The sequence below is a fragment of the Scyliorhinus torazame genome, chromosome 5, assembly GCF_047496885.1.
Source record: "Scyliorhinus torazame isolate Kashiwa2021f chromosome 5, sScyTor2.1, whole genome shotgun sequence".
Taxonomy (NCBI): domain Eukaryota; kingdom Metazoa; phylum Chordata; class Chondrichthyes; order Carcharhiniformes; family Scyliorhinidae; genus Scyliorhinus; species Scyliorhinus torazame.
The window spans coordinates 75,252,127-76,316,204 of record NC_092711.1 but is presented as its reverse complement, the minus strand read 5'-3'; the positions used below and the strand labels follow the sequence as shown (position 1 = coordinate 76,316,204).

The window sequence follows — 1,064,078 nt, the reverse complement described above, 5'->3', positions numbered from 1 at the left end:
CTTGCCGATGCAGATTATTAGACCCTGGGGATTTATCAGCCTTCAATCCCATCATTTTCCCCAACACTATTTTTCTACTAATATTGATCTCCTTCAGTTCCTCCCTCTCACTAAATCCTGCATTCCCCAACATTTCTCACAGTGAATTTTGGCTAATCCAGCTTTTTATAAGCTCTGAGACTGTGTCTAATCAAATTATTCCTTTCCAGATGATTATACATCCTATCTCTTATAAACCTTTCCAAGATTTTGCCCACAACAGAAGTAAGGCTCACTGGTCTATAGTTACCGGGGTTGTCTCTGCTCCCCTTTTTGAACAAGGGGACATTTGCTATCCTCCAGTCTTCTGACACTATTCCTGTTGACAAAGATGACTTAAAGATCAAAGCCAAAGGCTCAGCAATCTCCTCCCTAGCTTCCCAGAGAATCCTAGGATAAATCCCATCCGGCCCAGGGGACTTATCTATTTTCACCCTTTCCAGAATTGTTAACACCTCCTCCTTATGAACCGCAAGCCCTTCTAGTCTAACTAATCACTAATGGTTAGTGATTTGGAGGGGAACCTGGAGGTGACGGTGTTCCCAGGTATCTGCTGCCATTCTGCTTCTAGATGGTGGTGATCCTGAGTTTAGAAGGTGCTGCCTAAGGAGCCTTGGTGAGTTACTGCAGTGCATCTTGTAGAAAGTACACACACCTGCCATTTTTCATATGTGGTAAAGGGAGTGAATGTTTGTGGATCGGTTGCCAATCAAGTGGGTTACTTTGTCCTTCTTGAGTGTTGTTGGATCTGCACCCATCCAGACAAGTGGGGAGTATTCCATTACATTCCTGATTTGTGTCTTTTAGATAGTGCACAGGTTTTAGGGAGTCAGGAGGTGAGTTACTCGCCGCAGGATTCTTGCCTTTGATCTGCTCTTGTAGCCACCATTTATGGCTAGTCCAGTTTGGTTTCTGGTCAATGGTAACCCCCAGGATGTTGACAGCGAGGGATTCAATGATGGTAATGCTATTGAATGTCAAGGGGCAATTGTTAGATCCTCTCTTGTTGGAGATGATCATAGTCTGGCACTTGTGTGGCACAAATGCAACTTACCACTTGTCTGTATAAACCTAGATAGTATCTCGCTGCATTTGGCCATGGACGCTTCAGTAACTGAGGAGTCGCAAATGGTGAACATTGTGCAGTCATTAGCAAGCATCCCCACTTCTGACCTTATCATGGGAGGCCGGTCATTGATGAAGCATCAGCTGAAACTAGTTTGGCCTAGGACACAGTTTGAGCATGTCTGGGATTCATTCTTCAGTGAATTACACAAAGCATTTCTGAATAAGTTATTTTACATTTGACAAATCACAGCTGCACACTCAGTGATATCCTCACATGAGGCTACAAGGGCTCCATCCAATGCAGACAATTCAGAGACTTTCAGGTGATCTCATATTAAAATATAGAATTATGTAAGTCTAATTGCAATCAACCAATCCACCAGTGTTTGTAAATAGTTTGCTCGATTGTTTTAGTTTGAACAAGACTGAACGATTAGGAAGGACAGGAATTTCAGATGGAAAATTGAAATTAATTTATTTAAAATAAAGATACATAGCGATACAGAAGGAAAAGGGTAAACTGATCGATACAAAACAGACTTTTACCATTTCTCTTGGTTGATCAGGCTGTAAAAACATAATCCCTCTTGTACCCCTTCTTTGACAACAGCTCTGGATGGGAATCTTGCTTTGGGGATTCCAGTACTTGGCTGGCAACAGACCTTCTCCTCGGGTTTTAAATCCCTCAGTCGCTCTTACCTCAGTTTGAATAAACTGATTAGAACTCAATGGTTGGTCAATTTCATACCTGAATCAATTTGATTGTTTTTTTAACCATTTGGGTAAATGTCTCAGATCAGGATACAATGGGAATGTTTAATGTATCCCTCCCATCATTGTGTGACCTTCCAGTTACAAATAAGGTTACCAAGTGTATGAAGACTTGTTGCTAACCATCATATCAGATCATACATTCCTTCTCACAGAAGCTGTAATATAGAATTTAAAACAGGCTTACAGTTTTAGGTACAACCAAGTCTTTTAACACAACCACTTCCAGATTATTAAATCTTCAATTAAAATCAACTGAGGCACACTACTTAATTAATAATTTGTTTCTGACTAGTGAATAATTAATACACATCATTGACTAATACAATAGATCAATTGCCGAATACAAAATGCCCTTTTCATTTAAATGTTAGTTTCAAAATGGCTTCCTTGATCTTATTAGCTTACTTCAGTAAATATAAAATGTAGCTCACCTGAAAATGAATCATTTCTACTGAAACTTACTGCCTAGTCCCACTTATATGTGTCTGTAAATATCTTTGCTCATCTCCCCCTGAATGCTTCAATGTCTCGGCAGTGGCCAGTTTATCAAATGCAATTCTCTTTGAACGTTTATCCACAACGATGCAAACATCTCCAAGAGAGCCATCAATTTATTAGTCTCATCTACACTTTGCTTTCATTAAAATATCCATCAATACCACATTGATATATTCCACTGAACTACACCCACAGTGAGGTATTCCAATTCCCATTTAGTGGAGTTATTTTTCCTTAACTTTATTCTGTGCTCAATCACTTCCTCTTATACAATTTTACATATCCCATTAGATATCTCATTCATGAGGCTGAAACATTACTGTCCAGTACTCCTACTACCTTTAAAACAGGAATCAGACTTTCCAATTTGATTCCAGGTATCAACAGTTTAGATGTTTTTATTTTCAAAATTATTTCAAATTCAATTTGCAGTATTGTGGGGCTGGCGGGTTTTCTTAATCTTCAATTTATTTCCCAAAAGGAAACCTTCTTTTCCGATTCCCGGGAACCACCCAGACCGTTTGTCATCAGGTTTTGTTCTGAATATTTGATAATCCCCCTCAGCTTCAGGTAAATCTCCCTTTCGAAGTTTGAAATAGCAAAGCTACAATTTTACTTTATCAATTTTGGCAACAATTACTCTGACTTGCTGGTTATAAATTGTATTTTTACATCAGAATCAGGAGTCTTGGCAATTTTTTGGTTTGGAGGCAAGTTCCATCTCTCCCATCTCAAGCTCTTTCTCTCAGAAAGTAGCAAATGGCCTGAATGGTTAAGGCCAAAGTCTCTGAAAGGCAAAGCCTTGAGTTCAAATTGTCACCATGTTGTGATACTTGATGCCAGTTCTTGAATTCAGAAATAAAAACCTTCTCGATCTCTTGCTGCAGCATCAGCACGAACCCGGGAAACCTGTTGAATCCACTTGGATTTGTCCGAGAGCCCAATGGATTAATGTGTTCAGGAGAGCAACCAAGGATGAGAGAGCGGAAATAATCTCGAGTTAACGATGAGGTGTCATTGTTCAGTGGTTATGTTCCCACCTGAGTCAGGATGATGTGGGTTCAATTTCAGCTCCAGAAACCTGACCATAAAATCCGGCTGGTATTCCGATGCTGTACAGAGGGAATACAGCACTGTACTGAGGGAATACAGCACTGTACTGAGGGAATACTGCACTGTACTGAGGGAATACAGCACTGTACTGAGGGAATACTGCACTGTACTGAGGGAATACTGCACTGTACTGAGGGAATACAGCACTGTACTGAGGGAATACAGCACTGTACTGAGGGAACACAGCACAGTACTGAGGGAATACAGCACTGTACTGAGGGAATACAGCACAGTACTGAGGGAATACAGCACTGTACTGAGGGAATACAGCACTGTACTGAGGGAATACTGCACTGTCTTTCAGAGGAAACCTTCCACTATAACCCCATCTGCTCTTGCAGCTAGATGTAAAAGTTCCCTTGATGATATTTCGAAGGAAGTTCTCTCGAATGAACTGCTCAATATAAAGCCCTCGGTGATGAGCACTGAACAGATAATCTGGTCATAATCATAGTTCTGTTTTGAACTCACTTTCTTGCTTCACAGATGCTGCCTGACCTGCTGAGTATTTCCAGCATCTTATTTGTGATTGTAGGAGCCTGTTGTACACAATCTGGCTGCTGCATTTCCTACATTACAACAGTGACTATACTTCAAAAGAACCTCAGTGTCTGTAAAGCACTTTGGGACATTCTGGAAGTTTTGAGCGGTGCTACATAAATCCAAGTGTTCCATTAACAAAGGAGAAAAGGCCCAACAATGGAACAGTCGGTAACAGGAGATCAATCAGTCTTCTCTTATCTTAGAGAAATCAAGGACTCCAACACTGTGTTTAATGCAATTCATGTCCATTCTGATAATCCCATTAACTGGGCTGGAGTTTAACATCAATGGAAATAAATCTGAACTGTCAGAATGAACATGGTTCATTCCTGAGTGTAGGAATCCAATCCCTGTAATCACATGTGAACTCTCTGGTGACTCAGACGAGCGGATGGCTGAGTGAATCCTCTGCCACACACAGGGCAGGTGAACGGCTTCTCCCCCGAATGGATTCGCTGGTGGTTCATCAACTCCCTTCTGCTTTTAAAGCTCTTCTCACAGTCAGAACATTGAAATGGTCTCTCATCAGTGTGAACAAGTGTATGTGTCCTAAGCTGCGATTTTGCAGCGAATCCCTTCCCACACTCAGCACAGGTAAAGGGTTTCTCTCCATTGTGAATTCGCTGGTGATTCTGAAAATTAGGTAAATTAGTGAAACTCTTCCCACACTCAGTGCAGGTGAAGGCTTTCTCTTCAGTGTGAACACGCTGGTGTCTAAGAAGATGTGATGATCTAATAAATCCCTTCCCACACACAGAGCAGACGTATGGCCTCTCACCAGTGTGGACACGCTTGTGTAGAATGAGGTGGGAAGAACAAGAGAATCTCTGCCCGCACTCAGAGCAGTGGAATGGTCTCTCCCCAGTGTGAACCCGTAGATGTTCAGTGAGGTGGGATGAACACCGGAAGCTCTTCCCACACTGAGAGCAATCGTATGGTTTCTTTCCAGTGTGAACTTGCTGGTGTGTCATTAGGCTGGATGACTGAGTGAATTCCTTTCCACAGTTGGAGCAAGTGAACAACTTCTCTCCAGTGTGACTGTGTTTATGAGTTTCCACTGCAGATGGGGAGCTGAAACCCTTCCCACAGTCCCCACATTTCCACGGTTTCACCATGGTGTCACTGGATTGGATAATCAGTTAAAGCCTCGCTGACACAAAGAATAATTGTACAGTGTCTCCCCGCTGTGAATGATGTGATGGTTTTTCAGGTTGTGTAATAGTTTCTCTCACTCGGGTGTGTGTCCGTGTGGGTCTCGGTGCTTTTCCAATCACACTGATGTTTCAGATCCTTTCCTACATCAAAGGCTGGTGATCTTCAACTCATCGTGAATGTGTGACATCCTCTCCTTCCAATCCCCTGTAAAAGGAGTTGACTGTGTCAGTATCACTGTCTGCCCAAGATAGAAATTCAGAACAAATAATTCTAATTTCAATGGAATATTCTTCTCTCTCTTATTTCCCCAAATATGTTGGCCAATCAAAGTAAAAGAAGGCAAAATCACAACAAAATCAAAGAAAACTTTTTAACTAAACCAGAATGTTGTTTTCAGTGTCTCAGAAGCACTCTGCACCCTGAGGTACCAACCGTTGTGGAAGGTGTCAAGTGTACTGGAGGACACCTCATGTTTCCGTTCCAGGGCCACCTGAACATGGACAAGACCACGGAAGAGAGGCGAGCAGCCAGAGGAAGCCCTACATTCTCCCCCCATAGGGATCTACAAATTGGTGTTTTAAACAGATCAGGAGCAGACCAGCCGCTCCAACTAGCCCAGACCCCTCTGTTCAGCAAAGCTGACCTTCCAAAAGAACATCCTGCCTAAGCCCACTCCCCTACCCTATCCCCATAACCCCACCTAACCTGCAGATCTTTGGGTTGTGGGAGGACAGCAGAGCACCGGAAGAAACCCAGGCAGACACGGGGAGAATGTGCAAACTTCACAACGACAGCCACCCAAGTTCGGATTCAAATCCGGGTCTCAGTCGCTGTGAGGCAGTTCCAATTAACAACTTTAAACTATACTGAATAATGTATCCGGGCACTAGGACCCAGTTGGAAAAGAGACCCTGAAGGTTCTGCCCATTCTCTCCTACGTCACCCAGAGACCATCGCATGCGCTCTTCCTTTCTCTGAACCATCATGGCGGCCGTTCACCTGGCCCTGATCCCAGGCTCAGGAACCGGAGCCACAAACTCGCTCCGGCAGCGTCTTATTTTGGGTTTACGGCGTTCACTGAGGAGTTGAGAAACTCTCTCCGTCCAGAGCTGGCTCCATCACTCCCCCTGGATTCCATATCCTGACCAGTTTACTGCAGCCCATCTGCACCTCCACTTCCCGGTCCTCTCCGACTCGGAACAGAGGAGCCATCCAGAATGCCCCGCGGCTGGCTGGGCCTGGAGCATGCGCACTCAGCACCTGCGCAATGAGTCAGTTGGATCAGCGGTTTCTGGGCCGCGGGGGATTGTGGGAACAATGGCCACCATTCATCAGCTCTAGTAGGGAAATTTTAATTTTAAAAAATAATCTTTACTGTCACAAGTAGGCGTATATTAACAATGCAATGAAGTTACTATGAAAAGCCCCTAGTCGCCACATTCCGGCGCCTGTTCGGGTCACAGAGGGAGAATTCAGAATAGGACAAAGAAAAGTACAGCACAGGAACAGGCCCTTCGGCCCTCCCAGCCCATGCCCACCATGCTACCCATCTAAACTAAAATCTATTACACTTCATGGGTCCGTATCCCTCTATTCCCATCCAATTCACCTAACAAGCACGTCTTTTGGGACTTATGGGAGGAAACATTAGTACCCGAAGAAACCCACGCATACATGGGGAGAACGTGCAGACTCCGCACAGACAGTGATCCAAGCCGGAAATTGAACCCGGGACCCTGTGAAGCAACAGTGCTAACAACTGTGCGACCGTTCATTAGGCTGCAAGTGATGTTTTTAGCCTCGATGAGTATTTGTTCAATGTGAAAGGTTGCAGCCCCTGTATAGTTACCTGAAGGGACGGCTCCTCAATATTTGGTTAATTTTGGTCCCGAAAGATGTGCTGTTAGGTAATTTGAACATTCTGAATTCTCCCTCTGTGTCCCCGAACAGGTGCCGGAGTGTGGTGATTGGGGGCTTTTCACAGTAACTTCATTACAATGTTAAGGTAAGCCTACTTGTGACAACAAAGATTATTATTATTAAATAGCCTGGCAAGGTGGGCGGGGGGTCTTGTGGAGCAGTGTGGTTGCCTCTGAGCCGGAATCTCTGGATTCAAGTTCTACCCCAGGACATGATGGGCAAGGAAAGTATGTTCATAACCCAGTCAAACAGGTTGAGTGTGTCAACCTGCAAATGCTTCTCAGCACACCAATGTCTGATGGTAAGAGTGAGAGAGAGTCCTGGTCAGCCACGTGTTGCGTGTGAGCCTCTCAAGTTATAAACCCTTGGTAACAGACTAGTGACCAGTTCCAGGAATTGCTCGCTATGGAAACAGATGAACATCTACCTTAGTTAACCACGAGTGAGAAAATAATTAAATTGATGTTTTTGTCAGGCGCTAGGACCCGGGTGGGAACAGGCGCTGAAGCCCCGCCCACCATATTTTACATCTCCAAAATCCGGCGCAAATGCTCTCGCCCCGTTAAATCAACAGTTAACCTTGCGCTTTTGGGGGGATAAAGCCCGGAGCTGCAAATGAGGGACCCGCAGGTTCATGTTCGGGGTTTGAGTCATTCACCAGGTGTTTAGAAACCCTCCATGTCCACCCACCGGCTCCATCGCTCCCTCCGCATTCCACATCTTCACCAATTTGGCGATATGACAGACAAGAGACTTACCATCGCTATCACTGCGCGTGCTCCAGACACCGGGCGGTACTGCGTTTGCACAGTACTCTCCTGTGGTGTGAATGGAGGACATTCCCCACCGCGGGGGATACTGGGTATAAGCACTGCCATTGAAAGTTAAAACCAGTGAACAGTGAATTGTTTTGATATCATGTGGCGAATGGGTACGCTGGGACGGGAATCAATAAAATTAAGAATCAAATTATACACCTACCTAAGGAAACCTTTCCTTTAGATAATTTGGATATTCTGAATTCTTCCTCCGTGTACCCGAACAGGTGCCACAGTTACTTCATTGCAGTGTAGTGTAAGCCTACTTGTGACAATAATAAAGATTATTATTGTGCATAAGCCAGTGGTTCTTTCTATCCAGGGGTCTTTTAATGCTCCTGAGTCAGGAATCTGACATGAACTCAATTGTGTAATAATAATAATGATTATTATTGTCACAGGTAGGCTCTGAGAGGTCTATGAAATGCAGGAGAGATTAAATGGTGAAAGGGATGCAAGGCAAAATGAAATGGCAATCGGGAATATAGAAAGATTGCTAACACTGATGGTGGCCATTCTGCAGGGTCGACTATTCAGTGAATCTAGAATGATTAGAGTGTGGTGCTAATAATGCCAGGGTTACAGGGTTGATCCCCGTGCTGGCTGTCCAAGTTCCCCTGGGTGCAGGTTGCTGCATTCGGTTATGATTCTTGGATTTGGATTTATTGTCACAGGTACCGAGGTACAGTGAAAAGTATTGTTCTGTGTACAGTCCAGACAGATCGTTCCAGACATGAAAACATAGTACATACTATGGATTACCTCCAGAGTTGACAGTTCTAATGTACTCCTGACGGCTCTGCCACATTCTCCTATCTATAAAATTGAGGTCATTCAAAATTCTGCAGACCAATGTCTCAACTTGCAGACAGCCATCTATTTACACAACCCCCCCCTCCTCGAATTGTGGCCCCTCTTGCCCCCCATTTCAATTGTGCACCATTGGTGGCCCTGCTCCTTCAGTTGCCTCGACACAAAGCTCTGGAATATGTTCTACCCACTCCCACACCTTGTCAGCATGCTGAGATTTGAACCCGTGCCCCCAGATCATTCGTCTGAGCCTCTGTATAACTAGTCCAGATGACATGACCACTACACCATATTCTCCCCTCAACTTGGGGTGAGAAAAGGGCAGCATGGTGGCGCAGTTATTAGCACTGCTGCCTCACAGTGCTGGGGAGGGGTTCGATCCCGGGTCACTGTACATTGGAGTTTGCACATTCGCCCCGTGTCTGTGTGGGTCTCACCCCAACAACACAAAAGATGTGCGGGATAGGTGGATTGGCCATGCTAACTAGCCCCTTAAGTGGAAAAATTAATAAAAATGAAATAGATTTGGGGTGGGAAAGCATATGAGCAGCAAGAGTTTTAGATGATTTCAGCTTTCCAGGTGCTGGGAAGCAGGATCAATGAGAGAGGCTGGTCAGGAATGCATTGGAATAGTCAAACCTCAAGTTGACGTGGGTTTGAATGAGGATTTCAGCAGCAGACAAGCTGGGGCAGGCTGGAGACAGGTAACGTTACAGAGGTGGAATTCCGTGGTGTTTGCGATGGTGTGGATATGTGATCAGAAACTCGTCGGATTTAAATCTGACATGGAGATTGTGCAGAGTGTGGTTCAGCCTCAGACAGTTCCCAGGGAGTGGGATAGACTCGGGAGTTAGGGAACGGAATTTCAAATGGTGACTGGAGATAACGGCTTTGATCTTCCCAAATTTTAATTGGAGGAAATTTCTGCTCATCCAGTGGATGTGGGATAAACAGTTTGATAATTTGCTATCAGTGGAGGAATGGAGAGGGATGGTGGTGAGGTAGGGCTTGGTGTTGTCAGTGTCCATGTGAAAACTAACACGGTCTCCATGTGAAAACTAACACGGTACTTTTGGACGGCGGGACAGTGGATAGCATTGCTGCCTCACAGCACCAGGGACCGGGTTTGAATCTGGCCTTGGATAACTGTCAGTATGGAGTTTGTGCATTCTCCCCAAATCTGTGTGGGTTTCCTCTGGGTGCTGCCTCAGTCCAGGTTAGGTGGTGTTATGGGGATAGGGTGAGGTTATGGGCCTAGCTAGCGCGCTCTTTCAGGCGTATTGTGCAATCCTGAGTGGCCGAATGGCTTCCTTCTGCACTTTAGGGATTCTATGGATTCTAGTGCCATCATGTCGATGGGAAATAGGAGGGGCCAAGGATAGATCCTTGGGGGACACCATGTTGGAGAGGAAAGGGAGTTTGGAGATGGGGTGGTACTTTGCAGGAAGTTAGGGTCAAAGGTTGTTTTCTCAGGAAAGGTGAAGATAGTGTATTTAAAAGTGAGAGGGACAAAGCCAGAAGAGAGAGAGAACTGTTAACGATATCAATTAATGTGGGGAAGTTGGATGGTCAGCGGTTTATTGAGAATTGGGTCAAGGGAGCAGAAGGCAGGTCTCGTAATCAAGATGAGATTGAACAGGACATGACAGGAGATCGGAGAGAAACCGGAGATAGATCCGAGTTCACACTCAGACAAGGGGGATTTTTAGAGACAGTTTGGCCCGGTGGAGCTAGTGGAAGGGAGGGAAGCAGCAGAGCAGCTGATCAGATTGTCCACTTACTGTAATTACTTGTGAATTCGCTTGTGTCTCATCAGGTTGGATGACTGTGTGAATCTCTTCCCACACGTGGGGCAGGTGTACGGTCTCTCCCTAGTGTGAACTCGCTGATGTGCCAGCAGGCTGGATGACTGAGTGAATGTCTTCCCACACTGGGAGCAGGTGAACGGTCTCTCCCCAGTGTGAGTTCGCTGGTGTACAGTGAGGTCAGATGATGTCTTGAACCCAGTTCCGCAGTAAGAGCACCTGAAAGGTTTCTCGTCAGTGTCAATACGTTGATGACGCATCAGTTCCCCGGAACTTTTAAAGCACTTCTCAGTCTTGGCATTTAAAAGGTTTCTCATCAGTGTGAACACGTTGATGGTGGAGCAGTTCCCGGGAACTTTTGTAGCACTTCCTGCAGTCTGGGCATTTAAATGGTCTCTCCTCATTGTGAAAACTCTGGTGATTCAGCATAGTGGATAACTGAGTGAATCCCTTCCCACACTCAGAGCAGGTGTAAGGTCTCTCCCCAGTGTGAGTGCGCTGGTGCATCCGCAGATTTGATGACCTACTGAACCCACTGCCGCACGCGGAGCAGGTGAAAGGTCTCTCCCCAGTGTGAGTGCGTTGGTGTTCACGGAGTTGAGATGACTGCTTGAACCCAGTCCCACAGTGAGAGCATCTGAACAGTCGCTCGTTGATGTGAGCTTGTTGATGGAGTATCAGGTCCCGGGAACTTTTATAGCACTTCCCACAGTCTGGACATTTAAATGGTCTCTCGTCCGTGTGAACCCGCTGGTGCGTCATCAAGTCAGATGACCGACTGAATCCCTTCCCACACTCTGAGCAGATGAATGGTCTCTTCCCAGTGTGAACTAGCTGGTGTCTCAGCAGGTTGGACGACTGAGCGAATCCCTTCCCACAGAGGGAGCAGTTGAATGGTTTCTCCCCGGTGTGCACTCGCTGGTGTTGCAGCAGGCTGGATGATCGAGAGAATCTCTTCCCACAATCAGAGCAAGTGAATGGCCTCTCCACAGAGTGTCTTGGATGATGAATTTCCAGTTGAGATGTGGATCTGAATCCCTCCTCACATTCCCATGGTTTCTCCTCACTGTTAACGGAGCTTTTGCCTTCCATGTTCAAAATTCACCGATATTCACGTTACAACAAATTGAGCGATTCTCAGATCCTGATGTGATGTTTGGCTTGAGTTTCCTGAATGCAAATCGTCCCCTTGTAACACTCTGTCAAATTGATTTAAAACAGAAATATGGAAGTGAGAGAGAACCCACAAAAACACAAACGCAGGTTGTGAAATTGAGCTGCATGAATCTGGTCATTTGTGGGGCCGGCACTGGGAAAAAGTGACCATGAAAACTGCTGGATTGTTATAAAACCCAACTGGTTCACTAATGTATTTCAGGGAAGGCAACCTGCCACCCAGTCTGAGCCCACACAAGACTTGGGCCTCTGCAAGAATACAAGAAACAGGAGCAGCAGTAGACCATTCGGCCCGTCAAACCTGCTCTGCCATTGAACACGATTGTGGCTGATCTTGGTCTTCCTTCCCCTTTCCCGCCAGCTCCCCGTCTCCTTGACTTCCTGAGAGACCAAAATTCTCACCATCTTAACCTTAAATATATTCAATGGTGGATCATCCACAATCCTCTGGGCGAGGGAATTCCATGTGACAAGAAAGACAGAAAGGGAAAGAAAAAGAGAGTGAGTCGTGGTGGAGAGACAGAGAGGGAGACACAGAAATGATGAGAGAAAGAGAGAGAGAGAAGGGAGTGACAGGAGCAATGGAGAGACATTTTCTCAACCGACAACTGAATCACAATTTGACAAAATCTCCTAAACCCTTACCCTCCACCACCTGGATGGACCAGGACAGCAGATGTATGAGAAAACCATCACCTGCAAGTTTCACTCCAAGACACACACCATCCAAACTTGTCTGACATCCAGTACTGGAGGAGCAGAAATTTCCACTATTTAAATATTGAGAAGACTAAACCCATTCTCTTTGTCCCCTCGACAAACTCCACTCCCTTGCCACCAACTCCATCCCTGTCAAATGTGTACGGCTGAAGCAGCCTGTTCACAACGCTGGTGAAATATGTGACACCTGATGAGGTTCCAAACACATATCCACATCACCACCAAGATCACCTATTTCCAGCTCAGTAACACAGCCTGACTCCGCCTTAGTGTCTTCTTATCTGCTGCAGAAATTATCATTCATTCCTTTGGTATCTCTCGGCCAAATTATTCTAACACACTCCCAGCCGGCCTCCAACAACCCCCCCCCCCCCCCCCCCATCCAAAACTCTGCTACCCATGTGCTTACTCACAACAAGTCTTGTTTATCCATCCCCTGTGCTCACTGATCTACAAACGATTCCCTTTAAGAAGCACCGAAAGTTGAAATTTCCCAGTCTTCTTTTCCTCTAATTGTGATCATCCTGATCTCTGTAATCTCCTCCACACCCCTTTGAGATCTCTGCACTCATTTAATTCCAGCCACTATAGCATTCCATATTTTAACCTCTCTCCCATTACTGGCCTTTTATCATTTGACTGCTGCGAGTACCCAATTAAAAAGGCTTGTGCGCATGCGGATTTCTGGGAATACGCAAACAAGATGGCGGCCGGTTAGTTCTGTCTGTGACAAAGCTGCAGCCACCGCGCAGGTCACCGGGTACCGGTAGGTTTTTTTTTCTGGTTTCCTGTTTCTATAACATGTTTTCGAACCGTGTCTAACGACCCGGCTGATCCCTCCGTCCCGCCATTCCCACCTTTACTGATTGCGAATCCGAGAAAGAACCTTCTTCACGTCGCCATTAATGACACTGCGCATGCTTCACTCAGACCAGTCCCGCCTCCTCATTCGCTCCGATTGGTTGGAGGACCAGCCGCTCCTGCTCGGTCCCCCGGTTCCGCCCCCTCTCTTCTCATTGGCCTGGAGCTGCCGTCAATCACCCCGCGCATTGTGAGGTGTCAGGTGAGGGGTCAGTGTCAGTGTCGGGGGCGGGGTTTACCAACCCCAGTGGGGCCCCAGAGCTGAATGTGAAACAAATGAACATTCTCCACTCTCACTGTCCGCCACTTCCGGCTTCTCTCCACAAACAACCTCACAGAGACCAGGAGGGAGACACTGACCCAGTGACAATGTCACTGCATTAGAGGAAAAGTCTAATGTAACCCCTCCGGGTCAAAAAGGCAGAAAGTAGGAGACCAGTAAGTTTAAAGCCTGTTGGGAATGGAATCCATTATTGAGGAAGTAGTAACTGGACATTTGGAAAGTCAAACCGCAATCCATCAGTGGTTTTGTGAAGGGTAAATCGTGTTTGACAAATTTGTTGTGAGCTCTTGGAAGATGTAACAAGCCAAGTGGATAATGGAGGTCCTGTAGATGTATTTGGACTTCCAGAATACATTTGATATGGTGTCATATAAAAGATAATAAACAAGGTAAGATCCCACGGTGTTGAGAGGTAATATATTAGTTTGGATTGAGGATTGGCTAAACAACAGACAGCAGAGAGGGCATGATATATTAGATTTATTGACACGTACTCGTGTATAGTGAAAAGAATTGTTCTGCGTACAGTTCCATACATGAAAGACATAGGACATAACGATAAATACACAATGTAAATGCATAGACATTGGATGAAGCATCTGGAGTGTAGTACTACATCTTCAGTACAGAAGATACGTGGAGAGGTCAGTTCAGTCCATGACCGGGTGGTTCAGGAGTCTGGTGACAACATGGAAGAAGCTGTTTTTGAATCTGTTTGTGCGTGTTCTCAGACTTTTATATTTTCTGCACGATGGAAGAGAGAATAGCAGGTGTGAGGGGACTTGGATTATGCTGATCTGTCTTTTTCTGGTTGGCAGGTTGTAACTAGTGGTGTGCCACAGGGTTCGGTCCTCGGGCCCCAACTATTTACAATCCAAGTTAATGACTATGGGACAGATAGAATGTACGAGAGCCAAATTTGCAGCTAACACTGAAATGGGTGGGAAAGCAAGTTGCAATGAGGAAATAAGAAATAAACAAATGGTTAGGTGAGTGGGCCAAAATGTGGCAAATGGAATTTAACGTGCATAAGTGGGAGGTTATTCATTTTGGTCAGAGGAATAAAAAGGCAACTTCTTATCTAAATGGAGAGAAACTTCATAATGCTTTTGTACAGCGGGATCTGGGTGCCCTCGTGCACGAATCACAGACAGTCTGCAGGTGCAGCAGGTAATAAGGAAGGCAAATGGAATTTTGGCTTTGATTGCGAATGAAATGAAAATCGCTTATTGTCACAAGTAGGCTTCAAATGAAGTTACTGTAAAAAGCCCCTAGTCGCCACATTCCAGCGCCTGTTCGGGGAGGCTGTTACGAGAATTGAACCATGCTGCTGGCCTGCCTTGGTCTGCTTTCAAAGCCAGCGATTTAGCCCTGTGCTAAACAGCCCCAGTCATGGAATAGAGTATAAAGTAGGGCAGTGCTGTTGTAACTGTGTCGCGCGTTGGTGAGACCACATCTGGAATACTACAGTTTTGGTCCCTTGGACAATGACATAAATGTATTTGAGGCGGTTCAGAGGCGGTCAAGTGGAGAGAGATTTGAGCAGTTTAGGCCAGTACTCACTGGTGTTTAGAAGAATGAGAGGAGATGTAACTGAGGTACATAAGATGCTAAAGAGGATTGATGGGGCAGACATAGAGCGGATGTTTTCCCTTGTTGGACATTCTAGAAGGAGAGGCCATAGTTTGAGCCTAGTTCTGCATGTTTTATTTCAAGGGGGCTGAAGTATAAAAGCGAAGAGGTGTTGCTGTAACTACAAGCTACCAGTGAGGCCACATTTACAACATTGTGTACAGTCTTGCTCCCGTTATTTAACAAAAGATATGTTATCATTGGAGGCAGTACAGAGGAGGCTAACTGGGATGCTTCTGGGTATGGAGGGACTGCCAAATGAGGAAAAAATTTATTTTACCCCAGGAAATGTGGAGGCCGAGTCCTTGATCAGTTGCAAGGCTGAGATCGATATGTTTTTAATCAGTAGGGGAATTAAGGGTAACACAGATAAGGTAGGAAAGTGGACTTAGTGAGTGTTAGATCATAGAACATACAGAGCAGAAGGAGGCCATTCGGCCCATCGCGTCAGCACTGGCCCACTTAAGCCCTCACTTCCACCCTATCCCCCTAGCCCAATAACCCCTCCTAACCTTTTTGGACACTAAGGGCAATTTAGCATGGCCAATCCACCTAAACTGCAAGGCTTTGGACTGTGGGAGGAAACCGGAGCACCCAGAGAAAACCCACGCAGACATGGGGAGAACGTGCAGACTCTGCACAGACAGTGACCCAGCAGGGAATGGAGCCTGAGATGCTGGCGCTGTGAAGCCACAGTGCTAACCATTGTGCTACTGTGCTGCCCAGCTGTGATCTCACTAAATGGTGGAGCAGCTCAAAGGGCAGGATGAGTGACTCCTGTTCCTATTTCTTCTGGCCTGTTTGTTGGTAAAGATTTCCGGAATCTGTGTGACTGGAGAAGCACTGAGATATATAAAATCCGGGTTAGACACCACCTGGACTGCTGTGATTTTAAACAAGAACGCAAATGCTGGAAATCTGCAGGATTTCGGACAGCATCTGTGGAGAGAAACAGAGTTAATGTTTCAGGTCAGCATGATCATTCATCAGATCAAGAATAGTGTTTCCGTTTGGGACCAAGGTGGAAATCTGTGAGTGGAGCCAGAGGATATTGGTCGGGTGTTGAATGAACACTTTACATCTGTCTTCACTGAAGGAATCTTTTAATATTATTGGACTGTGCCAAGTTGTTAGATTCCTACTATTATTTGACTCTGTAAAGTTGAAGGAAATTATAGTATTCCTACTATTCGGTTACCAGTAGCACTTTGCGATTACTGGAACTCCGCAGAAATTTGCAGTTAAAACGTCTCAGGTGCCAAAAGGAATTCTTTTATTTTTCTTCTATTGATTACAATTTGAAAGTAATTTAAAAGGCAATTCGTAGACAATTTGAAGCTTTCAGAGAATTACAGACATTATCTTTTTGTTTAGGCAGACAGTTCGAAAGTAACTTTTAAAAGGATCAAAGTCTGAATATGAAGAGAGAGAGAGCTAATCTTCAGCTAAACTCAAACTCAAAGTCAAAAACACTACATCACTACAAAGACAGACTGACTGGACAGACAGACTAACAGACAGATGGACGAACAGACAGACTAACAGACTGACAGACTAAAAATGGCGGGGGGAAACCTTTCAGTTATACCCTTTCATATCTGTCTTAAGTCATCTAATCACACCCCAATATAATCCTAATTGGTTTGGGTTATACTCAAACACATTTGATTTGACGGCAAGCCGTCCATCTTCAATGTGCAACATTAGCTTTTAATTGTTTCATGACTGCATGTTATGGAATGTGATATTCTGCTAATCTTTACCAGCAATAAACTGGTTTTAAGCTAGCTTGACTAATGTAACAATGGAGACTTCATGTCGAGAAAGCTGGAATCAAATATATATTCGATTCAATGTTTTATCCATTAAAATGTTTCGGCCTTATAAGCTATGGAATGTGGTTCACGCTGTAATCACAAATGGCCTGAAAAGAGAACAATAGAGCTTTAGTTACTGGACTCCTGCCACCTCGTTGCCATGGAATTCAGCCCTTGTCCTTGACAGCAGCACAAGCATAGTGTCAAACTGTCTTGCAACTGTGCTGTTTAAATCTATGATGGAATTATGCTGTTTCATGTATCCATTGAAGCTATATGTTTTGAGATGACCTGAGGTTATGGGTGCTGAAATTCTCATTTTTAAATGGGTATTTAAAACTGTGGCTAAATATTTATGCTTAAACCTATCTTTTATCTTTTACCTATACTAGTTGTATTAGAAATATCTGGCTTCTACATTCACCCAAGAGAATGAGGAGGTAGATATGGAACTTGGGCAGAGAGACTGAAGATCCTGAGCAAATTGACATAGGGAGTGACATGGTATTGGAGGTGCTGGCAGGTTTAAAACTGGACCGGATGAGTTGTGCCCTAGACTGCTGTGGGAGGTGAGGGAGGATATTGCAGGGGCTCTGACCCAAAATTTTAATTCCTCTCTGGCCATGGGGAAATTGCCAGAGGACTGGAGATCAGCTAATGTGGTCCTACTGTTTAAGAAAGGTTGTAGAGATAAGCCAGGGAACTGCAGACCAGTGAGTCTCACATCAGTGGCAGGGAAAATATTGGAGAGAATTCTGAAGGAGAGAATCTACTTGCCTCTCCAGGCAAGATTTGATCAGAAATAGCCAGCATGGCTTTGTTAGAGGGAGGTCATGCCTAACAAATTTGATTGAATTTTGTGAGCAGGTGACGAGTATAGATGAGGGAAGTGCAGTTGATGTAGTTTACATGGACTTCAGCAAGCCTTTGACTTGTCAGACCATAAAGACATAGGAGCAGAATTAGGCCATTCGGCCATCGAGCCTGTTTCACTATTCAATCATGGCTGATATGTTTCTCATCCTCATTCTCCTGTCTTCTCCCCATACACCGGATCCTGTTATTAATCAAGAACCTATCTATCTCTGTCTTAAAAACAGTGATTTGGAGAGCACCGTGGAGTAGTGGTTAGCGTTGCTGCCTCACGGCGCCATGGTTGCAGGTTCAATCCTGGCTCTAGGTCACTGTCCGTGTGGGGTTGTCCCCATGTTTGTGTGAGTTTCGCCCCCACAACCCAAAGATGTGCAGGGTAGGTGGATTGGCCATGCTACATTGCACCTTAATTGGAAAAATTGAATTGGGTACTCTGAATTTATTTTTAAAATTAAAAAATAATAATAACAGAGTGATTTGGCCTCCTCAACTGACCGTGAGGTTTCTGTAAATTTACAGAATACTGGAAGTGGAGGTTGAACAGACGGGAAACGCAAACCAAATGTCACATCGCGATATGACAGAGTCACTCGGTTCATTGGAAACTAAATTTCAGCAGCATCTGGGTGTGGAAGGTAAAAGGTTTGTCTGTTCTGTCTGTGAGGGAAGATTTCAGGTCTCAGTGTGACTGGAAAAGCCCCGAGATTCACAAACCCTGGTTAGGCCAAACCTGGAGAACTGTGTTCAGTTCAGGGCAACAAACCTGAGGAAGGATAGAATGGCCTCGGAGGGAGTGTAGCTCAGATTTTTTACCTGAATGATATCTGAACACCCCCCGGGGTTAAATTATAAAACTAGATCACACAAAAGAGTCAGAGACATGATGACACAGAGAATGGCATTCAGCCCATTGAATCCATGCTAGCTCTCTGGAGCAATCCAGTTAGTCCCATTCTCCTGCTCCCTGTATCCTCGCATGTTTATTTCCCTCAGATGTCTATTCAATTTCCTTTTGAAATCAAATCATTCATTGTGTCTATTTTCAAACTCCCTCATAAGCAGCGAGTATCAGGTCATTGCCGCTCGCTGTGTAAAAACATATCTCATATCACCTCATATCACCTCCATTTCACTTTAGTAATGGAGAGGGATAGGTGCGTGCAACAGGGCAAGGTTTACAATTGGGGGAAGGGTAAATACGATGTTGTCAGACAAGAATTGAAGTGCATACGTTGGGAACATAGGCTGTCAGGGAAGGACACAAGTGAAATGTGGAACTTGTTCAAGGAACAGGTACTACGTGTCCTTGATATGTATGTCCCTGTCAGGCAGAGAAGAGATGGTCGAGTGAGGGAACCATGGTTGACAAGAGAGGTTGAATGTCTTGTTAAGAGGAAAAAGGAGACTTATGTAAGGCTGAGGAAACAAGATTCAGACAGGGCGTTGGAGGGATACAAGATAGCCAGGAGGGAACTGAAGAAGGGGATTAGGAGAGCTAAGAGAGGGCATGAACAATCTTTGGCGGGTAGGATCAAGGAAAACACCAAGGCCTTTTACACATATGTGAGAAATATGAGAATGACTAGAGCGAGCGTAGGTCCGATCAAGGACAGTAGGGGGAGATTGTGTTTTGAGTCTGAAGAGATAGGAGAGGTCTTGAACGAGTACTTTTCTTCTGTATTTACAAATGAGAGGGGCCATATTGTTGGAGAGGACAGTGTGAAACAGACTGGTAAGCTCGAGGGAATACTTATTAGGAGGGAAGATGTGTTGGGCATTTTGAAAAATTTGAGGTTAGACAAGTCCCCGGGCCTGACGGGATATATCCAAGGATTCTATGGGAAGCAAGAGATGAAATTGCAGAGCCGTTGGCAATGATCTTTTCGTCCTCACTGTCAACAGGGGTGGTACCAGGGGATTGGAGTGTGGCGAATGTCGTGCCCCTGTTTAAAAAAGGGACTAGGGATAACCTAAGGCCAGTTCGTCTTACTTCGGTGGTAGGCAAAGTAATGGAAAGGGTACTGAAGGATAGGATTTCTGAGCATCTGGAAAGACACTGCTTGATTAGGGATAGTCAGCACGGATTTGTGAGGGGTAGGTCTTGCCTTACAAATCTTATTGAATTCTTTGAGGAGGTGACCAAGCATGTGGATGAAGGTAAAGCAGTGGATGTAGTGTACATGGATTTTAGTAAGGCATTTGATAAGGTTCCCCATGGTAGGCTTCTGCAGAAAGTAAGGAGGCATGGGATAGTGGGAAATTTGGCCAGTTGGATAACGAACTGGCTAACCGATAGAAGTCAGAGAGTGGTGGTGGATGGCAAATATTCAGCCTGGATCCCAGTGGGATCAATTCTGGGTCCTCTGCTGTTTGTGATTTTCATTAATGACTTGGATGAGGGAGTTGAAGGGTGGGTCAGTAAATTTGCAGACGATACGAAGATTGGTGGAGTTGTGGATAGTAAGGAGAGTTGTTGTCGGCTGCAAAGAGACATAGATAGAATGCAGAGCTGGGCTGAGAAGTGGCAGATGGAGTTTAAGCCTGAAAAGTGTGAGGTTGTCCATTTTGGAAGGACAAATATGAATGCGGAATACAGGGTTAACGGTAGAGTTCTTGGCAATGTGGAGGAGCAGAGAGATCTTGGGGTCTATGTTCATAGATCTTTGAAAGTTGCCACTCAAGTGGATAGAGCTGTGAAGAAGGCCTATGGTGTGCTAGCGTTCATTAACAGAGGGATTGAATTTAAGAGCCGTGAGGTGATGATGCAGCTGTACAAATCTTTGGTAAGGCCACATTTGGAGGACAGTGTACAGTTCTGGTCGCCTCATTTTAGGAAGGATGTGGAAGCTTTGGAAAAGGTGCGAAGAGATTTACCAGGATGTTGCCTGGAATGGAGAGTAGGTCTTACGAGGAAAGGTTGAGGGTGCTAGGCCTTTTGTCATTAGAACGGAGAAGGATGAGGGGCGACTTGATGGAGGTTTATAAGATGATCAGGGGAATAGATAGACAGTCAGAGACTTTTTCCCCGGGTGGAACAAACCATTACAAGGGGACATAAATTTAAGGTGAATGGTGGAAGATATAGGGGGGATGTCAGAGGTAGGTTCTTTACGCAGAGAGTAGTGGGGGCATGGAATGCACTGCCTGTGGAAGTAGTTGAGTCGGAAACATTAGGGACCTTCAAGCAGCTATTGGATAGGTACATGGATTACGGTAAAATGATATAGGCAGCATGGTAGCATTGTGGATAGCACAATTGCTTCGCAGCTCCAGGGTCCCAGGTTCGATTCCAGCTTGGGTCACTGTCTGTGCGGAGTCTGCACATCCTCCCTGTGTCTGCGTGGGTTTCCTCCGGGTGCTCCGGTTTCCTCCCACAGTCCAAAGATGTGCAGGTTAGGTGGATTGGCCATGATAAATTGCCCTTAGTGTCCAAAATTGCCCTTAGTGTTGGGTGGAGGTGTTGACCTTGGGTAGGGTGCTCTTTCCAAGAGCCGGTGCAGACTCAGTGGGCCGAATGGCCTCCTTCTGCACTGTAAATTCAATGATAATCTATGATTAATCTAGGACAAAGGTTCGGCACAACATCGTGGGCCAAAGGGCCTGTTCTGTGCTGTATTTTTCTATGTTCTATCTCCTGTAACTTTTACATACAAACTCTGAACAGGCCACTCGGCCCCTCGAGCCTGCTCCGCATTCAATACGATTGCGGCTGATCTCATTCTAACCTCAACTCCACATTCCTGCCTACCCCTGATGACCTTTCACCCCCTTGCTCATCAAGAATCTATCCAGCTCTGCCTTAAAAATATTCAAGGACTCTGCTTCCGCTGCCTTTTCCGGCAGGCGTTCCAAAGTTTTCCAACTCTCGAGAAAGAAATTCTCATCTCCATTTTAAATGGGTGACTCCTTATTTTGCAACAGTGATGCCCTCGTTCTAGATTCTCCCACAAGAGGAAACATCCTCGCCACATCCACCCTGTCAAGACCCCTCAGGATCTTGTATAATTCAATCCAGGCTTTACCCAAAACTTTAAATCTGTGTCCCGACTGCTTGTACAACCAGTGAATGGAAATAGAGTTTCTTTGTCCACCCGATGGAAACCTGGCGTAATCTTGTGTCCCTGAATCAAATCTCCCCTCAACCTCCTTTGCTGGAACCATTCTGGGAAATCTCCTCTGCACCTTCTCCAAGAACCTTCACATTCTTCCTGAAGAGTGGTGACCAGAGCTTTATAAAGATTCATAGCATAGAATTAGAACCATAGAATTCCTGCAGAGCATTCAGCCCATCAAGTCTGCACCTATTCACTGAAAGGTCGTGCTACCACTCCCACGTCGACGCTACCACCAAGAAAGCACAACAGCGCCTATACTTCCTCAGGAAACTAAGGAAATTCAGCATGTCCACATTGACCCTTACCAACTTTTACAGATGCACCATAGAAAGCATCCTATCGAGCTGCATCACAGCCTGGTATGGCAACTGCTCGGCCCAGGACCGCAAGAAACTTCAGAGAGTCGTGAACACCGCCCAGTCCATCTCACAAACCTGCCTCCCATCCATTGACTCCATCTACACCTCCCACTGCCTGAGGAAAGCGGGCAGCATAATCAAAGATCCCTCCCACCCGGCTTACTCACTGTTCCAACTTCTTCCATCGGGCAGGAGATACAGAAGTCTGAGAACACGCATGAACAGACTCATAAACAGCTTCTTCCCCACTGTCACCAGACTCCTAAATGACCCTCTTATGGACTGACCTCATTAACACTACACCCTGTATGCTTCATCCGATGCCAGTGCTTATGTAGTTACATCGTATATCTTGTGTTGTCCTATTATGTATTTTCTTTTATTCCCTTTTCTTCTCATGTACTTAATGATCTGTTGAGCTGCTCGCAGAAAAATACTTTTCTCTGTACCTCGGTACACGTGACAATAAACAAATCCAATCCAATCCAATCGAAAGGACACCCTGCCTGGGCCCACACCCCTACCCTGGCCCTATAACCCCATAGCCCCACCTAACCTGTACATCCCTGGACACTAAGGGGCAATTTATCAAGGCCAATCCATCAAAGCTGTCCTTCTTTAGACTGTTGGAGGAAACCTGAGCACTGGGTGGAAACCCACGCAGACACGGGGAGAAAGTGCAAACTCCACACAGACAGTCATCAAGGCCGGAATTGAACCCGGGTCCCAGGTGCTGTGAGGCAGCAGTGCTAATCACTGTGCCACCGGAAGCATCGTTTTGGTATCAATATTACTGTTCATGAAGCTCAAGGTCGAATAATTTGCTTTGCCAACTACTCTCTTGTAGATATACAAAATCCCTATTCGCCTCTTTCTCCTCCCGAAGAGGCCAGTTGGGTTTTTATGACAATCCAGCAGTTTTCATGGTCACTTTTTCTTAGTTCCGGCCCCACAAATGACCAGATTCGTTCAGCTCAATTTCACAACCTGTTTTTGTGGGTTCTCTCTCACTCCCTATTTTCTGTTTTCAATCAATTTCACAGGGTGTTCGAATTGGAGGCTTCAAAGTCCGGAAACTCAAACCAAACATCACATCAGGGTCTGACAGAGTCGTCAATTTATCATTGCTGAATATCATCGTACTTTGAACATGGAAGGAAAAAGCAGCATTCACAGTGGGGAGAAACCGTACACGTGTTGTGTGTGTGGACGAGGATTTGTTCGATCATCAGGCCTTACAAGCCACAAATGCAGTCACACTGGGGAGAAACTGTGGAAATGTGGGGACTGTGGGAAAGGATTCATTTCCCCATCCAAGCTGGAAACTCATCAACACAGCCACACTGGGGAGAGACCATTCACCTGCTCCAAGTGTGGGAAGGGATTCACTCAGTCATCCGACTTGCTGAGACACCGGCAAGTTCACACTAGGGAGAGACCATTCACCTGCTCAAAGTGTGGGAAGGGATTCACTCAGTCATCCGACCTGCTGAGTCACCAGCGAATTCACACTGGGGAGAGGCCATTCACCTGTTCAGAGTGTGGGAAGGGATTTGCTATTTCATCCAACCTGCAGAAGCATCAGCGAGTTCACACTGATGAGAGACAGTTTCAATGTCCAGAGTGCGGGAAGTGCTATAAAGGTTCTGGGGATCTGATGCGCCATCAACGTGTCCACAGTGACGAGAGACCGTTTAGGTGCTCTCACTGCGGGACTGGATTCAGACAATCATCTCACCTCACTGCACATCAGCGAATTCACACTGGGGAGAGACCATTCGCCTGCTCCTGGTGTGGGAAGAGATTCACTCGGTCATCGGCCCTGCTGGGACACCGGCGAGTTCACACTGGGGAGAGACCGTTCATCTGCTCCAAGTGTGGGAAGCGATTCACTCAGTCATCCGATTTGCAGAGACACCAGCCAGTTCACACTGGGGAGAGGCCATTCAGGTGCTCTCACTGCGGGACTGGGTTCAGACAATCATCTCACCTCACTGTACATCAGCGAATTCACACTGGAGAAAGGCCATTCACCTGCTCCAACTGTGGGAAGGGATTCACTGAGTCATCCGCACTGCGGAAGCACCAGCGAATTCACACTGGGGAGAGACCACTCACCTGCTCCGAGTGTGGGAAGGGATTCACTGACTCATCCCACCTGCTGAGACACCAACGAGGCCACAAGTAACCACAGTGATTGAAATTTGCTGTTCCTCACATTCAGGACTGAACCACGTTCATTTGAGTCTCTTTCTGCTGATAACAAACTCCAGCCCATTTACAGGGGCTAATATTCTGGCTAAAAGTCAAATAAATTAGATTTGTGTTACATACGCAGTGTTGATACTTTTTAATATCTGACACAAGTTAGTTCCTTTTGAAGTACTCTCGCTCTCCCCTGTCTCTTCCATCCTCACCTCCAACAAGAAGTGTGAGGAGCTTGTGGAGCTTCTTTGTGACTGAGATTGAGTAAATCCGATCAGCTGCCTCTGCTGCTTCCCTCCCTTCCACGAGCCCACCGGACCAAACTGTCTCTAAATTTCATCCTTTCCCGAGCACTGAACCCACATCTTTCTCTAGTTTCTCTCCCAACTCCCCTCATGCCCTCTCAGAGCTCATCTTGTCCATGAGACCCAGCTCCTGCTCCATCGACCCTTTTCCCACTGAACTACTGATCAGCTTTCTGTCTCTTCAGTCACTGTCCCTCTGTCCTTCAAATCTGCCATCATCACCCCCTCCTCAATAAAACAAACCCTTGACCCTGCCATCCTTACAAATTACTGCCGTATTTTCAACCTCCCTCTCCTCTCCAAACTCTTTAAACATGTTGCCAACTCCCAAATCCTTGCCCATCTTTCCCAGAACTCCCATGTTTGAATCCTTCAATCAGGTCTCTGCCCTGTCACAGTGAAGTACAAGAGACAAACAGAATCTTACCCGGAGAGAAAGACAGACAATCCAGGAGCTTGGATCCAACACGGATATGTTCATAAGACCAGGATAGCAGCACAGTCATTATCGAGAGACAACAATACCTGCTGGAGACAGACAGACAACTAAACAACACTAATCACAACACTAAATTACCTCGACCCATATACCCGAGAGAGGAAGGAGAATTGGAGATGGACTGGAAGAACTCAAAGACTCCAGACACATTAACCAAAAACAACCGGTAGAACCAAGGAAGTTCTACCTGTTCCCTAAAATACCCAAACACTAAACTGTACAAGGGAAATACCCCCAGACAGATCCATCGGATCAGACTGAGAGCGAAAGTCCAACAGAATCATAGAATTTACAGTGCAGAAGAAGGCTATTCGACCCATTAAGCCTGCACAGCTCTCGGAAAGAGCACCCTACTTAAGATCATGCCTCCACCCTATCCCTGTAACCCACCTAACCTTTTTTTGGGCACTGAGGGGCCATTTAGCATAGCCAATCCACCTAACCTGCACATCTTTGGATGGTGGGTAAAAACTGGAACACAACGGAGGGAACCCACGCAGACAGAGGGAGAATGTGCAAACTCCACACTGAATTGAACCCAGATCCCAAACACGAAATGCTGCCGGAAATCAGCAATTCAGTTTCAGTGTCTGTGTGAAGCTCAAACTTCATTCACACACAGCCCGCAGTCTGATTGGCTGGAGGACCAGAGTCCATCCGGTCCGCCAATCCTTCCCATTGGTCAACACATCTCAGGGATGAAATTAGGTTTTTGGAACCCGCTCCCACATGGCCAATGGGAAGAACTCAAAAGATGCAGAGTCTCAGCCAATGAGGGAGATCCAGATCAGCCCCGCCCCTCATTCACTCTGATTGGCTGGAGGATCAGCCGCTCGCGCTCTGTCCTCCAGACCCGCCCCCTGTTCCTATTGGTCTGGAGCTGCCGTCAATCACCCCCGGGCATTGTGATCCGGAGCACGCGCAGTGCGGCTGCTGGACATGGATTTCGCCACTTGTTTGTCCTGGAGAAGCGGAGTCAGCGTCAGGCGGTGGGTGGGAGGATTTGGAAACACTTTGTGGATCCGCAAACTCTTCACAATCATTGTCAGCTCCCTGGTTTGCAGCTGCGGGGCTTCTCCCTCCCTCCCGGGAACAGGCCCAGGTTAACGGGCACCATCCTGCTTCTGCCACTGGAGGATGGTTCATATCAGGATGGAGGAGGGGGACAAGAAATAAGAGTTTACACTTTGCACTCAAATCAAGGAGGACTCTGATCTCTGGAAAGGGAGGAAACCCTGTCAGGTGGTCAGGGAGGATTCACAAACACCCGCTGGAGGCCCCAAAACCCCAATAAGAACCTGCAGCCCCTGGATTTCCAGCTCCTGGGGATTGTTGGCTTCAAGGGCAGCCATCTTGGTGAAGGAACATCGAGTGGGCGGGGCTTCAGGGTCCCAATGACCAGGAGGCAAAATGATGATTGATTAATTGATTTTATTCTCACTTTGCACAGAGGGGTTTGAGAACTGAACCCAGTCAGAGGGGAGGGAGAGGGTGAGCTGTAAGGAAAAGAATTGTGAAGGTGGTGTGCAGGGTTTGCCGGGCTGACCAATTCTCATGGTGAAAATTAAGGCACAGCCTGCACTGAAAGGCTGGCATTCTGCCAGAGCTGGGACCAGTCCGCCTGGGGTAAGTGTCTGCCAGAGCTGTTGGTACACAGAAACAGTAAGGAACATGGTTCTGTGCATTGAGAAAGGTCCAATTTGTATGACAGACAACATCCAGGCAGCATGCAGCCTGGGACAGTGGACACAAATACATTCCAGTAAAATATGGGACTGTTAGTCACCCTGAGATTTGCATCCAGCAAGGGAGGTGAGAGAGTGCATGGGATTAGGATTTACTGCTTTACAGGTACAAATGAAGAAAATATCTTTCATGGAAAATAGAATTATATGTTCAAAATTTCTCAAGTTTTGTAAACTCCTTTTCCAGGGTAATAGATTTGGTGGATTTACAAACAGGAAGCTCGAACTGCATGGTCTGACAAAGTCACTGAGTCACAACGGCCTCAATATCAGAAATTGAATTCCGGAGGAGACATGTTTGTGTTCTGTCAGTGCGACACCATTTATAACATCTGTGACTGGAAAAGCATCAAGACACACACTGGAGTGAGTGTTCCAGTACACTGACTGTACAAAGAGCTTTAAACAGTTAAACCGCCTGTTAAAATCATCGCACGACTCGCAAAGGGAAAGAAGCGTACTCGTGCTGTGTGTGCGGACAAAGCTTCAACTGATTGTCCAAACTGGAGAGATACGAGGAAACAGGCGCCATGGAGAAACCGTGGAAATGTGAGGACTGGGGTAAAGGATTCAGTTCTTCATCCCGGCTGGAAATTCATTGACGCGTTCACACCGGGGAAAGGCCGTTCATCTGTTCTGTGTGTGAGAGGAGATTCACTCGGTCCCAACACCTGCTGAGACACCAGCGAGTTCACAAGTGAGTGCAGGGACTGGAATCTGCTGTTTTGCTGCTGCTAATCACATCCAGGATTGATAGTCTGACAATATCTGGTTTGATTCTGCTGATGTTAACAATCTCTTCAACTGGCTGCAGTTTAATATTCTGGAGATGTCACTGATTTTAAAAATGCCCCTTTTTAAAAGCAGCGCCTGTGTTTTTTCTCCTATATTCAAGAACTGTCAACAGGAGCACCTTTACAGTAAAATTATGAACTTGTACTTCAATCCTAAATTGATCTTTGATGCAAATCCGTGTCTGAACGGTTCCACTGATCAACATCTCCAATCAGCAGGTTAATCTTTCCTGACAATTCTTACTGACTTCTTCAGTGTTATGTCCATTAGGAAATTAAATTGTGAAGGAAGCAAAACAAAACAGTTAAATATTTTACAGGCACTGTGAAAATGTACATAATCACTGAACAGCAACATTGTTATTGATGAAGTTTGGAAGTCACGGAGTTGAATCATTTCTGACACAGCAGCAGCAACATTTGGTAACGGTGGAACAAAGAACAAAGAAAAGTACAGCACAGGAACAGGCCCTTCGGCCCTCCAAGCCTGTGCCGACCATGCTGCCCGACTAAACTACAATCTTCTACACTTCCTGGGTCCGTATCCCTCTATTCCCATCCTATTCATGTATTTGTCAAGATGCCCCTTAAATGTCACTATCGTCCCTGCTTCCACCACCTCCTCCGGTAGCGAGTTCCAGGCATCCCCTACCCTCTGTGTAAAAAAACTTGCCTCGTACATCTACTCTAAACCTTGCTCCTCGCACCTTAAACCTATGCACCCTAGTAATTGACCCCTCTACCCTGGGGAAAAGCCTCTGACTATCCACTCTGTCTGTGCCCCTCATAATTTTGTAAACCTCTATCAGGTTGCCCCTCAACCCCCGTCGTTCCAGTGAGAACAAACCAAGTTTATTCAACCGCTCCTCATAGCTAACGCCCTACATACCAGGCAACATTCTGGTAAATCTCTTCTGCGCCCTCTCTAAAGTCTCCACATCCTTCTGGTAGTGTGGTGACCAGAATTGAACACTATACTCCCAAGTGTGGCCTAACTAAGGTTCTATACAGCTGCAACATGACTTGCCAATTTTTATACTCAATGCCCCGGCCAATGAAGGCAAGCATGCCGTATGCCTTCTTGACTACCTTCTCCACCTATGTTGCCCCTTTCAGTGACCTGTTGACCTGTATACCTAGATCTCTCTGACTTTCAATACAGACTGGTTTGAGAGCCACTTAACAGAGATGACATCTGTCATTGAAGTAAAAAGTAAAGCTGACCTGATGTACAACTTAAACCTAACAGCCAGAACAGTGTTTTTCAAACTTTTTTTCCAGGGACCCATTTTTACCAACCGGCCAACCTTAGGGACCCACGCCGGCCGACCTTCGCGACCCACCATTTTTTCTTACCTTGTTTGCTGCTGACAAAATGGAGGACTCTCAACCGGGCCCAAAGCACGTGAGGTCGGCATTCGGGGGGCGTGACCTGCTCTCTACCTCCCTTCAGGCAGGAAGATTACATAGAATTTTTTTTTTTAAATCTTCTGTGACTCCGATTGCACAAATGCATGGGCAAAAGCCGCAGCAGCCGGCTTTTAACAATGTGGGCTGTGAGCGGCCTTCAAAAAGGCCGTGACCATATTTTAAAAAATGCAGGCGCACTGCATATGTGTGCCTGCTTATCGGTGCGCGTGAGCAAACTTCTCCGCTTGCGTACCGATGAGCGGGGACGCATGGGCAGTGACGCATGGGCAGTGTGGTCTCTTTTTTTATATGGTCGTGGCCTTTTTGAAGGCCGCTCGCAGCTGGCATTGTTGAAAGCCGGCTGCTGTGGCTGTTGCCCACAAATCTGCACAATCGGGAGTGCCGCGACGGACGGCTCCGTGACTCCCCCACCCGCGGGTCACGAAAATGCCTGAGCTAGAACACCATCTCGTGAAAGTAGCCAAGTTAGTTCTGTAAAAGACCGGGAGAATGTGTGAAATAATCGCTGGATCAGTCTACATCACAAAATGTGAATTGCCTCTGAAATCTACTGTGTTTGATGGGATCAAGACATCACTTGTTTCTGCTTTCACCAAGGTTGCCCACCTGAAATCAGCAGATGGTGAAGTTCTCACTGCCAGAAGTAAACAGATGTCCCGTTGGGTTGAACATGACTGTGAGCTGTACTCCTGTGAGACAGACACCTCCCAGTCTCTGTTTGACTCTCTTGCAGCTTCCTGTCCTGGTTGAGTTGGACAAGGAACCCTCATCACTTGAGCTGGAAAAGGCCCTTGGTTACGGAGCAAGCAGAAAGGCACCCGGCAAAGTTGGAATTCCAGCTGAACTGCTCACACACAGAAAGTTCCATCGAATATCACACCTTCCTTACCACAGCCGTCCCTTGGGAGGTAGAATCCATTTCATAGAAAATGTGTGACGCAAAAATCATCACATTTTCAAAAACAGCAGTGACAGTGGAGACTGCAACATCTGCAGGGCCATCTCACTCCTTAACAATGCTGAGAAGACCTTCACTAAAGTCATGTTTAAAAGATTCATCGACGTGCAGACTGAGTGTATCCAGAAGCACAGTGCAATTTCTGTGCTGACAGATCTACAGTGAACATGATCTTCTCCACACACCAGCTACAAGAGAAGAGAACAATTGGGATTTGATCTAAAGTGTCAGTGTTGAGAAAGTGAAATCTCAGCAGGGTGGATGACTGAGCGAATCCCTTGCCACACACACAGCAGGTGAATGGTCTCTCCCCAGTGTGAACCCGCTGATGATCCAACAGTTTGCATAACTGAGCGAATGTCACCCCACACTCAGGACAGGTGAATGGTTTCTCTCCAGTGTGCATTCTCTGGTGTATCAGAAGGCTGGATAACTGAGCAAATTCCTTCCCACACTCGGAGCAAGTGAACGGCCTCTCCCCAGTGTGAACTCGCTGGTGTGTCAGAAGATTAAATTTGTTTTTAAAGCTCTTCTCACAATCGGAACATTTGAAAGGTCTCCTGTCAGAGTGAACAAGTTGGTGTGCAGTTAGATGTGTTAGTCGAGTGAATCCCTTTCCACACTCGGAACAGGTGAATGGTCTCTCCCCAGTGTGACTGCGGTGATGAGTTTCCAGTTCAGAAGGGTAACTGAATCCCTTCCCACAAACCCCACATTTCCAGTTTCTCAATGGTGCTGGCGTCCTTGTGTCTCTCCATTTGGGACGATCAGTTGAAGCTTCTTCCACACACAGGACACGTGTACAGTTTATCCTCACTGTCAGGGTGTGATGTTTTTCAGGCTGAGTAACTGGTTAAAGCTCTTTCCACAGTCAGTTCACTGGAACACTCTCACTCGGGTGTGTGTGTCTTTGTGCTTTTCCAGTCACACTGATGGTTGAAATATTTTCCCACAGACAGAACAAACATTTATCCTTCCACATTCAAAAGTTGATGACATTCAGATCCTGATCAATTGAGTGAGTCAGATCTTGATGTGATGATTGATTTGAGCTTCCAGTCTGTCAATCCATTCCTTGTAACCCTGTAAAATCAGTTTACACAGGTCAGAAATTCAGAACAGATAATTCTCGTCCCTGGGGAGTAATTGTTTCTCTCATTTCCCAAAGCTGCAAATCCCAGTCCCACAGTTTCCCCTTTCCCACAAACTCACCACAATGGTTTCAAGGTCATTAATACGGAATGGAGTTTTGAATTTCAGATTATTCACTGAATTTAAATTCGACCATCTACGTTACATCAGTGAGAGTGCAGGATAGAAATTGCCCCCACTCTCTCCTCCTGCTCCAGGATCAGTAAAGTGAGTTAAAGATAATTTCTCCTGGAGAAATCCATTGCTGCATTTCCTTCCTGAAGCCACATTTGTCCACTGGGGCCCGGCACCGGGAGAAAGCGGCAGCTGCCGTTGTGATGGGTGTTGAGGCGGTGCCGCTAGTTTGTTAATGGGGGTGTTGAGGCCTCCACTGGGTGTTTGTGAAGCCTCCCCTCCCACTCACTGCTCTTAACGCTGCCTCCGCTTATCCGCCTGAAGATGAGACAAAGAAGAGTCTGTCCCTGGACATGAGCCTCACTGCGCATGCTCCACATCACAATGTCAGAGGTGTGGTTGATAAAGCTTTGGACCAATAGAAAGAGGGGGCGGGTCTGGAGGACCGAGCGGGAGAGGCTGGTCCTCCAACCAATCGGATTGAATGAGGGGGCGGGGCCGGGCTGTGAGTGACGCAGGTGCAGTTACGGTTATGGTGATGTGGTAATGTTGACGGTTTTTTCTTCGGTCCGCGACCGGTAAACGGAAAATTGCGGAAAGCAGTCACCGATTGATCTGCCAGGTGTGTGGAGTATTTTTGTATCCATGTTGTGCAAGCACAAACTTCGTAAAAAGTCTTCCTAGTCTCCCATTTGAACAAAGCTGGTCCTCACCTGCCCGGTTTAAAGACCGCCATCTTTAATAGGGTCAATCTGCAGGAGGACGCATGTGCAGTCACCATCTTTGTACGGGGCAATGTTTTCAATGAATGGGGAGTGTATTCTTATAGCGAAAGTGAGATCATTGTAATCACATTAAAGAATCCCGACAGTGCAGAAGGAGGCTATTCGGCCCATCGAGTCTGCACCGACTATCTGAAAGACCACTCTACCAAGGCCCACGTTACCTTTGGGTACTAAGGGTCAATTTAGCATGAAGCACATCCTGCTCTGTGACTCCCACTCCCTCTTCGGATGTCCTGCCCCATGTGTCCAAAAAACTGCAGGTCTGTGCAGTCACATGAAGACCCATGGCAAAAACACAGACCCTGAGTAGACATCATCCTCAAATCGAGAGACTGCTGATGACTACGGGAAATGTGCAACAGGGAGTATGAGCAGTCATCCTGGACCAGACAGCCAGAGGAAATATTGTGAATTTCTCTGCTTGACTGACCGCGGTAGTGGGAGACGACTATGAGTCAAAGAACAAAGAAATGTACAGCACAGGAACAGGCCCTTCGGCCCTCCAAGCCCGTGCCAACCATGCTGCCCGACTAAACTACAATCTTCTACACTTCCTGGGTCCGTATCCCTCTATTCCCATCCTATTCATGTATTTGTCAAGATGCCCCTTAAATGTCACTATCGTCCCTGCTTCCACCACCTCCTCCGGTAGCGAGTTCCAGGCACCCACTACCCTGATTATGGGGTAGTCATTAGGAGAGTTCAGTCCCGAGGTATCAGAAGAATGGATGACAATCTCAGCAGCAAATGAGCTGAGACTCAGATAGAGTTGAGCGATGTTACTGAGATGAAAATAGTGATAATGTAGATATGTGGCTGGTAGCTCAGTTTGGGTTGAAATATTTTGCCATGACTGAACAGTCTGGTTCAGACTCAGTTACCAGGGAGCGAAATGGAGTCATTGGTGAGGGTATGGACTTTGTAGATGGGTCTGATGACAATGGCTTTGGACTTCCCAATATTTATTTGGAGGAAATGTCTGCTCATCCAGTACTGGATATCACAGAATCAGGATGGTGTGTGAGTTGGAGAAAAACTAGAGGTGATGGTTTCCACATACACCTGATACCGTGATCCTCTGGGTGGTTAGATTGAGGGTTTGTCAAAATTCTCTCAAGAGATAAATAAAATCCCTCTCTTTTGCCCATTGGTTCTTACACACTGCCCCTTCTCTCTCTTGTCCTCTTCTCCCACATATTGGCCAGAATCCTGTGTGGGCCAAGACTGTGTGGCAGATTTTCTTCCCTGAAAGACATTAGTGAACCAGTTGGGTTTTTTATGATAATCCAGTTTTCATGGTCACTTTTTCCCACTGTCGGCCCCACAAATGACCAGATTCATTCAGCTCAATTTTACAACCTGCCTTTGTGTTTTTGTGGGTTCTCACTCACTCTTTCTGTTTTATATCAATTCCACAGGATATTAGAAGAGGAGATTTGCAGTTGGGAAACTGAACCCAAACATCACATCAGGATCAGACAGAGTTGCCCATTTTCTCGGGACCGGAATATTATCGGATTTTGAACATGGAAGGTAAAGGAATCATTCCCAGTGGAGAAGAACTGTACACGTGTTCCATGTGTGGACGAGGATTCAGACAATCATCTGACCTGTTGATACACAAGCGCAGTCACACTGGGAAGAAACTGTGGAAATGTGGAGTGTGTAGGAAGGGATTCCGATCTCCATCTCATCTTGAAAAGCATTGCCGCATTCACACGGGGAAGAAACCATTCACCTGCTCCGACTGTGGGAAAGGATTCACTCAGTCATCCAACATGCTGAGACACCAGCGAGTTCACACTGCGGAGAGGCCATCCACCTGCTCTGAGTCTGGGAACAGAATCCCTCACTCATCCAACCTGCTGAGACACCAGCGAGTTTACTCTGGGAAGAAGCCTTTCACCTGCTCCGAGTGTGGGAAGGGATTCTCAAGGTCATCTAACCTGCTGGCACACCAGCGGGTTCACACCGACGACAGACCCTTTAAATGTCCAGATTGCGGGAAGTGCTATAAAAGTTCTGGGGAACTGATGTCCCATCAACGTGTCCACACTGACGAGAGACCGTTCAGGTGCTCTCACTGTGAGAGTGGGTTCAAGACATCTTTCGCCCTCACCAAACACCAGCGCACTCACACTGATGAGAGACCGTTCAAGTGTTCTCACTGTGGGACAGCGTTCAGGCAATTGAGTGACCTCTCTGTACACCAGCGAACTCACACTGGGGAGAGGCCATTCACCTGCTCCCACTGTGGGAAGGGATTCTCTCACTCATCTAGCGTGCTGAGACACCAGCGAGTTCACACTAATGAGAGACCTTTCAACTGCTCCCAGTGTGGGAAGGGATTCAATCAGTCATCCATCCTGCTGAGACACCAGCAAGCTCACACCACTGAGAGACCATTTAAATGTCCAGACTGTGGGAAATGCTACAAAAGTTCTGGGGAACTGATGCGCCATCAACGTGTTCACACTGACGAGAGACCGTTCAGTTGCTCTCACTGTGGGAATAGGTTCAAGACATCGTCTACCCTCACTGCACACCAGCGCACTCACAGTGAGGAGAAACCTTTTAAATGCCAGGACTGTGAGAAATGCTATAAAAGTTCCAGTGAACTGATACGCCATCAACATGCGCACACTGAGGAAAGACCTTTTAAATGCTCAGACTGTGGGAGGTGCTTTAGAAGTTCCACCAATCTGATGTCCCATCAACGTGTTCACACTGACGAGAGACCGTTCAGGTGCTCTCACTGTGGGACTAGGTTCAGAGAATCAGCTCATCTCACCGTACACCAGCGTACTCACACGGGAGAGAGACCGTTCACCTGCTCCGATTGTGGGAAGGGATTCAGTCATTCATCCAACTTGCGGGCACACCAGCGAATTCACAAATGACGACAGTCATTGGATTTTGCTGTCAGTTACATCCAGACATGAACCATGTTCATTGTGCTCTGTTTTTGCTGATGTTAGCATGGTAATATCTGCTGATGGCAGCACGGTAATATCTGCTGATGTCAGCACGGTAGCACAAGTGATTAGCACTGTGACTTCATAGCACCTGGGTCCCAGGTTCGATTCGCTGCTGGGAATGTCTGCGTGGGTTTCCTCCAGATGCTCCGGTTTCCTCCCACAGTCCAAAGAAATGCAGGTTAGGTAGATTGGCCATGATAAATTGCCCTTAGTGACCAAAAAAGGTTAGGAGGGATTATTGGGTTACAGGGATAAGGTGGAAGTGAGGGTTTAAGTGGGTTGGTGCAGACTCAATGGGCCGAATGGCCTCCTTCTGCACTGTATGTTCTGTGTTAACAAACTTCAGCCGAGTTAATATTCTACATAAATGTGAAATTGGATTTGTGTTAAATGCACACTACGGTCCTTCCTTAAAGGTCTCTCCCTCTCCCCAGTCTCCTCCACCCTCACCTCCAACAACAAGTGTGAGGAGCTCATGGAGCATCTTTGTCAGTAAGAATGCGACAAACTGATCAGCTGCCTCTGCTGCTTTCCTCCCTTCCACTAGCCCACAGGTTAAAACTCTCTCTAGTTCCCCCTTGTCTGACTCTGTGAGCCCACTGCCCGTATCGTTAAAAGCTCAATAGAGTCAGGGATTGTTCCGAGATTGGAATATAGCTCACGTCGTTCCCGTTTTCCAAATCAGAGCCAGGGAACGACAGGTTCATCAGTGTGACCTCGATTACAGGGAAGGTGCTTGACGGGATGCTTGGAGATATTGTTTCTCATCATTGGGGAAGAGAAGGAACCATTAGAGATGTTCTAGTGTCCAATTCGCTGAGCAAGTCTTGAGACCTGTTCTTCAGCCCAGACTCACTATGCACATCCGCATGTTAGTTAATCCACGCCTAATAAATAAATCTGTCCACTCACACTGGTATCCCATTATCATGCACACGTTCCCTATGATTACAACCCATTCATAGACTTTCAGGTGATCTTGTCAAAAGTTCAAGGTGGTGTCTGTCTCGAGATCTTTGTTTATCTTAACGGGTTAGAGGGATATGAGGAACATGTCGACAGGTGGATTTGAAACCAGGAAGAGATCAGCCATGATCTGACTGAATGGTGGAGCAGGCTCGAAGTGCTGAATTGCCTGCCTCTGCTCCTAATTCCTATATTCTATCTCCCTCTGAATGGTCCCAGTCTCTTGGGCAGTGGCCAGGCTCACTGTAACAAATGCAGGATTTTAGATATATTAGATTATAAGTATTTGGCAATTTAAGGGATAACAGCTAGGGTTACAGTGTGTCTGACTGCTGTAGTCATGTTTTTAAAAAGAATCTTGTTTTGCAAGACCAGAAAGTTTTAGGAGCCGGAGGTGAAATTAACCAGTGGAATGTGTTTTCAGTCTGGGGTAATGCAATGTTGTTTGACTCGGGAGAAGCCCTGGGGAGTTAATGTGTTTTCAGCCTGGGGTAATGCAATGCTGTTTTACGAGGGGGAATCCCTGGGGACTTAATGTGTTTTCAGCTTGGGAGTTAATTTGTTTTTAGCTTGGGATATGATGTCATTGCTGGGTGGAGCTACGGTATTCAAGACATTTTGCGAAAGCATTTTGAGTTGAGGTCTGATCTGGCTACCATTTGGACCACAAGAAAGGTATTTTGCTCTCACTGTAAGATAGTTAAAGGAGAATAATAGTATTTAATGCAGAGCAGAATTGTATGAGGACAAGGGAAAACAAACCATTTGAAACAGCTTTTTGAAGAATTCCTGCCAGAAGACATCCAGCCAGGCTGACACGGTGGTTAGCACAGCTGTCTCACAGCGCCAGGGACTCGGGTTCAATTCTGACCTTGGGTGACTGTCTGCGTGGAGTTTTCACTTTCTCCCCGTGTCTGTGTGGGCTTCCACCGGGTACTACAGTTTCCTCCCACAGTCCAAAGATATGCAGGTTCAGTGGATTGGCCACGCAAAAATTGCCCCATGGTGTCCAGAGATGTTCAGGCCAGGTGGGGTTACAGGAATAGTGCAGGCAAGTGTGGCTAGGTAGGGTGCTCTTTCAGAGGGTTGGTGCAGACTCATTGGGCTGAATGGCCTCTTTCTGTACTGTGGGGATTATATAATAGAGTCTGCAGGGGTTCTAACAGGAGTCAAATCTGTTCTGGAAAAGTAATATTACTCTGTGCCATTGGCATGTGGGATGGATTGAGAGCTGTAGGGTTTTCCTTTCTTGTTATTTACTTGGGAATATAGATGGTAATTAAGGGTATTTATTGTGTTGAGTAATGTTGTTTACGGGGTCATTGGAAGCTATTTTTGGGTGTGATGTTAAAGTGTTTAATGTTGTGTTAATAATAAAGTTTTGTTTCAAAACACCAAATTTCTATTTCTTTGTGCAATCACTCCTGGTGCAAAGTATTCTTTTTGCACAGCCTTACAAAATAAACTAAAATATTGGGGTTTTGGTCCAGTACACTAGTGACTGCTGGGGTCTGGTCTGGGATTGTAATATAACAAATGTAGTTTCCTTTTAAAAATGATCAATGACAAAAGAATGCTGTCAATTTATTCATCTCATTTACACTTTCCTTTCACTAGAACGTACATTAATACCGGATTGAGATGTTACATTGAATTACGTTCATTTGCTGCTGTGATTTCCTGTCTCTTCCCCTATCCTCCCTCACTTCTTCTCAATCTGAGACATCTCATTAATTCCCACCCTCTCTCATTGATGAGCTCTGGATAAACATTCCTGTCCACAACAATATGCTCAGAAAACCTTGAGATCAGAGATCCAACATTCCCATTGATTCCAGGCATTAATATATTTTGTTTGTTTATTTTTCACTTTAACCCATTGTAAAAGCTCCTGATGTTTTATCATTTCAAAATGATTCCAAATTCAAACAGGATTTCTGCCGGACATCCTTCAAGGCTGAAGCTTATCCTTTGAGAATCAAACATAATCCTTTTCACAGTTGTAATTTTACTGTTTAATTTTTCTCAACACAAAAGCTGTCAGTATTTTAGATTAAATAACAATTGTTTCCAAACTTCTTCCTCAAATCAATTTATTTTTGAATTTTTGCTGTTTATGTACAACACACTTCTTTAACAATGGCCGAACGGTGTTTTGAGTGTCGTACTCTCAGCAGGGAGAGGGTCCTGTTTCATGGGACACTGTGTCGGTCCGCTTATATCTTTGAGTTTGGACACGTCTCCATAACCATGTTTATGGATTGTGAATACACCCGGCACAGACTCGAGAACTGCCGGGACCTCAGGATCATCAGAGGTGATTGGTCCACACTCTGCTGCAAAGCCTGGGAAAACCTGGACCTCAGGATCATCAGCGGTGACTGGTTCACACTCTGCTGCAAAGCCTGGGAAAACCTGGAGCTCAGAATCATCAGCGGTGACTGGTTCACACTCTGCTGCAAAGCCTGGGAAAACCTGTAGCTCAGGATCATCAGTGGTGACTGGTTCACACTCTGCTGCAAAGCCTGGGAAAACCTGGAGCTCAGGATCATCAGCGGTGACTGGTTCACACTCTGCTGCAAAGCCTGGGGAAACCTGGACCTCAGGATCATCAGTGGTGACTGGTTCACACTCTGCTGCAAAGCCTGGGAAAACCTGGACCTCAGGATCATCAGTGGTGACTGGTTCACAGTCTGCTGCAAAGCCTGGGGAAACCTGGAGCTCACCATGGGGTCAGGGTGAGGATCGTAGATGATGGTGGTGGGGGAGTAAGAGTCGACTAATATTAATTGCTGATGGCCGCCATTGTGGGAATGCTGAAGCAACTCATTCCAGGGCATCGTCATAATGTTATAAATGCTCAACATGCTACAGACTCATGGCTGGAGCCCTTTCAGAAAGAGAGTCTTGAAGCTCAGGGAGTGAGAATGGTTTACCAGTCCCAGAGGACAGACGGACAGATGCTGCAGAGTGAGAGCTGGTCTCTGTAGCTGGTGGCGGCCGTCTCCTCTGAATTTTTAACTGGCAGAAGCCAATGTGTTGGTGTTGGGCTGAAGCTCATCTTCCTGGCAAAGTGGTATTTTTCCTTGCGAAAGCCAGTTTTAACCTTTACAGAGTCAAACCACAGATAGTTGGTTTACTATGGGTCATGAGATCCAATTATATTCAGGTTAGAAATGACTTTTTCAGGGTCCGTGCGAGAGACATGTCCTTAGAATACAGACCTATCCTGTGTTTGTCGGCCAGCAAGCTACTCTGGAATCTGTCTTCATAAGACCATAAGACGTAGGAGCAGAATTAGACCATTTGGCCTGTCGAGTCTGCCCCATTCTCCTGCCTTCTCCCCATAACCCCTGATCCCCTTATTAACCAAGAACCTAGCAATCTCTGTCTTAAAGAGACTCAGTGATTTGGCCTCCACAGCCTTTTGCGGCAAAGAGTTCCACAGATTCACCACCCTCTGGCTGAAGAAACTCCTCCTAATCTCGAAGGATCATCCCTTCAGTCTGAGGCTGTGCCCTCACATTCTAGTTTTTCCTACCAGTGGAAACATCCTCTCCCCCTCCACTCTACCGAGGCCTCTCAGTATCCTGTAAGTTTCAATAGGATCCCGCTTCATCCTTCTAAACTTCAATGAGTAACACACAGAGTCCTCAGCCGCTCCTCATATGACAAGCTCTTCTGGAGAGTGAGAGAGAGAGAGCTATTTCAATAATATTCAATAACGTTCTGAAGATTTCATAAGATTATTAGACGGTGATTTCTTACAGTCCAGTACTTGAATTGAACGTGTCTCCATTCCTGTCCTCAGGGGTTTCTGTACCAGGCGGCATTTGGAGACTCTCGATTCTCCACCAATTCCCATTCTCCTTCTTCCTGCTGGATAATGGAGGTGTCACTGTGTGTAATGTACAAACCAGTAAGAATTGTCAGCAATGATCAATCAGCACTTTCTAATTGGAGATGTTCATCAGTATAATCTTCCAAATCTTGGATTATAAATGTGTCAAAGTTCAATTTTACAAATGAAGTAAAAGTTCATCTAAACCCATTTCTGATGAAAGTTCCTGAATTATAGGGAAGGTCACAGACAGCGGAACTGCAGCCCCAGGAACGCAACCAGCCCAGTTACTGAGAGTATTAAAACAGCAGAAACAAATATGAACTGTCACAATGAGCATCTTTCAGTGCTGGATGTGATTAAGAGAAGAATCCAATCTCTACAATCACTTGTGAATTTGTTGGTGCGCCAAAAGGTTGGACAAATCAATGAAACTCTTCCCACACTCTGAGCAGGTGAATGGTCTCTCTCCAGTGTGAACTCGCTGGTGTGTCAGCAGGTTAGATGACTTTGTGAATCCCTTCCCACACTCAGGACAGGTGAATGGTCGCTCTCCGGTATGAACACGTCAGTGTGAAATGAGGTGTGATGAACTCCTGAACCTCTTTCCACAGTATGTGCAGCTGAATGGTCTCCTCAGTGTGAGTTCGTTGGTGTGACAGGAGGCAGGATGAATCAGTAAATCCTTTTCCACACGCGGAACAGGTGAATGGTCTCTCCCCAGTGTGAACCCGCTGGTGTATCAGCAGGTGGGATGGCCGACTGATTCCCTTCTTACACACAGAGCAGGCGAACGGCCTCTCCCCAGTGTGAATTTGCTTGTGCGTCAGCAAGTTGGATGATTTTGTGAATCCCTTCCCACACAAGGAGCAGGTGAACGGCCTCCCCTGTGTGAACCCGGCGGTGTGTAATGAGGGTGCCTGACTGCCTGAAGCTCTTTCCACAGAAAGTGCAGCTGAATGGCTTCTCCTGAGTGTGAATGAGCTGGTGTGACTAGAGACTGGATAACTCGGTGAATCCCTTGCAACACACAGCAGGTGAATGGCCTCTCCCCAGTGTGACTGCGTCGGTGAGTTTCTAGCGTGGATGGGCATTTGAATCCCGTCACACAGTCCCGACATTTCCACGGTTTCTCCATGGTACAGGTGTCCTTGTGTCTGTCCAGGTTGGATGATCAGTTGTCCCATCCACACACAGAACACGTGTATGGTTTCTCCTCACTGTGAATGGTGTGATGTTTTGTCAGGCTGTGTAACTGGTTAAAGCTCTTTTCACAATATGTTCACTGGAACACTCTCACTCACGTGTGTGTGCGTCTCGATGCTTTTCCTGCCACATTGATGTTTTAAATATTTTTTTTAGATAGAACAATTGTTTCTCATTCCACATTGAAAAGCTGATAATATTCAGGTCCTGATGGAATCTCTTTCAGAGATTGTTTCGTTTTAGTTTCCTTGCTCAATCTATAAAAGGAATTTACAAAGGTCATCACTGTCAGTCCAGCATAGGATAGAAATTTTGAAGAGACAATTCTCGTTCCTCTGGAACATTTTTTCCTCTCTTGTTCCCCCAAAGCTGTAAATCCCCGTCTCACACACTCTCCCTCCTCCCTGGGCTGAAATCCAAACCCATCTCACCATCTGCACCATTTCTTTCCTCCACTCCCAGTTTTCTCCCTTCCTCTCCTCTGCCTGGGTTCAGTTCTCCAGCTCCTGTCTGCAGACTGACAATAAAATCAATGGGTTTTATTGGGGGTTTGGGGTCTCCAGCGGGTGTTTGTGAATCCTCCCCACCCACCTGCCAGGGTTTCCTTCCTTGCCAGAGATCAGAGTTCTCATTGATGATTTGAGCCCAGCCTGGAACCACGCTAAATTGCCCCTTTATTGGGGGAAAAATAATTACATGATTCGCGGCTCCACAAAGTGTTTCCAACTACTCCCACCGATCTCCTTAACAGGTTTACGCATTTCTTTGACTGACTAAAAGGATGGCACAGTGGTTAGCACTGCTGCCTCGTGGCGCTAAGGACCCGGGTTCGATCCCGGCCCCAGGTCACTGTCCATGTGGAGTTTGCACATTCTCCCGTGTCTGCGTGGGTGCCACCTCCGCCACCCAAAGATGTGCAAGGTAGGTCGATTGGCCTCGCTACATTGCACCTTAATTACAAAAAAAAAACAATTGGTTGCTCTAAATTTATTTCAAAAACGGCTTGTCTCTTTCCTAATGTTCACAATTAAAGGGTGGGTTCCCCAGGAGATGGCTGACATTTCAGGGCAATTCAATTAATAATGGACAGAGAAATGTCTAGTGTTGTTACGTGGTACAGATTAGATATATTATTTACCGTTCTGTAATAAAGTAAATGTATTATTATTTCTCGTCTTGTAATAAAAGACTGTAGCTACGTTATGGATTTCCAGTCATCTCTTCCTCAAAGGGTTGTGAGTCTTTGGATTTCTCTTCCACAGGGACCAGTTGTACCTGGGGGTCATTGAATATATTGAAGCACAAGTTTGACCGATATTTTATTGACAATGGAGTTAAGGGTTATGGGGAACAGGTAGGAAAATAGAGAGAAAGCTGAGATGAGGAGGGATTTCTTCACTCGAGGATGTGGTGAAGCTTTGGAATTCTCTACCCCAGGAAAATGTGGAGCCTCAGTCATCAGGTATGTTCAAGACAAATATTGATATGTTTCTAGATATTGAAGATATTAAGAGATATGGGGATCATGTGGGAAAATGGTGCTGAAGTAGAGTGACCAAGGATCGCATTGAATAGTGGAGCAGACTCGGTGGGCCGAATGGCCTACCCTTGCTCCCATTCTAATCTCTGTGTCCTGGTCAGGAAGCAGTGAGCTGAGCTTGGATCTGTCAATCAACATGAATCAGCACGCCGGTTGCGGTGATGCCTTGCTAGCCGCACGTTTCGGCGGCTCCAGTTCCGACGGACCTTCGGGCTCTTTTAAGAGACCCAACAGGAAATTTTTGGGCAACGCAACCCGGTGTGGGGTGAGTGAGAAGGGAGTCCCCCCCTAACGAAGGAGGAAAAAACCGGCGGCGGCGGCTGCAGCGTGAGGAATCGTCGACCAAAGAGACAGAAAGGGAGAAGCACAAGATGGCGGCAGAGAAAGCGCAGGCGACATGGGGGCCCGAGCAGGATGAATTTTTGAGAAGGTGCGTGGAGCTGCTGAAGAGGGAGGTGCTGACCCCGATGCTACAGGCAATTGAGGGGCTCAAGGAGACACAAAAGACCCAGGAGACAGAGCTCCACGTGGTGGAGCAGAAGGTGACGGATAATGAGGACGAGAGGTTAAGACACAGACGCACGAGGCACTTCATAAAAAGTGTACTGAAAGGATCGAGGCCCTAGAAAACGGAGCGCGAAGGAAGAACCTTCGGATACTGGGTCTCCCTGAGGGTGTGGAAGGAGTGGACTGTGGAGCTTATGCAAGTACGATGCTGAGCTCACTGATGGGTGCTGAGGCCCCTACGGGCCCCTTGGAGGTGGAGTGGGCACATCGGATCCCGGCGAGAAGACCAAAAGCGGGAGAACCACCCAGGGCGATAATCGTGCGATTTCACCGCCTTAAGGATAGAGAAGAGGTCCTGAGATGGGCTAAAAAGGTGCGGAGTAGCAGATGGGAGAATGCAGTGGTACGGATGTACCAGGATTGGAGTGCGGAGGTGGCGAGAAGGAGGGCGAGATTTAACCGAGCCAAGGAGGTGTTGCATAAAAAGAAGGTGAAGTTCGGGATGCTGCAGCCGGCAAGATTATGGGCCACGTATCAGGAGAGACACCATTATTTCGAGACGGCGGAGGAAGCATGGACCTTTATCAAAGAGGAGAAATTGGATTGGAACTGAGGGACTGATGCTGCAGGAAATGTTATTGTTAATGTTATGCTGGAAGTTAATTGAGAAGTAAATTGGGAAGGGGGGAGACATTGGGAAATGTGGGCGCCGGTGAGGAGGGAAAGACAGGACATAGATGGAGAATGAGGAAGGGGAGGGGGAGGGGAAAGGGAGCTGTGCCACAAGAGGCGGGTCAGGTAAAGGGATGTTCCCGCGCCAGAAAGAATATGGCGGGAAGATAGGCGCAAGGTGGATGGGAGTTCCCCACACGGGGGGGTCGAGGAGTGAGCAGGAGCAGCCGGGGTCAGTTGAAGTCAGCTGACTTACGGAAGTAATATGGGGGGAGCAATCATGCTAGAAAGAGATCTGGGGGGGGGGACAGCTGGGTTGCTGCTGCGGAAATCCAAAAGGAAATGGCTAAAGAGTGGGTGGACGGGGATGGTATGCGACGCTGGGGGAGCGAGTGGGAGCGCGGAGGCGGGATATGGGACTGGCCTAGAGAAGGTAATGGCTAGTCGACATGGGAGGGGGGCAGGTAGCCCCCGAGTGAGGCTGATCACGTGGAACGTGAGAGGCCTGAACGGACCGATAAAAAGGGCCCGAGTGCTCGCGCATTTGAAAGGACTAAGGGCAGACGTGGTTATGCTCCAAGAGACGCACCTAAAGGTGGCAGACCAAGTTAGGTTAAGGAAAGGATGGGTGGGACAGGTGTTCCACTCAGGACTAGACGCAAAGAACAGAGGGGTGGCCATTTTGGTGGGGAAACGGGTAGTATTTGAAGCAAAGAACATCGTAGCAGATAGCGGAGGTAGATATGTAATGGTGAGTGGCAGGCTGGAGGGAATGGAGGTCGTGTTGGTTAATGTATATGCCCCGAACTGGGACGATGCGGGATTTATGAGACGGATGCTGGGGCGTATACCGGACCTGGAGGTAGGAAACTTGATTTTAGGAGGGGAGTTTAATACTGTGCTGGACCCGGGGCTAGATAGATCCAGCTCAAGGACCGGAAGAAGGCCGGCAGCGGACAAGGTGCTTAAGGGGTTTATGGACCAAATGGGGGGAGTGGATCCATGGCGATTTCTCAGACCTAGGGCTAGGGAGTTCTCCTTCTTCTCCCATGTCCATAAAGTGTACTCCCGGATAGATTTTTTTGTTTTGGGAAGGTCGTTGATCTCTAGGGTGGAAGAAGCTGAGTATTCAGCGATAGCGGTTTCGGACCATGCCCCACATTGGGTGGACCTGGAATTAGGAGAGGAAAGGGAGCAGAGGGCACTCTGGCGATTAGATGTGGGATTGATGGCGGATGAGGGAGTGTGTGCAAGAGTGCGGGGGTGTATTGAGAGATACCTGGAGGTCAATGACGATGGCGAGGTCCCTGTGGGAGTGGTATGGGAAGCACTAAAAGCGGTGGTCATAGGAGAGCTGATCTCCATTGGGGCCCACAAAAGGAAAATAGAGGCCAAGGAAAGGGAAAGATTACTGGGGGAGATTTTAAGGGTGGATAGGGAATTTGCAGAGACCCCGGAGGAGGGACTGTACAGGGAGAGGAGACGACTCCAGACGGAGTTTGACCTTCTGACCACCAGAAAGGCGGAGGTGCTGTGGAGGAAGGCACAGGGGAGGAGGTATGAATATGGGGAAAAGGCTAGTCTCCTGCTGGCTCATCAATTGCGAAAGAGGACAGCAGCGAGGGAGATAGGAGGAATTAGAGATGAAAAGGGAGACACGGTGCGAAGAGCAGGAAAGATAAATGAGGTGTTCAAGACTTTTTATGAGGGACTGTATAGGTCTCAACCCCCAGAGGGAGAGGAGGGGATGCGGCAGTTCCTGGATCAATTGAGGTTCCCGAAAGTGGAGGAGCAGGAGGTGGTAGGCCTGGGGGCACCGATTGGGGTGGACGAGGTTATTAAGGTACTGGGAAGCATGCAAGCAGGGAAGGTTCCGGGACCAGACGGGTTCCCGGTGGAATTTTACAGAAAATATGTGGACTTGTTGGCCCCGTTGATGGTGAGGGCGTTCAACGAGGCTAGGGAAGGAGGGACTTTACCCCCGACAATGTCGGAGGCGACGATATCGCTAATTTTGAAGAGGGATAAAGATCCGTTGCAGTGCGGGCCCTATAGACCTATTTCATTATTGAACGTGGACGCCAAATTGCTGGCAAAGGTACTAGCATCGAGGATAGAGGACTGTGTCCCGGGGGTGGTGCACGAAGACCAGACAGGGTTCGTAAAAGGGAGACAACTGAATGTTAATGTGCAACGACTATTAGGGGTGATAATGATGCCCCCAGTGGAGGGGGAGGCAGAGATAGCGGCGGCAATGGATGCAGAGAAGGCATTTGATAGGGTGGAGTGGGAGTATTTATGGGAAGTGTTAAGGAGGTTTGGGTTCGGGAACGGGTTTATTAGCTGGGTCAAACTTCTTTATGGGGCTCCAACGGCAAGTGTAGTTACGGGTTGACAAAGATCGGAGTATTTCCGACTATATAGGGGAACAAGACAGGGATGCTGTCTCCATTGTTGTTCGCGTTGGCAATTGAACCTCTGGCCATGGCGTTGAGAGACTCCAGGAAATGGAGAGGGGTGATTAGAGGGGGAGAAGAACACCGAGTCTCGCTATACGCAGATGACCTATTGTTATACGTGTCGGACCCAGCGGGGGGAATGATAGAGGTTATGCGAATGTTGAGGGAGTTCGGGGATTTCTCGGGGTATAGGCTAAACATGGGGAAGAGTGAATTATTTGTGATACATCCAGGGGACCAGAGTAAAGAGATAGAAGGCCTGCCTCTAAGGAAAGTGCAAAGAAACTTCCGATACCTGGGGATTCAAATCGCTAGGAGCTGGGGAACCTTGCACAGACTTAATATGACATGGCTGGTAGAACAAATGGAGGAGGACTTCAAGAGGTGGGACATGCAGCCTCTGTCGCTGGCGGGCAGGGTGCAGGCAATTAAGATGATGGTCCTCCAGAGGTTCTTATTTGTATTTCAATGTCTCCCTATACTAATCACTAAGACCTTTTTCAATAAAATAGACAGGAGCATCACGAGCTTCGTGTGGGCAGGGAAAGTTCCGAGAGTGAGGAGGGGGTTCCTTCAGCGTAGCAGGGACAGAGGAGGATTGGCACTACCGAACTTGGGCGATTACTATTGGGCCGCCAATGTGGCAATGATACGTAAATGGGTGATGGAGGGCGAGGGAGCGGCGTGGAAAAGACTGGAGAGAAAGTCCTGTAAAGGGACGAGTTTAGAGGCGCTGGTGACGGCGCCGCTACCGTTCTCGCCAAAAAAGTTTACCATGAACCCGGTGGTGGCGGCAACATTGAATATCTGGCGAGAGTGGAGGCGACAGAGAGGGGTGCGGGGTGCCCTGGTGGGGTCCCCAATTAGGAACAACCATAGGTTCGCCCCAGGAAGAATGGATGGAGGATTTCAGAGCTGGTACCAGTTGGGAATTAGGAGGGTGGGAGATTTATTTATAGATGGGACTTTTGCGGGCTTGGGAGCATTGGAGGAAAAGTATAAGTTGCCCCGGGGAAACTTCCTGCGATATATGCAGGTGAGGGCGTTTACTAGACAACAGGTGAGGGAATTTCCGCTGCTCCCGACACAGGGGACTCAGGACAGAGTGCTTTCAGGGGTGTGGGTCGGAGAGGGCAAGGTGTCAGAGATATAACGAGAGATGAGGGAAGAGGGGGAGGAGTTGGTGGGCGAACTAAAAGGAAAGTGGGAAGAAGAACTAGGGGAGGAGATAGAGGAGGGTATGTGGGCTGATGCCCTAAGCAGGGTAAATTCCTCTTCCTCATGCGCCAGGCTTAGCCTGATTCAATTTAAGGTGCTACATAGAGCACACATAACGGGAGCAAGATTGAGCAGGTTCTTTGGAGTGGAGGAAAAATGTGGGAGGTGCGGCGGGAGCCCTGCAAACCACACACATATGCTTTGGGCGTGCCCAGCACTGGAGGGGTATTGGAAGGGAGTGACGGGAGTGATTTCAAAGGTGGTGAAGGCCCGGGTCAAACCAGGCTGGGGGCGAGCTCTATTTGGAGTTGCGGATGAGCCGGGAGTGCAGGAGACGAAAGAGGCCGACGTTGTGGCCTTTGCGTCCCTAGTAGCCCGGCGTAGGATCCTACCTATGTGGAAGGAGGCGAAACCCCCCGGACTGGAGGCCTGCGTAAACGATATGGCGGGGTTCATTAAACTGGAGCAGATAAAGTTTGCCCTGAGAGGATCGGCTCAAGGGTTCGCCAGGCGGTGGCAGCCATTTCTCGACTACCTAGGGGAACGTTAGAGGGAAGACAGATGACCAGCAGCAGCAACCCAGGGGGTGAGGGGGGGGGGGCGGGGGGGGGGAGGGGGAGGGGGGGGAGGGTTTTAGTTTAGTTTATGTTAAAAGATTATGGGGTTTAGTTATTTGTGTACTGTTTAAACATTTCTTTACTGTTATGTTTGCTTTGTAAGAGGGAAAAAATTGTTGTTTGGAAAAAAATTTCTATAAAATATATTTAAAAATAAAAAACATGAATCAGCACCTTCAGGAGAATTGGGAGGGTGAATATTAGATACAGCAGAGTGAGAATGGAGGGAGATTGTGTGGGACGAGATTTACAGCTTTTGGAGAATGAGAGAGGAAATAATGTTCCAGAGGAACTAGAATTGTCCGTTCTGAATTTCTATCCTGTGCTCACTCATGACTTTTGTAAATTGTTTTTAAAGGATATTGGAAGAGGAGGAATTATAGACAGAAATCTCAAACATCACGTCTCGATGTGACAAACTCACTCGATTCCTTCTGACCTGAATATCATTGGGCTCTGAATATCATTGGCGAGAAGGAGAAATGTTTGTCCAATCTGTCGGCTTCAAAGGATTTTTAAACGTGAGTGTGACTGGAAAAGCACCCAGACGCACACAACACACACCCGAGTGAGAGTGTTCCAGTGAACTGGTTGTGGAAAGAGCTTCAACCAGATACACAGCCTGAAACAACATCACACACCATTCACAGTGAGGAGAGACAATGCACATGTTCTGTGTTTAGAAAGGCTTCCACTAATTGTCCAATCTGGAGCGACACGAGGAGACCCAAAACATGGAGAAACCGTGGAAATGTGGCGACTGTGGGAAGGAATACAGATTCCCATCTGAGCTGGAGATTCACTGATGCAGTCACACTGGGGAGAGGCCATTCATCTGCTCCGAGTGTGAGAAGGGATTCACTCAGTTGTCCACCCTGTGGAAACACGAGCGAATTCACACCGGGAAGAGACCATTCACCTGCTCTCAGTGTTGGAAGGTATTCATTGATTTATTCAACCTGCAGACACACCAGCGAGTTCACACTGGGGAGAAGCCATTCACCTGCTCTTAGTGTGGGAAGGGATTACATAGAAATATCGAAAATAGGAGCAGGATGAGACCATTTGGCCCTTAGCACCTGCTTTGCCATTCATTATGATCATGGCTTATCATTCAACTTAATAGCCTATTGGTGTCTCCTTAAAGCCCTGATTAGCCTCAACATTTGAAATTGTATGAAAAAGGAATTGTACAAAATCAGATTAAGGAACTGTATGAAACAGTTCAATTGTATTCCTGTCTAAGGTTGTGTCAGGAATTGGAGATTCAAGTAAATTAAACTATTGCCCAATTGACCAATGGTCATGTTACAACAGGCCCAACTCTGACATGAGGTAATGGTCACTTTGGGGAGAAAGGTCGATGTTCCGAAAGTCTTCCTTGCTGGCCAAGTACTTAAGACTCGAGGCCGAGTTCCAAGGAAATTACTGTCAAAGATGAAGCCAGAGAGTGTTACACTCCACCGACTTGAAGTTGCAAATGCCACTGTCTTCAAGTTGTTCAGTAAACTTTTTCTTTTAATAAACTTTTTAAATTGACTATCCAGAGAATTCTGCCTTTTCTTTAATTGGTTAAAATTCTTATCCGAAGGCAGCACGGTGGCACAGTGGTTAGCACTGCCTCACGGTGCCGAGGTCCCAGGTTCGATCCCGGTTCTGGGTCACTGTCCATGTGGAGTTTGCACATTCTCCCCGTGTTTGCTTGGGTTTCACTCCCACAACCCAAAGATGTGCAGGGTAGGTGGATTGGCCACACTAAATTGCCCTTAATTGGAAAAAATGAATTGGGTACTCTAAATTTAAAAAAACAATTCTTGTCCGAAACAAAGCAAATTTATTAAATGGGAAGTTGGGGATCGCTGAAATAAATTTAGGATCAGAAAACATTAATCTTCAATTTAAAACTTTCAGTTCTGTAGTGCCTTTCATTACCACAACATGTCCCAAAGAGCTTCTGAAGTGTGGTCACTGTTGTCGGAAATGCAGCAGCCAATTTCAACAAAGCAAGATGCCACACACAGCAATGTGGCAATGAGCAGATGATCGGATTTTGGCAATGTTGATTGAGGGATAAATATTTGCCAGGACACCAGGGTTTATGAGCTGGTCTAGCTCAGTGGACTAGACAGCAGGTTTGTAATGCAGAACAAGGCCAGCAGCGTGGGTTCAATTCCCGTACCGACTTATCCGAAAAGGCGCCGGACTCTGGCGACGAGGGGCTTTTCACAATAACATCATACTTGTGACAATAAAAGATTAGGGCCGGTTTAGCTCAGTGGGCTAGACAGCTGGTTTGTAATGTAGAACAAGGCCAGCAGCACGGGTTCGATTCCTGTACCGGCCATTTCTGTATCCATCTTGTCAGCTCACCTCTGATCCTGTGCGACTTCATCTTCTGTAACAGTCTGCCATGAGGGACCTACCTTGTCAAAGCCCTTACTGAGGTCCATGTAGACAACATCCACTGCCCTACCCTCATCAATCATCTTGGTCACTGCCTCGAAAACTCGATCAAGTTCATGAGACACGACCTCCGCTTCACAAAACCATGTTGCCTCTCACTAATATGTCCACTTATTTCCAAGTGGGAGTAAATTGTGTCTCAAAGAATCCCCTCCAATAATTTCCCTACCATTGATGTAAGGCTCACCGGCCTGTAATTACATGGATTATCTTTGCTACCCTTCTTAAACAAAGGAACAACATTGGCTATTCTCCAATCCTCTGGGACCTCCCCTGTAGCCAGTAAAGATTTATCTCACGGCCCTAGTAATTTCCTCCCTTGCCTCTCACAGTATTCTGGGATATATCCCATCAGGCCCTGGGGACGTGTTTACCATCATATTTTTCAAGACCCCCAGTACCTCCTTTTTAATCTTAGCATGCCGCAAACTATTTACACACCCTTCCCCAGACTCATCATCCACCAAGTTGAGTCCGTAATTAAGAAAGCAAATGCAATGTTGTCATTCATCTCAAGAGGCTTGGAATATAAAAGCAGGGATGTACTTCTGAAGCTTTATAAAGCATTAGTTAGGCCCCATTTAGAATACTGTGAGCAATTTTGGGCCCCACACCTCAGGAAGGACATACTGGCACTGGAGCGGGTCCAGCGGAGATTCACACGGATGATCCCAGGAATGGTAGGCCTAACATACGATGAACGTCTGAGGATCATGGGATTATATTCATTGGAGTTTAGGAGGTTGAGGGGAGATCTAATAGAAACTTACAAGATAATGAATGGCTTAGATAGGGTGGATGTAGGGAAGTTGTTTCCATTAGCAGGGGAGACTAGGACCCGGAGGCACAGATTTAGAATAAAAGGGAGTCACTTTAGAACAGAGATGAGGAGAAATTTCTTCAGCCAGAGAGTGGTGGGTCTGTGGAATTCATTGCCACAGAGGGCGGTGGAGGCCGGGACGTTGAGTGTCTTTAAGACAGAAGTTGATAAATTCTTGATTTCTCGAGGAATTAAGGGCTATGGAGAGAGAGCGGGTAAATGGAGTTGAAATCAGCCATGATTGAATGGTGGAGTGGACTCGATGGGCCGAATGGCCTTACTTCCAGTCCTATGTCTTATGGTCTTAAGTTCTTCTCTTTGGTGAGCACTGATGCAAAGTACTCATTTAATAACTTGTACATTTCCTCTGGCTCCACGCATAGATTCCCTCCCCTGTCCTGGAGTGGGTCAACCTTCTCCCTGGCTAACCCCTTGCTCTTTATAGATGTTAATATATGAGCAGCACGGTAGCATAGTGGTTAGCACTATGGCTTCACAGCGCCAGGGTCCCAGGTTCGATTCCGGGCTTGGGACACTGTGCAGAGTCTGCAAGTTCTCTCTGTGTCTACATGGGTTTTCTCTGGATGCTCCGGTTTCCTCCCACAAGTCCCTAAAGGCATGCTGTTAGGTAATTTGGACATTCTGAATTCTCCCTCAGGCACCGGAATGTGGCGGCTAGGGACTTTTCACAGTAACTGCATTGCAGTGTTAATATAAACCTACTTGTGACAATAAAGATTATTAAAATTAAGACTTGGGACTTTCCTTAATCCTGCCGGCCAATTACTTTTTGTGACCCCTTTTAGCCCTCCAGACTCCTTTCTTAAGTTTTTTTCTACTTTCCTTGTACTCCACACTTGCTTTGTGTGTTCCCAGCAGTAGAGTGAGGGATTATGCCGGCCTATAGCAAATGTTGTCCCCTTGTTCAAGAAGGGGTGTAGAGACAACCCCGGTAACTTTAGACCAGTGAGCCTTACTTCTGTTGTGGGCAAAGTCTTGGAAAGGTTTATAAGAGATAGGATGTATAATCATCTGGAAAGGAATAATTTGATTAGAGATAGTCAACACGGTTTTGTGAAGGGTAGGTCGTGCCTCACAAACCTGATTGAGTTCTTTGAGAAGGTGACCAAACAGGTGGATGAGGGCAAAGCAGTTGATGTGGTGTATATGGATTTCAGTAAAGCGTTTGATAAGGTTCCCCATGGTAGGCTACTGCAGAAAATACGGAGGCATGGGATTCAGTGTGATTTAGCAGTTTGGATCAGAAATTGGCTAGCTGGAAGAAGACAGAGGGTGGTGGTTGATGGGAAATGTTCAGACTGGAGTCCAGTTACTAGTGGTGTACCACAAGGATCTGTTTTGGGGCCACTGCTGTTTGTCATTTTTATAAATGACCTGGAGGAGGGTGCAGAAGGATGGGTGAGTAAATTTGCAGATGACACTAAAGTCAGTGGAGTTGTGAACAGTGCGGAAGGATGTTACAAGTTACAGAGAGACATAGATAAGCTGCAGCGCTGGGCTGAGAGGTGGCAAATGGAGTTTAATGCAGAAAAATGTGAGGTGATTCATTTTGGAACGAATAACAGGAAGACAGGGTACTGGGCTAATGGTAAGATTCTTGGTAGTGTGGATGAGCAGAGAGATCTCGGTGTCCATGTACATAGATCCCTGAAAGTTTCCACCCAGGTTGAGAGGGTTGTTAAGAAGGCGTACGGTGTGTTAGCTTTTATTGGTAGAGGGATTGAGTTTCGGAGCCATGAGGTCATGTTGCAGCTGTACAGAACTCTGGTGCGGCCGCATTTGGAGTATTGCGTTCAATTCTGGTCGCCGCATTATAGGAAGGATGTGGAAGCATTGGAATGGGTGCAGAGGAGATTTACCAAAATGTTGCCTGGTATGGAGGGAAGATCTTATAAGGGAAGGCTGAGGGACTTGAAGTTGTTTTCGTTAGAGAGAAGAAGGTTAAGAGGTGACTTAATTGAGGCATACAAAATGATCAGAGGATTAGATGGGGTTGACAGTGAGAGCCTTTTTCCTCAGATGGTGATGTCTAGCACAAGGGGACATCGCTTTAAATTGAGGGGAGATAGATATAGGACAGATGTTAGAGGTAGGTTCTTTACTCAGAGAGTAGTAACGGTGTGGAATGTCCTGCCTGCAACAGTAGTGGACTTGCCAACACTAAGGGCATTCAAATGGTCATTGGATAGACATATGGACGATTAGGGAATAGTGTAGATGGGCTTTAGAGTGGTTTCACAGGTCGGCGCAACATCGAGGGCCGAAGGGCCTGTACTGCGCTGTAATGTTCTATGAGGTTTGATTGTAATTGAGTATTAGGCTGCTGATGGTCACAGCAGCTCTGAAAATGAAATGAAAATCGCTTATTGTCACAAGTAGGCTTCAAATGAAGTTACGGCGACTAGGGGCTTTTCACAGTAACTTCATTTGAAGCCTACTTGTGACAATAAGCGATTTTCATTTCATTTCCTTTTCATTTCTTGGATACCCTGTTTTTATCGAGATGTGTTCTGAATCTACCCCATTTAGCACAGTGATAGTGTCACACGGGACAATGGAGGGTATCCTCAGTGTGAAGATGGGATTTTGTCTCATAAGATCACAAGAATATTGTTTTTTCTATTCTTCCTGCCAAACTGGACAAGTGAAATACATCCCATGGCCTGAGGCCAGGACAAAGTTACACTTTAATGGTTTAATTACAGGGCAACTGCTCTGAATCCCATAAAGGTTGGATGAGCAAAGGTCTGGAACCGTTAAACTCTCCTGCCATTGAAAATTAACAGTTATACATCAGTTTGAGTGAAGAAAACTGTGAGGTTGTGTGAAGAAAACTGAGATTTCAAACCTTCAGCCTTGTATTTTAAATTAGTTTAACCTTTAACTTGTAGTTTCTGGAAAGAAGCAGTCACTTTCTGTCACACTATCTAACCACCTTTGGTTTGTGAACTTAAAGAATTTAAGTTCTCCAATCAGTTTTCATAGTTCTTTCGTCAGTTTAACACATATTACATACAAATATGTTTTATTTGAATATGTCATGCTGTAGTTTATAATATATTTTGCTCTCTCAACATTTACACACTGACACCTTTATGCACTGATTTTATGCACACTTGTTATAAATTTTATGATAACTTTGTAATTTCTGTATTAGTTTAAGGCTGTGTGTCACTTTGTATCCTTTTCATTAACTGTGTTCCAAGCTTTTGCAGCCACTATGAAAACATAAATCAGCAGTTTATTTTTCAAAACATATTGACAGGTGCCTGTCCCAGTGAGAACTCAGGATTTCTATACGTCAACTAAACATTTGGGAAAATGAGCCTTGTGATGAATGGAGGGATTTCAGATATATTGTATTATAAGTATTTGGTGCAGTCAGGGTTAAAGCCTGGGTTAGTGTGTGTATGACTGCTGCAGTGGTGTTTTTAAAGAATCCTGGTTTGAAAGATTTTGGCAGCCAGAGGTGTAATTATGGCATTGTAAAAAGTTTGGGCGAATGGAGTTTTATTTGTATTAAGGAGGTTCCCTGTGGAGTTAATTAAGTTTCATCTTGGTAAGATGATGTAATTAATGGGAGGAGCTATGGTACCAGGCATTTTGCAGAAAAACAGTTGAATTGCATTTTCGTTTGGAAGGTGAGCTGAAACGAGCTGAGAAGTAGCTTCTGAAGAAATACAGCCAGAGTTTCTGCATGGGTCTGACTGTCAGTAAATTGTGAGCCTGAAGTTCAGTTGCTGCCGTATGAGCCTCCCCCAGATTGTCCTTTCTGAGCTCGAGACACGTGATGTTAAATACTCAGATGGGAAACACAAAAATATACAACAGGTTTAAACAAAGCTGATTTATTTGACATTTATCCAGAATATTAAACTTCATTCCAGTTACTGGAATTATTATCAACAGAAACAAACTGCAACTGTCAGAATGAACATGGTTCAGTCCTGGATGTGATTAACAGCAGCAATAACAGCAGAATCCAACCCCTGTAATCACCATGAATTCACTGGTGACTCAGTGGGGGTGATGACCAAGTGAATCTCTCGCCACACACAGAGCGGGTGAACAGCCTCTTACTCGTGTGAATGTGTTTGTTTGTCAGCAGATCCGATTGATTTTAAATCTGCTCACAGTCAGAACTTTGGAAAGTGTGGACAAGTGGGTGTGTGTTGAGGTGGGATGACTGAGCGAATCTCTTCCCACACATGGAATAGATGCACAGTCTCTGCCCAGTATGAGTGCGCTGGCGGACACTGAGTCCACATGATCACCTGAACCCACAGTGAGATCCTGAATGGTCAGTGTGAACATGCTGATAGGACATCAGCTCCAGAGAAATTTTAAAACACATTTAAAATAGCTTCCGACAGTATGAACCCGCTGGTGTGTTAACAGGTTGAATGACTCAGTGAATCCCTCCCCCCACATGGAGCAGGTCATAGAATCATATAATTTACAGTGCTAAGGAGGCCATTCGGCCAATTGAGTCTGCACCGGCCCTTGGAAAGAGCACCCTACCCAAGCCCACACCTCCATCCTATCCCCGTAACCCACTAACCCCACTTAACCCAGTAACCCCACTTAACCTTTTTGGACACTAAGGCAATTTAGCATGTCCAATCCACCTCACCCGCACATCTTTGGACTGAATGACCTCTCCCCGGTGTGAACTCACTGGTGCTGCTGCAGGATGGACAATCGGCTGAACCTCTTCCTGCACTGAGAGCAGATGAATAGAGTGGAACCAGAGTGACTGCACTGGTGAACCATCAATGAATGTGGGTTTTACAACTCCTGTCACAGTCTCAGCATTTAAACCCTCTCTCTGCAGTATGAACTCACTGCTGTGTGTGTGGGGGCTGGATGGAGGAAGATGGGAGTTCAGGACTCAGACAAGGGGGAAATTAAGAGTCAGTTTGTCCCGGTGGGCTAGTGGGAGGGAGGGAAGCAGCAGAGGCAGCAGATCGGATTGTCACAATTTTAGTTACAAAGAAGCTCCAAGAGCCCCTCACACTTGTTGTTAGTGATGAAGATGGAGGAGACTGGGGAGGGGGAGAGCATTCAAAAGGAACTCATTTGTGTTAGAAACAGTAAAAACATTCACCAAACTGCTCAACACAAAGTTGTTTTTTTAAACTTTTATCCATAACATGTCCTACAACTGTGCTGGGGTCTATTAACCTCAGCAGAAACAGATGCCAATAAAAATGATTTGGTCCTGGATGTGATTAACAGCAAAATCCAATCACTGCAGTCACTGGTGAACCCGCTGGTGTTTCAGCAGGTGAGATGACTGAGTGAATCCCATCCCACATTTGGAGCAAGTGAATGGCCTCTCCCCAGTGTGAACTCGCTGGTGTTTCTGCAGGTTGGATGACTGTGTGAATCTTTTCCCACACTTGGAGCAAGTGAATGGCCTTTCCCCAGTGTGAACTCGCTGATGTCTCAGCAGGGTGGATGAATCAGTAAATCCCTTCCCACAACTGGAGCAGATGAATGGCCTCTCCCCAGTGTGAACACGCTGGTGTTTCAACAAGATGAATGACTGAGTGAATCCTTTCCAACACTCAGAGCAGGTGAACGGTCTCTCCGCGGTGTGACCTCGCTGGTGTTTTCGCAGGGTCTTTGACTGAGTAAATCCCTTCCCACACACAGAGCAGATGAATGGCCTCTCTCCGTTATGAATTCGCTGATGTTTCAGCAGGTCGGATGAATCAGTGAATCCCTTTCCACAATCCGAACAGGTGAATGGCCTCTCCCTTGTGTGAACTCGCTGGTGTTTCAGCAGGATAGACGAGGTAGGGAATCCCTTCCCACACTCGGAGCATGTGAATGGTTTCTCTCCAGTGTGAACCCGTTGGTGTGTCAGCAGGATGGATGAGGTAGTAAATCCTTTCCCACACTCCTGGCAGCTAAACGGTCTCTCCCCAGTGTGAACCCATTGGTGTTTCAATAGGTGGGATGAACAGATGAACCCCTTCCCACACTTGGTGCAGGTGAATGGTCTCTCCCCAGTGTGAACTCGCTGGTGTGTCAGCAAGATGGATGAGGTGGTGAATCCCTTCCCACAGTCGGAGCAGGTGAACGGTCTCTCTCCATTGTGATTGTGTTGATGAGTTTTCAGCTCAGATGGGTATCTGTACATCTTCCCACAGTCCCCACATTTCCATGGTTTCTCCCCAGCATGTTTGCATTTATGTCTCAAGAGGCCAGATGATCGGCTGAATCCTCGTCCACACACAGAACACGTGGACGGTTTCTCTCCATTGCTTTCTCCTTCCATGTTCAAGATTAAATGATATTCAGATTACAATAATTTAGGCAATCGCGTCAGATCCTGATGTGATGTTTGGTTTGAGTTTCCTGCCTTCATCTCCTGCTTTTCTAACATCCTGTGAACACAATGTCGAAGGTTAAAAATTCAACAGAGACAAAAAAATTTTTGGTTTGAGTTAGCGGTGTTACACCCTATAAAAGGAGTTCCAAAATCCATTGCTGTCAGTCCAGGATAGCAATTCAGAACATTTACATATATATTTCATAGAAACCCTACAGTGCAGGAGGCCATTCAGCCCAGAGTCTGTATTGACCCTCCAAAAGAACACCCGACAGGACCCACTCCCTCACGCTATTCCCATAACACCACTGGACCTTCAGACATGAAGGGGCAACTGAGGGATGCCAATCCACCGAACCTGCACACCTTTGGACTGTGGGACTAAACCAGAGCACCAGGAGGCAAGCCTGACACACAGACAATGGGAGAAGGTGCAAACTCCCCGCAGTCACCCAAAGTCGGAATCAAACCCGTGTTCCCAGTGTTGTGAGACTGCGGTGCTAACCACTGTGCCACCGCACAGTGTCAGTGATGACCCTGCACATGTCCTGCCCCCCGAGGAAGATGACTGTCATTAACCCAAGTCCATCAATTTTTCCTTTGTTATTTTATGGGATGTGGGTTTCATTGGATTTGTTTCTGACCCCTTATTGTCCTTGTCAGAGGGCTGTTGAGAGTCTGAATCTCATGTAGGCCAGACTAGGGAAGGACAGCAGGTTCCCATCAGTTTACAATTGATGATAGCTGTAATGGTCATTCCTACTGAAAGTGGATTTATGTTCCAGATTCCTCCCCCTTTATTAATTTAATTTAAACTTCCCCAACTCCAGGGTGGGATTTGAGCCCCTGTCCCCAGGCCATTGGCCTGGGTCTCTGATCCACTGGAATTACCCCCATCTCCCCAGTTACAGAGGTTCTGCAATTACCACCGGGGTCGGTGCAAATTGGGGACGGGGAGCTTCTTGTTCTGGGTTCGAGGCCTCCTCCACTGGGTGTTTCTGAAGCCTGTGCATCCACTCCGCCGCGTCCCTGCAGCTCCAGCACCCAAACTGCGCATGATCAGGCTGAACACGCACGGCGCATGCTCTATTCACCAACATCCGCTGCGCATGTGCACACATCTGCTATTGATGATAGGGCATATTCTCTTTCGCCAGGAATGCTGGGTACCACCCCCGCCATTGAAAGGTGATATTGTTTGACGAAAATTGTATTTCATGTCTGATTATGATCGCAGCTATAGGGTTAACATGTAAAATGATTAAACTAATTGATGCATCAACCAATTTCTCAGGAAGCATAGTCCTGTCCTCAGTGTAATTAACTGCAGAATAAACCCCAATAGTTCGATATGTACTCACTGGCGCCTCAGCAGGTGGGGTGAACAAGTGAATTTCCCCCATACACCGAATATTTAAACTCTGTCTTGCCAATAAGAATTCAGCAATTGTGGATCAGAGCCTTTCGAACCTTTAAAGCTGGAGTGTTAATGAGTAGGGAAACCGAGTAAATCCCTCTCATACACATTATGTATCTGAGTGGTCTCTCTCCAGTGTGACTGTGTGGCCAAGTTAGTAAATGGCATGACCGAGTGAACTCTTTTCCACTTTCAACTGGTGAACAATCTTTTTACAGTGAGATTTACACATGAGTTTCCAGCCCAGAGAGGGATTTCAAATCCCAAAATACACTTTCCAGATGACGCGGGACATACTTGTACTTCTTGCAATTTAGTTATGTTCACTTGCTGCTCACTATGTGATCTCCACACAGTTTAGGACAGTGGAATTACGGCCAGGATAATATCAGACATGATTGAATGGCGGAGCAGATTCGATTGGCCAAATGGCCTAATTCTGCTCCTATATCTTATGAACTTATCGACACAACCAGACCTCACTTCCCTTGGAACAACATGAAGTGTCTACTGCTTTCCAGATCCCTTCCTTTCAACTCACTTTTCAATTCGACTGCTTTGCATTATTCTGAAACTAAATTCAGATTTTGTGACTGCTTTGTGGAACATCACCATTCAGTCCATGAATGTGATTCTGAGCATTCATTTGAATTCTCTGCTCCACTCCTAGTCTGACCTCTGTACCCTGGATGTCCTGCACTGTTCCAATGAAGCTGAATGGTAGGTCAGATAACTCATCTGTTGATCAGGCACATTCATTTCAACAATTTCAGATCGTAACCATCATTCAATCTTTCAGACATTAGATGTTGATAGTGGTTCGTCTGGTATAATTTTAAATTCGGACCTGTCTTTTGGTTCTTTTCTTGGTCTATTAGTTTTTTTACTTCTCTCATTATTACAATATTGCCCGGTACCATCATCCTCTTTGTCATTTAATCACTCCATTTATCAATCCCATCATAAGATCATTTGTTCTTTCCTCCCCAGCCCCTCTCTTTTTCCTGACTCTCTGCTGGCACTGTTTAAATCTAAGTATTTTTTCCTTCTTTCTGTCTGTTAATCTAAGTTAGCAATTATATGGAATGGTGAAATGTATCTGCTGCTTTTAATGTCTACCCCATTCTGTCTCTCTTTGTTTCTATATTTGGCTCAGTCTCCTTCACTCTTACATTCTCCCTATCTGTGTCTCTAGTGCTTTTCCCCTTTCTGCTCTTTCTTCTCTCTATTCGCTCAATGCCAGTGAGGAGCTAAGTTTCACTGGATTGATTCCGGAGATCAGGCAGTTGTCCTTGGAGGAGAGGTTCTGTGGGATGAGTCTGTTCTCTCTGGAGTTGAGAATAATGCAAAGCAGTCGAATTGAAAAGTGAGTTGAAAGGAAGGGATCTGGAAAGCAGCAGACACTTCATGTTGTTCCAAGGGAAGTGTTTTTTAAAAAAAAATTTTTTTTAATTCTCCTCCATTTTCACATTTTCTCCCACATTTACATCCATCAACAATAAACAATAATGGACTTCCGGGTGCGGCGATGACCAGCTGAGGCGCACGTTTCGGCAGCTCCCGGTGAAACGGACTGTTGGGCTCTTGATAGGAGCCCCAACGGCAATTTTGACGGCTAAAAACACTGTGCGCTAAACCAGAAGGGAATCCCCCCTGGATACGGATGGAAAAAGGAGGAGAAAGTGGCCGGATTGCAGTGGATCCTTTAGAAGAGTGGCAAGGAAGGCAAGCAAAAACCAAGATGGCGTCGGAAGGTGGCAGTTTAACATGGGGCCCTGAACAACAAGAGTTCTTGAAATGCTGTGTGGAAGAGCTCAAAAAGGAAATGAAGAAAGAGCTGTTTGCCCCGATACTACAGGCGATCGAAGGGCTAAAGGAGGAACAAAAGACCCAGGAGCGGGAGCTTCGGGTCGTGAAGGCAAAGGCAGCCGAGAATGAGGACGACATACAGGGCCTGGTGGTGAAGACGGAGACGCATGAGGCACATCAGAAACGATGTGTGGAAAGGTTGGAGGCACTGGAGAACAACGCAAGGAGGAACAACCTGAGGATTCTTGGTCTTCCTGAAGGTGTGGAGGGAGCGGACGTCGGGGCATATGTGAGCACGATGCTGCACTCGTTAATGGGAGCGGAGGCCCCGGCGGGTCCGTTGGAGGTGGAGGGAGCATACCGAGTGATGGCGTGAGGACCGAGAGCAGGAGAAATTCCCAGAGCCATAGTAGTGAGATTCCTCCGTTTTAAGGATAGAGAAATGGTCCTTAGGTGGGCAAAGAAAACTCGGAGCAGTAAATGGGAGAACGCGGTGATCCGCGTTTATCAAGACTGGAGTGCAGAGGTGGCGAGAAGGAGGGCGAGCTTTAATCGGGCCAAAGCGGTGCTTCATAAAAAGAAGATAAAATTTGGAATGCTGCAACCGGCAAGACTGTGGGTCACATATCGAGGGAGGCACCACTACTTTGAGACGGCGGATGAAGCGTGGACTTTTATTGTGGAAGAAAAACTGGAATGAGCGGGTTATTAAAAAGAACGTTTGAACAGCGTGGTGGGGCGAATGTGGGGGGCAAAGAGGGGGGCTAAAAAGGGGGGAAAGAGGAGTTTTATGTACTAATCCTGCGATGTGGTAACTTTTCTCTCTCCCACAGGTGGTGATGGGGGGAGGAGGGGAGGTGGAGGAGATGGGGTGTTGGCCATTGGGAGCGGGGCCAAGGGAGAAGCGCGGGCTTGGTTCCGGCGCTATGATAATCATGGCGGGAATAGAGAAGCAGGAAGGAGGGGGCGTCGCACGGTGCGAGCCGAGGTCACGGGGGGAAGCCGAGGTCGGCCAGAGTTTGCTGAATTCTGGGAGCAACATGGGGGGAGTAATTACGCTAGCGGGGGATCTAGCGGGGGGGGGGTGGGAGGGGGGAATTACTGGGTTGCTGCTGCTGGGGAGAGGGGGGAGCTGGTATGGGAGGGGATGGGCGGGGGGGGCACCGCCTGGGGGAGATACAGCTGCGTGGGAACCGGGTGAGGAGCTGGAAAAAGGTGATGGCTAATCGACAAGGGGGGGTAGGAAGCCCCCCACCCCGGCTGATCACGTGGAACGTGAGAGGGCTGAACGGGCCGATAAAGAGGGCACGGGTACTCGCACACCTTAAGAAACTTAAGGCAGATGTGGTTATGTTACAGGAAACGCACCTGAAACTGATAGACCAGGTTAGGCTACACAAAGGATGGGTGGGGCAGGTGTTCCATTCGGGGCTAGATGCGAAAAACAGGGGGGTGGCTATATTAGTGGGGAAGCGGGTAATGTTCGAGGCAACGACTATAGTGGCGGATAACGGGGGCAGATACGTGATGGTGAGTGGCAAACTACAGGGGGAGACGGTGGTTTTGGTAAACGTATATGCCCCGAACTGGCATGATGCCAATTTTATGAGGCGGATGCTAGGACGCATTCTGGACCTAGAGATGGGAAAGTTGATAATGGGGGGAGATTTTAATACGGTGTTGGAACCAGGGCTGGATAGGTCGAAGTCCAGGACTGGAAGGAGGCCGGCAGCAGCCAAGGTACTTAAAGATTTTATGGAGCAGATGGGAGGTGTAGACCCGTGGAGATTTAGCAGACCTAGGAGTAAGGAGTTCTCATTTTTCTCCTATGTCCATAAAGTCTACTCGCGAATAGACTTTTTTGTGCTGGGAAGGGCGTTGATCCCGAAGGTGAGGGGAACGGAGTATACGGCTATAGCCATTTCGGATCACGCTCCACACTGGGTAGACTTGGAGATAGGGGAGGAAACAGGAGGGCGCCCACCCTGGAGAATGGACATGGGACTAATGGCAGATGAGGGGGTGTGCCTAAGGGTGAGGGGGTGCATTGAAAAGTACTTGGAACTCAATGATAATGGGGAGGTCCAGGTGGGAGTGGTCTGGGAGGCGTTGAAGGCGGTGGTTAGAGGGGAGCTGATATCAATAAGGGCACATAAAGGGAAGCAGGAGTGTAAGGAACGGGAGCGGTTGCTGCAAGAACTTTTGAGGGTGGACAGACAATATGCGGAAGCACCGGAGGAGGGACTGTACAGGGAAAGGCAAAGACTACATGTAGAATTTGACTTGCTGACTACGGGCACTGCAGAGGCACAATGGAGGAAGGCACAGGGTGTACAGTACAAATATGGGGAGAAGGCGAGCAGGTTGCTGGCACACCAATTGAGGAAAAGGGGAGCAGCGAGGGAAATAGGGGGAGTGAGGGATGAGGAAGGAGAGATGGAGCGGGGAGCGGAGAGAGTGAATGGAGTGTTCAAGACATTTTATAAAAAATTATATGAAGCTCAACCCCCGGATGGGAGGGAGAGAATGATGGGCTTCTTGGATCGGCTGGAATTTCCCAAGGTGGAAGAGCAGGAAAGGGTGGGACTGGGAGCACAGATCGAGGTAGAAGAAGTGGTGAAAGGAATTAGGAGCATGCAGGCGGGAAAGGCCCCGGGACTGGATGGATTCCCAGTCGAATTCTATAGAAAATATGTGGACTTGCTTGCCCCGGTATTGACGAGGTCCTTTAATGAGGCAAAGGAAAGGGGACAACTGCCCCCGACTATGTCTGAAGCAACGATATCGCTTCTCTTAAAGAGGGAAAAGGACCCGCTACAATGCGGGTCCTATAGACCTATTTCCCTCCTAAATGTAGATGCCAAGATCCTGGCCAAGGTAATGGCAATGAGAATAGAGGAATGTGTCCCGGGGGTGGTCCACGAGGACCAAACTGGGTTTGTGAAGGGGAGACAGCTGAACACGAATATACGGAGGCTGTTAGGGGTAATGATGATGGCCCCACCAGAGGGGGAAACGGAGATAGTAGTGGCGATGGATGCCGAGAAAGCATTTGATAGAGTGGAGTGGGATTATTTGTGGGAGGTGTTGAGGAGATTTGGTTTTGGAGAGGGGTATGTTAGATGGGTGCAGCTGTTGTATAGGGCCCCAATGGCGAGCGTGGTCACGAATGGACGGGGATCTGCATATTTTCGGCTCCATAGAGGGACAAGGCAGGGATGCCCTCTGTCCCCATTATTGTTTGCACTGGCGATTGAGCCCCTGGCAATAGCGTTGAGGGGTTCCAAGAAGTGGAGGGGAGTACTTAGAGGAGGAGAAGAACACCGGGTATCTTTGTATGCGGACGATTTGCTACTATACGTGGCAGACCCGGCGGAGGGGATGCCAGAAATAATGCGGATACTTGGGGAGTTTTCAGGGTATAAATTGAACATGGGGAAAAGTGAGTTGTTTGTGGTGCATCCAGGGGAGCAGAGTAGAGAAATAGAGGACCTACCGTTGAGGAAGGTAACAAGGGACTTTCGTTACCTGGGGATCCAGATAGCCAAGAATTGGGGCACATTGCATAGATTAAATTTAACGCGGTTGGTGGAACAAATGGAGGAAGATTTCAAGAGATGGGCTATGGTATCCCTGTCACTGGCAGGGAGGGTGCAGGCGGTTAAGATGGTGGTCCTCCCGAGATTCCTCTTTGTGTTTCAGTGCCTCCCGGTGGTGATCACAAAGGCTTTTTTTAAAAGGATTGAAAAGAGCATCATGGGTTTTGTGTGGGCCGGGAAGACCCCGAGAGTGAGGAAGGGATTCTTACAGCGTAGCAGGGATAGGGGGGGGCTGGCACTACCGAGCCTCAGTGAGTATTATTGGGCCGCTAATATTTCAATGGTGAGTAAGTGGATGGGAGAGGAGGAGGGAGCGGCGTGGAAGAGATTAGAGAGGGCGTCCTGTAGGGGGACTAGCCTACAGGCTATGGTGACAGCCCCATTGCCGTTCTCACCGAGGAACTACACCACAAGCCCGGTGGTGGTGGCTACACTGAAGATTTGGGGACAGTGGAGACGGCATAGGGGAAAGACTGGAGCCTTGGGGGGGTCCCCGATAAGAAACAACCATAGGTTTGCCCCGGGGGGAATGGATGGGGGATATGGAATGTGGCAAAGAGCAGGAATAACGCAACTGAAAGATCTGTTTGTGGATGGGAAGTTTGCGAGTCTGGGAGCGCTGACCGAGAAATATGGGTTGCCCCAAGGGAATGCATTCAGGTATATGCAACTGAGGGCTTTTGTGAGGCAACAGGTGAGGGAATTCCCGCAGCTCCCGACACAAGAGGTGCAGGACAGAGTGATCTCAAAGACATGGGTGGGGGATGGTAAGGTGTCAGATATATATAGGGAAATGAGGGACGAAGGGGAGACTATGGTAGATGAACTAAAAGGGAAATGGGAAGAAGAGCTGGGGGAGGAGATTGAGGAGGGGCTGTGGGCAGATGCCCTGAGCAGGGTAAACTCGTCGTCCTCGTGTGCCAGGCTAAGCCTGATTCAGTTTAAGGTATTACACAGGGCGCATATGACTGGAGCACGGCTCAGTAAATTTTTTGGGGTGGAGGATAGGTGTGCGAGGTGCTCGAGAAGCCCAGCGAATCATACCCATATGTTTTGGTCATGCCCGACACTACAGGGGTTTTGGATGGGGGTGACAAAGGTGCTTTCAAAAGTAGTAGGGGTCCGGGTCGAACCAAGCTGGGGGTTGGCTATATTTGGGGTTGCACAAGAGCCGGGAGTGCAGGAGGCGAGAGAGGCCGATGTTTTGGCCTTTGCGTCCCTAGTAGCCCGGCGCAGGATATTGCGAATCTGGAAAGAAGCCAAGCACCCAGGGGTGGAGACCTGGATAAATGACATGGCGGGGTTTATAAAGCTAGAGCGGATTAAGTTCGTCCTAAGGGGGTCGGCTCAAGGGTTCACCAGGCGGTGGCAACCGTTCGTCGAATACCTCGCAGAAAGATAGATGGAATGGAAAAAAGAAGGCAGCAGCAGCAGCCCAGGATCGGGCGGGGGGGGGGGGGGGGGGGGGCGGGGGGAGGAACCAGAAGGACTCTCAGGGTTGTTAATATATACTGTATAATAAGTATAGGTCGTTGCTACAGATAATTATATATTGGACTGTTAAATTATATTTTTGGAGAGTGTTACTTGTGATAAGGCAGTTGCCAATTAGGGTTAGTTTTCATTTTTGTTATTTATTATTGATTCATTCATTTTTTGTTTATAAAATAGGTCATTGTTAGTTGTGTTGTTATAATATTGTGTAAAGGATGCACAATGTACTGTGTTGGTTGACCAAAAATTTTCAATAAAATATTTACAAAAAAAAAACAATAAACAATAATCAGCAAGATATGTCAGTCCCCATAATAACAACAATGATCCCATCTACCCACCAACCCCCAAACCTCAACCCGCATGTTTACATAAACAAATGACAAAAATAAATCAGGGATTACCTGTAGCCACCCTTAATCTTACACTGCCCCCCACCCCCCCCCCCCCCCCCCCCCCCTCCCACCCCAGGTCTCCAGCTCCTCCCGTCCACTGCCTCTTGTAAAACTCCTCCCCCTACCCTCGGTTTCTTCCCCCCCAACTTTCCACCCCGGCTAGACCACTCGGACCCTGTTCTGCCAGGCTCCGATGGCCGCAGCCCCTCCCCCCACCTCACTCCCGTTCACTGGCCGGCACAAACCGGCCAGTGTGGAGGCCCCCGCCCGGGTCCATTTCCCACTTGCCCGGCCCCAGGAAAGCCCAAAGATCCCCTTTTAGCACACAAACCCCGCCTATCCACCTACACCCCAAAGAACTCTCATTTTGAGTGAAAGTCCCGTCCCTTCCCTTGTCCAAATATATACCACCTTGGCTCCTTTAATCTCTACACCCGCGCGCAGTGATACAAAAAAGAAGAAAATACAGTCATGAGGTTACATCGGCACATGGCCATCCCTCAATTTGTCAGTTCTGCCACAGTCCTTCTGCTTTCGCAAACTCCTCCGCTGCTTCCGCCGTTCCAAAATAAAAGTCCCTGAGCTTGTCAGTCACCCTCAGCTTCGCTGGATATACAATGCCGCACCGCACCTTGCTAATGTACAGTCCCTGTTCACCCGGTTGAAGACAGCCCGCCTCCTTGCCAGCTCCACCGTAAAGTCCTGGTATACACGTATACCAGCTCCAGCCCACTGCACCACCCGCTTCTGCTTGGCCCAGCTCAGGACCTTCTCCTTCACCCTTTACCTACGGAAGCACAGAGTCACTGCCCTTGGCGGCTCACTCGCCTTTGGTACAGGCCTCCACGACCGATGAGCCTGATCCAGTTCATATCGGGAGGGGTCCTCCCCCTCCCGCAGTAGTTTTGCCAGCATCGCGGCAAAATACTCAGTCGGCTTCGGTCCTTCAACTCCTTCGGGCAGCCCCACAATCCTCAAGTTCTGTCACCTGGATCTATTTTCCAGGTCTTCCATTTTTCCTCGCAGATCCTTGTTAGTATCCATCACCTTCCACATCTCTTTCCCCATCGAGGCAAGTTGATCACCGTGCTGCAAAAACGTCTCCTTCACTTCCTTCAGCACCTCCCCTTGCTCTCGCACCTCCGCCACTGCGCTCGCCACCTCCATCCTCACCGGGGAAACCGCCTCCTCCACCAGCACACACAAGACCTCCCTCATCTCCTTCCTCACCGTCTCCATGCATTTCGCAATCTGCGCCAACTGCTTTTCAAATTCCGCAGCCATCACCTTGGTTATTTCTTCAGCCATAAGCAGTGCGGCCTTCCCTGGTGCTCCAGCCTCCATTTTTCCTGGTGACCCCGCGGTGACCTTTCCACTCCCCGACGGACCTCCAGCTGTTTTTTTTTCGGCCGTTTTTTTGCTCACCCTCGACATTTTGCTTTGGGTTTTTTTTCCCTCCTGTGTCTTCTCGGTGCCTCCTCCGTGCCTTCTCCCTTCTTCTGCCGCCTCCGCGGACCCTGGGACCGGACTTAAAGCCCCGAAATTGCCGTTCCCGAGCGGGGGCTCTCCATTGTGCGGCTGCCTCCCGCCCGCCGTCACCAGAAGTCCTCCAAGGGAAGTGTTGTTAAGTTCATAAGATATAGGAGCAGAATTAGGCCATTTGGCCAATCGAATCTGCTCCGCCATTCAATCATGTCTAATCTTATCCTGGCCGTAATTCCACCATCCTTCCCATTCTCCCTAACCCTTCAACCCATTACCAATTAAAAATCTGTCTAACTCCTCTTGAAATTTACTCACTGTCCCAGCATCCACCGCACTCTGGGGCAGTGAAGTCCACAGATTCAGCCCTTTGGGAGAAATAGTTTCTCCTGAACTTTGCTACCTTCACTCAGTCATCCAGCCTGTTAAGACACCAACAAAGTCACACTAAGGAGAAGGTTCACAAAGGGCCGAGATCAACATCGACGCTGTGGGAAGGGATTCACTCAGTCATGGTATGAGCTGATACATCAGCAAGTTGTCAAGTGCCTGCAGGGATTGGATTTTGTTGTTTGTGCTGCTGTTAATCAAATCCAGGATTGATGGTCTGACAATATCTGCTGATGTTAACAAGCCCTATAACTGGCTACAGTTAAATACTTTCAGATGTCACTGATTTTCAGAGCTACAACGACCCATTTTAAAAGCACCATCTGTGATATTCTCCTTTAGTCACCAACTCTCTTTTTTAGGTTCATGAGTTTTATTTGTTGATGCTTTAAATCGGGTGGAGTATTGATCCCTCAACAAGTTTACAGATGTTACATTGCACACCATGAACGCCATCCTACTGCATTGGTTTAAAATAAAGATTATGATTTTACCAGTGACTTTGGTATCTTTTATAATTACACTTTGCAAAAGATTTTACAACTGCATAAATATAAAATCTTCCATGAAAATGGTTTAAAACATTTCTAGACACCACCATGTGATGGTTCCAGCAAACAACTTTAATAACTAATCACAATAGCTTGATAGCCAGACCCAGATCTCAACACGGATTGAAGATTAAACAGACCTAAAAGGAAGCGTAATAAAACCCATCACCCTACACTTAACATTGCCCCCCAAAAATGCAACTTTTCCTCCCTCCCCGACACAAACTTCAGAGTTCAGTATATTCATACACATGGGCATAACAGAAACAAAATCAAATACCATGGCAATTTTCAGAGTATTTACAACTGGGAAAGCAAAGTGTGCTTAAAAACAGCAACATAATTTGAAGGACCTGTGAATGCTCTACAGTAATGTACACTCAAACTCACACAAGGCACAAGGCAGCAATACCTAAGAACACAAACACTGCTACACATTAGTGGAATTATAATTTACAGTAATGGGCATACCCATAGCTCAAGTATTATCATTTACAGTGGAATAAATATGTACTACTATTACTTTTATGATACGTACCTAGGTAAATGCAGAAAGCTAGTGTAAAGCATATAGATTAAGTGTAAGTCCCATATATATATACGACAGTTTGTTCTAGACTAATTTGAAATAAAGGGGCAAATTGTATTATGCAGTTATCAGCTCGTGATCTCAAATTTTACTTCAAAACGTCCCGGAAATGAAAATCGTTTTTGTCACAAGTAGACTTCAAATGAAGTTACAGTGAAAAGCCCCTAGTCGCCACATTCCGGCGCCTGTTCGGGGAGGCTGGCACGGGAATTGAACCATGCTGCTGGCCTGCTTTCAAAGCCAGCGATTTAGCCCTGTGCTAAACCAGCCCCAAAGCGGTCCTTGTCACTATAGTTAATATTTTCACCATACACTTTACACTCAATGCGCACTTCCGTATTCTGTTTGACGTTTATAAACTGAATAGCAACAAAGAACTGAAGGTATTTTTCCTGCAGACGCTTGCCATGTATGGGTAGTACTGCAAAGGAAAGCCACTGAATCCTCCAAGTCCAAAGATGTGCAGGTTAGGTGGATTGGCCATGATAAATTGCCCGTAGTGTTGGGTGGGCTTACTGGGTTATGGGGATAGGGTGGAGGTGTGAACCTTGGGTAGGGTGCTCTTTCCAAGAGCTGGTGCAGACTCGATGGGCCGAATGGCCTCCTTCTGCACTGTAAATTCTATGAAAACTATTTCACAGGTCCAACTTTATCTCAGTCTTCTTTCTTTGCTGCACAATGAATGGGAATAATAAACGGATTATAATTGATTTGCAACTCTTCTGCAAGTTCGGTGGAATTCTTTGGAGGCCCGGGATAAAAGTTAAGAATCCTGTTGAGCTTCGGAACAATGCGGGGTTTTCAGCATAACCGTAATTAGGATCATTTAATCCAGAGCAAGTCTTAAACCACGTCCGGTAAAATCTGCACGCTCTCTTCTGTCCTTCTGAATCGTCCAGTGGGCCTGCATGAATGTAGGCTGGAGGAATCTCTTCACAGTTCTCAAAAGGAGTGTTGCCACCCTGACTGGAGTCATTGTAAAGATCCAAGAACGTGTTCAAACTTTTCGCAAAACTTTCGCAGGAGTTTGGGTCTGACATACTAAAGGAACTTTCTGTTTTGAACAAATACAGTGTTTGTGATAGTCCTGGGGGTGCAACTCTGTCTTGGTGTTTGGGTTCAAATGGACTAATCGTGAGCAGCAGCGCTTGAATGGTTCCAATGAAGATCCCAGCGAGGCAGCCAGAGAAGATCAAGAAGAACCAGAATATCTTGAGCCAACGACTGCCGGTCCTGCCTAAAAAGTGCTTTTTTATTTCGGAATCCCAGAGGAATTTCTTCCAGTCTCCACCTGCCTCCTTGCCCTTGGCCCGGGCCCGGGCCATGCTGTCTCGAGGAGGCTGAGCGGGGGATTGTGGGAGAGTTTGAGGAAAGCTTGGCCTCGCTGTTGAGCTGATGCTGGCCGGCGGCGCGCGCACTCCCTCGCGCGGCGGCTGTTGCTTTTCAAACAAGAAAGGGGCGGGGCGGGGAGGGGGGGGGGGTGCGGAGGAAGGGAGGGGGAGGGGCGCGGGCTTGGGCGGGGGGGGGGGGGCGGGAAGTGGAGTTGAGAAGCTCCAGGTGTCAGGAGTCCCGCGGAAGGTGAAGCTTCATTCAGGAACTCTGAACAGGAACAAGACAATTCTGAACTTTCACTTCAATCCTAAATTGATGTTTGATACAAAATCTACAATTCAGAGTTTGAAATGTTCCACTGATTAACATCTCCAATTAGAAAGTGCTGATTAATCATTGCTGACAATTGTTACTCACACATTCCTCACAGTAACATGTCCATTGTGAAATTACATTATCAAGGAACATTAAACTAAACTGTGAAATATTTCACAGGCACATCAATAAAAACTTCATCAATCAACATTGATATTGATGAAACTTGGAAGTCACTGAGTTCAATGATTTCTGACACAGCAGCAGCAGCCAGGGTTAGGGGGATAGAGCGGGGGAGTGGGCCGAGGTTGAGTGCTCTTTCACAGGGTCATTGCAGACTCGATGGGCCAAATGGCCTCCTTCTGCACTGGAAAGATCCGACAGGATTCTATGGGAAAGGTGGAACCCACAACACAGACTGGTTTGAGAGCCACTCAGCAGAGATGACATCTGTCATTGAAGCAAAAAGCAAAGCCGACCTGATGTACAACATAAACCCAACACCGGGAACACTGCATCATGTGAAAGTAGTCAAGACAGTTTTGTAAAAGATGGAGAGATTGTGAAAATAAACACTGGACAGCCAACGTCAGTAATTCCACACTGCCTGTGATAACAGAAATCTATGTGCTGTGTGTGATGGGAAGAAGAGGGCTCTGGGTCTGACCATCACCAAAGACGTTCCCTTGAAATCCCAGATGGTGACATCCTGACAGATGTAAACAGTCTGGGTGGGGTTAGTGTTGGGTGGGGTTACTGGGTTATGGGGATAGGGTGGCGGTGTTGACCTTGGGTAGGGTGCTCTTTCCAAGAGCCGGTGCAGACTCGATGGGCCGAATGGCCTCCTTCTGCACTGTAAATTCTATGATAATCTATGTCCCGCTCGGTTGAACATGACTGTCAGCTGTGCTCCATCAGACGGACATCTCCCAATCGCTGTCTGACTCTCCTGCAGCTTCCTGTCATGGTTCAGTTGGACAAGGTCATTGATTGCTCAACAAGCATAAAAGCGGCCAGCAAGGATGGAATTCCAGCTGAACTGCTCAAACACAAAGTCCCATCGACTGTCACACCTTCACGATCTCCTCCTTTGTTGGGAGGTCGGAACCATTCCATGTGCATGTTGCTAAAATCATCACAACTGATAAAAACAGCAGTGACAGAGGAGATTGTAGCAACTACAGGGATGTCTCACTCCTTAGCAGCACCGGGAAGACCTTCACTAGGGTCATGTTTAAAAGATTCATCTACTTGCAGACTGAATGGTTACAAACGCACAGTGCGGTTTCTGTGCTGACAGATCTACAGGAACGTGATCTTCTCCACACACCAGCTGATAATAATCTGTATTGTCACAAGTAGGCTTATATTAACACTGCAATGAAGTTACTGTGAAAGCCTCTTATCGCCACATTCCAGCGCCTGTTCGGGTACGTAGAGGGAGAATTGAGAATGCCCAAATTACCCAACAGCACCTCTTTCGGGACTTGTGGGAGGAAACACACGCAGACATGAATAGAACGTGCTGACTCTGCACATTCAGTCACCCAAGCCGGGAATCACACTTGGGACCCTGGCGCTGTGAAGCAACAGTGCAACCTGCCCACTGTGCTACCGTGCCACCCAAAGTGAACAATTGGTGTTTAATCTAAAGAGTCTGTGCTGAGAAAAGTGAAGTTCTAATTACTGAGTGAAAGTAAATCTTTAAGTATGAATTGCAATTTACTTGTACAATTGTAAAAGGCAGTGAAAAGTTGGATTCACTGAAGTTAATCTTCAGCCTTAATTTTGTGCATTGGATTTCACAATCTTTTGGAAGCTCCACCTCTTTAAGTCTTTTTGGTCTAAGAACGTTGAAGCTTTGGTTACCTGTGAAAGCTGATCGTTTTACTTTTATTTTTCTTTTGTTTTATTTGAGTCACTTGGAAAAGTGCCTGAAGAAAGAGGGGAAAAAACTAATTTGGGCAAAGCTGAAAAAGTTGACAAATGAATTGAGAAAACAAAGTTTAAAATGGTGTTTGATTCATTTCATATCTGAAAATAAAGTTACGTAAAGTCAACACAGTTGTGCGCATTTGAGCACGTTTGCTCCAACACCTTTGAGAGCAGAGAAGTTAACCCTTTCCACTGACAGCACGGTGATGATTTAAACTAAAGACTTTGCCTTTTCAAGATTTGGCTTCATCCCATTTGGTATCTTTCAAGACAAAATGTTTAAGAATGGAAAATATCGGAGTTATCTCCAAACTGATTGCAAATTCCTGTTCTTCTGTCTCTGATCTATAAATATATTATGTGAATATTAAATTGGACAGTAAAGTTCCTCAGTTGTGCTTGAAAGTCTGTGTTGTTCTGAATGATGACAGTATTAACCTTCTCCCTAACCTGTCCTAACCCTTCTGTCCATTCACCAACTGAAACCAGAGACTCCTTGACCTCAGGGTGACATTCCCTGTCTGCCTAGTTATTCCTTTAAATCAACCCCTGAATTGTTGGTGGATTGTTTCATCCTGCTGCCATATTTCAACAACAAATGTTGAAATGTTTGCTCCACACCCACAGGGTTTCATCTGTTTACAGCCACAAACAGAAAGGTCCAGTTTTCTCCTGGAGTTTGAGACATGATGCAGAGTTTCAGCCAATGTCGAGAGGCCGTTCACCTGCTCTGCCTGTGGAAAGGGATTCACTCAGTCATCACACCTCCTGACACACCAACTTGTTCATACTGATCAGAGACCTTCTAAATGTGAGAAGAACTAGAAAAGCAGAAAGGATTTACTGATATATCAACGCACTCACACTGGGGAGAGGCCATTCACCTGCTCCAACTGTGGGAAGAGATTCAACTTGTCCCTCCCACCTTCTGACTCACCAATTTGTTCACACTGATCTGAGACAAATTAATTGTTCTGATTGTGAGAAAACATTTAAAAGCAAAAAGGATCTTCTGAAACACCAGCGCAGACAAAATGGGGACAGGCCATTCACCTGCTCCAAGTTCGGGAAGGAATTCACCCGATCACCTCACCTTCTGAGACACCATTGAATTCACACTGGGGAGAGACCGTTCATCTGCCCTGTGTGTGGGCAGGAATTCATTGATTCATCCGACCATCTGATACACCAGCAGGTTCACACTGGGGAGAGACTATACACTTGCCCCGTGTGTAACAAGAAATTCACTCAGTCATCCCACCTTACAACACACCAACTTATTCACACTGATCAGAGGTCTTTCAATTCTCCGATTGCGAGAAGGGATTTAAAAGTAAATGGAATCTGCTGACACATAGTTCACAGTGGGGAGAGGCCGTACACCTGCTGTGTGTGTGGGAGGGGATTCGCTCAGTCAAACAACCTGCTGAGACAACAGCAAGTTCACAGGCGACAGCAGGGGATGGATTCTGCTGTTATTGCTGCTGTGAATCACATCCAGGACTGAATGATGTCTGGATGCCTGTTTCCAGTGGGGTTCCACAGTTCTCTGGTACATATGAATGATTATGAAATTTGCAGATGATACAACAATTCTGCATATGGTTGACATTGCGGGAGAAAGCCATGGACTGCAGGAAGATATCAGTGGACTGGTCAGATGGGGAGAACAATTGCAAATGGAATTCAATCTTTTTTAAACTCCAGCGCCTTTTCAGGTACACAGGGAGAATTCAGAATGTCCGATTCACCAAACAAGCACATCTTTCAGGACTTGAGGGAGGAAACTGGAGCACGCGGAGGAAATCCAGGCAGACACGGAGAGAACGTGCAGACTCCACACAGACATAATAATCTTTTATTGCCACAAGTATGAGGTTACTGTGAAAAGCCCCAAATCGTCACATTCCGGCACCTATTGGGGTAAGCTGGTACGGGAATTGAACCCGCGCTGCTGGCCTTGTTCTGCATTACAACCCAGTGACCGAAGCTGGGAATCAACCCTGGCGCTGTGAAGTAAAAGTGTTAACCACTGTGCTATAAACAGTGAGAGATAATGAATTTCAGAGTGAAAACAAGACAAGTGAATGAACTATAAATAGGATGAGACTTAGAACTGGTGAGCAACAGGGAGGCATTGGAGTCCCTATCCACAGGTAGCTGGATAGATTGATCAGGCAGCCAAGAATCCTTTCTTGGACATGGCCTGGAATATAAGAGCAAGGAGATTATGCTAGAACTTTATAAAACATGAAGAGTACAGCGAGAGGATGGAGAAGCATTATGGTCACTGTATTAATGAACTATAAGTCATGATTCATTAATTAGTATAAACCTGACATCAATTTGATCATTTATATAATTGCAGTCAGTGTTCAATTAATCAAATCTTGGGGATAAAGTTGAAGCTGAATGACAAGTGACTGTAACAGTGAAAAAGTCTGAATTCTTCAGTAAGTTAAAATCCAAACTGTTTATATAACAAAAATGAAGAAAATCATTTCAGTTAATTCCTGATAAAAATAACGTGACTTCAGGCAAATGGAACGAGCTGATTGGTGAGTGGCTGATGAATCTTTATTCATGAATCAGTAGCTAGTGGTGTCCCTCAGGGATCAGTGTTGGGCCCACAACTGTTCACAATTTACATAGATGATTTGGAGTTGGGGACCAAGGGCAATGTTTCCAAGTTTACAGACGACACTAAGATAAGTGGTAAAGCAAAAAGTGCAGAGGATACTGGAAGTCTGCAGAGGGATTTAGATAGGCTAAGTGAATGGGCTAGGGTCTGGCAGATGGAATACAATGTTGACAAATGTGAGGTTATCCATTTTGGTAGGAATAACAGCAAAAGGGATTATTATTTAAATGATAAAATATTAAAACATGCTGCTGTGCAGAGAGACCTGGGTGTGCTAGTGCATGAGTCGCAGAAAGTTGGTTTTCAGGTGCAACAGGTGATTAAGAAGGCAAATGGAATTTTGTCCTTCATTGCTAGAGGGATGGCGTTTAAGACTAGGGAGGTTATGCTGCAATTGTATAAGGTGTTAGTGAGGCCACACCTGGGGTATTGTGTTCAGTTTTGGTCTCCTTACTTGAGAAAGGACGTACTGGCACTGGAGAGTGTGCAGAGGAGATTCACTAGGTTAATCCCAGAGCTGAAGGGGTTGGATTACGAGGAGAGGTTGAGTAGACTGGGACTGTACTCGTTGGAATTTAGAAGGTTGAGGGGGGGATCTTATAGAAACATATAAGATTATGAAGGGAATAGACAGGATAGATGCGGGCAGGTTGTTTCCACTGGCGGGTGAAAGCAGATCGAGGGGGCATAGCCTCAAAATAAGGGGAAGTAGATTTAGGACTGAGTTTAGGAGGAACGCCTTCACCCAAAGGGTTGTGAATCTATGGAATTCCTTGCCCAGTGAAGCAGTAGAGGCTCCTTCATTAAATGTTTTTAAGATAAAGATAGATAGTTTTTTGAAGAATAAAGGGATTAAGGGTTATGGTGTTCAGGCCGGAAAGTGGAGCTGAGTCCACAAAAGATCAGCCATGATCTCATTGAATGGTGGAGCAGGCTCGAGGGGCCAGATGGCCTACTCCTGCTCCTAGTTCTTATGTTCTTATTTTAACCTGAAGTTTATTGTTGCTTCAGTCAGTTAATAATGGAATAAATAAAGGCAATGACAGGGCATCCCAGTCCTGTGGAGAGCACATCCTGGTCACTGCATTCATCAATGATAAAGTGAGATGATTCATTAATTATCACAAAACTAAAATCAATCTGATCATCGTTCATAGAATTACAGTACATGGTCCATTCATCAAATCTAGGGGATAAAGATGAAGTTGCGATTGTCAGAGTGAAGACACCTGAATTTTTCAGTCAATTAATCATTTGAGAGGTTTAGATATTAACAATCAACAAAAAAGGGTGGCATGGTGGCACACTGGTTAGCACTGCTGCCTGAAGGCGCTGAGGACCTGGTTTCGATCCCGGCCCCGGGTCACTGTCCGTGTGGGGTTTGCACATTCTCCCCGTGTCTGCCTGTGTTTTACCCCCACAACCAAAGATGTGCAGGGTAGGTGAATTGGCCACACTATATTGTCCCTTAATTGGGAAAAAAAAGAATTGGGTACTCTAAATTAATTTTTAAAAACAATTAACAAATACATTTCAGTGAATTCCTGATAAAAGTAAGGTGACTTCAGTTCAATGGAAGAAGCTGATTGGTGAGAAGCTGATGAATCTTTATTTATTTTAATCTTAAGTTTATTTTGTTTAAGTCAACTAATCAAATAACTAAAGACCTGGCTGGGGATTCCAGTCCTGTTCCACATGGGAAAACCAGGATACTTCTCATGTCCAGAACAATCACAAGTGCAGGAAGTGACATCAACTGGAGCAGCAGGAAGCAAAGGGCAGTGGTCGAGAGGTATGTTTGTGATTGGTGGAGTATTTCCAGTGGGATTCTAGATTTCTCAGGACATGATTCCATGCTTCTTGAGTTCTATATCAATGCTTTAGACTTTAACATGGGGACAGCATTAAGTCATTTACGGTCCTCTTTTTGACAGTGAGCAAGAAAGCTGCAGACTTTTATTATTCATTTATGGGATATGGGCTTCACTGGTTGAGGCAACATTTATTGCCCATCCCTCGATGCCCTTCAGAACGTGGTGGGAGTTTACTTCTTGAACCGCTGCAGTCCTTCAGGTGTAGGTACACCCACTGTGCTGTTAGGGAGAGAGTTCTAGGATTTTCTCCTAGCGACAGCGAAGGAACGGTGATATATTTCCCAGTCAGGGTGGTGAGTGACTTGGAGGGGAGTCTCCAGGTGGCGGGATTCCCAGTGATCTGCTGTTCTTGGCCTTCCAGGTGGTAATGGATTTGGAAGGTGCTGACTAAGGAACATTGGTGAGTTACTGCAGTGCATCTTGTAGATGGTACACATGGCTGCCACTGTTCGTCGGTGATGGATGGTTTGAATGTTTGTGGAGGAGCAATCAAGCGGGCTGCTTTGTCCTGGATGCTGTTGAGCTTCTTGAGTGTTGTTGGAGCTGAACTCATCCAGGCAAGTGGAGAGTATTCTATTACACTCCTGACTTGTGTTTTGCAGATGGTGGACAGGCTTTGTGGGGGGGGTGTCAGGACATGAGTTACCCATTGTAGAATTCCTCGTCTTTGACCTGCCCTGGTAGCCGCAGTGCGAATATGGCTCGTCCAGTTCAGTTTTTGATCAATGGCACCCCCCAGGATGTTGATTGTGGGGATTCAGCGATGGAATGTCATTGAATGTCAAGGGGCGATGGTTAGAACCTCTCTTGGAGGAGGTAGTCATTGCCTGACACTTGTGTGGCACGAATGTAACTTGCCACTTATCAGCCCAAGCCTGGATATTGTCCAGGTCTTGCTGCATTTGGACAAGGGCTACTTCATTATTTGAGGAGTCGCGAATGGTGCTGAACATTGTACAGTCATCCGCAAACATCCCCACTTCTGAACTTCTGATGAAGGCAGATCATTGATGAAGCAGCTGAAGATGGTTGGGCCGAGGACACTGCCCTGAGGAACTCCTGCAGTGATGTCCTGGAGCTGAAATGGTTGGCCTCCAACCACCAATACCATCTTCCTTTATACCAGGTACGACTCCAACCAGCGGAGAGTGTTCCCCCTGATTCCCATTGACTCCAGATGAGCTGGGGCTCCTTGATGCCATTCTCGGTCAAATGCTGTCTTGATGTCAAGGGCAGACAGTCTCACTTCACCTCTGGCATTCAGCACTTTTGTGCATGTTTGAACCAAGGCTGCAATGGCTGCAGGAAGACATCAATAGGCTGATCAGCCGGTCAGAAAAGTAGCAAATTGAGGTCAATCCAGAGAAGCGCGGGGTAACAAATACATTTGGGGAGGAAAAACACGACAAAGGGAAAGAATATGAATGGTATGATAGTGAGGTGTCGAGGGACAGAGGGGCATAAGAGTGCATGTCACAGATCCCCGAAGGTGACAGGAGAGGTAGATACAGTGATTGTAAAGGCAGAGAGATACTTTGTTATTCACGGGGACAAAGAGTACTAGAGCAGGGAATATTCCCAGCAATTTTTATTGGAGGAAAGACCTGAAACCCCTCTCTCCACAGATGCTGCCAGAGCTGCTGAGTATTTCCAGCATTTTCTGTTTTTATTATAAGATCAGGGAGGTTATACTGGAGCTGTCCAAAACACTAGTTAAACCACAGCTGCATTACGGAGTACAGTTCTGGTCACCACATTACAGGAAGGATGTATTCATACCAGAGAGGATGCAGAGGAGATTGACGAGGATGTTGACACAAATGGAGAATTTTAACAATGATGAAAGATTGGAGAGGCTGAGGTGGTTTTCTGTGGAACAGAGGACGCTGAGGAGAGATTAACTGAGGTGTTTAACATTATGAGGGGCCCGGATAGAATGGATAAGAAGGATCTATTTCATGAACAGATCAATAACCAAGGGGTTTAGATTTAAAGTAATTAGCAGAGGATTGGGAGTGGAAGGGGGATAATAGATCTCTGTGTCTAGTCAGAACCTTGGATATGCGTTATCCCTTCCCAGTTCCCAAATAACAGAGGTCAAGTCTGTGCTTTTTGGCAAAGTCCAGTTGAACTTCATTTGTCAGCTGTGCCACTGGAAAACTTGTTTTTGATACAAAATTTAGAAAGAACTAGCCCTGCGCAAGCTAGTCAGATTCATTTTCTTTTATGAACATAGAAGTTGAGTTTTCATTCAAATCATAATACACCAGATAAAATAACTGGGCAATTGCGATTAGCAAAGCGAGCAGCAAAGGTTTCAGAAATATAGGTGGAATGAGCAAGAAGAGAAACAGAACAGAGCAACAGAAGCACTTTTCCATTCCGGCAAGTGACTCTTAAGATAATTGTTATCTCAAAGTCTGGCCTTCTTTTTACTGCTGATTGGCTTGAACGAATTTATAATTTATCAATTCGACCAAAGTGTCTGTCCATCAATTTAAGAGATATAGGTATTTGAATATGTTGGTTTAATTTTCCCATTCCATCGCTTGCCAATTCTCCAAATTATCGACAACTGCATCTCAATATTAATTGAAAAAACACAGCCTTCAGGGCATTTTGACCTCAGACTGTCTATTACCTTGGAAACGGGACTGCTGTGCTGGAAAAGCAGCAGCATACAATGGGGTCTTTTAGCTAGTTGGCATCACTGACGTTGCTTGTCTCAAGCAATTTGCAAATGTTAAAATCTAGGTTTAATGAAAGAAAATTAAAGTGTATGATCTGGATTAACCCTTAATGGGTTTCCAGCTACTGTTGCACTCAAATAATGCTTAATATGATTAATGTGTTCTAATTTCACCCTTTTACCTTTATCATCTATAGCTGACTAGAAAAGCCAATTTCTATCAGTCCCCCCCTTTTGATTCTTCTAAAGATTAATAAGATTAATCAAAATAACACAAAGAGATTAAGAAATGCGACAGGATAGAAGTAAGCACGGGGAGGAACTCATTCACATTGTCGTGAATGGTTCACTTGTTTGAGAACAGCCTTCAACAGTGAAGCGGGCAAAGCTTTGTAAGCATTACAAGCATTCTGGAAGTATTTTATTCAAAAAAGTAATTATACAGTACAATAACAATTCAGTAATAATGGAAATTGATTGTAGTAATAATTGGGTAATAATGCTGTAATAAAAGTTCAATAGTAGGAGCCTTGTTCAATGTCTTGGGTTGGTTGTGCAGTTGGACCACTATGAACCACTTTGATTGATGGGGCATTATGGGTAGCCAGACATTGGCCAATGCATCTGATCAGCAAGACCACTATGTAAATGACAAGCCCAAAAATGAAAAATAAGAGAAATCCCTGAATGATGGAAATTCCTGTGCCACCCACCCATCCAGAGAGCCATCCCCAAAGAGTGGTGTCAGAGGGTTGGTAAAGTTTCCTAACTTCTTCTTGAATATGTGCTGACAAGCTTTTGATTTCTTCTGAATTACTGGGATGTAGGTGCAACACTGCACCAATCAAGGCACAGGTGCCACCTTTTTCGGCTAGCAAATAGTCAAGTGCCACCCGATTCTGTAAAGCCACAGTGCGAATGGCTAGCATCTCGGCTGAAATGCTACTTCGGGTTCGGGCAGTGTCATTGGCTATTTTCTTAATGCTGCGGCCAATTTACTGTATTCTCTGGTCAATACAATGACGCCATAGGCAGGGATGAGAGCAGAAGATAATTTCTCAGCCCCTGTGATCTCGCGTTTAGACCTCATGATGATAGTGGTAGGTTGATATTTCTCAAACTGTGGGATGAGGTCCATGTTTTGAGTCTGCGTTTATTGCATTGGCTAGGGAAAGGGAAAGGGAATGGCAGATGAAGGGGACAATGAATCCTAAATAGCACACTCCTCTCCAGCTCACTGGGAGCTAAGTGCCATTATAGGTAGAATATTGGGCAACCACTTGTGGGGACCAACGTTCTGTCAAATTTGTCCCATCGGTGTGATTAGGTAGCCCTTTAAATTCGATGGGATTCCCTTCATGTCCATAGACCTTTCTTGTGTCATGAGTGCACTGTGTACTGGCACTCACATCCAAATAATATTCACATTTACTGTGTCCCACATTCCAAGCTCGATGATTATAGCCGATTAAACATATGGTCCCAGTTGGGAAGGTTACTTGGGGCGGATTCAGTTTCCGATCACAGACATGTTGATACCATCCCTTGAAAGTGTTTAATGGGCGGCCTGCAGATCGCCATCTCTGAACCTCATCGTTTATCATTTTCTTTGGTTCTGGTATCTCCACATTGGGGAAGGGAAGAGTCGGGATTTTGGAAATGTCTATCCATGATTTCTTTCCTTGGAGTTTCACGGCTGACTGGTTTGTGAGTAATATCTGGTAGGGGCTTTCCCACTTGGCTCCTAACGGTTCGCGCTGAATTTGTTTTCTGTAAACGGATTCGCCGGGCACCAAGTTGTGGCCCCCCTCAGGAGGCTCGCCCCACGCCGCCAACACCTGACAGCATTTGTTAAGTTTTGACAATAACTAAGTAAAGCATCACACATCAGATGGCAGTCTGCCTTTCTTAAGTCAATAGTTCCTGGCAGGGACATGGGTCTGCCAGTGATGACCTCAAATGGGCTTAGGCCTGTGGTTCTGTTTGCACAAAACTAGTGGCAAGGCTTGAATCCAATTCATGCCTTCTTGGTTGTATCTGGACAACCGTTCTTTTAAAGTCAGGTTCATGCGTTCCACTTGTCCTGATGTTTCTGGATGATAAGGGCAGTGTAGATTCCAATCAATGTTCAGTAACCTGCACACCTCCTGGCAAACAGCACCTGTATAGTGGGTTCCATTGTCTGAATCAATGCTAGCTGGTACTCCCCATCTGGGAATATAGCCTTTGCATAGGACTTTGGCTGTATGGGTGGCTGTAGCCCTCCTGGCTGGAGCAGCCTCGACCCATCGAGAGAACATATCCACTATTACAAGGATGTCAGTGTATCTTTGACATGTAGGAAGGGTGATGTAATCGACCTGTATGTTCTGGAATGGTCCTGCAGGGGCAGCTTTTAGCTGAGGCATTGATGTTATAGGTCGTAGGTTGTTCTTTTGACATGTTACACAGTGGTTTGATACCAATTGTGCATGTTTTTTGAATCTTTCCCACACCAACTTTTCTGGAATCGAGCCATCATCTGTTGAGGGGCTAAATGTCCCCATGAACGGATCTGTTGGGCCAGAAATGGCATCAGTGCCTGTGGTGCAACTGGTTTATCAGTCTGAACTTGTCTCCAAATATCATCATACAACTGGATGCCTGAGTCTAATCATGACCATTTCTCTTCTTGTGTAGTCATGTTGCATTTCACGTAGATCTTGTAATAAATCGGTCACTCCCAATTTGTAGATGTGTCTTGGTTCTGCTGAAAAATCCCACTGGGAGGCAGCTTCCTTTGCTACTCGGTCTGCAAGGGCGTTTCCTTGTGCTTCTGTAGTGTTGTCTTGAATACGGACCTTACACTTTAGAATGGATACTTCTTTTGGCAAAGCTATGGCTTGTAGGAGGTCATCATTTCAGTGGTGGGCATCCAGAACTCACTGTCTGATAGGGTCATAGAAGCAGAAATCCTGATCACTTTAAAATAGATGTCTTGGATATCCAATTGAAGGACTGGGACATACAGGACAATCGACTGAGATCTGCAAAATGGGATGAAGCGGAATAGCTCCACTTCAGCCAGCATACATACAGTGGGCCAAATGGCCTCTCTCTTGACCAGAACTTGGAGGTTTTTACTCTGATAGTTGGAGTTTGTTTCTGATGATAATAGCCTCTCAGGGACTGGAGTTTAACATTCTCGATATTGGTAAAATAAATCAGCTGTTTTAAACATGTTGCAGATTTTTGTCTTTCCCGTCTGAGTGTTTAACATCACCTGGCTGGAGCTCAGAAAGGACAATCTCACCTCATAGAATCAGAGAATGTACAGCGCAGAAGGAGGCCATTCGGCCCATCGAGTCTGTACCAGCCCTGGGAAAGAGCATCCTACTTAAGCCCACACCTCCACCCTATCCCTGTAACCCAGTAGCCCCACCTAACCTTTTGGACACAAAGGGCAATTTAGCATGGCCAATCCACCTTACCTGCACATCTTTGGACTGTGGGAGGAAACCGGAGCACCCGGAGGAAACCTGCGCAGACACGGGGAGAACTTGCAGACTCCGCACAGACAGTGACTCAAGCCGGGAATCGAACCCGAGTCCCTGGTGCTGTGAATCGACAGTGCTACCCAATGTGCTACCTTGCCGCCCTTGCATCCAAGCTCCTGGATTGTCTGTCTTTCTCTCCGGGTACGATTCTGTTTGTCTCTTGTATTCACCGCTGTGACAGGGCAGAGAACTGATTGAAGTGATTCAAACATGGAAGTTCTGGGAAAGATGGGCAAGGATTTCGGAGATGACAACATGTTCAAAGAGTTTGCAGAGGAGAGGGAGGCTGAAGATGGGGCAGTAATTTGTAAGGATGGCAGGGTCAAGGGTTTGTTTTATTGAGGAGGGGTTGATGATGGCAGATTTGAAGGACAGAGGGATAGTACCTGAAGAGTGAGAAATGTTGACAATATCCATGGACACAGGGTAGTTGGTTGATCAGTAGCTCAGTGGGAATCGGGTCGATGGAGCAGGAGCTGGACCTCATGGACAAGATGAGCTCTGAGAGGGCATGAGGGGAGATGAGAGAGAAACTAGAGAAAGATGTGGGTTCAGGGCTCGGGAAAGGATGAAATTTAGAGGCACTTTGGTCCGGTGGGCTCGTGGAAGGGAGGGAAGCAGCAGAGGCAGCTGATCGGATTTACTCAATCTCAGTCACAAAGAAGCTCCACAAGCTCCTCACACTTCTTGTTGGAGATGAGGATGGAAGAGACAGGGGAGAGCGAGAGAACTTCAAAAGGAACTAACCTGTGTCAGAGATATTAAAAAGTTTCAACACTGCGCATTTAACACAAATCTGATTTATTTGACTTTTAGCCAGAATATTAGCCCCTGTAAATGGGCTGGAGTTTGTTATCAGCAGAAAGAGACCCAAATGAACATGGTTCAGTCCTGAATGTGAGGATCAGCAAAATCCAATCACTGTAGTTACTTGTGGCCTCGCTGGTGTGTCAGCAGGTGGGATGACTGAGTGAATCTCTTCCCACACTCTGAGCAGGTGAACGGTCTCTCCCCAGTGTGAATTCGCTGGTGACACAGCAGGGCTGATGACTGAGTGAATCTCTTCCCACACTCGGTGCAGGTGAATGGCCTCTCCCCAGTGTGAACCCGCTGATGTACAGTGAGGTCAGATGATCGCCTGAACCCAGTCCCGCAGTGAGAGCACCTAAACGGTTTCTCGTCTGTGTGAACACGTTGATGCTGCATCAGTTCGGCAGAACTTTTATAGCACTTCCCGCAGTCTGGACATTGAAACGGTCTCTCATCAGTGTGAACTCGCTGGTGGTTCTGCAGAGCGGATGCCTGAGTGAATCCCTTCCCACACTTGGCGCAGGCAAATGGCCTCTTCCCAGTGTGAATTCGCTGGTGTGTCTGCAGGGTGGATAACTGAGTGAATCCCTTCCCACATTTGGAGCAGGTGAATGGTCTCTCCCCACTGTGAACTCGCTGGTGACTCAGCAGGGCCGATGACTGAGTGAATCCCTTCCCACACTCGGCGCAGACGAATGGCTTCTCCCCAGTGTGAACTCGCTGATGTACAGTGAGGTGAGATGATCGTCTGAACCCAGTCCCGCAGTGAGAGCACCTGAACGGTCTGTCGTCAGTGTGAACACGTTGATGGCACATCAGATCCCCAGATCTTTTATAGCACTTCCCGCAGACTGGACATTGAAATGGTTTCTCCACAGTGTGAACTCGCTCGTGTGTGGACAGACTGGATGACTCAGTGAATCCCTTCCCACACTTGGAGCAGGTGAATGGTCTCTCCCCAGTGTGACTGCGTCGATGAGTTTCCAGCTGGGATGGGTAACTGAATCCTTTCCCACAGTCCGCACATTCCCACGGTTTCTCCTCAGTGTGACTACATTTGTGGCTTGTGAGGCCTGATGATCGACTGAATCCTCGTCCACACACACAAAACGTGTACGGGTTCTCCCCACTGTGAACGATGCTTTTTCCTTCCATGTTCAAAGTACAATGATATTCAGTTTGTGATAAATTGAGGACTCTGTCAGATCCTGATGTGATTCTTGGTTTCAGTTTCCAGACCTTGAGACTCCCCTTCGAACACCCCGTGAAACTGATTTAAAACAGAAAATAAGTAGTGAGAGAGAATCCACAAAAACACAAAGGCAGGTTGTGAAATTGAGGTGAATGAATCTGGTCATTTGTGGGGCCGGCACTGGGAAAAAGTGACCATGAAAACGGCTGGATTGTTATAAGAACATACGAAATAGGAGCAGGAGTAGGCCACCTGGCCCCTCGAGCCTGCTCTGCCATTCAATAAGTTCATGGCTGATCTTTTGTGGACTCAGCTCTACTTTCCAGCCCGAACACCTTAACCCTTAATCCCTGTATTCTTCAAAAAACTATCTTTATCTTAAAAACATTTAATGAAAGAGCCTCAACTGCTTCACTTGGCAAGGAATTCTATAGATTCACAACCCTTTGGGTGAAGAAGTTCCTCCTAAACTCAGTCCGAAATCTACTATCCCTTATTTTGAGGCTAGACGCCCGAGTTCTGCTTTCACCCGCCAATGGAAACAACCTGCCCACATCTATCCTATCTATTCCCTTCATAATTTTATATGTTTCTATAAAATCCCCCCTCATCCTTCTAAATTCCAACGAGTACAGTCCCAGTCTACTCAACCTCTCCTCGTAATCCAATCCCTTCAGCTCTGGGATTAACCTAGTGAATCTCCTCTGCACACCCTCCAGTGCCAGTGCGTCCTTTCTCAGATAAGGAGACCAAAACTGAACACAATATTCCAGGTGTGGCCTCACTAACACCTTATCCAATTGCAGCATAATCTCCCTAGTCTTAAACTCCATCGCTCTAGCAATGAAGGACAAACTTCCATTCGCCGCCTTAACCAACTTTTTGCGACTCATGCACTAGCACACCCAGGTCTCTCTGCACAGCAGCATGTTTTAATATTTTATCATTTAAATAATAATCCCTTTTGCTGTTATTCCTACCAAAATGGATAACCTCACATTTGTCAACATTGTATTCCATCTGCCAGATCCTAGCCCATTCACTTAACCTATCCAAATCCCTCTGGAGACTTCCAGTATCCTCTGCACTTTTTGCTTTACCACTCATCTTAGTGTCATCTGCAAACTTGGACACATTGCCCTTGGTCCCCAAGTCCAAATCATCTATGTAAATTGTGAACAATTGCGGGCCCAACACTGATCCCTGAGGGACACCACTAACTACTGATTGGCAACCAGAGAAACACCCATTAATCCCCACTCTTTGCTTTCTATTCATTAACCAATCCTCTATCCATGCTACTACTTTACCCATAATGCCATGCATCTTTATCTTATGCAGCAACCTTTTGTGTGGCACCTTGTCAAAGACTTTCTGGAAATCCAGATATACCACATCCATTACTGCACTGGTAATGTCCTCAAAAAATTCCACTAAATTAGTTAGGCACGACCTGCCCTTTATAAACCCATTCTGCGTCTGCCCAATGGGACAATTTCCATCCAAATGCCTCGCTATTTCTTCCTTGATGGTAGATTCCATCTTCCCTGCTACCGAAATTAGCTCACTGGCCTATAATTACCCGCTTTCTGCCTACCTCCTTTTTTAAACAGTGGTGTCACGTTTGCTAATTTCCAATCTGCCAGGTCCACCCCAGAGTCTAGTGAATTTTGGTAACTTATCACTAGTGTATTTGCAATTTCCCTAGCCATCTCTTTTAGCACTCTGGGCTGCATCCCATCAGGGCCGGGAGACTTGTCTACCTTTAGCCCCATTAGCTTGCCCATCACTACCTCCTTAGTGATAACAATCATCTCATGGTCCGAGCCTGTCATAGCCTCATTTCTATCAGTCACTGGCATGTTATTTGTGTCTTCCACTGTGAAGACTGACCCAAAAAACCTGTTCAGTTATTCAGCCATTTCCTCATCTCCCATTATTAAATCTCCCTTCTCATCCTCTAAAGGACCAGTATTTACATTAGCCACTCTTTTTTGTTTTATATATTTGCAGAAACTTTTACTATCTGTTTTTATATTCTGAGCAAATTTACTCTCATAATCTATCTTACTCTTCTTTATAGCTTTTTTAGTAGCTTTCTGTTGCCCCGTAAAGATTTCACAGTCCTCTAGTCTTCCACTAATCTTTGCCACTTTGTATGCTTTTTCCTTCAATTTGATACTCTCCCTTATTTCCTTAGATATCCACGGTCAATTTTTCCTCCTTCTACCATCCTTGCTTTTTGTTGGTATATACCTTTGCTGGGCACTGTGAAAAATTGCTTGGAAGGTTCTCCACTATTCCTCAACTGTTTCACAATAAAGTCTTTGTTCCCAGTCTACCTTAGCTAGTTCTTCTCTCATCCCATTGTAATCTCCTTTGTTTGAGCACAAAACACTAGTGTTTGATTTTACCTTCTCACCCTCCATCTGTATTTTAAATTCCACCATATTGTGATCGCTCCTTCCGAGAGGATTCCTAACTATGAGATCATGAATCAATCCTGTCTCATTACACGGGACCAGATCTAGGACCGCTTGTTCCCTCGTAGGTTCCATTACATACTGTTCTCGGAAACTATCGCGGATACATTCTATAAACTCCTCCTCAAGGCTGCCTTGACCAACCTGGTTAAACCAATCGACATGTAGATTAAAATCCCCCATGATAACTGCTGTACCATTTCTACATGCATCAGCTATTTCTTTGTTTATTGCCTGCCCCACCCTAATGTTACTATTTGGTGGCCGAAAGACTACTCCTGTCAGTGACAATTTCGCCTTACTATTCCTGATTTCCACCTAAACGGATTTAACCTTATCCTCCATAGCACCGATGTCATCCCTTACTATTGCCCGGATGTCTTCCTTAAATAACAGAGCTACACCACCTCCTTTACCACCCACTCTGTCCGTCCGAATAGTTTGATACCCTCAGATATTTAACTACCAGTCATGACCATCCTTTAACCATGTTTCAGTAATGGCCACTAAATCATAGTCATTCACGATGATTTGCGCCATTAACTCATTTACCTTATTCCGAATACTACGAGCATTCAGGTAAAGTACACTTATGTCGCCTTTTATACCTGTTTTGAATCTTAACACCTCGATCAGTAACCTCTCCTAAGTTATATTTCCTCTTAACCTTTCTCCTAATTTTCCTTGTCGTTGAACCCATATCTTCATGTAACAACCTGCCGCGTCGCTTACCATTTATGTTTTTACTTCCCGTTTTATTCCTTTTAGTATTACTGGGCCTATTCACTGAGCTCCCCTCAGTCACTGTACCTTGTACTGTCGCCCTTTTGTTTTTTGACTGGCTTCTCTGCCTTACACTTTCCCCCTTATTGCCTTTTGTTTCTGTCCCTGTTCTACTACCTTCCGACTTCCTGCATCGGTTCCCACTCCCCTGCCATATTAGTTTAAACCCTCCCCAACAGCTCTAACAAACACACCCCCGAGGAAATCAGTTCCAGTCCTGCCCAGGAGCGGACCATCCGGTTTGTACTGGTCCCACCTCCCCCAGAACCGGTACCAATACCCCAGGAATTTGAATTCCTCCCTCGTGCACCATCTCTCGAGCCACGCATTCATCCTATCTATCCTGACATTCCTACTCTGACTAGCTCGTGGGACTGGTAGCAATCCTGAGATTACTACCTTTGAGGTCCTACTTTTTAGTTTAACTCCTAACTCCCTGAATTCAGCTTGTAGGACCCCGTCCTGTTTTTTACCTATATCGTTGGTGCCTATGTGCACCACGAAAGCTGGCTGTTCCCCGCCCCCCCCCCCCTCCCCCCCCAGAATGTCTTGCAGCCGCTCCGAGGCATCAGTGACCCTTGCACCAGGGAGGCAACATAGCATCCTGGCGTCTCGATTGCGTCCGCAGAACCACCTGGTCCCCTTACAATTGAGTCCCTTATCACTATAGCCCTGCCATTCTTCTTCCTGCCCAGCTGCGCAGCAGAGCCAGCCACGGTGCCATGAACCTGGCTGCTGATGCCTTCCCCTGGTGAGCCATCTCCCCCAACAGTATCCAAAGCGGTATATCTGTGTTGCAGGGAGATGACCGCGGGGGACACCTGCACTACCTTCCTACTCTTGCTCTGTCTTTTGGTCACCCATTTTCTATCTCCCTCAGTACCAACTCACTAAACGTGCTATCCACGACATCCTCAGCATCGCGGATGCTCCAAAATGAGTCCATCTGCTGCTCCAGAGCTGTCATGCGGTCTAACAGGAGCTCTTTGGGAGGAGAATGAGGTGAAGAGGGATTTTATATATTGACAAGACATATTAAGAGAGTAGTTGGCAAAGTAACTTCGATCTTGAGCTTCATAAACAGTAATATTGATACCGCAACAGAAAAGCTATGCTTCTGGTGGCACGGTGGTTAGCACTGCTACCTCACAGCGCCAGAGACCCGGGTTCAATTCCGGCCTTGGTGACTGGGTGTGTGGAGTTTGCACTTTCTCCTTGCACCGTGTCTGCGTGGGTTCCAACCCGGTGCTCAGGTTTCCTCCAACAGTCCAAAGAAGAGACAGTTAGGTGGATTGGCCTTGATAAATTGCCCCTTAGTGTCCAGGGATGTGCAGGTTAGGTGGGGCTATGGGGTTACAGGGACAGGGTATGGATGTGGGCCTAGGCAGGGTGCCCTTTCAGAGAATCAGTGCCGACCTGATGGGCCGAATGGCCCCCTTCTGCACTGTAGGAATTCTATGGTTCTAATTCTATTCTATGAATCTTTATAAAGCGCTGGTCACCGCTCTTCAGGAAGGATCTGAAGGTTCTTGGAGAAGGTGCAGAGGAGATTTCCCAGAATGGTTCCAGCAGAGAAGGTTGAGGGGAGATTTGATTCAGGTACACAAGATTATGCCAGATTTCCATCGGGTGGACAAAGAAACTCTTGTTTCCACTCACTGGTCGTACAAGCAGTCGGGACACAGTTTTAAAGTTTTGGGTAAAACCTGGATTGAACTATATAAGATCCTGAGGGGTCTTGATAAGGTGGATGTCGAGAGCATGTTTCCTCTTGTGGGAGTATCTGGAACAAGGGGGTCAAGGTTGCAAAATAAGGGGGCACATATTTCAGATGGGGATAACAGTTTTTTTTCTCTTGAGGGATGGAAGACAGGGGGTGGCACAGTGGTTAGCACTGCTGCCTCACAGCACCAGGGACACAGGTTCACGTCCGACCCTGGGTGACTCTGTGGAGTTTGCACGTTCTCATCGTGTCTGTGTGGGTATCCTCGGGGTGCTCCGGTTTCCTCACACAGTTCAAAGATTTGCAGGTTAGGTGCTAAATTGCCCCTTCATCTCCAAGGATGTGCACGTTGGGTGGGATATGTGGATGGGGTAGGGTGGGATGGGTGGGGTGTTTTTTCAGAGGGTTAATGCTGACTTGGGCTCCTTCTGCATTGTAGGGATTCTGTGACTTAGAACTTGTGTCCTTAAAACGCAGTGGAAGTCAAGCTCTTGAATATATTTAAGGCAGAGATGGATAGCTTCTTGATAAGCAAAGGGGTGAAAGATTATCGGGGTCGGCAGGAATGTGGAGTTGAGGTTAAAATTATTGAATGATGGAGCAGGCTCAAGGGGCCGACTCCTAGTTTCTGTGTTAGGAGCAGGCTCAAGGGGCGACTCCTACTCTGTATGCAAGGAGCAGGTTCGAGAGACCGACTCCTGATGTTTATGTAAGGAGCAGGGTCGAGGGGCCAAGTGGCCTGCTCCTACTTTGTATGGAAGCATGCAGGTACAGCAGGCGGTAAAGAAGGCAAATGGTTTGTTGGCCTTCATAGCAAGAGGGTTTGAGTCGAAGAGCAGGGATGTCTTGCTGCAATTATACAGGGCCTTGGTGAGACCACACCTTGGTGTCCTTATCTGAGGAAAAATGATCGACTGTCACAAGTAGGCTTACATTAACACTGCAATAAAGTTCCTGTGAAAAGCCCCTAGTCGCCACACTCCAGCTTCTGTTCAGGTACACTGAGCGAGAATTCAGAACGTCCAATTCACCTCGCAAGCACATGTTTCGGGACTTGTGGGAGGAAACCGGAGCACCTGGAGGAAACCCACGCAGACACAGGAAGAATGTGCAGACTCCGCCCATTCAGTGACCCAAGCCGGGAAACAAACCCGGGTCTCTGGCGCTGTGAAACAATGGTGCTAACCACTGTGCTATCGTGCCGATTAGAGAGCTGGCATGGACTCAATGGACCTAATGCTTTTCTCTGTATGATTTGTTTGTGTAATCTAGTTTTGTAATTTAACTCCGGGGGTTCAGATATCACTCAGGTAAATCTGTGCTACACTCCCTCCGAGGCCATTCTATCCTTCCTCAGGTTTGTTGCGCAGAACTGAACACAGTTCTCCAGGTTTGGCCTAACCAGGGTTTGTGAATCTCGGGGCTTTTCCAGTCACACTGAGACCTGAAATCTTCCCTCACAGTCAGAACAGACAAACCCTTTACCTTCCACACCCAGATGCTGCTGATATTCAGTTTCTGATGAACCGAGTGACTGTCAGATCGCGATGTGACGTTTGGTTTGCGTTTCCCGTCTGTTAAACCTCCACTTCCAGTATCCTGTAAATTTACAGAAACCTCACTGTCAGTTTAGGATAGAAATTCAAAACGTTCTCTCCTCACCAAGTTTGATTAAATGTATTCCTGGAGCTTTGATCACATGACCTGCCCCCATCCTCCAGCCATTAATCGGTCAACACATCCATCCTTGTGACACACTGCCTTCCTCGGCCAATTGGGAAGCAAAAGGACTCATTACCTTACAGGGCAGTGATTGACTGTCAGTCAAACAACCTTTATCCCATTTTCAATATTTGTATATCTGCTTAAGAGAAATGTTAAAAGAAAAATACATTAAAATCTTCTTTAATGTCCTAATGATTTCCCAGACACGAATCTCACCAAGACAGAAGGTTAAATTTGAATTCATTTAAAGTCTTCTGAAGACCCTGAAACCATTGTCAATTGTTGCAAAGACCCACCTAGTTCACTGATGTCCTTCAGTGAAGGAAATCTTCTCTCCTTACCTGGTCTGGCCTACATGTGACTCCAGATCTACAGTCAGCTTGTTGACTCTTAAAATGCTCTCGGAGATGCCCTCAGTTCAAGGGCAATTAGGGATGGGCAGTGAATGCTGGCCCAGCCAGCGACACCCGCATCCCGTGAATGAACAGAAAAGAAAATCTGCCATCCTTACCTGGCCTGGCCAACACGATTCCAAACCACAGCAATGTGGTTGTCTCTTTAAATGCCCTCCGAGATGGCCGAGCAAACCGCTCGGTTACAGGAAAATTAGGAATGGGCAATAAATGTTGGCCCAGCCAGTGACTCCCACAAATGATTAAAATAAAATCCTGGAGACTCCAGTCAGTCAATCCGGGAGAGTTGGCATCCGGTCCAGGCTCGCAGCGCATGCGCCCTGCGGCACCTTGTCCTCTGTAAAGGTGGCGGCCGGTAACACGCGCCTGTTACCGCTCAGCTCTCACTCTGTTTGGTGCTGTTTAAGACGGGACCGTTAACATTTTCCTCGGGAGTTGAAGCCTCCACGGGGTATTTATGAAGCCTCCCGGCTCACTCCGCAGCTTCTATCGCTCCCCGGCCACCCACCGGCTCCAATCCTGAAAGTTGCTCGATTGTTTCTTCCCCGCTCCTCGCACCGTCAGCGACAATCTGAACTGTGTATGGGCCGTTCACAGCCCGAACTGCGCATGCTCCAGTCACAGCCGGACTCTGCACATGGGCGAGGAGCTTCTGTCATGTGGATAGAGCACATTCTCAGCTGCAACGCATGTTGGGTTATAAACCCGCCATTAAAATGGATATTTTTTGAAGGAAATTATGCTTTGCGAACTGATTACGATTAGTAACATTGGGCCAAGGGAACAAATGCATTAAATCAATTAATACAGCACCTAAATAGTATGGGCCCTCCACCACAGTTAAACTGCCCCTCGCCAATAACAATGAGCTGAAATTGGATCAAATAGTTTGAGCTTTTAAAGTTGGAGTGTTAACCAGTGGGAAAACTGAGGAAATCCCTTTGCACATAGAACATACAGTGTAGAAGGAGACCATTCGGCCCATCGAGTCTGCACCGACCCACTTAAGCCCTCACTTCCACCCTATCCCCATAGCCCAATAACCCCTCCTACCCTTTTTGGACATAAAGGGCAATTTAGTACAGCCAATCCACCTAACCTGCACTTCTTTGGACTGTGGGATGAAACTGGAGCACCTGGAGGAAACCCACGCAGACACAGGGAGAACGTGCAGACTCCTCACAGACAGTGACCCAGCGGGGAATCGAACCTGGGACCCTGGCGCTGTGAAGCCACAGTGCTAGCTACTTGTGCTACCCAGAAAGTGTGTGAGTGATCTCTCTCTGAACTGCTCCTGAACTGCACATTAGATCAATTAATGACTAACTCATATTTATTCTCATCCAGTGGAAACATCTTCCACTTGTCTCTCATATCAAACCTTTTCATAATCTTACAGGATCAGGTCATCCTTCATTCCCTTTTCCAGAGAAAAGGTTTACACCCTGTCCAACCTTTGTTGCTGGGTAAAACCTGCCAGTTCAGGCATAATTTAAATATATTTGCCTGCATCTTCTCCAGTCCTTCTAGATCCATTTTATGACTTTACCTAATCTGAGCAGCAAACTCACAATTGCCCCCAAATGCCTGTGTGTTGCAGTATTTTAATCATTTTCCATTAGCTAAATATAAGATGGGACAGAAGAAGCAGATCCAATGAGTCTGTAACGCTGTCGAGCATCTACAAACTTGCCTCTTCCTCTTACTGCTAAACAGTTGACTTTTTCACTCTTAACCTGTCAGTTATGGCATTAAGAATAATGTGTCAAAGAAAGACTGGATTTCAGCTCGGTGTCACTGGGCCAGACTAAATTAGTGCACAGGATTGTTGAGGCTAATGTCTCCATATCATAAGATGGGTCTGGAAGGACTGGGGTAGATACAGGAAAGTGTACCAGAATGATGCCTGATTGGGCAGGTTACACCCAGCAAGAAATGCAGAGGCTCGATGAGCCGTATGGTCTACACCCGTTCCCATTTCTTGTGTTCTTATAAACATCACTGTAAGTCATTTCCATGCAGACACAACAGATGCAACAACCACCAGTTCATCGCCATCCTTCCCATATTCCAGGATTACAAACACACTTTCCAGGTGACAGTGAATTACTTGTACTTCTTGCTATCCAGTATTGTGTATTCACTGCTCACGATTTGGTCTCCCCCACACTGAGGAGATTAAATCTGGATTGGTGACTGTGGAACATCACCATTCAGTCAGCAAGCATAATCCTGAGCTCCTGATCATTTAATATTTTAATTCCCCGCCCCATTCCCACTCTGTCCTCGGCCTCCTGCACTGCTCCAATAAAGCTCAAAGGAAACTCGAGGAACAGAACCTCATCCTTGATCAGGCAATTTCTGACCTTCCAGACACAACATTCATTTCAGTAATTTCAGATTATAATCATCACTCCGATATTTTTAGACAGTTGGTGCTGGTAACGGTTCTGCTGTTGCCATTTACCAGGACCTGTCTTTTATTTATTCTCTTGTCCTATTAATTTATTTACTTAGAACATGGACCATTACAGCGCAGTACAGGCCCTTCGGCCCTCGATGTTGCGCCGACCTGTGAAACCACTCTAAAGCCAATCTACACTATTCCCTTATCGTCCATATGTTATCTCATTGTCACCCAGTTTTGTCTTGCACCATTATCCCCTTTGTCATTTATTCACTTCAGCCTCACATCCTCCCAAACTGCCCCCTCTGAAATGGCCGAGCAAGCCACTCAGTTCAAGGGCAATTAGGGGTGGACAGCAAATGCCGGCTCAGCCAGCGACACCCACATCCCAAGAACACATAAAGGAAAGTCGGCAGTTAGAAAGGCAAATGCAATGTTCGCATTCATTTCAAGAGAGCTACAATACAGGATGAATGGGGATGAGAAACATATCAGCCATGATCGAATGGCAGAGCAAACTCGAAAACTCGATGGGCTGAATGGCTTAATTCTGCTTCTTTATCTTTTTTTTAAATGAGGGGATCTCATAGAAACATTTGTAAAAAAATTGTTGGAATCCATCCCAGACCTGGATACAGATCAATTGGTTCTTGGAGGAGACTTCAATTGTATTCTGGATCCTAAATGGACTGGTCCAAGCTGATTCAACCACTACAAAGGCATCACTGTCAGTCCAGAAATGAAATTCAGGAAAGATAAACATTTCTCCTGGTTTGAGTTTGCTGTGTGTAAATCCTCCCCTACTAATCCCCTGTAAAAGGAGTTTCCAAAATTAATCACTATCAGTCCAGGATAGAAATCCACAACATTCTCCCCTCCTGCTTCCTGGTCCAGGATGACCGCTCATGTCTCCCGCTGCACAGTGACCCTCTTGTCATCAGCAGTCCCCTAATTTGAGGGTGACATCTACTCAGGGTGATGAATTTCTACCCTGGGTCTTCATGTGGCTGAACAGAGCCGCAGAGCTTTGGACACATGGGACAGGATGTCTAATAAGATAGTGAAATTCGGAGAGCAGGATTTGCTTCCTTTTCTTTCCATCTCTGCCACCGCTTTGCATCATCAATAAGACATTGAGACTCAAGGACTAATCCAGGTTGATGGACAAGTTGTCTCCATTCTGAACAATGGGGAACAAACTCCTCCCACTCATTGAAACATCGTCCCTGACAAAGATGACAAACGCGCATGTACCCTGATGCACATCCAATAAAGATGGCGGCCGTTAACCCGAGCCAAACATGAGGAGCTGCAGCTCCGCTCGGTACAAATGGGGACCCGGAAACTCTTTTCCGAGGATTGCAGCTTACAACAGCTTTTCACAACGTTTTCGCCCACCCCTGCAATCTCTTGCTTCCTCCATACTGTTAAGCACCTCTTACCAATTTTGGAATTCACGAAGAACGGAGAATTTGGCACTCATCCAAAACTCCATTCACGGTAGCGATGTGAATGGAGAATTACGGCCGTTGTTTCTGTAAGGCTATTACTGGGGTAAAAGAAAAGAAAGAATTTGAATTGTACTTTTGTGTTTGTATTGAGATCTTTCCAACCTTCTTTCTCCAGTACAATATAGTTAATTTTTTTTTGATTCTTAGTATTAAAAGTTAGGGCAGCATGGGAGCACAGTGAGTAGCGCAGTTGCTTCACAGCTCCAGGGTTCCAGGTTCGATTCCCGGCTTGGGTCACTGTCTGTGCGGTGTTTGTACGTCCTCCCCTTGTCTCCGTGAGTTTCGTCCGGGTGCTCCCGTTTCCTCCCAGTCAAAAGATGTGCAGTTTAGGTTGATTGGTCATGATCAATTGCCCTGAGTGTCCAAGCTTCTGGGGTTAGGGTGGAGGCGTGGCCTTGAGTGGGGTTCTCTTTCTAAGGGCCGGTGGGCCGAATGGCCTCCTTCAGCACTGTAAATTCAATGAAGATGCCCTTCGACATCGCCATTACCCACACTGCGCATGCTTCAATCACAGCGTGTCCCGCCCCTCATTCACTCCGATTGTTTGGAGGACCAGCCGCCCTGACTCGGTCCTCCAGACCGCCACTCCTCTTCCTATTGGTCAAGAGCTGCCGTCAATCACTCGGGCATTGTGACAGTTTCAGATGGTGAATGCGGCCACAGGCTCAGGCTGACTCGCTGATTGTCCAATAATAAGTGAGAGTCACCGGGATCCTGAAGCACCTCCTCTGACACGTCATCAAGGTGGCCCCTCAGCTCCGCTAAACAAAGATGGCGGCCGTGGAACTGGGTCTGACACCCGATAAAAGCTCCGCAGCTGCAAACACTGGACTTGCAAGGTCTTATTCCGGCCTTCTGACCAGCAGGGAGAGTTTATGGCGCCTTCACTCCCTCCCCACCTCGACTCCCGGCTCCATTCCTCCCTCTGCCTTACCGCCCGAAACAGCCACTCCAGCACTCGCAGACCTCCGAGCAAAGTGACACTGCGCATGCTCGTTACACCCAACCAAGCGTCTGCGCACTGGGCTCCTGTGCAGTGAATAGGGCACATTCACAGCCGCAGTGAATGTTGGGTGATAGCCGCACCATTGTCACCACAAGTAGTAAATACAAAGTAACTTCGTTACCAATTGATAAAAATAATCAAACAAATTATTGTCAATAGGTAATCTGCTATTTTCCATTTCTCAAAATGATTAAATGCTTCTTTCCTGTGGAACAATACAGAACTTAAGGAGTTTTTTCCCCAATGGGTCCTTCCTCTCTCCTCCCCAGAGGATGCAAACTCTTGCTGGATTCAATCCCAGAATCAGTAATTCCTCTATCTTCTTCCCTATTGCTCGTGATACTGAATGTTCAATGTTTTCTAGAATGATCCAGCACAGATGTCACTCGGCACACCATGTCTGTCCTGACCCTGTACAAGAGCTGCCACTTTTCCTGGTTAAATTCCATTTGCCACTGTTCTGCCCATATGATCAGCCCACCTGTATCATCCTGTAATTTAAGGCTTTTCTCCTCGCTAGTTACCACACCAACAATTTTCCATCTGCAAGTTTATCGATCATACCTCCACATATTTCAAGACCTCGATTTTATATATTACTATTGGTGACTGAGGATGCACCAGGATCTCCATCAGCACCTGAACCTGTGCTTCCTTCATTCGAGAGCTTTAATAGCTCTGGAGAAACAATGCTGAAAAAGCTGGTGTTCTGGTTGGCTAATAAGTGGGTGCTGCCTTGCCTGTCTCTGAATTTACTCCACTCCTGTTCACTCCCCACTTATGTAATACGCATTGACCGTAATGACTGGGAAGAGTTTAGAACGTAGAACAGTACAGCAAAGTTCAGGCCCTTCGGCCCACGATGTTGTGCCGACCATTTATCCTAATCTCGGATCAACCTAACCTTCAATTTACTGCTGTCCATGTGCCAAACGTCCCGAATGTTTCTGACTCCACCACCTCTGCTGGCAGTGCATTCCACCCACCCACCACTTTCAGTGTAAAGAACCTACCTCTTACATCTCCCCTATACCTTCCTCCAATCACCTTAAAATTATGTCTCCTTGTGACAGCCATTTCTGTCCTGGGGAAAAGTCTCTGGCTATCCACTCTATCCATGCTTCCCATTATCTTGTACACCTCTATCAAGTCACCTCTTTTCCTTCTTCGCTCCAGTGAGGAAAGCCCTCGCTTACTAAACCTTTCTTCATAAGGAATGCCCTCCAGTCCAGGCAGCATCTTGGTAAATCTCCTCTGTACCCTCTCCACAGCATTCATATCCTTCCTGTCTTCTATTGGCCAGCCAATTCTGTATCCAGACAGCCACATTTCCCTGTGTCCCCATGCCCCCTAACTTTATGAATGAGCCTACCATGGGGAAACTGTCTCACTGAAATCCATATACACCATATCCACTGCCCGACCTTCATCAACGTGTCTCGTCACATCCTCAAAGAATTCAATGAGGCTTGTGAGGCATGACCTGCCCCTCACAAAGCCATGCTGACTATCTTTAATCAAACTATGGTTTTCTAAATAATCATAAACTCTATCTCTCAGAATCCACTGCAGTACTTTGCTCACCACAGACGTAAGACTGATGGGCCTGTAATTCCCAGGGATTTCCCTATTCCCTTTCTTGAACAGGGTAACAACATTTGCCTCCCTCCAATCATCTAGTACTACTGCAGTGGAGAGCGAGGACGCAAAGATCATCGCCAACGGTGCAGCAATCTCCTCCCTCACTTCCCGTAGTAACCTTGGGTAAATCCCGTCTGGCACAGGGGACTTATCTATCTTGATGCTTTTCAAAATTTTCAGCACATCCTCCTTCTTAATGTCAACCTGTTCGTGTCTATTAACCTGGTTCACACTGCTCTTATGAGCAAGAAGGTCCCTCTCTCTCGTGAATACTGAAGCAAAATATTTGCTAATAAGCAAAATTAGGGCCTCCCCATCTCCTCAGACTCTAGGCACAAGTTCCCTCCACTATCCTTGATCGGTCCTACTCTCACTCTGATCATCCTCTTATTTCTCACATAAGTGTAGAACGCCTTGGGGTTTTCCCTAATCCTTCCCACCAGGGCTTTTTCATGCCCCCTTCTCAGTCCATTTTTGAGTTGCTTCCTGGCTACCTTGTAACCCTCTAGAGCCGTGCTAGATCCTTGCTTCCTCAACCTTACATAAGCTTTGTTCTTCCTCTTGACTAGCAACTCCATTTCACTTGTCATCCAAGACTCATTCACCTTACCATTCCTTCCTCGTCTCAGTGGGACAAAACTATCCAGCATTCGCAGCATTTATGTGCTCCTTAAACAACCCCCACATTACTGTTGTGCATTTCCCAAGAACAATTGTTCCCACTTTATGCTCCTCAGCTCCTATCGAATAGCTGCCAATCAGTCACTATAGTGACAACATGCCCACCAAACTGCATCATTAGGGCACCATGGTAGCACAGTGGTTAGCACTGTTGCTTCAGAGTCCCAGGTTCCCATGTTCGATTCCCACTTGGGTCACTTTCTGTGCAGAGTCTGTGCATTCTCCCCAAAAGACCAGCTTGTTAGGTGAATTAGTCACCCGAACAGGCGCCAGAGTGTGGCGACTGGGGGATTTTCACAGTAACTTCATTACAGTGATAATGTAAGCCTACGTATGACAATAATAAAGATTATTATTATTACTTTTGAGTTCCAATGCCTCAATGAAGAGGCAGAGAGTAACAGAGTGGGATCTCTGCCAAAGATGTGCGGGTCGAGAAACACCTTCTCCAATCGCAAAAAGACCACAAGAGAAAACACATGACTCTGAGGAGATGTCATCCTCGAAATGAGGAACAGCCAACAACAGAGGAGGAGCAGGTCATGAAGGTGTGACAGTCGATGGGACTGTGTGTTTGAACAGTTCAGCTGGAATGCCATCCTTGCTAGGTGCCTTTCTGCTTGCTCAACAATCAATGGCCTTTCCCAGTTCAAGTGATGAGGAGTTCTTGTCCAACTCAACCATGACAGGAAGCTGCAGTCAAAGAGACTGGGAGGAGTCCTTCTCACAGGGGTACAGCTCACAGTCTTGTTCAACCCAGCGGGATATGTGTACATCTGTTGGTGAGAACTTCACCCAAATCCATAATCAGGGTAGCACGGCGGCGCAGTGGTTAGCACCGCTGCCTCACGGCGCCGGTCCCTGGTTCAATCCTGGCTCCGAGTCAATCTCCGTGTGGAGTTTGCACATTAGAACATAGAACATTACAGAACAGTACAGGCCCTTCAGCCCTCGATGTTGCGCCGACCTGTGAAGCCATTCTAAAGCCCATCTACACTATTCCCTTATCGTCCATATGTCTACCCAATGACCATTTGAATGCCCTTAGTGTTGGCGAGTCCACTACTGTTGCAGACAGGCATTCCACGCCCGTACTACTCTCTGAATAAAGAACCTAGCTCTGACATCTGTCTTATATCTATCTCCCCTCAATTTAAAGCTATGTCCCCTCGTGCAAGATATCATCATCAGAGGAAAAAGGCTCTCACTGTCCTCCCTATCCAATCCTCTGATCATCTTGTATGCCTCAATTAAGTCACCTTTTAACCTTCTTCTCTCTAACGAAAACAGCCTCAAGTCCCTCAGCCTTTCCTCATAAGATCTTCCCTCCATACCAGGCAACATTCTGGTAAATCCCCTCTGCACCCTTTCCAATGCTTCCACATCCTTCCTATAATGCGGCGACCAGAATTGCATGCAACACTCCAAATGCGGGCGCACCAGAGTTTTGTACGGCTGCAACATGACCTCATGGCTCCGAAACTCAATCCCTCTGCCAATCAAAGCTAACACACCGTACGCCTTCTTAACAACCCTCTCAACCTGAATGGCAACTTTCAGGGATCTATGTACATGGACACCTAGATCTCTCTGCTCATCCACACTGCCAAGAATCTTACCATTAGCCCAGTACTCTGTCTTCCTGTTATTCCTTCCAAAATGAATCACCTCACACTTTTCTGCATTAAACTCCATTTGCCACCTCTCAGCCCAGCGCTGCAGCTTATCTATGTCCCTCTGTAACTTGTAACATCCTTCCGCACTATCCACAACGCCAACGACTTTAGTGTCGTCTGCAAATTTACTCACCCATCCTTCTACGCTCTCCTCCAGGTCATTTATAAAAATGGCAAACAGCAGCGGCCCCAAAACAGATCCTTGTGGCACACCACTAGTAACTGGACTCCAGTCTGAACACTTCCCATCAACCACCACCCTTTGTCTTCTTCAAGCTAGCCAATTTCTGATCCAAACTGCTAAATCTCCCTGAATCCCATGCTTCCATATTTTCTGCAGTAGCCTACCGTGGGGAACCTTATCAAACGCTTTATTGAAATCCATATACACCACATCAACTGCTTTACCCTCATCCACCTGTTTGGTCACCTTCTCAAAGAACTCAACAAGGTTTGTGAGGCACGACCTACCCTTCACAAAACCGTGTTCACTATCTGTAATCAAATTATTCCTTTCCAGATGATTATACATCCTATCTCTTACAAACCTTTCCAAGATTTTGCCCACAACAGAAGTAAGGCTCACTGGTCTATAGTTACCGGGGTTGTCTCTACTCCCCTTCTTGAACAAGGGGACAACATTTGCTATCCTCCAGTCTTCTGGCACTATTCCTGTAGACAAAGATGACTTAAAGGTCAAAGCCAAAGGCTCAGCAATCTCCTCCCTAGCTTCCCAGAGAATCCTAGGATAAATCCCATCCGGCATTCTCCCCGTGTTTGCATGCGTTTCGCTCCCACAACCCCAAAACGTGCAGGGCAAATGGACTGGCTGTGCTAAATAGCCCTTAATTGGATAAAATTAATTGGGTGCTCTAAATTAAAAAAAAAAAATCCATAATCAAAGGCATTTCAGATTCCTTGATAAAAGCAAATTACTGCAGATGCTGGAATCTGAAACCAAAAGAAATATGAAACTATCTTTTGTTTCAGATTCCTTGACGTAGGCTGCTCCAGTGTTTATTTGCACAGCATCTCCATCTTTTACGGAAAGGTCTTGGCAATGTTCAAGTCCCAAGTGATGCACTGTTTTAGCTCTTGGGTTTATGTTGGGCATCAGGTCGGCTTTGCCTTTTGCTTCAATGACAGATGTAATCTCTGCTGAGTAGGTCTCAAACCAGTCTTTATTGTGGATTCCACCTTTACCAAATGTTGCTGCTGCTGTGTCAGAAATTATTCAACTCAGCAACTTCCAAACTTCATCAATAATAATGTTGATTGATTAAGTTTCTATTGATGAGCCTGTGAAATATTTTATGGGTTTATTTCATGTTGATAATTTAATTTCACAATGGTGGTGTCACAGTGAAGAATGTGTAAGTCAGAAAGAATTGTCAGCAAGGATTAATCAGCATTTTCCACTTGGAGATCAGTGGAATGTTTCAGAAACTGAATTATAGATTTTGCACAAAAAACTATTTAGGATTAAAGTAAAAGTTCATAACGCTATAGCAAGTGTGTTACTGAGAGAGACCTTGAATAAAGAGGAAAGATGTTTTTAAAAAGAGACCCTGCAGCCCCAAATTCAGTGACGAATCCAGAATATTAAACTGCAGCCAGTTATAGGGGTTGTTGACATCAGCAGAAATAAACCAAATATTGTAAGACTGTCGATCTTGTCTGTGATTAACAGCAGCAATAACAGCAGAATCCAGTCTCTTCAGTCACTCATGAAGCTGTTGACGTAGCAAGAGGTTAAATGACTGAGTGAATCACTTTCCACACACAGAGCAGATGAGCGGCTTCTCCCGTGTGAGTGTGTGTCTGTAACAAACAGCAGGCTGCAGGATTGAGAGCATCTCTTCCCACATACAGAGGAGATGAACGGTCTTTCCCCAGTGTGAATATGGTGGAGTGCAATGAGTGGATGACTGCCTGAAATTCTTCCTACACTGAGTACAAGTAAGTGGATTCTCCTCGGTGTGTATTTGCTTGTGTATCAGAAAGCTGGATGAATGAACGAATCCCTTCCCACACCGAGAGCAAGTGAACGGTCTTTCCACAGTCTGAACATGCTGGTATACATTGAAGTTAGATGACTGCCTGAACCTCTTTTCAGAGTGAGTGCAGCTGAATGGCCTCTCCTCAGTGGGAATTTGCTGGTGTGACATGAGGCTGGCTGACCTACTGAATCCCTTCCCACACACAGAACAGATGATTGGCTTCTCCCCAGTGTGACTGCGTTGATGATTTTCCAGCTGAGATGAACATTGAACCATTTTGCACATTTCCACACTTTCTCCATGGTGTTGGTGTCCTTGTGTCTCTCCAGGTTGGATGATCAGTTGAAGCCTCGTCCACATAGGACACGTGCACGGTGTCTCCCTGCTGTGAATGGTATGCTGATTTTTTCAGGCTGTGTGACTGGTTAAAGTTATGTCCACAGTCTGTTCACTGGATCAGACGGATGGGTGACTGCGAGAAAGGGCAGGCAGGCAGTGCAGGAATCCTCTATGGCTGTCTCCCTCTCCAACAGGTATACCGTTGTGGATACTGTTTGGGGAGATAGCCCAGTGGGGAAAACATCAACAGCAGCCTGAACAGTGGCACCACAACTGGCTCTGTTACTCAGCAGGGGAGGGCAAAATGCCCAGGAGATCAATAGTCATAGAGGACTTTATAGTAAGGGGCACAGATGGGCGCTTCTGTGGATGGGAAAGAGACTCCCGAATGGTATGTTGCCTCCCTGGTGCCACGGTCCAGGATGTCCCTGAACGAACACAGGACATCCTGAAGGGGGAGGGTGAACAGCCACTGGGATCTCTTCTGAGGCAGGTGTGACCTGTACAAGAAGGACGTGTTGCATCAAAACTGGAGGGGCACCAATTTGCAAGATTTGCCAGAGTCACTCGGGAGGATTTAAACTAGTATGGCAGGGGGGTGGGAACCAGAGCGCTGGGGTATAAGGTGTAATAACTGAAGGGGAATTGGAGAACAAAAGTAAGAGAACAACATCACCCTGTCTGCTCAAACACAGTGGATTGAAGTGTATTTGTTTCAACGCCAGAAGTGTAGCGGGAAGGCAGATGAACTTAGAACACTTAAGTACTTGGAATTACGATGTTGTGGCTACCACAGAAACATGTTTAAAGGAAGGGCAGGATTGGTAACTGAAATGAAAAATGAAAATCGCTTATTGTCACAAGTAGGCTTCTAATGAAGTTACTGTGAAAAGCCCCTAGTCGCCACATTCCGGCGCCTGTTCAGGGAGGCTGGTACGAGAATTGAACCGTGCTGCTGGCTTGCCTTGGTCTGCTTTAAAAGCCAGCGATTTAGCCCAGTGTGCTGAACCAGCCCCTAATAATCGCTTATTGTCACAAGTAGACTTCAATGAAGTTACTGTGAAAAGCCCCTAGTCGCCACATTCCGGCGCCTGTTCGGGGAGGCTAATACGGGAATTGAACCGTGCTGCTGGCCTGCTTTCAAAGCCAGCAATTTAGCCCAGTGTGCTAAACCAGCCCCATAACTTTGGAGGATATAGATGCTTCAGGAGAGATAGAGAGGAATGTAAAAGGGGTGGGGAGTAGCATTACTGGTTAAGGAGAATATTATATTATGATAGGAAATATACCGTAAATGGCAAAACTCCTGGGAATATAGAAAGTCAGAGAGATCTGTGTGTGCATGTGCACAGATGTTGGAAGTTCGCAGCACAAATGGACAAGGTACTCAAGAAAGCATACGGAATGCTTGCCTTCATTGGACGGGGCATCAAGTATAAAAACTGGCAAGTCATACTACAGTTGTATCAAACCTTGTTCAGGTGACACTTGGAATATTGTCCACAATTCTGGTCGCCACAGTACCAGAAGGACGTGGAGGCTTTGGAGAGGGTGCAGAGGAGGTTTATCAGGATATTGCCTAGTCTGGAGGGTGTTAGCTATGTGGAGAGGCTGAAGAGACTCGGACTGTTTTTTTTGAAAGACAGATGTTGAGGGGTGACCTGATAGAGGTCGACAAGATTGTGAGGGGCATGGAAAGAGTGCATGGGCAGGCACTCTTTCCCAGTGTGGAGGGGCCAGTCACCAGGGGGCATAGGTTTAAGGTCCGTGGGGCAAAGTTTAGAGATGTGCGAGCCAGGTCTTTTTTGTTTTGCAGAGGGTGGTGAGTGCCCGGAACGCATTGCCAGGGGAGGTTGTGGAAGTAGATACATTAACAGCGTTCAAAAGGCAACTTGACAAACACATGGATAGGATGGGTATAGAGGGATACGGCACAAAGAAGATCTAAGGGTTTTGGGAAAGGTTGGTATCATGACCGGTACAGGAGGGGGGGGGGTGGGGGGAAGGGAGGGAGAGGGGGGAGGAGGGGGAGGGGGGGAGGGGGGGAGGGAGGGGAGGGAGGGGGGGGGAGGGGGGAGGGAGGGGGAGGGGGGGAGGGGGGAGGGGGGGTGCAGTGGAGGAACTGGTGATGGTTTCTCTGATCTCTGAATGAAATGTTATTTTTAAAGTGAAGTGTATCTGTACTGGAAAATCTGAGTACCAAGTGCCAGCTTGAACCATTCTCCAATCAGTTACAGCACAGCTCCCTCTACATTGCCCCATGAAAGACTCCCAAGGCTAATAAAAAATGGTGTTAGATACAGAGTAAATCTCCCTCGATGCTGTCCCCATCAAACACCCCCACGATAGGTCTCGCATAAGATTAGATACAACGTATATCCTCCTCTGCACTGTCCCCATCAAACACTCCCACGACAGGTACAACACGGGGTTAGATACAGAGTAAAGCTCCAGTTACACTCTATCATCAAACACTGCCAGGGCAGATACACAGGCAGGTTCGCAAAACCATCCCTGGGTGCCAAGGCTAGGAGAGACAGAATGGAAGGTATGGGGAGCTGGGACTGTTAAAATTTGGTTTTGGGATTGCAGATTACCCACAAAGTGGAGGGGGAGGGTGGGGAGGGGGGAATGGGATTAGATAAAGCTTAAAGCACATCCAGTTAGATAAATCCCCAGGACCTGAAAAAATGTATTCTGGGACATTGTGGGAGGCGAGGGGGGAAATTGTGGGTCCCCTGGCAGAGATATTTGAATCATCGACAGCCACAGGTGAGGTGCTTGAAGATTGGAGGGTAGCAAATCTTGTGTCTTTTTTTAAGAAAGGCCAGAGGGAAAAGCCTGGGAACTACAGACCTGTGAGCCTTGCGTCTGTGGTGGATAAGTTGTCAGAAGGTATTCCTTCGCCGGGCTACTAGGGACGCAAAGGCCAAGACGTCGGCCTCTCTCGCCTCCTGCACTCCCGGTTCTTCTGCAACCCCAAATATAGCCAACCCCCAGGACCCGGACCCCCACCACCTTTAAGCTCACTCTTGCCACACCTTCCCAGAACTCATGCAGTGCCGGACACGACCAGAACATGTGAGTGTGGTTCGCCGAGCTTCCCGAGCACCTCCCACACCTGTCCTCCACCCCAAAAAATCTGCTCAGTCTTGCTCCCGTCATATGCGCTCTGTGTAGAACCTTAAATTGAATCAGGCTAAGCCTGGCACACGAGGACGAGGAATTTAGCCTACTTAGGGTATCTGCCCACAGCCCCTCCTCAATCTCTTCCCCCAGCTCCTCTTCCCATTTTCCCTTCAGCTCCTCTACCATCGCCTCCCACTCGTCTCTCATCTCCCTGTATATTTCAGACACTTTACATTCTCCAACCCATGCCCCCTTGATCCTGGACCCCTTGCGTCGGGAGCCGTGGAAATTCCCTTATCTGTTGCCTCATAAACACCCTCACTTGCATGTATCGGAAAGCATTCCCTGGTGGCAAGTTATATTTTTCTTCCAATGCTCACAAACTCGCAAACGTCCCGTCCACAAACAGGTCCTTCACCTTCCTAATTCCTGCTCGCTGCCAACATTGAAATCCCCCATCTATCCTCCCCGGGATGAACCTATGGTTATTCCTTATCGGGGACCACACCGAGGCACCCGTCACTCCCCTATGTCGTCTCCACTGCCCCCAGATCCTCAAGGTCGCCACCACCACTGGGTTTGTGGTGTACCTTTTCGGGGAGAACGGTAGCGGCGCCATCACCAGCGCTTTTAGGCTCGTTCCCTTACAGGACGCCATCTCCAGCCTACCTCCTTTTTTAAACAGTGGTGTCACATTTGCTCATTTCCAATCTGCTGGGACCACCCCAGAGTCTAGTGAATTTTGGTAAATTATCACTAGTGCATTTGCAATTTCCCTAGCCATCTCTTTTAGCACTCTGGGATGCATTCCATCAGGTCCAGGAGACTTGTCTACCTTTAGCCCCATTAGCTTGCCCATCATTACCTCCTTGGTGATAACAATCCTCTCAAGGTCCTCACCTGTCATAGCCTTATTTCCATCAGTCACCGGCATGTTATTTGTGTCTTCCACTGTGCAGACCGAACCAAAAAACCTGTTCAGTTCCTCAGCCATTTCCTCATCTCCCATTATTAAATCTCCCTTCTCATCCTCTAAAGGACCAATATTTACCTTAGCCACTCTTTTTTGTTTTATCTATTTGTAGAAACTTTTACTGTCTGTTTTTATATTCTGAGCAAGTTTACTCTCATAATCTATCTTACTCTTCTTTATAGCTTTTTTAGTAGCTTTCTGTTGCCCCCTAAAGTTTTCCCAGTCCTCTAGTCTCCCACTGATCTTTGCTGGAACATTGAATACAGGAGTTGGGCCGTCTTGCTGAAGTTGTATAAGACATTAGTAAGGCCACACTTGGAGTACTGTGTACAGTTCTGGTCAACCTATTTTCGAGAGGATATTATTAAACTAGAAATAGTGCAGAAAATATTTATTCGGATGCTACCGGGACTTGATGGTTTTAGTTATAAGGAGAAGCTGGGACTTTTTCCCTGGAGTGCAGGAGGCTTAGAAGTGATCTTATATAAGTCTGTACGTTTACGGTAAGAGGGGAGATACAAAAGGGCTCAAAGGGGCAATTGTTTCACACAGAGGGTGGCGTGTATCTGGAACGAGTTGCCAGTGGCAGTAGTAGAGACGGGTATAATGTTGTCTTTTAAAAAGCATTTAGACAGTTATATGGGAAAGCTGGGTATAGAGGGATATGGGCCAAATGCGGGCAATTGGGACTAGCTCAGTGGTAAAAACTGGGCAGCATGGACAAGTTGGGCCGAAGGGCCTGTTTTCATGCTGTAAACCTCTCTGACTCTATACAACTGCAGCAAAACATCCCTACATTTATATTAGATTTCCTTTGCAATAAACAATAATATTCCATTGACCTTCCTGTACTTGCTGTACCTGCAGACTAACTTGGGATCGGGCACCCCCGATCCCTCTGTAACTCAGAGTTCTGCATCTCTCTCCATTTAAATAATATTGTTTTATTTAATACTTCCTGACAAAGCAGACAATTCACATTTTCCCAAATTATGCTCCATCTGTCAGGTTTTTGCCCACTCACTTAACCTATTTGTAGTCCTTTGCAGACTCCTTAAATCCACTTCACAAATTACTTTCCTACCTGTTGTTGAGGCTTCAGAAAATTTAGCCGCCAGACATTCAATCCCACCATCCAACACATTCATACAGATTGTAAATGGGTGAGAGCCCAGCACTGATCCTGGTGACATTCCACTTGTCACATCTTACCCACCCAGAAATGACCCATTTACACCTACTGGCTGCTTCCTGTCAGTTAACCAATCCTCTATCCATGCTGATATGTTGCCCCCACACCATGAGCTCTTATTTTGTGCACTAACCTTTGATGTGGCACCTTGGGAAATACCTTCTGGAAATCCAGATAAAGCACATCTACAGGTTCCCCTTTATTGACATCCCTTGTCACTTCCTCGGAGAACCTTGACAAATTAGTCAGTCACGATTGATTCCCTGAACTCCATTTTCAAACACTGTGTCAAAAGAAAATTCAAATCTCCTCTACCCCTCTGGCTCCTTTGCCAATTACCTTAGAGGGACTCACTTTCTGTTAAAGAGCCTGTTAAACCCTCTCACCCACTTTCCCGAAAGTGAACAAATTTAATCAGGAAAAGTCCAACAAATTCAAATATTTTCCTGTTAAAAGTTTATTGACGAAACAGAACATCGTTAAAAACACTAACAGAAAATTACTTGAGGATCAAAGACAACCTGAGTAACAGGATGTTCACAATGTTCAGGTCCCAAATGGTTTCCCTTCGGCTCCTCTGTACCCTGCTCCCATGACTCCCCGCTTTGGACACAGGGGCACTGAACCCTGGGGGTCACATCACCATCAGCCCCGGTCACCCTCACCCCTGATTGGTTGGAGGTACAATTTGAAGCCAGGTATTACCTACAAAGCTCAAAGGGCATCAGCCCACTGGAGGCAAAGTGATGAGACTGGTCAGTCCAGCAGAAAGAAACCCTCCAACCATCCCCATTGACTACCTGTCAGAATGAACAAAACGTAGTCCTGGATGTAGAGCAGAAACAGTAACAGCAGAATCCAACCACTGTACTCAATTGTGAAATTGTTGGCATCACAGCAGGTGCGATGAAGTATGCAATCCCATCGCACATTGAGAAGTGAAGGACCTCTCCCCAGCGTGAACTCGCTGGTGTGTCCGCAAGTGAGATAACCGAGTGAGTCCCTTCCCACACTGAGGGCAGGTGAATGGCTTCTCTCCAGTGTGAACTCGCTGGTGTGAATGCAGGTTGGATAACTGAGTAAATCCCTTCCCACACTGAGAGCAGGTGAACGGTCTCTCCCCAGTGTGAACTCTCTGGTGTTTCTGCAGGGTGGATAACTGAGTGAATCCCTTCCCACACTGAGAGCAGGTGAATGGCCTCTCCCCAGTGTGAATTCGCTGATGGATCCGCAGGGTGGATGAATCAATGAATCCCTTCCCACACTGGGAGCAGGTGAATGGCCTCTCCCCAGTGTGAATTCGCTGGTGTCTCCGCAGGGCAGATAACTCAGTAAATCCTTTCCCACACTGAGAGCAGATGAATGGCCTCTCTCCAGTGTGAACTCGCTGGTGAGTGCGCAGGTGGGATAAGTGAGTGAATCTTTGCCCACACTGAGAACAGGTGAATGGCCTCTCCCCAGTGTGAACTCGCTGGTGTGCCTGAAGGTTAGATAATTGACTGAATCCCTTCCCACACTGAGAGCAGGTGAACGGCCTCTCCCCAGTGTGAACTCGCTGATGTTTCCGCAGGGTGGATGAATCAATGAATCCCTTCCCACACTGAGAGCAGGAGAATGGCCTCTCCCCAGTGTGACTGCGTCGATGAATCTCCAGCTGAGATGGGGCTTGGAATCCCTTCCCACAGTCCGCACATTTCCACGGATTCCCCATGATTTGGGTTGCCTCGTGTCTCTGCAGGTTGGATGATCAATTGAAGCCTCTTCCACAGACACAACACGTGTATGGTCTCTCCCTGCTGTGAATGTTATGTTTATTCAGGCTGTGTAACTGGTTTCCTCAGACAGTTCACTGGAACTGTCTGCACGTTCTCCCAGTGTCTGCGTGGGTTTGCTCCGGGTGCTCCGATTCCTCCCACAGTCCAAAGATGTGCGGGTTAGGTGGATTGGCCATGCTAAATTGCCCTTAGTGTTGAAAAAGGTTGGATGGGGTTATTCGGTTACGGTGATAGGATGGAGGTGTGGGCTTAGGCAGGGTGATCTTTCCAAGGGATGGTGCAGACTTGATGGGCCAAACGGTCTCCTTCTGCACTGAAAATTCTGGGAGTCTATGAACTCTCTCTCTCGGGTGTGTTGTGTGGGTCTCGGTGCTTTTCCAGTCACACTGATGTTTCCACGGTCAGTTCACTGGAACTCTCTCACTTGGATGTGTGTTGTGTGGGTCTCGGTGCTTTTCCAGTCACACTGATGTTTGAAATCTTTAGCTGACAGTTCGGGCAAACATTTCTCCTTCTAGATTCAAAGGCCGATGATATTCAGGTTCCAGGGAATCGAGTGACTGTCAGATCGAGACGTAATGTTTGAGATTTCTGTCTGTAATTCCTCCTCATGGACTATCCTGTAAAAACAATTTACAAAATTCATCACTGACAGTACAGGACAGAAACGTAGAACAACAATTCTCATTTCTATGGAACATTTTTTCCTCTCTTATTCCCCGAAAGCTGTAAATCTCCCTCCTATACACTCTCCCTCCATCCTCACTCTGCTGTATCCAATGACCCTCCTAATTCTCCTGATTGTGCTAATTCAGGCTGATTGACAGATTGTAGAAGCCAGGTATTTCGAATACAACTAGTATAGGTAAAAGATAGCTGTTTAAGCATAAATATTAGGCCCCAGTTTTAAATACCCATTTATACAGCATAATTCACTTTTACGGAAGTCCGTTGTTCTGGCAAATGCATAAAATTCCATTATAGATTATAACAGCACAGTTGCAAGACAATTTGACACTGCTTGTGCTAATTGTCAAGGACAAGGACTGAGTTCCATGGCAACGAGGTGGCAGGAGTCCAATGCAGTTTGTAAGAGCATTGAATCATATATATTTCACTCAATCTTTCTCGATATGAAGTCTCAATTGTTACATTAGCCAAGCCAGTTTACAACCAGTCTATTACTGGTAAAGATTAGCAGAATATCACATTCCATAACATGTAGACATGAAACAATTAAAAAGCTGATGTTGCACATTGAAGATGGACGGCTTGCCATCAAATCAAATGTGTTTGAGTCTAACCTAAACCAATTAGGATTATATTAGGGTGTGATTAGATGACTTAAGACAGATATGAAAGTGTATAACTGAAAAGTTTCCCCCCGCCATTTTTGGGTGTTGTCTTTTGGGTGTTGTCTGTCCTTAATTTCTGTCTTTGATTCTGTCAGTGTGTCTTTCTGTAGTGTCTTTGTGTTGTGTTGTCTTTCTGTTAGTTTAGTCAGTTTTGTCCTTAATAGTCTTTCTGTCTGTTAATGTGAGATGTCTTTTGGGGGGTTCTGTCAGTCTGTTAGTCTACTTTTGAGTTTGAGTTTAGCTGAAGATTAGCTCTCTCTCTCTTTTCATGTTTCATTGCCAGACTTTGACCGTTTAAAAGTTACTTTCGAGCTGTCTGCCTAAGCAAAAGAGATAATGCCTGTAATTCTCTGAAAGCTTCGAATTGTCTATGAATTGCCTTTTAAATGACTTTCAAATTGTAATCAAGCGACTACAAATAAAACAATTATTTTTGGCACCTGAGAAGTTTGACTGAAGTTTCTGCTGAGTCCCAGTATTCGCAAAGTGCTACTGGTAACCGAATAGCAGAGATAATATAAATTCCTTCAACTTTACACAGTCGAATAATACAAGGAATCGAACGACTTGGCATAGTCCAAAAATATTACAAATCTTACAACTTGTCGTATTGCGCCAGGACTTTGATTCATCAACTAAACTTCCCCCAAACTTGGCGTAGTTCGACAGGTTAAGATCCCATCAATTACAGATTCCTACACAGATCCAAGCTCAGCTCACAGCTTCCTATCCAGGAGATCACAACAAATATGAGCTGCAATCGGCCATTCGGACCATTGAGCCTGAACCATTCAATGGGATCATTGGCTGACCAAGTTCAGCACTGTTTTCCCACACTATCCCCCATATCACAGTGGTTAGCACTGTAGCTTCACAGCTCCAGGGTTGCAGGTTTGATTCCCGGCTTGGGTCACTGTCTGTGCAGAGTCTGCACGTTCTCTCTGTGTCTGCGTGGGTTTCCTCCGGGTGCTCCGGTTTGCTCCCATGGTCCAAAGATGTGCAGGTTAGGTGGATTGGCCATGCTAAATTGCCCTTAGTGTGAAAAAGGTTAGATGGGGTTATTGGGTTACGGGGATAGGTGGAGGTGTGGGCTTAAGTAGGGTGCTCTTTCCAAGGGTGGTGCAGAATCAATGGGCCAAATGGCCTCCTTCTGCACTGTAAATCCTCTGGGGTACAGAATTCCAAAGCTTCACCACATCCTCGAGTAAAGAAATCCCTCCTCATCTCAGCGTTCTCTCCATTTACCTGCCAGTTCCACATAACCCTCATCAATCAGAAGTCTGTCTGTGGGAGGGGATGTCGGGTTTGTGATATGGGTGCGGGAGTAGCTGTTTTTCCGCAGGTTCTGGCACCACTCACCTATAATCTGTCACTTACCTGATTGCCTGGCACTCATCTACCTAATCCTTGAATTAATATTGTGATCGTGTCCCTGGAAGACGCCAGGGTTCAGTTTGGTAGGATTATGCCAAAAAGAGTCAAGAAATGCGTCGATAAAACAGCGCAGGTGGATTCAGCGGAAAAGGAGCCGCCTTTTCAACATGGCGGCCTGACCCTCAGGTCTCTCGACCCCGCTCTCTGGGAGGCGGTGAAAATGATGACTGCCGACATTATCCGTGTTATTGACCAGAGGCGGAGTGTGCTGACTCAATATCTGTGTCCTCATGAGGACCAGCTACAAAACGCCATGAGAGGCTCGATGATCCGGAGGAGAGAATCCTGAACGTTCAGCAAGATGCCTCCTCGACGGAGACAAGGGGCGCGATTCTCCACTCCCACGCCGGTTGGGAGAATCGCCTGGGCCGCCAGAATTCCTCCCAAGCAGCAGGAATGGCCCGGTCGAATTTCGCGGGCCGCAGGCCGGAGAATCGCTGGAGACACCCAAAATGGCGATACTCCGGCACCCCCGCTATTCTGAGGCCCGGATGGGCCGGGCGGCCAGGCCAAAACGGCGGGTTCCCCCCGGCGCCGTCCACACCTGGTCGCTGCAGTCGTGGGCGGTGTGTGAACGCTGGGGGGGTCGGCCTGCGGGGGGGGCGAGGGGGGATCCTGCACCGGGGCGTACCTCAGATGTGGGGTGGCCCGCGATCGGTGCCCACCGATCTTCGGGCCGTCCTCTCTGAAGGAGGACCTCCTTCCTTCTGCGGCCCCGCAAGATCCGTCCGCCATCTTCTTGAGGGGCGGACTTAGAGAGGACGGCAACCACGCATGCACGGGTTGGCGCTGACCAACCCGCGCATGCGCGGATGACGTCCGTTATGCGACGCCGGCCGCGTCATCTATGCAGCGCCGCTTTTATGCGGGCGACAAGGCCTGGCGCGGGTAGATGACGCGGCCCCGATACTGGCCCATTGTCAGGGCCTGAATCGGTCGGGACCAGGGCCGTTCCGCACCGTCGTGAACCTCGACGGTGTTCACGACGGCGCAGCCACTTCGCCGTGGGGGTGGAGAATCCCGCCTAAGAATTCAATCCTTTGAAAACCAGCCGAGTGGCTGGCGGAGGTCCTGGAGGACTTGGAGAACTGAGGGTCACAGAAAGAACATCCGAGTCATTGGTCTGTCAGATGGTCATCATAGAATTTATAGTGCAGAAAGAGGCCACTCGGCCCATCGGGTCTGTGCCTTGGAAACAGCACCCCAGCCAAGCCCATACCTCCACCCCATCCCCGGAACCCAGTAACCTCACCTAACCTTTTATTTGGACACTAAGGGCAATTTATCCTGGCTAATCCACCTAACCTGCACATCTTTGGACTGTGGGAGGAAACTGGAGAGCCCGGAGTAAACCCACGCAGACAGGAGAGAACGTGCAGACTCTGCACAGATAGTGACCCAAGTTGAAAGAAGGTCCTGGAGACGGGTACGGTGAGGTGGCACCTGGCCCCAGGAGGGAGTGAGGATTCAAGACTTTTCGGCAGCAACACCGAAGCTTTGAGGCTTCGATGAAGTTCAAAGGCAGCTCAAGGCTGTGGGGAGTGAATTACGTCAGGCTTTATCCTGCTCCCGAAAAATGGTATCCAACAACTACGTCAAGTCTTTCAATAATCCAACTATTGCCTTGGCCTTCATTAAATCCATGAAGGGAAAGGATCTGGAGGAATGGTTTGCAGCTTGGACATCCACTGCACCAAACCTCTTTCCATTTAGAAAGTACTCTTTTCTATTCTTTTTTGGTCCAAAATGTATAACCTCACACTTGTTTACTTTGAATTCCATTTGCCACAAATTTGCCTATTCACCGAGTCTGTCAATATCTTCTTACAATTTTATGCCATTATCTAGTCTGTCTGCGATGCCACCGAACTTTGTATCATCAGCAACAGTGAAGAGGCCCTTCGGCCCATTGAGTCTGAATGGCCACCGACACGTGAAAAGGACCTGACCTACCTATCTATTCCCATTTGCCGGCACTTGGCCCATAGCCTTGAATGTTATGACGTGCCAAGTGTTTGAAGGATGTGCGGCAACCCACTTCTACCACCCTCCCAGGCAGTGGGTTCCAAACCATCACCACCCTCTGGGTAACAAGGCTTTTCCTCAAAACCCCCCTAAACCTTCTCCCCTCATCTTGAACTTGTGTCCCTCGTGACTGATCTTAACTGAGGGGAACAGCTGCTCCCTAGCCACCCTATCCAAGCCCCTAATAATCTTGTACACCTCAATCAGCAGCCCCCCCCCCCCAACCACTACCCCCCAACCCCCCCCACCACAACCCCCCCACACACACACATGCAACGGCCCCCTTCTCGGCTCCAATGAAAACAATCCAAGCCTAAGGATAACCCAGAAAATTAAAAGAAAAATGCAGGATAATCCAGAAAATTACAAGCCGGTGAACTTTACGTCAGTGGTAGGGAAATTATTGGAGAGGATTCTTCGATACAGGATTTGCTGCCATTTCGAAGCAAGTGGACGTATTAGTGATAGGCAGCATGGTTTTGTGAAGAGGAGGTAGTGTCTCATTAACTTGATAGAGTTTTTTGAGGGAGTGACGAAGATGATTGATGAAGGTAGTAAGCCCCTTGGCAGACTGGTACAGAAGGTGAAGTCACACAGGATCAGAGCTGAACTGGTAAGATAGATACAGGATTGGCTCGGTCATAGAAGACTGAGGGTAGCAGCGGAAGGCTGTGACTAGTGGTGTTTCGTGGGGATCACTGCTGTGACCTGTGCTGTTTGTAGGATATATGAGTGATTTGGAGGAAAATGTAACTGGTTTGATTGCTAAGTTTGCAGGCAACACAAAGGTTAGTGGAATTGCGGATAGTGATGTGGACCGTCAGAGGATGCTGCAAGATAGAAATCGGTCGGAGACTTGGGCAGAGAGATGGCAGATGGAGTTTAATCCAGCCAAATGTGAGGTAACGCATTCTGGAAGGTCTAATACAGTAGGGAAAGATACAGCAAATGGCAGAACCATTAAGAGGATGGCATCGCAAGTGGAGAAGGTAGTCAAGAAGACATACGGCATGCTTGCCTTCATCGGCCGGGGCATTGAGTTTAAAAATTGAAAAGTCATGTTGCAGCTTTACAGAACCTTAGTTCGGCCACACTTGGAATATAGTGTTCAATTCTGGTCGCCACACAACCAGAAAGATGTGGAGACTTTGGAGAGGAAACAGAAAAGATTTACCAGGATGTTGCCTGGTATGGAGGGCATTAGCTATGAGGAGAGGTTGGAGAAACTTAGTTTGATCTCACTGGAACGACGGAGATTGAGGGGTGACCTGACAGAAGTCGACACAATTATGAGGGGCATGGACAGAGAGGATGGTCAGAAACATTTTTCCAGGGTGGAAGAGTCAATTACTGGGGCACACAGGTTTAAGGTGAGAGGGGCAAAGTTTAGAGATGTACGAGGGAAATTCTTTTACACAGAGGGTAGTGCGTGCCTGGAACTCACTGCCAGAGGTGGTGGTGGAAGCAGGTATAAGTGGCATTTAAGGGACGCCTTGACAAATAGATGAATAGGATGGGGGACCCCAGAAGAGTAGAAGGTTTTAGATTAGACGGGCAGCATGATCAGTGCAGGTTTGAGAAGGCCGAAGGGCCTGTTCCTGTGCTGTAACTTTCTTTGTTCTTTGTTTGTTCTATCCAACCTCTCTTCATAAATGTTCCATCCCGTGCAACATCCTGGTGAATCTCCTCTGCACCCTCTCCAATCATATCCTTCCTATAATTGTCCCATTGGGCAGACGCAGCATGGGTTCATAAAGGGCAGGTCGTGCCTAACTAATTTAGCGTAGTTTTTTTGACTATATTACCAGTGCAGTAGATAACGGGGAGCCAATGGATGTGGTACATCTGGATTTCCAGAAAGCCTTTGACAAGGTGCCACACAAAAGTTTGCTGCATAAGATAAAGATGCATGGCATTATAGGGAAAGTAGTAGCATGGATAGAGGATTGGTTAATTAATAGAAAGCAAAGAGTGGGGATTAATGGGTGTTTCTCGGTTGGCAAATAGTAGCTAGTGGTGTCCTTCAGGGATCAGTGTTGGGCCCACAATTGTTCACAATTTACATAGATGATTTGGAGTTGGGGACCAAGGGCAATGTGTCCAAGTTTGCAGACGACACTAAGATACGTGGTAAAGCAAAAAGTGCAGAGGATACTGGAAATCTGTATAGGGATTTGGATAGGCTAAGTGAATGGGTTGGGGTCTGGCAGATGGAATACAATGTTGACAAATGTGAGGTTATCCATTTTGGTAGGAATAACAGCAAAAGGGATGATTATTTAAATGATAAAATATTAAAACATGCTGCTGTGCAGCGAGACCTGGGTGTGCTAGTGCATGAGTCGCAAAGAGTTGGTTTACAGGTGCAACAGGTGATTAAGAAGGCAAATGGAATTTTGTCCTTCATTGCTAGAGGGATGGAGTTTAAGACTAGGGAGGTTATGCTGCAATTGTATAAGGTGTTAGTGAGGCCACACTTGGAGTATTGTGTTAAGTTTTGGTCTCCTTACTTGAGAAAGGACGTATTGGCAGTGGAGGGTGTGCAGAGGAGATTCACTAGGTTAATCCCAGAGCTGAAGGGGTTGGATTACGAGGAGAGGTTGAGTAGACTGGGACTGTACTCGTTGGAATTTAGAAGGATGAGGGGGGATCTTATAGAAACATAAAAGATTGTGAAGGGAATAGATAGGATAGATGCGGGCAGGTTGTTTCCACTGGCGGGTGAAAGCAGAACTAGGGGGCATAGCCTCAAAATAAGGGGAAGTAGATTTAGGACTGAGTTTAGGAGGAACTTCTTCACCCAAAGGGTTGTGAGTCTATGGAATTCCTTGCCCAGTGAAGCAGTAGAGGTTCCTTCATTAAATGTGTTTAAGATAAAGATAGATAGTTTTTTGAAGAATAAAGGGATTAAGGGTTACGGTGTTCGGGCCGGAAAGTGGAGCTGAGTCCACAAAAGATCAGCCCATGATCTCATTGAATGGGGAAGCAGGTTCGAGGGGCCAGATGGCCTACTCCTGCTTCTAGTTCTTATAATGTGGCAACCAGAAATGCGAACAGTAATGTCCCATATGTCTTTTTCACCACCCTATTAACCTGCCCTTCCATGTTCAGAGATCTCTGGACAAACACGCCAAGGTCCCTTTGTTGCTCAGAACTTCCCAGTGTCATGCTGTTCATTGAATACTTCCTGGTCACATTACCCCTTCCAAAGTGTGTCACCTCACTTTTTCTGCCCATTTGACCATTCCGTCTATATCTTTCTGTAACCCAAGATACTCAACCTCACTGTTAACCATCTGGCCAATCTTTGAGTTATCCGCAAGTCTTCCATGTGGGATCTTGTCAAAAGTTTTATTGAAATCCATGTAAACTACATCAACTGCACAACCCCATCTACACACCTGGTCACATGCTCAAAAAATACAATCAAATTTGTTAGGCATGACCTCCCTCTGACAAAGTCATGCTGACTATTCCTGATCAAACCTCTCCAAGTGGAAATAGAGTCCATCAGAACTTTCTCCAATAGTTTCCCTACCACTGATGTAAGACTCACTGGACTGCAGTTCCCTGGCTTATCTCTACAACCTTTCTTAAATAATAGGACCACATTAGCTGTTCTCAAGTCACCTGGCAATTCCACTCGTGGCCAGAAATTAAAAGTTTGAGTCAGAGCCCCTGAAATCTCCTCCCTTGCCTACCACAGCATCCTGGGACACAATTCATGCAGACCTACTAATCTAATAATCTTATGGGCGGCACAGTAGTATCGTGGTTAGCACTGCTGCTTCACAGCACCGGGGACCTGGGTTTGATTCCTGGCTTGGGTCATTGTCTGTGCGGTGTCTGCACATTCTGCCCGTGTCTGCGTCGGTTTCCTCCCACAAGTACCGAAAGACGAGCTTCTTAGGTGAATTGGACATTCTGAATTATTCCTCAGTGCATCCGAACTGGTGTCGGAATGTGGCAACTCAGGGATTTTGATAGTAACTTCATTGCAGTATTAATGTAAGCCTTCTTGTGACAATAATAAAGATTATTGTGAATGGGCCGAAGGGGCCCTTTCCGTGCTGTAAAATTCTACGACTTTAAAGATAGAGGTAGAGGGAGGGAGGGAATGAATTTATAGAGAACGTGCCAAAGCCCCAACATTCACCAGCTCTGAGGACACACCTTAGCTCCCTTTCCAATCTGAAAGCAGCCTGAGCTGGATTTACATTCCCCTTAATTGATCATTGCTGGGTGATAATCCTGTACTTCCTCACCTCACACCACTGTGACAGCACCTTCACCACACAGACTGCAGCAACTGACCAAACATCACCTTCCCAGTTATTCCTGAAGGCACCGCCTTCCCAACCTGGCCCCTTGCCTGAGGTGTGGTGATCCTCAGGTCACATCACCGCCGGTCAGCTCTCTCCCGGGACCAGGCCCTGGTTCACAGCCGCCATCTTGGGGAAGCAGAGCGCATGCGCTGGCGTCTTGGTGATGCAACAGCGAGTGGGTGGGGCCTGAAAGTTTCTGTTCCCAGCCGGGTCCTAGTGCCCGGTGATCTGTTAAAATGCAACCGTTTTTTTAAATGTTTCACCCACTCCCAGGCTGAAGCTGATGTTTGTGGCCTGGAGGTGCCTATGGATCACGTAGACATTCAGTGTGAGAGGCTGCAGCCTCTATCTAGCTACCTGAAGAGGGTTACACAGCGTTTGATTACATTTAGTGGTCCTTTCCTGTTCATTATCAGGATGTTTATGTGATATTTTCTTACCCTCAGTGTGATATTTCTTTATTTAAAATACATTTCAGCAGCAGGCTGACTGGTGATTTTTAAAGGAATAAAGTTTATTTATTATCACACTATTTTCCTGGATGTTTGAACATCTCAGCTCCTCATCTCTTTCACACTCACTGACACATACACAGAAATTAGGTACAGATCAAGTTGAAGCTGTAATGATGAAAATGGAATGTAGACTGCAATCTTTATATTGCTGCAGGTCTGTTGTCTTCTTGTTGAACTAATCCTTTAGTTGGAGTGAAGCATTTTTAGAAAGGAATAATTCTCACGAGGCTCTGAAGCTTTCTGTAGATGAATCGCCAGGAGGTTGGTTCTCAGGTGGGCTTGGAAGCTGGAATATGTTCAGTACTGTGGCTGCACTGGAAAACATTCAGCTCTGCTGGTTCAGCTGGTTCCTGGTGCTTCAGATGCTTCTCACACACACATTTGCTTTGTTCAGGGTTTATTATACTGCATCCCTGACAATTAACTGCAGGGTTAAAACTCAGACCCAGAACACCCCGATACAATAGCAGTTTACGATGCTCACTCACGCTTATCTCTGCCCCAATTCGAGCTCATTCTCCTGTGTTCAACAGGACACTTGGAGACCAACAGTCCAGAGATTTCATATTCCTCAAATGCTGGTTCATCCTGACACAACGAGACATTTAAACTTCACATGTGGCTGCAAAGTTTCCTTATTTAGGTCCGTGTTTAACTAAATATTGGTCACAGAATCGAATGTTGCCCACAGTTTAATGTCCACAATAACATGTTAAGTTGCAGCCATCTTGGCAGAGTTTGTGGATCTTACAGTCTGTAATATCTAGTATCCTTGTGCCGAACGTGACATCTTGAATCTACTCTTGGGTCTGGATAAAACAGTGCATTGTCGCTGGGTGGGATGGGCGGCACGGTAGCACAGTGGATAGCACTGTTGCTTCACAGCTCCAGGGTCCCAGGTTCGATTCCCAGCTTGGGTCACTGTCTGTGTGGAGTCTGCACGTTCTCCCCGTGTCTGCGTCGGTTTTCCTCCGGGTGCTCCGGTTTCCTCCCACAAGTCCCGAAACGTGCGGTTAGGTAATATGGACTTTCTGAATTCTCCCTCTGTGTACCCAAACAGGCACCGGAATGTGGCGACTAGGGGTTTTTCACAGTAACTGGCACTGTTTTTTTTTTACATATTTGTTTTTATTCTCCTCCTTTTTCACATTTTCTCCCAAATTTACACCCACCAACAATAAACAATAATCTAACAAATATGTAAATCCCCATAGCAATAACAACAATCCCATCCTCCCACCAAACCATGTTCACACAAACAAATGACAAAAAGGAATTAGGGATCACCCACAGACGCCATTAACACACAGCCCCCTCCCCCCAACCCGCCCCAACTAATGTTCGATGTTATTCAGTTCTTGAAAGTGCATAATGAATAGTGCCCATGAATTGTAGAACCCCTCCATCCTTCCCCTCAGTTCAAACTTAACCTTCTCAAGAGTCAAGAATTCCAACAGGTCCCCCCCACCACGCCAAGGCACAGGGTGGAATGGTTGCTCTCCAACCTATCAGGATCCGCCTTTGGGCGATCAACAAGGCGAAGGCTACAACATCTGCCTCCGCACCCGTTTGCAACCCTGGCTGGTCCGTCACCCCGAATATGGCCTCCCGGGGACCTGGGTCCAGTTTCACGTGCACCATGTTAGAAACTATCCTAAAAACCTCCTTCCAGTAATCCTCTAGCTTTGGACAGGGCCAAAACATATGAATGTGATCCCCCCCACACCTCCTCCACAACGTTCCCACACATCCTCTACTCCTTCAAAGAATCGGATCATACTCGCCCTCGTGAGGTGTGCTCTGTATACCACCTTCAGCTGCATCAGCCCCAACCTCGTGCACGAGGTGGAGGCATTCACTCTCCGGAGCACCTCACACCAGAACCCCTCCTCCATATCCTCTCCCAACTCTTCCTCCCACTTTGCTTTGATCCCTTCCAGTGGTGCCTTCTCCTCTTCCAAAATAGCTCCTTACATCGCTGACACTACCTCCTCCAGTAATGTGGAGGCCGGCTCCACCGGGAAGCTCTGTATCTCCTTTCTGGCAAAATCTCGAACCTGCATGTATTTAAACATTTCCCCCTGCTCCATCCCATACTTCGCTTCCAGCTCCTTCAATCCTGCAAACCGACCCCTAAGAAACAAATCTTTTAGTGACTTAATCCCCTTCTCCTCCCATTTCTGAAAATTTCCATCCCACTTCGCTGGTTCAAAACTGTGGTTCCCCCGAATCAGCATTTCCCTTGACCCTGCCCCCAACCCGAAGTGTTGGCGAAACTGCCTCCAGATTTACAATGAAGCTATTATTACCGGACTCCCTGAGTATTTCCCCGGGGCCATCGGGAGCGGCGCTGTTGCTAGTGCTTTCAATCCTGACCCCCTGCACAAACGCTCCTCCATTCTGACCCACTGGGAATCAACCCCTCAGACCCAGCTCCGCACCTCCTCTACATTCGCTGCCCATTAATAATACATCATTTTCGGAAGACGCAAACCCCCTGCCTGCCTTCCCCTCTGTAGCAGCATCTTTCTAACTCTGGCCATCTTCCCTCCATTATAAATGAAGTAATCCTTCCCTCAATCTCTCTGAAAAAAGCCTTTGGTAGGAAAATCGGCAGGCATTGGAAAATAAACAGAAATCGTAGCAACACGTTCATTTTAACCGGCTGTACCCGACCCGCCAGTGACAGAGAGAGACCATCCCACCTTGCCAGATCAGCTTTCACTCTCTCCACCAAACTCGAAATGTTGTACTTGCGGAGCCCCCCTCCCCCGGGCAACCTGCACCCCCAGGTATCCAAAGTGAGTCCCTGCCCTACGGAATGGCAGCCCCGACACACCGGCCCCCACCCACCGCCAAGACACCACAAAATACTCACTCTTGTCTAGATTTAGTTTATACCATGAGAAAGACCCAAACCCCCGAAGCAGCTCCAATATTCCCCCTATCGACACACTCGGTTCCAACACGTGTAACAGCAAGTCATCGGCATATAAGGACACCCTATGCTCTATTCACCCCACCCCCCGCACTATTCCTTTCCGTACCCCAAAACCTCTTAATGTGATGTCCAACGGCTCAATCACAAGTGCAAACAGCAGGGGGGACATAGTACATCCCTGCCTAGTCCCACGGTGGAGAGAAATGTATCTCGAGCTGATGTTGTTTGTGCGGACACTCGCCCTCGGTTCCTTATATAGCAGCTTTACCCAGTCCACAAATTTTGGTCCAATCCCAAATCGGTGCAGAACTGCCATCAAGAACCCCCATTCTACTTGGTCAAACGCTTTCTCAGCGTCCAATGCCACAACCACCTCTGTTTCCTTCCCCTCTGCCGGCACCATAACGACGTTCAATACACTTCTAACATTTGAAAAGAGCTGCTTCCCTATCACGAGCCCCATCTGATCTTCACATATCACCTTCGGGAGGCACTCCCCCAGCCTACCTGCCAGTACCTTCGCGAATACTTTTGCATCCACATTCAGAAGCGATACGAGCCTGTACGACCCACACTCCATCGGATCCTTATCTTTTTTTAGCAACAGTGAAATCGATGCCATCCCCAAAGTTTGTGGCAACACCCCCTTCCCTATCGCCTCCTCAAACATCCCCACCATCAGGGTTACCAGCCTATCCTTAAATTTTTTATAATATTCCGCCGGAAACCCATCCGGCCCTGCATCCTCCCAATCGCATCCTTTATCTCCTGCTCCACTATCGCTCACTCTCATGTAGTCCTGTTCCCCTCCCCTAACCTCGGGTACTCCAACCCATCTAGAAATTCCTGCATCTCATGGTCTCCCCCAGGTGACTCTGACCTGGACAACCCCTCATAAAATTCCTCAAAAACCTTGTTAATCAGTTGCAAAGCTACTACCAACTTCCCCGCCCTATCCCTCACTTGAACTATTTCCCTTGCCGCTGCTTCCCTCCGGAGCTGACCTGCTAACATATGTTCGTAAACTGCATCCCTTGCTCGTCTCAGCTGGCGCACCGCCTTCCTGGTAGATAGTCGGTCAAAGCTCGCCTGTAGTTCCTTCCTCTTTTCCAGCTTTGCTTAGTCCCCATCTTCTGCATAACTCCTATCTACCTCCAACATCTCATCTATTACCCTCTGCCGCTCCAACATCTCCTCTTTGTCCACCCTGGCCTTAAACAAAATCACCTCCCCCCTCACCATCGCCTTTAGAGCCTCCCAGACAACTGCCTTCGACACCTCACCCGGACAGTTGAAATTTACATATTCCTTAATTACCTTTTCAATTTTGTCAAAGAAAAACACTTCATTCCCCAAAAGTCCCACATCTAATTTCCACCCCGGTCTCTGCGCTGCCCCCTTCTCCAGTACCATATTCATCCAATGTGGAGTGTGATCTGACACTGCAATTGCCGAGTATTCCAACCCCTTACCCCAGCCAGCAAAGCCTTTCCCACCACGAAAAAGTCGATCTGCGAGACCTTATGGACTGCTGAGAAAAACGAGTACTCCCATTCCCTCGGGTGCAGAAACCTCCAAGAGTCCACCCCTCCCATTTCCACCATTAGCCCAGCCAGCGCCTTTGCCCCCCCTCCCCCCCCCGGATGGGACCAGCAAGCGCGGCTGTGACCTGTCCAACCTAGGCTCCTGCACCAAGTTCCAGTCCCCCCCACCAACAGTTTGTGTGTGTCCATGTCGGGGATGGCCCTAAGCACCTTCTTTGCGAATCCCACATCGTCCCAATTGGGGCCATATACACTGAACAGCGCCACAAACCTCCTCTCCAGTTTCCCTGTCACAATCACATATCTACCCCCCTGATCTGCCACCACCTTCTCCATCTGGAAGCGTACTCTTTTGCTGACCAGCACCACTACCCCTCGAGCCCTTCCGTCAAATCCAGAGTGAAACCCCTGACTAACCCAGCCCTTTTTAAGTCTCACCTGCTCCTTCACCCTCAAGTGAGTCTTCTGCAGCATTGCTGCATCTTTTACATTGCTTTCAAACTTTTAAGATGCGCAAGCACCCTTGACCTCTTGACCGGACCTTCTAACCTCCTCACATTCCATATGACTATCCCAACTGGGGGTCTCTCACCCCACCCCACCCTTCTTATCCACCATCATCATACCACCGGGCCCTGCCCCATGAGCCTGACCCATATCCTATCCAGTAACATCAAACCCCTTCCCCCCCCCTCCCAAATCCCCCCCAACATTTCCTCTCAAAAAAACATCTCCCAGCATCAATCTCCACCCCCCCCTCCCCCCCGCTTGCCTCGTAGGCCCATCGAAACCTGCTAACCAGGCTCCAATGTCCGCAGCCCTCCTCGCACCTCACCTCCGTTCACTAGCTGACTTTAATTAGCGAGCGCAAGTGGCTCCCCCGCCAAGAAATACCGTCCTCTCCCACCCAGTCCCAGAGGAAGAAAAAGCAAGAACAACAATCCAACCCACACAATTCACTAAACTAAGATATAACCGTCGCAACACAGAATGCCAATCAACCCAACCAATAACCTGAACTCTGTAACAATGTGAAGAGAAGTAAATTACAATACACGTCAGTAAAAGGAAAATTATAGCATTGATACATTTTCCAGCTCCCCAATCACAGCCCAGTCCCTCTTCCAGCTCTGCTCCTCACGTCTGTCCCAAGCCTTCTGCCCGCACGAATGCCTCAGCCGCCTCCGCTGTCTCGAAATAAAAGTCTTTGGCATCATACGTCACCCTCAGCTTCGCACCGCCTTTTTGTACAGTGCCGCTTTCACTCGCCAGAACGCTGCTCGTCTTTTTGCCAACTCCACCGTCAAGTCCTGGTAGATCCGAACTCCAGCAGCATCCCACTGCACCTGGCGCTTCTCCTTCGCCCAGCTTAACACCTTCTCCTTCATGCAGTACTTATGGAAGCAGATAATTACTGCTCTTGGCGGCTCATTCACTTTGGGCTTCGGCCTTAATGACCTATGAGCTCGGTCCAGCTCGTACCGGGAGGGGTTCTCACCCACCCCCATCAACTCCGCCAGCTTCTTAGCGAAGTACTCTGTTGGCCTTGGACCCTCTGTCCCTTCGGGCAAGCCCACAATTCTCAGATTGTGCCGTCTCGAGCGGTTCTCCAAGTCCTCAAGCTTTGCTCGGAGTCCTCTGTTGACATCCACCACCCTCCGCAGCTCCTCCCCCATCGAGGTGAGCTGGTCGTTGTGCTGCGACACGGCCTCCTCCACTTCGTTCACCTTCTCGCCCTGCTCTCTCACCTCGGCCGGTGTCTTTGCCACAGCTACCCTCACCGGGGCGATTGCCTCCTCCACCAATGACTTCAATGCGATCGCCGTCTCCTTCCTCAACGCCTCCATGTGCCTCACAAACTGCTTTTCCAGCTCCACCACCATCACCTCGGTCATCTTCTCCACCGTAAGTAGTGCTGACCCACCACGCGGTCCGGCATCCGCCATCTTGTCAGCACTTTTGCTCGTCTTCTCATTCAACGGCGAGCCCGTGTTTCCAACCTTTCTCAACGCTGCTTTTCGCATCCTTTAACGGCTTATTATTTTTCCTTTTTTTTCCCACCTTCTTTCCTTCTTCAATCCTTTTTTTTCATAAATCGAAAAAACAAAAACATTTCTTCCTTCATAAAAAAAGGGAGAAAACATTTTTTTCAACCAAATTTCTTTAAAACATCTTTCTCTTCTTTTTTGTATTCCTCCAGAATTTCCCTGGGACCGGGCTTCAGTCCTCTTATTACATTCTAGGCGGGACATCCGATGTGGGACATCTCACCTACATCACGCCCTGGCTTTGGGCCTGCCGCCTCGGCCTGTTTGGCTCCGCCCCCGCTGCTCCTTTCAAATTTTCAGGTCCGGCTTTCAGGTTGTCCCGCTCCTCCTCCACGTGCAGCCGCTCCACCGAACCCACCGGGACCAGTCTCCCCCCCCCCCCCCACCCCCCACCCCCCCCCCCCACCCCCCACCCCCCCCCCCCCCCCCACCCCCCACCCCCCCCACCCCCCCCACCCCCCCACCCCCCCCACCCCCCACCACCCCCCCCCCCCCACCCCCCCCACCCCCCACCACCCCCCCCCCCACCACCCCCCCCCCCCCACCCCCCCCACCCCCCACCCCCCCCCCCCCCACCCCCCACCCCCCCCACCCCCCCCCCCCCACCCCCCACCCCCCCCCCCACCCCCCCCCCCCCCCACCCCCCCCACCCCCCCCCCCCCCACCCCCCCCACCCCCCCCCCACCCCCCCCTCACCCTTCCAACCCTCCGGCTCCCTGAAATGGAGCTTTGACGGGCGAGGGAGGCAGGGCCGACCCCGGAGAAGTTTCATTTTATTTTAAACAGCGGGGAGCCCCCCGAAAAAGACCGCGATATCGTGGACCAGCAGGAGCTTCTCATCGCGGCCGCTCCGCTCGCGAACGCCACCGTCTCTCCCTGTGTGAATTCGCTGGTGTTTCCGCAGGTTGGATGAATCACTGAATCCCTTCTCACACTCTGAGCAGGTGAATGGTCTCTCCCCAGTGTGAATTCGCTGGTGTGTGGACAGAGCGGATGACTGGTGAATCTCTTCCCACACTTGGGGCAGGTGAATGGTCTCTCCCCTGTGTGAACTCGCTGGTGTGTGGGCAGAGTAGATAACCGAGTGAATCCTTCCCACACTTGGAGCAGGTGAATGGTCTCTGCCCAGTGTGACTGCGTCGATGAGTTTCCAGCTGGGATGGAGAAATGGCTGATGAAATTCAACGTGGGCAAGTGTGAGGTCTTGCACTTTGGAAAAAAGAATAGAGGCATGGACTATTTTCTAAACGGTGACAAAATTCATAATGCTGAAGTGCAAAGGGACTTGGGAGTCCTAGTCCAGGATTCTCTAAAGGTAAACTTGCAGGTTGAGTCCGTAATTAAGAAAGCAAATGCAATGTTGTCATTTATCTCAAGAGGCTTGGAATATAAAAGCAGGGATGTACTTCTGAAGCTTTATAAAGCATTAGTTAGGCCCCATTTAGAATACTGTGAGCAATTTTGGGCCCCACATCTCCGAAGGACATACTGGCACTGGAGCGGGTACAGCAGAGATTCACACGGATGATCCCAGGAATGGTAGGCCTAACATACAATGAACGTCTGAGGATCCTGGGATTATATTCATTGGAGTTTAGGAGGTTGAGGGGAGATCTAATAGAAACTTACAAGATAATGAATGGCTTAGATAGGGTGGACGTAGGGAAGTTGTTTCCAATAGCAGGGGAGACTAGGACCCGGGGGCACAGCCTCAGAATAAAAGGGAGTCACTTTAGAACAGAGATGAGGAGAAATTTCTTCAGCCAGAGAGTGGTGGGGCTATGGAATTGATTGCCACAGAGGGCGGTGGAGGCCGGGACATTGAGCGTCTTTAAGACAGAAGTTGATAAATTCTTGATTTCTCAAGGAATTAAGGGCGATGGAGAGAGAGCGGGTAAATGGAGTTGAAATCAGCCATGATTGAATGGTGGAGTGGACTCGATGGGCCGAATGGCCTTACTTCCACTCCTATGTCTTATGGTCTTCAGTCAATTTATTTGACTTTATAAGCCAGAATATTAGCCCCTGTAAATGGGCCGGAGTTTGTCATCAGCAGAAAGAGACCCAAATGAATATGGTTCAGTCCTGAATGTGAGGATCAGCAAAATCCAATCACTATGGTTACTTGTGGCCTCGTTTGTGTTTCAGCAGGTTGGGTGAAGTAGTGAATCCCTTCCCACACTCGGAGCAGGTGAATGGTCTCTCCCCTGTGTGAACTCGCTGGTGTGTGGACAGAGCGGATGACCGAATGAATCCCTTCCCACACTCGGCGCAGGTGAATGGCCTCTCCTCAGTGTGAATTCGCTGATGTACAGTGAGGTCACATGATCGTCTAAACCCAGTCCCGCAGTGAGAGCACCTGAACGGTCTCTCGTCAGTGTGAACACGTTGATGGTACATCAGATCCCCAGAACTTTTACAGCGCTTCCCGCAGTCTGGACATTTAAACGGTCTCTCATCAGTGTGAACTCGCTGGTGTCTCAGCAAGTGGGCTGAAATAGCAAATCCCTTCCCACACTCTGAGCAGGTGAACGGCCTCTCCCCAGTGTGAACTCGCTGGTGATTCTGCAGGTTGGATGAATCACTGAATCCCTTCTCACACTCTGAGCAGGTGAATGGTCTCTCCCCAGTGTGAATTTGCTGGTGTCTGGACAGAGCGGATGACCGAGTGAATCCGTTCCCACACTTGGAGCAGGTGAATGGTCTCTCCCCAGTGTGAACTTGCTGGTGTGTGGACAGAGCGGATGACTGAGTGAATCTCTTCCCACATTTGGAGCAGGGGAATGGTCTCTCCCCAGTGTGACTGCGTCGATGAGTTTCCAGCTGGGATGGGGAAGTGAATCCTTTCCCACAGTCCGCACATTTCCACGGTTTCTCCTCAGTGTGATTGCATTTGTGGCTTGTGAGGCCTGATGATTGACTGAATCCTCGACAACACACACAACACGTGTACGGTTTCCCCGCAGTGTGAATGATGCTTTTTCCTTCCATGTTCAAAATCTGCTGATATTCAGGATATGATAAGTTGAGGATTCTGTCAGATCCTGATGTGATGCTTGGTTTGAGTTTCCGGACTTTGAAGTCTCCCCTTCGAACACCCTGTGAAACTGATTTAAAACAGAAAATAGGGAGTGAGAGAACCCACAAAAACACAAAGGCAGGTTGTGAAATTGAGCTGAATGATTGAGCTGGTCATTTGTGGGGCCGGCACTGGGAAAAAGTGACCATGAAAACTGCTGGATTGTCATAAAAACCCAACTGGCCTCTTTGGGAGGAGAGAGAAAGAGGTGAAGAGGGATTTAGTATATCTACAAGTCATACTAAAGAGAATAGTTGGCAATGCAAATTCGACCTTGAGCTTCACAAAGAGTAATATTGACACCAAAACTATGCTTCTGGTGGCATGGTGATTAGCACTGCTGCCTCTCAGCGCCAGGGACCCGGGTTCAATTCCGGCCTTGGTGACTGTCTGTGTGGGGTCTGCACTTCCTCCCAGTATCTGCGTGGGTTTCCACCCGGTGCTCAGGTTTCCTCTAACAGTCCAATGAAGGGAAAGTTAGGTGGATTGGCCTTGATAAATTGCCCCTTAGTGTCCAGGGATGTGCAGGTTAGGTGGGGCTATGGGTTTACAGGGACAGGGTAGGAGTGTGGGCCGAGGCAGGGTGCCCTTTCAGAGAATCAGTGCAGACTCGATGGGCCGAGTGGCCTCCTGCACTGTAGGAATTCTATGATTCCAATTCTATTCGATGAATCTTTATAAAGCTCTGGTCACCACTCTTCAGGAAGCATGTGAAGGTTCTTGGAGAAGGTGCAGAGGAGATTTACCAGAATAGTTCCAGCAAAGGAGGTTGAGGGGAGATTTGATTCAGGAACTCAAGATTATGCCAGATTTCTATCAGGTGTACAAAGAAACTCTGTTTCCATTCACTGATCGTCCAAGAACTAGGGACAAAGATGTAAAGTTTTGGGTAAAACCTGGATTGATCTATATAAGATCCTGAGGGGTTTTGACAGGGTGGATGTGGAGAGGATGTTTCCTCTTGTGGGGGAATCGAGAACGAGGGCATCACTGTTGCAAAATAAGGGGTCACCCATTTCAGATGGAGATGAGGATTTTGTATTCTCTTGAGGGCTGTAAGAATTTGGAACTCGCGTCCTCAAAAGGCAGTGGAAGCAGAGTCCTTGAATATTTTTAAGGCAGAGCTGGATAGATTCTTGATGAGCAAGGAGGTGAAAGGTCATCAGGGGTAGGCAGGAATGTGGAGTTAACGTTAGAATGAGATCAGCTGCAATCTTATTGAATACTGAGCAGGCTCGAGGGGCCGAGTGGCCTGTTCCGAGTTTGTATGTCAAAGGTACAGGAGATATGAGGTGATATGAGATTTATGTTTTTACACAGCGAGCGGCAATGACCTGAAACTTGCTGCCTATGAGGGAGTTTGAAAATAGACACAATGAATGATTTGATTTCAAAAGGAAATTGGATAGGCATCTGAGGGAAATAAACCTGCGAGGATACAGGGATAGAGCAGGAGAATGGCACTGACTGGATTGCCCCAGAGAGCTAGCATGGTCTCAATGGGCCGAATGCCCTTTGTGCCATCATGTCTCTGACTCCTTTGTGTAATCTAGTTTTGTAATTTAACCCCAGGGGGTTCAGATATCACTCAGGTAAATCTGTGCTACACTCCCTCCGAGGCCATTCTATCCTTCCTCAGGTTTATTGCCCAGGACTGAACACAGTTCTCCAGGTTTGGTCGAACCAGGGTTTGTGAATCTTGGGGCTTTTGCAGTCACACTGAGACCTGAAATCTTCCCTCACAGACAGAACAGACAAACCTTTTACCTTCCACACCCAGATGCTGCTGAAATTCAGTTTCTAATGAATCAAGTGACTCTGTCAGATCGCGATGTGACGTTTGGTTTGCAGTTCCCGTCTGTTAAACCTCTACTTCCAGTATCTTGGAAATTTACAGAAACCTCATTGTCAGTTTAGGATAGAAATTCAGAACATTCTCTCCTCGCCAACTTTGATTAAATGTATTCCTGGAGGTTTGATCACATGACCCAGCCCCCATCCTCCAGCCATTAATCGGTCAACACATCCATCCTTGTGACACACTGCCTTCCTCGGCCAATTAGGAAGCAAAATGACTCATTACCTAACAGGACAGTTACTGTCCTAATGATTTTCCAGACACCCAGGGATGAACCTCACCAACGCAGGGAGTGGAGTTGGTGCGAACTCAGGCAGGAGCAGCTTTGGAACAGTAAATATAAATAACTTACCTCAGGGATTCACGGCCTATTCAGCAGGGAGCGGATTTGGCCCGAATCCGGGGAGGAGAAGCTTTGAACAGTAAATATAAATAACTTACCTCAGAGTAAAGCTGATTGGCTGATTGGGAATCTGTTCTAAATTTGAGAAACTGGAGTAATTAACTAAATAGGGAGTAACTCGGAGATCAGTAACTAGGAGATTGCTGTTTATATCTATAATCAACGATTTGGATGAGAATGTACAAGACATGATCAGTAAGTTTGCAGATGACACTAAAATAGGTGGTCTTGGCGGCAGTGAGGAAGGTTATCAAAAATTGCAGCAGGCTCTTGATCAGCTGGGAAAGTGGGCCGAGAAATGGCAAATGGAATTCAATACAGATCAGTGTGAGGAGTTGCATTTCAGAAATCAAGGTAGAACTTTCACAGTGAATGGTAAGGCCTGAGGGTGTATCATGGAACAGAAGGATCTTGGAGTTCAGGTGCATGGTTCTCTAAAGGTGGAGTCACAGGTAGATAGGGCAGCACGGTAGCACAGTGGTTAGCACAGTTGCTTCACAGCTCCAGGGACCCCCGTTCGATTCCCAGCTGGGTCACTGTCTGTGCGGAGTATGCACGTTCTCCCCGTGTCTGCGTGTGTTCTCTAGTTTCCTCCCACAGTCTAAAGATGTGCGGGTTCGGTGGACTAGCCTTGCTAAATTGCCCTTAGTGTCCAAAAAAAAAGGTTAAGTGGGAGTTACTGGGTTACGGGGATAGGGTAGATAAGTGGGCTTGAGTAGGGTGCTTTTTGTAAGGGCCGGTGCAGGCACGATGGGCCGAATAGACTCCTTCTGCACTATAAATTCTCTGAAGAAGGCTTTTGGTGTGCTGACCTACATCAGTCAGGGCACTGAGTATAAAAGTTGGGAAGTTATGTTGCAGTTGTACAGGACGTCGGTGAGGTCGCACCTGGAGTATTGTGTTCAGTTTTGGCTGCTTTGCTATGGGAAAGATGTTATTAAACTGGAGTGAGTGCAGAAGAGATTTACAAGGATGTTGCCAGGACTCAAGAGACTGAGTGAAAGGGAGAGATTCGACAGGCCAGGACCTTTATCTTTGGAGCGTAGGAGACTGAGGGGTGATCTTATCGAGATGTATAAGATCATGAGAGGCGTGGACAGGGTGAATACACTCAGTCTTTTTCTCAGGGTTGGGGAATCGAGAACTAGAGGGCTTTGGTTTAAGTTCAGAGGGGAAAGAATTAATGGGAACCTAAGGAGCAATGGTTTTACACAGAGGATAGTACGGAATGAGCTGCCGGAGGAACTAGTTGAGGCAGGGACATTGACAAGATTGTAAAGGCATTTGGACAGATACATGGTTCGGAAAGGTTCAGAGGGATATGGGCCAAATGCAGGCAAATGGGATTGACCTAGATGAGCTTTTTGGTTGGCATGGACCGGTTTGGGCTGAAGGGCCGGTCTCCGTGCCATAGATTCTATGAACCCCAAGTCTCTTTGGACATCTAGTATACTTAACATCTTTCCATTTAGAAAGTACTCAGTTCTATCCTTTTTTGGTTCCAGATAACCTCACACATGTTTACATTACCACAATCTTGCCCATTGACCTTGTCTGTCAATATCTTCTTGCAATATAATGCAATCATCTATGCTGTCTGTGATGCCACCGAACTTTGTATCATCAGCAACACAGAGGGGCTGAGCAGGCCAGCAGCATGGTTCAATTTCCGTACCAGCCTCCCCGAACAAGCGCCAGAATGTGGCGACTAGGGGCTTTTCACAGTAACTTCATTTGAAGCCTACTTGTGACAATAAGCAATTTTCATTTCATTTATTTCACAGAGCAGGAGAGGCCCTTCGGTCCATCGAGTTTGCACTAACACATGATAAACTTGACCCACCTACCTAATCCCATTTGCCAGCACTTGGCTCATAGCCTTTAATGTTATGATGTGCCAGTCTTCATCCAGGTGCTTTTTTAGAGGATGTGAGACAACCGTCTCTACCACCCTCCTAGGTAGTGCATTACAGACCCTCACCACCCTCTGGGTAAAAACATTTTTCTTCAGTACATGTGTCAATAAATCTAACCCCACTCTCTGTTGTCTGTTGGTTAGCCAATCCTCTATCCAAGCTAATATCTCTCAACCCCGTGGGATTTTACCTTGATTATTACCTTTTATGTGACACTTTATCAAATGTATTCTGGGAGTCCAAATACATCGACAGGACCCCATTATCCACTTGAGCCAAGAACTGCAAGAAATGAGTCAAACACGATTTACCCTTCACAAAACCACGCTGACTCTGATGGATTGCAGTTTGACTTTCCAAATGTCCAGATACTGCTTCCTCAATAATAGATTCTAACAGTTTCCCAACAACAGGCTTTAAACTAACTAGTTTCCTACGTTCTGCCTTTTTGACCTAATCCAATGACATTGGAGATTTTCTCAGTCACCCTCACTGAAACGAACTTTAAATTCCAGATTTTATTAATTTAATGTCCCCAGAACATTCTCCTGTCTCTCTGGGTGACTAATGAAGTGACATGGTCAGTGTCTCCCCCCTGGTCTCTGTGAGGTTGTTTGTGGAGAAGCCGGAAGTGGCGGATAGTGAGAGTGGAGAATGTTCATTGTTCAGCTCTGGGGCCGCACTCGGGATTTGTAAACCCCGCCCCCAACACTGACCTCTCACCTGACACCTCATAATGCCCGGACAATGGTTGACAGCATTGCGCGACCAATAGAAGAGTGGACGGGTCCGGGGGGGCGGGGGGGGGGGGGTGGGGGGCGGAAGTGACTGGTCCTCCCGCCAATCGGAGTGAATCAGGGGCGGGACTGGGCCGAGTGAAGCATGCGCACTGTGATTAATGGCGACGCAGAAAACGTTATTTCTAGGATCCACAATCCGTGAAGGTGGGAATGGCGGGACGGAGGGAGAGCTGGATCATGCGGGTTGTTAGGCACGCTTCATAAACATGTTATATAAACTGAACATCTGACAAAATAAACCACCGGTACCTGGGGATCTGAGCGGAGGCTGCAGCTTTGTCACAGACGAGCCTGTGCACCCGCCATCTTTATTTGGTAAGGGCAGCGGTGCGCATGCGCCCTCGTTATTTGGCTCACTGGCAGTAGTGCGCACGCGCACCCACCATATTTATTGGGGCTCAGGCGCAGGCTCAGTCGCCATCATTGTTGGGGGCAACATTTTTGAAACGTGTCTTCATGACAGACTTTCCCTCTGAGTTACAAATTCTTATTTATGGGGCAGAATATATGCCGAGGGCAGTGACAATAACTCGAATTTATATTGTGACTTGAACAGAATATAACTTTTAAGACTTTCAGAGAAACGTTACAAAATAACAATTGACACTGAGCCGCATGAGGAGATATTAGATTTGAAGGAGAATCTTAATGGAAGAAATTGAGTCAGAGAGTCGAAGAGTTTTAAGGAGGAAATTCCTGAAATTGAGACCTTGGCAACTCAGTGATGGTGGAGAGATTAAAATCAGGAATTCTCAAGTGGCTGGAATTAAATGAGTGCAGCGATCTCAAAGGGGTGTGTGTGGAGGAGATTACAGTGATCAGGATAATCATTACCATGGAGGAAAAGAATGAGAAATGTAAACTTCTGTGTGCCTTTTAAAAGGAAGCATTTGCAGACCAGTGGGCACAGGGGCTGGTGTGAGTAAGCACATGGGTAGCAGAGTTTGGGATGGGATGGAGGGGGTTGTTTAATGTTGCAGTCCGGCTGCGAGTGCGTTGGAATAATTTGGTTAAGTGGTAACAGAAGAATGGATGATGGTTTCTGCAGCAGATGAACAGAGACTAAGGTGGAGTCGAGCTGTGTTCCTGAGGTGGAAATCGGCAATCTTGGTGATGGTGTGGATATGTGGTCAAGAACTCATCGAGGGGTGAAATATTTCACCATGGTTGTGAACAGTCAGCTTCAGCCTCAGACATTGGACAGGGATGGAATTGGTGGCAAGGGACTGGAGTTTGTAGCGGGGATGAAAGGGAATGGGTTCAGTCTTGTCAATATTTAAATGGAGGAAAGTTCTGCTCATCCGGCCCTGGATGTCAGACAAGTTCAACAGTGTGTGTCTTGGAAAGGAACTTGCAGGTGGTGATGTTCACATACATCTGCTGTCCTGCTCCATCCAGGTGGTGGAGGTTAAGGGTTCAGGAGATTCTGTCAAATTGTGATTCAGTTGTTGGTCCATTGCTTGCTGTTACCCTCACTCCTTTCTCACTCTCTCCCTTTCCATCAATCTTTTTGATTTTCTCTCTCCCCCACTACTTGCTCTCTTTCTCTCACTCTGTTTCTCATATTAAATTCTCTAGCCCAGAGGGTTGTGGATGTTAATAATAATCATTATTGTCACAAGTAAGTTTACATTAACATTGCAATGAAGTTACTGTGACCATCAGTGAATATATATAAGGCTGAGATGGTGAGATTTTTGGTCTCTCAGGAAGTCAAAGGACATAGAGAGCTAACGGGAAAGTGGAATTGAAGACTGAGATCAGCCACAAATGTGTTCAATGGCAGAGCAGGTTTGAAGGGCCAAATGGTCTACTTCTGCTCCTATTTCTTGTGTTCTTGCAGAGGCCCGAATCTTGTGTGGGCTCAGGCCGGGCGGCAGGTTCCCTTCCCTGAAGGACATTAACAAACTAGTTCACGTTTCACAAAAGGTTCAACAGTTTTCGTGGTCACTTTTTCCCAGTGCCGGCCCCACAAGTTACCAGATTGATTCAGCACAATTTCACAACCTGCCTTTGTGTTTTTGTGGGATCTCTCTCTCCCTTTTGTTTGTTTTAACTCAATTTCACAGGGTATCAGCAGGGAAGGATGTGCAATTGGGAAACTCCAACCAAGCACCACATCAAAATCTGACAGTCGTGTAACTGATCGTAACCTAAATATCATCAGATTTTGAACATGGAAGGAAAAAGCACAGTTCACAGTCGGGAGAAACCATGGAAATGTGGGGACTGTGGCAAAGCGTTCAATTACCCATCTGACCTGGCACCCCATCGACACATTCACACTGGGGAGAAGCCTTTCCCTGCCCCGAGTGTGGGCGTGGATTCACTCAGTCATACAGCCTGTTGATGCACCAGTGAGTTCAAACTGGGGAAAGGCCTTTCACTTGTCCAGAGTGTGGGCATGGATTCACTCAGTCATCCCAACTGCTGACACACCAGCCGATTCACAATGATGAGAGACCTTTTAAATGCAGAAAATGTGGGAAGTGCTTTAAAACCTCTCGGGAACTGGTGTCCCACCAGCATGTTCACACTGACGAGAAACTATTCAGGTGCTCTGACTGGGACTGGGTTCAGACGATTATCTCAACTCACTCTACACCAGCGGATTCACACTGGGGAGAGGCCATTCACCTGCTCACAGTGTGGAAAGGGATTCATTCACTCAGGCAACCTGCTGAGACACCAGTGGGTTCACAAGTAACTGATGTGATTGGATTTTGCTGTTAATCACATCCAGGACTGAAGCATGTTCATTGGACTCGGGTTGGACTCATATTTATAAACGCTAATCCAGTTATAAGGGATAATATTCTGGATAAAAGTCAATTATTTAACACAAGTGTGTCGAATCTTTTAACATCCCATCACAAGTTAGTTCTGTTTGAAGGTCTCCCTCGCCCCTGTCTCCTCCATCCTCACCTCAAGTGTGTGGAGTTCATGAAGCTTCTTTCTCACTGAGATTGACACAATTTGATGAGCTGCCTCTGCTGCTTTCCTCTCTACCAATGGGCCAAATTGTCTCGAAAATTCCACCTGGTCTGAGCTCTGAACTCCTCTTTCTCCAGTTTCTCTCCTACCTCCTATCTTCATCAGAGCTCATCTTCTCCATTAGACCTGCCTCCTGCGCCAGGGTCCTGGGTTCGATTCCCGGCTTGGGTCATTGTCGGTGCGGAGTCTGCACGTTCTCCCCGTGTCTGCTCCCAGGGTGTTCCTGTTTCCTCCCACAAGTCCCGAAAGACGTGTTTGTTAGGTGAATTGGACATTCTGAATTCTCCCTCTGTGTACCCGAACAGGCACTGGAGTGTGGTGACTAGGGGCTTTTCACAGTAACTTCATTGCAGTGTACATGTGAGCCTACTTGTGACACTAATAAAGGTGTTTGATTATTACTATTTCACCACATTCTCACAAAACTGCTGACCATTCACCTTCTCCATGTTGTGTGATATTGTTCATAGTTCTCTCTCTTCGTCCTGTCGCTCATCATTAAATGCACCATCATCACCCATCCTAAAACAATATTTAACCCCACCATCATTGCAACTACCACATCAAAACCTCCCTTTCCTCTCCAACTCCTTGTACTCGGTGTCCCCCAAGGATCTATCCTCGGCCCCTCCATTTTCTCATCAACACGCTTCCAGTAGGTGACATCATCCAAAAGCACCTTGTTAGTTTTCACATGTACACTGACGAGACCCAGCTCTACCTCACCCCCATCCCGATCCATTCCTCCACTGTCACTCAATTATCAAACTGCTTGTCCCACATCCAGTACTGGATGAGCAGAAATTTCCTCCAATTAAAAATTGGGAAGATCAAAGCCATTGTCTTCAGTCACCATTACAAATTCCGTTTCCTCACTCCCGAGTCCATCCCTCTCCCTGGGAACTGTCTGAGGCTGAACCACACTCTGCATAATCTCCGGGTCAGATCTGACCCCAAGTTGAGATTCTGACCCCATATCCACACCATGACAAATACCAGATATTTCAATCTCCATAATGTCACCTGTGTCCATCCCCACCCCAACTGCTGCTGAAACCTCATCCACGCCCCTGTTACCTTTTGACTTGATAACAGACAAACTCTGTCCTCTCCCCGATCCAATTAGTTTCCAATGAGTCGATTCTGTGGAATGGAATGTCTCATCAGCGTTTCCACGGTGACCTTTCTGCAGTGAAGCGCCTGCTTGAGTTTATAATTCAGACTAAACTTCTCTCTCCTAGAACACACATTATATCAGACATTGGATGTCAATGTATTTCAGCCATGTTATGTTAATATCTCCCAAACCCTAAAAGGAGTTTCAGATACACAAACTTTTAAATGTGGGAGGACAAGTTGATAAAGTGTTTAAAAAACACATGGGATCCAAGGTTTTGTAATTCTGGGTGTGGGGTTCAAAAGGACAGAGGTCATGTAAACCTGGACAAATCATTGGTTCGGCTGCAGTTGGAATATCAGATCAGGTTTTGGGGATCTTACACCAGGAAGGATGTCAAGGCCATGGAGAGGGTGTAGAAGAGATTCACTGAGATGATAGGTTTGCACTGAGTGCTGAATTTGGTGCTTTTTCAGTGCTATAGTAAGAGTTTGGTGACCGAGGGAGTTAGGTGAGGAGGGAGTAAGGTGCTCCTTTCATTTTGTTTCCGACATTTCCGCCAAGAGTGCGAAGAGAGCCAGGAGTTTACAGAAAGTGTAGCTGACTGGGAGCAGAGTCGGAGGGCGGAGATCTAGTTAGTCCACAGGGCAGCTATATTCTGTCAGGTAAGAAGGGATGGAGGCTAGGCCAGATGCATGCTCCTCCTGTAGGATGTGGGTGGTGAGGGATACCACCGGTGTCCCCGCTGACTATACCTGCGGGAAGTGCACCCAACTTCAGCTCCTCAAAGACCGTGTTAGGGAACTGGAGCTGAAGCTGGATGAACTTCGGATCATCCGGGAGGCAGAGGGGGTGATTGAGAAGAGTTACAAGGAGGTAACCACGCCCAAGGTACAGGACAAGAATAGCTGGGTTACAGTCAGGGGGAAAAAAACAAACAGGCAGACAGTGCAGGGATCCCTCGTGGCCGTTCCCCTTCAAAACAAGTATACCGTTTTGGATGCTGTTGGGGGGGATGACCTACCGGGGGAAGGCCCTAGCGGCCAGGTCTCTGGCACTGAGTCTGACTCTGGGGCTCAGAAGGGAAGGGGGGAGAATGGAAAAGCAATAGTAATAGGAGATTCAATGGTTAGGGGAATAGATAGGAGATTCTGTGGTCGCGAGCGAGACTCCCGGAAGGTATGTTGCCTCCCGGGTGCCAGGGCCAGGGATGTCTCGGATCGTGTCTTCAGGATCCTTAAGGGGGAGGGGGAGCAGCCAGAAGTCGTGGTGCACGTTGGTACCAACGACATAGGTAGGAAAAGGGGTGTGGAGGTAATAAACAAGTTTAGGGAGTTAGGCTGGAAGTTAAAAGCCAGGACAGACAGAGTTGTCATCTCTGGTTTGTTGCCGGTGCCACGTGATAGCGAGGCTAGGAATAGGGAGAGAGTGCAGTTGAACACGTGGCTGCAGGAATGGTGTAGGAGGGAGGGCTTCAGGTATTTGGATAATTGGAGCGCATTCTGGGGAAGGTGGGACCTGTACAAGCAGGACGGGTTGCATCTGAACCAGAGGGGCACCAATATCCTGGGAGAGAGGTTTTCTAGTACTCTTCGGGAGGGTTTAAACTAATTTGGCAGGGGAATGGGAACCGGATTTGTAGTCCAGCAACTAAGGTAGCCGATATTCAGGACGCCAAAGCATGTAGTGAGGCAGTGGGGAAGGGAACACTGACAAAGGAGAGTACTTGCAGGCACGGAGATGGGTTGAAGTGTGTATACTTCAACGCAAGAAACATCAGGAATAAGGTGGGTGAACCTAAGGCATGGATCGGTACTTGGGACTACGATGTGGTGGCCATCACGGAAACTTGGATAGAAGAGGGGCAGAAATGGTTGTTGGAGATCCCTGGTTATAGATGTTTCAATAAGATTAGGGAGGGTGGTAAAAGAGGTGGGGGGGGGGTGGCATTATTAATTAGAGATAGTATAACAGCTGCAGAAAGGCAGTTCGAGGAGTATCACCCTATTGAGGTAGTATGGGTTGAAGTCAGAAATAGGAAAGGAGCAGTCACCTTGTTAGGAGTTTTCTATAGGCCCCCCAATAGTAGCAGAGATGTGGAGGAACAGATTGGGAAACAGATTTTGGAAAGGTGCAGAAGTCATAGGGTAGTAGTCATGGGCGACTTTAACTTCCCAAATATTGAGTGGAAACTCTTTAGATCAAATAGTTTGGATGGGGTGGTGTTTGTGCAGTGTGTCCAGGAAGCTTTTCTAACACAGTATGTAGATTGTCCGACCAGAGGAGGGGCAATATTGGATTTAGTACTGGGTAATGAACCAGGGCAAGTGATAGATTTGTTAGTGGGGGAGCATTTTGGAGATAGTGACCACAATTCTGTGACTTTCACTTTAGTAATGGAGAGGGATAGGTACGTGCAACAGGGCAAGGTTTACAATTGGGGGAAGGGTAAATACGATGTTGTCAGACAAAAATTGAAGTGCATAAGTTGGGAACAGAGGCTGTCAGGGAAGGACACAAGTGAAATGTGGAACTTGTTCAAGGAACAGGTGCTACGTGTCCTTGATATGTATGTCCCTGTCAGGCAGGGAAGAGATGGTCGAGTGAGGGAACCATGGTTGACAAGAGAGGTTGAATGTCTTGTTAAGAGGAAAAAGGAGACTTATGTAAGGCTGAGGAAACAAGGTTCAGTCAGGGCATTGGAGGGATACAAGATAGCCAGGAGGGAACTGAAGAAAGGGATTAGGAGAGCTAAGAGATGGCAGGAACAATCTTTGGCGGTTAGGATCAAGTAAAACCCCAAGGCCTTTTACACATATGTGAGAAATATGAGAATGATTAGAGCGAGGGTAGGTCCGATCAAGGACAGTAGCGGGAGATTGTGTATTGAGTCTGAAGAGATAGGAGAGGTCTTGAACGAGTACTTTTCTTCTGTATTTACAAATGAGAGGGGCGATATTGTTGGAGAGGACAGTGTGAAACAGATTGGTAAGCTCGAGGAAATACTTGTTCGGAAGGAAGATGTGTTGGGCATTTTGAAAAACCTGAGGATAGACAAGTCCCCCGGGCCTGACAGGATATATCCAAGGATTCTATGGGAAGCAAGAGATGAAATTGCAGAGCCGTTGGCAATGATCTTTTCGTCCTCACTGTCAACAGAGGTGGTACCAGAGGATTGGAGAGTGGCGAATGTCGTGCCCCTGTTCAAAAAAGGGACTCGGGATAACCCTGGGAATTACAGGCCAGTTAGTCTTACTTCGGTGGTAGGCAAAGTAATGGAAAGGGTACTGAAGGATAGGATTTCTGAGCATCTGGAAAGACACCATTCATACTGTCCGATCAAGGACAGTAGCGGGAGATTGTGTATTGAGTCTGAAGAGATAGGAGAGGTCTTGAACGAGTACTTTTCTTCTGTATTTACAAATGAGAGGGGCGATATTGTTGGAGAGGACAGTGTGAAACAGATTGGTAAGCTCGAGGAAATACTTGTTAGGAAGGAAGATGTGTTGGGCATTTTGAAAAACTTGAGGATAGACAAGTCCCCCGGGTCTGACGGGATATATCCAAGGATTCTATGGGAAGCAAGAGATGAAATTGCAGAGCCGTTGGCAATGATCTTTTCGTCCTCACTGTCAACAGGGGTGGTACCAGGGGATTGGAGAGTGGCGAATGTCGTGCCCCTGTTCAAAAAAGGGACTAGGGATAACCCTGGGAATTACAGGCCAGTTAGTCTTACTTCGGTGGTAGGCAAAGTAATGGAAAGGGTACTGAAGGATAGGATTTCTGAGCATCTGGAAAGACACTGCTTGATTAGGGATAGTCAGCACGGATTTGTGAGGGGTAGGTCTTGCCTTACAAATCTTATTGAATTCTTTGAGGAGGTGACCAAGCATGTGGATGAAGGTAAAGCAGTGGATGTAGTGTACATGGATTTTAGTAAGGCATTTGATAAAGTTCCCCATGGTAGGCTTATGCAGAAAGTAAGGAGGCATGGGATAGTGGGAAATTTGGCCAGCTGGATAACGAACTGGCTAACCGATAGAAGTCAGAGAGTGGTGGTGGATGGCAAATATTCAGCCTGGATCCCAGTTACCAGTGGCGTACCGCAGGGATCAGTTCTGGGTCCTCTGCTGTTTGTGATTTTCATTAATGACTTGGATGAGGGAGTTGAAGGGTGGGTCAGTAAATTTTCAGATGATACGAAGATTGGTGGAGTTGTGGATAGTAAGGAGGGCTGTTGTCGGCTGCAAAGAGACATAGATAGGATGCAGAGCTGGGCTGAGAAGTGGCAGATGGAGTTTAACCCTGAAAAGTGTGAGGTTGTCCATTTTGGAAGGACAAATATGAATGCGGAATACAGGGTTAACGGTAGAGTTCTTGGCAATGTGGAGGAGCAGAGAGATCTTGGGGTCTATGTTCATACATCTTTGAAAGTTGCCACTCAAGTGGATAGAGCTGTGAAGAAGGCCTATGGTGTGCTCGCGTTCATTAACAGAGGGATTGAATTTAAGAGCCGTGAGGTGATGATGCAGCTGTACAAAACTTTGGTAAGGCCACATTTGGAGTACTGTGTACAGTTCTGGTCGCCTCATTTTAGGAAGGATGTGGAAGCTTTGGAAAAGGTGCAAAGAAGATTTACCAGGATGTTGCCTGGAATGGAGAGTAGGTCTTACGTGGAAAGGTTGAGGGTGCTAGGCCTTTTCTCATTAGAACGGAGAAGGATGAGGGGCGACTTGATAGAGGTTTATAAGATGATCAGGGGAATAGATAGAGTAGACAGTCAGAGACTTTTTCCCCGGGTGGAACAAACCATTACAAGGGGACATAAATTTAAGGTGAAAGGTGGAAGATATAGGAGGGATATCAGAGGTAGGTTCTTTACCCAGAGAGTAGTGGGGGCATGGAATGCACTGCCTGTGGAAGTAGTTGAGTCGGAAACATTAGGGACCTTCAAGCAGCTATTGGATAGGTACATGGATTACGGTTAAATGATATAGTGTAGATTTATTTGTTCTCAAGGGCAGCATGGTAGCATTGTGGATAGCACAATTGCTTCACAGCTCCAGGGTCCCAGGTTCGATTCCGGCTTGGGTCACTGACTGTGCGGAGTCTGCACGTCCTCCCCGTGTCTGCGTGGGTTTCCTCCGGGTGCTCCGGTTTCCTCCCACAATCCAAAGATGTGCAGGTTAGGTGAATTGGCCAATGATAAATTGCCCTTAATGTCCAAATTGCCCTTGGTGTTGGGTGAAGGTGTTGAGTTTGGGTAGGGTGCTCTTTCCAAGAGCCGGTGCAGACTCAAAGGGCCGAATGGCCTCCTTCTGCACTGTAAATTCAATGATAATCTATGATTAATCTAGGACAAAGGTTCGGCACAACATCGTGGGCCGAAGGGCCTGTTCTGTGCTGTATTTTCTATGTTCTATGTTCTATGACACTGCTTGATTAGGGATAGTCAGCACGGATTTGTGAGGGGTAGGTCTTGCCTTACAAGTCTTATTGAATTCTTTGAGGAGGTGACCAAGCATGTGGATGAAGGTAAAGCAGTGGATGTAGTGTACATGGATTTTAGTAAGGCATTTGATAAGGTTCCCCATGGTAGGCTTATGCAGAAAGTAAGGAGGCATGGGATAGTGGGAAGTTTGGCCAGTTGGATAACGAACTGGCTAACCGATAGAAGTCAGAGAGTGGTGGTGGATGGTAAATATTCAGCCTGGATCCCAGTTACCAGTGGCGTACCGCAGGGATCAGTTCTGGGTCCTCTGCTGTTTGTGATTTTCATTAATGATTTGGATGAGAGAGTTGAAGGGTGGGTCAGTAAATTTGCAGACGATACGAAGATTGGTGGAGTTGTGGATGGTGAGGAGGGCTGTTGTCGGCTGCAAAGAGACATAGATAGGATGCAGAGCTGGGCTGAGAAGTGGCAGATGCAGTTTAACCCTGAAAAGTGTGAGGTTGTCCATTTTGGAAGGACAAATATGAATGCGGAATACAGGGTTAACGGTAGAGTTCTTGGCAATGTGGAGGAGCAGAGAAATCTTGGGGTCTATGTTCATACATCTTTGAAAGTTGCCACTCAAGTGGATAGAGCTGTGAAGAAGGCCTATGGTGTGCTCGCGTTCATTAACAGAGGGATTGAATTTAAGAGCCGTGAGGTGATGATGCAGCTGTACAAAACTTTGGTAAGGCCACATTTGGAGTACTGTGTACAGTTCTGGTCGCCTCATTTTAGGAAGGATGTGGAAGCTTTGGAAAAGGTGCAAAGAAGATTTACCAGGATGTTGCCTGGAATGGAGAGTAGGTCTTACGAGGAAAGGTTGAGGGTGCTAGGCCTTTTCTCATTAGAACGGAGAAGGATGAGGGGCGACTTGATAGAGGTTTATAAGATGATCAGGGGAACAGATAGACAGTCAGAGACTTTTTCCCCGGGTGGAACAAACCATTACAAGGGGACATAAATTTAAGGTGAAAGGTGGAAGATATAGGAGGGATATCAGAGGTAGGTTCTTTACCCAGAGAGTAGTGGGGGCATGGAATGCACTGCCTGTGGAAGTAGTTGAGTCAGAAACATTAGGGACCTTCAAGCAGCTATTGGATAGGTACATGGATTACAGTAAAATGATATAGTTTAGATTTATTTGTTCTCAAGGGCAGCACGGTAGCATTGTGGATAGCACAATGCTTCACAGCTCCAGGGTCCCAGGTTCAATTCCGGCTTGGGTCACTGACTGTGCGGAGTCTGCACGTCCTCCCCGTGTCTGCGTGGGTTTCCTCCGGGTGCTCCGGTTTCCTCCCACAATCCAAAGATGTGCGGGTTAGGTGAATTGGCCAATGATAAATTGCCCTTAATGTCCAAAATTGCCCTTGGTGTTGGGTGGAGGTGTTGAGTTTGGGTAGGGTGCTCTTTCCAGGAGCCGGTGCAGACTCAAAGGGCCGAATGGCCTCCTCCTGCACTGTAAATTCAATGATAATCTATGATTAATCTAGGACAAAGGTTCGGCACAATATCGTGGGCCGAAGGGCCTGTTCTGTGCTGTATTTTCTAAGACTCTAAGATCCCAGGGAAGAGAGGCTTTAGTTACCAGGAGAGATTAGAGAAACTGGGGCTCTTTTCATTCGAACAAAGGCTGACTGTAGATCAGAGGGTGGGGGGTTCGATTCCAGCCTTGGGTGACTGTGTAAAGTTTACACTTCCTCCCTTGTCTGCGTGGGTTCCTTCCGGGTGCTCCGGTTTCCTCCCACAGTCCAACAATGCACAGGTTAGGTGGATTGGCCATTCTAAAAGATTTCCCCTGAGTGGCCAAAGGTTAGGTGAGGTTCTGGGAATAGGGTGGAGGAGTGGTCCCGAGTGGGGTGCCGCATTGGAGGGTTGGTGCAGACTTGATGGGCCAAATGGCCTCCTTCTGCACCATAGTTATTCTATGGAACTGAAAAAGTCTCATATGAAATATCAATCAGACTGTACAACAATGTTCAAGACCCTCACTGTCCCTCTGGGCCTGCGGGGTGTGTGTTTGTGGGAAGGGGGGACGGGGGACGGGACGGACGGACGGGGGGGGGGGTGGACGGACAGTGGACGCACCGGTGATGGTTTCTCTTAGCTCTGAATGAAATGTTATTTTTAAAGTGAAGGGTGTCTATACTGGAAAATCTGAGTACCAAGTGCCAGCTTGAACCATTCTCCAATCAGTTACAGCACAGCTCCCTCTACATTGCCCCATGAAACACTCCCAAGGCAGACACAAAATGGTGTTAGATACAGAGTAAATCTCCCTCGATGCTGTCCCCATCAAACACTCCCGCAATAGGTATAACACAAGGTTAGATACAATGTATATCCTCCTCTGCACTGTCCCCACCAAACACTCCCAGGACAGGTACAACACAGAGTTTGATACAGAGTCAAGCTCCAGTTACACTCTATCATCAAACACTCCCAGGCCAGGTGCAGCACGAGGTTAGATTCAGAAAAAATCTCCTTATAGACTGACCCCATCAAACACTCCCAGCATAGGTACAACACAAGAGTTAGATACAGAGTAAAGCTGCCTCTCCACTGACCCCCATCAACCACTCCCAGGACAGGTACAACACGGGGTTAGATACGGAGTAAAGCTCCAGTTCCCCTCTATCCTCAAACACTGCCAGGTGCAGATACACAGGCAGGTTAGCAAAACCAAGGGGCTGGTTTAGCACGCTGGGCTAAATCGCTGGCTTTTAAAGCAGACCAAGGCGGGCCAGCAGCAAGGCTCAATTACCGTACCAGCCTCCCCGAACAGGCGCCGGAATGTGGCGACTAGGGGCTTTTCACAGTAACTTCATTGAAGCCTACTCGTGACAATAAGCGATTTTCATTTTCATTTCATTTTCAAAACCATTCCTGGATGCCAAGTATAGGAGAGACAGTATGGAGGGTATGGCGAGCTGGGACTGTTAAAATTTGGTTTTGGGATCGCAGATTACCCACAAAGTGGAGTGGGGGAATGGGGTTAGATCAAGCTTAAAGCACATCCAGGTAGGTAAATCCCTGGAAACTGATGAAATGTATCCCAGGACGTTGTGGAAGGCTAGGGGGGGTGGGGGGGGGGGGGGGGGGGGGTGGGGGGGAATTGCGGGTCCCCGAGCAGAGATATTTGAATCGTCGACAGCCACAGGTGAGGTGCCTGAAGATTGGAGGGTAGCAAATGTTGTGCCTTTGTTTAAGAAAGGCCAGAGGGAAAAGCCTGGGAACTACAGACTGGTGAGCCTCACGTCTGTGGTGGGTAAGTTGTTGGAAGGTATTCTGAGAGACAGGATCTACCGGCATTTAGAGAGGCAAGGACTGATTAGGGACAGCCAGCATGGCTTTGTGAGTGGAAAATCATGCCTCACAAATTTGGTTGAGTTTTTTAAAGGGGTATCCAACAAGGTAGATGAGAGCAGTGCAGTTGACCTTGTCTACATGGACCTTAGCAAGGCCTTTGACAAGGTACTGCATGGTAGGTTGTTGCACAAGGTTAAATCTCACGGGATCCAGGATGAGGTAGTCAATTGGATACAAAATTGGCTTGGCGACAGAAGCCAAAGGGTAGTTGTAGAAGGTTGTTTTTCCAACTGGAGGCCTGTGACCAGCGATGTGCCTCAGGGATCAGTGCTGGGTCCAATGTTATTTGTTATTGAAATTAATGATTTGGAGGAGAATGTAGGAGGCATGGTTAGTAAGTTTGCAAATGACACCAAGATTCAGTGAAGAATGTTATTTAGGATTGCATCAGAACTTGATCAATTGGACCAGTGGGCCGATCAATGGCAGATGGGAATTAAATTTAGATAAATGTGAGGTGATACATTTTGTTTGATCGAATCGGGGCAGGACCTACTCAGTTAATGGGAGGGAGTTGGGGAGAGTGAAAGAACAAAGAGATCGAGGAGTACAGGTTCATAGCTCCTTGAAAGTGGAGTCAGACGTGGACAGGGTGATGAAGAAGGCATTCGGCATACTTGGTTTCATTGGTGAGAACATTGAATACAGGAGTTGGGACGTCTGGCTGAACTTGTACAAGACATTGGTATGGCCACACTTAGAGCACTGTGCACATTTCTGGTCCTATTATAGAAAGGATATTATTAAACTAGAAAGAGCGCGGAAAAGATTTACTCGGATGCGACCAGGACTTGATGGTTTGAGTTAGGAGAGGCTGGATAGACTAGGAATTTTTTCCCTGGAGAATAGAAGGCTTAAGGGTGATCTTACAGAGGTCTGCAAAATAATGAGGGGCATAGATAAGGTAGATAGTCAACATCTTTTCCCAAAGGTAGAGGCGTCCAGAACTAGAGGGCATAGGTTTAAGATGAGAGGGGAGAGATATAAAAGAGTACAGAGGGGAATTTTTTTCACACAGAGGCTTGCGAGTATCAGACAGTTCTATGGGAAAGCTGGGTATAGAGGGTTATGGGCCAAATGCGGGCAATTTGGACGAGCTCAGTGGTAAAAACTGGGCGGCATGGACAAGTTGGGCCGAAGGGCCAGTTTTCATGCTGTAAACCTCTCTGACTCTATACAACTGCAGCAAAACATCCCTACATTTATATTAGATTTTCTTTGCAATAAACAATATTCCACTGACCTTCCTAATCACTTGCTGTACCTGCAGACTAACTTGGGATCGGGCACCGGGATCCCTCTGTACCTCAGAGTTCTGCAATCTCCCTCCATTTAAATAATAGTTTTATTTAACACTTCCTGACAAGGTGGACAATTCACATTTTCCAAAGTTATGCTCCATTTGTCATTTGCCCACTCACTTAACCTATTTGTAGTCCTTTGCAGACTCCTTAAATCCACTTCACAAATTACTTTCCTACCCGTCTTTAAGCATCAGAAAATTTAGCCGCCATTCAATCCCGTCATCCAACACATTCATACAGATTGTAAATGGGTGAGAGCCCAGCACTGATCCTGGTGACATTCCGCTTGTCACATCTTACCAAACCAGAAATGACCCATTTATACCTACTGGCTGCTTCCTGTTCGCTAACCAATCCTCTATCTATGCTGATATGTTGCCCCCCACACCATGAGCTCATATTTTGTGTAATAATCTTTGATGTGGCTCCTTGGGAAATACCTTCTGCAAATCCAGACAAAGCACATCTACAGGTTCTCCTTTATTCACATCCCTTGTTACTTCCTCAGAGAACCTTGATAGATTAGTCAGTCACGATTGATTCCCTGAACCCATTTTCAAACAGTGTCAAAAGAAAATTCAAATCCCCTCTACCCCTCCAGCTCCTTTGCCAATTACCTTAGAGGGACTCATTTTCTGTTAACCTCTCACCCACTTTCCTGAAAGTGAGCAGATTTAATCAGGAAATGTCCAACAAATTCAAATATTTTCCTGTTAAAAGATTATTGACGAAACAGAACATGGTTAAAAAAAACTAACAGAAAATTACTTGAGGATCAAAGATAACCAGAGTAACAGAATGTTCACAATATTCTGGTCCCAAATGGTTTCCCTTCGGCTCCTCTGTACCCTGTTCCCATGACTCCCCGCTTTGGACAAGGGGGCACTGAACCCTGGGGGTAACATCACCATCAGCACCGGTCACCCTTGCCCCTGAACCCCGATTGGTTGGTGGTGCAGTTCCCACCCGATCCTCCAGCACCTTCCTGTCTCTATTAGCGACACCCATGGCAGTTTCCCAATGTGGCACAGGTCCCATTATTCTCAGCTAAATTCAGCCCTCAGCTCCATCAACTGGCTGTCAGTGACATGAGCAATAGAGACAGAAAGGTGCCAGAGGGTCAAATAGGAAGACAAAACTTGTGGATCTGGACCCCCATAAAGTTCAGCAACTTCTTATAAAAAATTCAAATCCCCAGTCAACAAATTAAAGGATCAAACGGCGGGACTTCAAGTTTTATGACTTTTAATACAACAAACAAACAAACTAGAAGCTACTTTAACTTGGAAACCTACACATAAACTATAAAATAGAACTTTCCCCTTTTACATAACCGACAATCACACTCCACGATTATAGTTACTCTGTCCTGGAAGTCAAAATTTAATTGTCTCAGAACCTGTCCAAAGTGATAATTCATTCCCGAGGATTTACTTCAGTTCTTCAACTGTAGATCCCCAAATTTCTTTCTCTGTCAGTCTGGCCTCAATAAAAGTTGAGACGGATTTGCACGTAAAAAGAAGTTATTTATTTAGCTTGCAAGCTTGAATCATCTTACAGAAACGTAAAAGACATCCAGCCTCTTACATCCCAGAAAACGACTGACTAAAAGACAAAGGGATCTCTGCAAAATCAATTCAAATGGTATCAAGTTTCACATACTCGACGGACATAGGTCAGCCTATGTCCCTCCTGACCTGTTCGATCTATTCTGATTGGCTCACTTCCAATCCCTTTCTCTGGCCCCTATCAATGCAGCATCACTCTCATAGACACACCTCTTCCTGCTTTTTCCATGCGGTCTCAAACCCCTTTGTCTCTAACTGCCAGAATCAAAGTGGCTTATTTCTACATTACATTAACTAGTAACTCTAAAGTAACTATTTTATATCACATTCGTCATTCCCTCCTTTTATCATTCCATGATAACCGAACTATCCAATCCATAGCTACGGTTCCTCATCTAAAAAGATCCGTCGCTGCATTTCCAATTCCTGTCTTAGCCCCCCTTCATCTGCCTCACCCTCATGCATTTTAACAGTTAAATTTTTTTTCTCGGTGATTGGGGCGGTGATCTGATCTAGTGCACCCCGCATTCTACCCATCACACATTTAAGGATGGCCAGGCCCACAAAGATGCAGCCGATAGCTACCACTAGATACATGGCCATATTTATCAACCAGTCCTTCCATCCTCCAAAACCACAGTTACCCCAAGAGTCAGGATCCTGCATCCCGTCCAAGTGATCCCGTATGCGATCCATAAATTTAGTAATGTTAGCGGTCAAGTCCTGAACACCCATGATACACTTGCTCTGTACTATGGCGCATACCCCACCCTCACGGGCCAGAAGATAGTCAAGAGCATACCGGTTCTGCATTGCAAACAACCGTAGCTGAGACTCCTTAGTTATTGCCCCGAGGGCTCCCAAGGTTTCATTTCCCAAGATGGTAAGGCCGCAAATAAAATAATTCCGATCACTAACAGCCAAGGAACCCCCCACACCTCCCAGTGTCAATACGCTCAGAATGCCCCACCCGGCTGAGTGGCCCCGGTTGGGTGCAAGAACCTGAGGTTTTTTCCAGTTCTCGCAAAATTCAGCAGAGACTGCCCGGCGTGCTAACTGATTATGCAGGTTCCACGCCGAAGGGCAGGGGACTGTGGTAGGGACTAGAGTCCCCATAGCAATTCGGCGGGGAAATGGGGTGACAAAACGTTGGTCGCCGTACCATTAAATAAAAAGTAGTATCCTTGTTCCGTGTGGAGACTAGCATCACAATCAGCATATCGGTTGCGTAAGGACCTCCCAGTAGCCCAGTTTATCCAATTTTGAAATGCCCATTCGGGCCGCCCAGCAATGCGGAAAGCCCTATTCCCAACAGTGATATGAGAGACATTCGCCCAGCCACAAAGGAGCTGGAGGCCAGCGTTCAATGGAACGCAAGTGGTGCTATAACAAACGCATTGGCCAGACGCCTGGGTGATATGGCACCTCCTGTCCGTACAGGTGGGAAACAGACATGTTATATTTGTGTCCACCTCTACCAGCAAACAGCCATATCCTTCACTGCTGAAGCAATTCTCGTACGATCGGGAATCCCTATTGGGAGTGAAGTGGCTAGGTATGTACGCCCTCCACCGTCGCAGCCTATCGTACTGTGAATGGGAATTATCCCGAGGGAGGGGAAGGCAAATAGCCGGTGGTGCTGAATCCGGATCGTAAGGAAGAGTGACGTGCTCGGGCAATGGCTCGGAACGCTGACAATGAACCACCGTTTGGGGAGTGCCCCAAAGCGGTGAAACAGAAAATAACCTAGACACCGCTGCGGGGTTTGGGTAGCAGACAACCCGTCCCTGGCCATACAGACGGTGGTAAATCTGGTAGAAGAGATTCATACTACCCGGGTTTTCCTCAGTTTGGCCTTTAATTAACTTAAGTGCATCTCCCGGTAACCTACGTTCTAGCTGTACTTCCCTTCTCACACGCCCCGTCCTCTCTCTAGTCCCTTTCTCTTTCTCATGGTCTCTTCCTACACTCTTCTGACAGCCTGATGTTACCTTTATTGTACCACTTTTAACACATCCAAAATCAAATTTACATGTATTCCAAAAACAAGGCAATGTCCATATAATGTTCCCTTCCCATCGCCGGGACCGGTGCAGCTGCTTCATGACTCCCGCATTCTCCTTAACTTTGATGACCTTCCATGAGTCGATACCATGTCCTCGTATATGGGGGCAGTGAAGAACATCACCTTTGCATAGGTGATGTATCCTTGTAGATTGGTTGGGGCTACACAGATACATAATATTCCCCTTTTCCATGTCCATCGCCAATAACACGCCAAGCGAAGTGAGGCCAAATATCAGACAGACGATGCGTAGCCACTCCATCATGCTCCACACCTGTAAAATAGCACTGGAGAAGGGAGGCAGGTTAATATCCGACCTTTTACAGTAGTGGAGATGGACTCAATTTACAGTGATGTAGGTGGACCCAAGCACTTCGCCCCTCCACTTTAACTGCTGTGGGGGTGGTAAGGAGAACTTGGAAGGGCCCGTCCCATCGCGGCTCCGACCCCTTCCTAGTCCAATTTTTTGACCATGACATAACTACCGGGCTGGACTGAAAGTGAGCTAGGTACTGGGGCAATGGCTGGTGAGCCGCACGGACTGGGCCATGGAGTTCCTTGAGCACTTGCGTAAGGGCTAGAACATAGGTGGTCATTTCTTCAGTCATCTGATGAAACTGAACCCGTCTGGGAACCTGCAGGCTCCAAGGAGTTCTAAGAGGCCTGCCATAAAGAATCTCGGCGGGAGAGAGCCGGGCTGGTCCCGCAGGTGTAACCCGCAGCTGGAAGAGGGCAACGGGGAGCAACTTAAGCCATGTCAGTCCCGTGTCTGCTCTTAATTTAGCCAATTTAGTTTTGAGGGTCTGATTGTGTCTCTCAACCACCCCGGCTGCCTGCGGTCTGTAAGCACAGTGTAACTGCTGGCGTATGCCCAACTGGGAGCAAAACTCCTTGTTAATTTGTCCAATAAAATGAGGCCCATTATCAGAACTTAACTGAGCTGGTATACTGTACCGGGGAATGATTTCCCTCATCAAGACTTTAACCACAGGAGCAGCTTTACTATAGATAGTCGGATACGCCTCGACCCATCTGCTGAACACATCCACAATGACCAAAACATATTTGTAACATTGACACCTTTCCAACTCAATGTAATCCATTTGGAGCGTCTCAAAGGGACCACTGGGCAACGGGGTTTGCCCCTTCCCACAAGGGATACCTTTTCCGGTGTTATATTGCTGACAAATCAAACACCGATCACTGATACTTTGGGCCAACCCCTGCATTTTAGGGTGCCACCAAGTGTCCAGCAACAAATCACTAGTCCCTCGAGCCCCACAATGAGTTGCAAAGTGTACACATTCGATGACCCATAAAGCCAGTACATCAGACATACAAGTCTGATGTGCAGGCGTGGTCCATAAAGAGGAAACAGAATCATATGTACAACCTAACCGTTTCCACATTTGTTTATCACTCTCAGGAGCGTCCTCCTGTAACCTTATGACGTCTTGGATGGTTGGCATTGGCTTGTCAGAAGCAGACACATTCATAGTAGATCGTTTAGTCTGACTTAACATTTTAGGCACCATCACTTGCTGAATTTGTGCGGCTGTGCGCGCTGCACAATCTGCTCGTTCATTACCAACGTCAACTGGGGTTGTACCATTCGTGTGGGCAGCGCATTTAATAACGGAAATCTGCGCTGGCAGAAGGAGGGCCTGCAGTAAGCCATTAGCTAAACCCCGGTGGGATATTTGACCACACATAATCATGTCAGGTTGTTCTGACGAAATGTCACTCAAATCGCCCCTTATTGTGGTAGTTTCCTGAATCAAGGCTAAACAGTCGTGGCCAGGTGCGTCTTCATGGACAGGGGGACCACTAAGAAAACAGGCTGGATTGATAGTGGTACAGTATTTAAATGTCAGACGTGGATTGTTCAAAAGGTATATCTCATACCTATTCTGACGAGCTGCGGTAAGATGCTGACCATTCGCCCCATATCCCTGGCATGGTACTGGTCATGGACCTGACGTGTAATATGAGGGCTTACCGAAGCTGACTGTGGCCATAAATGTGGTGATATTGTAACAAAATCGGCTGTACCTTCTTTTCCCGTGACTGTGGCTGTAACCTTGACTGGCCATTCGGTCTCAAGTAATGGCCGGTATTTGTCCTGCAACTCCCTGTTTCGTCCAGTTCTGTCATAGGCCAGGGTAACGTGATGCAGTGACTGTTCAATGTCTAACGTCCACCACTGGGGGGTGATAGAAATATAGCACTGTTGTCTCATCCTCCTCTTCGCTGATCCACCCACCCAAAGTCACTATATTGGAGCTCCTGCTGGTAAACTACCATTTCTGCCGCTTGTTGGGGTCGCAGATCATCCTTTTTCATTACATACTCAGTCTTAACCTTTGTAACTGAGCCTCCTTCTTGGCCTACACCCTCCTTCCAGTAAAATCTGACTGCCCTTGCCATCTGGGAAGGGTCGTTCTCTGTCCAATTCATGTTATTACATTTCACAGCAGTAACCACAGAAGGTGGTAGGCAATGCATTAACATAGCACAGTATTGAGGGGAATTCTGACCATTTAGATACAGCAAATCGCCTGACTGCCCCCGGTAGATTTCATTAAAACGCCCCAGAAATTCCTCTGGCTCGTCAATCTTCCTAGGTTTTAGGTCTAAGATAACAGAAAGATTTATGGGCCTTTGAAATGTGCTATTCAACGCATTCAAGATCTGTGTCCTTCTTTTCTCTATTTGCTCTCTTTTTTTTAAAACTTAAAAATGTTTGAAAATTCAAATTGAATTACTGCAACTTGCAAGCTTAGCTCTGATCTCAACTCAGAACTAAATTTACAATTTGCTTAACACAAACTTGTATAACATTTACAACTTAATTATTTCTTTATCTTAACAATTTTTCTTTTAACAAGTTTTTTTTCTTTTACATACACATAAGTATTAGCAAAATCAACTATCATAAGTATTAGCAAAATCAACTATCATCTCCAGATTGACACTTTTTAAAATGGTGTCCATGATCTTCTTTAAGTTTCTATTAATCTCCAGATAAAATGAGATAAACCTTATTTCAAGTAAGTAAAATTTAAGATTCTGGCAATTTCAATCAATTGCTTTCGAAAATAATAACTTTTATCAAAGAGGTGGAGAAACCCACTGGTTTCCTTTAATTAATTCAAAACGTAACTTTGCTGGTGTTCACTGACTCAAAGGAAAGGTATCCGATTACACTACGGCTGCTGCTGTTATCTCAAAGCCTGAGTGAGAAGCACTGTCTGTTTTCAACTCCGCCTGCTGCTGTTAACCCTTTGAGAGACTTCTGCTTCAACCAATATGCAGCATTCCTCACAATCTCAACTAGACCTCGGAACTTTACAGTCCAAGGAGACAATTTTAGCTTAATCAACTATATATTTAAAACACTCACACATAGAGTTGAACCATCTTCAGATTTAAAAACAGTTATACTGGACTGAACCTTCATTAATTAAGTCACATCAGCCTCTGAACCCTTATAATAGACTGAACCTTCATTAATTAAGTCACATCAGCCTCTGAACCCTTATAATAGACTGAACCTTCATTAATGAAGTCACATCAGCCCCTGAACCCTTATAATAGACTGAACCTTCATTAATGAAGTCACATCAGCCTCTGAACCCATATAATAGACTGAACCTTCATTATTAAAGTCCCATCAGCCGAAAACCCGAACCCAAGCCGAAACAACAATATGAAATCCCATCAATTAAAGTGCTAATCCCCAGACTGACCTGTGATTTCGTCAAGGCGGTCTTTCTGTGCCAACCGCGAGTGACCAGACTAATCAGACGATAAGAAGAGGGGAACAATCAATGCGCGGTCGTTTTCCAGTTCTACATTGAGGGCCCTTTGTTCCCCATCCTCCTGTTCATAATCAGTCTAATTCTGATTTCGCAGTTGGATCAGGATCGCCCAGAGAAATCCCGGTTTTCGGCACCAAATGTAGATCCCCAAATTTCTTTCTCTGTCAGTCTGGCCTCAATAAAAGTTGAGACGGATTTGCACGTAAAAAGAAGTTATTTATTTAGCTTGCAAGCTTGAATCATCTTACAGAAACGTAAAAGACATCCAGCCTCTTACATCCCAGAAAACGACTGACTAAAAGACAAAGGGATCTCTGCAAAATCAATTCAAATGGTATCAAGTTTCACATACTCGACGGACATAGGTCAGCCTATGTCCCTCCTGACCTGTTCGATCTATTCTGATTGGCTCACTTCCAATCCCTTTCTCTGGCCACTATCAATGCAGCATCACTCTCATAGACACACCTCTTCCTGCTTTTTCCATGCGGTCTCAAACCCCTTTGTCTCTAACTGCCAGAATCAAAGTGGCTTATTTCTACATTACATTAACTAGTAACTCTAAAGTAACTATTTTATATCACATTCGTCACAACCAAGACACTGAGAAACAAAGGGAGAATAGAATAGAATGTGAATTGGCAAAATACATAAAGATTGACTGTTAAAGCTTCTGTGGCTACGTAAAAAGGAAATGTTTGGCTCAAACAAAGGTTTGTCTGTTCCAGATAGAGTCAGGAGAATTTAGAATGAGGAATAGAGATCTCTACAGCCACCTCGTTCAACACTCTGGGGTGTGGATCATCAGCTTTTGGAGTTTTATTCACTTTCAACCCCATTCATTTCTCCAGTACGACTTCTTTATCAATACTAATCTCCACCAGTCCCTTGGTTCTCTGGTGTTTTGGGGACAATTTCTGTATCTTCCTCTGTGAAGACAGACACACATTGTTTAGTTTCTCTGCATTTCCTCATTCCCCATTCTAAACTCTCCTGTCTCTGCCTGGAATGGACCCACATTGGTCTTTGCTAATCTTTTCCTTTTCACATTCCTGCAGAAGCTTTTCCAGTCAGTTTTTATGTTTCTCGCCAGTTTGCTCTCATCAGTTTCTTGGTCCTCCTTTGCTGAATTCTAATGGATCTCATGGAATCTTTAACTTTTCTTGTTAGTCACGGTTGCATCACTTTTCCTGTTGGATTTTTGTTCCTGAAAGGAATCTATATTTGTTGTGTATATGTGAAATAAAAGTTGCAAAAGTCCCAGAGGACCATAGGCTGCTCTCCCTTTGACAGAGAGAGAGCCGATGGAGGTGATTTAACCTGAGGGTCAGCACACCTCAGGTGAGGGGCCTGGTTGAGAAGGCGGGGCCTTCATGAATAAACTCAGCCAGTACGGGAGTTGAATCCTCACTGTTGGCCTTGCTCTGCGTCACGAACCAGCCGTCCAGCCAACTGAGCTAACCGACCACTGATAAATACGTAATAATTCCTTAAATATTAGGTATTCCCTGTACCAATCAGTTTCCTAGTCCATCTCAGGCAACTTGACGCTGATAACCTGATAGTTTCCTTCTGTCAGGGACACCCAGATAACTTAAACAAAGTAACCATGTAACCACCAGGGCCCATCTCCATGGCAACGTGGCATGCTTTGGGGGGTTTGAAACAGAAATGGAAACTAAATATCTTCAAACTTCCAAACATCCTTTTACTCTGTGATCCTTGTGCAATTTTGAAGCCAGGTTTTAGCAACCAGGCTCAAAGAGAATCAGCCCACTGGAGGCAAGGTGGTGAGACCGGCCAGTCCAGCATAAAGAAACCCTCCGACCATCCCACTGACCACCTGTCAGAATTAACAAAATGCAGTCCTGGGTGTAGAGCAGAAACAATAACAGCAGAATCCAAGCCCTGTAATCGATTATGAAATTGTTGGTGTCACAGCAAGTCCAATGAAACATGCAATCACGTCTCACATTGAGAAGTGGATGGCCTCTCCCCAGTGTGAACTCGCTGGTGTCTCCGCAGGTTGGATAATAGAGTAAATCCTTTCCCACACTGAGAGCAGGTGAATGGCCTCTCCCCAGTGTGAACTCGCTGGTGTGTCTGCAGGTGAGATAACCGAGTGAATCCCTTCCCACACTGAGAGCAGGTGAATGGTTTCTCCCCAGTGTGAACTCGCTGGTGTGTCTGCAGGGTGGATAAATGTGCAAATCCTTTCCCACACTGAGAGCAGGTGAATGGCCTCTCCCCAGTGTGAACTCGCTGGTGTGTCTGCAGGTGAGATAACTGAGTGAATCCCTTCCTACACTGAGAGCAGGTGAATGGCCTCTCCCCAGTGTGAACTCGCTGGTGTGTCTGCAGGTGAGATAACTGAGTGAATCCCTTCCCACACTGAGAGCAGGTGAATGGCCTCTCCCCAGTGTGAATTTGCTGATGTCTCTGCAGGGTGGATGAATCATTGAATCCCTTCCCACACTTGGAGCAGGTGAATGGCCTCTCCCCAGTGTGACGTTGCTGGTGTGTCTGCAGGGTGGATAATTGAATGAATCCCTTCCCACACTTGGAGCAGGTGAATGGCCTCTCCCCAGTGTGACTGCGCCGATGAAGCTCCAGCAGAGATGGGGCTCTGAATCCCTTCCCACAGTCCCCACATTTCCACGGTTTCTCCATGTTTTGGGTCTCCTGACGTCTCTCCAGGCAGGACAATCAGTTGAAGCCTCATCCACAACACGAGTACGGTCCCTCCCCGCTCTGAATATTGTGATGTTTTTCAGATTGTGTCACTGGTTAAAGCTCTTTCCTCAGTCAGTTCACTGGAACACTCTCACTCGGGTGTGTGTTGTGTGGGTCTCGGTGCTTTTCCAGTCACACTGATGTTTCCACAGTCAGTTCACTGGAACACTCTCACTCGGGTGTGTGTTATGTGGGTCTCGGGGCTTTTCCAGTCACACTGATGTTTCCACAGTCAGTTCACTGGAACACTCTCACCCGGGTGTGTTTTGTGTGGGTCTCGGTCCTTTTCCAGTCACACTGATGGTTGAAATATTTATCTGACTGTTCGGGGAAACATTTCTCCTTCTAGATTCAAAGCCCAATGATATCCAGGTTCTAAGGAAAGAAGTGACTGTCAGATCGAGACGTAACGTTTGAGATTTCTGTCTGTAATTCCTCCTCGTCTAATATCCTGTAAAAACAATTTCCAAAATTCATCACTGTCAGTACAGGATAGAAACTCAGAACAGACAATTCTAGTTTCTATGTCACTTTGTTTCCTCTCTCTTATTCCCCGAAAGCTGTAAATGTCCATCCCACACATTCCCTCCATTCTCACTCTGCTGTATCTCATATTGACCCTCCTAATTCTCCTGAAGGTGCTGATTCAGGTTGATTGACAAATCCAAGCGCACAGCTTCCTGTCCAGGAGATCATAACAAATATGAGCTGCAGTCGGCCATTCGGCCCATCGAGCCTGATCCATTCAATGGGACCATTGGCTAATCTACCTCAGCACCGTTTTCCCACACTATCCCTCATATCCCTCGACATCTTCAATATCTAGAAACCGATCCGTCTGTGTCTTGAAAATATTTGATGACTGAAGCTCCAGAATCCTCGGGGATAGAGAATACCAAATCTTCACCACATCGTCGAGTAAAGAAATCCCTTCTCATCTCAGCTTTCTCTCCATTTACCTGCAAGTTCCGCATAACACTCAACATCCTCATCAATCAGATTTCTGACTGGGAGTGGGGTGGCGTCAGGCATGCGATACAGGTGCGGGAGTAGCTGCTTTTCCACAGGTTCTGGTGCCACTAACCTACAATCTAACACTTATCCTGATTGCCTGGCACTCATCTACCTAATCCTTGAATTCATATTTGTTATCGTGTCCCTGGAAGATTTCAGGGTTCGGATTGGTAGGATTATGCTGGAAAACGTGAAGAAATGCATAGATAAAACAGCACAGGTGGATTCAGCGGGAATGGAGCCGCCTTTTCAACATGGCGGCCTGACCCTCAGGAGGTCTCTCGACCGCTAGGAGGTCTCTCGACCCCACGCTCTCTGGGGCTCTCTGGGAGGCGGCAAAAATGATGACTGTCAACATTATCCGTGTTACTGACCAGAGGCGGAGTGTGCTGACTCAATATCTGTGAGCTCATGAGGCCCAGCTCCAAAACGCCATGGAGAGGCTCGATGGTCCGGAGGAGAGAATCCTGAACATTCAGCAAGATGCTTCCGTCGAATTCAATCCTTTGAAAACCAGTCAAGTGGCTGGCGGAGGTCCTGGAGAACTGAGGTTCGGAGAAAGAACATCTGAGTCATCGGCCTGTCAGATGGTCATCATAGAATTTACAGTGAAGGAGGCCACTCGGCCCATCGAGTCTGCGCCTTGGAAACAGCACCCCACCCAAGCCCATACCGCCACCCCATCCCCGTAACCCCACCTAACCTTTTATTTGGGCACGAAGGGCAATTTATCGTGGCCAATCCACCGAACCTGCACATCTTTGGACTGTGCGAGGAAACTTGAGCACCCGGCGGAAACCCATGCAGACACGGGGAGAATGTGCAGACTCCGCACAGATAGTGACCCAAGCTGGGAATCGAACCTGGGACCCTGGATCTACCACTGTGCTACTGTGCTGCCCATAAATTATGATATTTTCTGTCCATTTAGTGTGGAGAGTAAGACTCCCGTTAGGTTCTTAGAGGATCGACTGCCACGTTTTCTCGAGCTGGATGTGAAGCCTGGGCGTTCCAAATTAGAAAGGGAGCATCGGTCTTTGAGGCCGAGGGATAGTTTTCATCCCAGGCCTGTAATCATTCGCTTCCACAACTTGAGAGAATGTCCTGGAGAGGGAACAATGAGGTGGAACCTGGCTGCAGGAAGGAGTGAGGATTTACTTCTTCCAGGAATTTCGGCAGCAACACAAACGAAGCGTCGAGGCCTCGATGAGGTTCAAAGGCAACGCAAGGCTGTGCGGCGTGAATTACGTTGTGCGTTATCCTGAGACCCGAAAAATGGTATCCAACAACTCCGTCAAGTCTTTCAATAATCCAACTATTACCTTGGCCTTCATGAAATCCATGAAGGGCAAGGATCTGAAGGGATGGTTTGCAGCTCGAACTAACTCAGGTGCTAATCAGGACTCTTCGCCCTATCATGGTATCGTTGTCTGAATTTCAGAATCACAGAAATACACACAGGGACAGGAGTAGGCCATTCATCCCCTCGCATCTGTCCTGCCATTTAGTGAGATCATGGCTGATCTGTGACCTAACTCCATATCCCTGAATATCTTTGCTTAACAAAACTCTACCTCCGATTTAAACTTAACAACTGATCCAGCTTCACCTGCTGTGTGTGGGAGAGAGTTCCAAACCTCTCCCACCCTGTGTGTGAAGATGTTCTTCCGAACATCTCTCCTGAACGGTCTAGCCCTAATTTTTAGACAATGATCCCTAATTTTAGAATCTCCAAACAGTGGAAATAGTTGATCTTTATCTACCCTGTCTTTCCCTGTTAATATCTTAAATACATCAATTAGATCACACCTTAAATGTCTAAATTCCAGCAAAAACAGGCCTAATTTGTGGTTAAAACTTTGGGTCCGAGTCTCTGCAATCTCTCACTCGCCTCCCACAGCATCCTGGGACACAATTCATCCAGAGCTAGTAATCTAATAAACTTACTGGGCGGCACGGTAGCATAGTGGTTAGCACTGCTGCTTCACAGCACCAGGGATCCAGGTTCGATTCCGAGCTTGGTTCTCTGTCTGTGTGGAGTCTGCACATTCTCCCCGTGTCTGCATGGGTTTCCTCCAGTAAGTCCCGAACGATGAGCTTAGTAGGTGAATTGGACATTCTGAATTCTCCCTCTGTGTGCCCGAACAGGCGCCGGAGTGTGGCGACTGGGGGATTTTCACAGTAACTTCATTGCAGTGTTAATGTAAGCCTACTTGTGACAATAATAAAGATTATTATGAATGGGCCAAAGGGCCTCTATCCGTGCTGTAAAGAGAGGGACTTTATAGAGAAACTGCCAAAGCCTCAACACTCACCAGCTCTGAGGACACACCTCAGCTCCCTTTCCAATCTGAAAGCAGCCTGAGCTGGATTTACATTCCCCTTAATTGATCATTGCTGGGTGATAATCCTGTACTTCCTCACCTCACACCACTGTGACAGCACCTTCACTACACAGACTGCAGCAACTGACCAAACATCACCTTCCCAGTTATTCCTGAAGGCACCGCCTTCCCAACCTGGCCCCTTGCCTGAGGTGTGGTGATCCTCAGGGCACATCACCGCCGGTCAGCTCTCTCCCGGGACCAGGCCCTCGTTCACAGCCGCCATCTTGGGGAAACAGAGCGCATGCGCTGGCGTCTTGGCGATGCAACAGTTAGTAGGCGGGGCCTGAAGATTTCTGTTCTCCAGCCGGGTCCTAGCGCCCGCAGATTTCGACTTTGGTAAACAGGTTCCAAAAAATTTCACCCACTCCCAAACTGAAGTTGATATTTGTGGCCTGGAGGTGTCTGTGGATCGCGTATACATTCAGTGTGAGAGGCTGCAGCCTCTGTATAGTTACCTGAAGGCGGTTATACAGCGTTTGATTACATTTCATGATCCTTTCCAGTTCCAGGCTTTTCCCCAGGGTAGAGGGGTCAATTACTAGGGGGCATAGGTTTAAGGTGAGAGGGGCAAAGTTTAGAGTAGATGTACGAGGCAAGTTTTTTACGCAGAGGGTAGTGGGTGCCTGGAACTCACTACCGGAGGAGGTAGTGGAGGCAGGGACGATAGGGACATTTAAGGGGCATCTTGACAAATATATGAATAGGATGGGAATAGAAGGATACGGACCCAGGAAGTGTAGAAGATTGTAGTTTAGTCGGGCAGTATGGTCGGCACGGGCTTGGAGGGCCGAAGGGCCTGTTCCTGTGCTGTACATTTCTTTGTTCTTTGTTCTTTGTTCTTTGTTCATTATCGGGATGTTTGTGTGATATTTTCTTACCCTCAGAGTGATTTTACTTTATTTGAAATACATTTCAGCAGCAGGCTCACTGGTGATTTTTAAACCGAAGATGGTTATTTATTGTCACACAATTTCCCTGGATGTTTGAACATCTCAGTCTGTCTTATTCACACTCACTGACACATAAACAGAAATTAGATACAGATCAAGTTGAAGCTGGAATGATGAAAATGGAATGTAGACTGCAGTCTTTATATCGCTGCAGGCCTGTTGTCTTCTTGTTGAGCTAATCCTTTAGTTGGAGTGAAGCGTTTTTAGAAACAAATTATTCTCATGAGTCTCTGAAGCTTCTTGTAGATGAATAGCCAGGAGGTTGGTTCTCAGGTGGACTTGGAAGCTGGAATAAGTACAGTACTGTGGCTGCACTGGAAAACATTCAGCTCTGCTGGTTCAGCTGGTTCCTGGTGCTTCGGGTGCTTCTCACACACACATTTTCTTTGTTCAGGGTTTATTATACTGCATCCCTGACAATTAACTGCAGGGTTAAAACTCTGAGACCCAGAACACCCGATAGAATAGCAGTTTACGATGCTCACTCACGCTTATCTCTGTCCAAATTCGAGCTCATTCTCCGGTGTTCAATATGGCTCTTGGAGACCGACAGTCCAGAGATTTCATGCTCCTCAAATACTGGTTCATCCTGACACAACGAGACATTTAAACTTCGCAGGTGGCTGCAAAGTTTCCTTATTCGGGACCGTGTTTAATTAAATATTGGTCACAGAATCGAATATTACCCACAGTTTAATGTCCATAATAACCTGTTAAGTTGCAGCCGTCATGACAAAGTTTGTGGATCTTACAGTCTATAATATCTAGTATCCTTGTGCTGAGCGTGACATCCTGAATATACTCTTGGGTCTTATTAAAACAGTGCATTGTAGCTGGGTGGTGTGGGCGGCACGGTAGCACAGTAGTAATGAAATGAAATGAAAATCACTTATTGTCACAAGTAGGCTTCAAATGAAGTTACTGTGAAAAGCCCCTAGTCGCCACATTCCAGTACCTGTTCGGGGAGGCTGGTACTGGAATTGAACCGCGCTGCTGGCCTGCCTTGGTCTGCTTTCAAAGCCAGTGATTTAGCCCTGTGCTAAACAGCCCCTGCACTGTTAGCACTGTTGCTTCACAACTCCAAGGTCCCAGGTTCGATGCCAAGCTTGGATCACTGCCTGTGTGGAGTCTGCAAGTTCTCCCTGTGGGTTTCCTCCGGGTGCTCCGGTTTCCTTCCACAAGTCCCGAAAGACATGCTGTTGGGTGAATTGGACATTCTGAATTCCCCCTCTATGTACCCAAATATGCGCTGGAGTGTGGTGACTAGGGACCTTTCACAGTAACTTCATTGCAGTGTTAATGTAAGGCTACTTGTGACAATAAAGATTATTATTAATATTATTATGGAGGCGGGTGGGTGGTTACTCTGGCTGCCGACCGCTGTTCTATGGTCTTGTCTATTCCCAGTGGCCCTGCAGAGGGAGCATGCACTATCCACCAGAATGTTTGACACCTTCCACAACCAGTGGACACCTCAGCGGACAGAGTGTTTCACAGACACTGGGAACAATATTCTGGTTCAGTTAGGAAGGTTCCCAACACTTTTGTTGGGACTTCTAGCTGATTTTGGTCTTTTATTTTGACTGGGCCCCATGCTTGGGGAAAGCAAGAGAGGAAAGAAGGTTCTATAGAAACTAAAATTATCTGTTTTGAATTTCTATCCTATTCTTAAAATGATAATTTTTGTAAACTTCTTTTTCAGGCATTAGAACGGGAGGATTGGCATCTGGGCAACTTGAACCAAATATAGCATCGAGATCTGACAGTCACTCAATTCATTAGGATCTAAATATCACAAACTGTCAATGTGCTTGTCTGTTCTGACTGTGGGAAGTGATTTCAAACATCAGTGTGACTGGAAAAGCCCCGAGACACACACACACCTGAGTGGGAGTGTTCCAGTGAACTGACTGTGGAAAGAGCTTTAACCAGTTACACAACCTGAAAAATCATCTTGTTTCCTCTTGTGGGAGAGTCTAAGACCAAAGGGCATAATCTCAGAGCAAGGGATCTCAAATTTAGGACAGAGATGAGGAGACATTTCGTCCATCAGAGGGCAGTGAATCTGTGGAATTCTTCAGCTGGCATTCTGCCTCTGGAGTTTACCAAAATAAGGCAAAGGTGGAGTTGGCTTTACCCGGATGGGCCGCTTGGTGGCGCAGTGGCGTTTTCACTGAGGGGCCATGAGTTCAGTAACATCCCAGACAGGACTGGTGAGAAATATCTGTCTGGGAAAGGGGAGAAAACTATATAATCGGGGAAATGGAGCGCTCCCGAAGGACCTTAGAGAAAGGAGTTCGGCAAAGTCTTATTTTCTTCATTTTTCATTCAATGTTTATTACAATTTCAGAGAAAATATTAGAGAAAAGCTTATTTTGAATTAACAAAAGGGAACATAACGATTGAGGGTCACACTGAGAACAGAACACATGCCCTCTGAGCTGCCAAATGTATGTACAACTGTAACAGACATCAGAAAGAGAGAACAGGAGCTCAACATAAAGGGAAGGCAACTGTTGTAAATAAGGTACGAGATAAGTTACTTATTTAGACATGACATTGAGAGAAATTATTAGCTACAATTACATTACAGCCAAAATTATCTCGTACATTTCAAACTGAAAAACAGAAATACTGTCCATGATTGTCTCAGTTACAGATGCAGAATAATTAACTGAGAGGATTTTACTGTGAGAGTCACCAAGAGGAGATATTGTATTTCTGTCACACGCACATCACAATAAACAGTTGAGGAAAATCTACAGCGTCCGAAAGTCAACCGATCACTTGATCTGTAAAAGAGAGAGAAAATGACGAAGCAGATGTTTATGATCTGGGACATTGATGTTCGAGTTTTTAATCAATCAAACATTTAGAGATTTTTTAAACGGGCTTCTGTCAGTTTGAAGTGTGAGTGGATTGAATCTTCTCACCTTCACCAGAGTGACTGCAGCGCTGTAGGAAATGCTCAGGAAGAACAGGGTGATGAATGTGGAAGCGGTTGTCCAGATGTTCCCGTTATCATCCTCATCGTCTTCAGTCCAGGTGTGGTCTGTGGTATCTACGAGGATAGAGCAAATAAATATAATCAGATTGTTTATTAATCCAGGATATATTTTTAATATTCTCGCTTCATTTTCTCCCGCTGCTAATTCATTCTTTAATATATTTCCATTGCATATCTACTGTTGAGTTTGTGACACTCAGAAATCGATCTCTGTAACTTTTTTCTTCCAAGTAAGGGGCAAGTGAGCATGGCCAATCCACCTACCCTGCACATCTTTGCGTTGTGGGGTGAGACCCACGGGTCACGGGGAAACTCCACTGGGACAGAGACCCAGGAGCGGGATCAACCCCAGGTCCATGGTGGCGTGAGGCATCAGTGCTAACCACTATGCCACCGTGCCGCCATTGCCTGATGTTTGTGTTTGTTCTTTATCTTTTGTGTTTGTGTAGATGCGAAATTCGTGTTTTGCTTTAGTCTTTTGTGTGTCCCGATGTCTTTGTAAGTGTCATTGTGTGTGTTCATTTGCCAATGAGTATTGATCTGTGTATTTGTGTGTCAGCGCCTGTCTGTGAACTTTGTTTATCTTCTGTTAATCTGTATGTATGAGTGTTTGATTGTGTGTGTTTGTGTGTTGAAGTCTATGTTTATATATTAATGCCTGTGTTAATATAAGTTTATACTTCACTGCCCAGTAATGAAAGTGTTAATGTGTCTTTATACGTTCAACATGCATGTCAGTGTCTTAATGTTTGTGTCTGGATAAGTGCGTTTGTGTGTTTGTTGATGCGTGTATTTCATCATATAATCATTATCGTAAAATCCCTACTGTTCCGAACGAGGCCATTCGGCCCATTCAGTCTGCACCGACCCTCCGAAAGAGCACTCTACCTGGACGCATGCCCCTGACCTATCTCCAGAACCTCGTAACCCCACCTAACGTTGTGGGCACTAAGGGGTAATATAGCATGGCCAATCCACCTAACCTGCACATCCTTGGACTGTGGGAGGAAACCGGAGCACGCGGAGGAAACACGGACACGGGACAATGTGGAAACTCCACACCGACAATCCCCCAAGGCTGGAATTGAACCCGGGTTTCTGGCGCTGTGAGGCAGCAGTGCTATTTATGTGCTGATGGTTGTTTATAACTATCTATTGATGTGTATTGATGACTCTCTGTGTATTCGTGTGTGTTCGTGTTAATGAGTGTAAGTGTATGCTAATATGTGTCCACCTGATTAGTGTGCTAACGTGGATTATTGTCTCTGAATGGAAATATTTCTGTCATCGTGAAATTCTGCTAATGTATATGTTATTGGTTACATTTGTGTTTCATATTCTTCAGTCAATCTGCTTGTCTCGTTTCATATGTTTGTGTATCTGTGTGGACATGTGGTTGTATGTGTCTGTGTACATTTGTGTACCCGCTTGTGTGTGTGGATTTGTGTGTGTATGTTCACGTGTGTCTGTGTGTATAAACATGTGCTTTCTTGTGTTTAGGTGCAGGTTTGTGAATTTTTGCGTGTGTTTTTGTGACAAAATATGTGTGGTTCGTTATGCCTGGGTGTATGTTTATGCATGTGTTTCTATGTGTGTCTATGTATGTGTTTGTGTCTACGTGTGAGCGTGTGTGGGTCTGTGTGCATGTATGTTTAGTGTTTGTGTCTTAATCTGTCTGTGTATTTGTATCAGCTGCCTGTAGCGTTGCCATTTGTGGGTATTATTGGTACCTATGTAGAATATGTTGAACTTTCTGCTTATAAATGTGTTTTCTGTGAGGTGCACGCTGCCATCAGGTGACCGAATGCAAGAATACAAGGAGGTGCCTCAGGAGAGAACAGTGAAAACCCAGGGAGAATTCAATCACCAGTCTGGATTTGGATTATGGGGAATCGGGTTTAGCATACTGATAAGGCGAACAAGAGTGCTAAAACAATTATGTTGCACAAATAGATACTTTCAGACATCTTTATCATTATGGCCTTTGAAACCCTTCAGCCAGTAAGCTAAGTGCCGTCTTGTAATGTCAGTAACTGAATTCTTAGTCTAGAGAACCGTTTACTTCCAAACTCCCTGCTTGGGGACTGGGAAGATATTGAGTTAATAATCTCCCTCTCTCTGGTCAGCTCAGCAAATTGCCTTTGGGTTCTCCCTGCTGGAGGTGGAGATACAGAGAGTTCACTCATCACCTTCCTCATCTTTTGGTCGGGAATGTGGAGGTAAAATGGGTTAGTATTGCCCCTTTGCTGGGGAAGTGTGGGTACAGTGGATTAAATAATGCCCACCCACCTCTCTTTGTTGGGGAAGTGGGGAGACAGTGGATTAACAATTTCCCTTTCCCCTCTCTTTGACTAGGGATTATCGGTCTATGTTTCTGTGTGACCCTCAATTCAGTTCCCAGTGGGTGTGATGCAGCAACTTAAAGCTGACATTAATTTTAATGGGATGGACAATGAGAGAAGCAGGAACACCGAGATCTAAATATGATGTGTTTGTTTGTCTGAAATGGGAAAGTATCCGATTTCTCCTCAGCGGGAGGAAAGTCAATGAAGATATTTTGCTGAATCCTGGAATGAATGAGTTTTGCTCTGTCTCTAACCCAGGGTGTATCTGAGCTGGGAGCACTGGTTGTATGAGACTTGGGGACCAGACCTGTAGAAATCCGGGTCACATTGAACAGATCTGACCTTAGCAAAGTGGAAGCACCATTAATTAAGTGGCTGTGCATTTAAATCACAATTGGAGGAAAAAGCCTTTATTATTTTTATTTTAGTTGCAAATATAACTAATAGATACTCATTGACATGAATTAACGGTGTCCATCAGAGCGAGGGAAATGTTCACAAAACTGGGTTTACCGCTGGATTTATCAACCGTTCTGTTGATGATCTTCAAGGGGATGGCTTCATGTCCCACCACACAGGAGTAAGAAGCGCCGCTGGCCCACTCCTCCGCTGCAATGGATAACAGGCTGTACATGAAGAAGGAGCTATGCCGTTCTCCGCCATCACCTCGGTGTTCTTGTAGTTCCCGGGATTCACCGGCTTGTCATTGACGGTCCACTTGACGAAGATCTCTCGGGGGGAGAAACCTCTCACTAAGCAGCTGAGGGAGACGAATCTCTGAGCGGAGACGTCTTCAGCCGAGGGCAGGAGGACAGAGACGGACGGTTCCCGCGGATTGGGATCTGCAGAAAATGTACAATAAATGTCAATAAAATGGGGAATTCCGGAGACATTGGAACCGCGGGTTAGATGTGAGAGAATTGTGTTTTGTGTTGGATTTTAAAGGTTTCCATTTCCCAGTTTGGGATCTGTCCGGTTTCCCAGCTCGGAGCTGAGGTGGACACAAGCCTTTACCCTGAGAATTTACGGATAATGGATTCGAAAGTTTCAGAAAGTGTACAGCAGGGAAACAGGCCATTCGGCCCGCCTGTTCTGTGCTGGTGTATAAACTCCACTCCAGGCTCCTCCCACCTTACCCCAAGAGGATTGGGAAGAACACCCTTATTGAAAAGGGAGGGAATCAAAAACAAGTAACTATAGGCCAGGGACATTAATAGCTGAGCATTTAAGCATACAGAGTGTAATCAAGCTGGGTCTGCCCGGCTTCGTGAAGGGTAAATCATGCCTGACAAATTTATTGCAATTCTTTGAGGTAATAACGAGAAGGCTGGAGAGAGGGGGACCAGTAGATGTGATATACATGAATTTCAAAACTGTGTTTAATAAGCGAATGTACTATTGCCATGGCTGCAGATACAAAAATGGAAAGGTAAGTGGTGAGGTATACAGAATATCCACAGAGGGACAGAGACAGCGTAACTTACTGAGTAAAAACTTGGCAGATGAAACATAATGTAGGAAAATGTGAGGTTAGACACTTTAGTAGGAGGAAGAACATAACGGAATATTATTTAGATGGAGAAAGACTGTAGAAAGCTAAAGTAACGGGGGAATTGGGGGTCCTCGTGCAGAAACCACACAAAGCAAGTTCTGCAGGTAATATGGAGACAAATTGAATGTTGACATTTATTTCAAAGGGAATAGAATGTAAACATGGGGAAGTCGAGCTAAAACTATACAAGGCATTAGTTAGACTGCACCTGGTATACTTTGAATAGTTTTGGTGCCCTTATCTAAGGAAGACAATTGGTTTTGAAGGCAGTCCAGAGAAGGATCACGAGGTTGATCCCGAGCATGGAGGGAATTTCTTATGGGGAGAGGTTAAGTAGGCTGGGTTGTACTTATTGGAGTTTAGAGGAATGAAGGCAGCCGAATCGAGACATGAAAGATTCTCAGAGAGCTTCTTAGGAGGATGTTTTCCCTTGTGGGATTTCTGTTTATTTTTCAATGCCTGCCGATTTTCCTGCCAAAAGCTTTTTTCAAAGAGATTGAGGGAAGGATTACTTTGTTCATATGGGGAGGGAAGGTGGCCAGAGTTAGAAAGGTGCTGCTACAGAGGGGAAGGCAGGCAGGGGGTTTGGGTCTTCCGAATCTGATGTATTACTACTAGGCGGCGAATGTGGAGAAGGTGCGGAGCTGGGTCAGTGGGGTTGATTCCCAGTGGATCAGAACGGACGAATGGAGGACAGTTTGTGCAGGGAGTCCGGATTGAAAGCACTAGCATCAGCGCCGCTCCCGATGGCCCCGGGGAAATACTCAGGGTGTCCCGGAATAATAGCTTCATTGAGAATTTGGAAGCAGTTTTGCCAACACTTCGGGTTGGGGGCAGGGTCAAGGGAAATGCCGATTCAGGGAAACCACAGATTTGAGCCAGGGAAGTGGGATGGAAATTTTCGGAAATGGGAGGAGAAGGGGATTAATACACCAAAAGATTTGTTTCTTAGGGGTCGGTTTGCAAGTTTGAAGGAGCTGGAAGCGAAGTATGGGCTGGAGCAAGGGGAAATGTTTAGATACATGCATGTTCGGGATTTTGCCAGAAAGGAGAGACAGAGCCTCCCGGTGGAGCAGGTCTCCACATTGCTGGAGGAGGTGCCGATGACAGGGGGACTGGAGAAGGGGGTAGTGTCGGCGGTTTACAGAGCTATTTTGGATGAGGAGAAGGCACCACTGGAAAGGATCAAAGCAAAGTGGGGGGAAGAGTTGGGCGAGCATATGGAGGAGGGGTTCTGATGTGAGGTGCTCCTGAGAGTGAATGCCTCCACCTCATGCGCAAGTTTGGGGCTGGTACAGCTGAAGGTGGTATACAGAGCACACCTCACGAGGGCGAGGATGAGCCAATTCTTTGAAGGAGTAGAAGATGTGTGTGAACGTTGCGGGCGGGCGGGTGGGGGGGGGGGGGGTGCTGCTAATCATGTTCATATGTTTTGGTCCTGTCCAAAGCTAGAGGAGTATTGGAAGGAGGATTTTAGGATAATTTCTAAAGTGATGCACGTGAAACTGGCCCCTATTCGGGGTGTCGGACCACCCAGGGTTGGAAACGCGTGCGGAGGCAGATGTTGTAGCCTTCGCCTTGTTGATCGCCCGAAAGCGGATCCTGATAGGTTGGAGAGCAACCGCTCCACCCTGTGCCCTGGCGTGACGGGGGGACCTATTGGAATTCTTGACTCTTGAGTAGGTTAAGTTTGAAGTGAGGGGAAGGATGGAGGGGTTCTACAATTCATAGGCATTATTCATTATGCACTTTCAAGAAGCAGATAACATAGAACATTAGTTGAGGCGGGTGGGTGGGAGGGTTGGGGGGAGGGTGTGTGTGTGTGTTAATGGCGACTATGGGTGATCCCTAATTCCTTTTTGTCATTTGTTTGTGTGAACATGCGGGCTAATGTTTGGGGTTTGGTGGGAGGATGGGATCGTTGTTATTGGTATGGGGATTGACATATTTGTTACTGATTATTGTTTATTGTTGGTGGGTGTAAGTTTGGGAGAAAATGTGAAAAAGGAGGAGAATAAAAAAATTTTTTAAATTTTTTTAATAAACAGTGCCAGTGACTGTGAAAGACCCCTAGACGCTACATTCCGGTGCCTGTTTGGGTACGCAGAGGGAGAATTCAGAATGTCCATATTACCTAACAGCACGTTTCGGGACTTGTGGGAGGAAACCGGAGCACCCAGAGGAAAACCCACGCAGACACGGGGAGAACGTGCAGACTCCGCACAGACAGTGACCCAAGCTGGGAATCGAACCTGGGACCCTGGAGCTGTGAAGCAACAGTGCTATACACTGTGCTACCATGCCGCCCATCCCACCCAGCAACAATGCACTGTTTTAATCAGACCCAAGAGTAGATTCAAGATGTCACGCTCGGCACAAGGATACTAGATATTATAGACTGTAAGATCCACAAACTCTGCCAAGGTGTCTGCAACTTAACAGGTTATTATGGACATTAAACTGTGGGCAACATTCGATTCTGTGACCAATATTTAGTTAACACGGATCTGAGTAAGGAAACTTTGCAGCCACCTGTGAAGCTTAAATGTCTCGTTGTGTCAGGATGAACCAGCATTTGAGGAATATGAAATCTCGGGACTGTTGGTCTCCAAGTGTCATATTGAACACAGGAGAATGAGCTCGAATTGGGGCAGAGATAAGCGTGAGTGAGCATCGTAAACTGCTATTGTATCGCGGTGTTCTGGGTCTGAGTTTTAACCCTGCAGTTAATAGTCAGGGATACAGTATAATAAACCCTGAACAAAGCAAATGTGTGTGTGAGAAGCATCTGAAGCACCAGGAACCAGCTGAACCAGCAGAGCTGAATGTTTTCCAGTGCAGCCACAGTACTGAACATATTCCAGCTTCCAAGTCCACCTGAGAACCAACCTCCTGGCGATTCATCTACAGAAAGCTTCAGAGCCTCGTGAGAATTATTCGTTTCTAAAAATGCTTCACTCCAACTAAAGGATTAGTTCAACACGAAGACAACAGACCTGCAGCGATATAAAGATTGCAGTCTACATTCCATTTCCATCATTACAGCTTCAACTTGATCTGTACCTAATTTCTGTTTATGTGTCAGTGAGTGTGAAAGAGATGAGGAGCTGAGATGTTCAAACATCCAGGGAAATAGTGTGATAATAAATAAACTTTATTCCTTTAAAAATCACCAGTCAGCCTGCTGCTGAAATGTATTTTAAATAAAGGAATATCACTCTGAGGGGAAGAAAATATCACATAAACATCCTGATAATGAACTGGAAAGGACCACTAAGTGTAATCAAACACTGTATAACCCCCTTCAGGTAGCTGGATAGAGGCTGAACCCTCTCACACTGAATGTCTACGTGATCCACAGACACCTCCAGGCGAAAAAACATCAGCTTCAGCCTGGGAGTGGGTGAAACATTAAAAAAACCTGTTGCCCGTTTAACTGATCGCCGGGCACTAGGACCCGGCTGGGAACAGAAACCTCCAGGCCCCGCCCACTCGCTGTTGCATCACCAAGACGCCAGCGCATGCGCCCTGCTTCCCCAAGATGGTGGTTGTGAACCAGGGCCTGGTTCTGGGAGAGAGCTGACCGGCGGTGATGTGACCTGAGGATCACCACACCTCAGGCAAGGGGCCAGGTTGGGAAGGCGGTGCCTTCGGGAATAACTGGGAAGGTGATGTTTGGTCAGTTGCTGCAGTCTGTGTAGTGAAGGTGCTGTCACAGTGGTGTGAGGTGAGGAAGTACAGGATTATCACCCAGCAATGATCAATTAAGGGGAATGTAAATCCAGCTCAGGCTGCTTTCAGATTGGAAAGGGAGCGAAGGTGTGTCCGCAGAGCTGGTGAATGTTGGGGCTTTGGCACTTTCTCTATAAATTAATTCCCTCCCTCCCTCTACCTTTAAAGTCGTAGAATTTTACAGCACGGAAAGGGCCCCTTCGGCCCATTCACAATAATCTTTATTATTGTCACAAGAAGGCTTACATTAACACTGCAATGAAGTTACTATTAAAATCCCTGAATTGCCACACTCCGACGCCAGTTCGGATGCACTGAGGAATAATTCAGAATGTCCAATTCACCGAAGAAGCTGGTCTTTCGGTACTTGTGGGAGGAAACCCACGCAGACACGGGCAGAATGTGCAGACTCCGCACAGACAGTGACCCAAGCCAGGAATCGAACCCAGGTCACTGGCGCTGTGAAGCAGCAGTGCTAACCACTATACTACTGTGCCGCCCATAAGATTATTAGATTACTAGGTCTGCATGAATTGTGTCCCAGGATGCTGTGGGAGGCCAGGGAGGAGATTTCAGGGGCTCTGACCCAAACTTTTAATTTCTGGCCACGAGGGGAGTTGCCAGGTGACTTGAGAACAGCTAATGTGGTCCTATTATTTCAGAAAGGTTGTTGAGATAAGCCAGGGAACTGCAGTCCAGTGAGTCTTACATCAGTGGTAGGGAAACTATTGGAGAAAGTTCTGATGGACTCTATTTCCACTTGGAGAGGTTTGATCAGGAATAGTCAGCATGACTTTGTCAGAGGGAGGTCATGCCGAACAAATTTGATTGCATTTTTTGAGCATGTGACCAGGTGTGGAGATGGGGGTTGATGTAGTTTACATGGATTTCAATAAAGCTTTGGACAAGATCCCACATGGAAGACTTGCGGATAACTCAAAGATTGGCCAGATGGTTAACAGTGAGGTTGAGTGTCTTGGGTTACAGAAAGATATAGACGGAATGGGCAGAAAAGTGGCAAATGGAACTGGAACCCTAAAAAGTGAGGTGACACACTTTGGAAGGGGTAATGTGACAAGGAAGTATTCAATGAACAGCATGACACTGGGAAGTTCTGAGCAACAAAGGGACCTTGGCGTGTTTGTCCAGAGATCTCTGAACGTGGAAGGGCAGGTTAATAGGGTGGTGAAAAAGACATATGGGACATTACTGTGAGCATTTCTGGTTGCTACATTATAAGAACTAGAACTACAAGCAGGAGTAGGCCATCTGGCCCCTCGAGCCTGCTCCACCATTCAATGAGATCATGGCTGATCTTTTGTGGACTCCGCTCCACTTTCCAGCCCGAACACCATAACCCTTAATCCCTTTATTCTTCAAAAAACTATCTTTATCTTAAAACCATTTAATGAAGGAGCATCTACTGCTTCACTGGGTAAGGAATTCCATAGATTCACAACCCTTTGGGTGAAGACGTTCCTCCTAAACTCAGTCCTAAATCTACTTCCCCTTATTTTGAGGCTATGCCCCCTAGTTCTGCTTTCACCCACCAGTGGAAACAACCTGCCTGCATCTATCCTATCTATTCCCTTCATAATTTTATATGTTTCTATAAGAGCCCCCCTCATCCATTCCAACGAGTACAGTCCCAGTCTACGCAACCTCTCCTCATAATCCAACCCCTTCAGCTCTGGGATTAACCTCTTGAATCTCCTCTGCACACCCTCCAGTGCCAGTACGTCCTTTCTCAAGTAAGGAGACCACAACTGAACACAATACTCCAGCTGTGGCCTCACTCACACCTTGTACAATTGCAGCAGAACCTCCCTAGTCTTAAACTCCATCCGTCTAGCAATGAAGGACAAAATTCCATTTGCCTTCTTAATCACCTGTAAACCAACTTTTTGCGACTCATGCACTAGCACACCCAGGGCTCTTTGCACAGCAGCATGTTTTAATATTTTATCATTTAAATAATAATCCCTTTTGCTGTTATTCCTACCAAAATGGATAACCTCACATTTGTCAACATTGTATTCCATCTGCCAGACCCTAGCCCATTCACTTAGCCTATCCAAATTCCTATACAGACTTCCAGTATCCTCTGCACTTTTTGTTTTACCACTTATCTTAGTGTCGTCTGCAAACATGGACACATTGCCCTTAGTCCCCAACTCCAAATCATCTATGTAAATTGTGAACAGTTGTGGGCCCAACACTGATCCCTGAGGGACACCACTAGCTACCGATTGCCAACCAGAGAAACACCCATTAATCCCCACTCTTTGCTTTCTATTAATTAACCAATCCTCTATCCATGCTACTACTTTCCCTTTAATGCCATGCATCTTTATCTTATGCAGCAAACCTTTGTGTGGCACCTTGTCAAAGGCTTTCTGGAAATCCAGATATACCACATCCATTGGCTCCCCGTTATCTACGGCACTGGTCATGTCCTGAACAAATTCCACTAAATTAGTTCGGCACGACCTGCCCTTTATGAACCCATGCTGCGTCTGCCCAATGGGACAATTATAGGAAGGATATGATTGGAGACAGTGCAGAGGAGATTCACCAGGATGTTGCACGGGATGGAACATTTATGAAGAGAGGTTGGATAGAACAAACAAAGAACAAAGAAAGTTACAGCACAGGAACAGGCCCTTCGGCCTTCTCAAACCTGCACTGATCATGCTGCCCGTCTAATCTAAAACCTTCTACTCTTCTGGGGTCCCCCATTCTATTCATCTATTTGTCAAGGCGTCCTTAAATGCCACTATTATACCTGCTTCCACCACCACCTCTGGCAGTGAGTTCAAGGCACGCCCTACCCTCTGTGTTAAAGAATTTCCCTCGTACATCTCCTCTAAACTTTGCCCCTCTCATCTTAAACCTGTGTCCCCTAGTAATTGACTCTTCCACCCTGGAAAAATGTTTCTGACCATCCTCTCTGTCCATGCCCCTCATAATTTTGTCGACTTCTGTCAGGTCACCCCTCAACCTCCGTCGTTCCAGTGAGATCAAACCAAGTTTCTCCAACCTCTCTTCACAGCTAATGCCCTCCATACAAGGCAACATCCTGGTAAATCTTTTCTGTACTCTCTCCAAAGCCTCCACATCCTTCTGGTAGTGTGGCGACCAGAATTGAACACTATGTTCCAAGTGTGGCCGAACTAAGGTTCTGTAAAGCTGCAACATGACTTTTCAATTTTTAAACTCAATGCCCCGGCTGATGAAGGCAAGCATGCCGTATGCCTTCTTGACTACCTTCTCCACTTGTGATGCCATACTCTTAATGGTTCTGCCATTTGCTGTATATTTCCCCACTGTATTAGACCTTCCAGAATGCGTTACCTCACATTTGGCTGGATTAAACTCCATCTGCCATCTCTCTGCCCAAGTCTCCGACCGATTTCTATCTTGCAGCATCCTCTGACGGTCCACATCACTATCCGCAATTCCACTAACCTTTGTGTTGTCTGCAAACTTACCAATCAAACCAGTTACATTTTCCTCCAAATCACTTACATATACTACAAACAGCACAAGTCACAGCAGTGATCCCCACGAAACACCACTAGTCACAGCCTTCCATTGCTACCCTCAGTCTTCTATGACCGAGCCAATTCTGTATCTATCTTACCAGTTCAGCTCTGATCCTGTGTGACTTCACCTTCTGTACCAGTCTGCCAAGGGGCTTACGACCTTCATCAATCATCTCCGTCACTTCCTCAAAAAACACTATCAAGTTAGTGAGACACTATCTCCTCTTCACAAAACCATGCTGCCTATCACTAATACGTCCACTTGCTTCGAAATGGCAGCAAATCCTGTCTCGAAGAATCCTCTCCAACAATTTCCCTACCACTGACGTAAAGTTCACCGGCTTGTAATTTTCTGGATTATCCTGCATTTTCCTTTAAATTTTCTGGGTTATCCTTAGGTTTGGGTTGTTTTCATTGGAGCCGAGAAGGGGGCCGGTGCATGTGTGTGTGTGTGTGTGGGGGGGGGGGGGGGGGGGGGGTGTGACCTGATCGAGGTGTACAAGATTATTAGGGGCTTGGACAGGGTGGATAGGGAGCAGCTGTTCCCCTCAGTTGAAGGTCAGGCACGAGGGGCCACAAGTTCAAGATGAGGGGAGAAGGTTTAGGGGGGTTTTGAGGAAAAACCTTGTTACCCAGAGGGTGGTGACAGTTTGGAACCCACTGCCTGGGAGGGTGGGAGAAGCGGGTTGCCTCACATCCTTTAAACACTTGGCACGTCATAACATTCAAGGCAATGGGCCAAGAGCCAACAAATGGAATCAGGTAGGTCAGGTGCTTTTCACGTGTCGGTGGCCATTCAGACTCAATGGGCCGAAGGGCCTCTTCACTGTTGCTGTTGATACAAAGTTCGGTGGCATCGCAGACAGACTAGATGATAGCATAAAATTGCAAGAAGATATTGACAGACTCGGTGAATAGGCAAATTTGTGGCAAATGGAATTCAAAGTAAACAAGTGTGAGGTTATACATTTTGGACCAAAAAAGAATAGAAAAGAGTACTTTCTAAATGGAAAGAGGTTCGGTCCAGTGGATGTCCAAGCTGCAAACCATTTCTCCCAATCCTGGCCCTTCATGGATTTAATGAAGGCCAAGGCAATCATTGGATTATTGAAAGACTTGACGGAGTTGTTGGATACCATTTTTCGGGTTGCAGGATAAAGCATAACGTAATTCACTCCCCACAGCCTTGAGCTGCATTTAAACTTCAAAAAAGTCTCGAAGCTTTGTTTGTGTTGCTGCTGAAAAGTCCTGAATCCTCACTCCCTCCTGGGGCCAGGTGCCACCTCTCCGTACCCGTCTCCAGGACCTTCTTTCAAGTTGTGGAAATGAAAATGAAATGAAAATCGCTTATTGTCACAAGTAGGCTTCAATGAAGTTACTGTGAAAAGCCCCTAGTCGCCACATTCCGGCGCCTGTTCGGGGAGGCTGTTACGGGAAGCGAATGTTTACAGGCCTGGGATGAAAACTATCCCTCAGCCTCAGAGACAGGATACGATGAACCCTTTCTAATTTGAAATGCCCAGGCTTCAAATCCAGTTGCGAAAACGTGGCAGTCGGTCCTTAAAGAACCTCACAGGAGCCTTACCCTCCACACTAAATGGACAGAAAATAACAGAATTTATGGGCAGCATGGTAGCACAGTGGTTAGAACAGCTGCTTCACAGCACCAGGGTCCCAGGTTCGATTCCCGGCTTGGGTCAGTATCTGTGCGGAGTCTGCACATTCTCCCCGTGTCTGTGTGGGTTTCCTCTGGGCTCTCCAGTTTCCTCCCACAGTCCAAAGATGTGCAGGTTAGGTGGATTGGCTACGATAAATTGCCCTTAGTGTCCAAATAAAAGGTTAGGTGGGGTTACTGGGTTCCGGGGATGGGGGGGGAGGTATGGGCTTGGCTGGGGTGCTGTTTCCAAGGTGCAGACTCGATGGGCCGAGTGGACTCCTTCTGCCCTGTAAATTCTATGATGAGCATCTGACAGACCAATGACTCGGATGTTCTTTCTCTGACCCTCAGTTCTCCAAATCCTCCAGGACCTCCGCCACGCCACTCGGCTGGTTTTCAAAGGATTGAATTCTTGCCTCCGTTGAGGAGGCATCTTGCTGAACGTTCAGGATTCTCTCCTCCGGATCATCGAGCCTCTTCATGGAGCTTTGCAGGTGGTGCTCACAAGCTCACAGATATTGAGTCAGCACACTCCGCCTCTGGTCAGTAACACGGATAATGTCGGCAGCCATAATTTTCGCCGCCTCCCAGAGCCCCGGAGAGCGCGGGGTCGAGAGACCTCCTGAGGGTCAGGCCGCCATGTTGAAAAGGCGGCTCCATTCCCGCTGAATCCACCTGCGCTGTTTTATCGACGCATTTCTTGATTCCTTTTGGCAGAATCCTACCAAACTAAACCCTGACATCTTCCAGGGGCACGATCACAATATTAATTCAAGGATTAGGTAGATGGGAGCCGGGCAATCAGTTAAGTGACAGATTATAGGTGAGTGGTGCCAGAACCTGCGGAAAAATAGCTACTCCAGCTCCCATATCACAAACCCGACATCCCCCCCTCACACAGACTTCTAATTGATGAGGGTGTCGAGGGTTATGGGGAACTGGCAGGTAAATGGAGAGAAAGCTGAAATGAGGAGGGATCTCTTTACTCAAGGATGTGGTGAAGCTTTGGAAATCTGTACCCCAGAGGATTTACAGTGCAGAACGACACCATTAGGCCCATTGACTCTGCATCACCCTTGGAAAGAGCACCCTACTTAAGCCCACACCTCCACCTAGCCCTGTAACCCAATAACCCCATCTAACCTTTTTGGACACTAAGAGCAATTTAGCATGGCCAATCCACCTAACCTGCACATCTTTGGACCATGGGAGGAAACCGGAGCACCCGGAGGAAACCCATGCAGACACACCGAGAACGTGTAGACAGTGACCCAAGCCGGGAATCGAACCTGGGACCCTGGAGCTGTGAAGCAACAGTGCTAACCACTGTGCTGACCATTGTGATAGGGGGATAGTGCAGGAAAACAGTGCTGAGGTTGGTCAGCCAATGATCCCATTGAATGGTTCAGGTTCGATGGGCCGAATGGCCGCCTGCAGTTCATATTTGTTGTGATCTGGACAGGAAGCTGTGAGCTTAGATCTGTCAGTCAACATGAATCAGCACCTTCAGGAGAATTGGGAGGGTGAATATTAGATACAGCAGAGTGAGAATGGAGGGAGATTGTGTGGATTGGGAGATTTACAGCTTTCGCGGAATAAGAGAGAGGAAAAATGTTCCATAGAAACGAGAATTGTCTGTTCTAAGTTTCGATCCTGTACTAACAATGATGAATTTTGTAAATTGTTTTTACAGGATATTAGATGAGGAGGAATTACAGACAGAAAGCTCAAACATTACGTCTCGATCTGACAGTCACTCGATTCCTTGGAACCTGAACATCATCGGCCTTTGAATCTAGAAGGAGAAATGTTTACCCGAACTGTCAGCTAAAGATTTCAAACATCAGTGTGACTGGAAAAGCACCGAGACCCACACAACACACACCCGAGTGAGGGAGTTCATAGACTCCCAGAATTTACAGTGCAGCAGGAGGCCGTTTGGCCCATCGAGTCTGCACCGGCCCTTGGAAAGATCACCCTGCCTAAGCCCACACCTCCATCCTATCACCGTAACCGAATAACCCCACCCAAACTTTTTCGATACTCAGGGCAATTTAGCATGGTCAATCCACCTTACCTGCACATCTTTGGACTGTGGGAGGAAACCGGAGCACCCGGAGGAAACCCACACAGACACGGGAGAACGTGCAGATTCCGCACAGACAGTTCCAGCGAACTTACTGTGGAAAGAGCTTTAACCAGTTCCACAGCCTGAATAAACATAACATTCACAGCAGGGAGAGACCATACCCGTGTTGTGTCTGTGGAAGAGGCTTCAATAGATCATCCAACCTGGAGAGACACGAGGAGACCCATAACATGGAGAAACCGTGGAAATATGGGGACTGTGGGAAGGGAAACAGAGCCCCATCTAAGCTGGAGACTCTTCGACGCAGTCACACTGGGGTGAGGCCATTCACCTGCTCTCAGTGTGAGAAGGCATTCAGTCAGTTATCTAACCTTCAGGCACACCAGCGAGTTCACACTGGGGAGAGGCCATTTACCTGCTCTCAGTGTGGGAAAGGATTCTGTGATTCGTCCCGCCTATTGAGACACCAGCGAGTTCACACTGGGGAGAAGCCATTCACCTGCTCTCAGTGTGGGAAGGGATTCACTCAGTTACCCAACCTGCAGAGACACCAGCGAGTTCACACTGGGGAGAGGCCATTCACCTGCACTCTGTGTGGGAAGGGATTCACTCAGCCATCCAATCTGCAGACACACCAGCGAATTCACACTGGGGAGAGGCCATTCACCTGCACTCAGTGTGGGAAGGGATTCACTCAGTTATCCACCCTGAAGACACACCAGCAAATTCATACTGGGAAGACACTGTTCACCTGCTCTCAGTGTGGGAAGGGACTCACTCGGTTATCTTACCTGCGGAGACACCAGCGAGTTCACACTGGGGAGAGGCCGTTCACCTGCTCTCAGTGTGGGAAGGCATTCAGTCAGTTATCTCACCTGCGGTCACACCAGCGAGTTCACACTGGGGAGAGGCTGTTCACCTGCTCTCAGTGTGGGAAGGGATTCGCTCAGTTATCTCACCTGCAGAGACACCAGCGAGTTCACACTGGGGAGAGGCCATTCACCTGCTCTCAGTGTGGGAAGGGATTCAATCAGGTATCCACCCTGCAGTCACACCAGCGAGTTCACACTGGGGAGAGGCCATTCACCTGCTCTCAGTGTGGGAAGGGATTCACTCAGTTATCCACCCTACAGTCACACCAGCGAGTTCACACTGGGGAGAGGCCATTCACCTGCGCTCTCTGTGGGAAAGGATTTGCTGAAGTATCCACCCTGCGGAGACACAAGCGAGTTCACACTGGGGAGAGGCCATTCACCTGCTCTCTGTGTGGGAAGGGATTCACTCAGTTACCCAACCTGCAGAGACACCAGCGAGTTCACACTGGGCAGAGGCCATTCACCTGCTCTCAGTGTGGGAAGGGATTCACTCAGTTATCCCACCTGCGGAGACACCAGCGGGTTCACACTGCGGAGAGGCCGTCCACCTCTCAATGTGAGACAGGATTGCTTGCTTCAGTGCACCTGCTTTGACACCAACAGTTTCACAATTGATTACAGGGGTTGGATTCTGCTGTTATTGTTTCTGCTCTACACCCAGGACTGCATTTTGTTCATTCTGACAGGTGGTCAGTGGGGATGGTCGGAGGGTTTCTTTCTGCTGGACTGGCCAGTCTCACCACTTTGCCTCCAGTGGGCTGATGCTCTTTAAGCCTTGTTGCTAATACCTGGCTTCAAATTGCACAAGGATCACAGTGTGAAAGGGTGTTTGGAAGTTTGAAGATATTTAGTTCCTATTTCTGTTTGGAACCCTCCAAAGCATGCCACACTACCATGGAGATGAGCCCTGGTGGTTACATGATTCTTTTGTTTAATTTATCTGGGTGTTCCTCACAGAAGAAAACTATCATGGTATGAGGGGCAAGTTGTCTGAGGTGGACTGGGAATCTGATCGGTACAGGGAATACCTAATGTTTAAGGAATTATTATATATTTATCAGGGGGTCGGTTAGCTCAGTTGGCTGGATGACTGGTTTGTGATGCAGAGTAAGGCCAACAGTGAGGATTCAACTCCCGTCCTGGCTGAGTTTATTCATGAAGGCCCCGCCTTCTCAACCAAGCCCCTCGGCTGAGGTGTGCTGACCCTCAGGTTAAATCACCTCCAGTCAACTCTCTCTGTCAAAGGTGAGAGCAGCCTATGGTCCTCTGGGATTTTTGCAACTTTTATTTTGCATATATACAACAAATATAGATTCCTTTAAGGAACAAAAATCCAACAGGAAAAGTGATGTAACCGTGGTGAACAAGAAAAGTTAAAGATTCCACGAGATCCATTCAAATTCAGCAAATGAGGATCAAGAAACTGATGAGAGCAAACCGGCGAGAAACATAAAAACCGACTGGAAACCTCTCCAGGAATGTGAAAAGGAAAAGATTAGCAAAGACCAATGTGGGTCCATTCCAGGCAGAGACAGGAGAGTTTAGAATGGGGAATGAGGAAATGGCAGAGAAACTGAACAATGTGTGTCTGTCTTCACAGAGGAAGATACAGAAATTGTCCCCAAAACACCAGAGAACCAAGGGACTGGCAGAGATTAGTATTGGTGTAAAAGTAGTACTGGAAAAATTAATGACACTGAAAGTGAATAAATCCCCAAAAGCTGATGATCAACATCCCAGAGTGTTGAACGAGGAGGCTGTAGAGATCTCGATTCCTCATTCTAAATTCTCCTGACTCTATCTGGAATGGACAAAACTTTGTCTGAGCCAAATGTTTCCTTTTTACGTAGCCAGAAAAACCTTTACAGTCTATTTTTATGTATTTTGTCAGTTCACATTCTATTCTCCCTTTTCTTTTTCCTCGGTGCCTTGGTCGAAGAACGGAAGTAAATCCTCGAAAATGAATCCTCACTTGGACAAATTCTGAGACAATTAAGTTTCGACTTCCAGGACAGAGTAACTATAATCGTGGAGTGTGATTTTAGATTGTGTAACAGGACAAAGTTCTAGTTTATAGTTTACTGTGTAGGTTTCCAAGTTAAAGTAGCTTCTAGTTTGTTTGTTGTATTAAAAGTCATAAAACTTGAAGTGCTGTCGTGTGATCCTTTAATTTGTTGACTGGGAATTTGATTTTTTTCTAAGAGGTTGCTGACCTTTACGAAGATCCTAATCCACAAGTTTTGTCTTCCTATTTGAGCCTCGGGCACCTTTCTGTCTCTATTGCTCGTGTCAATGAGAGCCAGGTGATGGAGCTGAGGGCTGACTTTCGCTGAATTTAGCTGAGAATAACGGGGCCTGTTCCCCAATAGGGGAACTGCCATGGGCGTCGCTACTAGAGCCAGAAAGTTGCTGGAGGCCTGACTGAAATGAAATGAAATGGAAATCGCTTATTGTCACAAGTAGGCTTCAAATGAAGTTACTGTGAAAATCCCCTTGTCGTCACATTCCGGCGCCTGTTCGGGAGGCTTTTTCGGGAATTGAACTGTGATGCTGGCCTGCCTTGGTCTGCTTTAAAAGCCAGCGATTTATCCCTGTGCTAAACTGGGAACTGGACCTCCAACAATTCAGGTTTTGGGCGGGGGGGGGGTGGGGAGGTGACAGGAGTGACGATGATGTGACCCCCAAGGTTCAGTGCCCACGTGTCCCAAGCTGGAAGTCACAGGAACAGGGTACAGAGGAGCTGAAGGGAATCCATGTGTGACCAGAACATTGTGAACATCCTGTTACTCTGGTTGTCATTGATCCTCAAGTAATTTTCTGTTAGTTTTTTTAACCATGTTCTGTTTCATCAATAAACCTTTAACAGGAAAATATTTGAATTTGTTGGACTTTTCCTGATTAAATTTGTTCACTTTCGGTGAAGTGGGTGAGAGGTCTTGGCAGGCTCTTTAACAGAAAGTGAGTCCCTATGAGGCAATTGGCAAAGGAGCCAGAGGGGTAGAGCAGATTTGATTTTTCTTTTGATACAGTGTTTGAAAATGCAGTTCAGGGAATCAATCGTGATTGACAAATTTATCAAGGTTCTCTGAGAAGTAACAAGGGATGTCAATAAAGGGGAACCTGTAGATGTGCTTTATCTGGATTTCCAGAAGGTATTTCCCAAGGTGCCACATCAAAGGTTATTACGCAAAATAAGAGCTCAGGGAGTGGGGGCAACACATCAGCATAGATAGAGGATTGATTAGCGAACAGGAAGCAGCCAGTCGGTATAAATGGGTCATTTCTGGGTGGGTAAGATGTGACAAGTGGAATGTCACCAGGATCAGTGCTGGGCTCTCACCCATTTACAATCTGTATGAATGTGGTGGATGACGGGATTGAATGGCGGCTAAATTTTCTGATGCCTCAAAGACAGGTAGGAAAGTAATTTGTGAAGTGGATTGAAGGAGTCTGCAAGTCAACACCATAATCCCAGCCAAGCTCATATCAAAGCTCCAAAACCTAGGACTTGGCTCCCCACTCTGCAACTGGATCCTCGATTTTCTGACCAACAGACCACAGTCCGTAAGAATGAACAACAACACCTCTGCGCAGCACGGTAGCATTGTGGATAGCACAATTGCTTCACAGCTCCAGGGTCCCAGGTTCGATTCCGGCTTGGGTCACTGTCTGTGCGGAGTCTGCACATCCTCCCCGTGTGTGCGTGGGTTTCCTCCGGGTGATCTGGTTTCCTCCCACAGTCCAAAGATGTGCAGGTTAGGTGGATTGGCCATGATAAATTGCCCTTAGTGTTGGGTGGGGTTGCTGGGTTATGGGGATAGGGTAGAGGTGTTGACATTGGGTAGGGTGCTCGTTCCAAGAGTCGGTGCGGACTCGATGGGCCGAATGGCCTCCTTCTGTACTGTAAATTCTATGATTAACAATAGTCCTCAACACCGGCGCCCCGCAAGGCTGCGGACTTAGCCACCTACTCTACTCCCTGTACACACACAACTGCGTTGCAAAACCTGGTTCCAACTCCATCTACAGGTTTGCTGATGATACGACCATAGTGGGCCGGATCTCGAATAACGATGAGTCCGAATACAGGAGGGAGATAGAGAACATAGTGGAGTGGTGTAGCGACAACAATCTCTCCCTCAATGCCAGCAAAACTAAAGAACTGGTAATTGACTTCAGGAAGCAAAGTACTGTGCACACCCCTGTCAGCATCAATGGGGCCGAGGTGGAGATGGTTAGCAGTTTCAAATTCCTAGGGGTGCACATCTCCAAAAATCTGTCCTGGTCCACCCACGTCGACGCTACCACCAAGAAAGCACAACAGCGCCTATACTTCCTCAGGAAACTAAGGAAATTCGGCATGTCCACATTGACTCTTACCAACTTTTACAGGTGCACCATAGAAAGCATCCTATCAGGCTGCATCACAGCCTGGTATGGCAACTGCTCTGAAGCAAGAAACTTCAGAGAGTCGTGAACACCGCCCAGTCCATCACACAAAACTGCCTCCCGTCCATTGACTCCATCTACACCTCTCGCTGCCTGGGGAAAGCTGGCAGTATAATCAAAGATCACTCCCACCCAGCTTACTCACTCTTCCAACTTCTTCCATCGGGCAGGAGATACAGAAGTCTGAGAACACGCACGAACAGACTCAAAAACAGCTTCTTCCCCACTGTCACCAGACTCCTAAATGACCCTCTTATGGACTGATTTCATTAACACTACACCCTGTATGCTTCATCCGATGCCAGTGCTTTTGTAGTTACATTGTATATGTTGTGTTGCCCTATTATGTATTTTCTTTTATTCCCTTTTCTTCCCATGTACTTAATGATCTGTTGAGCTGCTCGCAGAAAAATACTTTTCACTGTACCGAGGTACAGTGACAATAAACAAATCCAATCCTATCCAAAGGACTACAAATAGGTTAAGTGACTGGGCAAAAAACTGACAGATGGAGCACAACTTGGGAAAAGGTGAATTGTCCACTTTGTCAGGAAGTATTAATAAAACAACATTATTTAAATGGAGAGAGATTGCAGAACTCTGAGGTACAGAGGGATTGGGGTACCCAATCCCAAGTTAGTCTGCAGGTACAGCAAGTGATTGGGAAGGTCCATGGAATATTATTGTTTATTGCAAAGGAAATCTAATATAAATGTAGGGATGTTTTGCTGCAGTTGTACAGTCATAGAGGTTTACAGCATGAAAACAGGCCCTCCGGCCCAACTTGTCCATGCCACCCAGTTTTTACCACTAAGCTCGTCCCAATTGCCTACATTTGGCCCATACCCCACTATACCAGCATTCCCACATAACTGTCTAAATGCTTGTACCCACCTCTACTACTGCCTCTGGCAGCTCGTTCCAGATACTCGCCACCCTCTGTGTGAAAAGAATTTCCCCTCTGGTCTCTTTTATATCTCTCTCCTCTCACCTTAAACCTATGCCCTCTAGTTTTAGACACCCCTACCTTTGGGAAAAGATGTTGACTATCTACCTCATCTATGCCCCTCATTATTTTACAGACCTCTATAAGATCACGCCTAAGCCCCCTATGCTCCAGGGCAATAAGTCCTGGTCGCATCCGAGTAAATCTCTTCTGCACTCTTTCTAGTTTAATAATATCCTTTCTATAATAGCACCAGAACTGTACACAGTACTCCAAGTGTGGTCTTATTAATGTCTTGGACAACTTCAGCAAGACGTTCCAACTCCTGTATTCAATGTTCTGACCAATGAAATCAAGTATGCCAAATACCTTCTTCTTCACCCTGTCCACCTGTGACTCCACTTTCAAGGAGCTATGAACCAGTAATCCTCGATCTCTTTGTTCTATAACTCTCCCCAACTCCCTAACATTCACTGAGTAGGTTCTGCCCTGATTCAATCTACCAAAATGCATCACACTCACAGTTATCTAAACTGGTACTAACAACATAGGCAGGGTGGGGCATGAGGTCCTGCAGCAGGAGTTCAGGCAGCTAGGCAGAAAGTTAAAAGACAGGACCTCTAGGGTTGTAATCTCACGATTACCCCCTGTGCCACGTGCCAGTGAGGCGAGAAATAGGAAGATAGAGCAGCAAAACATGTGGCTAAACAGCTGGTGTAGGAGGGAGGGTTTCCGTTATCTGGACCACTGGGAGCTCTTCTGGGGCAGGTGTGACCTATATAAGAAGGACGGGTTGTATCTAAACCGGAGAGGCATAAATATCCTGACGGCGAGGTTTGCTAGTGTCACACGGGAGGGTTTAAACTAGTATGGCAGGGGGGTGGGCACAGCAGCAAAAGGTCAGAAAGTGAGAGCATTGAGGGAGAACTAGGGAATAGGGACAGTGTGGCTCTGAGGCAGAGCAGACAGGGAGATGTTGCTGAACACAGTGGGTCTGGTGGCCTGAAGTGCATATGTTTTAATGAAGAAGTATTACGGGTAAGGCAGATGAACTTAGAGTTTGGATTAGTACTTGGAACTATGATGTTGTTGCCATTTCAGAGACCTGGTTGAGGGAAGGGCAGGATTGGCAGCTAAACGTTCCAGGATTTAGATGTTTCAGGCGGGATAGAGGGGGATGTAAAAGGGGTGGCGGAGTTGTGCTACTGGTTAGGGAGGATATCACAGCTGTACAAGGGGAGGACACCTCAGAGAGCAGTGAGGCTATATGGGTAGAGATCAGGAATAAGAAGGGTGCAGTCACAATGTTGGGGGTTTACTACAGGCCTCCCAACAGCCAGCGGGAGATAGAGGAGCAGATAGGTAGACAGATTTTGGAAAAGAGTAAAAACAACAGGGTTGTGGTGATGGGAGACTTCAACTTCCCCAATATTCACTGGGACTCACTTAGTGCCAGGGGCTTAGATGGGGCAGAGTTTGTAAGGAGCACCCAGGAGGGCTTCTTAAAACAATATGTAGACAGTCCAACTAGGGAAGGGGTGGTACTGGACCTGGTTTTGGGGAATGAGCCCGGCCAGGTGGTAGAAGTTTCAGTAGGGGAGCATTTCGGGAACAGTGACCACAATTCAGTAAGTTTTAAAGTGCTGGTGGACAAGGGTAAGAGTGGTCCTAGGGTGAATGTGCTAAATTGGGGGAAGGCTAATTATAACAATATTAGGCGGGAACTGAAGAACATAGATTGGGGGCGGATGATTGAGGGCAAATCAACATCTGACATGTGGGAGGCTTTCAAGTGTCAGTTGAAAGGAATTCCAGTTAGGAAGAAGGATAAATACGGCAATTTTCGGGAACCTTGGATAACGAGAGATATTGTAGGCCTCGTCAAAAAGAAAAAGGAGGCATTTGTCAGGGCTAAAGGGCTGGGAACAGACGAAGCCTGTGTGGAATATAAGGAAAGTAGGAAGGAACTTAAGCAAGGAGTCAGGACGGCTAGAAGGGATCACGAAAAGTCATTGGCAAATAGGGTTAAGGAAAATCCCAAGGCTTTTTACACATATATAAAAAGCAAGATGGTAGCCAGTGAAAGGGTTGGCCCACTGAAGGATAGGCAAGGGAATCTATAAGACCATAAGACATAGGGGCGGAAGTAAGGCCATTCGGCCCATCGAGTCCACTCCACCATTCAATCATGGCTGATTTCAACTCCATTTACCCGCTCTCTCTCCATAGCCCTTAATTCCTCGAGAAATCAAGAATTTATCAACTTCTGTCTTAAAGACACTCAACGTCCCAGCCTCCACCGCCCTCTGTGGCAATGAATTCCACAGACCCACCACTCGCTGGCTGAAGAAATTTCTCCTCATCTCTGTTCTAAAGTGACTCCCTTTTATTCTAAGGCTGTGCCCCCGGGTCCTAGTCTCCCCTGCTAATGGAAACAACTTCCCTACATCCACCCTATCTAAGCCATTCATTATCTTGTAAGTTTCTATTAGATCTCCCCTCAACCTCCTAAACTCCAATGAATATAATCCCAGGATCCTCAGATGTTCATCGTATGTTAGGCCTACCATTCCTGGGATCATCCGTGTGAATCTCCGCTGGACCCGCTCCAGTGCCAGTATGTCCTTCCTGAGGTGTGGGGCCCAAAATTGCTCACAGTATTCTAAATGGGGCCTAAGTAATGCTTTATAAAGCTTCAGAAGTACATCCCTGCTTTTATATTCCAAGCCTCTTGAGATGAATGACAACATTGCATTTGCTTTCTTAATTACGGACTCAACTTGCAAGTTTACCTTTAGAGAATCCTGAACTAGGACTCCCAAGTCCCTTTGCACTTCAGCATTATGAATTTTGTCACCGTTTAGAAAATAGTCCATGCCTCTATTCTTTTTTCCAAAGTGCAAGACCTCGCACTTGCCCACGTTGAATTTCATCAGCCATTTCTTGGACCACTCTCCTAAACTGTCTAAATCTTTCTGCAGCCTCCCCACCTCCTCCATACTACCTGCCCCTCCACCTATCTTTGTATCATCGGCAAACTTAGCCAGAATGCCCCCAGTCCCGTCATCTAGATCGTTAATATATAAAGAGAACAGCTGTGGCCCCAACACTGAACCCTGCGGGACACCACTCGTCACCGGTTGCCATTCCGAAAAAGAACCTTTTATACCCCTATCTCTGCCGTCTGCCTGACAGCCAATCGTCAATCCATGTTAGTACCTTGCCTCGAATACCATGGGCCCTTATTTTACTCAGCAGTCTTCCATGAGGCACCTTATCAAAGGCCTTTTGGAAGTCAAGATAGATAACATCCATTGGCTCTCCTTGGTCTAACCTATTTGTTATCTCTTCAAAGAACTCTAACCGGTTTGTCAGGCACGACCTCCCCTTACTAAATCCATGCTGACTTGTCCTAATCTGACCCTGCACTTCCAAGAATTTAGAAATCTCATCCTTAACAATGGATTCTAGAATCTTGCCAACAACCGAGGTTAGGCTAATTGGCCTATAATTTTCCATCTTTTTCCTTGTTCTTGAACAGCGGGGTTACAACAGCGATTTTCCAATCCTCTCGTACTTTCCCTGAATCCAGTGACTTTTGAAAGATCATCACCAACGCCTCCACTATTTCTTCAGCTAGCTCCTTTAGAGCTCTAGGATGTAGTCCATCTGGGCCCGGAGATTTATCAATTTTTAGACCTCTTAGTTTCTCTAGCACTTTCTCCTTTGTGATGGCTACCATATTCAACTCTGCCCCCTGACTCTCCGGAATTGTTGGGATATTACTCATGTCTTCTACTGTGAAGACTGACGCAAAAATACTTATTTAGATGCTCAGCTATTTCCTTGTCTCCCAACACAAACTTATCTGCATCATTTTGGAGCGGCCCAATGTCAACATTTGCCTCCCGTTTGTTTTTAATGTATTTAAAGAAACGTTTACTATCATTCCTAATGTTACTGACTAGCCTACCTTCATATTTGATCCTCTCTTTCCTTATTTCTCTTTTTGTTATCCTCTGTTTGTTTTTGTAGCCTTCCCAACCTTCTGACTTCCCACTACTCTTTGCCACATTATAGGCTTTCTCTTTTGCTTTGATGCATTCCCTAACTTCCTTTGTCAGCCATGGCTGCCTAATCCCCCCTCTGATAACCTTTCTTTTCTTTGGGATGAACCTCCGTACTGTGTCCTCAATTACTACCAGAAACTCCTGCCATTGCTGTTCTACTGTCTTTCCCACTAGGCTCTGCTCCCAGTCGATTTTCGTCAGTTCCTCCCTCATGCCCCTGTAGTTACCTTTATTTAACTGTAACACCTTTACATCTGATTCTACCTTCTTTCTTTCAAATTGGAGATTGAATTCGACCATATTATGATCACTGCCTCCTAAGTGCTCCCTTACTTTAAAATCTTTAATCAAGTCTGGCTCATTACATAACACTATGTCCAGAATGGCCTGCATCAGAGATTAGCGTGCACAATTAAAGCACATGGGATTAAGGGTAGTGTGTTGAGATAGGTAGAATATTGGTTGGCAGACAGGAAACAAAGAGTAGGAATTAATAGGTCTTTTTCAAATTGGCAGGCAGTGACTAGTGGGGTACCGCAGGGATCGGTGCTCGGGCCCCAGATATTCACAAGATATATTAATGATTGACAAAAGAAATTTAAAGTACCCAATTATTTTTTTCCAATTAAGGTGCAATTTAGCGTGGCCAATTCACTTACCCTGCACATCTTTGGGTTATGGGGGTGAGACTCACGCAGACACGGGGAGAACTTGTCTCCACACAGAGTGGCACGGATTGAACCCTAGTCCTCAGCTCTGTGAGGCAGCAGTGCTAACCACTGCACACCCAATATATTAACGATTTAGATGAGGGAACGACATGCAATATCTCCAAATTTGCAGATGCCAGCAAGTTGTGTGGGTGGGTGAGCTGTAAGGAGGATGCAGAGATCCTTCAGTGTGATTTGCACAAGTTGAGTGAGTGGGCAAATGAATGGCAGATACAGTATAATTTGGAGAAATGCGAGGTTATCCACTTTGGTAGCAAAAACAAGAAGGCAGACTATTAGCTGAATGGCCACAAATTAGGAGAGGGAATGTGCAACAAGACCTGGGTATCCTCGTACACCAGTCACTGAAGGTAAGCATGCAGCTATAGCAGGCGGTAAAGTAGGCAAATGATATGCTAGCCTTCATTGCGAGCGGATTAGAGTACATGAGCAGGGACATCTTGCTGCAATTATACAGGGCCGTGGTGAGGCCACATCTAGAATAGTGTGTGCAGTTTGTCTCCTTATCTGAGGAAGGATGCTCTTGCTCTAGAGGGAGTGCAGCGAAGGTTTACCAGACTGATTCCTGGGATGGTGGGACTGACATACGAGAGATTGAATCAGCTAGGATTGTATTCGCTGGAATTCAGGAGAATGGGGGATCTCATAGAAACCTATAATATTCCAACAGGACTTGACAGGGTAGATGCAGGAAAGGTATTCCCGATGGTGGGAGTATACAGAGATCGCAGTCTGAGGATACGGGGTAGACCATTTAGACAGAGATGAGTAATTTCTTCAACCAGAGAGTGGTGAGCCTGTGGAATTTGTTACCACAGGAAATAGTTGAGGCCAATACATTATTTGTTTTCAAGAAGCAGTTAGATATAGCACTTAGGGCGAAGGGGATCAAAGGATATGGAGAGGAAAGCGGGATTGGGCTATTGAGTTGGATGATAAGCCATGATCATAATGAATGGCAGAGCAGGCACGAAGGGCCAAATGGTCTCTTCCTGCTCCTATTTTCCATGTTTCTATGTAATCCCTTCTCATACTAAGAGCAGGTGAATGACCTCGCCCCAGTGTGAACTCGCTGGTGTGTCTGCAGACTGGATAACTGTGTGAATCCATTCCCACAGAGGGAGCAGGTAAATGGTTTCTCCCCAGTGTGAACTCGCTCGTGTTTCAGGAGGTTGGATGAATTAACAAATCCCTTCCCACACTGAGAGCAGGTGAACGGTCGCTCCCCAGAGTGAACTCGCTGGTGTGTCCGCAGGTTGGACGGATTACTGAATCCCTTCCCACACTGAGAGCAGGTGAATGGCCTCTCCTTGGTGTGAACTCGCTGGTGTGACAGCAGGGTGGATAACTGTGTGAATCCATTCCCACAGAGGGAGCAAGTGAACGGCTTCTCCCCAGTGTGAACTCGCTGGTGTGCCTGCAGGGTGGATAACCGAGTGAAACACTTCTCACAGTGAGAGCAGGTGAACGGCCTCTCTCCAGTGTGAATGCGACGATGAGTCTCCAGCTCAGATGGAAATCCATATCCCTTCCCACAGTCCCCACATTGCCACGGTTTCTCTATGTTTTGGGTCTCCTCGTGTCGCTCCAGATTGGACAATCAGTGGAAGCCTTGTCTACACACCGAACATGTGCACTGTCTCTCCTGACTGTGAATGGTATGACATTTTTTCAGGCTGTGTAATAGTTGAAGCTCTTTCCACAGTCAGTTCATTAGAACTCTCTCACGCGGGTGTATGTTGTGTGGATCTCGGTGCTTTTCCAGTCACACTGATGTTTCCACAGTCAGTTCACTGGAACAGTCTCACTTGGGTGTGTGCTGTGTAGGTTTTGGTGCTTTTCCAGTCACACTCACGTTTAAAATCTTTTGAAGCTGACAGATCGGACAAACATTTCTCCTTCTCGCCGATGATATTCAGAGCCCGATGATATTCAGAGCCCGATGATATCCAGATCAGAAGGAATCGTTTGAGTTTGTCATGAGTTTGATGTGATGTTTGAGACTTCTGTCTGCAATTCCTCCTCTTCCAATATCCTTTAAAAAGAATTTATAAAAATTATCATTGTTGGTACAGGACGGAAATTCGGAGCAGACAATTCTGAGGGGCTGTTTCGCACAGGGCTAAATTGCTGGCTTTTAAAGCAGACCAAGACAGTCCAGCAGCACGGTTCAATTCCCGTAACAGCCTCCCCGAACAGGCGTTGGAATGTGGCGACAAGGGGCTTTTCACAGTAACTTAATTTGAAGCCTACTTGTGACAATAAGCGATTTTGAGACCATAAGACACAGAACATAGAACATAGAAAATACAGCACAGAACAGGCCCTTCAGCCCACGATGTTGTACCGATCCTTTGTCCTAGATTAATCATAGATTATCATTAAATTTAAAGTGCAGAAGGAGGCCATTCGGCCCTTTGAGTCTGCACCAGCTCTTGGAAAGAGCACCCTACACAAGCTCAACACCTCCACCCAACACCAAGGGCAATTTGGACATTAAGGGCAATTTATCATTGGCCAATTCACCTAACCCGCACATCTTTGGACTGTGGGAGGAAACCGGAGCACCCGGAGGAAACCCACGCAGACACGGGGAGGACGTGCAGACTCCGCACAGACAATGACCCAAGCCGGAATCGAACCTGGGACCATGGATCTGTGAAGCAATTGTGCTATCCACAATGCTACCGTGCTGCCCTTAAGAACAAATAAATCTACACTATATCATTTTCCCGTAATCCATGTACCTATCCAACAGCTGCTTGAAGGTCCCTAATGTTTCCGACTCAACTACTTCCACAGGCAGTGCATTCCATGCCCCCACTACTCTCTGGGTAAAGAACCTACCTCTGATATCCCTCCTATATCTTCCACCTTTCACCTTAAATTTATGTCCCCTTGTAATGGTGTGTTCCACCCGGGGAAAAAGTCTCTGACTGTCTACTCTATCTATTCCCCTGATCACCTTATAAACCTCTATCAAGTCGCCCCTCATCCTTCTCCGCTCTAATGAGAAAAGGCCTAGCACCCTCAACCTTTCCTCGTAAGACCTACTCTCCATTCCAGGCAACATCCTGGTAAATCTTCTTTGCACCTTTTCCAGAGCTTCCACATCCTTCCTAAAATGAGGCGACCAGAACTGTACACAGTACTCCAAATGTGGCCTTACCAAAGTTTTGTACAGCTGCATCATCACCTCACGGCTCTTAAATTCAATCCCTCTGTTAATGAACGCGAGCACACCATAGGCCTTCTTCACAGCTCTATCCACTTGAGTGGCAACTTTCAAAGATGTATGAACATAGACCCCAAGGTCTCTCTGCTCCTCCACAATGCCAAGAACTCTACCGTTAACCCTGTATTCCGCATTCATATTTGTCCTTCCAAAATGGACAACCTCACACTTTTCAGGGTTAAACTCCATCTGCCACTTCTCAGCCCAGCTCTGCATCCTATCTATGTCTCTTTGCAGCCGACAACAGCCCTCCTTACTATCCACAACTCCACCAATCTTCGTATCGTCTGCAAATTTACTGACCCACCCTTCAACTCCCTCATCCAAGTCATTAATGAAAATCACAAACAGCAGAGGACCCAGAACTGATCCCTGCGGTACACCACTGGTAACGAGGATCCAGGCTGAATATTTGCCATCCACCACCACTCTCTGACTTCTATCAGTTAGCCAGTTCGTTATCCAACTGGCCAAATTTCCCACTATCCCATGCCTCCTTACTTTGTGCAGAAGCCTACCATGGGGAACTTTATCAAATGCCTTACGAAAATCCATGTACACTACATCCACTGCTTTACCTTCATCCACATGCTTGGTCACCTCCTCAAAGAATTCAATAAGATTTGTAAGGCAAGACCTACCCCTCACAAATCCGTGCTGACTATCCCGAATCAAGCAGTGTCTTTCCAGATGCTCAGAAATCCTATCCTTCAGTACCCTTTCCATTAATTTGCCTACCACCGAAGTAAGACTAACTGGCCTGTAATTCCCAGGGTTATCCCTAGTTCCTTTTTTGAACAGGGGCACGACATTCGCCACTCTCCAATCCCCTGGTACCACCCCTGTTGACAGTGAGGACGAAAAGATCATTGCCAACGGCTCTGCAATTTCATCTCTTGCTTCCCAGAGAATCCTTGGATATATCCCGTCAGGCCTGGGGGACTTGTCTATCCTCAAGTTTTTCAAAATGCCCAACACATCTTCCTTCCTAACAAGTATTTCCTCGAGCTTGCCAATCTGTTTCACACTGTCCTCTCCAACAATATCGCCCCTCTCATTTGTAAATACAGAAGAAAAGTACTCATTCAAGACGTCTCCTATCGCTTCAGACTCAATACACAATCTCCCGCTACTATCCTTGATCGGACCTACCCTCGCTCTAGTCATTCTCATATTTCTCACATATGTGTAAAAGGCCTTGGGGTTTTCCTTGATCCTACCCGCCAAAGATTGTTCATGTCCTCTCTTAGCTCTCCTAATCCCTTTCTTCAGTTCCCTCCTGGCTATCTTGTATCCCTCCAATGCCCTGTCTGAACCTTGTTTCTTCAGCCTTACATAAGTCACCTTTTTTCTCTTAACAAGATATTCAACCTCTCTTGTCAACCATGGTTCCCTCACTCGACCATCTCTTCCCTGCCTGACAGGGACATACATATCAAGGACACGTAGCACCTGTTCCTTGAACAAGTTCCACATTTCACTTGTGTCCTTCCCTGCCAGCCTATGTTCCCAACTTATGCACTTCAATTCTTGTCTGACAACATCGTATTTACCCTTCCCCCAATTGTAAACCTTGCCCTGTTGCACGTACCTATCCCTCTCCATTACTAAAGTGAAAGTCACAGAATTGTGGTCACTATCTCCAAAATGCTCCCCCACTAACAAATCTATCACTTGCCCTGGTTCATTACCCAGTACTAAATCCAATATTGCCCCTCCTCTGGTCGGACAATCTACATACTGTGTTAGAAAAGCTTCCTGGACACACTGCACAAACACCACCCCATCCAAACTATTTGATCTAAAGAGTTTCCACTCAATATTTGGGAAGTTAAAGTCGCCCATGACTACTACCCTATGACTTCTGCACCTTTCCAAAATCTGTTTCCCAATCTGTTCCTCCACATCTCTGCTACTATTGAGGGGCCTATAGAAAACCCCTAACAAGGTGACTGCTCCTTTCCTATTTCTGACTTCAACCCATACTACCTCAATAGGGTGATACTCCTCGAACTGCCTTTCTGCAGCTGTTATACTATCTCTAATTAATAATGCCCCCCCCCACCTCTTTTACCACCCTCCCTAATCTTATTGAAACATCTATAACCAGGGACCTCCAACAACCATTTCTGCCCCTCTTCTATCCAAGTTTCCGTGATCGCCACCACATCGTAGTCCCAAGTACCGATCCATGCCTTAAGTTCACCCACCTTATTCCTGATGCTTCTTGCGTTGAAGTATACACACTTCAACCCATCTCCGTGCCTGCAAATACTCTCCTTTGTCAGTGTTCCCTTCCCCACTGCCTCATTACATGCTTTGGCGTCCTGAATATCGGGTACCTTAGTTGCTGGACTACAAATCCGGTTCCCATTCCCCTGCCAAATTAGTTTAAACCCCCCCGAAGAGTACTAGCCAACCTCCCTCCCAGTATATTGGTGCCCCTCTGGTTCAGATGCAACCCGTCCTGCTTGTACAGGTCCCACCTTCCCCAGAATGCCTCCAATTATCCAAATACCTGAAGCCCTCCCTCCTGCACCATTCCTGCAGCCACGTGTTCAACTGCACTCTCTCCCTATTCCTAGCCTCGCTATCACGTGGCACCGGCAACAAACCAGAGATGACAACTCTGCCTGTCCTGGCTTTCAACTTCCAGCCTAACTCCCTAAACTTGTTTATTACCTCCACGCCCCTTTTCCTACCTATGTCGTTGGTACCAATGTGCACCACGACTTCTGGCTGCTCCCCCTCCCCCTTAAGGATCCTGAAGACACGATCCGCGACATCCCTGGCCCTGGCACCCGGGAGGCAACATACCTTCCGGGAGTCTCGCTCGCGACCACAGAATCTCCTATCTATTCCCCTAACCATTGAATCTCCTACAACTATTGCTTTTCTATTCTCCCCCCTTCCCTTCTGAGCCCCAGAGCCAGACTCAGTGCCAGAGACCTGGCCGCTAGGGCCTTCCCCCGGTAGGTCATCCCCCCCAACAGCATCCAAAATGGTATCCTTGTTTTGAAGGGGAACGGCCACGAGGGATCCCTGCACTGTCTGCCTGTTTGTTTTTTTCCCCCTGACTGTAACCCAGCTATTCTTGTCCTGTACCTTGGGTGTGGTTACCTCCCTGTAACTCTTCTCAATCACCCCCTCTGCCTCCCGGATGATCCGAAGTTCATCCAGCTTCAGCTCCAGTTCCCTAACACGGTCTTTGAGGAGCTGAAGTTGGGTGCACTTCCCGCAGGTATAGTCAGTGGGGACACCGGTGGTATCCCTCACCACCCACATCCTACAGGAGGAGCATGTAACTGGCCTAGCCTCCATCCCCTCTTACCTTACAGAATATAGCTGCTGTGTGGACTAACTAGATCTCCGCCCTCCGACTCTGCTCCCAGTCAGCTACACTTCCTGTAAACTCTTGGCTCTCTTCTCACTCTTTGCGGAAATGTCGGAAACAAAATGAAAGGAGCACCTTACTCCCTCCTCACCTAACTCCCTCGGTCACCAAACTCTCACTATCACACTCAAAAAGCACCAAATTCAGCACTCAGTGCAAAAACCAGTGGGTCTCACTGAAATGGAATTCAGTGAGTTCCATTTTCCTGTTCCATCCCGGTAAGTGTCTGTTCCATCCCGGTTAGTGTATTTTCCACCAGTGTCCTTTCTAAATTATTCCATCATCTCTGTTTCTCCCACACTCATGGGACGTGTATTCCAGGTCATTACCACTCACTTGAGAGGCAGACAAGACAAAGAGGTTAGGAGGTGGCCATTCTGCCCATCCTGATCATGCTGCCTGTTTGAAAGAGCTACCCAGTTAATCCCTTTTCCCTGCAATTTTCATTTCCTTTCTTTTGGAAAACAGTCTCGCAATGCAGGCAGCGGATTCCAAATCACAAAACATCACTGTGTTTTCAAACAAATAATGCAGGAGAAAGTGTGTTTGGATTTCAACATGGTGTCAAAGACATGGTCATTTTTATAAAATTAAAACATGAATCTTTATTAATGACTAAATGTACCATGTGCAAATTTGTGGCCAATTGAAAAAAATGCATTTCTATTACACCTCTCACGACCGCAGGACTTCCCAAAGCATTTTGCAGCCCATGGAGTACTTTTGAAGTGGAGTCACTGTTGCAATGTGGGAAAATGTAGGGAGGCCTGGGGAGTCATTTTTAGTTTTAAAAATCAATCTTGTTCATACTGTATTCATACTGTAATCATTGTTATAAGTAACAAGGTCAAGGAAGCCATTTTATCTCCAATTTCTTTCAGCTGTTTCACATTTAGTAACTCTTCTTTATTAACTATAGATTGAACTACATAAAGCCACTGATGATGAAGGTGATAATTAAGTTTTCACAGTAACTTCATTGCTGTGTTAAAAAGAAATTGAACTGGACCAGCCACATTAATACTGTGGCTACCAGGGCAGGTCAAAGGCTAGGAATCCTACGGCGAGTAACTCACCTCCTGACCCCTCAAAGGCTGTCTACCATCTACAAGGCACAAGTAAGTGTAATGGAATACTCTCCGCTTGCCTGGATGAGTGCAGCTCCAACAGCACGCAATAAGCTTGACACCAATAAGGACAAAGCATTCCGCTTGATTGCTCCACCTTCCTCAAAACTTCAAACCCTGCACCACCGACAAAAAGTAGCAACCTTGTGTACCTCGACAAGATCACTGCAGTAACTCACCAAGGTTCCTTCGGCAGCACCTTCCAAACCCACAACCACGACCATCTAGAAGTACAAGAGCAGCAGATACCTGGGAACCCCACCACCTGGAGGTTCCTTCCAAGTCACTCACCACCCTAAATTGGAAATATGTCCCCGTTCTTTCACTGTCGCTGAGCAAAATCCTGAAACTCCCTCCCTCACAGCACAGTGGGTGTACCTACACCTGAAGGACTGCAGCGATTCAAGAAGGCAGCTCATTACCACTCTCTGAAGGGCAACTAGGGATGGGTAATAAATGCTGACCTAACCAACGATGCCCACATCCCATAAAAATGAATTTTAAAAATGTAAGCCTATTTTTGACAATAAGAAAGATTACTAGATTATTATTAGTAATGAACCTTGATTCGGCGATGCTGAGTGCTGCAAAACCCCAAACCCATTGTGCTACATTAGATGTGATCCGCAATTGGATAATATTTGTTAAGCAATTCTGACTGTTGTAAGAATTACGCTGGCACCCAATTTAAGATTATCATTTGGGCTTTCAGAGTGGTGCACATCTGTGTTCCAGAAGTTACATCTGTGACTACACAGAGCCCTGATCGATGCAGACAGAAGAAGCTAGAAACTCATATGCTTGCTTGAACTGAACAAAATAGTGACAGGTGTGTTCCATTGGCTGGATTGCGGGTTTGGGATGTGGAGCAAGGACAGCAGCGCAGGTTCAATCCCATTACCGGATGAGGTTATTCAGGAAGGCCCCTCCTTCTCAACCTTGCCCCTCGTCTGGGATGTGGTGATCCTCAGGTTAAATCACCACGTCAGCTCTTCCCCCTCAAAGGGGAAAGCAGCCTATGGTCACCTGGGTCGATGGCAACTTTACATTTTACATGGTTCATTCCACAGGAAATGCCCTGATTCAATCAGAGTCAACCTGCCTGGTTTGAGTATAAACAAAGCTTGACTCATCAGTTAACTGGTACGCTCTCCATGGCAATGCCTCTCCACGGCAATGCCTCTCCATGGCAATGCCTCTCCACGGCAACGCCTCCCCATGGCAACACCTCTACCAATCAGAGTCCACTTATCAACAAATCAACACTCTCTTCTCATGAAGTTTAAATTGTTGTTCCCTTTAAATTTTCTATTCTTGCGAATGTCCTGATGAGTGGAAGATGAAAAGCTTCAACTCTTTTCTCGATGTTTTAATTACCTACCAGTCTGTAATGCTTGAGTAAGAAGTGAGCCTTCATTGAGTTACAATTACTTAATCAGTGGTTATAGTGAAAGGCTCAGTTTTATTTGTTGTAAAAATGTAAAAGCCTAATTGCTGTGTATATAAAGAATGTGCAATGAGGATAAATGTACCGGCAAGAGAGACCTTCCAACTCTGATTAGCCTCAACATTTGAAACGGTATGAAGAAGGAATTGTGCAGAATCAGATAAAGGGATATTATGAAACAGTTCAATTGTATTCCTATCCAAGATAATGAGAGATGGTGATATAAGTAATTACCATCCAGTCATAAATTAATCTAGTGATCAAATTGAACAATTTTCATGTTGCAACAGGCCCAACTCTTGCCTTTGACAATGTGCCGCAGAGGAGAATGTTAAATATGTTAAGAGCCCATGGTGTTAAGGGTAAGATCCTGGCATAGATAGGGGATTGGCTGACTGGCAGAAGGCAGAGAGTGGTGATAAAGGGGTCTTTTTCAGGATGGCCACCGGTGATTAGTGGTTTGCCTCGGGTCTGTGCTGGGACCACAAATTTTCACAAAGTACATTAATGATCTGGAAGAAGGAACTGAAGGCACTGTTTGCAGATGATAAAAAGATCTGTAGAGGGACAGGTTGTATTGAGGGGGGCTGCAGAAGGATTTGGATAGGCTAGGAGAGTAAGCGAAAAGTGGCAGTTGGAATACAATGTGGAAAAGTGTGAGGTTATGCACTTTGGAAGGAGGAATTTAGGCATAGACGATTTTCTAAATGGGAAAATGCTTATGAAATCAGAAGCCCAAAGGGACTTGGGAGTCCTTATTCAGGATTCTCTTAAGGTTAACGCGCAGGTTCAGTCGGCAGTTAGGGAGGCAAATGCAATGTTAGCATTCATGTCAAGAGGCAAGAATACAAGACCAAGGATGTACTTCTGAGTCTGTATAAGATCTGATCAGACCCCATTTTGAGTATTGTGAGCAGTTTTGGGCCCGTGTCTAAGGACGGATGTGCTGGCCTTGGAAAGGGTCCAGAGAAGGTTCACAAGAATGATCTCTGGAATGAAGAGCTTCTCGTATGAGGAACGGTTGAGGACTCTGGGTCTGTACTCGTTGGAGTTTAGAAGGATGAGGGGGGATCTTATTGAAACTTATAGGGTACAGCAAGGCCTGGATAGAATGGACATGGTGAGGATGTTTCCACTTGTAGGAAAAACTAGAACCAGTGGACACAATCTCAGACTAAAGGGACGATCCTTTAAAACAGAGATGAGGAGGAACTTCTTCAGCCAGAGGATGGTGAATCTGTGGAACTCAATGCCGCTGAAAGCTATGGAGGTCAAATCACTGAGTGTGTTTAAGACAGCGATAGATAGATTCTTTATTAACAAGGGGATCAGGGGTTATGGGGAGAAGGCAGGAGAATGGAGATGAGAAAAATATCAGACATGATTGAATGGTGGAGCAGACTCGATGGGCTGAGTTGCCTAATTCTGATCCTATGTCTTATGGTGAGCTCATGGTCACTTTGGAGGATAAAAAGAGGTTCCAAAGGTCTTGTTAGCCAAGTGCTAAAGACTACCGAGGCTACATTCCACAGAAATTGCAGTCAGAGAAGGAGCCTGAGAGGGTCTACAGATCTACAGATTGGTCACCTGCATGAAATTGTGAATGTCAATGTCTCAAAGTTGTTCAGTAAACCTTTATCTTTGAATAAACTTATTTATCTTGGGGATCACTGCACAATGTTCAGTGCCATTCACAACTCCTCAGATACTCAAGCAGTTCATTTCCAAATGCAACAAGACCTGGACAATATCCAGACGGGTTGATAAGTGGCAAGTAACATTCAAGCCAGTCAAGTGCCAGGCAATGGCCATTTCCAATAAGAGAGAATCTAACCAATGCCCCTTGACATTCAATGGCATTACCACCTCTGAACAGTGCTAACCACTGTGCCGCCCATAAATGTAATGGAATACTCTGCCTTTGCCTGAGTGGAGCTCCCAACAACAGGCAAGAAGCTTGACACCATCCAGGACAAAGCAGCCCACTTGATTGGCACCCCATCCACAAACATTCACTCCTTCCACTACTAACAAACAGTGTGCAATAGTGTGTAATATCTACAATATGCACTGGTGAAACTCACCAAAGCTCCTTACACCTTCCAAACCCCCAACCACGACCATCCAGTAGGACAAAGACAACAGATATATGAAAACACCATCACCTGGAAGTTCACCTCTAAATCACTCACCATCCTAACTTCGAAATATATTACCATTCCTTCACTGTCACTGGAACTCCCTCCCTAAGAGTACTGTGTGTGTACCAACACCTCAGGTACTTCAGGGGTTCAACAAGGAAGCTCACCACCACCGTCTTGAGGTCACGTAGGGATGAGCGATAAATGTTGGCCGAGCCCGTTAATGCACATCCCTTGAATGAATAAAAATTAAACAATAATGAACTTTATTAGTGTCATAAGTAGGCTTACATTAACACTGGAATGAAGTTACAGTGAAAATCCCCTAGTTACCACACTCCGGTGCCAGTTTGGGTACACTGAGGGAGAATTCATCTAACAAGCATCTATGGGACTTGTGGGAGAAAGCTGGAGCGCCCGGAGGAAGTCCACGCACACACGGGGAGAACGTGTAGACTCCGCACAGACAATGACCCAAGCCAGGAATCTAACCTGGGACCCTGGCGCTGTGAAGCAGCAGTGCTAACCACTGTGTTACCATGCCACCACGGTAGCATAGTGGTTAGCACAATTGCTTCACAGCTCCAGGGTCCCAGGTTCGATTCCCGGCTTGGGTCGCTGTCTGTGCGGAGTCTGCACATCCTCCCTGTGTGTGCGTGGGTTTCCTCCAGGTGCTCCGGTTTCCTCCCACAGTCCAAAGATGTGCGGGTTAGGTGGATTGGACATGCTAAAAAATTGCCCCTTAGTGTCCAAAATTGCCGTTGGGGTGGGGTTACTGGGTTATGGGGATAGGGTGAGGGGTATGGGCTTGGGTAGGGTGCTCTTTCCAAGAGCCGGTGCAGACTCGATGGGCCTAATGGCCTCCTTCTGCACTGTAAATTCTATGATTCTATGATTCACTTAAACTGTTTTGGGTATACACAAGGCAGCCATCTTGAATCCTACCCCTGCCATTTCACATTATCCAATTCATATCCAGGTTATAAATACCTACGATTACCTTTCTCACAAGTCCCTATTATTTCTGCAGCAATTATAAATCGACCAGGCTGCTACTGTTAGGTGACATTTAAACTACTAAGTACAACCGTGACTTACTACGCTTATTTTGCTTATCTCCAGACAAACTAATTCTACATCTGAGATATAATTCTACATCTAATCAAGGGCTGGTTTAGCACAGGGCTAAATCGCTGGCTTTGAAAGCAGACCAATGCAGGCCAGCAGCATGATTCAGTTCCCGTACCAGCCTCCCCGAACAGATGCCGGAATGTGGCGACTAGGGGCTTTTCACAGTAACTACATTGAAGCCCACTTATGACAATAAGTGATTTTCATTTCATTTCATTTTCACATCTTCATCTTCTGAGCCGAGATCATTTCTCACGACTGTGTTGATCTCAAATGTGATCAACAGAACTAACCCATACCCTTTCATCTCGTCCTATCCTAAACTAAAGAGCTGGTAATTGACTTTTACATAGAACATACAGTGCAGAAGGAGGCCATTCGGCCCATCGAGTCTGCACCGACCCACATTAATCCCTCACTTCCACCCTATCCCCGCAACCCAATAACCCCTCCCAACCCTTATGGACACTACGGGCAATTTTTAGCATGGCCAATCCACCTAACCTGCACGTCTTTGGACTGTGGGAGGAAACCGGAGCACCCGGAGGAAACCCACGCAGACACGGGGAGAACGTGCAGACTCCGCATAGACAGTGACCCAGCGGGGAATCGAACCTGGGACCCTGGCGCTGTGAAGCCACAGTGCTATCCACTTGTGCTACCGTGCTGGAAGCAAAGTACTGTACACAGCCCTGTCAGCATCAACGGGGCCGAGGTGATGATGGTTAGCAGTTTCAAATTCCTAGGGGTGCACATCTCCAAAAAATCTGTCCTGGTCCACCCACGTCGACGCTACCACCAAGAAAGCACAACAGCGTCTATACTTCCTCAGGAAACTAAGGAAATTCGGCATGTCCACATTGACTCTTACCAACTTTTACAGATGCGCCATAGAAAGCATCCTATCAGGCTGCATCACAGCCTGGTATGGCAACTGCTCGGCCCAGGACCGCAAGAAACTTCAGAGAGTCGTGAACACCGCCCAGTCCATCACACGAACCTGCCTCCCATCCATTGACTCCATCTACACCTCCCGCTGCCTGGGGTAAGCGGGCAGTATAATCAAAGATCCCTCCCACCTGGCTTACTCACTCTTCCAAATTCTTCCATCGGGCAGGAGATACAGAAGTCTGAGAACACACACGAACAGACTCAAAAACAGCTTCTTCCCCACTGTCACCAGACTCCTAAATGACCCTTTATGGACTGACTTCATTAACACTACACCCTGTATGCTTCATCCGATGCCAGTGCTTATGTAGTTACATTGTATATGTTGTGTTGCCCTATTATGTATTTTCTTTTATTCCTTTTTCTTTTCATGTACTTAATGATCTGTTGAGCTGCTCGCAGAAAAATACTTTTCCCTGTACCTCGGTACACGTGACAATAAACAAATCCAATCCAATCCTCTGTGAAGTCACCCACTCCGGAATATTCAGTTTCCAGCCTCAGCAACTTTGTAAACACATCCCTGTATTGGCTGCGATACCATGCACATTTATTTCTATCTTTGCTATTAGTTCATCTATCTTATTACAAATACTGGTGTATTCAGATGGAGAGCATTTAAATCTCTTTCTATCCTGTTTCCCTACTTTGACCCTCTGTTGCATCTATTTGTACATAAGAACATTATAACTAGGAACAGGAGTAGGCCATCTGGCCCCTCGAGCCTGCTCCGCCATTTAATGAGATCATGGCTGATCTTTGTGGACTCAGCTCCACTCTCCGGCCCGTACACCATATCCCCGAATCCCTTTATTCTTTAGAAAGGCATCTATCATTTTCTTAAAAACGTTTAAAGAAGGAAGCGTTTAAAGAAGGAGCCTCAACTGCTTCACATATCTGATAACTCTGGTTATCATTGCCTGTAATGCTACTTTGACTATTGCCTTGTCTTTGCTCGTTAAATTTGGAGGGTATTACTTTTTTGTTCGCTATTTAATTCAAATCTAAGATGCTCATGCTCCCAGAGGAGAACCTCTTGCTGTATGCTACCGATGTTGCTGGCAATAACATCTACCACAATCACTACGCCAACCCTCTCCTTCTCTGTATTCTATGGAGCAGATCCCCCACCATTCAGAATGCGGACTTAAGCGTTTTACATCTGTGGTTCAAATTATAATCGGACCACGAAAGGTGAATTTATATTCAACAATATCTCGTCGTAATGGCGATTCGATTACCCAGCATGCACCGAGAGGGTGAATATGCCCTAACTTCACTACGGGAGATCATTACGCGTGCGCACTACCGCTCATGCCGGAGCGTGCGCAGTGCGGGTGTTGGCAGTGGGCGGATGGATTGATGTTGGATTCGCAGGAAGAGCAGAAAGTGATTGGAGACAGCAGGTGAGTGAGGTTAAATGGAGGCGGTGGGCGAGAGGGGAGGCTTCATAAACACCCGGTGCAGGAAGGGAAACTTTAATAAAACCGGACGGAGGCCTTATACCACAAATGAAAAGCTCGAGGTCCCGTTTTTGCAGCCGCCATCTTGGACAATAGGCGACGCTGCAGCCATCTTTATGGGGGGCACTGGACAGCAGAGCGCATGCACGGCCGCCATCTTTATTGGGGGCAATAGGATCCGCCCATGAGACCAGGGTGGAGTCGGTCAGTCTTGCTATAGTGGGAATAGGCGGTCCTGTTGGTGATGTGAATGTGTGCTCAGAATCTCGGTTTGGGAATTAGTAAATAGTTTACTTCAGCCTCAGACAATCCCCAGGGAGAGGGCTGGAGTCAGTGGCTAAGGAGTTTGTACTGGGGACTGAAGGCAAAGATCTCGCTCTGCCCCATATTCAAATAGAGGCAATCCAATACAGTCAGGCAAGTCACGAAGATGACCCGGTCCATCTAGAAGGTGCAGTTTTAGGGTTTGGGAAATTGTAGTTCAGTTGTAGGTTTATAAAATACCTCTCCATTGCTCTGTGTCTCCCACACCTTTTCCTGTCCCTCTGCTCCCATTCTCGCTCTGTGTCTCTCACTTCCCCTCGCTGCTTCTCTTATCACACAATGCTCTACCCCATAGGGTTGTGGGTATACCATCATTGAATATATTTAAGGCTGAGATGCAGGGAATTGAGGGCGGCATGTTAGCACAGTGGTTAGCACTGTTGCTTCACAGCGCCATGGTCCCACGTTCTATTCACGCTTGTTCTCCCTGTGTTGGCGTGGGTTTCCTCCCACAAGTCCCAAATACGTGCTGTTCGGGGAAAATTGTGAATTCTCCCTCTCTGTATTCCAACAGGCACCGGAATGTGGCGACGAGGGACTTTTCACAGTAACATCATTGCAGTGTTAATGTAAGCCTACTTGTGACAATAGTACAGATTATTATTATTTTGGTCTCTTGGGAAGTCAAAAGGATCTGGGGAACTGATGGGAAAGTGGAGTTGAAGATTAAGATCAGCCATGATTGTGCTGGATGGCGGAACAGGCTCGACGGGCCAAATGTTCTACTTGTCCTATTATGTTGTTACAGAGGTCAGAGTCTTGTCTCGGTCCACAAAGGTGGCAAGTTCTCTTCCCTGAAAGACATTAATGAACCAGTTAGTTTTCTGCAAAAATCCAGCAGTTTTCATGGTCATTGTTTTCCTAGTGCCGGCCCCACAAATGACCAGATTCATTCAGCTCAATTTCAGAACCTGCCTTTGTGTTTTTGTGGTTTTTTTCTCACTCCCTATTTTCTGTTTCAAATCAATTTCACAGAATACTCGAAAGGGAGGATTTGCAATCAAGAAACACAAAGCAAACCACGTCATAATCGGACGCAGTTCCCCATTTAGTTGTAAACTGAATATCGATTAATTTTTAACATGGAAGAAAACGGCAACATTCACAGTGAGGAGAAACCCTGGAAATGTGGAGAATGTGAGGAGGGATTTAGATCCCCATCTGAGTTGGAATCTCATCGACGCAGTCACACTGGGGAGAGGCCGTTCACCTGTTTTGCGTGTGGGAAGGGATTCGCTCGATCTTCCAACCTGCTGCAACACCAGCGGGTTCACACTGTGGAGAGAGCATTCCCCTGTCCACAGTGTGGGAAGGGATTCACTCAATCCTCCCAGCTGCTGAGACACCAGCGAGTTCATAGTGGGGAGAAACCATTCATCTGCCCCGAGTGTGGGAAAGGATTCACTCGCACATCAGGGCTGCTGACGCACCAGCGAGTTCACACTGGGGAGAGGCCATTCACCTGCTCCAAGTGTGGGAAGGGATTCGCTCAGTCATCCAACCTGCTGAAACACCAGCGAATTCACACCGAGGAGAGACCTTTCAAATGCCCAGACTGTGGGCAGCCCTATAAAAGTTCCCTGGACCTAATGCGTCATCAAATTGTTCACACTGATGAGAGACCGTTCAAGTGCTCTCACTGTGCGTCTGGGTTCAGGCGATCAGAAGAACTCACTGTGCACCTACGAATTCACAATGGGGAAAGACCGTTCACCTGCTCAGAGTGTGGGAAGCGATTCACTCAGTCATCTGCACTGCTGACGCATCAGCGAGTCCACACTGGGGAGAGACCATTCTCTTGCTCAGAGTGTGGGAAGAGATTCACTGATTTATCCACCCTGCTGAAACACCAGAGTGTTCACACTGATGAGAGACCTTTTAAATGCTCGGACTGTGTAAAGTGCTATAAAAGTCCCCGGGAACTGATGTATCATCAACGTGTTCACACCACTGAGAGACCATTTAAATGTCTAGACTGCGAGAAGTGCTACAAAAGTTCTGGGGAACTGATCCGCCATCAACGCGTTCACACTGACGAGAGACCATTCAAGTGCTCTTACTGCGAGACAGGTTTCAGGGGACCAGAACAACTCACTGCGCACCAGAGAATTCACACTGGGGTGAGGCCATTCACCTGCTCCAAATGTGGGAGGGGATTCACTCAGTCATCCACACTGCTGCGACACCAGCGAGTTCACACTGGGGAGAGACCATTCGCCTGCCCAGAATGTGGGAAGGGATTTACTACCTTATCCACCCTGTGCAAACACCAGCATATTCACAATGAACAACAGTGATTGGATTTTGTGATTAATCATATCCACACTGAACCATGTTTATTAGGGTCTGTTTCTGCTGATGTTCGTAAACACCAGCCCATATATCTTCACGAATATTGTCGATAATGGTCAAATAAATCAGCTTTGTGCTAAACACAGTGTGTTGAGTCTCAAACACAGCTTAGTTCTTTTTGGAGTGTTCTCCCTCTCCCCTGTCTCCTCCATCCTCACCTCCAACAACAAGTGTGAGGAGCTCATGGAGTTTCTTTGTCACCAAGGTTGAGACAATCTGATCAGCTGCCTCTGCTGCTTCCCTCCCACTAACCCACCAGGCCAAACTATTTCTACATTTCCTCAAAGTCTGAGCCCTGAACTACATCTTTCTCCCGTTTCTCTATCTCCTTCCCTCTCAGAGCTCACCTTGTCCATGAGACCCACCTGCTCCCTTGACCCTATCCTCAGAAAAATGCTGACTATCCAACTTCTCCATGTGACTGATATCCTTAATGATTCTCTCTTAAATTCACTATCATCAATCATCCTTTTTTTTAAAAAAGTGTTCATCCCACCATCTTTGCAAACTAGCATCCCATCGCCAACCTGCCTTTCCAAAATTCTTTTAATCTGTGTCCCCCGAGGATCTGTCCTCGGCGCCTCCTATTTCTCATCTACAAGCTGCATGAGGTGACATCATCCAAAAGCACCGCGTTAGTTTTCACATGTACACTGACAACACCCAGCTCTACCTCACCACCATCCCTCTCCATTCCTCCACTGTCCCTAAATTATCAAACTGCTTATCCCACATCCAGGACTGAATGAGCAGAAAATTCTTCCAATTAAATATCGGGAAGATCAAAGCTATTGTCTTCAGTCACCATTAGAAATGCCGTTCCCTAACTCCCGAGTCCATCCCTCTCCCTGCGAACTGTCTGAGACTGAAGCACACTCTGCACAATCTCCGTGTCAGATTTGACCCCAAGATGAGTTTCTGACCCCATATCCACACCATCACTAATATCAGATATTTCAATCTCCATAATGTCACCTGTGTCCATCCCCACCCCCAGCTCATCTGCTGCTGAAACCCTCATCCATGCCCCTGTTACCTTTGACTTGATGATTCCAATACATTCCTATCCAGCCTCTCTCATTCACCCCACACGGAAACGTGAGATCATCCAAAACTCTGCTACCTGAGTGCTTTCTCACACCAAGTCCTGTTCACCATCAGCCCTGTGCTCACTGACTTTGCTCCTGGTCTGGTAATGCCTCAATTTAAAAATTCACATCCTTGTTTCAAATTTCTCCCTGGCTTCGTCCCTCCCTATGTCTGTAATCTCCAGTCGTGCTCTCTCTCAGATGTTTGCACTCTTCTCATTCTGGCCTCTTCACATCTCCGATTTTAAAAAAAATGTTTTTAATTGGATTTTTGTACAGAGTATATTTTGCCATTATGTACACAGGATATATGTATATACATGTAAGTAGGCATCCATTTGTGCTGGCGAGGCACTTCCGGAGGGCAATCCTCAAGTGGGCCTGGTGCCGGTGATGGCCCTCGCTTCTCCCGGTCGGATTTTGCCGCCGTTGTCTTTCGTGCACGCTGCCGCTGCAGCCGGCCCTCCCGTCCTCCGCCTGTATTCTCCTTTTTCTCTGTTCCTATGGATGTCAGGTTGGTTAACGTCCCCCCCCCCCCCCCCCACCTCCCTGGCTCGCCTCTATTGTTCACTATCCCTTCCCTCCTCCCACCCCACCCCCGCGGTTCGCCTTTCCTGCCTCTTAGAATGAGTTGTTCTCTCCCCCACCCCCCAATCTCTCGTTCTATCTCACCCTCTCATGCTTTGGCTGCTTTCCCCTGGTTCCTGGCTATTCTTCTCCTTGTTTGTTGGCCACAAACGAGTCCCGGAACAATCGGGTGAATGGCTCCCACGTTCTGTGGAAGCCGTCGTCTGACCCTCGGATGGCGTATTAAATTTTCTCCATTTGGAGAGATTCCGAGAGGTCGGACAGCCAGTCTGCTGCTTTCGGTGGTGCTGCTGACCGCCAGCCGAACAGGATTCTACGGCAGGCGATCAGCGAGGCAAAGGCAAGGGCGTCCGCCCTCCTCCCCAGGAATAGATCTGGCTGGTCTAAAACCCTGAAGACCGCCACTTTCGGGCATGGCTCCACCCTCACCCCCACCACTTTGGACATTGCCTCGAAGAAGACAGTCCAGTACTCCACAAGTCTGGGGCAAGACCAGAACATGTGGGCGTGGTTGGCCGGACCTTCTTGGCACCGTTCACATCTATCGTCCACTTCCGGGAAGAACCTACTCATACGGGTTCTTGTTAAGTGGGCTCCATGTACCATTTTTAGTTGCACCAGGCTGAGCCTTGAGCAGGTGGAGGTGGAGTTGACCCTATGCAGTGCTTCGCTCCAGAGACCCACCCTATCTCGATCCCCAGGTCCTCCTCCCATTTCCTTCTTGTTGCGTCCAGTATGGTGTCGGCCCCTTCTCCCAGTTGGTTGTACATGTCGCTGCAGTTTCCTCTCTCTAATATGCTTGTGTCCAGTAACTCTTCCAGTAATGTCTGTTGTGGCGGTTGTGGGTAAGTCCTTGTCTCCTTTCGTAGCAGGTTTCTCAGCTGCAGGTACCTTAAGCTCGCTCCCCCAGGTCATCTGGAATTTCTCCGTCAGTTCGTCCAGTGTCGCAACCCTGCCGTCGGTGTTTAGGTCCCTGACTGTCAGTGTCCCCTCGTACTGTCTCCACATTTTGAAGGTGGTGTCGGTCAGTGCTGGTGTGAACCTATGGTTGTTACAGATGGGAGCTTTGTCTGACATTTTGGTCAGGCCAAATTGCTGCCGTAGCTGGTTCCAGGACTGGAGGGTGGCTATCACCACTGGGCTGCTGGGGTGTTTTTTGGGTGGGGATGGGAGTGCCGCCGTGGCGAGGGCCCGGAGAGAGGTCCCCTTACTGGAGGCCTCCTCCATGCACACCCACGCGGCCTCTGGCTCCTTGATCCATCCCCTTATTCGCTCGGCTGTGGCTGCCCAGTGGTAAAATTGTAGGTTTGGGAGGGCTAGCCCTCCCCTTGATTTTGTTTTTTGTAAGACCTTCTTTGTGATCCTAGCATTCTTTCCCCCCCCCCTCCCCCCCATACGAACGCCATGATTACTTTGTCTACTGCTTGGAAAAAGGCCTTGGGGGTGTAGATCGGGATGGCCCTGAGTAGGAAGAGGTACCTCACATCTCTGATTTTAATAACTCCACCATTCATGGCAAGACTTGGGTATGAAACTCTGAAATTCACTCCCTAGAAGCTCCATCTCTCTCCTGATTAAAGGTGGTTGTTAAATCTGCCTCTCCAATCATGTGTTTGTCCATCTGTTCAAATATCTCCCGATGTGACTCAGTGCCAATGTTTTACTTCATGAGTTTCCCCTGAAACACATTGGGATGTTTTATTACATTAATCATGTTGTATAAATACAAGTTGTTGCTGTTTCATGACAGCCAGTTAAAGCAGAGTAAGATTCCACAAACAGCAGTCAGATGAGTAACTGATGTATTTTTGTGCTGTCAGTTAAAACAGGAATGTAGGTCCCACTGCAGCAGGAGAACTCCCCGGTGAACAGGATGTGTTGTTGAGCTCTCCTGAGCTGAGAGTGGAGCTGATTGAGCTGTCAGGCATGTTGTGTATCCGGTGTGCACAAGTTACAAACCTTATCTCATACTTTTAATGTTCTCAGTAAGTACACAGTCCATGCAAACCAATAGGTGAAATGTGGTCAGACAACCCACACTCTCAAACCAAGTGACCGACACCATCCAATACAACGTCTATGGATTTCTCTTCAATTCCCCAGACCTTTGTCACACTGTGAGCCACTTCAAAGCTCTTGCTCTCCCAATATAACTCTGGTTGCTAAGCAATAGTCTAGATTTTCTAAACCCGTAAATTTGCTTTACTTTCTGTATACTGTAAATGGCAGAACCCTAAGGAACATTAACATACAGAGGGATCTGGGTGTGCAGGTCCACAGTTCCCTAAAAGTGGTAACACAGGTGGCCAAGGTGATTAAGAAGGCTTATGGTCTGCTTGCCTTCATCGGCCGGGGCATTGATGTTTGAAACCTTTTGGAACAGGGAGCAAGGATTCCTATCTTGACTTTGGAATCGCTCATGCTAGTTGTGTCCGAATGAATCGAGATATTTCCGACTGCAAATCCTTCCATTCCAATCCATTGTAAACACATCAATCAAAGCCATCACTGCCAGGACAGGATAGTAATTTGAAACTGATATTCTAGTTATCACACAACATTCTCTCCTTCAATAATCTCTCCCTCAATGTTAACAAAACGAAGGAGATTGTCATCAACTTCAGGAAGCGTAGTGGAGAACATGCCCCTGTCTACATCAATGGGAATGAAGTAGAAAGGGTCGCGAGCTTCAAGTTTTTAGATGTCCAGATTACCAACAACCTGTCCTGCTCTCCCCACCCTCAATGCCGACACTCTAGTTAAGAAAGCCCACCAACGACTACTTTCTCAGAAGACTGAGGAAACTTGGTATGTCAGCTTACGGCTCTCACCAACTTTTAAAAATACACCATAGGAAAGCACTCTTTCGGGTTGTATCTTAGCTTGGTATGGTGTATGGTTCCTGCTCTGCTCAAGACTGCAGGAAAGTACAAACGGTTGTGAATGTAGCCCAATCCATCATGCAAACCAGCCTCCCATCCATTGACTCTGTCTACAATTCACGCTGCCTCGGAAAGGCAGCCAGCATAATTAAGGACCCCACACATCCGGGACATACTCTCTTCCACCATCTTCCATCAGGAAAAAGGATACAAAAGTTTGAGGTCAAGTATCAACCGACTCAAGAACAGCTTCTTCCCTGCTGCCATCAATCAGACTTTTGAATGGACCTACAACGTATTAAGTTGATCTTTTCTCTGCACCCTAGCTATGATTTGACATTACATTTTGTAGTCTCTCCTTCCTTCCCTATGTATGGTATGCATTGTCTGTATAGCAAGAAACAATACTTTTCACTGTATACTAATACATGACAATAATAACCCACATCTAATTCTCCTCTCTCTAAACTATCCACAGACTTCCTCCTATCAATTGTAGCCCTAATTCTTTTGGCCATCCTCCAAATTTTGCCCCGTTCTCCTCCCCAATGCTGCTGACTCTCGGATTCTATTTCACACTCAGCTATTACCTCCCTAATATGTCACTCTGATGTCTAAATCTTAACACCTGAATTTAACAATTTTTGCTGAACGGGAGTCATAATTAATTCCAGTGACGACCCACATGAATTTTCTGTCCGGGTGGGTTCACTGCGCCATCTCCCGACCACCTATCCCCCAGTGCCAGGAGTTCAGACACTGGCTTCCAAACGAGCAATGGCGGCTCCAGCTCCCACAAGCCTGGGAAATCGCCCCATTCACCGCGCGGATGTGCGCATGTTCACCGTAAGAAGGGCTGCGCATGTGCGGAGATTTGTGCTTTCTATTGGTCAACAGTTGGGTGTGATTTGGAGTCAAAGTGGCTCCAAGCGACATAACGTCCGCTTTCCCATTGTCTTTGTGCGGGGCATTGACCAATGGCAATTGTCGGGAGACCGGAAGAACTTTATTCCTCCAGCCAATCAGAGCACGGCTTTGGGTCAATATAGGACACATATGTCCAGTTTTGTAATATGGTACATATTAGATAGAGTATTTATGGTTAAGTAATAAAGTGCTAATTATTTCTAGTCTTGCGATATAATGCTGTAACTAAATTATACATTTCCAATCCTAGTGAGAATGCGGGAAGAATTTGTGGGATGGAGATAACCCGATTCAGGGGAAAGGGAGAGGAATATTTTACAGAAACTAGCATTGTCTGTTCTGAATTTCTGTCCTGTACTTAGTGAAGACTTTTGTAAACTCCTTTTACAGGATGTCAGAAGGGGAGGATTTGCAGCCAGAAATCTCAAAATGCAGCAAGACTTAACAGAGCCACTCGAATGACCAGAACCTGAATGCCATCAATCTTTGAATCTCGAAGGATAAATTGTCTGTTTTGGCCGTCACATCAGTATGACTGGAAAGGCACCAAGAAACACAGATCTGAGTGAGAGTGTCGAGTGCACTGACTGTGGAAAGGGCTTTCACCAATTATACAGACTGCAGAAATATCACACCATTTACAGCAGGGAAGAGACCGTGCACATGCTGTGTGTGTGGACCAGGCTTTAACTGATTGTCAAACTTGGAAAGACACAAGAACACCCGCAGCATGGAGAAACCACAGGAAGGTGAGGACTGTGGGAAGGATAGCCGTATCCCGTCTGCACTGGAAACTCATAAACCTGTTCACACTGGGGAGAGACCATTCGCCTGCTCCAAGTGTGGGGAAGGAGACTGCTCCCCATCTGCCCTCAAGATTCATCACTGCAGTCACACTGTGGAAAGGCCGTTCATCTGCTCAGAGTGTGAGAAGGGATTTCTCCAGTCATCTGACCTGTGGAATCACCAGCAAGTTCACACTAGGGAGAGGCCGTACACCTGCTTTGAGTGTGGGAAGGGATTCACTCAGTCATCCCACCTGCTGATACACCAGCAAGTTCACACCGGGGAGAAGCCGTTCACCTGCTCGAAGTGTGGGAAACAATTCAATCATTCATCTGACCTTCTGAATCACCAACAGGCTCACACAGGGGAGCGACCGTTCACCTGCCCCAAGTGTGGAAAGGGTTTCACTCAGTCATCCCACCTGCTGATACACCAGCGAGTCCACACTCTGGAGAGGCCGTTCCACTGCCCCGAGTGTGGGAAGTGTTTTATTCAATCTTCACACCTAGTGACACATCAGGGCATCCACACCAGGGAGAGGCCATTCACCTGCTCAGAGTGTGGGAAGCGTTTTATTCAATTATCGCACCTAGTGACACACCAGCGAGTCCACACAAGGGAGAGGCCATTCAACTGCCCCGAGTGTGGGAAACGTTTTATTCAATCATCCCACCTAACATCACATCAGGGGGTTCACAGCAGGGAGAGGCCTTTCACCTGCTCCGAGTGTGGGAAGCGTTTTATTCAATCATCTCACCTAGTGTCACACCAGGAGGTTCACATCAGGGAGAGGACATTCACCTGCCCTGAGTGTGGGAGGGGATTCATTCTGTTATCGGACCTGCAGAATCACCAGCAAGTTCACACTGGGGAGAGGCCATTCTCCTGCTCTGAATGTGGGAAGGGATTCACTCGTTCAGCCAACCTGCAGGCACACCAACGCATTCACACCAGGGAGAGACCATTCACCTGCTCTGAGTGTGGGAAGGGATTCGCTCTTTCATCTGATCTGCAGAGTCACCAGCAAGTTCACACTGAGGCAAGGCCATTCACCTGCTCTGAGTGTGGGAAAGGATTCATTCAGTCATCCCATCTGCAAACACACCAGCAAGTTCACAAGGATTCGCAAAGGGATTTACTCAGTCATTCCACTTGCTGAGACACCAGCAAGTCGCTAAGTGGTGACTGGGACTGGATTCTGCTGTTTTTGCTGCTGTGAATCACATCCAGGACTGAACCATGTTCATTCTGACACTTGGTGAAGTAGGAGAGTTGGAGGGTTTCTTTCTGCTGGACTGACTGGTGTCAGACTTTGCTTCCAGTGGGCTGATGCTGAGCCTGGGAGAGCACATTTCCACTGAAATGATCCACAAAAGCTGCTGAAGGACATTTATTTTATCCTGGACAGTAAATAGTGTTTTTAATAACACTACAGGTAGTCCTAAAATAAATACATTTGTCGCTGTTGCATTGAGTCTACAGCACAGGGCCAGGCCAGTCGGCTCACTTGGTCTGTGTCAGTATTTATGTGACACATGAGCCTCCATCCTCCCTCTTCACCTCCACCATCAGCATCTCCTTCTATTCCTTTCTCCCTCATGTATGTATCTAGCTTTACGTTCAATGTATTCATGCTGTTCATCTCAACCTCGTTTAAAAAATGTTTAGAGTAACCAATTCATTTTTCCCAATTAAGGGGTAATATGTGGCCAATCCTCCTACCCTGCACATCTTTGGGTTCTGGGGGTGAAACCTACGTAAACAAGGGGAGAATATGCAAACTCCACATGGATAGTGACCCAGAGCCAGGATCAAACCTGGGACCTCGGTGCCGTGAGGCAACAGTGCTAACCACTGCATCACCGTGCTGCCCGAGGCTAAAGAGGTTTCTACTGAAATTATTGAACGCCTGCATAATCTTAAAGACTCTCATCAGATCACCCGTCAGTCATCTCCTTTCTAGTGAAAGGCAGCCGCAACCTTTCCTGAGGGTTAAATATTATTCTTGTGAACACTTGTTGCACCTTCTCCAGTGTCTATTTCCTTTTTCTAAATAGTGATCACCAATGTTGACAGAGCTCCCAGTGTAGTCTAACCCTGGTTCTAAACCAGTTAAACAAAACCTCCCTGCTTTTCAATTCTATCCCTCTGTAATGGGACCCGATATATGGGCCCCACACTTTCGGAAAGATGTGACTTTCTCAGAGAGATTGCAGAGGAGATTTATGAGGACACCAGGAATGAGCAACTTCAGTTAGTTGGAGTGACTGGAGCAGCTGAAATTCCTCTCTTTCTATCACAGTCAGCAGAGATGGAGGGCACTCAGCCCATCCTGGCACAAAGGAAGATGGTTGTAGTTGTTGAGGTCAATTATCTCACCTCCTGAACATCACTGAAGGAGTTCCTCAGGGTAGTGTCCTTGGTCCCACCATCTTCAGCTACTTGATCAATTACCTTCCTTCCATCATAATGTCAGAAGTGGGGATGTTTGCAGATCACTGCACAATATTCAGCACCATTCACAGCTCCTCAGATACTGGCACAGTCCATGTCCAAATGCAGCAAGACCTGGACAATGTCCAGGCTTGGGCTGATGAGTGGGAAGGAACATGTGGGCCACACAATTGCCAGACAGACAATGACCAGACAAGGCCCAATACCATAAGAAACTACAGAGAATCATGAACACAACCCAGTCCATCTGGCGAAACCTCCTCCCATCCATTGACTCCATCTGCACCCCTGCTGGGAAAGTGGGAAGCATAATCAAAGACCCCTCCCACCCGGGTTATTCTCTCTTCCAACCTCTTCCATCGGCCAGGAGATATGATCGTCTGAGAACACGCACCAACAGGTTCAAAAAAAGCTTCTTCCCTGCTGTTACCAGACTCCTCAATAGCCCTCTTGTGGACTGAACTGATCGCTCCACACATCTTCTCTACTGAGTAGTACTCACTCCATATGCTTCACCTGGTGCCTGTGTCGATGTATTTACATTGTGTATTTATGTATGTCCTATGTTTTTTCCATCTTTTGAACATTCTGTCTGGACTGTACGCAGAACAATACTTTTCACTGTACCTCAGTACACGTGACAATAAATCCAATCCAATCTCCAACAAAAGAGTATCTGACCATTACCCCATGACATTCAATGGCTGAATCCCCACCACACCTTGGAGGTTATCATTGACCACAAACTGAATTGGACTAGCCACATACATATTATGGCTGCAAGAGCAGGTCACAGGCGAGCAATCCTGTGGTGACTATCTCACCTCCTGACTCCCCATCTCCAAGGACGAAGTCAGGAGTGTGATGGAATACTCTCCCCTTGCCTGGATGAGTGCAGCTCCAACTACACTCAAGAAGCTTGGCACAACGCAGAACAAATCAGCCCACTTGATTGGCATCTTTTCCTCATTCACTGCCCCCACCACTGATGTACAATATTGGCTGCGTGTACCATCTACAAGATGTGCTGCAGAAACCCACCAAGGCTCCTTCAGCAGCAATTTCCAAACTCACAACATCTGCCAATTAATGATAAAAATCTTGAATAGTGTCACAAGTAGGCTTACATTAACACTGCAATGAAGTTACTGTGAAAATCCCCTAGTTGCCACATTCCAGTGCCTGTTTGGGTACACTGAGGGAGAATTCAGAATGTCCAATTCATCTAACAGCACATCTTTCGGGACTTGTGGGAGGAAACCGGAGCACCCGGAGGAAACCCACGCAAACACGGGGAGAACGTGCAGACTCCGCACAGCCAGTGACCCAAACCGGGAATTCAAACAGGGAATTGAACCCGGGTCCCTGGCGCTGTGAAACAATAGTGCTAACCATTGTGCGACAGTATCACCCAATTAGAAGGTAGAAAGACGAGGACAGCAGATACATGAGAACACCTCCACCTAGGAATTCACCTCCAAGTCACTCATGTCAGGAAAACAGAGATAGTTTTAAGTGATCTGTATTTGTGTTGTTAAATATTAAAATCGAGTATAGATTTCAGTAGGTTTGATTCAGTATTTCTGTGCAGGAACAGAACAAAGAAAAATACAGCACAGGAACAGGCCCTTCGGCCCTCCAAGCCTGTGCCGACCATGCTGCCTGTCTAAACTAAAATCTTCAACACTTCCTGGGTCCGTATCCCTCTATTCCCATCCTATTCATGTATTTGTAAAGATGCCCCTTAAATGTCACAATCGTCCCTGCTTCCACCACCTCCTTCGGCAACGAGTTCCAGGCACCCACTACCCTCTTGTGTAAAAAAACTTGCCTCGTACATCCCCTCTAAACCTTGTCCTCGCACCTTAACCCTATGCCCCCTAGTAATTGATCTCTCTACCCTGGGGAAAAGCCTCTGACTATCCACTCTGTCTATGCCTCTCATAATTTTATACACCTCGATCAGGTCGCCCCTCAACCTCCGTCGTTCCAGTGAGAACAACCCGAGTTTATTCAACCGCTCCTCATAGCTAATGCCCTCCATACCAGGCAACATCCTGGTAAATCTCTTCTGCACCCTCTCTAAAGCCTCCACATCCTTCTGGTAGTGTGGCGACCAGAATTGAACACTATACTCCAAGTGTGGCCTAACTAAGGTCCTCTCCAGCTGCAACATGACTTACCAATTCCTATACTCAATGCCCCGGCCAATGAAAGCAAGCATGCCGTATGCCTTCTTGACTACCTTCACCACCTGTGTTGCCCCTTTCAGTGACCTGTGGACCTGTACATCTAGATCTCTCTGACTTTCAATACTCTTGAGGATTCTACCATTCACTGTATATTTCCTACCTGCATTAGACCTTGCAAAATGCATTACCTCACATTTGTCCGGATTAAACTCCATCTGCCATCTCTCCGCCCAAGTCTCCAAACAATCTAAATCCTGTTGTATCCTCTGAGTCCTCATCACTATCCACAATTTCACCAATCTTTGTGTCATCTGCAAACTTACTAATCAGACCAGTTATATTTTCCTCCAAATCATTTATATAAACTACGAACAGCAAAGGTCCCAGCACTGATCCCTGCGGAACACCACTAGTCACAGCCCTCCAATTAGAAAAGCATCCTTCCATTGCTACTCTTTGCCTTCTATGACCTAGCCAGTTCTGTATCCATCTTGCCAGCTCACCCCTGATCCTGTGTGACATCACCATTGGTATCAGTCTACCATGAGGGACCTTGTCAAAGGCCTTACTGAAGTCCATATAGACAACATCCACTGTCCTACCTGTATCAATCATCTTTGTGACCTCTTCGAAAAACTCTATCAAGTTAGTGAGAACCGGGGCAGCACGGTGGCGCAGTGGTAGCACTGCAGTCTCACAGCGCCGAGGTCCCAGGTTCGATCCCGGCTCTGGGTCACACTCCCTGTGTTTGCATGGGTTCCGCCGCCACAACCCAAAGATGTGCAGGATAGGTGGATTGAACATGCTAAATTTTCCCTTAGTTGGAAAAAATGAATTGGGTACTCTCAAGTTATTTTTTAAAAGTTAGTGAGATCCAACCTCCCCTTCACAAAACCATGCTGTCTCTCGCTAATACGTCCATTTGCTTCCAAATGGGAGTAGATCCTGTCTCGAAGAATTCTCTCCAGTAATTTCCCTACCACTGACATAAGGCTCACCGGTCTGTAGTTCCCTGGATTATCCTTCTTAAACAAAGGAACAACATTGGCTATTCTCCAGTCCTCCGGGACATGACCTGAAGACAGTGAGGATCCAAAGATTTCTGTCAAGGCCTCAGCATTTTCCTCTCTAGACTCCTTCAGTATTCTGGGGTAGATCCCATCAGGCCCTGGGGACTTATCTACCTTACTATCATTCAAGAAGCCTAACACCTCGTCTTTTTGGATCTCAATGTGATCTAGGCTATCTACACACCTTTCTCCAGACTCAACATCCACCAATTCCATCTCTTTGGTGAATACTGATGCAAAGTATTAATTTAATACCTCACCCTTTCCTCTGGCTCCACACATAGATTCCCTTGCCTATCCTTCAGTGGGCCAACCCTTTACCTGGCTACACTCTTGCTTTTTATGTACATGTAGAAAGCCTTGGGATTTTCCTTAACCCTATTTGCCAATTACTTTTCGTGACCCCTTCTAGCCGACCTGACTCCTTGCTTAAGTTCCTTCCTACTTTCCTTATATTCCACACAGGCTTAGTCTTTCCCAGCCTTCTAGCCCTGACAAATGCCTCATTTTTCTATTTGATGAGGCCTACAATATCTCTCATTATCCAAGGTTCCCGAAATTTACCGTATTTATCCTTCCAGACAGGAGCATGCCGGTCCTGAATTCCTTTCAACTGACATTTGAAAGCCTCCCACATGTCAGATGTTGATTTACCCTCAAACATCCGCCCCCAATCTAGGTTCTTCAGTTCCTGCCTAATATTGTTATAATTAGCCTTCCCCCAATTTAGCACATTCACCCTAGGACCACTTTTATCCTTGCCCATCAGCACTTTAGAACTTACTGAATTGTGGTCACTGTTCCCGAAATGCTCTCCTACTGAAACTTCTACCACCTGGCCGGGCTCATTCTCGAATACCAGGTCCAGTATAGCCCCTTCTGTAGTTGGACTATCTACATATTGTTTTAAGAAGCCCTCCTGGATGCTCCTTACAAACTCTGCCCCGTCTAAGCCCCTGGCACTAAGTGAGTCCCAGTCAATATTGGGGAAGTTGAAGTCTCCCATCACACCGACCCTGTTGTTTTTACTTCTTTTTGTTTCCAAAATCTGTCTACCTATCTGCTCCTCTATCTCCTGCTGGCTGTTGGGAGGCCTGCAGTAAACCACCAACATTGTGATTGCATCTCTACCCATATAGCCTCGCTGCCCTCTGAGGTGTCCTCCCGTAGTACAGCTGTGATATTCTCCCTAACCAGTAGCGCAACTCCGCCACCCCTTTTACATCCCCCTCTATCCCGCCTGAAACATCTAAATCCTGGAACGTTTAGCTGCCAATCCTGTCCTTCCCTCAACCGGGTCTCTGTAATGGCAAGAACATTATAGTTCCAAGTACTAATCCAAGCTCTAAGTTCATCTGCCTTACCTGGTATACTTCTTGCATTAAAACATATGCATTTCAGGCCACCAGACCAGCTGTTTTCAGCAACATCTTCCTGTCTGCTCTTCCTCAGAGCCATACTGGCCCTATTCCCTAGTACTCCCTCAATGCTTTCACCTTCTGACCTATTGCTCCCATGCCCACCCCCCTGCCATACTAGTTTAAACCCTCCCGTGTGACACTAGCACAGCGTGGGGGAGCGGTGGTTGTCTGTTCACGGATAACCTGTGCGTTCAAAGGCATGGTGTGTCCACTGAGAACATTATAGTAAAAGATATGTTGTAACCTGTGTTGTCCTTGAAAACTGTGCACGTTTGTGAAGAAAAGGAGGAGTGAAGGAGTATTGTATCATAGTGAGACCTTTCATGTTTAATGAATGTTTTTGTTGGTGAAAGCTATTTGGCAATCCGGTGCTCTGTTTATCCACATTTTCTAAACAAAGTTACAGTCTTTTTAGCCAGGGTTCCATTCTGGGATCTTCCCATCCAGTTATTACATCACTGGGATTGTAACACTCACCATCTTGCAGTGGAAATATATCACTGTTTCTTCACTGCCCCGGGTCAGAATCCTGGTACTTCCTCCCTAACCACACTGTGGATGACACCATAGGGACTGCAGCAGTTCAAGACGTCAGCTCACCACCACCTTCTCAAGGGCAATTAGGGATGGGCAATAAATGGTGACTTAGACAGAGGCACACACCTTTGTTTTATTCATTCAAGGGAATAAATGGGCTTTGCCCTCCATAAAGGAATAGAAAATATTAGGTAAGACCTGTTTTTAGCCCATTTCATTGGTTTTCAATGCCATCATTGCCTTCTCCCTTGTTCTCATGTCCTGCGCCTCTTACAAGGTGATGCCTGATGGAATCGAGTCAGCATGACTCCACTTTGTTACTTCTGACACTGTTATCAATCCCCAGATTGGCACAGAGACCTTTATCACCTCAAAACAAACACATCTTTCTCACAGTTTGGGGCGAGTTCTCCTGCACAATTCAACTCATTTTGCAGCCATTGCTAATTCTGGCAAGGCTGTGACTTGACTAAATTGTCCATCATGCTTTGCATTTTGAGCGCACAATGCAGTGTGGTCTAGTTTTTCAGATATCCGCGGTCTGGGTTTTTCTATCACCTCGATGTTCCATGTTACCACCATGAGACAAACTCCACACACAGGATTACACCACAGCCGGCCTACACTGATTAATATTAAAGAAATAAAGAGAGTTAAAAATTGAGTGCACATTAAAAAGGTGGATATTAATAATAATCTTTAGTGTCACAAGTCGACTTACATTAACACTGCAATGAAGTTACTGTGAAAATCCCCTCGTCGCCACACACCGGTGCCTGTTCGGGTACACTGAGGAAGAATTCAGAATGTCTAATTCACCTAAGAAGCACATCTTTCGGGACTTTGGAAAGAAATCTGAACACGTGGAGGAAATCCACGCAGACACGGATAACATGTAGCCTTCCAATAGAGCCATTGAGTTAAAAGCAGGTAAGGTGGGCAGCACGGTGGCACAGTGGTTAGCACTTCTGCCTCATGGCACCGAGGTCCCAGGTTCGATCCCGGCTCTGGGTCACTGTCCGTGTGGAGTTTGCACATTCTCCCCGTGTCTGCGTGGGTTCGCTCCCACAACTCAAAGATGTGCAGGATAGATGGATTGGCCACCCTAAATTGCCCCATAATTCGAAAAAATGAATTGGGTACTCTAAATTTATTTTTAAAAAGCAGATAAGTTATGCTGAACCTTTATCAATCACTATTAAATCACAATGGTACGCCGCGCCACGTATCGATGGCCTCAGAACTTTGCCTGAGGTCCGCCTCCTGATGCTCCGCCCCCGACCAGCCAAGTTCCTGATGGTGTGGGTCGCGTGTGGTCCCATCCTGTTGAGTACTCGGCATGGCGGCTGCGGACTCAGTCCAGCGCTGGCACAGTCAGGGGAGGGCTGATCCTTGGGCAGGGGGTTCTTTACTTGGGGCTGGGGGCACTATGGGGATGGTCCGGAGCGTGCGAGCCAGCCAAAGGGGGGGCATTATTTCGCAGGCCAGGTCCGCGAGTGGCCTCTGCCATGTAGCACGGCGCGGCCGCCGCTGTGCGCCTATGCGGCCACAGACCTGGCAAATCTCCAGGGCATATTGGCAGCTAGAGCCGGGTGCTCTACGCAGCCGACATGCTAGCCCCCAGCAAAACGGGGAATCGGTAGCCGTTTTACACCACCGTTCCCACGCCGGCGTGGGGATATAACCCCAGAATGGGAGAATCCAGCCCCATATGTTTCAATCAGATCCCCTCTCATTCTTCCAAACTCAAGTGGATACAGGCACAGCGTGTCCAAGTTGTCCTCCTATGATAACCCCCTCATCCAGTCAAGTGAACCTTCTCTGGCCAGTTTCGAATGAAATTATGTCCTTTCTTAAATAAGGAGACCAAAATCGTACAGAGGACTTTGCATGTGGTCTCACCAATACCCTGTACAACTGCAGTACTTTCCCCTTGCAATAAACAGCAACACTCCCTTTACCTTCCCAATCGTGTACTCTATCTGCAGAGTAACTGGTCCTGATTCATGCACCAATACACCTCGATCCCTCTGTACCTCGGAGCTGCAATCTCTGTGCATTTAAACAAGCAATGCAAGATGGTGCCGGAACGGGGCGACTCTCTGCGAGCTCTCTCACACAGATCCTCTTCTTACATCTCCGATAATCAGACTAATCTCTTAAAACTTAATTCTAACACTAACCTTTCTCTTTTACATTCCCTTCACACAGCTTTCTGAATGAGTAGTACTACACTCTGCATGCTTCACCCGATGTCTGTGTGATGATGTATTTACATTGTGTATTTTATGGTTGCCCTATGTATTTTCTTTTCATGTACAGAATGATCTGCCTGAGCTGTGCGCAGAACAATATTTTTCGCTGTATCTCGGTACACATGACAATAAACAAATTCAATCCAATATGTTGCTTTTTTATTCTTCCTGCCAAAGTGGACAAGTTCACATTTCCCCACATTATGCTCAATCTGCCAAATTGTTGCTCACTTAATTAGCCTATCTGCACCCTTTACAGACTCCTTATGGTCACTCACAACTTACCTTCCTCCATACCTTTGTAGCAACAGCAAATTCTGCAACCATACTTTTGATCCTGTCAACCAAGTCCTGAAAATAGTTGAGGCCCAGTCCTGACCCCTGTGGCACTCCACAGGTTACATCTTACCAGTCCAAAAATGACAATTTTTAAACTTCTCAATGTTTCCTGTTCGCTAACCAAGCCTCTGTTGATGCTGTTACCAACTACAGAATGAGCTTTTATTTTGTGGAGTGAACTTTTATGTGGCACCTTGTCAAGTGCCTGCTGGAAATCTAAATACACACATCCACAGGTCCCCCTTTATCCACATCGCTTGTTACTTCCTCAAATAACTTTACTAAATTGGTCAAACATGATTTCCCTTGCACAAAATCATGTTGATTCTGCCTGATTGCACTGAGATTATCTAAGTGCCCAATCTAGCCTCTCAATAACAGAATTAACATGGTTCAGTCCTGCATTGTATTAGCAGCAGCAGCAACAGCAGAATCTAACCTCTGCAGTGACTTGTGAACTCGCTGGTGTCTCAGCAGATTGGATGACCGAGCAAATCTCTTCCCACATATGGAGCAGGTGAATGACCTCTCTCCTGTGTGAACCTGCTGGTGTCTAAGCAGGTGGGATGACTGAACAAATCTCTTCCCACACATGGAACAGGTGAATGACCTCTCCCCAGTGTGACCTTGTTGGTGTCTCAGAAGGTCCTTAGTGCTCTTAAAGCTCTTCTCACAGTCAGAACATTTAAAAGGTCTCTGCTCAGTGTGAACAAGTTGATGTACAGTGAGCTGGGATGGCTGAGTGAATCCCTTTCCACACATGGAGCAAGTGAAAGGTCTTTCTCCAGTGTGAATTCGCTCATGTAGCAGAAGGTGGGGTGAATCAGCAAATCCCTTACCACACACAGAGCAAATGAACGGCCTCTCTCCAGTGTGAACGCGCTGGTGTCTCAGACGGTGGGATGAATGGGTGAATCCCTTCCCACACACAGAGCAGGTGAATGGCCTCTCTCCAGTGTGAACTCGCTGGTGCGTCACCAGATCCTGTTTGCTTTTAAAGCTCTTCTCACAATCAGAACATTGAAATGGTCTCTGATCAGAGTGAACTCGCTGGTGTGTCTGTAGCTGGGATAAACGTCCAAATCTCCTCTGACAGAGAGAGCAGGTGAATGGCTTCTCCCCAGTGTGAGTGCGTTGATGGGCTTGTAAATCATTTTTACTTTTAAAACACTTCTCACAGTGCGAGCATTGAAAAGGTCTCTTATCAGAGTGAACAAGTTGGTGTGTTAGAAGATGGGATGACTGAGTGAATCCCTTCCCGCACACTGAGCAGGCGAAAGGCCTCACCTCCATGTGAGTGCGCTGGTGTCTCAGCAGGTCCTTTGTGCTTTTAAAGCTTTTGTCACAATCAGAACATTGAAATGGTCTCTGATCAGAGTGAACTTGCTGGTGAATCAGGAGGCTTGATAAAGCATTACACCCCTTCCCACATTCAAGGCAATTGAATGGCCTCTCGCCAGTATGAACACGCTGATGTGTATACAGGCTGGATGAGTAAGCAAATCCTTTCCCACACACAGTGCAGGTGTAAGGCCTCTCTCCAGTGTGAATGCGTCGATGAATATCCAATCCAGATGGGTAATTATATCCCTTCCCACAGTCCCCACATTTCAATAATTTCTCCATGATGTGAGTGTCCTCGTGCGTCTCCAGGTTGTATAATGTTGAAGCCTCGTTTACACAGAATATGTACAGGGTGACTACTCACTGTGAATGCGGTGGTTTTTCTTTCAGGCTGGTGAAAGCTCTTTCCGTATCCAGCACATTGGAAACTCTCGGGTATTTGCGTATCTCGGTGCTTTCTCAGTCACACTGATGGCTCACATCTTTTTCCACAGACAGAATGGAACAAACGTTTCTCCTTCTGTATACAAAGGCTGATGATATTCTGATGAATCAAATCGCTGAAGCATCTTGATGTGAAGTTTGGTTTGAGTTTCATGTCTGCAAATTCTGCTAATATCCTGTAAAAATAATTTTACAAAATCCATCACTGACAGTCCAGGGGGTTTGGGGCCTCCAGCGGGTGTTTGTGAATCCTCCCCACCCACCTGCCAGTGTTTCCTTCCTTGTCAGAGATCAGAGTCCTCATTGATTTGAGTGCGAAGTGTAAGCTCTTATTTATTATCCCCCCCTCCCCCATACTCTGATGTGAACCAGTGGGCAGCACGGTAGCATTGTGGATAGCACAATTGCTTCACAGCTCCAGGGTACCATGTTCGATTCCGGCTTGGGTCACTGTCTGTGCGGAGTCTGCACGTCCTCCCCATGTGTGCATGGGTTTCCTCCGGGTGCTCCGGTTTCCTCCCACAGTCCAAAGATGTGCGGGTTAGGTGGATTGGCCATGATAAATTGCCTTTAGTGTCCAAAATTGCCCTTAGTGTTGGGTGGGGTTACTGGGTTATGGGGATAGGGTAGAGGTGTTGACCTTGGGTAGGGTGCTCTTTCCAAGAGCCGGTGCAGACTCGATGGGCCGAATGGCCTCCTTCTGCACTGTAAATTCTATGATCTATGAACCATCCTCCAGTGTCTGAAGCAGGATGGTGCCCGTTAACCTGGGCCTGTTCCCGGGAGAGAGAAGCCCCGCAGCTGCAAATTGTGAAGGGTTTGCGGATCCACAAAGTGTTTCCAAATCCTCCCACCCACCGCCTGACGCTGACTCCGCTTCTCCGGGACAAACAAGGGCCGAGGCATCAATCATAATGCGCATGCTCCAAACTCTTTGACACTACGCCTGCGCATTGGTGTCCAGCTCTGTGCATGCTCCGGATCCAATGCCCGGCTGATTGACAACAGTTCAGGACCAATTGGAAGATGTTGTGGGACTGGAGAACTGAGCACGAGCTACTCATTCTCCAACCAATCAGAATGAATGAGGGGCGGGGCTGAGCCCGGATCTCCCTCATTGGCTGAAACTGCATCATTTTGAAAGCTGATTTGTCTCAAACTCCAGGAGAAAACTGGACCTTTCTGTTTGTGGCTTTAAACAGATGAAACTCTGTGGGTGTGGAGCAAACATTTTAAATTTTTTTTTCTGAAATGTGAAACTCTGTTTACATAATTGAAGAGCTGACTTCACAGAAGAACAGGGAAGAGAGGGAATGTCCACAATTTGTATTTGGGTTACTGGGCATCAGTTTGCTCTCACTTACCGTTACTTGTTTAAAGGTGTAGAAGGAGCTTTTAATGAAATGAAATGAAAATTGCTTATTGTCACAATAGGCTTCAAATGAAGTTACTGTGAAAAGCCCTGAGTCGCCACATTCCGGCGCCTGTTCGGGGAGGCTGGTATGGGAATTGAACCGTGCTGCTGGCCTGCCTTGGTCTGCTTTAAAAGCCAGCGATTTAGCCCTGTGCTAAACCCACCCCATTGAGACACAGTGGGTGGGATGCTCCATTCCTGAGACGAAGTATTGATGTAGGGGCAGGATTCATGGACTTCCACGACAGCAAAACTGGCGCCGAGCGTGGACGGATTCAGTGACTTTAGAGGGGCTAGAACCGGCACCACATGGAACATGCAAGCGATGCCATTGAGAAACAGTGTGGGATTTGCCGGGTCCGTGATTGACACTCGGGAGGCTGACAAGCTGCAACCGCATATACACATTACACTCCCCACACACATTCATCCCAGCCAACAAGATGGCACTGGTTGCGCTGGAGCACGCCCATCCTGCTGAGGAGTCAGCTGAGGCCAGAGGGCTCCTCTGGTGGTGCCCCGGGGGGGGGGGTCTCATGTGACCTGTGGCCCTAAGTTCACAATGGACAGTCACCGGTATACACAGCTGTATGGTTACCTTGCAGATTGCGGTAATGACGCTTTCTGCCGGTCCACCCCACAGCTCAAATCCAGGTTATCCCGAGCTACTCCCCCGACCCTGGCAGAAGCCCCGACCCAGCGGCACAACTGTCAGCGAACTATGGCGATGTTGCACACGTTCCGTAACCCCTCTCCCTCATCAGCGACGGGACCTGTTTAATAATTTTTAAAAGCACAAGTGAACCTCGCCATCAGGAATTTGGCCCATCCTAGGCAGAGAATCACAGAGGCCCCGGAGAATACTCGGTCAGGCCCACTAATCATAGAATCCTAGAATTTACAGTGCATAAGGAGGCCATTTGGGCCATCGAGTCTGCAGCAGCCCTTGGAAAGAGCACGCTACCCAAGCCCATACCTCCACCTTATCTCTGTAACCCCAACCAAGATTTTGGATACTAAGGGCAATTTAGCATGGCCAATCCACCTAACCTGCACATTGTTTGACTGTGGGAGGAAACCGGAGCACTCGGAGGAAACAAACGCAGACAAGGGGAGAACATGCAGACTCCGCACAGGCAGTGACCCTCACCAGCAATTGAACCTGGGACACTGGAGCTGTGAAGCAACAACGCTAACCACTGTGCTACGGTGCCACCCTAATGATATGCAAATGGTATCTAACTGTATGTGCATTCTGAAATGCATTGACGCCACTGTCGAGGTCATGGATAATTGTGATTTGGCATGAAATCTGTGCCCCCCATGATTTTAAAGTCAGAATCGATTCTCCACCCAATCGCGTTTGGCGATTCCGGGGTCAGTCGATGGAGAATCTCACACAGGAACTGTCACGTTGCTCATAGTGAAATAAAACTAACTGTTTGTCTTTACAAAGGAGATAAATGCTACCCAAGCCATGCAGACAGACTAGGAAGCCCTGTCCCCAGATAGAATATAGAACATAGAACATTACAGCGCAGTACAGGCCCTTCAGCCCTCGATGTTGCGCCGACCTGTGAAACCACTCTAAAGCCCATCTACACGATTCCCTTATCATCCATATGTCTATCCAATGACCATTTGAATGCCCTTAGTGTTGGCGAGTCCACTACTGTTGCAGGCAGGGCATTGCACGCCCTTACTACTCTCTGAGGCAAGAACCTACCTCTGACATCTGTCTTATATCTATCTCCCCTCAATTTAAAGCTATGTCCCCTCGTGCTAGAAATCACCATCCGAGGAAAAAGGCTTTTACTGTCCACCCTATCCAATCCTCTGATCATCTTGTAACCTAGGTTCAAAATTGATAAGGAGTGAAGTGAAAATGTAAATTTCAGGGGTGCTGATCGCCCAGTCTTTCCTGGAGGTGCCAGACTTGAGAATTACAAATACAAAGAACAAAGAACAAAGAAAAGTACAGCACAGGAACAGGCCCTTCGGCCCTCCAAGCCCGTGCCGACCATGCTGCCCGACTAAACTACAATCTTCTACACTTCCTGGGTCCGTATCCCTCTATTCCCATCCTATTCATGCATTTGTCAAGATGCCCCTTAAATGTCACTATCGTCCCTGCTTCCACCACCTCCTTCGGCAGCGAGCTCCAGGCACCCACTACTCTCTGTGTAAAAAACTTGCCTCATACATCTACTCTAAACCTTGCCCCTCGCACCTTAAACCTATGCCCCCTAGTAATTGACCCCTCTACCCTGGGGAAAAGCCTCTGACTATCCACTCTGTCTATGCCTCTCATAATTTTGTAGCCCTCTATCAGGTCGCCCCTCAACCTCCGTCATTCCAATGAGAACAAACCGAGTTTATTCAACCGCTCCTCATAGCTAATGCCCTCCATTCCAGGCAACATTCTGGTAAATTTCTTCTGCACCCTCTCTAAAGCCTCCACATCCTTCTGGTAGTGTGGCGTCCAGAATTGAACACTATACTCCAAGTGTGGCCTAACTAAGGTTCTATACAGCTGCAACATGACTTGCCAATTCTTATACTTAATGCCCCGACCAATGAAAGCAAGCATGCAGTATGAGTTCTTGACTACCTTCTCCACCTGTGTTGCCTCTTTCAGTGACCTGTGGACCTGTACACCTAGATCTCTCTGACTTTCAATACTCTTGAGGGTTCTACCATTCACTGTATATTCCCTACCTGCATTCGACCTTCCAAAATGCATTACCTCACATTTGTCTAGATTAAACTCCATCTGCCATCTCTCCGCCCAAGTCCCCAAACAATCTAAATCCTGCTGTATCCTCTGACAGTCCTCATCACTATCCGCAATTCCACCAACCTTTGTGTCATCTGCAAACTTACTAATCAGACCAGTTACATTTTCCTCCAAATCATTTATATAAACTACAAACAGCAAAGGTCCCAGCAGTGATCCCTGCAGAACATCACTAGTCACAGCCCTCCAATTAGAAAAGCATCCTTCCATTGCTACTCCCTGCCTTCTATGACCTAGCCAGTTCTGTATCCACCTTGCCAGCTTCCCCCTGATCCCGTGTGAGTTCACCTTTTGTACTAGTCTACTGTGAGGGACCTTGTCAAAGGCCTTAGTGAAGTCACTATAGACAACATCCACTGCCCTACCTACATCAATCATCTTTGTGACCTCTTCGGAAAACTCTATCAAGTTAGTGAGACACGACCTCCCCTTCACAAAACCATGCTGTCTCTCACGAATACGTCCATTTGCTTCCAAATGGGAGTAGATTCTGTCTCGAAGAATTCTCTCCAGTAATTTCACTACCACCGATGTAAGGCTCACCGGCCTGTAGTTCCTGGATTATCCTTGCTACCCTTCTTAAACAGAGGAACAACATTGGCTATTCTCCAGTCCTCCGGGACATCACCTGAAGACAGTGAGGATCCAAATCTTATGCCTTTATTCAAAAAGTGTTGTAAGGATAGCCCCAGCAATTACAGACCAGATAGTTCAACACCAGTTGTTCGGCATGCTTCAAGAAAGTCATCTTTATTGTCACAAGTAGGCTTACATTCTCACTGCAATGAAGTTACTGTGAAAAGATCCTGTGAAGTTACTGTGAAAAGATAGAATTAATAGCCACATGGAAAAATGTTGGCTTATTTGTAAGGAGCAGCATGGATTTCTAAAGTGGAAATCATGTTTAATTAATTTGCTGCAGTTTTTTTATAGGATCGGTAAAGAGAGCATTTAAAGCATATAATATGAGCTAGCTTAATAAGGGCATAAACTACAGGAACAAGCTGGTTATACTAAACTTGTACAAGGCACTAGTTAGACCTCAGTTGGAATATTGTGTACAGTTCTGAGCGCATGCCTTCTTCCAACTAACCACAGGATACCCAGGAAAGGTAATAACAGTGTATTCATGATTCAGGCATGGAAGGAACTACCCAAGAGAAACCTCTGGCTCTGGGGTAGCACTTTCCCCCGATACAGCTCTTTGTCTTTCCCCCTTAATGTTTAATATCACCTGGCTGGAGCTCAGGAAGGATAATTAGAGGAGTGGGTGGGGCAGGGAGGGTGGTGATCATATGACAAGAACAGAATTTCAGCCTGGATACAGTCCACGAGCACGGTGACCATCCACTTCTTGTCCCTGTTGTTAAAATAAATCAAGCACAGTATTTATTTGCATTCTAGTTATCGGACTTTTTTCATTTGTTACCTGACACACTTATCTCCATGGTAACACAGCTACTATGTTTCCTTCTCTCATTTGTGAATAGCCAATAAAAGACGTGTTCATCATGTGCAACTTCACAATTAGTCTTCCTGTTGCACGGCCTGTTTAGTTTGGACACAGTTTCAGGTGTTGACGAACATCCTGGTGTTTCCTCAGCCACCAGTAGTAATTATGAACATATGGGGACATGAAAGAGAAACGCTCCCTAAATCTGATCCCGAAATAAAATTAATTATTTTGTAAGACATCAAGGTGTGATGCAAGTCAAATTAGAGCCACTTTGTGATAGAAACCCGCATCATGTAGGATGGGTGAGACCTTACTTGCTGAGGGAACACCTTTGCGATGGTGTACCACTGCTTTCCCATACTCACTCCAGGGTCCCGGTCCTGACAAGTTTTAAAATTCAGGTTTAACTGGAGTCTGTCATACCAGTGCCAATGATTGAGTTTTCTATTTTGGGTGGATCCCCTGAATCTCCTCTAGAGCAGCTTTCCGGGTGAGTCAGTCTGCCTGGTTATTACCATTACCCTCTTCACTAACTCCTGCTGCTAATGTACCTTCACCTTATAAATAGCAATTCTCTCTTATCAGCAACATCCCAAATTATTCAGAGTTTGGAGTGGAGGGTGAGTGGTTTCCTTTCTGCTATGGATAAGCTGTGTGTTTTATTTTTTGCCAGAGATGTATGTTTTCAGTAAGGGTCTAACAGTGAATGAAGCTTTCAGAATCGTTGGTAATTTTATCAGGAACGATTTCAAGGGCTGCGATTATGATGATGTCCTGAGATTTATGGGCTAAATACTGTGGTGGGTATTTATTGAGGATACTACAGTTGTTATTGGGAATCAAAGACACAGCAGCAGACTGACACGGACCCAGATTCATTCACAAACCTCAGTACAGTCGAACAGTGATGTGGCTTGAACAGGTCTATTGGACTTGGCCTGTTTCCTCTGACAGCAATGTGGGGCCCTTTCATACTGCAACATTCCAGCCAAGTGAGAGTTGTGAAATTGCAGGATATTAATGCCTTTACTTTGTAACCCCATAATTCATCCACTCTATCATATCAAGATACTCCCTTGACTTGACCATTTATGAATAATGTCACTGTGGTTTGTGCGGACTGTCAATTGTTGAATTAACTCCATTAGATGCTCTGTGTGCATAACTGACAGTGAGGACCTGATATCTGCTCAACAAAATAGGCAATCAATTTTTCCACAGGGGTGAATGTGACTGTGAACTATCCAACTGCAAATTAAGCACTGGATTACATCAGCAGATATACATTGTTCTGACTCTGCCAGCAAGGCAGGGTTTAATTGGACAGATCTTCCAAAGAGCGAGTACAGATAAGGCCAAATAACTTTTATTTGTGCAGTAATATTATGTAAAACAGTGAATATTCAGAATGAACGATGGAGAGGGGAAAACAGAGGAACCAGTGACTGTGATTGAACCCAGCCAGAGTCAGAAACATCAGAGGAGGGATGAGAGAGAGGAAATAACATAAACTCTTTAAAAACTCTGCATGGTCGCACAGGAGAATTTTGAGATATAGAGCTTAGCAGATCACCAATTCACAATTTGAGATTTTAAAAATTAATTTATCTCCAAGGGTAACAAAGTTATTTTGTATGAACTGATTGAGCTTTCAATGGTGTGGTTGTTACCCAACATTCCAAGCGGCTGTGAATGTGCCCTATTCCCGCCACAGGAGCCAGTGCACCGGCGCAGTGTCACTTTGCCTGCAGCCTGACGAATGTGGGAGCCGCTTTTTGGGCGGGTGAGTCGCTGGAGCGGAGAGAGGAATGGAGCCGGGAGTAAAGGTGGGGAGGGAGCAGAGTCTTTATAAACACCCGGTGAAGGCCACAGGGTCTGAATAAGAGCCTGCAGTTCCCGTGTTGGCAGCTGCGGGACTTTTATCCGGGGTCAGGCCCAGTTCCACCGCCGCCATCTTCGTTCAGCGGGCAGACTAGCGCATGCGCGGCCATCACCTTTGTGAGGTGGTGTCTCTGTGGGGGCGGTGTCTGCCTGCGGGGGCGGTAGTGGCACTGCCTGTTTGAGATTCTGGGAAGGTTTGGCCCGAAGTTTGTGCGTTTGTTGTATGTGGCCCCGGTGGCGAGTGGAGAGACAAATGAGATGAGTTCTCAGAGTTTTGGTTTGTACAGGGGAACAAGACGGGTATCCGCTATCACCATATTGGTTGTGCTGGTGATAGAGCCCTTCACGATGGCCCTTAAGGGGTCAGTGCAGTGGCAGAGCATTGTGGGTGGGGGTGTGTGTGGGGGTGGGGAGCAGGGAACACTGGGTGTCACTATATGCGGACAACCTTCTGCTGTTGGTGTCGGACTCATTGGAGAGTATGGGAAGAATTATGGACATATTAGTGAGGTCAGGGCCTTCTCGGGATATAAGTTGAATGTCGGGAGGAGCGAGGTCTTTCCAGTGAATGCGGCGGATCGGGGGCCAATCTGGGGGTGTTGCTATTTAAGGTAGCCAGAGAGAGGTTTGGGTATTTGGGAGTTCAGGTGACAAGGGAGTGGTCAATGATGTACAAGAGGAACCTGACAACGTTGGTGGAGGAGCTTAGGGGATTTTAGGAGATGGGATACACTACACCTGACATTGGTAGGAAGGGTCTAGGCTGTTAAAATGAATATTCTAGCAAGGTTCCTGTTTGTATTCCAGACCCTCCTGACCTTCATCCCGAAGGCCTTTTTTCGGAATTAGATGCAGCAATCTCAAGAGTGTATATGGGCGGGGAAGGTACCGAGGGTGAAGAGGGCCCTGTTGCAGAGGCAGAAAGGGGGGTTGGCACTACCAAACCTGCTGTATTGTGACTGGGTGGTGTATGCGGAAAAGGTGAGATGGTGCTGGGAAGGAGAGGGGTTAGAGTGGGTTAGGATGGAGGAGGAGTCCTGTAGAGGGTCCAGCCTGAAGGCCATGGTGACGGCGTCGCTTCTGCTGGCGCCGGGGTGGTACGTGGTGGGCCTGGTGGTGCAGTCCACGATTAGGGTGTGAAACCAGTTGAGGAGACACTTTAGGATGGAAAGGATGTAGGTGCTGACACCGCTGTGTGAGAACTGTGGGTTTAAGCCAGGTGAGGGCGACGGCCTGTATAGGAAGTGGAGGGAGGTGGGGCTGGTGAGGGATCTATACCTGGAGCAGAGGTTTGCAGGTCTGGCAGAGCTGTGGGAGAGGGTGGAGCCGCCGAAGGGAAGCAAGTTCAGGTATATGCAAGTGATCGGTTTTGCGCGGAACGAATGGAGAAGGTTTCCCAGGCTGCCGGAGAAGTCCCTGTTGGAGCAGCTGCTGCTCCCGGACGTAGAAGGAGATGGCAGAATTGGGAATATATATGCTTGGCTTGGGGAGCACGGGGGAGTGCAGGTGATGAGGATTAACAATAAATGGGAGGAGGAACTGGGAGGATGATAGGATGTGGAGTGAGGTGATGCGCGGAGTAAATTCAACCTCGTGTGGGAGGATAAGTTTGATTCAGTTTAAGGTGGTGCACAGGATGCATGTGACTCGGGCGAGGATGAGTGGGTTCTTCCAGGGGGTGGCAGACAAATGTGAGAGTGTGGGTGAGGACCGGCAAATCCCGCACATATGTTCTGGAGCTGTGAGAGGTTAGTGAGGGGGTATTCGCATGGGTAGAGGTCAGGCCGAACCCAATGGTGGCTATTTTTGAGGTATGGGAAATGCCGGAGCTGATGGAGGGGAGGACGGCCGATGTTGTGGGTCGCCTCTATGATTGCTCGGCAAAGGAACTCTGTTGGATTGCCGATCGGCAACGCCACCAGTGGTAGCGGCCTAGCTGGGGGATCCTGTACCATTTCCTCCGACTGGAAACAATCAAGTTGAAGTTGACAGGATCAGCGGAGGGCTTTGAGACACGGTGGACACTGTTCATGACGATGTTTGAGGAATTATTTGTTGCGGTGGGGAAGGGGGTGAATAGGGGAAAAACCTGCATGAACTGTGGGGTGTTGACAATGGTTTTTTGATTCATGCCGTTGTACTTTTTGAATAAAATACATTAAATATATATACATCCAAGGCTCAGTTAGATTTTTGATCTTCAAGGGAGTTGAGGGTTATGGGTGACAGGAAGAAAATAATCAGCCATGATATTAACTAGAAGAGCAGGCTTGATGGGCCGAATGGCCTGCTCTTATTTCTTATGATCTTATGATCTCTCGGTCGAGAACTGGAAATGCTGTGTGTTGATCTGTCGATCGGGAGAGTAGGGACGGTGTATATTAGATAATGGAGTGAGATTGGAGAGTGTGTGTTTGTACAGATGCGTGCGGTGAAATTTACAGCTTTTGGGGAACTAGGGAGGAAAGCATGTTCCACAGCGATTAGAATTGTCTGTTCTGAATTTCTGAGCTGTACTGACAGTGATGACATTTGTAAACCCCTTTAAACAGGATATTCAAAAGGGAGGATTTGCAGCAAGAAATCTCAAACCAAACTTCACATCCAAGATCTGACAGAGTCACTCGATGCATTAGGACGGGGAAAACCATCGGCTATTTTACCATCAGTGTGACTGGAAAAGCACCGAGTCACGGACACTGGCACCATGGGGAAACCGTGGCAATGTGGGGATTGTGGGAAAGGATTCACTTCCCCATCTGAGCTGGAAACTCATCGACGTACTCACACCGGGGAGAGACTGTTCATTTGCTCTCAGTGTGGAAAAGGATTTACCGCTTCATCCAACCTGCTGACACACCAGCGAGTTGGCACCGGGGAGACGCCATTCACCTGCTCAGTGTGTAGGCAAGGATTCATAAATTCATCCAGCCGACTGACACACCAGCGAATTCACACTGAGGAGAAACTGTTCACCTGCTCAGTGTGTGAGAAGGGTTTTACTAATTCATCCAACCTGCTGACACACCAGCGAGTTCACACCGCAGAGAGGCCATTCACCTGCAATGTGTGTGAGAAAGGATTTATTAATTCATCCAACTTGGTAACACACCAGCGAATTCACACTGGGGAAAGACCATTCACCTGCTCTGTGTGTGGGAAGGGATTTGTTAATTCATCCAACCTGCTGACACACCAGCGAGTTCACACCGCATTGAGGCCATTCACCTGTAAAGTGTGTGGGAAAGGATTCATTAATTCATCCAACTTGGTAACACACCAGCGACTTCACACTGGGGAGAGGCCATTCACCTGCTCTGTGTGTAGGAAGGGATTTATTAATTCATCTAACCTGCTGAGACACCAGCGAGTTCACACTAAGGAGAAGCCGTTTACCTGCTCCACGTGTGGGAAAGGATTCAGCAGTACATCCTACCTGCAGAAACACCAGCGAGTTCACAAGTAATTACAGGGGTTGGATCCTGCTGATATTTGCTGCTCTTGATCACATTCAGGACTGAACCACGGTCATTCTAACAGTGGGTGAAGTGGGCGATCAGAAGGTTTCTCTATGGGCTGGCCAGTCTTCCAATGTTCACTCCAGTGGGCTGATACTCTTTCAGCGAGAGCACTTTTCCACTGAAATGATCCACAGAAGCAGATGTGATACATTAATTTTATCCTGGATAGTACACAGGAACATAAGAATTAGGAGCAGAAGTGGACAATTCGGCCCTTCGAAAAAGATCAATTCTTCAACTGTCTTGAAGAGGCAAATGAATTCATTCAGAATCTCAATTTGAACTCTGTTTGATTCTCTTTCTTATTGGAGTTATTCTGCGTTGTGACGTTCGGGAGTTCTTACTGTGTTTGTCTGGATATATCAGAGTTACTCTGTGTTTGTCTGGATATATCAGAGTTACTCTGTCTGGATATATCAGAGTTATTGTGTTTTGAGGTTCATGAGTTTTATATCCTATAAAATTTAGGATATGAAGCTATTGTTGGGTTTTACACATGTTGTACTTTTTCTTCTTCGCACTCTGGTTGCATTGTGAATTATATCAGTGTAAGAGTTTTTTCTTTGAGCACCGGAAAAAACCCACGCAGACACGGGGAGAACGTGCAGACTCCGCACAGACAGTGACCCAGTGGGGAATCCAACCTAGGACCCTGGAGCTGTGAAACTACAGTGCTAGCCACTGTGCTGCCCACAATGTATGGGGAACGTCACGTCTCACCAATTTGATTGAGTTTTTTTAAAAGGGTGACAAAGAATATTGATGGAATGGCTGTGGATGTAGTTTATATGGACTTTAGTAAGGCATTTGGCAAGGCCACGTGGCAGATTGGTGCAAAAACTAAAATCACATGGGATTCGGGGTGGGCTAGTTAGATGGACTCAGAACTGGCTTGGTTATAGAAGACAGAGTAGCAGTGGAAGTGTGTTTTACAGAATGGAGCTCTGTAGCTAGTGTTCCGCAGGGATCAGTGCTGGGACCTCTGTTGTTTGTAGTACATATAAATGATCTGGAAGAAAATGTGGGTGGTCTGATTAGTAAGTTTGTGGATGACATGAAGATTGGCGGAGTTACTGATAGTGCAGAGGATTATCAGAGGATACAACAGGATACAGATAGATTGGAGACTTGGGCACCGAAATGGAAGATGGAGTTGAATCCAGACAAAAGCGAGGTGATGCGTTTTGGAAGATCAAATCTAGGTATGAATTATACTGTAAATGGCAGAACCCTCCGGAACATTAACATACAGAGGGATCTGGGTGTGCAGGTCCACAGTTACCTAAAAGTGGCAACACTAGTGGCCAAGGTGATTAAGAAGGCATATGGCATTCTTGCCCTCATCAGCCGGGGCATTGAGTCCGAGAGTTGGGAAATCATGTTGCAGCTATATAAAACCTTGGTTAGGCTGCATTTGGAGTATTATTATTTTTTCAAAAAATAATTTTTATTCACATTTTCACAAAATATCAACAACAAAATACAGAAAGAAAAGAACAACCGCCCCCGTATACATAAATAATAAATTAACAGCCATCATCAACACAAAAGCAAATATACACTGCCTCTTTCGCCTCCTGCACTCCCGGCTCCTCTGCCACCCCAAATATTGCGAGCCCCCAGCCCGGCTTGACCCTGGATCCTACCACCCTCGACACCGTCCTCGCTACACCCTTCCAAAAGTCCTCCAGCACTGGGCATGCCCAGAACATGTGGGTGTGGTTTGCTGGGCCCCCTGAGCACCTAACACACCTGTCCTCACCCCCCGAAAACCGGCTTATCCTTGCCCCGGTCATGTGAGCCCTATGCAGCACCTTAAATTGTATGAGGCTGAGCCTCGCGCAAGAGGAGGAAGAGTTCACTCTCCCCAGGGCATCCACCCACATCCCCTCGTCAATCTCCTCACCCAACTCCTCCTCCCACTTACCCTTTAGCTCCTCCACTGAGGCCTCCTCTTCCTCCTGCATCACCTGATACGTTGCCGAGATCCTCCCCTCTACAATGCACCCCCCCGACAGCACCCTGTCCTGGACCCTGCGTGGCGGCAACAGTGGGAACTCCACCACCTGCCGCCTAACAGATGCCCTAACCTGCATATATCTGACTGTGTTCCCCGGGGGGAGCCCAAACGTCTCCTCCAGCTCACCCAGGCTCGCGAACTTCCCGTCCACAAACAGGTTCCCCATCCTTCTAATACCTGCCCTGTGCCAACTCAGGAACCCTATGTCCATCCTCCCCGGGACAAACCGGTGGTTCCCCCGTATCGGGGACCACACCGAGGCCCCGACCTCCCCCCTCTAGAACATAGAACGATACAGCGCAGTACAGGCCCTTCGGCCCACGATGTTGCACCGAAACAAAAAGCCATCTAACCTACACTCTGCCATTATCATCCATATGCTTATCCAATAAACTTTTAAATGCCCTCAATGTTGGCGAGTTCACTACTGTTGCAGGTAGGGCATTCCACGGTCTCACCACTCTTTGCGTAAAGAACCTACCTCTGACCTCTGTCCTATATCTATTACCCCTCAGTTTAAAGCTATGTCCCCTCGTGCTAGCCATTTCCATCCGCGGGAGAAGACTCTCACTGTCCACCCTATCTAACCCCCTGATCATTTTGTATGCCTCTATTAAGTCTCCTCTTAACCTTCTTCTCTCCAACGAAAACAACCTCAAGTCCATCAGCCTTTCCTCATAAGATTTTCCCTCCATACCAGGCAACATCCTGGTAAATCTCTGCACCCGCCCCAAAGCTTCCACGTCCTTCCTATAATGCGGTGACCAGAACTGTACACAATACTCCAAATGCAGCTGTACCAGAGTTTTGTACAGCTGCAACATGACCTCATGACTCCGGAACTCAATCCCTCTACCAACAAAGGCCAACACTCCATAGGCACAACCCTATCAACCTGGGTGGCAACTTTCAGGGATCTATGTACATGGACACCTAGATCCCTCTGCTCATCCACACTTCCAAGAACTTTACCATTAGCCAAATATTCCGCATTCATGTTATTCCTTCCAAAGTGAATCACCTCACACTTCTCTACATTAAACTCCATTTGCCACCTCTCAGCCCAGCTCTGCAGATGATCTATGTCCCTCTGTAACCTGCTACATCCTTCCGCACTGTCGACAACACCACCGACTTTAGTGTCGTCTGCAAATTTACCCACCCACCCTTCTGCGCCCTCCTCTAGGTCATTGATAAAAATGACAAACAGACGTCTGACGTCTCCATTGCCCCCAAATTTTGACGGTAGCCGCCACCACTGGGCTCATGGTATACCTCGTTGGAGGAAGCAGCAGCGGTGCCGTTACTAGCGCCTCCAGGCTCGTGCCCACACAGGACGCCATCTCTAGCCTCTTCCATGCCGCCTCATCCCCCTCCATCACCCACTTACGCACCATCGCCACGTTGGCGGCAAAATAATACCCACAGAGGTTAGGCAGCACCAACCCCCCCCCCCCTTCCCAATCCCTGCACCGCTCCAGGATCACCCTTCTCACCCTCGAGGTCTTCTGCGCCCACACAAACCCCATGATGCTCCTGTTAACCCGCCTGAAGAAGGCCCTAGGGATCAGGATGGGCAGGCATTGGAACAGGAACAAAAACCTCGGGAGCACCGTCATTTTAACTGACTGCACCCTACCTGCCAGGGAGAGTGGCAGCACGTCCCACCTCGTTTTTATTTAAAATATATTTATTAAAGTTTTTACCACAATTTTTCTCCCTTACAAACAATAACCCCGCCCCCCCGTAACAAAAAAAAGAAACGAGAAATTGCGCGGAGCAAGATATATACATGGCAAAATAGTATATTTACATAGCTTTGTACACTGGCTCTCTCCCGTACGTGCCAGTTTCCCCGACTCTTCATGTTGTCTCTTGCTCATCCCCCCCCCCCCCCCCCCAGGTTGCTGCTGCTGCTGACCGACCATCCTCTAACGCCCCGCGAGATAGTCTAGGAACGGTTGCCACCGCCTGTAGAACCCCTGCACAGACACTCTCAAGGCGAACTTAATCCTCTCCAACTTTATGAACCCAGCCATATCATTTCTCCAGGCCTCCACGCTGGGGGGCTTCGCCTCCTTCCACATTAGCAAGATCCTTCGCCAGGCTACTAGGGACGCAAAGGCCAGAATGCCGGCCTCTTTCGCCTCCTGCACTCCCGGTTCATCCACTACTCCAAATATTGCTAGCCCCCAGCTTGGCTTGACCCGGACTTTCACCACCTGAGATATTGCTCCCGCTACTCCTCTCCAGAACCCCTCCAGTGCCGGGCATGACCAAAACATATGGACATGGTTCGCCGGGCGCACGTCCCACCTCTTAAACACCTCCTCCATCTGCTCCACAAGCCTCGTGAAGTTACGCTTATGTAGAGCCCCCCAGCTCCTAGCCACCTGGACCCCCAGGTACCTGAAACTCCTCTCTGCCCTTTTTAGCAGGAGCTCACCAATCCCCCTCTCCTGGTCCCCTGGGTGCACTACAAACAACTCGCTCTTCCCCATGTTGAGCTTGTACCTGGAGAAATCACCAAACTCCCTAAGGATCCTCATCACCTCCGGCATTCCCCCCACCGGGTCCGCCACATATAGCAGCAAATCATCCGCATAGAGTGACACCCGATGCTCTTCCCCCACCCCGCACCAGCCACCTCCAGTTCCTCGACTCCCTCAATGCCATGGCCAGGGGTTCAATCACCAGTGCAAAGAGCAGGGGGACAGGGGACACCCCTGCCCCGTCCCCCGGTGTAGTCGGAAATACTCTGACCTCCTTCTGTTCGTGGCCACACTCGCCACCGGGGCCTCATATAGCAGCCTCACATACCTGAAGAACCCCTCCCCGAACCTTTTCAACACCTCCCACAGGTACCCCCATTCCACCCTATCAAAGGCCTCCGCATCCATCGCCGCCACTATCTCTGCCTCCCCTTCCATCGCCGGCATCATTATAACATTCAAGAGCCTCCGTACATTAGTATTCAACTGCCTCCCTTTCACGACCCCCATCTGATCCTCGTGTATGACCTGCGGCACACAGTCCTCTATCCTTATGGCCAAAATCTTTGCCAGCAACTTTGCATCCACATTTAAGAGTGAGATCGGCCTATATGGCCCACACTGTAGGGGATTCTTGTCCCGCTTCAGGATCAGGGAAATCAGCGCCCTAGACATCGTCGGGGGCAGAGCCCCCATTCCCTTGCCTATTTGAAGGTCCTTACCAACAGCGGGCCCAGCAGGTCTGAATACTTCTTGTAAAATTCAACCGGGAACCCATCCGGCCCCGGTGCCTTCACCGCCTGCATGTTCCCTATCCCTTTGACCAACTCCTCCAACCCAACCGGCGCCCCCAACCCCGCCACCTGCCCCGCCTCCACCCTCGGAAACCTCAGCCGGTCCAGGAAGCGACCCATCCATCCCTCTTCCAGTGGGAGCTCAGACCGGTACAGTTCCTAGTAGAAGTCCCTGAAGACCCCATTGCTACCCACCGCACTTCGCACCGTGTTCCCCCCTCCATCCCTAACTCCCCCGATCTCCCTAGCTGCCTCTCACTTCCAAAGCTGGTGCGCCAGATTCCAGCTCGCCTTTTCTCCGTATTCATATACCGCCCCCTACGCCTTTCTCCAATGCGCCTCCACCTTCCTGGTGGTCAACAATTCAAACTGAGCCTGGAGGCTGCGCTGCTCCCTAAGCAATCCCTCCTCCGGGGCTTCCGCGTACCTCCTGTCCACCCTCACCATCTCCCCCACCAACCTCTCCCTCTCTCTCCTCTTCCCCCCTCTCCTTATGTGCCCTAATGGAGATCAGCTCTCTGACCACCGCCTTCAGCGTCTCCCAGACCTGACTTGCACCTCCCCATTGTCATTAGCCTCCAGGTACCTCTCTATACACCCCCAGACCTGCCCGCTGGCCTCCTCGTCCACCAGCAACCCAACCTCTAAGCGCCACAGTGGGCGCTGGTCCCTCTCCTCCCTCAGCTCGAGGTCCACCCAGTGCGGAGCATGATCAGAAATGGCTATCGCCGAGTACTCCGTATCCTCCACCCTCGGAATCAGCACCCTGCTCATGACAAAAAGTCAGTCCGGGAGTAGGTCTTGTGGACGTGGGAGAAGAATAAGAATTCCCTGGCCCCCGGCCTCGCAAACCTCCATGGGTTCACCCCTCCCATCTGGTCCACGAACCCCCTCAGCACCTTGGCCGCCGCCGGCCTCCTGCCCGTCCTCGACCTAGAGCGGCCTAGAGCGATCCAGTGCCGGGCCCAGCACCGTGTTCCCACAGCAGCAGACCACCGCCCCAACCTCTTCTACCAACTGCAGCTCCCCCTCGGCCATTCCAGCAGCAACCCCACCCCCCCCCAACCAGCTAGGTCCCCCCCTAAGCTGCATTGCACTCCTGTAAGTCAGCTGACTCCTGCTGACCCCGGCCACTCTCGCCGCTCCATCGACCCCCCCCCCCCAGTGTGGAACTTCCCCCCCCCCCCCGTCCACCAGCAGGCTCTCCTCCTCCCCCTTCCACTCCCAGCATGGGAAAAAGCCCACGCTTCCCAGCTCTGGCCCCGCCCCTTGAACCCTAAGCGCGGGAAAAAGCCCGCGCTTGCCACTCACCCGGCCTCGCCTCCTCTGGCGCAGCTCCCTTTCCAGGCCCAGTCCCACTACCCCCAACTCAGGTGCCTCACCCCCCCCCCCCCCCCCCCCTTGCGGTGACCCATTTCCCCTACCGGCCATCAAACCACCAAGCAGTTTACCTACACCCCCCCCCCCCCCCCCACGAGCCCACCCAGCGGACCTAATCAAAACAACGCCCAATTAACCCCCGAAAAACAAAGAAGCCCCCCTCGAAACACAACACAACAATCCCCGACCCTTAGTCCGAGTCTAGTTTTTCGGCCTGAACAAAGGCCCACTCCTCCTCCGGGGACTCAAAATAATGGTGTCAGTCCTCATAGGTGACCCACAGACGCGCCGGCTGCAGCATACCGAACTTCACCCCCTTCCTGTGCAGCACTGCCTTCGCTCGGTTGTAACCGGCCCTCTTCTTCGCCACCTCCGCGCTCTAATCCTGGTAGATCCGGACCTCCACGTTCTCCCACCTGCTGCTCCGCTCCTTCTTGGCCCACCTTAACACACACTCTCGATCAGCAAACCGGTGGAATCGCATCAGCACCGCGGCGGCTCGCTGGGCCTGAGCCTCCTCGCCAGCACTCGGTGGCCCCCTCCAGCTCCAAGGGCCCCTGAAAGGCCCCCGCTTCCATCAGCGAATTCAGCATGGTAGGCCCCCATGTCCGATCCCTCTAGGCCCTCCGGGAGACCCAGGATCCGCAGGTTCTTCCGCCTCGACCGGTTCTCCATCTCCTTGAACCTCGCCTGCCATTTCTTGTGAAGCACCTCGTGCGCCTCCACCTTCACCGCCAGGCCCAGGATCTCGTCCTCGTTCTCCGAGACCTTCTGCCGGACCTCCCAGATCGCCGCCCCTTGGGCCGGAAGAAGTACGTTTTAAGGAGCATCTTAATAAGGAAAGTGATGTGGAGAGGTTGTTCAGAGGAAATTCCACAGTTTAAGACCAACCTCGACTCTCCCTCACCCCCACCCCCACCCCCTCCCTCTCTTCACCCATAGAAACCAGTTTCCTGTGTCGGCACAGACCACGTGGTAGGTTCCGTTTCCTGAAGAACATTAACAAACCAGTTGGGTTTTTATGACAATCCAGCTGTTTTCACGGTCGCTTTTTCCCAGAGCCGGCCCCACAAATGACCAGATTCATTCAGCTCAATTTCACAACCTGCCTTTGTGTTTTTGTGGGTTCTCTCTCACCCCATATTTTCTGTTTTCAATCAGTTTCACAGGGTGTTTGAAGGATCGGATTTTCAGTCAGGAAATTAAAACTTCACATCAGGTACGGACAGAATTTCTCAACTTGCTGTAATGTGAATATCGGATTTTGAAGATGAAAGAGAACAGCCTCCATTCACAGTGGGGAGAAACCGTACACGTGTTCTGTGTGTGGATGAGGCTTCAGCCAATCATCTGGTCTGGCAAGACACAAGTGCAGCCACACCGGGGAGAAACCATGGAAATGAGGGTGGGACAGGATGCAGAACCCCATCAGCACAGTCACACGGGACAAACCATTCATCTGCCCAGAGTGTGGGAAAGGGTTCATTAACTCTTCAAACCTGCTGACACACCAGCGAGTTCACACAGGGGAGAGACTGTTTAACTGCTCCGAGTGTGGGAAGCACTTCACTTCTTCATCCTCATCCACATTGCTGACAATCCAGCGGCTTCACAATGGGGAAAGACCTTTTAAATGCTTGGAGTGTGGGAGGTGCTATAAATGTTCCTGGGAACACAGTGACAAGAGACCATTCAGATGCTCTCACTGTGGGTCTGGGTTCAAGACGTTATCTGACCTCACTGTCCATCAGTGAACTCGCACTGCAGACAGACTGTTTGCCTGTCCTGACTGTGGGAAGATATTCACCCGTTCATCCAACTTGCTGGAGCACCAACGGGTTCACGCTGGGGAGCGACTGTTCACCTGCTCCGAATGTGGGAAGGGATTCACTCAGTCATCTAGCCTTCTGAAGCACAAGCAAGTTCACACTGGGGAGAAGCCATTCATCTGCTCTAAGTATGGGAAGGGATTCACTCAGTTATGTACCTTGCTGAAACACCAGCAAGTTCACACTAGGGAGAGACCGTTCACTTATTCTGAGCAAGGGGAGGGATTCACTCAGTCCTCCAGCCTAATGATACACCAACAATTCCACACTGGGGAGAAGCCATTTATCTGCTCTGAGTATGGGAAGGGATTTACGCGGTCCTTCCATCTGCAGACACACCAGCGAGTTCACACTGGGGAGAGGCAGTTCAACTGCTCTCAGTGTGGGAAAGGGTTTACTCAGTTATCCAGCTTGCTGAGACACCAGCGAGTTCATCAAGATGAACGACCTTTCAAGTGCCCAGAAACCAATGTCTCATCAGCAAGCTCAAACTGACGAGACCATTTGGGTTGAGAAAACCATCTGAAATCATTGCAGATTTGAACTGGGGAAACGTTATACTGAGTGTGGAAATGGATTTACCCATTCATCTGCCATGCCCTCGCACCAGTGAATATGCACTGGTGAGAGAGGCTTCCATCTACTCTGAATAAGGGGAGGGATTTGCTTAATTATCCAACCTGCTGAGTCACCAGAGAGTTCGCAAGTAACAAATTTGATTAGGATTTTGCTGTTCCTCGCATCCAGCACTGAAGCATATTTATTGGCTGATATTAATCATTCAGCTCCCTTAAAGGTACTAATATTAAAGATAAATGTCAAATAAATCATCCTTGTGTTAAATGCAATGTGATGAGTGTTTTCAAAATCTCTAACACAAATGAGCTCCTGTTGCCAATTTCCTCATCCCTTGTTTCCTTGAGAGCTTCCGTCCAGCTGCCTCTGCTGTTTCCCTAGCACTGGCCTACTGTGCCACACTGCCTCTAAAGATTCCCCTTAACAGACATCTGACCCCTCTGGATCTCTCCTATATCCCCGCCTGCCATCTCACGTCTCATTATGACCATGAGACCCACCTCCTGTTCTAATTCCAGTAAACCCCTGATCTCCCAACTTCCCCATGTTTGCTGATATTGTTGATGGTTCGATCTCTCTCCCTCTTCATATATTGTCCCTCTTGACTTTAAATCATCATTATCACCCATCCTCAAAACGAATTCCTGATTACTACTGCCCTATTTCTAACCGATCTTTCCTCTCCAAAGTTTTGTCATCTCTGAAATCCATGCCCAGGAATTCTATATTTTGAATTCCCCAGTAAAATATCTGCCTACGCCACAGCATTGCAACAGCTCTTTATCAAAGTAACATTGAATCCAGTGTGAGTTTGACAAGGATTATCTGTTCTTTATTGTTCTTTTTGGCCTGTCTGCACCTTTGACACCATTGACCAAACCATCCTCCTGTAATCTCCTGCTGTCACGCTGGCTGCAATGTTCCTCTCCAATTTCTTTCTTCTCAATACAGTTGCAGCCAGAGACTCACCTGCAGTAGCTATGATTGAGTTACTGTCACAAACTCACTTAGTTTGTGAGGAAACACACATATTCCCGTACCAGCCTCCCCGAACAGGCGCCGGAATGTGGCGACTAGGGGCTTTTCACAGTAACTTCATTGAAGCCTACTTGTGACAATAAGCGATTTTCATTTCATTTCATATTCCATAATCACTCTCACTGTCACCGTATCTCGCAAAGTTCTCTTCACCAAGCAGCCCTGCTTGAGAAGATCAACATGAACAGAGTAGAGTGAAGAAGTTAAAATCCACAACCCAAGCTCACAGTGGTAAAAATATCTGATAATTCCCATTCAGGTATAAAGCGTAGCTGAATGGCTAGCTGGGCCAGTTTAGCTCAGTTGGCTGGACAGCTGGTTCATGATGCACAGCAAGGTCAACAGTGTGGATGGTAGCATGGTGGTTAGCACAGTTGCTTCACAGCTCCAGGTTCGATTCCCGGCTTAGGTCACTGTCTGTGCAGAGTCTGCAAGTTCTCCTCGTGTCTGGGTGGGTTTCCTCCAGTTTCCTCCCACAGTCCAATGATGTGTAGTAGGTTAGGTGGATTGACCATGCGAAATTGCCCTTGGTGCCCAAAAAGGTTGGGTGGGGTTACTGGGTTACAGGGAGAGGGCTGAGGTGTCGGCTTGGGGAGAGTGCTCTTTCCAAGGGTCGTGTTGACTCGATGGGCTGAATGGCCTCCTTCTGCACAGTAAATTCTATGATCTATAATTCGCGTACAGAAGGCCAGCCCTCTCAACCTTGCCCCTCGCCTGAGTTGTGGTGTTGCTCAGGTTACACCAGTCAGCTCTTCCCCTCAAAGTGGAGAGCAGCCGATGGTCATCTGGCACTCTGCTGACTTTATTTATAGCAGAACAACAGTGTATTACTACAGCAGAATTATAAAGTCTGCACTGAGACTCTGAAAGAGCAGGTAGGAGATGGATCTTGATGATGCTTATTTTACAATCACGGTCAGCCGAATCTCATCCTTACTTCTCCAGATTCAAAGATTAATTGAGAATTGGGTCTGAATTGGCAGCCAGATTACCCACTGTCCCACATGCCTCAGAAACCGCTGGTTAGCTCTGTTGCTTCACAGCACCAGTGTCCCAGGTTTGATACCCGGTTTGGGTCACTGTCTGCGCGGAGTCTGCACGTTCTCCCCGTGACTGCGTGGGTTTCCTCCGGGTGCTCCAGTTTCCTCCCACAAGTTGAAAGACACGTTGTTAGGTAATTTGGAAATTCTGAAATCTCCCTCTGTGTACCCGAACAGGTGCCGGAATGTGGCGACTAGGGGCTTTTCACAGGAACTTCATCGCAGTGTTAATGTAAGCCTACTTGTGACAGGGCCCTGCACAAACTCAATTTGACGCAGCTGGTGGAGCAGATGGATGAGGATTTCAAAAGATGGGATGTGCTGCCACTCTTGCTAGCGGGCAGGGTGCAGTCGGTTAAAATGATGGTCCTCCCGAGGTTTCTCTTTGTGTTCCAGTGCCTTCCCATTATGATACCCAAGGCCTTTTTCAAACGGGTAGGTAGGAGTATCATGGGTTTCGTGTGGGCAAATAAGACCCCGAGGGTAAAGGGTGTTTCTGGAGCGTGATAGGGACAGGGAGGGCTGGCTCTGCCGAATCTGTGCGACTATTTTTGGGCTGCCAATGTGGCGATGATCTTTAAGTGGGTAATGGAGGGAGAGGGGGCGGCATGGAAGAGGTTGGAGATGGCGTCATGCAGGGGCACGAGCCTGAGGACGCTGGTGACGGCACTGCTGCCGCTCTCGCCGACAAGGTACACCACAGGTCCGGTGGTGGCGGCGACGTTGAAGATCTGGGGGCAGTGGACACGACACAGGGGCAAGGTGGGAGCCTCGGTTTGGTCCCCGATTCGGGAGAACCATTGGTTCGTCCCGGGAAGGATGGATGGGGGATTTCGGAGCTGGCATCGGGCAGGGATTAGAAGAATGGGGGACCTGTTTATAGATGCGACGTTTGCGAGCCTAGGGGCGCTGGAGGAGGAGTTTGGGTTACCCCCGGGAAATGCTTTCAGGTATATGCAAGTGAGGGCGTTTGTGAGGTGGCAGGTGAGGGAATTCCAGCTGCTCCCGGCACAGGGGACTCAGGACAGGGTGATTTTGGGTGTACGGGTTATTAAGATGCTCTCTTTCCGGGGGTGAATTCGGGTGGGGGGGGGGGCTTCCCTACGGGTATCTTTGAATGTCATATGGGGGTGTTACTGTATATTGGGAAACCCAATGTAAAAGTTTTGTATAATTTTTGACTGTTGTGTTTGCGTTTCTTTTTGTTATGGGGGTGGGTTTGTTAAAAATTTTGTTGGAAAATTTGAATAAACACATTTTAAAAAAAAAGAAATTGAGGAAAGAAACCTTTCTTTGAGTTGGCACGTGCGCCTGCGCGGTTGCTTCTTCTGTGAAGATCCGGTACCCCGAGCCCCGCCCTTCAGTCACTGATTGGTTGGGGGACCACCCACTCCCTTTCGGTCCTCCAACTAATCCCCTTCTTCTCCTATTGTTCGGAGCTGCCATCAATCATTGCCCGGGCATTGTGAGGTGAGAGGTCAGTGCCGGGGGGCGGGGTTTACAAATCCCGAGTGCTCTGCAGAGCCCAATGTGAAACAATGTTATTATTGATCAATCAGCCGCTCTCGCCGTCTCCAACTGTCACAATGCCCGGATAATTGGCGGCAGCCCTGGTCCAATAGCAGGGGCGGGGCTGAAGTACCGAATGGGAGCGGCTGGTCTTCCAACCAATCGGAGTGAATGAGGGGCGGGTCCGCTGCGATTGAAGCATGCGCAGTGTGGGTAATGGCGGTGCAGAAGGGCGGCTTTTTCATTTTCGAAATCGGTAATAGGCATTTGAAACGATGGAGGAAGCAAGAAATCGCGGGAGTGGGCGGAAACGTTGTGTAAAGCTGTTGCAATCGTAAACCTCGGAATAGTTTACGGGACCGAGTTTGTACCGAGCGGGGTTGCAGCTCCTCATCTTCGGCTCGAGTTAACGGCCGCCATCTTTATTGGATGTGCATCAGGGCGCATGCGCGTTTGTCATCTTTGTCGGGGGCGATGTTTGAATGAGTGGGAGGAGCTTGTTCCCCATTGTTCAGAATGTGGAGATGGCGCGTTGGACTGGGCTGGGCTCCGGAAGTCTGACAACAACAGGTTTATTTGGTATCACGAGTTTTCAGAGGGCAGCTTCTTAATCAGGTGAATGAAGAGGAAGGTTACACACTTCCCTCAGAGGGTTGTTAGTCTTTGGATTTCTCTTCCACAGGGACCAGTTGTATCTGGGGGTCATTGAATATATTGAAGCACAAGTTTGACAGATATTTTATTGGCAATGGAGTGAAGGGTTATGGGGAAAATAGAGTGAAAGCTGAGATGAGGAGGGATTTCTTCACTCGAGGATGTGGTGAAGCTTTGGAATTATCTCCCCCAGAGGAATGTGCAGCCTCAGTCTCCAAGTATGTTCAAGACAAATATTGATAGGTTTCTAGATATTGAAGATATCGAGGGATAGATCGGCCAAGGATCGCATTGAATGGTTGAGCAGACGCAGTGGGCTGAATAGCCGACTTGCTCCTATTATAATCTCTGTGTCCTGGTCAGGAAGCATTGATATGAGCTTGGATCTGTCAATCAACATGAATCAGCCCTTCAGGAGAATTGGGAGGGTAAATATTAGGTGCAGCAGAGTGAGAATGGAGGGAGATTGTGTGGGATGGAAATTTACAGCTTTTGGAGAATGAGAGAGGAAATAATGTTTCATCGGAACGAGAATTGTCTGTTCTGAATTTCTATCCTGTACTAACCGATGACTTTTGTTAATTGTTTTTAAAGGATATTGGAAGTGGAGGAATTATAGACCGAAATCTCAAACATCACGTCTCGATGTGACAAACTCACTCGATTCCTTCTGAACTAGATATCATCGGGTTCTGAATATCATTGGCGAGAAGGAGAAATGTTTGTCCAATCTGTCGGCTTCAAAAGATTATAAACGTGAATGTGACTAGAAAAGCACCCAGACCCACACAACACACACCCGCGTGAGAGTGTTCCAGTGAACGGACTGTGGAAACATCAGTGTGACTGGAAAAGCACCAAGACCCACACAACACACACCCACGTGAGAGTGTTCCAGTGAACGGACTGGAAACATCAGTGTGACTGGAAAAGCACCAAGACCCACGCAACACACACCCGAGTGAGAGTGTTCCATTGAACTGACTGGAAAGAGCTTTAACCAGTTACACAGCCTGAAAAAACATCACACCACAGTGAGGAGAGACAGTGCACATGTCCTGTGTGTAGACAAGGCTTCCACTGATTGTTTAATCTGGAGAGACACGAGGAGACCAACAACATGGAGAAACCATGGAAATGTGCGGACTGTGGGAAGGGATACAGATGCCCATCTGAGCTGGAGATCCATCGACGCAGTCACACTGGGGAGAGGCCATTCACCTGCTCTCAGTGTGGGCAGGGATTCACTCGATTAGGCAACCTGCAGAGACACGAGCGAGTTCACACTGGTGAGATGCCTTTCACCTGCTCTCAGTGTGGGAAGGGATTAACTGATTTATCCAGCCTGCAGTCACACCAGCGAATTCATACTGGGGAGAAGCCATTCACCTGCTCTCAGTGTGGGGAGGGATTCATTGATTCATCCAACCTGCGGAAACATCAGCGAATTCACACTAGGGAGAGGCCGTTCACCTGTTCTGAGTGTGGGAAGGGATTTATTAATTCATCCACTCTGCGGAAACATCAGCGAATCCACACTGGGGAGAGGCCGTTCACCTGCTCTCAATGTGGGAAAGGATTCATTGATTCATCCGCACTGCGGCAACATCAGCGAATTCACACTGGGGAGAGGCCGTTCACCTGCTCTCAGTGTGGAAAGGGATTCATTGATTCATCCACCCTGCGGCAACACCAGCGAATTCACACTGGGGAGAGGCCGTTCACCTGCTCTCAGTGTGGGAAGGGATTCATTAATTCATCCACCCTGCGGAAACATCAGCGAGTTCACACTGGGGAGAGGCCGTTCACCTGCTCTCAGTGTGGGAAGGGATTCATTGATTCATCCGCCCTGTGGAAACATCAGCGCATTCACACTGGGGAGAGGCCGTTCACCTGCTCTCAGTGTGGGAAGGGATTCACTTGGTTATCCCACCTGCAGACACACCAGCGGGTTCACACTGGGGAGAGGCCATTCACCTGCTCCGTCTGTGGGAAGGGATTCACACAGTTATCCAGTCTGCAGACACACCAGCGAGTTCACACTGGAGAGAGGCCATTCATCTGCTCTCAGTGTGGGCAGAGATTCCGTGCTTTATCCAACCTGCGGAAACATCAGCAGGTTCACACTCGGGAGAGGCCATTCACCTGCTCTCAGTGTGGGGAGAGATTCAGTGATTTATCCAGTCTGCAAACACACCAGCGAGTTCACACCGGGGAGACGTCATTCATCTGCTCTCAATGTGGGGAGAGATTCAGTGATTTATCCAGTCTGCAGACACACCAGCGCGTTCACACTGGGGAGAGGCCATTCACCTGCTCTCAGTGTGGGAATGGATTCACTAGGTTATCCAGCCTCCGGAACCATGAGCGAGTTCACATTGGGGAGACATCATTCACCTGCTCTCAGTGTGGGGCGAGATTCGGTGATTTATCCAGCCTGCAGACACACCAGCGAATTCACACTGGGGAGAAGCCGTTCAGCTGCTCTCAGTGTGGGAAGGGATTTCTTGATTCAGCCATCCTGCGGAAACATCAGCGTCTTCACACTGGGGAGAAGCCATTCACCTGCTCCCTCTGTGGGAATGGATTCACACAATTATCCACTCTGCAGACACACCAGCAAGTTCACACTGGGGAGAGACCATTCACCTGCTCTTAGTGTGGGCAGGTATTACGTAGAAACTTAGAAAATAGGAGCAGGATGAGGCCATTTGGCCCTTCGATCTGCTTCACCATTCATTATGATCATGGCTTATCATCTAACTCCATAGCCTAATCCCGCTTTCATCTCCATATCCTTTGATCCCTTCGCCCTAAGGGCTATTTCTAAATTCCTCTTGAAAACATACCTAATGTATTGGCCTCAACTATTTCATGTGGAACAACTTCCACAGGCTCACCACTCTCTGGTTGAAGAAATTACTCTTCATCTCTGTCTAAATGGTCTACCTCGTATTCTCAGACTGCGACCTCTGGTTCTGTTTACTCCCACCATCGGGGAAATCGATCCTGCATCTCCCCGGTCAAGTCCTTTTAGAATATTACAGGTTTCTCTGAGATCCCTCATTCTTCTGAACTCCAGTGAATACAATCCTAACTGATTCAATCTCTTATACGTTAGTTCCACCATCCCAGGAACCAGTCTGGTAAACCTTTGCTGCGCGAATCTCACCCCCAGAACCCAAAGGTGCGCAGGGTAGGTGAATTGGCCACACTAAATTGCCCCTTAATTAGAAAAAAAAATTGGGTACTATAAATTAAAAAAGAAAAATCATTAATATATCTTGTGAATATCTGGGGTCCTAGCACCGACCCCTGCGGTACCCCAATAGTCACTGCCTGCCAATTTCAAAAAGACCCATTAATCTCTACTCTTTGTTTCCTGTCTGCCAACCAGTTTTTTATCCTTCTCAATACACTACCCCTAATGCCATGTTCTTTAATTTTACACACTAATCTCTTATGCGGGACTTAGTCAAAAGCCACCTGAAAGTCCAAATATACCACATCCACTGGCTCTCCCTCGTGTACTCTACCAGTTACACCCTCGAAGAATTCCAGTAGATTTGTCAAGCATGATTTCCCCTTCATAAATCCATGAATGTTCCCGACTGCCAATGTCAGGCTTACTGGTCTATTATTCCCTGTTTTCTTTCTATCTCCCTTTTTAAATAGTGGGGTTACATAAGCCACCCTCCAATCTGCGGGAACTTCAGAGTCGAAGCCCTCATTTGTGAAGACAGAACCAAATTATGTATTTATTTGCTTACCCATTTCTTTGTTCCCTGTTATACATTCCCCTGTTTCTGACTGTAAGGAATGTACATTAGTCTTCACCAATTTTTTCTCTTCACATACCTACAGATACTTTTCCAAGCAGCCTAATGTCCTGTTTTATGCCATTCCCAACATCACCACTGCAGTTTGGGGTCTATATACGATGCCCACTTATTTTTTTTGCCCCTTGGTGTTTCTCAGCTCTACCCATACAGATTCCACGTTGTCGGAGCTAATATCCTTCCTCACTATTGTATTAATTTCCTCTTTAACCAGCACTGCCACTCCACTGCCTTTTCCTTTTTGTCTGTCCTTCCTAAATACTGAATATATTAAATTCCCATCCCTGGTCATCCTGCAGCCATGTCGCCATAATCCCGATTATCTCAAACCCGCTTACGTTTATTTGCGCTATTCACTTGGTTATGCCGTCTGCAGTCACACCAGGGAGTTCATACTGGGGAGAGGCCGTTCACCTGCCCACAATGTGCGAAGGGATTTAGTAATTCATCGCACTCTGAGACACCAACAGGTTCACAACTGATTACAGGGATTGGATTCTGCTGTTATTGTTTCTGTTCTCAATTATGTTCTCAATTACATCCAGGACTGCATTTTGTTTATTCTGTTGGTAAATGGGGATGGTCAGAGGGTTTCTTTCTGCTGGACTGGCCGGTCTCACGACTTCGCCTCCAGTGGGCTGATTCTCTCTGAGCCTTCAAGCTAATATTTGGTTGCACATTCTATAAGGATCAGAGCGAAAGAGTGTTTGGAGGTTAGAAGATGTTTCATTACCATTTCTGTTTGGAAACCCCCAAAATCATGCCACATTGCCATGAAGATGGGCTGTGGTGGTTACATTGTTCTTTTGTTTAATTTATCTGGGTGCTTCTCACAGAAGAAAACTATCAGGGTATGAGGGGCAAGTTGTCTGAGATGCACTGGGAAACTACATTAAATAGTATGGTGGGAGACAGGCAATCACTAATATTTACGGAATTATTACAGATTTACATTGGGATCGGTTAGCTCAGTTGGCTGGATGGCTGGTTTGTGCTGAGTGACATCAACAGCACAGGTTAAATTCCCATAACGGCTGAGGGTAGCCATGGTCTGTGTCAGTGTTTATGCTCCACATGATCCTCCGCCCACCCCTCTACATCTCCCCCATCAGCATCTCCCTCTATTCCTTTCTCCCTCATGTATGTATCTAGCTTTCTGTTCAATGTATTCATGCTGTTCGCCTCAACCACTCGCTGTGGTAGCAAGTTGCACATTCTCACCACTCCTGGGTAAAAAGGTTTCTACTGAAAATCCTATTGGATTATTGAACTTCTTCATAATCTTAAAGATTTCCATCAATCTTCTCTTTTCCAGAAAAAAAGTCTCAGCCTTTCCTGAGTGTTAAATGCTCTCAGTTCTGTATATTATGAATCTTTGTTGCACCTTATCCAGTGCCTCTATTTCCTTTTTCTAAATGGAGATCACCAATGTTGACATTGCTCCCAGAATAGCCTCACCCTGGTTCTAAACAAGTTGAACATTTCCTCCATGCTTTTCAATTCTATCCCTTTAGAATGGAATCCTAGATGGGCCCCACACTAAAGGAAAGATGTGAAGTTCTGAGAGAGGGTGGAGAGGACATTTGCGAGAATTGCACCAGAGTTGAGGGACTCCAGTCAGTTTGAGAGACTGGAGCAGCTGAATTTCTCTCCTGAGATCACAGCATCTGGAGGGTGGGGAATGGGGCCATTCAGCCCTTTGGGACCATGTCGGCTCCCTGTGGAGGAAGCCAGTCTGTCCATTGCCCCGTTCTATCCCTGTAGGTTTATTTCTCTCAGTGCCTGTCTAATTTCCTATTGAAATCATTCCATCATCTCTGCATTTCCTACCCACATAGGCAGTAGGTTCTAGGTCGTTACCACTCATTTTACATGTACACAAGGCTCCTGGAGCATAGAGGAGTCTATTTGGCCCACTTTTGCCCTGCAAGCTCTTTGTACAGCGACCCATTTAATCCCATAGTTCGACGATTTTGTTTTCTTTTTCAGAATGCATCAAGTTACAGTCCAATGAGATTCCAGCACCATTTATGGACCGTGCATTCCAAATCACAACAACTCGCTGTGTTTTAAAACAAATAATTGTGCATATGGTGTGTCTGGAGTTTCACAGAGTATTCAAAATGGTGTCAATACCATGATTATTACACAAAATTAAGACTCAATCTTTATCAGTGATTCGGATGAGGACACCGAGTGTAATATATCCTAATTTGCGAACAATCAGAACAAGTGTACATTTCTATAAAACCTCACTCCCACTGGACCTCAAAGTGTTTTAAAGCCAATGAATCATAATCACTGTTGTAATGTAGGAAGTTGTAAGTACGCATGTGTGATCACATTTAGTTTTAAAATTGTTATTTTCGTAGTATATTCACTGCCATTAGTAACAAGGTCAAGGAAGCCCTTTTATACCTCGAACATGTGGCTTCCTGCAACCATTTCACCTTCTGTACTTTTTCTATATCAACTATGTATTGATTTCATAGCAAAAAATAATAATTAAATTAATGATTATTCAGTCGTGAACATTGATTATCATTGGTGAATTGGTGTATTTGGTAATAATATTATAAAGACTAGATCTTTATTTTTTTTTAAATAACATTATCAACCAAAATGTTTCCAGAAACTGCAGAGCTATCAGAATTTGTTTGAAAAAATAAGTTGCTTCATATTTTTGAGAAGTTACAAGACATCATATTCTGCCAAGAATATTTGGGCTAGTAATCCAGAGACCCAGGTTAATGCTCTGGGGATCTGGGATCGAATCTGGCTACGACAGATATTGAAATTGAATAAAAGTCTCAAATTAAAAGTCTAATGATGACATTGTGGATTGTTGTAAAAACCCATCTGGTTCACTAATATCCTTTAGGAAATCTGCTCTCCTTACGTGGCCTGGCCTACACGTGACTCCAGATCCACAGCAATGTTGTGGTTGACCTGAACATTTCCCCTGAAATAGCCTCACAAGACACGCAGTTCAAGGGCAATTGGAATGAGCAGTAAATGCTGGCCCAGCCAGTGACCCCCACCTCCCATTTTTAATTTTTTAGAAGGCTCATTGTTCAATCTGAAGACTAGTAAGAAACTGTCTCTGATTGGATTGGTTTATTGTCACGTGTCCTGAGGTACAGTGAAAAGTAGATCGTTCCATACATGAAAAAACAAAGTGCGGATCTTGGCAGTTTGCTCAGTTCACAAAAGAAGTTAATGACTTTGTAGACGCAGATTAACATTTTAATCACCACTCAAAACATATTGAATGGTGATGTGTGCTCATATAGACAGAACTGAATTGAAGGAAATAGCAGAGATTTAACTGAAACACCTTTTTGAAAAATTCGGTCTTCATGATGGAGAAACAGGAAAAGCCACTCAGGGTGATGAGGAAATCCAGGCTCAGTGTGGATTTGCTGTCACCCCTCCTTTCTTATTCATGAACGGGATTTAGGCTGCAGAATGTTTCACACCAAAACACAGAGGGGTCAAATATAAGCAACACATCATTCTCAAGTAACTTCCATTTAATTATATTTGACTTTGTTCAAAAGCTGTCTGTGGTCAAACTGAACAAAGATTCATGGGGTTTCTGTTACCCAGTGAAACGCTTTCTTTTCTTGGTCAGTCATGTTTGCAATTCAGTGGTGCATATTTCAAAGTTATTTAGGGTGAAGACTTGAGAGCTATTCAATTGAAAATGAAGGCATATATAACAAATAAATATACTGATGTTCAACATTGAATAATAAAACAAATATTTGGTAAAATTGGGGGAAATTTTCTGTAGGAAGATAAGAATGATGCATTAATGATTGAACAGAGAGCATTGTTCCATTAGATATTTGCTGAACAAATGCTAAAGTTCAATATAAGTTCTATATCTTATGGTCTTACAAGTTGAGACATCTGTTTTAAAGGAACAGCTGTCTTCATGTAACAAGTGACCTGGCCTCCCAGCCAAACCATTGAAAGCTGCAGCAAGACTGTGCAGTTGAACGTTGCACAGGGCCATTGGGTACTGTGCTGCCAGCTGTTTCTGTAGCGTAGAGGTTATCACATTCACCAAACGTGCGAAAGGTGCCTGGTTCAAAACTTGCAGAAGCATTAAATGCTTCTCTTTTATTTTGTTTTATTTGAAAAAAGATTTGGGGGGGGGACAGGGGGGGGACAATTTAGCGTGGCCAATCCACCTAACTTGCACATCTTTGGGTTGTGGGGGTGAAACGCATGCAGACACATGGAGAATGTGCAAACTCCACACGGACAGTGACCCAGGGCCGGGATTCGAACCCAGATCCTCAGCGCTGTGGTCTGCAATGCTAACCACTGAATCACGTGACGCCCTGAATGCTTCCCATTTATGATGTGACGTTGCCGGCATTGGACGGGGGTGAGCACGGTAAGAAGTCTTACAACGCCAGGTTAAAGTCCAACAGGTTTGTTTCGAATCACTAGCTTTCGGAGCGCAGCTCCTTTCACAGGTGAATGAAGAGGTGGGTTCCACAAACACAGATAGAGAAAAATTCAATGATGCGAGATGGAACTTTGAATGTGAGTCTTTGCAGGTAATTAAGTCTTTACAGGTCCAGGCGATGCGACTGAAGAGAGGGATAATCACAGGTTAAAGAGGTGTGAATTGTCTCAAGCCAGGACAGTTGGTAGGATTTTGTACGCCCAGGCCAGATGGGGGGCGAATGTAATGCAACATGAATCCAAGATCCCGGTTGAGGCCGTAGTCATGTGTGCGGAATTTGGCTATCAGTTTCTGCTCAGCGATTCTGTATTACCATGCGTCCTGAAGGCTGCCTTGAAGAATGCTTACCTGAAGATCAGAGGCTGATTGCCTTTGGCTGCAGAAATGTTCCCTGACTGGAAGGGAACATTCCTGCTTGGCGAATGTCACGTGATGGTTTTGCTCAGTGCGCTAGACAGCTAGTTTGTGATGCAGAACAAGGCCAGTAGCGCGGGTTCAATTCCTGTACCCGCTTACACAAACAGGTGCCAGAATGTGGCGACTAGGGCCTTTTCACAATAACTTCATCCAGTGTCTGCATGGTCTCGCCAATCTGCCACGCCTCGGGACATCCTTACCTGAAGTGTATGAGGTAGACAACGTTGGCCGAGTCGCACGAGTATGTACCGTGTACCTGGTGGGTGGCGTTCCTGCGTGTAATGGTGGTACCCATGTTGATGATCTGGCACGCCTTGCAGAGGTTGTTTGCTGCAAACAATGGTCTGTTTGAAGTTGCGCGGTTGTTTGAAAGCAAGTAGTTGGGGGGGGCCTTGGCAAGATGTTCGTCTTCATTGATGACGTGTTGAAGGCTGCGAAGATGATGTCACAGTTTTTCTGCTCATGAGAATTCATCAGACGAATGAGGTTCCGGGAGTTCTTCCACAGACCGCAAGAGGCGTACAGCGAATCCAATGAGACAATCAGTGAACCGGAACAGCAGACTGAGAGATCTGTGGGACTGGAAGATCCAGCCAGCAGGAAGTACTGGAACACCCCACCCATTGAAACAATCCGATCAGCTGATTCTGCTGCTCGTCTTCCACGAAACCACTCCGTAAAATTGCCTCGAAAGTCCTTTTTGTCCAAATTTTGAACTCACATCTTTCCCCTCTTTTCCTGCTATCTCCCATCATGCTCTCTCAGAGCTCATCTTGTCTCTGATACTTACCCTTTGCTCCTTTGGCTCGATTCTCATTGAACTGTTGAACATTCAACGTCCACAACCTCTATGTTTCCACGGTATCTCCATGGAGTCAGTGTCTTTGTGCAGTTCCTCTTTAGACAATCAAATGAAGCTTGGTCCTCACACAGAACACATGTATGGTTTCTCCCCTTAGTGAATGGTGTGTTTTTTCAGGCTGTAACTGGTTAAAACTCTTTCCACAGTCAGTTCACTGGAACACACTCATTCAGGTGCGTGTGTGTCTCGGTGTTTTTCCAGTCACACTGATGTTTGAAATATTTTCCCACAAATAGAACAAACATTTTTCATTCCACATTCATAGTCTGAGGATATTCAGGTCCTGATCAATTAAGTGACACTGTCGGATCTTAATGTGATATTTGGTTTGTTTCATGTCTGAAAATCCTCTCCTAATGCCCTGGAAAAGGAGTTTACAAACTATCAGTACAGGATGGAAATTCAGAACAGACAATTCCAGTTTCTGGGGAACATTTTTTTCTCACTTCTTTCCCCAAAGCTATAAATCCCCGTCCCACACACTCTCCCTGGGCTGAAATCCAAATAAAGTATTTGATCATTATTTCTGTATCCTTTTACCAAAGTTATATAATTAGAGATAAGAATATGATTCATAAGTCACTTCATTTATGACTTGTGACAGACATGAATCTGAATCACCCTGACTGAACAGACAGAATAACAGAGGTGAACCTTGTGTCCAGAACTGACCATGTGGAGATTTGATGAGTAATCGCGAAGCGCGTTTCTCTAAATCTTCCAGGGTTTGCTTCGTTCTTCCTCTTCCTCTCGAACTAAGTTGTACCGGATATCAGACTCAGGGCCCATTCTGGTTCTCTTCCTGTTTACTAAATAACTTCAATCACATATGGAGAAGACTGAATCCACTGTTCGGTCCCTGCTCCAATCTCCATTCCTGACATACCGGCTCTATCCCTCTCCCTGGCAACAGTCTGCGACTTAGCCAGTCTCTTTGTAAACTTGGTTTCACATTTGATCCCAATATGAGCTTCTGACCTCATTGAATTTACAGTACAGAAGGAGGCCATTCGGCCCATTGAGCTGCACCAGCTCTCGGAATGAGCACCCTACCTAAGCCCACACCTCCACCCTATCCCCGTAACCCCATCTAACCTTATTGGACACTAAGGCAATTTAGCATGGCCAATCCACCTAACTTGCACATCTCTGGACTCATGTCTGTGCTGTCACTAAGACTGCCTGTTTCCAAGACTTCCGGTTGCGGCTATGCCTAGGTAGGTTGCACGGTCGGCAGCTCCCGCCGATAATGGAAGTCTGGGCCCTTTTAAGAAGCTCCAGCGGCATTTGGACGACGATTCTCGGTGTGGGTAGGAAACAGTGAGGGTCCCCCAGCACTGTATGGAGTGGACCAGGAGTGGAGCGGTCAAAAAAGTGGCTTTAGAGAAGAGAGAACGGGCGTGAAAAAACAAGATGGCAGCAGGCCGTGATCAGGCAGTGTGGGCCCAGTGGTCTAGGGAGCAGCAGGAGTTTTTAAGAAGTAGATTTGCTGACTTGAAGGCGGAGACGTTGGCCCCGATGAAGGCGTCGATTGAAAGGCTGGTGGAGACCCAGAAGATGCAGGGGATGGCGATAAAGGAGGTGAAGCAGGAGGCCTCTGATAATGAGGACGAGATTCTGGGCCTGGTGGTCAGAGTGGAAGCTCACGAGGTGCTGCACAAAAAATGCCAGGAGAAGTTCGAGGACCTGGAGAATAGGTCGAGGAGGCAGAACCTGCGGATTCTGGATCTCCCTGAGGACGTGGAGGGGTCGGTAGCTGGGGCGTATGTGGCTACGATGCTGAGTACGCTGTTGGGCACGGGAGCCTTACTGAGGCCACTGGAGCTGGATGGGGCGCACAGGATCCTGGCGAGGAGGCCGAAGGCGGTGGTGGTGAGGTTCCACTGCTTCACCGACAGGGAGTGTGGCCTGCGATGGGCGAAGAAGGAGCGGAGCAACAGGTGGGAGAACACCGAGATCCGGATTTATCAGGACTGGAGTGCAGAGCTGGCCAAGAAGCGTGCAGGATTCAATCAGGCCAAGGCGGTCCTCGACGGGAAGGGGGTGAAGTTCGGGCTGCTACAGCCGGTGAGGCTGTGGGTCACATACCAGGACCGACACCATTATTTTGATACGCCGGATGAGGCGTGGACTTTCATCAAGAATGAGAAGTTGGACTCGAGTTAATGGATTGCAGTATGTTATGGGGGTTGTTGGTGAGGGGGATGGGGCGGTGTTTGGGTGGGGTTTCCCCACGTTTTCTTGTGTCTTTGTGGCCCCGTGCCCTCGGGGATTTGGGTGAAGTCGCAGTTGAGAGGAGCTGCGTCACAGGGGGTGGGGTCGGCCCAGGCAAGGAGCGCGGTTTTACCCGCAAAATGGTGGGGATGGTACCTGAAGCGGGGGACGGTTCTGTGTTCGATGTCCGCATTGGTTCATACGGGGTGTAGGGGGGGGCTTTCTCTACCCCACTTAGGTGGAGGGGGCTGGAGATTTGGATGGGGAATCCACAGGGGGATTGGAGGTAGAGGCGGGAGCGGCCGGGGTCAGCATGATTCAGCTGACTTACAGGAGTGCAATGTTGGGGCAGGGGGATTAAGCTGTTGCTTGGCTGGGGGAGGGGGATTTGGGGGGGGGGGCTGGGTTGCTGCTGTGCTGACTGAGAGGGAATTGATGGTAATAGGGAGAGTCAGAGCGGGGAGCCTTCGCCTAGGGGGCTGGAGGGTGCGGTTGGCGTGGGCACGTGGCTGGCCTAAAAAAGGAGATGGTTAGATGGCGGGGGAGGAGGGGGATGGGGGTTGGGTAGCCCCCCGATCCGGCTGATCACGTGGAACGTGAGAGGCCTGAATGGGCCGGTCAAGAGGTCCCGGGTGTTTTCGCACTTAAAGGGGCTAACGGCAGATGTAGCCATGCTACAGGAAACGCACCTGAAGATCGCGGATCAAACCAGGCTGAGGAAGGGATGGGTGGGACAGGTTTTTCACGCAGGACTGGATGAAAAAAGAAATGAAATGAAAATCGCTTCTTGTCACAAGTAGGCTTCAAATGAAGTTACTGTGAAAAGCCCCTAGTCGCCACATTCCGGCGCCTGTTCGGGGATGTGAAGAACAGGGGGTCGCAATCTTGGTGAGTGAGCGAGTGGCATTTGTGTCAGATAAGGGGCGTTGTTACGTTATGGTGAGTGGCAGGCTGCAGGGGGCCCGGGTGGTGCTAGTGAATGTGTATGCTCCGAACTGGGACGATGCAGGGTTCATGAAGCGGATGCTGAGCCGGATTACGGATCTGGAGTCATGTAGTTTGGTAATGTGGTGGGGGAACTTTAATACGGTCCTGGACACGACGCTGGACCGGTCTAGGTCGAGGTCGGGTAAGAGGCCGGCAGCGGCCAATGTCCTGAGGGGGTTCATGGACCAGATGGGGGGAGTGGATCCGTGGAGATTTGCCAGGCCAAGGGCGAAGGAGTTTTCCTTCTTCTCCCATGTACACAACGCTTACTCGCGGATAGATTTGTTCGTGATAAGCAGGGCGCTAATTCCGAGAGTGGAGGGGGCAGAGTACTCGGCCATTGCGATCTCGGACCATGCCCTGCACTGGGTGGAGTTGGGGATGGGGGAGGAGAGAGGCCAACGCCCACTGTGGCGAATGGATGTGGGACTACTGGCGACGAGGAAGTCTGTGGGCGGGTCCGGAGGTGCATCCAAAGATATGTGGAGGCCAATGATAATGGGGAGGTCTGGGAGGCGCTGAAGGCAGTGGTCAGGGTGGAGCTAATTTCAATTAGGGCCCACAGGGAGAAAAGGGAGAGGATGGAGAGGGAGAGGTTGGTGGGGGAGATACTGAGGGTGGATAGGAGGTATGCGGAATCCCCTGAGGAGGGGTTGTTGAAGGAGCGCCGGAGCCTTCAAACGGAGTCTGACTTGTTAACTATGGGGAAGGCTGAGGCCCAGTTGAGGAAGGTACAGGGAGCAGTGTATGAGTATGGGGAGAAGGCAAGTCGGATGCTGGCGCATCAGCTGCGGAAGAGGGAGGCAGCTAGGGAGATTGGGGGAATTAGAGATGGGGGGGGGGGGTGGGCGGGGGAACATGGTGCTGAGCTCAGCTAAGATAAATGAGGTCTTTAAGGACTTTTATGGTCAATTATACGAGTCAGAACCCCCGGAGGGAGGGGAGGGGATGAGGCAGTTCCTGGACCAACTGAGGTTTCCAAAGGTGGAGGAGGAAGGGCGGGTAGAGGGATTGGGGGCCCTGATTGAGATGGAGGAACTAATTAAGGGGTTGGGGAGTATGCAGGCGGGCAAGGCCCTGGGGCTGGATGGGTTTCCCGTAGAATTCTATAGGAAATTCTCGGAGCTTTTGGGCCCATTGCTGTTGAGAACTTTTAACGAGGCTAAGGAAAAGGGAATCCTTCCCCCGACGATGTTGCAGGCTCTGATCTCGCTTATCCTCAAGCGTGATAAGGACCTGCTGCAATGTGGCTCCTATAGGCCGTTTTTGCTCCTTAATGTGGATGCCAAGCTGTTGGCCAAGATCTTGGCCACTAGGATTGAGGACTGTATCCCGGGAGTGTTTCATGAGGATCAGATGGGGTTTGTGAAGGGCAGGCAGCTGAATACGAATGTGCGGAGGCTTCCGAATGTGACCATGATGCCCTTGGAGGGTGGGGATGCAGAAGTGGTAGCGGCAATGGACGCGGAGAAAGCTTTTGACAGGGTGGAGTGGGAAGTGTCAGGCAGATTTGGGTTTGGGGAGGAATTCATAGGGTGGGTCAAATTGTTGTATCAGGCCCCGGTGGTGAGTGTTTCGACGAACCGGCGGCGGTCGGGGTACTTTAGACTATATCGTGAACGAGGCCCTTGTCCCCCCTGCTGTTTGCCCTAGCGATTGAGCCGCTGGCTATGGCATTGAGAGAGTCCAGAAACTGGAGGGGGTTGGTTCAGGGGCGGGGGAGGAGCACCGTATTTCACTGTATGCGGATGACCTACTCCTGTACATTGCAGATCCGGTGGAGAGGATGAGGGAGGTCATGCGGATACTTAGGGATTTTGGAGACTTCTCGGGATACAAGCTAAATGTGGGAAAAAGCGAGCTTTTTGTGGTGCCTGCGAGGGGCCAGGAGAAGAGGTTGGGAGAGCTACCTCTCAAGATGGTGGAGAGGAGCTTTCGGTACTTGGGCATCCAGGTTGCCAAGAGTTTGGGGGTCCTGCATAAGCTCAACTTAGCGCGGCTGGTGGATCAGCTGGAGGAGGACTTTAGGAGGTGGGACATGCTGCCACTCTCCCTGGCGGGCAGGGTGCAGTCCGTAAAGATGACGGTCCTCCCTAGGTTCTTGTTCGTCTTCCAGTGCCTGCCCATTCTCATCCCGAGTCCTTTTTCAAGCGGGTAAATAGGAGTATTAGAGATTTGTGTGGGCAAATAAGACCCCGCGGGTTGAGACTGTTTTTGGAGTGCAGTCGGGTGGGAGGGGGTTGGCGCTGCCAAACGTGTGCAGCTATTACCGGGCAGCAAATGTGTCTATGATTCTGGAATAGGTAATGGAGGGAGAGGGGGCGGCGTGGAAGCACCGTCCTGTACAGATACTAGCCTGGGGGCACTGGTGACGGCACCATTGCCACTTCCGCCGAAACAGTATACCACGAGCCCGGTGGTGACGGCGACACTGAGGATTTGGGGGCAGTGGAGAGGGCATAGTGGGGAGGTAGGGGCCTCAGCCTGGACTCCGATATGGAGCAACCATGTCTAGGATAGACGGCGGGTTCCTAAGCTGGCACAGGGCGGGAATCAAAAGGATGGGTGATTTGTTTATCGATGGGACTTTTGCCAGTCTGAGGGCGCTGGAGGAGAAATTTGGGTTGCCCCCGGGGAACACTTTTAGGTACATGCGGGTTCGGGTGTTTGTGAAAAAGCAGGTGGGGGAATTCCCGCTGCTACCTGCCCGGAGGATGCAGGACAGGGTGGTCTCAGGCATGTGGGTGGGGGATGGCAAAGTATCGACATATACCAGGAGCTGCAGGAGGCGGAGGAGGCCTCGGTGGAAGAGCTGAAGGGCAAATGGGAGGAGGAGCTGGATGAGGGCCTGTGGGCTGACGCCCAGGGCAGGGTCAATTCCTCCTCATCTTGCGCCAGGCTAAGCCTGATTCAGTTTAAATTAGTGCACCGGGCGCATATGACAGGGGCGAGAATGAGTAAGTTCTTTGGGGTAGAGGACAAGTGTGTGAGATGTTCAGGGAGCCCAGCGAACCACGCCCATTTGTTTTGGACATGCCCAGCACTTGCCGAATTTTGGAAAGGCTTTGCAAAGACCATGTCCAAGTTCTTGGACACTCGGGTTAAACCGAGCTGGGGGAATAGTGATATTTGGGGTATCGGATGATCCGGGAGTGCAGGAGTCGAAAGAGGCTGGAGTTCTAGCCTTTGCCTCCTTGGTAGCCCGGAGAAGGCTCTTGTTAATGTGGAGGGACGCGAAGGCCCCAAGCATAGAGGCTTGTGTCAGTGACATGGCGGGGTTTCTCAGGTTGGAGAAGATGACGTTTGCCTTGCGAGGGTCCTTGCAGGGGTTCTCCAGGCGGTGACGAATGTGATATAAAATAGTTACTTTAAATATTAATGTAGATGTAGGCCAGTCTAATTCATGTTAGTTCACAGACAAAGGATTTCAGAGAGCATGGCAAGGGAAGAGGGATGGGGTGTTTAGAGTATGAGGAGAAAAGGATGCTGGGTAATAAGAGGCCAGAGGAAGGAATGAGAAGTGAGCCAATTAGGATGTATGGCCAGGTCAGGAGGTGTATAGGATGACCTATGGGAATCTTGCATGTGAAACTTGATGCCATTTGAATGTGTTGTTAGAGATTTCTTTGTTCTCTAGAAGCACTTGATTCTGGAGACCTAGGAGACTGCTTGTGTTCTGGGATTTTGTGAAACGAGTCAGACTTGCAAGTCGAATAAAAATAACTAATGCTATGCCTACAAATCCATCTCGAGTTTATTTGAGGCCAGACTGACGGGTAAAGATAAATATGTTTTATCAGCGGTGGCAACCGTTCCTTGACTTTCTCGCGGAACGTTAGATGGAGGTCAGCAGCAATCCAGGGGGGTTGGGGGGGAGGTTGATTTCATTTTATTTGTAAGGGGCAAATGCCCCACCTTGTTTTGTTTGTTAAACTGTTAATTTGTTAGAGGGTTAAATTGTTTTTGTTGGCTTATTGTTTTGTTCTCTTTGCATTATATTTTCTTTTGTAGTGGTTTGTAAAAATTATTGAAACATTTTGAATAAAAACATTTTTTTAAAAAGACTGCCTGTTTCCACATACATTACATGATCTGGCCTCTCTCCTGTGTCTGTGCGCCTGGGGCTGAAACCTCAGTCATGCCATTGTCACCTCCCGATTCGACAATTCCATTACACACCTGGCTGCTCTCCCACATTCTACCTCTGTAAACTTAAAGCCATCCAAAAGTCTGCTACCCATGTCTTAATTCACAGCAAGTTCCTTTCCCCTATGATCCCTGTGCTCCGAGACTTGCATTCGCTCCCAGTCAATTGAAAATGAAATGAAAATCGCTTATTGTCACAAGTAGGCTTCAAATGAAGTTACTGTGAAAAGCCCCTAGTCGCCACATTCCGGCGCCTGTTCGGGGAGGCTGGTACGGGAATTCTCACCCTTGTTTTCAAATCCCTCCATGGCCTCCTCTCTCCGTGTCTGCCATCTCCTCCAGCTCTAAACCCCCTGAGATATCTGCACAGCTCTGATCCTGGACTCTTGCACACGCTGGATTCCAATTACTACACCATGGTTTTAAGTTCCCTCGGCCCCAAGCACTGAATTCCCTCCCTAAACCTCCCCGTCTCCACCTCACTTACCTCCTTTAAGATTCTCTTTAAAACTCACCTCTTGGACCAAGTTTTTGGTCACCTGCCCTAAATCTCCTTTTGTGTCTGGGTGTCTCACTTTGTTTTATAATGTTCCTGTGAAGTTGACTGGGATGATTTATGATGTTAAAGGTGTTATATAAATAGAAGTTGTTGTTGTTGACTGTAACCCTGACCTCCTGTTTTACAAAATCCCATTGGTTTCACAACAAACTCTATCTCTGATGTCTTGCCCCCTGCGGGTTTGCAGCCTCTATAAAGACGGCGGCCGTTAACTCAGGCCTGTCACCGGGAGCAGGCCGCAGCTGTCCCCCCGCTCGATGCAAACCCGGACCCGGAAACTTCTTATTGGGGTTTGGGGTCCACACCGCGTTTCAGTGAAAACGCCCGGCCGAGACCAGCATCGACACTGCGCATGCTCCAGCTCACAATGATCGGGTAATTGACGGCAGCTCGGGACCAATAGAAAGAGAGGAGCGGGGCTGGAGTACCGAGGGAAGCAGCTGATCCTCCAACCAATCGGAGTGAATGGGGGGCGGGGCAGAGCCTCGATCACCAACGTGACTAAGAGCATGCGCAGTGCCGATGACAGGTTAGGATTCAGGCGGTCGGGTGAAAATCGTTTGCCGGTCAGATCCGCGTGGTGAGTCATGAGGGAGGGATGGAGGCGTCGGATAGGTTGGGAGGCTTTACAAACACTTCGTGTTGGCCACAGGTCTGGATACGAAGCTCGGATACAGCAATTGAACCGGCGAAAGCTGCTCGGGCTTTTCCCCGAGACAGGCCCGAGTGGCCGGGCGCACGCGAAGGGAACGAGAGCCCCGGGTTTGCTCCACCTCTCGTTCACTCTGATTGGTTGGAGGAGCAGCTGCTCTCGTTCCTCCAGATCCGCCCCTTCTTCCTATTGGTCCGAACCTGCCGTCAATCAGTCCCCGGGCATTGTGAGCTGGAGCAAACCCATCACCATCATTGTCAGCTCCCTGGTTTGCAGCTGCGGAGCTTCTCCCTCCCGGGAACAGGCCCAGGTTAACGGGCACCATCCTGCTTCAGACACTGGAGGGTGGTTCACATCAGATCAGAGGATGGGGGAGGGGGACAAGAAATAAGAGCTTACACTTTGCACTCAAATCAATGAGGACTCTGATCTCTGGCAAGAAAGGAAACCCTGGCAGGTGGGCGGGGAGGCTTCACAAATACCCGCTGGAGGCCCCAAACTCCCAATAAGACCCATTGATTTTATTGTCAGTCTGCAGACAGGAGCTGGAGAACTGAACCCAGGCAGAGGAGAGGGAGAAAACTGGGAGTGGAGGAAAGAAACGGTGAGATGGGTTTGGAGTTCAGCCCAGGGAGGAGGGAGCGTGTGTGGGACGGGGATTGACAGCTTTGGGGGAACAAGAGAGGAAAAAATGTTCCAGAGAAATTAGAATTGCCTGTTCAGAATTTCTATCCTGGACTGACAGTGATGGCTTTTGTAAACTCCTTTTACAGGGGGTTAGAATTGGAGAATTTGCACACAACAAACTGAACCCAACAGAAAGGTTTGTCTCTTTGCGAATTCTATCCTGCATTGACAGTGATGACTTTTGTAACATGAGAGATTACAGCTCTCAGGAAAGATTAAATGGAGAGGGGTGATGTGAGAGAGTGACCATCAATAAACAACAAGTCATAAATACAAGATAGTTATGGATAAATCCAAGGGGACAATACAGACAAATGTATTTCCTCACAGGTTCTGAATGTGCAACCCATTACCATGGAAAGGAGTTGAGGAAAGTGCTGAGATGTTTTCAAAAGGAAACGGGACAAGGACATGAGAGAAAATGGAATTGAAAATCAGCTGAAAGGCTGAGATTTGATAGATGGGACAGTCGGGAGATGTGTGCCGAGTATGGACAGCAGCAGAATCTGTGACAGAATGGCCTGTTTGTGTCTTATATATTCACAATATTACAATGTAATCTCCTTTCACATAATATTTGCAGATGCAAACAACATGTTGAGATCTGACCGAGTCACTTGATTCATCAGGACCGGCCTTTCAACGTGGAAGGAGAAATGTTTGTCTGTTTTGTCTTTTGGAAAAAATTTCAAAAATCAGTGTTTGGAAAAGCACCGAGACACGGACATCAAGTAATTTTCCACAGTTAGCTGGAACTGAGCTTTAACCAATCACACAGCATGAAATTAAATTGCAGCATTTACATCAGGGAGACACCGTACTCAGGGCTTCTCCAAGTTGGAGAGACATAAGGACATTCACACCAAAGGAATCAAGAAGCAGCAAAAGGACATTCAGCCCCGTGAGCCTGTTCCACCATTTAATAACATCATGGCTGATCTGACAGTGACCTCAAATCTGCATCCCACCTACACCTGATAACTTGCCGATAACCATGGAGAAACCGTGGCAATGTGGGGACTGTGGGATGGGATTCAATTACCCATCTGAATTGGAAACTCATCAACGTATTCACACTGGGGAAAGGCCGTTCACCTGCTCCGTGTGTGGAAAGGGATTCACTCGGTCATCATACCTCCTGACACACCAACTTGTTCATACTGATCAGAGACCATTTAAATGTGCTGACTGTGGAAAGAGCTTTAAGCGCAGAAAGGATTTACTGACACATCAACGCACTCACACTGGGGAGAGGCCATTCACCTGCTCTGTGTGTGGGAAGGGATTCACTCTGTCATCCCACCTCCTGACACACCAACTTGTTCATACTGATCAGAGACCTTTTAAATGTGCTGATTGTGAGAAGAGCTTTAAAAGCAGAAATAGTTTACTGTTACATCAACGCACTCACACTGGGGAGAGGCCATTCACCTGTTTGGAATGTGGGAAGGGATTTACTGATTTGTCAAACCTCCGTGCTCACCATCAGGTTCACTCTGACCAGAGACCTTTTAAATGTGCTGACTGTGAAAAGAGCTTTAAATCCAGAAAAGATCTACTGACACATCAACGCCATCACACTGGAGAGAAGCCATTCACCTGCTCCGTGTGTGGGAAGGGATTCACTCAGCCATCATTCCTCCTGAGACACCAACTTGTTCATACTGATCAGAGACCTTTTAAATGTGCTGACTGTGAGAAGAGCTTTAAAAGTAAAAAGGATTTACTGAGACACCAAAGCACTCACACTGGTGAGAGGCCATTCACCTGCTCCTTGTGTGGGACGGGATTCACTCAGTCATCAATCCTACTGAGACACCAACTTGTTCATACTGATCAGAGATGTTTTAAATGTGCTGACTGTGAGAAGAGCTTTAAAAGTAAAATGAATTTACTGAGACACCAACGCAATCACACTGCGGAGAGGCCGTTCTCCTGCTCCGTGTGTGGGAAGAGATTCACATGTTCATCCCAGCTTCTGCAACACCAGCGAGTTCATACTGGGCAGAGACCGTACTCTTGCCCCGTGTGTGACAAGAAATTTACTCAGTCATCCCACCTGACGAGACATCAACTTGTTCACATTGATCAGAAACCTTTTAAATGTTCTGACTGTGAAAAGAGATTTAAAAGTAAACCAAATCTGCTGAAACACCAGCGAGTTCACACGGAAACAGAATCATAGTATATACAGTGCAAAACGAGGGCATTCAGCTCATCGAGTGCACCAGCGCTTAGAAAGAGCACCCGACTTAAGCCCGTACCTCTGACCCAACCCTTAACCCCACCTAACCTTTTTGGACACTAAGGGCAATTTAGCATGGCCAGTGCACCTAATCTACACAATTTTGGACTGGGGGGGGGAAACCGGAGCACCCGGAGGAAACCCACGCACACACGGGGACAACGCGCAGACTCCGCACAGACAGTGACCCAAGCCGGGAATCAAACCTGGGTCCCTGGAGCTGTGAAGCAACGGTGCTAACCACTGTGCTACCATGTGGCCCACACGTGGGAGCGGTACTGGGAGAGGCTGTTTAACTGCTCCGTGTGTGGGAGGAGATTCACTCTGTCAAACAACCTGCACAGGCATCAGCAAGTTCGCAGGCAACAGCAGGGTTTGGATTCAGCTGTTGTTGCTGCTGTTAGTGACATTCAGGACTGAATGATGCCTGGATGTCCGTTCCAGTGGGGCTCCACAGTTTCCGGTACATATCAATGATTTAGACTGAAATGTATGCACCACGATTATATAAATGTTGTTCATGTGTTTTAGACAATGAGGGAGAAAGCCATGGACTGGGCCAGGTGGACAGAAAAGTGGTGAATGGAAATTTAGATAATGAGAGGTTAGGAAAACACTTCAGTTAACTCCCGATAAAAATAAGGTCACTTCAGGATAATGGAAAAAACTGATTGGTGAGTATCTGATGAATCTTTATTTGTTTCATTCTTTTTTTATATAAATTTAGAGTTCTCAATTCATTTTTTCCAATTCAGGGACAATTTAGCGTGGCCAATACACCTAGCCTGCGCATCTTTGGGTTGTGGGGGCGAAACCCACGCAAACACGGGGAGAATGTGCAAACTTCACACGGAGAGTGACCCAGAGCCAGCATCGAACCTGGGACTTCAACGCCGTGAGGCCGTAGTGCTAACTACTGCACCACCATACGGCCCTATTTGTTTTAATCTTCAGTTTATTTACTTAAGTCAGTGAATAATTAAATAAATAATGCACATCCAGTTCCATGTGGGGAAACCAGGACACTTCCATTACGCTGGAAATGTCATCAGCTGGAACAGCAGGAAGCAAAGGGGAATGGTCCAGAGGTATTTTTGTGACTGGAAGACTGTTTCCAGCAGAGTTCTGGATTGTTCAGGACAAGATTCCATGCTTTGTGTGGTATATATGAATGATTTAGATTTTAACACAGGGACATGGTTAAGACATTTGCAGTCTTGTGGTTTACAGTGAGGAATAAAGTTGTAGACTACAGGAAGATATCGGTAGACTGATCAGCTGGGCAGCAAAGAAGCAAATGGAGATCAATCTGGAGGAGTGTGAGGTAATAAATACATTTGTGGTTCGTGTACAAGGACACACAGATCTTTCTCTACTCTGGTATTCTGCAATCTCTCTATTTAAATTATTATTCTTCCCAACACAGGACAACTTCACTTTTTTCCCAAATTATACTTTATCTGCCATATATTTCCCACTGACTTACCCTATGTGTGATCTTTCTGCTGGCTGTGTAACTGGGTGAAGCTCTTTTCACGGTTCATTGGAACTCTCTCACTTGGGGGGGGCGGGGGGGGGGGGGGGGGGAGGTGTTGAGAATCGGCACGTTTCCAGTCACAATAATATTTGAAATCTTTTCCCACGGGCAGAATAGACTTAACATTGCTCCTTCCACATTCAATGGCCTGTGATATTCCAGTCCCAATGAATCGAATAACTGTTACCCTTCAATGTGATGTTTGGTTTGAGTTTCTCATCTGCAAATTTTCCTCTTTAATACTTTGTACAAAATTTGGGACAGACAATTCCGCTTTCAATGTTTTCTTTCAATTACCAAAGCTGTAAATTCTCATCTCACACACTCTCCCTTCTTTCTGTGATAAGAACCAAACCCATCTCACCATCTGCACCATTTCTTTCCTCCACTCCCAGTTTTCTTCCTCTCTCTCCTCTGCCTGGGTTCAGTTCTCCAGCTCCTGTCTGCAGACTGACAATAAAACCAATGGGTCTTATTGGGGGGTTTGGGGCCTCCAGCAGGTGTTTGTGAATCCTGCCGCCCACCTGCCAGGGTTTCCTTCCTTGCCAGAGATCAGACTCCTCATTGATTTGAATGCAAAGTGTAAGCTCTTATTTCTTGTCCCCCTCCCCCATCCTCTGATGTGAACCATCCTCCAGTGTCTGAAGCAGGATGGTGCCCGTTAACCTGGGCCTGTTCCCGGGAGGGAGGGAGAAGCTCCGCAGCTGCAAACCAGGGAGCTGTGAACCCTTGTGAAGGGTTTGCTCCAGCTCACAATGCCTGGGGACTGATTGATGGTAGGTATGGACCAATAGGCAGAGTTGCAGGCTGGAGGACCGAACAAGAACGGCTGGTCCTCCAACCAATCAGTGTGAATGGGAAGCGGGGCTGAGCCGGATGTCCCACATTGGCTGAAAGTCTGCATCATTTTGAAAGCTGATTTTTTAAATAATCTTTATTGTCACAAGTAGGCTTACAGAAACACTGCGATGAAGTTACTGTGAAAAGCCCCTAGTCACCACATTCCGGCACCTGTTCGGGTACACAGAGGGAGAATTTAGCATGTCCAATTCACCTCAGAAGCATGCCTTTCAGGACTTGTGGGAGAGAACCGGAGTGCCCAGAGGAAACCCACGCAGACACAGGGAGAACGTGCAGACTCCGCACAGACAGTGACCCAATCTGGGAATTGAACCTGGGACCCTGGCAAGCAACAGTGCTAACCACTGTGCTACCATGCCACCTTTTGTCTCAAATCACTGCTACAGTGATTTGTCTCAGACCCCAGGAGAAAACGGGACCTTTCTGTGGCTTTAGACAGATGAAACCCTGTGGGTGTGGAGCAAACATTTCAACATTTGTTGCTGAAATGTGGCAACGAGATGGTTCAATCTACAAACAATTCAAAGACTGACTTAAAGGGCTTGTTCAGCTCAGTGGGCTAGACAGCTGGTTTGTAATGCAGAATAAGGCCAGCAGTGCGGGTTCAATTTCCGTACCAGCTTACCCGAACAGGCGCCTGAATGTGGCGACTAGGAGCTTTTCGCAGTAACTTCATACTTGTGACAATAAAAGATTATTATTATCAAGGAATAACTGGCAGACAGGAAATGTCACCAATAGAACAAGTATTGTTTCTCATTCTAACAACTAGGACAGGATAGGGAGAAGGTTAATACTGTAACCATTCAAAGATGGCACGGTGGTGCAGTGGTTAGCACTGCTGCCTCACGGCGTCGAGATCCCAGGTTCGATCCAACTGAAATTATGTAGTTTTCAGGTTTCCCACCACACTTATACACATAAGCACCCACACACACTCACAGACACACAGAAGCACCCACACACTCACAGACACACACGGGGACACTTCCAGTCCAACCAGATGGAAATTTTTCCTCACACTAACCAACTTGACTATTACTGTGGTTATGTCCACAGTTTTGTCGAAATTCAAGTAAACCTATTCCTGCGGGACTGTGAGCAGTTTTAACCATCCAGTGTTTAAGCGTCCATTGATCAATGTGTGATTGTTTACAATACAGGGCACCATCCTTGAATAATTGCAACCTGCTATTACAGATGATGCTAATTTCCCTGAGCTTGATGGGGAGATGAAGAGGAATCTAAGACAGGTTACAAAGAGAAAAATGCAATGGGAATGTTTGCACTGAGCAAGAGAAAAGCTTTGAAGCAGCAAAAGGATTAAATGTTTTGCGCCCCGAGGTGGTGTGTGTGCGGGGGGAGGGGATGGGGGGGTGTAAATACAGGGAAGCCATGTGGGGACGGTACAAATGATTATTTATTTGAAAATATTTTATTCCGGCATATATAATTTTAAAGAGGAAAAACAACAAAGTAAACACTCAGCTAAACCCAGCCAACGTGGCTCACATACATAGTGCGGGATTCTCCACTCCCGCGCCGAAGTGCCCACACCGTGGTGAACGCCGTCGAGGTTCACGACGGCGCGAAACAGCCCCTATCCCGACCGATTCAGGGCCCGATAATGGGCTAGGATTGGGGCCGCGTCATCTACATGCGCCAGGCCTTGTCGCCACGTAAAGGCGGCGCCACATACATGATGCAGCCGGCACCGCATAACTGGCGTCACCCGCGCATGCGTGGTTGCCGTCCTCTCCGAGTCCGCCCCGCAAGAAGATGGCGGACGGATCTTGCGGGGCCGCGGAAGGAAGGAAGTCCTCCTTCAGAGAGGACGGCCCAATGATCGGTGGGCACCGATCGCGGGCCATCCCACATTTGAGGTACCCCCCGGCGCAGGATCCTCCCTGCCCACCCCCGCAGGCCGCCTTACCCCAGCGTTCCTGCGCTGTTCCCGACAGCAGCGACCAGGTGTGGACGGCGCCGGGGGGAACCCGCCATTTTGGCCTGGCCGCTCGGCCCATCCGGGCCTGAGAATAGAGGGGGTGCCGGAGAATCGCCATTTTGGGTGTCTCCGGCGATTCTCCGGCCTGCGGAACTCGACGGGGCCGTTCCCGCCGCTTGGGAGAATCGCGGGAGGGCGTCGGACCGGCGTCCCGGGAAATTTTGGCAGCCCAGGTGATTCTCCCAACCGGCGCGGGAGTGGAGAATCTCGCCCATAATTCCCCAATCCCCCTTTCCTACTAATTATTTCCCACCCCAACCAGCCCCCCACCCCCTTCTAAAAGCTTAATTATCCCCCAAAAAGTCGTTAACCGTTGGCACCTCTGGGCAAACCCTAACATCGATCCCCTCAGGGCGAATTTGATCATTTCAAGCCTGAGAAACCCGATCATGTCACTAAATCATACCCCCGATTTCAGAGACTCCGAGTCCCTCCACGCCAATAAGATCCGTCTCCCAGCTCCCAGGGAGGCAAAGGCCGAAACATCGGCCTCTCTCGCCCCCTGAACTCCCGGGTCTTCCGACACACCAAACATCGCAAACTCTGGTCTCGGAACCACCCGTACCATCAATATCTTCGACATGACATCGGCAAATCCCTGCCCAAATCCGCTAAACCTTGGACATGCCCAAAACATACGGACATGATTTGTGGGCTCACCCGCACCATCCACACCTGAACTCCACCCCTTCAAACTACAACTAATTCTCAAAACATTATTGAACAGTTCTCAAATGGAAAGGCACTTGACCACATTAAAACTAAGGATCTGCAATAGACGTTTGTTCTAGCAAGTTATATTTGGGGCAAGATTATAAACAGAGGGCATTGATTTAAGGTGATTATAAAAAGAAGCAATGCTGATGAGAAGAAAACATTCTGTGCTGCATGTGATAACATGAATGCACTGCTCGGAAATGTGGTGGAGGCAGATTCAATTGACGTTTTGAAAGAGAATTGGACAACTATCTTACTTTCAGATCAGCCATGACCTTATTAAATGGTGGAGCAGACTGGGCTGAATAGCCAACTCCAGCTCCTTGCTCATCTGTTCGTATCTTTTGAGGAAAAAATATCTAGAGTTCAGGGCCAATGACAGGGGATTGTGACTGTTGCAGAAAGTTGGCACAGATACAATTTGTCGAGTGCCTTCATTTTGTGCTGTCACCTTTCTATGCCACTGTGAGATTAGAGAAATGCAGTGCACCAATGCAAGCGAGGCAGATTGCTCCCTCCCAATATAATAGAAACCCTGTGCCCCAGTGCAGGAGAGGTTGGTTGTTGGGCAGTGTGAGCTGAACATACATGGCTGGATAACAACTAAAGCAGATGTCAAGATCCTTGGAGGGAAAGCAAATCTGGAGGGAGTGGGTCAAAAAACCAGGGGAGCTGCATTTTGCATGAATCGTGAGTGTGACCCAGTCACAATTATGAACAGTAAACAAACCTATCACTGGTAAATACTGTGCATACTGTAGATCAGCCTGCTGGCTGCCCATGTCCAAGTGATATCTTAGAAGAATAATGTGCTGGTCTTAAATAAAGTATCCAAACCTCTCATTGTGTTTCATGCCCAGCAGGTTGCCTGTCTGTGGTCTTCTGTTTTGCTAACTGGGAAAAAGAATCTTTCTGTTTACTAATTGCTCTCTACGGCGGCTGCTTTACCCAGAATCCCCCACGCTGCAGAAAGTCACCGATCAGTGAGTGTAGGAGGCCAGTGCACAGGTGCAGTGTGGGTGTGAGCTCTGAGCATGCTCAGTGTCAGTCATGGTGAGAGACTGAGGAGGAGCGGATGGTTCGGGAGGAGATTGTGAGCACAGGGTAGGAATGGAAGCCGCGGCTGCACTGGAAACTATCAACTTCTGGGGTCGGCCTGAGGCCACAAATAAAAGGCCACAGGCACCATGTTTACCTCAGATGGCTGCCTGCGGCGACAGGCCCGGGGGGAGCGGGCTCACTGGTCGCCATCTTGCGAGTGGGAGTCAGGGAGGCGGGGCTTCCTCCCCGGTGACAGGCCCGAGTTACCCAGGCAACCGGCCACCGCCATCTTGGACAGGGTTCAGGTCTTTCCCATGAGAGACAGAAACTGGGATTGACAGGTTTGGGGAAGGGATATTCCAGAGAAACTAGAATTGTCTATTCTGAATTTCTATCCTGTACTCACAGTGAGCACTCTTTTCAATTCACTTTCCAGGGGGTCAGGGGAGGATTTTCAGACAGAAAATCGAATCAAAAATCATGTCAAAGTCTTTACAGAGGTCCATCAGGAGCTAAATATCATCGCTCTCTGAATGTGGAAGGAGAAATTATTGTCTGTTCTGTTTGGTGGAGAAGATTTAAAACATTAGTGTGACTGGAAAAGCACCGAGACACACACACGACTCGCATGAGAGTGTTCCAGTGAACTGACTGTGGAAAGAGCTTTAACCAGTTACACAGTCTGAAAAAACATCACATCATTCACAGTGGGGAGAAACCATACACGTGTTCTGTGGACGAGGCTCCAACTGATTGTCCAACCTGGAGAATCACAAGGACACCAACTCCATGGGGAAACCGTGGAAATGTGAGGATTGTGGGAAGAGATTCAATTATCCATGCCAGCTGGAAATCCATCGACGCAGTCACACTGGAACCAACACGGTAGCATTGTGGATAGCACAATTGCTTCACAGCTCCAGGGTCCCAGGTTCGATTCCGGCTTGGGTCACTGTCTGTGCGGAGTCTGCACATCCTCCCCGTGTGTGCGTGGGTTTCCTCCGGGTGCTCCGGTTTCCTCCCACAGTCCAAAGATGTGCAGATTAGGTGGATTGGCCATGATAAATTGCCCTTAGTGTCCAAAATTGCCCTTAGTGTTGGGTGGGGTTACTGGTTTCTGGGGATAGGGTGGAGGTGTTGACCTTGGGTAGGGTGCTCTTTCCAAGAGCCGGTGCAGACTCGATGGGCCGAATGGCCTCCTTCTGCACTGTAAATTCTATGATAACCACCGCAGAAAGATCGTGGAAATGTGAGGATTGTGGTAAAGGATTCTATTATCCATGCCTGCTGGAAATCTATCAACGCAGTCACACTGGGGAGAAGCCATTCATCTGCTCCATATGTGGGAAAGGATTCACTCAGTCGTCTGGCCTTTCGTTACATCAGCGAGATCACACTGGGGAGAGGCCATTCAGCTGCTCTGTCTGTGGGAAGGGTTTTACTCAGTTATCAGCCCTGCTGACACACCAGAGAAATCACACTGGGGAGAGCCCATTCAGTTGCACTTCCTACGGAAAGAGGGTCAGGTCTTCATCCAACCTCAGCACCCACAAGTGTGTTCACACTGGGGAGAAACCATTCACCTGCTCCGAGTGTGGGATGGGATTCACTCAGTCAACCAACCTGGTGGGACACAGGAGAATTCACACTGAGGAGAAACCATTCACCTGCACTTCCTGTGGAAAGAGCTTCAGGCAGTTATCCACACTCACTGCACACCAACGCACTCACACTGGAGAGAGACCATTCGCCTGTTCCTTATCTGGGAAGGGATTCACACAATCAGCCAGCCTCATGTTACACCAGCGAATTCACACTGAGGAGAGGCCGTTTGGCTGCACTCACTGTGGAAAGAGATTCAGGCAGTCTTCCGACCTCACTGCACTCCATGTTCACACCGGGCAGAGACCGTTCATCTGCTCCGTCTGTGGAACGGGATTCAATCAGTCATCTGGCCTTTGGTCACACCGGCGAGTTCACACTGAGGTGAAGCCATTCAGCAGCACAGCCTGTGGAAAGAGTTTCAGATCTTCATCTGATCTCAACGTACACAAGCGCGTTCACACTGGGGTGAGGCCGTTCACCTGCTCTGTGTGTGGGAAGGGATTCAGTCGGTCACACAATCTGTGGACACACCAGAGAGTTCACAAGTGACTGCAGGAATTGGATTATGCTGTTATTGTTGCTGTTACACACATCCAGGATTGTTAGTCTGATAATATTTGGTTTGTTTCTGGTGAAATTAACAACCCAATAACAGACGGAACTGTAATGTTCTGGATATCACCCTGATTCTCGGGGCTGCAATGTCCCTGTTTAAAACACCATCTGGGATCTTTCCCCTTCAGTCAAGAACTCTCAACAGAAGCTACTTTACAATAAAATTATTAACTTCTACTTGAATCCTAAATTGCTCTTTGATGTAAAATCTACAATTCAGTGTCTGAAAGGTTCCACTGATGAACATCTCCAATTGTAACATGCTGATTAATCCTTGCTGACAATTCTCTCTGACATATACGTTCTTCACATTGGGAGCTCCATTATATTATCACGGCACATTGAACAAAACAGTAAAGTATTTCACAGACACAAATAAAATTTACATTGACATTGATGAACAGTCAACATTGATATTGATGAAGTTTGGAAGTCGCTGAGTTGAATCATTTCTGACACAGTAGCAGCATCATTTGGTAAAGGTGGAACCCACAACAAAGTCTGGTTTGAGAGCCACTCAGCAGAGATGACATCTGTCATTGAAGCAAAAAGCAAAGCCGACCTGATGTACAACATAAATCCAACACCGAGAACACTGCATCATGTGAAAGTAACCCAGAAAGTAGCAAAGGACAGTAGCAAATAAACACGGGATGAGCCGACATCAAGAATTCCAAACTGCCTATGACAATGGAAATATATCTGTAATGTATTTGATGGGATTAAGAGGACAATTAGTACTGCTTTCACCAAAGTAGGTGTCCTGAAATCATCAGACTCTAAAATCCTCACTGACAGAAATAAACAGATGTCCCGTTGGGTTGAACACGACCGTGAGGTGCACTCCTGTGAGACGGACAGCTCCTCATCTCTGTTTGACTCTCCTGCAGCTTCCTATCATGGTTGAATTGGACAAGAACCCTCATCATTTGAGCTGGACAAGGCCATTTGATTGCTGAACAAGCAACAAGGTGCCCGGCGAGGATGGAATTCCAGCTGAACTGCTCACACACAGAAAGTCCCATCAACTGTCCCACCTTCATAACCTCCTCCTTTGGGGTGTGCGACTGGTCCACGGAACATGTGAGATGCAATAAAAACAGCAGTGACAAAGGAGACAGCATAAACTACAGGGACATCTCACTCCTTAGAGTCAGGGGGAAGACCTTCACTCGGGTCATGTTTAAAGATTCATCTACTTGCAGACTGAGTGTATCCAGAAGCACAGTGCGGTTTCTGTGCTGACAGATCTACAGTGAACATGATCTTCTCCACACACCAGCTACAAGAGAAGTGAACAATTGGGATTTAATCTAAAGTATCAGTGCTGAGAAAGTGAAATGTTCTAATTAGTGAGTGAAAGTAAACCTTTAAGTGTGTATCATAATTTACTGGTACAATTGGAAAAGGCACCAAAACGTTTCAAACTCTGAAGATAAACTTCAGCCATGAAGTTATGTTTCGGAGCTCACAAGCTGTGGGAATCTTTGTGACTGTTTCCTCTTCCCTTTTGTAAACAAGCAGAGAAGTTAACTCTTTCCCCTGACAGCATGGCAATGATTTGAAATAAAGACTTGTCTTTTAAAGATTTGGTTTTATCCAATTTGTTGGGGTCATATTTCCGGTCGTGGGAATCATAGCGGGCGGAATGGAAAATTTAAAGGTCCATTGACCTTGGGAGGGAATTTCAGGGCTCCGGAATTAGATAGAATGATCCTTAATGGGATGTCCCACTGAGAATAAAAGAGAACGGTCACACCATCAAATTGGAATTATTCAGCCTGGGGTAGGCAAATGGTTTCTCCCCAGTGTGAACTCGCTGATGTAACAGAAAGCTGGATAACTGAGTGAATTCCCACACGCAGAGCAGGGGTATGGCCTCTCCCCGGTGTAAACTCGTTGGTGTGTCAGCAGATTTGCTTTTCTTTTGAAGCTCTTCTCACAGTCGGAACATTTCAAAGGTCTGGTATCAGAGTGAACAAGTTGATGTGTAGTGAGGTGGGTTAGTCGAGTGAACCTCTTCCCACACTTGGAGCAAGTGAATGGTCTTTCGCCGGTGTGACTGCGCCGATGAATATCCAGCACAGACAGATATGAATCCCTTACCATGGTCCCCACATTTCCACGGTTTGTCCATGTGTCTCTCCAGGTTGGACAATCGGTTGAAAACTGAATGGTGTGATTTATTTTCAGGCAGTGTCAAAGCTCTTTCCACAGTCAGTTCACTGGAACACTCTCACTCGGGTGTGTGTGTCTCTCGGTGCTTTCCCAGGCACACCGGTGTTTTGAAATCTTTTTCCACAGACAGCACAGCCAAGCATGTCTCCATCCACATTCAAAAGCCAATGATATTCAGGTCCTGATGAATTGAATGACTGTCAGATCTTGATGTGATGTTTGATTTGAGTTTCCTTTCTGTCAATCCACTCCTTGTAACCCTTTAAAACCAATTTGCACAGATTAGCCCAGGACAGAAACGTAGAACAGATAATTCTAGTTCCCGGGGTTTAATTATTGCTCTCTTCTCCCCAAAGCTGCAAATCCCAGTCCCACACACTCTCCCCTTCTTACAAACTCACCACAATGATTTCACGGTCACCAATACCGAGATGAACATTGAATTTCAGATTATTAATTGAATTTACATTCCACCAATTGCCATGATGGGATTTGAATCCTTGTCCCCAGAACACTAGCATGTGTCTGGATCGCTGGTATAGTGAACCCCCATGGAAAGTGGTACTGACCTGGAACTCAATGCTTACACTCAAAGACCAATAATATCCAGGTTCTGATTAATAAAGTGACTCTCGACTTCCGGGTGTGGCGATGACCAGCTAAGTCGCACGTTTCGGCAATTCCCGGTGGAACGGACTTTTGGGCTCTTAATAGGAGCCCCAACGGCAATTTTAACGGCTAAAAGCACTGTGCGGTAAACCAGAAGGGAATCCCCCCTGGATACGGATGGAAAAAGGAGAGGAAAGTGGCCGGATTGCGGTGGATCCTTTAGAGCAGCGGCAAGGAAGGCAAGCAAAAACCAAGATGGCGTCGGAAGGTGGCAGTTTAATATGGGGCCCTGAACAACACGAGTTTTTGAAACGCTGCGTGGAAGAGCTTAAAAAGGAGATGAAGAAGGAGCTGTTGGCCCCGATATTACAGGCGATTGAAGGGCTAAAAGATGAGCAAAAGACCCAGGAGCGGGAGCTTCGGGTCGTGAAGGCAAAGGCTGCCGAGAACGAGGACGATATACAGGGCCTGGTGGTGAAGACGGAGATGCACGAGGCACACCATAAACGATGTGTGGAAAGGCTGGAGGTGCTGGAGAATAATGCGAGGAGGAAGAATTTAAGGATTCTTGGTCTTCCTGAAGGTGCAGAAGGGGCGGACGTCAGGCATATGTGAGCACGATGCTGCACTCGTTGATGGGGTCGGAGGCCCCGGTGGGTCCGCTGGAGGTGGGGGGAGCCTATCGAGTTATGGCGCGAAGACCGAGGGCTGGAGAAATTCCTCGAGCCATAGTGGTGAGATTCCTCCGTTTTAAGGACAGAGAGATGGTCCTAAGATGGGCAAAGAAAACTCGGAGCAGCAGATGGGAGAACGCGGTGATCCGCGTATATCAAGACTGGAGTGCGGAGGTGGCGAGAAGGAGGGCGAGCTTTAATCGGGCCAAGGCGGTGCTTCATAAAAAGATCAAATTTGGAATGCTGCAGCCGGCAAGACTGTGGGTCACATATCAAGGGAAGCACCACTACTTTGAAACGGCGGATGAGGCGTGGACATTTATTGTTGAAGAGAAATTGGAATGAGTGGGTTATTAAAAAAGAACGTTTGAGACAAAGTGGTGGGGCGAATATGGGGGGCGAAGAGGGGGGGGATAAAGGGGGGAGAGATGATTTTTATGTTGTTAATCCTGCGACCCGGTAACTTTTCTCTCTTCCACAGGTTGTGGGGGAGGGAGGAAGGGAGGTGGAGGAGTTGGGGGCGTTGGCCATTGGGGGCGGGGCCAAAAGGGAAGCGCGGGCTTTGTTCCCGCGCTATGATAATTATGGCGGGAATAGGGAAACAGGAAGGAGGGGGCGTCGCACGGTGCGAGCCGAGGTCACGGGGGGAAGCCGAGGTCGGCCAGAGTTTGCTGACTTCTGGGAGCAACATGGGGGGTGTAACTACGCTAGTGGGGGATCTAGCGGGGGGGGGGTGGGAGGGGGGATTTACTGGGTTGCTGCTGCTGGGGAGAAGGGGGAGCTGGTATGGGGTGGGGGGGGCGGGGCGGGGGGGGCACCGCCTGGGGCGGACACAGCTGCGTGGGAACCGGGTGAGGAGCTGGGTAAAAGGGGATGGCTAATCGACAAGGGGGGGATAAAGAGCCCCCCAACCCGGCTGATCACGTGGAATGTGAGAGGGCTGAACGGGCCGATAAAGAGGGCACGGGTACTCGCACACCTAAAGAAACTTAAGGCAGATGTGGTTATGTTACAGGAGACGCATTTGAAACTGATAGACCAGGTTAGACTACGCAAAGGATGGGTGGGGCAGGTGTTTCATTCGGGGCTAGATGCGAAAAACAGGGGGGTGGCTATATTAGTGGGGAAGCGGGTAATGTTTGAGGCAAAGACCATAGTGGCGGATAGTGGGGGCAGATACGTGATGGTGAGTGGCAAATTACAGGGGGAGGCGGTGGTCTTAGTGAACGTATATGCCCCGAACTGGGATGATGCCAACTTTATGAGGCGCATGTTAGGACGTATCCCGGACCTAGAGGTGGGGAAGTTGGTAATGGGTGGAGATTTTAACACGGTGCTGGAATCAGGACTGGACAGATCGAGGTCCAGGACTGGAAGGAGGCCGGCAGCAGCCAAGGTGCTTAAAGACTTTATGGAGCAGATGGGAGGAGTAGACCCATGGAGATTTAGTAGACCTGGGAGTAAGGAGTTTTCGTTTTTCTCCTATGTCCACAAAGTTTATTCGCGAATAGACTTTTTTGTTTTGGGAAGGGCGTTGATCCCGAAGGTGAGGGGGACGGAGTATATGGCTATAGCTATCTCGGATCACGCTCCACATTGGGTGGACTTGGAGATAGGGGAGGAAAAAGAACGGCGTCCACCCTGGAGAATGGACATGGGACTAATGTCGGATGAGGGGGTGTGTCTAAGGGTGAGGGGGTGTATTGAAAAGTACTTGGAACTCAATGATAATGGGGAGGTCCAGGTGGGAGTGGTCTGGGAGGCGCTGAAGGCAGTGGTTAGAGGGGAACTGATATCAATCAGGGCACATAAAGGAAAGCAGGAGAGTAGGGAACGGGAGCGGTTGCTGCAAGAACTTCTGAGGGTGGACAGGCAATATGCGGAGGCACCGGAGGAGGGACTGTACAGGGAAAGGCAAAGGCTACACGTAGAATTTGATTTGCTGACTACGGGTACTACAGAGGCACAGTGGAGGAAGGCACAGGGTGTACAATATGAATATGGGGAGAAGGCGAGCAGGTTGCTGGCCCACCAACTGAGGAAAAGGGGAGCAGCGAGGGAAATAGGGGGAGTGAGGGATGAGGAGGGGGAGATGGAGCGGGGAGCGGAGAGAGTGAATGGAGTGTTCAAGGCATTCTATTAAACATTATATGAAGCTCAGCCCCCGGATGGGAAGGAGAGAATGATGTGTTTTCTGGACCAGCTGGAATTTCCTAAGGTGGAGGAGCAGGAGAGGGTGGGACTGGGAGCACAGATCGAAATGGAGGAAGTAGTGAAAGGAATTAGGAGCATGCAGGCGGGGAATGCTCCGGGACCGGATGGATTCCCTGTTGAATTTTACAGGAAATATGTGGACTTGCTCGCCCCGCTACTGATGAGAACCTTTAATGAGGCGAGGGAAAGGGGACAGCTGCCCCCGACTATGTCAGAGGCAACGATATCGCTTCTCCTAAAGAAAGAAAAAGACCCGCTGCAATGCGGGTCCGATAGGCCTATTTCCCTCCTGAATGTAGACGCTAAGATTCTGGCCAAGGTAATGGCAATGAGGATAGAGGATTGTGTCCCGGGGGTGGTCCATGAGGACCAAACTGGGTTTGTGAAGGGGAGACAGCTGAATACGAATATACGGAGGCTGCTAGGGGTAATGATGATGCCCCCACCAGAGGGGGAAGCGGAGATAGTGGTGGCGATGGATGCCGAGAAAGCATTTGATAGAGTGGAGTGGGATTATTTGTGGGAGGTGTTGAGGAGATTTGGCTTTGGAGATGAGTATATTAGATGGGTACAGCTGCTGTATAGGGCCCCGATGGCGAGCGTGGTCACGAATGGACGGGGGTCTGCATATTTTCGGCTCCATAGAGGGATGAGGCAGGGATGTCCTCTGTCCCCATTATTGTTTGCACTGGCGATTGAGCCCCTGGCAATAGCATTGAGGGGTTCCAGGAAGTGGAGGGGAGTACGCAGGGGAGGAGAAGAACACCGGGTATCTCTGTATGCGGACGATTTGTTGTTGTATGTGGCGGACCCGGCGGAGGGGATGCCAGAGATAATGCAGATACTTGGGGAGTTTGGAGAATTTTCAGGATATAAACTGAACATGGGGAAAAGTGAGTTGTTTGTGGTGCATCCAGGGGGGCAGGGCAGAGAAATAGAGGACTTACCGCTGAGGAAGGTAACAAGGGACTTTCGCCACTTGGGGATCCAGATAGCCATGAATTAGGGTACATTGCACAGGTTAAATTTAACGCGGTTGGTGGAACAGATGGAGGAGGACTTCAAGAGATGGGACATGGTATCCCTGTCACTGGCAGAGAGGGTGCAGGCTGTTAAAACGGTGGTCCTCCCGAGATTCCTTTTTGTGTTTCAGTGCCTCCCGGTGGTGATCACGAAGGCTTTTTTCAAAAGGATTGAGAAGAATATCATGAGTTTTGTGTGGGCCGGGAAGACCCCGAGAGTGAGGAGGGGATTTTTGCAGCGTAGTAGGGATAGGGGGGGACTGGCACTACCGAGCCTCAGTGAGTACTACTGGACCGCCAATATCTCAATGGTATGCAAGTGGATGGGAGAAGAGGAGGGAGCGGCGTGGAAGAGATTGGAGAGTGCGTCCTGCAGGGGGACTAGCCTACAAGCTATGGTGACGGCGCCGTTGCCGTTCTCACCGAAGAAATACACCACAAGCCCGGTGGTGGTGGCTACTCTGAAAATCTGGGGGCAGTGGAGACGGCATAGGGGTAAGACGGGAGCCTCGGGGTGGTCCCCGATAAGAAATAACCATAGGTTTGCTCCAGGGAGAATGGATGGGGGATTTGGAACATGGCAAAGAGCAGGAGTAACACAATTGAGAGATCTGTTTGTAGATGGGACGTTTGCAAGTCTGGGAGCGCTGACCGAAAAATATGGGTTGCCCCAAGGGAATGCATTCCGGTATATGCAACTCAGGGCTTTTGCTAGGCAACAGGTGAGGGGGTTCCCGCAGCTCCCGACGCAGGAGGTGCAGGACAGAGTGATCTCAAAGACATGGGTGGGGGACGGTAAGGTATCAGATATATATAGGGAAATGAGGGACGAGGGGGAGATTATGGTAGATGAGCTGAAAGGGAAATGGGAAGAGGAGCTGGGGGAGAAGATTGAGGAGGGGCTGTGGGCTGATGCCCTAAGTAGGGTAAACTCATCGTCCTCGTGTGCCAGGCTAAGCCTGATACAATTTAAGGTGTTACACAGGGCGCATATGACTGGAGCACGGCTCAGTAAATTTTTTGGAGTAGAGGATAGGTGTGCGAGATGCTCGAGAAGCCCAGCAAATCACACCCACATGTTCTGGTCATGTCCGGCACTACAGGGGTTTTGGGTGGGGGTGACAAAGGTGCTTTCGAAGGTGGTGGGGGTCCAGGTCGAACCAAGCTGGGGGTTGGCTATATTCGGGGTTGCAGAGGAGCCGGGAGTGCAGGAGGCGAAAGAGGCTGATGTTTTGGCCTTTGCATCCCTAGTAGCCCGGCGCAGGATACTGTTGATGTGGAAGGAAGCCAAGCCCCCGGGTGTGGAGACCTGGATAAATGACATGGCAGGGTTTATAAAGTTGGAACGGATTATGTTCGTCCTAAAGGGATCGGCTCAAGGGTTCACCAGGCGGTGGCAACCGTTCATCGAATACCTCACAGAAAGATAGAGGGAATGGAAAAGAAGAAGATCGCAGCAGCAACCCGGGGGGGGGGGGGTAGGGGAGGGGGGGTAGGGGAGGAGAGGGGGGGGTACGGGAGGGGGGGTACGGGAGGGGGGGGAGGGGAGGGGAGGGGAGGGGAGGGGAGGGGGGGGTAGGGGAGGGGGGGAGGGGAGGGGGGGGGGAGGAACCAGAAGGACTCTCAGGGATGTTAGTGTTCATGTATAATATGTATAGGTTGTTGTTATAGGTAATTGTATATTGGATTGCTGAATTGTATTTTTGGAGAGTATTTATTTGGGACAAGGCAGTTGCCATTTAGTTTTGTTTTTTAATTTTGATGTTGTTTATATATTATTTATTTATTGCTTAAAACTGGCCATTGTTATTTATATTGTTATATTACTGTGTAAAGGATACACAATGTACTGTCATGGTTGGCCAAAAATTTTGAATAAAATACATTAAAAAAAAAATAAAGTGACTCTCTCAGGTCTCAATGTCTTGTTTGATTTCACTTTGCTGTGTTTAAATCCTCCCCTTGTAACCCCCTGTAAAAGGAGTTTCCAGAATCCATCACTGTCAGTCCTGCTGAGTGGACAGAGCTCACCGCGCATGCGCCCTGCTGCACACTGCCCCCTTTGAGAATGGTGGTGGTTAACTGGGGAAAGGCTCTGCAGGAAAACCTTCCCGCTGGGTGCAAACACGGGAGCGGTATTTTTTTGTTTCAGCTTTGACGCCTGCACTGGGTGTTTGTGAAGCCTCCCCATCCATCCAACCACCCACCCACTGCCCCTAACGCTGCCTCCGCTTATCCGCCTCCTTCCCGCCTGAAGATGAAACAAACAAACGTCTGTCCCTGGGTACGAGCCGCACTGCGCATGCTCCACAGCACAATGCCCGGGGAGTGATTGACGGCAGGTGCAGACCAATAGGAAGAGGGGGCAGGGCTGGAGGACCAAGCGAAAGCTGCTGGTCCTCCAAGCAATCGGAGTCAATGAGGGGCGGGGCTGATCACGGATCTCCCTCATTGGCTGAGATTCTGCATTATTTGGAGTTCTTCCCAATGTCCACGTGGACGCGGGTACCAAACCTCATTTCCTGCCTTTGAGATGTTGACCATTGGGAAGATTTGGAGGACCGGATGAACTCTGGTCCTCCAGGCAATCAGGCTACTGGCTTTGTGTGAATGAAGATTGAGCTTCACACAGACTGAAACGTCTTCCTGTGTCAAACCTGAGTGAAATACTTTATTTCCACTTCTTTTCAAAGCGTTTAATTCATTGACCCTTCTACAGAACTGTTGCAACAAGGAACAACAAAGTTTAACTCTGTTTCTCTCGTCACAGATGTGGCAAGGTGGCACAGTGGTTAGCACCGCTGCATCACAGCGCCAGAAACCCAGGTCAATTCCGGCCTTGGGTGACTGTGGAGTTTGCACATTCTCCCCGTGTCTGTGTGAGTTCGCCCCGGGTGCTCCAGTTTTCTCCCACTGTCCAAAGATGTGCCGGTTTGGTGGATTGGCTATGCTAAATTGCCCCTTAGTGTCCAAAGGTGAAGTGGGGTTATGGGGAGAGGGCAAGGGAAGTGCACCTGGGTGGGGTGCTCCTTTGTAGGATTGGTGCAAACACGATGGGTCGAATGGCCTCCTTCTGCAGTATAGGGATTCAATGATGCTGCCCGACCAGTTGAGTTAATCTAGGATTTTCTGTTTTACTCTATATTACAGACATTTCTAATCCACTAATTATATTTATTGAGCCATCAACTACCAGGAGCATTGTGTTGATGTTTCAGCTATTCCGGCCTTGGGTGACTGTGTGAAGTTTGCACATTGTCCCCCGTGACTGTGTGGGTTCCCTCCGGGTGCACTAGTTTTCTCCCACCATCCAAAGATGGGCAGGTTAGGTGGATTGACTATTCTAAGTGTCCAAACAAAGGTTAGGTGAGGTGACTGGGTTACGGGGATAGGGTGGAGACATGGGCTTAAGTGGGGTGCTCTTTCTGAGGGCCGGTGCAGGCTCGATGGGCCAAATGGCCTCCTTCTGCACTGTAAATTGTTGTATTTTCTCTCCCACAGTCTGACCCGGTGGGCCTGTCTGGTGTTATTTCTTGGCACTGTCCATGTGTTTGGATGTTTGGGTATTTTAGGGAGCAGGTAGAACTTCCTTGGTTCTACCTGTTGTCCCCTGTTGTTTTTGGTTAATGTGTCTGGAGTCTTTTGCGTTCTTCCAGTCCATCTCCAATTCTCCTTACTGTCTCAGGTATATGGATCTAGGTAGCTTGGTGTTGTGATTCGTGTTGTTTAGTTGCTGTCTGTCTCCAGTAGGTATTGTTATCATATCATAGAATTTACAGTGCAGAAGGAGGCCATTCAGCCCATCGAGTCTGCACCGGCTCTTGGAAAGAGCATCCTACCCAAGGCTGCACCTCCACCCTATCCCCATAACCCAGTAACCCCACCCAACACTAAGGGCAATTTTGGACACTAAGGGCAATTTAGCATGGCCAATCCACCTAACCTGCACATCTTTGGACTATGGGAGGAAACCGGAGCACCCGGAGGAAACCCACGCACACATGGGGAGGATGTGCAGACTCCGCACAGACAGTGACCCAAGCCAGAATCGAACCTGGGACCCTGGAGCTGTGAAGCAATTGTGCTATCCACTATGCTACCATGTTGTCTCTCACTAATGACTGTGCTGCTATCCTTGTCTTCTGGTCATATGAACATATCCGTGTTGGATTCAAGCTCCCGAGTGTCTATCTTTCTCTCCTGGTACGATACGGTTTGTCTCTTCTATTTCACTACTGTGACTGGGCAGAGACCTGATTGAAGGATCCAAACATGGGAATTCTGGGAAAGATGGCCAAAGATTTGGGAGGTGACAACATGTTCAAAGAGTTTGGAGAGGAGAGGGAGGTTGAAGACGGGGCAGTAATTTGTATGGATGGCAGGGTCAAGGGTTTGTTTTATTTTTTATAAATTTTGAGTACCCAATTCATTTTTTTCAATTAAGGGGCAATTTAGCATGGCCAATCCACCAACCCTGCACAACTTTGTGTTGTGGGGGTGAAACCCACGCAAACACGGGGAGAATGTGTAAACTCCACACGGACAGTGACCCAGAGCCGGGATCGCACCTGGGACCTCGGCGCCGTGAGACAGCAGTGCTAACCGCTGCTTGCGGTGATTGTTTAACATAAACTGCCTGGAGCTCAGAAAGGACAATCTGGGGGAGGATCATACGGCAGGAACAGAGCTTCAGTCTCGACAGTCCTTCAGGGACACACTGAGGGAGTCAAACAGGCACTTTGGTCTTTCTCATCTCCCTTCACTGACACTGTGGGTTAATGTATAAGAAATGTGTCCCAGTTTCTCGCTCTTCCAGGCCTCAGAGTTCCTAATAATAATAATCGCTTATTGTCACAAATAGGCTTCAATGAAGTTACTGTGAAAAGCCCCTCGTCCCCACATTCCACCACCTGTTCGGGGAGACTGGTACGGGAATTGAACCTGCGCTGCTGGCCCCTAGACATGGAACTGAAGACTCCTTTACATCTGTGCTCAGAGCTAGGAAGAACAGTAAATGCCAGAGACATGCTGTCAAATCAGAGATTGGTGGAAAATGATTTGTTCCAGACTGAAAATAAACAGCAGGTTTAAGTTTGAAAGGTAGATTGATAACCAGGGTTTCACAATGCTTCAACAGATGCCAATCCACCTAACCTGCACATCTTTGGACTGTGGGAGGAAACCGGAGCACCTGGAGTAAACCCACGCAGACACGGGGAGAACGTGCAGACTCTGCACAGACAATGACCCAAGCGGGATTCGAACCAGCAGCCACAATAATTTGCTTTTATACAGAACTCGCTCCCTTAATTCTCTGACCTCTGAGTTCTCTTCCTGTTGGCTTCCAGGACAATCAATCACCACACTCCAACATTTTAAAAAATAAATTTAGAATACCCAATTAGTATTTTTCCAATTAAGGGGCAATTTAGCGTGTTCAATTCACCTACCCTGCACATCTTTGGGTTGTGGGGATGAAACCCACACAGGCACGGGGAGAATGTGCAAATTCCACACGAACAGTGACGCAGGGCCGGGATTCGAAACCGGGCGCTCAACGTTGCAGTCCCAGTGCTAACCACTGTGCCACCATGCGGCCCCTCCCATACGCCAACATTGCACTGTCTGATAAAGTTGACAGTCAAGGGCATTCAGCCTCTGATCTCCGGGTAAGCGTTCTCCAAGGCGGCCTTCAGGACCCGCGACAACGCAGAATCGCCGAGCAGAAACTTATAGCCAAGTTCCGCACACATGAGTGCGGCCTCAACCGGGACCTGGGATTCATGTCACATTACATTCATCCCCCACCATCTGGCCTGCGAAATCCTACCAACTGTCCTGGCTTGATACAATTCACACCTCTTTAACCTGGGATTACCCCATCTCTGGATCTGTAAAGATTTAATCACCTGCTAATGCTCGCATTCCTAGCATTGTTTGGCATCTCTGAATTTGTCTATATATGTGTTTCTGGATCAGACCTCTTCATTCACCTGAGGAAGGAGCAGCGCTCCGAAAGCTAGTGACATCGAAACAAACCTGTTGGACTTTAACCTGGTGTTGTAAGACTTCGTACTGATAAAGTTGAAGGTTTGGAGGAAGAAACAAAATGAGGCCATGAATCGAAATTGGGAAATGAATCAGATTACCATGATTATATTTTGAAACAATGTCATTTAAAATCATGATATTTAATAAATTAATTTTGCGCTTGATAGGTAAGGAGTGGGACTAGATAATGTTCACTACTTTACAACATTTTATTTTTCAATGACACATGGTGTTTTCCATATGGATGGGATGAATGAGTGAATCCAGCTCATCTTCAACGCACATGCGCAGGAAAGCTCAGCCCCCAGAGCCCGCTTCCCGGAGCATGCGCTGCACAACCTCAGCAACAGCGAATGCAAACGGACGGGGGGGACGGACCGTAATGGCGGAGACGTTACCCAGCCTTCCCCGCGGTGGGGAATACCCTCTGTCCTTTGCTGGAAATCGGAACGCATGCGCAGTTCCTCCAGTATTCCAAGCATGCGCAGGTTGAGTGATGGTGATGGAGAGACGTCTGTTTGTCGCTCGGCAGCCGGTAAGAGCCCGTAGAGCGGCGGGAGGGGATCCGGCGATTACGTGGGTGGGAAGAAGGTTTATTAATGGCCCGTGTAGGCCCTAAACCCCAAGAACAACCTGCAGATCTCGTGTTTGCAGCGTCGGTGCTTTCCCCAGGAACAGAGGAACAGGCCCAAGTTAACGGCCGCCATCTTTTTCCAGCGGGGAGCAGAGCGCAGGCGCGGGTATCATGGTGACCTCACAATGAAGGGCAGGACGCTGGGAAGTGGAGGGTCAGAGGGAGCTTGTCCACAGTCCCTGAGGCAGCAGCACAGGGACATCAGCTGCTTCAGAAGGCAGATAGGACATTTGTCTTTATTAGCCGAAGCATAGAATATAAGAGCAGGGATGATCTGTTGGAGCTGTATAAAACACTTGTCAGCTGGGGATCACTGTGTGCAATTGTGGTCGCCACACTATAGGAAGGGTATTATTGCACCCCAGAGAGTGTGGAGGAGATTCACCAGGATGTTGCCTGAACTAAACTGTTTCAGTTATGAAGAGAGGCTGGCTAAACTGGGGTTATTTTCCCCAGAGCAGGGAAAGCTGAGAGGCACATAATCGAGGTGTACAATATTATGACGGACATAGATAGGGAGGTACTTGTCCCTTTAGTAGAGAGATCAATAGCCAGGGGACATAGATTTAGGGTAGGGGATTTGAGGGAAAGCTTTTTCACCCAGAGGCTGGTGGGAATCTGGAAGTCACTACCTGAAAGGGTGGTAGAGGCAGGAACGTTCACAACATTTAAGAATCATTTAGATGAGCGCTTGAAATGGAATAGCATGCAAGGCTTTTGACCAAGTTCAGTAAAATGGGATTAGAATAGATGGGTATCTGATGGCTGGGCCTCTTTTTGTGCTGTAAAACTCTATGATTTTCGCCTAGGAAGGAGCAAAAATGTGCAGGATGGTGATTTACAATTTTTGTGCAACAAGTGAGGGAGAAATGTTCCATACAAACTAGAATTGTCCGTTCTGAATTTCTGTCTGTACTGACAGTGCTGACTTTTGTGAAATCCTAATTTGTCTCAGAAATAAAAGGATTTCTAACTTCTGTGTGACTGCCTGCTTCTGTGCAGTGACTTTGTCTCATTCTATTCTTTTATAACAGGATCTGGAAGCACTCACTCCGGAGTGATAGAGTCCAGTATACTGACTGGAAAGAGGTTTCTCTGGTTGCAAAGCCTGACAGCGGGGAGAAACCATACATGTGTTGTGTGTGTGAACGAGGCTTCAACTGATCATCCAACCTGGAGAGTCACAAGGACGTCTGTTTGTCGCTCGGCAGCCGGTAAGAGCCCGCAGAGCGGTGGGAGGGGATCCGGCGATTACGTGGGTGGGAAGAAGGTTTATTAATGGCCCGTGTAGGTCCCAAACCCCCAATAACAACCTGCAGCTCCCGTGTTTGCAGCTTGCGCCATGGAGAAACCGTGGAAATGTGAGGACTGTGGGAAAGAATTTGATTATCCATCCCGACTAGAAATCCATCGACGCCGTCACACTGGGGCTGGCATAATGGAGAAACCATGCAAATGTGAGGACTGTGGGAAGGGATTCAATTATCCATCCTTGCTGGAACTTCACCGACGCAGTCACACGGGAGAGAGACCATGGAAATGTGAGGAATGTGGGAAAGGATTCAATTATCCATCCCTGTTGGAAAACCATCGACGCAGTCACACTGGGGAGACAATATGGAAATGTGAGAAATGTGGGAAAGGATTCAATTATCCATCCCTGCTGGAATACCATCGACGCAGTCACACTGGGGCAGGGACCATGGAGAAACCATGGAAATGTGAGGACTGTGGCAAAGGATTTAATTTCCCATGCCTGTTGGAAATCCATCGACGCAGCCACACTGGGGAGAAGCCGTTCACCTGTTGTGTGTGTGGGAAGGGATTTACTAAGTCAACCAACCTGCTGAGACATCAGCGAAATCACACCGAAGAAAAGCCCTTCAGCTGTACTGACTGTGGAAAGAGTTTTGGGCAGTTATCCAATCTCACTGCACACCAACGGGTTCACACTGGGGAGAGGCCATTCAACTGCCTTGTGTGTGGGAAGGGATTCACTCAGTCAGCCAGCCTCATGTTACACCAAAGAATTCACACTGATCAGAGGCCGTTCAGCTGCACTTACTGTGGAAAGAGGTTCAGACAGTCCTCTGACCTCACTGCACACCAACGCACTCACACTGGGGAGAAACCGTTCATTTGTTCTGTGTGTGGGAAGGGATTCACTCATTCATCTGGCCTTTGGTCACACCGGCGAACTCACACCGAGGAGAAACCATTCAGCTGCATTGCCTGTGAAAAGAGGTTTAGACATTCTTCCGCCCTCACTGCACACCAACGCAGTCACACTGGGGAGAGACCATTCACCTGCTCCCAGTGTGGGAAGGGATTCACTCAATGCTCTCACCTGCTGACACACCAGAGAGTTCATACTGGGGAACCTGCTCTGTGAGTGGGAAGGGATTCACTCAGCCACAACACCCACTGTCACATCAGCAAGTTTACAAGCGACAGCAGTTGTTGAATTCTGCTGTAACTGCTGCTGTTAATTATATCAAGAATCGATCATCTGAATATATATATATTTTTCTGCTGATATTAAGAATAACAGGCTGAGGGCAGTGGCGCAGTGGTTAGCACTGCTGCCTCACGGCACTGAGGTCCCAGGATCGATCCCGGCTCTGGGTCACTGTCCGTGTGGAGTTTGCACATTCTCCTCATGTTTGCGTGGGTTTCACCCACACAACACAAAGACGTGCAGGGTAGGTGGATTGACCATGCTAAATTGCCCCTTAATTGGAAAAAATGAATTGGGTACTCTAAATTTTTTTTAAAAATACATTTACAGTACCCGATTCTTTAAAAAAAACATTTTTTAAAAAAGAACAGCTGGCTGGAGTTTAATACTCTGGAGAAGTCACTGATTTTGAGGACCGCAGTCTCCCTTTTTAAAAGCACCATCTGTGAACTTTCCGCTTATTTCATGATCCCATGACAGATACTCCAGTCCAATAAAATTATTAACTTTTACTGCAATCCGAAATTGCTCTTTGGTGCAAAATGTACAATTCTGTATCTGAAAGGTTCCACTGTTGACATCTCCAGTTAGAAAGTGCTGATTAATCCTTGCTGACAATTCTCACTGACTTGCACATTCTTCACAGTGACCCCTCCATTAAGAATATAAATTATCCAGACACATCTGCCAAAACAATAAAATATTTTATAGATACAAATAATAAAAGAATGTGATGTGAATTGGACCATTAAGGGATAGACAGCACAATACCACAATTAATGAGGGAGAGATGATTGAAATATTCAAACATTCTTTTTCCCAGGGATAGAGAACAGGTAAACATAACATTGAATAATAAGACAAGTTATGAGATAAATTAATTTAAAATCAGGAAAAGATGTGTTGACTAAACTCATATAACTTAGAGGATGGACTAAATTCACATATTTTAAAAGAATGCAGAGAAGTGATAGCACAGGCAGTATGGCTCATAATTCATTCACTAAAGGTGTAGTGTCAGAGGACTGGTGGATCATTAATGTAATTTCTATATTTAAGAAGGGGACAGATCATGCCCAGGGATGGTACACCAGTCAGCTTCACATCAGCAAATAATACAATCCTGACTAAAGTAGAGAATATAAGAACATATTAAAAATATATATATATCAATGAACAGTCCGTGTGGATTTCAAAAGGAAAAATCTTGCCTGACCAGCCTTATCGACTGTTTTGATGTGATAACAGAGAGCATATACAATGGTAATGCAGCCAATGGCATTTATCTGGATTTTCGAAAGGCCATTGATAAGATTCCCTACGGGAGAATAATGGACACGGTCGGAGAATGTGGAGTTGGGACAAATGATAGACTGGATTGTCAGCTGGTTTCAAGACAGAAAGTAGAGAGTGGGAGTAAAGGGGAGTTATTCAGAGTGACAGAAGGTGGGAAGTGATGTTCCACAAGGATCAGTACTGGGACCCCGACTGTTCACAATTTCCATTCACGACGTGGACTTTGGAATCCAATACACAGTCTCTAAACTGGGGAGATAGAATTGAGAATTACAACAAATTACAGGAGGATATTTCTAAACTTGCTGAATAGACAAATAATTGATGAATGATGTACAACGGATAACTGTAAAGTAGTACATTTTGATGCAAAGAATGGGGGGGGGTCACTTCTTACTTGGAAGTTGTGAGTGTAGATGGTGGAGAGAAATAGAGGTCTCAGAGCAATAGAGAAAATAAACAAAACATGGGGCCAGAGGGGTACAAGTGAGAAGAAAGTCATGATAATCCTTTGGGACTTTGGTTGCACCATACGTAGAGTACAGTATGTGGTTCTGTTCAGCTTACATCTTTGACTACCTTCCATCTTGTGAGATGATAGTGTGCACCTTAAGGTTTCAGCTCTGATTTAAACATTGCCTGGGATAGTTCAGGAGCCTTTCTGTGGCAAGACATATCTGACACATTTTCTGCAAATGAAGACATTGGGCTGAGAAGGTGCTGGATTCGCTGTTTTCTCTGGATCCTCTCCTCAGCAAACTGAACTTTCCATTTCTCTGGTCCCCACATTATAAAATGGAGGTGGAGCCACTGGAGTGGGAGCAGAGAAGGTTCATAAGGATCAGACCAAAAATGTGCGAGTTTAGGATTGAGAGGCTCTTTACTCTTGGTAAATGAAGGGGGTGACCAAATGGAGATGTTCAAAATGATGAAAGGTTTTGATAGGATTCAGAGAGAATGTTTCCTCTTATGCGGAAGAGCAAAACTAGATATAACAATATAAGATAGTCACCAAGAAACCCAATGGGGAATTCAGAAAACACTTTCACCCAGAGAATGGTGAAACTGAGCTCTAACTGGAGGCCTGTGACCTGCGGTGTATCTCAGGGATCAGTGCTGGGACCTCTGCTTATTGTAGTATATATAAATGATCTGGAAGAAAATGTGGGTGGTCTGATTAGTAAGTTTGTGGATGACACGAAGATTGGTGGAGTTGCTGATAATGCTGAGGATCGTCAGAGGATACAACAAGATATAGAGAGATTGGAGACTTGAGCACAGGAATGGCAGATAAAGTTTAATCTGGACAAATGCGAGGTGATGCATTGTGGAGGATCAAATCTAGGTGTGAATTATACTGTAAATGACAGACCCACGGAACATTAACATACACGGGGTCTGGGCGTGCAGGTCCACAGTTTCCTAAAAGTGGCAACACAGGCGGCCAAAGTGATTAAGAAGGCAAATGGCATGCTTGCCTTCATCAGCCGGGGCATTGAGTACAGGAGTTGGGAAATCATGTTGCAGCTATATAAAACCTTGGTTAGCCTACGTATGGAGTATTACATGCAGTTCTGGTCACATTATCAGAAGGACGTGGAACCTTTGGAGAGGGTGCAAAAAAGGTTCACCAGGATGTTGCCTAGTCTCAAAGGTGTTGGCTATGAGGAGAGGTTGAATAAACTAGGATTGTTTTCACTTGAAAAACGGAGGCTGAGGGGAGATCTGATAGAGGTCTACAAAATTATAAGAGGCATTGACAGGGTGGATAGTCAGAGGTTTTTCCAAGGTTGGAAATGTCAATTACAAGTTCAAGGGAGATGTGCGGGATAGGTTTTTCACACAGAGAGTGGTAGGTGCCTGGTACGCACTGCCATGGGATGCGGTAGAAGCAGTCACATTAGCAACATTTAAGAGGCATCTGGATGGATACATGAATAGGGAGGAAATAGAGGATACGGACCGAGTAAGGGCAGAAGGTTTATTTTAAGATTGGGCATCATGATTGGCACAGGCTTAAAGGGCCTGTTCCTGTGCTGTACTTTTCTTTGTTCTTAATGATTTGGATGAGAATTTACGAGGCATGGTTAGTAAGTTTGCAGATGACACCAAGATCGGCGGCATAGTGGACAGTGAAGAAGGTTATCTAGGATTGCAACGGAATCTTGATCAGTGGGCCGATGAATGGCAGATGGAGTTTAATTTAGATAAATGTGAGGTGATGCATTTTGGTAGATCGAATCGGGGCACGACCTACTCAGGTGGTAGGGAGTTGGGGAGAGTTATAGAACAAAGAGATCCAAGAGTACAGGTTCATAGCTCCTTGAAAGTGGAGTCATTGGTCGACAGGCTGGCCAAGAATGCTTTTGCCATGCTTGGTTTCATTGGTCAGAACATTGAATATAGGAGTTAGGATGTCTTGTTGAAGTTGTACAAGACATAGGAAGGCCACATTTGGAATACTATGTACAGTTCTGGTCACCCTATTCTAGAAGCAGAAGGATTTATTAGGATGCTACCGGGTATTGATAGTTTGAGTTATAAGGAGAGGCTGGATAGACTGGGCCTTTTTTTCTGGAGCGTCGGAGGCTTAAGGGTGATCTTAGAGAACCATAGATAGGTAGATAGTCAACATCTTTCCCCAAAGGTAAGGGAGTCTAAAACTAGAGGGCATAGGTTTACAATGAGAGGGAAGAGATACAAAAGTGTCCAGAGGATGGTGAGTGTCTGGAGTGAGCTGCCAGAGGCAGTAGTAGAGGCAGGTACAATTTTGTCTTTTAAAAAGCATTTAGGCAGTTATATGGGTATAGAGGGATATGGGCCAAATGCCGGCGGCATGGACAAGTTGGGCTGAAGGGCCTGTTTCCATGCTATAACACTCTATGACTCTATCAAAGGCAGTGGGTGAAGTGAATAGTATCAACGTATTTATAGGGAGGCTGAACAAACATATATATGAGAAGCAAAGATGGGAGGAGGCTCAAATAGTACAAACTGGTTGGCCGAATGGCCTGTCTCTGTGCTGTATATCCTGTGTATACCATTCAAGGTTTAAACTGATCATCCATTCTGGAAAGACACAAGGACAGCCACAACAGGGAGACACATGGAAATGTGGGGACTGTAGGAAGGGAATCAGTTCTCCAACCCAGCTGGGAACTAATTGACACCAGAACACCGGGGCAACCATTCACCAACCCAGTGTGTGTGGGAAGGGATTCACTATATCGTCCAGCTTCCAGGCACACTGGCACATTCACAGTGAGGAAAACCAAAAAACTGACTCCATGTCTGGGAAAAGATTCAATCAGTTATCCAGTCTCCGGATACACCCATGGGTTCACATCAGGGAGATGCTGTTCATCTGCTCCATATGTGGGAAAGGATTCACTTGTATTTCCAGCCTTAATGCCCATCAAGTTATTCATTGATAAGAGACCTTTTAAGTGTTTGTACTGTGTGAAAAGTTTTAAAAGTGATAAATATCTGATGAAAAAACAACTCACTGACACTGGAGAGAAACCATTCATTGCACTGTGTGGGAAGGGATTCACTCAGACACACCAGTGAGTTCCCATCTGACTGTATTGGGTGGCCACCAGCATCGCTGGTCATCAGCACATTGCTGATGTGGGAGCTCCCAGGCCTTCTGCATTGCATCAGTGACTCACCTTCAACAGCATTTCATTTCTAAAGGTTTTGGGACTTCATGGGGTTGCTATATATATATATATATATTATATATTTTTCAATGTTACCTGACGTACTTCAAGAAAATCACACTGTTCCAGATCTAAAATGTTCAGAGACAGGGAAAGGAGTGTGAGTAGACACCACTTCCTCCAATAGCAGCAATTAGGCTTTGTTCTTTGTACTGATGCTGAACACTGGAACATTTGTTTTGTGTGTATTTTTGTGGGGTGCGGGGAACCAGGAACTGTCGCCACCTGGGGTAGCAATCGCTATTCCACAATCCCAACACAAGTTGGCCGCAAAAAAATACTTTTCACTGTACTTTGGTACATGTGACAATAAATCAAATCAAATCATTCAGCCCGTTCCATCTTCCAGAACCAACTGTTCCATAGCTCTCTGATTTTCTCTTCATTAACCAGCCGCAATCAATCTGTAACATTGGTGCCTTTTGTTTAATTCTTCCACAGGATGTCAGTGTCACTGGCAAGGCCAGCAATTGTTGCCCATCCTGATTGGAGTGTACAAACATTTCAGGGCAGTTAAGAGTCCATATGTCTGGAGTCACGTGTAGGCCAGACTAGGGTTTTTACGACAATCAATGTTGTTTTCATGGTCACCATTATTGAGACGAGTTTTCAATTCCAGATTATATTAATGGAATTTAAATTCCACCTTTACATATTGGGATTTGAACCCTTGCCCCAGAATATTTATCTGGGCCTCTGGTTTACTAGTACAGTGACATTATCACGACCCATCTTTCTGTATCCTAACTCACAGTTAGTCCCATTCACTGATTACTCCTTACTCACTGATCTACATTGGTTCAGCACAGTGGGTAGCACTGTTGCTTCACAGCTCCAGGCTCTCCGGTTCGATTCCTGTCTTGGCATCACTGTCTGTTCTCCCTATGTCTGCATGGGTTTCCTCCGGGTACTCCGGTTTCCTCCCACAAGTCCCGAAAGACGTGCTGTTAGGTAATTTGGATATTCTGAATTCTTCCTCAGTGTACCCGAACATGCGTTGGAGTGTGGCGACTAGGGGATTTTCACAGTAACTTCATTGCCGTGTTAATGTAAGCCGACTTGTGGCAATAAAGATTATTATTATTATGTTCCCGGTCTAACAATGCATCGAATTTTTACAATTCTGACTTTATTTCAAATCCCTGCCTGATCCATCCCTTCCCTCTCTCTGTAACCACCTCCAGCCCATCATGCCACCCAGATATTTCTGCTCCTCCAACTCTGGACCTCACACATCCCCGATGTTCATCGCTCTCAAGGTTGAGAAGGTGGGTCTTCATGAATAACCTCAGCAGGCACTGGAATTGAACTCACACTGTTTTTTTTTTATAAATGTTTTATTGAAAATTTTTTCCCAAACAACAATTTTTCCCCTCTTACAAAGCAAACGCAACAATAACAATACAGAAATTTTAAACAATACACAAGTAACAAAACCCCTTTATCTTTGACCTAAACTAAACCCCCCCTCCCCCCCCCCCCCCCCCTGGGTTGCTGCTGCTGGTCATCTGTCTTCCCTCTAACGGAACTCACACTGTTGACGATGCTCCACAGCACGAACCAGCCAACTGAGCCGCCTGATCCCCAACCCTCAAGTAATCCCGACTGTTTGTTCTGAAGGAATCCATTTCAGTAACAAATGTTGAAATGTTTGCTCCACACCCACAGGGTTTCATCTGTTTAAAGCCACAAACAGAAAGGTCCCGTTTTCTCCTGGAGTTTGAGACAAATCAGCTTCCAAAATGATGGTTCAGCCAATGAGGGAGATCTGGGTTCAGCCCCGCCCCTCATTCACTCCGATTGGTTGGAGGACCAATCGTCACACTCGGTCCTCCAACCCCCCTATTGGTCTGGAGTCGCCGTCAATTATTCCCCGGGCATTGTGAGCTGTCAGTGGATCAGAGTCCAGGATCACACCGGCCTCTGTCTTTACCCAACTCAAAAATAGTTCAACAATCTATTGTTTCAAGAAACCAACTTGCTGGAGTGGAGACACAAGTTAACATTGGTGAGTAAATGTTGCATTTCAAACATTGAAGGAAAAGTGGGAGTGAGAGCAGTTCTTAAAGGGACATATTTCACACATTGAAGGAAACGTGGGCGAGCAGTTCTTAAAGGTACAGACACAATTTCAAATCGTCATGGTTAAAAGGATCTAGTTAGTTTTCTTTACATGGTGTGTTGCATCAGGTGAGGTCAACTTCAGATTCCGATATCAGAGCCCGGGGTCAAGTGGCTGGAGAATTGAGCTTCTGTAATAGTGAGCACTTGGGTAAGAGGCTGGAGTAGAACTAGTGACCAGCGAATGTAGAAATGAACGCTGGCAGAGTCGACATTTGATTTAGCTGGAAAGAGGTCAGAGGACATTCACCAGGATGTTGCCTGGGCTGGAGTGGTTCTGCTATGAAGAGTGGCTGGATAGGCTGGGATTGTTTTCCGTGGAGCAGAGAAAGCTGAAGGGGAACATGATAGAGGTGTCCACATTTATAAGAGACGGAGGTAGGAAGAAACATTTCCCGTTCGTAGATGGATCAATAACCAGGAGGTACACTTTAAGTATACTTTATGTATAAAGTACACTTTATGGACATGGAAGAAGAAGGAAAACTCCCTAGCCCTAGGTCTAAGAAATCGCCATGGATCCACTCCCCCCATTTGGTCCATAAACCCCTTAAGTACCTTGGCCGCTGCCGGCCTTCTTCCGGTCCTTGAGCTGGATCTATCTAGCCCCGGGTCCAGCACCGTATTAAAGTCCCCTCCTAAAATCAAGTTTCCTACCTCCAGGTCCGGTATACGCCCCAGCATCCGTCTCATAAATCCCGCATCGTCCCAGTTTGGGGCATACACGTTAACCAACACGACCTCCATTCCCTCCAGCCTGCCACTCACCATTACATATCTACCTCCGCTATCTGCTACGATGTTCTTTGCTTCAAATGCGACCTGTTTCCCCACCAAGATGGCCACCCCTCTATTCTTTGCGTCCAGTCCTGAGTGGAACACCTGTCCCACCCATCCTTTCCTTAGCCTAACTTGGTCCGCCACCTTTAGGTGCGTCTCTTGAAGCATAACCACGTCTGCCCTTAGTCCTTTCAAATGCGCGAGCACTCTGGCCCTTTTTATCGGTCCGTTCAGGCCTCTCACGTTCCACGTGATCAGCCTCACTAGGGGGCTACCTGCCCCCCTCCCGTGTCGACTAGCCATTACCTTCTCTAGGCCAGTCCCATATCCCGCCTCCGCGCTCCCGCTCGCTCCCCCAGCGTCGCACACCATCCCCGCCCACCCACTCTTTAGCCATTTCCTTTTGGATTTCCGCAGCAGCAACCCAGTTGTCCCCCACCCCCCCTCCCCCTCCCTCCCCCCCCTCCCCGCTAGATCTCTTTCTAGCATGATTGCTCCCCCCATATTACTTCCGTAAGTCAGCTGACTTCAACTGACCCCGGCTACTCCTGCTCACTCCTCGACCCCCCCGATGTGGGGAACTCCCATCCGCCTTGCGCCTGTCTTCCCGCCTTATTCTTTCTGGTGCGGGAACATCCCTTTACCTGACCCGCCTCTTATGGCGCAGCTCCCTTTTCCCTCCCCCTCCCCTTCCCCATTCTCCAACTATGTCCCGTCTTTCCCCCCTCACCGGCGCCCACTTTTCCCCAATGTCTCCCCCCTTCCCTGTTTACTTCTCAGTTAACTTCCACCGTAACATTAACAATAACATTTCCTGCAGCATCAGTCCCTCAGTTCCGATCCAATTTCTCTTCTTTGATGAAGGTCCATGCTTCCTCCACCGTCTCGAAATAATGGTGTCTCTCCTGATACGTCACCCATAGTCTTGCCGGCTGCAGCATCCCGAACTTCACCTTCCTTTTATGCAACACCTCTTTGGCTCGGTTGAAGCTCGCCCTCCTTCTCGCCACCTCCGCACTCCAATCCTGGTATACCCGTACCACTGCATTCTCCCATCTGCTACTCCGCACCTTTTTAGCCCATCTCAGGACCTCTTCTCTATCCTTAAGGCGGTAAAATCGCACGATTATCGCCCTGGGTGGTTCTCCCGCTTTTGGTCTTCTCGCCGGAATCCGATTTGCCCACTCCACCTCCAAGGGGCCCGTAGGGGCCTCAGCACCCATCAGTGAGCTCAGCATCGTACTTGCGTACGCTCCACAGTCCACTCCTTCCACACCCTCAGGGAGACCCAGTATCCGAAGGTTCTTCCTTCGCGCTCCATTTTCTAGGGCTTCGATCCTTTCAGTACACTTTTTATGAAGTGCCTCGTGCGTCTGTGTCTTAACCGCCAGGCCCAGGATCTCGTCCTCAATATCTGTCACCTTCTGCTCCACCACACGGAGCTCTGTCTCCTGGGTCTTTAATGTCTCCTTGAGCCCCTCAATTGCCTGTAGCAACGGGGTCAGCACCTCCCTCTTCAGCAGCTCCACGCACCGTCTCACAATTTCATGCTCAGGCCCCCATGTCGCCTGCGCTTTCTCCGCCGCCATCTTGTACTTCTCTCTTTCTGACCCTTTGGTCGACGATTCCTCGCGCTGCAGCCGCCGCCGCCGGTTTTTTCCCATTCGTTTGGGGGGGACTCCCTTCTCACACGCCCCACACCGGGTTGCGTCGTCGAAAAATTCCCCGTTGGGGCTCTTAAAAGAGCCCGAAGGTCCGTCGGAGCTGGAGCCGCCGAAGCGTGCGGCTAGCTAGGCATCACCGCAACCGGAAGTCCCTTCAGTGGCCTTGATGAGGTCTTTTCACAGTTGTTCCCTCTGCTGCTAGAATTCACTTTTGATACAGGCCCTCAGGTCAGCTTGCAGCTTTAAGCTTGCCCTTCCCCCGCCTGCATGCTGGAAGAGGCCCTGTTTATCCTGCAGTTGCAGCCAAATCTTTTACTGTTTCTGCGTGTGTCTGGCAACCAAGAGACATACCCTTCCTGGGGGACACTGCCGGGGGAATATTGCAGCCTTCTTCCCACACCGGGAAATGTCAAACAAATACCGTGGGGGCCCTGTAAAAGAGCCCAAAAGTCCGTTCCAAGCAGGAGCTGCCGAATATGCGACCTAGCTCTGCATAGCCGCACCCGGAAGTGACTTTCAATACTCTTGAGGGTTCTACCATTCACTGTATATTCCCTACCTGCATTAGACCTTCCAAAATGCATTACCTCACATTTGTCCAGATTAAACTCCATCTGCCATCTCTCCGCCCAAGTCTCCAAACAATCTAAATCCTGCTGTATCCTCTGACAGTCCTCATCGCTATCCGCAATTCCACGAACATTTGTGTCGTCTGCAAAGTTACTAATCAGACCAGTTACATTTTCCTCCAAATCATTTATATATATTACAAACATGCAAAGGTGCCAGTACTGATCCCTGCGGAACACCACTGGTTACACCCCTCCAATTAGAAAAGCATCCTTCCATTGTGACTCTCTGCCTTCTACGACCTAGCCAGTTCTGTATCCACCTTGCCAGCTCACCCCTGATCCCGTGTGACTTCACCTTTTGTACTAGTCTACCATGAGGGACCTTGTCAAAGGCCTTACTGAAGTCCATATAGACAACATTTACTGCCCTACCTGCATCAATCATCTTTGTGACCACCTCGAAAAACTCTATCAAGTTAGTGAGACACGACCTCCCCTTCACAAAACCATGCTGCCTCTCACTAATTCGTCCATTTGCTTCCAAATGGGAGTAGATCCTGTCTCGAAGAATTCTCTCCAGTAATTTCCCTACCACTGAAGTAAGGCTCACCGGCCTGTAGTTCCCTGGATTATCCTTGCTACCCTTCTTAAACAGTCAAACAAAATTGGCTATTCTCCAGTCCTCCGGATCATCACCTGAAGACAGTGAGGATCCAAAGATTTCTGTCAAGGCCTCAGCAATTTCCTCTCCAGCCTCCTTCAGTATTCTGGGGTAGATCCCATCAGGCCCTGGGGACTTATCTACCTTAATATTTTTTAAGCCGCCCAACACCTCGTCTCTTTGGATCTCAATGTGACCCAGGCTATCTACACCCTTCTCCAGACTCAACATCTACCAATTCCTTCTCTTTGGTGAATACTGATGCAAAGTATTCATTTAGTACCTCGCCCATTTCGTCTGGCTCCACACATAGATTTCCTTGCCTATCCTTCCCCTGGGCCAACCCTTTCCCTGGCTACCCTCTTGCTTTTTATGTACGTGTAAAAAGCCTTGGGATTTTCCTTAACCCGATTTGCCAATGACTTTTCATGACCCCTTCTAGCCCTCCTGACTCCTTGCTTAAGTTCCTTCCTACTTTCCTTATATTCCACACAGGCTTTGTCTGTTCCCAGCCTTTTAGCCCTGACAAATGCCTCCTTTTTCTTTTTGACGAGGCCTACAATATCTCTCGTTATCCAAGGTTCCCGAAAATTGCCTTATTTATCCGTCTTCCTCACAGGAACATGCCGGTCCTGAATTCCTTTCAACTGACACTTGAAAGCCTCTCACATGTGAGATGTTGATTTGCCCTCAAACATCCGCCCCCAATCTAGGTTCTTCAGTTCCCGCCTAATATTGTTATAATTAGCCTTCCCCCAATTTAGCACATTCACCCTAGGACCACTCTTATCCTTGTCCACCAGCACTTTAAAACTTACTGAATTGTGGTCACTGTTACCGAAATGCTCCCCTACTGAAACTTCTACCACCTGGCCGGGCTCTTCCCCAATACCAGGTCCAGTACCGCCCCTTCCCTAGTTGGACTGTCTACATATTGTTTTAAGAAGCCCTCCTGGATGCTCCTTACAAACTCTGCCCCGTCTAAGCCCCTGGCACTAAGTGAGTCCCAGTCAATATTGGGGAAGTTGAAGTCTCCCATCACCACAACCCAGTTTGTTTTTACTCTTTTCCAAAATCTGTCGACCTATCTGCTCCTCTATCTCTCGCTGGCTGTTCGGAGGCCTGTAGTAAACCCTCAACATTGTGACTGCACCCTTCTTATTCCTGATCTCTGCTCATATAACCTCACTGCCCTCTGAGCTGTCCTCCCGTAGTACAGATGTGATATCCTCCCTAACCAGGAGCGCAACTCCGCCACCCCTTTTACATCCCCCTCTATCCCGCCTGAAACATCTAAATCCTGGAACGTTTAGCTGCCAATCCTGCCCTTCCCTCAACCAGGTCTCTGTAATGGCAACAACATCATAGTTCCAAGTACTAATCCAAGCTCTAAGTTCATCTGCCTTACCCGTAATACTTCTTGCATTAAAACATATGCACTTCAGGTCACCAGACCCGCTGTGTTCAGCAACTACTCCCTGTCTGCTCTGCCTCAGAGCCACACTGTCCCTATTCCCTAGTTCTCCCTCAATGCTCTCACCTTCTGACCTATTGCTCCCGCGCCCATCCCCCTGCCATACTAGTTTAAACCCTCCCGTGTGACACTAGCAAACCTCGTGGCCAGGATATTTATGCCTCTCCAGTTTCGATGCAACCCGTCCTTCTTATATAGGTCACACCTGCCCCAGAAGAGCTCCCAGTGGTCCAGATAACGGAAATCCTCCCTCCTACACCAGCTGTTTAGCCACGTGTTTAGCTGCTCTATCTTCCTATTTCTAGCCTCACTGGCATGTGGCACAGGGAGTAATCCCGAGATGACAACCCTGGAGGTCCTGTCTTTTAACTTTCTGCCTAGCTCCCTGAACTCCTGCTGCAGGACCTCATGCCCCTTCCTGCCTATGTCGTTAGTACCAATTTGTACAACAACCTCTGCCTGTTTGCCCTCCACCTTCAGGATGCTCTCTACCCGTTCGGAGACATCCTGGACCCTGGCACCAGGGAGGCAACATTCCATCCTAGAGTCTCTTTCACGTCCACAGAAGCGCCTATCTGTGCCCCTGACTCTAGAGTCCCCTATTACTATTGCTCTTCTGCGCTTTGACCCTCCCTTCTGAACATCAGAGCCAGCTGTGGTGCCACTGCTCTGGCTGCTGCTGTTTTCCCCTGATAGGCTATCCCCCACGACAGTATCCAAAGGGGTATACCTGTTCGAGAGGGGGACAACCACAGGGGTTTCTGCACTGACTGTCTGCCCTTTCTGGTGGTCACCCATTTCTCTGCCTGCACCTTGGGTGTAACCACATTTATATAACTGCTATCTATGACGCTTTCCGCCACCTGCATGCTCCTAAGTGCATCCAATTGCCTCTCCAACCGAACCATGCGGTCTGTGAGGAGCTCCAGTTCGGTGCACTTTCTGCAGATGAAGCCATCCGGGATGCTGGAACCCTCCAGCCTGGACAGTCCTTCAGGGACACACTGAGGGAGTCAAATGGGCACTTTGGTCTTTCTCATCTCCCTTCACTGACACTGTGGGTTAATGTATAAGAAATGTGTCCCAGTTTCTCTCTCTTCCAGGCCTCAGAGTTCCTAATAATAATAATAATCGCTTATTGTCACAAGTAGGCTTCAATGAAGTTACTGTGAAAAGCCCCTCGTCCCCACATTTCACCGCCTGTTCGGGGAGACTGGTACGGGAATTGAACCCACGCTGCTGGCCCCTAGACATGGAACTGAAGACTCCTTTACATCTGTGCTCAGAGCTAGGAAGAAGAATAGTAAATGCCAGAGACATGCTGTCAAATCAGAGATTGGTGGAAAATGATTTGTTCCAGACTGAAAATAAACAGCAGGTTTAAGTTTGAAAGTTAGATTGATAACCAGTGTTTCACAATGCTTCAACAGATGCCAATCCACCTAACCTGCACATCTTTGGACTGTGGGAGGAAACCGGAGCACCTGGAGTAAACCCACGCAGACACGGGGAGAACGTGCAGACTCTGCACAGACAATGACCCAAGCGGGATTCGAACCCGATCTACAATAATTTGCTTTTATACAGAACTCGCTCCCTTAATTCTCTGACCTCTGAGTTCTCTTCCTGTTGGCTTCCAGGACAATCAATCATCACACGCCAACATTTTTAAAAATACATTTAGAATACCCAATTAGTATTTTTCCAATTAAGGGGCAATTTAGCGTGTCCAATCCACCTACCCTGCACATCTTTGGGTTGTGGGGGTGAAACCCACACAGGCATGGGGAGAATGTGCAAATTCCACACGGACAGTGACCCAGGGCCGGGATTCTAACCCGGGTGCTCAGTGTTGCAGTGCTAACCACTGTGCCACCGTGCCCTCTCATACGCCAACATTACACTGTCAGATAAAATTGAAGGTTTGGAGGAAGAAACAAAATGAGGCCATGAATCGAAATTGGGAAATGAATCAGATTAGCATGATTATATTTTGAAACAATGTCATTTAAAATTATGAGATTTAATAAATTAATTTTGCGCTTGATAGGTAAGGAGTGGGACTAGATAATGTTCACTACTTTACAACATTTTATTTTTCAATGACACATGGTGTTTTCCACATGGATGGGATGAATGAGTGAATCCAGCTCATCTTCAATGCGCAGGAAAGCTCAGCCCCCAGAGCCCGCTTCCCGGAGCATGCGCTGCAGAAGCTCAGACGGGGATTAGCGCAACCTCAGCAACAGCAAATGCAAACGAACGGGCGGTAGCGGGAGGGGGGCTCTAATGGCGGAGACGTTACCCAGCCGTCCCCGCGGTGGGGAATACCCTCTGTCCTCAGCTGGAAATCGGAACGCATGCGCAGTTCCTCCTGTATTCCGAGCATGCGCAGGCTGAGTGATGGTGATGGAGAGACGTCTGTTTGTCGCTCGGCAGCCGGTCAGAGCCCGCAGAGCGGCGGGAGGGGATCCGGCGATTACGTGGGTGGGAAGAAGGTTTATTAATGGCCCGTGTAGGCCCCAAACCCCCAATAACAACCTGCAGCTTCCGTGTTTGCAGCGTCGGTGCTTTCCCCGGGAACAGGCCCAGGTTAACGGCCGCCATCTTTTTCCAGCGGGGAGCAGAGCGCAGGCGCGGGTATCGTGGTGACCTCACAATGAAGGGCAGGACGCTGGGAAGTGGAGGGTCAGAGGGAGCTTGTCCACAGTCCCTGAGGCAGCAGCACAGGGACATCATTGGTTTTGATATGTCATTGTTAAGTTATATTGAAGCCTTGTGCCCTGTGGGTCATATTTGTCTGAAACGGCCGTATTGTATCGGGGCCTTGTGCCCCGCGACTGCTTGTGTTCTGTGTTTAGAGGTTGTTACCTCCAACTGTAATTCTGTTTTGTGTTTTTTTCTCTCCTTGGAACGGTCGTGTTGTATCGAGACGTTGTGCGTCGCGACTGTTTGTATTATGTGGTTGTTAGATTGTTACTTTGAACTGTGTCTAGGCCCCGTGCCTGCTGTTGTTTGTGTTAAGTGACTGTCACAGTGTTACTTTGAAATGTATTAAGGCCTTGTGCCTTGCAGCTGTTTGTGTAAAGTGACTGTTTGATTGTTTATTTGGTTGTTGTAATTGTGACCACAATAAAATATGAGCACAGGGACATCAGCTGCTTCAGAAGGCAGATGGGACATTTGTCTTTATTAGCCGAAGCATAGAATATAAGAGCAGGGATGATCTGACGGAGCTGTATAAAACACTTGTCAGCTGGATCACAGTGTGCAATTGTGATCGCCACACTATAGGAAGGGTATTATTGCACCCCAGAGAGTGTGGAGGAGATTCACCAGGATGTTGCCTGAGCTAAACTGTTTCAGTTATGAAGAGAGGCTGGCTAAACGGGTTATTTTCCCCAGAGCAGGGAAAGCTGAGAGGCACATAATCGAGGTGTACAATATTATGAGGGACATAGATAGGGAGGTACTTGTCCCTTTAGTAGAGAGATCAATAGCCAGGGGACATAGATTTAGGGTAGGGGCTTTGAGGGAAAACTTTTTCACCCAGAGGCTAGTGGGAAGTCACTACCTGAAAGGGTGGTAGAGGCAGGAACGCTCACAACATTTAAGGATCATTTAGATGAGCGGTTGAAATGGAATCGCATGCAAGGCTTTTGACCAAGTTCAGTAAAATGGGTGTAGAATAGATGGGTATCTGATGGCTGGGCCTCTTTTTGTGCTGTAAAACTCCATGATTTTGGCCTAGGAAGGAGCAAAAATGTGCAGGATGGTGATTTACAGTTTTTGTGCAACAAGTGAGGGAGAAATGGTCCATAGAAACTAGAATTGCCCATTCTGAATTTCTGTCTGTACTGACAGTGATGACATTTGTGAAATCCTAATTTGTCTCAGAAATAAAAGGATTTCTAACTTCTGTGTGACTGCCTGCTTCTGTGCAGTGACTTTGTCTCGTTCTATTCTTTTATAACAGGATCTGGAAGCACTCACTCCGGAGTGATAGAGTCCAGTATACTGACTGGAAAGAGGTTTCTCTGGTTGCAAAGCCTGACAGCGGGGAGAAACCATACATGTGTTGTGTGTGTGAACGAGGCTTCAACTGATCATCCAACCTGGAGAGTCACAAGGACACCGGCACCATGGAGAAACCGTGGAAATGTGAGGACTGTGGGAAATAATTTAATTATCCATCCCAACTAGAAACCCATCGACGCAGTCACACTGGGGCTGGCATAATGGAGAAACCATGCAAATGTGAGGACTGTGGGAAGGGATTCAATTATCCATCCTTGCTGGAACTTCACCGACGCAGTCACATGGGAGAGAGACCATGGAAATGTGAGGAATGTGGGAACGGATTCAATTATCCATCCTTGTTGGAAAACCATCGACACAGTCATACTGGGGAGACAATATGGAAATGTGGGAAAGGATTCAATTATCCATCCCTGCTGGAATACCATCGACGCAGTCACACTGGGGCAGGGACCATGGAGAAATCATGGAAATGTGAGGACTGTGGCAAAGGATTTAATTTCCCATGCCTGTTGGAAATCCATCGACGTAACCACACTGGGGAGAAGCCGTTCACCTGTTGTGTGTGTGGGAAGGGATTTACTAAGTCAACCAACCTGCTGAGACGCCAGCGAAATCACACCGAAGAAAAGTCCTTCAGCTGCACTGACTGTGGAAAGAGTTTCGGGCAGTTATCCAATCTCACTGCACACCTTCGTGTTCACAGTGGGGAGAGGCCATTCAACTGCCTTGTGTGTGGGAAGGGATTCACTCAGTCAGCCAGCCTCATGTTACACCAAAGAATTCACACTGATCAGAGGCCGTTCAGCTGCACTTACTGTGGAAAGAGGTTCAGACAGTCCTCTGACCTCACTGCGCACCAACGCACTCACACTAGGAAGAAACCGTTCATCTGCTCTGTGTGTGGGAAGGGATTCACTCATTCATCTGGCCTTTGGTCACACCGGCGAGTTCACACCAAGGAGAAACCATTCAGCTGCATTGCCTGTGAAAAGAGGTTTAGACATTTTTCCGCCCTCACTGCACACCAACGCAGTCACACTGGGGAGAGTCCATTCACCTGCTCCCAGTGTGGGAAGGGATTCACTCAATGCTCTCACCTGCTGACACACCAGAGAGTTCATACTGGGGAACCTGCTCTATGAGTGGGAAGGGATTCACTCAGTCACAACACCCACTGTCACATCAGCAAGTTCACAAGCGACAGCAGTTGTTGAATTCTGCTGTAACTGCTGCTGTTAATTATGTGAAGAATCGATCATCTGAATATATTTGTTTTTTTTCTCCTGATAATAAGAATAACTGGCTGAGGGCAGCACGGTGGCGCAGTGGTTATGACAGTCAGGCAGTGACTGTCTGAACCTCTTTCCACAGTAAGTGCAGCTGAACGCCCTCTCATCAGAGTGAATTCTTTGGTGTAACATGAGGCTGGCTGACTGAGTGAATCACGGCACTGAGGTCCCAGGATTGATCCCGGCTCTGGATCACTGTCCGTGTGGAGTTTGCACATTCTCCCCATGTTTGCGTGGGTTTCACCCCCACAACCCAATAATGTGCAGGGTAGGTGGATTGGCCATGCTAAATTGCCCCTTAATTGGAAAAAATGAATTGGGCACTCTAAATTTAAAAAAAAAATACATTTGCAGTACCCAATTCTTTAAAAAAAACATTTATTAAAAAAAAAAAGAATAACTGGCTGGAGTTTAATATTCTGGAGAAATCACCGATTTTGAGGACCACAGTCTCCCTTTTTAAAAGCACCATCTGTGAACTTTACGCTTATTTCATGAACCCATGATAGTCCAATAAAATTATGAACTTTTACTGCAATCCAAAATTGCTCTTTGGTGCAAAATGCACAATTCTGTATCTGAAAGGTTCCACTGATAACATCTCCAGTTAGAAAGTGCTGATTAATCCTTGCTGACAATTCTCACTGACTTGCACATTCTTCACAGTGACCCCTCCATTAAGAATATAAATTATCCAGACACATCTGCCAAAACAATAAAATATTTTATAGATACAAATAATAAAAGAATGTGATGTGAATTGGACCATTAAGGGATAGACAGCACAATACCACAATTAATGAGGGAGAGATGATTGAAATATTCAAACATTCTTTTTCCCAGGGATAGAGAACAGGTAAACATAACATTGAATAATAAGACAAGTTATGAGATAAATTAATTTAAAATCAGGAAAAGATGTGTTGACTAAACTCATATAACTTAGAGGATGGACTAAATTCACATATTTTAAAAGAATGCAGAGAAGTGATAGCACAGGCAGTATGGCTCATAATTCATTCACTAAAGGTGTAGTGTCAGAGGACTGGTGGATCATTAATGTAATTTCTATATTTAAGAAGGGGACAGATCATGCCCAGGGATGGTACACCAGTCAGCTTCACATCAGCAAATAATACAATCCTGACTAAAGTAGAGAATATAAGAACATATTAAAAATATATATATATCAATGAACAGTCCGTGTGGATTTCAAAAGGAAAAATCTTGCCTGACCAGCCTTATCGACTGTTTTGATGTGATAACAGAGAGCATATACAATGGTAATGCAGCCAATGGCATTTATCTGGATTTTCGAAAGGCCATTGATAAGATTCCCTACGGGAGAATAATGGACACGGTCGGAGAATGTGGAGTTGGGACAAATGATAGACTGGATTGTCAGCTGGTTTCAAGACAGAAAGTAGAGAGTGGGAGTAAAGGGGAGTTATTCAGAGTGACAGAAGGTGGGAAGTGATGTTCCACAAGGATCAGTGCTGGGACCACGACTGTTCACAATTTCCATTCACGATGTGGACTTTGGAATCCAATACACAATCTCTAAACTGGGAAGATAGAACGGAGGAGAACTGCAACAAATTACAAGACGGCATTTTTAAACTTGCTAAATAGACAAATAATTGACGAATGATGTACAATGGATAACTGTGAAGTACATCGATTATAGAACATACAGTGCAGAAGGAGGCCATTCGGCCCATCGAGTCTGCACCGACCCGTTAGTACATTTTGGTGCAAAGAATGAGGGGGTCACTTCTTACTTGGAAGTTGTGAGTGTAGATGGTGGAGAGAAATAGAGGTCTCAGAGCAACAGAGAAAATAAATAAAGCAGAGGGCGAGAGGGGCACAAGTGAAAAGAAGGAAGTTATGATGATCCTTTGGGAACTTGGTTACACCATACGTAGAGTACACGGTGTGGTTCTATTCAGCTTATATCTTTGGCAACCTTCCATCTTGTGAGATGATAGTTTGCATCTTAAGTGTTCAGCTCTGTTTTAAACATTGCCTGGGATAGTTCAGGAGCCTTTCTGAGGCAAGACAGTATCTGACACATTTGCTGCAGATGAAGACATTGGGCTGAGAAGGTGCTGGATTCTCTGGATCCTCTCCTCAGCAAACTGAGCTTTCCATTTCTCTGGTCCCCACATTATAAAATGGAGATGGGAACAGAGAAGATTCACAAGGATCATACCAAAAGTGTGTGGGTTTATAAATCAGGAAAGGATTGAGAGACTGGATCTCTTTACTCTTGGTTTCAATGGTTCCTCTTGTAGGGAAGAGCAAAACTAGAAACCACAACATACGGTCATCACCAAGAAATCCAATAGGGAATACAGAAAAAACTCCATCACCCAGAGAATGGTGAGAATGAGCTCACTCCCACAGGCACTGGGTGAAGTGAATAGTATCAACGTATGTATAGGGAGGCTGGACACACACACACACACACACACATATATATATATATATATATATATGGGAGAAGCAAAGATGGTAGGAGACTCAAATAGAACTTAAACACCAGTACAAACTGGCTGGCTGAATGGCCTGTCTCTGTGCTGTATATCCTGTATCATCTAATTCAAGGCTTCAACTGATCATCCAAGCTGGAGAGACACAAGGATGCCCACAGCAGGGAGAAATGTGGGACTGTGGGAAAGAATTCAGTTCTCCATCCCAGCTGGGAACTCATTGACACCACCGCACCAGGGAGAGAGCGTTTACCTAGCTTGTGTGTGGGAAGGGATTCACTGAATTGTCCAGCTTCCAGAAACACCAGCACATTCACAGCGAGGAAAAAATGAAACTGACTCCGTGTCTGCGAAAAGATTCAATCAGTTATCCTGTCTCCGGATACACCCACACCAGAGAGATGCTGTTCATTCGCTCCAAATGTGGGAAATGATTTACTTGTGTTTCCAGCCTCGCTGCCCATCAAGTTGTTCACTCATTCAAGGGACCTTTTAATTGTCCGCGTGGTGTGAAAAGATATAAGTGTTAAATATCTTATGAAAAACCAACTCACTGACACAGGAGAGAAACCATTCACCTGCACTGTGTGGGGGAAGGGATTCACTCAGGCACTGAACCCGCTGACAGCAATCCACATCTGACTGTATTGGGTAGATTCTGTTGTTATTCTGACCACTAACTGCACCTGAACCAAACTGTTCATCGCCTCAGCATCGATTTCACCCTGAACTGATTTTCTGATCCATATTCGCTCCATCACCAAGGCAGCCTACATCCACCTCTGTGACATCGCCGGTCTCTTCTGCTTCAGCCTAGTTGCTGCTGAAACTCTCATTCAGGCCATAACATCCTCGAGATCTGACGATTCATGAACCGTCTGAGCTTCCCCTCATATACCAGCTGCTGTCAGTCTGGAACATTGGTGCCTTTTCTTTAATTCTTCCACAGGGTGTCAGTGGCAAGGCCAGCAATTGTTGCCCATCCTGACTGAAGTTTACAACCAACTCAGGGCAGTTAATAGTCACTATATTGCTCTGGTCTGGAGTCACATGTAGGCCAGACCAGGGTTTTCAACAACAATTTCATGGTCCCCATTATTGAGACTAGCTTTCAGTTCCAGATTTTATTGAATTTAAATACCACCAATTCATATTTGGATTTGAACCCATGTCCCCAGAATATTTGTCTGACCTCTGGATTACTAGTTACATTATCACTACCCCTGCACCTCTCTATCCTAACTCAGTCCCATTCACTGATTACTCCTGTACTCATTGATCTACATTGGTGCCCCGTCTAACAATGCATCAATTTTTACACTTCTCAGATTTTATTCCAAATCCCTCCCTGATCTCGCCCCTCCCTCTCTGTAACCACCTCCAGCACGACATCCCACTTAGATTTTTGAAGAGATCTACCATGCGGATTTAGTGAAATCTTGCGACACCAAAACTCAGTAGAAATTTGAGTTAAACTTCTCGGATGCAAACAAGAATTTGATTACAATTGAGAGAAACTTAAATCTATTCTCAATAAAGTCCGGCTAGCAAAAGGACTTAAAGAGAAGTAACTTTTACACAATTTAACTTTCACAATAATACAGAAATGGTTTCTTGCTTACGGCAAAATAGCTTGCATTTACTTCAAGAGTTCGAGTGGAAAGTGAAAATATGAAAATAGAGATAGCGAGTAGTTAGATCAAAGTATAGGATGTTCCAGGAATAAAGATGGCCGTACAGACCATCATGTTTAAAGAGAATTTTATCAGTCTGAAGCCATCTGTCTACACCTCTATGTTGTCCTAATTGGTTTGGGTGAGAATCAGATACATTTGATTCGATGGTTAACTGTCAATCCTTAATGTGCAACATAAGTTCTGAATGTTTCATGTTTGAATATTTGTGTATGCTATGGAATGTGATTCTGTTCTTTTATCAAGACTGGTTTCCTGCTGATTTTGCTTTATCCACATTCTGGACAATGGTGCCTTCATATGAAATGAAATGAAATGAAAATCGCTTATTGTCACAAGTAGGCTTCAAATGAAGTTACTGTGAAAAGCCCCTAGTCTCCACATTCCGGCGCCTGTTCGGGGAGGCTGTTACGGGAATTGAACCATGCTGCTGGCCTGCCTTGGTCTGCTTTCCAAGCCAGCGATTTAGCCCAGTGTTGCTGTGGTGCTTACTTGGCCTTGATCTCGATTACTGCTACAGCTTATTTCTTAATGTCAAACTGACTTTGAAAATATGTTCATCAGAACAATAGCTGTTTCATCTTGCTTAGTGAAAATGGTGTTTTTATCTCCAAATAGTTTATGCATGTGTCAGCAAAAGCCTATGTGTTTTGTCATGACCTGAGGTTATGAATGCTGAAATCCTCATTTTAAAATGGGTATTAAAACTGGGTCTTAATATTTACATTAAAATAGCCTTTTTACCTATCAGATCTATCATGCCCAGTCTAACAATGCATCAATTTTTACATTTCTCAGATTTTATTTTAAATCCCTCCCTCTCTGTAACCACCTCCAGCGTGACATCCCACTCAGATCTTTCTGCTCCTCCAATTCAAGACTCTTGTACATCCCGATTTCCGGCACTCCTCCAGTGTCGGATGTGCATTCAGCTGCCTGGATGCTGAGCTCTGGATTCCTCCCTAACCAGCCCCACCTCTCGAACTTTCTCTCCTCTCCTTTAAAACTTCTCTCTGGCCCAGTGTTTGGTCACCTGCCCGAATATCTCCTGTTGAGTCTTGGTGTTGAGGTTTATTTGACTACACTCCTGTGAAGCACCTTGGGATGTTTGACAATGTTAAAGGTGCCAAATCATCACAAGTTGTTATTGCTGCTGTTAATCACGTTAAGGACTGAACCATCTTCATGCTGCCACTTGGGAGTTTATTGCTGATATTAATAATCTCTATACAACTGGGATTGGGGATAAGATTCTGGAGATATGTCAGAAATCAGTTTTGTTTCACATACACTGATAAATTGTTGATTTCTCTTTGATAAGCAGAGACTAACTGATGTCCTTTACGGATTATTTAGTTTGCTGTCATTTTCTCCTTTCTTACTCCAGATTATTTTAGTTTTCAAACCTTTAGTTACAAATACCAGCTCCCCTCACCTGACACTGAATTTCCTTTCTCACGATACTGTTATTCTTCAAATAATCCCTGCTGTCTGTGCTGAATTAATCCACCTCAGTAACAAATGTTGAAGTGTTTTCTCCACACCCATTGGGTTTCATCATAGAATGAAATCCCGACAGTGCAGGATACCATTTGGCCCATCGAGTCTGCCCCAACCCTCTGAGACCTAGGCCCACTCCCTGCCCCATTCCTGTAAGCTCATAACCCCACCTCACTTTTGACGCTTAGGGGCAATTTCGCATGGCCAATCTACTTGCACATCTTTGGACTGTGGAAGGAAACCGGAGAAGCCGGAGGAAACCCACGCAGACACAGTGAGCAAATGCCTCAGTCACTCAAGGCTGGAATTGAACCCGGATCCCTGGCGCTGTGAGGTAACAGTCCAGGGACTTCAGGACAAAAAAAATCACATCCAATATTCCTTGCCCAGCACTCAGTGAGTGGTGCACTGTCAGAGTTTCCTTCTTTCAAATAAGATGTTCAACTGAAGCCCTGTCAGTTCCTCTCAGGTCCTGTAAAAGTTCCCACAGCCATTATTGTGAAGAAGAGTTGGGGAGTTATCCCCGGTGTCCTGGCAAATATTTATCCCTCAATCAACATCACCAAATTCCGATCATCTGCTCATTGTCATATTGCTGTTTGTGGGATCTTGCTCTGTATAAATTTGCTGCTGTTTTTCCTACATTACACCAGTTACTACCCTTCAAAAGTACTCTTGGCTGTAAAGCACTTTGTGACGACCTATGATTGTGAAAGGCGCTACAGAAATGCAAGTTTTTAAATCGAAGATTGATCTTATCTGATTTTATTATCTGTAACTTAATTGATCTCAGCCACCCCCAACTTACCATTCAATAAATTCACTTTGTTTCACTGTTTCAGACACGATTTTAAGCAATTAAAGCAACGGCAGAATTCTCTGGATAGTAAATTTAAAATGTTTATCAAAAGAAAAAGGTTTACTGAAAACTTGAAGATATTGAAGTTTACAACTTCAAGGCGGTGATCAGTCTGTAGAAGCGTAACCCTCCCTGGCTCCTTCTTTGACAGTAATTTCCTTGGCCTCGAGTCTGCAGTACTTGGCCAGCAAGGAAGACCTTCAGAACCTCTACTTTTATCCCCAAAGTGACCATTACCTCATGTCAGAGTTGGGCCTGTTGTAACATAACCATTGGTCAATTAGGCACCAGTTTAATTGAATTGGATTCCCAATTACTGACACCACCTTCTCTCATTATCTTAGACAGGAATACAATTGAACAGTTTCAGACTATCCTTTTATCTGATTCTGTACAATTTCTTATTCATACAGTTTCAAATGCTGGGGCTAATCAGGCTGAAAGGTCTCTCTTGCGGGTACATTTATCCTCATTGCACATTCTTTATATACACACCAATTAAGCATTTACATTTTTCCAACAAATAAAACTTAGACCTTTACTATAACCACTGATTCATTATTGTTTCATTAAGTGTAGCTCAATTAAGGATCACTACTTATTTTATCATGTTACAGACTGGTAGCTAATTAATACAGTAATATTTAATTAATACATTTGGTCTATCATACACTGGTTATCGACTGAGTAGTACTACACTCCGTATGCTTCACCCGGTGTCTTTGTATTTACATTGTGTATTTATCGTGTGTCCTAGGTTTTTTCACGTATGGAATGATCTGTCTGGACTACGCAGAACAATACTTTTCACTATCTCGATATACATGACAATAAACCAATCCAATCAAAGAGAGTTTCTTACTAGTCTTCAGATTGAACAATGAGTCTGAAAAATTATTCATTCGTGGAAGGTGGGGGTCACTGGCTGGGCCAGCATTTACTGCTCATTCCAATTGCCCTTGAACTGCGTGTCTTGTGAGGCTATTTCAGAGGGCACTTACAAATCAACCACAACATTGCTGTGGATCTGGAGTCAAGTGCAGGCCAGGCCACGTAAGGAGAGCAGATTTCCTAAAGGACATTAGTGAACCAGATGGGTTTTTACAACCATCCACAACATCATCATTCGACTTAAATTTGAGACTTTTATTCCATTTCAATATCTGTTGTAGCCAGATTCCATCCCAGATCCCCAGAGCATTAACCTGCGTCTCTGGATTACTAGCCCAGTAACAATACCATTACGCCACTGCTGAGCCCACATAGTCTTGGCAGAATATGATGTCTTGTAACTTCTCAAAAATTATTCATGTATTTATTTTTAAATTTAGAGTACCCAATTATTTTTTTCCAATTAAGAGGCAATTTAGCATGGCCAATCCACCTACCATGCACATCTTTAGGTTGTGATGGCGAAACCCATGCAAACAAGGGGAGAATGGGTAAACTTCACACAGACAGTGATCCAAGCCAGGAATCAAACTGGTGCTGTGAAGCAACAGTACTAACCACTATGCTACCATGCCACCTGTAAAGTAGCCAATACTTTTCTTCCAATTAAGGGGCAATTTAGCATAGTCGAGTCACGTACCCTGCACATCTTTGGGTTATGAGGGTGAGACCCACACCGACATGGGGAGAACTTTTTTCCACGCGGACAGTGACCCTGGTCCTCAGTCCGTGAGGCAGTAGTGCTAACCACTGCGCCGCCCTATATATTAACAATTTAGATGAGGGAACTAAATGCAATATCTCCAAATTTGCAGATGCCACCAAGTTGCATGGGAGGGTGAGCTGTGAGGAGGATGCAGAGATCCTTCAGTGTGATTTGGACAAGTTGGGTGAGTGGGCAAATGAATGGCAGATGCAGTATAATTTGGAGAAATGAGAGGTTGTCCACTTTGGTAGCAAAAACAAGGCGGCAGACTATTAGCTCATAAATTACAAGGGGAATGTGCAACGAGACCTGGGTGTCCTCGTACACCAGTCACTGAAGGTAAGCAGGCAGCTACAGCTGGCGGTAAAGAAGGCAAACGGTATGCTAGCCTTCATTGCGAGCGGATTCGAGTACAGGAGCAGAGATCTTTTGCTGCAATTATACAGGGCCTTGGCGAGGCCTTACCTAGAATATTGTGTGCAGTTTTGGTCTCCTTATCTGAGGAAGGATGTTCTTGCTCTCGAGGGATTGCAGCGAAGGTTTACCAGACTGATTCCTGGGATGGTGGGACTGACGTATGAGAGATTGAATCAGTTAGGATTGTATTCGCTGGAGTTCAGAAGAATGGGGGATCTCATAGAAAATAATACATACAGATACATAGAAGATAGGAGCAGGAGGAGGTCTTTTGGCCCTTCGAGCCTGCTCAGCCATTTATCACTATCATGGCTGATCATCCAACTCAATAGCCTAATCCTGTTTTCTCCCTAAAGCCTTCAATCCCATTCTCCCCAAATGCTATATCTAGCCCCCTCTTGAATATATTCAGTGTTTTAGCATCAACTACTTCCTGTGGTAATGAATTTCACAGGCTCACCACTCTTTGGGTGAAGAAATGTCTCCTCATCTCTGTCCGAAATGGTTTACCCTGAAACCTCAGACTGTGACTCCTGGTTCTGGACACACTAATCATTGGTAACATCTTCCCTGCAACTACACCGTCTAGTCCTGTTAGAATTTTATTAGTCTCTATGAGATCCCCCCCCCCCATTCTTCTGAACTCCAGCGAGAACAATCCTAACCTAGTCAATCTCTCCTCATGTGACAGTCCTGCCATCCCTGGAATCAGTCTTGTTAACCTTCGCTGCATTCCCTCGAAAGCAAGAACATCCTTCCTCAGAAAAGGAGACCAAAACTGCACACAATATTCTAGGTGCGGCCTCATCAAGGCCCTGTATAATTGCAGCAACACATCCCTGCTTCTGTACTCGAAACCTCTCGCAATGAAGGAGAACATAACATTAGCCGAGCGGCATGTGGCGCAGTGGTTAGCACTGGGACTGCAGCGCTGAGGACCTAGGTTCGAATCCCGGCCCTGGGTCACTGTCTGTGTGGAGTTTGCATATTCTCCTCATGTCTGCATGGATTTCACACTCCCAACCCAAAGATGTGCAGAGTCGGTGGATTGGCCACACTAAATTGCCCCTTAATTGGAGGAAAAAATAATTTGAGTACTCTATATATAAAAACACACAAAAAAATACCATTAGCCTTCTTTACCGCCTGCTGCACCTGCATGCTTACCTTCAGCAACTGGTGCACAAGGGCACCCAGGTCCCACTGCACACTCCCCTCTCCCAATTTACAACCATTCAGGTAGTAATCTGCCTTCCTGTTTTTGCTTCCAAAGTGAATAACCTCACACTTATCCAAATTATACTGCATCTGCCATTGATTTGCCCACTCGCCCAGCCTGTCGAGATCATGCTGTAGGATCCCTGCATCCTCGTCACAGTTCACCCTCCCACCCAACTTGGTATCATCTGCAAACTTTGAGATGTTACACTTTGTTCCCTCATCCAAATCATTAATATATATTGTGAATAGATGGGGTCCCAGCACCAATCCCTGTGGCACCCCACTAGTTACTGCCTTCCAATTTGAAAAGGACCAATTAATTCCTATTCTTTGTTTCCTCTCTGCCAACCAGTTTTATATCCACCTCAATACACTTCCTTCAATCCCATGCACTTTAATTGTGCACAATAAACTCTTAGGCGGGACTTTGTCAAACGCCTTCTGAATGTCCAAATATACATCGACTGGCTCCCCCTTCTCAACTGAACTGGTTACATCTTCAAAGAATTCCAACAGATTTGTGAAGCATGATTTCCCCTTCATAAATCCATGCTGACTGACTGATCCTGCCACTGTTTTCTAAATGTTCCGCTGTAAAGCCCTTGATAATGGATTCAAGAATTTTCCCCAGTACCGATGTTAGGCTTACTGGTCTATAATTCCCTGCTTTCTCTCTACCTCTCGACAGAACCAAAGTATGTATTCAATTGCTCAGCCATTTCTTTGTCCCTTATTATGCATTCCCCTGTTTCTGTCTGTCGCGGGCTGACATTTCTCTTCACCAATCTCTTTCTCTTCACATATAGAAACTCTTAGTGTCAGTCTTTATGTTCCCTGCAAGCTTACTTTCATACTCTACTTTCCCCTTTTTAATCAATCCCTTTGTCCTTCTTTGCTGAATTCTAAATTGCTCCCAATCGTCAGACCTATTATTTTTCTTGGCCAATCTGTATGCTTCTTCCTTGGATCGGATACTATTTCTAATTTCCTTTGTAAGCCATGGATTGCCCCTCTTACCCATTTTGCTTCTGTGGCGACAGGAATGAACGATTGCTGTAGTTCCCCCATGCGATCCTTGAATGTTTGCCATTGCCTATCCACTGTCATCCCTTTCAGTAACTCTCCCCAATCTATCAAGGCCAACTCATGCCTCATATCTTCACAATTCCCTGTATTTAAAAAAAATAAATTTAGAGTACCCAATTCATTTTTTTCAATTAAGGGGCAATTTAGTGTGGCCAATCCAGCTCGCCTGCACATCTTTGGGTTGTGGGGGTGAAACCCATGCAAACACTAGGAGAATGTGCAAACTCCACACGGACAGTGATCCAAGCCGTTAATTGAACTGGCGCTGTGAAGCAACAGTGCTAACCACTGTGCTACCGTGTACAGAACCAGAGGTCGCAGTCTGAGGATACGGGGTAGACCATTTAGGACAGAGATGAGGAGTAATTTCTTCAACCGGAGAGTGGTGAGCTTGTGGAATTTGTTACCACAGGAAATAGTTGATGCCAAGACATTGTATGTTTTCAAGAAGCAGTTAGATATAGCACTGAGGGCGAAGGGGATCAAAGGATATGGAGGGGAAAGTGGGATTAGGCTGTTAAATTGGATGATAAGGCAATATATAACGAATGGCAGAGCAGGCGCAAAGGGCCAAATGGTCTCTTCCTGCTCCTATTTTCTATGTTTCTATGTAATCCCTTCCCACATTAAGAGCAGATGAATGGCCTCTCCCCAGTGTGAACTCGCTGGTGTGTCTGCAGACTGGTTAACTGTGTGAAACCTTTCCCACAGAGGGAGCAGGAGAATGGCTTCTCCCCAGTGTGAACTCGCTGATGTCTTTGCAGGATGATTGAATCAATAAATCCCTTCCCACACTGAGGGCAGGTGAATGGCTTCTCGCCAGTGTGAATTCGCTGGTGTGTCTGCAGGGTGGATAATTGAGTAAATCCCTTCCCACACTGAGAGCAGATGAACGGCCTCTCCCCAGCGTGAACTCGCTGATGTCTCCGCAGGGTGGATGCATCAATGAATCCCTTCCCACACTGAGAGCAGGTGAATGGCTTCTCCCCTGTGTGAATTCGCTGATGTTTTCGCAGGGTGGATGCATCAATGAATCCCTTCCCACACTGAGAGCAGGTGAATGGCCTCTCCCCAGTGTGAACTCGCTGGTGTCTCTGCAGGTGGATGAATCAATGAATCCCTTCCCACACTGAGAGCAAATGAATGGCCTCTCCCCAGTGTGAATTCGTTGATGTTTCCGCAGGACGGATGAATCAATAAATCCCTTCCCACATTGAGAACAGGTGAATGGCCTCTCCCGAGTGTGAAGTCACTGATGTTTCCGCAGGGTGAATGAAGCACGGAATCTCTGCCCACACTGAGAGCAGGTGAATGGTTTCTCCCCAGTGTGAACTCGCTTGTGTGACTGCAGGGTGGATGAATCAATAAATCCCTTCCCACACTGAGAGCAGGTGAACGGCCTCACTCCCGTGTGAATTCGCTGATGTTTCCGTAGGGTGGATGAATCAATAAATCCCTTCCCACACAGAGCAGGTGAACGGCCTCTCTCCCGTGTGAATTCGCTGATGTTTCCGTAGGGTGGATGAATCAATAAATCCCTTCCCACACTGAGAGCAGGTGAATGGCCTCTCCCCACTGTGAACTCGCTGATGCCTCCGCAGGATGAATAGAGCACGGAATCCCTTCCCACATAGAGCAGGTGAATGGCCTCTCCCCAGTATGAACTCGCTGGTGTGACTGCAGGTAAGATAACTGAGTGAATCCCTTCCCACACTGAGAGCAGGTGAATGGCTTCTCTCCAGTGTGAACTCGCTGGTGTGCCTGCAGATGAGATAACTGAGTGAATCCCTTCCCACACTTGGAGCAGGTGAATGGCCTCTCTCCAGTGTGACTGCGTCGATGAATCTCCAGCTTAGATGGGACTTTGTATCCCCTCCCACAGTCCCCACATTTCCACGGTTTCTCCATGTTTTGGGTCTCCTCGTGTCTCTCCAGTTTGGACAATCAGTGGAAGCCTTGTCTACACACAGAACATGTGCTCTGTCTCTCCTCACTGTGAATGGTGTGATGTTTTTTCAGGCTGTGTAAGTAGTTGAAGCTCTTTCCACAGTCAGTTCACTGGAACACTCTCACTCGGGTGTGTGTTGTGTGGATCTCAGTGCTTTTCCAGTTGCATTCACGTTTAAAATCTTTTGGAAGCCGACACATCGGACAAACATTTCTCCTTCTCGCCGATGATATTCAGGTCAGAAGGAATCGACTGAGTTTGTCACATTGAGACGTGATGTTTGAGATTTCTGTCTGTAATTCCTCCTCTTCCAATATCCTTTATAAACAATTTACAAAAGTCATCGTTGTCAGTACAGGAACAAAATTCAGAACAGACAATTCTAGTTCCTAGGGAACATTATTTCCTCTCTTGTTCTCCAAAAGCTGTAAATCTCCATCCCACACACTCTCCCTCCATTCTCACTCTGCTGTATCTAATATTCACCCTCCCAATTCTCCTGAAGGTGCTGATTCATGTTGATTGACAGATCCGAGCTCAACTCACTGCTTCCTGACCAGGACACAGAGAATATAACAGGAGCAAGAGGTATGCCATTCGGCCCACCGAGTCTGCTCAACTATTCAATGAGATCCTTGGCTGATCTACCTGAGCACCATTTTCCCACACGATCCCCATAGCCCTCGATATCTTCAATATCTAGAAACCTATTTGTCTTGAACATACTTGATGACTGAGGCTCCACATTCCTCTGGGGTAGAGAATTCCAAAGCTTCACCACATCCTCGAGTGAAGAAATCCCTCCTCATCTCAGCTTTCTCTCTATTTTTCTATCTGTTCCCCATAACCCTTAATTCCATTGTCAATAAAACATCTGTCAGACTTGTGCTTCAATACATTCAATGACCCTCAGATACAACTGGTCCCTGTGGAAGAGAAATCCAAAGACGAACAACTCTCTGAGGGAAGAGATGACTGGAAATCTATAACGTAGCTACAGTCTTATATTACAAGACGGGAAATAATAATACATTTACGTTAAATTTTATATTTATATTACCGTAAATAATATATCTAATCTGCACCATGTAACAAAATCTCTGTCCATTATTAATTAATCGCCCTGAAATGTCAGCCATCTCCTGGGGAACCCACCCCTTTAATTGTGAACATTAGGAAAGAGACAAGCCTTTTTTGAAATAAATTTAGAGTAACCAATTATTTTTTTTGCAATTAAGCTGCAATTTAGCGAGGCCAATCCGCCTACCCTGCACATCTTTGAGTTGTGGAGGTGAGACCCACGCAGATACAGGGAGAATGTGCGAACTCCAAACGGACATTGACCTGGGGCCGGGATCAAACAAGGGTCCTTGGCTCCGTGATGCAGCAGTGCTAACCACTGTGCTGCCAGAGACCATCCTTTTAGTCAGTTAAATAAATGGGTCAACCTGTTAAGGAGATGGGTGGGACGAGATGGAAACACTTTGTGCTGCCGCTAACCTTCATGTAACATTTTTTCCCCAATTAAGGGGCAATTTAGCGTTGTTCCAGGTTGGACTCAAAGCATCAATGAGGACTCTGATCTCTGGCAAGGAAGGAAACCCTGGCAGGTGGGTGGGGAGGATTCACAAACCCCCGCTGGAGGCCCGAAACCCCCAATAAGACCCATTGATTTTATTGTCAGTCTGCAGACAGGAGCTGGAGAACTGAACCCAGGCAGAGGAGAGGGAGGGAGAAAACTGGGAGTGGAGGAAAGAAATGGTGCAGATGGTGAGATGGGTTTGGATTTCAGCCCAGGGAGGAGGGAAGGAGTGTGGGGCAGGGAAAAATGTTCCAGAGAAACTAGAATTGTCTGTTCAGAATTTCTATTCTGGATTGACAGTGATGTCTTTTGTTTATTTTTAATTAAAACAGTTCTTTTTTAAAGAGTACCCAATTTTTTCCCCTCAATTGAGGCGTAATCTTTGCGAGGCCAATTCACCTCCCCTGCACATCTTTTTGGATTGTAGGGGCGAGTCCCACACAGACACGGGGAGAATGTGCAAACTCCGTACGGGCAGTGACCCGGGCTGGGATCAAACCCGGGTCCTCGGTTAACCAGATGGAAACTCAAATCAAACTTCACATCAAGATTTAACAGTCACTCCATTCATCAGGACCTGAATATCATTGGCCTGTGAATGTGGAAGTCAAAATGTTTGTTCTGTCCGTAGGAAAATATTTTCTTTTTTAAAAATAAATTTAGAGTACCCAATTATTTTTTCCCACTTATGGGGCAATAGGGAGAGAGAGGGAGAGATGTGGTATTTTTTAATAAATTGTTGGGATCCATCCCAGACCTGGATACACATCAATTAATTCTTGGAGCAAACTTTAATTGTGAACTGGATCCAAAAATGGACTGGTCCAAGCCCATTCAACCATGACAAAAAGAAAAATGGAGTGAAATCTGGACGGACCACCCGGCACCAGAAACGACAACGGCAAACCTGGCAAAAGATAAAGAAATCTGTTCCCATCTGCAGATTGTAAAAGAATTATGGGACACAGATTTAAGATTGTGAGCAAGATCTACGGGGGAGAGATGAGGGAGAAATTATACACAGTGAGTGGTAATGACCTGAACGCAATGCTTACACAGAAAGGTCGAAAATCTCCAGATCCTGATAACTGAATGGTGCTGTCAGAATTTGATGTGAGTATTGGTTGTGAGTTTCCTGTCTGTGAATCCCTTTCTAAGCCCCTGTAAAAGGAGTTTACAAAGGCATCACTGTCAGTCCAGAAATGAAATTCAGGAAAAATAAACATTTCTCCCGGTTTGAGTTTGCTGTGTGTAAATCCTCCCCGACTAATCTTCTGTAAAAGTGGTTTCCAAAATTAACCAGTCAGTCCAGCATTGAAATTCACAACATTCTCTCCTCCTGCTTATAGGTCCAGGATGACCGCTCATGCCTCCCGGTGCACACTATCCCTCTTGTCATCAGCAGTCCCCTGATTTGAGCGTGATGTTGACTCAGGGTTGTGTGCTTCTGCCCTGGGTCTTCATGTGACTGAACAGAGCCGCACAGCTTTGGACACACGGGGCAGGATGTCCAATGAGACAGTGAAATCTGGAGAGCAGGATGTCTTCCCATTCTTTCCATCTCTGCCACCGCTTTGCATCATCAATAAGACAATGGGACTCAAAGGGTGAGGCAGTTTGATGGACAAGTTGTTTCCATTCTGAACAATAGCAAGTCTTACAATACCAGGTTAAAGTCCAACAGTTTATTCGGAATCATGAGTTTTCAGAGCATAGCTCCTTCATCAGATGAGTGAAGAGGTAGGTTACGCAAACACAGCCAATGATGCAAGATGATACTTTGAATGAGAGTCTTTGCAGATAATTAAGTATTTACAGGTCCAGACGGTGTGATTAGAGATAGGGATAATCACAGGTTGAAAAGGTGTGAATTGTCTCAAGCCAGGACAGTGGAAGGATTTTGCAAGCCCAGGCCAGGTGGTGGGGTTAACTGTTGTGAAATGTACATGAATCCAAGATAACGGATGACTGGCCATCGTGCGACAATCACCAAGCAGAAATGTCCATTTCCAGTCGTGGAACACATCAGCAGTCAAGGGCATTCAGCCTCTGATCTTGGGGTAAGTGTTCTTCAAGGTGGCCCTCAGGATGTTTGACAACGCAGAATCGCCGAGCAGAAACTGATAGCCAAGTTCTGCACACATGAGAACGGTTTCAACCGGCATCTTGAATTCATGTACATTTTAAAAATTTTAACCCCCCACCATCTGGGCTTGCGAAATCCTGTAAAGACTTAATGACCTGCAAAGACTCACATTCAAAGTATCATCTTTCATCAATGGCTGTGTTTGTGTAACCTACCTCTTCACTCACCCGATGAAGGAACTACCCTCTGAAAGCTCGTGATTCCAAACAAAGCTGTTGGACTTTAACCTGGTGTTGTCAACCTTCTTACTGAGCCCAGCCCAACGCGGCATCTCCACATTCTGAACAATGGGGAATAAGGTTCCCCACGGTAGGCCACTGCAGAAAATACGGAAGCATGGGATTCAGGGAGATTTAGCAGTTTGGATCGGAAATTGGCTAGCTGGAAGAAGACAAAGGGTGGTGATTGATGGGAAGTGTTCAGACTGGAGTCCAGTTACTACTGGTGTGCCACAAGGATCTGTTCTGGGGCCACTGCTGTTTGTCATTTTTATAAATGACCTGGAGGAGGGCGTAGAAGGATGGGTGAGTAAATTTGCAGATGACACTAAAGTCGGTGGTGTTGTGGACAGTGCGGAAGGATGTTACAAGTTACAGAGGGACATAGATAAGCTGCAGCGCTGGGCTGAGAGGTGGCAAATGGAGTTTAATGCAGAAAAGTGTGAGGTGATTCATTTTGGAAGGAATAACAGGAAGACAGAGTACTGGGCTAATGGTGAGATTCTTGGCAGTGTGGATGAGCAGAGAGATCTCGGTGTCCATGTACATAGATCCCTGAAAGTTGCCACTCAGGTTGAGAGGGTTGTTAAGAAGGCGTACGGTGTGTTAGCTTTTATTGGTAGAGGGATTAAGTTTCGGAGCCATGAGGTCATGTTGCAGCTGTACAAAACTCTGGTGCGGCCGCATTTGGAGTATTACGTGCAATTCTGGGCGCCGCATTATATGAAGGGTGTGGAAGCATTGGAAAGGGTGCAGAGGAGATTTACCAGAATGTTGCCTGGTATGGATCTTATGAGGAAAGACTGAGGGACTTGAGGCTGTTTTCGTGAGAGAGAAGAAGGTTAAGAGGTGACTTAATTGAGGCATACAAGATGATCAGAGGATTGGATAGGGTGGATAGTGAAAGCCTTTTTCCTCGGATGGTGATGTCCGCACGAGGGGACATAGCTTTAAATTGAGGGGAGCTAGATATAGGACAGATGTCAGAGGTAGATTCTTTACTCAGAGAGTAGTAAGGGCGTGGAATGCCCTGCCTGCAACAGTAGTGGACTCGCCAGCACTAAGGGCATTCAAATGGTCATTGGATAGACATATGGACGATAACGGAATCGTGTAGATGGGCTTTAGTGGTTTCACAGGTTGGCGCAACATCAAGGGCCGAAGGGCCTGTACTGCGCTGTAATGTTCGATGTTCTCAGCTCCTCCCACTCATTGAAACATCACCCCCGACAATGACAGCAAACGCGCATGCGCCCTGATGCACATCCAATAAAGATGGCGGCCGTCAACCCGAGCCGAAGATGAGGAGCTGGAGCTCCGTTCGGTACAAACGGGGTCCCGTAAAGTTTTCCGAGGTTTGCGGCTTACAACAACTTTACATAACGTTTGCGCTTATCCCCGCGATCTCTCGCTTCCTCCATATTGTAAAACCCCTCTTACCAATTTCGTATCTGAAAAAACAGCTCTGCTGCTTCGCCATTACCCACACTGCGCATGCTTCAATCGCAGTGGACCCGCCCCTCATTCACTCCGATTGGTTGGAGGACCAGTCGCTCACAGTAGGTCCTCCAGTTCGGCCTCTCCTCTTCCTATTGGACGGGACCTGCCGTCAATCACCCGGTGAGAGTGGCCACAGGCTCAGGCTGACTCGCTGATTGATCAATAACAACATTGGTTCACATTCGGCTCTGGGGCAGCATTCGGGATTTGTAAACACCGCCCCCCCGACACTGACCTTTCACCTGACACCTCACAATGCCCGGAGTGATTGACGGAAGCCTCTGACCAAAGAGGAGAAGGGGATTGGTTGGATGACCGAACGGTAGTGGCTGGTCCTCCAACCAATCAGTGAATGACGGGCGCGGCTCTCGGGGTGCCGGATCTTTACAGAAGAAGCAACCGCGCAGGCGCACGTGCCAACTGAAACAAAGAAACATTCGAATCCTCAATTTGTGACCTGGATGCATAGTGATGGTTTTTGGAAACAGAGATTACAGCTACCGGGCAAAAATTAAACAGATTGGGCCTTATTTTCTTGAGAAAACAAATCACTTAGTAGTGACCTAATACAAGTCTTTAAAATGATTTGTGGGTTGGACAGGGGAGAGGTGGGGCGGATGCTGCCAATTGTAAAGGAGTCGAAAACTGGGAGCCAGGTAAAACATGGGCGGCACAGTGTCATAGAATTTACAGTGTGGAAGGAGTCCATTCAGCCCATCGAGTCTGCACTGGCCCTTGGAAAGAGCACCCTACACAGCACCCCACGCCTCCACCCTATCCCCTTTATCCCGGTAACCTAATAACCCCACCTAACCATTTTGGACACGAAGGGGAATTTAGAATGGCCAATCCACCTAACCTGCACATCTCTACACAAGCCAGGAATCGAACCTGGGACCCGGGAGCTGTGAAGCTAACCACTATGCAGCCGTGCTGCCCCTGTGCTACGTTGTAGCACAGTGGTTAGCACAGAAATAGTGCAGGATTTTCTGGTTTCACGCTTGAGGAGGCTGACAAGCACTGTTGCATTATAGTGCCAGGGTCCGTTGCCTCACAGCGCCAGGGTCCCTGTTGCCTCACAGCGCCAGTCGATTCCCGGCTTGGGTCACTGTCTCTGCGGAGTATGCATGTTCTCCCCGTGTCTGCGTGGGTTTCCTCCGCGTGCTCGGGTTTCCTCCCACAAGTCCTGAAAGATGTGCTTGTTCGGTGAATTGGACATTCTGAATTCTCCCTCAGTGTACCCGAACAGGCGCCAGAGTGTGGCGATGGGGCTTTTCACAGTAACTTCATTGCAATGTTAATGTAAGCCTACTTGTGACAATAATAAAGATTATTATTATAAACACGGTCATAAATGCAAGAGAGTTACTAATAAATCCAAGAGGGAGATATAGACACATTTCTTCACTCATTGGATTAGAATGTGCAACTTGTACCAGGGAAGGAGTTGAGGAAAGTGCTGGGATGTTTCCAAAAGGAAATGGGACAAGCACATGAGAAAAGGGAATGGAAAGATCAGCTGACAGGCTGAGATGAGGTGGATGGGATGGAAGGAGATGTGTGTCGGGGATAATCAGCAGCAGAACAGTTGGACCAACTGGCCTGTTTATGCATTGTAATTCAATGTAAACTTCCTTTACACAATATTAGGATTGCAGATGGGAAATTCAAACCAAACATCATGCAAGTCCTAACAGAGTCTATCGATTCATCAGGAGTTGAAAATCATCGGCCTTTCAATGTGGAAGGAGGAATCTTTGTCTGGTCTGCCTGAAAGAAAAGATTGCAAACATCAGTGCGACTGGAAAAGCACTGAGGCACATACACACAGTGATTATTCCAGCGAGCTGGCTGTGCAAAGAGCTTTAACCAGTCAGATAGCCTGAAAAAATATTGCGCCATTTACATCAAGAAGTGACCGTACTCAGGCTGTGTGGACCAGGCTTCACATCAGGAAGAGACCGTACTCAGGCTGTGTGTGTGGACCAGGCTTCACATCAGGAAGAGACCGTACTCAGGCTGAGTGTGTGGACCAGGTTTCACATCAGGAAGAGACCGTACTCAGGCTGTGTGTGGCACCCAGGTTTCAACTCATCGTCGAACCTGGACAGACAAAGGACATCAGTACCATGGAGAAACCGTGGAAATGTGGGGACTGTGGGAAGGGATTCAATTATCCACCTGAAGTGTAAACCCATCGACACAGTCACACTGGTGAGAGGCCATTCACCTGTCTGGGTTGTGGGAAGGGATTTAATGCTTTATCAAACCTCCGGACTCACCATCAGGTCCACTCTGACCAGAGACCGTTTAAATGTCCTGACTGTGACAAGAGCTTTAAAAGCAGAAAAGATTTACTGTTGCACCAACGCACTCACATTGGGGGGGCGGGGGGGGGGGGGGGGGTTGGCATTCACCTGCTGTGTGTGTGGGAAGGGATTCACTCAGTCATCACACCTCCGGACCCACCATCAGGTCCAATCTGATCAGAGACCTTTTAAGTGTTCAGACTGAGAAGAGTTTTAAAAGTAAAAAGGATTTACTGATACATCAACGCACACACTGTGGAGAAGCCGTTCACCTGCTTTGTGTGTGAGAAGGGATTCACTTGTTCCTCCCAGCTTTTGATTCAGCAATTTGTTCACACTCATCAGAGGCCATTTAATTGTTCTGACTGTGAGAAAACTTTTCAGCAAAAAAGATCTTCTGAAACACCAACACACTCACACTGGGGAGAGGCTATTCACCTGCTCAATCTATGGGAAGGGATTCACTCAGTTAGCTCACCTTCGGAGACATCATCGAGTTTACACTGGAGGACGGCCATTCACCTGCCGTGGGTGTGGACAGGAATTAATTGATTCATCCAACCTTCTGATAGACCAACGAGTTCACACTGGGGAGAGACCATACACATGCACTGTGTGTGACAAGAAATTCACTCAGTCATCCCACCTGACTACACACCAACTTGTTCACACATCAGAAACCTTTTAAATGTTCGCACTGTGAGAAGGGATTTAAAAGTAAACAGAATCTGCTGAAACACCAGCGGGTTCACACTGGGGAGAGGCCATTCAACTGCCCCGTGTGTGGGAAGGCATTTGCTCAGTCAAACAACCGGCTCATAGACCAGCAAGTTCACAGGCGGCATCAGGGTTTGGATTCTCCTGTTATTGCTGCCGTTAATCACATCCAGGACTGAATTATGTTTGGACGCCTGTTTTGTGTGGGGTTCCACAGTTTTGTGGTGTACATATCAATGATTTAGAGTGAAATATAGGGACCATAATTAAGAAGTTGGTCGATGGTACAAAAGTTATTTATGTGTTTGACAGTGCAGAATAAAGCCAAGGACAGCAGGAAGATATCACTGGACTGGGTCTTCAGCCAGAGGGTGGTGAATCTGTGGAACTCTTTGCCACAGAAAGCTGTTGAGGCCAAATCACTGAGTGTCTTTAATAGAGATAGATAGATTCTTGATTAATAAGGGGATCAGGGGTGATGGGGAGAAGGCAGGAGAATGGGGATGAGAAAAATATCAGCTGTGATTGAATGGCGGAGCAGACTTGATGGGCCGAGTGGCCTAATTCTGCTCCTATGTCTTACGGGTCAGATGGACAGAAAAATGTCAAACAGAATTCAATCTGGAGCAGTGTGACATCAAGAGTTTGGAGGGTAAACAAGAGAAGAGAATGAAGAATAAATGGGATGATGCTGAGAATTATACAGGAACAGTGACCTTGGATTCAAAAGCCACAGATTCCTGAAGGTGGCTGGGCAGGTAGATCAGGTGGTCAAAAAGGCATTTGGGACACTTTTCCTTCTTGGCTGAGGCCCAGGATGAAAGAACAGGGAGATTATGTTTGATCTGTATCAAACATAGAGCACATCGAGAGTGCTGAGTACAGTTATGGTCACTGCACTGATCAACTATAAAGTAAAGATATATTAATCAACTAATGTAAATCTTAAAAGAAATTCATAATTTATCAAATAGTTACATTCAATGTTCAGTTAATCAAATCTAGGGGATAAAGATAACACTAACTAACAAAGGACTGCAACAGTGAAGAAATTTCAATTTTTCAGTAAAGTAAATTCTGAGCTGTTCAGATAATAATAAAGAAAATAATTTCAGTTAACTCCATAAAACAAGGTGACTTCAGCACAATGAAGAAGCTGATTGGTGAGTAGTTATTTATTTTAATATGAAATTGATTCTGGTTCAGCGAGTTAATAATCAGATAAACAAAGACACGGCAGGGCATCCTAGTCCTGTGGAGTGCAATCCAGTGCCCTGTGAGCAAAGCACAATGTTTCTCATAGGCTGGACAGTCACAAGTGCAGGAAATGTCATCAGCTGAGCAGCAGGAAGCAAAGAGGAATGGTCGCGAGGTATTTTTATGCCTGGAAACTGTTCCCAGTAGGATTTGATATTTCTCAGGATAAGATTCCATGCATTGTGTGGTACATATTAATGATTTAGACTTTGTCTAGGGGGCATGTTCAAGACAGTGACAGTCTTGCGGTTGACAGTGAGGAAGAAAGCTGTAACCTGCAGGAAAATATCAGTCGACTGATCAGGTGGGAAGACAAGTAACAAATGGAGATTAATATACAACATTGTGAAGTAATAAATACATTTGGGGCGGACAAACAAGGCAAAGAGAAATAATATTACTGGTATGAGAGTGAGAAATGTAGAGGCACAGAGGGAGATCGGAGTGCATGTCCACAGATCCCTGAAAGTAACAGGAGAGGTAGATGAGATGGTTGAAAAGGCACACAGGACACTTTCCATTGTAAGAGGAGAACTAATGAATATGGTTTAATTAATGATTTATTAGGGCAGACAATAATTATAGTCTATTCAAGGATCTTAAAAGAATATTTTCAATGAGTGTTTTCGAAAGTAAAAGGAAAATTCCACATTCAGGGTAAAGACATCACCCAGAAACATGCTGATGTGGCAAAGACACAACATGGAAAATCCACCTAACCTGCAAGGCTCATTTCAGTAACTTGTTCTTCAGTAACTTGTTTTTACAGACTGCAACTTGTTTTTTAAGACACCTGCAGGGCCCACATCAGGAACTTGTTTTTCAGTATTTTTTTGGGTGATCTCTCCAACTTGTTTTCCATGTCCTGAAGTAGCAGACACAGCTAACGGTGCAAGGTGGAGCCAGTTAGCAACAACGGAGAGACTACGAGCAGCCAGAGAGGGATGTGTGAAAAATGCTTACTCTGCCCGCAACTTGCTTAAGTCTGAACCAGACAGTCCAAATGTCTGGCCTACAGTGTATAAATATTGCTCGATTTATCAACCAGGTAGTCAGCTCCAGGGATCATTGTCTAACGTTGTGCTCTCCCAGTGCATTGGCTAATAAACAATAATTCTGTACTTTGGTCTCCTGAGATTATTTCCTCCAATTATCTTGTCCACGTGCTCCACCGTAGGGCAGCACGGTAGCACAAGTGGATAGCACTATGGCTTCACAGCGCCACGGTCCCAGGATCGATTCCCTGCCGGGTCACTGTCTGTGCGGAGTCTGCACGTTCTGCCTGTGTCTGCGTGGGTTTCCTCCGGGTGCTCCGGTTTCCTCCCACAGTCTAAAAGACGTGCAGGTTAGGTGGATTGGCCATGATGAATTGCCCAATGACCAAAAAGGTTCGGACAAGTTATTGGATTACGGTGATAAGGTGGAAGTGAGGGCTTAAGTAGGTTGGTGCATACTAGATGGGCCGAATGGCCTCCTACTGCACTGTATGTTCTATGTTCACGACACCGATATGAAGTGAGACATAGTATATTAGAGCAGGGAATATGTCCAGCATTTTCTGGTGATGAACGATTATGGGCTGGATTCTCTGTATTCTATGTCCGCAGGATAAAAGTCAGCGCCGCCCCCGCACCGATCCTCTGCCCGGTGGGGGGGGGCCAGCAGCCGCTCCGCATAAAGCCCCTGGCTCGACCTGCGGATACGGCTGCAGAATGGTTGGCTCAATAGCCGCGCATGTACACGGCTGTGGCCTCCTACAGCATGGCACTGGCCGCGCTTGGACGGGCTTGTCAAAATCTGCATCTCTGTCACCCCCCAGACCACCCCCACTAGTCCCTCCAGGCCCCGCCGAAGCCTCCCCTGCCAGCGGAACGACCCCCCCCCCCCCCCCCCCCCCCCACCACCACCAACCCCCGACAGTGAAAGCGCTGGACACAGTCCTCAGTCGCCACGGGAGGTCCCTGAAAGTTGCGAGGACGCTTGTCTCACACCATCGGGGAGTCGGCCAATTGGTGGCGGAGCATCGGGGGAGGGTCCCGGGTGAAGTCCTGGGGCCGTCCATACGCCATACAGTGCACTCCTCGAGTATGCCATTTTAGGGGGTGGGGCATCGGAAAAACGGTGTCCCCTCTGATTCCAGCATAAAAATGGATTGTCCGGCCAATCGCCAAACGCAATTTCGGCGATCGGAGAATCCAGCCTCTTATGGGCCAGGGTTTAGAGAACACCAAAGTATATCATGGAGTTCATCTGACCCACAACTTTAAAGAGATTGTGGTTATGGGGAGCACAAGGGCCCACTTTACAGGTGTGATGCAACAGAGAGCTAAAGTATGTTTAAAACAAAACAATGTTTATTCTATGAATCCAGTTAACATTTTATAAACACACAGTAAACAATTTATCAACTACCAATCCTGACCACGCCCCCCAAAAGAATACAGTACTCTATAGATCACCCTTGATAACTTTCTAAACAACATCCATAAGGTAAATCCTTTTTAAAATAAAGACAGCAGGTTTAAATGCTCTACAGAAACAGGTATTACTTTGGAGTCATCAATGATCATGAGACATGGGAGAAGAATTAGGCCTCTCGGCCCATCGAGTCTGCTCCGCCATTCAATCATGGCTGATATTTTTCTCATCCCCTCATACTCATGAAGAAGGAGCTTTTAAAGATTGAGTCACAGTAACTGTCACCTTGTTCAAAATCAAACTAAACTCACTGTCTTTACCAAGGAGATAGGTGCTATCTGTAAAGTCTCAGGCAAGCGACCACTCGGAAGCGATGACTGTAGAAAAGTTTAGATTTATTCCTCTTACTATTTACATCTTCTACTCACCAAAGGGTGTCCCGCGTCTACCCACAGCTGGGTCAGGATATTTATGTTCCAGCAGTCTGAGGAAAACGTGTGGCAGCTCCCCCTCCCCTCACTCAGGTGAGGCCACAGGGACTCTGAGGTTGCAGATCCCTGGGCCTTCTGTAGGGTTAGAACACTACCCAGGCCATGGAGACAGGCTAGGAAACCCTGTCCCTTGATCAGTTCAAAATTGAGGAAGTGTTGAAGTGAGAATGTAAATTACAGCAGCGCTGGCAATAATCTCCGAGTCATTCCTGGAGGTGCCAGAGGACTGGAGAATTGCAAATGTTATGCACTTGTTCAAAAAGGACAGTTCCAGCAATTACAGCCCAGTTAGTTTTGAATATCCTGGGAAAGGAGTTCACTAAAATCAGCAACAACCTAGCCTCTTGTGCGGTTTTGGTTTCTGTTTCTCTTCCTGCACAATAAAACCCTGAGCTCATGTTTACAATGATCCACTTCCCAAACAGAGATCTGAGGCTTCATTAATTTCAGCCCAAAGTGTAACCACAGGAAGAGGAGGCTTTGCAAACATCCCATCCTTAATGATGAGATTCAGTACAGATCCAGTACATCAGGCCACAAAACTGGCTCGTGTTTAGTGGTCCCGGGAGTGTTCCCAATACCTTCCCTGGATCCTAGGGTTCGGAAACACTCTGGAAGGTGTGGGGAGCTGGGGCCTGTCCATGGGAGTAACTGAATGTATGAGAACTGGATTAAAAAGGAGAAAAGACCCGAAAATGGAGCAGTTGGGAACAGGATACCAATTAGTTTCCTCTTATCCTCGAGAAATTACTGGCCCTGCTGTGTGTCTGAAAAAACATAAATTCATTTGACACAGATCAGAATATTAAACTGCAGCAAACAGTTTTTGTTTGTGAACTCTCTGGTGTCTTAAGAGGTGGGACGAGTGGATGAATGTTTTCCCACAGTCAGAGCAAAGAAACGGCCTTGCCCCAGTGTGAACTCGCTGGTGTGTCAGAAGATTGGATGGATGAATGAATCCCTTCCCACACGTGGAGCAGGTGAATGACCTCTCCCCAGTGTGAACTCGCTGGTGTTTCTGGAGGCTGGATGACAGGGTGAATCCGTTCCCACACACAGTACACCTGAATGGCCTCTCCTCATTGTGAACTCGCTGGTGTGTTAGCAGATCAGTTGAGGTTTTGTAAATCTTCTCACATTCAGAACATTTGAAAAGTCTTTTATCCGTGTGAACCAGTTGGTGTTTAGCAAGGTGGGATGATCGTGAGAATCCCTTCCCCCATACAGAGCAGGTGAATGGCCTCTCCCCATTGTGGACTCTCTGGTGTATCAGCAATTCACTTGTGGTTTTATAACTCTTCTCACATTCAGTACATTTGAAAGGTCTGTTATCCATGTGAACCAGTCGGTGTGTCATGAGGTAGGATGATCGGGTGAATCCTTTCCCACACACAGAGCAGATGAATGGCCTCTCCCCAGTGTGAGTACGTTCATGTTCAATGAGTGTCTGTGATCGGATGAACCGCTTCGCACAGTGAGAGCAACTGAATTGTCTCTCGGTGGGAATAACCTGGTGCGTAACCAAGTCCTTGGAGCTTTTAGAGTTGTTATCACAGCCTGAGGGCTTAAAGAGCCTCTCGTCAATGTGAGCAGGTAGGATGACTGAATGAATCCCTTCCCACATATGGAGCAGATGAATGGCCTCTCCCCAGTGTGACTGCGTCGATGATTTTCAAGCAGGGATGGATAATTGAAACCCTTTCCACAGTCCCCAAATTTCCACGGTTTCTCCATGGCGTCAGTGTTGTTGTGTCTCTCCAGGATAGGTGATCAGTTGAAGTCTTGTCCACACACAGAACATGTGTAGTTTCTCCTCACTTTTAATGGTGTGATATTGTTTCTGGCTGTCTTAACTGGTTACAGCTCTTCCCACAGTCAGTTCACTGGGACACTCACTCAGGTGCTTTTCCAGTCACACTGATATTTGAAATCTTTTCCCATGAACAGAACAGAGAAACATTTCTCCTTCCACATTTTTCGATGTTATTCAGATTCTGATGTAGCGAGTGATTCTGTTAGATCTCTGCGATGTTTTATTTGAGTTTCCCACTTGCAAAATTTCCTCTTCTAATACCCTGTAAGTTTACAAACATCATCACTGTACAGTATATTAGAAATTCAGAACAGACAATTCCAGTTTCTATGGAGTAACCTCTGACCTCTTGTTACCCCAAATATGTGGGGCAAACAAACTGAAAGACGACAAAATTAGCAACAAAAGCAAAGGAAGCTTCCGAACTCAACCAGAACGTTGTTTCCAGTGTATTGGAGTTGTTCTGTAGCCTGAAGTTCCCAACAGTTGTGGAAGGTAGCAAGCGTACCAGTGGACACCACTGCTCCCTTTCCAGACAGGCTGTCAGGCAGTGTGACAGCCACCGAACCTCCATAGGGACTGCAAATTCAGCTCCAACAAATTTGTGTTAACCAGGTCCAAGAACAGGTCTAGGAGAAGTACTTCTGATTTACCCAGCCTCTTCCAAGGATTCGGAGCCAAGTGTAAGCAAAGTTGAAGGGCAACCCCTTCTGGAAACTGTACAGAGGCTGCAACCTCTCACATTGAACAGAAACATGGCTCCATGCACTCTTCTGCACTGCAGCCTGGGGATGAGTGAAGTTGTTAAACAATCTGTGACCCAGTCTCTAGTATTCCCCGAGCACTAGGACCCGGGCGGGAATAGAGAACCCGAAGCCCACCAACCACCCGCGCATGCGCACCGATTCAATTGAATCAAGATGGCGACCATCAAGCCGGGCCTGTTCCCGGGAAAACGACCCGAAGCTGCAAACGCAGGACTTCCAGGTACGTATTCCTGGTTTAGGACTTTCACCCGGTGTTTAGACACTCTCCCCATCCAGACCCGGCTCCATCGCTTCCTCCAGGTTTCCGCTTCCTTACCCGCTGCCCATGAGACAAAGAACCGTCTCTCTCTCGCAGGCGCTATCACACACTGCGCATGCTCCAATTCCGCTAGATATTACGCCTGCGCATTGCTGTCCTGCGGTGCAGATAGGGAACATTCACCACCGCGGGGAATGCTGGGTATAGAGTCCGCCATCGATAATCCCAATTACGTGATTAGTGATTTTTGTTTCTTACGTTGTGAAAGTTGGGGCTGGTGGGACAACCAATAAAATTCGGAATATAATCATAGGTAAATCCAAGTGAGCAGCCCCTCAATTATCAACCAGAAAGAAAAGTAGTGGAAATTAATGAAACACCAGCCATCCAAGTATGGAAAATAGATATATAATGAGGGAAATCAATTTATGTATCTTTAATGAACATCGAAAAGCAAAGAGGAAGATTAAAGATCTTTAAACACCTCACACACTGGGCAAGAAATGTCTTGAAACTCAAAACAGGAGCTTCAGGAAATCAATACTGACCTTGGGTAGAGTGCTCTTTCCAAGAGCCGGTGCAGACTCGATGGGCCGAATTGCCTCCTTCTGCGATGTAAATTCTATGAAAACCCTGACAAATATGAAACTACTAGGTTGATGGAAGACATTTTTAAATTACAAATCGTTTACCAGGGATTCACACTCACTCACTTAACTTGCGAATTCAGGTTCCAGCCCTCAAGTCTGGCAACAGACCTTACTGCTCCCTTGCCCCTCCGGCCTCTGAGCACTTCTTGCTGCTGTTTCCGAGGACAATCAGTGTCTACTCTCCAACATTACTCTGTCAAATGGAGTTCAGAGGCTCAGAGGAAAAAAAAGAATGAGGACATGGATCTGAATTTGGAAATACAGTTAAAGAAACATGATTCCATTTGTAAACTGAAGTATTTTCATTGAAATTCAAAGTACTTGATTGCAATTAACACATTCATTTTGCCTGACACTTGTGGGCAATGGGAGTAAATTATGCTCATTATTTTATATCAATCTACTTTTCTATGATTTTGACACATAATCTTTCTTTTTTATCACATTTAAATGGTGGACTTTGAGCTGAAAAATCATCAACGCAGTCACAATGGTGAGAAGCCGTTCAGTTGTACTGAATGTGGGAAAGCATTTACACATTCATCCACCCTGGTGACACACCAGCAAGTTCACACTGGGGAGAGGCCATTCACCTGTTACGTGTGTGGGAAGAGATGCATGTTTTTATCTGGGCTGCGGAGATACCAGCAAGTTCACAATGACAAGAGATGGTTTCATTGCTCTGACTGTGATAGGAGCTTTAAATGTCTGTATGGGCTGAGGGAGCACCAGCACATTCACACTGGTTACTCACCATTCATCTGCTCTCACCGCACAAAGAGCTTCAGCAGATCGTCCAGCCTGTTGATACATCAGCGACTTCACACTGGGGAGAGGCCATTCACTTGTCATGTGTGTGAGAAGGGATTCATTAATTCATCCAATCTGCTGATACACCGGCGAGTTCACGCTGGGGAGAGATCTTTTAAATGCCCAGACTGTGGGAAGAGCTAACAAAGTTCCGGAGACCTGGTGCACCATCAACGTGTTCACACTGATGAGAGACCGTTCAGGGGCTCTCACTGCGGGGCTGGGTTCAGGCGATCATCTGACCTCAGTGTACATCAGCGAGTTCACACTGGGGCGAAGCCGTTTTCCTGTTCCGAATGGGGAAAGGGATTTGTTCGTTCATGCAACCTGTGGAGGCACCTGCAAGTTCACAGTGGAGAGAGGCTGTTCACCTGATCTGTGTGTGGGAAGAGATTCACTCATTCATCCACTCTGCTGACACACCAACAAGTTCACAAGTGACTGCAGGGGTTGGATTCTGCTGTTATTCCTCCTGTTAATCATGTCCAGAACTGAACCATGTTCATTATGACCATTGGGATCTGTTTCTGAAGATTTGAATAAACTCCAGCCCAGTTAAAATTATTCAGATTCTGGATAACTGTCAAATCAGCTTTATCTTAAACACAAAGATAAAAGCAAATTACTGCAGACGCTGGAACCTGAAACAAAAACAGAAAATACAGGACAATCTCAGCAGGTCTCTCCAAGATGCTCTCCACAGAGGCTGCCAGACCACCTGAGATTGTCCAGTATTATCTGTTTTGTATTAAACACAGTGTGAGTGTGTTATGTCTTTTTAAATATGTGAAGACAAGTTAGTTCCTTTCAAAAAGTTCTCTGTTGTTTCACAACAACTAGTGTGTGCACAAGATCCGAACAGCAAGGAGACAAACGACCGATTGATCCAGTTTTCTCGTGGTGTCAGTTAAAACATGAATGCTGGTCCCACTGGACCAGGAAATCTCCCCTGTGGACAGTGTATGGAGTTGCTGAGCTCTCCCAAGCTGAAAGTGGAGCTGATTGAGCTGTTGCGCCTGCAGTGAACCGTGAAGAACCGCTGCCTGGGATCTTTCCTCTTCATTCAGACTCCCAGCTGAAGCTGTTTCTGCAGTAAAATAGTTAACAAAACAAACAAAGAACAAAGAAATGTACAGCACAGGAACAGGCCCTTCGGCCCTCCAAGCCCGTGCCGACCATGCTGCCCGACTAAACTACAATCTTCTACACTTCCTGGGTCCGTATCCCTCTATTCCCATCCTATTCATGTATTTGTCAAGATGCCCCTTAAATGTCACTATCGCCCCTGCTTCCACCACCTCCTCCGGTAGCGAGTTCCAGGCACACACTACCCTCTGCGTAAAAAACTTGCCTCATACATCTACTCTAAACCTTGCCCCTCTCACCTTAAACCTATGCCCCCTAGTAATTGACCCCTCTACACTGGGGAAAAGCCTCTGACTATCCACTCTGTCTATGCCCCTCATGATTTTGTAGACCTCTATCAGGTCTCCCCTCAACCTCCTTCGTTCCAGTGAGAACAAACCGAGTTTATTCAACCGCTCCTCATAGCTAATGCCCTCCATACCAGGCAACATTCTGGTAAATCTCGTCTGCACCCTCTCTAAAGCCTCCACATCCTTCTGGTAGTGTGGCGACCAGAATTGAACACTATACTCCAAGTGTGGCCTAACTAAGATTCTATACAGCTGCAACATGACTTGCCAATTCTTATACTCAATGCCCCGGCCAATGAAGGCAAGCATGCAGTATGCCTTCTTGACTACCTTCTCCACCTGTGTTGCCCCTTTCAATGACCTGTGGACCTGTACTCCTAGATCTCTTTGACTTTCAATACTCTTGAGGGTTCTACCATTCACTGTATATTCCCTACCTGCATTAGACCTTCCAAAATGCATTACCTCACATTTGTCCGGATTAAACTCCATCTGCCATCTCTCCGCCCAAGTCTCCAAACAATCTAAATCCTGCTGTATCCTCTGACAGTCCTCATCGCTATCCGCAATTCCACCAACCTTTGTGTCGTCTGCAAACTTACTAATCAGACCAGTTACATTTTCCTCCAAATCATTTATATATACTACAAAGAGCAAAGGTCCCAGCACTGATCCCTGTGGAACACCACTGGTCACAGCCCTCCAATTAGAAAAGCATCCTTCCATTGCTACTCTCTGCCTTCTATGACCTAGCCAGTTCTGTATCCACCTTGCCAGCTCACCCCTGATCCCGTGTGACTTCACCTTTTGTACTAGTCTACCATGAGGGACCTTGTCAAAGGCCTTACTGAAGTCCATATAGACAACATCCACTGCCCTACCTGCATCAATCATCTTAGTGACCTCCTCGAAAAACTCTGTCAAGTTAGTGAGACACGACCTTCCCTTCACAAAACCATGCTGTCTCTCACTAATACGTCCATTTGCTTCCAAATGGGAGTAGATCCTGTCTCGAAGAATTCTCTCCAGTAATTTCCCTACCACTGAAGTAAGGCTCACCGGCCTGTAGTTCCCGGGATTATCCTTGCTACCCTTCTTAAACAGAGGAACAACATGGGCTATTCTCCAGTCCTCCGAGACATCCCCTGAAGACAGTGAGGATCCAAAGATTTCTGTCAAGGCCTCAGCAATTTCCTCTCCAGCCTCCTTCAGTATTCTGGGGTAGATCCCATCAGGCCCTGGGGACTTATCTACCTTAATATTTTTTAAGACACCCAACACATTGTCTTTTTGGATCTCAATGTGACCCAGGCTATCTACACACCCTTCTCCAGACTCAACATCTACCAATTTCTTCTCTTTGGTGAATACTGATGCAAAGTATTCATTTAGTACCTCGCCCATTTCTTCTGGCTCCACACATAGATTCCCTTGCCTATCCTTCAGTGGGCCAACCCTTTCCCTGGCCACCCTCTTGCTTTTTATGTACGTGTAAAAAGCCTTGTGATTTTCCTTAACCCTATTTGCCAATGACTTTTCGTGACCCCTTCTAGCCCTCCTGACTCCTTGCTTAAGTTCCTTCCTACTTTCCTTATATTCCATGCAGGCTTCGTCTGTTCCCAGCCTTTTAGCCCTGACAAATGCCTCCCTTTTCTTTTTGACGAGGCCTACAATATCTCTCGTTATCCAAGGTTCCCGAAAATTGCCGTATTTATCCTTATTCCTCACAGGAACATGCCGGTCCTGAATTCCTTTCAACTGCCACTTGAAAGCCTCCCACATGTCAGCTGTTGATTTGCCCTCAAACATCCGCCCCCAATCTATGTTCTTCAGTTCCCGCCTAATATTGTTATAATTAGCCTTCCCCCAATTTAGCACATTCATCCTAGGACCACTCTTATCCTTGTCCACCAGTACTTTAAAACTTACTGAATTGTGGTCACTGTTACCGAAATGCTCCCCTACTGAAACTTCTACCACCTGGCCGGGCTCATTCCCCAATACCAGGTCCAGTACCGCCCCTTCCCTAGTTGGACTGTCTACATATTGTTTTAAGAAGCCCTCCTGGATGCTCCTTACAAACTCTGCCCCGTCTAAGCCCCTGGCACTAAGTGAGTCCCAGTCAATACTGGGGAAGTTGAAGTCTCCCATCACCACACCCCTGTTGTTTTTACTCTTTTCCAAAATCTGTCTACCTATCTACTCCTCTATCTCCCGCTGGCTGTTGGGAGGCCTGTAGTAAACCCCCAACATTGTGACTGCACCCTTCTTATTCCTGATCTCTACCCATATAGCCTCACTGCCCTCTGAGGTGTCCTCCCGCAGTACAGCTGTGATATTCTCCCGAACCAGTAGCGGAACTCTGCCTCCCCTTTTACATCCCCCTCTATCCCGCCTGAAACATCTAAATCCTGGAACGTTTAGCTGCCAATCCTGCCCTTCCCTCAACCAGGTCTCTGTAATGGCAACAACATCATAGTTCCAAGTACTAATCCAAGCTCTAAGTTCATCTGCCTTACCCATAATACTTCTTGCATTAAAACATATGCACTTCAGGCCACCAGACCCGCTGTGTTCATCAACTTCTCCCTGTCTGCTCTGCCTCAGAGCCCCACTGTCCCTATTCCCTCGTTCTCCCTCAATGCTCTCACCTTCTGACCTATTGCTCCCAAGCCCACCCCCCTGCCATACTAGTTTAAACCCTCCCGTGTGACACTAGCAAACCTCGCGGCCAGGATATTTATGCCTCTCCGGTTTAGATGCAACCCATCCTTCTTATATAGGTCACACCTGCCCCGGAAGAGCTCCCAGTGGTCCAGATAACGGAAACCCTCCCTCCTACACCAGCTGTTTAGCCACGTGTTTAGCTGCTCTATCTTCCTGTTTCTAGCCTCACTGGCACGTGGCACAGGGAGTAATCCCGAGATTACAACCCTAGAGGTCCTGTCTTTTAACTTTCTGCCTAGCTCCCTGAACTCCTGCTGCAGGACCTCATGCCTCTTCCTGCCTATGTCGTTAGTACCAATATGTACAACGACCTCTGCCTGTTTGCCCTCCCCCTTCAGGATGCCCTCTACCCGTTCGGAGACATCCTGGACCCTGGCACCAGGGAGGCAACATACCATCCTGGAGTCTCTTTCACGTCCACAGAAGCGCCTATCTGTGCCCCTGACTATAGAGTCCCCTATTACTATTACTCTTCTGCGCTTTGACCCTCCCTTCTGAACATCAGAGCCAGCCGTGGTGCCACTGCTCTGGCTGCTGCTCTTTTCCCCTGATAGGCTATCCCCCCCGACAGTATCCAAAGGGGTATACCTGTTCGAGAGGGGGACAACCACAGGGGATTCCTGTACTGACTGCCTGCCCTTTCTGGTGGTCACCCATTTCTCTGCCTGCACCTTGGGTGTGACCACATTTACATAACTGCGATCTATGACGCTTTCCGCCACCTGCATGCTCCTAAGTGCATCCAATTGCTGCTCCAACCGAACCATGCGGTCTGTGAGGAGCTTCAGTTGGGTGCACTTTCTGCAGATGAAGCCATCCGGGACGCTGGAAGCCTCCCGGACCTGCCACATCTCATAGTCAGAGCACTGCACCCCTCTAACTGACATTGCGTCAATTAATTAAAATTAAAATTTAAAAAAATTTTAAAAAAAAAATATATATATATTTTTTTTAATTTCAAAGTTACTGTTAACTATCTGTTTCCTAGCACTAGATTTCTAATAGAAATGCGAAAGCTAAATATAGTACTCTCCGATTCTGGCTTAGATATCCCTCTAAATTATAATTGAGTAATTATGTTTAATGAGTTACCAATGCTTAATTTTTTTAATTTAGTGTAGATTCCCAACCAGCCACTCAGGCCACAGCTTTTCTGTGATGTCACTTCAGTTTCCCCCCGACACACACAATTTGAAAAAGGTATAAAAGTAAAAATGAGTAAAAATCACTTACTTACCTTCTTACCCTCTGAGTGTCTTAGATGTTCTCAGGTTCTCTCCCTGACAGAGACTGCTCCTCCACCTCCGAACGGCTCCCAAAACTAGGCCGCAATCTTTTAAAATCTCCGCTCCGACTCGCAGCTCCTGCGCTTTTTAAATCTCCCGCGCTGTTTTCAGAGTCCCGGCTCACTCAGCTCCCGCGCTGTTTTCAGAGTCCCGGCTCACTCACCTCCCGCGCTGTTTTCAGAGTCCCGGCTCACTCACCTCCCGCGCTGTTTTCAGAGTCCCGGCTCACTCACCTCCCGCGCTGTTTTCAGAGTCCCGGCTCACTCACCTCCCGCGCTGTTTTCAGAGTCCCGGCTCACTCACCTCCTGCGCTGTTTTCAGAGTCCCGGCTCACTCAGCTCCCGCGCTGTTTTCTTTGAACTTTGAATATCAATCCCAATTTAATCTTTGGTTCAAAATCTATAACTTTTTAAACAATGTGCAGTATTACAGGGAGAAGGCAGGAGAACGGCACTGGGTGAAAGGCTCATTCAGAAAGACATAGCAGACACGAGGGACCGAATGGCCTCCTTCTGCACTGTAACAGTCTGTGATTCTGTTGAGCTCATGTAGAACCTTTCACACCTTCAGAATATCCAATATGGTTCACAGCCAATGATGGATTCTGGAAGGAATAATGAGGAGAGGCAGTATAAACTAAACAGTAGAATTTCAAACAGAGCAGGAACAGAGTGGCCTGAAGTATATGGACACAAATGTTAGAAGGTGGCAGGACAAGTTGATGAGGTGTCAAAAATGCACAAACGATCCTTGTTATCATTGAAATGGGCAGGAGTACAGGGAAGCTATGGGAAACGTTTATTAAACGTTTGGGCCTTAGCTGGATCTCGTGACCAGCTGTGGGCAGCACAATTTAGAAAGGAGGCCAATGTCTTCGAGAGGGAGCAGGGGAGATTCACCAGAATGGTACCAAGGTTGAGGGATTTCAGTTTTTTAGAGAGACTGGAGAAGTTGAGATTTCCTTTCTTACACAGAGAAGGTTCGAGGAAAATTTATTGCTGGTGATCAAAATGATGAGAGGTTTCTGCAGGTAGATCGGAAGAAAACGTTTCCACTGTTAGGAGAGTCAGTAAACTCTGGAATTCCTTCGCTAACTATCCCCACCTCATTTTCCTCCTTTGGATACTCCTTAATTCCTACTTCTTTGACCAGCCTTTGGTCACATCTGCTCTATTGTATCCTTTCATTGCTCAGTGTTAAATGATGATTGATAGCGTCTCCCATGAAATGTTTTGGGATGTCAGACAAAATATCCAGGCTTGGGCTAACTAGTGCCAAGTAACACACAAGTGTCAGGCAATGACCATCTCCAATAAGAGACAATCTAACCATCGCCCCTTGACATGCAATGGCATTACCATCACTGAATCCCCCACTGTCAACATCGTGGGGGTGGGTGACCATTGATCTGAAACTAAACTGGAATAGCCATATAAATAGTGTGGCTACAAGAGCAGGTCAGAAGCTAGGGATTCTGCATGGAATAACTCACTTCCTCACTCCCCAAAGCCTGTCCACCATCTACAAGGTACAAGTCAGGAGTGTGATGGAATGCTCACCACTTACCTGGATGAGTGCAGCTCCAACCACACTCAAGAAGCTCAACACCATCCAGGATAAGGCAGCACACTTGATTGGCATGCCTTCCACAAACATTCACTCCCTCCACCACTGATGCACGGTAGTAGCAGTGGGTGTACCATCTACAAGATGCACTGCGGGAAATCACCAAGACTCCTTGGGCAGCACCTTCCAAACCAATGACATGACTATCTAGAAGAACATAATCAGCAGATACCCTGACATCAAGAACACACCAGACACTCACCGCACACACTGACTGACACACCCACACAAACAGACACACACACTCAGGCATGCAGTCACTACCATCTAGAAGGACAGGAGCAGCAGATATATTTTTTAAAATTCAATTTTTACAAGATGTGGTCGTCACTGGCTCGGCCAGGATTTATTACCCATTCTTAGTTTCCCTTCAGACGGTGATGGTGAGTTGCCTTCTTGAACTGCTGCTGTCCTTGAGGTGTAGGTACACCCGCTGTGCTGTCAGGGAGGTAGTTCCAGGATGTTGCCCCAGAGACAGTGAAGGAGCGGTGATATATTTCAATATCAGGCCACTGAATGACTTGGTGAACCTCCAGGTGATGGGGTTCCCGGTGTCCGTTGCTCATGTCCTTCCAGATGGTAGTGGTTGTGGGTTTGGAAGATGCTGTCTCAGGAACCTTGGTGAGTTACTGCAGTGCATCTTGTAGATGGTACACACAGCTGATTGATCAGGAGCTGGTTTAGCACACTGGGCTAAATTGCTGGCTTTTAAAGCAGACCAAGGCAGGCCATATTCGGTACATATGACAATAAATCAATCAGTCAAATGAACATGAAATGAAATGAAATGAAAATCGCTTATTGTCACAAGTAGGCTTCAATGAAGTTACTGTGAAAAGCCCCTAGTCGCCACATTCCGGCACCTGTTCGGGGAGGCTGGTAGGGAATTGAACCATGCTGCTGGCCTGCCTTGGCCTGCTTTTAAAGCCAGCAATTTAGCCCAGTGTGACTGTGACAGATTTATTGTCATATGTACCGAAGTACAGTGAAAAGTATTTTTCTGTGGCCAAGGGAACATACACAGTACGTACACAGTAGACAAAAAGGATAATTGACAAAGAAAATAATTGATTTTATTGTCAGTCTTCAGACAGGAGCTGGAGAACTGAACCCAGACAGAGGAGAGGGAGGGAGAAAACTGGGAGTGGAGGAAAGAAATGGTGCAGATGGTGAGATGGGTTTGGATTTCAGCCCAGGGAGGAGGGAGAGTGTGTAGAACGGGGATTGACAGCTTTGGGGGAACGAGAGAGGAAAAAATGTTCCAGAGAAACTAGAATTGTCTGTTCAGAATTTATATGCTGCACTGACAGTGATGACGTTTGTAAATTCCTTTTACAGGATATTGGAAAGGAGGATTTACAGATGTGAGACTGAAACCAAACATCATCTGACAGTCACTCAATTCATCAGGACCTGAAAATCCTCAGACTTTGAATGTTGAAGGAGAAACGATTGTCTCTTCTGTCTGTGAGAAACAATTTTAAACATCAGTGTGACTGGAAAGATATCAAGACAATCACACCCGAGCGAGAGTGTTCCAGTGAACTGACCGAGGAAAGAGCTTTAACCAGTTACACAGCCTGAAGAAACATCACGACCTTCACAGTGAGGAGAAACCATACACGTGTCCTGTACGTGGCGAAGACTTCAAGCGATCATCCACCTTGGAGAGACACAAGGACACAGGCGCCATGGAGAAACCATGGAAATGTGAGGACTGTGGGAAGGGATTCAGTTACCCTTCCCTGCTGGAAAACCATCGGCAGTCGCACTGGGGAGAGGCCATTCACCTGCTCTGTGTGTGGGGAGAGATCAATTCAGTCATCTGGCCTTGGTCTCACTAGCGGATTCACACTGAGGATAAGCTATTCATCTGCCCCTCCTGTGGAAAGAGGTTCAGGCATTCTTCAGCACTCACTATACATCAACGCACTCACACTGGGGAGAGGCCGTTCGTCTGCTCCGACTGTGGGAAGAGATTCACTCAGTCATTCCACCTGCTGTCACACCAGCGTGTTCATAGAGGTGAGCGGCCGTTCACCTGCTCTGTGTGTGGGAAGGGATTCACTGGATCATCCCACTTGCTGTCACACCAGCGAGTTCACATGAAGGAGAAACCATTCAGCTCCACTTCCTGTGGAAAGAGTTTCAGACAGGCATCCTCCCTCATTGCACAGCAGCGGCTCCATACTGGGGAGAGACCGTTTACTTGCTTTGTGTGTGGGAAGGGATTCACAGTTTTACCCACCCTTCTGAGACACCAGCGAATTCACACTGAAGAGAAACCATTTGGCTGCACCTCCTATGGAAAGAGTTTCAGGCAGTCATCCAACCTCACTGCTCACCAACGCACTCACACTGTGGAGAGACCATTCACATGCTCCGTGTGTGGGAAGGGATTCAATCGGTCGTCCAACCTCACTGCTCACCAACACACTCACACTGCGGAGAGACCATTCACATGCTCCGTGTGTGGGAAGGGATTCAATTAGTCGTCACTGCTCACCAGCGTGTTCACACTGGGGATAAACCGTTTACCTGCTTAGTGTGTGGGAAGGGATTCACAAAGTCTTTCAACTTGCTGACACACCAACGCACTCACATTAAGAGACAATTCAAATGCTGTGTGTGTGTGGGAAGGGATTCACTCAGTCACGATGCCTCCAGCAAGTTCATAAATGACTGTAGGGGTTGGATTCTGCTGTTGTTTAGTATTGACAGTCTGACAATATTTTGTTCCTGCTGATGTTAACCCCTATAACTGCTGGAACTCAATATGCTGAAAATGGCATTTATTGTGGGGGCTACAGTGTCTATTTTTAAAAGCACCATCTGTGATCTTTCCCCTTAATCCAGGAACTCTCAGCAGAAACCTGTTTAGAATAAATTTCTGAACTTTTGCTTCAATTCTAAATCAACTTTTGGTGCATAATCTACAATTGTCTGAAAGATCCAACTGCAGGGCTTAATATATATGTTTTTCAATGGCTCTTCTTGAGATTTTCTCGAGAGATGCTCTCTGATTTTCAGGAGTTAATTTTTGGTTTCCAGGGTCTCCTTTTCCCCTCTCACTGACTCCTTTATTAAGTGATGTAGTCACGCAATCACATTACCGTCAACATTTGTGTTGAGTATTTTTTGAGTTTACTTATTTTCGTACAGAAGATAGCACAAATACCAAAGACTGTGTACATATTAAATGTTTTAAATTGAAAGCAATAAGATGTTTTGGTTAATTTATTTAAAAAGGAAACACCCTTAACTTACTCCATTTCCAAAATGAGAATTCAAACTATCTGACACAATGAAACTCAACAGATGCCGAGTGTTTATTGGATCAGACGGTGAAGCAGGAAAAAACTCACCAATTCTGATCTTTATTATGTGGATTTACATTCAAAACCCATCGATAACCTCACTGCACCCACTGAGATCAGCTCAGACTGGGGGTTTTGTTTGTTGTCTGTGAGCGTTCTATTGCAAATAACAGCAGTGAAGAATGAAACCTGGATCACAACTTCTAATTTGACAGATGTGATTAGTGAGTAAGTTCACAGTGGAGATTACTCCAATTCCTGAGCTGTGCATCCCACCTCCTGAGATGTATAAAAATAATGAAATATTGCTCAGCAGAAGGGAAAGCTCTAAGTGTCTGCATCTCCTTCCGAAGCTCACACTGCTATGAAACCCTCTAGTTGTGTCCCAGGGAGACACGGTTCCTCCACACAGCACTGACTCAGGCAGCACGTCAGCCAGCTTCTATCCTCAAAATGGACGACAAAGCTGTTCCTCCAATCACAGATTCTGTCGCTGCAGAAGCAACAACATTGGGAGAGACAGAATCTGTGATTGGAAGAGCTGTTCTTCACAGATTCTGTTGCTCCCATATACAGGGGCAGGTATTCTTCCAGTGGATTCTCCCATGATAGAACTTTCGTGGTCCTTTTGAGGATGAATTCATGATTCACACCTGGTTCTGAAATACTATCACTCTAGGTGTAAGGCTTCGTGGGATAAAACATGGATCTACATCTTGTCACCTAACACAAATTCATATCGTCACCTGAGTCCCAGATTTAAATGTGATTGTCCAATACAGAAAATATATATAAATTCACACCGTTAAATCTGATTCACAAGGTACAGGAGATACTTTGTGTTGTTCACAATGACGGCATTATCAACCTTCTCCCTAACCTGGCCTAATTCTTCTGCTGACCAGGGAGACTCCTTGTTCTAATGGGGACATTCACGTCTGTCCAGTTATCCCTTTAAGCCCTTGAATTGTTTGTGAATCGTGTCACATGTAGACCTGACTGGGTAAGGATGGCTGATTTCCTTCCCAAAAGGGCATTAAGAGAACCAGATGCGTTTTTATGACATTTGATCCATGCTCACAATATTTTTATTGAATTAAATTCAGCCGTGGTAGGATTCAAACTCAGGTACCATTATAATAAAAACAGCTGATTTGTGGCATTAACTCAGCGGGTCTGGCAGTATCTGTGGAGAGAGAAAAATAATAAACATTTTGAGTCTCCTTCGGTAATTTCTGATTTTATTAGATTTCCAGCATCTGCGGTATCTTGCTTTTATTATTATTTTTTTCAAAAAATATACTTTATTCATAAAATCGATCATAAACATTACAGAACATTGAATTGTCTTGACTGTACATTTCCATCAGAGTTACACATTCCCTTGACTTTCTTCCATTCAATTTTGATAACCTTCCACAGATATCGCTCTTTACGTTACAATTCCTTCTTAAACATTTACATTGTCATGTTTCTTTTACGCATTGGAGTGTTAATCACAAAATCATTACCCTGGCTGTCTGGATTGCTTGTCCACTGCCTCCCTGGGAAGGCTGCTCCTTAAGAATCTGCTGCCCTTGTCCTTCCAGGTGATGGTGACCAGGGTTTGGAAGCTCCTATCTGGTGAGTTCCCACACTTCAGTAACAAATGATGAAATGTTTGCTCCACACCCACAGGGTTTCATCTGTTTAAAGCCACAAACAAAGGCCCAGTTTTCTCCTGGATTTTGAGACAAATTAGCTTTCAAAATGATGCAGAGTCTCAGCCAATGAGGGAGGCCTGGGCTCAGCCCCTCCCCTCATTCACTCTGATTGGTTGGAGGACCAGTCGCTCCCGCTCAGTCCTCCACCCCGCCCATCTTCCTATTGGTCGAGAGGTGCCGTCAATCACTCCCCGGTCATTGTGGTCTGGCGCATGGGCAATGCTGTTGCTGGATTTTAGTAAGAAGTCTTACAACACCAGGTTAAAGTCCAACAGGTTTGTTTCAAACACTAGCTTCCAGAGCACTGCCCCTTCCTCAGGTGAATGAAGAGGTATGTTCCAGAAACATATATATAGACAAATTCAAAGATGCAAGACAATGCTTGGAATGCGAGCATTTGCAGTTAATTAAGTGTTTATAGATCCAGAGAAATGAGTAACCCCAGGTTAAATAGGTGTGAATTGTCTCAAGCCAGGACAGTTGGTAGGATTTCGCAAGCCCAGTCCAGATGGTGGGGGGTGAATGTAATGCGACATGAATCCCAGGTCGCGGTTGAGGCCGCACTCGTGTGCGGAACTTGGCTATAAGTTTCTGCTCGGCGATTCTGCGTTGTCGCGCGTCCTGAAGGCCGCTTTCGAGAACGCTTACCCGGAGATCAGAGGCTGAATGCCTTTGACTGCTGAAGTGTTCCCCGACTGGAAGGGAACATTCCTGCCTGGTGATTGTCACGCAATGTCCGTTCATTCGTTGTCGCAGCGTCTGCATGGTCTCGCCAATGTACCACGCTTCGGGACATCCTTTCCTGCAGCGTATGAGGTAGACAACGTTGGCCGAGTCGCACGAGTATGTACCGCGTACCTGGTGGGTGGTGTTCTCACGTGTAATGGTGGTATACATGTCGATGATCTGGCAATTGCGTCTTGCAGAGATTGCCATGGCAGGGTTGTGTGGTGTCGTGGTTGCTGTTCTGAAGGCTGGGTAGTTTGCTGCAATGGTTTGTTTGAGGTTGCGCGGTTGTTTGAAGGCAAGTAGTGGGGGTGTGGGGATGACCTAGGCAAGATGTTCATCTTCATCGATGACGTGTTGAAGGCTACGAAGAAGATGTCGTAGTTTCTCGGTCCAGGAAAGTACTGGACGACGAAGGGTACTCTGTCGGTTGTGTCCCATGTTTGTCTTCTGAGGAGGTTGGTGCGTTTTTTTGCTGTGGCGCATTGGAACTGTCGATCGATGAGTCGAGCGCCATAACCCATTCATACGAGGGCACCTTTCAGCGTCTGTAGATGTCTGTTGCGCTCCTCCTCGTCTGAGCAGATCCTGTGTATACGGAGGGCCTGTTCATAGGGGATGGCTTCCTTAATGTGTTTAGGGTGGAAGCTGGAGAAGTGGAGCATCGTGAGGTTATCCGTGGGCTTGCGGTAAAGCGAACTGCTGAGGTGACCCTCCTTGATGGAGATGAGTGTGTCCAAGAATGCAACTGATTTTGGAGAGTAGTCCATAGTGAGTCTGATGGTGGGATGGAACTTAATGATGTCATCGTGTATTTGTTTCAGTGATTCTTCGCCGTGGGTCCAAAGGAAAAAAATGTCATCGATGTATCTGGTGTATAACGCCGATTGAAGGTCCTGTGCGGTGAGGAGGTCTTGTTCAAACTTGTGCATGAAGATGTTGGCAAATTGAGGTGCGAATTTGGTCCCCATGGCTGTTCCGTGCGTCTGGATGAAGAACTTGTTGTCGAAGGTGAAGACGTTGTGATCCAGAATGAAGCGGATGAGTTGCAGAATTGCGTCTGGAGATTGGCAGTTGTCGGTGTTGAGTACTGAGGCTGTTGCAGCAATGCTGCCGTCATGTGATTTTAAAGCTCTTCTCACATTCAGAACATTTGAAAGGTTTCTTATCCGAGTGAACAAGTTGGTGTGATCGGAGGCTGGTTAAATAAATGAATCCCTTTCCACATAAAGAGCAGGTGAATGACCTCTCCCCTGTGTGAACTCGCTGGTGTTTCTGCAGGCCAGATAACTGAGTAAATCCCTTCCCACACACTGTACATCTGAACGGCCTCTCCTCGTTGTGAACCCGCTGGTGTATCAGCAGATCATTTGTGGTTTTATAACTCTTCTCACATTCAGTACATTTGAAAGGTCTGTTATCACTGTGAACCAGTCTGTGAGTAGCGAGGTGGGATGATCGTGTGAATCCTTTCCCACACACAGAGCAGGTGAATGGTCTCTCCCCAGTGTGAGTGCGTTCTTGTTCAATGAGAATCTGTGATCGTTTGAATAGCTTCCCACAGTGAGAGCAACTGAACTGTCTCTCAGTGCCAACAACCTGGTGCTTGACCAGGTCCTCGGAGAATTTAGAGTTATCACAGTCTGACTGGTTAAACAGCCACTCATCAATATGAACTTGCTGGTGGGTCAGCAGGTGGAATGACTGAATGAATTCCTTCCCACACATGGAGCAGGTGAACGGCCTCTCTCCAGTGTGACTGCGTCAACGCATTTCCAGCAGGGATGGGTAATTGAATCCCTTCCCACAGTCCCCACATTTCCACGGTTTCTCCATGGCGTCAGTGTTGTTGTGTCCATCCAGGTTGGATGATCAGTGGAAACCTCGTCCACAAACAGAACACGTGTTTCTCCCTACAGTGAATGGGGTGATGTTTGTTTCAGGCTGTGTAACTGGTTAAAACTCTTTCCACAGTCAGTTCACTGGAACACTCTCACTCAGGTGTGTGTGGGTCTCGGGGCTTTTCCTGTCACACTGATGTTTGAAATCTTTTCCCACAGACAGAACAGACAAATATTTCTCCTTCCACATTCAAAGACCGATGATATTCAGGTCCTCATGAATTAAGTGACTCTGTCAGATCTCAATATGATGTTTGGTTTGAGTTTCCCATCTGCAAATCAACGACCTCTTGTACCTTGTAAAAGACATTGACAGTGTCAGTATTCCCATTTGTACAGGATAGAAATTTAGAACCAACAATTCCAGTTTCTATGAATTTTGTTTCTCTCTTGTTTCCCCAAACTTGTGGTCCAATCAAACTTCCTTCTCAACTACACCAGAATGTTGTTTCCAGTGTCTATGGGACATTCTGCACCCTGAGGTGGCCACCAGTGTGGAAGGTCTCAAGTGTTCCGCTAGACACCGCATGCCACCTCTCCAGGACAACCCAGGGACCGACAAGACCACAGAAGAGGGGCCGACAGCCAGAGTTACCCCCTGCCGATCTACAGGCTGCTGCTTTAATCAGGCCCAAGAGCAGGTCCAGGAGCAGATCCTCTGACTTATTCAGTCCCCTCCACACTGGGCAGGCAGTGATTAGTAGTGTGAGGTTGAAGTGCAAAACCAAATGGAGAAGCAGCTCCTTCAGGTAACCATACAGGGGCTATATAGCTGGTTTAGCTCAGTCGGCTAGATAGCTGGTTTGTGATGCAGAATAAGGCCAACAGTGCGGGTTCAATTCCTGTACCAGCTTACCCAAACAGGTGCCGGAATGTGGCGATTAGGGGCTTTTCACAGTAACTTCATAATTGTGACAATAAAAGGTTATTATTAGGGGCTGTAACCTTTCACTGAAAATAAATATAAGGCCCAAAGTGGGAAGCACGGTGCCGAGAACCCAGATTCGAACCCAGCCCCTGGTCACTATCTGTGTGAAGTTTGTACATATTCCCCGTGTCTGCGTGAGTCTCAAAAGAAAGGGAAGCTGAAACGAAAGAGAAAATGCTGGAAAATCTCAGCAAGTCTGGCAGCATCTGTAGGGAGAGAAAAGAGCTAATGTTTGGAGTCCGATGACTCTTTGTCAAAGCTGAAAGGGGAGCTGAATTGGGGCTATATTGCCCCTTAATTGGAATAAAAGAACTGGGTGCTCTAAATTTATTTTTTAAAATAAAATTATATGACCCAAATACCCCTCTAGGCCGCGAACATCAAGCGCAACCCGTTAAGTGGGAAATATGTTTAAAAACGTGCTATCAACGATTCGGCCCCGGACACTAGGACCCGGTGAGAACAGAAACCTGTAGCTCCGCCTACTCTGCGTCTTAAGGCTACAGCGCATGCACTCCGCCCTGAAACAAGATGGCGACCATTAGCCAGAAGCTGGGTCTGGGGAAAAAAGACCCGGAGCTGGAAACGCGGGATCTGCAGAGTCTCATTCAGGGTTTGAGGCCCTCACCGGGTGTTTAGAAACCCTCCCTATCCAGATCCGGCCCCATTGTTCCCTCAGAGTTTCCACATCCTTCCCACTGCAGACGACAAAAGAGCGACCCTCCCCCTCGCCATTACTTACACTGCATATGCGCAGCCTATTCCTCTGGCGTGAAGAGGGGACATTCACTGCCGCGGGGAATGCTGGGTAAACACCCGGCATCGAAAATACTAAAACCAAAGAAAATGCTGGAAAATCTCAGCAGGTCTGGCAGCATCTGTAGGGAGAGAAAAGAGCTGACGTTTCGAGTCCAGGTGACCTTTTGTCAAAGCTGGAAATACTAATCAAAAATACTAATTAGTTAGTCGTGATCTTTTTTGCTGTGATGTGGATATTGGGAGAAAATGGGAAATTTATAAAATTAGGAACCAAGTAATAAACCCATGTGCACAGACCCTTCATTATCCATCAGAAAGATGGAGTGATGATGTGGAGATGCCGGCGTGGGACTGGAGTGAGCACAGTAAGAAGTCTCACAACACCTGGTTAAAGTCCAACAGGTTTGTTTCAAACGCTAGCTTTCGGAGCACTGCTCCTTCCTCAGGTGACTATACAGGGGCTATATAACTGGTTTTGCTCAGTGGGCTAGATAGCTGGTTTGTGATGCAAAATAAGGCCAACAGCGTGGGTTCAATTCCTGTAAGATGGAGTGATAATTGGTGGAGAATTTCAAATGCCCCAAAGTTTTCCAAAACAGCAGCAATGACAGAGTCCAATGCAAACGCAGAAGGTGGGGTGACTGAGTGAAGCATTTTGGTGATACAATGGTAAGCACTATTGCCTCACAGTGCCAGAGACTCAAATTCAATTCCGGCATTGGGTGACTGTGTGGAATTTGCACTTTATCCCCATGTCTGCGTGCCTTGCCTCTGGGTGCTCTGGTTTGCTCCCACAGTCCAAAGATGTGCAGGTTAGGTGGACTGGCAATGCTAAATTGTCCCTTTGTCCAGGGATGTCAATTTATCTGGGGTTACGGGGATAGGGCAGGGAAGTGGGCCTAGGTAGTGTGCTCTTGCAGAGGGCAGGTGCAGACTTGATGGGTCGAGTAGCCTCCTTCTGCACTATAGGAATTCTTGGTTCTATTGCACCAAGTTACTGTCAGGATTGTATTTGCGTGGATATTCCAGGTCAGTTTTAAAAATGCATTCATGGGAGGTGGGTGCGGCTGGTTCAGCCAGCATTTATTGCCAATCCCTGGTTGCCCTTGAGATGTTGCTGGTGAGTTGCCTTCTTGAACTGCTGCAGTCAATGTTGTGTAGGAACACTCACGGTGTTGTTAGGGAGGGAATTCGGGATTTTCCTGGAGGAATGGCAATATATCTCCTTGTCAGGGTGGTGAGTGGTTTGGAGGGAAATTTCCAGGTGGTGTTTTTTCCCCCAAGTGTCTGCTGCCCTTATCCTTTTCGGTGGCAGTGGGCTTGGATTTTATTTTATTGCAGGTTTTATATAGATTTTCAAAATAAAATCTTTGGAAGTATGTTAGTGAACATTTGAAACAATTCCAGCAACTTTGTTCTCCACTTCACCTTAGTTCCAACCCCACAATTTACCAGATATGTTCAGCTCAATTTCACAACTTACCTTTGTGTTTTTGTGGCTTGTCTCTCATGTTTCCCTCTTTCTGTTTTCAATTCATTTTTGAAGGTATTAGAAGATGAGAAATTACAGACAATCGTAAATCAAAGATCAGGTCAAGATCTGACTCAGTCATTCGATTCTCCAGGATCTGAATATCATCAGCTTTTGAACATGGAAGGAAAAAGCACCGTTCACCATGGGGTAAAACTGCATATGTGTTCTGTGTGTGGACAAGGTTGCAACCGTTCATTTGGCCTGACGAGATACAAGCACAGTCACACCGGGGAAAGACCGTATAAATGTGGAGACTGTGGGAGAGGATTCCATTATCCAGTTGACCTGGAAAGTCACCGGCGCACTCACACTGGAGAGAGATGTTTCACCTGCTGAGTGTGTGGGAAGGGATTCACTCAGTGGGCTGGCCTGTTGATACACCAGCGTATTCATAACAGGGAGAGGCAGTTCACCTGCTCCGTGTGGGGGAAGGGATTTACTCAATCAGCTGGCCTGTTGATACCAGTGCATTCACAGCAGGGCGATATAGTTCACCTGCTCCGAATGTGGAAAGGGATTTACTCAGTCATCGGCCCTGCTGATACATTGGCACATTCACACAGGGGAGAGGCCGTTCACCTGCTCTGTGTGTGGGAAGGGAAGCACTGATTTCTCTGCCCTGCAGTCACACCAGCGAGTTCACACCAACAAGAGAGAGTTTAAATGCTCTGATTGTGGAAAGAGTTTTATAAGTCTACGCACACTGAGGGAGCACCACTACATTCACACCGATTCCACACCGTTCAGCTGCTCTCACTGCCAGAAGGGGTACAGGACATCTTTCCACCTTGTGGCACATGAGAACATTCACACTGGGGACAGGCCGTTCACCTGCTCTGAATGTGGGAAGGGATTTAATCGGTCATCCAACCTGCAGAAACACCAACATGTTCACGGTGAAGAGAGACCGTTTAAATGCCCCGATTGCGGGAAGTGCTATAAAAGTTCTGAGGAACTGCAGCACCATCAGCGTGTTCACTCTGACGAGAGACCGTTCAGGTGCTCTCACTACGGGACTGGGTTCAGGAGAACAGGCGACCTCACTGTACACCAGCGAATTCACACTGGGGAGAGGCCGTTCACCTGCCATGTGTGTGGGAAGGGATTCAGTTGTTTATCCCATCTCACTGCACACCAGCATGTTCACATGACTGAGAAACCGTTTAAATGTCCTGACTGTGAGAAGAGCTTTAAAAGCAGAAAACTTCTGCTTATACAGCAGCGTAATCACTCTGGAGACAGACCATTCACCTGCACAGTGTGGGAAAGGATTTACCCGGTCATCCACTCTGCTGAGGCCAGCAGGTTCACAGCGAAGAGAAGCCAGTCACTTGTTCCATGTGCTGGAAGGGATTTACCCGGTCATACAACCTGCTGAGACACCAGCGAGTTCACCAGTGATTACAGGGGTGTGATTCTGCTGTTATTGCTGCTGTTAATCACATCCAGGACTGTTTATTCTGATAGTTGGAGTTTATTTCTGATGTAAAGCAGCCCTATTGGACTTGGTGTGTGCCCCACAGCATTTCTCATTCATGTGTGAATAGAACATCATCTCCGCAAACCTTGTTTTAAATTTGCATTGAACTGAACATGAACAATAAACAGATCTCAGTCCAATCCTGCAGCTGCGTATTGACAGGGGAAAGTCTGTTCTGTAACTTGAGGATAAGGCCGTGTAAGCTCTGAATGTTTGTAATCATTAGGTTTAAGCTATGTGATAGACACCTAACTTATCAGACATTGAAGGAATTACTCTGAAAGTAAACTCACCGATTTCTCACCTCAGACTCTGGTCCTGCTGTAATGAACACTCAGCATCCATTAGTGCTGATTTACAGTGAATCACTGAATATCCTGTGGGATCTTTGTTTTGTGAAATATCTCTGCCCATTAGTGCTGAACTGCTGGATAAATCTGATTATATTTCAACATGATTTGGATTTAGTTCAAAGTGCAGGTTAGCTGGGATTGGCTGTGCTAAATTGCCCCTTAGTGTCCAAAGATGTGCAGGTTGGGTGGGGTTACAGGGATAGGGCAGGGGAGTGGGCCCAGGTAGGGTGCTGTTTCGGAGCATCGGTACAGACTCAATGGGCTGAATGGCCTCCTTCTGCAATGTAGGGATTCTATGACAAGAAAGGGTCTGTGAGCCCAGATAAATGGGTAATTTGTAACCAATAAACAATGTTTATGTCCTGACTTGTAGTCTGGCGTCTTTGTGATTTGTGAAGATTTAATTCACTCACTCAGCAGCTTGAGGGGAACCAGACTGAGTTTTTAAAAAATGAATTTAGAGTACCCAATTTTCCAATTAAGGGGCAATTTCGCCTGTTCAATCCACCTGCCCTGCACATCTTTGGGTTGTGGGGGTGAAACCCACGCAAACACGGGGAGAATGGCAAACTCCACACGGACAGTGACCCAGAGCCAGGATCGAACCTGGGACCTCAACACCGTGAGGCAGAAGTGCTAACCACTGTGCCGCCCTCAGATTGAGGTTTAACGAACATAATGAGCAGGAAGAGGCCTTTCGGTCGTTCGAGCCTGTCCTGCTATTCTTTTATTTGTCCAGGGGATGTGTGTATCACTGGCTAGCATTTATTGCCTATTCCTGATTGCCCTTGAATTGATTTGCCAGTTCAGAAGTCATTTCTGTGGGTCTGGAGTCACGTAGACCAGACCAGGTAAGGGTGACATATTTACTTCCCTCAAGGGCATCAGATAGGTTTTTACAACATTTGATAATGGTTTTCATGGTCATCATAAGATTTTAATTTGAGATTTTTATTGAATTCAAATCTGACCATCTGCCATGGTGGGATTCGAACCCAGATCCCAGGAGCAGTCCCCTGGGTCTCTGGATTTCTGACCCTGTGACAATACCACTACATCACCGTCTCCTCGATCATCACTGATTGGCTACTCCAATTCCACCTCCCTGTACTCTCCCCATACCTCTCAATTCCCTTTATACGCAAAAATCTATCAATATGTCTTAACTACACTCACTGACTGAGCATCTATTGCTCTCTGGGAGAGAGAATTCCAGAAATTCACAACCTTGGTGAAGAAATTGCTCATCACAATTTGAAATGGGCAACCCTTTATTCTGAGAGTCAGTGTTCCAGATTCCCCAGTCAGGAAAAAACCCCATCTTTACAGCGTCTAACCTCTCTGGATCTTTATCAATCATATGTTCTAATTAGATCACCTCTCATTTTTCTAACAACCACAAAATTTGGACCTAGTCTGATTTTATTAGTACCCAGTCACCAAGTCCCTAATAATAAGGATAGATTCTAGCATTTTGCCTACGCTTGATGTTAGGCTAACTGGATGGTAGTTTCCCATTTTATCTCCTTCTCATTTCTGGAATAGTGAGGCTATGTTTTCTACTTTCCAATCCTTGGGGATTGTTCTAGAAGTAAGGAATTCTGGAAGATCCAATATTTATGCAGCTGCCTCTTAAATCCCAAGGATATAGGGTGTCTGGACCAGAGGATATAGTCACTATTTAGTCCCATTAATTTCTCCACTCTATAATTCTAGAAGTTCATCATTCTGACTGGATAAGGGAGTCTGTAACCTGCATCTGCAAAGCTGTATGCAGCTCAGTCAGGATTCATGCAGCTTCCATTCTTGATCAATCAAACACATTTTCAATGGGAATTAAATGGTCTTTTTCATTTTTTAAACTTTTATTCACATTATAATTGTCAGAAAGCATGATTCAATTAACAACTTTTCTGTAAAATTCTATAAAATAATGTTGAAACGTGTGTCTGACTGGTTTTTCATTATTACTGGCATCTGATTAACATAGTTGTGGCTCTTCAGATATTGTACTGTTGACCAATTTTTAAAAATATGACTCGTTCTTGTATTAAGGTTGCCATCCGCCCCCTGCACCAAACCCTCAGTTCCCCCTTGTAATTGGAACTTTTCTGTTTCCTACGATGAAGACAGATAAAAAGTATTTGTTTTGTGTCTTATTTCCTTATTCCGATTATAATTTCCCCGTCTCTCATGGAGGCATGTTTACTTTCACTCTTCCTATCTATGCACCTACAGAAATATTTACAATCAGCTTTGTAACTGACTCAAATTCTCCATTCACATTTAATTCAGGCTGTTGTTTCCCAAGTCAATGATCCCGACCACTGTGATCCCACTCCTTATTTAAACTGTTTTTTAATTACTTTATCAGAATTACAAAGCCATATCTCAGAGTGTGGCCAGGAGCAAATCCCTAATCCAGCTCTTTGCCTGCTCCAAAAAACAATTCAAATTGAATCCAATTCATGGTCCCCACCAGAGAGACATACCAGATGCAGGCATTTCACCTGACCTCACGCTCACCTTCGCCAAAAGGCCGAGAAGCGATGTGATTCCACTCCTAACACCACTTGAAAGATACAGAGTGAGGAATCATAACTTACCCGAAAAGAGGATTGAGCTCAGGAGTGATTTTAAAACAAATTATTGAGAAGCAACAAACATGAGTTAAATGGACAGAAAAAGTAAACATTTCTTTAGGTGATGATGGTTTCTGGCTCCTGGAGGACAAACAGAAGGATGGTGCTGAGTGATGTTGGTGTCCATGGCTGGTGGCTGCCATCCTCTCTGAACAGTTCACTGGTGTTGGTGTCCATGGCTGGTGGCTGCAGTGTCCTCTGAACGGTTCACTGGTGTTGGTGTCCATGGCTGGTGGCTGCCGTCTCCTCTGAACGGTTCACTGGTGTTGGTGTCCATGGGTGGTGGCTGCCGTCTCCTCTGAACGGTTCACTGGTGTTGGTGTCCATGGCTGGTGGCTGCCGCCGCCTCTGAACGGATCACTGGTGTGAGCCAGATTTTGATGTTTGGGTGAAGCCAATCACTTTGAAATCTCCTTGTTCTTGAGAGCGTGTGTTAATCTTCACACACACAATTGGGTTACGAATGGCTCATAATGTCCAATTATATCAGGGTTCAAAATGTCTTCTTTCAGGGGCTATACTCAAGACATTGTCCTTGGCAGAGATAACAGGTCTGTCCTGTGTTTGTCATTCAGCAAGCTGACATAGAAACTTTCTTCAGAATACAGAGGGAGAACTATTTCTCAAATATTCCATAGATTTCTGATGATTTTACACAAGTCGATTAAACTGTGATTTCTCACAATCTATTACTTGGATTGAACTTGTCTCCATTCCCGGTCTGAGGGGATTTCTGGACTAGATGGGAGGGATAACATTCTGGCCTTTCAATTCCCCACCAATTCCCATTCCCTTTCTTTCTGGGAGATAACGGAGGCTTCACTGTGTGTAATGTACAAATCAGTAAGAATTGGCAGCAAGGGCTGATCAGCACTTTCTAATCGGAAATGTTAATCAGTGGAACAAATCAGACACTGAATTGTAGATTTTGTACCAAAGGTAATTTTGGGATTGAAGAAAAATCCAGAATCTTGTTGTGAACTAATTTCTGATGAGAGTTTCTGGATTATGGAGAGAGATCACACACAGCAGTTCCAGAATTCTGCAGCCCCAAGAATACAATCAGCTATAGATCCAGAATAATAAACTCCAGCCCAGTTAAACAGTGGATTAACATTAGCAGAAACAAACCCCGACTGTCAGAATGAATGTGATTGTGGCCTGGTTGTCATTAACAGCAGCAATAACAGCAGAATCCAATCCCTGAGTCACTTGTGACGTCGCTGGTGTTTCAGTAGTTGTGATGAATCAATGAATCCCTTCCCACACTCGGAGCAGGTGAACGGCCTCTCCCCAGTGTGAACCCGTTCATGTCTCAGCAGTTGGGATGACTCAGTGAATCCCTTCCCACACTCGGAGCAGGTGAACGGCCTCTCTCCAGTGTGAACCCGTTCATGTCTCAGCAACTGGCATGAATCAATGAATCCCTTCCCACACTCGGGGCAGGTGAACGGCCTCTCCCCACTGTGACCTCGCTGGTGTAATGCTAGATTAGATGACTGAGTGAATCCCCTCCCACACAAAGAGCAGGTGAATGGTCGCTCCCCTCTGTGAATTCGTTGGTGCACGGTGAAGCTGCTAGAATGCCTGAAGCTCTTTCCACAGTCAGGGCAGTTGAATGGTTTCTCACCAGTATGAACTCGCTGGTGTTTCTGCAGGGTGGATGAAAGCCTAAAGCTCATTCCACAGTCAGTGCAGCTGAATGGTTTCTCCCCAGTGTGAACTCGCTGGTGTGACACTAGGTTGGATGAGTTAATGAATCCCTTCCCACACACAGAGCAGGTGAATGGCCTCTCCCCAGTGTGAACCCGCTTGTGTAATGCTAAGTGTGATGACCGAGTGAATCCCTTCCCACACACAGAGCAGGTGAATGGCCTCTCCCCAGTGTGAACCCGCTGGTGTAATGCTAAGTTTGATGACCGAGTGAATCCCTTCCCACACACGGAGCAGGTGAACGGCCTGTCCCCAGTGTGAATGCGTCGATGAGTTACTAGCTGGGAGGGGAAAGTGAATACCTCCCCACATTGCCACAGTTTCTCCATGGTGCCAGTGTCCTTGTGTCTATCCACACAGAACAAGTGTACAGTTTGTTCCCAGAGCAATTGAGTTATATGTTTTCAGGCTGTGTAAGCGGTACAGTCAGTTTTCTGGAACACTCTCATTCGGGTGTTAGTGTTTCTCCGTGTTCTTCCAGTCACACTGATAGTTTAAATCTTTTTCCAAATGAAAACCTTCTTTCCACATTCAGAAACTGATGATATTCAGGTCCTGAAGAATAGAGTTAATTTGTTGGATGTTGATCTGATGTTATGTTTGACATTCCCGATGGCAAATTCTCCTCGCCTAATATCCTGTAAAAGGAGTTTACAAAAGTCATCACTGTCAGTCCAGGATAGAAATTCTGAACAGACAATTCTAGTTTCTCTGGAACATTTTTTCCTCTCTTGTTCCCCCAAAGCTGTAAATCCCCACCCCACACACTCTCCCTCCTTGGGCTGAAATCCAAACCCATCTCACCATCTTCTCCGTTTCTTTCCTCAACTCCAAGTTTTCTTCCTCCCTCTCCTCTGCCTGAGTTCAGTTCTCCAAACACCCTGAAAAGGGAATTTCTGTCAGTCCCAGATAGACATTCAGAAGTTACCCAAATTCTTCTTTGTTTCAGTTTGCTGTGTGAAAATCTTTTCCCCTTCTCACCCTGTACAGGAGTTTCCAGAATCCATCAGTGTCACTCAATGGGGCGGTCGTGGCGTAATGGACTAAATAACCAGAGACCCAGAACAATGCTCTGGGGATCTCAGGTTCAAATCCTGCCACTGCAGATGGCGAAATTTGAATTCAATAAAAATCTGGAATTAAAAGACTAATGATGACCATGAAACCATTGTTGATTGTTGTAAAAAAAAATCTAGTCATTTAAGGAAGGAAATCTGCTACCCTTACCTTGGCTGGCCTACATGTGATTCCAGACCCACAGCAATATGGTTGATCTTTAAATGCCCCCTCAAGGGCAATTAGGAATGGGCAATAAATGCTGGCACAGCCTACGACGTCCACGTCCCATCAACGAACTTAAAAAATGTCCAGGACTCCAATTCACAGATTTCTCTCCCTGAATTCTGAGCCTGAATGGTGGCGCATCAATAGAAAGATGGCGACTGCGCATGCGCCTTCCCGCACGGCCCAATATAAAGACAATGGCAGCCGTTATCTGCGATATTCACCAGGAAAAGTCGCTCAGCCGCAAGCACGGGTCTACTAACTGTTTATTCGGGCTTTGAATCTTCCACGGAATGGGTTTGAATTCTCTCAGGTTATTCTGCAGACTTCATTCCTCCCGCTCACTCAGCGGCTGCATTATCCAAAACGCTGGCGGTCATCTCCCATCCACTCTGTCCAGTTCCAGCATCAGCACTGCGCATAACGTCACCGCGCATGCTCTATTCACAGCTCCGCCCTGCGCATGGAAATGTCCCGCGAGGGGGTGCAGGGGCGGGGCGGGGCTGTCTCCGAGGGACGGGTCTCCTGTCTCCGAGGGGCGGGGCTCGTGTCTCCGAGGGGCGGGGCTCGTGTCTCCGAGGGGCGGGGCTCATGACTCCAAGGGGCGGGCGGGGCTGGTGACTCCAAGGGGCGGGCGGGGCTGGTGATTCCAAGGGGCGGGGCGGGGCTTCTATCTCTGAGTTGGGGGGCTCCTTGTCTCCGAGCGCCGGGCCGGAGCTGCAAGCCGGAGATGTCACCGCGGAAGAGTGATTCCTTTGGCTGATTCAGGAGGGGTGCATTGTGACGTCACAATGCGGAAGTTGTGAGGAAATCCGTGTCTGTCCCTTTTCCATGTCTCCTCTCGCAACAGCAGCTTAAAGTACAATAGGTTTATGTCAAATCAGAAGCTTTTGAAGGAGCAGCTTGCAGCGCAGGCACGGCGCTCGAAAGCTTGTGACTTAAAAATAAACCTGTTGGACTTTAACCTGGTGTTGTGAGACTTCTGACTTTGCCCATCCCAGTCCAGCTTCATTTCTTTTCTCGTTCTGGGATAAATTTGTGACTTGCAGGAACTGAAGGGAAAGGAAGTGAATCCAGGGAGGGTGCAGACTCTGGAAAGGTTGGACCAGGTCTCTCCCTCTCTCTCTTAAAGACATTGACTTTCAAGATTCTCTGAAGGTTAACGTGCAGGTTCAATAGGCAGTTAGGAAGGCAAATGCAATGTTAGCATTCATGTTGAGAGGGCTAGAATACAAAAGCAGTACTTCTGAGGCTGTATAAGGCTCTGGTCAGACAACATTTGGAGTTTTGGGCCCCGTATCAAAGGAACGATACGGGGCCCAAACCTTGCCGACCTTGGGAAAGGGTCCAGAGGTTCACAAGAATGATCCCTGGAATGAAGAACTTGTTGTATGAGGAACAATTGAGGACTCTGGTCTGCACTCGTTGGGAGTTCAGAAGGATGAGGGGGGACCTTATTGAAACTTACAGGATACTGTGAGGCCTGGATAGAATGGATGTGGAGAGGATGTTTCCACTTGTAGGAAAAACTAGAACCAGAGGAAGAGGGCAAGCAAGTCGGAAACAAGCTTAAAATAAACTTTCTAACTTTCAGAATCTCAGACTAAAGGGATGATCCTTTAAAACAGAGATGAGGAGGAATTTCTTCAGCCAGAGGGAGGTGAATCTGCGGCATGATCTGTATGATCTGGATTAACCCTTAATGGGTTTCCAGCTGGTTTAGCACACTGGGCTAAATCGCTGGCTTTTAAAGCAGACCAAGGCAGGCCAGCAGTACGGTTCAATTCCCGTACCAACCTCCCCAAACAGGCGCCGGAATGTGGTGACTAGGGGCTTTTCACAGTAACTTCATTGAAGCCTACGTGTGACAATAAGCGATTATTATTATAACTGTCAGAATGAACATGGTTCAGTCCTGGATGTGATTAACAGTAGCAATAACAGAATCCAACCTCTTGTGAACTCACTGGTGTTTCTGCAGGGTGAATGAACGAGTGAATCCCTTCCCACACACAGAGCAGATGAATAATGTCTCCCTGGTGTGAATGCGCTGATGTTTCAGTTGGAGGGAATGCTGAGTGAATCCCTTCCCACACACTGAGCAGGTGAATGCCTCTCTCCAGTGTGATTGCACTGGTGAATCAGCAGATCCATTTTGCCTTTAAAGCTCTTCTCACAGGCGGAACATTTAAAAGGTCTCAAATCAGAGTGAACACGTTGGTGTGCAGTCAGATGTGTTAGTCGAGCGAATCGCTTTCCACACTCGGAACAGGTGAACGGCCTCTCCCCAGTGTGAACTCGCTGGTGTATCAGAAGATTAAATTTGTTTTTAAAGCTCTTCTCACAATCGGAACATTTGAAAGGTCTCATGTCAGAGTGAACAAGTTGGTGTGCAGTAAGATGTGTTAGTCGAGTGAATCCCTTTCCACACTCGGAACAGGTGAATGGTCTCTCCCCGGTGTGACTGCGGTGATGGGTTTCCAGCTCAGAAGGGTAACTGAATCCCTTCCCACAATCCCCACATTTACACGGTTTCTCAATGATGCCGGCGTCCTTGTGTCTCTCCATTTTGGATGATCAGTTGAAGCTTCTTCCACACACAGAACACGTGTACAGTTTCTCCTCGCTGTGAATGGTGGGCTGTTTTTCAGGCTGTGTAACTGGTTAAAGCTCTTTCCACAGTCAGTTCACTGGAACACTCTCACTCGGGTGTGTGTGTTTCTTTGTGCTTTTCCAGTCACACTGATGGTTAAAATCTTTTCCCACAGACAGAACAAACATTTATCCTTCCACATTCAAAAGTTGATGACATTCAGATCCTGATCAATTGAGTGACTATCAGATCTTGATGTAATGATTGATTTGAGTTTCCAGTCTGTCAATCCATTCCTTGTAACCCTGTAAAATCAGTTTACACAGGTCAGAAATTCAGAACAGATAATTCTCGTCCCTGGGGAGTAATTGTTTCTCTCATTTCCCAAAGCTGCAAATCCCAGTCCCACAGTTTCCCCTTCCCACAAACTCACCACAATGGTTTCAAGGTCATTAATACGGAATGGAGTTTTGAATTTCAGATTATTCACTGAATTTAAATTCGACCATCTACGTTACATCAGTGTGAGTGCAGGATAGAAATTGCCCCCATTCTCTCCTCCTGCTCCAGGATCAGTAAAGTGAGTTAAAGATAATTTCTCCTGAACAAATCCATTGCTGCATTTCCTTCCTGAAGCCACATTTGTCCACTGGGGCCCGGCACCGGGAGAAAGCGGCAGCTGCCGTTGTGTTGGGTGTTGAGGCGGTGCCGCCAGTTTGTTAATGGGGGTGTTGAGGCCTCCACTGGGTGTTTGTGAAGCCTTCCCCCCCCCAACTGCCCCTAACGCTGCCTCCGCTTATCCGCCTGAAGATGAGACAAAGAAGAGTCTGTCCCTGGACATGAGCCTCGCTGCGCATGCTCCACATTACAATGCCAGGGGTGTGGTTGATAAAGCTTTAGGCCAATAGAAAGAGGGGGCGGGTCTGGAGGACCGAGCGGGAGAGGCTGGTCCTCCAACCAATCAGATTGAATGAGGGGCGGAGCCGGGCTGTGAATGACGCAGGTGCAGTTCCGGTTATGGTGATGTGGTAATGTTGACGGTTTTTTCTTCGGTCCGCGACCGGTAAACGGAAAATTGCGGAAAGCAGTCACCGATTGATCTGCCAGGTGTGTGGAGTATTTTTGTATACATGTTGTGCAAGCACAAACTTCGGAAAAAGTCTTCCCATTTGAACCGAGCTGGCCCTCACCTGCCCGTTTTAAAGACCGCCATCTTTAATAGGGGCAATCTGCAGGAGGACGCATGTGCAGTCACCATCTTTGTACGGGGCAATGTTTTCAATGAATGGGGAGGTAACTATATCGCGCGAAAATGAGATCATTGGAATCACATTATAGAATCCCTACAGTGCAGAAGGAGGCTATTCGGCCCATCGAGTCTGCACCGACTATCTGAAAGACCACTCTACCAAGGCCCACGTTACCTTTGGGTACTAAGGGTCAATTTAGCATGAAGCAAATCCTGCTCAGTGACTCCCACTCCCTCTTCGGATGTCCTGCCCCATGTGTCCAAAAAACTGCAGGTCTGTGCAGTCACATGAAGATCCATGGCAAAAACACAGACCCTGAGTAGACATCAAATCGAGAGACTGCTGATGACTACGGGAAATGTGCAACAGGGAGTATGAGCAGTCATCCTGGACCAGACAGCCAGAGGAAATATTGTGAATTTCTCTGCTTGACTGACAGTGGTAGTGGGAGACGACTATGAGTCATTAGGAGAGTTCAGTCCCGAGGTATCAGAAGAATGAGTGACAATCTCAGCAGCAAATGAGCTGAGACTCAGATAGAGTTGAGCGATGTTACTGAGATGAAAATAGTGATAATGTAGATATGTGGCTGGTAGCTCAGTTTGGGTTGAAATATTTTGCCATGACTGAACAGTCTGGTTCAGACTCAGTTACCAGGGAGCGAAATGGAGTCATTGGTGAGGGTATGGACTTTGTAGATGGGTCTGATGACAATGGCTTTGGGCTTCCCAATATTTATTTGGAGGAAATGTCTGCTCATCCAGTACTGGATATCACAGAATCAGGATGGTGTGTGAGTTGGAGAAAAACTAGAGGTGATGGTTTCCACATTCACCTGATACCCTGATCCTCTGGGTGGTTAGATTGAGGGTTTGTCAAAATTCTCTCAAGAGATAAATAAAATCCCTCTCTTTTGCCCATTGGTTCTTACACACTGCCCCTTCTCTCTCTTGTCCTCTTCTCCCACATATTGGCCAGAATCCTGTGTGGGCCAAGACTGTGTGGCAGATTTTCTTCCCTGAAAGACATTAGTGAACCAGTTGGGTTTTTTATGATAATCCAGTTTTCATGGTCACTTTTTCCCAGTGTCGGCCCCACAAATGACCAGATTCATTCAGCTCAATTTTACAACCTGCCCTTGTGTTTTTGTGGGTTCTCTCACTCCCTTTTTCTGTTTTATATCAATTCCACAGGATATTAGAAGAGGAGATTTGCAGTTGGGAAACTGGACCCAAACATCACATCAGGATTAGACAGTTGCCCATTTTATAGGGACCGGAATATTATTGGATTTTGAACATGGGAGATAAAGGAATCATTCCCAGTGGAGAAGAACTGTACACGTGTTCCGTGTGTGGACGAGGATTCAGACAATCATCTGACCTGTTGATACACAAGCGCAGTCACACTGTGAAGAAACTGTGGAAATGTGGAGTGTGTAGGAAGGGATTCCAATCTCCATCTCATCTTGAAAAGCATTGCCGCATTCACACGGGGAAGAAACCATTCACCTGCTCCGACTGTGGGAAAGGATTCACTCAGTCATCCAACATGCTGAGACACCAGCGAGTTCACACTGCGGAGAGGCTATTCACCTGCTCTGAGTCTGGGAACAGAATCTCTCACTCTTCCAACCTGCTGGGACACCAGCGAGTTTACTCTGGGAAGAAGCCATTCACCTGCTCCGAGTGTGGGAAGGGATTCTCAAGGTCATCTAACCTGCTGGCACACCAGCGGGTTCACACCGACGACAGACCCTTTAAATGTCCAGATTGCGGCAAGTGCTATAAAAGTTCTGGGGAACTGATGTCCCATCAACGTGTCCACACTGACGAGAGACCGTTCAGGTGCTCTCACTGTGAGAGTGGGTTCAAGACATCTTTCGCCCTCACCAAACACCAGCGCACTCACACTGATGAGAGACCGTTCAAGTATTCTCACTGTGGGACAGCGTTCAGGCAATCGAGTGACCTCGCTGTACACCAGCGCACTCACACTGGGGAGAGGCCATTCACCTGCTCCCACTGTGGGAAGTGGTTCTCTCACTCTTCTAGCGTGCTGAGACACCAGCGAGTTCACACTAATGAGAGACCTTTCATCTGCTCCCAGTGTGGGAAGGGATTCAATCAGTCATCCATCCTGCTGAGACACCAGCAAGCTCACACCACTGAGAGGCCATTTAAATGTCCAGACTGTGGGAAATGCTACAAAAGTTCTGCGGAACTGATGCGCCATCAACGTGTTCACACTGACGAGAGACCGTTCAGTTGCTCTCACTGTGGGAATAGGTTCAAGACATCGTCTACCCTCACTGCACACCAGTGCACTCACAGTGAGGAGAAACCTTTTAAATGCCAGGACTGTGAGAAATGCTACAAAAGTTCCAGTGAACTGATACGCCATCAACATGCGCACACAGAGGAAAGACCTTTTAAATGCTCAGACTGTGGGAAGTGCTTTAGAAGTTCCACCAATCTGATGTCCCATCAACGTGTTCACACTGACGAGAGACCGTTCAGGTGCTCTCACTGTGGGACTAGGTTCAGAGAATCAGCTCATCTCACCGTACACCAGCGCACTCACACGGGAGAGAGACCCTTCACCTGCTCCGATTGTGGGAAGAGATTCAGTCATTTATCCAACCTGCGGGCACACCAGCGAATTCACAAATGACGACAGTAATTGGATTTTGCTGTCAGTTACATCCAGAAATGAACCATGTTCATTGTGCTCTGTTTCTACTGATGTTAGCACGGTAATATCTGCTGATGGCAGCACGGTAATATCTGCTGATGGAAGCACAGTAGCACAAGTGATTAGCACTGTGACTTCACAGCACCTGGGTCCCAGGTTAGATTCCCTGCTGGGTCACTGTGTGGAGTTTGCACTTTCTCCCAATGTCTGCATGGGTTTCCTCCAGATGCTCCAGTTTCCTCCCACAGCCCAAAGAAGTGCAGGTTAGGTAGATTGGCCATGATAAATTGCCCTCAGTGACCAAAAAAGGTTAGGAGGGATTATTGGATGACAGGGATAGGGTGGAAGTGAGGGTTTAAGTGGGTCGGTGCAGACTCAATGGGCCGAATGGCCTCCTTCTGCACTGTATGTTCTGTGTTAACAAACTTCAGCCGAGTTAATATTCTATATAAATGTGAAATAAATTGGATTTGTGTTAAATGCACACTACGGTCATTCCTTAAAGGTCTCTCCCTCTCCCCAGTCTCCTCCACCCTCACCTCCAACAACAAGTGTGAGGAGCTCATTGTGCATCTTTGTCAGTAAGAGCGAGACAATCTGATCAGCTGCCTCTGCTGCTTTCCTCCCTTCCACTAGCCCACAGGTTAAAACTCTCTCTTGTTCCCCCTTGTCTGACTCTGTGAGCCCGCTGCCCATATCGTCAAAAGCTCAATAGAGTCAGGGATTGTTCCGAGATTGGAATATAGCTCACGTCGTTCCCATTTTCCAAATCAGAGCCAGGGAACGACAGGTTCATGAGTGTGACCTCGATTACAGGGAAGATGCTTGACGGATGCTTGGAGATATTGTTTCTCATCACTGGGGAAGAGAAGGAACCATTAGAGATGTTCTAGTGTCCAATTCACTGAGCAAGTCTTGAGACCTGTTCTTCAGCCCAGACTCACTATGCACATCCGCATGTTAGTTAATCCACGCCTAATAAATAAATCTGTCCACTCGCACTGGTATCCCATTATCATGCACACGTTCCCTATGATTACAACCATTCATAGACTTTCAGGTGATCTTGTCAAAAGTTCAAGGTGGTGTCTGTCTCGAGATCTTTGTTTATCTTAAGGGGTTAGAGGAATATGGGGAACAGGTAGACAGGTGGATTTGAAACCAGGAAGAGATCAGCCATGATCTGACTGAATGGTGGAGCAGGCTCGAAGTGCTGAATTGCCTGCCTCTGCTCCTAATTCCTATATTCTCTCTCCCTCTGAATGGTCTCAGTCTCTTGGGCAGTGGCCAGGCTCACTGTAACAAATGCAGGATTTTAGATATATTAGATTATAAGTATTTGGCAATTTAAGGGTTAACAGCTAGGGTTACAGTGTGTCTGACTGCTGTAGTCATGTTTTTAAAAAGAACCTTGTTTTGCAAGACCAGAAAGTTTTTAGGAGCCAGAGATGAAATTAACCAGTGGAATGTGTTTTCAGCCTGGGGTAATGCAATGCTGTTTGACGAGGGGGAATCCCTGGGGAGTTAATGTGTTTTCAGCTTGGGGAGTTAATTTGTTTTTAGCTTGGGATATGATGTCATTGCTGGGTGGAGCTACGGTATTCAGACATTTTGCGAAAGCATTTTGAGTTGAGGTCTGATCTGGCTACCATTTGGACTACAAGAAAGGTATTTTGCTCTCACTGTCAGATAGTTAAAGGAGAATAATAGTATTTAATGCAGAGCAGAATTGTATGAGGACAAGGGAAAACAAACCATTTGAAACAGCTTTTTGAAGAATTCCTGCCAGAAGACATCCAGCCAGGCTGACACGGTGGTTAACACAGCTGTCTCACAGCGCCAGGGACCCGGGTTCAATTCTGACCTTGGGTGACTGTCTGTGTGGAGTTTTCACTTTCTCCCCGTGTCTGTGTGGGCTTCCACCGGGTGCTACAGTTTCCTCCCACAGTCCAAAGATATGCAGGTTCAGTGGATTGGCCACGCAAAAATTGCCCCTTGGTGTCCAGAGATGTTCAGGCCATGTGGGGTTACAGGGATAGGGCGGGCAAGTGTGGCTAGGTAGGGGGCTCTTTCAGAGGGTTGGTGCAGACTTGTTGGGCTGAATGGCCTCTTTCTGTACTGTGGGGATTATATAAGAGAGTCTGCAGGGGTTCTAACAGGAGTCAAACTTGTTCTGGAAAACTAATATTACTCTGTGCCATTGGGATGTGGGGTGGATTGAGAGCTGTGGGGTTTTCCTTTCTTGTTATTTACTTGGGAATAGAGATGGTAATTAAGGGTATTTATTGTGTTGGGTAATGTTGTTTACGGGGTCATTGGAAGCTATTTTTGGGTGTGATGTTAAAGTGTTTAATGTTGCGTTAATAATAAAGTTTTGTTTTAAAACACCAAATTTCTATTTCTTTGTGCAATCACTCCTGGTGCAAAGTATTCTTTTTGCACAGCCTTACAAAATAAACTAAAATATTGGGGTTTTGGTCCAGTACACTAGCGACTGCTGGGGTCTGGTCTGGGATTGTAATATAACAAATGTAGTTTCCTTTTAAAAATGATCAATGACAAAGATACAAACTTCTTCAAAAGAATGCTGTCAATTTATTCATCTCATTCACACTTTCCTTTCACTAGAACGTACATTAATACCGGATTGAGATGTTACATTGAATTACATTCATTTGCTGCTGTGATTTCCTGTCTCTTCCCCTATCCTCCCTCACTTCTTCTCAATCTGAGACATCTCATTAATTCCCACCCTCTCTCATTGATGAGCTCCGGGTAAACTTTCCTGTCCAACAATATGCTCAGAAAACCTTGAGATCAGAGATCCAACATTCCCATTGATTCCAGGCATTAATATATTTTGTTTGTTTATTTTTCACTTTAACCCATTGTAAAAGCTCCTGATGTTTTATCATTTCAAAATGATTCCAAATTCAAACAGGATTTCTGCCGGACATCCTTCAAGGCTGAAGCTTATCCTTTGGGAATCAAACATAATCCTTTTCTCAGTTGTAATTTTACTGTTTAATTTTTATTAGTACAGAAGCTGGCAACATTTTAGATTAAATAACAATTGTTTTCAAACTTCTTCCTCAAATCAATTTACTTTTGGATTTTTGATGTTTATGTACAACACACTTCTTTAACAATGACCGGACGGTGTTTTGAGTGTCTGGCGTACTCTCAGCAGGGAGAAGGTACTGTTTCATGGGACACTGTGTCGGTCCGCTTATATCTTTGAATTTGGACACGTCTCCATAACCATGTTTATGGATTGTGAATACACCCGGCACAGACTCGAGAACTGCCGGGACCTCAGGATCATCAGAGGTGATTGGTCCATACTCTGCTGCAAAGCCTGGGAAAACCTGGAACTCAGGATCATCAGAGGTGATTGGTCCATACTCTGCTGCAAAGCCTGGGAAAACCTGGAGCTCAGAATCATCAGTGGTGACTGGTTCACACTCTGCTGCAAAGCCTGGGAAAACCTGGAGCTCAGGATCATCAGAGGTGACTGGTTCACACTCTGCTGCAAAGCCTGGGAAAACCTGGAGCTCAGGATCATCAGAGGTGACTGGTTCACACTCTGCTGCAAAGCCTGGGGAAACCTGGAGCTCACCCTTCATGGAGTCAGGGTGAGGATCATAGATGATGGTGGTGGGGGAGTCAGAGTCGACTAATATTAATTGCTGATGGCCGCCATTGTGGGAATGGTGAAGCAACTCATTCCAGGGCATCGTTATAATGTTATAAATGCTCAACATGCTACAGACTCATGGCTGGAGCCCTTTCAGAAAGAGAGTCTTGAAGCTCAGGGAGTGAGAATGGTTTACCAGTCCCAGAGGACAGACAGACAGATGCTGCAGAGTGAGAGCTGGTCTCTGTAGCTGGTGGCGGCCGTCTCCTCTGAATTTTTAACTGGCAGAAGCCAATGTGTTGGTGTTGGGCTGAAGCTCATCTTCCTGACAAAGTGGTATTTTTCCTTGCGAAAGCCAGTTTTAACCTTTACAGAGTCAAACCACAGATAGTTGGTTTACTATGGGTCATCACATCCAATTGTATTCAGGTTAGAAATGACTTTTTCAGGGCCTGTGCGAGAGACATATCCTTAGAATACAGACCTATCCTGTGTTTGTCGGCCAGCAAGCTACTCTGGAATCTGTCTTCATAAGACCATAAGTCGTAGGAGCAGAATTAGGCCATTTGGCCTGTCGAGTCTGCCCCATTCTCCTGCCTTCTCCCCATAACCCTGATCCCCTTATTAATGAAGTACCTAGCGATCTCTGTCTTAAAGAGACTCAGTGATTTGGCCTCCACAGCCTTTTGCGGCAAAGAGTTCCACAGATTCACCACCCTTTGGCTGAAGAAACTCCTCCTAATCTCGAACGATCATCCCTTCAGTCTGAGGCTGTGCCCTCACGTTCTAGTTCTTCCTGCCAGTGGAAACATCGTCTCCCCCTCCACTCTACCGAGGCCTCTCAGTATCTTGTAAGTTTCAATAGGATCCCGCTTCATCCTTCTAAACACCAATGAGTAACACCCAGAGTCCTCAGCAGCTCCTCACATGACAAGCTCTTCTGGAGAGTGAGAGAGAGAGAGCTATTTCAATAATATTCAATAACGTTCTGAAGATTATTAGACGGTGATTTCTTACAGTCCAGTACTTGAATTGAATGTGTCTCCATTCCTGTCCTCGGGGGTTTCTGTACCAGACGGCAAGGGTAACATTTGGAGACTCTCGATTCTCCACCAATTCCTATTCTCATTCTTCCTGCTGGATAATGGAGGTGTCGCTGTGTGTAATGTACAAACCAGTAAGAATTGTCAGCAATGATCAATCAGCACTTTCTAATTGGAGATGGTCATCAGTATAATCTTCCAGATATTGGATTATAAATGTATCAAAGATCAATTTTACAAGTGAAGTAAAAGTTCATCAAAACCTATTTCTGATGAATGTTCCTGAATTATAGGGAAGGTCACAGACAGCGGAACTGCAGCCCCAGGAACACAAGCAGCCCAGTTACTGAGAGTATTAAAACAGCAGAAACAAACAGGAACTGTCAGAATGAGCATGTTTCAGTGCTGGGCGTGATTAAGAGAAGAATCCAATCTCTACAATCACTTGTGAATTTGTTGGTGCGCCAAAAGGTTGGACGAATTAATGAAACTCTTCCCACACTCGGAGCAGGTGAATGGTCGCTCTCCAGTGTGAACTCGCTGGTGTGTCAGCAGGTTAGATGACTTTTTGAATCCCTTCCCACACTCAGGACAGGTGAATGGTCTCTCTCCGGTATGAACACGTCGGTGTGAAATGAGGTGTGATGAACTCCTGAACCTCTTTCCACAGTATGTGCAGCTGAATGGTCTCTCCTCAGTGTGAGTTCGTTGGTGTGACAGGAGGCAGGATGAATCAGTAAATCCTTTTCCACACGCGGAACAGGTGAATGGTCTCTCCCCAGTGTGAACCCGCTGGTGTATCAGCAGGTGGGATGACCGACTGAATCCCTTCTTACACACAGAGCAGGCGAACGGCCTCTCCCCAGTGTGAATTTGCTTGTGCGTCAGCAAGTTGGATGATTTTGTGAATCCCTTCCCACACAAGGAGCAGGTGAACGGCCTCTCCCCTGTGTGGATCCGTCGGTGTGTAATGAGGGTGCCTGACTGCCTGAAGCTCTTTCCACAGAAAGTGCAGCTGAATGGCTTCTCCTGAGTGTGAATGAGCTGGTGTGACTGGAGACTGGATAACTCGGTGAATCCCTTGCAACACACAGAGCAGGTGAATGGTCTCTCCCCAGTGTGACTGCGTCGGTGAGTTTCTAGCGTGGATGGGCATTTGAATCCCAACCCACAGTCCCGACATTTCCACGGTTTCTCCATGGTGCAGGTGTCCTTGTGTCTGTCCAGGTTGGATGATCAGTTGTCCCATCCACACACAGAACACGTGTATGGTTTCTCCTCACTGTGAATGGTGTGATGTTTTGTCAGGCTGTAACTGGTTAAAGCTCTTTTCACAGTATGTTCACTGGAACACACTCACTCACGTGTGTGTGCGTCTTGATGCTTTTCCTGCCACATTGCTGTTTTAAATATTTTTTTCAGATAGAACAATTGTTTCTCTTTCCACATTGAAACGCTGATGATATTCAGGTCCTGATTCAGGTCTTTCAGCGATTGTTTCATTTTAGTTTCCTCGCTCAATCTATAAAAGGAATTTACAAAACTCATCACTGCCAGTCCAGCAGAGGATCGAAATTTTGAAGAGAAAATTCTCGTTTCTCTGTAACATTTTTTCCTCTCTTGTTCCCCCAAAGCTGTAAATCCCCGTCCCACACACATTCCCTCCTCCCTGGGCTGAAATCCAAACCCATCTCACCATCTGCACCATTTCTTTCCTCCACTCCCAGTTTTCTCCCTCCCTCTCCTCTGCCTGGGTTCAGTTCTCCAGCTCCTATCTGCAGACTGACAATAAAACCAATGGGTCTTATTGGGGGTTTGGGGCCTCCAGCGGGTGTTTGTGAATCCTCCGCGCCCACCTGCCAGGGTTTCCTTCCTTGCCAGAGATAAGAGTCCTCATTGATTTGAGTGCAAAGTGGAAGCTCTTATTTCTTGTCCCCCTCCCCCATCCTCTGATGTGAACCATCCTCCAGTGTCTGAAGCAGGATGGTGCCCGTTAACTTGGGCCTGTTCCCGGGAGGGAGGGAGAAGCCCCGCAGCTGCAAAACAGGAGCTACCAATTGTGAAGGATTTGCGGATCCACAAAGTATTTCCAAATCCTCCCACCCACCGCCTGACGCTGACTCCGCTTCTCCAGGACAAAGGACACTCTCCCCGAGGCCAACACTGGAACTGCGCATGCTCCAAATTCCATCTCCGCGCCTGCGCACAGGTGTCCAACTACAGCAATTGTACCGCGCATGCTCCAATGTCAGTCAATGCCCGGGGATTGATTGGCGGCAGCTTCGGACCAATAGGAAGAGGGGGCGGGTCTGGAGGGCCGAGTGAGGGCGGCTGGTTCTCCCACCAATCGGAGTGAACGAGGGGCTGTGATTGAGGCATGCGCAGTGTGGGGAATGGCAATCGAGAAGGGCTGTGTCTTCACATCCGAAATTGGTAAGAGGCGTTTAACAATATGGAAGGAGCGAGAGATCTTGGCAGTGGGCGGACATGTTGTGTAAAGTTGTTGCAATCGCAAAGCTCGGAAAAGTTTACGGGACCCAGTTTGGACCGAGCGGAGCTGCAGCTCCTCATGTTTGGCTCGGAATAACGGCCGCCATCTTTATTGGATGTGCATCACGGCGCATGCGCGTTTGTCATCTTTGTCGGGGCGATGTTTCAATGAGTGGGAGGAGCTTGTTCCCCATTGTTCAGAATGGAGACAACTTGTCCATCAAACTGGATTAGTCTTTGACTCCCAATGTCTTATTGATGGGGCAGAGTGGTGGCAGAGATGGAAAGAAAAGGAAGAAAACCTGCTCTCCAGATTTCACTGTCTCATTGGACGCCCTGTCCCATGTGTCCAAAGTTCTGCGGCGCTGTTCAGTCACATGAAGACCCAGGGCAGAAACTTGCAATCCTGAGTCAACATCACCCTCAAATCAGGGGACTGCTGATGTCGATGAGGGTCAGTGTGCAGCGGGGGTGTGAGCGGTCATCCTCGACCAGGGAGCAGGAGGGGAGAATGTCCTGCATTTCTATCCTGGACTGACAGTGATTAATTGTGGAAACTCCTTTTACAGGGGATTAGTAGGGGAGGATTTACACACAGCAAATTTAAACCAGGAGAAATGGTTATCTTTCCTGAATTTTATTTCTGGACTGACAGTGATGCCTTTGTAAACCTCTTTCACAGGGGCTTCGAAAGGGATTCGCAGACAGGAAACTCACAACCAATCCTCATATCAAATTCTGACAGCTCCATTCGGGTTATCGGGCAGCACTGTAGAACAAGTGGATAGCACTGTGGCTTCACAGCGCCAGGGTCCGAGGTTCAATTCCCCGTTGGGTCACTGTCTATGCGGAGTCTGCACGTTCTCCCCGTGTCTGCTTGGGTTTCCTCCTGGTGCTCAGGTTTCCTCCCACAGTCCAAAGATGTACAGGTTAGGTGGATTGGCCATGATAAATTGCCCTTCGTGACCAGAAAGGTTAGGAGGGGTTATTGGGTTATGGGGATAGGGTGGAAATGAGGGCTTAAGTGGGTCGGTGCAGACTCGATGGGCCGAATGGCCTCCTCCTGCACTGTATGTTCTATCAGGATCTGGAGATTATCAAGATTTGTGTGTAAGCATTGAGTTCAGATCATTACCACTTACTGTGTAAAATTTCTTCCTCATATCTCCCCTGTAGATCTTGCTCACAATCTTAAATCTGTGTCCCACAATTCCTTTATAAACTGCAGATGGGAACAAATTTCTTTACCTTTTGCTGGGTTTGCTGTTGTCATTTCCGGTGCCTGGGTCGATACCGGGTGGTCTGTCCAGATTTCACTCCATTTTTCTTTTTGTCGTGGTTGAATCAGCTTAGACCAGTCCATTTTAGGATCCAGTACATAATTGAAGATGCATATTACAGAGGAGGAGGTGCTGGAAGTCTTAAAGCACATCAAGGTAGATAAATCCCCGGGACCTGATGAAATGTATCCCAGGATGTTGAGGGAGGCTAGGGAGGAAATTGCGGGTCCCCTAACAGAGATATTAGGGGCAGCACGGTAGCCTTGTGGATAGCACAATTGCTTCACAGCTCCAGGGTCCCAGGTTCAATTCTGGCTTGGGTCACTGTCTGTGCGGAGTCTGCACATCCTCCCCGTGTGTGCGTGGGTTTCCTCCGGGTGCTCCGGTTTCCTCCCACAGTCCAAAGATGTGCGGGTTAGGTGGATTGGCCATGATAAATTGCCCTTAGTGTCCAAAATTGCCCTTAGTGTTGGGTGGGGTTACTGGGTTATGGGGATAGGGTGGCGGTGTTGACCTTGGGTAGGGTGCTCTTTCCAAGAGCCGGTGCAGACTCGATGGGCTGAATGGCCTCCTTCTGCTCTGTAAATTCTACGATATTTGAGTCATCGGCAGCCACAGGTGAGGTGCCTGAAGATTGGAGAGTGGCGAATGTTGTGCCCTTGTTTAAGAAGGGCAGCAGGGAAAAGCCTGGGAACTACAGACCGGTGAGCCTAACGTCTGTAGTAGGTAAGTTGCTAGAAGGTATTCTGAGAGACAGGATCTACAAGCATTTAGAGAGGCAAGGACTGATTCGGGGCAGTCAGCATGGCTTTGTGCGTGGAAAATCATGTCTCACAAATTTGATTGAGTTTTTTGAGGGGGTGACCAAGAAGGTAGATGAGGGCAGTGCAGTAGACGTTGTCTACATGGACTTTAGCAAAGCCTTTGACAAGGTACCGCATGGTAGGTTGTTGCAGAAGGTTAAAGCTCATGGGATCCAGGGTGAGGTTGCCAATTGGATTCAAAATTGTCTGGACGACAGAAGACAGAGGGTGGTTGTAGAGGGTTGTTTTTCAAACTGGAGGCCTGTGACCAGTGGTGTGCCTCAGGGATCGGTGCTGGGTCCACTGTTATTTGTGATTTATATTAATGATTTGGATGAGAATTTAGGAGGCATGGTTGGTAAGTTTGCAGATGACACCAAGATTGGTGGCACAGTGGATGTTGAAGAAGGTTATCTAGGATTGCAACGGGATCTTGATCAATTAGGCCAGTGGGCCGACGAATGGCAGATGGAGTTTAATTTAGATAAATGTGAGGTGATGCATTTTGGCAGATCGAATCAGGCCAGGACCTACTCAGTTAATGGTATGGCGTTGGGGAGAGTTATAGAACAAAGAGATCTAGGAGTACAGGATCATAGCTCCTTGAAGGTGGAGTCGCAGGTGGACAGGGTGGTGAAGAAGACATTCGGCATGCTTGGTTTCATTGGTCAGAACATTGAATACAGGAGTTGGGACGTCTTGTTGAAGTTGTACAAGACATTGGTACGGCCACACTTGGAATACTGTGTGCAGTTCTGGTCACCCTATTATAGAAAGGATATTATTAAACTAGAAAGAGTGCAGAAAAGATTTACTAGGATGTTACCGGGACTTGATGGTTTGAGTTATAAGGAGAGGCTGGATAGACTGGGACTTTTTTCCCTGGAGCGTAGGGGGCTTAGGGGTGATCTTATAGAGGTCTATAAAATAATGAGAGGCATAGATAAGGTAGATAGTCAACATCTTTTCCCAAAGGTAGGGGAGTCTAAAACTAGAGGGCATAGGTTTAAGGTGAGAGGGGAGAGATTCAGAAGGGCCCAGAGGGGCAATTTCTTCACTCAGAGGGTAGTGAGTGTCTGGAATGTGCTGCCAGAGGTAGTAGTAGAGGCGGGTACAATTGTGTCTTTTAAAAAGCATTTAGATAGTTACATGGGTAAGATGGGTATAAGGGTTATGGGCCAAGTGCGGGCAACTGGGACTAGCTTAATGGTAAAAACTGGGCGGCATGGACTGGTTGGGCCGAAGGGCCTGTTTCCATGCTGTAAACTTCTATGATTCTATGATTCTCCAAGAATCAATTGATGTGTATCCAAGTCTGGGATGGATCCCAACAATTTTTCTACATATGCCACATCGTCCCAGTTAGGGGCATAGACATTCACCAGCTCCACCAATCTACCCGCCAATGACCCACTGACATAAGAATATAAGAACTAGGAACAGGAGTAGGCAATCTGGCCCCTCGAGCCTGCTCCGCCATTTAATGAGATCATGGCTGATCTTTGTGGACTCAGCTCCACTCTCCGGCCCGTACACCATATCCCCGAATCCCTTTATTCTTATGAAAGGTATCTATCATTTTCTTAAAAACGTTTAAAGAAGGAGCCTCAACTGCTTCACTGGGCAAGGAATTCCAGAGATTCACAACCCTTTGGGTGAAGAAGTTCCTCCTAAACTCGGTCTTAAATCTACTTCCCCTTATTTTGAGGCTATGCCCCATTAGCTTGCCCAATACTGCCTCCTTAGTGATTACAATCATCTCCAGGTCCTCGCCTATCATATCTTTATTTCCATCAGTCACTGGCATGTTATTTGTGTCTTCCACTGTGAAGACTGACCCAGAAAACCTGTTCAGCTCCTCAGCCATTTCCCCGTCTCCTATTATTAAATCTCCCTTCTCATTTTCCAAAGGACCAATATTTACCTTAGCCACTTTTTTTGTCTTATATATTTGTAGAAGCTTTTACTATCTGCTTTTATGTTCTGAGCCAGTTTACTTTCATAGTCTACCTTACTCTTCTTTATAGCTTTTTTAGTAGCTTTCTGTTGTCCCCTAAAGACTTCCCAGTCCTCTAGCCTCCCACTAATTTTTGCCACTTTGTATGTTTTTTCCTTCAATTTGATACTCTCCCTCACCTCCTTAGATATCCACGGTCGATTTTTCCCCTTTCTACTGTCTTTCTTTTTTGTCGGTATGAACCTTTTCTGAACACTGTGAAAGATCGCTCGGAAGGTTCTCCACTGTTCCTCAACTGCTTCACCATGAAGTCTTTGCTCCCAATCTACCTTAGCTAGTTCTTCTCTCATCCCATTGTAATCGCCTTTGTTTAAGCACAAAACACTAGTGTTTGATTTTACCTTGTCATCCTCCAACTGTATTTTAAATTCCACCATATTGTGGTCGCTCCTTCCAAGAGGATCCCGAACTATGAGATCATTAATCAATCCTGCCTCATTACACAGGACCAGATTTAGGACCGCTTGTTCCCTCGTAGGTTCCATTACATACTGTTCCAGGAAATTATCCAGGACACATTCTATAGACTCCTCCTCAAGGCTGCCTTTACCAACCTGGTTAAACCAATCGACATGTAGATTAAAATCCCCCATGATAACCGCTGTACCATTTCTACATGCATCCGTTATTTCTTTGCTTATTGCCTGCCCTACCATCCTGTTACTATTTGGTGGCCTATAGACTACTCCTATCAGTGACCTTTTCGCCTTACTATTCCTGATTTCCACCCAAATTGATTCAACCTTGTCCTCCATAGCACCAATATCATCCCTTACTATTGCCCGGATGCCATCCTTAAACAACAAAGCTACACCACCGCCTTTACCGTCCATTCTATCCTTTCGTACAGTTTGATACCCTTGGATATTTAACTCCCAGTCGTGACCACCACGTATTTCCCATTAGTGTTCGTAATGATCCTAGCGACCGAAAGAGGGACCTGCTTATTGATTAGAATTGCAGCACATCGAGCCCTTCCGTCAAAGCCCGAGTGAAACACTTGGCTCACCCCTTCACAGTCTGGCCTGATCTCTAATCCGCAAGTCAATCTCCTGCAAGAACACCACACCAGCATTTAGAATCTTCAGATGAGCGAAAACCCTCGATCTTCACTGGCCCACCCAATCCCTTTACGTTCCAGGTGACCAGCCTCGAATCAGGGGTTTCTCCAATCTTGAAAAAGTAGAGGCATAGGGTCCACCCAAGATGGCCGCCACACACACACCTTCGGAGTGAAACAAAAACAGTTCTATAATCATCATCAGCGAGCTAACACGTCTCCCCCCATTTCCCACCAACGCCCCACCTAGACACACAAATTGAAACCAAACCCAAGATCCAAACCCACCCCCCAGGCCTCCGGCCCAGAAGCTAAGCTTGTTGAACCAGCCAAAACTGGTTCACCGGCTGCAGCTTCACCCCCCCACTCCCCCATCTCACTATCCATTCACCAGCTGACTCCCCCATATATATTCATCTCCACACAGAAAACAGATTTTCTAAAAATTCACAACACCCATCCCACCCCACAGGAAACGTAGATCTTGTCCAATACAGATATCTGGACCCCAGTCCATGCTTTACAATATTCACCTCCTCCATAGTCTCGAAATGGAAGTCTTTGGACTCATATGTGTGCCGCAGCTTTGCCGGGCATACCCCCCGAATCAAACTCCTTTCTTACACAGAACATCCTGCACCTGATTAAAGGCCGCTCGCTTCCTCGCCAGCTCGGCTCCCACATCCTCATTCGGATAACTGAGTGAGTCCCTTCCCACACTCAGAACAGGTGAATGGTCTGTCGCTGGTGTGACTGCGGCGATGAGTCCCCAGCTCACATAAGGACTTGAATCCCTTCCCACAGTCCCCTCAATTCCATGGTTTCAGCAAGCTGCAGGTGTCCTTGTCCCTCCACGTTTGACGATCAGTTTATGTCGTCCCCACAGAGAGCATGTGTACGGTCTCTCCTGCTCTGAATGGTGTGATGTATTTTCAGATGGAACTGGTTAAAGCTCTTTCCACAGTCAGTTTACTGGAACACTCTCACTCGAGTCGGCTGTGTGTGTATTGGGGTTTTTTCAGTCACACTGATCTTGAAAATCTTTTCCGACAGAGAGAACAGACAAACATTTCTTCTTCCACATTCACAGGCCACTGATATTCAGGTCCTGATGAATGGAGTGACTCTGAAATCTTGATGTGAAATTTGATTTGATTTTCCATCTGTAAATCCTCCTCTTGTAATATCCACTAAAAGGAGTTTACAAAAGTCATCACTAGGGACAGGTACGGTGGCTCAGTGGTTAGCCAAGGACCCGGGTTAGATCCCCGCCCTGGGTCACTGTCCATATGGAGTTTGCACATTCTCCCCGTGTCTGCGTGGGTCTCACCCCCACAATCCAAAAAGATGTGCCGGGTAAGTGAATTGTCCACGCTAAAATTACTCCTTAATTGGAAAAAAAGAATTGGGTACTCTAAATTTATTTTTTTTGTAATTGAAACAAACAAAAGCCATCACTGTCAGTCCAGGATAGAAATTCAGAGCAGACAATTTTAGTTTTTCTGGAACATTTTTCCCTCTCTTGTTCCCCCAAAGCTGTAAATCCCTGTCCCACACACACTCCCTCCTCCCTGGGCTGAAATCCAATCCCATCTCACCAACTGCACCATTTCTTTCCTACACTCTCAGTTTTCTCCCTCCCTCTCCTCTGCCTGGGTTCAGTTCTGCAGCCCCTGTCTGCAGACTGACAATAAAACCAATGGGTCTTATTGGGGGTTTGGGGCCTCCAGCGGGTGTTTGTGAATCCTCCCTGCCCACCTGCCAGGGTTTCCTCCCTTGCCAGAGATCAGAGTTCGCATTGATGAGTTGAGCCCAACCTGGAACCACGCTACATTGCCCCTTAATTGGGGGAAAAAAATTACATGATTCGCGGCTCCACAAAGTGTTTCCAACTACTCCCACCGATCGCCTTAATAGGTTGACGCATTTATTTGACTGACTAAAAGAATGGCACAGTGGTTAGCACTGCTGCCTCATGGCGCTAAGGACCCTGGTTCGATCCCGGCCCCAGGTCACTTTCCGCGTGGAGTTTGCACATTCTCCCGTGTCTGCGTGGGTGTCACCTCCGCCACCCAATGATGTGCAGGGTGGGTGGATTGGCCTCGCTAAATTGCACCTTCATTGCAAAAAAAATAATTGGTTACTCTAATTTTATTTCAAAAAAGGCTTGTCTCTTTCATAATGTTCACATTTAAAGGGGTGGGTTCCCCAGGAGATGGCTGACATTTCAGGGGACATTAAATTAATAATGGACAGAGATATGTCTAGTGTTGTTACATGGTCCAGATTATATATATTATTTATCGTTCTGTAATAAAGTAAATGTATTATTATTTCTCGTCTTGTAATATAAGACTGTAGCTACGTTATAGATTTCCAGTCATCTCTTCCTCAAAGGGTTGTGAGTCTTTGAATTTCTCTTCCACAGGGACCAGTTGTATCTGGGGGTCATTGAATATATTGAAGCACAAGTTTGACAGATATTTTATTGACAATGGAGCGAAGGGTTATGGGGAAAATAGAGTGAAAGCTGAGATGAGGAGGGATCTCTTCACTCGAGGATGTGGTGAAGCTTTGGAATTCTCTACCCCACAGAAATGTGGAGCCTCAGTCATCAGGTATGTTCAAGACAAATATTGCTAGGTTTCTAGATATTGAAGATATCGAGGGCTATGGGGATCATGTGGAAAAATGGTGCTGAGGTAGATCGGCCAAGGATAGCATTGAATAATGGAGCAGACTCAGTGGGCCGAATGGCCGACCCTTGCTCCCATTCTAATCTCTGTGTCCTGGTCAGGAAGCAGTGAGCTGAGCTCGGATCTGTCAATCAACATGAATCAGCACCTTCAGGAGAATTGGGAGGGTGAATATTAGATACAGCAGAGTGAGAATGGAGGGAGAGTGTGTGAGATGGAGATTTACAGCTTTTGGAGAACGGGAGAGGAAATAATGTTTCATAGGAACGAGAATTGTCTGTTCTGAATTTCTATCCTGTACTAACTGATGACTTTTGTAAATTGTTTTTAAAGGATATTGGAAGAGGAGGAATTATAGACAGAAATCTCAAACATTACGTCTCGATGTGACAAACTCACTCGATTCCTTCTGACCTGAACATCATCGGGCTCTGAATATCATCGGCGAGAAGGAGAAATGTTTGTCCAATCTGTCGGCTTCAAAAGATTTTAAACGTGAGCGTGACTGGAAAAGCACCGAGACCCACACAACACACACCCGAGTGAGAGTGTTCCAGTGAACTGACTGTGGAAAGAGCTTTAACCAGTTACACAGCTTGAAAAAACATCACACCATTCACAGTGAGGAGAGACAGTGCACATGCTCTGTGTTTAGAAAAGCTTCCACTAATTGTCCAATCTGGAGAGACGTGATGAGACCCAAAACATGGAGAAACCGTGGAAATGTGGGGACTGTGGGAATGAATACAGATTCCCATCTGAGCTGGAGATTCATCGATGCAATGCCACTTCATCTGCTCTTGAGTGTGAGAAGGGATTCACTCAGTTATCCACCCTGTGGAAACATGAGCGAGTTCACACTGGGGAGACACCATTCACCTGCTCTCAGTGTGAGAAGCGATTCACTTGATTATCCAGTCTGCAGAGACACCAGCAAGCTCACACTGGGGAGAGGCCATTCACCTGCTCTCAGTGTGGGAAGGGATTCACAGGGTTATCCAATCTGCAGACACATCAGCGAATTCACACCGGGAAGAGACCATTCACCTGCTCTCAGTGTGGGAAGGGATTCATTGATTTATCCAACCTGCAGACACACCAGCAAGTTCACACTGGGGAGAAGCCATTCACCTGCTCTCAGTGTGGGAAGGGATTACATGGAAACATAGAAAATAGGAGTAGGATGAGACCATTTGGCCCTTCGCACCTGCTCTGCCATTCATTATGATCATGGCTGATCATCCAACTTAATAGCCTATTGGCGTCTCCTTCCAGCCCTGATTAGCCTCAACATTTGAAACTGTATGAAAAAGGAATTGTACAGAATCAGATAAAGGAACTGTATGAAACAGTTCAATTGTATTCCTGTCTAAGGTGGTGTCAGGAATTGGAGATTCAAGTAAATTAAACTAGTGCCCAATTGACCAATGGTCATGTTACAACAGGCCCAACTCTGACATGAGGTAATGGTCACTTTGGGGATAAAGGTCGATGTTCCGAAGGTCTTCCTTGCTGGCCAAGTACTGAAGACTCGAGGCTGAGTTCCAAGGAAATTACTGTCAAAGGTGAAGCCAGAGAGGGTTACGCTTCTACAGACTGATCACCACCTTGAATTTGCAAACGTCACTGTCTTCAAGTTGTTCAGTAAACTTTTTCTGTTAATAAACTTTTTAAATTGACTAGCCAGAGAATTCTGCCTTTTCTTTAATTGGTTAAAATTCTTATCCGAAGGCAGCACGGTGGCACAGTTGTTACACTGCCTCACGGTGCCGAGGTCCCAGGTTCGATCCCGGCTCTGGGTCACTGTCCATGTGGAGTTTGCACATTCTCCCCGTGTTTGCTTGGGTTTCACCCCCACAACCCAACGATATGCAGCGTAGGTGGATTGGCCACGCTAAATTGCCCCTTAATTGGAAAAAATGAATTGGGTACTCTAAATTTAAAAAAACAATTCTTGTCCAAACCAAAGCAAATTTATTAAATGGTAAGTTGGGGATCGCTGAAATAAATTTAGGATCAGAAAGCATTAATCTTCAATTTAAAACTTTCACTTCTGTAGTGCCTTTCATAACCACAACATGTCCCAAAGAGCTTCTGAAGTGTGGTCACTGTTGTCGGAAATGGATTGGATTGGATTGGATTTGTTTATTGTCATGTGTACCAAGGTACAGTGAAAAGTATTTTTCTGCGAGCAGCTCAACAGATCATTAAGTACATGAGAAGAAAAGGGAATAAAATAAAATACATAATAGGGCAACACAACATATACAATGTAACTACATGAGCACTGGCATCGGATGAAGCATACAGGGTGTAGTGTTAATGAAGTCAGTCCGTAAGAGGGTCATTTAGGAGTCGGGTGACAGTGGGGAAGAAGCTGTTTTTGAGTCTCTTCGTGCGTGTTCTCAGACTTCTGTGTCTCCTGCCCAATGGAAGAAGTTGGAAGAGTGAGTAAGCCAGGTGGGAGGGATCTTTGATTATACTGCCCGCTTTCCCCAGGCAACGGGAGGTGTAGATGGAGTCAATGGATGGGAGGCAAGTTTGTGTGATGGACTGGGCAGTCTTCACGACTCTCTGAAGTTTCTTGCGGTCCTGGGCCGAGCAGTTGCCATACCAGGCTGTGATGCAGCCTGATAGGATGCTTTCTATGGTGCATCTGTAAAAGTTGGTAAGAGTCAATGTGGACATGCCAAATTTCCTTAGTTTCCTGAGGAAGTATAGGCGCTGTTGTGCTTTCTTGGTGGTAGCGTCGATGTGGGTGGACCAGGACAGATTTTTGGAGATGTGCACCCCGAGGAATTTGAAACTGCTAACCATCTCCATCTCGGCCCCGTTGATGCTGACAGGGGTGTGTACAGTACTTTGCTTCCTGAAGTCAATGACCAGCTCTTTAGTTTTGCTGGCATTGAGGGAGAGATTGTTGTCGCTTCACCACTCCACTAGGTTCTCGATCTCCCTTCTGTATTCGGACTCATCGTTATTCGAGATCCGGCCCACTATGGTCGTATCGTCAGCAAACTTGTAGATGGAGTTGGAACCAAGTTTTGCCACGCAGTCGTGTGTGTACAGGGAGTAGAGTAGGGGGCTAAGTACGCAGCCTTGCGGGGCGCCGGTGTTGAGGACTATTGTGGAGGAGGTGTTGTTCATTCTTACTGATTGTGGTCTGTTGGTCATAAAATCGAGGATCCAGTTGCAGAGTGGGGAGCCAAGTCCTAGGTTTTGGAGCTTTGCTATGAGCTTGGCTGGGATTATGGTGTTGAAGGCGGAGCTGTAGTCAATAAATAGGAATCTAATGTAGGAGTCCTTGTTTTCGAGATGCTCTAGGGATGAGTGTAAGGCCAGGGAAATGGTGTCTGATGTGGACCGGTTGCAGCAGTATGCGAATTGCAGTGGATCAAGGCGTTCTGGGAGTATGCGCTTCATGATCAACCTCTCGAAGCAGCAGCCAATTTCAACAAAGCAAGATGCCACACACAGCAATGTGGCAATGAGCAGATGATCGGATTTTGGCGATGTTGATTGAGGGATAAATATTTGCCAGGACACCAGGGTTTATGGGCTGGTCTAGCTCAGTGGACTAGACAGCAGGTTTGTAATGCAGAACAAGGCCAGCAGCGTGGGTTCAATTCCCGTACCGACTTACCTGAAAAGGCGCCGGACTCTGGCGACGAGGGGCTTTTCACAATAACATCATACTTGTGACAATAAAAATTAGGGCCGGTTTAGCTCAGTGGGCTAGACAGCTGGTTTGTAATGTAGAACAAGGCCAGCAGCACGGGTTCAATTCCTGTACCGGCCATTTCTGTATCCATCTCGTCAGCTCACCTCTGATCCTGTGAGACTTCATCTTCTGTAACAGTCTGCCATGAGGGACCTTGTCAAAGCCCTTACTGAGGTCCATGTAGACAACATCCACTGCCCTACCCTCGTCAATCATCTTTGTCACTTCCTCGAAAACTCGATCAAGTTCGTGAGACACGACCTCCGCTTCACAAAACCATGTTGCCTCTCACTAATATGTCCACTTATTTCCAAGTGGGAGTAAATTGTGTCTCAAAGAATCCCCTCCAATAATTTCCCTACCATTGACGTAAGGCTCACCGGCCTGTAATTACATGGATTGTCTTTGCTACCCTTCTTAAACAAAGGAACAACATTGGATATTCTCCAATCCTCTGGGACCTCCCCTGTAGCCAGTAAGGATACAAAGATTTATCTCAAGGCCCCAGCAATTTCCTCCCTTGCCTCTCACAGTATTCTGTGATATATCCCATCAGGCCCTGGGGATGTGTCGACCATCATATTTTTCAAGACCCCAGTACCTCCTTTTTAATCTTAGCATGACGCAAACTATTTACACACCCCCAGACTCATCATCCACCAAGTTCTGCTCTTTGGTGAGCACTGATGCAAAGTACTCATTTAATACCTTGTCCATTTCCTCTGGCTCCACGCATAGATTCCCTCCCCTGTCCTGGAGTGGGTCAACCTTCTCCCTGGCTAACCCCTTGCTCTTTATATATGTTAATATATGGGCAGCACGGTAGCATAGTGGTTAGCACTATGGCTTCACAGCGCCAGGGTCCCAGGTTCGATTCCGGGCTTGGGACACTGTGGAGAGTCTGCAAGTTCTCCCTGTGTCTGCGTGGGTTTCCTCCGGATGCTCTGGTTTCCTCCCACAAGTCCCTAAAGGCATGCTGTTAGGTAATTTGGATATTCTGAATTCTCCCTCAGGCACCGGAATGTGGCGGCTAGAGGCTTTTCACAGTAACTTCATTGCAGTGTTAATATAAGCCTACTTGTGACAATAAAGATTATTAAAATGAAGAAGACTTGGGATTTTCCTTAATCATGCTGGCCAACGACTTTTTGTGACTCCTTTTAGCCCTCCAGACTCCTTCCTTAAGTTTCTTTCTACTTTCCTTGTACTCCACACTTGCTTTGTGTGTTCCCAGCAGTAGAGTGAGGGATTATGCCGGCCTATAGCAAATGTTGTCCTCTTGTTCAAGAAGGGGCGTAGAGACAACCCCGGCAACTATAGACCAGTGAGCCTTACTTCTGTTGTGGGCAAAGTCTTGGAAAGGTTTATAAGAGATATAAAGGGGCAGCACGGTAGCATAGTGGTTAGCAGAATTGCTTCACAGCTCCAGGGTCCCAGGTTCGATTCCCCACTGGGTCACTGTCTGTGCGGAGTCTGCACATTCTCCCCGTGTGTGTGTGGGTTTCCTCCGTTGTGCTCCGGTTTCCTCCCACAGTCCAAAGATGTGCACGTTAGCTGGATTGGCCATGCTAAAATTGCCCTTAGTGTCCAAAATTGCCCTTACTGTTGGGTGGGGTTACTGGGTTATGGGGATATGGGGATGGGGTGGGAGTGTGGGCTTGGGTGGCGTGCTCTTTCAAAGAGCCGGTGCAGACTCGATGGGCCGAATGGCCTCCTTCTGCGCTGTAAATTCTGAGATAGGATGTATAATCATCTGGAAAGGAATAATTTGATTAGAGATAGTCAACACGATTTTGTGAAGGGTAGGTCGTGCCTCACAAACCTTATTGAGTTCTTTGAGAAGGTGACCAAACAGGTGGATGAGGGTAAAGCAGTTGATGTGGTGTATATGGATTTCAGTAAAGTGTTTGATAAGGTTCCCCACGGTCGGCTACAGCAGAAAATACGGAGGCATGGGATTCAGGGTGATTTAGCAGTTTGGATCAGAAATTGGCTAGCTGGAAATCAAGGCTGATGGGAAATGTTCAGACTGGAGTCCAGTTACTCGTGGTGTACCACAAGGATCTGTTTGGGGCCACTGCTGTTTGTCATTTATATAAATGACCTGGAGGAGGGTGTAGAAGGATGGGTGAGTAAATTTGCAGATGACACTAAAGTCAGTGGAGTTGTGGACAGTGTGGAAGGATGTTAGAAGTTACAGAGAGACATAGATAAGCTGCAGCGCTGGGCTGAGAGGTGGCAAATGGCGTTTAATGCAGAAAAGTGTGAGGTGATTCATTTTGGAAGGAATAACAGGAAGACAGTACTGGGCTAATGGTAAGACTCTTGGTAGTGTGGATGAGCAGAGAGATCTCGGTGTCCATGTACATAGATCCCTGAAAGTTTCCACCCAGGTTGAGAGGGTTGTTAAGAAGGCGTACGGTGTGTTAGCTTTTATTAGTAGAGGGATTGAGTTTCGGAGCCATGAGGTCATGTTGCAGCTGTACAAAACTCTGGTGCGGCCGCATTTGGAGTATTGCGCACAATTCTGGTTGCCGCATTATAAGAAGGATGTGGAAGCATTGGAAAGGATGCAGAGGAGATTTACCAAAATGTTGCCTGGTATGGAGGGAAGATCTTATAAGGGAAGGCTGAGGGACTTGATGCTGTTTTCGTTAGAGAGAAAAAGGTTAAGAGGTGACTTAATTGAGGCAGACAAGATGATCAGAGGATTAGTTAGGGTGGACAGTGAGAGCCTTTTTCCCCAGATGGTGATGTCTAGCACAAGGGGACATAGCTTTAAATTGAGGGGAGATAGATATAGGACAGATGGCAGAAGTAGGTTCTTTACTCATAGAGTAGTAAGGGCATGGAATGCCCTGCCTGCAACAGTAGTGGACTCGCCAACACGAAGGGCATTCAAATGGTCATTGGATAGACATATGGACGATAAGGGAATAGTGTAGATGGGCTTTAGAGTGGTTTCACAGGTCGGTGCAACATCGAGGGCCGAAGGGCCTGTTCTGCGCTGTAATGTTCTATGTTCTATGAGGTTTGATTGTCATTGAATATTAGGCTGCTGATGGCCACAGCACCTCTTGGATACCCTGTTTTTATCGAGATGTGTTCTGAATCTACCCCATTTAGCATAGTGATAGTGTCACACGGGACAATGGAGGGTATCCTCAGTGTGAAGATGGGATTTTGTCTCATAAGATCACAAGAATGTTGTTTTTTCGATTCTTCCTGCCACACTGGACAAGTGAAATACATCCCATGGCCCGAGGCCAGGACAAAGTTACACTTTAATGGTTTAATTACAGGGCAACTGCTGCGATTCCCATAAAGGTTGGATGAGCAAAGGTTTGGAACCGTTAACTCTCCTGCCATTGAAAATTAACAGTTATACATCAGTTTGAGTGAAGAAAACTGTGAGTTTGTGTGAAGAAAACTGTGAGATTTCAAACCTTCAGCCTTGTGTCTTAAATTAGTTTAACCTTTAACTTGTAGTTTCTGGAAAGAAGCAGTCACTTTCTGTCACACTATGTAACCACCTTTGGTTTGTGAACTTAAAGAATTTAAGTTCTCCAATCAGTTTTCATAGTTCTTTCGTTAGTTTAACTCATATTGCTTACAAATATGTTTTATTTGAATATGTCATGCTGTATTTTGTAATATATTTTGCTCTCTCAACATTTACTCACTGACACCTTTATGCACTGATTTTATGCACACTTGTTATAAATTGTATGTGAGATAACTTTGTAATTTCTGTATTAGTTTAAGGCTGTGTGTCACTTAGTATCCTTTTCATTAACTGTGTTCCAAGCTTTTGCAGCCACTATGAAAACATAAACCAGCAGTTTATTTTTCAAAACATATTGATAGGTGCCTGTCCCAGTGAGAACTAAAGGATTTCTATACGTCAACTAAACATTTGGGAAAATGAGCCTTGTGATGAATGGAGGGATTTCAGATATATTGTATTATAGGTATTTGGTGCAGTAAGGGTTAAAGCCTGGGTTAGTGTGTGTATGACTGCTGCAGTGGTGTTTTTAAAGAATCCTGGTTTGAAAGATTTGAAAGGAAGGGATCTGGAAAGCAGTAGACACTTCATGTTGTTCCAAGGGAAGTGAGGTCTGGTTGTGTCGATAAGTTCATAAGATATAGGAGCAGAATTAGGCCATTTGGCCAATCGAATCTGCTCCGCCATTCAATCATGTCTGATCTTATCCTGGCCGTAATTCCACTGTCCTTCCCATTCTCCATAACCCTTCAACCCATTACCAATTAAAAATCTGTCTGACTCCTCTTGAAATTTACTCACTGTCCCAGCATCCACCGCACTCTGGGGCAGTGAAGTCCACAGTTACATACCTAGGTAAATCATATAGATTAAGTGTAGGTCCCATATATACGACAGTTTGTTCAAGACTAATTTGAAATAATGGAGCAAATTGTATTATGCAGTTATCAGTTCGTGATCTCAAATTCTACTTCAAAACATCCCAGAAATGAAAATTGCTTATTGTCACAAGTAGGCTTCAAATGAAGTTACTGTGAAAAGCCCCTAGTCGCCACATTCCGGCGCCTGTTCAGGGAGGCTGGTACGGGAATTGAACCGTGCTGCTGGCCTGCCTTGGTCTGCTTTCAAAGCCAGCGATTTAGCCTTGTGCTAAACCAGCCCCAAAGTGGTCCTTGTGACTATAGTTAATATTTTCACCATACACTTTACACTCAATGTGCACGTCCGTGTTCTGTTTGACGTTTATAAACTGAATAGCAACAAAGAACTGAAGGTATTTTTCCTGCAGACGCTTGCCATGTATGGGTAGCACTGCAAAGGAAAGCTGCTGAATCCTCCCAGTCCAAAGTTGTGCAGGTTAGGTGGATTGGCCATGATAAATTTCCCTTAGTGTCCAAAATTGCCCTTAGTGTTGGGTGGGCTTACTGGGTTATGGGGATAGGGTGGAGGTGTGAACCTTGGGTAGGGAGCTCTTTCCAAGAGCCGGTGCAGACTCGATGGGTCGAATGGCCTCCTTCTGCACTGTAAATTCTATGAAAACTATTTCACACGTCCAATTTTATCTCGGTCTTCTTTCTTTGCTGCACAATGAATGGGAATAATAAATGGATTATAATTTATTTACAACTCTTCTGCAAGTTCGGTGTAATTCTTTGGGGGGGCACGGCGGGGGGGGGGGGGCGCGCGGCGGGGGCGCATGGCGGGGGGGGTGGACGTGGGGGGGCGCGGAGGGGGGGGCGTGGGGGGGCCAGGGGAGCATGGGGGAGGTGCGGGGGGGGGGCGCGGGGAGAGGGGGTGCGGGGGGGGGGGGTGGGGGGCGGTGGCAGTGGAGTTGAGAAGCACCAGGTGTCAGGAGTCCCGCGGAAGGTGAAGCTTCATTCAGGAACTCTGAACAGAAACACTACAATTCTGAACTTTTACTTCAATCCTAAATTGATGTTTGATACAACATCTACAATTCAGAGTTTGAAAGGTTCCACTGATTAACCTCTCCAATTAGAAAGTGCTGATTAATCATTGCTGACAATTGTTACTCACACGTTCCTCACAGTAACATGTCCATTGTGAAATTACATTATCAAGGAGCATTAAACTAAACTGAAATATTTCACAGGCACATCAATAAAAACTTCATCAATCAACATTGATATTGATGAAACTTAGAAGTCACTGAGTTCAATGATTTCTGACACAGCAGCAGCAGCCAGGGATAGGGCGGGAGAATGGGCCGAGGTTGAGTGCTCTTTCACAGGGTCGGTGCAGACTCGATGGGCCAAATGACCTCCTTCTGCACTGTAAAGATCCTACAGATTCTACGATAGAGATGGAGCCCACAACACAGACTGGTTTGAGAGCCACTCAGCAGAGATGAACCTGTCATTGAAGCAAAAATGGGTCTGACCATCATCAAAGTCGTTCCCCTGAAATCCCAGATGGTGACATCCTTACGGATGTAAACAGATGTCCTGCTGGGTTGAACATGACTGTCAGATGTAGACATATCCCAGTCTCTTTCTGACGCTCCTGCAGCTTCCAGTCATGTTTCAGTTGGACAAGGTCATTGATTGATCAACAAGCAGAAAGGTGCGTGGCAAGGATGGAATTCCAGCTGAACTGCTCAAACACAAAGCCCCATTGACTGTCACACCGTCACGATCTCCTCCTCTGTTGGGAGGTCGGAACCATTCCATGTGCATGATGTAAAAATTATCACAACTGATAAAAACAGCAGTGACAGAGGAGGTTGCAGCAACTACAGGAATGTCTCACTCCTTAGCAGCACCTGGAAGACCTTCACTAGGGTCATGTTTAAAAGATTCATCTACTTGCAGTACGGTTTCTGTGCTGACAGATCGACAGGAACATGACCTTCTCCACACACCAGCTGATAATAATAATCTGTACTGTCACAAGTAGGCTTATATTAACACTGCAAAGAAGGTCCTGTGAAAAGCCTCTTATCGCCACATTCCAGCACCTGTTCGGGTACATGGAGGGAAAATTGAGAATGTCCAAATTACCCAACAGCACCTCTTTCGGGACTTGTGGAAGGAAACCCACGCAGACATGAATAGAACGTGCTGACTCCGCACATTCAGTCACCCAAGCTGGGAATCAAAGCTTGGACCCTGGCGCTGTGAAGCAACAGTGCAACCTGCCCACTGTGCTACCGTGCCGCCCAAAGTGAACAATTGGTGTTTAATCTAAAGAGTCTGTGCTGAGAAATTTGAAGTACTAATTACTGAGTGAAAGTAAATCTTTAAGTATGAATTGTAATTTACTTGTACAATTGTAAAAGGCAGTGAAAAGTTGGATTCACTGAAGTTAATCTTCAGCCTTAATGTTGTGCATTGAATTTCACAATCTTCTGGAAGCTCCGCCCTCTTTAAGTCTTTTTGGTCTAAGAACGTTGAAGCTTTGGTTACCTCTGAAAGCTGATCGTTTTACTTTTACTTTTCTTTTGTTTTATTTGAGTCACTTGGAAAAGTGCCTGAAGAAAGAGGGGAAAAAACTAATTTGGGCAAAGCTGAAAAAGTTGACAAATGAATTGAGAATACAAAGTTTAAAATGGTGTTTGATTCATTTCATATCTGAAAATAAAGTTACGTAAAGTCAACACAGTTGTGCGCATTTGAGCACGTTTGCTCCAACACCTTTGAGAGCAGAGAAGTTAACCCTTTCCACTGACAGCACAGTGATGATTTAAACTCAAGACTTTGCCTTTTCAAGATTTGGCTTCATCCCATTTGGTATCTTTCAAGACAAAATGTTTAAGAATGGAAAATATCAGATTAATCTCCAAACTGATTGCAAATTCCTGTTCTTCTGTGTCTGATCTACAAATATTATGTGAATATTAAATTGGACAGTAAAGTTCCTCAGTTGTTGCTTGAAAGTCTGTGTTGTTCTGAATGATGACAGTATTAACCTTCTCCCTAACCTGTCCTAACCCACCAACTGAAACCAGAGACTCCTTGACCTCAGGGTGACATTCCCTGTCTGCCTAGTTATTCCTTTAAATCAACCCCTGAATTGTTGGTGGATTGTTTCATCATGCTGCCATATTTCAACAACAAATGTTGAAATGTTTGCTCCACACCCACAGGGTTTCATCTGTTTAAAGCCACAAACAGAAAGGTCCATTTTTCTCCTGGAGTTTGAGACATGATGCAGAGTTTCAGCCAATGTGGAGAGGCCGTTCACCTGCTCTGCGTGTGGGAAGGGATTCACTCAGTCATCACACCTCCTGACACACCAACTTGTTCATACTGATCAGAGACCTTTTAAATGTGAGAAGAACGAGAAAAGCAGAAAGAATTTGCTGATACATCAAGGCACTCACACTGGGGAGAGGCCATTCACCTGCTCCAAGTGTGGGAAGAGATTCACTTGTCCCTCCCACCTTCTGATTCACCAATTTGTTCACACTGATCAGAGACCAATTAATTGTTCTGATTGTGAGAAAACATTTAAAAGCAAAAAGGATCTTCTGAAACACCAGCGCACACAAACTGGGGACAGGCCATTCACCTGCTCCAAGTTCGGGAAGGAATTCACCCAATCACCTCACCTTCTGGGGCACCATTGAATTCACACTGGGGGAGACCATTCATCTGCCCTGTGTGTGGGCAGGAATTCATTGATTCATCCGACCTTCTGATACACCAGCGGGTTCACACTGGGGAGAGACTATACACTTGCCCCGTGTGTAACAAGAAATTCACTCAGTCATCCCACCTTACAACACACCAACTTATTCACACTGATCAGAGGTCTTTCAAATGCTCTGATTGCGAGAAAGGATTTAAAAGTAAATGGAATCTGCTGACACATGGTTCACAGTGGGGAGAGGCCGTACACCTGCTCTGTGTGTGGGAGGGGATTCGCTCAGTCAAACAACCTGCTGAGACATCAGCAAGTTCACAGGCGACAGCAGGGGATGGATTCTGCTGTTATTGCTGCTGTGAATCACATCCAGGACTGAATGATGTCTGGATGCCTGTTTCCAGTGGGGTTCCACAGTTCTCTGGTACATATGAATGATTATGAAATTTGCAGATGATACAACAATTCTGCGTATGGTTGACATTGCGGGAGAAAACCATGGACTGCAGGAAGATATCAGTGGACTGGTCAGATGGGCAAAACAATTGCAAATGGAATTCAATCTTTTTAAAACTCCAGCGCCTTTTCAGGTACACAGGGACAATTCAGAATGTCCGATTCACCAAACAAGCAAATCTTTCAGGACTTGAGGGAGGAAACTGGAGTAATCCAGGCAGACACGAAGAGAACGTGCAGACTCCGCACAGACATAATAATAATCTTTTATTGCCACAAGTATGAGGTTACTGTGAAAAGCCCCAAGTCGTCACATTCCGGCACCTGTTGGGGTAAGGTGGTGCGGGAATTGAACCCGCGCTGCTGGCCTTGTTCTGCATTACAACACAGTGACCGAAGCTGGGAATTGACCCTGGACCCTGGCGCTGTGAAGTAACAGTGTTAACCACTGTGCTACAAATAGTGAGAGATAATGAATTTCAGAGTGAAAACAAGACAAGTGAATGAACTATAAATAGGATGAGACTTCGAACAGGTGAGCAACAGGGAGGTATTAGTGTCCCTATCCACAGGTAGCTGGATAGATCGATCAGGCAGCCAAGAATCCTTTCTTGGGCGCGGCCTGGAATATAAGAGCAAGGAGATTATGCCAGAACTTTATAAAAGGCGAAGAGTACAGCTAGAGGAGGGCGAAGCATTGTGGTCACTGTATTAATGAACTATAAGTCATGATTCATTAATTAGTATAAACCTGAAGTCAATTTGATCATTTATATAATTGCAGTCAGTGTTCTGTTGATCAAATCTTGGGGATAAAGTTGAAACTGAATGACAAGCGATTGCAACAGTGAAAAAATCTGAATTCTTCAGCAAGTTAAAATCCGAACTGTTGATATAACAAAAATTAAGAAAATCATTTCAGTTAATTCCTGATAAAAATAAGGTGCAGGGAAATGGAACGAGCTGATAGGTGTGTGGCTGATGAATCTTTATTTATTTTAACCTGAAGTTTATTGTTGCTTCAGTCAGTTAATAATGGAATAAATAAAGGCAATGACAGGGCATCCCAGTCCTGTGGAGAGCACATCCTGGTCACTGCATTCATCAATTATAAAGTGAGACAATTCATTAATTATCACAAAACTGAAATCAATCTGATCATTGTTCATAGAATTACGGTACGTGGTCCATTAATCAAATCTAGGGGATACAGATGAAGTTGGCATTGTAAGAGTGAAGACATCTGCATTTTTCAGTCAATTAATCATTTGAGAGGTTTAGATATTTTTTTCAAAAATTGAGAGTATCCAATTATTTTTTTTCCAATTAAGGGGCAATTTAGCAAGGCCAATCCACCTAACCTGCACATCTTTGGGTTGTGGCGGTGACCCCATGCAGACATGGGGAGAATGTGCAAACTCTACACGGTCAGTGACCCAGGGTCGGGATTCGAACCCGGCTCCTCAGCGCCACAATCCCAGTGCTATCCACTGCGCTACATGCCGCCTTGAGAGGTTTAGATATTAACAGTCAACAAAAATGGTAGCACGGTGGCACACTGGTTAGCACTGCTGCCTCACAGTGCTGCGGACCTGGTTTCGGCCCCGTGTCACTGTCCGTGTGGAGTTTGCACATTCTCCCCGTGTCTGCGTGTGTTTTACCCCCACAACTCAAAGATGTGCAGGGTAGGTGAATTGGCCACGCTAAATTACCCCTTAATTGAAAAAAAAAGAATTGGATACGCTAAATTTATGTAAAAAAAAATTATCAAAAACATTTCAGTTAATTCCGGATAAAAAGTAACTTCAGCTCAATGGAAGAAACTGATTGGTGAGAAGCTGATGAATCTTTATTTATTTTAATCTTAAGTTTATTTTGCTTAAGTCAACTAATCAAATAACTAAAGACCTGGCAGGGGATTCCAATCCTGCTCCACGTGGGAAAACCAGGATACTGCTCATGTCCAGAACAATCACAAGTGCAGGAAGTGACATCAGCTGGAGCAGCGAGCAAGGCAGTGGTTGAGAGGCATGTTTGTGATTGGTGGGGTATTTCCAGTGGGATTCTAGATTTCTCAGGACATGATTCCGTGCTTCTTGAGTTATGTATCAATGCTTTAGACTTTAACATGGGGACAGGATTAAGTCATTTGTGGTCCTGTTTTTGACAGTGAGAAAGAAAGTTGCAAAGAACAAAGAACAAAGAAATGTACAGCACAGGAACAGGCCCTTCGGCCCTCCAAGCCCGTGCCGACCATGCTTCCCGACTAAACTTCAATCTTCTACACTTCCTGGGTCCGTATCCTTCTATTCCCATCCTATTCATATATTTGTCAAGATGCCCCTTAAATGTCCCTATCGTCCTTGCTTCCACTACCTCCTCCGGTAGCGAGTTCCAGGCACCCACTACCCTCTGCGTAAAAAACTTGCCTCGTACATCTACTCTAAACCTTGCCCCTCTCACCTTAAAACTGTGCCCCCTAGTAATTGACCCCTCTACCCTGGGGAAAAGCCTCTGACTATCCACTCTGTCTATGCCCCTCATAATTTTGTATACCTCTATCAGGTCTCCCCTCAACCTCCTTCGTTCCAGTGAGAACAAACCAAGTTTATTCAACTGCTCCTCATAGCTAATGCCCTCCATACCAGGCAACATTCTGGTAAATCTCTTCTGCACCCTCTCTAAAGCCTCCACATCCTTCTGGTAGTGTGGCGACCAGAATTGAACACTATACTCCAAGTGTGGCCTAACTAAGGTTCTATACAGCTGCAACATGACTTGCCAATTCTTATACTCAATGCCCCGGCCAATGAAGGCAAGCATGCCGTATGCCTTCTTGACTACCTTCTCCACCTGTGTTGCCCCTTTCAATGACCTGTGGACCTGTACTCCTAGATTTCTTTGACTTTCAATACTCTTGAGGGTTCTTCCATTCACTGTATATTCCCTACCTGCATTAGACCTTCCAAAATGCATTACCTCACATTTGTCCGGATCAAACTCCATCTGCCATCTCTCCGCCGAAGTCTCCAGACAATCTAAATCCTGCTGTATCCTCCGACAGTCCTCATCGCTATCCGCAATTCCACCAACCTTTGTGTCGTCTGCAAACTTACTAATCAGACCGGGTACATTTTCCTCCAAATCATTTATATATACTACAAAGAGCAAAGGTCCCAGCACTGATCCCTGTGGAACACCACTGGTCACAGCCCTCCAATTAGAAAAGCACCCCTCCATTGCTACTCTCTGCCTTCTATGGCCTAGCCAGTTCTGTATCCACCTTGCCAGCTCACCCCTGATCCCGTGTGACTTCTCCTTTTGTAATAGTCTACCATGAGGGACCTTGTCAAAGGCCTTACTGAAGTCCATATAGACAACATCTACTGCCCTACCTGCATCAATCATCTTAGTGACCTCCTCGAAAAACTCTATCAAGTTAGTGAGACACGACCTCCCCTTCACAAAACCGTGCTGCAGACAAAGCTGCAGACATTTATTATTAATTTATGGGACGTGGGCTTCACTGGTTAGGCCAGCATTTATTGCCCATCCCTAGATGCCCTTCAGAACGTGGTGGGAAGGTTCTTTCTTGAACCGCTGCAGTCCTTCAGGTGTCAGTACACCCACTGTGCTGTTAGGGAGAGAGTTCCAGGATTTTCTGCCAGCGACGGCGAAGGAACGGGGATATATTTCCCAGTCAGGGTGGTGAGTGACTTGGAGGGGAGCCTCCAGGTTGTGGGGTTCCTAGTGATCTGCTCTTGGCCTTTTAGATGGTAGTGGTCATGGGTTTGGAAGGTGCTGACTAAGGAACATTGGTGAGTTACTGCAGTGCATCTTGTATGTGGTGCACACAGCTGCCACTGTTCATCGGAGGTGGATGGTTTGAATGTTTGTGGAGGAGGAGCAATCAAGCGGGCTGCTTTGTCCTGGATGCTGTTGAGCTTCTTGATGTTGTTGGAGCTGAACTCATCCAGGCAAGTGGAGAGTATTCTATTACACTCCTGACTTGTGCATTGCAGATGGTGGACAGGCTTTGGGGTGGGGGCGGGGTGGGGGGGGGGGCAGGCTTTGGGGTGGGGCGGAGCGGGGGGGAGGGGTGGGAAGACATGAGTTACCCTTTGCAGGATTCCTAGTCTTTGACCTGCCCTGGTAGCCGCAGTATTATTGTGGCTCGTCCAGTTCAGTTTTTGATCAATGGCACCCCCCAGGATGTTGATTGTGGGGGATTCAGCGATGGTAATGTAATTCAATGTTTTGTGAGGGCCACGAAGAACCCAGCACGAGTTTTAAGGATACAATGTAATAACATTTATTTACAATAACATATATATATATAACAGCAGCAGCAACTTCCCTTGCTGCACACTTCTTCCTGCTGGTTCCAAACTGTCCAGCTTTATTTATACTTGGAGTTTACTAATGGTTTCTCTGCCCCCCTCATTGGGGAAGCTCATACTCCCACAGGATTGTGGGATTGTCATTAGTCCCCAGCCAATGGTAAGCAGGCAGGTTACAACAAATGTCAAGGGGCGATCGTTAGATCCTCTCTTAAGAACATAAGAACTAGGAGCAGGAGTAGGCCATCTGGCCCCTCGAGCCTGCTCCACCATTCAATGAGATCATGGCTGATCTTTTGTGGACTCAGCTCCACTTTCCGGCCCAAACACCATAACCCTTAATCCCTTTATTCTTCAAAAAACTATCTATCTTTATCTTAAAAACATTTAATGAAGGAGCCTCTACTGCTTCACTGGGCAAGGAATTCCATAGACTCACAACCCTTTGGGTGAAGAAGTTCCTCCTAAACTCAGTCCTAAATCTACTTCCCCTTATTTTGAGGCTATGCCCCCTAGTTCTGCTTTCACCCGCCAGTGGAAACAACCTGCCCGCATCTATCCTATCTATTCCCTTCATAATCTTATATGTTTCTATAAGATCCCCCCTCATCCTTCTAAATTCCAACGAGTACAGTCCCAGTCTACTCAACCTCTCCTCGTAATCCAACCCCTTCAGCTCTGGGATTAACCTAGTGAATCTCCTCTGCACACCCTCCAGTGCCAGTACGTCCTTGCTCAAGTAAGGAGACCAAAACGGAACACAATACTCCAGGTGTGGCCTCACTAACACGGTACACAATTGCAGCATAACCTCCCTAGTCTTAAACTCCATCCCTCTAGCAATGAAGGACAAAATTCCATTTGCCTTCTTAATCACCTGTTGCACCTGTAAACCAACTTTTTGCGACTCATGCACTAGCACACCCAGGTCTCTCTGCACAGCAGCATGTTTTAATATTTTATCATTTAAATAATAATCCCTTTTGCTGTTATTCCTACCAAAATGGATAACCTCACATTTGTCAACATTGTATTCCATCTGCCAGAACCTAGCCCATTCACTTAGCCTATCCACATCCCTCTGCAGACTTCCAGTATCCTCTGCACTTTTTGCTTTAAGACTTATCTTAGTGTCGTCTGCAAACTTGGACACATTGCCCTTGGTCCCCAACTCCAAATCATCTATGTAAATTGTGAACAGTTGTGGGCCCAACACTGATCCCTGAGGGACACCACTAGCTACTGAATGGCCTCTTTCTGCACTGTAAATTCTATGAGAAACACCCATTAATCCCCACTCTTTGCTTTCTATTAATTAACCAATCCTCTATCCATGCTACTACTTTCCCCTTAATGCCATGCATCTTTATCTTATGCAGTAATCTTTTGTGTGGCACCTTGTCAAAGGCTTTCTGGAAATCCAGATGTACCACATCCATTGTCTCCCCGTTATCTACCGCACTGTTAATGTCCTCAAAAAATTCCACTCAATTAGTTAGGCACGACCTGCCCTTTATGAACCCATGCTGCGTTTGCCCAATGGGACAATTTCCATCCAGATGCCTCGCTATTTCTTCCTTGATGATAGATTCCAGCATCTTCCCTACTACCGAAGTTAAGCTCACTGGCCTATAATTACCCACTTTCTGCCTACCTCCTTTTTTAAACAGTGGTGTCACGTTTGCTAATTTCCAATCCGCCGGGACCACCCCAGAGTCTAGTGAATTTTGGTAAATTATCACTAGTGCATTTGCAATTTCCCTAGCCATCTCTTTTAGCACTCTGGGATGCATTCCATCAGGGCCAGGAGACTTGTCTACCTTTAGCCCCATTAGCTTGCCCATCACTACCTGCTTGGTGATAACAATCCTCTCAAGGTCCTCACCTGTCATAGCCTCATTTCCATCAGTCACTGGCATGTTATTTGTGTCTTCCACTGTGAAGACCGACCCAAAAAACCTGTTCCTCATCTCCCATTATTAAATCTCCCTTCTCACGCTCTAAAGGACCAATATTTACCTTAGCCGCTCTTTTTTGTTTTATATATTTGTAGAAACTTTTACTATCTGTTTTTATATTGAGCAAGTTTACTCTCATAATCTATTTTACTCTTCTTGATAGTTTTTTAGTAGCTTTCTGTTGCCCCCCTAAAGATTTCCCAGTCCTCTAGTCTCCCACTGATTTTTGCTATTTTGTATGTTTTTTCCTTCAATTTGAAACTCTCCCTTATTTCCTTAGATATCCAAGGTCGATTTTCCCTCTTTTTACCGTCCTTCCTTTTTGTTGGTATAAACCTTTGCTGAGCACTGTGAAAAATCACTTGGAAGGTTCTCCACTGGTCCTCAACTGTTTCACCATAAAGTCTTTGCTCCCAGTCTACCTTAGCTAGTTCTTCTCTCATCCCATTGTAATCTCCTTTGTTTAAGCACAAAACACTAGTGCTTGATTTTACCTTCTCACCCTCCATCTGTATTTTAAATTCCACCATATTGTGATTGCTCCTTCCGAGAGGATCCCTAACTACGAGATCCTGAATCAATCCTGTCTCATTACACAGGACCAGATCTAGGACCACTTGTTCCCTTGTAGGTTCCATTACATACTGTTCTAGGAAACTATCGCGGATACATTCTATAAACTCCTCCTCAAGGCTGCCTTGACCGACCTGGTTAAACGAATCGACATGTAGATTAAAATCCCCCATGATAACTGCTGTACCATTTCTACATGCATCGGTTATTTCTTTGTTTATTGCCTGCCCCACCATAATGTTACTATTTGGTGGCCTATAGACTACTCCTATCAGTGACTTTTTCGCCTCACTATTCCTGATTTCCACCCAAATGGATTCAACCTTATCCTCCACAGCACCGATGTCATCCCTTACTGTTGCCCGGATGTCATCCTTAAATAACAGAGCTACACCACATCCCTTACCATCCACTCAGTCCTTCCGAATAGTTTGATACCCTCAGATATTTAACTCCCAGTCGTGACCATCCTTTAACCATGTTTCAGTAATGGCCACTAAATCATAGTCATTCACGATGATTTGCGCCATCAACTCATTTACCTTAATCCGAATACTGTGAGCATTCAGGTAAAGTACACTTATGTTGGCTTTTTTACCTCTGTTCTGAATCTTAACACCTCGATCAGTAATCTCTTCTAAGTTATATTTCTTTTTAACCTTTCTCCTAATTTTCCTTGTCGTTCAACCCATATCTTCATGTAACAACCTGCCGCGTCATTTACCATTAATGTTTTCACTTCCCGTTTTATTCCTTTTAGTATTCCTGGTCCTATTCACTGAGCCCGCCCCCCCCCCCCCTCCCCTCAGTCACTGTACCTTGTACTGTCGCCCTTTTTGATTTTTGACTATGGCTTCTTTGCCGTACACTTTCCCCCTTACTGCCTTTTGTTTCTGTCCCTGTTTTACTACCTTCCAACTTCCTGCATCGGTTCCCATCCCCCTGCCACATTAGTTTAAACTCTCCCCAACAGCTCTAGCAAACCCCCCCCCAGGACATCGGTTCCAGTCCTGCCCATGTGCAGACCGTCCGGTTTGTACTGGTCACACCTCCCCAGAACTGGTTCCAATGTCCCAGGAATTTGAATCCCTCCCTCTTGCACCATCTCTCGAGCCACGCATTCATCCTATCTATCCTGACATTCCTGCTCTGACTAGCTCGTGGCACTGGTAGCAATCCTGAGATTACTACCTTTGAGGTCCTACTTTTTAGTTTAACTCCTAACTCCCTAAATTCAGCTTGTAGGACCTCGTCCCATTTTTTACCTATATCGTTGGTGCCTATGTGCACCACGACAGCTGGCTGTTCACCCCCCACACCCCCCCAGAATGTCCTGCAACCGCTCCAAGACATCCTTGACCCTTGCACCAGGGAGGCAACATACCATCCTGGAGTCTCGATTGCGTCCGCAGAACCACCTGTCTATTCCCCTTACAATTGAGTCCCCTATCACTATAGCCCTGCCATTCTTCTTCCTGCCCAGCTGCACAGCAGAGCCAGACATGGTGCCATGAGCCTGGCTGCTGCTGCCTTCCCCTGGTGAGCCATCTCCCTCAACAGTATCCAAAGCGGTATATCTGTTTTGCAGGGAGATGATCGCAGAGGACACCTGCACTGCCTTCCTACTCTTGCTCTGTGTTTTGGTCACCCATTTTCTCTCTCCCTCAGTACCTTTCACCTGCGGTGTGACCAACTCGCTAAACGTGCTATCCACGACGTCCTCAGCATCGCGGATGCTCCAAAGTTAGTCCATCCGCAGCTCCAGAGCCGTCAAGCGGTCTAACAGGAGTTGCAACTGGACACACTTCTTGCACGTGAAGGAGCCAGGGACAGTGGACGTGTCCCTGGAGGAGATGGTCATTGTCTGCCACTTGTGTGGCACGAATGTAACTTGCCACTGATCAGCCCAAGCTTGGATATTGTCCAGGTCTTGCTGCATTTGGACAAGGGCTGCTTCATTATTTGAGGAGTCGCGAATGGTGCTGAACATTGTACAGTGTTCCGCAAACATCCCCACTTCTGACCTTATGATGAAGGCAGATCATTGATGAAGCAGCTGAAGATGGTTGGGCCGAGGACACTACCCTGAGGAACTCCTCCAGTGATGTCCTGGAGCTGAAATGGTTAGCCTCCAACCACCACAACCATCTTGCTTTGTGCCAGGTCCGACTCCAACCAGCAGAGAGTTTTCACCCTGATTCCCATTGACTCCAGATTAGCTAGGGCTCCTTGATGCCATACTCGGTCAAGTGCTGCCTTGATGTCAAGGGCAGACACTCTCACCTCACCTCTGGCATTCAGCGCTTTTGTGCATGTTTGAACCAATGCTGTAATGACTGCAGGAAGACATCAATAGACTGATCAGCGGGCCAGAAAAGTAGTAAACTGAGGTCAATCCAGAGAAGCGCGGGGTAATAATTACATTTGGGGAGGACAAACACGGCAAAGGGAAACAATATGAATGGTTTGATAGTGAGGTGTAGAGGGACAGAGGGGCATTAGAGTTCATGTCCACAGATCCCTGAAGATGACGGGAGAATGAAATAAAATGAAAATTGCTTATTGTCACAAGTCGGCTTCAAAGGAAGTTACTGTGAAAAGCCCCTAGTCGCCACATTCCGGCGCCTGTTCGGGGAGGCTGGTATGGGAATTGAACCGTGCTGCTGGCCTTTTTTGGTCTGCTTTCAAAGCCAATGATTTAGCCCTGTGCTAAACCAGCCCCTTGAGGTAGATACAGTGATTGTAAAGGCAGAGAGGATACTTTGTTATTCACGGTGACATAGAGTACTGGAGCAGGGAATATTCCCAGCAATTTCTATTGGAGGAAAGACCTGAAACCCCTCTCTCCACAGATGCTGCCAGAGTTGCTGAGTATTTCCAGCATTTTCTGTTTTTATTATAAGATCAGGGAGATTATACTGGAGCTGTCCAAATAACTAGTTAAACCACAGCTGCATTACTGAGTACAGTTCTGGTCACCACATTACAGGAAGGATGTGTTCATACCAGAGAGAATGCAGAGGAGATTGACCAGGATGTTGACACAAATGGAGAATTTTAATAATGAGGAAAGATTGGAGAGGCCGAGGTTGTTTTCTGTGGAACAGAGAACGCTGAGGAGAGATTAACTGAGGTGTTTAACATTATGAGGTGCTCGAATAGAATGGATAAGAAGGATCTATTTCATGAACAGATCAATAACCAAAGGGTTTAGATTTAAAATAATTCGCAGAGGATTGGGAGTGGAAGAGGGACAACAGATCTTGGTGTCTATTCGGAACCCTGGATATGCGTTATCCCTTCTCAGCTCCCAAATAACAGAGGTCAGTCTGTGCTTTTTGGTAAAGTCCAGTTGAACTTTATTTGTCAGCTGTGCCACTGGAAAACTTGTTTTTAATACAAAATTCAGAAAAATCTAGCCCTGCAGCAAGCTAGTCAGATTAATTTTCTTTCATGAATATAGAAGTTGAGTATTCATTCAAATCATAATACACCAGATAAAATAACGGGAGATGGGAGAGAAACTAGAGAAAGATGTGGGTTCAGTGCTCGGGAAAGGATGACATTTAGAGACAGTTTGGTCCGGTGGGCTCGTGGAAGGGAGGGAAGCAGCAGAGGCAGCTGATCGGATTTACTCAATCTCAGTCACAAAGAAGCTCCACAAGCTCCTCACACTTCTTGTTGGAGGTGAGGATGGAAGAGACAGGGGAGAGCGAGAGAACTTCAAAGGAAATAACTTTTGTCAGAGATATTAAAATGTTTCAGCACACTGTGTATTTAACACAAATCTAATTTATTTGACATTCAGCCAGAATATTAGCCCCTGTAAGTGGGCTGGAGTTTGTTATCAGCAGAAAGAGACCCAAATGAACATGGTTCAGTCCTGAATGTGAGTTAACAGCAAAACCCATTCACTGTGGTTTGTGGCCTCGTTGGTGTCTCAGTAGAGAGGATGACTGAGTGAATCCCTTCCCACACTCTGAACAGGTGAACGGTCTCTCTCCAGTGTGAATTCGCTGGTGATTCAGCAGAACGGATGACTGAGTGAATCCCTTCCCACACTCTGAACAGGTGAATAGCCTCTCCCCAGTGTGAATTCGCTGATGTACAGTGAGCTGAGTTGATCGCCTGAACCCAGTCCCACAGTGAGAGCATCTAAACGGTCTCTCGTCAGTGTGAACACGTTGATGGAGCATCAGTTCCCCAGAACTTTTAAAGCACTTCCCGCAGTCGGGACATTGGAATGGTCTCTCCCCAGTGTGAATTCGCTGGTGCTCCTGCAGGTCGGATGTTTGAGTGAATCCTTTCCCACACTTGGAGCAGGTGAATGGTCTCTCCCCAGTGTGAATTCGCTGGTGTCTCAGCAGGTTGGCTACGTGAGTGAATCCCTTCCCACACTCGGAGCAGGTGAATGGTCTCTCCCCAGTGTGAATTCTCTGGTGTGTCAGCCGATTGGTTGAATTAATGAATCCCTTCCCACACTGAGAGCAGGTGAACGGCCTCTCCCCAGTGTGAACTCGCTTGTGTTTCATCAGGTTGGATGCCTGAGTGAATCCCTTCCCACACTTGGAGCAGGTGAATGGTCTCTCCCCAGTGTGACTGCGTCGATGAGTTTCCAGCTTGGATGGGTAAGTGAATCCTCTCCCACAGTCCGCACATTTCCACGGTTTCTCCTCAGTGTGACTGCATTTGTTGCTTGTGAGGCCTGATGATCGACTGAATCCTCGTCCACACACACAACACGCGTACGATTTCTCCTCACTGTGAACGGTGCTTTTTCCTTCCATGTTCAAAGTATGATGATATTCAGGATATGATAAATTGAGGACTCTCTCAGATCCTGATGTGATGCTTGCTTTGAGTTTCCGGATTTTGAAGCGTCCCCTTCGAACACCCTGTGAAACGGATTCAAAACAGAAAATAGGGAGTGAGAGAACCCACAAAAACACAAAGGCAGATTGTGAAATTGAGCTGAATGAATCTGGTCATTTGTGGGGCCGGCACTGGGAAAAAGTGACCATGAAAACTGCTGGATTGTCATAAAAACCTAACTGGCCTCTTTGGGAGGAGAGAGAAAGAGGTGAAGACGGATTTTGTATACTCACAAGACATATCGAGAGAGTAGTTGGCAAAGCAAATTCGATCTTGAGCTTCATAAACAGCAATATAGATACCAAAACTATGCTTCTGGTGGTATGGTGGTTAGCACTGCTGCCTCACAGTGCCGTGACCCGGGTTCAATTCTGGCCTTGGTGACTGTGTGTGGAGGTTACACCACTTTTTCCCCGTGTTTGCGTGGGTTTCCACCCGGTGCTCAGGTTTCCTCCAACACTCCAAAGAAGAGCAAGTTAGGTGGATTGACCTTGATAAATTGTCCGGGATGTGCAGGTTCAGTGGGGCTATGGGGTTACAGGGACAGGGTAGGGGTGTGGGCCTAGGCAGGGTGCCCTTTCAGTGAATCAGTGCACACTTCCAGGAAGTAGGCTTCAATGAAGTTACTGTGAAAAGCTCCTAGTCGCCACATTCTGGCGCCTGTTCGAGGAGGCCGGTACGGGACTTGAACCCGCGCTGCTGGTCTTGTTCTGCATTACAAGCCAGCTGTCTTAGCCCACTGTGCTATACCAGCCCCAAAGCCCCTAGTCGCCACATTCCGGCGCCTGTTTGGGGAGGCTGATAGGGGAGCAAGTTAGATCGATTGGCCTTGATAAATTGCCCCTTAGTGTCCAGGGATGTGCAGGTTTGGTGGGGCTATGGGGTTACAGGGACAGGGTAGGGGTGTGGGCCTAGGCAGGGTGCCCTTTCAGTGAATCAGTGCACACTTGATGGGCCGAATGGCCTCCTTCTGCACTGCAGGAATTCTATGGTTCTAATTCTATTCTCTGAATCTTTATAAAACTCTGGTCACCACTCTGCAGGAAGAATGTGAAGGTTCTTGAAGAAGGTGCAGAGGAGATTTACCAGAATGGTTCCAGCAAAGGAGGTTGAGGGGAGATTTGATTCAGGAACACAAGATTATACCAGATTTCCATTGGGTGGACAAAGAAACTCTGTTTCCATTCAGTGATCGTACAAGCAGTCGGGACACAGATTTAAAGGTTGGGGTAAAACCTGGATTGAACTATATAAGATCCTGAGGGGTCTTGACAGGGTGGATGTGGAGAGGATGTTTCCTCTTGTGGGAGAATCTGGAACAAGGGGGTCACCCAATTCAAATGGGGATAAGGATTTATTTTTCGCTTGAGGGTTGCAAGACAGGGGGTGGCATAGTGCTTAGCACTGCTGCCTCAAAGCACCAGGGTTCAATTCCCACCCTGACTGTGTGGAGTTTGCACTTTCTCCCCGTGTCTGTGTGGGTTTCCTCCGGGTGCTCCGGTTTCCTCCCACAGTTCAAAGATGTACAGATTAGATTGAATTGGTTAGGATTGTATTCATATATCATAGAATTTACAGTGTAGAAGGAGGCAATTCGGCCCATCGAGTCTGCACCGGCTCTTTGAAAGAACACCCTACCCAAGCCCACACCTCCACACTATCCCCATAAACCAGTAACCCCACCCAACACTAAGGGAAATTTTGGACACCAAGCACAATTTAGCATGGCCAGTCCACCTAACTTGCACATCTTTGGACTGTGGGAGGAAACAGGAGCACCCGGAGGAAACCCACGCACACACGGGGAGAACGTGCAGGCTCTGCACAGACAGTGACCCAAGCTGGGAATCGAACCTTGGACCCTGGAGCTATGAAGCAATTGTGCTAACCACTTTGCTACCGTGCTGCCCATATTCGCTGGAGTTCAGAAGAATGAGGAGGATCTCATAGAAACCTATAAAAAGTGGGTGGCACAGTGGCTAGCACAGCTACCTCCTGTCGCCGAGGACCCGGGTTCGATCACAGCTCCGGGTCACTGTCTGTGTGGAGTTTGCACATTCTCCCTGTGGTTGTGTGGGTCTCAACCCCACAAATCCATTACTATTGGGCCGCCAATGTGGCAATGATACGTAAATGGATGATGGAGGGTGAGGGAGCGGCGTGGAAAAGACTGGAGAGAAAGTCCTGTAAAGGGACGAGTTTAGAGGCGCTGGTGACGGCGCCGCTACCGATCTCACCTAAAAAGTTTACCACGAACCCGGTGGTGGCGGCAACATTGAATATCTGGGGACAGTGGAGGCGACAGAGAGGGGTGCGGGGAGCCCTGGTGGGGTCCCCAATCAGGAACAACCATAGGTTCGCCCCAGGAAGAATGGATGGAGGATTTCAGAGCTGGTACCAGTTGGGAATTAGGAGGGTGGGAGATTTATTTATAGATGGGACTTTTGCGAGCTTGGGAGCATTGGAGGAAAAGTGTAAGTTGCCCCGGGGAAATTTCTTGAGACATATGCAGGTGAGGGCGTTTATTAGACAACAGGTGAGGGAATTTCCGTTGCTCCCGACACAGGGGATACAGGACAGGGTGCTTTCAGGGGTGTGGGTCGGAGAGGGCAAGATGTCAGAGATTTACCGAGAGATGAGGGAAGAGGGGGAGGAGTCGGTGGGCGAACTTAAAGGAAAGTGGGAAGAAGAACTAGGGGAGGAGATAGAGGAGGGTATGTGGGCTGATGCCCTAAGCAGGGTAAATTCCTCTTCCTCATGCGCCAGGCTTAGCCTGATTCAATTTAAGGTGCTACATAGAGCACACATAACGGGAGCAAGATTGAGCAGGTTCTTTGGAGTGGAGGACAAATGTGGGAGGTGTGGCGGGAACACGGCAAACCACGCACATATGTTTTTGGCGTGCCCGGCACTGGAAGGATATTGGAAGGGAGTGACGGGAGTGATTTCGCGGGTGGTGAAGGCCCGGGTCAAACCAGGCTGGGGGTTAGCTTTATTTGGAGTTGCGGAAGAGCCGGGAGTGCAGGAGGTGAAAGAGGCCAACGTTGTGGCCTTTGCGTCCCTAGTAGCCCGGCGCAGGATCCTACTCATGTGGAAGGAGGCGAAACCCCCCGGACTGGAGGCCTGGGTAAATGATATGGCGGGGTTCATTAAACTGGAGCAGATAAAGTTTGCCCTGAGAGGATCGGCTCAAGGGTTCACCAGGCGGTGGCAGCCATTTCTCGACTACCTAGAGGAACGTTAGAGGGAAGACAGATGACCAGCAGCAGTAACCCATGGGGAGGGGGGGGGGGGGGTTTAGTTTAGTTTAGGTCAAAGATAAAGGGGTTTTGTTACTTGTGTATTGTTAAAAATTTCTGTATTGTTATTGTTGCGTTTTCTTTGTAAGAGGGGAAAAATTGTTGTTTGGGAAAAAAATTTCAATAAAACATATTTTAAAAAAAACCCCACAAATCCAAAGATGTGCAGGGTAGGTAGATTGGCCACTCTAAATATGCCCCTTAATTGCAAAAAAAGAATTGGGCACTCCAAATTAATGTTGAAAAAAAAACAGGGCGAGACAGAGTAGATTCAGGAAGGATGTTCCCGATAGTGCGTGTGTCCAGAAATAGGGATCACAATCTGAGGATACTGGGTAGACCATTTAGGACGGAGAAGAGGAGAAATTTCTTCACCCAGAGAGTGGTGAGCCGATGGAATTCATCGCCACAGGAACTAATTAAGGCCAAAACATTGCATGTTTTCAAGAAGTAGTTAGATACAGCACTGAGGGTGAAGGGGATCAAAGGATATGGGGGGAAAGCGGGATTAGGCTATTGAGCCTAATCAGCTCTGATCGTAATGAATGGTGGAGCAGGCTCGAAGGGCCGAATGGTCTCCTCCTGCTCCTATTTTCTACGTTGCTCCATATCTATGCATGTAAATGGTCCAGGAGGTATGAGGAAGAATGTTTTTACACAGCCAGTGGCAATGACCTTAAACTTGCTGCCTATGATGGAGTTTGGAAATAGACAATAAATGATTTATTTAAAAATTGGATAGATCCCTGAGAGAAATAAAGCTGTGAGGATACAGAGACAGAGCAGGAGAATGACTCTGACTGGATTGCTCCAGATAATAATAATAATATTTATTAGTGTCACAAGTAGGCTTACATTAACACTGCAATGAAATTACTGTGAAAATCCCCAAGTCGCCACACTCCGGCGCCTGTTCGGGTGCACTGAGCGAGAATTCAGAATGTCCAATTCACCTAACAAGCACGTCTTTCGGGACTTGTGGGAGGAAACCGCAGCACCTGGAGGAAACCCACGCAGACACGGGGAGAACGTGCAGACTCCGCACAGACAGTGACCAAAGCCGGGAATCAAACCCGGGTCCCTGCCGCTGGGAAGCAACAGTGCTAACCACCGTGTCGATTAGAGAGCTAGCATGGACTCAATGGACTGAATGCCCTTCTCTGCCCATAATTTAAAATATATATATTTTATAATAAATTTAGAGTACCCAATTCATTATTTCCAATTAAGGGACAATTTAGCGTGGTCAATCCACCTACCCTGCACATCTTTTATCTTTGGGTTGCGGGGGCGAAACCCACACAAACACGGGGAGAATGTGAAAACTCCACATGGACAGTGACTCAGAGCCGGGATCGAACCTGGGACCTCGGCTCTGTGAGGCAGCAGTGCTGCTCACTGCGTCACCGTGCTGCCAGCTGACACTGACATTTTTGTCGAATCTCGCCTTGTATTTTAACCCCGGAGGGTTCAGATATCACTCAGGTAAATCTGTGCTACACTCCCTCCGAGGCCATTCTATCCTTCCTCAGGTTTGTTGCCCAGAACTGAACACAGTTCTCCAGGTTTGGTCAAACCAGGGTTTGTGAATCTCGGGGCTTTTCCAGTCACACTGAGACCTGAAATCGTCCCTCACAGACACAACAGAAAAACCTTTTACCTTCCACACCCAGATGCTGCTGAAATTCAGCTTCTAATGAACCGAGTGACTCTCATATTGCAATGTGACGTTTGGTTTGCGTTTCCCTTCTGTTAAACGTCCTCTTCCAGTATCCTGTAAATTTACAGAAACCTCACTGTCAGTTTAGGATAGAAATTCACAACATTCTCTCCTCGCCAAATTTGATTAAATGTATTCCTGGAGGTTCGATCACATGACCTGCCCTCATCCTCCAGCCATTAATCGGTCAACACATCCACCCTTGTGACACACTGCCTTCCTCGGCCAATTGGAAGCAAAAGGACTCATTACCTTACAGGACAGTGTTTGACTGGGGCAGCACGGTGGCACAGTGGTTAGCACTCTGTGTCACCGCGCCGAGGTCACAGGTTCGATCCCGGCTCTGGGTCACTGTTCGTGTGGAGTTTGCACATTGTTTGCGTGGGTTTCACCCCCACAACCCAAAGATGTGCAGATTAGGTGGATTGGACAGGCTAAATTGCCCCTTATTTGGAAAAAATGAATTGGGCACTCCAAATTTATTTTTAAAAAGGACAGTGATTGACCGTCAGCCAAACAACCTTCATCCCATTTTCAATATTTTTATATCCGCTGAAGAGAAATGTTCAAAAATATTTTTTACTGCCCTAATGATTTTCCAGAGACCCAAAATTAATATTTTTACTGTCCTAATCACGTTCCAGTGTCACAAAAATATTTTGTACTGTCCCAATGATTTTCCAGACACCCAGACATGAATCTCACCAAGGCAGAAGGTAAAATTTGAATTTGTTGAAAGTTTACTTTTAAAAAAATTAATTTAATGTACCCAATTCATTCTTTCCAATTAAGGGGCAATTTAGCATGGCCAATCTCTCTACCCTACACATCTTTTGGGTTGTGGTGGTGAAACCCACGCAAACACAGCGTGAATGTGGCAACTCCACACGGACAGTGACCCAGAGCCGGGATCGAACCTGGGTCGTCGGCGCCGTGAGGCTGCAGGGCTACCACTGCGCCACCGTGCTGCCCTCATTGAAAGTTTACTGATGACCATGAAACCATTGTCAATTGTTGCAAAGACCCAACTGGTTCACTCATGTCCTTCAGTGAAGGAAATCTTCTTATCTTACCTGGTCTGGCCTACAGGTGATTCCAGATCCACAGTCAGCTGGTTGACCCTTAAAATGCTCTCCGAGATGCCCTCAGTTCAAGGCAATTAGTGATGGGCAGTGAATGCTGGCCCAGCCAATGACACCCACATCCCGTGAATGAATAGAAAAGAAAATCTGCCATCCTTACCTGGTCTGGCCGACACGATTCCAAACCACAGCAATATGGTTGATTCTTTAAATGTCCTCCAAGATGGCCGAGCAAGCCACTCGGTTTAAGGAACATTAGGGATGGGCAATAAATGTTGGCCCAGCCAGTGACTCCCACAAATGATTAAAATAAAATACCGGCGACTCCAGTCAGTCAATCTGGAAGAGTTGGCATCCGGTGCAGACATGCAGCGCAAAATAATAATAATAATCCCTTATTGTCACAAGGAGGCTTCAATGAAGTTCCTGTCAAAAGGCCCTAGTCGCCACTTTCCGGCGCCTGTTCGGGGAGCCTGGAACGGGAAATGAACCCGCGCTGCTGGTCTTGTTCTTCATTACAAGCCAGCTGTCTTTAGCCCACTGTGCTAAACCAGCCCCTTCCCTGCGGCACATTCTCCTCTGTAAAGATGGCGGCCGGTATTCCGGGCCTGTCACCGCTCAGCTCTCACTCTGTTTGGTGCTGTTTAAGACGGGACCGTTAACATTTTCCTCGGGAGTTGAAGCCTCCACGGGGTATTTATGAAGCCTCCCAGCTCACTCCACAGCTTCTATCGCTCCCCGGCCACCCACCGGCTCCAATTCTGAAAGTTTGTATCATCAATAAGACATTGGGACTCAAAGACTAATCCAGTTTGATGGACAAGTTATCTCCTTTCTGACCAATGGAGAACAAGCTCCTCCCACTCATTGAAACATCGCCCTGACAAAGACAACAGATGCGCATGCGCCCTGATGCACATCCAATAAAGATGGCGGCCGTTAACCCGAGCCGAAGATGAGGCGCTGCAGCTCCGCTCGGTACAAATATGGTGCCGTAAACCTTTCCGAGGTTTGCGATTTCAACAGCTTTACACAACATTTCTGCCCACCCCCGCGATCTCTCGCTCCCTCCATATTGTTAAACGCCTCTCACCAATTTCTGATCAGAAAAAAACGTTCTTCTGCATCGCCATTACCCACACTGCGCATGCTTAAATCACAACGGGCCCGCCCCTCATTCACTCCGATTGGTTGGAGGACGAGCTGCTCCCGGTCGGTCCTCCAGCCCCGCCCCTCCGCTTCGTATTGGTCCGGATCTGCCGTCAATCACCCGGGCATTGTGACGGTTACGATTGGTGAGATCGGCCACAGGCTCAGGCTGACTCGCTGATTGTCCAATAATCATAGAGGTACAATCATATAATTTACAGTGCAGCAGGACGCCATTCGGCCCATCGAGTCTGCACCGGCTCTTGGAAAGCGCACCCTACTTAAGCCCACACCTCCACCCTGTCCCTATAACCCAACAACCCCATCTAACATAAGGGCAATTTAGCATGGCCAATCCACCTAACCTGCGCAGCTTTGGACTGTGGGAGGAAACCGGAGCACCCGGAGGAAGCCCACGCAGACACGGGGAGAACGGGCAGACTCCGCACAGGCAGTGACAGTTTTGTTGGGACTCGCTGATTTTGGTCTTTTATTTTGACTGGACCACATGTTTGGGGAAAGCAAGAGAGGAAAGAAGGTTCTATAGAAACTAGAATGATCTATTGTGAATTTCTATCCGATTCTTAGAGTGATCAGTTTTGTAACCTTTTTCAGGCATTAGAACGGGAGGATTGGCAGCCTGGCAACTCGAGCCAAATATAACATCGAGATCTGACAGTCACTCAATTCATTAGGATGTAAATATCACAAACTGTCAATGTGCTTGTCTGTTCTGACTGTGGGAAGAGATTTCAAACATCAGTGTGACTGGAAAAGCCCCGAGACACACACACACCTGAGTGAGTGTGTTCCAGTGAACTGACTGTGGAAAGAGCTTTAACCAGTTACACAACCTGAAAAATCATCGTGTTTCCTCTGGTGGGAGAGTCTAGGACCAAAGGGCATAATCTCAGAGTAAGGGATCTCAAATTTAGGACAGAGATGAGGAGACATTTCTTCTCTCAGAGGGTAGTGAATCTGTGGAATTCTTTAGCTGGCTCTGGAGTTTAACAAAATAAGACAAAGGTGAAGGCGGCATAACCCGGATGGGCCGCTTGGTGGCGCAGTGGCTCTTACACTGAGGGGCCTTGAGTTCAGACACATACCAGGCAGGACTGGTGAGAAATATCTGTCTGGGAAAGGGGAGACAACTGTATAATCGGGAAAATGGTGCGGTGCCGACGGACCTGAGAGAAAGGAGTTCAGCAAAGTCTTTATTTCTTCATTTTTCATTCAATATTTATTAAAAATTCAGAGAAAATATTACACAAAAGTTAATTTTGAAGTTAACAAAAGGGAACATAATGATTGAGGGTCACAGTGAGAACAGAACACATGCCCTCTGAGCTGCCAAATGTATGTACAACTGTAACAGACACAAGAAAGAGAGAACGGGAGCTCAACATAAAGGGAAGGCAACTGTTGTAAATAAGGTACGAGATAAGTTATTTACTTAGACATGAGATTGAGAGAAATTACTAGCTACAATTACATTACAGCCAAAAGTATCTCGTACATTTTAAACGGAAAACAGAAATATTGTCCAAGATTGTCTCAGTTACAGATGCAGAATAATAAACTGAGAGGATTTTACTGTTAGAGTCACCAAGAGGAAATATTGTATTTGTGTCACACACAGACCATAATAAACAGCTGAGGAAAATCTACAGCGTCCGAACGTCAACCGATCACTTGATCTGTAAAAGAGAGAGAGAATGATGAAGCAGATGTTTATGATTGGGGACATTGATGTTACAGTTTTGAATCAATAAAACATTTAGAGATTTTTTAAACGGCTTCTGTCAGTTTGAAGTGTGAGTGGATTGAATCTTCTCACCTTCGCCAGAGTGACTGCAGCGCTGTAGGAAATGCTCAGGATGAACAGGGTGATGAATGTGGAAGCGGTTGTCCAGATGTTGCCGTTATCATCCTCATTGTCTTCAGTCCAGATGCGCTCTGTGGTATCTACGGGGATAGAGCAAATAAATATAATTAGATTGTTTATTAATCCAGGATATGTTTTTAATATTCTCGCTTCATTTTCTCCCGCTGCTAATTAATTCTTCAATATATTTCCATTGCATATCTATTGTTGAGTTCATGACACTCAGAAATCGATCTCCTTAGCTTTTTTCTTCCAATTAAGGGGCAAGTTAGCATGGCCAATCCACCTACCCTGCACATCTTTGGGTTGTGGGGGTGAGACCCACAGGTCACGAGGAAACTCCACTGGGACAGAGACCCAGGATCGGGATGAACCCCAGGTCCATGGTGGCGTGAGGCATCAGTGCTAACCATTATGCCACCGTGCCGCCATTGCCTGATGTTTGTGTTTGTTCCTTATCTTTTGTGTCTGTGTAGATGCGAAATTCGTGTTTTGCTTTAGTCTTTTGTGTGTCCCGATGTCTTTATAAGTGTCATTGTGTGTGTTCCTGTGTCAGTTAGTCTTGATCTGTGTATTTGTGTGTCAGCGTCTGTATGCAAACTTTGTTTATCTTCTGTCAATCTGTATGTATGAGTGTTTTAGTGTGTGTGTTTGTGTGTTGAAGTCTATGTTTATCTATTAATGCCTGTGTCAATATAAGTTTATACTTCCCTGCCCAGTAATAAAAGTGTTAATGTGTCTTTATACGTTCAACATGCATGTCAGTGTCTTAATGTTTGTGTCTGGATAAGTGCATTTGTGTGTGCGTGTGTTTGTTGATGTGTGTATTTCATCATGGAATCATCATCATATAATCCCTACTGTGCCAAACGAGGCTATTCGGCCCATTGAGTCTGCACCAACCCTCCGAAAGAGCACTTCAACTGGACGCATGCCCCTGCCCTATCTCCAGAACCTCGTAACCCCACCTAACGTTGTGGGCACTAAGGGGTAATATAGCATGGCCAATCCACCTAACCTGCACATCTTTAGACTGTGGGAGGTAACTGGAGCACGCAGTGGAAACAGGAATAGACGCGGCAGAACGTGGAAACTCCACACCGACAATCACCCGAGGCTGGAATTGAACCCGGGTTTATGGTGCTGTGAGGCAGCAGTGCTATTTATGCGTTGATGATTGTTTATAACTATCTATTGATGTGTATTGATGCCTCTATGTGCACTAACGTGTGTTTGTGCTAGCATGTGTATGAGTATGCTAATATGTGTCCACGTGTGCCCAAAAGTGTGTTAGTGTGGATTATTGTCTCTGTTTGAATGGAAATCTTTCTGTCATCGTGAAATTCTGCTAATGTATATGTTATTGGTTGCATTTGTGTTTCATATTCTTCAGTCAATCGGCTTGTCTCGTTTCATATGTTTGTGTATCTGTGTGGACATGTGGTTGTATGTGTCTGTTTGTATACATTTGTGCAGCCGCTCGTGTGTGGATTTGTGTATGTGCACGTGTGTATGTGCGTGTCTAAACGTGTGCTTTTTTTGTGTTTATGTGCATGTCTGTGAATTTTTGCGCACGTTTGCGTGTGTTTTTGTGTCAAAATATGTGTGGTTTGTTGTGCCTGGATGTATGTTTATGCATGTGTTTCTATGTGTGTGTCTAGGCGTGTGTTTGTGTCTATGTGTGAGCGTGTGTACGTTTGTGGGTCTCTGTGCATGTGTGTGTGGAGTCTGTGTCTTTATCTGTCTGTGTGTTTGTATCAGCTGCCTGTAGCTTTGCCAGTTGTGGGTATTATTGATACCGAGGTAGAATATGTTGAACTTTCTGCTTATAAATGTGTTTTCTGTGAGTTGCAAGCTGACATCAGGTGACCTAATGCAAAAATACAAGGCGGTGCCTCAGGAGAGAACAGTGAAACCCCAGAGAGAATTCAATCACCAGTCTGGATTTAGATTATGGGGAATCAGTTTTAGCAGACGGATAAGAGGAACAAGGGTGCTGAAGGAATTCTGTTGCATAAATAGATATTTTAAGAACATCTTGATCATGATGGTCTTTTAAACCCTTCAGCCAGTAAGCTCCATGACGTCTTGTAATGTCAATAACTGAGTTCTTAGTCTAGAGAACCGTTTCCTTTCAAACTCCCTGCTTGGGGACTGGGAGGATATTGAGTTAATAATCTCCCTCTCTCTGGTCAGCTCAGCAAATTGCCTTTGGGTTCTCCCTGCTGGAGGTGGAAAGACAGATAATTCACTCATCACCTTCCTCTCTTTTGGTCGAGAAAGTGGAGGTAAAATGAGTTAGTATTGCCTCTTTGCTGGGGAAGTGTGGGTAAAGTGGATTAAATAATGCCGCTCCAATCATTGTTGGAAACGGGTGTACAGTGGATTAACTCAGCCCCCACCTTCTCTTTGTTGGGGAAGTGGGAGTACAGTGTGTTAACTAATTCAGGGGCTGGTTTAGCACACTGGGCTAAATAGCTGGCATTTAAAGCAGACCAAGGCAGGCCAGCAGCGCGGGTTCAATTCCTGTACCAGCTTCCCTGAACAGGTGCCGGAATGTGGTGACTAGGGGCTTTTCACAGTAACTTCATTTTGCAAAGAGATTTAGGAGTACAGGTCCACAGGTCATTGAAAGGGGCAACACAGGTGGAGAAGGTAGTCAAGAAGGCATACGGCATGCTTGCCTTCATTGGCCGGGGCATTGAGTATAAGAATTGGCAAGTCATGTTGCAGCTGTATAGAACCCTAGTTAGGCCACACTTGGAGTATAGTGTTCAATTCTGGTCGCCACACTACCAGAAGGATGTGGAGGCTTTAGAGAGGGTGCAGAAGAGATTTACCAGAATGTTGCCTGGTATGGAGGGCATTAGCTATGAGGAGCGGTTGAATAAACTCGGTTTGTTCTCACTGGAACGAAGGAGGTTGAGGGGAGACCTGATAGAGGTATACAAAATTATGAGGGGCATAGACAGAGTGGATAGTCAGAGGCTTTTCCCCAGGGTAGAGGGGGCATGGGAACCTGGATTGTAGTTTTAGGGTAAGGGAGAATGAGAGTATAGAGGTCAGGAGCTCAGATTTGACGTCGCAGGAGGGGGCCAGTGTTCAGGTAGGTGGTTTGAAGTGTGTCTACTTCAATGCCAGGAGTATACGAAATAAGGTAGGGGAACTGGCAGCATGGGTTGGTACCTGGGCCTTCGATGTTGTGGCCATTTCGGAGACATGGATAGAGCAGGGACAGGAATGGATGTTGCAGGTTCCGGGGTTTAGGTGTTTTAGTAAGCTCAGAGAAGGAGGCAAAAGAGGGGGAGGTGTGGCGCTGCTAGTCAAGAGCAGTATTACGGTGGCGGAGAGGATGCTAGATGGGGACTCATCTTCCGAGGTAGTATGGGCTGAGGTTAGAAACAGGAAAGGAGAGGTCACCCTGTTGGGAGTTTTCTATAGGCCTCCAAATAGTTCTAGGGATGTAGAGGAAAGGATGGCGAGGATGATCCTGGATAAGAGCGAAAGTAATAGGGTAGTTATTATGGGAGACTTTAACTTTCCAAATATTGACTGGAAAAGATATAGTTCGAGTACAATAGATTGGTCGTTTTTTGTACAGTGTGTGCAGGAGGGTTTCCTGACACAGTTTGTTGACAGGCCAACAAGAGGCGAGGCCACATTGGATTTGGTTTTGGGTAATGAACCAGGCCAGGTGTTGGATTTGGAGGTAGGTGAGCACTTTGGGGACAGTGACCACAATTCGGTGACGTTTACGTTAAGGATGGAAAGGGATAAGTATACACCGCAGGGAAAGAGTTATAGCTGGGGGAAGGGAAATTATGATGCCATTAGACGTGACTTGGGGGGGATAAGGTGGAGAAGTAGGCTGCAAGTTTTGGACACACTGGATAAGTGGAGCTTGTTCAAGGATCAGCGACTGCGTGTTCTTGATAAGTATGTACCGGTCAGGCAGGGAGGAAGGTGCCGAGCGAGGGAACCGTGGTTTACCAAAGAAGTGGAATCTCTTGTTAAGAGGAAGAAGGAGGCCTATGTGAAGATGAGGTGTGAAGTTTCAGTTGGGGCGATGGATAGTTACAAGGTAGCGAGGAAGGATCTAAAGAGAGAGCTAAGACGAGCAAGGAGGGGACATGAGAAGTATTTGGCAGGAAGGATCAAGGAAAACCCAAAAGCTTTCTATAGGTATGTCAGGAATAAGCAAATGACTAGGGACAGAGTAGGACCAGTCAAGGACAGGGATGGGAAGTTGTGTGTAGAGTCTGAAGAGATAGGCGAGATACTAAATGAATATTTTTCGTCAGTATTCACTCAGGAAAAAGATAATGTTGTGGAGGAGAATGCTGATCTCCAGGTAAATAGATTAGATGGCATTGAGGTACGTAGGGAAGAGGTGTTGGCAATTCTGGACAGGCTGAAAATAAATAAGTCCCCGGGACCTGATGGGATTTATCCTAGGATTCTCTGGGAGGCCAGGGAAGAGATTGCTGGACCATTGGCTTTGATTTTTATGTCATCATTGGATACAGGAATAGTGCCAGAGGACTGGAGGATAGCAAATATGGTCCCTTTGTTCAAAAAGGGGAGCAGAGACAACCCCGGCAACTATAGACCGGTGAGCCTCACGTCTGTAGTGGGTAAAGCCTTGGAGGGGATTATAAGAGACAAGATTTATAATCATCTAGATAGGAATAATATGATCAGGGATAGTCAGCATGGCTTTGTGAAGGGTAGGTCATGCCTCACAAACCTTATCGAGTTCTTTGAGAAGGTGACTGAACAGGTAGACGAGGGTAGAGCAGTTGATGTGGTGTATATGGATTTCAGCAAAGCGTTTGATAAGGTTCCCCACGGTAGGCTATTGCAGAAAATACGGAGGCTGGGGATTGAGGGCGATTTAGAGATGTGGATCAGAAATTGGCTAGCTGAAAGAAGACAGAGGGTGGTGGTTGATGGGAAATGTTCAGAATGGAGTTCTGTCACAAGTGGAGTACCACAAGGATCTGTTCTGGGGCCGTTGCTGTTTGTCATTTTTATCAATGACCTAGAGGAAGGCGCAGAAGGGTGGGTGAGTAAATTTGCAGACGATACTAAAGTCGGTGGTGTTGTTGATAGTGTGGAAGGAAGTAGCAGGTTACAGAGGGATATAGATAAGCTGCAGTGCTGGGCTGAGAGGTGGCAAATGGAGTTTAATGTAGAGAAGTGTGAGGTGATTCACTTTGGAAGGAAAAACAGGAATGTGGAATATTTGGCTAATGGAAAAGTTCTTGAAAGTGTGGATGAGCAGAGGGATCTAGGTGTCCATGTACACAGATCCCTGAAAGTTGCCACCCAGGTTGATAGGGTGGTGAAGAAGGCCTATGGAGTGTTGGCCTTTATTGGTAGAGGGATTGAGTTCCGGAGTCAGGAGGTTATGTTGCAGCTGTACAGAACTCTGGTATGGCCGCATTTGGAGTATTGCGTACAGTTCTGGTCACCGCATTATAGGAAGGACGTGGAGGCTTTGGAACGGGTGCAGAGGAGATTTACCAGGATCTTGCCTGGTATGGAGGGAAAATCTTATGAGGAAAGGCTGATGGACTTGAGGTTGTTTTCGTTAGAGAGAAGAAGGTTAAGAGGAGACTTAATAGAGGGATACAAAATGATCAGAGGGATAGATAGGGTGGACAGTGAGAGCCTTCTCCCGCGGATGGAAATGGCTAGCACGAGGGGACATAGTCTTAGACTGAGGGGTAATAGATATAGGACAGAGGTCAGGGGTAGGTTCTTTACGCAAAGAGTAGTGAGGCCGTGGAATGCCCTACCTGCTACAGTAGTGAACTCGCCAACATTGAGGGCATTTAAAAGTTTATTGGATGAACATATGGATGATAATGGTATAGTGTCGGTTAGATGGCTTTTGTTTCGGTGCAACATCGTGGGCCGAAGGGCCTGTACTGCGCTGTATTGTTCTATGTTCTATGTTCTAATTACTAGGGGGCATAGGTTTAAGGTGAGAGGAACAAGGTTTAGAGTAGATGTACAAGGCAAGTTTTTTACGCAGAGGGTAGTGCGTGCCTGGAACTCGCTACCGGAGGAGGTAGTGGAAGCAGGGACGATAGGGACATTTAAGGGGCATCTTGACAAATATATGAATAGGGTGGGAATAGAAGGATACGGACCCAGGAAGTGTAGAAGATTGTAGTTTAGTCGGGCAGCATGGTCGGCACGGGCTTGGAGGGCCGAAGGGCCTGTTCCTGTGCTGTACATTTCTTTGTTATTTGTTCTTTGCCCCCACATTCTCTTTGTTGGGGAAGTGGGAGTACAGTGTGTTACCTAAAGCCCCCACCTTCTCTTTGTTGGGGAAGTGGGGGAACGGTGGATTAACTAATGCCCCTCCCCTCTCTTCGTTGGGGAAGTGGGTGACAGTAGGTTAACTAATACCCCTCCCCCTCGCTCTTTATTGGGGAAGTGGGGGTACAAGGATTAACTAATGCCCCTCCCCTCTCTTCGTTGGGGAAGTGGGAGACAGTGAGTTAACTAATTCCCCTCCCCTCTCTCTGTTGGGGAAGTGGGGTACAGTGGAGTAACAATTTCCCTTTCCCCTCTCTTTGATGGAGGATTGTTGGTCCATGTTTCTGTGTGACCCTCAATTCAGTTCCCACTGGGGGTGATGCAGCAACTTGTATCTGACATCATATTTAAACGGATGGATAATGGGAGAAGCAGGAACACCGAGATTTAAATGTGATGGGTTTGTTTGTCTGAAATGGGAAATTGACAGATTTCTTCTCAGCGGGAGGAAAGTCAATATTTTGTTGAATCCTGGAATTAATGAGTTTTACTCTGTCTCTAACCCAGGGTGTATTTGAGATGGGAGCACTGGTTGTATCAGACTTGGAGCCGAGACCTGTAGAAATCCGGGTCTCATTGAACAGATCTAATATCAGCAAAGTGGAAGCTCCATTAATTAAGCGGCTGTGCAATTAAATCACAATTAGAGGAAAAAAAACTTTATTATTTTTAATTTAGTTCGAAATGCAATTGATAGATTCTCATTGACATGAATTAACGGTGTCCATCAGAGCGAGGGAAATGTTCACAAAACTCGGTTTACCGCTGGATTTATCAACCGTTCTGTTGATGATCTTCAAGGGGATGGCTTCATGTCCCACCACACAGGAGTAAGAAGCGCCGCTGGCCCACTCCTCCGCTGCAATGGATAACAGGCTGTACATGAAGAAGGAGTTATTGCCGTTCTCCGCCATCACCTCGGTGTTCTTGTAGTTCCCGGGATTCACCGGCTTGTCATTGACGGTCCACTTGACGAAGATCTCTCGGGGGGAGAAACCTCTCACTAAGCAGCTGAGGGAGACGAATCTCTGAGCGGAGACGTCTTCAGCCGAGGGCAGGAGGACAGAGACGGACGGTTCCCGCGGATTGGGATCTGCAGAAAATGTACAATAAATGTCAATAAAATGGGGAATTCTGGAGGCAATGGAAACGCAGGTCAGATGTGAGAGAAATGTGTTTTGTGTTGGATTTTAACGGTTTCCATTTCCCAGTTTGGGATCTGTCCGGTTTCCCAGCTCGGAGCTGAGGTGGACACAATCCTTTGCCCTGAGAATTTATGGATATTGGATTCGAAAGTTTCAGAAAGTGTACAGCAGGGAAACAGGCCATTCGGCCCACCTGTTCTGTGCTGGTGTATAAGCTCCACACCAGGCTCCTCCCACCTTATCCCTCGAGGATTGGGAAACTGCCAATGTAACTCCCTTATTCAAAAGGGAGGGAGTCAAAAACAGGAAACTATAGGCCAGTGACCTTAACATCTGTCAGTGGGAAACGGTTCGAGTCGATTATAACGGATCCAATAGCTGAGCATTTAGAAATACACAATATAATCAACAGAGTCAGCGCGGCCTCTTGAAGGGTAAATCATGCCTGACAAATTTATTGCCCTTATTTGAGGTGATAACGAGAAGGCGAGAGAGAGGGGAGCCAGGAGGAGTAATATACATGAATTTCAAAACTGTGTTTAATAAATGAATGTTCTATTCCCACGTTTGCAGATGACAAAAAATTGGTAGAAAGGCAAGTGGTGAGGATTACAGAAAATCCACAGAGGGACAGAGAATGTGAGGTTATACATTTGGTAGAGGAGGAACATAACGGAATATTATTTAGATGGAGAAAGCTGAAGTAACTGGGGAATTGGGGGTCCTCGTGCAGAAACCACATAAAGCAAGTTCTGCAGGTAATATGGAGACAAATTGAATGTTGACATTTATTTCAAAGGGAATAGAATATAAACATGGGGAAGTCTGGCTAAAACTATACAAGGCACTAGTTAGTCTACACCTGGTATACTTTGAATCGTTTTGGTGCCCTTATCTAAGGAAGGCAGATTGGTTTTGAAGGCAGTCCAGAGAAGGATCACGAGGTTGATCGCGAGTATGGAGGGATTTTCTTATGGGGAGAGGTTAAGTAGGCTGGGTTGTACTTATTGGAGTTTAGAGGAATGAAGGCGACCTAATCGAGACATGAAAGATTCTCAGGGAGCTCCTTAGGATAGACGCTGAGTGGTTGTTTTCCCTTGTGGGAGCGTCTAGGACCAGAGCGCAGGATCACAATGTAAGGGTTCACCGATTTAACACAGAGATGAGGTGGAATTTCCTCTCTCAGAGGGGAGTGAAGCTGTGGAATTATTTAACGCAGGGGGCTGTAGATTCTGGGTTGTTCAGCATGTTCAAGGTTGAGGGAGACATATTTTAAATCAGTGAACGCATCAAGAGATATGGGGATAAGTCGGGAAAGAGGAATTGAAGGTTATCACATCAGATCAGTCATGACCTCACTGCCGGCTGGACCGGTGTTGATGGGCCCAATGGCCTACGTCTGCTCCTAAGTCTTGTGGTCTATGGTCTCGCTCCATCTAAACCCAATATCACTGTTGGGTTTCATTGTTCATTCATCTGCATATCAATTTCCCCCTTAAACTCTAAACGCCCAGAGTATTTAGTTAGTGGAATTACCAATCAGAATGGACCATAAATACACTGAATACTAACTACTGACCGCTGCACTGACACTAGAAATAGACACAATGACTCACTTATTGCTTCAGTCTCACCGCTCACCTATTTTTTTGTGGATTGAAATTCTTAAAGGAGTTGGCAGGTCCTGATGGCTCGCCACACAATCAAACACAGCCCCACTCAGCCAGGCTTGTGTGGAGATGTTTAATTTGTTGACCACACTCTCAGCATCTGCCCCAGGCTGCTCGGCAATCTCTGATTTCAGCGGCTTCTTCGCTTCACTCCAGGACACACTGACTCCATAAGGAGCATTCGAAATGACGCAGGTTAAGGTTACGGTCGCCTCCAATAAGACCTGTTCTATTTGTGGTGGCAGTATTGTTACTGAGGCATCAGTGCAAAGGGAAGGATCTGTGAATGAAAAAAGTGGAAATCAACCTAAGTTTGGTCTTCAGAATCAGGACAGCAGTATTCAGCCTGAACTCTAAATGGGAATATATCAACTTCGAAACATCAACCTCTAAATAATCAACTTCGAAACATCAACCTCTAAAGACTGCCTTTAATCTTCTTTACGCAATGGAAAATCAGTTTGGTTTGTGAAAACTATTCTCATTGTGAAATACAGTCAGCCCCGATATCATTCTAACGAATCAATATTTCAGCATTCCCAATACAAATATTCCATTCCTGATCTCAGGAACGAAGTACTGGAGGCTGATCCATAAATAGGTTGGATGAACTTACCAACACTTTCCCCCGGAGCTGTTATCAGTTAAGTGTTTGAGACACCCACTGACTCTCAAATATAATCAGCTGTCTCAGGATAAAGCTGGTATCAAGTCCACCAGGGGCTGGTTTAGCACAGGGCTAAATCGCTGGCTTTTAGAGCAGACCAAGGCAGGCCACCAGCGCGGGTCCAATTCCCATACCAGCCTCCCCGAACAGGCGCCGGAATGTGGCGACTAGGGGCTTTTCACAGTAACTTCATTTGAAGCCTACTTGTGACAATAAGAGATTTTCATTTCATTCATTCACCTCACTCACTAAATGACTTCAAATTATAGGGATACATTTATTTCTATATTCATAAAATCGTGAATGATAAGCAACCCTCATGCAGCTCTTACATCAGAATGAAACACAAACTGCATGGCAGTAAATTAGAAGTTGTTCTGTGCTTTGTACTAACTTCAATAAATTCCTGATTTGGATTAACTTCAGAGTGCAGATTTATTGTTTCCTCTGTTTGTGTCTCTTACCAGACGCGGTGATGTTTTGACTTTGGGTGACTCCTTGATGAGTGACCTGGCAGGTATAGACCGCTTTGCTGAACCATTCCCCAGCGGAGACTATCAGCCGACTGCTCGCCGAGAAGTTCCCATTCACTTCACAGGGGGGCGAGGTGACAAATCCTGAACCCATGGGTTGTCCATTCTTCAGCCACTTCACCGTCATTGACTTTGGCTGGAAATCGTTGATTGAACAGACCATGGTTGCAAATTTCTTGCTTGAGATTTCTTCATTGGAACTCACGGTGAGGAGAACATTTGGTGTGTTGACAGGTGGAGGGCCTTCAAGAAACACAAGTTAGACATTTCTTGAAGAAGATGTTGTAACGAATAACATGACTAATTATATTTGAACAGTTTCTCTGTGGTCACTATTTCTCGCAGGAATCAGAACTATGCAGAGAACCATAAATGTGTTATGACCAAAGATGTAAATAAAGCAATCAAAGCGTCTGTTTCTCACAGATTCCACAACACTTACATTTCATTCCAATGCTCTTGTCTGAGCCGCTGTGTCGAACCTCACAGCTGATGTTGCTGCATGCTCCCTCTGATTCGTTGATGGTTAACTGGCTGCTCAGGGTGTAGGCTCCCTTCTTGTTTCTTACTGACGGGTATTTCTTAACTCCAGTGGTGATCAGCTGCCCATCTTTCTTCCAGGTAAGGCTGGTGATTTCTGGGGAGTAGTCCATCGCCAAACAACCGAAGGTCACGGAGTTGTCGCTGTTGTGTTGCTGACAGGAGGAGACCAGGCTGTAGAGAGTGGGCGGAGACGGTGTTGCTGGGAGAGAATGGCCCGATCAACAAGTTAGACTCTGTTATTTGTGATCTATAAGTTACCAAGCACATCAAAATGTGACGATACATTTATCCTAACATTTTCTCATTAACTGTTACATCCATATTTCAGCGTCTATTAGTTCTATGATTTGAGAATCACCATCTCTTTGCCCCCTCATTAGAAACTCGCATCCCTTTCTCCGTTTCTAACACAGACAAAAAATAACATTTGATGCCGCCTGAATGGTGTAACTGTCATTGGATTGAAGGAGAGGAGCAGAGAGTTTCCCCCATTATTTCAGCCACCATGTAAAATAAAATAGAAATGTCGTCATAGTCCCGGAGACTGCCCTTTCCTTCTGAGAGCTGACTGGTGGTGATTTAACCTGAGGGTCACCACACCTCAGGCGAGGGGCAAGGTTGAGAATGGGGGTCTTTATGAATAACCTCAGCCGGTGCAGCAATTGAACTCACGCTGTTAGGATCGCTCTTCATCACAAACCAGCCATCCAGCTCACTGAGCTGTGTACGTCACAATCCAGCTAACTGAGCTGTGGACGTCACAATCCAGCTAACTGAGCTGTGTACATCACAATGCAGCTATCTGAGCTGTGTACGTCACAATCCAGCTAACTGAGCTGTGTACGTCACAATCCAGCTAACTGAGCTGTGTACGTCACAATCCAGCTAACTGAGCTGTGTACGTCACAATCCAGCTAACTGAGCTGTGGACGTCACAATCCAGCTAACTGAGCTGTGCACATCACAATGCAGCTATCTGAGCTGTGTACGTCACAATCCAGCTATCTGAGCTGTGTACGTCACAATCCAGCTAACTGAGCTGTGTACGTCACAATCCAGCGAACTGAGCTGTGTACGTCACAATCCAGCTAACTGAGCTGTGTACGTCACAATCCAGCTAACTGAGCTGTGTACGTCACAATCCAGATATCTGAGCTGTCGATGTCACAATCCAGCTAACTGAGCTGTGTACGTCACAATCCAGCTATCCGAGCTGTCGATGTCACAATCCAGCTTACTGAGCTGTGTACGACACAATCCAGCTAACTGAGCTGTGAACGTCACAATCCAGCTCACTGAGCTGTGTACGTCACAATCCAGCTAACTGAGCTGTGTACGTCACAATCCAGCTAACTGAGCTGTGTACGTCACAATCCAGCTAACTGAGCTGTGGACGTCACAATCCAGCTAACTGAGCTGTGTACATCACAATGCAGCTATCTGAGCTGTGTACGTCACAATCCAGCTAACTGAGCTGTGTACGTCACAATCCAGCTAACTGAGCTGTGTACGTCACAGTCCAGCTAACTGAGCTGTGAACGTCACAATCCAGCGAACTGAGCTGTGTACGTCACAATCCAGCTAACTGAGCTGTGTACGTCACAATCCAGCTAACTGAGCTGTGTACGTCACAATCCAGATATCTGAGCTATCGATGTCACAATCCAGCTAACTGAGCTGTGTACGTCACAATCCAGCTATCCGAGCTGTCGATGTCACAATCCAGCTAACTGAGCTGTGAACGTCACAATCCAGCTCACTGAGCTGTGTACGTCACAATCCAGCTAACTGAGCTGTGTACGACACAATCCAGCTAACTGAGCTGTGAACGTCACAATCCAGCTCACTGAGCTGTGTACGTCACAATCCAGCTAACTGAGCTGTGTACGTCACAATCCAGCTAACTGAGCTGTGTACGTCACAATCCAGCTAACTGAGCTGTGTACGTCACAATCCAGCTAACTGAGCTGTGTACGTCACAATCCAGCGAACTGAGCTGTGTACATCACAATGCAGCTATCTGAGCTGTGTACGTCACAATCCAGCTAACTGAGCTGTGTACGTCACAATCCAGCTAACTGAGCTGTGTACGTCACAGTCCAGCTAACTGAGCTGTGAACGTCACAATCCAGCGAACTGAGCTGTGTACGTCACAATCCAGCTAACTGAGCTGTGTACGTCACAATCCAGCTAACTGAGCTGTGTACGTCACAATCCAGATATCTGAGCTATCGATGTCACAATCCAGCTAACTGAGCTGTGTACGTCACAATCCAGCTATCCGAGCTGTCGATGTCACAATCCAGCTAACTGAGCTGTGTACGACACAATCCAGCTAACTGAGCTGTGAACGTCACAATCCAGCTCACTGAGCTGTGTACGTCACAATCCAGCTAACTGAGCTGTGTACGTCACAATCCAGCTAACTGAGCTGTGTACGTCACAATCCAGCTAACTGAGCTGTGTACGTCACAATCCAGCTAACTGAGCTGTGTCCATCACAATGCAGCTATCTGAGCTGCAAACGTCACAATCCAGCTCACTGAGCTGTGTACGTCACAATCCAGCGATCTGAGCTGTGGACGTCACAATCCAGCTAACTGAGCTGTGTACATCACAATGCAGCTATCTGAGCTGTGTACGTCACAATCCAGCTAACTGAGCTGTGTACGTCACAATCCAGCTATCTGAGCTGTCGATGTCACAATCCAGCTAACTGAGCTGTGTACGTCACAATCCAGCTAACTGAGCTGTGAACGTCACAATCCAGCTCACTGAGCTGTGTCCGTCACAATCCAGCTAACTGAGCTGTGTACGTCACAATCCAGCTAACTGAGCTGTGTACGTCACAATCCAGCTAACTGAGCTGTGGACGTCACAATCCAGCTAACTGAGCTGTGTACATCACAATGCAGCTATCTGAGCTGTGTACGTCACAATCCAGCTAACTGAGCTGTGTACGTCACAATCCAGCTAACTGAGCTGTGTACGTCACAGTCCAGCTAACTGAGCTGTGTACGTCACAATCCAGCTAACTGAGCTGTGTACGTCACAATCCAGCTATCTGAGCTGTGTACGTCACAATCCAGCTAACTGAGCTGTGAACGTCACAATCCAGCTCACTGAGCTGTGTACGTCACAATCCAGCTAACTGAGCTGTGTACGTCACAATCCAGCTAACTGAGCTGTGTACATCACAATGCAGCTATCTGAGCTGTGTACGTCACAATCCAGCTAACTGAGCTGTGTACGTCACAATCCAGCTATCTGAGCTGTCGATGTCACAATCCAGCTAACTGAGCTGTGTACGTCACAATCCAGCTATCTGAGCTGTCGATGTCACAATCCAGCTAACTGAGCTGTGTACGTCACAATCCAGCTAACTGAGCTGTGTACGTCACAATCCAGCTAACTGAGCTGTGTACATCACAATGCAGCTATCTGAGCTGTGTACGTCACAATCCAGCTAACTGAGCTGTGTACGTCACAATCCAGCTAACTGAGCTGTGTACATCACAATGCAGCTATCTGAGCTGAGTACGTCACAATCCAGCTAACTGAGCTGTGTACGTCACAATCCAGCTCACTGAGCTGTGTACGTCACAATCCAGCTAACTGAGCTGTGGACGTCACAATCCAGCTATCTGAGCTGTCGATGTCACAATCCAGCTAACTGAGCTGTGTACGTCACAATCCAGCTATCTGAGCTGTCGATGTCACAATCCAGCTAACTGAGCTGTGTACGTCACAATCCAGCTAACTGAGCTGTGAACGTCACAATCCAGCTAACTGAGCTGTGTACATCACAATCCAGCTAACTGAGCCGTGTACGTCACAATCCAGCTATCTGAGCTGTCGATGTCACAATCCAGCTAACTGAGCTGTGTACGTCACAATCCAGCTAACTGAGCTGTGTACGTCACAATCCAGCTAACTGAGCTGTGTACATCACAATCCAGCTAACTGAGCCGTGTACGTCACAATCCAGCTCACTGAGCTGTGTACGTCACAATCCAGCTAACTGAGCTGTGTACGTCACAATCCAGCTCACTGAGCTGTGTACGTCACAATCCAGCTATCTGAGCTGTCGATGTCACAATCCAGCTAACTGAGCTGTCTACGTCACAATCCAGCTAGCTGAGCTGTGTACGTCACAATCCAGCTAACTGAGCTGTGGACGTCACAATCCAGCTAACTGAGCTGTGGACGTCACAATCCAGCTAACTGAGCTGTGTACGTCACAATCCAGCTAACTGAGCTGTGTACGTCACAATCCAGCTAACTGAGCTGTGTACATCACAATCCAGCTAACTGAGCTGTGTACATCACAATCCAGCTAACTGAGCTGTGTACGTCACAATCCAGCTAACTGAGCTGTCGATGTCACAATCCAGCTAACTGAGCTGTGTACGTCACAATCCAGCTCACTGAGCTGCGTACGTCACAATCCAGCGAACTGAGCTGTCGATGTCACAATCCAGCTAACTGAGCTGTGTACGTCACAATCCAGCTCACTGAGCTGTGTACGTCACAATCCAGCTAACTGAGCTGTCGATGTCACAATCCAGCTAACAGAGCTGTGTACGTCACAATCCAGCTAACTGAGCTGTGTACGTCACAATCCAGCTAACTGAGCTGTCGATGTCACAATCCAGCTAACAGAGCTGTGTACGTCACAATCCAGCTCACTGAGCTGTGTACGTCACAATCCAGCTATCTGAGCTGTGTATTTCACAGTTAACAGCACTTCGCGATGGTCGGCACAGTGTTGGCACTGTTGCTTCACAGCGCCTGGATCCCAGCTTCAATTCCCAGCTGGGTCACTGCCTGTGCGGAGATGGCACGTGTCTGCGTGGGTTTCCTCCGGGTGCTCCGGTTTCCTCCCACAGTCCAAAGATGTGCTGGGTAGCTGGATTGGACATTCTGAGTTCTCAGTGTACCCGAACGGGCGCCAGAATTTGGCGACTGGGGTTTTTTCTCAGTAACTTTATTGCAGTGTTAATGTAAGCCAACTTGTGACAATAATAGGGATTATAAAGAAATTGTCTCTTTATTTCTATCATTGCAGTTTGGGAAATTCCCTGTTTTCAAGCTGCCTGATGCCCCCTCCTCTCTCCACCTCACTGCCAACCACGCCCAAAGCTTTGCTTCAAAATTGCCTTCGGAATGCACACTCACGTAATTTCAATAAAACTGTAAATTTGAGTAATAATAACTTTCACTAATTTTAGGATCATGCACATTAACAGCAGGAGGCGGCCATTCGGCCCGTCGACTCTTCTCCCCCATTCAATAAGCTCCTGGCTGTGCTGATTATGGTGTTAACTCGGCATTCCGCCTGTCATTGAGACCGGACTGTCTGCAATCCCTCCGCACCCGCCCCGCGCTCTCTGTGCGTCCCCCATCTCTCTGCGGTTCCCGCTGGTCTCTGCACCATTCGCCTGCTCCCTTCGCTTTCTGTCAGATTTATGCCATTTTTCATGGTTTGTTTTGTTTTCCTTCGCATCTCTGCGCTTTCCCTCAACTCTGCGCTTTCCTCCGGCTCTCTGTGTTCACGTGCTCTGCACTTTTCCCGGTTCCTTGAGGTTTTTCCCTGTTCCCGGCGCTTTCTGCGAGCTCTTTGCACTTTTCGCCATCACTCTGCCCCTCACCCCGATTCTAATCACTTATTGTCCACCCCATGGACTTTCCTCCGGATATCTACGGCTTCCATCGGCTCTCTGCACTTCCCCCGGTTTCCTGCACCTTCCAAGGCTCGCTGCACATTCCTTGCTCTCTCCCCTTTCTTCCAACTCTGTTCTTCTGTACGGCTTTCTGTGCGTTCCACTGCATCTCTACCGTTTCCCCCGGATCTTTGTGCTTCGCCCCAACTCTGCCTGTTCCCTGCCTCGTTGGTCTTTCTCCCAGATCCATCGCTTTCCAGCGGCTCCCGCCACTCCCGTGTCATGGAGCCACATTGGGGCGCCACGCTCCAATTCTCTCTTCCTCTCTCGTTGCAGACACTCACTTACCGAATCCTGACCGTGATTGAGAGTGGATGAGTGAGTAACTGAGTGAGGGTAGGAGAGTGAGTGTGGGTGAGTGAGTAACTGAGTGAGGATAGGAGAGTGAGTGCGGGTGAGTGAGTAACTGAGTGAGGCTAGGAGAGTGAGTGTGGGTGAGTGAGTAACTGAGTGAGGATAGGAGAGTGAGTGCGGGTGAGTGAGTAACTGAGTGAGGGTAGGAGAGTGAGTGTGGATGAGTGAGTAACTGAGTGAGGGTAGGAGAGTGAGTGTGGGTGAGTGAGTAACTGAGTGAGGGTAGGAGAGTGAGTGCGGGTGAGTGAGTAACTGAGTGAGGGTAGGAGAGTGAGTGTGGGTGAGTGAGTAACTGAGTGACGATAGGAGAGTGAGTGTGGGTGAGTGAGTAACTGAGTGAGGATAGGAGAGTGAGTGCGGGTGAGTGAGTAACAAAGTGAGGGTAGGAGAGTGAGTGTGGGTGAGTGAGTAACTGAGTGAGGGTAGGAGAGTGAGTGTGGGTGAGTGAGTAACTGAGTGAGGGTAGGAGAGTGAGAGCGGGGGAGTGAGTAACTGAGTGAGGGTAGGAGAGTGAGTGTGGGTGAGTGAGTAACTGAGTGACGATAGGAGAGTGAGTGTGGGTGAGTGAGTAACTGAGTGAGGATAGGAGAGTGAGTGCGGGTGAGTGAGTAACTGAGTGAGGCTAGGAGAGTGAGTGCGGTTGAGTGAGTAACTGAGTGAGGGTAGGAGAGTGAGTGCGGGTGAGTAACTGAGTGAGAGTAGGAGAGTGAGTGTGGGTGAGTAACTGAGTGACGGTAGGAGAGTGAGTGTGGGTGAGTGAGTAACTGAGTGAGGGTAGGAGAGTGAGAGCGGGGGAGTGAGTAACTGAGTGAGGGTAGGAGAGTGAGTGTGGGTGAGTGAGTAACTGAGTGACGATAGGAGAGTGAGTGTGGGTGAGTGAGTAACTGAGTGAGGATAGGAGAGTGAGTGCGGGTGAGTGAGTAACTGAGTGAGGCTAGGAGAGTGAGTGCGGTTGAGTGAGTAACTGAGTGAGGGTAGGAGAGTGAGTGCGGGTGAGTAACTGAGTGAGAGTAGGAGAGTGAGTGTGGGTGAGTAACTGAGTGACGGTAGGAGAGTGAGTGTGGGTGAGTGAGTAACTGAGTGAGGGTAGGAGAGTGAGTATGGGTGAGTGAGTAACTGAGTGTGGGTAGGAGAGTGAGTGCGGGTGAGTGAGGAACTGAGTGAGGGGAGGAGAGTGAGTGTGGGTGAGTGAGTAACTGAGTGAGGGTAGGAGAGTGAGTGTGGGTGAGTGAGCAACTGAGTGAGGGTAGGAGAGTGAGTGTGGGCGAGTGAGTAACTGAGTGAGGCTAGGAGAGTGAGTGTGGGTGAGTGAGTAACTGAGTGAGGGTAGGAGAGTGAGTGAGGGTGAGTGAGTAAGTGAGTGAGGGTCGGAGAGTGAGTGCGGGTGAGTGAGTAACTGAGTGAGGGTAGGAGAGTGAATGCGGGTGAGTGAGTAACTGAGTGAGGGTAGGAGAGTGTGTGCGAGTGAGTCAGTAACTGAGTGAGGGTCGAAGAGTGAGTGCGGGTGAGTGAGTAACTGAGTGAGGGTAGAAGAGTGAGTGCGGGTAAGTGAGTAACTGAGTGAGGGTAGGAGAGTGAGTGCGGGTGAGTGAGTAACTGAGTGAGGGTAGGAGAATGAGTGCGGGTGAGTGAGTAACTGAGTGAGGGTAGGAGAGTGAGTGCAGGTGAGTGAGTAACTGAGTGAGGGTAGGAGAGCGATTGCGGGTGAGTGAGTAACTGAGTGAGGGTAGGAGAGTGAGTGCGGATGAGTAACTGAGTGAGGGTAGGAGAGTGAGTGTGGGTGAGTGAGTAACTGAGTGAGGGTAGTAGAGTGAGTGCGTGTGAGTAACTGAGTGAGGGTAGGAGAGTGAGTGCGGGTGAGTGAGTAACTGAGTGAGGGTAGGAGAGTGAGTGCGGATGAGTAACTGAGTGAGGGTAGGAGAGTGAGTGCAGGGGAGTGAGTAACTGAGTGAGGGTAGTAGAGTGAGTGCGGGTGAGTGAGTAACTGAGTGAGGGTAGGAGAGTGAGAGCGGGTGAGTGAGTAACTGAGTGAGGGTAGGAGAGTGAGTGTGGGTGAGTGAGTAACTGAGTGAGGGTAGGAGGGTGAGTGTGGGGGAGTGAGTAACTGAGTGAGGGTAGGAGAGTGAGTGCGGGTGAGTGAGTAACTGAGTGAGGGTAGGAGAGTGAGTGTGGGTGAGTGAGTAACTGAGTGAGGGTAGGAGAGTCAGTGTGGGTGAGTGAGTAACTGAGCGAGGGTAGGAGAGTGAGTGCGGGTGAGTGAGTAACTGAGTGAGGGTAGGAGAGTGAGTGTGGGTGAGTGAGTAACTGAGTGAGGGTAGGAGAGCGAGTGTGGGTGAGTGAGCAACTGAGTGAGGGTAGGAGAGTGAGTGCGGGTGAGTGAGTAACTGAGTGAGGGTAGGAGAGTGAGTGCGGGTGAGTCAGTAACTGAGTGAGGGTAGGAGAATGAGGTGGGCGAGTGCGTAACTGAGGGAGGGTAGGAGAGTGAGTGTGGGCGAGTGAGTAACTGAGTGAGGGTAGGAGACTGAGTGCAGGTCAGTGAGTAACTGAGTGAGGGTAGGAGAGTGAGTGTGGGTGAGTGAGTAACTGAGTGAGGGTAGGAGAGTGAGTGCGGGTGAGTGAGTAACTGAGTGAGGGTAGGAGAGTGAGTGCGGATGAGTAACTGAGTGAGTGTAGGAGAGTGAGTGTGGGTGAGTGAGTAACTGAGTGAGGGTAGGAGAGTGAGTGTGGCTGAATGAGTAACTGAGTGAGGGTAGGAGAATGAGTGTGGGTGAGTGAGTAACTGAGTGAGGGTAGGAGAGTGAGTGTGGGTGAGTGAGTAACTGAGTGAGGGTAGGAGAGTGAGTGTGGGTGAGTGAGTAACTGAGTGAGGGTAGGAGAGTGAGTGCAGGTGAGTGAGTAACTGAGTGAGGGTAGGAGAGTGAGTGTGGGTGAGTGAGTAACTGAGTGAGGGTAGGAGAGTGAGTGTGGGTGAGTGAGTAACTGAGTGAGGGTAGGAGAGTGAGTGTGGGTGAGTGAGTAACTGAGTGAGGGTAGGAGAGTGAGTGTGGGTCAGTGAGTAACTGAGTGCGGGTAGGAGAATGAGTGCGGGTGAGTGAGTAACTGAGTGAGGGTAGGAGAGTGAGTGTGGGTGAGTGAGTGACTGAGTGAGGGTAGGAGAGTGAGTGCGGGTGAGTGATTAACTGAGTGAGGGTAGGAGAGTGACTGTGGGTGAGTCAGTAACTGAGTGAGGGTAGGAGAGTGAGTGTGGGTGAGTGAGTGAGGGTGTGTGAGTGACTGAGTGAGGGTAGGAGAGTGAGTGCGGGTGAGTGATTAACTGAGTAAGGGTAGGAGAGTGACTGTGGGTGAGTCAGTAACTGAGTGAGGGTAGGAGAGTGAGTGTGGGTGAGTGAGTGAGGGTGTGTGAGTGACTGAGTGAGGGTAGGAAAGTGAGTGTGGGGGAGTCAGTAACTGAGTGAGGGTAGGAGAGTGAATGTGGGTGAGTGAGTAACTGAGTGAGGGTAGGAGAGTGAGTGTGGGTGAGTGAGTGAGGGTGTGTGAGTGAGTGAGGGTGTGTGAGTGAGTGAGGGTGTGTGAGTTTGTGTGTGCGAAAGGGTGAGTGAGCATATGTGAGTGAGGTTGATGTGTTAGAGAGGGTGAATGCACTTTGCTGACAGTGGAGGAGTGAGTGAGGATGTGTGATTTAGGTTTCATGAGTTAGAGTTGGTGAGTGCGCGGTGCTGAAAAAAGGTGAGTGAGAGTGTGTGAGTGAGGGTGTGTGAGTGAGGGTGTGTGAGTGAGGGTGAGTGAGTGAGGGTGTGTGAGTGAGGGTGTGTGAGAGGGTGTGTGAGTGAGGGTGTGTGAGAGGGTGTGTGAGTGAGGGTGTGTGTGAGAGGGTGTGTGAGTGAGGGTGTGAGTGAGGGTGTGTGAGTGAGGGTGTGTGAGTGAGGGTGCGTGAGTGAGGGTGTGTGAGTGAGGGTGAGTGAGTGAGGGTGTGTGAGAGGGTGTGTGAGTGAGGGTGTGTGAGTGAGGGTGTGTGTGAGTGAGGGTGTGTGTGAGAGGGTGTGTGAGTGAGGGTGTGAGTGAGGGTGTGTGAGTGAGGGTGTGTGAGTGAGGGTGCGTGAGTGAGGGTGTGTGAGTGAGGGAGTGAGTGAGGGTGTGTGAGTGAGGGTGTGTGAGTGAGGGTGCGTGAGTGAGGGTGCGTGAGTGAGTGTGTGTGAGTGAGTGTGTGTGAGAGGGTGTGTGAGTGAGGGTGTGTGAGTGAGGTTATGTGAGTGAGGGTGTGTGAGTGAGGGTGTGTGAGTGAGGGTGTGAGAGTGAGGGTGTGTGAGTGAGGGTGTGTGAGTGAGGGTGTGTGAGTGAGGGTGTGTGAGTGAGGGTGTGTGTGAGTGAGGGTGTGTGTGAGTGAGGGTGTGTGTGAGTGAGGGTGTGTGAGTGAGGGTGTGTGAGTGAGGGTGTGTGAGTGAGGGTGTGTGAGTGAGGGTGTGTGAGTGAGTGAGGGGGTGTGAGTGAGTGAGGGGGTGTGAGTGAGGATGTGTGAGTAGGGTGTGTGTGTGAGGGTGTGTGAGTGAGCTGTGTGAGTGAGGGTGAGTGAGTGAGGGTGTGTGAGTGAGGCTGTGTGAGAGGGTGTGTGAGTGAGGGTGTGTGAGTGAGAGTGTGTGAGTGAGGGTGTGTGAGTGAGGGTCTGTGAGTGAGGGTGTGTGAGTGTGGGTGTGTGAGTGAGGTTGAGTGAGTGAGGGTGTGTGAGTGAGGGTGTGTGAGTGAGGGTGTGTGAGTGAGGGTGTGTGAGTGAGGGTGTGTGAGTGAGGGTGTGTGAGTGAGGGTGTGTGAGTGAAGGTGTGTGAGTGAGGGTGTGTGAGTGAGGGTGTGTGAGTGAGCTGTGTGAGTGAGGTTATGTGAGTGAGGGTGTGTGAGTGAGGGTATGTGAGTGAGGGTGTGTGAGTGAGTGTGTGTGAGTGAGGGTGTGTGAGTGAGGGTGTGTGAGTGAGTGAGGGTGTGTGAGTGAGCTGTGTGAGTGAGGGTGTGTGTGTGAGGGTGTGTGAGTGAGGGTGTGTGAGTGAGGTTGTGAGTGAGGGTATGTGAGTGAGTGAGGGTGTGTGAGTGAGCTGTGTGAGTGAGGGTGTATGAGGGTGTGTGTGTGAGGGTGTGTGAGTGAGGGTGTGTGAGTGAGGGTGTGTGAGTGAGGGTGTGTGAGTGAGCTGTGTGAGTGAGGGTGTGTGAGTGAGGGTGAGTGAGTGAGGGTGAGTGAGTGAGTGAGGGTGAGTGAGTGAGTGAGGGTGTGTGGGTGAGGGTGTGTGAGTGAGGGTGTGTGAGTGAGGGTGTGTGAGTGAGGGTGTGTGAGTGAGGGTGTGTGAGTGAGGGTGTGAGTGAGGGTGTGTGAGTGAGGGTGTGTGAGTGAGGGTGATTGAGTGAGGGTGTGTGGCTGAGGGTGTGTGAGTGAGGGTGTGTGAGTGAGGGTGTGTGAGTGAGGATGTGTGAGTGAGGGTGTGTGAGTGAGGGTGTGTGAGTGAGGGTGTGTGAGAGAGGCTGTGTGAGTGAGGGTGAGTGAGTGAGAGTGTGTGAGTGAGCTGTGTGAGTGAGGGTATGTGAGTGAGGGTGTGTGAGTGAGGGTGTGTGAGTGAGGATGTGTGAGTGAGGGTGTGTGAGTGAGGGGGTGTGAGTGAGGGTGTGTGAGTGAGGGTGTGTGAGTGAGGGTGTGTGAGTGAGAGTGTGTGAGTGAGAGTGTGTGAGTGAGGGTGTGAGTGAGGGTGTGTGAGTGAGCTGTGTGAGTGAGGGTGTGTGAGTGAGGGTGTGTGAGTGAGTGTGTGTGAGTGAGGGTGTGTGAGTGAGAGTGTGTGAGTGAGGGTGTGTGAGTGAGTGAGGGTGTGTGAGTGAGCGTTTGTGAGTGAGGGTGTGTGAGTGAGTGAGGGTGTGTGAATGAGAGTGTGTGAGTGAGGGTGTGTGAGTGAGGGTGTGTGAGTGAGGGTGTGTGAGTGAGGCTGTGTGAGTGAGGGTGTGTGAGTGAGGGTGTGTGAGTGAGAGTGTGTGAGTGAGGGTGAGTGAGTGAGGGTGTGTGAGTGAGCTGTGTGAGTGGTGTGTGTGAGTGAGGGTGAGTGAGTGAGGGTGTGTGAGTGAGGGTGTATGAGTGTGTGTGAGTGAGTGAGGGTGTGTGAGTGAGGGTGTGTGAGTGAGGGTGTGTGAGTGAGGGTGTGTGAGTGGGGGTGTGTGAGTGGGGGTGTGAGTGAGGGTGTGTGAGTGAGGGTGTGTGAGTGAGCTGTGTGAGTGAGCTGTGTGAGTGAGGGTGTGTGAGTGAGGGTGTGTGAGTGTGAGTGTGTGAGTGAGGGTGTGTGAGTGAGGGGGTGTGAGTGAGAGCGTGTGAGTGAGAGTGTGTGAGTGAGGGTGTGTGAGGGAGGGTGTGTGAGTGAGGGTGTGTGAGTGAGAGTGTGTGAGTCAGGGTGTGTGAGTGAGTGAGGGTGTGTGAGTGAGCGTTTGTGAGTGAGGGTGTGTGAGTGAGTGAGGGTGTGTGAGTGAGTGAGGGTGTGTGAGTGAGGGTGTGTGAGTGAGGGTGTGTGAGTGAGGGTGTGTGAGTGAGGCTGTGTGAGTGAGGGTGTGTGAGTGAGGGTGTGTGAGTGAGAGTGTGTGAGTGAGGGTGAGTGAGTGAGGGTGTGTGAGTGAGCTGTGTGAGTGGTGTGTGTGAGTGAGGGTGAGTGAGTGAGGGTGTGTGAGTGAGGGTGTATGAGTGTGTGTGAGTGAGTGAGGGTGTGTGAGTGAGGGTGTGTGAGTGAGGGTGTGTGAGTGAGGGTGTGTGAGTGGGGGTGTGTGAGTGGGGGTGTGAGTGAGGGTGTGTGAGTGAGGGTGTGTGAGTGAGCTGTGTGAGTGAGCTGTGTGAGTGAGGGTGTGTGAGTGAGGGTGTGTGAGTGTGAGTGTGTGAGTGAGGGTGTGTGAGTGAGGGGGTGTGAGTGAGAGCGTGTGAGTGAGAGTGTGTGAGTGAGGGTGTGTGAGGGAGGGTGTGTGAGTGAGAGTGTGTGAGTGAGGGCGTGTGAGTGAGTGAGGGTGTGTGAGTGAGTGAGGGTGTGTGAGTGAGGGTGTGTGAGTGAGGGTGTGTGAGTGAGGGTGTGTGAGTGAGGGTGTGTGAGTGAGGGTGTGTGAGTGAGGGTGTGTGAGTGAGGGTGTATGAGTGAGGGTGTGTGAGTGAGGGTGTGTGAGTGAGGGTGTGTGAGTGAGGTGTGTGAGTGAGGCTTGTGAGTGAGGGTGTGTGTGTGAGGGTGTGTGAGTGAGGGTGTGTGAGTGAGGGTGTGTGAGTGAGGGTGTGTGAGTGAGGGTGCGTGAGTGAGGGTGCATGAGTGAGGGTGCGTGAGTGAGGGTGTGTGAGTGAGGGTGTCTGAGTGAGGGTGTGTGAGTGAGGGTGTGTGAGTGAGGGTGTGAGTGAGGGTGTGTGAGTGAGGGTGTGTGCGTGACGGTGTGTGAGTGAGGGTGTGTGAGTGAGGGTGTGCGTGTGAGGGTGTGTGAGTGAGGGTGTGTGAGTGAGCTGTGTGAGGGTGTGTGAGTGAGGGTGTGTGAGTGAGGGTGTGTGAGTGAGGGTGTGTGAGTGAGGGTGTGTGAGTGAGGGTGTGTGAGTGAGGGTGTGTGAGTGAGGGTGTGTGAGTGAGGGTGTGTGAGTGAGAGTGTGTGAGTGAGTGTGTGAGTGAGGGTGTGTGAGTGAGGGTGTGTGAATGAGGGTGTGTGTGAGAGGGTGTGTGTGAGTGAGGGTGTGTGAGTGAGGGTGTGTGAGTGAGGGTGTGTGAGTGAGTCTGTGTGAGTGAGGGTGTGTGAATAAGGGTGTGTGAGTGAGGGTGTGTGAGTGAGGGTGTGTGAATGAGGGTGTGTGAGTGAGGGTGTGTGAATGAATGTGTGTGAATGAGGGTGTGTGAGTGAGGGTGTGTGAGTGAGGGTGTGTGAGTGAGTGAGGGTGTGTGAGTGAGGGTGTGTGAGTGAGGGTGTGAGTGAGGGTGTGTGAGTGAGGGTGTGAGTGAGGGTGTGTGAATGAGGGTGTGTGAGTGAGGGTGTGTGAGTGAGGGTGTGTGAGTGAGTGAGGGTGTGTGAGTGAGGGTGTGTGAGTGAGGGTGTGAGTGAGGGTGTGTGAGTGAGGGTGTGTGAGTGAGGGTGTGTGAGTGAGGGTGAGTGAGTGAGGGTGTGTGAGTGAGATCTATGAGAGTGGGTGTGTGTGAGTGAGGTTGTGTGAGTGAGGGTGTGTGAGTGAGGGTGTGTGAGTGAGGGTGAGTGAGTGAGGGTGTGTGAGTGAGGGTGTGTGAGTGAGGGTGTGTGAGTGTGTGTGAGTGAGTGAGGGTGTGTGAGTGAGGGTGTGTGAGTGAGGGTGTGTGAGTGAGGGTGTGTGAGTGAGGGTGTGTGAGTGAGTGAGTGAGTGTGAGTGAGGGTGTGTGAGTGAGAGTGTGTGAGTGAGGGTGTGTGAGTGAGTGAGGGTGTGTGAGTGAGTGAGGGTGTGTGAGTGAGTGAGGGTGTGTGAGTGAGGGTGTATGAGTGAGGGTGTGTGAGTGAGGGTGTGTGAGTGAGGGTGTGTGAGTGAGCTGTGTGAGTGAGCTGTGTGAGTGAGGGTGTGTGTGTGAGGGTGTGTGTGTGAGGGTGTGTGAGTGAGGGTGTGTGAGTGAGGGTGCGTGAGCGAGGGTGCGTGAGCGAGGGTGCGTGAGTGAGGGTGCGTGAGTGAGGGTGCGTGAGTGAGGGTGCGTGAGTGAGGGTGCGTGAGTGAGGGTGTGTGAGTGAGTCTGTGTGAGTGAGGGTGCGTGAATGAGGGTGTGTGAGTGAGGGTGTGTGAGTGAGGGTGTGTGAATGAGGGTGTGTGAGTGAGGGTGTGTGAGTGAGTGAGGGTGTGTGAGTGAGTGAGGGTGTGAGTGAGGGTGTGTGAGTGAGGGTGTGTGAGTGAGTGTGTGAGTGAGGGTGTGAGAGTGTGGGTGAGTGAGTGAGGGTGTGTGAGTGAGGGTGTGTGAGTGAGAGTGTGTGAGTGAGGGTGTGTGAGTGAGGGTGTGTGAGTGAGCTGTGTGAGTGAGGGTGTGTGAGTGAGGGTGTGTGTGTGAGGGTGTGTGAGTGAGGGTGTGTGAGTGACGGTGTGTGAGTGAGGGTGCGTGAGTGAGGGTGCGTGAGTGAGGGTGCGTGAGTGAGGGTGTGTGAGTGACAGTGTGTGAGTGAGGGTGCGTGAGTGAGTGAGGGTGTGTGAGTGAGGGTGTGTGAGTGAGGGTGTGTGAGTGAGGGTGTGTGAGTGAGGGTGTGTGAGTGAGGGTGTGTGAGTGAGGGTGTGTGAGTGAGCTGTGTGAGTGAGAGTGTGTGAGTGAGGGTGTGTGTGTGAGGGTGTGTGAGTGAGGGTGTGTGAGTGAGGGTGTGTGAGTGAGGGTGCGTGAGTGAGGGTGCGTGAGTGAGGGTGTGTGTGTGAGGGTGTGTGAGTGAGGGTGTGTGAGTGAGGTTGTGAGTGAGGGTATGTGAGTGAGTGAGGGTGTGTGAGTGAGCTGTGTGAGTGAGGGTGTATGAGGGTGTGTGTGTGAGGGTGTGTGAGTGAGGGTGTGTGAGTGAGGGTGTGTGAGTGAGCTGTGTGAGTGAGGGTGTGTGAGTGAGGGTGAGTGAGTGAGGGTGAGTGAGTGAGTGAGGGTGTGTGGGTGAGGGTGTGTGAGTGAGGGTGTGTGAGTGAGGGTGTGTGAGTGAGGGTGTGTGAGTGAGGGTGTGTGAGTGAGGGTGTGTGAGTGAGGGTGTGAGTGAGGGTGTGTGAGTGAGGGTGTGTGAGTGAGGGTGATTGAGTGAGGGTGTGTGGCTGAGGGTGTGTGAGTGAGGGTGTGTGAGTGAGGGTGTGTGAGTGAGGGTGTGTGAGTGAGGATGTGTGAGTGAGGGTGTGTGAGTGAGGGTGTGTGAGTGAGGGTGTGTGAGAGAGGCTGTGTGAGTGAGGGTGAGTGAGTGAGAGTGTGTGAGTGAGCTGTGTGAGTGAGGGTATGTGAGTGAGGGTGTGTGAGTGAGGGTGTGTGAGTGAGGATGTGTGAGTGAGGGTGTGTGAGTGAGGGGGTGTGAGTGAGGGTGTGTGAGTGAGGGTGTGTGAGTGAGGGTGTGTGAGTGAGGGTGTGTGAGTGAGAGTGTGTGAGTGAGAGTGTGTGAGTGAGGGTGTGAGTGAGGGTGTGTGAGTGAGCTGTGTGAGTGAGGGTGTGTGAGTGAGGGTGTGTGAGTGAGTGTGTGTGAGTGAGGGTGTGTGAGTGAGAGTGTGTGAGTGAGGGTGTGTGAGTGAGTGAGGGTGTGTGAGTGAGCGTGTGTGAGTGAGGGTGTGTGAGTGAGTGAGGGTGTGTGAATGAGAGTGTGTGAGTGAGGGTGTGTGAGTGAGGGTGTGTGAGTGAGGGTGTGTGAGTGAGGCTGTGTGAGTGAGGGTGTGTGAGTGAGGGTGTGTGAGTGAGAGTGTGTGAGTGAGGGTGAGTGAGTGAGGGTGTGTGAGTGAGCTGTGTGAGTGGTGTGTGTGAGTGAGGGTGAGTGAGTGAGGGTGTGTGAGTGAGGGTGTGTGAGTGTGTGTGAGTGAGTGAGGGTGTGTGAGTGAGGGTGTGTGAGTGAGGGTGTGTGAGTGAGGGTGTGTGAGTGGGGGTGTGTGAATGGGGGTGTGAGTGAGGGTGTGTGAGTGAGGGTGTGTGAGTGAGCTGTGTGAGTGAGCTGTGTGAGTCATGGTGTGTGAGTGAGGGTGTGTGAGTGTGAGTGTGTGAGTGAGGGTGTGTGAGTGAGGGGGTGTGAGTGAGAGCGTGTGAGTGAGAGTGTGTGAGTGAGGGTGTGTGAGGGAGGGTGTGTGAGTGAGAGTGTGTGAGTGAGGGTGTGTGAGTGAGTGAGGGTGTGTGAGTGAGGGTGTGTGAGTGAGGGTGTGTGAGTGAGGGTGTGTGAGTGAGGGTGTGTGAGTGAGGGTGTATGAGTGAGGGTGTGTGAGTGAGGGTGTGTGAGTGAGGGTGTGTGAGTGAGGTGTGTGAGTGAGGGTTGTGAGTGAGGGTGTGTGTGTGAGGGTGTGTGAGTGAGGGTGTGTGAGTGAGGGTGTGTGAGTGAGGGTGTGTGAGTGAGGGTGTGTGAGTGAGGGTGTGTGAGTGAGGGTGCATGAGTGAGGGTGCGTGAGTGAGGGTGTGTGAGTGAGGGTGTCTGAGTGAGGGTGTGTGAGTGAGGGTGTGTGAGTGAGGGTGTGAGTGAGGGTGTGTGAGTGAGGGTGTGTGCGTGACGGTGTGTGAGTGAGGGTGTGTGAGTGAGGGTGTGTGTGTGAGGGTGTGTGAGTGAGGGTGTGTGAGTGAGCTGCGTGAGTGAGGGTGTGTGAGGGTGTGTGAGTGAGGGTGTGTGAGTGAGGGTGTGTGAGTGAGGGTGTGTGAGTGAGAGTGTGTGAGTGAGAGTGTGAGAGTGAGGGTGTGTGAGTGAGGGTGTGTGAGAGGGTGTGTGAGTGAGGGTGTGTGAGTGAGGGTGTGTGAATGAGGGTGTGTGTGAGAGGGTGTGTGTGAGTGAGGGTGTGTGAGTGAGGGTGTGTGAGTGAGTCTGTGTGAGTGAGGGTGTGTGAATAAGGGTGTGTGAGTGAGGGTGTGTGAGTGAGGGTGTGTGAATGAGGGTGTGTGAGTGAGGGTGTGTGAATGAATGTGTGTGAATGAGGGTGTGTGAGTGAGGGTGTGTGAGTGAGGGTGTGTGAGTGAGTGAGGGTGTGTGAGTGAGGGTGTGTGAGTGAGGGTGTGAGTGAGGGTGTGTGAGGGAGGGTGTGAGTGAGGGTGTGTGAATGAGGGTGTGTGAGTGAGGGTGTGTGAGTGAGGGTGTGTGAGTGAGTGACGGTGTGTGAGTGAGGGTGTGTGAGTGAGGGTGTGAGTGAGGGTGTGTGAGTGAGGGTGTGTGAGTGAGGGTGTGTGAGTGAGGGTGTGAGTGTGGGTGAGTGAGTGAGGGTGTGTGAGTGAGATCTATGAGAGTGGGTGTGTGTGAGTGAGGTTGTGTGAGTGAGGGTGTGTGAGTGAGGGTGTGTGAGTGAGGGTGAGTGAGTGAGGGTGTGTGAGTGAGGGTGTGTGAGTGAGGGTGTGTGAGTGTGTGTGAGTGAGTGAGGGTGTGTGAGTGAGGGTGTGTGAGTGAGGGTGTGTGAGTGAGGGTGTGTGAGTGAGGGTGTGTGAGTGAGGGTGTGTGAGTGAGAGTGTGTGAGTGAGAGTGTGTGAGTGAGGGTGTGTGAGTGAGTGAGGGTGTGTGAGTGAGTGAGGGTGTGTGAGTGAGTGAGGGTGTGTGAGTGAGTGAGGGTGTGTGAGTGAGGGTGTGTGAGTGAGGGTGTGTGAGTGAGGGTGTGTGAGTGAGCTGTGTGAGTGAGGGTGTGTGTGTGAGGGTGTGTGAGTGAGGGTGTGTGAGTGAGGGTGTGTGAGTGAGGGTGCGTGAGCGAGGGTGCGTGAGTGAGGGTGCGTGAGTAAGGGTGCGTGAGTGAGGGTGCGTGAGTGAGGGTGCGTGAGTGAGGGTGCGTGATTGAGGGTGTGTGAGTGAGTCTGTGTGAGTGAGGGTGCGTGAATGAGGGTGTGTGAGTGAGGGTGTGTGAGTGAGGGTGTGTGAATGAGGGTGTGTGAGTGAGGGTGTGTGAGTGAGTGAGGGTGTGTGAGTGAGTGAGGGTGTGAGTGAGGGTGTGTGAGTGAGGGTGTGTGAGTGAGTGTGTGAGTGAGGGTGTGAGAGTCTGGGTGAGTGAGTGAGGGTGTGTGAGTGAGGGTGTGTGAGTGAGAGTGTGTGAGTGAGGGTGTGCGAGTGAGGGTGTGTGAGTGAGAGTGTGTGAGTGAGAGTGTGTGAGTGAGGGTGTGTGAGTGAGGGTGTGTGAGAGGGTGTGTGAGAGGGTGTGTGAATGAGGGTGTGTGTGAGAGGGTGTGTGTGAGAGGGTGTGTGAGTGAGTCTGTGAGTGAGGGTGTGTGAATGAGGGTGTGTGAGTGAGGGTGTGTGAGTGAGGGTGTGTGAGTGAGGGTGTGTGAGTGAGGGTGTGTGAATGAGGGTGTGTGAGTGAGGGTGTGTGAGTGAGGGTGTGTGAGTGAGGTGTGTGAGTGAGGCTTGTGAGTGAGGGTGTGTGTGTGAGGGTGTGTGAGTGAGGGTGTGTGAGTGAGGGTGTGTGAGTGAGGGTGTGTGAGTGAGGGTGCGTGAGTGAGGGTGCATGAGTGAGGGTGCGTGAGTGAGGGTGTGTGAGTGAGGGTGTCTGAGTGAGGGTGTGTGAGTGAGGGTGTGTGAGTGAGGGTGTGAGTGAGGGTGTGTGAGTGAGGGTGTGTGCGTGACGGTGTGTGAGTGAGGGTGTGTGAGTGAGGGTGTGCGTGTGAGGGTGTGTGAGTGAGGGTGTGTGAGTGAGCTGTGTGAGGGTGTGTGTGTGAGGGTGTGTGAGTGAGGGTGTGTGAGTGAGGGTGTGTGAGTGAGGGTGTGTGAGTGAGGGTGTGTGAGTGAGGGTGTGTGAGTGAGGGTGTGTGAGTGAGGGTGTGTGAGTGAGAGTGTGTGAGTGAGTGTGTGAGTGAGGGTGTGTGAGTGAGGGTGTGTGAATGAGGGTGTGTGTGAGAGGGTGTGTGTGAGTGAGGGTGTGTGAGTGAGGGTGTGTGAATGAGGGTGTGTGTGAGAGGGTGTGTGTGAGTGAGGGTGTGTGAGTGAGGGTGTGTGAGTGAGGGTGTGTGAGTGAGTCTGTGTGAGTGAGGGTGTGTGAATAAGGGTGTGTGAGTGAGGGTGTGTGAGTGAGGGTGTGTGAATGAGGGTGTGTGAGTGAGGGTGTGTGAATGAATGTGTGTGAATGAGGGTGTGTGAGTGAGGGTGTGTGAGTGAGGGTGTGTGAGTGAGTGAGGGTGTGTGAGTGAGGGTGTGTGAGTGAGGGTGTGAGTGAGGGTGTGTGAGTGAGGGTGTGAGTGAGGGTGTGTGAATGAGGGTGTGTGAGTGAGGGTGTGTGAGTGAGGGTGTGTGAGTGAGTGAGGGTGTGTGAGTGAGGGTGTGTGTGTGAGGGTGTGAGTGAGGGTGTGTGAGTGAGGGTGTGTGAGTGAGGGTGTGTGAGTGAGGGTGAGTGAGTGAGGGTGTGTGAGTGAGATCTATGAGAGTGGGTGTGTGTGAGTGAGGTTGTGTGAGTGAGGGTGTGTGAGTGAGGGTGTGTGAGTGAGGGTGAGTGAGTGAGGGTGTGTGAGTGAGGGTGTGTGAGTGAGGGTGTGTGAGTGTGTGTGAGTGAGTGAGGGTGTGTGAGTGAGGGTGTGTGAGTGAGGGTGTGTGAGTGAGGGTGTGTGAGTGAGGGTGTGTGAGTGAGGGTGTGTGAGTGAGTGAGTGAGTGTGAGTGAGGGTGTGTGAGTGAGAGTGTGTGAGTGAGGGTGTGTGAGTGAGTGAGGGTGTGTGAGTGAGTGAGGGTGTGTGAGTGAGTGAGGGTGTGTGAGTGAGGGTGTATGAGTGAGGGTGTGTGAGTGAGGGTGTGTGAGTGAGGGTGTGTGAGTGAGCTGTGTGAGTGAGCTGTGTGAGTGAGGGTGTGTGTGTGAGGGTATGTGAGTGAGGGTGTGTGAGTGAGGGTGCGTGAGCGAGGGTGCGTGAGCGAGGGTGCGTGAGTGAGGGTGCGTGAGTGAGGGTGCGTGAGTGAGGGTGCGTGAGTGAGGGTGCGTGAGTGAGGGTGTGTGAGTGAGTCTGTGTGAGTGAGGGTGCGTGAATGAGGGTGTGTGAGTGAGGGTGTGTGAGTGAGGGTGTGTGAATGAGGGTGTGTGAGTGAGGGTGTGTGAGTGAGTGAGGGTGTGTGAGTGAGTGAGGGTGTGAGTGAGGGTGTGTGAGTGAGGGTGTGTGAGTGAGTGTGTGAGTGAGGGTGTGAGAGTGTGGGTGAGTGAGTGAGGGTGTGTGAGTGAGGGTGTGTGAGTGAGAGTGTGTGAGTGAGGGTGTGTGAGTGAGGGTGTGTGAGTGAGCTGTGTGAGTGAGGGTGTGTGAGTGAGGGTGTGTGTGTGAGGGTGTGTGAGTGAGGGTGTGTGAGTGACGGTGTGTGAGTGAGGGTGCGTGAGTGAGGGTGCGTGAGTGAGGGTGCGTGAGTGAGGGTGTGTGAGTGACAGTGTGTGAGTGAGGGTGCGTGAGTGAGTGAGGGTGCGTGAGTGAGTGAGGGTGTGTGAGTGAGGGTGTGTGAGTGAGGGTGTGTGAGTGAGGGTGTGTGAGTGAGGGTGTGTGAGTGAGGGTGTGTGAGTGAGCTGTGTGAGTGAGAGTGTGTGAGTGAGGGTGTGTGTGTGAGGGTGTGTGAGTGAGGGTGTGTGAGTGAGGGTGTGTGAGTGAGGGTGCGTGAGTGAGGGTGCGTGAGTGAGGGTGTGTGTGTGAGGGTGTGTGAGTGAGGGTGTGTGAGTGAGGTTGTGAGTGAGGGTATGTGAGTGAGTGAGGGTGTGTGAGTGAGCTGTGTGAGTGAGGGTGTATGAGGGTGTGTGTGTGAGGGTGTGTGAGTGAGGGTGTGTGAGTGAGGGTGTGTGAGTGAGCTGTGTGAGTGAGGGTGTGTGAGTGAGGGTGAGTGAGTGAGGGTGAGTGAGTGAGTGAGGGTGTGTGGGTGAGGGTGTGTGAGTGAGGGTGTGTGAGTGAGGGTGTGTGAGTGAGGGTGTGTGAGTGAGGGTGTGTGAGTGAGGGTGTGTGAGTGAGGGTGTGAGTGAGGGTGTGTGAGTGAGGGTGTGTGAGTGAGGGTGATTGAGTGAGGGTGTGTGGCTGAGGGTGTGTGAGTGAGGGTGTGTGAGTGAGGGTGTGTGAGTGAGGGTGTGTGAGTGAGGATGTGTGAGTGAGGGTGTGTGAGTGAGGGTGTGTGAGTGAGGGTGTGTGAGAGAGGCTGTGTGAGTGAGGGTGAGTGAGTGAGAGTGTGTGAGTGAGCTGTGTGAGTGAGGGTATGTGAGTGAGGGTGTGTGAGTGAGGGTGTGTGAGTGAGGATGTGTGAGTGAGGGTGTGTGAGTGAGGGGGTGTGAGTGAGGGTGTGTGAGTGAGGGTGTGTGAGTGAGGGTGTGTGAGTGAGGGTGTGTGAGTGAGAGTGTGTGAGTGAGAGTGTGTGAGTGAGGGTGTGAGTGAGGGTGTGTGAGTGAGCTGTGTGAGTGAGGGTGTGTGAGTGAGGGTGTGTGAGTGAGTGTGAGTGAGTGAGGGTGTGTGAGTGAGAGTGTGTGAGTGAGGGTGTGTGAGTGAGTGAGGGTGTGTGAGTGAGCGTGTGTGAGTGAGGGTGTGTGAGTGAGTGAGGGTGTGTGAATGAGAGTGTGTGAGTGAGGGTGTGTGAGTGAGGGTGTGTGAGTGAGGGTGTGTGAGTGAGGCTGTGTGAGTGAGGGTGTGTGAGTGAGGGTGTGTGAGTGAGAGTGTGTGAGTGAGGGTGAGTGAGTGAGGGTGTGTGAGTGAGCTGTGTGAGTGGTGTGTGTGAGTGAGGGTGAGTGAGTGAGGGTGTGTGAGTGAGGGTGTGTGAGTGTGTGTGAGTGAGTGAGGGTGTGTGAGTGAGGGTGTGTGAGTGAGGGTGTGTGAGTGAGGGTGTGTGAGTGGGGGTGTGTGAATGGGGGTGTGAGTGAGGGTGTGTGAGTGAGGGTGTGTGAGTGAGCTGTGTGAGTGAGCTGTGTGAGTCATGGTGTGTGAGTGAGGGTGTGTGAGTGTGAGTGTGTGAGTGAGGGTGTGTGAGTGAGGGGGTGTGAGTGAGAGCGTGTGAGTGAGAGTGTGTGAGTGAGGGTGTGTGAGGGAGGGTGTGTGAGTGAGAGTGTGTGAGTGAGGGTGTGTGAGTGAGGGTGTGTGAGTGAGGTGTGTGAGTGAGGGTTGTGAGTGAGGGTGTGTGTGTGAGGGTGTGTGAGTGAGGGTGTGTGAGTGAGGGTGTGTGAGTGAGGGTGTGTGAGTGAGGGTGTGTGAGTGAGGGTGTGTGAGTGAGGGTGCATGAGTGAGGGTGCGTGAGTGAGGGTGTGTGAGTGAGGGTGTCTGAGTGAGGGTGTGTGAGTGAGGGTGTGTGAGTGAGGGTGTGAGTGAGGGTGTGTGAGTGAGGGTGTGTGCGTGACGGTGTGTGAGTGAGGGTGTGTGAGTGAGGGTGTGTGTGTGAGGGTGTGTGAGTGAGGGTGTGTGAGTGAGCTGCGTGAGTGAGGGTGTGTGAGGGTGTGTGAGTGAGGGTGTGTGAGTGAGGGTGTGTGAGTGAGGGTGTGTGAGTGAGAGTGTGTGAGTGAGAGTGTGAGAGTGAGGGTGTGTGAGTGAGGGTGTGTGAGAGGGTGTGTGAGTGAGGGTGTGTGAGTGAGGGTGTGTGAATGAGGGTGTGTGTGAGAGGGTGTGTGTGAGTGAGGGTGTGTGAGTGAGGGTGTGTGAGTGAGGGTGTGTGAGTGAGTCTGTGTGAGTGAGGGTGTGTGAATAAGGGTGTGTGAGTGAGGGTGTGTGAGTGAGGGTGTGTGAATGAGGGTGTGTGAGTGAGGGTGTGTGAATGAATGTGTGTGAATGAGGGTGTGTGAGTGAGGGTGTGTGAGTGAGGGTGTGTGAGTGAGTGAGGGTGTGTGAGTGAGGGTGTGTGAGTGAGGGTGTGAGTGAGGGTGTGTGAGGGAGGGTGTGAGTGAGGGTGTGTGAATGAGGGTGTGTGAGTGAGGGTGTGTGAGTGAGGGTGTGTGAGTGAGTGAGGGTGTGTGAGTGAGGGTGTGTGAGTGAGGGTGTGAGTGAGGGTGTGTGAGTGAGGGTGTGTGAGTGAGGGTGTGTGAGTGAGGGTGTGAGTGTGGGTGAGTGAGTGAGGGTGTGTGAGTGAGATCTATGAGAGTGGGTGTGTGTGAGTGAGGTTGTGTGAGTGAGGGCGTGTGAGTGAGGGTGTGTGAGTGAGGGTGAGTGAGTGAGGGTGTGTGAGTGAGGGTGTGTGAGTGAGGGTGTGTGAGTGTGTGTGAGTGAGTGAGGGTGTGTGAGTGAGGGTGTGTGAGTGAGGGTGTGTGAGTGAGGGTGTGTGAGTGAGGGTGTGTGAGTGAGTGAGTGTGTGTGAGTGAGGGTGTGTGAGTGAGAGTGTGTGAGTGAGGGTGTGTGAGTGAGTGAGGGTGTGTGAGTGAGTGAGGGTGTGTGAGTGAGTGAGGGTGTGTGAGTGAGTGAGGGTGTGTGAGTGAGTGAGGGTGTGTGAGTGAGGGTGTGTGAGTGAGGGTGTGTGAGTGAGGGTGTGTGAGTGAGCTGTGTGAGTGAGGGTGTGTGTGTGAGGGTGTGTGAGTGAGGGTGTGTGAGTGAGGGTGTGTGAGTGAGGGTGCGTGAGCGAGGGTGCGTGAGTGAGGGTGCGTGAGTAAGGGTGCGTGAGTGAGGGTGCGTGAGTGAGGGTGCGTGAGTGAGGGTGCGTGATTGAGGGTGTGTGAGTGAGTCTGTGTGAGTGAGGGTGCGTGAATGAGGGTGTGTGAGTGAGGGTGTGTGAGTGAGGGTGTGTGAATGAGGGTGTGTGAGTGAGGGTGTGTGAGTGAGTGAGGGTGTGTGAGTGAGTGAGGGTGTGAGTGAGGGTGTGTGAGTGAGGGTGTGTGAGTGAGTGTGTGAGTGAGGGTGTGAGAGTCTGGGTGAGTGAGTGAGGGTGTGTGAGTGAGGGTGTGTGAGTGAGAGTGTGTGAGTGAGGGTGTGCGAGTGAGGGTGTGTGAGTGAGAGTGTGTGAGTGAGAGTGTGTGAGTGAGGGTGTGTGAGTGAGGGTGTGTGAGAGGGTGTGTGAGAGGGTGTGTGAATGAGGGTGTGTGTGAGAGGGTGTGTGTGAGAGGGTGTGTGAGTGAGTCTGTGAGTGAGGGTGTGTGAATGAGGGTGTGTGAGTGAGGGTGTGTGAGTGAGGGTGTGTGAGTGAGGGTGTGTGAGTGAGGGTGTGTGAATGAGGGTGTGTGAGTGAGGGTGTGTGAATGAGGGTGTGTGATTGAGGGAGTGTGAGTGAGGGTGTGTGAGTGAGTGAGGGTGTGTGAGTGAGGGTGTGTGAGTGAGGGTGTGTGAGTGAGGGTGTGTGAGTGTGGGTGAGTGAGTGAGGGTGTGTGAGTGAGATCTATGAGAGTGGGTGTGTGTGAGTGAGGTTGTGTGAGTGAGGTTGTGTGAGTGAGGGTGTGTGAGTGAGGGTGAGTGAGTGAGGGTGAGTGAGTGAGGGTGTGTGAGTGAGGGTGTGTGAGTGAGGGTGTGTGAGTGAGGGTGTGTGAGTGAGGGTGTGTGAGTGAGGGTGTGTGAGTGAGGGTGTGTGAGTGAGGGTGTGTGAGTGAGGGTGTGTGAGTGAGGGTGTGTGAGTGAGGGTGTGTGAGTGGGGGTGTGTGAGTGAGGGTGTGTGAGTGTGCTGTGTGAGTGAGCTGTGTGAGTGAGGGTGTGTGAGTGAGGGTATGTGAGTGAGTGTGTGTGAGTGAGGGTGTGTGAGTGAGAGTGTGTGAGTGAGAGTGTGTGAGTGAGTGAGGGTGTGAGTGAGGGTGTGTGAGTGAGGGTGTGTGTGTGAGGGTGTATGAGTGAGGGTGTGTGAGTGAGAGTGTGTGAGTGAGAGTGTGTGAGTGAGTGAGGGTGTGAGTGAGGGTGTGTGAGTGAGGGTGTGTGAGTGAGGGTGTGTGAGTGAGGGTGTGTGTGTGAGGGTGTATGAGTGAGGGTGTGTGAATGAGGGTGTGTGAGTGAGGGTGTGTGAGTGAGGGTGTGTGAGTGAGGGTGTGTGAGTGAGGGTGTGTGAGTGAGGGTGTGAGTGAGGGTGTGTGAGTGTGGGTGAGTGAGTGAGGGTGTGTGAATGAGATTATGAGAGTGGGTGTGTGTGAGTAAGGTTGTGTGAGTGAGGGTGTGTGAGTGAGGGTGAGTGAGTGAGGGTGTGTGAGGGTGTGTGAGTGAGGGTGTGTGAGTGAGGGTGTGTGGGTGAGGGTGTGTGAGTGAGGGTGTGTGAGTGAGGGTGTGTGAGTGAGGGTGTGTGAGTGAGCTGTGTGAGTGAGGGTGTGTGAGTGAGTGTGTGTGAGTGAGAGTGTGTGAGTGAGGGTGTGTGAGTGAGTGAGGGTGTGTGAGTGAGTGAGGGTGTGTGAGTGAGTGAGGGTGTGTGAGTAAGGGTGTGTGAGTGAGGGTGTATGAGTGAGGGTCTGTGAGTGAGGCTGTGTGAGTGAGGGTGTGTGAGTGAGGGTGTGTGAGTGAGCTGCGTGAGTGAGGGTGTGTGAGTGAGGGTGTGTGAGTGAGGGTGTGTGAGTGAGGGTGCGTGAGTGAGGGTGCGTGAGTGAGGGTGCGTCAGTGAGGCTGCGTGAGTGAGGGTGCGTGAGTGAGGGTGCGTGAGTGAGGGTGCGTGAGTGAGGGTGCGTGAGTGAGGGTGCGTGAGTGAGGGTGTGTGAGTGAGGGTGTGTGAGTGAGGGTGTGTGAGAGAGGGTGTGTGAGTGAGGGTGTGTGAGTGAGGGTGTGTGAGTGAGGGTGTGTGAGTGAGGGTGTGTGAGTGAGGGTGTGTGTGTGAGGGTGTGTGAGTGAGGGTGTGTGAGTGAGCTGTGTGAGTGAGGGTGTGTGAGGGTGTGTGAGTGAGGGTGTGTGAGTGAGGGTGTGTGAGTGAGGGTGTGTGAGTGAGGGTGTGTGAGTGAGAGTGTGTGAGTGAGGGTGTGTGAATGATGGTGTGTGTGAGAGGGTGTGTGAGAGGGTGTGTGTGAGAGGGTGTGTGTGAGAGGGTGTGTGTGTGAGGGTGTGTGAGTGAGGGTGTGTGAGTGAGTCTGTGTGAGTGAGGGTGTGTGAATGAGGGTGTGTGAGTGAGGGTGTGTGAGTGAGGGTGTGTGAGTGAGGGTGTGTGAATGAGGGTGTGTGAATGAGGGTGTGTGAGTGAGGGTGTGTGAATGAGGGTGTGTGAATGAGGGTGTGTGAATGAGGGTGTGTGTGTGAGGGTGTGTGAGTGAGGGTGTGTGAGTGAGTGAGGGTATGTGAGTGAGGGTGTGAGTGAGGGTGTGTGAGTGAGGGTGTGTGAGTGAGGGGGTGTGAGTGTGGGTGAGTGAGTGAGGGTGTGTGAGTGAGATCTATGAGAGTGGGTGTGTGTGAGTGAGGTTGTGTGAGTGAGGGTGTGTGAGTGAGGGTGAGTGTGTGAGGATGTGTGAGTGAGGGTGTGTGAGTGAGAGTGTGTGAGTGAGGGAGTGTGAGTGAGGCTGTGTGAGTGAGTGTGTGTGAGTGAGAGTGTGAGTGAGCTGTGTGAGTGAGGGTATGTGAGTGAGGGTATGTGAGTGAGTGAGGGTTTGTGAGTGAGGGTGTGTGAGTGAGGGTGTGTGAGTGAGGGTGTGTGAGTGAGGGTATGTGAGTGAGGGTATGTGAGTGAGGGTGTGTGAGTGAGGGTGTGTGAGTGAGGGTATGTGAGTGAGGGTATGTGAGTGAGGGTGTGTGAGTGAGGGTGTGTGAGTGAGGGTGTGTGAGTGAGGGTGTGTGAGTGAGGGTGAGTGTGTGAGGGTGTGTGAGTGAGGGTGTGTGTGTGAGGGTGTGTGTGTGAGGGTGTGTGAGTGAGAGTATGTGAGTGAGGGTATGTGAGTGAGGGTGTGTGAGCGAGGGTGTGTGAGTGAGGGTGTGTGAGTGAGGGTGTGTGAGTGAGGGTGTGTGAGTGAGGGTGTGAGAGTGAGGGTGTGTGAGTGAGGGCGAATGAATGTGGGTGGGTGAGTGAGGGTGTGTGAGTGAGGGAGTGCGTGTGTGAGAAGGTGTGTGAGTGAGGGTCTGTGAGTGAGGGTGTGTGAGTGAGGGTGTGTGAGTGAGGGTGTGTGAGTTTGGGTGTATGAGTGCGGGTGTGTGAGTGAGGCCGAATGAATGTGGGTGGGTGAGTGAGTGAGATCTATGTGAGTGTGTGTGAGAGGGTGTGTGAGAGGGTGTTTGAGTGTCGGTCTGTTTGTGAGGGTGAGTGAGGGAGGGTGTGTGAGAGGGTGTGTGAGAGGGTGTGTGAGTGAGAGTGTCTGAGTGAGAGTGTGTGAGTGAGCTATGTGAGTGAGGGTATGTGAGTGAGGGTGTGTGAGTGAGGGTGTGTGAGTGAGGGTGTGTGAGTGAGGGTGAGTGAGTGAGGGTGTGTGAGTGAGGGCGTGTGAGAGAGGGTGTGTGGGTGAGGGTGTGTGAGAGAGGGTGTGTGAGTGAGGGTGTGTGAGTGAGGGTGAGTAAGTGAGGGTGTGTGGGTGAGGGTGTGTGAGTGAGGGTGTGTGAGTGAGGGAGTGGGAGTGAGGGTGTGTGAGTGAGGGTGTATGAGAAGATGTGTGAGTGAGGGTCTGTGAGTGAGGGTGTGTGGGTGAGGGTGTGTGAGTGAGGGTGTGTGAGTGAGGGAGTGGGAGTGAGGGTGTGTGAGTGAGGGTGTGTGAGTGAGGGTGTGTGAGTGAGTGTGTGTGAGTGAGTGTGTGTGAGTGACGGTGTGTGAGTGACGGTGTGTGAGTGAGAGTGTGTGTGAGTGAGTGTGGGTGTGTGAGTGAGGGTGTGTGAGTGAGGGTGTGTGAGTGAGGGTGTGTGAGTGAGGGTGTGTGAGTGAGGGTGTGTGAGTGAGGGTGTGTGAGTGAGGGTGTGTGAGTGAGGGTGTGTGAGTGAGGGAGTGCGCGTGTGAGAAGATGTGTGAGTGAGGGTGTGTGAGTGAGGGTGTGTGAGTGAGGGTGTGTGAGTGAGGGTGTGTGAGTGAGGGTGTGTGAGCGAGGGTATGTGAGTGTGGGTGTGTGAGTGAGGGTGTGTGAGTGAGGGTGTGTGAGTGAGGGTGTGTGAGTGAGGGTGTATGAGGGTGTGTGAGTGAGGGTGTGTGAGTGAGGGTGTGTGAGTGAGGGTGTGTGAGTGAGGCTATGTGAGTGAGGGTGAGTGAGTGTGTGTGTGTGAGTGAGGCAGTGCGTGTGTGAGAAGATGTGTGAGTGACGGTCTGTGAGTGAGGGTGTGTGAGTGAGGGTGTGTGAGTGAGGGTGTATGTGGGTGTGTGAATGAGGGTGTGTGAGTGAGGGTGAGTGAGTGAGGGTGTGTGAGTGAGGGAGTGTGAGTGAGGCTGTGTGAGTGAGGGTGTGTGAGTGAGGCTGTGTGAGTGAGGGTGTGTGAGTGAGGGTGTGTGAGTGAGGGTGTGTGAGTGAGGGTGTGTGAGTGAGGGTGTGTGTGAGTGAGGGTGTGTGAGTGCGGGTGTGTGAAAGAGGGTGTGTGAGTTAGGGTGTGTGAGTGAGGGCGAATGAATGTGGGTGGGTGAGTGAGTGAGATCTATGTGAGTGTGTGTGAGAGGGTGTGTGAGTGAGTGAGGGTGTTTAAGTGTCGGTCTGTTTGTGAGGGTGTGTGAGGGAGGGTGTGTGAGTGAGTGTGTGTGAGTGAGGATGTGTGTGAGTGAGGGTGTGTGTGTGAGGGTGTGTGTGTGAGGGTGAGTGAGTGAGGGTGTGTGAGTGAGGGTGTGTGAGTGAGGGTGAGTGAGTGAGGGTGTGTGAGTTTGGGTGTGTGAGTGAAGGTGTGTGAGTGAGGGTGTGTGAGTGAGGGTGTGTGAGTGAGGCTGTGAGAGTGAGGCTGTGTGAGTGAGGCTGTGTGAGTGAGGCTGTGTGAGTGATGCTGTGTGAGTGAGGGTGTGAGAGTGAGGGTATGTGTGTGAGGGTGTGTGAGTGACGGTGTGTGAGTGAGCTGTGTGAGTGAGGGTGTGTGAGTGAGGGTGTGTGAGTGAGGGTGTGTGAGTGAGCTGTGTGAGTGAGGGTGTGTGAGTGAGGGTGTGCGAGTGAGGGTGTGTGAGAGAGTGTGTGTGAGTGAGCTGTGTGACTGAGGGTGTGTGAGTGAGGGTGTGTGAGTGAGCTGTGTGAGTGAGGGTATGTAAGTGAGGGTGAGTGAGTGTGTGTGAGTGAGTGTGTGTGTGTGAGTGAGTGTGTGTGAGTGAGGGTGTGTGAGTGAGGGTGAGTGAGTGAGGGTGTGTGAGTTTGGGTGTGTGAGTTTGGGTGTGTGAGTGAAGGTGTGTGAGTGAGGGTGTGTGAGTGAGTGTGTGTGAGTGAGGATGTGTGTGAGTGAGGGTGTGTGTGTGAGGGTGTGTGTGTGAGGGTGAGTGAGTGAGGGTGTGTGAGTGAGGGTGTGTGAGTGAGGGTGAGTGAGTGAGGGTGTGTGAGTTTGGGTGTGTGAGTGAAGGTGTGTGAGTGAGGGTGTGTGAGTGAGGGTGTGTGAGTGAGGCTGTGAGAGTGAGGCTGTGTGAGTGAGGCTGTGTGAGTGAGGCTGTGTGAGTGATGCTGTGTGAGTGAGGGTGTGAGAGTGAGGGTATGTGTGTGAGGGTGTGTGAGTGACGGTGTGTGAGTGAGCTGTGTGAGTGAGGGTGTGTGAGTGAGGGTGTGTGAGTGAGGGTGTGTGAGTGAGCTGTGTGAGTGAGGGTGTGTGAGTGAGGGTGTGCGAGTGAGGGTGTGTGAGAGAGTGTGTGTGAGTGAGCTGTGTGACTGAGGGTGTGTGAGTGAGGGTGTGTGAGTGAGCTGTGTGAGTGAGGGTATGTAAGTGAGGGTGAGTGAGTGTGTGTGAGTGAGTGTGTGTGTGTGAGTGAGTGTGTGTGAGTGAGGATGTGTGAGTCAGGGTGTGTTTGTGAGGGTGTGTGTGTGAGGGTGTGCGTGTGTGAGAGGGTGTGTGAGTGTCGGTCTGTTTGTGAGGGTGTGTGAGTGAGGGTGTGTGAGTGAGGGTATGTGAGTGAGGGTGAGTGAGTGAGGGTGTGTGAGTGAGGGTTTGTGAGTGAGGGTGTGTGAGTTAGGGTGTGTGTGTGTGTGAGGGTGCCTGAGTGAGAGTGTGTGAGTGAGGGTGAGTGAGTGAGCGTGAGTGAGTGAGGGTGTGTGAGTGAGGGTGAGTGAGTGAGGGAGTGTGAGTGAGGATGTGTGAGTGAGTGGTGTGAGGGTGTGTGAGTGAGGGTGTGTGAGTGAGGGTGTGTGAGTGAGGGTGTGCGTGTGTGAGAGGGTGTGTGAGTGAGGGTGTGTGAGTGAGGGTGTGTGAGTGAGGGTGGATGAGTGAGGGTGGGTGAGTGAGGGCATGTGAGTGAGGGCGTGTGAGTGAGGGTGTGTGTGTGAGGGTGTGTGAGTGAGGGTGTGTGAGTGAGGGTGTGTGAGTGAGGGTGTGTGTGTGAGGGTGTGTGAGTGAGGGTCTGTGCGTGAGGGTATGTGAGTGTGGGTGTATGAGGTTGTGTGAGTCAGGGTGTGTGAGTGAGGCTGTGTGAGTGAGTGTGTGTGAGTGAGTGAGGGTGTGTGAGTGAGGGTGTGTGAGTTAGGGTGTGTGAGTGAGGCTGTGTGAGTGAGGGCGAATGAATGTGGGTGGCTGAGTGAGTGAGATCTATGAGAGTGTGTGTGAGAGGGTGTGTGAGAGGGTGTTTGAGTGTTGGACTGTTTGTGAGGGTGTGTGAGTGAGGGTGTGTGAGTGAGGGTGTGTTTGTGAGGGTGCGTGAGTGAGGGTCTGTGAGTGAGGGTGTGTGTGAGTGTGGGTGTGTGAGTGAGGGTGTGTGTGAGTGAGGGTGTGTGTGAGTGTGGGTGTGTGAGTGTGGGTGTGTGATTGAGGGTGTGTGAGTGAGCGTGTGTGAGTGAGGGTGTCTGAGTGAGTGAGGGTGTGTGAGTGAGGGTGTGTTTGTGAGGGTGTGTGAGTGAGGGTATGTGAGTGAGGGTGTGTGAGTGAGGGTGTGTGAGTGAGGGTGTGTGTGAGTGAGGGTGTGTGAGTGAGGGTGTGTGAGTGAGGGTGTGTGTGAGGGTGTGTGAGTGAGGGTGTGTGAGTGAGGGTGTGTGAGTGAGGGTGTGTGAATGAGAGCGTGTGAGTGAGGGTGTGTGAGTGTGGGTGTGTGAGTGAGGGTGTGTGAGTGAGGGTGTGTGAGTGAGGGTGTGTGAGTGAGGGTGTGTGAGTGAGGGTGTCTGAGTGAGTGAGGGTGTGTGAGTGAGGGTGTGTTTGTGAGGGTGTGTGAGTGACGGTGTGTGAGTGAGGGTGTGTTTGTGAGGGTGTGTGAGTGAGGGTGTGTGAGTGAGGGAGTGTGAGTGAGCTGTGAGTGAGGGTATGTGAGTGAGGGTGAGTGAGTGAGGGTGTGTGAGTGAGGGTGTGTGAGTGAGGGTGTGCTTGTGTGAGAGGGTGTGTGAGTGAAGGTGTGAGAGTGAGTCAAGGTGTGTAAGTGACCGTGTGTTTGTGAGGGTGTGTGAGTGACGGTGTGTGAGTGAGGCTACGTGAGTGAGCGCGAATGAATGTGGGGGGGGGGGGGTGAGTCAGTGAGATCTATGAGAGTGTGTGTGAGAGGGTGTTTGAGTGTTGGTCTGTTTGTGAGGGTGTGTGAGTGAGGGTGTGTGAGTGAGGGTGTGTGAGTGAGAGTGTGTGAGTGAGGGTATGTGAGTGAGGGTGTGTGAGTGAGTGTGGGTGTGTGAGTGACGGTGTGTTTGTGAGGGTGTGTGAGTGAGGGTGTGTGAGTGAGGGTGTGTGAGTGAGGGTGTGTGAGTGAGGGTGTGTGAGTGAGGGTGTGTGAGTGAGGGTGTGTGAGTGAGGGTGTGTGAGTGAGGGTGTGTGAGTGAGGGTGAGAGTGAACTGTGTGAGTGAGGGTATGTGTGTGAGGGTGAGTGAGTGACTGTGTTTTTGTGAGGGCGAGTGAGTGAGTGAGAGTGTGTGAGTGAGTGAGGGTGTGTGAGTGAGGGTGTGTGAGTGAGGGTGTGTGGGTGAGTGAGGGTGTGTGAGTGAGTGAGGGTGTGTGAGTGAGTGAGGGTGTGTGAGTGAGGGTGTGTGAGTGAGGGTGTGTGAGTGAACTGTGTGAGTGAGGGTGTGTGTGTAAGGGTGAGTGAGTGAGGGTCTGTGAGTGAAGGTGGGTGAGTGATGGTGTGTTTGTGAGGCTGTGTGAGTGAGAGTGTGTGAGTGAGCTGTGTGAGTGAGGGTATGTGAGTGAGGGTGTGTGAGTGAGTGTGGGTGTGTGAGTGATGGTGTGTTTGTGAGGGTGTGTGAGTGAGGGTGTGTGAGTGAGGGTGTGTGAGTGAGGGTGTGTGAGTGAGGGTGTGTGAGTGAGGGTGTGTGAGTGAGGGTGTGTGAGTGAACTGTGTGAGTGAGGGTATGTGTGTGAGGGTGAGTGAGTGACTGTGTTTTTGTGAGGGCGAGTGAGTGAGTGAGAGTGTGTGAGTGAGCCGTGTGAGTGTGGGTATGTGAGTGAGGGTGTGTGGGTGAGTGAGGGAGTGTGGGTGAGTGAGGGTGTGTGAGTGAGGGTGTGCGAGTGAGGGTGTGCGAGTGAGGGTGTGCGAGTGAGGGTGTGCGAGTGAGGGTGTGTGAGTGAGGGTGTGTGAGTGAAGGTGGGTGAGTGAAGGTGTGTTTGTGAGGCTGTGTGAGTGTGTGAGGGTATGTGAGTGAGGGTGAGTGAGTGAGAGTGTGTGAGTGAGGGTGTGTGAGTGAACTGTGTGAGTGAGGGTATGTGTGTAAGGGTGAGTGAGTGAGGGTGTGTGAGTGAAGGTGGGTGAGTGATGGTGTGTTTGTGAGGCTGTGTGAGTGTGTGAGGGTATGTGAGTGAGGGTGAGTGAGTGAGAGTGTGTGAGTGAAGGTGTGTGAGTGAGGGAGTGTGAGTGAGCTGTGTGAGTGAGGGTGAGTGAGTGAGGGTGTGCGAGTGAGGGTGTGTGAGTGCGGGTGTGTGAGTGAGGGTGTGTGAGTGAACTGTGTGAGTGAGGGTATGTGTGTAAGGGTGAGTGAGTGAGGGTGTGTGAGTGAAGGTGGGTGAGTGATGGTGTGTTTGTGAGGCTGTGTGAGTGTGTGAGGGTATGTGAGTGAGGGTGAGTGAGTGAGAGTGTGTGAGTGAAGGTGTGTGAGTGAAGGTGTGTGAGTGAGGGAGTGTGAGTGAGCTGTGTGAGTGAGGGTGAGTGAGTGAGGGTGTGTGAGTGATGGTGTGAGTGAGGGTGTGTGGGTGAGAGTGTGTGAGTGAGGGTGTGTGTGAGTGAGGGTGTGTGATTGAGGGTGTGTGAGTGAGGGTGTGTGAGTGAGGGTGTGTGAGTGACGTTGTGTGAGTGAGGGTGAATGAGTGAGGGTATGTGAGTGAGTGTCTGTGAGTGAGGGTGTCTGAGTGAGGGTGTGTGTGTGAGGGTGTGTGAGTGAGGCTGTGTGAGTGAGCTGTGTGAGTGAGCTGTGTGAGTGTGGGTGTGTGAGTGAACTGTGTGAGTGAGGGTATGTGTGTGAGGGTGAGTGAGTGACTGTGTGTTTGTGAAGGCGAGTGAGTGAGTGAGAGTGTGTGAGTGAGCCGTGTGAGTGTGGGCATGTGAGTGAGGTTGTGTGGGTGACGGAGTGTTTGTGAGGGTGTGTGAGTGAGGTTGTGTGGGTGAGGGTGTGTGAGTGAGGGTGTGTGAGTGAACTGTGTGAGTGAGGGTATGTGTGTGAGGGTGAGTGAGTGAGGGTGTGTGAGTGAAGGTGTGTGAGTGAGGGTTTGTGAGTGAGGGTGTGTGAGTGAGTGAAGGTGTGTGAGTGATGGTGTGTTTGTGAGGCTGTGTGAGTGTGTGAGGGTTTGTGAGTGAGGGTGAGTGAGTGAACTGTGTGAGTGAGGGAGTGTGAGTGAGCTGTGTGAGTGAGGGTATGTGAGTGAGGGTGAGTGAGTGAGGGTGTGTGAGTGAGGGTGTGAATGAGGGTGTGTGAGTGAGGGTGTGAGTGAGGGTGTGTGAGTGAGGGAGTGTGAGTGAGCTGTGTGAGTGAGGGTATGTGAGTGAGGGTGAGTGAGTGAGGGTGTGTGAGTGAGGGTGTATGTGAGTGAGGGTGTGTGAGTGACGGTGTGTGAGTGAGGGTGAATGAGTGAGGGTATGTGAGTGAGTGTGTGTGAGTGAGGGTGTGTGTGAGTGAGGGTGTCTGAGTGAGGGTGTGTGTGTGAGGGTGTGTGAGTGAGGCTATGTGAGTGAGCTGTGTGAGTGAGGGTGTGTGAGTGAGGGTGTGTGAGTGAAGGTGTGTGTGAGTGTGGGTGTGTGAGTGACGGTCTGTGAGTGAGGGTGTGTGAGTGAGGGTGTGTGAGTGAGGGTGTGTGAGTGAGGGTGTGTGAGTGAGGGTGTGTGAGTGACGGTGTGTGAGTGAGGGTGTGTGAGAGAGGGTGTGTGAGTGAGGTTGTGTGAGTGAGGGTGTGTGAGTGAGGGTGTGTGAGTGAGGGTGTGTGAGTGAGGGTGTGTGAGTGAGGGTGTGTGAGTGAGGGTGTGTCAGTGAGGGTGTGTGAGTGAGGGTGTGTGAGTGAGGGTGTGTGAGTGTGGGTGTGTGAGTGACGGTGTGTGAGTGGGGGTTGATGTGTTAGAGTGGGTGATTGCACTTTGCTGATAGAGGGTGAGTGAGTGAGAATGTATGTTTTAGGGTTGATGAGTTAGAGTGGGTGAGTGCGCGGTGCTGAAAAAAGGTGAGTGAGAGTGTGTGAGTGAGGGTGTGTGTGAGAAGGTGTGTGAGAGAGGGTGTGTGAGTGAGAATGTGTGAGTGAGGGTGTGTGAGTGAGTGTGGGTGTGTGAGTGACGGTGTGTTTGTGAGGGTGTGTGAGTGAGGGTGTGTGAGTGAGGGTGTGTGAGTGAGGGTGTGTGAGTGAGGGTGTGTGAGTGAGGGTGTGTGAGTGAACTGTGTGAGTGAGGGTATGTGTGTGAGGGTGAGTGAGTGACTGTGTTTTTGTGAGGGCGAGTGAGTGAGTGAGAGTGTGTGAGTGAGCCGTGTCAGTGTGGGTATGTGAGTGAGGGTGTGTGGGTGAGTGAGGGTGTGTGAGTGAGGGTGTGCGAGTGAGGGTGTGTGAGTGAGGGTGTGTGAGTGAGGGTGTGCGAGTGAGGGTGTGTGAGTGAGCGAGGGTATGTGAGTGAGGGTGTGCGAGTGAGGGTGTGTGAGTGAGGGTGTGTGAGTGAGGGTATGTGTGTAAGGGTGAGTGAGTGAGGGTGTGTGAGTGAAGGTGGGTGAGTGATGGTGTGTTTGTGAGGCTGTGTGAGTGTGTGAGGGTATGTGAGTGAGGGTGAGTGAGTGAGAGTGTGTGAGTGAAGGTGTGTGAGTGAGGGAGTGTGAGTGAGCTGTGTGAGTGAGGGTGAGTGAGTGAGGGTGTGTGAGTGAGGGTGTGAGTGAGGGTGTGTGGGTGAGAGTGTGTGAGTGAGGGTGTGTGTGAGTGAGGGTGTGTGATTGAGGGTGTGTGAGTGAGGGTGTGTGAGTGAGGGTGTGTGAGTGACGTTGTGTGAGTGAGGGTGAATGAGTGAGCGTATGTGAGTGAGTGTCTGTGAGTGAGGGTGTCTGAGTGAGGGTGTGTGTGTGAGGGTGTGTGAGTGAGGCTGTGTGAGTGAGCTGTGTGAGTGAGGGTGTGTGAGTGAACTGTGTGAGTGAGGGTATGTGTGTGAGGGTGAGTGAGTGACTGTGTGTTTGTGAAGGCGAGTGAGTGAGTGAGAGTGTGTGAGTGAGCCGTGTGAGTGTGGGCATGTGAGTGAGGTTGTGTGGGTGACGGAGTGTTTGTGAGGGTCTGTGAGTGAGGTTGTGTGGGTGAGGGTGTGTCAGTGAGGGTGTGTGAGTGAACTGTGTGAGTGAGGGTATGTGTGTGAGGGTGAGTGAGTGAGGGTGTGTGAGTGAGGGTGTGTGAGTGAACTGTGTGAGTGAGGGTATGTGTGTGAGGGTGAGTGAGTGAGGGTATGTGAGTGAAGGTGTGTGAGTGAGGGTTTGTGAGTGATGGTGTGTTTGTGAGGCTGTGTGAGTGTGTGAGGGTATGTGAGTGAGGGTGAGTGAGTGAACTGTGTGAGTGAGGGAGTGTGAGTGAGCTGTGTGAGTGAGGGTATGTGAGTGAGGGTGAGTGAGTGAGGGTGTGTGAGTGAGGGTGTGAATGAGGGTGTGTGAGTGAGGGTGTGAGTGAGGGTGTGTGAGTGAGGGAGTGTGAGTGAGCTGTGTGAGTGAGGGTATGTGAGTGAGGGTGAGTGAGGGTGTGTGAGTGAGGGTGTATGTGAGTGAGGGTGTGTGAGTGACGGTGTGTGAGTGAGGGTGAATGAGTGAGGGTATGTGAGTGAGTGTGTGTGAGTGAGGGTGTGTGTGAGTGAGGGTGTCTGAGTGAGGGTGTGTGTGTGAGGGTGTGTGAGTGAGGCTATGTGAGTGAGCTGTGTGAGTGAGGGTGTGTGACTGAGGGTGTGTGAGTGAAGGTGTGTGTGAGTGTGGGTGTGTGAGTGACGGTCTGTGAGTGAGGGTGTGTGAGTGAGGGTGTGTGAGTGAGGGTGTGTGAGTGAGGGTGTGTGAGTGAGGGTGTGTGAGAGAGGGTGTGTGAGAGAGGGTGTGTGAGAGAGGGTGTGTGAGTGAGGTTGTGCGAGTGAGGGTGTGCGAGTGTGGGTGTGTGAGTGAGAGTGTGAGTGAGGGTGTGTGAGTGAGGGTGTGTGAGTGAGGGTGTGTGAGTGAGGGTGTGTGAGTGAACTGTGTGAGTGAGGGTATGTGTGTGAGGGTGAGTGAGTGACTGTGTTTTTGTGAGGGCGAGTGAGTGAGTGAGAGTGTGTGAGTGAGCCGTGTGAGTGTGGGTATGTGAGTGAGGGTGTGTGGGTGAGTGAGGGTGTGTGAGTGAGGGTGTGCGAGTGAGGGTGTGTGAGTGAGGGTGTGTGAGTGAGGGTGTGCGAGTGAGGGTGTGTGAGTGAGCGAGGGTGTGTGAGTGAGGGTGTGCGAGTGAGGGTGTGTGAGTGAGGGTGTGTGAGTGAGGGTATGTGTGTAAGGGTGAGTGAGTGAGGGTGTGTGAGTGAAGGTGGGTGAGTGATGGTGTGTTTGTGAGGCTGTGTGAGTGTGTGAGGGTATGTGAGTGAGGGTGAGTGAGTGAGAGTGTGTGAGTGAAGGTGTGTGAGTGAGGGAGTGTGAGTGAGCTGTGTGAGTGAGGGTGAGTGAGTGAGGGTGTGTGAGTGAGGGTGTGAGTGAGGGTGTGTGGGTGAGAGTGTGTGAGTGAGGGTGTGTGTGAGTGAGGGTGTGTGATTGAGGGTGTGTGAGTGAGGGTGTGTGAGTGAGGGTGTGTGAGTGACGTTGTGTGAGTGAGGGTGAATGAGTGAGGGTATGTGAGTGAGTGTCTGTGAGTGAGGGTGTCTGAGTGAGGGTGTGTGTGTGAGGGTGTGTGAGTGAGGCTGTGTGAGTGAGCTGTGTGAGTGAGGGTGTGTGAGTGAACTGTGTGAGTGAGGGTATGTGTGTGAGGGTGAGTGAGTGACTGTGTGTTTGTGAAGGCGAGTGAGTGAGTGAGAGTGTGTGAGTGAGCCGTGTGAGTGTGGGCATGTGAGTGAGGTTGTGTGGGTGACGGAGTGTTTGTGAGGGTGTGTGAGTGAGGTTGTGTGGGTGAGGGTGTGTGAGTGAGGGTGTGTGAGTGAACTGTGTGAGTGAGGGTATGTGTGTGAGGGTGAGTGAGTGAGGGTGTGTGAGTGAGGGTGTGTGAGTGAACTGTGTGAGTGAGGGTATGTGTGTGAGGGTGAGTGAGTGAGGGTATGTGAGTGAAGGTGTGTGAGTGAGGGTTTGTGAGTGATGGTGTGTTTGTGAGGCTGTGTGAGTGTGTGAGGGTATGTGAGTGAGGGTGAGTGAGTGAACTGTGTGAGTGAGGGAGTGTGAGTGAGCTGTGTGAGTGAGGGTATGTGAGTGAGGGTGAGTGAGTGAGGGTGTGTGAGTGAGGGTGTGAATGAGGGTGTGTGAGTGAGGGTGTGAGTGAGGGTGTGTGAGTGAGGGAGTGTGAGTGAGCTGTGTGAGTGAGGGTATGTGAGTGAGGGTGAGTGAGTGAGGGTGTGTGAGTGAGGGTGTATGTGAGTGAGGGTGTGTGAGTGACGGTGTGTGAGTGAGGGTGAATGAGTGAGGGTATGTGAGTGAGTGTGTGTGAGTGAGGGTGTGTGTGAGTGAGGGTGTCTGAGTGAGGGTGTGTGTGTGAGGGTGTGTGAGTGAGGCTATGTGAGTGAGCTGTGTGAGTGAGGGTGTGTGACTGAGGGTGTGTGAGTGAAGGTGTGTGTGAGTGTGGGTGTGTGAGTGACGGTCTGTGAGTGAGGGTGTGTGAGTGAGGGTGTGTGAGTGAGGGTGTGTGAGTGACGGTGTGTGAGTGACGGTGTGTGAGTGAGGGTGTGTGAGAGAGGGTGTGTGAGTGAGGTTGTGTGAGTGAGGGTGTGCGAGTGTGGGTGTGTGAGTGAGAGTGTGAGTGAGGGTGTGTGAGTGAGGGTGTGTGAGTGAGGGTGTGTGAGTGAGGGTGTGTGAGTGAGGGTGTGTGAGTGAGGGTGTGTGAGTGAGGGTGTGTGAGTGTGGGTGTGTGAGTGACGGTGTGTGAGTGGGGGTTGATGTGTTAGAGTGGGTGATTGCACTTTGCTGATAGAGGGTGAGTGAGTGAGAATGTATGTTTTAGGGTTGATGAGTTAGAGTGGGTGAGTGCGCGGTGCTGAAAAAAGGTGAGTGAGAGTGTGTGAGTGAGGGTGTGTGTGAGAGGGTGTGTGAGAGAGGGTGTGTGAGAGAGGGTGTGTGAGTGAGAATGTGTGAGTGAGGGTGTGTGAGTGAGCTGTGTGAGTGAGGGTATGTGAGTGAGGGTATGTGAGTGAGGGTGAGTGAGTGAGGGTGTGTGAGTGAGGGTGTGTGAGTGAGCTGTGTGAGTGAGGGTGTGTGAGTGAGAGTGTGTGAGTGAGGGTGTGTGAGTGAGCTGTGTGAGGGAGTGTGTGTGAGTGAGGGTGTGTGAGTGAGGGTGTGTGAGGGTGTGTGAGTGAGGGTGTGTGAGTGAGGGTGTGTGAGTGAGCTGTGTGAGTGAGGGTGTGTGAGTGAGGGTGTATGAGTGAGGGTGTGTGAGTGAGCTGTGTGAGGGAGGGTGTGTGAGTGAGGGTGTGTGAGTGAGGGTGTGTGAGTGAGGGTGTATGAGTGAGCTGTGTGAGTGAGGGTATGTGAGTGACGGTGTGTGAGTGAGTGAGGGTGTGTGAGTGAGTGAGGCTGTGTGAGTGAGTGAGTGTGCTTGAGTGAGGGTGTGTGAGTGAGGGTGTGTGAGTGAGGGTGTGTGGGTGAGGGTGTGTGTGAGTGTGTGTACGAGGGTGTGTGAGTGAGGGTGTATGAGGGTGTGTGTGTGAGGGTGTGTGAGTGGGGGTGTGAGTGAGGGTGTATGAGGGTCTGTGTGTGAGAGAGCTGTGTGAGTGAGGGTATGTGAGTGAGGGTGTGTGAGTGAGGGTGTGTAAGTGAGGGTGTGTGTGAGTGAGAGTGTGTGAGTGAGTGTGTGTGAGTGAGGGTGTATGAGGGTGTGTGAGTGAGTGTGTGTGAGTGAGGGTGTGTGAGTGAGTGAGGGTGTGTGAGTGAGTGAGGCTGTGTGAGTGAGGGTGTGTGAGTGAGGGTGTGTGAGTGAGGGTGTGTGTGAGTGTGTGTACGAGGGTGTGTGAGTGAGGGTGTATGAGGGTGTGTGTGTGAGGGTGTATGAGTGAGGGTGTGAGTGATGGTGTGAGTGAGGGTGTATGAGGGTCTGTGTGTGAGAATGCGTGAGTGAGTGTGTGTGAGTGAAGGTGTCTGATTGAGGGTTGAAGAGTTAGAGTGAGTGAGTGCGGGTTGCGGAAAGAGGGTGAGTGAGTGTGAGCGAGGGTGGGTGGGTGAGAGAGATTCAGGGAGGGCGAGTAAGTGAGGGTAGGTGAGTGAGTGAGGGTGTGTGAAACAGGGTGTGTGTGAGTGAGTAAGACTGAGTGAGTGAGAGTGAGTGAGTGTGGGGGAGTGATCATTCCCAAGTGCTCCCCGCCCATTAGGACGATATTTCTCTGGCTGATTTTCCGCTCAGGCTCAGCTTTCTGTTGCCAGTTGTCCACAGCCGAGCTGGGGGATCCTCCATTCGGGTCCACCACCCCCACCTCCTCCTCTTCCTCTCCATCGATCCTGTCCTGATTATCCACATTGATCAGCTTTCAGTAACACCGGCTGTGTACAGTCGGACAGCAGTGTAGCTCACTGGGCAGCTGCTTTAATACTTTCAGTAACACCGGCTGTGTACAGTCAGACAGCAGTGTAGATCACTGGACAGCTGCTTTAATACTTTCAGTAACACCGGCTGTGTACAGTCAGACAGCAGTGTAGATCACTGGGCAGCTGCTTTCATACTTTCAGTAACACCGGCTGTGTACAGTCAGACAGCAGTGTAGCTCACTGGGCAGTTGCTTTAATACTTTCAGTAACACCGGCTGTGTACAGTCAGACAGCAGTGTAGATCACTGGGCAGCTGCTTTAATACTTTCAGTAACACCGGCTGTGTACAGTCAGACAGCAGTGTAGATCACTGGACAGCTGCTTTAATACTTTCAGTAACACCAGCTGTGTACAGTCAGACAGCAGTGTAGATCACTGAGCAGCTGCTTTAATACTTTCAGTAACACCGGCTGTGTACAGTCAGACAGCAGTGTAGATCACTGGACAGCTGCTTTAATACTTTCAGTAACACGGGCTGTGTAAAGTCAGACAGCAGTGTAGATCACTGGGCAGCTGCTTTAATACTTTCAGTAACACCGGCTGTGTACAGTCAGATAGCAGTGTAGATCCCTGGGCACTGCTTTAATACTTTCAGTAACACCGGCTGTGTAAAGTCAGACAGCAGTGTAGATCACTGGACAGCTGCTTTAATACTTTCAGTAACACCGGCTGTGTACAGTCAGATAGCAGTGTAGATCCCTGGGCAGCTGCTTTAATACTTTCAGTAACACCGGCTGTGTAAAGTCAGACAGCAGTGTAGATCACTGGGCAGCTGCTTTAATACTTTCAGTAACACCGGCTGTGTACAGTCAGACAGCAGTGTAGATCACTGGACAGCTGCTTTAATACTTTCAGTAACACCGGCTGTGTACAGTCAGACAGCAGTGTAGATCACTGGGCAGCTGCTTTAATACTTTCAGTAACATGGGCTGTGTAAAGTCAGACAGCAGTGTAGATCACTGGGCAGCTGCTTTAATACTTTCAGTAACACCGGCTGTGTACAGTCAGACAGCAGTGTAGATCACTGAGCAGCTGCTTTACTACTTTCAGTAACACCGGCTGTGTACAGTCAGACAGCAGTGTAGATCCCTGGGCAGCTGCTTTAATACTTTCAGTAACACCAGCTGTGTACAGTCAGACAGCAGTGTAGATCACTGGACAGCTGCTTTAATACTTTCAGTAACACCGGCTGTGTACAGTCAGACAGCAGTGTAGATCACTGGGCAGCTGCTTTAATACTTTCAGTAACACCGGCTGTGTAAAGTCAGACAGCAGTGTAGATCACTGGGCAGCTGCTTTAATACTTTCAGTAACACGGGCTATGCACAGTCAGACAGCAGTGTAGATCCCTGGGCAGCTGCTTTAATACTTTCAGTAACACCAGCTGTGTACAGTCAGACAGCAGTGTAGATCACTGAGCAGCTGCTTTAATACTTTCAGTAACACCGGTTGTGTACAGTCAGACAGCAGTGTAGATCACTGAGCAGCTGCTATAATACTTTCAGTAACACCGGCTGTGTACAGTCAGACAGCAGTGTAGATCACTGGGCAGCTGCTTTAATACTTTCAGTAACACCTGCTGTGTACAGTCAGACAGCAGTGTAGATCACTGGGCAGCTGCTTTAATACTTTCAGTAACACCGGCTGTGTAAAGTCAGACAGCAGTGTGGATCACTGGACAGCTGCTTTAATACTTTCAGTAACACCAGCTGTGTACAGTCAGACAGCAGTGTAGATCACTGAGCAGCTGCTTTAATACTTTCAGTAACACCGGCTGTGTACAATCAGACAGCAGTGTAGATCACTGGGCAGCTGCTTTAATACTTTCAGTAACACCGGCTGTGTACAGTCAGACAGCAGTGTAGATCACTGGACAGCTGCTTTAATACTTTCAGTAACATGGGCTGTGTACAGTCAGACAGCAGTGTAGATCACTGGACAGCTGCTTTAATACTTTCAGTAACACCGGCTGTGTACAGTCAGACAGCAGTGCAGATCACTGAGCAGCTGCTTTAATACTTTCAGTAACACCGGCTGTGTACAGTCAGACAGCAGTGTAGATCACTGGGCAGCTGCTTTAATACTTTCAGTAACACTGGCTGTGTACAGTCAGACAGCAGTGTAGATCACTGGACAGCTGCTTTAATACTTTCAGTAACACCGGCTGTGTACAGTCAGACAGCAGTGTAGATCACTGGGCAGCTGCGTTAATACTTTCAGTAACACCGGCTGTGTACAGTCAGACAGCAGTGTAGATCACTGGACAGCTGCTTTAATACTTTCAGTAACACCGGCTGTGTACAGTCAGACAGCAGTGTAGATCACTGGACAGCTGCTTTAATACTTTCAGTAACACCGGCTGTGTACAGTCAGACAGCAGTGTAGATCACTGGGCAGCTGCTTTAATGCCGATATAATTTCATTTTTCACAAAACAATTTAGAACTGGGACAAGGAGCATTCCTGCGACTTAACGGATTTTCATTTTGCAAATGGGATTTTTCTGCCTGCAACATTCTTGTCATATTGTGTCAGAGAGAGTGTGTTGTGTTTATTCATTCTTGTGATGTAGGCGTCTCTGGCTCGGCCAGCATTTATTTCCCATCCCTCATTGACTTTGAGAAGGTGGCGAGCTTCCGTCAACCATTGCAGTCCATGTGGTGTTTCCCCGAGCCAGTTACATGATTTTGAACCAGCGGCAGTGAAGGAACGGTGATATATTTTATAGTCATGATGCTGAATGGCTTGGGATTGAACTTCCAGTTGGTGGTGTTCCCATGTCTCTGCTGTCCTTGTCCAGGTGGCCGCTGTCATGGGTTTGGAAGGCGCTGTCTAGGGAGACATGATGAGCTTCTGCAGCGGATCTTTAAATGGCGGACAGGCTTTGGGGAGTCAGCAGATGAGTTTTTCACCGCAGGATTCCTCACCTTTGATCTGTTCTTCTGGCCTCAACATTTATATGACTCGTCCAGATCACATTCTGGTCCATGTTAATCCCCAAGAGGTTGTTAGTGGGGATTCAATGATGGTAATGCCAGTGAATGTCAAGGGGCGGTGGTTAGATCCGTTCTTACTGGAGGTGGGCATTGCCTTCAATTGGGTGACTTGACTGTTACTTACCACTTGTCAGCCAGAACCGGATAGAGCCTCCATGTTGCTTTATTTACAGGTTTATTTAGTGACTGCACAGTTGCAAATTGTGCTGAGCATGGTGCAATCATCTGCCATCAACCCCTGTTCAGACCTGATGATGGAAAGAAGGCCATTGATGAATAAGCTGAAGATGGTTGGACCTGGGACACTGCCCTGAAGAAGTCTCGCAGTGATGTCCTGGAACTGAGCTGATTGGCCTCCAGCAATGGAATCCATCCACCTTGGTGCTGGTTGTGACTCCAACCAGCGGAGATTCTTCCCCTGATTCCTATCCATTCATTCTTTGGTTGGGTTGCTTGAGGTCACACGTTTCAATGCTGCCTTGATTTGGCGGCACGGCTGCACAGTGGTTAACCCTGTTGCTTCACAGCACCAGGGACCCGGGCTCGATTCCCACTTGGGTCAGTGCCTGTGTGGAGTCTGCACGTTCTCCCAGTGTCTGGGTGGATTTTCTCCGGGGGCTCCGCTTTCCTCCCACAAGTCCTGAAAAACGACCTGTTAGGTGGTTTGGACATTCTGAATTCTCCCTCTGTGTACCCGAACAGGCGCCAGAGTGTGGCGACTAGGGGCCTTTCACAGTAACTGCATTACAGTGTTAATGTAAGCCTACTTGTGACAGTAATAAAGATTATTATTTTTATTATTGATGTTAGTTCAGTTGCTCTCACCTGTATATGTGAATGTGTGTGCGTATCTGAGTGTGTGTGTGTGTGAGGGAGTGTGGGGGTATGTGTCTGAGAGCCTGTGAGTGTGTCTATGCATGTGTCTGCATGCATGTGTGTGAATGCGTGTGTGTTTCTGCAAGAGATGAATCAAGAGAGTGGGAGAGAGAGAGTACACGTGTGAGTGTGGGTGTGAGAGTGTATCTGTGTGTGAGGGAATATCTGCGTGAGAGAATATCTGTGTGTGAGAGCGCGATTGTGTGTATTTATGCGAGCGAGTGGATGTGTGTCTGTGTGAGGAGCAAAATAGTGTGCACAGGAGAGAGACTGTATGCACAAAATTGTGTGTGTGAGAGCATGTGTGTGAAAGAGTGCTTTCACAAGAGAGCATGTGTGAGAGAGCATGTATGTACCAAAGCATGTGAGTGAGACAGCATGTATGTGAGAGAGCATGTGTGCGAGAGATCACGTGTGTGAGAGCATGTGTGTGAGAATGTGTGTGAGAGAGGGTGTAACAGAACATGTGTGAGAGTATGTGTGCGAGAGAGCATGTGCGTGAGAGAATGTGTGCATGGGACAGCATGTGTGCAAAAGAACATGTGTATGAGAGAGCATGTGTGCGTGAGTGCATGAGTGCGAGAGAGCATGTGTGAGAGAGCATGTGTGTCAGAGAGCGTAAGTGCAAGAGAGAATGAGAGAGCGTGTCTGTGAGAGAGCTTGTGAGTGAGAGAGGGTGTGTGTGTGAGAGAGTGAGTGTTTGAGAGAGCATGTATGTGAGGGAGCAAGTGTATGAGAGAGCATGTGAGTGAGAGGGATTGTGTGTCAGGGAGTGTGTCTGCAAGAGAGAATGAGTGTGAGTGAGCAAGTGAGTGAGAGAGTGTGTGCGAGAGAGTGTGAGTATCAGAGCGCATGTGTATGAGAGAGCATGTATGCAAGAGAGGATATATGTGTGAGAGAGCAGGTGTACAAGAGAGCATGTGTGTGCGAGAGGCCATGTGTGCGAGAGGCCGTGTGTGCGAGAGGCCGTGTGCGCGAGAGGCCGTGTGCGCGAGAGGCCGTGTGTGCGAGAGAGCGTGTGTGTGAGAGAGCGTGTGTGTGAGAGAGCGTGTGTGTGAGAGAGCGTGTGTGTGAGAGAGCGTGTGTGTGAGAGAGCGTGCGTGCGAGAGACCATGCATGTCAGAGAGAGTGTGTGAGAGAGAGCGTATGCGTCAGAGTGTGTATGTGTGAGAGAGGGTTTTTGTGTGAGAGAGATGTGTGTGACAGGGCATGTGTGTGCAAGAGATAATGTGTGCGAGAGTGCATGTGTGTGAGAGTGTGTCTGTGAATGATTGTGTATGTGAGTGAGATTGGTAAAACGTGAAAGAGAGAGTGTGTTTGTGAGAGAGTGTGAGAGAGGGAGATTGTCTGTGAAGAGAGAGAGGGATAATGTGCCTGTGTATGTGAGAGAGTGAGTGACAGTCTGTTGGTGTGTGAGGGAGAGTTGGAGAGAGAGAAAGTTGGAGACAGAGAGTATGTAAGAGAATGAATGTGTGAGGCAGTGCGTGTGTGTGACCGAGTGTGTGTGTGAGAGACTGTGTGTTTTTGAAGAGCTATCGTGTATGTGAGAGTCTCTGTGAGAGAGAGTGTCTGTGTGTTTGAGGAATAGTCCGGGTTTCTGGGAGAGAGGGAGTGTGTGAGGGAGAAAGAGTGTGCGGATGAGAGCGTACCTAGTGTGTCAAATTTCACTCTGAAACACAGGGGAACGAATCATTCAAACTGCTTGATTCTAATTGATAAATAGTCAACTTACGACAAAAGAAATTTAATAACCTCTTTGAAATTAAACTCATATTAATTTCAAACTCCCTTCGCCTTTCAGACATTTCTGGGCAAAATATATTTTCACTGAGAATGAACCCATTAAATATAACAGATTGAGGGGAGTTTAATGTCTGTGACAGAGATCCAGTGTTTGATAAGAAATAAACAAACCAGGAAACATTCACATTGGAAACTGATTACCTGATTTGATCCAATGTCTTAATTAAATACAATCAACAAAACAATGGAGGCGGGCCACCTATTCAACCGGAGCAAATAAATGTATTGTTTTCTAAATTATTTTCAGTCCAATTAACCATTCTCCAATAGCTTTGATATCACACACCAGTATGCTACTCAATTGTAGCAGCTAATTTATGTTGAATTAGTTCGTACTAATGTCGCATTGCAAGTTATTGCCAATTGTCAATTAGTTGACCTGTCAGCTGATTTGTACTCTATAATATAAATAATAAAACATGGTTCTCTGTAATTCAAAACCTGCTCCTGCCTGAAATTTGATAAATAATTTGGATTTAATTAAATATTAAACTTCAAATTATCGGATGGAATAATTCAGACATGTGTAATATCTCATCTGTTTGTTAAAGTGGTATTCCCGAATTGATAAACTGTTGTAACTCGAAACTATATATATATATAAAACAATAAAGTCCTTGGTAGTTTGTGATCAATAAAGTGTTTCTGAGATTTAATCATTCAGGCAATTCGAGTAACTTTATTATTGAAAATATTGCTGAAGAAAAGGAGATCCAAATTAATCAGTGCACAACTTAATGAAAACAGTTCAGTCAGATCCTCCACAGCCCTGAAACATGGTGAGAAAATGATCGAGAAATGTTCTTGTTCAATTTACGAGCTTGAGGCTCAGATATAATCTATTCTTCTATTGTATAATTTGTTTTATTTCTATAATGTTATATGGTGTACCGCACAGCTCTGCGAGACACGATGTTATTATTATTGCAAAAGCTAATATTCTCCTTTTGTAATTAAATTAATCTCTTTGAATTTCAAGCTTTTACTTGTCAATCTCCAGCACTGTGCAGTATGAACATTCCTACAATTTAAATAAAATCATAAGAACAATTCCTGCACTGTCAGCGACTTCCGCCTCTGAGAAAACTCTATGATTAGGTTAGAGACAACTACAAATATTGAAGAGATAATATTCTTGCTGCTGCACATAATTAATACAATAACCGGGTAAATAAATTGCCAAACTGCAATATAAAACTCATATTTAAGTAACTGCAAACGAAATCAGAGAAATAAAAAATAATTCAAATATATCTTTTGTAACTGAACAGTGCTGTAGAATCAGTATGTTATTATTAAAACAGTTTCAGAAATAATCACAAAATATTCCCAGCCTAGAAACTTTTCCGGTCATGCTAATGGTGTACAAAGCACAGCAGAATTGTGAAAGGAGATTGATGATTAATGATATTAATATGAAAATATATTTGGATAATATGGTGATAATACCGCATTATAATTGTTTGTCATATTAATTTTACTCACGAATTTGAAAACGGTTTAATTAAATAGTTTCAGACTGCAGTAACGAATTGCGATCTTAATGACGCCATGGTTTAGTTTAATCAGTAATCAGTAGGTAAAATTTAAAAATGTCTATCAAATCTTTAATTCCTTTCTTTATTTTCGAAACCTGACGCGTTTACTCCCCACAATTGTGTTTCAAGGAGATTCAAACGCGCAAACCTTTTTACATTTAACCAGAAAACGTGTAACTGCTCAATGTCACCCAGTTTGAACAATGCAGAGACAACGTAGAAACAGAAAACCGCTTCACAAATTGTACTTATTCAAAGTCACCCAGACACACCATCTCCTCAGCAGCAAAACACCAAAACTCATTGTAAGGACTGAAATCGTTTCATTGAGAAGCAGCTCAATTCTACATTCAACAGAATCAAATGTAACATTTCAAAAACAGCTGAATATCGAATCCAGCAAACCAGTTCGACACCAAATGTATGAATTATCAAACTAAATAGAAATACAGAACAACAGTAACATCATTGTGAGGATGTGGGGTATGTGCAAAATATTTTTGAAACTTTACCACATTTTATTCATGTTGGACCATATTTCAAACGCATTTAAACAGTTGACAGGAGAGATAAAAGCTGCATCCATCAATCCCACCAAGATGGAACATTGAAGAAAAGCCAGACTGTGATTTCAGTAACAAATTATGTTCGGAAAGAGCATTTTAAACTGTGGCTTAGTTTAATCTGCAATCATCACTTTTAAAAAACTCTAAAATCCTAACTGTTTTCCACCCACAATCGTGTGCCAAACAGTTTCAAATACGTATCTTATTTCATTCAATTACAAAACATGGAAACGCTCAATATCACCGAGTTTAAAGAATATAGAAACGCCAGAATCGTTTCACAAATTTTACTAATTCAAAATCACCCAGACACAATCTCCTCAGCAGAAATACATCAAATTACATCACCGAGAGGCTGAAACTCGTCTCATGGAGAACCAGCTCAATTCTTCAAACACTTTCAATAGAATCAAACAGCATTTCAAGAAAATTTATATCTAGAACCCACCAAATTCGCCTTTCAGCAAGTGAATGAACAATTAAAACAAACAGAAATATGGAAGAATATCATCAGCATTGTCAATACGCGGGAAGTGTTCAATAAATTGATACAGATACTTCAGCATATTTTGTGAATATTGGGTAGATTTCTAACACTTGTGCAGGAGGTGGTAAAATCTGCAGCCACCAGATGTCACCGAGATTAAACATTGCAGAAATACCAAACTGTTTAACAGGCGTGAGGTATTTAAAGTAACCCGGCCACAGTATCCTCAGCAAATAAACATCAAATCACAACAACCAGGGACTGAATCCCTCAGCAGAACCTTTTGTCAAGAGGCAGAATAATTCCTTTTTCAGCTGAATCACATAAAGCATTCCAACAAAATCTCAATACAGAATCCAGGAAACCCGCAATTCAGTGAACGAATGCGTAGTTAAAATAGAAAAAATAAATAAAACAAAGACTCAAGTAAAACAGTTCATAAATAATGGAATTGTTCTTACCTGCAGTCACCGTCACCATGGTGCCTTGTCCCCAGTAGCCCATAGCGTCACAGTGTCACATTCCCTGGGCAGCTCCGTACAATAACCGCACCTGCACAAAATAGACAGAAATCCACCATTATTTTGAATATTCACAAACCAGAGACAAGGTAAAATCACGGTAAATTTTCATTAAACTAGAATTGTACTTGTGGAGATCGCTTGCTGTTCAGAAATGACCCTAATGTTTTATATTTCAGAGTAACACATGATCATGTTCTTGAAATCACCAACTAACGAGTGAATAATTGTCACAGATTTCCATGTTAATTATTGTCATTTTGTCAATGCTGGATATGAATAATACTTCACTGTAAATAAAGTTGGATTGTAAAAGCGATCACTGAGCCAGCCTCAGTTAATTAGTGCTGAGGGGCTTTTTGTATTGACAGTAACTGCTGTGATCCAGTTATCACAGTGAGACACAGCGTGTCAAATACTGCGGCAGACTGTTAACTGTAAAATACAGAGATTTAATTTCACTGCGCGTTCAAAAAACTAACTCTGTCTCTTCCAAGAGCGAATCTGAGTTATTTCAGCTTGTCCTGGTCAATATATTTATAAAGAGGATCGGAACACTTTTAAACATTTAGCGTGTCGTTCCACAGAGATAAAGTGGAAGATTGTTCTACCTTTTCACAAACTAATATTGTGTTTTATTTAAGCCTCATTTACGTTGACAATCCTGCTGTGGCCCTGATCACCAATTTGGACAAACTCTTTCACTGAGGTTTTTGTATGAGGATGTCGCTGTGCACAGCACTGTGATCCACTGCTGTAGTCACAGTGACAGACACCCGCACAAAAACTGCACTCACTCCCTGTTCAGCCCTGCCGCTCAATATTCACTTCAAATAGACGATTACTTCTGATCGAATTTACAATTTAGACAGCAGTTCATAAAACGCAATGCAAATAGACTTTCTCCAAGTATCAGAAATAATACAACGATGAGTATATCCAGGCCTGTAATTACTGAAACTGTTAACAGTAAACATCAACAGACAGAAGCTAATACTTTCAGATCGATTGGTTTGTTCGGTTTTACTGTTTAATTTTCTCTGTGTTAGTTATGTAAGAAGCAGCTTGTGTTTTGACTCTGATCACTGACATCAATATTACATTTGAATCAAGTACTGACCTTCAGGTTAAGGTGCAAGTTGCTGAATTCCCCCTTGAGCTGTTCTTGTGCGGGTCCAACCCTGGTTCCTCGCGCTGTGGTATCTTGCACAGTAATAGATGGCGGTGTCTTCTGTCTTCAGGTTCGTCATGGCCAAAGAGAAGATGTTGTTTGAAGTGTCTTTGGACGCAGTGAATCGATCTTTAATTGCTGGAGCGTAGTTGTTGTCTGATGAACTCTTGTACCGAACCAGCCACTCCAGCCCCTGTCCGGGAACCTGGCGGACCCAGTACATGGTGTCGCTGCCAAGACCGAAGCCGCTGGTTTTACAGGTCAGTCTCAGGGAGCCTCCGGGACGCCCGGTCTCTGCCTCGGGCTGAGTCAACACAACATCCGACTGGACACCTGTAAAAATATATCAGAAAGCCCGAGGATTAATGCTGGTGAAATGATTGGTGACTCTGGAACATTCCAGAGAGAGACTAACACTGAGACAGTAACAGTGAGAGACTTAGACAATAAAAACTACTCACGGGATAAGAAAGTCAGCAACACACTGAGAGAAATGGCCCACCTCATCCTTCTGGTCATTTGGGGGAAATGGTTGTGTCAGGAACTCAGTGAACAAACCAGCTCCCGGACTGTTGGATTCGGGTCCCAGTGAGCGGCATTTAAATACCCGGCAGAAGGGGGCGGGTTTCCAGGCGCCGCCTGTTGATTCCCTGGTGGAGGCGGCGACTGGATCCACGTCCCACCTCCCCCCCCACGGCCCCCCCCCCCCCCCTCCTACAGAATGGACCCAGAGATTTACTATGGGTTATTATTAAATAGACATTTATCTGTAGCGGGATATTTGTTTCCCTGAATCGATTCTTTATAATGTCCCCATTGCGAAATTACTTTTGCTCATCTGTTAAGAAAATAACGATTCCATTGCAAATTCAGTCCCTTTATTTCTACTCCAATATATTGAGATGATCTTAAAAAGACTAATTATTTTGTCAGGGAATAGGCTGTGTGTCAGTCTGATTTGCAACACTCCGGGTCCCCATTCCATTTGTAAACATGTATCATTTATCAGAGGAATTGTTGACGATTTATGTCGGAATGCGGGAATGAACAAGGTGATTCCATTTGCAGTGCGGATGGCTATCACTGAGCATTGCGGGTCTGCAGACAAGGCTCCTAACATTACACAATGACTCTCCTTACATTTCTGGAACTGCCCCTGAGCCTCACACAGTCCTGTGAAAATAGGCGGTAAAAGAAACCCGCTTGCAAACATAAAATTGACATTAACATTTGACAGAATGAATCAGAACGGACAGGGCGATCAGCAAAGTTATCCTTCAGCATCCAAATCAATGCCGCTAATTTCACTGAGCACCGGCTGTCTAACATTCGCTATGTTGGGAACACAGGATATCAGGATTTTGCGGAATATTACACAATATCACAAGAATAAATGTTTTATCTTCCACTGAAGCAGGTCATGAACTGGTCATTTCTCCACTCATTGGCAGAAATGAGAGGGACGGTTAAATAATAATGGAAATCAGCACAAATTAAACTGCACAGAACACGGTGCGAATCAGGTATAAGAGACGCCTCCGTTTAAATGAAGTCAACAACTCGGAGAATATTCCAGGAATTCAGGCGGGTTCAAGGCAGTTTTATGATTTTATTTAAGTACCTCGTCTTATTGGGCTTGTGGATTGGGTCCATCAACACCACTCACTCTCACTTCATTAGGTTTTTAACAAACGGACTTCAATAACTACAGTGACCTTTACTCGAAACTAATATAAATTAAATAGCATCTGGTCAGTTTACAATGTTCCGATCGCGTCTAATCTCAGCGTGATCACAGCATTCACTGAATATATTTATTTCGATGGAACACCATTTAAAACGTTTACTTCATGTGCGACTGAAACATTTATTGTTTGAATGGATAAATCCCATTCTGTCCATTCATATTCAGGCTAATCTGCCCCACACAGTATTTGGCAGCAATCCAACCGCTTGCAGCAGGCAGGCTCGAATGTTCAAAGTTGTTTACAGGAAACATCTGGATTTTTTTTCAGAGATCTGTTTCCTCAGTACTGACCGTTTGGCTGCAAGCCAACTTCAAATTCTTAACATTGTCAATGAGGACTATTTATAAACAAATCTACCCAGCAACAGTACTGGAGATCATTTTACGTTTTAAATTGCGAACCTATCTGAACTGTTCCCATCTCAGGAAAGGAGAGTTATCCAGCTTTTCTAGCCTCTCTTAGCAACAACAGCCGGCTGGAGATCTCTCCCACATCTCATAACATTGTGATGATGGATAGAAATACAATTAGACTATCAGACAAGGGCCCATTTGCAACAGATCAACATGTATATTCTGTATTTTTTCCTACATGCTTCCATGGAATGTGGGACTCACCGGCAAGACCACCATGTGTTCCCTGTCCCTAATTGCTGTTGAACTGAGTGGTTTGCTGGGGCAGCTCAGAAGGAACTGAAGAGTCAGACATGTTGCTGTCTGACTGGAGCCACATGTAGGTGAGACCAGGGAGGGATGTCACATTTCCTTCATTGGTGAAGCAGAGGGGATTCCATGGACACAGTTAGTCTATATTCCAGATTTATTAATTGAACTCAAATTCCCCCACCGGCCATGGTAGGATTTGTTCGCAAGTTCCCACAGAATTAGCCTGAGCCTTTGCATTATTGGTTCAATGGCATTAATACTCCCCCATCACCCAACCAAAAGATAAAAGGATTACTGCTTTGATGTAGGGATGGATGTTGGTTGGATGCCTAAATATGTTGATTGAGGAATCAGTGAATGGGGTTGATGGATGGATGGATAGATGGTTCTGAAAGATGCTGTTCTACATTCTCAGTTTTGCGCTTGATGACTTCACAAATTAAAGCTGGTCCTTTATAATTTGCGTCAGAATGATACAATCGGTGGCTCAAGATTTTCTGTGTGAATTCCATCTCCAGACTATTGGGAACAGACCAGCTGGGCGTTACTAGGAGGAAACTGGAGATACTCCTGTGGTGCTGGTGTTCTTCTCTGCTGATGGTGAATCTTCATCTCAATGACAGAAAGCTGGAACATGATTAGGTTGAGGAGGGACGGTAATATTTGGAACATGTGGTCATTTCATGTACAATAAGTCACTCAAGATGTCCTCACCCAAATTAATGAAGACACCAGACTAAAAACATATTAATGTGAAAACAGAAATACTGCGAAACTCAGTGGACAGCTGCAGACTTTGAATTACTTCCCAAAACAGTGTAATAACAAATCGGGATTTAAAGTGCATTAACGTCACATTAGGTACAGACATTTTCATTTCTACCGTCACCACCTGGAAATTCCGCTCCAAATCACTGACTATCCGGACTTGGAAATATCTCGCCGAATCTTCGCTGTCGCTGGTTCAAATGACTAGAACTGGATCAGAAATTGGCTAGCTGAAAGAAGACAGAGGGTGGTGGTTGATGGGAAATGTTCAGAATGGAGTACAGTCACAAGTGGAGTACCACAAGGATCTGTTCTGGGGCCCTTGCTGTTTGTCATTTTCATCAATGACCTAGAGGAAGGCACAGAAGGGTGGGTGAGTAAATTTGCAGACGATACTAAAGTCGGTGGTGTTGTCGATAGTGTGGAAGGATGTAGCAGGTTACAGAGGGATATAGATAAGCTGCAGAGCTGGGCTGAGAGGTGGCAAATGGAGTTTAATGCAGAGAAGTGTGAGGCGATTCACTTTGGAAGGAATAACAGGAATGCGGAATATTTGGCTAATGGTAAAGTTCTTGAAAGTGTGGATGAGCAGAGGGGTCTATGTGTCCATGTACATAGATCCCTGAAAGTTGCCACCCAGGTTGATAGGGTTGTGAAGAAGGCCTATGGAGTGTTGGCCTTTATTGGTAGAGGGATTGAGTTCCGGAGTCGGGAGGTCATGTTGCAGCTGTACAGAACTCTGGTACGGCCGCATTTGGAGTATTGCGTACAGTTCTGGTCACCGCATTATAGGAAGGACGTGGAGGCTTTGGAGCGGGTGCAGAGGAGATTTACCAGGATGTTGCCTGGTATGGAGGGAAAATCTTATGAGGAAAGGCTGATGGACTTGAGGTTGTTTTCGTTGGAGAGAAGAAGGTTAAGAGGAGACTTAATAGAGGCATACAAAATGATCAGGGGGTTGGATAGGGTGGACAGTGAGAGCCTTCTCCCGCGGATGGATATGGCTGGCACGAGGGGACATAACTTTAAACTGAGGGGTAATAGATATAGGACAGAGGCCAGAGGTAGGTTCTTTACGCAAAGAGTACTGAGGCCGTGGAATGCCCTACCTGCTACAGTAGTGAACTCGCCAACATTGAGGACATTTAAAAGTTTATTGGATAAACATATGGATGATAATGGCATAGTGTCGGTTAGATGGCTTTTGTTTCGGTGCAACATCGTGGGCCGAAGGGCCTGTACTGCTCTGTATTGTTCTATGTTCTATGTTCTATGTAGAACTCCCTCCCTAACAGCATCGTCGGTGTGCCTGCACTGGAGTGATGGCAGAGGTTCAAACACGCAGTTCACCGCCCTTTGTGAAGGGTAATTAGCGATGGACAATAAATCATGGCGAGCCTGCGACGGCCACACCGTATAACTTAATTTAAAACTGTTGTAATCTTTGTGAAACGATGGTAGTTGGTGAATCTAATTATTTATGTTCATAAATAAATGAAAAACTGTGAATATAATTTCTATGTTTCTGAACATTTATGGCCTGCTCCTTCTCTGCTGGAAGATATAACCCATCCCACAGGAGATTCATGATGCAAAATCATAACCAATATGTGAAAGCAAAGTGGACAGAGGAAACTGCAGCAACTATTGGCATATCTCACTCATAGCAGCACTGGGACGGCCTTTGCTAGCTTCACACTTTAAACACTTCATCTGGAAGCAAGGTGCGGTATTCATGTCGCAAGATTTACTCTGGACATGACCTGCTCCCTCTGCCACACCCCTTCACCTTACTTTCATCAATCTCAATAAACTTTCGACACCGTCAGCGGAGCAGGGACTATACGATTTGGAGACATTTGGCTGTCTGCTAAAGCTCCACTGTTTCATTCACTCTTTCCCTGGCAAAACACTGTACAGATTGATGATTCCACTTCCGACAGATTCTAAGTGAATAATTGAATGAAAGAGGACCGTGTCCCACACCCAACTTTATTGGACAGCATCCTGCTGATCTTCGTCTTCCCTGAAGATATGGATGAAGTCCACTTGCACACTAGGCCAGGCTGCAACCTCTACAACCTTCCAGTCATCAAAACGGAGACATAATCACAATACATCCTCAACAGAGAACTCCTCTACGCGGAATTATCCAAACAAAACTTCATCTACAGAAACTATGTCTCCGGTGACTGTAACTTGTTCTTCCTTACCAATGAGTAGTATGAGGAAAACCGTGGTCGTGGGACAAGGTGTTGCACTTTCGCCAATGGTCACACAAAATAAGAGCAGGCGAGCAATTTCTGCTGCCGAATTTCCGCGCTGAGAGGCTGCCTTGAAGTAGAATGTAATGCTGACATGGGGAAAGCAGATCCGACCTTTGTTTTACTCATTGAATGTACATGGAATAACATCAAGCTGACCCTTTGGAACAAGCTGATGGTTTATAAGGCCCGAGCTCTCAGAACCTTGTTGTATGGATGTGAAACAAAGACTTACAGCTGTCAAGAAAAATAGCTCAGCCAATTTAATCTTTGTTGTCCGCAATGCATTATGGATATTTACTGGCGGGACAAAATCAGAAATGCGGCAGTTCTCTCAAAGACAGAGCTTCCAAGTCTCTCCAAGACAATTAAAAATAGGTGGTTTGCACATTTCCAGTATGGTCCCTAAATGTGACATGGTCACACGACCAAGGAATTTCCACTTTGCGAAGTAGCCGGAGCCACGCACCCAGTGGGAAGCCCGATATTCCGCTTCAAGGATTCTTCCAAGTGTGACATAATGTCCCTAAACCTAAACATTGATCATCACACTTGGGAGTCACCAGCTGCAAACTGAAAATAATGGCGACATCTCCGGCGGGCTGGTGTGAACCACCAGGACCAGTGGATTTAGCAGCTTTGAAATAGACACAAACCGAGAAAATGACAACCCAGAAGACAATTGGGAGCTTCAGGTGCTACACTTGTGGAAATATTTGCTGTGTATCTATTGGAAATAGAAGGATGCCGTGGCCGTTGTGAAATTTAGTTGTACGCAACATGTGTTTCACACACACACACACACACTCACACACAGTCTCTCACACATGCATTCTCTCTGCCTTACACGCACACCCACATTTCACCTTTAAAATTAAAATCCCATGTTAACTTCCTGGGAAGCTTCGGAGACAATGGCCCCAACCATTTTCCAGGTGGTATAATGAATCAATAAACTCTCCCCAACACTATGTTTGTCAGATGAATGTTACATTTCTCATAGACTCCATCCAGCGCCCAGGTAAACATTTCTCTGTTTAACAAAGATGAACAAAAATGCATGACCAGGAATTGAGCCGCTTTGCTCTGGTGCTGATCTCAATGTGGGAGAATCAGTCAGCGACACCTGCAATTAGTTACAATTTAAATGTTGGCACCTCCCGCAGAAGGCGATGCGATATTACATTTGTGGAAATGGATTTTGGATACATCAACATCATTGATTATACCTGACAGCGACATTTTCACAGTAACTGCAATTGCAACTTTTGGCCAGCAGATGGAATTTAAATCGAGATGCCTTGCATTACATGAAGCAGACATTGCCTCAATAATTACTGCTGTCTCTGCTAATTTTAAATTGGACTTCATCTGTATTTTTGTCAGACTAGACTCTGTCTTTGTTTATAATACACAACAGTCTGTTTAAATTAATACTGCACCAGTAAATGTCAATGTTTATATCACACAATCACTGTGATCCTATTTTCAATATACAGGATCTATCTCTGCAGTTTTGCCACATCCAGTCCTGAATATGAATGAATAAATAAACAAAAAGCCGGCAGAGGAGCCTCAATAAAATCCCCCTCTTCAATGATGGGGGACTCCAGCAGGTCAGAGCAAAAAACAAGACTGAAAGTTTCTGCCAGAGGTGCCGAGAGGATGATCCATCTCGGCCTCCTCCGGTGGTCTGCATCATCATGGGTGTCAGTCTTCAGGAAATTTGATTCACTCCACACGATATCAAGAAATGGCATACGGCGCTGCAAATGCATTATCCCTGGCAACATTCCAGCAGCAATATTGAAGGTTTGTGCTCCAGAACTGGCTGCGCCCCAGACAAGTTCCTCCAGTACAGGTACAGCACTGGCATGTACCCAACAAGGTGTAACATTGCCAAACATGACCCGTCCACAAAAGGCATGAAAAATCCAACCCGGCTAATTATTTCCCTATCAGTCCGCATTCGATCATCAGCAACTTTATGAGAAGTGTCAAGGATCACCCTGTCACATATAGTGTCCACAGCATAATGTCCCCGGCCCTAGCTTCTCAATTCATCATAAGGTCAGAAGTGGGATGTTCGCTGATGATTACGAAATGTTCTGCACCATATTCGACTCCTCTAATACTGAAGCAGTCTGTCTTCATATACAGCAAGACTTGGACAACATTCAGGCTTGGGCTGACAAGTGTCAGGCAATGACCATCCCAAAAAGAGAGATTCTAACCATCTCCCCTGGATTTTAAATGACACTACCGTGATTGAATCCCCCACTATCAACATCCTCTGGATTTTCATTGATTAATAACTGAATTGGTAGACTCTTTTAAATAATATGGCTACAAGAGCAGCTCAGTGGCTGGAAATTCTGCGGTGAGTATCTCACCTCCTGACTTCCTAACCCAGATCCATCATCGTAAGGCAGAAGTCGGGAGTTTAAATGAATGTTCTCCATTTGTCTCACATGTGCCCTTCAAGCAACACAAGAGAATTGCGACGCCACCCAGGACAAAGCAGCCGTCTCGACAACACCCCATCGACCAGCTTAAACATTCACTCCTTGAATCACGGGTGTACAATTCTAGCAGCGTGAACGATATTCAAGAATCTACTGCAGCAACTGCCTCCTTCTATAGCACCTTCCAAACCCACAAACTCAGCCATCTAAAAGGACCAGGCCCGACCGATGCATTGCAACAGTAGGCCTTGCAAGTTCCCCGCCAAGCCACACATCATCTTGATGGGAACTATGTTTCTGTTCCTTCACTGTCACTGGTCAAAATCCTGGAATCCCTTCCGATCAGCACTTGCTCAGGATGGGATGCAATGGTTCAATAAGAGGTTTAAATACCACATTCTCAAGGGCAATTAGGAATTGGCATCAAATGTTGACGTTACTGGTGACGCCAAGATCCTATTAAATCATTTTAAACATATCTCTCAGCTTACATTCGCCCAGCCCCCACCTCGGTTTAAAGTACACTCGGCCGTGTCTCTATCACATTGCAACAGGCTCTCTCTCAGTTTTCCTGCATTCGGCTGAATATCAGTTGTTAATATACCAGCCCACATCCTGTTTATATTACAAATCATTAATTATGACGCACTGATCCATGTCTAGGTTAATCTGGTAAGAAATGCGTCACAATCGTTATTGCATCAGAACGTTTATCTGTGCATCGTAAACTGGAACAACATTCTGTTTGCATCACATGTGGTTCTGTCTCAATTATTACTCTACTAGATAGTTAGATTCTAATAAAGTAAATCCTGCTTTAGTTAATGCTGCACCTGCCCATGTCCCTGTTTATATAACACTAGGCCCTGCCTGTTATTCTTGTATTGTACAATATCCTTCTTATTGCTGCATTGTTTGTGTCTCAATTTGTATCAGTCGACACTCCGCTAGACCAGAACTCAGTTTAGATTGCACTAGACCCAGTCTCTGCTTATGGTGCCGGCGGCACGGTGGCACAGAGGTTAGCACTGCTGCCTCATAGCTCCAGGGTTCAATTCTTGACTATCATGCCGAGATTGCACTTTCTCCCTGTGTCTGAGTGGCTTTCCTCCGGGTGCTCCGGTTTCCTCCCATAGTCCAAAGATTCGGCGGTTAAGTTTATTGGCCATTCTAAATTGCGCAGGTCATGGTGCAAGGGTGGGGGATGGGGGAGGGTGATCTTTCGTAGGTAGGTGCAGATGCTATGAGCCGAGTGACCTTCTGCCCTATAGGGATTCTATATTTGATCCTGAATCTGCCTATTTTTTCCGAGACCTGCTCACTTTTATTAATGCACCAGATGATACCTCTGTTTTTAACTGTGGGCGCATTATTCCACATGTCTTTGAGATGGAAATATAATATATTAAATACATATTTTGGACAAGAAATCAGTATATGGCAACAGCCTGAAACGGGATGTATAGTGCCTACAGTGTGTGCGATGCAACATTTGATATTAATTTTCAGTGCAGTTAGCGGAATTAGATTGCAGTTGGCATTTCTTCTTTGCCAATGCCCAATACCAATTTCTGCCCCAGAGAGCTGTATGTGTAGGAGGATGCAGAGTGTTGTGTTCTCATGTGCTTGCTGCCCTTGTGATTCTCGGAGGTCTCGGGAATGGAAGGTGCTGTTGAAGAATTCTTGGCGAGTTGTTGCAGTGCATCCCGTCGATGTTACACACTGCAGCTATTGTGTGGCCGTTGTGAAGAGAATGAATGTTGCTGTAACATTAAGTACTCAGTTATTTATCTAATGGTCCTTTGCTTATGTTGCACAATTACAACTGGTCCATTCCCTTAGTTTATTGCACTAGGCCCAGGCAATAGAAGTTAAGTTGCACAATTTCAAATGGGTGCAAGAAGATCAGGGAGATCTGCGGTTGTATGTCCACAAAGCTAGGGTGCTGACAAGACAGATGGCGACGTTTATCTGGGCATAGATCAGCATTGCTCGCTGAAGAATTTTACATTATTACTGTTACCTCAGTTTTTATTTATCTTCACAATTTCCACCCCAGCCACTTTCGACATTATTGTGCATGGTGTACCGCAGCAAATACTGAGGCCGGGTCCAATGTAATATGAACAGAGATATGGGCCAATGCAGAACTGAGGCTGTGTCTAATTCAATACAGAGACAGGTTTAAATTAATAGAAACAGAGTCAGGTTCTAGGTTAATGTAAACAGAGACAAACAGGTTCCATGTGTCCATAAGATATAGGAGCAGAATTAGGCCATTCAACCCATCGAGACTGCTCCGCCATTAAATCCTGGCCGATATGTTCCGAATCCCCATTCTCCTGCCTTCTTCCAATAACCCCTGAACTCCTTATTGATTAAGGCATGTCCTCTAATTGGTGGCCTAGTTTAATATGAACAATCAGAAACAGATCCTTACTGAATATAAACTGACACAGGTACGAGGTAGTATAACATAAACAGAGGTGGGTTCACGGCCTGGTACAATACAGAGGCTGCGCCTACTGTCCCTTCAAACACTCGCACGACAGTTGCATCATTGGTTGGAGGCAAGATGTCGCCAGGACTTCTTCAATCAACTGTCCCCATCAAACATTCCCAGAGCAGCTGCAGATTGCATGAGGGGCTGGTTTAGCACAGTGGGCTAAATAGCTGGGTTGCAATGCAGACCAATGCCAGCAGCGCGGGTTCGATTACCACACCGGCCTCTCTGAACAGGCGGTGGAATGTGGCGACTTGAGGCTTTTCACAGTAACTTAATTGAAGCCTACTTGTGACAATAAGCGATTATTATTATATGGAATGAAATTATTATATGGAATAACTCGCTTAGACACATTAAAGGCCTGGAAATCAAGGGTTCTATGCCAGGTAAAAGCTCTTCTGCACTCTTCCTTCCGAGATCCCCAAGACAGGTTGACAGTGAGGTTAGTTACTGCGTAAAGAAACCTCTGCATTTTTCCATCAAACTCACCCAGTTCAGGTCCAGCAGAGTTCAGATACGGAGTAAATCTCCCTGTGCACATTCATAACAAACACTCACAGGGCAGTTTCAGTGCTGGTTACATGCAAGTACAGCTTGCTCCACCCTGGGCAAACAAATGCTCCAAGGTCACGGCAGCTTGTTGAAGTACAAGGAAAGATTCTCCGGCCCTGCCACATCAAATCCTCGCCACCAGGTGCAGCCCAGATCAGATATAGAGTAAAATTGTCCTACAGTTCTCATTAAACACTCCAAGATCATTGAATGCTCCAACCACATTTTAGAGTTAAACTCCCTCTACGTATTCCAATTCATTGGATTCAATCCATTTAGTTGGAAACCAATGGGGTGCGATTGGGCTGAGAGAATATATTGGCCAAATGTTGACTTCATGTTGTCGATTAAGCACAATGACCCATCGTGGAGAGTTATGAGAAAGGCACAGAGAGAGATAGGATACAAGAAAACTCTACGAACACATTTTGCAGGTCCTTATATTTAGAGATTAGAGGGAATCTTTCCTAATTCTGAACATGGATATCATCATGAAATTTTTCTCATATAACTGGTGAATAAAAAATGTCGAAAAACAAGCATTACTGGAATCCGTTGATCTATTTGCATCCTTGCCTCTATTTCAGTGTTGTGTTGGTGGGGAAATATTTGTTTTGTTTTTCTCAGTCCACAATCTAAACTGGGACTTCTATTTCTGTGTTTATTTACCTAAACACCTCACTGGCCACAATTAAGTGTGCATTTCAGCAAAACGAGATAAACATATTCACGTATTGATTAGTTTCAACTCCAAATAGTGGTTTATTTTAAGAATATTGACAGTTGGTTAAAATGAATAGAAACTTCCATTAGAACAGATGTTACTTAATTGAAAGAAAAATAGATTTAAATTAAGTATTCATTCTGAAAGTTATGAAGCCTCAATTAATAAAGCATATCTAACCAGCTACTTTTCCACTGAATGTTACTTTGATTGAAATAGTAACCAGTTTAAAGTATTTAAATTAAAACGTAAGGCAGAGGAGTGATCTATTGTCACATTAATCTCAGATCATTCGACATGTTACAACTTGCATTTTAAAATGTAAACATTTGGAAAGCGCTTGCTTTTGTAAAACGCTTTACCCGATCTCAGGTCATCCCACGCCCTTAAAACTCACTGATATATTTTTGCTGAATTTAGTCACTGCTGTAATGTTGGAAACAGAGCAGGGAATTTGTGCACAGCAAGCTCCCACAAACTGAGATGTGATAAGTGACCAGCTAATCTGTCATTTTAGTTGAAGAACGGACATTGGTCTAGCATACTGGGAAAAGCAGGTCTGCTCTTTAGAATTATATCAATGAGGTGGTCCACCTGAAATGTGAATCTGTTTCTCTCTCTGCTGATGATCACTGACGTGCTGAGCAGCCTTTTTTGTTGGTTTTGTTTTAGATTTCCAGAATCTGCAGCACTTTGAACAGTTTTGGATTCATTTTTGCCATATGGCCATCAGTGACACAGTCAGCATTAACTGTCCATGCTGAGAAGCCGGATGTGAACCACCTTTTTGATAAGGTGCACTTCGGGTGGCTTAATTCACATTTGACTTTCTGTAGCATCTTCCCATCAACTGACCTGCTTGCTCGGCAATATCGGAGATAGTTAATAGTCAACCCATCATTGTTGAACTAGAGTTACATATACGGAAGACAGATTAAGGAGGGAAGCTTTCTTCTCATGAAGGACATTGGTAAATCTGCTGGGCTTGGCGAAATTTCGATAGCTTCATGAGTATTATGAATGACACGATGATTTTTATTTCTGATTTCTTAATTCATTCAATTGCTATTTCCCCCAGCTACCATAAAACTATAAGAGGGAGGAGCAGATGTTGGCCGTTCAGCTGATGGAATATGATCTGCCATTCAATGAGATCGTGGCTGATCTGATAAAATCCACAACTGCTTCCGGTTGCAGCTATGCGGAGCTGAGCCGCACGATTCGGCAGCTCCCGCTACCACGGACTTTCGGACTCGCTAGAGGAGCCCCAACGGAACTTTTTTTGACGTCAACCCGTGGGGAAGGGAAGAGAGAGGTCCCCCTCCAACTTCTATGAAAGGGACCAAAAGTGTAACGGCCAAAAAATCGGCACTGGAGCAGCGGGAGAAGCTAGGGAAAGAAAACAAAATGGCGGCGGCCAGAGACAAAGGGGAGCTGCAGGAGTTCATCAAGCGCTGCTTCGAGGAGCAGCGCAAGGAGATGCGCAAGGAGATGCTGGCGCCTATGCTTTCGGCAATTGAAGGACTCGGGATCACCCAGAAGGCCCACGATTTTAAGATCCAGGAGGTAGAGAAAAGAGTCAGTCAGAACGAGGACGAGCTCTTGGGCCTGGCGGTGAGAGTGGAGCAGCAGGAGGCGCTACACAAGAGGTGGGCGGGAAGACTCGAAGACCTGGAGAACAGGTCGAGGAGAAAGAATCTGCGGATCCTGGATCTCCCTGAAGGATTGGAGGGGGCCGATGCCGGGGCATATGAGAGCACGATGCTCGGGGCAATGATGGGCAAGGACGCCCCTTCGAGGCTGCAGGAGTTGGACGGGGCACACCGGGTGCTGGCGAGGAAGCCCCAGGCAAATGAGCCGCCAAGGGCGATGGTGGTGAGGTTTCACCGGTTCACGGACAGAGAGTGGGTCCTGAAATGGGCCAAGAAGGAGCGAAGCAGTAAGTGGGACAATGCAGAGATCCGAATATACCCGGACTGGAGCACGAAGGTTGCAAAGCGGAGAGTGGGTTTCAACTGGGCCAAAGCGGTGCTGCACCGAAAAGGAGTGAAATTCGGAATGCTGCAGCCAGCGCGACTCTGGGTCACATACAAGGGCCAACACTATTACTTTGAAACGCCTGAAGAGGCGTGGACCTTTATTCAAACCGTAAAGTTGGACTCTAACTGAGGGTTTGTGAGGGTGGGGGGGATATTTGAGGTTTGATGTGTGATGGTTGGTGTATATAGGGGGTCAACCACACGCAGGAATGTTACTTGGTCTGGGGGAGAGAGACAAGGCCGCGACAGGAGCTGCGCCAGAGGGGGCAGAGTGGGCTGTGGAAAGCGCGAGGTTTTTCCTGCGTGCGGGAAGAAAGGCGGGAAGGGGAACGAAGGAACGCAGATAGATTGGGGGACTCCCACACGGGGAGGTCAATGGGACAGCGGGGAAAGCCGGGGTCAGCAGGTGTCAGCTGACTTACGGGAGTGACATGGGGGAGCAAAAAAGCTAGACAGGGGTCTAACGGGGGGGAGGGGAGGGGGGAAGGGGGAAGGGTTGCTGCTGCACTGGCCGAAAGGGAATGGGACACAGAAGAGGTGGTCGGGGCGGGGGTCCCCCGTCTGGGGGACTGGAGGGTGAGGGAGGCGTGGACACGGGACTGGCCCGGAAAAGGAGATGGCTAGTCGGCGGGTTGGGGGGATGGGGGTGAGAGCCCCTCCAATCCGGCTGATAACGTGGAATGTGAGGGGCCTGAATGGGCCGGTGAAGAGGGCTCGAGTGTTCGCGCACTTAAAGGGACTGAAGGCGGACGTGGTCATGCTCCAAGAGACACACCTGTTCAGGCTAAGAAAGGGATGGGTAGGACAGGTATTCCACTCGGGACTGGACGCGAAGAATAGAGGGGTGGCAATATTGGTGGGAAAGCGGGTGTCATTTGAGGCCAAGGCTATTGTAGCGGACAATGGAGGGCGATATGTAATGGTGAGCAGTAGGCTGCAAGGGACGTGGGTGGTGTTGGTAAACGTATACGCCCCGAACTGGGATGATGCAGGATTCATGAAGCGCATGTTGGGGCGCATTCCAGACCTGGAGATCGGAGGCCTGATAATGGGAGGGGACTTCAATACAGTGTTGGATCCAGCACTGGACCGCTCCAAATCAAGGACTGGAAAGAGGCCGGCGGTGCCAAGGTACTTAGGGGATTATGTATCAGATGGGGGGAGTGGACCCATGGTGGTTTGCAAGGCCGCAGGCCAGGGAATTTTCTTTCTTCTCCCATGTACACAAAGTCTACTCCTGGATAGATTTCTTTGTTCTGGGCAGGGTGCTCATCCCGAGGGTGGAGGGGACGGAGTATTCGGCCATAGCCGTTTCGGACCATGCCCCTCACTGGGTGGAACTGGAGCTGGGAGAGGAGAGGGACCAACGCCCGCTGTGGCGGCTGGATGTGGGACTGCTGGCGGACGAGGTGGTATGTGGGAAGGTGAGGGGGTGTATCTAAAGGTACTTGGAGGCCAACGACAACGGGGAAGTGCGGGTGGGGGTGGTATGGGAGGCGTTGAAGGCGGTGATCAGGGGAGAGCTAATCTCCATTAGGGCCCATAGGGAGAAGACAGAGGGCATGGAAAGGGAGAGGTTAGTGGGGGAGATATTGAGAGTGGACAGGAGATACGCAGAGGCCCCGGAGGAAAGATTACTTGGGGAAAGACGACGGCTCCAGACGGAGTTTGACCTGTTGACCACAGGGAAGGCGGAGGCACAGTGGAGGAAAGCGCAGGGGGCGACCTACGAGTATGGGGAAAAGGCTAGTCGGATGCTGGCACACCAGCTCCGTAAGGGGATGGCAGCGAGGGAAATAGGGGGAGTCAGAGATGGAAGGGGAGCCACGGTTCGGAGTGCGACGAAAATAAACGAGGTATTTAAGGCCTTCTATGAAGAGCTGTACATATTCCAGCCCCCAGCGGGGGAAGAGGGGACGAGACGATTCCTAGACTGGCCGAGATTCCCGAGTGTGGAGGAGCAAGAGGTGGCTGGTTTGGGGGCACCAATTGGGTTGGAGAAGCTGATCAAGGGTTTGGGGAGGCCGATTTGGGTTGGACGAGCTGAGCAGGCGGGGTAGGCCCCGGGACCGGACGGGTTCCCGGTGGAGTTCTACAGGAAGTACGTAGACCTGTTGGCCCCGCTATTAGTGAGGACCTTTAATGAGGCAAGAGAGGAGGGGACACTGCCTCTGACAATGTCGGAAGCGACAATTTCTTTGATCCTAAAGCGGGACAAGGACTCACAGCAATGTGGATCATACAGGCCGATCTCGCTCCTTAATGTGGATGCAAAGTTGCTGGCAAAAGTGCTGGCCACGAAGATCGAAGACTGTGTCCCGGGGGTGATCCATGAAGACCAGACGGGATTCGTAAAGGGCAGGCAATTAAACAGTAACGTGCGGAGGCTCTTAAACGTGATGATGACGCCATCGGTGGAGGGAGAGGCGGTGATAGTGGTACTTATGGACGCGGAGAAGGCCTTTGACCGAGTAGAGTGGGAGTACCTCTGGGAGGTGCTGCGTAGGTTTGGGTTTGGGGGAGGTTTTATCAGTTGGGTTAAGCTCCTTTACAGAGCCCCGGTGGCGAGTGTAGTGATGAACCGGCGGAGGTCGGAGTACTTTCGACTGTACCGAGGGGCGAGGCAGGGGTGCCCTCTGTCCCCCCTGTTGTTCGCATTGGCGATCAAACCATTGGCCAAGTTATTGAGGGAGTCTAATAAATGGAGGGGGGTGGTCCGAGGGGGAGAAGAGCTATATGCGGATGACCTGTTGCTGTACGTGGCGGATCCAATGGAGGGGATGGTGGAGGTCATGCAGACTCTAAGGGAGTTTGGGGCGTTTTCGGGCTATAAGCTCAATGTAGGGAAGAGTGAGCTCTTTGTATTACAGGCGGGGGACCAAGAAAGAGGGATAGGGGACCTACCGCTGAGGAGGGCGGAGGGGAGTTTTCGGTATCTGGGGATCCAGATAGCCAGGAGTTGGGGGGCCCTACCTAAACTGAATCTGACGAGGCTGGTGGAGCAAATGGAGGAGGATTTCAAAAGAGGGGACATTTTACCGCTTTCGCTGGCGGGTAGGGTGCAGTCGGTCAAAATGGTGGTCCTTCCGAGGTTTCTGTTTGTGTTTCAGTGCCTTCCCATCGTGATCACTGAGGCCTTTTTTAAGAGAGTAGGTAGGAGTATTATGGGGTTTGTGTGGGCGAACAAGACCCCGAGGGTAAGTAGAGGGTTCCTGGAACGCCGTAGGGACCAAGGAGGGTTGGCGCTGCCAAACCTGGGGAGCTACTACTGGGCAGCAAATGTGGTGATGATCCGCAAGTGGGTTCTGGAGGGAGAGGGGGCGGCAAGGAAGAGGATGGAGATGGCGTCCTGTAAAGGAACGAGCCTGGGGGCGTTGGTGACGGCACCGCTGCCGCTCTCGCCGTCAAAGTATACCACGAGCCCGGTGATGGCGGCAACGCTAAGGATCTGGGGCCAGTGGAGATGGCACAGGGGTGCAATGGGAGCATCGGTGTGGTCCCCGATCAGTGGTAACCTCCGGTTTGTCCCGGGGAAGATGGATGGGGGGTTCCAGAGCTGGCATCAGGTGGGGATTAGAAGAATGGGGGACCTGTTCATTGACGGGACCTTTGCGAGTCTAGGGGCACTGGAGGAGAAGTTCGAGATACCCCCGGAAAACGCCTTTAGATATATGCAGATGAGGGCTTTTGTGAGGCGACAGGTGAAGGAGTTCCCGTTGCTCCCGGCACAAGAAATTCAAGACAGCGTGATCTCGGGTTTATGGGTCGGGGAGGGCAAGGTGTCGGCAATACACCAGGAGATGAAAGAAGAGGGGGAAGCGCTGGTAGAAGAGTTGAAGGGTAAATGGGAGGAGGAGTTGGGGGAAGAGATCTAGGAAGGTTTGTGGGCTGATGCCCTAGGTAGGGTTAATTCCTCCTCCTTGTGTGCCAGGCTCAGCCTGATACAATTTAAGGTGGTTCACAGAGCTCACATGACGGGGGCGAGGTTGAGCAGGTTCTTTGGGGTAGAGGACAGATGTAGAAGGTGCTCGGGGAGCCTGGCGAACCATGTCCATATGTTTTGGTCATGTCCGGCACTGGATTGGTTCTGGAGAGGAGTGGTGGGAGCAATATCTCAGGTGGCGAAGGTCCGGGTCAAGCCAAGCTGGGGGCTAGCACTATTTGGAATAGTGGACGAGCCGGGAGTGCTGGAGGTGAAAGAGGCCGGCATTCTGGCCTTTGCATCCCCATTAGCCCGGCAAAGGATCTTGCTAATGTGGAAGGAGGCGAAGCCCCCCAGCGTGGGGGCCTGGATAAATGACATGGCTGGGTTCATAAAGTTGGAGAGAATTAAGTTCGCCTTGAGAGGGTCGGCGCAGGGGTTCTACAGGCGGTGGCAACCGTTCCTAGACTATCTCGCGGAGCGTTAGAGGAAGGTCGGTCAGCAGCAGCAGCAACCTGGGGGGGGGGGGAACGCCCTGGGAGGGGGGGGTGGGAGGGGGGGAAGGGGGGACTGCCTGGGAGGGTGGACAAGCAAGAGTTAACATGAAGGGTTGGGGAAACTGGCACGTACGGGAGAGAGCCAGTGTACAAAGCTATGTAAATATATCATCTTGTCCTGTATATCTTGCTCCGCGCGATTTCTTGCTCTTTTGTTACCGGGGTAAGGTGCCGGTCATTTCAGACGAGGATGAGGAGGAATTTCTTCTCTCAGAGGGTAGTGATTCTATGGAATGCTTATTGTTATTGTTTGTAAGGGAGAAAAAGTGTGTTAAAAAACTTTAATAAATATATATTTTTTTAAAAATCCACAACTCCACTTTGCCGCCTCATCCCCATAACCCTTGATTGCCTTACTGATGAAAAATCTACCTGTCTCAGCCTTGAACATATTTATTGATCAGGCCAACTCTCTACGGCAAAGCATTCCATAGAATCGCTACCCTCTGAGAGAAGAAATTCATCCTCACCCTCGTCTGAAATGAGCGGCAACTTACTCTGAGATTGTGCCCTATGGCCCTAGACTCACCCACAAGCCGAAACAACCCCGAGCATCTCCACTGTCAAACCCCTTAAGAACACTATATATCTCAGAAAGTTCACCACTCATTCTTCTAAACTCCAATGCATGTCGGCCTAACCGACTTAAGCTCTGCCCATGTCAGTCTCTGAGGTGCAATTGGTCAGCGTGTTTGGCTGTTTACCGAAAGGCCTGTGATTGAAGGCCAGATTCTTCTTTTTCTGCTGACAGGTAGAGTAACGATGGGCCGAAAGGTCTCTTTCTGTGCTGTGAAATGCTACCTAGCTTTGAAAATCCCTCCATACTCGGGATTAACCGAAAGAACCTTCTCTGGACTGCCTCCAAAATATCTATCCTTATATATGGAGACCAAAACTGTTCACAACATTACAATATGCCCTGGTGGAATTTGTACTCCTGTGTCTGGAGTCTTAGTTCAGACCTCCAGATTACCAGTTTTGTAATAATATTGCGAGACTATCCCAAAGACTGTAGTATCATCACATCTAAAAGGTGGAACAATTGAACATTAAACACTCCTGCATTGGATCACAGGTCTGGATCATGTGCTCAGGTATCTGTTGTGGGAGGTGATATTGAGTCTACTGAGACAAGACTGTTAACCTATCATGGTTTGCTTTTTGACATTCTGAAATATTGCTCGGGGAATCTAAAGTTCAAACTCAGGGTCCAGTCTTACATGGGTCAATTTAATTTTCAGAGGCTGGTCTTTTATTAGTCTTGGGTCTCATGCTGACACGATGCGAATGGTGAATCGGATTCCATTGGCTCCATACAAAATATCAGTTATTCCAAAAATAGAGCAAGGCAGAAACATAAGTACAATTTGATCTTCCCACTGCATGAGCTGCACGATCAGAGCGGTTGGAAGCTGGGATTGTTTTCCTTTAACCGAGCAGGTTATGGCAAGGCCTGGTAAAAATGTTCAAAATTAAGAATTGTTTTGTTTGATTAATTAGGAAGAAACTTGATTCACTGGCAGGAGGGTCAGAAAAAGAGGACACTGATTAATTAGATATTAATTAATTCCCCCCCCCCCTCTAATTATAAACCGATCAAATTGCAACATGACTAGACAGGGCGGATACAGAAAGGATGGTCCCGATGGTGGGGGAAGCTAGAACGAGGGGTCACCATCTAATAATACGAGGTAAACCATTTAGGATTGTGATGAGGAACAATATCTTCACCCTGGGAGCCGTGAATCTGTGGAATTCTCTACCACAGAACGAAGTGGAGTCGAAAGTATTGCATGTTTTAAAGAAACAGTTAGACATAGCTCTTGGGGATCAAAGCTCTAAAGGGACCACATGAAACGGGGAAAAGCGGAGCAGGCTCGAAGGGCAGAATGGTTTACTCCTGCTCTATTTTTTATGTCACTGTATTACATCAAATCCGTTCTCAAGCCGAATGAGACCCTGTCTTTATTTAAATTAAAGTAAACCCTGTCCCTGTCTATGCTACACTGTTCTGTTTCTGTTACACGCATTTAATACTACATTAGACCATGCATAGGATTATATTACATTAAGTTCCGCCTCTTTTAAGTTCCACAGGAATTTGTCTCTTTACATCACACTAGGGCCTAACTCTATTGATATTTTACCGGACCATGTTCCTGTTGCCTGTCTCGATATAACGAATGATTGTATATTTTTGCTTGTTTGTACGAGTACAATCATTGTTGATTTGGAGATTATATTCATTTTTGTTAATACCTATAAGTAGTTCTATGAAATTTGTATTTGCTCTGCTATCATGTGGGTAATATTGAGTTTAATATTTTACCAACGTCCCAGTAATGAACTGGGCTTGAGGGACAGGTCTACATATGAACACCGGTGCACAGCACTTTCCAAAAGTTAATGGAAATCTCTGTTTTGTTCAAAATGATGAATTTACTCTTGTGTTACACTCTATCCATTGGAAAGTTGTTTTATGGCGAGGATTATTTACAGATTTAATCACCTGCTAATGGTCGCATTCCAAGCATTGTTTGGCATCTTTGAATTTGTCTGTATATGTGTTTCTGGAACAGACCTCTTCATTCACCTGAGGAAGGAGCAACGCTCCGAAAGCTAGTGACATTGAAACAAACCTGTTGGACTTTAACCTGGTGTTGTAAGACTTCGTACTGTGCTCACCCCAGTCCAACGCCGGCATCTCCACATCATTTCTATTCTAAGATCATCCATAGATGGTCTTCCTACCATAAAACCATAAGACACAGGAGCAGAATTCGACGATTAGACCACTCGAGTGTGCTCCGCATTTAATCACGACTGTTATGTTTCTCATAGCCTATCTACTGCCTTCTCGCCATAACCCCGATCCCCTAATTAATCAAAAAACTATCTATCTCTGTCAGACTGGTTAGATAAAGGGAAAGATCCCTCGGCACTGCCACATCAAATGCTCACCACTCTGTGCAGCTCAGGTTAGATACAGGGTAATTTTTTCTCTACAGTTCTCATTAAACCCTACAAAGTAATTGAATACTCCAACCACATTTTAGAGTAAAACTCCCTCTATATATTCCAATTAATTGGATTCGATCCATTTAGTTGGAAGCCAATGGGGTGAGATTGGGCTGAGAGAATATATTGGGCACATGTTGACTTCAAGTTGTCGATTAAAGGCAATGGCCCATTGTGGAGAGACATGAGACAGAACCAGTTACGAGAAAGACACAGGTATCAGAGACAGGAAAACTCTACGAACACATTTCGCATGTCATTATATTTCGAGATTAGAGGGACACTTTCCTAATTCTGAACATGGATATCATCATGAATTTTTTCTCATATAACTGATAAAGAAACAAATGTCCAAAAACAATCACTACTGGAATCCGTTGATCTATTTACATCTTTGCCTCTATTTCTGTGCTGTGTCGGTGGGGAAATAGTTGTTATGTTTTTGTCCGTCTATAATCTAATCTGAGACTTCTATTTCTGTGTTTATTTACATAAACACCTCACTAGTCACAATTAAATGTTCATGTCAGCAAAACGAGATAAACACAGTCACATTGATTAGTTTCAACTCAAAATAGTAGTTAATTTTAAGAATATTAACAGTTGGTTAAAATGTATAGAAACATCCATTAGAACAGATGTTACTTAATTGAAATAAAAAATACATTTAAATTAAGTATTAATTCTGAAAGTTCTGATGCCTCAATTAATGAAGCATCTTTAACCAGGCTGTTATTCCACTGAATATTAATTTGATTGAAATAGTAACCGATTTAAACTAGATAAATTAAAACATCAGGCAGAGGAGGGACCGAAAGTCACAGTAATCTCAGATCCTTCAACATGTTACAACTTGCATTTTAAAATGTTAACATTTGGGAAGAGCTTGCTTTTGTAAAACCCTTTACCCGACCTCAGGACATCCCAACACCCTTAAAACTCACTGATATATTTTGCTGAATTTAATCACTGCTGTAATGTTGTAAACGGAGCAGGGAATGTGTGCACAGCAAGCTCCCACAAATTGAGATGTGATAAGTGACCAGCTAATCTGTGATTTATGTTCAAGAACGGACATTGGTCGTGGATACCGGGAAAATCAGCTCTACTCTTTAGAATTATGTCAATGAGGTGGTCCACCTGAAATGTGAATCTGTTTCTCTCTCTGCTGATGCTCACTGACCTGCTGAGCAGCCTTTTTTGTTGTTTTTGTTTGAGATTTCCGGAATCTGCAGCACTTTGCCCAGTTTTTAACATTCATTCTCGGCCTCTGACCCTCAGTGGCAAAGTCAGCATTAACTGTCCATCCTGAGAAGCCGGATGTGAATCACCTTTTAGATAAGGTGCACATTGGACGGTTGAATTCACATTTGACTTTATGTAGCAGCTTCTCTTCGGCTGACTTGCTTGTTCGGCAATACCAGAGGTAGATAAGCGTCAACCACATCACTGCTGAACGAGTCAGATATAGGCCAGACAGGGTAAGGAGGGAAGATTTCTTCTCCTGAAGGATGTTGGTGAACCAGCTGAGCTTTGGGAAATTTCGATAACTTCATGAGCATTATGAATGACACGACGATTTTTATTTCTGATTTATTAATTCATTTAATTGAAAGTTCCCCCAGGTGCCATAAAACCATAAGAGGGAGGAGCAGCAGTAGGGACATCGTGGCAGCACACGTGGATAGCATTGTGGCTTCACAGCGCCAGGGTCCCAGGTCTGATTCCCCTCTGGGTCACTGTCTGTGCGGAGTTTGCACGCTCTCCCCGTGTCTGTGTGGGTTTACTCCGGGTGCTCCGGTTTCCTCCTACAGTCCAAAGACGTGCAGGTTAGGTGGATTGGCCATGCTAAATTGTCCGTAGTGTCCAAAAAAGGTTAGGAGGGGTTATTGGGTTACGGGGATAGGATGGAAGTGAGGTCTTAATATGGGTCGGTGCAGACTCGTTGGGCCGAATGGTCTCCTTCTGCACTGTATGTTATATGTTCAGTTGGCCTTTCGGCCCATGGAATCTGATCTGGCATTCAATGAGATCGTGGCTGATCTGATAAAATCCTCAACTCCACGTTTCCGCCTTATCCGCATAACCCTTGATTACCTTACTGATTAAAAATCTGACTGTCTCAGCCTTGAACATATTTATTGACCCGGCCTCTCCAATTCTCTGTGGAAAGAATTCCATAGAATCACTCCCCTCTGAGTGAATAAATTCCTCTTCATCCTCGTCTGAAATGAGTGACACCTTCCTCTGAGTTTGTGCCCTATGGCCCTAGACTCTCCCACAAGCAGAAACAACCTCTAGCATCCACACTGTCAAGCGCCCTGAGAATACCAAATATCTCAGTAAGTTCGCCTCTCCTTCTTCCAAACTCCCATGCGTGTAGGCCTTACCTACGTAACCTCTCCTCCTGTCAGTCTCTGTGGTGCAATTGGTCAACGTGTTTGGCTGTAAACCGAAAGGTCTGTGCCTCAAGACCATCTAGGGCCGGATTCTTCTCTATTTGATGACAGGCGCAGTAATGATGGGCCGAAGGACCTCTTTCTGTGCTGTGAAATTCCAGCTACCTATGGAAATCCATCCGTATTCGAGATTAATCTAATGAACCTTCTCTGGACTGCCTCCAAAATATCTATCCTTAGGTAAGGAGTCCAAAACTGCTCAAATCATTGCAGTATACCCTGGTGGAATTTGTACTCCTGCCTCTGGAGTAATAGCTCAGGTATCCAGATTACCAGTCTAGTAATAATATTGCGAAGCACCCCTAAGATTGTAATATCATCACATCCAAAAGATGGAGCAACTGAACATAAAACGCTCCTTCTGCTTTGGATCACAGGTCTGGATCATGGGCTCAAGAACCTGTTGTGAGAGGTGATATTGATTCGACTAAAAGAACACTGTTAACCTATCATGGTTTGCATTTTGACATTACATTCTGAAATATTGCTTAGTGTATTTAAAGTTCAAACTCTTTAATTTAATTTTCAGAGGCTGGTCTTTTATTAGCCTTGTTCTGACACGGTGGTAATGGTGAATGGGAATTCCACTGGCTCCATATAAAATGTCAGTAATTCCAAAAATAGCATCTGAACACAAGCAAGGCAGAAACATATATACAACTTGATCTTCCCACTGCATCAGCTGCACGGTCAGAGCGGTTGGAAGCTGGGATTGTTTTCTTAAGAACCTAGCAGTTTCTGGGCAGGCGTGGTAAAGACGTACACAATTCTGAAGGATTTTGTTTGATTAATTAGGAAGAAGTGTCGTTCACTGGCAGGAGGGTCAGAAATCAGCAGATACTATTTTCTGAAATATTAATTTCCCCCTCTGATTATAAAGCTATCAAATTGTAACAGGATTAGACAGGGCGGATGCAGAAAGGATGTTCCCGATGGTGGGGGGGGAAGCTAGAACCAGGGGTCATAGTCTCAGGATACGGGGTAAACCATTTAGGACTGAGGTGAGGAGCAATATCTTCACCCTGGGAGTCGTGAATCTGTGGTATCCTCTACCAGAGAACGAAGTTATGTCCAAAGTATCGTATGTTTTCAAGAGGAAGTTCGATAAAGCTCTTGGGGATCAAAATTCTGTAGGGACCAAATGATATGAGGGAAAGTGGGAACAGGTTACTGAGGTGGATGATCAGCCATGATCAGAATGAATAGCAGAGCAGGCTCGAAGGGCAGAATGGTCCACTCCTGCTCTATTTTCTATGCACTGTATTACATCAAATCTGTTTCTTCTCATGTTGAATGAGACCCTGTCTTTATTTATATTTAAGTAAACCCTGTCCCTGTCTATGCTACACTGTTCTGTTTGTGCTACACTCAATTAATACAACGCTAAAACCATACATTGGATTATATTACATTAAGTTCGGCCTCTTTTATATTCCACAGGAATTTGTCTCTTTCCATCACAGCAGGACCTGTCTCTGTTCACATTACACCAGACCATGTTCCTGTTGTCTGTCTCGATATTAAAATTATTGTATATATTTGCTTGTTTGTACAATACAATCATTGTTGATTTGGAGATTATGTTAATTCTTGTTAATTAGTTGTATGACATTTGTATTTGCTCTGCTATCATGTGGGCAATATTGAGTTGAATATTTTACCAACGTCCCAGTAATGAACTGGGCTTGAGGGACATGGCTACATGGGAACACCGGTGCACTGCAATTTCCAAACGTTAACCGTGGGCATCACGGTAGCATTGCGGATAGCACAATTGCTTCACAGCTCCAGGGTCCCAGGTTCGATTCCGGCTTGGGTCACTGTCTGCGCGGAGTCTGCACATCCTCCCTGTGTCTGCGTGGGTTTCCTCCGGGTGCTCCGGTTTCCTCCCACAGTCCAAAGATGTGCAGGTTAGGTGGATTGGCCATGATAAATTGCCCTTAGTGTCCAAAATTGCCCTTAGTGTTGGGTGGGGTTGCTGGGTTATGGCGATAGGGTGGAGGTGTTGACCTTGGGTCGGGTGCTCTTTCCAAGAGCCGATGCAGACTCGATGGGCCGGATGGCCTACTTCTGCACTGTAAATTCTATGATATTAATGGAAATCTCTGTTTTGTTCAGAATTACGAATTTACTCTTGTGTTCAGGTGAGGAAGGAGCAGCGCTCCGAAAGCTAGTGACATCGAAACAAACCTGCTGGACTTTAACCTGGTGTTGTAAAACTTCTTACTATCCTTCCTTAGATAGGGGGACCAAAACTGCTCGCAATATTCCAAATGGGATGTGTCCCGAGCCTTATACATCAGAAGTGCATCCCTGCCCTTGTTTTCTAGCCCACTCAACATGAATGCCAACATGCATTTTCCTTTATAACTGCCAATTGAACCTCCATGTTAACCGTAAGAATTTAAAAGTAAATTACTGCGGAGGCTGGAATCTGAAACGAAAGAGAAAATGCTGGAAAATCTCAGCAGGTCTGGCAGCATCTGTAGTGAGAGAAAAGAGCTACCGTTTCGAGTCCAATGACTCTTTGGCAAACCATAGAGAATCCTGACCTAGAACTCCTAAGTCCCTTTGTGCTTCTGATTTGCTGAGCCTTTTCCCAATTGAAAAATAGTCTATGCCCCTATTTTTCCAACCAAAGTGCACAACCTCAATCCCACGCTTTTCTACGTTGCATTCCATCTGCCAGTTCTTTGCCCACTTTGTTAGCCCGCCCAGGTCTTCTGCAGCCTCCCTGCTTCCTCAACACAACCTGCCCTCTACATACCTTTGTATCATCTGAAAACGTAGCAACAGTGCCCTCAGTTCAATAATAATAAAAATCTTTATTAATGTCACAAGTAGGCTTACATTAACACATGAAGTTATGGTGAAAATCTTCTAGTCGCCATAGTTCAGCGCCTGTTCGGGTACACTGAGGTATAATTCAGAATGTCCAATTCACCTAACAGGACATCTTTCGGAACTTGCGGGAGGAAACCGGAGCACCCGGAGGAAACCCACGCAGAGATACGGAGAATGTGCAGACTCCGCACAGACAGTGACCCAAGCCGGGAATTGAAACCGGTTCCCTGGCGCTGTGAAGCAACAGTGCTAACCACTGTGCTACCATGTCGCCCTGTTCATTTATCCAGATCTTTAATGCATACTATGAATAGCTGTGGTTCTAACACTGACCCTCCTTGAAAAAGACCCCTGTATCCACACTCTCTACCTTCTGTCGTCATCCAATCCTCTCTCCATGCCAGTATCTTTCCCATAACACTATGGGCTCTTATCTTATGAAACAGCCTCCTGTATCATATTGTCAAAGACCCTTTGGAAATCCCAGTTGATCACGTCTACTGGTTCTCCTTTGTCGAACTTCCTTGTTACCTCCTCAAAGAATTCTAATTGATTTGTGAGGCATGAGCTCCCATTGAAGAATCCATGCTGACTCAATCCTATTTTATCATGAATTTCTCAATATTCCGAAATCTCATCCCAATTTTTAAAAATAATAAATTTAGAGTATCAATTCTTTCTTTCCAATTGAGCAGCAATTTAGCTTGGCCAATTCACCTACCCTGCACACCTCTTTGGTTTTTTGGGGTGAGACCCATACAGAAATGGGGAGAATGTGCAAACTCCACATGGACTGTAACCCGGGGCCAGGATTGAACACGGGTCCTTGGTGCCGTGAGACAGCAGTGCTAACCACTGCACCACAGTGGATCCCTCACTCTCATCCTTAATAATAGACTCTAAAATCTTACCAACAACCGAACTCAAGCTAACCAGCCTATAATATCCTGTCTCCTGCCTCCCTCCCTTCTTAAACAGGGGTGTTACATTAACCATTTTCCAATCCTCTGGGACTGTCCCTACCGCCAGTTAATCCTGAAAGTTTACCACCAATGCCTCCACAATGTCCTCAGCGATCTATTTTAGAACGCTGGGCGTCCATCCGGTGGGTGTGAATTATCCACTTTCAGACCTTTCAGTTTCCCCAGCACCTTCTCCTTAGTGATGGCCACTTCATTCACCCCTGACCCCTGACTGCTGAAGATCTGGTATCCCACTGGTGTCTTCCACTGTAAAGAAAAATGCAAAGTACCTATTCAGTTCCCCTGACATTTCTTTGTTCTCTGTTACTACATCTGCAGCCTCAGTGGTCCATTCTTTCCTCGCTTCTACCTTTTATGTATCGGAAAAAATCTCTCAGCAATATTATTATATATTATTAGCTATCTCACACTTATATTTAATCTCCCCCCCCCCCCTTCTTATTGATTTTTACTTGTCCTCTGCTTGCTTTGAAAAGCTTCCCAATCCTCTGGCTTCCCAATAATCTTCGCCACATTGCATGCATTTTCCTTTGCTTTCATGCTGTCATTGACCTCCCTCGTCAGCCATGGATGCCTTGTCCTCCCCTTCGCATGTTTCCTCCGCTTTAGGATTAATTTATGTGATCCTTGCTAATAATCCCCCCAAACTCCTCTCATTGCTGTTCAACTGTCTTCCCTGCTTGGCTCATTTTCCAATCAACTCTGGTCAGCTCCTCCCTCATAACTTCATAGTTACCTTTAATCATCTGATTCCAACTTCTCCCTCTCAAACCGGAGGGTAGATTCTATCATATGGTGGGCACTGTCCCGAAAGGTTCCTTCACCTTAAGTTCCCTAATCAAGTCCGCCTCATTACACAATGCCAAATCCAGAATTCCTTGTTCCCTAGTAGGCTCTGTCACTAGCTACTCCAAAAAACCATCTAGTTCGCATTCCAAAAATTCCTTTCCTTGGGATCCGCTACCAACCTGATTTTCCCCAATCCAACTGCATATTGAAGTCCCCCATGATTATTGTAATATTGCCTTCCTTACATGCATTTTCTGTCTCCTGATTTATTTTCTGCCCCACATTCTGATTACTGCTCGGGGACCTGTACATAACACCCAGCAGGGTATTTTTTCCTTTGCGATTCCTCAACGCCACCCACAGAGATTCTATACCTTCTGACCCTATATTGCCTCTTGCTACTGAGTTAATTTCATTCCACATTAACAATGCAACCTGCTCCTTCTGCCCGTCTCCCTATCCTTTCACTTGGATACCTATACTTGTATATTTAGATCCCAGCTCTGATCCCCTTGCAGCCACGTCTCTGTGATGTCCACAACACCGTACCAGCTAATTTCAATGTGCGCAATGAGTTCATTTACCTTGTTCCATATGATGCACACTTTTAGGTACAACACCGTCTGTCCTGCGTTGACGACCCCCTTCTCACCTTGTCCTCTTTTCTGCTGTGCCCGAAGTTAGATACCTGCCACTTTTGTACATATTCTTCCACTGCCCATTTAATCGCATGAACATCAATTTTGCTCACTTTTCCAATATGACACGGGCATTAAGACAATGGTTCCAGACTTCTCCATTTCCTGCCCCCATCAAAATTCCAAGGGCAGATTTAGTAACGCTCTTCTTGTCTAAAATTCTCGCAAGTCAGGTACAGCACGCGGTTGTATACAGAGCAAAGCTTCCTGCACACTGCACCAGCAAACACTCTCAGGCCAGATACATCACAGGATTCGATCAAAAATAACGCTTCCTGAAACCTGTCCCATTATACACTCCCAGGGCACCAACAGTAAAGATTTAGTTACCGAGCAAACTGCCCTTGACAATCTCCCCTCAAAAACGCGAACAGGTACAGTACAGAGGAAAGCACTCTTCGCAACATCCGCTATCTAACATGTGAAGGACAGGTAAAGCACATGTAAGGAACATAGTAAAGCTTCCTCTTTGCCGCACCATCAGATACTTGCAGGGCAGGAAAAACGCGGGGTTATGTAGAGAGTAAATTTCCCCATACTCCGTCCCATTAATTGGTGCATAAACAAAATATTTATTTGTGTGTTTGTACAGGACTTTGGTGTGAAAATGTCCACACACACACAAACACACAGAAAAAGACGGACATATGTCTTCATATATATAATCTCAACCCTGTCAGCCCTATATTGATTATCATTAACCTTGGGCCGACCCTTCAATCGACCATGTCTCGTTTTGTGCGAATCTATACCGGGAATCAGTAATCACTGCATTGGACCTCATCTCGGTTTTCGTTCATCTTGATCCTGTAGCAGTGATTACCACATAGAATATGACTCACTTTGTATTAATCTCGACCCTGCAGTCGCAATTATTGCATTAGACCCCTGTCTAAATTTACATTAATCTAGACCCCCGCGCCCCCCCCCCCCCTCCCCCCACCATCAGTAATCACTGAAACCGGTCCTGACTCAGTTTATATTAATCTAGACCCTGTATCAGCAATTAGTGCATTATACCCCTGTCTAAATCTACTTAAATGTAGACCCCTCCCCCCACCAGTAATCACTGAACTCGGCCCTGTCTCAGTTTAAATTAATGTAGACCCTGTATGAGGAATTACTGCACTAGTCCCTGTTTCAGTTTAGATATATTTTAGGATTTGTGGCATTACATAGAAACATAGAGACATAATCAATAGGTGCGGGAGTAGGCCATTCGGCCCCCTCTTCTATTCATTATGACCACATGGCTGATCACCCAATTAAACATGCTGTTCTCGCTTTCCGTCCATATCCTATGATCCATATAGCTACAAGAGCTATATATAATTCCTTCTGGTAACCATACAATGTTTTGGCCTCAACTGCTTTCTGTGGTCGAGAATTTCTCCCCATCTCAGTCCGAAATGGTATGCCCGATATCCTTAGACTGTGCCCCTTATTCTGGACTTCCCTCCATTAATCATTGCTGCACACCCTGTCTCAGTTATTATGAATATACACCCTGCAATCGTAACCACTGCATTAGAACACTTTCCCAGTTATAATGAATCCCGGTTTGTCGGTATACACTGTGCTACACTGTCTCCACTTGTATTAATCAACCCCCAGTTTTAGTAATTCCTGTACACCTCCGACTCTGTTTATTTAATGCCAGTTCTGTGCCTGTAAATGTTGCGCTACAGATTGTTTTAGTTATTACTGTGCGAGACAATGCGATTATGAAGAGTGCAATGGGCTGCATGTCATTTATGCTCCCCCATATCTCGGTTTGAAATAAAATATGTCCTTTCTCACTTCTCTCTAAATTATACGCTCTCAGAGTTTATATCTTTTCATATTATAACAGTTATTAATACACTAGATCATTCATCTGTGCCCCCTTTTATTTACTCTACTTGAGTCTTTACTGTAGTTAGACTACGTCTTTAGTTATATTTTATGACACATTGTGTTCCGCAGTATTACACTGAGCCCTGCTTCAATTATCATTGTACTTAACCGTGTAACATAATTTGTTACCCTAGGTCTTGTCTTTGTAATGATTGTACTGGCCATGTTTCGTTTTACCTTTGTATCTGTGTATGTAATGCTAACTGCAGTTAAACCTTTGAATAAGAAGGACCATTTTTCTATACAAACTACAATTCATCCTTTCTCCGTTATGACTACAAGAGATTGTGTTTACTACTTTTTAAAATAAATTTAGAGTATCCAATTATAATTTTTTTTTCAATTAAGGGCAAGTTAGTGTGGCCAATCCACATACCCTGCACATCTTTGGATTGTGGGGATGAACCCACTCAGACATGGGGAGAATGTGCATATTCCACATGGACAGTGACCCGGGGCCAGGATTCGAACCCGAGTCCTCAGTGCCATAGGCAGCAGTGCTAACCACTGTGCCACATGCCGCCTGTGTTTCTACTTTAACCAATAGGTGCAGTCACGTTCAGAAATGCACTGAGCGACTTCCGGTTGCGGCTATGCCGAGGTAGGTCGCACGTTTGGCAGCTCCGCCAGGAACGGACTTTCGGGCTCTTTAGAGGGGCCCCAACGGCAATTGTTCGACGGCTCCCAGTGTGGGAAGGTGACAGTAAGGTTCCCCCGGCACTGTATGGATTGGACCAGGAGTGGAGTGGTTAAGAAAGTAAGTTTGGTGCAGCGGAAAGTGCGAGGGAGGAGAAGCAAGATGGCGGCGGTTGGAGACCAAGCAGCATGGGCGTAGTGGTCGCAGGAGCAGCTGGAGTTCCTCAAACGCTGCTTTATGGAGCTGAAGGCAGAAATGCTGGCGCCAATGAAGCATCGATTGAGAAGCTGGTGGAGACCCACAAGGCCCAAGGGGCGGCGATACGGGAGATGCGGCAAAAGGTCTCGGAGAATGAGGACGAGATCTTGGGCCTGGCGGTGAAGGTGGAGGCGCACGAGGCGCTGCACAAGAGGTGGCAGGAAAAATTTGAGGATCTGGAGAATAGGTCGAGGAGGAAGAATCTTCGGATTCTGGGTTTCCCTGAAGGAGTGGAGTGGTCGGATGCCGGGGCATATGTGGTCATGATGCTCAATTCGCTTATGGGCGTGGGAGCTTTGCCGAGGCCCCTGGAACTGGATGGGGCTCATCGGGTCCTGGCAAGGAGACCCAAAGCCAACGAGTCGCCAAGGGCTGTAGTGGTGAGGTTCCACCGCTTTATGGACAGAGAGTGCATCCTGAGATGGGCCAAAAAAGCATGGAGCAGCAGGTGGGAGAACATGGAGATCCGAATCTACCAGGACTGGAGTGCGGAGGTGGCTAAGAAGAGGGCTGGTTTCAACCGGGCTAAGGCAGTTCTCCATTGGAAAGGGGTGAAGTTCGGGATGCTGCAGCCAGCACGATTGTGGGTCACGTTCCAAGATCGGCACCACTCTTTTGAGACACCTGATGAGGCATGGAACATTTTCCAGTCCGAAAAGTTGGACTCGAACTGAGGGTTTGTCGCGAGGGAGGGGGGGTGGGGGGGGGGGATGGTGTGGGGGGGGGGGGGTTTACGGTGTTTACTGCATTTTGGGAATGTTCTTTTTGTTTTGGGGATGGGCGGGGATGGGTGAATGGATTTTATGTGGGGGCTGTGTGAGAGTGTGTGCGTCGGTGTTGGAGGGGCACGACCCCGCGGAGGAAGAGGGGTGGTGGAGGCCCGGGATTGGGGAGTTGGTTAAGGCCGCAAAAAGGAGCTGCGCCAGAGGGGGTGGGGCCAGCTCAGACGGAAAGCACGGGCTTTTTCCGTGCTAGGGAGGTGGGGGGATTCTCACACTGGGGGTTTGATGGATTGGAGGGAGAGGCTGAGGTCAGCAGGAGGCAGCTGACTTACGGGAGTGTCATGGGGGGAGCAAAATGGCTATATGAGGATCGAGCGGGGGGGGGGGTGGTAGGCGAGGGAGTGGGGGGGGGGTAACTGGGTTGCTGCTGCATTGGCCAAAGGGGAGCTGGAGGGAGGAGAGGTAGTCGGGGTGGGAGTCCGCCGGCTGGGGGACTGGAGGGTGCGGGAGGCGCGGGCACCTGGCTGGCATAAAAAAGCAGATGGCTAGTCGGCAGGGGGGCGCGAGTAGACCCCTGATCCGGCTGATAACTTGGAATGTGAGGGGCCTGAAAGGGCCGGTCAAGAGGGCCCGGGTGTTCGCGCACTTAAAGGGACTGAAGGCAGATGTGTTTATGATCCAGGCGACGTATCTGAAGGTGGCAGATCAGGTTAGTCTGAGAAAGGGATGGGTAGGGCAGGTCTTTCCATTCAGGGCTGGAGGCGAAGAACAGAGGGGTTGCAATACTGGTGGGGAAGCGGGTGTTGTTCGAGGCACTGAATTTTGTGGCGGATAATGGAGGTCGATATGTGATGGTGAGTGGAAGGTTGCAGGGGGTGCAGGTGGTACTGGTGAACGTATATGCCCCGAATTGGGATGATGCCGGATTTATGAAACGCATGCTGGGTTGGATTCCGGATCTGTAGGTAGGAAGCTTGATAATGGGTGTGGGGGGGGGGGACTTCAACCCGGTGCTCACCCAGTACTGGACCGTTCTAGGTCCAGGACGGGTAAGAGGCCGGCTGCGGCCAAGGTGCTCAGGGGGTTAATGGACCAGATGGGGGGAGTGGATCCATGGACGTTTGCCAGGCCGCTGGCCAGGGAATTTTCCTTTTTTTCCCACGTCCATAAAGCCTACTCCCGGATAGAATTCTTCATCTTGAGTAGGGCGCTAATCCCGAAAGTGGAGGGGACGGAATCTTCGGCCATAGCCATCTTGGATCACACCCCACATTGGGTGGAACTGGAGTTGGGAGAGGAGAGGGACCAGTACCCGTTGTGGCGCCTCGATGTGGGAATGTTGGTGGATGAGAAGGTGTGTGGGGGGGTTCGGGGGTGTATTGAAAGATAATTGGAGGCCAGCGACAATGGGGAGGTGCAGGTGGGGGTAGTCTGGGAGGCGTTGAAGGCGGTGGTCAGGGGAGAGCTAATCTCCATTAGGGCCCACAGGGAGAAGAGAGAAAGGAGTGAGAGGAAGAGGTTGGTGGGGAAGATTTTAAGGTGGGACAGGAGCTATGCAGAGGCCCCCGAGGAGGGGCTACTTAGGGAGTGATGGAACCTCCAGACGGAATTCGACCTGATGACTACGGGGAAAGCAGAGGCACAGTGGAGGAAAGTGCAAAGGGCAGCGTGTGAGTATGGGGAGAAGGCGAGTCGGATGCTGGCACATCAGCTTCGTAAGAGGGAGGCGGCGAAGGAGATTGGTGGCATTAGGGATAGAGGGGGGAATACGGTGCGGAGTGCGGTGTGATTAAACGAGGTATTTAGGGACTTCTATGGGGATCTGTACAGATCTGAGCCCCCGGCAGGGGAGGAGGGTATTCAATGGTTCCTAGATCAGCTGAGGTTCCCGAGGGTGGAGGAGGAGCAGCTGGTCAGGCTGGGGCACTGATTGGGCTGGAGGAGCTGGTTAAAGGATTGGGAAGCATTCAGGCGGGGAAGGCCCCGGGGCCGGATGGGTTTCCGGTTGAATTTTATAGGAAATACGTGGACCTGCTGTGACCGTTGCTAGTGAGAACTTTTAATGAGGCGAGGGAGGAGGGGACCCTGCCCCCGACAATGTCCAGGGTGCTGATTTCTTTGATTTTGTAGCGGGACAAGGATCCATTGCAATGTGGGTCGTATAGACCGATCTCGCTCATCAATGTTGACGCTAAGTTGCTGGCGAAGGTTCTGGCTACGAGAATTGAGGACTGTGTCCCGGGGGTGATTCATGAGGAGCAGACAGGATTTGTGAAGGGTAGGTTGCTGAATACTAATATGCGGAGGCTCCTCAATGTGTTTCTGATGCCCTCGGTACAGGGAGAAGCGGAGGTAGTGGCAGCTATGGACGCGGAGAAAGCCTTTGATTGGGTGGAGTGGGAGTACCTTTGGGAAGTGTTGCGGGGGTTTGCGTTCGGGGAGGGGTTCATAAGTTGGGTCAGGCTACTGTATAGAGGCCCTGTGGCGAGTGTGACTACGAACCGGCGGAGGTCGGATGACTTTTGGCTGTGCCGGGGACGCGGCAGGGGTGTCCGTTATCCCCCTTGTTGTTTGCACTGGCAATTGAGCCACTGGCCATGGCACTGAGGGAATCCAGGAAATGGAGGGGATTGGTTCGGGGGGAGAGGAACACCGGGTGTTGTTGTATGCTGATGACCTATTGTTGTATGTTGCGGACCCAGTGGAGGGGATGGCAGAGGTCACGCGGATCCTTAGGGAGTTTGGGGCTTTTCGGGGTATAAACTCAACGTAAGGAATAGAGAGCTCTTTGTGGTGCATCCAGGGGCCCAGGGAAGGGGAATAGACGAGCTACCACTGAAGAGGGCGGAAAGGAGCTTTTGCTGCCTGGGGATCCAGGTAGCTAGGAGTTGGGAGGCCCTGCACAATCTCAATTGATTGGTGGAGCAGATGGAGGAGGATTTTAAAAGATGGGATATGCTGCCACTCTCACTAGCGGGTAGGGTGCAGTCGATCGAAATGACGGTCCTTCTGAGGTTTCTCTTTGCGTTCCAGTGCCTTCCCATTTTGCTCCCCAAGGCCTTTTTCAAACGGGTAAGCAGGAGCTTCATGGGATTTGTGTGGGCGAATAAGACCCCGATGGCGAAGAGAGTGTTTCTGGAGCGTAGCAGGGACAGCGGGGGGGGGGGGGGGGGGGGGGCTGGCGCTGCCGAATCTATGTGGCTATTAATGGGCTGCCAATGTGGTGATTATCCGTAAGTGGGTAATGGAGGAGAGGGGGCAGCGTGGAAGAGGTTAGAGATGGCGTCCTGTGTGGGCACGAGCCTGAAGGCACTGGTGATGGCACCGCTGCCACTCCCGCCGACAAGGTACACCACGAGTCCGGTGGTGGCGGCGACGCTGAAGATCTGGGGGCAGTGGAGGCGACACAGGGGCGAGGTGGGAGCCTCGGGTTGGTCCCCGATTTGGGAGAATCATTGGTTCATCCCGGGAAGGATGGATGGGGGGTTTCGGAGCTGGCATCGGGCAGGGATTCAAAGAATGGGGGACCTGTTCAGCGATGGCATGTTTGCGAGCCTAAGGGTGCTGGAGGAGAAATTTGGGCTACCCCCGGGTACGCGTTCAGGTAAATGCAAGTGAGGGCATTCATGAGGCGGCAGGTGAGGGAATTCCCGCTGCTTCCAGCACGTAGGATTCAGGACATGGTGATTTTGGGTGTATGGGTTGGAGAAGGCAAGGTTTTGCCGATTTACCAGGAGCTGCAGGAGGAGTTAAAGGGCAAGTGGGAGGAGGAGCTTCGGGAGGAGATAGATGAGGGCCTGTGGGCTGATGCTCTGAGTGGGTTAATTCTTCCTCCTCTTAAGCCAGGCTCAACCTAATACAGTTTAAAGTTGTTCACAGAGCGCATATGACAGGGGCGAGGTTGAGTAGGTTCTTTGGGATGGAGGACAGATGTGTGAGGTGCTCTGGGAGCCCAGCAAATCACGCCCATATGTTCTGGTCATGCCCTGTGCTGTATGGGTTTTGGAGGGGTTTTGCGAGGACTATGTCCAAGCTCGTGAATGCCCGGGTCAAGCCGAGCTGGGGGTTAGCAGTATTTGGGGTATTGAACAAGCCGGGAGTGCAGGAGGCAAAAGAGACCGGTATTCTGGCCTTTGCATCCCTGGTAGCCCGGTGGAGGATTTTGTTACTGTGGAAAGATGCAAAGCCCCCTAGTGTGGAAGCTTGGATCAATGGCATGGCAGTTTTCATCAAGCAGGAGAGGATAAAATTTGCCTTGCGAGGATCTGTGCAAGGGTTTTTCAGACGATGGCAACCGTTCCTTGACTATCTCGTGGAGTGTTAGGAGGAGGTCAGCAGTAGCAGCAACCGGGGGGGGGAGGGGGGGCGGGATGGAGAGGTGGGGTTCTTTTGGGGTGGCGTTTGTCTTAAAGTGGGGTGTTTCCCTATTTGTGGTTTCTACTGTTATATGGGGGGTAATTGTATTTGGGGGAAATCCTATGTCTAATTTCTGCTTGTTGTGTTTTCGTTTCTTTTTCTTGTGGGGGGGGGGGGGTTGTTGAAAATTTGTTGAAAAATTTGAATAAATATTTTTTTTTCAAGAAATGCACTGAGCAGACTTCTCTATATACTGCAATTGGCTCTTCTTTCATCGTTCTTGCATTAGACCTCGTAACTGTTAACATTACATTATATGCAGATTCAGTTATTAATGCATGAATCCTTGCTGCTTACATGCTCAAAGTTCCATGGATAGGGTGGGGATAGAGGGATATGGGCCAAATGCGGACAAGTGGGACTAGCTTAGTGACAGAAACTGGGCGGCACGAACAAGCTGGGCCAAAGGACCTGATTCCATGCTGTCAACATCTATGACTCTATGACTCTAAGTGAACATTTCGGATCTGTTGTTCAACTGCAGCAAATCTCCATTTGCATCACGTTAAGTCCACTCTCTGAAATTATTGTCAGAAGTCTTACAACACCAGGTTAAAGTCCAACAGGTTTGATTCGATGTCACTAGCTTTCGGAGCGCTGCTCCTTCCTCGGGTGAATGAAGAGGTATGTTCCAGAAACATATATATAGATAGATTCAAATATGCCAAACAATGCTTGGAATGCGACCATTAGCAGGTGATTAAATCTTTACAGATCCAGAGATGGGGTAACCCCTGGTTAAAGAGGTGCGAATTGTGTCAAGCCAGGACAGTTGGTAGGATTTCGTAGGCCAGATGGTGGGGGATGAATGTAATGCAACATGAATCCCAGGTCCCGGTTATAGATAGATAATCATCCCCCACCATCTGGCCTGCTAAATCCTACCAACTGTCCTGGCTTGACACAATTCACACCTCTTTAACCTGGGGTTAACCAATGTCTGGATCTATAAAGATTTAATCACCTGCCAATGCTCGTATTCCAAGCATTGTCTGGCATCTTTGAATCTGTCTATATATATGTTTCTGGAACATACCTCTTCATGCACCTGAGGAAGGAGCAGCGCTCCGAAAGCTAGTGACATCGAAACAAACCTGCTGGACTTTAACCTGGTGTTGTAAGACTTCGTACTGTGCTCACCCCAGTCCAACACCGGCATCTCCACATCATGATATTATTGTGTCAGATTCTGTTTCATTCACGGCTGAAGTCTTCTGTGTCTCATTTTATATTACAAACGGTCCTACCCCACAGCATAATGTACCTGATGTTTTTTCATTGGTTACCGCACAATCAAAATCCTGGGAGTTATCATTTGTTTTTTTCAATTTAGAGTACCCAATTCATTTTTCCCAATTAAGGGGCAATTTATTGAGGCCAATCCACCTAGCCTGGACATCTTTGGGTTGTGGGGGTGAAACCCACACAGACACGGGGAGAATGTGCAAAGTCCACACCGACAGTGACCCAGAGCCGGGATCGAACCTGAGAGCTCGGCGCCATGAGGCATCAGGGCTAACCCACTGCGCCACCGTGCTGCCCTCTGGGAGTTATCATTGACCGGAAACTGGACGAGCCAGACGAATAACATGGTTTCCAGAGCAGCCCAACGTTTAGGAATCCTGGAGCGAGTAACTGACTTCCTGATTGCCCAAAGCCTGTCCATCGTCTGCAAAGCAAAATTCAGGAGTGTAATGGAATATTCTCCACTTGTCTAGAGTGCAGCTTCAACAAACCTCAAGAAGCTTTACACCATCCAGGACAAAGCAGTCCGCTTGACTGGTGCCATCCACAGAATTTACTGTAGGAACAAATCAAGGTTCCATCGTCAGCACCTACCATACCCCACGGTAACAAGGAGCAACAAGGACAAGAGCAGCAGATACCTTGGAACACCTGGAGGTTCCTCTCCAAGTCATTCACCATCTTGACTCGGAAATATATCGTCATTCCTTCACTGTGGCTGGGTAAAAATACTGAAATTCTCTCGCTAAAAGCAGTACGGGTGTAACTGCATGTCAGGGACTGCAGCAAGTCAAGAAGGCAGCTCACCACCACCTTCTGAATGGCAACTAGGAATGGGCCATAATTCCTGACCCAACCAGCGATGCCATATCGTGCAAATGGATGAAAGAAATAACGGTTGTCTAATAGATAGATCGATAGAAAGATAGATAGATAGATTTTTTTGTAAAAAAATAATTTTTATTAAACGTTTTCATAAAATATCAATAACAAAATGAGAAAAAAAAGAACCCAACGGGGTTAAATACAAAACACAGTCCAGAGAAGCAACCCTCCATACCCCCCTCCCCCCTGTACATAAATAATAAATTAACATTAACACCCTTACTTACACAACTGGCATATACAACCACTCAGACCCTTCGGTGTAAATAACAAAAACAGTAATCAAGTAAGCCGCGCCCCCCCCCCCCCCCTCTGAGCTGCTGCTGCCATTGACCAATGTCTATCGTTCTGCCAGAAAGTCTACGAATGGTTGCCACCGCCTAAAGAACCCTTGTAGCGACCCTCTGAAGGCGAATTTCTCCCTCTCCAATTTAATAAACCCCGCCATAGCGCTGATCCAGGATTCCACGCTTGTGGGCCTCACATCCTTCCACTGAAGAAGAATCCTTCGCCGGGCTACCAGGGATGCAAAGGACAGAATACCAGCCTCTTTCGCCTCCTGCACTCCCGGCTCCTCTGCCACCCCAAATATTGCGAGCCCCCAGCCCGGTTTGACCCTGGATCCTACTACCCTCGACACCATCCTCGCTACGCCCTTCCAAAATTCCTCCAGCGCTGGGCATGCCCAGAACATATGGGTGTGATTTGCTGGGCTCCCTGAGCACCTAACATACCTGTCCTCGCCCCCAAAAAACCGGCTCATCCTTGTCCCGGTCATGTGTGCCCTGTGCAGCATCTTAAACTGTACGAGGCTGAGCCTTGTGCACGATGAGGAAGAGTTTACCCTCCCCAGGGCATCTGCCCACGTCCCTTCCTCAATCTCCTCTCCCAACTCCTCCTCCCACTTACCTTTTACCTCCACCACCGACGCCTCCTCCTCCTCCTGCATCACCTGATAAGTTTCCGAGATCTTCCCCACTCCCCCCCCCCCCCGCCCCCCGAGAGCACCCTGTCCTGCACTGTGTGTGGCAGTAGCCGCGGGACTTCCACCATCTGCTGCTTGGCAAACGCCCTTGCCTGTAAGTACCTGAAGGTGTTCCCAGGGGCGAGCCCGTACTTCTCCTCCAGCTCACCCAGATTCGCGAACTTCCCGTCCACAAACAAGTCCCCCAACTTACGTGTCCCTGTCCTGTGCCACGCCAAAAACTCTCCACGTGTTCTTCCTGGGGCGAACCGGTGGTTCCCCCGTATTGGGGTCATTGCCGAGGCCCCAACATCCCCCCTGTGCCATCTCCACTGACCCAAATTTTGAGGGCAGCCGCCACCACCGGGCTCGTGGTATACCTCCTTGGAGGGAGCGGCAGCGGCGCCGTTGCCAGCGCCCCCAGACTCGTACCCACACAAGACGCAGTCTCCAGCCCCTTCCATGCAGCCCCCTCCCATTCCATCACCCACTTGCGCACCATCACCGCATTGGCGGCCCAGTAGTACCCGCCAGTCCTGCCCTATCTCTCCTCCGCTCCAGGAACACCCTTCTCACCCTCAGAGTCCCTCGCGCGCACACAAATCCCATTATACTCCTATTAACCCATCTGAAAAAAGCCTTCGGGATAAACACGGGGAGGCACTGGAACAGGAACAAAAACCTTGGGAGCACCGTCATTTTGATTGACTGAACCCTACCCGCCAAGTCAGCGGCAACGCGTCCCGCCTCTTGAACTCCTCCTCCATTTGCTCCACCGGCCTTGTAAAATTAAGCCTATGCAGGGCCCCCCAGCTCCTGGCCACCTGTACCCCCAAATACCTGAAGCTCCTCTCCGCCCTTTTCAGTGGGAGCTCGCCAATCACCCTCTCCTGTCCCCTGGATGAACTACGAACAGCTCGCTCTTCCCCATGTGGAGCTTGTACCCTGAAAAGTCCCCGAACTCCCTAATAATCCTCATTACCTCCGGCATTCCTCCCACCGGGTCCGCCACATACAGCAGCAGGTCGTCCGCATAAAGCGACACCCTATGCTCCTCCCCATCCCGCACCAACCCCCTCCAGTTCCTTGACTCCCTCAGTGTCATACCCAGGGGTTCAATCGCCAGTGCAAAGAGCAGGGGGGATAGGGGACACCCCTGTCTCACCCCTCGGTGCAACCGAAAGTACTCGGACCTCCTCCTGTTTGTGGCCACACTCGCCATCGGGACCTCATACAACAGCCTAACCCACCTGGCAAACCCCTCCCCAAACCCAAATCTCTTCAGCACCTCCCACAAGTACCCCCACTCTACCCTATCGAAGGCTTTCTCAGCGTCCATCGCCACCACTATTTCCACCTCCCCCTCCCTCGCCGGCATCATGATAACGTTCAAAAGCCTTCGCACATTCGCGTTCAACTGCCTCCCATTCACAAACCCCGTCTGGTCTTCATGGATCATCTGTGGCACACAATCCTCAATCCTCGTGGCTAAGACCTTCGCCAGCACCTTAGCATCTACATTTAGCAAGGAAATTGATCTGTAAGACCCACATTGCAGGGGATCCTTGTCGCGCTTCAGGATCAAGGAGATCAGAGCCCGGGACATCGTCGGGGGCAAAGCCCCCCCCACTCTCTTGCCTCATTGACGGTCCTGACTAACAGCGGGTCCAACAGAGCCATGTATTTTTTATAGAATTCGACCGGGAAACCGTCCGGCCCCGGTGCCTTCCCCGCCTGCATGCTTCCTATCCCTTTGATCAGCTCCTCCAGCCCAATCGGGGGCCCCAATCCCACCACCAGTCCCTCTTCCACCTTTGGAAACTCAATTGTCCAGGAAGCGGCCCATCCCTCCCTCCTCCCGTGGGGGCTCAGATCGGTACAATGCCTCGTAAAAGTCCCTGAAGACCCCATTGATGCCAAACCCCACTCCGCACCACACTCCCTCCCTTGTCCTTAACTCCCCAGAGCTCCCTAGCTGCATCCCGCTTCCGGAGCTGATGCGCCAGCATCCAGCTTGCCTTTTCCCCATACTCGTAAATCGCCCCCTGTGCCTTCCTCCACTGCACCTCCGCCTTCCTGGTGGTCAGCAGGCCTAATTCGGCCTGGAGGCTACGCCTCTCCCTCAACAATCCTTCCTCGGGCTCCTCCGCATACCTCCTGTCTACCCTCACCATCTCCCCCACCAGCCTCTCCCTCTCCCCCCTCTCCCTCCGCTCCTTGTGGGCCCTACTGGAGATCAGCTCTCCCCCACCACCGCCTTCAGCCCCTTCCATATCATCCCCACTCAGACATCCCCGTTGTCGTTGGTCTCCAAGTACATCTCTATACTTTCTCGAACCCGCTCGCTCACCTCCTCGTCCGCCAACAGCCCCACCTCCAAGCGCCACAGCGGGCGCTGGTCCCTCTCCTCCCCCATCTCCAAGTCCACTCAATGTGGGGCGTGGTCCGAAATGGCTATTGCCGAATACTCAGTATCCTCTACTCTCGCTATCAGCGCCCTACTCAAAATGAAAAAGTCGATTCGGGAATAAGCCTTATGGACATGTGAGAAGAATGAAAATTCCCTGGCCCCCGGCCTTGCAAATCTCCAAGGGTCCACCCCTCTATCTGGTCCATAAACCCCCGCAGCACTCTGGCCGCCGCCGGCTTCCTACCCATCCTAGACCTGGAGCGATCCAGTGCCGGATCCAGCACCATGTTAAAGTCTCCCCCCATTATCAGGCCCCCCACTTCCAAGTCTGGGATCCGACCCAACATACGCTGCATAAAACCCGCATCGTCCCAATTCGGGGCATACACATTGACCAGTACCACCCTCTCTCCCTGCAACTTACCACTTACCATTACGTACCTACCGCAATTATCTGCCATAATGCTCGACGCCTCGAATGACACCTTCTTTCCCACCAAGATCGCCACCCCTCGATTTTTGGCATGCAGCCCGAGTGAAACACCTGACCTACCCAGCCTTTCCTCAATCTTACCTGGTCTGCCACCTTCAGGTGAGTCTCCTGGTGCATAACCACATCTGCCTTGAGCCCCTTCAGGTCCGCGAACACGCGGGCCCGCTTAATCGGCCCATTCAGACCATTCCAGGTTATCAGCCGGATCAGGGGCTACCCGCCCCCCTCCCCCGTCAACTAGCCATGACCCCCTCCTCGGCCAACCAAGCGCCCGCACCCCACACCTGGCCCGTTCCGCACAGCGGCATACCCCCGTCTCAACCCCCCCCACTCGCTCCAGCTCCTCCTTGACCATAGCAGCAGCAACTCGATTCCCCCGCCCCCCCGGCTAGGACCCATCCTAGCTGATTTACTCCCCCCATTGCACTTCCGCAAGTCAGCTGACTCCTGCTGACCCCGGCCACTCCCGCCTCTCCTTTGACTCCTCCCATTGTGTGACACACCCTCTTCTCCCGTTCCCCATCCATAGGCTCTCCCCCTGCCCCTTCCATTCTAAGCGCGGGTAACAACCTTCGCTTCCCCGCCCCGGCCCCGCCCCCTCCAGTCTTCAGCGCGGGTAAAAGCCCGCGCTTTCCACCTACCAGGCCCCGCCACCTCTGACGCAGCTCCTTTTACAGGACCGGTCCCCTCACCCCCGGCTCGGGCCTCCCCCTCCCCCGCGGGGCCCCATCTCACCGCCATCCACCACCTCTGTTCCGTTTACCTACCCCCTCCAAGAGCCCCCTCCCCGACCAACACGATCAAAACAGTACCCAACCCGCCCCAACCACCCTCACCGACCCGAAAGAGAAAAACTGAGAAAAAGAAGAAACCCAGAGCAATGCAAAGGCCCCCTCCCCTCGAAAAAAGAATAAACATAACATATCAACCACAGTCCCCAATCGCCCATCCCGACCCTCAATCTGTGTCCAACTTCTCGGCCTGAACAAAGGCCCACGCCTCCTCCGGAGACTCAAAATAATGGTGCCGGTCACTACACTGCTGGTGTAGGTCACGCACAGTCGCGCCGGCTGCAATATGCCAAACTTCACCCCCTTCCTGTGCACCGCCTTCACTCGATTGTACCCGACCCTCTTCTTCACCACCTCCGCATTCCACTCCTGGTATATTCAAACCTCCACATTCTCCCACCTGCTGCTCCTCTGCTTCTTGGCCCACCTGAGCACACACTCCCGATCGATGAACCGATAGAACCGCACCAGCACCGCCCGCGGAGGCTCATTAGCCTTGGGCCTCCTCGCCAGCACTCTATGGGCCCCTTCCAGCTCCAGGGGCCCCTGGAAGGACCCCGCTCCCATCAGCGAGTTTAACATGGTGACCACATAGGCCCCCACGTCCGGCCCCTCCAGCGTCTCCGGGAGGCCCAGAATCCGCAGATTCTTCCGCCTCGACCGATTCTCCATCTCCTCGAACCGCTCCTGCCATCTCTTGTGGAACGCCTTGTGCGCCTCCACCTTTACTGCCAAGCCCATGATCTCGTCCTCATTGTCAGAGATGTTTTGTCGAGCCTCGCAGATCGCCACCCCCTGGGCCGTCTGTCTCTCCAGCAGCTTATCAATAGAAGCCTTAATCGGCTCTAGCAGCTCCGCTTTAATCTCTCTGAGCAGCGCTGGATACACTCCTGCTGCTCCTCCGCCCACTGCATCCACGCTGCCTGGTCTCCGCCCGCCGCCATTTTGTCCTTCTTCCCTCCCTTCTTCGGGTCCACCACCACCTTTTTTGTCGCCCCGCTCCTAGTAGGAGCCATATACTGACGGGGAGCTATTATTAACTCCTTCCCACGCCGGGAAAAGTAAAAAAAGTTCCGTTGGGGGCCCTGAAAAGAGCCCAAAAGTCCGTTTTTGCGGGAGCCGCCGAATGTGCGACTTAGCTCCGCATAGCCGCAACCGGAAGTCCTCTAGATAGATAGATAGATGGATAAAAAGAAAGCAAGCAAGAAAGAAAGGTAGATGGACAGAAAGAAGGAAGGATGAAACGAAAGCAAGAAAGAAAGAAAGAAAGAAAGAAAGAAAGAAAGAAGGAAAGAAAGAAAAAAATGGCTGGATTTTCATTTTCAAAACTCTAAATATGTTTTATTCGTTCATGCGATGTGTGAGCTGGTGGTTGGGCCGGCAGCAACTGCCCATCCCGGGGGGCATTTAAGAGGCAACCACATTGCTGTGGATGTGGAGTCATATGAAGGACAGTCTAGTTAAGGGCAACAGGTTTCCTTCCCTAAAGGACATCAGTGAACCAGGTGGGTTTTTACTACAATCGACAATGGTTTGATTGTCAGCATCAGATTTTAAATTCCTGAATTTTCTGGATTCAAGTTTCACCACCTGCCAATTTGACTCTGGGTCTCGGAATTACTAGTCCAGCGACAACATAGTTGAAGCCATATAGCGAGAGCCAGAATCGTTAAACGTGACAGATGTCCTTCCTTAAAGGATATCAATAAACTAGATGGGTTTTTACTCCCATCGCTAATGGTTTCGTGGTCATCTTTTAATTCCAGATTTTTCTTGATTTGAATGTCACCACCTGTCGTGGTGGGAGCCCAGGTCCCCAGGGTTTGGCTCTGTGTCTCTGGGTTATTAGTCCGGCGACACTACCACTGCGCCACTGCCTTGGGGGCGTGAAAAGGGGCAGTCACTTCTGTTTTTAAAGAATCCATTTCGTCGTGTCAATAACTATTAGGGGTTGTGGACGTACCTTGCAAAAGCAAATACACCTTTCAAATTACTGCCGATCTGTTCTCATCTCTTTGTTTCAGACTGCACGTAGATTAATTAAGCTCCCTTTTCTCTTTCAGATTTAATTCACTGACAAAAGCATAATGAATAACTATTTACATAAAACATACAGTGCAGAAGGAGGCTATTCGGCCCATCGAATCTGCACTGACCCACTTAAGCCCTCACTTTCACTCTATCTCCATAACCCAATAACGTCTCCTAACCTTTTTTTCGGACACGAAGGGCAATTTAGCATGGCCAATCCACCTAACCCGCACGTCTTTGGACTGTGGGAGGAAACCGGAGCATCCAGAGGGAACCCACACAGACACGGCATAGACAGTGACCCAGCGGGGAATCGAACCTTGGGCCCTGGCGGTGTGAAGCCACAGTGCTAGCCACGTGTGCTACCGTGCTGCCCTATGGTGTTGGTGTGATTGCTCCGGTGATATGTGTGTGTAATATTTTGCTGAAAGTTTGGAGTGAGTCATGTGACATTCACTTCATCAACAGAGAGAAGAAGAGGAATAAAGGAGCCATATTGAATTTCACATCACACAGCACAGTCACAAGCTCCATTGTGGTAGATATCACTAATTCATACTTGTGTTTATCTGTGACAATTACTCACTGTTTTTTTTAATGGTGCCAATTGTCTTTCACCCTTTTTGCTGAAGGGATTCCGTTTGCTTTTGCTGTGGCCAATGATTGAGAGAGACAGAGTCTGAAAGTGTGTGTGCAAGTGTGTGTGTGTCTGTATGTCTATGGCGGTCCGTTGGTCTGGAACACATCATTTTTCATTTTTTACAAAATGGTGGTACAAATAATTGAAATTATTTTTCAGCACATGACGACATTGTGTTGAGATTACCTTCCAGATCCTATGCTGCAGTCAATATTTACTGTTCTTGAGTTATTGTGACAGTAATACCAAGCTGTTCATTCCCTTGCAAAGGCAAATATATGTTTCAAATTACTTACATATCAGCACACCTCGCTTTCTCTGTTGATCCCGCTTCTCTCTCTCAGACTTAACTCCCATACACAGGTACACAGCAGTCGGGTCTGGCACCTAACGTTTAAATCTTTTTTTGTTGAAGGCACTTTATGTCTTCAAAGATTAATCTCTCTCTCCCTCTCTATCGCTCTTTATCTCTCTCTTTGTCTGTCTCTCTCTCAGTCTCTCACTCACAGAGACATCAACGCACTTCAAATTTTCTACTTTAATATAACCTCTGGTAGCGAAATTGTTGTTTTAATTCCCCTTCTTCTCCCCAAGTGACAACCCTCTATCCATCTCCCCTTCGGTTAATGTGTTTTTGCACAAGTACTCTAACCTTTTAAAGGGAATGGGAATGGAGGTGAATGTAATGCTGAGAGCGGCAGCAATCTGTGTGGTTGTTCTTGAGGCTGTCAGAGTGAGTTCACCCTCACAGGCAGGAAGACTGTTCACGGTGATAACATGAAACTGATGCCTGCTGTTTCATTCTCAGGTAACACAACTTCCTGTTTCTGTGCTGCCGGTTCCAAACCGCACATCTCACTTCTGAGCAGAATATAAATCCAGGGACCACAATCTGGTGAGAACATCTGTCAGTGCAGCCTCTATCTGTCCACAGAGTCAGGGCAGAGTCACACAGATCACATTGTGGTGACATTTAGAAATGAGCCTGGTGTGATCTGTTTAGACCTTCCACTCCAGGGCATAATTGGAAGGTCAGTGGATCAGTCACTCGGTTCTCTGAATCCAGGAAATGATATCTTGCTCCCTTTCAATATTTTATCATTCTCCCTCTCTCTGTGTAATTCGTTTTTACTGTTTCTCAGCTTTTTTCTTTCAACCCACCGTCTCTCTTTCTCCTCTTCATATTTGTTTGCTCACTTCTACTCTGCCTCTCTCACCCTGTATCTCTCTCCATCGCTCTGTGTTGTCTATTTAACCAAACTGCTAAATCCATGAAGATTTGAACAGAGTAATTAAAGAGAGACTATTACAACTGGCAGGATGCTCTGTAACCAGAGGACACAGATTATTGTATTGAACAGGAGCATTATTTTTACACAGCGAGTTGTTATGAACTGGAAACCACAGCTGGAAAGAATGATAGAATCAGATTTAATAGTATCGTTGTAAAATGAACGATAAATATTTTAAGGCGTTAAGATATGCAGAATTATAGGCAATGGGGCCAGTCGGATGGCTCATTTCCAATCATTGTCCCAGTACCTCTTCTGTTTCGACCTCTGTCCTTCATTGACATCGAATTAAATGCAATCATTATATAGCTTTGCTCTTGTGCTAATCCGGTCATTTGGCAGAACCTGGGCGTGGGTAGATAATTGTCAGGAAACTTTCAGCGGCACGGTGTTTGGCACTGCTGCCTCACAGCGCCAGGGAACAGACGATCCTGACCTTGCGTGACTGTGTGTGTCGAGGTTGCACTTTCTCCCCGTGTCTGCGTGGGTTTCCTTCGGGTGCTCCGGTTTCCACCCACAGTCCAAAGATATGCAGGTTAGGTGGATTGGCCATGCTAAATTGCCCTTAGTGTCCAAAGGTTGGGCAGGGATACAGGACAAGGTCGGTGATTGGCCCAGGTAGGCTGCTCTTTCGAAGGGTCTGCGCAGACTCGATGGCCATCTTCTGCACTATAGCGATTCTATGATAAATTAGTTACTTTGAACAAAGGAACACTGGGTAGAACTTGCTCAGAAAAAGTACAATTATCTTTAGCATTTGTGGCACGAATTCTTCATGCGATAGGGTTTTGATGATTTAGTTTCCATAACCTGGCGGATGCGGCTTCTCTGTGTCTGTGTAAATGGAGAAGTGTTGGTAAGAATGAGAAGAAACAGATGTTTTCGGTTCCCCTGAAAGATACATCATTATCACCTCAGATATCAGAAGTCTCTCGAGTCCGCCATGATTGTCCTCCCATTGGGTATAAAAGGTCCCAGGTGGAGTCAGTCACACGCTCCTCACTCAGAGATGGTTGCAATCCCTTTTTAATGCAAGGAAGACTGGGCCAAGGCCCGAGGCATCATAGCTGTCTCACAGTTTCACTTGCGAATAAAACTAAGCTCCCTGCCTCCCTTCATATATGTTATAAGCTGACGGCTGTTGATCCACTGGAGCCGGTCTCTGTGATTATTATTATACCAGACCCCAGTCTGACCCCGGGTCCGGCAGTCTCTGTTATTGATACACTGGAGCCGGTCTCTGTGATTATTATTATACCAGACTCCAGTCTGACCCCGGGCCCGGCAGTCTCTGTTATTGATACACTGGAGCCGGTCTATGTGATTATTATTATACCAGACCCCAGTCTGACCCCGGGCCCGGCAGTCTCTGTTATTGATACACTGGAGCCGGTCTATGTGATTATTATTATACCTGACCCCAGTCTGACCCCGGGCCCGGCAGTCTCTGTTATTGATACACTGGAGCCGGTCTCTGTGATTATTATTATACCTGACCCCAGTCTGACCCCGGGCCCGGCAGTCTCTGTTATTGATACACTGGAGCCGGTCTCTGTGATTATTATTATACCTGACCCCAGTCTGACCCCGGGCCCGGCAGTCTCTGTTATTGATACACTGGAGCCGGTCTATGTGATTATTATTATACCAGACCCCAGTCTGAACCCGGGCCCGGCAGTCTCTGTTATTGATACACTGGAGCCGGTCTCTGTGATTATTATTATACCTGACCCCAGTCTGACCCCGGGCCCGGCAGTCTCTGTTATTGATACACTGGAGCCGGTCTCTGTGATTATTATTATACCAGACCCCAGTCTGACCCCGGGCCCGGCAGTCTCTGTTATTGATACACCGGAGCCGGTCTCTGTGATTATTATTATACCTGACCCCAGTCTGACCCCGGGCCCGGCAGCCTCTGTTATTGATACACTGGAGCCGGTCTCTGTGATTATTATTATACCTGACCCCAGTCTGACCCCGGGCCCGGCAGTCTCTGTTATTGATACACTGGAGCGGGTCTCTGTGATTATTATTATACCTGACCCCAGTCTGACCCCGGGCCCGGCAGTCTCTGTTATTGACTCACTGGAGCCGGTCTCTGTGATTATTATTATACCAGACCCCAGTCTGACCCCGTGTCCGGCAGTCTCTGTTATTGATACACTGGAGCGGGTCTCTGTGATTATTATTATACCTGACCCCAGTCTGACCCCGAGCCCGGCAGTCTCTGTTATTGATACACTGGAGCCGGTCTCTGTGATTATTATTATACCAGACCCCAGTCTGACCCCGGGCCCGGCAGTCTCTGTTATTGATACACTGGAGCCGGTCTGTGTGATTATTATTATACCAGACCCCAGTCTGACCCCGGGCCCGGCAGTCTCTGTTATTGATACACTGAAGCCGGTCTCTGTGATTATTATTATACCTGACCCCAGTCTGACCCCGTGTCCGGCAGTCTCTGTTATTGATACACTGGAGCCGGTCTGTGTGATTATTATTATACCAGACCCCAGTCTGACCCCGGGCCCGGCAGTCTCTGTTATTGATACACTGGAGCCGGTCTGTGTGATTATTATTATACCAGACCCCAGTCTGACCCCGGGCCCGGCAGTCTCTGTTATTGATACACTGAAGCCGGTCTCTGTGATTATTATTATACCTGACCCCAGTCTGACCCCGTGTCCGGCAGTCTCTGTTATTGATACACTGGAGCCGGTCTGTGTGATTATTATTATACCAGACCCCAGTCTGACCCCGTGTCCGGCAGTCTCTGTTATTGATACACTGGAGCCGGTCTCTGTGATTATTATTATACCTGACCCCAGTCTGACCCCGGGCCCGGCAGTCTCTGTTATTGACACACTGGAGCCGGTCTCTGTGATTATTATTATACCTGACCCCAGTCTGACCCCGGGCCCGGCAGTCTCTGTTATTGATACACTGGAGCCGGTCTCTGTGATTATTATTATACCTGACCCCAGTCTGACCCCGGGCCCGGCAGTCTCTGTTATTGATACACTGGAGCCGGTCTCTGTGATTATTATTATACCAGACCCCAGTCTGACCCCGGGCCCGGCAGTCTCTGTTATTGATACACTGGAGCCGGTCTCTGTGAGTATTATTATTCCAGACCCCAGTCTGACCCCGGGCCCGGCAGTCTCTGTTATTGATACACTGGAGCCGGTCTCTGTGGTTATTATACCTGACCCCAGTCTGACCCCGGGCCCGGCAGCCTCTGTTATTGATCCACTGAAGCCGGTCTCTGATTATTATTATACCAGACCCCAGTGTGACCCGCCACCCCGCATCCTTCTTGCATCTACCCTGCCTCCTCTTGTTCGTATTTTATGTTTTTTATGAGTACCCCCCCCCCTCCCCCCCCCCCCCCTCTACACACACAAACACACCTGAACTCCAGCGAATACAATCCAAACCAATTTAATCTCTAGTCATCCTGCCATCTCAGGAAGCAGCCTGATAAACCCTCCACAGTATGGACATCCTCCCTCAGATAACTGGACCAAACTGTACACAATATTCCAGCTGTGGCCTCAGCAAAGCCCTGTACGATTGCAGAAAGATATCCCTGCTCCTGTATTCGAATCCTCTCGCTATGAAGGCCACCATACCATTTGTCTTCTGTACCGCCTGCTGTACTGCATGCTTACCTTCAGTGACTGGTGTACAAGGACACCCAGGTCTCGTTGCACATTCCCCTCTCCTGATTTATACCCATTCAGATAATAATCTGGTTTTGCTACCAAACTGGATACCTCGCATTTCCCTGGCGTATTCATAACTGACGTTGTGTTTTGTGATACAAAGAGAGACATGCAATATGCAGTGGGAACAAAGGCAAGATGTATTGCAATATTAACGGATATAATGTTCACCGCAATCCAAATTCAGGCAGGGTATAGTCTCATATAAAGTAAGACAGGGGCAAGTGTAATGTAAACTAAGATAGGCGCTCCAAGAATATAAGCAGCGACATGATAAGTGAAATATAAACGGAGACACGATCCAGTGGAATAAACATTGGGCTGTGCGTGTACAGTAATAACTGCGACAAGGTCCTGTATTATATACAACTAATGAACCGGAACAGCAGACCGAGAGATCTGTGGTGTGGCAACCAAAGAGAAAAGGCCGGAAGGCCGCTGCCCTGGACTCGACATGTATGCTCAAGCCGTCAGGAGTCACGTCAATGCCAGATTCATCAGTCGCATTCACAAGGCAGCCCCGAACGTGACCCAAGCACATCGCAACGCCATCGGCACTCTCAAGACCAACCGCAACATTGTCATCAAACCATCAGACAAAGGAGGGGCCACCGTAATACTGAGCAGAACGGACTATTGCAAAGACGTGTACCGACAACTCAACAACCAGGAACACTGCAGCCAGTTACCCGCAGATCCGACCAAGGAACACACCTGCCAACTCAACAGACTGATCAAGACCTTGGATCCAGACCTTCAGAACAACCTACGTGCTCTCATCCCACGTACTCCCCACGTTGAAGATCTCTACTGCCTCCCAAAAATATACAAGGCCAAAACACCAGGCCGTCCTATCGTATCAGGCAATGGGACCCTGTGTGAGAACCTCTCTCGCTACATCGAGGGCGTCCTGAAACCCATTGTACAAGAACGCCCACCTTCTGTCGCGATATGATGGACTTCTTACAGAAACTCAGCACCCATGGACCAGTTGAACCAGGAACATTCCTCATCACAATGGACGTCTCGGCACTTTACATCCCCCATCTTTGCATCCCCCATGACGAGGGCATTGCTGCAACAGCCTCAGTACTCAACACCGACAACTGCCAATCTCCAGACGCAATTCTGCAACTCATCCGCTTCATTCTGTTCTCAACGTCTTCACCGCCGACAACGAGTTCTTCATCCAGACACACAGAACAGCCGTGGGGACCAGATTCGCACCTCAATATGCCAACATCTTCATGCACAAGTTTGAACAAGACCTCTTCACTGCACAGAATCTTCAACCGACGTTATACACCAGATACATCAATGATTTTTTTCCCTTTGATCCCAAGGCGAAGAATCACTGAAACGACTGCATAGTGGCATCAATAAGTTCCATCCCACCATCAGACTCACCATGGACAACTCACGAGAATCGGTTGCATTCTTGGACAGACTCATCTCCACCAAGGACGGTCACCTCAGCAGTTCGCTTTACCGCAAGCCCACGGATAACCTCACGATGCTCCACTTCTCCAGCTTCCACCCTAAACACATTAAAGAAGCCATCCCTAATGGACAAGCCCTCCGTATACACAGGATCTGGTCAGACGAGGAGGAGCATAACAGACATCTACAGACGCTGAAAGATGCCCTCGTATGAACGAGATATAGTGCTCGACTCATCGATCGACAGTTCCAATGCGCCACAGCAAAAAACTGCACCGACCTCCTCAGGTGACAAACACGGGACACAACCGACAGAGTACACTTCGTCGTCCAGTACTTTCCCGGAGTGGAGAAACTACAACATCTTCTTTGCAGCCTTCAAAATGTCATCGATGAAGACGAACATCTTGCGAAGCTCATCTCGACACCCCCACTACTTGCCTTCAAACAACCGCGCAACCTCAAACAAACCATTGTTTGCAGCAAACTACCCAGCAATGAGAACAGCGACCACGACACCACACAACCCTGCCATGGCAATCTCTGCAAGACCTGCCAGGTCATCGACATGGGTTCCACCATTACACGTGAGAACACCACCCACCAGGTACGTGGTATATACTCGTGCGACTCGGCCAACGTTGTCTACCTCATACGCTACGGGAAAGGATGTCCCAAAGAATGGTACATTGGCGAGACCATGCAGACGCTGCGACCACGGATGAACGGACATTGCGCGACAATCACCAGGCAGGAATGTTCCCTTCTAGTCAGGGACCTTTTAAGCAGTTATGGGCATTCCGCCTGTGATGTTCAGGTAAGCGTTCTCCAAAGCACCCTCCAGGACGCGCGACAGCGCAGAATTGCCGAGCAGAAACGTAAAGCCAAGTTCCGCACACATGAGTACAGCCTCAACCAGGACCTTAGATTCATGTTGCATTACATTCATCCCCCATCATCTGGCCTGGGTTTGTGAAATCCTATCAACTGTCCTGGCTTGAGACAATTCTCACCTCTTTAACCTGGGATTACCACTCTCTCTGGATCTGTAAAGACTTAATTACATGCAAATGCTTGCATTCAAATTATCATCTTGCATTTTTGACTTCGTCTATATATATGTTTCTCGAACCTGCCTCTTCATTCACAGGAACAGTGCTCCGAAAGCTAGTGATTTGAAAAAAACCTGTTGGATTTTAGCCTGATGTTGTAAGATTTCTTACTGTACTCATCCCAGTCCAACGCCGGCATCTCCACATCTGTATTATATGAACAGAGGCATGGTCTAGTGCAGTAATAACGAAGACACCATTTGGGATAAGAATACTGGCACAGTGTCTGGTGTAGCGTTATCTAATTCCAGACTTTGTGTGTTTAAACTGAGACAGAGTCTGGTTCAGTAATTTGCAGACCAAGACTAGAATAATATAAGTTATGACATGGACAAGGCCAGCAACAAGAGAAACAGAACATAGCGCAACAGCAGAGACAGAGAATTGCATGATATAAACAGAGGCAGGACTGGCGCAGCATTGATTGAGATAATGTCTAGTTTAGTGCATATGTGGCACGTTCACGCAAAGAAATAAGAGAGAGAGACAGAGTCTCGTATGATGGAAACAGTAACATATTGTAGTTTGGTATCTGTAGCGACTGGGTCTAGTGAAGTAAGAATTGAGACATGGAGTTTTATCATATTAGCTAGGACTGGCAGCATGGTTCCTTCAGTCTTGGAGGGCAGAAGTTCCTGTGCTTTAGTATTCTTTGTTCATTATAAAATTCAGTGTAGTTGTAACTGCCGGTGTGAGTGTAAATGGGCCTTAGTTCATTACAATAACTGGGGTTTTGTCGAGTATAGAAGCAACTGAGACCCGCTGTCAAATAATCAGAAACATGCCTGTCAGTAATGTAAACAGAGACAGGATCTATGAGTAAAAGCAAAGTCTTTTCCGTAACCAGAACGGAAGGATTCTTACCTTCTTAATCAGTCTCCTCTGTGGGACCTTGTCAAAAGCCTTAATAAAGTGCATGTAGTCTACATCAACTGCACTGTCCTAATCGACACACCTAGTCACCTCCCGAAAAATTCTATTAAATTGGTTAGACATGATCTCCCCTTGACAAAGCCTTACCGAGGATAAATATTTGTCTTGGAAACTGGGTGGTGCTATAATATATCCGTAACATACCAGGTGCAAATAATCTTCATCAGCAACCCTGTATTATGCAAAATGTCCTCAAGCTAAATGAAGAACTTTTGAAAATACATCCTTCACCTTTGAGCCGGGAAACATTTGCATGCTGACTGAGCATGAATGCCACTACACAGAAACATATGGCTGTAGTCTTCCCCGTTGCGCCTCCCTGGAATGTTAAATTGTAATGTCATGCAGCAGAAATATATGCCTTTGTTTTGGAGAACTGGAATTCAGCTGGTACCATTAGGAATGCTGCAGACAATCTGATATAACAATGCATTTCATAGAGGGCAGTGATCGTTACACCGCAACAGCTCCCTGCTAAGATCACAGGAACCATACACAACCCACCTGGTGTGATCGAACCAGCGCTGGAGCAATCATTTCTTTATTTTCAATAATAGCTCCTGTAAGGGGAATTACATACTTGCGCTGCTGCCTTATTCTGCATTAAAAGCCAAGTTCAATTCCCGTACCAGCCTTCCCGAACAGGCGCCGGAATGTGGTCACTAGGGGCTTTTCACAGTGACTTCATTGAAGCCTACTTGTGACAATAAGCGATTATTATTATTATAATATATTACATCGTGTAATCTGACTGAGGAAAATGAGGACATGCTTGAGTTGAATAAACTTCGGCATGGTATCAACTACATAAATGCATTACGGTCGGGTCAGTGAAGCTTTGTCATACATTGTGCAAGGATACTGAAGAAACCCCTGTAAGTATTCAAAATTGTTTATACTTAGCTCATGAGTTTTTAAAAGGGAATTCGACTCTGTTTTGAAAGGTAGAAAAAACAGGGTTATGGCGAGAGAAAGGGGAATTACGTTTAATTGCAAAGCTCTTTATAAAAAGTTGACATATTCACGATGTGCCTTGTCATTTTGTGATGACATTGTTCGATCAGTCTGTATCCAACATTCCGAATGATACCAGTTGAATTTAATTTCTTCAAAACGCAAGATTCTGCTGCAGGGCCGCAAAGCTTTACACTGTGGACAGGCCTATTGGGCTTTTTCAGATTCTATTGAAGTGTAATAGTTATGACATTCACCTCACAACAGAAAGAACCACGGTTAAAATCTTGCCAGAGACTGTGTCGTCATCCAGTTACACCTTTGGCCTTTGTTTTGAAGAATTCAGCTGTTATCATTAAGAATGTTGTAATCAGGCTGATCTGACAATGACTGAAAATGTTCGCAAACAGGGTAGCACAATAACAGGCTTTTCAACCATCGTGCCCATGCTAACTATTTTATAAAGAACAAACAAATTAATCTAAATGTCCTCCTCTCACTCCATAAACCTGAATTTCTTCCCTTTGATTCATTGTCCAACCCCCCAGGAGGTGTTTCTGCAGAATTCGTGCAATTTGTCTTAATTAACAAAGTGTCCCCGACCAAATGACATAAAAAGTTGGATTCAGCTTCCCAATGTAGTTTTCAATATAAACATTATTTATTAATGCAATAGATTTCCTATCAAATTTACAAAACAAGAGGTGTTTGCTGAAAAGTCTCCTCATTATTTCTGTATTGGTGTAGATAATGTAATTACATTAAGTCCACAACCTTTCCACTGAGGGTGTTAAACAACAGAGGGGCATGATTGTTACAGCTTAACAATGGTGCGGTTTGATCAGATGTTTAAATCATCCATTTCGTTTATTTGATCTGAGACAATTTAGTTTTGGGAACAGAATTTTACACCGGATAAATGTTTGTCTTGGAGAGGGGGCAGGGCTGATCTGCTAAAATTATTGGAGTGTTCTAATGGATAGACCTAGAGGCCACGTTACTTCGTACAGGAATATGACTATTTAAACCTGATGCCTTCGCTTGTTTTGAATTTCAAACTGAAGAAAGGCCCCTCCAATAAATAAATGTCTAAGGGAACCATTATTTTAGCTCAGTCATAAGTAACAACAATCTCATCTTTAGGGGTGGTTTAGCACAATGGACAAAATAGTTGGCTTGTAAAACAGACCAAGGCCAGCAGTGCAGGTTCCACTCCCGTACCAGCCTCCCCGAACAGGCGCCGGAATGTGGCGACCAGGGTTTTTTCACAGTAACTTCATTTGACGCCTACTTGTGATAATAAGAATTTTCATTTTCATTTCTGAATTAACTGCTCCTCCTTTGGAATTCTTTCAACCAACTTTACTGAGTACATGTTCTGGGATTAAATAGTTAACATTAATATTTGTATTTAATATTTATGTTCTTATTTTCAATTGAAGCACTCCTAAATACCAACACGTTGGAATTGTAGACATGACGGGAAAGCAAAAAGGTGTGTCACTGAATTATACAAATCTAATTGAGTCAGCTTTCCAACAAAATAATCAAATCAATTTACTGAGAAGAAAATTGAGAATGATGTGTTGATTATATTTGAACGCTCTGTATTTTGGGTGGTAAACTTTCTGGTGTCTAAATCCCGTGTATGTTGAAGAAAGAGGGGCTGTAACCATAACTGCTCTGAACCTCGCGTTCCTCGTCTCTCTCAGTGATTGTTCCTGTCCCTCTTTGATGAAAGTACATTTTTCAAAAAGAGATTCTGTAATATCTCTGCAATTTCCTCAGGCTCAATCACAATGTCCCTTGTGTCTGTCTACCTGAGCACACATTACCGACAGACATCTTTGTGATGGCGAGTAACTTTTAATTTGCATCAATAAACCAATCTCTTATGTTGTTGACTGAAAGAACAGCTAATATGTGTGTCCTGGCAAAATATAAACATTTATTTATACCCATTGTGTTACGACAATTCATCAATGATGATTTTGCTGAATTGAAGCCGAGATAAGAGCAAATACGAAATGGCTGACCCAATGACGTGACGACTTGGACTGGGGCTCCTCGTATCATTTTCGAAGTAAATATTCTTTCATTCTGCAATTGAGGTTATGGATTTATCGGTATAGCATCAGCTTCCATGTCTGGGCTGTACCATTGGCTGACTGGTTAAGGTGATAGATTCGAAAACGGATTCGAACCTCCAGGAAAGTTCCAATCCTGTCGGTTGAATTTAAGCTGAATGTCTGGAAAATGAATTGTCGGATAAATGAAATAAAAACAAAAATCCAGATCTGACTCTTAATCTCGACCTCACACGAGATGCCGATTGAATACCTCGCTGAATTTGCATAATCCCGTGAGGTTAAAACAGGGGAAGAAGTAAATATTTGCGGAATGACCGGCAGAATGACTGTGAAGACATCAACAGCAGTGAGGATAAATGTGGAACTATTAGGGAAAGGTACAGCACAGAAAGGGGCCATTCGACAGACAGATGCTTTGGAAGAGCATCGCAGTTGACCAGAAATGACATCTGTGCCAGTTTGAACAGCAGGAATTAATATCGGCCCCGTTCCCACGCAAATGTATCCCTTTATCATCACCTCTTCAGTCATTATCTTTGATGTCTTGTAACCTATCCCAGACCTTCTCTTTTATCATTTATTCCGTCCGATTCCACGCTTGTTTTTCACCTGTCACATCTCCGATTTACCAAACTCTGACGAAAAATCACCCAGCTGGAATATTAACTGCTTCTCGGTCCACGGACGAAGCCTTGCTTTCATTTTGTCGGAAGTTCCTGTGAATTGTGACAGTTCACACAGCAGCAATAAGAACAATTCTCTGACCGGGGATCGAACCCGGGCCACGGCGGTGAAAGCGCCGAATCCTAACCACTAGACCACCAGGGAAGCCGGCGAGTTGAGCTCCAGAATCACTGACCATGATCAATTTACTCATTTGCTCTATTCACTGGCAACTCGCTTGTCCAACAGGGTATGTTTGGTTAAACCTTTCTCAGGTTCACGAAAAGCCAAATAGAGGAGAAATATCAAATCAGCGTGGAAGGCAGACTGAAGACACAAGGGAATATGACAAGGCTGGATTGCATTTATTTTAATACAAGGAGTCTTAACGATGAGGCAAATGAACGGAGGGCGCAGATTTACACAATAGAGAAAATACCCTGGGACCTCTCTGTGGAAACCTCCCCTGAGAGATGTGTGACCGTAATCGCAAATTTACTCTTGTAAAATTCGTATATTGTTTTATTCACCATCGCAACCGAAGGAAATCACCCGCTCAGAGTGAATAGTTCCTTGTTAACAGGCCACCCACATGGCAATGATATTAATGTTCTTGGTGAGCCGTCACACACGGTCTTAAAGTTAAACAACATTCACAATGAGCGAGTGGAGTGGATCAGGTCAAACCGCAGATTCTCCCTCATTGATTCTCCCTCACACCACAGACTGTGCTCACTTACTGACTGTCTGCACCCTCAGAGATTTCATACCGTTGGTCAAAGAGATTCGGGTGATCACTGAAACTCATTCAAATATTATCTCAGGAAATGACGGGCAGATTTGAGGTTGTTTCATTGGACCGGGAGACTGGGATCAGAAAATAACGTTGAAACAGATTCTGTTCAGGTGGTGTTTAGATTGTTAAAGGGAGCCACGGGGTCGGGCGTTGCCGCGGCCATGCAGTTATTCAGCGTCTGGGTTGTGTTCGGGGTGTTTCTTGTCGGTAAGGGTGACTCCGGTCTGATGAAGTGTTATTTCGATCTGAAACGTTAACTCTGCTTCTCTCCAGGGACATTGCTGAGTATTTCTGCATTTATGTGTTGTTATTTCATGTCTCCAATCCTGTCGCGTTGAATGTCAAGTGTTAATGTTATTTCAGTAGCACATCCAATTCTTAGTTTTATCTTCTTCTTGGTCACACGTTACAGATCCGAGTGATGGAGATTCTGTATCTCAGCCGCAGTCTTTAGCGAGCGGGCGAGAAGGTGAAACGGTGACTATACCATGTACCTACAGCACTACCGCAAGAGACTATGTTTTATATTGGTACAGACAACAAGCACAGAAGGAATTGCAGTTCATTATATGGAAACGGTCCTGGGATTCACAGGAAGGTAGAGGGCAAGGTTTTGGTAACCGTTTCTCTGCTAATCTCCAGACCTCGGCTAATTCAATCAGTTTAACTATCTCGAGGTTGGAGCTGACTGACACTGGCAGTTATTACTGCGCTTTCACACGCACAGTGATTAAAAACAGCTCCCACCCGGACAAAAACTGTTTCTGAGAGAGAATTCACTGCTCCAGTCGGTTGAGGTTTTCATGGATAATCACAAGACGTCACAGCCGCGCTGAGAGCCGCTCAAACCCACATTACCCTCGAGTCAAACTGTCAGCAAACTGTGTCCAGGATAGTCTGAGAAAACTAACTGCAAAATCTAATCAGACCGAAAGCTTGATCAGAGAGAGAGAGAGTCAAGTTACCGGCTAAATTGTTCCTATTTCTGTTCGAATCATTATTCCTTCTAATCAGGCTTGGGTGGGAAGATCACCTCGGCGCATTAAAGATTGCTCAGAGCTTTAAAAATCATTCAAAGCTGGCCAACAACTCTTCATAAAATACAGACTGCGAGCTGTAACCACGGGATGTGGCAATGGGTTCGGGTGGGTGGGGGAGGGTGTGTGTGTAAGGGGTGGGGGGGGGGGGGGGTCTCCAGCTGGCAACGGGAATTACAGAAATCGGATGGCGGAACGAAGAAAAGATGGAACAGATGGGAAAGAATATGAAAACAAAATCCCTTATTGTCACAAGTACATTCCGGCGCCTGTTCGGGAGGCTGGTACGGGAATTGAACCGTGCTGCTGGCCTACCTTAGTCTGCTTTTAAAAACAGCGACTTAGCCCTGTGCTAAAACAGCCCCTATATGTGTTAATATGTTAGAATATATGTTTAAAAAGTCCAAGCTGGGAGCAGATACAACAAACAGCGATTAAAACCATTCAGCAATACAAACTGAATGTGACTGAATGAAAGGTAGATCTGGGAAATTTACCGGTGTGAATCGGTGATAACTGAAATTTATGTTTTCCTCTCCCTCTGCACACTCACTGTTGAAAGCCTGAGCGATGTACCTGTGCCGGTGAGTGTGGCGATTCTGTGCATCCAGTGACTGGCTGGACTCAACGTTTTGACATCCAAGATTTTTAGGGATTGAGATGACTTAGGCATCGTTCAGTGCTCTTCCACTGCCTGGGCTCTCTGCTAAACACCTGAGCAACGTCCCTGGCCGAATGAGGCCTCGCCAGCTCACTGCCTGCTGTGTCTCCATGCTTAACAATGCGATTGGCTGCGCTATGCAGGTAAGTAACCCTCACTTCCCAACCCACACGAATCGTATATAACCCCTTGTCCTGTGCATTTTGTGGGAGCTATAAAAGTCATTAACCACTGCTGTCTCACGGCGCAGAATCCGGTATTGACCCCGGCCCCGGGTCTCTGTCCGTGTGGAGTTTGCACATTCTCCCCGTGTCTGCATGGGTCTCACCCCCAGAACCCAAAAGGATGTGCAGGGTCGGTGAATTGGCCACGCTAAACTGCCCCTTTATTGGGAAAAACCAATTGGGTTCTCTAAATGTATTTTATAGAGTCATTAACAAAGATAAGGCTCAGCAGAATACTACAGGGAGGGTCCAACTGAGGGAGGGAGTATGACACGGAGAAACAGCAAGGACGGACATTGGTAGAGAGGCATGTTCATAAATACACAGATACATTAGGGGAGATGGTGGTTTATTGCAATGTCACTGGAATAGTAATCGAGGCACCAAGGGTAATGTGGAAGATGATGACATTTCAATTCGGCAAAAGTATGGAACTAAATATCGAAGCTTAATCTGGTTCACTAATGTCTGGAGGGAAGAAAATCAGCCGTTCTCACCTGCTCTGGTTCACATGCGATGCCAGAACAAGTTGGCTCCTGAAGGCAAGATACACATTGTGGCGGACAATAAATGTTGGCCCACATCTAATGAAGTAAATGGTCATAATATAATAATAATCTTTATTAGTGTCACAAGTAGGCTTACATTAACACAAATTTCCCCAGACAACAACATATTATAAATTTGCCTTCAGTTTGAAAGAGGTGTGCTTAAGTCCCAGACAATGGTCTGATGTTTAATTTTTGCCAATCGTGCAGGTATGAAGGACCGATTTTCCAACTTAAATTAGGAAATTAAATTAAGAAGCATGACTGTACATAAGAAATAAGAAATAATGGGGGGGGGGGAGAATCACAATTCTGAACGATTACACGGTAACTTGACAAATAATACAGCGTTAGCACTGCTACCTTACAACACCAGGTGTAATATATGATGGACAACTCAGAAGGCTCTGCCAGTTGAACAGGGATAGAGCTTTAAAAAAAACTGAACTCGGTGTACGTCTCTCTCCGTGTTCTGCATCACCGTGTGTGTAATCCTCAACATGTTCAGGTTTCTGTACAGCTCCCTCCGTGCTCTGTATCACTGTGTGTGTAATCCTCACCATGTTCAGGTTTCTGTACAGCTCTCTCCGTGCTCTGTATCACTGTGTGTGTAATCCTCAGCATGTTCAGGTTTCTGTACAGCTCTCTCCGTGCTCTGTATCACTGTGTGTGTAATCCTCACCATGTTCAGGTTTCTGTACAGCTCCCTCCGTGCTCTGTATCACTGTGTGTGTAATCCACACCATGTTCAGGTTTCTGTACAGCTCTCTCTGTGCTCTGTATCACTGTGTGTAATGCTCGCCATGTTCAGGTTTCTGTACGGCTCTCTCCGTGCTCTGTGTCACTGTGTGTAATCCTCACCATGTTCAGGTTTTTGTACAGCTCTCTCCGTGCTCTGTATCACTGTGTCTGCAATCCTCACCATGTTCAGGTTTCTGTACAGCTCTCTCCGTGCTCTGTATCACTGTGTGTGTAATCCTCACCATGTTCAGGTTTCTGTACAGCTCTCTCCGTTCTCTGTATCACTGTGTGTAATCCTCACCATGTTCAGGTTTCTGTACAGCTCTCTATGTGCTCTGTATCACTGTGTGTAATCCTCACCATGTTCAGGTTTTTGTCCAGCTCTCTCCGTGCTCTGTATCACTGTGTCTGTAATCCTCACCATGTTCAGGTTTCTGTACAGCTCTCTCCGTGCTCTGTATCACTGTGTGTAATCCTCACCATGTTCAGGTTTCTGTACAGCTCTCTCTGTGCTCTGTATCACTGTGTGTGTAATCCTCTTTAATCTCCTCTCCTGAGGTGTGTTTCTGAAGCAGGAATTTCGGAGCCTGTCCTGGGGACAGACAGTACCAGTGTACTGTGGACTGACAGAAGCCTGAATATTCACAGCTTAAAGTAACCGTGTCACCGGCAGCAGACGTTTGGACTGGCGGATTCTTAGACACCAAGGAGCTCGAATCTGGAGGATAAAAAAATCAACATTATTTATTTTTTAAGTCGTTGTTTACCCGGAGGAGTTTTTTAATCGCCTGAACAATTTTAGTTCTGGACTTGAAATCTGCTCGAATGGTATTCACGTAATTCAAAGATGCTCACGGTGGGATTGCAGTGAATCTTTTTTTCCCGCTGGCAATCCTTCCAAGAAGGAGTGCACTGTAAGAATATGTAATAAATCTGTACTGGAACCAAGCAAATGCAAGGCCATAGGGAAAATGCATGGGTACTTTGAATCATTGGTTTGCATTTTTAATCGACAGCACCTATATCGTTGGCCGATTCCATCCTTTCGTGTTCTATGATGCTATGATGTGTATTGCATTTCTGTTTGTATTTTTTTCCTGGGGAACATACAAGCCGACGGAAACGTTTGTTATCAGTGAGGAAATCAGTTTACAAAAATGATAACTAAACTGCGTCGCACCCCGCATAACAGACTCCAACAGAAAACAGAGAGACAAGGATGGTGATCAAAGGTCAATCCTCCCTGCTGTTTAACAGCACGGCAGCACAATAGTTGGCACTGTTGCTTCACAGTTCCAGGGTCCCGGGTTCAATTTCCCGCTTGGGTCACTATCTGTGCGGAGTCTGCATTCCGAATTCTCCATCTGTGTACCTGAACAGCGCCGGAGTGTGGCGTATCGGGGCTTTTCACAGTAAATTAATTTCAGTGTTAATGTAAGCCTACTTGTGACACCAATAATTATTATTATTATAAAGGTTATTACAATAAGTGTCTCTTTGGCTTTTGATCCATCAATTTATTTTTTCTCTTTAAATTGAAATATATGCATTCATTACATTTTATTTCTACATTTACTTTTTGCTGTTGGTACTTGTTGCGAAGGTGAGGACTTGTTGTTGGTTGGGTTCAGTCTGTTGAGTTTCCACAGTTGTTTTACTGTTACTGACTGGGAAGTGCCTCTTCTGGCTCTCTGACAGGTCAATTCTTTCCACCTATTAATCGATTTGCTCCCTGGTTCCCTGAGCGGAGTTTCAAATTGCACAACCTGCAAACACGTTTTTTAAATAGATTTAGAGTACCCAATTATTTTGTTTCTCCAATTAAGGGAAACATTAGGTGAGGGTGAAACCCATGCAGACCCTGGGAGAATGTGCAAACTCAACACAGACAGTGACCCAGGATCGAACCCGGGTTCTCAGCCCTATAGGCAGGTGTGCTAATCACTGCAGCACCGTGTCGCCCAAGGATTGATTGATGTTTTAAGTATACTCCAGACCAGCCTGCACCAAACGGAAATCAAACTGGCTGTTTATATCCAGGGTCCTGTGCCGGACAATTCCGTTTTGATCTGGACTCAACCAATATATGTAATATGTAATAATAAATATAAACTGGAGAATCGCTCATAATTCAAAATGTTTATCTCAATTCTCCTGATTCTCTGTTTTTCAGAGAAAATTGACACAGCCAGTTCAAACCTTGCAGAGAGATGTGAATAGAATAGACTCCATACAGTGCACAATGCGGCCACTCGGCCCATCGAGCCTGGACCGACGCTCTGAAAGATCACCCCACTTAGGTCCAGTTCCCCGCAAGCACATCTATTCTTTATATAAAAAATATTTTATTCTCCTTTTTCACATTTTTGCCCAAATTTGCACCACCAACAATAAACAATAAGCAATAACGAATATAATGTCAGTCCCCATATCACCAACAACAATCCCATCCTCCCACCAAACCCCAAACAACCACCCACATGTTAACATAAACAAATAACAAAAGGGAATCAGGAATCACCCATCGTCACCATTAACACATACAGTCCCCCTCCCGCGAACCCTCCCAACAGCCCGCCTCCTCCGTCCCCCACTAACTTTCGATGTTATCCAATTCTTGAAAGTGCATAATGAATAACGCCCATGAATTGTAGAACCCCTCCATCCTTCCCCTCAGTTCAAACTTAACCTTTTCAAGAGTCAAGAATTCAGACAGGTCCCCCCCGTCACGCCAGGGCACAGGGTGGAGAGGTTGATCTCCATCCCATCAGGATCTGCCGTCGGACGATCAACGAGGCCAAGGCTTCAACATCTGCCTCCGCAGCGTTGCCAACCCCGCTGATCCGACACCCCAAATATGGCCTCCCGAGGGCCCGGGAAGCACATCTCATCTTTGAACACGAAGTGACATTTTAACAAAGCCAATCTAACTAAACTACACATTTGTGGACTGAGGGAGGAAACTGGAGCACCCGGAGGAAATCCACGCAGCCACGGGGAGAACGTGCAAACTTCACACAGTCATCCAAAGCCGGAATACTGGCGCTCTGAGGCATCAGTGTTAATCACTATGCCGCCATATTGTTGTAGATGTCTTTTCTCTGAAATTTATGAAGTCAAAGCAGATAATCGAACAAATAGAAACAACAGCGGTCAGATCACCTTTTGAAGCTGTCTATTTGAAACTGCCAATTAACAATATAATAGCTCATCTCCTACCTCAACATCATATTCTCTCACTTTCCCATACACCTTTTTGTAAAAAAATCTATCGAACACTATCTTGATTGCAGGTCTCTGAGGTAAAGGATACCACAAATTCACAACATGGTAGCACAGTGGTTAGCACTGTTGCTTCACAGTGCCAGGTTCCCAGGTTTGACTCCAGTTTGGGTCACTGTCTGTGTGGAGTCTGCACGTTCTCCTCGTGTCTGAGTGGGTTTCCTCCGGGTGTTCCGGATTCCTCCTACGAGTCCCGAAAGACGTGCTGTTAGGTGAATTGGACATTCTGAATTCTCCGTCAGTGTACCCGAACAGGCGCCGGAGTGTGGCGACTGTAGGCTTCTGATAGTAACTTAATTGCAGTGTCAATGTAAGCGTACTTGTGACAATAATAAAAGATTATTATGACAATGATTTGACGAAAACAATCCCATGTTCTTCTGTTAAATGTATGGCTTTAAGTTTAATTCATGTTTGTATTTACGAACATACGAATTAAGAGCAGGAGTAGGCCACTCGGCCAATTGATTGTTCAATAATATCATGGCTGACCTGATTGGAAGCTGAACCCTACATTGTGCCTACCCCCGAAAACCTTTCACCCCCCCCCCCCCCCCCCGTTAATTAAGAATATATCGAGCTCTCCCTTATAAATATCTAAATACACTCCTTCCACTGCCATTTGAGGAAAAGAGATCCGGAGACTCACAACCTGCTGAGAGATGATAATTCACCTCACCTCCATCTGAGATGGGCGACCCCTTATAATAATAATATTCGTTTATTGTCACAAGTCGACTTCAACGAAGTTACTGTGAAAAGCCCGAGTCGTCATATCCCAGCGCCTATTCGGGGAGGCCAGTACGGGAATTGAACCCCCGCTGCTGGCCTTTTTCTGTATTACAAGTATTAACCAGTGACGTGAGTTTCCTATACTTCAATGAGAACAAGCATCATCTCCACATCCACCCTTTCAAAACTCCTCAGAATCTCGAAGGGTTCAATAAAGTCACGTCTTACTCTTCTAAATTCTAGTGAATACAAACTTTACCCTCATGTTAACCCACCTATTGTTGGTATTAGTCTAGTCAACCTTTCCTGAATTGTGTGTGACACATTTACATCTTTGCATAATTACGTAGACCAATACTGCACACAATTCTCCAGATGTGATCTCACCAATGCCCTCTACAACTAAATCATAACCCCAATCCGTTTTGAATCAATTGTCCACACAATAAGTACTGAAATTGTATTAGCTTCACTAATTCATTACTGAACGTAAAGACTGGCATTTTGTGATTCATGCACGAGGACACCCAGATTCATTTGAATCACAGATCTCTTCAATATCTCACGAGTTCTAAAATAAGCAACTTTTTGTTATTCCTGCCGAAATAGACAATTTAAATTTGCCCAAATTATACTCCATTTGCCAAATCGCTGCCATATCATCTAATCTATCTTTGTCCTTTTCAGTTCTCCTCCCACAGTCTAAAGATGTACGGGTTAGGTGGATTGGCCATGCTAAATTGCCCCTCAGTGTCCAAAGTGGGGTTGCTTGGTTACGGTGGTAGGGTGGAGGCATGGTCTTAAGTCGGGTGCTCGTTGCAAGGGACGGTGTGGACTCGATGGGCCGAATTTCCTCCTTCTGCACTGTTAATTCCATGATTCTACGAACCCTATGAAATATCATCATTGTTCACAAACTGTCTCTTGTCCAACAACACTGTTGAAATAAAGATTGTTTACAGGGCGCTGATAAATGCTCCAGGAAACTGACCGAGAAGATGGACATCGAACTGTTTAAAGGTCCAGGCAGGCATAGAAAGAGCAGAAACACAAAGATGTGCAGGGTAGGTGGATTGGTCACTTTAAATTGCCCCTTAATTGGAAAAAAAATTAATTGGGTACTCTAAATTTATATTAAAAAATATAATTGTTACTCTTGTGATTTTTGAGGAGTTTTTCTGTTGCTTGTGTAAAATGGAAATCATATAGTCAGTGCCTGCAAAAGTGAGGGTATTTCCGGTTCAAATGGGTATTATCTGTAGTAAATGTTAAATATCTAATATTGGTTCTGATAGCTATTGATGACAATGCTTGTGCATTGGAATTAATAATTTGCAGGTACATTCTAGTAAAGTTGGTGGGTATTGCGTTGAACTATTAGATAATGGGCTAGATTTTCTGACATAGAAACAGTAATATTGGAAATACTCAGGTATATCATAACTAGATTTTCTGTTCATTAACTATCGAATCCACCCCAACATTTTTAGATTGATGAGAGTAACTCCTTTGAAAACCGGTCAACTGATCTTAAGGAATGAATTTTAGATAGATGATAGCTACACACTTTCAGTTGAGATTTTTTAACAGAAAGTAACAATCTTTTGTTTCACAAAACTACAGTGCCTCCTAAATGCATTTACAAGCTTAAAAAGTCATCTCCCATCATGTTTTACTTAACCTGATAGTTGTATTTTAAGAGCTTTATTGACATTAAAGAATACTTTTGACAGTCATCAGATGATACTTAACTCTGAAACTGCTTACTAATTGCTTGGATATTGCACATGCTATGTCATGACAAATTAATTCAAGATTCCTTGAGGCTTTTAACAATGTTTTTTCATGGCCTAACCAACAAATCACAACTTTTCTAATATAATGGCACACACTGCTTTCATCTCCAATACAGTCACCCTTCAGTCAAAGATTGTGTAGGTTGATTCGACTTCCTCACTGGTTGCATATATCAGCAGAGGGTGATTTATTGGGGTGTGACTATAGAAGATTCAAGCTTCCGTGAATTTCTGTCTGGTCAGAAATGAGCAATCGGTATTCCACTGAAGATGCAATTGGTCAGAACCAATTTATCAGGTTGTCGAGTGACACTCTTATGATTTGTAGTTCATATCAAACCAATTCTAATTTATTTGCTGAATGTACGCCACACTTAAAGTATTATAATACTGTCCTGGCAGTGTAAAAGCTCATCATATCTTTGAACCAGACTTTGGCTGCCAAATATTTTCACTGTTGCAAGCAAAAGATCAGCAAGTTAAAATTGGGCCATCTTCTGGATGATTTGTTTAAATATTGCTGGGGTTGGTGGAAGAGGGAGAAAAATGCTTTGCACAATTTCTGATGGAATCATAAACCTGTTTATACACTTTTGATTTTGCCACAGCTAAAAAAACAAAAGGAATCCTCCCCTCAAAATTAATTTAGTCAAATCCATTCAGAGCTTTCTTTAAAAAACAGTTGATTTCTTTAATTTCCATTTGAAAGGACAATATATCTAAACTTTATATGCCCTTAGTGTTGGGTGGGGTTGCTGGATTATGGGGATAGGGTGGAGGTGTCGACCTTGGATAGGGTGCTCTTTCCAGGAGCCGGTGCAGAATCGATGGGCTGAATGGCCTCCTTTTGCACTGCAAATTCTATGATTCTATGATTCTATGAAACACGGGGGGAGCGGGAGGGGGGGGAGTATTCGATTGTTTAACCGACGTCAGACCACCCCCAGATGGGCTGCCGTTGATTTCCAGTGTCCAACAAAATATATAAGTTTTACATGCTTCATCGAAAGAAATAAAGACTAAAAAAACCTTTGCTTCACACAAAAGATTTGTACATTAATAATTTATCCAAACTACTTCTCATTTTGAAATCTACTCTTCAGTATGCGTTCACTGGCCCGTCATTCAATATCTTGCAGGTGTAGCCACCTGAGTTGGCCAAGTCCCGATTTAAAATGGCGAACGGCAAAGGCTGAAGGGAAATTCAGCCAACACAGGCAGAAACCAGCAGGTGCAAGTTTGCTGTGTATTTAACTCTGCAAAGGCCCAGACAGCATCGATACTAGCAGCCAATTGCATAATAATGTAGCAACCATCTACATACTAATAAGCAATCCCCGGGAACAATAGCAACATTTGGGACAAACAAAACTAAGCCAGACTCCCCGGCGCCAGCAGGAGCCAACACAAAAGAGGTTAACGGACACCTCAAGACCGCCCATCGATCAGGGAACCGCTCCAGTATTGGAGAAATCGAACCAAGCGATTGGAACGAAGTCCAATCACCTAGAACCAGGTACAGGGTCCGCCCCGAAAGGCGGGAAGCCCCTGGGGACTATAAAGTTAAGCCCCCAAGTTCAAATCGTTCTTCTTGACCGGGTCACCCAGCAACCCGAACCAACATTGACCGTGACCGGATCAACGGCCGCCGAGAGATCGTAAGTCTTAAGTCAACGCTCGCTACGAGATAAGCACTCCTAGCTAGCAATCCATACCAACTTCGAATCCCACCGACTCAGAACCCGAACGAAAGGCCATTTGTTCCCCTGACCTGGCGGGCCAGTCCAAAGTTAAGTACAGGCCTGTTAGTCGTAGAACTAGCTTAGATGTAGAATTTGTGCATGAGTAGCGATTACTGTGTATAATAAATGTGCTTTGATTTAAATCTTACTAATCGGTGTATTGAGGTATTGGTCATTACTCGAACTTGAACCCCGTCGCGGTATCATAAAGATACCTGGTGACTCAAGAGCAAAGGTTATAAAACAGAGCCAAGTGAACCAACCAAAAGTTAGCAACACAGGGAGAACAACTTATTGCACAAACACATTTTCCCCTCATAGTTACCACAAATACAACTTGTATTTTCGAGAAGGGTTAATAAAGTGAAACGTCCCTATCACAGGTGGGGAGCTTAGAAACATATGAATCCTGCAGTGGCCAATGTGCTGATTACCGAAGTCAACGGATTCAATGTCAGGCCACTCAAGAAGTTGTTATACTGCTATCGATATTAATAATACTCAGATTTCACAGATGACCAATTTTAGAAAATAATCTGGAAAAATGACGACTGAATATTTTTCAATCAGCATTTTTTTTAAAAACCATTAGTGGTGAAAGGTGAACCATTTACTCCAGCTTAACTCTGCTCAGGCGCGTGTGAAAACAAAACAATTCTGCTCGGGCGTTTCTATCTGTCCTTTGGTCTATTTGTCAGTTTTCATTTATCATTACATCTAATTTTCCCCGTTTCCCCGTAATTTCAAATATATATGTTTAGTTTCATTTTATTTCCACATTTGCTTTGGGCTGTCTGCATTTCTTACAATCGTGGGAACTTGTCCCAAACTCTCTGAGTTGTCGGCTGGGTTCAGTCTGTTCAGTTTCCGCAGTGGGTTTCACAGTTACTCGCTGGGAACCGCCTCTGCCTGTTCTCTGGCAATGTCAACTCTTTCCGTCCATTAACTGATTCTCTCCCGGATTTGCTAGGCAGATTTTCTTAGCTTTATCTATATGGAATGTGTGGAACAGGAACATACCAGTCGGCCAACATGATTTATGTAATCCACAAATAGCAATTAGACTCGCTTGGTCCACAATCTAATTGACCATTCACACCATCTGCCTGTGTTGCTCTATTCTGTTCTCCCTCCTGCATTTTCAATTCTTCCAATAAATCCATCAATGCTATCTGCTCCAACCACTCCATGTCGCAGAAAGCTTTACATTCTGACTTGCGTAAGTTTATATTTATCTTTCCTATTTTTAGTTTGATCTGTTACTGGTCACTTGCCCCGTAATCAGCGACAAATCAACTGCTCCAAATCCAACCCACTGAACTCGTTCATACTTTACAGATTTCTCTAAATGCTCCTACTTGTACTTTATTTTCCAAAACAAAGAAAACAAGCCTGGTAAATCTTACCAGAGAGACGTGCAGGGTTGTAGATTGTTTTCTCATGGATATAAGGAATGAAAATTGATAACAGAATGAAGAGAAGCGGGAATGGTCATAACCAGTTGCACACCTCTTCTGCTATTCAGTACCAACGTGATGAAAGTCCAACTTCAGCATTACATTCCTGCACTTTTCCCATACCCCTTTATCCTCATAGTATCCTACAATCTATCGAACACTGCCTTCAATACACTCAGCAACTGAGTATCCACAGCTCACTGAGGTACAGAATTCACAGATTCTCAACAATGTTTTGCATGAATATATTTCTTCCCTTCTCAATTCTAATTCCGATCCTCTTCATCTGAAATATTACCCCTAATTTATTGGCTTCCCAGCCTGTGGAAACACCCGCCCAGAATCTGCCCTGACGAGTATCTCGATAATATTGCATGTTCTGACGAGTTTTACATCCATTCCTCTAAATTCTACGAAATATAAACCCACACTTATCTATGACTTACCGGGCAGCCCTTTTGTCTCAGCAATCAGACTGATGAACCTTTGTTACATCTCCTTCAAGGTATTTACATCCTTCCTTAAGTAAGAGTCCAAGACAATATATAGTGTTCCAGGCGGATATTAATTGTAGCCCTTGCCACAGTAAATGCATATTTCACTCGGTATACACAGGATTGTTTAATCAGCAGAGCCGGCGGGTCGGATGTTGGTGGCAATCAGCAGGAGGTTTCCTTGTCCATGCTTGGCCTAGTGCCATGGCACCGCATGGGGCCTGGAGTCAATGTTGACGACTCCCAGGAAATCTCCACCCTGACTGTATATCACCGTGCCGCCACCTCTGGTTATATCCTGCTGATGGAACAAACATACACAGAGATCGTGGTGATGATGCCAGGGACAATGTCTGTAATGTATCATTCTGTGGGTAAGAATATACCAGGATGCTGCCTGACAAAACTGTGGGAAAACTCTCCCACTTCTGACCCAAATCTCCAGATGTCAGGAAGGAAGACGTGAACAGCTGACTAGTCGGGGTTTGCTGTTCTATTTACAATCCCTAGGTCGAGTCAAATGGTATATGGAGTTATGTGTCAAAATGTTTAACTTTCTGTTAGCATTCGTAATGGCTTCATTCATTGACAGGCTTGCTAGGCCATTTTAGAAGGCATTTAATAATAATAATCTTTATTATTTTCACAAGTCGGCTAACATTAACACTGCAATGAGATTACTGTGAAAATCACCTGGTGGCTACATGCCGGCGCCTGTTTGGGTACACAGAAGGAGAATTCAGAATGTCCAAATTACCTAACAACACGTCATTAGGGACTTGTGAGAGGAAACGGAAGCGCCCGGAGGAATTCCACGCAGACACGGGGAGAACGTGCAGACTCCGCACAGACAGTGACCAAAGCCGGGAATCGAACCTGGGACTCTATTGCTGTGAAGCAACAGTGCTAACCGCTGTGCTTGAGAGTCAATCACATTTTTTTGTGACTGGGGTCATATTTATGTTAGACCAGGTAAGAAAGACAGACTTTCTTCTCTAAAGGGAGTTAGTGAATGTGATTGCTTGCAACAATCGAATCTGTTTTCATGACGCCCATACTGAGAGTAGCTTTCACTTGCAGATGTTTTTATTAAATTAATTTAAATTCTACCAGCTATCATTTTGCGATTTTAACCTGTGTTACAAAAGCATTACCACTAGACCAACACCTCACATGTGAACATTACAGCCTGTGATAAGTCACAATTTGGAGTTACTTACCGGCTGTAACAGTGATTATTGTCCCGGATCCGCTTGAATAACCATCTTTCGAAACATAGCACAGTGACACCGCTCTCGGTCTTTACCGTCTTACAACTATTGTCGCCTCCTCTGTCGGAAAATTCTCCCGAGACAGTCTGAGCTGCCTGATTATTCAGGAAATTTAGATAAATAAACAATATTAAACTTTTCAATTCTCTGTCGGTTTAAACTTTTCTTTGTGAGGCCCTGGGCTCTGAGAACATCGCCACAGGAACATTTGCTGGAGATGTGAATCGGAGGAAAACTAGAACTGGTGAAACGCTGATTTTTGCGGTACAATGTTCAATAAAGATAGCTGAATTATGCAAATTGCAATGAAATTACACTGGAATGCAGGGACAATAACATCAACCGAATAATTCATTACCCAGCCTCTGAAAAATTATATTTCAATTGCATAGGTATTTGCCACCGTCCCTTCCACTGTGCTTTCCTGTCCAGTATATCTGTTGTATCTGTATTGAGCTTCGCAATAATAAGTGGCGCTGTCTTCGACTCTTAAATCGCGAATTTCCAGCCAAAATAACTTTCTTGCTTTATGGATTCTCCCAACAAATCTCCCCCACTCGAGATCCGCTCCCAACCTTTCCCGGTCCGAAATTGCTTAATGAAATATCCGGATTGGAAATAATCCCGATATTCACCATTGAAAACACAAGTGATGGTGAGAGACTGACACTCCTTCATGGCCGCCGCCGCCGGGCTCTGTGTCACTGACCGACTGAACGATCCTGGAAGTTAAACACAGAGACAGTTTAATGGACCATCAGAGCGGAACCACACAACGGGGCTAAAACCCCAGACAGTGTCTGTAATTGGGATGGACTCGGGCAGCTTCATATTAAATCCGCACAATGTGGATGAGTTTGATCGGTACTCACGGGTTAAACAGACACACAGGGTGAAAACACGGATGATTTCCATCGTTCTGCCACCTGGAGCTGATGGTTAATATGACGAGGAGATGGAGGCTGCAGAACTGTGCAGCTCTAGGTGGCTGGGCTTCAGAGCTGCACTGAAATACACTCGGTGGTCGAACTAATTTGCAGCGGAACCATTGATGAGCCGTACTTTTCCTGACTCTGGTTGTGTGATGTGTGAATACGTGACCGATTGAAACACGGAACCTACGTTCTCAAGTTGTTTCATTGAGTCTGGAAGCCTGATGTGTGGACCCCTCCCACATTTGTCTGTGGTTCAGTGGCCTACGAGTTGGGGGAGGGAGCTGAGTTGTTTTTCCTGGTAAACCCTGTCCCCTCATTCACGCACAGTAACGACCTGTCAGGTTCTGCACAGGATCTGCCACAAGATACAGGCAAATGCGACCCAGCCAATTACTGCCCTATCAGTCTACTCTCCATCATCAGCAGAGTGATGGAAGGAGTCATTAATAGTGCTGTCAAGCGGCACTTACTTGGCAATAACCTGCTCACGGGCGCTCGGTTTGGGTTCCGCCAGGGTCACTCAGCTCCTTACGTCATCTCATTGCAGCCTTGGTTCAAACATGGAAAAAAGAGTCGAATGCCAGAGGTGAGGTGACAGTGACTGCCCTTCACATTAAAAGCACCATTTGACCGAGTATGGCACCAAGGAGCCCGAGCTAAACTGGAGTGAATGGGAATCAGGGGGAAACTCTCCGCTAGTTGGAGTCATACCTGGCACAAAGGGAAATGGTTGTAGTGATTGGTAGTCATATCATCTCAGCTCCAGGACATCACTGCAGGAGTTCCTCAGGGTAGTGTCCAAGGCCCAACCATCTTCAGCTGCTTCGTCAAATACTTCCCTTCCATCATAAGGTCCGAAGTGGGGATGTTTGCGGATGACTGCACAATGTTCAGCACCATTTGCGACTCCTCAGATACTGAAGCAGTCCATGTCCAAATGCAGCAAGACCTGGACAATATCCAGGCTTGGGCTGATAAGTGGCAAGTTACATTCGCACACAACAAGTGCCAAGAAATGACTATATCCTACAAGAGAGGATCTAACCACCGCCCCATGACATTCAATGGCATTGCCATCGCTGGATCCCCCACAATCAACATCCTGAGGTAACCATTGATGAGAAACTGATCTGGACTAGCTACGTTAATACTGTGGCTACCAGGGCACCTTGAAGGAGAGGAATCCTACAGCGAGTAACTCACCTCCTGACCCCCCCCCCCCCGCCAAATCCTGTGCACCATCTGCAAGGCACAAGTCAGGAGTATAATGGAATACTCTCCACTTGCCTGGATGAGTGCAGCCTCAACTACAGTCAAGAAGCTCGACGCCATCCAGGACAGGACAGTCCGCCCAGATGCACTGTAGTAACGCATCAGGTTCCATAGATAGCACATTCCATACCCACGACCACCACCATCTAGAAGGTCAAGAGCAGCAGATAGCTGGGAATCCCACCAGCTGGAGGTTCCCCTCCAAGTCACTCACCACCCTGACTCGGAAATATATCGCCGCTCCTTCACTTTCGCTGGGGCAAATTCCTGGAACTCTCTCCCTAAAGACCAGTAGTACCTACACCTCAAGGACTGCAGCGCTTCAAGAAGGCAACGCACCACCACATTCTGAGAGGCAACTAGGCATGGGCAATTAATGCTGGCCTAACCAGCGACGCCGACATTCCATAAATGGATTAAAAAATATCTGGGGCTGTCTCTCCTATTCCCCAGTAACCTATATATCTGTTTGCACTACGCTCATGGTCAGCTCTTGTTCTTGTTATCACTACACAAGTAAATGTCTCTGTCGACATTACGCCAAGTACTGCCTCCATCATTGTTGCACTAAGTTTTAATTCATTGATCGTAGTCTCTGGCTAGGTCAGTATTGGTTGCCTTCGAGAAGATGGTGGTGAGCTGCCTTCTTGAACCTCTGCGGTCCATGTCCACTAGTCGGTTTCTCTGGTTATATTACACCAGGCCTCGTCTCTGTTTATGTTATACCAGGTCCTGATCTTAGATAAGATTACATAGATTGTTAAACCTGAAGTCAGACTAATCAGTCCCAACATGATTAGACTGCTTGTCGTGGAGTTATGAAACATAGACATGGACATCACTTTGTGAAGATAACAATGAACAACTAAGAACGCAATTAGTGAAAGTTCTCTCTGTGCAGTAGCAGTTGTTTCAATCCTTTCCATCAACAGGGACACTAAGTTGGAAAATTCAAGGTGCATTTATCTCATGCCATTAGCAGCTACAGTCGCATGTTGCCATCACTTGCACAAACCACACAATCGAGGTTTATATCAGGAGATGCTGTGAGATTATTCGGGGAACAATAATCTGCTGCTGATTTGCGATGTGATATAATTGAATTTTCCAACTGATCAGTGGAGACAGAGAAGCCCCTGTCCTGGAAACGATGGTGTCAGTGTGACATCCCTTCAGAAACAAGAACACACAACAGAACCGTTATGAATAAATAGTTACAATATCAGATAAGTTTCAATTGAAACACATGAACTGTTTGAGTTTTCATGTATAGAAACATATAAAGTAGTAGGAGAAGACCAATCGGCTGTTCGAGCCTACTCCGCCATTCATTATGATCATTGTTGATCATCCAGCTCAATAGCCTAATCCCGCTTTTCCCCCATCTCCTTTGATACACTTCGTCCTGAGTGCTAAATCTATCTGTTTCTTAAAAACATGCAATGTTTTGGCCTCAACTACTTCCTGTGGTAACAAGCCGACCACTCTCTGGGTGAAGACATTTCTCCTCATCTCTGTCCAAAATGGTCTACCCCGTATCCGCAAACTGTGAGCCCTGGTTCTGTACACTCCCACAATGGGAACACACTTCCTGCATCTATCCTGTCCAGTCCTGTTAGAATTTTATAGGTTTCTATGAGATCCCCCCCTCAATCTTCTGAACTCCAGCGAATACAATCCTAACTGATTCAATCTTTCCTCATACATCATACCCGCCAGCCCAGGAATCAGAATCAGGAACCAGTCTGGGATTTTCACAGTAACTTCATTGCAGTGTTAATGTAAACCTACTTGTGACACTAATAATAATAATTATTATTATTAACCTGTGCTGCACTCCCCCGAGAGCAAGAACAACCTTCCTCAGATAAGGAAGGAGACCAAAACTTCACACAATATTGCAGGTATGGCCTCATGAAGACCCTGGATAATTGCAGGAAGACATCCCTGCTCTTGTACTCGAATCCTCTCACGTACGATTTGCCTTCTTACCGCCTGCTGTAGCTGCATGCTTACCTTCAGTGGCTGGTGTACGAGGGTACCCAGGTCTCGCTGTACGTTCCATTCTCCTAATTTATGGCCATTGAGATAACAATCTGATTTCTCGTGTTTGCAACCAAAATGGACAACCTCGCATTTCTCAAAATTATACTGTACCTGCCATTCATTTGCCCACTCATTCAACTTGTCCAAATCACTCTGAAGGATCTCTGCACCCTCCTCACAGCTCACCCCCAACACAGCGTGATGTCATCTGCAAATTTGGAGATATTGCATTTTGTTCCCTCATCTAAATCATTAATATATCTTGTGAATATCTGGGGCCCTAGCACCGATCCCTGCAGTACCCCACAAGTCACTGCCTGACAATTTAAAAAAGACCATGAATTCCTACTCTGTGTTTCCTGTCTGCCAATCCGTTTTCTATTCATCTCAATACACTACTTCTAATCCCCATGTGCTTTAATTTTACACACTCTTATGTAGGACTTTGTCAAAAGCCTTTTGATAGTCCAAATATACCACATTCACTGCCTCCTCCTCGTCAACTCTACCAGTTACATCCTCGAAGAAATCCAGTAGATTCGTGGAAGGTGGAGAGGGACTAAAGGTTATTATTGGGAAAATGAAGATAAATTGTCTTAATATTGTTGGAAGATAACTTGTAAAAACACAGCGAAAACAGCACGGGAGCAGAGAGAGCCGGGAGATTTAAAAAGCGCGGGAGCAGAGAGAGCCGGGACAGCGAAAACAGCGCCGGACGAGAGAGCCGGGAGATTTAAAAAGCGGCGGAGGAGAGAGCCGGGACAGCGAAAACAGTGCGGGAGCAGAGAGAACCGGGACAGCGAAAACATCGCCGGAGGAGAGAGCCGGGAGATTTAAAAAGCGCGGGAGGAGAGAGCCAGGACAGTGCTGGGAGAGGTGAGTGCACAAAAGGTGTGGCAGGAGTGCCTTTAGTCACGGAGTGCTGATTGGAACAGAGTGCATCTGAGTTTAGGTGAGTGACTGAGTGCTGATTGGAACAGAGTGCATCTGAGTTTAGGTGAGTGACTGAGTGCTGATTGGAACAGAGTGCATCTGAGTTTAGGTGAGTGACTGAGTGCTGATTGGAACAGAGTGCATCTGAGTTTAGGTGAGTGACTGAGTTCGGGTGAGTGGCTGTGTTTTTGTTGGTGTTCGGGTTTTTCCTTGAGGTTCTATAAAGAAAATAAATTAAACATTTTAAATTAATTAACTAGTTGAATATGGCTGCACAGGTGATGTGCTGTTGCTGTATGATGATGGAACTGGTGGATCTCATTGAGACCGTCAGTGACCACATCTGCAGCAAGTGTTGGCTGCTCGAGGAACTTCGGCTCAGAAATGATGAGCTGGAGACCGAGCTGCACACACTGCGGCACATCAGGGAGGGGGAACATTACCTGGACACTTTGGTTCAGGAGGCAGTCACACCCGGTAGAATAAGTTCTGTTAATTCAGACAGTGGTCAGGGACAGAGTGGTGTGACTGCAAGGGAGGCAGGTAGGGGGATCTTGAGTTTAGGAGTTGAGGAGACTCAGCCCTTGACCTTGTCCAACATGTATGAGGTACTTGCTCCCTGTGTGGATGAGGAAGAGGGCTGTAGGGAGGATGCGTTGACTGACCACTGCACCGTGGTACAGGAAGCCATTCAAGAGGGGGGAACAAAATGACAAGTAGTAGTTGTAGGGGATTCTATAATTAGGCGGATTTATGGCATCCTTTGTAAACCAGATCGAGAGTCCCGCATGGTATGTTGCCTGCCCGGTGCCAGGGTGAGGGACATCTCTGATCGGCTTGAAAGGATTTTGGAGAGGGAAGGGGAGGATCCAGTTGTTGTGGTCCACGTTGGGACTAACAACATAGGTAAGACTAGGAAAGAGGACCTGTTTGGGGATTATCAAACACTAGGGACTAAATTAAAGAACAGGTCCTCCAGGGTTATAATCTCTGGATTACTACCCGAGCCATGTGCCAATTGGCATAGGGTTGAGAAAATTAGAGAAGTTAACACGTGGCTAAAGGAGTGGTGCGGAAAAGAGGGATTCCATTTCATGGGGCATTGGCATCAGTACTGGGGCAGGCTGTACTGTTGGGACGGTCTTCACCTGAACCTTTCTGGGACCAGTGTTCTAGCGAATAGGATAAATAGGTTGGTCACAAGGACTTTAAACTAGCAAGTTGGGGGGAAGGGAAGTGTAAAGCTATGGACAGTATAATGGTTAATGAAGATCAAGGCAGCAGGTTACGTGACAGGTTATTATGTAGGGATATGGGTTCAAAGACAAGGAAAATTAGGAGAAAGGGTAAGAGGAACAATAAATTGCGAAAAGTTACTGATCAAGGTGTTAGGATTCATAACAAAGACATAAAAAACAGCATAAGTGTACTTTACCTGAATGCTCGTAGTATACGAAATAAGATAAATGAGTTGATGGCGCAAATCATCGTGAATGACTATGGTTTAGTGGCCATTACTGAAACATGGTTAAAAGATGGTCATGACTGGGAGTTAAATATCCAAGGGTATCAGACTATACGAAAGGATAGAATGGATGGTTAGGGCGGTGGTGTAGCTTTGTTGTTTAAGGATGGCATCCAGGCAATAGTAAGGGATGATATTGGTGCTATGGAGGACAAGGTTGAATCAATTTGGGTGGAAATCAGGAATAGTAAGGCGAAAAGGTCACTGATAGGAGTAGTCTATAGGCTACCAAATAGTAACAGGATGGTAGGGCAGGCAATAAGCAAAGAAATAACGGATGCATGTAGAAATGGTACAGCGGTTATCATGGGAGATTTTAATCTGCATATCGATTGGTTTAACCAGGTTGGTAAAGGCAGCCTTGAGGAGGAGTTTATAGAATGTGCCGGGATAATTTCCTGGAACAGTATGTAATGGAACCTACAAGGGAACAAGCGGTCCTAGATCTGGTCCTGTGTAATGAGGCAGGAATGATTAATGATCTCATAGTTCGGGATCCTCTTGGAACCAGCGACCACAATAAGGTAGAATTTAAAATACATTTGGAGAATGACAAGGTAAAATCAAACACTAGTGTTTTGTGCTTAAACAAAGGCGATTACAATGGGACGAGAGAAGAACTAGCTAAGGTAGACTGGGAGCAAAGACTTCATGGTGAAGGAGTTGAGGAACAGTGGAGAACCTTCCAAGCGATCTTTCACAGTGTTCAGAAAAGGTTCATACCGACAAAAAGGAAAGACGGTAGAAAGGGGAAAAATCGACCGTGGATATCTAAGGAGGTGAGGGAGAGTATCAAATTGAAGGAAAAAACATACAAAGTGGCAAAAATTAGTGGGAGACTAGAGGACTGGTAAGTCTTTAGGGGACAACAGAAAGCTACTAAAAAAGCCATAAAGAAGAGTAAGGTAGACTATGAAAGTAAACTGGCTCAGAACATAAAAGCAGACAAAAAAGAGTGGCTAAGGTAAATATTGGTCCATTGGAAGGTGAGAAGGGAGATTTAATAATAGGAGACGGGGAAATGGCTGAGGAGCTGAACTAGTGATAATTTATCAAAATTCACTAGACTCTAGGGTGGTCCCGGAGGATTGGAAAGTGGCAAACGTGACACCACTGTTTAAAAAAGGAGGTTGGCAGAAAGCGGGTAATTATAGGCTGATAAGCTTAACTTCGGTTGTAGGGAAAATGCTGGAATCTATCATTAAGGAGGAAATAGCGGGACACCTGGAGGGAAATTGTCCCATTGGGCAGACGCAGCATGGGTTCACAAAGGGTAGGTTGTGTCTGACTAATTTGGTAGAATTTTCTGAGGCCGTTACCAGTGCAGTAGATAATGGCGAGCCAATGGATGTGGTATATCTGGATTTCCAGAAAGCTTTTGACAAGGTGCCACACAAAAGGTTGCTGCATAAACTAAAGATGCATGGCATTGAGGGTAAAGTGGTAGCATGGGTAGAGGATTGGTTAACTAACAGAAAGCAGAGAGTGGGGATAAATGGGTGTTTCTCTGGTTGGCAACCTGCAACTAGTGGGGTCCCTCAAGGATCAGTGTTGGGCCCGCAGTTGTTCACAATTTACATAGACGATTTGGATTTGGGGACCAAGTGCAATGTGTCAAAGTTTGCAGACGACACTAAGATGAGCGGTAAAGCAAAAAGGGCAGAGGATACCGGAAGTCTGCAGAAGGATACCGGAAGTCTGCAGAAGGATTTGGATAGGTTAGGTGAATGGGCTAGGGTCTGGCAGATGGAATTCAATGTTGCCAAGTGTGAGGCTATCCATTTTGGGAGGAATAACAGCAGAATGGATTATTATTTAAAGGGTAAGATGTTAAAACATGCTGCTGTGCAGAGGGACCTGGGTGTGCTGGTGCACGAGTCGCAGAAAGTTGGTGTGCAGGTGCAACAGGTGATTAAGAAGGCTAATCGAGTTTTGTCTTTCATTGCTCGAGAGTTCAAGACTAGTGAGGTTATGCTGCAATTGTATAGGGTGTTGGTGAGGCCGCATCTGGAGTATTGTGTTCAGTTTTGGTCTCCTTACCTGAGAAAGGACATATTGGCACTGGAGGGAGTGCAGAGGAGTTTCACTAGGTTGATTCCAGAGTTGAGGGGATTAGATTATGACGAGAGGTTGAGTAGACTGGGACTGTACTCATTGGAGTTTAGAAGGATGCGGGGGGATCTTATTGAGACATATAAAATTATGAAGGGGGATAGATAGGATAGATGATGGCAGGTTGTTTCCACTGGTCGGGGAAAGCAGAACTAGGGGGCATAGCCTCAAAATAAGGGGAGGTAGATTTAGGACGGAGTGTAGGAGGAGCTTCTTCACCCAAAGGGTTGTGAATCTCTGGAATTCCTTGCCCAGTGAAGCAGTTGAGGCTCCTTCTTTAAACGTTTTTAAGAAAAAGATAGATGCCTTTCTAAAGAATAAAGGGATTCGGGGATATGGTGTACGGGCCGGAGAGTGGAGCTGAGTCCACAAAGATCAGCCATGATCTCATTAAATGGTAGAGCAGGCTCGAGGGGCCAGATGGCCTACTCCTGTTCCTAATTCTTATGTTCTTATGTAGTTGGCATCCGGTCCAGGCTGGCAGCGCATGTGCCTGCGGCCCCTTGTCCTCTGTAAAGATGGCGGCCGGTAACCCGGGCCTGTCACCGCTCAGCTCTCACTCTGTTCGGTGCTGTTTAAGACGGGACCATTAACATTTTCCTCGGGAGTTGAAGCCTCCACGGGGTATTTATGAAGCCTCCTGGCTCACTCCGCAGCTTCTATCACTCCCCGGTCACCCATCGGCTCCAATCCTGAAAGTCGCTCAATTGTTTATATCCCGCCCCTCACACTGTCAGCGACAACCTTAACCTCGCATGCGCCAGTCACAGCCGGACTCTGCGCATGTGCGAGGACCATCTGTAATGTGGATAGAACACATTCTCAGCTGCTATGCATGATGAGTAATACCCCAGCCATTGAAATCGATATTGCAGATAGAAACTATGCTTTGCCAACCGATTACGATTGGCACCATTTGGCCAAGGTAAGAAATTTATTACATAAATTAATAAAGCAACTAAATAGTACAGGCCGTCCACCACAGGTCTGTCCTGGGTGTGATTGACAACAGACCAAACACGAACAGGGAGTTGTTAACGTGTTGGGGTCTGAGCAGGTTCAGGTGAACAGTGATTTTTGTCTCCCTGGACAGAATAGTTAAACTGCCCCTCGTCAATAACAATGTGCTGAAATCGGATCAAATGGTTTGGGACTTTTAAAGTTGGAGTGTTAGCCAGTGGGAAAACTGAGGAAATCCCTTTGCACACGTGAAATGTATGAGTGAAATCCGTCTGAACTGCTCTTGAACTGCACATTCGATTAACTAATGATTAACTCCTATTTATTCTTATCCAGTGGAAACATCTTCCACTTGTCCATCATATCAAACCTTTTTCATAATCTTACAGGATCAGGTCATCCTTCATTCCCTTTTCCAGTCCAAAAATTTTTTTGTAATTTTCTTGAATTATTGGAAAATCACTTATTGTCACGAGTAGGCTTCAATGAAGTTACTGTGAAAAGCCCCTAGTCGCCACATTCCGGCGCCTGTTCGGGGAGGCTGGTATGGGAATTGAACCGTGCTGCTGGCCTGCCTTGGTCTGCTTTAAAAGCCAGTGATTTAGCCCAGTGAGCTAAACCAGCCCCTTTGAACATTTCTCTTCAGCGGATATAAAAATATTGAAAATGGGATAAAGGTTGTTTGGCTGACGGTCAATCACTGTCCTGCTAGCTCTCTGGAGCAATCCAGTCAGTGCCATTCTCCTGCTCTATCCCTGTATCCTCGTAGGTTTATTTCCCTCAGATGTCTATCCAATTTCCTTTTGAAATCAAATCGTTCATTGTACCTATTTTCAAACTCCCTCATAGGCAGCAAGTTTCAGGTCATTCCACACGCTTTGTAAAACCATACATCTCATATCACCTCATATCTCCTGTACCTTTTACATACAAACTAGGAACAGGCCACTCGGCCCCTCGAGCCTGCTCAGCATTCAATAAGATTGCGGCTGATCTAATTCTAACCTTAACTCCACATTCCTGCCTACCCCTGATAACCTTTCACCCCCTTGCCCATCAAGAATCTATCCCGCTCTGCTTAAAAATATTCAAGGACTCTGCTTCCACTGCCTTTTAAGGACGTGAGTTCCAAAGTCTTACAGCCCTCAAGAGAATAAAAAATCCTCATCTCCATCTGAAATAGGTGACCCCTCACTTTGCAACAGTGATGCCTCGTTCACGATTCTTCCACAAGAGAAACATCCTCTCCACATCCACCTGCCAAGACCCCTCAGGATCTTATATAGTTCAATCCAGGTTTTACCCAAAACTTTAAATCTGTGTCCCTAGTGCTTGTACGATCAGTGAACGGAAACAGAGTTTCTTTGTCCACCTGATGGAAATCTGGCATAATGTTGTGGCCCTCGATCAAATCTCCCCTCAACCTCCTTTGCTGGAACCATTCTGGTAAATCTCCTCTGCACCTTCTCCAAGAACCTTCACATTCTTCCTGAAGAGTGGTGACCAGAGCTTTATAAAGATTCATAGAATAGAATTAGAACCATAGAACTCCGACAGTGCAAAAGGAGGCCATTCGCCCCATCAAGTCTGCAACGATTCTCTGAAAGGGCACCTTGCCTAGGCCCACACCCCTACCCTATCCCTGTAGCCCCATAGCCCCACCTAACCTGCCCATCCCTGGACACTAAGGGGCAATCTATCAAGGCCAATCCACCTAACTTGCCCGTCTTTGGACTGTGGGAGGAAACCCACGCAGACACTGGGAGAAAGTGCAAACTCCACACAGCCAGTCACCAAGGCCGGAATTGAACCCAGGTCCCTGGAGCTGTGAGGCAGCAGTGCTAATCCATGTGCCACCAGAAGCATAGTTTCAGTATCAATATTACTCTTGATGATGCTCAGATCGAATTTGCTTTGCCAACTGCTCTCTTTATATGTCTTGTAGATATACAAAATCCCTCTTCACCTCTTTCTCTCTCCTCCCAAAGAGGTCAATTGGGTTTTATAACAATTCAACCATTTTCATGGTCACTTTTTCCAAGTGTCGGCCCCACAAGTGACCAGATTAATTCAGTTCAATTTCACAACCTGCCTTTATGTTTTTGTGGGTTCTCTCTCACTCCCTATTTTCTGTTTTTAAATCCGTTCACAGGGTGTTCGAAGCGGAGGCTTCAAAGTCTGGAAACTCAAACCAAGCACCAGACTCTTCAGTTTATCGTATCCTGAATATCAACGTACTTTGAACATGGAAGGAAAAAACATTGTTCACAGTGAGGAGAAACCGTACACGTGTTGTGTGTGTGGACGAGGATTTGCTCAATTGTCAGGCCTCACAAGCCACAAATGCAGTCACACTGAGGAGAAACCGTGGAAATGTGCGGACTGTGGGAAAGGATTCACTTCCCCATCCCAGCTGGAAGCTCATCGACGCAGTTACACTGGGGAGAGACCATTCATCTGCTCCAAGTGTGGGAAGGGATTCATTCATTTAACAGCCCTGCGGAGTCACCAGCGAGTTCACACTGGGGAGAGACCGTTCACCTGCTCCAAGTGTGGGAAGGGATTCATTCAGTCATCCGACCTGCAGAGACACCAACAAGTTCACACTGGGGAGAGACCGTTTCAATGTCCAGACTGCGGGAAGTGCTACAAAAGTTCTGGGAATCTGATGTGCCATCAACGTGTTCACACTGATGTGAAACCGTTTAGGTGCTCTGATTGCGGGACTGGGTTCAGACACTCATCTCACCTCACTGTACATCAGCGAGTTCACACTGGGGAGAGACCATTCACCTGCTCTAAGTGTGGGAAGAGATTCACTCAGTTATCCCACCTGCTGAATCACCAGCATGTTCACACTGATGAGAGACCGTTTCAATGTCCAGACTGCGGGAAGTGCTATAAAAGTTCTGGGGAACTGATGTACCATCAACGTGTTCACACTGATGAGAGACCGTTCAGGTGCTCTCAGTGTGGGACTGGGTTCAGACGATCATCTGACCTCACTGAACATCAGCGAACTCACACTGGGGAGAGGCCATTTGCCTGCTCTCAGTGTGGGAAGGGATTCACTCAGTCATCCTCCCTGCTGAGACACCAACGAGGCCACAAGTAACGACAGTGATTGGATTTTGCAGTTTCTCACATTCAGGACTGAACTATGTTCATTTGGGTCTCTTTCTGCTGATAACAAACTCCAGCCCATTTACAGGGGCTAATATTCTGGGTAAAAGTCAAATAAATTAGATTGGTGTTAAATATGCAGTGTGTTAATGGTAAAAGGTGCGATTTATGAGCATGGGGAGAAAGCCAGTAGAATGCTTGCGCAGCAACTGAGGAAGAGGGAAGCGGCCATGGAAGTAGGGAGGGTTGTGGATGGGGAAGGTAATCTAGTGGGTGACCCGGCAGGGCTGAACAAGGTCTTTAGGGACTTTTATAGGAAGCTGTACACTTCGGAACCACCCGGGGGACCGGGGGGGATGAGGCGATTCCTGGACGGACTGACATTCCCAAGAGTGGGTAGGGGGTTGGTGGATGGACTGGGGTCCCTGGTCAGGATTGAAGAGGTATTGGGGGGCCTGAGGGTCATGCAGCCGGGTAAAGCCCCGGTGCTGGACGGGTATCCGGTGGAGTTTTACAAAAGATTTGCGGGGATAGTGGGGCCGGTGCTGGTCAGGGTCTTTAATGAGGCAAGAGACAGAGGGAGTTTACCCCCAACAATGTCGCAGTCCACCATCTCGCTTATTCTGAAACGGTATGAGGACCCGGAGGCTTGTGGGTCACACAGGCCGACCTCTCTGATCAACGTAGATGCCAAGTTACTGGCCAAGAATTTGGCGACCAGAATTGAAGACTGTGTACCAGATGTAATTATGGAGGACCAAACCGGGTTTGTAGAGGGGAGGCAGCTGGTGGCCAACCTAAGAAAGCTGCTCAACGTGATTATGATGCCCCCGGAGAGTAGGGAGGTAGAGATAGTAGTAGCCATGAATGCTGAAAAGGCTTTTGACCGGGTCGAGTGGGATTATCTGTGGGAGGTACTAGGACGGTTTGGGTTCGGGGCGGGGTTCATCGGCTGGGTTAGGCTATTGTATCAGGCCCCGGAGGCGAGTGTAAGGATGAACAGGACGACATCGGATTACTTTTGACTGCAACGTGGGACAAGACGGGGCTGCCCTCTCTCCCCACTGCTGTTTGCACTGGCCAGAGAGCCGCTGGCAATTGCACTGAGAGCTTCTAGGGGCTGGAAAGGGCTGGTCCGGGGGAGAGTGGAACCAGATTCTCGTTATACATGGATGATCTGCTGTTATATGTATCGGACACAATGGTGGGATGAACGGTATTATGGCAACCATTCAGGGTGGTGGGGGAGAGTTTCTGATATTTGGGGATTCAGTTGGCACGGGACTGGGGTTGGTTGCATAAGCTCAACCTGTCCCGACTGGTGGAACGGGTGAGGGAGGAGGTCCAGAGGTGGGATGCGCTCCCGCTATCATTGGCGGGGAGGGTGCAGACTGTTAAAATGACGATTCTCCCGCGGTTCTTGTTTGTTTTTCAGTGTCTCCCCATCTTTATCCCGCGGTTCTTCTTTAAGAAGCTGAATAAAATTATTCTGGGATTTGTATGGGCAGGGATGTCCCTGTGGGTGAAGAGGGCGATGCTTGAAAGGAGCAGAGGAGAAGGGGGGCTGGCGTTGCCAAACTTCAACTATTACTGGGCGGCCAACATAGTGATGATAAGGAAATGGATGGTGGGTGCGGGGCCGGTTTAGGAGCAGATGGAGGTTGCTTCGCGCAGGGGCACTAGCTTAGCAGCCCTGGTCATGGCGCCTCTGCCACTTCCGCCGGCACGGTACTCCACCAGCCTGATAGTGGTGGCGACTCTTCAGATCTGGGGCCAGTGGAGGAGGCATGTAGGGGAGGTAAGAGCATTGGTGTGGACCCCAATCTGCGGCAACCACCGATTTGCCCCAGAGAACATGAACGGGGGGATATCGACTGTGAAGGAGGGCGGGGATTGTGAGGATGGGGATGTGTTCCTGGAAGGGAGCTTTCCGAGCATGAGGGCGCTGGAGGAGAAGTTTGGCCTGGCGAGAGGAAACAATTTTAGATACTTGCAGGTGAGGGATTTTGTATGCAGCCTGGTGCCGTCCTTCCCATGTCTCCCGCCAAACGGAAGGCAGGACAGGGTAGTTTCTAGGGGAGAGGTGGGAGAGGGTAGAGTTTCAGACGTCTGCAAGGAACTAATGGGAGCTGAGGATACGCAGACCGAGGACCTGAAACTTAAGTGGGAGGAGGAGCTCGGGGAGGGAGCTGGAGGACGGTATTTGGGCAGATGCCCTGAGCAGAGTAAACACGACCGCAACATGGGCCAGGCTCAGCCTGATCCAGTTTAAGGTCGTGCACCGGGCCCACATGACGGTGGCCCGGATGAGCAGATTCTACGGGCTGGAGGACAAGTGTGCTAGATGCGCCGGAGGGCTGGCTAACCATGTACACATGTTCTGGACATGCCCTAAACTTGGGGTATTGGCAGGGATTCGCAGATGTCATGTCCCGGGTATTGAAAACTGGGGTGGTAATGAGCCCAGAGGTGGCAATCTTTGGGGTTTCGGAGGACCCGGGAGTCCAGGAAGAGAGGGAGGCCGACGTTCTGGCCTTTGCTTCCCTGGTAGCCCGGCGACGAATACTGTTAGCATTGAGGGAGTCAAGGCCCCCGAGGACTGAGGTATGGCTATCAGACATGAATAGCTTTCTTCGCCTAGAGAAAGTCAAGTTCACCTTGAGAGGTTCGCTATTAGGGTTCGCCCGAAGGTGGCAGCCATTTATTGACTTCTTCGCAGAGGAGTAAGCGTCAGCAGGAGGGGGTGGTGGTGGGATGGCTAGGGTAGAGTAGAGTAGGGGGATATTGAGGCAGGCCCGTGCGTGAACAGAGCCGTGGTTTGCACTATGTTTAATTTGTAATTTGTGTCTTGACTTTTTTTTTGTACTGTACAATGTCACTTTTTCTATATGCCTAAAATACCGTAATAAAAATTGTTTTTTTTTAAAAAAAGCAGTGTGTTGAAACTTTTTTTAACAAACAATTTTAATGAGGTATTTTTCGGCCTTGTAAACAGAGGAATTCCAGATCGAGAAAACAAAAGGGCTGTACAGTAAACAAAGTACATAGTGCAATTGCCGTAGCCCACCCCACCCAGAGCTGCCTAAATGACCCCCTATACCACATTCCCCTAACCCCCACGCCGCCCCTGCTGATGATTAATTCTCTGCAAAGAAGTCAATGAATGGTTGCCACCTCCGGGCGAACCCTAACAACGACCCTCCCAAGGCGAACTTGATTTTCTCCAAGCCCAGGAAACTCGCCATGTCTGACAGCCAGGCGTCCCTCCAAGCTAGAAGTATCCGTCTCCGGGCGACCAGGGAAGCAAAGGCCAAGACGTCGGCCTCTTTCTCCCCCTGGACTTCCGGGGCCACTGAAACCCCAAAAATCACCACCTCTGGACTAATTGCCACCCTCATGTTCAATACTCTAGACATGACGTCCTCGAACCTCTGATATCTCCTAAGTTTTGGACACGCCCAAAGCATGTGGACATGGTCTGCCAGCCCTCTCAGACACTTTACACACCTGTCCTCCACGCCGAAGAATCTGCTCATCCGGGACACTGTCATGTGGGCCTGGTGGATGACCTGAAATTGAATCAGGCCAAGCCTGGCACATGTTGCAGTCCCATTAACCCTGCTCAGCGCGTCCACCAAAGGCCTTCCTCAATCTCCCCTCCCAACTCCTCCTCCCATTTATGCCTCAGCTCCTCGGTCTGCGTCTACTCTGCTCCCATGAGCTCCTTGTAAATTATCCGAGACACTTCCCTCCCCCATTAGACACTACCCTATCTTGGATCCCGCTTAGTGGCAAGAGTGGAAAAGATGGATCTGGCTGTGACAATATTGAATTCTTTACCCGTCAGTCTGGCCTCAATAAAACTCGAGATGGATTTGTAGGCATAGTATTATTTATTTTTAACCAACTTGCAAGTCTGACTCGCTTCATAATGACCCTCAGAACACACAAGGTTTCTTCTGAAACCCTAGGAGCCGAGTGCTATCGGAGACAAAGGAATCTCTACAAATATATTCAAATGGCATCACGTTTCACATACAAGATTCCTATAGGCCATCCTATACACCTCCTGACCTGGCCATATATCCTGATTGGCTCACTTCTCATTCCTTAACCCTGGGCCTCTTGTTACCCAGCATCCTTTTCCCATCCTCCACCAGACACCCCTCCCTCCTTCCTTGCCATGCTTTCTGAAATCCTTTGTCTGTGAACTCAGTACTATTAGACTGATCACATTCACATTACGGTAACTAATATTTGAACTATCTATTTTATATCACATTCGTTTGTTCAATTCCTCAATCCCTCCTTTTATCATTTCATGATGACCTATCTGTCCAACCCGTAGCTATGGCCCCTCATCTAAGAAGATTTGTCGCTGCATTTCCAATTCCTGTTGCAGCACTCAGTCATCCGCTGCACCCTCGTGGATCCTAACAGCCAAGACTCTAGGGGTGTTTATCCGTTCCAGTGCACCCTGCATTTTACCCATCACGCATTTAAGGATGGCCAGGCCCACAAAGATGCAGCCGAGTGCCACTGCTAAATACATGGCCATATTTATCAACCAGTCCTTCCAACCTCCGAATCTCCAGTTACCCAACGAGCCAGGGTCCTGCATTCCATCCAGGTGATCCCGTATGCGATCCATAAACTTAGTGATGTTAGCGGTTAGGTCTTGAACTCCCATGATACACTTGCCCTGCACTTATGGCGCATACCCCACCCTCACGGGCCAGAAGATAGTCAAGAGCATACCGGTTCTCTTTTGGGAAGTCTCATTCCAGGTGTGATTCTGGTGTACCCCATCCATACCTTTATCCAGGACTTGACACTTACTTTTTCAGCTTGCTTTGCCAACTGCTCGGCCCAAGATCGCAAGAAAGTGCAAAGTGTGATGAACTCAGCTCAACGCATTACACAAGCTTGCCACATGCATATTGATTTTGTATACAACTCCCGCTGCCTCAGGAAGGCAGACAGCATTATCAGAGACTCCTCCCACCCAGGCAGTGCCTTCTTCCAGATCCTTCCATCAGGCAGAAGGTACAGAAGTCTGAAGACCCGAACATCCAGACATATGAACAGCTTCTTCCCCACAGCTACTAGACTCCTCAACGACTCCCTCTCGGACTGATCCGTTCCCTGTAAGAACACTATTCACGATGTCCTGTGCTGCTCTTGCTCATGTATTTGCTTTGTTTGGCCCCATGTTCCACACTGTAACCAATCACTGTTTGTCAATATACCATTTGTCAATGTTCTCTGTCGATTATTCACTTTGCCTACTATGTACGGACTGTGTACGTTCCCTCGGCCGCAGAAAAATACTTTTCACTGTACTTCAGAACATGTGACAAGAAATCAAATCAATCAATTATTGTTTTCCTGATGTATAACCGCTGACGTATTAACATCGTTTTCCAGGATAAATATCAAGAAAAAACAAGATTGCGTTTGTCACCTTCAATTTAGGTTTCTGGGAGAGAATATTTAACATTGTGTTTTGATGTGTATTTCAATAAACCCACTCAGTAGTTCTAAATTGGAGTGAACAGAATCCGTCAGCAGGGGGCGGCAAGCAGCAGTTTGCTAATTAGAAAGTCACGTGAGATCAATGCCAAAGCCAATAGGAATGGTATCCTGAGTGATGTCACAATGGGCCTGGCCCCTGCAGTGTGTGGGTGGAACAATGAGCGGGGAACAGAGCCCGGGTTCCCTCTCTCCTCTCAATCTCTGCCTCATTCCATTCACATTCACTGAGAGATTCAGTCAGACATGTCTCTGTTAATACTGGCGACGCTGTGGGACAGTAAGTATACGATTAGGTTCATCATGACAGTTTAGCATATTGATTGCAAAGTGTTTGCACGAAACTTTAGTATCGTTAACGATAAGATATATACATATTATGTGCAGCTTGGCAAAATTTACACACTCAGGTCTCGATAGACACACGTTTCGCTTTATTCTCTTTAATCTTGTGCTCTTTTGTTCATCTACTTTCACAGGCGGATTATGTGCATTGACTCAGTCTCCAGTGACATTAACTGTATTAGAAGGGCGTTCAGCGCAGTTAATTTGCGAGTATACAGATCAGGTTATAAGCACTATGCAATGGTATCGGCAGAAACAGGCACAGCCTCCAATTTGCATAATTTACAAAGTAGCAGGACTGAAGAAAGATGAAATCTTAGGACGATATCTGGCGACTGATGATGAGTCGACAAAGTCTGGTTACCTGAATATAAGCGCCCTGAATGTGAAGGGCGGAGAGGTTTATTACTATACAGGGAGGCACAGTGTCAGATAAAAGACAAAAACTCGTACAACAACCTCCGCGACTATTTTTTTCTCGGCTGAGTGTTTTTGATGCCTCTAACTGCGAAATGAGTTCGTTACCGTGTTCTCAGTGAACAAAACTAACAGGTTTATATAAGACACATTTGAATTCTGTCTTTATCCTTGGCCACATGAACAGAAAGCCGGTATAGGACACGCTGAGAATTATCTCCATGATCCGAGTTATATCACCTCGGTAATTATTTCGGAGCTTACCTTGAATATTGATGTTCCAACAGAGGCGATCCAGGAGTAGTGAGTCTATTACTTGTTGCGGCAACAGAACACAGGCTGTGTCAAAGTCTGGGATGGATTCTAACACATGGAATAGACAATGTCCCTTTGAACATAGACTTAGCATTATCAGAAACGGCCGTGGAGAGAACACGGTGTCTAATGTAGACTTAAGTAGAAAAAGAACCCTTGTTAATAAACGGAGATCAGAATCAGATTTCACTTCGGGCGACTGAGGGACGTTTTCCAGCGACAGTGTTACAAAAAGGTCCGTCTCAGCAGCTTTTTGCAGAGCTAACCGCTGTTCCACCGCAGCCCAATGATGCTTTAGCATCTGAACCTGGGGAACTGGCTGTCAGTGAATCTAAACAACCCGAACAGAGATCTAGTCAGTATCCTGATAATAATACAGGTTTCATTGTTAGGCACGGGGTAGGAATGGCCCCGGTCATCTGGTTATTGTCAGGGGGAAGAATTGGACTGTGAATTGTGTCAGAAAACATTCAACCAGAAGGTAAATAAACATTGAGGTAATTCTGAGCTCCCGGCTTGTTACCAGCAAAATAAACTAGCCAAATAGACACCATGTGTCGGCTGTGGTCTGAGAGACCTAGAAACTGAGAGTGTAAATGGAGAAAGGATTTCATATTGCTTTCGAAAGACATGACAAGATCACAAAACGGCAAAACGTGAGTGAAAGCACCATAAATTGATTTGTGAAATTGATTTACAGTATAGCTGCAAGTTAAAAAAAAAACTAACTAATAACATTCCTCAGCTGCTGCTCACCTGTTATTGTTGGGTATTGTGTTTTGGGATTGGATTGGATTTGTTTATTGTCACGTGTACCGAGGTACAGTGAAAAGTATTTTTCTGCAAGCAACTCAACAGATCATTGTGGTGGTATGTATTAGGGGTCATGTGGGACCTGTGAAGCCGAGATGCTATTGGCTGACAGATCCCGGGTCCTGGTTGGATCTGCCGACTTCTGGCTCCGCCCGGAAGGCGGAGTATAAGAACCCGAGCTTCTCCCCGCAGCTTCATTCTGTTGCTGAGCTGCTGGGGACAAGCATCGCTTATAAAGCCTGGATCGACTTCATCACTTCTCGTCTCTCGTAAGTCATTGTGCACTACAATTTATTAAGCGAGCTTAAAAAACTATGGAGCTCCGGATCGCCCCGGAATGCCTGCGGATCAGCCCCCACGCAGCGAACTCGGCAGTAGTATTCAAACACTGGCAAGCATGCTTTGAAGGCTACCTCCGAACGGCCCCCGGCCGTATCACAGAAGACCAGAAAATGCAGGTCCTGCATTCGAGGGTAAGCCCGGAAATTTACACTCTCATAGAAGACGCAGAGGATTTCCCGACGGCGCTCGCATTGTTGAAGGGCATCTACTTTCGGCCCGTTAACCAGGTCTACGCGCGCCACCAACTCGCGACGAGACGGCAAAGTCCCGGAGAATCGCTAGAGGAATTCTACGCCGCGCTGCTAATTTTGGGACGAGGCTGCAGCTGCCCGCCGGTGAACGCGATCTAACACACGGACCTGCTAATTCGTGATGCATTTGTGGCAGGTATGAACTCTCCCCAAATCCGCCAAAGACTTTTGGAAAGAGAGTCGCTAGTACTCTCAGAGGCACGGGCCCTTGCAGCCTCCCTTGATGTGGCCTCGCAAAACGCCCGCGCCTACGGCCCCGACTGCGCGGCGGCAGCCCCATGGGCTCCGTGGACCCCCGTCGCGACAAACCCCCCCCCTCGCAAGCTTGCGCGGTTAAAGTGCCAGACCATCCCGGGGGGGCCCGCTGCTATTTCTGCGGACAAGCAAAACACCCCCGGCAGCGCTGCCCGGCCCGTGCAGCTATTTGTAAAAGCTGCGGCAAAAAGGGCCATTACGTGGCAGTGTGCCGGTCCCGGGGGGTCGGCGCAATCCCCGGAGAAGAACGAGCCCAGCACATCCCAAACACCCCCCAACGCCCCCAGCGCCCCATGTGCGACCCGTGGGCGCTGCCATTTTGGGTCCCGGGCACCACGAGGGGAGGACGGGTGCCGCCATCTTGTGACCCCCAGCCACGTGCGATTCATGGGGGCGGCCATTTTGTCCAGCCCCGGCCGCATGCGATTCATGGACACCACCATCTTGGTTGAAATCAAAGGACCCCAGCATCAACGGCTCCACGGGGTCCGAAGAAGACGCCGCGACACTACTACCACGACTGGCTTAGGTGACACTGGATCAATCGCGGCCCCGGACGCTCCAGACGACGACAACAACGGTGCTGGTCAACGGATACGAGACACCATGCCTGATCGACTCCGGGAGCACTGAAAGTTTTCTTCACCCAGACACGGTAAGACGCTGTTTTCTGACCATCCATCCAAGCACGCAAAAGATTTCCCGAGCTGCAGGATCCCATTCCGTAGAGATCAAAGGGTTCTGCATCGCAAACCTAACGGTGCAAGGGAGGGAGTTTAAGAACTATAGGCTCTACGTCCTTCCCCAACTCTGCGCGCCCACATTACTGGGATTAGATTTCCAGTGTAACCTGCAGGGCCTAACATTCCAATTCGGCGGCCCAATACCCCCACTCACTACCTGCGGCCTCGCAACTCTCAAGGTTGAACCGCCGTCCTTGTTTGCAAACCTTACCCCGGATTGCAAACCCGTCGCCACTAGGAGCAGACGGTACAGCGCCCAGGACCGGATATTTATTCGGTCTGAAGTCCAGCGGTTGCTGAAGGAAGGCATAATCCAGGCCAGCAATAGTCCCTGGAGAGCCCAGGTAGTAGTAGTAAAGACCGGGGAGAAGCAAAGGATGGTCGTAGACTATAGTCAGACCATCAACAGATACACTCAGCTAGATGCGTACCCTCTCCCCCGCATATCCGACATGGTCAATCAGATTGCCCAGTATAAGGTCTTTTCCACCGTGGAAGTCCGCCAACCACCAGCTCCCCATCCGCCCAGGTGACTGCAAGTACACCGCCTTCGAGGCAGATGGGCGTCTATACCACTTCCTAAGGGTCCCATTTGGCGTCACGAACGGGGTTTCGGTCTTCCAACGGGAGATGGACCGAATGGTTGACCAGCACGGGTTGCAGGCCACGTTCCCGTATCTCGACAATGTAACCATCTGCGGCCATGATCAGCAGGACCATGACGCCAACCTCCAAAAGTTCCTCCAGACCGCTAATGCCCTGAACCTCACATATAACGAGGAAAAATACGTTTTTAGCACAAACCGGTTGGCCATCCTGGGATACGTAGTGCGCAATGGAGTAATAGGCCCCGACCCCGAACGCATGCGCCTCCTTATGGAATTCCCCCTCCCCCACTGCTACAAAGCCCTGAAACGTTGCCTGGGTTTCTTTTCATATTACGCCCAGTGGGTCCCCCAGTACGCAGACAAGGCCCGCCCGCTAATACAGTCCACTACCTTCCCCCTGTCGACAGGCTCGCCAGGCCTTCAGCCGCATCAAAGCGGATATCGCAAAGGCCACGATGCGCGCCATCGACGAGTCCCTCCCCTTCCAGGTCGAGAGCGACGCATCCGACGTAGCTCTGGCGGCCACCCTTAACCAAGCGGGCAGACCCGTGGCCTTTTTCTCCTGGACCCTCCACGCCTCAGAAATCCGCCACTCCTCAGTGGAAAAGGAAGCCCAAGCCATAGTGGAAGCTGTGCGACATTGGAGGCATTACCTGGCCGGCAGGAGATTCACTCTCCTCACCGACCAACGGTCGGTAGCCTTCATGTTCGATAATGCACAGCGGGGCAAAATTAAGAATGACAAGATCCTAAGGTGGAGGATCGAGCTCTCCACCTTTAACTATGAGTTCTTGTATCGTCCCGGAAAGCTGAACGCGCCGTCCGATGCCCTATCCTGCGGCACATGTGCCAATGCACAAATAGACCGCCTCCAAGCCCTCCACGAGGACCTCTGCCACCCGGGGGTCACTCGATTCTACCATTTCGTAAAGTCCCGCGACCTCCCCTACTCTGTGGAGGAGGTCCGTACAGTCACCAGGAACTGCCACATCTGCGCAGAGTGCAAACCGCACTTTTTCAGGCCGGATAGAGCGCACCTGATCAAGGCTTCCGCCCCTTTGAACGCCTCAGTTTGGATTTCAAAGGGCCCCTCCCCTCCACCGACCGCAACGCATACTTCCTGAATGTGGGGGACGAGTACTCTCGTTTCCCCTTCGCCATCCCCTGCCCCAACATGACAGCGGCCACAGTCATTAAAGCCCTTGGCACCATATTCACACTGTTCGGTTGCCCCGCATATATCCATAGCGACAGGGGGTCCTCCTTCATGAGTGATGAGCTGCACCAGTTCCTGCTCGGCAAGGGCATAGCCTCGAGCAGGACAACCAGCTACAACCCCCGGGGGAACGGGCAAGTAGAGAGGGAGAACGGCACGGTCTGGAAAACCGTCCTACTGGCCCTACGGTCCAGGGATCTCCCAGTTTCCCGTTGGCCGGAGGTCCTCCCGGACGCTCTCCACTCCATCCGGTCGCTGCTGTGTACCACCACTAACCAAACGCCTCATGAGCGCCTCCTTGTCTTCCCCAGGAAGTCCTCCTCCGGAACGTCGCTGCCGACCTGGCTGGCGGCCCCAGGACCCATCTTGCTCCGGAAACATGTGCGGGCGCACAAATCGGACCCGTTGGTCGAGAGGGTTCACCTTCTCCACGCAAACCCGCAGTACGCCTATGTGGCGTACCCCGACGGCCGACAGGACACAGTCTCCCTGCGGGACCTGGCGCCCGCCGGAAACACACACACATCCCCGACACCGATCATCCCCCTCCCTGTCACCGGCGCACTCCGTGACCGCCCCCTTCCCGGGGGGATCGGTCCTCCTCCCGTGCCCGCCCAGGAGTAAAACAGGAATAAACAGCGAAACGCTCCCTGAGACGACAACGCCCGAGCAAGCACCTGCACCACCACCGGGGCTGAGGCGATCGACGAGGAAGACCAGACCGCCCGCTTGACTCGGGGAATCCGCGTGACACCAAGAATGTTGTTGTAACAAAAAAAAAAATTGTTTTTGCTCATATTGTAAATAGTTCTCACAAACTTGTACATAGCCCAGTGTAGGGCTAAAGCTGTAGTAACACTGTCCGAAATTTGTTCCAGGGCCAGCTTTGTAAACCCCTACCACCATGCGAACCACCACCCCGCCGGGTTCCTTTTTAACAATGGGTGAATGTGGTGGTATGTATTAGGGGTCATGTGGGACCTGTGAAGCCGAGATGCTATTGGCTGACAGATCCCGGGTCCTGGTTGGATCTGCCGACTTCTGACTCCGCCCTGAAGGCGGAGTATAAGAACCCGAGCTTCTCCCTGCAGCTTCATTCTGTTGCTGAGCTGCTGGGGACAAGCATCGCTTAATAAAGCCTGGATCGACTTCATCACTTCTCGTCTCTCGTAAGTCATTGTGCGCTACAATCATTTAAAAAATATATATATATTTAAAGTTTCTCGATCAAAAAGAATTTTCCATTTTTACAACTTTGTAACAAAATGTACATTGACCGTTATTTAAACAATATATTAAACTAACAACAAGTGCAGAAAAAGAACAAGAAAAGAGAAATAATAATACTGAAAAAATAAATATAAACAACTAGCATGGAAAGAAAGAAAAGAACATGAAACCCAAACACCGAATACACCCCCACCCCCCCGCCCCCCGGCTTGCTGCTGCTGCTGTCTTTCCTGTTTTCCCTTATCGCTCTGCGAGATAGTCAAGGAACAGTTGCCACCGCCTGGTGAACCCTTGAGCCGAACCTCTCAGTGCGTATTTTATTCGCTCCAATTTTATAAACCCTGCCATGTCGTTTATCCAGGCCTCCACGCCCGGGGGTTTGGCTTCTTTCCACATAAGTAGAATCCTTTGCCGGGCTACTAGGGACGCAAAGACCAAAACATCGGCCTCTCTCGCCTCCTGCACTCCCGGCTCTTCTGCAACCCCAAATATAGCTAACCCCCAGCTCCGTTCGACTCGGACCCCCACCACCTTTGAGATCACTCTTGCCACACCCACCCAGAACCCATGCAATACCGGACATGACCAAAACATGTGGGTGTGGTTCGCCGGGCTTCCCGTGCACCTCCCGCACCTATCCTCCACTCCAAAAAATCTACTCAGCCTTGCTCCCGTCATATGTGCCCTGTGTAGAACCTTGAATTGGATCAGGCTAAGCCTGGTACACGAGGACGAGGAATTTACCCTACTTAGGGCATCTGCCCACAGCCCCTCCTCAATCTCTTCCCCCAGCTCCTCGTCCCATTTACCCTTCAGCTCCTCTACCATTGTCTCCCCCTCGTCTCTCATTTCCCTGTATATATCGGACACTTTACCTTCACCGACCCATGCCCCCGAAATCACTCTGTCCTGGATCCCTTGCGCTGGGTGCTGCAGAAATTCCCTCACCTGTTGCCTCACAAATGCCCTCACTTGCATATATCGGAAGGCATTCCCAGGTGGCAACCCGTATTTTTCTACCAATGCTCCCAAACTCGCGAACGACCCGTCCAAGAACAAGTCCTTCAACTTCCCAACTCCTGCTCGCTGCCAAGATTGGAATCCCCCATCTATCCTCCCCGGGACAACCTGTGATTGTTCCTTATCGGGGACCACACCGAGGCACCCGTCACTCCCTATGTCGTCTCCACTGCCCCCAAATCTTCAAAGTCGCCACCACTACTGGGTTTGTGGTGTATTTTTTCGGGGGGGAACGGTAACGGCGCCGTCGCCAGTGCTTTTAAACTTGTTCCCTTACAGGACGCCATCTCCAGCCTTTTCCACGCCGCCCCTTCTTCTTCCCTCATCCACTTACATATCATAGACACGTTGGCGGCCCAATAATAGTCACTCCGACTCAGCAGTGCCAGTCCCCCTCTGTCCCTACTGCACTGCAGGGACCCCCTCTTTATCCTCGGGGTCTTTCCAGCCCCCACAAAGCTCATAATACTCCTGTCCACTTTCTTGAAAAAGGCCTTTGTAATCAGTATGGGGAGGCACTGAAACACGAAAAGAAACCTCGGGAGGACCACCATTTTAACCGCCTGTACTCTGCCCGCCAATGACAGGGGCACCATGTCCCACCACTTAAAGTCCTCCTCCATCTGCTCTACCAGTCGTGTCAAGTTAAGATTATGCAAGGTTCCCCAGTTCCTGGCCACCTGGATCCCTAGATATCGAAAATCCCTTGCTACTGTCCTCAGCGGCAGATCGTCTATCCCCCTGCCCTGTTCCCCGAGGTGCATCACAAAAAGTTCCCTCTTTCCCATATTCAATTTATATCCCGAGAACTCTCCAAACTCCCTGAGTGTCAGCATTATCTCTGGCATCCCCTCCACTGGGTCCGCCACATATAGCTGCAAATCATCCGCATATAATGACACCCGATGTTCCTCTCCTCCTCTGAGCACCCCCCTCCACTTCTTAGAGCCCCTCAGTGCTATGGCCAATGGCTCGATTGCCAACGCGAACAGTAACGGGGACAGGGGGCACCCGTGTCTTGTGCCCCTATGTAATCGGAAATAGTCGGATCGTTGCCTATTTGTAACCACGCTTGCCACCGGGGCCCCGTACAGGAGCTGAACCCATCTGATGAACCCCTCTCCAAATCCAAATCTCTTCAGTACCTCCCACAGGTAGTCCCCCTCCACTCTATCAAATGCCTTCTCTGCATCCATCGCCACCACTATCTCCGCCTCCCCCTCCGGTGGGGACATCATCATCACCCCCAGCAACCTTCGTATATTGGCATTCAATTGCCTCCCTTTAACAAACCCTGTCTGGTCGTCATGTACCACCCCTGGGACACAGTCCTCTATCCTTGTCGCCATCACTTTGGCCAGTAACTTGGCATCTACATTTAGGAGGGAGATGGGCCTGTATGACCCGCACTGCAGCGGGTCTTTGTCTCGTTTCAGGATCAACGATATCGTCGCCTCCAACATTGTCGGGGGTAGTGTCCCCCTTTCCTTAGCCTCATTGAAGGTTCTCGTCAGGAGTGGGGCCAGTAGGTCCACATATTTCCTGTAAAATTCCACCGGGAACCCATCTGGTCCCGGGGCCTTTCCTGCCTGCATGTTCCCAATTCCTTTAATCACCTCCTCCACCTCGATCTGCGCTCCCAAACCTGCCACCTCCTGCTCCTCAACCCTCGGGAACTCCAGCTGGTCCAGGAAGTGTACTCAGAGAGCATTTTAAGGGTCAACCAGCTGACTGTGGATCTGGAGTCCCATGTAGGCCAGACAAGGGAAGGATAGATTTCCTTCACTGAAGGACATGAGTGAACCAACAATCGACAATGGTTTCAGGGTCTTTGGTCAACTTTAAATTAATTCAAATTTTACCTTCTCCCTCATAGGCAGCAAGTTTCAGGTCATTGCCGCTCACTGTGTAAAAACATATCGAACATAGAACAGTACAGCACAGTACAGGCCCTTCGGCCCACGATGTTGTGCCGACTATTTATCCTAATCTAAGATCAACCAAACCTACACCCCTTCAATTTACTGCAGTCCATGTGCCTGTCCAAGAGTCGCTTAAGTGTCCCTAATGACTCAACTCCACCACCTCTGCTGGCAGTGTATTCCACGCAACCACCAATCTCTGTGTAAAGAACTTACCTCTGACATCTCCCCGATATCTTCCTCCAATCACTTTAAAAGTATGTCCCTTCATGACAGCCATTTCCACCCTGGGGTAAAGTCTCTGGTTATCCATTCTATCCATGTCTCTCATCACCTTGTACACCTCTATCAAGTCACCTCTCTTCCTTCTTCGCTTCAGTGAGAAAAGCACTAGCTCCCTTAACCTTTCTTCATAAGACATGCCCCTCCAGTCCAGGCAGCATCTTGGTAAATCTCCTCTGTACCCTCTCCAAAGCATCCACATCCTTCCTATAATGAGGCGACCAGAACTGGACACAATATTCCAAGTTTGGTCCAACTAGGGTTTTATAAAGCTGCAGCAAAGCCTCACGGCTCTGAAACCCAATCCCCCTGTTAATGAAAGCCAACACACCATACGCCTTCTTAACAACCCTATCAACCTGGGTGGCAACTTTGCCGGATCTATGTACGTAGACAACAAGATCGCTCTGTTCCTCCACACTTCCAAGAATCCTGCCTTTAACCCTGTATTCAGCATTCAAATTCGACCATCCAAAATGAATCACTTCACATTTATTGAGGTTGAACGCCATCTGCCACTTCTCAGCCCAGCTCTGCGTCCTGTCAATGTCCTGTTGTAACCTGCAATAGCCCTCAACACTAGCTAAAACGCCACCAACCTTAGTGTCTTCGGCAAACTTATTAACCCACCCTTCCACTTCCTCATCCAAGTCATTGAAAAACCACAAAGAGCAGAGGTCCCAGCACGGATCCCTGCGGGACACCACTGGTCACCGACCTCCAGGCGAAATACTTTCCATCCACTACCACTCGCTGTCTTCTTTCGGCCAGCCAATTCTGTATCCAGACAGCCAAATTTCCCTGTATCCCATGTCGCCTAACTTTCTGAATGAGCCTACCATGGGGAACCTTATCAAATGCCGAACTGAAATCCATATACACCACATCCACTGCCCGACCTTCATCAATGTGTCTCGTCACATCCTCAAACAATTCAATGAGGCTTGTGAGACATAACCTACCCCTCAAAAGCCATGCTGACTATCTTTAGTCAAACTATGTTTTCCTAAATAATCATCAAATCCTATTTCTCAGAATCCTTTCCAACATTTTGCTCACCACAGACGTAAGACTGATGGGTCTGTAATTCCCAGGGATTACCCTATTCCCTTTCTTGAACAAGGGAACAACATTCGCCTCCCTACAATCATCCGGTACTACTCCAGTGGAGAGTGAGGACACAAAGATCATCGCTAACGGCTCAGCAATCTCCTCCCTCGCTTCCCGTAGTAACCTTGGGTAAATCCCGTCAGGCCCAGGGAACTTATCTATCCTGATGCTTTTCAAAATTTCCAGCACATCCTCCTTTTTAATATCAACCTCTTTGAGTCTATTAACCTGGTTCACATTGTTCTCATGAGCAATAAGGTCCCTCTTGTGAATATTGAAGCAAAGTATTCATTTAGTGCCTCCCCCATCTCCTCACATTCTAGGCACAAGTTCCCTCCACTATCCCTGATTGGCCCTACTCTAGTTCCCATTCCCCTGCCAAATTAGTTTAAACCCTCCCGAAGACTACTAGAAAATCTCCCTCCCAGGATATTGGTGCCCCTCTGGTTCAGATGCAACCCGTCCTGCTTGTACAGGTCCCACCTTCCCCAGAATGCACTCCAATTATCCAAATACCTGAAGCCCTCCCTCCTACACCATTCCTGCAGCCACGTGTTCAGCTGCACTCTCTCCCTAGTCCTAGCCTCGCTATCACGTGGCACCGGCAACAAACCAGAGATGACAACTCTGTCTGTTCTGGCTTTTAACTTCCAGCCTAACTCCCTAAACTCATTTATTACCTCCACACCCCTTTTCCTACCTACGTCGTTGGTACCAATGTGCACCACGTCTTCTGGCTGCTCCCGCTCCCCCTTAAGGATCCTGAAGACACGATCCGAGACATCCCTGGCCCCCGGGAGGCAACATACCTTCCGGGAGTCTCGCTCGCGACCACAGAATCTCCTATCTATTCCCCTCACCATTGAATCTCCTACAACTATTGCTGTTCTATTCTCCCCCCTTCCCTTCTGAGCCCCAGAGCCAGACTCAGTGCCAGAGACCTGGCGCTAGGGCCTTCCCCTGGTAGGTCATCCCCCCCAACAGCATCCAAAACGGTATACTTGTTTTGAAGGGGAACGGCCATGAGGGATCCCTGCACTGTCTGCCTGTTTTTTTTTTTCCCCTGACTGTAACCCAGCTATTGATGTCCTGTACCTTGGGTGTGGTTACCTACCTGTAGCTCTTCTCTATCACCCCCTCTGCCTCCCGGATGATCCAAAGTTCATCCAGCTTCAGCTCCAGTTCCCTAACTTGGTCTTTGAGGAGCTGGAGTTGGGTGCAGTTCCCGCAGGTATAGTCAGCGGGGACACCGGTGGTATCCCTCACCACCCACATCCTACAGGAGGAGCATGCAACTGGCCTAGCCTCCATCCCCTCTTACCTTACAGAATAAAGCTGCCCTGTGGACCAATTGGATCTCCGCCCTCCGACTCTGCTCCCAGTCAGCTCCACTCTCTGTAAACTGCTGGCTCTCTTCTCACTCTTTACGGAAATGTAGGAAACAAAATGAAAGGAGCACCTTACTTCCTCCTCACCTAACTCTCTGTCACCAAACTCTCACTATAGCACTCAAATGCACCAAATTCAGCACTCCCTCAGTCACCAAACTCTCACTATAGCACTCAAATGCACCAAATTCAGCACTCAGTGCAAACAAAGTCTGCACTGTAGGGGATCACTTTTATACTGTGAATCTAGCCTCTGAAAACTGGCCTAATCCAATTAACTAATTAACAAGCTCCAGCTGCAAGTGCCTACAAGTAGAAGCTTTGTTTAAAGCTGATTGAAAATTCACCTTCTTCTAAACCAAACAGCAACTTTTAAGTTAATTAACTAAAGAAAAGAAAGTCTAGACTTTAGATAAAAATGAAGCCTTATACTCCCTCAGTCACCAAACGCTCACTATAGCACTCAAATGCACCAAATTCAGCACTCAGTGCAAACTTCTCTTGTCATCCAAGGCTCCTTCATCTTACCATTCCTTCCTCGTCTCACTGGGACAAAACTATTCAGCACTCGCAGCAAGTGCTCCTTAAACATCCCCCACTGTTGTGCATTTCCCCAAGGACAATTGTTCCCACTTTATGCTCCTCAGCTCCTGTCTAATAGCAGTATAATTTCCCCTCCCCCAATTAAACACCTTCCCATATTGTCTGTTCCTATCCCTCTCTAGGACTATGGTAAAGGTCAAGGAGTTGTGGTCACTGTCACCAAAATGCTGTCCCACCAAGACATCTGACACCTGGCCTGGTTCGTTGCCGAGCACCAAGTCCAATATGCCCCCCCCCCCCCTAGTCGGCCTATCTACATATTGAGTCAGGAATCCTTCCTGTACATACCTGACAAAATCTGCTCCATCCAAACCATTTGCACTAAGGAGGTTCCAGTCAATATTAGGGAAGTTGAAGTCACCCATGACAACAACTCTGTTACTTCTGCACCTTATCAAGATCTGCTGCAGTAATGTTTCCGTAATGGCCACAACATCGCCGATCAACATACTGATCCATGCTCTAAGTTCATCTCCCTTATTCCTGACACTCCTTACATTGAAACAGACGCACTTTGACCCATTCCGCTGAGTGCAACTTTGCCCTATCAACTGTCTATCCTTCCTCACCGACTCGCTGCATACTATTTCTGCCTGTTCAACAGCTACCCTGTCCTCTGATCCATAGCTCTGGTTCCCATCCTCCTGCCAAACTAGTTTAAATCCTCCTGAACAGCTCCAGAAAACCACCCACCCAAGACAGTTTATGTGCAATCCGTCCTTCATGCACAAGTCCCACCTTCCCCAGAAGCTATTCCAGTGATCCACATATCTGAAGCCTTCCCTCCTGCACCAGCCTTGTAGCCACGTGTTCAGCTGCACTCGCTCTCTGTTCCTTGCCTCACTTGCACGTGGCACCAGTAGCAATCCTGAGATCACTACTCTGCTTGTCCTGCTCTTTAGCTGTCAACCTAACTCCCTAAAATCACTTTTTAAATCCTCATCCCTTTTCTCAGCTATGTCATTGGTGCCTATGTGCACCACGACTTCTGGTTGCTCCCCCTCCCCCTTAAGAATCCTGTAGACTCGATCCAAGATATCCCTGGCCCTGGCACCCGGGAGGCAACATACCTTCCGGGAGTCTCGTTCGTGACCACAGAACCTCCTATCAGTTCCCCTAACCATTGAGTCTCCTACCACTATTGCTTTTCTATTCTCCCCCTTCCCTTCTGAGCCACAGAGGCGGGCTCAGAGGCAGAGACCTGGCTGCTAGGGCCTCCCCTGGTAGCATCCAAAACGTTATACTTGTTTTGAACGCACGAGGGATCCCTGCATTGTCTGCCCGTTCCTTTTCCTTCCCCTGACTGTAACCCAGCTACTCTTGTCCTGCACCTTGGGTGTGGCTACCTCCCTGTAACTCCTCTCTATCACCCACTCTGCCTCCCGGACGATCCAAAGTTCATCCAGCTCCAGTTCCCTAACGCAGTCTCTGAGGAGCTGGAGTTGGATGCACTTACCGCAGGTGTACCGGTGTCCCTCACCACCCACATCCTACAGGAGGAGCAAACAACTGCCCTAGCTTCCATCCCCTCTGATCTGAATTCCCAAAGAGATTTAAAGGGGAAAAAAAAGATTAAACATGCGTTAGGCCCTTAAAAATAAAATACATATATACTGCTGCTACTCTCTCAAGTGAAGCCTCTAAAATTGGTGATTCTGCTAAATGATACAAAGATAGCTTGCTGCCCCCAAAAAACAAAACAAACACAAAAATATAATAATTTAAAAAAATTAAAAACCCAAAATCACACAACTGTTATCTTCTGGAATGTCGCTGCCCTGTGAACCAACTGGAACTCTGCCCTCCGACGCTGCTCCCAGGCAGCTGCTCTCTCTGTAAACTCCCAGCTCCCTTCACACATTTTGAGGAAATGTCGGAAATTAAATGAAAGGAGCACCTTGCTCCCTCCTCACCGAACTCCCTCACTCACCAAACTCTCACTTTAACTCCACATACCTGTCTACCCCTGATGCACGCTACCTGGTTCAGTGGACGAATGTAATGTCCTTCCAGCAGTTCCATGGCTTTATCATAGTTCGCTGCCCCTTCGATCAGGGGGTAGATCGCCGGGCTGAACCGCGAGCGTAGGAGGTGTATCTTCTGCCTTTCCGTGGGGGTGTCGGCAGCCGTATCGAGGTAGCTCTGGAAGCATGCCAGCCAATGCTTAAAAATCGCGGCAGAGTTTTCTGCGTGCGGGCTGAGCTGAAGGCACGCCGGCTTGATGCGGAGGTCCATCCTTCAAAAGTACTTATCTGATTAAATTGATGCACAATCAATACACTTGAGACCACGAGGAGTCATATCGATTCAGCTTTAATCAGATAGAACTGTACCCAGCAGCGATGTTACAGAAATGGAGGCTGCTGGGACGGCATCTGTTCTTATACCCCGCCTCTCAGGGCGGGGCTATGTACATTGCCCAATGGTAGACCCCGCGGTCTAGCCAATGGTCATTCCTCTCTCAGGTACTGCAATACCTGGTATTACCACAACCCCGATAACCTTTCACCCCCTTGCTCATCAAGAATCTATCCAGCTCTGCCTTAAAAATATTCAAGGACTCGGCTTCCACTGCCTTTTAAGGACGTGATTTCCAAAGTCTTACAACCCTCAAGAGAATAAAAAATCCTCATCTCCATCTGAAATGGATGCCCTCGTTCTAGATTCTCCCACAAGAGAAACATCCTCTCCACATCCACCCTGTCAAGACCCCTCAGGATCTTATATCGTTCAATCCAGGTTTTACCCAAAACTTTAAATCTGTGTCCCGGCTGCTTGTACGATCAGTGAATGGAAACAGAGTTTCTTTGTCCACCCGATGGAAATCTGGCATAATCTTGTGTCCCTGAATCAAATCTCCCCTCAACCTCCTTTGCTGGAACCATTCTGGTAAATCTCCTCTGCACCTTCTCCAAGAACCTTCATATTCTTCCTGAAGAGTGGTGACCAGAGCTTTATAAAGATTCATAGAATAGAATTAGAACCATAGAATTCCTACAGTGCAGAAGGCCATTTGGCCCATCGAGGCTGCACTGATTCTCTGAAAGGGCACCCTGCCTAGGCCCACACCCCTGTCCCTGTAACCCCATAGCCCCACCGAACCTGCACATCCCTGGACACTAAGGGGCAATTTATCAAGGCCAATCCACCTAACTTGCCCTTCTTTGGACTGATGGAGAAATCCTGAGCACTGGGTGGAAAGCAACGCAGACACGGGGAGAAATTGCAAACTCCACACAGACAGTCACCAAGGCCGGAATTGAACCCGGGTCCCTGGCGCTGTGAGGCAGCAGTGCTAACCACCGTGCCACCAGAAGCAACGTTTTGGTATCAAGATTACTGTTTATGAATAAAAGCAAATTACTGCAGATGCTGGAATCTGAAACCAAGAGAAAATGCTGGAAAACCTCAGCAGGTCTGGCAGGATCTGTTGGGAGAGAAAAGAGCTAACAAAGGGTCATCGGACTCGAAACGTGAGGTCTTTTCTCTCCCTACAGATGCTGCCAGACCTGCTGAGCTTTTCTAGCATTTTCTCTTTGGTTACTGTTTATGAAACTCAAGATGAAATGAATGAATGAATGAAACAAAATGAAAATCGCTTATTGTCACAAGGAGGCTTCAAATGAAGTTACTGTGAAAAGCCCCTAGTCGCCACATTCCGGCGCCTGTTCGAGGAGGCTGGTATGGGAATTGAACCATGCTGCTGGCCTGCCTTAGTCTGCTTTCAAAACCAGCGATTTAGCCCTGTGCTAAACAGACATTTGAATTGATGTAACTTAAAAAGCTTCAGACCACAATCTATCTCTCTCCTCCCAAAGAGGCCAGTTGGGTTTTTATGACAATCCAGCAGTTTTCATGGTTACTTTTTCCCAGTGCCGTCCCCACAAATGACCAGATTCATTCAGCTCAATTTCACAACCTGCCTTTGTGTTTTGTGGGTTCTCTCTCATTCCCTATTTTCTGTTTTAAATCAGTTTCACAGGGTGTTCGAAGGGGAAGATTCAAAGTCCGGAAACTCAAACCAAGCATCACATCAGGATCTGACAGAGTCCTCAATTTATCATATCCTGAATATCATCGTACTTTGAACATGGAAGGAAAAAGCATCGTTCACAGTGCGGGGAAACCGTACACGTGTTGTGTGTGTGGACGAGGATACAGTCAATCATCAGGTCTCACAAGCCACAAATGCAGTCACACTGAGGAGAAACCGTGGAAATGTGGGGACTGTGGGAAAGGATTCACTGCCCCATCCCAGCTGGAAACTCATCGACGCAGTCACACTGGGGAGAGACCATTCACCTGCTCCAAGTGTGGGATGGGATTCACTAAGTCATCCCACCTGCTGAGTCACCAGCGAATTCACACTGGGGAGAGGCCGTTCACCTGCGCCAAGTGTGGGAAGGGATTCACTCAGTCATCCAACCTGCAGAAGCACCAGCGAGTTCACACTGATGAGAGACCGTTTCAATGTACAGACTGCGGGAAGTTCTATAAAGGTTCTGGGGAACTGATGGTCCATCAACGTGTTCACACTGATGAGAGACCGTTCAGGTGCTCTCGCTGCGGACTGGATTCAAACATTCATCTCAGCTCACTGTACATCAGCGAGTTCACACTGGGGAGAGGCCATTCACCTGCTCCAAGTGTGGGAAGGGATTCACCACTTCATCCCACCTGCTGAGACACCAACGAGGCCACAAGTAACCATAGTGATTGGATTTTGCTGCTCCTCACATTCAGGACTGAACCATGTTCATTTGGGTCTCTTTCTGCTGATAACAAACTCCAGCCCATTTACAGGGGCTAATATTCTGTGTAACAGTCAAATAAATTAAACTTGTGTTAGATATGCAGTGTGCTGAAACTTTTTAATATCTCCGACATAAGTTAGTTCCTTTTGAAGTACTCTCGCTCTCCCCCGTCTCTTCCATCCTCACCTCCAACAAGAAGTGTGAGGAGCTTGTGGAGCTTCTTTGTAACTGAGATTGAGTAAATCCGATCAGCTGCCTCTGCTGCTTCCCTCCCTCCCACGAGCCTTTAATTTTCCTGATATTGAGTGGAGATCCATTAGGGCGAGGGGTCTGGATGGTGAGGAATTTGTTAAGTGTGTCCAAGATGGTTTTTTGGAGCAATATGTGGGTAGTCCGACTGGAGAGGGGGCTGTATTGGACCGAGTACTAGGGATCGAGCCTGGCCATGTCATCAAAGTTGTAGTGGGAGAACATGTGGCGAACAGTGACCACAATTCCGTAAGCTTTCAGATATTCATGGAAAAGGATGAGTGCTGTCCTCGGGTTAAGGTGCTAAATTGGGATCAGCCTAACTACAACCAGATTAGGCAGGATTTGGATGCTGTTGTTTGGGAGAGGCTGTTTGAGGGTAAATCCACATTTGACATGTGTGAGTCTCTTAAGGAGCAGTAGATGGGAGTGCAGGACAGGCATGTGCCGGTAAAAATGAAGGACAGGAAAGGCAGGGGGTGCGATTCTCCACTCCCGCGCCGGTTGGGAGAATCGCCTGGGCCGCCAAAATTTCCCGCGACGCCGGTCCGACGCCCACCCACGATTCTCCCAAGTGGCGGGAACGGCCCCGTTGAGTTCCGTGGGCCGCAGAATCGCCCGAGACACCCAAAATGGCGATTCTCCGGCACCCCTGCTATTCTTAGGCCCGGATGGGCCGAGTGGCCAGCCCAAAACGGCGGGTTCCCCGCGGCGCCGTCCACACCTGGTCGCTGCCGTAGGGAACAGCGCGGGAACGCTGGGGGGTGGGGAGGGGGGGCGGCGGCCTGCGGGGGGGGGGGGGGTGGATCCTGCACCGGGGGGTACCTCAAATGTGGGGTGGCCTGCGATCGGTGCCCACTGATTGTCGGGCCGTCCTCTCTGAAGGAGAACCTCCTTCCTTCCGCAGTCCCACAAGATCCGTCCGCCATCTTCTTGCGGGCGGACTCAGGGAGGACGGCAACCACGCATGCGCGGGTGATGCCAGTTATGCGGCGCCGGCCGCGTCAGGTATGCGGTGCCGCCTTTACGCGATGACAAGGCCCGGCGCGTGTAGATGACGCGGCCCCGCTCCTAGCCCATTATCGGGCCCTGAATCGGTCTGGATAGGGGCCGTTTCGCGCCGGCGTGAACCTCAACGCCGTTCACGAGGGCGTGGGCACTTCGGCGCGGGAGTGGAGAATCCCGCCCATGATTCGGGAACCATGGATGACCAGGGAAATTGAGAATCTTGTCAAAATGAAAAAAATGCATATGTGAGGTAAAGGCAACTAAAAACAGATGAAGCACTTAAGGAATACAAGGAAAGTAGAAAAGAGCTCAAGCAGGGAGTTAGGAGGGGAAAAAGGGGTCACCAAATGTCCTTGGCAGATAGGATTAAGGAGAATCCCAAGGCATTTATACATATATTAGGAACAAGAGGGTAGGTAGAGAAAGAGTTGGTCCACTCAAGGACAAAGGAGGGAAATTATGTGTAGAATCAGAGGAAGTAGGTGTGGTCCTTAATGAGTATTTTGCATCGGTATTCACAAAGGAGAGGGACATGCTGATTGGTGGTGTCTCAGAGATGTGTAAACACTTTAGAACAGGCCGTTATTATGATTGAGGAAGTGTTACGTATGTTAAAAAGCATTAAAGTGGACTTCCGGGTGCGGCGATGACCAGCTAAGTCGCACGTTTCGGCAGCTCCCGGTGGAACGGACCTTTGGGCTCTTGATAGGAGCCCCAACGGCAATTTTAACGGCTAAAAACACTGTGCGGTAAACCAGAAGGGAATTCCCCCTGGATACGGATGGAAAAAGGAGGGGAAAGTGGCCAGATTGCGGTGGATCCTCTAGAGCAGCGGCAAGGAAGGCAAGCAAAAACCAAGATGGCGTCGGAAGGTGGTAGTTTAACATGGGGCCCTGAACAACAAGAGTTCTTGAAATGTTGTGTGGAAGAACTTAAAAAGGAAATGAAGAAGGAGCTGTTGGCCCCGATATTACAGGCGATCGAAGGGCTAAAGGATGAGCAAAAGACCCAGGAGCGGGAGCTTCGGGTCGTGAAAGCAAAGGCTGCCGAGAATGAGGACGACATACAGGGCCTGGTGGTGAAGACGGAGATGCACGAGGCACACCATAAACGATGTGTGGAAAGACTGGAGGTGCTGGAGAACAACGCGAGGAGGAATAACTTAAGGATTCTTGGTCTTCCTGAAGGTGCGGAGGGAGCGGACGTCGGGGCATATGTGAGCACGATGCTGCACTCGTTAATGGGAGCGGAGGCCCCGGCGGGTTCGCTGGAGGTGGAGGGAGCATACCGAGTGATGGCGCGAGGACCGAGAGCAGGAGAAATTCCTAGAGCCATAGTGGTGAGATTCCTCCGTTTTAAGGATAGAGAGATGGTCCTTAGATGGGCAAAGAAAACTCGGAGCAGTAAGTGGGAGAACGCGGTGATCCGCGTATACCAAGACTGGAGTGCGGAGGTGGCGAGAAGGAGGGCGAGCTTTAATCGGGCCAAGGCGGTGCTTCACAAAAAGAAGATAAAATTCGGAATGCTGCAACCGGCAAGACTGTGGGTCACATATCAAGGGAGGCACAACTACTTTGAGACGGCGGATGAGGCGTGGACTTTTATTGTAGAAGAAAAATTGGAATGAGCGGGATATTAAAAAAGAACGTTTGAAACAAAGTGGTGGGGCGAGTATGGGGGGCGAAGAGGAGGGTAAAAAGGGGGGAAAGAGGAGTTTTATGTCATTACTCCTGCGATGTGGTAACTTTTCTCTCTTCCACAGGTGGCGGTGGGGGGAGGAAAGGAGGTGGAGGAGATGGGGCGTTGGCCATTGGGGGCGGAGCCAAGGGGGAAGCGCGGGCTTGGTTCCCGCGCTAGGATAATCATGGCGGGAATAGGGAAGCAGGAAGGAGGGGGCGTTGCACGGTGCGAGCCGAGGTCACGGGGGGAAGCCGAGGTCGGCCAGAGTTTGCTGACTTCTGGGAGCAACATGGGGGGTGTAACTACGCTAGTGGGGGATCTAGCAGGGGGGGTGGGGAGTTATTGGGTTGCTGCTGCTGGGGAGAGGATGGAGCTGGCATGGGGTGGGGTGGGCACCGCCTGGGGGGGACACAGCTGCGTGGGAACCGGGTGAGGAGCTGGAAAAAGGGGATGGCTAATCGACGAGGGGGGGGGGGTAAAAAGCCCCACAACCCGGCTGATCACGTGGAATGTGAGAGGGCTGAACGGGCCGATAAAGAGGGTACGGGTACTCGCACACCTTAAGAAACTTAAGGCAGACGTGGTTATGTTACAGGAGACGCACTTGAAACTGATAGACCAGGTTAGACTACGCAAAGGATGGGTGGGGCAGGTGTTTCATTCGGGGCTAGACGCGAAAAACAGGGGGGTGGCTATACTAGTGGGGAAGCGGGTAATGTTTGAGGCAAAGACCATAGTGGCGGATAGCGGGGGCAGATACGTGATGGTGAGTGGCAAATTACAGGGGGAGACGGTGGTTTTGGTAAACGTATATGCCCCGAACTGGGATGATGCCAATTTTATGAGGCGTATGCTAGGACACATCCCGGACCTAGAGGTGGGAAAGTTGGTAATGGGGGGAGATTTCAATACGGTGCTGGAACCAGGGCTGGACAGGTCGAGGTCCAGGACTGGAAGGAGGTCGGCAGCAGCTAAGGAGCTTAAAGATTTTATGGAGCAGATGGGAGGAGTAGACCCGTGGAGATTTAGCAGACCTAGGAGTAAGGAGTTTTCGTTTTTCTCCTATGTCCACAAAGTCTATTCGCGATTAGACTTTTTTGTTTTGGGAAGGGCGTTGATCCCGAAGGTGAGGGGAACGGAGTATACGGCTATAGCCATTTCGGATCACGCTCCACATTGGGTGGACTTGGAGATAGGGGAGGAAACAGAAGGGCGCCCACCCTGGAGAATGGACATGGGACTAATGGCAGATGAGGGGGTGTGTCTAAGGGTGAGGGGGTGCATTGAAAAGTACTTGGAACTCAATGATAATGGGGAGGTCCAGGTGGGAGTGGTCTGGGAGGCGCTGAAGGCAGTGGTTAGAGGGGAGCTGATATCAATAAGGGCACATAAAGGAAAGCAGGAGAGTAGGGAACGGGAGCACTTGCTGCAAGAACTTCTGAGGGTGGACAGGCAATATGCGGAGGCACCGGAGGAGGGACTGTACAGGGAAAGGTAAAGGCTACACGTAGAATTTGACTTGCTGACAACGGGTACTGCAGAGGCACAGTGGAGGAAGGCACAGGGTGTACAGTACGAATATGGGGAGAAGGCGAGCAGGTTGCTGGCCCACCAATTGAGGAAAAGGGGAGCAGCGAGGGAAATAGGGGTAGTGAGGGATGAGGAAGGAGAGATGGAGCGGGGAGCGGAGAGAGTGAATGGAGTGTTCAAGGCATTCTATAAAAGATTATACGAAGCTCAACCCCCGGATGGGAGGGAGAGAATGATGGGCTTTCTGGACCGGCTGGAATTTCCTTAGGTGGAGGAGCAGGAGAGGGTGGGACTGGGAGCACAGATCGAAATAGAGGAAGTAGTGAAAGGAATTAGGAGCATGCAGGCGGGGAAGGCTCCGGGACCGGATGGATTTCCAGTTGAATTTTATAGGAAATATGTGGACTTGCTCGCCCCGCTACTGATGAGGACCTTTAATGAGGCAAAGGAAAGGGGACAGCTGCCCCCGACTATGTCTGAGGCAACGATATCGCTTCTCCTAAAGAAGGAAAAAGACCCGCTGCAATGTGGGTCCTATAGACCTATTTCCCTCCTAAATGTAGACGCTAAGATTCTGGCTAAGGTAATGGCAATGAGGATAGAGGATTGTGTCCCGGGGGTGGTCCACGAGGACCAAACTGGGTTTGTGAAGGGGAGACAGCTGAATACGAATATACGGAGGCTGCTAGGGGTAATGATGATGCCCCCACCAGAGGGGGAAGCGGAGATAGTGGTGGCGATGGATGCCGAGAAAGCATTTGATAGAGTGGAGTGGGATTATTTGTGGGAGGTGCTGAGGAGATTTGGTTTTGGAGATGAGTATGTTAGATGGGTACAGCTGTTGTATAGGGCCCCGATGGCGAGTGTGGTCACGAATGGACGGGGATCTGCATACCTTCGGCTCCATAGAGGGACAAGGCAGGGATGCCCTCTGTCCCCATTATTGTTTGCGCTGGCGATTGAGCCTCTGGCAATAGCATTGAGGGGTTCCAGGAAGTGGAGGGGAGTACTCAGAGGAGGCGAAGAACACCGGGTATCTCTGTATGCGGACGATTTGCTGCTATATGTAGTGGACCCGGCGGAGGGGATGCCAGAGATAATGCGGACACTTCGGGAGTTTGGAGAATTCTCAGGATATAAACTGAACATGGGGAAAAGTGAGTTTGTGGTGCATCCAGGGGAGCAGAGCAGAGAAATAGACGACTTACCGCTGAGGAAGGTAACAAGGGACTTTAGTTACTTGGGGATCCAGATAGCCAAGAATTGGGGCACATTGCACAGGTTAAATTTAACGCGGTTGGTGGAACAGATGGAGGAGGACTTCAAGAGATGGGACATGGTATCCCTGTCATTGGCAGGGAGGGTGCAGGCGGTTAAAATGGTAGTCCTCCCGAGATTCCTTTTTGTGTTTCAGTGCCTCCCGGTGGTGATCACGAAGGCTTTTTTCAAAAGGATTGAAAAGAGTATCATGAGTTTTGTGTGGGCCGGGAAGACCCCGAGAGTGAGGAAGGGATTTTTACAGCGCAGTAGGGATAGGGGGGGGGCTGGCACTACCGAGCCTAAGTGAGTACTACTGGGCCGCCAATATCTCAATGGTGAGTAAGTGGATGGGAGAAGAGGAGGGAGCAGCGTGGAAGAGATGGGAGAGGGCGTCCTGTAGGGGGACTAGCCTACAAGCTATGGTGACGGCCCCATTGCCGCTCTCACCGAAGAAATACACCACAAGCCCGGTGGTGGTGGCTACTTTGAAAATTTGGGGGCAGTGGAGACGGCATAGGGGAAAGACGGGAGCCTTGGTGGGGTCCCCGATAAGAAATAATCATAGGTTTGCTCCGGGGAGAATGGATGGGGGATTTGGAATATGGCAAAGAGCAGGAGTAACACAATTGAAAGATCTGTTTGTGCATGGGAAGTTTGCAAGTCTGGGAGCGCTGACCGAGAAATATGGGTTGCCCCAAGGGAATGCATTCCGGTACATGCAATTGAGGGCTTTTGCGAGGCAACAGGTGAGGGAATTCCCGCAGCTCCCGACGCAGGAGGTGCAGGACAGAGTGATCTCAAAGACATGGGTGGGGGACGGTAAGGTGTCAGATATATAGGGAAATGAGGGAAATGAGGGACGAGGGGGAGATTATGGTAGATGAGCTGAAAGGGAAATGGGAAGAAGAGCTGGGGGAGGAGATTGAGGAGGGGCTGTGGGCTGATGCCCTATGTAGGGTAAACTCATCGTCCTCGAGGAACCAGAAGGACTCTCAGGGTTGTTAATATATATGTATAATATGTATAGGTTGTTGTTATAGATAATTGTATATTGGACTGTTAAATCATATTTTTGGAGAGTGTTTATCTGAGACAAGGCAGTTGCCATTTAGTTTTAGTTTTTGTTATATATTATTTATTTTTTGTTTATAAAACAGGCCATTGTTATTTGTACTGTTATATTACTGTGTAAAGGATACACAATGTACGGTGATGTTTGGCCAAAAATTTTCAATAAAATATATATTTTTTAAAAAAGCATTAAAGTAGACAAATCCCCATGGCCAGATGGCATCTATCCCAGATTTCTGAGGGACATAAGAGATGAAATCGCTGGGTCTCGAACATAAATCTTTGTGTCCTCATTGGTCACTGGTGAGATCCTAGAGGATTGGAGGATAGCCAATGTTGTACCGTTATTTAAGAAGAGTTGCAAGGATAATCCGGGTAATTATGGGCCAGTGAGCTTGACTTCAGTGATAGTGAAATTGTTGGAAAAGATTCCCAGAGATAGGATCAATGCACATTTGGATGCGAATGGTTTTATTAGCAACAGACAGCATGGTTTTGTGCGAGGGAGATCATGTCTCACTAATTTAATTGGGTTTTTTGAGGAGGTGACAAAAATGATTGACGAGGGAAGTCTACATGGACTTTAGTAAAGCATTTGATAAGGTCCCTCATGACAGGCTGGTGCAAAAACATAGATCACATGGGGTCGGGGTGAACTAGCTGGATGGATCCAGAACTGGTTTGGCCATAGAGGGTAGCAGCAGAAGGGTGTTTTTCCGAATGGAGGTCTGTAACTAGTGGTGTTCCACAGGGATCAGTACTGGGACCTCTGCTCTTTGTAATATATATATATAAACGACTTGGAAGAAAACATAGCGGGTCTGATTAGCAAGTTTGCGGATGATACTAAGATTGCAGAAGTTGCGGATAGTGATGAAGATTGTCAGAGAATAGAACTGCAGAGATAGGCTGCAAAATTAGCTAGAGAAATGGCAGATAAAATTTAACCCGGACAAATGCAAGGTGATGCAGTTTGGTAGATCCAATCCAGGTGGGACCTATAAAATAAATGGCAGAACCATCAGGAGCAGAAACCGAGAGATCTGGGCATGTAGGTCCACAGATTCTTAAAAGTGGCAGCACAGGTGGAAATGGTGGTAAAGAAAGCATATGGCATGCTTGCCATCATAGGACGAGTATCGAGTAAAAGCTCGAAAATTATGTTAGTTATATAGAACTCTCACCCACACAGAACACGTGTAGGGTTTCTCTCCGCTGTAAATGGTGTGATGGTTTTTCTGTCTGTGTAACTGCTTAAAGCTCTTTCCACACTCAGTTTACTGGAACACTCACTGTGTATGTGCGTCTCTGTGCTTTTCCAGTTACACTGATGTTTGAAATCTTTTCCCACAAACAGAACAGACATAGAACGATACAGCGCAGTACAGGCCCTTCGGCCCACGATGTTGCACCGAAACAAAAGCCATCTAACCTACACTATGCCATTATCATCCATATGCTTATCCAATAAACTTTTAAATGCCCTCAATGTTGGCGAGTTCACTACTGTTGCAGGTAGGGCATTCCACGGCCTCACCACTCTTTGCGTAAAGAACCTACCTCTGACCTCTGTCCTATATCTATTACCCCTCAGTTTAAAGCTATGTCCCCTCGTGCCAGCCATTTCCATCCGCGGGGGAAGGCTCTCACTGTCCACCCTATCTAACCCCCTGATCATTTTGTATGCCTCTATTAAGTCTCCTCTTAACCTTCTCTCCAACGAAAACAACCTCAAGTCCATCAGCCTTTCCTCATAAGATTTTCCCTCCATACCAGGCAACATCCTGGTAAATCTCCTCTGCACCCGCTCCAAAGCCTCCACGTCCTTCCTATAATGCGGTGATCAGAACTGTACGCAATACTCCAAATGCGGCCGTACCAGAGTTTTGTACAGCTGCAACATGACCTCCTGACTCCGGAACTCAATCCCTCTACCAATAAAGGCCAACACTCCACAGGCCTTCTTCACAACCCTATCAACCTGGGTGGCAACTTTCAGGGATCTATGTACATGGACGCCTAGATCCCTCTGCTCATCCACACTTCCAAGAACTTTACCATTAGCCAAATATTCCGCATTCCTGTTATTCCTTCCAAAGTGAATCACCTCACACTTCTCTACATTAAACTCCATTTGCCATCTCTCAGCCCAGCTCTGCAGCTTATCTATGTCCCTCTGTAACCTGCTACATCCTTCCACACTGTCGACAACACCACCGACTTTAGTGTCGTCTGCAAATTTACTCACCCACCCTTCTGCGCCTTCCTCTAGGTCATTGATAAAAATGACAAACAGCAACGGCCCCAGAACAGATCCTTGTGGTACGCCACTTGTAACTGAACTCCATTCTGAACATTTCCCATCAACCACCACCCTCTGTCTTCTTTCAGCTAGCCAATTTCTGATCCACATCTCTAACTCACCCTCAATCCCCAGCCTCCGTATTTTCTGCAATAGCCTACCGTGGGGAACCTTATCAAACGCTTTCCTGAAATCCATATACACCACATCAACTGCTCTACCCTCGTCTACCTGTTCAGTCACCTGCTCAAAGAACTCGATAAGGTTTGTGAGGCATGACCTACCCTTCACAAAGCCATGCTGACTATCCCTGATCATATTATTCCTATCTAGATGATTATAAATCTTGTCTCTTATAATCCCCTCCAAGACTTTACCCACTACAGACGTGAGGCTCACCGGTCTATAGTTGCCGGGGTTGTCTCTGCTCCCCTTTTTGAACAAAGGGACCACATTTGCTATCCTCCAGTCCTCTGGCACTATTCCTGTAGCCAATGATGACATAAAAATCAAAGCCAAAGGTCCAGCAATCTCTTCCCTGGCCTCCCAGAGAATCCTAGGATAAATCCCATCAGGCCCCGGGGACTTATCTATTTTCAGCCTGTCCAGAATTGCCAACACCTCTTCCCTACGTACCTCCATGCCATCTATTCTAATAGCCTGGGTCTCAGCATTCTCCTCCACAACATTATCTTTTTCCTGAGACAAACAGTACTCCTTCCACATTCAAATACCGATGATATTCAGCTTAAAAAAATTGAGTGACTCTGTCAGACCTTGATGTTTGGTTTGAATTTTCTGTCAGCCAATCCTCCACTTCCAATATCCTGTAAAAGGAGTTTATAAAAGTCATCACTGTCAGTCCAGGATAGCAATTCTGAACAGACAATTCTAGTTTCTCTGGAACATTTTTTCCTCTCTTGTTCCCCCAAATCTGTCAATCCCAGTCCCACACACACTCCCTCCTCCCTGGGCTGAAATCCAAACCCATCTCACCATCTGCACCATTTCTTTCCTCCACTCCCAGTTTTCTCCCTCCCTCTCCTCTGCCTGGGTTCAGTTCTCCAGCTCCTGGCTGCAGACTGACAACAAATCAATGGGTCTTATTGGGGGGGTTTGGGGCCTCTACTCACCCGCGTGAGTCCAGCTTCACACCCGCACTGTGTCTGCTCCAACTCATAATGGCTGGGGAGTGATTGACGCCGATAGGAAGAAAGTAATCCGGGTCTGGATTTTCCCTGCAACCGGTCGCCATCTTGGGAAAGGACGTCGGGTCTTTTGTTCTTGGAGCGGAGCGCTGGGGCGGCCATCTTAGTATGGGAAGAGGGAGTGGGCAGGGCTTCCTCCACTGACAGGCGCGGGTCAACCGGCGACCACCACCATCTTGGGAATGGAAGTCGGGTCTTTTCTTGGCGCGGAGCGCTGGGATAGCCATCTTGGTTAGGGAAGACGGGGTGGGCGGGACTTCCTCCCCGGTGACAGGCCCCGGATCAACCGGCGAACGCCGCCATCTTGGGAATGGAAGTCGGGTCTTTTGTTCTTGGAGCAGTGCGCTTGGGCGGCCATCTTAGTACGGGAAGAGGGAGTGGGCGGGACTTCGAGGGAGTGGGCGGGACTTCCTCCCCGGTGACATCACTCAGCGGCCGCCGCCATCTTGTGGCGGGATTTTCTACCCGGGTCTTTAGTGAAGGACAATGAGCTGGAGCTGAGGTTGGAAAGTGTTCAGAGGAAGGTCTGAAATCAGATTTACAGCCAGATATCTGTAAGAACCACAAAGTTCACATTCAGTATGTTTGGCAAATGAAATCACAATGCTGCAAACACTCAGTTGTGAAGAAGAATCAGGTTGCATTGGAAATGTTAACTCTCTTTCTCTCTCCACAGAAGCTGCCAAACCTGCTGAGGATTTCCACAACTTTGTGTTTTCACTTCACATTTCCAGCTTCTGCAGTGTTTTACTCAAATTATTATTATGGTTTTGAAATTGTGTTACATTACCAGTTCAGAGTAATATAATTGTCACCATTTAAATGTCCAAATCAATAATTATTTGTTTAACTGAGACTGGGCTGTTCAGCAGCAATGTCAGAAATCACTTCACAAAATATAGTGAAATCTGGAATTCTGTTCAGATTCAGTCAACAGAAACTATAAAAACTGAGATTGATAGAAGTTTGTGACATGAAAGTATTAATGGTTATAGAATCAAGGGAGATGGATGGATTTAACAAACATCAGATCAGGCATCTGCAAACTGGAGCTCAATGTTGGCGGTTGAACCGATTCTGTTTTTGTTTTGAAGGTGGTGTTCGTTTCCTGTCCTGTCGATTATCTCCACACCCATGGGTAATTTGCTGGAGATGGGATAATAACCTTTATTGGTGTCACAAGTAAGCTTTCATTAAGTAACCTTGCAGACCAAGGCAGGCCAGCAGCACGGGTCAAATCCCGTACCAGCCACCCCGAACAGGCGCCGGAATGTGGCGACTAGGGGCTTTTCACAGTAACTTCATTTGAAGCCTACTTGTGACAATAAACGATTTTCATTTTCATCCATTTCATTTCAAGTAACTTTCAAGCTTGAAGGGCCAAAGGCCTCCTCCTGCTGCTATCTTCTATGTATCTTCTATGTAACACTGCAATCAAGTTACTGTGAAAATCCCCCAATTGCCACACTCCAGCGCCTGTTGGGGTAAATTGAGGGAAAATCAGAATAATAATGAATGTCCAATTCAATTTACAATTCACCTCACTTCTTTTGGGACTTGTGGGAGACCCAGACAGACACTGGGAGAACGTGCAGACTCCGCACAGACAGTGACCCAAGGTCCCTGGTGCTGTGAAGCAACAATGCTAACCACTGTGCTACCGTGAAGGGGGAGAGGGTTTCTGCAGTGACACAGTCTTGTCTGATCCCAGTCTTCATTGAGATAGTGTCTGGGGTGTTTCCATTGATGAGAATATGGCTTGTGTGTCATCGTGGTGGAGGATGGTGGACAAGTTCTGAGGACAGCCACATTTGAGGAACATACTGAATGAAAGATCACTTTGACAGTGTGAAGTGTTTTTGTGATGTCAGAAAAGACCTGTGAGGGGCAGCATGTGGCACAGCGGTTAGCACTGGGACTGCTGCGCTGAGGACCCAGGTTCGCATCCCGGCCCTGGGTCACTGTCCGTGTGGAGTTTGCACATTCTCCCCATGTCTGCGTGGGTTTCACCCCCACAACCCAAAGATATGCAGGGTAGGTGGATTGGCCACGCTAAATTGCCCCTCAATTGGAAAAAAAAAGAATTGGGTACTCTAAATTTATTTAAAAAAAGGAAAAGACCTGTGATTGGTGCTGTTCCTTGTATTTTGCTTGAGTTTGTCACATATTGTAGAATGTCTTAGGTTTTCTCACTTCGTGAGGCACCAAACTGTGACTCTTTGCCGCTAAGATGAGATCATTGAGGAGGATCCTGGCAATGATCTCTTTTTTAAAAAATAGATTTCGTGTACACAATTCATTTTTTCCAATTTAAGGGGCAATTTAGCGTGGCCAATCCACCTAACCGGCACTTCTTTGTGGTTGTGGGGGCGAAACCCACGCAAACACAAGGAGAATGTCCAAACTCTTCATGGACAGTGACCCAGAGCCTGGATCGATTCTGGGACCCCGGTGCCATGAGGCAGCAATGCTAACCAATGTGCCACCGTGCTGCCCTGGCAATGATCTTCTCTGGCAGACAGCAGCGAGTCCCCTGTGTAATTACCACAGTCTGACCTGACTTGTCTGACTTCAATACAGTCACAGTGTCTGAGATCCCCGGCATGCATCCTTCTTCCCAGGTGAGGAATATGAGATTGTGTAGCTATGCCAGGAGTGTAACCCTGCCATGCTTTAGAATTTCAGCAGGGATTCATTCTGCTCCAGAGGCCGTGGTGTTTTCCAGCTGTTGAATGGCTTTTTCACTCACGGGGTACCACGGGGACAGGATACTGAGGAATTGACTTGAGGACGTTGAAGTCAAAGACAGAGTCTCGGTCGAGGGATTCTTCAGAATGTTCCCTCCAGTGAGCACTGACTGACTGTCTGTCCTTGATGAGTTCCCCTCCACACTTTGCTCTCAGTGGGGTGGGCCATTGACTGCTTAGGTCATCAATTGTATTGGCAGCGCTGATAAAACCATGCATGCCATTGCTTTCCATGAGCTGTTGGCTATCCCTCACTCTACCCTCTAAAGGCTTTAGAATCACGAAAAACCTGGAGCAGGCAGCTCAAAAGCACTGGAGCGGAACTTCTAGCAGTGCCTTCACAAGATGCTCCAAATCCAGGGGCAGGAGGGCAGTTCAACAGAGGAAAGGGAAAACTGGGAGTGGGGGAAAGAAAGTCGGGGGCAGAGGTGAGTGTAGTGGCCATCACTAAGGAGAAGGTGCTGGGGAAGCTGAAAGGTCTGAAGGTGGATAAATCACCCAGACTGGATTGAGTACACTGCAGGGTACCAAAGGAGATAACTGCAGGGATTGTGGAGCCATTGGTGATGATCCTTCAGGGATCACTGTAGTGAAGGGCCTCACAGAGGACAAGGAAATGACTAATGTAACACCCCAATTTAAGAAGGGAAGGAAGTAGAAGATGAGAAATTATAGGGTTGCGGACAGATGAGGGATTCCCCTTTCCGTCTGCACCCAATGAGGGATACAGTGCCGGAGCATCTGCCACTTTAACTGGCGCACGTTCAACTTTTTTTTCCGCATAGGATTTTACGTCATCTCTTTTCACGAAACTAAACACGTATTTTGGAAATTTGAGACAAATGGAAAGTAGAAAGTTCGAAGCAAAGATTAGATTGTAGTTGTATTAAGGAGAAGGTTGGGAGGATGGTGCATTAAAAAAATGTAGAAGTTGTTGGGTTAGGGTTTTAAAATTTAAAAAATTTATTAACTAATATCCCAAGTGAAAAAACATATATAGTTTATTAAGTTAAAATATTTATTAAGTTATTTGAATTTTTGAACAGATTCAATGTCCGAACGTGTAGCTGGGAAGGTTTTGCAGCGAGGAGATCACCCTTTATGGGGTTAAGTAGCACCAAGTAAGCGTTCCTTGCACCAGTTCACTCCACACATTGCCGTTCATACAGATATATCTGTTAATTTATTCACTTCAGATAATTTTTTTTCTAATATGGGATAGTAGTGAGCTCGGGTTAAGTTGTAGTGTTGTGGGTTTCTGAGGGTAAGACAGTGGTTAATATTTAGGGGTATGGTCCTGGAAAATGTTTTGATGCGCGATCAATTACACTCAAGACGAAGTGATTTCATAACCGAAGGCTTTAATCTACTAGAACTTGTTCCCCAGCAGCTTCGATACAGAAATTGAAGGCTGCTGGGACGGCACCGTTTCTTATACTCCGCCTGTCAGGGCGGAGCTACGTACAACAGCCAATGGTAGACTCCTGGGTCTAACCAATGGTCATCAGCCTCTTGGGTACCGCAATACCTGGTACTACCACATTTACCCCCTGTTAAAAAAGAGTCCGGCCGGGGTGGTGGCCAGTGGTAACAGTCGCCTTTAGCATGGTATGACCAGGTATGGAGGTACCGTGGTGTCGAGGATATTTACAAAGTGTTCACAGTGAAGCAATCAGTCGATCGGGTGGCCTGGTCGTCCTTTTGGAGCGTCTGTGCTTCGGTGGTGATTCTGGTGGGCGTCCCGGTGGTTGCGACTCCGGGACCATGGTTTTGGCCTCCCTGGCAGCTTCGTCAACCCTAGGCGGCGCTGTTGGGGCAAACTGTTGACACGGGGGGGGGGGGGGGGGGGGTGCCTGTAGGGGGCATTGGTGGGTGGGCGGGCCTAGGCAGGAGTGGTGGGGGTAATGGTTCGGGTGCGTGTGGGGTTCCGGCGGGCGCCAGGTCCCGAAGGGAGACTGTATCTTGCCGGCCGTCAGGGAATGCCACGTAGGCGTACTGGGGGTTAGCGTGCAGCAGGTGGACCCTCACGTGCTTCTGAAGCAGGATGGGTCCGGGTGTCGCTAGCCAGGTTGGGAGCGAGGTCCCGGAGGAGGACATCCTGGGGAAAACAAGGAGACGTTCATGAGGTGTCTGATTTGTGGTTGTACAGAGCAGCGACCGGATGGCGTGGAGGGCCATCGGGAGGACTTCTTGCCAGCGGGAAACTGGGAGATTCCTGGTCCGTAGGATGCCCTTGCTGAGCAGGAATTGACGCAGTTCGTCGCTCATAAAGCAGGACCCCCTATCACTGTGTATGTACGCGGGGAAACCGAACAGTGTAAAGATACCCTGGAGGGCCTTAATGACGGTGGTTGTGGTCATGTCTGGGCAGGGGATGGCGAATGGGTTTGCAATCCGGGGTGAGGTTCGCAAACAGGGAAGGCGGGTCGACCTTAAGGGTCGCGAGGCCGCAGACAGTAAGGGGAGGTATAGGGCCGCCGAATTTAAAGGTCAGGCTTTGCAAATGGCATTGGAAGTCCAGCCCCAGGAGGGTAGCCGCGCAGAGGTGCGGCAGGACATACAGGCGGAAATTGTCGAATTTCCTGCCTTGGACAGTGAGGTTTGCGAGGCAGAACCCCTTTATCTCCACCTAGTGTGACCCGGAGGCCAGGGAGATCCTTTGGTTTCCAGGGTGGGTTACAAGTGAACAGCTCCGTGTCGGGGTGAACAAAGCTTTCCGTGTTCCCAGAGTCAATCAGGCAAGACGTCTCATGGCCGCTGATGAAGTCCATCGTTGTAGCTGTTGCGAGTGTCCGGGGTCGACTTTGGTCCAGTGTCACCGAGGCCAGATGAAGCAGTTGCGAGTTCTGATCGGGCAGCCTGTAGTCGGCCGTGCTGGGGACCTGGGGCCCCATCCAAGATGGCGTCACCCATGGGTCGCACATGGTGTCCGTGGATGAACAAGATGGCGGCGGCAATGGACAAAATGGCGGCGCCCACCTGTCCAGCGTGGTGTCCGGGGGGCAAGATGGCCGCGCCCGTGGGTCGCACGTGGCCCTAGGATAGGGGGGTGGCGGTGAGCGCTGGCCGGTCAGGGCCTGAAGGGGGGTTGCCGCGGCACTCTGGAGTCGCTGGAGACCGCGACCACGGCGCGGGCCAAGTAGACCCCCACAAAGTGGCCTTCTTGCCGCACCCTTTGCAGGTGGCGGTGTGGGCCGGGCAGTGCGGGCGGGGATGATTCGCCTGCCCGCAGAAGAAACCGGGGCCCGGCGGCGATAGCGGGCCGTCTCGTAGTGCAGGCCTGCGGGGTCAGGGAGAAGGTCTGCAGGGTGCTACGCAGCCCAGGGGGCCGTCGCGTGGTCGAGCGCATAGGACTGCGCGTTTTTGTAGGCAACGTCCATGGACCCTGCCAGGGCCCGTGCCTCTCTAAGTCCCAGGGTGTCCCTTTCTAGAAGTCTTCGGCGGATATCTGAGGAGCTCATACCTGATACGAAAGCATCTCTGATTTAAAGTTCCGTGTGCTCGCCCCCCAAAACGTGCGGGCAGCCACAGTTTCAGCCCAGCACCAGTAGCGCCCGGTAGAAATCTTCCAACGATTCCCTGGGGCATTGCCGTCTAGTTGCAAGCAGGTGACGTGCGTAGACCTGATTTACAGGACGGATATAATGTCCTTCTAGCAGTTCGATCGCGGCATCATAGTTCTCCGCCTCCTCGGTAAATGGGTAGATCCCAGGGCTGACCTTTGAGCGCAGGAGATGCATTTTCTGTCCAGTGGGGGTGCCTCCGGCCGTCTCGAGGTAGCCGTTAAAGCACGCCAGCCAGCGTTTAAATATTGCAGCCGAGTTCTCCGCGTGGGGGCTGAGTTGAAGGCACTCCGGTTTGATTCGGAGATCCATCCTGCCAGCTTAAGTCTAGTAGATTAAATTGATGCGCGATCAATTACACTCAAGATGAAGTGATTTCATAACTGAAGGCTTCAATCTACTAGACCTTGTTCCCCAGCAGCTTTGATACAGAAAGTGAAGGCTGCTGGGACGGCACCGTTTGACAGGCGGAGCTACGTACAACGGCCAATGGTAGACTCCTGGGTCTAACCAATGGACATCAGCCTCTTGGGTACCGCAATACCTGGTACTACCACAGTTCCCATTAAGGGACTTGGGGTTAGGGTGTAGGGTGTGAATTGATGGTCTAAAAGTTGTAATTGAAGCACCAGGTTAGGATCCGAATAAATGTTCCCCTCAAGGGACTTGGGGTTAGGTTTTAGGGTGTGGATAGGTGATGTAAAAGTTGTAGTAATTTTAGGATGAGGGAAGAAATTACGGTTAGGGTTAGCCAAGAATTGGGGTTAGGTTAGGTTAGGGTTATGGTTCGGGTGATTATGGTCAGGTTCGGGTGGGTTAGGGTCAGGTCTTAGGGTGTGGATAGGTAATGTAAAGGTTGTTGTAATCCAGGGTTAGGCTCAGTGTCTGGATAAATGTATCCCTCAAGGGGCTTCGGGTTAGATTTTAGGGTGTGGATAGGTGATGTAAAGGTTGTTGTAATTTAGGGTTCGAGTCTGGATAAATCTACCCCTCCAGGGACTTAGGGTTGTGTTTTAGGGTGTGGATAGGTGATGTATAAGTTATTGTTGTATTGGGGTTAGGGTTTGCGTATGTCATATAACATACATATGAACATATATTTTGGTGTTATGAAAAGATCATAATTTACCTTGTTTTTGTTCCCTGTCCCTTACCTGGGGCTACAACTTCAAGCGACCAGGTTTTTTTGGGGGGGATTGGGGGGGGGGGTGGTTTAGGGATAGATTTGTGTTTACTATACCCTAGTTAGGGTTAAGATTAGGGATAGAGTTAGGGTTAAGATTAGGGTGAGGTCCAAGATACAAAGCTCAAGGCCCAAGGTGTTCGGGTGGGGATCAAGGGCTGGGGTCAGGGTTTAAGGTTAAGGTCGAGACTCGGGGTCAGGGTATGATGAAAGACTGAATAAGCGTTGTTATCAAGGGAATATGTATTCATGTTTGAAAATTCTGTTCAATTTTCATTTAGACTGTTCGGGGACTTTGTTCTAAGATTTAGAATCCAATGTCTTTCACGTCTTTTTCTTTGTGGAGTTGACCATTTGCTATTTGCTTCTTAGCCTATAATTTGTAATGCATCAAGGCCAAGCTCTACAAAATGTATGTTAATTAATTGATGTATTTTCTAAGTACGGATCTCACTGCAATGTCCTGTCAGTCTGTTTCGCCGATGTACAAAATATCACACCTTTTACACCGTATAGCATAGACCAAATTTTTATGTTGGCATGTTATTTTTTGTTTTATTGAGGTACTTTTCCTACTCTGGGATTGTGAATTATAGATGTGATTTTAAAATATTTACAGCTTGTGCAGTTGGCACGTCCACAATTGTAGGTCTTTTCCAAGGGTAGTTTGCTCTTGACCTAAAGGTCTTTTAGGTTCTTGCTTCTCTTGTCGGCAGAGACTATATCCCAATGGGCTAATGGAACAATGTCCTGTTTAAATTTCTCAAATGTTTTTTGATGAGTTTATTTATTTGTGTGGTTTTACTGTTGTACTGTATTACAAAAGGTATTTTTGAGGACAAAGTTTTATTGCTGGAGGGATTATGTAATTCTGCGAGAAAGTTTGACTTAAAATATCGAAGAAATCTTTTTGTGTATCCTCTATGTTGTAAAGCTGTAAATAAAGTATGTACTGCAGTCTCAAAATCTGAGTTTTCTGAGCAAATGCGGTGGAACCTTGTCAATGGCGATTTGATGAGGCCCCGAAAAACGTGTTTCGGGTGATGGTTGTTCGTGTGCAGAAGTGCATGAGTGTCTGTCGGTTTAAAGAAAACGTTAGGAGCTAATTTGTATTCACCATTTGCCTTTATATACAGTGGTGTCCAAAACATCAATTGTGTGTTCATGTGTAATGACTTTGATTTTAATAGATGGGTGATGATTGTTCAGGATATGTACAAATTGGTCAAATTCCAGTTGTGTGTGTGTCCAAATGCCCCACATATCATCTAGATATCTGCAGCAGCATCATGGTGTCTTGGGGCACTTTTTGAAGACAGTTTCTTCCCATTCGGCCATGTAGATATTGGCATAAACCGGTGCAGATTTTTTGCCCATTGCTGTACCCTTAATCTGTAGATAATGTTTGTTATTAAATTGAAAGTCATTTGTTGTCAGTCCGAAGTGTAATAGTTGAACAAGGATTGCATCCGGTCTATCAGGTTGCCACTATTTCTTGAAAATATTTCTCACCGCCTCAATTCCTCTATCCGTCTCAATGTTGGTGTAGAGGTTATCGACGTCCATGGTGAATAGTATTGTGTTAGAAGTGATAGTTAGGGATCTAACAATTTCAATGAAATGATGTGTGTCTTTAATGTAACTCGGATGTTTTGGGGCTAAGGGGTTTAAAAATGAGTCAATGTATTCCGCAATCCAATAGGACTCGCTCCCACAGTCTGAAACTGTGGGTCTACCTGGGGGAATTTTATGTGGTACAGTCCATGTTTCCGGATTTTTATGTATTTTTGGGAGGAGGTAAAATATTCGTGGTAAAGGTTGAAATTGTTTAAAATAGTCCATTTGTTTCTCAGTAATACAGTGTAAATTGTATAATTGTACTAACAAGTCTGTGATCTGCTCATATGTTTGGTGGTATATTGGTGCTGGTAATTTAGTATAATATTTAGTGTTGTTGCGTTGCCGATAAGCTTCAAAAAGGTATTGTTGCCGATTCATAATAATAATATTATTCCCTTTGCTAGTTTTATAATGATATCTTGAGTTAGATTTAAGCTGCATGGTTGCTTGCCTCTATTCTTGTTAAGTTTTGTTTATCGTTTACTTGTTTGATCTTTGTAATGTCTGAGTTAATGTTTTGGATAAAACTTTGCATTTTCGGGTCGATTTTCTGTTCCGGTGGGTTCCAATCCGATTGGGGTAGGAAGGGTTGTTCATCCTCTGATGTTGAGTATTCAAAGAAACTCAGAATTTTAATTCTTCTGTAAAATCTTTCAAGATCTATTTGAATTTGTGTATTGTCTGGCTTTTGTACTGGGACGAAGGTTAAACCTTTATTTAAAATCTTTTCTTGTATGGTGGTGAGTTTGAATGTGTTTGATATGTTAACTATTGTATTGTCGAGATTAAGTGGTTCTTTTTGCAGGCTTGTTTTGTTATTGTGTAAATAGAACAAAGAACAAAGAAAAGTACAGCACAGGAACAGGCCCTTCGGCCCTACAAGCCCATGCCGACCATGCTGCCTGACTAAACTACAATCTTCTACACTTCCTGGGTCCATATCCCTCTATTCCTATTCATGTATTTGTCAAGATGCCCCTTAAATGTCACTATCGTCCCTGCTTCCACCACCTCCTCTGCCAGCGAGTTCCAGGCGCCCACTACCCTCTGTGTAAAAAAACTTGCCTCGTACATCTCCTCTAAACCTTGCCCCTCGCACCTTAAACCAATGCCCCCTAGTAATGATCTATGAGGTGGTTAGTTTTACCGTGTCCTGTAGATCAGTGGCCCCGTTTTCCAGCAGTCGCTGCCGAACGTAGTTCGACCGGACCCCAGCCACGTAGGTGTCCCGGATCATCAGCTTCATGTGCCCATCGGCCTTCACATCCCTGTAGTTGCAGTTGCAGGCGAGTAGTGTCAGGTTCTCTAGATACTCGTCCAGCGATTCCCCGGCGCATTGACGGCGGGCAGTGAGGAGGAGCCGCGCGAACACTTCGTTCTCGGGCTTCACAAAATGTCTCTTTAGAATCGCGACCGCCGCTTCGTGTGTGACTGCGTCCTCAATCATACCCGAGATTCGGTGGCTCACCCGGGCGTGGGGGAGGCACAGCTTGAGGGCGTCGGACGGAGGCGTTTCAGAGGAGTCGAGGTAGGCCTCAAAACAGTGGAGCCAGTGGGTGAAGATTTCTTTAGCTTCTGCTGCTCGTGCGACGAGTTCATCAGGCTTCAGAGCGGCTTCCATCGTGATGTCTTTGGATAATAAATTGAGGTACCATCAATTCACTACAAGACGATGAGAACGAGTGAACATAGGCTTTATTAGCCAAGAACTTTCCTGCCTGTGACTGCTGTAACAATGAGCACCGCCCACAGGCGGCAGGTCTATATACCTCCCCGGGGGGAGGGGGGAGCGGAGCCAGAGGCAGAGCCCACCAGGGTTCCATAACAATACGTGGAAGGAGATCATATTACCATTCCCTGGCCAGAGGCCACTGTACGATACAGACAATTTATATTATGGTGAATACATTCACCACATTTGATATACGTGGGATAAAACATTTTTTTCTAATAAATTCTTTGAGGGTGATAATTGTATTTGTTTTTTTGGAAGACTCTGGCTATAATTAATTTCCGTGATAAAGATTTTAGTTTCGGGGAATTTTTGTGTGGCTACTTTTAAAAGAATTTGTAATTGTTTGAATGCAGTGGTAGCTCTGCGTACGGTTAAAATGCCAATTGAAAATATAATTGTGTTTACTATGGGTGGAATTTTAATTTATTTAGAATGGAAGTAATGTGGATGAATTTAGCTCGGGGAAAACTGTCAAATTGAATGTTAGGGATTGGACAACTCTTAATTGTGGACAGATTGGAGTCTCCTATGATTAGAATGGATTTTTTTGGGACTAAGCCACTTTTAATATGTATGAGATATGTGTGGTTGTGTTATTTGTGGTAGTGGGTAAAGTCCTTTTTTGGTGTTTGTGTAGCATTGATTTTCTTTTCAATTGGGCTATCAATTGTGTCGACCCATGATTGTGCCTGGACCGGAGCTGTTAATGGGTTGAGATATGCGGGGTTGAGATATGCGGTACAAGTTGGAACTACTGGTGAGGGTGAAATCCTGTTGTTGTGACGAGGCATTGTATGATGGAAATCTGAATCCATGTCCTGTGTCTTAGGTGAATCAATGATGTCAGTATCCTTGGGTGATACATTTATTTTTGAGTTGAAAATGAAGTTTTTAAAAAAAATTATATCGAATTTAGCATTTTCCTTAAAGTTTTTCTTGTACCATCTTTTTGCTGTGCAGAATGCTTCTTGTGATCTATCCTTATTATCAATTCTTTCTAAATTTATTAAGTATTATTTTTAAATTTGTTATATAATGGTCCATTAGAATTATTTGAGTATTTTGGGCCCAATTGTTTGCATTAGTAATCAATTTTGTACTTATTTCAGGGGTGTCTCCTATGGGTCGGATTGAATTAATTAATGTTTTTGACAATTTTTTGATACTTTTGGGGATATCTCCTATTATTGTAAGATGATGCATAGATTGTAGCATTTTATATATAATTTTGGTTGTTGAACCAATATTTTCTTCAGTAGGAAGACTGGTGGTATTCATCCTTAAAAGAAAACAGAAAAAATTAAATTCTTATATAATTTTAAACGTTTTATATGTGAGTAATAATTACCTATAAATTATTTTTGAAAAAACCGAGAATGAATGCAATCTAAAATCAGAACAATTTTTTGAGAAAGATAAATGAAAAATGATTTGTTTTAAAAAATATATCAAAATATTAATGCAATTATTATTACACTTTAAATTATTTTAATGTGATAAAGATAGAGAGCCTGAGATCAATCAGATGTGAGACTGTAAAGGAACTTTAAGAAACAAATTAATAAATATAAGATAATCAAAGAGGAGTTTTTCTCTAACAAATTGTGACATACCTGGAAAGTGGTCCTGTTGAAATTTTGGATCAGATGGTAGTCTAACACTCGACTGTCTAGCGGAAGGAATCATTTTTTGTTTTAGACTTTATTTTTAGTTTTATTAAAAATATTTGAATTGAAAAATGCTACCTGAAGAGTTGTCCTATTGAAATTTTGAATCGGATGGTAGACTAACCCTCGATTGTTTAGCGATGGGAATCGTCCTTTGTAAATATTCCAAGTTTTTTTTATATTAAAAAAACGACAGAATTTAAAAATGTGCTATCTGCATCAAAGTAGAGAGTACAGTTCTTTATGTGGGCTACTAAAACCTGTTTCTTAGGCAAACATTGGTCCCTACATGTTTCGTAGACAATACTGCTCCTCAGGGGACTGTTTTTTGTCCACTAAGAGCCTTCCTCTCACTAAGTGTGCAGCACCAATTTCCAAATTTAAAAAATCCTTATAAAAAATCAAATTACGTGATTAGTAAATCTTACAACTATGAAAAAATATTCAATTATTGAAATGGTTTTACCTCAAAAAAGTCAAAAATAGCAAAGCTGTTCTGAGAAATGTCTCAAATTGTGGAGAACTTGACAAAGCCAGTGGCTCCTGATTGTGTCTGGAACCTGTTGGCAAACTGCCAATCAGCAGCTGCAGAAAACCGCTTGTTACAACTGTCTTTGCCAATGGTTACCGTAAAAGCCTCCTATACCTTTGTGCTGTACTGCCACCCTGGAAAACTATGTATATCCCATGGAAAGTAATAGGTTAAAAATTCAAAACAAAAAATTAAAATTTGACATTTTTTTTTTAGCATTAAGCCAACTAAACTGTAGAGATATATTAAATAAGGGGTTAAACTAAATTAGGACAAAGGTAGGAGTCATTGAGGTTTGGGATAGGGTCGGAACCACAAAAACCATCAGGGGACTGAGGGCTAGTCCCTGGGTCAGGTTAGGGTTAAAAATAATTTAATTGTTGTTTGCTTTCTGGTTGTATGTTATTTTATCCAGTTGTTTAGGATTGCAATGGCAGTGTCACTTGTCCAATGTATGTTGTTATGTGACACTCTGAAAAGCTCATTTGGTATACTTGGGATGAACATTTTACTCCTGATGAATTGATTTGGGCGACAATTGTCTCCATTTGTTTTTTGGGGAGACTGGCTGTAATTAAATTCAGTGATGAAGATTTCTGTTTTGGGGAATTTCTCTTTTGCTACTTTTAATAGTATTTGGAGTTGTTTAATCGCAGTAGTAGCTCTCTGTGTCCGGTTAAAAATACCAATTGAAAATATTATCCTCTCTATTTTGGGATAATGTTTTAGTTTATTTAAAATGAATATAATATGGATAAATTTGGCTCTAGGGAATTGGATGTTGGGGACTGGGCAACTGTTAATTTTGGAGAGATTGGAGTCCCCTATGGCCAGTGTGGATTTTTTGGAACTAATAACAATTTTTTATTTTTGTAGTATGTATGAGGGTGTTGAGACATCATCAATGTGGTTTTTCTGTGTGGTAGAAGATACGTCCATTTTGGGTGTTTGTACAGGACTGTTTTTATTTTCAACTGGGCTGTCAGCAGTGTGGAACCATGGGCGGAATTCTTCCCCCCCCCCCCACGACAGGTGGGAGAATCGCCGGGGCACCGCGCGAGTCCCGCCACACCGCCCCGACACCTGCACGCGATTCTCCCACCCACCCACACCCCCAAACCAGCGCCGCGGGAATCATGCCTGGCCGCTCGGAGAATCGCCGCTCGCCTAGCGGTGATTCTCCGGCCCGATGGGCTGAGCGGCCGGCCCAACACGACAGGTTCCCGCTGGCGCTGGCCACACCTGGTCGCTGCCGGTGGGAACTGCGCGGGAACGCTGGGGGGGGGGGCCTGTGGCGGGGGAGGGGTGTTCCTGCACCGGGGGAGGCCTCCGATGGCGCCGGCCAACCCGCGCAAGCGCGGGTGATGTCATTTGCACAGCGCCAAGGCCCAGCGCGCGCAAAATACTCGACGCCTCTCCTAGCCCCCCGGGGGTGGGTGAATAGGGGTCTGGGAGCGGGCGCTGACGCCGGAGTGAAACACTCCGGTTTTCACTCCGGCGTCGGCACTTAGACTCCCGTTGGGAGAATCGCGCCCCATGTTTGTGCCTGGACCGGGGCTGCCAGTCGGGTCATATCTGCGGTACAGGTTGGTGCACCTGATGGTGGTGAAACTATGTGACTGTGACCAGTAATTGAATTCAAAGAATTAAATGAGGCCATCACATTTGGTATTAAATGTATTGGTGTTTTGTTCGCCATTTTCAATGATGTTGCTGAATTCTTAGGAATTATGTTTTTTGAGGAATTGTTGTGAAATCCTCAAATTCTGAGCTACTGTAGAACACAGAACATAGAACATTACAACGCAGTACAGGCCCTTCGATCCTCGATATTGTGCCGACCTGTGAAACCACTCTAAAGCTCTTCTACACTATTCCCTTATCATCCATATGTCTATCCAATGACCATTTGAATGCCCTTAGTGTTGGCGAGTCCACTACTGTTGCAGGCAGGGCATTCCACGCCCTTACTACTCTCTGAGTAAAGAACCTACCTCTGACATCTGTCTTATATCTATCTCCCCTCAATTTAAAGCTGTGTCCCCTCGTGCTAGACATTACCATCCGAGGAAAAAGGCTCCCACTGTCCACCCTATCCAATCCTCTGATCATCTTGTATGCCTCAATTAAGTCACCTCTTAACCTTCTTCTCTCTAACGAAAACAGCCTCAAGTCCCTCAGCCTTTCCTCATAAGATCTTCCCTCCATACCAGGCAACATTCTGGTAAATCTCCTCTGCACCCTTTCCAATGCTTCCACATCCTTCCTATAATGCAGCGACCAGAATTGCACGCAATACTCCAAATGCGGCCGCACCAGAGTTTTGTACAGTTGCAACATGACCTCATGACTCCGAAACTCAATCCCTCTACCAATAAAAGCTAACACACCGTACGCCTTCTTAACAACCCTCTCAACCTGGGTGGCAATTTTCAGGGATCTATGTACATGGACACCGAGATCTCTCTGCTCATCCACACTGCCAAGAATCTTACCATTAGCCCAGTACTCAGTCTTCCTGTTATTCCTTCCAAAATGAATCACCTCACGCTTTTCTGCATTAAACTCCATTTGCCACCTCTCAGCCCAGCGCTGCAGCTTATCTATGTCCCTCTGTACCTTGTAACATCCTTCCGCACTGTCCACAGCTCCACCGACTTTAGTGTCATCCGCAAATTTACTCACCAATCCTTCTACGCCCTCCAGGTCATTTATAAAAATGACAAACAACAGTGGCCCCAAAACAGATCCTTGTGGTACACCACTAGTAACTGGACTCCAGTCTGAACACTTCCCATCAACCACCACCCTTTGTCTTCTTCCAGCTAGCCAATTTCTGATCCAAACTGCTAAATCTCCCTGAATCCCATGCCTCTGTATTTTCTGCAGTAGCCTACCGTGGGGAACCTGTTGGAATCTTTAATTGAAGGATCTTAACCTGCCGAACTACGCCAAGTTGGGGGAAGCTTAGTTGATGAATTAAAGTCTTGGCGCACTACGACAAGTTGAAAGATCTGTAATATTTCTGGGCTATGCCAAGTTGATGGATTCCTAGTATTATTTGACTGTGTAAAGTTGAAGGAATTTATATTATTTCTACTATTCGGTTACCAGTAGCACTTTGCGATTACTGGGACTCAGCAGAAATTTGCAGTTAAAACTTCTCAGGTGCCAAAAGGAATTCTTTTATTTTGTCTTCTATTGATTACAATTTGAAAGTCATTTAAAAGGCAATTCGTAGACAATTTGTAGCTTTCAGAGAATTACAGACATTATCTTTCTTTGCTTAGGCAGACAGCACGAAAGTAACTTTTAAAAGGTCAAAGTCTGGAAATGAAACATGAAGAGAGAGAGAGAGCTAATCTTCAACTAAACTCAAACTCAAAGTACGAAACAGACTAACAGACTGACAGAATCAAAGACAGAACCCCCAAAATTAAAGAAAACTAAAGACAAACTATTAAGGACAGATTATTAAGGACAGATTATTAAGGACAGATTATTAAGGACAGACAATTAAGGACAGACCGACAGACTAACACACTGACAGACTACATCACTGACACAGACTAACACCCCGAAAAAAGACTAAAATGGCGGGCGGAAACTTTTCAGTTAAACACTTTCATATCTGTCTTAAGTCATCTAATCACACCCCAATATAATCCTAATTGGTTTGGGTTAGACACAAACACATTTGATTTGATGGCAAGCCGTCCATCTTCAATGTGCAACATTAGCTTTTAATTGTTTCATGTCTGCATGTTATGGAATGCGATATTCTGCTAATCTTTACCAGCAGTAAACTGGTTTTAAGCTACCTTGGCTAATGTAACAATGGAGACTTCATATCGAGATTGATTGAGTAAAATATATATTTGATTCAATGCTCTACAAGCTGCACTGGACTCCTGCCACCTCGTTGCCATGGAACTCAGCCCTTGTCCTTGACAATTAGCACAAGCAGTGTCAAATCATCTTGCAACTGTGCTGTTTTAATCTATGATGGAATTTTATGCTGTTTCATGTATCTATTGAAGACCTGAATTTATGGGTGCTGAAATTCTCATTTTTAAATGAGTATTTAAAACTGGGGCTTAATATTTATGCTTAAACAGCTATCTTTTACCTATACGAGTTGTATTCGAAATACCTGGCTTCTACAGTCGGCCCTTTGATAAATCGAAAAATTAAGTGAGATATATCACCATAAGATAAAATACATCATTAATGCGATAGGATAGGTAAAAGCGCAAAGAATAACTCATTCATATTGTCATTGCAGTTTTAAACAATAGAATGGACACTGAGCATTGCAACAGGCATTTTCAAAATAATTATTATAATTAATAAATTAATCAAATTTGATCCTACTGATTCTGTATTAATAAATTATACAATATGTTAATACAGTCAACAGGCATTTCAAAATAAGTATTATAATTAATAAATTAATCAAATTTGATCCTACTGATTCAGTATTAATAAATTATACAATATGTTAATAATACAGTCAAATAGTTGATTGATCAGTAACATTTCAATAATAGTATTTCAGCTCAAGTTCATCAATTGGGGGTGCAGTTGGGTTAGTTTGAATCATTCTGATAGTTGGTCCCCTGCGTTTAGCGAATAGTTTTTTTATGCACTTAGCACATTAGTATGTTATGTAAATGATGAATACAGCTACACAGGAGAATAAGATTATTCTTATTGTGGACATTTCAGTGTGTCCAAGCCACCCGCAATTTTATCCCAGAGAGAGATAAATTGGGGTGGATCAAGTTTTTTGATTTCTTTTTGGATATGTAATGCCAAATCTTTAACTTCTTTAAAGTTATTGGGAATGAAAGTGCAACACTGCACCAATCAGGGTGCAGGTGCCACCTTTTTCAGCTAGCACATAGTCAGGTGCCATTCGATTTTGTAATACTACGGTTAATCATTTTACAGATCTTAACATTGATATACTGATTGAAAATTGATATCATGATTACATAATTCAGCAATAAACAATAATAATTTCATGTATACAAATAAAATGATTATACAATAAAAGTTGAACATATGATCTCGTAATAAATGGTAAAATGATTATCAAAATTGATGTCAAGTCTTTGACATCTTCTGGATTATACACAAAAGCTTGTTGAAAGGGTTAATTTTCTTGCAGAGACAAAAAGAGGCGTATAGCTTGGAATGATGCCACTCGCATCTCTAAACTTAAAAAAAAATATTTGTCACTCAAATGGACTGGGAATAAAAGTTGGATTGCTGCCAAATTCCCGTTATCGAATGTCAGTGAACGATCTGTTCTTTTGGAATATAGATTTGCTTTTAATCAAAGTTGTTGTTTTTTTTTTTAAAAACCAGCTTCCACATTGTTTGAAGTTTTAATTTCCAGGCTAATTTTAAACATTTATTTTAAAATATCAAATACAATAACTTATTAAATATATAACTGAACCAATCTTGTGCTGTATCTTGATTTTCTGTAGATGAATTTGTCGATTTTGTTAAAGGAAACACAGCTAACAAGATATGTTAATTTCTTTAAATTAATAAAGCAACGTTCAGAATAATGAGTTTTCTTAAGTTGACAGTTCTTGGCAATTTTTTAGTGATACTTTGAGGGTTCTTTAGCTGCTTTGAAGGCAGCCCTTCTGTTCTGAGTAAGTTCCCTTTTTCGTTTGGAAATTTTCTGTCCCAAGTAAACATCTTTCTGGGCAATTTGTGCTTTGTGAAAGCTAGCTTTGTGACTATTAATACTGAGGTGGTTCAAGACCACCCTTAAGTCTTTGTCATGATCATCTTTATTGATGGAGGTTATCAGAACATCATCTTCATATTGGATAATGGTGGAAGGCCGAACAGGCAGTTGCCTGAGATGATTCTGTAAAGCCATGTGGTAAACAGTTGGGCTATTGTGATACTGTTGCTGATTAACTGTGAAAGCAAACCATGGTTGTAGTTGCTTAGCCAGTGATGCTGACCAGAAGCCATACTGGGTGTGTCTTGTTGGTACGTGTTACATGGTTGACCACGAAGTGGAAATTTATTGTAGTGAACATTGTCTACTTCATTATCTCTCGAATCCATCCGTTGTTTTTGATAGCATTTTGCCATCCAGTGTCCTACTCTACCACAGAAAAGACATTGTGGTATTTTCTTACATGATTTTAATGGAGCAAGGGTACATGTTTGCCCTGGCGTTGGTGGTGAAATTGTAGTTACTGCTGATATTCCTGCAGGTGCTGCAACAGCCCCCGCTGGAGCATCAGGTAACATGGGCTGGATTTGAGCAATAGGCTGCATTTGTGCAGCTGCAGTGTTAAAAGTTGCCTGATTGTGCAAACCACGATCTATCTGAATGCATCGGTCAACTATGTCTCGGTATGTGCCAGCTGTGGCCCAAGCTGGTAAAACCCAAATTCAAGGCAGCAGAAACTTCAGGTTTAACACCGGCTATAAAAGCCGTTTTTAATGGACTTAAAGTGCTTGCATCCCATGTGTCATTTTCCTGGTCGAGTGTCATCCCTGAATATTCCATCCAAGTATGTAAAAAATCTTTCCTCAAAATCCTGAATACCTTCATTATTATTTTGAATGCAAGATGTGATCTTAGACCAATTGGTCCTCAGGGGGCGAAATTTTAATAGCCAACTCTTGACTGCTAGCCAAGCAGCTTCTAAATTTTGCAAATGGTCTCCAAGGGCAACTTCTACTTCATTTCTAAGGGTTGAAATTACACGAGTACCTAGCATGATCATCAGAATTTGTACTCCATCAAATGGGTGGATACTGTAAATGGATTGTAATCTGTGAATTCCATCCCATGTGGTCATACCACCCTTTTTAGGGTGTGGAAGATCTTTGGACCATTCGTCAATTTTTGAAGGATCAATTTGTTCATGAACCCATTGGTGGTCAAATATGTTTCTAGTGATAGCTTCACCGTCTTCTATTTTTTTGCTTCCAACTCTAACCCGTTTGCGTTTTAAAGGGGCTAGTCGAATTACTTTAGTATTTTGCATTGTAGGAACACTATCTTCGTCTGATTCATCTGACAAAGGAACTGATTTATTCTTGACAATTGATTTTGGCTGTGTAATTGCTGATTGTGCCACTAGGTGGGATGCTTGGGCTGCTTTCTGAGTTTGTTCAAATTTCTGCACAGAAAGCCTGTTTGTCAAAAAATTGCAGTGTTCAGTTACATTGTTTATATCTCTTTCTAAAACACATCTTTCTTCCATTAACTTGCAATTTTCAAGTTCAATTCGCTCAGTTTTTAATTGCAATTGTCGGTATTTTGACTCCACTTCAAAAACTTGATTTTGGAATTCTGTTATTTGAAAAGATAACTGCTGGAGTTCAGAGGTTTTGTTTTGCAAATCTGTTTTAATTTCATCATAATGCTCAAATTTAGATTTTGCAACTCATGATCACTTTTATTTTTAATAATGATCTCTTGCTGACTATCTGTCCCGTAATTACCAGGGACCATTTTACACGTTCTGCGCCGTGTAATCGTGTGCATTTTCCCCATGCTCTGTTGATATTATTGGAGGACCACTGTTTTAATTTCATCATAATGCTCAAGTTTGGATTTTGTATCTTGCATTTCTTCAACAACTGCAATTAGTTGGTTTTTAGTGGACCTATACTCATCATCACTTCGCTCAGTATTTAATTGCAACTGTTGGTATTTTGACTCCACTTTAAAAACTTGAATTTGGAATTCTGCGATTTGAACAGATAACTGCTGGAGTTCAGAGGTTTTATTTTGCAAATCTGTTCTAATTTCATCATAATGCTCAAGTTTGGATTTTGCATCTCGCAAATCTTCAACAACTGCAATTAGTTGGTCTTTAGTGGACTGAAGCTGATGATCACTTTTATTTTTAATAATGATCTCTTGCTGACTGTATCTGTCCCGTAATTACCAGGGACCATTTTACACGTTCTGCACCGTGTAATCGTGTGCATTTTCCCCATGCTCTGTTGATATTATTGGAGGACCACTGTTCTCTGGGGATATCATACTTTGATTCAATTTTTTTTAAAGTTTCACATAGGTCAAATTTTCTACTAGTGAAAGATCGACAATCCCCCAACATATCTTCAACAGAAACATCTGGTATTCCAGCACCCCCCTTGGATGTAGTGGGGAGTAATTTTCTGCCTGCTAAAGGCTCTGAATCTACACTTTGATTTGGATCAACCATAAATTTTCTTGATCACTGACTGCCGTGACTATTTTTTTTTCAGTCCCGTTTTATTTTAGTTTCAACGACCGGCACCTGATTGATTTAACACAGTCTATAAAAATGTTCTTTTCAGGGGTCGAAGTACTGATTGATGCGGCTTTAAGACTTTTAATGGGTGAAAAAGATATTTCTTACCCTAGTCTAGCCGTGGGTTCCGGCTGTCTTCTGGGCCTCCTCCGATTATTTCCGAAGCTTCCCGGAGGTTCCGGACCTCCTCCGATTATCTTCGAATCTTTCCGTCGTCACCTGGGCCTCCGAAGGTCGTTCTCAGTACTCCCCCCAGCTGCCAACTACGCCAAGTGTTGGAATCTTTAATTTGAAAGGATCTTAACCTGCCAAACTACGCCAAGTTGAGGGAAGCTTAGTTGATGAATTAAAGTCCTGGCGAACTATGACAAGTTGAAAGATCTGTAATATTTCTGGACTACGCCAAGTTGATGGATTCCTAGTATTATTTGACTGTGTAAAGTTGAAGGAATTTATATTATTTCTACTATTCGGTTACCAGTAGCACTTTGCGAATACTGGGACTCAGCAGAAATTTGCAGTTAAAACTTCTCAGGTGCCAAAAGGAATTCTTTTATTTGTCTTCTATTGATTACAATTTGAAAGTCATTTAAAAGGCAATTCGTAGACAATTTGAAGCTTTCAGAGTATTACAGACATTATCTTTTTGCTTAGGCAGACAGCTCAAAAGTAACTTTTAAAAGATCAAAGTCGGGAAATGAAACATGAAGAGAGAGAGAGAGCTAATCTTCAGCTAAACTCAAACTCAAAGTACTAAACAGACTAACAGACTGACAGAATCAAAGACAGAACCCCCAAAATTAACGAAAACTAAAGACAAACTATTAAGGACAGACTGTTAAGGACAACTATTAAGGACAGACTGTTCAGGACAGACAATTAAAGACCGACAGACTAACACACTGACAGACTACATCACTGACACAGACTAACAACCGAAAAAAGACTAAAATGGCAGGGGGAAACTTTTCAGTTATACACTTTCATATCTGTCTTAAGTCATCTAATCACACCTGTAAGGTTTTCGGGCAATTCGGCCCTTTTTGGACTGCCCAAGAATAAAACCCAGAGACTGTAAACTGACTTTTCAGCCAAGAGAACGTAACCAGATTTCCCAGCAGGCTTGGTCCGCTGAGCTGAGTAGGGGCATAGGTATTTACAAACCCCCCCCTAGGAGCTACAAGGAAGAAGGAGCCAGACAACGAGATAAGATCAAAACACAGACAAAGGGGCACGGGAATACACAGGGGGCCTGCCTGCAAGCAGGACAATGGGATGGTCATAGCCCCATGCAGATGTAAATGACCTGGCCTCCACCAGAGCAGAATCCAATTAACACCCCATCAACATAGCAAGGTGAGAATAGCAGCCATCTCCGGAGCAGCTGGAAGACTTTTGAAAATCTTCACAAGAGAGCTTAACCTTGTTATCCTAAAAAGCAGACTGTCTGGGCTCAGTATATTGCGCTGGAAAAGCCCCTTGAAGATAAACGGTAGAAAAAACCAAGTTGGAGGCGGACCTGGGGGAGGTACTCCAATCTTGACAGAAGCCACCGGCAGGAACTCACTGGGAGGAGGGGGCGGAGTCGGCGCCAAATTCAAATCGCGGCAGGTCTGCCTGGCTGGAAGGAGCGGACCTGCGAGGAAAACCCGGAAGCGAACAGCTCTGACCGGCTCAAAGGGGGCGGGACCAGCGGGAACTTTAAACTTGGACTGATACAACGCAAAGGAGGAGGAAAACCCGGAAGTCGACAGCTCTGACTGGCTCAAAGGGGGCGGGACCAGCGGGAACTTTAAACCTTACCAATTCAATGCAAAAGGGGCTGGCCGAACACAGGAAAAAGCCTGGTAAAACGGATATAAAAGGGGCTGTGTTTCGATTGAGGGTGTCTTGGCTCGACCTCTCCACCTTTGACTTGACCTCTGCAGCCTGTGACTGTAAGTACCCTGCAGCAGCTTGCGAAACTCCCTCGACCTTGATAGTGGTTGAGGCTTTGGGGAAGGGGACTTGATTTGTGTTCTGTGTCATTGCTAAAACTGTGTAACAATAAGATTTTTCGTTGTGTCCGTTATAGTACTTTCTGAATAGACTTAGTTTGTGTTAGAGTTTAAGATTTTATTATAATTTCTTCTGTTTGATGATTTTGACCTGGGTTTTGCAATAAACCTTGATTTGCTGATAATTGGAGTCGTTTAAATTCTTCAATCTCTCACCAGCGATCTCTGACCAAGTCATTGTTAAAATATTCCTCACCTTAATTCCGGGTTCAAGAATCTAGGGTCATCTTGAGCGATTCACTCAGGACAGGCTGCTGGTTAGGTAATAAACAGCAGCGTCCTATTCTCTCTCTTGGGAAAGCTACTCCAGCGAAGTAGGAACCGGGTGGGAGTTGCACCACCGGCAAGAGAGAGAATCACCTGGGCATTGGTAGGGGTCTGGATATCTGTGTGATATAAGCCTCAGGCTTCCGGTTAGGGATAAACGGCAGGCTTGATTCAGTGCTCTCTCCCGTGGAGGTGTCCCAGTGCGGCATCCCCTGGCCTCTGAAGTTTCAGTGCCAGCTGGAGAGAGACACACACAGATACTCAAACCCCAGATATCGGCCCAGTAGCAGAGATGGCACACCCCAATATAATCCTAATTGGTTTGGGTTAGACTCAAACACATTTGATTTGATGGCAAGCCATCCATCTTCAATGTGCAACATTAGCTTTTAATTGTTTCATGCCTGCATGTTATGGAATGTGATATTCTGCTAATCTTTACCAGCAATAAACTGGTTTTAAGCTAGCTTGGCTAATGTAACAATGGAGACTTCATATCGAGAAAGATTGAGTAAAATGTATATTTGATTCAATGCTCTACAAGCTGCACTGGACTCCTGCCACCTCGTTGCCATGGAACTCAGCCCTTGTCCTTGACAATTAGCACAAGCAGTGTCAAACCATCTTGCAACTGTGCTGTTTTAATCTATGATGGAATTTTATGCTGTTTCGTGTATCTATTGACCTGAATTTATGGGTGCTGAAATTCTCATTTTTAAATGAGTATTTAAAACTGGGGCTTAATATTTATGCTTAAACAGCTATCTTTTACCTATACGAGTTGTATTCGAAATACCTGGCTTCTACAGAACCTTATCAAACGCTTTACTGAAATCCATTTCCACCACATCAACTGCTTTACCCTCATCCCCCTGTTTGGTCACCTTCTCAAAGAACTCAATAAGGTTTGTGAGGCACGACCTACCCTTCACAAAACCGTGTTGACTATCTCTAATCAAATTATTCCTTTCCAGATGATTATACACCCTATCTCTTATAAACCGTTCCAAGATTTCTCCCACAACAGAAGTAAGGCTCACTGGTCTATAGTTACCGGGGTTGTCTCTACTCTCCTTCTTGAACAATGGGACAACATTTGCTATCCTCCACTCTTCTGGCACTATTCCTATAGACAAAGATGACTTAAAGATCAAAGCCAAAGGCTCAGCTATCTCCTTTCTAGCTTCCCAAAGAATCCTCGGATAAATTCCATCCGGCCCAGGTGACTTATCTATTTTCACACTATCCAGAATTGCTAATACCGCCTCCTTATGAACCTCAAGCCCTTCTAGTCTAGTAGCCTGAATCTCAGTATTCTCCTCGACAACATTGTCTTTTTCCTGTGTGAATAGTGACGAAAAATATTTATTTAGCACCTCTCCTATCTCCTCAGACTCCAAGCACAACTTCCCACTACTGTCCTTGACTGGCCCGACTCTTACCCTAGTCACTCTTTTATTCCTGACATATCTATAGAAAGCTTTAGGGTTATCCTTGATCCTACCTGCCAAAGACTTCTCATGTCCCCTCCTGGCTCTTCTTAGCTCTCTTTTTAGGTCCTTCCTAGCTAACTTCCTAGCTACTGTGTTGTGTCATAGGAGAAGTCATGGTGTTTGTGTTTGTCTACTGAGGTGGTAGGTCCAATTTTGAATTGAAAATGTATTTTTGGGTTTTTAAAATTATTTTGAATTCTCTTTAATGTTTATTTTATACCAGTTTTTTGCTCTGCAGAATGCTTCTTCTAATTTGTCCCTATTGTCAATTTTTTCTAATTTATCGAGCAATATTTTTAAATTTGTTGTGTCATGAACAATTAGAATCATTTTAGTGTTTTGGGCCCAATTGTTTGCGTTAATAATTTGAACATAGAACAGTCCAGGCCCTTCAGCCCACGATGTTGTGCCGACCATTTATCAAAGAACAAAGAACAAAGAAATGTACAGCACAGGAACAGGCCCTTCGGCCCTCCAAGCCCGTGCCGACCATACTGCCCGACTAAACTACAATCTTCTACACTTCCTGGGTCCGTATCCTTCTATTCCCATCCTATTCATATATTTGTCAAGATGCCCCTTAAATGTCCCTATCGTCCCTGCCTCCACTACCTCCTCCGGTAGTGAGTTCCAGGCACCCACTACCCTCTGCGTAAAAAACTTGCCTCGTACATCTACTCTAAACTTTGCCCCTCTCACCTTAAACCTATGCCCCCTAGTAATTGACCCCTCTACCCTGGGGAAAAGCCTCTGACTATCCACTCTGTCTATGCCCCTCATAATTTTGTATACCTCTATCAGGTCGCCCCTCAACCTCCTTCGTTCCAGTGAGAACAAACCGAGTTTATTCAATCGCTCCTCATAGCTTATGCCCTCCATACCAGGCAACATTCTGGTAAATCTCTTCTGCACCCTCTCTAAAGCCTCCACATCCTTCTGGTAGTGTGGCGACCAGAATTGAACACTATACTCCAAGTGTGGCCTAACTAAGGTTCTATACAGCTGCAACATGACTTGCCAATTATCGTAATCTCAGATCAACCTAACCTACACCCCTTCAATTTACTGCTGTCCATGTGCCTGTCGAAGAGTCGCTTAAATGTCCCTAATGACTCTGACTCCACCACCTCTGCTGGCAGTTGATTCCACACACCCATCACTCTCTGTGTAAAGAACTTACCTCTGACATCTCCCCTATACCTTCCTCCAATTGCCTTAAAATTATGTCCCCTCGTGATCGTCATTTCCACCCTGGGGAAAAGTCTCTGGCTATCCACTCTATCCATGCCTCTCATCACCTTATACACCTTTCCCAAGTAACCTCGCTGCCTTCTTCGCTCCAGTGAGAAAAGCCCTAGCTCTCTCAACCTTTCTTCATAAGACATGCCCTCCAGTCCAGGCAGCATCCTGGTAAATCTCCTCTGTACCCTCTCCAAAGCATCCACATCCTTCCAATAATGAGGCGACCAGAACTGGACACACTATTCCAAATGTGGTCGAACTAGAGTTTTATAAAGCTGCAGCAAAACCTCGTGGCTCTTAAACTCAATCCCCCTGTTAATGAAAGCTAACACCCCATACGCCTTCTTAACAACCCTATCAACCTGGGTGGCAACTTTTGAGGGATCTATAAGTACCCAAGATCCCTCTGTTCCTCCACACTTCCAAGAATCCTGCCTTTAATCCTGTATTCAGCATTCAAGTTCGACCTTTCAAAATGAATCACTTCACATTTATCAAGGTTGAACTCCACCTGCCACTTCTCAGCCCAGCTCTGCATCCTGTCAATGTCCTGTTGTAACCTGCAACAACCCTCAACACTATCTACAACTCCACCAACCTGTGTGTCTTCGGCAAACCTACTAACGCACCCTTCCACTTCCTCATCCAAGTCATTGAAAAAAACCACAAAGAGCAGAGGTCCCAGAACAGATCCTTGCGGGACACCACTGGTCACAGACTTCCAGGCGGAATACTTTCCATCCACTACCACTCGCTGTCTTCTTTCGGCCAGCCAATCCTGTATCCAGACAGCCAAATTTCCCTGTATCCCATGCCCCCTAACTTTCTGAATGAGCCTACCATGGGGAACCTTATCAAATGCCTTTCTGAAAACCATAAACACCACATCCGCTGCCCGACCTTCATCAATGTGTCTCGTCACATCCTCAAAGAATTCAATGAGGCTTGTGAGGCATGACCTACCCCTCACAAAGCCATACTGTCTATCTTTAATCAAACTATGTTTTTCTAAATAATCAGAAATCCTATCTCTCAGAATCCTTTCCAGTATTTTGCTCACCACAACCGTAAGACTGATGGGTCTGTAATTCCCAGCGATTTCCCTGTTCCCTTTCTTGAACAGGGGAACAACATTCACCTCCCGACAATCATCCGGTACTACTCCAGTGGAGAGTGAGGAAACAAAGATCATCGCCAACGGGCTGCAATCTTCTCCCTCGCTTCCCGTAGTAACCTTGGGTATATCCGGTCAGGCCCAGGGGACTTATCTATCCTGATGTTTTTCAAAATTTCCAGCACATCCTCCTTTTTAATATCAACCTGTTTGAGTCTATTAACCTGTTTCATGCTGTTCTCATGGGCAACAAGGTCCTTCTCTCTCGTGAATACTGAAGCAAAATATTCATTTGGGGCCTCCCCCATCTCCTCTGTCTCAAGGCCCAAGTTCCCACCACTATCCCTGATTGGCCCTGCTCTCACTCTGATCATCCTCTTATTTCTCACATAAGTGTAGAACGCCTTGGGGTTTTCCCTAATCCTTCCCGCCAGGGCTTTTTCATGCCCCCTTCTTGCTCTCCTCAGTCCATTTTTGAGTTGCTTCCTGGCTACCTTGTAACCCTCTAGAGCCGAGTCAGATCCTTGCTTCCTCAACCTTATGTAAGCTTCCTTCTTCCTCTTGATTAGAATCTCCACTACTCTTGTCATCCAAGGCTCCTTCACCTAACCATTCCTTCCTCGCCTCAGTGGGACAAAACTATCCAGCACTCGCAGCAAGTGAACATAAACATAAGAACTAGGAGCAGGAGTAGGCCATCTGGCCCCTCGAGCCTGCTCCACCATTCAATGAGATCATGGCTGATCTTTTGTGGACTCAGCTCCACTTTCCGGTCCGAACACCATAACCCTTAATCCCTTTATTCTTCAAAAAACTAGCTATCTTTATCTTAAAGACATTTAATGAAGGAGCCTCTACTGCTTCACTGGGCAAGGAATTCCATAGATTCACAACCCTTTGGGTGAAGAAGTTTCTCCTAAACTCAGTCCTAAATCTACTTCCCCTTATTTTGAGGCTATGCCCCCTAGTTCTGCTTTCACCCGCCAGTGGAAACAACCTGCCCGCATCTATCCTGTCTATTCCCTTCATAATCTGATATGTTTCTATAAGATCCCCCCCTCATCCTTCTAAATTCCAACGAGTACAGTCCCAGTCTACTCAACCTCTCCTCGTAATCCAACCCCTTCAGCTCTGGGATTAACCTAGTGAATCTCCTGCACACCCTCCAGTGCCAGTACGTCCTTTCTCAAGTAAGGAGACCAAAACTGAACACAATACTCCAGGTGTGGCCTCACTAACACCTTATACAATTGCAGCAGAACCTCCCTAGTCTTAAACTCCATCCCTCTAGCAGTGAAGGACAAAATTCCATTTGCCTTCTTAATCACCTGTTGCACCTGTAAACCAACTTTTTGCGACTCATGCACTAGCACACCCAGATCTATCTGCACAGCAGCATGTTTTAATATTTTATCATTTAAATAATAATCCCTTTTGCTGTTATTCCTACCAAAATGGAAAACCTCACATTTGTCAACATTGTATTCCATCTGCCAGACCCTAGCCCATTCACTTAGCCTATCCAAATCCCTCTGCAGACTTCCGTTATCCTCTGCACTTTTTGCTTTACCACTCACCTTAGTGTCGTCTGCAAACTTGGACACATTGCCCTTGGTCCCCAACTCCAAATCGTCTATGTAAATTGTGAACAGTTGTGGGCCCAACACTGATCCCTGAGGGACACCACTAGCTACTGATTGCCAACCAGAGAAACACCCATTAATCCCCACTCTTTGCATTCTATTAATTAACCAATCCTCTATCCATGCTACTACTTTCCCCTTAATGCCATGCATCTTTATCTTATGCAGCAACCTTTTGTGTGGCACCTTGTCAAAGGCTTTCTGGAAATCCAGATATACCACATCCATTGGCTCCCCGTTATCTACCGCACTGTTAATGTCCTCAAAAAATTCCACTAAATTAGTTAGGCATGACCTGCCCTTTATGAACCCATGCTGCGTCTGCCCAATGGGACAATTTCCATCCAGATGCCTCGCTATTTCTTCCTTGATGATAGATTCCAGCATCTTCCCTACTACCGAAGTTAAGCTCACTGGCCTATAATTTCCCGCTTTTTGCCTACCTCCTTTTTTAAACAGTGGTGTCACGTTTGCTAATTTCCAATCCGCCGGGACCACCCCAGAGTCTAGTGAATTTTGGTAAATTATCACTGGTGCATTTGCAATTTCCCTAGCCATCTCTTTTAGCACTCTGGGATGCATTCCATCAGGTCCAGGAGACTTGTCTACCTTTAGCCCCATTAGCTTGCCCATCACTACCTCCTTGGTGATAACAATCCTCTCAAGGTCCTCACTTGTCATAGCCTCATTTCCATCCTGAAGTGCTCCTTAAACAATCCCCACATTACTGTTGTGCATTTCCCCAAGAACAAATGTTCACAATTTATGCTCCTCAGCTCCTGTCTAATAGCTGTATAATTTCCCCTCCCCCAATTAAATACCTTCCCATATTGTCTGTTCCTATCCCTCTCAATGACTCTGGTAAAGGTCAAGGAATTGTGGTCACTGTCACCGAAATGCTCTCCTATCGAGACATCTAACACCTGGCCTGGTTCGTTGCCGAGCACCAAGTCCAATATGCCCCCCACCCTCCCTCCCGAGTCGGCCTATCTACATGTTGAGTCAGGAATCCTTCCTGTGCACACCTGACAAAATCTGCTCCGTCCAAACCATTTGCACTAAGAATGATTCCAGTCAATATTCGGGAAATTGAAGTCACCCATGACAACAACTCTGTTACTTCTGCACTTTTCCAAGATCTGACGCCCAATCTGTTCCTCTATCTCTCTGCTGCTTTTGGGGATCTATAGAAAACACCCAATACAGTGACTGCTCCTTTCTTGTTTCTGACTTCCACCCATACTGACTCAGTAGATAAACCTCCTCAACTACCTCCTTTTCTGCAGCTGTGATGCACTCCCTAATTAACAGTTTTGTAATTATTTCAATGGTCACCCCTATGGGTTGAATTGAATCAATTGATATCTTTGATAATTTTTAAAACACTTTGAGTGTTGTTCGGTGATGCATGGCTTATATCATTTCAGAGATAATTTTGACTGTTGAGGAGAAAATGTTTTTTCGATTAGAAAGTGGATTAATGGTGATATTCATCCTGATGAGAAAACAGAAAAAATTTAATTCTTATATACGTTTAAAAGCTTCATATATTGGGGGGGGGCGATTCTCCGATATGGAGGCCAAGTGTTCGCGCCGTCGTGAACGCCCGGGCACGACCTGGGCCAGCACGGCGCTGGAGCGGTTCACGTCACTCCAGTGTCCTTACGCGACGCCACATGGGCGCCGCGCCAACATGCGCAGTTGGGGCAGCCCTATCCTGTGCATGCACAGTTGGGCCGCGCCATCCTGCACATGCGCGGGGAACGTCTTACGCATGCCAGCCCCTCACCAAGTTGGTGCTGGTATTCTGGGGCTGCGCGCGGAAGGAGGTAGGCCCGGGGGGGGGGGGGGGGGGAGAGGCCCGCCCGCCGATCTGTGGGCCCCGATCCACCTTCAAGGAGCTATGAACCTGTACCCCTAGATCTCTTTGTCCTCTAACTTTCCCCAACTCCCTACCATTAACTGAGTAGTCCTGCCATGATTTGATCTACCAAAATGTATCACCTCACATTTCTCCAAATTAAACTCCATCTGCCATTCATCGGCCCACTGGCCCAATTGATCAAGATCCTGTTGTAATCTTATAGAACCTTCTTCCCTATCCACCATGCCACCAATCTTGGTGTCACCTGCAAACTTACTAACCATGCCTCCTACATTCTCATCCAAATCATTAATAACAGATCAATAACAGTGGACCCAGCACCGATCCCTGAGGCACACCACTGGCCACAGGCCTCCATTTTGAAAAACAACCCTCCACAACCACCCTTTAGCTTCGGTCGCCAAGCCAATTTTGTATCCAATTGGCAACCTCACCCTGGATCCCGTGAGATTTAACCTTTTGCAACTACCAACCATGCGGTACCGTGTCAATATTGGTGCTGGTCATTTATAATATTCAGTGTTGTTGAGTTGCCGATAAGCTTCAAAAAGGTATTGTTGCCGATCCATAGTAACAATATTATTCCCTTTACTGGTTTTGTAACAATATGTGAGTTTGATTTTAGCTGCGTGATTGCTTGTCTCTCTGTTCTTGTTAGGTTTTGTTTATCTCTTACTTGTTTGATCTTAGTAATGGGTCTGCCTGGGGGAATTTCATGTGGGACAGTCCATGTTTTGAGATTCTGATGTATTTTTGGGAGGGGGTAAAATTTTCTGGGTGAAGGTTGAAATTCAGTAAAATAGTTCATTTGTTTTTCATTAATGTAGTGTGAATTGTATAATTGTATTAATAACTCTGAGATTTGTTCATGTGTTTGTAGGAATATTGGTGCTGGTAATTTAATATAATATTCAGTATTGTTGCCGATCCATAATGACAATATTATTCCCTTTGTCTGCTGGTTTTATGATGATATGTGAATTTGATTTAACTGCGTGATTGCTTGTCTTCCTGTTCTTGTGAAGTTTGGCTTATCCTTTATTTGTTTGATTTGAAGAGTGTCTGAGTCAATTTGGATGAAATTTAGTATTTTTGGGTGTATTTTCTCTTCCGGTCGGGTCCAATCGGATTGGGGTAGGAATGGTTGTTTGCCTGATGTCGTATATTCAAAGAAACTCAAAATTTCAATTCTTCTATAAAATTGATCAAGATCTATTTGGATCTGTGTTGTTTGGTTTTTGTGCTGGGACGAATGTTAAACCTTTATTTGAAATTGTTTAGCAGCTGTCTTGCGTTTAGAAGACTTTTCTTGGAGATGTCTTAGGTTTTAAATCTCTGCCGTTGTTTAATCGTCCTAGTCCCCGGCTTCTGAGTGCTTTGAAGCCAATTTACTGCGCTAACAGTTGACTGGAAAGAATCCACCAAAAAACCTCCAAATAATCCTTATTAAAAAATGATGAAGAAATCTTTTAACTATAACAAAAACTCTTTAACTGTGGGAAAAAAAAGAAACAGAAACCATCTCTGTTTCTTCGTAGAACAGGAAAACCCGCAAGAACTCGGAGACCAGGGGCTGAATTCGGAGTGAATCCCACCCCCGCCAGCCATCGAATTCTCCGGCGGGGGCGGGAATCGTACCGCGCCGGTCGACGCCCCCCCCCTCCCCCCGGCGATTCTCCGGCCCGCGATGGGCCGAAGTCCTGCTGCTGTAATGCCGGTTCCGCCGGCGTGAATTAAACCACCTCCCTTAATGGCGGGACCAGGCGGCGAGAGCGGGCTCCACGGTCCTGGGGGGTGCCCCCACGGTGGCCTGGCCCGCGATTGGGGCCCATCGATCCGTGGGCGAGCCTGTGCCGTGGGGGTACTCTTTTACTACGCGTCGGCCGTGTAGGTCTCCGCGATGGCCGACGTGTAGGTGACCCCTGCGCATGCGCGGGGATGACGTCAGCAGCCGCTGATGCGCAGACTTCCGCCAGCCGGCGGAGTCCCTTCGGCCCCGGCTGGCGTAGCGCCAAAGGCCTTCCACGCCAGCCCGCGGGACGGCAACTATTCCGGCGTGGGCCTAGCCCCTAAAGGTGAGGGCTTGGCCCCTAAAGGTGCGGAGTCAATGGATGGGAGGCAGGGTTGTGTGATGGACTGGGCTGTGATTACGACTCTCTGAAGTTTCTTGCGGTCTTGGGCCGAGCAGTTGCCATACCAGGCTGTGATGCAGCCCGATAGGATGCTTTCTATGGAGCATCTGTAAATGTTGTTAAGAGTCAATGTGGACATACCGAATTCCATAGTTTCCTGAGGAAGTATAGACGCTGTTGTGCTTTCTTGGTGGTAGCGTCGACGTGGGTGGACCAGGACAGATTTTTGGTAATGTACACTCCTCCGAATTTGAAGCTGTTAACCATCTCCACCTCAGCTTTATTGATGCAGTCAGAGGTCTGTACAGTACTTTGCTTCCTGAAGTCAGTGACCAGCTCTTTAGTTCTGCTGGCATTGAGGGAGAGATTGTTGTCACGACACCACTCCACTAGGTTCTCTGTCTCCCACCTGTATTCTGACTCTTCGTTATTCGAGATCCGACCCACTATGGTCGTATTGTCAGCAAACGTGTAGATGGGGTTGAACCAAGTTTTGCTACGCAGTCATGTATGTACAGGAAGTAGAGTAGGGGGCTAAGTACGCAGCCTTGTGGGGTCCTGGTATTGAGGACTATTGTGGAGGAGGTGTTGTTGTTGTTCATAAATAAGAACATAAGAACTAGGAGCAGGAGTAGGCCATCTGGCCCCTCGAGCCTGCTCCGCCATTCAATGAGATCATGGCTGATCTTTTGTGGACTCAGCTCCACTTTCCGGCCCGAACACCATAACCCTTAATCCCTTTATTCTTCAAAAAACTAGCTATCTTTATCTTAAAGACATTTAATGAAGGAGCCTCAACTGCTTCACTGGGCAAGGAATTCCATAGATTCACAACCCTTTGGGTGAAGAAGTTCCTCCTAAACTCAGTCCTAAATCTACTTCCCCTTATTTTGAGGCTATGCCCTCTAGTTCTGCTTTCACCCGCCAGTGGAAACAACCTGCCCGCATCTATCCTATCTATTCCCTTCATAATTTTATATGTTTCTATAAGATCCCCCCTCATCCTTCTAAATTCCAACGAATACAGTCCCAGTCTACTCAACCTCTCCTCATAATCCAACCCCTTCAGCTCTGGGATTAACCTAGTGAATCTCCTCTGCACACGCTCCAGTGCCAGTATGTCCTTTCTCTGGTAAGGAGATCAAAACTGAACACACTACTCCAGGTGTGGCCTCACTAACACCTTACTCAATTGCAGCATAACCTCCCTAGTCTTAAACTCCATCCCTCTAGCAATGAAGGACAAAATTCCATTTGCCTTCTTAATCACCTGTTGCACGTGTAAACCAACATTTTGCAACTCATGCACTAGCACACCCAGGTCTCTTTGCACAGCAGCATGTTTTAATACTTTATCATTTAAATAATAATCCCTTTTGCTGTTATTCCTACCAAAATGGATAACCTCGCATTTGTCAACATTGTATTCCATTTGCCAGACCCTAGCCCATTCACTTAACCTATCCAAATCCCTCTGCAGATTTCCAGTATCCTCTGCACTTTTTGCTTTACCACTCATCTTCGTGTCGTCTGCAAACTTGGACACATTGCCCTTGGTCCCCAACTCCAAATCAACTATATAAATTGTGAACAATTGCGGGCCCAACACTGATCCCTGAGGGACACCACTAGCTACTGATTGCCAACCAGAGAAACACCCATTAATCCCCACTCTTTGCTTTCTATTAATTAACCAATCCTCTATCCATGCTACTACTTTACCCTTAAAGCCATGTTTGGCGATATGTAGGTTCCGGTAATTTTGTGTAATATTCGTTATTGTTCAATTATCGGTAAGTCTCAAAATGATATTGTTGTTGATCCATTAGAACAATATTGTTGCCTTTTGCCGATGATTTTATTATGATATTCAAATTTGATTTGAATTGTCTGATTGCCTGTCTTTCTGCTCGTGTGAGAGTTTGTTTGTCCCGTATTTGTTTAATCTTACCAGTGTCTAAATCGATCGTTTGGATAAAGTTCAGTATTTTTGGATCAATTTTCTTTTCGGGTGGAAGCCAATTTGATTGGGGTGTGAACGGTTCCTTGTTTGATGTCTTATACTCAAAGAAACTCGAGAGTTTGATTTTTCTGTGAAATTTATCGAGCTCCATTTGGATCTGTTTATTATCTTGCTTTTGCACTGGGATAAATCTCAAGCCCCTATTTAAAACCCTTTCCTGAATGGGAGTGAGTTTAAAGGTAGTCGAGATGTTGACTATTGTCTTAGCTGATTTTAACGGCTCCTTTTCTAGGGTTTCCATGTCTCTCAGATTAAATAGTTCATCCAATTGTTTATAATAGATGTAGCCGTGTCATTTGTCCAGTGTATGTTATCCGGTTCCACTTGGAAAAATAGGTCTGTTTGCCGGAATAAAAGTCTGTGGTTTGATGTATTGGTTTAAGTCAGAATTGTTTCCTTCTGTTGTTGTGAAAGACTTTCTTCATAATTTAGTTCAGTGTCCCAAAGTTGGACCTTTATATTTGGGAATTATGATTGGCTGTTTTTAATCTTTGAAGTTGTTAAATTGCAGTAAAAGGTTTTTGCGTACGATTATTTATTCCGATAGAGAATATTGCCATCTCCACATTCGGATGATGTTGCAATTTATTGAAGATGGCAGTGATGTGAATCTATTTGGCTCCTGGAAAACAGTCAAATTGAATTTTTGGATTGGTGCAATTCTTATTTTGAAAGGTTGGAATCTCCTATTCTGAGTGTAGATTTTGTCTGGAAAAGTGACCAGTTTTTATTTTTCTGACTTATATTGGGGTGTTGTGTCACCGTATTGGTTGTTTTATTCTGTATAGTGGATCTCCATTTGAATTTTGTTCGTGATGCATCAGATGATTGTACGTCTGTGTGGGATACTTGTGTGTCATTCCTTTCATTATTATCAGGGCTCTGAAATTTATATGACCCAAGTGAGTGCTTGGGTTGGGGTTCTTAACAAACCTATTTAGAACATAGAACATTACAGCGCAGTACAGCCCCTTCGGCCCTCGATGTTGCGCCGACCTGTGAAACCACTCTAAAGCCCATCTACACTATTCCCTTATCGTCCATATGTCTATCCAATGACCATTTGAATGCCCTTAGTGTTGGCGAGTCCACTCCGGTTTTCGCTCCGGCGTCGGCACTTAGACTCCCGTTGGGAGAATCGAGCCCCATGTTTGTGCCTGGACCGGGGCTGCCAGTCGGGTCATATCTGCGGTACAGGTTGGTGCACCTGATGGTGGTGAAACTATGTGACTGTGACCAGTAATTGAATTCAAAGAATTAAATGAGGCCATCACATTTGGTATTAAATGTATTGGTGTTTTGTTCGCCATTTTCAATGATGTTGCTGAATTCTTAGGAATTATCTTTTTTGAGGAATTGTTGTGAAATCCTCAAATTCTGAGCTACTGTAGAACACAGAACATAGAACATTACAGCGCAGTACAGGCCCTTCGATCCTCGATATTGTGCCGACCTGTGAAACCACTCTAAAGCTCTTCTACACTATTCCCTTATCGTCCATATGTCTATCCAATGACCATTTGAATGCCCTTAGTGTTGGCGAGTCCACTACTGTTGCAGGCAGGGCATTCCACACCCTTACTACTCTCTGAGTAAAGAACCTACCTCTGACATCTGTCTTATATCTATCTCCCCTCAATTTAAAGCTGTGTCCCCTCGTGCTAGACATTACCATCTGAGGAAAAAGGCTCTCACTGTCCACCCTATCCAATCCTCTGATCATCTTGTATTCCTCAATTAAGTCACCTCTTAACCTTCTTCTCTCTCACGAAAACAGCCTCAAGTCCCTCAGCCTTTCCTCAGAAGATCTTCCCTCCATACCAGGCAACATTCTGGTAAATCTCCTCTGCACCCTTTCCAATGCTTCCACATCCTTCCTATAATGCGGCGACCAGAATTGCACGCAATACTCCAAATGCGGCCGCACCAGAGTTTTGTACAGCTGCAACATGACCTCATGGCTCCGAAACTCAATCCCTCTACCAATAAATGCTAACACACCGTACGCCTTCTTAACAACCCTCTCAACCTGGGTGGCAACTTTCAGGGATCTATGTACATGGACACCGAGATCTCTCTGCTCACCCACACTGCCAAGGATCTTACCATTAGCCCAGTACTCTGTCTTCCTGTTATTCCTTCCAAAATGAATCACCTCTCACTTTTCTGCATTAAACTCCATTTGCCACCTCTCAGCCCAGCGCTGCAGCTTATCTATGTCCCTCTGTAACTTGTAACATCCTTCTGCACTGTCCACAACTCCACCGAATTTAGTGTCACCTGCAAATTTACTCACCCATCCTTCTACGCCCTCCTCCAGGTCATTTATAAAAATGACAAACAGCAGTAGCCCCAAAACAGTTCCTTGTGGTACACCACTAGTAACTGGACTCCAGTCTGAACATTTCCCATCAACCACCACCCTTTGTCTTCTTCCAGCTAGCCAATTTCTGATCCAAACTGCTAAATCACCCTGAATCCCATGCCTCCGTATTTTCTGCAGTAGCCTACCGTGGGGAACTTTATCAAACGCTTTACTGAAATCCATATACACCACATCAACTGCTTTACCCCCATCCACCTGTTTGGTCACCTTCTCAAAGAACTCAATAAGGTTTGTGAGGCACAACCTACCCTTCACAAAACAGTGTTGACTATCTCTAATCAAATTATTCCTTTCCAGATGATTATACATCCTATCTCTAATAAACCTTTCCAAGATTTTGCCCACAACAGAAGTCAGTCTCACTGGTCTATAGTTACCGGGGTTGTCTCTACTCCCCTTTTTGAACAAGGGGACAACATTCGCTATCCTCCAGTCTCCTGGCACTATTCCTGTAGACAAAGATGACTTAAAGATCAAAGCCAAAGGCTCAGCAATCTCCTCCCTAGCTTCCCAGAGAATCCTAGGATAAATCCAATCTGGCCCAGGGGACTTATCTATTTTCACATTTTCCAGAATTGCTAACACCTCCTCCTTATGAACCTCAAGCCCTTCTAGTCTAGTAGCCTGAATCTCAGTATTCTCCTCGTCAACATTGTCCTGTGTGAATACTGATGAAAAATATTCATTTAGCACCTCTCCTATCTCCTTGGACTCCAAGCACAACTTCCCACTACTGTCCTTGACTGGCCCTACTCTTACCCTAGTCATTCATTTATTCCTGACATATCTATCGAAAGCTTTAGGGTTATACTTGATCCTACCTGCCAAAGACTTCTCATGTCCCCTCCTGGCTCTTCTTAGCTCTCTTTAGGTCCTTCCTAGCTAACTTGTAACTCTCGAGCGCCCTAACTGAACCTTCATGTCTCATCTTTACATAAGCCTCCTTCTTCCTCTTGACAAGTGTTTTGACTGCTTTAGTAAACCACGTTTCCCTTGCTCGACCACTTCCTCCCTGCCTGGCAGGTACATACTTATCAAGGACACGCAGTAGCTGTTCCTTGAACAAGCTCCACATTTCCATTGTGCCCACCCCCTGCAGTTTTCCTCCCCATCCGATGCATCCTACGTCATGCCTCATCACATCATAATTGCCTTTCCCCCAGATATAACTCCTGCCCTGTGGTATATACCTATCCCTTTCCATCACTAAAGTAAACATAATCGAATTGTCGTCACTATCACCAAAGTGCTCACCTCCCTCCAAATCTAACACCTGTCCTGGTTCATTGCCCAGTACCAAATCCAATATGGCCTCGCCTCTCGTTGGCCTATCTACATACTGTGTCAGGAACCCCTCCTGCACACATTGGACAAAAACGGACCCATCTAAAGTACTCGAACTATAGCGTTTCCAGTCAATATTTGGAAAGTTAAAGTCCCCCATAACAACTACCCTGTTGCTTTCGCTCCTATCGAGAATCATCTTTGCAATCCTTTCCTCTACATCTCTGGAAATTTTCGGAGGCCTATAGAAAACCCCTAACAGAGTGACCTCTCCTTTCCTGTTTCTAACCTCAGCCCATACTACCACAGTAGACGAGTCCTCATCAAACGTCCATTCTGCCACCGTAATACTGTCCTTGACTAACAATGCCACCCCTCCCCCTCTTTTACCACTTTCCCTGAGCTTACTTAAATATCTAAACCCCGGCACCTGCAACAACCATTCCTGTCCCTGCTCTATCCATGTCTCCGATATGGCCACAACGTCGAAGTCCCAGGTACCAACCCATGCCGCAAGTTCACCCACCTTATTCCGGATGCTCCTGGCATTGAAGAAGACACACTTTAAACCACCTTCCTGCCTGTACACTCCTGCAACTTTGAAACCTTACTCATGACCTCACTACTCTCAACCTCCTGTATACTGGAGCTACAATTCAGGTTCCCAAGCCCCTGCTGAACTAGTTTAAACCCTCCCGAAGAGCATTAGCAAATTTCCCCCCCAGGATATTGGTACCCCTCTGGTCCAGGTGTAGACCATCCCGTTTGCAGAGGTCCCACCGACCCCAGAATGAGCCCCAATTATCCAGAAATCTGAAACCCTCCCTCCTGCACAATCCCTGTAGCCAAGTGTTCAACTCCTCTCTCTCACTATTCCTCGTCTCGCTATCACGTGGCACGGTTAACAACCCAGAGATAATAACTGTTTGTCCTAGATCTAAGTTTCCACCCTAGCTCCCTGAATTCCTGCCTTAGATCCCTATCCCTTTTCCTACCTATGTCGTTGGTACCTATGTGGACCATGACTTGGGCCTGCTCCCCCTCCCCCTTAACGATCCCGAAAACACGATCCGAGAAATCACGCACCCTGGCACCTGGGAGGCAACACACCAACCGTTCGAACAAGCTGGTATTGGTGATGGAACTATATGGTTTGTATCTTTGGTTTGATTTGGACGACTGAGTGGTGGTTGAGTTAGAAATTATGTGTGTTGGTGGTTGTATCTTGTTCATTATTTGTAACGGTGCCAATGGATTACTAATTGAATTGTGAATATCTTTTAAGGACATCGATATCCATTGTGAACCCATCACATCTGAAGGGAATTAACTGTTTCTGTGAAATGATATGTATCTTTGATGTAGCTTGAATGTTTCTGAGCCAATGGGTTTGAAAATGAATCTATGTATTCTGCAATTCTATAAGATTCACTGCAGAATCCAAAACTATGGTTCTACCAGGAGGTATTTCATGGGGTACGGTCCATGTCTTTGGATCCTGGTGTATCTTTGGAGGAAGGTAGAATTTCCTTGGAAGAGGTTGTAATCCGGTAAAGTATTCCATTTGTTTTTCACTGATACAGTGGGATTTATAAAGTTGTGTTAATAGGTCTATGATTTGGATTTGTTTATTGTCACGTGTACCGAGATAGAGTGAAAAGTTTTTTTCTGCGAGCAGCTCAAACAGATCATTTAGTACATGAAAAGAAAATTAAATTAAACGTAAATACAAAAAGGGCACCACAAGGTCCACAATGTAAATACAAAGACACCGGCATCGGGTGAAGCAGACAGGATGTACTGACTATTAATCAGGTCAGTCCATAAGAGGGTCGGTTAGGAATCTGGTAATAGTGGGGAAGAAGCCGTTTTTGAATCAGTTTGTGCGTGTTCTCAGACCTTTGTATCCCTGCCCAATGGAAGAAGTTGGAAGAGTGAGTAAGCTGGGTGGGAGGGATCTTTGATTATGCTGCCCGCTTTCCCCAAGCAGCGGGAGGTGTAGATGGAGTCAATGGATGGGAGGCAGGTTCGTGTGATGGACTGGGCTGTGTTCACGACTCTGAAGTTACTTGCGGTCCTGGGCCGAGCAGTTGCCAAACCAGGCTGTGATGCAGACAGATAGGATGTTTTCTATGGTGCATCTGTAAAAGTTGGTACAAGTCAGTGTTGACATGCTGAATTTCCTTAGTTTCCTGAGGAAGTATAGGTGCTGTTGTGCTTTCTGGTAGCGTCCCAACCAGGATAGATATTTGGTGATGTGCACTCCTCGGAATTTGAAGCTGTTAACCATCTCCACCTCGGCTCTGTAGATGCAGACAGGGGTGTGTACAGTACTTTGCTTCCTGAAGTCAATGACCAGCTCTTTAGTTTTGCTGGCATTCAGGGAGAGATTGTTGTCGCTGCACCACTCCACTAGGTTCTCTATCTCTTTTGTGTATTCTGACTCGTCGTTATTCGAGATCCGACTCACTATGGTCATGTCTTTAGCAAACATGTAGATGGAGTTGGAACCAAATTTTGCCACGCAGTTTGTACAGGGAGTATAGCAGGGGGCTAAGGGTGCAGCCTTGTGGGGCCCCGGTATTGAGGACTATTGTGGAGGAGGAGTTGTTTTTTGGCGATATGAGGGTTCCGGTACTTCTGTGTAATATTCGATATTGTTCAATTGTCGGTAAGCTTCAAAAAGATATTGTTGTCGATCCATTAGAACAATATTGTTGTCGTTATTTGCTGATTTTATTATGATATTCAAATTTGATTTGAATTGTCTGATTGCCTGTCTTTCCGCTCGTGTGAGATTGTGTTTGTCCCGTATTTGTTTAATTTTACCAGTGTCTAAATCGATCGTTTGGATAAAGTTCAGTATTTTTGTATCTATTTTCTTTTTGGGTAGAAGCCAATTTGATTGGGGGGTGAACGGTTCCTTGTTCATTGTCTTTTACTCTAAGAAATTCAAGAGTTTGATTTTTCTGGAAAATTTATCGAGATCCATTTGGATCTGTTTATTATCTTGCTTTGCACTGGGACAAATGGCAAGCCCCTGTTTAAAAGCGTATCCTGAATGGGAGTGAGTTTAAAGGTATTAGAGATGATAACTATTGTCTCAGCTAATTTTAATGGCTCCTTTTCTAGGGATTTCATGTCTCTCAGTTTAATTGGTTCATCCAATTGATCATAATATTTTGAAAGGTTGGAATCTCCTATTCCGAGTGTAGATTTTGTCTGGAAAAGTGACCAGTTTTTATTTTTCTGACTTATATTGGGGTGTTGTGTCACCGTATTGGTTGTTTTATTCTGTATAGTGGATCTCCATTTGAATTTTGTCCGTGATGTATCAGATAATTGTAAGTCTGTATGGGATACTTGTGTGTCATTCTTTTATTATCAGGGCTCTGAACTTTATATGGCCCAAGTGAGTGCCTGGATTGGGGTTCTTAACAAACCTATTTGGTTCGAACAAGCTGGTATTGGTGATGGAACTATATGGTTTGTATCTTTGGATGGATTTGGACGACTCGTTAGGTGGTTGAATTAGAAATTGTGTGTTGGTGGTTGTATCTTGTTCATTATTTGTAACGGTGCCAATGGATTACGACCGACTGTATGGTTTGAGGTTATATTTTGTGAATAAAGTGGCTTGAGCTATCATGTGGTATTTGTGGTGGCATAAACTGAAAGGGTTTTAATTTAGGTGTTTTTATTTGATTGTGTGAAGTCGATTGACCATGGTTTCTTGTTCAGGAAGTTTGTGTGTTCTGTTCTTTTTCCTTGGTTGATGTAGTAATTTGTGTTCTAAAATATGTTCCTTTATCTACAGAGTGTTTTGAAGTACCAAATTGTGAATGAATTGTTAGTGAATCTTTACGATTCTGTATTGCTAAAATAGAAATATGGTTTGGATAATAGGGATAAGTCTGAAGAATACTTTTATTGGGCAGTTTAGAAGAATTGTCTATTCTGAGTGTAGATTTTGTCAGGAAAAGTGACCAGTTTTTCTTTTTCAAGGAAAGGTTGCCACCGCCAGGAGAACCCCATCAAGGAGAACTTTATTCGCTCCAGGCTAAGGAACCCCGCCATGTCGCTAACCCAGGTCTCCACACTCGGGGGTTTCGAGTCCCTCCACATTAACAGAATCCGTCTCCGGGCTACCAGGGAGGCAAAGGCCAGTACCTCGGCCTCTTTCGCTTCCTGTACTCCCGGATCCTCCGACACCCCAAATATCGCTACTGTTGGACTCACCTTCACCCGAGCGTCCAAAACCCTAGACATCACCCTTGCAAACCCTTGCCAGAATCCTTTAAGCGCCGGGCATGCCCAAAACATATGGGCATGATTCGCCAGACTCCCCGCACATCTCGGGCACCTGTCCCCCACCCCAAAAATCTACTCATTCTTGCCGCCGTTATATGTGCCCGATGCACCACCTTAAATTGGATGAAGCCGAGCCTGGCACATGATGAGGAGGAGTTCACCCTGCCCAGGGCATCGGCCCACAGGCCCTCATCCAGCTCCTCGTCCCACTTATCCTTCAACTCCCCCACTGAGGCTTCCTCTACCTCCTGCAGCTCCTGATATATGTCCGACACATTCCCCTCCCCTACCCAGACGCCAGACACCACCCTATCTTGGATCCTACGTGGGGGCAGCAGCGGAAATGTCCCCACCTGTTTTCTAAGAAAGTCCCGAACCTGGCGGTACCTGAACACATTCCCCGGGGGCAGGCCGAACCACTCCTCCAGCGCCTGCATGCCAGGGAAAGTCCCGTCTACAAACAGGTTCCCCATCCTTCTAATAACTACCCTATACCAGCCTTGGTACCCCCCATCTACTCTACCCGGAGCAAATCTGTGGTTATTCCGTATCGGGGTCCACACAGAGGCCCCCTCCTCTCCCCTGTGTCTCCTCCACTGCCCCCAGATCCTCAGTGGCGCCGTCACCACCGGACTTGTGGTGTATCGCGCCGGCGAGAATGTCGTGCGGAGCCGTGACAAGTGCCGTGCTAAGTTGAGCCTGTGCAGGGCATCCCAGTCCCCGGCCACTTGTATCCCCAAGTATCGAAAGCTCCTCTCCACTATTCTGAGCGGGAACTCCCTCGGTCTCTCCTCCTGGCCCCTACCGTGGACCACGAACAGCTCACTCTTTGCCACGTTCAACTTATACCCGGAGAACCTCCCAAAGTCCCCCAGGATCCGCATGGCCTCCCCCATCCCCTCTAACAGGTCCGAAATATACAACAGCAGGTCATCCGCGTAGAGGGAGACCCGGTGTTCCCTCCGATCCCTCAAAGTCCTGAGCGCAAGGGCCAACGGCTCAATTGCCAGGGCAAACAGCAACGGGGACAGGGGTCACCCCTGTCTCATCCCCCGGTGCAACCTGAAATATTCCGACCTTAGCCGGTTTGTGGACACACTCGCTACAGGGGCCTGGTACAGCAGCTTGACCCACCCTATAAATCCCTCCCCGAATCCAAACCTGCCTAGCGCCTCCCACAGATACTCCCACTCCACCCTGTCAAAGGCCTTCTCCGCGTCCATCGCCTCCACCTCCGAGGGCATCATGAAGATATTCAGGAGCCTCCCGTCTGGCCCTCCCCAATCACTCCCGGGACACAGTCCTCTATTCTGGTGGCCAGAATTTTTGCCAACAGCTTGGCATCTACGTTCAGGAGCGATATCGGCCTGTAGGACCCACACTGAAGCGGATCCTTCTCCTTCTTCAGGATGAGCGAGATCAATGCCTGCGGCATTGTCGGAGGGAGGGGTCCCTTTCTCCTTTGCCTCATTGAAGGTTCTCATCAGGAGCAGGCTCAGCAGCTCCGAGAACTTCTTATAAAATTCCACAGGTAAACCGTCCGGGCCCGGGGCCTTGCCCGTCTGCATACCTCTTCCAACTCAATCGGAGCCCCCAGTCTCTCCACCCGCTCGGATTCCACCCTTGAGAACCTCAACCGGTCCATGAACTGCCTCATCCCTTCCCCCTCCCCGGGGGGGTTCCGACTCGTATAACTTCCCGTAGAACTCCCTGAAGACTTCATTAACCCTCTCTGGGCTCAGCACCATGTTGCCTTCCCTATCCCGCACTTCCCCAATCTCTCTGGCTGCCGCCCTCCTGCAAGCTGGTGCGCCAGCATCCTGCTCGCCTTCCCCCCATACTCATAAACTGCCCCCTTCGCTTTCCTCAGCTGCGCCTCCACCTTCCCCGTGGTCAGCAAGACAAACTCCGTCTGTAATTTCCGGCACTCTTTCAACAGCACCCCTTCTGGGGCCTCCGCGTACCTCCTGTCTACCCTGAGTATCTCTCCCACCAGTCTCTCCCTCTCCTCTCTATGGGACCTAATGGAGATTAACTCTCCCTTAACGACCGCCTTCAGAGCCTCCCAAACTACTGTCACCGTCACCTCTCCTGTGTCATTCGCTCCCACCTAATTCTCAATACTCCTCATCCACCCGCACACCTCTTCGTCCGCCAGCAGCCCCACATCCAGTCGCCAGAGAGGGCGCTGACCCCGTTCTGCCCCCAGTCGCAGGTCCACCCAGTGCGGGTCCGAGACCGCAATGGCCGAGTATTCTACCCCCTCCACCCTCAGGATCAGCGCCCTACTCAACACAAAGAAGCCTTTTCATGAATAGACTTCATGGACATGGGAGAAAAAGGAAAACTCCTTCGTCCTTGGCCGCGTAAACCTCCAGGGGTGTGTCCCCCCCCCCCCCCAATCTGGCCCATGAACTCCTACAAGGCCCTGACCGCCGCCGGCCTCTTTCCCGACCTGGACTTGGAACGATCCAAGCTCGGATCCAAGACCGTATTAAAGTCCCTTCCCATTATCAGGTGACTTATCTCCAAGTCCAGGATCCTACCCAACACGCAGTCCACATCGTCCCAGTTCGGGGCATATACATTCACTAACACCTCCCGGGTCCCCTGCAGCTTGCCACTCACCATTATATACCTGCCCCCCTTGTCCGCCACGATGCTCCCCGCCTCAAATGCCACCCGTTTACTGACCAAAATGGCCACTCCTCTGGTCTTGGCGTCTAACCCCGAGTGAAACACCTGTCCCACCCATCCTTTCCTCAGCCTCGTCTAGTCAGCGAGCTTTAAGTGGGTCTCTTGCAACATGGCCACGTCCGCCTTCAACCCCATCAAATGCGAGAACACGCGGGACCGCTTGACCGGCCCATTCAGGCCCCTCACGTTCCACGTGATCAGCCTGGTTGGGGGGGGGGGGGATCCCGCCGACTAGCCATCTCCCTTTTTCGGCCAACCGCGTGCCCCCGCCTCCCTCCTCCAGCTCTCCACCCGGCGGCCACCCCGCCTGACTCTCCATCCATACACCTCACCTGGCTCCCCTTCAGTCAGCAAAGCAGCACCCCTTCTCCCCCCCCCCCTCCACCCCCAAAACCCCCTGCACCCCAAAACCCCCTGCACCCCCCACCCCCAAAACCCCCTGCACCCCCCCAAAACCCCCTGCACCCCCCCAAGCATCCACTTAGCTCTTGTTTCCCCGCCATTGTGCTTCCGTCAGTCATCTCACCCATGTTGACCCTGGCCGCTCCCACCTCTATATACCAACTTTTAACTTGTTGCCTCCTTTGGGCCCCCCCGTCCCCACAGCGGTAGAGGGGCAAGTGCCCTCTGGGACCTCCCCGTGCGCCGGACAACCCGTCCCGGGCATTTCCCACCCCCTAGCACCGAACACCTGGAGAACAAAACACCTGGAAAAGAAACAACAAAACCACCAACCAAACTAGGGCAGACAAGCCCATAAACTTATGCTTTACCCGCCGTCCTCCCCTCAGTCCCTCCCCACCCGCACATTTCACCCTCATACAAGTGTCCCTTAGTTCAGGTCCAGCTTCTCCTGCCTGATCAATGACCACGCCTCGTCCGGCGTATCAAAATAGTGGTGCCTGTCCTGGTATGTTACCCACAGTCTCGCCGGGTGCAGGAGCCCAAACTTCACCCCTTTACCATGGAGGACCGCCTTCGCCCGGTTGAAACCTGCACGTCTCCTCGCCAGCTCAGCTCCCAGATCCTGGTAAATTCGGATCTCGCCGTTCTCCCACTTACTGCTCCGCTCTTTCTTCGCCCACCGCAGGACTCGCTCCCGGTTTGCCAAGCGCTGGAACCGTATCACCATCGTCCTTGGTGGCTCGTTTACCCTCGGCTTTCTGGCGAGAGCCCCGTGCGCCCCATCCAGCTCCAAGGGCCACGGGAAGGCCCCCGCGCCCATCAACGTCCCCAACATTGTGGCCATGTACGTGCTCGCGTCCGCCCCCTCCACTCCTTCGGGAAGGCCCAGGATCTGCAGATTATGGCTCCGAGACCTACACTCAAGGTCATCCAGCCTCTCCTGCCATCTCTTATGGAGCGCTTCGTGCGCCTCCACCTTCACCGCCAGGCCCAGGATCTCGTCCTCGTTCTCCGCCACCTTCCTCTTCACCTCCTTGATCTCCTTCTCCTGCGCCTTCTGGGTCACCACAATTCTTTCCATGAAGGCCAGCATCTCAGTTTTCAGCTCCATAAAGCAGTTTTTAAGGAGCTCCTGCTATTCTCTGGCCCACTGGGCCCACACCTCCCGATCTTCTCCGGCCGCCATTTTGTCCTTCTCGACCTTCTTCCCCGGGTTCGCGCGTCTGCTGGCTCCGCTCCTGGTTCTCTCCATGCACCGCCGAGGAGAGCCTCTCCCACGTCCGTTCCTGCGCCGGTCCCTCCCGTCAAGTACCGCCGCCGCTCCTTTTAGCGGCCCGAAAAACCTATCCCGGCGGGAGCTGCCGTTCGTGCGACCTAGCAGGTCATGGCCGCTACCGGAACCTGCTTATGTGTGAATGATATTCATGTGTGTCTGTTTCAAGTGTTGATGTTTTTCTGTCAAAATTGCAATCGCTGAGCAAACAGCTTACAAAACCTGGAGTCATGTTTTTTCTGGCCAGAGGCATGCTTCCAGGATATTTGTGATCAACATGTGGGAATATTAATCCAGATACAAATTCACACATGTAAGAGTGAGATAATTTTAGTTTATTATGATTTATTGGAATTTGGGATATCTAAAATGATTATGGCAAATCCTGTGTTGGATAGATTATGTGTTAAAACTTCTTGTCGGGTTCAAAAAATAATTATTCCTGATGCAAGAAGAATGACAGAAAAAATTCTGAGATCGAGAGAAATAAAAAGTGTGTACAATAGAGAATATTAAAGAAAAGGGGTCCCATGTTTCTTACTCGGTCAAAACAAAGAGAGGCGGTGACGTAATGGTGTCCAGTTGAAAATTTTTACCCCACCCTTTTTTCAAAGAAGCAGAGAATTAATCCATGCCTGTTAACAGCTGAAGATGGATTTATATTTTTACACGAATTGGGAATTACAAATTTTAAGTTTGAATTGTCAGATATGTTCCGATTAATTAACCCATTTTGCCCCAAGCAGAATGGATCTTTTGTGTTTTACTTTCCAGGTAACTGCAAGTGGAACAAGATTTGCAGCAGCTTCAGGAATTTGCGAATTTATTTGATAGAATCATTGCATCGTAGAATCACAATAGTGCGGAAAGAGGCCATTTGCCTATCAGTCTGCACTGACCCTCTGTGGGAGCGCCCTCCCCAGGCCCCCTCTATCCCCATATACCTACCTAACCTACACATCCTTGGATCGTGACCAACACACCTACCCTGCACGTGTTTGGGCTGTGGGAGGAAACCTACACAGGCACAGGGAAAAAGTGCAAGCTCCCCACGGCTAGAGTGGAGCCTGGGTCCATAAGACCATAAGACATAGGAGCGGAAGTAAGGCCATTCGGCCCATCGAGTCCACTCCACCATTCAATCATGGCTGATTTCAACTCCATTTACCCGCTCTCTCCATAGCCCTTAAATTCTTGATTTCTCGAGGAATTATCAACTTCTGTCTTAAAGACACTCAACGTCCCGGCCTCCACCGCCCTCTGTGGCAATGAATTCCACAGACCCACCACTCTCTGGCACTGTGAGGTGGAAGTGTTAAACACCGTGCCGCCCCCTTTGTAAGACTTTCAATTTTGCAGCAATAGTCGGCCTGATTTAAAATCCAGTCAAAGGGTGGGTGGGCATTCAGTGAGAAGTTGTAACACAGAATTGATGGAGAAGCGCGAGGTTGCATTCACCAGTCTTAGACAAGTCTGAGCAACAGCGTCAGCATTAGGTTTGCCAGATTTTACTTGCTCCCTTCCACATACATGGCCATAATAATGGGAATTATTACTTTGCCGTACCAACCCAACAATATGGAGATTCTAAATGATCTGAAGTCTGTTACTCCAACAGGCAATCAGCAGTTGCTGCTGGATAGAGGATATTCTGAACATGGGAAGATTGAAAATGATCTCAGATGCTAGAAGGGCTCCAGGGGAGTGTCTATTACTCAAATGGGCGGCTTACAGTAGTTCAGGACAAGAGGGACAACCAAGTGGGATATATGAACATTGAGGCAGATTGGAGTTGAGGGAGTAAGTAGGGTTGGGGAAGAACGATTAGAGGAGGCCAATGTGACGACGGGATACGGCAGAGTGAATGAAGAGCCAAGAACAGGATGGGCGATAGGTGAACAAGGCGGGATGAAATTAAAAATGAAATCTATTTGATGGGTAACAAAAACAACGATGATGTAAAAAAAAACATCCAGTTTAGCTGGTGTCCATGGACATAAGGACAAAGCCTATTTTGAAGAAGAGATCCTACAACTTCAGACAAAGAAGAGATGAACTGGACATTAATACAAATCTGAAAGCCAACAACATTGTTGTTCGAATTTGAAACACTTCTGTGATGTGAAAAGACAATGTAATTGAGCAAGTTACTGTAAAACAAATGGGTAATTTAAGACAAAGAACAAACAATCACAATGTTACTGTCTGGAACCAAATGGAAATGTTGATTTCGGTTATAAACATGAAGATATATCATTGGACTGCTAGATAACTCCAGGGCTCATGGTTGGGGTAGGATTAAGTAATTGAGGGTAGACGAATGAGACAGGAAATCAAACCAGGAAATGGGAATTGGAATATTGGGTGCAATTCAATGGAATATTTCAATCTGGCCTTAATATGAAGGGGAAAGTTCAGAGGAGGCTAATACATTGATAAATTTTCTCTTGGTAATGCTTGTGTCCTTGTCTATGCTTTTATTTAAGAGGACAAAAATTTGATACTCTGGCCACCACCCAAGGCATCTGGATCATACGTGGAGAGATGAGCAACAACTTTGAGATCTTTTGATAAGATCACAAAAGGTTCAAGAATGTGTGGTTATGACATTGGGGGCACTGCGTACGTGTGCAGATGAGTTACGTGTGAAGAAACTAATAGGCAGGCTTGCCATTATGCATTGAAGAGCAGGCCCCATGCAGGCACACTACTTGACATGGCCGGAAATGGTAAATGGGGCCAACAGAGAGAAACACCATCATTAAGTGATCAAGGCACTGACACACGTTCCATAGAGAAACTGACTTAAAATAATTGGGATAGAATCAAACACACTGTTACCTGTCGAAACGAGCACAATTGAAGTGACAAGGCAAATTATTTGGATAAGAACAAGTAAGGGGCTGCTAGCAAGTAAACCCGATGAGGAATATCCATAAGGTGGATACAGACAATTTGGAGAGCTGGAGAATATTTTAAGTCCATGCATGATGTTATTTTGAATGATATTTGAGTGAGATGATTTGCAAATGGAGAGTGTCCGAGAGAAAGGGGTATCAATCCAATTATTCAGAGATCACATTCAAGTTACAATAGATTGTGGAATAAGATGGAATTTATCACAAGTTATGAAAAGAAAAAAATCAGATTAGAAAAGAAAAACAAAGTGAATTTTCTCCCTGCGCAGATCACCCCACTCAAGGGCTAAAGAAAGAAGTGACCAAGAACAATAATGAGATAAGGGGTGGAATAGTAAGATCTCACCCTGCGACAACTGGAACCGTATTATACATCACTCACAAGTTGAAATTACATTTATTTTAGTTTAGTTAACACATAATCTGTGTATGGCAACTCAACATGATTTTATAGTCAATTTTGGATCAAAAGCTTATCCCATGACCCGGTCTTAGCATCACGCTCAAAATTGACAAGGAAGAAAGAACATATGGCCTTAAGACAGTGATGTGAGACGTCAAGGATGAACAATTACTGATGCAAACTATCAGATCAAAGAAGTAAACGTGCCATTACTGCACGACAAGTTTTTCGCTTTGTTTTTTTTAAAAATGGTGCTGCAAAGACAGCCAAAAAGTTAATAAACTGGCAGTCATCATAGAAAAGGTAGCAAATGACACCTCAACAGCCCTGTTCAGGATTTCCTCTGAAATGCGAGCTATCCGACCTGTGGCCTTGCAAATTCGAATAGCTCTGGATTATATTCTCACCAAGAAAGGTGGACATGTGCCCTGATCGGATCGGAATGTTGTACTTAGATTCCAGATCACTTCAAAGAGATCATTAATTTGGCAAAATACATTAAAAGTGAGGTTGAAAATCTCAAAAAACCCGAGTCCAGCACTCTTCGAGTTGGGATGTGGAGTGGTTGGGATTCTTAGGAGTTTCAGTGGTACAAAGCCTGGTTATGTTCTTTGTAGGTTTTTTTGCGATATATCTTGTATTTGTGATAATCAAATGTATCTGTAAAAGAATGTCAAAAACGCCGAGTCAGAAATGAAGGGTGCTTACTATTAATTTCTCATCAAATACTGCAAATGTGTTCATTTTTATGGCACTTGTTTCTTTGCTTTACTTTGTACTATTGTAATTGGTCTATTCGATTTTTATTTTGAATAATCAAAAGGGGAGAAATGATAGATTACAGATTTATTGATTCACTGATTTATTTAGTTGGAACCTTTAAGAATTGATGCAGTATAATTTTTTAATTCAGTACTTAGACAGAAAATGGAATGTCCAAAAAGCCAAATCCCGAGTCGCCACACTCCGGTGCCTGTTCGGGTACACGGAGGGAGAATTCAGAATGTCCAATTCACCTAACAGCACGCCTTTTGGGACTTGTGGGAGGAAACCGGAGCACCCAGAGGAAACCCACTTAGACATGGGGCGAACATGCAGACTTCGCACAGACAGTGACCCAAGCCGGGAATTGCACCTGGTTACTGCCGCAGTGAAGCAACATTGCTAACCACTGTGCTACCATGCCGCCCTGAAACATGGGTTCAGATAAAAATATGAGAATTGCTGTACAAAGCTCACATTCTTTCAAGAAAATGTGCATAAAAGCCTTTGTAACGTAGAGACCATTGTTCCACAATACATTTAGTAATAAGAAAGTATTGCAGTCTTAGCAACAGGAGAAGAATGTACAAGAGTCTTAGAAACAAGCAAGGTTAATGCAGAACACCTTATCTTTGTAGAATTGGTACACGTGACGGGCACATATAGACATTTAATTAAGTTGATAGACATTAATGAATCTTAAGTACTGACCAATGCCCGGATAACAAATCATGTTCTGTGACAGATAGTTGTTTGAATAAATCAGAGAGCCCCACTCAGCTGAGAATTAGAACCAATGAGTGTAAATAAGGGGTTCGACCATTGATAAGAATTTCTTTAAAAATAAGGATTCATGATTAAAGTTTTTGTTCTGAATCTATGCTCTTAATAAATTCTGAACCATCTATTGATTTTTGAATGTTTTTGTTAAACTCTCTTTATGTTTTGCTGTATTATTTGATCTGAGTTTTGATTTATTTTTATTTAAGAGAATCAAGGTGAATAATTAGCAATAAAGTTGTATTTTTTGGACACCTCCAATTCTTATTTTGAAGATAAATAAAAGATTGTAACATGGCAAGTTTGATCAAAGTATTCAAAGTGAATTGAATTTCTATCTGAAAAGAAAGAATATGCAAGGTTACGGGGATAAGGCAAGGGAGTGGGGCTAGGTAGAATGTTCTTTCAGAGAGTCAGCACAGACTCGATGAGTCGAATGGGCTCCCCTTGAACTGTAACGATTCTGTAGTTCTGTCAGCACAGGTCCTCCCTCATCAGCACTGGAATTGAAACTCCGATCATGACATTAACACCAGAACCACAATGGAATTTCAGAAAACTGGGAAATCCTCCGAAAGGCAACTGACACCAACATCAGGTGAATTTCACCAACCAGCCAAAGTCTTCAACAGATTGATAGGATTGATGAAAGCTCGGAGTTTAATCTGGGAGACGGTGAACCAGAGGAAAACAGAAACCAACCTGACTTGGACTTACATCGGCATTAATTCATTGTTGCCGGGTGATAATCCTGTAACTCGTTAGCTCATACCATTGTGAGAGCACCTTCACCACTCCGATTGCAGCAATTGACTAAACATCACCATCAAGGGAAACTGCTGATTGTCAGTCGATTGTTTCAATTCTTTCATGGGATGTGATCATTTGTTGTCCATCCCTAATTGTCCTTCCAAAGTTGGGGGTGAGCTTCCTTCATTAATCGCTGCAATCTAAGTATTGTTGGTGTACCTATAGTGCTGCTAGGAAAGGAATTCAGCCCAGAGACAGTGAAGGCACAACAAAATACCTCCAAGTCAGAATGGTGTGTGGCTTGGAAGGGTAATTGCAGGTTGTAATGTTCCCGTGCTCCTGCTGTCCATATTCTTGTAAGTTAGGGGGTTTGGAAGGTGCTTTCAGAAGAGGCTTGGTGAGTTGCTGGTTATGCTAGCGATGCCCATTTCCCAATAATAAATTTTCAAAATATTGTAGACATAAAAAGTCTCAACAGAAATAGATTTGCTGACTTTAAACACAGCCTTTAATCGGTCTGTGTTTTTAGACTCAGTTCTCAGAGCAACATCTGTAACAAAACAAAATAAAACACGATCAACATCTTGGGGCTGCCATTGACCAGAACCTGAATTGGACTAGCCATATAAATAGCATAGCTACAAAAGCAGGTTAGAAGCTAGGAATTATGTGGCAAGTAACTGTCCAACATCTACAAGACACGAGTCAGGAGTGTAATGGAATACTCTCCACTTGCCTGTGTGAGTACAGCTCCAACAACACTCAAGAAGCTTGACACTATCCAGAACAAAGCAGTCCATTTGCTTGGCACCTAATCCACAAACATCTACTCCCTCCAGCACAATGGCAGCAGTGTGTACCATCTACAAGATGCATTGCAGAAATTCACCAAGGCTTATGCAGCACTTTCCAAACCCACATCCACAAAGGATAACGGCAACAGACACAACGAAATCCCCTCTCCTGGAAATTCCTCTCCAAGCCACTCACCATCCTAAATTAGAAATATCTCGCTGTTCCTTCACTGTCGCTGAGTCAAAATCCTGGAACTCTCTCCCTAATAGCACTACGGCTGTACCTACACCATATGGACTGCAGCAGTTCACCAAGGCAGCTCGCCACCACCTGCTCAAGGTCAATTATGGATGGGCAATAAATACTGGCCTAGCCAACGACGCCAACATCAAATGAATGAAATTTTAAAAAGCAGAAACACTGCAGATGTTGGAATATCAAAATATAAAGAGCAAATGTTGGACATACTAATCAGATTAGACCGCATCTTTGGAGAGAAATGAACAGAAACGAGGCCTTCTGTGCTCAATGGACACCAAAGGGCTTGGACTGCTTTATCGACCCCAGTCAGTTTTCACGTTTTGATTTGATGTTTTAAGTTTCTGTTCCTCTTTGTTCTTTTTGGGCTATGCTCCGTTTGTTCTTTGTAGGAACGGCCCCCTTTAATTTATCTCTAAATTAATTTAGTTCTTCTATTTAGTTGATTGGGCCCTAAAATAAAACAGCAATATTATAGGTTCAGGTCTGATCTGCGGTCAGCCTGCAATAAAACAGCTGATGAATGGTAGCCACAGTCCCCACAATCCTCCGCGGCCCAGTAACCGCTCTATCCAATTTGCTCATTGCCCAGGCGCTGAGTGCGCATGCTCCAGGGCCAGCCAGCCGCGAGGCATTCTGGGTGATCCTATTGTTCCAAGTCGGAAGGAACCGGGAAGCGGTGGCGCAGATGGGCTGCAGTAAACTGGTAAAGATATGGAACCCCAGTGGGATCCATGGAGCCAGCTCTGGACGGGGAGAGTTTCTCAATCCCGAGTGAATGCCGCAGGCCGAAATAAGACCCTGCGGTACCGAGTTTGTGGCTTCGGGTCCGGTGCCTCTAATCAGGTCCGGGTGAACGGCCGCCATCTTGGTTCAGCGAGGATAAGAGCGCATGCGCTGGCGTCAGGGTGACGTAAGAGAATGGGCAGGACTTTCAGGGGTCTCTTTTCCAACTGTCCTAATGCCCGGGCGAGTCCTAATGGCGACAGGTTTTTAAGAGCTTAAATCGATAATTGGCAGCACGGTAAGCACCGTGGTTAGCACTGCTGTCTCACATGTTCGAATCCGAGCTTGGATGGCTGTCTTTGTGAAGTTTTCACTTTCTCCCGCGTCTGCTTGGGTTTCTTCCCACAGTCCAAAGATGTGCAGGTTTGGTGGGGTTCTGCAGATAGGGTGGGGGAGTCGGCCGAGAGAAGGAGCTCTTTCAGAGGGTCGGGGCAGACTCGATGGGCTGAATGGCCTGCATGGTGGAGATGCTAATGTGGAGGTTACAGCCCCTGTATCGTTACCGGAAGAGGCTGCTCCTAAATGCTTTGTGATACGTTAACTCCACATTCCTAGCTTTGCTGCTCAGAGGGGTCTGTGCTAGTCGGAGCAGAGGGTCTGCTCCTGGATCTGTTGAAAACACCAATTTGTAAATCCAGATGGGTGAGCTCTATGGGGGAGAATGTAGGGCTTCCTCTGACTGTTGGCCTCTCTTCTGTGGTCTTTTCCATGTTTAGGTAGCCCTGGAACGGAAACATGAGGTGTCCACCAGTACACTTCATACCTTCCACAGCTGTTGGTACCTCAGGGTGCAGAGTGCTTCTGAGACACGGAAAACAACATTCTGGTTTAGTGAAAAAGTTTTCCATGTTTTTGTTGTGATTTTGCCTTCTTTTACTTTGATTGGGCAACATATTTGGGGAAATTAGAATTATTTGTTCTGAATTTCTATCCTGGGCAGACAGTGATACTGACACAGTCAACTCCTTTTACAGGGGATTGGAAGGAGAGGATTTGACACATTCATCATGAGTTGAACATCACCAGCCTTTGAATGTGGGAAAGGATCTGAAACATCAGTGTGACTGGAAAAGCACCGAGACCCACACAACACACACCCGAGTGAGAGAGTTCCAGTGAACTGACAGTGAAGAGAGCTTCAACTATTACACAGCCTGAAAAAAACATCACATCATTCACAGTGAGGAGACACTGTACAATTATTCTCTGTGTCCACAAGGCTTTAACTGATTATCCAATCTAGTGGCACCATGGTGAAACAGTGGAAATGTGTAGACTGTGGGAAGTGTTTCAGATACCCATCACAGCTGGAAATTCATAAACGCAGTCACACTGGAGAGAAGTTATTCACCTGCTCCACCTGTGGAAAGGAATTCACTCAGTCATTCTGCCTAACGACACACCAGCGAATTCACACCGGAGAGAAACCCTACGATTGCTCTCATTGTGGGAAGAGCTTCCGGTCTTTATCCAACCTCACTGAGCATCTACGGGTTCACACTGGAGAGAGACCATTCCACTGCTCTGAATGCGGGCAGAGATTCACTTGTTCTTCCCACCTCACTCTACACAAACGTGTCCACACTGGTGAGAGGCCGTTCGTCTGCTCAGTGTGTGGGAAGGGATTTATTAAATCGGCGACCCTTCTTGAACACCAGCGTGTTCACACTGACGAGAACGCATTCACCTGCATGGAGTGTGAGAAGAGTTTCAGTCGTGCAATTAGTCTTCGGGATCACCAGCGAATTCACACAGGGGAGAAACCCTTTACCTGCGCTGAATGTGGGAAGGGATTTGCTTTGAAATCGCAGCTTCGGTCACATAAACTTGTTCACACCGATGAGAGACCATTTCAATGTTCTGACTGTGAAAAGAGCTTTAAAAGCAGAAGAGATTTGACGATTCACCAGCGAATCCATTCCGGGGAGAAGCCGTTCACCTGCCCCGTGTGTGGCAGAGGATTCACTCGGACATCCGGTTGTCTCAGACACCAGAGAGTTCACATGTGATTACAGGGATTGGATTCCTACACCCAGGAATGAACCATGTTATTCTGACAGTTCAGATTTATTTCCTTTGATGTTAAACTCCAGCCCAGTTAATGGAATTAATAGAATGGACCTGAATTGTCTTTGATTTGTCTAAGATAAGAGGAGACTGATTGCTGTCCTCTTGCCGACTATTCCATTGTTGGGTCTTTTCTCCTTTGTTAATGGAAGATTTGTATTTATAAAGCGCCTTTCACAACTTCAGGCTGTCCCAAAGTGCTTTACAGACAATGACGTTCTTTTGAAGTGTAGTCACTGTCGTAATGTAAGAACAAAGAAAAATTACAGCACAGGAACAGGCCCTTCGGCCCTCCAAGCCTGCGCCGATCTAGATCCTCTATCTAAAACTGTCGCCTATTTTCTAAGGATCTGTATCCCTCTACTCACTGCCCATCTTAAATGACGCTATCGTGGCCACCTCTGCCGGCAATGCGTTCCAGGCACCCACCACCCTCTGCGTAAAGAACTTTCCATGCATATCTCCCTTAAACCTTTCCCCTCTCACCTTGAACTCGTGACCCCTAGTAATTGAGTCCCCCCTCTGGGGGGGGAAAAAGCTTCTTGCTATCCACCCTGTCTATACCTCTCATGATTTTGTAGACCTCAACGAGGTCCCCCCGCAACCTCCGTCTTTCTAATGAAAATAATCCTAATCTACTCAACCTCTCTTCACAGCTAGCGCCCTCCATACCAGGCAACATCCTGGTGAACCTCCTCTGCACCTTCTCCAAAGCATCCACATCCTTTTGGTAATGTGGCGATCAGAACTGTACGCAGTATTCCAAATGTGCCCGAACCAAAGTCTTGTACTGTAACATGACCTGCCAACTTTTGTACTCCATACCCCTTCCGATGAAGGAAAGCATGCCGTATGCCTTCTTGACCACTCTATCGACCTGCGCAGCCACATTCCAGGTACAATGGACCTGAACAGCCAGATCTCTCTGTACATCAATTTTCCCCAGGGCTTTTTCATTTACCGTACAGTTCGCTCTTGAATTGGATCTTCCAAAATGCATCACCTCGCATTTGCCCGGATTGACCTCCCATCTGCCTTTTCTCCGCCCAACTCTCCAATCTATCTATATTCTGCTGTATTCTCTGACAGTCCCCTTCACTATCTGCTACTCCACCAATCTTAGTGTCATCTGCAAACTTGCTAATCAGACCACCTATACCTTGCTCCAGATCATTTATGTATATCACAAACAACAGTGGTCCCAGCACGGATCCCTGTGGAACACCACTGAGCACAGTTCTCCATTTTCAGAAACTCCCTTCCACTACTACTCTGTCTCCTGTTGCCCAGCCAGTTCTTTATCCATCTAGCTAGTACCCCATGAGACTTCACTTTCTCCATCAGCCTACCATGGGGAATCTTATCAAATGCCTTACTGAAGTCCATGTATATGACACCTACAGCCCTTCCCTCATCAATCAACTTTGTCACTTCCTCAAAGAATTCTATTAAGCTGCTAAGACATGACCTTCCCTGCACAACCATGTTGCCTATCACTGATAAGCCCATTTTCTTCCAAATGGGAATAGATCCTATTCCTCAGTATCTCCTCCAACAGCTTCCCTACCACTGACGTCAGGCTCACAGGTCTATAATTACCTGGATTATCCCTGCTACCCTTCTTAAACAAGGGGACAACATTAGCAAATCTCCGGTACCTCACCTGTGTTCGAGGATGCTGCAAAGATATCTGTCAAGGCCCCAGTTATTTCCTCTCTCACTTCCCTCAGTAACCTGGGATATATCCCATCTGGACCTGTTGATTTGTCTACCTTAATGCATTTAGGAATACCCAACACATCCGCCTTATGCCGACTTGACTTAGAGTAATCAAATATCTATCCCTAACCTCAACATCCGCCATGTCCCTCTTCTCGGTGAATATCGATGCAAAGCACTCGTTAAGAATCTCACCCATTTTCTCTGACTCCACACACAACTTTCCTCCTTTGTCCTTTGAGTGGGCCAACCCTTTCTCTAGTTACCCTCTTGCTCCTTTATATATGAATAAAAGGCTTTGGGATTTTCCTGTAGGAAATGCAGCAGCCAGATTGTGTACAACAGGCTCCAACAAACACAAATAAGATGCTGGAAATACTCAGCAGGCCAGGCAGCATCTGTAAAGCAAGAAAGTGAGTTCAAAACCGAACTATGATTATGACCAGATTATCTGCTCAGTGCTCATCACCACGGGCTTTATATTGAGCAGTCAACCTGAGAGAACTTCCTCCTTTGAAATATTATCAGCAGAACTTTTACGTCCAGCTGCAAGAGCAGATGGGGTTATATTGGAAGGTTTCCTCTGAAAGTCATTGCAGTATTCCCTCAGTACAGTGCAATATTCCCTCAGTAAAGTGCTGTATTCCCTCAGTACAGTGCTGTATTCCCTCAGTACAGTGCTCTATTCCCTCAGTACAGTGCTGTATTCCCTCAGTACAGTGCTGTATTCCCTCAGTACAGCATCGGAATACCAGCTGGATTTTATGGTCATGTTTCTGGAGGTGAAGTTGAACCCACATCCTCCTGACTCCGAGATGCGAATGCCACCACTGAACAATAACACCTCATCATTAACTCAAGATTATTTCCGTTCTCACATCTTTGGTTGTTCTCCTGAAAACATTAACCCATTGGGCTCTCGGACAAAGCCAAATGGATTTGACAGGCGATGCTGGTTTCCAGGGTTTGTGCTGATGCTACAGCAAGAGATCAAGAAGGTTTTTATTTCTGAATTCAAGAACTGGCATCAAGTATCACAACATGGTGACAATTTGAACTCAAGGCTTTGCCTTTCAGAGACTTTGGCCTTAACCATTCAGGCCATTTGTTACTTTCTGAGAGAAAGAGCTTGAGATGGAACTTGCCTCCAAACCAATTGCCAGGACTTCTGATTCTGATGTAAAAATACCATTTAAAATCAGAGTCTGCATAATTGTTGCCAAAATTGATAAAGTAAAATTATAGCTTTTCTATTTCAAACTTCGAAAGGGAGATTTACCTGAAGCTGAGGGGGATTATCAAATATTCAGAACAAAACCTGATGACAAACGGTCTGGGTGGTTCCCGGGAATCGGAAAAGAAAGTTTCATTTGGGGAAATAAATTGAAGATTAAGAAAACCCGCCAGCCCCACAATACGGCAAATTGAATTTGAACTAATTTTGAAAATAAGAAACATATAAACTGTTGATACCTCGAATCAAATTGGAATGTCTGCTTCCTGTTTTAAAGATAGTAGAAGTATTGGACAGTAACGTTTCTCTAAGCCTCATGAATGAGATATCTAATGGCATGTGTAAAATTGTATAAGAGGAAGTGATTGAGCACAGGAATAAAGTTAAGGAAAAATAACCCCCCTGAATGGGAATTGGAATACCTCACTGTGGGTGTAGTTCAGTGGAATATATCGAGGTGGTATTGATGTACATTTTAATGAAGGGAAAGGGTAGATGAGACTAATAAATTGATGGCTCTCTTGGAGATGTTTGTATCCTTGTGGATGAACTTTCAAAGAGAATTGCATTTGATAAACTGGCCACTGCCTAAGACATTGAAGCATTCAGGGGAGATGAGCAAAGATATTTACAGACACATATAAGTGGGACGAGGCAGTAAGTTTCAATAGAAATGATTCATTTTCAGGTGAGGTACATTTTATATTTACTGAAGTAAGCTAATAAGATCAAGGAAGCCATTGTGAAACGTGACATTTAAATGAAAAGGGCATTTTGTATTCAGCAATTGATCGATTGTATTAATCAATGATGTGTATTAATTATTCACTCATCAGAAACAAATTATTAATTTAGTGTGCCTCAGTTGATTTTAATTGAAGATTTAATAATCTGGAAGTGGTTGTGTTAAAAGACTTGGTTGTACCTAAAACTGTGTAAGCCTGTTTTAAATTCTATATTACAGCTTCTGTGAGAAGGAATGTATGATCTGATATGATGGTTAGCAACGAGTCTTCATACCCTTGGTAACCTTATTTGGAACTGGAAGGTCACACAATGATGGGAGGGACACATTAAACATTCCCATTGTATCCCGATCTGCGACATTTACCCAAATGGTTAAAACCCAATCAAACTGATTCAGGTATGAAATTGACCAACCATTGAGTTCTAATTAGTTTATTAAAACTGAGGGAGGATCTACTTAGGTACTTAAAACCCGAGGAGAAGGTCTGTTGCCAGCCAAGTACTGGAATCCCCAAAGCAAGATTCCCATCAGAATTGTCAAAGAAGGGGTACAAGAGGGATTATGTTTTTACAGCCTGATCAACCAAGAGAAATGGTAAAAGTCTGTTTTGTGTCGATCAGTTTCCTCTTTTCCTTCTGTATCGATCAGTTTACCCTTTTCCTTCTGTATCGATCAGTTTGCCCTTTTCCTTCTGTATCGATCAGTTTACCCTTTTCCTTCTGTATCGATCAGTTTACCCTTTTCCTTCTGTATCGATCAGTTTACCCTTTTCCTTCTGTATCGATCAGTTTACCCTTTTCCTTCTGTATCGATCAGTTTACCCTTTTCCTTCTGTATCGATCAGTTTGCCCTTTTCCTTCTGTATCGATCAGTTTACCCTTTTCCTTCTGTATCAATCAGTTTACCCTTTTCCTTCTGTGTCGATCAGTTTACCCTTTTCCTTCTGTGTCGATCAGTTTACCCTTTTCCTTCTGTATCGATCAGTTTACCCTTTTCCTTCTGTATCGATCAGTTTACCCTTTTCCTTCTGTATCGATCAGTTTACCCTTTTCCTTCTGTATCGATCAGTTTACCCTTTTCCTTCTGTATCGATCAGTTTACCCTTTTCCTTCTGTGTCGATCAGTTTACCCTTTTCCTTCTGTATCGATCAGTTTACCCTTTTCCTTCTGTATCGATCAGTTTACCCTTTTCCTTCTGTATCGATCAGTTTACCCTTTTCCTTCTGTATCGATCAGTTTACCCTTTTCCTTCTGTATCGATCAGTTTACCCTTTTCCTTCTGTATCAATCAGTTTACTCTTTTCCTTCTGTATTGCTGTGTATCTTTATTTTAAATCAATTTATTTCAATTTACCATCTGAAATTCCTGTCCTTCCTAATCGTTAAGTCTTGTTCAAACTAAAACAATTGAGTGAACTGTTTATAAACACTGGTGGTTTGGTTGATTGCAATTAGACTTAAACAATTCTAGATTTTAATATGAGATCACCTGAAAGTCTCTGAATTGTCTGCATTGGATGGAGCCCTTGTAGCCTCATGCAAGCATATCGGTGTGAGTGTGCAGATGTGATTTGTCAGATGTAAAATGACTAATTCAGAAATGCTTTGTGAAATTCACTGAAGAATGAATCCCAGACATGTTCAAACTGTGTCCTAGGCCAAACTAGTTTCAGCTGATGCTTCATCAATGACCGGAGTCCCATGATAAGGTCAGAAGGTGGGATGCTCGCTGATGACTGCACAATGTTCACCATTTGCGACTCCTCAGTTACTGAAGCGTCCATGGCCAAATGCAGCGAGATAATATCTAGGTTTATACAGACAAGTGGTAAGTTGCATTTGTGCCGCACAAATGCCAAACTATGATCATCTCCAACAAGAGAGGATCGAACCATTGCCCCATGACATTCAATAGCATTACCATCATTGAATCCCTCACTGTCAACATCCTAGGGGTTACCATTGACCGGAAACCAAACTGAACTAGCCATAAATATTGTGGCTACACGAGCAGATCAAAGACTAGGGATCCTGCGGCGAGTAACTCACCACCTGACTCCATAAAGCCTGTGCACCATCTGCAACACACATCAGGAATGTAATGGAATACTCCCCACTTGTCTGGATAGGTGCAGACCCAACAACACTCAAGAAGGACAAAGTACTTGATTGGTACCCTATCCACAAACATTCACTCCCTTCACCACGTATGAAAAATGGCAGCTGTGTGTACCGTCTCCAAGATGCACTGCAGTAACTCACCTCGGCTCCTTGGGCAGCACCTTCCAAACTCAGGAACACTACCATCTAGAAGCAGAATGGCAGCAGATACCTGGGAACACCACCACCTGGAAGTTCCCTCCAAATCACTAACCATTCCTATTTGGAAATATATATATTTGAAAATATATATTACTGTCACTGGGTCAAAATCCTTGAACTCCCTCCATAACAGCACAGTGGGTGTACCCACACCTAAGGGACTGCAGCAGATGAAGACGGCAGCTCACCACCACCTTCTCCAGGGCTTCTAGAGATGAGCAATAAATGCTGGCCTAGCCAATGACACACACATTCCATAATTTATTTTTAAAATGTGACCGTAAAAGGAGAAAACATTTTTAAATCATCAAGGCATGGACTCATACTCCAATCAGGACAGAACAAGAAACACTGGTTATGGTCAACAGGAGTAAAATTGAAGGAAAAGGGAATTGAGTTTGGACAATTGGAGGCTTGGAAGAAATAATACTGAATTAGAACGATCCACAAGATGGATACAGGCAAAGGGAGAGCTGGAGAATCTTCAAATCCAAGCGCAATCTGTCACTTTAATGTTTTGTCTTATTTGCTGGTAAATTAAAGTCGCCATAGCCCCAGATGACCAGAGCCTGCTTTCCGCTTTGAGGGGGAGAGCTGACTGGTGGTGATTTAACCTGAGGATCACCACACCTCAGGCGAGGGGTCAGATTGCAAAGGCGGGGCCTTCATGAATAACCTCAGCCGGTTCAGGAATTCAACTTGCGCTGTTGACTTTATTCTGCATCACAAACCAACTGTCTGGCCAACTGAGCTCAACCGGCCCCCAGTTATATCCTAGTATTTTAGAATTAGCGGCTCTGCTTAGGATAAGGAATATCATTGAGAGACGTGCGGCGTGCTTATTCAAGTAAATACTAATGAGCTACTTTTACCAGTTTCAGTGTGTCTTCTCAGGTATGTAATCAAGAAATCAGGGAAACAAGCTCATATCTTATAAAAAGCTGGATTAGCCAAAATTAATTGTGAGAACTGAGAGGGAGGAACTGAAGGAGATCAATATTAGTAGAGAAATGGTGTTGGGGAAATAGATGGAAGTGAAGGCTGATAAATCCCCAGGGCCTGATAATCTGCATCCCAAAGTACTTAAATGATTGGCTCTAGAAATAGTGGATGCATTGGTGGTCATCTTCCAGGATTCTATAGACTCTGGAACAGTTCCTGCAGATTGGAGGGTGGATTATGTAATTCCACTATTTAAAAAAGGGAGGTAGAGAGGAAACAGGGAATTATAGACCAATAAGCCTGATGCAGGAAGTGGGGAAATTTCTTGAATCCATGATCAAGGTTTTATAACTGAGCTCTTAGAAAACAGTGGCAGGATCGGACAGAGTCTGAGGGCAGCACGTTAGCATTGTGGTTAGCACAATTGCTTCACAGCTCTAAGGTCCCAGGTTCGATTCCCAGCTTGGGTCACTGTCTGTGCGGAGTCTGCACGTTCTCTCCGTGTGTGCGTCAGTTTCCTCCGGGTGCTCCGGTTTCCTCCCACAGTCCAAAGATGTGCGGGTTAGGTGGATTGGCCATGCTAAATTGTCCTCAGTGTCCAAAACTGCCCTTAGTGTTGGGTGGGGTTACTGGGTGATGGGGATAGGGTGGAGGTGTGGGCTTGGGTAGGGTGCTCTTTCCAAGAGCTGGTGCAGACTCGATGGGCCGAATGGTCTCCTTCTGCACTGTAAATTCTATGAGTCAGCATGGATTTATGAAGGGAAAATTGAATTTTAAGGATAGAACTAGTAGAATTGCTTTTTAAAAAATTTTAGAGTACCCCATTCAATTTAGTGTGGCCAATCCACCTACCCTGTACATCTTTAGGTTGTGGGGGAGAAACCCATGCAAACACGGGGAGAATGTGCAAACTCTACACAGACAGTGACCCAGAGCCGGGATCGAACCTGGCACCTCGGCACCCTGAGACAGCAGTGCTAACCACTGATACATTTACATTGTTGTATCCAACCTTGTGCAAAACCTATCATGCGAGCGTTTGATGGGCCAATGTAGAGCACCACTCCTCCACCCTATCCCCGTAACCCCACCTAACCACTGGACACTCAGGAGAAATCTTTTAGAATGGGCAATCCACCTACCCTGTGCATCTTTGGACTGTGGGAGGAAACCGGAGCACCCGGAAGAAACCCACACAGATATGGGGAGAAATTGCAAAATCTACACAGTCACCCAAGGCTGGAATGAACCCCCCTCCCTCTGATCTCCAGTCAGCCTTTGTTCGAATGAAAAGAGCCCCAGTTTCTCTAATATCTCCTGGTAACTAAAGCCTCTCTTCCCTGGGATCATCTCGGTGAATCTCTTCTACACCCTCTCCATGGCCTTGACATCCTTCCTGGTGTAAGATCCCCAAACCCTGATCTGATATTCCAACTACAGCCTAACCAATGATTTGTCCAGGTTTACATGACCTCTGTCCTTTTGTGCTCCACACCCAGAATTATAAAACCTTGGATCCCATGTGTTTTTTAAATACTTTATCAACTTGTCCTCCCACATTTAAAAGTTTGTGTATCTGAATCCTTTTAGGGTTTGGGAGATATTAACATAACATGGCTGAAATACATTGACATCCAATGTCTGATATAATGTGTGTTATGGAAGAAAAAAGTTTAGTCTGAGTTAGAAACTCAAGCAGGCGCTTCACTGCAGACAGGTCGCCGTGGAAACACTGATAAGACATTCCATTCCACAGAATCGACTCATTGGAAACTCTAGTCGGAACGGGGAGAGGACAGTTTGTCTGTTATTAACCTCAACATAAACTTAAACCAGAGTGAATAATAGAACAGATTGAATTCTAATGTGTGATGCTTATATCTACAGTAATGGAATTATCAGAAATAATAGAATTAACAGGCAGGGTAGTTTAGGGAAAATGAGGAAATTACTGAAGAAACGAAACTGCTGGGAACCAAGAATGTGTCCTTGTAAATCAGATTAGAGAAATTCCTGTTGTCTTTTCCTCATTTGCTGAATGAACTGTGTTCCGTACTGGGCACCAAACCTCAGGAAAGATACATTGCACTTGGTAACTGTCCAGTACAGATTGACCATGAAGAAGTGAGGCTGGTGAACTGAGTGAGTCCCTTCCCACACACGGAGAACATTAAGGGTTTCTTCCAGCGTGACTACATATCATTCGAAAGGTCAGACCATCGGCTAAAACGTCATCCACATTCCGAACACATGAACTGTTTCTCCCACATTGAACAGGGTCTTTGAAAAAAGAACAATACAGCACAGGAACAGGCCATTCGGCACTCCAAGCCTGTACTGGTCATGATACCTTCCTTGTGCCGTATCCCTCTATATCCATCCTATCCATGTGTTTGTCAAGATGCCTTTTGAATGCCGTTAATGTATCTGCTTCCACAACCTCCCCTGGCAACGTGTTCCAGGCACTCACCACCCTCTGCGTAAAAAAAGCTGCCTTACACATCTCCACTAACTTTGCACCAGGGACCTTAAACCTATGCCCCTTGGTGACTGACCCCTCCACCCTGGGAAAGAGTGCCTGCCCATCCACTCTATCCGTGCCCCTCACAATCTTGTCGACCTCTTTCAGGTCACCCCTCAACCTCCTTCTTTCTAACGAAAACAGTCCTAGTCTATTCAGCCTCTCCACATCGCTAACACCCTCCAGACTAGGCAACATCCTGGTAAACCTCCTCTGCCAAAGCCTCCACGTCTTTCTTGTACTGTGGCGACCAGAAATGTGGACAATATTCCAAGTGTTGCCTTAACAAAGTTCGATACAACTGTAGCATGACTTGCCAGTTTTTATACTTGATGCCCCATCCAACGAAGGCAAGCATTCCGTATGCTTTCTTAAGTACCTTGTCCATTTGTGCTGCCAGCTTCAAAGATCAGTGCACATGAACACATACATCTCTCTGACTTTCTATATTCCCAGGAGTTTTGTCATTTACGGTATATTTCCCCCCATCATATAACAATATTCTCCTTAACCAGTAATGCTACTCCCCCACCCCTTTTACATCCTTCTCTATCACTCCTGAAGCATCTATATCCTCCAACGTGCAGCTGCCAATCCGGCCCTTCCTTTAAACATGTTTCTGTGATAGCCACAACATCGTAATTCCAAGTACCAATAAGTACTCTAAGTTCGTCTGCCTACCGGCTATACTTCTGGCGTTGGAACAAATACACTTCAAACCACTGCGTTTGAGCAGACAGGGTGATATTGTTCTCTTATTTTTGTTCTCCAATTCCCCTTCAGTTATTATACCTTCTGCGCTAGCGCTCCAGTTCCCACCCCTCTGCCATACTAGTTTAAATCCTCCCAAGTGACTCGAGCAAACCTCCCAGCCAGGATATTGGTGCCCCTCCAGTTCAGATGGAACACATACTTCTTGTACATTTCGAGGATGACATCTACTCAGAGTCATGTGTTTCTCTTGTAGTCCTTCTGTGATTGGAGAAGGTGTTTCTCGACCCGCAGATCTTTGGCAGAGGTCCCTCTCGGCCACTCTCTGCCTCTTCGTTGGGGCGTTGGAATTCAAATGTAATCTTTTTTATTGTCACATGTAGGCTTACATTATCACTGCAATGAAGTTACTGTGAAACTCCTCTAGTCGCCACGCTCCAGCGCCTGTTCAGGTGAATTCAGAATGACTAATTCACCCAACAAGCAAGTATTTTGTTGAGAATGTGCAGACTCCGCACAGACAGTGACCCAAGTAGGAATTGAACCCGGGACCCTGGGGCTCTGAAGCACCAGAGCTAACTATTGTGCTACCATGCTGCCCTAATGATGCAGTTTGATGGGCACGTTGTCATGATAGTGACTGATTGGCAGCTATGAGACAGGAGCTGAGGAGCATAATGTGGGAACAATTGTTCTTGGGCAAATGCAGAACAGTAATGTGGTGGTTGTTTAAGGAGCACTTGCTGCGAGTGCTGAATAGTTTTGTCCCACTGAGATGAGGAAGGAATGGTAAGGTGAAGGAGTCTTGGATGACAAGAGAAGTGGAGCTTCTAGTCAAGGGGAACAAGGAAGTTTATGTAAGGTTGAGGAAGCAAGGATCCAGCACAGCTCTAGAGGGTTACAAGTTGGCCAGGAAGCAACTCAAAAATGGACTGAGGAGAGCTAGAAGGGGGCATGAAAAAGCCCTGGCAGGAAGGATCAGGGAGAACCCTAAGGCGTTCTACACTTCTGTGAGAAGTAAGAGGATGATCAGAATGAGAGTAGGGCCCATCAGGGCTCGTGGAGGGAACTTGTGCCTAGAGTCTGAGGAGATGGGGGAGGGCCAAAATGAATATTTTGCTTCAGTATTCACGAGAGAGAGGGACCTTGTTGCTCATGAGAGCAGTGTGAACCAGGTTAATAGACTCAAACAGGTTGATATTAAGAAGGAGGATGTGCTGGAAACTTTGAAAAGCATCAGGATAGATAAGTCCCCTGAGACTGACGGAATATACCCAAGGTTACTACGGGAAGTGAGGGAGGAGATTGCTGCGCCGTTGGCAATGATCTTTGCGTCCTGGCTCTCCATTGGATTGGTACCAGATGTTTGGAGGGAGGCGAATGTTGTTCCCCTGTTCAAGAAAGGGAATAGGGAAATCCCTGGGAATTATAGACCCATCAGTCTTGCGTCTGTGGTGAGCAAATTATTGGAAAGGATTCTGAGAGATAGGATTTATGATTAGTTAGAAAACCATAGTTTGATTAAAGATAGTCAGCATGGCTTTGTGAGGGGCAGGTCATGCCTCACAAGCCTCATTGAATTCTTTGAGGATGTGACGAGACACATTGACACAGGTCAGGCAGTGGATGTGATGTAAATGGATTTCAGTAAGACATTTGAGAAGGTTCCCCATGGTAGGCTCATTCAGAAAGTTAGGGGACGTGGGATACAGGGAAATTTGGCTGTCTGGATACAGAATTGGTTGGCCAATAGAAGACAGCGAGTGGTAGTGGATGGAAAGTATTCCGACTGGTGGCCGTTGACCAGCAGTGTCCTGCAGGGATCTGTTCTGGGACGTCTGTTCTTTGTGTTTTTTATAAATGACTTGGATGAGGAAGTGGAAAGGTGGGCTAGTATATTTGCCGATGACACAAAGGTTGGGGGAGTTGTAGATAGTGTTGAGGACTGATGCAGGTTACAACAGGACATTGACAGGATGCAGAGCTGGGCTGAGAAGTGGCAGATGGAGTTCACCCTAGATAAATGTGAAGTGATTCATTTTGGAAGATCGAATTTGAATGCTGAATACAGAGTTCAAAGGCAGGATTCTTGGAAGTGTCGAGGACTAGAGGGATCTTGGGGTCCACGGACATAGATCCCTTAAGTTGCCACCCAGGTTGATAGGGTTGTTAAGAAGGCATATGCTGTGTTGGCTTTCATTAACAAGGGGATTGAGTTTCAGAGCTGCGAGGTTTTGCTGCAGCTTTATAAAACCCTAGTTAGACCACACTTGGAATATTGTGTCCAGTTCTGGTCGCCTCATTATAGGAAGGATGTGGATGCTTTGGAGAGGGTACAGAGGAGATTTATCAGGATGCTGCCTGCTCTGGAGGGCATGTCTTATGAAGAAAGATTGAGGGAGCTAGGGCTTTTCTCACTGGAGTGAAGAAGGTAGAGAGGTGATTTGATTGAGGTGGACAAGGTGATGAGAGACATGGATAGAATGGATAACCAGAGACTTTACCCCAGGGTGGAAATGGCTGTCATGAAGGGACATACTTTTAAAGTGATTGGAGGAAGATATCGGGGAGATGCCAGAGGTAAGTTCTTTACACAGAGATTGGTGGGTGCGTGGAATGCACTGCCAGCAGAGGTGGTGGAGTCAGAGTCATTGGGGACTTTTAAGCGACTCTTGGACAGCCATATGGACAGCAGTAAATTGAAGGGGTGTAGGTGAGGTTGATCTTAGATCAGGATGAGTGGTCGGCACAGTATCATGTTCTATGTTCTAAACTCTTCCCAGTCATTACAGTCAATACTTATTACATAAGGGCAGCACGGTAGCCTTGTGGATAGCACAATTGCTTCACAGCTCCAGGGTCCCAGGTTCGATTCCGGCTTGGGTCACTGTCTGTGCGGAGTCTGCACATCCTCCCTGTGTGTGCGTGGGTTTCCTCCGGGTGCTCCGGTTTCCTCCCACAGTCCAAAGATGTGCAGGTTAGGTAGATTGGCCATGATAAATTGCCCTTAGTGTCCAAAATTGCCCTTAGTGTTGGGTGGGGTTACTGGGTTATGGGGATAGGGTGGAGGTGTTGACCTTGGGTAGGGTACTCTTTCCAAGAGCCGGTGCAGACTCGATGGGCCGAATGGCCTCCCTCTGCACTGTAAATTCTATGAAGTGGGGAGTGAACAGGAGTGGAGTAAATTCAGAGATGGGCAAGGCAGCCCCCAGTTGTTAGCCTTGACCAGAACACCAGCTTTTTCAGCATTGTTTCTCCAGAGTTATTAAACCACTCGAAGGAAGGAAGCACAGGTTCAGGTGCTGATGGAGATCCTGGTGCATCCTCCCATCACCAATAGTAATTATATATAAAGTCGAGGTCTTGAAATATGTGGAGGTATGATCAATAAGTTTGCAGATAGAAAATTGTTGGTGTGGTAACTAGTGAGGAGAAAAGCCTTAAATTACAGGATGATACAGATGGGTGGGTCATATGGGGAGAACAGTGGCAAATGGAATTTAAGCAGGAAAAGTGGCAGCTCTTGTACAGTCAGTACAGACATGGTATGCCGAGTGACATCTGTGCTGGATCATTCCAGAAAACATTGAACATTCAATATCACGAGCAAGAGGGAAGAAGAGGGGCAGCACGGTAGCATTGTGGATAGCACAATTGCTTCACAGCTCCAGGGTCCCAGGTTCGATACCGGCTTGGGTCACTGTCTGTGTGGAATCTGCACATCTTCCCCGTGTGTGCGTGGGTTTCCTCTGGGTGCTCCGGTTTCCTCCCACAGTCCAAAGATGTGCAGGTTAGGTGGATTGGCCATGATAAGTTGCCCTTCGTGTCCAAAATTGACCTTAGTGTTGGGTGGAGGTGTTAACCTTGGGTAGGGTGCTCTTTCCAAGAGCCGGTGCAGACTCAATGGGCCGAATGGCCTCCTTCTGCACTGTAAATTCTATGATAATCTATGATAAGATAGAGGAATTATTGATTCTAGGATTGAGCCCAGCAAGAGTTGCATCTTCTGGGGAGTAGAGAGGAAGGACTCATTGGGGGAAAAAAACCTTAAATTCTGCATTCTTCCACAGGAGAGCAGCATTTAATCATTCTGAGAAATGGAGAATAGCAGAATACCCGTTGACAATAATTTGTTTGATTATTTTTATCAATTGGTAACAAAGTTATTTTGTATTTGTTTGTGGTGTCAATGGTGCGGCTCTTACCCAACATTCCATGCGGCTGTCAATGTGCCCTATTCCCTCCACAGGAACCCAGTGCGCAGACGCATTGCTGGGTGTATCGAGCATGCGCAGTGTCACTTTGCTCGGCAGTCTGGGCGAATGGGAACGGCTGATTCCAGTGGTGAGGCGGAGGGAAGAATGGAGCCGGGAGTCGGGGTGGGAAGGGAGTGAAACATACAGCCTGAGTGTTTCAGGCTTCGGAAACACTCCCTGCTGGTCACAAGTCCGGAATAAGACCCTGCAAGTCCCGTGTTTTGCAGCTGCGGCGCTTGTAATTGGTGTCAGGCCCAGTTCCACGGCCGCCATCTTTGTTTAGCGGAGCTGTGGGGCCACCTTGGTGACGTATCAGATGCGGTGCTTCAGGATCTCGGTGACTTATTATTGGACAATCAGCGAGTCAGCCTGAGCCTGTGGCCTATTTCATCATCTGTCACCGTCACAGTGCCCGGGTGATTGACGTCAGGGTGGGGGCATGAGCGGTCATCCTGGAGTCGGGAGCAGGAGGGGAGAATGTTGTGAATTTCTATTCTGGACTGATAGTGATTAATTTTAGAAACTCCTTTTACAGGGGATTAGGAGGGGAGGAATTACATCCAGCAAACTCAAACCAGGAGAAATGTTTATCTTTCCAGAATTTCATTTCTGGACTGACCGTGATGCCTTTGTAAACTTCTTTCACGGGCTTAGAAAGGGATTCACAGACAGGAAACTCACAGCCAATCCTCACATCAAATTCTAACACCACTGTTCGAGTTACCAGGATCTGGAGATTATCGACCTTTGTGTGTAAGCATTGAGTTCCATATCATTGTCACTCACTGTATAAAATGTCTACCTCCTATGTCCTCTGTAGTTCTTGTTCACAATCTTAAATCTGTGTCCCGTAATCCTTATACAATCTGCTGATGGGACCAGTTTTAAAAAAATCTTTTGCTGGGTTTGCCGTTGTCGTTTCTGGTGCCTGGGTCGATGCCGGGTGGTCCGTCTGGTTTCATTCCTTTTTCATGTTTTTGTTGTGCTTGAATCAGCTGGGACCAGTCCATTTAGGATCCAGAACACAATTGATGTCTCCTCCAAGTATCAATTGATTTGTATCCACGTCTGGGATGGATTGCAACTATTTTGTTTACAAATGTTTCTATGAGATCCCCTCGTTTAAAAAATAAAAAGATAGAGAAGCAGAATTAGGTCATTCAGCCCATCGTGTTTTTGAGTTTGCTCTGCCAAACGATCATGGCTGATATGTTTCTCATCCCCATTCATCTTGTATTGTAGCTCTCTTGAAATGAATGCGAACACTGCATTTGCCTTTCTAACTGCCAACTTTCCTTTATGTGTCCTTGGGATGTGGGTGTCGCTGGCTGAGCTGACATTTGCTGCCCATCCCTAATTTCCCTTGAACCGAGTAGCTTGCTGGGCCATTTCAGAGGGGGGCAGTTTGGGAGGATGTGAGGCTGAAGTGATTAAATGACAAAGTGGATAATGGTGCAAGACAAAACTGGGATGACAATATTGAATTTTTTACCCGTCAGTCTGGCCTCAATAAAACTCGAGATGGATTTTGTAGGTATAGTATTATTTATTTTAACCAACTTGCAAGGCTGACTCACTTCACACAGACTCCGAACAGAAATGCTGTCTCCTGGACCCCTCGAAAACTAATGAGGTCGGAGACAAAGAGATCTCTGTAAATACATTCAAATGGTATCAAGTTTCACATACACGATTCCCATAGGTCATCCTATACCCCTCTTGACCTGGCCATACATCCTGATTGGCTCACTTCGCATTCCTTAACCCTGGGTCTCTTGTTACCCAGCATCCTTTTCCCCATCTTCCTTGCCATGCTTTCTGAATTCCTTTGCCCTTTGTGAACCCACTACCATTAGACTGACCCACATCTACATTACTGTAACTAATATTTGAACTAACTACTTTATGTCACATTCATCATTCCCTCCTTTTATCATTTCATGATAACCTATCCAATCCGTAGCTACGGCCCCTCATCTAAGAAGATTCCTCGCTGCATTTCCAATTCCTGTTGCAGCACCCCATTATCCGCTGCAACCTCGTGGATCCTAACAGCCAAGATTCTAGGGGTGTCTGTCCGTTCCAGTGCACCCTGCATTCTACCCATCACGCATTTAAGGATGGCCAGGCCCACAAAGATGCAGCCGAGTGCCACTGCTAAATACATGGCCATATTTATCAACCAGTCTTCCAACCCCCGAATCCCCAATTACCCCAAGAGCCAGGGTCCTGCATACCGTCCAGGTGATCCCGTATGTGATCCATAAATTTAGTGATGTTAGCGGTTAGGTCTTGAACTCCCATGATACACTTGCCCTGCACTATGGTGCATACCCCACCCTCCCAGGCCAGAAGATAGTCAAGAGTATACCGGTTCTGCATTGCAAACAACCGCGGCTGAGACAATTCCTTGGTTATTGCCCCGAGGGCTCCCAAGGTTTCATTTCCCAGGATTGTAAGGCCACAAATAAAATAATTCCTATCGCTGACCGCCAAGGAACCCCCCACACCTCCCAGTGTCCAGACACACACAGAATTCCCCATCCGGCTGAATGGCCCTGGTTGGGTGCGAGAACCTGAGGTTTTTTCCAGTTCTCGCAGAATTCGGCTGAGACTGCCCGGCCTGCCAACTGATTGTGCAGTATCCATGTCGAGGGGCAGGGGACTGTGGTAGGGACTAGAGTCCCGATAGCAATTTGGCGGGGAAATGGGGGTGACAAAACATTGGTCGCTGTGCCATTTAAAAAAAAGTAATATCCTTGCTCCGTGTACAGGCTCGCATCACAATCAGTATATCGGTTGCTGTGGGATCCCCCAGTAGCCCAGTTTATCCAGCTTTGGAACGCCCATTCGGGCCTCCCAGCAATGCGGAAAGCCCTAGTCCCAACAGTGATGTGAGAGACATTCGCCCAGCCACAAAGGAGCTGGAGGTCGGTGTTCAATGGAACGCAGGTGGTGTTGTAACAGACGCATTGGCCAGACACCTGAGTGATATGACGCCTCCTGCCCGTACAGATGGGGAACAGACGTGTTATATTCGTTTCCACCTCTACCAGCAAACGGCCGTACCCGTCACTGCTGAAACAATTCTCATACTGCCGGGAGTCTCTATTGGGAGTGAAGTGGCTAGGTATGTACGCCCTCCACCATTGTAGCCTATCATACTGTGAGTGGGAATTATCCCGAGGAAGGGGAAGCCAAATAGCCGGTGGTGCTGAACCCGGATCGTAAGGAATAGTGACTTGCTTGGGCGGTGGCTCGGAACGCTGACAATGAACCACCGTTTGGGGAGTGCCCTAAAGTGGTGAAACAGAAACTAACCTAGACACCGATGCGGGGTTCGGGTAGCAGACAACCCGTCCCTGGCCATACAAGCGGTGGTAGATCTGGTAGAAGAGATTCATACCACCCAGGTTTTCCTCATTCTGGGTCCTAAATGAATTAAGTATATCTCCTGATAACCTACGTTCTAGTTGTACTCCCCTCCTTACACGCCCCGTCCTCTCTCTAGTCCCCCTCTCTCTCTCACAACCTCTTCCTACCCTCTCCTCACGGTCTGACTTAACGTTTATGGCACCAATCTTAACACATCCAAAATCAAATTTACATGTACTCCAAAAACAAGGCAATGTCCATGTAATGTTCCCTTCCCATCGCCGGGACCGGTGCAATTGCTTCATGAGCCGTGCAATGTCCGTTAGCCTGATGACCTTCCATGAGTCGATACCATGTCCTCGTATATGGGGTCAGCGAAGAACGTCACCTCTACATAAGTGAAATGTCCTTGTAGTTTGGCTGGGGTTACAGATGTAGATGATATTTCCCTTTTCCATGTCTGTCGCCGATGTCACCCCAAGAGAGGCGAGGTCAAAGATTACACAGGCGGTGCGTAGCCACCCCATCATGCGCCACACCTGTGAAACAGCGTTGGGGAAGGGAGGCAGGTTAGTGACCGACCTTTTTACAGTGGTGGAGGTGGACCCAAGCACTCCGCCCCTCCACTTTAACTGCTGTGGGGGTGGTAAGGAGAACTTGGAAGGACCCCTCCCACCGTGGCTCCGACCCTTTCTTAGTCCAATTTTTGACCATGACATAACTACCAGGCTGCACTGAAAGCGAGCTAGGCAATGGGGGCGGTGGCGGGTGAGCCGTGCGGACCTGGCCATGGAGTTCCTTGAGGACCTTAGTGAGGGCTAGAACATAGGTAGTAATTTCTTCAGTCATATGGTGAAACTGAACCAGCCTGGGAACATGCAGATTCCAGGGAGTTCTAACGGGCCTGTCATAAAGAATCTCGGCAGGAGAGAGCGGGCCGGTCCCGCAGCTGGAAGAGGGCAACGGGGAGCAACTTAAGCCATGTCAGTCCCGTGTCTACTCTTAATTTTGCCAATTTAGTTTTGAGGGTCTGATTGTGTCTCTCAACCAACCCGGCCGCCTGCGGTCTATAAGCACAGTGTAACTGCTGGCGTATGCCCAACTGGGAGCAGAACTCTTTGTTAATCTGTCCATTAAAATGAGGCCCATTATCAGAACTTAACTGAGCTGGTATACCGTACCGGGGAATGATTTCCCGCATCAGAACTTTAACCACAGTAGCAGCTTTATTATCGGCAGTCTGATACGCCTCGACCCATCTGCTGAACACATCCACAATGACCAAAACATATTTATAACATTGACACCTTTCTAACTCAATGTAATCCATTTGGAGCGTCTCAAAGGGACCACTGGGCAACGGGGTTTGCCCCATACCACAAGGGATACCTTTGCCGGTGTCATATTGCTGACAAATCAAACACCGATTACTGATACTCTGGGCCAGCCCCTGCATTTTAGGGTGCCACCAAGTGTCCAGCAACAAATCACTAGTCCCCCGAGCCCCGCAATGAGTTGCAAAGTGTACACATTCAATGACCCATAAAGCCAGTACATCAGACATACAAGTCTGATGTGCAGGCTTGGTCCATAAAGAGGAAGCAGAATCATATGTACAACCTGACCGTTTCCACATTTGTTTATCACTCTCAGGAGCATCCTCCTGTAACCTTATGATGTCTTGGATGGTTGGCATTGGCTTGTCAGAAGCAGACCTATTTATAGCAGAACGCTTAGTCTGACTTAACATTTTAGGCACCATCACTTGCTGAATTTGCGCGGCTGTCCGCGCTGCACAATCTGCTCGTTCGTTACCAACGTCAACTGGGGTCTTGCCATTTGTATGGGCAGCGCATTTAATGACGGAAATCTGCATGGGCATAAGGAGAGCCTGCAGTAGGTCATTAACTAAACCCCGGTGGGATATTTCCGTGCCGGCCGAGGTAAGGAATCCAGAGCTGTCTGAAGTCATGAACTACCCCGAAGGCGTATCGGGAGTCAGTATAAATATTTACCCGACGATCTACCCCAAGTATACATGCACGGGTAAGGGCAAAAAGTGTGGCATGTTGGGCTGAATAAGGGGGTCTGAAAAGTGGCCGCTTCTAGGATCAGACCACCCTGATCTACGATTGCGTAACCGGACAGTCTCCGGCCAGTGGGGCTTACTAATGCACTGCCATCAACATACATAATCATGTCAGGTTGTTCTAACAGAATATCACTCCGATCGTCCCTTATTGTGGTAGTTTCCTGAATCAAGGCTAGACAGTCGTGGCCAGGTGCGTCTTCATGGTCAGGGGGACCGCTAAGAAAATAGGCTGGATTGATAGTGGTACAGTGTTTAAATGTCAGACGTGGATTGTTTAAAAGGTATATTTCATACCTATTCTGACGAGCTGCGGTAAGATGCTGAGTCTGCAGTTGCCCCAGTAGTGCGATGACCGAGTGGGAGCTATACACTGTAATATCCTGTTGGAGAGTTATATTGGCAGCAGCCTGCAAACTATTGTATATCGCTACCAAGATCTGGGTGCAAACAGGGTGGCCCAATGCCATTGGATCAAATTTGGAAGAGTAATATGCCACAGGCCAGTGCTTACCTCCATGTTGCTGGGTGAGTACCGCTGTTGAACACCCTTCCAGAACAGTACAGTATATCTGGAACGGTCAGTCGTAGAGGGGCCTACCGAGGGCCGGTACTTGTAAGAAGGCCTGCTTCAGGCAACGGAAGGCTTAGAGTGCCTCGGTGGTGAGAGTAAAATTCCCCCCTTCAGTAGTGTAAGGCGTCAGCAGCTTTGTATAGACAGCGAAGTTTGGTATCCACTGCCTACAATAATTCATCATACCCAGCCAATGACGGACCTCCTTGGCTGTGGTAGGGGCGGAGAATTGGCATATTGGTTCAATCCTACTGGGTTCGAGACTTATTTCTGTGGCTGTAAGTAAAACTCCTAAGAACCTGACCTTTGTCTGAACCACCAGGACCTTTGATTGTGAAACAACATAACCCAACGAGGATCGGTGGTTTAATAACTGGATCACATCATCCCTGTTACTGGGCTCGTCTGGACTCGCTACCAATATGTCATCTACATACTGCACTACATATTGAACCATGCTCCAATGTTGAGGCCTGGAGTTGGGTCTGCAGACATCTGGAGAAGAGCGTAGGTGAGTTGACGAACCCCTGAGGCAGTCAGGTCCAGGTATACTGCTGCCCATTGTAAGTGAAGGCAAACAAATATTGTCATTCAGGTGCGAGTGGAAGAGCAAAGAAAGCGTGCTGGAGGTCAACTATGGCGAAGACCCGGGCTCGAGCTGGAATTTGAGCCAGTATGTGGGTAGGATTAGGGACGAGCGCATGTAACTGCTGTGCGATGGCATTGATTGAGCTTAATCATAGATTATCATAGAATTTACAGTGCAGAAGGAGTCCATTCGGCCCATCGAGTCTGCACCAGCTCTTGGAAAGAGCACCCTATCCAAGGTCAACACCTTCACCCAACAGTAAGGGCAAGTTTGGACACTAAGGGCAATTTATCATGGCCAATCAACCTAACCTGCACATCTTTGGACTGTGGGAGGAAACCGGAGCACCCGGAGGAAACCCACGCACACAAGGGGAGGATTTGCAGACTCAGCACAGACAGTGACCCAAGCCGGAATCGAACCTGGGACCCTGAAGCTGTGAAGCAATTGAGCTATCCACAATGCTACCGTGCTGCCCCTATGCTACCGTGCTGCCCTGTACTAATCCTGTACTAATCGGTACTGGTCTGGTTTGGGCACCGCAAGTATGGGGGTGTTACATTATGATTGGCAAGGGACCAGAATACCCTGTTGCAACAGCTCTCGGATTAATTTGTCTATAGACGGGGCAGCTTGGGGTTTCAGCCGAATGGAAGGCAGTGTTTACATGGTCCTTAATCGTTACCTTAATGGGTGTAACATTTGCCTGTCCCACTTGTGATGGGTATTCCGCCCAGATCTGTGGGTTGACATATTCCAAAACGTCACATCCCAGGTGATGCTGAAGTCGAGTGTTAATCATTTCAGGGATCTCAAAATATTTTATGGAAGTGCCATCTGGCATGACTTGAAGTGCGTACTCTGTTGGATCGGAATGATCCACTTCCCTCCTTACCATAGGCCCCAGATCCTTGACATGGTACTGGTCGTAGACCTGGCGTGTAATATGAGGGTTTACAGAAGCTGACTGTGGCCATAAATGTGGTGGTGTTGTAACAAAATCGGCTGTACCTTCTTTTCCCGTGACTGTGGCTGTAATCTTGACTGGCCACTCGGTCCCAATTAATGGCCGGTACTTGTCCTCCAACTCCCTGTTTTGTCCGGTTCTGTCACAGGCCAGGGTAACGTGGTGCAGTGAATGTTCAATGTCTAACGTCCACCACCGGGGTGTGATAGAAATATAGCACTGTTGTCTCATCCTCCATGATTGAACCGTTACCCCTTTGTCTCCGCACTCTAGCTGTAGCTGGAAGGTACACAGTAAATCTCGGGCCAACAAGTTACAGTCCAATCCAGTAGTCACCACAAACTGATAATCTGTAGACTTATTCTCATAAGTGACTGTCACAGGTTCAAAAATAGGGTACTCATACACCTGTCCTTGGAACACCGACAAATGCTGGGTGTGGTCGGATAATGGTAGTCAAAGTTCTGATTGCACCGAAGGCATGGCTGCTCCAGTGTCGATTACAAATGGGTAGTGTTGATCTCCTAGCTGCAGAGAAATAATAGGTTCCCTTTCCGATTGGAGAGTCCTTATGACTAAATTAGCTAATCAATCTTGTGTTGGGAAAGGGTTTGCCTGGGAGAAGTCGGTGTACCTCATCTGTCCTCCCCTTGGTGGGTACCCCCTTCCTTTGGGTCGGGTAGTCTCCTTCTGCTGCCCGTTTTTTAAAAGGGCATTCCTGTGCCAGTGACCTGCACGGCCACAATTAAAACATGTATTGTTCCCTCTATATCTGCCCCGTCCTCTTTTCCCAGTAGACCAATGGCCCCTGTGAGGGGCAGTTGTAAAGCTGTTGGTGCATACGGTGGGCCATAAAGAGGAGCTAAGGATCCATTTGGGTGGGTTTGATATCCTCCCCCGTGTTGATCCACCCACCCAAGGTCACAATATTGGGGTTTCAGCTGGTAAGCCACTGTACCTGCCGCTGGTTGGGGTCTCAGATCATCCTTTTTCATTACATACTCAGTCTTAATCTTTGTAACTGAGCCTCCTTCCTGGCCTACACCCTCCTTCCAATAAAATCTGACTGCCCTGGCCATTTGAGAAGGGTCGTTCTCTGTCCAATTCATGTTATTACATTTCGCGGCAGTAGCCACGAAAGGTGGTAGGCAATGCATTAACATAGCACAATATTATGGGGAATTCTGACCATTTTGGTACAGCAAGTCTGTACTGCCCACAGTAGATTTCATTAAAACATTCCAGAAATTCCTCTGGCTCTTCAGTCTTTTTAGGTTTGAGGTCTAAGATAGCAGAAATGTTTATGGGCTTTTGAAATGTGACATTCAAAGCATTCAGGATTTGTGCCCATCTGTCATCGTCCAAAGCATGGGCTTGCTGAAGTGCGGCGTGGCTAGCATAATTCAAGTGATTGAGATGACTGCGGTACTCTGCTGTGGTTAAAACCTGCTGGACTAGGGCCTGGAGGTCCCATGAATCAGCTTGATAAACTGAGATGGTAGTTCTCAGATAGTCCACGAAAGCAGCAGATTTCTTCCTGTCTGGGATTGCAGCCAGAATAGCCATCATCTCACTGGGTCTCCATGGGAAATAAACGTCTATCGTGGGTTGGGCTGCTGCTGTTGCAGCATCAGGGTTGGGTATTTTCCTAATCGGCAACTGTCTCAGAGTCTCACTAGGGGGCACTTTAGCGGATTCCTCTGGCTCTTCAATTACTTTGACGTCCTTCCCTTCCGATAGGGGGAGCTCCGGCTCCTCAGAACCATTCCCGTCCTCTTTCTTTGTTCTCATACTTTTCTGTCCTACCATATCAGTCTTAAGGGATCTAGGTGGTATGGGTAATTGTTTCTGGATAGGATCAGGCCCCTCTCTCATTGTTCAAGATCGGGTCCTAGAGCTAACTGGACTTGTGGAACAGAGCGCCCCTTCTCTAACAGATGGTGAAGGTGCTGAAATAGGACCCAAACTATCAACCGAAGGGGCTGGAAGGCTGGCATGATTTGAATCTGGGGAGCAATGACTGAATATAAATTATGATACCCTGGTGGTTCTGGAATTAGTGCAGACAATGGTACTGGTGCAGTCGGGACTCTACTCGACATGGTCCAATTCTCTAGGTCATCATCTGCGTCTGTCAATGCAAGGCCAGCCATTGAACTACGTAGCCCATTTTTTAAAACTCGAGTCCACCCTCTCTTTACTTGCACGTTTTTTGAATGCACACTCCTTTTTCAAAATCTCCAGAGTTCTTTGGTTCCCCCCTTCACTAATTGGAATCCCCATTTTAAGGGCATGTTCTTGCCAACTTGATAACAGGATCTTATCCCTCTCCTCTTGACAATATTGTCTCCATAATCCAATTAATTCTTTTGCTTTCAGACTTTGGATCTTTTTCCAGATTTCACCCTGAATTTTCTTAATGACGGCCAGGTCTTTAGCGCCCCCTGGTGGCCATTCTTCACCCAATTTCTTCCTTAAAGTTGCTGACATTTTCCTAAAATCTCTCGCTTTATCTGGATAAATATCACATAATATTTGCAATGGACTGCCTGGATCACTTGTGTTATCCAAGCAATTCCCCATAATCTCGAACTAATCCGCAAGACTGCATTGCTCGCCACTACAGTCCAAGGATACAATTTTGGCTTAATCAACTATAGTTTCCAAAACACTCACACGTGGAATTGAATCAATTCCAAAACACACACACGTGGAATTAAACCATCATCCTATGTCCCATCAATTTCAAAACACACACACACATCGAATTAAACCATCATCCGATGTCCCATCAATTCCAAAATTAACCCAAAACTGAATCAATATTATGATATCCCATCAGTTTAATTTTCTAATCCCCAGACTGACCTTTGATTTCGTCGAGACGATCTTTCCGTACCAACCGCAAGTGACCAGACCAATCCGACCATGAGAAGAGGGGAAACTCAATGTGGTCATTTTACAGCTACACACATTGTGGGCCCAGTTCCACTTTTCTTGTTCAACATCAGTCTAATTCGGATTTCGCAGCTGGTCGGTGACCGTCTGGACAATTTCCGGGTTTCGGCACCAAATGTCAATATTGAATTCTTTACCCGTCAGTCTGGCCTCAATAAAACTCTAGATGGCTTTTGTAGGTATAGTATTATTTATTTTAACCAACTTGCAAGGCTGACTTGCTTCACAGAGACTCAGAACACAAAAGCTGTCTCCTGGACCCCTCAAACGATTGAGGTCGGAGACAAAGAGATCTCTGCAAATACATTCAAATGGTATCAAGTTTCACATACATGATTCCCATCGGTCATCCTATACCCCTCCTGACCTGGCCATACATCCTGATTGGCACACTTTGCATTCCTTAACCCTGGGCCTCTTGTTACCCAGCATCCTTTTCCCCATCTTCCTTGCCATGCTTTCTGAATTCCTTTGTCCTTTGTGAACTCACTACTATTAGACTGGCCCACATCTACATTACTGTTAACTAATATTTGAACTAACTACTTTATATTACATTCGTCAGGGTGGCAATGAGATAAGTAAATAAACTAACAGGAAAAGAGAAGAAATAAAAGACAGGTCCAGGTGAGTATAAATGGCAACAGCAGAACCGTTACCAGCACCAACTGTCTAAAAATATCGGAGTGATGATTATAATCTGAAATTACTGAAATGAATGTTGTGTCTGGAAAGTCATAAATTGCCTGATCAGGGATGAGGTTCTGTTCCTCGAGTTTCCTTTGAGCTTTATTGGAGCAGTGCAGGAGGCCGAGGACAGAGTGGGAATGGGGCGGGGAATTAAAATATTAAATGATCAGGAGCTCAGGATTATGCTTGCAGACTGAATGGTGATGTTCCACAGTCACCAATCCAGATTTAATCTCCTCAGTGTGGGGGAGACCAAATCGTGTGCAGTGAATACACAATACTGGATAGCAAGAAATACAAGTAAATCACTGTCACCTGGAAAGTGTGTTTGGAATCCTGGAATATGGGAAGGATGGCGATGAACTGGTGGTTGTTGCATCTGTTGTGTCTGCATGGAAAGATAGACAGTGATGTTCAGAATAACACAAGAAATGGGAGCGGGTGGAGACCATATGGCTCATCGAGCCTCTGCATTTCTTGCTGGGTGTAACCTGCTCGTTCAGGCATCATTCTGGTACACTTTCCTGTATCTTCCCCAGACCTTCTAGATCCACTTTATGATATGGATATAATGAGTTCACATCTCACTGTCGTCACTGTTGTCAATCACACCCAGGACAGAACTGTGGTGGAGGGCCCGTACTATTTAGGTGCTGTATTAATTGGTTTCATACATTTGTTACCTTGGCCCAATGTTACTAATGGTAATCAGTTCGCAAAGCATAAGTTGTATGAAAAATATCCATTTCAATGGCGAGTTTATTACCCACCATGCGTTGCAGCTGAGAATGTGCTCCATCCACATTACAGAAGCTTCTCGCACATGCGCAAAGTCCAGCAGTGCCTGGAGCATGCGCCGTTTAGGTTGTCGCTGACGGTGCGAGGAGAGGGAAAGAAACAATCGAGCGACTTTCAGGAATGGAGCCGGTGGGTGGCCGGGGAACAATAGAAGCTGCGGAGTGAGCCGGGAGGCTTCATATATACCCCGTGGAGGCTTCAACTCCCGAGGAAAATGTTAACGGTCCCGTCTTAAACAGCACCGAACAGAGTGAGCTGAGCGGTGACAGGCCCGGGTTACCGGCCGCCATCTTTACAGAGGACACGGTGCCGCAGGGCGCATGCGCTGCGAGCCTGGACCGGATACCAACTCTCCCGGATTGACTGACTGGAGTCTCCGGGATTTTATTTTAATCATTTGTGGGAATCACTGGCTGGGCCAACATTTATTGCCCATCCCTAATTTCCCTTGAACTGAGTGGTTTTCTAGACCATCTCGGAGGGCATTGAAAGAGTCAATCACATTGCTGTGGTTTGGAATCGTGTTGGCCAGACCAGGTAAGGATGACATTATTTTTTTCTATTCATTCACGGGATGTGGGTGTTTCTGGCTGGGCCAGCATCACTAATTGCCCTTGAACTGAGGGCATCTCAGGGCATTTTAAGGGTCAACCAACTGACTGTGGATCAGACATGTTGGCCAAACCAGGTAAGGATCGAAGATTTCCTTCACTGAAGGACATGAGTGAACCAGATGTGTCTTTGCAACAATCGACAATTGTTTCATTGTCTTCAGTAGACTTTCAATGAACTTAAATTTTACCTCCTGCGTTGGTGAGATTCATACCTGGGTGTCTGGAAAATCATTGGGAAATCAAAAATATTTTTGAACATTTCTCTTCAGCGGATATGAAAATATTGAAAATGGGATAAATCACTGTCTTTTTTAAAATTAAATTTAGAGTGCCCAATTCATTTTTTCCAATTAAAGGGCAATTTAGTGTGTCCAATCCACCTACCCTGCACATCTTTGGGTTGTGGGGGCGAAACCCACACAAACGGGGAGAATGTGCAAACTCTACACGGACAGTGACCCAGAACCGGGATCGAACCTCTGACCTCGGCACCGTGAGACAGCAGTGCTAACCACTGTGAACCGTGCTGCCCTAGTCAAACACTGTCCTGTAAGGTAATGAGCCCTTTTGCTTCCCAATTGGCCGAGGAAGGCAGTGTGTCACAAGGATGGATGTGTTGATCGATTAATGGCTGGAGGATGTGGGCAGGTCATGTGATCAAACCTCCAGGAATACATTTAATCAAAGTTGGCGAGGAGAGAATGTTGTGAATTGACAGTGAGGTTTCTGTAAATTTACAGGATACTGGAAGTGGAGGTGTAACAGACGGGAAACGCAAACCAAACATCACATCGCAATCTGACAGAGTCACTTGATTTATTAGAACCTGAATTTCAGTAGCATCTGGGTGTGGAAGGTGAAAGGTTTGTCTGTTCTGTCTGTGAGGGATGATTTCTGGTCTCGTGTGACTGGAAAAGCCCCGGGATTCACAAACCCTGGTTAGACCAAATCTGGAGAACTGTGTTCAGTTCTGGACACCAAACCTGAGGAAGGAGAGGATGGCCTTGGAGCGAATGTAGCACAGATCTACCTGAGTGATATCTGAACCCCCCAGGGTTAGATTACAAGGCGAGATTAGACAGAAATGTCAGAGTCAGCTGGCAGCATGGTGGTGCAGTGGTTAGCACTGCTGCCTCACAGCGCCGAGGTCCCAGGTTCGATCCCGGCTCTGGGTCATTGTCCATGTGGAGTTTGCACATTCTCCCCGTGTTTGCGGGGTTTCGCCCCCACAACCCAAAGATGTGCAGGTTAGGTGGATTGACCACGCTAAATTGTCCCTTAATTGGAAATAATGAACTGAGTACTCTAAATTTATTTTAAAATATTTAAAATTTAAAAAAGGGCAGAGAAGGGTATTCGGTCCATTGAGTCCATGCTAGCTCTCTATTCGGAACGGTGGTTAGCACAGTTGCTTCACAGCGCCAGGGACCCCAGTTCTATTCCCGGCTTGGGACACTGTCTGCGGAATCTGCACGTTCTCCCCGTGTCTGCGTGGGTTTCCTCCAGGTGCTGCGGTTTCCTCCCACAAGTCCCGAAAGACGTGCTGTTAGGTGAATTGGACATTCTGAATTCTCGTTCAGTGCACCCGAACAGGCACCGGAGTGTGACGACCTGGGGATTTTCACAGTAATTTCATTGCAGTGTTAATGTAAGCCTACTTGTGACACTAATAAATATTATTATTATCTGGAGCAATCCAGTCAGAGTCATTCTCCTGCTCTGTCTCTGTATCCTCACAGGTTTATTTCTCTCAGGTTTTTATCCAATTTTTAAAAAAATCATTTATTGTGTCTATTTCCAAACACTGTTATAGGCAGCAAGTTTAAGGTCATTGCCACTGGCTGTGTAAAAACATTCTCCCTCATACCTCCTGGACCATTTACATGCAGAGATACGGAGCAACGTAGAAAATAGGAGCAGGAGGAGACCATTTGGCCCTTCGAGCCTGCTCCACCATCCATTGGTCAGAGCTGATTAGGCGGAGACCATTTGGCCCTTCGAGCCTGCTCCACCATCCATTGGTCAGAGCTGATTAGGCTCAATAGCCTAATCCCGCTTTCCCCCCCATATCCTTTGATCCCCTTCACTCCAAGTGCTGTATCTAACTACTTCTTGAAAACATGCAATGTTTTGGCCTTAATTAGTTCCTGTGGCGACGAATTCCATAGGCTCACCACTCTCTGGGTGAAGAAATTTCTCATCTCTGTCCTAAATGGTCGACCCCGTATCCTCTAATTATCCCGTGATCCCTATTTCTGGACACACTCACTATCGGGAACATTCTTCCTGAATCTACTCTGTCTCGTCCTGTTTTTTTAACATAAATTTAGAGTGCCCAATTCTTTTTTTTGCAATTAAGGGCAATTTTAGCGTGACCAATCCACCTACCCTGTACATCTTTGGATTTGTGGGGGTGAGACCCACGCAAACACAGGGAGACTGTAAAACTCCACATAGACAGTGACCTGGTGCTGGGATAGAACCCGGGACCTCGGTGACATGAGGCAGCTGTGCTAACCACTGCGACACCATGCCACCCACTTTTTATAGGTTTCTATGAGATTCCCCTCTCATTCTTCTGAACTCCAGCGAATACAATCCTAACCGATTCAACCTAACCTGCACATCTTTGGACTGTGGGAGGAAACCGGAGCACCCAGAGGAAACCCACACAGACACGAGGAGAAAGTGCAAACTCCACACAGTCAGGCTGGGAATTGAACCCGGGTCCCTGGTGCTGTGAGGCAGCAGTGCTAAGCACTATGCCACCCCCTGTCATGCAACGCTCAAGAGAAAAAACAATCCTTATCCCCATCTGAAATAGGTGACCCCTCACTTTGCAACAGTGACCCCCTTGTTCCAGATTCTCCCTCAATAGGAAACATCCACTCCACATCCACCCTGTCAAGACAGCTCAGGATCTTATATTGTTCAATTCAGGTTTTACCCCAAAATTTAAATCTGTGTCTCGACTGCTTGTACGATCAGTGAATGGAAACCGTTTCTTTGCCCACCTGATCGAAACCTGGCATAATCTTGTGTCCCTGAATCAAATCTCCCCTCAACCTCCTTTGCTGGAACCATTCTGGTAAATCTCGTCTGCACCTTCTCCAAGAACCTTCACATTCTTCCTGAAGAGTGGTGACTAGAGCATCATAAAGATTCATAGAATAGAATTAGACCCTTAGAATTCTTACAGTGCAGAAGGAGGCCATTCGGTCCATCGAGTCAGCACTGATTCTCTGAAAGGGCACCCTGCCGAGGCCCACACCCCTACCCTGTCCCTGTAACCCCATAGCCCCACCTAACCTGCATATCCCTGGACACTAAGTGGCAATTTATCAAGGCCAATCCAACTAATTTGCTTTTCTTTCGAATGTGGGACGAAACCTGAGCACCTGGTGGAAACCGATGCAGACACTGGGAGTGCGCAAACTCCACACAGTCACCAAGGTCGGAATTGAACCCGGGTCCCTGGCGCTGTGAGGCAGTAGTGCTAATCACTGTGCCACCAGAAGCACAGCTTCAGTATCAATATTACTGTTTATGAAGCTCAAAATCGAATTTGCTTTGCCAACTACTCTCTTAATATGTTTTGTAGATATACAAAATCCCTCTTCACCTCTTTCTCTCTCCTCCCAAAGAGGCCAGTTGGGTTTTTATGACAATCCAGCAGTTTTCATGGTCACTTTTTCCCAGTGTCGGCCCCACAAATGACCAGATTCATTCAGCTCAATTTCACAACCTGCCTTTGTGTTTTTGTGGGTTCTCTCTCACTCCCTATTTTCTGTTTTAAATCAGTTTCACAGGGTGTTCAAAGGGGCGGATTCAAAGTCCGGAAACTCAAACCAAGCATCACATCAGGATCAGACACAGTCCTCAATTTATCATATCCTGAATATTAGCGGATTTTGAACATGGAAGGAAAAAGCATTGTTCACAGTGGGGAGAAACTGTACACATGTTGTGTGTGTGGAAAAGGATTCAGTCAATCTTCAGGCCTCACAAGCCACATATGCAGTCAAACTGAGGAGAAACCGTGGAAATGTGCGGACTGTGGGAAAGGATTCACTTCCCCATCCAAGCTGGAAATTCATCGACGCAGTCACACTGGAGAGAGGCCATTCACCTGCTCCAAGTGTGGGAAGGGATTTATTCAGTTCACGGCCCTGCGGAGTCACCAGCGAATTCACACTGGCGAGAGACCATTCACCTGCTCCAAGTGTGGGAAGGGATTCGTTCAGTCATCGGCCCTGCGGAAACACCAGCGAGTTCACACTGATGAGAGACCGTTTCAATGTCCAGACTGTGGGAAGTGCTATAAAAGTTCTGGGGAACTGATGTACCATCAACGTGTTCACACTGACGAGAGACCGTTTAGGTGCTCTCACTGCGGGACTGGGTTTAGACGATCATCTCAGCTCACTGCACATCAGCGAATTCACACTGGGAAGAGTCTATTCACCTGCACCAAGTGTGGGAAGGGATTCACTCAGTCATCCCACCTGCTGAGTCACCAGCGAGTTCACACTGATGAGAGACCGTTCCAATGTCCAGACTGCGGGAAGTGCTATAAAAGTTCAGGGGAACTGATGTTCCATCAACGTGTTCACACTGACGAGAAACCGTTTAGGTGCTCTCACTGCGGGACTGGGTTCAGACGATCATCTCAGCTCACTGTACATCAGAGAACTCACACTGGGGAGAGACCATTCACCTGCGCCCAGTGTGGGAAGGGATTCACTCAGTCATCTGACTTGCAGAAGCACCAGCGAATTCACACTGGGGAGAGGCCATTCGCCTGCTCCATGTGTGGGAAGGGATTCACTCAGTCATCTGACTTGCAGAAGCACCAGCGAATTCACACTGGGGAGAGGCCATTCACCTGCTCCGAGTGTGGGAAGGGATTCACCACTTCATCCGCCCTGCTGAGACACCAACGGGGCCACAAGTAACCACAGTGATTGGGTTTTGCTGTTACTCACATTCAGGACTGAACCATGTTCATTTGAGTCTCTTTCTGCCGATAACAAACTCCATCCCATTTACAGGGGTAATATTCTGGCTAAAAGTCAAATAAATTTGATTTGTGTTAAATACGCAGAGTGCTGAAACTTTTTAATATCTCTGACACAAGTTAATTCCTTTTGAAGTACTCTCGCTCTCCCCTGTCTCTTCCATCCTCACCTCCAACAAGAAGTTTGAGGAGCTTGTGGAGCTTCTTTGTGACTGAGATTGAGTAAATCCGATCAGCTGCCTGAGCTGCTTCCCTCCCTTCCATGAACCCACCAGACCAAACTAAATTTCATTCTTTCCAGAGCCCTGAACCCACATCTTTCTCTAGTTTCTCTCCCATCTCCCCTCATGCCCTCTCAGAGCTCATCTTGTTCATGAGATCCAACTCCTGCTCCAGCGACCCTATTCCCACGAAGCTAACTAGTGGGAATAGCCAACTACCCTGTGTCCCCAATAAAAAACATTTATAAAGAAAACTACCCTGTGTCCCTGGATATTGTCAACATTTCTCTCCCTTCAGGTACTGCCCCTCTGTCCTTCAAATCTTCCATCATCACCCTCTCCTCAATAAAACAAACCCTTGACCCTGCCATCCTTACAAATAACTGCCCCACCTTCAACCGCCCTCTCTTCTCCAAACTCTTTGAACATGTTGCCACCTCCCAAATCCTTGCCAATTTTTCCCAGAACTTCCATGTTGGAATCCCTTCAATCAGGTCTCTGCCCTGTCACAGTGAAATACAAGAGACAAACAGAATCTTACCCGGAGAGAAGACAGACAATCCGGGAGCTTGGATGCAAGTACGGCACGGTAGCACAGTGGTTAGCACTGCTGATTCACAGCACCAGGGACCCGGGCTCGATTCCTGGCTTGGATCACTGTCTGTGCGCAGTCTGGAAGTTCTCCCTTGTCTGCGTGGGTTTCTTCCGGGTGCTCCGCTTTCCTCCCACACTCCGAAGATGTGCAGGTTAGGTGGATTGGCCAGGATAAATTGCCCTTCGTGTCCAAAAAGGTTAGTTGGGGATAGGGTGGAGGTGTGGTCTTAAGTAGAATGCACTTTCCAAGGGCTGGCACAGACTTGATGGGCCGAATGGCCTCCTCCTGCACTGTAGATTCTCTGATTCTAGGAGGTGAGATTGTCCTTTCTGAGCTCCAGCCAGGTGATGTTAAACACTCAGGCGGGAAAGACAAAAATCTACAACGTGTTTAAAACAGCTGATTTTTTTCACCACTATCTGGAATGTTAAACTTCGAGGTTATTATCATCAGAAACAAACTCCAACTATCAGAGTAAAAACCTCAAAGTTCTGGTACAGATGGAGGCCATTTGCCCCGTTGTGTGTGTGCTGGCTGGGAGCTATTCAGCTTAATCCCATTTCGCAGATCTCAGTCGATTGTCCTGCATGTCCCAGTCCTTCAATTGGATATCCAAGACATTTATTTTAAAGTGATCTGGATTTCTGCTTCTATGACCCTATCAGACAGCGAGTTCTAGACCCCCACCACTGAAATGATGACCTCCTAGAAGTCATAGCCAAAAGAAGTATCCATTCTAAAGTGTAAGGTCCGTATTCAAGACAACACTATAGAAGCACAAGGAAACGCCCTTGCAGACTGAGTAGCAAAGGAAGCTGCCTCCCAGTGGGATTCTTCAGCAGAACCAAGACACATCTACAAATTGGGAGTGACCAATTTATTACAAGATCTACGAGAAATGCAACATGACTCTACACAAGAAGAGAAATGGTCATGGTTAGACTCAGGTATCCAGTTGTATGATGATGATGATATTTGGAGACAAGTTCAGACTGATAAATCATTTGCACCACTGGCACTGATGCCATTTCTGGCCCAACAGACCCATCCATGGGGACATTTAGCCCAAGGACAGATGGTGGCTCGATTCCAGAAAAGTTGGTGTGGCAAAGGATTCAAAACACCTGCACAATTGGTATCAAACCGCTGTGTAACCTGTCAAAAGAACTTGGGACCTATAACATCAATGCCTCAGCTAAAAGCTCCTGCCCCTGCAGGATCATTCCAGAACATGCAGGTCGATTACATCACCCTTCCTACATGTCAAAGATACACTAATGTCCTTGTAATAGTGGATAAGTTCTCTAGATGGGGAGAGGCTGCTCCAGCCAGGAGGGCTACAGCCACCCATACAGCCAAAGTCCGATGCAAAGACTATATTCCCAGATGGGGAGTACCAGCTAGATTGACTCAGACAATGGAACCCACTTTACAGGTGCTGTTTGCCAGGAGGTGTGCAGGTTACTGAACATCGATTGGAATCTACACTGCCCTTATCATCCAGAAACATCAGGACAAGTGGAACGCATGAACCGGACTTTAAAAGAACGATTGTCCAATACAACCAAGAAGGCAGGAGTTGGATTCAAGCCTTGCCACTAGTTTTGTGCAGTATCAGAGCAACCCCAAACAGAACCACAGGCCTAATCATCACTGGCAGACCCATGTCCCTGCCAGGAACTATTGACTTAAGAAAGGCAGACTCTCATCTGATGAGTGATGCTTTACTTAGTTATTGTCAAAATTTAACAAATGCTGTCAGGTGTCGCCGGCGTGGGGCAATCCTCCTGAGGGGGGGCCACGACTTGGTGCCGTTGAATCTGTTTACGTGAAAAAAATTCAGCGCGAACAGTTCGGAGCCAAGGAGGGAAGCCACCGACCAGATATTACTCACAACCCAGTCAGCCGTGAAACTCCAAGGAAATAAATCATGGATTAATGCGTCACATGTGAAGCGCGCATACCAAAATCAGAATCTGTAAACATATTTGCCATAATTTTGATTTTCAGTTACATGTTTGGCCCAGCAGGCCTTACCCAGGAGTTCAATGTTAACACGTTCCTTTACATGTCCTGTACCTATGCCAGAGACTTTAACATCTCTAAATGCTGGGTGTGTTCTTCTACCCCTACCAATTCCCAAGCAGGTATCCCAAGACAGCCTGTTCCTTTTACTTTATCCCAAATGGCAGAATGGTACATTTTCCAAAATCGCGACTATACCCTTCCCCAATGTGGAGACACCTGAACCAAAGAAATGATAAACGATGAGGTTAAGAGATGGCGATCTGCAGGCCGCCCATTAAACACTTTCAAGCGATGGTATCAACATGTCTATGATCGGTAACAGAAACCAGCCCAAGTAACCTTCCCAACTGGTCATAATCACACTGGGACCATATGTTTAATCGGCTATAATCATGGAGCATGGAATGCGGGATACAGTAAATGAATATTATTTGGATGTGAGTGCCAGTACACAGCGCACTCATGACACAAGAAAGGTAGTGGTCAATGGACATGAAGGGAATCCCATCGACTTTAAAGGGCTACCTAATCACACCGATGGGACAAATTTACAGAACGTTGGTCCCCACAACCGGTTGCCCAATATTCTACCTATAATGGCACCTGTTCCATCTGCGGTAATACTGCATACCCTTGGCTCCCGGTGAGCTGGAGAGGAGTGTGTTATTTATGATTCATTGTCCCCCTCATCCATCATTCCCTTTCCCTAGCCGATGCTATAAACGCAGACTCAAAACATGGACCTCGCATCCCACAGTTTGAGAAATATCAACCTACCACTATCATCACGAGGTCTAAATGCGAGATCACAGGGACTGAGAAATTCTTTTCTGCTCTCATCCCTGCCTATGGCGTCGTCGTATTGACCGGAGAATACATTAAATTGGCCGTAGACTTAGAGAAAATAGCCAATGACACTGCCCGAGCTGGAAGTAGCATTTCAGCCGAGGTGCTCGCCATTCGAACTGTGGCTTTACAGAATCGGATGGCACTTGACTATTTGCTAGCTGAAAAAGGTGGAACCTGTGCCCTGATTGGTGCAGAGTGTTGCGCCTACATCCCAGTAATTCAGAAGAAATCAAAAGCTTGTCAGCACAGATGCAAGAAGAAGTTAGGAAACTTTACCAACCCTCTGACACCACTCTTTGGGGATGGTTCTCTGGATGGGTGGGTGGCACAGGAATTTCCATCATTCAGGGATTTCTCTGATTTTTCATATTTGTGCTTGTCATTTACGTAGTGATCTTGCCGATCAGATGCATTAGCCAATGTATGGCTACCCATAATGCCCCAACAATCAAAGTGGTTCATAGTGGTCCAACAGCACTACCAGCCCATGACATTGAACAAGGCTCCTACTATTGAACTTTTATGACTGCATTATTGCATTATTACCCAAATATTACTCCATTCATATAATCAATTTCCATTATTACTGAATTGTACTGTATAATTATTTTTTTGAATAAAATGCTTCCAGAATGCTTGTATCGCTTGCAAAGCTTTGCCCGCTCCAGTGTTGAAGGCTGTTCACAAACAAGTGAACGATTACAGACAATGTGAATGCGTTCCTCCCCGCGCTTACTTCTATCTTGTCACATTTCTTCCTCAATTTCTATTCATTATTTTGATTCATCTTATTAATCTTTAGAAGAATCAAAAGGGAGGACTGATAGAAATTGGCTTTTCTAGTTAGCTATAGATGATAAAGGTAATAGGTTTAAATGAGAACACATTAAGCATAAATTGAGTGCAACAAAGCTGGAAACCCATTAAGGGTTAATCCAGAACATCCACTTTAGTTTTCTTTCATTCAACCTAGATTTTAACATTTGCAAATTGTTGAGCCAAACAAGGTCAGTGACGCCAAATAGCTAAAAGACCCCATTGTATGCTGCTGCTTTTCCAGCACAGGCAGTCCCGTTTCCATGGTAATATACAGTCAAAGGTCATAATGCCCTGAAGGCTGTGTTTTTTCTAAGTAATGTTGAGATGCAGGTGTCGATAATTTGGAAAATTGGCAAGTGATTGAATGGAAAAATTACACCAACATATTCAAAAACCTATATCTCTTAAATTGATGGACAGACACTTTGGCTGAATTGAGAAAATTCGAAATAGTTAAAGCCAATCAGCAGTAAAAAGAAGGCCAGACTTTGAGATAACAATTCTCTTAAGAATCACTTACCGGAATGGAAAAGTGCTTCTGTTGCTCTGTTCTGTTTCTCTTCTTGCTCACTCCATCTATATTTCTGAAACCTTTGCTGCTCGCTTTGCTAATCGCAATTACCCAGTTATTTTATCTGGTGTATTATGATTTGAATGAAAACTCAACTTCTGTATTCGCTAAAGACAATTAATCTGACTAACTTGCTGCAGGGCTAGTTGTTGATTCTTTCTAAATTTTGTATTAAAAACAAGTTTCCCAGTGGCACAGCTGACAAATAAAAGTTCAACTGGACTTTGCCAAAAAGCACAGACTTGACATCTGTTATTTGGGAACTGAGAAGGGATAACGCATATCCAGGGTTCCGAATAGACATAGAGATCCATTAACCCCCTTCCACTCCCAATCCTCTGCTAATTATTTTAAATCGAAACCCCTTGGTTATTGATCTATTCATGAAATAGATCCTTCTTATCCATTCTATCCAGGCCCCTCATAATGTTAAACACCTCAGTTAATCTCTCCTCAGTGTTCTCTGTTCCACAGAAAACCACCTCGGCCTCTCCAATCTTTCCTCATTGTTAAAATTCTCCATTTGTGTCAACATCCTCGTCAATCTCCATCCTCGCTGTATGAATACATCCTTCCTGTAATGTGGTGACCAGAACTGTACTCAGTAATGCAGCTGTGGTTTAACTAGTGTTTTGGACAGCTCCAGTATAACCTCCCTGATCTTATAATAAAAAGAGAAAATGCTGGAAATACTCAGCAGCTCTGGCAGCACCTGTGGAGAGAGGGGTTTCAGGTCTTTCCTCCAGTAGACATTGCTGGGAATATTCCCTGCTGTAGTACTCTATGTCCCCGTGAATAACAAAGTATCCTCTCTGCATTTACAATCACCATATCTACCTCTCCTGTCACCTTCAGGGATCTTTGGACATGCACTCTTACGCCTCTCTGTCCCTCTGCACCTATTATACCATTCATATTCTTTCTCTTTGCCGTGTTGTCCTCCCCAAATGCATTTATTACCCCGTGCTTCTCTGGATTGACCTCAGTTTGCTACTTTTCTGGCCCGCTGATCAGTCTATTGATGTCTTCCTGCAGTCATTACAGCCTTGGTTCAAACATGCACAAAAGCGCTGAATGCCTGAGGTGAGGTGAGAGTGTCTGCCCTTCACATCAAGGCAGCACTTGACCAAGTATGGCATCAAGGAGCCCTAGCTAATCTGGAGTCAATGGGAATCAGGGTGAAAACTCTACACTCGGAGTCGTACCTGGCACAAAGAAAGATGGTTGTGCTGGTTGGAAGTCAACCATTTCAGCTCCAGGACGTCACTGCAGGGGTTCCTCAGGGTAGTGTCCTCGGCCCAACCATCTTCAGCTGCTTCATCAATGACCTGCTTTCATCATAAGGTCAAAAGTGGGGATGTTTGCGGATGACTGCACAATGTCAACCACCGTTTGCGATTTCTTTGATAATGAAGCAGTCCTTGTCCAAATGCAGCAAGACCTGGACAATATCCAGGCTTGGGCTGATAAGTTGCAAGTTACATTCGTGCCACACAAGTGTCAGGCAATAACCATCTCCTCCTAGAGAGGATCTAACCATCGCCCCTTGACATTCAATGACATTACCATCGCTGAATACCCCACAATCAACATCCTGGGGGTGCCATTGATCAAAAACTGAATTGGACGAACCACATTAATACTGCGGCTACCAGGGCAGGTCAAAGATGAGGAATCCTACGAAGGGTAACTCATCTCCTGACCCCCCCCCCCTCCCCCAGCCTGTCCACCATCTGCAATGCACGAGTCAGGAGTGTAATGGAATATTCTCCACTTGCCTGGATGAGTGCAGCTCCAACAACACTCAAGAAGCTCAACAGCATCCAGGAGAAAGCCTGCTTGATTGCTCCTCCTCCACAAACATTCAAACCATCCATCACCGATGAACAGTGGCAGCCGTGTGTACCATCTACAAGATGCACTGCAGTAACTCGCCAATGTTCTTTAGTCAGCACCTTGCAAACCCATGACCACTACCATCTAGACGGCCAAGAGCAGCAGATCATGGGAACCCCATCACCTGGAGGCTCCCCTCCAAGTCACTCACCACCCTGACTGGCAAATATGTCATTGTCTCTTCCTGTCGCTGGGAGAACATCCTGGAACTCACTCCCTAACAGCACAGTGGGTGGACTGAATGACTGCAGCGGTTCAAGAAGAAAATTCCCCACCACGTTCTGAAGGGCATCGAGGGATGGGCAATAAATGCTGGCCTAACCAGTGAAACCCACATTCCATAAATGAATAATAAAAGTCTGCAGCTTTCTTTCTCACTGTCAAAAAGAGGACCGTAAATGACTTAATGCTGTCCCCATGTTAAAGTCTAAAGCATTGATATAGAACTCAAGAAGCATGGATTCATGACCTGAGAAATCTAGAATCCCACTGGAAATACTCCACCAATCACAAACATACCCCTCGACCACTGCCCTTTGCTTCTTGCTGCTCCAGTTGATGTCACTTCCTGCACTTGTGATTGTTCTGGACATGAGAAGTATCCTGGTTTTCCCATGTGGAGCAGGACTGGAATCCCTGGCCAGGTCTTTAGTTATTTGATTAGTTGACTTAAGCAAAATAAATTTAAGATTAAAATAAATAAAGATTCATCAGCTTCTCACCAATCAGTTTCTTCCATTGAGCTGAAGTCACCTTTTATCGAGAATTAACTGAAATGTTTTTGATAATTGTTTTATTTAAATAAATTTAAAATACCCAATTCTTTTTTTTCCAATTAATGGACAATTTAGCATGCCCAATTCACCTACCCTGCACATCTTTAGGTTGTGGGGGTAAGACACACGCAGACACAGGGAGTATGTGCAAACTCCACATGGACAGCGATCCGGGGCCGAAACCAGGTCCTCAGCGCCGTCAGGCAGCAGTGCTAACCAGTATGCCATTGCACTATCCGTTTTTGTTAATTGTTAATATCTAAACCTCTCAAATGATTAATTGACTGAGAAATTCAGACATCTTTACTCTTACAATGTCAACTTCATCTTTATCCCTTGGATTTGATGAATGGACCACGATTCTATGAATGATGATCAGATTGATTTCAGTTTTGTGCTGATTAATGAATTGTCTCACTTTACAATTGATGAATCCAGTGACCAGGATGTGCTCTCCACAGGACTGGGATGCCCTGTCATTGCCTTTATTTATTTCATTATTAACTGACTGAAGCAACAATAAGCTGGAGGTTAAAATAAATAAAGATTCATCAGCCACTCACCAATCAGCTTGTTCCATTTGCCTGAAGTCACGTTATTTTTATCAGGAATTAACTGAAATGATTTTCTTCATTCTTGTTACCGAAACAGCTCGGATTTTAACTTCCTGAAGAATTCAGACTTTTTCACTGTTACAATCGCTTGTCATTCAGCTTCAACTTTATCCCCAAGATTTGATCAACAGAACACTGACTGCAATTATATAAATGATCAAATTGACTTCAGGTTTATACTAATTAATGAATCATGACTTATAGTTCATTAATACAGTGACCAGAACGCTTCTCGCATAATCTCCTTGCTCTTATATTCCAGGCCTCATCCAAGAAAGGATTCTTGGCTGCCTGATCGATCTCTCCAGCTACCTGTGGATAGGGACTTCAATGCCTCTCTGTTGCTCTACGTTCACAGTATCATCCTACTTATAGTTCATTTCCTTGTCTTCTTTTCCCTCTAAAATTCATTATCTCTCACTGTTTGTAGCACAGCGGTTAACACTGTTCACAGCGTCAGGGTCCCAGGTTTGATTCCCAGGTTTGGTCACTGGTCTGTGCGGAGTCTGCACATTCTCTCCATGGCTGCCTGGGTTTCCTCCGCGTGCTACGGTTTCCTCCCACAATTCCTGAAAGACATGCTTTTTAGGTGAATTGAACATTCTGAACTCTCTGTGTACCTGAACAGGCGCCGGAATGTGGCAACTAAGGGATTTTCACAGTCACCTCATTGCAGTGTTAATGTAAGCCTACTTATGACAACAATAAAGATTATTATTAAATTGAATTCCGGGGTGGCAGGGTGGTGCAGTGGTTAGCACTGCTGTCTCATGGCGCTGAGGTCCCAGGTTTGATGCTAGCCCTGGGTCACTGTCCATGTGGAGTTTGCACATTCTCCCCACGTCTGCGTGGGTCTCACCCCAAGTTAAAAGATGTGCAGGGTAGGTGGATTGGCCACGCTAAATTGCCGCTTAATTGGAAAAAAATTGGATGCTCTAAAAAAAAATTTAAAGATTGAATTCCATTTGTAATGGTTCTGCCCATGTGACCAGTCCATTGATATCTTCCTGCTGTCCACGGCTTTCTACCTAAATGTCAACCATACATACAATTGTTGTACCAGAAAACTGTGAAGCCCCACTGGAAACAGGCATCCAGACATCATTCAATCCTGGATGTGATTCACAGCAGCAATAACAGCAGAATCCATCCCCTGCTGTCGCCTGTGAATTTGCTGATGTTGCAGCAGGTTGTTTGACTGAGCGAATCCCCTCCCACACACACAGCAGGTGTACGGCCTCTCCCCACTGTGAACCATGTGTCAGCAGATTCCATTTACTTTTAAATCCCTTCTCGCAATCAGAGCATTTGAAAGGTCTCTGATCAATATGATAAGTTGGTGTGTTGTAAGGTGGGATGACTGAGTGAATTTCTTGTCACACACGGGGCAAGTGTACGGTCTCTGTCCAGTGTGAACTCGCTGGAGTACCAGAAGGTCGGATGAATCAATGAATTGCTGCCTACACACACGGCAGGAGAACAGTCTCTCCCCAGTGTGAACTCGGTGTCTCAGAAGGTGGGCTAATCAGGTGATTCCCTTCCCACAATCGGAACAGGTGAATGGCCTCCCTCCGGTGTGAATGCGTTGGTGTTTCAGAAGATCCCTTATACTTTTAAATGTTTTCACACATTCAGAACAATTAAAAGGTCTCTGATCAGTGTGAACAAATTGGTGTGTCTGGAGGTTCGATCCACAAGTGAATCTCTTCCCACACATGGAGCAGGTGAACGGCCTCTCCTCAGTGTGAGTGCGTTGATGTATCAATAAATAATTTTTACTTTTAAAGCTCTTCTCAAACTCAGAACAATTAAAAGATCTCTGATCAGTGTGAACACGTTGGTGTGTCCGGAGGCTCGATGACTGAGTGAATCCTTTCCCACACACGGAGCAGGTAAATGGCCTCTCCCCAGTGTGAGTGCGTTGATGTAACAGTAAATTATTTCTGCTTTTAAAGTTCTTTTCACAGTCAGCACATTTAAATGGTCTCTGGTCAGAGTGGACCTGGTGGTGAGTTTGGAGTTTTGATAAAGTATTAAATCCCTTTCCACATTCCAGACAGGTGAAAGGCCTCTCACCACTGTAAACATGCTGGTGTATGATGAGGTATGATGACCGAGTGAATCCCTTCCCACACGTGGAGCAGGTGAATGGCCTTTCCCCAGTGTGACTACGTTCATGAGTTTCCAATTCAGACGGGTAATTGAATCCCATCCCACAGTCCCCACATTTCCACGGTTTCTCCATGGGTATCGACAGGTTCATCAGATGTAGGTAACATGCAGATTTGAGGTCACTATCAGATCAGCCGTGATGTTATTAATTGCTGGAACAGGCTCACGGGGCTGAATGTCCAATTGCTGCTTCATGATTCCTGTTGTGCGAATGTCCTTTTGTCTCTTCAGCTTGGATTCAGTTTGTTGTGGGCAAATTCTCCACTTCTAACCCTTAGGAAAAGGAGGTCATCAATGTCAGTGCAGGATAGAAATTCTCAAAGAGACAATTCTAGTTTCTCTGGAACATTTTTTCCTCTCTTGTTCCCCCAAAGCTGTCAATCCCCGTCCCACACACTCTCCTTCCGTCCTTCCTGGGCTGAAATCCAAACCCATCTCCCCATCTGCACCATTTCTTTCCTCCACTCCAAGTTTTCTCCCTCCCTCTCCTCTGCCTGGGATCAGTTCTCCAGCTCCTGTCTGCAGTCTGACAATAAAACCAATGGGTCTTATTGGGGGTTTGGGGCCTCCAGCGGGTGTTTGTGAATCCTCCCCGCCCATCTGCCAGTTTCCTTCCTTGCCAGAGATCAGAGTCCTCATTGATTTAAGTGCAAAGTGTAAGCTCTTATTTCTTGTCCCCCTCCCCCATCCTCTGATGTGAACCATCCTCCAGTGTCTGAAGCAGGATGGTGCCCGTTAACCTGGGCCTGTTCCCGGGAGGGAGGGAGAAGCTCCGCAGCTGCAAACCAGGGAGCTGACAATGATTGTGAAGGGTTTGCTCCAGCTCACAATGCCCGGGGACTGATTGACGGCAGGTTCGGAGCTACAGGAAGAGGACCGAACTAGAGCAGGTGGTCCTCCAACCAATCAGAGTGAATGGGAGGCGGGGTAGAGCCTCATGCGGCGCTTAATCTGGGCCTTTCTGGGATAAAAGCCCGAGCAACTTCCGCCGGAGCGACTTTTGCCGTCAAATGTCATCCCTCCCTCCCTCCTTACCCGGTGGTATCTGACCGTTTGAAAATTTCCAAACGATCACCTGAATCGGAGTTACTCTCTTTTAAAAAAAATATGTTTGTATTAAAAAATTTTCAACAATATTTTCCACCTTACAAACAACCCCCCCCCCCCCACCCCCCCACCGTATCAAAAAAAAGAAAGAACTTGCGTGGCAAGACATGAACATGGCAAGTCAATAAGATACAGAACTTTGTACATTGGATTCATCCCGTACATGTCAGTTTCCGGATCATTCATGTGTTTTCTTGCTCAAATGCCCCCCCAGAGAAACCCCCTTTCCCCCCCCCCCCCTCCCCTCCCCCACCCTACGAACGATGACCCCCCCGGGTTGCTGCTGCTGCTGTCCGACCTTCATCTAATGCTCCGCGAGATGGTCTAGGAACGGTTGCCACCGCCTGTAGAACTCCTGCGCAGACCCTCTCAAGGCAAACTTTATCCTCTCCAACTTGATAAACCCAGCCATATCATTTATCCAGGCCACCACGCTGGGGGGCTTCGCCTCCTTCCACATTACAAACAACAAAGAACAAAGAAATGTACAGCTCAGGAACAGGCCCTTCGGCCCTCCAAGCCCGTGCCGACCATGCTGTCCGACTAAACTACAATCTTCTACACTTCCTGGGTCCGTATCCCTCTATTCCCATCCCATTCATGTATTTGTCAAGATGCCCCTTAAATGTCACTATCGTCCCTGCTTCCACCACTTCCTCCGGTAACGGGTTCCAGGCACCCACTACCCTCTGCGTAAAAAACTTGCCTCATACATCTACTCTAAACCTTGCCCCTCTCACCTTAAACCAATGCCCCCTAGTAATTGACCCCTCTACCCTGGGGAAAAGCCTCTGACTATCCACTCTGTCTATGCCCCTCATAATTTTGTAGACCTCTATCAAGTCGCCCCTCAACCTCCTTCGTTCCAGTGAGAACAAACCGAGTTTATTCAACCGCTCCTCATAGCTAATGCCCTCCATACCAGGCAACATTCTGGCAAATCTCTTCTGCACCCTCTCTAAAGCCTCCACATCCTTCTGGTAGTGTGGCGACCAGAATTGAACACTATACTCCAAGTGTGGCCTAACTAAGGTTCTATACAGCTGCAACATGACTTGCCAATTCTTATACTCAATGCCCCGGCCAATGAAGGTAAGCATGCCGTATGCCTTCTTGACTACCTTCTCCACCTGTGTTGCCCCTTTCAGTGACCTATGGACCTGTACTCCTAGATCTCTTTGACTTTCAATACTCTTGAGGGTTCTACCATTCACTGTATATTCCCTACCTGCATTAGACCTTCCAAAATGCATTACCTCACATTTGTCCAGATTAAACTCCATCTGCCATCTCTCCGCCCAAATCTCCAAATAATCTAAATCCTGCTGTATCCTCTGACAGTCCTCATCGCTATCCGCAATTCCACCAACCTTTGTGTCGTCTGCAAACTTACTAATCAGACCAGTTACATTTTCCTCCAAATCATTTATATATACTACAAAGAGCAAAGGTCCCAGCACTGATCCCTGTGTAACACCACTGGTCACAGCCCTCCAATTAGAAAAGCATCCTTCCATTGCTACTCTCTGCCTTCTATGACCTAGCCAGTTCTGTATCCACCTTGCCAGCTCACCCCTGATCCCGTGTGACTTCACCTTTTGTACTAGTCTACCATGAGGGACCTTGTCAAAGGCCTTACTGAAGTCCATATAGACAACATCCACTGCCCTACCTGCATCAGTCATCTTTATGACCTCCTCGAAAAACTCTATCAAGTTAGTGAGACACGACCTCCCCTTCACAAAACCATGCTGCCTCTCACTAATACGCCCATTTGCTTCCAAATGGGAGTAGATCCTGTCTCGAAGAATTCTCTCCAGTAATTTCCCTACCACTGAAGTAAGGCTCACCGGCCTGTAGTTCCCTGGATTATCCTTGCTACCCTTCTTAAACAGAGGAACAATATTGGCTATTCTCCAGTCCTCCGGGACATCCCCTGAAGACAGTGAGGATCCAAAGATTTCTGTCAAGGCCTCAGCAATTTCCTCTCCAGCCTCCTTCAGTATTCTGGGGTAGATCCCATCAGGCCCTGGGGACTTATCTACCTTAATATTTTTTAAGACACCCAACACCTCGTCTTTTTGGATCTCAATGTGACCCAGGCTATCTACACACCCTTCTCCAGACTCAACATCTACCAATTTCTTCTCTTTGGTAAATACTGATGCAAAGTATTCATTTAGTACCTCGCCCATTTCCTCTGGCTCCACACATAGATTCCCTTGCCTATCCTTCAGTGGGCCAACCCTTTCCCTGGCTACCCTCTTGCTTTTTATGTACGTGTAAAAAGCCTTGGGATTTTCCTTAACCCTATTTGCCAATGACTTTTCGTGACCCCTTCTAGCCCTCCTGACTCCTTGCTTCAGTTCCTTCCTACTTTCCTTATATTCCACACAGGCTTCGTCTGTTCCCAGCCTTTTAGCCCTGACAAATGCCTCCTTTTTCTTTTTGACGAGGCCTACAATATCTCTCGTTATCCAAGGTTCCCGAAAATTGCCGTATTTATCCTTCTTCCTCACAGGAACATGCCGGTCCTGAATTCCTTTCAACTGACACTTGAAAGCCTCCCACATGTCAGATGTTGATTTGCCCTCAAACATCCGCCCCCAATCTATGTTCTTCAGTTCCCGCCTAATATTGTTAAAATTAGCCTTCCCCCAATTTAGCACATTCATCCTAGGACCACTCTTATCCTTGTCCACCTGCACTTTAAAACTTACTGAATTGTGGTCACTGTTCCCGAAATGCTCCCCTACTGAAACATCTACCACCTGGCCAGGCTCATTCCCCAATACCAGGTCCAGTACCGCCCCTTCCCTAGTTGGACTTTCCACATATTGTTTTAAGAAGCCCTCCTGGATTAGCAAGATCCTTCGCCGGTCTATTAGGGACGCAAAGGCCAGAATGCCAGCCTCTTTCGCCTCCTGCACTCCCGGCTCGTCCACTACTCCAAATAGTGCTAACCACCAGCTTGGCTTTACCCGGACTTTCACCACCTTAGATACTGTTCCCGCAACTCCCGTCCAGAACCCCTCCAGTGCCGGGCATGACCAAAACATATGGACATGGTTCGCCGTTCTTCCTGAGCACCTCCCACATCTGTCCTCCACCCCAAAGAACCTACTCAGCCTCGTCCCCGTCATATGCGCTCGATGAACCACCTTAAAATGTATCAGGCTAAACCTGGCACACGAGGAAGAGGAATTAACCCTACTTAGGGCATCAGCCCACAGCCCCTCCTCAATCTCCTCCCCCAACTCCTCCCATTTTCCCTTCAGCTCCTCTACCAAAGCCTCCCCCTCTTCTTTCATCTCCTGGTATATCGCCGACACCTTGACCTCTCCAACCTATACGCCCGATATCACCCTATCTTGAACCCCCTGTGACGGGAGTAGCGGAAATTCCCTCACCTGCCGCCTCACAAACGCCCTCACCTGCATGTACCTGAAAGTGTTTCCCGGTGGTAGCCCAAACGTCTCCTCCAGCGCCCCTGAGCTCGCAAACGTCCCGTCAATGAACAGGTCCCCCAATCTTCTGATCGGAGTTACTCTCAATACTCCGCATGCTCCAGCTCACCATGCCCCGGGGAGTGATTGACAGCATCTCCAGACCAATAGGAAGAGGGGGCGGGACTGGAGGACCGAGCTGATCCTCCAACCAATCGGAGTGAATGAGGGGCGGAGCTGATCCTGGATCTCCCTCATTGGCTGAAACTCTGCATCATTTTGAAAACTGATTTGTCTCAAACTCCAGGAGAAAACTGGACCTTTCTGTTTGTGGCTTTAAACAGATGAGAGGAAATGATGGGATCTGGAAAGTGTCATGATATCCATATTAACATATCATGGTGCAATCACACACACACACACTGATGGACAGGTCGACGGACCAATCAACACACACGCAACATCACAGCCAATCACCAGTGAAAGCACACGCACTATAAAACAGGGAACACCACAGTTCCCGCTCATTCCACCAGGAGATAGCTCAGAGCACAGAGCTCACAGCGTGACACTCAGACATACACCATGTGCTGAGTGCCTCTCTAAGTTAGTGCTAGGGCTGGGTCCACAGGTTAACTGGTGAAGTACGAACCACAGCCAGAAGTTAACAGTTGTTATTATACTGAATAATAAAACAAAGTTTTATTTGGGGCAGCACGGGAGCCTTGTGGATAGCACAATTGCTTCACAGCTCCAGGGTCCCAGGTTCGATTCCGGCTTGAGTCACTGTCTGTGCGGAGTCTGCACATCCTCCCCGTGTGGGTTTCCTCCGGGTGCTCCGGTTTCCTCCCACAGTGCAAAGATGTGCAGGTTAGGTGGATTGGCCTTGCTATATTGCCATTAGTGTCCAAAATTGCCCTTAGTGTTGGGTGGGGTTACCGGGTTATGGGGATAGGGTGGAGGCGTTGACCTTGGGTAGGGTGCTCTTTCCAAGAGCCGGTGCAGACTCGATGGGCCGAATGGCCTCCTTCTGCACTGTAAAATTCTATGAAAGTTGTACCATCTACAACCGTGTTGGTTCGTTTGTACATCGGAACACCCAACACGACATGATACCAGGCTTGGAAAATCGCCAGCAACTGTGAGACCTACCTGCACATCTTCAGAGATCTGCCATCCTGCGCCATGGACACCATCAGCCCAGAGCAGCCGCTCCAAATCGCTGGAAATCTCGGTGTCAACTGGAAGCTGTTTAAACAGCGCTTCCAGCTCTTCCCAGTAGTCACAGACAGGAAGACTGCATTGGACACCAGGAAGATCGCCCTCCTCCTCTCCACGGCAGGGCAACACGCCATCCACATCTACAACTCCCTGGCATTCGCAGAAGGCGAGGACAAGACCAAGTACAAGACAGTCCTTCTAAAACATGAGCAACACTTCAGCGTCAAAGTGAATGAGAGCTTCGAGAGGTACCTCTTCCAGCAGCGCCTGCAGGGTAAGGATGACCCTTTTCAATCCTTTCTGACACACCTTCGTATCCTCGCGCAGTCCTGCGGCGATGAGGCCACCTCCGATTCCATGATTCAGGGCCAGACAGTTTTTGGGGTCACCTTGGACACCCTACGACAGCAGCTCCTTAAAATAAAGAGCCTCACCCTAGCTACCGCCATCGAAACCTGCATCCTCCATGAAAACGCGACCAGCCGGTACTCCCAATTCCAGGCGGCCGAATCGGCACGGCAGGGGTCCTACGAGGCCGAGCGGGTCCAGTCGATCGAGTACCTCCCGGCCCGCGGCCCGGACGAGGGTGGCCATTTTGCGCGCTTTCCGAGGCCTCCCGCGCTTGTACGCGCCAAAAGAGGGGACGTCGGCGCAGAAGGACGTGATGCGCAGGCGCGCTCTACGCAGGACCGGGCTGCGCATGCGTGGTGGCGCAATGAACGCCATGATGTCACGACGTGCGGCAACTGGGAATCCGCACACTTAAAGCGGCAATGTCCAGCCAAAACTCGACAATGCCTCCGCTGTGGCCAGATGGGCCACTACGCTGCCTGCTGTCCAGCAGCTGAACCTGCCAATGCTCCGCAATTCCACCAGCCTCACAGGAACGTGCGGGCCATTCAGCCTCCATACACCGAGTCATACACTGATGACGTACAGACCGGTGATACCGACGACCGGGAAGCCTTCCGCGTTGCGGTAATAGACAGAAATTGGATGTCCCCAAGTAGGACCCACCAGCCGATGCCAGTGCACAGCGTTAATCCGGGCGATGAATGGTGTGCCACCCTAACGGTCAACCAATCACCAATCACATTCCGTTTAGACACTGGTGCCTCTGCCAATCTCTGTGCATGGTCAGCCTTCTACACCTTGAAGGTCAAACTACCGATTTGGCCATCCCGCTGCCAGTTGGTTGATTACAACGGTCATGTTATCCCGACCATGGAGTCTTGCCAGCTCGAGGTTGCACACAATTCATACACAGCCACACTGTCTTTTGAGATAGTTGGATCCTCGAAGGACTCTCTGCTCGGCGCACAGGCGTGCAAGATCCTCCACCTCGTTCAGTGGGTACACACTCTGTCTCCAGAAAGCACGTCCGATTTCCCGGATGCAGACTTTAGGGCACAGCTCCACTCACTCCTCACCCACAACCAGCAGGTTTTCGAGGGCATGGGCACGCTGCCCTACACTTACAGAATACGGCTCAAACCGGATGCCACCCCAGTCATTCACGCACCTCGTAGAGTCCCAGCACCACTCAAGGACCGCCGCAAGCAGCAGCTGCAGGATCTGCAGGGCCAAGGAGTGCTTTCCCGGGTCACGGAGCCTACGCCATGGGTCAGCTCCATGGTGTTCGTAAAAAAGACCTCTGGCGAGCTCCGGATCTGCATCGACCCGAACGACCTGAACAATAACATCATGAGGGAACACTACCCCATACCCAAACGGGAAGAAATCACGAGCGAAATGGCCCGGGCTAAACTTTTTACCAAGCTTGATGCCTCGAAGGGCTTTTGGCAGATTCAGCTGGATCAGTCCAGCAGGAAGCTGTGTACTTTCAACACTCCCTTTGGCAGATACTGCTACAATAGGATGCCGTTTGGCATCATCTCGGCATCTGAGGTGTTTCATCGAATCATGGAACAGATGATGGAGGGCATCGAAGGGGTGCGCTTCTATGTTGACGACGTCATCATCTGGTCCACCACACCACGGGAGCACATCAGTCGTCTCCAGCGCGTCTTTGCTCGGATACGAGAACACGGCCTGCGCCTCAACCGAGCCAAGTGTTCTTTTGGCCAAACTGAGCTGGGGGACCACATATCCCGGTCAGGGGTGCGTCCGGATGCAGACAAAGTGACAGCTATTGCAGCCATGCCGCAGCCGGCAGACAAGGAGGCAGTGCTACGCTTTCTCGGGATGGTCAACTTCCTGGGGTAGTTTATTCCCAACCTTGCCTCCCACACAACGGCTCTTCGCCACCTAGTGCAGAAGACTATGGAGTTCCAGTGGCTTCCCGCACACCAGAAGGAATGGGAGGAGCTCAAGATCAAGCTCACCACCGCCCCGGTATTGGCGTTCTTCGACACTACACGAGATACAAAGATCTCGACTGATACCAGCCAGTCCGGCATTGGGGCGGTACTCCTGCAACGGGACAACACTGCAGCATGGGCCCCGGTCACCCATGCCTCGCAGGCCATGACCCCCACAGAACAGCTCTATGCGCAGATTGAGAAGGAGTGCCTGGGTTTGTTAACCGGCATAGATAAATTCCACGACTATGTGTATGGTCTTCCTCAGTTCACTGTGGAGACCGACCATCCTGGTCGACATCATACAAAAGGACCTCAATGAGATGACCCCTCGCATCCAGCGCATTCTGCTCAAGCTCCAGAGGTACGACTTCCAACTGGTCTACACCCCGGGAAAGGACCTCATTATCGCGGATGCCCTGTCCAGAGCAGTGAGCACACCGCCCGAATCGGGGGGGTTTGTCTGTCAGGTCGAAGCACATGTAGCCTTCACATCGGCCAATCTGCCAGCTACTAATGCAAGTCTGGCCCACATTCGCCGTGAGACTGTGGCTGACCCCCTTCTACAATATGTGATGCGTCACATGACGGAAGGGTGGCTCAAGGAGCAGTGCCCACAATTCTACAATGTCCGGGATGACTTGGCCGTCATTGATGGTGTCCTCCTAAAGTTGGACCGGATTGTGATCCCACACAGCATGCACAGGCTTGTCCTCGAACAATTGCACAAAGGCCATCTCGGGGTTGAAAAGTGCACGCAGAGGGTCCGAGAAGCTGTGTACTGGCCGGGCATCAACGGCGACATTGCCAACATGGTGCTCAACTGCCCCACCTGCCAAAGGTTTCAGGTTGCGCAACCCCCTGAGACGCTTCAGCCCTGTGAGTTGGTAACGTCCCCCTGGGCAAAGGTGGGTGTGGACCTTTATCATGCGCTCGGCAGGGACTACGTCATCATAATTGACTATTTTTCCAATTATCCAGAGGTCATACGCCCGTACGACTTGACATCAGCTGTAATCAGAGCATGTAAAGAAACCTTCGCTCACCATGGCATTCCGCTTACCGTCATGTCGGACAATGGGCCCTGTTTTGCGAGCCAAGAATGGTCTTCTTTTGCCGCTTCATATGTCTTCACCCACGTGACATCCAGCCCTCTGCATCCCCAGTCAATGGCAAGACGGAAAAGGGCATCCATATTGTGAAGCGGCTCCTCTGCAAGGCTGCTGATGCCGGATCTGACTTCTGTTTAGCCCTGCTGGCCTATCGCTCGGCCCCACTGTCCACAGGCCTCTCACCAGCCCAGCTGTTGATGGGTCGTGCCCTCAGGACCACTGTGCCGTCCATTCATGTTCCTAAACCCGACCATGCTCCAGTACTGCAAAGGATGCGACAGCAGCGTGCTCAGCAGAAGGTGGCACATGACACTCGGGCAACTGATCTTCCTGCCCTGGCGCCTGGAGACAACATCCGCATACACCTACCAGAGGGTGACTGGTCGGCAACTGCCGAGGTTCTCCGCCGCGCGGCTCCCCGCTCGTTCCTGGTTCGCATGCCTGATGGCTCCATTCGCCGGTGTAATCGGCGGGCCCTTCGGCTGCTTCCACGCTCGCTACGTGATCATGCACCGGTGCCACGCCCTCCTGTTGTCCCTGATGTCGACTTCATAGAGCTTCCTGCCACTCTGCCTATTCCTCTATCGCCCATGGCCAGGCCCATTCCTCAGCCGGTGGATCCTGACCCACCCTTGAGGCGGTCAACCCAAATTCGTCACCCACCTACTAGGCTGGACTTATGAGCCTGTTTGCACATTGGACTCACTGAATTGTTGTGCAACAATGTTAACATGTTTCTCTTTTTGTCGTTCCAGGAGTTCTCTTTCGATATTTGATGATTGCACTTGTTTTGTTTGTGGTACAACCTCGTTGCTCTGTTGCACCTGACACCTTCCTATGTATATTGTTTAGCCTCATGTACATGTTGTAAATATTGCACACACATACTCAGCCGCACTCAGTACACACCAATATTTATTACCATGTAGGCACATATTCTTGTGAAAAGGGAGGATGTCATGATATCCATATTAACATATCATGGTGCAATCACACACACACACACTGATGGACAGGTCGACGGACCAATCAACACACACGCAACATCACAGCCAATCACCAGTGAAAGCACACACACTATAAAACAGGGAACACCACAGTTCCCGCTCATTCCACCAGGAGATAGCTCAGAGCACAGAGCTCACGGCGTGACACTCAGACATACACCATGTGCTGAGTGCCTCTCTTAAGATAGTGCTAGGGCTGGGTCCACAGGTTAACTGGTGAAGTACGAACCACAGCCAGAAGTTAACAGTTGTTATTATACAGAATAATAAAACAAGAGTTGTACCATCTACAACCATGTTGGTTTGTTTGTGTATCGGAACACCCAACATGACAGAAAGCAGCAGATTCTTCATGTTGTTCCAGGAAAATGGGGCCTGTGGAATGACAGGTTTTACACAGCACACGGTCAGCCTGTGGTTTCACGCTGGGTAAAGAATCTGCAAACAAGGCAAGGGACTAAATCATCAATGGTAGGACCCTAGGAAGTACAGAGGATCAGAGGGGCCTTGGTGTGCATGTCCATTGGTGGACATGTAGATAGGGTGGTTAAAAATATAACATGGAATACTTGATATAAATACTTGAATAAAAAATGATACAATACTTGAACAAAAGAGGCCTGGCCAAATCCCATTCACCACCACTCTACTCCGCCTGGCTGAACTTGTTCTATCGTTCAACAACTTCTCCTTTACTTCATCTCACTTTCTCCAAATCAAAGGTAGCAATGGGTCTGAGCTATGCTTGCCTTTTTATGGGGAACATTCCTTGTTCCATGCCTACCTGGGTCCCCTCCCACAACCCCTTTACCGGTACATCGATGACTATTTTGGTGCTGCTTCATGCTCTCGTCTGGAACTGGAAAAATTCATCAACTTCGCTTCCAGTTTCCACCCCTTCATCACTTTCAACTGGTCCATCTCAGACTCCTCCCCTCCCTTCCCTTCGTTGACCTTGCTGGCACCATTTCCGGCAATAGACTATCTGCTAATATCTATTACAATCCCACTGACTCCCACAGCTATCTTCGCACCCTACACCCTATATGGACTCCCTCCCTTTCTCTCAGATCCTCCGCCTCCGTCGCATTTGTTCCAATGATGCCACTTACCAAGGTGATGCTTCAAATGTGTTCCTTCTTCCTCAACCATCATTTATCACCTCCAGCTGTTGACAGGGCCCTCAACAGTGTGCGGTCCATCTCCCACACTACTACCCTCACCCTGTCCGCTCCCCCCAAGAACATGGATAGAATCCCCCTCATTCACACATTTCACCCCACCAGCCTCCGTATGCAAAGCATAATCCTCTGCTATTTTCGCCAACTTCAGCGTGATGTCACCACCAAACACATCTTCCTTCCACTCCCTCTGTCAGCATTCCACAAACACCATTCCCTACGAGATAAACTAGTCCACTCTTCCACCATACCCAACACCTCTCCCATCACCCATGGCATCTTCCCATGCAATTGCGGAAGGTGCAACACCTATCCTTTTACCTCTTCCATGCTTAACATCCCAGGCCCAAAACATTCATTCCAGGTTAAAGCAACGTTTCACATGCACCTCTTTCAATTTGGTCTATTGCATTCACTGCTCCCAATGTGGTCTTCTCTGTATTGGAGAAACCAAACGTAGACCTTTGGTCTCTGCGCATTCAGGACCCTGACCTTTCCGTTGATTGCCATTTTAACACAAGACCATGTTACCATGCCCACATGTCTGTCCTTGGCCTGCTGCAATGTTCCAGTGAAGCTCAACGCAAACTGGAGGAACAGCATCTCATCTTCCGGTTCGACACGCGACAGCCTTCCAGTCTCAACATTGAATTCAACAACTTCAGATGATTAGTTCTAGCCCACCTCGACCCCTTTGTTTTCATTCCATTTAATTTTAACTGTCTTTTACCTTTTATTTCTTTGTCTGTCTTTATATATATTTCCCCCCCCACTCTTTCCCCCTATCTGATCCCCCCTTTCCCACTGTTGCCAGACTCTTAAACGACCCTCTTATAGACTGACCTCAGTAACACTACACCCCTGTATGCTTCACCCGATGCCGGTGCTTATGTAGTTACATTATGTACCTTGTGTTGCCCTATTATGTATTTTCTTTTATTTCCTTTTCTTTTCGTGTACTTTATCATAGAATTTATCATAGAATTTACAGTGCAGAAGAGATAACAAATAGGTTAGACCAAGGAGAGCCAATGGATGTTATCTATCTTGACTTCCAAAAGGCCTTTGATAAGGTGCCTCACGGGAGACTGCTGAGTAAAATAAGGGCCCATGGTATTCGAGGCAAGGTACTAACATGGATTGACGATTGGCTGTCAGGCAGAAGGCAGAGAGTTGGGATAAAAGGTTCTTTTTCGGAATGGCAACCGGTGACGAGTGGTGTCCCGCAGGGTTCAGTGTTTGGGCCACAGCTGATCTCTTTATATATTAACGATCTAGAAGACGGGACTGGGGGCATTCTGGCTAAGTTTGCCGATGATACAAAGATAGGTGGAGGGGCAGGTAGTATGGAGGAGGTGGGGAGGCTGCAGAAAGATTTAGACAGTTTAGGAGAGTGGTCCAAGAAATAGCTGATGAAATTCAACGTGGGCAAGTGGGAGGTCTTGCACTTTGGAAAAAAGAATAGAGGCGTGGACTATTTTCTAAACGGTGACAAAATTCATCATGCTGAAGTGCAAAGGGACTTGGGAGTCCTAGTCCAGGATTCTCTAAAGGTAAACTTGAGGTAGGTTGAGTCCGTAATTAAGAAAGCAAATGCAATGTTGTCATTCATCTCAAGAGGCTTGAAATATAAAAGCAGGGATGTACTTCTGAAGCTTTATAAAGCATTAGTTAGGCCCCATTTAGAATACTGTGAGCAATTTTGGGCCCCACACCTCAGGAAGGACATACTGGCACTGGAGCGGGTCCAGCGGAGATTCACACAGATGATCCCAGGAATGGTAGGCCTAACTTACGATGAACGTCTGAGGATCCTGGAATTATATTCATTGAAGTTTAGGAGGTTGAGGGGAGATCTAATAGAAACTTACAAGATAATGAATGGCTTTGATAGGGTGGATGTAGGGAAGTTGTTTCCATTAGCAGGGGAGACTCGGACCCGGGGGCACAGCCTTCGAATAAAAGGGAGTCACTTTAGAACAGAGATGAGGAGAAATTTCTTCAGCCAGAGAGTGGTGGGTCTGTGGAATTCATTGCCACAGAGGGCGGTGGAGGCCGGGACGTTGAGTGTCTTTAAGACAGAAGTTGATAAATTCTTGATTTCTCGAGAAATTGAGGGCTATGGAGAGAGCGGGTAAATGGAGTTGAAATCAGCCATGATTGAATGGTGGAGTGGACTCGATGGGCTGAATGGCCTTACTTCCGCTCCTATGTCTTATGGTCATATGGTAATGTTTGGAATTTAAATTATCACAGCCGCAGGGACTGAGCATGTGGAGGGGAGGTTGGGGAAAGTAGATTGTGAGTGAGCAGGGTAGTTGGAGTGAGTGAGGAAGGAGGTCTGAAGCCAGGAACCTGTGAGTGAGATGGGGAGGGGGGTTGATAGAAAGGCTTCTGACTGAGTTGGGTGAGGACGTTTGATGAGAATGACCTGAGTGGGCAATGGTAGTTAGGATTAAGGGAATAGGCTTCTGTCTGTCAAGGGAGGGGATATTGACAGAGTTTTTGTGTTTATATGTTGGGGACCAGCATGGAGTGTCAAAGATCCAAGAGAGCTCTGTGCACACTGTTGGTGGGTAGAACAGGCGAGTGTAAGTCAAATATTTTATATTTGGAATGTTATAAGGGCATATTTCATATTTTTGGTTTTGGACAACTGTTGGGCCTCCTCCACCATGTAAATGGTGTGCACTTGATACCCCTGATAAAGCCACGTGTCTCCAGTTTCCACAATCTTCACTCTCAACAGGTTTCACCCTTCCCCCATCAATTGTTTTGTCATCAACATCTCCCACCATACCACCCCCCCCCCCCCCCCAAGATGTCCCCTTTTCTCCAGTGGATTTGGTCACTCCTGAACAGGTATTAGTGTGAATCCGCACACAAGCAGCAGATTTTGACATGACCTTGTGTGGAGTTGAATCTGAGGCTGGCAAGGGAATGATTTGGAGCCGTTAAGGATTAAGGTGACAAAGGAATGAATGAATTTCAGTCGCAGATGAGATGAGGCAGCAGCACATCTGGACAAGGTTACTGAGGTGGAAATAGACAGTCTTACTGAGGTGTCATCAAAAAAACAGTTTGGGATGAAATTTGACAACCAGATTATGAACAGATTGGTTCAGCCTCAAAGAGTTGCAATAGAGATAGTAGCTAGGGAGTGGGATATGTAACAGAAACTGAAGATGATTGCTTTCCTCGTCCCGATATTTAAATGGAGGACATTTCTGCTTATCCAGTACTGAGTCAGACAATTCGGGACATTTTCTGACTTGGAGGGACACTTGGAGATGATAGTGGAGGTTAAGGGTTTTGGACGTTACATGAGAGCTCTGGTCGAGTTTTAGATAAAATCCTCTCCTTCAAGCCTTCCAACTCCCACCTCCCTCTTCCTCTCTCCCCCAGACCAGGAGGTGACGGCCCAGATCAGGTGGCAGCTTCCCTTCCCAGAAGGACATTGGTGAACCAGTTGTTTTTTATGACAATCCAGAAGTTTTCATGGTCACGTTTCCTAGTGCCGGTCCCACAAATGAGGGATTCATCCAACTCCATTTCACAAGCTGCCTTTGTGTTTATCACTCTCTTTTTCTCCTCTTTGAATTCATTTTTCAGGATATTGGAAGGGGTGATTTGTAAATATCACATCAGGATGTAACAGTCACTCGATTCATCAGAGCCAGAACATTATCAGCTTTTGAACATGGAATCAAAAAAAAACGCTCACAATGGGGAGAAAGTGTTTCCGTGTTCTGTGTGTGGACGAAGCTTCAGCCAATCATCAAACTTGTCAAAACACAAGTGTTGTCCCATGGGGGAGAAACCGTGGAAATGTGGAGACTGTGGGAAGGGATTCAATTACCCGTCTGAGCTGCATATTCATCAACGCAGTCACACCGGGGAGAGACCATTCACCCGTTCTGTGTGTGAGAAAGGATTCACTAAATCATCTGACCTTCTGAGACACCAGCGAGTTCACACAGGGGAAAGACCGTTCATCTGCTCTGTGTGTCGGAAAGGCTTCAGAACTTCGTACCACCTCCTGAAACACCATCATATCCACAGTGAGGAGAGACCTTTTCAATGTTCTTACTGTGAGAAAAACTATAAAAGGAAAAGAGATCTGTTGAGCCATAAACTCACTCACACCGGGGAGAAGCCGTTCACCTGCACCGTTTGTGGGAAAGGATTCGCCCGTTCATTCGATCTGCTGACACACCAACTTGTTCATACTGATCAGAGGCCGTTTAAATATCCTGACTGTGAGAAGAGCTTTAAAAGCCGGAAGGATCTGCTGACACATGAACACACTCAAACCAGGGAGAGACCTTTCATCTGTTCTTTCTGTGGGAAAGGTTTCTCTTGGAAGTCCAACCTACTTAAGCACCAGCGGAGTCACACTGGGGAGAGGCCGTTCATCTGCTCAGTGTGTGGGAAGGGATTCATTCAGTCATCCCACATGCTGAGACACCAGCGAGTTCACAAGTGACTGCAGGGATTGGATTTGGATTCTGCTGTTAATCTCATCTGGACTGAACCATCTTCACTCTGACAGCTAGAGTTTTTTGCTGCCGGTATTAATAAGCCTGAAAGCTGGGGTGTGCATTGATGTTCTGTATAAATATTGATTAAATCAGCTTTGATTCAGACACTGTGTTTTGAATATTCGGTTTCCTCAATGATAAGAGGAGACTGATTGATCTCCTGTTACTGATTGGGACATTATTTTTGATCTTTTCTTACTCTGAATGATTTCTGTTCTCTGGTTCACCTTCTCCCAGATTAAACACTGAGCTTTCATCAATCCTATCAATCTGTTGGAGACATTGGGCGGTTGGTGAATTTCACCTGATGTTGGTGTCAGTTGCCCTCGGAAGATTTCCCAGTTTTCTGAAATTCCAGTGTGGTTCTGTGTTGAATTAATGATCCGAGTTTCAGTTCCAATGCTGATGCTGGAGGGTCTGTGCTGACAGAACCACAGAATCATTACAGTTCAGGAAGAGGCCATTCAGCCCATCGAGTCTGCACTGCTCACTGAAAGAACATCCTACCTAATCCCACTCCCCTGCCTTATCCCTGTAACCTTGCACATTCTTTCTTTTCAGATAACAATCCAATTCCCGTTTAAATACCTTGATTGGAGCTGCCTCCATCACCCTCTTAAGATGTTCGTTCCAGACACCAACCACCCTCTGGGTGAAAACCTTTTTCCTCGCATCACTTCTGTTCCTTTTGCTAATTATTTTGAATCTGTGCTCTGCAGTTCTTGATGTACTCCAGAAGGGAAATAGATTTTCATTATTTACCCCGTCTAAAGCCCTCAGGATCTTGATTACCTCTACAAGTCTCCAATCAGCCTTCTTTTCTCCACGGAAAACAGACCCAACGTCTTCTCATATTTATCCCTGGAAACATTCTTGGGAACCTTCTCTGGACTCTGAGTGCTTTGCTCAGCCATTTCAGAGGGCATTTTAAGAGTCAACCACTTTGCTGTGGGTCTGGAATCTCATGTGGGCCGCACCAGGTAAGGGCAGGAGATTTCCTTTCCTAAAGGACATGAGTGAACCAGATAGGTTTTTATGCCAATCAATGATGGTTTCATGGTCATTATTAGACTTTTAAATCCAGATTTTTAAAAACTGAATTCACATTCCACCATTCCAAATACTAAGAAGTTAATTTCTGGACTAAAGAATTGTGAGTTCTTCGACGATGTAACAAGCAAAGTGGATAATGGGGATCCTGTAGATGTAGTATATCTGGACTTCTGGAAGGTGTTTGATAAGTTGCCACAAAGAAGGTTAATTGACAAAGTGAGATCACATGGGATTAGGATAATTTATTAGCTTGGATAGAAGACTGGCAGAAGGACAGGAGACAGAGAGTCAGGATAAATAGTTCTTATTCTGGATGGCAAGATGTAACTAGTGGGCTGCCACAGGGTTCGGTCCTTGGGCCCCAGTTATTTACAATCTATATTAACGACTTGGATACAGGGATAGAAGGTTCAAAAACCAAATTCGCAGATTACACAAATATAGGTGGGACAGTAAACTGCAATGAGAAAATAAGAACCTTACAAATGGATATCGATAGGTTAGGAGAGTGGGCCAAAATGTGGCAAATGGAGTTTAACTCCTATGCAGAGGGATCTGGGTGTCTTTGTGCATGAGTCACAGAAAACGAGCATCCAGGTGCCGCAGATAATAAGGAAAGCAAATGGAATGTTAGCAAAAGGAATTGAGTAAGGAAGTGTTGTTGCAACTATACAAGGCATTGGTAATGTCGCACCTGGAGTATTGTGCACAGTTTTGTCCCCTTATTTGTGAAAGATGTAGTCGCATTGGAGGCAGTTCCGAGGAGGTTCACTAGATTGATTCCAGAGATGAGGGGTTTGTCGTATGAGGAGAGATTGAACAGTTTAGGCCTATACTCTCTGGAGTTTAGAAGAATGAGGGGCGATCTAATTGAGGTAAAGAAGATGGTAAAAGATATGGATAATGGGTGGCAAGGCAGCACAGTGGTTAGCACTGTTGATTCGCAGTGCAAGGGTTCCAGGTTTGATTCCTGGTTTGGGTCACTGTCAGTGTGGAGTCTGCACATTCTCCCGGTGTCTGCGTGGGTTTCCGCCGGGCGCTCGGGTTTCCTCCCACAAGTCCCAAAAGATGTGCTTATTCGGTGAATTGGACATTCTGAATTCTCCCTCTGTATTCCCAAACAGGCGCCGGAATGTGGCAACTAGGGAATTTCCACAGTAGCGTCATTGCAGTGTTAATGTAAGCCTACTTGTGACAATATTAAAGATTATAAAGTATACATGGAGCTGATGCTTCCTCTCGTGGGAATTTCAACCGAGTGGTCATGATCTTAGAATAAGAGGTAGCAAGTTAAAAACAGATTTGAAGAGAAACTACTTCTCCCAAAGGATTGTGAATCTGTGGAATTCGCTACCCCAGAGTGTGGTGGATGTAGTGACAGTGAGTAAATTCAAGGAGGAGTTAGACAGATATTTAATTGGTGATGGGTTGAAGGTTTATGGAGAATGCTTTATGGAGAAAGTGGAGTTGAGGCCAGGATGGAATCAGCCATGATCACATTGAAGATGTTTAGGCGCGGGAGGCTACATTTCCTACTCCTGCTCCTAGGACATGTGTTCTAGCGAGGAGATGCTCTGGCTGATTTTGCAATCCCGCTCTTGGTCTTTAGCATTGTAGGGAGCAGATGAGGAAAATATCAGCTATGATAGAATGGTGGAGCAGATTCGATGGGCCAAATGGCCTAATTCTGCTCCTGTATCTTATGAACTTATGACTGCAGTAAGAGGTCTTACACCAGGTTAAAGTCCTTACACAGGTTTGTTTCAAATCAATAGCTTTCAGAGCACTGCTCCTTCCTCCTTTAACCTGGTGTTGTAAGACTTCTTACTGTGCTCACCCCAGTCCAATGCCAGCATCTCCATGTCCGAACTTATGACTGTACACCAAATACTTTTCACTGTACTTCAGTACATGTGACAATAAAACAAATACAATACAAACAAGTCTTGTTTACCCATCCCCTGTGCTCACTTTCCTTTTAAGAAGTACCAAAAGTTGAAATTTCCCATTCTTCGATTCCTATAGTTGTGATCATCCTGATCTCTGTAATCTCCTCACACACCCCTTCAAGATCTCTGCACTAATTTAATTCTGGCCACTACAGCATACCTGATTTATTCGGTCCACCATTACTGTCCTTTTATCATTTGACTGGGCCACAAGCTCTGGAATTTCCTCCTTCAAATTCTCCGACTCTCTCACTCACTTTCCTCCATTAAGATTCTCCTAATATCTCCTCATGTTGCTCAGTGTCAATTGTTATTTTATAACGTTTCTCTGCGATGTGTTAAAATGCTTGATTTTGTCAAGGCACAATAAATACGAATTATTGTCACTGCCCTGGACATGTATCATTGTTCTGCCTCATAAATGAGAATTTGTAACTCAGAGTGAAACAGTCTGTCATGGTGAAACATTCCAAAAATATTGCAATGATGGCGACTGAGCATGCGCTCCGCTGCTGCCCCCAAGACAGACGGTGGATGCGCGCGCGCATTGCTGCTCGTGCCCCAAGAACGTTGACGAATGCGCATGCGCAGCCCCTCGAGTACGCGCGAGAGAGATGGCCGCCATTTAGTCTCGTCTGTGAGAAAGCTGCAGGCCCCGCTCAGGTCCCCCCCGATACCGGTAGGATTTTCGGTTAATATAACATGTTTAAGAAGTGTGTCCAACGACGCGCCGAATTGAGCTCTCCCTCGGTCCTGCCATTCCCTCCTTTACGGATCATGCATCCGAGAAAGAACGCCGCCATTAATCGCACTGCGCATGCTTCACTCTGCCCAGTCCCGCCTCCTTGTTCACTCCGATTGGCTGGAGGACCAGCCGATTCCCACCGGCCTTTCGAATCCACCCCTTCACCCTATTGGTCAGGAGCTGCCGTCAGTCATTGCCCTGGCATTGTGAGGTATCAGGTGAGAGGTCAGTGTCGGGAGGCGGGGTTTACAAATCCTCAGTGCTGCCCGAGAGCTGAATGAAACAATGAATGAAAATCGCTTATTGTCACAAGTAGGCTTCAAATGAAGTTACTGTGAAAAGCCCCTAGTCGCCACATTCCGGCGCCTGTTCGGGGAGGCTGGTACGGGAATTGAACCGTGCTGCTGGTCTGCTTTGAAAGCCAGTGATTTAGCCCAGTGTGCGAAACCAGCCCCGATGGACATTCTCCACTCTCACTATCCGCTGCTTCTGGCTCCTCTCCGCAAACAACCTCGTAGAGACCGGGGGGGAGGGGGAGAGACACTGATCCAGTGACAATGTCACTGCATTAGTAGAAAAGTCTAATGTAATCCCTCCTGTTCAAAAAGTAGGAAACTAGTTAGTTTAAGCCAGTAGTTGGGAGACTGTTGGAATCCATTATTGAGGAAGTAGTAATTGGACTTTTGGAAAGCCAAACCGCAATCCATCAGAGTCAGTGTGGCAATGAACGGACATCGCGCGACAATCACCAGGCAGGAATGTTCCCTTCCAGTCGGGGCAGCAGTCAAGGGCATTCAGCCTCTGATCTCTGGGTAAGCGTTCTCCAAGGCGGCCTTCAGGACGCGCGACAACGCAGAATCGCCGAGCAGAAGCTTATAGCCAAGTTCCGCACACATTAGTGCGGCCTCAACCGGGACCTGGGATTCATGTCGCATTACATTCATCCCCCGCCATCTGACCTGCGAAATCCTACCAACTGTCCTGGCTTGATACAATTCACACCTCTTTAACCTGGGGTTACCCCATCTCTGGATCTGTAAAGATTTAATCACCTGCTAATGCTCGCATTCCAAGCATTGTCTGGCATCTTTGAATTTGTCTATATATATGTTTCTGGAACATACCTCTTCATTCACCTGAGGAAGGAGCAGCGCTCCGAAAGCTAGTGACATCGAAACAAACCTGTTGGACTTTCACCTGATGTTGTAAGACTTTGTAGTGTGGTTTTGTAAAGGGTAAATCGTGTTTGACTCATTTGTTGGAATTCTTGGAAGATGTAACAAGCCAGGCGGATAATGGGGGTACTGTAGATGTGTTTGGACTTCCAGAATACATTTGATAAGATGGAATTTAACATGCATAAGTGTGAGGTTATCAATTTTGGTCAGAGGAATAAAAAGGCAATTTATTATCTAAATGGAGAGAAACTTTAGAGGACATTGGTTGGGTGTTGAATAAATATTTCACATCCATCTCCAGCCAAGAGAATGAGGAGATAGACTTGGAACTCGGGGAGAGAAACTGTGAGGTTCTTGAGCGAATTGACAGAGGGAGTGACAAGACATTGGAAGTGTTGGCAAGCTTAAAAGTGGACAAATCTCCAGGTCTGGATGAATTGTGTCCCAGGATGCTGTGGGAGGTGAGATTGCAGGGGCCCCGACCCAAATTTTTAATTGCTCTTTGGCGACGAGGTCGGTGCTAGAGGACTGCAGATCAGCTAATATGATCCCACTATTTAAGAAAGGTTGTAGAGATAAGCCAGGGAACTAAGTACCAGTGAGTCTCGCATCAGTGGTAGGGAACCTATCGGAGAAAATTCAGAAGGAGAGAATCTATCTCCACTTGGAGAGGCAAGGTTTGATCAGGAATAGTCAGCATGGCTTTGGCAGCGGGAGGTCATGCCTAACAAATTTTGATTGATTGATTGACACCAGGTATGTCGATGGTGGTAGTGATGTAGTTTACATAGATTTCAGCAAAGCCTTTGCCAAGATCCCACATGGGAGACTTTATAAAGAAGACAAATACACATGTGATACAGAGTAACGTGATAAGGTGGATTCAAAATTGGCTTGGCTGTAGGAGACAGAGGAAGATGACAGATGGCTGCTTTAGTGTCTGGAAGCCAGTGTCCAGTGGCGTACCACAGGGATCTGCGCTGGGTCCCCTGTTGTTTGTCATTTATATAAACGGCATAGATGACGATGTGTGGGGTAGAATCATTACCTTTGTGGATGTCACACAGCTTGGCCTGATGGTTAACAGTGAGTGAGGTTGAGTGTCTTTGGTTACAGGAAGATGTAGACAGGATGGTCAAATGGGCAGAAACGTGGCAGATGGAATTTAACCCTGAAAAATGTGAGGTGACACACTTTGGCAGGCGTAATTTGACAACGAAGCATTCAATGAACGACATGACACTGGGGCGTCTGAGGAACAAAGGGACCGTGGTGTGTTTGTTCTGAGATCTCTGAAGGTGGAAGGACAGGTAAATAGGATGGTGAAAAAGGCATATGGGACACTTGTCCTTTAGCAATTGCAGCATAGATGGGGTCGCAGTGACGTCTCGGACAGTGACGTCAGCCCTCAGACCACCTTCATGTTGAATTTAGCGTCATCCCCGTCGCCACCTCTGCCGCCCCCGCCCGCGTGTGGCACGAAGTCGACATCGATGTTGTTGTGTTTGATGGGCCCGCTGGCCCGGCTCCAGATGAAGAGTAAAGTGAAGCAGAGCGACACCACGGTGAAGAATGAGGCGAAGCCCATGGTGGTGGCCACCAGCAGCGTGTGGGTGTCGAAGGGATATCCGGGCCGTAGGCCGGCCTTGGCCCGGGAGTCGGAGCGCCTAGCCAGTCCCAGCTCCTGTAGCGAGAGTGGCCGCACCTGTAGCGAGGCCGAGGCCGTGTCGTTGCCGCCGGCGTTGCGGGCCACACAGCGATAGGTGCCGGAGTCCATGCGGCGGACCGAGGTGATCTGCAGGCTGCCGTCTGGCAGGAGGCGGCTGCGGCCCACGGCGGGTCCGGAGAGGAGCGGGGGCGCGGGGGGCAGGCTGGGGTCCGGACGCCCAGGGAGGAGGCCGCGGTCCTCGGGGTTCAGGCCCAGATTTTCAGATACTAGGCCCAGGCCCCCGGGGAGGCTCATCCCCGCCCCGGGGAGGCTCATCCCCGCCTCGGGGTGGCCCAGCCGCTGGCGCCGTGGGTTGAGCCACAGGATGAGGGGCGGCGGCTGGCCGTCGGCCGAGCAGCAGATGGTGACGGTCTGGCCCTCTCGGGCCTGCAGCCGCTGCGGCCTCTTGTCGCGGATGCGGGGCCGGCGGCAACTGAAGGTGCTGGCAGGGAGGGAGCCGGCGGCCTCGGGCAGGCGGCGGCGGCGGAGGGACGGCGGGGAGGTGCAGGTGGGCGGCTGGGGGCCCAGGAGGCGGTGGCGCCGGCGGACGATCCAGAGCAGGCGGCAGTCGCAGGCCAGCAGGTTGAGGCCGAGGCCCAGGCTCTGGAGGGAGGCCAGCGAGTGGAAGGCAGCAGCCGGCAAGCTGGCCAACTGATTGGCCGTGACGTCCAGCAGCCGGAAGTAGACGAGGCCGCGGAAGGCAAAGTCATGGATGACGCGCAGACGGCCGCCCACCAATCGCAGCTCCTCCAGGCGGGTTACGTGCTGCAGCAGCGCTCCGCGGATGGCACTGATGGGATTATAGGAGAGGTTGAGGAAGCGCAGGTAGGCCTGAGTCCTCAGGCTGGCATAGGGCACAGTGCTGAGGTTGCAGCGGGTGATTGAGAGCCAAACCAAATTGAGGCCCTGGAGGCAATCGGGGCCTAGTTGGGCCAGTGAGGCCCAGGAGTCGATTTCCAGCAGGCGGACGCGGGAGAGGTCCTGGAAGGGGCGGCCGGGCAGGGCGGCGGCCTTGGGGAAGGCCAGCAGGCGGAGGGCGGTCAGGTTGAGGAGGGGGGAGAGGGCAGGACCGGGTGGCCAGGTCAGCGCGGCACCGCGGACGGTGAGTTGGTTGAGGCCGGCCCAGGCCAGCTCGGGGGAGCCCAGGCTGAGGGTGCGCAGGGCGGCCAAGCCGCGGAAGGTGTGGTCGCCGAGCAGCAGCAGCGGGTTGCCAGCCAGCTCCAGGCTGCGCAGGGCGGCCAGGCCGCGGAGGGTTCCGGGCTGCAGGTAGCGCAGGAGGTTGTGGCCGAGGCCCAGGCGCTGCAGCCGCTCCAGGGCGCCGGACTCCAGCTCCCGCAGCCGGTTGTGGCCCAATTCCAGCTCCTCCAGCCGGCGGCTCAGGCCCCGTCCCGGGCCCCAGTCCAGCCTCTCCAGCCGGTTGTCACTTAGGTCCAGCGCCCGCGTGCCAGCCGGGATCCCCCGCGGCAGCGACTCCAGCCCCCGGGACGAGCAGCTCACCGTCCGGTTGGGGCTCCAGCAGAGGCAGTCGGAGGGGCAGCCGAGCCCCGTGCCCAGGAGGAGGAGCAGGGGGAGGAGAGGAGGCCTCACTGCCAGCAACAACGTCCTGCCCCACGGCCTGAAAAGCAAACAAAACAGGGGGTCAGTGAGGGGAGCTGGACCCCCCCCAGACACCCACCCACACACAGGACACCACCCCCACACAGGACACCTCCCCCCAGACACCACCTCCTCCTCCCTCTTTCCCCCCCCCCCCCCCCCCAGACGCACACCCACACGGGACACCTCCCCCAGACACACACCCCACACAGGACACCTCCCCCACACACAGGACATTGCCCCCAGACACACACCCACGCACAGGACACCTCCTCCAGACACACACCCACACACAGGACACCTCCCCCAGACACAAACCCCACACAGGACATTGCCCCCAGACACACACCCACACACAGGACACCTCCCCAGACACGTACCCCACACAGGACACCTCCCCTAGACACACACCCACACACAGGACACCTCCCCCACACACAGGACACCTCCCCCACACACAGGACACCTCCCCATACACACACCCCACACAGGCCATTGCCCCCAGACACACACCCACACACAGGACACCTCCCCGAGACACCCACCCACACACTTGACACCTCCCCCACACACAGGACACCTCCCCCAGACACGCATCCACACACAGGACACCTCCCCAGACACACACCCACACACAGGACACCTCTCCCACACACAGGACACCTCCCCGAGACACGCACCCACACACAGGACCCCCCCACACACACAGGACACCTCCCAAGACATGCACCCACACACAGGCCACCTCCTCCAGACACACGCCCACACACAGGGCATTGCCCGCAGACACACACCCACACACAGGACACCTCCCCCAGACACACATCCACACACAAGACCCCCCCCTCCCCACACACACAGGATACCTCCCCCCAGACACACGCCCACAGGACATCTCTTTCCCCCCCTCCCTGCCTCCACACACAGGACCCCCCCACACCCAGATACAGGATGCCCCACCTCCCCCAGACACACGCCTGCGGACACAGGAACCCCTTTCCCAAACACTCACAGGAGCCCTCTCACACACAGGATCCCCGGTGTCCCGAACACCACCAACACCTCTCCTTTGGACTACTTATTCTACAGTCTCTTCATCCCAGGTTCTCTTCCCCTCCCCCACCCCCTCCTCTCCAAAGATGTGCAGGATGGGTGGGAGTGGGCCTAGATTTGGGTTCTCTTTCACAGGATCGGTGCAGAATGGCCTCTCTCTGCACTGTAGGGATTCTGCGGTTCGACTCTTTTCCCCCAGACCCCATCATGCTGGGGGGTGGGGGGGATCTCAGTAACCTCCCCTCGTAGAAGGATGGGTGAGCAAATTTGCAGATGACACTAAAGTCGGTAGAGTTGTGGACAGTGCGGAAGGATGTTACAAGTTACAGAGGGACATAGATAAGCTGCAGCGCTGGGCTGAGAGGTGGCAAATAGAGTTTAATGCAGAAAAGTGTGACGTGATTCATTTTGGAAGGAATAACAGGAAGACAGAGTACTGGGCTAATGGTAAGATTCTTGGCAGTGTGGATGAGCAGAGAGATCTCGGTGTCCATGTACATAGATCCCTGAAAGTTGCCACCCAGGTTGAGAGTGTTGTTCAGAAGGCGTACGGTGTGTTAGCTTTTATTGGTTGAGGGATTGAGTTTCGGAGCCATGAGGTCATGTTGCAGCTGTACAACACTGGTGCGGCCGCATTTGGAGTATTGCGTGCAATTTTGGTCGCCGCATTCTAGGAAGGATGTGGAAGCATTGGAAAGGGTGCAGAGGAGATTTAACAGAATGTTGCCTGGTATGGAGGGAAGATCTTATGAGGAAAGGCTGAGGGATTTGAGGCTGTTTTCGTTAGAGAGAAGAAGGTTAAGAGGTGACTTAATTGAGGCATACAAGATGATCAGGATGAGAGGCTTTTTCCTCGGATGGTGATGTCTAGCACGAGGGGACATAGCTTTAAATTGAAGGGAGATAGATATAGGACAGATGTCAGAGGTAGGTTCTTTACTCAGAGAGTAGTAAGGGCGTGGAATGCCCTGCCTGTAACAGTAGTGGATTCGCCAACACTAAGGGCATTCAAATGGTCATTGGATAGACATATGGACGATAAGGGAATAGTGTAGATGGGCTTTAGAGTGGTTTCACAGGTCGGCGCAACATCGAGGGCCGAAGGGCCTGTACTGCGCTGTCCTGTTCTATGTTCCCCGAGGCCTCTAGGACCCCCCTCCTCTGGAATGGATCCTCTCCGGAATCTCTCTCCCCCCCCCCCCCCCCCCGCAGCCGCCCCCATGACACAGTCTTGTCCACCTTCCCTCTCAGATCCTCTCCACTACCCTCCACAATATCCCCCCCCCCACATCATCATCCCCTCTTGTTGCTTCACCTCGCTCCCACAAACGCCTTTGTGTCCTTCCCAAATTTCTGTGCAAGGTCGGGCTTTGGGGTACAGAGAGTGATGGGAGGGGTTGAATATATTTGACTGCAAATTGTGATTACCTCATTAGCTTCATATTTATGGCGAAGAGCTTGAGGGTCTTCTTCGGTCCTGTTTCTGCTGACAGTCTGGGAGCAGCTTTCGCTATACAAGGAGCTACTGTCGGTTGTCAGCTTGTTTTAATGCTGCTGGGATCTGGTTACAGGTTACACACCAGCTGTAGCCTGTGGCTCAGGTTCCGGACGAGGGGCTCGATCGGGTTTCAACATAAACATTGTTCCTCCTGAATATTTAAACATTTGACATGGATAACACGGGTGCAGAAAGAGAAAACACCGGTTCAAAGTGTGAAAAGCTGGAGTGTGACCCACATTGATCTACACAGAGCAACGTGCTAGACAGGGAGTAAAGCTCCATCCTTCTACACTGTCCCCATCAAACACTCCCAGGACAGGTACAGCACGGGGTTAGATACAGAGTAAAGCTCCCTCTACACTGTCTCCATCAAACACTCCCAGGACAGGTACAACACGGGGTTAGATACAGAGTAAAGCTCCCTCTACACTCTCCCCATCAAACACTCCCAGGACAGGTACAACACGGGTTAGATACAGAGTAAACCTCCCTCTACACTCTCCCCATCAAACACTCCCAGGACAGGTACAGCACAGGGTTAGATACAGAGTAAAGCTCCCTCTACACTGTCCCCAGCAAACACTCCCAGGACAGGTACAGCACGGGGTTAGATACAGAGTAAAGCTCCCTCCACACTGTCCCCATCAAACACTGCCAGGACAGGTACAGCACGGCGTTAGATACAGAGTAAAGCCCCCTCTACACTTTCCCCATCAAACACTCCCAGGACAGGTACAGCACGGGGTTAGATACAGAGTAAAGCTCCCTCTACACTGTCTCCATCAAACACTCCCAGGACAGGTACAACACGGGGTTAGATACAGAGTAAAGCTCCCTCTACACTCTCCCCATCAAACACTCCCAGGACAGGTACAACACGGGTTAGATACAGAGTAAACCTCCCTCTACACTCTCCCCATCAAACACTCCCAGGACAGGTACAGCACGGGGTTAGATACAGAGTAAAGCTCCCTCTAAACTGTCCCCATCAAACACTCCCAGTACAGGTACAGCACAGGGTTAGATACAGAGTAAAGCTCCCTCTGCACTGTCCCCATCAAACACTCCCAGGACAGGTACAGCACGGGGTTAGATACAGAGTAAAGCTCCCTCTACACTGTCCCCAGCAAACACTCCCAGGACAGGTACAGCACGGGGTTAGATACAGAGTAAAGCTCCCTCTACACTGTCCCCATCAAACACTGCCAGGACAGGTACAGCACGGCGTTAGATACAGAGTAAAGCCCCCTCTACACTTTCCCCAACAAACACTCCCAGGACAGGTACATAGGAAAGGAGCAGGCCATTCAGCCCATTGAGTGTGCTCTGCTCTACAATATGATCATGGCTGATCAGCCACTTACATGGAAAAATAATTCCAAGTGAAAGTGGTTCCCTGAAAATTAACTCGGTTCACTGGTTAATGATTTCCCACACAACCACTGGTTAATGATTTGCCGCACACAGCCACTGGTTAATGATTTCCCACACAACCACTGGTTAATGATTTCCCGCACACACAGCCACTGGTTCATGATTTCCCGCACACAGAGCCACTGGTTAATGATTTCCCACACACAGAGCCACTTTTCCCGCACACAGCCACTGGTTAATGATTTGCCGCACACTGAGCCACTAGTTAATGATTTGCCACACACACAGCCACTGGTTAATGATTTGCCGCACACTGAGCCACTAGTTAATGATTTGCCGCACACAGAGCCACTGGTTAATGATTTGCCGCACACACAGCCACTGGTTAATGATTTGCCGCACACAGAGCCACTGGTTAATGATTTGCCGCACACAGAGCCACTGGTTAATGATTTCCCGCACACAGCCACTGGTTAATGATTTGCCGCACACAGCCACTGGATAATGATTTGCCGCACACACAGCCACTGGTTAATGATTTGCCGCACACACAGAGCCACTGGCTAATGATTTGCCGCACACCGACCCACTGGTTAATGATTTGCCGCACACTGAGCCACTAGTTAATGATTTGCCGCACACACAGAGCCACTGGCTAATGATTTGCCGCACACCGAGCCACTGGTTAATGATTTGCCGCACACGGCCACTGGTTAATGATTTGCTGCACACACAGCCACTGGTTAATGATTTGCCGCACACACAGAGCCACTGGCTAATGATTTGCCGCACACACAGAGCCACTGGTTAATGATTTGCCGCACACCGAGCCACTGGTTAATGATTTGCCGCACACAGAGCCACTGGTTAATGATTTGCCGCACACAGAGCCACTGGTTAATGATTTCCCACTCCGATTTCCGGCTGAGATTGGTGTTATTGAGTGGAGACGGGCTTAATATACCTCCCCACGGGCCGATTTGAAAGGCAGGCCGGCTTTGGGGGCTTCCTTGATGTGTGGTTTGTGGCGAGGTCCCCATCGGTTCCGGTCCCCGAGGGAAAGGCAGATGGCTGGTACCAAGGGTGCTCCTTTCCCGGGGACACGGTTCAGATTCACTCCCTTACTCTCTGGCGGGCGCCTTAGTTTCCTGTGGAATATATGAAGAACATCTAAAGCTCATCATTTAAGTATTTCACTGAGGACCAGAACTATGTAAGGAATGACTATGCCTGTATTATTGCAGAGCTGTTCAGAAAGTCAGTAAAAGACAATCTGTTGCTGGGAGTTTGATTTTCTGGTGTCTGAAACCACAAGATTCAATGTTTAGAGGCAACAAGATGAACAAGGAAACACATCAAGGCCCAAAACTCCAGCTGGATATTCACAGGAGAAAGTCTGTTATCAAACACCTTGAATGGACAGAACAGAGAAAGATCCCAACTGTAAGAAACTCTCGAATCATTTGTAAATATCTTTCAAATGCTGACAGGTTGCAGCTGTCAGTTTCCATCACATTGAAGGTTAGAGAATGGGTATTCTGGAACTAAAAAACATGAGTTAGATCACAGCGAGAGCAGTGAGCACAGTTCTGGTCACCACATTCCAGTACAATCACATTCTTCCTGGAGAGAGTACGGAAGAGGTTTTTCTGGATGTTTCCAGGATTAGGGAATTTTAACAAGAGGAACGATTGGATCGATTGTTTTCTGTGGAACAGAGGAGGCTGAGTGGACATTTAATTGAGGTGTGCAACATTGAGGGTCCCAGATATAGTGGATCAGACGGCAGAAGGACCTATTTCATGAACAAACAGATCAGTAACCTGGGGCCAGAGATTTAAGTATCTGTTGGAAGGATTAGAGGGGAATTGAGGATTTTTTTCACCCGGGGTGGTGGGGATCTGGAACTCTGTCTGAAAGGGAGGTAGAGACAGAAACCCTCATCGTATGTGGAGTTTGTGTGATCTGCAGGCTACAGACCAAGAGGTGGAAAGTGGGATTAGACTGGACAAGGAATTTTCAGCCAACACAGACACAATGGGCTGAATGGCCTCTGTGCTGTAAATGTCTAGGATTCTGTGATGACAAGTGATCCTCGAGTTTTTAATCCAAGACAGACCTCAGCGCAGTCAGTTCCGCCAAATGTTGATGTGATGGATCAAGAGGTGTCAGGTGCCAGGAGCAGTGATTCAAATGGAAATATCAGTAAATCCTGATATAGTTTATCTGTATGTGGTTCCATTTTAATAACTTCTCCTGAATGTGACCCTCACCCAGGTTTCATAGATTATCATAGAATTTACAGTGCAGAAGGAGGCCATTCGGTCCATTGAATCTGCACCGGCTCTTGGCAAGAGCACCCTACCAAAGCCCACACCTCCACCCTGTCCCTATAACCCAGTAACCCCACCCAACACTAAGGGCAATTTTGGACATGAAGGGCAATTTAGCATGGCCAGTCCACCAGACCTGCCCATCTTTGGACTGTGGGAGGAAACCGGAGCACCCGGAGAAAACCCACGCACACACGGGGAGAACGTGCAGACTCCGCACAGCCAGTGACCCAAGCCGGGAATCGAACATGGGACCCTTGAGCTGTGAAGCAATTGTGCTAACCACTATGCTACCGTGCTGCCCCCAATAAGAAACAACATCAAAGGGCTCATCCGGGATTTGAACCCGGGACTTCTCACATTTTCATAGAGCACAACCCCTGAAGCGAGAATCTTACCCCTGGACCAACGAGCCAGTTTTGATTTTATTTATTTATAATAATAATCCTCTGTCACAAGTAGGCTTACATTAACACAGCAATGAAGTTACTGTGAAAGCCCCTAGTCGCCACATCCGGCGCCTGTTCGGGAGAATTCAATGTCCAGGGTCCCAGGTTTGATTCCTGGCTTGGGTCACTGTCTGTTGGAGTCTACACGTTCTCCCCGTGTCTGCGTTGGTTTCCTCCCACAAGTCCCGAAAGACGTGCTGTTAGGTAATTTGGACATTCTGAATTATCGCTCTGTGCACCCGAACAGGCGCCGGAATGTGGCAACTGGGAGCTTTTCATAGTAACTTCATTGCAGTGATAATGTAAGCTTACTTGTGACAATACAGATTATTGTTATTATTAAGACGTGACCTTGTTTTTCAGAAGCCATTTGAGAATCTCTAATGGCTCCTTCTCCACCCCAGTGATCAGAAACTGAATCTGTTAGGATCCTCAAGCATCTTCCCTGTGATTGTGGGGCCTGTCGTTCCCTGTCTCTGATTTGGAATGTGGGAACTCAGTGAGTTACCTTCCAATCTCAGGAAGCAATCCTTGACTCTTGATCTGTTGATGATGCAGCAAAGACCCAGGCTCCTGTCCCATTTCTTTACACATCCTGGTGTTGATGCTTCAGAAAATCTCTTTGCTTCAAAATATCCTGCATGTTTAGAACATGGACTGAATAACCGACTCCTGTTCCTGTTTCTGATGCCTTGATTCAATCTGAGCCGACAAATCAAAATTGCAGAAAACCAAATTATTGATGAATATTCTGTTGACAAATGGAGTCTCAGAACCATAGAATTCCTTCAGTGCAGAAGGAGGCCAATCGACCAATCAAATTGTTGCCTTTTCTTCTTTTACTCTGTCCTTTCTGTGGCTCAGTTCCAATTATGGCAATCAGTGAGTTTGCCCTTCTTTCTATGTTATCTATATTCTAATGCTTTGCGTCGCCAGGAATCAAATGATACCACCACAAGGTTCAACCGGCTATCGATCAAAGAGCCAAACACCAGTTAGTTAGTTCAAGGTCAAGGCTATTTTATTTACACACAATTAGTCATGCAACATAAACACTACTAGTTAACTACGCCTATCGACTATGACAACCTGTACTTAACTTCGGACACCCGGTTTAGGTCAGAGAAACAGTAGCCACTGTTCGATTCTGGATCTATCGAGTCCGAAGGAGTAACTGCTGCTCAGCGGGACTCATCCGTCTGGTAGCGAGCATTAAACTTGGACTTGCTTCTGGTGTTGTTGCAATTGGAGATGGCCGGACCGGGGTACCAGGTCCAAGAGAGGACGAACATGTGGCAAACTCTTCTTATACTTGGGGGGTTTTCGTGCTCTTTTGGGCGGTCCTTCAGTTTGGACCCTACTAATTGGGTGATCCCTGATCACTCTGTTCGATTCCTAACCAATAAGGTGAATAACCTGTAACTCCAGCATTGTGGGAGCACCTTCACCACACAGACTGCAGCGGGTCAAGAAGGTCAAACATCATCTTCTCCACAGGTAACTGGGGATGGGGAATATTTGCTGCTGGTCTTGTTGGTGAAAGGACAGGGGAGTGGGAGGAGCTGATTTGCTCTGGCAAAGAGAGCCAGCACAAACAGGACGGGCTGAATGGCCTCAATCTGCATTGTAACCATTCAATGATTCACTGATAAAGAAGCGACGCTGGAGACCAGGGAACAACCTCTGGAACCAATGACCAACCTGATACAAAGCTGCTCTTCATTGATCTGAGAGCTGCGGCCCTGGTCGGTGTAAACGGGGGGAGGGGGGATCCGCTCAGTTTATTTCCAGGGTTTCCGGAGCCCCTCCGTCCACCCACCGGATCCTCCGCCCCACCATCCCCCCCTTTACCCATTGTGGACCCGTCTGCCCATCACCCGCACTGCGCATGCTTCACTCACAGTCCAGCCCCACCCCTCACTCACTACCAGTTGGAGAACCAGCTGCTCCCGTCCGGTCCTCCAGGCCAACCCTCACAATTCCTATTGGTCCGGTACCGCCGCCAATCACTCCCTGGGCATTATCACCGTTCGGGCTGTGCCCGGCGCATCTGCAGTTCAGGTTGTCGCTGACGATGCGAGGAGCGGGAAAGAAATAATCAAGCAACTTTCAGGATTGTAGCCGGGAGCAATAGAAGCTGCGGAGTGAGCCGGGAGGCTTCATAAATGCCCTGTGGAGGCTTCAACTCCCGAGGAAAATGTTAACGGTCCAGTCTTAAACAGCACCGAATAGAGTGAGAGCTGAGCGGTGACAGGCCCGGGTTACCGGTCGCCATCTTTACAGAGGACAAGGTGCCTGGACCGGATGGCAACTCTCCCGGATTGACTGACTGGAGTCTCCAGGATTTTATTTCAATCATTTGTGGGAGTCACTGGCTGGGCCAACATTTATTGCCCATCCCTAATTTCCCTTAAACTGAGTGGCTTGCTCAGCCATCTCATAGAACATTACAGCGCAATACAGGCCCTTTGGCCCTCGATGTTGCGCCGACCTGTGAAACCACTCTAAAGCCCATCTACACTATTCCCTTATTGTCCATATGTCTATCCAATGACCATTTGAATGTCCTTAGTGTTGGCGAGTCCACTACTGTAGCAGGCAGGGCATTCCACGCCCTTACTACTCTCTGAGTAAAGAACCTGCCTCTGACATCTGTCTTATATCTATCTCCCCTCAATTTAAAGGTATGCCCCCTCGTGCTAGACATCACCATCCGAGGAAAAAGGCTCTCACTGTCCACCCTATCCAATCCTCTGATCATCTTGTATGCCTCAATTAATTCACCTCTCAACGTTCTTCTCTCTTAACGAAAACAGCCATAAGTCCCTCAGCCTTTCCTCATAAGATCTTCCCTCCATACCGGCAACATTCTGGTAAATCTCCTCTGCACCCTTTCCAATGCTTCCACATCCTTCCTATAATGCGGCAACCAGAATTGCACGCAATACTCCAAATGCGGCCGCACCAGAGTGTTGTATAGCTGCAACATGACCTCATGGCTCCTAAACTCAATCCCTCTACCAATAAAAGCGAACACACCGTACGCCTTCTTAACAACCCTCTCAACCTGGGTGGCAACTTTCAGGGATCTATGTACATGAACACCGAGATCTCTCTGCTCATCCACACTGCCAAGAATCTTACCATTAGCACAGTACTCAGTCTTCCTGTTATTCCTTCCAAAATGTATCACCTCACACTTTTCTGCATTAAACTGCATTTGCCATCTCTCAGCCCAGCGCTACAGCTTATCTATGTCCCTCTGTAACTTGTAACATCCTTCTGCACTGTCCACAACTCCACCGACTTTAGTGTCATCTGCAAATTTACTCACCCATCCTTCTACGCCCTCCTCCAGGTCATTTATAAAAACGACAAACAGTAGTGGCCCCAAAACAGATCCTTGTGGTACACCACTAGTAACTGGACTCCAGTCTGAACATTTCCCATCAACCACCACCCTTTGTCTTCTTCCAGCGAGCCAATTTCTGATCCAAACTGCTAAATCACCCTGAATCCCATGCCTCCGCATTTTCTGCAGTAGCCTACCATGGGGAACCTTATCAAACGCTTTACTGAAATCCATATGCACCGCATCAACTGCTTTACCCTCATCCACCTGTTTGGTCACCTTCTCAAAGAACTCAATAAGGTTTGTGAGGCACGACCTACCCTTCACAAAACCATGTTGACTATCTCTAATCAAATTATTCCTTTCCAGATGATTATACATCCTATCTCTTTGAAACCTTTCCAAGATTTTTCCCACAACAGAAGTAAGGCTCACTGGTCTATAGTTACCGGGGTTATCTCTACTCCCCTTCTTGAACAAGGGGACAACATTTGCTATCCTCCAGTCTTCTGGCACTATTCCTGCAGACAAAGATGACTTAAAGATCAAGGCCAAAGGCTCAGCAATCTCCTCCCTAGCTTCCCAGAGAATTCTAGGACAAATCCCATCCTGCCCAGGTGACTTATCTATTTTCACACTTTCCAGAATTGCTAACACCTCCTCCTTATGAACCTCAAGCCCTTCTAGTCTCGTAGCCTGAATCTCAGTATTCTCCTCGACAACATTGTCTTTTTCCTGTGTGAATATTGACGAAAAATATTCATTTAGCACCTCTCCTATCTCCTCGGACTCCAAGCACAACTTCCCACTACTGTCCTTGACTGGCCCTACACTTACCCTAGTCATTCTTTTATTCCTGACATATCTATAGAAAGCTTTAGGGTTATCCTTGATCTTACCTGCCAAAGACTTCTCATGTCCCCTCCTGGCTCTTCTTAGCTCTCTCTAGGTCCTTCCTAGCTAACCTGTAACTCTCGAGCGCCCTAACTGAACCTTCATGTCTCATCTTTACACAAGCCTCCTTCTTCCTCTTGACAATTGTTTCGACTGCTTTAGTAAACCACGGTTCTCTCACTCGACCACTTCCTCCCTGACTGGTACATACTTATCAAGGACACGCAGTAGCTGTTCCTTCAACAAGCTCCACATTTCCATTGTGCCCATCCCCTGCAGTTTTTCTCTCCATCCGATGTATCCTAAGTCTTGCCTCATCGCATCATAATTGCCTTTCCCCAGATATAACTCTTGCCCTGCGGTATATACCTATCCCTTTCCATCACTAAAGTAAACGCAATTGAATTGTGCTCACCTACCTTCAAATCTAACACCTGTCGTGGTTCATTACCCAGTACCAAATCCAATATGGCCTTGCCTCTCGTTGGCCTATCTACATACTGTATCAGGAAACCCTCCTGCACACATTGGACAAAAACGGACCCATCTAATTTACTCGAACTATAGCGTTTCCAGTCAATATTTGGAAAGTTAAAGTCCCCCATAACAACTACCCTGTTGCTTTCGCTCCTATCCAGAATCATCTTTGCAATCCTCTCCTCTACATCTCTGGAACTTTTCGGGGGCCTATAGAAAACCCCTAGCAGGGTGACCTCTCCTTTCCTGTTTCTAACCTCAGCCCCTACTACCTCAGTAGATGAATCCTCATCAAACGTCCTTTCTGCCACCGTAATACTGTCCTTGACTAACAATGCCACCCCTCCATCTCTTTTACCACCTTCCCTGAGCTTACTGAAATATCTAAATCCCGGCACCTGCAACAACCATTCCTGTCCCTGCTCTATCCATGTCTCCGAAATGGCCACAACATCGAAGTCCCAGGTACCAACCCATGCCGCAAGTTCACCCACCTTATTCCGGATGCTCCTGACATTGAAGAAGACACATAGAATATAGAACAATACAGCGCAGTACAGGCCCTTCAGCCCACGATGTTGCACCGAAACAAAAGCCATCTAACCTACACTGTACCATTATCATCCATATGTTTATCCAATAAACTTTTAAATGCCCTCAATGTTGGCGAGTTCACTACTGTAGCAGGTAGGGCATTCCACGGCCTCACTATTTGCGTAAAGAACCTACCTCTGACCTCTGTCCTATATCTATTACCCCTCAGTTTAAAGCTATGTCCCCTCATGCCAGCCATTTCCATCCGCGGGAGAAGGCTCTCACTGTCCACCCTATCCAACCCCCTGATCATTTTGTATGCCTCTATTAAGTCTCCTCTTAACCTTCTTCTCTCCAACGAAAACAACCTCAAGTCCATCAGCCTTTCCTCATAAGATTTTCCCTCCATACCAGGCAACATCCTGGTAAATCTCCTCTGCACCCGCTCCAAAGCCTCCACGTCCTTCCTATAATGCGGTGACCAGAACTGTACGCAATACTCCAAATGCGGCCGTACCAGAGTTCTGTACAGCTGCAACATGACCTCCTGACTCCGGAACTCAATCCCTCTACCAATAAAGGCCAACACTCCATAGGCCTTCTTCACAACCCTATCAACCTGGGTGGCAACTTTCAGGGATCTATGTACATGGACACCTAGATCCCTCTGCTCATCCACACTTTCAAGAACTTTATCATTAGCCAAATATTCCGCATTCCTGTTATTCCTTCCAAAGTGAATCACCTCACACTTCTCTACATTAAACTCCATTTGCCACCTCTCAGCCCAGCTCTGCAGCTTATCTATATCCCTCTGTAACCTGCTACATCCTTCCACACTATCGACAACACCACCGACTTTAGTATCGTCTGCAAATTTACTCACCCACCCTTCTGCGCCTTCCTCTAGGTCATTGATAAAAATGACAAACAGCAACGGCCCCAGAACAGATCCTTGTGGTACTCCACTTGTGACTGAACTCCATTCTGAACATTTCCCATCAACCACCACCCTCAGTCTTCTTTCAGCTAGCCAATTTCTGATCCACATCTCTAAATCACCCTCAATCCCCAGCCTCCGTATTTTCTGCAATAGCCTACCGTGGGGAACCTTATCAAACGCTTTGCTGAAATCCATATACACCACATCAACAACAAACAAAGAACAAAGAAATGTACAGCACAGGAACAGGCCCTTCGGCCCTCCAAGCCCGTGCCGACCATACTGCCCGACTAAACTACAATCTTCTACACTTCCTGGGTCCGTATCCTTCTATTCCCATCCTATTCATATATTTGTCAAGATGCCCCTTAAATGTCCCTATCGTCCCTGCCTCCACTACCTCCTCCGGTAGTGAGTTCCAGGCACCCACTACCCTCTGCGTAAAAAACTTGCCTCGTACATCTACTCTAAACTTTGCCCCTCTCACCTTAAACCTATGCCCCCTAGTAATTGACCCCTCTACCCTGGGGAAAAGCCTCTGACTATCCACTGCTCTACCCTCGTCTACCTGTTCAGTCACCTTCTCAAAGAACTCGATAAGGTTTGTGAGGCATGACCTACCCTTCACAAAGCCATGCTGACTATCCCTGATCATATTATTCCTATCTAGATGATTATAAATCTTGTCTCTTATAATCCCCTCCAAGACTTTACCCACTACAGACGTGAGGCTCACCGGTCTATAGTTGCTGGGGTTGTCTCTGCTCCCCTTTTTGAACAAAAAACACACTTTTGAACAAAAAACACACTTTAAACCACCTTCCTGCTTGCCGGTACACTCCTGCAACTTTGAAACCCTACTCATGACCTCACTACTCTCAACCTCCTGTATACTGGAGCTATAATTCAGGTTCCCAAGCTCCTGCTGAACTAGTTTAAACCCTCCCGAAGAGCATTAGCAAATTTCCCCCCCAGAATATTGGTACCCCTCTGGTCCAGGTGCAGACCATCGTGTTTGTAGTGGTCCCACTGACCCCAGAATGAGCCCTAATTATCTAGAAATCTGAAACCCTCCCTCCTGAACCATCCCTGTAGCCACGTGTTCAACTCCTCTCTCTCCCTATTCCTCGTCTCGCTATCACATGGCACGGGTACCAACCCAGAGATAATAACTCTGTTTGTCCTAGATCTAAGTTTCCACCCTAGCTCCCTGAATTCCTGCCTTACATCCCCATCCCTTTTACTACCTATGTTGTTGGTACCTATGTGGACCACGACTTGGGGCTGCTCCCCCTCCCACTTAAGGATCCCGAAAACACGATCCGAGACATCACGCACCCTGGCACCTGGGAGGCAACACACCAACCGTGAGTCTCTCTCGTTCCCACAGAATCTCCTATCTATCCCCCTAACTATGGAGTCTCCAATGACTAATGCTGTACTCCTCTCCCCCCTTCCCTTCTGAGCAACAGGGACAGACTCTGTGCCAGAGACCTGTACCCCATGGCTTAACCCTGGTAAGTTTCCCCCCCCCCCCCCCCCCCAACAGTATCCAAAGCGGTATACTTGTTACTAAGGGGAACGGGCCACAGGGGATCCCTGTACTGACTGCTTCCTCCCAGCCCCTCTCACCGTCACCCATCTATCTTTATTCTTCGGAGTAACTACATCCCTGAAGCTCCTATCTATGACCAACTCTGCCTCCCGAATGATCCGAAGTTCATCCAACTCCAGCTCCAGTTCCCTAACGTGGTTTCTGAGGAGCTGGAGATGGGTGCACTTCCCACAGATGAAGTCAGCAGGGACACTGACGGCGTCCCTCACCTCAAACATTCTGCAGGAGGAACATTGCACTACCTTCCCTGTCATCCCTCTAGATAAAAAAAGGAAAGAAAGAGCTTACCTGTTATTCACTCCCCTTCTCAGCAAGCACTCACTCAGCAACCTCTGCGCCCCGCACGATAACACATGAGGGAAAATAAATAAAAACTACTTACCAGTCACCAGCCAATTCCTTACCTGCAGGCTGTGACATCACGGTTCAACTTTCCACTTCTACCTGCCCTCGAGCCTTCCTCTTGATCCTTACAGCGGTTGGTTTTTTTGGTTAGAGGAGGGGGTAGGGAGGGAAACACTGAAGAAATGTTTCAGGTTTAAGTGTCACTTGACAAGAGCTCCTCCACAAACCACCTCAAAGTTAGGGTGAGCACACAGACGTATGCAAATTTCCCCTGCAACGGTCAATCAGCAGCTCCGCTCTACTATCCTCTGCTGGATGCTTGTCTTCACTTGAACAGCTAGGGTCTCTTGTTCAGGTACGTCTCCAAGTTAGGGTGAGCGCACGGACGTATGCAAATTCCCCCTGCAACGGCCAATCAGCAGCTCCGCTCTACTGCCCTCTGCTGGATGCCCGTCTTCACTTGAACAGCTAGGGTCTCTTGTTCAGGTACGCCTCCAGGTTAGGGTGAGCACACGGACGTATGCAAATTCCCCCTGCAACGGCCAATCAGCAGCTCCGCTCTACTGCCCTCTGCTGGATGCTTGTCTTCACTTGAACAGCTAGGGTCTCTTGTTCATGTACGCCTCCAAGTTAGGGTGAGCACACGGACGTATGCAAATTTCCCCAGCAACGGCCAATCAGCAGGTCCGCTCTACTACCCTCTGCTGGATCCTACTGCCCTCTGCTGGATCTCGGAGGGCATTTAAAGAGTCAACCACATTGCTGTGGTTTGGAATCGTGTTGGCCAGACCAGGTAAGGATGGCAGATTTTCTTTTCTGTTCATTCACGGGATGTGGGTGTCGCTGGCTGGGCCAGCATCACTAATTGCCCTTGAACTGAGTGCATCGCAGAGAGCATTTTAAGAGTCAGCCAGCTGACTGTGGATCTGGAGTCACATGTAGGCCAGACAGAGATTTCCTTCACTGAAGGACATGAGTGAACCAACAAGCGACAATGGTTTCATGGTCATCAGTAAACTTTCAATCAATTCAAATGTTACCGTCTGTCTTGGTGAGCCTGCTCCTTACACACAAACTGGGAGTCGGCCCCTCGAGCCTGCTCCTTACACACAAACTGGGAGTCGGCCCCTCGAGCCTGCTCCTTACACACAAACTAGGAGTCGGCCCCTCGAGCCTGCACCTTACACACAAACTGGGAGTCGGCCCCTCGAGCCTGCTCCTTACACACAAACTGGGAGTCGGCTCCTCGAGCCTGCTCCTTACACACAAACTAGGAGTCGGCCCCTCGAGCCTGCACCTTACACACAAACTGGGAGTCGGCCCCTCGAGCCTGCTCCTTACACACAAACTGGGAGTCGGCCCCTCGAGCCTGCTCCTTACACACAAACTGGGAGCCGGCCCCTCGAGCCTGCACCTTACACACAAACTGGGAGTCGGCCCCTCGAGCCTGCTCCTTACACAAACTGGGAGTCGTCCCCTCAGGTCTGCTCCAGTATTCAATAAGTTTGCGGCTGATCTAATTTTAAAAAAAGAATTTCGAATACCTAATTCTTTTATTTTCTAATATTGTTCCCTTAAATTTAAAGTACCCAATTCTTTTCTTCTTCCCAATTAAAAGGCAATTTATTGTGGCTAATTTACCTACCCGGCACATCTTTGGGTTGTGAGGGTGAGACCCACGCAGACATGGGGAGAATGTGCAAACTCTACCTGGACAGTGACTCGGGGCTGTGATCGGACCCATGAGGCAGCAGTGCTAACCACTGCGCCACCGTGCTGCCCCATTGGCTGATCTAATTTTAACCTCAATTCCACATTCTGGCCAACACCGATAACCTTTCACCTCCTTGCTTATCAAGAATCTATCCAGCTCTGCCTTAAAAATATCCAAGGACACTGCTTCCACTGCCTTTTAAAGATGTGTTCCAAAGTCATAGAATCTCTACAGTGCAGATTGACCCCATTCAGCCCATCGAGTCCGCATCAACCCTCCGAAAGAGCTACCCACCCCACCCTCATAATCCCACCCAACGTGCACATTGTTGGAGACTCAGGGCCATTTAAGCATGGCCAATCCAGCAAACCTGCAGACCTTTGAACTGTGGGAGGAAATCGGATCACCCGGAGGAAACCCACACAGATGCAGGGAGAACGTGTAAACGCCACACAGTCACCCAGGGTCGGAATTGAACCCGGGACCAGAAGAGAAAATGCAGGAAAATCTCAGCAGGTCTGGCAGCATCAGTGGGGAGAGAAAGGAGCTCACATTTTGATTCCAGATGACTCTTTGTCAAAGCTAAAAGACAGAGAAAGTGGGAGATATTTATACTGTAGGTGAGGGAATGAAAGATGAGTCATAGACTGGGTCCCTGGTGCTGTGAGGCAACAATGCTAACCACTGTGCCACACCCTGTCCTACAACCCTCAAGAGAAAAAATATCCTTATCCCCATCTGAAATGGGTGGCCCTTTATTTTGCAACAGTAACCCCCCTGTTCTAGATTCTCCCACAAGAGGAAACATTTTCACCACATCCACCCTGTCAAGACCCCTCAGCATCTTATATAGTTCAATCCAGGTTTTACCCAAAACTTTACATCTGTGTCCCGACTGCTTGTACGATCAGTGAATAGAAACAGTTTCTTTGCCCACCCGATGGAAATCTGGCCTAAGGTTTTGTCCCTGAATCAAGTCGCCCTCAACCTCCTTTGCTGGAACCATCTGATAAATCTCCTCTGCACCTTCTCCAAGAATTTTCACATTCTTCCTGACGAGTGGTGACCAGAGCTTTATAAAGATTCAGAGAATAGAAGTAGAACCATAGAATTCCCACAGAGCAGGAGGCCATTCGGCCCATCAAGTCTGCACCGATTCTCTGAAAGGGCACCCTGCCTAGGCCCACACCCCTACCCTGACCTTGTAACCCCATAGCCCCACCGAACCTGCACATTCCTGGACACTAAGGGGAAATTTATCAAGGCCAATCCACCTAACTTGCCCTTCTTCAGACTGTGGGAGGAAACCTGAGCACCGGGTGGAAACCCATGCAGACACTGGGAGAAAGTGCAAGCTCCACACACACAGTTGCCAAGGCCGGAATTGAACCCGGGTCCCTGGCACTGTGAGGCAGCAGTGCTAATCACTGTGTCACCGGAAGCCTGGCTTCCCTGTTTCGGAATCAATATTACTGTTTATTAAGCTCAAGATCGAATTTGCTTTGCCATCTATTCTCTTTAATATGTCGTGTAGATATACAAAATCCCTCTTCACCTCTTTCTCTCTCCTCCCAAAGGGGCCAGTTGGGTGTTTATGGTCACTTTTGTTCCCAGTGCCGGCCCCACAAATGGCCAGATTCATTCAGCTCAATTTCACAACCTGCCTTTGTGTTTTTGTGGGTTCTTTCTCACTCTATTTTCTGTTTTGAATCAGTTTCACCGGGTGTTCGAAGGAAAGGCTTCAACGTCCGGAAACACAAACCAAGCATCACATCAGGATCTGACAGAGCCTCAATTTATCATATCCTGAATATGGAAGGAAAAAGCATTGTTCACAGTGGGGAGAAACCGGACACGTCATCAGGCCTCACATGCCACAAATGCAGTCACACGGAGAAGAAACCGTGGAAATGTGCGGACTGTGGGAAAGGATTCACTTACCCATCCCAGCTGGATATTCATCGACGCAGTCACACTGGGGAGAGACCATTCACCTGCTCCAAGTGTGGGAAGAGATTCACTCAGTCATCCAGCCTGTCCACACACCAGCAAATACACACTGGGCAGAGACTATTCACCTGCTCCATGTGTGGGAAGGCATTCAGTGATACATCCAACCTGCTGAGACACCAGCGAGTTCACACTGGGGAGAGGCCGTTCACCTGCTCTCAGTGTGGGAAGGGATTCACTCAGTTGTCCACTCTGTCTGGACACCAGCAAGTTCACACTGGGGAGAGACCATTCACCTGCTCCAAGTGTGGGAAGTCTTTCACTCGGTCATTCCACTTGCTGAAACACGAGCGAGTTCACACTGGGGAGAGACCGTTCACCTGTTCAGAGTGTGGGAAGGGATTCACTCTGTCATCCAACCTGCAGAATCACCAGCGAATTCACACTGGGGAGAGGCCATTTGCCTGCGCTCAGTGTGGGAAGAGATTCACTCGATCATATGACCTGCAGAGCCACCAGTGAGTTCACACTGGGGTGAGACCATTCACCTGCTCTCAGTGTGGGAAGGCATTCAGTGATACATCCAACCTGCTGAGACACCAGCGAGTTCACACTGGGGAGAGACCATTCACCTGCTCCGAGTGTGGGAAGGGATTCACTCGGTCATCCCACCTGCTGATTCACCAGCGAATTCACACTGGGGAGAGGCCGTTCACCTGCTCTCAGTGTGGGAAGGGATTCATTCAGTTGTCCACTCTGTCCGGACACCAGCAAGTTCACACTGGGGAGAGACCATTCACCTGCTCCAAGTGTGGGAAGTCTTTCACTCGGTCATCCCACTTGCTGAGACACGAGCGAGTTCACACTGGGGAGAAGCCATTCGCCTGCTCAGAGTGTGGGAAGGGATTCACTCAGTCATCCAACCTGCAGCAGCATCAACGAGGCCACAAGTAACCACAGTGAATGATTTTGTTGTTAATTCCACATTCAGGACTGAACTATGTTCATTTCTGCTGATAACAAACTCCAGCCCATTTACAGGGGCTAATATTCTAGCTAAAAGTCAAATAAATTAGATTGGTGTTAAATACACAGTGTGTTGAAACTTTCCAATATCTCTGACACAAGTTAGTTCCTTTTGAAGTACTCTCGCTCTCCCCTGTCTCTTCCATCCTCGCCTCCAACAAGAAGTGTGAGGAGCTTGTGGAGCTTCTTTGTGACTGAGATTGAGTAAATCCGATCAGCTGCCTCTGCTGCTGAGAGTTTGGCTGATGATCGATAAATGAGAGTTTGGCTGATGATCGATAAATGAGAGTTTGGCTCAAGATGGATTGGAACTTTATGGGAAAAACAAAATGTTAGGTAAAGCTTTGTGTGAAGAAATGTCAAGACAGGCTTCTGGTAGCAAAAATGTATCACTTGTTTTTGAACCAGGCAAACTGCAATAACGGCCTTGGGAATGGGTGCACTAGGCTTAAAGATAATTATAATTGAGGGGGTTGAATTATAATTGAGCTGAGAGCACAGATAGGAATGCGAGGGAGCTGCCCTCAGAAATGAACCAAAAATGTATAAATCCTGCTGTTAGATGTATTGACTTTGGCTTGCTATTGTGACTCTCGAGACACAGTGGTTTTTAGCCCCGGCCGAGAAATAAACATGTTAAAGTTACGAGGTGATCGACTGATCATTTCATCCGGACTGGCTGCAAAAGAATCCTCATTTGGTGTCAAAAGTGGGATTTCACAGGAGCCTTCCTGGAACCTGACGGCATAACAGACTGATCGCATTCGGACGCTGAGGGACTTGCGCACCAAACGTGAGTACCCTCTGCTGTCCCGAGTGTGGCCACGCCCTGCTGATCGGTTTCGGTGGAGACTCGGACGAAATCAAAGCAGTCCGGCGAACCCGTTACGAAGAAGGGTTGGTGTTATCAAGTTCCCTGGAAAAGTTGGACCTTCCTAAAGTACCGGGTTGGAGTCCCTAGAAGGTTGGACCTTCTTAAAGGTACTGGGTTGGAGTCCCAGGAAGGTTGGACCTTCTTAAGGTCGGGGTCCCGGGAAGATCGGACCTTCCTAAAGTACCTGGTTGGAAACCCTGGGAGGTAAGAGTCCTCCCTAAACAGTCCAGGGTTTGGAGTCCCTGGGAGGTTAAAGTCCTCCCTAGAATCCCGGGTTTGAGTCCCTGGGAGGTGAGAGTCCTCCCTAAAGTACCAGGGTTGGAATCCCTAGAGGGTTAGACCTTCTTAAACCGGGTTGGTGCTATAGGTTCCCTAGAAGGTTGCACCTTCTTAAAGTACTGGGTTTGAGGCTCTGGAGGATTGGATCTCTTAAAGTCCCTTAAGTACCGGGTTGGAGTCCCTGGGAGGTTAAAATCCTTCCTAAAGAACTGGGTTGGAAACCTTGGGGGGTTAGAGTCCTTCCCCTAAATAGTCCGAGTTGGAGTACCAGGGCTCCTTAAATCTCTGGGTAGGTAAATGAGTGATGATGATCCTTAGGGTTGCCTAATACCGTCACGATAAAAGGTGATTTTCGATAAATAAGTATATCAACCGGTGTCTAGACTTGTTCGACACTTCGGGTTGATCAGATTGAATATTACGGAGAACGGATAACTCTGTCCAAATTATATAATTAAGGGTGCGGATAACACCTAAAGAAAACATAATAAACAGGGCTTGACCGTTGCGTGCCCTGTCGGAACATTCAAACAATTTCTTAAATCTGTTCTGTCTTTAATTCTCTGAGTCTGTCTGTCTGTTAGTTCTGTATTTGATTCCCTGTCAGTCTGTTTAAATCAGTCTTCTCTTTCTCTTTTCATGTTTCATTTCCAGACTTTGACCTTCTAAAAATCACTTTCGAACTGTTTGATTTAGCCTTTTGATTGGGCAATGGGGCAGGATAACCCCGTTTAAATTCTTGATTGAATAGGCGATTTAGGATCGCTACCAAAATTAAATAGGAAACCACAAGGATCATCCGAGGATAGGAGACAATGGGTAATACTTTAGGTAGCACAGCTGATAGTGGAAGCGAGCTTCAAACTCTTTGTGAACAGTATCCGGAACATTTTCAGCAGCTGCGGCAGTTCTCGGGAGAATTGCATAAAAATTTGGGAAAGGGGAAATGGCCCCTGGGAGGATCAAAACATTTGCCTACGGTTATAGAGGGACAGCAGATTATTTGGCAACATAACCATAGCTCCACAGCTAAGAAATTGATTGAGTTATGGCGGGAGTACTGTCAAAAAATTAATTAAAAGATGCATCTTTATTGGCTAATTGGCAGGCTAACGCTTTAAAATTGGGTATTGAATTAACAAAAGGGGGAATTGTTAAGACTGCGGGGGGGGGGGGGGGGGGGGGGCTTGAAAAAGGAATATGCCCACCATAGAAAAAGACCCAAGTCTGTAAAACCCCCATTTCTAAATCAGGACCGTACGGTCAAATGGCCGGCCTTGCCTTGACCGAGGGCGACGATGAGGATGACCCTGAAAATTGCCACTATAGGGGTTGACCGACCGTTACACCGCCACTACGACCGCCTCCACCTTACATTCCCAGGGTTCTGATTGTAGTTTAAACTGTTCTAAAACAAATGATGTTTCAGACAAAAAAAACTCTTTATTCCTCTGGTGTGACCATGTTAGAAATTACATTAAAGATGTGTACATTCAAGCCCTTTATCCACCGCTCCCCCGCCACTATCACCACCTCCACCGTCACAAGGAGGTCCGGCGACTCGCACTCGTTCTAAAACCCATGCTAATCAATTCCCACAGATGAATCAAGAGTTAGTCCTGGAAAAAGAGGGGGCACTGGAGGTGGATTTCCCTGATTACCCAGACGATTATCAGCCGCAGTGTCAGTTTCCCGTCCGGCAAGTTCCCAATATAGCATACGACCCTGCCAACCCCCGGGGCCCAACAACCAGGCATTTCAAAATAATTATTATAATTAATAAATTAATCACATTTGATACTACTGATTCAGTATTAATAAATTATATAATATAAAACAGTCAAACAGTTGATTGATCAGTAACATTTCAATAATAGTATTTCAGCTCAAATTCATCCATTGGGGGTACAGTTGGAAGATAAGTTGGGGTGGATCAAGTTTTTGATTTCTTTTTGGATATGTAATGCCAAATCTTTAACTTCTTTAGAGTTATTGGGAATGAAAGTACAACATTCTGCACTTTGACATCTTCTGGATGATACACAAAAGCTTGTTAAAAGGGTTAACTTTCTTGCAGAGGCAAAAAGAGGCGTATAGCTTGGAATGATGCCATTCGCATCTCCAAACTCCAAAAAATAAAAATTTGTCGCTCAAATGGACTGGGAGTAAAAGTTGGATTGCTGCCAAATTCCCGTTATCAGGTGTCCTTGAACGATCTGTTCCTTTTAATCTGAGTTGTTTTGGTTTTTGTAAAACCAGCTTCCATTGTTTGAAGTTTTAATTTCCAGGCTAATTCTAAACATTTATTTTAAAATATCAAACACAATAACTTATTAAACATATAGGTTTTCTGTAGATGAATTTGTCGATTCTATTAAAGAAGGCACTACTAGCAAGAGATGTTGGTTTCTTAAAATTAATAAAGCAATATTCAGAATAATGACAGTTCTCTTAAGTTGACAGTTCTTGACTATCCCTGTAGAATTCACTAGAGGCACTTATACAGAATCTTATTCGGCAACAAGCTGACTCACCAATACCAAATGCTGATCTGAACCTATTCACCGATGGTAGTTCATCCATCGGTGAAAGGGATAGATTATCAGGGTATGCAATTGTTAACCAACAAGGAGAAACGCTTGAAGCAGCAGCATTCGAAATTCCCTTTTCCGCCCAACAGGCTGAACTTTTTGCACTTATTCGAGCTTGTGTATTAGGGAAAGATAAAATTGTAAATATCTACACTGATTCCCGATATGCCTTTTGGGTCACACACGATTTTGGCCAATTATGGAAAAACAGGGGATTTCTGACGTCAGCAGGTACTCAGATATCTCATAAACAATTAATTACACAATTATTACAAGCTCTAATGCTTCCAAAACAGATTGCGGTTATAAAACGTGCAGCACATACAAATGGAAAAACTTTAGTGGATGTGGGCAATAGGCAGGCGGACCATCAGGCCAAAGAGGCTTCTCGCTTAAAAGACATGGTGGTCCCCAAAATGATGAGCCAGACTAAAAACCTAGATAGTCAGTCTCCCTCTGAAAAGCCAATGCCGACCATCACTGACGTCATTTAATTACAGGAGGACGCTCCTGGCTGTGTAAAAAGACGATGAGAAGAATTGGGATGTTGTTATGATTCTGCAAACAAATTGTGGGTCACCCCGGCAGGGCAGACTTGTATGCCCGATGCATTGGCAGCCTGGGTTACCGAATGTGTTCACTTTGCAACTCATTGTGGTGCGCGAGCTATGGGTGATGTATTGCTTAAAACATGGTGGCATCCACGACTGCAAGATATAGCACAAAACATTAGCAGTCGTTGCCTAGTATGTCAGCAGTATAATCCTGGTAAAGCAATACCCTGTGAAAGGGTACCGGAAGGTGCCTTTGAGACACTCCAGATGGATTACATTGAGTTGGAAAGATGCCAATGTTATAAACATGTATTAGTTATTGTTGCTGTATTTAGCAAATGGATAGAAGCTTACCCCACTGTAGATAACAAAGCTTCCACGGTCGTAAAAGATGCGAGAAATTGTTCCTAGATTTGGGATTCCATATCGATTAAGCTCTGATAATGGACCTCATTTTGTGGGACAGATTAACAAAGAATTCTGTGCTCAGCTGGGCATAAAACAACAGTTGCACTGTGCATATAGGCCACAAGCAGCAGGAATGGTGGAGCGCGCCAACCAGACATTGAAAACCAAACTAGCCAAATTACAGGCTGAGACAGGCGCTACCTGGCTCAAACTATTACCCATTGCCCTTTTTCAAATTCGCGCTACACCCGCAGGAAAAACCCGATTAAGCCCTGCCGAGATATTGTACAGAAGGCCTTTTCACACTCCATGGGATCAGGACAAACCAAAAGATGTCAACTTTCACCACATGACCACGGAAATGGCCAATTACGTTATAGCTCTAACAAAGGTTTTAAAAGGCCTCCACTCGCGGGTCCGAGCAGCCCATGGGGAGATTCCCCCCCTTATCCAGTACTGTCACCATTAACCCAGGCGAGTACGTTATGATCCGGAACTGGGTTTGGAAAGGATTAGAACCCCGATGGGAAGGACCACACCAGGTCCTACTCACTACTCCCACTGCTGTAAAAGTAAAAGGCAGAAATGCCTGGATCCACACCCACCATTGTAAGGTTGTGAAAATGCAATAGAGAATAACCCTCTGTTCCGAGCCCTAGGTAATAACTTCAGCATCATTCACGGGATGAAGGACAGACTTATTATCGTAACTTTTGGAAACTGGAGGAGAGGCCAAGCGAAGAACCTGTGGCCCCAAGGGAAGACGGACTCATCACCCGTCGAGGAGACACCTTACAGTGTACCAGTCAAGGCCCAGGAGAAGGAGCTTGGAACGCGACCCCTGCGGACGGATGTTCGGCCTATGTACAACGATGCAATCGGACCATACTCATCAGTGGAGTGACTAAGGGCAACCTACCCTGTCATCAGGTCAACTGTAAATGGGACTATAGATGCAGAAACAAACAAAAAAAAGACTGTACCCTTGGGATGCGTTGACCAAGGGAGGATAAGGCTGCGGGAAAAAGGGGAATTACAGGTAAACACGTATATGTCATATGTGTACGCAAAGGATATGAATGTTTCTGGTTGCTGGGTATGTACACATATCCCGACCCATGCTAAGGGAGGGTTCCCCCTCAGACCCGTTCCCCTTAACCTGTCAGAAACAGTAGAATGGTATATTTACCAGGATGGTACTCGTCAATCCCCCAGGACTATAAGAATTGCATCTATGGTAAAACACCCAGACGGCGGGGCAGCTTCTAGTTTATCCTTTCTCCCCATATCCCATGACCTTGGAAAGAGGGGGGCTATCCAATGAACACCTTTGAGATGTGGTACCAACCAAGTTATAACAAATCCCACCAGCATCCGTTTCTTACCCTCATTAATACCACCAACATGGGAAGACCACTCGGAATAATATGTTTGGTAAGGAATGTGGTAAAAGGGATATTTGTAGGTGCTAGTCAATGCGAGCAGATTTGTGGTGGCCAACATATCCGAGGTCTATCCCGTATATACGTCTCCTCAGTTTTATGGGTGTACACTGGTCGTCCCATACGCAAATGGCACAGGTACCTTCAAGTACTCCCTGATGGCCCAAGGATTTGATGTGGACAAACTCACTTCATACAATGGGACGTATTTTATTTGTGGCCACAAGGCATATCCCTGGCTGCCAGAGAATTGGACGGGATCCTGTTATCTGGGGTATGTAGTCCCCTTTATACACCACCTCACCAATTTAGGCGACCATTACCAAATGATGAAGCGACAAAAGAGAGAAATAACCAAAACGCAACGATACTTTGGGATCCTGCTTCCTCATGTCGGGGTAGCTCTTGCAATAAAGGAAATAAGGAAGATAGCAAAAATCCTGGAAGAGGTAGCAAACGACACCACTGAAGCATTGACTGAGATAAATAATGAAATGGTGGCAATAAGAACCGTAGCCCGACAAAACCGAATGGCCCTCGATTACCTCCTTGCAAACAAAGGTGGGACTTGTGCCGTGATCGGTTCGGAATGTTGCACCTATATCCCCGATAGTTCGGAGAACATCACCCACCTCGTGGATCATATCCGCACAGAGGTTAAGAAACTGCATGAAATATCAAGAGATGGGTGGTTAGATTGGTTGTTTGCCGGATCATGGGGGTCTTACCTAGTGCATGGATTGATAATCCTGGTAGTTGTAATACTTGTAATAATTATGCTTAGCTTCCTAATGAAATGCTTGTGTAAAAGTGTCAGTGCAGCAATAATTTCTCAACAGTTAATGCAGCAACATGAAGTGCGCCTTGAAGAGTTAATGGATGTGAAAGAAAGTGCAGAGGAACGTAAGAAAATGATAGAAGTACAGATAGAATGGGAGAGACTGAGACGATTGGCTATGGATTAGAAGTTATCATGAAATGATAAAAGGGGGGGGAATGAGAATATGGCTCAAGTAGGCTCAAGCTATAGAATGACGTAGTCTGGCGCTAGAATCAAACTTTACGGGAAAAACAAAATGTTAGGTAAAGCTTTGTGTGAAGGAATGCCAAGACAGGCTGAGGTCACTTGTTTTTGTACCAGACAAATTGCAGTAACGGCCTTGAGAATGGTTGCGCTAGGCTGGAAGATAATAATAATTTTTTTTAAAAAATAATTTTTATTAAAGGTTTTCATAAAATATCAATAACAAAATGAGAAAGAGAAAAGAACCCAACAGGGTTAAGTACAAAACACAATCTAATGGAAGATAATTATAATTAAACTAAAAGCACAGATGAAATGCAAGGGGGGCTGCCTTCAGCAAAATGGAATGCGAGGGAGCTGCCCTCAGATGAACCAAAAACGTATAAGAACTGCTGTTAGATGTATTGACTTTGGCTTGCTATTGTAACTCTCAAGAGATACAGTGGTCTTAGCCCCGGCCGAGAAATAAAACATATGTTAAAGTAACGAGGTGTTCGACTGATCATTTCATCCGGACTGGCTACAAAAGAATCCTCACGGGCGGCATGGTGACACAGCGGTTAGCACTTTTCCTCAGGTCGCCGAGGACCCGGGTTCGATCCCAGTCTCGGGTCACTGTCCATGTGGAGTTTGCACATTCTCTGCGTGGGTCTCACCTCCACAACCCAAAGATGTGCAGGGTAGGTGGATTGGCCACGCAGAATTGCCCATTAATTGGGAAAAAATTGGGCACTTTAAATTTAAAGTGGCACAGTGGTTAGCACTGTTGATTTACAGCGCCAGGGGCCCGGGTTCGATTCCCGGCTTGGGACACTGTGGAGTCTGCACGTTCTCCCCGTGTCTGCGTGGGTTTCCTCTGGGTGCTCTGGTTTCCTGAAAGACATGCTGTTAGGCGAATTGGACATTCTGAATTCTCCCTCAGTGCACCCGAACAGACGCCGGGGTGTACCCATAAGACATAGGAGCAGAATTAGGCCACTCGGCCCATCAAATCTGCTCCGCCATTCAATCATGGCTGATATTTTTCTCATCCCCATTCTCCTGCCGTTTTCCCATAACCCCTGATCCCCTTATTAATCAAGAACCTATCTATCTCGGTCTTAAAAACTCAGTTAATTGGCCTCCACAGCCTTCTGCAGCAAAGAGTTTCACAGATTCACCACCCTGTGGTTCAGGAAATTCCTCCTCACCTCTGTTTTAAAGGATTGTCCCTTTAGTCTGAGATAGTGTCCTCTGCTTCTAGTTTTTCCTACAAGTGGAAACATCCTCTACACATCCACTCTATCCAGGCCTTGCAGTATCCTAGAAGTTTCAAGAAGATCCCCTCTCATCCTTCTAAACTCCAATGAGTACAGACACAGAGTCCTCAACCGTTCCTCATACGACAAGCACTTAATTCCAGAGATTATTCTTGTGAACCGCCTCTGGACCCTTTCCAAGGACAGCAGTCCTTAGATACGGGGCCCAAAACTGCTCACAATACTCCAAATGGGGTCTGACCAGAGCCATAAACAGCCTCAGAAGGACATCCCTGGTGTTGTATTCTAGCCCTCTCGACATGAATGCTAACATTGCATTTGCCTTCCTGACTGCCGACTGAACCTGCACGTTAACCTTAAGAGAATGGTGGATAAGGACTCCCAAGTCCCTTTGTGCTTCTAATTTCCTAAGCATTTCCCCATTTAGAAAATAGTCTATGCCTCCATTCCTCCTTCCAAAGTGCATAACCTTACACTTTTCCACATTGTATTCCATCTAATGGAACATTTAACATTTCTTGTTCGCCACGGTTGTATCACTTTTCCTTTTGGAATTTTGTTCCTTAATAGAACCTATATTTGTTGTATAAATGTGAAATAAAAGTCACAAAATACCCAGAGGACTACAGGCTGCTTTCCCCTTTGAGAGAGAAAGCAAGAGCGAGAGCGAGCTGACTGGTGGTGATTTAATCTGAGGGTCACCACACCTCAGGTGAGGGGTAATGCTGATAAGGCCGGGCCTTCATGGCTAACCTCAACCGGTGTGGGAGTCGAACCGTACGGTTCGCCTCGCTCTGCATCACGAACCAGCCGTCCAGCCAACTGAGCTAACTGACCCCCTGGTAAATATGTAATAATTCCTAAAATATTAGCTGTTCCCTGTCTCCCACCAGTTTCCCAGTCCACCTCAGACAACTTGCCCCTCAAACCCAGATAGTTTTCTTGTGTAAGTAACACCCAGATAAGTGAGTAACACCAAGATATTTTGTTTTTTAAATTTAGAATACCCAATTCTTTTTTTCCAATTGAGAGGCAACTTACCGTGGCCAATTTATCTACCCTGGATTTTGGGGGCGAGACCCACTCAGACATGGGGAGAATATACAAACTCCAACAGGCAGTGACCCAGAGCCAGGATCGAACCCGGGTCCTTGGCACCATGATCCAGGTAAATTAAACCAAAAAAAAAGGTAACCCATCTCCATGGCACCATGGCATGCTTTGGGAGGTTCCAAACAGAAATAGGAACTAAATATCTTCAAACTTCCAAACACCCTTTCACTCTGTGATCCTTGTGCAATGTGAAGCCAGGTATTAGTAACAAGGCTCAAAGAGCATCAGCCCACTGGAGGCAAAGTGGTGAGACCGGCCAGTCCAGCAGAAAGAAACCCTCCGACCATCCCCCTGACCACCTGTCAGAATGAACAAAATGCAGTCCTGGATGCAGAGCAGAAACAATAACAACAGAATCCAACCCCTGTCATCAATTGTGAAATTGTTGTTGTCACAGCAGATGCGATGAAACATGCAATCCCGTCTCACATCGAGAGGTGGTCGGCGTCTCCCCAGTGCGAACTCGCTGGTGTCTCCGCAGGTTTGATACTTGACTAAATCCTTTCCCACACCGAGAGCAGATGAATGGTCTCTCCCCAGTGTGAACTCGCTGGTGTCTCCGCAGGCCGGTAACTTGAGTGAATCCCTTCCCACACTGAGAGCAGGTGAATGGCTTCTCCCCAGTGTGAACTCGCTGCTGTTTCCGCAGGCGGGATAACTGACTGAATCTCTCCCCACAAAGAGAGCAGATGAACGACGTCTCCCCAGTGTGAACTCGCTGGTGTTTCCGTAGTATAGATGCTTCAGTAAATCCTTTCCCACACTGAGAGTAGGTGAACGGCCTCTCTCCGGTGTGAAATCGCTGGTGTGTCTGCAGCTGGGATCCTTGAGCAAATCCTTTCCCACACTGAGAGCAGGTGAATGGCCTCTCCCCAGTGTGAACTCGCTGGTGTCTCCGCAGGTTGGATCCTTGAGAAAATCCTTTCCCACATTGAGAGCAGGTGAATGGCCTCTCCCCAGTGTGAACTCGCTGGTGTCTCCGCAGGTTTGATACTTGACTAAATCCTTTCCCACACTGAGAGCAGATGAATGGTCTCTCCCCAGTGTGAACTCGCTGGTGTCTCCGCAGGCCGGTTACTTGAGTGAATCCCTTCCCACACTGAGAGCAGGTGAATGGCTTCTCCCCAGTGTGAACTCGCTGATGTTTCCGTAGTATAGATGCTTCAGTAAATCCTTTCCCACACTGAGAGCAGGTGAACGGCCTCTCTCCGGTGTGAACTCGCTGATGTGTCCGCAGGTGGGATCCTTGAGTAAATCCTTTCCCACATTGAGAGCAGGTGAACGGCCTCTCCCCAGTGTGACTGCGTCGATGAGTCTCCAGCTGCGATGGGACTCCGAATCCCTTCCCACAGTCCCCACATTTCCACCGTTTCTCCATGTTTTGGGTCTCCTCGTGACTCTCCAGGTTGGACAATCAGTTCAGAACAGGGTATGGTCTCTGCCCACTGTGAATGTTGTGATGTTTATTCAGGCTGTGTAACTGGTTAAAGCTCTTTCCACAGTCAGTTGAGTGGAACACTCTCACTCGGGTGTGTGTTGTGTGGATCTTGGTGCTTTTCCAGTCACACTGATGTTTGAAATCTTTAGCTGGCAGTTCGGGCAAACGTTTCTCCTTCTAGATTCAAAGGCCGGTGATATTCAGGTTAAAGGGAATCAAGTGACTGTCAGATCGAGACGTAACATTTGAGATTTCTGTCTGTAATTCCTCCTCGTCTAATATCCTGTAAAAACAATTTACAAAATTCATCACTGTCAGTACAGGACAGAAATTCAGAACACACAATTCTAATTTCTATGTCACATTTTTTCCTCTCTCTTATTCCCTGAAAGCTGTAAATCTCCATCCCACACACTCCCTCCATTCTCACTCTGCTGTATCTAACATTCACCTTCCCTATTCTCTGAAGGTGCTGATTCAGGCTTATTGACAGACCCAAGCTCACAGATTCCTGTCCAGGAGATCACAACAAATATGAGCTGCAGTCGGCCATTCGGCCCATCGAGCCTGAACCATTCAATGGGATCATTGGCTGATCTACCACAGCACTGTTTTCCCACACTATCCCCCATATCCCTCGACATCTTCAATATCTACAGGAGGACACAGAGAACCAAGTGGCGTGGCATAACAACAATCTCTCCCTCAATGTCAGCAAAACTAAAGAGCTGGTCATTGACTTCAGGAAGCGAAGTATCGTACACATCTCTGTCTGCATCAATTGTGTCGAGGTGGAGATGGTTGACAGCTTCAAATTCCTAGGTGTGCACATCACCAACAATCTGTCCTGGACCACCCACACCGACTCTACGACCAAGAAAGCACAACAGTGGCTATACTTTCTCAGGAAACTAAGGAAATTCAGCATGTTCACATTGACTCTTACCAACTTTTACAGATGCACCACAGAAAGCATCCCATCTGGCTGTATCACAGCCTGGTATGGCAACTGCTTGGTCCAAGATCGTAAGAAACTTCAGAGAATCGTGAACACAGCCCAGTCCATCACACAAACATGCGTCCCATCCACTGACTCCGTCTACACCTCCCTCTGCCTTGGGAAAGTGGGCAGCATAATCAAAGACCCCTCCCATCCAGGTTACTCAGTCTTCCAACTTCTCCCATCAGAGAAAAGTCTGAGAACACGCACTAACAGGTGCAACAACAGTTTCTTCCCCGCTGTTACCAGACTCCTAAATGATCCTCTTATGGACTGAACTGATCTCTTCACACATCTTCTCTACTGAGTAGTAATGCACTCTGTATGCTCACCCCTTGCCTGTGCATTTATGTAGGTCCTGTGGGTTTATTTCATGTATGGAACGATCTTTATGGAATGTCTGCAGAACAATACTTTTCACTGTACCTCGGCACACGTGACAATAAATAAAACCAATCAATCAATAATCTCTCACCGTAACCTAACCCCCGTAGTCCAGGTATCGTGGCGTATCGTTTTAGTAAACGTATATTGCACTCCCTCCAAGGCCACAATATCCTCCCGAAGGTGTGGTGCCCAGAATGGCTCACAGTTCTCCAAGTGGGGTCTTACCAGGGTTTTATATAACTGCAGCATAACCTCTGTGACTTCATACTCCAATCCTCTGGATATAAATGCTAGCATTCCTTTTTGAAGATTTCTGCACTTGTTTGGGGCTTTTTAAGGATCTGTGCACCTTCGCCATCCACTGTACTTAACCTCTTTCCATTTAGAAAGTCCTCTGTTCTTTTTTTTTGGGTTCAAAACGGATAACCTCACACTTGATTACATTGAATTCCATCTGCCACAAATTTGCCCATTCACCTAGTCTGTCAATATCTCCTTGCAATTTTATGCCATCGTCTGAGCTGCCTACAATGCCACCTAACATTGTATCAACAGCAACAGTGAAGAGGCCTTTCGCCCATCAAGTCTGCACAAGTCAGAATACAGGAGGGAGATTGAGAACCTAGTGGAGTGGTGCAGCGACAACTATCTATCCCTCAATGCCAGCAAAACTAAAGAGCAGGTCATTGACTTCAGGAAGCAAAGAACTGTACACACTCCTGTCAGCATCAACTGGGCCAAGGTGGAGATGGTTAGCAGTTTCAAATTCCTAGGGGTACACATCTCCAGAAATCTTTCCTGGTTCACCCACGTCGACGCTGCCACCAAGAAAGCACAACAGCGCCTATATTTCCTCAGGAAACTAAGGAAATTCGGCATGTCCACATTAACTCATATCAACTTTTACAGATCCTATCATCACAGTTTGGTATGGCAACATTTCGGCCCAAGACCGTAAGAAACTTCAGAGAGTCGTGAACACAGCCCAGTCCATCACACAAACCTGCCTCCCATCCATTGACTCCATCTACACCTCCCGCTGCCTGGGGAAAGTGGGCAGCATAATCAAAGATCCCTCCCACCCGGCTTACTCACTCTTCCAACTTCTTCCATCGGGCAGGAGATACAAAAGTCTGAGAACACACATGAACAGACTCAAAAACAGCTTCTTTCCCGCTGTTACCAGACTCCTAAATGACCCTCTTATGGACTGACCTGATTAACACTACACCCCTGTATGCTTCACCCGATGCCGGTGTTTACGTAGTTACATTGTGTACCTTGTGTTGCCCTATTATGTATTTTCTTTTATTTCCTTTTCATGTATTTAATGATCTGTTGAGCTGCTCGCAGAAAAATACTTTTCACTGTACCTCGGTACACGTGACAATAAACAAAATCCAAATCCAATCCAACACTGACACACGAAAAACACCTGACCTACCTACCGAACCCCATTTGCCAGCAGTTGATCCAGAGCCTTGAATGTTATGACGTGCCAGTCTTCATCCAGGTACTTTTTAAAGGATGTGAGGCAACCCGCCTCTACCACCCTCCCAGGCAGCGCATTCCAGATTGTCACCACCCTCTGGGTGAAAAGGTTTTTCCTCAAAACCCCCCTACCCCCCTGCCCCTCACCATGAACTTGTGTTCCCTTGTGACTGACCCTTCAACTGAGGGGAACAGCTGCTCCCTATCTACCCTGTCCAAGGCCCTCATAATCTTGTACACCTCGCCCCTCAGTCTTCTCTGCTCCATTGAAAATAACTCACGCCTATCCAACCTCGCTTCATAACTTAAATGTTCCATCCGAGGCAACATCCTGGTGAATCGCCTCTTCACACCCTCCAGTGCAATCACATCCTTCCTGTAATGTGGCGACCAGAACTGCACACAGTACTCCAGCTAATAATAATAATGACAATCTATATTAGTGTCACAAGTAGGCTTACATTAACACTGCAATGAAGTTACTGTGAAAATCTCCTCGTCGCCACAGTCCAGCGCCTGTTCGGGTACACAGAGGGAGAATTCAGAATGTCCAATTCACCGAACAATGTGTCGTTACCCATTTAGAAAATAGTTTGCCTCGATTCTTCCTTCCAAAGTGCATAACCTCACACTTTCCATATTCTATTACATCTGCCACTTCTTTGCTCACTCTCCTAACCTGTCCAAGTCCTTCTGCAGCCTCTCCGCTTCCTCAACACTACCTGTCCCTCTACACATCTTTCTATCATCTGCAAGCTTAGCAACAGTGCCCTCTGTACCTTCTTCCAGATCGTTAATGTATTGAATAGTTGTGGTCCAGCACTGACCCCTGTGGAACACCAATAGTCACCAGGCTGCCATCCTGAAATAGACCCCTTTATCCCCACTCTCCGCCTGTCAACTAATTCTCTTAACCATTCAAGTACCTTGCCCCTAACACCATGGGCTCTTATCTTTATTTTGCAGCCTGTTGTACAGCACCTTGTCAAAGGCCTTCTGGAAACCCAAATGGATCATATCCACTGGCTCTCCTTTGTCTAACTTCCTTTTTACCTCCTCAAAGAATTCTAACAGATTTGTCAGGCATGACCTCCCCTTGATGAAGCCGTGCTGACTCCGTCCTATTTCACAATGCACTTCCAAGAACTCCGGAATATCATCCTCAACAATGGACTCTAAATCTTATCAACAATCAAAGTCAGACTAACCGGCCAAAAATGTCTCATCTGCTACCTCTTGCCTTTCTTAAACTGGGGTGTGACATTCATCACTTCCCTGTACCCCGGGAGTCCCTTGACTCCAGTGATCCCTGAAGGATCACCACCAATGGCCCCACAACCACCGCAGTTATGTCCTTCGGAACCCTGGGGTGTAGTCCACCCGGACTGGGTGTTTTATCCACCTTCAGACCTTTCAGCTTCCCCAGCACTTTCTCCTTAGTGATGGCCACTACACTCACCTCTGCCCCCGACTTTCTTTCCTCCACTCCCAGTTTTCTCATCCCTCTCCTCTGTTGGACCGCCCTCCTTGCCCCTGGATTTGGAGCATCTTGTGAAGGCACTGCTGGAAGTACTGCTCCAGTGCTTTTGAGGTGCCTGCTCTAGGTTTTCCAAGTTTCTGAAGCCTTTAGAGGGTAGAAAGAATGAGGGATAGCCAAGAGCTCATGGAAAATAATGGCATGCATGGTTTCACCAGCGCTGCCAATACAATTGATGACCTAAGCAGTCAATGGCCCATCCCACTGAGAGCAAAGTGTGGAGGGGAACTCATCAAGGACAGAGAGTCAGTCAGTGCTCACTGGAGGGAACATTCTGAAGATTCCCTCGACCGAGACTCTGTCTTTGGCTTCAACGTCCTCAAATCCATTCCACAGTATCCTCTCCGGCTCAGTCCCTGTGGTACCCCGATCTGGAGCGGAGTGAAAAAGCCATTCAACAGCTGAAAAACAACACGGCCTCTGGAGCAGAATGAATCGCTGCTGAAATTCTGAAGCATGGCGGGGTTACACTCCTGGCACAGCTACACAATCTCATATTCCTCACCTGGGAAGATGAATGCATGCCAGGGATCTCAGAGACACTGTGACTATATTCAAGAGAGACAAGTCTGATTGTGGTAATTACACAGGCGACTCCCTGCTGTCTGCCACAGAGATCACTGCCAGGATCCTCCTCAATGATCTCCTCTTCGTGGCCAAAGAGCTCCTTCCAGAGTCACAGTTTGGTGCCTCATGAAGGGAGAAAACCTAAGACGTGATCTACACTACTTGACAAACCCAAGGAAAACACAAGGAACAGCACCAATCGCAGTTCTTGGTCTTTTCTGACCTCACAAACACACTTTACACCGTCAAAGTGATGTTTTATTCAGTATGTTCTTCAAATTTGGCTGTCCTCAGAAATTGGCCACCATCCAGTTCTGGTCACCTCATTTTAGGAAGGATGTGGAAGCTTTGGAAAAGGTGCAAAGGAGATTTACCAGGATGTTGCCTGGAATGGAGAGTGGGTCTTACGAGGAAAGGTTGAGGGTGCTAGGCCTTTTCTCATTAGAACGGAGAAGGATGAGTGGCGATTTGATAGAGGTTTATAAGATGATCAGGGGAATAGATAGAGTACAGTCAGAGACTTTTTCCCCGGGTGGAAAAAACCATTACAAGGGGACATAAATTTAGGTGAATGGTGGAAGATATAGGGGGGATGTCAGAGGTAGGTTCTTTACCCAGAGAGTAGCGGGGGCATGGAATGCACTGCCTGTGGAAGTAGTCGAGTCGGAAACATTAGGGACCTTCAAGTAGCTATTGGATAGGTACATGGATTACGGTAAAATTATATAGTGTGGATTTATTTGTTCTTAAGGGCAACACGGTAGTATTGTGGATAGCATAATTGCTTCACAGCTCCAGGGTCCCAGGTTCGATTCCGGCTTGGGTTACTGTCTGTGTGGAGTCTGCACATCCTCCCCGTGTCTGCGTGGGTTTCCTCCGGGTGCTCCGGTTTCCTCCCACAGTCCAAAGATGTGCAGGTTAGGTGGATTGGCCATGATAAATTGCCCTTAGTGTTGGGTGGAGGTGTTGACTATGGGTAGGGTGCTCTTTCCAAGAGCCGATGCAGACTCAATGGGCCGAATGGCCTCCTTCTGCACTGTAAATTCAATGATAATCTATGATTAATCTAGGACAAAGGTTCGGCACAACATCGTGGGCCGAAGGGCCTGTTCTGTGCCGTATTTTTCTATGTTCTATCCTCCGCCTGCACAATGATGACACACAAGCCATGATTCTCATAAATGGAAACACCCCAGGCACTATCTCAGTGAAGACTGGGATCAGACAAGGCTGTGTCACTGCACCAACCCTCTTCCCCTTCACGGTAACACAGTTGTTAGCACTGTTGCTTCACAGCACCAGGGACCTGGGTTCGATTCCCACTTAGGTCACTGTGCAGAGTCTGCACGTTCTCCCCGTGCCTGCGTGGGTCTCCCACAAGTCCCAAAAGACGTGAGGTGAATTGTAAGTTGAACTGGACATTCTGAATTTTCCCCCAATTTACCAAACAGGCGCCGGAGTGTGGCAACTAGGGGATTTTCACAGTAACTTCATTGCAGTGTTAATATAAGCCTACTTGTGACAATAAAGGTTGTTATTGTTATTATGGTGTTCATTAATTCCAACCTTGTTGTGAGAAATTAAATTCTGAATAAAAATCAAGTGATATCAATTTGTGTTAATCATAGTTAATCACTGCAGTGTTAAAGTAAGCCTACTCATGACACAAATAAAAATTATGATCTCACCTCCGGCAAATTACCAGCGGGTGTGGAGATAATCGACAGGACAGGAAACCGACACCACCTTCAAAACAAAACCAGAATCAGTTCAACCTCAGACATTAAGCTCAGTTTGCAAATGTCTGATCTGTTAAATTCATCCATCTCCCTTAATTCTATAACCATTAATACTCTCATCTCACAAACTTCTATGAATCTCAGTTTTTATAGTTTCTATTGACAGAATCTGAACAGAATTCCAGATTTCACTATATTTTCTGTGAAGTGATTTCTGACTTTGCTCCTGAACAGCCCAGTCTCAGTTAAACAAATAAATATCACTGATTTGGACATTTAAATGGTGACAATTGCTTTACTCTTAACTGGTTATGTAACAGTATTTCAAAAACATAATAATTTGAGTAAAACTCTGCAGAAGCTGGAAATGTGAAGTGAAAACAGAAAGTTGTGGAAATCCTCAGCAGGTTTGGCAGCTTCTGTGAAGAGAGAGAAAGAGAGTTAACATTTCCAATGCAATCTGATTCTTCTTCAGAACTGAGTGTTTGCAGCATTGTGATTTCATTTGCCAAACATACTGAATGTGAATTTTGTGGTTCTTACAGATATCTGGCTGTAAATCTGATTTCAGACCTTCCTCTGAACACTTTCCAACCTCAGCTCCAGCTCATTGTCCTTCACTAAAGACCCGGATAGAGAATCGCCGCCACAAAATGGCGGCGGCCGCCGGGTGACCCGGGTGTTGTCACCGGAGCGGAAACCCGCCCACTGCCTCTTCCCGTACTAAGATGGCCGCCTTAGCGCTCTGCTCCAAGAACAAAAGACTCGACTTCCATTCCCAAGATGGAGGCGGTTGCCCCGGGGTCTGTCATCGGGGAGGAAGCCCCGCCCACTCCCTCTTCCCTAACCAAGATGGCTGTCCCAGCGCTCCACGCCAGGAACAAAAAACCCGACTTCCATTCTCAAGGTGGTGGTGGTCGCCGGTTGCCCCGGGACTGTCACAGGGGAGGAAGTCCCGCCCACTCCTTCTTCCCATCCTAAGATGGCCGCCCCAGCGATCCGTTCCAAGAACAAAAGACCCAACTTCCTTTCCCACGATGGCGGCCGGCTGCTGGGTAAATCCAGACCCGGATTACCTTCTTCTTATTGGTCGTGACCCGCCGTCAATCACTCCCCAGCCATTGTTAGCTGGAGCATGCGCAGTGCAGGTTGAAGCTGGACTCAGGCGGGTGAGTGGAGGCCTCAATCCCCCAATAAGACCCATTGGTTTTATTGTCAGTCTGCAGACAGGAGCTGGACAACTGAACCCAGGCAGAGGAGAGGGAGGGAGAAAACTGGGAGTGGAGGAAATAGATGGTGAGATGGGTTTGGATTTCAGCCCAGGGAGGAGGGAGAGTGTGTGGGACTGGGATTTCCAGCTTTGGGGGAACAAGAGAGGGAAAAATGTTCCAGAGGAATTAGAATTGTCTGTTCAGAATTTCTATCCTGGACTGACAGTGATGGCTTTTGTGAACTCCTTTTACAGGATATTAGAAGCCGAAGATTGGCTGACAGAAAACTCAAACCAAACATCAAGATCTGACAGAGTCACTCAATTCTTTAGAACCTGAATATCACAGTCTTTGAATGTGGAAGGAGTAATGTTTGTCTGTTCAGTTTGTTGGAAAAGATTTCAAATATCAGTGTGATTGGAAAAGCACAGAGACCCACACAGACAGTGAGTGTTCCAGTGAACAGACTGGAAAGAGCTTTAACCAGTTACATAGACAGAAAAACCATCACACCATTCACAGTGGGGAGAAACCGTCCATGTGTTCTTGTGTGGATGAGAGTTCAACTTGGCATTCAACCTGGAGAGACACAAGGACACCGGCACCATGGAGAAACCGTGGAAATGTGGGGACTGTTGGAAGAGATTCAGTTACCCTTCTGAACTGGAAATGCATCGACGCAGTCACACTGGAGAGAGGCCATTCACCTGCTCCACCTGTGGGAAGGGATTCACTCAGACATCCAGCCTGCTGACACACCAGTATGTTCACACTGATCAGACACCTTTCAAATGTTGTGACTGTGAGAAGAAATTTAAAAGTAAAAAGTATCTGTTGAGACACCAACTCATTCACAGTGAGGAGAAGCTATTCACCTGCTCCTTGTGTGGAAAGGGATTCACTGCTACATCTAACCTGCAGAAACATCAGCGAGTTCACACTGTCAAAAGACCTTTTAAATGTCCAGACTGTAGGAAGTGCTTTAAAACTTCCGGGGAAGTGACCTGTCATCAACGTGTTCACACTGACGAGAGACCATTCAGATGCTCTCACTGCGGGACTGGCTTCAGGCGATCATCTGAACTTACTGTCCATCAGCGAATTCACACTGGGGAGAGACCGTTTACCTGCTCTGTGTGTGGGAAGGGATTCATTCAGTCTTATCACCTACTGAAACACCAACAAATTCACTCTGATATAAAACCTTTTAAATGTTTTGACTGTGAGCAGAGCTTTCGAAGCAGCAATGGCCCAGTGATGCATCAGCGAATTCACACTGGGGAGAGACCATTCATAGAACATAGAACAATACAGCGCAGTACAGGCCCTTCGGCCAACGATGTTGCACCGAAACAAAAGCCATCTAACCTACACTATGCCATTATCATCCATATGTTTATCCAATAAACTTTTAAATGCCCTCAATGTTGGCGAGTTCACTACTGTAGCAGGTAGGGCATTCCACGGCCTCACTACTCTTTGCGTAAAGAACCTACCTCTGACCTCTGTCCTATATCTATTACCCCTCAGTTTAAAGTTATGTCCCCTCGTGCCAGCCATATCCATCCGCGGGAGAAGGCTCTCACTGTCCACCCTATCCTACCCCCTGATCATTTTGTATGCCTCTATTAAGTCTCCTCTTAACCTTCTCTCCAACGAAAACAACCTCAAGGCCTTTCCTCATAAGATTTTCCCTCCATACCAGGCAACATCCTGGTAAATCTCCTCTGCACCCGCTCCAAAGCCTCCATGTCCTTCCTATAATGCGGTGACCAGAACTGTACGCAATAAATTCACCTGCTCTGTGTGTGGGAAGGGATTCACTCAGTCATACAACCTGCTGAAACACCAACAAATTCACTCTGATATAAAACCTTTTAAATGTTTTGCCTGTGAGCAGAGCTTTCAAAGCAGCAATGAGCTGATGATACACCACAAATTCACACTGGAGAGAGATCGTTCACCTGCCCCGAGTGCGGGAATGGATTCACTGACTTACAACTTATGCTGAGACACCAGCGACTTCATGAGTGTCTCCAGGGATTGGATTCCGCTGTTTTCGCTGCTGTCAATCAGATCCAGAACTGAATGTGGGTTAACCCTGAGGTGTGTAAGAAACATGCCCCAGTCACTCTCTTCCATGGTTCAGAGCTCCGAGATACAGACAAAAGGCTCCTTTACAACTGTGTTTAGAGTCAACAAGATTAATTCCCGTACCAGCCTCCCCGAAGAGGCACCAGAATGTGGCGACTAGGGGCTTTTCACAGTAACTTCATTGAAGCCTACTTGTGTCAATAAGCGATTTTCATTTAATGTTGTAATGAATGCTGGAACCTGCAAAATTTTAGTCCAGGAGTCAAGAGTTTACCCAAAAAGGGGATCCAAGTCATTGGTAATTTTAAAGGAATTTATGAAAAAGCGACAGTTTAGATTTGGTACACCAGCTAAATCGGCAGGAAATACATGTGACCCACAACATGTGAGAATGGTTTACTGGTCCCGGATCAGGGAGATGCTGATCTCCGGGGCTGGAGGTGACAGTCTCCTCGGAATGGTTTACTGGTCCCGGATCAGACACTGGGACAGATGGAGCTGATCTCCGGGGCTGGAGGTGACAGTCTCCTCAGAATGGTTTACTGATCCCGGATCAGACACTCGGACAGATGAAGCTGATCTCCGGGGCTGGAGGTGACAGTCTCCTCGGAATGGTTTACTGATCCCGGATCAGACACTCGGACAGGTGAAGCTGATCTCCGGGGCTGGAGGTGACAGTCTCCTCGGAATGGTTTACTGATCCCGGATCAGACACTCGGACAGATGGAGCTGATCTCTGTGGCTGGAGGTGACAGTCTCCTCGGAATGGTTTACTGATCCCGGATCAGACACTCGGACAGATGAAGCTGATCTCCGGGGCTGGAGGTGACAGTCTCCTTGGAATTGTTTACTGATCCCGGATCAGACACTCGGACAGGTGAAGCCGATCTGCGGGGCGGAGGTGACAGTCTCCTCGGAATGGTTTACTGATCCCGGATCAGACACTCGGACAGATGGAGCTGATCTCCGGGTCTGGAGGTGACAGTCTCCTCGGAATGGTTTACTGATCCCGGATCAGACACTCGGACAGATGGAGCTGATCTCCGGGGCTGGAGGTGACGTTCTCCTCGGAATAGTTTACTGATCCCGGATCAGACACTCGGACAGATGGAGCTGATCTCCGGGTCTGGAGGTGACAATCTCCTCGGAATGGTTTACTGATCCCGGATCAGACACTCGGACAGATGGAGCTGATCTCCGGGGCTGGAGGTGACAGTCTCCTCGGAATGGTTTACTGATCCCGGATCAGACACTCGGACAGATGGAGCTGATCCTCGGGGCTGGAGGTGACGGTCTCCTCGGAATGGTTTACTGGTCCCGGATCAGACACTCGGACAGATGGAGCTGATCTCCGGGGCTGGAGGTGACGTTCTCCTCGGAATAGTTTACTGATCCCGGATCAGACACTCGGACAGATGGAGCTGATCTCCGGGTCTGGAGGTGACAATCTCCTCGGAATGGTTTACTGATCCCGGATCAGACACTGGGACAGATGGAGCTGATCTCCGGGGCTGGAGGTGACAGTCTCCTCGGAATGGTTTACTGATCCCGGATCAGACACTCGGACAGATGGAGCTGATCTCCGGGGCTGGAGGTGACAGTCTCCTCGGAATGGTTTACTGATCCCGGATCAGACACTCGGACAGATGGAGCTGATCTCCGGGGCTGGAGATGACAGTCTCCTCGGAATGGTTTACTGATCCCGGATCAGACACTCGGACAGATGGAGCTGATCTCCGGGGCTGGAGCCTCTTGTGTTCTCCTTCCTCTGGATCCAGTCAGAGTGTTTGGTGTTAGTCTGAATCCAGCACCGATCACTTTGAAAATCTTTCCTGTCCAAAGTGATTTTCCTGTCGAACCGTTTTAACCTTTACTCAGACAGTTGGTTTATATTTGGGTCGTCAGATCCAACCTTCTCCAGTTTAGAAATCTGGTTTCAGGGTTTGTGACAGAGAGAACAGGCCTGTGCTGTGTGTGTCACCCAGCAAGCTGCTGTGGAAGCGTTGTTACTGAGAGCCAGAGAGAGCTCATTCAATTCACAGTCAATTAATTTCTGACATTTTATCATAGAATTTACAGTGCAGAAGGAGGCCATTTGGCCCATCGAGTCTACACCGGCTCTTGGAAAGAGCAACCTACCCAAGGTCAACACCTCCACCCTATCCCCATAACCCAGTAACCCAAGCCAACACTAAGGGCAATTTTGGACACTAAGGGCAATTTATCATGGCCAATCCACCTAACCTGCACATCTTTGGACTGTGGAGGAAACCGGAGCAGCCGGAGGAAACCCACGCACACACGGGGAGGATGTGCAGACTCCGCACAGACAGTGACCCTGGAGCTGTGAAGCAATTGTGCTATCCACAATGCTACCGTGCTGCCCCCTTATCATATTAGAAATAAGCAGAAAATCTAAATTCTAAAGTTGGTCTCAGCGGCCGTGACAATTATCATCGATTGTTGGAAAAACCCATCTGGTTCACTCATGCCCTTTAGGGAGGGAAATCTGCCGCCCTTACCTGGTCTGGCCCACATGTGACTCCAGACCCACAGCAATGTGGTTGACTCTAGTGCCGAGCAGGCCACTCAGTTGAAGGGCAATTAGGGATGGGTAACAAATCCCGGCCTTTCCAGTGACGTCCACATCCCATAAAACAATCAAAGAAAAAATCCTCACCCCCCCCCCCTTCAGCTCTCCCGACTTGCTTCACCATTTGCAGAGGCACTTTCACCTACCAAGGTCCTGAGAGCTGGAAACTCCTCGCTAAACATTTATGAACATTATTCGATGGTGAATGTTTTTACAAAATGTGCTGTCCAATCAGAGATTGGTGTAAAGCTGTCTGAAGGTGAAGTTTCCAGCTGCGAATCTTCCATCTGAAGTTTCCGCGTGTTTTTGTAACATTCCTGAGTTTTCTAATATGAGGCAGCGACAACAACAACTGGCATTTACCCATCAACAGGTTAAAATGTCGGAGACCCTTCACAGAGGGACAGAAGCTGGGTGGAAAAGGTAAGGAGGCAGGTTTAGTGAGGGGTTTCCAGCCCTCAGGACCTCGGTAGGTGAAGGTGCCTCTGCCAATGGTGGAGTGAAGCAAGTCGGGGGAGCTGAAGGGGGTGAGGATTTTTTTGTGATTGTTTTATGGGATGTGGACGTCACTGGAAAGGCCGGGATTTGTTACCCATCCCTTCGAGAGTCAATCACATTGCTGTGGGTCTGGAGTCACATGGAGGCCAGACCAGGTAAGGATGGCAGATTTCCCTCCCTAAAGGGCATGAGTGAACCAGATGGGTTTTTCCAACAATCGATGATAGTTGTCACGGCCGCTGAGACTAACTTTAGAATTCCAGGTTTATTCATTGGATTTGGGATTTGAATCCGTGTCTCCAGAGCATTAGCCTGGCCTCTGGCTCACTAATCCAGTGACATTACCACGATGCCACCTTCTCCCCTAATTGGAGGAGTGAGGGAGCGTGGAGGGTTGTAGGGCTGGAGGAGGTTCCAGAGACTGTCTGTCATGGAGAGAGTGGCTGCCTCCATGGAGTTTCAAGCACGGCTCTGAAATGGGTCGGTGTAGGTCATGACCTCGGCCATGCAGGTGATGTCTGCTGCCTTGAACAGGATGACAGATACTGTCAACACGTCACTGATCTCCAGCAAAGGGCTCCCACCTTAGACCCATTGTCCCCAAACCCACAGGCAGTATCCAACACGCCGCCCCGTCTCCAGCTGAATCTGCCCGGCACAGGTACAGATGGGTCAGTCTGTCCCAGGACCCTCTGGAGCTCTGAAACCCAGAGGGTGGAGACCCTCCAATGATGTGCAGGTCAGGTGGATTGGCCATTCTAAATTGCCCTTAGGGTCCAAAAAGGTTAGGTTGGGTTATGGGGATAAAGGGGATAGGGTGCTCTTTCCAAGGGCCGGTGCAGACTCGATGGGCTGAATGGCCTCCTTCTGCACTGTAAATTCTATGATTCTGTGACAAGCCTCTGGGCAGTGCGAGCAGGGATGTGAGCAGCCTGTCTCTACCTCTGCTGAAACCACACAGGGCAGCACGGTAGCATGGTGGTTAGCACAATTGCTTCACAGCTCCAGGGTCCTAGGTTCAATTCCTGGCTTGGATCACTGTCTGTGCAGAGTCTGCACGTTCTCCCCGTGTGTGCGTGGGTTTCCTCCGGGTACTCCGGTTTCCTCCCACAGTCCAAAGATGTACAGGTTAGGTGGACTGGCCATGCTAAATTGCCCTTAGTGTTGGGTGGGGTTACTGGGTTATGGGGACAGGGTGGAGGTGTGGGCTTGGGTAGGGTGCTCTTTGCAAGAGCTGGTGCAGACTCGATGGGCCAAATGGCCTCCTTCTGCACTGTAAATTCTATGATCCGCCAAGTAGAAGCAACAGGAAGGGTCTGGGCTCCAAATTGTAATTCACCAAGTGTCAGAAATGGGGATTTGACAAGATATGAAGTTTCTTTATTTAATAATGATGCACAAACTGTATTGACTGGAACCACTTCCAGCTCTTGTCCGTTCTTACATCCTGGGGCCAGCTCAGCCTTTCACTGAGTTCATGCTGAATGTGAATCCAGGCTGGGGGCCATTGGGTGGATGTGCAATGGGAGGATGAGTGGGTGAAGGAATGTTCAGTGAACAGGGAGGGGGAGGGGGAGGGGGGTTGGTGCTGCTGGTGGGAAGTGTTCATTCTGAAGGAGTCCCCCCTGAAACAGAGACCATTCATTTCTCACTTTGAAATAATTGAGCTGCTGTCTGTCCCCATTTCTATTCAGTTTTTCAATATTTAAATCTCGACTGAAACATATTCTTGATGTGACCCTGAGATCCAGAGGATTTTAAATCTGTTAAAGTCAATCCCCATCGAGTGCACAGGAGGACTCAACTGGTCCGAACTTTTTATGTTATAAATAAACCAAGATCTTACAAGATGTTTATCGGGGAATTGTATTTCTCTGAGACCAGGGATGGTCAAACTCTGTCCCAAAGTTTAGATTTGGGCCTTGAGCCTGGGCTATGGGGCCCACGTACATGGAGCATCATTCCGGATGTCCTTCATCCCTGATTTTACTCACAATCCAACTGGGGGCTGTTAGCTGCCTGGACCCTAATCACTGGAATTTCATCCCTAAACCTCCCCACTTTTCCACTTAATTTTCCACCTTTAAAATTCTCTTTATAACTGAAGTCTTTGACCAACTCTTTGGTCATCTGACCCAATATGTCCTCATGTTCCTGTGAAACTGCTTGAGACATTTTATTATGTTAACAACTAATTATAAATAGAGCTGTTGTAGCTCAGTGAGATCTTATCACTTACTGAGTGAGTCTGTATAAATGTAACTCAGATACACACAGCTTGTGTCATAGTTCAGTGAGATCTGATCACTTACTGAGTGAGTGAGTCTGTCTAAATGTAACTCAGATACACACAGCTTGTGTCATAGTTCAGTGAGATCTGATCACTGAGTGAGTGAATCTGTATTAATATAACTCAGATACACACAGTTTGTGTCATAGTTCAGTGAGATCTGATCACTGAGTGAATGAGTCTGTATAAATGTAACTCAGATACATGCAGCTTGTTAAAACATTCCTGGGAGGAGGAAGTTCTGAGCTGCCCGCTGGATTTCTGTTCTCCACAATTGGGAAAAGGTGATTCTTTCCCAATATTGGAAATTACTAATAAAGTTGTTCAAGATGATTAGTTGTTGTGAGCTGGGTTATTTGTTAGAATGAAGGAGTGGGATTGAGCCACAGTCTGAGTCACCAGTTTAAGGACAGGAGGAGAGAGAATCTGGAGAGGGGAAAAGAATCAGGAGGAGACTGGAGACTGAATCTGGAACAATGAGCAGAGAGGGAGAGGTGTGTGTGGGACTGAGATTCATAGATTTGGGAGAATGCACCATAGAAACTAGAATGGTGCTGAATTTCTATCCTGCATTTACACCGAAAACCTCTAAACTCCTTTTACTGGGAGTTAGAGGGAGAGGATTTGCAGACAAAAAATTCAAAGTAACAATCTTGAGATCTTTCAGAATGACTTATTCCATGTATCTGATTATGAAAGGAGAATGATTGATCTCTCTGTGGGGAAAGTTTTGAAATAATTTTGACTGAGAAAGCCTGGGACACACAGACACAAGGGCCAGCAGTGCATCTCGGATTCAAACATGAGGTGTGCAAACGGGTCTGGTTTAGTGTCAGACGTTACCAGGGAGAGGAATGGAGCTGGTAGCTCGGGAATGAAAACAATGACTTTGGTTTTCCCAATATTTAATTGGAGGAAATGTCTGCCCATCCACCACTGGATATCAGACAAACAGGCTGAGAATTTAACAATTGTGGAGAGAGGTGGTGGAGGTGGAGCTGGGAGCTGTCAGTGTAACTGTGACAACTGACACTGTGTCCAGATGGTGTTATTGTGGGAACATGTGAACGAGAAAGGAGACAAGACTGGATCCCTTGGTAACAGCAGAGGTAACTGTGGGAGTGGGAAGGGGAGACATTACAAGTGATTCTCCAACTCTGATGGAGAAGAATGGAACCAGGAGAGAGCAGCCCCACCCAGCTGGGTGACAGTGGAGAGGTGACGGAGCAGAATGGTGTGGTCGACCTTGTCAAAGGCTGAGGACAGAGGGGAGGTTTATCTTTGTCACAGTCACAGAGGATGTCATTTGTAACTTTGATAAGAGTTGTTTCAGCACGGTGACAGAGCAGAAACCTGATTGGAGGGATTCAAATGTGGCGTTCTGGGAAAAATAGACCGGGATTTGGGCGAGGAGAGGGGTGCTGGCGATGGGGCAGTAATTTGTAAGGATGGTGGAGTCAAGGGTTTGCTTTTTGACAAGGGTAGAATGACAGCAGAAGGGGAGGGACAGTACCTGATAGAGAAAAGATTCAACAAAGTCAGTGAACATGGGGAAGTTGGGTGATCAGTTTTGTGGGAATAGGGTCGATGGAGCAGGAGCTGGGTCTCATGGACAAGATGAGCTCTGAGAGGGCAGGAGGGGAGATGGGAGAGAAACTAGAGAAATATGAGGGTTCAGGGCTCGGGAAAGGATGAAATTTAGAGACAGTTTGGTCCGGTGGGCTCGTGGGAGGGAGGGAAGCAGCAGAGGCAGCTGATCGGATTTACTCAATCTCAGTCACAAAGAAGCTCCACAAGCTCCTCACACTTCTTGTTGGAGGTGAGGATGGAAGAGACAGGGGAGAGCGAGAGTACTTCAAAAGGATCTAACTTGTGTCAGAGATATTAAAAAGTTCCAACACACTGCGTATTTTGCACAAATCTAATTTATTTGACTTTTAGCCAGAATATGAGTCCCTGTAACTGGGCTGCAGTTTATTACCATCAGCAGAACCAGACCCCAATGAACCTGGGTCAGTCCTGGGTGTGATTAACAGAAAATTCCAATCACAGTAGTTATTTATGAACTCGCTGATGTCTCAGCAGGCTGGATGAGGTTGTGAAAGCGTTCCCACACTGGGAGTAGGTGAACGGCTTCTCCCCAGTGTGAACTCGCTGGTGGGTCAGCAGGTTGGATGACTGAGTGAATCCCTTCCCACACACAGAGCAGGTGAAAGGTTTTGTGCCAGTGTGAATTCGGCGGTGGTCAGTGAGTTGTGATGATCGTCTGAAGCCAGTCCCACAGCGAGAGCATCTGAATGGCTTCTCGTCAGTGTGAACACGTTGATGGTACATCAGTTCCCAGGAACATTTAAAGCCCATCCCACAGTCTGAACATTTAAAAGGTCTCTTGTCTGTGTGAACTTGGTGGTGTCTCAGCAGGGTGAATGAGGTAGAGAATCCCTTCCCACACACGGAGCAGGTGAAGGGCTTCTCCCCAGTGTGAACTCGCTGGTGTGTCAACAGCTGTGACAACTGAGTGAATTCCTTCCCACACTCAGAGCAGGTGAAGGGTTTCTCCCCAGTGTGAATTCTCTTGTGCGTCAGCAGGTCAGATGACTGAGTGAATCCCCTTCCACAGTTGGAACAGATAAACTGCCTCTCCCCGCTGTGAATCCTCTGGTGTACAGTGAGTTGGGACGATCGCCTGAACCCAGTCCCGCAATGAGAGCATCTGAACGGTCTCTCGTCAGTGTGAACACGTTGATGCAGCATCAGTTCCTGGAAACTTTTATAGCATTTCCTGCAGTCTGAGCATTGAAATAGTCTGTCCTCTGTGTGAACACGCTGGTGTCTCAGCAGGTTGGCAGAAATAGTAAAACTCTTCCCACACTTGGAGCAGGAGACGGTTTCTCCCCAGTGTGACTGTGTCGATGTGTTTCCAGCTCTGATGGGGAAATGAATCCCCTTCCACAGTCCCCACATTTCCACGGTTTCTCCCCACTGTGAATGGTGCTATTTCCTTCCATGTTCAAAGTATGATGACATTCACGTTACGGTAAATGGAGCAACTGGTGCTGATCCTGATGTGATGAAGTTTCCCGACTGCAAATCCTCCTCTTCCAATGACCTGTGAACCGGATTTAAAATGAAAAATAGGGAGTGAGACAGAACCCACAAAAACACAAAGGCAGGTTGTGAAATTGAGCTGAATGAATCGGGTCATTTGTGGGGCCGGCACCAGGAAAATGTGACCATGAAAACTGCTGGATTGTTGTGAATACACAACTGGTTCATTAATGTCCTTCAGGGAAGGGAACCTACCAATTGGTCTGAATCTACACCAGACTCTGACACTCTGCGAGAAGGAAGGAGAAAGGGAGTAGTAGAGGCTGAATGATTGAAACAAGTATTTAATATATCTTCAACATGAGCAGAACTTTGACAGAATCTCCCAAACCATTCTCCACCACCTCGTAGGAGCAGGGTAGCAGGAATATGTGAACACCATGATTTCCAAGTTCCCCTCCAACTCGCACACCATCCTGACTTATCTGACATACAGTACTGGATGGACAAAGCCATTGTCTTCATGCCCAGTTATAAACTCCACTCCCTCACCGCCGACTCCATGTCCCTCCCTGGGAACTGTCTGACGCTGAATCAGACTGTTCACAATCTCTGGTATATTTCACCCCAAGCTGTGTTCCTGTCCACACATCACTGTCACTGCCTATTTCCACTCAGTAACATTGTCCAGTTGTGTCCCTGTCTTAGTTCATGTGCTGCTGAAACTCATCCATTCCTTTTGTTTCCTCTAAACTGGACTATTCTAATGTGGGTCTTGTTGATCTCCCAGATTCAACTTCACAGGAACTGGAGGTCATCCAAAGCTCAGCTGCTCCTGCTCGCACTCACACCAGGTCTTGTTCACCATCACCCCTGTGCTCTCTCACCTACATCGTGGTAATTGCCAGTCCGACAGTCGTCTGGGCTCATTTAATTCTGACCCTCCCCCGGCTCCAGTTCCTCTCCTGTGCTCACAATCCCCTCCCTGAGCTGCCTGATCTCCTTCAGTCCGTCTCCACCAGCTGCACTGAGCATGCTCAGAATACAGCACAGCCCTGCGTCCTCGCCCTGGGTTCCATTAGTCGCCAATAGGGGACTTTCTGACCGATTGGGAATTCTGGGTAATCTCACTGCCATCGAGATCAATCAGTGAACAGGCAAACGTTTTCTCCAGTTGGTAAAAGGGAAGATCCATGGATGAGGGGGATAGTGGACAGGAAGCAGAATCAGAGATTCAGGCATTGTACCGAATACTCACAGCATAAACACATTAATCTGATAGATCACTTCCACACGAGAAGACAGCAGTGGGAAGCCTCCTGACATTCTGGTCCCTTCCCAGTCAGTAATTACTGGAGCTGGAATACAGAAAAGAGTCGGAATAAATTCAGGGATTTATTTGTTCAGTTTTACAAATGGGTCTGGAGTCACATTCGAAGTTTGTGCAGACTGTCAGTCCCTGGCTTTATTAACCCTCCCTTTCCAGAACTTGGGGGAAGGTGTCTGGTATTCAGGACAAATATTACAGGAACTATTTTAAAGCTTGTGTCATCATTGACGCTTTATAATTACGGGTCATGACTAAAGCATTCATGGGAACTATTTCTTATAACAGGAGTTAGTTAATAAATCAGGGGTCTGAGCTGCATAAATAGAGGTGTTGAGCACTAAAACAAGAAATTATAAAGTCATGGTTAGATCACAACATTACATCCAGTTCTGGTCACCAGTCCTCATGAAGGATATGAGGATCCTTACAGAGTGCTGAGGAGATTCAGGATGGTTCCAGGAGGGAAGTTAGCGGCAAGGTTAGGTTGGAGAAACTGGGCTTGTTCTACACAGAGCAAATGAGATTGAGAGGAGATTGATGGAGGTGTACAAAATTAATACAGGCATAGATCAGGTCGATAAAGAAAAGCTGTTCACATGAGCTGATAGTGCCTGAGATGCAGCGGGGAATATGAAGAAGACCTTTTTTTACACAGAGTGATAACCTGGATCTCACAGCCCTGGAGGGTGGTGGAAGTGGAAATGATTCATCACTTCACAAGAAAAAGGATGATATACTGTGTGACTTTTATCAAGGATTTGGCTGCATTAATTGCACGCTGGATGATTGCTTCATATTTTAATTGTCTGCCCCCCTCCCACTCTGACCTCTCTGCCCTTGGCCTCCTGAACTGTTCCAATGAAGCTCAAAGGGAGCTTGGGGAACAGCAACTCATCTTTCCATTCGACACTTTACAACCTTCAGAACTCAGCAGTGAGTTCAGCAGTTTCTGCAGCAACAGAGGCTTCAGCATCTGGAACTCTCTCCCTGAAAAGGTGCCAGAACCGGATTCTATGTTTAGAATGTGTCTGCTCGTGCGAGATTCCCCAACCAGTGGAAATGGTTCCTCTATATCTACCTTGTCAATTCCAATTAACATCCTGAAAACTTTGATCAATTCCTTTTTAATCTTCTAAATTCCAAGGATTACAACCCTCATAATTAGGTGGCAAAGGGGTTAGGGAGGGGAAAGATATAATTAATGGCAGAGTGCTAAAGATTGTGCAGGGACACGGGACTGGGGTTTCTAAGTGCTTTTCTCTCTGAAGTGACAGGATATATTCAGAGAGTAGTTAGCGAAGCAGTTATGTAGAAAGATCATTTAGATCTGAAAATTAACTCTGATTCTCTCTCCTCCACATTGCTGGAGGATGTGCTGACGAAAGGGGGACTGAAGAAGGGGGTAGTGTCAGCGGTCTACGGAGCTATTTTGGAAGAGGAGAAGGCACCACTGGAAGGGATCAAAGCAAAGTAGGAGGAAGAGTTGGGAGAGGATATGGAGGAGGGGTTCTGGTGTGAGGTGCTCCGGAGAGTGAATGCCTCCACCTTGTGCACGAGGTTGGAGCTGATACAGCTAAAATGAAAATGAAATAAAATGAATTTAGCATTTTCTCCCAAATTTACACCCATCCACAATAATCAGTTTCCAACCCTGGCTGGTCCAACACCCCAAATATGGCCTCCTACCCCAAATATGGCGACCTGGGGTAGGAGGCCATATTTGGGGTGTTGGACCGGCCAGGGTTGGAAACGGGTGCGGAGGCACTTGTTTTAGCCTTCGCCTCGTTGATCGCCCGAAGACAGATCCTGATGGGTTGGAGAGCAGCCTCTCCACCCTGGCGTGGCGGGGGGATCTGTTGTAATTCTTGACACTTGAGAAGGTTAAGTTTGAACTGAGGGGAAGGACATAGAGGTTCGACAATTCATGGACATTATTCATTATGCACTTCCAAGAACTGGATAACATTGAACATTAGTTGCTGATTAATGTGTATTGTTGATGGGTGTAAATGTGGGAGAAAATGTGAAAAAGGAGAATTTTTAAATTTTTTTATAAAACATTGAACATTAGTTGGTTGGGTGGGGGGGTGGGGCGATGGGTGTTAATGGGGGATTCCGGATTCCTTTTTGTCAGTTGTTTATGTGAACATGTGGGCGAATGTTTGGGGTTTGGCGAGAGGATGGGATCGTTGTTATTGATATGGGGATTGACATATTTGTTACTGATTATTGTTTATTGTTGATGGGTGTAAATTTGGGAGAAATTGCGAAAAAGGAGAATAAAGAAATATGTTAAAAAACTCTGATTCTCTCTTCACAGATGCTGCCAGAGCTGCTGAGTTTATCCAGAATTGTCTGTTTTTATCTCAGATTTCAAGAACCTGCAGTATTTTGCTTTTATTAAATTAACTCTTGAGCTGATTAATGGTGTTAATGAGCACAAAATAGAAGTTTTACTGCTTTATAAAGCTCTGATAAAGCCACAATTTGAGTATTGCGTCCATTTTTGGTCACCACTCTTCAGGAAGAATGTGAAGGTCCTTGAGAAGGTGCAGAAGAGATTTTGCAGAATGGTTCCGGCAGAGGGGGTTGAGGAGATTTGATTCAGATGTAGAAGATTCTGATGGGTTTCAGTAAAATAGACAAAGAAAATTTGTTCCCATTCACTGGTTGCACAAGAACTCGGGGACATATTCAGGTTTTGTAAAAGATAAGGGAGATGTGAAGGGGAATGATTTTACAGTCAACGGTAATGACCCCAAAGTTATGGCTGAGGGGAGGGCAGAAATGGACACGATGAATATTTTCAAAAGGCAATTGGATAAATATTTAATGGCAATAGACCTGCGAGGATCGAGGGATGGAACAGGGGAATGGGACTGACTGGACTGCTCTTGCGAACTAGCACAGACTCAATGGGCCGAATAGCCTCCGCTGTGCCACAATGACTATGACTACTTTCTGTAATCTCATCGTATAATATAATTTTGGGATTCAGCAGTGGCACAGTGGTTAGCACTACTGCCTCACAGCGTCAGGGACCCGGGTTCAATTCCAGCCTTTGTTGGAGTTTGTACATTCTCCCCTTGTCTGCATGGTGCTCCGGTTTCCTCACCATCCAAAGATGTGCAGGTTAGTGGATTGGCTATGCTAAATTGCCTCTTAAGGTCCAAGGATGTGCAGTTCAAGTTCTGGGTTATGCGTATAGGGTGGGGTGGATGGAGGAAGCATAAATGGGTAGAGTGCTCATTTTGAAGGGTTGGTGCTGGATTCGAATCCCCTCCCCCCCCCCCCTGCACTGTAGGGGTTCTATGATCCTATGATCACTCAAGGAAATCTGTGCTCTGCACTCCCTCTGAGACCATTCTATTCTCCTTAGGTTTGTTGCCCAGAGTTGAGTTTTCAAGGTGTGGTCGAATCAGGATTTCTGAATCTCGGGGTTTTCCAGTCAGACTGGGACCTGAAATCTTCCCTCACAGACAGAACAGACAAACATTTTACCTTGCACACTCAGATGCTGCTGATATTCAGGTTCTGATGTATCGCTGACTCTGTCAGATCACAATGTGATGCTTGGTTTGAGTTTCCCATCGATCAATGCTCCACTTTTAACTTCCTGAAAAAGAAAGTTACAAAGACCTTCAACTGTTAGTCTAAGATATAAATTGAGGAGACATAAAAATTGTCTTGGTTTGAATTTGCTTTGTGTAAATCCTCTCCTTCTAACCCCCTGTAAAAGGAGTTTCCAGAATCCCATCACTGTCGTCACAATATTCTCTCCTCCTGCTGACAGGACAGGGAAGGCTGCGCATGCGCCCTGCTGCAATATGGCTGCCGTTATTCTGGGCCAGTGATGCAGAACAGCCCAACAACGTCCTTGGCAAAAACAGGATTAGGAGCTTCTTATTCGGGGTTTGACGCATTCATGCTGTGTTTATGAAACCCCTTTCCCAGCCACTCCGCTGTCTCTTCCCCCACACCTCGCGGCCCCGTGACTCAGTTCACCGGATCATTTTTCCCCTCGCCGCCCAAGTCCAGACACGTACCGCACTGCGCATGCCCCAGTCAGAGACCGCATGCGCATTCTCCACTTACAGCTTGGCGGTGCGCCTGCGCAAGAAGCTCCTGCGGGCTGAATAGGACAGTCTTCCACGCGGAGAATGCTGGGTCTTTTTTTTAAATATATTTTCTTGAAAATTTTTCGATCACAATTTTTTCCCCTTACACATGAAACATAACAAAAAAGAAAATTTAACAGTGAACAAATGGCTAACCAACATGGTAAACTAATCATTTAACATAAAATAAAACTTTCCACCCCCCCTCCCCCCCTCTCCCCTGGGTTTCTGCTGCTGGTCATCTGTCTTCCCTCTAACGTTCCCCTAGGTAGTCGAGAAATGGCTGCCACCGCCTGGTGAACCCTTGAGCCGATCCTCTCAGCGCAAACTTCATCTGCTCCAGTTTTATGAACCCCGCCATATCGTTTATCCAGGCCTTCAATCCGGGGGGTTTCGCCTCCTTCCACATGAGTAAAATCCTACGCCGGGCTACTAGGGACGCAAAGGCCACAACGTCGGCCTCTTTCGCCTCCTGCACTCCCGGCTCATCCGCAACTCCAAATAAAGCTAACCCCCAGCCTGGTTTGACCCGGACCTTCACCACCTTCGAAATCACTCCCGTCACTCCCTTCCAATACCCCTCCAGTGCCGGGCACGACCAAAACATATGTGCGTGGTTTGCCGGGCTTCCGCCACACCTCCCACACTTGTCCTCCACTCCGAAGAACCTGCTCAATCTTTCTCCCGTTATGTGTGCTCTATGTAGCACCTTGAATTGAATCAGGCTAAGCCTGGCGCACGAGGAAGAGGAATTTACTCTGCTTCGGGCATCAGCCCACATACCCTCCTCTATCTCCGCCCCGAGCTCTTCTTCCCACTTTCCTTTTAATTCGCCCACCAGCTCCTCCCCCTCTTCCCTCATCTCTCGGTATATCTCTGACACCTTGCCCTCCCCGATACACCCCTCCGAAAGCACTCTGTCCTGGATCCCCTGTGTCGGGAGCAGCGGAAATTCCCTCACCAGTTGTCTTGTGAACGCCCTCACCTGTGTATATCTAAGGAAGTTTCCCCGGGGCAACTTATACTTTTCCTCTAATGCTCCCAAGCTCGCAAACGTCCCATTTATAAATAAATCTCCCACCCTCCTAATTCCCAACTGGTGCCAGCTCTGAAATCCTCCATCCATCCTTCCTGGGGCAAACCTGTGGTTGTTCCTGATTGGGGACCCCACCAGGGCTCCCCGCGCACCTCTCTGTCGCCTCCATTGTCCCCAAATATTCAATGTTGCCGCCACCACTGGGTTTGTGGTAAACTTTTTTGGTGAGAGCAGTAGCGGCGCCGTCACCAGCGCCTCTAGGCTCGTCCCTTTTTAGGACTTTCTCTCCAGTCTTTTCCACGCCGCTCCCTCTCCCTCCATCATCCATTTACGAATCATCGCCACATTGGCGGCCCAATAGTAGTCGCCCAAATTCGGTAGCGCCAATCCTACTCTGTCTCTGCTACGTTGTAGGAACCCCATCCTTACCCTCGGGACTTTCCCTGCCCACACGAAGCTCGTGATGCTCCTGTCTATTTTTTAAAAAAAGGTCTTAGTGATTAGTATAGGGAGACATTGAAATACAAATAAGAACCTCGGGAAGACCATCATCTTAATTGCCTGCACTCTGCCCGCCAACGACAGAGGCTGCGTGTCCCACCTCTTGAGGTCCTCCTGCATTTGTTCTACCAATCGTGTCAGATTAAGTCTGTGTAAGGTTCCCCAGCTCCTGGCGATCTGAATCCCCAGGTATCGGAAGTTTCTTTCCACTTTCCTTAGAGGCAGGCCTTCTATCTCTCGACTCTGGTCCCCAGGGTGTCTCACGAATAGTTCACTCTTCCCCATGTTAAGCCTATATCCTGAGAAATCTCCGAACTCCCTCAATATCTGCATGACCTCTGTCATCCCCCCCACTGGGTCCGTCACATACAACAGTAGGTCATCTGCGTATAGCGACACTCGGTGTTCTTCTCCCCCTCTAATCACCCCTCTCCATTTCCTGGAGTCTCTCAATGCCATGGCCAGAGGTTCAATTGCCAACGCGAACAACAATGGAGATAGCGGGCATCCCTGTCTTGTTCCCCTATATAGTCGGAAATACTCCAATCTTTGCCGACCCGTGACCACACTTGCCATTGGGGCCCCATAAAGGAGTTTGACCCAGCTAATAAACCCGTTCCCGAACCCAAACCTCCTTAGCACCCCCCATAAGTACTCCCACTCCACCCTATCAAATGCCTTCTCTGCATCCATTGCCGCCACTATCTCTGCCTCCCCCTCCACTGGGGGCATCATTATCACCCCTAATAGTCATCGCACGTTGACATTCAGTTGTCTCCCCTTTACGAACCCTGTCCGATCTTCGTGCACCACCCCCGGGACACAGTCCTCTATCCTCGATGCCAGTACCTTTGCCAGCAATTTGGCGTCCACATTCAATAATGAAATAGGTCTATAGGACCCGCACTGCAACGGATCTTTATCCCGCTTCAGAATTAACGATATCGTCGCCTCCGACATTGTCGGGGGTAAAGTCCCTCCTTCCCTGGCCTCATTAAACGTCCTCACCAACAGCGGGGCCAACAAGTCCACGTATTTTCTATAAAATTCCACCGGGAACCCATCTGGTCCCAGAGCCTTCCCTGCTTGCATATTCCCCAGCCCCTTAATAACCTCGTCCACCCCAACCGGTGCCCCCAGGCCTTCCACCTCCTGCTCCTCCACCCTCGGGAACCTCAATTGATCCAGGAACTGCCGCATCCCCTCCTCTCCCTCCGGGGGTTGGGACCTATACAGTCCTTCATAAAAGGTCTTGAACACCTCATTTATCTTCCCTGCTCTCCGCACCGTAGCTCCCTTTTCGTCTCTAATTCCCCCTATCTCCCTCGCCGCTGTCCTCCTTCGCAGCTGATGGGCCAGCAGGCGACTAGCCTTTTCCCCATATTCATACCTCCTCCCCTGTGTCTTCCTCCACAGCACCTCCACCCTTCTGGTGGTCAAAAGGTCGAACTCCGTCTGGAGTCGTCTTCTCTCCCTGTACAGTCCCTCCTCCGGGGTCTCCGCAAATTCCCTGTCCACCCTTAAAATCTCCCCCAGTAATCTTTCCCTTTCCTTGGCCTCTGTTTTCCCTTTGTGGGCCCTAATGGAGATCAGCTCTCCTCTGACCACCGCTTTTAGTGCTTCCCATATCACTCCCACTCGGACCTCCCCGTCGTCATTGGCCTCCAGGTACCTCTCAATACATCCCCGCACTCTTCCACACACTCCCTCATCCGCCATCAATCCCACATCTAATCGCCAGAGTGCTCGCTGCTCCCTTTCCTCTCCTAGTTCCATGTCCACCCAGTGTGGGGCATGGTCCGAAACCGCTATGGCTGAATACTCAGCTTCTTCCACCCTTGAGATCAACGACCTTCCCAGAACAAAAAAATCTATCCGGGAGTACACTTTATGGACATGGGAGAAGAAGGAGAACTCCCTGGCCCTCGGTCTAAGAAATCACCATGGATCCACTCCCCCCATTTGGTCCATAAACCCCTTGAGCACATTGGCCGCTGCCGGCCTTCTTCCGGTCTTAGATCTGGATCTATCTAACCCTGGGTCCAGCACGGTGTTTAAGTCCCCTCCCAATATCAAGTTTCCTACCTCCAGGTCCGGGATACGACCCAACATCCGTCTCATAAATCCCGCATCGTCCCAATTCGGGGCATATACATTAACCAGCACGACCTCCATTCCCTCCAGCCTGCCACTCATCATTACATATCTACCTCCGCTATCTGCTACAATGCTCCTTGCTTCAAATGCTACCCGTTTCCCCACCAATATGGCCACCCCTCTATTCTTTGCATCTAGCCCTGAGTGGAACACCTGTCCCACCCATCCTTTCCTTAACCCAACTTGGTCCGCCACCTTCAGGTGCGTCTCCTGGAGCATAGCCACGTCTGCCCTTAGTCCTTTCAAGTGCGCGAGCACTCGGGCCCTTTTAATCGGTCCATTCAGGCCTCTCACGTTCCACGTGATCAGCCTCACTAGGGGGCTACCTGCCCCCTTCCCGTGTCGACTAGCCATCACCTTCTCTAGGCCAGTCCCGTATCCCACTTCCGCGCTCCCACTTGCTCCCCAGGCGTCGCATTCCATCCCCGTCCACCCACTCTTTAGCCATTTCCTCTTTGATTTCCGCAGCAGCAACCCAGTTATCCCCCCCCTCCCCCCTCCCCCCCCCTCCCCCGCCAGATCCCCTTCTAGCGTGATTGCTCCCCCCATATTACTTCCGCAAGTCAGCTGACTTCAACTGACCCCGGCTACTCCTGCTCCCTCCTTGACCCCCCCCCCCCCCCCCCCGTGTGGGGATCTCCCATCTGCCTTGCACCTGTCTTCCCGCCATTATCTTTCTGGCGTGGGAACATCCCTATATCTGACCAGCCTCTTGTGGCGCAGCTCCCTTTCCCCTCCCACTCCCATTCCTCATTCTCCGCCTATGTCCCTTCTTTCCCCCCCCTCACCGGCGCCCACATTTCTTAGTGTCTCCCCCCTTCCCAATTTACTTCTCTATTTACATCGACAATAACATTCCCTACAGTATCAGTCCCTCAGTTCCGATCCAATTTCTCATCTTTAATAAAGTTCCATGCTTCTTCCGCCGTTTCGAAATAGTGATGTCTCTCCTGGTACGTGACCCATAGTCGTGCCGGCTGCAGCATCCCGAACTTCACCTTCTTTTTGTGTAACACCTCCTTGGCTCGGTTAAAACTCGCCCTCCTTCTTGCCACATCCGCACTCCAATCCTGGTACACCCGTACCACTGCATTCTCCCATCTGCTACTCCGTACCTTCTTAGCCCATCTCAGGACCTCTTCTCTATCTTTGAGGCGGTGAAATCGCACGATTGTTGCCCTAGGTGGTTCTCCCGCTTTTGGTCTTCTCGCCGGGATCCGATGGGCCCCCTCCACCTCTAAGGGGCCCGCAGGGGCCTCAGCTCCCATCAACGAGCTTAGCATCGTGCTTACATAAGCCCCGCAATCCGCTCCTTCCACTCCCTCAGGGAGACCCAGTATCCGAAGGTTCTTCCTTCGCGCTCTGTTTTCTAGGGCCTCAATCCTTTCAATGCACTTTTTTGTGGAGCGCCTCCTGCGTCTGTGTTTTGACCGCCAGGCCCAGGATCTCGTCCTCATTATCCGTCACCTTCTGCTCCACCATGCGGAGCTCTGTCTCCTGGGTCCTTTGTGCCTCCTTGAGTCCCTCAATTGCCTGTCGCATCGGGGTCATCACCTCCCTCTTTAGTAGCTCCACACACCGTCTCAAGAATTCGTCTTGCTCGGGCCCCCATGTCGCCTGGGCTTTCTCCGCCGCCATCTTGTGTCTTCTCCCTTTCTGTCCCTATCGTCGAGGATTCCTCGCGCTGCAGCCGCCAATATTTTCCTCTTTCGTTGGGGGGGGACTCCCTATTCACTCACCCCACACCGGGTTTCGTCACGCGAAAATTTCCCGTTGGGGCTCTTAAAAGAGCCCGAAGGTCCGTTGGAGCTGGAGCCGCCGAAACGTGCGGCTAGCTAGGCATCACCACAACCGGAAGTCGAATGCTGGGTCTTTATCCAACCATTAAAACGCAATATTGATCAATCGAATTTGTTGCTTTGTGATCTGATTTCCATTGGAGCCACGTGCCAAGATGTCAAATTATTAAATTAATTGATACAGCAACCAAAGTGCATGTGAAGTATCTGAATGATACTAAATGGGCGGCACGGTGACATAGTGGCTATCACTGCTGCTTCTGAGACCCGGGTTCAATTCCGGCCTCGGATAACTGTGGGAAGATTGCAGTTTCTCCCTGTGTCTGTTTCCTCCGGGTGCTCCGGTTTCCTCCCACAGTCCAAAGATGTAGAGGTTAGGTGGATTGGCCGTGATAAATTGGTGTACAAAAGATTAGGTGGGTCACCGGGATAGGGTGAAAGCGTGGGATTAACTGGGGTGCTCTTTCCAAGGGCTGGTGCAGACTCGAATGGCCTCCTGCTGCACTGTAAGTTCTATGATTCTTCCTCCAGTGTGACTGAGCTGTTATGTCAGCAAATAGGATGACCGAGTGAATTCATTTCCACATTCGCCTGGAGGCACATTCATTTTGGACCCAAGATGGCGCCGGAGCGTGGCGACTCTCTGTGAGCTCTACCAAACAGATCTTTTTACAACTTTATAATCGTACTACTATTTTAAAACTAATTGAACACGAACATTATCACTAACCTTTACTCCTGTATGCTTCACCCGATGCCGGTGTCTATGTATTTACATTGTGGACCTTGTGTTGCCCTTTCATGTATTTTCTTTTTATTTTATTTTCTTTAATGTACTAAATGATCTGTTTCAGCTGCTCTTAGAAAAATACTTTTCACTGTACCTCAGTACACGTGACAATAAACAAATCCAAATCCAAAGAATTTTGTGGTGGGATTTTACACCTGAGATTGAAGCTCAGTCAGTGAATTTAAACCCTTCTACTAATGAGTTCCACATTCTTAGCACTGTCAGTTAAAGAAAAGCAAAAATACTACAGATGATGGAAATCTGAATTAACAACAAAAATAATAATCTAATAATAATCTTTATTAGTGTCACAAGTAGGCTTACATTAACACGGCAATGAAGTTAATGTGAAAATCTCCTAGTCGCCACACTACGGTGCCTGTTTGGATACACCTAACAAGCACATCTTTCGGGACTTGTGGGAGGAAACCGGAGCACTCGGTCGACACCCACGCAGACACGGGGAGAACGTGCAGACTCTGCACAGACAGTGACCCAAGCCAGAATCGAAATACTCAGCAGATCTGCTAGTGTCTGTGGAGAGGGAGACATGGTTTACATTTCATGTCCAAGATCTTTCATCAGAACTACACTGCAGCAGCGCAGATCTGAAAGGTCAACTGTTTCTCAATCCCCAGATGTTGCCAGATATGCTGGGTATTTCCAGTATTTTCTATTTTAATGTCTAGTTGAAGAGAATTGCTCGTTAGATGTATTACTAAGTTATATTTATTTTCATCCTGATACAAGTGACAACATCTTCCAATTGTCTACCCTGTAAAACACTTCTATACGTTTATATTCCTCAATCATTCACTTTTCCAAAGGAAACGTCCCTAGCCTGCTCAATCTATCATGATGGGTATAACCTATCACTACAGAATTGCTCCAATAAAACTTTGCATTTTGACAAAGTTCACATATTAGCCGTTCATTCAGTCCACAACAGAATTTAATAGGTTGACAGATGCAGGTTTAATCACCGTCTGAAACATGCACATAAAGACAGACACAAGCGATTCTGTGACTGAATTGGAGTAAATGGCAGAGATTTTAATAGAATCAAATTTTTAAAAATCTGTCTTCATGATAGCGAAATAGGAAAAGCCACTCGGGGAGATGAGAAAAACGAGGCTCAGTACAGATCCCGTGACGTCCCTCTTTCTTCAAGACGAACGGGATGAAGGCGCCAGAATGTCTCACACACAGAACAAAAAGGAATCAAATATAATGAAAATATCATTCTCAAATCTCCACCTGTAAAACTATCCCATTTCATTTCAATGCTGACTGTGCTCAATCTCACATGAGCACAATGGGGTTTGTATTTCCCGGTGACTCGAAATATTTTCTTTGTCAGTCATGTTTGCAAATCAATGTTGTATATTTCAGAGTCTCACTTTCAAATGAGGACATAAATGTCAGATAAGATTAAGTTTTGAGTAACGGAACAGATGCTGAGTAAATTGATTGACATTTCTGGAAGCAACATGAGAATGATGTTATTACTGAATGAGCAGAAATCATTCCACCCTGAGAATGCATTTGAAAATTCATTTGAAACCAAATAAAGTGGACTACTTAAACAAAGTGATCTCAACAGGGCTTTGTGAAGTTCTAAAAATCATTTCCCTCTCTAATAGACAGACTGTGTGAACAGGCTGTAGATCAAATAAAATTAAATTCTGTATATCAACTCAGAAATAATGAAGAGATGCTTGATCAGGAAAAAACACCTTCATAAATTTGGTATGAAATCAATTGCATGATTACATGTTATTTATATCGTAAACTGCATAATTTCCGTGTTCACATCTCCTGGTCCAGTGAAACTTGATCATTAATTCAAACTGGGCATGGATTCGACAGAAATTCCTTTTTCAAAAGCGAATTGGACGATCACCTGAAATGGAGAAAATTTAAGGTCGTTGAAACAGAAAACATTGAGATTAATCAAAAGATTGTTCTTTTGAAAAGCTGGTCGAGGTGATCGAAGTGCCACTTATTGCGTTTTGCCATTTTATGGTTACATTGATTTATTAGTCTCTCTGCAGAGACTAATTAAATCTCCCTAATGAGAACAGCCGAATTCTAAAAAACAAAGGCTCCAAAGTGTGACTGAGTGACAGAACAGTGTCAGCTTTCTGCACAGGGCCATTGGAGCGACTATCAGCCAGCTGTTTCTGTAGTGTAGTGGTTATCACGTCCGCCTCACACGCGAAAGGTCCCCGGTTCGAAACCGGGCAGAAACATTATGGACGTTCCTCATTTGGCGATGAGTTGTATTCTTGCTGTTTTCTGTTTACTCATTAAGTGAATCCGTTACATTACACCCGTTTCAAATGATATCCTACAAAATCACCATTATGGGGACTGGGAGGAATCGGTCAGAGAGTTCACACGTGTTAAGTGTGAATGGTTTTCTAATGTGCTGTGACATTTTCTGATTCTGATAATAATTCTCTGCCGCTTGTCTAAGTTTTGAGCCGAATTGGACTCCCTCAAAAGAAGGTTCTTCAGTGTAACAAGAATGCAGGTTTCCTGTTCTCGGTCAGAGGGTCAAACTCGGTGCCTGTTTCTGTGGTGTGGTGGTTGTCATGTTTACTTTACACTCAAAAAATCCTGGATTGGAAACCGCGTAAAAACATTGTCGAGGCCCATTCGTTTAAGTGTGTAGGAAAAGTTGCATAATTGACATTTTCATTGTTACTCATCCCGAATAACCCTTGCACTGAGTAAATCTGCCGCGTGGAACCCCGGTCCCCAGAGCTTCAGCCTGATTCTCTGCATTGCCAGTTTAGTGCCAATAACACAACTCAACACCAACCACTCCCACAGTGAATCCGCAAGAACACAACTCAACACCAACCACTCCCCCAGTGAATCCGCAATAACACAACTCAACATCAACCACTCCCCCAGTGAATCCGCAATAACACAACTCAACACCAACCAGTCCCCCAGTGAATCCGCAATAACACAATTCAACACCAACCACTCCCCCAGTGAATCCGCAATAACACAACTCAACACCAACCACTCCCCCAGTGAATCCGCAATAACACAACTCAACACCAACCACTCCCCCAGTGAATCCGCAATAACACAGCTCAACACCAACCACTCCCCCAGTGAATCCGCAATAACACAACTCAACACCAACCACTCCCCCAGTGAATCCGCAATAACACAACTCAACACCAACCACTCCCCCAGTGAATCCGCAATAACACAACTCAACACCAACCACTCCCCCAGTGAATCCGCAATAACACAACTCAACACCAACCACTCCCCCAGTGAATCCGCAATAACACAACTCAACACCAACCACTCCCCCAGTGAATCCGCAATAACACAGCTCAACACCAACCACTCCCCCAGTGAATCCGCAATAACTCAACACCAACCACTCCCCCAGTGAATCCGCTATCGATTATTACCTGAATATAATATCTTACAAAACAAATGTCATTTGCTCTCATATATGCCGGAAATGTATTCAGGAGAAGCAGAAGTGCTGAAAATTGCCGGCACGCTGAGCAGGAACAGAGATGCTCCTATTTTGACTTGGCACAAATATTAACAGTTCGTTCAATGGCGACAAATGCAGGTCAGAGGCTGGGAATGTCGCTGTTATTCTATTAAATTGATTAACACTAAAAGACCGGCTGGGAATCCTGCGGAGAGTAATTAACCCCCTTGCCCCCCCCCCCCCCCTCCCCCCCTCCCCTTCACCGTCAACAGTCACAAGTCAGGAATTAAATGGCTCAAAAGGCAGAGCTCGCCAGGTGGATTGGCCATGCGAAATCGCTGGGTTACGGGGGGTGGGGGGCACCTAGTTAGGGTGCTCTTTCCAAGGGTCGGTGGAGACTCGAAGGGCCGAATGGTGTCCTCCTGCACTCCAGGGATTGTATGATCCTACCAGTATTGATCTCCTTCAGTTCCTCCCTCTCACTAAGCCCTGCATCCCCAACATTTCTGGCATCTGATTTGTGTCAGTTTCTGTCCCTTTAGAATACACTGGAATTTGTCAAAAAGACTACCAAAAGTAAATCTAATAAAATAAACGATCAACTGAATTGGGTTAAAGTTCCTGAAAATGCATTTTTTTATAGGCTTTGCAAACTGATATCGACAAGTTGACCACGAGCCAGGAGTCGAACCTGAAATCTTCTAATCTGTAGGCAGGCGCGTATATCCATTGCGCCTCTGGCCCACAGGGGAATGACGTCGTTGCATCTGGTCCAACACGTCACATAGACTATTTATCCCAAAGTGCTTCACAACTCTGGGGGGAATTCTCTCAGGATCCCCTCTGGCGGATTGGATCAGAGTCAGGGTTGGAATTGGCGGCAATGTAAAATACACTAATGCTGTTCCCAGCGTGGGAAGTCATTCCCGAAAAATATAAAGAATGAGCTGGGATTTCTGGGATCGTGTCCAGCATCTGTTTGTGGGGAAATGTAGTTGGTGAATGCCCAGGCTTGGACAATACTTACCAGGACTAAAACAATAAGTGATTGAATTTAAGTTTGGAAATTCCCAGCTCCTTTCTGTCTGCAGGTATTTCCCGCCCTGAGCTGCACAATGAACAACAAACCACACCGATAAAACTAACTTTTATTTCCTGTCCGTTCAACTGGTGTCGGTGTCGGCGATGTTTATGGACAAACTGCAGCTTCTGTGTATGTTTCCCCCGCTGCATCTATTCCCCTGGAACTGACACTCTCATTTTCTGTTTTCATCAAATGTCCGAACGGTGTAAAGTTCCGATCATGTCCACCAGAGGGCGACATGGTCACATGTTTCCTCCTTATCAAATACCCGCCACAATATTCTGACTCAATGGTTCCTCTCTGTTTTCAAACAAACGAACAGATGAAATAAAAGCAGAAGTTGGCCATTCGGCCCCTTCAGGCTGCTAAGCCATTCAATAAGATGTGGAGATGCCGGCGTTGGACTGGGGTGAGCACAGTAAGAAGTCTGACAACACCAGGTTAAAGTCCAACAGGTTTATTTCGAATCACTAGCTTTCGGAGCGCTGCTCCTTCCTCAGGTGAGTGAAGAGGTGGGTTCCACAACCATGTATATAGACACAGTCAATGATACAAAGACTCGCATTCAAAATATCATCTTGCATTCTATTCAACAAGCTGGCTGACCTGTTTGTCTTTCGAATTCCACATTCCCATCATGCAAAGATACGAAATGTGATTCACTGATAGTAAATGGTCTGTTTTATAGAATGATACACACACGGGAGCACATACGAACAGATGAGATAGAAGCAGAAGTCGGCCATTCGGTCCCTTCAGCCTGTTCTGCTATTCGCTAAGACCACGGCTCATCTGTTTGTGTTTCGAATTCCACATTCCCATCGTGCAAACATACAAAATAAGCTTCTGTGATACTGAATATTCTGTTTTCTAGAATGATACAGCACATGTGCAGAGTTTGAAAGAAGCTCAGCGCACAGCGGGAAACAGCAGCGCCTCTTTCCACTGGGCTCAATACAGCTTTCACACTCAGAGTGTGTTCAACAGTTTCACGCTGTCAATGCTGCCCCCATTCTGTGTGCCCTGACATCGCAGATTTGGGTTTGAATCTTGTTTCCACTTGTTCTTTGTGTCCGGGCGGCAGTTGTTGATCAATCTGCCATTGACAGCTCCTCCAGACACATCTTTTGTTTCTTTGTTTCTTCCATTGTTCTGACAGAGAGCTGGCACAGACACGGCGGCCCGAATGGCCTCATTCTGTGGTGTAATTATTCTCTGATTCGATGTTAACTTCACTCTGAGGCCGAGAACCGCAAAGTCTTTTTCAGTTAATCTCTCCCGACTTGCCCCCCAATCAGAGCCCTTTCCTGTTGTTCTGTTTGCTCCCTCCGGGATTTCACTTGCTTCTAATTTTCTACATTTCTAACCTGTCCCGGTTTCTATGAAAGGTCCTGGGGGTGAATGTGATTTTTGTTTCCGTGTCCACAAATGCTGCCTGACTTCCTGAGTTTTCCCAGCATTTTCCGCAGATACCTGATTGGCTGTGGATGGCAATGAAAGTATCTTTTGGTTCAATCAACTTACTCTTACTGGCTCGTTGGTCTAGGGGTAAGATTCTCGCTTCGGGGTATGTGTTGTACGAAAATGTGAGAGGTCCCGGGTTCAAATCCCGGACGAGCCCTTTGATGTTGTTTCTTATTGTCCAAGCAACACGTTTTGTTCATTTCTTTCAGACCAGACGGCGGGATTGGTTCACATTGGGTTTGCTTTGAGAAGCTGAGCTCACACTGCAGGGAATCAATACGTCCCCGAGAAAATCGATACATTTCGAAAAGCTTGACTATGTGAGTGGACATTCACTTATCTCCATTCACTAATCCAGGTGACTCCATGATGGTGGATTCAGGCAGCTATCTGTCTGTTTCATTTTATCCATTCGGGAATGTGAACCTCGCTGGCCGCTCCAGCATTTCGCCCACAACTCTTCGCTATTGAGAAGGTGGTGGTGAGCTGCTTCTTGAACCGCTGCAGTCCATTGGTGTAGGTACACCCACAGTGCTGTTAGGGAGGGAGTTCCAGGATTATGTCCCAATGACAGTGAAGGAACAGCCGATATATTTCCCAGTCAGGATGGGGAGTGGCTGGGAAGGGAACTTTCAGGGTGTCGGGGTCTTGGGCTTGGAAGGCGCTGTCTAAGATGCCGTTGGTGAGTTCCTGCACCCATCCAGGCAAATGGACAGTATCCCATCACACTCCTGACTTGTGCCTTGTAGATGGTCGGCAGGTTTTGTGGAGTTAGGAGGTGAGTTACTCGCTGCAGGGTCCCAGCCTCTGAGTTGCATTTGACGCCATTGAACGAACTGTTAATATTTGTGCCGAGTCAAAATAGGAGCATCTGTGTTCCTGCTCAGTGCGCCGGCAATTTTCTGCTTCTCCTGAATGCATTTTGAGGTACCTGTCAGAGCAAATGACACATGCTTGAAAGTTGTTATATTCAGGTAATATTGGACAGTGGATTCACTGGGGGAGTGGCTGGTGGTTGAATAGTGTAATTGTCTCTGGACCAGTGAAGCAGAGAACCAGGCTGGAGCTCTGGGGACCGGGGTTCCACGCGGCAGATTAACTCAGCATCAATTCAAGGGCAATTCGGGATGGGTGTAAATGAATAATGAAAATGTCAATCATGTAACTTTTCCACACACGGAAATGAATGGGGGTTGACAATGTTTCTGTGCGGGTTTAAACCGAGGGCCTTTATGTGTGTAAAGCAAACATGATAATCACCGCACTGCAGAAACAGGGAACAGCGCTCAGCGCACTGACCGGGAATAGTAAACTGTGCGTCCTTATTGCACTGAAGAACCTTCTATTGTGGGAGTACTATTCAACTGAAAATTAGGCAATTGGTGGAGAAATTGATCTGACATGAGAATCATAAAATGCCACAGCACATTAGAAAACCATTCACAACTAACACGGGTGAACTCTGACTGCGATTCACAGAGTATTTTGCAGGGTACCATTTGGAACTTTGCGGGTGTAAGGTAATGCATTTGTTTAACTATTGAACAACAAATAACAATGATACAACTTATCTGAAAATTTAGATGAGTAACGTCAATAATGTTTTGAATAATAATAATAAGGGACATTTGGTGTGTGAGGGGAACGTGATAACCAGTACACTGAAAAAACAGCTGATTGGCAATGAGCCCATTGGACTGGTGTTTGGAAAATATGTTGTGTTATCTGTAAAAATTATAAAAGTCGAATAAAAATATAGATTGAAAAAGAGCAAATCGATTCGTCTCAATGTCCTTCTCTTTTCTGTGATCTTGAAGTTTCTCTATTCCAATTATTCTTCCAATTTGCTTTTGAAAAAGGAGTTTCTGTAGAATCCTTGCTCAGTTTGATTTAACGAGAACGTTCCCCTGGTCCAATGACCAGAAGATTTGGACATGAAGATGGTGCAGCTTACGATATAAACATTATGTATTCATGCAATTGGTTTCATATTGAATTTACAAAAGTGTATCTTGTCATTATTTCTGAGTTGATAACAGAATCCAATTAATTTGATCTACATCCTATTTACAGAGTCTGTCTATTAGAGAGGGATTTGTGAAGCTTAACAAAGCCCTCTAGAGATCACTTTGCTGAAGTAGTTTACTTTATTAGTTTACAAATGAATTATGAAATGTAGAAATGTCCACCCAGCAAATATTTCCTCTCATTCAGTGATAACATCATTCTTATTTTCCTTCGAAAAACATCAAACAATTTTACTCAGTATTTGTTGCATTATTCAAAACTTGATATTATTTGATATTTATGTCCTCATCTGAAATTGAGACTCTCTGAAATATACAACATTGAATTGCAAACATGACTGACAAAGAAAATAAATCGAGTCACTGGGTAATATAAGTTCTGTTGAGTTCATTTGAGATTGGCCACGTCAGTTTTTAAACACAATCAAATATCTTCACAGGTAGGAGATTAAAGAAAGATAAGTTTATTATATTTGACCCTCTTTGTTCTGGGTGTGAAACATTCTGCAGCCTAAATCCCGTTCATGTTCATGAAAGGAGGGGTGACAGCAAATCCGCACTGAGCCTGGATTTCCTCATCTCCCTGAGTGGCTTTTCCTATTTCTCTACCACAAAGCCCGATTTTCAAAAAGGTGTTTTAGTTAAATCTCTGCTATTTCCTCTAATTCAGTTAGAGTATCATTTGTCTCTGTCTGTGTGAGCACACACTACTATTAGATCTGTTTCAGATGGTGATTAAAAATGTTAATCTACATCCATACATCCACTAAATTCTGTAATGGACTGAACAAACTGAGAATATCCGAACTGTGTCAAAATGCGATCATCTTTTTCTGATCTTTGCTTCTTCAATATTCACTACCTCCGCCTTCTCTGAATGAAGTTTGAGGCCGAGATGAGACCAAATATATATCTAATACATGGGATTCAGGTGACATGCAGAAACAAACGCATGTTATCCAAACTTCCCTCAAACTAAGCGAGAAGTATTCAATGTTCCTGCCCAGTTTTGAATGGAGGACCTTTTACGGCGTTAGATGAACATAACCACTACACTACAGAAACAGGCAGCAGCGGAGCAGCCAATGGACCTGTGCTATGTTCAACTGCAGTGTCTTGCTGCAGCTTCTGATGGTTAGGCTGAGAGGCCATGTCATTTATTACTCTCCTCTACCTTCCCCACGTGTTTATTTCTCGCAACTTATTTTCATTTCTTCCATCGATCTGTCCCCCCCCCCCCCCCCCCCCGCCCAACTTGGACAATCTGCTCCCTGTTCCTAGTCTTCCTTTCACTCACTGGTTACTTTTATTCTGCCGTTCAGATTCTAATCTCTTAAACGTGCCTCTCTCAGCACTGTTCTTAGCCTTTATTACCATTTACATTCCTTTTTTCTTTCTGTCCAAGTCATTTTAGTCATTCTCCACCTATTGCTGGCCATCTATCCAGCCCCACTTCTCCACGAATCCCCTGCCCCCCTCCCGCCCCGCCCCAGCCACTGTCCGCCCACAATAGTCTGAATCTGACCCTATTTCCTGTTCTCCAGCTTTGACAAAGAGTCACCCAGACCCGGAACGACAGCTGCCTTGCGGATTTAACATTCAGTTCAACAACTTCAGACTGAACTCCCTCTTCCCTTTTCACCACATTTTAAGTTCTTCCATTGATCCGTTTTCCCTTAACAACCCCCCCCCCCCCCCACCCAACAGCTCCTGAGCAACCTGCTCCCTGTTCCTACTGTCCTTTGAAACACTGCTTACCTTTGTTCTGCCTTTAACACATTCTAATCTCTTCCCGCTCCACTATTAGCACCTTTTTAGCCTTGATCATCATTTAGATTCCCTTTGTCTTTCCTTCCAAGACATGTTAGTCATCCTCCACCTATCGCTGGCCCTCTATCCAGCCCCAATGTTCCCCGCCACCCTTTCCCACCCCAACTGTCTAAATCTGACCCTATTTCCTGTTCTCCAGCTTCAGAGAATCCCTTTCAGAGAATCGGTGCAGCCTCGATGGGCCGAACAGCCTCCATCTGCACTGTAGGAATTCTGGGGGGGATCCTCCAATATGGAGGTCAAGTGTTCGCGCCTTCGTGAACGCCGTCGCGTTTCACGACGGCGCGAACAGGCCGGGCATGAATTACTCTGGCCCCCACAAGGGGCCAGCATGGATCTGGAGTGGTTCACGCCGCTCCAGCCTCGTTACGCAGCGCCAAATGGGCGCCACACCATCCCACGCATGCGCAGTTGGGCCGCGCCATCCTGCGCATGCGCGAGGAACTTCTTACGCGCGCCAGCCCCGACCCAACATGGGATCGGTGTTCAGGGGCCGGCTGTGCCGGAAAGTAGTCCCGGGGGGGAGAGGCCGGCCCGCCGAGCGCGGGCCAGACCAAATCGGAGCGTTCCCACAGAGTTCCCGCCAGCAGTGACCAGGGGTGAATGGCGCTGGCGGGTCTCTGTCGTATCGGGGCGGCCGCTCGGCCCATCCGGGTGGCCCCGCCGATTCCAGCGGCCCGCGGCTAGCGCAAATGGTGCCAATTCTCCGCACCTCGGAGAATCGCGCGCCGGCATCAGGGCGTCATGGCGCGGTTGCGGCGATTCTCCGGCCCAGCACGGGCTCGGGAAATCGCCCGCTTTATGGTTCTAATTCTATTCTATGAATCTTTCTAAAGCTCTGGTCACCACTCTTCAGGAAGGATGTGAAGGTTCTTGGAGAAGGTGCAGAGGAGATTTCCCAGAATGGTTCCAGCAAAGGAGGTTGAGGGGAGATTTGATTCAGGTCCACAAGATTATGCCAAGTTTCGATCAGGTGGACAAAGAAACTCTGTTTCCATTCACTGATCGTACAAGCAGTCGGGACACAGATTTAAAGTTTTGGGTAAAGCCTCGGCCCACACTCCTACCCAGACCCTGTAACCCCATAGCCCCACCCAACCTGCACATCCCTGGACACTAAGGGTAATTTATCAAGGCCAATCCACCTAACTTTCCCTTCTTTGGACTGTTGGAGGAAAACTGAGCACTGGGTGGAAACCCACGCAGACACGGGGAGAAAGTGCAAACTCCACACAGACAGTCACCAAGACCGGAATTAAACCTGGTCCCTGGGGCTGTGAGGCAGTAGTGCTAATCACTGTGCCACTGGAAGCATAGTTTCTGTATCAATATTACTGTTCATGAAGCTCAAGATTGAATTTGCTTTGCCAACTCCTCTCTTAATATGTCTTGTAGATATACAAAATCCCTCTTCACCTCCTTCTCTCTCCTCCCAAAGAGGCCAGTTAGGTTTTTTGTTTTTAAAATATCAATTTTAACAGATTTTCAACAAACCCCCGCTCCTTACAGAAAGAGAAAAGAAAAACAAACAAGAAAAACACCGTACGCCCAAATTGTGCAAAGGATTTCCCCAAAATACAACCCCCCCCCCATGAAACAATAATAAACACACAAAAAACCTACTCAACCTCGCCCCTGTCATATGCGCTCTGTGAAGAACTTTGAAACTTTGAACTGTATCAGGCTGAGCCTGGCGCACAAGGAGGAAGAGTTAACCCTGCTCAGAGCATCAACCCACAGACCCTCATCTATCCTCCCTGATCTCCTCCTCCCACTTGCCTTTTAGTTCCTCCACCGAGGTCTCCTCTTCTTCCTGCATCTCCTGATAGATCGCCGAGACCTTGCCTTCTCCAACCCATACACCCGAAATCACCCTGTCTTGAATCCTTCATGCTGGAAGCAGCCGGAATTCCCTCACCTGCCGTCTCTCAAATGCCCTCACCTGCACATACCTGAAGGCATTTCCGGGGGGCAGCCTAAATTTCTCCTCCAGCGCCCCAAGGCTCGCGAACTTCCCATCTATAAACATGTCCCCCATTCTTTTAATTCCTGCCCGGTGCCAGCCGGTACAGCCGAAAGTACTCCACCCTCCGCCGGTTCGTAGCCACACTCGCCACCGAGGCTTTATAAAGTAGCCTAAACCCAACTGATGAACCCCTCCCCGAACCCAAACCTCCGCAGCACTTCCCAAAGATACTCCCACTCCACCCTGTCGAAGGCCTTCTCCGCGTCCATAGCTGCCACTACCTCCGCTTCCCCCTCCACCGAAGGCATCATAATTACATTAAGCAGCCTCTGCACATTGACGTTCAGCTGCCTACCCTTCACAAATCCCGTCTGGACCTCGTGAATCACCCCCGGGACACAGTCCTCAATTCTCGTGGCCAGCACCTTCGCCAAAAACCTCGCGTCGACATTGAGGAGCGAGATCGGCCTATATGACCTACACTGCAATGGGTCCTTGTCCCGCTTCAAGATCAACGAGATCAGCGCCCTGGACATTGTCGGGGGCAGGGTCCCCTCCTCCCTCGTCTCATTGAAAGTCCTCACTAGCAGCGGGCCCAACAGGTCCATGCACTTCCGATGGAATTCAACCGGGAACCCATCCGGCCCCGGGGCCTTTCCCGCCTGCATGCTCCCCGATCCTTTAACCAGCTCCTCCAGCCCAATCGGTTCCCCCAGCACAACCGCCTGCTCCTCCTCCACCCTCGGGAACCACAGCCGATCTAAAAATCAGCGCATCCCTCCCTCCCCGTCGGGGGCTCAGACCTATACAGCTCCTCATAGAAGTCCCTGAACGTCCCGTTTATTCCCACCGCCCTCCGCACCGTGTTCCCCCTTTATCCCTACGTCCACCAATCTCCCTCGCTGCCTCCCGCTTACGGAGCTGATGTGCCAGCATCCAACTCGCCTTCTCCCGATACTCATACACCGCCCCTTGTGCTTTCCTCCACTGCACCTCTGCTTTCTCGGTAGTCATCAAGTCGAATTACGTCTGGAGGCTCCGTCGCTCCCTAAGTAGCACCTCCGCGGGGGCCTCTGCATAGCTCCTGTCCACCCTTAATATCTCCCCCATCAGTCTCTCTCTCTCTCTCCACTCTCTCTTCTCCCTATGGGACCTAATGGAGATTAGCTCTCCCTTGACCACCGCCTTCAATGCCTCCCAGACTACCCCCACCTGCACCATTGTCATTGGCTTCTAAATATCTTTCAATACACCCCCGGATCCGCCCGCACACCTCCTCATCCGCCAACAGCCCCATATCCAGACGCCACAGCAGGCACTGGTCCCTCTCCTCCCCCAACTCCAGCTTCACACAATGCGGGGCATGGTCAGAAATAGCTATGGCCGAACATTCCGTGCCCTCCACTCTCGGGATTAGCGCCCTACTCATGATGAAAAATATCCGGGAGTAGGCTTTATGGACATGGGAAAAGAAGGAAAATTCCCTGGCCCCCGGCCTGGCAAACCTCCATGGGTCCACTCCCCCCATCTGGTCCATAAACCCCCTGAGCACCTTGGCCGCAGCCGGCCTCTTACCCGTCCTGGACCTAGAACAGTCCAGTGCTGGGTCCAGCACAGTGTTGAAGTCCCCCCCCATTATTAGGCTCCCTGCCGCCAGATCCGGAATCCGACCCAACATGCGCTTCATAAATCCGGCATCATCCCAATTCGGGGCATATACATTCACTAGTACCACCCGTACCCCCTGCAACCTACCATTCACCATCACGTACCGACCTCCATTTCTGCCACAATGTTCAGCGTATCAAACGACACCCGCTTCCCCACCAAAATCGCCACCCCTCTATTCTTCGTGTCTAACCCCGAGTGAAAGGCCTGCCCTACCCACCCCTTTCTCAGCCTAACCTGATCTGTCACCTTCAAATGCATCTCCTGGAGCATAACCACATCTGCCTTGAGTCCCTTTAGGTGCGCGAACACCCGGGCCCTCTTGACCAGCCCGTTCAGGCCTCTCACAATCCAAGTTATCAGCCGGATCAGGGGGCTTCTCACCCCCGCCAACTAGCCATCTCCCTTTTTAGGCCAGCCACGCGCCCGCCCTTCCCGCACCCTCCATTCCCCCAGGAGGTGGACCCCCCCCCCCCCCCCCCCCCACCCCCCCGACTCTCTCTCTTAACTCCAGGTCCCCTTTGGCCAATGCAGCAGCAACCCAGTTCCCCCCTCCCCCCCCCTCCCCCCAGCTAGATCATCCTCTAGCTGTATTGCTCCCCCCATGGCACACCCGTAAGTCAGCTGACTCCTGCTGACCCCGGCCTCTCCTGCCATTCCATCGACCTCCCAGTGTGAGAATCCCTCCACCTCCCCCTGCTAATCAGCGGGCGCTCCTCTCCAGCACTGCCCTTCCCCCGGCCCCGCCCCCTTCCTTCCCTAGCGCGGGAAAAAGCCTGCGCTTTCTATCCAAACTGGCCCCGCCCTCTCTGGCACAGCTCCCTTTCTGCGGCCTTGTCTCAACTCCCCATCCCCGAGCCTCCAACCCCCCCCCCCCCCCACCCGGGCCCCCCCCCTTCCCGCGGGGCCGTGTCCTTCCAACACCAACGCCCACATCACACAGCCCTCACATTGAACCATTTCGCCCAACCCCACCCAGCCCCCAAGAAAACAGAACAGAACATCCCCTAAAACACAGTAACCCCCCTAGGCACCCACTCCCAACAAACCCTCAGCTCGAGTCCAACTTTTCAGTTTGGATGAAGGTCCACACCTCCTCTGACGTCTCGAAGTAGTGGTGCCGATCCTGAAATGTGACCCACAATCGCGCTGGCTGCAGCATCCCGAATTTCACCCCCTTCCGATGCAGAACCGCCTTAGCCCGATTGAAGCCGGCCCTCTTCTTGGCCACATCCGCGCTCCAGTTGTGGTATATTCGGATCTCTGTGTTCTCCCACCTGCTGCTCCGCTCTTTTATGGCCCATCTCAGGACACAGTCCCTGTCCACAAAGCGGTGGAACCGCACCATCACTGCCCTTGGCGGCTCATTGGCCTTGGGCCTCCTCGCCAGGACTCGATGAGCCCAATCCAGCTCCAGGGGCCTTGGGAAAGCTCCCGTGCCCATCAGCGTATTAAGCATTGTGACCACATATGCCCCGGCATCGGACCCCTCCACTCCTTTAGGGAGACCCAGAAACCGGAGATTCTTCCTCCTCGACCTATTCTCCATGTCCTCAAATTTCTCTTGCCATTTCTTGTGCAGCGCATCGTGCGCCTCCACCTTCACCGCCAGGCCCAAGATCTCACCCTCGTTCTCCGAGGCTTTTTGCCACCCCTCCCGGATCGCCGCCCCTTGAGCCTTCTGGGTCTCCACCAGCTTGTCGATCGACGCCTTCATCGGCTCTAGCAGTTCTGCCTTCAGCTCAACAAAGCAGCGTTTGAGGAACTCCTGCTGCTCCTGCGACAAAAATGCCGATGCTGCTTGGTCTCCACCCGCCGCCATCTTGCTTCTCCTCCCTCCCACATTTCGCTGCACCAAAATCACTTTTTTGACTGCTCCACTCCTGGTCCAATCCATACAGTGCCGGGGGAACCGTACTGTCACCTTCCCACACTGGGAACTGTCGAACATTTGCCATTGGGGCCCCTCAAAAGAGCCCAAAAGTCCGTTTCTGACGGGAGCTGCCGAACGTGCGACTTAGCTCAGCGTAGCTGCAACCGGAAGTCTTTATGGGACAGATTAGATATATTTGATTTATTATTGTCCCATGTATTAGTATACATGTTGTTTATTACATGCTATACAGATAACACATACAGTACACAGGGAAGGAAGGAGAGACTAAAGAATGTAATGTTACAGTCATAACTGGGATGCAGGGAAAAGATCAACTTAATACAACGTAGGTCCATTCAAAAATATGATGGCAGTAGGGAAGAAGCTGTTCTTGAGTCGGTTGGCACTTGACCTCAAAGTTTTATATCTTTTTCCTGACGGAAGAAGGTGGAGGAGTGTATGTCCGGGGTGCGTGGGGTCCTTAATTATGCTGATTGCCTTTCCGAGGCAGCGAGAGTCAATGGATGGGAGGCTGGTTTGCGTAAAGGACTGGGCTACATTCACAACCTTTTGTAGTTTCCTGCGGTCTTGGGCAGAGCAGGCTCCATACCAAGCTGTGATACAACCAGAAAGAATACATTCTATGGTGCATCTGTATTATTTACAGTTCTGTAATAAAGTAAATATATTATTATTTCTCGTGTTGTGATATAAGACTGTAGCTACGTTATAGATTTCCAGTCATCTCTTCCCTCAGAGCGTTGTTAGTCTTTGGATTTCTCTTCCACAGGGACCAGTTGTATCTGGGGGTCATTGAATATATTGAAGCACAAGTTTGACAGATATTCTATTGACAATGGAGTTGAGGGTTATGGGGAACAGGTAGAAAAATAGAGAGAAAGCTGAGATGAGGAGGGATTTCTTCACTCGAGGATGTGGTGAAGTTTTGGAATTCTCTACCCCAGAGGAATGTGGAGCCTCAGTCATCAGGTATGTTCAAGACAAATATTGACAGGTTTCTAGATATTGAAGATATCGAGGGATATGGGGACCGTGTGGGGAAAATGGTGCTGAGGTAGATTGGCCCTTGTGCTCCCCATAATCTATGAAAATTTGTGGGTCAGGTGAACTCCATGATGTACTTTGGTGTTCTCTAAACCCTGGCCCATAACATTAAATATTGAAGATATTGGGAGCTAATGAGGATGGTGTGAGAAAATGGTGCTGAGGTAGATCGGCCAAGGATCGCATTGAATGGTTGAGCAGACTTGGTGGGCCGAATGGCCTACTCTTGCTCCTATTCTAATCTCTGTGTCCTGGTCAGGAAGCAGTGAGCTCAGCTCGGATCTGTCAATCAACATGCATCAGCACCTTCAGGAGAATTGGGAGGGTGAATATTAGATACAGCAGAGTGAGAATGGAGGGAGATTGTGTGGGATGGAGATTTACAGCTTTTGGAGACCGAGAGAGGAAATAATGTTCCATAGGAATTAGAATTGTCTGTTCTGAATTTCTATCCTGTACCAACAATGATGACTTTTGTAAATTGTATTTAAAGGATATCAGAAGAGGAGGAATTATAGACAGAAATCTCAAACGTCACGTCTCGATGTGACAAACTCACTCGATTCCTTCTGATCTGAATATCATCGGGCTCTGAATATCATCGGCGAGAAGGAGAAATGTTTGTCCAATCTGTCGGCTTCAAAAGATTTTAAATGTGAGTGTGACTGGAAAAGCACCGAGACCCACACAACACACACCCGAGTGAGAGTGTTCCAGTGAACTGACTGTGAAAAGGGGTTCAACAGGTTACACAAATTGAAAAAACATCACGCCATTCACAGTGAGGAGAGACAGTGCACTTGTTCGGTGTGTAGACAAGACTCCACTGATTGTCCAATCTGGAGAAACACGAGGAGACCCAAAATATGGAGAAACCGTGGAAATGTGGGGCCTGTGGGAAGGGATACAGATTCCCATCTCAGCTGGAGGTTCATCGACGCACTCACACTGGGGAGAGGCCATTCACCTGCTCTCAGTATGGGAAGGGATTCCGTGATTTATCCAACCTACGGATCTATCAGCGAGTTCACACTGGTGAGCGCCCGTTCACCTGCTCTCAGTGTGGGAAGGGATTCACTCAGTCATCCAGCCTGCAGACACACCAGCGGTTGCACACTGGGGAGAAGCCATTCACCTGCTCTCAGTGTGGGGAGAGATTCAGAGCTTCATCCAGCTTGCGGAGCCACCTGCGAGTTCACACTGGGGAGAAGCTGTTCACCTGCTTTCAGCGTGGGAACAGATTCAGTGATTTATCCAGCCTGCAGCGACATCAGCGAATTCACACAGGGCAGAGGCCGTTCACCTGCTCTCAGTGTGGGAAGGGATTCATTGATTCATCCATCCTGCAGACACACCAGTGAGTTCACACTGGGGAGAGGCCAGTCACCTGCCCTCAGTGTGGGAACGGATTCAGTGATTTATCCAGCCTGCAGACACACCAACAAATTCACACTGAGGAGGGGCCATTCTCCTGCTCTCTGTGTGGGAAAGGATTACATAGAAACATAGAAAATAGGAGCAGTAAGAGACCATTTGCCCCTTTTTAAAAAATGTTTTTATTCTCCATTTTCACATTTTCCCTCAAAATTTACACCCCACCCACAGACAGTAAATGGTAACAAATACAAAATCAATCCCCTTAACAATAACAACGATCCCATCCTCCCACCACCCCAAGCAACGGCCCACCTGTCAATGTAAGCATCCAATAAAACAAATCCTCCCACGGTGGAAACAAAAGACAAAGGAGAAAAAGAAAAAGGAGTCTGGGACCGCCCATGGTCACCATTAACCTATGGAGTCCACTCCCCCCCCCATCCAACCTCTGAAAGAGTACCGTACATGATACCCAAGTGTTGTAAATAACCCCCCCTCTCCAACTCCTCCCGTCCACTGCCTCTTGTAAAACTCCTCCCCCCAACCTTGGTTCCTTCCCCCCAACTTTCCACCCCGGCTAGACCACTCGGACCCTGTTCTGCCAGGCTCCGATGGCCGCAGTCCCTCCCCCACCTCACTCCCGTTCACTGGCCGGCTTAAACCGGCCAGCGTGTAGGCCCCCGCCCGGGTCCCTTTCCCACTTGCCCGGCCCTAGGAAAGCCCAGAAATCCCCTTTCAGCACACAAACCCCGCATATCCACCTACACCCCAAAGAGCCCTCATTTCGAGTGAAAGTCCCATCACTTCCCTTGTCCAAATATATACAACATTGGCTCCTTTAGCCCATACACCCGCGCGCAGTGATACAAAAAAGAAGAAAATACAGTCATGAGGTTACATCGGCACCTGGCCATTTCTCAATTTCTCAGTTCTGCCACAGTCCTTCTGCCTTCGCAAACTCCTCCGCTGCTTCCGCCGTTCCAAAATAAAAGTCCCTGAGCTTGTAAGTAACCCTCAGCTTCGCTGGATATACAATGCCGCACTGCACCTTGCTAATGTACAGTGCCCTCTTCACCCGGTTGAAGGCAGCCCGCCTCCTCGCCAGATCCACCGTAAAGTCCTGGTATACACGTATACCAGCTCCAGCCCACTGCACCACCCGCTTCTGCTTGGCCCAGCTCAGGACCTGCTCCTTCACACTGTACCTACGGAAGCACAGAGTCACTGCCCTTGGCGGCTCACTCGCCTTTGGTACTGGCCTCCACGACCGATGAGCCCGATCCAGTTCATATCGGGAGGGATCCTCCCCCTCCTCCAATAGTTTCGCCAGCATCGCTGGCCATTTCTCAATTTCTCAGCAAAATACTCAGTCGGCCTCGGTCCTTCAACTCCTTCGGGCAGCCCCCCAATCCTCAAATTCTGTCGCCTGGATCTGTTTTCCAGTTCTTCCATTTTTCCTCGCAAATCCTTGTTAATCTCCATCACCTTCCGCATCTCCTTCCCCATCGAGGTAAATTAATCAGCGTGCTACAATAATATCTCCTCCACTTCCTTCAGTGCCTCCCCTTGCTCCCGCACCTCCGCCACTGCACTCGCCACCGCCATCGTCACCGGGGAAACCGCCTCCTCCACCAGCACACTCAAAACCTCTCTCATCTCTTTCCTCATTGTCTCCATGTATTTTGTAAACTGTCTTTCGAATTCCGCAGCCATCACCTTAGTTATTTCTTCAGCCGTAAGCAATGCGGCCTCCCCTGGTGCTCCAGCCTCCATTTTCCTTGGTGACCCCGTGGTGACCTTTCCACTTCCCGACGGACCTTCAGCTGTTTTTTTTACGGCCGTTTCTTTGCTCACCCTCGATATTTTCCTTTACTGTGCCTTCACTGTGCCTCCTCTGTGCCTTCTCCCTGCTTTTGCCGCCTCAGTGGACCCTGGGACCGGGCTTAAAGCCCCGAAAATGCCGTTCCCAGATGGGAGCCCTCCATTGTGTGGCTGCCTCCTGCCCGCCATTATCGGAAGTCCCCATCATTTGCCCCTTTGCCCCTGGTCCGCCATTCATTATGATCATGGCTTATCATTCAACTCAACAGCCTAATCCCACTTTCCCCTCGAGATACTTTGATCCCCTTCGCCCTAAGTGCTGTATCTAACTGCTTCTTGAAAACATACAATGTGGGCAGCACGGTAGCACAAGTGGCTAGCACTGTGGCTTCACAGCACCAGGGTCCCAGGTTCGATTCCCTGCTGGGTCACTGTCTGCGCGGAGTCTGCACGTTCTCCCCGTGTCTGTGTGGGTTTCCTCCGGGTGCTCCGGTTTCCTCCCACAGTCCAAAGATGTGCAGGTTAGGTGGATTGGCCACGCTAAATTGTCCTTAGTGACCAAAAAAAGGTTAGGAGGGGGTCATTGGGTTACGGGGATAGGGTGGAAGTGAGGGCTTAAGTGGGTCGGTGCAGACTCGATGGGCCAAATGGCCTCCTTCTGCACTGTATGTTCTATGTTCTAATGTATTGGCATCAACTATTTCCTGTGGTAACAAATTCCAAAGGCTCAACACTCTCTGGTTGAAGAAATTTCTCCTCATCTCCGTCCTAAATGGTCTACCTCGTATCCTCAGACTGCGACCTCTGGTTCTGTACACTCCCACCCTCGGGAAAATCTTTCCTGCACCTACACTGTCAAGTCCTGTTAGAATATTATAGGTTTCTATGAGATCCCCCATTCTTCTGAACTCCAGCGAATACAATCCTAACTGATTCAATCTCTCATACGTCAGTCCCACCATCCCAGGAATCAGTCTGGTAAACCTGCTCTGCACTTCCTCGAGAGCAAGAACATCCTTCCTCAGATAAGGAGACCAAAACTGCACACAATATTCCTGGTATGGCCTCACCAGGGCCCAGTATAGAACAAAGAACAGGCCCTTCCGCCCTCCAAAACTGCACCGATCACGTGTCCTATCTAAACCAACCGCCTGTATCCTTCTATACCCCATCTGTTCATGTGCCTAGCCAGATAAGTCTTAAAGGTCGCTAACTTATCTGCCTCAACCACCTCACGTGGCAGAGCATTCCAGGCCACTACCACCCAATGTGTAAAAAAACTTCCCCCGCACATCTCCACTGAACCTTTCCCACCTCACCTTGAACTTGTGCCCCCTTGTAATTGTCATTTCCGCCCTGGGAAAAAGCCTCCAACTGTTCACCCTGTCTATACCCCTAATAATTTTATAAACTTCTATCAGGTCGTCCCTCAGTCTCTCTATGGGGAACAATCCCAGTTTATTAAATCTCTCCTCACAGCTAATACCCTCCATACCAGGCAATATCCTGGTAAACCTTTTCTGTACTCTCTCCAAAGCCTCCACGTCCTTCTGGTAGTGCAGTGACCAGAATTGGGACACAGTGTTCCAAATGTGGCCTAACCAACATTCTGTGTAATTGTAACATAATTTTCGAGCTGTTATACTCGATACCCCGTCCTATGAAGGCAAGCATGCCATGTGCTTTCTTCACCACCATTTCCACCTGTGCTGCCACTTGTAAGTATCTGTGGACCTGCGCGCCCAGATCTCTCTGTGTCTCTATGCTCCTGATGGTCGGCATCTCCACATCATGAGTGTTAAATGCTCTCAGTTCTGTCTATTATGAATGTTTGTTGCACCTTATCCAGTGCCTCTATTTCCTTTTTCTAAATGGAGATCACCAATGCTGTCAGTGCTCCCAGTGTAGTCTAACCCTGGTTCTAAACAAGTTGAACATTTCCTCCGTGCTTTTTAATTCTATCCCTCAGGAATGGAACCCTAGATATGGGCCTCACACTTTAAGAAACATGTGAAGTTCTTAGAGAGGGTGCAGAGGACATTTACAATAATAACAATCTTTATTATTGTCACAAGTGGGCTTACATTAACACTGCAATGACGTTACTGTGAAAATCCCCTAGTCGCCACACTTCTGCGCCTGTTCGGGTGCACTGAGGGAGAATTCAGAATCTCCAATTCACCTGACAAGCACATCTTTCGGGACTTGTGGTAGGAAACTGGAGCACCCAGAGGAACCCACACAGACACGGGGAGAACATGCAGACTCCGCACAGACAGTGACCCAAACCGGGAATCGAATCTGGGACCCTGGTGCTGTGAAGAAACAGTGCGAACCATTGTGCTAGAATCGCACCAGGGATAAGGGCAGTTAGTTGGAGTGACTGGAGTAGTTGAATTTCTCTCCTGAGATTACAGCTTCTGGAGGGTGGAGAATAGGGTCATTCAGCCCTCTGAGACTGTGTTGGCTCTCTGTGGAGCAAGCCAGTCTGTCCATTGCCTTTTTCTTTCCCCAAATTTGTGCAGGTTTATTTCTCTCAGTGCCTGTCCACTTTCCCATTGAAATCCTTCTGTCATCTCTGCATCTCCTACCCTCATAGGCAGTAGGTTCCAGGTCATTACCACTCGCTTTACAGAGACATAAGGCTCCTAGAGCACGGATTAGTCTATTTGGCTTGGCCCATTTTCCCTGTGCCAGACCCATTTAATCCCAGACTTTGACTATTTTGTTTTCTTTTTTGGAATATATCAAATGACAGTCCAATGAGGCTCGACCACCGTTTACAGACAGTGTATTACAAATCACAACAACTCGCTGTGTTTTACAACAAATAATTGTGCTTATGGTGTGTCTGGAGGTTCACAGAGTATTCAAAATGTGTAAACACCGTGGTTATTACACAAAATTAAGACTCAGTCTTCATCAATGATTTTGGTGAGGACACAGAGTATAATATATCTTAGTTTGCGGACAATTAGAATAAATATTTCTATAAAATCTCTCACTACCACTAGACCTCCTAAAGTGTTTTAAAGCCAATGGAGTACTTTTGAACCATATTCACTGTTGTAATGCAGGAAACTGTAAGTACCATGTGTAATCACATTTAGTTATAAAATTGTTATTTTCATAGTATATTCACTGTCATTAGTAACAAGGTCAAGGAAGCCCTTTTACACCTCTTAACATGTGGCTTCCTGCAGCCATTACACCTTCTGTACCTTTTCTATATTAACTATGTATTGATTTCACATCAAAAAACAATAATTAAATTAATGATTATTCAGTTGTGAACATTCATCATTAGTGAATTGGTGTATTGGGTAATTATATTGTAAAGACTAGATCTTTATTTTAAAAAATAACATGATCAACCAAAATGTTTCCAGAAACTGCAGAGCTATCAGAATTTGTTTGAAAAAATAAATTACTCGATAATTTTGAGAAGTTACGAGATGTGGTGATAAGCCTGTAGATAATATTGCATGTACTCAGCAGTGTTACCTCCCACCAGTAGGTGGTGTCAGGCATCAATCAGGTGTCATCCGGCTACCAGCAGAAGGTTGTAAGGTATACATGAGGCCAGTCACACATAAGGATAGTTCCAAGGGAGTCTAATGCAACTCTGTGATAATTTGGTCTGTAAAGCATTCTGATCATGACCTTACCACGTGTACATTAATAAATCATCGTTCTGCCTAAGTTGCACAGAACACAACATTAGACATCATATTCTGTCAAGAATATGTAGGCTAGGCATTGGGTGTAATGGTATTGTTATTGGGCTGGTAATCCAGAGACCCAGGTTAATGTACCAGCCTCCCCGAACATGCGCGGTAATGTGGTGACTAGGGGCTTTTCACAGTAACCTCATTTGAAGCCTACTTGTAACAATAAGCGATTTTCATTTTCATTTCATGCTCTGGGGATTTGGGATCGAATCTGCCTTTGACAGATGGTGAAATTGAATAAAAGTCTCGAATTAAAAGTCTGATAACACTGTTGATTGTTGTAAAAACCCATTCACTAATGTCTTTCAGGAAATCTGCTCTTCTTACGTGGCCTGGCCTCCACATGCCTCCAGATCCACGGCAATGTTGTGGTTGATTTGTAAGTGCCCTCTGAAATAGCCTCATAAGGCACGCAGTTCAAGAGCAATTGGAATGAGCAGTAAATGCTGGCCCAGCCAGTGATGCCCACCTCCCATGAATGAATAAATTCTAAGGCGGCTCATTGTTCAATCTGAAGACGAGTAAGAAACGGTCTCTTTGATTGGATTTGATTTATTATCGAGGTACAGTGAAAAGTATTGTTCTGCGTACAGTCCAGATAGTCTCCACCTTTGACCTGTTCATTTGGTTTTCAGATGAAGCAAAAATGATATAAACGAAGAACGAGAACTACACTCCAGAGAAGAATGTTTTAGACTGTATTTGGGGGGGGGGGGGGGGGGGTGGAAACTAGTGATACAACTGGCTACATATTTGAGGGAATTAAATGACAGAATTCGGAGGAAAAACCTCACGGGTTAGAAACAAATCAAAATATCAAATTATTACTGAATAGTGAAACCTCCGGTCAGACATCTCTAACTGGACATCAGCTGATGGATGATCTGTCGTCTCCACGGGGTATGTACCACGCGGTGGAGTTATTAAGAGTCTCGGCCGACAGCAGCAACTGACGAGGAACTCCTGCATTTTAAATGACAATAGTTTAGGAATTTTGGCAGCTTGATGCCACGGCGGGAAATTTGTAAACAATGCAGCAAACAATATTGCAATGGAGAGTGTAATAGATATCACGGACAAAATGTCCTGTAAATTGTTAGGGACTGTTATGTATGGATTCAATTGGGTTGTAACCCCAAACGTTGACTGTATTAAATGTGCAAGTGGTGTTATTGCAAAGTAGAAAAACAAACAAACAATGGCAAGTGTACGCTTCATGCTGTAAGGGAAATGATAACGGACAAAAGGGATTTGAAGAAAACGGAGTTATTGTCTCATGTAAGCCAGGGCTGGCAGACTACACGGTTCAGTCCAATGTTAGACGTTAGTGTGAGGAAGTCAGGAATAGAAACAGGATCGATTGAAGCTTCTGAAATTAATAAAGCAAGATAATCAGTGGATAGTTCATGATATCATAATTTACCATTCCAAAGAGAAATGGAAAGCACTTCCTAAACAGCCAGTGATGGACAAACGACCCTTTTGGTCGCTGATGGACTGAGTGGTGTGCTGTTTCTAGGGTACATGAAGCTTCTACGGCGCTGCTACCCCAAGGCAGGCAGATGCCTTGGAGGTAGTGGAACACACGGATTATAGCTATTGCGTTGCCTCCCTGAGCAGCGACAGCTGTGGTTCACAGTGATTGGACTTGAGGATCTATCGACACTGGTCTGCGAGATGGATGAATTTACAATTGATTTCCGTGCACAGTTTACAAATCACGACATGTACACACAAATGACAAGGATCAGGGATATCTGCTAGTCAGTACAACTAGAAGGGGGATATAAACCCTAAAACAGGATTCAGCTCAGAGTCAGCTCTCATAGCTCGGTCATGGGGTTTTACCTTATGCATGGATTGATAATACTTATTATAATTGTATACTGTATAATCATTGGATGCCTTAATATGTGTTGTAAGGTGACTATGGCTCGGATGATGCCAATAGACTCGGCCCATCACCAATCACCAAGGTGACATCCCCTTACTGGCGACCATCAAACGAGAAGGAACCCGGACGGAGAGCCAGTGGCTGTAAAAATGTGATGAGGTGTTTTATGTACGGAATGTAATGAATTGTGGGACGGTCTTTCAGACAGACATTGATACAGGTTATTAACCCGGGGATGTTTATAACGGACACTGGAAGTTGTATGCCGAACCAAAATCCAAATTTGGACCGAGACAGCAACAGGACTATTGTTGGTCTGGCGAATTGTTAGCACACTTTTTGACCATCAGGGGGAATACCTACCCAAACATTTCTCTACCAATAGAGACCCCCGTGGCAGAGGTGAAAGAAAATATAACATGTCTGTTCTCCACCTGCACTGAACGGAGGTGTAGCGTAACCCAGACATTACCCCAATGCATCGGCCACAACGCCACCGGCGTCCCGTTATCGGCAGGTAGCGAAAGGGAATGTTGGTTAGGAGGCGGAATAGTAGTTATCATAGAATGATAAAAGGAGGGAATGAGGAAATGGGTAGTTAGGAGTAAAATTTTACTAAAGTAGAATAAGGAGTTAGGTTAGCGGACTTTGTAAAGATCTCTAGTTTATGCTGGGGAAAATGTGCAGCCTGCAAGTGGGATTCAAGGCAGGAAGAGGGGGGCGGGATGGGCAGCCACTGGGACCATTTCTTTGTTGTAGGAGATACTGGTGAAAGGGGCCTCAGGGTTAAGGGATGTGGGGAAAGCCTATGGGAGCTTTGCATTTGCCACCGTTGCCTTATTTGGTTGTGTGTAATTTGGTCATGTGTATGTGAAACTTGATGCTACATGAATGTATATGAAAACGAGGTGCTTTGCCCCTTTGTCTCTCACTTGCTCTGGGAATCTCAGGGACTGTGTTGGTGTCCTGTGTTATCAGAGCGAGTCTAGCTTGCAAGCTGCTTGGAATAAAATAGATTTTTAACCTATAAATCTGACTTGGTAATTTTACTGATACCAGACTGAGAGCAAAAAGAACTCGAAATCGTCATTTTCAAGAATAATAATCTTTATTGTCACAAGGAGGCTTACATTGCATTGAAGTTACTGTTAAAATCTCCTTGCCGCCACGTTCCAGCACCTGTTCGGGTGCACGGAGGCAGAATTCAAAATATCCAAATTACCGAACAGCACATCTTTCGGGACGAGTCGGAGGAAACCCACGCAGACACGGGGAGAACATGCAGACTCCACACAGTGACCCAGCCAGAAATCGAACCTGGGACCCAGGCACTGTGAAGCCACAGTGCCAACCACTGTGCTGCCATATGGCAGAAGCAGTTAGATATAGCACTTAGGGCGAAGGAGATCAAAGTTTATGGAAGGGAAAGCAGGATTAGGCTATTGAGTTGGATAATAAGCCATGATCACGATGAATGGTGGAGCAGGCTCGAAGGGCCAAATGGCCACTTCCTGCTCCTATATTCTATTTTTCCATGTAATCCCTTCCGCAGATTGGGTAACTGTATGAATCCATTCTGAAAGGGAGCAGATGAATGGCCTCTCCCCGGTGTGAATCCACTGATGTCTCTCCAGGATGGGAAAAAAAATCACTGAATCGCAGGGTGGATGTATCAATAAATCTCTTCCCTCACTGAGAGCAGGTGAGTGGCCTCTCCTCAGTATGAACACACTGGTGTCTCTGCAGGGTGGAAAAATCACTGAATCCCTTCCCACACTGAGAGCAGATGAATGACGTCTCCCCAGTGTGGACTCGCTGATGTCTCCGCAGGGTGGATGAATCACCGAATCCCTTCCCACACTGAGAGCAGGTGAATGGCCTCTCCCCAGTGTGAACTCGTTGATGTCTCTGCAGGGTGGATGAATGACTGAATGCCTTCCCACACTGAGAGCAGGTGAATGGCTTCTCCCCAGTATGAATTCGCTGATGTCTCCGCAGAGGGAATGAAGCACGGAATCTCTGCCCACACTGCGAGCAGGTGAATGGCTTCTCCCCAGTGTGAATTCGTTGGTGTACCTGCAGGCTAGATAACTGTGTGAATCCCTTCCCACACTGAGAGCAGGTAAATGGCTTCTCCCCAGTGTGAACTCGCTGGTGTCTCTGCAGAGTGGATGAATCAATGAATCCCTTCCCACACTGAGTGCAGGTGAATGGCCTCTCCCCAGTATGAACTCGCCGATGTGTCTGCAAGGTGGCTGACTGACTGAATCCCTTCCCACACTGAGAGCAGATGAATGGCCTCTCCCCAGTGTGGACTCGCTGATGTGTCTGCAGGCTGGATAACCGAGTGAATCCCTTCCTACACTGAGAGCAGGTGAACAGCCTCTCCCCAGTGTGACTGCGTCGATGAACCTCCGGCTCAGAGTCCACATCTTTCCACGGTTTCTCCATGTTTTGGGTCTCCTCACGTCTCTCCAGATTGGACAATCAGTGGAAGCCTTGTCAACACACAGAACATGTGCACTGTCTCTCCTGACTGTGAATGGCGTGATGTTTCTTTAGGCTGCGGAACTGGTCAAAGCTCTTTCCACAGTCAATTCACTGGAACACTCTCACTCGGGTGTGTGTTGTGTGGGTCTCGGTGCTTTTCATGTCACACTCCCGTTTAAAACCTTTTGGAAGCCAACAGGTCGCACAAAATATCTCCTTTGCCCCGATGATATTCAGATCAGAAGGAATCGAGTGAGTTTGTCACATCAAGACGTGATGTTTGAGATTTCTGTCTGTAATTCCTCCTCTTCCAATATCCTTCAAAAACAATTGACAAAATTCATCATTGTTGGTATGAGTTAGGAATTCAGAGCAGACAATACTACTTCCTAAGGAACATTATTTCCTCTAGTTCTCCAAAAGCTGCGAATCTCCATCCCACACAATCTCCCTCCATTCTCACTCTACTGTATCTAATATTCATCCTCCCAATTCTGAAGGTGCGGATTCATGTTGGTTGACAGATCCAAGCACAGCTCACTGCTTCCTGACCAGGACACAGAGATTAGAATAGGAGCAAGAGTAGGCCAATTGGCCCACTGGAGTCTGCTCAACCATTCAATGCGATCCTTGGCTGATCTACCTCAGGACCATTTTCCCACAAGATCCCCATATCCCTCGATATCTTCAATATCGAGAAACCTATCATTATTTGTCTTGAACACATCTGATGACTGAGGATCCACATTCCTCTGGGGTACAGAATTCCAAAGCTTCACCACATCCTCGAGTGAAGAAATCCCTCCTCATCTCAGTTTTCTCTCTATTTTCCTGCCTGTTCCCCATAACCCTGAACTACATCGACAATAAAATATCTGTCAAACGTGTGCTTCAATATATTCAATGACCCCCAGATACAACTGGTCCCTGTGGAAGAGAAATCCAAAGACTAACAACCCTCTGAGGGAAGAGATGACTGGAAATCTATAACGTAGCTACAGTCTTGTATTAGGAGAGAAATAATACTTTACTACAAACTGTAAATAATATATCTAGCAAATGCCATACAAGAACACGGGACATATCTCTGTCCATTATTAATTTACCGTCCACTGAAATGTCAGCCACCTCCTGGGGAACCCACCCCTTTAATTGTGAACATTAGGAAAGAGACCATTTAGAATAACTGATTATTTTTTTCCAATTAAAGGGCAATTTGCCATGGCCAATCCAGCTACGCGGCACATCTCAAGGTTGTGGAGGTGAGACCCACGTAGACGTGGTGAGAATGTGAAACTCCTCATGGATAGTGACCCGGGGTTGGGATCGAACCCGGTGCTGTGAGGCAGCAGTGCTAACCGCTGCACCACTGTGCCACCAGTGACCATCCTTTTAGTCAGACAAATAAATGCGTCAACCTGTTCAGGAGAAGGGTGGGAGGAGTTGGAAACACTTTGTGGAGCCGCAAATCTGCATGAAATTGTCCCCCCCCTCGAATTATAATAATCTTTATTGTCACAAGGAGGCTTACATTAACACTGCAATGAAGTTACTGTGAAAAGCCCCTCGTCGCCACACTCCGGTGGTGCCTATTCGGGTACACAGTGGGAGATTTCAGAATGTCCAATTCACCTAACAAGCATGACTTTTGGGGCTTGAGAGAGGAAATCGGAGCACCTAGAGGAAAACCCACGCATGAGGAGGATGTGCAGACCCCACACAGACAATGACCCAAGCCGTGAATAAAACCTGGGACCCTGGCGCTGTGATGAAATAGTGCTAACCGCTGTGCAATTTAGCTTGGTTCCAATTTGGGCTCAAGTCATCAATGAGGACTCTGATCTCTGGCAAGGAAGGAAACCCTGGCAGGTGGGCGGGGAGGATTCACGAACACCCGCTGGAGGCCCCAAGCCCCCAATAAGAACTATTGATTTTATTGTCAGTCTGCAGACAGGAGCGGGAGAACTGAACCCAGGCAGAGGAGAATAAGGGAAAAAACTGGGAGTGGAGGAAAGAAATGGTGCAGATGGCGAGATGGATTTGGATTTCAGCCCAGGGAGGAGGGAGAGTGTGTGGGACGGGGAAAAATGTTACAGCGAAACTAGAATGGTCTGTTCAAAATTTCTATCCTGGGCTGTCGGTGATGGCTTTTGTTTTTTCTTTAATTAAAAAATATGTATATTTGGAGTACCCAATTCATTTTTTCCCCAATTAAGGGGTTTACAGAATTTCCAGTGCAGAAGGAGTCCATTCAACCCACCAAGTCGGCACTGGCCCTTGGAAAGAGAACCCTACCCAAGCCACACACCTCCACCCGTTCTCCCGTAACCCAGTAATTTTAGCGAGGCCAATTCACCTACCCTGCACATCTTTTTGGATTGTGGGGGTGAGTCCCACACAGACACGGGGAGACTGTGCAAACTCCATACGGACATTGATCCGGGGCCGGGATCTAACCCGGGTCCTCAGCTAACCACTGAGCCACCGTGCAGACTTTTGTAAACTCCTTTTACTGGAGGATTTAACAACAAGGGGAGGATTTACAGAAGGAAACTCAAATCAAACTTCACATCAAGATTTAACAGTCACTCCATTCATCAGGACCTGAATATCATTGGTCTGTGAATGTGGAAGCAAAAATGTTTGTCTGTTCTGTCTGTAGAAAAAGATTTTAAAGATCAGCGTGACTGAAAAACCCCCGAAACACACACTCGACTCGAGTGAGAGTGTTCCAGTCTGAAAAAAAAAATCACATTGTTCAGAGCAGGGAGAGACCGTACACATGCTCTCTGTTGGGACACGACATTAACTGATCGTCAAACGTGGAGAGGGACAAGGACACCAGCAGCATGCTGAAACAGCGGAAATGTGGGGACTGTGGGAAGGGATTCAGATCCCCATGTGAGCTGGAGATTCATCACCGTAGTCACACCAGCGACAGACCATTCACCTGTTCTGAGTGTGGGAAGGGATTTACTCAGTTATCCCAGTGAGGATGTACCAAGATGTAGGAGCCGGGCTTGCAGGACATGGACTGGGGTCCAGTTATCTGTATTGGACAAGATCTACGTTTCCTGGGGGTGGGATGGGTGTTGTGATTTCCTGTATTTAGTCTTTGATATTGTCTGATAGAAACACGTGTTTCTGTGTGGGGATGAAGGGAGATTTTCTTTAGGTAGCACAAAGTAGATATAAGGGGGGAGGGGAAGGGGGGACGGGACAGAGGGAGACACCTTTGGAAATGAAGGCTAATAAAGGGACTGCATTCTGAAATATGTTTATCCTCCAGGTGGGCAATATTGTTTTCATTTTATTTTTGTCCCGAGAGGAGCTGCCCCACCAGCAATACGCTGGTGAATGGGAGTAAGATGGGGGGGGGGGGGGGGGATCTGCAGCCAGTGTACCAGTTTTGACCAGAGACTGTGGGTGGGTTTTCATCCAATCTGGGTCTATGTGGAGCATTGGCGGGAAATGGGGAGGGAGGGGGGGGGGTTTAGCTCGCTGATGACGACTATAGAACTATTTTTGTTTTAATCTGAGGGTGTGTGTGGCGGCCATCTTGGGTGGAGCCTAGGCCTGTACGTTTTGAAGATTTAATGGATAGTCCCTCACGGTGGAAATTTCATACAGTGCAGAAGGAGGCCATTCGGCCCAACGAGTCGACACCAGCCTCCAAAAGAGCACCCCATCCCGCACCTCACCCTATCCCCCTAAACCAGCAACCCCACCTAACCTTTCATCACTAAGGGGCAATTTAGCGTAACCAATCCACCTAAGCTGCACATCTTTGAACTGTGGGAGGAAACCGGAGCACCCGGAGGAAACCCACGCAGACACGTGCAGACTCCGCACAGTGACCCAAAACGAGAATCAAACCTGGGGGTCTTGAGCTGTGAAGCAACAGAGCTAACCACTGTGCTACGTGCTGCCCCAAATGTCTGATTCCCATGATGGGGAAGGGAGGTGGGAAACCCCTGATTTGGCTGGTCACCTGGAACTTAAAGGAATTGGGTGGACCAGTGAAGGTCGAGAGTTTTCACTCCCTAATGAATCTAAATGCTGGTATGGTGTTCTTGCAGGAGACTCACTTGCAGGTTAGAGATCAGACCAGACTGCGGTGGGGTGAGCCAAGTGTTTCACTCGGGCTTTGATGAAGGGCTCGAGGTGCTGCAATTCTAATCAATAAAAGGGGTCCCTCTTCCGGTCACTGCGGACACGAATGGGAGATACGTGGTGGTCAGTGGGTCATTGGTGGGTACATTGGTGGTGCTGGTGAATGGCTATGCCCCTAACTGGGATAATGTGTCATTTGTAAAAAAATTGTTGGGATCCATCCCAGACCTGGATACACATCAATTGATTCTTGGAGGTGATTTCAATTGCGCTTTGGATCCAAAAATGGACTGGTCCAAGCCTATTCAACCGCTACAAATACTCAAAAAGGGAATGAAACCGGACGGACCACCCGGTACGACCCAGGCACCAGAAACGACAACAGCAAACCCGGCAAAAGATAAAGAAATCTGTTCCCATCAGCAGATTGTAAAAGGATTATGGGATACAGATTTAAGATTGTGAGCAAGATCTACAGGGAGATATGAGGAAGAAATTTTACACAGTGAGTGATAATGATCTGAACTCACTGCTTACACACAAAAGGTCGATAACATCCAGATCCTGATAACCCGAATGGTGCTGTCAGAATTTGATGTGAGGATCGGTTGTGAGTTTCCTGTCTGCGAACCCCTTTCTAAGTCCCTGTGAAAGAAGTTTACAAAGGCATCACTGTCAGTCCAGAAATGAAATTCAGGAAAGATAAACATTCCTCCTGGTTTGAATTTGCTGAGTGTAAATCCTGCGCTTATAATCTGAACGAACACAGGACATCCTGAAGGGGGACGGTGAACAGCCAGAGGTCATAGTTAAATCAATAGCAAGGAGCGATATAGGATCAGAAGGCATAGAATCTCTGTGGGTAGAGTTGAAGAATTGCAAAGGTAAAAAGACCCTGATGGGAGTTATGTACAGGCCCCTTAGCAGGAGTCAGGATGTGGGGCAGAAAATAAATCAGGGGGTCTGTCAGTTTCAACCTTTTTTGTAGCGGTTGAATAGGCTTGGACCAGTTCATTTTAAAATACAGTACAGAATTGAGGTCTCCTCCAAACGGTGAGTGCAGTGGCATCACTAAGGAGAAGGTTCTGTGGAAACTGAAAGGTCTGAAGGTGGATAAACCACCTGGACCGGATGGACTACACCCCAGGGTTCTAAAACAGATAGCTGGAGGAGATTGTGGAGGCATTGGTGGTGATCTTTCAGAAATCACTGGAAGCAGGAAGGGTCCCAGAGGACTGGAAAGTGGCTAATGTAACACTGCTGTTTAAGAAGGGAGGGAGGCAGAAGATGGGAAATTTTAGGCCGGTTAGCCTGACTTCGGTCATTGATAAGATTTTAGGAGTCCATTAAGGAGCAATTTAGCATGGCCAATCCACCCAACCTGCACATCTTTTGGGTTGTGGGGGTGAAACCCACACAGACAAGGGGAGAATGTGCAAACTCCACACGGACAGTGACCCAGGGCCAGGATTCGAACCCGGGACCTCAGCGCCGCAGTCCCAGTGCTAGCCACTGTGCTGCTCTCTAGAGTCCATTATTAAAGAGGAGATCGTGGAGTAGCTGGAAGTGCATGGTAAAATAGGACTGGGTTAGCACTGCTTTGTCAAAGGGAGGTTATGTGTGACAAATCTGTTAAGAGTTCTTTGAGAAGGTAACAAGGAAGTTAGACAAAGGAGAACCAGTGGACGTGATTTATTTAGATTTCCAGAAGGCTTTTGACAAGATGCTGCAGAAGAGACTGTTAAATAAGTTAAGAGCCCATGGTGTTAAGGGTAAGATCCTGGCATGGACAGAGGATTGGCTGACTGGCAGAAGGTAGAGAGGATAAAGGGGTCTTTATCAGAATGGCAGCTGGTGATTAATGGTGTGCCTCAGGGGTCTGTGCTGGGACCACAACTTTTCACAACATACATTAATGATTTGGAAGAAGGAACTGTTGCAAGTTTCAGATGATAGAAAGATCTGTAGAGGAACAGGTAGTATTGAATAAGCAGAGGGGCTGCAGAAGGATTTGGACAGGCTAGGAGAGTGGGAAATGAAGTGGCAGATGGAATACAATGTGGAAAAGTGTGAGGTAATGCACTTTGGAAGGAGGAATTTAGGCATAGACTATTTTCTAAATGGGGAAATGCTTAGGAAATCAGAAGCACAAAGGGACTGGAGAGTTCTCAATCACGACTCTCTTAAGGTTAACGTACAGGTTCAGTCGGCAGTTCAGAAGACAAATGCAATGTTAGCATTCCTGTCAAGAGGGCTAGAATACAAGACCAGGGATGTACTTCTGAAGCTGTAGAAGGCTCTGGTCAGACCCCGTTTGGAGTATTGTGAGCAGTTTTGGGCCCCATATCTAAGGAAGGGTTTGCTGGCCCTGGAAAGCGTCCAGAGGACAATCACAAGAAAGATCCCAAGTGGCCTAATTCTGCTCCTATGTCTTATGCTCTAATCCCCTGTGAAAGGAGTTTCCAAAATCCATCGCAGTCAGTCCTGCTGCTCCCTGGTCCAGGATGACCGCTCATGCTCCCTGCTGCACACTGAACTTTGTTGTCATCAGTTTCTGCCCTGGGTCTTCATGTGACTGAACCGAGCCGCAGAGCTTTGGACACGTGGGGCAGGATGTCCAATAAGACAGTTAAATCTGGAGACCAGGATTGGCTTCCTTTTCTTTCCATCTCTGCATCATCAATAAGACATTGGGACTGAAAGACTAATCCAGTTTGATGGACAAGTTGTCTCCATTCTGAACAATGGGGAACAAGCTCCTCCCACTCATTGAACATCGCTGGACAAAGGAGATGCACATCCAATAAAGATGGCGGCCGTTAACCCGAGCTGAACAGGAGGAGCTGCAGTCCCGCTCGGTACAAACTATGACCCAGAAACTCATTTCCGAGGTTAACTACTTACAACAACTTCACACAATGTTTCCGCCCACCCGCGCGATCTGCCGCTTCCTTCATATTGTTAAACGCCTCTTACCGATTTCGCATCTGAAGACATAGACCTTCCCCTTCGCCATTACCCACAGTGCGCATGCTTGAATCAGAGCGGGTCCCGCCTTTTATTCACTCCGATTGGTTGGAGGACCAGCCGTTATCTGTCGGTCCTCCAGCCCCATCCCTCTCATTCTATTGGTCAGGACTGCCGTCAATCACATGCCATTGTGATGGTTACAGATGGTGAGTGGCCATAGGCTCAGGCTGACTCGCGATTGTCCAATAATCATTGAATCATGGAATTCGCAGTGCAAAAGGAAGCCATACGGCCCATCAAGTCTGCACCAGCCCTTGGAAAGAGCACCCTACCTGAGGCTATGCCCCCATCCCATCCCTAGACCTCCACCCTATCCTCGTAACCCCACCTAACCTTTTTTTGGACACTTGAGGGCAATTTGTCATGGCCAATCCACCTAACCTGCACATCTTTGGACTGTGGGAGGAAACCGGAGCATCCGGATCAAACCCACGCAGACACGGATAGAACGTGCAGACTCCGTACAGCCAGTGACCCAAGCCGGGAATCAAATCTGGGACAATGGCGCTGTGAAGGAATAGTGCTAACCACTGTGCTACCGTGCCACCCAAAGTGAACAATTGCTATTTAATCTAAAGAGTCTGTGCTGAGAAAAGTGACATCATAATTACTGAGTGAAAGTAAATCTTTAAGTATGAATTGCAATTTATTTGTACAATTGTAACAGGCAGTGAAAAGTCAGATTCTCTGAAGTTAAACTTGAGCCTTAACGTTCTGCATTGGATTTCACGAGCTTTTGGAAGCTCCATCCTCTTTAACCCTTTTTGGTCTAGGAAGGTTGAAGCTTTGGGTTACTTGTGAAAGCTCATCGTTTTACTTTTATTTTTCTTTTGTTTTATTTGAGTCAGTTAGAAAAGGGCCTGAAGAAAGAGGGGGGCAAATCAAATTTGGGCAAAGCTGAAAAAGTTGCCAAAAGAATTGAGAATACAAAGTTTAAAATGGTGTTTCATAGAATTTATAGAATTTACAGTGCAGAAGGAGTACACCTGGCCCATCGAGTCCACACTGGCCCCTGGAAAGAGCACCGCACCCAAACCCACACCTCCGCCCCATCCCCACACTTCCGCCCTATCCCCACACCTCCATCCTCACTTAATCTTTTTTGTACTCCAAGGGCAATTTAGCATAGCCAATCTACCTAACCATGCAGATCTTTGGACTGTGGGAGGAAACTGGAGCACCCGGAGAAAAACCACGCAGTCACAGGGAAAACATGCAAACTCCGCACAGCCAGTGACCCAAGCCGGGAATCGAACCTGGGACCCTGGCGCTGTGAAGCCGTTGTGCTAACTCATTTCATATCTGAAAATAAAGTTACGTAAAGTCAACACAGTTGTGAACATTTGACAATGTTTGTTCCAACACCCTTCAGAGCAGAGAAGTTAATCATTTCCACTGAACAGCACAGTGATGATTTAAACAAAAGACATTGCCTTTTCAAGATTTGGCTTCTTTTAAGGCAAAGTGTTTTGGAATGAAAAAATCAGCATTATCTCCAAACTGATTGCAAATTGAATGACGTGCTGTTAGGTGGTTTGGACATTCTGAATTCTCTCTGTGTACCCGAACAGGCGCCGGAATGTGGTGACTAGGGGCTTTTCACAGTAACATCACTGAAGTGTTAATGTAAGCCTGCTTGTAACAATAAAGATTATTAATATTAAATTGGTCAGAAAGATTCCTCAGTTGTTCCTTCATAGTCTCTGTTGTTCTAACCCTTCTGCCTGTCCACCAACTGAATCCAGAGACTCCTTATTCTCATGGTGACATTCCCTGTCTGCCTAGTAAATCAGCCCTTCAATTTTTTGCGGATTATTTCAACTTGTTGCCACATTACAGTAACAAATGTTGAAATGTTTGCTCCCCACCCACAGGGTTTCGGCTGCTTAAAGCCACAAACAGAAAGGTCCAGTTTTCTCCTGGGGTTTGAGAGAAACCAGCTTTCAAAATGATGCAGAGTTTCAGCCAATGAGGGAGATCCGGGCTCAGCCCCGCCCCTCATTCACTCCGATTGGTTGGAGGACCAGCCGCTCCCGCTCGGTTATCCAGTCCCGTCCCCTCTTACCATAGCAGCTGTCAATCACTCCCTGGTATGGTGATCGAGAGCATGCGCAGTGCCGATACTGGAGTGATGTTGGTGAGAAATTCTTCGCCGTTCAGAATTAGAAACTGCAGGCGAGCGGGGAGCGATAGTACTGGCGGCTGGTTGAGAGGCTTCATAAACACCCGGTGTAGGCCCAGAACCCCGAAAGCTAATGATCCGCGCTTGCAAACAACGGGCTGCAGTTGCGGTTCTCTGACAACAGGCCCAAGTTAGCGGCCGCCGTCTTGCTGAGGGCGATATGCTGCAGTGCGCGATCATTGGGTCAGGAAGTAATCTCCCAAGCCTGCACATCTTTGGGTGGTGGGGCTGAAACCCACGCAGACATGGGAAGAATGTGCAAACTTCACATGGACAGTGACCAGGGCCGGGATACAAACCCAGGTCGTCAGAGCCGCAGTCCTAGTGCTAACCACTGTGCCACATGCCACCCTACACCTCTATTTGTAATCCTTTGCAGATTCCTTAAATCCACTTCACAAATTACGTCTCTACCTGAATGAGTCATACATTCAATCCCGTCAGGTGACATTCCGCTTGTCACATTTTACCAACCCAGAAATGACCCATTTATACCTACTGGCTGCTTCCTGTTAGCTAACCAATTCTCTATCCATGCTGATATTTTGCCCCCACACCCTGAGCTCTAATTTTGTGTAATAACCATGGCAAATATCTTCAGGAAATCCAGATAAAGCACATCTACAGGGTTTCCTTTATTGACATCCCTTGTTACTTCCTAAAGATCCTTGAAAAATAGTTCAGCATGTTTGATTCCCTGAGCCTCATTTTAATTTTCAAACAGTCAAAAGAAAAATCAAATCTCCTCTACCCCTCTGGCTCCTTTGCCATTTACCTTAGATGGACTCACTTTCTGTTAAAGAGCTTGTCAACCCGTCTCACCCACTTTCCCGAAAGTGAACATATTTAATCAGGAAAAGTCCTGCAAATTAAAATACTTTCTGGTTAAACATTTATTGACGAAACAGAACATGGTTAAAAAACTAACAGAAAATTACTTGAGGATCACAGACAACCAGAGTAACAGGATGTTCACAATGTTCTGGTTCCAAATGTTTTCCCTGCGGCTCCGCTGTACCCTGTTCCTGTGACTCCCCGCTTTGGACCCAGGGGCACTGAACCCTGGGGGTCGCAGCACCATCAACCCCGGTAACCCTCCACCCCTGCTTAGTTGGAGATCCATTTCCCAGTCAGGTCTCCAGCACCTTCCTGTCTCTATTAGTGAGCAGGCCTCTTTATTCTCAGCTAAATTCAGCCCTCAGCTCCATCACCGGGCTGTCATTGACAGAAGCAATAGAGACAGTAAGGTGCTCGAGGCTCAAATGGGAAGTCAGAATTTGTGGATTGGAACCTCCATAAAGGTCAGAAACTTTTTGAGAAAAAAAATCGAGTTCCCAGTCAACAAATTAAAGAATAACACAACTTTTCCCATTTATAATACTATTGATAATGTTTATTACTGTCACAAGTAGGCTGACATTAACACTGCAATGAAGTTACTGTGAAAATCTCCTAGTCGCCATACTCCGGCACCTGTTTGGGTACCCAGAGGGTCAATTCAGGATGTCCAATTCACCTAACAAGCACATTGTGGGCAGCACGGTAGCACAGTGGTTAGCACTGTTGCTTCACTGCTCCAGGGTCACGGGTTCGATTTCCAGTTTGGGTCATTGTCTGGAGTCTGCACGTTCTCTCCGTGCCTGCATGAGTTTCCTCCCACAAGTCCCAAAAGTTATGCTGTTAGGTGATTTGGACATTCTGAATTCTCCGTCTGTGTACCGGAACAGGCGCTGGAATGTGGTGACTAGGGGCTTTTCACAGTATCTTCATTGCAATGTTAATGAAAGCCTACTTGTGACAATAAAGATTATTATGAAGGAGACAGAACATAGGGTGGGAGAAATCGAGGGAGAATAGAATACGAATGTGAAGGAGCAAAATACACACAAATGGACTGCAGAAGTGTCTATAGGTACGTAAAAAGGAAACGTTTGTCATTCCAGATAGAGTCAGGAGAGTTTAGAATGAGGAATAGAGATCTCTACAGCCACCTCGTTCAACACTCTGGGATGTAGATCATCAGCTTTTGGGGATTTATTCACTTTCAACCCCATTAATTTCTCCAGTACCACTTCTCACGAATTCTCATCTCTCACTGTTCCTCATGCTCACGAATCCCTTGGTTCGCTTGTGTTTTGGGGAAATTGTTGCTTCTTCTGTGAAGACAGACACGCATTGCTTAGTTTGGCCTCTCCCCAGTGTGAACTCGCTGGTGTCGCTGCAGGGTGGACAATTGAATAAATCCCTTCCCACACTGAGAGCAGGTGAACGGCCTCTCCCCAGTGTGAACTCGCTGGTGTGTCTGCAGGATGGATAACCGAGTGAAGCCCTTCCCACACTGAGAGCAGGTGAATGGCCTCTCCCCACTGTGAACTCGCTGGTGTGTCCGCAGGATGGATAACCGAGTGAAGCCCTTCCCACAGTGAGAGCAGGTGAATGGCCTCTCCCCACTGTGAACTCGCTGGTGTGTCCGCAGGGTGGAGGTGAATGGCCTCTCCCCAATGTGAACTCGCTGGTGTCTCAGCAAGGTGGATGAATCACTGAATGCCTTCCCACACTGAGAGCAGGTGAATGGCCTCTCCCCAGTGTGAACTCGCTGATGTCTCCGCAGGGTGGATGAATCACTGAATCCGTTCCCACACTGAGAGCAGGTGAACGGCCTCTCCCCAGTGTGAACTCGCTGATGTGTCCACAGGGTGTATGAATGACTGAATCCCTTCCCACACTGAGAGCAGGTGAACGGCCTCTCCCCAGTGTGAACTCGCTGATGTCTCCGCAGGGTGGATAACTGTGTGAATCCTTTCCCACACAGAAAGCAGGTGAACGGCTTCTCCCCAGTGTGACTGCGTCGATGAATCTCCAGGTGCGATGGGGCTCCGAATCCCTTCCCACAGTCCCCACATTTCCACGGTTTTTCCATGTTTTGGGTCCCCTCCTGCCTGTCCAGGTTCCACAATCAGTTCAGAATAATAGCGTCTCTTCCACTGTGAATGGTGTGATGTTTTTTCAGGCTGTGTAATTGGCCTTTCCCACACTCTGCGCATGCGCAGATGACATCCGTTACGCGGCGCCGGCCGCGTCATCTATTCGGCGCCGCTTTTACGCGGGCGACAAGGCCTGGCGCGGGTAGATGACGCGGCCCCGATACTGGCCCATTGTCAGGGCCTGAATCGGTCGGGACCGGGGCCATTCCGCGCCGTCGTGAACCTCGACGGCATTCACGAAGGCGCGGCCACTTCGTCGTGGTGGTGGAGAATCGCGCCCCATGTCTTTCTGGATTTGTGGGAGAAAACCGGAAATCCCAGAGGAAAACAACGCTGACGCAGAGATAACTCTGCACTGACAGTGCCCTGAGCTGGGAATCGAACCTGGGACTCTGGTGCTGTGAAGCAACAGTGCTAACCACTGTGCTACCGTGCCGCACGTGGTATTATAGTCCCTTTGTAGTATATAGTGCCTTTCACAACTTTGGATGTCTCTGTGTACAGTAAGCCTCCAAAAACAGCAATGTGACAATGACCAGAGATTTTTTAGTGAGATTGGTTCATAGAATTTAGAGTGCAGAAGGAGGCTATTCGGCCCATCGAGTCTGCACCGGCTCTTGGAAAGAGCACCCTACCAAGGTCAACACCTCCACCTTATCCCCATAACACAGTAACCCCACCCAACACTAAGGGCAATTTTGGACACTAAGGGCAATTTATCATGGCCAATCCACCTAACCTGCACATCTTTGGACTATGGGAGGAAACCGGAGCACCCGGAGGAAATCCACGTACACACGGGGAGGATGTGCAGACTCCGCACAGACAGTGACCCAAGCCGGTATCGAACCTGGGACCCTGGAGCTGTGAAGCAATTGTGCTATCCACAATGCTACCGTGCTACCCGGTTGAGAGTAAACTATTAGTCAGACAGCAGTGAGAACTCCCCTGTCCTTCTAACAGTGCTCGGAGATTTTCTTTAAGAATATTGCTACAGAATAGATAAGGGGAACCAATGGATATGGTGCATTTGGATCTTCAGAAGACTTTTGATAAACTCCCACAGAGGAGGTTAGTAAACACAAGAGTGAGGGGAGTATAATGGCACAGGCTCCAGCTATGCACAATCTATATCAATGATTTGGATGTGGGGACCAAATGCAATATTTCCATTTTTGCTGATGACTCAAAACTAGGTGAAAATGTGCGTTGTGAGGAGAGTGCAAGGAGGATTCAAGATGATTTAGACAGGCTAATGAATGGGCAAGAACATGGCAAATGGGTGATAGTATAGAAAGCATTTGAAGTTATCCTCTTTGGTTGGAGGAACGGTGATGTAGAGTATTTCTTAAATGGTGAGAGATTGGGAAGTGCCGATATCCAGAGGGATCTGGTTGTCCTTGTTCATGAGTCACCAAAAGCAGGTGTAGCAAGTGATCAGGAAGGCAAATGGTATGTTGGACGTCATTGCAAGAGGATCTGAGTATGTGTTGGAATTTATTATCAGGTTAGCAAGACATTACTAAAACCAAAATGGTTCAGTACATAAAAGCCTGAGGCTTCTGACCTGGTCTAGCTTTGAGCAGAGGAACCAGCTTAGAACAATGTGCTGATTACACTCACAGGTCTTTCTAATGTGTCCTCCTTTGAGTATCCAATGACCTCATGGTCTCAGTATGCAGTGACTTATGTAATACAAAGAACAAAGAAAAGTACAGCACAGGAACAGGCCCTTCGGCGCTCCAAGCCTGCGCCGACCGTGCTGCCCTTCTAAACTAAAATCTTCTACACTTTCGGGGTCCGTATCCTTCTATTCCCATCATATTCATGTATTTGTCAAGATGCCCCTTAAACGTCACCATTGTCCCTGCTTCCACCACCTCCTCCCGCCGCGAGTTCCAGGCACCCACTACCCTCTGTGTAAAAAAAGTTGCCTTGTACATCTCCTCTAAACCTTGCCCCTCGTACCTTAAACCTATGCCCCCTAGTAATTGACCCCTCTGCCCTGGGAAAAAGTCTCTGACTATCCACTTTGTCTATGCCCCTCATAATTTTGGAGACCTCTATCAGGTCCCCCCCTCAACCTCCAACGTTCCAGTGAGAACAAAACGTTAACGAATAAACATTAAATCAACAGCCCATTGTTTCCAACTTTCTGAGCATGTTTAATGGAGTCTGGATACAGAGAATTCCTTCAAACCACAATGTTTATTGAACCTGTTAGGGGGGAAACAATCTGTTACAATTTGAAATGAAGTCCAGGATTTCGGAAAAGCAGTGGATCCATTATCAGCAAAGTTCTCACCCATGAAGCAGATAAGTTACTGAGCGAATCTCTTCCCACCCACAACCACTTCACCTAGAAGGGCAAGGGCAGCAGATACATGGGAACATCACCTCCTGGAAGTTCCCCTCCAAGCCACGCCAAGCTGACTTGGAAACATATCACCATTCCTTCGCTGTTGCTGCATCAATATCCTTCCTAACAGCGCTGTGGCTAGACCTACACCACATGGACTGAAGAGGTTCAAGAAGGTGGCCCACCAGGAGCTTTTCACAGTAACTTCATTTGAAGCCTACTTGTGACAATAAACGATTTTCATTTCATTTTCATTTATTTCATTTCACCTCTGCCTTCTGAGTAAATTTAATGCACCTCTTCTGAAGTGGAAGTCACTTGTCAGGAACAATGCAAGTTTCCCTCTACGTTTTCTAAGGTACAGAAGAAAGTTCTCTCTAAATCATCCCATCACAAACTCACAGGACAAGTACAGCCCAGGCTAGGTACAAAGGAAAACTCCCACTACATGACACATCAAACAGTGCCAGAGAGTAGGTAATGCACAGCTTTGATAAGGGTAAAATTCCCTCTGCCCTGCCCCATCAAACACTCCCAGCACTAATAAGCTGGATTCTGTGAGGGCATTTACCAGGGAATGGAATGATGTCATAAAGCATCACCATTCAATGGAGCTGGTTCTCTCCTTGTCCTTTTAAAGGTGGAGAACTGGAACATCCCGTCTCCAAACACACCCCATCCTGTTCACACTGAGAATCCCAGGGTGGGGAACTGGGACATCCTGTCTCCAAACACATCCCACCCTGTTCACACTGAGAATCCCAGGGTGGGGAACTGGGACATCCTGTCTCCAAACACATCCCATCCTGTTCACACTGAGAATCCCAGGGTGGGGAACTGGAACATCCTGTCTCCAAACACATCCCACCCTGTTCACACTGAATCCCAGTGTAGGGAACTGGGAACATCCTTTCTCCAAACACATCCAGTCTCCAAACACATCCCGCCCTGTTCACACTGGGAACCCCGGGGTGGGGAAGTGGGACGTCCTGTCTCCAAACACATCCCACACTGAGAATCCCGGGGTGGAGAACTGGGACACCCTGTCTCCAAATACAACCCGTCCTGTTCACACTGAGAATGCCAGGATGGATAATTCTCACACGCGTCCATTCCTCTCAATCTACGTGTGTGTGACAACAGACATTAGAGGTTCACTGGTTAGTTAAACACGCAAGAGTTCCTGGTAGCAATTGATCCAATAATTTTACACATTTCACATGCCCCAGTGACATTATTAATAAAGGGCCAAGTTAAGGGAGTGTCCCTAATGTGATAGAACAGATAGATTATAGAATTATAAAGTAAAGACATAATTATTCTGCAACCTCACAATTGGCTGGGTGTTTTGCAGTATGAAAAACCCCACATGTTTGGAAGGTGGAGAGAGGCCAATGTCCAGCAGATTCCTTCCTACTGCACATCTGCACCTTACTGTCATAGACATAGAAATGATAGACACAGAATTCTTACAGTGCAAAAGGAGGCCATTCGGTCAATTCAGTCTGCACCGTCCCTCTGAAATAGCACCCTACCTTGGTCCATTCTCCCAATCTACTTTGGACACCAAGGGGCAATTTTAGGTAGGACCAATTCATCTAACTTGCACATCTTTGGACTGTTGGGGGAAACTGGAGCACCCGGAGAAAACCCACCCAGACATGGGGAGGATGTAAAAACTGCACACAGACAGTCACCAAAGCCAGAATCAAACCTGGGTTCCTGTGAGGCCGAAGTGTTAACCACTGTTCCATCATGCTGCCCGTGTCCTTCTGCTTGGAGCAATGTGGATAGAATGATTCACCATTCATATATCACAGAATGGAGGGGAAGGGCATATATCATAATCCTACAAAATAGAATAATATACCCACTCCCCAGAGGTGTTCGGAAAATGAATGCATAAATTGAAAAACAACTCTTTATTTTAAATTTAATACCTTCGTTTATGAATTGTATTGTGTTTGTTTAACTATATTTCCAAAATAACTTACACACCCTCGTATTATTTTTTCTTCTGAGACCATGAACTCTGACAATGATCGGTAAGTGGACCGGGTCCACAAGACATAGGAGTGGAAGTAAGGCCATTCGGCCCATCGAGTCCACTCCACCATTCAATCATGGCTGATTTCAACTCCATTTACCCACTCTCTCTCCATAGCCCTTAATTCCTCGAGAAATCAAGAATTTATCAACTTCTGTCTTAAAGACACTCAACGTCCCGGCCTCCACCGCCCTCTGTGGCAATGAATTCCACAGACCCACCACTCTGGCTGAAGAAATTTCTCCTCATCTCTGTTCTAAAGTGACTCCCTTTTATTCTAAGGCTGTGCCCCCGGGTCCTAGTCTCCCCTGCTAATGGAAACAACTTCCCTATGTCCACCCTATCTAAGCCATTCATTATCTTGTAAGTTTCTATTACATCTCCCCTGAACCTCCTAAACTCCAATGAATATAATCCCAGGATCCTCAGACGTTCATCGTATGTTAGGCCTACCATTCCTGGGATCATCCGTGTGAATCTCCGCTGGTCCCGCTCCAGTGCCAGTATGTCCTTCCTGAGGTGTGAGGCCCAAAATTGCTCACAGTATTCTAAATGGGCCCTAACTAATGCTTTATAAAGCTTCAGAAGTAGATCCCTGCTTTTATATTCCAAGCCTCTTGAGATAAATGACAACATTGCATTTGCTTTCTTAATTACGGACTCAACCTGCAAGTTTACCTTTAGAGAAAATCCTTAAAGGATTCACAGAATGGAGGGGAAGGGCATATATCCCTTAAAGGGTCCTTAAAGGACATTTGTTTCCTTCTTTCCGTGTTTGTTGAAGAAACAGAGATTCATATCCTCTCGTTTTGTACCTATTGTGGACGATGTTTCACTTTACAGCTCTGGGTAAATAACGTAAAATTTTGATGCCTAATTTCGAATTCCTACACTGCAGAAGGTGTCCATTGAGTCGGCACCGGTCCTCTGAAAGAGCACCCTATCTAGGCCCACCTCCCCATCCCCGCTTAACCTGTACATCCTTGGATTGTGAGAGGAAACGAAAGCACCCAGAGGAAACCCATGCAGACCCGGGGAGAAAGTGCAAACTCCACAAGTCACCAAAGTCCTGGAATCAAACCCAGGTCGCAGGCACTGCGCGGCAGCAGTGCTACCATGCTCACCACTGTCCACCATACTACCTGGGTTCGCAATATTGCTGATTTCCGCTGCAATCGCCAAATCATAGCGAAAAAATTAACAATTCCCTGCTTGGTTGGTAGCTACCATGGCGGGGACATTACCCGACACCCGCCGCGGTGGTGAATGTCCTCTGTCCAGAGCACAGGAGAGCAGTGCGCAGGCGCAGGGCCGCCCTGTATTGGAGCATGCGCAGTGATAGCGATGGGAAGCCTATTGTTTATCGGGTCTCCAAACCGGTGAGGTTGCGGAAACGCGGAGGGGGCGATGGAGCCGGCGGGTGGACGGGGAGGGTTTCTAAACACCTGGTGAAGGCATCAAGCCCCGAATCCGAAGCTGCGGGTCCCACATTTGCAGCTCCGGCTCTTTTCCCCGGAGACAGACCCAGGCTTACGGCCGCCATCTTGTTTCAGGGGAGAGAGTGCGCATGCGCACATGTTTTGTCGAATTCGAAACATGGTGGGCGGGGCTTCAGCGCCTCTGTTTCCAACCAGGTCCTAGTGTCCGGGTAGTGCATTAGACGACAGGTGCTGCTTGCAGCCCAGAGAATTCCATGGGCCATATATACATTCAGTGTGGGAGGTTGCAGTCCCGATAGTTAGTTACCTGCAAAAGCTACTTCTCAAGTTTTTGTTACACTTCAGCCCCGTGCTCCTAATCTTTGGCTGCCCCGTGTGGAGAGACTGGGTAAGTCAGAGGATCTTCTCCTGGACTTGCTCTTGGGCCTGGTTAAAACAGCAATTTATAGAATTTGGATGATCAGGTCCCATTTGGTGGTGGGGATTACACTGGTTAAATATAAGAAATAGGAGCAGGAGGCAGCCACTACGGCACTACCACTATACCAGTACCACATAGTGGAATTGTCACTGGACTACCAAAACAGAAATCCAGGGTAATGCTTCGGGTAAAACCCAGGTTCGAATCCTGCTACTGCAGATGTTGAAATTTGAATTCAATAAGCATCTGGAATTAACAGTCTAATGATGACCATGAAACCATTGTCAACTGTCATTAAAAACTCAACTGATGGGGGGGGGGGCTGATTTATTTTCCTTTATGTAAGGGGCGCATGCCCCATTTTGGTTTGAGTTGGGGGTTTACCGTTTAGGGGGTTAAAACATTTTGTTTTGTTGGCATGTTGCCCTGTTTTCTTTGTATTATTTTCCTTTTTGCAGTGTTCTGTAAAATTATTGAAAAATCTTGAACAAATACATTTTAAAAAACTGAACTAATTCACTAATGTCCTTGAGAGAAGGAAATCTGCCGTCCTTACTCAGTCTGGCCGACATGTGACTCCAGACCCACAGCAATATAGTAGACTCTTAACTGTCTCGTCCAGGGCAATTAGGGATGGGCAATAAATATGAACGAATAAAAAAAAATCAGTCCATTGAGCCTGCTCCACCTTTGGATAATGTCACTTTACTGCCGCCCCATAAGAGACTTTTGTCCTCTCTTCCAATTGCCTGCCTGTGTCTGGGTAGCTCTGGGGAGGGAGCATGCGGTGTCCACCAGAACAGTTGACACCTTCCACAATCGGTGGATTCCTCAGAGTACAGGGTGTCTCATAGACATTGGTAATAACATTCTGGTTTAGCCAGGAAGATTCGCTTGCTCTTGTTGGGACTTTGTTTCTGATTTTGGTTTATTTTATTATGATTGAGCAACACGTTTGGGAAAACAAGAAAAGAATGAATGTTGCATAGAAACTAGAATTGTTTGTTGTAAATTTCTCTCCTGCACGGACAGCAATGACTTTTGTAAACTCTGATTATAGGATATTAGGAGATGATTTGTGGATGGGGAACTCAAACCAAGCATCACATTAAGATCTGATCATCACTTGATTTCACTCGGAGCTGAATATCATCAAGCTTTGAATGTCAAAAGAGAAATATTTATCTGTTTTGTCTGCGGGAAATGATTTCAAACATCAGTGTGACTGGAAAAGCACCGAGACATACACACACCCAAGTGAGAGTGTTCCGGTAGACCGTTAAGCAGTTACACAGCCTGAACAAACATCACACCATTCACAGTGGGGAGAAACCGTACATATATTCTGTGTGTGGGACGAGGCTTCAACTGATCATCCAACCTGGAGAGACATAAATTCATTCGCAATACAAAGAAACCGTGGAAATGTGGGGACTGTGGGAAGGGATCCCTTTGCCTCAATTCCTCCCTCCTGCCTGTTCGCCAGAACCCTTGATTCTCTGAGAGACCAAAATTCAGTCTATTTCAGTCTTAAATATGTTCGACAATGGAAACAGAACATTTAAATTTATAGGACTAAAGGAGGCCTGTTGGCCCATCATATCTGTATCAGACCACCCCCACTTTCTAGCTCTTGATCTGTAACCTTGTAGGTTACAACATGTCAAATTCCTCACTTTAATGATTTATTTTATGGTCACTCTCTACTGCATTACCGCTAAATAATCACAAGAAAGTGAATTGTGAATCACAATGGTGGTTTTTTTACCCAGCATTCCCCACAGTGGTGAATGTCCCCTATCTACACCACAGGAGACCAGTGTACAGGTGCCGTGTCGCCCAGTATTTGGAGCATGCGCTGTGTCAGTCTTGACCATGGATAGGTGTTTATTTGTCACATCTACAGCTGGTCGAAGGAGTGATGGAGCTGGCGGCTGGATGGGGAGGATTTGAAAACAGAGAGAGAGAGATAGAGAGAAAAAAAAAGCCCGGGAGGCTTGGAGAAACCACCTTAACAATTGCTCATTTAATCTCCACACAGTCACTTCTGGAACAAGGTTAACGTTGGTTATTCCGTCTGGTCCATCAAGGTGATCCAGATTCATAGAGAATTAGTTTGGTTCAATAGATCATTGGTTTGCTTCAAAATCATAAGTGTGACAGGTTCAGAATTGTGATGATGCTACAAATATAATAAGTAATTAGGATTCATCACATAGTTGTAGACAGCCATTAAATAAAAGTATAAAATAATAAAAGTATTGCACATTATGATCATTTCATCAGACAAATAATTACAATAGGTTACAAAAAGCAGGAGTCCTTAACCAGCAGAATAGAAATGATTCTCTGCAATCTGCATTTTGTATTAAATCCACAGATCATATGTTGTCAGCATGAGTTCATTAAATTCTCAATCATTTACATACTGTCTGTGAGCTTTATAAAGTAGGTCATTGCACTGCCTTGTAGTCTATTTGTTCTGTATCTTATTTGTGGAATAGAGTCCTTTCTCCTGAATTTCAATCCACATTTATATTTATGTGGTTGTGACAAGAGATCATAGATTTAAGTGTTTTCCAGTGAAGTCTAATAGAAAGTTTTCTAACTTGCTGGGAACACATATTCAGATGATTGATTGTGAAACGTTTCAACAGGATTCATGAATGAAGTGAATTATCAAACATGATTCTATCTCTATTTGTACAAATTTGTTAAAGGGATGCAGGAAAATATATCCAACACTTTATCTGTATTTCAGCCCAGTGCGGAGGGAGAGTGTGTGGGACGGGGATCTGCAGCTGTAGTGGAATAAGAGGGAAAAAATGGTCCCTAGAAACGAGAATTATCTGTTCTGCATTTCTGTCCTCTACTTACAGTGATGACTTTGGTAATCTCCTTTTACAGAGCATGAGAAGGTGAGGATTTGCAGACGAGGATTTGCAGATGAGGAAAGCAAACATCATGTCAAGATCTGGCAGAGTCATTCGATTCATCAGGACTTGAATATCATTGGCCTTTGCATGTCGAAGGAGAAATGTTTGTCTGTTCTGCCTGTGGGAAAAGATTTCAAACATCAGTGTGACTGGAAAAACACCGAGACACACACACAGCCGAGTGAGAGTGTTCCAGTGAACTGACTGTGGAAACATCAGTGTGACTGGAAAAGCCCCGAGACCCACACAACACACATCCGAGTGAGAGAGTACCAGTGAACTGACTGTGGAAAGAGCTTTAACCAAATACACAGCCTGAAGAAACATCACACCATTTACAGCGAGGAGAAACCGTTCACATGTTCTGTGTCCGATCAAGATGGGCAACTGATCATCCAACCTGGAGACACAAGGACACTGGCACCATGGAGAAACCTTGGAAATGTGGGGACTGTGGGAAGGGATTCAGTTACCCATCCCAGCTGGAGAGCCATCGGCGCAGTCACACTGGGGAGAGACCGTTCAGGTGCTCCATGTGTGGGAAGGAATTCGCAAAGTCATCCAGCCTGGGGTCACACCAGAGAGTTCACAGTGACGAGAGACCTTTTAAATGCTTTTACTGTGGGGATTGCTTTAAAACCTCTCCAGATCTAATTAAACACCAGCTTGTTCACACTGACAAGAGACCATTCAGTTGCTCTCATTGTGAGAAGAAATTTAGACAATCATCTCACCTTATTCAACACCAGCGAATTCATACTGGGGAAAGGATATTCACCTGCTCCGTGTGTGGGAAACAATTCACTCAATCATCCAATCTCCAGACACACCAACGCACTCACAGTGGGGAGAAACCATTCACCTGCCCCGAGTGTGGGAAGGGATTCAATCGATCATCCAACCTGCTGAGACACCAGCGGGTTCATGTGTGACTCCAGGGATTGGATGTTATTGTTAATCACGTCCTTTGTTTATTTCTGCTCAAGTTAATAACCCCTATAACTAGGCTGGAGTTTGATGTTCTCCACAGGACAGGTGATGTGCTAGGATTGCAGTATGTGGGCGTTTGTGGAGAACGTTACAATCCTGGGCAATCATATCTGAGGAGTGTCTGCAACTTGCAGAACCTGGGCTCAGGGGTATTGAGCTGGAGTCTGAGCTGCTGACATTGTGGGGGCATCAAGGAGAGGGAAAGTCACCTGGACACTTCCCCAAGGCTCAGTAGAAATTTGCAGAGGGTGGGGGACTCAATTTTCTGCATCAATCGACAGTTTGAAATGTGTGGGGGTAAGTGAGGAACGATCAGTGAGCTGCAGCTGTCTGACAGCGCGGTGTATTACTGCAGGCTGAGAGACTCAGTGACAGGAACCAGAGGGAACCTCATACAAAAACACTGTTGCAGTGGGACATGAGCTCTGAAGAGAGAAGTCAGATTTCATGCACTGCCCGTATATTTTTCTGCTCTATTTGATATAACACTGATAGAGGATAACAAGAATAAATCTTACCCTTTTTATGTCCCCAGTGGAAGGTTAATCAGAACCCACCCTGTCACCAAGCTGAATCTAATTCATGACAGTGAATGAAATATGGGCAGCACGGTAGCACAGTGGTTAGCACTGTTGCTTCACAGCACCAGAGCCCCGGGTTCGATTCCAGGCTTGGCCACTGTCTGTGCGGAATCTGCACGTTCTCCCCGTGGGTTTCCTCCGGGTGCTCCGGTTTCCTCCCACAAGTTCCGAAAGACATGCTTACTAGGTGATTTAGACATTCGGAATTCTGCCTCAGTGTACCTGAACAGGCACCAGGGTTTGGTGACTAGGGACTTTTCACAGTAAATTCATCGCAGTGTTAATATAAGCCTACTTGTAACATTAATAAAGATTATTATTAAACAGGACATCATCTACATTCAACACCTGTTTTTGAGATGATTTATTTCAAATCAATTAAAGATCAAACTGTCTCTCGGATCAATGAGATCGCTGTCATTATTTCATTCCAATTAATTGGTTACATCAGTGATATTGTGATTCTAATCAACCTTTACAGCAACATTGCTGTTGACCAATGTGTGCAAATTGTCCTCCCATCAGTTCCAGCACCTGCAGGAAGTCACAATATTTCATTGCAACTTGGCTGCAAGGTTTAGCCCTGAGCCTGGTGGTAGCTTCACTCATGATACCCAGTTACATGTGAGGTAGAAATGGGACGGGAATAGAAGTAAAATATTGTGGATGCTAGAAATCTGAAATTAAAAAATGCTGGATAAACTCAGCAAGTCTCGCATCACTTGTGAAGAAACCGTTGACATTTGGTTGCTCGACGTGCCCCTAACAAAGATGGGGGAAACGTCAGCGATGTCTGCATTTCGCCGAGGACGTCCGGACAGCAGCGCATGCGCATTGCAGCGGGTGTGGTTTGTTGACGGAAGCGCGCGGATTATTCCCCGGATCAGATTTGAGGAGGGACGGTTAACGGTCGCCGGCGTTGCCATGGACCCTCGAGCTCAACCCGAGCGGCAGCCGCAGGTGCAGAGGCCGCGCTGGAGCCTGGGGCTCGAGTAGGAGGCGCAGGCCGGGCCAGCGTGCTCTCTCGCATGGAGGGCACCGCACACTGACCCGGGGATGTGGGCATCAACCTAAAACTTTCCGCCCCTCACTTGGCCCCTTGGCAGAAAGCAGCTTCTCAAATCTCCCAGAAACCACTCCGACTCCACTTGGCTTCTTTTCCCGGGGTCACGACCCTGCGACGCCATCTTGGTTTCAGCCCCCCACCTGAGTGTTGGCTGGAGGGACGATTGCTCGTTTCTGGGGCCGGGTGCTGCAGTGGGTCTCTCTCGACATTCAACATCGTTCACTTTCAAACTAAAATTCATTGCCTCCGGTGACTCGGTGCAATCGCCTTTTAACGGAGGACTGGACAAGGGGATTGGCACCCTGATTGTCAGTTGACTCCAATGCACTTTGTGGCTGTCCAATCCCATGGCAGTTTGGTGCATGCAGTGTGCCCTAGGCTTGCTCATGGTTTAGTTCATGCTGGCAGTATTGCCACCACAGTGGGATCCCTGATGGAGAGACTCCCTCTTTGAAGAGGGTCCTGAAGGGCTTGCTGAGGTGACCCAATTTGTGTTCTCTGTTTTTCACAGGAGCCGTGATCAACAGTATGGCCAGGGCGACTTCATGAGCCCAGTCGCATATTCAGACAAACAGCTTCCAGACATCCGCATCCAAGAAACAGACCGGATCCTGGTTGAGAAAGTAAGTTGGATTTGAATGTGTCCTCGTTGTCCAGCTGGCCAGGCTTGGTTTGTCAACAGTGGTAAACTGGGTTGGTGAACCGCTGCACCCCATGTACTAAAGGAACCTTTTGTGGTGTTAACCGTCATCCTTATTTCCAGCCCTGGGTGTAAGATCAGTACGTGACCTTCCCCAACCTGGCTCCCTTTACTGATGCCCTGCTCACTTTCTGTTTTCAGCTCTGCTGGGACATCGCCTTTGGCCCATTGAAGCAGCTGCCCATGAATCTGTTCATTATGTACACAGCCGGCAACAACATCTCCATCTTCCCTATCATGATGGTTTGCATGATGGCCTGGAGACCTATACACGCACTGATGTCCATGTCGCCAAGTGAGTATTGTATTGATTCTGCAGCTGAGAAACAGCTTTTAACTGGCATCATTTGAATGGGACTTAGAACAGAGTGCTGAGAGCTGGGTGAATAAGGGAGTTCAGGAAGGACAGGGAAGAGGAGCTCTTTTACTCTCCAGCTTTCTCAGCCTTGAAGAAGTGGTCTTACTCTGCTACAGGAGAAGAAGTTAGTTTGTTGATGAGTAACTGCCAAGTGACATGGGGTTATTCTATTTCTATGGCTCAATATACTATAGCAACTGGTTCTAAGGTTGATAAAATATATAAAAACAAAAGTAAAACATATTAGGGGTGGCAAAGTAGGTTTCTACCTTCATTGTACAGATATCCCCCTGGGGGAGATGGGTTAATTGAAGACACCAGTCAGTGTACAGATATCTCCCTGAGATTTCTCTTGGTGTCCAACAATCCATTGATCTCAGCCTGGAATATAATCAGTGATTGAACATCCACAACTCTCTGGGTTAGAGACAACTCATGGGGTGAGGAAATTCCTCTTCAGCTCAGTCCGAACTAGCTGCCCCCCTGAGGCTATGTCTCTGTGTTCCGGATTCTGCAGCCAGAGGAAACCGTGTCTCCGCATCTCCCTGTCAAACCCTCTTTACAATTATATCTGTTTCAATCAGATCAACTCTCAGTCTCGTAAACCCAAGAGAGTAAAGGCCCATTCTTCCCAATCTCTCCTCGTTGGACAATCCTGTCATCCCAGGAACCAATCTGGTGAGTCTTTGTTACCCTCTCTCCTTGGCAATTCTGTAGATAAGGAGACCCAAACTGCATAAGTTATTCCTCCTGTGTTTGGCCAAAACTCTGTACAATTGCAGAAAGATTTCCTCACTCAAACTCCAGTGAATCATAGAAACCCTACAGTGCAGAAAGAGGCAATTTGGCCCATCGAGTCTGCACCAACCATTTGAAAGGCCACTATACAGAGACCCAATTCCCTCCCTGTCCCTGTACCCCCACCTTACCTTTGGACACTTAAGGGGCAATTTATCATGGCCAATCCACCTAACCTGTACATCTTTGGACTGTGGGAGGAAACCAGAGAACCCGGAGGAAACTCAGGCTGACACAGGGTGAATGTGCAGGCTCAGCACGGACAGTCACCCAAAGCTGTAATCAAACCCCGGTCCCTGGCGCCATCCCTCGGTGAAGGCTAACGGAACATCTGCCTTCCTAATTTCTTGCTGTATCTCCATGCTGTCTGTTTGTGATTTGAGTACAAGGATCCCCCAATTCTCTATGAACATTTCACAGTCTCTCCCCTGTTCCTGATCTTTCTGTTTTTTTATTCTCACTCCCAGTCTTTAAGGTCCTGGGGAATTCGACTCAGCACTGGCTGCAGCGTCTGCTCTACTTCATCGGCAACCTGCTGGGGTTGGCCCTAGCCGTCTACAAGTGCCAGGCGATGGGGCTGCTGCCCACACACTCCTCCGACTGGCTGGCATTCCTCCAGCCGCCCCAGGTAAGATCTGAACTCGGAACGTGAGGGGGAGCCAAGAAAATAGGAAGAGGAGGAGACCGGTCAGTGCTCTGGAGCCTGAGCAATGGGCCCAACATTCCCTGCAGTTTAGATGCTCCGATTGAAAGGTGTGAAATTCTGAGGAGACTCCATAAGGTTGATGCGGAGAGGCTAATTCCCAGAGAGTCAGGGACACAGGGCCAGTCTCGATAAGGGGCGGCCATTTTGGACTGAGATGAGGGAGAATTTCTTCACCCAGAGGGTTTGTGAATCTTTGGCATTCTCTATCCCAGGGAATGCTGGATGTTCTGTCATTGAGTGCGTTCAAGGCTGAGGTGGAGATATCCTTGGGAATTGAGGGGTGGGGAAGAGTGGAGTTGAGGTCGATGATCAGCCGTGATCTTGCTGAATAGTGGAGCAGGCTCGCCAGGAACTATTCCCACTCCTATTCCTGACGTTCCCCTCTTTTCACAGAGAGTGGAGTACACGGGCGGGGGGCTGGTCCTGTGATGGTCCCACTCTCCTCCCATCGCTCGGAGAGACAACGCCCGAGGATGATCGACACTGGACTGAATCTGTTTCCGCCTGGTTAACGTCTGACCAGGCCGGCTCCAGGTAACTTGCCCTCCCATCGCTCGGAGAGACAACGCCCGAGGGTGATAACACTGGACTGAATCTGCTTCCGCCTGGTTAACGTCGGACCAGGCAGGCTCCAGGTAACCTGCTCTCCCATCGCATCCCCCCCCCCCCCCCCCACCCAACACACACACAAAGAGACAGACAGCTGGCCCGTGTACACATGACCACAGGAATGGCCGGAGATGTTGGCAGCAACGACTGTGCATTTTGTCACTGGGTATTCATTCATTGATTCTTCAACTCCCTTTGCTGAGCCACGAATGAAGGATGTGTTGGGGCTGACGATGGGACGGGAGGCGCCTGAATCAGTCATTCCCGGATGATCCCGGTGGGTCTTGCTCTCCATCTGTCCCTGTCCACCCCCTCAAGCGAATGTAAAATATAAACAGCAACAGCAGGATGGGGAGGGAAGTTCTCTCCAGTGTCCCTCAAACCCCCACTGAAATTAGGTTCCTGACCCTGTGTTGCATAACACTTTGTGGGATCTTACTGTGCATGTGGCAGTCGCCGTCTCCTCCCACAGAACGGCAGGGGCTGCACTGCAGGAGTGACCCGTCAAAAGGAAGAGATCGTCTTCCTCCTGTGCCTTTTCAGACTGGCCCAGACCTTTCAATCAACACGGCAGCTTTTTGTATTTGAAACACGTTCACTGTTTTCACGTGGGAAACTCGGCAGGGACTGCACAGCAAGATCCCACAAACGCTCCGATTACCACCAGATACCACGTCAGGCTGTGTGAAGGATAATACTGTCGCTCGGACACCAGGCTGGGAAAGGAGTGGTCTGGGTACGTGCTGCCTTCCTTCTCTTCATCAAATTGGCCTCAGGATCTTGTACATCCTGAGGGGGCACAATGTGACAGGGACCCTGGTTTTATGTTCCACAGTACTGACAAGAGGCACGTTATTGAATATTTAGTGCTTGTGTATCTGTGAGCGGGCACACATACGTGCGTGTCTATGTGCCTGTGGGTGGGTGTGTGGGGTGTGTGTGCGCGCGGTGCGTGCGAGTGCACCTATGCATGTTGCGTGTGTGTGTGAGGGCGGCTAAGCGCGTGTGCGAGGATGCCTACGTATGAGTACATGTGTGCCAATGGATGTGTTTCTGGTCTTTCAACTGCCCTTCCCAGGTTCCAGAAAAGATTTGCTCCAAAGTCAGTCTGGGCATTGTACCTGAATGTGTTCCACTCTGATACTCTGCACTGTCACTGAGCTTCCCTGTTAACCTCCTCTGGTGCGTGAAGTGACTGCAGCATCTCCAGGGGTTTCTGTCAATCTGGACATTATACCTGAATGTGTTCCACTCTGATACTCTGCACTGTCACTGAGCTTCCCTGTTAACCTCCTCTGGTGTGTGAAGTGACTGCAGCATCTCCAGGAGTTTATGACAGGTCTCGACAATCTGCTTTCACTTCATTTAATGTTTGTGTTTGAATTGTTACTCTACTGTTGCTGGGGTCCTAATGGTCAGGGCGCACCCCTGACCCCTCCCAACTCTGAGACTGTGCCCGATACAGGAGTGGACTGAGGAGGCTGGATGCGAATCGATAACCTTGAGGTGAGTGGAGAAATATTCAGTCAGTGCGAGTTTGGCTGTGCTGTAAAGAAGCTGCAATGTCTTTTCAATGATCCTGTAACTGTGGAAATAAAGAATCTTGGCAAAACTGGGCCTCTGTGAAATGACAGCAAAGGAAAACGAGTCTCAGATTTCATAGACTCCACCAGCTCAAAGCTCTCCTGCTCCTTAATAGGTTTCATTTTTAACTCTGCAACAGCCTCGCCTCCTCTGTCCCAGACTTCATGCTGCTGTCTCAGTAAATGGAATGACTGAGTGATCCACACTCAGCTGGTGAACGCTCTCTGTCTCTCTCTCTCTTTCCCTGTTGTGCTGGTACCCATGAATTTCAGGCTGATCACTGAATTCCTATCTACAGTCAACAAGAACTTGATATTTATTGCACCTTCAATACAGTAAAAATCATTTATCATTGGAGCTGCTTTCACCAGATATTCTCGTGTTCCAGATCACCAGAATTCACTGAGTAAAATCATCTCTACTCCTGTCCACCCTGGCTGTTATGACAAATATTTTAAAGCTGTCTTCTGTTGTTACCAACCACCCTGCCAATGGAAACAACTTCTCTCTATGTTGATGAAAACGCCTCAAATATTTCAGTCTCTCTTTCCTTCACCTTCTCTGATACTGGGAGAACAATCCCGGCTTTGCAGGTCTCTTCACAGAACAGAAACCTCTCATCACTGATACTATTCTAGCAAGGCTTCCCTGTACCCTCTCCAATTCCTTGCTATATTTCCTAAGCTGTGGTAACACAATATTTCAGATGTGGATTAGCCAATGATTTAGAAAGATTCAGTATAACGTGTTTTTCCACTCTCTTCCTCCAATAAACCGAAGACCCAATTAGGATGTTTTGACCAAGTTGATCGACCAGAAGGCCTTTAACAAGGTGCCGCATATGAGACGATTAAATAAGTTGTTAAAAATCAATTTAGAGTACCCAATTATTTTTATTTTCCAATTGAGGGGCAATTTAGTGTGGCCAATCCACCTAACCTGCACATATTTGGGTTGTGGGGGTGAAACTTACGCAGACATGGGGAAAATGTGCAAACTCCACACGGACTGTGACCCAGGGCCGGGATTCAAATCCAGGTCCTCCACGCCACAGTCCCAGTGCCATCTACTGCGCCACATGCCGTCCTACTTTTAAATAAGTTAAGGGTAAGATCCTGGCGTGGACAGAGGATTGGCTGACTGGCAGAGAGTGGGGATAAAGGGTCAGTATGGCAGCCAGTGACTCGTGGTGTCCCTCAGGGGTCGGTGCTGGGACCACAACTTTTCAGAATATACATGAATGATCTGAAGGCACTTTTGCTAAGTTTGCAGATGATACAAAGATCTGCAGAGGGACAGGTAGTATTGAGGAAGCAGGTGGGCTGCAGAAGGACTTGGACAGGCTAGGAGAGTGGGCAAAGAAGTGGCAGATGGAATACAACGTGGAAAAATGTGAGGTTATGCACATTGGAAGGAGGAATGGAATCATAGACTATTTACTAACTGGGGAAGTGCTTAGGAAATCAGAAGCATAAAGGGTCTTGGGAGTCTTTGTTCAAGATTTTCTTAAGGTGAATGTGCAGGTTCAGTCGGCAGTTAGGAAGGCAAATGCAATGTTAGCATTCATGTCGAGAGGGTGAGAATACAAGAGCAGGGATATACTTCTGAGACTATATAAGGCTCTGATCAGACCCCATTTGGAGTATTGTGAGCAGTTTTGGGCCCTGTATCGAAGGAAGGATGAACTGGGCTTGGAAAGGGTCCAGAGGAGGTTCACGAGTGATTCCTGGAATTAACAGCTTGTCGTATGAGGAGCGATTGAGGACTCTGGGTCTGTACTCATTGGAGTTTAGAAGGATGAGGGGGTATCTTATTGAAACTTACGGGATACTGTGAGGCCTGGATAGAGTGGATGTTTCCACTTGTAGGAAAACTAGAACCAGAGAACACAATCTCAGACGAAAGGGACTATCCTTTAACACAGGAGATGAGGAATTTCTTCAGCCAGAGGGTGGTGAATCTCTGGAACTCTTTGCTGCAGAAGGTTGTGGAGGCCAAATCACTGAGTGTCTTTGAGACAGAGATAGATAGGTTTTTAATCAATTAGGGGATCAGGGGTTATGGCGAGATTGCAGGAGAATGGGGATATCAAAATATTAGCCATGATTGAATGGCAGAGCAGACTCGATGGGCCGAGTGGCCTAATTCTGCTCATGTGTCTTATGGTCTTATGGACCTGTCCTGTTGCATTGAAATATTTGTTTATATTCACTCCCGGGTCACTCTACCTGCATTCTGTTTAAAATTGTACTGTTTAGTTTACTTTGCCTCTCTTCATTCTTCCTTCCAAATACATCCTTTTTTGAAAAATGTTTTGAAATATTTAAAAAAAAAAAAATTTAGAGTACCCAATTCATTTTTTCCAATTAAGGGAAATTTAGCGTGGCCAATCCACCTACCCTGCATATCTTTGGGTTGTGGGGGCGAAACCCACACAAACACTGGGAGAATGTGCAAACTCCACACTGACAGTGACCCTGAGCCGGGACTGAACCTGGGACCTCGGTGCCGTGAGGCAGCAGAACTAACCACTGCACCACCATGCTGACTCATTCCAAATACATCCTTGATTTGAATCACTTTGGGATGTTGTGAGCTTGTAAAAGATGCAAAATGAACACCAGTATTTTCTATCACATTTACAGCTGACTTAAGTTGGAGATTTTGCTCTGGAACGTTTAAATGAGAGACAGTCAAAGTTTAACTATTTTACTGCAGAATGAGTTGGTTATAAATACAAGGTTCTTTAGTGCAGCCTTGGCAAACTGAGTGTAACCCCGAGAGTCAGGTGAGTGGGGGAATTCGGTGAAGGAGGTGTTTGCTCCCTTTTTTTTTTACCTTTTTCGCCCTGTACAAATTGGTTCTTACTGGGAAATCATTTGCAATTTGTTGAGTATTTGGTAAGTTGTTCAGGTCTACTCTATTCCTAAGGTTCAGCAGGGAGTCAGTGAATTCAGAGGAATGAACCCAGACAGCAGTTCTTAAAGGTTCACTGCAGCCCTGGCAGCTCCATTCTCACCTCAGTAGAGTTCAGCAACTGCAGACACTATTTACACCGGAGTTCTCCTGGTGCAGCGGGAGCAACATTTTGCTTGAACACCACCAAAACAACCTGATTAATCAGATCACTCGTCAGATGCTGGTTGTGGAGTCTTCCAGCCAGCACAGGGCGAGTAAGTGAGCAGGACCTGACGTGAGAGAGCACACGGGCAGTAGAGATGTAGACGCTGACACGTTCTGGTCGGGGGAAGTGTGGACTGAATGTGAGGTTGACCGGGAATTTTAATAGGGGAATGGATGTGGGTTTCAGCAGCAGCCGAGCTGGGGTGGGTACAGGCGACATTATGGATTTTGAAATATCTGGTATGAGTGATGGTGTGAATATGTGGTCAGAATCTCATCTAGCGTGGTGGCACAGTGGTTAGCACTGCTGCCTCATAGCACCAGAACCTGGGTTCAATTCCAGCCTTGGGTGACTGTCTGTGTGGAGTTTACACATCCTTTCCGTGTCTGCATGGGCTTCCTCCTGGTGCTCTGGTTTCCTCCCACAGTCCACAAACATGCAGGTTAGGTGGATTGGCCATGCTAAATTACCCCTTAGGTCAAAAGATGTGCAGGTTAGATGGTTTCGCGGATAGGGCGGGGCAGTGGGCATAGGTAGGGTGCCCTTTTCAAGGGTCAGTGTAGACTTGAAGGGCCAAATGGCCTCCTTCTGCACTGCAGAGATTCAATGATTGTGCAGAGTGTGGTTCAGCCTCAAGACAGTTCCCAGGGAGAGGGATGGACTTGGGAGTTAGAGTACGGAATTTCTTTTTTAAAAAAAATAAATTTAGAGGACCCAATTCATTTTTTCCAATTAAGGGGCAATTTAGCGTGGCCAATACATCTACTATGCACATCTTTGGGTTGTGGGTGTGAAACCCACGCAGACATGGGGAGAATGTGCAAACTCCACACGGACAGTGACCCAGTGCCGGGATCGAACCTGGGACCTCAGCGTTGTGAGGCAGCAATGCCAACCACTTTGCCACCGTGCTGCCCTGAGAACGGAATTTCTACTGGTGACCGAACACAATGGCCTTTGGTCTTCCCAATTATTAATTGGAGGAAATTTCTGCTCATCCAGTACTGGATGTGGGAGAAGCAGTTTGATAATTTAGTAACAGTGGAGCAATGGAGAGGGATGGGGGTGAGGTAGAGCTGGGTGTTGTCAGTGTACTAACACGGTGCTTTGAGATAATGTCACCTTGTGGCAGCGTGTAGATGAGAAATAGGAGGGGCCGAGGACCGATGCTTGGGGGACACAGAGCACAAGGACTTGGAGAGGAAAGTGATACGAGATGGACGGTACTTTGCAACGACAGTAGGAAAAGTTTTTCTTTTTTAAGAGGATAGGTGATGATGGTGGATTTAAAGGTGAGAGTGACAGAGAGAGAGAAATGTTAACAATATCAGCTAACACGGAGAAGCTAACATGGTCAGGATGTTTAGTGCGAATGGAGTCTAAGGAGCAGAAGGCAGATCTCTGACAAGATGAGCTCTGAGGAAGATTGAAGGTAGGAGTGAAAGTGGAGAAAGATGCAGGTTCAGGGCTCAGACTTAGAGAAATGGTTTGGTCTGGTGGGTTAGTGGGAGGGAGGGAAGCAGCAGAGGCAGCTGATCTGATTGTCTCAATCTCAGTGACAAAGAAGCTCCATCAGCTCCTCACACTTGTTACTGGAGGGGAGGTGAGGATGGAGGAGACTGGGGAACCCTTCAAAGGGAATTAATCTGTTAGAGATATTTTAAAAATTACCACCCTGTGTTTAACATAAAAGGAGGTTTATTTGACTTTTATGTGAAATGTTAACCATTATAACTGGAGTTTATTAACACCAGCAGAAACAGATCCAATGAATATGGTTCACTCCCGGATACAATTAACAGAACAATTCAATCACAGTCACTTGTGAAGTTGCTGGTGTAGCAGCAGGTTGGCTGACTGTGTGAATCCCTTCCCACACCCAGGGCAGGTGAACGGTCTTTCCCCAGTGTGAATGCGCCGATGTGTTACCAGATGCGATGATTGAGTGAATCCTTTGCCACACTCTGAGCAGGTGAATGGCCTCTCCCCAGTGTGAACTCGCTGATGTGTCAGTAGGTGGGATGACCGAGTGAATCCCTTCCCACACTTAGAGCAGGTGAACGGCCTCTCTCCACTGTGGATGCGCTGATGTTCCAGTAGGGTGGATAACCGAGTAAATCCCTTCCCACACACAGAGCAGTTGAAGGGTCTCTCCCCAGTGTGAACTCGCTGATGTACAATCAGATCAGATGATCGCCTGAACCCAGTCCCACAGTGAGAGCATCTGAACGGCCTCTCCCCAGTGTGAACACGTTGATGAAACATCAGTTCCCAGGAACTTGTATAGCCTTTCTCACAGTCCTGACATTTAAAAGGTCTCTCCCCGGTGTGAATTCGCTGGTGTGTCCGCAGGTGGGATGAGTGAGCAAATCCTTTCCCACACGTGAAGCAGATGAATGGCCTCTCCCCAGTGTGAATTCGCTGGTGGACAGTGAGGACAGATAATGTCTTGAAACCAGTCTCGCAGTGAGAGCATTTGAACGGTCTCTCGTCACTGTGAACACGTTGATGACCAGTCAGTTCCCGGGAACTTTTATGACACTTCCCACAGACTGGACATTTAAAAGGTCTCTCGTCTGTGTGAACTTGTCGGTGTTGCAGCAGAGAGGATGAACAAGTGAATCCCTTCCCACACTCAGAGCAGGTGAACGGTCTCTCCCCACTGTGACTGCGCTGATGATTCCCCAACTCAGATGGGTAATTAAAGCCCTTCCCACAGTCTCCGCATTTCCAAGGCTTCTCACTGTGGTGACGGTAGTTATGTTTTGTCAGACCAGATGAGGGACTAAAGTCTTGTCCATACACAGAACATGTGTCCGGTTTCTTTTCACTGTGAACGGCGCATTTTCCTTCCATGTTTCAAATATGGTAGTATACAGGTTACAATAAACTGGTTTCAGTTTCCCGACTGCAAATCCTCCCCTTCTAATATCCTGTGAAATTGATTTAAAACAGAAAAGATGGAGTGAGAGAGAAGCAATAAAAACACAACGGTAGGTTGTGAAATTGAGCTGAATGAATCTGGACATTTGTGGGGCTGGCACTTGGAAAAAGTGACCATGAATGAACTGGTTCATATAGAACATAGAACAATACAGCGCAGTACAGGCCCTTCGGCCCACGATGTTGCACCGAAACAAAAGCCATCTAACCTACACTATACCATTATCATCCATATGTTTATCCAATAAACTTTTAAATGCCCTCAATGTTGGCGAGTTCACTACTGTAGCAGGTAGGGCATTCCACGGCCTCACTACTCTTTGCGTAAAGAACCTACCTCTGACCTCTGTCCTATATCTATTACCCCTCAGTTTAAAGTTATGTCCCCTCGTGCCAGCCATTTCCATCCGCGGGAGAAGGCTCTCACTGTCCACCCTATCCAACCCCCTAATCATTTTGTATGCCTCTATTAAGTCTCCTCTTAACCTTCTTCTCTCCAACGAAAACAACCTCAAGTCCATCAGCCTTTCCTCATAAGATATTCCCTCCATACCAGGCAACATCCTGGTAAATCTCCTCTGCACCCGCTCCAAAGCCTCCACGTCCTTCCTATAATGCGGTGACCAGAACTGTACGCAATACTCCAAATGCGGCCGGACCAGAGTTCTGTACAGCTGCAACATGACCTCCTGACTCCGGAACTCAATCCCTCTACCAATAAAGGCCAACACTCCATAGGCCTTCTTCACCACCCTATCAACCTGGGTGGCAACTTTCAGGGATCTATGTACATGGACACCTAGATCCCTCTGCTCATCCACACTTTCAAGAACTTTTCCATTAGCCAAATATTCCACATTCCTGTTATTCCTTCCAAAGTGAATCACCTCACACTTCTCTACATTAAACTCCATTTGCCACCTCTCAGCCCAGCTCTGCAGCTTATCTATATCCCTCTGTAACCTGCTACTTCCTTCCACACTATCGACAACACCACCGACTTTAGTATCGTCTGCAAATTTACTCACCCACCCTTCTGCGCCTTCCTCTAGGTCATTGATAAAAATGACAAACAGCAACGGCCCCAGAACAGATCCTTGTGGTACTCCACTTGTGACTGAACTCCATTCTGAACATTTCCCATCAACCACCACCCTGTCTTCTTTCAGCTAGCCAATTTCTGATCCACATCTCTAAATCACCCTCAATCCCCAGCCTCCATATTTTCTGCAATAGCCTACCGTGGGGAACCTTATCAAACGCTTTGCTGAAATCCATATACACATCAACTGCTCTACCCTCGTCTACCTGTTCAGTCACCTTCTCAAAGAACTCAATAAGGTTTGTGAGACATGACCTACCCTTCACAAAGCCATGCTGACTATCCCTGATCATATTATTCCTATCTAGATGATTATAAATCTTGTCTCTTATAATCCCCTCCAAGACTTTACCCACTACAGACGTGAGGCTCACCGGTCTATAGTTGCCGGGGTTGTCTCTGCTCCCCTTTTTGAACAAAGGGACCACATTTGCTATCCTCCAGTCCTCTGGCACTATTCCTGTAGCCAATGATGACATAAAAATCAAAGCCAATGGTCCAGCAATCTCTTCCCTGGCCTCCCAGAGAATCCTAGGATAAATCCCATCAGGTCCCGGGGACTTATCTATTTTCAGCCAGAGGCCCGTACCCCATGGCTTACCCCTGGTAAGTCGTCCCTCAAGGAAGGGAACCTGCCACTTGGTCTGGACCTACACAATTATCTGGTCTCGCTGGGAGAAGAGAGCAAAAGAGGAGAGGGGAGGAGCAGGAAAGGAAAGGCAAGGAATGAAGTAGAGATATTTTATATATCTACAACTCAACAAGACGTTTGATAGAACTTCCAAAAACTCCCATCTTCCTCCACCTAGAAGGACCAGGGTAGCAGGTGGTTGTGAACACCATCACCACCAAGTTCTCCTCCAACGTACACACCATCCTGACTTGTTCAACATCCAATACTGGATGAACAGAAATTTCCTCCATTTTCATATTGTCTACAGTTCCCGCCAGCCACTATCTTCACCCCTTCTCCTCTGAACTGCCAGAGTCCGAACCAGACTAAATATTTCACCTTAAACTTGAGCTTTCATCCAGATATCAACATCATCACCATTATTGACTATTTCCACTTCAATAACATCACCCAACTAAGGATGGCAGATTTACACAGTGAATGTCAATGATTTGGAACTCAATCATTATGCTAAAAGGGCGATTACATTCAGGTGCTGAGTAATCAAATAATGTGGCCAGATTTTGATGTGAAACTTGGTTCAAGTTTCGTGTCTGCAAATCCTCTTCTAATACGCTCTAAATGGAGGTTTACAAAAACCATCACTGTCAGTCCAGAAACTAAATGCAAAAGAGACAAACATTTCTCTTGGATTGAGTTTGCTGTATCTAAATCCTCCCCTTCTGACCCCCAGTAAAGGGGTTTCTAAAATCTATCACAGCAGTCCAGTAGAGAAATTCACAACACCCCCACCTCCGGCGTCCTGAACAAAGATGATGTGGAGATGCTTGGATTGGGGTGAGCTCAGTAAGAAGTCTTGCACAAGGTCAAAGTCCAACAGGTCTGATTCAAATCACTAGCTTTCGGAGCACGGTTCCTTTCTCAGGTGAATGAAGAGGTAGGTTCCAGAATTATATCATAGAATTTACAGTGCAGGAGGAGGCCATTCGGCCCTTCGAGTCTGCACCGGCTCTTGGAAAGAGCACCCTACCCAAACACACACCTCCACTCTATCTCCGTAAGCCAGTAACCCCACCCAACACTAAGGGGAATTTTGGACACTAAGGGCAATTTATCAGGGCCAAACCACCTAACCTGCACAACTTGGGACTGTGGGAGGAAACCAGAGCACCCGGAGGAAACCCACGCAGAAACGGGATGTGCAGACTCCGCAGACAGTGACCCAAGCCGGAATCGAACCTGGGACCCTGGAGCAGTGAAGCAATTGTGCTATCCGCAATGCTACCGTGCTGCCATATATATATACCTCTTCATTCACCTGAGGAAGGAGCAGCGTTCCGAAAGTAAGTGATTTGAAACAAACCTGTTGGACTTTAACCTGGTGTCAGACTTCTTACTGAGCTCACCCCAATCCAACGCCGGTATCTCCACATCATCAGCAGCTGGTAAGGATGTGGAAACGTACAGGGAGCCATGCAGTCGGCGGATAGACGGGTAAAATTTATAAATGTCTGGTGAAGGCTTCAAACCTCGAATACGAACCTGCAGATCCCGCGTTTGCTGCTCCGAGTCTTTCTCCCGGGACCAAGCCCTGGGTAACATCCGCCATCTTGGTTCAGCGTGGAGCAGAGCGCATGCGCTGGCGTCTTGGTGACGCTACAGCGTGGGCGGAACATCAAGGTTTCTGTTCCCAGCCGGGTCCTAGTGCCGGGTCAAACTCATCGTTCGCAACTGGTTTTTAAACCTCTCGCTCTTTTTTTTTAAAAAGTATTTTTATTAATGTTTTGAAGAATTTTTCATAATACAACAATAGAAACAATAATAACTAAACAAACTAGAGTGAATATTAACATAGTGTAAAAGGAGAATATAGAGTAACAATTAAATAGACATTACCCCACGCGACCCAGTCTTCCCACACCATCCCAATGAAGCACTCACCCCTCCCCCAACCCCCCGCCCCCCCTACGGATTGCTGCTACTGCTGACATTTTAATTTTTCCCGAGGAAGTCAACGAATGGCTGCCACCTCCGAGAGAACCCTAGCGAAGACCCTCTTAAGGCAAACTTTATTTTCTCGAGGCTGAGAAACCCAGACGTCATTAACCCAAGTCTCTACACTCGGGGGCTTCGAGTCCCTCCACATTAATAAAATCCGTCTCTGGGCTACTAGGGAGGCAAAGGCCAAGATGTTGGCCACTTTCGCCTCCTGAACTCCCGGGTCATCTGCCACTCCAAAGATCGCTATCTCTGGACTCGGCACCACCCGTGTGTTAAACACCTTGGACATTGCCCTCGCGAACCCTTGCCAGAACTCTCTAAGCTCCGGGCATGCCCAAAACATGTGGACATGGTTTGCAGGGTTGCCTTGCACCACATACAACTGTCTTCTACCCCAAAAACCTTGCTCATTCTCACTGCCGTCATGTGTGCCCAGTGGACCACCTTAAATTGAATTAGACTGAGCCTGGCACATGATGAGGAGGAATTAACCCTGCCCAGGACCTCTGCCCACAGACCCGCTTCCAACTCCTCACCCAGCTCCTCCCACTTGCCCTTGAGCTCCTCCACCGGGGTTTCCTCCGCCTCCTGTAGTTCCTGGTAGATATCCGACACCTTCCCCTTCCCCACCCAGGTGCCGGAGACCACCCTGTCCTGTATCCTCAGTGGCGGCAGCATCGGAAAGGCCACTACCTATTTTTTCAGGAAGGCTCATAGTTGCAGATATTTAAAGGCGTTTCCTGGCGGCAGATTAAATTTGTCCTCTAGCGCCTTCAAACTGGGAAAGCTTCCGTCTATGAATAGATCTCCCATCCTTCTGATGCCTGCCCTCTGCCAGCTCTGGAACCCACCATCCATCCTACCCGGGACAAACCTGTGGTTGTTGAATATCGAGATCCAAACCGACACTCCTTCCACCTTCCTCCTCCATTGTCCCCAAATCCGCAGTGTCGCCACCACCACCGGACTTGTGGAGTAACGGGTCTTTGAGAACGGCGAAGGAGCTGTTATCAAAGCTCCCAGACTAGTACCTTTACATCCTGCCGCCTCCAGCTGCTCCCACACCAACCACCCCCCCCTCCCCCCCATCGCCCACTTCCTAATCATAGCTTTATTGGCCGCTCACAACTGACTTCTGACTAACCCAGCTATTTCTAAGCTGTGATCTTGTTTTCCTAATTTCTTGATTATAAAGTGTAGATCAGTGTTCTTCAAATTTATTTTTCCCGGGGATCCATTTTTACCAACCGGCCAACCTTCGAGACCCACGCCGGCTGGCCTGAGCCACCCACCATTTTCTCTTCCCTTGTTTGCTGCTGACAAAAATGGAGGAAATGGTTTTGGGTCCCTTTGGCCCTCGGACACGCTCCTCTAATGGAACCTGTTGGATGAAGGTGAAGCCTTCCGGTGTCGGAAAGTATGGAGTCTCCATCTGTTCAAAATTCTTCATTTTTTTCCTGCAAAGTTTTATCAAATAAAACCCTCCCGAACTTGTAAAAAAAAAAAATTTTTTTTAATAAAATAAATGAAAAAAAAAATTAAATAAATAAAATAAATGAATAAAATGAATAACCCCCCCCCCCCCCCAAACTTGTAAATCAAAAAGCTGCGACCATTTAAAAACAAAGAGGCCGCACTGCGCATGCGTGCCCGATCGTCGGAGCACTTGCGCACAGTTTATGATCTGGCACGCATGCGCAATGCGGCCGCATTTTTTTAACATGTATTTTGAAGCCCGCTTGCAGCCGGTGTTAATAACAGCCGGCTGCTGCGGCTGTTGCGCGCAGATTTGCGCGATCAGGAGCGCCGTGACAGACAGCTCCGCGACCCTTCCTACACCCGCCCGGTCATGGTAATACTGACACTGTCAATCTCTTTTATAAGGTAAAAGAGGACACTGATTTGCAGATGGGAAACTCCAACCAGACATCACATCAAGATCTGACAGAGTCACTCAATTCATCAAGATCTGAATATCATCGGTCTTTGAATGTGGAAGGAGAAATGTTTGTTGGTTCTGTCTGTGGGAAACAATTTCAAACATCAGGGTGACTGGAAAAGCAGAGATCCACACACCTGAGTGAGAGTGTTCCAGTGAACTGACTGCGAAAAGAGCTTTAACCAGTCACCCAGCCTGAAAAAACATCACACCATTCACAGCGGAGAGAAACCGTACACGTGTTCTGGGTGTGGACAAAGCTTCAACTGATCATCCAACCTGGAGAGACACAAGGACATGAACATCATGGAAAAACTGTGGAAATGTGGGGCCTGTGGGAAGGGTTTCAAATACCCATCCCTGCTGGAAAAACATCGACGCAGTCACACTGGAGAGAGGCCATTCACCTGCTCCGTTTGTGGGAAGCGATTCATTCAGTCATCCCACTTGCTGACCCACCAGCAAGTTCACATTGGTGAGAGGCTGTTTAACCAGTCAGACTGTGATAAGAACTCTAAAAGCTCCGAGGATCTGGCCAAGCAGCAGGTTGTTCGCACTGAGGGGCAGTTCAGCTGCTCTCACTGTGGGAACCTGTTTAAACGATCGCAGACACTCATTGAACATGAACGTACTCACACTGGGGAGAGACCATTAACCTGCTCTGTGTGTTGGAAGGGATTCACTCAGTCTTCCAGCCTCCAGAAACATCAGCGAGTCCACACTGGGGAGAGGCCATTCACCTGCTCCTTATGTGGAAAAGGATTCATTTATTTAACTAGCCTCCGATCACACCAACTTGTTCACTCGGATAAGAAACCTTTCCAATGCTTTGAATGTGGGAAGAGCTTTAAATCCACAAATGTTCTGCTGAGACACCAGCGGGTTCACACTGGGGAGAGGCTGTTCACCTGCTGTGACTGTGGGAAGGGATTCACTCGCTCATCCCACCTGGTGATGCACCAGCGAATTCACACTGGAGAGAAACCGTTCACCTGCTCAAAGTGTGGGATGGGATTCAGTCTCTCATCCAACTTGCTGACACACCAGCGCACTCACACTGTGGATAAACCATTCATCTGCTCCGAATGTGGGAAGGGATTCGTTTGTACAGCCTACTTACTGAGTCACCAGCGGGTTCACACTGGGGAGAGACCATTCTCCTGCTTTGACTGTGGGAAGGGCTTCACTCGCTCATTTCACCTGCTGGTTTACCAGTGAGTTCACACCGGGGAGAAACCATTTACCTGCTCAAAGTGTGGGAAGGGATTCACTCAGTCATCCCACTTGCTGAAACACTAGCAAGTTCAGACTGGGGATAAAACATTCACCTGCTCCGAATGTGGGAATGGATTCACTTGTACATCTGATTTACTGACACACCAACGCAGCCACACCGAGGAGAGACCGTTCACTTTCTCTCAGTGTGGGAAGGGAATCACTCAGACAGCCCATCTTCTGACACAGCAGCAAGTTGACAAGTGTCTGCAGGGGTTGGATTCTGCAGTTATTGCTGCTGTTAATCTCATCCCGGACTGAACCTTCTTCATTCTGACAGTTGGAGTTTATTTCTGATAATAATCCCTATAACTGGGCTGGGGTTTAATCCTCTGGATAAATGTCAAATGAACTAATATTGTTTCAGACACACAGTCGAGGCCTTCATTTCTCCAGGATAAGAGGAGATTGATTAATGTCCTGTCACAGACTGCTGCATTTTGGGAACTTTTCTCCTTTATAACTCTAGATTATTTCAGTTGTGAAACCTTGAGTTACTCCATGGACTAGTCCCAGCTCTCCATTGCTCCCAGAGTCTCTCTCTTAGCCTTGGGATCCAGGGAAGTTATCGGTAACATACGAGGGATCACTAAACACAAAACAGAGTCATTTGCACTGATGTGCTGGTCTCCCCAATCACTGACGATGTTGTTGTTTGTGGACCTCCTGCTCCTCTGATTTGTTTAATTGTTCACCACCATCCACGACTGAATGTAGCCGGGCAGCACAATGGCATCATATTTAGCACTGCTGCCTCACAGCGCCAGGCACTAGGATTCGATTCTGACCTTGGGCGGCTGTCTGTGTGGAGTTTGCACATTCTCCCCGTGTCTGCGTGGGTTTCCTCCGGGTGCTCCAGTTTCCTCCCACAGTCCAAAGATGTGCTGGTTAGGTAAATTGCTCCTAGGTGGGGCTAGGGGACAGGATGGGGTTTGGACTGAGATGGGGTGCTGTTTCAGAGGTTCAGTGCAGACCCGATGGCTGAATGGCCTCCTATACTGTAGGGATTCTATGACTGCAGCTTTGATCTGATCTGCTGTTTCCGCTGTTTATCATGGATTCTGTTTTAGGAATACCTGCTGCTGCTCCTGACATGTTCTCCTCCACTCCATGTTGAACCAGGGTTGGTCCCTTGGCTTGATGGTAATGGCAGAGTGAGGGATATGCCAGCCTCAGCCTATGAGGTTACAGACTGTGATTGAATATCAGGCTGCTGCTGGCCCACAGCACCTCATGGATACCCTGTTTTTAGCGAGATGTGTTCTGAATCTACCCCACTTTGCACAGTGATAGCGACACACAGGACAATGGAGGGTAATCTCAGGGTGAAGATGGGACTCTGTCTCATAAAATAACAAGAATATTGTTTTTTCTATTCTTCCTGCCAAAGTGGAGAAGTGAAATACATCCCCTGGCCCGAGGCTAGGACAAAGTTACACTTTAACGGTTTAATTACAGAGCAACTACTGCAAATCCCATAAAGGTTGGATGAGCTAAGGTCTGGAACTGTTAACTCCCCAGCCATTGGTTGACTCCCAGTGGGTCAGAATGGAGGAGAGTTTGGGTAGGGGGTCGGGATTGAAGGCGCTAGCAACAGCGCCGCTCCTGACAGCCCTGGGAGTCGGGTAGTAATAGGTTTGTTGCAAATTTGTAGGCAGTTTCACCAACATTTCGGGTTGGGGGTAGGAGCAAAGGAAATGCTGATTTGGGGGAAACCATAGATTTGAGCCAGGGAGGTGGGATGGAAATTTTCAGAGATGAGGGGAGAAAGGAATTAGGACACTGAAAGATTTGTGGGTCGGTTTGCAGGATTGAAGGAGCTGGGAGTAAGATATGGGCTGGAGCAGGATGAAATATTTTGATACATGCAGGTTTGAGACTTTGCCAGAAAGGAGGTACAGAGATCCTGGAAGAGCCGGCCTCCACATTGCTGGAAATGAAATGAAATGAAATGAAAATGAAATGAAATGATATTGTCACAAGTAGGCTTCAAATGAAGTTACTGTGAAAAGCCCCTAGTCGCCACATTCCGGCGCCTGTTGATAATTAACTGTTATACCTCGGTTCGAGGCCCTGTTGTGTGAAGAAAACTGTGAGGTTTCAAACCTTCAACCTTGTGTTTGAAATAAGTTTAACCTTTAACTTGTAGATTCTGGAAAGAAGCAGTCACTTTCTGTCACTGTATAGAACCACCTTTGGTTTGTGAACTGAAAGAATTTAAGTTCCCCAGTTAGTTTTCATAGTTCTTTGGTTATTTTAACACCTATTACTTACACATGTATTTATTGAATATATCATACTATATTTTGCTCTCTCAACATTTACACCCTGATGACCTTTATGAACTGATTTTAAGGTAGTGTTTTTAAGGCTTGAAAGCTTTTGGGAGTCAGAGATATAATTATGGCATTGTAAAAAACTTGGGTAATGGAGTTTTGTTTGGATTAAGGAGGTTCCCTGTGGAGTTAATTAGATTTCAGCTTGGTAAGGTGATGTGATTAATGGGAGGATCTCAGGTAGCAGCCATTTTGCAGAAAAGAAGTTAGTTGACTTTTAGTTTTTAGAATAATCTTTACTGTCACAAGTCAGCTTACATTAACACTGCAATGAAGTTACTGTGAAAATCACCGAGTCGCCACATTCCGGCGCCTGTTCAGGTACACAGAGGGAGAATTCAGAATGTCCAATTCACCTAACAGCATGTCTTTCAGGACTTGTGGGAGGAAACCGGAACACCTGGAGGAAACCTATGCAGACACAGAGAACGTATAGACTCCGCACAGACAGTGACTCAAGCGGGAATCTAACCTGGGATCCTGGAGCTGTGAAGCAACAGTGCTAACCACTGTGCTTGGAAGGTGAGCTGAAACAAACTGAGAAGCAGCTTCTGAAGAAGTACAGCCAGAGATTCTGCGTGGGTCTGATTGTCAGTGAAGGACAGTCTGTTGTTGGGAGTTTTGATTCTCTGGTGTCTGAAACCACAAGATTCAATGTTTAGAGTCAACAAGATGAACAAGGAAACACATCAGGGCCCAAAACTCCAGCTGGATATTCACAGGAGAAAGTCTGTTATCAAACACCTCGAATGGACAGAACAGAGAAAGATCCCAACTGTAAGAAACTCTCAAATCATTTGTAAATATCTTTCAAATATTGACGGATTCCAACTGTCAGTTTCCAGTACATTTGAAGTCAATGGAAGGTGAAAGAGTGGTTATTCTGGACCAATAATAAACACTAATTAGATCACAGCGACTGAGTATGAGAGATGGTTAAAGGTTCCAGATGAAACTTGATTTTATTACCTTAAATTGGCAGATTCAGACATTTTATATCTTTGTGCTATTTACAGACTGGAAGCTGAAAGCTGCTGTTTCACTTTCAGTCAGGAGCAGATCCCAGTTTTACACCAATCTCTGATTTGACAGCACATTTCCAGCATTCACCATTGTTCTTCCTGACTCTGAACAAATTATAAAGGAGCTTCTGTGCCGCGTCTAGGAGCTCTGAACCATGGAAGAGAGCAGCTGGGACACATTTCTTACACACCTCAGGATTAACCCACACGGGGACTTTGCTGTCAGTGAAGAGAGATGACAAAGATCAAAGTGTCATTTGTCCCTCTCTGTGTGACCCTGAAGGACTGTGTGCAGGCTGAAGTTCTGTTCCTGCCGTGTGATCCTCCCAGATTGTCCTTTCTGAACTCCAGACAGGTGAAGTTAAACACTCAGGTGGGAAAGACAAAATACACAACAGGTTTAAACAAAGCTGATTTATTTGACATTAATCCACAATATTAAACTTCATTCCAGTTACTCTCAGCAGAAACAAACTCCAACTGTCAGAATGAACGTGGTTCAGTCCTGGATGTGATTAACAGCAGCAATAACAGCAGAACCCAACCCCTGTAATCATAGAATTTACAGTGCAGAAGGAGGCCATTCGGCCCATCGAGTCTGCACCGGCTCTTGGAAAGAGCACCCTACCCAAGGTCCACACCTCCACCCTATCCCCATAATCAGTAACCCCACCTAACACTAAGGGCAATTTTGGACACTAAGGGCAATTTATCATGGCCAATCCACCTAACCTGCACATCTTTGGACTGTGGGAGGAAACCGGAGCACCCGGAGGAAACCCACGCACACACGGGGAGGATGTGCAGACTCTGCACAGACAGTGACCCAAGCCGGAATCGAACCTGGGACATGTAAGAACATAGGAACTAGGAACAGGAGTAGGCCATCTGGCCCCACGAGCCTGCTCCGCCATTCAATGAGATCATGGCTGATCTTTGTGGACTCAGCTCCACTCTCCGGCCCGTACACCATATCCCTGAATCCCTTTATTCTTTAGAAAGGTATTTATCTTTTTCTTAAAAACGTTTAAAGAAGGAGCCTCAACTGCTTCACTGGGCAAGGAATTCCAGAGATTCACAACCCTTTGGGTGAAGAAGTTCCTCCGAAACTCGGTCCTAAATCTACTTCCCCTTATTTTGAGCCTATGCCCCCTAGTTCTGCTTTCCCCGACCAGTGGAAACAACCTGCCCACATCTATCCTATCTATTCCCTTCATAATTTTATATGTTTCAATAAGATCCCCCGTATCCTTCTAAACTCCAATGAGTACAGTCCCAGTCTACTCAACCTCTCGTCATAATCTAATCCCCTCAACTCTGGGATCAACCTAGTGAATCTCCTCTGCACTCCCTCCAGTGCCAAAATGTCCTTTCTCAGGTAAGGAGACCAAAACTGAACACAATACTCTAGATGTGGCCTCACCAACACCTTATACAATTGCAGCATAACCTCCCTAGTCTTGAACTCCATCCCTCTAGCAATGAAAGACAAAACTCGATTAGCCTTCTTAATCACCTGTTGCACCTGCACACCAACTTTTTGCGACTCGTGCACCAGCACACCCAGGTCCCTCTGCACAGCAGCATGTTTTAACATTTTACCATTTAAATAATAATCCATTCTGCTGTTATTCCTCCAAAAATGGATAGCCTCACACTTGGCATCATTGAATTCCATCTGCCAGACCCTAGCCCATTCACCTAGACCAAGTGCAAACTTTGCCACATTGCACTTCGTCCCCAACTCCAAATCATCTATGTGGATGATCCTGGAGCTGTGAAGCAATTGTTCTAACCACTGTGCTACTGTGCTGCCCTTAATCACCGTGAATTCACTGGTGTGTCAGTGGGTGAGAAGACCAAGTGAATATCTTGCCGCACACACAGCTGGTGAACAGCCTCTTACTCGTGTGAATGTGTTTGTGTGACAGCAGATTCGATTGATTTTAAATCTCTCCTCACACTCTGAACTTTGAAAAGTGTGGACAAGTGGATGTGTGTTGAGGTGGGATGACTGAGCTAATCTCTTCCCACATATGAAATAGATGTACAGTCTTTGCCCAGTGTGAGTGCGCTGACGGACACTGAGTCCACATGTTCACTTGAATCAGTCCCACTGTGAGAGATTCTGAACAGTCTCTTGTCAGTGTATTTTATAACACTTTCCACAGTCCAGACATTTAGAATATCTTCAGTCAGTGCAAACTCACTGGTGTGTTAACAGGTAGAATGACTGAGTGAATCCCTCCCCCTCCCCACACATGGAACAGGTGAATGACCTCTCCCCGGTGTGAACTCACTGATGTTGCTGCAGGATGGACAATCGCCTGAACCTCTTCCTGCACTGAGAGCAGGTGAATGGAGTGGAACCGGAGTGACTGCACTGGTGAACCATCAGTGAATGTGGGTTTTTACAGCTAAGACTGTGACAGGAGCATTTAAACCCTCTCTCTGCAGCATGAACTCACTGTGTGTGGGGGGGCTGGCTGGAGGAGTTGGACACGGAGAGATATTTGTCCGGGTGGATTGGTGGAAGTGAGGAAACTAGCAGAGGCAGCTGATTGGATTGTCTCACACTTATTGGAGGGGAGGATGGAGGAGACAGGAGAGGGAGAACATTTCAAAAGGAACTAACTTGTCTTCGAGATATTAAAAAGATTCAACATGATGTGGGTGAAATAGAAAGTTGACTTATTTTACTTTGATTCACAATATTAACTACTATAACTGGGCTGGGGTTTATTAACAACATCAGAAACAGGCCCCAATGAACATGGTTCAGTCCTGGATGTGATTAACAGCAAAGTTCAATCACTGCCGTTACTCGTGAAGTCGCTGGTGTCTCAGCAGGGCGGATGAGTGAGTGAATCTCTTCTTACACACAAAGCAGGTGAATGGCCTCTCCCCCGTGTGAACTCGCTGGTGTGTCAGCAGACTGGATAAGGTAGTGACTCTCTTCCCACCCCTGGAGCAGGTGAATGGGACCAACGCTGTGTGAGTGCGCTGGTGTATCAGCAGGGCAGATGACTGAATGAATCCCTTCCCACAACTGGTACAGATGAATGGCTTCTCCCCAGTGTGAGTGCGCTGGTGTATCAGCTGGTTGGATAAGGTAGTGAATCCCTTCCCACACATGGAGCAGGTGAATGGTTTCTCCCCAGTGTGAACTCTCTGGTGTATAACCAGGTGGGATGACCGAGTGAATCCCTTCCCACACTCAGAGCAGGTGAATGGCCTCTCCCCAGTGTGGGCGCGCTGATGTACAGTGAGTTGAGAGGACCATCTGAACCCAGTCCCACAGTGAGAGCACCTGAACGGTGTCTTGTTAGTGTGAACACGCCGATGTCGCATAAGTTCCCAGGAACTTTTGAAGCACTTCTCACAGTCTGAGCATTTAAAAGGTCTCTCCCCAGTGTGAACGCGTTGGTGTACAGTGCGTTGAGATGACCATTTGAACCCAGTCCCACAGTGAGAGCACCTAAACGGTCTCTCGTCAGTGTGAATACGTTGGTGGGACATAAGTTCGCTGGAACCTTTAAAGCACTTCCCGCAGTCTCGACACTTAAACAGTTTCACTTCAGTGTGAATTTGCTGGTGTTTTACCAGGCTCTTTGACTTCATGAATCCCTTCCCACGCACAGTGCAGGTGAACGGCCTCTCTCCAGTGTGACTGCGTTGATGGGTTTCCAACTCAGACGGGTATCTGAATCCATTCCCACAGTCCCCACATTTCAACGGTTTATGTCTGGTCTGACTGCATTTATGTTTTGACAGCCCAGATGATCGACTGAATCCTCGTCCACACACACAACACGTGTACGGTTTCTCCCCACTGTGAACGATGCTTTTTCCTTCCATGTTCGAAATTCGATGATATAAAGTCACAATAAATTGGGTGACTGTCAGATCCTGATGCGATGTTCGATTTGAGTTTCCCAACAAATCCCCTTCTCATACCCTGTGAAATTGATTTAAAACAGAAAATAGGGAGTGAGAGAGAACCCACAAAAACACAAAGGCAGGTTGTGAAATTGAGCTGAATGAATCTGGTCATTTGTGGGGCCGGCACTGGGAAAAAGTGACCATGAAAACTGCTGGATTGTCAGAAAAACCCAGCTGGTTCACTGATGTCCTTCAGGGAAGAGAACCTATCACCTGGTCTGGATCTACAGAAGACTCGGTCCTTTATGTCTTCAACTCAAACAGAACTTAGAATCTCCAAACTCTGAAGCTCTACCACCACCAAGAAAGAGCTGAGTGCTCAGCCATTCAGAGGCATTTAAGACTCAACCTCATTGCTGTGGGTGCTTCCACACGGAGGCCAGACTGGATAAGGATGACAGATTTCCTTCAAGGACATTTACCAGATGGGTTTTTACAACAATCAACAATAGTTTCATGGTCGTCATTAGACTTTTAAAATTCCATATTTTTATTGAATTCAAATTCCACCATCTGCCCTGGTGGGATTCAAGCCCATTTCCCCAGAGCATTACCCTGGGTCTCTGGATTACAAGTGCAGTGACAATACCACTACGCCAATGTGTCCCCCTTTGTGATGTATGTTAACACCATCACCTTTAAGTTCCCCTCAAAATCACACAGCAGCCTGACTAGTCTGACCCAGTACAAGAGGAGCTGGAATTTCCTCCATTTAAATCCTGGGAAAATGAAGTCATTGTCTTCAGTCCCCGCTACAAACTCCACTCCCTGAACACCAACTCCAACCCTCTCCCTGGCAACTGAGTGAGGTTGACGCAAACTCTTCACAACTTCAGAATAATATTTGACCCCAAGATGAGTGTACAAGCACAAATCCCCATCATCACCAAGACCACCATTTCCACATCAGGAACTTCACCCAACTGCACCCTAATCTGAGTTCATCTATTGCTGAAACTCTGATCCATTCCTGTTACCTCTCAACTTATTATCCTACACACTCCCGGCCAGCCTCCCAGATTCATCCTCCCTGTAATCCTGGGGTCACACAAAACTCTGCTGCCTGTGTGCTTACTCACACCAAGTCCTGTTCACCCATCACCCCTATGCTCACAGACCGACCGCTGTAATCTCCTCCAGCCTCACAACCTTCTGGGAGAGCTGCACTTCCTCTAATTCCTGAACATTCTGATATTAACTGTGCCACCATTTGTGGCTGCACCTTCATTTTCCCAAGGCCATAAATTGTGGAATTTCCTCCCTAAACCTTTCCGCCTCTCAATCCAACTTTCCTCCTTTAGGATATTCCTTCAAACCTACCTCTTTGATCAAACTTTTGGCCATCAGCCTTAATATCTTCCTTACGTGGCTCAGTGTCAATGTTGTTTGATAACATTTCTGTGAAATATCGAGGGATGTTTCATTACCTTAAAGGCTCAATATAAATAGATCAGCGAATAATGATTTGGACATATATCACCACTGTTCCTTCATCATCACTGGGTGAATAACCTGTAACTCCTTATCTAACATCATTGGTGGAGCACCTTCACCACACAGACTGCAGCGGTTCAAGAAGCTCAAACGTTATAATCTCACGAACTGGGGTTTGGCAATATTTGCTGTTGGTCTTGTTAGTGACACCATTGAGGAGTCACCCGGGGAGTGGGAGTGATGTCACTGTGCAATTGTGGGTGTGTGATGACATCACAGACAGGAAGACAGAACATCTGGGTCGGTGCAAACCAGTGATCACCACACAGTATGGAGGATGTGAGGGTCTTTGAAAGGGTGCAAAGGAGATTTACCAGAATGGTTCCAGGGATGAGGGATTATAGTTGCAATGTTAGGTTGGATTTGGATTTTGTTTATTGTCACATGTACCGAGATACAGTGAAAAGTATTTTTCTGCGAGCAGCTCAACAGATCATTAAGTCCATGAAAAGAAAAGAAATACATAACAGGGCAACACAATGTACACAATGTAACTACATAAACACTGCCATCGGGTGAAGCATACAGGGGTGTAGTGTCAATCAAGTCAGTCCATAAGTGGGTTGTTCTCCTTGGAGCAAATGGCAGAGGGGAGATTTGATAGAGGTGTACCAGTTTCTGATAGGGTTGGATAGTTTATGATATGTCTAGATAAGGTAGATAAAGAAACATCCCCATTATCCGATCATACAATGATTTCAGGGCAGATTTACGATTTGGTGGTGGTGGGGATGTGATGAATAAATTACACCCAGTGAGTGGTAATGACCTGGAACTTTAATGCTAAAATTCAAAGCTCAATAATATCCAGATCCTGATGAATCCATTGTAGTTTAGATTGTAGTTTAGTCGGGCAGCATGGTCGGCACGGGCTTGGAGGGCCGAAGGGCCTGTTCCTGTGCTCTACTTTCCTTTGTTCTTTTGTTCATCCCTGTCAGTGAAGGAGAGAAATTAACAACATTCTCTCCTCCTGCTGACAGGACAGAGTTCGGCGCGCATGCGTCCTGCTGCTCCTTTAACATTAACCCTGGCCTGGCCCCTGCCGGAAATGCTGCGGCCCGGGGAAGCGCGCCGCAGGGTTGGGTTTCTTATTCGCGGTTTGAGGTCTTCACTGAGTGTTTATCAAGTCTTTCCGCCCGCCCACAGCGCGCATTGCTCTCTCGGGCACACTGTTACCTTACCCGCTGTGGAGACCAGAAACAAGCTGCTCCCCATCACCCCCACTGCGCATGTTCCTTTCACTGGGCTGTTCCGCACCTGCGCGATGGTCTCTTGTCCATATCCGGGAGTCTCTGCCGCGTGGCATGCTGGGCAAAATGTGCGCCATTGAAGATCATGGTTGAAAAGATTTATTTGTTGTTGTTGGATGTCGACTGGGACTGAAGGACCATACAGAAACGCAAAAGCACGACCCAATTCTCTTTTGGAGTTGGTCTGAAATTGTGAGACACAGTGGAAATAAATAGACAAAACCATCCCGCTAGGCACAAATGGATAATAATAATCTTTATTATTGCCACAAGTAGGCTTAGATTAACACTGCAATACAGTTACTGTGAAAATCCCAAGGGCCTGTTCGAATACACTGAAGCAGAATTCAGAACGTCCAAATTACCTAACACCATGTCTTTCGGGACTTGTGTTAGGAAACCCACACAGACACGGGGAGAACGTGCAGACTCTGCCAGACAGTGACTCAAGTGGAAATCAAACCTGGGACCCTGGTGCTGTTAAGCAACGGTGCTAACCACTGTGCTACCATACTTCGTGGTATCTCAGCAGGTTCGATCAACAAGTGAATCTATTCCAACACAGAGAACATTTAAACAGCCACTCTCCAGTAAGAATGTGCTGATCATGCATGAAACCTTTGAATCTTTAAACTAGGGCATGTTCCACTGGAATAATAGCAAGATGTCCTGGCTTACAAAGTATTTGAATGGTCTCTCTCCAGTGTGACTGTGCTATCTGTCAGTAAATGATATGACCGAGAGCAGCGCTTCCCACATTGAGCTGCTGAGTGGTCAATCTGCAGTGTCATGACACCCTGGGCCAGTGCGTGGTCAATTCCAGCCCCACTTGACAAGGAGTCACAACACAATGAAATTTAACTTTTATCTTAAAATATCCCATGTCTTCAGATGGCCAATAACTACAGTCACCTGGCCTTGTAAATTTAAACACTATTAACCTTATATTATTAACAGTAATTATAATTAAATAGGCAACACATGCAACTGGTTAATTCTACTATCCAATGACTGGGACTACGGCGCTGAGAACCCGGGTACGAATCCCAGCCCTGGGTCATTGTCCATGTGGAGTTTGTACATTCTCCCCGTGTCTGTGTAGGTTTCACCCCCACAACCCAAAGATGTGCAGGTTAGGTGTATTGGCTATGCTAAATTGCCCCTTAATTGGAAAAAAATAATTGGGTGCTCTAAATTTATTTTTAGAAAAATTCTATCTAATATCTAACTCTCAACCATCTCCCCTGAACTCACCCCACCCTCTACACATAGACAGACAAACAAACACAGAGGGGAAAGAGAGTGTGAACTTAATGCCGACAATAAAAGGTTAAGAGTCTGTTTCAGATGGAAGTATTGCAGTTAGTTCCTTCACTCTAGGCTTTAAGATGGATGTTGCCTTTACATTCAGTTTGCAATGGTTTTCACAGTAGACTCACAGAACGAGCAGGCAACCAGCATTTGAGAGAGAGAAAGTTTCTTCTTCCAGGGTCTAGAAGTCTCATGCCTTCAGACAGTACGCAGTAGAGCAGAGTGAGAAAGCTGCTTCCACCGTGAGGGTCCAGTGGCTTCGCCTGGGTTTTCTCTGAAAAACTACACCTGATAAGAACAAATCGCTAGCTGTTGCCGGGTGGAATACTGTCCCTAGCCAATCCATTGATCACCAGTCAACCAATTGGAACAAACCCCTTATATCTCTAGGGTGCCATAAAGTCTGGATTTGTCTGTCCAAAATAGAAAACTTGATAACACAGTGTACAGTTTTGACACTTTGAGTTGCTTACTTCCTCTGCTCGAGTTAAATGTATGTCTCAATGGTCCAAAATAATAAAGAGAAAATTAAAGGAATACGAATTAAGGGAATCAACCGTAAGATCCATATAGCAACATGACTGTATCATGGGTTCCCAGATCAGAGAGGAAGTCCGTTCATTCCCAGTCAGTGACTTGCACTTTATAGCACCTTAACAGTAATGACAACATTCCATAACCCTTCACAGGAACATTAACTGTCCCAATATTTAAATAGTTGATTGCTGACATTTTTATGCTCGTCTCTCCAATTTAATCCCAAAACACAGCTGTAATTCCCACAGTCAAAACAGGAATGATCTGCTTTTCTCGACATGAATCAATGGCACTGCAAAATAGCATTCCATAACACACTGACAGTTGTGAAACCACTGGTCCTCTGATTCATGGTTAATTGACCTGCCAGAATGCAACATAAACGTGAATTGTGTGTGTATTTCATGTTTATTACATCACACACATATTTTAGTAAAATGTCTTTCAACTGATTGATCCCAGACTGATTTATTCCACCAATATTAATAACAAATGTTTCATGTCTCCAGTTTTGTTTTACTGCTCCTGTATTCAGCCAATCTCAATTTTTTCTCCGTGCATTTCTTGCTGGTAATTTCTCTCTTATTTTATTCTCCGTACTGTTTAAATCAGTTTCCCATCTGTGTTGTGTCTCTCCATCCAGATTATTCAGACATTGTACCCAAGTTGGTTAAGATTTCAGCATTATGGTTTGTACATTTGATCTGCTAGGTGTCTGCCATTTCCCTCAGTCTCTCTCTTTGTCCTCCTGAAGTTTGTTGTGAAGAGTCTCACTGTTTCCTATATTTCCATTTCCCCAGTCTCTCTCTGTTCTCCTGGAATTTGTTACTATCCTCCCCACTATTCCTGTATTTCAATTTTCCCCAGTCTATCTCGGTGTCATCCTGAAATTTGTTATGATCAGCCTCACTGTTTCCTATATTTCCATTCCCCCAGTCTCATTCTGTTCTCCTGGAATTTGTTACTATCCTCCCTATTATTCTTATATTTCTATTTTCCCCAGTTTCTCCCTGTCCTCACTGTTTCCTATATGTCAATTTTCACCAGTCTCTCTCTGCTTCCCTTAAGTTTGCCCGATAGGACAGGACATGTCCCATATGTGTTTGCTTGGGTGTTGGTGTATCCACGAGTGCCTGGTATGTGTGTTTGTAGAATATATTGGTGTGTATGTGTGTCTGTATATTTTCTATGAAGTCGACATAGTTAATATAGAAAGGTACAGGAGGTGAAGTGGCTGCATAAAGCCCCATGTTCGAGGTATAAAAGAGCTTCCTTGACCTTGTTACCAATGATAGTGAATACACTCTGAAAATAACAATTTCAAAACTATTTTCAAAAAAATTTAGAGTACCCAATTATTATTTTTTCAAACGAAGGGGCAATTTAGTGTGGTCAATCGACCTAACCTGCACATCTTTGGGTTGTGGGGGTGAAACCCATGCAGACACAGGAAGAATATGCAAACACGGACAGTGACCCAGGGCCAGGCTTCAAACATGGGTCCTCAGTGCTGTAGGCAGCAGTGTTAACCACTGCACCACCGTGCCACCCACAATTTTAAAAACTAAACGTGACTACACATGCGTACTTATAGCTTCCTACATTACAACAGTGAATATATTTCAAAAGTACTCCATTGGCTTTAAAACACTTTAGGAGGTCCAGTGGGAGTGAGGTTTTATAGAAATGTACATTTGTTCTCACTGTCCCTACACCCGGACATATTACACTCTGTGTCCTCACCAAAATAATTGATAAAGGTAGAGTCTTAATTTTGTGTAATAACCACAGTGTTGACACCATTTTGAATACTCTGTGAAACTCCAGACACACCATATGCACAATTATTTGTTGTAAAACACAGCGAGTTGTTGTGATTTGGAATGCACGGTCTATAAATGGTGCTGGAATCTCATTGGACTGTAACTTCCAAAAGGGAATTTGGTACATTCTGAAAAAGAAAACAAAACAGTCAAACTCTGGGATTAATGGGTCGCTGTACAAAGAGCTGGCACGGGGAAAATGGGCCAAATAGACTCCTCTGTGCTCTAGCAGCCTTGTGTACATGTAAAAGGAGTGGTAACAACCTGGAACCTACTGCCTATGAGGGTAGGAGATGCAGAGATGACGGAAGGATTTCAATTGGAAAGGCACTGAGAGAAATAAACCTACAGGGATTCGGGGATAGAACGGGACAATGGACAGACTGGTTTCCTCCACAGGGAGCTGACATGGTCCCAAAGGGCTGAATGGCCCCATCCCCCACCCTCCAGATGCTGTGATCTCAGGAGAGAAATTCAGCTGCTCCAGTCTCCAACTAACTGGAGTCCCTCATCTCTGGTGCCATTCCAGTCCAAAGATGTGCAGGTTAGGTGGATTGGCCATGATAAATTGCCCTTAGTGTTGGGTGGGGTTACTGGGTTATGGGCATAGGGTGGAGGTGTTGACCTTGGGTGGGGTGCTCTTTCCGGGGACCGGTGCAGACTCGATGGGCCGAATGGCCTTCTTATGCATTGTAAATTCTATGATAATCTATGATTCTTGTAAATGTCCTCTACACCCTCTCTAAGTACTTGACATATTTCCTAAAGTGTGGGGCCCATATATAGGTTTCCACTCTAAAGGGTAGAATTGATAAGTCCAGGGTTAGACTGCACTGGGAGAACTTTCAACATTGGTGATCTCCATTTAGAAAAAGGAAATAGAGGCACTGGATAAGGTGCAACAAAGATTCATAATGTACAGAACTGAGAGCATTTAACACTCAGGTTAGGCTGGGGCTGCTTTTTTCTGGAAAAGAGAAGACTGATGGGTGCCCGGATGGAAATCTTTAAGATTATGAAGGAATTCAATAATCCAATAGGAATTTCAGTAGAAACCTCTTTACCCAGCGAGTGGTGAGAATGTGGAACTCACTACCACAGCGAGTGGTTGAAGTGAACAGCATGAATACACTGAACGTAAAGCTAGATGCATACATGAGAGAGAAAGAATAGGAGATGCTGATGGGGGAGATATAGAGGGGTGGGTGGAGGATCATGTGGAGCATAAATACGGACACAATCCATGGCTACCCTCAGCCAGTATGGGAATTTAACCTGTGCTGTTGGTGTCACTCAGCACAAACCAGCCAACTGAGCTAACTGATCCCCGTGTCAATCTGTAATAATTCCTTAAATATTGCCTGAGATTGCCCGTCTCCCACCATACTATTTAATGTTGTTTCCCAGGGCACCTCAGACAACTTGCCCGTTTTCTTCTGTGAAAAGCACCGAGATAAATTAAACAAAAGAACAATGTAAGCACCATAGCCCATCTTCATGGCAATGTGGCATGATTTTTGCGGTTTCCAAACAGAAATGGTAATGAAACATCTTCTAACCTCACTCTTTCACCCTTGTGAAATGTGAAACCAGATGTTCGCAAGAAGGCTCAGAGAGAATCAGGCCACTGGAGACGAAGTCGTGAGACTGGCCAGTCCAGCAGAAAGAAATCCTCTGACCATCCCCATTGACCAACAGAATGAACAAAATGCAGTCCTGGATGTAATTGAGAACAGAAACAATAACAGCAGAATCCAATCCCTGTAATCAGTTGCAAACCTGTCGGTGTCTCAGAAAGAGTGCTGAATTACTAAATCCCTTCGCACATTGAGGGCAGGTGAATGGCCTCTCCCCTATGGTGTGACTGCAGATGGCATAACCAAGTGAATTGTGCAAATAGATGTGAACGGGTGTGAGATAATCGGGATTATGGAGACATGGCTGCAGGATGACCAGGGATGGGAACTGAATATATTCAGTATTTAGGAAGGAGAGACAAAAAGGAAAAGGCAGTGGAGTGGCAGTGCTGGTTAAAGAGGAAATTAATGCAATAGTGAGGAAGGATATTAGCTCTGACAATGTGCAATCTGTATGGGTAGAGCTGAGAAACACCAAGGGGCAAAATAATTAGTGGGCATCGTATACAGACCCCAAACTGCAGTGGTGATGTTGGGAATGGCACAAAACAGGAAATTAGGCTGATTGTTAAAGTTTCTATAGGTATATGACGAGGAAAGGATTGGTGAAGACAAACGTAGCTTCCTTAGTCAGAAACAGGGGAATGTATAATAGGGGACAAAGAAATGGGTGAGCAAATAAATACATATTTTGGTTCTGTCTTCAGAAATGTGGACACAAATCAGACACAGAAATGTTGGGGACGCAGGATTTAGTGAGAGGGAGGAACTGAAGGAGATCAATATTAGTAGCGAAGTGGTGTTGGGGAAATTGATGGGATTGAAGGCTGATAAATCCCCAGGGCCTGATAATCTGCAACTCAAAGTACTTAAAGAAGTGACTCTCTGTGGTAGTCTGTGTAGAGGTATTACGGTACCTGGTAATGCTGGAACACCATTGGTAGATATTGTATGTTTCTTATTGGTCAAGCTGTATGGTAGTTCTGCCCTGCAAGGCGGGGTATAAGAGCCCGTGCCGCCCCAGCAGCATTCTTTCTGTACCTGAGCTGCTGGGGGAAACATCTAGCTTATTAAAGCCTTCAGTTGGACTACAACCTCGCTTTCGTGGTGATTGATCGTGCATCACTTTAATAAGGTAGATTTAAAAGGATGGAGCTCCGAATCAAGCCGGAGTGTCTGCAACTTAGCCCCCACGTGGCAAACTCCGCAGCAACCGTCAAGCACTGGCTGGCGTGTTTTAACGGATATCTCGGAACAGCCGAAAACACACCCACGGGAGAACAGAAATTGCAAGTCCTGCACTCAAGGGTGAGCCCAGAAATTTACACCCTCATCGAGGCCACGGACGACTTTGATGCTGCATTGGAGCTGCTAAAAGGACATTATATTCGCCGGGTAAACCAGGTCTACGCCCGACATCTGCGAGCAACGAGGCGACAAATCCCTGGGGAAATCACTGGAAGAATTCTACTGTGCGCTCCTGGTGTTGGGGAGAACCTGCAGCTGCCCGCAAGTTTCGGCGAGCGACCACACAGAACTTTTGATCCGGGACGCTTTCGTTGCAGGTATGCTGTCCTCCCAAATCCGCCAGCGATTGCTGGAGAGACACCCGAGACCTCAATGAGGCACAGGCCATTGCAGGCTCCCTGGATGTGGCTTCCCGAATCGACCGCGCTTACGTCCCCGACCATGTGGCAGCCCCCTGGGCAGCGTGGAACCCCCCACCCACCGTGGCCGACCCCGAGACATTTCCCAACCCCCCCACAAGCTTGTGCTGCAAGGCGGCCTGGCAACCCCGGGGGGCCCCGCTGCTACTTTTGCGGGCAGGCCATGCACCCCCGGCAGCGCTGTCCGGCCCGCGCATCCACCTGCAAGGGATGCGGTAAAAAGGGCCACTTCTTGGTGGTATGCCAGGCCCGGACGGTCGCTGCAGTCTCCGGTGGCGATTGCGGACCGCCACCACAACCCTCTCCACAGTCCCCATGCGGCCAGCGAGCGCCACCATCTTCCTCCTCCAGGGCCACATGCGGCCCCCGGGTGCCGCCATCTTGTCCTGCGGACGCCACGTGCGATGGATGGGCACCGCCATTTTGTGCCTGGCACCCGCCGCAGCCCCACGCACACCCCAGCCACCAGTCCCACCCTCCCTCTCACAGGTGCCCCCGTCCCAGGAGGATCGGTCCTTCCGCCGGCCCTGTCAAGCCCCCCCGCCCACAGACGCACCCCGCAGACGCTCCCTTCTCAGGTCAACCGGTTTCCCCACCAGCGCCGTCTAGGGGTGTTGAAGCTGCCACAGAGATCGAGGCTATGCTCCCAGAGTCACAGACGCCCGAGCCTCCACCGGCATCAGCACCAGAGCTTCAACGATCACAGAGGACAACCAGGGCCCCCGATCGACTGATTGCTTCATTTTAAAGTTTATATAGTTAATTGTGAATCTGTAAATAGTTACGACAATAAGACAAAAACGCTGTATGGAGGTATTACGGTACCTCCATAATAACTATAACTTCTACCACGTTACCATGTTGTAATATCAGGCCACCACCCCCGCCGGACTCTTTTTTAACAGGGGGTGAATGTGGTAGTCTGTGTAGAGGTATTACGGTTCTTGGTAATGCTGGAACACCATTGGTAGATATTGTATGTTTCCTATTGGTCAAGCAGTATGGTAGCTTCGCCCCGAAAGGCTGGGTATAAGAGCCCGTGCCGCCCCAGCAGCATTCTTTCTGTACCTGTGCTGCTGGGGGAAACACCTAGCTTATTAAAGCCTTCAGTTGGACTACAACCTCGCTTTAGTGGTCATTGATCGTGCATCACTCTCGAAATAGTGGATGCATTGGTGGTCACCTTCCAGGACTTTATACACTCTGGAACAAATGCTGCAGATTGGAGGGTGCCTTATGTAGTTCCCCTATTTAAAAAAAGAGATAGAGAGAAAACAGGGAATTATAGACCAGTAAGCCTGACATCGGTAGTGGGGAAAAGTCTCAAATCCATTGTCAAAGATTTTGTAGCAAAGCACTTATAATAATAATCTTTATTGCCACAAGTAGGCTTACATTAACACTGCAATGAAGTTCCTGTGAAAAGCCCCGAGTCGTCACACTCCGACGTCTGTTCAGGTTCACAGAGGGAGAATTCAGAATGTCCAAATCATATAACAGCACGTCTTTTGAGATTTCTGGGAGGAAACCAGAGGGGCCGGAGGAACCCACACACACACACACGGAGAGAACATGCAGACTCCGCACAGACAGTGACCCAAGCCAGGAATCGAACCTTGGACCCTGGCGCTGTAAAGCAACAGTGCAGCCCCACAAAACATAGAAAGCAGTGACAGGATCGGACAGACTCAGCATGGATTTATGAAGGGGAAATCATGCTTGACAAATCTACTGGAATTCTTTGAGGGTGTAACTGGTAGAGATAACGAGGAGGAGCCAGTGAATGTGGTATATTTGGACTTTCAGATGGCTTTTGTCCCGCATGAGAAATTAGTGTGTAAAATAAAAGCACATGGAATTAGGCGCAGTGTGTTGATATGGATTTTAAAAAACTGGTTGGCAGACAGGAAACAAAGAGTAGGAATTAATGGTCTTTTTCAAATTGGCAGGCAGTGACTAGTGGGGTACCGCAGGGATCGGTGCTCGGACCCCAGATATTCACAAGATATATTAATGATTTTAAAAAAAATTTAAAGTACCCAATTCCTTTTTTCTAATTAAGGGGCAATTTAGTGTGGCCAATTCATCGACCCTGCACATCTTTGGGTTATGGGGTTGAGATCCACGGAGACACAGGGAGAACTTGTCTCCACACAGACAGTGATCCGGGGTAGAATTGAACACTGATCCTCAGTGCCGTGAGGCAGCAGTGCTAACCACTGTGCCACCCGATATATTAACTATTTAGATGAGGGAACAAAATGAGAAGGCAGACTATTATCTGAACGGCCATAGATTAGGAGAGGGGACTATGCAACGAGACCTGGATATCCTCGTACACCAGTCACTGAAGGTACACATGCAGCTACAGCAGGCGGTAAAGAAGGTAAATGCTATGCTAGCCTTCACCGCGAGCGGATTAGAGAACAGGAGCAGGAATATCTTGCTGCAAATATACAGGATCTTGGCGAGACCATACCTGGAATATTGTGTGCAGTTTTGGTCTCCTTATCTGAGGAATTATGTTCTTGCTCCAGAGGGAGTGCAGCGAAGGTTTACCAGACTGATTCCTGGGATGGTGGGACTGATGTATAAGAGATTGAATCAGTTAGGATTGTATTCGCTGGAGTTCAGAAGAATGGGGGATCTCATAGAAACCTATAATATTCCAACAGGACTTGGCAGGGTAGATGCAGGATAAATTTTCCCGATGGTGGGAGTGTACAGAACGAGAGGTCGCAGTCTGAGGACAGACCATTTAGACAGAGATCAGGAGAAATTTCTTCAACCAGAGAGTGGTGAGCTTGTGGAATTTGTTACTGGAGGAAATAGTTGAGGCCAATACACTGTATGTTTTCAAGAAGCAGTTAGATACAGCACTTAGGGCGAAGGGGATCAAAGGATATGGAGGGGAAAGCGGGATTAGGCTATGGAGTTGGATGATAAGCCATGATCATAATGAATGTCAGAGCAGGTGCCAAGGGCCAAACGATCTCTTTGTGCTCCTATTTTCGATGTTTCTATGTAATCCCTTCCCACACTAAGAGCAGGTGAATGGCCTCTCCCCAGTGTGAACTCGCTGGTGTGTCTGCAGACTGGATGACTGTGTGAATCCATTCCCACACTGAGAGCAGGTGAACGGCCTCTCCCCAGTGTGAACTCGCTGGTGTGTCTGTAGGTTGGTTAACTGAGTGAATCCTTTCCCACACTGAGAGCAGGTGAATGGCCTCTCCCCAGTGTGAATTCGTTGGTGTGTCTGCAGACTGGATGACTGAGTGAATCCCTTCCCACACTGAGAGCAGGTGAATGGCCTATCCCCAGTGTGAATTCGCTGATGTCTCAGCAAGGTGGATGAATCACTAAATCCCTTCCCACACTGAGAACAGGTGAACGGTCTCTCCGCAGTGTGAACTCGCTGGTGTGTCCGCAGGGTGGATAACTGAGTAAATCCCTTCCCACACTGAGAGCAGGTGAATGGTCTATCGCCAGTGTGAACTCGCTGGTGTGTCCGCAGGGTGGATAACTGAATGAATCCCTTCCCACACTGAGAGCAGGTGAATGGCCTCTCCCCAGTGTGAACTCGCAGATGTTTCCGCAGGGTGGATGAATCAATGAATGCCTTCCCACACTGAGAGCAGCTGAATGGCCTCTCCCCAGTGTGACTGCGGCGATGAATCTCCAGCACAGATGGGGCTCCGAATCCCTTCCCACAGTCCCCACATTTCCACGGTTTCTCCATGTTTTGGGTCTCCTGGTGTCTCTCCAGATTGGACAATCAGTGGAAGCCTCGTCTACACACAGAACATGTGCACTGTCTCTCCTCACTGTGAACGGTGTGATGTTTTTTCAGGCTGCGTAACTGGTTTAAGCTCTTTGCACAGTCAGTTAGGGTCTGGTTTAGCACAGGGCTAAATAGCTGGTTTTGAAGGCAGGCCAGCAGCACGGTTCAATTCCCGTACCAGCCTCCCCGAAAAGGCGCCGGAATGTGGCGACTAAGGGCTTTTCACAGTAACTTCATTTGAAGCCTACTTGTGACAATAAGCGATTTTCATTTTCATTTCACTGGAACACTCTCACTCGGGTGTGTTGTTTGGGTCTCGGTGCTTTTCCAATTACATGCACGTTTAAAATCTTTTGAAGCCGACAGATCGGACAAACATTTCTCCTTCTCGCCGATGATATTCAGAGCCCGATGATATTCAGATCAGAAGGAATCGAGTGAGTTTGTCACATCGAGACGTGATGTTTGAGATTTCTGTCTATAATTCCTCCTCTTCCAATATCCTTTAAATACAATTTACAGAAGTCATCAGTTAGTACAGGATAGAAATTCAGAAGACAATTCTATTTCAATCGAACATTATTTACTCTCTTGTTCTCAAAAAGCTCTAAATCTCCATCTCACACACTCTCCCTCCATTCTCACTCTGCTGTATCTAATATTCACCCTCCCAATTCTCCAGAAGGTGCTGATTCATGTGGATTGACAGATCCAAGCTCAGCTCACTGCTCCCTGACCAGGACACAGAGATTAGAATAGGAGCAAGAGTAGCCATTCAGCCCACCGAGTCTGCTCAACCATTCAATGAGATCCTTGGCCGATCGATCGCAACACCATTTTCCCCACACAATCCCCATATCCCTCGACATCTTCAATATCTAGAAACCAATCAATATTTGCCTTGAACATACCTGATGACTGAGGCTCCACATTCCTCTGGAGTCGAGAATTCCAAAGCTTCACCACATCCTCGAGTGAATAAATCCCTCCTCATATCAGCATTCTCTCTATTTTCCTACCTGATCCCCATTACCCTTAACTCCATTGTCAATAAAATATCTGTCAACCTTGTGCTTGAATATATTCAATGACCCCCAGATACAACTGGTCCCTGTGGAAGAGAAATCCAAAGACTAACAACCCTCTGAGGGAAGAGATGACTGGAAATCTATAACCTAGTCACAGTCCTTTATTACAAGATGAGAAATAATAATAAATTTACTTTATTACAAACTGTAAATAACATATCTAATCTGGACCATGCAACAAAACTAGACATATCTCTGTCCATTATTAATTTAATTGCCCTGAAATGTCAGCCATCTCCTGGGGAACCCACCCCTTTAATTGTCAACATTAGGAAAGAGACAATCCTTTTTTGAAATAAATTTAGAGTAACCAATTATTTTTTTTTGCAATTAAGGTGCAATTTAGCATGGCCAATCCACCTACCCTGCACATCTTTGGGTTGTGGAGCTGAGATCCACGCAGACACAGGGAGAATGGGCAAACTCCACATGGACAGTGACCCAGGGCCGGGATCGAACCCGGGTCCTTGGCCCTGTGAGGCAGCAGTGCTTCACCATGCTTTTTGTCAGTCAAATAAATGCGTCAACCTGTTCAGGCAGTGTTTTTCAAACTTTTTTTCCGGGTACCCATTTTTAATCAACCGGCCAACCTTCGGGACCCAACCCGGCCGACCTTGACGACCCATGCCGGCCGACCTTCGCGACCCACCATTTTCCCTTACCTTGTTTGCAGCTGACAAAAGGGAGGAATCGTAATCGCGTCAAGCCCGTGATGTCAATGTTCAGGGGGTGTGACCTACTCTCTGCCTCCCTTCAGACATGAAGAATACATAGAATTTAAAAAAAAAATCTTCTGCATCTTTGATTGCGCAAATTCGCTGGCAACAGACGGCTTTTTTTTTTACAAGTTCGGGGCGGGGGGGGGGTTATTTGATAAGGTTTCACAGGAAAAAAATGCAGAAACTGAAAATGTTTTCATCCTCTAGAAATTGGAGTTATCACATTTCGCCCAAACATTACAATTAAATATTAAAAAATAAAAGACACTTAAAAATCAATCAATTAATTGATAAAGCTTCCAAATACAACCTGCAGGCACTTGGAATGTTTAAAATCAAGATTAAAAACGCTGACATTCTTGGTTGAAGTTACAGCTGCGGTGAAACCATCGTTGGATCATTCGCCATTCTTGGAGAAAGAGACTTCCACTTCATCATGTAGCCACTTCCAGAATACAAAATGGACACTCGCAAAGAACATAGGGAACTGTGGACAATACTAGAAAACAAGTAGACACAGAGCCTGAATGCATATTTGGGAAACAGCTCCCAGACGGGATTGAAACTATGGGTCGATTAGCATATTGTTGGCCCATCTCCGGGAAACAAAGGAATGACACTCAGGTAACCGATACTATTACAGACATCCTGGTGCCAGTTCCCCAACCAAAAAGCACAAACAAAGCAAGGCCAACAGCCACCTAAGACACGCCCAGCCATCAGGGCACCCACCAATTCATTTGTCAAGATCGATAACAGTGATCGATAAGCGGCGCAATTAATTGGGACTAAGTTTAAGGCCCGCCTAAAAGCGCGCAAAGCCCCTCCAAGTACAAGACCAGAAGATATAGGAGTGGCAGTAAAGCCATTCGGCCCATCAAGTCCACTCCACCATTCAATCATGGCTGATTTCAACTCCATTTACCCGCTCTCTCTCCATAGCCCTTAATTCCTTGAGAAATCAAGAATTTATTAACTTCTGTCTTAAAAACACTCAACGTCCCGGCCTCCACCGCCCTCTGTGGCAATGAATTCCACAGACCCACCACTCTCTGGCTGAAGAAATTTCTCCTCATCTCTGTTCTAAAGTGACTCCCTTTTATTCTAAGGCTGTGCCCCCGGGTCCTAGTCTCCCCTGCTAATGGAAACAACTTCCCTACATCCACCCTATCGAAGCCATTCATTATCTTGTAAGTATCTATTAGATCTCCCCTCAACCTCCTAAACTCCAATTAATATAATCCCAGGATCCTCAGACGTTCATCGTATGTTAGGCTTACCATTCCTGGGATCATCCGTGTGAATCTCCGCTGGACCCGCTCCAGTGCCAGTATGTCCTTCCTGAGGTGTGGGGCCCAAAATTGCTCACAGTATTCTAAATGGGGCCTAAACAATGCTTTATAAAGCTTCAGAAGTACATCCCTGCTTTTGTATTCCAAGCCTCTTGAGATGAAAGACAACATTGCATTTGCTTTCTTAATTACAGTCTCAACCTGCAAGTTTACCTTTAGAGAATCCTGGACCAGGACTCCCAAATCCCTTTGTACTTCAGCATTATGAATTTTGTCACCGTTTAGAAAATAGCCCATGACTCTATTCTTTTTTCCAAAGTGCAAGACCTCGCACTTGCCCACGTTGAATTTCATCAGCCATTTCTTGGACCACTCTCCTAAACTGTCTAAATCTTTCTGCAGCCTCCCCACCTCCTCCATACTACCTGCCCCTCCACCTATCGTTGTATCATCGGCAAACTTAGCCAGAATGTCCCCAGTCCCGTCACCTAGATCGTTAATATATAAAGAGAACAGCTGTGGCCCCAACACTGAACCCTGCGGGACACCACTCGTCACCGGTTGCCATTCCGAAAAAGAACCTTTTATCCCAACTCTCTGCCTTCTGCCTGACAGCCAATCGTCAATCCATGTTAGTACCTTGCCTCGAATACCAAGGGCCCTTATTTTACTCAGCAGTCTCCCGTGAGGCACCTTATCAAAGACCTTTTGGAAGTCAAGATAGATAACATCCATTGGCTCTCCTTGGTCTAACCTATTTGTTATCTCTTCAAAGAACTCTAACAGGTTTATCAGGCACGACCTCCCCTTACTAAATCCATGCTGACTTGTCCTAATCTGACCCTGCACTTCCAAGAATTTAGAAATGTCATCCTTAACAATGGATTCTAGAATCTTGCCAACAACCGAGGTTAGGCTAATTGGCCTATCATTTTCCATCTTTTTCCTTGTTCCCTTCTTGAATAGGGGGGTTACAACAGCGATTTTCCAATCCTCTGAGACTTTCCCTGACTCCAGTGACTTTTGAAAGATCATAACTAACGCCTCCACTATTTCTTCAGCTATCTGCTTTAGAACTCTAGGATGTAGCCCACTCTCCTAAACTGTCTAAATCTTTCTGCAGCCTCCCCACCTCCTCCATACTACCTGCCCCTCCACCTATCTTTGTATCATTGGCAAACTTAGCCAGAATGCCCCCAGTCCCGTCATCTAGATCGTTAATATATAAAGAGAACAGCTGTGGCCCCAACACTGAACCCTGCAGGACACCACTCGTCACCGGTTGCCATTCCGAAAAAGAACCTTTTATCCCAACTCTCTGCCTGACAGCCAATCGTCAATCCATGTTAGTACCTTGCCTCGAATACCATGGGCCCTTATTTTACTCAGCAGTCTCCCGTGAGGCACCTTATCAAAGGCCTTTTGGAAGTCAAGATAGATAACATAGGTAAGTGTTTTTAAAGGAAAAACTTACCTCCCAGAAATCACTTGCGCACCGCTCCCGCCGAAGTCCCAAGGCCTGCTCCTGTGAAGGTAAGTGTTTTTAAAGGAAAACTTACCTCCCAGAAATCACTTGCGCACCGCTCCCGCCGAAATCCCAAGGCCTGCTCCTGTGAAGGTAAGTGTTTTTAAAGGAAAAACTTACCTCCCAGAAATCACTTGCACATCGCTCCCGCCGAAATCCAAAGGCCTGCTCCTGTGAGGGTAAGTGTTTTAAAGGAAAAACTTACCTCCCATAAATCACTTGCGCACCGCTCCCGCCGAACCCCCACGAGAGAATCGCTCTCTTTGAATTGGCTCTCGAAGCGGAGAGACCCTTCCACCAGCATCACCAGAAGCAACTCAGTTCAAGGTCAACGCTCGCTATCAGACGGACGACCTTAGCTGTTCTCCTGTATACCTTCGAACCCAACAGCCTCAGATCCGAACAACAGCCATTGTTCCTCTGACTAAGTGGGCACCCGAAGTTAAGTATAGGCGTTAGCATTAGAGATAGTTTAGTTGGTAGTACTGTTGTGCATGAGTAGATCTTACTGTGCGTGTAAATAAATTATTAAAAGTCGGCTGCTGCGGCTGTTGCACACGGATTTGCGTGTTTGGGAGCGCCGTGACGGATGGCTCCGCGGCCCTCACGACACCTGCCCACAACCCACCCGCAGGTCGCGCCCCCGACTTTGAAAATGCCTGTGTTAAGGAGACGGGTGGGGAGTTGGAAACACTTTGTGGAACCGTGAACCTTCACATAATTTTTTTTCTCCCAATTAAGGAGCGATTTACCGTGGTTCCAGGTTGGGCTCAAATCATCAATGAGGACTCTGATCCTGGCAAGGAAGGAAACCCTGGCAGGTGGGCGGGGAAAATTCACTAACACCCGCTGGAGGCCCCAAATCCTCAATAAGACCCATTGATTTTATTGTCAGTCTGCAGACAGGAGAACTGAACCCAGGCAGAGGAGAGGGAGGGAGAAAACTGCGAGTGAGGAAAGAGATGGGGAGATGGGTTTGGATTTCAGCCCAGGGAGGAGGGAGAGTGTGTGGGACGTGGCAAAATGTTCCAGAGAAACTAGAATTGTCTGTTCAGAATTTCTATCCTGGACTGACAGTGATGGCTGTAATTTTTTATTTTAAATTATTACAAAATTCTTATTACCCCAATTAAAGAGTAATTTTAGCGTGGCCAATTCACCTACCTTGCACATCTTTTTGGATTGTGGGGGTGAGACCCGCGCAGACATGGGGAGACTGTGCAAACTCCATACGGACAGTGAGCCAGGGCCGGGATCTAACCCGGGTCCTCGGTTAACCACTGCCCCTAGTGATGACTTTTGTAAACTCCTTTTACAGGATATTACAAGTGGAGGATTTACAGATGGAAACTCAAATCAAACTTCACCTCAAGATTTAACAGAGTCACTCCATTCATCAGGACCTGAATATCATTGGCCTGTGAATGTGGAAGAAGAAATGTTTGTCTGTTCTGTCTGTAGGAAAAGATTTTCAAGATCAGTGTGACTGCAAAAATACCCGATACACACGCGACTCGAGTGAGTGTTCCAGTGAACTGACTGTGGAAAGAGCTTTAACCAGTCACACAGTCTGAAAAAACATTACACCATTCACAGCGGGGAGAGACCGTACACATGCTCTCTGTGGGGACAAGACATAAACTGATCGTCAACGTGGAGAGGGACAAGGACACCAGCAGCTTGCTGAAACCATGGAAATGTGGGGACTGTAGGAAGGGATTCAGATCCCCATGTGAGCTGGGGACTCATCACCGTAGTCACACCGGCGACAGACCATTCACCTGTTCTAAGTGTGGGAAGGGATTCACTCAGTTATCCGAGTGAGGATTCACCAAGATGTGGGAGCCGGCTGGTGAGGAAGCTTCAGGCTGCTCTGTGTAAGATAGGAGTTTGATTCGGGATGGTATACCCGCAAAGCTGCAGCTCGCATTGGACTTCCATTTTGAGACACTGGAGGAGGAGAACATCGTAAAACATGGACTGGAGTCCAGTTATCTGTATTGGACAAGATCTACGTTTCCTATGCGATGGGATGGGTGTTGTGATTTCCTCTATATAGTTTTGATATTTTCTGATAAAATCTGTTTTTCTGTTTGGGGTGAAGGGAGATTTTCTTTATGAAGCACAATGTAGACATATAGGGGGTGGGAGGGAGACGGGTTAGCCACCTGATGACTAAAGAACTGTTTTTGTTTTACTCTGAGTGTATGGGTACGTGTGTGGCAGCCATCTTGGGTGGACTCTTGGCCTGTACAAAAGATAAAGAAAAGCTGTTCAATAGCAGATTATAAAAGGATTATGGGACACAGATTTATGATTGTGAGCAAGATCTACAGGGGAGGTTTTACACAGTGAGTGGTAATGATCTGAACTCAATGTTTACACACAAAGGTCGATAATCTCCAGGTCCGAATGGTGCTGTCAGAATTTGATGTAAGGATTGGTTGTGAGTTTCCTGTCTGCAAACCCCTTTCTAAGCCCCTCTGAAAGAAGTTTACAAAGGCATCACTGTCAGTCCAGAAATGAAATTCAGGAAAGATAAATATTTCTCCTGGTTTGAGTTTGCGGTGTGTAAATCCTCCCCTACTAATCCCCTGTAAAAGGAGTTTCCAACATTAATCACTGTCAGACCAGGATAGAAATTCACAACATTCTCCCCTCCTGCTTCCTGGTCCAGGATGACCGCTCACCCCCCCCCGCCCCCGCTGCACACTGTCCCTCTTGTCCTCAGCAGTCCCTGGATTGGAGGGTGTTGTCTACTCAGGGTTGGGAGTTTCTGCCTTGGGTCTTCATGTGACTGAACAGAGCTGCAGAGCTTTGGACACATGGGACAGAAGGTCCAATGAATCTTAGAATTTACAGTGCAGAAGGAGGCCATTCGGCCCATCGAGTCTGCACCGGCCCTTGGAAAGAGCACTCCATTTAAATACACACTTCCCAACCTATCCCCTCAACCCAGTAACCCCACCCAAACCATTTTGACATTAAGGGCAATTTAGCATGGCCACTCCACCTAACCTGCACATCTTTGGACTGTGGGAGGAAACCGGAGCACCCGGAGGAAACACACGGAGACAGTGAAATGAGAGTGAAATCCAGAGAGCAGGATTGGCTTCCTTTTCTTTCCACCTCTACCACCGCTTTGCATCATCAATAAGACATTGGGACTCAAAGACTAATCCAGTTTGATGGACAAGTTGTCTCCATTCTGAACAATGGGAACAAGCTCCTCCCACTCATTGAAACATCGCCCTGGCAAAGATGACAATCGCGCATGCGCCCTGATGCACATCCAATAAAGATGGCGGTCGTTACCCCGAGCCGAATTTGAGGAGCTGCAGCTCCGCTCGGTACAAACTGGGTCCCGTCAATATTTCCGCGGGTTGCGGCTTACAACAGCTTTATACAACGTTTTCGCCCACCGCCGCGATCTCTCGCTCCCTACATGTTGTTAAACGCCACTTACCAATTTCGGATCTCAAGAAGACGCCCTTCTGCTTTGTCATTACCCACACTGCGCATGCTTCAATCACAGCGGACCCCGCCCCTCAATCTTTCCGATTGTTTGGAGGACCAGCCGCTCCCGGTCGGTCCTCCAGACCCGCCCCCCTCTTCCTATTGGTCGGGAGCTGCCGTCAATCACCCGGACATTGTGACGGTTACAGATCGTGAGAGCGGCCACAGGCTCAGGCTGATTCGCTGATTGTCCAATAATAACAGTGAGAGTCTCAGTGGGACAATCAGACAATAATAGTGGAGATGGGGCCCAGAGGAGAAACAGCAAAGGATTCACTCACTTTGAGAGTAACAAACACAGTGCCTGTTCCCATAATAAGAGTCAGGCTGCAGTGTGTGAGTGAACATATCATTGGATCCAATGTAGAATCATGGAATCCCCTCAGTGCAGAAGGAGGCCATTCGGCCCAGTGAGTCTGTAGCAACCCCCTGAAAGCGCAACTAACCTTAGCGAATTCCCCACCCTATCCCCACAACTCCTCCCAGTGACAATTTAACACAGCCAATCCATGTAACCTGCACATCTGTGGACTGTGGGAGAAAACCAGAGCATCCGGAGGAAATCTATGCAGACACAAAGAATGTACAAACTCCACATAGAGAGTGACCCAAGATCAGAATGAATCATAGAATCTACAGTGCAGAAGGAGACCATTCGGCCCATCGAGTCTGCACCGGCATTACCTGATCTGGCCAACTCACTGAAATGTGGTTAATTCTGAATTGCCTAGCAAGCCACTCAGTTTAAGGTCAATTAGGAATGGGCAACCCAGCTGGTTTGCCCATGACACTCACATCCCATAAAGAATAGAGAAAATCAAAGGGCTGTTTCCAGTGCCGGTTTCAAAGGAATCAGTACTGGCCCTTCACTCCTGGTTTACATCATTGATTTGAGAGTAAATGTGGGAACATGAATAAGATGTTTACCTGTGACACAAAAATGGTTAAACACTTGATAGTGAGGAAGAAAGCTGGAGGGAAAACAAGGCAAAGGATTACATGATAAATGGCAGGACAGGACTAGTTAGGCCAGAGCTAGATTCCTGTACACAGGAAGATTGCACTCGAGAGAGTAGAACAAAGAAAAGTACAGAACAGGAACAGGCCCTTCGGCCCGCCAAGCCTGTGCCTGTCCGTCTAAACTAAAATCTTCTACACTTCCTGGATCCGTATCCCTCTCTTCCCATCCTATTCATGTATTTGTCAAGATGCCCCTTAAATATCCCTGCTTCCACCACCTCCTCCGGCAGCGAGTTCCAGGCACCCAATACCCTCTGTGTAAAAAAAACTTGCCTCGTACATCTCCTCTAAACCTTGCCCCTCGCACCTTAAACCTGTGCCCCCTAGTAATTGACTCCTCTACCCTGGGAAAAAGCCTCTGACTATCCACTCTGTCTATGCCCCTCATAATTTTGTAGACCTCTATCAGGTCTCCCCTCAACCTCCATCATTCCAGTGAGAACAAACCGAGTTTATTCAACCGCTCCTCATAGCTAATGTTCTCCACACCAGGCAGCATCCTGGTAAATCTCTTCTGCACCCTCTCTAAAGCTTCCACTTCCTTCTGGTAGTGTGGCGACCAGAATTGAACACTATACTCCAAGTGTAGCCTAAATAAGGTTCTATACAGCTGCAACATGATTTGCCAATTCCTATACTCAATGCCCCGGCCAATGAAGGCAGTACAGAGGGGATTTACGAACATCAGCCAGAAATTGACAATGTTTGCTCTGAGGAAAGTTTGGATAAACTGGGGCTGTTTTCTTTGGAACAGAAAAGACTGAAGAGAGACCACAATGAAATTATGAAAAGCAGCCTGGCTAGCTCAGTCGGCAGAGCATGGGAGTCTTAATCCCAGGGCCGTGGGTTCAAGACCCATTCTGCGCGCTTCAGCTTCTTTAATCGGAGAACATGGAGCGGAACTGTTTTATGGGTGGCACAGTAGCACAGTGGTTAGCACTGATGCTTCACAGCACCAGGATCCCGGGATTCAATTCCCACTTGGGACACTATGTGCGGAGCTTGCACGTTCACCAGTGTCTGTATGGGTTTCCTGCCACAAGTCCCAAAAGACGTGCTTGTTAGGTGAATTGGACATTCTGAATTCTCCCTCTGCGTACCCGAATAGGTGCCAGAGTGTTACTACTAGGGGATTTTCACAGTAACTTAATTGCCGTGATAATGTAAGCCTACTTGTGACAATAATAAAGATTATTCTAAATGTATAAAATTCTGGGGGATCATGGTGGCACAGTGACTCTGTGCCTGTGTGCTGGGGACCCGGGTTTGATCCTGGCCCCGGGTCACAGTCTGTAAGGTGTTTGCACATTCTCCTATTGTCTGTGTGGGTTTCACCCCCACAACCCAAATTTGGGGCAGCACGGTAGCATTGTGGATAGCACAATTGCTTCACAGCTCCAGGGTCCCAGGTTCGATTCCGGATTGGGTCACTGTCTGTGCGGAGTCTGCACATCCTCCCGGTGTGTGCGTGGGTTTCCTCCGGGTGCTCCGGTTTCCTCCCACAGTCCAAAGATGTGCAGGTTAGGTGGATTGGCCATGTCAAATTGCCCTTAGTGTTGGGTGGGGTTACTGGGTTATGGGGATAGGGTGGAGGTGTTGACCTTGGGTAGGGTGCTCTTTCCAAGAGCCGGTGCAGACTCGATGGGCCGAATGGCCTCCTTCTGCACTGTAAATTCTATGACTATGTACAGGGTAGGTGGCTTGGCCAAATTAAATTGCCCCTTAATTGGAAAAATATATAAATTTATATATTTTTAAATTTCTGAGGGATCTAAATAGATTGGATAGGAAGGTCCAATTCCCTTTGGTTGAGGGATACATATAAAAGGGGGCCGAGATTTAGGGAAGGACTAGGAGGTTTAGAGGGTGGTGAGTATCTGTGACATGCTGCCGGAAATGATGGCAGAACCCCTCATAACATTTATAAAGTATTCAGATAGACATTTGAATTGATGTAACTTAAAAAGCTACATACCACAATCTGGAAATTGAGATTAGGCTGACTACCTATTTTGTAGCCACGATGAGCTGAATGAAATGCAATAGGAACAACAAACTTTAATAAAATCCGGGATAGTAACTCACTACTAACAAGGTCAGCATTTGCCCAGTTTAGCTGCCAAGTATGCTAATGCGGTCATTTTAAAATTTACCTGCATACATAAGAGTACAACAGCAAATTATTTAACTTCTCCAATGTGATCGGTGTAATTAGTCTCAAATTTAACCTGCAATGGTCATTATAAGTTTCCCAGTCACTCTGATATCTGAAATCTTTATCCACGGACAGAACAGACAAACCATTTTACCTCCCAATGATATTCAGGTCCTAATGAATCGAGTAAGTCTGTCAGATGATGATGTGATGTTTGGTTTGAAGTTCCCGTTGGTAAATCCTCCACTTCCTGAAGGAGTTTCCAAAGGACTTTCAGTCCAGGAGAGAAATTCACAAGATTCTCTCTTCCGGCTTCCGGGTCCAGGACGGCCGCACATGCGCCCTGCAGTACCTGAGAAAGAGGCCGCCGCGCAGGCGCCCTGCTGCACCTGAGACAGGTGGCGGCCGCGCAGGCGCCCTGCGGCATATCGACCCCGAAACAGATGACAGTCGTCAACAGGGACCGTTCAGAGAGAAAAACACCGATGCGGCCGCCCCATTCGGTACAAACACCGAACTGTATCAAACGTGCCTGAACCAATTTATCACCCCTAGGAACGTAACGGAATAATGGCGGATAAGCCTACCAGGAATGCCGGGCGAGAATGAATACGCCCTATCTCCATCACAGGAGCCAGAACGCGCAGGCGTCCGAATGTCCCGCCCCCGGAAGTCGCCTCTCTGTGGAGCATGCGCGGTGCTGCTCCGGGCTGAGCGCAGCCGCAGTGAGAGTGAGTGCGGCTCCCACAGGCTGAATGAGATCCGCAGCGAGCGGGGACAATGGTGAGAACCCAAACCCCCCAATAAGACCCATTGGTTTGATTGTCAGTCTGCAGACAGGAGCTGGAGAACTGAACCCAGGCAGAGGAGAGGGAGGGAGAAAAGCAAAGAGATGGTGAGATGGGTTTGGATTTCAGCCCAGGGAGAGTGTGTGGGACGGGGATTTACAGCTTTAGGGGACCAAAAGAGAGAAACTAGAATTGTCAGTTCAGAATTTCTACCCTGGATTGACAGCGATGGCTTTTGTAAACTCCTTTTACAGGATATTGGAAGTGGAGGATTGGCCGACAGAAAACTCAAACCAAATATCACATCGAAATCTGACAGTCACTCAATTGATTAAGAGCTCAATATCTTCATTCTTTGAATTTGGAAGGAGAAGTGTTTGTTCTGTTTCAGCAGTGTGACTGCAAAAGCACCGAGACCCACCCCCAATGAGAGTTTTCCAGTCCACTGACTGTGGAGAGAGTGTTAACCAGTCACACAGCCTCAAAAAAAGTATCATATCATTCACTGCAGGGAGAAATTAAACGCTTGTTTGTGTGTGGACAAAGCTTCAACCGGGAGAGACATAAAGACCCCTCACCATGGAAAAATTGTGGAAATGTGCAGACTGTGGGAAGGGATTCAGTTACGATTTTTCACAGTGCTCAGCAAAGGTTTATACCAACAAATAGGAAGGACGGTAGAAGGAGGGAAAATTGACCGTGGATATCTAAGGAAATAAGGGAGAGTATCAAATTGAAGGAAAAAGCATACAAAGTAGCAACGATTAGTGGGAGACTAGAGGTCTCGGAAATCTTTAGGGGGCAACAGAAAGCTACTAAAAAAGCTATAAAGAAGAGTAAGATAGATTATGAGAGTAAACTTGCTCAGAATATAAAAACAGATAGTAAAAGTTTCTACAAATATATAAAACAAAAAAGAGTGGCTAAGGTAAATATTGGTCCTTTAGAGGATGAGAAGGGAGATTTAATAATGGGGGATGAGGAAATGGCTGAATAACTGAACAGGTTTTTTGGGCGGTCTTCACAGAGGTAGAGATGGGCAAGCTAATGGGACTAAAGGTAGACAAGTCTCCTGGCCCTGATGGAATGCATCCCAGAGTGCTAAAAGAGATGGCTAGGGAAATTCCAAATGCACTAGTGATAATTTACCAAAATTCACTAGACTCTGGGGTGGTCCCGGCGGATTGGAAATTAGCAAACGTGACACCACTGTTTAAAAAAGGAGGTAGGCAGAAAGCGTGTAATTATAGGCTAGTGAACTTAACTTCGGTAGTAGGGAAGATGCTGGAATCTATCATCAAGGAAGAAATAGCGAGGCATCTGGATGGAAATTGTCCCATTGGACAGATGCAGCATGGGTTCATAAATGGCAGGTCGTGCCTAACTAATTTAGTGGAATTTTTTGAGGACATTAGCAGTGCGGTAGATAATGGGGAGCCAATGGATGTGGTATATCTGGATTTCCAGAAAGTCTTTGACAAGGTGCCACACAAAAGGTTGCTGCATAAGATAAAGATGCATGGCATTCAGGGAAAAGTAGTAGCATGGATAGAGGATTGGTTAATTAATAGAAAGCAAAGAGTGGGGATTAATGGGTGTTTCTCTGGTTGGCAATCAGTAGCGAGTGGTGCCGCTCAGGGATCAGTGTTGGGCCCACAATTGTTCACAATTTACATAGATGATTTGGAGTTGGGGACCAAGGGCAATGTGTCCAAGTTTGCAGACGACACGAAGATGAGTGGTAAAGCAAAAAGTGCAGAGGATACTGGGAAGTCTGCAGAGGGATTTGGATAGGCTAAGTGAATGGGATAGGGTCTGGCAGATGGAATACAATGTTGACAAATGTGAGGTTATCCATTTTGGTAGGAATAACAGCAAAAGGGATTATTATTTAAATGATAAAATATTAAAACATGCTGCTGTGCAGAGACCTGGGTGTGCTAGTGCATGAGTCGCAAAAGGTTGGTTTACAAGTGCAACAGGTGATTAAGAAGGCAAATGGAATTTTGTCCTTCATTGCTAGAGGGATGGAGTTTAAGACTAGGGAGGTTATGCTGCAATTATATAAGGTGTTAGTGAGGCCACACCTGGAGTATTGTGTTCAGTTTTGGTCTCCTTACTTGAGAAAGGATGTACTGGCACTGGAGGGTGTGCAGAGGAGATTCACTAGGTTAATCCCAGAGCTGAAGGGGTTGGTTTACGAGGAGAGTTTGAGTAGACTGGGACTGTACTCATTGGAATTTAGAAGGATGAGGGGGGATCTTATAGAAACATATAAAATTATGAAGGGAATAGATAGGATAGATGCGGGCAGGTTGTTTCCACTGGCGGGTGAAAGCAGAACTAGGGTGCATAGCCTCAAAATAAAGGGAAGTAGATTTAGGACTGAGTTTAGGAGGAACTTCTTCACCCAAAGGGTTGTGAATCTATGGAATTCCTTTCCCAGTGAAGCAGTAGAGGCTCCTTCAGTAAATGTTTTTAAGATAAAGATAGATAGTTTTTTGAAGAATAAAGGGATTAAGGGTTATGGTGTTCGGGCCAGAATGTGGAGCTGAGTCCACTAAAGATCTGCCATGATCTCATTGAATGGTGGAGCAGGCTCGAGGGGCCAGATGGCCTACTCCTGCTCCTAGTTCTTATGTTCTTATGTACCCATCACAACTGGAAGTTCATCGTCGCAGTCACACTGGGATGAAACCGTTTGTCTGCTCCATTTGTGGGAAGGAATTCACCCATTCATTCAACCTTCTGACACACCAGCGAGTTCACACTGAGGAGAGGCCATTCACCTGCCCTGTTTGTGGGAAGGGATTCACTCGGTCATCCCACATTATGACTCATCAACTTGTTCACAATGATAAGAGACCATTTACATGTCCTGACTGTGAGAAGAGTTTTAAATGTACAAAGGATCTGTTGGCCCATCAACGTATTCACACTGGGGAGAGACCATTCTCCTGCTCCCTGTGTGGGAAAGGATTCATTCAGTCATCCCACCTGCAGACACATCAACTTGTTCACTCTGCTAACAACTCTTTTAACTGTCCTGACTATGAGAAGAGCTTTAAAAACAAAAAGGATTTACTAACACACCAATATGCTCACACTGGGGAGAGACCATTCACCTGCTCTGTGTGTGGGAAAGGATTCAGCCGTCCATCTGCCCTACTGAACCACCAGAGAATTCACACTGGGGAGAGGCCATTCACCTGCTCTGAATGTGGGAAGGGATTCACACGTTCTGACACATCAGCAGGTTCACAGTGAGAAGAGGCCATTCACTTGCTCAGTATGTGGGAAGGGATTCACTCGTTCATCCAACCTATTTAATCACCAGCGAGTTCACACTGGGGAGAGGCCATTCACCTGTTCTGTGTGTGGGAAGGGATTCAGCCAGTCATCCAACCTGCTGACACACCAGAGAGTTCACAGTGGCGAGAGGCCGTTCACTTGCTCCATATGTGGGAAGGAATTTTCTCATCTTATCTTCTGGAACATCATCGAGTTCACACTGGGAGCAGCCATTCAACTGCAATGTCTGAGGAAAGAGGTTTACTCACTCATCCCACCTGCTAACACACCAGCGAGTTCACAAGCGACTACAAGGTTTAGATTATACCCTGATTGATGCTGTTAATCATGTCCAGGACTGAATAATGTTCACTCTGACTGCCTTAATCTACTGATGAGGTTTATTATTCTGAATAAATGTGAAATAAATCTGCTTTGTTTGAAACATTGTGCAGATTTTTGTCTTTCCCATCTGAGTGTTGAACATCACCTGTCTTGAGCTCAGAAAGGACAATCTGGGGGAGGATCACACGGCAGGAACAGAACTTCAGCCTGGACACAGTCCTTCATGGTCACACTGAGAGGGATAAATGGCACTTTGGTCTCTCTCATCTCTCTTCACTGTCAGCAAAGTCTCCGTGTGGGTTAACCTTGAGGTGTGTAAGAAATATGTTCCAGCCACTCTCTTCCACATCTCAGAACCCCTAGACACGGAACAGAAGTCTCCTTTACAACTGTGTTCAGAGTCGGGAAGAACAATGGTGAATGCTGGAAATGTAATAATAATAATTGCTTATACATGTAGGCTTCAATGAAGTTACTGTGAAAAGCCCCTAGTCACCACATTCCGGTGCCTGTTCAGGGAGGCCGGTACGGGAATTAAACCCGCGCTGCTAGCCTTGATCCGTATTACAAGAACATAAGAACTAGGAACAGGAGTAGGCCATCTGGCCCCTCGAGCCTGCTCTACCATTTAATGAGATCATGGTTGATCTTTGTGGACTCAGCTCCACTCTTGGGCCCGTACACCATATCCCCGAATCCCTTTATTCTTTAGCAAGGCATCTATCTTTTTCATAAAAATGTTGAAAGAAGGAGCCTCAACTGCTTCAGTGGGAAAGGAATTCCAGAGATTCACAACCCTTTGGGTGAAGAAGTTCCTCCTACACTCCGTCCTAAATCTACTTCCCCTTATTTTGAGGCTATGCCCCCTAGTTCTGCTTTCCCCGACAAGTGGAAACAACCTGCCCGCATCTATCCTATCTATTCCCTTCATAATTTTATATGTTTCAATAAGATCCCCCCGCATCCTTCTAAACTCCAATGAGTACAATCCCAGTCTACTCAACCTCTCGTCATAATCTAATCCCCTCAATTCTGGGATCAACCTAGTGAATCTCCTCTGCACTCCCTCCAGTGCCAATATGTCCTTTCTCAGGTAAGGAGACCAAAACTGAACACAATACTCCAGATGTGGCCTCACCAACACCCTATACAATTGCAGCATAACCTCCCTAGTCTTGAACTCAATCCCTCTAGCAACGAAAGACAAAACTCGATTAGCCTTCTTAATCACCTGTTGCACCTGCACACCAACCTTTTGCGACTCGTGCACCAGCACACCCAGGTCCCTCTGCACAGCAGCATGTTTTAACATCTTACCGTTTAAATAATAATCCATTCTGCTGTTATTCCTCCCAAAATGGATAGCCTCACACTTGGCAACATTGAATTCCATCTGCCAGACCCTAGCCCATTCACCTAACCTATCCAAATCCTTCTGCAGACTTCCGGTATCCTCTGCACTTTTTGCATTCCTACTCATCTTAGTGTCGTCTGCAAACTTTGACACATTGCACTTGGTCCCCAACTCCAAATCGTCTATGTAAATTGTGAACAACTGCGGGCCCAACACTGATCCTTGAGGGATCCCACTAGTTACAGGTTGCCAACCAGAGAAACACCCATTTATCCCCACTCTCTGTTTTCTGTTCGTTAACCAATCCTCTACCCATGCTACCACTTTACCCTCAATGCCATGCATCTTTAGTTTATGCAGCAACCTTTTGTGTGGCACCTTGCCAAAAGCTTTCTGGAAATCCAGATATACCACATCCATTGGCTCCCCGTTATCTACTGCACTGGTAACATCCTCAAAAAATTCTACCAAATTAGTCAGACACGACCTACCCTTTGTGAACCCATGCTGCGTCTGCCCAATGGGACAATTTCCCTCCAAGTGCCCCGCTATTTCCTCCTTAACGATAGATTCCAGCATATTCCCTACAACCGAAGTTAAGCTTACTGGCCTATAATTACCCGCTTTCTGCCGACCACCTTTTTTAAACAGTGGTGTCACGTTTGCTACTTTCCAATCCTCTGGGACCGACCCCAGAGTCTAGTGAATTTTGATAAATTATCACTAGTGCGTTTACAATTTCCCTAGCCATCTCTTTTAACACTCTGGGATGCATCCCATCAGGCCTGCTGTTTAGGCTACTGTGCTGTCAAATCAGTGATTGGTGTAAAGCTGTGATGTTCCTGATTGAATGTAAAGCTGGTTTCAGTTTCCAGGCTGAAAATGCATCGGAATCCGTCTAAAACATTTTATTGTGTTTGTGTGACAGTCACAATGAATTCATTGAATTGAAACCTACTTAAAATAGATTGCTGGAAGTTTGCATTAAAATAGCAGCAGGAGGGCATCACAGGAACCTGGTAACAGCAGGGAGAATTAGACAATAGTTTCATTCCCAGATAAAGAAGGAGCTGCAGCTTGTGTCCAAGAATTTCTAGTTTTATTGATGTGTCTGCCCCTTTAACTGGGAGCTGAACAGTGTCAGAGCCCCGACTGTCCCTTTAAGAATGAGTGATGTGTTCAGCTGAAGATTCCTATTGGCCGTTTTCTGGGTGGACTCCTTATTCTGATCGCTCTCAGTGATCCTCGGGTGTGTGAACCTGCTCTTCTGTCTCTCATTCACTGAACATCTCTGTTCTCTCTCAGATTCTCACTTAACGTCTCTCCGCTCTCACTCACTCGTTTCACATACCTCCAACCATTCTCTATCTTTCACACACTCACTCCTTTAACCTTTCTATTTCACAGAGCGCCTAAACTCACTAAACGTTTCTCTCTCTCATTATCTCTCTCTGAAGAAGCACCGAACACACTGAACCTCTCCGCTTTCTGAGTGAACATCTCATTTCTGGAGACTCAATCCTTTTTCTCTCTACCTCTCACTTTCTCTCTCTCTGATTGGCCCTGACTCACTTTTAATCTCCTATTTTCTAAAAACCCTCTTTGAGGGAAATTTAATTTTGTATAATGTCCCCTTAATTCTCCCAGTGATAATCCTCAGTCCATCTTCCAATTCAGAGAACATGTTAAAAAATTAAATAACCTCATATTTTAATGTTTAAAATGGGAAGTGAGGTGAATGTAATGCTGAGACCGGCAGCAATCTGTGTGGTTGTTCTTGATGCTGTCAGAGTGAGTTCACCCTCACAGGCAGGAAGACTGTTCACGGTGATAACGTGAAACTGACGCCTTCTGTTTCATTCTCAGGAAACACAATTTCCTGTTTCTCTGCTGCCGGTTCCAAACAGCACACCTGACTTCTGAGCAGAAAATAAATTCAAGGGCCACAAACTGGTGAGAACATCTGTCAGTGCAGCCTATATCTGCCCACAGAGTCAGGGCAGAGTCACACAGATCACATTGTGGTGACATTTACAAATGAGCCGGTTATTTCCGTTCAGAGTCTCCATTCCCGGACAGAACCGGCTGTGTTTGTGGATCAGTCACTGAGTTCCCTCTGCTCTCTGTAGCTGGGAACGGATAACCTGCTCCCTTATATTTTATACCATTCTTTCTGTGTTACTTGTTTCCTCTATTTCTCAGCTTTTATCTCTTGCCACCTCGCCTTTCTGTTTTTTTAAATCTCTCAGTTCTTCTATCAGTCTTTCTTTCTCCTTCCATCTATATTTCACTCCTATTCCTATTTAATTGAGGTGTTCAAAATCATGAAGTGTTTGTGATAGATTGAAGAAGGAAAAAGAGGGAGAAAAACAGAAAATGTTGGAAAAACAGAAAATGTTGGAAAAACTGGGCCATTCTGGCAGCATCGGTACTGAGAGAAGCAGAGTTAACGTTTCGAGTCACTGTGGCTCAGAGCAGGAGAAACCGGGATTGTCCCTCTGAGATCAGGGAAAGTGAAGGGGAGATTTAATAGAGGTGTTTAAAATGAGGAAAGATTTGTGATAGTGTCGATGGGGAGAAACTGTTTCCCAAGAGCAGGAGGGTTTGTAACCAGAGGACACAGAGATTTAAGATATTTTAGAACAGAACCCAAGGAAGTGTTGAGGAGAATTGTTTTTACACAGTGATGTGATGTGATCTAGAATTCACACTGACAGGCTGCAGGAAGCAGATTTAACAGTAAATTTCAAAGGGAATTGGATAAATTCTTGTGGACGGTAAATTGGCAGAGTTATGGTGAATGGGGTTAATTGGACAGTTCACTCACCTTTGTGACATTCTGAATTTTGCTCAAACTGATGTTTTAACATTTGACCTTTTCAATCACAGTGTGTCTCAAAGAGAAGATTAAAACTTTGGTTTTGATGAGCTGTCGGATACATTTCCTGTGTGACTGTGTAACTCGAGAACTATGAGAAGGAACTGAATATTTTCAGCTCCTCTAACAGATGTACCTCGAATATCAGAAATCTCTGGAGTTCCCCATGTCCTCATTGCTGTCCCCTTGGGTATAACAGCTCTCAGTCAGGTGGAGTCAGTCACACGTGTCTCTGTCATGTTTCCATTCCTATTTTATCACACACCTCCCAGTGACACTCACCACAACACAGAAACCTCAAAATATCATTGCTTCCTTACACCTTGTCCTCCTATTACAATTGGATATTTACTGGGCCTTTTGTCTCCATTAATGTCAGCTTACATGCAGGTCAAATGACCTCAGAGGCACTGGAACCAGACTCTGTTTATTGTACCAGACTCCAATCAGCCCAGGACCTGCAATGGTAACATACACCAGAATTGGAATAACAGGCAGGTTATTGCCTAATAAATGGTGCGGCATGGTGACCACCTAGTGCTTAACGCTCGATCATAAATCATAGAATTTACAGTGCAGGAGGAGGCCATTTGGCCCATCGAGTCTGCACAGGCCCATGGAAAGATCACGCTATCTAACCCCACACCTCCACCCTATCCCAGTAACACCATCTAAACGTTTTGGACACTAAGGGCAATTTTGCATGGCCAATCCACCAAACCGGCACAGCTTAGGAATGTGGGAGGAAACTGGAGCTGTCGGAGGAAACCCATGTGGAGAATGTGCAGACTCCGCACAGACATTGACCCAACACGGGAATCGAACCTGGGACCCTGGAGCTGTGAAGCAACTGTGCTAACCACTGTGCTACGATGGAACTGCTGCCTCACAGTGCCAAGGTCCCGGGTTCGATCCTGGCCCTGGGTCTCTGACCGTGTGGAGTTTGTAAATTCTCCCCAAGTCTGTGTGTGTCTCACCCCCACAACCCGAAGATGTGCAGAGTAGGTGGATTGGCCACACTAAATTTCCCTTGGAAAAAAATGAATTGGGTATACTAATTTTTTTTTTTAAGGTTATTGTCTAATGGGGCAGAGTAACACACACCAGAAGCGGATTGCATTATGTGGTCAACAAACCATGACTACTTCACTATTATTTGAAAACCAAATTTAGTTTTGGTTCTCTAGATGCTTACTGTATCATCATTACATTTGATCCAATGATGTTTTCACTCACAAACTGCAGCCTGACTTATTATGGGAACAGACAGTGTTTGTTGCTCTCAAATTGAGTGAATCCTTTGCTCTTCTCCTCTGGGCCCCATCTCCACTATTATTGTTACTGAGACTCTCACTGTTATTATTGGAGAATCAAGGAGCACGGTGGCACAGTGGTTAGCACTGCTGCCTCACGGTGCTGAGGTCCCAGGTCCCATCCTGGCTCTGGATCACTGTCCATGCGGAGTTTGCACATTCTCCCTGTGTTTGCGTGGGTTTTGCCCCACAACCCAAAGATGTGCAGGGTAGGGGGATTGGCCACGTAGTCTAAAGTTATTTTTAAAAACATTATTGGACAATCAGCGAGTCAGCCTGAGCCTGTGGTGGCTGTCACCATCTGGAACTGTCACAATGCCCGGGTGATTGACAGCGGCTCCGGATCAATAGGAAGAGGAGGGGCAGGACTGAAGGCCCGACCGAGAGGGCTGGTCCTCCAACCAATCGGAGTGAATGAGGGGCGGGACCAGCTGATATTGAAGCATGCGCAGTATCAGTAATGGCGATGGGGAGCGGCTTCTTCTTCTTTGCATCCATGATTTGTAAGAGGCGGTTAACAATATGTAGGGTGCGTGAAATCGCGGGGAAGGTCGGAAACGCTGCGTAAGCACATTGTGAGTCATTAAACTCTGAAAAGAGTTTACCGGATCCAGATTGTACTAAACGGGGCTGCAGCCCCTCATTTTCGGCCTGGATTAACGGCCGCCATCTTTATTGGAATGAGTGTGCACCATGGCGCATGCGTGGTCGCCATCTTTGTCGGGGGCAACCTTTCGATGAGTGGGAGGAGCTTGTTGCCCATTGTTCAGAATGCAGCCAACTTATCCATCAAACTGTTATCACCCTTTGAGTCCCAATGTCTGAATGATGGGGCGGTGGATTGATGGAAAGAAAGGGAAATACATCCTCCTCTCCTGATCCCAATACCTGATGGTCTCAACATCTGTGGTTCTGTCCACCCATGGCAAAAACTCAAGACCCTGAGTAGACGTCATCCTCAAATGAGGGACTGCTGATGACGACGAGGGGCAAAGTATAAGCGTGGAGAGGGCAGTACAGTGGTTAGCACTGGGACTACCGCGTTGAGGACCCGGGTTTGAATCTTGGCCCTGGGTCACTGTCCGTATGGAGTTTGCAAATTATCCCTGTGTCTGCGTGGGTTTCACCCTCATGTGTAAGGTTGGTGGATTGACCACACTAAATTGTCCTTTAATTGGAAAAAGTGAATTGGGTACTCTAGTTAGTTAAAAAAAATTATTGGACAATCAGCCTGAGCCTGTGGCGGCTCTCACCATCTGGAACTATCACAATGTCCAGGTGATTGACAGCGGCTCCGGACCAATAAGAAGAGTAGGGGGACTGGAGGACCGACCAAGCACAGCTGGTCCTCCAACCAATCGGAGTGAATGAAGGGAGGGGCCGGGCTGTGATTAAAGCTGCGCGCAGTATGAGTAATTGCCCCTTAATTGGAAATAAATAAATACAAAATAAATAATTGGGTACACTAAGTTTTTTTTAAAAAGTTTAGCGGGAAGCATGAACTGGACTAGGGAGCAGGAGAAGGGAATGTTGGGAATTTCTATCCTAGACTGACAATCATAGAATCCCGACAGTGCATAAGGAGGCCATTCAGCTCATCAAGTCTGCACAGATCCTCTGAAAGAACACCCTACCTAAGCCCCCGCCCTGTTCCCGTAACCCCACCTGACAAACATATCTTTGGACATAAGGGGCAATTTAACACGGCCAATCTACCTTTGGACTGTGGGAGGAAATTGGAGCAGCCCGAAGAAATCAACACAAACAGGGGCAGACAGTGACCCACACAGACTGTGACCCAAAAGGCCGGAATTGAATCCAGGTTCCTGGTGCTGTAAGGCAGCAGTGTTAATCGCTGTGCCACCGTGCCGTCCCACACAATGATGGATTTGAGAAACTCCTTTTACAGGAAGTTAGAAAGGGAGAATTTACGCACGACAAACCCAAACCACAAATTTATTTTCTGAATTCCATTTTTGGATTGACATTTAGGGTTGACCTTTTGTAAATTTCATTTTCAGGGTATTAGAAGAGAATTTACAGACAGGAACCTTGAGCAAACTCTTACATCACAATGTGACAGCTTCACTTGATTCATCAGGAAGTGCACATTATCGTCCTTTGAACGCAAGTGTTTGCATTTCAGGTCATTACCACTGTGTTTACACACTCTCTCTCACACACACACACACCCTCTCTCTGTCTCTGCCTCTCTCCCAAATGCTCTCCGTCCCACACACACTGTCACTCTCTCCCGCACCCTCTCTCGCTCGCACCCTCACATACTCCCCTTCTCGCCCAACTCCCCCTCTCTCACACACACCCCCTCTCTCACACACACTCTCCCTCTCTCCTCCCAAAGAGGTGATCCAGTTGTTTTTTATGACAACCCAGCAGTTTTCGTGGTCACCTTTTCCCAGTGCCAGCCCCACAAATGTCCAGATTCATTCAGCTCAATTTCACAACCTGTCTTTGTGTTTTGGTGGGTTCTCTCTCACGCCCTATTTTCTGTTTTGAATCAATTTCGCAGAGTATTAGAAGTGAAGGAACTTCAGTCAGGAAATTCAAACTGAACATCACATCAAGATCTACACTCACCAAAACATTTGTAACATAAACATCATGGGAGTTTGAAGATGGAAGGAAGATGCACCGTTCACAGTGGGGAGAAACCGTACTCGTGTTCTGTGTGTGGACAAGGCTTCAGTCGATCATCTGGCCTTTCGAAACATAAATGCAGTCACACCGGGGAAAAACCTGGGATTGTGGGAAGGGATTTGATTATCCGTCCAAGTTGAAAATCCATCAGCGCATTCACACTGGGGAGAGACCGTTCACCTGCTTCGAGTGCGGGAAGGGATTCATACACACATACCACTTGCAGACACACCAACACATTCATGCTGGGGAGAGGCCATTCACCTGTTCGCAGTGTGGGAAAGGATTTGCTCATTCCTCCAATCTGCTGAGACACCAGCGAATTCACACCGGGGAGAGACCATTTAAATGTCCAGACTGTGAGAAGTGTTATAAGAGTTCTTGGGAAATGATGTCCCATCAACGTGTTCACACCGAGGAGGCCGTTCAGGTGCTTTCACTGTGGGACTGGGTACAGGCGATCATCTGACCTCTCTGTACATCAGCGAGTTCGCACTGGGGAGAGACCATTTAAATGTCCAGACTGTGAGAAGTGTTATAAAAGTTCTGGGGAACTGATATCTCATCACCGTGTTCACACTGATGAGAGGCCGTTCAGGCGATCATCTGACCTCACTGTACACTAGCGAGTTCACACTGGAGAGAAACCGTTCACCTGCTCTGAGTGTGGGAGGGGATTCACTCAGTTATCCAACCTGCTGATGCACCAGCAAGTTCACAAGTAACTTCAGTGATTGGAGCTCGCTGTTAATCACATCCTGGACTGGAACATGTTCATTGGGGTCAGTTCCTGCTGATGTTCATAAACTCTAATCCAGTTACAAGGAATTAAATTCTGAATAAAAATCAAGTCAAATCAATTTGAGTTAAACAAAGTGTGTTGTATCTTTTTAATATCGCTAACACAAGTTAGTTCCTTTTGAAGGTCTCCTTCTCCCCATCTCCTCCATCCTCACCTCCAATAACAAGTGTGAGGCGCTCTCACAGCTTCTTTGTCACTAAGGTTAAGACAATCCGATCAGCTGCCTCTGCTGCTTTCCTCCACTAACCTACCGGACGAAACTGTCTCTAAAGCCCATTTTTGTCCAAGTTCTGAACTTCCATCTTTCTCCATTTTCTCTCCCGTCAGAATTCACCTTGTCCATGAGACCCCCGTTCTGCTCGATTGATAATTCCCATAAACTGCTGACATCCCAACTTCTCCATGTGAGCTGATATTGTGAACAGCTCTCACTCTCTGCTGGTACTGTCTCTCTCAGCATTGAATCCACTGTCATCACCCATCCTAAAAAACACTTGTTCCTCCCATCTTTACAAACTACTTCTCCATCTCCAAACTCCCTTTCCTCTCCAGTCCTTGTACTCGGTTTCCCCAAGGATCTACCCTCAGTCCCTCCTATTTCCCATCTACAAGCTGCCACTAGGTGACATCATCCAAAAGCACCGTGTTAGTTTTCACATGTAAACTGACAACACCCAGCTCTGCCTCACCACCATCCCTCTCCATTCCTCCACTGTGACTAAATTATCAAACTGCTTATCCCACATCCAATACTAGATGAAAGGTTTTCCTCCAATTAAAAATCAGGAAGACCAAAGCCGTTGTCTTCAGTCACCATTAGAAATTCCATTCCCTAACTCCCGAGTCCATCCCTCTCCCTGGGAACTGTCTGAGGCTGAACCACACTCTGCACAATCTCCATATCAGATTGAAATGAAAAATGAAATTGCTTATTGTCACAAGTAAGCTTCGAATGACGTTACTGTGAAAAGCCCCTCGTCTGTTCGGGGAGGCTGGTACGGGAATTGAACCGTGCTGCTGGCCTGCCTTGGTCTGCGTTCAAAGCCAGCGATTTAGTCCTGAGCTAAACCAGACCCTAAACCCACACAAACACGGGGAGAATATGCAAACTCCACACGGACAGTGACCCAGAACCGGGATCGAACCTGGGACCTCGTCGCCGTGAGGCCGCAGTGCTAACCCACTGTGCCACCGTGACCCCAAGATTTGACCCCAAGTTGAGTTTCTGACCCCATATCCACACCATCACTAATACCAGATATTTGAATCTCCATAACGTCACCTGTGTCCATCCCCACACCAGCTCATTTGCTGCTTTTATTTTGTGTAATAACCTTTGATGTGGCACCTTGGGAAATACCTTCTGGAAATCCAGATAAAGTACATCTACAGGTTCCCCTTTATTGACATCCCTTGTTACTTCCTCAGAGAACCTTGATAAATTAGTCAGTCACAATTGACTTCCTGAACTCTATTTTCAAACACTGTCAAAGAAAATTCAAATCTCCTCTACCCCTCTGGCTCCTTTGCCAATTACCTTAGAGGGACTCACTTTCTGTTAAAGAGCTTGTCAACCTCTCTCACCCACTTTCCCAAAAGTGAATAAATTTATTCAGGAAAAGTCCAACAAATTCAAATATTTTCCTGTTATAAGTTTATTGATGAAACAGAAACATGGTTAAAAAAAAAAACAGAAAATTACTTGAGGATCAAAGACAACCAGAGTAACAGGATGTTCACAATGTTCTGGGTCCCAAATGGTTCCCCTTCGGCTTCTCTGTACCCTGTTCTCGTGACTCCCTGCTTTGGACACGGGGCACTGGACCCTGGGGGTCGCATCACCATCTGCCCCGGTCACCCTCCCCTGAACCCTGATTGGTTGGAGGTGCAGTTCTCAGTCAGTCTTCCAGCACCTTCCTGTCTCTATTATGAAAAATGAAATGAAAATCGTTTATTGTCACATAATAGCAGTAGCTTCAAATGAAGTTACTGTGAAAAGCCCCTAGTCACCACATTCCGACGCCTGTTCGGGGAGGCTGGTACGGGAATTGAACCGTGCTGCTGGCCTGCCCTGGTTTGCTTTAAAAGCCAGCTCTTTAGCCCGGTGCTAAATCAGCCCCTATTAGCGACGCCCATGGCAGTTTCCCACCTGGGGAACAAGCCCCGTTATTCTCAGCTAAATTCTGCCCTCAGCTCCATCACCTGGCTGTCATTGACACGAGCAATAGAGACTGAAAGGTGCCCGAGGCTCAAATAGGAATACAAAACCTGTGGATTAGGATCTTCGTAAAGGTCAGCAACTTCTTGGAAAAAATCAAATTCCCAGTCAACAAATTAAAGGATCACATGACGTGACTTTTAATACAACAAACAAACAAACTAGAAGCTACTTAAACTCAGAAACCTACACATTAAACTTTAAATTAGAACTTTGCCCTTTTACATAACCTACAATCACACTCCAAGATTATAGTTACTCTGTCCTGGAAGTTGAAACTTAATTGTCTCAGGACCTGTCCAAAGTGATCATTCATTCCCGAGGATTTACTTCCGTTCTTCGACCAAGACACTGAGGGAAAAAAGGGAGAATAGAATGTGAACTGGCAAAATACATAAAAATGGACTGTTAAAGCTTCTGTGGCTATGTAAAAAGGAAACATTTTGCTCAGACAAAAGGTTTGTCCGTTCCAGATAGAGTCAGGAGAATTTAGAATGAGGAATAGAGATTTCTACAGCCACCTCGTTCAACTCTCTGGGATGTGGATCATCAGCTTTTGGGGATTTATTCACTTTCAACCCCATTAATTTTTCCAGTGCTACTTTTTCACCAATACTAATCTCTGCCAGTCCCTTGGTTCTCTGGTGTTTTGGGGACAATTTCTGCATCTTCCTCTGTGAAGACAGACACACATTGTTTAGTTTATCTGCCATTTCCTTGCTCCCCATTATAAACTCTCCTGTCTCTGCCTGGAATGGACCCACATTGGTCTTTGCTAATCTTTTCCTTTTCACATTTCTGGAGAAGCTTTTCCAGTCAGTTTTTATGTTTCTCGCCAGTTTGCTCTCATCAGTTTCTTGGTCCTCCTTTGCTGAATTCTAATGGATCTCATGGAATCTTTAACTTTTCTTGTTAGCCACGGTTACATCACTTTTCCTGTTGGATTTTTGTTCCTTAAAGGAATCTATATTTGTTGTATATATGTGAAATAAAAGTCGCAAAAATCCCAGAGGACCATAGGCTGCTCTCCCCTTTGACAGAGAGAGAGCTGACTGGAGGTGATTTAACCTGAGGGTCAGCACACCTCATAGAACATAGAACATTTCAGCGCAGTACAGGCTCTTCGGCCCTCGATGTTGCGCCGACCTCTAAAGCCCATCTACACTATTCCCTTATCGCCCATATGTCTATCCAATGACCATTTGAATGCCCTTAGTGTTGGCGAGTCCACAACTGTTGCAGGCAGGGCATTCCACACCCTTACTACTCTCTGAGTAAAGAATCTACCTCTGACATCTGACTTATATCTATCTCCCCTCAATTTAAAGCTATGTCCCCTCGTGCGAGACATCACCATCCGAGGAAAAAGGCTCTCGCTGTCCACCCTATCCAATCCAATCCAATATATCTTTCCTGAGGTTTGGTGCCCAGCCTTTCCTCATAAGATCTTCCCTCCATACCAGGCAACATTCTGGTACATCTCCTCTGCACCCTTTCCAATGCTTCCACATCCTTCCTATAATGCGGCGACCAGAATTGCACGCTATACTCCAAATGTGGCTGCACCAGAGTTTTGTTCAGCTGCAACATGACCTCATGGCTCCGAAACATCCTTCCGCACTGTCCTCAACCAGGCGAGGGGCCTGGTTGAGAAGGCGGGGCCTTCATGAATAAACTCAGCCAGAACGGGAGTTGAATCTTCACTATTGGCCTTGCTCTGCATCACAAACCAGCCGTCCAGCCAACTGAGCTAACCGACCCTCTGATAAATATGTAATAATTCCTTAAATATTAGGTATTCCCTGTACCAATCAGTTTCCCAGTCCACCTCAGACAACTTGCCCCTCGTACCCGGATAGTTTTCTTCTGTGAGGAACGTACAGATAACTTAAACAAAAGAACCATGTAACCACCAGGGCCCATCTCCATGGTAACGTGGCATGCTTTGCGGGGTTCCAAACAGAAATGGCAACTAAATATCTTCAAACTTCCAAACACCCTTTCACTCTGTGATCCTTGTGCAATTTGAAGCCAGGTATTAGCAACAAGGCTCAAAGATCATCAGCCCACTGGAGGCAAAGTGGTGAGACCGGGCAGTCCAGCAGAAAGAAACAAATGACCATCCCCACTGACCACCTGTTAGAATGAACAAAATGCAGTCCTGGGTGTAAAGCAGAAACAATAACAGCAGAATCCAACCCCTGTAATCGATTGTGAAATTGTTGGCGTCACAGCAGGTCCGATGAAACATGCAATCCCGTCTCACATTGAGAGGTGGACGGCGTCTCCCCAGTGTGGCCTCGCTGGTGTGTCCGCAGGTGAGATAACTGAGTGAATCCCTTCCCACACTGAGAGCAGGTGAATGGCCTCTCCCCAGTGTGAACTCGCTGGTGTCTCCGCAGGGTGGATACTTCAGCAAATCCTTTCCCACACAGTGAGCAGGTGAACGGCCTCTCTCCAGTGTGAACTCGCTGGTGTGACTGCAGGTTGGATACTCGAGTAAATCCTTTCCCACACAGAGAGCAGGTGAATGGCCTCTCCCCAGTGTGAACTCGCTGGTGTCTCTGCAGGTGAGATAATTGAGTAAATCCTTTCCCACACTGAGAGCAGGTGAATGGCCTCTCCTCAGTGTGAACTCGCTGGTGTCTCTGCAGATTGGATAACTGAGTAAATCCCTTCCCACACTGGGAGCAGGTGAATGATCTCTCCCCAGTGTGAACTCGCTGGTGTGTCTGCAGCGTAGATAACCGAGTAAATCCTTTCCCACACCGAGAGCAGGTGAGTGGCTTCTCCCCAGTGTGAACTCGCTGGTGTGCCTGCAGGCTGGAGAACTGAGTAAATCCCTTCCCACACTTTGAGCAGGTGAATGGCCTCTCCCCGGTGTGACTGCGTCGATGAATCTCCAGCTGAGATGGGACTCTGAATCCCTTCCCACAGGCCCCACATTTCCACGGTTTCTCCATGTTTTGGGTCTCCCACGTCTCTCCAGGCTGGGCCTTGTCCACAACAAGGGTACGGTCTCTCCCCGCTCTGAATGCCGTTATGTTTTTGAGGCTGAGTAACTGGTTAAAGCTCTTTCCACAGTTAGTTCACTGGAACACTCTCACTCGGGCGTGTGTTGTGTGGGTCTCGGTGCTTTTCCAGTCAGACTGATGGTTGAAATGTTTAGCTGACAGTTTGGGTAAAGATTTCTCCTTCTAGATTGAAAGCCCGATAACATTCAGGTTCCAAGGAAGGAAGTGACTGTCAGATCGAGACGTGACGTTTGAGATTTCTGTCTGTAATTCCTCCTCGTCTAATATCCTGTAAAAACAATTTACAAAATTCATCACTGTCAGTACAGGTTAGAAATTCAGAACAGATAATTCTAGTTCCGATGGAACATGTTTTCCTCTCTTATTCCCCGAAAGCTGTAAATCTCCATCCCACACACTCTCCCTCCATTCTCACTCTGCTGTATCTAATATTCACCGTCCTAATTCTCCTGAAGGTGCTGATTCATGTTGATTTACAGATCCAAGCTCACTGCTTCCTGTCCAGATCACAACAAATATGAGCTGCAGTCGGCCATTCGGCCCATCGAACCTGAACCATTCAATGGGATGATTGGCCGATCTACCTCAGCATCATTTTCCCACACTATCCCCATATCCCCCAACATCTTCAATGTCTGGAAACCTATCAATCTGGGGGGGGGGGAATGTGATACAGGTGCGGGAGTAGCTGGTTTTCCACAGGTTCTGGTGCCACTCACCTATAATCTGTCGATTATCCGGAGAGCCCGCCACTCGTCTCCCTATTCCTTGAATTCATATTTGTCATCATGTCCCTGGAAGACGTCAGAGTTTGGTCTGGTAGGATTATGCCGGAAAAAGTGAATAAATCAGTGATAAAACAGCGCAGGTGGATTCAGCGGGGTGGAGCCACCTTTTCAGCATGGTGGCCTGATCCTCAGGAGGTGTCTCGACTCCGGGGCTCTGGCAGGCGGCGAAAATGATAACTGCTGACATTGTCCGTGTTACTGACCAGAGGCTCAGTGTGCTGACTCAATATCTGTGAGCTCATGAGGCCCAGTTGCAAAACACCATGAAGAGGCTCGATGATCCGGAGGAGAGAATCCTGAACGTTCAGCAAGATGCCTCCTCAACGGGGGCAAGAATTCAATCCTTTGAAAACCAGCCGAGTGGCTGGCAGAGGTCCTGGAGGACCGAGGGTCGGAGAAAGAACATTCGAGTCGTTGGCCTGTCAGAAGGTGTGGAGGGTAAGGCTCCCGTTAGGTTCTTCGGGGACCGGCTGCCACGTTTTCTCAGCTGGATGTGAAGCCTGAGTGTTCCAAATTAGAAAGAGTGCATCATATCCTGTCTCTGAGACTGAGGGATAGTTTTCATCCCAGGCCTGTTGTCATTCACTTCCACAACTTGAAAGATCGGCAGAAGGTCCTGGAGACGGTTACGGTGAGGTGGCGTCCGGCTCCAGGAGGGAGTGAGGATTCGGGACTTTTCGGCAGCAACACAAACGAAGCGTCGCGACGTCGATGAAGTTCAAAGGCAGCTCAAGGCTGTGGGGAGTGAATTCCGTCAGGCTTTATCCTGCTCCCGAAAAACGGTATCCAACAACTCCGTCAAGTCTTTCAATAATCCAATTAATGCCTTGACCTTCATTAAATCCATGAAGGGCAAGGATCTGGAGGGACGGTTTGCAGTTCGGACTAACTCAGGTTCTAATCCGGACTCTTTCCCTGTCATGGTGTTGTCGGAATTTCAGAATCACAGGAATACCCATAGGGACAGGAGTAGGCCATTCAGTCCCTCGAGTCTGTCCTGCCATTTAGTGAGATCAGGCTGATCTGTGACCTAACTCCATATCCCTGAATATCTTTGCTCAACAAAACTCTACCTCAGATTTAAACTTATGTTGGATGATCAGCCATGATCGTGATGAATGGTGGAGCAGGCTCGAAGGGCCAAAAGGCCTCCTCCTATCTTCTATGTATCTATGTTAACAACTCATCCAGCTTCACCTGCTGTTTGTGGGAGAGAGTTCCAAACCTCTCCCATCCGTGTGTGAAGTTCTTCCTAACATCTCTCCTGAACGGTCCAGCCCTGATTTTTAGACAATGATCCCCAGCTTTAGAATCTCCAACCAGTGGAAATAGTTTATCTTCATCGACCCTGTCTTTCCCTGTTAATATCTTAAGAGATATTTAACCTTCTAAATTCTTGCGAAAACAGGCCTAATTTGTGTCATCTCTCCTGGTAATTTAACCCCTGTAATCTAGGTATTGTGGGGTATTGTTTGATTGAACCTGTGTTGCATTCCCTCCAAGTGCAAAATATCCTTCCAACGGTGTTGTGCCCAGAACTGTTTACAGCCCCCAAGTGGGGTCTTCCCAGGGTTTTGTCCAACTGCAGCATAACTTGTCCAATCTCCAATCCTCCAGATATAAATGCCAGCATTTCATTAGCCTTTTTTATTAATTTCTGCACTTGTTTGTGGCATTTTAAGGATCTGAAGAGGTAGAATTCCGAACAGACTTCAGAAGATACAAAATGGATGCCGCCTGATATAAAATGGACTCTGTTTAAAGACATTAAATGTGCTGACTTACGCAAAAGACATTTGCACAACAAACTGACCTTTGAGTTATAAGTTATTATCATACTTCTCCGTTGTTCAACTGCTATCATACAAAGAGTTCCAACCACAAACCGCGATGAAGGCAGATGTTCAGTAAAAAGGCAACTGCCCGTACCGGATGTTGCAACGCAGTGTCTGTCATAGTATCTGCTAAGTAAATTAGCAGAAGTTGGCCTCGATTTCTTGCTGTTTCCTATTGCAAAATGACTAATGCATCTGCCTAACGAACTGACTCATGATCAACTGTCAACTTTGTTTACTCATGTGTATAAAGGCTAAGTCCCAAACACAATCGAGGAGAAGTTGGCAACCCCCTGTCTGAGGGTATAGGGCTTCTCCCAGAGCTCTGTCATTTAATAAAGCATTTCTCTCACTGAATAGTCTACAGTCTAGTTTCTGTGGGTTATTTTTCCCACAACAGATCTATGCACCTTCACCCCCCAGTCTCTTCGACATCCACTGTACCAAACCTCTTTCCACCTAGAAAGTACTCTGTTCCATTCGCTTTTGGTCCAAAATGTATAACCTCACACTTGCTTACATTGAATTCCATTTGCCACAAATTTGCCCATTCACCGAGTCTGTCAATATCTTCTTGCAATTCTATGCCATCATCTAGGCTGTCTGCGATGCCACCGAACTTGAATGTTTTGATGTGCCAGGTGTTCATCCAGGTACTGTTTTAAAAATGTGAGGCAACCCGCTTCTACCACCCTCCCAGGCAGTGCATTCCAAATCATCACCACCCTCTGGGTAAAAAGGCTTTTAACTCCGAACCCCCCGAAACCTTCTGCCCTTCACCATGAGCTCATCTCCCCTTCTGACTGACCTTCAACAGAGGGGAACAGCTGCTCCCTATCCACCCTGTCCAAGTTCCTAATAATTTTGTACAGCCCTAATAATCTTGCACACCTCCATCAGATTTCCCTCCCCCCACCCCCAATCTTCTCAGCTCCAATGGAAACAACCCAAGCCTAAAGGATAATCCAGAAAATTACAAGCCAGTGAGCCTTACGTCAGTGGTAGGGAAATTATTGGAGAGAATTCTTCGAGACAGGATTTGCTCCCATTTGGAAGCAAGTGGATGTATTAGCGAGAGGCAGAATGGTTTGTGAAGGGGAGGTCGTGTGTCACTAACTTGATCGGGTTTTTCGAGGAAGTGACGAAGAAGATTGATGAAGATCGGGCAGTGGATGTTGTCTACATGGACTTCAGTGAGGCCTTTGACAAGGTCCATCATGGCAGACTGGGAGAGAAGGTGAAGTTGTACAGGATCAGAGATGGCAAGATGAATACAGGACTGGCTCGGTCATAGAAGACAGAGGGTAGCAGTGGAAGGGTGCTTTTCTGAATGGATGGTTGTAATTTGTGGTGTTTTGCAGGGATCAGTGCTGGGACCTTTGCTGTTTGTAGCATATATAAATTATTTGGAGCAAAATGGAACCGGTCTGATTAGTAAGTTTGCAGATCACACAATTGTTGATGGAATTGCAGATAGCGATGAGGACTGTCAGAGGATACAGCAGGATATAGATCGGTTGGAGACTTGGGTGGAGAGATGGCAGATTGAGTTTAAACCAGACAATGTGAGGTAATGCATTTTGGAAGGTCTAATACAGGTGGAAATATACAACAAATGGCAGAACCCTTTTGAGTATTGACAGGCAGAGAGATCTGGGTGTACAGGTCCACAGGTCATTGAAAGTGACAACGCAGGTGGAGAAGGTAGTCAAGAAGCCATACGGCATGCTTGCCTTCATCGGCCAGGGCATTGAGTCTAAAAATTGGCAAGTCATGTAGCAGCTGCATAGAACCTTAGTTAGGCCACACTTGGAATATAGTGTTCAATTCTGGTCGCCACACATACTTCCAGAAGGATGTGGAGGCTTTGGAGAGGGTACAGAAGAGGTTTACCAGGATGTTGCCTATTATGGAGGGCATTAACTATGAGGAGGGGTTGGATAAACTCGGTTTGTTCTCACTGGAACGACAGAAGTTGAGGGGCAACCTGATAGATATCTACAAAATTATGAGGGGCATAGAGTGGATAGTCAGAAGCTTTTTCCCAGGGGTGGAAGAGTCAATTGCTAGGAAGCAGAGGTTTAAGTTGCGAGGGGCAAAGTTTAGAGGAGATGTGCAAGGGGAACCTTTTGACACAGAGGGTACTGGGTGCCTGGAACTCACTGCTGGAGGTGGTGGTGGAAGCAGGTACAATAGTGACGTTTAATGGGCATCTTGATAAATACATGAATAGGATGGGAATAACGTAATATGGACCACGGAAGAGTAGAAGGTTTTAAGTTAGATGGGCAGCATGGCCAGCACAGGCGTGGGAAGTTAGAAGGGCCTGTTCCTGTGCTGTACATTTATTTGTTCTTTGTTTGTTCTATCCAACATCTCTTCATAACTCAAATGTTCCATCCCAGGCAACATCCTGGTGAATCTCCTCTGCACCACCAGTTCAATCATATCCTTCCTCTAATGTGGTGACCAGAACTGCTCACAGTAATGTCTCATATGTCATTTTCACCACCCTATTAACCTGCCCTTCCACGTTCACAGATCTTTGGACAAACAAATCAAGGTCCCTTTGTTCCTCAGAAACATCCCAGTGTCACGCTGTTCATTGAATACTTTGTTGTCACATTACCCCTTCCAAAATGTGTCACCTCACACTTTTTAGGGTTAAGTTTCATTTGCCACTTATCCGCCCATTTGACCAACCCGTCAGTATCTTCCTGTAACCCAAGACACTCGACCTCACTGTTAACCACCCGGCCAATCTTTGTGTCACCACAAAGCACTGAGCCGACCCCCCACATAGCCGTCCATGTTGTTTGTATCAATGCTGAATAATAGGGGACCCAGCACAGATCCCTGTGGGATGCCACTGGTCACTGGCTTCCAGTCACTAAAGCAGTCGTCACCCTCTGTCTCCTACATTTAAGTCAATTTTGAATCCACCTGCTCAATTTCAAGTCTCTCATGTGGGATCTTGTCAAAGGCTTTGCTGAAATCCATGTAAACTACATCAACTGTACTACCCCCATCTGCACACCAATTCACATGCTCAAAAAATGCAATCAAATTTGTTAGGCATGACCTCCCTCTGACAAAGTCATGCTGACTATCCTAATCAAACCTCTCGAAGTGGAGATAGAGTCCATCAGAATTTTCTCCAATAGTTTCCCTACCACTGATGTGAAACTCACTGGTCTGCAGTTCCCTGGCTTATCTCTACAACCTTTTTAAACAGTGGGACCACATTAGCTGTTCTCAAATCCCCTGGCAATTCCCCTCGTGGCCAGAGAGGAATTAAAACTTTGGGTCAGAGCCGCTGCATTCTCTCCCTCACCTCCCACAGCATCCTGGGAAACAATTCATCCAGATCTAGTAATCTAATAATCTTATGGGCGGCATGGTAGCACAGTGGTTAGCACTGCTGCTTCACAGCAGCAAGGACCTGGGTTCGATTCCCAGCTTAGGTCACTGTCTGTGCGGAGTCTGCACGTTCTCCCCGTGTCTGCCTGGGTTTCCTCCGGGTGCGACGGTTTCCTCCCACAAGTCCCGAAAGACGAGCTTGTTACGTGAATTGGATATTCTGAATTCTCCCTGTGTACCCGAACAGGTGCCGGAGTGTGGCGACTACGGGATTTTCACAATAACTGGCAGTGATAATGTCAGCCTCCTTGTGACAATAATAAAGATTATGAATGGGCCGAAGGGTCTCTTTCCGTGCTGTAAAACTCTATGACTCTAAAGATAGAGGTGGGAGAGGGAGGGAGGGAATGACTTTACAGAGAAACTGCCAAAGCCCCAACATTCACCAGCTCTAAGGACACACCTTAGCTCCCTTTCCAATCTGAAAGCAGCCTGAGCTGGATTTACATTCCCCTTAATTGATCATTGCTGGGTGATAATCCTGTACTTCCTCACCTCACACCACTGTGACAGCACCTTCACTACACAGACTGCAGCAACTGACCAAACATCACCTTCCCAGTTATTCCTGAAGGCACCGCCTTCCCAACCTGGCCCCTTGCCTGAGGTGTGGTGATCCTCAGGTCACATCACCGCCGGTCAGCTCTCTCCCGGGACCAGGCCCTGGTTCACAGCCGCCAACTTGGGGAGGCAGAGCGCATGCGCTGGCGTCTTGGTGATACTGCAGCTAGTGGGCGGGGCCTGAAGGTTTCTGATCCCAGCCGGGTCCTAGTGCCGGTCAAACAACTGCATTGCAACTGGTTTTTAAAAAGTTTCACCCACGCCTGGGCTGAAGCTGATGTTTGTGGACTGGAGGCGTCTCTGGATTACGTAGACATTCAGTGTGAGGCTGCAGCCTCTGTATAGCTACCTGAAGAGGGTGAGACAGCGTTTGATTACAATTCGTGGTCCTTTCCAGTCCATTATCAGGATGTTTGTGAGATATTTTCTTACCCTCTGGGTGATCTTTCTTTATTTAAAATACATTTCAGCAGCAGGCTTACTGGTAATTTTTAAAGGAAAGGTTATTTATTATCACACTATTTCCCTGGATGTTTGAACATCTCAGTCTCTCGTCTCTTTCACACTCACTGGCACATACACAGAAATTAGGTACAGATCAAGTTGAAGCTGGAATGATGAAAATGGAATGTAGACTAATCTTTATATCGCTGCAGGCCTGTTGTCTTCTTGTTCAGCTGATCATTTAGTTGGAGTGAAGGGTTTTTAGAAACAAATAATTCTCATGAGGCTCTGAAGCTTCTTGTAGATGAATAGCCAGGAGGTTGGTTCTCAGGTGGACCTGGAAGCTGGATTAAGTTCAGTACTGTGGCTGCACTGGGAGACATTCAGCTCTGCTGTTTCAACTGGTTCCTGGTGCTTCAGATACTTCTCACACACACATTTGTTCAGAGTTTATTGTACTGCATCCCTGACAATTAACTGCAGGGTTAAAACTCTCAGACCCAGAACACCCCGATACAATAACAGTTTACGATGCTCACTCACGCTTATCTCTGTCCCAATTCGAGCTCATTCTCCAGTGTTCAATACGGCACTTGGAGACTAACACTCCAGAGATTTCATATTCCTCAAATGCTGGTTCATCCTGACACAACGAGACATTTAAACTTCACATGTGGTTGCAACGTTTCCTTATTCAGATCCGTGTTTAACTAAATATTGGTCACAGAATCTATTATTACCCACAGTTTAATGTCCAATTCTTTTCAACAGTTACATTATATTTCCCATACCTGAGAGAGGATCAGAAACGTACAACTAATCGTCTGCATAAAGGGGCACTCTATGTTCCTCCCCCTCTCCCCTCTCAATCCTTTCCATTTCACTGACGATCCAAGCGCAATGGCCAACCGTTCAATCGCTCGCGCAAACAATAGTGGAGACAGCAGGCATCCCTGTCTTGTACCCGTGTAGTCAGAAATATCCTGAGCTCACAGCATTGGTCCGGACACTAGCCATAGGAATTATATCGCAGTTTCACCTAGGAAATAAAAGTACGCCCAAACCCAAATCACCCAGACCTCGAAGAAGTAGCTGCCCTCCACACGGTCAACGGCCTTCTCCACATCCATGGAGATGGTTACCTCCGGCACCTGCTCCATAGGGGGCGACATGACCACATTCAAAAGCCTGCTGATGTTGGACGATAACTGTGGCCCCTGACAAACCCTGTCTGGTCCTCAGAGATCACTTCTGGTGTGCACTCCTCCAAACATTTTGCCAGAATCTTAGCTGGTGTTTTCACATCAGTATTGATTCATCAGGGATGAGAGAAATCAGGCCCAACTTCTGTGTGGCCGGCAGCATCCCCCTCAGCAGAGAGTCATTGAACATTCCCAGTAAGTACGGCACCAACAAGGCCGCAAACTGTTTGTAAAATTCCACCGGAAAACCATCTGGCCCCAGGGCTTTCCCCGATTGCTAGGAACGAATACAGTCAATAACTTCCTCCAACCCCATTGCTCATCACTCTATCTACCACTGGGAAGTCCAATCCATCTAAACATTGTCCCGTCTCCGAGCCATCCTCCAGTGGTTCAAACTTGTCTCGCCCTCAATGAATAACCTCAAAAGCTCCATTAATCTTATCCGGGGCAGTAACCAGCTCTCCCCCCCTCATCTTTAACCTGAGCTGTTCCCTGTGTGGCTGCCTGCCGTCTCAATTGGTGAGCCAATAATCAACTGGCTTTATCCCCATACTCATAAAATGCTCCTCGCAAACTGTAAAGCTGGCTCACCGCATTCCCCGTCGATTCAAACTCAAACATCATTTGTACATCTTTCTCTCTGCCAAAAACTCTGCCTTAGGGGCCGTGGATTACTGCCGATCCATCTCCAACATTAAATCTACCGACCTCTGCCTTTCAGCCCTGCCAGCCTTATCCATGAGGGAGATTTTATTTTAATATTTTGAAGCGAGTTGTTCTGATCTGCCTGAAAGCAGATTCAATGGTATCTTTCCAAACATAAATACTTGAAAGGGAATAATTTGCAGGGCTGTGGGGAAGAGCAGAGCAGTTAGATGAATTTGTCTTTTCAAAGAGAAAGCAGGAGGAATTTTGGGCCAAACAGACTCCTCCTTCAGCGTGTGCATCTGAGCCTCCTGCCTTTATGCAGGTTAAAAGGGACAGATTTCATTGCAGCCTCTTCCCTGTATATGTATTGTAAGAGAAGTGTTTCTCGTTCGCTCTGAGTGACTGATGTAACCGGTTGGAGGCCCATTTCCCACTCAGTCCTCCAGCACCTTCCTGTCTCTCTATTAGTGCGATGCCCATGGCAGTTTCCCAACTTGGGTGCAGGCCCTGTTATTCTCCTCCAAATGCAGCCCTCAGCTCCGTCGCCTGGTTGTCATTGACACGAGCAATAGAGTCAAAAAGGTGCGCGAGTCTCAGTCGAAAACTGTGGCTCTAAACCAATGCTCTCACATTTGTTGAAGTTAAATCCATGTTATCGAGACTGGGGTCTTTATTATTAGATTTAGGCAAAAGTTGGGGGGTTTTAAAGGGTAACTTTCCCTTTCAAACTTTGTATTGTCTATTGTGTCAACCATGGCTCAGTGGGTAGCCCTCTCACCCTGAATCAGAAGGTTGTGGGATTAAATCCCAGTCCAGGAGCCCCGAGGACAAAAATGACATCCAATATTCCTCGTGCCAGCACTGAGGGAATGCTGCACTGTCGGAGGTTCCTTCTTGCAAATAAGATGTTCAACTGAAACCCCGTCTGCCCCTCTCAGGTCCTGTAAAAGTTCCCGTGTCCACTATTGTGAAGAGGAGTTGCGGGGGGGTGATCCCCGGTGTCCTGGCAAATATTTATCCCTCAATCAACATCACTAAAATCAGATCATCTGCTCATTATCACATTGCTATTTGTGGGATCTTGCTGTGTATAAATTTGCTGCTGTTTTTCCTACAACACACCAGTTACTACCCTTCAAAAGTACTCGATTGGCTGTAAAGCACTTTGGGATGTCCTGTGATTGTGAAAGGCGCTACAGAAATGCAAGTTTTAAAATCGAAGATTGATGTTATCTGATCTTCTTATCTATAACTTAATTGATCTCAGCCACCCCCAACATACCATTGAATAAATTCACTTTGTTTCACTGTTCCAGTCACGTTTTTAACCAATTAAAGAAAAGGCAGAATTCTCTGTATAGTAAATTTAAAATGTTTATTAAAAGAAAAAGGTTTACTGAACGACTTGAAGACATTGACGTTTACAACTTCATGCAGGTGATCAGTCTGTGGAAGCGTAACCCTCCCTGGCTCCTTCTTTGACAGTAATTTCCTTGGAACTCGGCCTCGAGTCTTCAGTACTTGGCCAGCAAGGAAGTCCTTTGGAACGTCGACCTTTATCCCCAAAGTGGCCAAACAGGGGCTGGTTTAGCACACTGGGCTAAATCGCTGGCTTTTAAAGCAGACCAAGCAGGCCAGCAGCACGGTTCAATTCCCGTACCAGCCTCCCCGAACAGGTGCCGGAATGTGGCGACTAGGGGCTTTTCACAGTAACTTCATTGAAGCCTACTTGTGACAATAAGTGATTTTCATTTTCATTTCATTACCTCATGTCAGAGTTGGGCATGTGGTAACATGACCACTGGTCAATTGGGCACCAGTATAATTTAATTTGATCTCCAATTACTGATACCACCTTCTCTCATTAACTTTGACAGGAATACAATCAAACTGTTTCATACTATCCCTTTACCTGATTCTGCACAATTCTTTATTCATACAGTTTCGAATGTTGAGGCTAATCAGGGCTGGAAGGTCTCTCTTGCCGGTACATTTATCCTCATTGCCCACACACAGCAATTAAGCTTTTACAATTTTACAGCAAATAAAACTCAATCCTTGACTATAACTACTGATTCATTCATTGCTACTATTTTGACCACTTTATGAGTTCCATCCTTAATAATAATAATCACTTGTCACAAATAGTCTTCAAATGAAGTTACTGTGAAAAGCCCCTAGTCGCCACATTCCGGCGCCTGTTCGGGGAGGCTGGAACGGGAATTGAACCTGCGCTGCTGGTCTTGTTCTGTATTACAAGCCAGCCGTCTGAGCCCACTGTGCTAAACCAGCCCGTGTGCTAAACCAGCCCCTTTGATCGAATGGAATATTTCCATTTCCAAGGGATTGATCATCGATTTCAGGAAGCGTAGCACGACACACACTCCCGGTTGTATCAATGGCTCAGAAGTGGAGATGGTCGATAGCTTTAAGTTCCTGGGGGTCACTGTGATCAACAGTCTGTCCTGATCCACTCACGTTGATGCAACAGTCAAGAAAGCCCAACAACGTCTCTACTTCCTACGGGAGCTAAAGAAAATTGGCATGTCTGCATCGACTCTCACAAACTTCTACAGATGTTCGATAGAGAGCATCCTATCCAGCTGCATCACAGCTTGGTATGGCAACTGCTCGGTCCAAGATCGCAAGAAACTGCAGAGTGTGGTGAACTCAGCCCAACGAATCACACAAGCTTACCACCACCACATTGATTCTGTATGCACCTCCCGCTGCCTCAGGAAGGCAGACAGCATTATCAGAGACCCCTCCCACCCAGGCATTGCCTTCTTCCAGACCCTTCCATCAGGCAGAAGGTACAGAAGTCTGAAGACCCGCACATCCAGACATAGGAACAGCGTCTTCCCCACAGCTATTAGACTCCTCAACAACTCCCCCTCGGTCTGATCTGTTTCCTTCAAAAACGCTGTTCACGACGTCCTATGCTGCTCTTGCTCATGTATTTGCTTTGTTTGGCCCCTTGTTCCGCACTGCAACCAATCACTGTTTATCGATGTACCAATTGTCAATGTTCTCTGTCGATTATTCTTTGTGCCTACTATGTACGTACTGTGTACGTTCCCTCGGCCGCAGAAAAATACTTCTCACTGTACTTCCGTACATGCGACAATAAATCAAATCAATCAAACATTTAACTTTTCTTGTTTGCCATGTTTGAATCACTTTTCCTGTTGGAATTTTGTTCCTTAATAAAATCTAGATTTGGTGTATTTTTGTGAAATAAAAATCACAAAATACCCAGAGGACCACAGGCTGTTTTTCTCCTTTGAGAGAAAGTGAGAGAGCGCGAGCGAGCTGACTGGCGGTGATTTAACCTGAGGGTCACCACACCTCAGGCGGGGGGTAATGCTGATAAGGCCGGGCCTTCATGGCTAACCTCAACCGGTGTGGGAGTCGAACCGCGCTGTTAGCCTCGCTCTGTGTCACGAACCAGCCGTCCAGCCAACTGAGCTAACCGACCCCCTGGTAAACATGTAATAATTCCTCAAATATTTGCTATTCCCTGTCTCCCATCAGTTTCCCAGTCCATCTCAGACAACTTGCCCTTCAAACCCGGATAGTTTTCTTGTGTCAGTAACACCCAGAAAAGTGAGTAACACCCAGAGATTTTGTTTTTTAAATTTAGAATACCCAATTCTTTTTTTCCAATTAAGAAGCAATTTACCGTGGCCAATTCACCTACCCCGGGTTTCGGGGGAGAGACCCACTCAGACACGGGGAGAATGTGCAAACTCCACACGGACAGTGACCTGGATCGCTGGGTATATCCAGATCAATTAAACAAAACAAATGTAACCACCAGGACCCATTTCCATGGCAACGTGGCACGTTTTGGGTGGGGGGTGGGGCTGTTCCAAGGTGAAGTGGGAAATAAATATCTTCAAACTTCCAAACACCCTTTCACTCTGTGATCCTTGTGCAATTTGAAGTCAGGTATTAGCAACAAGGCTCAAAGAGCATCTGCCCACTGGAGGCAAAATGGTGAGACCTACCAGTCCAGCAGAAAGAAACCCTCCGACCATCCCCACTGACCACCTGTCAGAATGAACAAAATGCAGTCCTGGATGTAGAGCAGAAACAATAACAGCAGAATCCAACCTCTGGAATCGATTGTGAAATTGTTGGTGTCACAGCAGATGCAATGAAACATGCAATCCCGTCTCACAGTGAGAGGTGGACGGCGTCTCCCCAGTGTGAACTCGCTGGTGTCTCTGCAGGTTGGGTAACTGAGTAAATCCTTTCCCACACTGAGAGCAGGTGAATGGCCTCTCCCCAGTGTGAACGCGCTGGTGTCGCTGCAGGTTGGATAAATGAGGAAATCCTTTCCCACACTGAGAACAGATGAATGGCCTCTCCCCAGTGTGAACTCGCTGGTGTCTCCGCAGGGTGGATAACTGAGTGAATCCCTTCCCACACTGGGAGCAGGTGAATGGCTTCTCGCTAGTGTGAATTCGCTGATGTGACTGCAGGGTGGATGAATCAATGAATCCTTTCCCACACTGAGAGCAGGTGAATGGCCTCTCCCCAGTGTGAACTCGCTGGTGTCTCTTCAGGTTGGATAAATTACTGAATCCCACCCCACACTGAGAGCAGGTGAATGGCCTCTCCCCAGTGTGAACACGCTGGTGTGACCTCAGGTTGGATAAATTACTGAATCCCACCCCACACTGAGAGCAGGTGAATGGCCTCTCCCCAGTGTGAATTAGCTGGTGTCTCTGCAGGGTGGATAACCGAGTAAATCCGTTCTCACACTGAGTGCAGGTGAACGGCCTCTCCCCAGTGTGACTGCGTCGATGAATCTCCAGCTTCGATGGGACTCTGAATCCCTTCCCACAGTCCCCACATTTCCACCGTTTCTCCATGTTTTGGGTCTCCTCCTGTCTCTCCAGGTTCGACAATCAGTTCAGAATACGGGTAGGGTCTCTCCTCGCTGTAAATGGTGTGATGTTTTTTCAGGCTGTGTAACTAGTTAAAGCTCTTTCCACAGTCAGTTCACTGGAAAACTCTCACTCGGGTGTGTGTTGTGTGGGTCTCGGTGTTTTTTCAGTCACACTGATGTTTCCACGGTCAGTTCACTGGAACACTCTCACTCGGGTGTGTGTTGTGTGGGTCTCGGTGCTTTTCCTGTCACGCTGATGTTTGAAATCTTTAGCTGACAGTTCGGGAAAACATTTCACCTTCTAGATTCAAAGGCGGGAGATATTGAGGTTCCAGGGAAGGGAGTGACTGTCAGATCGAGACTTGACTATTGAGATTTCTGTCTGTAATTCCTTCTCATCTAATATCCTGTAAAAACAATTTACAAAACTCATCACTGTCAGTATAGGATAGAAACTTAGAACAGACAATTCTAGTTTCTACGTCACATTTTTCCTCTCTCTTATTCCCCGAAAGCTGTAAATCTCCATCCCACACAATCTCCCTCCATTCTCACTCTGCTTATCTAATATTCACCCTCTCTAGTCTCCTGAAGGTGCTGATTCAGGCTGATTTACAGATCCAAGCTCACAGCTTCCTGACCAGGAGATCGCAACAAATATGAGCTGCAGTTGGCCATTCGGCCCATCGAGCCTGCTGAACTATTCAATGGGATCATTGGCTGATCTACCACAGCACCGTTTTCCCACACTATCCATCATATCCCTCGACATCTTCAATATCTACAGGAGGGACATAGAGAACCAAGTGGAGTGGCGTAGCAACAACAATCTCTCCCTAAATGTCAGCAAAACTAAAGAGCTGATCATTGACTTCAGGAAGCAAAGTATCGTACACACCCCTGTCTGCATCAATGGTGCGAGGTGGAGATGGTTGACAGCTTCAAATTCCTAGGTGTGCACATCACCAAAAATCTGTCCTGGTTCACTCATGTCGACTCTACGACCAGGAAAGCACAACAGTGTCTATACTTTCTCAGGAAACTAAGGAAATTCAGCATGTCCACATTAACTCTTACCAACTTTTACAGATGCACCATAGAAAGCATCCTATCTGGCTGCATCACAGCCTGGTATGGCAACTGCTTGGTCCAAGATTGTAAGAACCTACAGAGAATCGTGAACACAGCCCAGACCATCACACGAACCTGCCTCCCATCCACTGACTCTGTCTACACCTCCCGCTGCCTAAGGAAAGCAGGCAGTATAATCAAAGACACCTCCCATCCGGGTTATTCTCTCTTCCAACTTCTCCCATCAGAGAAAAGTCTGAGAACACACGGTGACAGGGTCAACAACAGTTTCTTCCCCGTTGTTACCAGACTCCTGAATGATCCTCTTATGGACTGAACTGATCTCTTCACACATCTTCTCTACTGAGTAGTAATGCACTCTGTATGCTCACCCCTTGCCTGTGCATTTATGTAGGTCCTATGTTTTTTTTCACGTATGGAACGATCTTTATGGACTGTACACAGAACAATATTTTTCACTGTACCCCGGTACATGTGACAATAAATAAAATAAATCAATCAATAATCTCTCATTGTAACCTAACCCCTGTAGTTCAGGTATCGTGGCATATCGTTTTAGTAAACCTATATTGCACTCCCTCCAAGGCCATCTTCCCGAAGGTGTGGTGCTCAGAATGGCTCACAGTTCTCCAAGTGGGGTCTTACCAGGGTTTTGTATAACTGCAGCATAACCTCTGTGACTTTATACTCCAATCCTCTAGATATAAATGCTAGCGTTCCTTTTTGATTATTTTCTGCACTTATCCATGGCATTTTAAGGATATGTGCACCTTCGACAGCCACTGTACTCAATCTCTTTCCATTTAGAAAGTCCTCTGTTTTATTATTTTTTGGATCAAAACGGATAACCTCACACTTGATTACATTGAACTCCATCTGCCACAAATTTGCCCATTCACCTGGTCTGTCAATATCTCCGTGCAATTTTATGCCATCGTCTGGGCTGCCTACAATGCCACCTAACATTGTATCAATAGCAACAGTGAAGAGGCCTTTCGCCCATCAAGTCTGCCCGAGTCAGAATCCAGGAGGGAGATTGAGAACCTAGTGGAGTGGTGCAGCGACAACTATCAATCCCTCAATGCCAGCAAAACTAAAGAGTTGGTAATTGACTTCAGGAAGCAAAGTACTGTACACACCCCTGTCAGCATCAACGGGGCCGAGGTGGAGATGGTTAGCAGTTTCAAATTCCTTGGGGTACACTTCTCCTAAAATCACCTGGTCCACCCACATCGACGCTACCACCAAGAAAGCACAGCAGCGCCTATATTTCCTCAAGAAACTAAGGAAACTATCTGGCTGCATCACAGCCTGGTATGGCAACTTTTCGGCCCAAGACCATAAGAAACTTCAGAGAGTCGTGAACACAGCCCAGTCCATCACACAAAGCTGCCTCCCATCCATTGACTCCATCTACACCTCCCGCTGCCTGGGGAAAGTGGGCAGCATAATCTGCCACCCGGCTTACTCAATCTTCCAACTTCTTCCATCGGGCAGGAGATACAAAGGTCTGAGAACACGCACGAACAGACTCAAAAGCAGCTTCTTCCCCGCTGTTGCCAGACTCCTAAATGACCCTCTTATGGACTGACCTGATTAACTACACCCTTTGTATGCTTCACCCGATGCCGGTGTTTATGTAGTTACATTGTATACCTTGTGTTGCCCTATTATGTATTTTCTTTTATTCCCTTTTATTTTCATGTACTTAATGATCTGTTGAGCTGCTCGCAGAAAAATACTTTTCACTGTACCTCGGTACACGTGACAATAAACAAAATCCAAATCCAACACTGACACACGAAAAACGCCTGACCCACCTACCTAACCCCATTTGCCAGCAGTTGATCCATAGCCTTGAATGTTATGACGTGCCAGTCTTCATCCAGGTACTTTTTAAAAGATGTGAGGCAACCCGCCTCTACCACCCTCCCAGGCAGTGCATTCCAGATTGTCACCACCCTCTGGGTGAAAAGGTTTTTCCTCAAAACCCCCTGCCCCTCACCATGAACTTGTGTCCACTTGTGACTGACCCTTCAACTGAGGCGAACAGCTGCTCCCTACCCACCCTGTCCATGGCCATCATAATCGTGTCCACCTCGATCTGGTCGCCTTTCAGTCTTCTCTGCTCCAATGAAAATAACCCACGCCTATCTGAAGGAATCTTTAATTTATAGGAATCTTAACCTGTCGAACCACGCCAAGTTTGGGGGAAGCTTAGTTGATGAATCAAGTCCTGGCGCAATACGACAAGTTGTAAGATTTGTACTATTTGTAGACTGTGTTAAGTTGTTCGATTCCTTGTATTATTCGACTGTGCATAGTTGAAGGAATTTATATCATCTCTGCTATTCGGTGACCAGTAGCACTTTGCGAATACTGGAACTCAGCAGAAATTTGCAGTATAAACTCCTCAGGTGCCAAAAAGAATTGTTTTATTTGTAGTCGCTTGATTACAATTTGAAAGTCATTTAAAAGGCAATTCGTAGACAATTCAAAGCTTTCAGAGAATTACAGACATTATCTTTCTTTGCTTAGGCAGACAGCTCGAAAGTAACTTTTAAAAGGTCAAAGTCTGGCAATGAAACATGAAGAGAGAGAGAAAGTGTTGAATCCCAAATTTCTTTATCCGTCAGTCTGGCCTCAATAAAAGTCGAGATGGATTTGCAGGTATAACATTAGTTATTTTATTCAGCTTGCAAGCTACCTAGTCCACAGTGATACAGATAACATGTTGCTCTCTGCAGCCCCGGGAACTAAGTGAACGTCCCAGACAAAGAGATCAGTACTGATACATTCAAATGGCATCAAGTTTCACATACTCGACACCCATAGGTCAGCCTATGTCCCTCCTGACTTGTTTGATCTATTCTGATTGGCTCACTTCCAATCCCTTTCTCCGGCCCCTATCAATGCAGCATCACTCTCATAGACACACCTCTTCCTGCTTTTTCCATGCGGTCTAAAATCCTTTGTCTCTACTTGCCAGAATCAAAGTGGCTTATTTCTACATTACATTAACTAATATCTCTAAAGTAACTATTTTATATCACATTCATCAAAAGCTAATCTTCAGCTAAACTCAAACTCAAAGTCAAAAGTGGACTAACATCACTGACACAGACTGTTAGACTGACAGAACCCCCAAAAGACATCTCTAAAATGGAGACTATAAAGGACAAAACTGACTAAACTAACAGAAAGACAAACTGACAGAACCCCCAAAAACAATAAAAACTAAAATGGAGACTATAAAGGACAAAACTGACTAAACTAACAGAAAGACAAACTGACAGAATCAAAGACAACACAGCACAACACACCCCCAAAGACAATACTCCCAAAGACAACACACAACACACTTTCAAAGACAATAAAACCTAAAAACTAAAAACAACCTAAAATGGCGGGGAGAAACTTTTTAGTTATACACTTTCATATCTGTCTTAAGTCGTCTAATTACACCCCAATATAATCCTAATTGGTTTGGGTTAGACTCAAACACATTTGATTTGATGGCAAGCCGTCCATCTTCAATGTGCAACATCAGCTTTTCTGACCCAGCTGTTATCTGCATTCTGAACAATGTTGCTGTGTATTCAGTCCCTGTCCTTGACAATTAGCACAAGCAGTGTCAAATTATCTTGCAACTGTGCTGTTTTAATGTCACACTGTCTTTGAAAATATGTATTTGCCAGAAAAACGTACCTCAGTAAAAGTGAATTATGCTGTATAAATGGGTATTTAAAACTGGGGCTCAACATTTATGCTTAAACAGCTATCTTTTACCTATACTAGTTGTATTCGAAATACCTGGCTTCGACACTATCCAACCTCGCTTCATAACTTAAATGTTCCATCCCAGGCAACATCCTCGTGAATCGCCTCTTCACCCCCTCCAGTGCAATCACATCCTTCCTGTAATGTGACGACCAGAACTGCACACAGTACACTAGCTAATAATAATAATGATAATCTTTATTAGTGTAACAAGTAGGCTTACATTAACCCTGCAATGAAGTTCCTGTGAAAATCTCCTCGTCACCACAGTCCGGCGCCTGTTCGGGGACACAGAGGGAGAATTCAGAATGTCCAATTCACCTAACAAGAAGCCGTTCCCCATTTAGAAAATAGTTTGCCGCGATTATTCCTTCCAAAGTGCATAACCTCACACTTTTCCATATTCTAATACATCTGCTACATCTTTGCTCACTCTCCTAACCTGTCCAAGTCCTTCTGCAGCCTTTTCGTTTCTTCAACACTACCTGTCCCTCTACACATCTTTCTAGCATCTACAAGCTTAGCAACAGTGCCCTCTGTACCTTCTTCCAGATCGTTAATGTATTGAATAGTTGTGGTCCCAAAACTGACCCCTGTGGAACACCAATAGTCCCCGGCTACCATCCTGAAATAGACCCCTTTATCTCCGCCTGTCAACTAATCCTCTAACCATTCCAGTACCTTGCCCCGAACACCATGGGCTCTTATCTTATTTAGCAGCCTGTTGTACGGCACCTTGTCAAAGGCCTTCTGGAAACCCAAATGGATCACATCCATTGGCTCTCCTTTGCCTAACTTCCTTTTTACCTCCTCAAAGAATTCTAACAGATTTGTCAGGCATGACCTCCCCTTGATGAAGCCGTGCTGACTCAGTCCTATTTCACAATGCACTTCCAAGAACTCCGTAATAATGGACTCTAAAATCTTATCAACAACCAAAGTCAGACTAACCGGCTGATAATTTCCCATCTTCTACCTCTTTCCTTTCTTAAACTGGGGTGTTACATTAGTCACTTCCCTGTCCCCTGGGAGCCCCTTGACTCCAGTGAATCCTGAAAGATCACCACCAATGGCTCCACAACCTCCGCAGTTATCTCCTTCGGTACCCTGGAGTGTAGTCCATCCGGTCTGGGTGATTTATCCATCTTCAGACCTTTCAGCTTCCCCAGCACCTTCTACTTAGTGATGGCCACTACACTCAACTCTGCCCCAGACTTTCTTTCCCCCACTCCCAGTTTTCTCTTTCCCTCCCCTCTGTTGGATCGCCCTCCTTGCCCTTGAATATGGAGCATCTTGTGAAGGCACTGCTGGTAGTACTGCTCCAGTGCTTTTGAGGTGCCTGCTCTTGAGGTAGCCGTTTGAGGGTAGAAAGAGTGAGGGATAGCCAACAGCTCATGGAAAGCAATGGCATGCACGGTTTCATCAGCACTGCCAATACAATTGATGACCTAAGCAGTCAATGGCCCCACTCCACTGAGAGCAAAGTGTGGAGGGGAACTCATCAAGGACAGAGTGTCAGTCAGTGCTCACTGGAGGGAACATTCTGAAGAACCCCTCGACCGAGACTCTGTCTTTGGCTTTAACGTCCTCAAGTCCATTCCTCAGTATCCTATCTGACCCAGTCCCCGTGGTACCCCGATCTGGAGCGGAGTGAAAAAGCCATTCAACAGCTGAAAAACACCACGGCCTCTGGGGCAGAATGAATTCCTGCTGAAATTCTGAAGCATGGCGGGGTTACACTCCTGGCATAGCTACACAATCTCATATTCTTCACCTGGGAAGAAGGATGCATGCCGGGGATCTCAGTGACACTGTGACTATATTCAAGAGGGACAAGTCTGATTGTGGTAACTGCACAAGCGACTCCCTGCTGTCTGCCACAGAGAAGATCATTGCCAGGATCCTCCTCAATGATCTCCTCTTCGTGGCCAAAGAGCTCCTTCCAGAGTCACAGTTAGGTTATCTCCCTTCACGAGGCACCAAAGACATGATCGACACTATTTGACAAACACAAGAAAAATATACGGAACAGCAGCAATCGCAGTTCTTTGTCTTTTCTGACCTCACAAAAATGCTTTACGCCGTCAAAGTGATGTTTTATTCAGTATGTTCTTCAAATTTGGTTGTCCTCAGAAATTGGCCACCATCCTCCGCCTGCACAATGATGACACACAAGCCATGATCCTCATCAATGGAAATACCCCAGACACTTTCTCAGTGAAGACTGGGATCAGACAAGGCTGTGTCACTGCACCAACCCTCTTCCCCTTCACGGTAACACAGTTGTTAGCACTGTTGCTTCACAGCACCAGGGACCTGGGTTTGATTCCCACTTAGGTCACTGTGCAGAGTCTGCATGTTCTCCCCGTGGGTCTCCCATAAGTCCCGAAAGATGTGAGGTGATTTGTAAGTTGAACTGGACATTCTGAATTTTCCCCCAATTTACCCAAACAGGCGCCGGAGTGTAGCAACTAGGGGATTTTCACAGTAACTTCATTGCAGTGTTAATATAAGCCTACTTGTGACAATAATAAAGATTGTTATTATGGTGTTCATAAACTCCAACCTTGTTAAAAGAAATTAAATTCTGAATAAAAATCAAGTGAAATCAATGTGTTAATCATAGTTAATCACTGCAGTGTTAATGTGAGCCTACTCATGACACAAATAAAAATTATGATCTCACCTCCGGCAAATTACCAGCGGGTGTGGAGATAATCGACAGGACAGGAAACCAACACCACCTTCAAAACAAAACCAGAATCAGTTGAACCTCAGACATTAAGCTCCAGTTTGCAGATGTCTGATCTGTTTGTTAAATCCATCCATCTCCCTTGATTCTATAACCATTAATACTCTTGTCTCACAAACTTCTGTCAATCTCAGTTTTTATAGTTTCTATTGACAGAATCTGAACAGAATTCCAGATTTCACTATATATTCTGTGAAGTGATTTCTGACATTGCTCCTGAACAGCCCAGTCTCAGTTAAACAAATAAATATCACTGATTTGGACATTTAAATGGTGACAATTGTTTTACTCTTAACTGGTTATGTAAAAGAATTTCAAAAACATAATAATTTGAGTAAAACTCTGCGGAAGCTGGAAATGTGAAGTGAAAACAGAAAGTTGTGGAAATCCTCAGCAGGTTTGGCAGCTTCTGTGAAGAGAGAAAGAGAGTTAACATTTCCAATGCAATCTGATTCTTCTTCAGAACTGAGTGTTTGCAGCATTGTGGGTTCATTTGCCAAACATACTGAATGTGAACTTTGTGGTTCTTACAGATATCTGGCTGTAAATCTGATTTCAGACCTTCCTCTGAACACTTTCCAACCTCAGCTCCAGCTCATTGTCCTTCACTAAAGACCCGGATAGAGAATCCCCGCAACAAGATGGCGGCGGCCGCCGGGTGACCCGGGAGTTGTCACCGGGCAGGAAGTCCCGCCCACTCCCTCTTCCCTAACCAAGATGGCCGCCCCAGCGCTCTGCTCCAAGAACAAAAGACCCGCTTTCCACTCCCAAGATGGCGGCGGTCGCCGGTTTCCCCAGGGCCTGTGAGTGAGGAGGAAGCCCCGCCCACTCCCTCTTCCCATACAAAGATGGCCGTCTAAGCGCTCCGCTCCAAGAACAAAAGACCTGACTCTCTTACCCAAGATGGCGGCCGGTAAATTCAGTGAAAATCCACACCCGGATTGCTCTCCTCCTATTGGTCACCAGCCACCGTCAATCACTCCCCAGGTTTTGTGAGCTGAGGCACGCGCAGTGCGGACATGAAGCTGGACTCAGGCGGGTGAGTGGAGGCCCCAAACCCCCAGTCTGCAGACAGGATTGGATTTGGATTGGATTTGTTTCTTGTCACGTGTACCGAGGTACAGTGAAAAGTATTTTTCTGAGAGCAGCTCAAGAATTGGGGCTGGAGAACTGAACCCAGGCAGAGGAGAGGGAGGGAGAAAACTGGGAGTGGAGGAAAGAAATGGTGCAGACGGTGAGATGGGTTTGGATTTCAGCCCAGGGAGGAGGGAGAGTGTGTGGGACGGGGATTTACAGCTTTGGGGGAACAAGAGAGGGAAAAATGTTCCAGAGAAACTAGAATTGTCTGTTCAGAATTTCTATCCTGGACTGACAGTGATGGCTTTTGTAAACTCCTTTTACAGGATATTAGAAGCGGAAGATTGGCTGACAGAAAACTCAAACCAAACATCAAGATCTGACAGAGTCACTCAATTCTTTCGAACCTGAATATCACAGTCTTTGAATGTGGAAGGAGTAATGTTTGTCTGTTCAGTTTGTGGGAAAAGATTTCAATTATCAGTGTGATTGGAAAAGCACAGAGACCCACACAGACAGTGAGTGTTCCAGTGAACTGACTGGAAAGAGCTTTAACCGATTACATAGACAGAAAAACCATCACACCATTCACAGTGGGGAGAAACCGTACATGTGTTCTGTGTGTGGACGAGAGTTCAACTTGTCATTCAACCTGGAGAGACACAAGGACACCGGCACCATGGAGAAACCGTGGAAATGTGGGGACTGTTGGAAGGGATTCAGTTACCCTTCTGAACTGGAAATGCATCGACGCAGTCACACTGGGGAGAGGCCATTCACCTGCTCCACCTGTGGGAAGGGATTCACTCAGACATCCAGCCTGCTGACACACCAGTATGTTCACACTGATCAGACACCTTTCAAATGTTCTGAATGTGAGAAGAAATTTAAAAGCAAAAAATATCTGTTGAGACATCAACACATTCACAGTGAGGAGAAGCCATTCACCTGCTCCTTGTGTGGCAAGGGATTCACTGCTACATCTAACCTGCAGAAACATCAGCGGGTTCACACTGATAAAAGACCTTTTAAATGTCCAGACTGTGGGAAGTGCTTTAAAACTTCCGGGGAAGTGACCTGTCATCAACGTGTTCACACTGACGAGAGGCCATTCAGGTGCTCTCACTGCGGGACTGGCTTCAGGCGATCATCTGAACTTGCTGTACATCAGCGAATTCACACTGGGGAGAGACCGTTTACCTGCTCTGTATGTGGGAAGGGATTCATTCAGTCATATCACCTACTGAAACACCAACAGATTCACTCTGATATTAAACCTTTTAAATGTCCAGCCTGTGAGCGGAGCTTTAGAAGCAGCAATGGTCTAGTGATGCATCAGCAAATTCACACTGGGGAGAGACCATTCACCTGCCCTGAGTGTGGGAATGGATTCACTGACTTAGAACTTGTGCTGAAACACCAGCGACTTCATGAGTGTCTGCAGGAATTGGATTCTGCTGTTTTTGCTGCTGTCAATCAGAATCAGGACTGAATGTGTGGGTTAATCCTGAGGTGTGTAAGAAATGTGCCTCAGTCGTTCTCTTCCATGGTTCAGAGCTCCTAGATTCAGACAGAAGGCTCCTTTACAACTGTGTTTAGAGGCAACAAGATTAATGATGAATGCTGTAAACTTCGGGAGTCACAATTTACCCAAAGAGGGGTCGATGTTATTGGAGATTTTAAAGCAGTTTATGAAGAAGCAACAGTTTAGATTTGGTACAACAGCTAAATCGGCAGAAAGGACATGTGACTGATAGCTTGTGAGAATGGATTACTGGTCTCAGGGGCGGTGATACTGATCTCCGGGGCTGGAGGTGACGGTCTCCTCGGAATGGTTTACTGATCCCGGATCAGACACTCGGACAGATGGAGCTGATCTCCGGGGCTGGAGGTGACGGTCTCCTCAGAATGGTTTACTGATCCCGGATCAGACACTCGGACAGATGGAGCTGATCTCCGGGGCTGGGGGTGACAATCTCCTCGGAATGGTTTACTGATCCCGGATCAGACACTCGGACAGATGGAGCTGATCTCCGGGGCTGGAGGTGTCGGTCTCCTCGGAATTGTTTACTGATACCGGATCAGACACTCGGACAGATGGAGCTGATCTCCGGGGCTGGAGGTGTCGGTCTCCTCGGAATTGTTTACTGATCCCGGATCAGACACTCGGACAGATGGAGCTGATCTCCGGGGCTGGAGGTGTCGGTCTCCTCTGAATGGTTTACTTATCCCGGATCAGACACTCGGACAGATGGAGCTGATCTCCGGGGCTGGAGGTGTCGGTCTCCTCGGAATTGTTTACTGATCCCGGATCAGACACTCGGACAGATGAAGGTGATCTCCGGGGCTGGAGTCTCTTGTGTTCTCCTTCCTCTGGATCCAGTCAGAATGTTTGGTGTTAGTCTGAATCCAGCACCGATCACTTTGAAAATCTTTCCTGTCCAAAGTGATTTTCCTGTCGAACCGTTTTAACCTTTACTCAGACAGTTGGTTTATATTCGGGTCGTCAGATCCAACCTTCTCCAGTTTAGAAATCTGGTTCCAGGGTTTGTGACAGAGAGAACAGGCCTGTGCTGTGTGTGTCACCCAGCAAGCTGCTGTGGAAGCTTTGTTACTGAGAGCCAGAGAGAGCTCATTCTAGTCACAGTCAATTAATTTCTGACATTTAAGAACATTATTAGATGGTGATTTGTTTTACAAAATGTGCTGTCCAATCAGAGATGATGCAAAGCTGTGATCTATTCCTGACTGAAGGTGAAGTTTCCAGCTGAGAATCTTCGGTCTGAAGTTTCCGAGTGTTTTTGTGACATTCCTGAGTTTTCCAATGTGAGGCAGTGACAACAACAACTGGCATTTACCCATCAACAGGTTAAAATGTCGGAGACCCTTCACAGAGGGACAGAAGCTGGGTGGAAAAGGTAAGGAGACCGGTTTAGTGAGGGGCTTCCAGCCCTCAGGACCTCGGTAGGTGAAAGTGCCTCTGCCAATGGTGGAGTGAAGCAAGTCGGGAGAGCTGAAGGGGGTGAGGTTTTTTTTGTGATTGTTTTATGGGATGTGGACGTCACTGGAAAGGCCGGGTTTAGTTACCCATTCCTAATTGTCCTTCAACTGAGTGGCCAGCTCAGCACTAGAGTTAACCACATTGCTGTGGGTCTGGAGTCACATGTAGGCCAGACCAGGTAAGGAGGGCAGATTTACTTCAGTTCACTGAAGGACATTAGTGAACCAGATGGGTTTTTCCAACAATCGATGATAGTTGTCACGGCCGCTGAGACTAACTTTAGAATTCCAGGTTTATTCATTGGATTTGGGATTTGAATCCGTGTCTCCAGAGCATTAGCCTGGGCCTCTGGATCACTAATCCAGTGACATTACCACGATGTCACCTTCTCCCCTAATAGGAGGAGTGAGGGGGCTTGGAGAGTTGTAGGGCTAGAGGAGGTTCCAGAGACTGTGTCATGGAGAGAGTGGCTACCTCCATGGAGCTTCAAGCACGGCTCTGAAATGGGTCGGTGTAGGTCATGACCTCGGCCGTGCAGGAGATGTCTGCTGCCTTGAACAGGATGACAGATACTGTCAACACGTCACTGATCTCCCCCAAGCTGGTCAGCAGCAGAGTGGGAGGAATGATGTGACGCTGGTCCAGGCGAGGGATGGTGGAGGAAGGCGACATGGATCTGGGAACTCCACTCAAAGAGCTCCCACCTTAGACCCGTTCCCCCCCAAACCCACAGGCAGTATCCAACATGCCGCCCCGTCTCCAGCTGAATCTGCCCCGCACAGGTACAGATGGGTCAGTCTGTCCCAGGACCCTCAGGGGCTCTGAAACCCAGAGGGTGGAGACCACAAGCCTCTGGGCAGTGAAAGCAGGGATGTGAGCAGCCTGTCTCTACCTCTGCTGAAACCACACAGGATGCATCAAGTAGAAGCAACAGGGTCTGGGCTCCAAATTGTAATTCACCAAGTGTCTGAAATGGGGGTTTGACAAGATATGAAATTTCTTTATTTAATAATGATGCACAAACTGTATTGACTGGAACCACTTCCAGCTCTTGTCCGTTCTTACATCCCGGGGCCAGCTCAGCCTTTCACTGACTCCATGCTGAATGTGAATCCAGGCTGGGAGCCATTGGGTGGATGTGCAATGGGAGGATGAGTGGGTGAAGGAATGTTCAGTGAACAGGGAGGGGGAGGGGGGTTGGTGCTGCTGGTGGGAAGTGTTCATTCTGAAGGAGTCCCACCTGAAACAGAGACCATTCATTTCTCACTTTGAAATGATTGAGCTGCTGTCTGTCCCCATTCTTGTTCAGTTTTTCAATATTTATATATTTAAATCTCGACTGAAACATATTCTTGTTGTGACCCTGAGATCCAGAGGATTTTAAATCTGTTAAAGTCAATCCCCATCGAGTGCACAGGAGGACTCAACTGGTCCGAACTTTTTATGTTACAGATGAACCAAGATCTTACAAGATGTTTATCAGGGAATTATTTTTATCTGAGACCAGGGATGGTCAAACTGTCCCAAAAGTCTGGGCTTTGAGGCCCACATACATTTAGGGCAGCATGGTAGCATAGTGGTTAGCACAATTGCTTCACAGCTCCAGGGTCCCAGGTTCGATTCCCGGCTGGGTCACTGTCTGTGCGGAATCTGCACGTTCTCCCCGTGTGTGCGTGGGTTTCCTCCGGGTGCTCCGGTTTCCTCCCACAGTCCAAAGATGTGCAGGTTAGGTGGATTGGCCATGCTAAATTGCCCCTAGTGTCCAAAATTGCCCTTAGTGTTGGGTGGGGTTACTGGGTTATGGGGATAGGGTGGAGGTGTGGGCTTAAGTAGGGTGCTCTTTCCAAGAGCCAGTGCAGAATCGATGGGCCAAATGGCTTCCTTCTGCACTGTAAATTCTATGATAATCTATGACATGGAGCACCATTCCTGGATGACCTTCATCCCTGATTTTAATCACATCCCAATTGGGGGCCGTGCCATCAGCTGCCTGGACCCCAATCTCTGGAATTTCATCCGTAAACCCCTCCCCTTCATTTTCCACCTTCAAAACTCTCCTTATAACCAAACTCTTTGACCAAGACTTTGCTCATCTGACCCAATGTGTCCCCCTTTTCCAGTGAAACTGCTTGGCACATTTTATCATGTTTAAAACTCATTATAAATAGAGCTCTTGTTGTAGCTCATTGAGATCTGATCACTTACTGAGTGAGTGAGTCTGTATAAATGTAACTCAGATACACACAGCTTGTGTCATAGTTCAGTGCGATCTGATCACTGAGTGAGTGAGTCTGTATAAATGTAACTCAGATACACGCAGCTTGTTAAAACAGTCCTGGGGAGGAGGAATTTCTGAGCTGCCTGCTGGATTTCTGTTCTCCACAATTGGGAAAAGGTGATTCTTCCCAAACATGAAAATTACCAGTAATAACTAGGGGCTTTTCACAGTAACTTCATTAAAGCCTACTTGTGACAATAAGCTATTATTATTATAAAGTTGTTAAATATGATTAATTGTGAGCTGGGATATTTCTTAGAATGAGAGTGAAGGAGTGCGATTGAGCCACAGTCTGAGTCACCAGTTTAAGGACAGGAGGAGAGAGAATCTGGAGAGGAGAAAAGAATCAGGAGGAAACTGGAGACTGAATCTGGAACAATGAGCAGAGAGGGATGGGAGTGTGTGGGACCGAGATTCATAGATTTGGGGGAATGTACCAGAGAAACTGGAATGGTCTGTTCTGAATTTCTATCCTGCATTTCCACTGAAAACCTCTAAACTCCTCTTACTGGGAGTTAGAGAGAGGGGATTTGAAGACAGAAAATTCAACGTCACAATCTTGACAAGATCTTTCAGAATGACTGGAGAAAGATGTGAATTCAGGGCTTGGGCAGTAGGAAGCTTTAGGGACAGTTTGGCTGGTGGGCTAGTGGGAGGGAGGGAAGCAGCAGAGGCAGCTGATCAGATTGTCTCAATCTCAGTGACAAAGAAGCTCCATCAGCTCCTCGCTTGTTGGAGGTGAGGATGGAGGAGACAGGAGAGGGAGAGCTCATCAAAAGGAACCAATTTGCATCTGAGATATTTAAAAGATTCAACACACTGTATTTAACACAAAGCTGATTTATTTGGCTTTTAGCCAGAATACGAGTCCCTGTCAGTGGGCTGGGGTTTATTAACATCAGCAGAACCAGACCCCAATGAACCTGGGTCAGTCCTGGTTGTGATTAACGGAAAATTCCAATCACTGTAGTTATTTATGAACTCGCTGATGTCTCAGCAGGCTGGATGAGGTTGTGAAAGCGTTCCCACACTGGGAGCAGGTGAAAGGTCTTGTGCCAGTGTGAATTCGGTGGTGGTCGTGAGTTGTGATGATCGTCTGAACCCAGTCCCGCAGCGAGAGCATCTGAATGGCTTCTCGTCAGTGTGAACACGTTGATGGTACATCAGTTCCCAGGAACTTTTAAAGCCCTTCCCACAGTCTGAACATTTAAAAGGTCTCTTGTCTGTGTGAACTCGGTGGTGTCTCAGCAGGGTGGATGAGGTAGTGAATCCCTTCCCACACTCGGAGCAGGTGAAGGGCTTCTCCCCAGTGTGAATTCTCTTGTGCGTCAGCAGGTCAGATGACTGAGTGAATCCCCTTCCACACTTGGAGCAGATAAATGGCCTCTCCCCACTGTGAATCCTCTGGTGTACAGTGAGTAGGGACGATCGCCTGAACCCAGTCCCGCAGTGAGAGCACCTGAACGGTCTCTCGTCAGTGTGAACACGTTGATGCAGCATCAGTTCCTGGAAACTTTTATAGCATTTCCCACAGTCTGAGCATTGAAATGGTCTCTCCACAGTGTGAACCCTCTGGTGTCTCAGCAGGTTAGCCGAAATAGTAAAACTCTTCCCACACTTGGAGCAGGAGGACGGTTTCTCTCCAGTGTGACTGCATCAATGTGTTTCCAGCTCTGATGGGGAAATGAAACCCCTCCCACAGTCCCCACATTTCCGCGGCTTCTCCCCAGAGTGACTTTGCTTGTGTCTCGACAGGCCTGATGATCGACGGAAGCCTCGTCCACACACACAACACGTGTACGGTTTCTCCCCACTGTGAATGGTGCTGTTTCCTTCCATGTTCAAAATCCGCTGATATTCAGGTTACGGTAAATGAGCAATGGAGCTGATCCTGATCTGATGAAGTTTCCCGACTGCAAATCCTCTCCTTCGAACGCCCTGTGAAACTGATTTAAAACAGAAAATAGGGAGTGCGAGAGAACCCACAAAAACACAAAGGCAGGTTGTGAAATTGAGCTGAACGAATCTGGTCATTTGTGGGGCCGGCACTGGGAAAAAGTGACCATGAAACCTGCTGGATTGTTGTAAATACACAACTGGTTCATAGAATTTTATCATAGACTTTACAGTACAGAAGGGGGCCATTTGGCCCCTTGAGTCTGCACCGGCTCTTGGAAAGAGCACCCTACCCAAGGTCAACACCTCCACCCTATCCCCATAACCCAGTAACCCCACCCTACACGAAGGGCAATTTTGGACACTAAGGGCAATTTATCATGGCCAATCCACTTTACCTGCACATCGTTGGACTGTGGGAGGAAACCGGAGCACCCGGAGGTAACCCACGCACACACTGGGAGGATGTGCAGACTCCGCACAGACAGTGACCCAAGCCGGAATCGAACCTGGGACCCTGGAGCTGTGAAGCAATTGTGCTATCCACAATGCTACCGTGCTGCCCTAATGTCCTTCAGGGAAGAGAACCTGCCAACTGGTCTGGATCTAGAACAAAGAACAAAGAAAAGTACAGCACAGGAACAGGCCCTTTGGCCCTCCAAGCCCGTGCCGACCATGCTGCCCGACTAAACTACAATCTTCTACACTTCCTGGGTCCGTATCCCTCTATTCCCATCCTATTCATGTATTTGTCAAGATGCCCCTTAAATGTTACTATGGTCCTTGCTTCCACCACCTCCTCAGGTAGCGAGTTCCGGGCACCCACTACCCGCTGTGTAAAAAACTTGCCTCGTACATCTCCTCTAAACCTTGCCCCTCGCACCTTAAACCTATGCCCCCTAGTAATTGACCCCTCTCCCCTGGGGAAAAGCCTCTGACTATCCACTCTGTGTATGCCTCTCATAATTTTGTAGACCTCTATCAACCTCCGTCGTTCCAGTGAGAACAAACCGAGTTTATTCAACCGCTCCTCATAGCTAATGCCCTCCATACCAGGCAACATTCTGGTAAGTCTCTTCTGCACCCTCTATGAAGCCTCCACATCCTTCTGGTAGTGTGGCGACCAGACTACACGAGACTCTGACACACTGCGAGAAGGAGAGAGAAAGGGAGTAGTAGAGGCTGAATGATTGAAAGAAGTATTTAATATATCTTCAGAACAAGCAGAACATTGAGAGAATCTCCCAAACCATCGACCTCCACCACCTTGAAGGAGCAGGGTAGCAGGAATATGTGAACACCATCATTTCCAAGTTCCCCTCCAACTCGCACACCATCCTGACTTATCTGACATACACTACTGGATGGACAAAGCCATTGTCTTCATTCCCAGTTATAAACTCCACTCCCTCACCGCCGACTCCATTTCTCTCCCTGGGAACTGTCTGAGACTGAATCACACTCTTCAGAATCTCTGGCATATGAAAAATGAAATGAAATGAAAATCGCTTATTGTCACGAGTAGGCTTCAATGAAGTTACTGTGAAAAGCCCCTAGTTGCCACATTCCGGCGCCTGTTCGGGGAGGCTGGTACGGGAATATTTCACCCCAAGCTGTGTTTCTGTCCACATATCACTGTCACCGCCTATTTCCACTCAGTAACATTGTCCAGTTATGTCCCTGTCTTAGTTCATGTGCTGCTGAAACTCATCCATTCCTTTGTTTCCTCTAAACTGGACTATTCTAATGTGGGTCTTGTCCATCTCCCAGATTCAACTTCACAGGAACTGGAGGTCATCCAAAGCTCATCTGCTCCTGTCCTCGCTCACACCAGGTCTTGTTCACCATCACCTCTGTGCTCCCTCACCTACATCGTGGTAATCGCCAGTCTGATAATCGTCTGGGCTCATTTAATTGTGGTCCTCTCCCGGCTCCAGTTCCTCCCCTGTGCTCACAATCTCCTCCCTGAGCTGCCTGATCCCCTTCAGTCTGTCTCCACCAGCCACTCTGAGCATGCTCAGAACACAGCACAGCCCTGCGTCCTCACCCTGGGTTCCTTTAGTCACCGATAGGGGACTTTCTGACCGATTGGGCATTCTGGGTAATCTCACCACCATCGAGATCAATCAGGCAAACCTTTTCCCCAGTTGGTAAAACGGAAGATCCATGGATGAGGGGGGATAGTGGACAGGAAGCAGAATCAGAGGTTCAGATATTGTACTGAATACTCACAGCATAAGCACATTAATCTGATAGGAGATCACTTCCATGCGAGAAGACAGCAGTGTGAAGCCTCCTGAGATTCTGGTCCCTTCCCAATCAGTGATTACTGGAGCTGGGATACAGAAAAGAGTCAGAATAAATTCAGCGATTTATTTGTTCAGTTTTTTTTTTATAAATGTTTTATTGAAATTTTTTTCCCAAACAACAATTTTTCCCCTCTTACAAAGCAAACGCAACAATAACAATACAGAAATTTTAAACAATACACAAGTAACAAAACCCCTTTATCTTTGACCTAAACTAAACCCCCCCCCCCCCGGGTTGCTGCTGCTGGTCATCTGTCTTCCCTCTAACGTTCCCCTAGGTAGTCGAGAAATGGCTGCCACCGCCTGGTGAACCCTTGAGCCGATCCTCTCAGGGCAAACTTTATCTGCTCCAGTTTAATGAACCCCGCCATATCATTTACCCAGGCCTCCAGTCCGGGGGGTTTCGCCTCCTTCCACATGAGTAGGATCCTGCGCCGGGCTACTAGGGACGCAAAGGCCACAACGTCGGCCTCTTTCGCCACCTGCACTCCCGGCTCTTCCGCAACTCCAAATAGAGCTAACCCCCAGCCTGGTTTGACCCGGGCCTTCACCACCCGCGAAATCACTCCCGTCACTCCCTTCCAATACCCTTCCAGTGCCGGGCATGCCCAAAACATATGTGCGTGGTTTGCCGGGCTCCCGCCACACCTCCCACATTTGTCCTCCACTCCAAAGAACCTGCTCAATCTTGCTGCCGTTATGTGTGCTCTATGTAGCACCTTAAATTGAATCAGGCTAAGCCTGGCGCATGAGGAAGAGGAATTTACCCTGCTTATGGCATCAGCCCACATACCCTCCTCTATCTCCTCCCCTAGTGCTTCTTCCCACTTTCCTTTTAGTTCGCCCACCGACTCCTCCCCCTCTTCCCTCATCTCTCGGTAAATCTCTGACACCTTGCCCTCTCCGACCCACACCCCTGAAAGCACCCTGTCCTGTATCCCCTGTGTCGGGAGCAATGGAAATTCCCTCACCTGTTGTCTAGTAAATGCCCTCACCTGCATATATCTCAAGAAATTTCCCCGGGGCAACTTATACTTTTCCTCCAATGCTCCCAAGCTCGCAAAAGTCCCATCTATAAATAAATCTCCCACCCTCCTAATTCCCAACTGGAACCAGCTCTGAAATCCTCCATCCATTCTTCCTGGGGCGAACCTATGGTTGTTCCTGATTGGGGACCCCACCAGGGCTCCCCGCACCCCTCTCTGTCGCCTCCACTGTCCCCAGATATTCAATGTTGCCGCCACCACCGGGTTCGTGGTAAACTTTTTAGGTGAGATCGGTAGCGGCGCCGTCACCAGCGCCTCTAAACTCGTCCCTTTACAGGACTTTCTCTCCAGTCTTTCCCACGCCGCTCCCTCACCCTCCATCATCCATTTACGTATCATTGCCACATTGGCGGCCCAATAGTAATCGCCCAAGTTCGGTAGTGCCAATCCTCCTCTGTCCCTACTACGCTGAAGGAACCCCCTCCTTACTCTCGGAACTTTCCCTGCCCACACGAAGCTCGTGATGCTCCTGTCTATTTTATTAAAAAAGGTCTTAGTGATTAGTATAGGGAGACATTGAAATACAAATAAGAACCTCGGGAGGACCATCATCTTAATTGCTTGCACCCTGCCCGCCAGCGATAGAGGCTGCATGTCCCACCTCTTGAAGTCCTCCTCCATTTGTTCTACCAACCGTGTCAGATTAAGTCTGTGCAAGGTTCCCCAGCTCCTAGCGATCTGAATCCCCAGGTATCGGAAGTTTCTTTCCACTTTCCTTAGAGGCAAGCCTTCTATCTCTCTACTCTGGTCCCCTGGATGTATCACAAATAATTCACTCTTTCCCATGTTTAGCCTATACCCCGAGAAATCCCCGAACCCCCTCAAAATTCGCATAACCTCTATCATTCCCCCCGCTGGGTCCGACACGTATAACAATAGGTCATCCGCATATAACGAGACTCGGTGTTCTTCTCCCCCTCTAATCACCCCTCTCCATTTCCTGGAGTCTCTCAACGCCATGGCCAGAGGTTCAATTGCCAACGCGAACAACAATGGAGACAGCGGGCATCCCTGTCTTGTTCCCCTATATAGTCGGAAATACTCCGATCTATGTCGACCTGTAACTACGCTTGCCGTTGGAGCTATTTGTTCAGTTTTACAAATGGGTCTGGAGTCACATTCGAAGTTTGTGCAGACTGTGAGTACCTGGCTTTATTAACCCTCCCTTTCCAGAACTTGGGGGAAGGTGTCTGGTATTCAGGACAAATATTACAGGAACTATTTTAAAACTTGTGTCATCATTGATGCTTTATGAGTACGGGTCATGACCAAAGCATTCGTGGGACCCATTTCTTATAACTGGTTAGTTCATAAATCAGGGGTCTGAGCTGCATAAACAGAGGTGTTGAGCACTAAAACAAGAAATTTTAAAGTCCTGGTTAGATCACAACATTATATCCAGCTCTGGTCACCAGTCCTTATGAAGGATATGAGGATCCTTACAGAGTGCTGAGGAGATTCAGGATGGTTCCAGGAGGGACGTTAGCGGCAAGGTTAGGTTGGAGAAACTGGGCTTGTTCTACACAGAACAAATGAGATTGAGGGGAGATTGATGGAGGTGTACAAAATTAATACAGACATAGATCAGGTCGATAAAGAAAAGCTGTTCACATGAGAGAACCTGAGATGCAGCGGGGAATAAGAAGACCTTTTTTTACACAGAGTGATAACCTGGATCTCACAGCCCTGGAGGGTGGTGAAAGTGGAAATGATTCATCACTTCACAAGAAGAAGGATGATAGACTGTGCGACTTTTATCAAGGATTTGGCTGCACGCTGGACGATTGCTTCATATTTTAATTATCTGTCCCACTCCCACACTGACCTCACTGCCCTTGGCCTCCTGAACTGTTCCAATGCAGCTCAAAGGGAGCTCGGGGAACAGCAGCTCATCATTCCATTCAACACTTTACAACCTTCAGAACTCAGCAGTTTCTGCAGCAACCGAGGTTTCAGGATCTGGAACTCTCTCCCTGAAAAGGTGCCAGAACCGGATTCTATGTTTAGAATGTGTCTGCTCGTCCGAGATTCCCCAACCAGTGGAAATAGTTCCTCTCTATCTACCTCGTCAGTTCCAATTAACATCCTGAAAACTTTGATCAATTCCTTTTTAATTTTCTAAATTCCAAGGATTACAACCCTCATAATCAGGTGGCAAAGGGGTTAGGGAGGGGAAAGATATAATTAATGGCAGAGTGCTAAAGATTGTGCAGGGACACAGGGGACTGGGGTTTCTAACTGCTTTTCTCTCTGAAGTGACAGGATATATTCAGAGAGTAGTTAGCAAAGCAGTTCTGTGGAAAGATAATTTAGATCTGAAAATTAACTCTAATTCTCTCTTCACAGATGCTGCCAGATCTGCTGAGTTTATCCAGAATTTTCTGTTTTTATCTCAGATTTCAAGAACCCGCAGTATTTTGCTTTTATTAAATTAACTCTTGAGCTGATAAATGGTGTTAATGAGCACAAAATAGAAGTTTTACTGCTTTATAAAGCTCTGATTAGGCCACAATTCGAGAATTGTGTCTATTTCTGGTCACCACTCTTTAGGAAGAATGTGAAGGTCCATGAGAAGGTGCAGAAGAGATTTTGCAGAATGGTTCCGGCAGAGGTGGTTGAGGAGATTTGATTCAGGCGTCGAAGATTCTGATGGGTTTAGGTAAAATATACAAAAGAAAATCTGTTCCCATTCACTGATCGTACGAGGACTCGGGGACACATTCAGGTTTTGGGTAAAAGATATGGGAGATGTGAAGGGGACCGATTTTACAGTCAGTGGTAATGACCCTAAAGTTACAGCTGAGGGGAGGGCAGAAATGGACACGATGAATATTTTCAAAAGGAAATTGGATAAATATTTAATGGAAATAAACCTACGAGGACAGAGGGATGGAAGAGGGGAATTAGACTGACTGGATTGCTCTCGGGAGCTAGCATAGCCTCACTGGGCCGAATAACCTCTGCTGTGCCACAATGACTCTCTATTTTTTATAATCACACCATATAATTTAACTTTGGGATTCAGCAGTGGCACAGTGGTTAGCACTGCTGCATCACAGCGTCAGGGACCCAGTTCAATTCCGGTCTCTGTGTGGTGTTTGTACATTCTCCCGTGTCTGCGTGGGTTTCCTCTGGGTGCTCCAGTTTCCTCCCACCGTCCAAAGATGTGCAGGCTATGCTAAATTGCCCCTTAATGTCCAAGGATGTGCAGGTTAAGTTCTGGGTTATGGGTATAAGGTGGGGTGGATGGAGGAAGCATAAATGGGAAGAGTGCTCATTTGAAGGGTTGGTGCAGACTTGATGGGCTGAATGGCCCCCTCTCTGACCAGTAGGGATTTGACGATGAAATTAAATGAATGAAAATGGCTTATTGTCACAAGTAAGCTTCAAATGAAGTTACTGTGAAAAGCCCCTAGTCGCCATACTCTAGTGCCTGTTCAGGGAGCCTGTTACAGGAATCAAACCGTGCTACTGGCCTGCCTTGGTCTGCTTTCAAAGCCAGCGATTTAGCCCTGTGCTAAACAGCCCCTTATTATCTTATGATCACTCAGGGAAATCTGTGCTCTACACTCCCTCAGAGGCCATTCTATTCTCCTAAGGTTTGTTGCCCAGAGCTGAGCTTTCAAGGTGTGGTCGAACCAGGGTTTGTGAATCTTGTGGCTTTTCCAGTCACTCTGGGACCTGGAATCTTCTCACACAGACAGAACAAACATTTTACATTGCACACTCAGATGCTGCTGATATTCAGGTTTTGATGTATCGCTGACTCTGTCAGATCACAATGTGATGCTTGGGTTAAGTTTCCCATCGATCAATCCTCCACTTCTAACTTCCTGAAAAAGAAAATTACAAAGACCTTCAACTGCTAGTCTAAGATAGGGGGCAGCACGGTAGCATTGTGGCTAGCACAATTGCTTCACAGCTCCAGGGTCCCAGGTTCGATTCCGGCTTGGGTCACTGTCTGTGCGGAGTACGCACATCCTCCCCGTGTGTGCGTGGGTTTTCTCTGGGTGCTCCGGTTCCTCCCACAGTGGATTGGCCATGATAAATTGCCCTTAGTGTCCAAAATTGCGTGTCGTGTCGTGTCGATGGGCCGAATGGCCTCCTTCTGCACTGTAAATTAAAACCTCCCCTTCTAACCCCCTGCAAAAGGAGTTTCCAGGATCCATCAGTGTCAGTCACAACATTCTCTCCTCCTGCTGACAGGACGGGGAGCACTGCGCATGCGCCCTGCTGCAATATGGCTGCCATTATTCTGGGCCTCTGATGCAAGCAGCCCAACAACGTCCTTTGCAAATACAGGATGAGTAGCTTCGTATTCGGGGTTGGTTTGAGGCATTCATGCTGTCTTTATGAAGCCCCCCCTCCCAGGCACTCCGCTGTCTCTTCCCCCACACCTCGCGGCCCCGTAGCTCAGTTCACCCGTTCATTTTTCCCCTCGTTACCCAAGTCCAGGCACGTACTGCGCATGCCCCATTCAGAGGCCGCACTGCATGAGCTCGTCAGAGACTACTGCGCATTCTCCACTTCCAGCTTGGTGATGCGCCTGCGCAAGAAGCTCCTGCAGCCTGAATAGGACACAGTCTTCCACGCGAAGAATGCCGGGTATATATCCAACCATTAAGACACAATATTGCTCAATTGAAATTATTGCTTTTGATCCGATTTCGATTGGAGCCACATGCCAAGATGTCACATTAATAAATGAATTGAGGGCAGCACGGTGGCGCAAGTGGTTAGCACTGCAGCCTCACGGCGCCGAGGTCCCAGGTTCGATCCCTGCTCTGGGTCACTGTCCGTATGGAGTTTGCGCATTCTCCCCGTGTTTGTGTGGGTTTCACCCCCACAACCCAAAAATGTGCAAGGTAGGTGGATTGGCCACGCAAAATTGCCCATAATTTGAAAAAATGAATTGGTTATTCTAAATTTTTTTAAAAATTAAATTAATTGATACAGCAACCAAAGTGCATGTGAAGTATCTGAATGATCCTAAATGGGCGGCACGGTGACATAGTGGCTAGCATGGCTGCTTCACAGCGGCAGAGACCCGGGTTCAATTTCGGCCTCGGATAACTGTGGGAAGATTGCAGTTTCTCCCTCTGTGTGGGTTTCCTCCGGTGCTCCGATTTCCTCTCACAGTCCAAAGATGTGCAAGTTAGGTGGATTGGCTGTGATAAATTGATGTCCAAAAGGTTAGATGGGTCACCGGGATAAGGTGAAGGCGTGGGATTAACTGGGGTGCTCTTTCCAAGGGCTAGTGCAGACTCGAATGGCTTCCTGCTGTACTGTAGATTCTATGATTCTTCCTCTAGTGTGACTGAGCTGTTATGTCAGCACATAGGATGACCGAGTGAATTCATTTCCACATTCGCCTGGAGGCGCATTCTCCTTGGACCCAAGATGTCGCCGGAGCGTGGCGACTCTCTGCGAACTCTACCAAAGCTAATCAGAGCAGCAACCTTGCCATTGTCCCCAAACGCCTACAAATTGTAGTACTTAAGTTTTTTTCCCCCATTAGCTGAATAGAAGATGGAATCGGATGAGCAGATTCAACAAGCCGATCTCTAACATTATGGGGCATCTACAATGGTGTGTCCTTTCCCTACAGTGAAACAGTGGGATGTTTTACTCTTAATCTGTCAATTATGACATGAAGAATAGCGTGTCTGAGAACAACAGGTTTTCAGTGAAGTGGCTCGAGGTCAGATTATGTTTTAATTGCTGAGCAGTGATAGGCTGTACTTGTAATTTATGTGTACTTTTATTTACAGTTCAGTCCTGCTTGCTCAGCTCTCATAATTGTCCTTCAAGTTCATAATTTCCCAATATCAAAATACCAGCCTTGGACACACTCTTCTCTCACAAAGTGAATGTAAAATTCAAACATGTATGATCGCGGCCACCTAGGGCTGCCTTCACCATGAAGTTACTAATTAATCCCATCTCATTGCACAATACCAAGTCTAGTACCTCCCTTTGGGTGGTTCCAGAAATCAGAACACACAGAGCAGCAAACGATGTTTGTAGTTGGACTCGGCACACACAGTAACAGTTTGTTCAGCCAACAACTTAATATAATGGGTTTACAGATGACAATTAACATAGTAACTCTGTCAAAAATGTCTAATACTAATAAAGCAAAATACTGCAGCTGCTGAAATCTGAAATAAACAAACATGTCCATCCGAGGCCAGCTGCAATGCTCCAGTGATGCCCAATGTAAACTGGAAGAACAACACCTCATCTTCCTATTAGGCACTTTACAGCCTCCCCCATCTGCCCTTCGCTGTTCAGTTGCTTCCATTTTATATTCGGCTGTCTCATCATTTTGCCACCGTTAATACTCTTCATTCCTCAATAATCCCTTTGTCTTATGTCCTTGACAAATTTGTCCATGCGGCACGGCGGCACAGTGGTTAGCACAGTTGCCTCACAGCATCTGTGACCCGGGTTCAATTCGGCCGTGGGAGTTTGCACATTCTCCCCTTGTCTGCATGGTTTTCCTCCGGGTGCTCCGGTTTCCTCCCACAGTCCCAAGATATACAGGTTTGCTGGATTGGCTGTGCTAAATTGCCTCTTCGTGTCCAAAGGTGTGCAGGTTAGGTGGCGTTAAGGGGATTGGGTGCGGTAGTGGGCCTAGGTAGGGAGTGGGAGCTCTTTCAGGGGATCGGTGCAGACTTGATGAGCTGAATGGCCTCCATCTGCACTGTGGGGATTCTGGTGTATAGGGTGGGAGCCTGGTAAGGGTGCTCTTTCAGAGGATCGGTGCAGACTCGATGGGCTGAATGGCCTCATTCTGCATTGTTGGGATTCCATTCTATTCCTATTCTCCTTTGCCCCTGATCTTCTATTCTGCCCCACCTCCTGTGCCACTTTCCACCTATGTAATTCTGTGCGTTCCTACCCTAGCCTCCTATACTGCTCTAAGGATCATTTAAATGAGTGTACTGCTCAACTCTGTTTCTCTCCAAAGATGTTGGCAGACCACCTAAATCTATCCAGCAATGTCTGATTTCAATCTGACAGTAATGTTGTCCATAAAGACAGACGCCAGCAATGTGGTAATTGAAGCAGAGGAAATGACAGAGATGGTTACAAACCACTTGTTCTCGGTCTTCCTGTGGAGGCAAAGCAGAAAGAGAGACGCGGAAAGAAGGTTTTGTGCGGGTTTGCCGCATGCAAATCACTGACGGGATTTGACCAACGGAATTGTTCACATCTTGTACAAGGAAAGATCAAATACAATTGGCACCTCCATTTCAAATCTGTTGTGAAGTAACATTCTCTCATTTGATTTGAAAGCTGACTGTTGTGAAGCTGCAACCGAGCACAATGGGCTTTGTGCCGCTCTTTCTGTGGTGTCCTGGTCATCACATTCGCCGATTGAAAACTGGACAGAAACATTATCAAATCTTTCACATTAACCGTGAGACAAGTTAGAATGATTTAAGTTTGTTGCTGGATGTTATCGGGATCTCGGGTGCTGCAGCCAATTCTATTTACTTTTACCCCGATCTCAAAATGCATTCAGCAAAATCAGAAATGCTGAATTGTCCTGAAGCAATGAGATGGAAAATATGTCCGCATTTTGACAAAGTTCACATATTAGCGGTTTGTCAGTCCACAATAGAATTTTATTGGTTTACAGATGCAGGTTTAATCACTGAATGAAACAAGCGATTCTGTGACTGAATTAGAGCAAATGGCAGAGATTTAATAGAGCCATCTTTTAAAAAATCTGTCTTCATGATAGCGAAATAGGAAAACCCACTCGGGGACTTGAGAAAAACGAGGCTCGGTACAGATCCTGTGGCGTCCCTCTTTCTTCAACACGAACGGGATGAAGGCGCCAGAATGGCTCACACACAGAACAAAAATGAATCAAATATAATAAAAATATCATTCTCAAATCTCTACCTGTAAAACTATCCCATTTCATTTCAATGCTGACTGTGCTCAATCTCACATGGGCACAATGGGGTTTGTATTTCCCGGTGACTCGAAATATTTTCTTTGTCAGTCATGTTTGCAAATCAATGTTGTATATTTCAGTCTCACTTTCAAATGAGGACATAAATGTCAGATAAGATTAAGTTTTGAGTAACGGAACAGATGCTGAGTAAATTGATTGACATTTCTGGAAGCAACATGAGAATGATGTTATTACTGAATGAGCAGAAATCATTCCACCCTGAGAACGCTTCTCCATTTGAAAATTCATTTGAAACCAAATAAAGTGGACTACTTAAGCAAAGTGTCTCAACAGGGCTTTGTGAAGTTCTAAAAATCATTTCCCTCTCTAATAGACAGACTGTGTGAACAGGCTGTAGATCAAATAAAATTAAATTCTGTATATCAACTCAGAAATAATGAAGAGATGCTTGATCAGGAAAAAACACCTTCATAAATTTGGTATGAAATCAATTGCATGATTACATGTTGTTTATATCGTAAACTGCATAATTTCCATGTTCACATCTTCTGGTCCAGTGAAACTTGATCATTAAGTCAAACTGGGCATGGATTCGACATAAATTCCTTTTTCAAAAGCGAATTGGACGATCACCTGAAATGGAGAAAACTCAAGGCAGTTGAAACAGAAAAACATTGAGACTAATCAAAAGATTGTTCATTTGAAAAGCTGGTCGAGGTGATCGAAGTGCCATTTATTGCGTTTTGTCATTTTATGGTTACATTGATTTATTAGTCTCTCTGCAGCATTCCTAATGAGAACAGCCGAATTCTAAAAAACAAAGGCTCCAAAGTGTAACTGAGCGACAGAACAGTGTCTGCTTTCTGCACAGGGCCATTGGAGCGACTATCAGCCAGCTGTTTCTGTAGTGTAGTGGTTATCACGTTCGCCTCACACGCGAAAGGTCCCCGGTTCGAAACCGGGCAGAAACATTATGGACGTTCCTCATTTGGCGATGAGTTGTATTCTTGCTGTTTTCTGTTTACTCATTAAGTGAATCCGTTACATTACACCCGTTTCAAATGATATCCTGCAAAATCCACCATTATGGGGACTGGGAGGAATCGGTCAGAGAGTTCACGCGTGTTAAGTGTGAATGGTTTTCTAATGTGCTGCGACATTTTCTGATTCTAATAATAATCTTAAATCAATTTCTCTGCCGCTTGTCTAAGTTTACAGCCGAATTGGACTCCCTCAAAATAAGGTTCTTCAGTGCAGCAAGAATGCAGGTTTCCTGTTCTCGGTCAGGGACCAAACTCGGTGCCTGTTTCTGTGGTGTGATGGTTGTCATGTTTACTTTACACTCAAAAAACCCTGGATTGGAAAACGTGTAAAAACATTGTCGAACCCCATTCGTTTAAGTGTGTAGGAAAAGTTGCATAATTGACATTTTCATTGTTAATCATCCCGAATAACCCTTGAACTGAGTAAATCTGCCGCGTGGAACCCCGGTCCCCAGAGCTTCAGCCTGATTCTCTGCATTGCCAGTTTAGTGACAATAACACAACTCAACACCAACCCCTCCCCCAGTGAATCCGCAATAACACAACTCAACACCAACCAGTCCCCCAGTGAATCCGCAATAACACAACTCAACACCAACCAGTCCCCCAGTGAATCCGCAATAACACAACTCAACACCAACCACTCCCCCAGTGAATCCGCAATAACACAGCTCAACACCAACCACTCCCCCAGTGAATTCGCAATAACACAACTCAACACCAACCAGTCCCCAAGTGAATCCGCAATAACACAACTCAACACCAACCACTCCCCCAGTGAATCCGCAATAACACAACTCAACACCAACCACTCCCCCAGTGAATCCGCAATAACACAGCTCAACACCAACCACTCCCCCAGTGAATCCGCAATAACACAACTCAACACCAACCACTCCCCCAGTGAATCCGCAATAACACAACTCAACGCCAACCACTCCCCCAGTGAATCCGCAATAACACAACTCAACACCAACCACTCCCCCAGTGAATCCGCAATAACACAACTCAACACCAACCACTCCCCCAGTGAATCCGCAATAACACAACTCAACACCAACCAGTCCCCCAGTGAATCCGCAATAACACAACTCAACACCAACCACTCCCCCAGTGAATCCGCAATAACACAGCTCAACACCAACCACTCCCCCAGTGAATCCGCAATAACACAACTCAACACCAACCACTCCCCCAGTGAATCCGCAATAACACAACTCAACGCCAACCACTCCCCCAGTGAATCCGCAATAACACAACTCAACACCAACCACTCCCCCAGTGAATCCGCAATAACACAACTCAACACCAACCACTCCCCCAGTGAATCCGCAATAACACAACTCAACACCAACCAGTCCCCCAGTGAATCCGCAATAACACAACTCAACACCAACCAGTCCCCCAGTGAATCCGCAATAACACAACTCAACACCAACCACTCCCCCAGTGAATCCGCAATAACACAGCTCAACACCAACCACTCCCCCAGTGAATCCGCTATCGATTATTACCTGAATATAATATCTTACAAAGCAAATGTCATTTGCTCTCATCTATGCCGGAAATGTATTCAGGAGAAGCAGAAGTGCTGAAAATTGCCGGCACACTGAGCAGGAACAGAGATGCTCCTATTTTGACTTGGCACAAATATTAACAGTTCGTTCAATGGCGATTAATACAGGCCAGAGGCTGGGAATGTCGCTGTTATTCTATTAAATTGATTAACACTAAAAGACCGGCTGGGAATCCTTCGGAGAGTAATTCACCCCCTCCCCCCCCCCCCCCCTCCCCTCCTATCCAGCCTCTTCACCATCAACAGTCACAAGTCAGGAATTAAATGGCTCAAAAGGCAAAGCTGGCTCAGTGGATTGGCCATGCGAAATGGCTGGGTTACGGGGGGTATGGGCCTAGTTAGGGTGCTCTTTCCAAGGGTCGGTGGAGACTCGAAGGGCCGAATGGTGTCCCCCCGCACTGCAGGGATTGTATGATCCTACCAGTATTGATCTCCTTCAGTTCCTCCCTCTCACTAAGCCCTGCATCCCCGACATTTCTGGCATCTGATTTGTGTCAGTTTCTGTCCCTTTAGAATACACTGGAATTTGTCAAAAAGACTACCAAAAGTAAATCTAATAAAATAAACGATCAACTGAATTGGGTTAAAGTTACTGAAAATGCATTTTTTCATAGGCTTTGCAAACTGATGTCGACAAGTTAACCACGAGTCGAATCTGAAATCTTCTAATCTGTAGGCAGGCGCGTTATCCATTGCGCCTCTGGCCCACCGGGGAATGACGTCGTTACATCTGGTCCAACACGTCACATAGACTATTTATCCCAAAGTGCTTCACAACTCTGGGGGGAATTCTCTCAGGATCCCCTCTGGCGGATTGGATCAGAGTCAGGGTTGGAATTGGCGACAATGTAAAATACACTAATGCTGTTCCCAGCGTGGGAAGTCATTCCCGAAAAATGTAAAGAATGAGCTGGGATTTCTGGGATCGTGTCCAGCATCTGTTTGTGGGGAAATGCGGTTGGTGAATGGCCAGGCTTGGACAATACTTACCAGGACTAAACCAATAAGTGAATGAATTTAAGTTTGGAAATTCCCATCTCCTTTCTGTCTGCAGGTATTTCCCGCTCTGAGCTGCACAATGAACAACAAACCACACCGATAAAACTAACTTTTATTTCCTGTCCGTTCAACTGGTGTCGGTGCCGGCGATGTTTATGGACAAACTGCAGCTTCTGAGTATGTTTCCCCCGCTGCATTTATTCCCCTGGAACTGACACTCTCATTTTCTGTTTCCATCAAATGTCCGAACGGTGTAAAGTTCCGATCATGTCCACCAGAGGGCGACATGGTCACATGTTTCCTCCTTATCAAATACCCGCCATAATATTCTGACTCAACGGTCCCTCTCTGTTTTCAAACAAACGAACAGATGAAATAAAAGCAGAAGTTGGCCATTCGGCCCCTTCAGGCTGCTAAGCCATTCAATAAGATGTGGAGATGTCGGCGTTGGACTGGGGTGAGCACAGTAAGAAGTCTGACAACACCAGGTTAAAGTCCAACAGGTTTATTTCGAATCACTAGATTTCGGAGCACTGTTCCTTCCTCAGGTGAGTGAAGAGGTGGATTACACAACCATATATATAGACACAGTCAATGATACAAAGACTCGCATTCAAAATATCATCTTGCATTCTATTCAACAAGCTGGCTGACCTGTTTGTCTTTCGAATTCTACATTCCCATCATGCAAAGATACGAAATGTGATTCACTGATAGTAAATGGTCTGTTTTATAGAATGATACACACACGGGAGCACATACGAACAGATGAGATAGAAGCAGAAGTCGGCCATTCGGTCCCTTCAGCCTGTTCTGCTATTCGCTAAGACCACGGCTCATCTGTTGTGTTTCGAATTCCACATTCCCATCGTGCAAACATATAAAATAAGCTTCTGCGATACTGAATATTCTGTTTTCTAGAATGATACAGCACATGTGCAGAGTTTGAAAGAAGCTCAGCGCACAGCGGGAAACAGCAGCGCCTCTTTCCACTGGGCTCAATACAGCTTTCACACTCAGAGTGTGTGCAACAGTCTCACACTGTAAATGCTGCCCCCATTCTGTGTGTTCTTCCATCGCAGATTTGGGTTTGAATCTTGTTTCTTGTGTCCGGACGACAGTTGTTGATCAATCTGCCATTGACAGCTCCTCCAGACACATCTTTTGTTTCTTTGTTTCTTCCATTGTTCTGACAGAGAGCTGGCACAGACACGGCAGCCCGAATGGCCTCATTCTGTGGTGTCATTATTCTCTGATTCAATGTTAACTTCACTCTGAGGCCGAGAACCGCAGTCTTTTTCAGTTAATCTCCTGACTTGCCCCCTATCAGAGCCCTTTCCTGTTGTTCTGTTTGCTCCCTCAGGGATTTCACTGCTTCTAATTTTCTACATTTCTAACCTGTCCCGGTTTCTATGAAAGGTCCTGGAGGTGAAAGATGAATTTTGTTTCCGTGTCCACAAATGCTGCCTGCCTTCCTGAGTTTTCCCAGCATTTTCCGCAGATATCTGGTTGGCTGTGAATGGCAATCAAAGTATCTTTTGGTTCAATAAGCTCACTCCTACCGGCTCGTTGGTCTAGGGGTAAAATTCTCGCTTCGGGGTTTGTGCTGTACGAAAATGTGAGAGGTCCCGGGTTCAAATCCTGGACGAGCCCTTTGCTGTTGTTTCTTATTGGTCAAGCAACACGTTTTGTTCATTTCTTTGCGGTGCAGACGGCGGGATTGGTTCACATTGGGTTTGCTTTGAGAAGCTGAGCTCACGCTCAGGGAACCAATACGTTCCCGAGAAAATCGATACATTTCGAAAAGCTTGACTATGTGAGTGGACATTCCCTTATCTCCATTCACTAATCCAGGTGACTCCATGGTGGTGGATTCAGGCAGCTGCCTATCTGTTTTATTTTATCCATTCGGGGATGTGAACCTCGCTGGCTGCTCCAGCATTTACTGCCCAGGACTATTCGCTATTGAGAAGGTGGTGGTGAGCTGCTTCTTGAACCGCTGCAGTCCATTGGTGTAGGTACACCCACAGTGCTGTTAGGGAGGGAGTTCCAGGATTCTGTCCCAGTGACAGTGAAGGAACAGTCGATACAGTTCCCAGTCAGGATGGGGAGTGGATGGGAAGGGAACTTTCAGGATGTCGAGGTCTTGGGTTTGGAAGGCGCTGTCTATGATGCCTTTGGTGAGTTCCTGCACCCATCCAGACAAGTGGAGAGTATTCCATCACACTCCTGACGTGTGCCTTGTAGATGCTGGGCAGGTTTTGTGGGGTTAGGAGGTGAGTTACTCGCTGCAGGATTCCCAGCCTCTGACCTGCATTTGACGCCATTGAACGAACTGTTAATATTTGTGCCGAGTCAAAATAGGAGCATCTGTGTTCCTGCTCAGTGCGCCGGCAATTTTCAGCTGACCCTGAATGCATGTTGAGGTACATAGCAGAGTAAATGACACATGCTTGAAAGTTATTCTATTCAGGTAATATTGGATAGTGGGTTCACTGGGGGAGAGGCTGGTGGTTGAATAGTGTAATTGTCTCTTGACCAGCTCGTTGGTCTAGGGGTAAGATTCTCGTTTCGGGGTTTCTGCTGTTCGAAAATGTGAGAGGTCCCGGGTTCAAATCCTGGATGAGCCCATTGATGTTGTTTCTTATTTCTATTGCCCTACCTGCTACAGTCGTGAACTCGCCAGCATTGAGGGCATTTAAAAGTTTATTGGATAAACATATGGATGATAATGGCATAGTGTATGTTAGATGGCTTTTGTTTCGGTGCAACATCGTGGGCCGAAGGGCCTGTTCTGCGCTGTATCGTTCTATGTTCTAAGCAGGGAACCAGGCTGGAGCTCTGGGGACAGGGGGTCCACGCGGCAGATTAACTCAGTGACTCAATTCAAGGGCAATTCAGGATGGGTATAAATGAATAATGAAAATGTCAATCATGTAACTTTTCCACACACAGAAATGAATGGGGTTTGACAATGTTTCTGTGCGGGTTTAAACCGAGGGCCTTTATGTGTGTAAAGCAAACACGATAATCACTACACTGCAGAAACAGGGAACAGCGCTCAGCGCACTGACCGAGAATAGTAAACTGTGCGTCCTTATTGCACTGAAGAACCTTCTATTGTGGGAGTACAATTCGACTGAAAATTAGGCAATTGGCGGAGAAATTGATCTGACATGAGAATCCTAAAATGCCACAGCACATTAGAAAACCATTAACAACTAACACGTGTGAACTCTGACTGCGATTCACAGATTATTTTGCAGGGTACCATTTGGAACTTTGCGGGTGGAAGGTAATGCATTTGTTTAACGATTGAACAACAAATAACAATGATACAATTTAGCTGCAAATGTAGATGAGTAACGTCAATAATGTTTTGAATAATAATATGGGACATTTGGTGTGTGAGGGGAACGTGATAACCAGTACACTGATAAAACAGCTGATTGGCAATGAGCCCATTGGACTGGTGTTTGGAAAATATGTTGTGTTATCTGTAAAAATGATAAAAGTCGAATAAAAATATAGATTGAAAAAGAGCAAATCGATTAATCTCAATGCCCTTCTCTCTTTCTGTGATCTTGAGGATTCTCTATTCCAATTATTCTTCCAATTTGCTTTTGAAAAAGGAGTTTCTGTAGAATCCTTGCTCAGTTTGATTTAATGAGAACGTTCCCTTGGTCCAATGACCAGAAGATTTGGACATGAAGATGGTGTAGTTTACGATATAAACATTATGTATTCATGCAATTGGTTTCATATTGAGTTTACAAAAGTGTATCTTGTCATTATTTCTGAGTTGATAACAGAATCCAATTAATTTGATCTACATCCTATTTACAGAGTCTGTCTATTAGAGAGGGATTTGTGAAGCTTAACAAAGCCCTCTCGAGATCACTTTGCTGAAGTAATTTACTTTATTAGTTTACAAATGAATTATGAAATGTAGAAATGTCCGCCCAGCAAATATTTCCTCTCATTCAGTGATAACATCATTCTTATTTTCCTTCGAAAAACATCAAACAATTTTACTCAGTATTTGTTGCATTACTCAAAACTTGATATTATTTGATATTTATGTCCTCATCTGAAATTGAGACTCTCTGAGATTTACAACATTGAATTGCAAACATGACTGATAAAGAAAATAAATCGAGTCACTGGGTAATATAAGTTCTGTTGAGTTCATTTGAGATTGGCCACGTCAGTTTTTAAACACAATCAAGTATCTTCACAGGTAGGAGATTAAAGAATGATAAGTTTATTATATTTGACCCTCTGTGTTTTGGTATGAAACATTCTGCAGCCTAAATCCCGTTCATGTTAATGAAAGGAGGGGTGACAGCAAATCCGCACTGAGTCTGGATTTCCTCATCTCCCTGAGTGGCTTTTCCTGTTTCTCTACCACAAAGCCCGGTTTTCAAAAAGGTGTTTTAGTTAAATCTCTGCTATTTCCTCTAATTCATGATGTGGAGATGCCGGCGTTGGACTGGGGTGAGCACAGTACGAAGTCTTACAACACCAGGTTAAAGTCCAACAGGTTTGTTTCGATGTCACAAGGTGAATGCAGTTACAAGAACGGACAAGCAGTTACAAGAATCCGTTCTTGTAACTGCATTCACCTTGTGACATCGAAACAAACCTGTTGGACTTTAACCTGGTGTTGTAAGACTTCGTCCTGTCCTCTAATTCAGTTAGAGTATCATTTGTCTCTGTCTGTATGAGCACACATTACTATTAGATCTGTTTCAGATGGCGATTTAAAATGTTAATCTACATCCATAAATCCATTAAATTCTGTAGTGGACTGAACAAACTGAGAATATCCGAACTGTGTCAAAATGGGATCATCTTTTTCTGATCTTTGCTTCTTCAATATTCACTACCTCCGACTTCTCTGAATGAAGTTTGAGGCCGAGATGAGACCAAATATATATCTAATACATGGGATTCAGGTGACATGCAGAAACAAACGCATGTTATCCAAACTTCCCTCAAACTAAGCGAGAAATATTCAATGTTCCTGCCCAGTTTTGAATGGAGGACCTTTCGCGGCGTTAGATGAACATGATAACCACTTTCCTACAGAAACAGGCAGCAGCGGAGCAGCCAATGGACCTGTGCTATGTTCAACTGCAGTGTCTTGCTGCAGCTTCTGATGGTTAGGCTGAGAGACCATGTCACTTATTGCTCTCCTCTACCTTCCTCACATGTTTATTTCTAGCAACTTATTTTCATTTCTTCCATCGATCTGTTTTTCCCCCACCAATGTCCCCCCCCCCCCGCCCCACTTGGACAATCTGCTCCCTGTTCCTAGTCTTCCTTTCACTCACTGCTTACTTTTATTCTGCCGTTCAGATTCTAATCTCTGAACGTGCCTCTCTCAGCACTGTTCTTAGCCTTTATTACCCATTTACATTCCCTTTTTCTTTCTGTCCAAGTCATTTTAGTCATTCTCCACCTATCGCTGGCCCTCTATCCAGCCCCACTTCTCCACGAGTCCCCTGCCCCCCTCCCGCCCCGCCCCAGCCACTGTCCGCCCACAATAGTCTGAATCTGACCCTATTTCCAGTTCTCCAGCTTTGACAAAGAGTCACCCAGACTCAAAACGTCAGCTGCCTTGCGGATTTAACATTCAGTTCAACAACTTCAGACTGAACTCCCTCTTCCCCTTTCACCACATTTTAAGTTCTTCCATTGATCCGTTTTCCCTTAACAACGCCCCCCCCCCACCCAACAGCTCCAGAGCAACCTGCTCCCTGCTCCTACTGTCAAAGAACAAAGAAACACTGCTTACCTTTGTTCTGCCATTAACACATTCTAATCTCTTCCCGTGCCACTATTAGCACATTTTTAGCCTTGATCATCATTTAGATTCCCTTTGTCTTTCCTTCCAAGACATCTTAGTCATCCTCCACCTATCGCTGGCCCTCTATCCAGGCCCAATGTTCCCTGCCACCCTTTCCCACCCCAACTGTCTAAATCTGACCATATTTCCTGTTCTCCAGCTTCAGAGAATCCCTTTCAGAGAATCGGTGCAGACTCGATGGGCCGAACAGCCTCCATCTGCACTGTAGGAATTCTGGGGGGGATTCTCCGATATGGAGGTCAAGTGATCACAGGGCCTGGGCATGAATTACTCTGGCCCCCACAAGGGGCCAGCATGGATCTGGAGTGGTTCACGCCGCTCCAGCCTCGTTACGCAGCGCCAAATGGGCGCCACACCATCCCACGCATGCGCAGTTGGGCCGCGCCATCCTGCGCATGCGCGAGGAACTTCTTACGCGCGCCAGCCCCGACCCAACATGGGATCGGTGTTCAGGGGCCGGCTGTGCCGGAAAGTAGTCCCGGGGGGGAGAGGCCGGCCCGCCGAGCGCGGGCCAGACCAAATCGGAGCGTTCCCACAGAGTTCCCGCCGGCAGTGACCAGGGGTGAATGGCGCTGGCGGGTCTCTGTCGTATCGGGGCGGCCGCTCGGCCCATCCGGGTGGCCCCGCCGATTCCAGCGGCCCGCGGCTAGCGCAAATGGTGCCAATTCTCCGCACCTCGGAGAATCGCGCGCCGGCATCAGGGCGTCATGGCGCGGTTGCGGCGATTCTCCGGCCCAGCACGGGCTCGGGGAATCGCCCGCTTTATGGTTCTAATTCTATTCTATGAATCTTTCTAAAGCTCTGGTCACCACTCTTCAGGAAGGATGTGAAGGTTCTTGGAGAAGGTGCAGAGGAGATTTCCCAGAATGGTTCCAGCAAAGGAGGTTGAGGGGAGATTTGATTCAGGTCCACAAGATTATGCCAAGTTTCGATCAGGTGGACAAAGAAACTCTGTTTCCATTCACTGATCGTACAAGCAGTCGGGACACAGATTTAAAGTTTTGGGTAAAGCCTCGGCCCACACTCCTACCCAGACCCTGTAACCCCATAGCCCCACCCAACCTGCACATCCCTGGACACTAAGGGTAATTTATCAAGGCCAATCCACCTAACTTTCCCTTCTTTGGACTGTTGGAGGAAAACTGAGCACTGGGTGGAAACCCACGCAGACACGGGAAGAAAGTGCAAACTCCACACAGACAGTCACCAAGACCGGAATTAAACCTGGTCCCTGGGGCTGTGAGGCAGTAGTGCTAATCACTGTGCCACTGGAAGCATAGTTTCTGTATCAATATTACTGTTCATGAAGCTCAAGATTGAATTTGCTTTGCCAACTCCTCTCTTAATATGTCTTGTAGATATACAAAATCCCTCTTCACCTCCTTCTCTCTCCTCCCAAAGAGGCCAGTTAGGTTTTTTGTTTTTAAAATATCAATTTTAACAGATTTTCAACAAACCCCCCGCTCCTTACAGAAAGAGAAAAGAAAAACAAACAAGAAAAACACCGTACGCCCAAATTGTGCAAAGGATTTCCCCAAAATACAACCCCCCCCCATGAAACAATAATAAACACACAAAAAACCTACTCAACCTCGCCCCTGTCATATGCGCTCTGTGAAGAACTTTGAAACTTTGAACTGTATCAGGCTGAGCCTGGCGCACAAGGAGGAAGAGTTAACCCTGCTCAGGGCATCAACCCACAGACCCTCATCTATCCTCCCTGATCTCCTCCTCCCACTTGCCTTTTAGTTCCTCCACCGAGGCCTCCTCCTCTTCCTGCATCTCCTGATAGATCGCCGAGACCTTGCCTTCTCCAACCCATACACCCGAAATCACCCTGTCTTGAATCCTTCATGCTGGAAGCAGCCGGAATTCCCTCACCTGCCGTCTCTCAAATGCCCTCACCTGCACATACCTGAAGGCATTTCCGGGGGGCAGCCTAAATTTCTCCTCCAGCGCCCCAAGGCTCGCGAACTTCCCATCTATAAACATGTCCCCCATTCTTTTAATTCCTGCCCGGTGCCAACCGGTACAGCCGAAAGTACTCCGACCTCCGCCGGTTCATAGCCACACTCGCCACCGAGGCTTTATAAAGTAGCCTAAACCCAACTGATGAACCCCTCCCCGAACCCAAACCTCCGCAGCACTTCCCAAAGATACTCCCACTCCACCCTGTCGAAGGCCTTCTCCGCGTCCATAGCTGCCACTACCTCCGCTTCCCCCTCCACCGAAGGCATCATAATTACATTAAGCAGCCTCTGCACATTGATGTTCAGCTGCCTACCCTTCACAAATCCCGTCTGGACCTCGTGAATCACCCCCGGGACACAGTCCTCAATTCTCGTGGCCAGCACCTTCGCCAAAAACCTCGCGTCGACATTGAGGAGCGAGATCGGCCTATATGACCCACACTGCAATGGGTCCTTGTCCCGCTTCAAGATCAACGAGATCAGCGCCCTGGACATTGTCGGGGGCGGGGTCCCCTCCTCCCTCGTCTCATTGAAAGTCCTCACTAGCAGCGGGCCCAACAGGTCCATGCACTTCCGATGGAATTCAACCGGGAACCCATCCGGCCCCGGGGCCTTTCCCGCCTGCATGCTCCCCGATCCTTTAACCAGCTCCTCCAGCCCAATCGGATCCCCCAGCACAACCGCCTGCTCCTCCTCCACCCTCGGGAACCACAGCCGATCTAAAAATCAGCGCATCCCTCCCTCCCCGTCGGGGGCTCAGACCTATACAGCTCCTCATAGAAGTCCCTGAACGTCCCGTTTATTCCCACCGCCCTCCGCACCGTGTTCCCCCTTTATCCCTAAGTCCACCAATCTCCCTCGCTGCCTCCCGCTTACGGAGCTGATGTGCCAGCATCCAACTCGCCTTCTCCCGATACTCATACACCGCCCCTTGCGCTTTCCTCCACTGCACCTCTGCTTTCTCGGTAGTCATCAAGTCGAATTCCGTCTGGAGGCTCCATCGCTCCCTAAGTAGCACCTCCGCGGGGGCCTCTGCATAGCTCCTGTCCACCCTTAATATCTCCCCCATCAGTCTCTCTCTCTCTCTCCTCTCTCTCTTCTCCCTATGGGACCTAATGGAGATTAGCTCTCCCTTGACCACCGCCTTCAATGCCTCCCAGACTACCCCCACCTGCACCATTGTCATTGGCCTCTAAATATCTTTCAATACACCCCCGGATCCGCCCGCACACCTCCTCATCCGCCAACAGCCCCATATCCAGACGCCACAGCAGGCACTGGTCCCTCTCCTCCCCCAACTCCAGCTTCACACAATGCGGGGCATGGTCAGAAATAGCTATGGCCGAACATTCCGTGCCCTCCACTCTCGGGATTAGCGCCCTACTCATGATGAAAAATATCCGGGAGTAGGCTTTATGGACATGGGAAAAGAAGGAAAATTCCCTGGCCCCCGGCCTGGCAAACCTCCATGGGTCCACTCCCCCCATCTGGTCCATAAACCCCCTGAGCACCTTGGCCGCAGCCGGCCTCTTACCCGTCCTGGACCTAGAACAGTCCAGTGCTGGGTCCAGCACAGTGTTGAAGTCCCCCCCCCCCCATTATTAGGCTCCCTGCCGCCAGATCCGGAATCCGACCCAACATGCGCTTCATAAATCCGGCATCATCCCAATTCGGGGCATATACATTCACTAGTACCACCCGTACCCCCTGCAACCTACCATTCACCATCACGTACCGACCTCCATTTCTGCCACAATGTTCAGCGTATCAAACGACACCCGCTTCCCCACCAAAATCGCCACCCCTCTATTCTTCGCGTCTAACCCCGAGTGAAAGGCCTGCCCTACCCACCCCTTTCTCGGCCTAACCTGATCTGTCACCTTCAAATGCGTCTCCTGGAGCATAACCACATCTGCCTTGAGTCCCTTTAGGTGCGCGAACACCCGGGCCCTCTTGACCAGCCCGTTCAGGCCTCTCACAATCCAAGTTATCAGCCGGATCAGGGGGCTTCTCACCCCCGCCAACTAGCCATCTCCCTTTTTAGGCCAGCCACGCGCCCGCCCTTCCCGCACCCTCCATTCCCCCAGGAGGCGCCCCCCACCCCCACCCCCCCACCCCCCGACTCTCTCTCTTAACTCCAGGTCCGCTTTGGCCAATGCAGCAGCAACCCAGTTTCCCCCTTCCCCCCCCCTCCCCCAGCTAGATCATCCTCTAGCTGTATTGCTCCCCCCATGGCACACCCGTAAGTCAGCTGACTCCTGCTGACCCCGGCCTCTCCCGCCATTCCATCGACCTCCCAGTGTGAGAATCCCTCCACCTCCCCCTGGTAATCAGCGGGCGCTCCTCTCCAGCACTGCCCTTCCCCCGGCCCCGCCCCCTTCCTTCCCTAGCGCGGGAAAAAGCCTGCGCTTTCTATCCAAACTGGCCCCGCCCTCTCTGGCACAGCTCCCTTTCTGCGGCCTTGTCTCAACTCCCCATCCCCGAGCCTCCAACCCCCACCCCCCCCCCACCCCCCCGCGGGGCCGTGTCCTTCCAACACCAACGCCCACATCACACAGCCCTCACATTGAACCATTTCGCCCAACCCCACCCAGCCCCCAAGAAAACAGAACAGAACATCCCCTAAAACACAGTAACCCCCCTAGGCACCCCCTCCCAACAAACCCTCAGCTCGAGTCCAACTTTTCAGTTTGGATGAAGGTCCACACCTCCTCTGACGTCTCGAAGAAGTGGTGCCGATCCTGAAATGTGACCCACAATCGCGCTGGCTGCAGCATCCCGAATTTCACCCCCTTCCGATGCAGAACCGCCTTAGCCCGATTGAAGCCGGCCCTCTTCTTGGCCACATCCGCGCTCCAGTTGTGGTATATTCGGATCTCTGTGTTCTCCCACCTGCTGCTCCGCTCTTTTATGGCCCATCTCAGGACACAGTCCCTGTCCACAAAGCGGTGGAACCGCACCATCACTGCCCTTGGCGGCTCATTGGCCTTGGGCCTCCTCGCCAGGACTCGATGAGCCCAATCCAGCTCCAGGGGCCTTGGGAAAGCTCCCGTGCCCATCAGCGTATTAAGCATCGTGACCACATATGCCCCGGCATCGGACCCCGCCACTCCTTTAGGGAGACCCAGAAACCGGAGATTCTTCCTCCTCGACCTATTCTCCATGTCCTCAAATTTCTCTTGCCATTTCTTGTGCAGCGCATTGTGCGCCTCCACCTTCACCGCCAGGCCCAAGATCTCACCCTCGTTCTCCGAGGCTTTTTGCCACCCCTCCCGGATCGCCGCCCCTTGAGCCTTCTGGGTCTCCACCAGCTTGTCGATCGACGCCTTCATCGGCTCTAGCAGTTCTGCCTTCAGCTCCACAAAGCAGCGTTTGAGGAACTCCTGCTGCTCCTGCGACAAAAATGCCGATGCTGCTTGGTCTCCACCCACCTCCATCTTGCTTCTCCTCCCTCCCACATTTCGCTGCACCAAAATCACTTTTTTGACTGCTCCACTCCTGGTCCAATCCATACAGTGCCGGGGGAACCGTACTGTCACCTTCCCACACTGGGAACTGTCGAACAATTGCCATTGGGGCCCCTCAAAAGAGCCCAAAAGTCCGTTTCTGACGGGAGCTGCCGAACGTGCGACTTAGCTCAGTGTAGCTGCAACCGGAAGTCTTTATGGGACAGATTAGATATATTTGATTTATTAATGTCACATGTATTAGTATACATGTTGTTTATTACATGCTATACAGATAACACATACAGTACACAGGGAAGGAAGGAGAGACTAAAGAATGTAATGTTTCAGTCATAACTGGGATGCAGGGAAAAGATCAACTTAATACAACGTAGGTCCATTCAAAAATATGATGGCAGTAGGGAAGAAGCTGTTCTTGAGTCGGTTGGCACTTGACCTCAAAGTTTTATATCTTTTTCCTGACGGAAGAAGGTGGAGGAGAGTATGTCCGGGGTGCGTGGGGTCCTTAATTATGCTGATTGCCTTTCCGAGGCAGCGAGAGTCAATGGATGGGAGGCTGGTTTGCGTAAAGGACTGGGCTACATTCACGACCTTTTGTAGTTTCCTGCGGTCTTGGGCAGAGCAGGCTCCATACCAAGCTGTGATACAACCAGAAAGAATGCATTCTATGGTGCATCTGTATTATTTACAGTTCTGTAATAAAGTAAATATATTATTATTTCTCGTGTTGTGATATAAGACTGTAGCTACGTTATAAATTTCCAGTCATCTCTTCCCTCAGAGCGTTGTTAGTCTTTGGATTTCTCTTCCACAGGGACCAGTTGTATCTGGGGGTCATTGAATATATTGAAGCACAAGTTTGTCAGATATTCTATTGACAATGGAGTTGAGGGTTATGGGGAACAGGTAGAAAAATAGAGAGAAAGCTGAGATGAGGAGGGATTTCTTCACTCGAGGATGTGGTGAAGTTTTGGAATTCTCTACCCCAGAGGAATGTGGAGCCTCAGTCATCAGGTATGTTCAAGACAAATGTTGACAGGTTTCTAGATATTGAAGATATCGAGGGATATGGGGACCGTGTGGGGAAAATGGTGCTGAGGTAGATTGGCCCTTGTGCTCCCCATAATCTATGAAAATTTGTGGGTCAGGTGAACTCCATGATATACTTTGGTGTTCTCTAAACCCTGGCCCATAACATTAAATATTGAAGATATTGGGAGCTAATGAGGATGGTGTGAGAAAATGGTGCTGAGGTAGATCGGCCAAGGATCGCATTGAATGGTTGAGCAGACTTGGTGGGCCGAATGGCCTACTCTTGCTCCTATTCTAATCTCTGTGTCCTGGTCAGGAAGCAGTGAGCTCAGCTCGGATCTGTCAATCAACATGAATCAGCACCTTCAGGAGAATTGGGAGGGTGAATATTAGATACAGCAGAGTGAGAATGGAGGGAGTGTGTGGGATGGTGATTTACAGCTTTTTGGAGAATGAGAGAGGAAATAATGTTCCATAGGAATTAGAATTGTCTGTTCTGAATTTCTATCCTGTACCAACAATGATGACTTTTGTAAATTGTATTTAAAGGATATCAGAAGAGGAGGAATTATAGACAGAAATCTCAAACGTCACGTCTCGATGTGACAAACTCACTCGATTCCTTCTGATCTGAATATCATCGGGCTCTGAATATCATCGGCGAGAAGGAGAAATGTTTGTCCGATCTGTCGGCTTCAAAAGATTTTAAACGTGAGTGTGACTGGAAAAGCACCAAGACCCACACAACACACACCCGAGTGAGGGTGTTCCAGTGAACTGACTGTGGAAACATCAGTGTGATTGGAAAAGCACCGAGACCCACACAACCCACACCCGAGTGAGAGAGTTCCAGTGAACTGACTGTGGAAACATCAGTGTGACTGGAAAAGCACCGAGACCCACACAGCACACACCCAAGTGAGAGTGTTCCAGTGAACTGACTGTGAAAAGGGCTTCAACAGGTTACACAAATTGAAAAAACATCACGCCATTCACAGTCAGGAGAGACAGTGCACATGTTCTGTGTGTAGACAAGACTCCCCTGATTGTCCAATCTGGAGAAACACGAGGAGACCCAAAACATGGAGAAACGATGGAAATGTGGGGCCTGTGGGAAGGGATACAGATTCCCATCTCAGCTGGAGGTTCATCGACGCACTCACACTGGGGAGAGGCCATTCACCTGCTCTCAGTGTGGGAAGGGATTCCGTGATTTATCCAACCTACGGATCTATCAGCGAGTTCACACTGGTGAGCGCCCGTTCACCTGCTCTCAGTGTGGGGACGGATTCACTCAGTCATCCAGCCTGCAGACACACCTGCGAGTTCACACTGGGGAGAAGCTGTTCACCTGCTTTCAGCGTGGGAACAGATTCAGTGATTTATCCAGCCTGCAGCGACATCAGCGAATTCACACAGGAGAGAGGCCGTTCACCTGCTCTCAGTGTGGGGAGGGATTCATTGATTCATCCACCCTGCGGACACACCAGCGAGTCCGCACTGGGGAGAGGCCATTCACCTGCTTTCAGTGTGGGAACGGATTCAGTGATTTATCCAGCCTGCAGACACACCAACAAATTCACACTGAGGAGAGGCCATTCTCCTGCTCTCTGTGTGGGAAGGGGTTACATAGAAACATAGAAAATAGGAGCAGGAAGAAACCATTTGCCCCCTTTAAAAAAATGTTTTTATTCTCCATTTTCACATTTTCCCTCACAATTTACACCCCACCCACAGACAGTAAATGGTAACAAATACAAAATCAATCCCCTTAACAATAACAACGATCCCATTCTCCCACCACCCCAAACAATGGCCCACCTGTCAATGTAAGCATCCAATAAAACAAATCCTCCCACGGTGGAAACAAAAGACAAAGGAGAAAAAGAAAAAGGAGTCTGGGACCGCCCATGGTCACCATTAACCTATAGAGTCCACTCCCCTCCCCATCCAACCTCTGAAACAGTACCGTACATGATACCCAAGTGTTGTAAATAACCCCCCCCCCTCTCCAACTCCTCCCGTCCACTGCCTCTTGTAAAGCTCCTCCCCCCAACCTTGGTTCCTTCCCCCCAACTTTCCACCACGGCTACACCACTCAGACCCTGTTCTGCCAGGCTCCGATGGCCGCAGTCCCTCCCCCACCTCACTCCCGTTCACTGGCCGGCTTAAACCGGCCAGCGTGGAGGCCCCTGCCCGGGTCCCTTTCCCACTTGCCCGGCCCCAGGAAAGCCCAGAAATCCCCTTTCAGCACACAAACCCCGCATATCCACCTACACCCCAAAGAGCCCTCATTTCGAGTGAAAGTCCCATCACTTCCCTTGTCCAAATATATACATCATTGGTTCCTTTAGCCCCTACACCCGCACGCAGTGAAACAAAAAAGAAGAAAATACAGTCATGAGGTTACATCGGCACATGGCCATTTCTCAATTTCTCAGTTCTGCCACAGTCCTCCTGCCTTCGCAAACCCCTCCGCTGCTTCCGCCGTTCCAAAATAAAAGTCCCTGAGCTTGTAAGTAACCCTCAGCTTCGCTGGATATACAATGCCGCACTGCACCTTGCTAATGTACAGTGCTCACTTCACCCGGTTGAAGGCAGCCCGCCTCCTCGCCAGATCCACCGTAATGTCCTGGTATACACGTATACCAGCTCCAGCCCACTGCACCACCCGCTTCTGCTTGGCCCAGCACAGCACCTTCTCCTTCACACTGCACCTACGGAAGCACAGAGTCACTGCCCTTGGCGGCTCACTCGCCTTTGGTACAGGCCTCCACGACCGATGAGCCCGATCCAGTTCATATCGGGAGGGATCCTCCCCCTCCTCCAATAGTTTCGCCAGCATCGCTGGCCATTTCTCAATTTCTCAGCAAAATACTCAGTCGGCCTCGGTCCTTCAACTCCTTCTGGCAGCCCCCCAATCCTCAAATTCTGTCGCCTGGATCTGTTTTCCAGTTCTTCCATTTTTCCTCGCAGATCCTTGTTAATCTCCATCACCTTCCGCATCTCCTTCCCCATCGAGGTAAATTAATCAGCGTGCTACAATAATATCTCCTCCACTTCCTTCAGTGCCTCCCCTTGCTCCCGCACCTCCGCCACTGCACTCGCCACCACCATCGTCACCGGGGAAATCGCCTCCTCCACCAGCACACTCAAAACCTCCCTCATCTCAATTCCTCATTGTCTCCATGTATTTTGTAAACTGCCTTTCGAATTCCGCAGCCATCACCTTAGTTATTTCTTCAGCCGTAAGCAATGCGGCCTCCCCTGGTGCTCCAGCCTCCATTTTCCTTGGTGACCCCGTGGTGACCTTTCCATTTCCCGACGGACCTTCAGCTGTTTTTTTTACGGCCGTTTCTTTGCTCACCCTCGATATTTTCCTTTACTGTGCCTTCACTGTGCCTCCTCTGTGCCTTCTCCCTGCTTTTGCCGCCTCAGTGGACCCTGGGACCGGGCTTAAAGCCCCGAAAATGCCGTTCCCAGATGGGAGCCCTCCATTGTGTGGCTGCCTCCCGCCCGCCATTATCGGAAGTCCCCATAATTTGCCCCTTTGCCCCTGGTCCGCCATTCATTATGATCATGGCTTATCATTCAACTCAATAGCCTAATCCCACTTTCCCCTCGAGATCCTTTGATCCCCTTCGCCCTAAGTGCTGTATCTAACTGTTTTTGAAAACATACAATGTGGGCAGCACGGTAGCACAAGTGGCTAGCACTGTGGCTTCACAGCACCAGGGTCCCAGGTTCGATTCCCTGCTGGGTCACTGTCTGCGCGGAGTCTGCACGTTCTCCCCGTGTCTGTGTGGGTTTCCTCCGGGTGCTCCGGTTTCCTCCCACAGTCCAAAGATGTGCAGGTTAGGTGGATTGGCCACGCTAAATTGTCCTTAGTGACCAAAAAAAGGTTAGTAGGGGGTCATTGGGTTACGGGGATAGGGTGGAAGTGAGGGCTTAAGTGGGTCGGTGCAGACTCGATGGGCCGAATGGCCTCCTTCTGCACTGTATGTTCTATGTTCTAATGTATTGGCATCAACTATTTCCTGTGGTAACAAACTCCAAAGGCTCACCACTCTCTGGTTGAAGAAATTTCTCCTCATCTCCGTCCTAAATGGTCTACCTCGTATCCTCAGACTGCGACCTCTTGTTCTGTACACTCCCACCCTCGGGAAAATCTTTCCTGCACCTACACTGTCAAGTCCTGTTAGAATATTATAGGTTTCTATGAGATCCCCCATTCTTCTGAACTCCAGCGAATACAATCCTAACTGATTCAATCTCTCATACGTCAGTCCCACCATCTCAGGAATCAGTCTGGTAAACCTGCTCTGCACTTCCTCGAGAGCAAGAACATCCTTCCTCAGATAAGGAGACCAAAACTGCACACAATATTCCAGATACGGCCTCACCAGGGCCCAGTATAGAACAAAGAACAGGCCCTTCCGCCCTCCAAACCTGCACCGATCACGTGTCCTATCTAGACCAACCGCCTGTAGCCTTCTATATCCCGTCTGTTCATGTGCCTAGCCAGATAAGTCTTAAAGGTCGCTAACGTATCTGCCTCAACCACCTCACGTGGCAGAGCATTCCAGGCCACTACCACCCAATGTGTAAAAAAACTTCCCCCGCACATCTCCCCTGAACCTTTCCACCCTCACCTTGAACTTGTGCCCCCCTTGTAATTGTCATTTCCACCCTGGGAAAAAGCCTCCAACTGTTCACCCTGTCTATACCCCTAATAATTTTATAAACTTCTATCAGGTCGTCCCTCAGTCTCTCTATGGGGAACAATCCCAGTTTATTAAATCTCTCCTCACAGCTAATACCCTCCATACCAGGCAACATCCTGGTGAACCTTTTCTGTACTCTCTCCAAAGCCTCCACGTCCTTCTGGTAGTGCAGTGACCAGAATTGGGACAAATGTGGCCTAACCAACATTCTGTGTAATTGGAACATAATGTTTGAGCTGTTATACTCGATACCCCGTCCTATGAAAGCAAGCATGCTATGTGCTTTCTTCACCACCATTTCCACCTGTGCTGCCACTTGTAAGTATCTGTGGACCTGCGCGCCCAGATCTCTCTGTGTCTCTCTGCTCCTGATGGTCAGCATCTCCACATCATGAGTGTTAAATGCTCTCAGTTCTGTCTATTATGAATCTTTGTTGCACCTTATCCAGTGCCTCTATTTCCTTTTTCTAAATGGAGATCACCAATGCTGTCAGAGCTCCCAGTGTAGTCTAACCCTGGTTCTAAACAAGTTGAACATTTCCTCCGTGCTTTTTAATTCTATCCCTCTGGAATGGAACCCTAGATATGGGCCTCACACTTTAAGAAACATGTGAAGTTCTTAGAGAGGGTGCAGAGGACATTTACAATAATAACAATCTTTATTATTGTCACAAGTGGGCTTACATTAACACTGCAATGACGTTACTATGAAAATCCCCTAGTCGCCACACTTCTGCGCCTGTTCGGGTGCACTGAGGGAGAATTCAGAATCTCCAATTCACCTGACAAGCACATCTTTCGGGACTTGTGGTAGGAAACTGGAGCACCCAGAGGAACCCACACAGACACGGGGAGAACATGCAGACTCCGCACAGACAGTGACCCAAACCGGGAATCGAATCTGGGACCCTGGTGCTGTGAAGAAACAGTGCTAACCATTGTGCTAGAATCGCACCAGGGATAAGGGACTCCAGTTAGTTGGAGTGACTGGAGTAGTTGAATTTCTCTCCTGAGATTACAGCTTCTGGAGGGTGGAGAATAGGGCCATTCAGCCCTCTGAGACTGTGTCGGCTCTCTGTGGAGCAAGCCAGTCTGTCCATTGCCTTTTTCTTTCCCCAAATTTGTGCAGGTTTATTTCTCTCAGTGCCTGTCCACTTTCCCATTGAAATCCTTCTGTCATCTCTGCATCTCCTACCCTCATAGGCAGTAGGTTCCAGGTCATTACCACTCGCTTTACAGAGACATAAGGCTCCGAGAGCACGGATTAGTCTATTTGGCCCATTTTCCCTGTGCCAGACCCATTTAATCCCAGACTTTGACTATTTTGTTTTCTTTTTTGGAATATATCAAATGACAGTCCAATGAGGCTCGACCACCGTTTACAGACAGTGTATTACAAATCACAACAACTCGCTGTGTTTTACAACAAATAATTGAGCTTATGGTGTGTCTGGAGGTTCACAGAGTATTCAAAATGTGTCAACACCGTGGTTATTACTCAAAATTAAGACTCAGTCTTCATCAATGATTTTGGTGAGGACACAGAGTATAATATATCTTAGTTTGCGGACAATTAGAATAAATATTTCTATAAAATCTCTCACTACCACTAGACCTCCTAAAGTGTTTTAAAGCCAATGGAGTACTTTTGAACCATATTCACTGTTGTAATGCAGGAAACTGTAAGTACCATGTGTAATCACATTTAGTTTTAAAATTGTTATTTTCATAGTATATTCACTGTCATTAGTAACAAGGTCAAGGAAGCCCTTTTACACCTCTTAACATGTGGCTCCCTGCAGCCATTACACCTTCTGTACCTTTTCTATATTAACTATGTATTGATTTCACATCAAAAAACAATAATTAAATTAATGATTATTCAGTTGTGAACATTCATCATTAGTGAATTGGTGTATTGGGTAATTATATTGTAAAGACTAGATCTTTATTTTAAAAAATAACATGATCAACCAAAATGTTTCCAGAAACTGCAGAGCTATCAGAATCTGTTTGAAAAAATAAATTACTCGATAATTTTGAGAAGTTACGAGATGTGGTGATAAGCCTGTAGATAATATTGCATGTACTCAGCAGTGTTACCTCCCACCAGTAGGTGGTGTCAGGCATCAATCAGGTGTCATCTGGCTACCAGCAGAAGGTTGTAAGGTATACATGAGGCCAGTCACACATAAGGATAGTTCCAAGGGAGTCTAATGCAACTCTGTGATAATTTGGTCTGTAAAGCATTCTGATCATGACCTTACCACGTGTACATTAATAAATCATCGTTCTGCCTAAGTCGCACAGAACACAACATTAGACATCATATTCTGTCAAGAATATGTAGGCTAGGCATTGGGTGTAATGGTATTGTTATTGGGCTGGTAATCCAGAGACCCAGGTTAATGTACCAGCCTCCCCGAACAGGCGCGGTAATGTGGTGACTAGGGGCTTTTCACAGTAACCTCATTTGAAGCCTACTTGTAACAATAAGCGATTTTCATTTTCATTTCATGCTCTGGGGATCTGGGATCGAATCTGCCTTTGACAGATGGTGAAATTGAATAAAAGTCTCGAATTAAAAGTCTGATGACACTGTTGATTGTTGTAAAAACCCATTCACTAATGTCTTTCAGGAAATCTGCTCTTCTTACGTGGCCTGGCCTCCACATGCCTCCAGATCCACGGCAATGTTGTGGTTGATTTGTAAGTGCCCTCTGAAATAGCCTCATAAGGCACGCAGTTCAAGAGCAATTGGAATGAGCAGTAAATGCTGGCCCAGCCAGTGACGCCCACCTCCCATGAATGAATAAATTCTAAGGCGGCTCATTGTTCAATCTGAAGACGAGTAAGAAACGGTCTCTTTGATTGGATTGGATTTATTATCGAGGTACAGTGAAAAGTATTGTTCTGCGTACAGTCTAGATAGTCTCCACCTTTGACCTGTTCATTTGGTTTTTAGATGAAGCAAAAATGATATAAACGAAGAACAAGAACTACACTCCAGAGAAGAATGTTTTAGACTGTATGGGGGGGGGGGGGGGGGGTGGAAACTAGTGATACAACTGGCTACATATTTGAGGGAATTAAATGACAGAATTCGGAGGAAAAACCTCACGGGTTAGAAACAAATCAAAATATCAAATTATTACTGAATAGTGAAACCTCCAGTCAGACATCTCTAACTGGACATCAGCTGATGGATGATCTGTCGTCTCCACGGGGTATGTACTACGCGGTGGAATTATTAAGGGTCTCGGCAGACAGCAGCAACTGACGAGGAACTCCTGCATTTTAAATGACAATAGTTTAGGAATTTTGGCAGCTTGATGCCACGGCGGGAAATTTGTAAACAATGCAGCAAACAATATTGCAATGGAGAGTGTAATAGATATCACGGACAAAATGTCCTGTAAATTGTTAGGGACTGTTATGTATGGATTCAATTGGGTTGTAACCCCAAAGGTTGACTGTATTAAATGTGCAAGTGGTGTTATTGCAAAGTAGAAAAACAAACAAATAATGGCAAGTGTACGCTTCATGCTGTAAGGGAAATGATAACGGACAAAAGGGATTTGAAGAAAACTGAGTTATTGTCTCATGTAAGCCAGGGCTGGCAGACTACACGGTTCAGTCCAATGTTAGACGTTAGTGTGAGGAAGTCAGGAATAGAAACAGGATCGATTGAAGCTTCGGAAATTAATAAAGCAAGATAATCAGTGGATAGTTCATGAGATCATAATTTACCATTCCAATGAGAAATGGAAAGCACTTTCTAAACAGCCAGTGATGGACAAACGACCCTTTTGGTCGCTGATGGACTGAGATGTGTGCTGTTTCTAGGGTACATGAAGCTTCTACGGCGCTGCTACCCCAAGGCAGGCAGATGCCTTGGAGGTAGTGGAACACACGGATATAGCTATTGCGTTGCCTCCCTGAGCAGCGACAGCTGTGGTTCACAGTGATTGGACTTGAGGATCTATCGACACTGGTCTGCGAGATGGATGAATTTACAATTGATTTCCGTGCACAGTTTACAAATCACGACATGTACACACAAATGACAAGGATCAGGGATATCTGCTAGTCAGTACAACTAGAAGGGGGATATAAACCCTAAAACAGGATTCAGCTCAGAGTCAGCTCTCATAGCTCGGTCATGGGGTTTTACCTTATGCATGGATTGATAATACTTATTATAATTGTATACTGTATAATCATTGGATGCCTTAATATGTGTTGTAAGGTGACTATGGCTCGGATGATGCCAATAGACTCGGCCCATCACCAATCACCAAGATGACATCCCCTTACTGGCGACCATCAAACCAGAAGGAACCCGGACGGAGAGCCAGTGGCTGTAAAAATGTGATGAGGTGTTTTATGTACGGAATGTAATGAATTGTGGGACGGTCTTTCAGACAGACATTGATACAGGTTATTAACCCGGGGATGTTTATAACGGACACTGGAAGTTGTATGCCGAACCAAAATCCAAATTTGGACCGAGACAGCAACAGGACTATTGTTGGTCTGGCGAATTGTTAGCACACTTTTTGACCATCAGGGGGAATACCTACCCAAACATTTCTCTACCAATAGAGACCCCCGTGACAGAGGTGAAAGAAAATATAACATGTCTGTTCTCCACCTGCACTGAACGGAGGTGTAGCGTAACCCAGACATTACCCCAATGCATCGGCCACAACGCCACCGGCGTCCCGTTATCGGCAGGTAGCGAAAGGGAATGTTGGTTAGGAGGCGGAATAGTAGTTATCATAGAATGATAAAAGGAGGGAATGAGGAAATGGGTAGTTAGGAGTAAAATTTTACTAAAGTAGAATAAGGAGTTAGGTTAGCGGACTTTGTAAAGATCTCTAGTTTATGCTGGGGAAAATGTGCAGCCTGCAAGTGGGATTCAAGGCAGGAAGAGGGGGGCGGGATGGGCAGCCACTGCGACCATTTCTTTGTTGTAGGAGATACTGGTGAAAGGGGCCTCAGGGTTAAGGGATGTGGGGAAAGCCTATGGGAGCTTTGCATTTGCCACCGTTGCCTTATTTGGTTGTGTGTAATTTGGTCATGTGTATGTGAAACTTGATGCTACATGAATGTATATGAAAACGAGGTGCTTTGCCCCTTTGTCTCACACTTGCTCTGGGAATCTCAGGGACTGTGTTGGTGTCCTGTGTTATCAGAGCGAGTCTAGCTTGCAAGCTGCTTGGAATAAAATAGATTTTTAACCTATAAATCTGACTTGGTAATTTTACTGATACCAGACTGAGAGCAAAAAGAACTCGAAATCGTCATTTTCAAGAATAATAATCTTTATTGTCACAAGGAGGCTTACATTGCATTGAAGTTACTGTTAAAATCTCCTTGCCGCCACGTTCCAGCACCTGTTCGGGTGCACGGAGGCAGAATTCAAAATATCCAAATTACCGAACAGCACATCTTTCGGGACGAGTCGGAGGAAACCCACGCAGACACGGGGAGAACATGCAGACTCCACACAGTGACCCAGCCAGAAATCGAACCTGGGACCCAGGCACTGTGAAGCCACAGTGCTAACCACTGTGCTGCCATATGGCAGAAGCAGTTAGATATAGCACTTAGGGCGAAGGAGATCAAAGTTTATGGAAGGGAAAGCAGGATTAGGCTATTGAGTTGGATAATAAGCCATGATCACGATGAATGGTGGAGCAGGCTCGACGGGCCAAATGGCCACTTCCTGCTCCTATATTCTATTTTTCCATGTAATCCCTTCCGCAGATTGGGTAACTGTATGAATCCATTCTGAAAGGGAGCAGATGAATGGCCTCTCCCCGGTGTGAATCCACTGATGTCTCTCCAGGATGGGAAAAAAAATCACTGAATCGCAGGGTGGATGTATCAATAAATCTCTTCCCTCACTGAGAGCAGGTGAGTGGCCTCTCCTCAGTATGAACACACTGGTGTCTCTGCAGGGTGGAAAAATCACTGAATCCCTTCCCACACTGAGAGCAGATGAATGACGTCTCCCCAGTGTGAACTTGCTGATGTCTCCGCAGGGTGGATGAATCACCGAATCCCTTCCCACACTGAGAGCAGGTGAATGGCCTCTCCCCAGTGTGAACTCGTTGATGTCTCTGCAGGGTGGATGAATGACTGAATGCCTTCCCACACTGAGAGCAGGTGAATGGCTTCTCCCCAGTATGAATTCGCTGATGTCTCCGCAGAGGGAATGAAGCACGGAATCTCTGCCCACACTGCGAGCAGGTGAATGGCTTCTCCCCAGTGTGAATTCGTTGGTGTACCTGCAGGCTAGATAACTGTGTGAATCCCTTCCCACACTGAGAGCAGGTAAATGGCTTCTCCCCAGTGTGAACTCGCTGGTGTCTCTGCAGAGTGGATGAATCAATGAATCCCTTCCCACACTGAGTGCAGGTGAATGGCCTCTCCCCAGTATGAACTCGTCGATGTGTCTGCAAGGTGGCTGACTGACTGAATCCCTTCCCACACTGAGAGCAGATGAATGGCCTCTCCCCAGTGTGGACTCGCTGATGTGTCTGCAGGCTGGATAACCGAGTGAATCCCTTCCTACACTGAGAGCAGGTGAACAGCCTCTCCCCAGTGTGACTGCGTCGATGAACCTCCAGCTCAGAGTCCACACCTTTCCACGGTTTCTCCATGTTTTGGGTCTCCTCACGTCTCTCCAGATTGGACAATCAGCGGAAGCCTTGTCAACACACAGAACATGTGCACTGTCTCTCCTCACTGTGAATGGCGTGATGTTTCTTTAGGCTGCGGAACTGGTCAAAGCTCTTTCCACAGTCAGTTCACTGGAACACTCTCACTCGGGTGTGTGTTGTGTGGGTCTCGGTGCTTTTCATGTCACACTCACATTTAAAACCTTTTGGAAGCCAACAGGTCGCACAAAATATCTCCTTTGCCCCGACGATATTCAGATCAGAAGGAATCGAGTGAGTTTGTCACATCAAGACGTGATGTTTGAGATTTCTGTCTGTAAGTCCTCCTCTTCCAATATCCTTCAAAAACAATTGACAAAATTCATCATTGTTGGTATGAGTTCGGAATTCAGAGTAGACAATACTACTTCCTAAGGAACATTATTTCCTCTAGTTCTCCAAAAGCTGCGAATCTCCATCCCACACAATCTCCCTCCATTCTCACTCCGCTGTATCTAATATTTACCCTCCCAATTCTCCCGAAGGTGCGGATTCATGTTGATTGACAGATCCAAGCACAGCTCACTGCTTCCTGACCAGGACACAGAGATTAGAATAGGAGCAAGAGTAGGCCAATTGGCCCACTTGAGTCTGCTCAACCATTCAATGCGATCCTTGGCTGATCTACCTCAGGACCATTTTCCCACAAGATCCCCATATCCCTCGATATCTTCAATATCGAGAAACCTATCATTATTTGTCGTGAACACATCTGATGACTGAGGATCCACATTCCTCTGGGGTACAGAATTCCAAAGCTTCACCACATCCTCGAGTGAAGAAATCCCTCCTCATCTCAGTTTTCTCTCTATTTTCCTGCCTGTTCCCCATAACCCTGAACTCCATCGACAATAAAATATCTGTCAAACGTGTGCTTCAATATATTCAATGACCCCCAGATACAACTGGTCCCTGTGGAAGAGAAATCCAAAGACTAACAACCCTGTGAGGGAAGAGATGACTGGAAATCTATAACGTAGCTACAGTCTTGTATTAGGAGAGAAATAATACTTTACTACAAACTGTAAATAATATATCTAGCAAATGCCATACAAGAACACGGGACATATCTCTGTCCATTATTAATTTACCGTCCACTGAAATGTCAGCCACCTCCTGGGGAACCCACCCCTTTAATTGTGAACATTAGGAAAGAGACCATTTAGAATAACTGATTATTTTTTTCCAATTAAAGGGCAATTTGCCATGGCCAATCCAGCTACCCAGCACATCTCAAGGTTGTGGAGGTGAGACCCACGTAGACGTGGTGAGAATGTGAAACTCCTCATGGATAGTGACCCGGGGTTGGGATCGAACCCGGTGCTGTGAGGCAGCAGTGCTAACCACTGCACCACTGTGCCACCAGTGACCACCCTTTTAGTCAGACAAATAAATGCGTCAACCTGTTCAGGAGAAGGGTGGGAGGAGTTGGAAACACTTTGTGGAGCCGCAAATCTGCATGAAATTGTCCCCCCCCTCGAATTATAATCATCTTTATTGTCACAAGGAGGCTTACATTAACACTGCAATGAAGTTACTGTGAAAAGCCCCTCGTCGCCACATTCCGGTGGTGCCTGTTCGGGTACACAGTGGGAGATTTCAGAATGTCCAATTCACCTAACAAGCATGACTTTTGGGGCTTGAGAGAGGAAATCGGAGCACCTGGAGGAAAACCCACGCATGAGGAGGATGTGCAGACCCCACACAGACAATGACCCAAGCCGTGAATAGAACCTGGGACCCTGGCGCTGTGATGAAATAGTGCTAACCGCTGTGCAATTTAGCTTGGTTCCAATTTGGGCTCAAGTCATCAATGAGGACTCTGATCTCTGGCAAGGAAGGAAACCCTGGCAGGTGGGCGGGGAGGATTCACGAACACCCGCTGGAGGCCCCAAGCCCCCAATAAGAACTATTGATTTTGTCAGTCTGCAGACAGGAGTGGGAGAACTGAACCCAGGCAGAGGAGAATGAGGGAAAAAACTGGGAGTGGAGGAAAGAAATGATGCAGATGGGTTTGGATTTCAGCCCAGGGAGGAGGGAGAGTGTGTGGGACGGGGAAAAATGTTACAGCGAAACTAGAATGGTCTGTTCAAAATTTCTATCCTGGGCTGTCAGTGATGGCTTTTGTTTTTTCTTTAATTAAAAAATATGTATATTTGGAGTACCCAATTCATTTTTTCCCCAATTAAGGGGTTTACAGAATTTCCAGTGCAGAAGGAGTCCATTCAACCCACCAAGTCAGCACTGGCCCTTGGAAAGAGAACCCTACCCAAGCCACACACCTCCACCCGTTCTCCCGTAACCCAGTAATTTTAGCGAGGCCAATTCACCTACCCTGCACATCTTTTTGGATTGTGGGGGTGAGTCCCACACAGACACGGGGAGACTGTGCAAACTCCATACGGACCTTGATCCGGGGCCGGGATCTAACCCGGGTCCTCAGCTAACCACTGAGCCACCGTGCAGACTTTTGTAAACTCCTTTTACTGGAGGATTTAATAACAAGGGGAGGATTTACAGAAGGAAACTCAAATCAAACTTCACATCAAGATTTAACAGTCACTCCATTCATCAGGACCTGAATATCATTGGTCTGTGAATGTGGAAGCAAAAATGTTTGTCTGTTCTGTCTGTAGAAAAAGATTTTAAAGATCAGCGTGACTGAAAAACCCCCGAAACACACACTCGACTCGAGTGAGAGTGTTCCAGTCTGAAAAAAAAAATCACACTGTTCAGAGCAGGGAGAGACCGTACACATCCTCTCTGTTGGGACACAACATTAACTGAGCGTCAAACATGGAGAGGGACAAGGACACCAGCAGCATGCTGAAACAGCGGAAATGTGGGGACTGTGGGAAGGGATTCAGATCCCCATGTGAGCTGGAGATTCATCACCGTAGTCATACCAGCGACAGACCATTCACCTGTTCTGAGTGTGGGAAGGGATTTACTCAGTTATCCCAGTGAGGATGTACCAAGATGTAGGAGCCAGGCTTGCAGGACATGGACTGGGGTCCAGTTATCTGTATTGGACAAGATCTACGTTTCCTGGGGGTGGGATGGGTGTTGTGATTTCCTGTATTTAGTCTTTGATATTGTCTGATAGAAACACGTGTTTCTGTGTGGGGATGAAGGGAGATTTTCTTTAGGTAGCACAAAGTAGATATAAGGGGGGGCGAGGGGGGACAGAGGAGACACCTTTGGAAATGAAGGCTAATAAAGGGACTGCATTCTGAAATATGTTTATCCTCCAGGTGGGCAATATTGTTTTCATTTTATTTTTGTCCTGAGAGGAGCTGCCCCACCAGCAATAAGCTGGTGAATGGGAATAAGATTGGGGGGGGGGGGGGGGGGGGGGGGGGGGGGGGGATCTGCAGCCAGTGTACCAGTTTTGACCAGAGACTGTGGGTGGGTTTTCATCCGATCTGGGTCTATGTGGAGCATTGGCGGGAAATGGGGAGGGAGGGGGGGGGGGGGGGGGGGGGTTTAGCTCGCTGATGACGACTATAGAACTATTTTTGTTTTAATCTGAGGGTGTGTGTGGCGGCCATCTTGGGTGGAGCCTAGGCCTGTACTTTTTGAAGATTTAATGGATAGTCCCTCACGGTGGAAATTTCATACAGTGCAGAAGGAGGTCATTCGGCCCAACGAGTCTACACCAGCCTCCAAAAGAGCACCCCATCCCGCACCTCACCCTATCCCCCTAAACCAGCAACCCCACCTAACCTTTCATCACTAAGGGGCAATTTAGCGTAACCAATCCACCTAAGCTGCACATCTTTGAACTGTGGGAGGAAACCGGAGCACCCGGAGGAAACCCACGCAGACACGTGCAGACTCCGCACAGTGACCCAAAACGAGAATCAAACCTGGGAGTCTTGAGCTGTGAAGCAACACAGCTAACCACTGTGCTACGTGCTGCCCCAAATGGCCGATTCCCATGATGGGGAAGGGAGGTGGGAGACTCCTGATTTGGCTGGTCACCTGGAACTTAAAGGAATTGGGTGGACCAGTGACGGTCGAGAGTTTTCGCTCCCTAATGAATCTAAATGCTGGTGTGGTGTTCTTGCAGGAGACTCACTTGCAGGTTAGAGATCAGACCTGACTGCGGTGGGGTGAGCCAAGTGTTTCACTCGGGCTTTGATGAAGGGCTCGAGGTGCTGCAATTCTAATCAATAAAGGGGTCCCTCTTCCGGTCACTGCGGACACGAATGGGAGATACGTGGTGGTCAGTGGGTCATTGGCGGGTACATTGGTGGTGCTGGTGAATGGCTATGCCCCTAACTGGGATAATGTATCATTTGTAAAAAAATTGTTGGGATCCATCCCAGACCTGGATACACATCAATTGATTCTTGGAGGTGATTTCAATTGCGCTTTGGATCCAAAAATGGACTGGTCCAAGCCTATTCAACCGCTACAAATACTCAAAAAGGGAATGAAACCGGACGGACCACCCGGTACGACCCAGGCACCAGAAACGACAACAGCAAACCCGGCAAAAGATAAAGAAATCTGTTCCCATCAGCAGATTGTAAAAGGATTATGGGACACAGATTTAAGATTGTGAGCAAGATCTACAGGGAGATATGAGGAAGAAATTTTACACAGTGAGTAATAATGATCTTAACTCAATGCTTACACACAAAGGTCGATAACATCCAGATCCTGATAACCCGAATGGTGCTGTCAGAATTTGATGTGAGGATCGGTTGTGAGTTTCCTGTCTGCAAATCCTTTTCTAAGTCCCTGCGAAAGAAGTTTACAAAGGCATCACTGTCAGTCCAGAAATGAAATTCAGGAAAGATAAACATTCCTCCTGGTTTGAATTTGCTGTGTGCAAATCCTGCGCTTATAATCTGAACAAACACAGGACATCCTGAAGGGGGACGGTGAACAGCCAGAGGTCATAGTTAAATCAATAGCAAGGAGCGATATAGGATCACAAGGCATAGAATCTCTGTGGGTAGAGTTGAAGAATTGCAAAGGTAAAAAGACCTTGATGGGAGTTATGTACAGGCCCCTTAGCAGGAGTCAGGATGTGGGGCAGAAAATAAATCAGGGGGTCCGTCAGTTTCAACCTTTTTTGTAGCGGTTGAATAGGCTTGGACCAGTTCATTTTAAAATACAGTACAGAATTGAGGTCTCCTCCAAACGGTGAGTGCAGTGGCATCACTAAGGAGAAGGTTCTGTGGAAACTGAAAGGTCTGAAGGTGGATAAACCACCTGGGCCGGATGGACTACACCCCAGGGTTCTAAAACAGATAGCTGGAGGAGATTGTGGAGGCATTGGTGGTGATCTTTCAGAAATCACTGGAAGCAGGAAGGGTCCCAGAGGACTGGAAAGTGGCTAATGTAACACTGCTGTTTAAGAAGGGAGGGAGGCAGAAGATGGGAAATTTTAGGCCGGTTAGCCTGACTTCGGTCATTGATAAGATTTTAGAGTCCATTAAGGAGCAATTTAGCATGGCCAATCCACCCAACCTGCACATCTTTTGGGTTGTGGGGGTGAAACCCACACAGACAAGGGGAGAATGTGCAAACTCCACACGGACAGTGACCCAGGGCCAGGATTCGAACCCGGGACCTCAGCGCCGCAGTCCCAGTGCTAGCCACTGTGCTGCTCTCTAGAGTCCATTATTAAAGAGGAGATCGTGGAGTAGCTGGAAGTGCATGGTAAAATAGGACTGAGTTAGCACTGCTTTGTCAAAGGGAGGTTATGTCTGACAAATCTGTTAAGAGTTCTTTGAGAAGGTAACAAGGAAGTTAGACAAAGGAGAACCAGTGGACGTGATTTATTTAGATTTCCAGAAGGCTTTTGACAAGATGCTGCAGAAGAGACTGTTAAATAAGTTAAGAGCCCATGGTGTTAAGGGTAAGATCCTGGCATGGACAGAGGATTGGCTGACTGGCAGAAGGTAGAGAGGATAAAGGGGTCTTTATCAGAATGGCAGCCGGTGATTAATGGTGTGCCCCCGGGGTCTGTGCTGGGACCATAACTTTTCACAACATACATTAATGATTTGGAAGAAGGAACTGAAGGCACTGTTGCAAGTTTCAGATGATAGAAAGATCTGTAGAGGAACAGGTAGTATTGAATAAGCAGAGGGGCTGCAGAAGGATTTGGACAGGCTAGGAGAGTGGGAAATGAAGTGGCAGATGGAATACAATGTGGAAAAGTGTGAGGTAATGCACTTTGGAAGGAGGAATTTAGGCATAGACTATTTTCTAAATGGGGAAATGCTTAGGAAATCAGAAGCACAAAGGGACTGGAGAGTTCTCGATCACGATTCTCTTAAGGTTAACGTACAGGTTCAGTCGGCAGTTCAGAAGACAAATGCAATGTTAGCATTCCTGTCAAGAGGGCTAGAATACAAGACCAGGGATGTACTTCTGAAGCTATAGAAGGCTCTGGTCAGACCCCATTTGGAGTATTGTGAGCAGTTTTGGGCCCCATATCTAAGGAAGGGTTTGCTGGCCCTGGAAAGCGTCCAGAGGACAATCACAAGAAAGATCCCAAGTGGCCTAATTCTGCTCCTATGTCTTATGCTCTAATCCCCTGTGAAAGGAGTTTCCAAAATCCATCGCAGTCAGTCCTGCTGCTCCCTGGTCCAGGATGACCGCTCATGCTCCCTGCTGCACACTGAACTTTGTTGTCATCAGTTTCTGCCCTGGGTCTTCATGTGACTGAACCGAGCCGCAGAGCTTTGGACACGTGGGGCAGGATGTCCAATAAGACAGTTAAATCTGGAGACCAGGATTGGCTTCCTTTTCTTTCCATCTCTGCATCATCAATAAGACATTGGGACTGAAAGACTAATGCAGTTTGATGGACAAGTTGTCTCCATTCTGAACAATGGGGAACAAGCTCCTCCCACTCATTGAACATCGCTGGACAAAGGAGATGCACATCCAATAAAGATGGCGGCCGTTAACCCGAGCTGAACAGGAGGAGCTGCAGTCCCGCTCAGTACAAACTATGACCCAGAAACTCATTTCCGAGGTTTACTACTTACAACAACTTCACACAATGTTTCCGCCCACCCGCGCGATCTGCCGCTTCCTTCATATTGTTAAACGCCTCTTACCGATTTCGCATCTGAAGACATAGCCCTTCCCCTTCGCCATTACCCACAGTGCGCATGCTTGAATCAGAGCGGGTCCCGCCTTTTATTCACTCCGATTGGTTGGAGGACCAGCCGTTATCTGTCGGTCCTCCAGCCCCATCCCTCTCATTCTATTGGTCAGGACTGCCGTCAATCACATGCCATTGTGACGGTTACAGATGGTGAGTGGCCATAGGCTCAGGCTGACTCGCGATTGTCCAATAATCATTGAATCATGGAATTCGCAGTGCAAAAGGAGGCCATACGGCCCATCAAGTCTGCACCAGCCCTTGGAAAGAGCACCCTACCTGAGGCTATGCCCCCATCCCATCCCTAGACCTCCACCCTATCCTCGTAACCCCACCTAACCTTTTTTTGGACGCTTGAGGGCAATTTGTCATGGCCAATCCACCTCATGGCCAATCCACCTGCACATCTTTGGACTGTGGGAGGAAACCGGAGCATCCGGATCAAACCCACGCAGACACGGATAGAACGTGCAGACTCCGTACAGCCAGTGACCCAAGCCGGGAATCAAATCTGGGACAATGGCGCTGTGAAGGAATAGTGCTAACCACTGTGCTACCGTGCCACCCAAAGTGAACAATTGCTATTTAATCTAAAGAGTCTGTGCTGAGAAAAGTGACATCATAATTACTGAGTGAAAGTAAATCTTTAAGTATGAATTGCAATTTATTTGTACAATTGTAACAGGCAGTGAAAAGTCAGATTCTCTGAAGTTAAACTTGAGCCTTAACGTCCTGCATTGGATTTCACAAGCTTTTGGAAGCTCCATCCTCTTTAACCCTTTTTGGTCTAGGAAGGTTGAAGCTTTGGGTTACTTGTGAAAGCTCATCGTTTTACTTTTATTTTTCTTTTGTTTTATTTGAGTCAGTTAGAAAAGGGCCTGAAGAAAGAGGGGGGCAAAACAAATTTGGGCAAAGCTGAAAAAGTTGCCAAAAGAATTGAGAATACAAAGTTTAAAATGGTGTTTCATAGAATTTATAGAATTTACAGTGCAGAAGGAGTACACCTGGCCCATCGAGTCCACACTGGCCCCTGGAAAGAGCACCGCACCCAAACCCACACCTCCGCCCCATCCCCACACTTCCGCCCTATCCCCACACCTCCATCCTCACTTAATCTTTTTTGTACTCCAAGGGCAATTTAGCATAGCCAATCTACCTAACCATGCAGATCTTTGGACTGTGGGAGGAAACTGGAGCACCCGGAGAAAAACCACGCAGACACAGGGAAAACATGCAAACTCCGCACAGCCAGTGACCCAAGCCGGGAATCGAACCTGGGACCCTGGCGCTGTGAAGCCGTTGTGCTAACTCATTTCATATCTGAAAATAAAGTTACGTAAAGTCAACACAGTTGTGAACATTTGACAATGTTTGTTCCAACACCCTTGAGAGCAGAGAAGTTAATCATTTCCACTGAACAGCACAGTGATGATTTAAACAAAAGACATTGCCTTTTCAAGATTTGGCTTCTTTTAAGGCAAAGTGTTTTGGAATGAAAAATATCAGCATTATCTCCAAATTGATTGCAAATTGAATGACGTGCTGTTAGGTGGTTTGGACATTCTGAATTCTCTCTGTGTACCCGAACAGGCGCCGGAATGTGGTGACTAGGGGCTTTTCATAGTAACATCACTGAAGTGTTAATGTAAGCCTGCTTGTAACAATAAAGATTATTAATACTAAATTGGTCAGAAAGATTCCTCAGTTGTTCCTTCATAGTCTCTGTTGTTCTAACCCTTCTGCCTGTCCACCAACTGAATCCAGAGACTCCTTATTCTCATGGTGACATTCCCTGTCTGCCTAGTAAATCAGCCCTTCAATTTTTTGCGGATTATTTCAACTTGTTGCCACATTACAGTAACAAATGTTGAAATGTTTGCTCCACACCCACAGGGTTTCGGCTGCTTAAAGCCACAAACAGAAAGGTCCAGTTTTCTCCTGGGGTTTGAGACAAACCAGCTTTCAAAATGATGCAGAGTTTCAGCCAATGAGGGAGATCCGGGCTCAGCCCCGCCCCTCATTCACTCCGATTGGTTGGAGGACCAGCCGCTCCCGCTCGGTTATCCAGTCCCGTCCCCTCTTACCATAGCAGCTGTCAATCACTCCCTGGTATGGTGATCGAGAGCATGCGCAGTGCCGATACTGGAGTGATGTTGGTGAGAAATTCTTCGCCGTTCAGAATTAGAAACTGCAGGCGAGCGGGGAGCAATAGTACTGGCGGCTGGTTGAGAGGCTTCATAAACACCCGGTGTAGGCCCAGAACCCCGAAAGCTAATGATCCGCGCTTGCAAACAACGGGCTGCAGTTGCGGTTCTCTGACAACAGGCCCAAGTTAGCGGCCGCCGTCTTGCTGAGGGCGATATGCTGCAGTGCGCGTGCGCGATCATTGGGTCAGGAAGTCCGAGGGCGCTCCAAGCCCCGCCCAGTGACAGAAACATAGATTCATTTCAGAATTTATAATCATAGAATTTACAGTGCAGAAGGAGGCCCATCGAGTCTGCACCGGCTCTTGGAAAGAGCACCCTACCCAAGTCCACACCTCCACCCTATCCCCATAACCCAGTAACCCCACCCAGCACTAAGGGCAATTTTGGACACTAAGGGCAATTTAGCATGGCCAATCCACCTAACCTGCACATCTTTGGACTGTGGGAGGAAACTGGAGCACCCGGAGGAAACCCACGCAGACACGGGGAGAACGTGCAGACTCCGCACAGACAGTGACCCAGCGGGGAATCAAACTTGGGACCCTGGAGCTGTGAAGCAATTGTGCTAACCACCATGCTACCATGCTGCCCATCTTCAAGCTGAAATTTTCTTATTTATTTATCCTTTCATGGGATGTGGCGAAGCCAACACTAATTGCCCATCCCAAATTGTCCCTGAGAAGGTGGTGAGCTGCCTTCTTGAACCGCGGTTCGTGAGGGAATTCCAGGAGTTTGACCCAGCAACAGTAAAGGGACAGTCAAAAGAGTGACATGGTTGCACAGCAGTTAGCACTGCTGCATCATAGCGCCAGGGACCCGTGTGCGATTCTGGCCTTGTGCGACTGTGCAGTGAGCACCTTTGCTTTTTAAAAAAATATAAATTTAGAGTATCCAATTTTTTTTCCAATTAAGAGGCAATTTAGCATGGCCAATCTCCCAAGCCTGCACATCTTTGGGTGGTGGGGCTGAAACCCACGCAGACATGGGAAGATTGTGCAAACTTCACATGGACAGTGACCAGGGCCCGGATTCAAACCCAGGTCGTCAGAGCCGCAGTCCTAGAGCTAACCACTGTGCCACATGCCACCCTACACCTCTATTTGTAGTCCTTTGCAGATTCCTTAAATCCACTTCACAAATTACTTCTCTACCTGAATGAGTCATACATTCAATCCCATCAGGTGACATTCCGCTTGTCACATTTTACCAACCCAGAAATGACCCATTTATTCCTACTGGCTGCTTCCTGTTAGCTAACCAATTCTCTATCCATGCTGATATTTTGCCCCCACACCATGAGCTCTTATTTTGTGTAATAACCATGGCAAATATCTTCAGGAAATCCAGATAAAGCACATCTACAGGTTTTCCTTTATTGACATCCCTTGTTACTTCCTAAAGAACCTTGAAAAATAGTTCATCATGTTTGATTCCCTGAGCCTCATTTTCATTTTCATTTTCAAACACTGTCAAAAGAAAAATCAAATCTCCTCGACCCCTCTGGCTCCTTTGCCATTTACCTTAGATGGACTCACTTTCTGTTAAAGAGCTTGTCAACCCGTCTCACCCACTTTCCCGAAAGTGAACATATTTAATCAGGAAAAGTCCTGCAAATTAAAATACTTTCTGGTTAAACATTTATTGACGAAACAGAACATGGTTAAAAAACTAACAGAAAATGACTTGAGGATCACAGACAACCAGAGTAACAGGATGTTCACAATGTTCTGGTCCCAAATGTTTTCCCTGCGGCTCCTCTGTACCCTGTTCCTGTGACTCCCCGCTTTGGACCCAGGGGCACTGAACCCTGGGGGTCGCAGCAACATCAGCCCCCGGTAACCCTCCACCCCTGCTTAGTTGGAGATCCATTACCCAGTCAGGTCTCCAGCACCTTCCTGTCTCTATTAGTGAACAGGCCCCTTTATTCTCAGCTAAATTCAGCCCCCAGCTCCATCACCGGGCTGTCATTGACAGAAGCAATAGAAACAGAAAGGTGCCCGAGGCTCAAATGGGAAGTCAGAATTTGTGGATTGGAACCTCCATAAAGGCCAGAAACGTCTTGAGAAAAAAAAATCGAGTTCCCAGTCAACAAATTAAAGAATAACACAACAGGACTTCAAGTTTTATGACTTTTAATGCAACAAGCAAAATAGAAGCTACTTTAACCTACACATAAAACTTTTCCCATTTATAATACTAATGATAATCTTTATTGTCACAAGTCGGCTGACATTAACACTGCAATGAAGTTACTGTGAAAATCTCCTAGTCGCCATACTGTTTGGGTACCCAGAGGGTCAATTCAGTATGTCCAATTCACCTAACAAGCACATTGTGGGCAGCACGGTAGCACAGTGGTTAGCACTGTTGCTTCACTGCTCCAGGGTCACGGGTTCGATTTCCAGTTTGGGTCAGTGTGTGGAGTCTGCACGTTCTCTCCGTGTCTGCATGAGTTTCCTCCCACAAGTTATGCTGTTAGGTGATTTGGACATTCTGAATTCTCCGTCTGTGTACCGGAACAGGCGCTGGAATGTGGTGACTAGGGGCCTTTCACAGTATCTTCATTGCAATGTTAATGAAAGCCTACTTGTGACAATAAAGATTATTATTATTATTACAAAGGAGACAGAACATAGGGTGGGAGAAATCGAGGGAGAATAGAATACGAATGTGAAGGAGCAAAATACACACAAATGGACTGCAGAAGTGTCTATAGGTACGTAAAAAGGAAACGTTTGTCATTCCAGATAGTCAGGAGAGTTTAGAATGAGGAATAGAGATCTCTACAGCCACCTCGTTCAACACTCTGGGATGTAGATCATCAGCTTTTGGGGATTTATTCACTTTCAACCCCATTAATTTCTCCAGTACCACTTTTCACGAATTCTCATCTCTCACTGTTCCTCGTGCTCACGAATCCCTTGGTTCGCTTGTGTTTTGGGGAAATTTTTGCTTCTTCTCCGTGAAGACACGCATTGCTTAGTTTCTCTACCATTTCCTTCCTCCCTATTATGAACTCTCCTGTCTCTTCCTGGAATGGACACATATTTGTCTTTGACAATCTTTTTCTTTCCACATACCTAGAGAAGCTTTTCCAGTCGCTTTTCTCCCCAGTTTGCTCTCATATTCGATTTCTCTTTATCTGTTTCTTGGTCCCCCTTTGCTGAATTCTAAAACAAGTTCCCAATCCTCAGGTTTACTACTATTTTGACCATGGTTTTGAGCCTCTTCCATTGATCGAATGGGATCTTTAACTTTTCTTGTCAGCCAAGGTTGCATCACTTTTCCTGTTGGATTTTTATTCCTTAAAAGGAATCTATATTTGTTGTATATATGTGAAATAAAGTTGCAAAAATCCCAGAGGACCATAGGCTGCTCTCACCTTTGACAGAGAGAGAGCTGACTGGAGGTGATTTAACCTGAGGGTCAGCACACCTCAGGTGAGGGGCCTGGTTGAGAGAAGGCAGGGCCTTCATGAATAAACGCAGCCAGTACAGGAGTCGAATCCACTCTGTTGGCCTTGCTCTGCATCACGAACCAGTCATCCTGCCAACTGAGCTAACCGACCCCCTGATAAATATGTAATAATTGCCATGCTTTTGGTTGGGGGGGGGGGTTGGGTCCAAATGGAAACTAAATATCTTCACACTTCCAAACAACCTTTCACTCTGTGATCACCGCGCAATTTGAAGCCAGGTATTAGCAACAAGGCTCAAAGAGCATCAGCCCACTGGAGGCAAAATGATGAGACCTGCCAGTCCAGCAGAAAGAAACCCTCTGACCATCCCCACTGACTACCTGTCAGAATGAACAAAATGCAGTCCTGGATGTAGAGCAGAAACAATAACAGCAGAATCCAACTCCTGTAATCGACTGTGAAATTGTTGGTGTCACTGCAAGTCCGATGAAACATGCAATCCCGTCTCACATTGAGAGGTGGACGGCCTCTCCCCAGTGTGAACTCGCTGGTGTGTCCGCAGGATGGATAACCGAGTGAATCCCTTCCCACATTGAGAGCAGGTGAATGGCCTCTCCCCAGTGTGAACTCGCTGGTGTCGCTGTAGGGTGGACAATTGAATAAATCCCTTCCCACACTGAGAGCAGGTGAATGGCCTCTCCCCACTGTGAACTCGCTGGTGTGTCCGCAGGATGGATAACCGAGTGAAGCCCTTCCCACAGTGAGAGCAGGTGAATGGCCTCTCCCCACTGTGAACTCGCTGGTGTGTCCGCAGGGTGGAGGTGAATGGCCTCTCCCCAATGTGAACTTGTGGTGCGTCTGCAGGGTGGATGAATCACTGAATGCCTTCCCACACTGAGAGCAGGTGAATGGCCTCTCCCCAGTGTGAACTCGCTGATGTCTCCGCAGGGTGGATGAATCACTGAATCCCTTCCCACACTGAGAGCAGGTGAACGGCCTCTCCCCAGTGTGAACTCGCTGATGTGTCCACAGGGTGTATGAATGACTGAATCCCTTCCCACACTGAGAGCAGGTGAATGGCCTCTCCCCAGTGTGAACTCGCTGATGTCTCCGCAGGGTGGATAACTGTGTGAATCCTTTCCCACACAGAAAGCAGGTGAACGGCTTCTCCCCAGTATGACTGCATCGATGAATCTCCAGGTGCGATGGGGCTCCGAATCCCTTCCCACAGTCCCCACATTTCCACGGTTTTTCCATGTTTTGGGTCCCCTCCTGCCTGTCCAGGTTCCACAATCAGTTCAGAATAATAGCGTCTCTTCCACTGTGAATGGTGTGATGTTTTTTCAGGCTGTGTAACTGGTTAAAGCTCTTTCCACAGTCAGTTCACTGGAACACTCACACTCGGGTGTGTGTTGTGTGGGTCTCGGTGCTTTTCCAGTCACACTGATGGTTGAAATCTTTAGCTGACAGTTCAGGCAAGCATTTCTCCTAGTTTCAAAGGCCGATGATATTCAGGTTCCAAGGAATCGCGTGACTCTGTCAGATCGAGACGTAACTTTTGAGATTTCATCTGAAATTCTTCCTCATCTGTAAAAACAATTTACAAAATTCATCACTGTCAGTACAGGATAGAAACACAGAACAGACAATTCCTAGGTGGACGGGTAGGGATGGGGTGGAGGTATGGGCTTAGGTAGGGTGCTATTTCCAAGAGCCGGTGCAGACTTGATGGGCTGAATGGCCTCCTTCTGCACTGTAACTTCTATGATTCTATGATCTACAGGAGGGACATAGAGAACCTAGTGGAGTGATGGTACAACAGCAATCTCTCCCTCAATGTCAGCAAAACTAAAGAGCTGGTCATTGACCTCAGGAAGTAAAGTATCGTACACACCCCTGTCAGCATCAATGCTGCCGAGGTGGAGATGGTTAGCAGCTTCAAATTCCTCGAGGTACACATCACCAAAAATCTGTCCTGGTCCACCCACGTCGGCCCTACCACCAGGAAAGCACAACACCTATACTTCCTCAGGAATCAAAGGAAATTCAGCATGTCCACATTAACTCTCACCAACTTTTACAGATGTACCATAGAAAGCATCCTATCTGGCTGCATCACAGCCTGGTATGGCAACTGCTCGGCCCAAGACCACAAGAAACATCAGAGTTGTGAACACAGCTCAGTCCATCACACAAACCTGCCTCCCATCCATCAACTCCATCTGCATCTCCCGCTGCCTGGGGAAAGCGGGCAGCATAATCAAAGATCCCGCCCACCTGGCTTACTCACTCTTCCAACTTCTTCCATCGGGCAGAAGATACAAAAGTCAGAGAACATGCACGAACAGACTCAAAAACAGCTTCTTCCCCGTTGTTTCTAGACTCCTAAACAAGCTTCTTATGGACTGACCTGATTAACACCATACCCCTGTAAGCTTCACCCGATGCCGGTGTCCATGTAGTTACATTGTGTACCCTGTGTTGCCCTATTATGTATTTTCTTTTAGTTTAGTTTATTTTCATGTACTTAATGATCTGTTGAGCTGCTCTCAGAAAAATACTTTTAACTGTACCTCGGTACACGTGACAATAAACAAACCCAATCCAATGTATGGAACTGTACGCCAAAAAATTCTTTTCATTGTACTCCAGTACATGTGTCAATAAATTTAATATAATATAATCCCCACTCTCTGCTGTCTGTTGGTTAGCCAATCCTCTATCCAAGCTAATATATTACCTCTCAACCCACTGGGATCTTACCTTCATCAAATGTATTCTGGAAATCCAAATATACCTACAGGACCCCCATTATCCATTTGGCTTGTTACATCTTCCAAGAACTTCAACAATTGAGTCAAACACGATTTACCCATCGCAAAACCACACCGACTCTGATGGATTGCGGGTTGACTTTCCACAATGTCCAGTTACTACTTGCTCAATAATGGATTCCAACAGTTTCCCAACAACAGGCTTTAAACTAACTAGTTTCCTACTTTCTTCCTTTTTGACCTAATCCAGTGACATTGGAGATTTTCTCAGTGGAGCCTCAGTCACCATCACTTACACTAACTTTAAATTCCAGATTTTATTAATTTAATGGATTGGAGTCCATGTCCCCAGAACATTTTCCTGTCTCTCCGGATGATTGATGCAGTGACATTGTCACTGGGTCAGTGTCTCCCCCCCCCCCCTTGGTCTCTGTGAGGTTGTTTGTGGAGAGAAGCCGGAAGCGGCGGATAGTGAGAGTGGAGAATGGTAATTGTTTCAAATTCGGCTCTGGAGAATTTGTCAACCCCGCCCCCCGATACTGACCTCTCGCCTGACACCTCACAATGCCCGAGCAATGATTGACGGCAGCACCGGACCAATAGCGGGCGGGTCCGGAGGACCGTTCCTGAGTGACTGGTCCTCCAAGCAACCAGCAATAACGATGAGGCGAGGCTCGGCTGTGAAGCATGCGCAGTGTGATTAATTGTGAAGCAGAGAAGGTTCTTTCCCTGATGCAAAATCCGTATAGGTGGGAATTCAACCGTAAAGGTGGGAATAGCGGGACGGAGGGAGAGATGGATCAGGCGGGTCCTTAGACATGCTTCGTGACCATGTTATATAAACCGAAAATCCGGAAAAACTAACCTACCGGTAGCCGAGGACCTGAGCTGGGACTGCAGCTTTCTCACACACAGGACCATGCGGCCGCCATCTTTATTTGGCACTGGCAGTGGTGCGTCTGCGCACCCACCATCTTTATTGGGTGACTCGCAGAAGTGCGCACGCGAAATCGTCATCCCTTTTGGATCACTAGCGGCAGTGCGCATTGCCACGTGCCATCTTTATTGGGACAGGAGCAGCAGAGGGCAGGCTCCGTCGCCATCATTGTTGGGGGCAATTTATTTGAAGTGTTTCTTCATGATATAATGTCCATCAAACTGTTTCACTCTGAGTTATTAATTCTTATTTATGAGCCAGAGCGATGATATATGTCTCGGGCAGTGACAATAATTGGTACAAATATTGTGCTTTGAACAGAATAACACTTTTAAAACTTTCAGACAAACGTTACAAAGTAACAATTGACACTGAGCCACATCAGGATATATGAGATTATAAGGAGAATCTTAACAGAGGAAAGTGAGTTAGAGAGTCAGAGTTTTAAGGAGAAGATAGCAAAGATTAAGGCCTTGGCAACTCAGATGGAGAGATTAAAATCAGGAATGTTGAAGAGGCTGGAATTAAATGAATGCAGAGATCTCAAAGGGGTGTGTGTGGAGGAGATTACAGAGATCAGGATGATCACTACCATGGAGGAAAAGAAGAATGAGAAATTTAAACTTTTTGTGCCTTTTAATAGGAAACATTTGTAGATCAGGGGATGGGTAAAGAAGACTTGGTGTGAGTAAGCATATGGGTAGTAGAGTTTTGGATGGGATGGAGGGGATTGTTTAATGTTGGAGTCTGGCTGGGAGTGTATTGTAATAATTTGTTTGAGAGGTAACAGAAGAATGGATGATGGTTTCTGCAGCAGATGAACAGAGACTAAGGCGGAGTCGAGCTGTGTTCCTGAGGTGGAAATCAGCAAACTTGGTGATGATGTAGATCTGTGGTCAAGAGCTCGTCTAGGGATTGTGAACAGTTTCCATCAGCCTCACCATTTGACAGGGATGGAATTGGTGACAAGGGAGTGGAGTTTGTAGAGGGGACAGTCTTCTCAATATTTAAATGGAGGAAAGTTCTGTTCATCCAGCACTGGATGTCAGACAAGATCGGACAGTGTGTGTCTTGGAAGGGAACTTGCAGGTGGTGATGTTCACACACATCTGCTGTCCTGCTTCATCCAGGTGGTGGAGGTTAAGAGTTTAGGAGATTCTGTCAAATTGTGGTGCAGTTGTCGGTCGAGGAAATGCCTCTCCATTGCCACCTGTTCCCGTCCCCCTCTGTTCTCGCTCTCTCTCCCTTTCCCTCATTATTTTTGGCATTCTCTCTCTGTTTCTCGCATAAAATTCTCCTGACTAGAGGGTTGTGGATGATTCATGAATGAATATTTTGAAGGCTGAGATGGTGAGATTTTTGGTCTCTCAGGAAGTGAAAGGACGCAGAGAGCTCACGGGAAAGAGGAATTGAAGACTGAGATCAGCCACAACCGTGTTCAATGGCAGAGCAGGTTTGACGGGCTGAATGGTCTACTTCTGCTCCTATTTCTTGTGTTCTTGCAGAGGCCTGAATCTTGTGTGGGCTCAGGCCGGGGGGCAGGTTCCCTTCCCTGAAGGACATTAACAAACTAGTTCACTTTTCACAAAAGATTCAACAGTTTTCGTGGTCACTTTTTCCCAGTGTCGGCCCCACAAGTTACCAGATTCATTCAGCTCAGCTTCACAAGCTGCCTTTGTGTTTCTGTAGGATATCTCTCAGTATCCTTTTTTCTGTTTTAAATCAATTTCAGAGTTAGAAGGGGAGGATTTGCAGTCAGGAAACTCAGATCAAACATCACATCAGGATCAGAATTGATCGGAACCTGAATATTGGTGAATTTTGACCATGGAAGGAAAAAGCTCCGTACACAGTGAGGAGAAACCCTGGGAATGTGAGGAGGGATTCAGATCCACATTTCAACTGGAAATTCATCATCCCAGATACACTGAGGAGAGTCATTCACTTGCTCTGATTGTTGGAATAGATTCTCTCGATCACCCAGCCTGCTGCAACACCAGCGAGTGCACATCGGGGAGAAACCATTCAACTGCTCCGTGTGTGGGAAGGGATTCGCTCAGTCATCCAAACTGCTGAGACACCAGCGGGTTTACACTGGGAAGAGACCATTCACCTGCTCAGAGTGTGGGAAGAGATTCGCTCGGTCATCCGACTTGAAGACGCACCAGCAAGTTCACATGGACGAGAGACCTTTTAAATGTCCAGACTGTGGGAAGTGCTTTAAATGTTCCCGGACCCTGATACTCCATCAATGTGCTCACACCAATGAGCGACCGTTCAGGTGCTCTCACTGTGGGACTAGGTTCAAGCAGTCATCTCAACTCAGTGAACACCAGCGCACTCACATTGGGGAGAGGCCGTTCACCTGCTCCGTGTCTGGCAGTGGGTTCAGCAGGACAACAAACATGCGGAAACACCAACGGGTTCACACTAGGGAGAGACCTTTCACTTGCTGGGTGTGGGAAGGGATTTATTCAGTTATCCACTCTGCTGAATCACCAGAGTGTTCACAATGAGAAAAGACCATTTAAATGCCAAGACTGCAGGAAGTGCTACAAAAGTTCCCGGGAACTATTCCACCATCAGCGTGTTCACACTGATGCGAAATCTTTTCAATGCCAAAACTGTGAGAAGTGCTTTAAAAGTTCCGGGGAACTGATGCGTCTTCAACGTATTCACACTGATGAGAAAACGTTCAGGTGCTCTTACTGTGGGACTGGGTTCAAGACATCTGACCTCCATGTACACCAGCAAACTCACACTGGGGAGAGGCAGTTCACCTGCTCCCAGTGTGGGAAGACATTCACTCAGTCATCCAGCCTGCTGACACATCAGTGAGTTCACACTAAGGAGAGGCCGTTCACCTGCCCCCAAGTGTGGGAAGAGATTCACTCAGTCATCCAGCCTGCTGACACGTCAGCGAGTTCACAAGTAATTACAATGAGTGGACAATCTGATCAGCTGCCTCTGCTGCTTCCCTCCCTTCCACTAGCTCCACCGGGCCAAACTATCACTAAAAATCCCCCTCGTCTGAGTGTGAACGCGGATCTATCTCTGGTTTCTCTCCGATCTCCTGTCATGTCCTCTTTGATCTCATCTTGTTTATGAGACCTGACTTCTGCTCCCTTGACCCTATTCTCACTAAACCGCTGACCATCCAACTTCCTCACATTAACTGATATTGTTAACAGTTCTCTCTCTCTTCTGGTTTTGCCCCTCTCACTTTTAAATACACCATCCTCGCCCTTCCTGAGAAAACAACCCTTGACGCCCAACCTCCTTGCAAACAGCCACCCCATCTCCAACCTCCCTTTCCTCTCCAACATCGTGTCCTCCAAGGATCTATCCTTGGCCCCTCCTATTTCTCATCAACACGATGGCACTAGAATCCATAGAATCCCTACACTTTCCGTTGGTGAATTGGCCAACGCGCATGCGATTTGCCGGCCCGTTTGACTTGAACCGACTGAGCATGCGTGGATCTGACATGTACTCGCCATATTTAAAGGGTCACTGTCCCTTTGCTGTTGCAATTTAAAGTGTGTTGTGAGAGACCTCATTTGAACACCGATAAGGGAGAACCGGTTTTGTGGCTTCAAAAATAATGTTAAGTTAGAAAACTATCCACCCCGAATTTCTGCATTTTTTTCTTTGCAGGAATACTGATATAAATTATTAAACAAGGAGTGGATTCGCAGACAGGAAGCTCTGACTCCCAGACACCACATCAATCTAACCGAGTCACTTAATTAATCAGGATTCAGTAACATTGGCCATATGGAAGGGGAGAGCAGCATTCACAGCGCAGACAGTCAGTACATGTCTTCAGCGTGTGGACCTGGATTTAACCATTCGACCAATATGGGAAGGCACAAGTGTGACCGAAAAAGGGAAGGTCTGTCTGGACAAGGTGGGGGTGTCGAGAAGGGATTCAGTTGTTATCTCTCTGATCAGGATATTTATCGATACAGTCACACCATGACAAGGCCATTCACCTGCCCACATTACGACAAGGGATTCAGTCGATTTTCAAATATGTTGCGACACCAGCAGATTCACACTGGGAAGAAACCCTTCAATGCTCCCAATGCGGAAAGCGATTCACTCAGTCATCCCACTTGCTGACACATCAACGAGTCCACACTGGAGAGAGACCATTCACCTGCTCAGTGTGTGAAAAGAGATTCACAGAGTCATCGGCCCTGCTGAGACGCCAGCGAGTTCACACTGGGGAGAGGTCATACCCCTGCTCTGTGCGTGGGAAGGAATTTGCTGAGTCATCAAGCCTGCTGAGACACCAGCAGGTTCACACTGGGGAGAGGCCATTCACCTGCTCTGTGTGTGGGAAGGGGTTCATTCAATCATCCAACCTTGTGAGACACCAGCGAGTTCACAAGTAACTGCAATGTTCAATGCTACAGTTATTGCTGCTGTTAATCAGATTCAGGAGTGAAGCTTGTTCACAATGAAACAGGGGAGTGTTTATGCTGTTGCTGATAGCCACAGTAACCGGGTTGCAGTTGGAAGACTTTGCATTTATAATAATAATAATCTTTATTGTCACACGTAGGCTTACATTAACACTGCAATGAAGTGGCTATGAAAATCCCCTAGTTGCCACATTCCTGTTTGGGTACACGGAGGGAGAATTCAGAATGTCCAAATTACCTAACAGCATGGGCGCGATTCTCCACTTCCACGCCGGTTGGGAGAATCGCCTGGGACGCCGAAATTTCCGGGGACGCTGGTCCGACGCCCTCCGACGATTCTCCCAAGCGGCGGGAACAGGCCGGTCGAGTTTCGCGGGCCACAGGCCGGAGAATCGCCGGAGATACCCAAAATGGCGATTCTCCGGCACCCCCGCGATTCTGAGGCCCGGATGGGCCGAGCGGCCAGGCCAAAACGGCGGGTTCACCCCGGCGCCATCCACACCTGGTCGCTACAGTCGTGGGCGGTGCGTGAACGCTGGGGGGGCGGCCTGTGGGGGGGCAAGGGGGGATCCTGCACCCGGGGGTACCTTGAATGTGGGGTGGCCCGCGATCGGTGCCCACCGATCGTCGGGCCGTCCTCTCTGAAGGAGGACCTCCTTCCTTCCGCGGCCCCGCAAGATCCGTCCCCTATCTTCTTCCGGGACGGATTTGGACAGGACAACAACCACGCATGCGCAGGTTGGCGCCGGCCAACCTGCGCATGCGCAGATGACGTCCGTTACGCGGCGCCGGCCGCGTCATCTATTCGGCGCCGCTTTTACGCGGGCGACAAGGCCTGGCGCGGGTAGATGACGCGGCCCCGATACTGGCCCATTGTCAGGGCCTGAATCGGTCGGGACCGGGGCCATTCCGCGCCGTCGTGAACCTCGACGGCATTCACGAAGGCGCGGCCACTTCGTCGTGGTGGTGGAGAATCGCGCCCCATGTCTTTCTGGATTTGTGGGAGAAAACCGGAAATCCCAGAGGAAAACAACGCTGACGCAGAGATAACTCTGCACTGACAGTGCCCTGAGCTGGGAATCGAACCTGGGACTCTGGTGCTGTGAAGCAACAGTGCTAACCACTGTGCTACAGTGCCGCACGTGGTATTATAGTCCCTTTGTAGTATATAGTGCCTTTCACAACTTTGGATGTCTCTGTGTACAGTAAGCCTCCAAAAACAGCAATGTGACAATGACCAGAGATTTTTTAGTGAGATTGGTTTATAGAATTTACAGTGCAGAAGGAGGCTATTCGGCCCATCGAGTCTGCACCGGCTCTTGGAAAGAGCACCCTACCAAGGTCAACACCTCCACCTTATCCCCATAACACAGTAACCCCACCCAACACTAAGGGCAATTTTGGACACTAAGGGCAATTTATCATGGCCAATCCACCTAACCTGCACATCTTTGGACTATGGGAGGAAACCGGAGCACCCGGAGGAAACCCACGTACACACGGGGAGGATGTGCAGACTCCGCACAGACAGTGACCCAAGCCGGTATCGAACCTGGGATCCTGGAGCTGTGAAGCAATTGTGCTATCCACAATGCTACCGTGCTACCCGGTTGAGAGTAAACTATTAGTCAGACAGCAGTGAGAACTCCCCTGTCCTTCTAACAGTGCTCGGAGATTTTCTTTAAGAATATTGCTACAGAATAGATAAGGGGAACCAATGGATATGGTGCATTTGGATCTTCAGAAAACTTTTGATAAACTCCCACAGAGGAGGTTAGTAAACACAAGAGTGAGGGGAGTATAATGGCACAGGCTCCAGCTATGCACAATCTATATCAATGATTTGGATGTGGGGACCAAATGCAATATTTCCATTTTTGCTGATGACTCAAAACTAGGTGAAAATGTGCGTTGTGAGGAGAGTGCAAGGAGGATTCAAGATGATTTAGACAGGCTAATGAATGGGCAAGAACATGGCAAATGGGTGATAGTATAGAAAGCATTTGAAGTTATCCTCTTTGGTTGGAGGAACGGTGATGTAGAGTATTTCTTAAATGGTGAGAGATTGGGAAGTGCCGATATCCAGAGGGATCTGGTTGTCCTTGTTCATGAGTCACCAAAAGCAGGTGTAGCAAGTGATCAGGAAGGCAAATGGTATGTTGGACGTCATTGCAAGAGGATCTGAGTATGTGTTGGAATTTATTATCAGGTTAGCAAGACATTACTAAAACCAAAATGGTTCAGTACATAAAAGCCTGAGGCTTCTGACCTGGTCTAGCTTTGAGCAGAGGAACCAGCTTAGAACAAGGTGCTGATTACACTCACAGGTCTTTCTAATGTGTCCTCCTTTGAGTATCCAATGACCTCGTGGTCTCAGTATGCAGTGACTTATGTAATACAAAGAACAAAGAAAAGTACAGCACAGGAACAGGCCCTTCGGCGCTCCAAGCCTGCGCCGACCGTGCTGCCCTTCTAAACTAAAATCTTCTACACTTTCGGGGTCCGTATCCCTCTATTCCCATCATATTCATGTATTTGTCAAGATGCCCCTTAAACGTCACCATTGTCCCTGCTTCCACCACCTCCTCCCGCCGCGAGTTCCAGGCACCCACTACCCTCTGTGTAAAAAAAGTTGCCTTGTACATCTCCTCTAAACCTTGCCCCCCGTACCTTAAACCTATGCCCCCTAGTAATTGACCCCTCTGCCCTGGGAAAAAGTCTCTGACTATCCACTTTGTCTATGCCCCTCATAATTTTGGAGACCTCTATCAGGTCCCCCCCCCTCAACCTCCAACGTTCCAGTGAGAACAAAACGTTAACAAATAAACATTAAATCAACAGCTCATTGTTTCCAACTTTCTGAGCATGTTTAATGGAGTCTGGATACAGAGAACTCCTTCAAACCACAATGTTTATTGAACCTGTTAGGGGGGAAACAATCTGTTACAATTTGAAATGAAGTCCAGGATTTCGGAAAAGCAGTGGATCCATTATCAGCAAAGTTCTCACCCATGAAGCAGATAAGTTACTGAGCGAATCTCTTCCCACCCACAACCACTTCACCTAGAAGGGCAAGGGCAGCAGATACATGGGAACATCACCTCCTGGAAGTTCCCCTCCAAGCCACGCCAAGCTGACTTGGAAACATATCGCCATTCCTTCGCTGTTGCTGCATCAATATCCTTCCTAACAGCGCTGTGGGTAGACCTACACCACATGGACTGAAGAGGTTCAAGAAGGTGGCCCACCAGGAGCTTTTCACAGTAACTTCATTTGAAGCCTACTTGTGACAATAAACAATTTTCATTTCATTTTCATCCATTTCATTTCACCTCTGCCTTCTGAGTAAATTTAATGCACCTCTTCTGAAGTGGAAGTCACTTGTCAGGAACAATGCAAGTTTCCCTCTACGTTTTCTAAGGTACAGAACAAAGTTCTCTCTAAATCATCCCATCACAAACTCACAGGACAAGTACAGCCCAGGCTAGGTACAAAGGAAAACTCCCACTACATGACACATCAAACAGTGCCAGAGAGTAGGTAATGCACAGCTTTGATAAGGGTAAAATTCCCTCTGCCCTGCCCCATCAAACACTCCCAGCACTAATAAGCTGGATTCTGTGAGGGCATTTACCAGGGAATGGAATGATGTCATAAAGCATCACCGTTCAATGGAGCTGGTTCTCTCCTTGTCCTTTTAAAGGTGGAGAACTGGAACATCCCGTCTCCAAACACATCCCATCCTGTTCACACTGAGAATCCCAGGGTGGGGAACTGGGACATCCTGTCTCCAAACACATCCCACCCTGTTCACACTGAGAATCCCAGGGTGGGGAACTGGGACATCCTGTCTCCAAACACATCCCACCCTGTTCACACTGAGAATCCCAGGGTGGGGAACTGGAACATCCTGTCTCCAAACACATCCCACCCTGTTCACACTGAATCCCAGTGTAGGGAACTGGGAACATCCTTTCTCCAAACACATCCAGTCTCCAAACACATCCCGCCCTGTTCACACTGGGAACCCCGGGGTGGGGAAGTGGGACGTCCTGTCTCCAAACACATCCCACACTGAGAATCCCGGGGTGGAGAACTGGGACACCCTGTCTCCAAATACAACCCGTCCTGTTCACACTGAGAATGCCAGGATGGATAATTCTCACTCGCGTCCATTCCTCTCAATCTACGTGTGTGTGACAACAGACATTAGAGGTTCACTGGTTAGTTAAACACGCAAGAGTTCCTGGTAGCAATTGATCCAATAATTCTACACATTTCACATGCCCCAGTGACATTATTAATAAAGGGCCAAGTTAAGGGAGTGTCCCTAATGTGATAGAACAGATAGATTATAGAATTATAAAGTAAAGACATAATTATTCTGCAACCTCACAATTGGCTGGGTGTTTTGCAGTATGAAAAACCCCACATGTTTGGAAGGTGGAGAGAGGCCAATGTCCAGCAGATTCCTTCCTACTGCACATCTGCACCTTACTGTCATAGACATAGAAATGATAGACACAGAATTCTTACAGTGCAAAAGGAGGCCATTCGGTCAATTCAGTCTGCACCGTCCCTCTGAAATAGCACCCTACCTTGGTCCATTCTCCCAATCTACTTTGGACACCAAGGGGCAATTTTAGGTAGGACCAATTCATCTAACTTGCACATCTTTGGACTGTTGGGGGAAACTGGAGCACCCGGAGAAAACCCACCCAGACATGGGGAGGATGTAAAAACTGCACACAGACAGTCACCAAAGCCAGAATCAAACCTGGGTTCCTGTGAGGCCGAAGTGTTAACCACTGTTCCATCATGCTGCCCGTGTCCTTCTGCTTGGAGCAATGTGGATAGAATGATTCACCATTCATATATCACAGAATGGAGGGGAAGGGCATATATCATAATCCTACAAAATAGAATAATATACCCACTCCCCAGAGGTGTTTGGAAAATGAATGCATAAATTGAAAAACAACTCTTTATTTTAAATTTAATACCTTCGTTTATAAATTGAATTGTGTTTATTTAACTATATTTCCAAAATAACTTACACACCCTCGTATTATTTTTTCTTCTGAGACCATGAACTCTGACAATGATCGGTAAGTGGACCGGGTCCATAAGACATAGGAGCGGAAGTAAGGCCATTCGGCCCATCGAGTCCACTCCACCATTCAATCATGGCTGATTTCAACTCCATTTACCCGCTCTCTCTCCATAGCCCTTAATTCCTCGAGAAATCAAGAATTTATCAACTTCTGTCTTAAAGACACTCAACGTCCCGGCCTCCACCGCCCTCTGTGGCAATGAATTCCACAGACCCACCACTCTGGCTGAAGAAATTTCTCCTCATCTCTGTTCTAGAATAAAAGACTCCCTTTTATTCTAAGGCTGTGCCCCCAGGTCCTAGTCTCCCCTGCTAATGGAAACAACTTCCCTATGTCCACCCTATCTAAGCCATTCATTATCTTGTAAGTTTCTATTACATCTCCCCTGAACCTCCTAAACTCCAATGAATATAATCCCAGGATCCTCAGACGTTCATCGTATGTTAGGCCTACCATTCCTGGGATCATCCGTGTGAATCTCCGCTGGTCCCGCTCCAGTGCCAGTATGTCCTTCCTGAGGTGTGAGGCCCAAAATTGCTCACAGTATTCTAAATGGGCCCTAACTAATGCTTTATAAAGCTTCAGAAGTACATCCCTGCTTTTATATTCCAAGCCTCTTGAGATAAATGACAACATTGCATTTGCTTTCTTAATTACGGACTCAACCTGCAAGTTTACCTTTAGAGAAAATCCTTAAAGGATTCACAGAATGGAGGGGAAGGGCATATATCCCTTAAAGGGTCCTTAAAGGACATTTGTTTCCTTCTTTCCGTGTTTGTTGAAGAAACAGAGATTCATATCCTCTCGTTTTGTACCTATTGTGGACGATGTTTCACTTTACAGCTCTGGGTAAATAACGTAAAATTTTGATGCCTAATTTCGAATTCCTACACTGCAGAAGGTGTCCATTGAGTCGGCACCAGTCCTCTGAAAGAGCACCCTACCTAGGCCCACCTCCCCATCCCCGCTTAACCTGTACATCCTTGGATTGTGAGAGGAAACGAAAGCACCCAGAGGAAACCCATGCAGACCCGGGGAGAAAGTGCAAACTCCACAAGTCACCAAAATCCTGGAATCAAACCCAGGTCGCAGGCACTGCGCGGCAGCAGTGCTACCATGCTCACCACTGTCCACCATACTACCTGGGTTCGCAATATTGCTGATTTCCGCTGCAATCGCCAAATCATAGCGAAATAATTAACAATTCCCTGCTTGGTTGGTAGCTACCATAGCGGGGACATTACCCGGCACCCCCCGCGGTGGTTAATGTCCTCTGTCCAGAGCACAGGAGAGCAGTGCGCAGGCGCAGGGCCGCCCTGTATTGGAGCATGCGCAGTGATAGCGATGGGAAGCCTATTGTTTATCGGGTCTCCAAACCGGTGAGGATGCGGAAACGCGGAGGGGGCGATGGAGCCGGCGGGTGGACGGGGAGGGGTTCTAAACACCTGGTGAAGGCATCAAGCCCCGAATCCGAAGCTGCGGGTCCCACATTTGCAGCTCCGGCTCTTTTCCCCGGAGACAGACCCAGGCTTACGGCCGCCATCTTGTTTCAGGGGAGAGAGTGCGCATGCGCATCTGTTTTGTCGAATTCGAAACATGGTGGGCGGGGCTTCAGCGCCTCTGTTTCCAACCAGGTCCTAGTGTCCGGGTAGTGCATTAGACGACAGGTGCTGCTTGCAGCCCAGAGAATTCCATGGGCCATGTATACATTCAGTGTGGGAGGTTGCAGTCCCGATAGTTAGTTACCTGCAAAAGCTACTTCTCAAGTTTTTGTTACACTTCAGCCCCGTGCTCCTAATCTTTGGCTGCCCCGTGTGGAGAGACTGGGTAAGTCAGAGGATCTTCTCCTGGACTTGCTCTTGGGCCTGGTTAAAACAGCAATTTATAGAATTTGGATGATCAGGTCCCATTTGGTGGTGGGGATTACACTGGTTAAATATAAGAAATAGGAGCAGGAGGCAGCCACTACGGCACTACCACTATACCAGTACCACATAGTGGAATTGTCACTGGACTACTAAACCAGAAATCCAGGGTAATGCTTCGGGTAAAACCCAGGTTCGAATCCTGCTACTGCAGATGTTGAAATTTGAATTCAATAAGCATCTGGAATTAACAGTCTAATGATGACCATGAAACCATTGTCAACTGTCATTAAAAACTCAACTGATGGGGGGGGGGGGGCTGATTTATTTTCCTTTATGTAAGGGGCGCATGCCCCATTTTGGTTTGAGTTGGGGGTTTACCGTTTAGAGGGTTAAAACATTTTGTTTTGTTGGCATGTTGCCCTGTTTTCTTTGTATTATTTTCCTTTTTGCAGTGTTCTGTAAAATTATTGAAAAACCTTGAACAAATACATTTTAAAAAACTGAACTAATTCACTAATGTCCTTGAGAGAAGGAAATCTGCCGTCCTTACTCAGTCTGGCCGACATGTGACTCCAGACCCACAGCAATATAGTAGACTCTTAACTGTCTCGTCCAGGGCAATAAGGGATGGGCAATAAATATGAACGAATAAAAAAAAAATCAGTCCATTGAGCCTGCTCCACCTTTGGATAATGTCACTTTACTGCCGCCCCATAAGAGACTTTTGTCCTCTCTTCCAATTGCCTGCCTGTGTCTGGGTAGCTCTGGGGAGGGAGCATGCGGTGTCCACCAGAACAGTTGACACCTTCCACAATCGGTGGATTCCTCAGAGTACAGAGTGTCTCATAGACATTGGTAATAACATCTGGTTTAGCCAGGAAGATTCGCTTGCTCTTGTTGGGACTTTGTTTCTGATTTTGGTTTATTTTATTATGATTGAGCAACACGTTTGGGAAAACAAGAAAAGAATGAATGTTGCATAGAAACTAGAATTGTTTGTTGTAAATTTCTCTCCTGCACGGACAGCAATGACTTTTGTAAACTCTGATTATAGGATATTAGGAGATGATTTGTGGATGGGGAACTCAAACCAAGCATCACATTAAGATCTGATCATCACTTGATTTCACTCGGAGCTGAATATCATCAAGCTTTGAATGTCAAAAGAGAAATATTTATCTGTTTTGTCTGCGGGAAATGATTTCAAACATCAGTGTGACTGGAAAAGCACCGAGACATACACACACCCAAGTGAGAGTGTTCCGGTAGACCGTTAAGCAGTTACACAGCCTGAACAAACATCACACCATTCACAGCAGGGAGAAACCGCACTGTGTGTGGGACGAGGCTTCAACTGATCATCCAACCTGGAGAGACATAAATTCATTCGCACTACAAAGAAACCGTGGAAATGTGGGGACTGTGGGAAGGGATCCCTTTGCCTCAATTCCTCCCTCCTGCCTGTTCGCCAGAACCCTTGATTCTCTGAGAGACCAAAATTCAGTCTATTTCAGTCTTAAATATGTTCGACAATGGAAACAGAACATTTAAATTTATAGGACTAAAGGAGGCCTGTTGGCCCATCATATCTGTATCAGACCACCTCCACTTTCTAGCTCTTGATCTGTAACCTTGTAGGTTACAACATGTCAAATTCCTCACTTTAATGATTTATTTTATGGTCACTCTCTACTGCATTACCGCTAAATAATCACAAGAAAGTGAATTGTGAATCACAATGGTGGTTTTTTTACCCAGCATTCCCCACAGTGGTGAATGTCCCCTATCTACACCATAGGAGACCAGTGTACAGGTGCCGTGTCGCCCAGTATTTGGAGCATGCGCTGTGTCAGTCATGACCATGGATAGGTGTTTATTTGTCACATCTACAGCTGGTCGAAGGAGTGATGGAGCTGGCGGCTGGATGGCGAGGATTTGAAAACACAGAGAGAGAGATAGAGAGAAAAAAAAAGCCCGGGAGGCTTGGAGAAACCACCTTAACAATTGCTCATTTAATCTCCACACAGTCACTTCTGGAATAAGGTTAACGTTGGTTATTCCGTCTGGTCCATCAAGGTGATCCAGATTCATAGAGAATTAGTTTGGTTCAATAGATCATTGGTTTGCTTCAAAATCATAAGTGTGGCAGGTTCAGAATTGTGATGATGCTACAAATATAATAAGTAATTAGGATTCATCACATAGTTGTAGACAGCCATTAAATAAAAGTATAAAATAATAAAAGTATTGCACATTATGATCATTTCATCAGACAAATAATTACAATAGGTTACAAAAAGCAGGAGTCCTTAACCAGCAGAATAGAAATGATTCTCTGCAATCTGCATTTTGTATTAAATCCACAGATCATATGTTGTCAGCATGAGTTCATTAAATTCTCAATCATTTACATACTGTCTGTGAGCTTTATAAAGTAGGTCATTGCACTGCCTTGTAGGCTATTTGTTCTATATCTTATTTGTGGAATAGAGTCCTTTCTCCTGAATTTCAATCCACATTTATATTTATGTGGTTGTGACAAGAGATCATAGATTTAAGTGTTTTCCAGTGAAGTCTAATAGAAAGTTTTCTAACTTGCTGGGAACACATATTCAGATGATTGATTGTGAAACGTTTCAACAGGATTCATGAATGAAGTGAATTATCAAACATGATTCTATCTCTATTTGTACAAATTTGTTAAAGGGATGCAGGAAAATATATCCAACACTTTATCTGTATTTCAGCCCAGTGGGGAGGGAGAGTGTGTGGGACGGGGATCTGCAGCTGTAGTGGAATAAGAGGGAAAAAATGGTCCCTAGAAACAAGAATTATCTGTTCTGCATTTCTGTCCTCTACTTACAGTGATGACTTTGGTAATCTCCTTTTACAGAGCATGAGAAGGTGAGGATTTGCAGACGAGGATTTGCAGATGAGGAAAGCAAACATCATGTCAAGATCTGGCAGAGTCATTCGATTCATCAGGACTTGAATATCATTGGCCTTTGCATGTCGAAGGAGAAATGTTTGTCTGTTCTGCCTGTGGGAAAAGATTTCAAACATCAGTGTGACTGGAAAAACACCGAGACACACACACAGCCGAGTGAGAGTGTTCCAGTGAACTGACTGTGGAAACATCAGTGTGACTGGAAAAGCCCCGAGACCCACACAACACACATCCGAGTGAGAAAGTACCAGTGAACTGACTGTGGAAAGAGCTTTAACCAAATACACAGCCTGAAGAAACATCACACCATTTACAGCGAGGAGAAACCGTTCACATGTTCTGTGTCCGATCAAGATGGGCAACTGATCATCCAACCTGGAGACACAAGGACACTGGCACCATGGAGAAACCTTGGAAATGTGGGGACTGTGGGAAGGGATTCAGTTACCCATCCCAGCTGGAGAGCCATCGGCGCAGTCACACTGGGGAGAGACCGTTCAGGTGCTCCATGTGTGGGAAGGAATTCGCAAAGTCATCCAGCCTGGGGTCACACCAGAGAGTTCACAGTGACGAGAGACCTTTTAAATGCTTTTACTGTGGGGATTGCTTTAAAACCTCTCCAGATCTAATTAAACACCAGCTTGTTCACACTGACAAGAGACCATTCAGTTGCTCTCATTGTGAGAAGAAATTTAGACAATCATCTCACCTTATTCAACACCAGCAAATTCATACTGGGGAAAGGATATTCACCTGCTCCGTGTGTGGGAAACAATTCACTCAATCATCCAATCTCCAGACACACCAACGCACTCACAGTGGAGAGAAACCATTCACCTGCCCCGAGTGTGGGAAGGGATTCAATCGATCATCCAACCTGCTGAGACACCAGCGGGTTCATGTGTGACTCCAGGGATTGGATGTTATTGTTAATCACGTCCTTTGTTTATTTCTGCTCAAGTTAATAACCCCTATAACTAGGCTGGAGTTTGATGTTCTCCACAGGACAGGTGATGTGCTAGGATTGCAGTATGTGGGCGTTTTTGGAGAACGTTACAATCCTGGGCAATGATATCTGAGGAGTGTCTGCAACTTGCAGAACCTGCTCAGGGGTATTGAGCTGGAGTCTGAGCTGCTGACATTGTGGGGCATCAAGGAGAGGGAAAGTCACCTGGACACTTCCCCAAGGCTCAGTAGAAATTTGCAGAGGGTGGGGGACTCAATTTTCTGCATCAATCGACAGTTTGAAATGTGTGGGGGTAAGTGAGGAACGATCAGTGAGCTGCAGCTGTCTGACAGCGCGGTGTATTACTGCAGGCTGAGAGACTCAGTGACAGGAACCAGAGGGAACCTCATACAAAAACACTGTTGCAGTGGGACATGAGCTCTGAAGAGAGAAGTCAGATTTCATGCACTGCCCGTATATTTTTCTGCTCTATTTGATATACCACTGATAGAGGATAACAAGAATAAATCTTACCCTTTTTATGTCCCCAGTGGAAGGTTAATCAGAACCCACCCTGTCACCAAGCTGAATCTAATTCATGACAGTGAATGAAATATGGGCAGCACGGTAGCACAGTGGTTAGCACTGTTGCTTCACAGCACCAGGGCCCCGGGTTCGATTCCAGGCTTGGTCACTGTCTGTGCGGAATCTGCACGTTCTCCCCGTGGGTTTCCTCCGGGTGCTCCGGTTTCCTCCCACAAGTTCCAAAAGACATGCTTACTAGGTGATTTAGACATTCGGAATTCTGCCTCAGTGTACCTGAACAGGCACCAGGGTGTGGTGACTAGGGACTTTTCACAGTAAATTCATCGCAGTGTTAATATAAGCCTACTTGTAACATTAATAAAGATTATTATTAAACAGGACATCATCTACATTCAACACCTGTTTTTGAGATGATTTATTTCAAATCAATTAAAGATCAAACTGTCTCTCGGATCAATGAGATCGCTGTCATTATTTCATTCCAATTAATTGGTTACATCAGTGATATTGTGATTCTAATCAACCTTTACAGCAACATTGCTGTTGACCAATGTGTGCAAATTGTCCTCCCATCAGTTCCAGCACCTGCAGGAAGTCACAATATTTCATTGCAACTTGGCTGCAAGGTTTAGCCCTGAGCCTGGTGGTAGCTTCACTCATGATACCCAGTTACATGTGAGGTAGAAATGGGCCGGGAATAGAAGTAAAATATTGCGGATGCTAGAAATCTGAAATAAAAACAAAATGCTGGATAAACTCAGCAAGTCTCGCATCACTTGTGAAGAAACCGTTGACATTTGGTTGCTCGACGTGCCCCTAACAAAGATGGGGGAGACGTGAGCGATGTCTGCATTTCGCCGAGGACGTCCGGACAGCAGCGCATGCGCATTGCAGCGGGTGTGGTTTGTTGACGGAAGCGCGCGGATTATTCCCCGGATCAGATTTGAGGAGGGACGGTTAACGGTCGCCGGCGTTGCCATGGCTGCGGGGGCGGCGCTCGCCAACCGCGCGCGCTGGCAGAAGTGGACCCTCGAGCTCAACCCGAGCGGCAGCCGCAGGTGCAGAGGCCGCGCTGGAGCCTGGGGCTCGAGTAGGAGGCGCAGGCCGGGCCAGCCTGCTCTCTCGCATGGAGGGCACCGCACACTGACCCGGGGATGTGGGCATCAACCTAAAACTTTCCGCCCCTTGGCAGAAAGCAGCTTCTCAAATCTCCCAGAAACCACTCCGACTCCACTTGGCTTCTTTTCCCGGGGTCACGACCCTGCGACGCCATCTTGGTTTCAGCCCCCCACCTGAGTGTTGGCTGGAGGAACGATTGCTCGTTTCTGGGGCCGGGTGCTGCAGTGGGTCTCTCTCGACATTCAACATCGTTCACTGTCAAGCAAAAATTCATTGCCTCCGGTGACTCGGTGCAATCGCCTTTTAACGGAGGACTGGACAAGGGGATTGGCACCCGGATTGTCAGTTGACTCCAATGCACTTTGTGGCTGTCCAATCCCATGGCAGTTTGGTGCATGCAGTGTGCCCTAGGCTTGCTCATGGTTTAGTTCATGCTGGCAGTATTGCCACCACAGTGGGATCCCTGATGGAGAGACTCCCTCTTTTAAGAGGGTCCTGAAGAGCTTGCTGAGGTGACCCAATTTGTGTTCTCTGTTTCTCACAGGAGCCGTGATCAACAGTATGGCCAGGGCGACTTCATGAGCCCAGTCGCATATTCAGACAAACAGCTTCCAGACATCCGCGTCCAAGAAACAGACCGGATCCTGGTTGAGAAAGTAAGTTGGATTTGAATGTGTCCTCGTTGTCCAGCTGGCCAGGCTTGGTTTGTCAACAGTGGTAAACTGGGTTGGTGAACCGCTGCACCCCATGTACTAAAGGAACCTTTTGTGGTATTAACCGTCATCCTTATTTCCAGCCCTGGGTGTAAGATCAGTACGTGACCTTCCCCAACCTGGCTCCCTTTACTGATGCCCTGCTCACTTTCTGTTTTCAGCTCTGCTGGGACATCGCCTTTGGCCCATTGAAGCAGCTGCCCATGAATCTGTTCATTATGTACACGGCCGGCAACAACATCTCCATCTTCCCTATCATGATGGTTTGCATGATGGCCTGGAGACCTATACACGCACTGATGTCCATGTCGCCAAGTGAGTATTGTATTGATTCTGCAGCTGAGAAACAGCTTTTAACTGGCATCATTTGAATGGGACTTAGAACAGAGTGCTGAGAGCTGGGTGAATAAGGGAGTTCAGGAAGGACAGGGAAGAGGAGATCTTTTACTCTCCAGCTTTCTCAGCCTTGAAGAAGTGGTCTTACTCTGCTACAGGAGAAGAAGTTAGTTTGTTGATGAGTAACTGCCAAGTGACATGGGGTTATTCTATTTCTATGGCTCAAAATACTATAGCAACTGGTTCTAAGGTTGATAAAATATATAAAAACAAAAGTAAAACATATTAGGGGTGGCAAAGTAGGTTTCTACCTTCATTGTACAGATATCCCCCTGGGGGAGATGGGTTAATTGAAGACACCAGTCAGTGTACAGATATCTCCCTGAGATTTCTCTTGGTGTCCAACAATCCATTGATCTCAGCCTGGAATATAATCAGTGATTGAACATCCACAACTCTCTGGGTTAGAGACAACTCATGGGGTGAGGAAATTCCTCTTCAGCTCAGTCCGAACTAGCTGCCCCCCTGAGGCTATGTCTCTGTGTTCCGGATTCTGCAGCCAGAGGAAACCGTGTCTCCGCATCTCCCTGTCAAACCCTCTTTACAATTATATCTGTTTCAATCAGATCAACTCTCAGTCTCGTAAACCCAAGAGAGTAAAGGCCCATTCTTCCCAATCTCTCCTCGTTGGACAATCCTGTCATCCCAGGAACCAATCTGGTGAGTCTTTGTTACCCTCTCTCCTTGACAATTCTGTAGATAAGGAGACCCAAACTGCATAAGTTATTCCTCCTGTGTTTGACCAAAACTCTGTACAATTGCAGAAAGATTTCCTCACTCAAACTCCAGTGAATCATAGAAACCCTACAGTGCAGAAAGAGGCAATTTGGCCCATCGAGTCTGCACCAACCATTTGAAAGGCCACTATACAGAGACCCAATTCCCTCCCTGTCCCTGTACCCCCACCTTACCTTTGGACACTTAAGGGGCAATTTATCATGGCCAATCCACCTAACCTGTACATCTTTGGACTGTGGGAGGAAACCAGAGAACCCGGAGGAAACTCAGGCTGACACAGGGTGAATGTGCAGGCTCAGCACGGACAGTCACCCAAAGCTGTAATCAAACCCCGGTCCCTGGCGCCATCCCTCGGTGAAGGCTAACGGAACATCTGCCTTCCTAATTTCTTGCTGTATCTCCATGCTGTCTGTTTGTGATTTGAGTACAAGGATCCCCCAATTCTCTATGAACATTTCACAGTCTCTCCCCTGTTCCTGATCTTTCTGTTTTTTTATTCTCACTCCCAGTCTTTAAGGTCCTGGGGAATTCGACTCAGCACTGGCTGCAGCGTCTGCTCTACTTCATCGGCAACCTGCTGGGGTTGGCCCTAGCCGTCTACAAGTGCCAGGCGATGGGGCTGCTGCCCACACACTCCTCCGACTGGCTGGCATTCCTCCAGCCGCCCCAGGTAAGATCTGAACTCGGAACGTGAGGGGGAGCCAAGAAAATAGGAAGAGGAGGAGACCGGTCAGTGCTCTGGAGCCTGAGCAATGGGCCCAACATTCCCTGCAGTTTAGATGCTCCGATTGAAAGGTGTGAAATTCTGAGGAGACTCCATAAGGTTGATGCGGAGAGGCTAATTCCCAGAGAGTCAGGGACACGGGGCCAGTCTCGATAAGGGGCGGCCATTTTGGACTGAGATGAGGGAGAATTTCTTCACCCAGAGGGTTTGTGAATCTTTGGCATTCTCTATCCCAGGGAATGCTGGATGTTCTGTCATTGAGTGTGTTCAAGGCTGAGGTGGAGATATCCTTGGGAATTGAGGGGTGGGGAAGAGTGGAGTTGAGGTCGATGATCAGCCGTGATCTTGCTGAATAGTGGAGCAGGCTCGCCAGGAACTATTCCCACTCCTATTCCTGACGTTCCCCTCTTTTCACAGAGAGTGGAGTACACGGGCGGGGGGCTGGTCCTGTGATGGTCCCACTCTCCTCCCATCGCTCGGAGAGACAACGCCCGAGGATGATCGACACTGGACTGAATCTGTTTCCGCCTGGTTAACGTCTGACCAGGCCGGCTCCAGGTAACTTGCCCTCCCATCGCTCGGAGAGACAATGCCCGAGGGTGATAACACTGGACTGAATCTGCTTCCGCCTGGTTAACGTCGGACCAGGCAGGCTCCAGGTAACCTGCTCTCCCATCGCATGCCCCCCCCCACCCAACACACACACAAAGAGACAGACAGCTGGCCCGTGTACACATGACCGCAGGAATGGCCGGAGATGTTGGCAGCAACGACTGTGCATTTTGTCACTGGGTATTCATTCATTGATTCTTCAACTCCCTTTGCTGAGCCACGAATGAAGGATGTGTTGGGGCTGACGATGGGACGGGAGGCGCCTGAATCAGTCATTCCCGGATGATCCCGGTGGGTCTTGCTCTCCATCTGTCCCTGTCCACCCCCTCAAGCGAATGTAAAATATAAACAGCAACAGCAGGATGGGGAGGGAAGTTCTCTCCAGTGTCCCTCAAACCCCCACTGAAATTAGGTTCCTGACCCTGTGTTGCATAACACTTTGTGGGATCTTACTGTGCATGTGGCAGTCGCCGTCTCCTCCCACAGAACGGCAGGGGCTGCACTGCAGGAGTGACCCGTCAAAAGGAAGAGATCGTCTTCCTCCTGTGCCTTTTCAGACTGGCCCAGACCTTTCAATCAACACGGCAGCTTTTTGTATTTGAAACACGTTCACTGTTTTCACGTGGGAAACTCGGCAGGGACTGCACAGCAAGATCCCACAAACACTCCGATTACCACCAGATACCACGTCAGGCTGTGTGAAGGATAATACTGCCGCTCGGACACCAGGCTGGGAAAGGAGTGGTCTGGGTAGGTGCTGCCTTCCTTCTCTCCATCAAATTGGCCTCAGGATCTTGTACATCCTGAGGGGGCACAATGTGACAGGGACCCTGGTTTTATGTTCCACAGTACTGACAAGAGGCACGTTATTGAATATTTAGTGCTTGTGTATCTGTGAGCGGGCACACATACGTGCGTGTCTATGTGCCTGTGGGTGGGTGTGTGTGTGCGCGGTGCGTGCGAGTGCACCTATGCATGTTGCGTGTGTGTGTGAGGGCGGCTAAGCGCGTGTGCGAGGATGCCTACGTATGAGTACATGTGTGCCAATGGATGTGTGTCTGGTCTTTCAACTGCCCTTCCCAGGTTCCAGAAAAGATTTGCTCCAAAGTCAGTCTGGGCATTGTACCTGAATGTGTTCCACTCTGATACTCTGCACTGTCACTGAGCTTCCCTGTTAACCTCCTCTGGTGCGTGAAGTGACTGCCGCATCTCCAGGAGTTTCTGTCAATCTGGACATTATACCTGAATGTGTTCCACTCTGATACTCTGCACTGTCTCTGAGCACTCCCTGTTAACTTCCTCTGGTGTGTGAAGTGGCTGCAGCATCTCCAGGGGTTTCTGTCAATCTGGACATTATACCTGAATGTGTTCCACTCTGGTACTCTGCACTGTCACTGAGCTTCCCCATTAACCTCCTCTGGTGTGTGAAGTGACTGCAGCATCTCCAGGAGTTTCTGACAGGTCTCGACAATCTGCTTTCACTTCATTTAATGTTTGTGTTTGAATTGTTCCTCTTCTGTTGCTGGGGTCCTAATGGTCAGGGCACACCCCTGACCCCTCCCAACTCTGAGACTGTGCCCGATACAGGAGTGGACTGAGGAGGCTGGATGCGAATCGATAACCTTGAGGTGAGTGGAGAAATATTCAGTCAGTGCGAGTTTCGCTGTGCTGTAAAGAAGCTGCAATGTCTTTTCAATGATCCTGTAACTGTGGAAATAAAGAATCTTGGCAAAACTGGGCCTCTGTGAAATGACAGCAAAGGAAAACGAGTCTCAGATTTCATAGACTCCACCAGCTCAAAGCTCTCCTGCTCCTTAATAGGTTTCATTTTTAACTCTGCAACAACCTCGCCTCCTCTGTCCCAGACTTCATGCTGCTGTCTCAGTAAATGGAATGACTGAGTGATCCACACTCAGCTGGTGAACGCTCTCTGTCTCTCTCTCTTTCCCTGTTGTGCTGGTACCCATGAATTTCAGGCTGATCACTGAATTCCTATCTACAGTCAACAAGAACTTGATATTTATTGCACCTTCAATACAGTAAAAATCATTTATCATTGGAGCTGCTTTCACCAGATATTCTCGTGTTCCAGATCACCAGAATTCACTGAGTAAAATCATCTCTACTCATGTCCACCCTGGCTGTTATGACAAATATTTTAAAGCTGTCTTCTGTTGTTACCAACCACCCTGCCAATGGAAACAACTTCTCTCTATGTTGATGAAAACGCCTCAAATATTTCAGTCTCTCTTTCCTTCACCTTCTCTGATACTGGGAGAACAATCCCGGCTTTGCAGGTCTCTTCACAGAACAGAAACCTCTCATCACTGATACTATTCTAGCAAGGCTTCCCTGTACCCTCTCCAATTCCTTGCTATCTTTCCTAAGCTGTGGTAACACAATATTTCAGATGTGGATTAGCCAATGATTTAGAAAGATTCAGTATAACGTGTTTTTCCACTCTCTTCCTCCAATAAACCGAAGACCCAATTAGGATGTTTTGACCAAGTTGATCGACCAGAAGGCCTTTAACAAGGTGCCGCATATGAGACGATTAAATAAGTTGTTAAAAATCAATTTAGAGTACCCAATTATTTTTATTTTCCAATTGAGGGGCAATTTAGTGTGGCCAATCCACCTAACCTGCACATATTTGGGTTGTGGGGGTGAAACCTACGCAGACATGGGGAAAATGTGCAAACTCCACACGGACTGTGACCCAGGGCCGGGATTCAAATCCAGGTCCTCCACGCCACAGTCCCAGTGCTATCCACTGCGCCACATGCCGTCCTACTTTTAAATAAGTTAAGGGTAAGATCCTGGCATGGACAGAGGATTGGCTGACTGGCAGAAGGCAGAGAGTGGGGATAAAGGGTCAGTATGGCAGCCAGTGACTCGTGGTGTCCCTCAGGGGTCGGTGCTGGGACCACAACTTTTCAGAATATACATGAATGATCTGAAGGCACTTTTGCTAAGTTTGCAGATGATACAAAGATCTGCAGAGGGACAGGTAGTATTGAGGAAGCAGGTGGGCTGCAGAAGGACTTGGACAGGCTAGGAGAGTGGGCAAAGAAGTGGCAGATGGAATACAACGTGGAAAAATGTGAGGTTATGCACATTGGAAGGAGGAATGGAATCATAGACTATTTACTAAATGGGGAAGTGCTTAGGAAATCAGAAGCATAAAGGGTCTTGGGAGTCTTTGTTCAAGATTTTCTTAAGGTGAATGTGCAGGTTCAGTCGGCAGTTAGGAAGGCAAATGCAATGTTAGCATTCATGTCGAGAGGGTGAGAATACAAGAGCAGGGATATACTTCTGAGACTATATAAGGCTCTGATCAGACCCATTTGGAGTATTGTGAGCAGTTTTGGGCCCCGTATCGAAGGAAGGATGAACTGGGCTTGGAAAGGGTCCAGAGGAGGTTCACGAGTGATTCCTGGAATGAACAGCTTGTCGTATGAGGAGCGATTGAGGACTCTGGGTCTGTACTCATTGGAGTTTAGAAGGATGAGGGGGTATCTTATTGAAACTTACGGGATACTGTGAGGCCTGGATAGAGTGGATGTTTCCACTTGTAGGAAAACTAGAACCAGAGAACACAATCTCAGACGAAAGGGACTATCCTTTAACACAGGAGATGAGGAATTTCTTCAGCCAGAGGGTGGTGAATCTCTGGAACTCTTTGCTGCAGAAGGTTGTGGAGGCCAAATCACTGAGTGTCTTTGAGACAGAGATAGATAGGTTTTTAATCAATTAGGGGATCAGGGGTTATGGCGAGATTGCAGGAGAATGGGGATATCAAAATATTAGCCATGATTGAATGGCAGAGCAGACTCGATGGGCCGAGTGGCCTAATTCTGCTCATGTGTCTTATGGTCTTATGGACCTGTCCTATTGCATTGAAATATTTGTTTATATTCACTCCCGGGTCACTCTACCTGCATTCTGTTTAAAATTGTACTGTTTAGTTTACTTTGCCTCTCCTCATTCTTCCTTCCAAATACATCCTTTTTTGAAAAATGTTTTGAAATATTAAAAAAAAAAATTTAGAGTACCCAATTCATTTTTTCCAATTAAGGGAAATTTAGCGTGGCCAATCCACCTACCCTGCATATCTTTGGGTTGTGGGGGCGAAACCCACACAAACACGGGGAGAATGTGCAAACTCCACACTGACAGTGACCCTGAGCCGGGACTGAACCTGGGACCTCGGTGCCGTGAGGCAGCAGAACTAACCACTGCACCACCATGCTGACTCATTCCAAATACATCCTTGATTTGAATCACTTTGGGATGTTGTGAGCTTGTAAAAGATGCAAAATGAACACCAGTATTTTCTATCACATTTACAGCTGACTTAAGTTGGAGATTTTGCTCTGGAACGTTTAAATGAGAGACAGTCAAAATTTAACTATTTTACTGCAGAATGAGTTGGTTATAAATACAAGGTTCTTTAGTGCAGCCTTGGCAAACTGAGTGTAACCCCGAGAGTCTGGTGAGTGGGGGAATTCGGTGAAGGAGGTGTTTGCTCCCTTTTTTTTACCTTTTTCGCCCTGTACAAATTGGTTCTTACTGGGAAATCATTTGCAATTTGTTGAGTATTTGGTAAGTTGTTCAGGTCTACTCTATTCCTAAGGTTCAGCAGGGAGTCAGTGAATTCAGAGGAATGAACCCAGACAGCAGTTCTTAAAGGTTCACTGCAGCCCTGGCAGCTCCATTCTCACCTCAGTAGAGTTCAGCAACTGCAGACACTATTTACACCGGAGTTCTCCTGGTGCAGCGGGAGCAACATTTTGCTTGAACACCACCAAAACAACCTGATTAATCAGATCACTCGTCAGATGCTGGTTGTGGAGTCTTCCAGCCAGCACAGGGCGAGTAAGTGAGCAGGACCTGACGTGAGAGAGCACACGGGCAGTAGAGATGTAGACGCTGACACGTTCTGGTCGGGGGAAGTGTGGACTGAATGTGAGGTTGACCGGGAATTTTAATAGGGGAATGGATGTGGGTTTCAGCAGCAGCCGAGCTGGGGTGGGTACAGGCGACATTATGGATTTTGAAATATCTGGTATGAGTGATGGTGTGAATATGTGGTCAGAATCTCATCTAGCGTGGTGGCACAGTGGTTAGCACTGCTGCCTCATAGCACCAGAACCTGGGTTCAATTCCAGCCTTGGGTGACTGTCTGTGTGGAGTTTACACATCCTTTCCGTGTCTGCATGGGCTTCCTCCTGGTGCTCTGGTTTCCTCCCACAGTCCACAAACGTGCAGGTTAGGTGGATTGGCCATGCTAAATTACCCCTTAGGTCAAAAGATGTGCAGGTTAGATGGTTTCGCGGATAGGGCGGGGCAGTGGGCATAGGTAGGGTGCCCTTTTCAAGGGTCAGTGTAGACTTGAAGGGCCAAATGGCCTCCTTCTGCACTGCAGAGATTCAATGATTGTGCAGAGTGTGGTTCAGCCTCAAGACAGTTCCCAGGGAGAGGGATGGACTTGGGAGTTAGAGTACGGAATTTCTTTTTAAAAAAAATAAAAAATTTAGAGGACCCAATTCATTTTTTCCAATTAAGGGGCAATTTAGCGTGGCCAATACATCTACTATGCACATCTTTGGGTTGTGGGTGTGAAACCCACGCAGACATGGGGAGAATGTGCAAACTCCACACGGACAGTGACCCAGAGCCGGGATCGAACCTGGGACCTCGGCGTTGTGAGGCAGCAATGCCAACCACTTTGCCACCGTGCTGCCCTGAGAACGGAATTTCTACTGGTGACCGAACACAATGGCCTTTGGTCTTCCCAATTATTAATTGGAGGAAATTTCTGCTCATCCAGTACTGGATGTGGGAGAAGCAGTTTGATAATTTAGTAACAGTGGAGCAATGGAGAGGGATGGGGGTGAGGTAGAGCTGGGTGTTGTCAGTGTACTAACACGGTGCTTTGAGATAATGTCACCTTGTGGCAGCGTGTAGATGAGAAATAGGAGGGGCCGAGGACCGATGCTTGGGGGACACAGAGCACAAGGACTTGGAGAGGAAAGTGATACGAGATGGACGGTACTTTGCAACGACAGTAGGAAAAGTTTTTCTTTTTTAAGAGGATAGGTGATGATGGTGGATTTAAAGGTGAGAGTGACAGAGAGAGAGAAATGTTAACAATATCAGCTAACACGGAGAAGCTAACATGGTCAGGCTGTTTAGTGCGAATGAAGTCTAAGGAGCAGAAGGCAGATCTCTGACAAGATGAGCTCTGAGGAAGATTGAAGGTAGGAGTGAAAGTGGAGAAAGATGCAGGTTCAGGGCTCAGACTTAGAGAAATGGTTTGGTCTGGTGGGTTAGTGGGAGGGAGGGAAGCAGCAGAGGCAGCTGATCTGATTGTCTCAATCTCAGTGACAAAGAAGCTCCATCAGCTCCTCACACTTGTTATTGGAGGGGAGGTGAGGATGGAGGAGACTGGGGAACCCTTCAAAGGGAATTAATCTGTCAGAGATATTTTAAAAATTACCACCCTGTGTTTAACATAAAAGGAGGTTTATTTGACTTTTATGTGAAATGTTAACCATTATAACTGGAGTTTATTAACACCAGCAGAAACAGATCCAATGAATATGGTTCACTCCCGGATACAATTAACAGAACAATTCAATCACAGTCACTTGTGAAGTTGCTGGTGTAGCAGCAGGTTGGCTGACTGTGTGAATCCCTTCCCACACCCAGGGCAGGTGAACGGTCTTTCCCCAGTGTGAATGCGCCGATGTGTTACCAGATGCGATGATTGAGTGAATCCTTTGCCACACTCTGAGCAGGTGAATGGCCTCTCCCCAGTGTGAACTCGCTGATGTGTCAGTAGGTGGGATGACCGAGTGAATCCCTTCCCACACTTGGAGCAGGTGAACGGCCTCTCTCCACTGTGGATGCGCTGATGTTCCAGCAGGGTGGATAACCGAGTAAATCCCTTCCCACACTCAGAGCAGTTGAAGGGTCTCTCTCCAGTGTGAACTCGCTGATGTACAATCAGATCAGATGATCGCCTGAACCCAGTCCCACAGTGAGAGCATCTGAACGGCCTCTCCCCAGTGTGAACACGTTGATGAAACATCAGTTCCCAGGAACTTGTATAGCCTTTCTCACAGTCCTGACATTTAAAAGGTCTCTCCCCGGTGTGAATTCGCTGGTGTGTCCGCAGGTGGGATGAGTGAGCAAATCCTTTCCCACACGTGAAGCAGATGAATGGCCTCTCCCCAGTGTGAATTCGCTGGTGGACAGTGAGGACAGATAATGTCTTGAAACCAGTCTCGCAGTGAGAGCATTTGAACGGTCTCTCGTCACTGTGAACACGTTGATGACCAGTCAGTTCCCGGGAACTTTTATGACACTTCCCACAGACTGGACATTTAAAAGGTCTCTCGTCTGTGTGAACTTGTCGGTGTTGCAGCAGAGAGGATGAACAAGTGAATCCCTTCCCACACTCAGAGCAGGTGAACGGTCTCTCCCCACTGTGACTGCGCTGATGATTCCCCAACTCAGATGGGTAATTAAAGCCCTTCCCACAGTCTCCGCATTTCCAAGGCTTCTCACTGTGGTGACGATAGTTATGTTTTGTCAGACCAGATGAGGGACTAAAGTCTTGTCCATACACAGAACATGTGTCCGGTTTCTTTTCACTGTGAACGGCGCATTTTCCTTCCATGTTTCAAATATGGTAGTATACAGGTTACAATAAACTGGTTTCAGTTTCCCGACTGCAAATCCTCCCCTTCTAATATCCTGTGAAATTGATTTAAAACAGAAAAGATGGAGTGAGAGAGAAGCAATAAAAACACAACGGTAGGTTGTGAAATTGAGCTGAATGAATCTGGACATTTGTGGGGCTGGCACTTGGAAAAAGTGACCATGAATGAACTGGTTCATATAGAACATAGAACAATACAGCGCAGTACAGTCCCTTCGGCCCATGATGTTGCACCGAAACAAAAGCCATCTAACCTACACTATACCATTATCATCCATATGTTTATCCAATAAACTTTTAAATGCCCTCAATGTTGGCGAGTTCACTACTGTAGCAGGTAGGGCATTCCACGGCCTCGCTACTCTTTGCGTAAAGAACCTACCTCTGACCTCTGTCCTATATCTATTACCCCTCAGTTTAAAGTTATGTCCCCTCGTGCCAGCCATTTCCATCCGCGGGAGAAGGCTCTCACTGTCCACCCTATCCAACCCCCTAATCATTTTGTATGCCTCTATTAAGTCTCCTCTTAACCTTCTTCTCTCCAACGAAAACAACCTCAAGTCCATCAGCCTTTCCTCATAAGATTTTCCCTCCATACCAGGCAACATCCTGGTAAATCTCCTCTGCACCCGCTCCAAAGCCTCCACGTCCTTCCTATAATGCGGTGACCAGAACTGTACGCAATACTCCAAATGCGGCCGTACCAGAGTTCTGTACAGCTGCAACATGACCTCCTGACTCCGGAACTCAATCCCTCTCCCAATAAAGGCCAACACTCCATAGGCCTTCTTCACCACCCTATCAACCTGGGTGGCAACTTTCAGGGATCTATGTACATGGACACCTAGGTCCCTCTGCTCATCCACACTTTCAAGAACTTTTCCATTAGCCAAATATTCCACATTCCTGTTATTCTTTCCAAAGTGAATCACCTCACACTTCTCTACATTAAACTCCATTTGCCACCTCTCAGCCCAGCTCTGCAGCTTATCTATATCCCTCTGTAACCTGCTACTTCCTTCCACACTATCGACAACACCACCGACTTTAGTATCGTCTGCAAATTTACTCACCCACCCTTCTGCGCCTTCCTCTAGGTCATTGATAAAAATGACAAACAGCAACGGCCCCAGAACAGATCCTTGTGGTACTCCACTTGTGACTGAACTCCATTCTGAACATTTCCCATCAACCACCACCCTCTGTCTTCTTTCAGCTAGCCAATTTCTGATCCACATCTCTAAATCACCCTCAATCCCCAGCCTCCATATTTTCTGCAATAGCCTACCGTGGGGAACCTTATCAAACGCTTTGCTGAAATCCATATACACCACATCAACTGCTCTACCCTCGTCTACCTGTTCAGTCACCTTCTCAAAGAACTCGATAAGGTTTGTGAGACATGACCTACCCTTCACAAAGCCATGCTGACTATCCCTGATCATATTATTCCTATCTAGATGATTATAAATCTTGTCTCTTATAATCCCCTCCAAGACTTTACCCACTACAGACGTGAGGCTCACCGGTCTATAGTTGCCGGGGTTGTCTCTGCTCCCCTTTTTGAACAAAGGGACCACATTTGCTATCCTCCAGTCCTCTGGCATTATTCCTGTAGCCAATGATGACATAAAAATCAAAGCCAATGGTCCAGCAATCTCTTCCCTGGCCTCCCAGAGAATCCTAGGATAAATCCCATCAGGTCCCGGGGACTTATCTATTTTCAGCCAGAGGCCCGTACCCCATGGCTTACCCCTGGTAAGTCGTCCCTCAAGGAAGGGAACCTGCCACTTGGTCTGGACCTACACAATTATCTGGTCTCGCTGGGAGAAGAGAGCAAAAGAGGAGAGGGGAGGAGCAGGAAAGGAAAGGCAAGGAATGAAGTAGAGATATTTTATATATCTACAACTCAACAAGACGTTTGATAGAACTTCCAAAAACTCCCATCTTCCTCCACCTAGAAGGACCAGGGTAGCAGGTGGTTGTGAACACCATCACCACCAAGTTCTCCAACGTACACACCATCCTGACTTGTTCAACATCCAATACTGGATGAACAGAAATTTCCTACATTTTCATATTGTCTACAGTTCCCGCCAGCCACTATCTTCACCCCTTCTCCTCTGAACTGCCAGAGTCCGAACCAGACTAAATATTTCACCTTAAACTTGAGCTTTCATCCAGATATCAACATCATCACCATTATTGACTATTTCCACCTCAATAACATCACCCAACTAAGGATGGCAGATTTACACAGTGAATGTCAATGATTTGGAACTCAATCATTATGCTAAAAGGGCGATTACATTCAGGTGCTGAGTAATCAAATAATGTGGCCAGATTTTGATGTGAAACTTGGTTCAAGTTTCGTGTCTGCAAATCCTCTTCTAATACGCTCTAAATGGAGGTTTACAAAAACCATCACTGTCAGTCCAGAAACTAAATGCAAAAGAGACAAACATTTCTCTTGGTTTGAGTTTGCTGTATCTAAATCCTCCCCTTCTAACCCCCCAGTAAAGGGGTTTCTGAAATCTATCACAGCAGTCCAGTAGAGAAATTCACAACGCCCCCACCTCCGGCGTCCTGAACAAAGATGATGTGGAGATGCTTGGATTGGGGTGAGTCAGGGGTGAGCCCTTGTCTTACACAAGGTCAAAGTCCAACAGGTCTGATTCAAATCACTAGCTTTCGGAGCACGGTTCCTTTCTCAGGTGAATGAAGAGGTAGGTTCCAGAATTATATCATAGAATTTACAGTGCAGGAGGAGGCCATTCGGCCCTTCGAGTCTGCACCGGCTCTTGGAAAGAGCACCCTACCCAAACACACACCTCCACTCTATCTCCGTAAGCCAGTAACCCCACCCAACACGAAGGGGAATTTTGGACACTAAGGGCAATTTATCAGGGCCAATCCACCTAACCTGCACAACTTGGGACTGTGGGAGGAAACCGGAGCACCCGGAGGAAACCCACGCAGAAACGGGATGTGCAGACTCCGCAGACAGTGACCCAAGCCGGAATCGAACCTGGGACCCTGGAGCTGTGAAGCAATTGTGCTATCCACTATGCTACCGTGCTGCCATATATATATACCTCTTCATTCACCTGAGGAAGGAGCAGCCGAAAGTAAGTGATTTGAAACAAACCTGTTGGACTTTAACCTGGTGTCAGACTTCTTACTGAGCTCACCCCAATCCAACGCCGGTATCTCCACATCATCAGCAGCTGGTAAGGATGTGGAAACGTACAGGGAGCCATGCAGTCGGCGGATAGACGGGTAACATTTATAAATGTCTGGTGAAGGCTTCAAACCTCGAATACGAACCTGCAGATCCCGCGTTTGCTGCTCCGAGTCTTTCTCCCGGGACCAAGCCCTGGTTAACATCCGCCATCTTGGTTCAGCGTGGAGCAGAGCGCATGCGCTGGCGTCTTGGTGACGCTACAGCGTGGGCGGAACCTCAAGGTTTCTGTTCCCAGCCGGGCCCTAGTGCCGGGTCAAACTCATCGTTCGCAACTGGTTTTTAAACCTCGCTCTTTTTTTAAAAAGTATTTTTATTAATGTTTTGAAGAATTTTTCATAATACAACAATAGAAACAATAATAACTAAACAAACTAGAGTGAATATTAACATAGTGTAAAAGGAGAATATAGAGTAACAATTAAATAGACATTACCCCACGCGACCCAGTCTTCCCACACCATCCCAATGAAGCACTCACCCCTCCCCCAACCCCCCCCCCCCCCCCCCTACGGATTGCTGCTACTGCTGACATTTTAATTTTTCCCGAGGAAGTCAACGAATGGCTGCCACCTCCGAGAGAACCCTAGCGAAGACCCTCTTAAGGCAAACTTTATTTTCTCGAGGCTGAGAAACCCAGACGTCATTAACCCAAGTCTCTACACTCGGGGGCTTCGAGTCCCTCCACATTAATAAAATCCGTCTCTGGGCTACTAGGGAGGCAAAGGCCAAGATGTTGGCCTCTTTCGCCTCCTGAACTCCCGGGTCATCTGCCACTCCAAAGATCGCTATCTCTGGACTCGGCACCACCCGTGTGTTAAGCACCTTGGACATTGCCCTCGCGAACCCTTGCCAGAACTCTCTAAGCTCCGGGCATGCCCAAAACATGTGGACATAGTTTGCAGGGTTGCCTTGCACCACATACAACTGTCTTCTACCCCAAAAACCTTGCTCATTCTCACTGCTGTCATGTGTGCCCAGTGGACCACCTTAAATTGAATTAGACAGAGCCTGGCACATGATGAGGAGGAATTAACCCTGCCCAGGACCTCTGCCCACAGACCCGCTTCCAACCCCTCACCCAGCTCCTCCCACTTGCTCTTGAGCTCCTCCACCGGGGTTTCCTCCGCCTCCTGTAGTTCCTGGTAGATATCCGACACCTTCCCCTTCCCCACCCAGGTGCCGGAGACCACCCTGTCCTGTATCCTCAGTGGCGGCAGCGTCGGAAAGGCCACTACCTATTTTTTCAGGAAGGCTCATAGTTGCAGATATTTAAAGGCGTTTCCTGGCGGCAGATTAAATTTGTCCTCTAGCGCCTTCAAACTGGGAAAGCTTCCGTCTATGAATAGATCTCCCATCCTTCTGATGCCTGCCCTCTGCCAGCTCTGGAACCCACCATCCATCCTACCCGGGACAAACCTGTGGTTGTTGAATATCGGGATCCAAACCGACACTCCTTCCACCTTCCTCCTCCATTGTCCCCAAATCCGCAGTGTCGCCACCACCACCGGACTTGTGGAGTAATGGGTCGGTGAAAACGGCGAAGGAGCTGGTATCAAAGCTCCCAGACTAGTACGTTTACATGCTGCCGCCTCCAGCTGCTCCCACACCAACACCCCCCCCACCCCCCTCATCGCCCACTTCCTAATCATAGCTATATTGGCCGCTTGCAACTGACTTCTGACTAACCCAGCTATTTCTAAGCTGTGATCTTGTTTTCCTAATTTCTTGATTATAAAGTGTAGATCAGTGTTCTTCAAATTTCTTTTTCCCAGGGATCCATTTTTACCAACCGGCCAACCTTTGAGACCCACGCCGGCTGGCCTGAGCCACCCACCATTTTCTCTTCCCTTGTTTGCTGCTGACAAAAATGGAGGAAATGGCTTTGGGTCCCTTTGGCCCTCGGACACGCTCCTCTAATGGACCTGTTGGATGAAGGTGAAGCCTTCCGGTGTTGGAAAGTATGGAGTCTCCAGCTGTTCGAAGTTCTTCATTTTTTTCCTGCAAAGTTTTATCAAATAAAACCCTCCCGAACTTGTTAAAAAAAAATTTTTTTAATGAATAAAATAAATGAAAAATTAAATAAATAAAATAAATGAATAAAATGAATAACCCCCCCCCCCCCCCCCAAACTTGTAAATCAAAAAGCTGCAACCATTTAAAAACAAAGAGGCCGCACTGCGCATGCGTGCCCGATCGTCAGAGCACTTGCGCACAGTTTATGATCTGGCACGCATGCGCAATGTGGCCGCATTTTTTTAACATGTATTTTGAAGCCCGCTTGCAGCTGGTGTTAATAACAGCCGGCTGCTGCGGCAGATTTGCACGATCGGGAGCGCCGTGACAGACAGCTCCGCGACCCTTCCTACACCCGCCCGGTCATGGTGATACTGACACTGTCAATCTCTTTTATAAGGTAAAAGAGGACACTGATTTGCAGATGGGAAACTCAAACCAGACATCACATCAAGATCTGACAGAGTCACTCAATTCATCAAGATCTGAATATCATCGGTCTTTGAATGTGGAAGGAGAAATGTTTGTTGGTTCTGTCAGTGGGAAACAATTTCAAACATCAGTGTGACTGGAAAAGCAGAGATCCACACACCTGAGTGAGAGTGTTAAAGTGAACTGACTGTGAAAAGAGCTTTAACCAGTCAGACAGCCTGAAAAAACATCACACCATTCACAGCGGAGAGAAATCGTACACGTGTTCTGTGTGTAGACGAAGCTTCAACTGATCATCCAACCTGGAGAGACACAAGGACATGAACACCATGGAAAAACTGTGGAAATGTGGGGCCTGTGGGAAGGGTTTCAAATACCCATCCCTGCTGGAAAAGCATTGACGCAGTCACACTGGAGAGAGGCCATTCACCTGCTCCGTTTGTGGGAAGCGATTCATTCAGTCATCCCACTTGCTGACCCACCAGCAAGTTCACATTGGTGAGAGGCTGTTTAACCAGTCAGACTGTGATAAGAACTCTAAAAGCTCCGAGGACCTGGTCAAGCAGCAGGTTGGTCGCACTGAGGGGCAGTTCAGCTGCTCTCACTGTGGGAAGCTGTTTAAACGATCACAGACACTCATTGAACATGACCGCACTCACACTGGGGAGAGACCGTTCACCTGCTCTGTGTGTGGGAAGGGATTCACTCAGTCTTCCAGCCTCCAGAAACATCAGCGAGTCCACGCTGGGGAGAGGCCATTCACCTGCTCCTTATGTGGAAAAGGATTCATTTATTTAACTAGCCTCCGATCACACCAACTTGTTCACTCGGATAAGAAACCTTTCCAATGCTTTGAATGTGGGAAGAGCTTTAAATCCACAAATGTTCTGCTGAGACACCAGCGGGTTCACACTGGGGAGAGGCTGTTCACCTGCTCTGACTGTGGGAAGGGATTCACTCGCTCATCCCACCTGGTGATGCACCAGCGAATTCACGCTGGAGAGACACCGTTCACCTGCTCAAAGTGTGGGATGGGATTCAGTCTCTCATCCAACTTGCTGACACACCAGCGCACTCACACTGTGGATAAACCATTCATCTGCTCCGAATGTGGGAAGGGATTCGTTTGTACAGCCTACTTACTGAGTCACCAGCGGATTCACACTGGGGAGAGACCATTCTCCTGCTCTGACTGTGGGAAGGCATTCACTCGCTCATTTCACCTGCTGGTTTACCAGTGAGTTCACACCGGGGAGAAACCATTTACCTGCTCAAAGTGTGGGAAGGGATTCACTCAGTCAATCCCACTTGCTGAAACACCAGCAAGTTCACACCGGGGATAAAACATTCATCTGCTCCGAATGTGGGAATGGATTCACTTGTACATCTGATTTACTGACACACCAACGCAGCCACACCGAGGAGAGACCGTTCACTTTCTCTCAGTGTGGGAAGGGAATCACTCAGACAGCCCATCTTCTGACACAGCAGCAAGTTGACAAGTGTCTGCAGGGGTTGGATTCTGCAGTTATTGCTGCTGTTAATCTCATCCCGGACTGAACCTTCTTCATTCTGACAGTTGGAGTTTATTTCTGATAATAATCCCTATAACTGGGCTGGGGTTTAATCCTCTGGATAAATGTCAAATGAACTAATATTGTTTCAGACACACAGTCGAGACCTTCATCTCTCCAGGATAAGAGGAGATTGATTAATGTCCTGTCACAGACTGCTGCATTTTGGGAACTTTTCTCCTTTCTAACTCCAGATTATTTCAGTTGTGACACCTTGAGTTACGCCATGGACTAGTCCCAGCTCTCCATTGCTCCCAGAGTCTCTCTCTTAGCCTTGGGATCCAGGGAAGTTATCGGTAACATACGAGGGATCACTAAACACAAAACAGAGTCATTTGCACTGATGTGCTGGTCTCCCCAATCACTGACGATGTTATTGTTTGTGGACCTCCTGCTCCTCTGATTTGTTGAATTGTTCACCACCATCCACGACTGAATGTAGCCGGGCAGCACAATGGCATTGTGTTTAGCACTGCTGCCTCACAGCGCCAGGCACTAGGATTCGATTCTGACCTTGGGCGGCTGTCTGTGTGGAGTTTGCACATTCTCCCCGTGTCTGCGTGGGTTTCCTCTGGGTGCTCCAGTTTCCTCCCACAGTCCAAAGATGTGCTGGTTAGGTAAATTGCTCCTAGGTGGGGTTAGGGGACAGGATGGGGTTTGGGCTGAGATGGGGTGCTGTTTCAGAGGTTCAGTGCAGACTCGATGGCTGAATGGCCTCCTATACTGTAGGGATTCTATGACTGCAGCTTTGATCTGATTTGTTGTTTTTGCGATCGCTTACCCCTGTCTAGAGCCTGCTGTTTCCGCTGTTTATCATGGATTCTGTTTTAGGAATACCTGCTGCTGCTCCTGACATGTTCTCCTCCACTCCATGTTGAACCAGGGTTGGTCCCTTGGCTTGATGGTAATGGTAGAGTGAGGGATATGCCAGCCTATGAGGTTACAGATTGTGATTGAATATTAGTCTGCTGATGGCCCACAGCACCTCATGGATACCCTGTTTTTAGCGAGATGTATGCTGAATCGACCCAATTTAGCACAGTGATAGTGACACACAGGACAATGGAGGGTAATCTCAGGGTGAAGATGGGACTTTGTCTCATAAAATAACAAGAATATTGTTTTTTCTATTCTTCCTGCCAAGGTGGAGAAGTGAAATACATCCCCTGGCCCGAGGCCAGGACAAAGTTACACTTTAACGGTTTAATTACAGAGCAACTACTGCGAATCCCATAAAGGTTGGATGAGCTAAGGTCGAGAACTGTTAACTCCCCAGCCATTGGTTGACTCCCAGTGGGTCAGAATGGAGGAGAGTTTGGGTAGGGGGTCAGGATTGAAGGCGCTAGCAACAGCGCCGCTCCTGACAGCCCCGGGAGTCGGGTAGTAATAGGTTTGTTGCGAATTTGTAGGCAGTTTCACCAACATTTCGGGTTGGGGGTAGGAGCAAAGGAAATGCTGATTTGGGGAAAACCATAGATTTGAGCCAGGGAGGTGGGATGGAAATTTTCAGAGATGAGGGGAGAAAGGAATTAGGACACTGAAAGATTTGTGGGTCGGTTTGCAGGATTGAAGGAGCTGGGAGTAAGGTATGGGCTGGAGCAGGGGGAAATATTTTGATACATGCAGGTTTGAGACTTTGCCAGAAAGGAGGTACAGAGATCCTGGAAGAGCCGGCCTTCACATTGCTGGAAATGAAATGAAATGAAATGAAAATGAAATGAAATGATATTGTCACAAGTAGGCTTCAAATGAAGTTACTGTGAAAAGCCCCTAGTCGCCACATTCCGGAGCCTGTTTGGGGAGGCTGGTACGGGAATTGAACCATGCTGCTGGCCTGCATTGGTCTGCTTTAAAAGCAAGCTCTTTAGCCCTGTGCTAAACCAGCCCCTATCAATATCAACTATCCCATCCTCCCACCAAACCCCAGACATTCTCCAGCACCCCTGGAGGAGGTGCTGACAACAGGGGGAACTGGAGAAGGGGGTAGTGTCGGCGGTTTACGTGGCTATTTTGGAAGAGGAGAAGACACTGCTGGAAGGGATCAAGGCAAAGTGGGAGGAAGAGTTGGGAGAGGGTATGGAGGAGGGGTTCTGGTGTGAGATGCTCCGGAGGGCGAACGCCTCACCTCGTGTGCGAGATTGGGGCTGATACAGCTGAAGGTGGAGCACACCTCACATGGGCGAGGATGAGCCGGCTCTTTGAGGGGGTAGATGTGTGTGAACGTTGCAGGGGGAGGGTGGAGGAGGGGCACAAACCACATTCATATGATTTGGTCCTGCCCAAAGCTGGAGGATTACTGGAAGGAGGTTTTTAGGGTAATCTCTAAAGTGGTGCATGTGAAACTGGATCCAGGCCCTCGGGAGGCCATATTCGGGGTGTCAGACCAGCCGACGTTGGAAATGGGCGTGGAGGCAGATGTTGTAGCTTTCACCTTGTTGAGAGCCCGAATGCGGATACTGTTAGGGTGGAGACCAACCTCTCCACCCTGTGCCCTGGTGTGGCGGGAGGGACCTGCTGGAATTCTTGACTCTTGAGAAGGTCAAATTTGAACTGAGGGGAAGGATGGAGGGGTTCTACAATTCATGGGTGTTATTCATTATGCACTTTCAAGAATTGGATTACATCGAATATTAGAGGGCAGGGGGGGCTGCTGGGAGGGTTGCGGGGAGGGGGACTGTATGTGTTAATGGTGACTATGGGTGATTCCTTTTTGTCATTTGTTTATGTCAACATGCGGGCTGCTGTTTGGGGTTTGGTGGGAGGATGGGTTTGCTGTTGATGATATGGGGAATTACATTGCATTCGTTACTGATTGTTGTTTATTGTGGTGAGTGTAAATTTGGGAGAAAATGTGAAAAAGGAGAATAAAAATATATATATTTTTTTAAAACAGCCATTGATAATTAACTGTTATACTTCGGTTCGAGGCCCTGTTGTGTGAAGAAAACTGTGAGGTTTCAAACCTTCAACCTTGTGTTTGAAATAAGTTTAACCTTTAACTTGTAGATTCTGGAAAGAAGCAGTCACTTTCTGTCACTGTTTAGAACCACCGTTGGTTTGTGAACTGAAAGAATTTAAGTTCCCCAGTTAGTTTTCATAGTTCTTTGGTTATTTTAACACCTATTACTTACACATGTATTTGTTGAATATATCATACTATATTTTGCTCTCTCAACATTTACACCCTGATGACCTTTATGAACTGATTTTAAGGTAGTGTTTTTAAGGTTTGAAAGCTTTTGGGAGTCAGAGATATAATTATGGCATTATAAAAAACTTGGGTAATGGAGTTTTGTTTGGATTAAGGAGGTTCCCTGTGGAGTTAATTAGATTTCAGCTTGGTAAGGTGATGTAATTAATGGGAGGATCTCAGGTAGCAGCCATTTTGCAGAAAAGAAGTTCGTTGACTTTTAGTTTTTAGAATAATCTTTACTGTCACAAGTCAGCTTACATTAACACTGCAATGAAGTTACTGTGAAAATCACTGAGTCGCCACATTCCGGCGCCTGTTCAGGTACACAGAGGGAGAATTCAGAATGTCCAATTCACCTAACAGCATGTCTTTCAGGACTTGTGGGAGGAAACCGGAACACCTGGAGGAAACCTATGCAGACACAGAGAACGTATAGACTCCGCACAGACAGTGACTCAAGCGGGAATCTAACCTGGGATCCTGGAGCTGTGAAGCAACAGTGCTAACCACTGTGCTTGGAAGGTGAGCTGAAACAAACTGAGAAGCAGCTTCTGAAGAAGTACAGCCAGAGATTCTGCGTGGGTCTGATTGTCAGTGAAGGACAGTCTGTTGTTGGGAGTTTTGATTCTCTGGTGTCTGAAACCACAAGATTCAATGTTTAGAGTCAACAAGATGAACAAGGAAACACATCAGGGCCCAAAACTCCAGCTGGATATTCACAGGAGAAAGTCTGTTATCAAACACCTCGAATGGACAGAACAGAGAAAGATCCCAACTGTAAGAAACTCTCAAATCATTTGTAAATATCTTTCAAATATTGACGGATTCCAACTGTCAGTTTCCAGTACATTTGAAGTCAATGGAAGGTGAAAGAGTGGTTATTCTGGACCAATAATAAACACTAATTAGATCACAGCGACTGAGTATGAGAGATGGTTAAAGGTTCCAGATGAAACTTGATTTTATTACCTTAAATTGGCAGATTCAGACATTTTATATCTTTGTGCTATTTACAGACTGGAAGCTGAAAGCTGCTGTTTCACTTTCAGTCAGGAGCAGATCCCAGTTTTACACCAATCTCTGATTTGACAGCACATTTCCAGCATTCACCATTGTTCTTCCTGACTCTGAACAAATTATAAAGGAGCTTCTGTGCCGCGTCTAGGAGCTCTGAACCATGGAAGAGAGCAGCTGGGACACATTTCTTACACACCTCAGGATTAACCCACACGGGGACTTTGCTGTCAGTGAAGAGAGATGACAAAGATCAAAGTGTCATTTGTCCCTCTCTGTGTGACCCTGAAGGACTGTGTCCAGGCTGAAGGTCTGTTCCTGCCGTGTGATCCTCCCAGATTGTCCTTTCTGAACTCCAGACAGGTGAAGTTAAACACTCAGGTGGGAAAGACAAAATACACAACAGGTTTAAACAAAGCTGATTTATTTGACATTAATCCACAATATTAAACTTCATTCCAGTTACTCTCAGTAGAAACAAACTCCAACTGTCAGAATGAACATGGTTCAGTCCTGGATGTGATTAACAGCAGCAATAACAGCAGAACCCAACCCCTGTAATCATAGAATTTACAGTGCAGAAGGAGGCCATTCGGCCCATCGAGTCTGCACCGGCTCTTGGAAAGAGCACCCTACCCAAGGTCCACACCTCCACCCTATCCCCATAATCAGTAACCCCACCTAACACTAAGGGCAATTTTGGACACTAAGGGCAATTTATCATGGCCAATCCACCTATCCTGCACATCTTTGGACTGTGGGAGGAAACCGGAGCACCCGGAGGAAACCCACGCACACACGGGGAGGATGTGCAGACTCTGCACAGACAGTGACCCAAGCCGGAATCGAACCTGGGACATGTAAGAACATAAGAACTAGGAACAGGAGTAGGCCATCTGGCCCCACGAGCCTGCTCCGCCATTCAATGAGATCATGGCTGATCTTTGTGGACTCAGCTCCACTCTCCGGCCCGTACACCATATCCCCGAATCCCTTTATTCTTTAGAAAGGTATTTATCTTTTTCTTAAAAACGTTTAAAGAAGGAGCCTCAACTGCTTCACTGGGCAAGGAATTCCAGAGATTCACAACCCTTTGGGTGAAGAAGTTCCTCCTAAACTCGGTCCTAAATCTACTTCCCCTTATTTTGAGGCTATGCCCCCTAGTTCTGCTTTCCCCGACCAGTGGAAACAACCTGCCCGCATCTATCCTATCTATTCCCTTCATAATTTTATATGTTTCAATAAGATCCCCCCGTATCCTTCTAAACTCCAATGAGTACAGTCCCAGTCTACTCAACCTCTCGTCATAATCTAATCCCCTCAACTCTGGGATCAACCTAGTGAATCTCCTCTGCACTCCCTCCAGTGCCAAAATGTCCTTTCTCAGGTAAGGAGACCAAAACTGAACACAATACTCCAGATGTGGCCTCACCAACACCTTATACAATTGCAGCATAACCTCCCTAGTCTTGAACTCCATCCCTCTAGCAATGAAAGACAAAACTCGATTAGCCTTCTTAATCACCTGTTGCACCTGCACACCAACTTTTTGCGACTCGTGCACCAGCACACCCAGGTCCCTCTGCACAGCAGCATGTTTTAACATTTTACCATTTAAATAATAATCCATTCTGCTGTTATTCCTCCCAAAATGGATAGCCTCACACTTGGCAACATTGAATTCCATCTGCCAGACCCTAGCCCACTCACCTAGACCAAGTGCAAACTTTGCCACATTGCACTTGGTCCCCAACTCCAAATCATCTATGTGGATGATCCTGGAGCTGTGAAGCAATTGTTCTAACTACTGTGCTACTGTGCTGCCCTTAATCACCGTGAATTCACTGGTGTGTCAGTGGGTGAGAAGACCAAGTGAATATCTTGCCGCACACACAGCTGGTGAACAGCCTCTTACTCGTGTGAATGTGTTTGTGTGACAGCAGATTCGATTGATTTTAAATCTCTCCTCACACTCTGAACTTTGAAAAATGTGGACAAGTGGATGTGTGTTGAGGTGGGATGACTGAGCTAATCTCTTCCCACATATGAAACAGATGTACAGTCTCTGCCCAGTGTGAGTGCGCTGACGGACACTGAGTCCACATGTTCACTTGAATCAGTCCCACTGTGAGAGATTCTGAACAGTCTCTTGTCAGTGTATTTTATAACACTTTCCACAATCCAGACATTTAGAATATCTTCAGTCAGTGCAAACTCACTGGTGTGTTAACAGGTTGAATGACTGAGTGAATCCCTCCCCCTCCCCACACATGGAGCAGGTGAATGACCTCTCCCCGGTGTGAACTCACTGATGTTGCTGCAGGATGGACAATCGCCTGAACCTCTTCCTGCACTGAGAGCAGGTGAATGGAGTGGAACCGGAGTGACTGCACTGGTGAACCATCAGTGAATGTGGGTTTTTACAGCTAAGACTGTGACAGGAGCATTTAAACCCTCTCTCTGCAGTATGAACTCACTGTGTGTGGTGAGGCTGGCTGGAGGAGTTGGACACGGAGAGATATTTGTCCGGGTGGATTGGTGGAAGTGAGGAAACTAGCAGAGGCAGCTGATTGGATTGTCTCACACTTATTGGAGGGGAGGATGGAGGAGACAGGAGAGGGAGAACATTTCAAAAGGAACTAACTTGTCTTCGAGATATTAAAAAGATTCAACATGATGTGGGTGAAATAGAAAGTTGACTTATTTTACTTTGATTCACAATATTAACTACTATAACTGGGCTGGGGTTTATTAACAACATCAGAAACAGGCCCCAATGAACATGGTTCAGTCCTGGATGTGATTAACAGCAAAGTTCAATCACTGCCGTTACTCGTGAAGTCGCTGGTGTCTCAGCAGGGCGGATGAGTGAGTGAATCTCTTCTTACACACAAAGCAGGTGAATGGCCTCTCTCCCGTGTGAACTCGCTGGTGTGTCAGCAGACTGGATAAGGTAGTGACTCTCTTCCCACCCCTGGAGCAGGTGAATGGGACCAACGCTGTGTGAGTGCGCTGGTGTATCAGCAGGGCAGATGACTGAATGAATCCCTTCCCACAACTGGTACAGATGAATGGCTTCTCCCCAGTGTGAGTGCGCTGGTGTATCAGCTGGTTGGATAAGGTAGTGAATCCCTTCCCACACATGGAGCAGGTGAATGGTTTCTCCCCAGTGTGAACTCTCTGGTGTATAACCAGGTGGGATGACCGAGTGAATCCCTTCCCACACTCAGAGCAGGTGAATGGCCTCTCCCCAGTGTGGGCGCGCTGATGTACAGTGAGTTGAGAGGACCATCTGAACCCAGTCCCACAGTGAGAGCACCTGAACGGTGTCTTGTTAGTGTGAACACGCCGATGTCGCATAAGTTCCCAGGAACTTTTGAAGCACTTCTCACAGTCTGAGCATTTAAAAGGTCTCTCCCCAGTGTGAACGCGTTGGTGTACGGTGCGTTGAGATGACCATTTGAACCCAGTCCCACAGTGAGAGCACCTAAACGGTCTCTCGTCAGTGTGAATACGTTGGTGGGACATAAGTTCGCTGGAACCTTTAAAGCACTTCCCGCAGTCTCGACATTTAAACAGTTTCACTTCAGTGTGAATTTGCTGGTGTTTTACCAGGCTCTTTGACTTCATGAATCCCTTCCCACACACAGTGCAGGTGAACGGCCTCTCTCCAGTGTGACTGCGTTGATGGGTTTCCAACTCAGACGGGTGTCTGAATCCATTCCCACAGTCCCCACATTTCAACGGTTTAGGTCTGGTCTGACTGCATTTATGTTTTGACAGCCCAGATGATCGACTGAATCCTCGTCCACACACACAACACGTGTACGGTTTCTCCCCACTGTGAACAATGCTTTTTCCTTCCATGTTCGAAATTCGATGATATAAAGTCACAATAAATTGGGTGACTGTCAGATCCTGATGCGATGTTCGATTTGAGTTTCCCAACAAATCCCCTTCTAATACCCTGTGAAATAGATTTAAAACAGAAAATAGGGAGTGAGAGAGAACCCACAAAAACACAAAGGCAGGTTGTGAAATTGAGCTGAATGAATCTGGTCATTTGTGGGGCCGGCACTGGGAAAAAGTGACCATGAAAACTGCTGGATTGTCAGAAAAACCCAGCTGGTTCACTGATGTCCTTCAGTGAAGAGAACCTACCACCTGGTCTGGATCTACAGAAGACTCGGTCCTTTATGTCTTCAACTCAAACAAAACTTAGAATCTCCAAACTCTGAAGCTCTACCACCACCAAGAAAGAGCTGAGTGCTCAGCCATTCAGAGGCATTTAAGACTCAACCTCATTGCTGTGGGTGCTTCCACACGGAGGCCAGACTGGGTAAGGATGACCGATTTCCTTCAAGGACATTTACCAGATGGGTTTTTACAACAATCAACAATAGTTTCATGGTCGTCATTAGACTTTTAAAATTCCATATTTTTATTGAATTCAAATGCCACCATCTGCCATGGTGGGATTCAAACCCATTTCCCCAGAGTATTACCTTGGGTCTCTGGATTACAAGTGCAGTGACAATACCACTACGCCAATGTGTCCCCCTTTGTGATGTATGTTAACACCATCACCTTCAAGTTCCCCTCAAAATCACACAGCAGCCTGACTAGTCTGACCCAATACAAGAGGAACTGGAATTTCCTCCATTTAAATACTGGGAAAATGAAGTCATTGTCTTCAGTCCCCGCTACAAACTCCACTCCCTGAACACCAACTCCAACCCTCTCCCTGGCAACTGAGTGAGGTTGACGCAAACTCTTCACAACTTCAGGATAATATTTGACCCCAAGATGAGTGTACAAGCACAAATCCCCATCATCACCAAGACCACCATTTCCACATCAGGAACTTCACCCAACTGCACCCTAATCCGAGTTCATCTATTGCTGAAACTCTGATCCATTCCTGTTACCTCTCAACTTATTATCCTACACACTCCCGGCCAGCCTCCCAGATTCATCCTCCCTGTAATCCTGGGGTCAAACAAAACTCTGCTGCCTGTGTGCTTACTCACACCAAGTCCTGTTCACCCATCACCCCTATGCTCACTGACCGACCGCTGTAATCTCCTCCAGCCTCACAACCTTCTGGGAGAGCTGCACTTCCTCTAATTCCTGAACATTCTGATATTAACTGTGCCACCATTTGTGGCTGCACCTTCATTTTCCCAAGGCCATAAATTGTGGAATTTCCTCCCTAAACCTTTCCGCCTCTCAATCCAACTTTCCTCCTTTAGGATATTCCTTCAAACCTACCACTTTGATCAAACTTTTGGCCATCAGCCTTAATATCTTCCTTACGTGGCTCAGTGTCAATGTTGTTTGATAACATTTCTGTGAAATATCAAGGGATGTTTCATTACCTTAAAGGCTCAATATAAATAGATCAGCGCATAATGATTTGGACATATATCACCACTGTTCCTTCATCATCACTGGGTGAATAACCTGTAACTCCTTACCTAACATCATTGGTGGAGCACCTTCACCACACAGACTGCAGCGGTTCAAGAAGCTCAAACGTTATAATCTCACCAACTGGGGTTTGGCAATATTTGCTGTTGGTCTTGTTAGTGACACCATTGAGGAGTCACCCGGGGAGTGGGAGTGATGTCACTGTGCAATTGTGGGTGTGTGATGACATCACAGACAGGAAGACAGAACATCTGGGTCGGTGCAAACCAGTGATCACCACACAGTATGGAGGATGTGAGGGTCTTTGAAAGGGTGCAAAGGAGATTTACCAGAATGGTTCCAGGGATGAGGGATTATAGTTGCAATGTTAGGTTGGATTTGGATTTTGTTTATTGTCACATGTACCGAGATACAGTGAAAAGTATTTTTCTGCGAGCAGCTCAACAGATCATTAAGTCCATGAAAAGAAAAGAAATACATAACAGGGCAACACAATGTACACAATGTAACTACATAAACACTGCCATCGGGTGAAGCATACAGGGGTGTAGTGTCAATCAAGTCAGTCCATAAGTGGGTTGTTCTCCTTGGAGCAAATGGCAGAGGGGAGATTTGATAGAGGTGTACCAGTTTCTGATAGGGTTGGATAGTTTATGATATGTCTAGATAAGGTAGATAAAGAAACATCCCCATTATCCGATCTTACAATGATTTCAGGGCAGATTTACGATTTGGTGGTGGTGGGGATGTGATGAATAAATTACACCCAGTGAGTGGTAATGACCTGGAACTCAATGCTAAAATTCAAAGGTCAATAATATCCAGATCCTGATGAATCCATTGTAGTTTAGATTGTAGTTTAGTCGGGCAGCATGGTCGGCACGGGCTTGGAGGGCCGAAGGGCCTGTTCTTGTGCTCTACTTTCCTTTGTTCTTTTGTTCATCCCCGTCAGTGAAGGAGAGAAATTAACAACATTCTCTCCTCCTGCTGACAGGACAGGGTTCGGCGCGCATGCGTCCTGCTGCTCCTTTAACATTAACCCGGGCCTGGCCGCTGCCGGAAATGCTGCGGCCCGGGGAAGCGCGCCGCAGGGTTGAGTTTCTTATTCGCGGTTTGAGGTCTTCACTGAGTGTTTATCAAGTCTTTCCGCCCACCCACAGCGTCCATTGCTCTCTCGGGCACACTGTTACCTTACCCGCTGTGGAGATCAGAAACAAGCTGCTCCCCACCACCCCCACTGCATGTTCCTTACACTGGGCTGTTCCGCACCTGCGCGATGGTCTCTTGTCCATATCCGGGAGTCTCTGCCGCGTGGCATGCTGGGCAAATTGCCCGCCATTGAAGATAATGGTTGAAAAGATTTATTTGTTGTTGTTGGATGTCGACTGGGACTGAAGGACCATACAGAAACGCAAAAGCACGACCCAATTCTCTTTTGGAGTTGGTCTGAAATTGTGAGACACAGTGGAAATAAATAGACAAAACCATCCCGCTAGGCACAAATGGATAATAATAATCTTTATTATTGCCACAAGTAGGCTTAGATTAACACTGCAATACAGTTACTGTGAAAATCCCAAGGGCCTGTTCGAATACACTGAAGCAGAATTCAGAACGTCCAAATTACCTAACACCATGTCTTTCGGGACTTGTGTTCGGAAACCCACACAGACATGGGGAGAACGTGCAGACTCTGCCAGACAGTGACTCAAGTGGAAATCAAACCTGGGACCCTGGTGCTGTTAAGCAACGGTGCTAACCACTGTGCTACCATACTTCGTGGTATCTCAGCAGGTTCGATCAACAAGTGAATCTATTCCAACACAGAGAACATTTAAACAGCCACTCTCCAGTAAGAATGTGCTGATCATGCATGAAACCTTTGAATCTTTAAACTAGGGCATGTTCCGCTGGAATAATAGCAAGATGTCCTGGCTTACAAAGTATTTGAATGGTCTCTCTCCAGTGTGACTGTGCTATCTGTCAGTAAATGATATGACCGAGAGCAGCGCTTCCCACATTGAGCTGCTGAGTGGTCAATCTGCAGTGTCATGACACCCTGGGCCAGTGCGTGGACAATTCCAGCCCCACTTGACAAGGAGTCACAACACAATGAAATTTAACTTTTATCTTAAAATACCCCATGTCTTCAGATGGCCAATAACTACAGTCACCTGGCCTTGTAAATTTAAACACTATTAACCTTATATTATTAACAGTAACTATAATTAAATAGGCAACACATGCAACTGGTTAATTCTACTATCCAATGACTGGGACTACGGCGCTGAGAACCCGGGTACGAATCCCAGCCCTGGGTCATTGTCCATGTGGAGTTTGTACATTCTCCCCGTGTCTGTGTAGGTTTCACCCCCACAACCCAAAGATGTGCAGGTTAGGTGTATTGGCAATGCTAAATTGCCCCTTAATTGGAAAAAAATAATTGGGTGCTCTAAATTTATTTTTAGAAAAATTCTATCTAATATCTAACTCTCAACCATCTCCCCTGAACTCACCCCACCCTCTACACATAGACAGACAAACACAGAGGGGAAAGAGAGTGTGAACTTAATGCCGACAATAAAAGGTTAAGAGTCTGTTTCAGATGGAAGTATTGCAGTTAGTTCCTTCACTCTAGGCTTTAAGATGGATGTTGCCTTTACATTCAGTTTGCAATGGTTTTCACAGTAGACTCACAGAACGAGCAGGCAACCAGCATTTGAGAGAGAGAAAGTTTCTTCTTCCAGGGTCTAGAAGTTTCATGCCTTCAGACAGTACGCAGTAGAGCAGAGTGAGAAAGCTGCTTCCACCGTGAGGGTCCAGTGGCTTCGCCTGGGTTTTCTCTGAAAAACTACACCTGATAAGAACAAATCGCTAGCTGTTGCCGGGTGGAATACTGTCCCTAGCCAATCCATTGATCACCAGTCAACCAATTGGAACAAACCCCTTATATCTCTAGGGTGCCATAAAGTCTGGATTTGTCTGTCCAAAATAGAAAACTTGATAACACAGTGTACAGTTTTGACACTTTGAGTTGCTTACTTCCTCTGCTCGAGTTAAATGTATGTCTCAATGGTCCAAAATAATAAAGAGAAAATTAAAGGAATACGAATTAAGGGAATCAACCGTAAGATCCATATAGCAACATGACTGTATCATGGGTTCCCAGATCAGAGAGGAAGTCCGTTCATTCCCAGTCAGTGACTTGCACTTTATAGCACCTTAACAGTAATGACAACATTCCATAACCCTTCACAGGAACATTAACTGTCCCAATATTTAAATAGTTGATTGCTGACATTTTTATGCTCGTCTCTCCAATTTAATCCCAAAACACAGCTGTAATTCCCACAGTCAAAACAAGAATGATCTGCTTTTCTCGACATGAATCAATGGCACTGCAAAATAGCATTCCATAACACACTGACAGTTGTGAAACCACTGGTCCTCTGATTCATGGTTAATTGACCTGCCAGAATGCAACATAAACGTGAATTGTGTGTGTATTTCATGTTTATTACATCACACACATATTTTAGTAAAATGTCTTTCAACTGATTGATCCCAGACTGATTTATTCCACCAATATTAATAACAAATGTTTCATGTCTCCAGTTTTGTTTTACTGCTCCTGTATTCAGCCAATCTCAATTTTTTCTCCGTGCATTTCTTGCTGGTAATTTCTCTCTTATTTTATTCTCCGTACTGTTTAAATCAGTTTCCCATCTGTGTTGTGTCTCTCCATCCAGATTATTCAGACATTGTACCCAAGTTGGTTAAGATTTCAGCATTATGGTTTGTACATTTGATCTGCTAGGTGTCTGCCATTTCCCTCAGTCTCTCTCTTTGTCCTCCTGAAGTTTGTTGTGATCAGTCTCACTGTTTCCTATATTTCCATTTCCCCAGTCTCTCTCTGTTCTCCTGGAATTTGTTACTATCCTCCCCACTATTCCTGTATTTCAATTTTCCCCAGTCTATCTCGGTGTCATCCTGAAATTTGTTATGATCAGCCTCACTGTTTCCTATATTTCCATTCCCCCAGTCTCATTCTGTTCTCCTGGAATTTGTTACTATCCTCCCTATTATTCTTATATTTCTATTTTCCCCAGTTTCTCCCTGTCCTCACTGTTTCCTATATGTCAATTTTCACCAGTCTCTCTCTGCTTCCCTTAAGTTTGCCCGATAGGACAGGACATGTCCCATATGTGTTTGCTTGGGTGTTGGTGTATCCACGAGTGCCTGGTATGTGTGTTTGTAGAATATATTGGTGTGTATGTGTGTCTGTATATTTTCTATGAAGTCGACATAGTTAATATAGAAAGGTACAGGAGGTGAAGTGGCTGCATAAAGCCCCATGTTCGAGGTATAAAAGAGCTTCCTTGACCTTGTTACTAATGATAGTGAATACACTCTGAAAATAACAATTTCAAAACTATTTTCAAAAAAATTTAGAGTACCCAATTATTATTTTTTCAAACGAAGGGGCAATTTAGTGTGGTCAATCGACCTAACCTGCACATCTTTGGGTTGTGGGGGTGAAACCCATGCAGACACAGGAAGAATATGCAAACACGGACAGTGACCCAGGGCCAGGCTTCAAACATGGGTCCTCAGTGTTGTAGACAGCAGTGTTAACCACTGCACCACCGTGCCACCCACAATTTAAAAAACTAAACGTGACTACACATGCGTACTTATAGCTTCCTACATTACAACAGTGAATATATTTCAAAAGTACTCCATTGGCTTTAAAACACTTTAGGAGGTCCAGTGGGAGTGAGGTTTTATAGAAATGTACATTTGTTCTCACTGTCCCTACACCCGGACATATTACACTCTGTGTCCTCACCAAAATAATTGATAAAGGTAGAGTCTTAATTTTGTGTAATAACCACAGTGTTGACACCATTTTGAATACTCTGTGAAACTCCAGACACACCATATGCACAATTATTTGTTGTAAAACACAGCGAGTTGTTGTGATTTGGAATGCACGGTCTATAAATGGTGCTGGAATCTCATTGGACTGTAACTTCCAAAAGGGAATTTGGTACATTCTGAAAAAGAAAACAAAACAGTCAAACTCTGGGATTAATGGGTCGCTGTACAAAGAGCTGGCACGGGGAAAATGGGCCAAATAGACTCCTCTGTGCTCTAGCAGCCTTGTGTACATGTAAAGGGAGTGGTAACAACCTGGAACCTACTGCCTATGAGGGTAGGAGATGCAGAGATGACGGAAGGATTTCAATTGGAAAGGCACTGAGAGAAATAAACCTACAGGGATTCGGGGATAGAACGGGACAATGGACAGACTGGTTTCCTCCACAGGGAGCTGACATGGTCCCAAAGGGCTGAATGGCCCCATCCCCCACCCTCCAGATGCTGTGATCTCAGGAGAGAAATTCAGCTGCTCCAGTCTCCAACTAACTGGAGTCCCTCATCTCTGGTGCCATTCCAGTCCAAAGATGTGCAGGTTAGGTGGATTGGCCATGATAAATTGCCCTTAGTGTCCAAAATTGCCCTTAGTGTTGGGTGGGGTTACTGGGTTATGGGCATAGGGTGGAGGTGTTGACCTTGGGCGGGGTGCTCTTTCCGGGGACCGGTGCAGACTCGATGGGCCGAATGGCCTTCTTATGCATTGTAAATTCTATGATAATCTATGATCTATGATTCTTGTAAATGTCCTCTACACCCTCTCTAAGTACTTGACATATTTCCTAAAGTGTGGGGCCCATATATAGGTTTCCACTCTAAAGGGTAGAATTGATAAGTCCAGGGTTAGACTGCACTGGGAGAACTTTCAACATTGGTGATCTCCATTTAGAAAAAGGAAATAGAGGCACTGGATAAGGTGCAACAAAGATTCATAATATACAGAACTGAGAGCATTTAACACTCAGGTTAGGCTGGGGCTGCTTTTTTCTGGAAAAGAGAAGACTGATGGGTGCCCGGATGGAAATCTTTAAGATTATGAAGGAATTCAATAATCCAACAGGAATTTCAGTAGAAACCTCTTTACCCAGCGAGTGGTGAGAATGTGGAACTCACTACCACAGCGAGTGGTTGAAGTGAACAGCATGAATACACTGAACGTAAAGCTAGATGCATACATGAGAGAGAAAGAATAGGAGATGCTGATGGGGGAGATATAGAGGGGTGGGTGGAGGATCATGTGGAGCATAAATACGGACACAATCCATGGCTACCCTCAGCCAGTATGGGAATTTAACCTGTGCTGTTGGTGTCACTCAGCACAAACCAGCCAACTGAGCTAACTGATCCCCGTGTCAATCTGTAATAATTCCTTAAATATTGCCTGAGATTGCCCGTCTCCCACCATACTATTTAATGTTGTTTCCCAGGGCACCTCAGACAACTTGCCCGTTTTCTTCTGTGAAAAGCACCGAGATAAATTAAACAAAAGAACAATGTAAGCACCATAGCCCATCTTCATGGCAATGTGGCATGATTTTTGCGGTTTCCAAACAGAAATGGTAATGAAACATCTTCTAACCTCACTCTTTCACCCTTGTGAAATGTGAAACCAGATGTTCGCAAGAAGGCTCAGAGAGAATCAGGCCACTGGAGACGAAGTCGTGAGACTGGCCAGTCCAGCAGAAAGAAATCCTCTGACCATCCCCATTGACCAACAGAATGAACAAAATGCAGTCCTGGATGTAATTGAGAACAGAAACAATAACAGCAGAATCCAATCCCTGTAATCAGTTGCAAACTTGTTGGTGTCTCAGAAAGAGCGATGAATTACTAAATCCCTTCGCACATTGAGGGCAGGTGAATGGCCTCTCCCCAGTATGAACTCCCTGGTGTGACTGCAGATGGCATAACCAAGTGAATTGTGCAAATAGATGTGAACGGGTGTGAGATAATGGGGATTATGGAGACATGGCTGCAGGATGACCAGGGATGGGAACTGAATATATTCAGTATTTAGGAAGGAGAGACAAAAAGGAAAAGGCAGTGGAGTGGCAGTGCTGGTTAAAGAGGAAATGAATGCAATAGTGAGGAAGGATATTAGCTCTGACAATGTGCAATCTGTATGGGTAGAGCTGAGAAACACCAAGGGGCAAAATAATTAGTGGGCATCGTATACAGACCCCAAACTGCAGTGGTGATGTTGGGAATGGCACAAAACAGGAAATTAGGCTGATTGTTAAAGTTTCTATAGGTATATGACGAGGAAAGGATTGGTGAAGACAAACGTAGCTTCCATAGTCAGAAACAGGGGAATGTATAATAGGGGACAAAGAAATGGGTGAGCAAATAAATACATATTTTGGTTCTGTCTTCAGAAATGTGGACACAAATCAGACACAGAAATGTTGGGGACGCAGGATTTAGTGAGAGGGAGGAACTGAAGGAGATCAATATTAGTAGCGAAGTGGTGTTGGGGAAATTGATGGGATTGAAGGCTGATAAATCCCCAGGGCCTGATAATCTGCAACTCAAAGTACTTAAAGAAGTGACTCTCTGTGGTAGTCTGTGTAGAGGTATTACGGTACCTGGTAATGCTGGAACACCATTGGTAGATATTGTATGTTTCTTATTGGTCAAGCTGTATGGTAGTTCTGCCCTGCAAGGCGGGGTATAAGAGCCCGTGCCGCCCCAGCAGCATTCTTTCTGTACCTGAGCTGCTGGGGGAAACATCTAGCTTATTAAAGCCTTCAGTTGGACTACAACCTCGCTTTCGTGGTGATTGATCGTGCATCACTTTAATAAGGTAGATTTAAAAGGATGGAGCTCCGAATCAAGCCGGAGTGTCTGCAACTTAGCCCCCACGTGGCAAACTCCGCAGCAACCGTCAAGCACTGGCTGGCGTGTTTTAACGGATATCTCGGAACAGCCGAAAACACACCCACGGGAGAACAGAAATTGCAAGTCCTGCACTCAAGGGTGAGCCCAGAAATTTACACCCTCATCGAGGCCACGGACGACTTTGATGCTGCATTGGAGCTGCTAAAAGGACATTATATTCGACGGGTAAACCAGGTCTACGCCCGACATCTGCGAGCAACGAGGTGACAAATCCCTGGGGAAATCACTGGAAGAATTCTACAGTGCGCTCCTGGTGTTGGGGAGAACCTGCAGCTGCCCGCAAGTTTCGGCGAGCGACCACACAGAACTTTTGATCCGGGACGCTTTCGTTGCAGGTATGCTGTCCTCCCAAATCCGCCAGCGATTGCTGGAGAAAGACACCCGAGACCTCAATGAGGCACAGGCCATTGCAGGCTCCCTGGATGTGGCTTCCCGAATCGACCGCGCTTACGTCCCCGACCATGTGGAAGCCCCCTGGGCAGTGTGGAACCCCCCACCCACCGTGGCCGACCCCGAGACATTTCCCAACCCCCCCACAAGCTTGTGCTGCAAGGCGGCCTGGCAACCCCGGGGGGCCCCGTTGCTACTTTTGCAGGCAGGCCATGCACCCCCGGCAGCGCTGTCCGGCCCGCGCATCCACCTGCAAGGGATGCGGTAAAAAGGGCCACTTCCTGGTGGTATGCCAGGCCCGGACGGTCGCTGCAGTCTCCGGTGGCGATTGCGGACCGCCACCACAACCCTCTCCACAGTCCCCATGCGGCCAGCGAGCGCCACCATCTTCCTCCTCCAGGGCCACATGCGGCCCCCGGGTGCCGCCATCTTGTCCTGCGGACGCCACGTGCGATGGATGGGCACCGCCATTTTGTGCCTGCCACCCGCCGCAGCCCCACGCACACCCCAGCCACACCCTCCCTCTCACAGGTGCCCCCGTCCCAGGAGGATCGGTCCTTCCGCCGGCCCTGTCAAGCCCCCCCGCCCACAGACGCACCCCGCAGACGCTCCCTTCTCAGGTCAACCGGTTTCCCCACCAGCGCCGTCTAGGGGTGTTGAAGCTGCCACAGAGATCGAGGCTATGCTCCCAGAGTCACAGACGCCCGAGCCTCCACCGGCATCAGCACCAGAGCTTCAACGATCACAGAGGACTGATTGCTTCATTTTAAAGTTTATATAGTTAATTGTGAATCTGTAAATAGTTACGACAATAAGACAAAAACACTGTATGGAGGTATTACGGTACCTCCATAATAACTATAACTTCTACCACGTTACCATGTTGTAATATCAGGCCACCACCCCCGCCGGACTCTTTTTTAACAGGGGGTGAATGTGGTAGTCTGTGTAGAGGTATTACGGTTCTTGGTAATGCTGGAACACCATTGGTAGATATTGTATGTTTCCTATTGGTCAAGCAGTATGGTAGCTTCGCCCCGAAAGGCTAGGTATAAGAGCCCGTGCCGCCCCAGCAGCCTTCTTTCTGTACCTGTGCTGCTGGGGGAAACACCTAGCTTATTAAAGCCTTCAGTTGGACTACAACCTCGCTTTAGTGGTCATTGATCGTGCATCACTCTCGAAATAGTGGATGCATTGGTGGTCACCTTCCAGGACTTTATACACTCTGGAACAAATCCTGCAGATTGGAGGGTGCCTTATGTAGTTCCCCTATTTAAAAAAAGAGATAGAGAGAAAACAGGGAATTATAGACCAGTAAGCCTGACATCGGTAGTGGGGAAAAGTCTCAAATCCATTGTCAAAGATTTTGTAGCAAAGCACTTATAATAATAATCTTTATTGCCACAAGTAGGCTTACATTAACACTGCAATGAAGTTCCTGTGAAAAGCCCTGAGTCGTCACACTCCGACGTCTGTTCAGGTTCACAGAGGGAGAATTCAGAATGTCCAAATCATATAACAGCACGTCTTTTGAGATTTCTGGGAGGAAACCAGAGGGGCCGGAGGAACCCACACACACACACATAGAGAGAACATGCAGACTCCGCACAGACAGTGACCCAAGCCAGGAATCGAACCTTGGACCCTGGCGCTGTAAAGCAACAGTGCAGCCCCACAAAACTTAGAAAGCAGTGACAGGATCGGACAGAGTCAGCATGGATTTATGAAGGGGAAATCATGCTTGACAAATCTACAGGAATTCTTCGAAGGTGTAACTGGTAGAGTTAACGAGGAGGAGCCAGTGGATGTGGTATATTTGGACTTTCAGGTGGCTTTTGTCCCGCATGAGAGATTAGTGTGTAAAATAAAAGCACATGGAATTAGGCGCAGTGTGTTGATATGGATTTTAAAAAACTGGTTGGCAGACAGGAAACAAAGAGTAGGAATTAATGGTCTTTTTCAAATTGGCAGGCAGTGACTAGTGGGGTACCGCAGGGATCGGTGCTCGGACCTCAGATATTCACAAGATATATTCATGATTTTAAAAAAAATTTAAAGTACCCAATTCCTTTTTTCTAATTAAGGGGCAATTTAGTGTGGCCAATTCATCGACCCTGCACATCTTTGGGTTCTGGGGTTGAGATCCACGGAGACATAGGGAGAACTTGTCTCCACACAGACAGTGATCCGGGGTAGAATTGAACACTGATCCTCAGTGCCGTGAGGCAGCAGTGCTAACCACTGTGCCACCCGATATATTAACTATTTAGATGAGGGAACAAAATGAGAAGGCAGACTATTATCTGAACGGCCATAGATTAGGAGAGGGGACTATGCAACGAGACCTGGGTATCCTCGGATACCAGCCACTGAAGGTACACATGCAGCTACAGCAGGCGGTAAAGAAGGTAAATGCTATGCTAGCCTTCACCGCGAGCGGATTAGAGTACAGTAGCAGGAATATCTTGCTGCAAATATACAGGGCCTTGGCGAGACCATACCTGGAATATTGTGTGCAGTTTTGGTCTCCTTATCTGAGGAATTATGTTCTTGCTCCAGAGGGAGTGCAGCGAAGGTTTACCAGACTGATTCCTGGGATGGTGGGACTGATGTATAAGAGATTGAATCAGTTAGGATTGTATTCGCTGGAGTTCAGAAGAATGGGGGATCTCATAGAAACCTATAATATTCCAACAGGACTTGGCAGGGTAGATGCAGGATAAATTTTCCCGATGGTGGGAGTGTACAGAACGAGAGGTCGCAGTCTGAGGACAGACCATTTAGACAGAGATCAGGAGAAATTTCTTCAACCAGAGAGTGGTGAGCTTGTGGAATTTGTTACTGGAGGAAATAGTTGAGGCCAATACACTATGTTTTCAAGAAGCAGTTAGATACAGCACTTAGGGCGAAGGGGATCAAAGGATATGGAGGGGAAAGCGGGATTAGGCTATGGAGTTGGATGATAAGCCATGATCATAATGAATGTCAGAGCAGGTGCCAAGGGCCAAACGATCTCTTTGTGCTCCTATTTTGGATGTTTCTATGTAATCCCTTCCCACACTAAGAGCAGGTGAATGGCCTCTCCCCAGTGTGAACTCGCTGATGTGTCTGCAGACTGGATGACTGTGTGAATCCATTCCCACACTGAGAGCAGGTGAACGGCCTCTCCCCAGTGTGAACTCGCTGGTGTGTCTGTAGGTTGGTTAACTGAGTGAATCCTTTCCCACACTGAGAGCAGGTGAATGGCCTCTCCCCAGTGTGAATTCGTTGGTGTGTCTGCAGACTGGATGACTGAGTGAATCCCTTCCTACACTGAGAGCAGGTGAATGGCCTATCCCCAGTGTGAATTCGCTGATGTCTCAGCAAGGTGGATGAATCACTAAATCCCTTCCCACACTGAGAGCAGGTGAACGGTCTCTCCCCAGTGTGAACCCGCTGATGTCTCTGCAGGGTAGATAACTGAGTGAATCCCTTCCCACACTGAGAGCAGGTGAACGGCCTCTCCCCAGTGTGAACCTGCTGGTGTCTCAGCAAGGTGAATGAATCAATGAATCCCTTCCCACACTGAGAACAGGTGAACGGTCTCTCCGCAGTGTGAACTCGCTGGTGTGTCCGCAGGGTGGATAACTGAGTAAATCCTTTCCCACACTGAGAGCAGGTGAATGGTCTATCGCCAGTGTGAACTCGCTGGTGTGTCCGCAGGGTTGATAACTGAATGAATCCCTTCCCACACTGAGAGCAGGTGAATGGCCTCTCCCCAGTGTGAACTCGCTGATGTTTCCGCAGGGTGGATGAATCAATGAATGCCTTCCCACACTGAGAGCAGCTGAATGGCCTCTCCCCAGTGTGACTGCGGCGATGAATCTCCAGCACAGATGGGGCTCCGAATCCCTTCCCACAGTCCCCACATTTCCACGGTTTCTCCATGTTTTGGGTCTCCTGGTGTCTCTCCAGATTGGACAATCAGTGGAAGCCTCGTCTACACACAGAACATGTGCACTGTCTCTCCTCACTGTGAACGGTGTGATGTTTTTTCAGGCTGCGTAACTGGTTTAAGCTCTTTGCACAGTCAGTTAGGGTCTGGTTTAGCACAGGGCTAAATCGCTCGTTTTGAAGGCAGGCCAGCAGCACGGTTCAATTCCCGTACCAGCCTCCCCGAACAGGCGCCGGAATGTGGCGACTAAGGGCTTTTCACAGTAACTTCATTTGAAGCCTACTTGTGACAATAAGCGATTTTCATTTTCATTTCACTGGAACACTCTCACTCGGGTGTGTTGTGTGGATCTTGGTGCTTTTCCAATTACATGCACGTTTAAAATCTTTTGAAGCCGACAGATCGGACAAACATTTCTCCTTCTCGCCGATGATATTCAGAGCCCGATGATATTCAGATCAGAAGGAATCGAGTGAGTTTGTCACATCGAGACGTGATGTTTGAGATTTCTGTCTATAATTCCTCCTCTTCCAATATCCTTTAAATACAATTTACAGAAGTCATCAGTTAGTACAGGATAGAAATTCAGAAGACAATTCTATTTCAATCGAACATTATTTACTCTCTTGTTCTCAAAAAGCTCTAAATCTCCATCTCACACACTCTCACTCCATTCTCACTCTGCTGTATCTAATATTCACCCTCCCAATTCTCCTGAAGGTGCTGATTCATGTGGATTGACAGATCCAAGCTCAGCTCACTGCTCCCTGACCAGGACACAGAGATTAGAATAGGAGCAAGAGTAGCCATTCAGCCCACCGAGTCTGCTCAACCATTCAATGAGATCCTTGGCCGATCGATCGCAACACCATTTTCCCCACACAATCCCCATATCCCTCGACATCTTCAATATCTAGAAACCGATCAATATTTGCCTTGAACATACCTGATGACTGAGGCTCCACATTTCTCTGGAGTCGAGAATTCCAAAGCTTCACCACATCCTCGAGTGAATAAATCCCTCCTCATATCAGCATTCTCTCTATTTTCCTACCTGATCCCCATTACCCTTAACTCCATTGTCAATAAAATATCTGTCAACCTTGTGCTTGAATATATTCAATGACCCCCAGATACAACTGGTCCCTGTGGAAGAGAAATCCAATGACTAACAACCCTCTGAGGGAAGAGATGACTGGAAATCTATAACGTAGTCACAGTCCTTTATTACAAGATGAGAAATAATAATAAATTTACTTTATTACAAACTGTAAATAACATGTCTAATCTGGACCATGCAACAAAACTAGACATATCTCTGTCCATTATTAATTTCATTGCCCTGAAATGTCAGCCATCTCCTGGGGAACCCACCCCTTTAATTGTCAACATTAGGAAAGAGACAATCCTTTTTTGAAATAAATTTAGAGTAACCAATTATTTTTTTTGCAATTAAGGTGCAATTTAGCGAGGCCAATCCACCTACCCTGCACATCTTTGGGTTGTGGAGCTGAGATCCACGCAGACACAGGGAGAATGTGCAAACTCCACACGGACAGTGACCCAGGGCCGGGATCGAACCCGGGTCCTTGGCCCTGTGAGGCAGCAGTGCTTCACCATGCTTTTTGTCAGTCAAATAAATGCGTCAACCTGTTAAGGCAGTGTTTTTCAAACTTTTTTTCCGGGTACCCATTTTTAATCAACCGGCCAACCTTCGGGACCCAACCCGGCCGACCTTGACGACCCACGCCGGCCGACCTTCGCGACCCACCATTTTCCCTTACCTTGTTTGCAGCTGACAAAAGGGAGGAATCGCAATCGCGTCAAGCCCGTGATGTCAATGTTCAGGGGGTGTGACCTACTCTCTGCCTCCCTTCAGACATGAAGAATACATAGAATTTTTAAAAAAATCTTCTGCATCTTTGATTGCGCAAATTCGCTGGCAACAGACGGCTTTTATTTTTTACAAGTTCGGGGCGGGAAGGGGTTTATTTGATAAGGTTTCACAGGAAAAAAAATGCAGAAACTGAAAATGTTTTCATCCTCTAGAAATTGGAGTTATCACATTTCGCCCAAACATTACAATTAAATATTAAAAAATAAAAGACACTTAAAAATCAATCAATTAATTGATAAAGCTTCCAAATACAACCTGCAGGCACTTGGAATGTTTAAAATCAAGATTAAAAACGCTGACATTCTTGGTTGAAGTTACAGCTGCGGTGAAACCATCGTTGGATCATTCGCCATTCTTGGAGAAAGAGACTTCCACTTCATCATTTAGCCACTTCCAGAATACAAAATGGACACTCGCAAAGAACATAGGGAACTGTGGACAATACTAGAAAACAAGTAGACACAGAGCCTGAATGCATATTTGGGAAACAGCTCCCGGATGGGATTGAAACTATGGGTCGATTAGCATATTGTTGGCCCATCTCCGGGAAACAAAGGAATGACACTCAGGTAACCGATACTATTACAGACATCCTGGCGCCAGTTCCCCAACCAAAAAGCACAAACAAAGCAAGGCCAACAGCCACCTAAGACACGCCCAGCCATCAGGGCACCCACCAATTCATTTGTCAAGATCGATAACAGTGATCGATAAGCGGCGCAATTAATTGGGACTAAGTTTAAGGCCCGCCTAAAAGCGCGCAAAGCCCCTCCAAGTACAAGACCATAAGATATAGGAGTGGCAGTAAAGCCATTCGGCCCATCAAGTCCACTCCACCATTCAATCATGGCTGATTTCAACTCCATTTACCCGCTCTCTCTCCATAGCTCTTAATTCCTTGAGAAATCAAGAATTTATTAACTTCTGTCTTAAAAACACTCAACGTCCCGGCCTCCACCGCCCTCTGTGGCAATGAATTCCACAGACCCACCACTCTCTGGCTGAAGAAATTTCTCCTCATCTCTGTTCTAAAGTGACTCCCTTTTATTCTAAGGCTGTGCCCCCGGGTCCTAGTCTCCCCTGCTAATGGAAACAACTTCCCTACATCCACCCTATCGAAGCCATTCATTATCTTGTAATTTTCTATTAGATCTCCCCACAACCTCCTAAACTCCAATTAATATAATCCCAGGATCCTCAGACGTTCATCGTATATTAGGCCTACCATTCCTGGGATCATCCGTGTGAATCTCCGCTGGACCCGCTCCAGTGCCAGTATGTCCTTCCTGAGGTGTGGGGCCCAAAATTGCTCACAGTATTCTAAATGGGGCCTAACCAATGCTTTATAAAGCTTCAGAAGTACATCCCTGCTTTTGTATTCCAAGCCTCTTGAGATGAATGACAACATTGCATTTGCTTTCTTAATTACAGTCTCAACCTGCAAGTTTACCTTTAGAGAATCGTGGACCAGGACTCCCAAATCCCTTTGTACTTCAGCATTATGAATTTTGTCACCGTTTAGAGAATAGTCCATGCCTCTATTCTTTTTTCCAAAGTGCAAGACCTCGCACTTGCCCACGTTGAATTTCATCAGCCATTTCTTGGACCACTCTCCTAAACTGTCTAATACTTTCTGCAGCCTCCCCACCTCCTCCATACTACCTGCCCCTCCACCTATCGTTGTATCATCGGCAAACTTAGCCAGAATGCCCCCAGTCCCGTCACCTAGATCGTTAATAGATAAAGAGAACAGCTGTGGCCCCAACACTGAACCCTGCGGGACACCACTCGTCACCGGTTGCCATTCCGAAAAAGAACCTTTTATCCCAACTCTCTGCCTTCTGCCTGACAGCCAATCGTCAATCCATGTTAGTACCTTGCCTCGAATACCAAGGGCCCTTATTTTACTCAGCAGTCTCCCGTGAGGCACCTTATCAAAGACCTTTTGGAAGTCAAGATAGATAACATCCATTGGCTCTCCTTGGTCTAACCTATTTGTTATCTCTTCAAAAGAACTCTAACAGGTTTGTCAGGCACGACCTCCCCTTACTAAATCCATGCTGACTTGTCCTAATCTGACCCTGCACTTCCAAGAATTTAGAAATCTCATCCTTAACAATGGATTCTAGAATCTTGCCAACAACCGAGGTTAGGCTAATTGGCCTATAATTTTCCATCTTTTTCCTTGTTCCCTTCTTGAATAGGGGGGTTACAACAGCGATTTTCCAATCCTCTGAGACTTTCCCTGACTCCAGTGACTTTTGAAAGATCATAACTAACGCCTCCACTATTTCTTCAGCTATCTGCTTTAGAACTCTAGGATGTAGCCCACTCTCCTAAACTGTCTAAATCTTTCTGCAGCCTCCCCACCTCCTCCATACTACCTGCCCCTCCACCTATCTTTGTATCATCGGCAAACTTAGCCAGAATGCCCCCAGTCCCGTCATCTAGATCGTTAATATATAAAGAGAACAGCTGTGGCCCCAACACTGAACCCTGTGGGACACCACTCGTCACCGGTTGCCATTCCGAAAAAGAACCTTTTATCCCAACTCTCTGCCTGACAGCCAATCGTCAATCCATGTTAGTACCTTGCCTCGAATACCATGGGCCCTTATTTTACTCAGCAGTCTCCCGTGAGGCACCTTATCAAAGGCCTTTTGGAAGTCAAGATAGATAACATAGGTAAGTGTTTTTAAAGGAAAAACTTACCTCCCAGAAATCACTTGCGCACCGCTCCCGCCGAAGTCCCAAGGCCTGCTCCTGTGAAGGTAAGTGTTTTTAAAGGAAAAACTTACCTCCCAGAAATCACTTGCACACCGCTCCCGCCGAAATCCAAAGGCCTGCTCCTGTGAAGGTAAGTGTTTTAAAGGAAAAACTTACCTCCCATAAATCACTTGTGCACCGCTCCCGCCGAACCCCCACTAATCGCTCTCTTGGAATTGGCTCTCGAAGCGGAGAGACCCTTCCACCAGCATCACCAGAAGCAACTCAGTTCAAGGTCAACGCTCGCTATCAGACGGACGACCTTAGCTGTTCTCCTGTATACCTTTGAACCCAACAGCCTCAGATCCGAACAACAGCCATTGTTCCTCTGACTAAGTGGGCACCGAAGTTAGGTATAGGCGTTAGCATTAGAGATAGTTTAGTTGGTAGTACTGTTGTGCATGAGTAGATCTTACTGTGCGTGTAAATAAATTATTAAAAGTTGGCTGCTGCGGGGTTGCAGACGGATTTGCGTGTTTGGGAGCGCCGTGACGGACGGCTCCGTGGCCCTCACGACACCTGCCCACAACCCACCCGCGGGTCGCGCCCCCGACTTTGACAATGCCTGTGTTAAGGAGACGGGTGGGGAGTTGGAAACACTTTGTGGAACCGTGAACCTTCACATAATTTTTTTTCTCCTAATTAAGGGGCGATTTACCGTGGTTCCAGGTTGGGCTCAAATCATCAATGAGGACTCTGATCTCTGGCAAGGAAGGAAACCCTGGCAGGTGGGCGGGGAAGATTCACTAACACCCGTTGGAGGCCCCAAATCCTCAATAAGACCCATTGACTTTATTGTCAGTCTGCAGACAGGAGAACTGAACCCAGGCAGAGGAGAGGGAGGGAGAAAACTGCGAGTGAGGAAAGAGATGGGGAGATGGGTTTGGATTTCAGCCCAGGGAGGAGGGAGAGTGTGTGGGACGTGTTCCAGAGAAACTAGAATTGTCTGTTCAGAATTTCTATCCTGGACTGACAGTGATGGCTGTAATTTTTTATTTTAAATTATTACAAAAAAAATTTAGAGTACCCAATTCTTCTTATTACCCCAATTAAAGAGTAATTTTAGCATGGCCAATTCACCTACCTTGCACATCTTTTTGGATTGTGGGGGTGAGACCCGCGCAGACATGGGGAGAATGTGCAAACTCCATACGGACAGTGAGCCAGGGCTGGGATCTAACCCGGGTCCTCGGTTAACCACTGCCCCTAGTGATGACTTTTGTAAACTCCTTTTACAGGATATTACAAGGGGAGGATTTACAGATGGAAACTCAAATCAAACTTCACATCAAGATTTAACAGAGTCACTCCATTCATCAGGACCTGAATATCATTGGCCCGTGAATGTGGAAGAAGAAATGTTTGTCTGTTCTGTCTGTAGGAAAAGGTTTTCAAGATCAGTGTGACTGCAAAAATACCGGATACACACGCGACTCGAGTGAGTGTTCCAGTGAACTGACTGTGGAAAGAGCTTTAACCGGTCACACAGTCTGAAAAAACATTACACCATTCACAGCGGGGAGAGACCGTACACATGCTCTCTGTGGGGACAAGACATAAACTGATCGTCAACGTGGAGAGGGACAAGGACACCAGCAGCTTGCTGAAACCATGGAAATGTGGGGACTGTAGGAAGGGATTCAGATCCCCATGTGAGCTGGGGACTCATCACCGTAGTCACACCGGCGACAGACCATTCACCTGTTCTAAGTGTGGGAAGGGATTCACTCAGTTATCCGAGTGAGGATTCACCAAGATGTGGGAGCCGGCTGGTGAGGAAGCTTCAGGCTGCTCTGTGTAAGATAGGAGTTTGATTCGGGATGGTATACCCGGCAAAGCTGCAGCTCGCATAGGACTTCCATTTTGAGACACTGGAGGAGGAGAACATTGTAAAACATGGACTGGAGTCCAGTTATCTGTATTGGACAAGATCTACGTTTCCTATGGGATGGGTGTTGTGATTTCCTCTATATAGTTTTGATATTTTCTGATAAAATCTGTTTTTCTGTTTGGGGTGAAGGGAGATTTTCTTTATGAAGCACAATGTAGACATATAGGGGGTGGGAGGGAGACGGGTTAGCTACCTGATGACTAAAGAACTGTTTTTGTTTTACTCTGAGTGTATGGGTACGTGTGTGGCAGCCATCTTGGGTGGACTCTTGGCCTGTACAAAAGATAAAGAAAAGCTGTTCAATAGCAGATTATAAAAGGATTATGGGACACAGATTTATGATTGTGAGCAAGATCTACAGGGGAGGTTTTACACAGTGAGTGGTAATGATCTGAACTCAATGTTTACACACAAAGGTCGATAATCTCCAGGTCCAAATGGTGCTGTCAGAATTTGATGTAAGGATTGGTTGTGAGTTTCCTGTCTGCAAACCCCTTTCTAAGCCCCTCTGAAAGAAGTTTACAAAGGCATCACTGTCAGTCCAGAAATGAAATTCAGGAAAGATAAATATTTCTCCTGGTTTGAGTTTGCAGTGTGTAAATCCTCCCCTACTAATCCCCTGTAAAAGGAGTTTCCAACATTAATCACTGTCAGACCAGGATAGAAATTCACAACATTCTCCCCTCCTGCTTCCTGGTCCAGGATGACCGCTCACTCCCCCCCCGCTGCACAGTGACCCTCTTGTCCTCAGCAGTCCCTCGATTTGAGGGTGTTGTCTACTCAGGGTTGGGAGTTTCTGCCTTGGGTCTTCATGTGACTGAACAGAAGCAGAGCTTTGGACACATGGGACAGGATGTCCAATGAATCTTAGAATTTACAGTGCAGAAGGAGGCCATTCGGCCCATCGAGTCTGCACCGGCCCTTGGAAAGAGCACTCCATTTAAATACACACTTCCCAACCTATCCCCTCAACCCAGTAACCCCACCCAAACCATTTTGACATGAAGGGCAATTTAGCATGGCCACTCCACCTAACCTGCACATCTTTGGACTGTGGGAGGAAACCGGAGCACCCTGAGGAAACACACGGAGATAGTGAAATGAGAGTGAAATCTGGAGAGCAGGATTGGCTTCCTTTTCTTTCCACCTCTACCACCGCTTTGCATCATCAATAAGACATTGGGACTCAAAGACGAATCCAGTTTGATGGACAAGTTGTCTCCATTCTGAACAATGGGCAACAAGCTCCTCCCACTCATTGAATCATCGCCCCGACAAAGATGACAATCGCGCATGCGCCCTGATGCACATCCAATAAAGATGGCGGTCGTTGCCCCGAGCCGAATTTGAGGAGCTGCAGCCCCGCTCGGTACAAACTGGGTCCCGTCAATATTTCCGCGGGTTGCTGCTTACAGCAGCTTTATACAACGTTTCCGCCCACCGCCGCGATCTCTCGCTCCCTACATGTTGTTAAACGCCACTTACCAATTTCGGATCTCAAGAAGACGCCCTTCTGCATTGTCATTACCCACACTGCGCATGCTTCAATCACAGCGGACCCCGCCCCTCAATCTTTCCGATTGTTTGGAGGACCAGCCGCTCCCGGTCGGTCCTCCAGACCCGCCCCCCTCTTCCTATTGGTCGGGAGCTGCCGTCAATCACCCGGACATTGTGACGGTTACAGATCGTGAGAGCGGCCACAGGCTCAGGCTGATTCGCTGATTGTCCAATAATAACAGTGAGAGTCTCAGTGGGACAATCAGACAATAATAGTGGAAATGGGGCCCAGAGGAGAAACAGCAAAGGATTCACTCACTTTGAGAGTAACAAACACAGTGCCTGTTCCATAATAAGAGTCAGGCTGCAGTGTGTGAGTGAATATATCATTGGATCCAATGTAGAATCATGGAATCCCCTCAGTGCAGAAGGAGGCCATTCGGCCCAGTGAGTCTGTAGCAACCCCCTGAAAGCGCAACTAACCTGAGCGAATTCCCCACCCTATCCCCACAACTCCTCCCAGTGACAATTTAACACAGCCAATCCATGTAACCTGCACATCTGTGGACTGTGGGAGAAAACCAGAGCATCCGGAGGAAATCTATGCAGACACAAAGAATGTACAAACTCCACATAGAGAGTGACCCAAGATCAGAATGAATCATAGAATCTACAGTGCAGAAGGAGACCATTCGGCCCATCGAATCTGCACTGGCATTACCTGATCTGGCCAACTCACTGAAATGTGGTTAATTCTGAATTGCCTAGCAAGCCACTCAGTTTAAGGGCAATTAGGAATGGGCAACCCAGCTGGTTTGCCCATGACACTCACATCCCATAAAGAATAGAGAAAATCAAAGGGCTGTTTCCAGTGCCGGTTTCAAAGGAATCAGTACTGGCCCTTCACTCCTGGTTTACATCATTGATTTGAGAGTAAATGTGGGAACATGAATAAGATGTTTACCTGTGACACAAAAATGGTTAAACACTTGATAGTGAGGAAGAAAGCTGGAGGGAAAACAAGGCAAAGGATTACATGATAAATGGCAGGACAGGACTAGTTAGGCCAGAGCTAGATTCCTGTACACAGGAAGATTGCACTCGAGAGAGTAGAACAAAGAAAAGTACAGAACAGGAACAGGCCCT

General features: G+C 47.1%; 30 protein-coding genes, 17 long non-coding RNA genes, 4 other non-coding genes, 3 pseudogenes and 1 gene segment (V, D, J or C); 27 read left to right on the top strand and 28 right to left on the bottom strand.

The window, feature by feature from the left end:
- Positions 1 to 5,146: 5,146 nt before the first annotated feature.
- Positions 5,147 to 98,100, bottom strand: LOC140422624 (uncharacterized). Its single transcript, XM_072507629.1, has 6 exons — positions 97,042 to 98,100; positions 85,006 to 86,143; positions 73,258 to 73,322; positions 72,462 to 72,529; positions 10,520 to 11,628; positions 5,147 to 5,394 (listed from the first exon to the last, which is right to left on the bottom strand). The coding sequence occupies exons 1-5, from the start codon at positions 97,092 to 97,094 to the stop codon at positions 10,832 to 10,834; spliced, it is 2,121 nt and encodes a 706-aa protein (XP_072363730.1). The 5' UTR covers positions 97,095 to 98,100; the 3' UTR covers positions 5,147 to 5,394; positions 10,520 to 10,831.
- On the top strand, positions 7,215 to 24,710 carry LOC140421383 (uncharacterized). 2 transcript variants are annotated; one of them, XM_072506053.1, is made up of 2 exons: positions 7,215 to 7,411; positions 23,423 to 24,710. In XM_072506053.1, the coding sequence occupies exon 2, from the start codon at positions 23,530 to 23,532 to the stop codon at positions 24,565 to 24,567; it is 1,038 nt and encodes a 345-aa protein (XP_072362154.1). In that variant the 5' UTR covers positions 7,215 to 7,411; positions 23,423 to 23,529; the 3' UTR covers positions 24,568 to 24,710. The 2 variants fall into 2 exon arrangements, with proteins under 2 accessions (XP_072362154.1, XP_072362153.1); XM_072506052.1 differs by lacking the exon at positions 7,215 to 7,411 and adding an exon at positions 13,553 to 13,972.
- LOC140421377 (uncharacterized) lies at positions 13,115 to 37,709 on the top strand. Of its 3 annotated transcripts, none has more exons than XM_072506047.1 (2): positions 13,115 to 13,205; positions 33,786 to 37,708. In XM_072506047.1, exon 2 carries the CDS (start codon positions 33,894 to 33,896, stop codon positions 35,265 to 35,267), a length of 1,374 nt encoding a protein of 457 aa, XP_072362148.1. In that variant the 5' UTR covers positions 13,115 to 13,205; positions 33,786 to 33,893; the 3' UTR covers positions 35,268 to 37,708. The 3 variants fall into 3 exon arrangements, with proteins under 3 accessions (XP_072362148.1, XP_072362149.1, XP_072362147.1); XM_072506048.1 differs by lacking the exon at positions 13,115 to 13,205 and adding an exon at positions 18,394 to 18,540 and having other exon boundaries at positions 33,786 to 37,709; XM_072506046.1 differs by lacking the exon at positions 13,115 to 13,205 and adding an exon at positions 31,980 to 32,204.
- On the bottom strand, positions 15,458 to 31,916 carry LOC140421402 (uncharacterized). The gene is made up of 4 exons (XR_011946735.1): positions 29,965 to 31,916; positions 25,317 to 25,417; positions 24,498 to 24,678; positions 15,458 to 16,154 (listed from the first exon to the last, which is right to left on the bottom strand). It is a non-coding gene; the product is annotated as an uncharacterized lncRNA (long non-coding RNA).
- On the bottom strand, positions 69,753 to 71,134 carry LOC140421395 (sodium/potassium-transporting ATPase subunit beta-1-like; annotated as a pseudogene).
- Positions 98,101 to 110,186: 12,086 nt separating the features above from the next.
- On the bottom strand, positions 110,187 to 120,798 carry LOC140421392 (uncharacterized). The gene is made up of 2 exons (XM_072506062.1): positions 120,602 to 120,798; positions 110,187 to 112,142 (listed from the first exon to the last, which is right to left on the bottom strand). The coding sequence occupies exon 2, from the start codon at positions 111,456 to 111,458 to the stop codon at positions 110,640 to 110,642; it is 819 nt and encodes a 272-aa protein (XP_072362163.1). The 5' UTR covers positions 111,459 to 112,142; positions 120,602 to 120,798; the 3' UTR covers positions 110,187 to 110,639.
- A 7,723-nt stretch (positions 120,799 to 128,521) lies between these two features.
- On the bottom strand, positions 128,522 to 132,649 carry LOC140421397 (uncharacterized). The gene is made up of 2 exons (XM_072506069.1): positions 132,556 to 132,649; positions 128,522 to 130,816 (listed from the first exon to the last, which is right to left on the bottom strand). Exon 2 carries the CDS (start codon positions 130,698 to 130,700, stop codon positions 129,831 to 129,833), a length of 870 nt encoding a protein of 289 aa, XP_072362170.1. The 5' UTR covers positions 130,701 to 130,816; positions 132,556 to 132,649; the 3' UTR covers positions 128,522 to 129,830.
- Positions 132,650 to 151,268: 18,619 nt separating this feature from the next.
- Positions 151,269 to 160,194, bottom strand: LOC140421353 (uncharacterized; the record flags this gene model as incomplete). Its single annotated transcript, XM_072506022.1, has 1 exon — positions 151,269 to 160,194. A coding segment is annotated over one exon (738 nt), but the record flags the coding sequence as incomplete, so codon positions are not given.
- Positions 151,269 to 608,093, bottom strand: LOC140421380 (uncharacterized). 2 transcript variants are annotated; one of them, XM_072506051.1, is made up of 2 exons: positions 607,908 to 608,093; positions 151,269 to 153,960 (listed from the first exon to the last, which is right to left on the bottom strand). In XM_072506051.1, the coding sequence occupies exons 1-2, from the start codon at positions 608,027 to 608,029 to the stop codon at positions 152,712 to 152,714; spliced, it is 1,371 nt and encodes a 456-aa protein (XP_072362152.1). In that variant the 5' UTR covers positions 608,030 to 608,093; the 3' UTR covers positions 151,269 to 152,711. The 2 variants fall into 2 exon arrangements, 1 of the variants encoding a protein (XP_072362152.1); XR_011946725.1 differs by lacking the exon at positions 151,269 to 153,960 and adding an exon at positions 594,883 to 595,172.
- On the top strand, positions 175,035 to 249,895 carry LOC140418533 (uncharacterized). Of its 5 annotated transcripts, XM_072502011.1 has the most exons (3): positions 175,064 to 175,209; positions 180,768 to 180,958; positions 182,110 to 185,528. In XM_072502011.1, exon 3 carries the CDS (start codon positions 182,736 to 182,738, stop codon positions 183,972 to 183,974), a length of 1,239 nt encoding a protein of 412 aa, XP_072358112.1. In that variant the 5' UTR covers positions 175,064 to 175,209; positions 180,768 to 180,958; positions 182,110 to 182,735; the 3' UTR covers positions 183,975 to 185,528. The 5 variants fall into 5 exon arrangements, 4 of the variants coding, with proteins under 4 accessions (XP_072358114.1, XP_072358113.1, XP_072358112.1 ...); XM_072502013.1 differs by lacking the exon at positions 180,768 to 180,958 and having other exon boundaries at positions 175,035 to 175,102; XM_072502012.1 differs by lacking the exon at positions 180,768 to 180,958 and having other exon boundaries at positions 175,044 to 175,150.
- LOC140418532 (uncharacterized) lies at positions 208,326 to 219,128 on the top strand. 3 transcript variants are annotated; one of them, XM_072502010.1, is made up of 2 exons: positions 208,326 to 208,408; positions 217,017 to 219,128. In XM_072502010.1, the coding sequence occupies exon 2, from the start codon at positions 217,357 to 217,359 to the stop codon at positions 218,569 to 218,571; it is 1,215 nt and encodes a 404-aa protein (XP_072358111.1). In that variant the 5' UTR covers positions 208,326 to 208,408; positions 217,017 to 217,356; the 3' UTR covers positions 218,572 to 219,128. The 3 variants fall into 3 exon arrangements, with proteins under 3 accessions (XP_072358111.1, XP_072358108.1, XP_072358110.1); XM_072502007.1 differs by lacking the exon at positions 217,017 to 219,128 and adding an exon at positions 209,765 to 211,222 and having other exon boundaries at positions 208,338 to 208,408; XM_072502009.1 differs by lacking the exons at positions 208,326 to 208,408; positions 217,017 to 219,128 and adding exons at positions 209,298 to 209,358; positions 209,765 to 211,222.
- On the bottom strand, positions 225,191 to 230,367 carry LOC140418531 (uncharacterized). The gene is made up of 3 exons (XM_072502006.1): positions 229,732 to 230,367; positions 228,120 to 229,644; positions 225,191 to 225,711 (listed from the first exon to the last, which is right to left on the bottom strand). The coding sequence occupies exons 2-3, from the start codon at positions 229,304 to 229,306 to the stop codon at positions 225,513 to 225,515; spliced, it is 1,386 nt and encodes a 461-aa protein (XP_072358107.1). The 5' UTR covers positions 229,307 to 229,644; positions 229,732 to 230,367; the 3' UTR covers positions 225,191 to 225,512.
- LOC140421375 (uncharacterized) lies at positions 253,391 to 260,535 on the top strand. 2 transcript variants are annotated; one of them, XM_072506042.1, is made up of 2 exons: positions 253,391 to 253,471; positions 254,464 to 260,535. In XM_072506042.1, the coding sequence occupies exon 2, from the start codon at positions 254,990 to 254,992 to the stop codon at positions 256,526 to 256,528; it is 1,539 nt and encodes a 512-aa protein (XP_072362143.1). In that variant the 5' UTR covers positions 253,391 to 253,471; positions 254,464 to 254,989; the 3' UTR covers positions 256,529 to 260,535. The 2 variants fall into 2 exon arrangements, with proteins under 2 accessions (XP_072362143.1, XP_072362142.1); XM_072506041.1 differs by having other exon boundaries at positions 253,402 to 253,830.
- Positions 271,902 to 276,335, top strand: LOC140418530 (uncharacterized). Of its 2 annotated transcripts, none has more exons than XM_072502005.1 (2): positions 271,902 to 271,956; positions 273,299 to 276,335. In XM_072502005.1, the coding sequence occupies exon 2, from the start codon at positions 273,710 to 273,712 to the stop codon at positions 274,898 to 274,900; it is 1,191 nt and encodes a 396-aa protein (XP_072358106.1). In that variant the 5' UTR covers positions 271,902 to 271,956; positions 273,299 to 273,709; the 3' UTR covers positions 274,901 to 276,335. The 2 variants fall into 2 exon arrangements, 1 of the variants encoding a protein (XP_072358106.1); XR_011945114.1 differs by lacking the exon at positions 271,902 to 271,956 and having other exon boundaries at positions 272,741 to 275,634; positions 275,716 to 276,335.
- LOC140421404 (uncharacterized) lies at positions 296,566 to 360,420 on the top strand. The gene is made up of 3 exons (XR_011946737.1): positions 296,566 to 296,624; positions 297,758 to 297,937; positions 360,258 to 360,420. It is a non-coding gene; the product is annotated as an uncharacterized lncRNA (long non-coding RNA).
- LOC140421388 (uncharacterized) lies at positions 313,861 to 321,735 on the top strand. The gene is made up of 2 exons (XM_072506059.1): positions 313,861 to 313,913; positions 315,448 to 321,735. Exon 2 carries the CDS (start codon positions 315,710 to 315,712, stop codon positions 316,652 to 316,654), a length of 945 nt encoding a protein of 314 aa, XP_072362160.1. The 5' UTR covers positions 313,861 to 313,913; positions 315,448 to 315,709; the 3' UTR covers positions 316,655 to 321,735.
- Positions 323,711 to 335,335, bottom strand: LOC140421407 (uncharacterized). Of its 2 annotated transcripts, none has more exons than XR_011946740.1 (2): positions 335,062 to 335,335; positions 323,711 to 329,993 (listed from the first exon to the last, which is right to left on the bottom strand). It is a non-coding gene; the product is annotated as an uncharacterized lncRNA (long non-coding RNA). The 2 variants fall into 2 exon arrangements; XR_011946741.1 differs by lacking the exon at positions 335,062 to 335,335 and adding an exon at positions 332,313 to 333,061.
- LOC140421406 (uncharacterized) lies at positions 341,737 to 345,258 on the bottom strand. The gene is made up of 2 exons (XR_011946739.1): positions 345,210 to 345,258; positions 341,737 to 344,388 (listed from the first exon to the last, which is right to left on the bottom strand). It is a non-coding gene; the product is annotated as an uncharacterized lncRNA (long non-coding RNA).
- LOC140421401 (uncharacterized) lies at positions 345,021 to 356,909 on the top strand. The gene is made up of 2 exons (XR_011946734.1): positions 345,021 to 345,113; positions 355,026 to 356,909. It is a non-coding gene; the product is annotated as an uncharacterized lncRNA (long non-coding RNA).
- Positions 358,229 to 364,603, bottom strand: LOC140421403 (uncharacterized). The gene is made up of 2 exons (XR_011946736.1): positions 364,505 to 364,603; positions 358,229 to 361,630 (listed from the first exon to the last, which is right to left on the bottom strand). It is a non-coding gene; the product is annotated as an uncharacterized lncRNA (long non-coding RNA).
- LOC140421400 (uncharacterized) lies at positions 362,713 to 368,334 on the top strand. The gene is made up of 2 exons (XR_011946733.1): positions 362,713 to 363,423; positions 364,568 to 368,334. It is a non-coding gene; the product is annotated as an uncharacterized lncRNA (long non-coding RNA).
- On the bottom strand, positions 367,466 to 424,186 carry LOC140421399 (uncharacterized). Its single transcript, XM_072506071.1, has 5 exons — positions 423,882 to 424,186; positions 416,706 to 417,643; positions 383,723 to 383,893; positions 383,552 to 383,558; positions 367,466 to 371,024 (listed from the first exon to the last, which is right to left on the bottom strand). Exons 1-5 carry the CDS (start codon positions 423,975 to 423,977, stop codon positions 370,239 to 370,241), a joined length of 1,998 nt encoding a protein of 665 aa, XP_072362172.1. The 5' UTR covers positions 423,978 to 424,186; the 3' UTR covers positions 367,466 to 370,238.
- On the top strand, positions 375,608 to 380,944 carry LOC140421379 (uncharacterized). The gene is made up of 2 exons (XM_072506049.1): positions 375,608 to 375,727; positions 377,064 to 380,944. Exon 2 carries the CDS (start codon positions 377,170 to 377,172, stop codon positions 378,541 to 378,543), a length of 1,374 nt encoding a protein of 457 aa, XP_072362150.1. The 5' UTR covers positions 375,608 to 375,727; positions 377,064 to 377,169; the 3' UTR covers positions 378,544 to 380,944.
- On the bottom strand, positions 433,729 to 487,076 carry LOC140421381 (Ig heavy chain C region-like). The segment is given in 5 exon segments: positions 433,729 to 434,178; positions 435,872 to 436,180; positions 437,032 to 437,343; positions 437,543 to 437,842; positions 487,013 to 487,076. Coding segments are annotated over 5 exon segments (1,356 nt in total).
- On the bottom strand, positions 546,935 to 547,006 carry trnae-uuc (transfer RNA glutamic acid (anticodon UUC)). Its single transcript has one exon. It is a non-coding gene; the product is annotated as a tRNA-Glu (tRNA).
- Positions 608,094 to 608,441: 348 nt separating the features above from the next.
- LOC140421405 (uncharacterized) lies at positions 608,442 to 608,946 on the top strand. The gene is made up of 2 exons (XR_011946738.1): positions 608,442 to 608,536; positions 608,659 to 608,946. It is a non-coding gene; the product is annotated as an uncharacterized lncRNA (long non-coding RNA).
- A 53,859-nt stretch (positions 608,947 to 662,805) lies between these two features.
- LOC140421394 (uncharacterized) lies at positions 662,806 to 668,999 on the top strand. 4 transcript variants are annotated; one of them, XM_072506066.1, is made up of 2 exons: positions 662,806 to 663,047; positions 663,962 to 668,999. In XM_072506066.1, the coding sequence occupies exon 2, from the start codon at positions 664,238 to 664,240 to the stop codon at positions 664,994 to 664,996; it is 759 nt and encodes a 252-aa protein (XP_072362167.1). In that variant the 5' UTR covers positions 662,806 to 663,047; positions 663,962 to 664,237; the 3' UTR covers positions 664,997 to 668,999. The 4 variants fall into 4 exon arrangements, with proteins under 4 accessions (XP_072362167.1, XP_072362168.1, XP_072362166.1 ...); XM_072506067.1 differs by having other exon boundaries at positions 662,806 to 663,114; XM_072506065.1 differs by having other exon boundaries at positions 662,806 to 663,225.
- Positions 669,000 to 679,564: 10,565 nt separating this feature from the next.
- LOC140421384 (uncharacterized) lies at positions 679,565 to 723,760 on the top strand. Of its 5 annotated transcripts, none has more exons than XR_011946728.1 (2): positions 679,565 to 680,260; positions 692,902 to 693,852. XR_011946728.1 is itself a non-coding variant. In XM_072506054.1 (2 exons), exon 2 carries the CDS (start codon positions 696,079 to 696,081, stop codon positions 697,114 to 697,116), a length of 1,038 nt encoding a protein of 345 aa, XP_072362155.1. In that variant the 5' UTR covers positions 691,648 to 692,084; positions 695,963 to 696,078; the 3' UTR covers positions 697,117 to 702,495. The 5 variants fall into 5 exon arrangements, 1 of the variants encoding a protein (XP_072362155.1); XR_011946727.1 differs by lacking the exon at positions 692,902 to 693,852 and adding an exon at positions 685,868 to 686,189; XR_011946729.1 differs by lacking the exons at positions 679,565 to 680,260; positions 692,902 to 693,852 and adding exons at positions 691,648 to 692,084; positions 722,727 to 723,760.
- A 3,477-nt stretch (positions 723,761 to 727,237) lies between these two features.
- On the top strand, positions 727,238 to 752,089 carry LOC140421382 (uncharacterized; annotated as a pseudogene).
- On the bottom strand, positions 729,924 to 734,379 carry LOC140421352 (leucine-rich repeat and immunoglobulin-like domain-containing nogo receptor-interacting protein 1). The gene is made up of 2 exons (XM_072506021.1): positions 734,366 to 734,379; positions 729,924 to 731,903 (listed from the first exon to the last, which is right to left on the bottom strand). The coding sequence occupies exons 1-2, from the start codon at positions 734,377 to 734,379 to the stop codon at positions 729,989 to 729,991; spliced, it is 1,929 nt and encodes a 642-aa protein (XP_072362122.1). The 3' UTR covers positions 729,924 to 729,988.
- Positions 752,090 to 761,241: 9,152 nt separating the features above from the next.
- On the bottom strand, positions 761,242 to 770,059 carry LOC140421386 (uncharacterized). Its single transcript, XM_072506058.1, has 3 exons — positions 769,691 to 770,059; positions 769,097 to 769,154; positions 761,242 to 762,709 (listed from the first exon to the last, which is right to left on the bottom strand). Exon 3 carries the CDS (start codon positions 762,364 to 762,366, stop codon positions 761,380 to 761,382), a length of 987 nt encoding a protein of 328 aa, XP_072362159.1. The 5' UTR covers positions 762,367 to 762,709; positions 769,097 to 769,154; positions 769,691 to 770,059; the 3' UTR covers positions 761,242 to 761,379.
- A 9,681-nt stretch (positions 770,060 to 779,740) lies between these two features.
- LOC140421387 (uncharacterized) lies at positions 779,741 to 786,168 on the bottom strand (annotated as a pseudogene).
- An 8,623-nt stretch (positions 786,169 to 794,791) lies between these two features.
- Positions 794,792 to 794,864, top strand: trnav-cac (transfer RNA valine (anticodon CAC)). The gene has a single exon. It is a non-coding gene; the product is annotated as a tRNA-Val (tRNA).
- Positions 794,865 to 798,702: 3,838 nt separating this feature from the next.
- On the top strand, positions 798,703 to 798,792 carry trnap-cgg (transfer RNA proline (anticodon CGG)). Its single transcript is given in 2 exon segments — positions 798,703 to 798,738; positions 798,757 to 798,792. It is a non-coding gene; the product is annotated as a tRNA-Pro (tRNA).
- A 20,187-nt stretch (positions 798,793 to 818,979) lies between these two features.
- On the bottom strand, positions 818,980 to 825,218 carry LOC140421393 (uncharacterized). Its single transcript, XM_072506064.1, has 2 exons — positions 825,031 to 825,218; positions 818,980 to 820,698 (listed from the first exon to the last, which is right to left on the bottom strand). The coding sequence occupies exon 2, from the start codon at positions 820,339 to 820,341 to the stop codon at positions 819,580 to 819,582; it is 762 nt and encodes a 253-aa protein (XP_072362165.1). The 5' UTR covers positions 820,342 to 820,698; positions 825,031 to 825,218; the 3' UTR covers positions 818,980 to 819,579.
- Positions 825,219 to 838,413: 13,195 nt separating this feature from the next.
- LOC140418528 (uncharacterized) lies at positions 838,414 to 843,864 on the top strand. Its single transcript, XR_011945113.1, has 2 exons — positions 838,414 to 838,474; positions 841,863 to 843,864. It is a non-coding gene; the product is annotated as an uncharacterized lncRNA (long non-coding RNA).
- On the bottom strand, positions 840,958 to 858,775 carry LOC140418526 (uncharacterized). 6 transcript variants are annotated; one of them, XR_011945111.1, is made up of 4 exons: positions 858,629 to 858,759; positions 855,211 to 855,340; positions 841,833 to 842,009; positions 840,958 to 841,137 (listed from the first exon to the last, which is right to left on the bottom strand). XR_011945111.1 is itself a non-coding variant. In XM_072502002.1 (3 exons), exons 1-3 carry the CDS (start codon positions 858,693 to 858,695, stop codon positions 841,104 to 841,106), a joined length of 291 nt encoding a protein of 96 aa, XP_072358103.1. In that variant the 5' UTR covers positions 858,696 to 858,775; the 3' UTR covers positions 840,958 to 841,103. The 6 variants fall into 6 exon arrangements, 4 of the variants coding, with proteins under 4 accessions (XP_072358103.1, XP_072358099.1, XP_072358101.1 ...); XR_011945112.1 differs by lacking the exon at positions 855,211 to 855,340 and having other exon boundaries at positions 858,629 to 858,762; XM_072502002.1 differs by lacking the exon at positions 855,211 to 855,340 and having other exon boundaries at positions 858,616 to 858,775.
- Positions 844,289 to 849,311, top strand: LOC140418525 (ER membrane protein complex subunit 4-like). Of its 2 annotated transcripts, none has more exons than XM_072501997.1 (5): positions 844,289 to 844,305; positions 845,040 to 845,151; positions 845,370 to 845,523; positions 846,852 to 847,012; positions 847,484 to 849,311. In XM_072501997.1, exons 2-5 carry the CDS (start codon positions 845,074 to 845,076, stop codon positions 847,517 to 847,519), a joined length of 429 nt encoding a protein of 142 aa, XP_072358098.1. In that variant the 5' UTR covers positions 844,289 to 844,305; positions 845,040 to 845,073; the 3' UTR covers positions 847,520 to 849,311. The 2 variants fall into 2 exon arrangements, with proteins under 2 accessions (XP_072358098.1, XP_072358097.1); XM_072501996.1 differs by lacking the exon at positions 844,289 to 844,305 and adding an exon at positions 844,337 to 844,422.
- Positions 858,776 to 866,058: 7,283 nt separating the features above from the next.
- On the bottom strand, positions 866,059 to 872,333 carry LOC140418527 (uncharacterized). Of its 2 annotated transcripts, none has more exons than XM_072502003.1 (2): positions 872,277 to 872,333; positions 866,059 to 869,617 (listed from the first exon to the last, which is right to left on the bottom strand). In XM_072502003.1, exon 2 carries the CDS (start codon positions 869,515 to 869,517, stop codon positions 868,480 to 868,482), a length of 1,038 nt encoding a protein of 345 aa, XP_072358104.1. In that variant the 5' UTR covers positions 869,518 to 869,617; positions 872,277 to 872,333; the 3' UTR covers positions 866,059 to 868,479. The 2 variants fall into 2 exon arrangements, with proteins under 2 accessions (XP_072358104.1, XP_072358105.1); XM_072502004.1 differs by lacking the exon at positions 872,277 to 872,333 and adding an exon at positions 870,922 to 871,026.
- An 8,329-nt stretch (positions 872,334 to 880,662) lies between these two features.
- Positions 880,663 to 894,721, bottom strand: LOC140418520 (uncharacterized). The gene is made up of 2 exons (XR_011945106.1): positions 894,571 to 894,721; positions 880,663 to 883,604 (listed from the first exon to the last, which is right to left on the bottom strand). It is a non-coding gene; the product is annotated as an uncharacterized lncRNA (long non-coding RNA).
- Positions 894,722 to 895,119: 398 nt separating this feature from the next.
- Positions 895,120 to 898,940, top strand: LOC140418505 (uncharacterized). Its single transcript, XR_011945092.1, has 2 exons — positions 895,120 to 895,199; positions 895,459 to 898,940. It is a non-coding gene; the product is annotated as an uncharacterized lncRNA (long non-coding RNA).
- A 5,896-nt stretch (positions 898,941 to 904,836) lies between these two features.
- LOC140418518 (uncharacterized) lies at positions 904,837 to 907,903 on the top strand. The gene is made up of 2 exons (XR_011945104.1): positions 904,837 to 904,960; positions 906,916 to 907,903. It is a non-coding gene; the product is annotated as an uncharacterized lncRNA (long non-coding RNA).
- Positions 907,904 to 909,482: 1,579 nt separating this feature from the next.
- On the bottom strand, positions 909,483 to 935,153 carry LOC140418514 (uncharacterized). Of its 4 annotated transcripts, XR_011945098.1 has the most exons (4): positions 935,052 to 935,153; positions 934,455 to 934,512; positions 910,585 to 913,366; positions 909,483 to 910,414 (listed from the first exon to the last, which is right to left on the bottom strand). It is a non-coding gene; the product is annotated as an uncharacterized lncRNA (long non-coding RNA). The 4 variants fall into 4 exon arrangements; XR_011945096.1 differs by having other exon boundaries at positions 909,483 to 913,366; XR_011945099.1 differs by lacking the exon at positions 910,585 to 913,366.
- A 2,661-nt stretch (positions 935,154 to 937,814) lies between these two features.
- Positions 937,815 to 940,779, top strand: LOC140418521 (uncharacterized). Its single transcript, XR_011945107.1, has 2 exons — positions 937,815 to 938,527; positions 939,116 to 940,779. It is a non-coding gene; the product is annotated as an uncharacterized lncRNA (long non-coding RNA).
- Positions 940,780 to 954,958: 14,179 nt separating this feature from the next.
- Positions 954,959 to 955,031, top strand: trnav-cac (transfer RNA valine (anticodon CAC)). Its single transcript has one exon. It is a non-coding gene; the product is annotated as a tRNA-Val (tRNA).
- A 25,021-nt stretch (positions 955,032 to 980,052) lies between these two features.
- Positions 980,053 to 988,618, bottom strand: LOC140418512 (uncharacterized). The gene is made up of 3 exons (XM_072501992.1): positions 988,560 to 988,618; positions 986,114 to 986,220; positions 980,053 to 981,771 (listed from the first exon to the last, which is right to left on the bottom strand). Exon 3 carries the CDS (start codon positions 981,412 to 981,414, stop codon positions 980,653 to 980,655), a length of 762 nt encoding a protein of 253 aa, XP_072358093.1. The 5' UTR covers positions 981,415 to 981,771; positions 986,114 to 986,220; positions 988,560 to 988,618; the 3' UTR covers positions 980,053 to 980,652.
- Positions 988,619 to 990,718: 2,100 nt separating this feature from the next.
- Positions 990,719 to 996,843, top strand: LOC140418523 (uncharacterized). Its single transcript, XR_011945109.1, has 2 exons — positions 990,719 to 990,762; positions 996,315 to 996,843. It is a non-coding gene; the product is annotated as an uncharacterized lncRNA (long non-coding RNA).
- On the bottom strand, positions 992,929 to 1,009,030 carry LOC140418509 (uncharacterized). 3 transcript variants are annotated; one of them, XM_072501985.1, is made up of 2 exons: positions 1,008,932 to 1,009,030; positions 992,929 to 995,818 (listed from the first exon to the last, which is right to left on the bottom strand). In XM_072501985.1, the coding sequence occupies exon 2, from the start codon at positions 995,486 to 995,488 to the stop codon at positions 994,526 to 994,528; it is 963 nt and encodes a 320-aa protein (XP_072358086.1). In that variant the 5' UTR covers positions 995,489 to 995,818; positions 1,008,932 to 1,009,030; the 3' UTR covers positions 992,929 to 994,525. The 3 variants fall into 3 exon arrangements, with proteins under 3 accessions (XP_072358086.1, XP_072358087.1, XP_072358085.1); XM_072501986.1 differs by lacking the exon at positions 1,008,932 to 1,009,030 and adding an exon at positions 997,871 to 997,951; XM_072501984.1 differs by lacking the exon at positions 1,008,932 to 1,009,030 and adding an exon at positions 997,875 to 997,951.
- LOC140418517 (uncharacterized) lies at positions 1,008,805 to 1,014,246 on the top strand. Its single transcript, XR_011945103.1, has 2 exons — positions 1,008,805 to 1,008,865; positions 1,012,248 to 1,014,246. It is a non-coding gene; the product is annotated as an uncharacterized lncRNA (long non-coding RNA).
- Positions 1,011,347 to 1,029,263, bottom strand: LOC140418506 (uncharacterized). 6 transcript variants are annotated; one of them, XR_011945093.1, is made up of 4 exons: positions 1,029,152 to 1,029,263; positions 1,025,730 to 1,025,859; positions 1,012,218 to 1,012,394; positions 1,011,347 to 1,011,522 (listed from the first exon to the last, which is right to left on the bottom strand). XR_011945093.1 is itself a non-coding variant. In XM_072501982.1 (3 exons), the coding sequence occupies exons 1-3, from the start codon at positions 1,029,216 to 1,029,218 to the stop codon at positions 1,011,489 to 1,011,491; spliced, it is 291 nt and encodes a 96-aa protein (XP_072358083.1). In that variant the 5' UTR covers positions 1,029,219 to 1,029,233; the 3' UTR covers positions 1,011,347 to 1,011,488. The 6 variants fall into 6 exon arrangements, 4 of the variants coding, with proteins under 4 accessions (XP_072358083.1, XP_072358080.1, XP_072358082.1 ...); XR_011945094.1 differs by lacking the exon at positions 1,025,730 to 1,025,859 and having other exon boundaries at positions 1,029,152 to 1,029,254; XM_072501982.1 differs by lacking the exon at positions 1,025,730 to 1,025,859 and having other exon boundaries at positions 1,029,139 to 1,029,233.
- LOC140418513 (ER membrane protein complex subunit 4-like) lies at positions 1,014,710 to 1,019,353 on the top strand. Its single transcript, XM_072501994.1, has 5 exons — positions 1,014,710 to 1,014,851; positions 1,015,457 to 1,015,568; positions 1,015,787 to 1,015,940; positions 1,017,269 to 1,017,429; positions 1,017,901 to 1,019,353. The coding sequence occupies exons 1-5, from the start codon at positions 1,014,772 to 1,014,774 to the stop codon at positions 1,017,934 to 1,017,936; spliced, it is 543 nt and encodes a 180-aa protein (XP_072358095.1). The 5' UTR covers positions 1,014,710 to 1,014,771; the 3' UTR covers positions 1,017,937 to 1,019,353.
- LOC140418519 (uncharacterized) lies at positions 1,018,862 to 1,019,879 on the bottom strand. The gene is made up of 2 exons (XR_011945105.1): positions 1,019,338 to 1,019,879; positions 1,018,862 to 1,019,221 (listed from the first exon to the last, which is right to left on the bottom strand). It is a non-coding gene; the product is annotated as an uncharacterized lncRNA (long non-coding RNA).
- Positions 1,029,264 to 1,031,446: 2,183 nt separating the features above from the next.
- LOC140422623 (uncharacterized) lies at positions 1,031,447 to 1,033,573 on the top strand. The gene is made up of 2 exons (XM_072507628.1): positions 1,031,447 to 1,031,481; positions 1,031,920 to 1,033,573. The coding sequence occupies exons 1-2, from the start codon at positions 1,031,447 to 1,031,449 to the stop codon at positions 1,032,752 to 1,032,754; spliced, it is 870 nt and encodes a 289-aa protein (XP_072363729.1). The 3' UTR covers positions 1,032,755 to 1,033,573.
- Positions 1,033,574 to 1,039,977: 6,404 nt separating this feature from the next.
- On the bottom strand, positions 1,039,978 to 1,043,960 carry LOC140418508 (uncharacterized). Its single transcript, XM_072501983.1, has 2 exons — positions 1,043,920 to 1,043,960; positions 1,039,978 to 1,041,261 (listed from the first exon to the last, which is right to left on the bottom strand). The coding sequence occupies exon 2, from the start codon at positions 1,041,159 to 1,041,161 to the stop codon at positions 1,040,124 to 1,040,126; it is 1,038 nt and encodes a 345-aa protein (XP_072358084.1). The 5' UTR covers positions 1,041,162 to 1,041,261; positions 1,043,920 to 1,043,960; the 3' UTR covers positions 1,039,978 to 1,040,123.
- Positions 1,043,961 to 1,052,325: 8,365 nt separating this feature from the next.
- LOC140418510 (uncharacterized) overlaps positions 1,052,326 to 1,064,078 on the bottom strand; it is a 14,124-nt gene continuing 2,371 nt past the window's right edge. The window contains exons 1-3 of one of the 5 annotated variants that reach the window (XM_072501990.1): positions 1,062,921 to 1,062,940; positions 1,061,629 to 1,061,708; positions 1,052,326 to 1,055,419 (exon numbers count right to left, since the gene is read on the bottom strand). In XM_072501990.1, coding sequence (XP_072358091.1) covers positions 1,054,008 to 1,054,874 — 867 coding nt within the window. In that variant the 5' untranslated portion in view covers positions 1,054,875 to 1,055,419; positions 1,061,629 to 1,061,708; positions 1,062,921 to 1,062,940 and the 3' untranslated portion in view covers positions 1,052,326 to 1,054,007. Of the gene's footprint in view, positions 1,055,420 to 1,056,665; positions 1,056,755 to 1,061,628; positions 1,061,709 to 1,062,920; positions 1,063,095 to 1,064,078 lie in introns of those variants that run through there. The other 4 variants (XM_072501989.1, XM_072501988.1, XM_072501991.1 and 1 more) reach the window with 4 other exon arrangements.

Excerpts from the sequence above, each read along its gene's own strand:
- LOC140418530 (XM_072502005.1), top strand. The coding sequence starts at position 273,710 with ATGGAGAAACCGTGGCAATGTGGGGACTGTGGGATGGGATTCAATTAC.
- LOC140421380 (XM_072506051.1), bottom strand. The coding sequence starts at position 608,029 with ATGGCGACCGGTTGCAGGGAAAATCCAGACCCGGATTACTTTCTTCCT. Across the intron at positions 153,961-607,907 it reads GTGAAGCTGGACTCACGCGG|TGCTATTTTACAGGTGTGGA; the intron begins GTGAGTAGAGGC and ends TCCCTTCTCCAG.
- LOC140418533 (XM_072502013.1), top strand. The coding sequence starts at position 182,736 with ATGGAGAAACCGTGGAAATATGGGGACTGTGGGAAGGGAAACAGAGCC.
- LOC140418531 (XM_072502006.1), bottom strand. The coding sequence starts at position 229,306 with ATGGAGAAATTATTGAAATGTGGGGACTGTGGGAAGGGATATAATTAC. Across the intron at positions 225,712-228,119 it reads GTTCACAAGTCACTGCAGAG|TGTAGGCCGGCTGTGGTGTA; the intron begins GTTAGATTCTGC and ends AATATTAATCAG.
- LOC140421392 (XM_072506062.1), bottom strand. The coding sequence starts at position 111,458 with ATGGGGAATCCGTGGAAATGTGCGGACTGTGGGAAGGGATTCCAAGCC.
- LOC140421393 (XM_072506064.1), bottom strand. The coding sequence starts at position 820,341 with ATGGAGAAACCGTGGAAAGATGTGGACTCTGAGCCGGAGGTTCATCGA.
- LOC140418527 (XM_072502003.1), bottom strand. The coding sequence starts at position 869,517 with ATGGAAGGAAAAAGCATCGTTCACAGTGGGGAGAAACCGTACACGTGT.
- LOC140421399 (XM_072506071.1), bottom strand. The coding sequence starts at position 423,977 with ATGTTCCTTAAACCGAGTGGCTTGCTCGGCCATCTTGGAGGACATTTA. Across the intron at positions 417,644-423,881 it reads AATCGTGTCGGCCAGACCAG|GGTGTTCGAAGGGGACGCTT; the intron begins GTAAGGATGGCA and ends TCCGTTTCACAG. Across the intron at positions 383,894-416,705 it reads TGTGGGAAGGGATTCACTCA|TTCATCACACCTCATTTCAC; the intron begins GTCATCCTCTCT and ends GAGGTTCAGGAG.
- LOC140418508 (XM_072501983.1), bottom strand. The coding sequence starts at position 1,041,161 with ATGGAAGGAAAAAGCATTGTTCACAGTGGGGAGAAACCGTACACGTGT.
- LOC140422624 (XM_072507629.1), bottom strand. The coding sequence starts at position 97,094 with ATGGAGTTTTGGATGAGTGCCAAATTCTCCGTTCTTCGTGAATTCCAA. Across the intron at positions 73,323-85,005 it reads CCCACCTGCTGACACACCAG|GCACTTTTCCAAGTGACTCA; the intron begins CGAGGCCACAAG and ends CTCTTTCTTCAG. Across the intron at positions 72,530-73,257 it reads AAAACGATCAGCTTTCACAG|TTGTGATGATTTTAGCAACA; the intron begins GTAACCAAAGCT and ends TGTTTTTATCAG.
- LOC140421388 (XM_072506059.1), top strand. The coding sequence starts at position 315,710 with ATGGAGAAACCATGCAAATGTGAGGACTGTGGGAAGGGATTCAATTAT.
- LOC140421394 (XM_072506066.1), top strand. The coding sequence starts at position 664,238 with ATGGTGAAACAGTGGAAATGTGTAGACTGTGGGAAGTGTTTCAGATAC.
- LOC140421383 (XM_072506053.1), top strand. The coding sequence starts at position 23,530 with ATGGAAGGAAAAAGCAGCATTCACAGTGGGGAGAAACCGTACACGTGT.
- LOC140418513 (XM_072501994.1), top strand. The coding sequence starts at position 1,014,772 with ATGGCTGCGGGGGCGGCGCTCGCCAACCGCGCGCGCTGGCAGAAGTGG. Across the intron at positions 1,014,852-1,015,456 it reads AACCCGAGCGGCAGCCGCAG|GAGCCGTGATCAACAGTATG; the intron begins GTGCAGAGGCCG and ends TGTTTCTCACAG. Across the intron at positions 1,017,430-1,017,900 it reads CATTCCTCCAGCCGCCCCAG|AGAGTGGAGTACACGGGCGG; the intron begins GTAAGATCTGAA and ends CTCTTTTCACAG.
- LOC140418512 (XM_072501992.1), bottom strand. The coding sequence starts at position 981,414 with ATGGAGAAACCGTGGAAAGGTGTGGACTCTGAGCTGGAGGTTCATCGA.
- LOC140418532 (XM_072502010.1), top strand. The coding sequence starts at position 217,357 with ATGGAGAAACCACAGGAAGGTGAGGACTGTGGGAAGGATAGCCGTATC.
- LOC140421384 (XM_072506054.1), top strand. The coding sequence starts at position 696,079 with ATGGAAGGAAAAAGCATTGTTCACAGTGGGGAGAAACTGTACACATGT.
- LOC140422623 (XM_072507628.1), top strand. The coding sequence starts at position 1,031,447 with ATGGTGATACTGACACTGTCAATCTCTTTTATAAG. Across the intron at positions 1,031,482-1,031,919 it reads CTGTCAATCTCTTTTATAAG|TCACACTGGAGAGAGGCCAT; the intron begins GTAAAAGAGGAC and ends GCATTGACGCAG.
- LOC140418506 (XM_072501979.1), bottom strand. The coding sequence starts at position 1,025,782 with ATGGAAGGAAAATGCGCCGTTCACAGTGAAAAGAAACCGGACACATGT.
- LOC140418526 (XM_072501998.1), bottom strand. The coding sequence starts at position 855,263 with ATGGAAGGAAAATGCGCCGTTCACAGTGAAAAGAAACCGGACACATGT.
- LOC140421386 (XM_072506058.1), bottom strand. The coding sequence starts at position 762,366 with ATGGAGAAACGGTGGAAATGTGGGGACTGTGGGAAGGGATTCGGAGTC.
- LOC140418509 (XM_072501985.1), bottom strand. The coding sequence starts at position 995,488 with ATGGAAAAACCGTGGAAATGTGGGGACTGTGGGAAGGGATTCGGAGCC.
- LOC140421375 (XM_072506042.1), top strand. The coding sequence starts at position 254,990 with ATGGAGAAACCATGGAAATGTGCGGACTGTGGGAAGGGATACAGATGC.
- LOC140421377 (XM_072506048.1), top strand. The coding sequence starts at position 33,894 with ATGGAAGGTAAAGGAATCATTCCCAGTGGAGAAGAACTGTACACGTGT.
- LOC140418525 (XM_072501997.1), top strand. The coding sequence starts at position 845,074 with ATGAGCCCAGTCGCATATTCAGACAAACAGCTTCCAGACATCCGCATC. Across the intron at positions 845,152-845,369 it reads ACCGGATCCTGGTTGAGAAA|CTCTGCTGGGACATCGCCTT; the intron begins GTAAGTTGGATT and ends TTCTGTTTTCAG. Across the intron at positions 847,013-847,483 it reads CATTCCTCCAGCCGCCCCAG|AGAGTGGAGTACACGGGCGG; the intron begins GTAAGATCTGAA and ends CTCTTTTCACAG.
- LOC140421379 (XM_072506049.1), top strand. The coding sequence starts at position 377,170 with ATGGGAGATAAAGGAATCATTCCCAGTGGAGAAGAACTGTACACGTGT.
- LOC140421397 (XM_072506069.1), bottom strand. The coding sequence starts at position 130,700 with ATGGAAGGAAAAAGCATCATTCACACTGCGGGGAAACCGTACACGTGT.